At 47.6% G+C, this 1,112,062-nt stretch overlaps 12 protein-coding genes and 5 long non-coding RNA genes across 36 annotated transcripts; 10 read left to right on the forward strand and 7 right to left on the reverse strand.

The window, feature by feature from the left end:
- The first annotated feature begins 5,487 nt into the window (after nt 1–5,487).
- On the forward strand, nt 5,488–11,201 carry LOC106732128 (uncharacterized). The gene is made up of 3 exons (XR_012897328.1): nt 5,488–7,705; nt 8,690–9,204; nt 10,487–11,201. It is a non-coding gene; the product is annotated as an uncharacterized LOC106732128 (long non-coding RNA).
- Nucleotides 11,202–12,247: 1,046 nt separating this feature from the next.
- On the reverse strand, nt 12,248–290,716 carry MEGF6 (multiple EGF like domains 6). Of its 4 annotated transcripts, none has more exons than XM_075906530.1 (39): nt 289,878–290,716; nt 282,803–282,937; nt 273,320–273,429; nt 242,726–242,830; nt 136,594–136,716; nt 90,159–90,281; nt 72,130–72,255; nt 69,396–69,518; nt 67,880–68,002; nt 64,904–65,041; nt 62,697–62,819; nt 59,971–60,093; nt 58,492–58,653; nt 57,300–57,431; nt 55,288–55,416; nt 51,543–51,671; nt 50,468–50,602; nt 48,987–49,121; nt 42,850–42,975; nt 39,696–39,827; nt 38,732–38,860; nt 38,209–38,340; nt 37,237–37,365; nt 34,442–34,570; nt 31,892–32,020; nt 31,292–31,420; nt 29,357–29,485; nt 26,234–26,362; nt 25,119–25,247; nt 23,179–23,310; nt 21,575–21,703; nt 20,070–20,198; nt 19,796–19,924; nt 19,463–19,591; nt 18,795–18,923; nt 17,634–17,762; nt 16,657–16,788; nt 15,208–15,255; nt 12,248–13,335 (listed from the first exon to the last, which is right to left on the reverse strand). In XM_075906530.1, the coding sequence occupies exons 1-39, from the start codon at nt 289,961–289,963 to the stop codon at nt 13,271–13,273; spliced, it is 4,833 nt and encodes a 1,610-aa protein (XP_075762645.1). In that variant the 5' UTR covers nt 289,964–290,716; the 3' UTR covers nt 12,248–13,270. The 4 variants fall into 4 exon arrangements, with proteins under 4 accessions (XP_075762645.1, XP_075762644.1, XP_075762647.1 ...); XM_075906529.1 differs by having other exon boundaries at nt 42,835–42,975; XM_075906532.1 differs by lacking the exons at nt 136,594–136,716; nt 242,726–242,830; nt 273,320–273,429; nt 282,803–282,937; nt 289,878–290,716 and adding an exon at nt 108,601–108,920.
- On the forward strand, nt 264,685–268,939 carry LOC106732130 (uncharacterized). Its single transcript, XR_012897329.1, has 4 exons — nt 264,685–264,803; nt 267,375–267,576; nt 267,669–267,838; nt 268,656–268,939. It is a non-coding gene; the product is annotated as an uncharacterized LOC106732130 (long non-coding RNA).
- Nucleotides 290,717–301,985: 11,269 nt separating the features above from the next.
- TPRG1L (tumor protein p63 regulated 1 like) lies at nt 301,986–311,668 on the forward strand. The gene is made up of 5 exons (XM_075906623.1): nt 301,986–302,233; nt 303,657–303,748; nt 305,032–305,208; nt 308,489–308,642; nt 309,913–311,668. The coding sequence occupies exons 1-5, from the start codon at nt 302,036–302,038 to the stop codon at nt 310,105–310,107; spliced, it is 816 nt and encodes a 271-aa protein (XP_075762738.1). The 5' UTR covers nt 301,986–302,035; the 3' UTR covers nt 310,108–311,668.
- A 6,446-nt stretch (nt 311,669–318,114) lies between these two features.
- Nucleotides 318,115–353,423, reverse strand: WRAP73 (WD repeat containing, antisense to TP73). Its single transcript, XM_075906622.1, has 12 exons — nt 353,017–353,423; nt 349,118–349,270; nt 348,416–348,532; nt 330,118–330,190; nt 325,846–325,949; nt 325,116–325,202; nt 324,512–324,646; nt 324,347–324,424; nt 322,245–322,350; nt 321,267–321,392; nt 319,322–319,513; nt 318,115–318,623 (listed from the first exon to the last, which is right to left on the reverse strand). Exons 1-12 carry the CDS (start codon nt 353,083–353,085, stop codon nt 318,514–318,516), a joined length of 1,350 nt encoding a protein of 449 aa, XP_075762737.1. The 5' UTR covers nt 353,086–353,423; the 3' UTR covers nt 318,115–318,513.
- Nucleotides 353,424–357,433: 4,010 nt separating this feature from the next.
- Nucleotides 357,434–469,730, forward strand: TP73 (tumor protein p73). Of its 4 annotated transcripts, none has more exons than XM_075906809.1 (14): nt 357,434–357,582; nt 384,606–384,701; nt 387,740–387,863; nt 418,518–418,763; nt 449,768–449,954; nt 453,404–453,519; nt 454,989–455,098; nt 457,216–457,358; nt 459,746–459,834; nt 460,924–461,051; nt 462,643–462,797; nt 463,563–463,695; nt 464,683–464,776; nt 467,138–469,730. In XM_075906809.1, exons 1-14 carry the CDS (start codon nt 357,533–357,535, stop codon nt 467,456–467,458), a joined length of 1,992 nt encoding a protein of 663 aa, XP_075762924.1. In that variant the 5' UTR covers nt 357,434–357,532; the 3' UTR covers nt 467,459–469,730. The 4 variants fall into 4 exon arrangements, with proteins under 4 accessions (XP_075762924.1, XP_075762926.1, XP_014429879.2 ...); XM_014574393.3 differs by lacking the exon at nt 357,434–357,582 and adding an exon at nt 365,015–365,046; XM_075906810.1 differs by lacking the exon at nt 357,434–357,582 and adding an exon at nt 376,078–376,118.
- A 1,741-nt stretch (nt 469,731–471,471) lies between these two features.
- On the reverse strand, nt 471,472–491,268 carry LOC102458129 (myo-inositol 2-dehydrogenase-like). 4 transcript variants are annotated; one of them, XR_012897368.1, is made up of 10 exons: nt 490,744–491,197; nt 488,615–489,208; nt 487,319–487,389; nt 485,060–485,168; nt 482,932–483,062; nt 482,550–482,657; nt 481,481–481,599; nt 478,862–479,018; nt 477,646–477,772; nt 473,024–473,154 (listed from the first exon to the last, which is right to left on the reverse strand). XR_012897368.1 is itself a non-coding variant. In XM_075906812.1 (9 exons), exons 1-9 carry the CDS (start codon nt 491,007–491,009, stop codon nt 473,006–473,008), a joined length of 1,704 nt encoding a protein of 567 aa, XP_075762927.1. In that variant the 5' UTR covers nt 491,010–491,190; the 3' UTR covers nt 471,472–473,005. The 4 variants fall into 4 exon arrangements, 3 of the variants coding, with proteins under 3 accessions (XP_075762927.1, XP_006124753.2, XP_075762929.1); XM_075906812.1 differs by lacking the exon at nt 477,646–477,772 and having other exon boundaries at nt 471,472–473,154; nt 490,744–491,190; XM_006124691.4 differs by lacking the exons at nt 477,646–477,772; nt 490,744–491,197 and adding an exon at nt 489,591–489,686 and having other exon boundaries at nt 471,472–473,154.
- A 627-nt stretch (nt 491,269–491,895) lies between these two features.
- Nucleotides 491,896–506,208, forward strand: LOC142819408 (uncharacterized). The gene is made up of 3 exons (XR_012897285.1): nt 491,896–492,140; nt 504,166–504,248; nt 504,922–506,208. It is a non-coding gene; the product is annotated as an uncharacterized LOC142819408 (long non-coding RNA).
- LOC102458689 (uncharacterized) lies at nt 492,153–511,300 on the reverse strand. Of its 3 annotated transcripts, XM_075906373.1 has the most exons (13): nt 510,928–511,300; nt 509,686–509,823; nt 508,696–508,882; nt 504,147–504,394; nt 502,344–502,518; nt 501,190–501,290; nt 500,137–500,223; nt 498,182–498,310; nt 495,714–495,836; nt 495,442–495,606; nt 494,779–494,946; nt 493,159–493,319; nt 492,153–492,457 (listed from the first exon to the last, which is right to left on the reverse strand). In XM_075906373.1, exons 1-13 carry the CDS (start codon nt 510,989–510,991, stop codon nt 492,392–492,394), a joined length of 1,812 nt encoding a protein of 603 aa, XP_075762488.1. In that variant the 5' UTR covers nt 510,992–511,300; the 3' UTR covers nt 492,153–492,391. The 3 variants fall into 3 exon arrangements, with proteins under 3 accessions (XP_075762488.1, XP_075762490.1, XP_075762489.1); XM_075906375.1 differs by lacking the exon at nt 495,714–495,836; XM_075906374.1 differs by lacking the exon at nt 501,190–501,290 and having other exon boundaries at nt 502,336–502,518.
- A 414-nt stretch (nt 511,301–511,714) lies between these two features.
- CCDC27 (coiled-coil domain containing 27) lies at nt 511,715–533,464 on the forward strand. Of its 3 annotated transcripts, none has more exons than XM_075906370.1 (13): nt 511,715–511,853; nt 515,635–515,804; nt 520,831–520,960; nt 523,606–523,734; nt 524,554–524,711; nt 525,754–525,915; nt 527,239–527,472; nt 528,456–528,669; nt 530,618–530,748; nt 530,890–530,967; nt 531,517–531,729; nt 532,941–533,045; nt 533,193–533,464. In XM_075906370.1, the coding sequence occupies exons 2-13, from the start codon at nt 515,664–515,666 to the stop codon at nt 533,319–533,321; spliced, it is 1,824 nt and encodes a 607-aa protein (XP_075762485.1). In that variant the 5' UTR covers nt 511,715–511,853; nt 515,635–515,663; the 3' UTR covers nt 533,322–533,464. The 3 variants fall into 3 exon arrangements, with proteins under 3 accessions (XP_075762485.1, XP_075762486.1, XP_075762487.1); XM_075906371.1 differs by having other exon boundaries at nt 531,577–531,729; XM_075906372.1 differs by having other exon boundaries at nt 515,635–515,729.
- A 4,914-nt stretch (nt 533,465–538,378) lies between these two features.
- SMIM1 (small integral membrane protein 1 (Vel blood group)) lies at nt 538,379–546,005 on the forward strand. Of its 4 annotated transcripts, none has more exons than XM_006124696.4 (4): nt 538,379–538,515; nt 538,602–538,666; nt 543,587–543,723; nt 544,784–546,005. In XM_006124696.4, the coding sequence occupies exons 3-4, from the start codon at nt 543,620–543,622 to the stop codon at nt 544,908–544,910; spliced, it is 231 nt and encodes a 76-aa protein (XP_006124758.1). In that variant the 5' UTR covers nt 538,379–538,515; nt 538,602–538,666; nt 543,587–543,619; the 3' UTR covers nt 544,911–546,005. The 4 variants fall into 4 exon arrangements, with proteins under 4 accessions (XP_006124758.1, XP_006124757.2, XP_006124759.1 ...); XM_006124697.4 differs by having other exon boundaries at nt 538,436–538,515; nt 538,608–538,666; XM_006124695.4 differs by lacking the exon at nt 538,602–538,666 and having other exon boundaries at nt 538,385–538,515.
- A 3,276-nt stretch (nt 546,006–549,281) lies between these two features.
- Nucleotides 549,282–562,900, reverse strand: LRRC47 (leucine rich repeat containing 47). Its single transcript, XM_006124698.2, has 7 exons — nt 562,235–562,900; nt 560,812–561,273; nt 558,617–558,733; nt 555,835–555,950; nt 554,977–555,079; nt 552,939–553,028; nt 549,282–550,419 (listed from the first exon to the last, which is right to left on the reverse strand). The coding sequence occupies exons 1-7, from the start codon at nt 562,874–562,876 to the stop codon at nt 550,177–550,179; spliced, it is 1,773 nt and encodes a 590-aa protein (XP_006124760.3). The 5' UTR covers nt 562,877–562,900; the 3' UTR covers nt 549,282–550,176.
- An 8,712-nt stretch (nt 562,901–571,612) lies between these two features.
- Nucleotides 571,613–620,194, reverse strand: CEP104 (centrosomal protein 104). Of its 3 annotated transcripts, XM_075906613.1 has the most exons (23): nt 619,983–620,140; nt 614,983–615,109; nt 613,016–613,189; nt 612,207–612,345; nt 609,336–609,398; nt 606,458–606,534; nt 604,346–604,514; nt 603,223–603,381; nt 602,484–602,714; nt 601,570–601,773; nt 600,741–600,908; nt 598,865–599,038; nt 592,489–592,665; nt 591,864–592,070; nt 591,195–591,311; nt 589,227–589,263; nt 588,192–588,273; nt 587,062–587,170; nt 584,935–585,073; nt 584,426–584,493; nt 583,642–583,732; nt 580,913–581,057; nt 571,613–575,431 (listed from the first exon to the last, which is right to left on the reverse strand). In XM_075906613.1, the coding sequence occupies exons 1-22, from the start codon at nt 620,116–620,118 to the stop codon at nt 580,921–580,923; spliced, it is 2,985 nt and encodes a 994-aa protein (XP_075762728.1). In that variant the 5' UTR covers nt 620,119–620,140; the 3' UTR covers nt 571,613–575,431; nt 580,913–580,920. The 3 variants fall into 3 exon arrangements, with proteins under 3 accessions (XP_075762728.1, XP_075762729.1, XP_075762727.1); XM_075906614.1 differs by having other exon boundaries at nt 571,613–581,057; nt 620,040–620,194; XM_075906612.1 differs by having other exon boundaries at nt 571,613–581,057.
- Nucleotides 620,195–620,204: 10 nt separating this feature from the next.
- Nucleotides 620,205–628,930, forward strand: DFFB (DNA fragmentation factor subunit beta). Its single transcript, XM_075906615.1, has 7 exons — nt 620,205–620,387; nt 621,757–621,883; nt 623,403–623,591; nt 624,210–624,289; nt 624,494–624,664; nt 626,316–626,416; nt 628,327–628,930. The coding sequence occupies exons 1-7, from the start codon at nt 620,280–620,282 to the stop codon at nt 628,553–628,555; spliced, it is 1,005 nt and encodes a 334-aa protein (XP_075762730.1). The 5' UTR covers nt 620,205–620,279; the 3' UTR covers nt 628,556–628,930.
- A 1,686-nt stretch (nt 628,931–630,616) lies between these two features.
- C23H1orf174 (chromosome 23 C1orf174 homolog) lies at nt 630,617–636,343 on the reverse strand. The gene is made up of 4 exons (XM_075906616.1): nt 636,204–636,343; nt 634,966–635,079; nt 632,012–632,509; nt 630,617–631,127 (listed from the first exon to the last, which is right to left on the reverse strand). The coding sequence occupies exons 1-4, from the start codon at nt 636,216–636,218 to the stop codon at nt 631,026–631,028; spliced, it is 729 nt and encodes a 242-aa protein (XP_075762731.1). The 5' UTR covers nt 636,219–636,343; the 3' UTR covers nt 630,617–631,025.
- A 56-nt stretch (nt 636,344–636,399) lies between these two features.
- LOC112546071 (uncharacterized) lies at nt 636,400–647,096 on the forward strand. Of its 2 annotated transcripts, none has more exons than XR_003089699.2 (4): nt 636,400–636,537; nt 637,110–637,256; nt 641,346–641,454; nt 643,633–647,096. It is a non-coding gene; the product is annotated as an uncharacterized LOC112546071 (long non-coding RNA). The 2 variants fall into 2 exon arrangements; XR_003089700.2 differs by having other exon boundaries at nt 641,388–641,454.
- A 49,404-nt stretch (nt 647,097–696,500) lies between these two features.
- LOC112546072 (uncharacterized) lies at nt 696,501–700,775 on the forward strand. Its single transcript, XR_003089701.2, has 3 exons — nt 696,501–696,672; nt 699,005–699,059; nt 699,656–700,775. It is a non-coding gene; the product is annotated as an uncharacterized LOC112546072 (long non-coding RNA).
- Nucleotides 700,776–1,112,062: the final 411,287 nt, after the last annotated feature.

The raw sequence follows: 1,112,062 nt of genomic DNA on the forward strand, positions 1-1,112,062 counted from the left end.
AGGTGGGACTAGCCTGGCATTGCCGGAGGATGGGGCTGTGTCCCGGTTTAGCACCGGGTTTAATAATGCCGAGAGCAGAGGATTGGTGGGGCTGGCTGTTGTGCGCTGTCTCATAGACTCATAGACTTTAAGGTCAGAAAGGACCATTATGATCATCTAGTCTGACCCCCTGCGCAGTGCAGGCCACAGAATCTCACCCACCCCTCTTAGAATAATCCTCTCACCTATGTCTCAGATATTGAAGCCTTCAAATACTTGAAGGCCCCAAGATGCAGAGAATCCTCCAGCTGTGATCTGTGCCCCATGCTACAGAGGAAGGCAAAAAATCTCCAGGGCCTCTGCCAATCTACCCTGGAGGAAAATTCCTTCCTGACCCCAAATATGGCGATCAGCTCAACCCTGAGCATGTGGGCAAGACTCACCAGCCAGACACCCAGAAATTCTCTATAGTAACTCCTATCATCCCTCCATTGACCTATTTCCCACTGATAATGAATGGTCAATTAGTTACCAAGATCATGTTATCTCATCAAACCATCCTCTTATCATAGAATCATAGAACTGGAAGAGACCTCAGAAGGTCGTCAAGTCCAGCCCCCCGCTCTAGGCAGGACCAATCTGGGGTCCTGGATTCCAGCACAACCCAGGGCAGGGTCAGTGCCCGATTCCCCTTCGAATGAAGCTCTGTGCCCCTCCCCACGTGCTCCAGGCAGATGGCTTTGAAGCGTGAGAGCAGTAGAGATTCACCGGGCTGAGCGCGACCGGCCGTGGACAGTATTTCGCCAGGAAGCAGCAACTGGAGAGTCCAAGGTGGAGGCAGGAGCCGAAGGAACCTTGGCCATTCGGACGGGGGCTGGCACCGACGGGGACTTTGCAGGGTTAAAAGGGTTTTGCCTCTACAGTCCCAGAACTGGAATTCTTCAGGCTTGGAGTCCCCTAAAGCCCCCGGAAATGCTATTGCCAGCAAAGACTAGGAGGTCTCCTTTGTACACTCGGCACTAGGTGATCTGCAAAGCTCCTCTCCTCTTTGTCCCTGCCCGCTGTCCTCTCACGGCTGGTTTGTAAGTTGTTTGTTCAAAGCCGTGTCCGGACAATGGCAGGAAAGCACAGGCCTTAAGAGCCACTCTCATCGCCATGGGAAACAACCTGCCGATGACTGTTGGGCACCGGTGGAGGTTTAGTGGTTTTTCGAATGGCGTTTCTCTCTTAACCGCCGGGCTCTTAAGCGCCTTTAAAAGCTGCGACTGTATGAAATCTCTGCCGTGAAGGGAGGGACGTGTTAACGGAGAAGACGTTTTAAAGCTTCTGTGTTGTGGATTGACTGGAAGGAGGATTGCTCAGGACAGTTCAGGCTTTCTAGGCCCCCCCCCCTCCACTTCCCCACCCCAGAATAAGGACGGGGCAGTGTAACCTTTTGAGACGAATACTGGGGCAGTTGGATTGTCGAAGGGGAGGGGGGGCTGTTTTCTGAGAATGGTAAAGTGGCTGCAAATAAACTGCTCTCTCTTGGGGGTCTGAACCCAATGAAATATCTCGCTTGGTTTGACCATAGGGCTTCTTTTTACACACTGGGTGAAGGTGGAGTGGGGCTGGGATGCAGGAAAACATCCCCCGTGGGTCTCTATCAGGGCTGCTCAACACATGGCCCGCAGCCTGTTTGTTTGCAGCCTGTAGCGTGGCTTGGCTCTACGCGGAGCTCAACACGAGGGTCTGTGGGTGGGAGCCAAAACCAAAAAGTCGTCAATATAACGGTCTTCTGCCGATATGCGTTTTAGTAGTTTAATCCCTGGAGTGTCGTTGCTCTTTAAAAGTGCTGTCACATGGGTGGAGATCGGGTAAATGTTGCATTTTATTAATATCTGCAGAACTGACTTAGCTGGGGCCCGTGTGTTGTGTAGTCTTGTCTTAATTTTTGTATTTATGCCCGTCAGTATGAAAGAAGCGATTTGCATATATTTGCATATATATTTGCATGTCTACCTTGGCATGTGCTGTGAGTATCATTGTGGCCTCCGGGGCTTCCAAAGCGGAGTAGCCCTGGTTTAGATGAAGGGTGTGGATTGACCAGCAAGAGAACTTGGACGGAGCAGCGTGGTGGGGGGGAATTCTTGGGAACGAAAGCCGTTGTAGCCCGTCCCTTCCCCAGATTGTGCCTCGCTGAGCAGCGAGCGCCCGGTGGGGCGTCCTTCCTACTCCTGCACTTCCCTTGCAAGCGCTGGAATCCGCCCCCACCCCCAGTACCTCCACGGTGCATCCGATTCGCTTCTGGAAAGAATTACAGCTCCGGCTCCCCCTCCCCGTTCTCCCCACGGTACTTTTCCCTTGCCTGCAAATGTGTTTGAAATTACTCCAGTCTGCGTGTGGGAGGTGTGGGGGAGAGCCCACAGGCATATACAAGGCCAGCTGCAGCCAGTGCTGTGTTTCATGCCCGGCAAGGTGTTCTGAGTCCTTTCTAATATCCCACCCACTGTCTGGCCTGCTCCTTGGGTTTGCGGCTGGGCGTAAACGACCAGCTGCCTGGTGTGTGTCACGGGGGTAGGGGACTGTCTGTCTGTCTGTCCATTAAACGTGCTCCAGCCTCTGTACTGCGGGGTTGCCCAGGGCACATGCACCCTGCTGTCTAGTGTGTGTGGCAAATATTTAAGCCCATCAACCTCCTGATTTGTGATGCGCAGCGAGGGGTTCGCTGGCTCCTCACGGGCGCTGCTCAGCAGGGAATCTGGCAGCCGCGATGCGGTGAGTTATCTGGAGGGCGTGTGTAGAGCATCGCCCAAAGGAAAACGGGGCCATTCAGGCAAGCTAGATGGACAGGCAACCCTCAGAAATGGCTGAAGGGGGGGGGGAACTCCAGGGCTGGACCATGTGTGAGGACCCAGCTGGGGAAGGCAATGCCCAGCCCCGCCCCTTCTGCCGGAGGCCCCGCCCCTTCTGCCGGAGGCCCCGCCCCTTCCACAACCTCCCTCTCTGGAGCCTGACTGTTCTTCTGTTGCTGCCTTTGCACGCGGGTCCTCTGCTTCCCAGTGCTGTCCCTCCGGCCTCTTTCAGGAGCATGCCAGGGGATGCAAGAGCGAGTGTCCCCCTGGTGTTGAACTTGCCAGGTGTCCATTGTTACCTCTCCCATGGCTGTATCCACCTCCTGCAGCCCTTTTCGGCCCCATCACACCTGTCAATGGGCTTCACTGTGTGTCACTCTTCTCTGCTCCGCGCAGGCTGTTGCTTCGGAAGGACGCGTTTTGAATTCTTTCCCAGAACGGAAGCTACTGCAGGCTGAGCCTCTCTAGTCCGGCACTGTCTGGTCCAGCAACATCCATGGTCCGGCAGGATAGTAGTTCACCGGTTGTCACTTAGCATGGGCATGGCCAAGTTTCTCACAGCCCCATAATGGTAATTTGCAGCCCCCCAGACCTGGCTCTCAGCGTTCTGTGCTGCTGTTTAGCTCTAATTTACCCCCAAATGTCCTCTAACAAACCCGCAAGCAGTGGAAGTGCCGGTACTGCGGCTAGACAATATTGTCCTCCCGTGGTCCAGCATCGGTCGGGACCCCAGGGGCCTAGAGGTTTCTCCGGTTTTCAGATTCCGACGTGAAAAGGCCTCCTTCCTTATGAGACTTTTGCTCAGATGGGACCAAATTTGTGCTCTGTTCCACAACTTTGCTCCCGATGCAGACATGGTTACAGCAGGAAGGGTGGGAGAGGTGGGTCGATGTCGTGAGTCTGTAGCACAGACCCACTCCAGAAGACGCCGGCCCTGTTCTGTTTTTCTCGCAGGGACTGCAAATTAGAGGCTGACAATGAGAACATCGGGGAGGCGTGTGCGTGTGGTTGAAATGCAGGCGTGGGGGATCTAAGAGGTCTGGATTTTATTTGTGCTTCTGCAGCTGATTACTGCACGGGCTTGAGCATGTCTCCTAAGTTTTCTGAGCTGCTTTTTAGCCATGCAGGGATTCAGAGCTGGGAATTTCTTTGCGACCCTCCGCCAGAGAGCGCTACAGAACTGTCCTCCCCACCAAACTCTTGTTCAGCAAGCGATTCACACAAAACAAATTCACCGGGTTTTTAAAAAATCACAACTAACGGCGAAATGATAAACGAATCCCAATTTAAAATTAGGATCAGTATTTTTGGATGTTTTTTCCGCGTTTACAAATGTAGAAATGTGATTTCACTTTCAGCACAGACTACGCATCGGTTTTGATTGCAAGTATTTTTATCAGAAGGATAAAAGCAATACAGACGCAACCTCTGAAATCTGGAACTCTGGTCTGAGAACATCCGGGGTCGTGCTGGACCATGGACGTCACCGGACCAGAGAGACCCAGTGGCCAGGAGTGGGTGCCAGCTGGACATCTGGCGCCTGGGAGTCCTAGCTGGGGAGATGCAGCTGGGCCAGATGCAGCCAGGAGCCTGGCTTGGAATCTGCAGCCAGCTGGTGGCGGGGGATGGGGGCGGTACCTGGGAATGGAACCCAATAGCCAGCGCTGGCAGCCAGGAGTGGCCCGGTAGCCCAGAGGGGAGCCCAGGACTGTGGGCTGGCAATCGACAGGGTAGCACTGACTTTGCCAGCTCTGGCAAACTCCCTGGTTCAGATTCTGTGGGTCTGAATGCAATTATGTAAAAGACGATAATAATAATAATAATAATAATAATTAATAATATTAATAATAATAATAATTCTACACCTGGAAGCTGCACTTCCACATTAAGGCGCGCACCTGAGCGTCTGTGGGGGGTGCACTGAACAATGCTGTTCCGTTTTTGTTGTGCAAATATGTTGTCAGAGACACCAGCACTGTACACTGTGGCCTGGGTTATTCTTGAAATGGATATGGTTGAAAATGGAGAGAAAACACCCCAAATAGTGGCAATAAATGTAAATCGTACACTGTGTAAGTGTACGATTGCACTTGGGATTTAATTGTTCAACAGCCATATTGGATAGGAGCACCAGGGGGCGGCCTAGGCTTCCGAAACGTAACGCTTGGCGCAAGTTGCATGCGGGACGGCTCTGGCAGACGGGAGTTTGATCAGCTCTCTGCGCTGCTTGTTGCTAATGGTCTGGATCACCCTAGTACCTAGGGCCGGGATAGGCACTAATGGGGGGGGCACTTCCAAGATTTCGGTAAGTTGTCAAGGGCCACACTTCCTGTGGAGGGGTTGCGGAGGCTGGGTGCAGAAGGGAGCTCGGGGTAGGGTACTGGGGAGCAGGCTGAGGGGGAGCATGGGTGAAGGAGGAGGCTGTGATCTGGGGCAGGGGCTTGGGGTGGAGGGGTTGGGAGGAGGTCTGAGTGCAGGGGAGGATTCCGGCCTGGTGCAGGAATTGGGGGGGTGGATGTGCAGGATCTGGGAGGGAGTTGTGACCTGGGGGAGGGGGGTGACGAGGGTTTGGGTGATGACCTGGGGTAGGGGCTTGGAGCGGAGGGGTTGGGAGGGGGTATGGGTGCCGGAGAGGATTCTGGCCGGAGAGGATTCTGGCCTGAGGGAAGGTGTAAGGTCTGAGGGAGCTGTGATCTGGAGGAGGGGGTGCAAAGCGTTTGGGCGGTGACCTGGGGCAGGGAGTTGGGGGGAAGGGAGCAGCCCTTAATGTATATGAAGACCATTCTCAGCCTCCTCCCGCCCCTCTGTTCGGTTGTCTCGAGACTAACCAAGTCCACTTTTTAGAAACCCTGACCTCTGAGGGAAGATTAAAAGTTTGGGTCACTTTTTGGTTGCCCTTTTAGGGACTCCAACTTGCCCCCAGATGTCCTAATGTGTGGGACCCTAACCCTAACCCTGTCCCCCTAAAACTCCTGCTTACCAGCCCTCCCGGGGCCTGCAGAGAGCCCGTCACTGGGGCTGCTGCAGTCACTTGGCTGGCAGCGTGTGAAGGGAGAACACTGCAGAGAAAAGGGGGGGCAGCTGCAAGAGCCCCCTCCCCCAGGAAGGGCCCCCCAAATCAGGCACTACAGCAGGAGCACAGGAATCTCCTGCACCCCGTTTCACCTCATCCCTTCAGGCCCTGTCCAGTCCTCCCCCCCCCCCCAGTATTGCTCACTCCTTCCCCCTCCTCTCGTCACTCGGTTGCTTCTGTGGGTGGTTGAGATGTTGGATTTTTTTTCCTTAATGCAACTCTAATGAGCCAAACAGTTTTATTCTCTCAGGCTAGAATTGTCTGTCCCCTCAGAACTAGACCACTGGGAGTCGCTGACTTTGGGAGGAGGGAGGAATACCTGTTGTTTGGCTAAATTGTGAAGGGTCGGTCTGTACTTCACACCCACACACGTTTTTTCCACGACAATGATTGTTCTGTGGGACACAGTAACCAAGCCATTAGCCGAGGCCCGGGGGTGCTTTCGGCCTCCCCTCAACTAGCCTGACCTACTTCAGGGGACGCGGTGGCCGTGGGTCCTTTCCCGTTCCCACCGTGACACTCCTGGTTCCACGAGCAGTCCTGTGGCACCGTAGCCCTGGCCTACACTTGGGAGTAATTTGGAATAAGCGGAAGTGGCGCGTCCACCCGACCAAGCCTGGTATTTCGAAATAGGGCTGGTTCTTTTGAACTACTCCTGCTTTCCACAAGGAATAATGCTTATTCCGAAATAGCAGTCGTGTGGCCGCTCCGCTGTGGCTATTTCGAAGGAGCTCCTCCCGAGAGTCATTCGGACTAATTACTTCCGGGGGCTTCCTGGGGCTCTGTTGAGGTCGCACGCCCACATTAACTGAGCCTGCCTCAGACTTGTTTCGAGGCTTCCCTGTAGTGTGGACACGCTAGGTCGACAGAGTCATTTCAGGACTTATTTCAAAATAGTCTCCTAGGCTAGACATGCCCTTGGAGCGTAACAAAATGTGCCTGTAGGATCATGAGCTTTCATGGAAAAACCCACTTCCTCAGCCTAGCGGGAGTGGAACTAACAGAGCCAAGATATTTATAATGGAGGGGGGGGGAGTAGTACTTGTCAGTTGTAGAACCGGTGCTAATGAGACTAATTAAGTGGGCTGGACGTGTCCCCTTCTTAGCCTTGGATGGAAGCGTGCGGTGTAGAGGCAGGGGAAACTGGCTTTATAATTGTGAAAGGTCCTTGTGCCCTGATGTAGCAAAGGCCTGAGTCAGGCAGAGCACAGGGACGGGGCAGGGGGGGGGGAAGGGAAGGAGAAGGCTCAGAAAGAAGAAAAGGTTCCCAGAGACCCCACGGTGCCCAATTTGATTGGCGCTCACTCTGCAAGTCGCACGGGGAAGGGGGGGACTTGGTGACCCCTACTCTGGCCAGGGAGGGGCCACACGCAACCAATGATCTGCCCTGCAGCCTTCACAGCCACTCTCCGGGTTTTTTATTTTTAGCCCAGTCAAGTACTTCAGCAGGGTGGCTCAAATCACCCAGCCACCCAAGCGCCATGGAAGCTAACAGGCGGTGCGCGTGGGCAGAGCAGACTAGCTGGCAAATCCCAAAGTCCTTTTCCACAGCTAATGAGTTCGTCGTTTGGGATCTGCTGTATCAGCCAAGAGCGGCCCATCCACATGCCTGACGGGAGCGTCTACTGAACTTCCAGCTTTGTGGGGCATGTTCTCCGGGGAAAAACCAGCACCGCCCCCTGGTCGTCTTACTGCCTGTTACCGTACATCCTGCCGGCACACACGCTGGGGTGTGAGGAGACCCAAGCGAAATAGCCGGCACGTTGTTTCTACATCTGAGCCGTGATGTCCACATCCGTGTTCAACCACCGAAATTCAGGTCAGCAGGACAAAATGGCTTGAACCCAAGAGCTCTCCTAGTGCAGATTCTGGGTTTGTTCCGGGCCTGAGCGGGACGGGCATTGTGCTGGGGGCGGAGAGGCTGCCAGATTGAACGAACAAGCCCGGTTCCTGAAGAAGGAAGGCCGGGCTGGGGGGGTAGGATTGCAGGCGCTCCAGGTGGCTCACCCTGAGACCATGCCTGATTAAGGACCAGCTGCAAACGGGCCTCTAAGCTAACGACATTGTGGAACTCCGCTGTACTGCATAGCAAGAATAAATGAAACTGACAATGGACGGGGCTATTAGTGGCCGTGTAGCTGTGCTCTTGCTACGCACTGGTAAATAAGGGCGCACAAGGGAGCTAGCGGTAGGGGACTGGGGTCTGAGAGGGTGTTTGGGTGAAGGGAGGGGGCTGTGATCTGGGGCAGGAGATTGGGAAGGGGTATGGGTGCAGGAGAGGATTCTGGCCTGGGGGAGGTTGCAGGGTCTGGGAGGGAGTTGTGACCTGAGGTGGGAGGTGCAGGAGGTTTGGGCGGGGGCCTGGGGCAGGAAGTGGGGTGCAGGGGGGGTGGGGTTCTAGAGGCAGTTTCTGGCTGGGAGGCGCTTACCTAGGTGGCTCCCAGCCAGCAGCCCAGTGGGACCCTCAGGCAAGCTCCCTCTATGAACCGGCCAATGGGAGCCTCCCCCACACCCTCGTGCACGGTGCAGAGGCACAAGGAGCAGCCAGCTGCTTTGAGCCCCAAGGCTGCTCCCTGTTTGAGGGTCCGGCGGGGCAGGCTGCAGGCTGGCTTCAAAGGCTTGGCAGGCTGGATCTGGCCCACGGGCTGTATTTTACCCACCCCTGGGATAATGGATACCCAGGGATCTCTGTAACGGCACCATCACCAGCACTATTAAGCAGATCGATCGGTTCTGCTAGGTCCCCAATTGTTCTTTACATCGACCCACATCTAGCTTGTTTTCGGCGTCTGCGTTTCCCCAGGTTAAATCCTTGTGCTCAGCCCTCTGCACTCTCAGCCTGTAGCAGTAGCAGCGACAAAGCCATTGGGGAGCGAGAGGCTACGTTTTGGTGCCCAAACTTAGGTAGGCTCTGAAAAGTCGACATCTCAAAAATTGCACACGCATGTTCACGCGTGCTCCCTTTGTCCACATTGGGGGCACCATCAGCGAGTGTGAGCGATGTCCTGTGGGGATGCAGCCCCCCCCCCCCCGAGCCTGGTGACACCATGTGCCGCTAGGTAATGTGGGAAGGTGAAACAGATTGTAGTGCATCCTGGAACCATGCTGCATATCCCATCATGCATTGCTTTTTATCTCCCCCTTCTATTAGTGTCCAGCTTTCTGTTGTGCTGTTTTTTTTCACAGCCATACTTTGCCCAAAAGCATCCAGCGCAAGCAGGGATGGATCCTAGGCCCTCTGTGTTGTCTGTGTGTACAACAATTGCTTTGGAGAGTTTGACGTCCTCCATTTACTCCTGTTTTTGCTGGTCTTTCATGGTATGTGTCAAATATACCTTGCTCCAACTATATTTTGTGTCCCGTTATCACGTAAGTGTGTAATACGGTGCCACTAACCCTTGTGCTCAACTCTAAGCTATAGAATGCTAGGAAACCCGAGCAGGCAGGAGAAAATGCACAAAACTTGCAGTACTGTCACTTAATCGCAGCAGTTCAATCCAAGGCAGAGTTTAGGCGCCATCAACCTTTCCTGCAGAAGTCCTCTTACAGCATGTGAACAGGCATTTGGGGCAGGAGTTTCAAAGCACCAAATGTCAGTGAAAACAAATTAAGCCATTTGAGGGAAAACACCAGTTCATCAAAACCAAAACTGTGCAGAAAAGTTTCAGAGGGGTCGCCATGTTAGTCTGAATCTGCAAAATCGGCGAGGAGTCCTGTGGCACCTTATAGACTAACTGAAGTGTTGGAGCATAAGCTTTCATGGGCACAGACCCACTTCGTGAGATGCATGTCGGAGCATAAGCTTTCGTGGGTAAAGACCCACTTCGTCACATGCATGACATGACATGCATCTCACGAAGTGGGTCTGTGCCCACGAAAGCTTATGCTCCAACACTTCAGTTAGTCTAGAAGGTGCCACAGGACTCCTCGCCGCTTGTGCAGTAAAGGATCCGTTTCAATGAAGCTTTCCGTTCCAAAAGAAGAAAAGTGTCAAAGCTGTTGCAAGCTCCTCTTGGCACATGTTTCAAAATGACATGGGTGGGTTGGTTGGTTCAAAAATGCAAGTTTAAAAAAAGAGAAGGAAAAGAAGGTGCAAGTCAAATCAAGATTTTTTTAAATGATCAACATGAAACATTTTGAATGGTTTTGGTTTGCAATTTTGTTTTTGTACTTTAGATTTCCACTTTTTTGGCCTGATTTGGTCCTGGAAAATTATTTCCCACCCACCTTGATTGCTCAGTTCTGTTGAAAATCCTGCCCTTACTATCTTATCGAAACAACCATTCATGTGAACATTTCACTGCTAGCCTAAACATTTGGGAGCCGGCACAAGCCCACAACACGCTTGGGCTATTAGGCGTTTGGCTCAGCTGCTCACACGATTCCCACAAGACTGGTAATTATGGTTTGTCAGAACAATCAAGTTTCTGTGTAGCAACATATCTAGTTCTAGAGGGCGAATGCTTATTTACGTTGCCTCTAAAACTAGAGAGATGTGATTCATAGTTTTGCGGTAGCTAAATATGTCAAATAATGACAATAAGCAACAAAAAAGAAGGGCGATTAAATAATAAATGGAAATTGTATCTTTGATTTTAAGTACAGGTTGAATCTCGCTGTTCCACCACCCTTGGGACCTGACCAGTGCCAAGCCAGAGAATTTGCCAGACCACGGGAGGTCCCTCGCAGCATCACCAACCCTTCCATTGCTTGCTGGGCTCATAGAAGACTGGGTAAATTAGACCTAAAACACAGCACAGAACACTGAGCCAGGACTAGTGGCTTTAAACAAACTTTATGGGGCCGTAGGAAACTTGGTCACACCCATGCTAATTGGACATCCAGCGAAGGAAAATCATGCTGCACCATGGATGTTGCCGGACCAGAAAGTGCCGGAATAGAGAGGTTCAACCTGTATTACTAATAATCGCTAAATGCACAAATCAGAGCAATTTCCCTGTGTGTTCTTAGCAGTAATGTGAACCCCGATATTGACCTATTTGAAATGCCTTTGCCAGAAATGTACAACCGCGTTGAACCTAAACCAGATTAGTTATACAACTAAGAACTGTTTTGAGTGACTTAAGTTTGTCACAGCATGCAGTGATAGAAGAGAGAAGTAGCACCCTCATGCTCTTACTTATCAGCATGACATTCTTGTTGCATTGAGTTGTTGGACAGTGGAAACAGAAAACAGGACTATGTAGCACTTTAAAGACTAACAAGATGGTTTATTAGGTGATGAGCTTTCGTGGGCCAGACCCACTTCCTCAGATCAAATAGTGGAAGAAAATTGTCACAACCCTATATACCAAAGGATACAATTTAAAAAAAAACCACATATGAAGTCCTTTTCATGTGCTCATTTTTTTAATTGTATCCTTTGGTATACAGGCAGTCCCCGACTTACGCGGATCCAACTTATATCGGATCCGCACTTACGAACGGGGCTTTTCTCGCCCCGGAGTTCATGGGCGGCAGGTCGCCACCCGTGTCCTTCGGGGCGAAAAAAGCTTCTCCCGGTCTCCCTGGTCTGCTGGGGGGGTCCAGCAAAGCCGCTGGACCCCCCCAGCAGACCAGGGAGACAGGAGCAAAGCCACACAGGGGGCGGGGTCCCTCCGCCTGTGCGGCTTTGCTCGGGTCTCCCTGGTCTGCTGGGGGGGGAGGGGGCGCAGACCAGGCTTTTGTTGCGGGATGCCTCGGGGAGAGCAGCTGGGGTGCTGCCGGGTTGGTCCTGTGGGAACCTACCGGGCAGCGCCCCAGCTGTTCTGTCCCAGGCTCCAGATTCAGCAGCTGTTGAAACTGATCAGGCTGATTCCAGGAAGCTGGGGGCAGAGCAACTCTGCCTCCTGCTTCCTGTAGTCAGCCCCTGGTCAGTTTCAGTGGCAGCAGCTGAATCTGGAGCCAGTTCCGACTTAAGAACAAACCTATAGTCCCTATCTTGTACGTAACCCGGGGACTGCCTGTATAGGGTTGTAACAATTTTCTTCCACTATTTGATCTGAGGGAGTGGGTCTGGCCCACGAAAGCTCATCACCTATTAAACCATCTTGTTAAAGTGCTACATCGTCCTGTTTTTTGTTTCAGCTACACCAGACTAACACGGCTACATTTCTATCACTATTATTGGACAGTGTCATTTCTGAAGTTGATGTTCATGCATTGATAGTGTTTCTGTCTGACTCCCAGGACGAAGGTGAAATGGGGCTTGTGTTCTGACACCATCAAAAACAAACTGAACTGTACGAATTTCACCACATAGCAAAATGTTTGGTATTGCTTTTCCTGTGCATTCAACCAGGATCCACAACTTGGTCCTGGCACTAAGTGTTTTTTGGAGAGATGAAGCCATGAAACCATCTTCCCTTTAGCTTTTATTATAATCCAAACCGGGTACCACATCGCGTTGGTTTAACATAATACTGTGTTCTAGCAATCATCCATTCAAAAGTAGAACATCTGTAAATAAATAATGTTTTCACTAACATTAAACTTGCTCAGGCAAACAGAGGTGTGACTAACCCATTTCTCCTTGAGATGTTTATTTGGAAAGACTCGTTGCTCATTTGATGAAAGATGAAGTTACAAAGACTGATCTACTATGCTACTGCAGCCTTTATTTTATGTACAAACTACTGCGTTTCCTAGATCGTGTGATGCTGAAAGAAGCAGTCCCGTGTAAGTCAAGTCTCGTTAGTTTTAATGAACTTTGCACAATTCCCAGAGTCCTTGTTGTCCAGGAGTACCAAATGCTCCTCTCTGGAACCAGGACTTACAGTACATTTTGGAACTTAAATGCTCTTATGACCAACTTATTGAATGTTTCTTTTATTACAGCACCCTGGACAATGGTAAATGACAATTAAAGAGTGCTCACAAATTTGAAAGTCAAGTGATGCAGCACCACCCCAATCTTTGGCTACCGAGCATGAAAAGACATTTGTACACCTCCCATAAATATCTTTACATAAATATTGTATTCTGATTAAAATTCCAGGCAGGCAATAAAAAAAAACAATTAGAGGACGAGTTGCAAGACTCCAGTAATTGCCCACTGGAGAAAAACCACCTTTGAACTATTGCTTCTCTAGTATAGAGTACAAATGAAATGCTTCTGTGGTCCTTTGTTGGGCATGAGACTCCAACAACAGTTCATCCAGGGGCGTGCCTTTTTACACACGTGCTCGCGGTCTCCTGGCTGAGCTGAGCCGTGCGATAGCCCCAGATTTCTTCAGGCTGGATTTCAGACAGGAGCTAGCCCAGTACTTGGTCGCCCATAGAACTGCCTTGGGGTTAGTATTAGCTAAGGCGGGTTCTGCAGAAAGACCAGGGGCTTGTTTACAAGCTTGCTCTTGTTTTTCTTCAGCCATGGTGCCGGCACGACCTAATGCTTCCCAGGCTGGAAAATGCCCCTGGGAGAGACTGGGTGAGGTATTCTAGCTGCCACGTCTGCAAGAGAAGGGGGACCAAGGTGAGATCTCATAAGAGGCCCAGGATCATAGGTCAGTGCGCCCTCTCTGCCTCTGTGCTGTGCCACCACATGTTTTTCCAATCAGGCGCAGCTTTTATGCACCCCAGGTGCAGAATAAATTTTATGTGCACCACCAATAGCCACACACAGCCTCACTAGGGGTGCTCTGCTAATCACCTGGCCAGCATTTGAATTTCTTCTGAGCAGCTGCACAAGCACACGGTGTGCAGGGAACACTGGGTAGCACCCCAGAGCCACTACAGCTGGCCTGGATGGTGGGCTCTGGTTACAGACCCCCTGACGGACTGAAGGCCTGGGCTTCGGCGCTGGCTCCCCAAGCGGCGACAATGCCTTCGGTGGGTCTTAGTGCGCACCCCGTCCCCTCTTCCTGCCACTATTCCCATCATTCCTCACAGGCTCCTGCTGCTGGCAGCCGGGTGACTCTTCCCCTCGTCTGGGTGCTGTCAACTTACAAGGAAACAGCCGGCCAGCCTGACTAACAGACACTGACCCTGTGGGAGCACCATGAAGCGGTAAAGCTGCTACGGCACAGGCAGGCACCAACCCTGAACCCCCCCCCCCCCCGCACCCCCTTTGCAGACCCCGCAGGAGTGGCTGTAATCCCTGGCTGCTTGTACAGTGTTTTACCTCAGTGCTATAAGCTGAGCCGCTCCCCTGCGGCGGAGGTGCTGGGGGCAAGCTAGTCACCCGCTCGCACCGCAATCTCGGTGTCAGACACAGACCTGGCCCCTGCCTGGCTCGTGCACTAGTGATAGAGCAGTGTGGGCATGGGGGAGGCTCAAACAGCCTCTTGTGGTCCTGCCCCCAGGCCTAGGTACGTGCCCCAGGGAGTCGCGGTTGGGCGCGGCGCCTGCCCAGTGGCTGTGCCGTCCGGGGCTGTGGCACTGGAGCGGTGGCACTTCTGCCCCCTAGCTGAGCAGGGCTGAGGCTGTGGGCTGCGGAGGGCGTGCTTTGGGCTCCTGCAGGGCTGAGGCGGTAGAAGGGGGGGGAGCGAAAATGGGAGGGGGAGCCTGGGGGGCTGGCCTCTCCCGGCAGCTGGATCACTGGCTGCTCAGCCCACCAGGAGCAGGGGGCTGGGGCTTTGCTCCCCCTTCCCGGGCTGTGCTCATGCTTTGGCTGTCAGTGCCAGTTGCTCTAAGGGCACGTGAGGGGCTGCCCTGGCTCACTGCAGGGTAGCTGGCTGCAGGAGGGAGGCGCACCCTGGCTAGCATCAGACAGGTGCCGGGTAGGGCTGCAGTCACCCCCTACAGGGCTGAACACTAAATCGTGCTACCGCCAAACGGCCCACCCCTTGGCAAGAGCTGGGCAGGCCTGGTTCATAGGGTTGCCTTGGCTGAGGGTTGGGGGGGGCTGCTACCCACAGGCTGCCCTCCACCGAGGGGGCTGGCTCTCTACTGGCTACCTGCTCTGGTAACCCTGTCGATGCCTTCTCCCTCCCGCCCCTTGTAGCTGACTTGCCAGAATACTTTCAGGTGACTAGAGAAGTCGTTCCACAGCCGTTTGCTCCTGGATTTGCACCCCAAGGGCCCAGAAGGGGGGGTGTTCCAGCGCCATTCAGTTGTGGGCTTCTTGACTGCAATCCCCAAGACTATAGGAGTGTGGTGTGATGGGGACCAGTGTTCCCCCTCACTTTTTCCATTCGTCTGCAGAATAAATTTTGTTATGCACTGTGGCCTGTGCAGATGTGCACCACCAATGAGCACGCTGCCAATCAGCTGGGCGGCACCTGACTCTCCTTGATGGCCACCCAAGCGCAAGTAGTTACAGGGGACTCTGAAGGGGACACCCAGCTGCTGCAGGTGGGACCACAGAATAGAGCTGCGACTGACCTGGCGGGCTGCGCCGTCGTTCGCTGGACAACAGGCGAGGCGGGCCACCTGCAACAGCAAGGAAAGGCGCTTGGGCTGGGATGTCTAGTCAGATATGTGCAGAGCTTTAGCTCTCTGCCTTTTAGTAACAAATGGGCCCAGCACTTCCTCACAGTGTCTGCTTGCCTGGCACCGGCAGGGAGGCCTAATGATTCATACAAGGACAGTTCACAAGAGCCCGGCAGGCATGGAGTTGGGCAGTTTTGGTTAGGAAGAGTTTTGCAGCATCATTTCCATGCAAGGCCTGGGGGCCGGGCCTGGGGCCCTTGTGCTGCATTGTAAACAGAACAGAAACGTTTTACTTGGGTTTCATGACCGTGTGTTCCGACTGGAAATGATCTTTCACATGCGCAGAAACGCCACAGCAAACTCACTGACCTGTGTTCCTACTCAGTGCAAGAAGCAGTTTTCTACATCGCACTTTGCAGCCAATATGCAGCAAGACCACAAAAGTAAACTCATCCACTCAAGCAGTTTTCTACAGGTTGAACCTCTCTAGGCTGGCACTTTCTGGTCCGGCATGACTGTAGTTAGCTGGATGTCCACATGGCATAGGTGTGGCCAAGTTTCTCAGGGTCTTGTGACAACCACCAGGCCTGGCTCTCAGTGTTCTGTGCTGTTATTTAGCTCTAATTTACCCCTCAGTGTCTTCTCAGAGCCCAGTGAGCAGTGGAAGCCTAGCAATTGCTGCGCGACAATATTGACCTCCTGTGGGCTGGAAAATTCTCTTGTTCAGAACCAGTCAGTTCCCGAGGGTGCCGGACTAGAGAGGTTCAACCCGTGCCATCACAGCGACACATTTCTATCCACAGAGTATTGTACGGGTCTATTGCCAGTTACTTCCATACGCTTAAGGAAGAGACGAGATAGGGCATAATTACGTGACTCTCAGCTCCCCCACTGTATTTACGGAGGGGCAGCTGGATTAAAATCTAGTGCCAATAAGCAGGTTTGTCAGTTCTGCTGTTGTGGGGCTGAATGACTTCCTCGGCATGTAAGAAACTGCACCGCTTGTGCACGCGCTGAATGCCAGCTGGAAAGACGTGAGGATGCTCATGCACGTGGCAGGAAATGTCACGCCCACACGTGTGCGCCCCACACACGAGGGGCACGAACCGTGTTCTCGCTTCCCCACGGCTGCAGCCGCGAGCGGAGAGAGACGCCGCTTCCCCCCCAGCCACACCCTGTCCGCCTGCAGCTGGGATCGTAGGCACAAGGTGGCTGGCTGCACGAGGCTGCTGTGTTCCACCTGGATGCGACCACGCCCCAAAGGGCCCCGCGGTGCTAGTGAAGTGCCCTTGCATTCAGCACGAACCCCAACTATTTGCATTGCCCCACCCTTTGCCATAAGCGCCTGGTGCCGGGTGAGCGCGTACGCTATGGGCCCAGCAGCCCGGCCGCGGCCGTTACCTTCGCGACAGGTCGGGCCCAGGTAGCCGTTTAGGCAGGTGCACTGGCCGTTCTGGGCGTTGCAGAAAGCGTTGGCTGAGGCGCAGTCGCAGGGCAGGGCGCAGTCGGGGCCAAAGCGATCCAGGCGGCAGGCTAGAGAGGCAAGGAAGGCAGAGAGTGGTTGGCATGGCTGGAATTCGCTCCACGCGGGGGCTTGCCTTGCTATCGCCGCCGGCCTGGGGCCAGCGTGACAGACCCAGGCACAAGCCTGGCGAAAGGGAGGGGGCAGTTTGCCCAGGCGAGGGACGGGACAGGCTGCTCCCCTGCTGCCCTTCACTTCTGGATTTGTCAGCCCTCAACCCCTCAAGGGCCCAGCAGGGCATTCCAGGTCCATTTGGTTGTGGGCTTCTTGAGGAAGACTAGAGGAATGTGTTGTGAAAGGGCCACATGTTCCTTCTAAATTTTTTCCATGTGTGTGTAGAATAAATTTTATTTTGTGCACCAATGCATGTGCGGATGTGCACCACCAGTAGTAACATGCTGCCTGCTGTGGGCGCGCTGCTCATCAGCTGGGCAACCCCTGAATCACCCCCGGTAGCCACCCAAGCATGTGTGGCTACACAGAACACTGATGGAGACACCCATCTGCTAACGGTTTGACTGGCCATAGCCTACACTGCCGGGAGACCGGGAGGTGACTGGTCCTGCAGCCCATAGGAACACCTGGACCGGTCCATCTCTCCCCATCATGCCGGCTCAGCGTTAGGCCTTGTGTTGTACAGCTGTGAGCGAGGGCACAGTTCTCCTCGCCCATTAGAGTAAGGCTGGTGCAAGACGAACCCAGTCTGCTGCCTTCAGGGTAGGTCACAAAAATGCCCCTCCCTGTGGTACGCACATCCCCAGGCAGCAGCATGATGCTAGTGCACCCGCCTTACGGTCCTCCGCCCTCACACACGCTGCCGCATGGGCTGTGCCCGCTGCGCCTAGCCCGCACTCACCCACGTCACACTGGGCGCCCGTTTTCCCGGGCGGACACAGGCAGCGCCCAGTGACTGGATCACAGGGTGCGTGTCCCTCGCAGTCACACAGCTGCTGGCAGCTCGCTCCGTACCGCCCCGCCTCGCAGCCTGGGAGCACAGGAGAACCCGTGAGGCAAGCTGGTGCTTTTTCACACACACCACCCTCCCCAGCCAGACGCTGGAGGCCAGTCCTGGGGGATTAACCCCAAGTCAAGGGCCGATCTTCTTTACATGGAAATGAGCCCGGGGCACTGGGGACCGGTAGGCGCCCCTCTGAAAGCAGGGCCAGGCCGCGCCCTGTTGTGTCACTGCTGCGGTGCCAGATGCTGATTCTGATGTGGCCCTGGGCTCGCGGGCTGATAAATAGCACCAGGGCGTGTTGTGCCAAGTAGCACGGTTTGGGGTGGGGCGATAATGAAGGGCTGGAGCCTCTAGGTGGAGTGGGGGGGCTGCTTGGCTACACCCGAGTTGTGCCAACTGGCGCCAAAGGGCTCCAAGCTGGCGTCTGATCCCTGGGAAGGCGTGGTGTCTCGGCTCAGAGCAGGGACTGACCGGACGTCAGCCTCCAGTTCCACCGCTGGCTCCACCACCCCTGGGTTCAGCAAGCCCTGGGAACAGTGCGATGGTGCTGGCGCTAGTTAACTACCCCCGTGGGCTTGGGGCATGAGGCGCGGGTGGCAAACCCACTGCTGAGCATCGCTACCTCAGCCTTCCCGGGCCGGGGGCGTCTGAGGAGTATTATAACGTATGGGCCGGACCTCCCCCCATGCTCCGCTCGGTGCCACTGCGGCCAGCCAGGCACTGGGGGCATCGCTGAGTCGCACACGGGCGTAAGTGCGATCAGCCCGGGAGCCCTGCGTGTGCAGTGGCAACACTGCCCCTGTGGAAGCTGCAGTGACACAGGCTACACCTCTATAAACCAGTCTCTCTGGCTGGCCCATGAATGGTCCAGGGGCAGAGTGTCCCAGCCGGTGGGGGGGGGAGGGGGGTGCAGCGAGGCAGGTGCTGGCACACCTGGGCTGGGCTGTGAGGGGAGTGGGAGAAGGGCTGTAGGGCTGGCGGGGAGGGGGGGGCCAGAAATGACCTCCCCTGGTCTGGAGCATCCCTCCTCCGGACCAGGGAGGTCCAGCCGGTACGTACCTGCCTGACAGCGGTCTTTGTGGAAGCCGGCAGGACACAGACACTGCCCGGTCACTGGGTCACAGGTGGCTCCGTTGTGACACTCACACAACTCCTGACAGCCGAGTCCATGGAAACCTGGCGGGCAGGCTGGGAAGGAGCCCAGGAGGGACGGCCATGAGTGACCGCACAGTGCTCCACTCGGTGGGCCCCGCTCCTCCCCCTCCCACTAACCGCGGGGGGAGCTGTGAGCCCGGGGAAGTGCCGCGCGGCAGCGGGCGCCTGTTCTGTGTCATGAAGGGGAGGGAGGCTGCGACAGGGCCATGAAACATCGCAGGGCACTTTCAGCTGACCAGCACTAGGCTGACCAATGTCAGGTGTCAGGGCTTGTGTGCTGCTCTGTCCACATGCCCAGTCCAACGGCGCAGTGGGGAGCAGGCCGGGGGGCACCCCAAGAGGTCGAGCAGTGAGCTGAGGCCGGTCACTGGACTTGATGGGCCTCCTGGGAGCCAGCCCAGAGCCCGCCCTTGCTGCGTGCGGGTGGGAAGGGTCGGTGCCATTGGGCCTTTCTCTTGCTGTGATGGTCCCATGGCCCAAGCGTGTCAGATCTGCCCCACGTCCCACGTTAACCGCCCGTAGGAAACCCAACCTCGGAGGGCAGGAGCAGCAGCCCTGCGCCTGGCACTTACTGTGTTCGCACACGTGTCCGTAGTGCCCTCTGCTGCAGCGGCAGGCGCCCGTCACTGGGTCGCAAGTCCCATTATTGCGGCAGGCGCAGGTCAGCTGGCAGTTGGCGCCGTACTTCCCCGGGGGACACTCTGCAGGGGACGCATGGGAGAGAGACGGCTCATATGCCAGCACGTCCGGAGGCCTGGTCCGGCTCCATCGCCAGGGCGCCCTGGCAGGGACCACCCAGTGAGGCATGTGGCCCCTGGCTGGTCGGGGTCTCTGCGCCACACACACTCAATGCCTTTTGCAATGGCCGGACAGGTGCCAGGACAGGGCCCTTCCAGGGGGCTTACCCAGTTCACAGAACTTCCCAGTCCGCCCCAGCCCGCACACACAGGAGCCGTCGGCTGCGTGGCAGATTCCGCCGTTCCGGCAGGCGCACGTCTGCCTGCAGCCTGGCCCGTACTGGTTCTTCCGGCAGGCTGAAAAAGACAAAGAGAGGGAAGCCAAATCCCGGCGTGCTCAAAGACACTGCACCCGTGGGCGTGCGGGAGTCTGCCTGGACCCAGCCCCGCCGCCCTTTCCACGCCCCGGCAGTGAAGTGCCCGGTCCTGGTGAAACGTTTACCGTGTTCGCAGCTGGGACCGGTTCTTCCTGCTGGACAAATGCAGACGCCTGTCACGTGGTGACAGGTGGCTCCTTTGCCGCAGGAACACAGGTGCACGCAGTCCTTGCCATACCTGCCAGCGGGGCAGCCTAGGAGAGGGGAGAGGAGAGGTCTCATTTCCTTAAGAGATGGGGACATTCATGCCAGAGAATTCTTAGAAGCAGGCCGGGGCCTTAGAAAGGGCTTAGGTGGTCAGGACTCTTGGGGTTTTTTCTAGGCGTGGCCACTAACCATATGATCTTGAGCCTGATTTGGTAAAAAAAGAGTCATCTGGAGCCATTGCACTGGAGCAGGAAAGCATTTTAAGAGGCTCCAGAGCTTCCAAGCGCAAGGGCGAGTGGCCGGATTAACGCCGCACTATCCCACACAGCAACAATCGTGGGGCAGAAAAAGAAACACAAGCAAGAACGCGATTCCACGTCAATAAAAGCAAGAAATTCAGTCAGCGGTTTAGGAGCCATAATAGTGAACAAGCTCTTGGTCCACTATTCTCACCCATATGATGCAGAGGAAACAAAACTAGTGCACACGGCCAATGGTGCAGTGTGGTACTGGGGCGCTCGGATTCCATCCCCACCCTGCAGACGATCCACTCGTGCCATGCAGCACATCATCTCTATCTGCGCAGCACAAGCATCTCAAACTCCTACCCAGGGCTGTGACTTCCTCTGGTAAAATCCATTTTGGCAACCATGTGAATTTTTTGCACTGATTTGCTTTCCCTTTATTTCACTGATGCATCATTGGAACCATGACGGTGCATGGAGAAAAAAAGCCAGCTCTCCCCAAGCAGCAATAAGAAAACTCCCTTCCACCAGGGTATTTTTAGCAGGGTCATCACTGCTCCTGCAGTTTTGATAGAAAACATTTTGCTGGAACCCAAGAGGAAAAGGCTCCATGAATCTGTTCTTAGAAGAGGAACCAAAGCTGTCATGACTGTTTGGCACTGGGGACATTAGTGGGTGCTTTCTTATTCTATTTCCTTTGTGACTCCTGCCGCTGCAAATGTCTAAAACCTTTCAAAGTGTAAGAAACACCCCAAACGAAGGGATTCTTGCTTTTACGGTAGTTCTGGACAATGAATCGGCTAAACCAGGAGTCCCTGGGAGTGAGATGAAAAGGGAATGGGTTGTGCATTTCAGTAGCAGTTGAGAACTCTCTTGAGAGCCTTGCTAAACCAAGCTGGGGAAGCTACGCTGTGTAATGTTCTGCAAAGCTTGGCCTGGAAGGCAAATTTGCTGCTTGAAATGTGCCTGACGTGTTCTTAGACTGTGGCATAGACCATAACAGCGGCTGTTTCCTGAAGGGCAGCATCACATTCGCGTGCCTGGCTGCAAAGGAAGTGGCATGTAGACAGCTAATTCATGGGGATTCACCCCATGGTTATTCCAGATTCACCCCATGGTTATTCAAAGCACCGTGCTCCTCAGCCTCAGACGTCCCCAGGGATCCCCTGACCACTCACCCGTGCTGCAGTCAGCTCCAACGTACCCGGCGGGGCACTGGCACATCCCTGTGGTGGGCTCACAATAGCCTCCATTCTTGCACTTGCACTGCTGCTGACAATTGCGGCCGTACCAACCAGCTGAGCATCCTGGGGGGAGAAAAATGAAAACCCCCAATGCTTAGAAAAATGACCCAGCCCAGGTACTGATCATGCTGCCGGTGCAATGACATACGCAGGGCCAGGGTCTCCGCCGATTTTTATTAATAAACGCTCACTGGGCGAGGGCAAGGCAAGCTGATTAGAAACAGGGCGCAGCACGCTGGCAATCTACAGCGTCCGTTAATTTACTCAACGGCAAACCGTGGTTAACCCCGTTTACATGCGCAACCGGTGACCATTGGCATGAGTGATGTGGAGACGAACGAGTGCCCAAGACCCAGAGAAGGCTGGAAGAAGGTCATTTCCTGTCTATTTTGAGTGAGATGCTGCTGATTTCCCGACTAATCGGAATAACAAGCGCACGGAGAGCCAAGGAAACCAGGCCTGCTGCTAGGGAAGACTGAGGGAGCCAGGGCTGTTCTTGCCTAATGGACTGCCTGAGGGAACGGGCTGTTTTGATTAGCTACAACCCACAGAGTGTGACAGGAATAATCAAAGCGCCAAGGGCATTCTGGGTTTCTTCATCCTCCTAGTGCCTGCCGCCGTAAAGCCTGGCTGCTCAGATGCAAGATAAATCCCAGGTTCTATCTCGCACTAACCAAATCGTATCTTGCTATAGATTTTAGAAATGTGCACCTGTCTGGCTGAGTCCATTTCTTCAAGACCTTCTTCTAAATGGTAAGAGCTAGGGCCACCAAAGTCAGTAGGAAGCTTCCTCTTATCGTAACTTACAGAAAGGATCGGGTTTGCTTGTGCCAGGACAATGGGATGTGCCTGGCATTTGATTGGTTCTCATAAAATGGAAAGGAGAGAGTCTAGCAGGGACAGTTATACTGCAGAATGAACTCAGGGGGGCAGCAAAGGGCCAGAGATGGGGACCAGGACAGCCATAACCCCATTGGGCCGGCAGGGGCAGGAGTGGAGAAGGGGACAGCTAGCTATTATATATTTCAGAGTGTTTGTTTGTGTATCTGTTTGTCTATGTGTCTGTCTGTCCCCCCAGCACTCCTCCCCCAGCTGCACTCCTCTGCAGCAGCCACGGAGAGGCCCTAAGCTGTTGTGGTGAGAGAGGGCTCGGGTTGCCCTCTCTCCGTGGGGCAGCCTGCATACAAACCCCTCCTCCCCAGCCCCACTCCAGAGCAATGATCGAAATGAAGCAAATCAAAACTTATTTGCGTTAAGGACCAAGCAACGCTGGAGGTGCCATACTGGAGCAGTCCCAAGGCTCATGGGGTTCAGTTTGTGGCCCTCACTAGTATCCAGTGCGGCGGAGAAAGGTGGCGCCCCCCGTCCTCTGAGAAGTGAATTGTGAAGAAACTTCCCACCCGCCGTGCAGCGCATGCTCCTTGGGGTGCGCAGCGTGCGGAACGCTGCCCCTGACTGGCTCGCGTCCCGCGGGGATGCTGTCGGGGAAGTGTCGTGAGTTCCGACAACACGGGAGACAAAGGGGCGAGCGAACTCACTGAGCTGGCAATGGTTTCCATGGTAACCAGGTGCGCAGATACACTCCCCCGTGACAGGGTGACAGTCCTGGTTCGTGGCCGGGCACTGACAAGCCTGGGCACAGTTCAGCCCAAAGGTCCCTGCCAGACAGGCTGTGGGAAGAGAAGAGATGAAGACAACACACTGTTATTGGGGGGGGCAAACGTCTCCCCTTAGCCCCATGCTCTAGTGCAGTGATTTTCAAAGGACGGGGCGCGGCCCAGCACTGGGGGGAAGAGAGGAATGTTGGGCGCTGGGTCTCATGGCTGCTGGGGGATCAGATGAGCAGTGGGGGGGAGGGGGCTAAGGCAGCTCCCAGCCTGTCCTGGCCGCCACAGACTGTGCTGGGCCCCAGAAGCAGCCGGCAGCAGGCCCAGCTCCTAGGTGGCGGCGAGTGGCCAACACGTACAAGATAAAAAAGCAAAAGAAGCCAAGAAATGAAGCCAGTCGCATTTCAAACCAAGCTCTGCCCATTCCTGCTCGGCAAAGCCTGGTGACAAAGCAGGAACCAGCCAATGGGAGTGTGGAGCCAGTGGTGCCAAACCAGGAACCAGCCAATGGGAGCGTGGAGCCAGTGGCGCCAAACCAGGAACCAGCCAATGGGAGTGTGGAGCCAGTGGCGCCAAACCAGGAACCAGCCAATGGGAGTGTGGAGCCATTGGCGCCAAACCAGGAACCAGCCAATGGGAGTGTGGCACCAGTGGCGCCAAACCAGGAACCAGCCAATGGGAGTGTGGAGCCAGTGGTGCCAAACCAGGAACCAGCCAATGGGAGTGTGGAGCCAGTAGCGCCAAACCAGGAACCAGCCAATGAGAGTGTGGAGCCAGTAGCGCCAAACCAGGAACCAGCCAATGAGAGTGTGGCACCAGTGGCACCAAACCAGGAACAGGCCAATGGGAGTGTGGCGCCAAAGGAGCTGGACCTAATTCTGGCCACTTCCAGGGTGCAGTGCAGTCCCCTGCACCAGGATAGGCAGGAAGCTGCCTCACCATGCCGCTGCACCACTGACTGGGAGCTGCAGGAGGTCAGCCTGTGCCCCAGCAATCCTGTGCCCCAGCCCCGAGCCCCGAGCCCCCCAATGCAGAACCCCCTCCTGCACTCTCAACACCTCATGCCCAACCCCATCCCACAGCCTTCGCCCCTTGTGCCTCACCCCCATACTCCAGCCCACAGTCCCCGCCTACATACTGAACCCCTCTAGCCCCCGACCTGCACCCCAAACCCCTCATCTCTGGCCCCACCCCAGAGCCCACAGCCCCAGGCAAAGCCTTCACCCCCTCCCCCGCACCCTCAACCTCCATCCCTGCCTACCCCACCCTGGAGCCTGCCCTCTAGTCAAAAGAGATAATGATGCTGGGTCCTGGGCATCAACCATTTTCTTCAACGGGGTCATGAGACGAAGGGCTGGCAAACCCCGGGCCTAGCGGAGGTCATTGTTGGACTCCCCTAGAGAGCCATGATTTGGAACGGCCTTTAGTGCGCATGTGTCCTCCGCCACTCGAAGCAAGGGGCAGTGGGAGCCCGTCTCCCTGGGGTGTCCTGCTGCGAGGAGCGCAGGGGAGGTGCTAGGACCCCCAGAGGAGTGGGACCGAAGAGGGCAGGGAGTGCTTTCCGACAGGAGGCTCCCGCTGCCGTCGTGCCTCCGCCCATGCAGAGAGGAATCTGCAACCCGCACTCGTGGCACGGCAGAATTTGCTCCCATGTCTGTCTCTCCCCGCCCTCGCTCCCACCCACGGCAGGCAGCTCTTTCTGATGCTGATGCGTTGCTACCCCGTTGGGTGGAATCTGCTACCCGGCTTTGGCTCCCTGCGCGTGGCTAGGACTCAGTGGGCATGCGCCGCGGGCCGGCACAGGAGCGGCTATTTGGCCAATGAGGATTATTAGGAGTGATGGATTGACCCAGCTGCTCCATTCGCCGTACATTTTTCACAGCCGTGGCCCGTGAATCCCGGAGGGCAGCCGCACTGGCCAGTGATGTGGTTGCAAGGCATTCCCGGGGGACAATTGCAGCGGCCGGCACAGTCCTTCCCAAACGAACCAGGCAGGCAGGCTGTGGGAAGGAAACAAGGAGGGGGAAAGACAATCAAGACCGAAGATTTGCAAACTCTCTCTCGGGCCCAGCACCCACAGGACTGCTCCGGCCCTGAAATACAGCTGAAGCAAGGGGGCTGTGCGGTACCCTTGCAGTCTTTCTGGACACGTGACAGCAAAGCCCCAGTACCGATGGGAGCTGAAGGGATATCGTGTCCCAACTGGGCACCTTCTGTCCAAGGAGCTGTTAAGAAGCGGACGTCTCTGGAAGGGAACAAATCTCAAAGTCTGGCTGCTTCTCGCAGCCAGTCCCTTCCTCTGGCCCTTTCTCTTCCTAGTGCCTCGCGAGGCGCCAGACTGACAGGCCAAGGAAACAGCCCTGGGAACCGCAGAGGTACAGCAGGGCGCCAGCCAGACTAGCTTCCCAGGGCTGCCTTGGCCTGGTGGGACCAGGAGAGAGGCAAGTGGGAAGTCAGCGTCTGGGCCCCATGCTGAGGCGTCACTCTTGCTGTCTATCAGGGCCAGCCATGCTGTGGTGCCCAGACTACGGGGCTCGAACAGCCGGCATCATTTCTTACAGCAATAGCCTCTTTCTACAGCCCCTTGCTCATCAGTTAGCCTCATTAGCACTGGTCCTACCATGGACAGGTGCCTTTCCCCCCTTCTTTTTCTGTTATAAATTCTGCGTTGCTGTTTTTTCCACTCCAGCTCATCTGAGGAAGTGGGTTTTGCCCACGAAAGCTCATGACACTATCTCTATATTTTTGTTAGTCGCTAAGGTGCCACGGGACTACTTGCTGTTCTTAAAGTTACAGACTAACACGGCTCCCCCTCGGAGACTTTTTGCCCATCCCCTGAGCCATTTAGGCCCACGGGGTCTGTTACTCTAGGGAGATCAGATGGGTTCCCCATGTGTCCATGGTTTTATCCACGCCGGGAATGTATCAGGAAGCCTGCACAGCAGCGGAATGCCGAGGTGGTGCGATGAGGGTGCGAGTCTCTCACCTTTCGCACAGCTCTGGCCCCGCCAGCCGCTGGGGCAGTCACAGGCGCCTGTGATGTGGTGGCACGAGGCTCCATCGCCACACGCACACTGCTGCGCACAGCGTGCTCCGAACGAACCCTCCAGGCAAGCTGCAGAGATCCAAACAGGCCGGGAGAGGCGGGTTACCGGGGCTACAGGTTTGGTCTCGTTTCATTGCCCAGGGCCGTCCCGACCATGCTCCCCCGCCACAAAGCACATCAGACGTTGCTTTGATGGCCCCTTCGTTTGCTCGGGCCGGGGGGTGGAGTTTATGTTTCGTTTTGTGTTTTGACAAGTCCGATGGGATGTGTCAGTCCACGGGGCTGGGACTAGCGAGACTGGGAACAGGCTCAAACAGACCACACTTGTTTCTGTGCTGTGGTGGGGGCACAAAGGGCCAGGCTGACAGAGCTTTCTGACAGCAGGACTCCTGGCACCATGTAGAATCGCATCATCACTAGCATTGGGGCTAGTTTCATACTTCACCATATCCTCTGGCAAGGAGTTCCACAGGTTGACAGGGGAGGACTCACGTGAGGATTACCTGTTGTGTTCCCTCCCTCTGGGGCATCTGGTATTGGCAACTGTCGCTAGACAGGATACTGGGCTAGATGGACCATTGGTCTGACCCAGTATGGCCATTCATATGTTCTTTTATGTTCTTATCCTTTCACCTAGGAGGACGTCAGAGGCTGGTTCTTCAAGCAGATGGGAACCAGGCCAGACTTTCCTTGTCTAAATTTTAAAGAATCATTGATAACTACTCTTTGAGAACCGTTATCCATCCAGTTATGCACCCTCCTTATAGTAGCCCCTCTAGTTTGTGTTTCCCTAATTTATTGATAAGAAGGGCATGTGAGACCGTAGCAAATGTCTTACTAAAGACTAGGTACATCACATCCACCCCTTCCCCCTTATCCACCAGGCTCGATTTCCTATCAAAGAAACTAGCAGATTGGTTTGATATGATTTGTTCTCTACAAATCCATGCTGTTACTTATCCAGATGTGTGCAGATGGATTCCTTAATTACTTGCTCCATTATCTCCCCTGGCACAGAAGTTAAGCTGACTGCTCTGTAGTTTCCTGGGTTGTTCTTATTTCCCTTTTTATGGGTGGGCACTAGATTTGCCCTTTTCCAGTCTTCCAGAATCTCCCGTTTTCCATGACTTTTCAAAGATGCTCGCTAAAGGCTCCGATCCCTCCTCTATCGGCTCCTTGCGTATTCTAAGGTGCATTTCCTCAGGCCCCGGGGTCTTGAAGTAATTTGTACCTTGTTCTTTTCCTGTTTTAACTTCTGAACCTACCTGACTTCCAAATGACCGGTGTGCAGAGCGGCTGAAAGGGAGCGGGACATGTACTGTACACACAGCTCAGCTGGAGCATGCAGCAATGAAGGGGACACTCAGGAAGGAAAAGTTCAGGATTTCTTAGCTTTGGAAAGCCTCAACCAGCTCTTGCAACTTGCCTGACCTCGGTCCCACATCAAGCAATGCTCCAGCAACATCTCCGCACAGGTGGCAGCCTGCTTCCTGCCGCCCATCCAGAGAACAATGCACCATCCCAACAAAAGCCCAGAACCAAAACCATGTGGCTGGGGAGGGTGGGAAAGGCTGCAGCAGACAACTCCCTCCTGCCCTCGCCTGCACTTGATTAGCATCCTCAGACTAATTACCCACCTGCCGTGGGCGCTGGAACTTCTGGGGGGAGAGGGGCTCATCTTTGGTGATATCTGGGACTTGATTCGGTCCCTGTGGCTCCTGTCTCAAGCCAGCCGCCCCTTCAACACTAGCTAATAGCCCAGGATCACCAGGGCGCAGAAGAAAGCCTGCAGATAAGATGAATACAAGGCCCTGCAGAACGACAGACCTACGAGCTTGCTGGGGCGTAGGACAGACAGCAGGTATCCAGGGTCTGCACAGAGAAAGCTCCGAGGCTGGAAAGAGGAGAGGAGGGAAGGTGATCTGGAGCAGCACAAAGCTATTCAAGCATGGGTTGGGTGGCGGTTTTCCTACGATCAGCCCCACAGCAAGGTTGGGGGGGTGGCTCCATCCCTCGGTGAGAAGGGGCAGGCCCGCAGGCAGCCAGGTCTCAGTGCCACGCGGACTGTGGCAAGGGACCCCCAGCCAGCCTGCAGAGCCACTCCGGCGGCGGTTCAAAGGAGCCCTAGGCTCTGGCTGCAGTAGAATCAAGGGCGCCATTTTGGGAGGAGGGGGTCATGCGTGCCGAGATGTGGGTTTTTTTTTTCCCAATATCCCGGGTGATCAGGGAGCGAGGGGAAAGTACTTGGATTCCACGCCCACCTCTCACCCCTGGCTGGCGAAGGAAGGGGGCAGAGGAGTAGTTCACGGAATCCAAGTACTTTCCCCTCGCTCCCTGATTGCCAGGGCTAGGGGAAGAAAAGCAAACAGCGTCCCGGCACTCAGGGCTGCCCCGCCCTCCCGAAATGACGCCCTGGAGTAGCAGCAGAGGCGGCTGGGAGCCCAGAGCACCTCTGAATCACCAGGCCCAGGGCAACTGCCCCCTTTATCCCCCCCTCTGTCGGCAGGCCTGCCTATGACATTTCAGCTTCACTTCCTTCCATTGCCATCTGCTTAGAACCACCTGTGGCGCTAGGTGTCTGCTCCTGCAGGTTTGCCACTGACTTCAGAGAGGAGGGAGCCACGTTCGGGTCTCGGGGAAGAGACGTGGCCTTCCCATGACCACAGCACGCTGGGGACCCGCAGGGACAGCACCACCAACTTTTCCTTTGTTCAGCCCGGGAGGGGCGCACGGCGCCAGGCAGAACAAGCCCTCACAGCTAAAACCAGGGTGTGTTTTCTCTTCAGCAGCGCAAGCCCAGTGTTAGGACCTTGATTTCCTCGCTAATTCCCTGGCACCTCGAAGAGATGGAGCAAGCAAAGTATCTGCTGCCTCCGGCAGGGAGGCCTTGTGCTGTCCTTGCTGTTTCAGAAGCAGCCTTTGGATAAAATACGGGAACTAGACTCTTGAGCCTCACAATGTTTTCATCCGTGGGATGGCTCTGACCGGCCAAACCCATTTCCTTGTCCTGGCAAGTCGGCCAAGCTGTCACTGGGGGATGGGGCACTTGCAGCTTCCACTTACGGCTTTGGCACCGTTGCCCGGTCCAGCCGGCCTGGCAGACGCAGAGCCCCGTCTGACGGTCACACAGCCCCCCGTTGCGGCAGTCGCAGGCTTGCTGGCAATCGGCACCATACCGGCCTTGCGCACACTCTAGGGGGAAGCCAGAGAGGTGACTGAAGTGGTCTTAGAAACAGAATGTGACAGGCTCTTAGTCCAGAATTACAAACCCACAACGCCTCGGGGGGATGGAGAGTAAAGAGGCATCGACACTGTGGCTGGGAGCCGGGGAGACAGACGCACTAGTGGTGCTGAAGCTGGCATGCCTAGGGATGTAATATACGGAGCCCACAGCCCACAGCCCAGGAGCTGGGCTGGGAGCCAGCTATCACACAGCATTGCTGGCTCTGGATCAGCAGCCGGTTCTCTGGGAGTTGGGCTGCAGGCGGGAGCCGGTGCACAAGGGGAGCCGGCTTCAAAATCAGCTCCTGGCGTGTACCGGCTCCCAGAGAACTGGCTGCTGCCACACGCTGGGGGTCTGCGGTATAAAGCTACTGCAGAGCCTGCAGCACAGCTGGCTCCCTGGGAGAGGGGCCAGCAGGCTCTGCTCCAGGGAGCCGGTATTATCTTTACACCGCAGAGCTCGCAGCATGTAACTCAGGGGTGGGGAACCTAAGGCCCCGGGTCAGATGTGGCCCCAGACTTGCCTGGATCCGGCCCCCGAGGCTCAGTTCCTCCCCAGCATTGGGGAGCCCACGCTGGCGCTTCAGCCTCCCTACTGCCCCACCATGGGGCTGACGCACATAAAATCTACCGGCCTGGCCCCCCAGGCTCTGGTGTGCGAGGGGAATGTGGGGAGGGTCTTTCTGCTTCTCAGCCAGAGGCCACATCAGTGAGGGGTTGTTTTTGCTTCTCATTTGTGTGTGGCCCCCAGCCGAGTTTTCTGACTTGATCCCAGAGGCTGAGCTTAGCCGGCTGCCCCCCCCCCCCCCCCCCCGGCAGTGTGCACGTTGCTGGATGTAGCGCTCTGGCTGGAGCAAAGCCATTGCACGTCTGCCTGTCCGGGCTGGGCGGCACATCCCAGCTTCAGTGTCAGCAACCTGCAGTCGGCACGTGCTCTCACCAGCTTGCCCTAGGACCAGCCATTTGGCTCCTGGCGTTCTGGCTCCATAGAGCACTGGTGATCTGCCTCTGGGGCGCAGTCTCACCTGAGATTGGGTTAGATTAGTTCAGCCATGAGCAACCGAGGCCAGTGAGTGGCCCTCCTGCCTCTCCGTGGGCCCCAAGACTGTCAGAGCCAAGAGGGTCGCCCGCGATAGGGGAGTTGTGCTCCCGGCGCTTGTGTAGCTAGAACGTGCGGGCGGTGCCGACGGAACCGTAGCAGCGCCGGGATTGGCTGCAGAGGGAGCCCACGGCTCTTAAAACGGTGGGTGCCATCAGCCCCTGCCTCACGACACATGCCCCGGCTTTGCATGAGTGTCACTTCAGTCATCTCGGTAGGGAAAACAACATGGACAGAAACCAGCAGAATCTGGCGACCCTGTGCATGGACAATGCTAAACAAAGTGTCTCACGGAGCACCCCTGGAACCCCAACGGGCTGCATGAGGGGGGGCCTCGGCCGCAGGCTGGCCACCGCTGGATCAGAGAGTGCATTGGACTCCCCGGACGGGCGCGCTCAGGTCAGAGCTGCAGGGCTGCTTTGGGTCGGCAGACCGGCAGTCCCGTTTCCTTTACATTTAACACAAACGGGGCTCAAACTTGGGTTCCCTGAGAACACACAACGCTCCCCGCTAGCCGCCTGTGCCAAATGACTGTTTCCTTGCAACCGTGGGGCATGGAATGACTGAAGGGAAATTAGGGAAAACTTCCTGGGAGTAGGCCAACTGCGCAACAGCTGTTCTGCAGGTTCCAGCGGCCCGTACATCACATGGCCAGCTGCTCCACTCCTGGTACTTACCCTGCTCACAAGCCAATCCCGTCCATCCTTCTAGGCACGTGCAGTGCCCCGTGACGGGGTCACACGATCCGCCGTTCCGACAGAGGCACTGCTGGTGGCAGTTCTCTCCATAGAACCCAGATGGGCACGCTGGGGGGGGGGGAGGGGGAATCAGGACAAAAACCAGTCAGGAAGCGGATCAAGGCTGGTTTTAAAATGCAGAGATCAGGCCTGTTGTAACGTGGGGAGCAAGGGAGGGGGTTCAGGACTAGACAGACATTAAATGGACCAACTGCCCCCCTCCACCTCGCCCCTGAGCCCACTGTGGCTGTCGGCCCTGCTGGTTGTAGGACCCCAGAAAACAGACACAATCACACACTTAACTGTAAGTGCCCACGTAGTCCTATAGATTTGGGACTACATGCTGGATCAAGGCCTGATTCTTAGCACGAGTGCAGATGATTTCAGCCATAGTCCAGGCTCAATACCAGAGCGCTCCCCCCAGACAGATGCAAACCGCCTCTCCCCCAGAGGCCTGGATTGTTTTTCCAATGGCTGGTTTTTTCCCCCGAGATAAGGCAGAGGAGAGACCGGGCATAGGGAGTGATCCCAACGCGGTACCTTGCTGGCAGGTGGCTCCGGTCCATCCAGCCGCACAGAGACACTGTCCACTAACAGGGTCGCAGGTGGCATCATTGAAGCAGATGCAGGGCTGACTGCAGTTCTCGCCATACCAGTGATCTTGACAGGCTGTAGAGAAAGGAAAGTAGAATCCTAGAGCACTAGGACTGGAAGGCACCTCGAGCATCATCGAGTCCAGTCCCCTGCCCTCACGGCAGGACCACGCACCGTCTAGACCATCCCTGACAGGTGTCTGTCCAACCTGCTCTTAAATATCTCCAGTGATGGAGATTCCACAATCTTCCGAGGCAATTTATTCCAGTGTTTAACCACCCTGACAGGCAGGAAGTTTTTCCTAATGTCCGACCTAAACCTCTCTTGCTGCAGTTTAAGCCCTTTGCTTCTTGTCCTGTCCGCAGAGGTCAAGGAGAACAATTTTTCTCCCTCCTCCTTGTAACACTCTTTCAGATACTTGAAAACGGCTCTCATGTCCCCCTCAGTCTTCTCTTTTCTAAACTAAACAAGCCCAATTCTTTCAGTCTTCCCTTATCAGTCATGTTTTCTAGACCTCTGATCATTTTTGTTTCCCTTCTCTGGATCCTTTCCAATTTCTCCACATCTTTCTTAAAGTGTGGTGCCCAGAACTGGACATACGACACAATACTCCAATTGAGGCCTAATCAGCGCAGAGTAGAGCGGAACAAGAAGTAACCGGTATTGGTTGCAAAAATTGTTTACTGCTGATTCCCAGGATATTTTGCAAGTAATCCATTAGTAAGCTGTTTATACAGACTCCCCAAACCTCCATATGACCCCGCAGTTAGGGTCACAGAAACGCAGCCATTCAGAACTTTGAGAGAGAAACTGCAAAATAGACAAAATTCCCTCGCCCCTCCCCGCCCGATTCCCCTGAGATAAACATGTCAGAGAAATGCAGCACAGCTCCCATCCAGGTCCAAAGCGGCTCTGAATTTCTTCAGTCTTCAACACTGGGCTAGAAATCCTGCAAGAACAGGCCTTCTCTGAGCCTTTGGGGATTTCCTGAGTGCAGTCATGCTCGATGCAGCTCAAGAACTGCCCACTCTGGCACTTCCACATCTGCCAGCAATCGGCAGATGGAAAAAAAAGAGACGCTAACTCAGCGTTTCAGAGCCTTCCTAGGGGCAGGGGTTATAAAAGAGGGAGGCCAGGGAGAAGGGGACTTGTTTTTCCTGAGTCCATTCATCCTCCCTGACTGGCCCAGCTGTTCTCAGTATCAAATAAAGAGCACAACTAAAAGTGGCAAAGACCCATGGAAACAGCACACATCCGGGGAAGGTGAAAGCCATCCATGGTGCAAGAGACATTGGTGTCTGAGACCTGCCTTCAAACTACATCGAAACCCTCCGCCTTCCTACAGAGGCAGCCACGCTGGGAGAAGGACGGATTTCATTCTTGCAAGACGTTAACAGGGTCTTTGATTATTTTGTCATAAGCAACTGCACTGACTCTTCATAGCAACATGAAGGCAACAGCAAAACTTTGTGTGCCCCGCAGGAAAGACGTCTTCCCCTGCCCCCGCAATGTTTGTTTCTGCAGCACATGCTCTTAAGGAGCTGCTGGCATCTCATGAAAAGCTTTGGAAAATATTTGCCAGTGACAACTTCATCCTGTTGAGTGATTACCTGCAGCCATTCAAAGCTTCCGCAGCAGTTTCACTGGAGAGGGGAGTCCTGGATGCAGAGCCAGATTGTCAGCTGGTGGAAATCAGAGCGGGTTCGTTGGCTTCAGTAAAGCTAGGTTGATTTACACTACCTGAGATCTGGCCCATCACTTGTACATTTCTTGGCGTTCTGGCTAGAAGGGCACAGTCTACCATCAAAGCTGATCTTGGAAAAGAGACAACGGAGAGGGGACATAACAGCTGTCAAGTACCTAAAAAGTATGTTACAAGGAGGAGGGAGAAAAATTGTTCTCCTTGGCCTCTGAGGACAGGACAAGAAGCAACGGGCTTAAACTCCAGCAAGGGAAGTTTAGACATTAGGAAAAACTTCCTAACTGTCATGGTGGTTAAACTTGGGAATAAATTGCCTAAGGGGGTTGTAGAATCTCCATCACTGGAGATATTTAAGAGCAGGTTGGACAGACACCTGTCTGGGATGGTCTAGACGGTGCTTGGTCCTGATGTGAGGGCAGGGGACTGGACTTGATGACCTCTCGAGGTCCCTTCCGATTCTAGTATTTTATGATTCTATGTCCATGGTACACAAGGGTTACTGTCCTCGTGCAGCAACATCCAACAGGGTTTAACATCTCAATCAGCATCTGTCACCGCCTGCTGCTTACTCCCTACCTGAGGTCACAGTGCTTTCTGTGTCATGATGGCAGTGTAGGTGCGAGTAAGCAATACAAGACATGCAAGCACCATTCTCTTTGGAGCACACACTAAAACAGAGAAACAAGGTTGCTATAGGATCTATTTCAAGCTGTTTCTGACCAGGTTCACCTTCGAAAGGCATCAGTGGGGACCCTCTACAGGGACAGCTTGAATGGTAGCACCGTGGAACCTACTCTGGTTGCAGTGAGGGCCAATCCAGCCGGCAGAGCACACGCAACGGCCTGTCACGTGATCGCAGTGGGCTCCGTTCAGACACATGCAGGTTTTCTGACACTCCAGTCCATAAAATCCATCGGGGCAGGCTGGGAAAACGGAAAAAGGCCAGAAATACTTGGATAAATTTCAGACTGGGCAGAAGGCTGGCAAACTCCCCAAGAGGGGGGGACGCTGCACAATATCTCATTTAGCTAATCAAGTGCTTTGCTAATGGATTTGTAGCAACTTCCTAAGTAATTTCTTACACTCTTGCCCCACGCCACAGTTCATATCTGGAACTCCAAAATACTGCAATATGAGAGCCAGGGAAGGCAAGGACTGGTTATTCGAGAGATGTATGTTACTGCCCCAGATTGTCTATCAAACACAATTCTTTTTCTATGTTAATATAACTGTATTAACCAATACAGTATCTTAAGTCACACTGACTGGTTAAAGCAGCGGACTGGGATCTCACTGAGTGAGCTGTACAAAGTTTATTTAATATTTAAGTATTTTTGCAAGGACTTAAGTGGAACGTGGACCAGATGCTAGTTCTTTGCACAGATGAATTTCACCCTCAGATTTTGGAGAACTCATTTAGCCCCTCTGTGCCACAGTTTCCCTTTTAATATAAGACGGAGACTGTGGGCTTGTCTTCATGCAGTTCACAGTCAACCTGTGGAGCTACTTGCCAGAGGATGTTGTGAAGACCTGGATTTTAACAGGGTTCAAGAAAGAGCTAGATAAATCCATGGAGGTTGGGTCCATTCATGGCTATTAGCCGGGATAGGTAGGAATGGTGTCCCCTAGCCTCTGTTTGTCAGGGGCTGGAAATGGACGACAGGAGAGGGATCACTTGCTTTTGCGGAAAAACTTGCCAGCTGTCTACACTGGCCGCTTGAATTTCCGCAAAAGCACTGACTTCCTACTGTCTGAAATCAGTGCTTCTTGCGGAAATACTATGCTGCTCCCATTCAGGCAAAAGTCCTTTTGCACAAAACTTTTGCGCAAAAGGGCCAGTGTAGACAGCTCAGAATTGTTTTGCGCAAAAAAGCCCTGCTCACGAAAATGGCGATTGGGGCTTTTTTGCGGAAAAGCGCATCTAGATTGGCACAGACGCTTTTCCGCAAAAAGTGCTTTTAACAGTGCCAATCTAGACGCTCTTTTCCGCAAATACTTTTAACAGAAAACTTTTCTGTTAAAAGCATTTGCGGAAAATCATGCCAGTCTAGATATAGCCTAAGGGTTTAGCTACGATGATTGGAAATATTGGACTAGGATGAGTATTGAGATAGTCTATAGGCCCTAGCGAAGGATTGGAATCTCGTACAAACACGTGGGCTGTGTCTACACTGCACCCCTTTTCCGGAAAAGGGATGCAGATGAGACAAGTCGGAATTGCAAATGAAGCAGGGGATTTAAATATCCTCCGCTTCATTTGTATAAACATGGCTGCCGCTTTTTTCCGGCTTGGGGCTTTGCCGGAGAAAAGCGCCAGTCTAGACGGGATATTTCGGAAAATAAAGCCTTTTCCGAAAGATCCCTTAATCCTGATTTTAAGAGGAATAAGGGATCTTTCGGAAAAGGCTTTATTTTCCAAAAGATCCCGTCTAGACTGGCGCTTTTCTCCGGCAAAGCCCCGAGCCGGAAAGAAGCGGCAGCCATGTTTATACAAATGAAGCGGGGGATATTTAAATCCCTTGCTTCATTTGCAATTCCGACTTGTCTCATCTGCATCCCTTTTCCGGAAAAGGGGTGCAGTGTAGACACAGCCAAAATGACATAGATGTTCCTTGCCCCAAGGGGCTCGCAGCTGCAGAGGGGACTCGCCACCCATTAGTGATTTAGTTGGGGCTGGGCCTGCTTAGACCAGGGGGTTGGACTAGATGGCCTCCTGAGGTATCTTCCAACTCTCATCTTCTAGGTTCTGTGATCAGCTTGATTTGGATAAGAGCATACATAAGAACAGCCAGACTGGGTCAGACCAGCGGTCCACCTAGCCCTGTGTCCTGTCTGCCAATGGTGGCCAGTGCCAAGTGCCTCAAAGGGAGTGAACAGAACAGGGAATCATTAAATGATCCCTCTCCTGTCATCCATTTCCAGTCTCTGACCAACAGAGACTAGAGACACCATTCCTACCCATCCTGGCTAATAGCCATTGATGGACCTAACCTCCATGAATGTATCTAGTTCTCTTTTGAACCCTGTTAAAGTCCTGGTCTTCACAACTTCCTCTGGCAGGGAGTTCCACAGGTTGACTGTGTGCTGCATGAAGAAAAAATTCCTTTTGTTTGTTTTAAACCTGCTACCTATTAATTTCATTTGGTGACCTCTAGACCCCTAGTTACTTTGGATCATTACCCCAAAGCCAAAGTGCCCAACCTGTGTGGAGTGGGATACTGGGGTTTCTTACCTCTGACTAGGCTTTTGTGACTCTTTCAGTCTCCGTGGGAAGCAGGCCGTGCAGTGCAATCCTTTTCAAATGCATGCACCAGGCAACATTCAGATACCCTCCATGGGACCAGAACATACCCACCCGTGTGCATGTGCAAACATCAGGCTGTGTCTATAACCTCTTGCTGACGTGCACCTTCAGTTACTTTGTATGAACCTGTTCTCTCCAGAATCACACTCTGGGGCCAGCTTGGGACAGTGACTTGTTCTCTGTAGCTTGGCTGGGGGCTTCTTTTCAACATTTCCAGTAGGACAAATCCCAGTAGACACAGCAGGCTCCTTTCATCTCCTAATGGAGCAATCCCCGGATACTCACCACGCTCACAGAACGTCCCACTCCAGCCAGGGCTGCAAGCACACGCCCCACTGACGTGGTCACAGGCAGCTCCGTTGTCGCACTGACACCGGTGTCGGCAGCTTAGCCCAAACCTGCCTTCAGGACACTCTAGCAAATACAAGAAACCCATGTTGGCCAGCGACTCCTTCCAGTCAGGGAGACTTTAAACAGCTAAGCTAGGCCACTGGGGCGCACCCAGCCAAGCGAGGGCAGCGGGGAACGAAAGCCGGGCTGACAGCTGTTTGGTGGGAGCAGACGGGTGGTTAGGGAACAGGTGCACGTCACCAAACCACCCATCGTGATGGGCGCTCCATTCAGCAGAACCTCAGAGTTATGAACACCTTGGGAATAAACATTCGTAACTTTGAACAAAATGTTGGCTGTTCTTTCAACAGTTTACACCAGAATACTGACTTAGTGCGGCTTTGAAACTTCACTGTGCAGAAGAAAAGTGCTGCTTTGAACATCTTAATGTAAATGAAACAAGCACCAAATCAGTTTCCTCGCCGTATCAAATCTTTTTTTTTAACTTTCCTCTCTTTTTTTTTAAAGTTTATGTTTCACATCACACTGAACTGTATTTACTTTGTTTTTCTTTCCTCCCTTTTTTTTTCTCTGCTACCCAATCGTGTTATTTTGGTTCCACATAAAGGATGTGGTTAACCGGTCAGGCGGTAACTCTGGTGTTTGTAACACTGAGGCTCTACAAGAGCAGCAAAGAGGCTGGGTATGGGGAAAAGGACCAGCTCCATTTCCCAATAAATGCGCCAGGAGGGGAAAGTTTGCCCTGCTGCTACCTGCTCCTTCACCACTGTGGACGAGCAGAGATCTTCACTTGGCAGGGCTGCGAGGCCAGCTCCTTTTCCTACCACCCAAGCCAGCAGAATTGAGCGAGGTTGAGCGCTCTGGCCGGGAATCTAAGGGCCGGACCGACCCGCTGCCGACACTCACTCTGATCACAACGGAGTCCCGTGTAGCCGGCGTCACAAATGCACTGTCCAGTCCTCATGTCGCAGCTCCCATCGCTGTTGCTGCAGTTGCACGTGTGCGCACAGTCTGGGCCCCAGTGGCCAGCGTCACAGGCTGAAACAGAGGGGAGACCCCTCCCTGAGTTGCAAAGCCCCACCAGCGCCGCTGGGCGAAGACACCGCACAGGGAGGGCTCTTCTTCTCTCCTCTGCCTGTGCGCGGCCTCCAGACATGGGACTGGGTCGTGTGGACGCAGCCAGAGGGATGCAGCCTCAGGCCCTGGCGAGGGCACCACTGCATTTTGCACAGGGACAGGGTCCTTTTGGCAAACACGATCTCCACAAAGAAAATGGAAGGGGCGAGGGAGGACCGGGGCCGCTTGGCAGAGGGGCTGGGCGAGGTTCTCTGACAGGAACAGCACGGACAGAGGCCGACAGAAGACACAGAACCGAGACGGAGCACTGGCGACCTCACCACAACGCCCAGGACACACCCAGGCAGCCTACCTCTCCCGCAGGTATCCCCAGTCCAGCCAGGAGCGCAGCGGCATCTCCCCGTCGCCGGGTGACAGTGCCCCTCGTTCCCACAGCGGCATCGCGTCTGGCAGCCTTGCCCAAACCAGCCAGCTGGACACGCTGCGAGGGGGAGAGAGAGATGAAGCGCAAACGGCTGCTATAGCAACGGAGCGGCGGGTCCGTGTCTGAGAGGCAGCGTGTGCGTTACACGCCCTGACTTCCAGCGGGGCTGTCGAGCGGGGCCCTTCGCATTGGCCCCCCGCCCCCAGTGACCTGCTTTTAAAACCTTGCATGCCTGAGCTCGGAGGCTCCCTCCTGGGCTGGCTGGCTCCGGAAACCTGCCTGGAGGGGCCACGTTCTTCCTGCAGTGCTGCTTCTTTCCATGTGCGGGGGGAAGGACGGTTAAGCCTCTTACCCGTGAGCTGCTCAGCTTTAGCTCCACAGGACTTGCCAGGTCCCAGGGCAGGTGCCTATGCAGAGCGAGGAACTGATGGGGCCAGCTGCCCAGCCCCTTGGTGCCGTGGTTTCTGGGACGAGGCTACATTTAATATTTAGTGCGTGAGCGACGCGCAGTCCCAGGTGACGTGGCTCTGCCAAACTGGCACCCAGTCCAGCTGCAGTGATGCCGATGGGCGTGCCCGTCCCTCAACAGTAGCTGGAGGCTGCATCCCCCCCGTGGGGCCATGCCAGCACAGCGCGAGCACTGCAGCGGCACCGGTACAGCCCCTGGGGCGTCCACACGTTCCCTCTGGAAGGGGCCCGCGGCAGCTGGCAGGAAGGAGCTGTGAGGATACCAGCAAGGGCCCGGCGCTCTGGGGTGTTCCATGCTCAGCTCCCTTTCTTGTTCAGCCAGCCGGGTGGGACACTCCAGGCCTCGCCTGTGAGGACCCCAGTGACCACCAGGCACATGCCTTGGCGGAGACGCAGAACGCACCCGGCCCCAGCAGCCCCTTACCGTCCTGGCAGCGGCGGCCAAGGAACCCAGGCGGACAGCGGCACACACCGGAGGCAGGGTCGCAGCTGGCGTTGTTCTCGCACTCTGGGCAGATCTGCTGGCAGCCTGCTCCCCAGCGGCCCTCGGGGCAAGCTGTAGCACACACAGAGAGGGATGCCAGGGGAGGGGCAGACACCTGTCTGCTAGGAAGTGGCTTAGGACCCCCATGCTGCTCACTCTCCACCTTCCTGCTCTTCTTGTTACTGCTGCTCCTCACTTCCCGGCCAGGGGGTAGCAAAAGCAAATGCCACAAACAAAAGATGCTGCCAAAAGCACTTGGAAGTTTCCAGATCTGTTGCTCCCCTCTTCTCTCTCCCCCCAGCCCACATTCCAGGGCCCCATCCCACCCTCCTGCTTCCAGAGAGCACATTTGCTCTGTTTACCTTCCCCAGGAAGTTTTATTTTTCTTATTTACTTTGAATCAAGCTTTTCCCCCTGATTCGCTGGATTTGGGAAAGAGGAATGAACATGAAATAAACAAAGCCAGACAAAAGCAACGCTCCCCGGCCTGCTTCTTGCGCCTGTGCCTGGAGCGAAACGAAACCTGACTCCAGGGGCAGGAGGGGAGCTAATGACAGGAAAAAGACAGCACGCGTCCCATATGTAAACTTAACAAGCCTTGTCCTCCCCTAGCAGGCAAGCTTTCCGGGAGTGGCTGGAACACTGAATGAGCTGGGCAATCACTTTCTTTGATTCAAGAGCATTCCTTCAAACACGACAGCCCTGGGCACCTCGTTACAAGGCCCTTAAAGGGCACTGAAGAGACAGGGTTATTTTATTGTTTCTTTGGGTGTGTCTAGACTACAGGGTTTTGTCAGCAAAAGTGGACTTTTGTCGACAAAACTATACCTGCGTCTACACTGCCGCTGAGTTCTGTCGACATAACGTTGACAGAACTCGGCAGTTTTGTCGACAGCTGTAAAGCTCATTCTGTGAGGAATAATGCCTTTTGTTGACAGAGTTCTGTCGACAGAAGGCGTTATTGCATCTACACTGTCATGTAGACAAAGTGGCTTGCTTTGTTGATAGAACTGGATATAGTCTAGACTCTCTCTGTCAACAGAAGTTTTGTCGACAGTACCTGTCGACAAAACTTCTGTCGACAAAAGCCTGTAGTCTAGATGTACCCTTGATGACTTAAGGGAGACTTGTGCTCTTGTGAGCCAGACTTCCTCTCTCACAATGTGTGGAGCTGAGGGTCAGACGACATGCACCCCAGTGTCGGGGGCTAGGAATGGCATCATTCTGCCCCAGGTCTGTGGGTCTGGAACGCCATTCCCTGAGCAGCCAAAACACTCTCTCTGTTCTGCTCCTTTTAGGGAAACAAAGTGGGAGTGAAAACAGGTATGTTGCCCCTAGGAACTCAAAGATGCTGCCGGCCCCACAGGAAAGGCTATTAATTCCTGAACCGGTTTTGTGAGTCCACTTTGCTTCTTATGGGTATAAGCAGGCTCCATTTGTTGGGGGGATTTTTAACCTGAATTTTGCTTTATTTTCTTCTGATATTTTAGAGGAAAAATTAAATTTTATGGTGGGCACAGGACCAACCCCACGAGCCCTTTACCGAAGCAACACTGCTGGGAGTCTCAGAGAGTGCTGTTTCAGAAAGAACAATTCATCCAGTGCCGGGGATTGGTCGTGAAACGAAATGCCAGCCAGAGTTACTAAGATCAACTAGGCCGAGCCAAGTTTTCTCTAGTTCTTTGGAGGGTCCAGGTATTCCAAAGCGCTCTGCTGAGTATGGAGCTGAACACACACAATGCAGTGACTGTGCATGCAGGCAGCTGCAGTATATCAAATATGGGATGGTGAGGGATATACAGGCTATATCTACATTGCTGGATGGATCAATGGGCAGCGATCGAGCCAGCAGAGGTCGATTTATTGAGTCTAGTATAGACATGATAAATTGATTGCCAATTGTTCTCAGCTTGATTCCGGTACTCCACCTCAATGAGAGAGCCTTGCCTGGTAACACACCGCAGTGAAGATACCGTGGCACATAGATCTAAGTACACTGACTTCTCCTATGGTTTTCACAAAGCTGAAGTTGCATAACTTAGATCGATCCCCCCTGTAGTGTAGTCCAGCCTATAGTAAAACAGGCCAGACACTGACTGAGATTTAAAAGGGGCTTGATCCTGCAAGCAGTGTTCCCTCTAAGCTGTGCAGCTGTACAGGTGATTCATCAGCCCCGCCCAGTAGGTCAGCTCTGAGTGGGTGGGGCTGAGGAATCACCTGCAAAGCTGGACGGCCACACAGCTTAGAGGGACCACTGCCTGCAAGCCTTCTGCATGATGCTGCTCTCCATCCATGCTCACTTGTGTATGGAGACGGGTTTGCTTTCTTGCCTGCTTTATGCACACATGAAACCCTTGCCCAACCGTTGCCAATGTGTTCCTGCTGCTTCACCGTATCACTGCTCCAGGTGAATTCTGACCTATGCCTCGGTAAGAAAATATGTCAAGTAGGTGTCTGCATTCCTGCAATTTGGGTTTCACGTGCTAGACAGAGACCTTGCTCAGTGTTCCCAAGATCTGCATTTAATTCCAAAAAGGAGCCAAGAAGCTGAGAAGTGAAAAGCTGAGTCAGATATCCTAGTTAAAGTGATACAAGCCACTCCAATGGCTGAGGGGGATTATTAAGTGCTGTACTTATGTGTCTTCTATTGCTCAGTCAAGCTATTAGAACTAAGACATTTCAAGATGACTCATATCTTCCAGCTGTGGTATCTAACTTTTTATTTAGGGATCTCTGGTCTTCCAGCCAGCAAGGGGACAGAGTGAGGACCATAAAAATAAATACTACTCTGAAAATAACAATTCCTTCGACGGCAACCACTGGAAACTCCATCTCACGTTTCATTCCTCCTGCCATTGATCACTTGCTTACACGTCATTCAGCGTGGACAACGGGCCTTGCCTAGCTGGTTTCATTGTCAGCGTCTTGTACGCTTGGAGAATGCTGCTTTATTTTTTTACTTCCACACAATCTATGTGCAGATTGTTATAAAATCATTTAGTAAAAGGAAAAGAAAGCCCCAATTGCCAGCTAAGCTCTATCCCCACTTCCCCCGCCCCCCCCCCCCCCACACACACACCTCTTGCCTCCTCACCTCGGCCGCAATCAAGTCCTGTCCTGCCGGGCAAACAGATACATTTTCCAGTGAGAGGGTCGCAGGGAGAGCCATCGCAGGAGCAGGCTTGTAGACAGTTAACCCCAAACGTCCCTTCTGGACACTCTACAGTTAAAATAATGGAGAAGATACCACAGGGTCACTATGACACGTTACCCAAGAGAAGAGCGTCAGTCAATCATGGCTCAGACCCCTCACACCATCCCAAAGCAGCAACCTTCCCTGACTCGGTGGGTCTAATTTTGGCTGCTTCCTGGTGCATGGATCAGGAGGGGAGAGGGACCGTGGCCCCCTCAAATGGAAAGGAGCAGAACCGCACTGTTTATTGCTGAGGAGAGCGGTTATGGGGTGCGGCATGAACATGGGACCAGACATTGCTGCTGCAGACGCACTCCATGCTGCAGCGGGGGGCAGGGGAGGAAGGGGCCTTTGTACGTTGTGCATGTAGCCACTCAGTTATTTGCTCTCCACCATGCCCTCCCCCTCAGTAGACCAGCCTCCCACTCTGTTTTTCACCCCAGCCACCGTGCCCTCCACCCCTGTCGAGGCCTCCCGCGAGCCTCCATGCCCCCAGGGAGGTCCCTGACAAAGAGGCAGCACAGAAATTCCACACAACCACACTGGTTTTAGTTTCCTGTTTGAAAAGAGGCTCTTCTGTTGCTGCCTGCCCTTTCGCCACAGAGCTCAGGGCCCAGCAACAGGGGCTCCGAATCTAGCATTCGAGGCCAAACGGCCCTCCCATGCTGCCTATGGCTCGTTGCCATGAATGCGACCCTGCCTTATCAGAGGCACATGCTTCCACAGGCAGGGGATGGATTCAGCCAGGCCCTGCCAGATGTTAGCACCGTGAGCGCCGAGACATGGCATTATCTGCAAACCAGCCCACCCGTCTTTCTGACACGGAAGACGTCAGGTCAGTGGCTCCCTTGCACTGAAATGCAGCAGACCCATTTTCTGGCAACGTGTTTCTGTCATCTTACCAAAGAAACGTCTGGCAAATTCATCTAGGGTTAAACCGCAATAGTCAGTGCAGCAAAGGGAGAGCTCACCCGAAAAAACAAGACAAAAGCACGGCAAATTAGGAGAGAGTGAGAAGGATTTCACACATCTAACTTGCCCGGTGTCCCCCTAACAACGAAGGAGGGTATTTCTGTTTGGGTCAGTGGTTTCCTGCCTCAACAGTACAGTCTGTGGAGACGTCACAACCATTCAATTGTCATATCAGTCTCTTGCCAGCCAAAGATTGCAATGGCCTCAATTCACCATTATCGCATGGCTGCAGGATACAATAGGAGAGCTAATGCCATGCACGAAGCACCCGTTTCATACCCTACGTCACAAATAAAATGGATTCATATTGGTGCCCACACAGACACCGCTAATGTCAGATAACCACATGCAAGTGCCAGGAGAAACGGCACTAAGAACCTTCAGAGCTGCTCAGGGCAGCCGACAGACTTCACTGCACCCTGAGCAAGGTCGGGGCAGTGGCCCTCGGCTTCTAGAAGGGTCAGGGCCTCATGTGGAAAGGATGGGGTTGGGGGCTAGCCTCCCCCAGCTAGCCCCTCAGTACTGCCCGGGACTCTGGCGGCAATTTAAAGGGCTCCAGCTGCTGTCATTACCGCTGTAGCAGCGGTGGGGGACAGAAGCGCCAAACCCTTTTAAATTGCTGGGCCCTGAGGCAGCTGCCCCATTTGACCCCCTTGTCAGCGGTCCTGTAACTGCCTGCCTCACCCACTTGAGCGACAGGAATGACTTTCAACACCTCAGCACCTCTGAGCTCCCATCCACTAGGGGGCAGCTGTACACACACATACATGGCAGCACATTATTTTCCAAATGGGTCAAACCTCTACTCTCCGAAATGATGATGATGATGATGATGATGATGAGCACAGCCTGATGTCCAAAAGACCCCCAAAGGCTAAGACGGAATTTCTCAGACATTACAGTCAAACCTTCAAGAAACAGCACTTGTCGACTGGATAATTTAATGCAAAGCGAGAGACAGAATTACCACGCACAAGAGGACTGCAGAGTTCTCATTTCCTTCGAGGATGATTTGCGAAAGTCAGATCTTATTTTTTTTACAGGACGATCTGGTTTAGTAATTAAGTCCCACGTGGACCGAGTGCCTCAAAGGCAAAGAGCCTTACATCCTATTTGACTCTCTGAGGAGAGCTCCATGCTCCAAGTGGTTTTGTTCAAAGACACCAGAGTTTCATGAGACTCAGGAAGTGAAACACGTGGACACTCACGAAAGATGAAGGGGGGAGGGGAACACACCAGTTCAGAGATTTAAAGAGCAACAGGGCAGAGTTTTCTGGTGTTTCTCTTCTCTGTTAATTGATGGCAGATGCTTGTCTTCGCTCTTTAATAGTTTCCAGACCCAAACAAGAGTCAAGAGCCCACTATTTTTATGCAAATATTTGTGTTATTTCCTGTGACTCTTCCCTGAGGACTTAGCTCCTTTCTTATTCTTTACAAAAGCATCTCCTGGTCCAATTTTCCAGCCTCTGAATTAGCTCAATTGCTCTGGAGGCAACACATTTCTCTGCCATGTGTAAGATCTGAGGCCACCAGTGACCCGAGGAAAGACTTCTACTTCCTAGGTGACTGGAAGCCAGGAATGCTGGAGTGAAGCACAAACTTTGCAAAGGATCCCTGCATCTCCTCTGGCAGATTCCAAAAACTTTCTTAGATTTGTCAAGGAGAGCGGCATATAGAAGAAAGAGGGCATGAACTGCAGGAGAATAATGCTTGTTTGGCATGGAAGAATCACTAAGAAAATCAGTAGCATTTGGTTAGTCCCATGGACATAACATTGGTCATGATGGGAGACAAAAGCACTTTTCTAAATCTCAGACAGTGTTGGACAATCTTCCCAGGTCTCAGCTGCTCAGTACAGATGTGCAACCCCAAAATCAGACTTTTACCACAAAAGGGGGCCAGCTGCAAAGCTAGGACACGACTACCCAAAGTTTTGAGGCATGCTCAGATCCAGGGTTTATCCCTAGAGTCTAAAGCTTTGCTAGATTGAGAAATCTGATACGAATGGGCTTAAGATTTTAAGCACCTCCTGCCTAAGATCAGAATGAAATTAACCTGAAATGAACAACTTTTCTTACTGCGTTTTGGCCCAGTCATTTATACGCCTGACTAATACCAGGAAGCACATGCCAATGAAAAAATATTGGAAGGGAAAAAAAAGGGAAAGTATTCTAATGAAATAGTTTGATTTGGTTAAAGTGATGGGCAAAAGAGTGTGTGGGGTAAGGACTTTTCTTATTTCCTCTGTCTCTTTTTGCAGCACTGTCATACTCGAACACAAAATTAAACCACAGATCTTGTCACTAAGAGGATATTCATGTCAGCAGAGCACGTGCATTGCAGGCACCGGGGCAAAGCCTATTGAGATGGCTAATTTGCTGTCATTAACTTTTCACAGGGATGTAGGGCTGATACAAAAGCAAACCCTTTGAATTGTTCTACTGGAATATTTTGGTGAAAATCTCTAGCTATAGATCAATGGGCTATATTTGCTGTGCTATTATTCAGCACAAGTCCACACTACTAACTTACACTAACGTTTGTAACTGCTGAGTGGGGGTGTAGATGAAGTGCCTGGATATGAGACTTGAGCCAAACCTAAAACCCTTGGTGGTTACACTAAGAATGTGGATGCTGTGCGGCAGCAAGTGTTTTTATGCTGTGGGTTTTTGACTTTCTGTGGAAGATGCCACTACTTGGATATTTCCTATGGGATCCAAGTAGTTTGTTCTGGGGTAAGAGGAGGAGAAATGGGGCCCAGATGGGGCCATCTCTCCCCGCAGCATCCTCATGGGTCGAGAATTGAGGAATGAATATGTCACACGCTGCCACCATGCAGGTCACCCTGATGGTGTTTTATGGCCCTTCCCCAACCCGGTGTCTGTCTTGTCTACTCTGAATGAAGTTCTTCTGTGCAGGGACTGTCTGCCACTCTGGGTTTGAACAGTACCGGCCCCTCTTGGCTGGCCCATCGGCACCAATGTAACACACATGCAATAACAATAATAACATGAGCCACAGAACCAAACAGCCAACCCAAAGGGGATGGTGCTTTTTGATCGTGGGCCAAATCAGAGTCTGAACCAAAGTGCTATTTTCTAAATTCTGTTGCCGCCATGTTTCATGCCTTTTTGCATCAACCTAAGCCATTCCCTGCAAAAAAATCTAACACACACGTCTGCCATAGGTCTCTTGCAGTCTGAGAACTGCCCCGAGGATATGTATTTCAGTTGTCACACTCCTGGATGGCCCTCTTCTCTAAAGAGGAGAAAGAGGACAAACTGAGGTTAAACTGAAACTGAAATGTAAGATTTTCTTTTCCTTCTGCAGATCAAAAAAAAAAAAGCTGTACAATGGGATAAAAGGCAGGAAGGAGACTGGGAGTCCACTCTGCCAGGGAGGGAATGCCTGAAAATGAATAGATGTCGAAGGAATAAAAAGAAAATGTGGCTAAATAGTATCATTGACAAAAGCCAAGGTGCCCACGGGCAGGAGAACGTGAAACTTTTCTCTCCTGCTCTGATTAAGAATCATTATTTTTAAAATTCCACCCTTTAAAGAAACTGCAGGACTTCGATACAGAGCCTGGTTGTTCTTTTACTGTCGAAAGCCATTTCGATTCAGCTGATGGGATCCGCTGTAAGAGGGCAAGCCTGGAGGGTTGGAAAAGTAGCTCTCGTGGTCCCTTCTTCACTACTTCAGGGAGGGGAAGGTTAAACTGAGCCTCACAGATACTCAGGCTCCGCACAGGCAGCTGGCAGAGGGCACGGCAGGCATCCTGGCAAGCTCCTTGGCCGAAGTATGCAAGAAGATGGCCCGTGTGAACTGGATGTTGGGACAGAGAAGAACTTTATCCCAGTTCATTTCTGAACTTCATGAACCCTTCGGTGAACTTCACAAACCCTTCGGAGATCGATGAAAGAGGACTAAGGCAGGTAATCTGCACCCACGGCACACAGCCCCATCACACAGAAGGCAACATTTTCAAGGAGACTAGTGATTCCGAAAGCCCAGCTTGAAGTGTCTGAAAGAAGCCACATCGGGTCCCGTGACTGTGTGCCACTCTGGGAATCCAGAACCTGAGACACTAAGGCATGGTCTCCACTACAGTGGAAAGTCCAATTAAGATACATAACTCCAGCAGTGTTAATTGCGTAGCTGGAGTTGAAGCATCTTAAATAGAGTTTCTGCACTGTCCACACAGTGGGAGACCGATGGGCACAAATGCTCCTATAGGCTTCCCTTATTCCTTGTAAGGAGCAGGAGCACCAGCGCCGATAGGGGCACCCTCTGAGTTTGATTTAGCTGGCCTTCACTAGACCCGCTAAATTGAACTCCGGAAGATCGACCGCGGCAGAATCGAGCTTCCATGTAGTGTAGATATGTCCCAATGGCGGCTTTTGAGGATGTAGGCCAGAAGCCACACATGAATGGCTTTAATAATGCTCCATTTCAAGGAAGCCTCTACCTAAAAATAAACCACTCACATCCACCCTTGTACAAGCCTATGTCCTTGATTTGTCTGCTACGCATTTTCCAAAGAAATGTGCCCCCCTCAATGTAAAGGGCTGTAAATGCTTCCGTGCATGTCTTGACAGATTGAAACTGGGGGGTTTTCTAAATAGTTTGGCACTTATCTGGAAGCCAGTTAGACTGTACTTCCAATGAGACTTAGGTTCCCAACCCACATAGGCCCTTTTGAAAAATCTACCCTGCATCCACAGCATGCTTGGAAATTGTTACCCGTGCCACTAACTCCTTTGTAACCTGGGAGACAAGTAGCCTTTAGACCAGTATAACAGCGATGTACATCTATTGACCCCAAACAGCACAGGGACGCTGTAGCAAGAGGAATCAGCCTTGCAAAGTGTAAAATGTCTGGACTCTGCCTGCCCAGTTATTCTGTTTCTCAGCTTTCATAGCAGGTTGGTGGCTGCCATACCTGGGAGCTTTCCTCCTTCCCACCCTCTAGTTTGGATACACTGAAAAATGGAACAGGATACATGCACCATCTGCCTCGCATAACACCCTGCCTTCTGCAGCCCAGCGCCACGTGTGGCTTTTACCTTGGTTGCAGTTGTCTCCATGGTAACCCCGGGGACACTCTTTCTGACACTCTCCGCTCACGTGGTCACAGGAAACTCCTGGGTGGCAGCGACATTTGTTCTTGCAGCCAGCCCCGTAGTAGCCGGCGTCGCATTCTAGGAAGGATCATTGTTGAGAAGAGAGAGCATTCAGCATGAGCAGACAGCGTGGGGACGAACATGCAGGCCACACTGAGGATCAGGGACTCGAGGGATTTGGGGTGGAAATTTCACAGACCCCGGACCGATCTCACACATCCCGCCCGGCTGGACAAGTTTGGGGAGTTTCCACCAGCAGCCCATGTGTGTGGGGCTGCACACCCTAACCTTGCCGACCCAGGCTGAATATTGGGCTTGTTCCTATTGTAAGTGACAGGAGGTCCTTAAGGAGGATCTTTGTGGTGCTTTGTTCTCCCAGTGAAACTACTGAGCAAGATTAAAAAAGCAAAGCCAAGGGAAACACTCCCCTAAGCAGCCTGTGTCGCCGAACCACTCAGGCCTTCGGTGTGATTATTAATGCCCTACGCAGCCGGAACGCCTGCACCCTCCATCCCCTGCCGGGACTCTATAGGGTAGATCTGTGCTCAGGGCTGTGTGGACAGGAGCTGTGTGGGGGGCTTAGGGGCGGGAGGAGGGTGAGCAGGCAGACTGAATAACACAGCCTGCTGGAGCTGTGGGTTGGGGGGCAGAGCAGCCTGCCGGAACTGTGGGCTGGCAGGTGGAGTGAGGTTGCAGGGGGAGGGGACAAAGGATTGGGGTGAGGAGACTGGGGGGCCAAGGGATTGGGTCTAACGGGGCTGGGAGGCAGAATGAAGGGTTGGGGGGCAGTGTGTGGGGCCAGAGGATTAGGTCCCATGGGGCTGGGAGGCAGAGCGTGGGGCTGGGGGATTGGGTCCCACAGGGCTGGGAGGCAGTGTGTGGGGCTGGGGGATTGGGTCCAATAGTTTGACGAGGCTGGGAGGCGATGTGTGGGGCCAAGGCATTGGGTCCCATGAGGCTGGGAGGCAGAGTGTGGAGCTGGGGGATTGGGTCCAATAGTTTGATGGGGCTGGGAAGCGGTGTGTGGGGCTGAGGGATTGGGTCCCATGGGGCTGGGAGGCAGAGCGTGGGGCTGGGGGATTGGGTCCAATAATTTGACGGGGCTGGGAAGCGATGTGTGGGGCCAGGGGATTGGGTCCCACAGGGCTGGGAGGCGATGTGTGGGGCTGGGGCATTGGATCCCATAGGGCTGGGAGGCAGAGTGTGGGGCTGGGGCATTGGGTCCCACAGGACTGGGAGGCAGAGTGTGGGGCTGGGGCATTGGGTCCCACGGGGCTGGGAGGAAGAGTGTGGGGCCAGGTCAATGGGGCCGCCAGAGCCGGTGCTGCCTGTGGCTGGTGGTGGCCCTAGACACACTGGTGCCCCCAAAGTAGCGGTGCCCTATGCAGCTGCACAGGCCGCAGGGCAGCCCTGTAACCACTCACTTGTCTGACAGCTGTTGCCATGGTAACCCGGTTTGCATCTGCAGGTGCCATCCTTCTTGTCGCACTCCTGGGTGTGGTGCTGCACACAGCGGCATTCCTCGGAGCAGCCCGGCCCGTAGGCCCACTTTGGGCAGGCTACATGGGCGGGAAAGCATCAGGAAGGGCTTTGGGAAACCACGGGGCAGAGGACAGACCAGCAGCATTATTATCACCCTCCAAAGACCCTGCCCAAAGGGAACCCTCCCCAAGATCCGCCTGATAACGTCTCCTCCTGGTTCTGAGCCGATTAATGAGGCCTGAGAGGCTAAACGAACTCCCCTGGCTGCACCTGCCAGGTGGGGACCGGGCCTAACTGAAGATGAAGCTGGGTGACAATTATAAAGAAGGGAAGACCAGATTAGAAGGGGGCAGGGACAGAGAGAAGGGATGTTTCAGTCCATTGCTGGCTGTAGAGAGGGGAGAGGCCGGCAGGGTCTAAGAGGGGACCCAGGAGATGACTGTCGTGGGGGATTCTCCCCTGAGTACAGACGTCTGGCAGGATTCTGTGAGAGACACGGAGCCTCCGCTAGCTGCAGTGGTGAGTCCTGATCAGAGAGCTGGATCTGGACTTTGAGGAGAGAGCTGAAGGAGAGAGAGGGATGATAGGTCAAGCCCAAGGCAGGCAGAAGTTGGCTTGGTTTGTTGTCCTTTTCGTTTGGGATTTGGTTGGGGGGGATTCCAAAGGAGAACCCTGCGAGTCCCAGCCCTGGAAAAGGCTGAAGCTAGACAGGCTGTGGGAAGACGGTTTGAAAATGAGAGACGTAGTAGTCCAGGGAAGCAGGAGCAAGAAGCCTGAATGAGGCCCCCGACAAGAGGATAATAGAAAGCCCTGAGAGAAGGATATGAGACCCATGGGACCCAGAGATGGAGTAAGGACAGTTTTGACCCTGGAATGGGTAAACTGCGACCTGGCTGGAGAGCCAAGTCGTGAGGAGAAGCAGACCCCAGCTGGAGGAGAAAAGCTATCTACGCCATTTTCAGCCACCAGGGGTCACACCAGCAGTCAGCCACCCCTTCTACAGCTGGGCGGACTCACCTAAGTGGCAGTATCGTCCATAAAGTCCGGGGTCACACAAACAGGCCCCATAAATCCGATGGCACCGACCTCTGTTGGCACAGTTGCATTTCTTCCTGCATTGTTTCCCAAAGAACCCTTTAGGGCAGCCTAGACAGAGGAAGACGCACTCTGGTAAGAACGCCCAGCTCTGGAGTATCACGTTATTGTCAGCAGGGGGGGCTTACAGCAGAACCTGGCAAGAACACCCCCCTTGCAAATTCCACTCCAATGCTGTATAGGATAAGAAACAACCACAGTCCTACCCAGCACCTGCTGTGAAGGTAGGAATGGATTATTTTGTCACCGAGAGTAATGGCTGAATCGCTACAAGGTAAGAAACTGATAAGGGGATAATCAAATGACAGGCTTCTGGGCATAATTCAGTGGCTGCAGGGGTCAGGAAGGATTATCATCTTTCACCTTGTTGACAGGGCTATTGATTAGATTAGGAGCATGATGGTGTTGGGGCTCTCTGTCGCATCAGGGATCAGCAAATAGCAACACAGAATGCTGGACTTGCTGGAGAGTGATTTGATCTAGTCTGATACACCCTACGTTCAATGTTCCCTCCAATCTTTTCCATCCATGTGTGGATTTATTCCATCCACGTGCGGAATAATTTTATGTGCACCGAGGCATGTGCAGATGTGCACCACCAATAGAAACACAGAATCTAGCTGCAGGCGCTCTGCTAAGCAACTGGGCAGCATTTGAATTTCTCCTAAGCAGCCGTACAAGTGCCCAGCTTCCAGGGAACACTGGCTACGTTACAGGATGATAATAAACCCAAACTACAGACAGCGCTCTGCAAACAAGTAGAAAACTTGCCAAAGTAACACTTCTAGCTTGTTCCACACCCCCCATCAGCACAATGGCCCCAAAAGTGGGATGCACAGAAGCACCAGATGAGACGCAGCAGGTTAGGAATAAAGGCCAGTAGGAGACAAGTGCCCTGTGATTTCTGATCACCCCCTAGACCAGCACATTACATAGTACTTCCTCCCTCTCTGCATCCAGAGTACTTTCAGGGTACCCGGCGCCAGTGTGTCCACACTGGAAGGATGAAGAGCTGAGTCAAACGTCTGGGATGCCTAGCTTTTTCAGACCTGACATTTACACCACTAAGCCACCCCCTGGGAAAAATTACAATCATATTTGAACAGGCAAAGGAATAAAACAGTTGCCGAGGGTGTTGGTTTTTTTCACACTGAAGAACACAATATTAGAAGCACATGCCAAATGTACTGTGTCAGCAGAACGCTCCAACCAGAATAGGTGCAGGCCGCCAAACCCTTCTGCCATCTGATAATCTCAGACGGTTTAGGAAGCAGAAAGGCTGCCCCATTCCCCAGCCTGTGTTCTTCCTCTTCACCCCACTGTCCTGCTTTCCCACTGAACCCCGGTGCCTCTTGAACTTATTTATTCTCTGCGTCAACTGCCTTCTCCCGGAATGGATTCCATGTGCTCCGAGCCACTAGCATGAAGTCATTCCCCACGGACTCCCTCTCTTCATGGTCTGAACAGTGTTTTAACCGTTCAAGGGCGAGACACAAATCAGTATCTACACCAGTTTAACGGCTGCCTGTTGTGCAGCATCACTTCTATTTCCTATGCCCTGGGGCCGTTTTATTTTCCTCTGCCTCCCACTGAAGCTTCCCCAAGACATAATCATCGGTCTAGGTTGGGCCTCCAAAAACTGGGACTCTTTGGTCTGGCTACATCTGTGGTCTGGCAGGACCAGAGATGTTGCTGGACTATGGAATCCTGGCTGGGAGCCAGGTGGCAGGAGGACCGGCAGCAGAGCCAGAGCTGGGGCTGGGTCCGGGGCAGATGAGAGCTGCATCATGGTGGGGAGGTGTATGGGGGGAGGGGCAACAGCAAGGAGGGGCAGTAGGCTGGGGAGCTGGTAGCAGGAGACCTCCCCTGGTCCAGCAAATTCCCCCATTCAGGACCGGTCAGGTCCGGAGGGTGTCAGACCAGAGAGGTCCAACCTGTAGCAGTCAGTGCCCGTTACTGTTCCCTGGCTCATGCAGGACACTGCTGTTCTGCTCAACTGGGGCCGCAAGGAGCTGGGTGCAGGAGCTGGGTGCAGGAGCTAGGACACGGATTCATGTCAAGTGGATCTTTCAATCGGTCTTTTCGTAGGAAGAAAAACATTTTAAACGCAAAGCTACATGACCAGCAAGTGAGACAGAATCGAGGGATGGTCACAGTCCCGGGCACACAGCGATGTTCCAAGCAAAGGGTTAAAAGGCACCAGGTGCCCATAAAATGCAGGAGTCAGGCAACAGATTAAGGACTAGAAACGGAATAACCGAGCACATCACGTGTAAGGAGCGTCTAGGTTTTAACAGAAGCACAAGAGGCCTGAGAGCCCCCAGCACCGCACCTGGCCATGACCTCCAGTTATCACTAGAGCAAACACTGCATTGTAAAGTACAAACTCAAATAGCAACGGAACGACGTTGCTGGGAATGTAACTTGTACACGGGTAAGAAACACGGTTTTCCTCTAGCTCTGTCCCCACTTTCTTTAAAACACATTCCATTGTGAAAAGAGAGCAAGACAATTAGGAGGCAGAGACCATGCGTATCCTGAGCGCTGGGGTGGCCACCCAGGAGAGATTCCAGTGCTGCCCAGATGATTAGCAGAGTGCCGCAGCATGTGTTTCTACTGGTGGTGTGCATCCACACACACAACAAAATTTATTCTGCACATGGATGGAAAAAATTGGAGTGAACGCTGATCCCAAGCCCATATCCTTGGCTACGTCTACACTGGCATGATTTTCCAGAAATGCTTTTAACGGAAAAGTTTTCCGTTAAAAGCATTTTCGGAAAATCGCGTCTAGATTGGCAAGGATGCTTTTCCGCAAAAGCACTTTTTGCGGAAAAGAGTCCATGGCCAATCTAGACGCGCTTTTCCGCAAAAAAGCCCCGATTGCCATTTTCGTGATAGGGGCTTTTTTGCGGAAAACAAATCTCTGCTGTCTACACTGGCCCTTTTGCGCAAAAGTTTTTCAGAAAAAGACTTTTGCCCAAACAGGAGCAGCATAGTATTTTCTCAAAAGCACTGACAATCTTACATGAGATCATCAGTGCTTTTGTGGAAATTCAAGCGGCCAGTGTAGACAGCTGGCAAGTTTTTCCACAAAAGCAGATGATTTTGCGGAAAAACTTGCCTGTCTAGACACAGCCCTTCTGTCTGTCCCCCATATGCATTGCACTGCGATAATTCCTTCCTTTTTCCAATGCTTTATAAACTCTAATTAACCATCACAGCCCATTGGTGAGGACGATCAGTATCACTGTGGCCATTTCACAAATGGGGACGCAGCGGGAGGGAGAGGTTAAGTGAGTTGCCTATGGTCACCAAAAGAGTCAGTGTCAAAGCTGAGACTGATGCTCCCTGGTTCCCAGTCCTGTGCTGACACTTTCTGTTCTTCCCTCCCCAGCTCCCACCCTGCTTACCCTGTGCAGAAAACATTCCTCACAACGATCCACACCACAGAGGGCTAGGGGGTGCCCTCATTCACAGCACAGGAGCACAAGAGCAGCCCGTTGTTTCCAGCACCCTGCTGTCTGACTTAGTGCAACAAAACAAGCCTCCCTGCACAGAAGCAACCTCCCTCCCCACCCTGCTACTCTCTCACTGGGATTCGGGGGAGCAGCAAGAGGGCATCTCATGGGTGCATGAAGCAGGAGATTGGGAAGCGTGACCATACCATCCTCACACAGTTCTCCACTGACCCCAGGCGGGCAGCGGCACTTCCCAGTCACTGGATCGCACGAGCCTCCATTCTTACAGCGGCAGGTGAGGCTGCAGTTCCTCCCGAAGCTGCCTTCGGGGCAGGCTGGGAAGGGAGAGACAGACAGAAGTCAGGAAAGTGACTGGGTTGTCATGGCCATTTCTTGATTTCTGTGGCCCTAGACTGACAGATTAGTTATAATAAGCTCTGACACTCACTCCGAAGGCTTTCCAGCAAACTCAGTGAGACCTTTACCTGCCTGACGTGCAGCAAACACAAACCCGGCATGGTAGAGATTCAAACAGGCCGCAGTCAAACAGAACAATGGGCGTGGGAATGTATGAAGCCAATACACTGTGCAAGTTGGACTCGTCTCATTCCTGGCCTGCACCTCTCTGCTCCAGTGTATCCCAGTGCGAGGGCAGGGACACAGGCCAGTTTCAACCCTTTGACTGGTTTTTTTCCCTCCTTGCATGAGGCCTGTTATCCCATGTATTGTATTTTTCTGGATTAGACTGTAAAGTCTTCAGGATTGGGATCTTGCCTTCTATGGTGCTGTACACATCATTCATGATGGCAGCAATAGGTATAAGCCAAACATGTCAATGGATCACAGTTCCTAGTATATACAAACCCAGGCAAAGCTGAACAAAAATCAGAGCTATGCTTCAGTTTAGATGCTTATTCAAGCCTCTGAATTTTTCTTCTTCTCTTTCTACCGGCAACCCCCTGGCAATGCACCCTACCCTATGGAAAATACCTGAAAAAGAAACTCTTTCAGCTTTACCTTCTTTTGCTGAAAGTAAGGGCACCATTTTGGGAAGGCGGGGGTGACAGTCATGCGTACGGGGACGGGACGCGGCTTGCTTTTCATCCGTTCCCCTCACTATCAGGGAGCGAGGGGAAAGTGCTTGGATTCCATGAATTACTCCTCTGCCCCTTCCCTTCACCAGCCAGGAGTGAGAGGCCTGCACAGAAGCCGGATACTTCCCCTCGCTCCCCGACAGTCAGGGGAATGGGAAGAAAAGCCAGCCACATCCCGGTATGCACAGCTCCTGCTCACGCCCCATGGTCTGCCAAAATGGCACCGTTGACTGACAGGTACATTCCAATTTTTTTTTTTTTTTAAGAAAATAAACCTTGAAATCCAGCTGCCAATTTCATTACCATTTTGTCAAGCCACATATTCATTTTGATCCAGTCTTGTCTGAAATAGAGACAGCTCAAATTACTTGCTTAAAAAATAGATTTGCCTCAGAATCATGGAGTCCTATTTCTATTTACAAGCATGAACCCAGAGAGATAGGTGGCAACCTAGTCTTTCCCTTTCAACTCACTGCAAACACAGTTCCAAATATTTAAAAACCAAAGTCAGGAGACCAGAGAGTCCCGGTTGGAGAATCCAGATTTTGCAGTTCAAATTCAAACTGCAACTGCAAATACCCACTAAGCGCAGCCGCTACTCTGCAATGGGCAACAAATGCCAATAATGGCTACACTGAAAGAGGCCCAAAGGGAACATATTCCTTCATCTGAACTGCCAACAGCTTTGAAGCCAGAGGTTCAGTTGGAAGGAGGAATTAGGACGACTCCCTTTAGTGCCTTAAATAGTTTCTTAGTCTTCAAGTCTGTAATATGTCGAATTCACAGCCGATAGGTTTATGTGCCGTCTGAGAGCTAAGCTCAGCTCCAGCCCCAAATGAAGACATATGCAGGGCTGAACTCTAGATTCATTCCCTCTGGGATCTATCTGGTAAGTGGAGGCAAAAAACTTTATTAGGGATTTTGTCCAGTGACTACCGCATGCTGCGCCAACACACACATGGCAAAGGCAAGCAATGGGTGAAGAAAAGCTGGAGTCATTAGTGCTAATTAGACCAGCTGGGAGGCTGTGCTCACCTCACTTCTGTTTGACCAGCTTTTGGAAGGAACACCAAACCTGTCTGATCCCCCTGCCCTTTGCTTGTCCCCTCCCCAACTTAACTCACTCTGATTGCATAGGATTCCACTCCAGCCCTCCGGACAGTCACAGCCCGTCCGGTCCTCACGGCACGTACCGCCGTTGCGGCAATCGTCACACGTCAGGCTGCAGTCGGGACCGAAGGTCTCCTCCAAGCAGACTGGAACACAGAGAAGCTGCGAATGAGAGGCCTTTCCCAATGCTGCTTCAGCGAACTGACGGGTTCCGCTGGGCAGCCAAACCCACCGCGCTCAGGGACACTGGCCCTCCGGCAAATACACGTGGAGCAACGGTGCTGGAGTGGGGTGTCTAGGACACGTGGGGAACCCAGCACAGAGCCAGGGAATGGTCTTCCCTTTGTGAGGATTCCTATCAGAAGCCGCGAGACCCTGGAATGATTGGGGGGAAGTCTTGGCGCTGCTGGAATCAATAATAAGACTTAAACAGAGCCAGAACATCCCACTCGGTGTTTAATGAGAGGTTACACATGAATCCAAACTCAGAAGCGCAGAAGGTGGCTGGGGAGGTGCTTCTGCTTGGCAGCAAACCAATGCTCTGAGATGAGATATTGGCATGAAATAGGTTAAGGCGTTAAGCGACACATTGCTAGCCCTGGTTTACAACCATGGGTGGTGGGTATGTGAGGCGGGGGAAGGCACAGCCTTCCCAGACCACCAGCCTGGCCTTGCCCATGCGCCAGCCCCAGAACGCATACTGGGGGAGAGAGGTTGGGCCCATGCACAGCCCACCCTCCTCATGCTCCAGGGCCCGGGAGGCTGGGGTCGCGCAGTGCCCCACCTCCATGTGATGCTGAGGGCAGGGCCTGAGCAGAAGGAGCAGGGCTGAGGGCAGGGTTGGGGGCTTGCCTCCCCTTCACCCACCACCCAGCTTTGCAATGAGGAATGCTCACGTTTGCATAATATAACTGGCAGTGTCTATAGAACAGGGGCGCGCCACTTTTCCATCTGCAAGCAAAGACTTGCCCACCACAACCGGTGCTGAGCGCGCTGCCACCCAACCTGCAGAGCCTCAATGGACGGCAGCACCCCCGATCTGTGCAGCAATGCGGGGGGTCTCGCCAGCAACACAGGTTTGTGAGCCTCTTTCTGGATGCACTCAGCGGCACGTGCAAATTTGGACACAAAAGTTAGTTCCAAAAGTACTGCTACTCCTCAAGGCACCAGAGAACTTTCCACATGCCCTTGCTACCAAATGCCCACCAAATTTTTCTGAAAGCGTATGCTCTCCTCTTGCTTCCACCTCTTCCTCTTCATACTCTTCATCCAGGAGCTGAGTGTACTCATCTCGCAGGACGGCGACGTGAGGGATGGTGCGAAGGATGGGATGTCGTCCATCCACGGCTTCTACAAAGTCATCTAGAGCTGGGGGAAGTCACGGGGAGAGAGCAAACATTGCCATGCAAATCACCAATGCAAAGAGGAGAGACTCAAGGCCCAGGGAGATGAAAGATAAACAAGAGATGAGCAAAGGACACAGAAAACGTGAAATGAAAGGAGAGCGAGATTGGACAGTCAATGGCGTTGGGTGCTGATTTCGTGCTTTAGAGACTGCTCCAGTGTCCCACACAACTGTCCCTGTCTCTGGGAACTGTGATTCATTCCCTGTCTCTTTCCTTCATCCACTTTCTTTTATTTCTTTCAATCTAGAACTGTAAACCACTCCCATCCCGGGAGTGTCAAATGTATCTCTGAAAGGTGTGTATTTTATATTTGCAGTGAGATCTGAGTTCCCAGGAGACAGCAAACCAATGCAAGGTTTCTGTTACACAATGCAAGGCCACCATCTCAAGCTCCTGTAGGGGCACTCTTATGTTGGTTAAAATGTACAAAAAGAGCACAAACGCGAGGTGGCATGGTACAGCCAAGATTGGTTCCTCCATTTCCCACCTTCTCCTGGCTTCTCCACAGCGCTTCAGCAGCTACCATGAACTGCATCATTGTAATTCAACAGAAAAACCTCTGCATCCTATAACAAGATTAATGGAAGATGTATCTCAACCCTGCCAGGAGGAAAGTCTCTGGGAAAGTAGGGAAAAGATCTGTCTCTGTGCTGCAGGCTGTGGGGGGCCTGATAATCCCGTTCACAGTACCAGTGCGTGTCAATAATGGAGCTGTGAAGAAGCCAGCACAGGTTCAGAAAGGGTTTAATAAATCTTAGATCTGCCACCCAGCATACTTTCAAAGCAGCCTGGAGGATTTAGACATGAGCCTTCCATTCCTTAAAAAGATGCACATTGAAATCCCCCTAGATTGCTTTGGAAATCTCAGGTTTGGCCTCCCTACAGTGAAAACAACTGGATTATACACAAAAATACGTAAGGAAATGACACTAGATGAAAGCAGTGTAAGGGAAGGGAAGGAAAGGGGGAGATATAAGAAACCCTTGTTTTCACTTCCTATCATTTCCTCTTGAAGATTTTATATATAAATACCTTCATCAGGAAATCTCTCTCTCTCGCGCGCGTGCGCACACACACACACACACACACACACACACACACACACACACACACACACACACACACACAGAGGAAATCTCTGTCACACACCCCAGGAAATCACCTCTCTCTTTCACATACACACACCAGGAAATCACCTCTCTCTCTCTCTCTCTCACGCACACACACATACACACATACACACAGACACACACACACACACGCACACACTGTTTCTTACAAGTACAGCTCCTCCGATCTTCATCCAGTTTGTATCCAGTCTGGCAGCTGCATTGGAAGGACCCCACCACGTTCTGGCACGTGTGCTCACATTCCCCATTATTTGAGGAGCACTCATCCACGTCTAAAACACATACACGGGAGGATAGCTACATGAGCCATGTCTCGTATAGGTCAGAGACACCAAGGCATACACAGAATTCAGAAACAACGAGGAGTCCTGTGGCACCGGATACATCTACACAGCAACATTATTTCAAAATAACTTAGTCCGCGTCTACACAGCCAGCAGTTATTTTGAAATAGTGTCAAAATACTGTCAAGCTGGAGGACTTCTTACTCCGACTTCTGTAACCCTCATTGTACGAGGAGCAAGGGAAGTCGGAGGAAGAGCGCTTTATTTCAAAATAAGTGCTGTGCAGATGCTCCCAATTTCAAAATAAGCTACACAACTGACATGAGCAGTCGCTGGGGCACCGTGCGCAGAGCGGCCGGCCGTCTGTGATCTGCACCTAGCCAAGTGCACTTTGTTTTTTATTAAAATGTAATGGTGAGCCTCAAAAAACTTCTATTAGGCCACATGCAGCCTGCCAGATGCCTGTTTCACATGACTGGTGTAGACGCACCCTTAGGACTAACAGAATGATCTGTAAGTCTCTAAGGGCATGTCAACAGTAGGAAACTATTTCAAAATAACTAAAATTGATTTAATAACTCCAGAAATAACAAAATCGAAATACTGTATCCTCACTACAGGAAAGCCTCAAAATGAGTCCAAAGCAGGCTCCCTTAATGTGGACATGCTACCTTGACTTAGAGGCCTAGGAAGTGCGGGAGGGATAGCTCAGTGGTTTGAGCATTAGCCTGCTAAACCCAGGGTTGTGAGCTCAATCCTTGAGGGGGCCATTCAGGGATCCAAGGCAAATCTGTCAGGGATGGAACTTGATCCTGAGATGAGGGTAGGGGACTGGACTTGACTCAACTCAAAGCCCTTTCAAAGTCCCTTCCAGCTCTAAGAGATGGTATATCTCCATGTAATTAATTTGAAGGACTCTGGGGAGGATCTATTTCAAAATAGCAGCACCAGAGCACCCACACTACTGCTATTATGAAATAACTATTTCGATATGAGCATTATTCTCTCAAGAAAAGCAGGGGTAGAGATTTTGAAATAAGCAGCCCATTATTTCGAAATTCCGGCCTTGGCAGTATGGATGTGCCGTTTATTCATTTGACCTAGGGGGGTATTTCGAAATAAAGCCCTAGTGTAGACCAGGCCCAGGGTGCCACAGGACTGCTTGCTGTTTTTGCAGATATAGACTAACACGGGTGCCCCTCTGAGACTTGGCGCTATAGAATCAGAGACTGGCAACAAGTTTTACTGTTCCTGCCTGACTTTCTAAAATTAAATCAATTTTGTGCTGAGGACATTGCTAGGCTGAGAGTTCTGGAGCCTGAAGATTCTGTTTCTCCCACATTAGAGAAGGAATTAGAATAATTTCTCCTTCCCATTTAAGGGATTTATTCAGCCTACCAATATCTATGCCTAAACAGACGTCGTCTTTCTGTCTTATTCAGCCATGTGGACCTGCCAACATTTCTTTATACTGAACAAAGATCACACAAGCAAGTCAGCCACAGATACTGGAAAATAAAGTTTCCCTGAGTTTTAAGAATCAGCCTACAGATGCTGGGCCAGTTGGATTAAGTTAATCTTCTAGCTAATAACATAAAATGGGGCCGGATAGCTATGCTAGTGACAAAACAGGCTATCATCAAGGAATGGAAACCCCAAATCCCACACATTCACTGTATTCTGACTAGCTAAATGAGCTATTCAGTATAGAACTGGTGGAAAAACTGACATTCACTGGGGGAAATAATTGGAAGAAATGGAAAACTGCTTGGGACTATATGGAAGAATTTCTTGTTGACTCCTTTCAGAGCTCTCATAAATCACTATCTTCCTAGCTATATTTTTGTAGACACATTGGCATTTCCCTGGACAACTTTAATGCCAAAATTAAGGGGAATATTGGTCTATCGCATGCAATACAAAAGGGCATTTCTATGAACTGGTAGAAGAGGTGGGTCCAAACCAACTCTCTTCAACTTTGGGAAAATCTGGGTTGACTCCAAACTAGGCTTTTTAGCTGATACTATATTGCAGCTAATCTCTGTCTTACTTGTGTGTTTCTTTGCTTCTTTTCTCCTACTAAGAGGAATCAACAAAAATAAGCCTTTACGTTTGATTTGACATTTATCATAAGTGCAATATAATTGTAAATCTAAGCATAACAAGACTAGCGGAAGGACCCACACAGTCATGCCTGTGGCTGTCAATAGGGCCAGGTTTACATTCACAGGAAATGTCAAAGCAAGATACCCAACTCCAGCTATGTCAATTATGTAGCTGAAGTCAATGTATTTTGATTCGAGTTTCCCTGCCATCCTCACAGTGGGAAGCAGATGGGAGCAAACGCTCCCATCAGCTTCCCTTACTCCTCACACAAGCTGGAGTACTGGCAGCTGGTGGGGACACACACTGAGTTTGATTTAGCGAATCTTAGCTAGACTTGCTAAATCAAACTCCGGAAGATCGATCATGATAGCAGTGATCTTCCATTTAGTGTCGATGTGGCCTCGCCCAGTACTGTAATGCAAAAGAGCTGAGCCAATGCCCTTCCTCTGTCCCCCACAATGGCCCAGCTAGGCATTGCTACTTACCATCGCACCCACAACCATCGGCGCTGAGCCTGTAGCCAGCATAGCAAACGCAGTCGTAGCCACCAGGATAATTGTAACAGTCCTGCTGACAGCAATGAGAATGGGCCTCACAGTCATTGATATCTAAAGACAGAAAACAACACGTATCAGCTAGCCCCAAATCTGAGAGTTTCTGCTGTGTAGAGAGCTGATGCACGCATCTGTCCCAGCCCCTCTTTTCTAAACTGTCTGATGAGCAACCTTCTCTGGCCTGTGATTTGTTTAAAGGCAAAGCGTAAAGGTCTGCATCCCCGATCAATAATGGAAACAATATGCCATTTTAGAAATCACCAATACCTATGTTTTAAACATAATGGCTGTGTCTACATTGGCACCCCTTTCCGGAAAAGGGATGCTAATGAGACCAGTCGGAATTGCAAATCCGCAGGGGATTTAAATATCCCCCATGGCATTTGCATTTACATGGCTGCCGCTTTTTTCCGGCTCGGGGTTTTGCCGGAGAAAAGTGCCAGTCTAGACACAATTTTCCGGAAAATAAGCCCAAGTAGGAATAAGGGTTCTTCCGGAAAAGGGCTTATTTTCCGGAAAATTGTGTCTAGACTGGCGCTTTTCTCCGGCAAAACCCCGAGCCGGCAAAACCCCGAGCCGGAAAAAAGCGGCAGCCATGTAAATGTAAATGTAAATGCAAATGCCATGGGGGATATTTAAATCCCCCACAGATTTGCAATTCCGACTGGTCTCATTAGCATCCCTTTTCCGGAAAGGGGTGCCAATGTAGACACAGCCAATATCTGCACATGACAGTCCCTTCCCTTTGTGGCAGCTGACAACTTCCTACCACTCTAAAATAAAGCAGGCACTGTCTTGCATGCAAGGGTCCCCTGGCCCCTGGATGTAGCAGGAAAGAATGAGAAAGATGGAGTCGACATTTCTTCTAGCACTGTAATCATCAGTCGGGATTTTTTGTCGGAGATCTCCATGAACTTCATGTTTCAAATGGTCTCTAAACAGAACAGATTTTTAAAAAAAATACATTGGTGTTTACCTTTCATCTGACTGCATTTGAAAAGTGACTCAATACCCACCCGGCAGATTTGAACCTGGGAACTCTGGAGCTTAGTGTAGGAGCCTCTATGGCAATGTTTTTTAAACTTTTTAAGACCGAGGAACACCAAACAATCCTTTTTTTTTAAAGAGGAACACCAAGGATTTTTTGCTGAGAAAAAAAAAAAGTCGGGAGAAAAAGGGTCGGGGGAAAGTTATTAAGCAAAAAAAAGGGGGGGGGAGGCCAAGGGAAAGTTATTGAGAAAAAAAGGTCACCTGCCTCTTTAAGGGCTGCCATTTTGAACTCTGTCATTCTCCGCGCTATTCCAACTGCCTCAGGGCACACCAGTGTGCCGCAGAACTCAATTTAAGAAACACTGCTCTAAGGCTTGAGCTAAAAGCCAGATGGCTCTCAGCCTAGGCTGCAGTGGTCTCTTGTTCTTATCTGCTGCTGTAAGTTGTCTAAGTGCCACTACATGGGACAGGGAACCACACTAGGGCTGTGTCTAGACTGGCCAGTTTTTCCAGAAAATCAGCCGCTTTTCCGGAAAAACTTGCCAGCTGTCTACACTGACCACTTGAATTTCCGCAAAAGCACTGACTTCCTACTGTAAGAAATCAATGTAGACAGCTCAGATTTGTTTTCCGCAAAAAAGTCCCAATCGTGAAAATGGCGATTGGGCTTTTTTGTGGAAAAGCACATCTAGATTGTCACCGGCACTTTTCCGCAAAAAGTGCTTTTGCGGAAAAGCGTCCATGCCAATATAGACGCTCTGTTCTGAAAATGCTTTTAACGGAAAACTTTTCCATTAAAAGCATTCCCGGAAAATCATGCCAATCTAGATGCAGCCTAGGTGTGTGGGTTACATTAGCAAGTAAATTGGGGAAGGAGAAATATCCAGTACTGGGACCTACACTGCAGGAGGCTGACATTCCCTTCACTCCTCACAGAACAAGTACCACCAGACGCCAGTAGCGGCTGCCCTCAGTGTTTGATTTGGGGGGTCTACACTAGACTCACTAAATCAAATGCTAGAAGATTGACCTTCAGCAGATCGATTTCCATAGCATAGACATGTTCTGAATTACCCAAGTTCTAAGGGAATAACATATCACTCAGCAAGCCACAATGCCATCTCTGCACGACAGGCTGCTCCCCTTACCAGTGCAGGTTTTCTGGTCCTCATCGAGCTGATAACCAAAGTTACAGGAGCAGACAGGGCCGGAGCTAGTGTGACTGCAGAGGTGGGAACAACCACCGTTATTGGCCTCACAGCTATTCACAATCTCCATCTCTATCCCTAGAAAGCAAACACACAGGCTGGATGGGGCATCTTGTAACATGTGCACAGTATTTTCCCAGGGGATCAGGGCCAAGCCATGTCTTCCACACCTGACTTTCCAGTGCCCCATTGAGGCAGGCACTCCGCATGTAGGATAACAGACTCCCAGAACAGATGTGTGCACATCGAATGGCTGTCTTTGCCCAGCCCTTGGGAATAATACGAGCAGGAACAGGAGAGAGGGTTTGGGGGTAGCTGTAGTATGTGGAGGTCAAAGCAGGGACAGGTAATGATGCACAAACACATTACTAGAGCCCTGCATGAATATAAAATTTGGTATCCGCGCCCACATCTATATCCACAAAAATGAGCCATGGAAATCCAAACCCACATTCATGGATGTGGATATAGAGCAGAGAGCCACAAATTTGCAAGGTTCTAGATGCAAAGTGTGTATCCACTTCTGCGAAAATGAACCATGGACATAAAGCATATATCCGTGGATCTGCAGCGCTCTACACATCATATGCATTTCATAAAACCCTACACCCCATAACGTCCCTGCACAAATCCTGATCTGGCCGAATTGCGGGGCAGCTTCTCTGCAACCTTTCAAACGGCTTTGAAAATGGGCAGACAACCTCGCTGCATACTCCTGCTGCTGACTGCTGCTTTCGGACCAGCTCCAACGCCTGTGATCTGCCAGAACCTGGCCCATCTCCTTGCTGTCGATTCTGCACACCGATTTAATGACAGCTAGAAACTGCAGTGCAGCACAGAGCTAATTACAGAAACATTCAGATACTGAGTGCCAGGAGAGTTGGAGCCACTTTTTGTAATGCTGGAAGAAACATGAGTAGCAAACAGACACAGGGGTTTTGCCAAATGATATAAAAAGGGTTTTTTAATTCAGCTGTTTTATGGCCAATATGAAACCTATTAATTACATATTTTAAAATCAGGCTAGCTAATTAAAATCTTTGCAAGCACAAAGGAACTTGTCCCAGAAAAGTCTTTGGCTCAGTTCCATACATTGCTTCCAAACAACAGTTTTGGTGTTTTCATCACTATATGTTATACGATATTTATCTTCAGCACTTGGAAAGTCCTGGAGTGGGAGCATGAAAGCCACGAATGTTGCCCCTGTGTCTCTGCTGACATGGGGCAGAAAGCCATGCCCAGACGTAGAGTGAGGGCTTGTCTTTCACTTGGAATAAAATGAAGAACATATTATGATTATTATTGTTGTTGTTTGAAGAACATAGACAGTGCTTGGTCCTGCTGTGAGGGCAGGGGGCTGGATTCTGTGACCTCTCAAGGTCCCTTCTAGTTCTAGTGTTCTATGATTCTATGATTTTCCCTTTGTTGCCATTGCAAGAGTGGTTAGGTCGTTATGAAAGGCAGGCCTTCTGCTGAGATAAGAAATGTTAACCATGCACCATGTGAGGACTCTTGCAGGAAATTAACATCACAAAAAGCCCTAAATTGGGCCCTTTCTGGAAGTTTTAGCGAAGCAGCCAAAACCTCAAAGAGATGCAGAAATGAATTAATCTCTCTGGCCATGGCTTCACTAGATAGAAGATCAACACTGCCACGATTGATCTTCTGGTGTTTGATTTAGTGAGTCTAGTTAAGACCCGCTAAATCAAACTCAGAGCCTTCCTTCCCCCATTGGATGTTGGTACTCCTGCTTCTGCAAGGAGTAAGGGAAGTCGACAGGGGTGCTTGTTCCCATTGACCTCCCGCTGTAGAGATGGCAGGGAAAAGTGAAAAAAGGTATGTTGACTCCAGCTATGTAATTAATGAAGCTGGAGTTGCATATCTTGATTTAACGTTCCCTTTGAGTGTAGACCTGGCCTCACGTCTAGCAGTGGTCATTTTAGAGCCAGGTTAAGGCATGCCAGCAGGGGCAATGTACGTAGGTGAAGCTTGCATTGCCAACAAAGGTACTGTTTCAGTCTCATAGAATCACAGACTCATAGAACACTAGAATTGGAAGGGACCTTGACAGGTCATCAAGTCTGGTCTGTTTGCTGCTGTGTACCTAACTGAGCAGAACAGGAGCAGTCCAATGATTTGTTCTTTGTTTGTTCCCCAAACAGAGCAGCTCATTCAGCTGTCAGATACTTCCCAGAGTTTTGAAAGGGGAGGGGCACATGCCAGCAGGGTAGCAGAGATCACAAAACACTGAGAAGAGCCATCAGGGCAGGAATTGTGGGGTATTGGTGGAAGCCAGTTCTCTCAATGAAAAGAACTGGGGAAAAGACCAAAGGCTTTTGTGGGGCTAGAAGTTTTTTGTTGCCAAAACTGAGGTGGTTTTCCTCACAAAAGTTGCATCACAGTGTAAATGCTCTCACTGTTTTGTCATCAAACGGCACGTTTTGGCAACATGAAGTGCCAATGTACTCAAGCCCCTTGTTTGCTTCATCATTTCATAACCTGAAATGTCTCCTTTCTCCCCTGCAAGGAATCAATGGGACCACATTAGATCAAGTTCTGCCTCCGTTACAATTCTGCAGTCTCACCCACTTCTGGAGAGGACGGAGAGTTGCAGAATTTGGTCCAATGGGTTTAAACAGCTGTTAATACAGCATCAAAACTGTGCTTCCATGACAGCTTTAAAGACCTGGCCCAGCACTTGTGCTGGTGGGAGAATAAGCAGACCCCTCAGTGTCCCTTGAGGGATGCCACTGAAGATGCTTAGGACTCACGTTGTAGAGCAACGTCACACAAAGGCTTGTCAATGATTTTCTCATTGTTTACTCCCCCCTCCCTTTTTTTTAACCCGGTCAAAACAGAGACCTCTCCCTCATTGCCTGGGGGCTAACGAGCCCTGGCAAGGTGGCCTATACTTACTGTAGCACTGCTTGCCATCTTCCCCCAGCTCATAGCCAGGGTTACAAGTGCATTTAAAGGAGCCACGGGTGTTGAGACAGCTGTGCGCACACCTGGCCAGCCCGGTCGCACATTCATCCAGATCTGCAAGAAAAAGGAAGGCAATCACCAAAACCGAGCTCTGATGGAGGAATGCCCTCCCGAAGAAACCCAGCTCCTTGCTCCCAATGTATTCCAGTGAGGGACTATTTGCGGGTCTCCTTTCTGAACTGCCCACTGCAGAGTGACTTCTTGTCCCTCCCAAAAGGTGAACGCTGGACACTGCATGATGGAGTTAACTGGGACGGCAGGAGAGCAGGGATGCAAAGAGGGGTATGGCAAACATCCATGGTTCGACTGGTCTGGAGCACAGCTCAGAAACTTGTGATGGTCTTTCCTTCGCCCTGCATGACTGCATTTCTGGAAGCTGGGATCCCTGGCTCAGAAGCCTGCCTGGGTAGGAATAGCGGGTCGCACGCTTTCTTCTTTTCCAAAACCTCTGCCCCGGACTCAAACCAGAGACCAAGCATTTCATTGAAGGTGTTTCTGACTTGGTTTTGAAAGGAGGCGGGAATTTCTTACATTCTCCTGCACCTCCCACCCTCGCTTGCTCAATGGAGTTGAGACCATAAGCCGAGACGCCGGCAAAGAGAAGGGCTGGAAATCTGGCACTATTCGTCTCTTCACAGGAGACTGCCTACCCTGCTGCAGTGAAGTACGGCTGCCGGACAGATTTCAGCTAATCACAGGAAATCTTGGATGCTTTCCTGATCTGAACCTCTGGAAAAGCTTGAGGTTCCTTCGTCACTGTGTTAGACTGGCTAGTTGGACTAACATGCATGGACATAAGAACGGCCAGACTGGGTCAGACCAAAGGTCCATCTAGCCCGGTATCCTGTCAGCTGACAGTCGCCAATGCCAGGTGCCCCAGAGGGAGTGAACAGAAACAGATGTGATCCCTCTCCTGTTGACGCTTTCCAGCCCCTGAAAACAGAGACTAGGGACACCATTCCTACCCATTCTGGCTATAAGCATTGATGGACCTAACCTCCATGAATTTATTTAGTTCTCTTTTGAACCTTGTTAAAGTCCTGGTTTGCACAACATCATCTGGCAAGGAGTTCCCCAGGATGACTCTGGGCAGCATGAAGAAAAACTTCCTTTGGTTTGTTTTAAACCTGCTGCCTATTAATTTCATTTGGTGACCCCTGGTTCTTACGTTATGGAAACAAGTCAATAATTTTTCCTTATTCACTTTCTGCACACCTGTTATGATTTTAGAGACCTCTAGCCTATCCCCCCCCCCCCCCCCCCAGTCTCCTCTTTTCTAAGCTGAGAAGACCCAGACTTTTTAATCTCTCTTCATATGGCATCAATTCCAAACCCCTCATCATTATGTTGCCTTTTCTGAACTTTTTCCAATGACATTAGCAATAGTTTGCAGAGCAGGACAAAGGCCGTGTCTCTCTCCTTACAAGGCACTTTTTGGGAACCGTACCTTCACAGCTTTTGCCATCCGCTGCCAGTCTGTAGCCAGGGTGGCACTCACAGTGAACTACTCCCCGGCGGTTTTGGCACTGGTGCATGCAGCCTCCGTTCCGATCAGCACATGGGTTCCTCACTGCAGAAACAGAGCAGGGAGCAAGCGAACACCATCTCAGCCAGATCCTTGCTCTTGCTGGCAGGAGCCGAGTGGAAGAACAAAGCACTGAGTGGTCATGGATATCAGAGAGAGCCTGTCGCTCATTTAATACGACTGTCAATACAAGAGAGAAGCACCATTCCGGGCCGAAAAGCTTCTCCTTCCCTGGGAGGGATGCCCTGGACTTGGCCCAATGCTCCAAGTGATCCCTGAACTCTTTCAAGGACTCTCTGGAGATGCATTTACCAAGCAGTCCCTGGCAGAGCCTGCCTGCCCCACGGGATGTGGGCGCAAAATGGTCATGGCATCAACTGCCCCACACGATCCCCAAGTCTGTTGACTCTATGTACACCGCAGGCCCTTCCCCCGATAAAGCACGACTCTTCTGGGGCGAAGCATGGCAGGTATTCAACAGCTAACAGAAACACTGCACATTTTAGGCCACCATCATATCCGCCTGAAATCACTAGGGGAGTTGTTGGTAGTCAGAATGCAAGTAAGTGGTAATTAAGCCAGGACAACCAGGGAGGTGAGCTCTGGGGATTCTTATGCGCTAAATAGGAATATGCAGGACCTTGGTTTTGTGCCTCACCTGAGAGGAAGGGTGTGCCTAGTCCAAGGTCCTGGCAAAGCAATGAGCTGACCTAAAGGAGGCATTTTCTAGCAGAACACGGTGTAGGACCATCCCTGTGCAAGGATCAGGAAGGAAAAGTAGGGCCCATGTCTTCCAGGGTTTTTTTTTTTTTTTAATGGAGAACTAAGCTGATTCTGACCAGTTCCAGGAGCCAGGCAGATATGCAACAGTGAAATAGCACCGGAAGCCCCATGTATCAGGTCCCAAAGAGTCCTATTCTCCCAGCAGCTCCACAACAAAGACCTCCCCTCTCTGAACTTATGCCAAATACTATGAATGAGAAGCCTGAGCTTCTGTTCCTTCCCCCTTCAAGCTTCATCCCTCCCCGGCAGGGGAGGCAGGACAGCCTTAAAACTGTGTTAGGGCCAGCATGGCCGACAGCCACCCTGGGCCCCAAAACAACGTGTGTGGGGAGCTGGCTCCACCCCAGAAGGGGTGGGGCCTTGGGTGGAAGGGGCGGGGCCAAGGGCAGTCAGCCCTTAGCACCGCCCAAACCGCCACACGCAGCCTCCCAAGCCCTCAGCGCCGTGTGGAGCAGCACTCCAGCAGCAATTCAAAGTAGCAGCAGCAGCCGGAGGCTTTGGCCCCCTTTGAATTGCCAGAACCCCGGGCAACTGCCCCCTTAGCCCCTGCATCAGGAGCCCTGGTTAGAGCAGAAGGAAAGTGCAGGGTTTTCTCTTCCAGTGGCAGAGACTGCTGTCCCTTCACCTCCTCCAGAGAGCATGTCCCGGGGCAATTTCACTTGGGTTGGCCAGACTCCTTTCTGCTCCTCCTCAGCTTCCAAAAGAATTCCCAGAAGATGGCCAAAGCAATGTAATACACCGAATTGGCACCAGCTTCCACTACAGTGCAACTACTGATCTGCTCCACGTCTGAGCCTGCTGGGGTGGCACCTCTCCTCCCCCCACCCTCCTTCCCCTGACTGGTTTGTGTTCGGGTAGCGACACAAGCTACTCTCGAAATCATCATTACCCGCTTCATGTCGGGTTCTGCTCTAGGAATGGGAGAGGGAACATGGGAAGAATCATGCACAGGGCCGTCCTTACCCATAAGCAGAACACACAGCTACACAGGGCACCTGGAAATTTGGGGCACCTCTGCGTCTTAGGGTGTGTCTAGACTACATGGCTCTGGCGCCAGAGCCATGTAGATTAGTTTACTAGACGTACCCAAATGAAGTGGCGATTTAAATAATCGCCGCTTCATTTAAATTTAAATGGCTGCCGATCAGCTGTTTGGCGGCACAGCGCTGTAGTCTGGATGCTCCGCGGTCGACATAAAAGCCATCTGTCGACCTCCCCGGTAAACTCATCCCACGAGGCATAACGGGGAGGTCGACAAATGCCTTTGATGTTGACCGTGGAGCGTCCAGACTACAGCGCTGTGCCGCCAAACAGCTCATCGGCACAGCGCGACAGCCATTTAAATGTAAAGGAAGCGGCAATTATTTAAATCGCCGCTTCATTTGGGTATGTCTAGTAAACTAATCTACATGGCTCTGGCGACAGAACCATGTCGCCTAGACACACCCTTAATGTCCACGCACCCATCTGCCTCCTCCTAGCCCTGTTCTGTGGCTCTGCCTCCTCCAGAGAGGATCTAGTGAACTTAAAAAATGACAAAGCCTGCCACAGCTACTGGCAGGACATCGAACTTGGGAAAGAGCCAGTCATGAAGCCATTTCAGAGATAGTGCCTACCCAGGTAACGTTGCTGCACCAGTTGAATAGCACTGTGCAGGATCCCCTCCTCTGGCTGCCGTCAGCCATAGGGGCACCAGTTTAACAGGATTCCCCTCCCCCTAAATCCTAAAAATGGCCCTCCTCATGTGGGATTCCCACTGCACTGAGCTTTGAAATCCATCCAGCTGTGGCTACAACCTGGGGAAGCAAAGACAAATGGGAGGGACAGCGCCTGTGAATTCACAATTGATTCCACGTGCTCAGAGCAGACTTACGGACACAGTGCTTGCCATCCTCTGTCAGCTGGTAATTGTACCGGCACTGGCACTGATGCTGGGTTAGGGTCAGCTGCACACAGTCGTGTTCACATCCACCGTTGCTGATGGCACAGGTGTTCACAGCTAGGAAAGCCAATGATTACAGCAAGTTAACAAGCGATACACGAGAGTTTGCTTTGCAAGAGCCAGGGCAAAATACAGGCACTGATATGCAGATTTACAAATACAGCAGGAATCAGACTGGCTAATTAAACTTCCAAACTCTGGGGCATATTCAGTCCTTGGCAGTTCCTGGTGAATCTTTAAACTGTGCTATATAGACACAGACTGTTGTTCTCTTAAGCAACTATTTTGCATTCAATATACAAGAGAAGAGCTAAGAAAAGAGGAGACTAAGGGAGGATATAATAGAGGTCTATAAAATCTTGACTGGTGTGGAAAAAGTGAATACGAAAAAGTTATTTACTTGTTTCCAAAACATAAGAACTAAGAGTCACCAAATGAAAATAATAGGCTACAGGTTTAAAACAAACCAAAGTTTTTCTTCACTCAGCGCACAGTCAACCTGTGGAACTCCTTGCCAGAGGATGTGGTGAAGACCAGGACTTTAACAGGGTTCAAAAAAGAACTAGATAAATTCATGGAGGTTAGGTCCATCAATGGCTATTAGCAAGGATGGATAGGAATGGTGTCCCTAGCCTCTGTTGGTCAGAGGCTGGAAATGGATGGCAGGAGAGGGATCATTTGATGATTTCCTGTTTTGTTCACACCCTCTGGGGCATCTGGCATGGGCCACTATCAGAAAATAAGATACTGGGCTAGATGGACCTTTGGACTGACCCAATCTGGCCGTTCTGATGTTCTAAAGTTCTTAAGAAACAGCTCTAATATTGTGCTAGGAAGGCATTCGGGGCAGCACACCCAGACCCAGCGCACTGTTCTTCAATGATGAGAGCAACTTTATGCCGCGGCGTGAGTCAGCATCTTGAAAAACACTGTTTACTAGGCAGAAAGAGTTCCTGGTACAGCTCCCAGCTCCTCCAGGAAAGGAACACAAGCCAGGACGTTTCTTGAATTCCATCTTCAAACGCTAAATTCAGAAAGCAACCTGGGAGGGAAGTTCACAAGCTTTATAAACACTAATCCCGCCCTCTCAGGTGGCAGTAGCAGTGGGCAGGGAATGGAGACAGGCTGTTTGCAATTGTGCTCAAACGCACTGACTGCAGGTTCAATAGCCCAGTCAGTTTAAGTCAGTAATTACTGTCCACAGTCAATGAGCATCGACAGCATATCCCAATGCTTCCTCATGGCAAAGCGATACAGAAAATTCACTTGCTGGACTGGACATGCAAAATAAGGACATTCTGATGATACAGGGGAAAGCCAACAAATTACTTCCCGGACTCTGGAATGTATGTTCTAAGCCACACCTGCAGGTTTGCACATAAATCCCACTTCCTAACCTCCAACTTGCGGCTTTGAAATTGTGACCTTCACACAGAAGTTAGCAGGTTTGTTTAACCATCCACCTTATTGCTAGGGCTACCGCTATCAACGTCACTCAGGTATCGTCCTGTTCACACAGAGCTGTGCCGAGAAATGTGCTGACAGGGAACACCACACAGGGCACTGAGAAGCCAGGTTCTTGAGCTCTACTGTTGGCCATGCCGTGAAGTTTCTGTGGGGCCCTGTGCAAGTCACTCACCTCTCTGTGCTGAGGAATTTGGAAACAACAAAACAAAATGGCTCTGTTTCGGCTATAAGAAAAAACAGCTCGTATGATGTGGGATGCCAGGAAGTCTCCACTGAGGTTCCTGAATTAGCCTACTCCCCAAGATGGCGAATTACCCTTATAGAGTAACATAAGATGGCCAAACTGAGTCAGAACTGTGGCCTCAGTACAGATCCTCACCGCTTACCACGCTCCACTGTGAAAGCTGACTATTTAGCCCTACTCTTTGTTTCCTGTCTTTCAACCAGCCACTGATCCATGAGAGGACCTTCCCTCTTATCTCATGACTACTTACACTATGTAAGAACCTTTGATGATCGACCTTGTCATAAGAACATAACAATGGCCATACTGAGTCAGACCAAAGGTCCACCCAGCCCAGTGTCCTGTCTGCTGACAGTGGTCAATACCAGTTGCCCCAGAAGGAATGAACAGAACAGGTAATCAATCATCAAGTGATCCCTCTCCTGTCACCCATTCCCAGCCTTTGACAAACAGGGGCTAGGGGCATCATTCCTACCCATCCTAGATAATAAGCATTGATGGACCTATCTTCCATGAATGTATATATTTCTTTTTTGAACCCCGTTAAAGTCCTGGTCTTCACAACATCCTCTGGCAAGGAGTTCCACAGGTTGACTGTGCATTGAATGAAGAAATAAAGGCTTTCTGAAAATCCAATTCTCAAAGATTCATTGGATCACCCTTCTCAACATGTATGTTGACCCACTTTAAAAAACCAACAGTCTGGTGAGGCATGATTTTCCTTTACAAAAGCTATGTTGACCAGTGTTCCCATCTATTTTTTCTATCCATGTGTGGAATAAACTGTTATGTGCACTGAGGCATATGTGGATTTGCCCCACCAGTAGAAACACATGCTGTTAGCTGTGGGCGCTCTGTTTATCAGCTGGGGCGGCATTTGAATCTCTACTGGGTGACTTCCCAAGTGCTCATCTTACAGGGAGCTCTGACGTTGACTCTTCCCCAACATACTGGGTACGTCTAGACTGGCAAGATTTTGCGCAAAAGCAGTTGCTTTTGCGCAAAAACTTGCCAGCTGTCTACACTGGCTGCTTGAATTTGCGCAAGAGCACTGACTTTGTAACGTACAAAATCAGTGCTTCTTGCACAAATACTTTCATGCTCCCGCTCAGGGATAAGCCCTCTTGCGTAAGAATATTTGCACAAGAGGGCAGTGTAGACAGGCACCTTCATTTTTTGCACAAGAAAGCCCGATGGCCTAAATAGACATCAGAGCTTTCTTGCGCAAAAGCGCTTTTTGCGCAAAGCATCCTTGACAATCTAGACGCTCTTTTGCGGAAATACTTTTAATGGAAAAACTTTTCTGGTAAAAGTATTTCCTCATAATCTTGCCAGTCTAGACGTAGCCAGAGTGTTCATTTAAGGCTATGTCTAGACTACGGCGAAGATTTGAAAGAGGATATGCAAATTCCCACTTAGCCTGATTTGGGGTGTCATAGGCCACCTCCCCCTTCTGAGTGGGATAGGAGTCCTGTAATGCCCCCTAATGACCTAGTCAAAGGGAAATTCAGCACACCCCACCGTTGTAAATGGATTTTTCATTTGTTATTTTGAGCTTGCTTTGAAACCAAAAGTCCTACTCCCATAGAAAGGGTTACAAAGAGATGGAAAGAAGGTCAGAGGTCTATGCCCAGAAAAAAAGGCTAACAAGCTATATCCATCGACAATTCACAGCTTTTAGAAGTCACATACAGTACAGCTCTTTGGCTCAGCTATGAAAAATGACCTCTGAGGTTGGATCTTTGCAGGATGGAAACAAACCTCTCTGACTTGTTCAATGCCTTTCTTTCCCCCTCCTAATTAGCCCCAATTGAACCTGCATCATTTTTTGCTGCCCATCAGCTATCATTTCGAACAGTTTCTCTTGCAGCAAAGGAGACTGATTAAGTACTGAAAGTTGCTTGATTACACCAGTCTATTTTTACCAGAATGTTAGCGATACCCCAATAGTCTTTACTGTGGTTGTGCAGGCATGTGATCCACAGCGCACATGGAAAACCACAAAAATGCTCTGATTTTTCTACAATTCCCCAAAGCAGATCTGCTCAACCCAGAGCTCAAGACCTCTCTGATACAGAACACTTTGAACTTCCATTTGCATCAAGGCAAACATGAGTTTCTGATTAACTAAACATTTTGGGGGAATAAAACTGACTTAATTGAGTCAAAATGTTGCAGAATGCTGCACGACACTGGAGGAAGAACTATCCGCCTGTGTTCATTGTCCTGAGATGGCATCACTGAAGAGTTATACTTACATCACTTGAGTTATAACAGAGCTGGGTGGTAGCCATTTGAAATGTTCTGGTATATTAAAATGTTTAATACAGACATATTCAAAGCCTCTTTATAGTTCTTGTTTTTAAAAATCACTAAAATAATGCTAAACTCAGCCAGCACATTTCCTCTTATGGGAGAAACACAAGGCCAAAGTTTCAAATCCATAAGACGTCTCAAGTTTGAAACAAACTCATGTTGTGAAACTATTTATTAGAGTTTGGAGTCTGAGTTGCCTTTGTGACCCACCAATGCCGTACACCAGACTCCTGAAGATTAAAAACCGCAAGTCAAAATTCTTGTCTCTTTTCATCTGAACAGCAACACCGCACGGCACTGGCAGCCCAGAACAGTCAAGTGCTCGAAGAGAGCAACACAGCAGCAATAACATGGACAACATCAGTGTGGGCTTATCAAAGCAGATGTGAAAGGACCGCCTCTACAGCTAACAAAATCAGGTCCAATCTCCCACGTTCATTTAGTCCTTGGTCTGCCCATTGAGACATGCCGATCAGATGCTACATGCTAGCAATTGCGATCATGGTTTTGTTATGGTGATGGGGACAATTATATGCAATGAGACAGAGTGAAGCTTCCAGGATATGACATGTACGGCCATCCACTGTCAGACAGCAATCACTTTCGGTCATTATAGGCAACATTGGATATAAGCAACTAGTGAAAGTGACCAGTGTTCCTTGTAAACTGTGATTTTGAGCAGCCACCCAGGAGAGATTCAGGTATCACACAGCTGATTAGTAGAGTGCTCACAGCCACCCACAGCTGGCAGCGTGTGTTTTCATTGGTGGTGCACATTCACACGTGCCTTGGTGCATATAACAACATTTATTCTGCGCCTGGATGGAAAAAATAGTGGGAACATTGCAAACAACTAAATGGCAAGTCCTCCTTGACAAAAAGCCTTTTAAAAGACAGCCTTTGGACAAACTGCTACCACGTCTTTGCCATGACTTTTCCGTGGCACTGGACCCAAATATGGTGTGATGGCGGGTTGTGAAGTGCCGTGACACCATACTGTAAAAGCCAACTCAAAATATTTGAGGAAAAGTCAGGAAGAGAAGCCAAAAGGTGAAGAAGCAGGAATGTTGAGCTCTTACCGGTATTTTATTTCCTCTCAATCTCCTCCCCAAAGTGCAGTAGATTGGGTTGGCAAATATATAATGAAAGGCTAATAATCCCATCTGAGCGTCATACATTCTGACAGTGGACATGAGGACAAAATGCCGGGTACATTCTGGCCCGGTACAAGTAATCGGAGCCAGACGTCATTGTCTGGCAAGAGGCATAGGAGCCAGAAAATGGACTGGTTGGCACCCCTGGCGTATTCAGCATGAAGCAGTTTATGGCGGAGAGGATCAAAGCCGTAACAGCATGTTGCCGTTAATATATACCACCCACACTACGCTGACTAGCATCTCGGATGCCAGCACTAAGAGAGGCTGGAAAAAGAAGCAGACTGGTTTAATTTAAGCTCAGGGAATGGCAGGAACTAAGAAGTAAACAGCTTCCTCTTTTTTTTCCTTAAAGGAAAGGCCTATTTATCCTGGGCCTCTTTAGGATGCCATCTCACAAAGCAGTGGGTGAAGGGGAGGCAGGTTCATTACCGGCCTTATCTGAATTATTAATCCATTTCTTTACCAAGTCACACTAAAACCAATGCCCATTCCTACTTGCTTTCCCTAGCTCAACCTTTCTGTGATGACCCTGCCAAAGCCAATGTCATGTTGAGTATCACGTGCTCTGCAACTTTTTGCCACAGCTCTTTGCACTGGATCTTGGCTCTTCATCCGAAACGGGTTGGTGACCACTGGTTTGCTGAGACTTGCCAGATTCTATGTACTGTTGGGACTCTGGGGGAATTCCAGATTATGCTTATGGGCCTCCTGAAACTAATTAACCCTCCTTGTGCTTGGAAACCTTGTGGGGAGTTATTGGGGATTCCAGAACAGGGAAACTGAGGCACAGAGCTGCTCCCAGGGCCACCCTGAAGCCACTAGGTAGAACCATGGAGGCAACTGCCCTACACACACATGCGTAAGCGTTTTGCTGAATCACCACCTAATGCCACAAACCTTAGCCAGTTGGTGGTAGAGCCAGGGAACGAATCTGTGGTCCTCATTCAATGTCTTATACACTATGTTTTTTCTTTCATGTCCACCCGGCTTGCCATCAAAGGTAATAGGGACATTCTTTAAATACAATTGCTCTTAATTAAAGCTGTGAACATGGGCTCTGTCCCCTGCCGCTTAACACAAAGCCTTCACCTCCAAGAAATGTCTAAGGGTATGTCTACACTACCACCCTAGTTCGTAATGTAGGCAACCGGAGCTGCAAATGAAGCTCGGGATTTGAATTTCCTGGGCTTCATTTGCATATTGCCAGGCGCCGCCATTTTTAAATGTCCGCTAGTGCGGACTCCGTGCTGCGCGGCTACACGCGGCACGGACTAGGTAGTTCGGACTAGGCTTCCTATTCTGAACTACCGTTACTCCTCGGAATAGGAAGCCTAGTCCGAACTACCTAGTCCATGCCACGTGTAGCCGCGCGGCACGGAGTCCGCACTAGTGGACATTTAAAAATGGCAGCGCCTGGCAATATGCAAATGAAGCCCGGGAAATTCAAATCCCGGGCTTCATTTGCAACTCCGGTTGCCTACATTACCACCCTAGTTCGAACTAGGGTGGTAGTGTAGACATACCCTAAGTGTTAAACGCCGCTGTTCACAGCAAGGGTTAAAAATCTTCAAACACATCGGTCTACATTGGCCATACAACACATGGGGGTTGAAAAACAAAACTCTAGGCATGCGCTGGATGTGCAACTTTAGCCACACACAAAAATTTAAAACACTCCTCCCGTCCAATCACTTAAATCCCTGCTCTCCTTAAGAGTTCTTCTAAATTACTCTTAATGATCCAAATAGGCTTCCAATGTGTAATCTAAGCTCCAGCAGCATGTTGAGTGCTAATAAGGACCGTCTCAGCATCCCAGGCCAAAGAAAGCAATTGGCTCAAAGCAAATCCCTCAGTTTGCTATGGAGTCCAAACCCAGAGAAAAAGAAACCCTCTCTGAAGCAGCAGAAAAGGACAGGGAGAAGTTTGCCATCAGCCTCTCCATTGCCAAGCAGGGGACGGGAGGTAATTTCAGGATAGGGTGACTTTGTTCCTTTCTTTAGGAGAAATCTCTCCATTTCTTTTTCCTTCCTTCTGTGCCAAAGCTGCTTCACCCTGGGCTGTGCTACTGCAGCACAGAAAACGAGGACAATGTCCAAGAGTTTCTTACCATCTTGGTACAGCTCACACAATGAGTTGTCAGCCCGGGGGAGAGTCTACACTTCGCTGTGCACACACGTGCCACCCACTCACCTTCTGGACCAAGACCACTTACAGAAAGAGAAGAGTGAGTCTGCTCTACAGCCTTAGCTCCATGGCAGCTGGCTTTTAGCTCAGGGGGTAGAGGCTCCTGCGCTAAGCTCCAGAGGTCCCAGGTTCAATTCTGCTCACAGACAACTGGGGGCTGCTGGCATTACACACACACATCAGTTCCAGGGAAGGTGAGTTTAACAATTGTGCCCCCTCCCAGTCCTCAGCTGCTATGTGGCCGCCGGGCTATGTAGGGTAGAACAGCCTGGCTCTGGCTGCTTATAGGTGGCAACGTGCCCCAGAATCTCACCTGCATGGCGCTGAGGCTCATTCTCTGCCCCACAGGTCAGCACCACACTGGAGCTAGAGCTTGCAAAGGGACCTTCGGAAGACAGCCCGTGGCTTTCTCTGCCTCTGCTCCTGCACCAGGGAAATTGGGCTAGGCAGCAGCTGGGCCTTTCCAGGCCCCTTTGTCTAGTGTATATGGTGAGTGTGGGAGCTGAAGCATTTTTTGAGGGGAGCAGTTATGCCTAGTGGGGTGAGCAGGGAAGGGCGCGCCATGAGTCCTGGCGAGTGACTCATGAGTCACTGTCTCACTGTGCGACACTGGTTCATTCATTTACACTCTGGGTGAAGCAACTTAACCACCAATGAAACGGGCTTCATAAGAGCTTGTGTTGGCAAACACACCTGTAAAGTGTTTAGAGAGTCTTGGAAGACAGGCAAAATGTACCGCCCCGATTGAACAGATGTAACTCTGCTACCTAGACAGCTACAAATATTAAACTGCCATCCTTCCCATTCTGTTGTTATCTCTTTTCCCCGGGTAAACTCTTTCCCACAGATTTTACACGTTGCAGGAACCTAAAAGACCTGCCGCACCTCTGCTTTGCAGAATGAATTCTTGTAAAAAGTACCGGGAGCAAACATCTACAGGGCACAAAGGAGGGGCTATCTGAAAGAACGAGAGGGGACAGGGTTACCCATTACAAACACGGACTAGTAACCCAAACAAAGAGCTAGAAGAGCGTTTGTCCTCTCCCTAGGCTACCCTGTTTGTAGTCTGAGCTCTGCAGCAACAGGTTTTGTGTCTTCGGGGTTAACGGCAACCCATCATGGAACTTGGGAGACAGGATGTGCTGCAGTCAGGACCGCTGATGAATCAACCGTTTTGTGGGTTTTGTGGCGACAGGAAAGCATTCCGAGAATTGGGCTGATATTTTTCGACTAGAAACTTCATCACAAGATGCTCTTTCTGGCTCCAGAATCCCATCTGGCACTGCACTTCTGCTCCCGGGTGTTGCCAACAGCTTCCTCGAGTTAGCTTGACAGCGGCGCTGGACTGCAAGGCTCCTGGATACCTTGGCTCAGAGCGCCAGTAGGAACCAATATATGTTCCATGTTTCCTTCAGCCTCATATGCCATTTGGACACTGCATTTATTACTCACTAGCAGATGTACCCGGGGTTGCTTGGGTCTGTAAATGAAGTGATGGGTTTGGGGTTTGTGTGGCAAATAAAAGGAAAACGGACAGGCTTAAGTTCAATGACTATTTTTTTCAAAAATGAAGGGAAAAGAAGTTTGTATTAATAAAAGGAGGGAAGTGATTCAAACAATAGACAGAGCATGTGAAGAGACATTATTTGCAGTTTCTCTCTCTTTTGGTAGAATAAAAAGGGAGTGGGGGTGCAGGAGTGAGGGCAGGGGCATGGGAGGGTTGGGGGGTTCTCAGGGCAGTGTTATGTCGTGGGGAGTTTCAGAGCATAGGAAGAAATCAGTGGAAAGGCAGAGAGCTGGAGTAGGTGCAAGTGTGCATTTTATTGCATAGCACAGAACTCACCAGAACAAGCCCAGACTAGCTGGGCTGACCCCAGTGACGTACTCAATTACCATAACAACAAGATCTATATCTACAACCCAATATACAACAGGCAGGGGGTTGAAGGTGCTAGGGTGAGGGTAGAGGGTGGCAGGGCTCAAGGCACAGGGTTCGGGGTGGGGAGGCTCACGGCAGGAGGTGGGAAGCTCAGGGCAGGACATAGGGGTGTAGCACTCAGGCCAGGGGGCTAGGAGGCTGGCGGGAGGAGGGTGAGAGCTTACTGGGACACCCATGGCAGCAAGGGTGGTGCTGCTTAGTGGCAGCGAGCTCCCAGGGGGCCAGGGCTACGCTCCCCAGAGGGTGACTCCTCCCAGGGGGCCCAGGCTGCAAAACCCCCTCCAAGGACTGCAGGCTGTCCAGGTGGCCAGGCTCGGGAGGCTAGCCCTGGCCTGCAGCTTGGTCCAGGACCCCAGCCTCTCTTAGGGGGGGCCTCCTGAGGGGTGCCAGGGGGTCCCAGGTGGGGAGGGCTCGGGGCAGGGGGGTTATTTACCCAGTATGATGGCAGGCAAGATGGCGGAGCCCCAGCCCTCCTGCCTACTCTCTTGGTGGTACCCCAGTGGCCACTTTGCAGTATAGCTCCCCCGCTGCACTTGCTGCCTGCAGTGGTCACTCTCAGTATTGCGTCTCTCCTCTCTGTGCCCCTCCCTTTCTAAGTTATGGAAAACTGTCCCATTCCAGTCACTTCCTGTTTTTCTGGCATAACCAAACCCTGACCTCGCTTTAAGTTAGGAGAAGAGGAGGCTGCCTGCCAAATTTGGTGGTCCTAGCTCTTACCATTTAGGATGAGATTGTGAACAAATGGGCTTGCAGACAGACACACAGACAGATGGACACACACATCTCTAAAATGTATATACAGATTCTTTGTTTCATTATGATATTTTCTATAAATGCAGGAATTTGGTGCCTTAGCTGCACTGAGACTTTTCTGTGCTGCAACCAAAAGAAATCCCATACTGAAATGCAGCCCATGCATGCAAAGTGACCTGATCCCACAGAGATAAAAATCCCATGAACTCAAGGGAAGTTTTGCCTGGATTAGGACACCGCTACTGGGCCCAGGTCATTGAGAATATCACTGAGATACAATCCAGATTCGCCTGCTCCAAAAGCCCAAGCTCCTACATATCTGAAATAGGGGAAAATGTCCTTCAGCAACCAGGCAATACGAGGTCTATGACACACAGCTGAAAAGTTCTGATTCCATCCAGCAGAGTGCAGAGGTGCAGACAACAGGCCCACAACTAGTAACCAATTCATTAGAATATGGTGATGGTCATACAGGACACTGAATATCTTGGCAGGCAGCAACTTGTATAACAACTAGGAAACATTCCCTTGCCAATTAGATCAGTGGTGGGCAACTTGCAACCCGAGGGCCACATGCAGCCCATCAGGGTTCTATGTGCGGTTCATGAGACATGTTTACTGTGGCGCATGCGCAAGGTTGACAGATTCTGCTGCTTTCCATCCACAGAGTTTGTTTCTTGATGGTGTTGCTAAAGTGACTTGCATGTTGTCTGCACCACTGCACTCTGCTGGATGGAATCAGAACTTTTCAGCTGTGTGTCATAGACCTTGTAGTGCATGGTTGCATGTAGAGCGGTAACAGTAACTAAAACTTTCTTACAGACACTCTCCTATTGCAACCCGGGTCCCTGCCAGCTCTTTAACATGCTTCCTTCTGGCTTTTGCCACAGCTCAGCCAGCTCCTGCCGGAGTTGTGCCCCCTTGCGCCCCTGCTCACTTTCACTTCTGCGCCTGTACAGCAGGGGCATGTGAAGTGAGGTGGGTGCTAGTTGCACACAATATTGTGAGAGCCATGGGCTCCCTCTGCAGCCAATCAAAGCTTTATGGTTCAATCCGCACACTCCGCAAATGTTAGGTGCGCACGCACAATGAGTAAAACTATCCTATCTCAGGAGATCGCCTTAGTTACGACGATCTTGCAGCCCACTGGGATGAAGGAGGACTACTGATGCGGCCCATTCACTAGCCTGGACTGCCCATCGCTGAGTGAGGTGCTCGATTTCCTAACTGCATCTACAAATAGAGGTTGCTATGCTGTCCTTTAACAGAGTGTTTACACATACGCATCCAGCTCTGAACCAACCTCCAAATCAGCCACGGTTTGCCTGCTGCCAGGGAGGATCCACCGCATGTAGCCAACAGTGTATCTGCTGGTTTATCGCTTAATTTGCTCTCACATTTCTCTCTCTCACGCATAGCCCCTCTACCTTCAGGCATACCTGACCTCGCAGACTTTCATGTAACAAGGAGAAACGTTCTCTTCCTGACGGGTGCACAAGCTGGGGGTTTGTAAAAGAAGAAAGCTAAAGAATAAATGAAGGTTTTGGATAAGCGAGGCCTGCTGCAGACTACACACTTTCCTACAGCCCTCAAAAAGCCAGTCCTGTAAGACTTGTCAAGAATGTTGGCTTAATAAAAACCATGTGATTTCAAAGATCAAGTCATAGCAGAGCCTCTGACTTTGCAGGGTAAATATTTATCCAGCCTGAGCCCTGGCGGAGTGAGCTACTTTCATGTACTTGTGAAAACACCACAGAAAGCAGGCACACGGTCAAGGGCCAGGGATTATTACAAAGTGACCCACTGAGTGAAGACTGGCTCGATTCCCTGCATTTTCCAGACTGTGAGGTGTTATCAGCCTAAGTATCAGAGTGTGGTGAATGAACAGGAAACCCCTGCACAGTTCCCTGGAACATACATCTTGGAAGAAAGAGGGTCCCTTTGACCGCCTCATGTTCATAATGTAGGGCACTTTCTGTGGATTCTTTTTAACTGAAGGAATGACTAGGGTGTGTTTGAGTGATGTCTGCAAACTCAAAACACCTCGCAACACTGCAGGTGAGCTGCAGTTCATGACTGCTAAAGGGGAGCTGGCGGCTGGATGGTATCCCACTCCTGGCACCAAGACAGCCACCACACCACACTGACAGGGTAGAAACCAACCACCCAGAAACAAACACAGAAATAGAGGCACTCATTGGGTGGGAGCGTTCACAACAGGAGCCAAACGGAGGCCTAGAAGAGAAAGGGAGTCATAAACATCGCCCATTTACTGTGTGAGGAAATAAACCCTACTTCTCTATTCTAGTCCGAGCTTTTAAAAATTACCGTATTGTCAGCTTGGATCCTAGTGAACAAATGGCTTCACATGTTATTATATAGAGTTATAATGAGTGCACTGTACACTCTTCTATCATGAACGTGTGTACAGGAAAAAAAACCATCACTCCTAGAATGAGAATGTTACAGCTGTTCTTGTGGGGTTAGTTTTTTAGAAACATTAATTTATTAATTACATAGTGGGCAGGTTCTAGAAGCTCGTCATTCATATTCTAGTTCATATTTAGGTTAAACCACTCTAGCCTGGCACTCTCTGGTCTGGCAATGTGATTTTAGTTGGTGAGATGTCCATTTATCATGGGTGTGGCCAAGTTTTTCGTGGTCCCATAAAATTTGGTGACAGCCACCAGTTCTGGCTCCCAGTGTTCTGTATTGTTATTTAGTTTTATTTTGCCTCTAAGTGTGTTCTAAGAACCCAGTAAGCAGTGGAAGTGCTGGTAATGCTGTAAGACAACGTTGACCTCTTATGGTCCGGTAAAGTCTCTCATTCGGCATTGGTGAGGTCCTGAGGATGATGAACTAGAGAGGTTCAACCTGTAGCTGTACTTTGTTTGCCACAGAGGCATGCTGGAATAATGTCAGGCCCTGCCAACCCCAAGATCAGGAGTTTTAAGAAATTTCCTCAATACTTCCCTTAATGGAAAGTCAGGTTTAATGGAGGACGACACCTTAGTTCTGGTAGATGAGCTCCAGAGCCATGCATGTTACCGTTAATCCCTCCTGGGAAGTCTAACTCAGAGTAGCTTTGCAGCCTGCATAGACCTGATTAGATTCACACTGGAATTTCTTTGCACAGATGTTCCAGACAAGTAGTAAAGTTTCTTTATTAAAAAAAAAAGCAAGAAGGTTCCTGGAACTTCATGGAAAATCTATTTTAGTTAACTAAATGCTCCCATTAATAATGATTGTCCCTTAGATGTTTTCTTGTGAAATTCTTTTGGTCTGGGGGGCCTTTGTGTCTGAGGCGAATGCTTCCAAATGAGAGGAATTCACTCATCAGAATTTTTCAGTCAGTGAAAAAAAAGACGCCCTTCAGGCCCGAGAAAGGGAATTTGGCCCTTCAGATTACAAATCCTACATTTCCACACATAACAGCTGCAGATGGATATAAGTGGATGGTTGTTGGTTCAAGTGGTCATAGAAATGGCCTGGGAGACTTTGGCTTCTTCGCTCTGTAAGTCATCCTTTCTCTTTGGATTTCCCTTGCAACAACCCATGATACCCCATCAACGGTCAGTCTAAACCCTGAAACATTAGAAAAATCACTGTGGCTGGTACACTGGGCGGGGGGGGGGGCAGGTTTTTTGGAGTGCACAGGGGTGTGGAGCCAATGGATAGCAAGGGAGGACGAGTACGTTAATAAATGCTGTACGTAGGATAATGTAATGGTGTAGTACGGCACAAAAGATTTATGGCTTGATTTAGGGATGGTCACATAATACTGGCTGGTTCTCTCCCTCTCTCTCTCTCTCACACACACACACACAAACACACACGAAATTTTTATAGCATTCTGTGGCTTGACAACTCTCAGATTCCCCTACACCCAGGAACTTGTACCACTTATGCAAATATTTATTCAAAGAAGGTGCAAAAATGGCAAATAAACAGCACTCCACAGGAACCAACCCTGCCACAGCAAGAGCCAGAAGACTGACACCAAGCTGAAGGCAGGGCTGAAACCAACCGAACGCCAGCCACCATGTCTGAAATCCAACATCCACTCAGAAGGGGCGGCCTGGCTCTGCAGTAGCCAAGGGGCTGTATGGCTGGGCTTTCAGGGGGAAAGGTAGAGGGGAATTTATTTCACGGCACACGTCCACGGCTAGATTCCACGCGCTGCTGTTCCAGGCTCTAACCAAGGTGTGTTGCCGTGGTTCTAAACACTGTACAAGAGAGCCCCTGGGGGAAAGTGACCCTTTTGCTGTGCATCTGAATATTACTACACTGGGCTTCTCAAAATCAAGCACTGCATAAGGAGCCACGTGGTTGGAAGATACCCCTCTCCCCCCAGAGCAAAGCCCCTGCACACGTCTCTGCTTCAGGGAAAGGCTGTTTTGTAATGAGATTCATTATCTCAGAAGCCTCAGTATAAACCGTCCCGTTTTCTATTGAAAACCCCAGCTCCTCATTCCGAGCGCATTCCTAAGCGAGCAGCAGGCTGGCTTCCCTTCCTCGATCCCCTGACATGAAAGCTGATCTTGGGCTGAGGGAAGGACTCTAAAACTGAGGCATCAATAAAAACTGGGGCCCAACCAGAAAAACCCAGCCCCTTTACCGCCCTTAAAAACGTGGCCTTTTGTGGTTCCTGGACGTTGGTTCTCTCCCCTCTCTGCCTCTTTAGTTGTGATGCAAAACACAAAGAGGGCTTTCTGCCTAGCAGAAAAAACAACCCTCCCCCAAGTGCTGTGTTTGGTCAGGGACACTCAAGCTCTTTGCATTTAAATTACAACGACGTGTGTACAGTCGCTCATACAATAAAAGTCTGGCAGAATTACATGGATGCAGGCTTGGGGGCAATTTCATTTCTAATGGATCATCCAGGTATTTTAATTCACTGAGAGTATGGACTCAACTCTTAATCCCTCCCGATGCGCCATTCAGCTCATGAAACAGTCCAGAGAAGAGAATTTCTATATGGAGTTTATGCCCTGTTGGGAGAAATATATCCTAATTACTGCAGAATGTCCTCTGAAATACAAGAACCAGGGATGCAAGAAAACTTAACAGTTGGGGTCTGGGTCTGAAAACCAGACTGAACTAGGAACTGGATTGGATTACTGAAGCCAAATATATGGCGCCTTTCAAAGATTGCAGAGCATTAGGGAAGGAGAAACGTTTCTTTAACTTTTGAAAAAGACTTTAAAAATCTCAACAAATGTTTCACAAAATGGTTGGAACATTTTGGAAAAGATCTAGTGAGAACTAGGAAATGCCATATTTCTCTGGCTCCTCTCCTCCTACTGTAAATGTAATGCCATAAGCAAATCACACAAAAATACGGGTAGCAATTTGTTATGAATTTTACGTGTGTGGAACTCAGAACACATGCACGTTTTACGCAACTTGTTCTACGGGATCTTAACCAGAGGTTTCTCTCTCTCCGATTAAATCCTATAGACTTTAAACTAAGAAAAGGGGGGAAGTTGGGAAGAAAGAACAGAAGACCTAACTTGGTCCCTTTGGCTCTATCTGACCCAGAAATGGATACTCAATTTAAAAAGTATACACCAATTCAGAATGAACTAGGCATTCACAGGATATGTTAGAAAGCATTTCTTACACTAACTTCTTTCCCTATCCACTGTAGCTGGCAGATAAAGGTTGATTGTAGGATGCAATAAAGTCCTGTTTTTCTTGAAGAGCAACACAAAATTCCACCAGATGTTTCTGCTTTGAGATCAATTGCAATTTTATGAAGAAGTTTTCGTCTCTCTTCCAAACACCAGCAGGCACCAGAACTCAAGAGACCCGTTGCTGCTGCTGAGGAGTACGCTGGCGCGCCCCGAGGCCACACGTCAGGAACTAGCAACAGAACAGAATCCAAAAGCAACGAATCTTCCCATTTGCCCAGAAACTCCACACAAAGTGAATGCTGTGCTTGTTCCTTGGACAGCCCCCCCAGATGCTAAGGTTCCAGCTTTCTGGATCTGGCTGTGCCTGGCAGCGGAAGAGCCAGAACACCCCAGGGCAGATTGTTTCTGCAGAATTCCCAAACTGCAGGAAGTAGCCGAAGCCTCACTAGAAAACATGTTCTTGGGCCACTGCCAGTCTGGTTGTGGACTCCCCAGATACCCAGTAAAGAGCAGAGCCTCCAAAGAGAGCCCTACAAGTCTGGGGCCTGCATCTGCTGATCTGCATGCGGATAGCCACAGCTCAGTTTTGCAGATACAGATGCAGATACAAATTTTGTATCTAGAACCAGGGGGGAAAGTAACTTACATTTCTTATAGGTACTGTCTTATCACAACCTGCTTCTTCCCCCTTGGAGGGTGCTTTCGGGCGGGAGTAGGGATGGTGATACAACAGTAGTGGTAAGAAATCACAGGGAGGAGTGCGGGGAGGAGTGCAGGGGTTCTGGGCAGAGGACTGGTTTGGGTTGGGGGCTGCAGGACTTAGGGCTGGGGCTGAGGATGCAGGAGTCATGGTTGGAGTGTACAAAGGGCTCAAGGCAGGAGGTTGGGAGCTCATAATTGGGGGATGTAAGGGTGTAGGATTCAGGACGGGCTGGGGAGCTCAGAGCAGGGGGGATGTGAGAGGTGCAGGATTCAGGGCAGGGGGCTGGGCGGTATAGGGATGAGTACAGGGGAGAAAGGGCACCATTTCAGGGGGTGGGGGACTGCAGCCACACTTACCCAGTCGCTGTGTGTTTGTCCCTGTTTGCTGTGACGAGGGAACGAGGGGAAAGTGCTAAGCCTGCTGCATTCCTCCTCTGCCCCTCACCTGGGCAGCTGGGAGGTAGAGGAACGCAGCAGGCTTGGCACTTTCCCCTCGCTCCCTCATCACAGCAAACAGGGAAAAACACACAGTGACTGGGTAAGTGTGGCTGCAGCCCCTCCACTCCCCGAAATGGTGGCGGGGGGCTCAGAGCTGGGGCTGTCCTAGAGGAGAAGGAGGCGCCTCCAGCCAACCCCTCTAAGCTGCCTGGCTTAAGTTTAAAGGTTTTGCGTCTGGGCCAGTGGCTACGAGGCATGATATTTTCAAAACCACCCAACCCCCAAAGTGAACCATTTTGAACCTCAACCCCCACCCCCTTCCCCAAACACCGAGGTTTCTTGTGACCTTATTGTGGGCAAAAGATTGAAGTGAGTCCTGATTTTGTCTGTCACTTTGCCCATGGCTTGGTGGAATGAGCTGTAGTTGCCTAGATGTGTCGAAGGAGGCTACCGAGCATGGGGGGGGGATTTCCTTCATGCTGTCATTGTGGCCGCAGTAACCTCCGGATGCACGCAATTAGCTCCATGTGTGCCCAGCCTGGGTTGAGGCCGACCTCAGTCATTCCGTAATCTGGTCTGAAGAATGTCTAATCCAAACCCACATGCTAGTGAGCTGCCTAGAGATGGGCAGCCAAGTCAGGTGCAGTGAGAAGGCGTCTGTGAGCTGCATGCCCGTTCGTGCCTGGGAGGCTAATGAATCCATCTGGCAGTAGAGAAGGTGTTTTAGAGAAAGGAAAAAGAAGCCTGTTGTACAGAGGCAGAACCAGACTCTGTCAAACAGTATTTCATACGAGGCTCAGGGCTATGAGGGTATCCTCCATTGGCTGCATAGCGCACCTTTCACCCGCTGCAAACGAGCGTGCTTTAGATCTGTAAACTAACAGTGTTCCAAACTCTTCCATGAGGACCTCAAAGCCTCACAGCAGCTTTGTAGGGTTGTTAGGACACTCTAAGAAATCAGCCACTGATTTCTGCACTTCCACACGTCCCCGCCTTGCATGGGCAATGGAAGCAAGAGAGAGGGGCGAAAGGAAAGCACGTTTGTGTCCCATGCAATGCTGCCCTGGGGCTAAAAGGGGCCAAGAGAAAAAGAGGCTCCCCAAAGAAGGGAAGCCTCCACTTACCAATGCAGGTCCTGCCATCCGTGTGCAGGCGAAAGCTTGGCTTGCACTCGCAGTAATAGGAACCCAGAGTGTTCACACATCTCTGCTGGCAGCCCCCGTTATGAACCTGGCACTCGTCGACATCTGCAGATGGGAGGAGGGACAGAAACAGTCAGAGAAGTGGGCATGAGAACAGCTGCCCCTAGCACTGCTCCCGGCTATTGGCTGACTCCAGAGCTGAGGAATGGGCAGAGGAGAGGAGGGGAGAGCACCATATCCTCGGGTTTCGCCACTCGAGCCATTGTGAAAAATCACAAGGACAGACGTGCAAAGAGCACCAAAGTGCATCACGAGCCATTCAAAATAAGTCGTCCTGCAGATCTCACTCTGCAACAGCATCATCCCCAATAGGGGAGGAGTTATTCTGGGCAACTGTCAGACACTGGAACGTGCTATCGGGTACAGAGAGTAGAGATGGACTGAATTAAACAACTGGAATACTCCAAGGGGAAATCCCATCTCTGAGGCTGCGCTCTCTCTCTAACCAGGCTGGGCTATCCCATTTCCTCTTTGTGTATTAAATTATTTATAATAGTGACAAGAGTAGACATCTAGCATGCACAGCCTATAGCCTAAACAAATACCTTCAAAGCAGCAAGTTTTAAATCCCTAGATTCCCGGTATTGAGCATCGTGATCCTCGCAAGACGCACTCGGCCCTGAATCTTTCTGAGCCAGACACACCCGGTTCCACGCCATTTACTCTGTAATAACGACTGGGCTAGCTGAGCTCCTCCCTTCTCTGTACGGACACCAGAGCTCAACTCTGCCAAAGCCTGCAGGCACTTCCGATGCATGTACACAAGGCGTAGATCTGCCAGTGCCAGCCGGACTCCCTGGTGAGCGCAGGAGGTCATGCACATAAGACAAGTGTACAGAAGCTGTCCATACAATTTTGAAAATTTAGGCTGACATAAAAAGTGTGGGTTTGTCCATGTGATGTTGGCCAACATTCCCACTCCCTCCCTGAGTTGTCTGCATGGATGCTACTCACAACCCAAACCATGTGACTAGATAGATAGATAGATAGATAGATAGATAGATAGATAGATAGATAGATAGATAGATAGATAGATAGATAGATAGATAGATGTTATTACAACTTATCCCTTTCATCCCCCCTTTCCCAAAGCACTACATACACTTAACAAACAGCATGTATTGGTTTCACTTTATATGTTGTTGCCAGATCGCTAACCCTGGGTGGAAGGTGAAAGATGTTTAAGCGGCGCCCAGTAATTCCACATGTCATTCTATGCCAGACAGCAAAGCAAGCCGTCCACTGAAACTGTTTGTGTAACAGACTTGTATAAGAAATATTTCCTAATGAAATGACATGTTTAAGGTCAACTTAATACCATGTATGACACTCAGAAATGTGTGTGTGTTACCACTTTCTTGTCTGCCCTTTCTAGTTCTTTCTTCTGCACAGATATTCACGGTACCGTGGCTTTCACACCAAAACAAACGGGCAAACTGAGGCAAAGTTTTCTACAAAAATAAATCCATTCAGCCCGCATTCATTTGTGTGTCCATTTGCCTAATTAAAACTCGCTGGGCTTGAATAAAAGCCATTCTCCCTGCCAGAACAATCTTGATCTTTTTTTTCCCTACAAGTAAAGAGCTTTTTTTCGAGGGTTCAAACGTTAACCAAACCATTCTTTCCTGAGCACACATCCTACCCCACCCTCATATTTAAGGGTGTGCAAAAATAGACAATTTGTGTTTAAAGACAAGAAATTAATTTCTCTTTCCCAGTGACTTAGTTGTCCTTAAACACTGTAGAAACAAGGAGGGTACCCGCTCCGGGAGCTTCATGATAGCCATTGATGCCTTAGCTAGACACACCCTGAAGGCAACTGCAAAATTCAGAGACACAAGACTCCTTACATGAAGAGCAGTTTATGTTTGAGAATCAGTCAATTAGCATATATATAGCTCTCATACACTTTCATACACACACATACTAAGATACATAACCAGACAGAGAAATTACAAGTCTGGATTTCATTTTTCTTCTGTTTTTTATTCCCCTCTTCCCTTCCTACTGAGAGGCTGAAAGTCATATTAGGCCAATGTAACTGGACTAGAATAGCAAGAACACCATTCTCTTCTGCACTGGAGACAGTCGGCTTCCCGGCTGAGAGAATAAACCAGTATACGTTGTTATTCTTCAGTTTCTTTTCCATTGCTCCAACACTCCTTTCATGACCGTATCAAAACACTAAGAAATGAGCCCAGAAATATTTCTATCAAATTGCAGCTGAAATTTGAAAACCACCATGGAAAAGAACGGCCAATATAATTAAATGCACTTCTCTCCAGTCTGTAGCAGGGAACAACACTAATCCTAGGAGACTATGGAAAACGTAAGACCTTTTATTAAATCTCATCTGAAAATTCTAATCTGTAATCATAGGTTATCAAACCAAAACACATTCTTCCTGGAGGTAGACAGACCTTTCTTGAGTAACACTATTGCATGCTACATGCAGAGTATTATGATAGTCAAGAACACAGGTGATGCAAGTACGAACGATATTTTTAATGGGGGAGCAGTTAAGACAAAACATGACCTACAAGGGAAGACTGAAAGAATTGAGGTTTTTTAATCTGGAAAAGAAAATACTGAGAGGGGACACGAGAACAACTTTTATGTACCTAAAAAGGTGTTACAAGGAGGAGGGAGAAAAATTATTCTCCTTAATCTCTGAGGATAGGACAAGAAGCAATGGGCTTAAATTGCAGCAAGAGAGGTTTAGGTTGGACATCAGGAAAAGCTTCCTGCCTGTCAGGGTGGTCAAACACTGGAATAAATTGCCTAGGGAGGTTGTGGAATCTCCATCTCTGGAGATATTTAAGAGCAGGTTGGACAAACACCTGTCAGGGATGGTCTAGATGGTGCATGGTCCTGCTGTGAGGGCAGGGGACTGGACTTGATGACCTCTCGAGGTCCCTTCCAGGTCTAGTGCTCTATGATATTATCAAGTGACAGAGCAGGGGGGAAAAGCCATCTGGAAATGTACAGAAAAGCAACAACTACCATGCAACAGGCACCACTGAACTCCACAAGGAAGATGAGTTCCTTGAGCATGGTGCATGACAAGGCGTGTTTCACAGCACAGAGCACAGCTAAGGGGAACTTTCCCCTGTAAGCAGCTTCATTCCCCTCATGGCAGGAACATGGTCACGCGGAAGAAAGGGCACACCAGGTACCAAAGCTGAGGCTGCATGCGCTGTTCGTCGAACCAGTTGTGTGGGGGGAGAAGGACAAATGACTTTCCTACCACACAGAGTCTAAAAGAAATCAATGGAAAAGCAAAGGCCCGATGGTGACAACTGACCAAAGCCGTGACCATGGCTCAGACACACGAGGTGTAAGGAGAGACACGCTGGCTGGTAGGAACAGAGTCATATGTTGCTCTCATTAGCGTAGGTGGCCATGCAGACAAACAGCAGTGGCTGCTCGCGTGGATCATTGAACCACTATTCCAGCCCCACTGTGGGGGAATTTCACACTCAGAGCTTTGCAGTTCGGTCCAATTTGAGGTAGCAGAGCTAACATGCTTTCCCTGCTGCCTAGAGAGCTCCTACAGCTTGACAGATTACGGGCTCTTCACACCCTGGCCTGTGATTCCGGACCCTCCCTCTCATGAGCCTGTCAAACCCACCTTCCCCTCCCGGAAGCTTTCAAAAGGAAGAAGCGATGAAATGAATCAAACGGTTAAGGCAGGAATGGAATTTCAGTGCACAAGATTCATGGACTTGGGAGGTTTCCAATGTGCCGGATTTACAGTACACCAGGGGCGCGCCGGCCAACGCACTGCCATGGAGATTCCCCGATGGCTTTATTCAGCGACAGCTACTGTCTCTTTTCTCCTGCTGCCCGGCAGAGGGAGCGAGTCCTTTTAACACAGAGAGCGGGGCAGACAGCTCCCCCTCCTGAACAAACACGTGACTAATAACACCGAGAAACAATTCCGCGTTGTTAATCATTCGAGGGTGTTTCCCACAATGGTTTGTGGCTTTGCACACAAGCCGTTCACGGGAGCTTGTTCCGGTGCACATCCATCGCCGGATCCCGCTCCCTGCTGGTGTGAGTGCCCAGTCCTGTGTTCATTCCTCCCCTGCCCTCTGCAGATGGATGCCACAGCTGGGACTGGGCGAGGGAGCCAATGGGTCCTCGTCCTTTCTTTGGAAGCGGGGATTCAAGTCAACATGGCTTGTGGAAAGGACCTGGCCAGTTGGTTCGTGTGCCCCAGAGCCTACATTTCCCGTGGGTGTTGCAGTTCTCTCAGACACCGATGGGTCTGAGCTCTGCCCATTTGTGTTCGGCTCCCTGGGGTGGAGGTCTCAGTGTGGAAAGGAAGGTGCTTTCTCTGCTTTTAGTTTTGGACTGACGGCGCAAAGGCCAACCCAACAGCTCTGCAGGGAGAAAAAAGCCAAGCCCCTAAACACTGTCACGGCTGGAGAGCCAAAGACCCGACATTCAGGCGATTCACATTGTGATGTGAATAATTCACATGCCCGATTCTGCTCCAAAGGGAGTCAATGGGAGCTCGAGCATTCAATGGGAGCAGAGTTAGGCCAACACGGAGCACTTGTGAAAAACTCATTTCTTTTAAGCGAACACGTGCTCGATTCACAGCCCCCGCGTGTGTCGTCGTCTGGCAGAAAACAAGGACAACGCCGGAGGGAGATGCACTCAGCCAACGGCCTTCATTCTTGAACCTTTCTGGTGTGAAAGCATCGTTACAGCCCTTTCCATCTGGGCTGCCTGATGAATCTGCCCACAAGGACACAATACGGCATGGAGAAACAACCAAGCTGTTTCAGCGGTTGGCAATGAAGATGCGGGTGCACATTTCAGTGGGGTTTTCAAATACAGAACGTTTGTCATGCAATGGTGAAGAGGAGTGAGGGAGAAAGGGGAAGGGCCAGACTAGAGAAAAAGGAAACAAGAAAGGAACAAGGAAAGCAGTGACTATTAACAACAGACGGCAGGAAATCTAGCATGGAGTCAAATGGGACCCATTTAGACTCTATGGACCGCCAGGAAAGCCAAGTACAGCTGGACCTGTCATAAGACAAAGCCCTGCTCAATGTATTTGCAATCACAGAATCTCAGAAGCAACCGAGAGACCTACTGAGTCATCTGCATAGTTCCCTGCGGGACACGTGCTAGTAGATTGTTTAGTCAAAATTGAAAGGCGTCACCTGGGGATGTTTCCACCATTTCCCCTGGAGCCTCCTGGCTGACTCCAGAGAGCTCACCATGAGGAAAAGTTCCTGATTGTCCACCGCGATGTATTCTTCATTTCACCCCGTTGCCTCCCCCAAATAGCTCCTCTTCCCCTTCATGATCACACACTGGAAAACTCTGTAAGCGTCTGCTGCCTGGCCTATCCCTTCCCAGCTGGGCTAGGGAACAGTGCTTCAACACACGCCTCTCTCCGTTCCAGGGAGGGGGGTCAGGGCTGTGGCAGGAGGGGCTGTCCTCAAGCAGCTCCCATTCAGCGGTGCAGCGAGGGGCCTAAGGCGCTTCCTGCCTGTCCTGGCACTGCAGCCCAGGCTGTGCCCAGAAGCAGACAGCAGCAGGTTCCCAGCCCATGGAACCTAGTGCTTGGGACAGGGGCAGTGCGAGGAGCCCTGTGCGTTCCCCCCTACTCCCCACCACCATCTAGGAGCTGGGCCTGCTGCCGGCCGCTTCTGGGGCTCAGCACAGTCTGTAGTGCCAGGACGGGCAGGGAGCTGCCTTAGCCCCCCCCACTGCTCCCCTGCCCCCCACTTGCAACAACGAGACCCAGCGCCCGGCATCCCACCCCCCAGTGCTGGGCTGCAACCCGCCGTTTGACAGCCACTGCTTCAGTTCACGCAGTGCTGCGCTGTGTAGCGGGTTCACTGAGCTCCCTCCCTGAGCTAGGTGGAAATCTCCAATGACCGGTTACTCCTTTATCGGTGGGGACAGCCGTGCGTACGTGGCGCTTTCCAAGACGTATCTTCAAACATGCCTGGTAATTCAAAGAGTTTCGAATCCAGCGCAGGCAGGTCAAAAGACAAGGCAGAGGCTGAAGCCATGGACGATGTGAGAAGATGAGGGTGATTAACCACATTGCCCTGACTGAGCACGAGTTCCTGTTTGACTTTAGCCAAACTATTTCCTCTCACAGGAGTTCCCTCTCATAGGGTATGTCTACACTGCCACCCAAGTTCGAACTAGGGTGGCTAACGTAGGCATTCGAAGTTGCAAATGAAGCCCGGGATTTAAATATCCTGGGCTTCATTCGCATCTTCCCGGGCGCCGCCATTTTTATATCCCCGTTAGTGCGGACTCTGTGCCCGCGGCTACACGCAGCACGGAGTAGGTAGTTTGAATTAGGCTCTCTAATTCAAACTACCGGTACATCTTGTTCCACGAGGATTAACAGTAGTTCAAATTAGAGAGCCTAATTTGAACTACCTACTTTATGCCGTGTGTAGCCATGGGCACGGTGCCCGGGAAGGCGCCCGGGAAGGTGCAAATGAAGCCCAGGATATTTAAATCATTTGCAAGTTTGAATGCCTACATTAGCCACCCTAGTTCGAACTAGGGTGGCAGTGTAGACATATCCAGAGGGTCTTAGACTACGTCTAGACTGCATTGCTTTTCCGGGATACCTCTGATATCCAGAAAAGGCAATACTACACCCAAGGAACACATCCGCTTTAGAACGGACGTGCTCTTTCGCCATCCCTATAAACCTCATTCTACGAGGAAGAGGGGATGGCTCGAAAGAGCACTTTTTTCTGAAATTTGGTTCCGTGTAGACGCACCAAATTTCGAAAAAGTCTCTTTCGAAACTAAGTCGAAAGAAGATACAGACTGCAAATTGTGTATCTTTTTCTGACTTACAAGTACCGTCTAGACATAGCCGGTACTAGACAGAGGGCGGCAGCAGCTTGCAAATCACTAAACCACTTGCACAGAGGCAGTTTATCTTCTGTGAAAAGCTGAGGAGGAGAAGGGAGAAGAGAAGAGGAATCCCAGCTGTAAGCACAGGTAGTAGATACGCTTTGGGGCTTTGCTGTATTTGACTAAACAGCCAGAACCAGGTTTTCATCTCTGTGGCAATTTGCCAGGATGAGAGAGGAGGGATGCAAGTGGAAAAGTTAATTGAACGCTCTAAAGGCACATGCATGAGGGACTGTGCTACTTTATCTGTTCAGTACCAGTTTGGTAACGTCGATTGCAGCAATTACAGGAAATACTGAGGCTGACAGGAGGTGGGATCAGCAAAGCCGCCGGCAGCAGAATCAGACAGACTGCTAATGGTTCGGAGCACTGCAAAGATGCCCACGGACCTGGCGGCCTACTGTGCAGATTCCCCTGGGAAATCAGTGGCACAGAGGGACTACAAAAAAAAGGAATTAGTCTGAGTCACGTCTGTTCTCATCCCATACCCCTCCCGCCCTCTGGGCATTCTGGGTGATTGTGAGGGCTCTAGTAAGCCATCCATCTGCTGTCCAAAGTCCAGGAAAAACACACCAGCAACAGGTTCCAACTTGAGAGCATCACCAAGGAGGCAGGAGGGTTTTCACCACCTCCTTTTCATCTCCTGTGCTCCGATCGCTGGGAGGGACTCCACCTTCTCCCTGTGTCAGAACACCTGACCATACTTTGCAGCTCCTGCTCACCCTGGGTGCTCTGGGCACCACAAAGCCACATGGGCAAGGAGGAGGAAGGGGAAGTTGCTGTTGGCTTGTGCCAGGAGTTTAATGCCAAGTTGCAGTCATAAGAGTGACAGGCAGAGTCAAACCCAGGACCTCTGGAGCTTAGCATCCGAGCCTCTATCACATGAGCTAAAAGCTAGCTGGCTACTAGCTAAGGCTGCAGAATAGACTCATTATTCTCTCTAAGTGGTCTCAGCGCCATTAGATGGGACAAGAGAGTACACCCAGAAGGTGTGTGGCTTCCACAAGAGGAAGCACTTCTTCACTCCGTGCAGTCAACCTGTGGAACTCCTTGCCAGAGGATGTTGTGAAGGCCACAACTTTAACAGGACTCAAAAAAGAGTTAGAGAAATTCATGGAGGCTAGGTCCATGCATGGCTAGTAGCCAGGGTGTGTAGGGATGGTGTCCCTAGCCTCTGTTTGTCAGAGGATGGGAATGGGAGATAGGAGTGGGATCACTGGATGATTCCCTGCTCTGTAGATTTCCTCTGGGGCACCTGGCATTGGCCACTGCCGAAAGACAGGACACCGGGCTAGATGGACCTTTGGTCTGACCCAGTCTGGCCATTCCTGTGTTCTCAGAGCAGTCTGAGGGCCCGAACAGGTCATTTCAGAGAGGTTAAGGTACCCCAGTTAATATTTCAGGGCAGATCATCCGTCCTGCTTCCCTGAGATGGGACAAACGGAGGGGCAGTCACCTGCAAGGCCTCTGCCCAGGATTCTCCCAGGGGATGTGGAGCTCGCCCCAGCCCTAGGCCACATGGCACAGAGGAGAAGCAGCTGACCTAGGACTGGGTCGGGATCAGAGCATCAGGGAGCCATAACCAGCTGTTAGTTATGGCTTCTCCCTTCCATTTCTCCTGGGCTGCCCTAGGTGACTCTTCCTTCATTAGGCCCTGCCCCACGCTGAGGCAGGGCTAGCTGGAAGGTGCCCAAAGTCCATCGGGGAAGCAAGAAATGGAGCAGCTGAAGTTACTCTCCTCCCTGCCCCACGGTGCAAGACGCAGCCACTGGAGGGGCTGCTAACCAGCCTGATGGGGAAGAGACAGAGGCCACGCTGAGCGCCCCAGCGGTGGAGCCAATCGTGGGACGGCAGGGGAAACAGTGGCAGGCAGCAGTGGGACTGATGCAGGCACGTCAGCTGAACCGCTGCAGGGTGCTGCTCGGGAGCAACGCTTCCAATTCATCACCAAATGCACGTTTTCTTCTTAATGCCGTGGCCCCTGGGGGCCACTGGTTGGACACCCTGCTTCAGCACCTCCCGCTCGCCCAGAGGATCTCCATCCTGATTGCGTGGGTGGTCTCCTTTGCCAGGCCTGGCCGCTAGCGGTGTTCTTAAAACAGCACAGCATTCTTTCCCCGCCGGCGGCACCTTTCCCCTGGGGTTCTCAAAGCCACTTACGTAATAGAACCAAGCCTCAGCCAGGTACCAGTTTCCTGGGGGACACAGGGACGCAGGGGCTGGAAAGAGGCATTCAGAAGCATGCTGGCAAAAGGGAGACATCAGTGGTATTGCCAGCGTGTTATAAGAACCACTGCTCTCATGTTGTTGCAGGGAACTGATCCCATCCTGCACGGGCATACTCTTCACTCACACGAGTAGATCTGTGGCAGGCGACGGGAGAAATTGGAGAGGGTCCAAAGAAGAGCAACAAGAAGATGAAAGGTCTAGAGAACATGAGCTATGAGGGAAGACTGAAGGAATTGGGTTTGTTTAGTTTAGAAAAGAGAAGATTGAGGGGGGACATGAGAGCAGTTTTCAGGTATCTAAAAGGGTGTCATAAGGAGGAGGGAGAAAACTTGTTCATCTTGGCCTCTGAGGATAGAACAAGAAGCAAGGGGCTTAAACTGCAGCAAGGGAGGTTTAGGTTGGACATTAGGAAAAAGTTCCTAACTGTCAGGGTGGTTAAACACTGGAATAAATTGCCCAGGGAGGTTGTGGAATCTCCATCTGTGGGGATATTTAAGAGTAGGTTGGATAAATGTCTATCAGGGATGGTCTAGACAGTATTTGGTCCTGCCATGAGGGCAGGGGACTGCACTCGATGATTTCTCGAGGTCCCTTCTAGTCCTAGTATTCTATGATTCTCTGATTACACACAGTAGTAAGCGCTGTAGAATGCGGCCCTATGTGCCTTCCAGAATCGTGAGGCAAAAGACCCCCGACCTGTCCACCAGACTGATCATTATCCTCTCATTGTTTCCTGATGTTCCTCTTGCCTGGACCCTTGTCTTACATTCTGACTGTAAGCGCTTTGGGGTAGAGACCATCTTTTTGTTCTGTGTGTGCACCACAGGGTCTTTGTCCATGACTGGGGCTTGCGGGCACGAATAAATAATAATAGCAACAGCCTACAGGAGAGACTCCCAGAAACCAGTGTCCCACCCAACACAGCCCCAGGCAAGCTTGCTTTTGGAACAGGATCTTATTTTTCCTATTCTTAATCCTCCTCCTATTTGGCTCCAGGCCCGGGGAGAAATGCCAACGAAACTGGCAGATCCACGGAGGTGAGCAAGCAAGCAAGCAGTCTCCAGCCCTTGGGGAAAAGGAGGAGAGATATTTTCGCTTTTCAGTGTCAGCACTAAAGCCACCACAGATCTGGGTTCACTTTGGAGCCCAAACTGTCCATGAGACTAAGAGGTCAAAACGGCTCTTCGGTCTCTCTCCACATCCTGAGAAAAGTATGCTATTGTGATTCCACAATCTGATTAAATAATAAGGGAGTTATTTAACTAACAGAGGCTCCCAAATACATAGTCAAGTCACCTGCTTTATCCCTAAAGCACCTTAATTTTACCTCAAGGAAACACAGTCAGGAGAGTCAACTCAGATCTTCTCTTGCTCACATTTCAGCCAGGACCAGATTACGACACCCTGAGATGGTAAGGTATGTCACATTTATGAGGCTCCATAGCATTACCAAAAAATGTGTATTATTCTAACAGAAAGGACAATGAAAACAGAAATAATACAGTTTTAGATGGGCATCTATACCAGTACATAGGCGAGAATGCAACTAAAAACTAGTCCTTTTTAGAGTCCCCTCATACTCTGAGGCCCTAAAATGTAGCTTACTTAGCTTGTGCATAAAGCCGGGACTGATTTCAGTCTCATCAAGGGACTAATGATTATCTTGCATTACTCAGAAGGGAACATGGGTGCTCCTCATAACAGGCGGGCATCAGGATCTTCCCGGGCCTAACCCAGCTGCAATGACTCCCCTGCAGCAACACGGGGCGCTTCTCTCAGAGCCTCTCACCCAGCAAATTCAGTCACCATGCAGCTCCCGGAGATCAGGAGGCCCTTAGACTAGGTGGGTGCCCAGGACACAGCTGAGACATCTCTGAGCGCACACTCCCCCTGCAGCGTCAGGCAGAGGGTACGTCCCACTGCGCCGCTCCAGGAAGGAGCCGGTCAGCTGCAGCACTGGGCTGCAGAAAGAGGCTCAGGGTGCTCCCAGCCCGGCTCCGGGCTCTGCTCCGGGCTACCACATTAAGCAGCAGGCAGCCAGGCAGGTGAAAGGGGCTGGCTGGGGGCATGCTACTGCCCCACCCTTGAGCCTTCTACTCCCCCCCCCTTCCAGGTATCCTTTAGGGAGGGAATGAGGTGGAAGCTCTGCCAGTCCCCAACTGTACATCCCGTCACTCATACATCCCGATACGCCACGCAGTACCTGGATTGTTGTCACTGTCAGGGAGTGAGGGCAAAGCGCCCAGTTTGCTGCAATCCTCTCCCTCTGGTTGGGGAGTGCAGGGACAGATGAGCTGTGCACTTTACTCTCGCTCCCTGACTGGGACTGCAAGGGGAACAGCAAGCAGCTTCAGCCTCCCTACCCTGCCCCCACATACCCCTACACACATACACACACACACCCCGACCCCCTGCCCTGAGCCCCCCGCACCTCAACACTCCCCTGCCCTGAGCCCCCCGCAATCCACCCCACACTTACATTTCTTACAGGTACTGTTGTATTACCAGCCCTCTGCCCTGAAGGACTTCCCCAATGGGTGTGGGGGTTGTGATATGACAGTATCTGTAAGAAATTTAAATTAATTTCCCACCCGGGCTCAGTTCAAACCTTCTGAGATTGTATTTCCATGTGAAGTCTTCAACTCAAAAACAAACTGAGCTGAAACTCTCTGATTTCACGGGACTTCCATACATTAGTCCACACACCTTCAAAACTAGGCCCAAACACACTGTGGGTATGTCTACACTACAGCGCTAATTCGAACTAACTTAGTTCGAATTAGTTAATTCGAACTAAGCTAATTTGAACTAACGCATCCAGACTAAAAAACTAGTTCGAATTAGCGTTTTGCTAATTCAAACTAGCATGTCCACCTTAAGTGGACCCTGAACCAGGGTCAAGGCTGGCCGGAAGCAGTGCCAGCAGGGCATCAGATGAGGACTTAGAGCGTGCAGTTGCTGCCTCAGGCTAGCCGAGGGCTGTGCTTAAAGGGACCCGACCCCCACCCCGGACAGACAGTTCTCGGGGTGCCCCGCTTGCAAAGCAGTCCTGGCTTGGAGTGCCCTGAGTGCCCACACTGGGCACATCACAGCACTCGGCCATCAGACCGGCTGCACTTGCCGCAGGCTGCCATCTGGGGAGAGGGGGCAATTGGGGGGCTGCAGGAGAGCTTCCACCCCCCAGAAGCCCGCAGAGCCAGCCCAGTCCTCCCCATCAGGGGCTCGTACCCCATTCCTCCCTCACCTCCTTCCACTTACCCTTCCCTAGCCCCCCTTCCTGATGTACAAAATAAAGAAAATGTGTGTTCAAAAATAGAATCTCTCTTTATTGAACAAAGCTCGGGGAGACTGGGAAAAGGAGGTGGGAGAGGGGAAGAGAGAGGGTGGGAGAGGGGAGGGCAACTAAAATGATCAGAGGTTTAGAACAGGTCCCATATGAAGAGAGGCTAAAGAGACTGGGACTTTTCAGTTTAGAAAAGAGGAGACTGGGTGGGGATAGGATAGAGGTCTATAAAAGCACGAGTGGGGTGGAGAGGGTGCATCAAGAAAAGTTCTTCATTAGTTCCCATAAAGAAGGACTAGAGGACACCAAAGGAAAGGAATGGGTAGCAGGCTTCAAACTAGTAACAGAAAGTTGTTCTTCACAAAGCAAAGAGTCAACCTGTGGAATTCCTTGCTGCAGGAGGCTGTGAAGGCTACAACTAGAACAGAGTTTAAAGAGAAGTGAGATCAAGTGATGGAGGTTGGGTCCATGGAGTGGTATTAGCCAGGGGGTAGGAGTGGTGTCCCTGCCCAAAGTTTGTGGAAGGCTGGAGAGGGATGGCACGAGACAAATGGCTTGGTCACTGTCTTCGGTCCATCCCTTCCAGGGTCCCTAGGGTTGGCCGCTGTCGGCAGACAGGCTACTGGGCTAGATGGACCTTTGGTCTGACCCAGTACGGCCATTGTAAGCTCAGGGCTCAGGGTCGAGGGTCTCAGTGGACCACCTTGATTTTCATGCACACCTGCTCCTGGGTGGCCAGTCTGGCAGCTCTCCTGCCCTAGACGGCCACTTTCCTGTGCCTAGTGCGGAGGTCGTGGACGAGGTCCATGATGTCCGCACTAGACCAGGCAGGTGCCCGCCTCTTGCGGTCCCGGGCAAGCTCCCGGGAGCCACCAGCCTGGTCCCGGGAACAGGGGGAGGGCTGGGGGGCATCGGGTGGCTGGCTCGAGCCGTGCCAGATGCAGGGTCTGCTGGCTGGGTGCTGGCAGGCTTGCACCTGGCACGGGCATTGTAGCCAGCCCGTGCCCCTTTAAGGCGTCCGGGGCTGGGAGGGAGGCAATAGAGTTTCCCTGGTGTTGGCCAGAGTGGCCACCAGGGAAAGCTGGGGAGGGCTAGCCTCCCACTAGTTCGAATTAAGTGGCTACACACCCCTTAATTCGAACTAGTAAGTTCAAACTAGGCTTAGTCCTCGTAGAATGAGGTTTACCTAGTTCGAACTAAGCACTCCACTAGTTCGAATTAAGTTCAAACTAGCGGAGCGCTAGTGTAGCGCCTATCAAAGTTAATTCGAACTAACGTCCGTTAGTTCGAATTAACTTTGTATTGTAGACATACCCTGTGCTCTTGTAGGAAGAAAGCACCAGATGGCTTTCACCCTGGGCTTCTCAGCCTTTTTCTTTCTGAGGCCCCTCCAGCGTGTTGTAAAACCTCTCTGGCCCACCTGTGTCACTAAAACTGATGTTCTGCATTTAAAAGCCAGGGCCAGTGTTAGGGGGTAGCAAACATAGCATCTGCTTGGGCCCACGCACATCCGGGGCCCCCATGAAACTAAGTTGCTACAGCCTTGGCTTCAGCCCCGGGTAGCAGGCCTCAGAGCCCCAGACTTCACCCCACATGACTCTGATGCTGGCTCTCCTTGACGGACCCCTAAAACCTGCTCGGGGGTGCTAAACCCCTTGTTGAGAGCTATTGGCATGACCAATGCATCCAGGAGGATTATAATTCCGAAATCAAGTTCGTTTTCCACACCCATGGTCATCTCTTGGGCCAAAAAAGCCTCACCCCCGCCAACAAAATCTGCACTATCCCTGAGTGATTTAGTATCCACACATCTCACAGCATGAAACTCGCAACATCCTGAGACCTATCTCTTGGAACCTCCATGGTGCAACTGGCCAATAAGTCACTGAAAGGAATATTTGGCTTACCTGAGATATTTGGCCCTACAAGCGAGTACGTCTGGCTCTCAGGCCCACTCTTGGCCTGGAAGACAGCAGGAAGAGAACTGCACAAGAGGGATTTAAGGCTACGTCGATGGCACCGTTTTCAGTGTTATGTGAACAAAGTTTTTTCTGCAGCTGGGGACTTTTTCACCTGGGAAACAGTAGCCAATGGGACAGAGCATGACAGCAGCCTGGTATTGTGACTGCCAGCTCTGAACTACCTTCATGATGCAGCCCCCGGCTTGCCTGGATCCGGCCTCTGCGGCTCGGGGCTCCCTCCAGCAGCAGCTCAGTTATGGAGGACTCTCAGAGACAGCGGGCCCGGTTCACATCTGACACTGATGTAAATCAGGGAGGCTCCACACCCAGCCCTGGTCTACACTAGGACTTCATTTCAAAATAACCTCGCTTGGGTCAAATTAAGAAGCAGAGCGTCTGCATTACCAAACCTGTTATTTCAAAATAACAGGCCGTTTATTACAACGTCTGTACTCTTGAGGAGTGTCTAGACTACAGGGTTTTGTTGACAAAAGTGGATTTTTGTCGACAAAACTATACTTGCGTCTACACTGCTGCTGAGTTCTGTCGACAGAACGTTGACAGGACTCAGCAGTTTTGTCAATGGCTGTAATCCTCATTCTACGAGGAATAACGCCTTTTGTTGATAGAGTTCTGTCGACAGAAGGCATTATTGCATCTGCACTGTCCTTTGCGTCTACACTGTCATGTCGACAAAGCGTCTTGCTTTGTCGACAGAACTGGAGATAGTCTAGACTCTCTTTGTCAACAGAAGCTTTGTCGGCAGTATCTGTCAACAAAACTTCTGTGGACAAAAGCCTGTAGTCTAGACGTACCCTTACTTTCCTCAGGGAATAATGCTAATTTTAAAATAGTTATTTCGAAAGAGAGGCAGTGTGGATGTTCCAGGGCTGCTAGTTCGAAATAACGACTCCCCAGAGTGATTCGAACCAGTTACTCCCCAGTGTTTCCTGGGGCTCTGAGTCCGAGGTAGTGCATCCACAAGAACAGAGCCAGCCATGGACTCATTTCAAGGCCATAGTGGGGACACACTAGTTCAATTTTGCAAAATGAGGCGTGATTAAGTCCAATTTAGTTATTTTTTAAATAGTGTCCTAGTGTAGACATGCCCCCAGAGGGCTACATGGGTGTGAAACTGGTTTAAGTGGCATAGAAAGCAGGTGAGCAATATCATAAAAAAAAAAGAAGCAGGTGAGCTAATTTTGCATTAGATTTTAAGCTTTCTGTGAATCCTCCTTTTGCTGGAACCTTAGATTGGGATGTGAAGCCTGCCCTCAGGTGCAGCGCATATATCCTAAGGGAGAGTCTGAACCTGTGGAAGCCACTAACCAGGAGTGGGACGGAGACAGTCCACACGAGATGAATTTGAAAACAAAGCACTGGTCTATAAATAGAAAGATTAACACACACCCTTGCCAAAGGTGTGTGACATGTAGCAAGCACACTAGTACAGGAGCAAGTGAAATATGGCCCATGGGCCAGCCAGCCCACTAAATATTTGGATCCAGCCTGCCTCCACCCAGCAGGCGCTCCCTGCCTGCTGCGGCCCCACATGCCATTTCAGTGGGGCTTGCTCCATGGGGAGAAGCTGGTCTCCATATACCATCCCAGCCACCAACTCAATCATTGCAGCTCCCATTGGCTCGAAACCAGCCAATGGGAGCTGCAAGAGTAGTGCTCACACCCATCCTAAATGATTGCCCCTCCCCCCCAAGACTATTATCACCTCCACAAACAGCAGCTTGTGGTCATTATTCATCAGTTTTCCCTCATGCTGACTAACTGCATTCTTTGCTAATTATATGATTCACATATGTCAGTTGTTTCAAGCTTTTGGTGGACCCTGGACTCCACATAGTCTCCGTCATTTCCTGAATTTTCAGACAGTCTCAACCTTTATCGCCCAGCACATCTGCTAAACAAGCTGCCAGAGACACACATGTGTGGGCATGCGCACAAAAATCCCCACATAAATCCAGTCACCCTGAAACAGGACACACGTTCTCTCACTGCTCCCCAATCATGCACAATTAAAACCAGCACACATAAACCAATAGGCAAGAGGCTGTTTCGGATTAGCATCCAGTGGAGAATTTCTGAAGGACACAATCATTTCTTAAGTATCTCAGTCAAGCGACTAGTCGAATCCAGACCTGGTGCCGGAATGCGCACCTCTCACTGGCACGGATATCAGGGCAGAATTTGGTCCTCTGTTCTTTGCTAATCCAGGAGATGGAAATGATGGGGGGCTAATGATTTGCTTTGGGGTGCAGCTGTTATAAGAACACAAGAGCGGCCACACTGGGTCAGACCAAAGGTCCATCTAGCCCGGTGTCCTGTCCTCCAACAGTCTCCAATACCAGGTGCCCCCAGAGGGAGTGAACAGACCAGGGAATCATCAAACAATCCCAGCTCTGTCGGCCATTCCCAGCTTCTGACACAGGCTGAAGACACCATCCCTACCCACTACTATTTTTAGCACTTGCAGAACTCAGATCAGTAGAGCAGGGGACAACATATTACACGACAGCAGCAGAATGTTCTTAATTTTTATAACCACACGAGATGATGTCACAATGAGGAGACCTGTGCCCCGATCAACCTGTTACTCGTTAAGGTGTTCCCGGACTCCTCATTCTGCTTGCAGACACAGACTAACACGGTCCCCCCTCTGCGACCTGACAAGCGGTAGTGTGACTCTATCAATGCAACTGCTTGGCTTTGCCAGGAAATCGCCACCCAGCAGCAGGCTCCAGGCAAAGCAGCTGGGAATTTTGTTTTTAACAAACAAAAAGGACTATGTAGCACTTTGAAGACTAACAAGATGGTTTATTAGGTGATGAGCTTTTGTGGGCCAGACCCACTTCCTCAGATCAAATAGTGGAAGAAAATTGTCACCACCATATATACCAAAGGATACAATTAAAAAAAACGAACACATATGAAAAGGACAAATCACATTTCAGAACAGAAGGGGGATGGAGGGAAGGTAAATGACATTTACAGACATTTACCTTCCCCCCCCCCCGCCCCCTTCTGTTCTGAAATGTGATTTGTCCTTTTCATATGTGTTCGTTTTTTTTAATTGTATCCTTTGGTATATATGGTTGTGACAATTTTCTTCCACTATTTGATCTGAGGAAGTGGGTCTGGCCCACGAAAGCTCATCATCTAATAAACCATCTTGTTAGTCTTTAAAGTGCTACATAGTCCTGTTTTTTGTTCCAGCTACACCAGACTACCACGGCTACATTTCTATCACTGTTTTTAACAAAGGCACTGATGTCCCATGCCGTGATGAAATCGGCTGTGCTTTCCAGGCGGTGGCTGTCCCCTCAGCACTCACTTGTGTGAAAACAGCATCTCTCCTACTTACTTCTTGTCTTTAATTACTGCTAGAATAATGAACACGCTAACAGCATTTCCTATTACAGGCAATGACACTAGGACAACACAACACCACACAACTGCATCGGGTCCCACCATGCACTGGTCCACACAACCCATTCTGTCAGTCAGAAAGCAGCATTCTACCCTTGCATTTGCTGCCCAGCACTACGGAGTGGTACCCCTTTGGCGTTTACCCAACTCAGACCTGCACAACCTATGACATAATACTAATTTTTTTATATGCTTGCTGCACAGCAGCTACACAGCTTCATAGCAACTGAAGTAAAAGCAATTCCATAAAGTAACCCTCTCTGCCAAGAATGACTTTTCAGAATAATACATCCAGTCAAGCAGGAATAGATCTATAAAGCTACAAAATTACACCAAAATGTCATCGGATGTGCAATCTGATCTCTGGTATGCGATTTCAGTAGTTGTCAGGATGGGAGTGACTACTTATATGGCAGTTTCCTGCCTCCAAGCTATTAATAAAGAAAAAAAAAACATTTTCCCCTCTTACAGGCTCATTGTTCAAGAGCGCGTGTTTCAAGAGCATCCCTGTAACTGTGAATATAGCAGGGAGACCTACCTGGCCTCAACTCAACTCCATAGCCCGCATGCCCCACATAACAGGGGTAACAGCTCCTCCAGAGATAGTGGAAGTTAACGCCAGCGGCACCAAAAAGGCCACCGCACCAGAGCACCATCCAAAAAACCCTCTGCTCCCCTCCCATGGGGAAAAGCCAACAAGAATTTTTTAAAAAGCCAAAAAACAGGATTCCAGAGCCAACTACAGAGACAACGATGTCGCGCTACCCACTGGGGAGTAAGCGCTTCGGTTCAAGTAAAACCACCCCAGAGCGTGTCTGTCACCCTCAGGGCAAGCCGCACACCGAGCCAAGCTGCCCTGCAAAGACTCACAGATGCACAATGTGCCGTTGTAATAACAGCGACTGCTGCCTAACAACGTGTGGCATGTGGGGCCAAGCTTTCTTCGAAACCCTCCCACACCCCTTCCCTTGAACGGTCTCAGCTTTCGACCCGCCCCCTGCAGGTAAAGGGCAAACCCCTCAGAAGAGTCTCCACCCTCGCATTCATTCACTCTCCCCTCCCGCCCCGCTCTGCTTTTCCTTCTGTCAGGAGCCAGGATCTGTGCGTGACATCACATTCCTCCCAACCTCCCTCTCCCTCCCCCCCCCCCCCCCCCACACACACTGAACGAAACCAAAACATTCCTGGCAGGCAGCTCTGGAGCATGCTTGGGGAGCTGGGTTTGGGCCAAGCTTGAGTTCTATAATTGGCTAAGTTAGCAAAAAAAGAAAATAGGAGAGTTGGGGGGGGGGGGGAAATGTGTGTGTGTGGGGGGGATAAATCAACACCACATTTTGGAAAGCCCTGCCTAGACACTAGTAGTGACTGTAAATATGCCAAGACGCTCACACGCTGTGGAACACGAAGAGAGGTTGCTCTTCTAGGAGCAAAAACCCTGACAAACCAAAATATGAGTTTGTGAGGATGCCTACAATAAGCCATCAATTAGCAGAGAATTATGTCCCCACTGCTGTGGCTTTACAGCACCGTGCATATGAACATGATACATCAACCAGACTAGTTAACAGCTGCCCCCCTATCAACCAGCACGACCTCCACAGTCCGACCCCAAATTCAAGCAAATGCTGGCCCAAACCAGGAGGCCTGCCCATTGCATTGACCTCTGTTCTTGGCAGGAAACGGGGAGACTGAATTCCAGAGACGAGGAGACTTCACCCCCAATTTCTTTCCTCCAGCATCCAGTTCTAGAAACTGGCATTAGAAGCACCTCAGTTGACATCATGTATCTTTACGACAAAGGCAGGTATTTTGGAACCCACCTGCAACATTCGGTGTCATTATTTATAGGTACAGATCCTGCAGATAATCTTCATATATTATTAGGACTTTTCTGAATAGGTGTGTGGCTAGAACTGTGTGAATAATACAAAAAATATTCTTCTAGAAGTGTTCAAAAATAATAACCAAGTTGCTTTGATTGTCTTTGCTTCTTTATGTTTGCTGACTCCTGGCAGGAATGTTCAGGGAAGGAAAATGCACATTGCAGAACATTCACAGGAAATGAATTCTGAATTTGTGGTCATGAATATTTCACCAGGAAATTGCTGCTAAGAAATGCAACACATCCAGTGAGGAACCAGAAACATAGTAAGTGTCTAATCAAAACATTTTGGGTCATGTTGCTTTTTAAACAGACTGCTTGCAAACAAGTTACAAACCTCATTATGTGAGGCAAGCATTCAGCAAATACATTTGAAACAAGGAACATATTTGAAAAGAAAAACACAATCTGTTTGCAGACATTCCCAGAGAGGTAACAATTAATGAATTAAATAGCAATTCCTTACAGATATTTGGCCAGATCTGTTCCTGACTGAAGCACAGGAACATACTTCCTAATTTTCAAATGGAAAATAAAAAAACCGTAGAGCCCAGCCTAGGTGAGGAAGAAACATAATTATACACTGCTCAGGGCTGGATAATGTTACAAATGAAGCTCTGCATAAAATGAACTTTGAAAAGTATTTTGATGGCTCACAGAATTAAGATTCTGAGCCTGACAGAGTCTGGCTAACGCAATTCTGTGTATTCTGGTGCACGTCACTTTTGTGGGCAAACATGTAATTGTGCATGTAAATGCTCATGCAATGGGTCAGTTCATTCAAGTAGTCGCCTGTAATGGCATTTGTACCGTATTTGCACACGTAGCTTGTGCACACAAATGGTCAATTGTGTCTGCCATTCTCAAAATCTGTCAGACACAGACTTTCTCTTCTAGGTCTCTGGCACTAATACAAGTCTCTAGCAACCAAAAATTACTATCTGACTACTGTGTGATCAGTATGAAATGAACTAGTGGTTCAGAGCAGCATCTAAGCACCTCTAGGTCATGGCACAACCTATTTGGTGCTCTTGTCCGAGTGGAGAGGCCAGGAATTCAATCAGTAGCACAGATTTTACTCATGTCAAGAGCAGCGGTGGGCAGCCTGAACTGTATGCGGCCCATCAGGGTTCTATATGTGGCCCACAACACGTTCTGTTTCCCACTGCCCATTCACAGGGTTGCCAGATTCTGCTGGTTTCCATGTGCGTAGGGTCGTCCCCCCCCCCAGTTTTACTAAGTGATACACATGTAAAGCAAGAGGATGTGAAGTGAGGTGCGGGCTGATTGCACCCCACACTGACTGTGACAGCCAGGCACTCCCTCTGCATCTAATCACAGTGCTGCTCCAGTTCAACCAGCACCCCCCGCAAATTCTAGGTACACAAGCATAGTGAGCAAAACTGCCCTAACCCGGGAGACCAACTCGGTATGACAATCATGTGGCCCCCTGAGATGAAGGAGGCCACTCTTGTGAGCCACTCACTAGCCTCGGTGGCCCATCACTGTTCTAGAGGCTGTTCCTCCATAGGATGAGGCAAGTGGTTGGGGGAGTTAGGAAGCCAAAAGTGACACTATCTGTGTTGTACCCAAGGGTGACACAACCTGTTGCAGGACAGCTACACAACTGGCAAACATTAGTTTTGGCTTTACTAGTTTATGCTCTGGCATTACCCTGAACAGGACATTACAGAGACTAGTCATAGAATCATAGGACTGGAAGGGACCTCGAGAGGTCATCGAGTCCAGCCCCCCCGCCCTCGAGGCAGGACCAAGCTCTGTCTACACCATCCCTGACAGATGTCTATCTAACCTGTTCTTAAATATCTCCAGAGAGGAGTTCACGTAGTTATGTTTTCAATACGCGGTCCGTGTTTTAAGAAGCGATTTGAAGAAGGATCATCTGGTAACTCTGAGGGTGTGTCTAGACTACTGAGTTTTGTCAACAAAAGTGGACTTTTGTCGACAAAACTATACCAGCGTCTACACTACTGCTGAGTTCTGTAGACATAACGTCGACAGAACTCAGCAGTTTTGTCGATGCTGGTATACCTCATTTTACAAGACATAACACCTTCTGTCGACAGAGTTCTGTCAACAGAAGGTGTTATTGCCTGTAGGGTTGCGTCCAGACTACGGGGTTCTGTCGACAAAGCAGCTTGCTTTGTTGACAGAACTCAATGTGTCTGGACGCTCTTTGTCGACAGAAGTTTTGTCGACAGATACTGTCGACAAAACTTCCGTCGACAAAACGCGGTAGTCTAGACGTACCCTGAGGGTAGTTACAGGTAGCTCCTCCCAGGCAAAAGAGAAGAAAGCACAGAGGGGCTTGTTTGAAGAAACGCTGACATATTAAATTAATGGAGATTGCCTATCTCCTAGAACAGACCTTGAAAGGTCATTGAGTCCAGTCCCCTGCCTTCACAGCAGGACCAAGCACCATCCCTGAAAATTTTTTGCCCCAAATAGCCTCTGCAAGGATTGAACTCACAACCCTGGGTTCTTAGCAGGCCAATGCTCAAACCACTGAGCTATCCCTCCCCTACTCTGTCTACAGAGCCCCATACCACAAGGCACCATTTATAATTCCTCTAGGTGCAAAAGGCCTCTGAGGGAAGTTCTTGGAAGGGGCTGTCGGCAGGCATGGATTAACAGCCTTGCCTTCGACTGACACACATGTACGTGTGTGTGAACACAAATGCTTGTATGGGCATGTGTGTGGTGGAGCCTGTGTGTATGTGCTGTGTCAGAGGGGATGTCTACCAGCCTGTGTGCTATGAGCAGCATGTGTTGTGCACATGTGGCTGTGTGCATTATGAGCGCCACGATTCTTATGTGGAAATGTGTGTGTGTATATATGAGAGAGAACACTGGGTACTGTTGAAAACAATCAAACACGGGTTAGCTCTGCACAAACCTGTCTTTGGAATCAAGATGCTGAAGGATGAAAAACTTGCAAACTGTTCCCATATAGTTCCCAGCCTTACTAATGAAACAATACAAATATAATCTCTCCGGGAATGCTCAAAAACATGAATAATACTTGCAATTCCCTTCTGGAAGTCTAGGAGTCGGTGCTAATCTCTTTCTGGATTTTTTACTTTACAGCAAACAAACCCATTTTCCCTAAGGCTGTGTCTAGACTACATGCCTCTGTCGGCAGAGGCATGTAGATTAGACAGATCAGCAAAGGCAAATGAAGCCGCGATTTAAATGATCGCGGCTTCGTTTACATTTACATGACTGCCGCGCTGAGCTGACAAACAGCTGATCAGCTGTTTGTCGGCTCGCCGCTAGTCTGGACGCTCCCCTGCTGACATCAAAGCCCTTTGTCGGCAGCCCCGTTATTCCTCGTGGAATGAGGTTTACCGGGGCTGCCAACAAAGGGCTTTGATGTCAACAGGGGGAACGTCCAGACTAGCGGCGAGCCGACAAACAGCTGATCAGCTGTTTGTCGGCTCAGCGCGGCAGCCATGTAAATGTAAATGAAGCCGCGATCATTTAAATCGCGGCTTCATTTGCCTTTGCTGCACAAACAAATCTACATGCCTCTGCCGACAGTAGACGAACCTGTAGTGTAGACGAACCTTAAATGTTTGCACTGGTCGCTTCTGAATAAGGATAATGAAGAAAAAGACCATCGCAGGCTCAACAAACATCCTATGCACATTAAAAAGAGAAAGGGCTTGCATTGTTTCATTATGCATTTCATCTGTCTGCTGTCCATACGCAATGCTAACAGAAGCCCACAAACGACACACACAGGCACCAGAGCCAACCATGACAGTCCAAGCAAAAACCCGTCTGACTGTCTTTCTCATTTTGTTCATGAAAAGGGCTACAGCACAACTTTAACATTAAAACAATTCCTTAGAGCTTTACAGGGTCCTCTGATAGGCCACTGGAAGTTGTACATCTGAGTGCTGGTCCTTATGTGACCCTTAACTGCCTTAACACACCCAGCATCTGTGGAAAAACGGAATATTACTAGCCTATTATCAGTTTTCAATCAATCTCCCACTGGTGAAAGGTGCCACTATTTAACTGTGGAATAGGAACAACACAGACAGCCACTGAGCCGGCTTCCAACCCTCCCCACCCTGTCGTGCCTTGACACACACCTGGAGAAACAGGTGGTGATAGAAGAGTTCGGATTCCATGACCCATTCCATCTTTTCATTCATGTATGGGTTTTTCCAAGGCACCTCAGCATAATTTATCCTCTCCCTGGGGTAGGGATTGTTACTACAAGTTGAACCTCTCTAGTCCAGCACTCTCTGGTCCGGCAACATCCATGGTCCGGCATGATTTTAGCAGCCAGATGCCCACTTACCATGCATGTGGCCAAGTTTCACAGGGTCCCATAAAGTTTGTTTACGTCCTGGCTCTCAGTGTTCTGTGCTGTGATTTAGCTCTAATTTACCCCTCAATGTTGTCTAAGAGCCCAGCAAGCAGGGGAAGTGTTGGTGATGCTGCTAGACAATATTGACCTCCTATGGTCCAGGAAATTGTCTGGTTCAGCACCAGTCAGGTCCCGCGGGTGCCGGACTAGAGAGGTGCAGCCTATAGTAGGGAACTCAGGGATGGAAGTGATGAAGCGACAGCCATAAAGTTACGTGGGAAGCCAGAAATTGAGCCCTCATCTCCTGAGTAGCAGGCAAGGTAACTAACCATAAGACCATGTTTCCTCTCTTGACGTCTCTGCTCACATGGACACTGAGGGTGGCAGTTAATGTCAATGGCGACTGGTCTGTTTTGTGGTGTAGACTGGAGCGTGTGGCTCAGAGTCCTTACATTAGCGGGTTTCAATTTATGCTTCAAAACGACATACTCCCAAAGAGAAAACAGCAAAATCCCAAAGCACGCTGACACCTCCCTCACTTATTGCCCAGCAGAACTTACGACCCCTCCACGTTACAAGGTAACAGGTCCCAGAAAACAGCTCCAACTCAGTGTGGGTGGTAGTCTTTAGTGACGACGTAGGAAGATTCCCCACCCACCACTGACATGAAGAACTCTCTTTCTCCCTTCTGACTCCCAACCAGGATCCCTCCCACCCTGGGATGCACAAGTGGTGAAGCCTCCTGCCACCAGAGTCATTGCCTTATCCTCCTTAGGAATGACATAAAAGCCTACTCTTCCACTTCCGTGCGACCGATACTTAGCTCGCCAACTGATGGCTCTCTCCCCTTGCAAGTGACACCCAATCAAATGCTCTCCAACCCTGCAATTGAAAACATGGTATGAAAAGGTTAGGGACAAAGCCTGTAGAAATGTAAAAAGAGAGAGAGAGAGGGAATTGCATGTTTCGGTTCTTTGCCCTATCGCAACAGGCTGAGGGAGTGAAAGCTATGGGAGAACACTATAGTATCTCCCAAGCTTTAGGGCCTCCTACGATGCAAAGTGAGAACAATAGAGCAGAGTGTGGCTAAGGCATATTTCTCTAGCAACCACTAAAGTAAAGTGGTTTGTATTGATCTGATGAAATATTTCTAAATGAAGGCCCTTGCTCAAGCCACACCAGTTACCCTAAGAAAGTAATAATATTCCCAATCCCTGTGCTAGGGAGGAGAGCACCTAAATTAAAAAAAAAAAAAAAAAATAGAGAGGTAAGCATAGCTTATTGGATTTTCCAGAGGCCAGCTCATAAAACACAGTTCGCTTTCTGCAGTGTTTCATACCATGTGTTCATCTGAGTGGAGGAGAATTGCAGGTCCTATTAGTGGTATTATTTGGTCACAGGAAAATTCCAGATGGAAATCTGTGGTTTAGACAGGAATGAATAGCACTCCAGGATGAATACGCAACACTGAAGGAGTCCAGCGCAGGAGGAAAACAACAGCCTCGTGCCATCATCACATACTTTCCAAAGGAAGGTGACTAGTCCCTAGTCGCCTGAGTAGACTGTTGCCAATGCCAACAGCTACCTTACCCTTCATGATGACCCATTCAGCTCCACGAGGTGTTCATTCATGGTACCACACTGCGTGCTTGTCGTTCATATTCTGAATTTAAAAGGAACGTTCTACACCCAGAACACTAACCGTTACTCACTGGAAGAAACATGTTTTTTTTTCCAGAAAATGTATTATTTTAAAGAACAGTCTGAACAAAGAACAGTCAGTTAAAATTGCTGATGTGATACAGCAGGCTAAGTTGTTAGAATGCCCCTTTCTTGGGAATCCGGGCTCGTCCGCTACTCTGGGTTCCGGCCCAGGGACTCTAAGGCAGCTCACAGATGGGGTTTGTTCTACTCCCAGTCTGGCAATTACTTCCCTGGGCCACTTCTCTAAATAATCCCTCCCAGCACCTTTCCTCTGATACTCGAACAGCCGATCCTGCTCCTCCCCCACACTCTGCCTGACTTGCAGGTCTCAGCTCTCACCCAGACACCTCTTACACTCAGAACTTTGGCTCCTTCCTTCCTCCTTGTCTGCCCCTGAACTAACAGAAGAGGAGCCCTTTTAAATCTGTCTCAACTGGTTCCTGATTGGCCCCAGGTGTTCTAATTAGCCTGACTCCCGTGGCTCTGGAAGTCTCCTAATTGGCTCTAGGTGTTCTAACTGGCCTGATTGTCCAGACTGATTCTGGAAAGTTCCTGCTGGTTCTAGGCCAGCTCCTGCCACTTTACCCAGGGAACAGAGACCTACTTAATCTAGGGCTAACCTACTTTCCTTCTAGCACTCTTCCATGGTCCTCTGGCCTAACCCTGTCCCCGTATGCAATCAATGGCAGTTACTAGGAGCTCAAATACATTTGTGGATTTGGGCCTACATCTCTATCCCCTTATGCAGTGTACAGATAAATATACATCTACAAGTTTAATTGGAATACTTAGCATTTCTATAGCACTTTTCACTTGTAGAGTGCTTTCTAAACACGTCACACAACACCCATGTGAGGGCCTTTAATGTCCCATTGGACAGACAAGGGAAATGAGGCAAGTGGAATGGGTCACCTAGGTTGTGGACTCTCCATCCCTAGAGGTTTTTAAGTCTCGGCTTGACAAAGCCCTGGCTGGGTTGATTTAGTTGGAATTGGTCCTGCCTAGAGCAGAGGGCTGGACTTGATGACTTCCTGAGGTCTCTTCCAGCTCTATGGTTCTATGATATAGAGGTTAATAGACTTTCCTGGGAAGGGATCAGAGTCAGAGGCAGGATTCCCAATAAGAAGGTGTTGTGTCCCAGCCCTGAGTGAAGACCTTTCTGAGGGACAGACAAGGCAGATGTGCACAGTACTGGTAAGTGATGAAATAAATAAACGTACCAGCTAAAAAAATGAATAAAACCTTTGAAAACCCAGCGGCCTTTCTAGTGAATCTCTAATAAGGAAATGCGAATGGCAAGGAAGCTGTGACTGTTGACAGAAAATCTGTTCGTGGGACTGGGAAGGTTATCCCCATAGACGCAGCATTGCAGTATCCAAGGACAAGCTACAGAAATAATGAGAAGACTAAAGGGTAGAACCGGGGAGGAGAGTCTGAAGGAAAGGAGAGTGATAGCAATGTAGCCGTGTTAGTCTGGTGTAGCTGTAACAAAATACAGGACTATGCAGCACTTTAAAGACTAACAAGATGGTTTATTAGATGATGAGCTTTCGTGGGCCAGACCCACTTCCTCAGATCAAATAGTGGAAGAAAATTGTCACAACCTTATATACCAAAGGATACAATTAAAGAAAAAGTGAACACATATGAAAAGGACAAATCAAATTTCAGAACAGAAGGGGGCTGGGGGGGGGGGGGGAGGTAAATGTCTGCGAGCTAATGATATTAGAGGTGATAATTGGGGAAGCTATCTTTGTAATGGGTAAGGTAATTAGATTCTTTATTCAGACTCAGGCGTAAAGTGTTGAATTTAAGCATGAATTACAGTTCAGAGGATTCTTTTTCAAGTGCAGGAGAAGAGAGAAACATGCAAAACATCCAGAAACACCCAAGGGGTGATAACTAAGAGGAAGGGAAACAAAGGGATCAGACGGGAAACTGACTCAAATTCTGTGCAGGCAGGTCCATGAGACAACGGAATAATCCACCGTGGAAGTCACCGATGTGTCAGGCCTATGTGAACTCAAAGAATACTGGGCATTGTGCTTAGAGGTGCAGAGTAGAGCCGCTCCTGCATTCATGGGGGTTGCAGGCATGTGGGTGTGACACAGAGCGTGCTCCCTTGGAGACGACATATTTGGGATCCTTCCTTAATCTGTTCCACATGCTGCTAGATGTGTGACTATCAGCCCCTGCTGTGTTACAGTGATTGTGAGCCTTTGTGAGCAGGTTGTGAGAGCGAGAATAGACACTTTTCAATACCAGAGCTCTCTCCAGACTAAGTGTCTTTTTTACAACAGTCACCAATGCCTGATGCTTTAGACCAGGAGTGGGCAAGATATGGTCTGCCAAGCAGCTCTGTCCAGCCTGTGGCCCGCCCTGCCACGCCCGGGCCAATCAAGACCTATGGGTAGAGGAGTGTGTGAAGTCATTCACTGTTCAAAGCAGCTGGCAGCTCCCTCCCGCTACCAGGGACATGCGGAGCCTAGAGGGAGCTACCAGCCATTTTCAACAGGGAATGACTTTGAGCGCTCCCCCTCCCGCAGGTCCCGATTGGCCTGGGGACAGGGGAGCATGCAAAGTCTCCTCCTCCTACCAGGGTATACATGGTACCGAGAGGGAACAACCACCCCTTTCACTCAAGGCCCCGCCCCTTCCACTTGAGGCCCCACCCCTTACAGGACAGAACCGGCCCATCACCACCTATCAAAATTCATGAAATGGCCCACCCCTGAAAAAGTTACTACCCACCCCTGCTTTTTAGAGAACAGTATGAAAGTGCCATAATAATCTACTTGTACCATTCCCTCGCACAGGGGAACTTTTCTTTTTGGTTCCACTCAGCGTTCAGTTTGTTTTAAGCAAATGGATTGACCGTTCCAGGGCTGGGAAAGGAGGAGGACAGCCACAGACCAGCCGTTAGCTACACGGAGGTAGGAGGTCCCTCTCCAAGCCATAAATATCTGTAAGGTTACAATCGCCATGCATCATAGGGAGCGTGGCTTAGAGCGCCTACAATAGGGAATGAGAGCAAAAGCCCATGCTCCCCATGTCTCTCCCCATAACCGCTGCTTCTCTCTCTCTCATGCTGCCCGGACACATTGCAGCCATCCAGATTCTTCTGCAGCATTGACCCATTTTCCCCTTCCCCCCACGGCGTGGGCTCAGCCCCATGTGCTGCATTTCATTGGCATACCAAGTGTGCAGTCAGGGATGCCTGTCTCCTCGTCTTCCCCTTTTCCCTACTGCCATGTCTTCACCTGTCCCTCCCCTGCTGCTGTGTTTCTTCCTGTCCCTGGGGCAGCCTGGTCTGTTCTAGGGTTAATGCTTTTGGCCATCAATATCCCAGCTGCTATTGTGTGTCTGATTTTCATTCTATTCCCTAGTCTTAAAGGCTACCCCTGCAAGGTGACCTTAGCTGAAGGAATAGGAATTGGCAAGCACTGGAAATGCTTTCAGTCCAACCCTGCTCCACGGAGATTGTGCTTTCCCCAGAACCGTTCCAGGAGAACAACTGAGCAGAGCTGGCTTGTGAAGTGAACCAGTCCTGTAGGAGGCCCTGAAGAAAGCATCAACCAATTCCAGCGCATCACAGCCCACCGTTAGTGGAAACTGAAGACACTGCATGAAGAGACCTTCTAGTCCAGGTTGAAGCTCTCTTGTCCAGCACCCTCAGGACCAGACCAGTTTTGAACAAGAGAGTTTTCCGGACCACGGGAGATCAGTGTTTTCTAGCAGCATTACCAACACTTCCACTGCTTTCTGTGCTTTCAGAGGACATTGAAGGGTGAATTAGAGCTAAATCACAGCACAGAACACTGACAGCCAGGCCTGGTACCTGTAAACAAACTACATGGGACTGCGGGACACTTGGCCACCCCCATGAAAAGTGGACATGTGTCTAACTGAAATCATGCTGGACGACGGGTGTTTCCAGATATGAGAGTTCTGGACAAGAGAGGTTCAACCTGTTCAAAGCAACTTCACAGAGGGGAAAAAAATGCAGGTGGTGTCAGCAATCCCACCTGTGTGGCTGTACTTTGAACCCTGAGCCACAGGTTGGAAGCATTTAGCAAAGCTGTTTGAGTCTGTACACCTGCGTGCCCACGAATGCATTGGAGGGTAATACTGACTCTTAATGTGCTGATGCCAAAGAGGCAGAGGATGGATGCCTCTCGTTTGTCAGCGCGATTGACAGTCAGTGCATTCACAACTCTCTCTGCACAAATCCCCCAGCTGCGTGTTGGCGCTTGTGAACCCTGGGAACACACCAGTGTCACGCAGGTGCTTCTCCGGGTCAGTGGCAGTCTGGGTGCCATTGCTGGCAAATATTGCCAAGCCCCTTCATAGCTAGCGCACTGTAATTACAGCTGCAGCGCTGCCTTGCACGCAGTGATGTAGCCCGATGAACTGCTCCAGGTATTTTAGCCTTTGGGGAGGTACCTGACAGGCAGGGAGAAGGACAAATGATGCGAGCTTGTTGCCTTGTCCCGGGAACAAAGCCATGGCCCACACTTTGTTCTCCCCAGACAAGTGCTCACTTGCAACGAGACGGTAGCACGAAAGGAACAAATACGCCCCACAGGTGTTCATGCCAGGTCAGATGGGAAGCGCATTGATTAGTTTGCGTGAGGATAGTTTGCCCTGTCACTGCCCAAACAGCATGCTTGCTGTGACTAAAACAGCGGACTCCAGTTCTTAATGCTGCTACCAATCTTCAGTGTTTTAACAAGTGTTGCAGTCATTTCCAATGCACAATCAGGAGAGGACTGAGGCACATGTGTACACAGGTAAACTGAGGCACAAAGCTGACAGTGAATTAGTGGCAGAGCCCGGACTAGAAGCCCAAAGTCCAGACTCGGGGCCTTCTGTTCGGAGCCTTCTGCTCTATTTCTACTCAAATGCCCATATTCTATGCTAGGCACCTAGCTAATTATGCTAAAAAAAAGGTTCATATTTTAATAGATAACAGTTAGACCCAAAGTGCATTAATAGAACCAGAGCCATATGCAATTCATTTCAAATGGTCCAGGCTTTACCTTCTCTAATCCAGCACTTTCTGGTCCAGCAACATCCAGGGTCTGGCATGATTTTAGTAGCTCTAATTTACTCCTAAATGTCTTCTCAGAACCCAGGAAACAGTGGAAGTTCTGGTAACACTGCTAAGCGTGAGCATTGTTTTTATGCTTTATCTTACTTCCTTGTGCCACTTGGGTATGCTTATATAGGGTGTATCAGTACAGTCAGACATAAGAACATAAGAACGGCCGTACTGGGTCAGACCAAAGGTCCATCTAGCCCAGTATCCTGTCTACCTACAGTGGCCAGCACCAGGTGCCCCAGAGAGGGTGGACCGAAGACAATGATCAAGCGATTTGTCTCCTGCCATCCCTCTCCAGCCTCTGACAAACAGAGGCCAAGGACACCATTTTATCCCCTGGCTAATAGCCTTTTATGACCTAACCTCCATGAATTTATCCAGCTTCTCTTTAAACTCTATTATAGTCCTAGCCTTCACAGGCTCCTCTGGCAAGGAGTTCCACAGGTTGACAACACACTGTGTGAAGAAGAACTTCCTTTTATTAGTTTTAAACCTGCTACCCGTTAATTTCATTTGGTGTCCTCTAGTTCTTCTATTATGGGAACTAATAAATAACTTTTCTTTATCAGCCCTCTCCACACCACTCATGATTTTATAGACCTCTATCATATCCCCCCTCAGTCTCCTCTTTTCTAAACTGAAAAGTCCCAGTCTCTTTAGCCTCTCCTCATATGGGACCCGTTCCAAACCCCTAATCATTTTAGTTGCCCTTTTTGGAACCCTTTCCAAGGCCAAAATATCTTTTTTGAGGTGAGGAGACCACATCTGTACACAGTATTCAAGATGTGGGCGTACCATAGTTTTATACAGGGGCAGGAAGATATTCTGGGTCTTATTTTCTATCCCTTTCCTAATAATTCCTAGCATCCTATTTGCCTTTTTGACCGCCGCTGCACTCTGTGTGGAAGACATTATTAAGCAGCACTGCAAGCATTGCTCCATGTATCCCCCTTGGAGACATACAAATAAAAAGCGATCTACTCGCTACAATATTGACCTCCTGTGGTCCGGCAAATTCTCTGGTTTGGCACCCGTCAGGTCCTAAGGGTGCCAGATTAGTGAGGTTCAACCTGTATTAAAAAGAGGAGGAAATGCTTATACCTTTAGTATCATCAGTGGATGAACTGGGGTACAGCATTGGTATGCATTAAATTTCCTGAATTCCTGATCAAACTCAGATTAGTCTAACATGGATTCCAGAATAATCTGGGGATTTAAAGACAGAACAGAGGAAGCTTCACCTAGATTTAGAGACTGCACAAAGCAGAAGCAGCAAAACTACTGAGTGATTCGGTTTATACAGTGTTCACTCGTCACTTTGACTCCCTACTAACCTTTGCTATGAAGAGGTTTGGCACCGCTCGGCTCTTTGTCCACACTTAGAGGAAGCCTAGGTTCCAATGTGTTGAGCTATGACATTTTGACTGTTCAGATTAGCCACTCAGCTGTTCTATCACTGTGCTGTGCTATAACATTGGCTTTGGAAGAGACACGTAAATAAACAGCACAGGAAATTTAACACATACCAGGCCTTGCTGAATGCCCAAATGTGTTCCAGACAGATTTCTGAACTCTTCTAAATATGCATAAGGAAAATGTTAGTTGATAATTAAATAAATAGAGCTCCTTTTGTGCTGAATTGTATGTTTCACAAAAGCTAGCTAAAATTTGAAATTTCATTTCAGATGATGCCCCTGTCTTTAGAAGGGTTTCAACAGTTCAGAGATGCTTCTTCCATGAAAAAAAAGTAATATTTAGTCTCAGAGGGGCAACCGTGTTACTCTGTATCTGCAAAAACAATGAGGAGTCCTGTGACACCTTAAAGCCTAAGGTTAGTCCATACTAAAAGGGAAGGTCAAATCAAGATACGCAACTCCAGCTATGTTAATTACGTTCCTGGAGTTGACGTACCTAGTTTCAAGTTTCCCCGCCTTCCTCGTAGCAGGAAGCTGATGGAAGCGAATGCTCCTGTCAGCTTCTCTCACTCCTCACAGAAACAGGAGTACCAGCCACTGATGGGGGTGCCCTCTACATTCGATTTAGCAAGACTTAACTAGACCAGCTAAATCAAACTTCAGAAGATCAATCATGGCAGCGTTGATCTTCTGTTTAATGAAGACATAGCCTTAGAAATGTATTTGAGCATAAATTTTTGTGGGTAAAAAACACTCTCTCAGCTGCACTGGAGTGGAAATTTACACACACGCACGCACCCCCCCCCCTGTAATTTTCACATCTGACAAAGTGGTTTTCACCCACAAAACCTCATGCCCAATTAAATCTGTTAGGGTATGTCTACACTACCACCCTAGTTCGAACTAGGGTGGTAATGTAGGCAACCGGAGTTGCAAATGAAACCCGGGATTTGAATTTCCCGGGCTTCATTTGCATAAAGCCAGGCGCCGCCATTTTTAAATGTCCGCTAGTGCGGACTCCGTGCCGCGCGGCTACACGCGGCATGGACTAAGTAGTTAGGACTAGGCTTCCTAGTCCGAACTACAGTTACTCCTCATTTCACTAGGCTTCCTAGTCCAAACTAACGTTCCTCCTCGTTTCATGAGGAGTAACAGTAGTTCGGACTAGGAAGCCTAGTCCGAACTACCTAGTCCATGCCGCGTGTAGCCGCGCGGCACGGAGTCTGCACTAGCGGACATTTAAAAATGGCGGTACCCGGCTTTATGCAAATGAAGCCCGGGAAATTCAAATCCCGGGCTTCATTTGCAACTCCGGTTGCCTACATTACCACCCTAGTTCGAACTAGGGTGGTAGTGTAGACATACCCTTAGTCTTTAAGGTGCCACACAAGACTCCGAGTAATATTTAGACAGATGACCTAAAACTAACAGTTTGTGAAGACCACACTCTGGAGGTTTGGGAACCTCTGGCAAGTCATGTTCAGTACACAGTACTTCATGCACCACTGTTTAGAGGAGTTCTTAATTTTGTATTGGATCCCTATCCCCACAGCTGTGCAGATACAAAATTTTGCATCTTATCTGCAAAAATGAGCTGCAGATATCCACATTCACATGCATCCCCGGGAGAGGGGCCTGGAGTGCCTGCCAGCCACTCCCCTGGAGATTATCCAATAGTTGTAAAACCTCTAAGATTTGGTGCGGTTACATGATGATTATCTTAAAAGATATCCAACATCCCTACAGTATAGATGTGCAGATTAGACTAGGACAACCAAATTCAGTAGACAGTTTCCTCTTATCATAACTTACAGCAAGGTCCGGGTTTGGTTGTGCCAGGACAATGGGATGTGCCTGGAATGGGATTGTGTCTCATAAAAGTTGACAGAAAAGAGACAGAATCACCAGGCAGATGAAAGGTTCTGGCTGTGCCTGCTGAAGCTGCAGCAGCCATGGAGAGATGTTTACCACCTGGCCCCAAGCTGCTGCAGCGAGAGAGGGCTGGAGTTATCCTCTCTCTCTCTGGGAGATCCGGCCTTCTGAACCCCTCCTTCCCAGCCCCACCTCAGGGCAACGATTGAAATGAAGCCTGGACATTTTCATTTTATTTCCCAGAAAACCAAACTTAATTGAGTTAAGGACCCCAGCAATGCCTGGAAAATCTAATAACGAAGTAAGTTTGGCAGCCTCCCTCTAATTCATAGTTGGGTACTTCCCAACACCAAACGGCTCCATTGGTGGTAGTCTCAGCAGAAAAAAACAAACAGGACTGAATAATTCATGGAAGTTCTTCTGTCTAGACGTGCTCCCCACAGCTGCTGGGTGAAAACAGTATGGAAACGTACTTCTTGGGCTGTACCTGTTTCATGGAGAAGAGGGCTTCTGTCCTAAGGGCTGCCAATCCAGAGCCAAGCACCAGTGGCAAACTCATTTTAAAAACAGATTATGTTTTACTTGCGAAAAAGAAATGTTCCTTCCAATTCAGTCGCCTGAAGGGCACTGCTAACATGCCAGATGGCGGGAGTTAATTGAAAGATCACGCATCTGCGGAAGATGTTGCAGGACAGCTTCTCGGTGTGTCATTAAAGTCAGTCAAAACTGTCAAACTCTAGGATAGCCAATCACTTCCCAGAAATTTTACCCTTCCCTCCGGCTTGCATCCCTGCTTCTTAGATCCCAATCGTTCACCGGTCACTCTCAAGCAATGGAAGAAGTGACTTTTTTCCTCTTCTTTTTGTTTCAACTGCATTTCGCATCGTTGATCTCTTTTTGCTGTGAGGGACTCAATGTAACAAATCCCTCCAATACTAATTAGAGAAAGGCATGTGGTTCCCCAAGAATTAAATTACATCTGTCTCTGGGCTGCCAAGTGCTCACAGCAGGTCCTTGAGATTAAAGTGTTTTTTGTAAAGTTTCCTGCCCTGAATTCAAACATCAAGTCCTGAAGTTTTCACTTCTCCCCCAGGCTCCCGCTGATGTGCAGCTGTGTAACTGATACAGCAAGGAGGACAACCCAAAAGGGACCTGCGATTTGGTGTCACTGAAATATTGCAAGGGCCATTAATCAAATCACATGGCGGAGATGGTAAAACATCAACCTTTGCCCCCATGGTTCAGGTTCTTAGCAAAGAGGTGAATTCTAACATGGAAGCAACAACGAGAACAGGATGTTGAACTCCTTCCGCTTTGGAGTCCAGGTTGTTTAATTCAAAGTCCAACGGGACATCCAGTAACAAAAGCAAGTTTCAAACTTCAACTATCTCTGTGTCTCCTGTGTCCTTAAAAAATGTGCAAAAGTGGATCTAGGCCCATTAACTCTTCTTTTACATCCCCCTTAACAAACAGGGCATCTGAGGGTGATTTCTGGTTCTGATGTACAAATAAGGAGCAAAGGCAAACTGCTTCAGAAGAAGGAGAGTACGCCCTGCCACAGGAATGAGAATTTTTGCCGATGAGCTCAACCCTAGTCCTATGATTCATCACTATTTTGGCCCTGGAATAGTTATTTACTGCGACCTTCAGAGCCCCTCAATGCCAGGGGGCAAAGGGTTCACTGTTTTGTAAAAGTGATTTCTGAGGCCTGACAAACTCATTACATCGATACCACTTTCACAGTATTTATCCATAAACAGTGTCTTGTCAGGTGTCCCATGAAAGCCAGTGGCACGCTGGTATGAATATCGTCACAAAGGGGATGTACGGGCACTATACAAGGAGATATGTGTACACAATGAAAATGAAACAAAGCAGAGTTCAGAACTGGGTTTTCTGCCCGACATGAGAACATAAGAATGGCCAGACTGGGTCAGACCAAAAGTCCATCTAGCCCAGTGTCCTGTCTACCGACAGTGGCCAATGCCAGGTGGCCCACAGAGGATGAACAGAACGAGAAATCAGCTAGTGATCCATCCCTTGCCATCCATTCCCGGCCCTGACAACAGAGGCTAGGAACACCATCCCCACCCATCCTGGCTAATAGTCATTGGTGGACCTAACCTCCATGAATTTATCTAGCTCTTTTTTTAACCCAAAGCATGTCTATTCACCTATCCCTTTCTGTGACATCAATTAACCATTGTAAGCCTACAATAGGAGCTACATAACAATAGGAGCTACATAACAGAAATCTGTGACATCAACCAGGAAAGAGCACACAGGGGAAAAAGCGGAGGGGGAGAAGAGTGTTTTCTGGGGGAGCACTTTAAGACACACTTCAAAGGTTTTCTGAACTATATCTGTGGGAATAGGGGCAGCACCCCATTATCTATCACTGAGGAAACAAGAAAGAGAACACTTTATGCACGCAAGAACAAAGGATCCCTACCTTGCTGGATGGTGATGCTTACTTCAGAGAGGGAATTTAGCATGTCAAAGTTAAGTTCGGACTCCAAGAAGAGTGTTGTTCCCTTGTTTCGTTTGTAACTGTGTTGTTTCCAACCTGCTTCCTCACTGCTCCTTTGAGTCTTTCATTCTCTGTTCTGTCTTATTAAAGTTGTTCTTGGTTTTATCTTACTATGTATTTTAGAAACGTGCATCTGTCTGTCCGTCTGTGAGTCCGTATGTTCAAGAACTCCTCCTAAGTGGTAAGAGCTAGGATCACCAAATTTGGTAAGCAGATTCCTCTTATTGTAATTTAAAGCAAGGTCAGGGTTCAGTTGTGCCAGAAAAATGGGATGTGCCTGGAATGTGATTGTTTCTCATGAACTGAAAGGGAGGGGCTTCATAGCGGGGGTCAGTTATACTGTAGAATGACCACAGGGGGCAGCAAGGAGTCAGAGCTGGGGACTGGGACAGTTATATCCCCACTGGGCCAACAGGGGTCAGGGTGGAGAAGGGGACAGCTATCTACTATATATTTAACAGAGTGTATCTGTTTGTGTGTCTATTTGTCTATGTGTCTGTCTGTCCCCCACCTCCCTTGGCTGTGCCTGCTGCAGCTACAGCAGCCATGGAGAGGTGCTCCTCACCTGGCCCCAAGCTGTTAAGTACCCAAGTGATGTTGTGTAAATCTTCCCGTTATAAATACATCTCAGAGTTGTGTTATTAAGCAATGTGCGATTCCTCAGCTGAAGGAAATACATGAGCTTTTGTGAGTATCCAGCAACGGGGGCTGAACTCTGCTGGGAATGTGCTTATATGGGCTTGGGGCTGGGGTATGTCTTTTGATATCTGCAAGGCAAGGTAAGAGCTGGCAGAACTCTGAGGGGAATGGTTGAATGGCAGAAGGGCTGGCGGTATCTGGCAGCTGATAGGCCAGGGGTGGGCAAAGGGGCCTCTGCGGGCCGATTCCAGCCAACCAAGCCAGTGGATCTGGCCCACGGACACCCTGCCACTCCCTCGCCTCGAGGCCAATCAGGGCCTAGGGGAAGGGGAGTGGGGAAGTTTCCTCCTGTCCTGCATGGGGTGCGTGGCACTTAGAGTGAAAGAGCCATGCATTCCTTGCAGGGCAGGGGCAGGGGCAGGGGCAGGGAGCAAGAGACTTTGTGTGCTCCTCCCACTCCCAGGCCCTGATTTGCCTGGGAGTGGGGGGAGCTCGCCACGTCTCCTCCTGCCCTGCAAGGGGGCAGGTGCCTAGAAGGCACTGTCAGCTGTTCAGAACACCGGGCAGTTTTCTCTAGGCAGGAAGGGGAGGGAAGACAGGAAAGACTTCACATGCTCCCTCACCCCCAGACAAATCAGGGTCAGTGCGAGGGGGAGCATAGAAATTTCTTGGCCCCACCCATTCCTCCAAAGGCCCCGCCCCTTTCGGGGCAGCCCGAGGACACTTCAAAAATTAGCGAAGTGGCCCCTCCATCTAAAATTATTACCCAACTCTGTGATAGGCTGTACCTACAAGAAAGACTCCCTTTGCAGGAAGCAGTGAAGTGACTCACAGTCCTGGACACCCGGAGGAAGCCTTACAATTACACCCAAACGAACAAAGCTGAGTGTGTGTATTCAGCAGCATGTTGTACGGATGTGAGATATGGGTGATAATGAAAGACTGGAAGAGAAGGATATTGGCGTTCGAAGGATATTGGTGTTATGGAAAGATCCTAGGATAGATACAGAAGGTCACCAACAAGGAATTCTATAGGAAGACACAGACAAAAGAGAACCTACCGCAGAAGGTGATACAATGGAAGCTACAGCTACTCAGGTATATCTGCAGAATGAACGACGAGCAAAAAGTGAAGATCCTGTATTCGGCATAATGGATGGTCCGAATAGGGGGGGAAGACCCCACAGAGAATGGGGAGATAATATAGTAGATTGGTGCAGAGCTCGTCTACAGAAACTAAGCCACTCCGCACTGGACAGGGAAAGATGGAAGGAAATAGCGAGGGAGGCATCGGACTCCAATGGGCATTGAGCCCATAGTTGCTGATGATGATGGTGATGATGAAAGTGAACACAAATGTCATGTACACCACCACCCAAATCAGAAACCACTTTGCACAGGTATACGTGACCACTCAAGGGTCACAATTTTGGCGCGTCAGACTCCAAGGCTTTGGATGAGGTCATTCAACCCACGTTAGTATGGAAACTGGACTGATGATATCATAAGAGACAGGTGCTGGACATCTCACAAGTCAGTGTAGACAGGACTGGAAATGCCACAGGAACTGACTTGCTCATGAAACGTCTGCCCTTTATGGTCCTCGCTATTGAAAAACAAAACAAAAAGTTGAGTGGAGTCTAAGTTTGGGCCAAGGTTCACGTCAATTTTAATTTTAGCCAAATCATTTTGTTCATTTGTATTGTATAACGGCTCCCAAGGGTCTGTACTTGGTTGGTTCACTCCCACTAGTATCACGAACCCCTTCAATCATCTGAGAAACAAATCCTTGTCTAGAGGATTCTGGGGAAATTCAAAATGCCGTAACTTGGCTCCGCTAAGGCCAACGCTATTTATTTCACACATCTTGATAGTGCATGTAAGACGCCAGGAAATACTTTTCAGCTATTTTCTACAAAACATGATAAATACACCAAACTGGCACAGAGGCAACATTTTTTTCTCAAAAATTCCTCGATGTCCAAACCAATGTTCACTCTCTCCCAGCATGTCAGTTATGTTTGTTAATGACTTGGAATCGTTTCTGCTTCCTCTGACGAAGCAAATCAGTTGCAGGAAACAGATGATAATTCTATTACAAAACGTGACAATCCTCCCGTATCAATAGTAGAAGATTTACCCGGCCTTGCTCAGGTCCTTAAGTCAATTAATGTTTGTTTTTCTTCACTCAGTCACTGCTTGAGGGTGGGGCTGCGGAGGAGGGGTTCGTCCGCAGGCTGCCCCCTGGAAAGAGGACAGCCCTGGTCCTCTCTCAACACAGCAACTTGGGGCCAGGTGAGAAGTGCCTCTCCATGGCTGCTGCAGCTCCAGTGGGCACAGCTAGGGGAGGAGTGCATGCAGGGGCAGCCTGTGACTATAGGTGGACTCGGCCCCTGCCTAGGGCACCGCCTTCAATGGGGCGCCCGGTGATGACATCACAGAGCACCCGGGGTGCCTGATGATGACGTCAATGGACTGACGGCCCTGTGGGGGTGCCAATTGCGCGTTCCGCCTGGGGCACCAGCTGCTGCAGCCCACCTCAGGCCGCTCCTGGGTGCATGTCTCCGGCCTGGGGCAGGTCCTGGTTCGTCTGCCTCCTATGCTCCCCAGCCAGAGTGAGGAATGCAGCAAACTGGGCACTTTCCTGTCACTCCCTGATGAAAGGTCACAGCCAGCAATGTTCCCATATGAATCCGGGGGGAGTTTTAGCTCCCCCCCCCCCGCCCTTCCTAAATGGTGCATGGGGAGTGAGAATCTCGAGACTAGGGCAGTCCCAAAGTAGGGCCACCCCCAACCAGGCGCTTTCTCCTGCTTGGTGATTCTGTCTCTTTTCGGTATGGTTTTATGCATCCCCGTATGCATGGGGGGAAGAGCTTGATTGAGCCCCCCCGCCACACACAACCAAACCCTGACCTTGTTTTAAGTTATGATAAGAGCAAGCGGTATACTGAATTAGGTGCTCCTAGCTCTTCCCATTTAGGGGGAATTACTTTTATGCGTCCCTGTACGAAGGCCCCGCGCAGCCAAACCCCGACCTTGCTTTCAGATATGACGAGAAGAAGCTGCCTACAGAATTCGGTGCTCCAAGCTCTTACCCTTTCGGAGGAGTCCTCGAACAAAGAAAGCGACAGACTGACTCGCTCGCCTGCTCACCGACAGACCGACTCGGCCGTACAGTAGACAACAAAACCTACACAGACGGGATGATGATGATGATGATGATGATGATTGATGATGAATGCAAGCTCTAGAGGAAGAAATATTCAGACGACCCAGGGGCCCAGACTATTACACCGCAGGCGGTAACACGTACTGTCACTGCACAGAACACACAAGTGCAGCTCTCCTGCCTGGTTTGTGGAAAGAGCAACTTCAGAGTGGGAGATGGGGGCAAGGTAAAGCAGGGAGGCCATCAAGCTACCTCAAGAATCGAGACAGTTGCATTTAGTGCCTAGGGGGCCCAGGAGTTGGCGGATGTGGGGGGTTAAGGAGTCAAGGCTGGGGGGGTATAGGGTGAGTGCGGGGGAGGGAGCAAGGGCACAATTGCAAAGAGGGGGGGTTGCAATTGCAAATACCAATACCAGGTTGCTGCTGCTCTCCTCCTTCTTCCCCCAGCTCCCAGGGAGCGAGGGGAAAGTGCACAGGCTGCTGCATCCTCCTCTGCCCCCCTGGCAGGTGGGAGTAAGGGGAAGGCACAAACTGAGCACTTTCCCCTTGCTCCCTGGCAGTCAGCGGGAAGGGAAGAAGACCTGGTCCATCCGGCTGCAGCCCTCCCTCCATCCCAACCCTCCCGAAAGGGTACCGGCAGGGGGGCTAGGGTCTGGGGCAGTCCCAGATGAGGGAGGAGCATACCCCTCCAGCCAGCCCCTTTCACCTGCCTGGCTACCTGCTGCTTAGCCAGGCCACCTGCAGGTGCAGCTGTAGCCAAGCACCCCAGCCTGCTGAGCGTTTTCTGGCCGGAGCACCGCAGCGGCTTCCTTTCACCGGTCTCAAGGCAAAAGCAGAGGTGAGGTATCCTGGTTCGTATCGACAGAGGCCACAGTAGCAAACACCAGGACTGCCCTCTATACGACAGGACGAATGGCCCCCTAATATAAAGACAGACGTTTTGGGGGAAACCCCTGCCCTCTCACGACAACGGCAAACTCCAGATGGCTTCAGCAGGTCCAAGCCTGACCCACAAAAACGGGTTTTCATCCCAGCCTCAAACTAGACACCCCTTCCCCACCTCTGTGGGTGCAGCTGATATCAGGTGGGATGTCCCTGCTGCTGACTGTGCCCAGAAACTGAGCCCTTACAGCCTGCTAACATAGCAGAAACTAAGACTAATCCTCTCGGGAGTTGAGCGTTACCATCAGGCCTCTGTAGAATGATTTATGAATTCTTCCAAATGGCTACGGAGCTGCCCATTATATTCCATAGCACCCTCAATCACATGGCTAAACTTCTGTTCCAAACGTAACTTAAGCACAAAAATAAAACGCGTCCCTCAGAGATGACTGCAGGAGAGGTGACCGTACTGACACCAAACAGAAAGCTACATGGCTTTGGACAAACTCTGCCACTCTCGGAGGAGCATTCAAATGACATTCTGTGTCCAGCCAGTATGAAACGGCTATTAGGCAACACCACGAGACAAGGAATTCCCAGCAGGGGATGAGGAAAAGGACATCATCTCACTGTGTTTTAATGGCTTGGACCTCGGATGAAGGGCATTTTCTTATATCACCATCAAAACAAAAACAAAGGTATAGAAATCAGGCAGAAGGAGGATGGCAGGGACTTTGAAGTAAGCAAGCAGAGAGGAAGATGAAATTGGATTTTCTATTCATAAATACACAGGTTGAAACTCTCTACTCCGGCAGCCTCAGGACCTGGCCGGTGCCAAACCAGTGAATTTGCCAGACCACAGGAGGTCAATGTGATCTAGCAGCATCACCAACACTTCCTGCTGACTGGGCTTTTACAAGACATTTGGGGTAAATTAGAGTTAAATAACAGCACAGAACACTTAGCGCCAGGACAGGTGGCTATAAACAAACTTTATGGGACCACAGGGAACTTGGCCGCACCCAGGATAAGTGGACGTCCAGCTAACTGAAATCATGCTGGACCACGGATGCCAGACCAGACAGTTCCAGACACGAGAGGTTCAACCTGTACCAGCATTGACATGCCATGGCTGAGTCAATGCTAGCATCTTCCTTCTAATTTCCCACTGCTGCACTAGCACCGGTACAATGTCTCCAGTTCAAAGGAAGAAAAATTGGACATCTGGAAATTAGAAAGGCCAACTTAGCTGGATATGTCCTTATAGGAGCAGCTTTTACACATGAATTCACTAGCAGCCCATATTCTGGATGCCCTTTCATTTGGACTCACTTCTCTCGTTCCCCTGACCATTGTAATGGAGAGTTTTGGTTTTCAAAGGCCAGTCCCAGTTTATCCCCATTTAGGTGGCACCCAGTGGCATGTCTGTCACGGCAGAAAAGGAATCTGTGAGCCCTTGTAAGAGGAGTGTTTTATGTGGAAGTGAGCAAAAGGAATGGAGATTTCAGCCTGAGCGCAGAGACGACTTTTCTTTGGCATCGCAGGCTCCGCACTGAGGCCTGTTAACTTACTCTCAAACCTCAAAGGTGCTGGCTGATTTAAGATTGTTTTAGTCAAGTCTGGATTGGATGTTGGAAAACTCAAGGCAATTCTGCCTTTCCAGGATGTTTGTTTTAGGTTTCAGCCACCATGTGTAAATTAGCAGAAACTGGAAAGAAACGAAGAAATATTTCAACAGAGGCTTCTCTCTGGCTAATCACCCTCCAACCTCCCAGAATGAGGTATCAAATTCTGCCAGATTTCCACTCAAAACCATAAATTTCTCTCCAGAATTAGAAACGCCACCAAAGTTCACTTGAAGTCTCTCCAAATTCACATATTTTACATTGCTCCATTGAGCGCTCTCTCTTTCTCTCGCCTCTCCCAGCCCCTAGCTGAAGAGATTCAAGGATATTTAACAAGCTAAAATAATTAGCAAGTCTGTCTGCCTCATTGAAACGAAAGAAAATGTTCTTACAGCAATTGTCCCCACTGGTGGTGTCAGTCCTGCAATATGTTAAACTATACGACTGATGCTCGCTTTAGTACTTGGGTGCATCCGTGCAGAACGCAGCAACATACTATTATTTAATCAGAGCAGGCTTCTTTCAACGACAGATACAACCAACCACCTGTTTTCCAAGCCTCCGCGTCCGTCCTTTCCTAGAATGACCTGAACAAATCAGCCCACGTAAAACCAGCTCAGCACAAAAAGTTTCTAAAACATTGTCAAGAAGGCCAAGCTTTGTGAAACCACAAAGCAACCCTGTTTCAGTCACAGACAGTGCACAGCTGGGAACAGGCCCTGACAGAACCGTCCCATTCCCGAAGAGAGAGCATCCCATGATTTCACGTTGCACAAGGAAGTTCTCTGCGGAATGAGATAATAACATGTTGCCTGACAGAGAAAACGAGAGAGAGAGACCAGATGGCCTCTCCCGGCCAACGGCCTTTCATTCCCTTGGCAATCTGGCTGATATGTAAGATACCACTGCTGCCTCCCGGTAGCCAGAAGGGGCTTTCCAATGGAAGGCACCCTCGATGAAGGAAGAAAAGACGTACTGTAATTAAGAGCATACGTGAAGCCAAGCGGTTAAGCTGCAATCCCTCATGGAGCAGGGGAATGTTTTGTATTTGCTCTCCTCGTTACAATTCTTGTCATAAAGGAAACAAAAGTCCCAGGCTTGTTCCCATCTAGTCTGCCACGCTGTGTTTAAGCTAAACCTGATTGCCTCTGACTCCTTCGCAGGAAGGGAGGGGGTTGGTTCTCCGGAGGACTCACATCTTATTTTGCACCCCAAAAATACGAAAAGAAGAAGAATGCTGCCGGGGAGGGAGGGGCGTGATCTCAGGGGCACAGAACTGCCGTCCCTGCTGGGGCCAAAAGTGACAACTCTATTGTTCCATGTGCAATCACACACCACCCCGAAATATGTCCCCTCTCTCCTATACGTTCCACAGTAGTACTGCTGGTGTGCACATCTCCCTCACACCCGCCATCCGGCCTGCCCAAACTCTATTATTCCTACTTTCCCCCCTCCTATGTACACCATGTACACTATTATTACCTTGCAAACCATCCTGAGACTAGGGATGTAAGTGACAAGTCCCTCGACTAGTTGCTTCCCCTCCCACGTGCTGCCTCTACTAAAGGCAGCAAGGGGAGGGGAGGGGAGCAGGAGCCAGTGCTGGAGGGAGCCAGCTTAAAAGCTGGTTCCCCCCAGCACTGTCTCCATGGGCAGGGGCAGAGGAGGCAGGGGGTAGAGAGGACTGGGTGTGAGCCAGGAATCAGCTGATTCCCGGCTCGACATCCTGTAGGCTCTTAATCCATTTAAAAATCAGAAGCGCAGTGGGGGGGGGACCCAGTACAAACTGGGACAGCTGATACCCAGCTCGCGCCGGGTCCCTCCTGCTGCGCACCAGCCTTTTAAATGTATGAAGGGCATGCTGGCTCTTAATACAGTTAAGGCAGATCTGCTGCGGGGTTAGCTCCCCTGCTTATCGACTAATCGACTAGTCAATGGAAAATCCCTCTACTAGTCAATTAGTTGATTAAACTAAATTTCACACCCCTACTTGAGACACAATCTCGGTGGAAGGCCCTATTTTAAATACAGCTGGGTGGTACAGAAGAAGGAGGATAAGGATTCTGAACAGCAGAAGGGTCTCATTACTACAGACACTTAGGGTACAGCTAGACTGCAGCACTTTTCCGGGATACCTCTGGTATGCCACATCCAAAGAATGTGTCCACTTTTTTGGAACATTTTTCAAAAAGGCGGACATGCTCTTTCACCATCCCTGTTAACCCTGTTTTACGAGGAAGAAGGGATGTGTCGAAAGAGTGGGTTTTTCCGAAATTCGGCACCGTGTAGACGTGCCAAATTTCGGAAAAGCCTCTTTCGACAGAAAAGCGGGGAAAAAGATACACAAATTGCGGTTCGCAATTTGCATATCTTTTTCCGACTTACCTTTGTATCCTAGACGTAGCCTTACAAGCACCCACCCGAACAGCTGACTCCTACTCTACAAATCACAGGGCAGTCTGGTGGGTTCTGTAAAACCGCTAGGCATGACTCTGCTATAAAGCTGTCAAGGCCTGGTGGGGTTGTGCTATAGCCGACTCCAGCAGAGAAAAGCTTAAGAGCAGGCCAGAAGGAGCCTGTATAAACTGCTTCCAATCAGAGAGAGGCTTATAGGGAGCCAATCAAAGGGCAGCTTGCTGGAGCAGTCCTGTTTATAAGGAGCGGCTCAGGAGAGCAGAGGACAGTTGGGTCCTGATCAGGGAGGACTGGCTCCCTGGGAGAGGCACCTGGGATGGAGCAGAGCTGGGCAGGTTCAGGGAAGCTAGAGAGAAGCCCCAGCCTGATACCGCCCAGGCTGTGGCCTTGATACAAGGTGCAAGAGTCACGGGGAGGTGACTCCAGGGAACACAAGCAGTCAAGGGAAGAGAAGGGGGGCAGGAGGCGGCTGCTGCCACAGAGTCCCTGGGTCGGGACCCAGAGAAGTGGATGAGCCTGGGCCCCCCCTTTCTCCTTGCACTGCACCAGTCACACTGTACAGACTGTGGCTTGCCCCTGAGGGAAGGGGCAAGACTTTGGGGCTGAAGTTGACCACTCAGGCAGGTGGAAGGACTGAGGACTGCTGATACCCCCTGGGAAGAGGGCAAGAAAGGAGCAGTGGGCACTGCCAGAGGACAACGCAGGCCAGGGAGCGGTGTGGATCTGGCTACCGACACCAGAGTAGAGACAGGTGGGACACCACCCAGAAGGGGGCGCAATCCAACCAACTGAACTAATTCCCAATGTGACCAGCAGGTGGCGCCGGAGCAGGGAGTAGACCCTGTTACACCGGGCTCTGTGCTATCTCAGGTAATTTTGTATCACATGCAGCTGGAGGAGCCCAGGGAATTCATCAAGGCCCCCACGGTGGGCCCACCTCAGCATCCCATTCCTACCTTCACACGCCTTCCCGTCTCCCTTCAGCCGCCGCCCTTCGGGGCACTTGCAGTAGAAGCTGCCGATAGTATTGCAGCACTGGGACTCGCACCCCCCGTTCCCAGCTTCGCATTCGTTGACATCTGAAAGAGACAAGACATGGGGGGGGAAACGTGAGATTTCAGTGGGGCGCCAAACTGCAGGGATGATTAACGCAAGATAAAGGGAGTCTCTTTTCCATCCGCTTCTCTTTTTTTATTTTTAATTCAATCAATCTAATGCCAATAGGGAAAAATAAAGGGAAACTACAAAATAATTCCCGAGTGCATACAAAGGGACACATTTTAAAGATTAAAAATGTCGCTACCAAACAGGCCCTCACCCCACTGAATGTGCAGTACATGTGTTTGCATGCGCAGAGATATTTATTTACACTCACAAATATCCTGTTTCCCACTCATAGGTGCATGAAAAAAAACAGATTGGTGGCATCAGGCGCACCATTGTATTTTTCAGAAGTTATCTATGAGGCAAAGTTGGAGAGTTTTATCCAAAGAACCTCATACACTATTTAAAAAAAAAAAAAAAAAAGACCAGACATTTGCATGGGTAAGAAGAGCTGCAGGATAAAAATCACAAAGATTCATCATCCTTGTATTTCAGGATCTAAGTTGGTCAGCAGTTGGAAGACAAGAAACTTCTTGTTGCGTCATCAAATTGCACTGCAGTTAGCGGCAGGTTTAAGGATTTCACTGCAACACTCAGAGAGAGCCACAAACACACAGATCATCAGTCTTGTCCTAGGAAAGCAGTTTATTGCCATAGTAAGAGGCGAGAAAGTGCTATCGTGGGGTAATTTAGACGTGCAGCTCTGACATACCCCAAACTGCCGTGCGTTAAAACCCGGGTGCACTGGGAAGTAACAGAAAACATCAAAACTGCAAGAGCCGCATCATTCCTTCCTGCCCAAATCCCCTTATCAAAGAGATCCCCGTTGCCAGAGCTGCTCAAAACGACAGATTTGCAGAAGGGCAGAAGGACAGGGAGCTTGGTTCATGCAGCACTAAGGAAGAAGAAGATACAGCAAAGTAATTGCTTAGTAGGAGCGGGCTACTTCTTAGCCAAACGTGCTAAACACCCACTGCCCTCTCCTGGAGAACATGGAATAGTTTGTATTTTCTGAATTTTTATTTCAGCTCCTGCCTTTCCTCCCATGCTTCTTACTATTATGCATGTGAACCAGGTAAACATCACCGGTTAACTGGAACCCAGGACAGCCCCCTTTTCCATGGCCTAGGAACTGGTCGCTCCGTTCACGGGGGGCCCAGGAGCAGGAGCCGCCCTTCCACCCTGTGCTTGGGGCTGCTGGCTCAGGGACGGCAGTAGCAGGCGACAGCCCCAAGTGGGAGAGGGACCGGAAGCGGCAGCTCCAAGAGAGGGTGGAGAAGGGAGCCGGGAGCAGGATCCCAGTAATCGGTTCACGAGGATTTTACATCCTGGGTTACGATCCATCTAAGGTCGCAGGTTTCTACTGGTGACATCATCAAGTAGATTGTTCCAGCGGCACAGATCAATCCCGGAGTAACAATGACCCTTTCTGCATCCCGGTGCCCAACAGGGCAACAAGGACTCTTGGAAGGGCTCTCGTTTTTCATGCCCCACCCTCTGTTGATCTGATGCAGAGTTGGTGCTAGGCAGGAACAGGCTAATCCAGAGCAGAAACAGGGCCCCTCATTCACTTTTATCATGTGCCAGGGGAAATATTCCTGCATAGGGCCCCAGGACACTAGCACCACTCTGAGCTGATGCCAACTTCTCTGTTTCCCCAGTGCACTCATGACCAGCGGCTCTCCAGCCCTGCAACAGGCTCGCCCCTCTCCTAAAGTTCTAGTTCAAACAGATCGGTTCAGGGACATCCTGAGACACACGTGCAGGGCGGAGGGCAGGGCGTCAAACCAGGCAACGACCCCGGCCCTTTGTGAGCTACGAATCTATGAACAGTCCCACAGAGCAACAGATACAGGGTAGTATGTCCGCTGAGTCTTCCACATGGGAGCGATCACAGCAGGTCGTCACCTGGCTGACCCCATGGGAGTCTCCCAATAGTCTAATGAGCCCATTTGAAAGCTCCTGCCCAACCCATCGCAGATTGTGATGAACAAGGGGATGAGACGGAAACAGGAGAAAACCATCTTCAAATGGTATAGAGCAGGATCCTTCAAAACCACACACAACAGAGAGAGAAGAGCGGAAATCTTTCTTGACCCTGACAGCTCAAGCGATAACATGGATCCATCTCTCACCAACCACCAAGGCCACGACTTAACTAGGAAACTATTTCGAAATTACTAAGTTCAACGTAATGACTCCTGATTTAACAGATTCAAACTCGCGCGTCCTCACTACACGGAAGCATCAAAATGAGTCCAGGCAAGCTCCGTTAATGTGGACACACTACATCAACTGACAGCCCCAGGAAGCACTGGGGAGTAACATGTTTGAATTATTCGAGGGAGTAGTTATTTCAAAAGAGAGGTGCCGGAGCGTCCACACTGCTGTTATTTTGAAATAGCTGTTTCGGAAGGAGCATTATTCCTGATGAAAAGCAGGAGTGCAGATTTCAAATTAAGCAACCCATTATTTTGAAATAACAGCCTGGGTAGTGTGGATGCTCCGCTTATAAATTTGACCTAAGGGGGATTATTTCCAAATAAAAAAGTAGTGTAGACCAGGGCTAAGAGTCCAGAAGTTAGAGAAAGACTGATCATCCCCAACGAAAAGTTAACTCTGCATGTTTTGCTCGCTTTATCAAAGAAAACAAGCAAAAAGCCCCTCTCAGCTTCTCCATCGAAAACCCCATTTCTGTTTTTATACTCGGCACCAATTTTCAGACTTTTAATTCCTGATCCGTTCTGGATGCCAGCAAGTTTCACGAGCCATGGGTTTACTAAGCCTCAGCAGAATGGATCTCTTTCCCACTGCATTTGGCTTCGTTGTTTCTTGCTGGGCATCGGTAGGGAATCACCTTCACTGTGAAAAGCTGGCAGCAGCTGCTCATTTCAGCAAATACTCCCAGAGACGAGAGACACATCGAAAGAGAGAGAAAGAGAATCTTTCTGCGACCAAATTTCATTACTTACCCAACAGAAAGGGTTCAATTTCCAGGTCAGCTTTAAAAAGCAAAACTTTCACTCTCTGTTGAAGAACAGCAGAGCCATTTTGATACATTTGCACCCAGAATTCCATAAAAATAAACCAGAAAGACATTGATATGTGGCCTAACCTGCAACCATAGTTGCTGACGCCATGGGAAAAAATAACGGGTGCTGAACACCTGCAGGTGGCCCTGCAGATCAACTCCTCCTCCCCTCCTTGGCACCTCCCACCTGCCATAATTAGTGGTTCAGCGGCTATGGGGATGGGGTAGAGAAAGGGGAGAGCATGCTGCGGGAGGGGTTTGAACAGGGTGGGAAGAGGCACCATGGGGGGAGGGGGGAAGTAGGAAGGCGGGGAAGAAGAGGTGGGGCAGGGCCTAAGCTGAAGGAGGGGTTGGTGCCTGCGACTAGTGTCCCTGAAAAGAATACATTAAAATCCATATTACTCTTGTGTGATGAACACCAGAGAAGTACCACCACAATGGGAACAAGTGCTACAGCGTACATATGTTCCACCCCTCTTTGTACCTGGGCAACTTACAGTCACACTTTGGCATGAAGAGCAGCTGTGTGAACACAGGACATGCCCCAAATGTACCTTCTGACAGCAGTGCTAAGATGCATCTCACACACCAGCCACCTATGTATGTTAGCAATGTGTGTGTGTCTGTCTGTCTGTCCACCTATGAGTCCATTTCTTCAAGAACTCCTAACCAGTAAGAGCTAGGGCCACCAAATTTCTGAAGCTTCCTCTTATTATAACTTGAAGCAAGAACAGGGTTTGGTTGTGCCAGGACAATGGGCTGCCTGGAATTCGATTGTTTCTCATAAAATGGAAAGGGAGGGGGTCTAGCAGGAGGGACAGTTATACTGCAGCATGACCACAGGGGGCAGCAAAGGGCCAGAGATGGGGACCAGGACATCCATAACCCCATTGGGCCAGCAGAGGGGAGGGTGGAGAAAGGGACAGCTAGCTACTATATATTTCAGACTTTGTCTGTTTGTGTGTCTGTCTGTACCCCAACCAGGGGATGTGCACCCCTCTCCCAGTTGTGCCTGCAACAGCGACCATGGACAGTCACTTCTCATCTGACCCCAAGCTGCTGTGGTGACAGAGGACAGGCTAAATCTTCTACTGACTTTATATTAGGGATGTAAAATACCATTTAATTGGTTAACCAGTTAAACATATTGTTTAACTGTTTAAATGATTAAGGGGGGGGACTGCCCCCCTCACCTGCCACTGCTCTGGAGGAGCCCTGCCTGAGAGGGTCTGCTGTGGGGCTGGAGTAGCCCCCTTCCCATGGCAAGCAGGGAGCTACTCCAGCCCCCACCGGTTAATCGTTAACTGATTAAACATTCACATCCCTAACGTGCATAGAGGCAGGAAGATATTCTCTATCCCTTTCTTAATTCCTACCATTCTGTTTGCTTTTTGGACTGCCGCTGCACACTGAGTGGCTGTTTTCAGAGAACTACCCACAGTGACTCCAAGGTCTCTCTCAGGAGTGGGTAACAGTTAATTTAGTTCCCATCATTTTATACTTCTAGTTGGGATTAGGCTTCCCAATGTGCATTACTTTGCATTTATCAGCATTAAAATTCATCTGCCATTCTGTTGCCCAGTCAACTGGTTTTGTGAGATCTCTTTGAAGTTCTTCAGTCTGCCAGAAAATGCTGATTCACTGAAACTGAAACTTGTTTCAAGTTTCTGCATTTTCACAAACCACTAGGGCTATTAGCTATGCTGGGGCAGAATTCACTCTCTCCCCTCTGTTGTGTTTTTTATTTGTTTAGAGATGAAAAATAAAAAGATGGTTCTGGTTCTGTCTCAATGCAGAAAGGAACTTTTTTTTTAATTCTGAAAAGCCAAACCCATTGAACTCAATAGAAAGATAACCCTCTGACTTCAACAGGCATTAGTTGAGATCCTTAATAAGTATTTCACTGTTTTTTCAGTACATAAAATGATTGTGTGATTACCAATTGAGAGAAGAGAAAAGCACCATTCTTTTTTGGTTCCTTTGTTATCTAAAGACAAGATGACACTGTTCTTTAACAGTAGTTAGGCCAATGGCACAGAAGGAATTATTTAGAATGGCCCTGATGAGGACAGAAAATAAGGTCAGTTTTCAGAATCAGAAATCGATTTAGGAACAACAGCCCCAAATCCGCTGAAGTTTACACATCCCTTTCCCCTAAACTTGATGTACTGTCCTCTCCATAATCCATCTGGAAGTCATTAACTGGCTATACGTCCCATCCTCTTAGGCCACATCTTCCCTTACCGGAGGATCAGTACTCTGGCGATCAATCTTCCAAGGTTCTATTTAGTGGGTCTAGTAAAGACTCACTAAATCAAATACTGAGAGTGCTCCCATCAACACTGGTACTCCTCTCTGTCACAAGACATAAGGGAAGCCGGAGTGTTTCTCCCATTGACCTCCCACTGTGGAGAAGGTGCCAAGCTCAGCTTACGGTACATGGACTCCAGCAACATTATTTATGTAGATGGAGTTGTGTACTTTACACCGACCTTCCCCCCACAGCATAGACCTGGCCTTAGAAACTCCTCTGGGGTTGCTTTCTGCACTGCAACATTTTCGTGCCTCACTGAAACATGCAAAGTGACTTCAATTAATTCAAAACCAACAGACTATATTCATGAGCAGCCAATGTTCCTAAAGGCAGCACATCAGACTGCTACACAACCTCGTACTAGCTGCCATTTCACACTTCCATCTCTCTGCAGCCAACAATCACAGGATCAGCAAAACTCAGCTGCCTGGCAGGGGTGAAAATTCAAACGAAAAATCAAACAAACCATAGTGGAAACGCTGCAGATAATGTAACACTGTTGCTTAGATAGGGGGTTACCAAGCAGCAAGATGTTCCCTTGTACAAGAGTCACTGTATATATCCTGTCCATCCGGTACATGGAACGCACCCAGGAGTCATACTCAGAACCAATTCAGAGGTACCAAATTCTGCAGCAACCTCTAAAATGGCACATGTACATAGGACGCAGAGAAGATTTTTAGGAGACTCCACGTCAATGAAAAAGAGATAGAACAGTCTACCATGGCAATACTGGGCATCTCATATTTTCAGCGACAGAATCCAAAACAAACCCAAATTTGGAGATGTTCATTCCAATCAGACATCTGAAATGTGTGGGGAGCTTTTAAAGAGATTTATTGGTTCATTATCAAATTCTTGGCATTTGGCACCTAACAAGACATTCAAAACATGTTCAAAAGCTTCAGAGTGGTAGCCGAGTTAGTCCGTAGCTAGAAAAACTTAAAGAAACCATGAATAGTCTAGCTGCATCTTAAAGACTAACAAAACATGTAGATGGTATTGTGAGCTTTCATGGGCATAACCCACTATCATGTGTTTGGGTTCAAGTAGCTACAGAGGGGCAGGGGACAGGCACCTCCATTTCTACACACACTGCAGTTAACTTTGACCGATCTGAATTCAAACTCATAAACTGTATCAAATACCAAAGTAAGACACAGTTCTTACTGGTAAGGCCAAGAACATTACAGCTGGCAAGCCATACACTGGAAGAAAGCTGCACCTTGGAAGAAAGTTACTCTGGTCTTGCTTTGTAATGTTACATGTAAAAGTAATGCACAGACAGCGTGGGTGTCTATTGTCAACCTAAATCATGCAGACAATGCAAGTTAATGAAATCTGGACTGAACTACTGATGATCAGTGGTCCCTCTAATCTTTTCCGTCCATGTGCAGAATGAATTTTTCTGTGCACCGAGGCATACACGAATGTGCACCACCAGGAGGAACAAAACACCTAGCAGTGGGCGCTCTGCTCATCAACAGGGTGGCATCTGACTCTCCCTTGAGTGGTTGCACAAGCACCCAGCTTACAGCTTTTGAAACTCACCTGGGTGGCCACCCAACCACTCAACTTATAGGGAGCCCTGGCTCTGGACAAAACATGTCAGAACGAATATGTTGATTCTCTCAGTCTGAGCACTCTTCTAAAGTCAAACCAAATGCCCTATCCACTAGGCCACTTCAGAACCCATCTCACCTCCCTACCTTCAGATCATCCCTTATCCTGCAATGGACTTATCACTTTGTCCTCCTGGCATGTTTCATTCCTGCACTCGCTCTGCGCTTCTAGATTGTGTCTGTGACTTGGGCTGCCATTGCAGTATTTTTATCACGACAGATCTAGCATTTTCAAGGGATCCTACGCTCGTGAGATTTCCTGCCCAAATACGCACACCCCAGCAGACTGAACAGTCTGAATAATCTTCAACTGGAGCATCAGCCGCTTTGAGAGCTTCTCCAAACTCACTGCAATCCTCCTCACATCTGAGATCCCTCCACCACAAGGAAAAATTGCATGGCTCCTTGCATCTGAATTCACTACATCAGACCGGTCCCAAATAGGGTTGCCAGGGGTCCGGTGTTGTCCCGGCCTCTGTCCAATAATAAAAACAGAAAGTACCAGACGTGTAAAATTTTCTGTTTTTCTCAGACAGAAGGCCGCATGGGGATTTAAAGGGGCGGGGTTTGGGTTTTTTTTTTCTCGACCAATTTTTTTCTCCGTCATGTATTTTTTGAGAAAGTATCTGGCAACCCTAAAAACAAAACAAAAGATGCGCGGATGGGGCAGTGATGTGAGCCGTGCAGCTGAGATAGGTGAGGGAGAGAGAGAGATGTAGAAACAATCCCCAGGAAGTGAGACAATGAACACCGTCAGGAAATGAAAGCCCTGCATTCTCAAAATGACGACTCCCAAGGGGCCAGAGTTAAGCTAACCACTCTGCTGAGGAATCAGACATTCCATATGAACTGTTTACGATGCCATGATGAAGACAGTCTCACAAGCTCTGCGAGGACTTTGCAGCAGGCAGGCCAAAGAATGGGGGAGGGAGGCTAAAATGAACAGAAGGATACAAACATGAAAAAGAGAGTAAAGGTGTGCATCCATGTCAGCGTGGAAACACGTTCACTATTCCAACATACACACTCCTGCAAAGAGAATTAACCTGGGACCTGACACCATATTTCTAGACAGCGGCATCCGAACCGTCCGTGAAAATTGATTCACCAAGAAGTTCCTATGGGTGGCATTCTTTAGTCATTATAACATGGGCAGTGAATTGTTTTTATAGCAATAAGAGAAACCATCCAGCTGTCTGTAGTGACCTGACCTGTAAAGTTCACCTCTTAATACCAACGGAGACTTAAGTATATTAAACATGAGGGCTGTGAAAGCCAAGAATATATGAGGCTTTGGGAGTGGGAAAATAGAACTAAGAATAAACGAGAAAAGCTCCAAGTTGTGCAGGAAGATTTCGGGGGGAGGGGGGAGGAATGGCCCTGAATAGTTTGTGGTTTTTATTCTGATGCTGTCCAATTACCTTTAATAAATTATGTCTGCAGCTTATGTGGAACTGTTCTTCTCAAGTCAAACAGTCACTGTGCATTCTGAACCTTTGACAGTTTACAAACTGGGAGACTTACAAATTACTTGGTGTAGGACAACTCAACATTCGTCTTTTGGCTGAAGCTGTGTTGAAATATGGCAGTGTTGGAAAAGGAGGCCAAATAAAGTAAAATGAGCAAGGCTCATGCGATCCACGAGGCCTTTCTTTTACCTCCCCCAGGCCCTTCTAATTTAGACCTCAGGAGATTGCCAAATATCACTGGCTGAAAAAGAGATTTAGAAAGCACAGAATCTAATTTTTGTGTGATTCATTACCTCCCAATACTAGCGCATGCTACATTACTCTCTCTCATAGCTGCCAGATTCCAAAGTAAGTTTTCTGAATGTAAATCTATTTGCCCAAGTCCTGTATCTACATGTTTGGGCAACATGAGTCACTGTTCTTCTAGCAAAACGTGATCGTGTTTATCAAAAGAGGCCCGAAAAAGTGGAGGCAACGGCTTCACCTCTGTTTACATATTGAAACATTTCAAACAGGCCTTTGTGCACATCACAGCAAGGAAGCTGAGAGTTGCTTTCCACAGGAGGCGAATACTTGAGATGCACAGCAGTTTGCAATGTCACCCCTACCCAAGCAAATATTTTTTCCTGCTTTGGGAATTCCACCCAATTCTCAAACTCAGCCCATCACCACTACAAGGTGCTGCGGACCCCAATCCTGGCCAGATCGGATTGGCTACTGAGGCCAGGGGGCTGTTTGGGACTTCTCCGCATCTGGTGGTAGTTCGGGCTGGCTGGTAAGAGAATGGTTCTCATTGTGCCTCACATGGTCCATAGGGGCTTGTGTTTTATTCTGAATGCATGGAATGTGGCCTGTGACCAGTTAGCACATAGTAAATGAGAACAGCTGTGGTAACAAACATAATATTCCTTGTCAGTTTGGGGGCTAGGTTGAAGGAAGGACACAAAATAACAGAAACGTATTGACGGGGGTGGATATACAAAGACCGGCCACTTGCTTCTCAGAGACAGAGCCACATCTCAGCAAAATACAGGTCCTGGGGATATCTGTGGCTTTACGGTGTCAGGGAAAGAATGTAGCTCTATGCAAGACGTTCTTCCCAGGGTGAAGGTACCTAACTGGATTATTCCCGCACTCCTAGATGTCAGCTCACTCATCTGGATGTAATTTTTCCATTCTCTTCCAGACTTCCAGGCACTTGTCTAACTACTTTTGTGCATGTCTCCAATACCTGTAACCACTTCAGAGAGAGCCGCTGGCATTCCCGTTATGCCACACGATGTTCGCGTTAATGACGTTTTGCTCTTCTACGGCCCCTTTTATGTGAGGAGCACAGAGAGCGCTGCAGATGCTGACCCTGGGAGACAGATCACTCGTGTTGGGCAGAGAAGGATGACGTATATTTTATAACAGAAGAACATTGCGACAAAAGAGGTGTCTGACTGAGGATGCGTCTACACAATAACGTTATTTTGGAATAACGGCCGTTGTTCCAAATTAACTATGCGAGTGTGTACACAGAGATTCTGTTATTTTGAAATAATTTCAAAAGAACGGACAGCTTATCCCGACTTCTGCAAACTTCATTCTATGAAGAATAATGCCTATTCTGAAATTGCTATTTCGAAATAAGGCGTGTGTAGACGCTCTACTTCTGCTATTTCAAAATAGCCGCTCACCAGGGCCATTCTAAGTAATTCCTCCTGGAGCTCTAAATCGAGATAGCACGTCTACATTAGGGGAGCCTGCCTCGGACTCATTTTGAGGCTTCCCTGCAGTGCAGACGTGCTATTTTGAAATAAGCTATTTGGAGTAACTATTCCGGAATAGCTTATTCCAAAATAACTGTGCAGTGTAGACACAGCCTTATAAGTCCACACTCAGCCCTGGTCTACACGAGGGAGTTATTTTGAAATGACCCACCCTTAGGTTGAATTTATAAGCAAAGCATCCACACTACCAAGCTCATTATTTCAAAATAACAGGCCACTTATTTTGAAATCTGTAGTCCTACTTTTCTTGGGGAATAACACTAATTCCAAAATAGCAGGAGTGTGGAGACTACGGTGCTGCTATTTCAAAATAACTACTCCCCAGAGTAATCAAACCAATTACTCCCCAATGATTTGTAGGGCTCTAAGTCAAGGTAGCACATCCACATTAACGGACTAATTTTGAGGCTTCCCCGTAGATAGGAAATGCTATTTCAATTTTGTTAATCAGGGAGTTTTAGTAATGTCAAAATAATTTCCTAGTGTGTACACACCCTCAGTGGCAGCACTTGAAGCTGAATGTGTGGCCAAGGCACAAGCGTGGGGAGAGAGCTCTCCCAGAACTGTAGACTGGTTCACCCTGGCACATGGGGGAGTGTTTTTTCACACCCCTGAGCCAGAAAGTTATAGCTCTCTAAAGTGCCTGGATAGATTTGGCCTAATTCAGGCTTACACACCGAGCTGGTTTCAGAGGCAAGGTTAGAACCTAAGTTTCCTAATGTCCAGTCCTCCGTTCCCACACAACGCCACACCCACCCACACACATGCTTGCACACCCAAAGACACACCCTAAAGGACTTCGTTAAGGTGTGCTGCTGCTGAAGACATGGTGCGGTTCTCTGTTGCACGCCGTGGTACTTGTGCTGTGGCGTTAACAATCACAGAGAATACCTCCCATTTCTTATATTCCCTGACAAACCAGATGATTCCCCTGCAATGAATTCATAACTTCCACTCTCCCTGTCCACTTGGCTGACAAATGTGTCCGGGTGCGGGGTGCCCTTTCCACTTCTGAAACATGCGGCTGCACAAGTTTTGTTTTACTTTTTCAAAATCCTAAGGCTTCTTAAATCTGCACAAAATCCTCCAGGGTTTATATCCAGTTAATCCTCTTGTTGCAGCAACCCGCTAGGGTTAGGAGACCCCCGAAGGACAGTTCATTCCAAACGTATCGTGGGACACAGCCAGGATACCATGGGTCTACTAGAAGCCGTACATAACGATCGCTCAGTGTTATCCCTACAAAAGGATTTCCATTCCCCAGGGATAATTAAGTAAAAACTCCCACAAGTTTTAATTAAACCTTTTATGATTTAACCCTGTAAACGCAGAAGCTGTGTACACAAAGACGTCATTCTAGCAATTTCTCCCAGGATGTGTTGAACCCGACTCTGGGGAGAAAATGTTCATAGACTAAAATAACTTCCTTGCATTTTCATCAAAGGGCCAATACAGTCGATACATGTCACTAGGCCACTACAAATCTTTTTGGGAAGCAGAGGCCAGCCCTGGTGGATTCATTAACCAGGCACATGGCAGATCAAGTTTTATGCAGAATCAGAACATGGTTCTAAAATGCTGCAAACTTCACTTTGCTCACAAGCACAAGAAAAAATGATTTCCATGACCCAGTCCACTATTAACAAAGCCATAAAGGCACGGTTGCGATTCGGTCCAAACTGCAGTGAGTCTGGATTGGTCAGATACATGCCAACTGGAGTGTGAAGGTCTCTATGAGGGATGTTGAGTTTCATTATGCAACAAGAAGGGAGTTAAGAAATAGAACCCTTTGGGATTTTGATATGCTTTGAAAGGCCTTCAGTATTTGAAAACCCAACTGATGTTCTACGAGTTCAAAGGGCATCTCAAGGCAATGAAGTATCTGTCAGGCTGCGTTACATATGAAGAGAGTAGTAAAAATGAGTTCAGATTAAAGGAGGGCTTTTCATGCCGCGGGGAGCCAGAATAAGATTTATTAATAAAGAAAAGCGTTTAGGAGGCCAGGGTTTTTCAGTCTGCGTTGAGCTCATCCTTAAAATGTTTAATCATTTCATTAGTTTTCACCTCCTGGCTTCACTTCTCTGCAAAATCCTAACCCTATACTTATCGCATCAGTCTGTTACGGGAGAAATTGTAAAGCCAGAAATCAGTAACATGACCTCCCTGAAGGATCAAACAGAAGCTGGAAAACTCCTAGTTTAACCTCCAAAATAACAATTGTAATGAACTAGCACTGAATAAAGTCACATAGACTTAGGCAGCTCGCTTGGCAGCAGATGGAGTAATCTGTTTGTGGTTATCTGTGGTTATCGGGTTTGGTGGTTATCTGTGATTTTTATCTCAGGGTGCATCTACACAGAACCCTGCACTCAAACTAAAATGCGCTCTTTGCGCTATGCAAATGGCATATCTTATTACGATTGTATTTTGAAATAACATGCTATTTCGAGACCCCACCCTCGTGGAACAATGGTTACAGGGATGCTGGAATAGTGCCCCCATTATTTCGAAAAATATTTTGAAATAACGAGCGCATTTAAAAGATGCGGGGTAGCTATTCTTGAGTGTGGTCTTTGGTTTCGGAGCCAAATAAACCTAAAATCCCAAAGGAAAACTCAGTCAAAATTGCCCTCTTTCGCCACGTCACATCAGAAATGAATTTCACATAGTTGTGATGCAAAATCACAAATAGTCCCAAGAGCGTTCAAAAGGTTCATAATGAATCTTAGTAAATTCTGATGGATCCAGGTGGAGGTAAACATTTGTCATAAGCCTGAAACGGCATGAATTTCATTAGGTTTGAGGCAGGTTTGTCGTGTCATGTTTGTAACCAGCTAAAAGCCTAGTATATTTGAAATTACCATCATTTTCTTCAGTATGGAAATCTCTCTTTAAATAATGTTTATATAAAGAGATAATCTAACTCCCTGACAATTAAATTAACTCCCATGAGGGAGAGAAGCATGGGTTTTTGTGGGTTTTTTGCATAAAAATAACACATTCAGATTCGACAGTGACAAGGGTGGTCTAAATAGATTAACATAGATTCCTGGAGCTTGTAGATCTCAAAGAATACGACCGGAGGCTATAAAAGCTCTTTGCTCCAACTCTGAAGCATGCTATTCACTCACACAGTCAAGAGTGCTCAGTTAGGGGCTGTCACTGGATGATGCATGACAACGCTTGCACTGTTCCTCCAAAGCAAAACGGTCTTGTTTATATTCTTCTATCTTGTTCCCTCCCTTCCCAGCAGGAACTAGCATGGGAGCTGGCGTTTGTTTTGCTCCATTTTGATTACACCCTGCTCTTTCCTTTGTTTGACCCTGAACGTATAACTGAGGTAACATTCTGGCTAGCCTCCCAAACGAAGTGTTGGAAGCCCCATTGTATAGTCATTTCAAATTGAGAAGTGCCCCAAGGAAACCTGCAGAGAACAATCATGTATTAGTGAGGGTGTTGACTGGGTGACCCAACAGCCGACCCCCAACTTACAACCGCCCGACTTACGACCCCCCACATTTACAACCATTTTTCTCATGCGAGATAGCTCCTAAAACCCCTAATTTACGCCCGCAGCTCGCATTTATGATGGTGTATGATGCAGACTCCACGCATCATCCCAAAGCAGGAAACGTACAAAGTCAGTCAGACATGCCAGTCTGCTTGAACTGCGCACGTCTCCGCCACATCAGCCTTCACTTTTTAGTTATTTTTGTGCATTATTTGAACTATTTCATTTAGTTTTCCTCCATTTCCGTCGTCAATTTTGGTATTTTTAGGGTATGAAATTGATTTCCAGGAACAGAACGGCCATTTATAACATTGGGCCTATGGGAAATAAGGGTTCAACTTACAACGGCTCAACTTGCGACAGTTTTCCAGGAACCAATTAGGTCATAAGTGCGGGGGTCGCCTGTATAAACCTGTGACAGGGCCTGCCATATGCATTGTGAAAACGTGCTTAAGATAAGGATATGTCATAACCGGCCCGCCAAAGGGGGCAGCTGCCCCGGGGCAATATAATACAGAAGGGCCCAGAGTGCCCGGCCACCACTGTTACTGGAGCAGCAGCAGCAGCTGGAGCCGTGGATCCTTTAAGTCCTCCTAAGCACTGCATGGTGTGTTCCGGCCAGACTGAGGGCTGGCGGGGATGGGGGAGGCACCACAGTCCAGGCAGTACTGAAGGTTGGCTGCTCTCAGCCCCGCCCCTTCTGCCAGAGACCCCACCCTTTCTGAAGTATGGAGCAAGGCCCCTCCCCCTGCCTTGCCCTGGGGCCCAGCAAGACTGTCAGCCCCATTGTGCCACAAACACTGAGGCGGCCGCTCAGGAAAAATTCCAAGGCTGCCCAGCTGATCAGCAGGCTTTGTATTTCTTATTGATGGTGCACATCTGCACATGCCTCAGTGCAAATAACAAAATGTATTCCACCCACGGATGAAAATAGTCCACATAACGGATGGAAAAGATTACGGGGAACACTGGTCATAACTCAGATACATTTGGTGGAAGATGGCCCATGTAACAAATCATTGGAAAAGTTGTAATTCGCTGACTATGCCTATTCCCTCGGTAGGTGTGTACCGTTTTTGTAGATTAGGAATATTAACCTGGGTATCTGTAATTTCATATTTGCTGCTTTGGCTTGTTCCCAGGGCTGACAGTTCAGGTGCAACGATAAAAGAGGCCTCAGGACTGATCGCCCATCAGCAAGAGACAATGAATGGAAAAGAGCTTAACCTTCCTTGGAACGCAGGCGTCAGCCTGTGAAGAATGGCTACAGAGACATGTGACCATGTAACCTGACATTGGAACCCATTGTAAATTCCCATAAGAGGCTGGGAGGAGGTTAAACTATGGAACAAAGGACTCCGGCCTTATGCAAATGCTATGGGGGGGGGCGGAGTGAGGTGATCCAGGTCTTCAGTTCTCCCCATCTACCCCACCAAAGATGGCTGCTGGAAACAACAAAGATTGAACTGTGGGAAGGGTCTAGGCCCAGGTGTTTGGCCTGTGCACATTATTAGAACCACATTTAGGGTGGGATCTTACATGTAACTAGTTTCTTTAGAGTATTAAGCTTAGCTTGTATGCTTGTTTATTTTACTCAGTTACTTACTTTGTTCTGTCTGCTCCCTCTTAAGGCCAGTTAAATCTTCTTATACTTAATATAATCACTTTTGTTTAGTAATAAACCCCAGGTAAGTCATTACTTCCTGGGGAGTAAAGACTCTATACCTCTCTCTCTCTTCGCCTTGAGAAAGAGGGTGAATATCATGAGGTTACACTGTACAGCATAAGGCAGCTTTTAACTAGTGTTTAGCTCCCAGAGGGGCTGTGTACTCAAATGCCAGGCAAAGGTCTCACCTTGTGTTGCTTTCAGAGCGTGTCTGCAGCCGTGGGGGTGTGATCCTGTCCCTGTGTCTGTGCTGAGGCAGGCTGGAGAGCTGGGCCCAGCAAGACAGATCTACAGGGTGCCCAGGCTGTCGGGGGAAGCAGGCTCAGTGGGGTCGCCACACATCAGGTGATAGTCCCAAGGAGGTTCAGACCTGTCCCAAATCCTCTACTGTTATTGTTTTTTACCACAGATACATAGGAATTATCCCAATGCCTTCCCAATGCTGCTCCGAAATTCTCCCAATAAACACTGGTGTGACTGCCTAGCACCAATAACAGTAGGAAATGAACAGGGATATGGTTTACCTAGGGAGGGGGTGGAATCTCCATCCATAGAGGTCTTAAAGTCCCGGCTTGACAAAGCCCTGGCTGGGTTGATTGAGTTGGGTTGGTCCTACTTTGGGCAGGGGGCTGGACTCGGTGACACCTGAGGTCTCTTCCAGCCCTAGGATTCTACTATTCTGTATTAAGGCTCCATACTTAGTAAAAAAGAAGGATTTGAAAGAGTCAAACATTTTACTATCATAATCTTGGGTTATCCTCATAGACCTACAGGGCTATAGGATTTCAATGTAAAGCAGCCTACAGAATTCTAATTAACCCCACAAGTATGGCACTGTGCGATTTATTTTGCCTCTATTGAATGGCCATGAATCAGCTGTCACCAGCAGCCAGGTGTCATGAACAAACAGTGGTAGAGGTTGGTCACTAAATCAAACCCGAATCCACTGAAGTTGAGCTAACTCGAAACAGCTGGGCGGGAGTCAGCGCGAAGAGACTCTTTGCGTGCTCAGTAAAAGAGACTGTATCGTTCCCAGGAGATGATCATGGATCTTTGAAACAATTCATTCCATTTTGCCACCAAAGTGTGAATCTTGCTGGCATTCCCTCATTAAATGTGTTTGAGCCCCATTATAGAGCTTATGTAAGACACCCTCCAAAATTAAAAGCCCACCCCCCCTGCAAAAAAATCCGTGAATTAGGTGTTAAGAACTTTGTTATAGAAACCATTTCGCTTTGTGAGGCGTTTCCAATAAAATACTTTGAATTGACATTCCGAAGAGCTAACCAGTACACAGCCCATGAGTCAGACTTCTACACTAATGTAAATCCAGTGTAACTTCTCACTGACTTCAGTTCAGTTATGCCATGTTTTAACCAATGTAAACGAGAGCAGAATCTGGTCCTGTGACTCTGCATTTGTAAAATATTAAAGCTGCAGTAATGTTTTCCTTTGGTTATAAAACCCAACTGTAGTAAAATGTCTCCTGTATTCATATCTCCAAACAAATTCAAACTCAGTCCAGGTTCACTGAAAGCTCTGAAATTCTGTCAAGTAAGCTAGGACTAAGTTTGAACAAATAAAGGCCAAGATTCATTTATCAGAAAACTTGCAAATTCTTGCAAATTAATTGAATTAAATTAACATTCACACTGAATGTTTGGTCCTTTTCAAAATCCAGAACTCACCTCAAAACTCAGAGGATGTGTATTCCATATAAGTCTGAACAGTAGAAAAAAACTGCAAGAAATCCCTGAGGGGGAAAAAAGGCATCATGTTTCATATGGCTCTATAGCTAAATATCAAGGCCATGTCTACAGTAGGAAACTATTTTGAAATTACTACATTTGACTTAACTCCCGAAATAACAAATTTGAATTAGCGTGTCCACAATACAGGGAAACCTCAAAATTAGTCCAAGGCAGGCTCCAGTAGGGCATGTCTACACTAGCAAACTATTTTGAAATAACTAAAATTGATTTAATAACTACTGAAATAACAAAATCAAAATTACGTGTCTACACCACGGGAATCCTCAAAATTAGTCCAAGGCAGACTCCATGAATGTGGACATGCTACCTTCACTTAGAGCCCCAAGAAGCACCGGGGAGAAATTAGTTTGAATTACTCTGGGAAGTACTAATTTCGAAATAGCGGCACCGGAGTGTCCACACTACCGTTATTTCGAAATAACTATTTCAAAATAAGCATTATTCCCCAAGGAAAGCAAGAGTACAGATTTCAAAATAAGCAGCCTGTTATTTCAAAATAACTTGCTTGGTAGTGTGGATACTCCGCTCATTAATCCAACCTAAGGGGGGGTTATTTCCAAATAAATCCTTAATGTAGACCAGGGCCGTATGTGGATACGCCACCTCGGACTTAGAGCCCCAGAAAGCACTGGGGAGTAATTAGCTTGAAATACTCTGTGGAATATTTATTTCAAAATAACAGCACCAGAGCGTCCACACTAAAACTATTTCAAAATAACGTACAGATTTGGAATTCTGCAGCCCGTTATTTTGAAACAACAAGCTTCGTAGTATGGATGCTCAGCTTATCAATTCGACCTTGGAGGGATTATTTCAAAATAAAATCCTAATGTAGACCTGGGCCAAATGCTTGTGAACGGGACCAATAATGTGTGCTTGGAACAGAAATAAAACTAGTATCCAGTCATCTAGGGTACATCTGTCATGGCTCCTTCCCCACTCTGGCATGATAAATGCAGAAGTGGGGGCAAGTATACCCCAAAGCCTTATCTGCCAGGCTTTGGTATAAAACTTCCCTCAAAATCTTAAAAACCTAGATCTTGGGAATAAAACTTCCACTGCTACCACCCAAATGTTGCTAAAGAAACCAGGGGAAAGATCATTTGGGAAATCTCACCCCTAACATAAAAATCAGGGCACACTATTAACCAATGCCAGGTTAATAAAAAGAAAGGAAAGAACTTTTATTATTACAACAATATTCCTGTTGCATGACTAGATAGGAAGGTAACAAAATATACTCATGGAGAAACTCCATGGGCCTAGAACTTAATTACAAAGAAAAGCCAAAACATCTTTAAACAGTGCCAGATCTCAGATCCCATACCCAATCCTTAAAACAATAAAGCCTAATGAAACTACCTAAACTTTACCCTACTTACAGAAAATGAAGAATGGTGTCTTGGAGAGAGAGAGGGACATGCTTGTCCCTCTCTGTAGCTGCAGAGAACTCCCCCAGAAAGACAAAAGGGAGAGGAAAAAACCCAAATTCCTTTGTCCCAGTTTGAAAGTCCCACCTACATTCCTACTGGTCACTCCACCTGGCTAGGTGTAGTTAACCCCTTAATCCCCAGGCTGCTGGCTAACCCTCATAATCATGACAACATCTACACTGCAACACTAGCACGAAATAACTAGCGCTATTCTGAAATAACTTAGTCCGTGTCTACACAGCAGGCAGTTATTTTGAAATAGTGTCAAAATACTGTCAAGCTGGAGAACTTCTCACTCCAAATCCTGTAACCCTCATTGTACAAGGAGTAAGAGAAGTCGGAGGAAGAGCGCTCTGTTTCAAAATAAGTGCTGTGTAGATGCTCCCTATTTTGAAATAAGCTACACAACTGACATAGCTCAATTTGCGTAGCTCATTTCGAGTTAAGCTCTGCAGTGTAGACACACCCTTAGCTGTGACAACAAAAATAAAATACCAACTTTCTCATTTTCACTGCATTTCAGCAAGAATCCATGTAGCAAGTTTTAAAAAGTTAAATCCTTCAAAAGGCTACAATGATAGAAAAAAGCGTGTTAACTGAAAGGCAATTAGCTATCTTGAGATGCCGTCTGAGCTCGTTAAATACTGAAGTCTGCTAAAAGGTTTGTGGCTAATCTCCATTCAATAAACTGATTTATGATATTGAATACTTGGCAGCAACCGTCATCTCCTACAACAGACCTCAGTAAGTGGGGCCATGGGCCTCTGCCATCATACCACTGCACACAATGTTAATTCCCTGCACACAACATGGGGATCTCTACAAGCTTTCATCCCATCTCAGTACCTCATGGCCACACAGCTGTGGTAACAATCATGCACGTGAGGTCAAGAAGCTGACAGACCCGGCCCGTAGATTCATTTCAGATTCCTGGGTACGTGATAGGCTTAGCCACTGTTGGCAAGTGATTAATTGTATTTAGGGCAGACTCAATTTCTCACAAAAAGTCAAAAAGCTCTGCCCTTTGACACTGGGGCAAAGTGGCTGAGACTGTAAGCAGACGCCGCGTCAGTGAAATCATCCATCTGTACTCACTGACTGCGGCGGGAGATCTGGCCCGATACACTTACACCCACAATTCACAACAGAGCACAGGTCTAAGAAATCAATTTCTGGAAAATCTGCAGCCTGGAGAACCCAAGAATTTGCGGGGGAAGTTTGAAAACCGGTTGAATTTCTGTACTTTTTCCAGTCCCCACTAACAGTATTTTTCCAGCACGAGACACAGGACTAAACTCTCTAGAAAAGCCACAGCTAGGAAATGTGACACACATGCTAGAGAAAAGAGGACTGAGTCCATGTTTGGTAGCAGAGCTGCTCAGTACAGGTTGGACCTCCCTGGTCTGGCACCCTCGGGACCTGACTGGCCTAAGATGAGGGATTTTGCCAGACCAGGGAAGGTCATTTCTGGCCCCCCTGCTGCCAGCCCAACCCCCTACCCTACTGCCCCATCGGGCTTCCCTGATCCCATCCCCGTAGCCAGCTGAGCTGTACACCGGACTCCCTGGCTCCCTTGGGCAACCCATCTGGGTCTTATGCACTGGCCTTCCCCCCGCTTCCTCCCAACCTAGCTGAGCTGCATCCTAGCTGAACAGCATGCTTGGCTCGTGTCCCTCTATCCCCCACATTGTGCTAGGCTCTCAGGTCCCCCCACCACCCGCATGGTGCTGGGACTCTCTGATCCCGGAACCAGCAGGACCACGGATGTTATTAGACCAGAGTTTCCCAGTTTATAGAGGTGAAACACACACAGCAAACTTGTATATATTTTTTCACACACTTGAAACTTGGCTCAGCTTCATGAAGAGTTTCTCTGAGGCTCACAGAGCTTATGGGGAACCTGATTTGCAGGGCTTGCGTCCATTTCTGGTTCAGGTGGAAAACATTTGAAATTCAGAATTTCCCATTGTTTCTACCCAAAGCTTGCAAATTCTGATGATACAGAGTTTGACGGTGGGCATTTCAATCCTCAGCCACATCATTGCACATTACCAATGACATTAACCTTGAAACAGTATCTTTGCTTCTCCCACAGCAGCGTTCTTGTCCTTGCCCGCCCCGATCCCAATGCACGGAGCATCTTTCGCAAACCCGCCAACACGGGACGCTCTCCTCTGCTCCTCAACAAGTCTTCCGAGGTCTCCTCCCTCCTCTAATCCCTACAAGAAATAAACTGATAATGACAGATCTTGGGGACAACAGAGAGAAATCTATTTATCCTTCCCTAGCTTGTTTGAACACAGCACCATATTACAGTGCTCAAATGATGGATCCTGCCAGAAATAAATAACCAATGTTAACCACAGTAAATGTAACACAGGCAGGCCTGGGGCAGAAGGTGGGGAGAACTGAAACAAATGTAAAGGTTTCATGTTAATGCCCTGCAAACCAAACCACTCAAGATCTGTTCAGGTCTATACGATTTGTCCATCGCTATGTCTACATGCTGACCTAGGGTGATTCCCACTGAGCTAGTACAAGCATAACGAGCAGTGTAGACATAGATACATGGAGCCAACTACATAGCAATTGGTTTCAGGTGGTCTTGTACTCAGCATGGCTTAGCCAGGCCTCTGCTACTGTGGCTATACAGTTATTTAATTACCCTAACTCACTGAGCGCTAGATCATATATGCCTACCCGAGCAGGGGACTCATACCCCCAGCTTATAGTGTAGCTACAGCTTTTACTATCTTTCTTTCATCCATCTAAATCCCTGCAAAATGACTCCCCACTGACCACACTGGGGTTTCCTTTCACTGGCTCTGCTCCAGCTAAAACTGTCTCAGTTTATAAATCAGATTAAATTGTTGGATAACGGCATTTTCAAGGAACGATTCTGTCTCTCGGGGCAAATGCCAGAGTCATTAAAAGCTGGTAACTGGATGCCTATGATAAGTACAGGGTTTCTAGCATTTTCGTAAAGGGATCTGGATTCTTCAAGAGCCAAAAGGGGGTTGTTCCAAATGGCCCACATTCACTCTGCAGAGCGTTGTTGGCTGTGAAAATCATTCACAATGAAAACGGTTATTCCCAATGTCTGGCTGTCCATGATTTCATATATTAGAAGCTATCTCTACACTACTCTATTATTACATATAGACATTTATTGAATTAATTTAGTGTTGGTGGAAAGGGTTAAGTTTGAAGCCCTCAAGATACAAACACAAACAGTCCAGGAAGTGAACGTCCAAGTGACTCAACAATTCACCTCAAACCTCCTCTGGAAGAATAAACACTAAGCATGAGAGGAAAATTCTGTCCCCGTGTCTTACCTCCTAAGAATCCAACGCCCAACCTGAGGTATCATTGTGGAGCATGAAATTCAGGGCACTACAGAAAATGTAACAAGTGATCCAAAGGCTAGTGAAATTCATGGGCACCTGGACTGGGCCCAAGGGAAACAAGTAGAGATGGGAAAGCTAGTTTGGTAAAACGAGACCCTTTTGAGCCTGCAATACAGAATTCTAACAATACTCCTTTTGGGGATTAGATGGATCCTTTTCTCATGCTCACTCACCCATGAATTTCCGGGTACCGGCTGGTACCATTAGCAAAAATGCCATGGAGAAAACCTGTATTTGTGAGACTTCCAGAAGAATCTTGTAGATTCCTGGGAATGCAGTAAGATACAGACTTCTGTGTGGTTCTCTACTGTAGACACTTGAGAATCGCTAACGGCAGGCAACAAGTTGGCAGATTCATGAAAATCTGCACATGGGGTTCACAACTCCAGAGTTTTGTTTTAACTTGATGGACAGCCCTTGGTGGGTAAAGAACAGGTTAGGAACTATTTAGAAAAGCTAAACATACACAAATCCATGAGTCCGGACTTAATGCATCCGAGGGTACTGAGGAGTTGGCAAATGTCATTGAGGAGCCTTTGGCCATTATCTTTGAAAAGTCGTGGAGATCGGGAGAAATCCCGGATGATTGGAAAAGGGCAAATGTAGTGCCCATCTTCAAAAAAGGGAAGAATGATGATCCAGGGAACTATAGGCCTGTCAGTCTTACCTCGGTTCCTGGAAAAATCATGGAAGGAATCCTTAAGGAATCTATTTTGAGGCACTTGGAAGAGAGGAAAGTGATTAGGAATAGTCAGCATGGATTCACAAAGGGAAAGTCGTGCCTGACCAATCTGATTAGCTTCTATGATGAGGTAACTGGGTCTGTGGATGTAGGAAAGTCAGTGGATGTTATATACCTTGACTTTAGCAAGGCTTTTGATACAGTCTCCCACAATATTCTTGCCAGCAAGTTAAGGGAATGTGGATTGGATAAATGGATGGTAAGATGGATAGAAAGTTGGCTAGAAGGCCGGGCCCTGCGGGTAGTGATCAACGGCTCGATGTCAGGATGGCGGTCGGTTTCTAGTGGAGTGCCCCAAGGTTCGGTTCTAGGACCAGTTTTGTTCAATATCTTTATTAATGATCTGGATGAGGGGATGGATTGCACCCTCAGCAAGTTTGCGGATGATACTAAGCTAGAGGGAGAGGGAGATACACCTGAGGGCAGAGGTAGGGTGCAGAGTGACTTAGACAAATTGGAGGACTGAGCCACAAGAAATCTGATGAGGTTCAACAAGGACAAGTGCAGAGTCCTGCACTTGGGACGGAAGAATCCCAAGCATTGTTATAGACTGGGGACCAACCAGCTAAATAGTAGTTCTGCAGAAAAGGACCTGGGGGTTACAGTGGATGAGAAGCTGGATATGAGTCAACTGTGGGCCCTTGTAGACAAGAAGGCTAATGGCATATTAGGTTGCATTAAGAGGAGCATTGCTAGCAGATCCAGAGATGTCATTATTCCCCTTTATTTGGTTCTGGTGAGGCCACATCTGGAGTTTTGTGTCTAGTTCTGGGGCCCCCACTACAAGAAGGATGTGGATGCATTGGAGAGGGTCCAGCAGAGGGCAACCAAAATGATTAGGGGGCTGGAGCACATGACCTGTGAGGAGAGACTGAGGAAGTTGGGTTTGTTCATTCTGCAGAAGCGAAGAGTGAGGGGGGATTTGATAGCAGCCTTCAACTTCCTGATGGAGGTTCCAAAGAGGATGGAGAGAGGCTGTTCTCAGTAGTGACAGATGGCAGAACAAGGAGCAATGGTCTCAAGTTGTGGTGGGAGAGGTCCAGGTTGGATATTAGGAAAAACTATTTCACTAGGAGGGTGGTGAAGCACTGGAATGGGTTACCTAGGGAAGTAGTGGAGTCTCCATCCCTAGAGGTGTTTGTCTCGGCTTGACAAGGCCCTGGCCGGGTTGATTTAGTTGGGATTGGTCCTGCCTAGAGCAGGGGGCTGGACTTGATGACCTTCTAAGGTCTCTTCCAGCTCTATGGTTCTATGATTCTATGAACTTTGAATGAACCCAGCAACTCAAAAATTAACCCAGCCAGAACTAAGGGCTGATGGGCATGAGTCAACTTTTGCTGAATCTAATCTAACTCTGGGGTTTGTGAGGTAAGTGTTGCCTGGTTTTTTTATTCAACTATCTAAATTGGTTGGGGTTGTAAATTACTCGATGAGTTCCAAGAACCAAGTTTTTCACTATGAATCAGAAAAATGCACAAAGGCTTTTCAAAAGAATAAAACAGTGATTTTTAAAATAATTATAATGATTTTGGTGTGGAAGTATGCTCTATAAGAAAGAAAACCCTGCAATTTTAAATACCGTATATTAACCACATTCATTTCATCCACTTTCCTTCTTTACATTTTAATAATTAAGAAGAATCTATCACAGCATTTAATAGCAAATAAAATACTTCCTATGTTTCTTCTGTAGATTCCCTGTTAACCCTTGAAACCAAGTATGGGTCGCCTAAAATAATTTAACAGGCTCCACCCATTCTTGATTTCTAAGATTATAGACAGGAAGTATCCAGGAATTCCAGCAGACCTGTTCCCGGAAAGAAGCTTCCTAGTATTATTGGATAGATCAGGGTTCATCAAACCCAAACAGCCATAGAATCATGAAGGACTAGGGTTGGAAGGGACAGCAGGAGCCCATCTAGTCCAACAATCAACTCAAGTCAAACTAAATCAGCCAATCACACATACACGCACACGCATGCGCGCGCACACACACCAGGGTGAATGGTCTGGTGTGAATCTGGACACATCCAGTACAACCAGAACTCTAGTAAGACTTAAATGAACTTCCTGTGCTGTTCCAAATCATATCGAAAGGATCTCTTAAAAATGTGTAAAGATTAGATTCTTATACTCATAATTTCCAATTAGTAGCACTTTACTCCACAGGTAATTCCACTCGGTCCAATAGGGCTTCCTGTAGAGTAAGGTGATTCCCAAACTAGTAAAGGAAATAGGATCTGACTTGAAATTAGGAAATAGCAATGAATTTGGATCTCTCTTTTGGTGTTGTTGATACAAAAAAGAAAGGGGTAGTATCCACACAACGTAAGCAGATGCTGTTCTAGGTTCCTTCATTCAGCTCTTCCCATATACCTCAATGCTGGCCAGAAACGCTGCACTGTGAGGCTGGAGCACACAAAATCTACTAGGCCGAGCCCCCCTAGGCTCTGGTGCGGGAGGAGAATGTGGAGAGTGATTTTCTCCTTCTCATGTGGGGGCCATGTCACCTGTGTGCAGCTACCGACTGATTTTCCTGTGGTTCAGTGGCTCCGGACCCAAAAAAGCCTCCCTCTCGTCCCCCCCAATGCTTTACCTCTTTGAAAGCAGGAAGTGGAAATGGATACGGAATTGTAAAAAACCAAACGTCAATTGAAGTTCTGTGAAACTCTCAACGCTTTTGAGAGTCAAATGTAGGTTACATCTACATTGGACATGGGAGGTGCAATTCCCGGTTCAGATAGACATGCCTGCACTAGCTCTGCTCCACCTATTGGTAACCCTCCACCCAGGCCACCGTAGGCATGTTGCTGCTGTTAGGTGCTAGTTCGGCCTAGCTAGACTGAGCACATTTCCATCAGCTGACTCACATCTCCTACCTCAACTGCAGAGATACCTTTTTTAGTTTTGGGGTGAAATCTCGGGCTGGTTTTGTTTGATCTGAACAGATCAGCCCATCCACAATAATATGCAGATTGGTTCCCTGTCTACTTGCTCTTGTAAGACTGAGAAAGGTTCCCCCACTTCAGAGAGTCTAATGATTTTTAATCTCTCTCTCTTTAAATCGCTGTGTTTGGAAAGTGATCACAATCCCCCTTGGTACAAATGACACACTGTCATCACCTCCGCACGTATTTTATTTGCAGTGTTGAGGGACATGTTGCAAGGTCATTCAGAAGCAGTATTTGATTCAGTGCCATCTTTTCGTTATAGCTGCCCAGCCTGGCTTCTGGCTTCAGATGAATAATAGGCTCCCTCCAAATTTTAATAGGAAAAACATCTGAGCAGCTGTAACATTCTTTGAGAAAAAAAAATTGACGGAGGCTTATTTTTAAAACTTCTGTAAGATTTGCCTCATTACTCTCTGATGGCCAGAAAGTGGCTTGAGACAAAGCCAGCCCCATCGATAAGAAATGCTGTCACCCAGGAGAAGGAAAACTGGGGGCAGGGAATACAATGGGATCCAGATGGGTGGAGGATAAGTATTGGGATATCGAGGCCTTTCACTTCTTCGTCACTAGTCTAAGGAAGAGGTCAGCTCTTGTCATCCCAAATGCTATTAGCCTTAGAGGGATTTTTGGATTCTCTGTGAAACCAGTTGTGTGTCAGTTCAGTTTCTAGCAGACAACGGTCTAGGTCCCACAAAAAACCTTCATAATTAGCCTAATAATCCCTTTGGTAGGAGCCCCAGCAGAGAGGCCTAGACACCGTGGTGTCCAACACACTAGCCACAAGCCACATGGTTATTTGGCTAGTTGAGTGTGGCTGGTTGGCTTGAACAATGTGGCTATTTGGCCGGTTGAGTGCGGCTAGTTTCCTACAGAAACAGCCACTCTAGTGGCTACTGCTTCAGAACTGGCTGGACACCATGACCAGAGAGGGAATGGAGCATGGATGCCGAACTGCCTGCTCATCCCTTGGAAGGAGGGGGTTATGGCTAAATGTGCCCTCTTGCCCATGCTGTACCGAGGCAGCTGACAGACTCCAGAATGGTCCTTCTGACGCCTTTTTACCAGCCAACCCACTGAAAGGAAGTACCGAGCAACAGCAAAGATTGGGGATGCTCATAAAGAAAAGCAAACTGATTTCAAAGAAAAGCAATTTGAGCACATCTGGTACTTTATTTATGGAGAATCAACATTCCCAGATGAAAGAAACCCACCCAATTAAACTGATAACAAAAAACGCCCTGACTTTCCACCTGCCTTTGGGCTAAGAGCCCATTAACAACTGCCCACCTATTGTCAAGTGACTTTACAGCATCTCGTGAAAAGGCCTGGAGGAAGCATTAAGAATGGAGAGCCCCAAGTGCAGGGCATCTGTCTGAGTCCTGAACAATGCTGCCCCTTATCAATGCACAGCCAATTTCCCAATTCTAAAACACACACATCAAGGAAATTCTGGGGCACCCAGGGCACTGCAGCAGCAGAGATCAGGGAACTTGACCTGCAAGAAAGACGGGAATGTCTTTGTACGTTTTTCTTACAGGCCAATAAAAAGCAAATCAAAAGGGACCACACATGTCAAGGCACCAGCCAAGTCGTCACCCAAAACCCCACTAGACAAGAGGAGTAGCTGGTTAGTTGACCCTCTCCGTGAAGGGAAAAGGAGGGTGTTGCAGAAGCCTTACTAACTAAAGAACATCTATGGACTGGAACAGAGCCACAGATTAACAGGCTCGCCTTCACAGCCTACACGCTGCTGGAGCCCTGGAGGGGGCTGTTCCAGGGTGCATGGCGCTGTACACCAACTTCAAGCCCTTCCATCGGTCACGGCAGCTTTCTCAGACACATAGTCTTCCTCGTATTAACTACGCCAAACCCGTGTCTGTTTAGCACGAGTTGCCCTCAGCACTGACGGAGGCTGGATGGCCCAGTGGATGGGAAATGGAAATTTTCACACCTACGTTGCGGTTCCAAATTGGCTCAGGTTGTCAGTCCTTGAAAATCCTGATTAGCTCAGAGGCTGTTGGGACGGACGTGACACGGGTATCTACTCAGTCTAGTTGCCTCAGGAGAACGGGAAGCTTCCCTGCACTACAGGAGAACCTACGTTGAAATGTGTTGGCCCTTTGCAGCAAGGAAAAGCAAGCCAGGCCTTGTGTGTGAACAATCCTCCTGAGAATTCCCCAAGAGGTATTGGAGCAGCTTGCGTGTACTTCCAATAGAGCAAATGAATTTTATGCTTCTATGGCCATTCGTATCGGACTACAGCCCACAAGGGCACAGAGGGGTGAGATCCAACTATTTACGGGGTAATGAATTGCCAACCCCTGGTTCAGCAGCACCTTGGAAGGAAGCCTTTGGTTTCTGAAATGCAAATCATGTTGCAATTTCCCTAGGCTGTCTTCTGTAAAAAGAATGACTCCTGGACCGGTTCTCCTCTAGGAACAGATAGCAAGAAACTATGACTCCACAAAGCCCAATGTTTTGAGGTTTCTCCCTCTTTCTCTGATGCTTTGTCACGTTCTTTTTCCTTCTCTCAGGGTGCATCTAGCCTACAGGATTTTTTTCAGAAAAATGGCCGTTTTTTAAAAAAACGTCACTTAAGTTCACACTGCTATTGCGTTCTTTTGAAAGAAAATCGAAAGAACAGAGGGTTTTTTCTGACATTAGTAAACCAAATTCTATGAGGAAAAACGCCTTTTCCGAAAGAGCTCTATCAGAAAAAGGCATGTGGATGCAGAAGAGGGAGTTCTTTCAAAAGAAGAGGAAAGAGGAAAAAGCACAGGTGCCCTGGTGGCCATTCCATCCATAGTAATCACAGCTTCCATACGAAAGAGCGTCCAACGAGTGTGGACACTCTCTTTCGAAAAAGCAGATCGCTTTTTTGATGCACTTTTGAAACATGGACGCTCTCTGTCAGAAGAAGTTTTTTTGGAAGTTCTTTTCTGAAAAAGCTTCTTTCAAAAGAAATCTGTAGTCTAGACATACCCTCACTCTGCTTCACTTGCTGTGCGCAAGCCAAGGATCCATTCACTGACAAACAACTTTTAAAATAAAAAAAGAGTGGCCCTGTGGCTCCTTAGACATTAACAAAAATATATGTTTAGTTACTTTGTTCATTAGTTAGTTTGCTCGTCAGTCTCTATGGTGTCACAGAACTACTCTTTTTTAAAAATAAAGTTGTTTTTAAAGTTATAGACTAACACGGCTACCTGTGAGACTTTTGATTCACCAACAAAGGCATTTGGGAGGCATACTTTCCAAGTTACTTGCAATTTTAATGCAAACCAGAAGAGGGAACCAGTTGCTCTCATTCTCTCTTTTGGAACAGCAGAGAAGTTGAATTCTTTTGTCTGGGTGCACAGGGAACACCAAGTGTCTCAGGACTAAACACACTTCTTTAAAAAAAAATCACAGTATAAAGTTTTACATTAAATATTTTGTATCAAACTTCCAAGGAGGTGAACATGCAGATACCAGGCCCAGTTCAATTTTGATGCTGATGTTGAATTTTTCCAAGTGCCGTTCAATCGCTAATGGCATTCTTCAAGGCAAAGAGGATTTGTGTATTTCTAGTTCATACCCAGTGTTCATCTGCCTTGGTGTATAATTCCATGCTCTCTACTAGAAAAGCTGAGAGAATTTGGTTTCAGAACTGTCACCGACCCCCAAAGAATTGTAACTTTCATACCCAGTCAGAAACACCACAGAGACAAGACATTCCAGTGAGGGCTGTCAAAACCCTGAAGCAGAGTTGATGAAAATCAGGAGAGAGGAAGATTCATGGCCGTATATCTTAACTGACCAAAAAAGAAACTTTTTGTGTGAGGGAGCAATTATTCAGACTAGCTTGGGTTCGGTGTCCCTAAGTCTCCAAAAAGGCAGCTTCTCCAAATTACACAGAACTCCTAAGTCGCCAAAACTGGGTAGGAAAGTTCACAAGAATAGTTTTTCTCTGGAGATTTCTGACACTTCTGAGCCAACCTGAAAAGATGTAACGGATCCTTTAGAAGTGTGTCCCTAGAGAAAAGGTGATGGTTCCAGTCAGTTCATTTCTTGAACTGGTTCACTGCTCCCTAATACTTAAGTATAATGCTTATGTCTATTGTTATTTGTAGAGTTGTAGAGCTGTTCTAGATTTGATTTTAACAAATAGGGAGGAACTGGTTGAGAATTTGAAAGTGGAAGGCAACTTGGGTGAAAGTGATCATGAATTCACAGAGTTCATGATACTAAGGAATGGTAGAAGGGAGAACAGCAAAATAGAGACAATAGATTTCAGGAAGGCAGATTTTAGTAAACTCAGAGAGCTGGTAGGTAAGGTCCCATGGGAAGCAAGACTAAGAGGAAAAACAACGGAAGAGAGTGGCTAGTTTTTCAAAGGGACATTATTAAAGGCCCAAAGGAAAATTATTCCATTGCATACGAAGGATAGAAAGTATGGCAAAAGACCACCTTGGCTTAACCAGGAGATCTTGCATGATCTAAAAATCAAAAAGGAGTCATATAAAAAGTGGAAACTAGGACAAACTACAAAGGATGTAAACAAGTAAACAACACACGTATGCAGGGGCAAAATTAGAAAGGCAAAGGCACAAAACGAGCTCAAACTAGCTAGAGACATAAAGAGTAACAAGAAGCATTCTATAAATATATTAGAAGCAAGAGGAAGACCAAAGACAGGGTAGGCCCATTGCTCAGTGAAAAGGGAGAAACAATAACAGGAAACTTGGAAATGGCAGAGGTGCTTAATGACTTGTTTGTTTTGATCTTCACCAAGAAGTCTGATGAAGGAATGCCTAACATAGTGAATGCTAGTGGAAAAGCAGTAGGATTAGAAGTTAAAATAAAAAAAGAACAAGTTAAAAATTACTTAGAAAAAGTAGATGTCTGCAAGTCACCAGGGCCTGATTAAATGTATCCTAGAATACTCAAGGAGCTGATATAGAAGGTATCTGAGGCTTTAGCCATCATCTTTGAAAAATCATGGAAGTAGGGAGAAATTCCAGAAGACCAGAAAATGGCAAATATAGTGCCCATCTATAAAAAGGGAAATAAGAACAACCCAGGAAACTACAGACCAGTCAGTTTAGCTTCTGTGCCAGGAAAGATAATGGAGCAGGCAATTAAGAATTCATCTGCAAACTTCTGGAAGAATATAAGGTGATAAGTAACAGCCACCGTGGATTTGTAAAGAACAAATCATGCCAAACCAATCTGATAGCTTTCATTGATAGGATAACAAGCCTTGTGGATAAGGGAGAAGCGCTAGATGTGGTATTACTAGACTTTAGTAAGACTTTTGATACGGTCTCTTATCAATAAAATAGACAAAGCCTACAACGCAGATGGGGCTACTAGAAGGTGGGTGTATAACTGGCTGGATAACTGTTCTCAGGGAGTAGTTATTAACAGTTCACAGTTATGCTGGAAGGGCATAACAAGTAGGGTTCTACGGGGCTCTGTTTTGGGACTGGGTCTGTTCAATATCTTCATCAACAATTTAGATGATGGCATAGATAGAGAGTACTCTTATTAAGTTTGCAGATGACACCAAGCTGGGAGGGGTGGCAAGTGCTTTGAAGAATAGGGTCATAATTCAAAATGATCTGGACAAACTAGAGAAATGGTCTGGGTGAAATTAAATGGGATGAAGTTTAATAAGGACAAATGCAAAGTGCTCCACTTTGGAAGGAGCAATCAGTTTCACACATGCAGAATGGGAAGCAACTGTCTAACAAGGAGCACTGCAGAAAGTGACTAGCGGTCACAGTGGACCACAAGCTAAATACTAGTCAACAGCGTGACACTGTTGCAAAAAAAAAAAAAAAAGCAAACATGATTCTCGGATGCATTAATGGAAGTGTTGTGAGCAAGACATGAGAAGTCATTCTTCCGCTCTGCTCTGCACTGATTAGGCCTCAGTTGGAGTATTGTGTTCAGTTTTGGGCACCACATTTCAAGAAAGATGTGGAGAGACTGGAGAGGGTCCAGAAAAGAGCAACAAAAATGATTAAAGGTCTAGTTAGGATTGGTCCTGCCTTGGGCAGGGGGTTGGACTTGATGACCTCCTGAGTTCTCTTCCAGCTCTATGATTATATGAAAATATGAGCTATGAGGGAAGGCTGGAATTGGTCTTGTTTAGTTTGGAAAAGAGAAGACTGAGAGGGGACATGATAGCAGCTTTCAGGTATCTAAATGGGTGTCACAGGGAGTGGTGGGGGGGATTGTTCTACTTAGCCTCTGCGGACAGGACAGGAAGCAATGGGCTTAAACTGCAGCAAGGGAGGTTTAGGTTGAACATTAGGAAAAACTTCCAAAACTGTCAGGGTGGTTAAACACTGGAATAAATTGCCTAGGGAGGTTGTGGGATCTCCATCAGTGGAGATTTAAGAGCTGGTTAGATAGACATCTATCAGGGATGATCTGGATGGTGCTTGGTCCTGCCGTGAGGGCAGGGGACTGGACTTGATGACCTCTCGAAGTCCTTCCAGTTCTAGTGTTCCATGATTCTATGATATAATGCATTCGGAGGGAGTGCTGCTTAGTTAACCCTTCCAAACCAACCACAGGCTATTGCCCAAAACCAGTAGAATAGGAAATCACTGCAATATGGGGGTACAGAATAGGGAAAGGATGGGTAAGTATGAAAGGCTGCACCAGCAATGGGCAACCTGGTTTGTGTGGGCTGCATGAGTGGCCCTCCTTCATCTCCATGAGCTGCAAGATTGTTGTAACCAGGACCAACTCTATGCTCACATCACTTGAGTCCCTAGAATTTGTGGGGCCTCTGCCAATCTACCCTGGACGAAAATTCCTTCCCGACCCCAAATATGGCGATCAACTAAACCCTGAGCATGTGGGCAAGACTCACCAGCCAGACACCCAGAAAGTTCTCTATAGTAACTCCTATCATCCCTCCATTGACCTATTTACCACTGATAATGAATGGTCAATTAGTTACCTCTCAGGTGAGATGGCCCAAGTCTATGATTCAAAATCACCCCATTGTTCTCTTTCCAATAACAGAATACAGATGAGATCCAACTCTGCATCTTGGTAAGATGGTGAACCCAAAAACCCCTGCATCACTACTCGCAGGTTGAGTCAAAACTTCTTAAACGACTTAAACCACGTCTTCACTACATGGAAAATGGACGCTACTGCGGTTGACCTTCCAGAGTTCGATTTAGCGGGTCTATTAAAGACTCACTAAATCAATCTCAGAGGGCACCCCCATTGGCACTGGTACTCCTCACGAGGAGTAAGGGAAGTTGACAGGAGCCTTTGCCCCCATCGACCTCCCACTGTGGAGACTGAGTGGAAACTCTAATTAAGGTACGTCGGCTTCAGCTATGTCATTAAAGTAGCTAGACGTGCATATCTGAATTCAACCCTCCCTGGCCTTAGTAAAACAGACATCACCTTAGGCAGTAACAGATATGGGACTCCCCTGGGTCCTGCTACTCCTACTGGAGTGTTAGGCCACGGGTCTCCAAGTCATTAATTCCAGAGATGCACCAAGTACCTACAATAGCTGGCATGTCACATACCAGCTTTCACTGATTAATCCGACATCAGGCTGCGTATGAGAGCCAAAGGCGATCGGAAGGAGTAATGAGCATCTTAATCTTAAACTTCTGATGCGTGTGAGAAACCGTTAGGGTTGAAATCGTTGTGCGAGGGAGCGTCCCAGGCCCTGCCCAGCACAAATATGAAAAGTAGCTTCAGGTTTGCTCTGGATGGGGCAGGAGGAGAGACTGAAGTGCTGCTCTAGCATTCCCGGCCCAAGGTGGGACTGCTCCAAGACTCTCCTAAGAGAGCCTTGGCGCTGTAGATATTCAGTCTTGGAGGGCCCAGGTGATCAGAGAAGAAACAACATTTGCTCTCTCATCAGAGCTGAATCACTAAGGTCCTCCCTCACCAGGCTGAGACAGGATGGCCTCTTCGTGCAATAGGTGCTTGCTGTCTTCATCATACCCTTCCCAGCTCTCGTGCAAAGGGGCATTCTCGCAGGCTCCACCCTGCTCAACCGATAATGCGTTTTCCTTGCACAACCTCATTTAGCCAAGAAAACCAAAGTGCTGAAAAACAAACCTTAAACAAGCCCTCCAGTCCCCTCTCCCCCTCCCTTCTGCACCCCCACCAGACTGAGCATTGCGCCCATTTTACAGAAAGCAACAGGAAGGAAACAAAGTGGTAAAGTGGCCGGCCCAACATCCCAGCGGGATTGTCTTCTGTTCTGTGTCTGTGGCAATGGATCCAATTCCAGACACAATGCTTTTAGGTACTACGATTATACAAAGAAATAACATCATCATCCAAAGTCAGTGGAAAAGCTGGGAATAGAACCCAGAAGTCCCAAATGCCGGACTCCTGCACTAGCCACTAGAACATGCTACAATTCTTAGACAGCTTACTGTCTAATTCTTGTTTAACTGTGCTAATCATAGTCATAGACTCATAGAATCCTAGAACAGGAAGGGACCTCGAGAGGTCATCAAGTCCAGTCCCCTGCCCTCACGGCAGGACCAAGCACCATCTAGACCATCCCTGATAGATGCCTATCCAACCTGCTCTTAAATATCTCCAGTGATTCTTTTTAGCTGTAGTGAGAAAAAACACGGCAACCTCGGATCATTTGGGCCTCTTGTCTCCATTTATCCACGCAAAGGCACATTGCATTTTTCAGCAGTGTTGCCAACAATTCTGGCAATCTCTCCTGCTGCTGGAATTCCTCTTCCTCCATGACCCACACAAGGTTACTTCCCTGACTCTTTCCTCCAGTCACTACTAACTAAAATGTCCCTGCTGAATATCACAGCGGCCAGCCTGCGAACCACAAAGCCACTATGTATGCTGACCGCTAATTACAGGCAGCTCTGGTCTATGTCTCTCTCTGTGTCTGTAGCTCTATAAATATAGATTTAAACACATCTTTTGTCATAACACAAGAGAGCATATTTCTGACCGACTCAGCTGGATGTTTTTCATTCTTTTGGCTAAATGGCAAGGTTTCTTGGGAAAAGTGGATACTTAATAGCACATTGAAGTGCCTGTCAACAGTTGACTCAGTCCCAGCAGTTTCCCAAAGACAATGTACCAGCACTGGCAAAGCAAATCATCTGGCAAGATATTAGACAAGCTACCAAAGCTGCTGGCCATCCTCAGCCTGTACACAAAACTTCCCTATGACCTGGACTCATGCCTCTTGTAAGTGACCTTTGTTTTAGAAGAGATAGAATCATAGAACACTAGAAACTGGAAGGGAACTCAAGAGGTCATCAAGTCCAGTCCCCTGCCCTCACAGCAGGACCAAGCACCGTCTAAGATCATCCCTGAGAGATGTCTGTCCAACCTGCTCTTAACTATCTCCAGTCATGAAGATTCCACAACCTCCCTAGGCAATTTATTCCAGTGTTTAACCACCCTGACAGTCAGGAAGTTTCACTCTCAGAGATATTGGTAAATGGCAGGACCAAGCAGTATCTAGATCAGTGGTCCCCAACGCGGTATCCATGGGCGCCATGGCACCTGCCGGGGCATTAATGTACACCTGCCTAGTGACCAGGGCCAGCCCGAGCCATTCTTGCACCCCAGGCACCCGGCACATGCGCTGCTCCCACCACCGGGCGCACAGTGCATACACGGTGCCACCCCCGGGCGCACAGCGCATGCACAGCCCCCGTCTCTGGGCACGTGGCGCATGCGCGGTGCTGCCACCAGGCGCACAGGGCATGCACGGCCCCTGCCCTGAGTGCGTGGAGCATGCACGGAGCTGCCCCAGGGTTTTTTCCTAATCTCTCACCTAAACCTCCCTTCCTACAATCTAAGCCCATTGCTTCTTGTCCTAGCATCAGATGTTAAGGAGAATAATTTTTTCTTTCTCCTCTCTGGAACACTCTTTTTAGGTACTTGAAAGCTACTATCATGTCCTCTCTCAGTCTTTTCCAAACTAAACAAGCCCAATTCTTTCAATCTTTCATGGATGGCATTTTCTGTCCTTGTCCCCTAAATGCACAAACAAGACGGTCATTTTGCATAACATAATGGCTGGTCACATTTAGACTCAAAGAAAATATAAATATTATTTCACAAGACAGAGCCAGCCTATGGATTCTCGGTCACAAACACTGTATCTAGAGTGTTAGCAAAGGTTAATCGTCGTGGTTACAAGACAAGTGATGCTTCAGACGCTTTTCAGGACCTCCTCAGTGTCAACCTCAGGGGACAAATTTTCCTTCCTTTCCCTGCCTCAAATTCAACCATTCTTAGACTAATATCTGGGTTGCAGCCCTGTTTCCCAACCATTTAACATGAGAGGCTCAACTCTACGAGACCCCAGCCAGCAACTTCCCAACTCAACACAGCTTTTCCCACACACCCAGGGTGTATTTGCCCAGAGGTGCACAGCAATCACAGACCAGGGTTAAAGCTTCCAAAGGCCTGGACCTTACCTAATGCTTATTTGCCTCACAGCGTGGGCAAGCTTGGCTAATTCACACCCCGCCTGCATGGCCTCTGACAAAGTCCCTTTGCTCTCTGCAAAGCGCCTCTGAGGACTACACTTCCCTGTCCTCCCTACAAGAAGAATTTGCAACTGGTTTCTGTCCTTTTGATCATCAGCCCTTAGCCACGGCAAAGCAGCTGGGTAACTTTGCCTCATGCCAGGAAGAAGCATCTTCCCAATTAACAGCCCAGCACCAATACTGACCCCCCGGTAGCATCCCAGGCCACTGGGGGAGAGAAAGCATTTGCTGAACACTCTCACAAAAATGGAAGTTGAAATCTGGGGATTGGTTCCTGACCCTGAAAGGAGAAGGAGTTTGGCAGCCAGCTTCTTAGCTGTTCATGGTTCAGCTCTTGCCTCTGTCTCCTGTGTTAATAGTGAAGGTTTAACCTTGGTGGCAAAAGCAACAGCTCAGTCATTGGATCTCAGAAGACCATCCACCTTCCTTAGTATCAATTTTGTTTCTGGCTGCAGCTTTCTTCTCTTGCCAGTTGCCACAAGGCCTACAACTCTTGTCGCTAGTTAAATCCTTCGTCTTTCTTAAATAACCCAACTTTTGCTTGATTCTAAGTGCTTACAAATGCTGTGTGGGTTACAGGAGAGGTGGCTTATAACCGGTAAATTGGGCTACGCTGCATCTTTGGGCAGAGGATCTGGAATTTCTGCGCGTGCCCCATGCCAAGGGCTAGGAACTACAAGGGAACGCTGGGGACTCGTGGATTGGGATGCAGGGACTGCTGTCCGGCAAGGCAAAGTGAGGGCTGCCAAGGTTAGAGCACAGTACCAGTTTGGCTGAAAGGCTGGCAGAGTTCTGGAGCTGACACCCAGAAAGAAGCCATCTTCCCAATTAATGGTCTACTGGGAAGACTCCTTCTTGCTAGAGACAGAGGGTAACAAGGTGACCCACAGTCCTGCATTCCCCAAGAACCATCCCATACGGTGCAAGATTTTACCTATGGCTCTTGGTGGGGAAATGTCAAGATAAGGGCAGCTGGAGTGGGGTCTGTTCCTCTGCAGGCCTCTTTCTTCCTGAGAGGACACGCTCTCACCCCAGGAGCTACCTTCCCCTGCGACGCACACGGAGGTCTGTGGATGCAAAGTCCCTCTACACGAGCGAGATGCCCAGCTCCCAGCAAGATGGGACTGAGGCCAGTAGCTGAACACAACAGAGAATGGATTAAGCAGTAATGGAATCGCTCTGTTTTTAACAACAAACAAGAGTGCAAGGCGCTGCAAAATATTTTATTAAAGCTAAATAGATTGACTTGTTTTTGCTCACCAAGGGGGAAATCTTGGCCTGTTTAAGTGAATGGGAGTTTTCCACTGACCTCAATGGAGTGAGGATTTCACCCCAGCAATCCCCGCCCCCCCCCACACACACACTCAGCTTGCATACATCTATAAATAGGGGCTCATTGGCAACTTAAATCTTCAACTGCAGCCCTCTAGCTCCATAGCACAGACTTGGGTCCAGCACAAAACATTTTTCTGCTTTACGGAACAAGAGTCCAGCGATAGGATTGGCGCCATAATTAGGTAGGAGATTTGGACGGAGTTATTTTCCACATACTTCTGTGCCCCCATCCATGAAGAGATTCACTGAGTAACTCCAACCACTTTCAACTCAACTCTTGACTCCTACCTGTGACTCATGGGCAAAATAGGGAGCAGCGTGAATCAGACAGCCCAGGGGCAGCACACTGGGAAAAAGCCAGGAAACCTGCCCCAAAAAGGCGCAGTCTGCAAAAGACAAGACTGGTGAACTAGCTTTTATACTGCAAAACCAAACAAACATGTATGTGATTTGTATGTTTTCCAAAAAGATTTTAAAATGGCAATTTTTTCATATCAGGAGTAAAAAGCAGTTGCTTTATTAAATTAGAAAAAAGATGTTTAAAAAGCAAAGTTACAGGCTATTAAAAATATATTGTATTATATATTAAATATATTAACTCATTAACTAACTCAATAATAGCTAGGAATGGGTAGCTATTAAACTTAAACTTTACTGTAACTTTAAAAACAACGTGCAGTCTTGTGGCACCTTGGAGACTAACAAATTTATTAGGTCATAGTGGGTAAAACCCACTTCTCCAACACATCTGAGTAAGTGGGTTTTACCCACGAAAGCTCATACCCTACTAAATCTGTTAGTCTCCAAGGTGCACAGGACAGCTGGTTGTTTCTAAATAATAGCGAGTACAGCATGTGTTATGTTATTGTCAGCAAAGCTAAGAGCAGGAGATTGGACACTACATAAAACAAAACTGGAGGAAGTTTTCACACAAACCTCTTGGAACTCGAAGGGGAAATAAAGCATAAATTATCAACAATGAGGGTAATTAACCATTAGAACAATTTACCAAGGGTCCTGGTGGAAGCTCCATCACTGATAATTTTTTAATGACGGTTGGATGTTTTTCACTAACGCTCTGTTCTAGGGATTATTTTGGGAAGTTCTATGGCGCATGTTATACAGCAGGTCAGGGGTGATCGCAACGATCCCTTATGGACTTGGACTCTAGGCATCTGTGAATTCAAACCGCCACATTTTGCAATGCTCCAGTTACCCTATTTCATAGCCTTCCCAAGACCTTCACACAAAATAACTACAAAATGAAAGGTCCCAGAGTGCAGTGTGGGTGGCTTTTTTTTTTCCTGAGTCTCCCTGGAAACTTCCGGAGCTGGCTTTCTCATGGGATTTTATTTCTTCGCTGCTAGGCCCAGGCAGAACCAGGAAGCACAGAGGTGTGCGAACACTTCATTTTAAAGAATTGTAGGCTATTAACTCTAGCGACCCCCTCTACATGTTCGTGTATAAAACTGTTCTGTCTGGTTATTTCTGGGGCTGGAGTCACAGGTTCAGACTGTATCGGTGCAGATGCTCTTTTGCTTCCATTTTTCTAGACTGCAGATCCAATTCAAATAGGAGTAGTAGTAAATAAATAAATCATCATCCTATAAACCTTAACTGAGATCAGCGCCCAATTGTGCTAGGAGCTGTACATACCAGAGTAAAACACAGTCCCTGCCCCAAAGAGCTTAACATTTAAACACACAAGGCAGTCAAAGACTGGGAGAAAGGAAGTATTAATATCCCCAATTCACAGTGGAGACACTCAGAGCTTCCCCTCATTCTACTACACTGCCTCTAGCCTTCTTCTTCATCCCCACTCGCTCTTCCTTAGCATTACAAAGGTGTAACTCTACTGACTCCAAGTATGTGGCTCTTGATTTATATTGTCGTAAGTGAGGAGAATTGGCCCCTACAGGTGTACTCAGTACCAGGAATAACACCCCTGCCAAATCCTACTGCATTATGCAGCATCCCATGCCATGTCCCAAACAGAGGACACAACGAGACACAATATGCCAGTGTTCTGTATTCCTGTGAACTCATTCCTTTCCTTATGTGTAAATGTTTGCATGACATGACAGCCTGAGAAAGGGAGACAGAGAGCACACATTCATCTCAGGAAGCCCTGAGTTTGGAGTAGTCCAGACAGTGTCTGCTGAGAACATAATCCTGCAATAATATCCCTTTGCACTTAATGAGCTGCTGGCCTGAGATCAGGTAAGACAAGGAAATGGAGGAGAGCCAGGACCAGTCTGCAGATGCTGAAACACCTGCAATGACCTGCCTGCCGCTTCCTGCGGCAGACAGGAAACAGTGGGACGGTGTCCTTTCCCCATGATTAACTGAAATGAGTTCAAGAGTGAAACAAATCAACGGAAGAGCCAAAAGCAACTGAAAAGCAGAGACTCTGAACAGGCGAGTCTACCAGACAAGGGGTCTCCACAGTTCCTGTGATGCAGGAGCAGCCAAGTTCCAGATGAATGGTACAGAGAGAAGGCTCTTAGGAGCAGAAACTTTGCATGATGGAAGAACCCAATCACTCGATCTCAGCTCCCCCTTCTCCAGTATGTTCTTTCTGAGAGTGGCCAAGGACCGAGGCATCAGGAGAAGGTAAAAATCCTTTATAATACATCCAGTAGCGCAATACAACAATAGAGAACTTTTATGCCCTGAAACATATGGATCAGTAGCCCTCAGAATATCTAACCTGTGCTCCTCCTTGCCAGAGGAGGCTGTGAAGGCTAGGACTATAATAGAGTTTAAAGAGAAGCTAGATAATTTCATGGAGGTTAGGTCCATAAAAGGCTATTAGCCCGGGGATAAAATGGTGTCCTTGGCCTCTGTTTGTCAGAGGCTGGAGAGAGATGGCAGGAGACAAATTGCTTGATCATTGTCTTCGGTCCACCCTCTCTGGGGCACCTGGTGCTGGCCACTGTTGGCAGACAGGATACTGGGCTAGATGGACCTAGTTATTCCAAAATAGCTTATTTCGAAAGAGCACGTCTACACTGCAGGGAAGCCTCAAAATGAGTCCGAGGCAGGTTTTCCTAATGTAGACGTGCTATCTCGATTTAGATCCCCAGGAGGAATTACTTAGAATGGCCCTGGGGAGGGGCTATTTCAAAATAGCAGAAGTGGAGCATCTACACAGGCCTTATTTCAAAATAGCTATTTCGGAAGAGGCGTTATTCTTCTAGAATGAGGTTTACAGAAGTCGGAATAAGCTGTCCATTATTTCAAAATAACAGAATTGCTGTGAAGACGCTCGCATAATTATTTTGAAATAATAACAAATGTTAAATACATATTAAAACTTCATATATAAGGTGCTATCTCCAGGCAGTGGCTCAGGCAGCAGGATCCTATTTAAATGCCACACAGCTCTCGGTTGCCACGAGTCTTTTAAACAGCCGCAGCAACCCCACCTCGCTGCCATGCAATGCCTTAGTGGTGGGGCCAGGAGCTGGGAGCTCTCTGCTGTGTTTTTATTCCAAAGCCTTCAGCCACAGAGAACTCTGAGAGGAGGGTGGTCTCCAGTCCTGCCCCTTCCACTTCAAGCCCCGCCCCTTCAGGGGGCAGGATGTGTGTGGACCATGCCCGTGATCAAAATTCATTAAGTAGCCCCCTGCAAAAATTATAGCCCATTCCTGCACTAACAGGACACCCCTGGTCTGGTGAGTCAGCAGAAAGATCTCTATTTTTGTGCACCTTTCTATAACGGGACTTGCTGCAGTTTGGATAAATAATGTACTTTGCTTCCACTCCATAGCTCCGATCCTGCAGCCTGCTCTCGATGGGTATTTTGCCAGCATATGGCCCGCAGCACCCTACCCCACATGATCACATGCTGCGATATTCCAGGGTCTGCTGAAGTATCCGCCCCTTGTGCTTTTTGTTTTCCTTTAAAATACAATAATTCTTAGTTATGGTCCATGCTTTCAAGGGATTCTACCCTCAAAGACTAGCTCCACACGCAGAACAGAGAGGACTCTCCTCTTGCCTTCAAACAAGGGTCAATTTCACCAAGTGACAATGCTCTTAGTGCTAATGAACTGAATTCATTCAGCTCTGAGATGAAACGTTGCATAATGCGTTTCTAAAACGCGAGTTACTGCAGCATATCTCTGTGAAAACAGCTGCGCTGGGGAGAAGCCGCAGTGTTCCGAGAATTAGAGCTGCTCTCCTTTATTTTATATGTAGCATATTTAGCAGCGAGGGGCAAATTAGGCTAGGGAGCGGGCCGCATGCATGGCCTCCTTCATCTCAGTGGGCTGCAAGATTGTTGTATCTTAGATGGTCTCCTGAGATAAGGGAATTTTGCTCACTTGCATTCCTAGAATTTGTAGGGTGTCCTGATTGACCCGTAGCAGCGTTTTATATGGAGAGGGTGCGCACGCGTCTCACAGTCAGTGCTGTGCGCAATAAAGCCCTTGCCTCACTCCACGTGCCCTTGTTTTACATGCACGTCACTTTTGCAATAGGAGTAGGGGAAAAACTATGCAGATGAAACCCAGTGGAATCTAGCAATGCTGTGGGTCAACTAAATGTCTCCTGGGCCACCCACAGAACCCCAATGGGATGCATGTGGTCCCTGGGCCACAGGCTGCCCATCACGGATGTATAAGCATTTAGTTACATTTTTTTATAGCATCATTCCAATGAAAAAGCAGTTGGGATCATCTAAAACAAAATAAAAGCAGATGCACTGGATGCTAAAATGCCTGGGTTTCACTCTTGCCCTAATGTAACCGCATTAGTGCTGGAGGCATTTACCCGGGGCTGGATTTGGTCCATGCACCCTGAGGAGGGAAAAGAGAAGATATTTGCCAGCGAGTCTCTGAAAATTCGACAAGACTGACCGGCCAAGGGCGTGCTGCTCCACACTCCTGCACTTCTGCTTCTTCTTCACCAGGCCTGTATGAGAACGTTCCCACCAAACCAGAAAGTGCACAAATGACTCCCATGGAGGGTTTCTTTGCCAACTGGAATCGGAGGAGGGTTTGATTGTTCAGTATTCCTGATATTCAAAAAAGCTTTATCCTGAATGATTCCAAAGACAATTGACTGGCTACCACTGACACCAGGCAAGGATTGTGGTTTTACCTAGACCGACAATTAAACAAGATAAACCAGAGAGGGTTGGAAAAAGCGGGGTATGAAGCCAAACAATTTGCATCTCTATTATTACAGCCCTTTTGCCCTACCTCAAAATATAATGTCCACTAGGGCCTTGGATCTAGCCAGGACAGAATCCCCCCTGGTGAAAGCTTTGTGTAAGGTTGTACACACTTTGAGGTAACTGGCTCTGTGGATATGGGAAAGTCAGTGGATGTGATGATATACCTTGACTTTAGCAAGGCTTTTGATATGGTCTTCCACAATATTCTTGCCAGCAAGTTAAGGGAATGTGGATTGGATAAATGGCCAGTAAGAAGGATAGAAAGATGGTTAGAAGGCCGGGCCCAGCAGGTAGTGATCAACAGCTCGATGTCAGGATGGCGGTCGGTTTCTAGCAGAGTGCCCCAAGGATCGGTTTTGTTCAATATCTTTATGAATGACCTGGATGAGAGGATGGATTGCACCCTCAGCAAGTTTGCAGATGACACTAAGCTAGGGGGAGAGGTAGATATGGTTGAGGGCAGAGATAGGGTCCAGAGTGACATAAACAAATTGGAGGATTGAGCCACAAGAAATCTGATGAGGTTCAACAAGGACAAATGCAGAGTCCTGCACTTGGGACGGAAGAATCCCAAGCATAGTTACAGATTGGGGACCAACCAGCTAAGTAGTAGTTCTGCAGAAAAGGACCTGGGGGTTACAGTGGATGAGAAGCTGGATATGAGTCAACAATGTGCCTTGTAGCCAAGAAGGCTAATGGCATATTAGGTTGCATTAAGAGGAGCATTGCCAGCAGATCCAGAGATGTCATTATTCCCCTTTATTCGGCTCTGGTGAGGCCACATCTGGAATATTATGTCCAGTTCTGGGCCCCCCACTACAAAAAGGATGTGGATGCATTGGAGAGGGTCCAATGGAGGGCAACCAAAATGATTAGGGGGCTGGAGCATATGACCTATGAGGAGCGGCTGAGGGAGTTGGGTCTGTTTAGTCATAAGAACATAAGAACATAAGAACGGCCGTACTGTGTCAGACCAAAGGTCCTTCTAGCCCAGTATCCTGTCTGCCGACAGTGGCCAGCACCAGGTGCCCCAGAGAGGGTGGACCGAAGACAATGATCAAATGATTTGTCTCCTGCCATCCCTCTCCAGCCACTGACAGACAGAGGCCAAGGACACCATTTTATCCCCTGGCTAATAGCCTTTTATGGACCTAACCTCCATGAAATTATTTAGCTTCTCTTTAAACTCTGTTATAGTCCTAGCCTTCACAGCCTCCTCTGGCAAGGAGTTCCACAGGTTGACTACACGCTGTGTGAAGAAGAACTTTCTTTTATTAGTTTTAAACCTGCTACCCATTAATTTCATTTGGTGTCCTCTAGTTCTTCTATTTAGGGAACTAATACATAACTTTTCTTTATCAGACCTCTCCACACCACTCATGATTTTATAGACCTCTATCATATCCCCCACTAGTCTCCTCTTTTCTAAACTGAAAAGTCCCAGTCGCTTTAACCTCTCCTCATATGGGACCCATTCCAAACCCCTAATTATTTTAGTTGCACTTTTCTGAACTCTTTCCAAGGCCAAAATATCTTTTTTGAGGTGAGGAGACCACATCTGTACACAGTATTCAAGATGTGGGCGTACTATAGTTTTATACAGGGGCAGTAAGATATTCTGGGTCTTATTTTCTACCCCTTTCCTAATAATTCCTAGCATCCTATTTGCCTTTTTGACCGCCACTGCACACTGCGTGGAAGTTTTCAGAGAACTGTCCACGATAACTCCAAGATCTCTTTCCTGATTTGTCATAGCCAAATTAGCCCCCATCATACTGTACGTATAGTTGGGGTTATTATTCCCGATGTGCATTACTTTACACTTATCCACATTAAATTTCATTTGCCATTTTGTTGCCCAATCACTCAGTTTGGTGAGATCTTCTTGGAGTCCCTCACAGTCTGCTTCTGTCTTGACTATCCTAAACAGTTTTGTATCATCCGCAAACTTTACTACCTCACTGCTTACCCCTTTCTCCAGATCATTTACGAATAAGTTGAAAAGGATTGGTCCGAAGACTGACCCTTGGGGAACACCACTAGTTACCCCTCTCCAATCTGAAAATTTACCATTTATTCCTACCCTTTGTTTCCTGTCTTTTAACCAGTTCGCAATCCAAGAAAGGACCTTCCCTCTTATCCCATGGCCATGTAATTTACACAAGAACCTTTGGTGAGGGACCTTGTCAAAGGCTTTCTTAAAATCCAAGTATACTATATCTACTGGATACCCCTTATCCGCATGTTTGTTAACCCCTTCAAAGAACTCTAATAGATTAGTAAGACAGGATTTCCCTTTACAGAAACCATGTTGACTTTTGTCCAACAAATTATGTTCTTCTACATGCTTCACAATTTTATTCTTTACTATTGTTTCGACTAATTTGCCCGGTACTGAAGTTAGACTTACCGGTCTGTAATTGCCAGGATCGCCTCTAGAGCCCTTTTTAAATATTGGTGTCACGTTGGCTACCTTCCAGTCATTAGGTACGGAAGCCGATTTAAAGGATAGGTTACAAACCACAGATAGTAGCTCAGCAATTTCCCATTTAAGTTCCTTTAGAACCCTTGGATGAATGCCATCCGGTCCCGGAGATTTGTTAACATTAAGTTTTTCTATTTGTTCCAAAACCTCCTCTAATGACACTTCAGTCCGGAACAGTTCCTCAGATTCATCACCCAGAAAGGACAGTGCAGATTCAGAATCTCCCCAATGTCCTCAGCTGTGAAGACCGAAGCAGTGGCTTTATCGTCCTTGATTGCTCCTTTTATAGATCGATCATCTAGGGGACCCACAGGTTTTTTAGCAGGGTTCCTGCTTCTAATGTACTTAAAAAACATTTTGTTATTTCTTTTTGAGTTTTTGGCTAGCTGTTCCTCAAAATCTTTTTTTGCTTTTCTTATTACATTTTTACACTTGGTTTGACAGTGTTTATGTTCCTTTCTATTTATCTCACTAGGATTGGACTTCCACTTCTTAAAAGATACCTTTTTGTCCCTCACTGCTTCTTTTACATGGTGGTTAAGCCACAGTGACTCTTTTTTAGGTCTCTTGCTATGTTTTTTAATTTGGGGTATACATTTAAGTTGGGCCTCTATTATGGTGTCTTTAAAAAGTTTCCATGTAGCTTTCAGGGATTTGGCTCTAGTCACTGTGCCTTTTAATTTCTGTTTAACTAACCTCCTCATTTTTGTGTAATTCCCCTTTTTGAAATTAAATGCCAGGGTGCTGGACTGCTGAGATGTTCTTCCCACCACAGGAATGTTGAATGTTATTATATTATGGTCACTATTCCCAAGCAGTCCTGTAACGGTTATATCCTGGACCTGATCCTGCACTCCACTCAGGACTAAATCGAGAATTGCCTCTCCCCTTGTGGGTTCCTGCACTAGCTGCTCCAAGAAGCAGTCATTTAAGCCATTGAGAAATTTTATCTCTGCTTCTCTTCCTGAGGTAACATGTATCCAGTCAATATGGGGGTAATTAAAATCCCCCATTATTATAGAGTTATCTATTTTGGTAGCCTCTCTAATCTCCCTCAGCATTTCAATGTCAGTATCGCTGTCCTGGTCAGGTGGTCGGTAATATATCCCTACTGCTAATTTCTTATTTTTGGAGCATGGAATTACTATCTATAGCGATTCTATGGAACATGTTGATTTACTTAATATTTTTATTTCATTTGATTCTACATTATCTTTCACATACAGTGCCACTCCGCCACCCACCCGGCCTGCTCTATCCTTTCTATATATTTTATATCCCGGTATGATTGTGTCCCACAGATTTTCCTCATTCCACCAGGTTTCAGTGATGCCTATTATGTCAATCTCCTCATTTAATACGAGGTACTCTAGTTCACCCATCTTATTAGTCAGACTCCTAGCATTTGTGTACAAGCACTTTAAAAATTGACCACTGCTTATTTGTCTGCCCTTCCCTGATGCATTGGATTCCTTTCTATGCGGTTGTTTGTCTGCTCTGGCCCATGGTTTGCCCTCTCCCCTCCTCTCTTTCTGACTACAGTTTAGAGAATCTCTATCAATGGATTCTCCTCTAAGAGAAGTCTCCCTCCGATTTACATGCATCTCCGCACCAATCGGCTTTCCCCCATATCTTAGTTTAAAAACTGCTCTACGGCCTTTTTAATGTTTAGTGCCAGCAGTCTGGTTCCACCCTGGTTTAGATGGAGCCCATCCTTCCTGTATAGGCTCCCCGTCCCCCAAAAGTGTCCCCAGTTCCTAATAAATCTAAACCCCTCTTCCCTACACCATCGTCTCATCCACGCATTGAGACTTTGAAGCTCTGCCTGCCTACCTGGCCCTGCGCATGGAACTGGAAGCATTTCCGAGAATGCCACCATAGAGGTCCTGGATTTCAGTCTCTTTCCTATCAGCCTAAATTTGGCCTCCAGGACATCTCTCCTACCCTTCCCTACGTCATTGGTACCTACATGTACCACGACCACCGGCTCCTCCCCAGCACTACACATAAGTCTATCTAGATGCCTCGAGAGATCCGCAACCTCCGCACCAGGCAGGAAAGTGACCATACGGTTCTCCCGGTCATCACAAACCCAACTATCTATGTTTCTAACGATCGAATCACCCACTACTAACACCTGCCTCCTCCTAACTGGCATTCCCTCCCCCTCAGAGGTATCCTCAGTGCGAGAGGATACCGCAACATCCTCTGGGAGCAGGGTCCCAACTACGGGATGGTTTCCCTCTGCTCCCATTGAATGCTCTGTTCCCTTGAGACTTTCATCCTCCTTAAGAGCACTGGGGCTCTCAGACTGGAGGTGGGACAGTACTACAGTGTCCCGGAAAGTCTCATCGACATAGCTCTCTACGTCCCTTAGCTCCTCCAGTTCAGCCACCTTAGCCTCCAAAGCCCGAACTCGGTCTCTGAGGGTCAGGAGCTCCTTGCAACGGGTGCACACATATGCCACAGGGCAGGTAATCATACATGTTACACTCGACGCAATAAACAGGATAGCCCCCACTCTGCTGCTGGGCTTTTGTCTCCATTTTTCTAACGAATAAGTTAAGGAAAATTGGGATTCTTTTTAAACCTATGGAATATAGATTATTCTAAGAGTTACTTTTTAAAGAAGGTCAGAAGTCACTAGTGTCCTCTAACCTCCCCCTCTAAACTCCCTCTCCAAACTCTCCTGTTAGCTGTTCCTGGTCGCTGAGTCACAGGCTTATATAGCTCTGGTAGCCCCTCCCCCTGACTGAGGCTCAGCCAATTAACAGAGGCTTCTAGATTTCAAACCTTTTAGAAGCTCCTACAAACAAACAAACAAACAAACCAACCAACCAAACACAAGCTCAGCACACAGCAAATAACTCCCCTCCCCCCCCCCCCCCCCCCCCCCCCACACACACACACACACACACTCCAGACAGCCACTTACCACAAGGGTCTCATTTTTACTCCTCTTTTACCTGGAGAACTCCCTCTCCAAACTCTCCTGTTAGCTGTTCCTGGTCGCTGAGTCACAGGCTTATATAGCTCTGGTAGCCCCTCCCCCTGACTGAGGCTCAGCCAATTAACAGAGGCTTCTAGATTTCAAACCTTTTAGAAGCTCCTTCAAACAAACAAACAAACAAACAAACCAACCAACCAAACACAAGCTCAGCACACAGCAAATAACTCCCCCCCCCACACACACACACACTCCAGACAGCCACTTACCACAAGGGTCTCATTTTTACTCCTCTTTTACCTGGAGAACTCCCTCTCCAAACTCTCCTGTTAGCTGTTTCTGTTCTCAAGCTCCCTGGTCACTGAGTCACAGGTTTATATTGCTCTGGTAGCCCCTCCCCCGACTGAGGCTCAGCCAATTAACAGAGGCTTCTAGATTTCAAACCTTTTAGAAGCTCCTTCAAACAAACAAACCAACAAACCAACCAACCAAACAGAAGCTCAGCACACTAGTCTGCAGAAGCGAAGAGTGAGGGGGGATTTGAGAGCAGCCTTCAACTCCCTGAAGGGGGGTTCCAAAGAGGATGGAGAGAGGCTGTTCACAGTAGTGACGGATGGCAGAACAAGGAGCAATGGGCTCAAGTTGCGGTGGGAGAGGTCCAGGTTGGATATTAGGAAAAACTATTTCACTAGGAGGGTGGGGAAGCACTGGGCTGGGTTCCCTAGGGCGGGGGTGGAATCTCCATCCCTAGAGGTGTTTAAGTCTCGGCTTGACAAAGCCCTGGCTGGGTTGATTTAGTTGGGATTGGTCCTGCCTTGGGCAGGGGGCTGGACTTGATGACTCCTGAGGTCTTTTCCAGCTCTATGGTTCTATGATTCTAAGCCCTGTCAGAGAGGACGTCCTGGTGGGAGGAGCATATCAAAGGGAAGATAGGCAGCGACACAGCACAAACCTAAGAGGGAAGGGGTTCTAGGCAGTGTTACTGGGGACAGGCTGTTACCGATGTCAGGCTTCCTGCCAAGTCTCCATGGGCCTCTGGTTTTAGGGTGCTTAGCCGCCATCTTCCTAAGCTGTGAGTTTGGTTTTCTCCCAGCACTGGTCACACAAGGGCTTTATTTCAAAATAACCCCCCTTGGGTCGAATTAATAAGCAAGCGGCCACACTGCCAAGCCCGTTATTTCAAAATAACAGGCCGCTTATTTTGAAATTTGTGCTCCTCCTTTCCTCAGGGAATAAAGCTAATTCCAAAATAGTTATCTTGAAACAGCGGGAGTGTGGATGTTCCAGTGCCGCTATTTCGAAATAACGACTCCCCAGAGTAATTCGAACTAATTACTCCTCAGTGCTTCCTGGGGCTCCACGTCGAGGTAGCACATCCACATTAATGCAGCCTGCCTTGGACTCATTTCAAGGGTTCCCCATAGTGAGGACACGCTAGTTCAATTTGTTATTTCGGGAGTTGATTTTACTTATTTCCTAGTGTAGACGTGCATTTAGCAGCACAGAAATAAATTTCACTCTCTGAGGTCAGTGTGGTTTTTGCCTCACATGGTTCCTTCCTTTTGCTCTCGCGTACATGCTTTGAAAAATACTAGAAACCTGATTTTTTTAAGTGCACATTTTCAAAATATAACCAGTTTATAATCAAGAGCCCTTTAAACAGCATGTCCTGAAATGTATGCATTTTTGTTTTCCTATTTTAACACATTACAAGGGTTTTTTCTACATCTTTACAGATATTTTAAAATGGACTATCCCTTGCTAAATGTCTATATTCAAACGTACAAAGTAAACACACTGAAAAATGTATGTATTGTTATTCCCACCCTCAGTTGAGGGGTTTTAGATAACAATCGTAAATATAATAGATACCAAACTTCCAGATAGATCTTTGTCTGTTTCCTTTTCAGAGTACTAGAAAGGCCCTTTTTTAAAAATAAATGGAGATGGGATGAGACAACTGTTTAGGAAGCTGGTTTTAGGGTAAAATGTATTATTAAAAGAACCCATTGTAGCAGGAATGTGGCAGACAAAACTAATGCACAGTTAAGCTCTGTCTGGGTAACTTTATCAGGGTATGACCAGATATGTTTCCTTGATAAATGTGATTTTTTTTTACCCTTCCAAGCTTATCATTTCCCCTCTTTCAAATGCTCTTATCAGGCTGGCCATTTATAATGTGCTGCCTTTCCAGGGATCACACAAGCTCAGCCTGCCTCCCTCTATATACGCTGCAAACAACAAAGACTCAACAAAACATGGGTCCCAGGCAGCACCTTCAGGAAGTCTAGGAAAAAGCATGGCTTAACTAGGGATGTAAAAGGCTAACCTCACTCAGGCTACATCTAGACTGAAAGCTTCTTTCGAAAGAAGCTTTTTTGGAAGAGATCTTCCAAAACAAATTTCTTCCAAAAGAAAGCGTCCACACTGCAAAAGCAAATCGAAAAAGCGATCTGCTCTTTAGAAAGAGAGTGTCCACACTCATTGGATGCTCTCTCACTGTGATTACTATGGACAAAGTAGCCACCAGGGCACCTGTGCTTTTTCCTGGAGGCCTCTTCTTTCGAAAAAACTCCCTCTTCCGCATCCACACACGCCTTTTTGCAGGAGAGCTTTTTCGGAAAAGGTGTTCTTCCTCGTAGAATGAGGTTTACCAATGTGGGAAAAACCCCTGCGTTCTTTCGATTTTCTTTTGAAAGAACGCAATAGCAGTGTGGACATAAGTTTTTTCAAAAAAATGGACGTTTTCCCCAAAAAACCCTGCAGTCTAGATGCACCCTTAACGGGGGAGGCTTACCGGTTCCAGTTAACTTGTCGGGACTGGAGTAGCTTTCCACCTGCTCTGGCCATGGGGCTTCTCCAGCTCTGCAGGGCCTACCAGGAGCAGCCCCTGTCTGACTGGACTGGCCCACCCACCACATGTTACAGACTGTGGCTCCCTGGGAGCAGAGCCAGCAGGAGCCCACAGCAAAACCTTCCCAGGAGTAGGGCCGGCAGCCCCTGCCAGTCCCGCTCCTAGGGAGACTTCACTGCAGGTTCTGAGGTGTAAAGCTAAGTTATACACTGCAGAGCCCGCACTGTGTGTAATGTGTACCCACGGAGATTTTTAGTGGTCACACAGTCACCGTTTAAAATAACTTTACATCCCTGCCCTTGCCAAGAATATGCCTAGACACGTTCTGTCATATCTGTGGGGTACAGGGTTCCCTTTAAAAGGCTGTAGTTCCCAGGAGTAGTCAGACAGGTGCGTCTACACTGCACTGTAGCTCAAATCAGGGGCGGATGAGAGTGCCGCGAGGCCCCGGGCAGCGCGGCGGGGCCCCGGGCAGCAAAATTTCACGGGGCCCCCCTCCTTCGACACGGCGCATGCGCGGGGCTTCTGCAAACGTGGGGCCCGGGGCAGTCGCCCCGCTCGCCCTGCCCCAAATCCGCCGCTGGCTCAAATTAAGATATGCAATTTCAGCTACGCAAATTGCACATCTTATTTTGATCTTATTTAGAAACAGCTTACTTCATAATTGGCGCCAAATTTCAAAATAAGCCACCATTCCAAAGCATCCCTCACTCCTCGTGGAATGAGGTTTACAGGGCCATCAGAATAGTGAGCCTGTTCTATTCACGGGCTTGCTGTGAAGACACGGGATAGCTATTTGGAGATACTCCAGTCTCCCGAAACAGCGCTGCAGTGTAGACCTAGCCGGAGTGTATCCAATGTACATGCTGACATGGCAAGATGCTGCATCCCACGTTGGCCTTATTTCACAAAATCCCTCTCTGTTCGGTGGTCCTGGGTTCCTCCTGCTTTTCTGCCATCATATTTCTATGGCAGGTGGAAAGACAGAACCAGCCAACCGAGACATCTTTGGGGAGCATCTTACTCCTTCAGGTTCTCTTTGACACAAGCTATGTTCTGGATAAAATGTCCTACAGCTGCTGCACAAAAAGACTAAAGAAAGACTTTTCTGAGCTCTCTGTGGCTAGTGACCTCTTATTACAGCTATAACACCGGAGGGGCACCTGGAGGTCGGCATCAAGGTTGGGGGCTCATTAGACTAGGAATGGTAAACAGGCAGAATCCAAGCAGGCTAGGCCCTGAGAAGCCTACAGGCCAAACAGATGCAGCAATGAGAAATGGCCAGACAAAAGTAAGCACCAAACATCACAGGTGGACTCTGAAAATGGTTTCAATTTCCACTTGGTTCTCCTTCTGCGATTGACCTTAAACACGGCCAGAGACTGGCTACAAATGCACCTTTTGACCTTAACAACAACCACAGTTAAAGAAAACCACTTAAAGGGAGCACCAGCTTGGCCCTGAAGCCTAAATGACAGGTGGTTTGTTCTGGTGTCTGGGTGCACATCACACTATTGTCCCTCAACCCCTTCGGCTCTTGCCAGCCAGCAGGGAACCGGCAGATTCAAGGGTTTTGAACAACATGCAGCGATTTCCTTGCTTAGAAGAGACGGGAATGGTCAATTTTGCTAAAAGGGAAAACAACAAGAGTCTTGTGGCACTTAAGGACTAACAAATGTACATGGCAGAGCCTTGCATGTTTAAAAGTCTCAGGGGGGAGCTGTGTTAGTCTGTAACTGAAAAAAAACCCACTTAAAAACAACAAAATAAACTAAGCAACAGAACACCTACAGCAACAGTCATCACCCACAGCCCCAACTTGAACCCCTCCAGCACATAATTGACAATCTACAACCACTCCTGGAAAATGACCCCTCACTCACACAAGCCTTGGGAGACAGTCCAGCCCTCACCTACAGACAACTCCCTACCTGAAACAAATTCTCTCCAGCAACCACACAGCACCCCTCCATCACACACAGCCAGGATCCCACCCCTGCAATCAACTCCAGGGCCAACCCTGCCCACACATCTATACAAGCGACACCATCTCAGGTCCTAACCACATAAACTGCCACATCAGAAGCTCATACAACTGCACACCCACCAATCTGACCTATGCCATCAAGTGCCAGCAACGTGCCTCTGCCGTGTACATTGGCCACACTGGACAGTCTCTGTGACAAAAGATTAATCGACACAAATCAGACATTCAAAATGGTGACACAGAAAACTGTTGGGGAACATTTTAACCTGCCCGAGCACTCCCTAATGGATCGAAAGTGACTATCCCCTCATAAAGCAATTTCAAAAACCAGCTTGAGAGAGAAACGGCAGAACTTGTCTTCCTATGCAAATTTGACACATTTAATCAAGGTTTGAACATAGATTTGAACTAGATGGGCCACTACATTCAACACCCAAATGACATCAGAAGCTAAGTATCAGGCACTTACGGACGACTCTATTAGCCTCATTTAGCACGGACACTCTAATTGACAAGATTTTTTTCCCTTTCTCTCCCCATCTCCCATCTTTTTCTGCTATTTCTTTGTACCTCTGGACCCCTTGCTCCATTCATCTGAAGAAGTGGGTTGTGTCCACGAAAGCTCATGAGACCATCTACATGTTTTGTTAGTCTCTAAGGTGCTGCAGGACCATTCGTTGTTTTTTAAAGGTATATGGCATAAACTTTTGTGGGCTGGAGCCCACTTCATCATCTGAATTCTAGTCTTGCCTCTGCTATACACTGGATGCGACACTGCTATGCCATGTCACTGACTCGTGCCTCAGTTTTCCCTGCTGTAAAGTAGGGGTGATAGCACTTCCCTACCTCGAGGGCTGTTGTCAGGTGTAATGATTAGTATATTAACTAGAAGATTTACCCAGTGTTCCTCGGGTTCTTAACTCAATTAATTATTGGTTTTTGGAAAATAAAATGAACATGTCCAGGCTTCCCTTCAATCATTATTCGGGGGGAGGGCTGGAGAGGAGGGGTTCAGTCTGCAGGCTGGCCCATGCAGAGAGGACAGCCCCAGCCCTCTCGTACCACAGCCGCTTGGGGCCAGGTAAGAAGCGCCTCTCCATGACCAGTGCAGCTCCAGCAGGCACAGCCAGGGGAGGGGTACGTGACCACCGCCTGGGGCAGGCTGAGGTTCATCTGCCCCCATGCTCCCTAGCCAGAGTGAGGAATATAGTGAACTGGGCACTTTCCTCTTGCGCCCTGATGAAGGGGAACAGCCAGCAATGTTCCCACATGAATCAGCAGGGAGAGCTTCAGTCCCCCTGCCCTTGCTAAAGGGCACCTGGGAGGTGGGAGGCTTGGGGTGGGGCAGTCCCAGACAGGAGGGATGCACCTCCAGCCAGCCCCTTTCACCTGCCTGCTCTCTTTCCGTATGGTACTTGGAGACGCAATCCCATTCCAGGCACATCCCATTGTCCTGGCACAACCAACCCCTGACCTTGCTTTGTGTTGTGATAAAAGGAATTTGGCAGTCCTAGCTCTTGAACAGACAGACAGACAGACAGGTGCACAGACAAATTCTCTCAAATATATTGTAGATTTTAAGCACTTGGGGATTCTTGGGTCGAAAACAAAGTATGATTGGCTAGGACACAGCAGTCCTTGTCACACTAGAAATGTGACAAACAGGCCTACATTAGACTGAAAATCTCTCCAAAGCTCTTAACAGCAATAACTCCTGCTTCAAGAGTCAGCGTCATACAAGGGAATGACGTTCACCCTTGGAATATATTCGGAGTCCATTGTTTACAAAATACCATCCCCAGCTTCTTAGAGACCCAGCAGATCCTCTCGCCTAATCCCCACATCTAATCCTTCATGGGGGGGGAGGTCTAGTAGGCACACCACTGGGCTTGGGGTAGCCAGCTGCTATTTACCAAAAACGGATCAAAGGGATTATGAGGAAGAAGAAATGAGAAAAGGCCAAATATCTCAGAGGTGTTTGAACAGCTAGTCACATGTGACCTGTCAAGGTAGAGTTTGATGTTGTAGTGAGGAGGATTTACGGCTGTGGTGTCCTCACAGGTCTCTGGCTCCGTCGATGAGGATAACCAGAAGGCTGCTTGCGTGTGTGCTCACTAATGTGGGCCCAATGACCTCAGCAGACCCCGATAGGGCCCCCAAAGTCCAGAAACGGATCGAAGGCACCTGGCTAGGTTTATTGCTAAGCGAAGTATAGTCAAAGCTGACGACAGACTCCACTGAACCACTACGCACATGTACTTACAACAACAGTCTCAGCTCAACCAGTGGGAAACTCCCACTGCCCCCCGGCTGGACAAAACTGTCGACCCCCCCCAAGGCACCACTTTATATACAGGTACAAACAACTCACACCTCACTGCTGACGTGTCAGGTTGCCACCCTCTGACACTGCTTAGTTACACATCCCCCTGAACCTGGTTTAATTAGATCATCTCTATCCATCATGCTGTCATTTTAGACCCTTTCCTGAACCTGGATCTGTATCTGACGGGAATGTGTACCAAGGTCTTTTTTAATGAGCTGCTTGTACCATGTGCTTTCAACTTATGAGCAATGACTGTTCTACACCTGGGCTGATTACCAATTAGTGGTTTGCACTCTCAGCCCAGTTTGTGCCAAGTTCTGTGAGCTGGGGCCTGCCTCTTGCTCACAGCTTAGCTTTGCTTTATGTTAGCCATGTTTTGCCCATTGTTAGCTAGGCCTCAGGCCTCAAACCAGGCCTGTGTGCTACATTGGCTTATGTTTTAGGCCTTCATCCTACTACAGATGTCAGACTGGAAGGAAGTTTGTGACAGAAATTAGAGACACACAAAGTGACGTGGAAAAAAATCCCAACAGACCTGAATTCCTGCCCACAACCCTGACTGATGTTTAAAACTGTCCTGAGGCTGGAAAAGATTAGGTTGACTTTTTAGTGGTGAATGTTCCAAATTCCAGAATTCAGATGAGGACCAAGGATAACAAATGGTATGAAGAAGTTTATCCTCTTGGCATTTGCAATGGGATGTACCGATGCAACTTTTCTAAGCCAAAAGATCTTCAGATAAATACCTGCTGGATGGAATCCAAACTGGCCCCAAACATCCAGCATTTAGCTCCCCTTATCGTGGATGGAAAGAAGCCCGTTTCCAGATTAAGGGATTGAATTTGCTGCCTTGCTCCTCAGGCTAGTGAGATTTTGGCGTGTGTGGTATCAGCAGTGGATAGTAAATCAGTTTAGCAGACAGCTATTTTTTAAAAGCGGTTTCAAATTGTCAGAGGATGTGAAAAGACAGGTTGAATTCCACCATTTGGGGACATAATAAGCAACTATGCTGTCATGCCGGTGCCAGAGACGGGAGATGAATGACCGTGAGTAGTTCCTGTAAAGCAGCAAATCAGGGTTGACGTGAAGGTTTCAGGAGCAGAGAAGGGGAGATCAAGATGAATAACGGTGGTTATCAAAATGCACACGGTTTTCAGCCTCGCCTTTGCAGCCCAATGTTCAGGAGTAAGAAGTAAAACACTCAACACCATTGGATTTGTGCCCAATCGTATTCCCGAATGATCAGTTCATCCAAGCTTCACTAATTAGGTCTATAAACAACACTGCAGCCCTAAGATATACTGGTGATGTCTACCAAGAGAGGAAGAGAGACAGGATGAATACATGGGTTGTGCTAGGCAGTATGCCAGGCCATGCTGATAAAAAAGCAGCAGGATAAACTAGCTTCCCAGCCCAAATGCCAGGAGACATTCCCAGGGCCAAACTTTGTTCAAAAACTCCATGCAGAGCTTTCCTCCTTACTGCAGAAATTGCAACTGCTACTAATTCCACTGTCTGTAACCCTTTCACTGTCACTTTGTGCTCCCCATCTGTTTGCAGTGTCTACCTGATAACCTCTCTGAAGCAGGAAGCCTCATTTCCCTATGTGTGTACAGTGCCTAGCGCAAAGGGTCCTTGCTCTCCAGATGAGCCCTCTAGGGGCAACAACAGATTCTAACAACAAGCTGTTCATTTCATCTCGGCAAACTATAAATAACAGGACCAACCCTACAGTTGTTCAATCTTCTGTTGAATCACCTGAGTCAGACTGCCCTGATCTGCCGACAAACAGCTGATTATCAGCTGGTCGGCAGAGCGCGGCAGCCATTTAAATTTAAATGAAGCCACGATTACTTAAATCGCAGCTTCATTTCCCTCTGCCGATCAGCCTAGTCTACATGGTTCCATTGACGGAGCCATGTAGTTTAAACACACTCTGAGTGGGCATAAATAGAGGTACAACACAGGTATAGGGAAGACAGATCATAGAATCATGGAACACTAGAACTGGAAGAGACCTCGAGAGGGCATCAAGTCCAGTCCCCTGCCCTCAGGACCAAGCACTGTCCCCTGCCCTCAGGACCAAGCACTGTCTAGACCAGCTTTTCTCAACCAGTGCTACAAGTACCCTTAAGAGTACTCGAAGGAAGTCTGGAGGGTACATCAACACAACTGAAATTTGGACAAAACTGAATTTTTGTTTTAAGTTTTACAGCGCTTTATTATTTTTGTACTTTTTACACTCAAAAATGTCAACGCCCACCCAGCTACGATTAAGTTGTTTAAACAAATGTGACATAATGGTAGAAAAAAAATGGTGTGTCTGGGTACGGGGGGTACTTATAATTTTTTTAAAGGGGTACTTTATAAAAAAAAAATTGAGAAACACTAGTCTAGACCATTCCTGATAGATGTCTATCCAACCTCCTCTTAAATAACTCCAGTGATGGAGATTCCACAGTATCATGCAAGTGTGACCTCATCAGTTTATCTGAAATCTGGCCGACAACCTCTCAACTCCATTGTTCCTATGCTTGAAGAAGTAGCAGCCATGGGATCAACTCTACTCAAATTATAACTGCTATGGGACCTACTATCACATAGTACATTTACTTACACACACACTTTATATGCATTTCTGAATCTTACAGAGCTTTAGGAAAGTTAGTGAACAACGCCACAACCAAACCGCTCCTCCAGACTGGGGATGGAAAGTGTATGGCCTGAACTGCAAAGGGTGCTGAGCACCCACAGCTACAACTGCAGACAATCAGAGCAGAGGGTGTTCTGCACCTCTGAATATCAAGCCCTGATGAAGTTTAATAAGGACAAATGCAAAGGCAGGAACAATCAATTTCACACATACAGAATGGGAAGCGACTGTCTAGGAAGGATTCCTGCAGAAAGGGATCTAGGGGTTATAGTGGACCACAAGCTAAATATGAGTCAGCAGTGTGATGCTGTTGCAAAAATAGCAAACATGATTCTAGGATGCATTAACAGGAGTGTTGTAAGCAAGACATGAGAAGTCATTCTTCTGCTCTACTCTGCGCTGATTAGGCCTCAGTTGGAGTATTGTGTCCAGTTCTGGGCACCGCATTTCAAGAAGGACGTGGAGAGATTGGAGAGGGTCCAGAGAAGAGCAACAAGAATGATTAAATGTCTAAAGGACATAACCTATGAAGTAAGACTGAAAGAATTGGGCTTGTTTAGTTTGGAAAAGAGAAGATTGAGAAGGGACATGATAGTGGTTTTCAGGTATCTAAAAGGGTGTCACAAGGAGGAGGGAGAAAACTTGTTCTTCCTGGCCCTCACGAACAAGAAGCAATGGGCTTAAACTGCAGCAAGGGAGGCTTAGGTTGGACGTTGGGAAAAAGTTCCTAACTGTCAGGGTGGTCAAACACTGGAATAAATTGCCCAGGGAGGTTGTGGAATCTCCATCTCTAGCAATATTTAAGAGCAGGTTAGATAGACATGTATCAGGGATGGTCTAGACAGCACTGGGCCCTGCTGTGCAGGCAGGGGACTGGACTCGATGACCTCTTGAGGTCCCTTCCAGTCCTAGTATTCTATGATTCTATGATTTTGGTCATGCAGCAGGATCAAACTTTTCAGAAGTGGCCACTGACGTTGGGTGTCCAACTTATGGCACCTTGAAAGATCAAGCCCAAATTAAGCCCCACAGAGAATGAGACACTCAAAATCAATGGCCACGTTTGAAAACTGTGGCCTCGGCGTATGGCCAAGATGGAGCAGAATCCAGACTACCTGACTCCCAGTCCTGTGCATAATAATCCTTCTTCCTCTGGTAGCTCTGTGCACATGCGCATCATGCTCAAAAAGAGAAAAATGTAACTATAACATTTTATAAATGTATCTTTTGCTTATGCTAATTCAGTAATCTGGGAATTTTATGGTCCAATATCTCAGAAAATTTCCTGATTAAGTATTGTGCATCTCATTGCGAAGGAAGAGTCCTGACTTTCTAATGATTGATTTTAAAAGCCCCATTTTTAGCCCTGCAGGGAAAAAAACATTGGTCTGAAATGTGTCACTTGTACAGGACTGAATACCGTTCAGCCTAAGAGTCAGATCAGAATATTGCTTCAAGGAAGGGAAAATTCTACATTTGGGAAGGGAAAAGGAGTCCTCTTCTGGCAGGCTGATTTTTAAAAAAATGGCATTTATTTGAATCAGCTCAGAGTTTTGGAATGCTAGAAAAAGTCCCGATGGAGATGGAGGAGTATGCAGAGTTCAGGTATGCTGGTCAAAGTTGAGTAATAAATTCATTTTATCACATGGATATAATCTCCACAGATACCGGATATATAGCACCTTAAACTGCCTTTCTGAAAAGGATAAATTACCAGCTTCTGTTAAATTTCTCTACAAATGTAAATATTCAATACAGATAAATTACAATCCAGTAGTATCTCAGAACAAGTGTACATGTATTACAGGGTTAATGTTTCTGAGTTGTCTAGACTGATTCAGGAAACCTGTAGGTTTAACACACTGCAGAGTTTTTAAGGCAGAGTACAAATGGTGGGATCCATTCTCAAATGAACCTTCAAGTTGTAGGACTCAAGAAATGATTTGCCCCATCCTGGCCATAAGTCTAGTACGGCTCCTTAACTCAGCCCCTGGAGGTTGTACACCAGGCTGAGCAGGGAGAAATTTTAAAGAGGCCAAACATTCCCTTCTAAATGCTCCCAGGGAAAGTGTGAAGGTTCAGTCTTTTTCTGGTTCAAAAGAAATAGTCATGGAAGTTCAAATGCTTCAGAGCATATGCAGCGAACAGTCTTGCTGCTTGCCGGAACACTATCCCAGCTATCTAAACATCTTATGAGAATTGTTTGGGTTTTTTTTTACTTTCTGGTTCCTCCTTGCTTCTAGCTTACTCAGTGGCTGTCGTATGTGGTGTAACACTTTCACTGTCCAGCCAGAACTAGGATATGCAGAAGTGCATAGAAACAAAATAAAATATGATAATGTTTTAAGCAAATGTGTCAGAGCCATAAATCTAGCTGCTCTGAAAACAGATGAAGGGCAAAATTTCAAGAAAGGATGCCTTTTTTAAAAAAAAAAAACCTTCCTCAGCATGGGCAGAGGGTACAAGAGGCAAGGGAAGGCTTTGCCTCTCCTGGGTCTTAATACCCAACCTCTCGCCTCTTCCTATTCCAACTCTTCCTGCAGGCTCCCATAGACTTACCAGGCTGCAACAGCCTGCTAAGTGAAAATTCTTCCAGCTTGCCAGACCTATTAGCATAACACTGAAACAATTAAAAGAGTCATTAAGGGGTAATGAAGCCATTTTAACAAGAATTTGCCAATCCAGATGTATACATTTACTGACCAAAAAACAGCTGTGCGGTATTACATATTTACTCAGAACCTGTTAGTCTGCATGACCTTAGTTTAAAATTTGTTTTAAATATTTCATTAGTTTGATGCTGACAATTATAATACTCTAAAAACCCTTGCATAGATTTCCAGATGCACAATCCGAGTATTCATCTTTTGCCATAAATGCCAGGGACTAACGAGTGAGAAACCAGCAGAAAACATGGGGTTCAGAAGCGACGTTAAACAGAGGCCTGAAAACTCTGATTGTTAGGTATTCGGGTGACCCAAATAAACACCACTCTGTTACCGATGTGTGCGTGTTTCTCTTCCACTGCCCTCCCAAATGAGCCATTTATGGATCTGAGATGACACGGACTCTAGCGATTCCACTGTCTCCTCTACCACAGGGGAACTGAAATACAGGTCGGACCTCCCTTGCCTGGCACCCACGGGACCTAAGGGGTCCCGAACAATGGAGTTTGCCAGACGAGGGAGGTCAAGGCTCCCTACCCAGCTGCAGGCTCTGTTTCTGGGTGGAGCTACAATCCCTGCCACCTGCTGCTGCTGCCTCCAGCCCCCCACTGTGCTAGGCCTGCGTCCTCCCATCACGCCAGTCCCACACAGGGGCCGGCCCTCCTGCCTCCAGCCCTGGCAATGATTGCGACCCCGCCCCTGCCTTGGCGCCGGTCCAGACTGCATGCCCAGCTGACTCCAGCTCCGAGCAGGGATGAGCTCTCTGCTGCTAGCGCCAGCCTGGACTGCGCTCCGGCACCACACCAGCCCCTACTGAGGCTGCACTTCTCATAGCACCTACCCCGGGTGGGACTGCACTCCTGGCCACCGGTCCTGCCACCTCCAGCCATTGCTCTCCCGCTGGTGCTGGACTCCCCACCTCCAGCCCAGCCCGGGTTAGGATTCTGAACCTGGACAGCCGGAGCTCTCTGCTCCAGCAATATCCATGGTCCTGCCGGATCATGGATGTTGCCGGACCAGAGACCCAGATTTTAGAGGTTCCAGCTGTATCACATCAGATCAGACCCCATGTTGTGTTGGAGCCATGAATGGCTCCCCTTGGCATTTCAAAAGCTTGGAACACACATATCAACAGCACAGCGTGGACATGTAAATAGAAATCCGAGAATCTATCGTATAATATAACATATGGAGATATACCTACCTCATAAAACTGGAAGGGATCTCGAGAGGTCATCAAGTCCAGGCCCCTCCCGTCATGGCAGGACCAAGTAACATCCCTGCCAATCTGATTACCTCCCCAGGGGGGGCCTTTTCCAGACTATTAATTGTTCACCCTCTGGCCTGGCAAGCTACCACCTGAACATTTCAAGAGAGCTCTTTGGCGCCACATCGTTTCCCACTGGATCTCGTCTCTATTTTCACCATTCACCTCACGCCCATGTACTAGCGAGTCTTTTGGATGAGGCGAGTGCGGTACCGTGCCAAGAGACGGGAAGAATGTGCCTTACACTAGACTGGGCTGCTTTGCTCAGAGTGGGTCCATACATTCGTCACCACCGCCGGCCAGAGAACTCCTGGTTTACACATGGCCCCACAGGCGGGAGTCCATGTGAGTCTGGCTATGCACTAGTGGCCAGTAGCATACGGCTCGTACATGTCCAGAGGCACGCGCTGTCAGACTGGCTCCTTCCAGTGCTCCAGGCGTGGTGTGATAGCTTTCCAATTCTAGGGAATATACTGGCAAGCGGAGCCAGATGTCACACGCAGGGTTATACCTCACACCCTAGGACTCAAGCCCCCTTGAGGAGACTTGCTTCTTCCTTGTAAACAAGCCACCTTGCAATAAAAACCCTTCATCCTGAAGTGTGGAAAGTGTCCTATGGTTTTCTCCATGAGGCAGTGCCTACGTAGATGTTAATTGGCTGCTTCTCAGCTCTTCCTTCTTGGCTGATCGCACGCAAAGCTGGCAAATGTCTCACAATGGGATGCTGTGGAAATACCACAGTTCTTCAGTGCTGTCAAAACAGCCCACTCCGCTATTTATAACTCCTTAACAATACAACTAGTCTCCCTGGTGGATAAGACCTAAATCTAAGACCCTGACTATTCACGGTCGTTAGAGGTCACGGTACATGAAAGCAGGGGAATGGATACTGCAGATTCCACCTCCTAATATAACCTATGTGGGTTATATGACCAGTGTGGAGAAAGTGACTAAGGAAAAGTTATTTATTTGTTCCCCTAACATCAGAACTAGGGGTGACCAAATTAAATGAATGGGTAGCAGGTTTAAAACAAACAAAAGGAAGTTTTTCTTGGCGCAGCACACAGTCAACCTGTGGGACTCCTTGCCAGAGGATGTTGTGAAGGCCAGGACTTCTCGATCCCTAGAGGTTTTTAAGTCTCGGCTTGATAAAGCCCTGGCTGGGTTGATTTAGTTGGGATTGGTCCTGCCTTGGGCAGAGGGCTGGACTTGATGATCTTCTGAGGTCTCTTCTAGCTCGATGAGTCTATGAACAGTGTTCAAAAAAGAACTAGATAAATTAATGGAGATTAGGTCCATCAATACTTATTAGCCAGAATGGGTAGGAATGGCATTGGCCACTGTCGGCAGACAGGATACTGGGCTGGATGGACCTTTGGTCTGACCCAGCATGGCTGTTCTTATGTTCTTATGGGTTCTTGGGACACGAGAGTATTCTTCATTGTTCATCAAAATTGTTGCATCAATGGCTGCACTTCAATGGTGAATGAAGTGAAAACTCTACATGAAAAATTTCTAATGTACTTTGGGCTGGGGGGAGAAGAAGCACTTTGAAGGATAACGAGGAGTCATGTGGCACTTGGAAGTCTAATTTATTTGGGCAAAAGCTTTCGTGAACTGGAGCCCACTTCATCAGGTGTCACTCTCAGAAGTTTCCATTTAATGCATCTGATGACGTGCGCTCCACGACAGCGAATGCCCAGACACATCTCTGATAGTCTTGAAGATGCCACAGGACTCCTTGTTTTTCCTAAAACAGACTAACAAGCCACCCCTCTGAACCAGACCTACAAGGCTTCTCCCCTGAAACTGTCAGATCATTCTGTAAGCCTACGTCTAAAAATACTGTGACCTCTGCCATGGAGTCTAAACCTTTCACGTTCAGGTTTTTCATTTCTGTTGCAGGTCACATTAGCTAAAACATCAGTTAATTCAGCATGGGCCTCACAGGAAACAAGGGATGTGAGAGTGTGACTGTGTAAACGGTTAAGCAATGAGTCTGGGCTCATCAGTTAACGTTCACGGTTACACGCAGGCTCCCAGTACACGGGGGGAGCTGGCTTAAAAGACAGTTCCTGGTGCGCAACGGCTCCCAGGAAGCTGACTGCCGCCCTGCACTGCTGTCTCTCCATTAGAAGCAGCAGCTCGGAGTGGCAGGCAGGAGCCGGTGTGCGCAGGGAGCCGTGTACACTGGCTCAAAGGGAGCCGACAGCCGCCTCGCATGAAACCATGTAACTGCTGAAATTTTCCCGCATTTTAACATTCCTCCAGGAAACAAGGCACCAGACTGAGGAGCTTTGCTCAATCTCTCTGATTCTTTTGTGCTGCAAGATGGGCAATCGGAAAAAGAGAACAGAGATGTGCATGTGGACACTGACAGGAAAATACGACCCCATTCACAACTTCACCGAGTGTCTTGTCCCTTCATTTAACCAATGTCTCTGAAACCCATCCTATCAAACACCCTAAAATCTGATGTGTTACGTCTATGCATCATATGCTGCGGGGGGCACCCAGAGGAGCAGGGAAGCAGCATGGGGGGCACCCCACTTAGCAATAAAAATGTTGACAGGGCCCAGAGGGGCAGTACATCACCCGCATGCTACCACGGGTCACCTATGCGAGCCATTATACCCTACACCCTCCTTCCTTGCCAGGCCTGGAGATGCACTATGGTTTTACACCACTATGGTTTCAAGATACAGCTGCGGAAAGCATCAGGCCCAGAAGTTTGATGTTCAACTGCCTTGAAAATGCAAATCTCTCTGGTCTTCACCAGGAAGTTTCACCAGTAATTTCAACTAAGACCTGGGTGGAATATAAAAAAAAAAAGCTGCTTCTGCAAGTCAAGTCAAACCAGGAAGACGAGCCCTTTTAAAACCGCAACGACGACACAAACGTGGTGACACAAACATGGCAGCAAAAGGCATACAATCGGCATCCCCCTCCTCCCTCCCTCCTTCAAGCTTCATTTATCCAAACAGAGGGATGTTTCTTTTACATTTGGAAAAACTGGTTCACTCAACCCCCTCCCTTTCGGGCCCCCAGATCTTTGTAAAGAAGTCTGCAGCACATCCATAGTGCGTGCCCAACTATGCGAGTAGAAAAAGAATCACAATACCTGCCCTGTATATCTACTGGGACAGCCAGGGAGTCCTCAAGCTCGCCTCCAGACAGACTGCGGTTTTTCCACAGACGACGGAGGAGGGACTTCTTTGATTTAATTGGCAGTGTCTGCCGGTCACAAAGATTTTATAGGTCTCCCTAGGTCTGTCTAAGTCTCATTCATCCTCTTCCATCTAATAAGATCTGATCATTCAATTAGCCCTCATTTCAAAAGGCTGTTCTGATGGCTTCAGCAAAGAGAAAGGCTTGTCGGAGAAGGTAGCAGAGCAGGCTGTTCAGCCCTCAGCAGTGGCTTCATGTCTGGTTTGAAAATTTTGCCCTGGACATCCAGAGAACTTGGGGAGCATGAAAAGACAACAAGGCACTGACGTAAACAGCAGAGAATTAGGATATTTTGATCAGGTGAGAGGTGGGGCAATTGCTTCAAACCAAGCCCTGCTAGTGTAACCCACACACCTAGGCTATGTCTACACTCGGGGCTTTTTGCGCTAGTAATATGCAAATGAGGCTAAGCATGGAATATCGCCGAGCCTCATTTGCATACCTAATGAGCTGCCATTTTTTTCAGAAGAGGCTCTTGCGCAAGAAGGAACGTCTACACTTCCCCTTCTTGTGCAAGAAAAACCCTCTTGCGCAATGCCGTTCTTCCTGAAAGTAATAAGTGTAACGGAATTGTGCAAGAGGGTTTTTCTTGCACAAGAAGGGGCAGTGTAGACGTTCCTTCTTGCACAAGAACCTCTTCTGAAAAAAATGGTGGCTCATTAGGTATGCTAATGAGGCTCAGTGATAGTCCATGCTTAGCCTCATTTGCATATTACTCGTGCAAGAAGCCGCAAGTGTAGACATAGCCCTAGTGTGGTTACTGAGTAGTGCAAGTGGCACCTAGAGCACTGCAACAGTTAAGATCAAGAGACCTCTACAGCATGGGCTGGGAGCCAGCTGGCTTTTAGCTCAGAGGGTCCTAGAGTCAGCTCCCGAGGTCCCAGGTTCAAAGCTGCCGTGGTGGTGTTTAAACAAGTCAGCGGCTATTCACTCTATATCCAGGGGGGGCATCCACAGCTCATTTTTGGGGACACAAATGTATCAGCACAGGGCTCCCCAAATAAAACCATCCTTCAGATGTCTTTGCACTGCAGTTCAAGCAGTTCTGGGTCAGACGTGCCAAAAGACCCCAAGAGGGATTATGCTCCTGGGAGTGTTTCTAGCACAACTCAGAGTAATCTGGGTTGGAAATCGTATGAGAGAACAAGTCCTCAGGAGCTTTCCAGGGCAATTTCACAATCCCAAAGCTTTGGGAGAAGCATCTAAAACTACAGGTTCTTATCCAAACTGAAGAGGACCTCTCCAAGTTGAGGTTCACTTGTCATAACCAAGCCCAGAGAAGTTTCAGAAAGAACTAGCTCATTGGCTTCCAGGGTAAGTGTGTTCCCTGCATACTCTCTAGGGTGGGGTGGGCAGTAAATTTTTAGGGGTGGGGGGCACTCCAAGATTTAAGTGGTCAAAGGCTGCACTTTTCTACGGAGGGAGTGCGGGGCTTGGGGCGGAGGTTGGGTGTAGAAGGATTGAGGGGTTTGGAGTGTAGAAGAGGGTATGAGGTCTGTTCGGGGGAAGGCGGGAGTTGTGATCTGGGGCAAGTGATTGGCGTGCAGGGTCCAGGACAGGGGATGGGTGCATGAGAGGATTCTGGACTGGAGGTGGGATGGAGGAGGGGATGGAGGTCTGAGAAGGAGTTGTGACCTGGAGCTGGGTGTATGTGCAAAGGATTTGGGTCGTGACCTAGAGCAGGAGGGAGCGATGATGACCTAGGGCAGGGAGTTGGAGTACGGAGAGGGTGGGCAGACTCTGGCCGGGAGGGTCTTACCTAAGCAGCTTCTGGCTAGAAACCGAGGCAGGCTCTCTCCCTCCACCTGCCTCTAAGAATGGGAACCGCAAAACCCTGTTGCTTTCTGTTTAAAAACGAAAACACGGTCACAACCACGTCCCTCCTGGGAACGTCTGTTACAGAACTGCATCTTGTGTGTGTGGGGGGGGGGGGGTTAATGGATTGCAGCGACATACATAAATATCACAAATAAATGGTGAAGAGCAATGGAGTAAACCCAACACGGAAGTTAACTTCTGGCCTCCCTTTTTAAAATGACGGATGTATTTTTCCGCATCCCTGCACAATACGAACGGGAGAGCTGGTACCTGTAAAAGCCAGCTAAGCTTTTTGTTTATCAGGATGACAGGCAAGATCAATAGATGAGCACACCAGTTAAACATCAGAGCAGAACTGATTGGCCATAATAAAGCCCTTCACGCGTTTCTCTTTGCCTTTGATCCTGCACATAAACATCCATTAAAAGCCCATTTGTCAAACCTTTCTTTTCTTGATAATAAACAGCTGCTTCTTGTCCAATCCCTTCCAAAAGGCCCAGAATCAGTGAGCTGACAGATTCCCTGACAGCAGTTTACAGTGACTAAACGATGTATTCTCAAGAAGTAGTTGCATGAAGCTCACCCAGATACACGTTGATTGGGCTTCTAGATTGAGGCTTCCAAAAGGGCCTATAGAAGTTAAAGCCCCTGCTCCCATGCCAGTAAGAACACGGCATTCTCTCAGCTGTGAGCTGTAATGGAGGTGCTAGCCTGTGTCCCTGGGTAACAGCCAGAGTGTGTTTAACCAGGAAGTAAAGACCTGACAATCTATTATCAAGTAATCACCATGACCAAAACGAGGCGCAAATGGGACTTGATTTCTTTTCATAGTATCATAGAACTGGAAGAGACCTCAGAAGGCCATCAAGTCCAGCCCCCTGCTCTAGGCAGGACCAATCCCAACTAAATCAACCCTGCCAGGGCTTTGTCAAGCCGAGACTTAAAAATCTCTAGTGATGGAGACTCCACTACTTCCCTAGGTAACCCATTCCAGTGCTTCACCACCCTCCTAGTGAAATAGTTTTTCCTAATATCCAACCTGGACCACTCCCACCACAACTTGAGACCATTGCTCCTTGTTCTGCCATCTGTCACTACTGAGAACAGCCTCTCTCCATCCTCTTTGGAACCTCCCTTCAGGAAGTTGAAGGCTGCTATCAAATCTCCCCTCACTCTTCATTTCTGCAGACTAAACAGACCCAAGTCCCTCAGGCTCTCCTCATAAGTCATATGCTCCAGCCCCCTAATCATTTTGGTTGCCCTCCGCTGGACCCTCTCCAATGCATCCACATCCTTTTTGTAGTGGGGGGCCCAGAACTGGACACAATACTCCAGATGCGGCCTCACCAAAGCCAAATAAAGGGGAATGATGACATCTCTGGATCTGCTGGCAATGCTCCTCTTAATGCAACCTAATATGCCATTAGCCTTCTTGGCTACAAGGGCACACTGTTGACTCATATCTAGCTTCTCATCCACTGTAACCCCCAGGTCCTTTTCTGCAGAACTACTACTTAACCGGTTGGTCCCCAGCTTGTAACTATGCTTGGGATTCTTCCGTCCCAAGTGCAGGACTCTACACTTGTCCTTGTTGAACCTCATCAGATTTCTTGTGGCCCAATCCTCCAATATGTCTAAGTCATTCTGTACCCTATCTCTGCCCTTAAGCGTATCTACATCTCCCCCCAGCTTAGTGTCATCCGCAAACTTGCTGAGGGTGCAATCCATCCCCTCATCCAGATAATTAATAAAGATATTGAACAAAACCGGTCCTAGAACCGAACCTTGGGGCACTCCGCTAGAAACCGACCGCTATCCTGACATCGAGCCATTGATCACTACCCGCTGGTCCCGGCCTTCTAGCCATCTTTCTATCCATCTTACCGTCCATTTATCCAATCCACAATCCCTTAACTTGCTGGCAAGAATATTGTGGGAGAACGTATCAAAAGCCTTGCTAAAGTCAAGGTATATAACATCCACTGACTTCCCAATGTCCACCGAGCCAGTTACCTCATCATAGAAGCTAATCAGATTGGTCAGGCACGACTTTCCCTTTGCGAATCTATGCTGACTATTCCTAATCACTTTCCTCTCATCCAAGTGCCTCAATATGGATTCCTTAAGGATCCCTTCCATGATTTTTCCAGGAACCGAGGTAAGACTGACCGGCCTATAGTTCCCTGAATCATCCTTCTTCCCTTTTTTGAAGATGGGCACTACATTTGCCTTTTTCCAGTCATCCGGGATTTCTCCCGATCTCCACAACTTTTCAAAGATAATAGCCAAAGGCTCCACAATGACATTTGTCAACTCCCTCAGTACCCTCGGATGCACTAAGTCCGGACCCATGGATTTATGTACGTTTAGCTTTTCTAAATAGTTCCTAACCTGTTCTTTACCCACCACGGGCTGTCCATCTTCATCCCATCTTGCGTCACTTGGCGCAGAAGTCCAGGAGCCGACCTTGTCCGTGAATACAGAGGCAAAGAAAGCATTGAGTACTTCAGCTTTCCCCACATCATCTGTCACTAGGTTACCTCCTTCATCCATTAGGGGCCGCACACCCTCTCTGATCACCTTCTTCTTGTTAACATGCCTGTAGAAACCTTTCTTGTTATCCTTCACAGTCTTAGCCAGTCGCAATTCCATTTGTGCTTTCGCCTTCCTGATAACCCCCCGGCATTCTCGAGCTATACCTTTAAACTCCTCCCTGGTCATTTGTCCAAGTTTCCACTCTTTGTAAGCTTCCTTTTTGTGCTTAAGTTTACCAAGGATTTCCCCTGTAAGCCAGTCCGGTCTCCTAACATGTTTGCCTCTCTTGCTACGCGTCGGGATGGTTTCTTTCTGTGCCTTCAATAAGGCTTCTTTAAAATACTGCCAGCTGTCCTGGACTCCTTTCCCCTTCATGTTAACATCCCAGGGGATTCTGCCCATCAGATCTCGGAGGGAGTCAAAATCTGCTTTTTTGAAGTCCAAGGTGTGTATTTTACTACTCTCTTTTCTTCCTTTGGTCAGGATCCTGAAATCTACCATCTCATGATCACTGCTTCCCAGGTTGTCACCCACCTCCACTTCCCCTATTAGTTCCTCCCTGTTTGTGAGCAGAAGGTCAAGCTGCGCACGGCCCCTGGTCGGATCCTTCAGCACCTGTGTCAAGAAGTTATCCCCAAAATTCTCCAAAAACTTCCTGGATTGCCTGTGTACTGCCGTATAGGTTCCCCAGCAGATGTCAGGGTGATTAAAGTCCCCCACGAGAACCAGGTCTTTGCTAGACCTCCTAAATCAAGCCCAGATGGCTCAATCACCACAGCATAGATGCACTGCATAGTGGAGACATACCCTGTGATGAATGGGAGGGATAACACCCTTTTATGGACATTCCAGCCATGTAGTTAACTAAACTCTTTCTCAGAAGTTAACTTTTGAGACCTAGCCCTAATTGTCTTGCCAGTGAGGGTTAAAACCATAGACAGTGGGTTCTAGAGAGTCCCCAGCAAAGCTAAGGAAGCAGGAAGTAAGTTGGCAGGAGGCCAAGAGAGCCAATGGAAACAGAGTGTAGGCTTTTCAGTTTAAATCAGCAGCCTTCCTGTTCCTGCCAATGTGTAACGGCAGCCCCTGAAAGGACTGGTGAGGAGCCAGGAGCAAGGTATGGAGAATCCAGCAACTTCCATGCCTAAGGAAGTACTAAATCTTGGGACTACAGATATAAGAGTAGAACAGGGAATGTTTAGCCAGATGCAGTCAGGTTATTTTTTTTACTTTGGGTTTGTTGCTGAGCATAAATAACTACTCCCTTATCCTGCAACTTTCCCAGCTGAATCCCAGGGAAATAATCCCAGGGAAGTAATTCTCTGTGTTTTAATCCTTTTTTTTTTCAGTTGCCCTGTAACACCTAGCAACCCAGTCATGTTTCACCAAGTGAGTTTTCTCTTTTGTGTGGTTGTTAATAAAAATCACCTTTTTAAGACCATGAGCTGATTTCTGTGTCCTAGAAGGCAGAAGGTTCTGCGGGCACAGGCCTGAGACTGCAAGCCATACTACTAGCAAAAATTACCAATTTTTCAGGCTCTCTCAAGGAGGAAGGTTAAAGAGCTTAAAGATACCTCACAGGAAAGAATTCCCAACTGTGGCTTCCTGAGTTCTCAGAGGGGATTTTTGCATTTGGGTGGTGGCAGAGATACCAAGCCACGGCCAGGGAATCTGAGGCCTGGAGGAATTTTAACATAAGCCTTCCATGGCAGGGTATTTTTAAAGTCTCATGCAAACTCCCACCTTCTGCCCTTGAAGTGCCAGAGTGGGGAACAGCATTGATATACCCTTAGGCCATGTCTTTACTAAGTGGAAGATTGATGCTGCCATGATTGATCTTCCAGAGTTTGATTTAGCAAGTCTAGTTAAGACTTGCTAAATCAAATGCAAAGGGCTCCTCCATCAGTGGCTAGTACTCCTGCTTCTGCAAGGAGTAAGGGAAGCCAACGGGAGCATTTGCTCCCATCAACCTCCTGCTGTAGGCATGGCCGGGAAACTTGAAACAAGATACATCGACTCCAGCTTCATAATTAGAATAACTGGAGTTGCGTCTCTTGTTTCAACCTCCCCCTTTAGTGTAGACATGTCCTATGAAATTAAAGATGTACTGACTGAGGGGGGATTTATTAGCAGCCCTTCAACTTCCTGAAGGGAGGTTCCAAAGAGGATGGAGAAAGGCTGTTCTCATTAGTGACAGATGGCACAACAAGGAGCAATGGTCTCAAGTTCTGGTGAGAGAGGTCCAGGTTGGATATTAGGAAAAACTATTTCCCTAGGAGGGTAGTGAAGCACTGGAATGGGTTACCTAGGGAAGCAGTGGAGTCTCCATCCCTAGAGGTGTTTAAGTCTTGGCTTGACAAAGCCCTGGCCGGGTTGAATTAGTTGGGATTGGTCCTGCCTAGAGCAGGGGGCTGAACTTGATGGCCTTCTGAGGTCTCTTCCAGCTCTGTGGTTCTATGATTCTATGAAAAAATAAGATTGATCATTTGAAAGTTTATTTAGAATGGGTCAAAACGATCTCATATGTAAGAAACAACATGGACAATGGCCACTTTTTGAAGGGAACTTGCCACAAAACCATTTTAAGGTTTAATCTCCCGAAAGCATGACAACGGGAACCAGGTGAGAGTGGGCAGTGCCCATCTTGATGAAAAATCAGAAAAATTGCCTTCATCCATTGGCTCTGAGGGACACTTTTATATGTCAGCTTTGCCTCCCCTCTTTAAACGTCACCTGGATTCCAGTAAATGAACCTGGACTTCTTTAACTAGTAACGCCCTCTACTGAGCTACACAGCCGACATGAAGCAGCTACTCCGGCAAGGCTACTTGCCCCTTGATATGCCCTGAAGAGCCCTGTGTGGATACAAAATGTGTATCCTCATCCGCCTCTGTATCCGCAAAAATTTGCCACAGATATCTGCATTGACACGCCCAGATGGGGATACCAGGGGCTATAAAGTGGATATCTGCAGATTTGCAGGGTTCTAGATACAACATTTGTATCCACAACTACGTGCATATCTGCAAAAATGAGCAGCAGCTATGGATACCCACGGATATAAAGCAGATCTCCACAGATTTGCAGGGCTCTATCTATATGCCAGTCACTCGTGCCGGAGAGTGAGGAATGAACAAACTGTTTCCATGTCATACAGCCGGAAGATAAAAGGAGAGTTAAAAGCCCTCTCCCAACCATTCTCCTCTCACATGCTCTATATTACCATGGTAACAAAGACTTCATCTACCACAGATGGGAACCAGCTTCACAAAGCCAGATGCCTGCAGGTCTGGGCCTGGGTATCAGGCATAACATCTCACTTTTCTTCTGGGCCTTCTCGGCACTTTTAAAGGGAACCCTGGCTGAGTGCATTCCTGGCACGGGTTAAAACCAGGACTGGGCAAACGCCAACCGAGAAAGTGGGAAACTCTGCAAACTTACCCCCATGTCTCAAACGGCTCCTGAACCAAAACGCCGTGGAACATTTCAAGATGCACTTCTCTTACCATTCTATTTGGCATCTCACCATCTAATAACAAAAACTCAAGAGCCACAACACTATGAGAAAAGGTGTTTGTATTCCGAAAGCGGACACGCAGTACCCCCCTCTCCCGTGAAAGCCCATTCTTCAACGTTAGAGCCTCCATTCTGGACATGTAAGAGAGCCTGGGGTGTTCAGACAAACACGCATGGCTACATTCTGAGCTCGCATAAATCTCCACAGCTCTAGTGACGCCACCTTACAGCCGCCGAGGATTTGTCTCAAAACTGTCCCAAAATCACTCAAAACCCACTTTTGTGGGGGTATGGTCACACAAGACTACAAAAATACAAGGCAGAGATTCATACAATCACCGAATACCAGAATTAGAAGGGACCTCGAGAGGTCGTCAAGTCCAGTCTCCTGCCTTCATGGCAGGAACAAGCACCATCTAGATCAGAGGTGGCCAACAAAATGGCAGCAGTTCAACAAGGTTAGCCCCATGCAGGCCACCGCTGCTATATTTAGCTGTGCCTCCGCAGGTACGAGCGATCACGGCTCCCATTGGCCGGGGATTGCTGTTCCCACCCAATGGAAGTGGCAGAAAGTGATGCAGACTGGCACACGGCTTCTCACAGCTCCCACTGGCTGAGAACTTCAACCCGCAGCCAACAGGAGCTGCGATCGCCGGTATCTGTGGAGGTGCAGCAAATATAGCAGTGGGGGCCTGCCAGAGGCTCACCGTGATGGACCAAATCAGGCTGGTGGGCCAGTATTTGCCTATCCCAATTTAGATCATCCCCGACTATCTCTTAGCTAAGTATCTGGGATAAATGGGTTTGGAGTTGATGCCTGTGTGATACGCGCTTGAACAGACATACACTCCTGCAAAGGCATAATATACTGTAGTCTAGTGGAGCATGCCAGTAATGTGTTCAAATGTTAGAAACCTCTCTCCCTGTAGCAGTTACAGGACTTGCCAAAGCTGCAGTATCTGTAGAATGGTGGATTCCATGCTCGAGGGGGTATTTTTATTGTGCACTTTGCTGGATAATTTTATGTCGCACGTAAGCTGTAATAATCAAACCCGGAAGCCACAAAACCTGAGTGCTGCTGCAAGGTGTGTTTCTGCGCAGACTGCTCTCTGGGACACTATTCCAGAATTGTTTCAGGGTTGGCCCCCAAACCAGGATAAGGAAATAGCTGCTGTGACTTACAGGAAATCAGTTACACCATATCGGCACAGCAATCTGCAGCTGAAGAGTTCCCGCCCTCCGTCCCCGGGGGGTGGAAGCAACTGGTATCGCAGCCCATCAGATTAACCCCGTGTTCAGAGGGACCGGCTGCAATGCCGCTGCAGCTGCCGCAAAGCCCACTCCGTGCAAGAAGGGAACTTTGTTTGTAAGCTCCACCCCTGCCGACTGCATCCACGAGGCTGGTGAAAGAACCAAGGCTATGGCTGTGCCAAAAAGACTGTGGCACAGGGATCAGCAAGCTAGACGGTGCCATCACTTGCAGACTGGAGAATGACCCAGAGGCTTCTCTGTGGCTGCACATTTTCCTGATGAGCTTATCTTCGGTGTGTAACCTACTAAGGACCTTCGCATTTTAGCCCTGCTGGTGTATTAACTGGAAATGACCCGGTCACACAAATGTTATTACAGTTAGTCCACATGGAAGCTAAAGGGAACGGCCCCAATAAGCCAAGTGGCCATTTCCTGTCCAGCCAGGCCACATATCTTGTTTGGAAAAGCATTTTGACACCCTCGGAAGGCCAGGCTCAAAATGGATGTTCTGTAACTACAGACCTGCAGCACCTGACCCTTGGGTGGCCAAGAGCACGAGGAGTGGAACGTGGCATGAGCTACCTGGAGCAATTCCACCAAAGCCATTCCGGTTACACCACAAATGATGCCAGAGAGCACGAACGTGAATGGAATCCTACTAGTCCTTCCAGTTCTTAGGAGGCCAAGGGAGAGAGCAGAAGTGGCAGCACCGGCACATCCTTTGTGTGCAGGACACAGACCTGCTTTTCCTGCAGTGCTTCTGAGGAGATTTCCAGTGCCCAGTAAATGTGTCTACCCCTGGAAAATAACACTCCCTGGTAAAGTATGGGTGGCAGCAGCACAAACTTCCCGGAACATCGTCCTTCTAAGGGTATGTCTACACAGCAGCATTACTTCGGAACACTGGAGGAAGGCGGGGGCCATGGCACGGCAGTCCCACTTCCCCGGCCACTGGAGGAAGGCGGGGGCCGTGTCACAGCAGTCCCATTTCCCCGGCCACTGGAGGAAGGCGGGGGCCGTGTCACAGCAGTCCCATTTCCCCAGCCACTGGAGGAAGGCGGGGGCCGTGTCACAGCAGTCCCACTTCCCCGGCCACTGGAGGAAGGCGGGGGCTGCAGCACTGCAACCCAACTTCCCTAGCCACCAGGGAGGTCCAGGCTGACTGGTGTGGAAAAAGTGAATAAGGATAACTTATTTACTTATTCCCAGAATATAAGAATATGGGGTCGCCAAATGAAATTAATAGGCAGCAGGTTTAAAACAAACAGAAGAAAGTTTTTCTTCACTCAATGCACAGTCAACCTGTGGAACTCCTTGCCAAAGGATCTGGTGAAGGCTAGGACTTGAACAGGGTTCAAAAAGAGCTAGATAGATTCATGGAGGTTAGGTCCATCAATGGATATTAGCCAGGATGGATAGGGATGGTGTCCCTAACGCCTGTTTGTCTGGAAATGGGTGACAGGGGAGGGATCAGGTGAGGATTACCTGTTGTGTCCCCTCCCTCTGGGCCATTTGGTATTGACCAAAGTCGGCAGACAGGACACTGGCAAAACCAGCCGCTCTAAAAGCCTTGAACTACATGTTCCAAAATAAAAGCCGTGGAAAGAAAAAATGTATTTTTACGGTACCGGCTGAAGGAGACCAGCACAGAAATCTAACCCCTAGGTCTGTCAGAGTCAGAAGAGGGACTTATTTGATTTCTTGGCACTCGTGCACAGCACGGCCTCCTGTTCTGGTGTCAAGTGGAGAGTTTCCAGATCCCAGTTGTGTTTTCATTTGCCCAGGAGATGGAAAGAAAGCCAATTTCTGTGCATTCCCATAAACCAGAAACACCTGTTGGCATTCAGAACAGTGCCTTGGCTGGCTCTTGCCGACTGAGCGTCTAGCAGGTGTCACTGCAGCCAATGGGAATAGCTAACGTGGGTTCAGAGGCCCCACAAACATTTAGCTACGCGAAGAAAAATGTCTGCATAATTGCATGCAGCCCGCACGCACATGTATGTACATTAAACCATAAGAACCAGCGGGCCCGTAAAGTGAAGCACGCAGTTGGGTGTCTGAGAGGAAATGAATGCAGTTGAGAATGGAAAACCTCGCCCCCTAAACAGCAAATGCTGATTGGATACACCAGCCAACCTCTCGCTGTGTCTGCTGGCAAAAATGCAGTGCGCCTCCTTTCAGCTTGCAAGCATTCTGACCCCACTCCTCAGCCAGGTGGGGAAAAAAACCCATGACTCCAGACATGCAACCCTGTAGCCTACTGTACCAATTTGATTTAGTTTCCTAAGGATTCTATTGTCCTTCTAGGCACAGACATCAATGGCTGGTATTACAAAGAATTAACAGCTGCACACATACTAATTCTGTGAGACGGGATGGACAGTGTTAACTCCTGAGGACAGGAATTATATAGGACTTTGTAATGGGGAGACTGCCTGATTACCATTACCTCATTTCCACTGAGGTAAAATCTTGAAATATGATATGTGTTTTCTCTAAGGCCAGTTAAGACCTTTGGCCATCAGAACATAAGAACAGCCAGAGTGGGTCAGACCAAAGGTCCAGCTAGCCCAGTATCTTGTCTTCTGACAGTGGCCACTGCCAGGTGCCCCAGAGGGAGTGAACAGAAACAGAAGTGATCCCTCTCCTATCGTACCTTTCCAGCCCCTGAAAATAGAGGCTAGAGACAGCACTCCTACCCATTCTGGCTAATAGCCATTGATGGACACCTCCACCCCATAAGTTTATCAAGCTCTTTTTTGAACCCTGTTAAAGGCCTGGTCTTCACAACATCCTCTGGCAAGGAGTTCCACAGGTTGACTATGCACTGAGTGAAGACAAACTTCCTTTTGTTTGTTTTAAAGCTGATACCGATTCATTTCATTTGATGGCCCCGAGCTCTTGTGTTATGGGAACAAGTAAATAACTTTTTCTTATTCACTTTCTCCCTCACAGGTCACGGTTTTATAGACTCTATCCTATCCCTCCTTAGTCTCCTCTTTTCTAAGCTGAAAAGTCCCAGTCTAGTTAATTTCTTTTCATATGAGACCCATTCCAAACCTCTAATCATTTTGTTGCCCTTTCTGAACCTTTTCCAATGCCAATAGATCTTTTTTGAGATGAGGCAACCACATCTGTACACTGTATTCAAAATGTGGGTGAACCATGGTTTTATATAGAGGCAATAAGATACTCTCTGTCTTATTCTCTATCCCTTTTTTAATGACTCCTAACATTCTATTTGCTTTTTTGGCTGCTGCTGCACATTGAGTGGATGTTTTCAGAGAACTTTCCTCAGTGACTCCAAGATCTCTCTGAGGAGTGGTTATAGCTAAATTAGTCCCCGTCATTAGGCTAACCCATCCAAGATCATCAAAGGGCGTCGATCTTTCTTAGCCATCATCGTACATTCCAGTCACCTTTGCAGGAGTAATCACAACATTTGGTAGACTTACTCATTACAGACCACTGGCTACCTCAAAAGATTTCTGAAATCCCACTTCTCAACCAGAGCACCAAGACATTCTCCATTTAATCACGCACAGAATGTCTTACTATTTTCTGTGATCCAGCTGGGCTGGGTTTGAGGTCTCCAATTCAGGGAAATTAAGTATACCCGGGGTCAGCAGTTCTAGTTAATGAATTTTAACCAACCTAATTGGCAAAGGTGAGGGCATGTTCCACAGGTACCACTGCTTGCAAGCCGGTCCCTCCTCAGAATGGACTACTATCAACCAACCAGTAAAACTCTCTGAGCATCAAATTAACCTTCTGAAACACTGATGTAATAGTATCTCCCTTTGAACGGTGCTGCTAGTTGTGTTCAGTGAATGTCAATTAGGTTCAATTTCAATAATTACTATCTGAACCTCTTCCAGCTCCAAAACGGGCCAGATACCACCTAGAACATCAAGAGACTTCTGGTGGGATCAGCTTCCGGACCCAACAGGAGATCCTTCAAGAATGGCCTTTTGGGGGCTATTTTAACACTTTCAGCTCCCATCTCAGCATGAAATGAGAGAAAATACAACTACTGGAACTAGGGATGTTAAAATGCAATTACTTTCCTAATCGATTAGTCGACAGATTTTGTCAACTAGTCGATAAGGGTAGGCAGTCCTAGTGCTGAGTCTGGCTAGCACCGGTTCACAGCCTCACCTCCCCAGCTGCCACTCTGCATTGCACAGCCGAGGGAAACCGCAGGCAAAGGTGCTGAGTTGGTTCCTGCTCCACCCATTTCTTTTTATCCATCACCACACACACCGAGACACCAGGCTGAATGAAAAGAAACACATGGAGCAGGGACCAACTCAGCACATGGCTTCCCTCGGTTGGGCAATGCAGAGCAGCAGCTGGCGTACGCGCGTGTGTGTGTGTGTCTGTGTGCGCGCGCGCGCACGTGTGCTGTACAATGCAGAGCGGCAGCTGGTGTGTGTGTGTGTGTGTGTGTGTGTGCTGTACAATGCAGAGCGGCAGCTGGGGGGATTTAACTAATGGACAGTGCTAATCGATAAGCTCCTCTTTATCGGTTAGTCGACTAGTCGGTTAGTCGCTAACATCCCTAATTTGAACATCTCAGAACTTCAGTCATGGATGATTTTTGTGTTTGGCTCCAAAATTAGGCAAAGGCGCAGAGCAGAAAGGCTGGTCTATGGGTTTTTGGGGGGAGGGTGGGGTTAAACCCCAACTGATTCACACATCTGTTCCTGTGAGGCTTTCAAATAATTAATTTTGTCAAGCCAACAGGTGTCAGACGTCGAAGAAAAGAGGCGGACAAAGGCAAATTGATAACACTAGCCTCCCATTTGAACTTGATATAAAGATACCAGAATAAGGAGAACTCCTGTTTCCTGCGGTATCATTTTTCACTGGCATTCACTAACAGATGTTGGGCAATAAAAAAACGATTGTAAGAAATTATTTTTCTCTCTGGCTGGTGCCAGCTGTTGATCTGGTTACGGCGGTTGCTAGAGAAAGTTTCTCCCCCTCCTCCGAAGGGCTCGGTTATCAAACCACTTCTTCTGGCTTGATAATATACAGAAGAGCAAGGCTCCTCTGCAGTGAAAGAATTCCAGCGAGCCACTGGAATGCACAGAGCCGCCAAGAACTTGAATTTGATTCACGGATATGGGGAAATTGTCCTATTTTCCCACACGCCCCTCATTAATTATATGACTGGAAGCTGCAACCTTCAGGGTCTCTTCCCGGAACACACAGCATCTCAAAGACATTTTGACATTCCCACTTATCAGCTTCTTGAATTTTTACATTAGTTGCTTAAAAATAAACGTTACATTTCTATTCATATGGGGCTCCGTTCACACTGGGACCATGGGGGGGAGAGAAGAACATGTGTTAGGATTCAATGCAATGAAGAAGAATAAAGATTAAGGCAAACCCTTCAGCTGAGCTGACTGTTTCAGAAACAGAATTAAAAGGTGATATGAACTGGCACAAAATGACCTTCTAATTGGGTTCCTTAGAAACCGCCACACACTCTTGAGACAAAAGCCACATAAAGACCATCTAGCTCCGCAAACATGCTTTGTGACATTTGGACCAGTACATAAATCATCTTTAAACATATGACAATTCTGACCATTTCTACAAAGAGTGAGCCAACTTCTACCCTTTCTTCTTCAACCGCCATTCCTCATTTCACTATGAAACGGGTCTATTTTCACTGGAAATTGTCCCATTTTCCAATTAGAATCAAAAGAGAAAAAAAAACCCTTGCATTTTGAGTAGTTTTGAATTTTTCTACATTTTACTGAGCTATGAATCCTAATGCAACATGATCACAAATTACACCAAGCTCTGCTGAATGCTTAATACTACTTTGAGAAGTATTTTGAAATGATCTGGGGCTTTTCAGAAGTCTCCTGGAGATAACTCCTAATGAAAGATCATGAGAAAGAAACTTTCTTAAGACACTTTTTTTTTCTATGATGTAAAAGGACTGAGAGACTTAAAAATTCCCAGCAGGGTACAGAATAGAAACCACTCAACAACTACAGGGATCAGTCTGAAAGCAGGGGAACGTAGGGACAGACCTCTGAAGCTGGAATTTGCTTGACATTCCCAAAGCAATTAGATAAGCTCTTCTAGGAAACTGAAATGAAAAGCCTACTCTGGTTTGTTATTTCATCCTCTGTACAATGTCTCAGCATATCTCAGGAGGCATAAAAGAGAACCGTTAAACACTTAGGCTACGTCTATACTGCACCCTTTTTCTGCAAAGCTTATGCAAATGAAGTGCAAAGTAGAATATCACCGTGCTTTGTTTGCATAATGAATTAGGGGCCATTTTTGTGCAAAAAGCAGCTGTGTAGATGGCTCCTTTTTGCGCAAAAATCCCCTCTTGTGCAAGAGCTGTTCTTCCTGAAAAAATTAGGAAGAATGGCTCTTGCGCAAGAGGGGGGTTTTGCGCAAAAAGGAGCCGTCTACACAGCTCCTTTTTATGCAAAAGTCTCTTGCACAAAAACAGTCCCAATTAATTATGCAAATGAAACATGGTGATATTTTACTCCATGCTTCATTTGCATAAGCTTTTGCGGAAGAAGGGTGCAGTATAGACATAGCCTTAGGGTAATATTATTAATCGAATTGATGTATCTGATGCAAAAACAAATACATGTTGACCAGTCCTCTACCACCTGGACTCCGAGGCTAAAGCCTCATTTTAGAGTTTCCAGTGAAATCTTTTTAGAGCATAAATCAAAAAACTGACTGAGGAGCTTACTGGACTATTCATACTGATTTTCAGTAAGTCCTGGAGTGCTGGGGAAGTTCCAAAAGACTGAAAGGCCAGGTCTACACTAGACCCGACAGGTCGGCTCAAGGTACACAACCTCCAGCTATGTGAAATGCATAGCTGGAGTCCGATTACCTGAAGCCGAGTCCTGGTGACGGCCACACTGCAGGAGTCTGATGGAAGCAAACACTCTTGTCAGCTTCCCTTACGCCTCGCAAAAGGAGGGAGTACCAGACACCGACTGGTGCTTCCCTCAGCATTCGATTTATGGGTCTATACTAGACCCACTAAATCGAACACGAGATCTATCTTCGGAGCATTGATCTTCCGGTAAGGATAGACGAGCTCAAAGAAAGGTAATGTTGCCAAACTTTTTAAAAGTATAAATTAGATGGCACAGATAATTAGAGGTCTGTCAGCCTGGAATCAGTCCTGGACAAGATAATGGAGTGATGGGTACAGTACTCTATTGATAAAGAATTAAAGGAGGTTAATGTAATTAATGCAAATCAGCATGGGTTTATGGAAAACAGACCCTGTCACACTAACCTAATCTTCTTTGAGGAGATTACAAGATTGGTGGATAAAGGGAATAGTGTTGATGTAAGTTCCAGAGGTAGCCCTGTTAATCTGTTTCATCAAAAACAACAAGGAGTCCAGTGGCACCTTAAAGACTAAAAATGTTATTATGGTGTAAGCTTTCATGAGATACAGCTCACTCCATCAGATTCTTGAAGGGAAAGAAAAAGAAACAGATAGTCGTAGTACAGAGATGGGAGTCTTACCTCAGAGCTAATTCAATCAGGGTGGATGTGGATAATTCAGTGAGACTTCTATGAGGCATTTGACTCAGTACTGCAGAATATATGTATGGGGGCCTGGAGTCCTGTGTCCAGTTTGGGTGCCCACAATTCAAGAAGAGTCTTGATAAACTGGAGACAATTCAAAGAATCAAGAGTGATGAAAGGGTTAGAAAACCTACCTTGTAGTGCTAGACTCAAGGAAATCCATCCATTTAGCTTAACAAATAGAAGGTTAAGAGATTACTTGATTACAGTATGAAACTACCTTCATGGGAAACAAATGCTTAACAATGATCTCTTTGGCCTAGCAGAGAAAGGCCTAATGTGACCTCGTCACTGTAAGTTGAAGCTAGACAAATTCAAGACTGGAAATAAGGAGTCAATATTTGACAGAGAGGATAACTGGAACTAGAAATTTACCAAGAATCATAGTGGAGTCTCCAGCCAACATTAGATGATTTTTTCTAAAAGATCTGCGGGAGGATTTATTTTGAGAAAGTCTATGATCACCCTGGTATTTTCCGGCCTTTATATTTATGAATCTATGAAACCATGAAGGGCTGCACAAAGTAGGGTGACCAGAGAGAAAGTGTAAACATTAGGGACAAAGGGTTGGGGTAAAAGAAGTTTATATAAGAAAAAGCCCCGAATATTGGGACATCTGGTCACTCTAGCACAACGCTACAGGTAGCAGATTCACCTTTGAAGATCAGAGCCTTTACTGGGCTTTCCTCAGCAAGCTTCAGAGCAGGCATTCTCCCTGTATTATTGTCAGGGCTCAATCCCCCAACCTGACACTCGACATGTAGAGATGGGGGGGGGGCGGGGGGCGGCTAGCAGAATAAACACTTGCAAAGCCTGTCTCTGTGATTCCCAGAGACAAACTTATTCAATCTCAGTCCCCCTGAGATCCAAAAAAGACAAGACTGGTTCCTCGTTGCCACCATCCAAGTGATTACAAGAAAATACAAAAATATACCCTTTTCCAGGGAGAGATCTCTTGGGAATCCCCTCCCTAAAGTAAAACTCTTCCCCTTGCCCCAACCTCCTTTTTGCTTGGAGTTGGGAAAACAGAGGGAATCCACACACAGCAATGGACTCTGCCCTTCTAACTAGGCACTTAATCCCAAGGACACAACAATCTACCAATACTGGTTAATTAGAATAAAAAGAAAACTAAAACTCTTTTATTATCAAAACAAAATTACTGTTGCAAGCATAGTAAACTGACTAGGTGGTAAATTGCCACAATTGACATAGACTCAGAGAAAGTCCCTGGGCTGTAATCCTGAGTTACAAAAGAGAAAAACAATTAGCCAGCTCAGACATGATTTCCAAACCCTCAAACAAGGAAAACAATAAACCTTTCCCTACTTTCGCATTTTAAGAAGTCCACTCTTGGAGAAAGAAAGCATCTCCCATCTCCCTCAATACCTGGGAGAAACTGCTCTGATCTCAGACAAAGAAGAGAGAGAGAAAACCCCACTTTTCCAGTTTGAAATACCTACCTGCATTTTTATTCGCTCACAGCCTGAATCCCTTGTCCCGCATAGGTGTCTCTCCAGTTGCTCAACCCTTTCCGCATTCTTCAGGTAAGTCAGATGCTTAGCAGCTCCCAGTTATGACAATTGCATTTCCTCCTGATAGAATTTTGCTGTCCCCAGTTTTAAATCTTAGATTTGTTACAGGCAAATTCTTTCCTCTGGTTTGCAACAAACACTGTTCAAGTGGAAAATAGCAGCTCTTGAAAGAGTAGCAGAAGACTGGCCCAAAATTCCTATTAACTTTAAAAAAAAAGATACTGTGCTGGCTCATTCCGATCAAGAGGATATTATCACAGAATGTTTCAGGTAACACGAAAGTCAAACTCTTGGCTCCCAAAGCGTCAGCATCCTGGGTACCTCACGCCCCATCCCTGATGGCAATCACTATCCAGCCATGGGTGAACCACAATAAATTCAGAACTGGGGTTCAATTTTGATAAGCATCCAGAAGTCTGGCTACTCACTCAAACTACTTGAACCTCTAGGAGCTGAAGAAATGAAATAAAGAGTGAAATAAATAAGAAACGTTGAGCAAATATTTTAGGGCTTCCTGAGGTTTGATTTAGATTTGCTTTTAAACATAAACAAAAGTTTGATGTGTTTTATTTTCTCCTTTAATCAGTTCATCTAGCACTTGATCACTCCAATAACCATACAATTCTGTTGAATATAGATTCTGTTGAATAGATGTGTGTTTCACACACATCCCCACAGCTGATTATTCTGCCCCAAATGGTCTAAACCTTTTAATTTTTGAACAAATATAATACTACAGGTAGAGCCTCTCTAGTCCAGCACTCTCTGGTCCAGCAACACCCATGGTCCAGTGTGATCTTAGTTAGCCAGATGGTCACTTATCAGGGGTGTGGCCAAGTTTCCTGCAGTCCCATAAAGTTTATTTACAGTTACCAGTCCTGGCTCTCAGTGTTCTGTGCTGTAATTTAGCTCTAATTTACCCCTCGATGTCTTCTAAGAGCCCAGCAAGCAGGGGAAGTGTTGGTGATGCTGCTAGACAATATTGACCTCCCAGGGTTCAGCACCGGTCAGATCCCAAGGGTGCCAGGCTAGAGAGGTTCAACCTGTATTATTATTAATTATATACTGTTCAGACAAGCCAGCTCGGTGGACTAGTGTGTGTCATTTTCCACTGGTCTTTAACTTCCTGACTTTGGGAGCCATCGCCGTCTCCATGTAATGGGTCATAGACTCCATACTCATTCTCTCCATTTGGCAACCATTCGTCACGTTTCCCTTAGTACCAATTATGCTCCGAGACACCAGGAGTCCATTTTCAGACTTGATTATGTTTTCATTGCTTGGGAAATGATCTGCTTTCCCCATATAAATATCATTTGACTCACCTCGGTGCGTACATTCTGGCCTTCGACAGATGGTTTATGGGAGCAAAATGTTTAGGTTCTCACACAGCTCACAAATCACAAACAAAAGAGAAAACCCTATAATTGCTCTCTGGATCCCCATCTAGATTTTCCAAAGTCATGAAGGTTTTGCATATAAACGCCTCCCATCCCCTTTTCAACTGGTCACAGCCGAGTGTAATCATCCGCTTGAAATCCTTGTGGGGAAGATTAGAGCCGGGACTGACAGTCAGCTATTGTACTTAATGATTAAGGACCTGGCCATGTGAGACACTCAACAGCCTCTGTTCCCACTGCAGTCGATGGAAGCTGAAGACAAGCGGCTTTATGAGGGTGACATTAGGCACATCACATGGCTGGGCCTACAGTTAGAATAACTAGTAACAAAGCTTAGACACCGGGACATAAACAGGCTGGTTCTCCCCATCTCTCTTATTAGCATCAGGTCCTAAGCTAACAAGCTACTGCCCCCATCTCCCTGCAAAACTCAAACTCAGTCTGTTTTCTCTGGGCTCAGAAATGTAGGATTCCTCTCAGCCGCACCATTCAGAGACAACTGCTGTCTGCAAGAGCTTTTATCACCCAATAACAGAAATGCAAGTCACCTTTTTCTGTGCACCTGCTGGCTGGAATTTGCTGGGGCTAGTGGGAGCATAATGATATAAAACAGCACCACTGAAGGACAGTTATTAGTGAGGATTATGCTGCAAATGCTTGGGTAATCTGCGCCCAGCTTGCTCTTAAAGACAGCAAAACCGGTTGGACAAAATAAGAACTTTCTCTTCTGCATACTGCCAGACCTCTGTCAGCTCCAGAAATGAATCTGAACAGAACTTTATGTTTCTGAAATACGGGGTTACATTTTTCCATTACAATTTCACACACTTCTGGTCCCAGGCAGAAAGCACAGAACCCTTTGTACTACAGTACCAGGAAGCGTACACAATATTTCTAGTCTCCCTATGAACATGAGAGGAGCTCAAACTCTCAAAAAGAGTTCCAGGCTGGTTTTGCAGGTTCTAGAAGTTTGCATGACTCTTAAAATCCTGGCTTGTCAAACATGTCTAAAACATGAAAACAGCTATCAAAATCGGCTCATGATCCAAAATCACTAGCAGAGCCCTATGTGAAAGCATGAAAGTGGCAAAAAATGCAACTTGACATATGCCGAGTGAATAATTTTGTTTCCTTTCCTGTGAAAGGCGCAGAAGATTCACAACACCTCCTGATACAGGCAATATTATAAACAGTAAGGCTGCGTCTAGACTGGCAAGATTTTGCTCAAAAGCAACCACTTTTGCACAAAAACTTGCCAGCTGTCTACACTGGCTGCTTGAATTTGCGCAAGAGCACTGATGTACAAAATCAGTGCTTCTTGCGCAAATATTTTCATGCTCCTGCTCGGGAAAAAGCCCTCTTGCGCAAAAATACTTGAGCAAGAGAGCCAGTGTAGACAGCGAAGAACTGTTTTGCGCAAAAAAGCCCTGATGGCTAAAATGGCGATCGGGACTTTCTTGTGCAAAATCGCGTCTAGACTGGCCACGGATGCTTTTGCGCGAAAGCACTTTTTATGCAAAAGCATCCATGCCAATCTAAATGCGATTTTGCGGAAATACTTTTAACAGAAAAACTTTTCAGTTAAAAGTCTTTCCGCAAAATCATGCCAGTCTAGACGCAGCTCAAAAGTCTGCATGACAATTTTAAACCGATTCAGAACTAAATATTACTAATATGCATTATCTGCAGATCAGTTCCTTCTTTATTTATCTATTGAGGAGTTAGTAAAGCACTGCCAGACATCCAAACCCAGCAGCTTTGCATATTCTTTTAACTGATGTAATCAACCAGGCCCACTGAGGAGGGGGACAAAGGCAGTAAGTGCCCCAGGACTCAGCATTTCAAAAGGGCCCAGGACTCCTGGCGGGTGCCCTGGTCCCTTTACATCACCGCCGGAGCGCCGGGCAGTGCTAAGGGCTGGAAGTGCACTGTGCTACGGGCAGCAGTGAGGGGCACTTGTCCTCAGCCCCGCCCCTTTTGCCCTCACCCCGCCCTTTCCAGGGGCAGGGAGCCAGGCTGCCTCAAACCCCTGGAGCCATCGGAGGCTGTCGGCTCCACTGTCATCAACTCATTCAAGAGAAACACAAAATCATGAACCTTGTCTGGCTTTTGTCTGGTAAATAAGGGCTGGATTCAACCCAAGAGAAGTCTGAAATAAACAGAGATTTTTCCTGAATTTGTGGGGAGATAGGCTGAAAAGTCCTACTGCAAGTGTCTGGTAATAATTTTAAGCCTCTGAATCTATGATGTTATTGATCTAGGGTGTTGGACTTGGACAATTTCTGTGTCTTAATTTATTTTAAAAAATTGTCATTTAACATTCAAACACTCAAAAGCATGTAAATAATTTCATTAGTTATAGGCCAAGCCCCAGTGCGTACATCCAGATCATTTAAAAACATATTTCTCATTTCCAGACACATCCCACCAGAAACTTAAGAGGTATGTGTGTGGGGGGATGGGGAGTTGACATGAAATGTGTTAACAACTGGGTCTGACAGCAAACACACATCAGGAAAGGGACTGGAGGGAAATGGGGTTCTCAGACAGAACCCCAGCTATTCTCTCTATTTCAACATGTTTGCTTTTCCATTTAAAACTTATTTACTAGATCTCTTTTTGAACTAAATACACTCCCACATGACTTTGGCTGATTCTCCTCTCATGGGCTTCTTCAAAGAGTTCAGAGCTACCTATCTGTCAAATACTAAACATTTAATGCTACAGGTTGAACCTCTCTAGTCCGACACTTTCTTATCTGGCGACATCCGTGGTCCAGCGTGATTTCAGTTCTCCGGATGTCCACTTAACATGGGGGTGGCCAAGTTTCCCACCATCCCATAAAGTTTGTTTCCAGCCCCCAGTCCTGGCTCTCAGTGTTCTGTGCTGTGATTTAGTGTTAACTGACCCCTACATATATTCTCAGAGCCCAGTAAGCAGTGGTAGTGTTGACAATACTGTTAGACAATATTGACCTCCCACGGTCCAGCAAACTCTCTGGTTCATAAGAACATAAGAACGGCCGTACTGGGTCAGACCAAAGGTCCATCTAGCCCAGCAGGCTGTCCGCCGACAGAGGCCAGCACCAGGTGCCCTGGAGGGGGTGGACCAAAGACAATGATCAAGCAATTTGTCTCCTGCCATCCTTCTCCAGCCTCTGACAAACAGAGGCCAGGGACACCATTTCTATCCCCTAGGCCTTTTATGGACCTAACCTCCATGAAATTATCTAGCTTCTCTTTAAACTCTGTTATAGTCCTAGCCTTCACAGCCTCCTCTGGCAAGGAGTTCCACAGGTTGACTACACGCTGTGTGAAGAACTGGTTCAGCACTGGTCAGGTCCTGAGGGTGCCAGACTAGAGAGGTTCAACCTGTAGAAGACTTACCCAGTGTTGCCTGGATACTGCCTAAGGTAGGAGTGAGGATGTGCACACAGGCCACTAAACCTAACCCCAACCCCAGCAAACTAGCCCAGGCTCCTGCACTCCTCTGCTCCCCGCCTCCAGCGGGATTAGAAAAAGCCACTTGCTGTGAGTTGTTTGTCAATATGAGCATTGTGACTTCTTGGCTGCTGGAGGAAAAAGGGTTCTGTCTCCTTTAGTGGAGGTGTTATGAACAGCGGCATCTCTCCAGGACTCCGAGGAGAATTCAGGAACAACAGCTGCTCCTTAGCCCCACAAACAGCTTTTAAATCAGCCTCGTCCACTGTAAAACCGTGAAACATGCAACACAATATCCTGCGACTCTCAAACCAATGAACCTTTGCGGGGGGCTCAGTGGATTTGGACTGGACCAGCGACCCGAACTGAATTCAAGGTCTTCTGATTCTACACACATCCAAGGCAGCCCTGAGTTTTGTTCTGATGCTGGAACGACAACGCTGGCTGCTCCCCCCCCAAGAAGGCATTTTCTTCTGCTCCCAAAAGGGGAGACTCCAACCCCTTTCCAGGTGTGCCTAGAATGCTCTGGACATGTTTTGCAATCGAGTGGTTTTGGCTGCCTCTTCCTGCCTCGACAGCCACCTCTGAGAACTCTACGATAAATCCGTCTCTGCAGCACAGGGGTGGGGAGCCTAAGGCCCAGGGGCCGGATGTGACCCCTGGCTTGCCTAGATCCAGCCCCTGAGGCTCAGGGCTCCGGCCCCCCCCCTCGCAGGACTGGAGCCCATAAAATCTACTAGCCTGGGCCCTCCTAGGCACTGGTGCCTGAGGGGAATGTCTTTTTCCTTCTCCCTCAGGGGCCACGTCAGTGAGGGTTGTTTTTTGGGGGAGGGGGTGTTGCTCCTCTCTTGTGTGCAGCCCCTGACTGATTTTTCTGTGGGTCAGCGGCCCCCGACCCAAAAAAGGTTCCCTGCCCCTGCTCCAGCCTCTACAGAAACCTTCCAGATACTTCCAGCTGAACAATTTGAAGGGATTAGTGAAAGAAGCAGCGTCATTAGTCAATCAAGGCGCTCGCGGGGCAAGTCAAACATTTGTGCAAAGGAGGACAGCCACACAAAGGAAAGAAACAGTGACGTCCTACAAGACAAAGAAAAACTCTTTCAGAGGGCTTTGAAAAGGAGGATGCTAATAACAGGGCCTTCCTCCCTTTGTTAGCCAGCCTCTGCTTTATGTGGCTGAAGGAGGTTTGGGTTGGTCTGGCAGGCCACTCAGAGCACAGCCAGCCTAATTAGAAAGGTCAGCCTCCAAAGCACAGCAATGTTCAACCAGAAAAGCCCTCCCAAATGCCGTGCGGTGGAAACCGTCCATTGTACAATGAAATATTTAGTCAGCAAACACAAAGCCAAGGCAATTAACCTCCTGTGAAATCCAGCCAAGTAACTGATTTGCCGTGTAAAACAAAAACAAAGGCCTTCGTGGCTTTCACTCCAGATCACAAAAGTTCACAGAAAAACACTTTGGTCTCAGAAGGCACAGGGCCTGGCGCTAGGCCGTAGCTAGCAACCAAGGTGTGGAAAGTTGTTTCTGCAGTCTCCTGAAAATGGAACAGCAAGCGATGTGGGAGAGAGAGAACCGGTTACATTCGGCAGCTCCTTCAGCGCGTATTGCCCAGGTGCAGCCGATCCATTCAGCCATGCAGCAAGGGTGGGCAAACAGACGGTTTGGGCGGCTAACTGGCAGCTTGTAAGAGCTGCCCTCCCGCTAGCAGACCTCTGGATCAATGCTCCAGGCCATGCTGCCTGGCGACAAGGCTGCTGAGCCATCCCATTAGCGGGAGCATAACAGCCCTGCGGCTGCTGCCGGGAGAGGAGAGCGAGGGGGCAGGATTGAAAAGACGCCGGTTCTCATTTGGAACTGCTGCCATTTTCTGCGGAGGAAACACCACCAATAATGATACAGGATGAACCTCTAAAAACTGGGACACTCTGGTCGGGCTACATCCGTGCCGGACCATGGATATTCCTGACATCAGACAGACCTGGTGGCCAGGATTTGGCCCGGCAGCCAGGCACCCTGCCGGAGCCCGGAGTCCAGCCAGGCCCAGCAGCCACAGAGGGGCCAGCAGCAGCCACAGCAGAGCTAGTGGCAGCCCAGCCAGGGCCAGTGATCAGGAGCCCGGCCGGGGCCAACAGCCTGAGTGGACCTCCCAGAATTGATCTCCTCTGGTCCGGCAAACTCCCTCGTTGGAGGCCAGTCGGGTCTCAAGGGTGCAGGGCCAGGGAGGTCCAGCCTGCACTCAATAACGTTGCCCATCTAACCCTTTCCCTTCAAATGTCTCAAAGTTATTTACAAACCAATCAGAATTCAGCCCCTGCTCTCAATGGGGAACCGGAGACACTGCAAGTCAAGAGATGTGCCCAAGGTCTGTAGCGGAGCCAAGAACAGAACCTGTCTTCTGCACTCTCCTCTCCCCAATCTCGGGCTTTACTCAGAAGATCATCCATGTTCCAGCCAACAGAGCTTAAATGTAAGCTTCCGTATAGAACAACCCAGCCCTGAGACCTCTACCCCCAAGAATACTATTGCTAGATGGCTACCCATCTTGGGACCAGCCCTGGATGGAGGGTCTTAGAATCAAAGTAATCTATCCATTGGTGCCACCTCCCCAGCTTTATCTGCCAATAACTAAATATTATACTTCAAAACAAAAAAGGAAAGCTTCCCAGTCAATGGGTTATATTCATCCATTTGGCCCAGGATATTTATATGTCAAAGTTGTTAGCTACTTTTTGTAAACAATGGCTTCTATCCCACTCGAGAACAGGCGCATGCTGGATATGAAATGTCCTGGCCTACACCAGTTCTTTGAGAGATGTTGATTGTGCTAGCAGAGCACTTTTATGCCATTATTAGAGTATCTATACTGTAGCCAATGTTCACTGTAAGCAGAGCACTTGAGTGGCCATGAAGAAGAGTTTCAAATGCCGCCCAGCTGATTAGCCAGGTGTCCGCAAGTGCCCACAGCCGGCACAGTTATCTGGTAGTGCACATTTGCACATGCACTGGTGCACATGACAAAATTTATTCCACACATGGGTGGAAAAGATTAGAGGGAAAACTGACTACGGTCTATAATCAGAGCATGGCCTAGGCCAGCATAAGTTTTAAGTATAGACTAGGTTTTATTAATTCCACAGAGACCCCTCTTAAAGCAGTTGGAAAGAGACAGTGATTATCTCTGGCCTGCACGGGCTGTAGGCTGCCTTGCCCAGAGAACACACCAGTTTAACTAGAGATGTGACATCAAACAGCTTCTTTAAACCAGTGCACCGTGATGAGTGGACATTCATACACAGGTTTAGCCCTGGCAAAGGCTGCTTTAGCTTGCCCCTGAAATTTAACATAGAATTTAGCATCTGTTTAGATAAAGCTATTTAGCATCACACTTTGAGGCCAGGTCTACAATAAAGGGAAAGTTTGAATCAAGATACGCAACCCCAGCTACGTTAATTATGGAGCTGGAGTGATTGAACCTTCATTCGAATTTCCTCACCATCTCCACAGTGGGAAGCCAACAGGAGCAAACACGCCCTTTGGCTTCCCTTACTCCTCGCAGGAGCAGGTACAACCTGTACTTTTGTCTAGGTATCGTTTTCTCCATCTGTAGCAAACATGAAACGCTTCACTTGTGTCGTCGGTTTGCACAATAGGAAACCTGTATCAATATGCGAGAAAGGACTAATGGCTGCTGGGTTAGAGGAGCACAAACTGTCCCCATTCATTCACTTCACAGACACAAAATTAGCCGAGTGTCAGATAAGGAGAGAAAGCGCAACTCTGCAAGATGTGTTTAGCACCCTTCAAGAGGAGGATATTTTCTCACCCCGAAACTCATATAGGAACACAAAACAGAAGAACGGCCAGACTGGGTCAGACCAAAATCCATCTCGCCCAGTGTCCTGACTGCCGGCAGCAGCTAATGCCAGGTGCCCCAAAGGGAGTGAACAGAACAGGGAATCATCAAGTGATCCATTCTGTTACCCATTTCCAGCCTCTGACAAACAGAGACACGGGACACCATTCTTACTCCTTCTGGCTAATAAGCATTCATGGACCTAACCTCCATGAATTTATCTAGTTCTTTTTTGGAACCCTGTTAAAGTCCTGGCCTTCACAACATCCTCTGGCAAGGAGTTCCACAAGTTGACTATGCGCTGCGCCAAGAAAAACTTCCTTTTGTGTGTTTTAAACCTGCTACCTATTAATTTCATTTGGTGACCCCTACTGTCTCCCCCCAAACACCTTCCCAACAATTCTAGATAGAGCTAGGTGAAATTTTGCTACAGGAACTTTTCTCCAAAAAAAAAAAATGCAGATATGGGTTGATGGAAACACTTCACTAGTATGTGTCAAATTCCAGGAATTAGTTCAGTCAAAAAAACGTCTTAAACATTCCAAAAAATTATTTCAACATTGCGGTTTGAAACAACTTTTTGTTTTGAAATTACTCTTATTATTATTTTTTTTAAAAGGAAAAAAGGCTTGAAATCAAAACGTACCCTTTCATTTTTGGTGCAACAAAAACGTCATTCTACCCAAAGCAATGTTTCCCTCCCTGCCCTTTTCAATTAACCAAAATGTTTAAAAATTGTGTTTGATTGATCTGAAATGATTATCTTGTTCCTTTGGTTTTGGAATTGCCAGCACACTAACAATCTCCGCGGCTCACACAGTTCTGCTAACATACTGAGTGCTCTGAGAAAGCAACACAGTTTCTGGTTTCACCCCTTCGCTTGCTCTCCAACCACATCACTATTGCTTTTATGATGGTTGATCAGTTCCCCTGACCCGAAGCTTCAGAACCTGCCAGCCACTGACTGCACTGGGAAATAAACCAAAGTGGGCACCTGACTAGGTTACTAAACTGTTTCCTTTATACTGAGTACCTGCGCTTTCACAGTAGGATCCTCTCTGTGTGCTCTGCCCTCCTTTCTGAATCCAAATCAGCTGACTCAGAATAGGACACCTGCAATTCCTGTCTTTTTTTTAACCTTTCACAGGGATTACCCTCCCTACAGACGCGCCCCATTTATCACAACATGACAGTCCCAGAGCAGGTGCCATTCTAACTGCATGTAGAAAATGTAGTTCAACTTCTCAAGCAGGACACTCTGCAGAGATCAACACGAACTGAAGAGCAGCAGGAAAGTAACAGATCTGACCTCTGAAGGTGAGTGATCCAAACTGTACCATTTTCAAGAGTGACAATGGGCCAAACTGGCTCCCAGACACCACCACCACCACCCCCACGGATATGGGGAGCATCCTGCAGATCCTGGGGGAAGGGGAAGAGAGGGCACAAAGCAGGGCTGTTCTCAGGATTTACGGGGCCCTATGCAGAATTATTAAATTGGTGTCCCCATGCCTGATAGCAGGCCAGGCTCACACACACGTTTTAGATAAGGGTCGTCTTTTGAAGGAAACGACAAGTCTGAAGATCCAAACATTTAGGGCGAAAGACTCAGATTGTACGTCTCAAAATCTACGCCCAGATTTTTTTAGAACTGTGATTTGTAATCTTCAGCAACACGTGAATGAAACATTTTAAAGTAAATTTTAAACTCGGGTCCTGCTGACATGTTCGGATTCATTATTACAGTAATGCGCACCTGCTTTTGTCAAAAAATTCGGAAAGTGACAGTATGTATCTGTGGGTCAGCAAATGCCTGTTAAATGGTTTCATTACCACCCCCATGGCTCTTTGGTCATTTCAACTAGAACCATTCAGGAGGAAGACATGACAGGCGGCAGCAGTCAGCTGTGGAGGGAGTCTGCGGTAAGGGTCAGTACTGGGATAGAGGCGGCAGGAGGATGAACATGAAGACCCAGAGGTGCTTGAAATTTTCAGGTTCACCACGCAGCCAGGTATGTCTAAGGTCAGCCCTCAGGCAAAGTATCTTTAAGGTTTCATAGAATCATAGAATACTAGGACTGGAAGGGACCTCGAGAGGTCATCGAGTCCAGTCCCCTACTCTCATGGCAGGACCAAATACTGTCTAGACCATCCCTGCTAGACATTTATCTAACCTACTCTTAAATATCTCCAGAGATGGGGATTCCACAACCTTCCTGGGCAATTTATTCCAGTGTTTGACCACCCTGACAGTTAGGAACTTTTTCCTAATGTCCAACCTAAACCTCCCTTGCTGCAGTTTAAGCCCATTGCTTCTTGTTCTAACCTCAGAGGCCAAGATGAACAAGTTTTCTTCCTCCTCCTTATGATACCCTTTAGATACCTGAAAACTGCCATCATGTCCCCCCTCAGTCTTCTCTTTTCTAAACTAAACAAACCCAATTCCTTCAGCCTTCCTTCATAGGTCATGTTCTCTAGACCGTTAATCATTCTTGTTGCTCTTCTCTGGACCCTCTCCAATCTCTCCACATCTTTCTTGAAATGACCTGGACACAATACTCCAACTGAGGCCTAACTAGCGCAGAGTAGAGCAGAAGAATGACTTCTCATGTCTTGCTCACAACACACCTGTTAATGCATCCCAGAATCATGTTTGCTTTCTTTGCAACAGCATCACACTGCTGACTCATATTCAGCTTGTGGTAACCCTTAGATCCCTTTCTGCCGTACTCCTTCCTAGACAGTCGCTTCCCATTCTATATGTGTGAAACTGACTGTTCCATCCTAAGTGGAGCACTTTGCATTTGTCCTTATTAAACTTCATCCTGTTTACCTCAGACCATTTCTCCAATTTGTCCAGATCATTTTGAATTATGACCCTATCCTCCAGAGCAGTCACAACCCCGCCCAGCTTGGTATCATCTGCAAACTTAATAAGCGTACTTTCTATGCCAAAATGTAAATCATTGATGAAGATATTGAACAGAGCCGGTCCCAAAACAGACCCCTGTGGAACCCCACTTGTTATACCTTTCCAGCAGGATTGTGAACCATTAATAACTACTCTCTGAGAATGGTTATCCAGCCAGTTATGCACCCACCTTACAGTAGCCCCATCTAAGTTGTATTTGCCTAGTTTATTGATAAGAATATCATGTGAGACGGTATCAAATGACTTACTAAAGTCTAGGTATACCACATCCACCGCTTCTCCTTTATCCACAAGACTCATTATCCTATCAAAGAAAGCTATCAGATTGGTTTGACATGATTTGTTCTTTACAAATCCATGCTGGCTGTTCCCTATCACCTTGCCACCTTCCAAGTGTTTACAGATGATTTCCTTAATTACTTGCTCCATTATCTTCCCTGGCACAGAAGTTAAACTAACTGGTCTGTAGTTTCCTGGGTTGTTCTTATTTCCCTTTTTATAAATGGGCACTATATTTGCCCTTTTCCAGTCTTCTGGAATCTCTCCTGTCTCCCATGATTTTCCAAAGATGATAGCTTAGAGGCTCAGATACCTCCTCTGTCAGCTCCTTGAGTATTCTAGGATGCATTTCATCAGGCCCTGGTGACTTGCAGGCATCTAACTTTTCTAGGTGATTTTTAACTTGTTGGTTTTCTATTTTATCTTCTACATCTACCCCCTTCCCACTAGCATTCACTATGTTAGGCATGAAACAAAATACAGGACTATGTAGCACTTTAAAGACTAACAAGATGGTTTATTAGATGATGAGCTTTCGTGGGCCAGACCCACTTCCTCAGATCAAATAGTCCGGCCCACGAAAGCTCATCATCTAATAAACCATCTTGTTAGTCTTTAAAGTGCTACATAGTCCTGTATTTTGTTTCAGCTACACCAGACTAACACGACTACATTTCTATCACTATGTTAGGCATGATATTCCTTCAGACTTCTTGGTGAAGACCGAAACAAAGAAGTCATTAAGCATCTCTGCCATTTTCAAGTTTCCTGTTACTGTTTCTTCCTCCTCAATGACCAGTGGGCCTACCCTGTCCTTGGTCTTCCTCTTGCTTCTAATGTATTTATCAAAAGTCTTCTTGTTTCCCGTAGCTAGTTTGAGCTCATTTTGAGCCTTTGCCTTTCTAATCTTGCCCCTGCATTCCTGTGTTGTTTGCCTATATTCATCCTTTGTAACGTGTCCTACTTTCCATTTTTATATGACTCCTTTTTTATTTTTAGATCATGCAAGATCTTTATAAAGTTTACAGATGATACCAAGCTGGGAGGGGTTGCAAGTGCTTTGGAGGGTAGGCTCATAATTCAAAACAACTTTGAAAAGCTGGAGAAATGGCCTAAGATAAATAGGATGGAGTTCAATAAGGACAAATGCAAAGTGCTCCACTTAGGAAGGAACAATCCGTTTCACACGTACAGAATGGAAAGCAACTGTCTAGGAAGGAGTTCTGCAGAAAGTGATCTAGGGGTCACAGTGGACCACAAGCTAAATATGAGTCAACAGCGTGACGCTGTTGCGAAAAAAAGTAAACATGATTCTGGCATGAAGTAACAGGAGTGTTGTGAGCAAGACATGAGAAGTCATTCTTCTGCTCTACTCTGTGGATTAGGCCTCAGTTAGAGTAATCTATCCATTTCTGGGTCCCATATTTCAAGAAAGATGTGGGGAATTTGGAGAGGGCCCAAAAAAGAGCACACAAATTATTAAAGATCTAGAGAACGTGGGCTAGAAGGGAAGACTGAAAGAACTGGGCTTGTTCAGTTTAGAAAAGAGAAGACTGAGGGTACGTCTAGACTACATGCCTCAGTCGCCAGAGTCATGTAGATTAGGCTACCAGACATAGTAAAATGAAGCGGCGATTTAAATAATCGCCGCTTCATTTAAATTTACATGGCTGCCACGCTGAGCCAACAAACAGCTGATCAGCTGTTTGTCGGCTCAGCGCGACAGTCTGGACGCGCGGGTATCGACATCAAAGGTATTTGTCGACCACCCAGGTAAACCTCATCCTAGGAGGCTTACCTGGGTGGTCGACAAATACCTTTGATGTCAACACCCGTGCGTCCAGACTATCGCGCTGAGCCGACAAACAGCTGATCAGCTGTTTGTCGGCTCAGCACGGCAGCCATGTAAATTTAAATGAAGCGGCAATTATTTAAATCGCCGCTTCATTTTACTATGTCTGGTAGCCTAATCTACATGCCTCTGGCGACAGAGGCATGTAGTCTAGACGTACCCTGAGAGGGAACATGATAGCAGTTTTCTAGTATCTGAAAGGGTGTTACAAGGAGGAGAGATTAAAATTGTTCTCCTTGACTTCCGAGGATAGGACAAGACACAATGAGCTTAAATTGCAGCAATGGAGATTTAGGTTGGACACTAGAAAAAACTTCCTAACTGTCAGGGTGGTTAAACACAGGAATAAATTGTCTGGGGAGGTTGTGGAATCTCCATCATTGGAGCTATTCAAGAGCAGGTTGGATAGACATCTATCAGGGATGATCTAGACGGTGCTTGGTCCCGCCATGAGGACAGGGGACAGGACTTGATGACCTTTTGAGGTCCCTTCCAGTTCTAGTGTTCTATGATTCTATTCTAGGGTCTCTTCGAGTAAGGGAAGGGAGAGGCAAATTCTGATGGGAAGCAGGGAAAATCGAGGAATGCTGAGGCAGGATACATGAATACAGGGTGTATTCCAAACAGGTGATGCTCAACTCTGGGATCTCAATATCATTCAAATATTAGGATTGACAAATCCAAGTCATTAGAGCAAGCCAGTACAACGGTTGGGATACAGTCTCTGTGTTGTTGCTGATCCAGATTGTGCTCCTCAGCATGTAGACTTTATACAACCTGGCAGACCTCTCTCACCTTCAGTAACAACCAATCACATAATCTTTTACACCTAACGCCCGGCATTAAGAGAACTGATTTACACCCTGCCATTCCAGGAATGCAGCTACTATGAACACATGATGAGCTGGTGCTTAAGGGTTTCAAACAGGCACTTTTCCATCTATTCTACGTTTCATATGAGTGTATTTTCCCTTTGCCTCGGGCAGGCTTGCTGTAAGAGTATCTGCACAATGAGAGACAGGAGAGCTGGGATAAAATAAAAACAAGTCCAAAACTTTACTTGAAATCTGAATCAAGCTCTAAACTCTTTGTAATATTTGGTAAGATCAAGGTAGCCTTAAAATAAATGATCACCCTGGTTTCATTCAGTGCTTGTCTGTCTGGGATTTATCTTACTTCACACTCATGGTGCTTTTCCTCTTCATGCAATAAACAGACATAAATTAAAACGTGAACTTCTGTGTGCCTTTCTTTGTGCTTCCTGATTTTCACTCAGAAACGAAAATATTTGCTGCGAAAGGCAATTTCTTCTTCTGTCAGATTTTGTACATGCTCACCCTCTAGTCCTTTTCTTGGAATTCACTCAGGATCCAAATTCAGCATTGGTTACCTTACATCTTCCGTGACTTTAACATAAGAACAGGGAAGCGATAGAAATCATAAACAATGCAGCATTTCCTGTTTAGGTCTGACTTTCAAACGTTCTATCACTTCCTTCTAACCCTTGAAGTGAGTAGACATTCGTGTCTGGATGTGTTCCCTGAAAGGAGCAGGAAGGCCGGGCCTTTGGAAAGTTTACAAACCATAGGACTAACAAACAGTACACAGTTATCTTAGTGCAATGGGACTTTAGAAGGTTGCTCCTGCCATTCACTATGAGACATGCTTCACTGGGAATTAAAATAATTTGAGGAAGCAAACAGAAACAATCCGCTCAGTTCAACTGGGTTCTGTTGTTTTAAAAAGGAAATTTAAAAAAACTGAATGTTTTATAGATTGAGATTAAGAGCCATGAAGAATGACTCACCCACCATGCCCTGGTCTCCTCTCCACTTTTCCTTAATTAGCTTATTTCAATGTAACAAGGTTTTTTTCCTAACTTCAGTTAAGGATCACTTTGGGAGTGCAGCATTTTGCCTTTTGCACATTCTGGGCTTCCTTCCTTGGCTGGTGTAACTCAGTTTTCCTTGTACACTGAGGGATTGGGTGGGTGCCCAAGAGAGAGTCAGGTGCCACCCAGCTGATTACCAGAGTGCTCACAGCCACCCACAACTGGCAGCATGTGTTTCTACTGGTGGTGCACATCTGCATATGCCTGGGTGCATATAACACAATTTATTCTGCTCATGGATGGAAAAAAAATTGAGAGAACATTGGTGTAACTTCAGCCTCCCTCTGTTGACATCAATGAAGCTATGCTGTGATACACCGGGCAACTCCCAGGGTTTGCGTTTTGGAGAGTTATTTAAAAATTAACAACATAATTACAGACGAGTGGATTCTCTACGCTGCCATTCAAAGCTCAGTCTGAATCAAGCCATTTGTAATGTTCAACAGACAAGCTTGGGTAACATTCTTTGATTTTTTTTCATTTTTGTGATTGACACTTCGCTTTCTGGTTCTTTCTAAAAACAAATCCTGAACCTCCAGCCAAAAGACTGCTCTGCCAGGATACTCAACCTGACAGGAGATCTTGTCGAATTCAGCTGTTTCACAAGTTTTCCTACCCAATGTTGCACTCCTTTACAGCACAGAGAAAAGGTTGAAACTGGCTCTTTGGAGGTTGACCCAGCACTAGGTTTTAATAGAGGACCATAATTTCCACTCCCTTTCCACTCCACCTCTAATTATCTAGCTAGGAAGTGCCCCTTTCCAGCAGATGCTTCAGCTTGCCTGCAAATCGGTTACGATCCTGGGGAAGCGAGGAACACGCTGGTCTAACAGGGATGATGACTAGCGATTTAGGGTTCCATTGCTGTGTTCTATTCTTCCACCTTTGTAAAGGTCCTGGTTTTTTTCTTCCCTGGCCAACCCCATGGAAGTGTCTGAATAAGGCGTGCAGGGTTGAATGTGCCACTAACACAAGCTACCACTGTCCCTCCCTTTCTGTCTCATGCTGTTCCTGCATAAGCTTCACAGAGAAGGAAAATAAAGGCTAATCTCCGGCACTACAAAGTTTGACCTTTTAAAGCCGAAAGCACTGACTTCAGGCCCCTTCTCCAATGGGGGGAGGGGACATTAGTGGAATTTACAGATGTGTTTTCTTGCTCGCCAAACAAACCAGTCAGTTCCCCTTTTTTCCCCTCCAGGCAACACTATTTTGGGGTACCAGAAGAGATGCTTTTTATTTTTAAAGCTGCAATCCATTATAATTTAGGGATGTGTTAAACATTTGCAAATGTGGCCATGCTGGCAATTTCCCAGGTTCTAGATGGGAAGGTGCTCCGTGTTTATTTTATGATTTGGTGCAAGGGAAGATATGAAAAAATTAGTGAGTGACTCTTTGAGGAATGTTTACTTTCAAAGGACACTAATCTCTCTTTCTTAGACACACACACACTTCCAAGCATTCTGCCGAGAGGACGTCACCTGTGAATTACCGCTCTTCTGATCCCTCCTCGTGGAGAGAACGAGAGATAAACACAATGTTAACAAGGGGATGGGGATGGCAGATGTTGAAGAATGGCTGCATGCACAGATCATTCCCTGGGGCTATGTTATTACCAAAAAAAATGAACTGTTGGGTATTTTGGAAATATTCGTTAGCTGCAAAACCAAAAGCAAGAATGCCAATTGCAAATGATTTGTTGAGTGAATCCTTTTTCTTCCTACACTAAAATTTCAATTTAACATTTCATCTTGACCCTGTCCTAGAATGTTAAGTGAGCAGCAGGTTAAAACTGGAATGCTGAGTTTCCTGCAGGCAGCTCCGGGAAGGGGAAAGCGATGCCAGTCAAGTTCTGTGCCTGCTCTGTCAGCAGAATTTGGAGCAGCTCTAAATTCTTTTCCACATCTGCTCCGGTGCAATATAAAACAAAAAAACCAGGGCTGAAGGACATTCCTGCTGTCCTGTAGTCTGTCCAGACAATGAAACATACGACAGCCCCCTGCAGTACTATGTTCAAAACGCACACAAAGTGGATCGTTGCTTAAGGCTCGTGGAATGAAGTGTCTCTATGAGAGGAGGTCTTACAAAAAACATCTATGGTAGGATAGACCACCCTGTGTGCATTCATCTGTCACTGCTACCCGGTGAGGTCTTTGAAAACGTGTTAGCTCGAGGGACGATGAACCTAGGGGTGACGTCCTGCGCTGCCTCACTGTGGCTTCGCAGGGAAGGTGCACTGGTGACATGTGGGAACCAGTGTGGAACACAGATCCCGGCCCTCCACAGAAAGCCAGGTGCAAACCTGGAGACATTCGAGGCTGGCAATTCCATGGGTCCAAGTCTACCTGCCTTCCTCTCAGGGAGCACTAGCGCCCTTCGGGGCAGGCGTCCAATTTAAACTGGCAGGTGGCAGGGCGTGCTCTGGTAGCCCATTGCAGCACAGTGCTTGTGCTTAATGCCCTGCTCTGCCACGCAGGAGACCAGAGGTCAATGTGCGAGCTCAGACTCTAGTTTTCAAACGACGGCTCGCGACCTAGTATTGGTGAGTGGGATGCCGGGCGCTGGGTCTCCTTGCTGCAGGGGGGTCAGATGAGCAGTGGGGGAGCTAAAGCAGCTCCCTGCCCATCCTGGCACCAGAGCCGGTCTTAGGGGCAGGCAAGCCGGGCGGTTGCCCAGTGCCACTATGTTCGAGGGGCTGCTGACAGAGCTGGACACACGGCTATTAAAGGGGCCATGACCGCATTTCGGCTCTTTTTTTTCTTTTTTTTTTTTGCTTGACAACTTTTGTCATTTTTTGTTGGGTTTTTTTTGTTCAACAAATTTCCCCCAGGGGTCGCCCAGGGCTGCCAATTGATTAGGACCAGCCCTGCCTGGCACCACAGACTGTGCTGAGCCTCAGAAACGGCCGGCAGCAGGCCCGGCTCCTAGGTGAGACAGGGAGGGGAAAGTGCACAGGGCTCTATGCACGGCCCCTGCCCGGAGCGCTACCCCCGCACTCCCATTGGCTGGGAACCTGCTGCTCGCTGCCTCTGGGGGCAGCATGGTCTGTGGTGCCAGGAGAGGCAGGAAGCTGCCTTAGCCCCCCCTCAATGCCGCTGCCCGGGTGTCGCTCAAGGTCAGCTCCTCCTGCCCCAGCCCTGATGCCCCAAAGCCAGAGCCCCCTCCTACACTTCAAAGCTCCCTCCTCAGCCCCATGCCTCCAGTCACATTACGTTGGGTTGCGGCATCAACAATTTTCTTCAGCTGGGTCATGAGGCCAAACGTTTGAAAGCCCCCCTGCTACAGGTCAGTGCACCGCCAGTGTCTCTTGCAGAGAAGGCAAACGCACACGCAAGAGAAACCCAGTATCTCCCCAAAGCCACATGCCCTGGAGTGTTACCTGACCCAGTAAACCAACCTCTCTGCTTTTTGGAATGGCCTCTTGCTGCAGCCTAGGGGAGGCCAGAAAGCATGGCGAGGCTGCTGGACTCCAGGGCTCAGCTCCTATTTCCCTCGCTACTTCAAACAGCCAGGCAAACGGTTAAAGCTTTTGCTCTGAACTATGTGCAGAGTCATTCTGGATGTTTCAGTGTATTTCATGGTGTTTCCAACTGCCCTGGAATGCAGCTCATTATTAAAATGAACGTTCAGCTGTGATGAGTGACAAATCAGATGAGGAGATGACATGTGCGGACTAGACATTCTGGCATCTTTGGCAAAACTCGCTATCTTTGCCCTTTCAACGTATGCTGCCCGGTGCTTATCTTCAGTTGAGAGATGCAATCTCAAAGGGTTGTTCAGGGCAGGCAATAGATGATGCCAAGGTCTGGCAAAGGCTGTCTTTCAGCCCTCTGGGTCATGTGATTGCAGAGTCAAGGCCTGAAAGGGCAAGGAAAACCACAAAACTGCAACCCCCTTCAACAGCTTCAAGAGGTTCAGTAAGGGGGGGGAAGGGGGAGAAACTTCAAGCCGAGGACTGGATGAGAAAGGCCAGGTCTACATTAAAGGGGAAAGGTCAAAATCAAGTTAGGCAACTCCAGCTATGTTAATTACGTAGCTGGAGTCGACGCACCTTGATTCGAGTTTCCCCAATGTCCCCACAGTGGAAGGCTGATGGGAGTAAACATTCCTGTCTGCTTCCCTTAGTCCTCGCAGGAGTACTGGACACCAACAAGAGTGGCCTCTGAGTTTTTTACTAGACCTACTAAATTGAACTCCGGAAGATTGATCGTGGTAGCATAGATCTTCCCAGAGTGAAGACATGGCCTAAAACAAATGGGTAATAGGAGACAACACCTCTATTATGTTGTGAATGTGAGCCACTACTATTTTAAAAGATAAGGCCAGGCCTGTACTAGGGGAGAAAGTCAACCTAAGATACACATCTTCAGCTACACAAATAGTGTCGCTGGAATTGGTGTACCTTAGGTTGAATTTCCATGGCGTCCCTCTGCATGCCATCAACTTCCCTTATTCTTTGCAACCCGGTGGAGTACCATAGTCGACAGGGGCACAATCTGTGGTTGATTTATCAGGTCTTTATTAGACCCACTAAGTCAAACCCTGGGAGATCGATCTCCAGAGCATCAATCTCCCAGCAAGTGGAGATAAGCCCAAAGTGAAATTAGCTAGCGGACACAGTCTAGCACCTAACAGAGGAGCATCTACATCACAAGTATCAGTGCAATCTGCAGTACTATTGCAGATTTCACAAAACACCAACTGAATTATCATCACACACTGAAATCCTGCAGATTAGGGAGGTTTGCCCCATGGTTGGCTGTGCCAAAACTCAGCTTGCAGAGCAATAAAGAACAGGCTCTGCTGAAGTCAATGGGAGTTTTGCTATTTACTTCCGGGGAGGTCAGAATTTTAATCCTGCTTAGCACCTTGCCCTCCATTTTTGTAAAGGCTTGATTCACACAGGTTTCCTAGTCATTGGCGGGACACTTTGGAGAAGGGAAAAGTTGGTTAAACTTTTGTGTCTGCACTTCCACAACATCCCACTTTGTATCGCACCAATGCAAGTACCAAGCCACAACCCACGTTTAGTGGTTCTGTTCTCTTTCACCAAGGCGTAAGGAAGCCAGCCGCTTGTTGGTTCGTTTTCTCTGCCGAGGGAGGGGAGGCTGTGCAGACAGCTTCAAGCAGCCCCATGCACAGAATGAAACATTGGCGGGTATGTTGGTGCTGGACCCCGTATGCCAGCAGGCCTGCTCAAAGCTGGTTACTAACTCCGCCAGCAGCCCATTGAACAGGACAGCACAGTGAGCTCCAGGTTCAAGAAACCATTTGGTTTCAAATGAAGCCTCTGTGGCTGAAGATAATTCAGGGGTAGATGCCCTTCAGCAAAATCGCAGCACCAAATGGTTGCTGCCGGCACAGCTGGGTCTTCAAAGAAATTCCTGTTTCAATGACTGGGGAAACTGGTGTATTTTACACTAGGAAAATGGGGGGAGCACTAAATACAGGATCACGAGCCAACTCAGCGTGCACTTGCTGTTCATCAGCCCCATCAAGTCCTAAGGAAGACTCAGGCCAGGTCAACGCTAGACTTGGAAGGTCGGGTTAAGGTTCACAACTCCAGTTGCATGAAATAAGAAACTGGAGTCGGCTTCCCTTAAGCCAAGCTTGGCGCTGTCTTCATAGAGGGAGGCTGATGGGAGCAGGAGTGCCAGTGTTGACTGGAGCTGCCCTCAGCATTCGATTTAGTGGGTCTTAACTACACCTGCTAAATCAAATGCCAGAAGATCAATCTCTGGCACAGCAAGTGAAGACGTGGCCTCAGGTTCTCTGGGAGAGAACAATTCCCCTCCTCCGGCCTGCCCAGGTTGGCTCCAGAGCCAGTTGAAAACACAATCTAACGCTGAGAACAAACACTTTTACAGCAGCAAAAACTTTCTGGATGAACATGCAATTGTATTTCTGAATGAGCACAAACCAGGGGTGGTTTTTTTTTTCTTTAACAGGATTATCTGAATGAGACTTAAAGGCCTTTTAAGCACTTCTTAATTGATACCTGTAACAATCATTAAAGTTCCTTACAACAGATGTGGCATGAAAAATAGGCTCTAACATGCTGACTCAGCAGCTGAAACCTCGCTGGCCACCTTGCAGGTGAGCAAGTAATTACCTGCTTTCTGGTACACCAGAATGGGAGGAACCTGTCCCCTCACCCTCTTCAAAGTGCAGTATTCCGCTGCTCATTTATTCTGCAGCAGTGGAACGAGTACAAGGACTGAGGAATATAGCAAACCGCCCCGGCTCTGAGCGTCTGCCCAGCTCGCCAGCAGCAGAACAGCATATTCAGGAACAAGAAGATGCTGAATGGCGTAATATAAGAAGTTCACTAACCTACTCAAGACAGAGTGTGTGTATTGTGTAAGGAGCTAGTTGCAGAGAGTTTAACAATTCAAAATCCATAAGCTCGGAGAGAAGACAGAACTGCTCTGGCTGGTCCTTTCTGTTGTAGACTCACTCACTGTTTAAACAACATCTCCATGCGAAAACATGGGCTGAAACCCTGGCTGGAAATAGCTTAACCATTCCTGCCACTTTCCAATGGCATCCAATGGCTAGCAGCTCAGTTCACGGGAAATGACCCCGGGGTGCTTTGTTCAACCCCGTGTTAATCAGCTTCCTTCTCAGACTCCAGCCAACCACTGCTACTGGGGGTGGCCAGGAATAAAGGCCACTGTACATTACGCAGCGCTTGGGCTGTATTCACAGCAAGGCATGACCGGCATTTCCTTCCCAAATATCCCATTCCCAAAACATCACACGCAGGAGCCAGAGTAAGCGTTGAGCAAATTAATGGCACTCTGCAGATAAAACCGCAGCTTGCAAAAGATAAAAAGGATACTGGGGCAGGAACAAAACATCAGGGGAAACATCTGTCATTGCTTGTGCCCCTGGCTTTCAATTCAGAGTAAGGCTGAAGGTAAGGGGCTGGCAGGTTACTTACCATACTGACAGCGGGGTCCTTGGAACCCAAAGGGACAGTGACAGAGCTGAGAAGATCCTTCCATGCAGTGTCCTCCATTGAAACACACGCCGTAATTGCAGACAGCTGAAAGGGGAGGGAAACACCGTAAGATCATAATTGCACAGCCATCCAAATAACTGAAAGGCCCGTTCATCCCCACAGCTCCCCAAAGCGGTTTGGCAATCTTCAGTAGATACCCAACCAATGTACAACCCACGCACCCCCTCCGGATTAAAGAAGAGCCGTAGTTTAATATCACACAGAGCACGGCCCCAGCAATTGAGGACAGGAGGTGAAGCGTATCGTACCTCATGGCAGCGTATGTATTTGAAGCGTTTACCCAAATTGATATGTGTGTGAGGTTTTAAACTCCAGCCTTCCAAAGCTTCATGAAGGGATCTAGGGGTCACTGTGGACCACAAGTTGAATATGAGTCAACAGTGTGATGCTGTTGCAAAAAAAGCAAATATGATTCTAGGTTGTATCAACAGGTGTGTTGTAAGCAAAACTCGTGAAGTCATTCTGCCGCTCTACTCTGCACTAGTTAGGCCTCAGCTGGAGTACTGTGTCCAGTTCTGGGCGCCACATTTCAAGAAAGATGTGGAGAAATTGGAAAGGGTGCAGAGAAGAGCGACAAGAATGATTAAAGGTTTAGAGAACATGACCTATGAAGCCAGGCTTCATGAACTGGGCTTGTTTAGTTTGGAAAAAAGAAGATTAAGGGGGGACATGATAGCAGTTTTCAAATAGCTAAGAGGGTGTCACAAGGAGGAAGGAGAAAATTTGTTCCTCTTGGTTTCTGAGGACAGGACAAGGAGTAATGGGCTTAAAGTGCAGCAGGGGAGGTTTAGATTGGACATTAGGAAAAAATTCATAACTGTCAGGGTGGTCAAATATTGGAATAAATTGCCAAGGGAGGTGGTGGAATCTCCCTCTCTGGAGATATTTAAGAACAGGTTAGATAGACATCTGTCAGGGACGGTGTAGACGGAGCTTGGTCCTGCCTTGAGGGTGGGGGGCTGGACTCGATGACCTCTTGAGGTCCCTTCCAGTCCTATGATTCTATGATTCTATGATTCTGCAAAAACTCGCGGCGCGTCCACACCTCACACGTGTTTTTGCACAAGAGAATCGAAAGGCGTGTGTGGATGTGGAAGAGGGTTTTTTTGCGCAAAAAGAGGAAAGAGGAAAAAGCACAGGTGCCCTGGTGGCCATTCTGTGCATACCAACCAGTGCTTACTTTCAAGAGAGCGTCCTTGCAGTCTGGACGCTCTCTTCCACAAAAGCCCATCGCTTTTTCTATGCGCTTTTGCAGTGTGGATGCGCTCTTGTGAAAGAAGTTTTTGCGGAAGATCTCTTCCAACAAAAGCTTCTTGCACAAAAAGCCTGCAGTCTAGATGTAGCCTTATAGTCCTGGGTTCTTTCTGTGCTGCTCCTGCATCACTAATGGTTGACATCACTAATGCCAAAATCAGCAACCAGTAACTGCATGCCTTACCCTGCCCCCAGGGGCTGTGGTGGGGAAAACAGAAAACCTTACACTTGTCACTTTGCCATTAAAAAGCCTTTTGTTTCCCAGCAATGTGATGGCTGCCCACAGAGAGAGAAACAAGCCCTTTGGCTCATCTCTCAAGTGTCGTTGGTGCATATCGGCTTTTATGGGGCATTAAACTCCAGCGGAGAAAGCACGTGGCTTAGAATCAGAAACGGTTTACTCATGGTACTGTTGTTGGAACTGTCATCGGACAAGTTGCTTCACCTCTCAGAATTTTAGTTTTTCTGGTCACGTTTACACTAGACCCGGCAGCTCGGATCATGGTATGGCTTACTTGAAGCCAAGTCCGATGGTGTCCCCACAGTGGGAGGCTACCGGAGCAAACGGTCCTGTCGGCTTCCCTTCCTTCTCATGAAAGGAGTACCACCAGATGCCAGTGAGGGCACCCTCTGAGTTTGATTTAGCAAGCCTTAACTAGACTTGCTAAATCGAACCCCAGAAGATCGATCACAGCAGCGGCGCTCTTCCTTTTAGTGCAGACAAGGCCTCTGTTGGCAAATTGAGAACAATAATCCTGACCTGTAAAATGCTTTGAGATACTTAGATGACAGATAGGAAAGGGCAAAGTATTATTATTTAGATGCAGCTGATAAGGGCCAAATTCTGAGAGAGCCTGAGCATCCAGAATGTGCAGATCCTCAGCACCTCTCCAGACGCAGCTGTCCATGAACTAAGGGAGTTCTGCCGAGCAAACATACGGAAAGGAACATATCCTGTGGCATAATCCCATAAACAACATTTTGTTACCAACAGGGCCATTAAAATCAGCTTGATCTGAAACATGTTTTGCTCCAAGTTGTAGCTCATCCAATGTAATTACAGTCAAAGAGTGAGAATCCAAAGGGGCATTTTTATGAAGGCCCAGGGTTTATAAAAGCCAGTTGTTCCCTTGGACAAGGTCCATCTGCACTGTAACAGAAACCATCGCATTGAACTCCCAGCCGATGACAGCAAGTAGCTCTCTCTATCTTCTGTAAACTTCCTGAATTCTGTGCATAACAGCAGGGCTGCAGATTTCTGACATCAAAATGGCTTGAGGGCATTCCACTGCGGAGCGTGAGGTCAAATGAATGAGATGTGCATAGCCCTCCACAAGTCCTGCTGTTCTGCATCTCCTCCCAAGCAGAGATGGCAGCACATGGCCCTTATTCATGGCAGGCGGCACCTTCACTATTAAAAACTCAGCATCCAAGCCAAAGCCCCAGCGCGGGTATGAATACTCCTGAAATGCCCCGTGCCGTTTCAGTGGGATACCAATTTCTTCTTCACTTCCTCTTCTAAACACTTCCATAGCCTTGCACAGCCATACGTTCACCCACCGCCCATGCCTGGGAAAAGCTTAGCATGGACTGAGCCAGACATTGATGCTGTCAGGGAGATACCCCCCAAACTCCCACCCCATTCCCTGGACAGGGCTGGCCTGCTAACCCCCCGTCAGCAGCTGTCACCTCAACAGGGCGACCGAAGCAAGGACGCTGCACAAATTTGCCCCCCATCCAGAATTTTGTTGGTGCCACTCCTTGCTCATTCAGTTTTGGATGCTTCTCCAAATATCCCCACACATCTGCTCCCTTTGTGCCTTCAATAGCAAATTCTTTGCTTTCTGATTCAGTGATGAACTCACTGTGCGCACCTCTAAAATGTGCCCTCTGACTGCTGGTCCGGTTCCACATGTCAGAGCAAAGTGCTCTCCTGGCTCCATCATGCTCCATCATGCTGATTTGCTGACACACGTGCGGCTCGGCGCAGCGAGAGGCAACATGTGTTCCTGTCTGACATGTGTACCGTGAAATCTTCAGAGAGATGGTCTCATTGATTAACCAGGTGCTGGACTGCAGCACATGGGGAAACTAACACAGTAAGTAACCTCACAGGTAGTTGCTCAGGAAACTACTCTACCATGGAGACTTAAACAGACAAGATTTGGGGCTTATAAGAGGTAAAATGTTAATCGCCACAGTCCAGAATTTTCAAGGTCTCAAATCCTGCATTGCATGTAAAATCTTTTTTAAATAACTAAAAATGGAGAGATTTTGAAAGTCAGCCCTAGTTTGAATAAGACCTCACTGCCCCTAAAATCCTCTAGGTCACACACAGTCTCGACATCTGCTTGAACTAGATGAACTCTTCATTACAATTTGTTCAACAAAACATTAGCAATGTTTTCCCTCCATGAATTATCTGCACACAGCCAGATGTGGGTGAGAGGTTGACGTTTTCTAACAGAGAAGTATGATTACTTACAGATTACTCACAAAGAATACTCTGAGATATTGCTTTGGATATTCGTTATTCCAACAAACGTAGAGATGTAACATACATCTAACAACACCGATAGGTGTCTGTACTACAGAACTGTTTGTGTAGCCATTGTGAAAGCTCTTTGTGATTTGGGAGAGCAGACACAATACCAAACTTTTTAAGCGACCAATCATACAGAACAAATAGTGACTATTAAGCAATGGGCCCAGCAAACGGTTCATGAGCAATCCACAAGCAGAAAGACATTCACTTCATCTTTTTGGCTGAACATTTTAAACAAATGTTCATACAAACTTGCTGATAATTCATGAACAGAAAATATTTCTAGCTTTGGTGAATAGTTTGTTATGAGGAGTATGTGTTTATTTTACTACAACGATGCTACAGCTTCCTTGTTAGCAGAGTCTGGTAAAAAGAAGTCCCCATTCATATGATGAAGATACGGGTGTTTTGATGATGATTTGATTCATCCACAGCACTAATTATGAACAATTATATATAATAAGGATGTGAATGGTTAACCAATGGGGACGGCAGCAACTGGTTGCCTAATTAAACAGAATTTTACATCCCTAACATACAAGTGTATAAGCTCTTTAATGCAATGCAATGTGCTGTATTTATGACTTTCTGATTAGTTCTTTGTACAATTCTCCTATCAACCAACCCTTTCCTAAAGCTGAGTTAAATTGTATCCACAGCTGCTTTCCCTTGCAATTCTTTGCTGCTTTCCCTCCAACAAAATGCCATTAGATTTGTTAGGTGTGATTTCCCTTTCAAGAACCCAGCCTAATGAAATGCGAGCATTCCAGGTGCTCCGTCAGCCTGTGTCTGACCAGCACACCCAGTATGGTTTCCAGGCAGACTCTTGGTCTTTTTCTGCACATTTTGACAATGTATTGAGTGGTTACAACGAGTCTGGAAAGGAGGGAATGTATCTCCCCTTTTTCCTGTCTGGCGCTGAAGCTTTCTTCTGCTTAGTCTTCATATGGTCTCATTTTCTGATCCCATCTTCCAGTATAATGTGAATTTCCTTTTGCATTTCTTCTTATTATTGGGAACGTATGTCCACTTCTGGAATCTGTCCCCCATATGCCTTGTTGAATGAATCCATATGCAAGTGTCATTTTTGGTTTTTTTAACATAAACAACAGCTCTTTCCTCTACCAGTGAATTACCTTGGTTATTTACTCTAGATCTAGAATGAGAAACTAGCCCTGCCCTGGAGGGAACATTGCCATGGACCACTTACTCCCTGGCTCTTTCTTTTGAAAGTGTCAACAAACAAGAAGTGGGGATCACCTATCTGTTTGCAATCAAGTGGACACTTAAATATTTGGCAACTGGATTGATGCTACCAGTTCACATAGGTCAGACATTAGATGGCAAGAACTTTCAGTACCAATTAGGGAATCGTTTACTTCAGAGACTCAGGCTAAGTCTACATTGGGAGAGAAATTTAACTTAAGATACGCAACACCAGCAATGAGAATTGCGTAGCTGGAGTTGACACACCTTAAACTGATTTTCTGGGGCGGCCCCACAGTGGGAGGTCGATGGGAGAAACTCTTCTGTCTTCTTCCCTTACTGCTCTTGATGCTGAGGAGTCTTGGAGTTGACAGGGGTGCCTTCAGTATTCGATTTAGTGGGTCCTTACTTAGACCCGCTAAATCAAACCCCAGAAGATCAATCTGGAGTGTTGATCTTTCAGTAAATATAAACAATGCCAGAGAGCTGAAAAGCTGCATTTCTTATTCCCAATCCTTGGAGCTACCTAGTTTCCGGGTGGAACGTGTTGTTGCAAAATAACTGGTTAACAAATCAAGAAAATTATACTCCAAAACATCAAACTGTCCCAGAGTGGCAGGGGTGAAAGACCAAATTACATCAGAGCAGATGGACTTCTGCATCTTGCAGGAGGAAAGCTGCTGTATAATTACTAATTAACCTTCTCTTTCAAGGCTCAGGCTATTCTGTCCCTGAACCAGAGATTAAAAATGCAATTAAGTCTCTTTCCCAACTTCTTCTTTTGGAATGCCAAAGGAACCCTGTTCCCAACTTGCTGCTTTCCACCAATGAGCCCAGTGTGGTTAATTCTCATTGTAAATTCTTTGCTCAAAATAATGCATAAAGAGCAGAGCTAGTGTTGCTATTTATTGAAAAAATACTGAGTGTTTAGAGAAATGCAGATTCTCCTAGCTGCTTTTCTGGGGTAGGGGAGGTGATAGATAAACATGGCATCAGAGCTACCATCTACTTGCTTATGGGTTAGTTAGACAGAGTCAACATTCAATGAAGATTTGGTACAGTCTCGATTTTGTACTGTCTCTATGGCTGTACTAAACTGTGGAGCTTACTCCCCACAGTTGGGCAAATGAGCCAGAACTATTGCCTGTATAAGACAAAATAACACTAATAGTCTTAACTATTTCATAACTAGCATTGACCAAAATTTTGAGTTATAAAAAAACATATCAGTAGAAACTACTTTCTACTGGATGGTCAGAACATCACCATTCTAGCAGATGAGAAAACAACATTGAGCATAAACAAGTAATAAAACTGAGCACTCAAGTTTCATTGTTCTAGCCAAGTGAAATGCAAAAATGTACACAGATGGTGAGCATTCAGTTAAGGTATTGAAATCCTTCCTTTTTCATAATATAACTTATTGTTAACCAAAGTTAGGGGAAACATTTTTAAATATGAACAGTTCTTTTCCCATTAAATGTATGTTTCCTAGGATTTATCTAAGCACAGTGTAATTAGTTAATACCTCCCACTTGGATAATATTAATCCAATGTAAGCAGAATTGTGTAAAAATAAGAATACACTGACAGTTCCTTCCCTCCTTCCTTCCTTTCCTACAATAAAATTGTCTATCTGTGGGGTCTTACAATGCTGTGAGTCACCGTAATAATAATTTCTTACTTAGACTAAACAAATTCTGTAACAAAGTCCAAAACTAAGCTTTATAGCTGGAGCTCTGCACGGATACAAAATCTGCAGACGCATCTGTATCCACAAAAAATGAGTTGCAGATATTTGCAAATTTGTGGGGGTTTAGATCTGCAATTTGTATCCACATCCATATCCGCAAAAGTGACCCGTGGAGATATGCATCCACATAAAGCAGATGTGCGCAGATTTGCAGGGCACTATTTACAACGGAAGTCAATGCTAATGCATTTCACAAGGGCAATCAGGACTCAGATAATTATTAACATTGGGCAGGTGGGGGAGACAAAGTGTACACGATGTCTAGATGAGCATAAGACTTTGCAGCTCTGTGCATTTGAAATGAACCTTTACATAGGGCCTGATCCAACAGTGCTCACTCAGTCTGACTCCAATGGGACTTTTGCTTGAGTATGGAGTGCGTCTGGGCCCAGACTGGTGCAAAAGTGGGAGTGTGAAATGATGGATTACAGCTTATGCATTTCGGAGAGGAATGTACTGCTACTGCCAATTCTGTTGTGATCATCCATTTTAGGGGCCCTCCTGTCCCATTGATCCAATTTATGAGTCCAGAGACCATAATTATTCAAGTAGCTGAAATTACAAGAGACGGGGCTGGTGATCCAAAAAGTATTAGCTCAGAAACGTACATTTATTAGAACTAGCAGAGAAAGCAAGTGACCCTTACAAATATTAACAGTTCAATGAAAGCCAAACGCAGCTTAGATGGGGGGCTTGGTTTAGATTGTCCTGAACTCTTACGACTAACATAGGCTGCCATCCTGACTAATCACTAGGGTTGCCAGATGGTTTAACCAAAAATACCGAACACACCCCGCCCCCCCCCAAAAAAAAACACCAGTGGGGGAAAAAAAGGGAGAAGACCAAAGTTGTTGAGGGAAAAAAAAAGAGACCGCGAAAGTTATTAAGCAAAAAATAAATAAATAAATAAAACAAAACAGCATTGATATCGCATGGCCCCTTTAAGTGCGAAAGGAGAGAGGTTGAGCACTAAGACCCAGGGAAGGCATTGCTTCCCCTTTGCTTCAGGTCTTTTTTGCCGGCGGCCATCTTGTTTTCATGATCGAGCCTCCCTCCCCAGGTAAGCAGAGGGGCGGGGACTGGAGGCCAGGGGAGGGCAGGGGTTGGGCCCAGTTGCCGAGTGTGTCTTAGGGTTGCCAGGTGTCTGGTATTTTCGCCTTCTGGCAGGTGGCCATTCTGTGCATACCAATCATTGCTTACCTTCAAGAGAGCGTCCATGCAGTCTGGATGCTGTCTTTCGCAAAAGCGCATCGCTTTTTTGATGAGCTTTTGAGGTGTGGACGCAGTCTTGTGCAAGAAGTTTTTGCGGAAGATCTCTTCTGACAAAAGCTTCTTGCGCAAGAAGCCTGCAGTCTAGACGTAGCCCTTGTCTCTCTAGGTTTGACTTTCTAACTTGGTGATGATTTATCCACCTGATTTTATTTTATTCTATCGAATATCTTGATTGTTCCTTAAGTCCAGCAATGAGCCCAGTGATACCAGGGTCCTACTGAAGAAAGCAACATCTGATGCTTTTTCGAGACTTTATTGTTGGCTTTTGTTATCAAGCTGGTGTTTGAGTATATAATTTAACACCCATCCTGCCCACTCATGGGAGCACTCCTTCTGCTTCACAGCTTGGGACCGATGTTTTCTTAGGAGGAAATTAAATACACCATGAATTGTGGAGAACACAAGGTTTCTTGGTTTTCGTTTTGTCTAGCACTAGTCTGGCTCTCAGCAGGGCTACACATAACCATAGAAAAAATACCTGAACTTACCATGAGCAACACCAAGAGTGCAAAAAGTCCAACTGTGATGAGGCTTTAATTAGTTTCAACATTTCATCCTTGAGGCTCTTGCTCCACTGGGAATTACTGATATTGCCAAATGTTTTTCTCTGTTAATCACCATAGTTTAATTTCCATTTTTAAATTTGTTATCGCAGCTTATCTCTCTTCCAAACATACAAACTTCCGTATCCTGGACTCAGATTACAAGGAAACTTTACGTTTTTCATTTGCTAGCATGTAGCACCTTATTTCATGAAGAAATGGTTGAGGAAAACTTCAAGGCTTACTGACGATCTCATGTAAGATTTTCAGTGCTTTTGTGGAAATACTATGCTGCTCCCGTTCGGGCAAAAGTCTTTTTCCGAAAAACTATTGAGCAAAAGGGCCAGTATAGACAGCAGAGATTTGTTTTCTGCAAAAAAGCCCCGATCGCGAAAATGGCGATCGGGGCTTTTTTGCGGAAAAGTGCGTCTAGATTGGCCACGGATGCTTTTCCGCAAAAAGTGCTTTCGCAGAAAAGCGTCCTGCCAATCTAGACGTGCTTTTCTGAAAATGCTTTTAACGGAAAACTTTTCCGTTAAAAGCATTTCCGGAAAATCATGCTAGTGTAGACGTAGCCCAATTGTGAATCTATTTAAAATACAGACTGTCCAGCTCCATCTCATTGCCTCTGGGAAATTACATATGGACTGGACATTTCTTGTGTGTTTATGGCCACTCCTAGTAAAGTCTTTGTGATTCTCCACACTAAATTAATACTGAGACAACAGACATTACATAGCTGCAGTCGGCTTACCTTAAGCCGAGCTTGAAGGCATCCCCACAGCAGGAGTTCGATGGAAGGAAATACTCCTGTCAGTTTCCCTAACTTCTCGCAAAAGGAGGAATACTGTATGCCACTGAGAATGCTCTCTGACTTTGATTTAGCAAGTTTTAACTAGACTCACTAAATCAAATGCCAGAAGATCAATCACAGCAGCAGCAATGATCTTCCTTTTAATGTAGACAAGGCCTGATTGTCTTCAGGTATTTAACTATATCTGTCAGGATCTGAAGGGACGAGGGTGACCCCTGTTGGCATGATGTTCCGGGCTCAGCCCAGGGCACTAGCATAATGGAAGAACTCCGCAACGGACAAGCACTAAAACCAACTCAAAGCCCAGGACTGAGTTGGTGCACTGTCCCTCTTCGTGGTCAGTGACCAGGCATGTAAAAGCAGATGGTTAAAATACAGGCAAATATCCCAATCCCTCCTATCCCCATCCCTCTCACCCAGCACTCCTCTAGTTAGGAACCTCTCAAGTTTCTATCTGGCTTCAAGAATTCTGGTGAGCAATTCCTGGGAGGTTGTATTCTTCGCACAGTCACTCCCAAGACTCAAATTACTTCAGGTTGCACCTCTCTAGTCTGACACTCTCTGGTTCGGCAACATCCATATCCCAACGTGATGGTAGTTAGCTGGATGTCCACTTATCATGGGTCTGGCCAAGTTTGCCGTGATCCCATAAAGTTTATTTACAGTTACCAGCCCTGGCTCTCAGTGTTCTGTGCTGTTAATTAGCTCTAATTTACCCCAAATGTCTGCTAAGAGCCCAGCAAGCAGTGGAAGTGTTGGTAATGCTGCTAGACAATATTGACCTCTTGTGGTTCAGCAAATTCTCTGGTTCGGCAACGACCAGGTCTTGAGGGTGCCGGACGAGAGAGGTTCAAGCTGTAGAATAAATCAAAGCAGTGTTCCGAGTATGTATTACTCCTTCCAGGCAACGTAGCAATATCCAGTCTGGTACACTCCCCTTCCTGTTACCCAAACTAACAATATTCAGTTTAAATAGCAGAGCTACTGGACTTATAGTTCCCATCCATTTGTGGCATATTATTATAGTAACAGGGACAGCCCAAAACATCTCCATAATATTTACAGATATTTGTATAATTGCATATAGAAAAACAAAAGTATTTGCTCATGGAAAAATGTGCAGTGAAGATCATGAATACTTGTTTCACACATACCAGTCAGAAGCTTTGCACACACAAACGGATGTAAACATTATCAATGCCATTTCAGAAACCCTTTGAAAATTTGCCTTTAAAGCCACACTCATCTGAAGATCCATTGTATACCAGCAGGACAAAGGAAACCAAACCCACACAGGTACCCACAAGCCAGGTGTGGGAACAATACCTCTTCTCTAGCTCACAGCACTGATAATACTTGTACTGATTGGAATGTTACCTGCATGGCAGCAAGATGGCATGTGATCAGAGAGGGGTATTTGTGTGGGCACGACAGGTCATCTTCCTTTCTCCTCATTGCTCCTCCCAACTCCTGTGCCCATTCTAGACACACAGTGACTCTAACACAATGTGGCCTTTGTCTCATGAACGTGTGCCACTGCTTTCCCCCGAAACATACAAAATACAACATTCAGAATGTTGAAAAGATTCTTAAATGGCACAGAGACTCGCTGAAAAATGTTGCTTCTTGAAGTTGGGCTGGAGAGAGATAAATCTAGCCTGGGATAGGGCCTAATGCCGGAGAGAAGTGTCATTATGCCACCTGGAGCAACACGAAAAGAACCTGTCCCCTGGCATTGACAAAGCGCATCTAGGTCAAGAGATGGGGATGTGCCTTCAGAATCTGGGGATTCACCTGGCTCCAAGGAGCAGCTCACAGAGCCTTTGAACTTATTGGCAAGAGGATAACTAGCAGATCTGACATAGGAGCTTTGGAGGATCAATCAGTGGTGTGAAGGAGATCAAAGCATTTCTTGTGAGCGCCTGCAACCAAAGAGTAAAGGGACAGAACAAAACCTCCAGCCTGTGGTGAAGACATATTGCTACCACAGAAAAGTAGTGAGAGGGGGAAGGGAGAGAGAGGGCCCATGTCAGATAAGAACCTGAATGGAGTACATGGAATCTACATACTGAAACTCTGCATCCAGGCTGCAAATGTTAAATGCAAGGAAAGTAGGGGAGGAGGGAGACAAGCACTCTATTTTTTTTCTGCAGCTTGACACAAAAATCAAGGAATCTAAGGAACAAAGCCAATATTTTCACTTATGTCCTTAAGAAGCAATGTACCAAGAACAGAAATAATGTTAATTAACAAGGTGACTGATATACAGCAGCTGAGGCCTTGTCTCCACTTACTGGGAGATCAAGGCTTCAGAGATCAATTTCCTGGGGGTTGATTTAGTGGGTCTAGAAAGGACCTGCTAAATCAACTGCTGATCAGGCTCCCCTCAACTCCCATACTCCACTAGGTGACAAGGAGTAAGGGTATGTCTACACTACCCCCCTAGTTCGAACTAGGGGGGGTAATGTAGTCATACGGAGTTGCAAATGAAGCCCGGGATTTGAATTTCCCAGGCTTCATTTGCATAAAGCCGGCCGGCGCCATTTTTAAATGCCGGCTAGGTCGGACCCCGTGCCGCGCGGCTACATGCGGCACGGACTAGCTAGTTCGGATTAGGCTTCCTATCCGAACTAGCTGTACGCCTCATGGAACGAGGTGTACAGCTAGTTAGTTTTAGGAAGCCTAATCCGAACTAGCTAGTCCGTGCCGCGTGTAGCCGCGCGGCACGCAGTCTGAACTAGCCGGCATTTAAAAATGGCGCCGGCCGGCTTTATGCAAATGAAGCCCGGGAAATTCAAATCCCGGGCTTCATTTGCAACTCCGTATGACTACATTACCCCCCCTAGTTCGAACTAGGGGGGTAGTGTAGACATACCCTAAGGGAAGACCTCCCTCCCCCCCAGTGGGAATTTAAACTAAGGTACATCGACTCCAGCTATGTTACTCACATAGCTGCAGTTGTGTACTTTAGTTTGACTTGGCCACCCAGTGTACACCTGGCCTGAGACATCACTGAAAAATCCAGAGGCATTTCTGCCCTGGGTTGTCAGGGGTTTTATTTTTATGATGTAATTAGGAATATGCATAAGCTCATTTGCTGTTTATGGTAAGTAAATACATACTTTAAAATTCAGTGGTTCCCACTGCTTACTTCTCAACCACAATCATAGTCCATTTGTTGTGCTAGCATAATCTTCAACAAGGCAATTGCCCGTGATGATCAAAAGAAAATATGAGGGTTTCAGGTGGGGATTAAGCAGCAGGATTGAGTAAAACCCCAAAGAACAAAGAGCCTGTTTTCATGCACAACTCCCTTGGTGGAGGGGGACATTATACAGGAAAAGACAGAATTGTTCCGAACTAAACAACTCCATGAAGCACACACAGCTCTTGAAATCACCCGATTGTGAACTCTTCTTATCACTCTGACTTGCTGGCCTTGGCGCCTACAGAGACCTACAGTTTCAGTGGATTAGACCTTATAACTCTCTCAGGTATGTAAAATGTAACCAGCTGGGGATTTCCAAGGCCCAGGGACACTGGCTGTCTCTACAAATGAGCTTTCCTCCCCCCCCCCCCCCCCGCCCTTCCTCTCCCCCTCCTCCTCCCGAAAGCCTCCCAGCATAGCTGTAAGACCAGTACAGCTCCATCCATGGAAGCAGCAGCAAAGGGGCTGTGTCAGCCAGCTGCTCTGCATCCAACCCTTCTTAAAAACACACTTGAACACTGTTCAACCAACAAAATCCATCTGGCAGCAATCTAGGACTGACCCTTCATCTGGTCAGCCAGTGTATTAAGTGTCTGAATTATATGTCTGAGGAAACCCTTCAATAGATAGCTCTGTCAGTGTTTTCGGTCTAATTACGGGCTGAGCACATTCCACTCTGACGAAAGTAAACTGTAACTCATGGCACTAAGGGACAGATACGTAGGTATTTAGCGGGGTTTTCAGAAGCACCGAAATGTCTATGATTCCTTGATTTCAACAGGGGTTTGGTGCCTAGACACTTCTCAAAACCCCATGAAGTGCCTAAATACTTTTAAAAAACTGACCTCCGGCCCCAATTTCTGAGGGCATGTCTACACTAGGAAATTCTTTCTAAATAACTAAATTCAAAATAACAACTCCCAAAATAACAAAATCAAAATAGCATGTCCATGCTACGGGGGAGCCTCACAACAAGTCTGAGGTAGACTCCATTAATGTGGACGTGCTACCTCACCACAGAGCCCCAGAAAGCACGGGGGAGTAATTAGTTTAAATGACTCTGGGGAGTCATCATTTCAAAATAGCAGCAGAAGAGCACCCTCACTACTGCTATTTTGAAATAACTATTTCAAAATGAGCATTCTTGCCTGAGGAGAGCAGGAGTTCAGATGTCGAAATAACCAGTCCGTTATTTCAAAATAACAGACTTAGTAGTGTGGCTGCTCCGCTTATTATTTCCAAATAACTCCCTAGTGTAAACCAGGGCTGAGAGTATTTAGGGCTTTGCTCCATTCAGCTTTGCAAGGCCTAAGGGACTTCATCTGTGAAGTCCCATTTTCAAAAGTGACTAAGGCACGTAGGAGCAGAAGAGTGATTGATTTTCAAGTCTGGATGTTTTTTCGAAGAGACATTCTCTGGCTCAAACAGGAATTACTTCAGCAAGCTCTCTGGCCAGTGCTATGAAGGGGTCAGATCACATGGCCACAGTGGCCCCTTCTGCCTTTATAAGCTATGAACAGGGTCCTGAGCAGCACAATGCAGACACGCCTTTAAAAATGGGCCTCTTGTATAACTGAGCCTTGAAACAAAGACCCACCAGGAGGTACCAGGTCTTCCTCTCCCCAGATCCCAGTACCAAGCATAATGATACTGCACAAGCATCCTCTCCATACTTCCCCAAAGGACCCTGTAGCTTTATACAAGCTATATTGCTGCAACACCACAGTATGCAACCGCATCTTGGTGCTGCCAAAGCTATGTGGGGCTCGCAACACGTCTGACAACAATGGCAGTGTGCATGTAAAGTGCATCAGCACCGTGCGGAGGAGACATGTTCCCTGCTGCTAGACAAATCTCCTGAACTTGTGCTCTCCATAAAACACCCCTCCGTGGGCATGTCTACCCTCGGCTTCCTAAAGAAGATATGCAAATTTGGCATGAATTTGAATATCTTCTTCTGATCCCTTTTTTGGAAGAGGTTTTTTCGGGGAGGGGGGGGGAATAGCAGTCTAGATGGGGGTTTTCACGCAAACCCTCCCATTTTCAAAAGAACCGTTATTCCTCAAAAATGAGGTTTACAGGGTTCTTTCAAAAAAGGAGGGGGTTGCACGAAACCCCCCCCCCCGTCTCGGCTGCCTTTTCCCCCTCCCCCCCGAAAAAACCTCTTCCGAAAAAGGGATTAGAAGAAGATATGAAAATTCGCACCAAATTTGCATCTCTTCCTTCGGAAGCCGAGGGTAGTCTAGACATGCCCACGGAGGGATGTTTTATGGAGAGCACAAGTTCAGGAGATTTGTCTAGCAGCAGGGAACATGTCTCCCCCGCACGGTCTAAATGACAGGGCAGGGGACTGGACTTGATGACCTCTCGCGGTCCCTTCCAGTCCTAGTACTCTATGATTCTAAATGTGCCTTGTTTCTCAGGCTGGCAATGGCAGGCTGCATGTGTGTTGTGCAGGAGGGTGTACATACTCCATGGGCACATCCCAGCCCATCTGCTACATCTATGAGAAGCTACTGTGGTAGGGCTGGAATAGCGCCGCAGGTTCTTGCAATGCTCAGGCTGGAATGTTAACAGGCAGAAGCAGGAGAATGTCATGAATTCTTGGCCAGCCTGTGTCAATTGTCTCCCAGCTCCAGATCAGCCAGAGAGCAAGGACTGGCATTCTGATGTGCTCTGAACGCACCACGCTTTGGAAACAATCATCATACAGAAAGTAAAGAGAAACTGGAAGATATGGGGCTCGTAGCATCAGTCCGTTGGTTAACATAAAGCAATGGAGAGAGCAAGAAATACATGAAGCCAGACACTTTAACGCACGCAAGAGATCATTTCCTCTTACTGGGAGATACAAAAAATACCACCTCACCCCTGCCCTCTTCACTGTGTCACAACGAATACGATGTTTTAAGAAACAATGACAGCTTTGCAGTAAGCCACAATGCCTATCCTCCTCCTCCCCCTCTCCCGCGGTTATGTTTTGATTCTGACCGTTTGCACTTCTACAGCCGCTTTGGTGGCCAAGTTGGGGGCAGGACTCCTAATCCTCACTTTCTCTAAGCATTCAATACAGTGTCTCCCACTTCATTCCCTATTCTGCTCCCCAGCGCCCCTTGATTTTCTGGTCAACAGAGAGTGTTCCCACTGGATCTACACCTACCTGGTATAATTACAGTGCTGGTATAACTATCACTGTGCAAGCAGTAAGAAATCTGCTATCAACAGTACCCCAGCAACACAAGAGATGAGGGGTACATCTAGACTGCAGGCTTCTTTCAAAAGAAGCTTTTCCGAAAGAGATCTTCCAAAAAAAGTCTTCCAAAAGAGAGCGTCCACACTGCCAAAGTGATCTGCTTTATCGAAAGATAGCGTCCACACTGTATGGATGCTATTTTGCATTTAAGGTGTGATTGCTATGGACAGAGTGACCACCAGGGCACGTGTGCTTTTTCCTGGAGGCCTCTTCTTTCAAAAAAACTCCCTCTTCCATGTCTACACATGCCTTTTGCTGAAAGAGCTCTTTCAGAAAAGGTGTTCTTCCTTGTAGAATGAGGTTTACCAATGTTGGAAAAACCCCTGCGTTCTTTCAATTTTTTTTTGAAAGAACAGAGTAGCAGTGCGGATGTAAGTGAAGTTTTTTCGGAAAAATGGCTGTTTTTCCGGGGGAAAAACCCCCTGCCATCTAGACGCACTTGAGGTGACAACACTTTTCTGATGGTTTGGTTTCATCTCTGACTGCTCAGAGCCAGTTGCTCAGGCTCTGCAAAGCTCCATTAGCTCCATATTGCTCTTTGAGATATTAGGATGACCCCCCCAAGGCCACGTAGGACATGCTTAGCCACGGAGGCATTTTGCAACACACATTAAGGATGGGAGTCAACTGATGAGCTTTTTGGAATCCTGGCAATGTACGGATTCAGCTGGGAAATGTCAGGGTTGCTTGGAATTAAGAGGGAAAGACAAGCATAAAATCAAAGGACCGAAGGAATGAGCTCTTAGCAGAAAGGGACGGGAGCTCTGAGCAGCTATTTCTACTGATATGGAAAGAGGTATCAGCCATAAGCGGGAGGAAATTATTCCAGTTCTGTGTAATGGCTCAGGGAGGCTATCTTAGGGTCACAGCTTAGTGGCCAATCCTTCAAATCACATTCTCTTTGTCAAGTTTGATTAGAATTCTCTTATCGTAATGTTTTATCAGACTGCAGCCAGTTATGATCCACTATAATATAGAGAACTAATTTCCCCATTACTAAGTTTCCTGTTATTCTTTTTACCATTGATAGCTGCATGCATTAAATACTGACTCTGATTTTCCTACAGAAACACAATTGCCTTCTTAAATTCCCACTCTATGTGAGGTCCTAACATTGTCTTTTATCATGCTTTTCTCCACAGTGTGAATTTCCCATTCCACCATCTACACATACACACTCACGCAGGACACCTGATACAAAGAAATAAACTCGTTTATATTAACAATTTGTGTTTTTTCTCTTCTCCTACTAGTTCCCTTTGGGTTCAGGTTTCTGGGGTTATCTACTATATAATTTAGAGAGTGTGTGTGTCTGTCCATCTGTGAGTCCATTTGTTCAAGAACTCCTCCTAAACAGTAAGAGTCACCAAATTTGGTAGGCAGCTTCCTCTTATCCTAGCTTAAAGCAAGGTCAGGGTTTGGTTGTGCCAGGACATGCGACTGTTTTTCATAAAATGGAAAGGGAGAGGTTCAGAAGGAGAGACAGTTATACTGTAAAATGACCACATGAGGGCAGCAAGGGGACCAGACATGGGAACCAGGACAGCTATACCCCCATTTGGCCAATAGGGGGCAGGGGTGGAGAAAGGGACAGTTAGCTTCTATAAATTTCAGAGAGTTTTCCCTTTTGAGTGTCTATGTGTCAGTGTGCCTGTCTGCCCCCCCAGTCGGAGGACATGCGCCCCTTTCCCAGCTGTGCCCACTGCATTTGCCACGGCCGTGGAAAGGTGCTTTTCACCTGGCTCTAAGTTGGTGTGATGAAAGAGGGCTAGGATTGTCCTCTCTTCCCAGGGCAGCATGCAGACTGAACCCCTCATCCGTAATCCCCTTCTCTCCTCTCCTTCCTCCTCCCCACCCCGAGCAATGCATTACATAAAGAAAAACAAAACTTATTTGAGTTATGGACCCAAGCAACACCAGGGCTGTAACACTTCTAGTTATAAGTGAATAAAAGGACATATATGCTGAATATCAAGAAAAAAATTCCTAGCAGAGTAGATCATTAGACTGCTGGAGTAGTAGCACAGGGAAATGGTGGATACCAGTTCACCCATTCTTGTCACACAGGAAAGAACATACCACTGGGTTCATCCTTAAATTCAGCTGGGTGTGCAATCTCAAAATAAGTGAGAGCACAAAAATTTCACCACAAAGATCAGAATAGACTTACCTCTCCACAAGGACTAAAGGGTGAGGCTATGGGAGAGAGAGGCATGAGCAACAGGTATAGCAACCCCAGCCAAGAAGGTCAGACTACCCTGGAGAGGTATAACTTAGTTGAGTTTTGCTGCTTGGGTTTCTTGGAGATGTTCTTGGAGCGTCACGTCTTTAACTGCATGTTGCAGGTATTAATTGCAGTTCCCCTTTCGTTCAAAGGGGGTAACTCAGCTACTGTGTAGTGTGTCTGGAGACTTGCTTTAGAATGGTCATCAACCGGGTGGCTCAGCCCCGCAGCATTCCAATTTTTTTTAAAGACACAGTGTCATTTAGTTACCCTTCACGGCTCTATCTAAGTGTCCCATGTTGTCCCACCTTTGTACCTGCTTCAGGTTCAAAGGGCTCAGGTAGTTAACTCTGAGAAGCAAACATGCCCTTGTCACGGAGCTGAGTAGGTCATGACTGGTGAGGCTGAGCTGTGTCTTTGCCTTGATTTAAATCCCTTTCTGACCGACACCTGAACCCGCACCTTAGACCTTCGAGACATGATCACTGAAATACTTAGCCTGGGTGCTAGTTCTTGTTAAGTTAGAGTTTCAGGATTTGACCACTTTATATTTTCTCCCCAAAAGACTGCTTAACAATACAAAGGTAGCATTGAAGTTAAAATACCCCGATACCCAGGCTAATGAAACGGTGATGAAATGCTACCTCCGAAATCCATCTATCTTCCTGGCTAAGGTTTAAGTCACTTTTTATGACTATGCAGCATTGGGTGCCATTGCAAACCCGTACATATTACCTGGGGAGAAGCTCAGAAACTCACTCACAGAAATCCAGTTTTGGTGGCTCTCCTTACAAATGTCAACTTTTATATATATTACTTCCAAATGCATAGAGCTTTTCCCCCAGGTATTAAGACACACAGACCATGAAGCTATAAATATTTTTGTTGGAACTTTCAGCACAGACACATTCCACACTTCCTCTTTAGAAAAGAGCCTTAAACTATAACTAGTAATCTAGTCCCACAGACTGAGAGCATGTTTGTTTGGTTTTTTAGAGGACGTCAATATTAGTCAATGGAATTCTCTCTGCAGGCAGGAAATAACTTTCAGGTCAGGTGGAACATGAAGACTCTTCAGGTTTCACTCTGTGACCCTGGGAGATCTCATAGACAGAGTCTGGTTGTGATCGGGGTTTGACTGTACATCCACAAGGAACCTCTACAGGAGGCATGGACGGGTACTAATAGTTCAGTAAGTTGAGTTTCCTCCAAGTCTGTACAAGCAAGGGCCACTGCTCGGTGCTAGGGCAGTGATGGACAATTTAGGCAATGAGCCACATGTGGTCTGGGGGCTGCAGGTTGCCCACCACTGTTCTAGGGGCTACTGGAAGTCCTTGTGGAAATGTAACACAAGAAATCAGGAGATTTGTGTTCAACTTCTTCTAGGCCCCCGATTTCCTCTGAGGCTTTGACAAGTACCTTCACCTCTCTAGCCCTCCGTTTCCCTGGGTGTAAAGTGGAAATAATAACATTCTATTCTAAGGGTCCAAGGGGGGCTGAAAGTCTTAATTCACTCATGCTTAGAAAGAGATCCTCGGACTGAAGGTGCAGCATATGGCATTCCATTGTTACACAGTTCCCACATTTTATCCCAGACATGGCTGCCAGTCTCCGGATGCAATGATTGTTGTGTATAGACTATGAAAGTTCATTGGAATCTTCAATAGAAGACGGTATCCAAATTTCATATTGTATTACACTGTGGAATGGACAATAGCTACCACAGAGACAGCAAACCACTTGTTTTTATCAGGGTTATGTCTGACCCAGGGTAAGTGGGGGAGGGGGTAGCACTATTCGCTGGCTCATTTCTTGGCAATGATATTTATAGTTAGGCATGAACTTTACAATCTATGGGACTATGTAACCCTTCACTGGCTGATGGCCAGCCCAGCACTTCCTACTTCAGGAAGGCAGACACTCGAAAGAAAGCATGTTACTGCAGCACCAGAGAAAACCAAGTAGATCTCCCTGTTTAAGCCACAGGGCCAAGAGCTGGTGAGCTGTGCGCATCTTTATGCCATTGTCTGTTAAGAATCACATTCCCCTGTGAGAAAACTCGGAGATCCTAAAACGGAACCAAAAAAACCCGGGCTTGTTTCTAGACTGAGCGTGATAAGTGCATGGACAGAATGGTACGATGCGACTGCTTACAGTGACATATGGCTCACCCACATCTACTGTTAGTAAATCTCTCCAGTGGTTGGAGATTGGAGGCTTGGTGGAGAAGGTGCTAAGTGACTACAGTGAATTTTTTCCCGGTATCAGTCTGGTGGGGCTTGCTCACATGCTCAGGGGCTAACTGACCGCCATACGTAGGAAAAAATTCCCCCCTGGGCCAGATTGTCAGAGACTCTTGGATTTACTCCTTCCTTTGCAGCCTAGGGCACGGGTCACTCGGTGATGATAACCGGAGTAAATGATGGATTCTTTGTAACTTGAAGTCTTCATTTAAAGACTTGAGGACTTTGGTATCTCAGCCGGACGGTCTGGCTCAATTACTGGGGCAGGAGAGTGTGGTTCTGTGGCCCGTTATGTGCAGGAGCTCAGACTCAACACTCGCGATGGTTCCCTCTGGCCTTAAAGTCTATGCATCGGTAAGGAGGACAAATGTGAGTGCAGAGGGGCGCTCCATTCACTTGACTTGTTTTACTTTTGACTTTTCTCCCTTTGTGTTTAACTTTGTCTCTCACTTTGTTCTTAACTTGCGATGCAATGGCAGTCTGAGCCAGCACCCCCTGACGCTGATGGGAGTCTTTCCAACAACTTTAATGAGGGCAGACCAGGCTGAGCAAAATGGGAACTGCCAGTGCCCAGCCCGTCTCTGAATCAAGCCCCCTTTTTATTTTCCACTACATCTGGCAAAGTCGACATTGCTCAGAACGTAAATGTTCTTATTTCATGAAGCAGATCTACCCTCTTTCTGGCCTTGATCACTAGCATGCCTGTCCTACTCGAAGAGTTTTATTTCTGAAGTGACCCTTACAATGAAATATTACCCAAAAAACACAGTTGTAGTATTTTTTGCAGCACCGACCTCCCTTTGTTTTCAGACCCCTGCCAGAGCAAGGCACAGCAGAGGCTGCGCTTGCCAGCTACTATCAACGGATATTTGGGGTGTTAATTTCTGTTAGGTGACACTGATGTTTATAGAGAACTACACCTTTAAACTGAATCCTGCCACTCCTATTCCTGTTTCAACAGACAAGGGGTAGAGGCTCGCAGTGACACAAAATAGGGAAGTCAAATACAACAGAGTAAACTTAACTGAGAAAAGTATTTTCCATTCACTGCACCACAACGTACACACACTTATGAGTCCAAATCAAGACATCTCATAAAATAACCAAGCCTTCCTGCAAGGAGACTGCGACGGTTTCACAGCCTCACCCCACGTGCTTTACGCAATGGACTTACGGACACAAACATGCATAACTCAAAAGATGCTTTGCACAAAATACTTCATGCAACCCATCAATCTTAATGTCCCAGTCTGCTGGATCTGTATGTCATATTTTGGTGCATGTATCACTCTTCTATGTAAGGTTAGAGATATGGGGGATGGGATGGTTTATGGTTTTAAATGTGCAAATGAAAGCCATCAAGGTTGCTTCCAGTGCTGGACACCTCAATGTCTGGGTGATCACCTGTAAACTGCTTCTTTTGCCCTTTGAGTCTAAGCAGTAGTTGGTCTTAGGAAGTCACGTGACCACCCCAACTGGTAGGGGCTGACCAGGAAATTTTCCATGGAAGGTGGGAGGAGAACAAAAGTTTCCACCCAAAGTGAAATCTATAAAACAATGGGAAGCAAGCTGTCCCTTTGTCTCTGGCTGGCATGTCACTCCCAGGAGAATGAACCAGAGACCCCAGAGCAAAAAAGATCGCTCCTGGTTTGGAGATGTAGCTGAAATAAGAATTGTTTTCGGGTAAGTTTGTACTGAGCTTTTAGCGTTAGAACTAACTGTGCATGGTTGTTATTTTAAATGTGTCATCTACTTTGCTCTGCCTGTTTTCTCTCGCAGACACTTAAATCCTGTGGTTTTGTACTTAATAACCTCACTTTGCTTTACTATCAAGCCCAGTGTACATAACTGTTACCTGCGGAGCTACCAGTGTGTACATCCTCCTTTCATTGTTAAGGGGGGCTTAATTTGGGGTTCTGATCCCATTTGCAGGTTGGGTTCCTGAAAGCTGGGCCCAAAACTGCATTCTCCTCAGACCTGAAGTGTATCAGTGTCTGTACTGCTCTTGGAGAGCGGGCAGTGATCTCAGCTCGGTGCCTGGGATGGGGGAGACCAGGAGATGTGGCCCAGCAGGACAGGGTGGTGAGAAGCCCCAGAGAGCAGGAGGGTGAGGGGCAGTGGCTTTGTCAGCAGCCCGGGAAGCAGCTCCAAAGGTTCTTCTGTGTCCGCCCCCATCACAGACCTGCAGGAGACCTGGCACAAGTTTTATGTGGAGGGTTGTACAGCCCAGAGTCATGCACCACGCAGGGGTTTGACACGTGTGCACAGTGAAACCAACGGCTGAGCAGGGCTGCCCAGAACAGGCCCCTCTGAGAGCAGTCTGAGTGCAGTGCTCATTAAACCATTTGCTAAAGCTAAACAGAGATATGAAGCTCCGCATAAGGGAACACCCTTATGCTATTAGAGACTATTAAAAGCTCCCCTCCTAAGGCGATTCGAACTGGGCTGCTTTCTATGCACCCCCTGGGGATATTCAACGTGGTCTTTCATCCCCACCTCAGTCACTGATAACCACCCCCCACACTGGACTGCATGTTTTATTCTCCCTCTTTAGCCACAATCAATCCCGTGTCTCAGAAGCTGGAACACAAACAAGAGTCTGCGCCAGCATTTCTTGGGCTTTTAGGATACATCTACACTGCACGGCTATTTTGAAATAAACTATTCTGGAATAACTACTCCAGAAGAGCTTATTTTGAAATAGCATGTCTACACTGCAGAGAAACCTCAAAGGAGTCCGAGGCAGGCTCCCATAATGTAGACGTGCTATCTCAATTTAGAGCCCCAGGAGGCACTGGGGAGGAATAACTGAGAATGGCCCTGGTGAGGGGCTATTTTGAAATAGCAGCAGTGGAGCATCTACACACGCCTTGTTTTGAAATAGCTATTTTGGAAGAGGTGTTATTCCTCGTAGAATGAGATGTACAGATTTCAGAATAAGCCGTCCGTTATTTTGAAATTATTTCGAAATCACAGAATGGCTGTGTAGACGCTCACATTGTTATTTCAAAATCACGCTGGTTATCTTGAAATAATGGGACAGTGTAGACACACCCTTAAATGGAACTGTCTTGTAAACATGGAAAATCGCAATCTACGGAACCACCCACTAAATCCTTCTTCCCATGCCTCCTCGTGTTCCCTCCTTTTCACCATCCTCAGTTCCTCTCCCTCCAGCAGTTGTATTCACCAAAACAGAAGGAACTAGCAGGGGTACACAGATGCAGTGTCTCTTCCTGAACTCCGGTTGCTCCATTCAGATTAAGAGCTACTAATCGTAAAGACTCAATGGGATCCATCTTTTCAGCATCCTAGAGCTAACAGTGGACTTCAGGAGGCTACCCAGACACACAAGTCGTGTCCTGCACAGCAAGCACTTTACTGCATTATTCAACCCATGTGGAATGTATGTGACATCTCAGATGTCACCTGAAACTAACAAGCTCTAAGCCAATCTTATCAGTTATCATTAAGGAAAGGAATCTGATACCAGACTACGAGTGAAAAAGGCTGCCGTGACTTCTGACCTTTTCCCTCTCTAAACGGGTTGTGCGGATGAATGGCCCGGGACAAAGGTGGGTGAAAATGCAATAAGGAACGACATAGTAACGGAGACGCAGCAAAGCAGGGAGGAGTGCTTTAAGTCAAAGTGATTTAAATCACATCTTTCAATCACAATTTGAATCACCAAACAGGAAACCTCAATTTAAACAATTGATTCTCATCTTGTGTTGCAATTGTTCTTTTTTTGTTATTTTCCTAAAGAAAGATTGAATCTCATTGGTTAGTAACCCTTAAAAATGTTCATTTGCAATTGAATATAGCCCTTTACATAAAAGTTGGTACTTTTTCCTAAGCATAGGAACACAATATAGCTATACATATTTAAGCAATTAACATGCATTTATTCAAATTATCAATGTTTGCGTACTTCATTATATCAGAAAATGGTGTATAATGCACTTATTAGATGATGATCATTACTGTGATTTATGTCAAGCTCTATTTGGATAGAAATTGGAACTCAATTAAAAATGTATAGAAACAACATTGTAAAACTGCTGTATTCATGAAATAGAAGTTTTTAAATGTGCTACACATATAAATTTATTGAATCGTTTGCATTTAAAATGAACCGGTTTATTAAATATAGGAAGTATTACCTGTAGTTAGTGAATTGAGTTGTTTATTTCTGGCAGCTATGTCCCTCAAGACTGTAGAACTCATCCTCTTGTATTTAATTGTTACTCGTAGATGGGAAGAGGAAAACAAGCTTGCCTTTCAACTCTTGGTGGTTTCTTAAATTGGACTGAACTAGTCATTCAGATGAACTAGCTGAACAAACCGAAATGAAAAATATTCTCTCTGCATCCACAAAAGAGTCTAGTGGTGCCAAAATGAATAAAATGATTCAACACACTTTGGTTCCTGGTGCTTAACTAGTGATTTCCACCAGGTCAGAATGTTTCTGTTTTTAGAAATTTCTGCAGCAAACATGTGCAGCTTAATTTTTATCTTGCCATCCATTTCCCATTTATCCATTCCCAGCAGAGGCACTGAGCTTGCAGGTCGTTAAGTAGGTCCCGGCCTGGTGGCGCTGTATGGACCATTCTCCTACCTCTCCATACATGGACTGGAAGCACTGCACATTTTGGAGGCTGGAATAATCAAGTCCTCAGTGCTTCGAGCCAGCTGCAGACCTGCTACACAAGGACGAGGTAGCGTGTGAGATCGGTGGTCTGGGCAAAGCACTCTCCTATCAGGCAGGCAGAGGTGTTTCACCCATAGGGCATAGCTGGCCCAGGTGCTGGACTTTTGGAGGCCCCACAGCAACCGCTCCAACCATCCTTGGGACAGGAGAGACCCAGGGGATTATGGGCTCTGGCATGGGGTCACAACAGGGGTTGCCCCTCCACACTCACCATCCAGGTAGAGCTGCGTTAGGTTTCTCCTCTGTCAGGAAGCAGAGCACCCTGGCCCCAGGGTTTGAGAGAAAGGAGGCGCAGCCAGCCGGGAGAGAGCGGTACAGCATGGTCGAGCAGGCTGCCGGGCCGCTCCGGCTCCCACCACCTGCATGGTGAGTGAGGGGTGACCCCTGCTGCCACTCTGCCAGACCCCCATAATCCCACAGGCCACATTGCTTGGGGGAGGTGGCAAGGGGGCAGAGCAGGGGTGAAGCTTGGGGGAGGAGCCAAGCAGGGGCAGGGCCTGTGGTGAGGGGGTGGTCTCAGGCCCCGTACCTGAGGCACTGGGATAGAGTTGCCCCAGGCCCTGAACCCCCCTCAGGGTGGCCCTGCAGAAAGGTAATACCGCCTTGAGGGAAGCACACTCTTCAGGGTTGGGTTAATAATCAGGCGGGCACAGGGGCCTTGTTCCCCCATAATATTATTTAGCACATTCCATCGAACATCGGATACTACCTACTGGCTATGAAAGAGAAGCTACCGGCGTGGCTGAGCTATGGGCAGAAGTATATATGGGCAGATGGGGAGTGCAAAGTTCCCCCAATAGAGCACCATGTGCTTCTGCTTTTAGGCAGACAAAGGGGATCGCCGGGCAGAAGCAAGCAAAGAGGAGCATTCAGAAGCCTGGAGGAACAAGGAAGCTGCAGTGAAAAAATATTAACTACAATAGGAAGACAGAAAGAAAAAAAAAGAGATGGTCTTAGCTGGTTTGATTCTGCCTGGCATTCTCCAACACCAGTTCTAAGTATGTTTTCACCACTGATGACCTTACCCAGTGTCTGCATGGAGCAGAAACAATCTCTATGGCCTCTCTGAGGACGAGTGGTCCTGTGGCACCTTAGAGTATGTCTAGACTACACGGCTCCATCGATAGAGCCGTGTAGATGAGTTTACTAGACATAGGAAAATGAAGTGGTGATTTAAATAATCGCCGCTTCATTTACATCAAAATGGCCACCACGCTGTGCTGATCAGCTGTTTGGCGGCACAGCGGGGCAGTCTGGATGCTCCGCGGTCGACAACGGAAGCCTTTGTCGACCGCTCCATTATGCCTCGTGGAATGAGGTTTACCGGTTTGAAAGAGGTTTACATCAAAGGACACCCCTCACCTCAGTTTCTGCTAATAATTTCACATCTCTCTCTCTCTAATTTTTCTGAAATATCAACAGCCTCATTTTCCTCAGGATTCAGCCTGAGTTCCTGATGGTAGCGACTCCACGGACAGACACAGCCAGGACTAACTGTGCTGACCCTGGGAGCTGGTAAAAAAGAAGAAAAAATACAGAGGCTGCCTGTGACAGGGACTATTATCCTGAAATACTCGTAAGTGTTCGGGGTTAGTGGGACTGCTGGAGTTACAGGGAGTCAGGGACTTTCATCGCCAAGGCAGAGATGCAGGAATGGAAATGTAGCGTTTACCTCGCCGTCCTGGTTGTGTGTGTTGCAGGCACGAGCCGGCTATTTTCCATATTTACGCCCCTCCGCCACCAAAATATTATTTGAACTGGTTCCCCGAATCATTCTTGTCCCCACTTTGAAAGCCCAAAGCCAGTGAACGGAAGCAAGGGAAAATCCTTGACTTTGAAGTCTGCGTTCCAGCCTACACTGCAGGCACAAAGCAAACACGGCCCGCTTTGCTCCTCCCAGGAGTCATAAACAAAAACACCCAAACAAACAAACTTAAAAGGGAGCAACAGAGTCTATTGACTTGTGCATATTAAGAAAGTCAATGGCATTTCTTCTTCAATCACGTCCTCAACAGGCACGTGATGAATATTTCAACAGCCTTTGTTCTCAGAAGGCCCAGACTTACTTCATTATCTCTGCTTATTATCCTCTGAATCAATTCTTCAACAAACTGTCCAGTGCAGTGAGAGATTATTCCTGCACCTTGGACTTTCAGCACAGGCTGAACCTCTCTAGTCCAGAAACCTCCATGGTCCGGCATGATTGTAGTTAGCCAGGTGTCCACTTTTCATGGGTGTGGCCAAGTTTCCCACAGTCCCATAAAGTTTGTTGACAGCCACCAGTCCTGGCTCTCAGTGTTCTGTGCTGTAATTTAGCTCTAATTTACCCCTCAATGTCTTCTAAGAGCCCAGCAAGCAGGAGAAGTGCTGGTGATGCTGCTAGACGATATTGACCTCTCGTGGTCCAACAAATTCTCTGGTTTGGCACCGGTCAGGTCCCGAGGGTGCCAGACTAGAGAGGTTCAACCTGTATGTATAGTCAGGATGATGAGTTCAGAGGTTTCTCTAGGCAGGGCTAGGCAGTTCTCCTTCCCTTCCTCTTACTCCCTTCCTGGATAGAATTATTCACTTCCTCGATAGGAAATTCATTAAAGTCCTCACTTTTCTGAGTTCAGCTAAGGGCATTATCTGCCTGCTGACAGTGGGTTATTAAATACCCAGAAAGTTTCTTTTGACACAATGGGTTCAGTCTCCTTTATTATTATCCATTACATCAGAAAACTAAAAAACTGGCTCACTAGACATGTCTTACTCTACTTTCACCTTCACTTCAAGAAGCACAGTGCATGAAAAGGTGATGCAAGCCCGTCTGGAATACAAAAGAGCACTAGCTGTAGGAGACATTTTCCAGCGCGCCGGGTCAATTACAATCAAAATCATTTTAAAATTGGATATGAAAACTGTTGGCATTCATTCTTCTGATGCCAGGACAGCCTTTGCTAGTTCACCTGCCTGTCACTTTTAATGAAAGCTAAATTTTAATGAAATCTCTTAGTGCTAATTAGAAAAGGACCTGATCATTTTAGTCAGTTACTGAGCATGAAATTAATAATAAAATCATAAGCAACATATGTGATACTCCCTCACTAGTAACTTTTATTTCTATAACAAAATACAGGACTATGTAGCACTTTAAAGACTAACAAGATGGTTTATTAGATGATGAGCTTTCGTGGGCCAGACCCACTTCCTCAGATCAAATAGTGGAAGAAAATAGTCACAACCATATATACTAAAGGATACAATTAAAAAAAATGAACACATATGAAAAGGACAAATCAAATTTCAGAACAGAAGGGAGATGCGGGGGAGGGGGGAAGGTAAATGTCTGTGAGCTAATGGTATTAGAGGTGATAATTGGGGAAGCTATCTTTGTAATGGGTAAGATAGCTAGAGTCTTTGTTGAGCCCCCCGCGTAGAGTGTCGAATGCTATTCGACACTCTACGCGGGGGGCTCAACAAAGACTCTAGCTATCTTACCCATTACAAAGATAGCTTCCCCAATTATCACCTCTAATACCATTAGCTCACAGACATTTACCTCCCCCGCATCTCCCTTCTGTTCTGAAATGTGATTTGTCCTTTTCATATGTGTTCATTTTTTTTAATTGTATCCTTTAGTATATATGGCTGTGACTATTTTCTTCCACTATTTGATCTGAGGAAGTGGGTCTGGCCCACGAAAGCTCATCATCTAATAAACCATCTTGTTAGTCTTTAAAGTGCTATATAGTCCTGTATTTTGTTTCAGCTACACCAGACTAACACGGCTACATCTGTATCACTATTTTATTTCTATGTACGTGTGTGGCTAGATCTCTGTATGATCCAGGAGATTTTTTTTTTCAAGCTATCCAAATATACCATTTAATCAGTCTTGTTCCATAATAAAAACACAGGAAATACTAATAATATTTTGCACTTCCATAGCATGATCCATCAAGAAATTTTAAAATATTTTATAAAATAAGATTAAAGGGAGCATTGCAACACACTTACGAAGTAGGTACTTTTCTACCCATTGTACAGATGGTTAAATTGGGGCAAAGGGCAATTTGTCAAAAGTTGTAAAGCACAGCAGTACCCAGCAGTCTTCACTCCAAGTCCCTCACTCGAGATATCACAGCCCCAGCTTATTCATACTGGATGGCTACTCCCTGTTCTCAGAATGTGACACTAACATCTTCAGTTGAGGTCATGACAGTACTGAACCCCAGCAGCATAAGAAATCCCAGGAAACCAGCCTAAAAGAAGGGGACAGAGAGAGCCTCAAGTTCTGCCAGTGGAAGCCCAACCATGAAAAATCCTAAACTAGAACCAAAAGATCATTTGACACATTTGATCCTTTTCAAGACAGGGCAGGCATTTCCCTTTACACGTAAATTCATGAATGAACCCCTCCCTCTCTCTCTCAGTCTCATTTATAAGTGCAGGGAGGGGCAAACAAAACAGGAAGCACACAGCTGAGGGCCAGTACGTTTCCAGCCAAATCTCACAGGGCTCCTGAAACACAGTACTGAAGCACAGCTTTGTATGCAAACAGTTCAAGGCACTTCATTTGTTCAGAAACTTCACTCCCCAGGCATCCTCCTATGATGAAAAGGCAAAAAGTTGTTCCAGAGAATACAAAGCAAGAGGAATTCCTGGGCATCCGAGCTAGCTATCACTGGCATGTTCGCTTACATAGCCAGCCAACAATTAGTATTATACTTAATGATAACTCCACTCAGAGCTTGGATTACAGCTTTCCACCGCTTCTGCCAGAAGGATAGTATCAATCACCAGGCTGTGAAGCACTTTAAAATGTTAGTAGCTTTTGGCAACTGGGTAATAAAGAGGCTTCATAGGAGTTTAGAGAGAAACTTTCCCTCTTAATAAAAGAAAGTATCTTTCTAAGGCCAGGTCAATACTAGACCCAGAAGGTTGGCTTAAGGTTTGCAACTCCAGCTACGTAAATAACATAGCTGGAGTCCATATACCTTAAGCCAATCTTGGTGCCATCTTCAGAGTGGAAGGTCGACAGACAGGAATGGCCCGAGGCCGGCTGCAGCAGCTGGCGCCCCAGGCGGAACGCACTATCAGCACCCCCACCTGCAGGGCCATCAATTGACTGACATCATCATCGGGCACCCCACGCACCCCGTGACATCATCATCGGGCATGCTGGGCAGCAGCGCCATAGGTTGCGCCCAAGTCCGCCAATAGTCACGGGCCGTCCCTGTCGACAGGAGCAAACGTTTCCATCAACTTCCCTTACTGCTTGCGACAACGAGTACCTGTGCCGACTGGGATAGCCCTCAGCACTCAATTTAGCAGGTCTTTATTAGAACTGCCAAATCAAACACCAGAAGATCGATCAGAACGGCAAGTGGAGACGTGGCCTAAGAGAGGGGTTTATAGAAACTGCTGCAGTGCACAGGCCATAAAATGAGCATGCAAAGGCAACTGGCCCAAGAGTAAAACCTCATTGGTATGCAGTGGTACTTACAGTAGAGACAGCCAGCATCCCCTCCGAGCTGGGACCATCCCGGGCAGCACTTGTACACGGTTTGGTACTCCATGCTGTACACCTGCCTGTAGTCCGTGTAGTACGCCGTTCTAAAACACAAAACACAAGCCCCGTGAACCCTCGGAGGAGGAGGGTTTAGTATGAAAGGGCAGCACAGGGAAAGATTCAGTGCTGACGGTGGCACCTAAATTAAAAAAATTCAATTTCAAATACAGTACTTTTCCACTGATTCGAATAATAACTTTGGGCCTTAACCGAATGTTTTTCAACTCAGATTTAAACACGGAGGAGAAAACCCGGGGGAATGGGCTCCAGAAAAAGCCAAACGCTTTTCTTCTTTTGTGTGTCATTAATTCTTTTGCAGTTTGCATAGGCCTGGAAGGAAACTCACAAAGCTATCAAGTCCAGCCCTGTCTTGGCAGGACTAAGCACCATCTAGAGCAGAAGTTCTCAAACCACAGTCTGCGGACCATGAGCTCCATTCGGGACAATTAAATTAATTAATGGAGATTGCCTATCTGCTAGAACTGGAAGGGACCTTGAAAGGTCATCGAGTCCAGTCCCCTGGCCTCACAGCAGGGCCAAGTACCATCCCTGACAATTTTGGCCCCAAATCCCTAAATGGCCTCCTCAAGGATTGAACTCACCACCTTGGGTTTAGCAAGCCTGCTCAAACCACTGAGCTAACCCTTCCCCAAGGTGCCCCCAAGGTGCCCACCTGGGTGGCTTCACATGAGAGAATGAAGGGCTGCCCACCTAGTTAGCAGAGCCATGCAGGTGTCGCTCCACTAATTCGGTGCCTGAACCCTGGAGAGGATGAGCACGTAAGGCGAGGTGGCGCCCTGGGAGGAACAGAAGGTAGATGGGGGGCATCAGGGTGAGGCAGCGGTGTGAGAAGAAGGGGTGGGGAAGATCTGAGACCTGCAGGGCTGCGGTGGCCAGAAAAAGCAATTGTCCCTAGCTGTAGGGCTGTAGCTGCCGGGGAGAGAGGTCCACCTTTCCCAGCCCTAGCTCTGTAGCTGCCATTTGGACAGACCAAAGGGGTCTGCCCAAACTCTCGGAAATGTTCAGGTGGCCCATGGAAAACCAAGTTTGAAACCCACTGATCTAGCCCATCCCCAGCAGATGTTTTGTGCCATCGCTTTCCCCCTCATTTCAGCCATCGCTTGTCAAAGGAAAGTCCATTTCTAAAAGCAACAGGTATTTCAACCCGGCCTGGGTGAGCGCGTCAGGAGGTGGTGAGCAGCAGGAGCACGGGCTGGAGGATCCCGGAGGAGCAGGGGATGGCTATGCAGCAAGTGGTTTCCCCTTCAAAGTGATGCTTTTCTCCAGCCACTGGCTGCGTTTCCACCCCCTGCTCCTCCAGAGTCCTCGAGCCAACACCAGCTCCTGCCTGATACAGAGACAGCAGCGGAAGGTGGAATAAGGAGGTGTGGAAAGAGCTGTCAAAAGGATTATTTATCTTCCCTTTTGTTTTCTCCTTTCCAGTGCCTGGCCCAGAGTCATTCAAAACGCGCAGCGCTAATGGAACAGCATCTCACAAAAATACTGTGGTGTCCTGCTGATGAGAGATCCATTTACAGACGCTTGAGTAGGCGGCATACATGCTTCAGGGTGTGAATACTGACGGCTTTGTCAAACTACACTCCCTGTTGTCAAAACAGGCACAAATAGCACCACAACTACGCCATGTCCAGGAGCAGCGAGCTACACAACACCTTGGATGTTTAATTTAGCCACTGCAAAACAGTTCTTCACACTCTCAACCAGCAAACACCACGTCTTGAGGCCCCACATCTTACACACCCAGCAGGCCCACAGAATCATAGAAACTACAAGGCCTATCGGATAATCGACTCCACCAGCACTACGGCCCAGGTCCATGAAGGATTGCTCCGTGCAGTCAATTTTCTAGCAGAAAGTGTTATTTATTTTTATAAAATATGACAGTCCCAATAATCTTGGCCCAGGTACAAATTTTATAAAAACATCCACTATTGCTTTTGATAGCAGTGTCCACACACAATAAAACTCTCTCAGACTCCACTAACTCTAGGTCCATCCACCAGATGCTCTGAGGGGAAAGCAGAAAGCTTAACCCTCCAAAGTGAGCAACTAAAGCAACGGATTGCGTACGATGCTATTTTACTGCCAAATCATATCGAGTAAGATCTGTTGTGCCACTCTGCAGGGCGCTGGCCAGTCGCTAAAAGATATGCATATAGCAGGGTTGGGGGACCTAAGGCCCGGGGGCCAGATGTGACCCCTGGCTTGCCTGGATTTGGCACCCACGGCTCAGGGCTTCCCCCCGCCAGCATCAGGGAGCTGGTGTTGGCACTCCAGCCTTGAGCCCCCCCATCCCAACCAGACCCCTCACCCCCAGCCTGCTCTCCTGCACCCTCCCAGATCCCACACCCCAAGCCTGCTTTTTGGCAGCCCTCTCCCACACACTAAACCCCTCATTTTAGCCTCACCTCAGAATGTAGGGGGGGCTCACAAAATCTATTGGCTTGGGTGGAGACATTGGTGTGGGGGGAATGTGGGGAGGGTTTTCTGTTTTCCAGTTGAGGGCCACTCCTCTTTTCTTTTTTTTTCTTTTTTTTCTTCTTGCCTTTGTGTGACCCCCGACTGATTTTTCTGTCGGTCAGCAGCCCCCGACCCACAACAGACCTATCCCTGGCACACAGGTTAGGATTTGTATATACAGCGAAAGTAACTTGTGCAATTTCAGCTCTCCATTGCCCTGTCCAGTTGCTCGCCCCCATCCTCCAGAGAAAGCCTGGGAAAAAAATGAAACAAGGGGTTTGTCTGACCCGTACGCACCCCATCCATGTTAGCAGGCCCACCGTGGGCTTACGCTCAGAACAATAGGCATCTTCAGTGCCACGAGAACACACTCGAGGACAGTAAGGCCTGACTATCTTTAATTACCGCAGCAGTTTCCTGGATTAGTCTCAGCTCAGCCCTACCGACAGCTGCTCCTCATTAAGCAGGTGAAACTGCACAGAAGCACTAAACTGCGGCGGGGAGAGGAAGAGCAGATGCTGCATTTTCCTACTCACGTCCATTAACTCAGATAAGTCGCAGCCAAGCTCAGGCCAGCCGGCTGGTGCGTCAGATCCTGAGCCTGTTCAGATGTTTCCTTGAACCCAGCACGGTTGGAGCACAGCCCAAGCGGAGCAGCTCCAGCAGGTGCAACGGGGGCTGCATGATGCTCCCGCAGAGGCTGTAACCCTGCAGGCCAGTGACTTCAGCTGCACCGCACCAAAGAGTTTGCCATCCGCTCTTCACTCTCACGGGGGGGAGGGGAGGGGACGTTCCTGCCACAACGGCAACGGCCGCCAGCCAGGGCAGCAGGAAGACGACATCAGAAGCAGCCTGGCGAAAGGGGTTAAAAGTTCCTGGCATCTGGCTTATTTTTCAGGGGCAGCTCCATGGCTTCTGGTAGAAACTAAATCCCAGCTCTGGATCGCACACGCGGTCCTCAACCCTGGAACGGTGAGACACCGTTGGCCCCTCTTGTGACTCTTCCTGCCAAGCCGCTAGCTGGCTGCTCCCGAGGGCTCCGGTTTCCCTCCTCAGACAAGGTGCTGTCGCTCTGCAAGACTGGTCTCCGTGCAGCCCTGTCAAGCAGCTAGCCACGCCACGGAGCTCTCCTGCGGAGCCGCCCCAAAAACCCACTAGCCACACAAACTTTGCTTGGAGTCTTCATCAAGAGGCCGAGGCCTAGAAGGCCCTGGGGAATGCAGCCCTCTCTTTCACATAGGAACGGCCGGGCGAAGGCCCCTCGGGGGTGGAGCGGGCTATGGCTGCCTGCACTTTGTCTGCTGGGGACAGAGACCGTCAGTCTATGGGATTGTCCTGTCAGCTCACTTCACCAGCAGCAAATCCACTAACAAGTGCATCGACCAAACCGAAACGCAGACAGAATCACTTTTTTCCCCAAACAAGTTAACACTTAGGGGTGTGAAAATGTGGGTAAACGTGTAAACACGTCAGCACTGAAAAACTCAGAGGTGACGTGGTTACCAGCACCCGTAGCCAGCTCCCTGGGAGCCAGTGCATGCTGGGAGCCAGCTCCCTGTGTGGACCGGGCTCCTGCCTGCCACCCCGCTGCCTTTGCATCAGAGGCATCAGCAGGCAATTCCCCAGGAGTGGGGTGGGAGTCTGAGTGTACCCGTGACCATTAACCGATTAGCCCAGGTTTACCGGTTAACCGTTTACACAGTTGTATGCCCACACCCCTCTCAATACTAATACATGGTTAGACTGAACCTCCATCTTCATTCTGCATACAATGGAACTTCTGGTCACAAGTAAACAGATGTTCCTGCTGGAAAATGATGCAGGTTTAGTTCCTTGATTTACAATGTCAAAAAACACACATCAGAGACCTGGACCAGACGCCTGTGACCGGAGAAGCACCAGCCTTCAATGCGGCGGCCGACAAGGCACCTATCATTGCAAAGGGCTCCCTCAAAGACAGTCAAAGAGACAGACTCTATGATAGAAAACCACAGGGTCTGTTTGCTGCATTATTCCCATTATGTAGATGATATCGCCAAGATCATTACTGGCAAAGCTAGGTTGAGAGCCATTCCTTAACCCCAATGCTGAAAAGCCATCTCCTCCCCCACCCCCAAGATACCTCTTTGGAATTAGCATCCTGATGCATCTTTTAAAAAAATGCTTATAACTGTTTAAGGGGACAGGTATAGGCGGTGGTTGAAGGCCCGCTGGGGAAGGCAAGCCCCAGCCCCGCCCCTTCCTCCAGAGGCTCCGCCCCTTCTGCAACCTCCCTCAGACCCCTATGGAACCAAGCCGACCCCCCACCCTAGGTCACTGCCCCTAGCAGTCAGAGAACTAATCCCCTGATCCCCTAGCCCTTGTTGTGTCCCCCATCCCAGCAATTGGTGTGGCTCCTCCTTTCCCAGGGGATCAGGGCACCTGGGGCAGCCGCCTGGTCCCTCCTGGCCAGCTGGAGAGCAGGGCTGTGGCCCCAGCCCTCCCAGGTGGCCGGGGAGCTGGGCTGCCACCCTTGCCCTTCCGAGCAGCTGGCAGAGAGCGTCGGCCGGTCTGGGAAGGCAATGCCATCCCTCGCCTAGGTAACCCACTGCCCACAGGGAGGGGGGAACGGAAAGGGGGCGGAAAGCATGATCACCCCAAGGTCTGTGCTTGGCCCCACAGCCAGGACTGCAGCCAGCGGAGAAGACATCCAGGACTCAGCCTTCGCAGTGTCCTTCTTTCACAGCCCACTTCTCCAGCTCTGCCCGGCCGCCGTGCTCCCGAACCAGGCTCAGCTGCTGCTCGCCTGACGTGCAGAGAGGCGAAGCGCCTGTAGCAACTTCCAGTTCAGATCTCTGCACTTGAGCTACCAATGGCCAACTTCATCCCCCGCACCAGCAGGTATCATTCGCCTGGCTTGAGTATAGCTGTCCCTGCCTACAGCAGGGCTAAATCAGGTCCGACTTTTCTACGTTGCGCCCATTTTTAAAGAAGCATCCCAGCCAATCTGAAGTCACCTGCTTCGTTACAGCCGTTACACCCCGCCATAGGGAATCTCCCCAACCACCGCCACCACTTCTCCGGGCAGACAGGATGGCTCTCCTGGCAGCACCAGCTCCTTACTCCTCGCTGATTTCCTCCACAGCCTCGCACGCTGCCTCATTCAACGGCGCTCCAAGGTTGCCGAGATGATCACCGGTGCGTGTCTGCTGTTAACAAATTCCACATCACAGAGCCCACGGCTGAGCTGCTGACAGCCTCTTGCACTCATTTAATCTTTTTTTTCCAGCAAATCTGACATGCATCTTGCTCAGTGCTGGCTGGAAGGGAGCCCAGGGTCAGCGGCATGTTGTCCATGGATTCACAGATTCTACGTCGGCCACGGCTCATAGAATTTTACCCAGGGAATTTTTAACCGAGCCCTGTAGAGGAGAACTCCATTGCTAAGTGCGGCATAAGCAAGTTCAGCCTGTAGACCAGAGGTGGGCAATAAAATGGCAGCCGTTCACCAGGCTTAGCCCCTGGCAGGCCGCTATAATATTTACCTGCACCGCCACAGGTACGGGAGATTGCAGCCCCCGTCAGCCGCGAATTGCCGTTCCCAGCCAATGGGAGCTGTGGGAAGCAGTGCGGATCGGGACACCGTATGCCAAATGCTCCACTCAGTGGGTCTCCCCGTGTCTGTGTTTGTGGCCACCTCACATTCTTCCTCTCTCTGGGGGCTCCTGGCGAGGCTCTGGACAAACCACTACACAGCACGCAAGGCCTTTGCAATGCCTGCCTCAGCAGTTTGCAGCTGAGCGAGGTCCATGCTCGCCCTGCTATGGCATCTGCACAGATAACCGGGGGAAATGGCACAAGATTGTTTGTTGTTGCTTTCAAACAGGGAGGGAGGGAGGAACATTATGGGAGGGACTTGTACCCAGAAACACCAGCTGTACCGTGTGTCCCCCATCAGGCACTGGGAGCCTAACCCAGGATGCAAATGAGTGGCAGGAACTGTGGGATGGCAACCCACAATGCTCCCCTGTTACAGTCAAAGGCAGCCACGCTACTGGGGATGCACTCCGTCAGCCGCATGTGCCCACTGAGGACCATGCACCTTCAACTTTGCAAAGTCAGGTGCTAAAAAGTCAACAATAAATTCAACCCACATTCGCAGCGTAGACGCCCAGCGCCTCCCCCGAACTCGGCATCGTATGGACATCCAAGTTCTTTGTGAGCTGCTTTATAGTTCAGTGTTTCTGGTTCAAGGACTTTAAAAGAGGCTGCTGCCTCGGCCAGGATCGTTTAGAAGAGGGCAGGTCTGTGACTTCTATTTTCATGAGAGCAACTTGGGAAGCTGTTCAGGGAGAGGACCTCAGCCCTCTCTCTTTGCCTGCCCTCAAAAGAGTCGTTTGAATAACTGCTTCTCCATCCCCTGGAATAGGTACAGCATTTGGCGCTTTTTTATCAGATGCACCTTTCACTTTCAGCTTTCACACTGGAATTCTTTCATGTTCCGCAGAGACATTAAAGGAGACTTATAAAGTGCTGGCATTTCAGAGCATGGTACCAGGTGGCAGGGAATAGGATATGTAAAGTAAACAGTGAATTTTTACATGGCATTAACCCTCTTTCTTAACAGCCGCTAGCGCAATATATAAGAAAAAATGACATTTATGATATTCTGTGAAGTAAGATGGTCTGGATTTATTCTGCAGTGTTTTCCTGTCATATTGCACTTGGTGATGTATTACCCTGTGTCAGTTCCTACTAACAATCCCAAGCAGCTCTTACTCTTCACTGTTTACTTGGCATCACTTAAAATACTTCTGGGAGAAAGGGGTGGACGAGTGTGAGACCTCAAGGTCAAAGGAGGCGGGGAAGGCTGTGGAATCAGGGCAAGCAGCTCCAACTGGGAAAGAGCCAGTTGTGTCCTTTTTCAGCACCCTTGTAGCCCACCACATGCAATGCTAATCACAGGCTCTGGAAGAAGCCACCTCCAGCCCCTCTCAGCTGACGGGGTGGACAGACACAAAATAAGCACCAGGGTGGGATGTGAGTAAAGGGAGGAGAAGACGACAGGGTTTCAGAAGAGCCTCTTCCCACAAAACAGCCTGGCTACTACTAAACATTATGGCTACGTCTACACTGGCCCCTTTTCCGGAAGGGGCATGTTAATTTCAGCCATCGTAGTAGGGAAATCCGCGGGGGATTTAAATATCCCCCGCGGCATTTAAATAAAAATGTCCGCCGCTTTTTTCCGGCTTTTAGAAAAGCCGGAAAAGAGCGTCTACACTGGCCCCGATCCTCCGGAAAAAGCGCCCTTTTCCGGAGGCTCTTATTCCTACTTCAAAGTAGGAATAAGAGCCTCCGGAAAAGGGCGCTTTTTCCGGAGGATCGGGGCCAGTGTAGACGCTCTTTTCCGGCTTTTCTAAAAGCCGGAAAAAAGCGGCGGACATTTTTATTTAAATGCCGCGGGGGATATTTAAATCCCCCGCGGATTTCCCTACTACGATGGCTGAAATTAACATGCCCCTTCCGGAAAAGGGGCCAGTGTAGACGAGCCCTATGAGGTTGCATCGCTTGCTGAGAGCAACCAGCATGGGGCCCCGCTGGGACAGATGCCGAACAAACAGGAGGTAAAAGGCAGTCCCTGCTCCTACGAGCTTACAGCCCACAGACAAGCCTTAACAGGAGGGTGAGACAAACAAGTGGGCTGGGGTGGAAGCGACGGAAGCCATGGTCATAAAAGCTAACAGAATGCAGGCCATTCTTAACCAGCGACAGTAACCATAACTAGCCAAGTAGTAATCAAGTAAAAGGCAAGTTAAGAACACTCCAAAGGGGCTTTGCAATGTGGAGCCGGGATGCCCAGCTGATCCCTGGCTCCGCATTGCAAAGCCCCTTTGAAGTGCTGCTCCGGTGCTTCAAAGGGGATTTGCAACAGCAGAACCGGGGATCAGCTAGAGTCCCCAGCTGATCCCAGGCTCCTAATGTGCTGCCCTTTGGAAATGCCGCAGCACTTCCAAGAGGCAATGCTGCATGGAGCCTGGGGTCAGCTGGGGACTCCAGCTGATCCCGGGCTCCATGCAGTGCTGCCCCGTCGAAACGCCGCTGCGGCATTTCAAAGGGGAGGCGCGCACGATTAATTGTTTTAATCACTTGACAGCTCTAGTAATTATACTAGCCTGGCACCCACAGACACCAGCTGGAATCAGGGCCCATTGCAGTAGGCGCTGTGCAAATACACAGGAATATACGGTCCCTGTCCCATGATTATGTTTCAAGATTCACAAAGTCCTCTGGGACAGCCCTGTTTCTAGGCAGACCATGGTGGGATTAAATAGCTGCACCACTGATAGCTAACCTGTGGCTGTGAGCCACCTGTTTCCCTGCACGTGTCTTCCTAGCTAGCTTTGGGTCAGCCGCTCAACTAATTCTTTAGGCCAGAGGGTTTTCAAACTTTTTGTCTCATGACCCAGTTGAAGCAACTTGTTGATGCCGCGACCCAACGGAATGTGACTGGAGCGCGGGCTCTGCGGTGGGGCTGAGGATGGAGCTTTGCGGGGTAGGAGGGGGCTCCGGCTTTGGAGAGGATTAGAGCTGGGGCAGGAGGGGCTGACCTGGAGCGGCTCCCAGGCAGCAGGGGTGCCAAGCAGCGTTCCCTCTAAATTGCACCGCCGCACAGCTTCCCAGTCAGTCAGCTCCATGCACAGAGCCATGAGCCTCTGACTTGGCGGGGCTGATTAATCACCCGTGAAGCTGGGCTGCCCCACAGCTTCACGGGACCACTGGTGCTTTACAGCGCTGTAATTTGTCATGCCCAAGAAGGGAGCGTTTTCTCACAGCCCTGAGCCAGAGAGCTTCAGCACTGTACAGTGCCAGTGTGGACTGGGCCTGGTCGGGTTAGCCTTTCCACTCGGAAGGGGGGAAAATGTCCATTTCCACACGGCAAGAGAGAAAAGCACCTACCTCCGTTCATAGCCAGTGCACCACATCTGGCCTCCGCAGCCCGGTTTCCACACTTTGACCATCCGAGTGAAAGCTTGGACACATGGCTGCCTATGCCCCACTATCACCAGCTCTTGCTCCGCACAAACGTTTGGCCTGTCGAAAAGAGAGAAGCAGACAGCTATTACCCTGCCAGGGCAGCAGGAGGCGAGGCTGGAGAAAGGGACAGATCTCTGCTATATATTTGGGGGGGCTGGGGTAGTCCTCTCTCCCCAGGGCAGTCTGCATACTGAGCCCCTCTCCCCCCCCCCCCCCCCCCCCCCCCGCCAGAACAATGATTCAAAGAAAGCCTGGACCTTTTCATTTTATATTCAAAAAAACAAAAAGTGATGGAGTTAAGGGCCCAAGGCACCCTGGGTAAATCTTCTAACAAAACAATAAAATAATACCAGCATCTCACTCATGTCAAGAGTAACTCCCTGTCGAACCAAAGGCCTGGATGGATCGAGGAATCTCACCATACGCTATTGGGACTATCAGCATCCAGCATTTTACAGGTGGACAGACTGAGGCAGAGAGAAGGTAGAAATCTGGACTAGGGACGTAAAATCCTGTTTAATTGGATAAATTAACCAGTTAAGCAATTAAAGAGGGAAATGCGGGAGGGCCACTCTAGCCCAGCAGGGCTGGAATGGGCCCGCCACCCACCGCAGCTGGGCCGGAGTGGGTGCTCCAACCTCCGCCAGTTAATCAGAACCAGCAAGCATCACCCATTATGGGTGATGTTTACCAGGTAACAAATTAACCTTTCCCATCCCGAATCTGGACAAAGTTCAAAGAGTGAGTCAGTGGCAGGGACAGGTCTAGAACTCCTAAACTTGGCCTCTGACAACCATCTCCACAAGCCTCCCCATTTGATTCCAAGTGTGGTTACAGTAGGGGTCGTCCTGCAGAAAGTGTCAAAGTCACGTCTTTTTATACCATTTCGCCTGTACGGAAATAGAAGAATTATAACAGACTTTTCATTTCCATCGCCACTTTTACCCTAGGATCTCAAAGAACTTTATGAACAATTGATTCAGGCAGGCAGCACTTCTGGGAGATTAATCAGAGATACAGATATCTCACTTCTCCAGTCAGGGACACACGAAATGCAGCTGACGTCTCATCACTATGTGGTTTAGAAGAGGAAGTAATTGCATTGGGAAGCTCCCTGTAACAGGAAGTAAAACATGCTGTCTCCAAATGAAAATGAATGGGGAATTGTAAGGGACAAGAGTATAATGGAGTGGAAATTTGTGCAAGAACCCAGCGTCAGACACTGTACGAGATATTATAATGTACAGTCAAAATAAGAAAAAAATAAACCTGTTTAACTATTGCACATTGAAGTTCCTCTCTTTATTGTCAAACCAGCATGACAAGAACCGGCTTATGGAGTTTTACGTTGCCAGCCACCTATAGCAGCAGGGTCAGAAATGGCAACTAATCGACAAATCTGCTTCCAAGTATGTCCCAGTTTACCTCCAAGGGAGAAGGTGCTTCATACTCTGAACTTTCAAACCAGGGGAATGAACACATTGGGTGGTGTTTTCTTTGATAGCATTTGGAACACGTACAATTAATCAATAGCTCCAAAACCTGACGAAAGCTGAGCAAAGATATCAAGAACTCAGGCGTTCTTCATTCTCGTAGTGCTTTGCAACCAAATTATTCAAAGATTAAAATATTTTGGCTTCCCAAATGCAAATAAATTATAAAACTGTGTAATCACTACGCAAGTTTCAGAGGCCCAGAGTTTAACATTCCTAGTACATGTGATCAATTTGCTTTTGCCTCATCATACAAAATAAAATTTTGTGTATTGCTAAGTTCATATTACATTTTCTAAAATGCCCTTCCACCGAACGGAAGTGACTGGGGTTGATCCCAGAAAAGAAGCGAACACGTGGGATCTCCCATAGTAGACCAAACCTTTGCATCATCAACCAAACACTATTCATTAAAGCTACACTAGGATTGACTACCAACCACAGCTAACTTGAAGTGGATGTGCTATTATTACCAAGCAGTAAAAAAGGCATTTTCCCCTGATACATAATAATAAAGTGGAGAACCTTTAGAAGTCAGTCTTAGTTGCCTCTTCTAAGTTGGCAGTGGATGGTATCAGAGATATTTTGAAATCGCGTGTTTTGGACAGTGAGGAGTAGAGAATGTGTTTGATGATCCACAAATGAGCTACAGCTGCATTATGACCAGGACCGGGCTGATATAGCGGGAGGACTACATTTCAGAAAGAGGACTTTTGTTGTGTGTGTGTGTTTCGTGTTTTCTTAGAAAATTTTTGTTTCCGTATTTGGCACATGTGTTTCCCAGACTGGTTAAACCTGAGCTTATTTTAGGAATGAGTTCTTTCCCCCCGTTTACAAAGATAAGTTTCTTCCTCCCCTCTTGAAGGACCCCCTGCCTGGCCAGCTACAGGACTGAATTATAACCAAGTTTAAGAACATAAGAATGGCCGTACTGGGTCAGACCAAAGGTCCATCTAGCCCAGTATCCTGTCTGCCGATAGTGGCCAGCACCAAGTGCCCCAGAGAGGGTGGACCGAAGACAGGGATCAAGCGATTTGTCTCCTGCCATCCTTCTCCAGCCTCTGACAAACAGAGGCCAGAGATACCATTTCTATCCCCTGACTAATAGCCTTTTATGGACCTAACCTCCATGAAATTAACTAGCTTCTCTTTAAACTCTATTATAGTCCTAGCCTTCACAGCCTCCTCTGGCAAGGAGTTCCACAGGTTGACTACATGCTATGTGAAAAAAAACTTTCTTTTATTAGTTTTAAAACCAATGACACTATGAAGCCAGACCAGGAGTTCCTAACCTAATTTTGACCATATGTGACACAACAAAAACAGATTTAAAAAGTCACAATGTACTATGCACGACAGCGTTTTGGCAAAGAAACAATGAAAATACTTCAGGGATATGGGTACAAAAATTGTATGCTCTGGGGTCACAGGAGTAAAAAGGGAGTGACCGGGGGGCTGAGGAGGAAAAAAATACTGAGAAGTCCTGCTCTGGTTCATTCTCATCCTTCTCTGCCCAGCTTTCTATGATGGGAATTAAAGTCACTTATTAAATCCTGCACAGCTCCCACCTTTTAAAGTAAATATGAATGTAACCCAACTTCTGACTGAGGAATTTTCTTAACGGGTCCTAACTGGTTCTTGCCAAAGATGTGATTGGACACTAGTCTAGTGGTACACAAGCATTCTCCTTCTTCTGAATAGTTCTGGGTGGTGGTTTAAGGGGGGAGTGTTCTTCTGTTTTGAGGAACTTGTTTTATTTTGCTTTAACTCCCGTTTCAATCAGGTTTTCTGAGGCTGAGGCGTTTGGGATGGGGGCTGGCACCGGGGGTTCTGAAGGTGGAAGGCTGGCACTGGGAGGGTTGGGTGCAGGGGACTGTGGGGTAAGTGGCTGGCACTGGGGAGTAGGGGAGGGGTGGGGAGCTCTAGTGGTTAGGGCTGGCACTAGAGGGCTCAGGGGGCTACGGTATTCTGCAAACAGACAGCTTCAGCAGCCACCCGCCACATGGCAACTAATGGAGCTGAAGCTGACTGCTCGCAGAGGCTTTGGGGACCGGGTCTTTTGGCAGACAGGTAACATTTTCTTTGCATATTCATTATTTGCATAATGAATATACAAATATGCAAATAAAATTATACCAGTTCACCAAAAGTTTGTGAATGGATCCATGGTACAAAAAAGGTTGGGAACCACTAATCTAGACCGTCCCTCACAGGTGTCTGTCTAACCTTCTCTTAAAAACCTCCAACCTCCCTAAGCAATTGAGTCCATTTTTTAACCACCCTGACAGTTAGGAAGTTTCTCCTAATGTCCAACTGAAACCTCCCTTGCTGCCATTTGAGCCCATTGCTTCTTGTCCTATCATCAGAGGTTAAGGAGAATAATTTTTCTCCCTCCTCTGTCACAACTTTTTAGCTTGACGTCCCCTTCCTCTCTTATTGTAAGAAAGGGTGTAGACCTTAACCAGGCCCCTTTTTCACGAAAAGCACCTGAAAGGACAATAGGTTCACTCCTAGCCAAAGCTGGTCATTGCCCTCACCCTCTTCCTGAATTAGCGCAACAGAAGCTACTCTACCGTGAAGGATGAATTAGATCAGTGGTTCTCACCCTGACGTCTGTGGACCTCTGGGGGTTCGCAGACTGTGTCTACGGTTCCATGAAAGCTTGTTGTTACCACAGAAGAGAGATTTACAACCTGTGGCAGGGTGCTCAGACTATGCTGAAGATTTCCAAAGAGGTCAGCGCCTCCATTTGGAAGTTTGTTGGGGGACTGCAAATGAAAAAAAAAGTTGCAAACCACTGCATTAGATCACTAGGGCTATCCACATGGCAAGGCTCCAGCCCCGCAAAGGAGGGTGCATTCCTATTATTATAAAAGGACTGAACATCTGATTAGGTCCAAAAAGAGAACCAGCATCTGCAAGAGAAGAGCTATACACAGCGGGGCCACCGTGGGTCCTAGTGTACGATATGAGGGGGCAGGCTCTGTGTGCCCAGAAGAGGCGGGGCCTCAGGTGGAAGGGGTGGGGCAAAGGCTCCCCCTAGGCCTCAGAGCAGCGCTGCAGCTCTCTGGCAGCAATTCAATAGGACCCGGAGTTCCTGCGTATCGCCGGGCCCTGGGGCAAGTGCCTTCTCTGCCCTACCCCCCAGCGGCAGGCCTGGCCATGCAGGTCAGTTTGCCTTTTCCCTGAGGCCCACTAAAATGACATATTATAGAACCAATAGTAATTGCCGTTTTCACAGGCACAGCGTTTAGGAAAAAACGAGGTTTGAATCGTCTCTTCTGTTTTCCCAGACAAGGCTCTATAAGTCCTGTTAGCAAATATCTCTGCTGACTGCGCGCTCTGCTCGGAGTGTGGAAAACATTTCAAAATCATAAATCAAATAAACATGGGTCCTGAATAGCAGTTCTTCATCTCTCTCTCCTTAGGCAGAAGCTTACCTCATAGCTATTAACACTCTGCACATGCACTGTACCTCCAGGCAAGGTGAACCGTAAAGCCGCTTTGAAAGATCCAACAACTACTTGCCCACTGATCCCTGAGAGGAATATTTTTCTTTTAGGACCTTTTAAGAAAGAGCACTTTAAAACCAAGAGCAAAAGTCAAAGAGGAGTCAATTTTCTTGAGGACCTGGGAGGATGTTTGGGAGGATCCATGTTCATCCACCCTGACTTAGTTCAGAACACACACGCTTCAGTTACAGATTAACTGATTATTTTTTCAAACCGCCATCCTCGCAAATCCCACCTGAGATCTTCCTGCCTCTGACACCATCACCAGAAGTAATGAGTCTGCCGCTAGACTACACATGCATTGGGTTGATGCAGCACAAGACAGACTAGCCTAGAACTTGCGATCGCCTGGGCACTGACATTGGCAGGGCTGACAGACGCACACGCTTTCTTTAGTGAATAAGGTGAGAAAATCTGAATTGAGTTGGCAGCAGATCTAGTGCATGAGTGAGCGTGTGCTCTGCCTAACCACTTTTCAGTCTGTGACTGTGGTTCCACAAATAGAAATCAGTTGTTTTAATTTAGCAAACATCATCTGTGAATTAGTGAGATTTAGGAGCAATTTGTTGGAGGAGAGGGTTCCACTTCTGGGGCTTCGTGCATTTTAAAAAAAAAAAATCTTTCTACAGCAGCAAACTACCTCAATAATTCAGACATGGCGAAATACAGCAATTCCCGTTGGCATCTTGCTGCTCCAAACATTCGATTACGATACTGTTACAGAAAGCCTGAAAATCCCTTTTGGATGCATGACGTGTTTCCCCAAAAGCTTTGTTTTAAAATCCTTGCCTGTTGCTCTCACACATGGCCACCAAAGAGCTATTCAGTTTGCCAAGCCTCAAATTCATCCGTGCATCGGTATAACAGCCCCAAGTCCCAAATGGAACGGAGGCCAGGCAAACAGTTATCTTCTTGTCCAAAAGGCAACAAATCCATCTATATAATAACGGTCAAAACTCGTATCTGCAGCTGATCAAAGGGCACTCTACAGGATGGTATCGCCCTGCCTGTCCTTTGCTATTTACTTAAAAATGCCTCACCCTTTAGCTGTCTTCACATCCAAAGAGGAAGAACTCAAAAGAACCACAAGAATGCGGTTGGCAGCAGCAGTGTTTCTGGAGTAATTTATTGCAGTGAATGAGAGGTTTCTTGTGTACCAAACAGTGGGTTTGTGTCTGAATAGGATTGTCAGCCGTGCTCTGTTGGGAATTAGGTTTCTAAATTAAATTCAGCACTTCCCATTCTGTGGCATTTTCTTTTCTCGAATACACTGGCACAATTCTCATTTCCACTATGCAAGCCAACAAGCCCTGCCCGGCGCTGCTGGGGAGAGAATATGGAATTCTTTACATAAGCAAGACAGATAGCTTTACAGTCATTTTCCAAAACACAGGCACTGAACAGGAATGCCTCCATCCTGAAGAAGAGAGGTACTGAGCAAGGGGAAGGATGGCTTGGGTTTACTCCACTGCACAATGCTAGTTTCTTTTACAATGAAAACAGAGAGAGACCCCTGGACAGAGAGCTCTTCTCCTGGCAGGAGACCAAACTTTAAGGACGTTCTCCCAAAGGAGCCACACAGTTCATGCCAAACCAAAGCGATAACGTTTCATTACAAACTACAGGGCTAAGTGCCTCTAGATTAAGAGCAGGGGGAAAGGAGGCACAGTGATTATAAGAGAAATGTGTTAAGAAAAGAGAAATCGAATCGAGAGCACTAGAAAAGCAGCAGTCATGGGAAACCAGTCTGCAAAGTGCACAGTTCCATGCCATGCTCACCCACTCCCTACATCTCAATTAGAAAAAAAAATCATCCAAGTATTTCTGACAGGCAAAGGGAAGCATCCCTACTTCTCAAATCCTCGTTTGGCTTTGCTCTGTGCACACGTACGATTAGGAAATTTTAAAAAAACCCACTTGTTTTAATTGTCTATAGCATTGTCACTCTGCTGACCTGACCGGCCCACCTGGGCTGCTTTGCTCGGTACTTACATACGGGGCTGTAGCGTGTTCCCAGGGGTGAACGAAGACACTGGCAGCAGGAGAATGAATTCTAGCACCAACACGTGCAGTTCCATGGCTGCTGCTCCTTTCCCTTCCCTAGAAAGTTTTGCAGCCTTCCCAAGTGAGAGGCTGGCAGGCGTTTCTTCCTCAAAGAAAAACTCTCATGATGACCTCCTGAGGCTGCCAGTTTCTCCGGTGCTGACAAAGAACGAGGCTGTGGGAATTCACAGAGAGTCCTGCTGGGGTTCGCCGGGAGAGCAGATTTATGACTCTTGGACTTTTCCTTCCACAGGCAGGTTTCCCGGTGTCTGCAGTCCAAGGGAAGTGAGGACAATGCTGGTGCTCTGAGCTTTTACAAACTGCAAACCTGGCTCCTGAGCCTCTCTTGTTAGTAGTAACCTATGCTGGGGTGGCGTTTCCTTCTGGCATTTGCTTTCTCACACGCTCCAAGGTGCCAGCGGCTTACAGGGTCTGGGTTCAGCCCAGCAGGGAAGCCCCGGGTGGGTTTGATTGGTCTGGGGTCCTGATCCCCTTCACAAGGCAGTGCATAACCCAGACCTGAGCACAGGAGCGCTCACAGTCACATCCAGCTCCCAGAGGACAGACAAAACCCCCAGCCCCTTTCAGCAATGGGCAGAGATTTCCATTAACCCTCGCTCCATCCCCTAACTCATCCTCCCCACGTGCTTCCACCTTTCCCCTGGCAGAAGGCTCGCTCTCTTGCACACACTTGCTTGGAAAGGAGCAGCTCTCCTCTCCTCTGTGCTCCACGAGACCCACCAAACTTTCTTCTTGCCTTTCCCAAGTCTGTCTTTCATTCACATGCTCTCTTGTTTCTTTCTTGCTGACAGTCCCAAACCCCTCCCACCCGCCGTGGCCAGCCCTGAGGAGAGGAAGGGGAGGGGGGAACCCAGCAAAAGAGCAGCAGGAATAATTTCATTCTGCAGATCAAAAGTCAGTCCTTGTGCTGGACTCCCCGCCAACTCCCAACACTGCGCAATCCCGCCGGCCCCCAACGACAGGTTTAGCAGAGCCACAGGGATCCAAGACTTCCTGCACATCCAGAACAGGCAAGGCAGCTCACAGCTCTTCCGAGAGCAAGTCTGGCAGGTATGGGAAGGGACAGGCAGACAGAACAATTGATGGCTGGAGGGTTAATAGTTAATCATTTGTGCCTTGCTCACAAATCCGTTTCTTGGGGCATTGTTTGCTAACATGCAAAATTAAAATGACAATTAAAATAATAAATAAAGCTGGACCCAAGGGGGAAAAATCATTCCAAAATAACTGGCAAAGTGGGAGAGCAAAGGGATTAATCTAATTAGTTCTTTGCCCTTTTCTAGTTAATTGTCCCTCTGGCAAAGAAGAACTAAATGGACCATGGGGTCCGATGGGGGTTAGAGCTGCAGGGGGTGGGAAGCTGTGTTTTATTGGGGGAGGGGGTGATGTCTGCTGGCTCAGGGGTAAGGCTGCGAGTTCATTTTACTTCTGCCCTTGTACCGTGTGGCTGGGGCGCCCAGAGGCCCTCTATTGTTAGCATAAATCCAAATAAACACAGCGGCCCCGTGCAGCGTGCTTCTCATTACCCCCCAATCTCCTTTCCCTCACACGCTGCTGCAGCCAAGCACTCTTTAAAACTCTGATTTCAGTTCAGACTTGGCAAGCAGGAAACACTCCCCCCAACCCCCCACCAGCACTCGGCTCCATGGTTTGGCCCGAATGGGAATTTAACTCAAAATCGTAAGGGCATCCGTACCTATTTAGTCTGGAATGGCTTTCGGAGAAGGGCTCGTTCAGGAAATGGAGCACTGACACTGACTTCTAGTTCACTGATTCCCACCAGACCCAGCCGACTAGCGACTACATCGTGTTGCCATCCAATGATTGCTAACTAGCCAGTGCGAAATGAGTTGGTGGGTCTCAGTCCAGTTCCCATTTGGACGAACGTTACTCCTCACCCCATCCAAAAACAAAACAAAACACAAGAGGCCTTCGTGGCCCTGTTAGTGGCAGTCTGAATGGGCTGCTGAGAATGAAATAGGCTACCAAAGACTGGCCCTCTTGCTTGCTCCGAGAGATGGGGCCAGCAGATGTTACTGGAGCGTGTTGCCTGGGACAAGAGAAGATGGGAAGAGCAGTGTAAATGTGCTGCAGTAACAAACGCACAAGTGAGGAGCTGGCTGACAAAAAACCAGTGGGGAATCAGGGAGAGGGAGGTGAACAGCCTGCTCCACCAAGCTGGGGATCCCCCAGTAGAGGTCTGACCTTCAGTGCAAGGTGTGTGTAATGAGGAGGGTGGGAACACAGAGGGACCATCTGCTTGAGTGAGTCTCCCAGCCCTAGGTGGGTAGTTCTTCCACCGGGAATGTGGAAGAAACCAGACTTCAGGACAGATGCACCTGGAGGGCACAAGTGAGATTGGAACTTCATGGGGCCAGGTGCTGAATGCACCCTAAGAGACAGGCCCTGCCCCCAAAGAGTTAATGGAAATGTGATGTGAGAGTTTAGGTTGGCTGGACAGAACATGTACCCTAGGCCCCCCATCCGTGACCTATACCTCTCCAGAGGAGCAATGGCTTTCCCAGCGCCTTCCGTACAGAGAAAGAATCTTTTGGTGAGCAAGTGGCCAGAAGCTTCTCAATGGCCCTGAAACTCAAACTCTCCAATCCATGGTGTGGGAACGCCAGTGTACTGCGATGGTAAGACACTGAGAGCACATGGGGAACGCTCCTAGCCCTGATTCTGTCTTTGAGGAATGCAACTTGTATTTGTTGTGCACATCGTTTTGTTATTGCCACTCTTCTACGCACAGAGTTTGATGCTGTGGCACTTGGAAAATAAAAATAATGAGATGTGGGGTTTCTGGCTTAAGAACAGCAAGGGACATGTGGGCACTGCACATGTTGCTGAATGTGGAGTAATGTATTAGTCTCAGGCAGCGTTCCCTGTAATTTTTTCCATTCATGTACAGAATAAATTTTGTTATGTGCACCAAAGCATGCACGAATGTGCACCAGCAGTAGAAATGCATGCTGCTAGCTGCAGGTGCTGTGGCTGCTCTGCTAGTCAACTGGGCAGCATTTGAATCTTGAAGCAATTGTTATTTTTCTAACAACTAAATGTATCCAATTGAAGAAGATGGAAAAGGAATAACACCTGCAAATAGCTGGTTATACACATTAACCCTTTCATAAATGTCCCTGTGCTACCTTTACCCTCTCTGTGTAACATTCTCCCTAGGAACTAAGTAGTTGCTTGGTCCAGCAGCTGGGACTTCAATATTTTCTGTTCTAAAAAAGGGACATGGCTATGCGAGAATTAAATTGTTAAAACTTCAGCACAGTAAGGAAATTCAAGCACTTATTTTCCTCTCAGGACCCTGAAGCCTTGTGTGAAATTAAATTGATTTCTTAAAATAAAGGGAAACCATGAAACTAGGTCCTAAAATTGCTTCTTGTACACAGCAAGTAAATTCTATTTTGTAAATTATCTTCACATTTAATTTCTGAAATGTTGTTCAAGTCTGCAAAATAACATTGTTAAAATGGCACGGTGGAACTCTACATTGGTCTCTCAAGGACTTGAGATCAAATTTGCTCAGTTTACAAGAAGAAAGATGTTCCAGATCTCAAAGTCAATAACCTCAACCTGGGATCTGAAATTTGTATCAGTGCCTTCTGGCTCATGCATCACTAGCAAAATAGATTCCTCATGAAAAATCTTCCCTCAGGTACACCTCTGCAGCACCTGTGAGAATATATGGCCATGTCTACACTAGGAAACTATTTTGAAATTAGTACATTCGACTTAGCGCCCAATGTAACAAATTTGAAATAGCGTCCACACGACGGGGAAGCATCGAAATTAGTCCAAGGCAGGTGCCATTAATGTGGACCCGCTACCTTGACTTAGAGCCAAAGGGAGTAATTAATTCGAATTACTCTGGGGAGTAGTTATTTCGAAATAGCAGTACCGGAATGCCCAACTACCACTATTTCAAACTGACTATTACGGAATTAGTGTTACTCATGATTAATAGCAGAAGTACAAATTTCGAATTCCGTGGCCCATTATTTCAAAATAACGGGCTTGGTAGTGTGGGCGCTCTGCTTATTAATTCAACTTGGTGGATCATTTCGAAATAAAGCCCTAGTGTAGACCAGGGCTACACGTGACACACTGGGTCAGGCCACTGGTCCATTTCACCTAATACTGTACCCTGCTTTCCAACAGTGATTAGTGGCAAATGCTTGAGAGGGAATAAACAGAACATGCCAATTAGCAAGTGATCCATCCACTGTCGTCCACGCCCAGAGTCTGGCAGTCAAAGGTTTAAAGATATCCAGAGAATGGGGTTAAATCCCTGACTCTCTTGGCTAAAAGACAATGATGGACCTATCCTCTCTGAATGTATCGCATTCTTTTTTTAACCCAATTGTACTTTTGGCCTTCACAACATCCTCCGGCAAGGAGTTCCACAGGCTGACTGCACTGTGTGAAGAAGTACTCCCTTAGGTTTCTTTTAAACCTGCTGTCTATTGATTTAATTGGGTGACCCCTAATTCTTGTGTTATGTGAAAGGGTAAATAGCACCTCCTAATTTACTTTTTCTTCACCACTCGTGATGCTTTAGTCCTCTATCCTATCTCCATCCAGTCCAAATCTTTTTTAAACTCTCCTCCTATGGAAGCTGTCCCACACCCCTAATAGTCATTCTTGTACTTTCCCCAATTCTCATATGTCTTTTCGGAGATGGAGGGGCCAGAACTGCACACAAGATTCAAGGCGTAGGTACACCGTGGATTTTTATACAGATAATAAATATTTTCTGTCTTCCGATTTCTAGCCATATCTACACAGTCTGTACTCAGTTAAACCTTTGCTGCCAAACTGTCTTCACTAAGGTCCCGTTTCTAAAAAACATTTACACGTGTTTAATTATATGATCATAGTAGCTGTGTTCATTTCCATGGGGCTAAAGGTAACCTGACAACCCTTTGCAGCATCAGGACCTAGGAGCTGAATGAGAACGAATCGGGCCATTAATGCAACTGGAGCTGATCAGGGCATCACACTCCTGCAACGGGTACTTCGTAAACAATTCTGGTGATGATGCACAAAAACCAGACCATGGCTTGCTCCTGCCTGTGCTGTTCTCAGGGTTCCAGGGAGTCCAGAGCAATGCAGACTTACTGGAGTCCCGCAGAACAGCTCTGATTCTGGATCCAAATAGGGAGCCGAAGGTGCCTCTGTGCTGCTGGCTTCACTCACCTGCTCAGGAAGGATCGAGGCCACTTCAGAGTCTCTTTTCAGGACCTTGCCTCAGGGCCCAGAAAACGGAAACAGAACCAACAAGATAAAGTTGCTTCCCCTGTCCAGCGTGGCACAAGTTCCTAAAGGCTTTTCCCTCACCTCTCTCAGCGCTCCCACGGCCTTGCTCTGTCACAGGGACTCGGGGCCGTTCTCACTCTCCAGGCCTTCTACATGCAAATCACTTAATAGCTACCCCACAACCTTAGCCGGACAGCAGCTGGTCAATTGGAGAGAGGCCAGCCATCCCGTGAGAGCCCCATTCTTACAAAGTTGCTTTTCTGTAGTGGAATCATACTGTAATGGTTAACAAAACCATTCTCTGGATATTCCCAGCCTTAGGGAGTCTGAACTGTACTCTCTTCGCTTTGCCCCGGAGCCCATTCCTTCATGCACCTGCAAAGAATTCCACTGTCCTTTTGACTATGGACAGACATTCGAAGCTTTGGGGGACATGAGGTGTCTGACTCCTGGGGCTGTGAAAAACTAAGAGAAACCGCAATTGCAATGCACTAAACCGAGGTGAAAGGAAGCGGGTGCGCCCTGGTGCGCAGCTCCAGCAACACTTGCTGGCTGAGTTGCGGCAAAAGCCAGCACGGAGCTATTTAAAGAGCTGGCAGGGACCAGGTTGCAATAGGACAGGGCCTGTAAGAAACTACACGTTACTTTCACGGCTGGCTCTAACACAATGTAACAATACACAAGCAGAGTTCAGTTTTCGGATAACATACTTTTTAGTAGCGAGCGCCCTCTTCTGTATTTGGAAGGCACAAGCAGTTTATAAGAACAAATTCGGGCTTTTAGGGAGTCACAGTTACTTCCACCAAGCATGAAAAGGGGACCGTGGCTCCCGCTGAAGAGACACAAAGGCAGAGGAAAGCGGAGAAGAACAAGAAAGAGAAATTATTCCAGCTACAAGTTTACCTTCCTAATTCAGAGCTCAAGTGACACAGTCTGAATATCCTCTAGGCTGACTTTTGTACCGAGGATGGGAGTTAAGGTCATCCTCTGACCTCCATGTAGGGTTGTCTGGGAAGAGAAGATGATTCTACAATGGAGAAAGCCCTGGTTTAAACACCCAAGGTTTGGCAGTTAATGTTATTGAACACGAGGTCAAATCTACAACCCTTACATTCATAGGTTTAGCGAAGACTATGGGGACACGTCCATAAATAAGGGGATGAATAAGAGTTTCAAGAATGGACTTAACTTAAGGAACACGTGAAAGATCATTGTCTGAAATCCTAAATGCTCTGCATCAAGTCTCTTGAAGGTGTTTTCAGTTTTTACTGTCTTCTAGTGTATCCGTCTGCTAAAAATGTCTTCTTCAGGCACAAAAAATAGTAACCCTGGAAAAGGTAGAAGAGTTACAATACGGGCTGACAAACAGTATATCCAGAATCTGCAAACAAGGAACTGGAAAAAATTAAATACTTGGATACCCAGAGCTATTTAATCTTGACTCTCAAATAGATGAAACATGGTCCCGTGTAGAGCATTCTGGACTTAAAAGTTCTACTCACTAGGTGACCTTGAGTAAATCACTTATTCTGTGAAAAATAAGAACAGTGATACTTACCCAGCTTTGTAACCTCTTTAAGATGTACAGGCTGAACCTCTCTAATCTGGCACTCTGGTCCAGCAACATCCGTGGTCCGGCATGATTTTAGTTAGCCGAATGGGTTATTTAATTATGATGGGTGTGGTTAAGTTTCCCGTGGTCCCATAAAGTTTGTTTACAGCCACCAGTCCTGGGTCTCAGTGTTCTGTGCTGTTATTTAGTTCTGATTTACCGCTGAATGTCTTCTCAGAGCCCAGTAAGCAGTGGAAGTGTTGGTAATGCTGCTAGACAATATTGACCTCCCATGGTTTGGAGCTGGTCAGGTCCCAAGGGTGCCGGACTAGAGAGGTTCAACCTGTATAGATGACACATGCCATATAAATGGTATTATCATTTCTTCTTGGAATACTTACACTTAGGGTAATTTGATAATTGCTCAATTTGTTATGCTTTCCCCTCCAATTCAATGTAAATTGTATATTATATCTGATTATTAACTGATGCATATCAGATTTCTTATTAATAAGAATGATAAAATAAATAAGCACTGGAGCACAGTAGGTAATGTAATCTCAGTGTTACTTACAGAAAAGCAGAAGCTGGTTTTCTCACTGAATCCAGCATTTCCAGGATGGGTGTGATGAGTTTTACTGCCCTCTACTGATAGAAATGTGATCAATTTTAACAAAAAGAAAGGAAAAAATTGTCCCCGAGGGTTCAAACAATGTCTTTTTAATACAAACATTCTCATTCGCAATGTATCTTTCAAAATGGCTGATTATAAAACCCAAATTAAAGGGAAAGCCAATTCCTATTTTATTTCAAAGACAGACTGAAAAAAAATACAAGATGGGCAACTTCTCTCCCACAGTACCCTGGTGCCAGTGTGTCTCAATCCTGATGCCTCTAAATCAGTGGTCTCCAACCTTTTTACACCCAAGATCACTTTTTAAGTCTCAGAACAGGCGAAGATTTACCGCACCGCCCCTTCTTTGAAGCCCCGCCCTCTCTATTCTCCTGTCCATCACTTGCTGAAAGCCACAGTCAGCTTGCTGGGGTGTTTCAGCCCTCCCAGCTCCCACCATTCCTCGCAGCTACTCACCTGTGTTGTTGCTCGGTGAGTAGCTGCTCCTCAAATGAGGAAATCAAATGTAAATGTACTGCGCAGGCGCGCAGTTCAGAGAGGGCTCAAGAGCTACTCTTAGAGCCCCTGAGATCTACCGGTAGATCGCAATCTACTGGTTGGTGACCGCGGCTCTAAATTGTCTCCATGATGATCTCCCCTGTAGCTCCTGCCATATGGAAACAAGCTTCATAGACGTGACTCTGATTTCCAACTCTTCAAATCTCATCCAAAACCATTATTTACTCCCCTGCTCAACCCTTTTCATTTCTCCTTCTCCCTCGAGTATATTTTATTTAACTCAATAGTGTGTTTTGAGATGAACTGCAAAATTTTCAAAAGCACCTATGTGATTTGTAAGCGTATGTCCCACTTTCAAGAGACAAACACTCCAGGAACAGCGGTTCTCAAACTTTTTGGCCCCACCCTGCTCAACACAGACCTTTCTGCAGTCTCCAGCCAGCCACCCATGATGATAAAATGGGTGCAGGAGTGGGTTGGGAAGTGGGGTCTAGCTGGGAGGTAGGGTGCAGAAGCGGCCTGGGAGTGGCGGGGTCTGGCGGGAGGGATGATACAGGAGGGGGATGGTGGTCATGAAGAGGATGGGGACACTTACCTGGCTCCATGACTCCCATCACTCCCAAGCACCACCCACTGCTGCTCCCTTTGGCCATCATTCCAGCCAGTGGGAGCATCGGGGAAAACCTCCAGGCGAGAGGTTTCCTGCACTGCCGTTCCCCCAGCCAGGGTGGGAGAAAGGGCACAGCAGCCTGCAGAACCATTTTCTTCCCCTGCAAGCTGGCCCGTGAGTCTGACCGCCAAGGTTCCCTCTAAGCTTTGCGACAGCACAGCCCCGCGGCTGTTTAATGAGCCCCGCCCAGCCAGGGGCTCAGGACTCAGCGCACAGAGCTGCCTGGCTAGGGAACGGGCACTTCTCCCACAGCGACAGCAACAGTTCCCTACTGAGGAGAGAGAAGCAAGTCTCTCCCAACCGGTAGGGACATGGCAGGATCTGGGCTGTAGATGGCAGCAATATTCTGTAATCACACCCTGTAACTATGCCCCATGAATTTAAGCACTGCAGCCGACAGCTTCCTTAGCTTCGTGTTTTAAACCACATGTCTTATAAACCTCAGTAAATAAGAACACTGGGAAATGTGCCAGTAAAAATGGCACGCCCAGCTGTTTTTTTTTGTTTTTTTTTAAATAACCTGTGCCTGGTGCTGCATCTGAAGTAATTTTCCCAACATGCTTTTCCAGTCTCTCGATATAGAATTTGTTTATTGCTTTTATGACACACAGTATTTTTTCAACACTTGTTCTCCATACAGTTTACATCGCCTCTCCCACCCTAGCGCACTGCACTGATACACCTCATTATGAGGAAACAGAAAGGGGACAAGTCCGAGATTTGAAACCCAAAACCCCTTTACATCCACAGCCATGTGGGATACCAGATATTCCCATATGTTAGATGCCCACATTCTGCCCAGACCAGAAGTTAATTGGCAACTTATTAAGAATCCAAAGACCAAACTCACATACATTAAATAAATCTGGTCAAAATCATCCAGGCCAGATCTTTAATACAGAGAGGGTCTCACGGTTCCATCCCAGCTGGTGATTGTCCATCCTGAGCCAGCCCATTCGGTACTGCTAATCGGGTCGGGCTACACGTGTGCATTAAAGAAGGTAGGGCATATCCACAGACCACACTCTGGAACAGTCTCCATTGTAGATTATTGACATCAGAAAAAAGGACCTGTGAAATGGAGAGGATAGAACCAGGCCTTCCCACAGGGGGCTACAGGGACCAATTGCCATGGGGCCTCCAACCGCCGCCGTGACCCCCCGCAGCGCACTGGCGCTAAGACAGTCTTCCCGTCCGCCCTTGCTGCTCACCGCTGACACAACACATTCCTGTGGCCCCTGGGGGTGGGGTTTCACCATGCTGCCCCCGCACTGAGTGCCAATTCCACAGCTCCCATTAGCCTAAATGGTGGCCAATGGGAGCTCTGGTGGCAATGCTGGTGGGAGGCGGTAAGTGGAAACCCCCTGGACCTCCCCACCTAAGAACCGCTGCCAGAGGGGTGTGCTGATCACTTTTGGGAGCCATCTGAAGTGCTGATCCCCTCACTTTTCCTGAACCCCATCCTCTGCCCCAGGTCAGATCCCACACCTCCCTCCCAGAGCCCCTTCCCTTCCCCAAGCTCCTTCCCAGAGTGTGCACCCTGCACCCCTCCCAAACCCCTCCTCCAGCCTGGTGAAAGTGAGAGTAGGGGAGAGTGAGTGAGTGAGTGACTGGGGGGGGGCGGAGTGCTGGCAGGGCCTCAGAGAAGGGGAAGACAGGGGCGTGGCAAGGGTCTTTGGGTTTGTGTGATCAGGCAGTTGGCAAGCCTACCAGTTGGGCATGTGGAAGCTGTGGCCATGCCAGAACTGTGCAGCCAGCAGTGCAGTCAGCGGCTCTCGGGGCACCAGGCAGTGCAGGCAGAGCACCACCCAAATGTTGGGGGGATCACATCCACGCAGGCATGCAAGGGAATCCACTGATTGTTCTGCCCCACGGCCTGGAATTGCTGCCAGCAGGCCTGGGCTGAACACTGTTGCTGGCTAGACAGGGTAACATTTGCAGGGAACCTCTTTCCCATTTTCAACTGAGATTTGATGGACATTTTCCAACCAGCTCTACTGACTGCTCGTTGGATGCAGTTCGCACTGAGCCCCCAACCCCTCTTCACACCAGCTTCAATCCTGGGCTCCACCAACCCCTCTATCCCTCCACCTTGCAACCGGGCCATGACTGGCTGCGGGAGAAGCCCTCAGCTAGCACTATGCAGAGGGGAGATTGATTGCTGGGGAATTAATTACTCTTTCGCAGGGCCATCCCCACCAATGCTACTGCCATACAGACAGAACAGCTCCGCAGGGGTAACTTGCAGGAGAGGAAGCTGTGGGGGGCAGGCCCAGAGATACAGGGCCAGGATGGAGGCTCACCAAACAGCCTCACAGGGGTGGCAAGAGCAGGCTGGAGGACTCGGGGGAGCAGGGGCAGCCGCGTAGCTGGCCACAGAGAAGTGATGTTTTCCCTTCTCCCGCCGGCTGTGCGGTCGCCTCTGCTGCGTCTCAGTCCTCCTGCCTGCATTCACGCCGCTTGCTGTCACCTGGCGAGCGGTGGCTGGGCACAGCCCGTGATGAGCCAGCCAGGGTACGGGGCTGGCCACCAGAGCCGATACGCAGCTGCATAGGGCACCATGAAATCTGGGGCAATTTAGTGCCTCAAATGGCACTACACAGCAGTGTATGTTGAACAGCAGGGATGGCCCAGCTCTTCCTCCTCTCCCCTCCCCTCTGCAGCTCCCCTCATGCCTTCCTCTCTCACATCTCCCCCTCCTGTTCCACCCCTGCCCCTTGTCCCCGCCCTTCTACCCCCTTTTCCCCCTCCTGTTACACCCCCCTTGTCCCTGCCCTCCTACCCCTCCCCCTCGTTACACCCCCCCTTGTCCCCGCCCTCCTACCCCTCCCCCTCATTACACCCCCCCTTGTCCCCGCCCTCCTACCCCTCCCCCTCGTTACACCCCCCCTTGTCCCCGCCCTCCTACCCCTCCCCCTCGTTACACCCCCCCTTGTCCCCGCCCTCCTACCCCTCCCCCTCGTTACACCCCCCTTGTCCCCGCCCTCCTACCCCTCCCCCTCATTACACCCCCCCTTGTCCCCGCCCTCCTACCCCTCCCCCTCATTACACCCCCCCTTGTCCCCGCCCTCCTACCCCTCCCCCTCGTTACACCCCCCCTTGTCCCCGCCCTCCTACCCCTCCCCCTCATTACACCCCCCCTTGTCCCCGCCCTCCTACCCCTCCCCCTCGTTACACCCCCCCTTGTCCCCGCCCTCCTACCCCTCCCCCTCGTTACACCCCCCCTTGTCCCTGCCCTCCTACCCCTCCCCCTCCTGTTACACCCCCCTTGTCCCTGCCCTCCTACCCCTCCCCCTCGTTACACCCCCCTTGTCCCTGCCCTCCTACCCCTACCCCTCGTTACACCCCCCTTGTCCCCGCCCCACCCTGCTGCACCCCCTCCCCCCCGCCAGGCCGGAACCGGAAGGGGCGGGCCCAGGCCGAGCCGGAAGCGGAAGGGACGGGACGCGGAGCCCGCGGCGATGCTGCAGCTGCGGGACGCGGAGGAGGGCGGCCCGGACGCGGGTCCCGCCGGGGGCGCGGCGCTGCTGGTGCCGGCCGAAGCCGACGTGCCCTTCGGGCCGCCCGGGGACTCGCTGCCGCCCCGCCGCACCCTGCGGCCCCTCAGCGTGCGCAACCCGACGCGCGGCGGCCGCCTGAAGGAGTACTTCGTCTTCCGGGTGGGCCCCGGCCCGCGGGCCGCCCCGCCCCCTTCCGCCCGGCCCGCGGGCCGCCCCGCCCCCTTCCGCCCGGCCCGCGGGCCGCCCCGCCCCCTTCCGCCCGGCCCGCGGGCCGCCCCGCCCCCTTCCGCCCGGCCCGCGGGCCGCCCCGCCCCCTTCCGCCCGGCCCGCGGGCCGCCCCGCCCCCTTCTCCCCTTGTCCGGGGGGCGGGGCGAGATGGATTCCCAGGGGGCGTGTCCCCCAGTGGCTGGGGTTGGCGATGGGGGGGATCGGAGCGGGCCCTGGGCTACACGCACGTTGGGGCTGAGCGGGGGTGGCCACGTTTATGTTGCTGGCGCCCCTGCCGTAGAGGAACCCAATCCCTGGGGACAATGGTCAGGGACCCAGCCCCCCCACATACCTGCCCTAGGGGGTGGGGTCAGTTACTGGGGCAAGGATGGCAAATGCCAGAATGGTTCAAAACGGAGAGATCCGTTGGAATATAGGAAGACACAGGTCCCATTGCTTGAGATGGAGGAAAGCCTGGAGGACACAGGGTGGGTAATAATCTTTGATGGGGGGGGGGGGGGGGGGCCACTCCAAGATCTTGGATAGTGAGTGAGGGTTGCAGTCTGCTATGATATTAATGAAGGAGATGTGAGGCCTGGAATGGAGGTTGGGGTACAGGGGGGAGACTAGAGTCTAGGAGGGAGTTGGGTTGAAGCAGGTGGTTGTGACCTAGGGCAGGGGTTTGGGATGTGACCTGGGATAGGAGGGAATTGTGATCTGGGGCAGGAGATTGGGGTGCCAGAGCTGGGAGAGGGTGTGGGAGGGGGACAGAGGGTTTGGGTATGTTGAGGGGGAAGGCAAAGAATTGGGGCAGGAAAGGGCTGGGGTGCCAGAAGCAGGCTGTGGCCAAGAGACTTACTTGTCAGCTGCCAAACTTGCCTGCCTGCAGTTTAAAATGTTTCCCACTCAGCCTACCTGGCTGTGTGCTTCATGAATAGGTGGGGGGAGGGGAATGATTCTTCTTAGCTGTCTGTTCTAACAAGCAGCTCCCATTGGCTGATTTCTGCCAGGTACCAGCCAATAGGAATGTGCTGGGGGTGGGGTAGCTCCTAAAACTTCCCCTCCAGTTTTAAAACAGAAACCCATGTTTCTACACTGTGTGCGGGGCAAGCTGGGGAGCCTATCTGGGGCTCCCCGCTGCCTCCGTTAGCCAGATCTCATGGCTTAGCAGGCCAGATGTGGCTCATGGGCTGTAGTTTGCCCAGGCCTGGACTAGCAGCCGATTACAGTAACTTGGCTAGGTCTCCCTCAAATCTCTCAGGCTGGTCTTGGTGGGTAAGTGATATAGAATAACTCTTCACATGTTAAATAACATAAGACATATCAAACATGAATATGTAAAGATAAATATAAACAGATTCTCTTTTTGATTTAGCCTGGAACTATAGAGCAGGCCGTAAATGAGATTCGTGTTGTTGTGATGCCCACTGAAGATGGAGAGGTGCAAAGTGTGTGGTTGCTCACTGAGTAAGTAGCAATACTAATAGACAAAGGGGACTTAGCTGTTTAGGACAAGATTTTTTTTTTCCTGGATTTGCACACCACTTGAAAATGCTCTATGTGAAACATACATGTAATTGGAGTATTGCTTTGCTGTGTAAAGCTAGTAGGAAAATCATGGCTTTAGTATATAGTTAATCCAGGAACATTTATCTTAACCAAATTTTTACTCTTTACTAAATGTTTTATACATTTGTATATTGACTCAATTTGTAAAATCTTAGTCTTAGTTACTAGTATATCCAGAACTCTCCTCAGCTGATCTACCATCTATGATTTACTTATAAATACAATTGCTAATCAATTTAAACCTAGTAAACGCAGTATAGTTGTGCTCAAAAAGTCTTACCTCATCCACCTTGTGTTTTAGTACTGGAAAAGACATCACAGACCTGACTTTATCAAAAGCCCAAGCAAATAATTGTTTGAAAGGGATTCTCAAGTTTGGTAAGACTCCAACATTAGTCCTATTAAAATAAAGGCTGCAATAACTTGTCTTGTTAACATCTGATAACTTTCCTAAACTGTGTTGAGAGGGATGAAACTATAGCTCTATGCTCAGTTCTTCAGCTCCAGTCACTTCACAGAGCAAGGAAATTCATCAATTTCAATCCTGTGCCTGCTAGTAAGCACTGAACTGGCAGAAGGTCAGTAAGGCTGTAAGCAGTTGTAGCTGACATTTCATAGGCTGGGTAGCTAATCGCTTAGGACTGTTAATACAAAGTTCTTTGAGGGGTACATGTCTTAGTCTATATTGGGGATGTTTGAGTGTAAATGACTGTTTAATGGATAAGCAGCTGCTTATTGGTTAACAATGTCGCCTCCCAGGGAGCTGGGCTGCAGTTTACACTCCCAGGGAGGCAGCTTCACTTAGCTTTATACTGCAGAGCTGGTCAGTGTTACACAATTACCTTATTATGTGATATTTAACATCCTTATTGTGTTTGCAGAGACAGACAAGGGAGTGCCAGGACTCCTTAGTTTTATTTTCAAAGAATTTTGTAAAAACATCAACTCTATCTTCTGCTAAAAGCTTCTAAAGAGTCAATATTTGAAACATGCTTTTATTGTCAATCCTATACAAAAATGGCCATGAATGGGAAATACAGCACCATTATAATTTTCTACAGAATAATACTGCTGTTTAAATAATTCTCAGTTGCCATTGTATTAGTGAAACTACATGTTTTTAGGTAATAATTTCAAGGTGGATAGTAAAAACTGTGGTAATCTTCCATTTTTCTTATCAGAGTTGACCACTGGAACAATGAGAAGGAGCGTCTGGTTCTTATCACTGACTGGTCCCTTCTGATCTGTAAATATGACTTCATCAGCTTACAGTGCCAGCAGGTTACTAGAATATCACTTAATGCAGTTGACACTATTTCGGTTGGAGAATTTGAATTCCCATCTAAATCACTGAATAAGTAAGGATTGACTTTTTTTTTTAAAGTTAACTATACTGTTAAGTATCAGAGAGGTAGCCATGTTAGTCTGAATCTGCATAAACAACAAGAAGTCTTGTAGAACCTTATAGACTAACAGATTTATTGGAGCATAAGCTTTCATGGGCAAAGACCCACTTCGTCAGATGCATGTAGTGGAAATTCCAGAGGCAGCTATAAATATACAGGCACATGAAAAGAAAAGAGTAAGGCCAATCAAGAGGAAGGCCAGAGATAACTAGGTCAATTCAGTCAGGGAGGATGTGGACCACTTCTAGCAGCTGATGTGGAGGTGTGAACACCAGGAGAGGAGAAATTGCTTTTGTAGTTAGCTAGCCATTCAGAGTCTGTTTAATCCTAAACTGATAGTGTCAAATTTGCAAATGAATTGTAGCTCTGCAGTTTCTGTTAACAGAACACCACTGGCCATCACCTACAGTCCCCAGCTAAAACCTCTCGAACACTGATCTCCAACCCATCCTAGACAATAATCCCTCATTCTCGCAGACCTTAGGAGGCAAGCCAGTCCTTGCCTACAGCCAGCCTGGCAATCTGAAGCAAATTCTCACCAGCAACTTTACACCGCACCAATCAGGAACCAATCCCTGCAACAAACCTCGGTGCCAACTCTGGCCACATATCTACATAAGAACATAAGAACGGCCGTACTGGGTCAGACCAAAGGTCCATCTAGCCCGGTAGCCTGTTTGCCAACAGTGACCAGCACCAGGTGCCCCAGAGAGGGTGGACCGAAGACAATGATCAAGCGATTTGTCTCCTGCCATCCCTCTCCAGCCTCTGACAAACAGAGGCCAATGACACCATTTTATCCCCTGGCTAATAGCCTTTTATGGACCTAACCTCCATGAATTTATCCAGCTTCTCTTTAAACTCTATTATAGTTCTAGCCTTCACCGCCTCCTCTGGCAAGGAGTTCCACAGGTTGAAAACACGCTGTGTGAAGAAGAACTTCCTTTTATTAGTTTTAAACCTGCTACCCATTAATTTCATTTGGTGTCCTCTAGTTCTTCTATTATGGGAACTAATAAATAACTTTTCTTTATCAGCCCTCTCCACACCACTCATGATTTTATAGACCTCTATCATATCCCCCCTCAGTCTCCTCTTTTCTAAACTGAAAAGTCCCAGTCGCTTTAACTTCTCCTCATATGGGACCCGTTCCAAACCCCTAATCATTTTAGTTGCCCTTTTCTGAACCCTTTCCAAGGCCAAAATATCTTTTTTGAGGTGAGGAGACCATATCTGTACACAGTATTCAAGATGGGGGCGTACCATAGTTTTATACAGGGGCAGTAAGATGTTCTGGGTCTTATTTTCTATCCCTTTCCTAATAATTCCTAGCATCCTATTTGCCTTTTTGACCGCCGCTGCACACTGTGTGGAAGTTTTCAGAGAACTGTCCACGATAATTCCAAGATCTCTTTCCTGATTTGTCGTAGCCAAATTAGCCCCCATCATACTGTACGTATAGTTGGGGTTATTTTTCCCGATGTGCGTTACTTTACACTTATCCACATTAAATTTCATTTGCCATTTTGTTGCCCAATCACTCAGTTTGGTGAGATCTTCTTGGAGTCCCTCACAGTCTGCTTCTGTCTTGACTATCCTAAACAGTTTGGTATCATCTGCAAACTTTACTACCTCACTGCTTACCCCTTTCTCCAGATCATTTATGAATAAGTTGAAAAGGATTGGTCCCAGGACTGACCCTTGGGGGACACCACTAGTTACCCCTCTCCAATCTGAAAATTTACCATTTATTCCTACCCTTTGTTTCCTGTCTTTTAGCCAGTTCTCAATCCAAGAAAGGACCTTCCCTTTTATCCCATGGCCATGTAATTTACACAAGAGCCTTTGGTGAGGGACCTTGTCAAAGGCTTTCTGAAAATCCAAGTATACTATATCTACTGGATCCCCCTTGTCCGCATGTTTGTTAACCCCTTCAAAGAACTCTAATAGATTAGTAAAACAGGATTTCCCTTTACAGAAATCTACACCAGCGATATCATCACGGGACCTAACCACATCAGCTTCACCTGCACATCTACCAATGTAATATATGCTATCATGTGCCAGCAATGCCCCTGTGCCATATATTGGTCAAAATGGACAGTCTCTACCTAAAAGAATAAACAGACAAATCAGATATCAGGAATGGTAACATACAAAAACCTGTAGGAGAACACTTCAATCTCACTGGACACACAGTAGCAGATTTAAAAGTAGCAATCCTTCAACAAAAACTTCAAAAACAAACTTCAAAGAGAAACTGCAGAGCTACAATTCATTTGCAAATTTGACACTATCAGTGTAGTATTGAACAAAGACTGAAGGGCTAGCCAATTACAAAGGCAGTTTCTCCTCTCTTGGTGTTCACACCTCCACATCAGCTGCTAAAATTGAGCCACATTCTCCCTGACTGAATTGACCTCATTATCTCTGGCCTTCCTCTTGATTGGTACTTTTCATGTGCCTGTATATTTATAGCTTCCTCTGGAATTCCCACTACATGCATCTGATGAAGTGGATCTTTGTCCATGAAAGCTTATGCTCCAATAAATCTATTAGTCTGTAAGGTGCCACAGGACTATTTGTTTATACTGTTAAGGCTATTAGTCTTCAACAACAACCATAGCAAGTGTGCAGTTGTTCGTTGTTAGCATATTAGAAACTTGTAAATCTGATTATTGAATATTAGTCTTACCATAGACCAGAATGTAATACATTGTATGAATATAAATGTGGTAGGGCCACATGTTTACTTTAATAACTTAACTTTTTCATACAACTTAAACATTAAAACCATCTTTGCTTAATTTGGGAGCTAATATAAATAACTGTTCACAGTATTTTATTTATGCTGATACAGATAGTCCCCGACTTACGAATGAGTTACGTACCAAACACTGGGTCGTAACTCGATCTGTTTGTAAGTCGGACCCCATTCATTTAAATGTGACCACGCTGTTTAAGTGCGAATCGCTTTCGTAACTCGGGGACCGCCTTAATGGGACGTTGGTCGTAAGGACGAACGGTCATTAGTCGATGCATTTGTAACTCTGGGACCACCTGTATTTAGAGACTGCTTATTACTATGTTAGAAAAACTTTAAAATTCTAAAATGGACCTTGTAGCTTTCATTTGGGTGTTAAACTTTCTTGGAGCCATTTCTAATTAACCTGTCCTGTAAAGAGCTTTAAGGTCTGCCCTATCAAATATGTGGTGTCTTCAAATTTGTTAGGCGAGAAGGCATTGGTATTCGAATTCAATGGGATAAGCAAAGCCGTGCGTCCTTCATAAACAGATGGAATCCATGGTCCACAAATGTGCCCTATGCAACTTTTACGGAACATCCAATGGCAAATGTTGATGAGAAGATTGCATCCCTTTGCCAAGTAAGGATATTTTCTATGCTGTATAAGATATGACCATGTTGATAATTTAAGTTGGATACAATTCTTAAGAATTTGTCACTTTCAAAAGATGGTATGATGATGAAAATATTAGCTGTAAAGACACTAGCCAAGCTTTTTCTGTGCCTTCATTTATTTCGGCAGGGTAGTATCAGTTGAGTCTTGTTGACTCTTCAAATCATGTGCACCAGTTATTTCAAAATAGCACGTCTACACTGCAGGAAAGCCTCAAAATTAGTCCAAAACAGGCTTCCCTAATGTAGACGTGCTATCTTGATTTAGAGCCCCAGGAAGAATATTTTAGAATGGCCCTGGTGAAGGGCTATTTCGAAATAGCTATTTTGGAATAGGTGTTATTCTTTGTAGAATGAGATTTACAGAAGTCAGAATAAGCTGTCCGTTATTTCAAAATAATTTTGAAATAACAGAATTGCTGGGTAGACATTCGCATAGTTATTTCAGAATAACGGCTGTTATTCCAAAATAACTTTGCTGTGTAGACACACCCATAGCGAAAGTGAGGTTGCAGTGATTTCCAAGTTTACAAAATGGGTTGAAGCTGAAAGAGGAAAACATTTCCTTAAAACAACAGGTCCAGTTCTATCAAGCTTCTTTCCTGGAAGGTGGTCTAGGCTTTACCTAAAATATTTGTAGTTTGTAATTCAAGAAGAATCCTAGTAAATGATATGTAGTTACAATATAAACCCCTCTTACGTGTGCACCTGTGCTTCATTGACTCTTGGATTTTTTTTTTAAAGGAGAGCTCTTCAGATGAAAGTATCTGTTTATTTACCTTATCAGTAGTTGACAGAGCTAAGCGCTTATTACAAAAAATTATTATAGCTCAGTGGTTCCCAACGCGGTGCCCACGGGCACCCGCCTAGTGACCAGAGCTGGCCTGAGCCGTTCTTGCACCCCAGGCGCGCGGCGCATGCGTGGACCCCGCGCCTGGGCGCCCGGCAGCCCCAAAAGATTGGGGACCACTGTTATAGCCAATCTTTATGCAAACATCTCTTGTGTTTAGGAAAGCAGGTTATTTGAGACAACTTGCAACAGTAAATGCTAGCATGCAGAACTTGTTATAAGATATATGTATACTTACGCTTATCTAAAGTTGTAATCTGTTTCTGTAGCAGTGGCTCTTATGTATAATTTTGTCTGCATAGGCAAACTAGCAATAGATTTTCAAATAATGGAAAAATATTAAGCTGTCAAAAGTAGCTCAAGTATATTTAATTTTTTTCCCCTCCAGCTGGAGGATTTTAAGACTCAATTAATCCAAGCTGTGAAGAAAGCCCACAAAGAGTGTCCATTGCCAGGGAGAGCCAATGGCGTGCTAGTGCTGGAGCGTCCTCTTCTTATTGAAACTTACGTGGGATTGATGTCTTTCATCACCAATGAGGCCAAGCTTGGCTACTCCATGACAAGAGGCAAAATTGGATTTTAAATTAATTGTAATCAATCTAATCTAAGGGATAGTGATTTGAGATGAGTATTGTGGGGAAAGATTTGGGAGAACTCACCACAAGATAGAAAACAAATCAATTGCAAGGATAAAAAGGGATTGGTTAGTTACAGAAAGTGACCATTTCACAGAACAGTCACTTTACTCTTATGAAGTCAATTGATGGCTAAGTCAGCTATTAATTTTAGGGGGTCACAAGGTAGTTGCATTCTTACAGTACCCTGGATTTAACTTACTATAACTAAATGTATGCAAGTCTAGTCATCAATGATATTTCCTCTTACATTTCTGGATAAGTGTCTTTCCTTACTAAGTGTGAATTATCTGTGACAAATATTCTATATCATATCAAGTATCGATACATAGCATGTTCATGCCACATGGCAACTGAATTCTTATGTAAATGTTGCTATCAAATCCTTTCAAGTGCAGTTGAGATTGACTTTTTTATTGGCTAAGAAGTTACAGGTTGGATCTCCAAAAACCATGAGTCCCTCGTCTAGCAACATGTTCCTGGACCAGGGAGTCCTGGCTGGGATCCTCAGTGGCTGAAGGGCTGGCAGCTTAGAGCCACTAGATCTGGGACCGGAGCCCCTGTAGCAGGGTTCAGCAAATTCCCTCGTTCAGGACTGGTCAGGTCCTGAGGGTGCCAGACCAGAGAGGTCCAACCTGTACTAATGTCTAAACTACAGTAAAACAAGGAATTTAATTTTCAGTGTCAAGAATGTTTAAAGACCTGCTAAAAAGGGACAGACAGCTAATTTGGTCAAAATGGGAGTGTTAATCCTAACTAGTGGAATTGTGCTGTTACAATTGTAAATTGAAATATTGGTCGACTCATCACTGGTCTCAAATTGCTATCAAATCTGAATCTAACTATGTACAGGTTTATCTTATTTATAGTTTCTCTTTGCAGCTGTCTGAAATGTTCGGTTATTCTATTTCAAGATATTTTAAAAAGACAGGTAAAGGATATCTTTGCTTTCCTGTGATATTTTTAATGCAACATGTGAATGAGCATTTTATAACTAGAAGGGAATTCTACTTTGAGTTGCTTTATAATACTTAGCAAAAATGTATGTTTGGGGAGGAAGGGGAGGGTTTTCCCATGGACCAGAATCGTACCAAAGTAAGGGGATTTTGTAACCCATTTGGCTATTTAGATTTTGGGGAAAGGGGAAGCTTTAGTCACAGTATTATACTTCCATCTTATTAACTCTTCCATTTAAGTTTTTAGAAAATAAATGCAGCAGTATACAAAGGTACTGAACAGAGTTACAGTATGAGATTACAATGACAGATTTCATTGTGGATTAATCCTTTATACAAGTTGTCTTAATCTAATTTTATCAGAAGAATTCTCTGCCCCTCAACCCAGTGAAATGCTGTGCAGCAGTGGAAATTTTTTTTTAAACCTTTTAACTTGTGTATGTGTTCTTTTTGAATGTGGCTCTGGAATGCATCAGGCTGCATGTTCTTTTCAGTATGAGCTCTTTTCTCAGAGTCTAGCTTTTGTTAATCTTTCAGTAAAGATTAAACTTAACCATGTTTGTTCTCTGGTTTTTAATTGGTAGAATACCAGTTGTTGTATAATACAGATATAAACCATATATGAGATTATACATTATACACTCAGGATGCTGACCAAGATAGACCCCTTCTCCCCAGTAGCTCTAGAATTCTACTTCCATTCCATCCACTCCAATACTCCACGTTTCTGTCATTAATTCTGGTCCCTGAAACAGCTGTGAGAAGGGATGTAATGGCAAGAATCTCACCCATCTTTCAAATGCTGTTCTACAAACACATGTAATTTTGAGAACACTGTTCAGGCTCTGATAAGATACTAGTTTAACACTTAGCTGCTAAAGCAAACTGGTTCTCACATATTTGCTCTTAATGACTTACTTATTCATGGCTAAAATAATAAAAATTCCCTCTTCAGAACTGCAATAAGTAATTACTTAAAATTATTCTGGGTCTAACTACTTTATGCATTTCATTCCATGTTTCATTCCAATAGAGAGCATTCACTATACTGAGTGTAGATTGATGTACAATGGTGTGCAGTTAGTGTGGGGAAAATCCAATAACTCCAGTTGTGTCTAAAGGGGGGACTGTGCAGGAAATCAAAACTCTCTGAAAGAAAACTGCTGTAAGGGTTAAAAAGTTTTCCAGGCCTCTCTCCCTGTAACAGAGAGAATCAAATTAACTCTAATCAAAGACCCTTACAAATGACTATCTCAAATTCATGGATACTCTTAGTCTGTCACAAATTATCATGTAAACTCTTATCTTTGTCACAGTTTGCCTTGTAGACTCCTCCACTCAAGTTCTCATGTGGCTTTGTGTACTGTAAAAACTTACTTCTAGCACTCCTGGGGTGAACAGAAGTCTCAGAGTACTTCTGCTGAGACTTTGATATGTTAAAGAAGAACAATCCACAACTGAACTGTCTAAGCATTCTGTATAAAGGATACCTGAATCTGTCTGTGAGGGCTGCTGCTTCACTCTTGGAAGTGACAGCCTGCATGCATGCATCATAAAGTTTTCTCTTTTAGGTTTCTTTCCTGCCTCACTGATTTGACCTCCAGCCTCGAACCCTTCTGGGGGCTCTGTACCCCAGGGGAGCGAGATTTCCCCCTCAATTTGGTGTCAGGAGTGGGATGGCTTGGAACTCCAGTTGGAAAGGCTGATGACGGGGAATGGGAACGGACTACAGCGCGCATCTGGAGGGTAAGGGATCCATTTAAAATCCCCCGGTCCGCCTCCCTGTTCTCGTCACCAGCTGGACCAGCTGGCGGTAAGAGTCATCTTTTACTTAAAATTTTTTGTTAAGAGGCTTGAGGGAAACTTAAAACGAAAACACTGGGTATAGCCAAATAGGGGTTGGATTTTGTTGTTGTTGTTGTTGTTGCTGACTGATTGGTGGCGAGTCCAAGCACATGGTTTTGAGTGAGTGAAGTCCGGAGTGGGACCGCAGCCGCACCAGTGCTGTCAGTGTCACTGCACAGCTGATGAAAGCAAGGGCGGTTTCCCCCGGCACATAAGGAGTGTGAGTGAAGCTGACAGTTTGTGTGGACTCCCACACTATCCTTGGAGAGGGTAGTGTTGCTGGACGCCTGTGCTATCCTTGGAGAGGGTAGTACTGTTGGGCTCCTGTGCTGTCCTTGGACAAGACAGTGCTAACATGGATAAGATTGCTCCCTCAAGTCTGTCTCCTACTGAGAGAAAAGGTTTCTCACAGCCTGGGACTCCCTTGTCTCAGATGATCAGTCAGCTAGGTATTGCCTGCAGGTTTGAAACTAAGGAGACTTAAGGAATTATTGAGCATTTGGAATGGCTATACTCAGGGGAATTCCCAGAATAAATGGCAACTAGAGCTTTGACTTACAAAAGCTTGCTTATCTTAGAGTTTTCCTCGAGGAAAAACATCCTAACCAGATGGAATATTGGTGCCTCTGGGAGGATGTGGCAGTAAAAAAAATCAGAGCATTATGGCTAGCAAAAAAAGATTCTATTGAAGCTGCAGCAAGAATTGGCTACTCTAAAGAAACAGCTTGATTCCCCAGATGTGCCATCTGCACCCCCACCCGCTTTGGACCCTTGTCAGCTGAACATTCTTTCCTGTTATCTCCCTTTTCTCTTGTAAACCTTATGGGACCTGACTTGTTGTGTAAATTGGGTGCAAACCTTCTCTGTAGAGAGGAAGGGATATTTGTTGACCTTCCCCCTATCAGGCTCCAAATTGGATGGCATTACTACTCTGAGGAATCTGATGAGACCTCAGGACATACACCCCTCCTGGACCTCTCAGATGTCCCAGAGACATTGTGGGCAGCCCATGTGAATGAAGTGGGGTTGCTAGCCTCTGCAACACCAGTGCAAATAACATACAAACACAACAAGCCTTTCCCAAGGGTAGCCCTGTATCTATTGGCTAGGGAGGCACAAGAGGGCATTAAGCCTGTAATCTCTCCCTCCTTAAACAAGGGATACTTGTTTATACAACTTCACCATGTAATACACCTATACTACCTGTGAAAAAGCAAATCTATAGATTTGTAGAAGACCTAAGAGTCATTAATAAGTTTGTAATCCCTAGATTTCCAGTAGTACCTAACCTGGTTTTCTGTAATAGATTTATGTTCTGCCTTCTTTTCTATTCCAGTGCATAAGAATTCCCAATTTCTCTTTGCCTTTTCCTTTCAGGGTCATCAATTAACCTGGACATGTTTTTGTAAAGTTATTGTAAAAGCCCTACTCTGTTTTCTCAGTTTTTAAAAAAGCTGACCTTAATTCTATCTCTTTTCCCTGCAGTTCTGTGTTAGTTCAGTATGTTGATGATGTGCTAATTGCTAGTGAAACTGAGGAAAGATGTAAAAAACTGATACCTCCTATGTGTTAAAGTGTCTTGCTAATAAGGGTCACAAGGCTTCCAAAGCCAAATTGTAGTTTGTAAAACAAAGAGTTCAGTACTTAGGACATTTACTTTCAGGAGATGGCCGCCAGTTAACACCTGAGTGAATCTCACAAGTTTTTTTTTCATTCCTCACCCTTTCACCAAAGTCAGGTATACAAATTTCTGGGTACTGCAGGATATTGCAGACAATGGATTCCTAACTTTTCTGGACTCACCAGGCCCCTTACTATTCTACTCTTAATCTTAGCTCCTGACCCAGTGACCTGGTCCCCAGAATGTGAATCTGCTTTCCTTTCCCTTAAAACTCTTCTGCACAGTGGGCTTACCTAATTATAGCAAGCCTTTTACTCTGTTTTGTCATGAACAGGATGGAATTGCAGCTGGAGTTCTCTGTCAGCCCCTTGGGCCCACACCTCGTCCAGTAGCTTATTTTTCTGCAACACTGGACTCAGTAGCCCGTGGGTTCCCACTTTGTCTGAGGGCAGTTGCAGCTGCTGCTGAATTACTTTAAAAAGGCCCAACCTGTCACATTAGGCCACAGCATTATCTTACAGGTCCCTCATGCTGTCTCTGCTCTCTTACAGCGACACCGCACTCAGCACCTATCTGTTCAGAGACAAACCCTGTATAAGAATGTTATCCTCTCTTCCCAAATGTGGTAATTCAAAGATGTAATGTACTTAACCCAGCTACTTTTTCTCCTTTACCCTCTAATGTTAAAGCACATACCCATAACTGTGAAGAATTGCTTGAGCACTGTGTAAAACCTCCCCAAAAATTTGTCTGATCAACCGCTGGAAAATGCAGATCTTGTATTGTATACTGATGGCTCATGTAAAAGAAATTCAGTTGGTAAACTAAAGGCTGGATATGCAGTGGTCTCAGATAATAATGTTTTAGAGGTTCTTTTCTCTTCCAGGAATCAAAATCAGCTCAGTCTGCTGAGCTCATCGCTTTAATTCGTGCTTGCCTTTTAGCTTCCGGACAGTCTGCTGCCATTTATACTGACTCAAAGTATGCTTTCTCTGTCTGTCATGCCACAGGACAAATTTGGAAACAACAAGGTTTCCTTACCTCTTCTGGCTCTGCTATCTCTCATGGTCCCCTTATCTCCCAACTCCTTGATGCTATTCAGCTACCCACATCCCTCTCTATTACCCATTGCCCGGCCCACACAGGTGCCATTGATCCTGTTTCTCTGGGTAATGGGAATGCTGATGCAGCCGCCAGACATGCAGCAGAACATGGACCTCTGGCTCCCTTTCAGATTCTGGTCTCTCTTTCCCTCCCTGTTTCTTTGCAGGACCTGATAGAACTACAGCAAGCTGCTCAACCTGCAGAGAAAAACCTTTGGGAGAAAGCAGGCTGCTCCTTATCCCCAGCTGGGATAATGGGTGCACCTGATGGCTGCCCAGTCGCCCCAAAAATCTCTCACACGGCTGCTTGCTCAGGTGTCTCATCAAATGACACACATGAGCAAAAGGGGGGTGGCCTCACAAATCCCAAAACAATGGTACGCCCCAGGCGTGCACCTAGAAGCTGTCTCAAGAATATCTAATTCATGTGTGATTTGTAAGCAGTTTAATGTTGCAGGAGGCCCACAGGCTAGCAGCCACACAGAAAGAAAAAAACCTAGACATAAAATGACGGTTAGAAGAGCTTGCATCTGCAGGTAAAGGAAGCCCTCCCAGTACCTACTGATGTACCGTGCCACAACATCCAACCAGGCGACTACGTGTTCGTGAAGGAACATCGCAGAAAGAATTCCCTGACAGCCCGGTGGAAAGGACCGTTCCAAGTGCTGTTCATCACCCACACAGCAGTAAAAGTGAAGGAGTGCCCCTCGTGGATCCACGCAAGTCATGTACGCCGAACTGCAGATCCAACAGAGCTGATTGACCCCGTCACCCAGGACCCCTCCCTGGAGGAATCACCTGAGGACGAGGTTCAGCGGACCGAGGCGGCAGACTCTCAAACCAGACTGTTACCAAACCAGCCTCCACCAGGAGCTTCGAGGTACAACCTGAGAGGTAGGACTGTGCCAGCAAAGACCTACAGGTGAGCCTGGCGCCCCATAGCAAGGGGAATCCATTCCAGTACTGAGTGAACTAAGAGACTACGAAATCTCGAAGAGTGCCTGCAGAGGCAAGCCAAACAATACTAACTGATTAAGTTTAGTTAAAAGACTGCTTTGCTAGTTGCTAGATAATTACTATATTATTATTATCCTTTCTACTTTAGAGACTTAAGATACTATAATAAGATGGGGATTGTTTTCCTTCTTTTAGTAGTCAGAATAGCCTTAGTATATAACTTTCCTCACCCTTATTGGGAAGCCCTGCAAAAGGTTGTGTCCCTCACCAATACCAGTGACTGTTGGATATGTGAACAGCTTATAAAAGGCTCTGAAGGCCTTTTACCATTACAGTTTATCCCAACTCCTGCCTCCCTGTGGACCAGACCCCTAAAATTCAGATCTACTGGTAGTCAGTACTCTACAGGAGAGCGGGAGTGGGTAAATGCCCAGAATGATAACACTGTGCCAAAAGTACATAGTCATGGGGGGGAACAGGCAGATTTGGCATAAAAATCTAATTGCCTCAGAGATTCCCCTTACTCAAGCATTACATCCATCAGGGAATGCTTCCCTTATGTTTCCCTTATGTTTTAAAAGCAATATTGGCACTGGTAAAGATCTGGGGGTGAATGGGCAGTGGATCATTTACCCAACTGATAAAGAAAACCTCCCTCTAAGATAAGAATTCATCCCAGCAAAAGAAGAATACCTAAGAATGTCTAGAATAACTTTGAGTAATACTCCAATAGGAGTATTAAAGGGGGGAATTGTGGGGAAAATCCAATAACTCCAGTTGTGTCTAAAGGGGGGACTGTGCAGGAAATCAAAACTCTCTGAAAGAAAACTGCTGTAAGGGTTAAAAAGTTTTCCAGGCCTCTCTCCCTGTAACAGAGAGAATCAAATTAACTCTAATCAAAGACCCTTACAAATGACTATCTCAAATTCATGGATACTCTTAGTCTGTCACAAATTATCATGTAAACTCTTATCTTTGTCACAGTTTGCCTTGTAGACTCCTCCACTCAAGTTCTCATGTGGCTTTGTGTACTGTAAAAACTTACTTCTAGCACTCCTGGGGTGAACAGAAGTCTCAGAGTACTTCTGCTGAGACTTTGATATGTTAAAGAAGAACAATCCACAACTGAACTGTCTAAGCATTCTGTATAAAGGATACCTGAATCTGTCTGTGAGGGCTGCTGCTTCACTCTTGGAAGTGACAGCCTGCATGCATGCATCATAAAGTTTTCTCTTTTAGGTTTCTTTCCTGCCTCACTGATTTGACCTCCAGCCTCGAACCCTTCTGGGGGCTCTGTACCCCAGGGGAGCGAGATTTCCCCCTCATTAGCCACTACCCACTTGAAGTCAGGATGACAGCAACAGTGATATGTACATGTCCATTTCAAACCTCAGTTCTAGTGTAGATTATTAATATGGAAAAATCAACATTTAAGGGAGTGCTGGGCTGAAAGATGATAGCCACACTAGCAGAAGCTATCAAAATGTTTATTGACATTTATACAAATTAAATAATTTCTATACACTATTTACAAACAGATACCACTTGAGAAAATAGACAAATTTCGAGTCCTTGAGCTTCTAAAATCCAGACTACTGGTTGCCACAATTTTAGTTGCAAAATCAAAGGGCTAAATTATTTTGTCAAACATACTTCATTCAACTGTCACAGTAATTCACACAAGGGAGTCTTCTTACTCCCCCAAACATAAGATTCGCTATTAGTACAAAATCTCTTCGTACTGAACAATGTGAGCCTGCCTTCTCTTATCTGTTCCATATAGATATAGCAGCACTTCTTTACAAAGGTCTATTTGCATAGTAGGCTTTTCTAGCCTTATGGGGTGCAGAAGGAGAATTCCTTTATCTGCTCTTATTTTCCCTCTCCTCTTTCCAAGTAGCACATGCAAAAATGATCTTTACTCAGGAGTGCCATGGAGTCCCCATTAGAGTGCCAGCAAAGCGAGAGGACCTGGAAGTCACCTGCAGATAAAAAGCAAAGCAGCAGCAAGAAATCAAAAGTTACAATATTCTATTCCAGAAGTCTTCTCTTACTTGGAGTATCTTAGTGATTCCTCAGTAAGAGATCAGCTCAAGCAAACAATTTTGTACTGCACATACCACTGTACTTGAGCACGACTATATCATGAAAGTAAATGTCACAAAACTAATAACTGTTACAAAAATTCACAGCCCTTACACTGCAGTGGTAATTATTCCATGGAAGAAAAAGTTTACACCTATCTTTTCTATCTTGGCTTAAGTAATTAGCTAATAATGCCAGGCAACTGAAAGATCTTCCTATGCACCTGCATGCTGGAAAAACCCTGCCTTTTCAGAATGAATTTAAGATTCAGATTTTGTTACTTTGTGGAGCTTCTGGTATTTCTGTACAGTTCCAGTTTCAGCATTTGGTATTACAAATATGAAAGCAACGCCTTAAAGTGCTTCTATTTACACGTCAATTATCATGTGAGGGCAATAATTGAATAATCTTGATGTAAACTTTGTGCTATTCTTCCCATATATTCCCTACAATCAAGGGATTGTGACTAAGTACCAAAAACTTATGACTGAAATAACGATGTTTTGACCACTTTAATCACTAAAAGTACAATCATTTATATACATTAAACAAACTAATTATTCTGACATGCAGCAGTAATTTTAGGCAGCCTTACCTTCCATTGGTACCTGCACTGACACGCACCCTGCTGGGGACCACAGGTACACTTTGCTATTCCCAGTGCAAATGGCAAGTCGAGGTTGACATGGATCCCACTGGAAAAACTGGACAGCATACAACTGCTCTAAGACTACAAACAGTTTCAGCTTTTGAACATCCCAGATCCAGATGGCATTAGGAATGTTATCTGTTGGAAATGGCAAGGGAAATTGAGACTGCTGTAAAGACACAGTACAATGTCACCATATTATGTCCCATTAAATGGGCCTCACTAACAAAAACATCTCTACACTACTGCTTGTAACATTGGTGTGGAAGAGTGAACTCGGGATGTTAAGCAGTGAGTAAATGACTAATTGTGTACTCGATGCAATCTGTATTGAGTACACGATTAGTTGATAAGGGGTCGCTGCAGCCCTGCAGTTTAAATGTAGTAGGAGCTGGGCATGCAGGCAGCCCTGTTCCTACTATATTTAAACTGCAGGGCTGCAGCAGGAGTAGGTCCAAGACCCAGCTTGACTGTGCCTCATCCCCCTCCACACCCACCTACCTCCTCCCCCCCAGCACTAGCTCCTGCTTCCCCTGATAGAGACAGCAGGAGAGGGATGGAAATGCGAATTGTCGACTCAACTACCCAATTAGCCAAGGCTTATCGGGTAGTCAACTATTCAACTCCTCTTTTTACATCCCTAGTCTGAACAACTAGCTTTGATTCATAACCTTACAATCACTTAAGTAATGGCGATTGTGCACAGAGGGCTTTCAATTTTAAAGTACCAATACAGGTTGAACCTCTCTAGTCTGGCATCCTCAGGACCCAACCAGTGCCAAACCAGAGAATTTGTCAGACCACGGGAGATCAATGTGGTCTAGCAGCATTACCAACACTTCCACTGCTGACTGGGCTCTCAGAAGACATTTAAGGATTAATTAGAGCTAAATAACAGCACAGAACACAGAGTCAGGACTGGGGACTGTAAACAAACTTTATGGGACTCTGGGAAACTTGGCCACATCCGTGATAAACAGACATATGGCTAACAAATCTTCCTGGGCCATGGATGTTACCGGACCAGAGAGGTTCAACCTGTACAGCAGTATCTTGGCACTGTGCCTTCATCCTCGCTTCGGAGAAATTGCCACCAAGACAAAACAACTGGCTTTTCTAAAACTAGATAGAGATGCCACTCTGGGTGGGTCTTGTCATGTGAACATTTCTCAGCTAGGAACTGGATTAAGACTGTGCCCTTCTACCAATTTTATAATTTTTTCCCCTTTGATCAACAACCATTTAGCATCAGAAATGCTGTATTGACAGAGTTCCAATCTACTGAGGGAAAAAGGTTACATGAAAAAGTCCAAAACCTCCATAGTTCTTGCTAATGCAAAATTAATTACTAATGTTCTGAGAAATTCTGAAAGTGACTTTTGCACAGGGAAGGAGAAAAGAGATTGATTTTAGCTAAGATTTTATATAGTGAGCTAAGGTAAATAGTAGGGATGGGAAAGTTTAACTGTGTACACTGTTAACCTTCATGATTACACACAGGCTGCCGTCTTAAAAGCTGACTCCCCCACTTACCACAGGTCCCAGGGAACCATCTGCGCCCCACTCACACTGCTGCCTATCAGATTTTCAGCAGTTACACGTTTACTTAATTAGCCACATTTTGAAGGGAGATATTTTACCACATCATACTTAAAGCCAAGGTTATAAATTCATGCCTCACCAGGAGCAGCAATTAATAACTGGTTCTACAGCTTAGTGGTTTATGGTAAAGGTTGAAGTTCCTCTGTGCTATCCCAATGGAGCCTCAATCCCAACTGGGACACTAGCTGTGACTTGAATACAAATATACTTGTATATTTATAGTACAAACACAAGACCTAAACAAAACCAAAAGGGTTTCCCTTTAACATATAGTCCATTAGGTACTAACCATTTTTGGTTGCCAGAAAACAGTTATCTGGACTAAACGCTAGCATTCCAATTCCTATTCTGGGATTTGCCCGATCAGCAACCGGTTTGACACACTGTAAAGAAACTGGTACCTGGGAAATGTCATCTGAAATTTGAAATAAAAGCACTTTTAACAAGCGAGTTCACATGGACAAGGCGATTATATTTCTACCTTAAAACAGTTAACAGTTATGTCTGAAATGATAGGTAAAGAGAAATATTTTAAACTTCGGTAGGATGTTCTATCCAAAGAACTAGACAAGTAATCTCTGTTGCAGAGACTTAAATCAGCCAAAATCTCCCTGTTTGGAGGCAAATTTTAAACAAGTAAAATAACATTAGGGAGGAGGGTGTTGTCTGTCACTTCTACCCACATTTACTCCTAAAAGTTTGCCACACCTCTCCAGGAACCTTTCATTGTCCTTAAGATCACAGAATCCTAGAGCTGGAAGAGACCTCAGGAGCTCATTGAATTGCCCTCTGCTGGACCCTCTCCAATGAATCCACATCCTTTCTGTAGTCGGGAGCCCAGAACTGGACACAATACTCCAAATGTGGCCTCACCAGTGCCCAATAAAGGGAAATAATCACTTCTCTAGATCTGCTGGCAATGCTCCTCCTAATGCAGCCTAATATTCCATTAGCCTTCTTGGCTACAAGGGCCCACAGTTGACTCATATCCAGCTTCTCATCCACTGTAACCCCCAGATCCTTTTCTGCTGAACTATTATTTAGCCAATTGGGTCCCCAGCCTGATCTTCACTTTTAGCCACATTCTACAACCATCATCTTTTCTAGCCGAGACAGACATGTTCTTTGAGGTTTTGCGTTTAATTAAATGGGCTTCCCATTAGCACCCTAAGGTTTGCCACTCCCCACCCCACCCCCGCAGGCAGAGCCATGGCTTAAATGTTTTACATCACAAGTATTCTAAAGTGGCCCATTTTCGTTTGCTCACATTTACTCTGTATTCTGAAGAGAGAGCTGGCTTGCGCTTTGGCTGGAGGGAGGGCAAGGCTCTCCGTTTCAACTCTGGGGCATTTCTCTACTTCCTTATATACAATCTGCACAGAAAGAGAAGACAGTTTCACAAAAGGGCTTATAGCAAGATTTGAACCTACCCTGTGGACTCCTCCACATCCCACTGTCAAAACAAGTATTAAGGCTCATTCATAATACATTTACACAGGGTTTCTCAATCCTGTTTGGTATAGTACACTGAGAGCAGGCAGACCTGGGCCAAGAAATGCTGAATTTTGAAACCTGATGGTGTCTGTATTTGAAAATTGGGCCCACATTCAGAAAAAAGCAATTGCATAAAACAGAAACAGATAGTGATTTAAATAATCCAACGATTGTCATTTGAGAGCCTATGTAAAGAGTCAAACAGAGTACACCTTTCTACCCATTACCAACTGAAAGTGAATTTAGTAAAATAACTGCGCTGTCTTTAGTACAGTAGGACAGGTGGGGGGGGGTTGTTTGTTTGGTTTTGAGGTTTTGTTTTTTTTTTGTTTTTTTTAAAATAACATTCCATGCCATTGAGAACCACTGCAAACTAGAAATGTTAATGGGGTCATGCTAAATGCTTTCAGCATTTCATCACTAATTGTACAGTTGGAGCTCTAGTCTTTCCAACAGACAGGGACTGAACTGTTTTATCTGTTTCTCATTTGAAGGATAACTAACATGTGCCTGTGGTAGCACTTGGTCTGGCAACCAGATTTACATCTAGAATGTAGCCCAATAGAAATGCTGGAGTCATGTTGACCAGACAATAATAAAGACAAGTACCAGAGATAAAACCACTTTTTAGCAAGGAGACATTTTAGTTAAGTATATTCTGCACGGCAGAGTACTTGATAAGCAACAATGATAAATTAAAAAAAAAAATCATATAAATCTAAGTCTGCTCACCACAAACACTGATCCTTCTATTACATGTCAGATCTTCTCTGTCCCTTCTAATGGCTATATTAATAATATTACAACTGATGAAGAGTCTCCCTCACAAGGGACGGGGACAGAGAAAGCCTGTGATTTTGAATCAAAACATACAATTATCTCTCTGCTGAGAACTGCAAAAAACTGTGGCCATGGACTCTGCATGTGAAAGGATAAAAAAAGCAGATTTGTGACAATCATTTACAGAAACTGTTCATATAGGGCACGTCTACACAGCAGGGCAAGAGTCTAATTAAACCACAACTTGAGCTACGTCAGTTGCGTAGCTGAAGTCGAAATAGCTTAATTTGGCTTTTGGCGCTGTCTACACAGCAGGAAGTTGAAGGAAGAACATTCTTCCTTTGACTTTCTTTGCTTCTCGTAAAATGAGGGTTACGGGAGACGGAGTAAGAAGTCCTCCAGCTCACCATTATTTCAAAATAACGGCTTGCAGTGTAGACACGTTCTTTGTTATTTCGGAATAAGGTCAATTATTCTGAAATAAAGCTGCTGTGCAGACATAGCCTAAGTGAGATAGATTTGCCTATACAAATGAAGATTAGGGGAGATCAATCGTAAGACGCTTCAAATCCAACACCATTTATACGGCAAATTCTGTAGTGCTGAGAGTTACAAAATTCTCATTCATGTTCAGCTTCCTAGCACTTGGGTACAATACCACCTGAAATCCTGTCTGTAAACACAAACATCACCTTTAGCAGAAGATATTAGCACTTAGCAATAATTATCCATGATTCTCTTACACAGAATAAAAAAAAATAGAGGATGGAGAGGAAAAGAGAATGTACTGAGAGAAGCCCATGAAAATACATAATTTTGTAGTTACTTATTAACATTTTCATTCAGTCTCCTTAATAGCATTTGCAGATCAGCAGGGAAGCAGGAATTGAGTCAAAGTAAAAAAATTTTTACCAAAGATAGCAAACAAACTACAGGCTGGCCCTCCCAGATCCAGCACCCTTGGGACCAGACGAGTCCCAAACAAGGGAGTTTGCCAGATCAGGGGAGGTTAGGGCTGCCCTGCCTGGGCACTGCCAGATCTAAGAGGTTCAACCTGTACTCTAATGATCCAATGAATCCCAATTCTATACTTACTATCTTTGGGTTAGCAATGGTCACAGGGTGTTCAAACTCTGTAATCTTCTTCCAAGTCACATGGTTCAAGATACGCACCTAATTCAAGGAAAATGTATTAAGAGTTGATTCCTTGGACATTTTGCAACTGTCTTGAATAGGTTTCATTTAAGTTCCTTTTTTTACCTTTTCATCATAGCTGCCAATCGCCAAGAACTGACTGCTGGGACTCCAGGCAATTGATTTAATACCCAGTGACCATTCATAAGCACTGTATGTGGACAGCAGACGGCCATCAAGGGAGTATAGCAAAATTTTATACTGCAACACAAATTGATTTGATTTAAAGACTAGTGACACTTAAACTAACAGATAGAGACTAAGTAACTCCTTTTTAACACCGTCTAAAATGTACAGATGTTCAAAATGGAGTTTTCCTTTTCTCTCTCTCTCAAGTTAATTCTTCAATTATTTATCTGGATAGTTCCTAGGATCTTATGCAATTTTTTAAAACCAAGTTTGTAAATTAAGTTTATAAAATATACTTAAATTATAGAAAAATATAATAAGGATTATTTGGTAACAATGACATTACATGGAGATTTAAAGATTTGACACCCATCACCAATTTGTTAAGTACAATATTACAAATTGTTTCTTAAAGCCCTTTTATTTTCTGTTTTAAGATATTGCATTCTATGTAGTAGCCAGAAAAGTTGACTTAATATCTGTTGCAGAGTCCTTAATTAAGTGTTCCAGATCTTCAGAAATAATCTGCATTTTCTCATACCTCCAGACAGGTATCCCACACTGCCAACACACAGCCATTAGGAGCCCATTCAATCCCAGCTAGGTCTTGAGTTTCCGTGTCAAAATGCTTCCCACGTGCAGAGGCAAAAACAAAACACAAAACACAAAACAAAACAAAAAACAAAACAAAAGAAACAGTTTTAAACACTGCACTAATCCTGAATTAGTATCACATTATCATTACACATTTTTAAAAAAAAATCTTAAATTAGCACATTCTTTTGTATGTCTGACCGCATAAAATAGAAACATTTCCTTTGCTTTTGTTATAATATGCTACATTTGCTGCTTCCTCATTTCCTCCTAACACACTATACAAAATGAAAGATCTTTTGAAAATGTACATTTTTAATTTAAAAAAAAATTCTTTTATGTTGCAACTACCTGTTCAGATCATCATTTTGGCAAAAGCTAGTTCTTATCATGGTGCTTCTGGAATGTATTTTACTGTCAACAGGATTATTCAGATTAAGCCAGAACATTTTAATGTAAAAAATGCTATGCTTTATCCTTACTGTATATCGTTTTCTGAGCAGCGTTTGTCTAGTTTCTAATACACCTGCAGGCCAATGAAAGAGCCAGACAAAATGCCCTGTATTGCCAAGTCTAAAGTGAGGTATTACCATTGTTTAATAATGTAGTTATACTCTACACTACAGAGAATTCTTTAAATTTGTGCAGTTGCTGCAATAGGCAAGGACACTTCTTACCCTCAGTAGTTGCCAATCACTGCATACAAAGAGGCTAATGAAATCTTTGCAGTCACGCCTCTCTGCTAATGCCATATAGCGACCATCCTTTGTGAAGGCTATTCCTACCGGAGAGATTACAAAAAAATACAGTTACACATATACACACCATTAAAACTGGCCCTACTGAAGTACCAAATCTGAAAACAATTATGAGCTAAATCAGCTGGGAATAAGAATTTAAATCAGAAAAATGTGAATGATTGGGAATAATTTTGTAACACCTATTAGACGCCCAAAAAGTCACAATACAGTCAAGGAAAAGTGGTGTGCTATTTAAGAGCTAATCTGATTTATGGGGAAGTGAAGGCAGCTATAAGATAATATACTACATATTAACTACAAGTTAACTACATTATTTTAAAATACACAGAAGCACACACAGATGGTAGAGAGTGGAAGTTGATGGTCATGAATATAATCAAAGGTTAACTATTGTAGAAGTTGATAAGGGAAACCAAGGGGCACAGGGACAAATTATAGCAGCCAACAGAGTTATGGAAAATAAGGGGTTTTTTAAATACATTAAGAACAAAAAGAATCTGATCAGTGGTGTTATCTATTACTAAATGGAAATGGTGGTATCATCAATAGAATGCAGTTATAACTAGTTCAGTATTCGGTGAAAAAAAAAGTATAAGCTCATCATATGGTGATAATACTCTTTTCATTCCACTAGTATCTCTGGAGGATGAGAAACAACTACTAAACCACGACTTACATCCATGATTTTTAAAAAAGATGGCTGAGGCACTCATTGGACCATTAATGTTGATTTTTAGTAAGTAGAGCACAAGGGAAGTTCCAGAAGACTGGAAGAAAGCTAATGTTATACCAATTTTATCAAGGGTATATGGGATGCGAAGAGTAAATTGTAAGTCTAATCAGCCAGACATAAATCTCTGGCAAAAAAAATGAAGCTGCTCAATTATTAATGCATTAGCTATTTTGGCCACAGCATCACACTAGGAGCTCATTTTTAGCTGATTAGCTCCCTCCAACCTTAAGTCTATCTCACAGTCCCTGTTTCCTAGGATAGAGTTACATAATCCTGCAAGTATGCCCAGAGGTGCCAACTCCATGGGTGCTCCAGCACCCCAGAGAGAAAAAATAGTGGGTGCTCTGCTTTATAAAGACTAACAATCACAGTAACGCCTTCTGACCTTGGAATCTATAGAAAAGGAGGTCAAGAGAGGAAAGTATGTGAAATCACAGCAAAAGCTTTTCTTAGAAGAAAGACCAGTTTAAAAGGCAAGCAAAAGGGAAAAAAGGATTTAACAAGATTAACAATTGTTTCCTTCTATGCAACCAAAGAATAATACTTTTTATTACCATGGCAGTTTTTACACATTAGATAGGTAATTCCCAAAGATGTCATTTCAAAAGCACTATAGAATTTTGCTAATTTCCAGAATCAAATCTAAATACTGGCTGATCATAGTTATTCATAGCTTCACTTTGTTGACCAATAAAGAATTCACTTTGTTCAAATAGAGAAATTAGTTATATAAGAGATCAGAAAGGACATGAAAGATCCAACAACCCTCTTATTGTACAGACAACAAATAATTGCTTTCTGAAAGGATTATATTTTATGAATGGCATAATCTGACCACAGGCAAGTACCCAAAAACCAGAGTTCTCATAATTAATCTGACACCATCTCCCTTTTCAAAGTTGGTCTATAAAATGGGGATAAAAAGCACTTCCCTCCCCTCCCCTCCCGTGAGAGCTAGTGTTTTTGGAGTACAGGCAGTCCCCGGGTTACGTACAAGATAGGGACTGTAGGTTTGTTCTTAAGTTGAATTTGTATGTAAGTCGGAACTGCTTTGTCCCAGGTGTCCAGATTCAGCCGCTGTTGAAACTGATCAGTGGCTGATTCAAGGAAGCCCAGGGCAGAGCTGCTCTGCCCCAGGCTTCCTGAAATCAGCCGCTGATCAGTTTCAACAGCGGCTGAATCTGGACACCTGGGACAAAGCAGCTGAGGCACTGCCAGGTTGGTCCCGCAGCGCCGCTCCTCGGGGCTACTGGACCAACCCGGCAGCACCCCAGCTGCTCTGCCCCCGGCGTCCCCAAGTCAGCCGCTGCTGAAACTGACCAGCGGCTGACTACAGGAAGCCCGAGGCAGAGCAGGTCAGGAAGCCCGGGTCCTCCACAGCGAGAAAAGCCTGGCCTACTGGGGGGGGGGGGGATGCACTAGCTGCGCCCCCCCCCCCCCAGCAGACCAGGGAGACGCGGAGCGGCTTTTCTCGCCGCGGAGGACAGGGGCGGCGGGACTGCCCGCGTCCTCCACAGCGAGAAAAGCCTGGTCTGCTGGGGGGGGAGCGCACTAGCTGGGCCCCGTCCCCCCCCCAGCAGACTAGGGAGACGCGGAGCAGCTTTTCTCGCCGCGGAGGACGCGGGCGGCAGGACTGCGACACGTCTGGGCGGTCCCGCTGCCTGCATCCTCGTGGCAAGAAAAGCCCCGTTCGTATGTAGGGATCCGACATAAGTCGGATCCACATAAGTCGCAGACTGCCTGTACTATATAAAGATGCCAAGAAATCTTAAACCATGCTGAGTGATCACATTCTTCATTTGTGTAGCGACACATGTTGAGTCTCAGTGAAATGCTTAAGCCAACAAAATCCTTGTCACCAAGAGCCTATATGGTAAGCAGATGGAGCTTCCACCTCTTTCTCTGACAATACACCCTGCATATAGATCAATCTCACCCTTTTCCTGGGGTCTGTCTTCATAGTAACACAACAGATTTCAAGCTCAGATCTTCCTTACCAAGCTTGGCTGTACCCAGTATTTTCCCTACATAATTTCCTAGTACCCACTCTAGTTGCCTTTGCTTCTGCAAGAGGCATGTCAGCCTCTCTTCCATCCTCCCTTCAGTTAACAAAATGCAGCTGCTACTGACTCAGCTGTAAATACTCAAAACTTCCTACATGGTTCAAGCACCTGATACTAAGAGGATTCAGAGGAGCCTGGAGTCTCTGTGCAGGATCCCAGAGTCTGTCACTCTGTTACATACATGTATACAAGGGCTGAATACTGTTGCGTAATAGAGATGAGCAATTGAAAGGGGATACTTAGACCACATATTTTGTTCTGGGTTTGTCTCACAATACAGTCTCTCTAGCTATGCTCGCTACAGAAAATACTGTATTACTGGTTTCCAGCGGACTTGGCAATAGTTTTGTTCAGTATCTCCTTTTCTCACTGGAGTTTGGACAGGTGAATAAGCTAAATATTTCTCATTCCTAGTGTCATGATCATGAGGGTTAGCCAGCAGCCTGGGAACTAAGGGGTTAACCTTACCTAAGTCAGGTAGATTCAGCCAATAGGAAGGTAGGTAGGAATTTCATACTAGGACAAAGGAATTTTGGGGTTTCCCTCCTTTGTCTCTAGGGAGTTTCTCTCCATCTACTGAGGGGGACAGACAGAATGTCTCCCTCCAAGAACAGACTCTTCACTCTTCTGTAAGTAGGGTAAAGTTTAGATAAATCCATTAGGTTTTTTTGTTTTATGGGTTGGGAAATGGGATCTGATGTTTGTGCATTTAAAAATGCTTTTTGCTCTCTTTTGTAACTAAGCTCCTCGCCCATGGTGGGGTTTTTCCTCCATGAGTATATTACTTTGTAACTTTGCCAACTAGTCATTATGCTTTTAACAGGAATACTGTGGTGATAATAAAAGTTCTTTCTCTTTTCTTTTCTTAACCTGGCATTGGTTAATTTTTGTGTCCTGGTTTGTACTTTAGGGGTGAGATTTCCTAAGTGATCTCCCCCCTAATTTTCTTATCAGTACTTGGGTGGTGGCAGTGGAGTTTTATCCCCAAAATCTAGGTTAAGATTTTGGGGGGAAGTTTTTTTACCAAAGCCTGGAAAGAAGGTTTTGGGGTACTTTTGCGGGCCCCCACTTCTGCATTTATCGTGCCAGAGTGGGGAATGAGCCTTGACACCTAGTAAGATCACTATGTATGTAGGTCATTCTACTTGCCTAAGTTGTGCCTTCCTCTTTACACTGCTATTTTATACTCATGCTATTTGGGTTTGCATCCGCATGTCGCTGTAACTGCAGATGTACCTTAAGATACACATGTCCCTCCAGGCTAGTCTAATAAGCATCAGCAGGAAGATACTTGAAGGCACCCAGACCATAAACATGTTTGATTATATGTAAATACCATTTTCCTTTATCATCATGTTAATGTCCTTCCGATACTAGGTCTGATACACTCACCGTGCTGACAAGCTTTGGGATACTTAATATAAGAAACAGATTTGGTACACAAGGACCAGACAGTTATCCGCAGCTGTTGGAAAGAGAAAGACAAGAAAGTATTTGTTTATCTTGGCAGTTAAAAAAAAAGTGTACAGACAATCTAATTCAAACACTAAACTAGATAATTGTATTTTTTGTACTGGAGGGCCTCACATTAAAACAAACTGGAACCAAAGATTTTTCCTAACAAAACTGTTCCATTTAAATATTAGTGTTTCTATATTATACTCTACTTATGTTTTATTACAAAACTTCTTTTCCTAACAATTTCTGTAATGCCTTTAATAACTGATCAAGTTAAAAACAGCTTCAAGAACTTAGACTTATAGCTGTCCTGTTTTATTTAGTTCTGTAAAACTGTTTTCAGGTGCGGTTTATATGGAGGTCATTATAAAAAAGTCAAGTTGGGTTGGACTGTAGTACACAGAATTATCCAAGACACATGGAGATTGATACTGTTTGTCGAAAGGCTGAAGATTTCAAAGCAGCACACCCAGCTCTCTTCCAGACAAATCTATTATGCCACTATCTTTTCAGTTTTGTTTTAAATGGAGACATAGTACCCACCTTGGTCCAGAAGTATAGCAACAGAACTCTGGGCTTTATTTAGAGTGCTTAGTAAAAGATCAAGTTATTGAAAATGCAGCTGAACTTGGGAGCTGCCACAAACTAGATCCCCAGCCCTACGCTTTGAAAGTATGGCCCAGATTCCCTCTTGCCTCTGCCTCTCCACCCCCCGCTCCTCTCCCCCCCAAAAAAAGTATTTCCTAGCTTCCACTGAAATCAAACCTTAGACTAGGATCTGGACCAATGTGCAAGACTACACGTGTGCTACAACATTTACACACGAGAGGAGTGAAACTGTAGTGATTAGCTTTATTCTTTCACTTCCTTATTGCTCAGGTTTAGCTAAAGGAAGTTTGTGAGCTCTAACTGGTAGGAATGTGACGTTCCCACAAACACAAAACACTTTTCAGTCAATTATATTTATTCCAATTTAGTAGTGAAATTACATAGCAATACACTGTTGATGAGATGAATAAAAGCAGAAAGTTAATGTGGCCAATGATACTTTATTAAAATGTATATAAAGAATTATTAAATGCTGAGAGTTGTGTAAGAGCTAGCATAACGATTACCAATGTGTAATAGGAAATAATTTTTGTAGAGATTTATGTGATTTCTAAACCCACACAGGAATCTGGAAGAATAGGCTTGCAAGAGGTGAGAAATTCTTCTATTTAGATCCTTAGTGAATGATATGAAAATGTGAAACAATATGTCAACTTGAGAATACTGACTTTTCACTGTACTTTTCAGTTAAAAAAAAAAAAACACAAAAAAACAGACTTTTGCCAACCCATTTTTGTTTTAGTTTCCCCTCTCTCAACCACACAAACAGAAAAATGATTTGTTATTGGAAGGACTTTATTTTCAAAAGAATCCATAAAAACCATGTACATAGTGTTTGGGGTATTTTTGGAGACTCAAGCATCTGTAGAATTCAGGAACTATAGAAGCAGCAGTCAGCTGCAAAGCAGGGCTCTCCACAGCACATCAAGGTCACAGCCTGTATTAAAAGCTCTGCACTGCTATCTGCAAATTATTCAATTAAAAACAAATACTCTACCGTAGCAATGACAGCAACCCCAGACGCATGTGTCTTCATCAATGTGTCAGGTGAACCTTTGAATTTATGTTTGGGGAGAGGAATTTTTTCTAACTTTTCAATAGTTTGTTACTAGCATATTTACCTGGTGTTGCTTGGGTCCTTAAGGAGGGGCTCAGGGAAGGGGGCTAGTGAGGTGCAGGAGACAGGATTAGAAGTGAGGAGAGGCTCTAGGAAGGAGACTTTGCGGGGGGGGGGGGGGGGAGCACAGACTGAAGCCCCTCCCCAGTATTAATACCAGGACTGCTTCCTCTTCCCCTTCCAGTTCCAGTTCGTGTCTAGGAGACCAAAGTGTACAGCTTCTCTGCCCCCTACACTCCTCACACAGAGTGAGAAATGCAACAAACTGTTTTTCCCCTTGCTCTGACAAAGGGGAACAGCCAGCAATGACCCTGTATGAATCCATAGGAAGAAGCTTCAGCTTCCCCCCTTTCCTAAAGGATACTAAATTATTTTAATTTTGTTAGCAAATATTTTTTATGAACTCTAATCATAACATACTCAGGACTTTTTTCCAGTGAAAAACAAAAATTTTCTAAACCTTTCACCCAGCATATTCTGGTGTAAAATGTAGTGCATTCAGCTAATAAAGTGGCAGGACCATTTATGCAAAATTTGGTGTCTGCAGGTAATCCCGAAGTATGACTTTATTTTGCACAACTAAATCCACAAATAAACTCTTCAAAATAAATAATAGATAGCCAAGGGGATTGTCACTACCAGAAAGTGACAGATTTAGTACAGTGGGACACCAAGAAATCTTTCCTGAAACTATCAATGCACCACCAAATATCTTACGAACAGTAGCAAAGTAGGCGTAGTACAGTGTTTAACCACATCACTGTACATAATGATTTTAACCCTTCCAGTAAGCAAAGGAGGAAAAATAAAATCTAGAATATTTATGGAAATATCAGTAGTTACAATAATTAGTCTGAATCCTGAAACTAGAGGACAGAATCTCATTTTGAGGCATAAACCAACCACTTCCAGAGTTAGGGAGAGCTTCTACCCTGGTTAGTTTACTTTATAGTTGTCCACTTACTGTATAGCAATTCTTGCAACTTCCTCCGAAGCATCTGGTACTTAACACCACTGGAGATGGGATTCCTAGCTGAATGGCCCACTAGTCTGATTCAGCTGTGGCATATTTTATGTTTCCACAGCAATTTTTTAGACTCTTATTTCAGTAGAATGAGTTTTCTTGACACCAAGTAAGATCCTGCACTTGATCACCTGGGTGTGAACACTAACACGTCTGGTACCTGGAGCTGCCCTCTGATGCTGCTAACTGAAATTCTTAAATTCCACTTCAAAAAATCCTGCCAAACGCCACCCACACAGAGAAGCAGCAGGAGAGGCCCAACACAAAAGGACTAGCACCTTTTTCTAATATATCAGCCTCTACACTGAGCATCACAAGACGCTTCATATAAAGAAGCAACCTAAAGAACAAAGGAAGCTTATAAAGAGATTTAGAGATCCTGCTCAGAAGTTGAATCAGGATATCTAGACAGTAGGAAGGAGAAACAACCAAATGAGGCCCCCAGGCCTCTTTCACGTCAAGCAAAAAAGAGAGAAAAGATGCGGAAGGGAGCGTCGGACATAAGCTTAACTTGCTGTTTTCACTCTTCTATGTAGCTTTGTATGAACTGAGACTTAAGGGTTCCTAGCGCTAACTTTAAGAGTACATAAAGTAAATAAGAGTACATAATGTAGTAAACTGACCTGCAATAATCAAGTTTTATATCACTACAACTGCTGACTTCGAGACACAAAAATACACCATGAGGCTGCTCTGAATACAAGGTTTACTTTAAAAATACCAACACAATGCCTACGCACATTCTTCTGTAGCAACTGCAGTAGTGGCATGCTGCTTGCTCCTATTAATTGCAGTTAACTGAACTTGCCTCTGTTCACTCCCTTAATGCAACCCAACATCTCTCTGTCTCACACATAAAGACACACACACTCCGCAGTCAATACAAGCTTAACAGCCGAAAGCTTTAAAGTGTAGTTCTGGGTTACAGTTAAGAATGCAACTTTATAGCTGCAATACTGACTTGGCATCCTGACCATACTGGCTATAGAAGTGTCAAAGTTAAAGGCCAGAAGAAACTCACCAGATCATCTCATCTGACCTCCTCTATGTCACAGGCAACCACCACCAACCCGCAGCTGCATACTAAACTAGGGATGTAAGCAACTACCCAATAAGCTTAGGCAGCGGGGTTGGGGGACAGGAGCCGGTGCACTGGGGGGCATGAGAGGCTCTTACATTTGGAAAGCAGAGCCACAGCATGGGGTCCCAGACCTACCCCCTGTGGCTCTGCATGCCTGGCTCCTATTACCTTTAAACTGCAAAGCCACAGCTTTTCAACTCACTGTGTACTCAATACAAATTGTATTGAGTAAATGATTGGTCAGTTACCCGCTTTTTAACATCCTTATATTAAATTCAACAACTGAGATCAAAACAAAAGCACTACAGCCCACAGAAGACTCAGGGAAGTACCACGCCACAGGAAGAGATAGGCAGAACTGAGGGTGCCAGTGCCCAAACCCCCACATGATGCTCTCCTCTCCTGCCCCCACATGAACTGTCCTGACCCCCCAGTATAGGGAAATCCCTGCTGCTTGAGTCAACCCACAAGACAGGTGAACTCCACAGAGAAGGTGAGGGGAAGCAAGCCTCTCCCTACGTTGCAGAGGCACTAACTTCTGTGTTTCAGTCTCCGCTCCCTGAGGGAAACGAGGCTGTTGAGGAGCCATCTGCCCCATCTCTGCTCTACCCTCTACTGCAGGACAGAATGCACCCCATGTCAGTGCCCAACAGCTCCCCGCCTTCTCATGCAGCAGAACCACACTCCTACCGCACAGGAAGGGATGGAAGGCACCTCTAGCTAACTTTGCTTGGACACCACAAGCTAGCACTCCGGATGGAATAAATAAGCAAATGAAGTCTATAAATATATTATTCCGGCCAAGAACTTCATTGACTTTTGTGCTGTTTGGTAGCTTCTAAACTTTAAAAAAAACATGTACACGAATACAAAGCTCAAAAAAAATATAGCCGTACGGGTACAAACAGAAAAAGTGATTAAAACCAAACATATTGGGACTACATTTTAATAAGATAAATCTGAAAGCATCTATGAAGGATATGTAGCCAGAAAAAAAGGTACTACTTTTGCAGTCAATATTTTCTAAAAGGCATTTACTGTTCACTACTGCAGAGAAATCTACACCGCTCAAGACTGAAATTACACAATAAAGATCGTAACACAATGCCAAAAATATCTTGCATTGTATCAGATACAATTATTCTTTATCCTCCCCTCCCCACAATTCAAAGAGTCCTGGGAGAAGCCAGTTATGACAAGTTTCATTATAAAGTTCTGTTTTACTATGCCATTTTGTCATGTGGACACTGAAGAGCATATTTTAATATTACTGCACATATTTCCACACATCTAATTGGTATGGCCTTGGGTATGTCTACACTTATACCCTCTTTTGAGAGAGGGATGCAAATGAAGACATTCAAAATGGCAAATGAAGCTGGGATTTAAATATCCCGTGCTTCATTTGCATATTCACATTATGGCGCTATTTTGAAATAACAGATGCTGTTACGACGCGGTTATTTTGAGAGAAAACCCTTCTCTCGAAATAACTGGTAAACCTCATTGTATGAGAAATAAGGGTTATTTCAAGAGAAAGGTTTTCTCGCGAAATAACTGCATCTTAACAGCGACTTATTTCGAAATAGTGATATTTCAAAATAGCGCCATAACGTGAATATGCAAATGAAGCACGGGATATTTAAATCCCAGCTTCATTTGCAATTTTGAATGTCTTCATTTGCATCCCTCTCTCGAAAGAGGGTGCAAGTATAGACATACCCTATGTTATTTCAATGATAATGAATAAAATGGTCTTAATGCACCTGTGGAGTACAGGTGTCCATAATGACCTATAGGAGCTCCTGTCCTGCTCGGATAGGTCACTGAGTAGCAGCTATGGTCTCCTACAATAAGCAAGGGGTTGGGAAATCATGAGATCTGAGAATCACATCATTTAAACAAGTGAGGTAGACCAACATTTTCAAACATGGGGGTAACATTCGGCACCTAAAAAAAGCCACTTAAAATGCCTGAAGTTTGATACCCAAGTTGGAAGATTTTGTTCTTACTCTCTACAGCTCTGATATCCCATCCGTTGATTAAGGAAGATAGATTTCAAAGTGCTTCTCAAACTTTGAGAAACAACAGATGAAATGCAGAGTATAGTTATACTGTGTACATTTCATTGTCAATGTGTAATTAAGTCCCATGGACAAGAATGTCTTCATAGTCCCAATGATAACAGCCATATTGATCCACATACTTGTCCTAACCCTCTATATAATGTAACACAAGACAGATGGTTTCATTGCTATTAGAGACAAAGGGGGAAGTACAAAGCTCACTGCATGTGAAAAAAAGATAAACAGCAAATCAAAGTTTAACAAATGAGTTTTCTGTGAAAGAGAATTTCTGCTGCAGAGAAAAACTGATTTCATCGGCAGCAAGCATTTCTTTACTGACCATCCTCAGATGTTCTCTCTTTAGTGCAGATGACTGGATTAAGTGAATTGTCAACCTCAAATCCTAATGGTAATGGTGTACAGGAAGTTTTCAGCTGTTGTTTTGCAGTGGAAAACCAAACCAAAAGCAGCAGCATTTTTAAAATAGCCTAAAAACAGCTGAGAATAAAAGAGTATTTAGATGGTAATGTGATAAACAGTCTCCAGTGCTTGGTTAGAGACTTCATCCCAACTTTGACAGCTTCAGGCAGGTGTGAGACTGCTGATTTTCACGAGACAAAAAGCACACTTTTAAACAATCTTGCATCTCAAGTGACTGTTAACTTTTGTCCCAGACTTGACTAGGTCACAAGGCCTCCTTACATAGCTGATTCTATCAGCACAAGATTTCAGAGGATTATTCAGGGCACATTCCTTAACAGAAAGTATTTTTCAACCAAAATAGCCATTTACAATTATGAAGGATTAGCTCCAATATGCACAAAAAGCATATTTTTTAAAAACTATGGCTGTACTTTGCAGTAGATTCACTGGCATCAATTCCCTCACCGACTTAGAAAATGCAGAAATAGTCAGTTCATAAAATAGGATTCCTAATGGAAACATTGGATGACTTTCTGTTACTATTGTTGTATTGTAATTTGGCAAACACGGGAGTGTCAATGCAAAAGTGGAGACCCCCCCCCCCGCAGGAATCCGGAGAGTGAATTAGCTACAAGAATTTTGAAGTGGAAAAAATGAATGTATCAAGTAGGCATAAACTGCAGAATGGGTGGGATACGACAATAACCTATAAGTCCCAAAAAACAATCTGCATTATACAGCTAATTACAAGCATATACTTTGCCCTTCCTTATATTCTAGCTGAGTTCTCTTCAAGACACAGACTCCCACACTATGCAACATGCATACAAAAAGACATTATAATAAGATGCCAGCTATCTAGCACAATATTTGTTTTCCCACTGGTAGCTGCTACTAGGCTGTTATATTAATATAGCAATAAGCACAAGTTTTCTTGAAAGTGTAATTCTGCTCTGAAAATGGACTATGAAAAAAATTGTCTTTTCTCTCTTCGGATCTGAACTCCTGCCTTGTTCTGAACTGCAGCTGTTTAGGGTGGGGATAAAGTGAGCATACTACAGGCTGAAGCGGCGAGGAGTCCTGTGGCACCTTATAGACTAACCGAAGTGTTAGAGCATAAGCTTCTGTGGGCAAAGACCCACTTCGTCAGATGTATGCCACATGCATGTGAAGAAGTGGGTCTTTGCCCACGAAAGCTTATATTCCAACACTTCGGTTAGTCTATAAGGTGCCACAGGACTCCTCGCCGCTTTTGCAGATTCAGACTAACACGGCTACCCCTCTGATACATACTACAGGTTGAAACTCTCTAGTCTGGCAACATCTGTGGTCCAGCATGATTTTAGTTAGCCGGACTTCCATTTATCACGGGCGTGGCCAAATTTCCTGCATTCCTGTAAAATTTGTTTACAACCACCATTCCTGGCTCTCAGTGTTCTGTGCTATTATTTAGCTCTAATTTATCCCTCAATGTCTTCTAAGAGCCCAGTAAGCAGTGGAAGCATTGGTAATGCTGCTAGACTATACTGACCTCCCGTGGTTCAGCACCAGTCAGGTCCTGAGGGTGCCAGACTGGAGAGGTTCAACCTGTACAAAATATAAATATAACTACTAGGCATGTGAATGGGCAACCAATTAACCTGTAAGCATCACATCACTCTTACCAAATGATGCGTACTGGGTACCAGTTAACCAGTACCTGGGAGCTGTCTGCTGCGGGCAGGAGCGGGATTCTGCTTAATCAGTTAACCCATTAACTGTTTAATCAGGATTTTACGTCTCTAATGACTATAGGAGACAAATGATTTCTATTCCATTTCATGAGTCAACAGAATTATTAACTAAGATTTCTACGTGAGCCAGAAGGAATCCAGCCTGACTTATATGCTTGGCTGAGTTTGCAGAGCTGGTAGTTAGAAGTACATCTTTTAGATCTGTAATTAATCCGGAGTGATCTGGAGTCACTGAAACAGAAACATGGAACCTCACAATACCATTAAGAGAGTCACTTTTTGCAGACTCTAATCACACTAAGGCAGCTACAATCAACAACTTGAGATCAGTTCAATGCACCCTGGATGATAAAAAAATCAAGCTGAAAACTTTCCCTGTACCCAGCCCTTATTTTACACTGTTATGTGGTACTGTGTGTGTGATACAAAAGGGAATTTTTTATACAAAGAAAGTTACAAGTAGAGCCTTGTGCAGATACAAAATTTGTAGCCGCATCTGTAGCTGCAAAAAATGAGCCACTGATGCAGATACCATGAATATCTGTGGATGTGCAGGGCTCTAATTATAACCGACTGAAAGCACTTGGGAGTATGCTCAGTGACAGCAAGCGGGTATGGTGTCAGTCCCTAATAAAGGGTTACACCTTTTATATCACAGTTTACAATATCTCAATCTGACCAGCATCTTGGACAATTTACAGGACTGTCTTACTGCAACGCAACACACCCACACGCCGAACCCAATCCTAGAAATGCAAGTTACAAGAGCAAATCTGAAAGCTCTTCACATCTGAAGAAGGCTTGCAGGATTAAGCTCTGCATATCTATATTGTTTTGTTACTTCTACCCTCGTTCACTGTTTTTTTTCGAGATTCTGATGCTCTCCTAGTAAGTGTTACGTCACACATGATCGGGTATGGTGGTTTTGGTTTTTTTTTTTTTTTTAATTGAAGATATTACAAGCAAAACCAAAGTTTGTTACTGCGGCATGAGGAGCAGGGAACACAATAAATCCCTAGGAACTTTTAACTCCCATTATTAAATGTAATAAATACAATGCAACTTGCTTAGATTAACATTTCTATGAAGACTATAACTTCCACATTCCTTAACTTCTTTTTTAAGTATAACTGCAAAAGTTTTGCACCTTTTATATACATCATATTCTAACAAATATACACCAGAACAAAAGAATAGCCATGCTAATGCTCCATCTAGCCCAATGCACCTTCTGTCTTTCAAGGATAGCCAATGCCAGGTGCTTCAGAGGGAATGAACAGAAGATAATCAAGTGATCTATCCCATCTCCCATTTCCAACTTCCAGCCATCACATGCTAGGGATACTTCAGAGCATGGTTTTGCATACCTGTGTATCCTGACTAATAGCCATTGATGGACCTATCCTCTAGGACAGTGTTTCACAACTGGTACTCCGTGGAACTCCGGGGTTCCGTGAAGTCAAAGTAAGGGTTCCACGAGAATGTGGCATTGCCCCGCCCCCTCTTAAAGAGAGTATATTTTGCAGGGGTTTTTTTTCCCCTCGATCAATTCTGACGGGTTTGTTTATTTTTCTTGCCAAATTTTACTCTGGGAACCCTAGGGGTTCCTTGAAATTATTTTGAGCTGAAAAGGGTTCCGTGGCCAAATAAAATTGGGAAACACTGCTCTAGGAACTTACCTAGTTCTTTTTTTAAACACTGTTATAGCTTGGCCTTCATAACATCCTCTGGTAAAGAGTTCCACGGGTTATGGGTTGTGTGAAGTAGTACTTCCTTCTGTTTATTTTAAATGTGCTGCTTATTTATTTTACCTGGTGACCCCTAGTTCTTGCGTTATGATGTGGATAAATCCCTGTAATATTATACTTTGTATTAAGATCTTGTCCTTTCAGATAGATCTTTGTTAAGTGTTCTTATAGAATCTCTGTAATACAAAGTTATAGGAGAAATGTTAAGATATATCAATCTTGTAAGAAAAAATGTCTTTTGAGCTCTCCTCTTTCCTTGACTGTCCTGTTGAAATGAATGAGGTGTGAATGGAGAATGAAAGGTGAACATCTCCAGCAGTCTGGGAGCAAGATCCAAGACAATACCTGTAAAGTGAGCTCGTTAAGAAGACTGGACATACAGACTCATTGGGAGTCAAGCAGCAAGTGCCTGCCCTTGGAAGAACTCTCTTTGAAGCAGCATTAGGAAAGGCGAGGTGATGACTAATTGGCTGCATGAGAGGGATAAATAGGAGGCATCTTGCAGAGGGACCCCGGGTTTTCGTCTTGTCAACATGGGAGCATCGATCCGGATCAGCAGAAGCCTGGCTCCGCCCCTCCCCCATCTAACTCACCTAGCCAGTGCAGTTAGGGGGAAGCAACTTTTGGTAACAACAAGATGGAGTGTGCTTGTGTGTGTGTGAGAGAGAGTGCATGAGTGTGATGTATCATATGCATATGATTGATCTATGTATGTTCAATAAATGTGGCATGTTGCCTTACCCCCCTGAAAAAGATCCCGAGTACTTCTTTTAAGTACAACAATGAAAAGAAAACACTTATTTACTTTCCCTGCACCAGTCATGATTTTATACACCCCTATCATATCTCCCCCCCCCTTAGTTGTCTCTTTTCCAAGCTAAAAAGTCCCAGTTTTAATCATCTCTCATACAAAGGCCGTTACATACCCCCTAATCATTTTTGTTGCCCTTTTCTGAACTTTTTCCAATTCCAATACAATTTTGAGATTGGTGTGATCACATCAGCTCACAGTATTCAAGATGTGGATATACCATGGGTTTAGAGAGAGGCAATATGACATTTTCTGTGATATCTCTCCCTTCCCTAAGGATTTTCATCATTGGTAGCTTTGACTGCTGCTGCACAATGTATGAATGTTTTCAGAGAACTATCCACAATTACACCAAATCTCTTTCTTGAATGTTAACAGCTAATTTAAACCATCATTATATATGTATAGTTGTAATTACATTTTGCAATGTGCATTACCTTGCATTTATCAACACTGAATTTCATCTGCCATTTTGTGGCACAGTCGGTCAGTTTTGTTAGAACCCTTTGTAACTCTTTACAGTCTTCTTGGGACTTAACTATCTTGAATCGGTTTGTATCCTCCACAAATGTTGCCAGCTGCCTGTTTATCCCTTTTTCTAGATCATTTATGAGTATGTTGAACAGTACTAATCCCAGTACTGATCCCTGAAGGACACTACTATTTACCTCCCTCCACTCTGAAAACTGACTATTCTAGTAAATTGGTGAGGCAGGAGTTCCCTTAACAAAAACGATGTTGTTTCTTCCCCAACAAATTGTGTTCATCTATGAATCTGATAATTCTGTTCTCTACTATAGTTTCAGCCAGTTTGCCTGGTACTCAAGTTAGATTTACCAGCTTACTGGTGGGATTGCCTCTGGAGACTTTTAAAAATTGTCATCACATCAGCTATCCTCCAATCATCTGGTATAGAAGCATATTCAAATGATAGGTTATATACAGGCAGTCCCCGGGTTACGTCAGTCCGACTTATGACGGACCCCTAGTTACGAACCGGGGAGGGGGGGGGGAGCCTCCCCCACTGTCGCCGCCTCCGGCGGCGCGGGGGGCACTTCCCCCCAGCAGACCAGGGAGACGCGGAGCAAGCGCCCCCCCCCCCCCCCCCCCCCAGCAGACCAGGGAGACGCGGAGCGGCTTTTCTCACCGCGGACCAGCAGACCAGGCTTTTCTCGCCGACGCCTGGGGTAGAGCAGCTGGGGGGCTGCCAGGTTGGTCCCACAGCGCCGAGGTGCAGCGCTACTGGACCAACCCAGCAGCACCCCAGCTGCTCTGCCCCAGGCATGTCCGATTCAGCCGCTGCTGGTCAGTTTCAACAGCGGCTGAATCTGGACGCCAGTTCCGACTTACATACAAATTCAACTTAAGAACAAACCTACAGTCCTTATCTTGTACGTAACCCGGGGACTGTCTGTACTACAGTTCATATTTCCTCAGTTTCACTTTCGAGTTCCTTCAGAACTCTTGGGTGAATACCAGCTGGTCCTTCTGACTTGTTATTATTTGCTCTTATCCATAATGAGATTGTGTGCTGGATGCTGAATTCAGTGGACCAAATTCAGAATTGAAAAAATTGCTGAGCAGTGAATAACGTTTTCTAAGAGATTTAGTCAATAAAGCATAGGTTAACTGCGATTAAAGACTACACAGCAAAGCCTGGAGAAGACACTATATACATTAGTGTAAGTGATTTATGTTTAGCTTGTTTTATATGGATAGTTATGATATATCCAGTTTAAATGACAATGCTAGGCATTACTTAGCAAAAGATAAAATACAAGGAAAAAGAGGACTTCTCTATACACAATGTCAGTAAGACTGGTCACTGAGTAGAACTGGGTTCCATTCTGCATGTTTCAATTGTGTCATGTGTAAAGTGTTAGATGTTAAAGTTAGAATCTGTCATTGGAGATTTTTAAGGGCAGGTTAGACAAACACCTTCAGGGATGGTCTCGATTGGGTGGGCAATAATTTTTCATTGAGGCCCACTCTGAGCTTTTAGTAAATGGTCACGGGCTGCATTTTTCTATGAAGGAGGTGTAAGATCTGGGACAGAGATTAGGTGCAGAAAGAAGCTTGGGGTAGGAGACTGGGATACAGGAGAGTGTGGAGTCTGAGAGGGAGTTTGGGTGAAAAAGGGGGTTGTGATCAGGGGAAGGGTAGTGGGGTGCAGGGACTGGAAAGGAATATGGGTGATGAAAGGATTCTGACCTAGGGGACAGGTAGAGAAAAGGGGATGCAGGATCTGGGAGGAAGTTAGGTGTAGGAGAGGATAGGGTGCCAGAGGCAGGCTCTGGCTGAGAGGTGCTTACCTAAGCAGATCCTGGCCAGGACCACTGTCAAGCAGGCTTCCTGCTTGCCAGCAGCCCCCCAGCTGGCTGTTCCACGCTGCCCCAACCCAGCAAAATCTCTTAGCATTTACTGGCCAGAAACCAGCGGACAGGAGCTAAGAAATTGTGCTGCACTGCCACACCCCCAGCAAAACCTCTCTGCTCCCATTGGGTGGTTTCCAGCCAATAGGAGTGGATTGATTTTGCTGGGTAACAGGGCAGCACATGAAGCCACTCCCCTCCCTCCCACAGCACAGAGAACCACAGGGAGCAGCTAGCCACTTTGAGCAGAACTGCTCCATGCTGAGCAGGAGAGCCAAATTAAAAGACTTTGTGGGCAGCATCTAGCCTGCCCCTGATCTGGATGATACTTAGTCCTACCATCAGTGCAGGGAACGGGTCTAGAAGACCTCTGAGTTCCCTTCCAGTTGAACTATTCTATGCTACCTATAGCATTTTGTGTTACTGGATGTTGTGCCATAACATTCAAACTCAGATATATGGGGGGTGTACGCACATGCATGTGTGTGTGTGTATATATGAAGGATTCTCATTTGCAATAAAATTTGTTTAAACTGAAACTGTTAGATTTGCTTTAACCTTAGACACATACAGCATAATGCTATGTCTCTCAAAGGTATCCACTACTGATTTTGCACCCCATAAGTAGTGATGGGTTTTGAAGTATTCATGGAAAGTCCTCCTTATATTTTAAGTTAGATGTTGATTTCTTGTATGCAGGTCAGGAAAAAAAAAATCAATGTTATTTATTACACTTTGTTTATAATTCATATATCACACAGAACACCCGCTATGAAAATAACTCATGCAGTTTAGTTACACAAAATTATAAATTGTATAGGTAGCTAGAAACAAAGTATTACAATCACCTTTAAAAAAAACCTTTATAGTAAGAGTATGAAAAGAAATAAATGAACCTATCTTGGATCTCATGTCGACCTGAAAAAATTACCAGTATCAGTCAATTAGGGTATGTCTACACTACAATGTTAGTTCGAACTAACGGATGTTAGTTCGAACTAACATTCATAGGCGCTACACTAGCGCTCCGCTAGTTCGAATTTAAATCGAACTAGCGGAGTGCTTAGCTCGAACTAGGTAAACCTCATTTTACGAGGATTAAGCCTAGTTCGAACTTACTAGTTCGAATTAAGGGCTGTGTAGACCCTTAATTCGAACTAGTGGGAGGCTAGCCCTCCCCAGGTTTCCCTGGTGGCCACTCTGGCCAACACCAGGGAAACTCGTCTGCCCCCCTCCCGGCCCCGGACCCCTTAAAGGGCCACAGGCTGGCTACGGTGCCCGTGCCAGATGCAAGCCTGCCAGCACCCAGCCAGCAGACCCTGCATCTGGCACGGCACAGAGCCACCCACCCGATGTCCCCCAGCCCACCCCCTCTTCCCGGGACCAGGCTGGCGGCTCCCGGGAGCTTGCCCGGGACCGCAAGAGGCGGGCACCTGCCTGGGCTAGTGCAGACATCGTGGACCTCGTCCACGATCTCCGCACTAGGCACAGGAAAGTGGCCGTCTAGGGCAGGAGAGCTGCCAGCCTGGCCACCCAGGAGCAGGTGTGCATGAAAATCAAGGGGGTCCACTGAGACCCCGACCCTGAGCCCTGAGCTTACAATGGCCGTACTGGGTCAGACCAAAGGTCCATCTAGCCCAGTAGCCTGTCTGCCGACAGCAGCCAACCCTAGGGACCCTGGAGGGGATGGACCGAAGACAGTGACCAAGCCATTTGTCTCGTGCCATCCCTCTCCAGTCTTCCACAAACTTTGGGCAGGGACACCACTCCTACCCCCTGGCTAAGACTACTCCATGGACCCAACCTCCATGACTTGATCTCACTTCCCTTTCAACTCTGTTCTAGTTGTAGCCTACACAGCCTCCTGCAGCAAGGAGTTCCACAGGTTAACTATTTGCTTTGTCAAGAACAACTTTCTCTTACTAGTTTGAAGCCTGCTACTCATTCCTTTCCTTTGGTGTCCTCTAGTCCTTCTTTATGGGAACTCAGGAAGAACTTTTCTGAATGCACCCTCTCCACCCAATCCCTGCTTTTAGAGACCTCTACCCTGTCCCCCCTCCGTCTCCTCTTTTCTAAGCTGAAAAGTCCCAGTCTCTTTAGCCTCTCTTCATCTGGGACCTGTTCCCAACCCCTGATCATTGTAGTTTCCCTCCCCTCTCCCAGCCTTTCTCTTCCCCTCTCCCACCTCCTTTTCCCAGTCTCCCCCAGTTTTGTTCAATAAAGACAGAGCCCATGTTGGAAGAAACGTTATCTTTATTTTGTACATCAGGAAGGGGGGCTAGGGAAGGGTAAGTGGAAGGAGGTGAGGGAGGAATGGGGTATGAGCCCCCGATGGGGAGGACTGGGCTGGCTCTGCAGGCTTCTGGGGGTGGAAGCTCTCCTGCAGCTCCCCAATTGCCCCCTCTCCCCAGATGGCAGCCTGTGGCAAGTGCAGCCGGTCTGATGGCCGAGTGCTGTGATGTGCCCAGTGTGGGCACTCCGGGCACTCCAAGCCAGGACTGGTTTTCAAGTGGGGCACCCCTGAGAACTGTCTGTCCGGGGTGGGGGTCGGGTCCCTTTAAGCGCAGCCCTCGGCTAGCCTGAGACAGCATCTCCATGCTCTAAGTCCTCCTCTGATGCCCTGCCGGCACTGCTTCCGGCCATCCTTAAGCCCTGTTCAGGGTCTACTCGATGTGGACATGCTAGTTCGAATTAGCAAAACGCTAATTCAAACTAGTTTTTAGTTCTAGACGCGTTAGTTAATTCCAACTAAGCTAGTTCGAACTAATTCGAACTAAGTTAGTTCGAACTAACTCTGTAGTGTAGACGTACCCTTAGTGAATGCTACATGAAAATGTCAGACTACCAAACCTGTATAGTATGGGTTAACATGGAACCTATAAATGATCCCTCAACTTGATAATGCACATAATACAATGATATTAAGTATCCTGATAGTTCCTGTCTCCTGCCCTGTCTGTCCCAGTAGAGACTATGGACTTAGTGTATTCGAGAGTAAACACAACACAGACACTAGCATAACCCAAGCAGCTGTCTGACCCAAGTTAATTTAGCAACCCGTTTACAGCTAGAGAGAAAGCCTATCCCAGCACAGATGACAACTTGGCAAAGCTTACATGAAATCCTGCAGGGTCAAATTGAGTTCTGAGAGGCGGTAAAAAATACTCACTAGTCCACCCACACATGCACATGCCATTATACACCTTCCCGTATCATGCAGCAGCAGGAGCCACCCAAAGTTTTTGGTTACTCAAGCTACACAACAATCCTGCCTGTTAGACACATGTCTGTCTTTAGTTTGAACAACTGGACTCATTTTAATCCTCACGAAGGACAATCAGTACTGAGAAAGCGTGTTCCTGTATTCATTAACCTACGGTCACCCCAGTCCTCTGGAAAAAAGAAAAGTAGCGCTGATACATAGTAAAAAACCCAGTATTCTGACTACATCTGACACCAAAAACTCATGTGTGTGTGAGAGAGTGAGAGAAAAGGAAAATATTGTCTGGTTGTATTCAATTTCACTCGCACATTTGGAAATGTTAGTATTCAAGGCTCACATTAACTCTCTGCTGTCCACTCACAGAACAAAACCTCATTCCACGAGAAGCAACAGCTAATTCGAGTTAGGGGTTTACTTCGAACTCCCGTTTCACTGCCGCATGTAGACGCGGGCAGTTATCCTGGGCTAGTAAGTTTCCAAAATGGCAACCGCCCGGGAACATGCTAACGAAGCACGGGATATTTAAATCCCATGCTTCATTTGCAATTTCGGTCACCCTCATTAGCCTCCCTAGTTCAAACTAGGGGGCTAGTGTAGACAAACCCTTAGTGCTTTGAGCCCAGGTCAAATCAAATAGTTCTGAAAACGCCTATGAACCCCCGCCCATTGTTTACAATGAGCTTCAAACCACATTCATATGGACTAAACTCCCCTAAGGCACATCTTGGCTATGATTACAGACTAAGGCCCTTACCCTGCAAGCACTAATACATGGTTAATTTTAGTACTGCAAGAAGTTCCATGAAATCAATAAAAGTTACTCATTTGATTAGTCACGCATGTGTGGAACTCTCTGCAGGTCAAACTAAGTCTCAGAAGTAATGCGAAGGCATTAAGAGTCTGGAAGTGACAGTAATCAACTGATTTTCATCATCAAAGCTGAGGGATATAAAAAGTAAGCATAAGCATGAAAAGTTTTACATGAATTACAAATTTCTGTTTTAGTAATTTAAGGTGAACTGAGTAATATAGGGTTATATAGTATGCTTCTAATAAAAATAAGGCAATGTTGTTTAGATCAATTAATCATAGACTCATAGAACACTAGAACTGGAAGGAACCTTGAGAGATCATCAAGTCCAGTCTCCTGCCCTCATAGCAGGGCCAAGCATCATCAAGATCATCCCTGATAGATGTCTATACAACCTCCTCTTAAATATCTCCAGTTATGGAGATTCCAGAACTTCCTAGGCAATTTATTCCAGTGCTTAACCATCCTGACAGTTAGGAAGTTTTTCCCAATGTCCAACCTAAACCTCCCTTGCTGCAATTTAAGCCCATTGCTTCTTGTTTGTGAGGGCAAGAGACTCAACTCGATGACCTCTCAAGGTCCCTTCCAGTTCTAGTATTCCATGATTAATTGATCTAAACAATATTGCCTTATTTTTATTAAAAGCATGCTATATAAACCTATATTACTCAGCTCACATTAAATTACTAAAGCAGAAATTTGTTAAAATGTTGTTCACGTATTACTTTTCATGCTTACCCTTACTTTTTGCATCCCTCAGCTTTGATGAAGAAAATCAGTTAGATTACTATCACTTCCAGACTCTTAATGCTTTTGCAGAAGAAATTTCAAAATAACTGTTCTTAGAGTTATAGAAACAAACTTTTCCAAAAATCTATGAACAGACATGTATTTATTTTTTGCCTAAATCTGAATTTCAGATCATATTTGTTATATGTCCCTTTGCATAAATGCCAGTTTATCATGTTTTAAAATGCATAATTTCATTTTGAAAGGCATAAGTGATCCATATTCCACTTTTTCATCACAAACTAAAAAAGCAAACTGTAAAAGAATTTAGCAATGATTAAATCAGAATTGATCTAAAATTGAGAAAAAATTACATATTCATTGATTAATATAATAGTAGAGCTTTAAGAGCGTTGGGTTATTTTAGGAGCCATTTGCAGAAAGTAATGTGATACTTTACAGAACAATCATGACTTCACGCTTACGTGAAACTCAGTTGTATTGAGAATATGACGGCCATCCGGACTCCAGCACGAAGCCACCAATCCTGCTGACCCTTCATCAATCTTGCAGTGCCAGTCTGGCTGCTCCAAGGACCAGACCTAGTCAGAGACACCAGTCAGTTCAGCAAACTAAATAGCTCGTCAAAACTCTCCTCTCCTCCAAGAACCACGCTACAACTAAGAAAGAAATTCCATCAACACATACCACGAAGGTCAGGAAACCTTTGAAAGCCTTTGGCCATGAAGGACTGGCGCTGGATACCATTACAAAAGTAAGCAGCACATCTCTGTGCATTAACACAAGTCATAAAGCATATTTTCATCTGTCATGTTTTCTGACTAGACATCTTTTTTAAATCTTTTGCTCCCTTTAATAAAAGTCTGCATGTATTTCCTTCTGAAATAGATGCATGAGATACTTTTGTAGCAGCCTTTTTGTTTTTATCGATTTGTTCCAACTGTTTTTATTCTGGTGTTATTTGTCTTCAGACTAAAAAACAGAATTTTAAATCAAGGTTTTGACAAACAGTAGCAAACTCAGCTTACTTCAAATAGTGAGCTATTAATCAGAGTGTCAGTTACTTTGGCAAAGACACTCAATTAGTGCTTGACATTAGAAGTTCCCAATTTAGCAGTTAGTAAATTCTAAACAGGAACAATATGCCATGCTGTATCTGTGCTTACCTGAACAATCCCTCGTTTGTACATGGCACATAATATAAAGAGAGAGTCAGACGACCATTCTATGTACTGGATCTGATCCAGGCAAGTGTACAGTTGAAGGATCTGGAGGCTGTTCACATCTCTAACTATCAAACGGTACTGCACACATGAAGCCTGAATGCAAACAAAAATAAACAGCTTAGCTGATGCACCCATATCAGACTTATTAACTGAGACTTCAGTTCTCAGACTTGTGCTGTATCAATCACACTCCACCACACTGATCTAGAATTTAGATGCTTGGGATGCACTATGATGTATACTTTTGGATTTGTTCGTTTACAAGCCATATGATCAATTGAAAAAGAAGGTGAAAAGGGATTAATCCAAGGCATGTGTTTAAAAAAAAATGATGGTATTAATGTAAGAGTTTACAGAACTCTCCTGTGTGTTTAAGGCTGCAGGATGGAAATGTTTGATTTCAGGTTAACTTTTTATTGAAAAATGTACTAAATTTGTTTTACATTTAAAAGTAAAACACATTTCAAAACATTTCTATCACAAAAACTGTTTTGTTTTTTTTTAAATTGACACAATCCCTGGCCTCTGTTTGTCAGAGGCTGGAGAGGGATGGCAGGAGACAAATCGCTTGATCATTGTCTTCGGTCCACCCTCTCTGGGGCACCTGGTGCTGGCCACTGTCAGCAGACAGGATACTGGGCTAGATGGACCTCTGTTCTGACCCAGTACGGACGTTCTTATGTTCTAACTTACATCTAGACAAAATTCAAAAATGAGTTAAAATAGCTTCAGATATTGCACTTCTGCTATACCTTTAAAACACAGGAAGCAGACAGCACCATCAAATGCATAAAGAAAGCAAACAAAGATAGAGGAGGAAAAAAGTGGGCTGTTATAATTATACTACAGGTTGAACCTCTCTAATCGGGCATCCTTGGGACCTGACTGCTGCCAAACAAGAGAATTTGTTGGATCACAGGCGGTCAATATTGTCTAGCTGCATTACCAACACTGCCCCTGCTTGCTGGACTCTTAGAAGACATTTAGGGGTAAATTTAAACAACAGAACAGAAACTCAAAGCCAGGACTGGGGTCTGTAAACAAACTTTATGGGATCACGGGAAACCTGGCCATACCTATAATAAGTGGACACCTCTCTAACTAAAATCATGGCAGACCACAGATGTTGCGGGACCAGGGAGTGCTGGACTAGAGGTTCAATCTTTAGTTATAAAACTTGATTAGCAGTCTAAGTATTTTCAGGATTAGGGTCTATAAAAGTAAGGAAAAATATCTATTTGCTCCAGTACTACTAATTATACCTCAATTGCACCTATCTTTCAGAACTATTTTTCTTCCATTTAACATTTTCTTTTTAATAAAAAAAATTGGCTAATGCCTCATTCTGGATTAAGTTAACAACAGGCAAGTGAAGTAACACACATGTAAGCAATTGCTCAACAGACAACTCCCACAAGATCAAGGTCTCAAGGTCTTGAAAATCATCTTCTTCAAACCATACATGGGTTTAAACTTTGCAATTTTTTGTGTTTTAACAAATTAACTAAATCAGTGCATTAGAACATTTGCAATTTTTAGTTTAATTACACTGAAGGCCACATCTTTGTCCCACTGAAGTCACTGGGAACACTTTTGACCCTGAAAATTCAATTTCTGGGCTGAGATTGTGTCTGACAGTCTATCAGTTCAAAGGGTAGTTTGTATCTTGAAACTAATGTGACTGCAAGTAAGGAAGAAACATCACCAGTGGGTGTCACTATAATACTTAGTATTACTCTATCTTTACAATTCTTAGAGCAAAACAGAATTTGATACTTGAGAAGTTTATGTATTGTAACTAAACTGCTCACTAAACTATTTTGCTAAAACTAATTTTTTTTGAAGTTACTCATGCTTTTGTATCACCTGCAGTCAGGGTCGGCTCAAGCCATTCCTGCGCCCCGGGGAACAGCAGCGCGACGCATGCACAGCTCCACCCCCGGGCGCACAGCACATGCACAGCTCTGTCCCCCGGCACGCTGCGCACCTTACAGCTGCCATCAGGCGCCCCCCATAGGTTGGTGTCCCGGGCAGCTGCCCGGCTAGCCCCCGCCTTAATCCGGCCCTGCCTGCAGTATAGAAAACTCACAAAGCATAAGGATTTGACTACAAAAAACTAAGTGATCTGCTATAGGGATGTAACCAAGTAGTTGAGTAGTCAACTAATGCTAAGCTTATCAGGTAGTCGAGCACTCAACTACTCGCTTTACTGTATCAGAGGCAGCAAGGGGGACAGGAAACAGGAACCAATGCTGAAGGGACTTGGCTTAAAGCATCAGACCCTATTCACAGCAGACAGGGCTGGCCATCAACAGGGGCTGTTGCCAGAGCAGCTTCTGCATGCAACCAGCCACCTGGCACCTAAACTCATAACTTGGTCATCTGAAGAAGTGGGCTGTACCCATGAAAGCTCATGATACCATCTACATATTTTGTTAGTCTACAAAGTGCTACCAGACCTTTTGTTGGAAAAACTTAAAAAACAATGAATAGTCTAGCATAGTATTTCTTAAACTTTTTGACACCACAGAACACATAAGAACATAAGAATGGCCATACTGGGTCAGACCAAAGGTCCATCTAGCCCAGTATCCTGTCTACCAACAGTGGCCAGCACCAGGTGCCCCAGAGAGGGTGGACCGAAGACAATGATCAAGTGATTTGTCTCCTGCCATCCCTCTCCAGCCTCTGACAGACAGAGGCCAAGGTCACCATTTTATCCCCTAACACCAAACAATAGTATTTTTTATGTGGAACACCTATGAACATTTTCTTTAAAAAAATTGTAGTCTCACAAAAAAACCCACAAAAACAAAGAAGAGGTCACGGCACACCTGCAAGTTCTTCGCGGAACACCAATGTTCTGCGGAACATAGTTTAATAAACACTGGTTGAGCAGCACCTTAAAGACTAACAAAACATGCAGATGGTATCATGAGCATTCGTGGGCACAACACACTTTCTCAGATGAATGGAGTATTAAAAGTCCAGTTCCAAAATAAATAGGGGATGGGGAGGGGGCAGGAAGAAGGGGGAAAAAATAGTGAATTAGAGTGTTCATGTTGCACCTTCTCTATCAGCTTCATTAGCACAGGCACTATAATTGACAGGTACTTATTTTTCCTTCTCCCTTCTTATTCTGAGGGTCCCCCTTTTTTTCCCTCCACTCAAGCTCATCTCATCTGAAGAAGTGGGGTTTACCCATGTAAACGCACGATACTATATACTATATAGCTATCTAGTTATTTGTTAGGTCTCTAAGGTGCCACAGGACTGTTCGTGTTACACACTAACCCAGTTACCCCCTGAGACTTTTATTTGCAGGGAGTACCTTTTGACTAGAGATTCACTGGCCCACGTGCATCTACAAACTGTCCCTGGCTTTCGTTAGACATTTCCTGTCGATAGAACCGATTCTACACGAAGCTGATGGGAACGTCTCCCAGCTCATGAGAAAGACTCAGGACCAGTGTTCCCTACGCGCGCTGAACGCTTGGGCAGCCACTCAGGAGAGATTCAGGTGCCTCCCCAGCTGATTAGCAGAGCGCCCATAGCGTGTGTTTCTATTGGTGGTGCACATCCGTGCACACAACAACATTTATTCCACACAGAGATGGGAGGGGGGACAAAACCAAAACACACCCCAAGAGCGTCTTGCTCAGGACAGGCAGAGCGGGTGCGGGGGGGCTGCAGAGCGGGTGGGGGGGGGCACCCCGCCCCTCCCCCCCCAAGATTTCGGAGACCAAGCTGGGAGCTCTGGGGAAGGGGGCCGCGCCCGGGCTTTTGTTCGGCCAGGCTGACCCAGACCCCCCCCCCCCCCCCCGCGCGGGGCCACTCACCAGGCACCGGCCGTCGGGCGAGACCCTGCACAGCAGGCTGGAAAGCTTGAACCCCTCCGAGAAATTCATGGCGGCCCCCGGCTCCGGCGCGCAGGGTCGCGGCCCGGGGATGGGGGGGGCGGCGTGAGCTCGCCCCGCAGGGAGCCTGGCCCAGGGGCCGCTGCGGGCAGCCAGGCCCCAGCGCGGCCTGCCCCGTTGCCCTGACAACGCGGCCCCGCGGGGAACGGCAGCCGGGCCGGGCCGCGCCTCGAGGCGGGGAGGGGGAGGGCGCAGCCGCCGCCGGATTCAAACCCGCCCGCCCGCTCCGGGCCGCCGCTAACCGCCTCCCCGCGCCGGAAGCGGGCAGGGCAGGAGGGGGGCCCATTGGGGCCGGGCCCGCCCCGGGGCAGCCTGGGAGTTGTAGTCCGGGCCGGGGTTGGGGGGAGCAGGCACAGGGATTTCCCCACACCCCCCATGGCGGAGAATATCCCCCTGGAGCGCCCCCCGCCCCCCGCTTTGTGAACTGTGGCGCCATAGAGCCCGCCTGCACCGCACGGGGTCACCCCGCACGGGCCCTGACACCCCGCTGGGGAATTCGGACACCCCCCCTCAGGCCACTGCACAGACACACAGCGCCGGCCCGCGTGGAGAGGCGGACCCAGGGGCACCAGACAGACGGATGGCGAGGGCAAGGGATTGTGGGACAGACAGACAGGGGAGTCTATGGGACAGACAGACAGAGGGGAGGGGTTATGTGTCGGACAGACAGAGGGGAGTCTATGGGACAGACAGACAGAGGGGAGTCTATGGGACAGACAGACAGAGGGGAGTCTATGGGACAGACAGACAGAGAGGGGGAGGGGTTATGTGTCGGACAGACAGACAGAGGGGAGTCTATGGGACAGACAGACAGAGGGGAGGGGTTATGTGTCGGACAGACAGACAGAGGGGAGTCTATGGGACAGACAGACAGAGGGGAGGGGGTATGTGTCGGACAGACAGAGGGGAGTCTATGGGACAGACAGACAGAGGGGAGGGGTTATGTGTCGGACAGACAGACAGAGGGGAGTCTATGGGACAGACAGACAGAGGGGTTATGTGTCGGACAGACAGAGGGGAGTCTATGGGACAGACAGACAGAGAGGGGGAGGGGTTATGTGTCGGACAGACAGACAGAGGGGAGTCTATGGGACAGACAGAGAGGGGTTATGTGTCGGACAGACAGAGGGGAGTCTATGGGACAGACAGACAGAGAGGGGAGGGGGTATGTGTCGGACAGACAGACAGAGGGGAGTCTATGGGACAGACAGACAGAGAGGGGAGGGGGTATGTGTCGGACAGACAGACAGGGGAGTCTATGGGACAGACAGAGAGAGGGGGTATGTGTCGGACAGACAGACAGGGGAGTCTATTGAACAGACAGAGAGAGAGGGGAGGGGGTATGTGTCGGACAGACAGACGGGAGTCTATGGGACAGACAGAGAGGGGGTATGTGTCGGACAGACAGACAGAGGGGAATCTATGGGACAGACAGAGAGAGGGGGTATGTGGGACAGACAGACAGGGTAAGTGTGGGACAGGCGAGTATGTGTGGTATAGAGAGACAGAGGGGCTGTGTATGGGACAGACTGGCAGGTAAGTGTGGAAGAGACAGCAGACAGGAGAGGTCTGCATGTAACAGACAGCAGGGTGTGTGTGGGACAGAGAGACAGGCAGGTGTGAGGGGGATGGAGAGAGGTCTGGGAGGACAGGCCGGGGTTGGAGACACACAGATGGCTGCGGCGAGCTCTGTTGTTCGGGACACACAGAGACTGGACTGTCAGAGGTCCCACCTGATTTATTATCTAGCTCGTGGCGCTAGTGAGGGGCCAGGTAATTCAGTGGCTCGGACAGAGGTGGGGGGGCGTCTCTACTGTGCACGGAGGGGAACTGGTGACCTCTCCAGAGCTGGGTGTCTCCTCCTGGACATCCTTCTCGTATCACTGCGGGATGCGGCTGGTGCCGACTAACACCGGGAAATGCCACGCAGCGCCTACATCTGCGTTAATCTGGTCACGCCGCTGTTAATCCATCTGCAGGTGCCTCCTGCAGCTATAGAGCAAGCGCCTTACTTTTATCCTGTCCGTGCGGGATAACTGTCCAGCCAGCTGCCTGTCCAGCTGTCTGTACGTCTCAGGTGGAAACGAACTCCTCCCTGGGAATGCACGCCTGAGAATCTTTGGTATCAGTTATTTATATACGTGCATACAAAACTCATACAAGCCAGGTAAAGAAATATCACATGTTCGTTCTACTCCTAAAGCTTTACATCTGTTTCCATACATTTCGATGAATTTTGCCAGTTTTACCCTTCAATAGTCTCTCCTTTCTGCGATACAATCATCCCAAACCCTCATCTTTCCCTTCCTACCTCGGCAATATTTTAAATATCATTGTAAATAATTTTTTCTCACCTTTTTAGCTATAAGAAATAAATGATGCTATAGTTAATGTGACGATTCAGAGATGGGGTTTTGGTTTGTGTTGGTTTTGTTGACACCTCACTGCTGTATGTTTTGTTTACAATCCGATTGCAAGCATCCACCTATAACTATATTGTCACACATGCGTTTTTCAACGAATTCACCGCTAAACCTTTCAGAAATTTTTTTTGGCCAAGAATTGTTTAAAATTTGGACCCAACAATAAGTGCTGTTACTGTTTAAAAGGATGCAATGCTTTTCTGCTGAAGATGTTTATTACTATGTGACCAAATCCTACCGAATTTGTTTAAATAGCAGATAAAGGAGAGAGAACAAGATATTTCTGGCTTCATACTATAAAATATGATAGCTTCATACTATACAAAGTCCTATCAGCAAAACTTTTATACGCAACTGGTCATTTCAAGGGCTCTATCCTGGGGAGTTTTGCCGAAATAAAGACTGCATGACATTTTATTTATTAAGATTCAAGAGGGGTTAGTCTGTAACAGAAAAAACTTAAAAAACAACAAATAGTCTAATAGCACCTTAAAGACTAGAAGACTAGATGTTTTGTTAGTCTTTAAGGTGCTACTAGACTATTTGTTGTTTTTATTTTATTATTATTATTATTATTAATATTAATAATAATAATAATAATAATTAATAATGTAATGTTGTTTGTTGTCAGGTCCCCACTGTGCTACAATAATAGCTCTGCTCTGCAGAACCATCTCTGGTATTAAAATAAGGAGTTAGCATCGCCTACCTTTGCAGAAAAGAGTATTTTGAATCTGCAAATCGTCAGTTTTACAATGTAGGGTTACAAAAAGCAAACGGATTCCTCTCTGCACTAACGAATGGAGCCCTTGTACTAAAGACAAAATATGTGTTACTAATTCTCTCCTGCTTTTAATTTGCTCTTTATTTTCATTTCTGTAGCAGAGAGTTTTATTCTCCCTGCTTCTCCAGTCTCTGTTTACCTGCAGTATCTGAGTGGCGTTAATTTGATACCAGAATTGGATGCCGGTGCACCTGACGTGATTTCCTGGAAATAGGTTACGAATTAAAAAAAACCCACTTAACGGTCACAGAGACATAACAGGAGAAAATATGCACGTGTGTCCACGATGCTGCCTTGGAATGACCATTTATTTCCACACTATTGTGTTGAGGGAGGTGTACACCCTAGCGGTTCTGTGTGATAAACTATTGTTCGGGGTATTCTGCGGGGGACTAATGCGCGGTATTTCCAATGGCTTGAATTATCTAGTCTCAGCTGCGCACCTCGTATCCAGTGTTGGGTTTAAGTGTCACGGGGAGCGGTTTTAAACTAAAACCCTTCCTAGAAAAAGCTCCGAAATCTCGCACAGCTCCGGCGAAAGACCAGCCTCCCCTTCTCCCTCTTGTCCTTCCGAAAGGAAATGAGGCGGGGGTCGGGGAGGGAAGAGGATGCGCCTGGACCCTCTTTAAAAGGACCAGAGAGCTGGGGGAGTGGGGCCGGTGTGTAAATCGGAGCCGAGAGGAAAAGTGAAGGAAGTCTGGGGAGCTCAGGGGTGGGCCGCCTGGGGGCCAGAGGCGCACCCGGCTGGGACAGAGCTGTGTGGGGCAGGCGGGGGGGGGGTCTCTGTCCTGGCACCTCCCTCCTCTCCCTGCACAGACACCCCCAGGCAGACCACCCCCAAGCTTGGCCCCGCTGGTCCTTCTTCCCCGCTCAGGCCAGGTGAGCATCCAGCGGGGCGGCTGCCCGGGGCCCCTTTGCCCTGCCAGGAGCTGCCCCGGCCCCGGTCTTTGCAATCTCGTCCCTTCCCCCCTCGCGGCCCTTCCCGCCCGCACAGCGCGGAAAGGCGCCGCCAGCTGTCCCCAGCCGGCTGGCGCGGAGCAGCGCGCGGCGGCGCGGCGCGGCGCGGGCAGGCAGGGGTTAAGGCGGCCTTGTGCGCGGCCCCCGGGACCCCGCAGGGCGGCTGGCATCTGGCGGAGGCGGAGGCGGAGGAGGGGACACCGACCCCCAGCCCGGCCGGGGAGGCGCGGCGCGGGGCCCAGCGCAGCCCGGCTCTGCCCTGCCAGGGGCACCGATGCCACCCATCGCCCGCCCGGGCGCACAGACCGCGGCCGCTGCAGCCAGGTAGGGCCGGGCGGGGGCTCAGCCCGCTGGGAGGGGGGCTCAGCGCGCCCGGGGCGGGCAGCCGTGGAGGCTGGGCTGGGGGGCACGCTCGGGACTCGCCCTCTGCGCGCCCCGATCCTCCTGTCCTGCCCCAGAGCAGGTCCCTCGGCCTTTCTCCTCCAGACCCTCCACCTGCGGGGCCTGTAGCTCGGGGGGGGCGGCACTCAAGGGAGGGGGCACCCAGGAGCCTACTGAAAAGCTGGGTTCATCCTGGGGTAGCAGCTCTCTCACCCCATCCCCCTCCCCACATGGCAGTGCCCGGCTGAGCCTTCAAACTTCACTCCCCGGACAGAAATCCCCCCACCCCCTGCAGCGGCGCCTTCGCGGGTAGCCCAAGGAAAACGGGGCGTGAGTCTCCTAAGGTGTCGGGTCTGCAGCTATTTACACACAGAAAGGCAGGAGTAGGACCCACAGCTGCCGGCACGTGTGGAGCGATTCCTTGTTCTCCCCGGGACTGCGCGCCCATGTCTTCCCGGGTCACTGCAGCCTCTGGTCAGTGTCAATCTATTTCAACCCGGAGATGGTGACATGAGAGTTTGGACGGTAGGACGCTTTCACCACCTCCCGCATGGCTGGGGTGGGCAAGAGAGGCCCTTTGGAAAGGGGAGCCTGGCTATGACATCAGTACCTACAGGTTGATTCTCCCTCACGCTGGGATCATTTCAGTGAAATCAGAGCTATATGGCAGAGCAAAACCGGTGAAAGCAAGAGGAGAATCGGGCCCCATTTCTAGTTAAGTGCAGTGCGAGAAACCTGTCTGGGAATAGCCTGGGATGCCTGGTTCTTCTGGCCTGACACTCTTATTGGGGGGAAAGGAGGGTAGGCAGGGGGAAAATCATCCATCCCTCAGCTTCCCCAACAGCTGGCTCAGAATAGGTCTCCAAGATCAGAGCCAAGGTGGCAGCGTCCTCTTGAGTCTGCTGCAGGTTTACACATTAGAACCTCCCGAGCTAAGGGATGAATATGGGACAAGCTTTCAAAGCAGCCCATTTGCAGCAGCCACATTTCAAACTCAGGAGATGTTTGAAGGGGGTGAGTTGCAAAGAATGCTTTGTGAAAGACGGAAAATATTGCGCTGTGCTCAAAAAAGAAGTTTTAGACAAAGCAGGACACAGGTGTAACACTTCTACCCAAAGTCTGTTCTCATTTCCTTGGGTGTAAATTTAATTTTCTTTTCTACCTGGGTATTTTGATGGCCATAGTACTTTAGCGCAGTGAAGTAAAATAGAATAAAACCAATGGGCTGAAGAAAATCAAATTAAGCAGGATTTACACCAGTAAGTATAAATGACAGCAACATTTGGCCTGGCCTACTAACTACCATGAAGTTTCTTCTGTCTTATACTGGTTTAATTCAGGGCAGAATTTAACCCTCTGATTTAACTGGACTTACACTAGATTTACCCCGCTGTAACGGAGAGAAGAACCTAGCTCACTGTGTGTTCCAGATCCAGTCACCTTAATCCTGAGAGAGCATGTTAGTGACCCTGCAGGAGTGAACTGTATTTTGTTACTATGGCTGTTGCCATGGATGCCAGGGTAACCAACTAGGAACATTATACAGGTGAGGGAGCCAAGCTACAAAATGTAACAGAACTTTTAAAACAAAGATAGAGAAGTGTTCTCTGGAGAATTAGCCGAACATGAGCACTGACAAAGGACAGGCTCGTGCTGTCTAGGTTTTAATTGTATTGGGCAATGGAGAGTTCCACCCACAGCTCTTTCCCAGCTCTGAGATGTTACTTGATTTTATTTGCATATGCTTGGTCAGTCAAAGGTGGGAAATTCTGCTTGTCCTCCCAGGACAGGTGTATGTCTTTTCCTTATAATAAGTAATGTTTATATTTTCGCTTGACAGAATTTGATTTTTAATATAACGTTGACAAATAATATCCATGTTTATTTTGAAGCTTTTTACGCTTTTATTTATTTAAATTTTCACATTAGTGCAAAATTAAGGGTGTAAGCCTTTTTTATGTTTGTTGATTTAAATTTTCATAGTTGCAGGAAATTATGGAGAGGGTTCAGACAATAAGGGATTAAACAGTTATCTAATGACAGTAAGCACAGATTCAGAGTTAAATATAAGCATGAAAACACAAATTGTGTATGTCACATGTCAATATAAAGTAAATATCCTTAAATCAGACTAATAAGTTCTCAAGATGATTTTTTCCTGTTTTGCTGACTGTAAAATTTGATTATTGCAAATGGAAATATTTTGGTTTGTATGTGTGGTGAAATCAACATTTACTGACAGTCACCAATAAAAATCGAATCCTTACAAACCTATTTATATTTTGAGGGGGTTTTTGCAAACAAAAATTGAATTGAAACAGCTTTATTCTAATTCAACAAGTTGTTTGCTGAAATTATTTCAAATAGAAAGTTTGGGGGACAGTGAAGCATTTTAAGGAGTGTTTAATTCTTTGTTTTTTTCTTAAAATATAACAGAGCAGAGCAATAAACTCCAAGAGTTTCAATAAGAGCTCTAGGCAAGACAGATTATCCACCTTCATAGAGTTTCTTTCCCTGTAAGAACTGAATATACAATGTCCTCTTATATAGGAAGGAGGGGGAAAAGGGTGTCTTAGTGGGCAATATAATGTTGCTAGTCTGGTCCATTCCAGTCCTCTTGATATGTTGATTTTGGGCCAGTCACCAGTCTTACCTGTGTGTTAATTTACCTATATGTAGAATGGATAGAAGGGTGCTTGAGAGTCTTAACTAATGCTTTGAGATCCTTAGGTGACAGGTGCTATAGAAAGGCAAATTGTTAACAACCTGGTGTCCCTTGGAAAAAGAAGAAAATATCTTTCTTAAATGAATATTCTGCCCCGAGGTTAGATGGAGCCGGAATAATAACCACTCCAGTGACATTGTTATTCACACGTGGGCATAAATGAGAAGTTCATTGCTGCTTAGAAGACTACAGTTAATTCACAGTATGATGCATACAGCCCAACCACAGAATGGATAATGACTTAGAAGTTTCTCTGCCTTATCTGAGGTGTTTCCCCCCTTTGCAATCTGAACACATTCTCAGCATCTGAGAATAACATGTTTTGTGCCAAGTGCCATCTGGAGATTCAATTCACTTTATTACCTTTGCCAGTTATAGGGTGATTAATTGCCCACCTGCTGTTTCTGGCTGCAGTGGGGGTTCCCCTGAGAGACCCTCTCTGGGGAACCTGTCTGTGTAATGAGGAAAATGTTCTTACGTTTAAAGTTACAGCCAGTGTTTCAAGTCATCTGCGATGTTGGCCCAGCAGAGACTAGCCATACCTAATGTCCTCAAAACCAAACTTGCCTTAGGCCTGGTTTACTCACAGGTTAGCATGTGATTCTTTACCAAAGTAATACAAGAGGAACAAACCTTTAGTGTGGATGCCATTATCCCAATATGAGGGGACCTTATACCAGTATGAGAATAGCTCTATAAAGCACCATTATACTGATAGAACATTCACACTAGAAGCTGGTAGCTCTTTAATTATACCAGTACTAGAAGGCCTGCGTTGCTCAGGTCCTTCGGAGTAGGGGACTATGGTGTGGGGGAGAAGGGCTCAGGGCAGGGAATGAGGGTTACTTGTCCTCAGGGTGGCAGGGCCTGCCCAGGAGGAGGGGGCAGAGCAGGCACACCTGGCTGCTGACTTCTCCTTGGGGTGGGTCTTTCTATGGTCATGGGTGAGTATAACTGTCCCTCCTCTCACCCTCCTCTCTTTTCATTTGACATGAAACAATCGAATTCCAGGCACATCCCATTGTCCTGGCACAACCAAGCTCTGACATTGCTTTACGTTAGGTGAAGAAGAAGGTGCCTACCGAACGTGGTGGTCCTAGCTCTTGCCATTTAGGAGGAGCTCTTGAACAAACGGACTCGCAGATGGGTGGACGGACAGACAGATGCACATTTTTAAAATACATAGATAGTGAGAGGTAAAACTCTCTAGTGTAAAATCTAAATGTCTCTCGTGGCTAAATTCCATTGATCTTAAGAGCCTATTCAGATTTTCAAAAGCACCCAGAGCCCCATTTTGAAAGGTCTGTGTAGGAGTCTAAATAGCTTTAAAGATCCATCCAGAAGAGACTTGCTCCAGGTCAGCAGAAAGTCTTCTAAATCCTAGTCCAATGTCTTAACCACGGAGCCATTCTTCCAAACCTCAGCTGCTCAAAGAGAATACTGTTATCTACACAAACTTCCGGCTGGTATTTTGAATAATAAAGAAAAGGGAGATGTGTGTACTATATATGCTCATATAAACGGCTATTGAACATACTTTGCTTTTAGCAACACTTTAAGTCTGATAATCAAGTAATGATAAGGCACAGGGATTGAAATAATAATTATGCAAATAGTATAAGCAATCAGCACACTATTTAATAAGATGTGATATGCAACACCATGTGATTAGATACCAATTTCCTTATGCTTCCTTTCACATTCCACATTCCCTACAGTCCACAAATGTCAACAAAACTGTCTCATAATTAGAAGAGCCCCCTATATGTATACATATATTTTAACAAAAGCATGTTCCAGCTTGCTTCCTGAGTCTTAATTTCTGATCAGAAGCAGCCTTCTGACTAATTATTGGCAGTAATGAGAGAAGACGCATCAGCATGTGAAAGTTTCCCTTGGCAAATTCAAAACGAACTATCCTGGTAAACAAGACTTGGATAAAAAAGGGAAATTCATAAGACTGAGAAAAAGGCAAAGTGGATTTGAGTTTAAATAAAATGAGGGAAGACTAGCTAGGTTATGTTAAAATCAGTATTAAAAGTGTAAGACAAGTCAGGCTTCATTTCAGTTTCACAGGTAAACAAACTGCACCCTTTTTTTATAACAGTTTAATTTGCACACTGAGTGTCCTTGTTTCTGCATTACTCAAGATCTCAATTCCTTTGTTGTTCCGAATTAGTGAGGCAGCAGGTGCAGCCTTTTTTAGAGCCGAACGGTTGCATAAAAACAAATTTCCACCGGCTTCTTTCTTTCCTTGTCTCAGGGTGGTTTAAAGTACCATTCATTCTGAGTCTCTTAGGACTGGAGGAAGTATTTATATACCTCTGCAGTTACAACTGCGTCTGGCCTGGCTGTCAATCACAGTCTAGAGCCAATATCTAGAGCCCCCATTGCCCCACCTCCTGGGGAAAAGCAGCCAATCAGAGAGATCTCCCCAGGCTGGGCTGATATTAGCTGGAGGTTCTTCTGTCACCAGAGCAGCTCCTGCCCTGGCTGCTCTGTTGTGACCCCCAACTCCTTGCACTGCCCTCTCTGTACCTCCAGCATCTTCTCTTCCTCTGCCAGGCCTAGCTCAGCTGCATTCCCTCCTGCATCTTCACCAGCTCACCACTCACTCAGCTCAAGCATATTTCCTGGCCACCCCCTTGAATCCGCTTCCTGTCCTCACCTAGACACTGCCATCCCCTGCATGGAACGCTGCCCCCCCCCCCCAACGCTTCTCTTGTCATGTGACCTGGCCCTCCTCTCTGCCATCCTTTGCGTGGAACACTGACTCATGCTTCTCGTGTCATGTGACCTCCTGTGCCTGCTTCACACCCCTCCCCAGAGCTCACTGTGCCCAGCAGACACCTCTGGCACAGCCCCTGGTGTGCTTTGTGGGTCTGAACTGCTCCCATGGGAGCTGGACTGAGGTGTGTGAGCTCCTTGGGACAAGGACAGTTTCTTTGTAGAGCTCACTCCAATGCAAAACCTCAGACTTTGAAACTGAAAACACGTCACTGCTACTGTTGGCTGAGACGTGCAGCCAGCCACTGAGAGAGAGAGCAACATATTGTGCTGCTGCCTGTGATGGGCATAGTCAGCACAAGAGGTACTACAGAGATTCCTCTGCCTGCAGCACCAAATGGGCACACTGATAATAATGCATATTCCGGCAGTGACAAGACCTGCAATCCTAGAGGAAGGCCCGATAAGCCCCATGGCGCCAGGCGCTGCACAAACATATATCCAGAAAGACAGTCCTTGCCTAGAAGAACTTATAATCTTCACAGAGAACACAATATAAACACAGGTCATGCTAGGTTAAGAATTTGTGCATATGTAGTCCACCAAAAGGTATTACTCTCATGACCTATTGTAGCCAAGCTGAGCTTTTGGAAATGAAACATGTTTTTCACCCATGAAAATAAACGATTGTATGTTCATCTCAGGCAAAGTGAACATGTCATCACTAATGCATTCAGACCCTTGTAAAATGTCAACCTATAATGAATACATCAGAACATCTTTGTACAGGTTGAACTTCTCTAGTCCGACTCTCTCAAAACCTGACCAGTGCCAAACCAGAGAATTTTCCTGACCACAGAACGTCAATTTTGTCTAGCAGCATTGCCAACTCTTCCACAGCTTTCTGGGAGTAAATTTACATTTAGGGGTAAATTAGAGCTAAATAACAGCACTGACCACTGAGAGCCAGAGCTGGTGGCTGTAAACAAACTTTATGGGACAATGGGAAACTTAGCCACACCCATGAAAAGTGGATATCCGGCTAACTAAAATCATTCCGGATGATGGATGTTTCTGGACCAGAGAGTTCTGGACTAGAGAAGTTCAACCTGTATATGTGGGAATAAAACACACAACTATTCTATTAAGTATGTTTTGGAGATGCCTAGTCCAGACTTTTGGTTATTGTTACCCACCGCATAGGACTAAGCAAACAAGTTAAAATGATGTTTTTAAAAGCAAGAAGACACGTCAGTTTCCTTTTTCAAGCGTCTGATTGGAGTGAAACACATAAACATCAGCAAGACTGAGAAGAGAGTACGAAGTTATTGTACAATTTCGTAACAAAAAGATAATTAGCATATTAGTTGGAGGCTCTGCAGAGCATTTCCTATTGTTTTCAATCACAAATGGAGGGGCCTTTGCTGGCGACTGCTCTAGGCACAGCTTTTCCCATCCACATGCAGCTGTCATTGGAGCGCAGGTGCCTGTGATAAATTGTACTACTCGACAACTGTCTGAAGAGAGAGAGAAAACTCCTGGGCTCCTGAGCATGAGCGATCACCTTGTGATAGCCTCATTCACGCAGTAGTTGATTAAACACTAATACAACAGAGCCTCTCCATTCATGGGCATGTTTACCATGAGGGAGGTAGCCGGCATTTCTGGAGCCCTACATAAGTCAACCTTGCTGAGCTTAAGTGACCATCTTAATTCCTGGGCACAGTTGGTCGCCCGTTCCCCTCCCCTTGGAACTCCCTTCTGTTCCAGGAAGGAGAGCGCAAGCCCTTGCCACACTTTTCACATAGCTTTCAACAGCTCCAATGTCATCGCCTAGGCGACCAGGACGCTCCTTGCTTGTAGTGCAGCAAATAACGTAGAGTCACAATACCAGGCCTCCCCTTGTCTGCTGGAGACCTCCGGGGGAACTCAAAACGCTCAGGGCTCCAGAGCAGGTAGGGGGCCCAGGGCCGTGTGTGTGTGTGCGTGTGCGTGTGCGTGCGTGTGTGAGATTTATTAGCACAGACTCTCTCTGGATTTCTCAGTGTGGCATCTAGAGGATGACTTGTGGCTGCTTTGCTCCCTAGGGTAGTTCTATGACATTAAGCATCGTGGGTACTTTGAGCCAATGTGTTGCTGATCCAAAATTCTAGCACTGGTGGAGAAAAATGGCAGCAACGCCTCGGATAAAAACCCTGTGTGGTAGATCGTTAGATGCCTGGTGCCAGGTCACCTGCAGAGTGACAGAGGGAAGTTGTGTCATGCCTGAATTACCACAGCAGACTTCAGGGGTGTCACATTGATACTGAAAGGTGGAACTTATCTTCCAGGACTAAGGGGGGTGGCTTTAATTTAGTCTGCTCTCCCCTCACAAAACTCCCAAAGACTTTTCTTTCCTGCCTCTCTCTGTACCAGTCCATCTTCCCACTTCATCGCTCTAAGCTAGGATTCTAGGGTTCTAAGAACTAGAAGGGACTTTGGGTATGTCTACACTAGAAAGTTAGTTCGAACTAACGGACGTTAGTTCGAACTAACTTTCCTATGCGCTACACTAGCGCTCCGCTAGTTCGAATTTGAATCGAACTAGCGGAGCGCTTAGTTCGAACTAGGAAAACCTCATTTTACGAGGACTAACGCCTAGTTCGAACTAGCTAGTTCGAACTAAGGGCTGTGTAGCCCTTTAGTTCGAACTAGTGGGAGGCTAGCCCTCCCCAGGTTTCCCTGGTGGCCACTCTGGCCAACACCAGGGAAACTCTATGCCCCCCTCCCGGCCCCGGACCCCTTAAAGGGGCACGGGCTGGCTACGGTGCCCGTGCCAGGTGCAAGCCTGCCAGCACCCAGCTAGCAGACCCTGCACCTGGCACGGCACAGAGCCACCCACCCGATGCCCCCCAGCCCACCCCCTCTTGCCGGGACCAGGCTGGCGGCTCCCGGGAGCTTGCCCTGGACCGCAAGAGGCGGGCACCTTCCTGGGCTAGTGCGGACATCGTGGACCTCGTCCACGATCTCCGCACTAGGCACAGGAAAGTGGCCGTCTAGGGCAGGAGAGCTGCCAGCCTGGCCACCCAGGAGCAGGTGTGCATGAAAATCAAGGGGGTCCACTGAGACCCCCGACCCTGAGCCCTGAGCTTACAATGGCCGTCCTGGGTCAGACCAAAGGTCCATCTAGCCCAGTAGCCTCTCTGCCAACAGCGGCCAACCCTAGGGACCCTGGAGGGGATGGACCGAAGACAATGACCAAGCCATTTGTCTCGTGCCATCCCTCTCCAGCCTTCCACAAACTTTGGGCAGGGACACCACTCCTACCCTCTGGCTAATAGGACTCCATGGACCCAACCTCCATGACTTGATCTCACTTCCCTTTCAACTCTGTTCTAGTTCTAGCCTTCACAGCCTCCTGCAGCAAGGAGTTCCACAGGTTAACTATTTGCTTTGGGAAGAAGAACAACTTTCTCTTACTAGTTTCAAGCCTGCTACCCATTCCTTTCCTTTGGTGTCCTCTAGTCCTTCTTTATGGGAACTCATGAAGAACTTTTCTGAATGCACCCTCTCCACCCAACCCCTGCTTTTAGAGACCTCTATCCTGTCCCCCCTCCGTCTCCTCTTTTCTAAGCTGAACAGTCCCAGTCTCTGTAGCCTCTCTTCATCTGGGACCTGTTCCCAACCCCTGATCATGTTAGTTGCCCTCCCCTCTCCCAGCCTTTCTCTTCCCCTCTCCCACCTCCTTTTCCCAGTCTCCCCCAGTTTTTTTCAATAAAGACAGAGTCAATGTTGGAAGAAACATTAGCTTTATTTTGTACATCAATAAGAAGGGGGGCTAGGGAAGGGCAAGTGGAAGAAGGTGAGGGAGGAATGGGGCACGAGCCCCCGATGGGGAGGACTGGGCTGGCTCTGCGGGCTTCTGGGGGTGGAAGCTCTCCTGCAGCCCCCCAATTACTCCCTCTCCCCAGATGGCAGCCTGCGGCAAGTGCAGCCGGGCTGATGGCCGAGTGGTGTGATGTGCCCAGTGTGGGCACTCAGGGCACTCCAAGCCAGAACTTCTTTGCAAGCGGGGCACCCCTTAGAACTGTGTGTCCGGGGTGGGGGTCGGGACCCTTTAAGCGCAGCCCTCGGCTAGCCTGAGACAGTATCTCCACGCTCTAAGTCCTCCTTTTATGCCCTGCCGGCACTGCTTCCGGCCATCATTAAGCCCTGTTCAGAGTCCACTCAATGTGGACTTACTAGTTCGAACTAGCAAAACGCTAGTTCGAACTAGTTTTTAGTTCTAGATGCGTTAGTTCGAACTAGCTTAGTTCGAATTAACTAATTCGAACTAAGTTAGTTCGAACTAGCGCTGTAGTGTAGACGTACCCTTTGAGAGTCAAGTCCAGTCCCCAAGCACCATGTCGATCAGTGGTTTCCCAATGGGAGGCTGTGACCCAACACTCGGTCGTGGAATGTCGGGCGCTGGGTCTGGTTGCTACAGGGGGTCAGGTGAGCAGTGGGGGCGCTAAGGCAGCTACTTGCCTGTCCTGGCATCACGGGCTGTGCTGCACCCCAGAAGTGGCTGGCAGGAGGCCCGGCTCTTAGGTGGGGAGGAGAGTGCACAGGGCTCCCCGCACTGCCCCTGCCCCGAGCACTAGCTCCGCACGCCCATTGGCTGGGAACCTGCTGCGGCTGCTTCTGGGGGCAGCATGTCCTGCGGTGCCAAGAGAAGCAGGAAGCTGCCTTAGCCCCCCCAATGCACCGCTGACTGGGAGCTGCACAAGGTAACCCCCTCCTACGCCCCAAAGCTCTCATCCTCAGCCCCAGCCTGGAGCCCATACTCTGTTCAAATTATGTTGGGTCACAGCATCAACGATTTTCTTCAACTGGGTCACAAGAAAAAAAGTTGGAAAACTGCTGATCTAGATGTTCTCCTGCTCTTAAAATTCTCCAATGACTCCCCAACCTCCCCAGGCAATTCATTCCAGCATTTCACCACCCTGACAGGCAGGAAGTTTTTCCTAATGTCCAACCTAAACCTCCCTGGCTGCAGTTGAAGCCCCTTGCTTCTTGTCCTAACCTCAGAGGTCAAGGAGAACAATTGGTCTCCCTCCTCCTTGTTCGTGGATTCATCACTGTGATGGCTGTTTTCCAAACAATTGGGGGTTCCTTTAATTTCTTCTGTTCTCCCATCACAAGAGGAATAATTTCTCCTCTGTAGGAGGCATCATGGGTTAGCCAGTGCTCAGTGCCTGGAACAGAAACATCCCCTGCTCCCTTAGGATACTGCATGACTGACCTGTTTGACGGTTATGAACTAGACACAGCGTAGGATCTGTAAGATACAGTACATGCCGTGCCTGTCTTAGGAGGTGGTTATGCATCAGCAAAACCTGAGCCCAGCAATCTCAGACAGCATTACCTCGGGCCGGGGAGACGTCTAGAGAAACCCCGGGAAAGGCCCTGCTGTTCATGGTAGGGAGGCACAGAGAAAGGCCAATGGCTGCTGAGGTGTTGGGCAGAATTTGAGACTCAGGTGGGCTTTGGCAAAGCTTAATATTGCTCGTCCCTTCATGCAGGCTCCATGTTCCAGCTCTGAATGGAAGAGAGTCTGATTAATTACAGTAGTCACAGGTTGTCACCCGAGGGTCTCAAAGCAGTTGCCAAGCTCAATTCACTCTCTTAACCACCCCTGGTTCGGGTGAGCATCTTTGAACATATTTACAGATGGGGAGAGTGAGGTACAAATTGAGTCATGTGACATGAAGGCCACGCATGGAGGTCTGTGGGAGAGCTGGAAATAGCACCCAGGAGTGCTGATCCCCTCCCCTGTTCTAAACACTAGACAGGCAGCACTCCCTTTCTGGAAACACAGCTGCCTTGTTGTCTCTTAACAGTTCTCAGTGGCACTGATGAACGTAGGGCATACAGCCTGTTTGGGTGTGAGTCTTTCCCTCTCAGGGCATGGCTGAAAGCTGTTGGATAATGTGAATTTAAGGTGCCCCCTCTGATGTCTGGCTCCTTGCACGCTCATTTACACCAGTGCATAATGGGTACAGAATAGATTCATAGAACTGGCAGTGACCTTGAGAGATCATCAAGTCCAGTCCCCTGCCCTCGTGGCAGGACCAAGCACCGTCTAGATCATCCCTGACAGGTGTCTGTCTAACCTGCTCTTCAATATCTCCAGTGATGGAGATTCCACAACCTCCCTTGGCAATTGATTCCAGTGTTTAACCACCCTGACAGGCAGGAATTTTTCCTGATGTCCAACCTAAACCTCCCTTGCTTCAATTTAAGTCCACTACTTCTTGTCCTATCCTTAGAGGCCAAGGAGAACTATTTTTCTCTCTCCTCCTTGTAACACCCTTTTAGGTACTTAGAAACTGCTATTATGTACCCTCTCAGTTTGGTCTTTTCCAAACTAAACAAACCCATTTTTTTCAGTCTTCCCTCATAGCTCATGGTTTCTAGACCTTCAACCATTTTTGTTGCTCTTCTCTGGACCTTGTCCAATTTCTCCACATCTTTCTTGAAATGTGGTGCCCAGAACTGGACACAATTCTCCAACTGAGGCCTAATCAGTGCAGCGCAGAGCAGAGCAATGACTTCTCGTGTCTTGCTCACAACACCCCTGACAATGCAGCCCAGAATATCACCAGCGCAGAATGGTAGCATTTCATTTGCACATGGCGCACTCCCCAGGCACTGTTACAAGTGACGGAGCAGGTGAGCGGAGAGCCGAACCTCCGTGAGCTCTCAGTACCATGTTGTTTACGAATGCTGGCAGCAGCAGAGCAAGTCTGCATGGAACACGAATATATCTGATGGTAAAATGTAAGGTTCCCTGTGACGGGGTTGGCACTCACCTCGCAGGAGTGCCCCCATGTAGCCGAGTGTGGGTTCTTGCACTCTGTATGGCTGTGTCTAGACTACATGGCTCCGTCAACGGAGCCATGTAGATTATTGTTATAGGCAAATGAAGCCGCAATTTAAATGATCGCGGCTTCATTTAAATTTACATGGTTGCCGCACTGAGCCGACAAACAGCTGATCAGCTGTTTGTCGGCTCAGCGCGCTAGTCTGGACGTTCCCCCTGTCGACATCAAAGCCCTTTGTCGGCAGCCCCGTTATGCCTTGTAGGATGAGGTTTACCGGGGCTGCCGACAAAGGGCTTTGATGTCGGCAGGGGAGCGTCCAGACTAGCGCGCTGAGTGGACAAACAGCTGATCAGCTGTTTGTCGGCTCAGCGCGGCAGCCATGTAAATGTAAATGAAGCCGCGATCATTTAAATCGCGGCTTCATTTGCCTTTGCCAAAACAACAAATCTACATGGCTCCGTCGACGGAACCATGTAGTTTAGACGTACCCTATATGTCTACACTGGCAGGTTCTTGCATAAGAACGGCTGTTTTTGTGCAAGAACCCACAGAGTGTCCACACTGCCCGCCCACTCTTGCGCAAGAAGATTTACAGTACGGCATCAGAAGACAGGGCTTCTTGCGCAAGAACTACGCTCTTTTCTAACAAGTGTAAGCCCTCTTGCACAAGAGGGCAGTGTGGACGCACAGCAGGGGTTTCTTGCGCAAGAAAGCCCTATGGCTAAAATGGCCATCAAACCTTTCTTGCGCAAGAGAGCATCCACACTGCCCTGGATTCTCTTGTGCAAAAGCACATGGCAGTGTGGATGTATTCTTGCGCAAGAGTTCTTGTGTCTTGCTCAAGATATTCTTGTTCAAGAACCCGCCAGTGTAGACATAGCCTGTCATCTTAAAAGCCTTGTGGCTACTCAGCCCTCCGGCTGAGTCACACTCTGTGCAATCACAACCCCTTTCCCTCTGTCCTCTGTGGAATGCGTCTCAGCTTGTTACCCCACTGAGTAGGAGAGTGGTGCCTCCAGGGCTTCTCCTCCTGGAGACAATGTTCTAACAGCTTCCCACTCTGAGCTGTCCCTGGTACAGCCAGCTCTGACCATCTCCCTTCCAGGTCTGGGCTGCAACTGAGCTGCCTCTAGTCCTGCAGCTCCTCTTATATAGTCCCTCCTGGCCCCTGATTGGCTGCTTTCCTCTTAACCACTCTAGCTGCCCGGAGCACTTCTCTGTGGCCCTTTTGGCCTTTGGGTCTCACCCCCATTAGATTCCCCTTGCACAGTAGGACAGTGAAGGAGTTAGAACACTACCCCAGATGTCGCTGAGACATGTCTACTGTGGCCTGGCCTTTGGGGGCCATTGCACTGTGAACAGTTGCCAGAATGACCCCACTGCTATGGTATTAGATCTGAACCAAAGCTGGAGCCCAAACCAGGTCAACAGGACAGAACATTGCCCTTTATGTTCTTGACATTGTTAAACAAAGGGACTGACATTTTTAACATTAGCAACCACGCAAAGATGCCCAGCAATTGTGCAAGGGGGTAAAACACAAAGGTTCTGCTAACAATTAGGTGTTTAATCAACTGGCAAGGCGGAACTGGCAATTAAGACCGCCGTTCCATCATGCGGGCAGAGGGAAGTGAGCACCGAGGATCAGAACTAGCTCCGAATTGCACGTGTCCGTAGCTTGATGTCATCCTCTAAGTCAGTGGTCACCAACCAGTCGATCGGGATCTACTGGTAGATCATGGAGCCTCTGACAAGGAATCCTGACTGGTCTGGCCAGGAGTCTGTCAATTGCCAGTACTTTAGCTGCCCCTTCTCCCACTGCTCTGCTACTCTGGCGTTTGGACCTGTCCCCCCCCCCCCCCCCGCCCCCGGAGCCCTCTTGCTTGCTGTGCAGGGTGGGGGAGCTGGAGTGAGCAGGGCAGGGCCTCAGAGGAGAGGAGAGGAGAGGAGAGGAGAGGAGAGGAGAGGAGGTATAGCAAGGGAATTTGGGTGTGATGTGGATCCTGGGTTGCACTTACATTCAGAAAGTACTTCACAAGATTGCAGACCACAGCTCTATGTAAAACCTGGTTTCAAACTTGAATTCATCACGGCTGTGGCTTTACAGAGTTAGCTGTTGTATTTCCCACTGCTTTCCTCTCCAACACATCCGTGACTTCTGGGGCGTGCTGTTGATCCACGTTCTCCGGGCTACTCTGGCATAGGAGAGGTCACGTCGGTTGAACATATTAATCAGATTTACTTGGAATGTACAAGACGACCAACGTTACACCAGAGGGGGGTTGCTCCAGAGAGACTGAGTGTTTCAAAACATGTCTGAAGGACTCCTCTGGAAGCCCCGTGGGCAGGCAGTTCACATGGATGATAAACCCACAGAACAAATCGAGCCAATTAGAACAAACCAAAGTCTTTCAAGCTTTAAAGTCCAAAAGTCCAGAGCCTCCATGTGAGAGGAGCAGCCCTGGATAGTTACCAGTCAGGGGGCCATGTCATAAGAACATAAGAACGGCCGTACTGGGTCAGACCAAAGGTCCATCTAGCCCAGTATCCTGTCTGCCGACAGTGGCCAACACCAGGTGCCCCAGAGAGGGTGGACCAAAGACAATGATCAAGCAATTTGTCTCCTGCCATCTCTCTCCAGCCTCTGACAGACAGAGGCCAAGGACACCATTTTATCTCCTGGCTAATAGCCTTTTATGGACCTAACCTCCATGAAATTATCTAGCTTCTCTTTAAACTCTGTTATAGTCCTAGCCTTCACAGCCTCCTCTGGCAAGGAGTTCCACAGGTTGACTACACGTTGTGTGAAGAAGAACTTTCTTTTATTAGTTTTAAACCTGCTACCCAGTAACTTCATTTGGTGTCCTCTAGTTTTTCTATTTAGAGAACTAATAAATAACTTTTCTTTATCTGCCCTCTCCACGCCACTCATGATGTCGAATTGAGAGCCCCAAAAGCAAGGTTTGCTTTTGCCGCTGGATATTTTTAATCTTCTGAATGCCGGGCATTTCCTGTAAGGCAGTGATTAGCGTCAGAGGGCAGCAGCCATGGGGGGGGGGGGGGGGGTGTTGGTCCGAGAAGAGGATTCCGGCGAGGAAGCCTCCATTTTGAATGAAACCACAAGCACAAGGGCACTGGTCCCACTGGGTTAAAAAAGCCAAGGAACCCAACTGTGCATGTTACAGTCTGTGCCCTTTTCAATGCCCGACGCAGATTTGCCACGTGCCCTGCTGGGCAGCATGCAGCCCATCCCCCCACACGGCGCAGAGAGGACTCTGCAGCCAGCAATGCCTGTTCATCAGCTACCGTTAGACAGTTAAGGGCGTTCAGACGAGTTGCTTGTCCAGTACAACTCTTCCCTTCCCCTGCAATTTGCACGGGGCACAGACACACAGAAGGTGCATGCAGCATTCCGAGGCAAAGGCTGTCAGAGATACCGTTTGGCTCTGGGTCCAAATTCTCCCTAAATTCAAGAGTCTTCAAGTTTGGAGGAGGGGGGTGCCAGAGAGTTCTTCTTTGCAGGAGCTTCCCAGGACTGGCCATCCAAACACCAACCCTAACTAGAGACTTTGTCCTGAGCTGACAACATGACTTTAGTGCAGCTAAGAGGTGCTGGGTTGATGGTTTGGTGACTGACGTCCTCTGTTTAGTCAGAGACCACACACAGCAGCAGCAGAGACAATGAGAGGGTTCCTCTGCTGAAAAACCTCAGTCCTAATCCAAAGGACCCTGTTAAAGAACGAGAAAGGAGTTTAATCTCCCTGGCTTATTTGGTGTCTTTTGAGATGGTCAGCAAAGGGCCAGTTGCATGGTAGTTTTCTGAGGTGGCCATTAACTGGACAGGGACAGACATCAGGCGAGAAAAATATTTAGACATTACTCCCTACCTGGGGGGACTTAACCTAGTGAGTTAGGAGTGAAAATCTCCACAGCCCATAATCAGTCCTCTGGGATGTCACCTGACATGGACAATTCCTGAGAGGATCAGTCAGGGGTTTTAGAGACCTGGTTTCAGTGAAATCCTAAACACAATATGTGGATGGTGAGACACCTATTGTCAATGAACACTAACCTCCCCTCCCCCACATTATATTACTACCCAGTCTCAGACTTAGGCCAGGTCTACATTGCCAGAAAAAATGGAAGCAAGATATGCACCTCCAGCGACATGAATTGCGTAGCTGGAGTCGATGTACCCTGCATCAATTCTCTGGGGCAGCCCCACAGCAGGAGGTCGATGAGAGAAACTCTCCCGTCGACTTCCCTTACTTCTTGCAACAGTGAGGAGTACTGCAGTCAATGGGGGCACCCTCAGTGTTCAACTGAGCAGGTCTTTACTAGACCTACTAAATCAAACCCCAGAAGATCGATTACTGGGGTGTCAATCCTCCGGTAAGTGGAGACGTGGCCTCAGCTGTGTTAATGGAGCCCTGATATCTGCTCCCTTTCCTATCATTGAGTACCAAGTGTACCACAATACCACAGCAGTGTTTATACTAGGAATGTAACTGGTTACCTGGTAAACATCACTCTTTCTTGGTGATGCTTACCGATAACTGGTTAATCGGTGCTTGGGCCGGCCAAAGCAGCCCCTCACCCTGCAATGCACTGTGGGTAGGGGCTTCTCCAGCCTGGCTGGTCCCAACATACCACAAGCCAGGGCTAGGGACGGAGCTGGGAGCCAGGAGCTGGGAACTGAGCCCCACAGTAACCATGAAACTGACAGAATTAATATCAGTTACACACAGTTAATATTTGTATATATTTCTTACAGCCCTAGTTTATACAGGGTCAGGAGAAACCCACGGCAGCTTCGTTATGTAATCCCAGCTATAGCGTGATCTAACGACTAGCGCATAGGACTGGGACACAGGATAATTGAGTTCTGATCCTCGTTCTGACACTGACTGCATGTGTAGTCACTTGGCATAGTCACTTCTTGCCTCGGAGCTTTATCTGTGAAATAGGGACATTGCTTCTGACTTCCCCTCCTCACAGCTAGTGCTCTAGAAACGAGAGAGGGAAATGACCTGGCAGGATATTAAGCCTGCTCCTCTCTAGCAACACAGGATTATTCTTCTGCTTATATGATAGAGCTTCTATCATTTGCATTGGGACACTTTTCTCCTTCCAATGGCTCTCCCTGCAAGCACCTGTTTAAATCTTGCTGTTACAGACATTCCCCCAAGCCTAAATAGCTTCATCCTGAATTAGAACTAACGGTGTAAAATTAGATCTCATTTTAGGGCATTCTCAAACCAGGGGTCTCTACCCAAAAGGGATCAGCAGCCTATTGTTGGGGGGAGGAGGGGTCATGGTCTTGCTGCCCTTACTTCTGCACTACCTTTTAGAGCTGGGGGGGATTTAAATATCCCCCGCTTCAGTAGAATAAAAATGGCCGCCACATTGTGCCAGCTCAGCTGTTTGTCGGCACAAAGCAGCAGTCAAGACGGGGATCGGTCGGCAAGGAAAGCCTTTGCCAACTGATCCTGTAAACCTCGTTGCACGAGGCATAAGGGATATTTAAATCCCTGCTTCATTGACTATGTCGGTATGTCTAATTTACATGCCTCTGTCGGCAAAGGCATGTAGTCTAGACATACCCCTGGTGTGAAGGCAGCAATGCAGAAGTGTGGCATGGTACGGGGAGTGGAATTCTCATATTTTCAAAGGGGCCCAGCTAAAAAACGTTTGAGACCCCCTGTTTTAGAGGGTGCTCGATTTCCGTTAATATTGCTGCAGACTTCTGGAGTTACTAAGACTTGGAAAGTACTTTGCAGTTCTTTGCCTTTCATTCCAGGCTGTCAAAGTATTACTATGACTATGCAGCCATAGCCTCTGCAGGTTCCTACCCCTTCCTTTCCAGCATCTGAATGCCCAGACTAGTGTAGTGACCATATTCCTAGCCCAAACCTCTCGCTAGACCATCAAGTTTATGCCAGGGAGTGTTAGTGGGAACTCTGAGCTGTAAAGAGACACAGGCCTGGCTTTGCCTCTGAACTCCAAAAACGCCCTTAAAATACTCAGGGTTTTTTTTTTCTTTCTGAAAATGACTCGAACCACGTGGTTAGAACCCGGGTCACCCATCCTGACCACATTGTAGTGGCTGCTGTGCTGAGAACGTGCAGCTCGTTCCAGAGAGTGCTCCTTCCCTGGATGGCATAAGGCAGCATGGAGCCAGGGTAAGGATGCTTACAGAAGCCCCCTGGCAGCTCAGAAAGGTTCTAAGCTTTCTCTTAAAGCTGCAGCCCACGCTCTTTTCTTTCACAGAGTTTCTTTCTCTTGGGTGAATGGAGCTGGGGGATGTGGGTGTTCAACAGACAGGCTCCTCGGGGGCTAAATTTGTAGCAAAAGAGTCCACGGTGGCTTTAGGAAAGCCCCCCTCGGATAGCCCTTTGTGGACACTGTATCTCCCAGTACAGCCACGAAGGTAAGAGAACCCCAGGCTCTAGGATCAGCTGAAAGAGACTTCTCAGGCTACTTTCACTTTAACTTACAAGGTGATATTTTCAGTCACTTTTTTATCCTTTAACTCTCTGATTGACTCAGGGTGAGCACTGAGAGAAAGGGGATGGGCAACCAGAGGAATCCCGGAGCTAGAAGGGGCACCTCTGTACTAAAAACGATAGCTCACTGGGTTAGAAAGCTGCTGCTTCCAGATTCTGCAGTTTAAGATCGAAAAGCAGGAAGCTTTGAGGTGCTCAGTACTAGATGACAGCCCGAAGGGGCTGCGAGGTGCTAATCTTGGCCTTCTGCCTCCAAGAGGCTACCCAATGCTCCCTGAGGTGGGGTCTGTGTCGCTAACTGGACCAAAATGGGGTCCAGTGGCCACGCGGGGGACGGCAAGGAAGTGAAACCGAGCGATTCTGCAGCATGGCTCCATGCAGCCTAAGGCAGCAGAGATCCAAGATGGCTGCAGCCTGGTGGTTTCAGGAAATGCTGGCGTCTTTGTGAGGGATTTCAGGGAGGTGAAGCCGTGGGGCACTGACCAAACCGGTGCTCCCTGCACATTCCTGTCTGGATTTGGGAAGGGCTGTGAAAGCATGGCTCTGCAGGGTGTGACGCTGGGTCGCTGCCTCCTGCTCCGAGTGCAAGAGAGCTGTCTCTGTGCCCACGGCGGGAAATCCTCGCCACTCTGCCAGTGCTCGGCTCCGGGCTCTGCCGCGGCACACGCCATCTTGTTACACTGGAGTGCCCAGCGCCTCGTCGTCTGGACACCTGCAGTGAACACAGATTCCTCCCCTCCCTGGAAGTAGCGCACCTCCTGGTCAGCAGCTTCCCCTCAGTTAATGCTCCCTTCAGCACGAGGCACTGGTTGGTGGCTCTAGTCCAGTGGTGAGGAACCTATTTTGGGCTGGCAGCTGCTGACCCACAAAAAAATCAGTTGGGGGCCACACACAAGGGAGAAGGGAAAAAAACCCCCAAAATACACCCAATTGACGTGGCCCCCGACTGAGAAGGAGAAAGACGACGCTCCCCACATTCCTCTCGCACACCAGAGCCTTCGGGGCGCCAGGCTAGTAGACTTTGTGTATTCCAGCACTGTGGGGGAACTGGAGTGCCAGCACAGGTCCCCCAGTGCAGGGGGGGGGGGTCCCACGAGCCTATGGGGTCGGATCCAGGCAAGTCGGGCACTGCATCTGGCCCCCAAGCCTTAGGTTCCCCAGCCCTGCTAAAGTCAAACCAGATACACATTTATTTAGCACAGCTTAAGATAAAGATCCAAAATAGATGCAAGTTAAAGGACTGGAAACCCCAGGTTACAGATAAACGTAAAATAGAAAATGCAGTCGAGAGCCTGGACTTATTAGCCAGTGGTTCCCTCTCTGTCTCATGAGGTCTCTTTCTCCCATGGACAGTCCTTATAACACTGGTCCAATCTGGAGAGGTGGGATCCACTTCTCATGGGATGCTCATGCTGGCAGAGTATCTTGTGTTTTTCATCTTCCTTCTTCTCCTTCTCCATAGCCCCAGCCTTTCCGAGGGCCCCTATTCAGAGTCTTTTCTTGGGTTTTCTTCAGCTTTGTCAATGCTCAGTCCTCCATCTTCTCTGGACTGTAAACTCAAGGCTGGGCCGGGTGGAAGGATGCTTCTTGGTCTCATTTCTTGAGTCAGCTGAGACCCACTGTCGGAGGCGACGTGTTGTCTCCAGCCATTTTGGCACAGTCTGTATTTTACACAGCGCTTCAGAGATTACCCCCGCAAACTCTCGCAAGAGCCGTGATTGGCAGCTAGTCCGTAGCTTTTGCCAGACACCACACCACCACCGCCCACTTGGGTGAAGCATCCAGAACCTGGTCAGACACAGGTGTAACATGCCTGGCTGGTAGTGGGTGAAAGTAGGGCTGGGGGAGGCAAGCCCACAGCCCCCCCTTTTGCCTGAGGCCCAACCCCCCATGGGAGCCACGCTGCTCCCCGCCGTAGGAGAAAGCCTTCAGCCCCTCACGGGAGCCTCCTCGACCCTGGAGCACCATGGGGAGGGTGGGTGGCATGTGGCCTGAGACTCGCTGGCCCTGGAGCTCAAGGAGGGCAGGAGGCACATAACCCCAGCATCTTCCAACTCAGCCTGGTTGAAGCCCGGGGCAGCAGTAGGTGTTCTGGGGGCGGAGAGTGGGCTGGGCCATGCCGGGACTGGGGGAAGGAAATGCCTTCCCCTGCCTATGATACCCGCCACCCATGCTGCCTGGACATGTCTGGGCATGTATAAGCAGGCCTATGCCCCGTAGCGGCTGGTCGTGACTTGCAGCAAACCCACGCATGCTGTCAAAGGCTACCGCTGGAATCACGCCAGGCCCCGCCGGCACTGAGTGTCTCTAGGCATACTGGGTGACAATCCGGGTCGTCGGAATTCCGGCAGCTGATTCCCATGGTGAGTGGATGGGGCACAGTCGCTCACAGGTGGTGAAATATTCGGTGACGTCTGCAGATCGGCCATAACTAGGAATAGTCCTTCCCATTTTGGGATTTTTGGAGAGGCGGATCCTGCTGTGTTGGGGGGGTTGACTCTTCCAGTTCAGTGCAGCCCGTTCATGTTGTCTCTCTCTCTCTTCTCTGGCAGCCTCCTTCTCAAGTCTTTGCAGTTCCAGGGCTCTTTCATCAGCAGCTGTGCCCTGCACGCGCTACCTCCAGTGGTCACTCTCAGTACTGCATCCCTCCTTTCTGTGCCTCCTCCCTTTCCATGTTATGGAAAACAGTCTCATTCCCAGCACTTTCCATTTTCCTAGCACAGTCTTACTTTAAGTTATGATAAGAGGAAGCTGCATTCTAAATCTGATGGCCCTAGCCCTTACTGTTTAGGGGGTGTTCTTGAACAAACAGATTCATGGACGGATACTCAGACAGATGCACATTTCTAAAATATATAGCTAGGTTGCTGTTCTGCTCCTGCTAGTTAAGGTTAATAATGAACTGATGCATGTTTGGAGATGTTCCTATGCAGGAGCACATTAGCATTAGAACTGCAGGAGCATATGAAGATCAAATTGCTTTTGATGATATTTTTGGCTTATCACATGTAAACTCTTTTAGAGGGCTGCATGACGACAGTGCTGGCTTTCCCAGCGATACTGGTGTTCTCATGTTACATTTGTAATGACTCACATGTAGTCACTCCCACCATCGTATACACGAAGTACTATGGTGTCTCAGGAGAGCTCTGTAAACTCTGGACTCCTGTGGTTACCCCCACACCCAAACAAGTATCATTGGTAGCAGAGCCTGTGTTCAAAAAGGGATCCCGATTCAAAGAGCTGCGATGTGAGATTGTGGTCGACTCTGTTGTGTTCTTATTGCACTTGCTGATGAGGGCAAAAATGATGAATTACTGTTTGTCTCTTTGTAAAAGGGGTATTTGAAGTCAATGACATTTGTGGCGGAGGGTGAATGAATAATAAAATTATGAGGGAAATGTCACAGAATAGTCAGTGAACATGTCTGCAAATGAGATTCCCAAGTGGAAGTGGAAGTTAATGGAGTGAATAGTCAGGAGGTTATGGTGGAGGTGAATACTACAGGTTAGACCTCCCTGGTCCGGGTCAGGTCCCAAATCAGGGGAGGTCCCCTGTCATTGGCCTCCCAGGTCCCTGCCCCCCCTTACCGCCATCTGCTTCTGGCCTCACTGCCCCTGGGCTCCGGCAACAGCACTCCTGCTGCTGGCCCATCCACGGCTCCATGGCTACTGGGGCCGGTGCTCCATGCCAACTGCCAGCCCAGCTGCCACTGGGGCCAGAGCTCCAGATGGACCATGGATGTTGCCAGAGCAGAGAGTCCTGGTTTAGGGAGGTACCCCCTGTGGGAAGAATAGTCTACAGCACACAGGGCTGCCTGACGCTACACTGGACACTTTGACAAAGTGCAGTGTAACCGCCTCAAATGGGAGCCCTGGGGCCAGTCCGTACGGGAGCTGGGTTGGACTCCAAGCCCCCACTGGACATCCGTCCCTTCCACGTTTTCTGGGTATTTAGAGGCCAACTGAAAGGTGAGAACATCTCCGGAACGACAGGCCAGGTGGAAAGCCCCAGAGGCCAGAGGGCTGCCACAGGGGCGTTACCACTGCGTCTCTTTTCTCTCTCTCAGAGGGGAAGTGGGTTTTGTGCTGATGGAAGGAGACAGGCTGACCACCCTGGTGAGTGGCAATTGCTCTCTCCAGAGACCAGGCCTAGCACGGGCAGAGGCAGAGCAGCATCCCCATCCTGCCTCAACCCCACTCCACAGCCCCCCGGGGTAAGCTAGTCAGGGTCTGACACCGAGCCCAGTGGGAGATTTTTCCATTGATAAGCCTGAGCCTCCACGGCTTATCCAGTCCTTGGCTGCTCTGTTGGACTGCCAGTGAGGGAACCAATTAGTGCCAACGATGACGAGTCATTGGGCACTCTACAAGAGCCTCTCTTTCGTTCCTGCTGCAGGCCACTGAACGGCTAGCAGACGGTAACTAATTATATTCATTTCTAGTCACGGCATGGGGTCCCCAGGAATGTGTAACCCACACACCTAGGCTACGTCTAGACTGGCATGATTTTCCGCAAATGCTTTTAATGGAAAAGTTTTTCCGTTAAAAGCATTTGCGGAAAAGAGCGTCTAGATTGGCACGGATGCTTTTCCGCAAAAGCACTTTTTGAGGAAAAACGTCCGTGCCAATCTAGACGCGGTTTTGCGCAAGAAAGCCCCGATCGCCATTTTCGCCATCGGGGCTTTTTTGCGCAAAACAGTTTTTAGCTGTCTACACTGGCCTCTTGCGCAAAAACATTCTGGAAAAGGGCTTTTGCCCGAACGGGAATGTCAAAGCATTTGCGCAAGAAGCACTGATTTCGGACAGTAGAACGTCAGTGCTTTTGCGCAAGATCAAGCGGCCAGTGTAGACAGCTGGCAAGTTTTTGCGCAAAAGCGATATCTTTTGCGGAAAAACTTGCCAGTCTAGATGCAGCCCTAGTGTGGTTCACTGTCCTGTGTAGTGGCACTTAGAACACTTACAGGAAGAGCTAAGAACAAGGCAGCTCTACAGCCTAAGCTGGGAGCCAGCTGGCTTTATAGTTCAAGCTGCAGTGGCTCCTCCATTAAGCTCCAGAGATCCCAGGTTCAACTCTGCCCAGTGATGGTCACACATGGACTTTCTAATCGAAGTACATGCTTTTCAGAGCTCCTGTCAGCAAGTTATTGGCTGTGTTGTGTTCATTTTCAACCCAGCAAAACTCATTCGATGCATCAGTTGCTGCTGAGCTTTTCAACATAGTTTGTTTCTTAAAGTGATGGTAACATTGGTTTATATCTGGGGTGGGTAAATACTGGCCTGAGGGCCAGATCTGCTCTACCAGGGTTAGCTCCTGGCAGGCCCCCACTGCTTTGTTTACCTGTGCCTTGGCGGGTATCGGACAATTGCAGCTCCCCTCATTGGCCGCGAATCGCCGTTCTCAGCCAATGGGAGCTATGGGAAATGGAATCCCAGTCCATGCCACTTCCCTCCACTCCCATTGGCTAGAAATGGTGCTCCATGGCCAATGGGAGCAGAGAACCTCTGATGCCTGCAGAAGCGCAGGTAAATATAGCGGCCATGGCCCAACAAGGATTAACCCTAGCGAGCCTCCATCAAGTTATTGCCCACCCCTGGTTTCTATGGAATCAGTGGCACAGTAGCTCATCCTTTCCAGTCCATTGCTGGCAACAGTCTGTTCTGTTCCCTCTGGTTCCTACACTGAGCCTGTCCCTGGTACTTGTGAGGACTCTGGTATTCTGCCGAGAGAAAGCCGGGCATTGCTGGCTGTGCAGTTTATTGTCTGCATAGAGTGGAGCCTGCCTAAACCCATATGAATGCAGCACAGCTCTGCGATCTGGCATTTCCATATGACTGGCTGTGCGCAGCTTTAAATCAAAAACATGAGGGCAGTTTCAAGCAGACGTGAGAACAAGAATGGGGAACCTAAGGCACGGGGGCCAGATGTGGCCCTCAGCTTGCCTGGATCTGGCCCCTGAGGCTCGGGAGCCTACGCTGGTGCTCCAGCCCCACCTCCGCTGTTCCACTGCGGGGCTGGAGCACACAAAATCTACAGCCCTCCCTGCCCAGGATCTGGTGTGCAAGGGGAACGTGGGGAGCATCTTTCACCGTGACAGTCGGGGGCCATGTCGGTCAGCATTTGTTGTTTTGTTTTGTTTTTTGCTTCTTACTTCTGTGTGGCCCCCAACTGATTTTTCTGTGTGTCAGGGGCCCCCAGCCCTAAAAAGGTTCCCGCCCCTGAGTTAGAACATAACGTAAAAACAGCCAGGCTGGGTCAGACCAAAGGTCCATCTAGCCCAGTATCCTGTCTGCTGACAGTGGGTTTGAGAATAGCATCTCCTCAGCCTGGTTTTACATTTCATTCCCTCACGCAATTTATTTTGGCTTTGCCAGAAAGCCCTGCTGCACTTGAAGGGCATAGCTCCGTAAATCCGCTTAGCTCCGCTGACTTCAGTGATTAGCTGTCGCGTTACACCGGCCGAGGCTCTAGCTCAAGGAAAAGAAAGCATTTCCCTTCCTTTGGAATTTCTAACCTCTCATTCCTGGTGGGTTGAATGTCTGGGCTCTTTGAAAGGACATCGAGAGGAAGGAAAGGCTCCCAGACAGAGCCAGATTTTGATCTTAGACTTTACTACAGGTTGAACCTCTCTAATCTGGCATTCTCTGGTCCAGCAACATCCGTGGTCCAGCATGCTGTTGGTTAGCTGGCTGTCCAGTTATCAGGAGCATGGTCAAGTTTCCCGCGGTCCCATAAAATTTGTTCACAGCCACCACTCCTGGCTCTCAGTGTTCTGTGCTGTGATTTAGCTTTAATTTATCCCTCAATGTCTCCTAAGAGCCCAGCAAGCAGGGGAAGTGTTGGTCATGCTGTTAGGAAATGGACCACCGTTGGTCAGCAAATTCTCTGGTATGGCACAGGTCAGGTCCCGAGGGATCCTGTTTAGAGAGGTTCAACCTCTAGCAGGCATTTAGGAAAAGGGAAACCTTCTTTCCCTCGGCTTTTCTACAGCAGCAAAGAGTAAAGTGAGTGGAGGTCTCCCGCTTGCATGCTGGGACCTGTAGTCTTTTTTTCTCCAGGCTTCACTATTCAGCATGAAGGAGGATCCAAGCTCCTCTTTCCTGTGCAAACTGTCCCTGGATTATAGCAAGGCAGCCCTCAGAGGGGTCAAGTGTAGGTGCCCCCGTGGCAGGGAATTTATTCTCATCAGCCAGTGCTGTAGCCGGGTTCTGCTGCCTCGTACCAACGTGCTGAAGCATCACAAAGCAGCGTGCCTGTCACACAGCAGCCTCCAGTCCGTACTACTGAGGAGCCCTGGAGTGAAACCCTCCATTCAGAAACCTCCAGGGAGCCTCACATGATCTTGCTGCAGAAGGACCAAAGGGCTGGAGGAAGTGACAGATTGCTTCTCCTTCCCCCTCCCTACTCTCCAGGACCCTTTCTGGGCAGGCCTGGGCTTGTCGGGCCCGGCGGTGCCAACAAATGGGAAAGGCAGCTACTCGCTCTTTCTTCCACACGCCGACGACCTCTAGAGGCCTGCGCTCGGCCAGACGGGGGACTAGATTACAGCTGGTGGCTGGGCTCCTCACAGCTGGGCTGCCCAGCGTGGCCAGGAGCCCTGCAAGCAGGGAGCAGGAAAAGTGGGGGGTGGGGGACCGGCAGGGCAGCAAGGCCAGTGGCATGGGGGGAACTGGTCAGGAGGCTAGCAGCCAGTCCACAGCTGGGGTAGCCAGTAGCAGGGGGGGGCCAGAAGTGACCTCCCCTGGTCCAGCAAAATTCCTCCTCCGGCATCAAGCCGATGCTGAGGTTGCCGGACCAGGGAGGTCCAACCTGTCATGGGTTATAGTCAGAGAGATCTTCCATTTCCCCACCTAAAATTAGAGTCCATTGTTACCCACATATTGTGCTGCACTGGCTCAGTAGGAGATTTTTAATCCATCTTATTTTAAACAGAGTTCACTGAATCTTGCTTTAATTATCCATGAGATTCCCTGGGCAGGCCCTGGAAATAAAGAAATGGAAAAGAACCATTGGATGATCTAGTCCCTCCCCCTGCATGCACAGGACACATCCCTGTGCGTACACTTGGTCAGGCACAAAGCTGAAAGGTGCTGGATAAGTACAGGCTGTGCCATTTCTATGTGTTGTGGCCACACTAACGATGCTGTTTTCCTTTGGGCTCAGAGCGATTTATCCCCTGTCCGACTCCCCCTCTGTGAAGATGTCCCAGTCTTCTCCAGTGGATGAAGGGACGACGTTTGAACATCTCTGGAGCACACTGTAAGTGCTACTCGACCACTGTGCCAACCCTCATTCTGGGAAACAACTGGTCTGTCATTGCTTGGGGCTTAGAGACTCATACTGTGGAGTAGGACTTAAAAGGGAGATATCTTTCTACCTCTATAGCTGCAAGGCCCATGTTTTCATGCACGTATTTTTCATGTTCAGATTTTTGCTTGCTCAATAGCTCAGTTTTGTCCACTCAGGCTACATTTTACCAGCCCGATCTCCTTGCATCAGGGTACGTTTACACTGCAACACTATTTCGAAATCACTAGCGCTATTCTGAAATAATTTAGTCCGCATCTACACAGCAGGCAGTTATTTTGAAATAGTATCGAAATACCGTCCAGCTGGAGGACTTCTCACTCCGACTCCTGTAACCCTCGTTGTACGAGGAGTAAGGGAAGTCAGAGGAAGAGCGCTCTGTTTCAAAATAAGTGCTATGTAGATGCTCCCTATTTTGAAATAAGCTATGCAATTGCTGTAGCTTCTTTCGAGTTAAGTCCTGCTGTGTAGACGTACCCTCAGTGGAGGTCCTGATGTGACAGCGCAGTCAGAGTCGAGATCATGGAACAATCTGAACGAGAAATGACCCAACACCTCCTGGGATCTGGTCCAAAAACCTGGGCACCCCAAATCTGGCCTCCTGTTTTAATGGCTACTGCCCCTTCCCCCTCCCCCCCCCCCGTGCTAATGCTCTAGAGCTGCCCTGCCCATGCAAGGGTGTGTTTCCAAATACTGCAGAAAACAACTCCAGCCCAGCTGGGGTTTGGTTTCCCCTGTTCTGATTGAAGGCCGACGCCCAGCACGCCCGCATGCTGTGGCAAATGCCACGGGCTGGAGAGGACTGCTGGGACGTGCTCGTTTAAAGTCAGAAGAAATGAGGAAGTTGTGACACCCTAGGCCAGTGCTTTTCAAACGACGGGTCGGGACCCAGCACTGGGGGTGGAATGTCGGGCGCTGGGTCTCGGTGCTGCAGGGGGATCAGGGGAGCAGTGGGGGGGCTAAGGCAGCTCCCTGCCTGTCCTGGCACCACGGACTGCGCTGGGCCCCAGAAGCAGCCGGCAGCAGGCCCAGCTCCTAGGTGGGAGGGGGATGGGACAGTAGAGGACTCCCCGCACTGCCCCTGCCCCAAGCACTAGCCCCGCACACCCGTTGGCTGGGAACCTGCTGCTGCCTGCGGTGCCAGGAGAGGCAGGAAGCTGCCTTAGCCCCACACTGCACCGCTGACCAGGAGCTGCTCGAGGTCAGCCCCTCCTGCCCCAGCCCTGCCCCTCCCCAGATCCCGTCCTGCACCCCGAAGCTCCATCCTCAGCCCCGCCCCGGAGCCCACCCTCCAGTCCCGTGATGTTGGGTCGCGGCAGCAGCAATTTTCTTCCACTGGGTCACGAGTCAAAAAGTTTGAAGCCCCTCTGGCCTCAGAGACTTTAGTGCTGCTGAGAGGGAAGCAGCCAAGCTTGTCTCCCCAGCCCGGGTTAGCCCTTTGGGGACCTGTCCCCTCCTCCCCCCGCTCCCCTGCTCCACGGACTGGGCTGCAGAGAATGACAGCAGGGCTGCCCCTGGGCGCTAGCTTGGGCTGTTCTACCTGGCGTGGGTGCGAGGAGAGCCGGCCAGCCTTCCCAAGGGATCGTGCCCTCTAGATCTGTGCCTGGGGAGGGGGGCTTCACACAGGGCCCTACCTGCTCCCACATGGCAGGGGGCTCAGCTGTCTCTATGGCATGGGTTCCCAAACTGGGGGGCCAGAAGAAATTCCAGGGGGGGCACAAGGTGACCCAACCCCTCCCCCGGTCAATCCCCCCTTCAGTTGTGCTGCTATTTTTGTTTTTTGGCCTCGGTCCGTTTCCCCCCCTCCTTTTTTTTTGCTCAACAAGTTCTTTTGCTATGGGGGGGGGGCATGAGGGTGTCTCAAAAATCAAAAAGGGGGCGTGCTGCTGAAAAGTTTGGGAACCACTGCCCTATGGCAAAGCAAGAGGGATGCACCTTGTCCACTGCTAGCCCCACCCGGGTGAGTCAGAAAGGGGTGTAAGAACCTCAGAACGGCCACCCCGGTCAGACCAAAGGTCCATCTAGCCCAGTGTCCTGTCTGCCGGCAGTGGCCAGCACCAGGTGCCCCAGAGGGACTGAACAGAACAGGGAATCCTCAAGTGATCTCACCTCTATCATCCATTCCCAGCCTCTGACAAAAAGAGTCTAGGGGCACCATCCCTACCCATTCTGGCTAATAGCCACTGTTGGAACTAAGCTCCATGAATCTATTTAGCTCTTTCTCTAACCCTGTTCAAGTCCTGGTCTTCACCACATCCTCTGGCAAGGAGTTCCACAGATTGACTGTGCGCTGTAGCGTCCTGGGCTACATTCTTTTTCCTTCCTAGCCACATGTGGGGGCCCTGTGTGCAGCTCCTGCCACGGGGTGTCCCAGTTCATCTGGCTCCCAATGGAGTGGGGCTGTCACAGAACCAGGGACAGTTCTGCACCCGGGTCCAATGCCGAGGTGGCGTGAACGGGAGTTGGAGGCGGATGTGATGGGCAGGCCTGGGTGTAGGTGCTCACGGCTGGGTGGATGAGGCCAAACCCACTCATCACTGATTGGATTTCTCTGGCCCTGGCCTCCTTACACCGCTCCAGGGCTGCCTGATTGAGAGCTGAGCGCTCCAAAGTGAAGCAGGCAGCATTTCTAATTGGGTTAGCTCCCTCTCTGGCCTGTACTTAGCACCCTGACTGAAGAGGAAGGAGGCCTGTGGGCCATTCCCTTTTCTCCTCTGTGCCCTCCCCGGAAGGAAGCAATGCTCTGTCTGGCCGATCGCTTGCTACTGAGGGACACGCCACATCTATGTCCTCTGAGTCTAGTCTCATGCTGCATTTATCCCCCAGAGAAGACAATTTGTCCAGGTAAAATGTGCTGAGGGGGCAGCCCTGGGAAAAAGCAAAGGCAGGAGGTGGCCAAAGTTCAAGGAAGAGCCAAGGCTGGGGTGGGATGGATGAAAGCCGCACGAGGGGAGCCGAGAGGCTAATGCTATGCTACCTCCTTTTTTCAGGGAACCGGACAGCACCTATTTTGATCTCCCTCCATCCAGCCATTCAGGGGAAAGCGAGGTGTCTAACCAAGCAGAGGTCACCATGGACGTCTTCCAGATGAGGAGTATGAATGAGTCCGTCTTGGTGAGCGCCGTTCAGTTACAAGAAAGACAGTCATTTTAAACAAGAGGTTGTTGGGCGCCAGGGGCTGGGAGTGAGATATGGAGCCTTTTACTTCTGTGGGTTCGGCTACACTGTGTGTGTGGGGGGGAGGCGGATTTCAAAGAAGGTATGCAAATTGCATTTGTATTTGCGTATCTTCTTCCGTTTGTTTTTTTTCCAGAAGAGGATTTTCTGATATTTGGCCCATCTACACAGGGCCAAATGTCGGGAAAAAACCCTCTTTTGGAAGCCCCGTTATTCCTCGTAAAATGAGGCGTACAGAGGGCTTCCAAAAGAGGGTTTTTCCAAACATTTGGCTCCATGTAGATGGGCCAAATATCGGAAAATCCTCTTCCGGAAAAAAAATGGAAGAAGATATGCAAATGCGAGCGCAATTTGCATACCTTCTTCGAAACTCCTCCCCACAGTGTAGCCGTACCCTGTGTTACTGGCTCATAAGCCAAACAAAGCCAGTGCTGATCCAAAGCCGCTGTATTAGTGCATGGAATAAGCAGGGTTCCTCCATATTTATTGTACTGCATTATGCAGTAACCTCATACAATGGCCAGGAAAACAGTATTATTTATTATTAGTATTACTTATTACTTATACTTAATATAATAATATAGTATTTCTACATATATTATATAAACATATAAAATAGAAAATATATATTAGATAAATAATGTAATAATAGCTATAACATAATATATTACTATAATAATAAAGTCATAAGTATTACTTATTAGTAAGTTTCACTGGCATGTCCAGTGAGGAGCCTGTTTGGGACAAGGGGACCGATAGGAGTGCTGAGCCTCTGGGCAAGGTGGGAGGGACTGATTCCTCATTCCCAAAAGGGGCGGGGCCTTGGGTGGAAGGGGTGGGACATGGGGCGGTTGCCTTCTTTGTCCCCTCCCCCACCCGTCGGCAGGCCTGTTCTCAGAACAGCATGTGGGTTCTCCGTCTGGAGTGGAAATCGCCTTAGTACAGCCTCCGTCAGCTTGACCGTGGGATGGCTCTCTCCCATGTCACCTGGCAGAGGTACAGTCGATTGACCCCGGTGGTCACCATTTCATTCTTGCCGGTAGTAACATCCGGCTAAAACACAGAGCACCTCTGGCCCCTTGATGCTGAAAGACTCCCCATCTGTGCACTCAGCAGGAGCAGCCATCCAAGGCCCCATAGCCCCAAGTATCCCCCATGGGAGCACCGTGCTAACATGGAAACCCGAGACAGGCAGGCAGAGGCGTGTTGAAGGAGGGGATATTGTAGCTGCAATAATTACAGTGCTCTAGTAGCTGCCGGGAGACCTTAGCATCATGCCTCTGCTTGCTGGGACACGCCAGCCGCAGGCTCGCTGCTACAACGAAGGGGGAGAACCGTGCAAGTGCCTCTTAACAACATGAATAACCTATAATTGTTCAAGTAGAAACACGCTGCGCGGGAAAAGTCATTTGTAAGGAAGTCTACAGGCTTAGCTCACTGGCAGCCCACTCCTGCCCCTGCGGAAGCGACCAGGCGCTTTGCCAGAGCTCCTTGCGGGAGCCAGACTGGGCTCTTCGTACCTTCGGGAGCTGCCTGGTTAGAGCCAGGATGAGAGCTGCCCCGTCTGTCGGGGAGAAAGGGTTTGAATCCTTTATTGGACGCGACTGATTCTAAATGGGGAGAGAGCAAAAGAAAACAGAAGCTTTCCAGACTGAGGGGGGCTTTGCTCCCTGATTTTCTTGCCCTGTTTCTAGCCGGGGCACTTGGCTGGGCATTTTTTCCCTCCTCACTAAAATTCATGCCCGAGGTGGCATTTCTTGACTTGCGTGAGCTCAGCCTAACTCGTGCGAGTAGCCAGTGATGTGAGTAAGATTTTGGTAAGATCAGACCCTGCATTTTGTTATTGAGGAACCTTCCCGGCAATGCCTAGAGGACAGTAAATTCATTCGTGGAGCAGAGGTTTAAAAAGCACCGCCTCTGTTTTCTCAGGAGGCCTCCCTCACAAGGCATCCCTGATCCAAAAGGTGCCATTTTGATTTTGCTCTTTTACGAGATGCCCCAGGAAAAGCCATAACACAAAGCGCAACGCGTATGTCTAGACTACATTGTTTTTTCGAAAAAACTTCACCTGCATCCACACTGCAATCGCATTCTTTGGAAATTAAATCGAAAGAAGGCAGGTGTTTTTTCAGCGCTGGTAAACGTCAAATTACAAGGAAGAATGCCTTTTTCGAAAGAGCTCTTTCAAAAAAAGGTGTGTGTGGACGCAGAACAGGGACGTTTTTCGAAAGAAGAGGCAGTCGAAAAAAGCACAGGTGCCCGGGTGGCCATTCTGTGAATAGCAATCAGGGCTTTCTTTCGAGAGAGCGTCCGTGCAGTCCGGACACGCTCTCTCAAAAAAGCAGGTTGCTTTTTCAATCGGGTTTCAAGGTGTGAATGCTCTCTTTCGAAAGAAGCTTGCAGCCAGACATACCCAAAGGGAGACTTGGACCAGTGCGTGCCAAAGCGTCTTTAATTATGGGACACAAACAGTTCCAAGAAGCAAACACTTGTGTTTGGAACCCCCAGATCTTCACAGCTAGCTCTGTAGGTTGTATTTGCCAATAACGCTGTATACTGGATGTGGCTCCTGGCTTGCCTGGATCTGACCCTGAGTTTCAGGACTTCCCCCCGCCAGCATTGGGGAGTCGGTGTTGGGGCTCCAGCCCTGAGACCACCAGACCTCCCACCACTAAGCCTGTTTCCCAGCAGCCCTCTCCCACACACTGAACCCCTCATTGTTGGCCCCCCATCCCAGATCATAGGAGGCCCACAAAATCTACTAGCTTGGCCACCCCTAGGTGTGCAGGGGGGATGTGGGGAGTGTCTTCCTGCTTTCCAGTTGAGGGCTGTATCAGTGAGGTGGTTTTTTTCTTCTCGCCTTTGTACAGCCCCCAACTGATATTTCTGTGGGTCAGTGGCCCCTAACCAAACAAGGTTCCCTGCCCCTGCTTTATAAGAAGCATTAAGGGGCATCATCCCCTTGAATATCACTGTACTCTGCAATATTTGCCCCTTCTCTGCTACAAATCACACAGAGGGTTACTATAGCAGAAAGTAGCAAGGGGGAATGCGGTTCTTTGTGCTTTTTTCTATTTCTTTGTGCACCTCTTAGCACTGTGTGTCCTCAGTTTCCCCATTGCCCCCGAACAGTTAGAGTGAGTTAGGCACACAGTCATGCGATGAGTTATTTGGTCCTGCCATGTGGGCGGGGGACTGGACTCGATGACTTTTCGAGGTCCCTTCCAGTCCTTGTATTCTATGATTCTATGATTCTATGCTAGTGCAGATCCCTGAGCCCATGAAGAGCCACTCCGATGCCAGGTTCTGGTGCACAGTCGTGCAATGAGCTATGCTAGTGCAGATCCCTGAGCCCATGAAGAGCCACTCAGAAGCCAGGCCCTGGTGCACAGTCGTGCGATGAGCTATGCCAGTGCAGATCCCTGAGCCCATGAAGAGCCACTCCGATGCCAGGTTCTGGTGCACAGTCGTGCAATGAGCTATGCTAGTGCAGATCCCTGAGCCCATGAAGAGCCACTCAGAAGCCAGGCCCTGGTGCACAGTCGTGCGATGAGCTATGCCAGTGCAGATCCCTGAGCCCATGAAGAGCCACTCAGAAGCCAGGCCCTGGTGCACAGTCGTGCGATGAGTTATGCTAGTGCAGATCCCTGAGCCCATGAAGAGCCACTCCGATGCCAGGTTCTGGTGCACAGTCGTGCGATGAGCTATGCTAGTGCAGATCCCTGAGCCCATGAAGAGCCACTCAGAAGCCAGGCCCTGGTGCACAGTCGTGCGATGAGCTATGCCAGTGCAGATCCCTGAGCCCATGAAGAGCCACTCAGAAGCCAGGCCCTGGTGCACAGTCGTGCGATGAGTTATGCTAGTGCAGATCCCTGAGCCCATGAAGAGCCACTCCAATGCCAGGTTCTGGTGCACAGTCGTGCGATGAGCTATGCTAGTGCAGATCCCTGAGCCCATGAAGAGCCACTCAGAAGCCAGGCCCTGGTGCACAGTCGTGCGATGAGTTATGCTAGTGCAGATCCCTGAGCCCATGAAGAGCCACTCCAATGCCAGGTTCTGGTGCACAGTCGTGCGATGAGCTATGCCAGTGCAGATCCCTGAGCCCATGAAGAGCCACTCAGAAGCCAGGCCCTGGTGCACAGTCGTGCGATGAGTTATGCTAGTGCAGATCCCTGAGCCCATGAAGAGCCACTCCAATGCCAGGTTCTGGTGCACAGTCGTGCGATGAGCTATGCCAGTGCAGGTCCCTGAGCAGCCACTCGGAAGCCAGGCCCTGGAATCGACCTATGTGCACCGCAGCATTGGAGCCTAAGTCAGAACCTCCGTGTCTGAAAAGACCCTTCGCATCAGCCGCAGGGGAGCAAGCACTTAAAAAGGAAACGTTGGGGCTCAGCTGTATGTGGACGAAAACATTGTCCTCACTCTGCGTGTGTAAGCAACAAGTAGCCAGAGGCAGTTTTATTACGAGCTGCAGCAAGGGAAAAACGGGTTCGGACGGGGGGGGGGGGGGAGCCCCCCTAGCTCCCCCCTCCGAGGCAGATCTTCGAACACAAGCAATTATGAAGCAGTTTCTATACTGTCCATTAGATATAATAACAACAACAATTAGTCTCCTTCCCATTCCAAACACCAGTGGCTAACAGTTATTTAGTTCCACTCAGATGCTCCTTATCTCAAGGTCCCTGCCAGAGTCAGCGTTCTGTTCTTATCTCCGGATGGAGGCGAGAGGCAAAGGCAGCTTCTAATTCCAGATCTCGCGTTGTCAGGCCACAGACTTAGCCTGACTCTTGCTCTCTTGTTAACAAGACCAAGATGGCTGCACACAAATTCCCTTCTTCCCTTTTCCTGCCTCCACATGTATGAGGGAGGGGCAATCTTTATGGTTAGTCAGTTGAAAAAGACCCAGGTTGGCTGAATCTCTCCAGTTACTGTATCCTGAGTGCCCCTCCCAAGCGAAGAACCGTGGGTGGAGCTGAGTTCCTCCATGGCTCTTGTACTGTGTGATGCCGTATTCTGGGACCTTCACATCAATAGCTAGAGTAAAGTCAATTCGTTTGTGGAGCAGAGGTTTAAAACCCCCCAACTACTCTGTATTCTCATTAGATCCCTCTGCTAAAGATGTTGGCGTCACTGATCTATAATGAGTAGGGTTGAGGAAACGACTCCCCCCTGATCCTGTGTCTTATAGGAATGGGCCCCAAACCAGCCGGAGGAAATACAGCTCACACCTTCCACATCATCCGGTGGAGCTGACCGCTCAGTGTCAACATTCTTATGCTCCCAACGGTTGCCCAGCTAACCCAGATGGCTCCATTATAAATCAGATTCTGCTATCCTGGCTCACACTGAGGGCACGTCTTCACTCGCCATGCCGGAGATCAATGTTCTGGCATTCGATTTAGCGGGTCTAGTTAAGACCTGTAAATCGAACACTGAAGGCCACTCCAGCCGGTGCCTCTACTCCTCACAGTCGTGAGAAGTAAGGGAAGCCGATGGGCACGTTTGCTCCCATGGACTGCCCCCTGTTAAGAAGGTGTCAAGCTGGAGCTGCAAACCTTAAGCCGACCTTCCAGGTCTAGTGTAGACACGGCCTGAGTAATACTTTACTCCACAAATGGCTCCACTGAGTGCCACTTCTGAAGTAAGGGACTGCTCAGTGTGAGGAAAGGTGCCAGAATCGGGCTCTGATCGAGTAAAATATTTGTCCCACGAAGTCTCATTGTCTCACCACAGTCAGATATCTCATCAGATTATGGCTTCAGGCATATTTTTGCCTGGGAAAGTTTTTAAGGGAGATACTCATTAAATAAGGTTTAAGAACATAAGAATGGCCGTACTGGGTCAGACCAAAGGTCCATCTAGCCCAGTATCCTGTCTGCCGACAGTGGCCAGCACCAGGTGCCCCAGAGAGGGTGGACTGAAGACAGTGATCAAGCGATTTGTCTCCTGCCATCTCTTTCCAGCCTCTGACAAACAGAGGCCAAGGACACCATTTTATCCCCTGGCTAATAGCCTTTTATGGACCTAACCTCCATGAAATTATCTAGCTTCTCTTTAAACTCTATTATAGTCCTAGCCTTCACAGCCTCCTCTGGCAAGGAGTTCCACAGGTTGACTACACGCTGTGTGAAGAAGAACTTTCTTTTATTAGTTTTAAACCTGCTACCCATTAATTTCATTTAGTGTCCTCTAGTTTTTCTATTTAGGGAACTAATAAATAACTTTTCTTTATCCGTCCTCTCCACACCACTCATGATTTTATAGACCTCTATCATATCCCTGTGAGGAGTGAGGATTGTGAATGCTGCCGTGGATGAAAACATCCGAGATGCCTGCTGCAACTTATTTATAAATGATCTAGAGAAAGGGGTAAAGAATGAGGTGGCAAAATTTGCAGATGATACCAAACTGCTCAAGATAGTTAAAGACCAAAGCAGCCTGTGAAAACTTCAAAAAGATCTCACCGAACTAGGTGACTGGGCAACATAATGGCAAATTAAATTTAATGTTGATAAATGTAAAGCAATGCACATTGGAAAAAATAATCCCAACTCTACATAGAATATGATGGGGGCTAGTTTAGCTACAACTACACAAGAGAGAGATCTTGGAGTCACTGAGGAAAGTTCTCTGAAAACATCCCCTTATTGTGCAGCAGCAGCCAGAAAAGCAAATAGAATGTTAGGAATCATTTATAAAAGGGATAGAGAATAAGATGGAAAATATCTTATTGCCTCTGTATAAAACCATGGTACGCCCACATCTTGAATACTGTATACAAATGTGGTCGCCTCATCTCAAAAAAGATCTATTGGCATTGGAAAAGGTTCAGAAAAGGGCAACAAAAATGATGAGGGGTTTGGAACGGGTCCCATATGAAGACACATTAAAAAGACTGGGACTTTTCAGCTTAGAAAAGAGGAGACTAAGGGGGGATAAGAGAGAGGTCTATAAAATCATGACTGGTGTGGAAAAGTGATTAAGGAAAAGTTATTTACTTATTCCCACAATGTAAGAACTAAGGGTCACCAAGTGAAATGAATAGGAAGCAGGTTTAAAACAAACAAAAGGAAGTTTTTCTTCACTCAGCACACAGTCAACCTGTGGAACTCCTTGCCAGAGGATACAGTGAAGGCGAGGACTTTAACAGGGTTCAAAAAAGAGCTAGATAGATTCATGGCGGTTAGGTCCATCAATGGCTATTAGCCAGGATGGGTAGGAGTGGTGTCCCTAGCCTCTGTTTGTCTGGAGGGGAGGGATCGCGTGAGGATTGCCTGTTGTGATCCCTCCCTCTGGGGCACCTGGCATTGGCCACTGTCGGCCGACAGGACACTGGGCTGGATGGACCTTTGGTCTGACCCAGTCTGGCTGCTCTTACGTTCTTATGCTGCTTCTGTATTGTCATGGCCCCGTCTGGGACACATAACAGGCTTCTCCTGCCCCCCTCTTGAACGGAAAACCTCCCCCGCTAGGCCCCTAACTCTGTGCACACACAGTGATGCACCCACGGGTCTGGCTGCTTCACTTGTTCTCTTGGCACTTCAGCCCTGCTTCAGTCTCGGGGAGGAGAGCAGGATCCTCTGCCTGTTCTTGACCAAGCCCCTTCCCCTCCCTCGGCCGAAGTCCCTGCCTCTTTCCACCCGAATGGCCTCCCGCCACGTCCTCCCAGCGGTGCGGAGAAGGGCAAAGCGTCATTCTTCATGAGGCAACACACGGAGAAGAGCTCCGACCGGCCTCGCTTAGAACCCTTCGCTCCATAGGGCTCCGCCGCTCTGCTGCGTGGTGTCAAAGCACCCTGCCAGCCAGGTTTGGTCTCCGCTTTCACTTGAACAGTGCTCAGAGCTCCTGCCCCTGGATCGCGTCTCCCTCCTCAAACCTCCTCCTTCCCTCCTCAAAGTCCTGGCTGTCTCCTTCCAGCTGCGCTTTCCCCTCCTCTGTGGGCTTCTTTGCCTCTTCTCCGCAGCCTTTGTCTGCCTGGCAGACGGAGCAGGTGGATGGCAAAGTGCTACCTGTGGTATTGCGCCAGCCCTTTGGCCGTGGCCTCTCTTCTTGTTATCTCTGTTATAATGTAGCCAGGCCCTGTGGGAACCTCTTACTGCTGCTGGGGGGTGGAGGGGAATGCCCACGTTGTACTGCAGGGCACAGGCCATGGGCTGATGAGCACAGAGGATTCCTAGCACCCTGGTGTAGAACAGAGGAGCATGTGCAGAGGGTGTAGCAAACAGCCAGTGCATGTTAGCACTAGCTTCATGGAATGAGCGGTTAGTAAACATTTGTACAAGCCCAGCTTAGGGACTCTATGTTATCTTGCCTAGCTCAGCGTGAGATGAGTCCAGCTGGTGCTGTCCATCACCCTGAAAGCATGGCAGGCTCACACGTGTAAAAATAAACACACCAAGACATGATCCTGTCGGCCTGAAATAAAGGTAGCACACGTGTGGAGCAGAGGACGACATTTCTGCGGGAAGCAGTAGCGTCTTATCGTCACAGCAGCCGGGACCCCAGGGTTCTACGTCTGGCTCTGCCACTGATTTGCTTTGTGACCCTTGGCAAGTCACTTAAATGCTCTACGCCCTGGCCTAAGCATCTGCAAAAGAGGCAGCACAGCGCTTCCTTACTTCATGAGCTGGGGGCTTGTGCCGCTCCGTTCATCCGTCTTGGTAAAGCCTCGCAAACTGCTCTGGCGGAAGGTGGTGTCATTAGAGATGTGATGTGAATTCCAACCCAGTTTCTAGTTTCTCGGAGAAGCAAAGACAGCAGATCCATGAAGTGGGTGGAGCAAAGTGGCCAGGTGACGTGTCAGGACATTGGCTGGATACCACATATTACAGGCTCTTGGCCTTGGCCCTGCATGATGGACAAGGCGTGGGAGCTCGTGTCTTTAATTGAACCAGCTTCAGTCGGGGGAGAGAAGTGGTGTCGAGCTTCCACGGAGATCTTCTGGTCAAGCCTGCAAGCTTGCCTCTTTCACCAACTGAAGTTGGTCCAATCAGGGTGCGTCTACACTGCACCATTATTTCGAGATAACAATGCGAGCATCCACACAGCCATTCCGTTATTTCGAAATAATTTCGAAAAAACAGACGGCTTATTCCGAAATCTGTAAACCTCATTCTACGAGGGATAATGCCTATTCCGAAATAGCTATTTTGAAATAAGGCGTGTATAGACGACCCACTGCTGCTAGTTCGAAACAGCCCCTCCCCAGGGCCATTCTAAGTTATTCCTCCCCAGTGCCTCCGGGGGCTCTAAATGGAGATAGCACGTCTACATTAGGGGAGCCTGCCTCGGACTTATTTTCAGGCTTCCCTGCGGTGTAGATGTGCTGTTTCAAAATAAGCTATTCTGGAATAGTTTATTTTGAAATTAGTGTACAGTGTAGACATATCCTAAAAGACAGGCCCTCATCTGCCTTGTCTCACCCATATCCTGGGACTGCACAGCTGCTATACCGCTGCATTCTTCTCCCAGCAATTCAAATGACAGCGAAGCTCCTGAATGTGCCATGCAACAGAGCTGCATCCTCTCTCGTTTTTATCCTCACTAAAGACGTCTTTAAGTCCCCTTCCCTGTCGTCACCTCAAGCTTTTCACCTCTCGAAAGCAGCGTCCTAGAAGTGTTGTCCTGAATACTGGGTTATTGGTCTACAAGATCATGGGGTGGTTGGTATTGAAATTATTATTATCCATATTTGGTTCCTTGAACTACTAAGACTCAACCCACCTCCTCCCATAAGAAGAGACTAGACAGTGTGCGCCTGCCCGGCTGTTGAAGGGTTTCATTCAAACGCCCGAGCTCCTGCAGTTTGCTGCTTCTCCGCCCACCTGTATTTGCACCTGCAGGTTTCACAAGTACATTGTTCGTTGTGTTCAAGGAGGAGGGCCACCTTGTTTGTACCTTAATGAGAAAAAATAGTGCATGCTGCCCTTTTGTGGTGATACCTAGACCCCCTTGGGGCCCACAGATGTGACTCCAGGGGCTTATTTCAAATAGAAAATATTGGGCTGTGGTTTTGATTGACACTGCAGGTCAAGGCACAGCAAAATACTTGCACTGTGGACTGGTTTTTTTTTTTGCAACAGTCCATAATGGTGTATGGGAACAGAGATGGGCTTAAACTGCAGCAAGGGAGGTTTAGGTTGGACATTAGGAAAAACTTCCTAACTGTCAGGGTGGTGAAACACTGGAATAAATTGCCAAGGGAGACTGTGGAGTCTCCATCATTGCAGATATTGAAGAGCAGTTTAGATAGACATCTATCAGGGATGATCTAGACGGTGCTTGGTCCTGCCGGGAGGGCAGGGGACTGGACTTGACGACCTCTCGAGGTCCCTTCCAGTTCTACTATTCTATGATACTCAGGCGAGGAAATTGCACATGCAAGAGCAATTGCAACAAGAGAATGGTTATCTGATCGATGCAAGCACAAAAGTACACTAGGATTTTGGAGATGCGTGTTGAGATGGGTTAAAACCACAGGAGTCCCCATGGGGGTTGTCCTGCAATGTGCCGATCATGCCACAGACTGTCTGGCCCCCCCCCCCCCCACTGTCCTGCTGGGCCTGGTCCTCTGGCCTCTTCTAGACACAGCACAGAGTTGGGGTTACTGCCCCCTTCAGAGCAACGCAGGCACTGAACCAGACAGAACAGCTCTGGGAGGACTCAGTTCTAAGGGCTCAGCACCCAGGAAACCAACCCCCAAACGGGACCAAACCCCCAAACAAATCCATCGTACCTCGTGTAACAGTTTTACACAGTGACAGCAAAAAGCCAGCCCACTTTATCAATGAAAGAGAGAGGTGCACAGTGGTTGCTTCCTCCCAGGTAACAATTATTTACACTGGGTCTGATAATACACAGAAGGCTGTGTCTAGACTGGCCAATTTTTCCGGAAAATCAGCCGCTTTTCCGGAAAAACTTGCCAGCTGTCTACACTGGCCGCTTGAATTTCCGCAAAAGCACTGACTTCCTACTGTAAGAAATCAGTGCTTCTTGTGGAAATACTATTCTGCTCGGCTATGTCTAGACTGGTATGATTTTCCGGAAAAGTTTTACGTTAAAAGCATTTTCGGAACAGAGCATCTAGATTGGCACGGAGGCTTTTCCGCAAAAGCACTTTTTACAGAAAAGCGTCCGTGGCCAATCTAGATGCGCTTTTCCACAAAAAAGCCCCAATCACCATTTTCGCGATCGGGGCTTTTTTGCGGGAAACAAATCTCAGCTGTCTACACTGGCCCTTTTGCACAAAAGTTTTGCCCGAACGGGAGCAGCATAGTATTTCCGCAAGAAGCACTGATTTCTTACAGTAGGAAGTCAGTGCTTTTGTGGAAATTCAAGCGGCCAGTGTAGACAGCTGGCAAGTTTTTCCGGAAAAGCGGCTGATTTTCCGGAAAAACTGGCCAGTCTAGACACAGCCCTCCTGTTCAGGCAAAAGTCCCTTTTGCGCAAAGCTTTTGCACAAAAGGGCCAGTATAGACAGCTCAGATTTGTTTTCCGTAAAAAAGCCCCGATCGCGAAAATGGCGATCGGGGCTTTTTTGTGGAAATGCGCGTCTAGATTGTCACAGACGCTTTTCCGCAAAAAGTGCTTTTGCGGAAAAGCGTCCGTGCCAATCTAGACGCTCTGTTCCGAAAATGCTTTTAACGGAAAACTTTTCTGTTAAAAGCATTTCCAGAAAGTCATGCCAAGCTAGACGCAGCCAGAAGTGTTTCTATTAAGTATAAAACGTAGGATTTAAGTGGTTGCAAGTGAAAACAGTCAGATCAAAATAATTTCCTAAATTAAAATGATCTATTAGGGATGATCTAGGCAGTGTTTGGTCCTGTCATGAGGGCAGGGGACTGGACTTGATGACCTCTCAAGGTCCCTTGCAGTTCTATGATTCTATGATATTATGGAAAAATGCTTAGCTAGTTCTAATCCACTAAGAAACATGGTACGTGCAAGTTCTTAACCTAAATAGCTGTTCTCATTACAGATAAAAACTTCAACTTAATAAAGAGAAATGCAAAGTGCTCCACTTAGGAAGGAACAATCAGTTCCATACATACAAGATGGGAAGCGACTGTCTAGGAAGGAGCATGGCGGAAAGGGATCTAGGGGTCATAGTGGACCACAAGTTGAATATGAGTCAACAGTATGATGCTGTTGCAAAAAAAGCAAATATGATTCTAGGTTGTATCAACAGGTGTGTTGTAAGCAAAACTCGTGAAGTCATTCTGCCGCTCTACTCTGCACTAGTTAGGCCTCAGCTGGAGTACTGTGTCCAGTTCTGGGTGCTACATTTCAAGAAAGATGTGGAGAAATTGGAAAGGGTACAGAGAAGAGCGACAAGAATGATTAAAGGTCTAGAGAACATGACCTATGAAGCCAGGCTTCATGAACTGGGCTTGTTTAGTTTGGATAAAAGAAGATTAAGGGGGGACATGATAGCGGTTTTCAAATATCTAAAAGGGTGTCACAAGGAGGAAGGAGAAAATTTGTTCCTCTTGGTTTCTGAGGACAGGACAAGGAGTAATGGGCTTAAAGTGCAGCAGGGGAGGTTTAGATTGGACATTAGGAAAAAATTCCTAACTGTCAGGGTGGTCAAATATTGGAATAAATTGCCAAGGGAGGTGGTGGAATCTCCCTCTCTGGAGATATTTAAGAACAGGTTAGATAGACATCTGTCAGGGATGGTGTAGACGGAGCATGGTCCTGCCTTGAGGGCGGGGGGCTGGACTCGATGACCTCTCGAGGTTCCTTCCAGTCCTATGATTCTATGATTCTATAAGTCAGAGTTGGTCTTTGCTCTAGCTTGGGTCTATAGCTTTTCAGAGCTCTTCACGTATCCTTTTAGGGTGGGCAGGCTGTTTCACAGGCCAATTGAAGAGAAAAGCTGATTGTTTCTCATTGCTTAAATAGATTTTCCCCCAGATCGGGAATCTTTTGTTTGGCTCCTCCCATCCCATGGAAAAATACCAGGTTCAGGATGGATTCCAGTACCAGATGGCATGGTCACATGTCTTTTTAGGACCAATCACTGTTTGGGCTTACAAAACAAACAAGACTATTCACAGGTTGTTGTTTTGATCACCGAGCCATTAAGTTGCCAGGGCATCAGTATTGGCCCTCATTAGCACAGTTAGCATTATAATCAGATTCTCCTACTTCATATTTCTGTCTGAACCAGGGGTAGCTCCACGGATCCTGGGCTTGTCGGCCCTGGCTTTCTACCCCATGTTCCTGATGGGATTGAGGAGCCTGCAAGGGTACTGAGCTATAGTTCCATTACGTTGTCTAGCCAGGCGTGAAGTGCATCTCATGAAGGTGTCTCCTGGGGAGTTGGCTCAGTGTGCCAGCCCCTCTCGTGTCTCCGGAGGAGAGCAGGCTAAGTCTGAGCTAGCACATGTCAGCGGGTGTTTGCGGCAAACCTGCCCAAGACGAGCTTGCCAGTGATTCGTTGGGCACACAGCCTTTTCCCCATGGCACGTTCCATTCCCCCATGGCATATTGCTAGGCTGTGAGCAGTTTGGAAGAAGGATAGGCGGAGCAACTTAATGCCCTAAAAAATTTTGAATATGAACTTAAGAAATGCTAAACAAATGAGTCTGCATCCGCAAAAACAATGAGGAGTCCTGTGGCATCTTACAGACTAACATTTATTTGGGCATCAGCTTTCGTACCGCTTCGTCAGAGGCCTGGTCAACTCCATGCACCTGGCAAAGTGGTTTTACCCACAAAAGCGTATGTCCGAATAAAGCTGTTAGTCTTTCGGGTGCCACAGTGGTTTAAAGAAGTGGGGAAATGTGGTCTATTTTCCCACTAGGTCCAATTACTAGTGTGCAGTAAAACTGTGAAGACTTGAAAGTTGTCTTCATACATTTCTCTGCTTTGCTTTGGTCTAGAAGTGTTTATACACAACTTCAGCTACAGTAACTGCATAGCTGAAGTCGAAGTAGCTTAACACGGCTTTAGGTGCTGTCTACGCTGCAGGAAGTGGAAGGAAGGACACTCGTCCTTCAACTTTCCATACTCCTTGTGAAATGAGGGTTTCAAAAGTTGGAATAAGAAGCCCGTTATTTCGAAATTATTTCAAAATAACAGGCTTGCTGTGTAGACACATACTCTGTTATTTCGAAATAAGTGTGCAGTGTAGACATTGGTGAAATGTCCTTGGAATGGAGGGGTTGGAACAATTTTTAGAATGGGGGTGCAATTGAAACACAGTGTCAACCCTGTATCTTTGTGGTATCTCACCAGTTCTGTTTGCAGAACTAGCCATATTCAACTGGCCAAATAGCCACATGTGCCTAGTGGCTAGCGTGTTGGACAGCACGGCTTTATATAGCGGAAACCATTTCAATCCAGGTAGTGCTTCAGCACCCCAAAAACCTCTAGTGCCAGCACCCATGGCTGGGAACAGGCACGGCAGGGAGACGTCTCACATCCTGGGTGAAGCCAGGTCAGGACTCCTACCGGGGTGGCCTTTCTCACCATGGTGTGTTGTTTCTGCTTCCAGTCCTGACGGAAACGAGGGACAGGGGCAGATTGCGTTGGGGAGGGAGGGTTAGGGTTAGCAACATTCAGATCTGCACACGGACGTGGTTCAGGGTCGTTTCTAGGAGGGGAAGACATTTCTGGTAAAATTCTCACCCTCTCCAAACCCAGACCTAATTTTTAGCAGCCAGGAGTCCTACAGCCTCTTTCTCAGATTCTGCCAGTGCTTGGTAGTGAAAAGATGAAAACGGAAAAGACACGGGGCCGCTTTGGCCACAGCATTGATTTCCAGCAATTATTCAGCGCCGTTGGGCTAGGAATTGATCCTTCCCTGGACAGATCTTGTTCTGCCACAATACCTGGGGGGTTGTGAGGCTGACAATGCACCTGGGATTGCGGGTTAATAATAGGGCTTATTCTTAAGGCGGAATCTCATGTTATAAAGTCCAGGAGCGAACAGGCAAGAAGATACTAATCCCGTTAGAGTGCAGAGATGGCTAATTATGCCACACGGGTGGTGTGGTATGGAGTTAAATGCTATAGCTGGGTTAACAGTTGGATAACTGTATGGCCCATGCGCATCTGTGGCTCTCCCTGCTAAGAGACAGGGCATCAGAGCTCCCACTTGCGGCTGTAAGCTGGTCACCCGGGCCCTACATGCAGAATTGCCAGAGATCTGGTGAGTCTTTCGTCTCCTTCTGAAGCAGCAGGGAGAGGCCTGCTGCAGGCAGGTGATGGGCTAGTGGTTGTAGATGGCGGTGGATGGCTTTTGCAGCGGAGAGCAGACCGTCCCCTTCCTTGGAGGGTGGTGCACACAGGGAGCATTGGAGGGGCATCTTGTTGCGTCCCCAATGGGCTGCTCTATTCAAGGAGCCTGACTGTTGTGCTGCTCTCTGCTGGGGTCACTAATCGGGGGACTTGACACCCGTGCTGTGGACCGTGGCGCTCTTCCTCTGTCCACCTCTACTTCCCCTCTCGCTAGGAATCACCCTCGCTCCCAAGCGGGCCTCTGCCCTGAGGCGCTTTCCTGGACCACCCTGTCCATTGACTTGTCTTGAGCCAGCCCTAAAGCTTTTCACAACCAGACGGGGGTTTCCTCCGGCCTCAGAAACTGGCAACTCCAGAGTCAAGGCCCCTGAGTGGGGCAGAGGTCTGTCAGACTCCAGACACGGCTTAGACGGTGAATGCCTCAGGGTTTGCCTCCAGCCACGCTGTTGTTTGTGCCCATAGTTATTTTTTCATATCTTTCCTGGGCGGCTGGCAGGTGAGACCTGTCACCATGACCATTCACGAGCTGCATGTGACTTGAAGGACTCTTGTAGTCTGGGTTCATGTTGGAAGACAATTAACAGTGTTGACGTGCAGCTGGGTAAAGAGAAGTCTTGGGATGGTTCTAGTCAGTTCTTTGGTAAGCTCTGGGGGTGGGCAGGTGGGGGCTCAGGCTTGTTAAGGGAGGGTAATGACATAAGGATGGATATGGGGGAGGAAAAGTTGGGTTACTGGTGAGGGAGAAAACCCAGGGAATCAGCCACCCATCAGCACCCACCTCGCTGTTCTGTGGCTCTGAACCTCTAAGAACTCCCTAACAATGAATGCACGTGTCTGCTCTTCCTCGCAGTATGTCCCTGGCTTTTACTCTTTGGTTAATGGACCCTGTGCTGCTATTTAGCTTGGGCTGCCGTGTTGGAACAGGTGTGTGGCTGGGAACGTCCCTACTGATTCCTGAGCAAGGCAAACTGCTCCTTTATCTCCCAGAGATAGGGATATATCCCTCTTGGGTCCTTGCGAGATGGTTTCCTAGATCTGTAACCCCATGAGCTCACTGTGCCTCTTTCTGCATTGTACTCTTAATCAACATCCGCCCTTCAGAAGCAAAGGAAGGGAACCCTGTGGGTGTCATATGGAGAACAGACCAGAGGAAGAAACTAAAAACAACCCTCACCGTATATAATATTCATGGGTGGCGAGGAGGGAGTGAGAGAGAGAGATGAGGAATAGATAGATTGGGCATGTATGGGGATGGAGAGAGAGGGAGAGATTGGGTTTATGGGGATAGATAGATAGATAGATAGATAGATAGATAGATAGATAGATAGATAGATAGATAGATAGATAGATAGATAGATAGATAGATAGATAGATAGATAGATAGATAGATAGATAGATAGATAGATAGATAGATAGATAGATAGATAGATAGATGGGGTATGGGGTGGATAGATAGATGATCCATCAAAAGAATAAAGGCCAATGTCTACATTTGCCGAGCTCCAGAACCACAGTACTTGGGTTAGTTCAAATCTAACTGCCTTGTTCTGCTGATAAAAGGTGCAGCTCAAATGGCTTTTAGCTCCATTGATCCTCTAACAAGCAGCTTTTGGGCATTAAATCCAGCTGAATTTAATTCTGGGGAAGGACCCTCAGACTCCCCCTCGGTGGGGACATTTGGTACAATCCAATACATCATTGGGCAAGCCTCAGCCTGCCCTATGTTTTAATGAATAGTCATGAGGGAGAGAAAGGGGTGGGCCTGAGTTTTGTTGTTAGATGCAGATGACAGAACTAAGGGAGATGGAAAAAGCGAGAAAGCCAACAAACTGCAGACAGGTAGCCAGCCCAGCATCCCCGGGGCTACCTTCCTGGTCACTTGCCCTTGTCTTTATGTTCCATTATCGCATGCCGATTAATACCCTCTTTATTTTTTCCATCCTCCCCTGACCCCATGACTCCTGTGGCGGGAAAGTTCCTAGTTGTTTTTAAATTCCAAGAAGACTAAAATGCTGTATATTAGCGACCCCATGCAGCATTACACCACGGTAGGTGCTACCTTTTTTGAATGGCATTTGATTGATTACTTTTCCTCCAAAGGGAATGCCCTCCTCCAAGGAAGGCAGAAGGCTCTGCAGAATATGGCGCTCGTATTCTGGTTTCCTGACTTTTGTGCCCGTTGCTATGTGCTATCATTCGGGCAGGGTGACTCAAGGCAAGAAGGGGCTGATGTAGGACTGCAGTTGGGTGGGTGCTTGCTTACGTGCTCTTCTGCACATGCCACGGATCGGGTCCTTTCAGTACCAGGAGGCACTCCTCTGTTCTAAGCATCAGACAAGTTGCAACGTCAGAACGTTGCAAGATTCTACATCGGGATGGGGGAGGGGGTTTACAATGTTTGTCTACTTAGTTGGCATGTCTCTGGTGCACACTATTTATATCTGTGATGTGCATGGAGCTTTGCAAAATCTTCAACGTGATTTAAATCTTCAGCTGAGATAGCGGGTGGAGGCTCCTGTGTCCCACCGGAATACATCCGCCCAAGTCTCTAGACCTTGCATTGTGATTTCTCCCGAATCTTTGAGCAATGACAGCTCTGAGCTGCAGTTTAGAGAAGCAGTCTGTCTTCAAACTTCTTAGCTACTCAGCAGCACCAAGGTGCTGGTGCATCCTTCATTTGGGACTTGCTCATTTGCAGAAATCATGGGAACAATTGCATGCGTGTGTGTGTGTCCCTCGCACATTTCCAGGGTGGGAGATTATGACAATTAATGCTGGACATAGAGTCTCATCTCTATAAATTCAGCATAGTCTGTTAACAATATGATGCTCTTTTAATATACAAATTTTGTTTTGCTCTTCTTGTATTCAGGATATACAAAGCAAGAGTGCCCTTAATGTACATACAAGGTGAAGGAATGACACCTATTCCCAAATGTGTTTCCTTTTTAAATAACACAGAAATGTTTTCTGCGGACAGTTGTCTGTGGTATTTACTGATACATACATAAAGAGTGATACAGTGTTAGCAGTTCTTGATTGAAATTATTGAATTGCTTGTTTCTGCCTCCACATGTGGTGGAAACGCATGTGTTGGCTTGGTTTTGTATTGTAATTCTGTTACGCTTTGTGCCGTTCCTGCGATGATATTTCGATTTCATGTTTACATGTGGCTTTTTCTTTTAACTTGCAATCTAGTCATTCTCAAAAACCAGTGAAAGTTGTTTCGGGCACGGCAGCCGCCCCCGACACCCTCCGCTGACATTGGGGGATTTACAACCACAGTTTCCTATTTTTAAAAATAGTCTTGCGTCTTTCACTTGTTGCTTTGTGACTCGTTCACACAATCCCCACGGGAAATCAGCTATACAGGGGAAGAGGGAAACGGACTCTATCCAAAGTGCTTTCAAACGATGGAAAAAACATAATGGGAGGATAAGGGGGGCTGAAGGAAATACTTTTCCTAATCTCCATGGCCCCTTTTGGCACCTTTGTTCACTGTGTGTTATCTGGCTTTGTACTGGATTAATTTATTTAATTAACTTCTGCCGGTTTATGAGAGTGCTAAAAAGAGAACCCGTCTCTCTGCCTCATTTGCCCTGGAGAGAAATGAAAAATACAGCTTCAATGCGTCAATTTAAATGTAAAGCTCACCATAATCCCCATCTCTCAAACAAGTCTCCAGCCCAACAATCACAATTGTCAATTGTTTCAGTGGGAGTGCTGACAAATTAGAGTACTCCTCCGTATGACTCATAGCAGCAGAATCCAGCCCTTCCTTCTATAAGATGAGCTGTTTCTGTAACAATTGAAAGGAACATATGTTTGGGGAGAAGAGTGCATTTTAAAGGGACGGTGTGGCCGGTTCCATGGACCCAAGATCTCTGAGGGAGCTGAACACAGAGCTCTTGTTTTCAGAAAGGAAGAGCTTTACTTTTATCGGTGGTTGTTGTCTTTTGAAAAGAAGTGTGTCTTTTGCACTCCGCCCCAGTGCTCGTGACAATGGCTCACGCTGGAATAGCTGGCTGGAGGGAATCTTGCACTGTAAATACATAAATGCGTATTGTTGTTACATCTAATGAAGCTAGAGTGGTAGTTGCAGCAAATGAATCTAGAGTGGTAGCAAACATCCCTCGGAAAGCGCTTATAGAGCATACAGAACGGGTGCTTTGGAATTTCAGTATCTCACCCTTTGTTGTGGGGTATTTTGAAACACCAAGGCTGTGTCTAGACTGGCCAGTTTTTCCGGAAAATCAGCCGCTTTTCCGGAAAAACTTGCCAACTGTCTATACTGGCCGCTTGAATTTCCTCAAAAGCACTGACGATCTCATGTAAGATTGTCAGTGTTCTTGCAGAAATACTATGCTGCTCCCGTTCGGGCAAAGCTTTTGCGCAAAAGGGCCAGTGTAGACAGCTCAGATTTGTTTTCCGCAAAAAAGCCCCGATCGCGAAAATGGTGATTGGGGCTTTTTTGTGGAAAAGCACGTCTAGATTGGCACAGACGCTTTTCTGCAAAAAGTGCTTTTGCGGAAAAGCATCCTGCCAATCTAGACGCTCTGTTCCGAAAATGCTTTTAACGGAAAACTTTTCCGTTAAAAGCATTTGCGGAAAATCATGCCAGTCTCGACGTAGCCCAACAGTAATTTTGTTGCATATTTGTCTTCTGCAAAATATCCTGGCACAAAGAAAATATCTAGGCCTGGAAGCTTCTGTTCTATTGTGCTGTGATTTAGAATCACTCAGAACTATTACAGGTTCATAGAATCCCAGGGCTGGAGGAGACCTCAGGAGTCATTGAGTCCAGCCCCCTGCCCAAAGCAGGGCCAACCCCAACTCAGTCATCCCAGCCAGGGCTTTGTCAAGCCGGAACTTCAAAACCTCTAGGGATGGAGATTCCACCCCTCCCTTGGAAACCCATCCCAGGGCTTCCCCACCCTCCTAGAGAAACAGTTTTTCCTAATCTCCAACGTAGACCTCCCCCACTGTAACTTGAGACCATTGCTCTGTCATCCGTCACTACTGAGAACGGCCTCTCTCCATCCTCTTTGGAACCCCCCTTCAGGGAGTTGAAGGCTGCTCTCAAATCCCCCCTCACTCTTCTCTTCTGCAGACTAAACAAACTCAAATCCCTCAGCCTCTCCTCGTAGGTTGAAGCTCTCTGATCCGGCACTCTTTGTTCCAGCAACATCCATGGTCCAGCATGATTGCAGTTCGCCAGATGTTCACTTATCATGGCAGTGGCCAAGTTTCCCGCAGTCCCATAAAGTTTGTCCTGGCTCTCAGTGTTCTGTGCTGTTATTTAGCTCTAATTATCCCCTCAATGTCTTCTCAGAGCAGTGGCAGGGTTGGCCATATTGACGTCCCATGGTTGGGCAAATTCTCTGGTTCAGCACCGGTCAGGTCCTGAGGGTGCTGGACTGATGAAGCTCAACCTATATGCTCAAATTGGGTGGGGACATTCCTACTGGTAGACATTGGGACCTTTCTCCTATCAACGGTTCACACAAGGGACTTTCATCTATTGCTAAGTGCTACAGGTCAGGGCTTAGCTCTGCATGCAGGTACTGACTGACTCACAGGGCAATTATCCTTAAATTGTAAACTCGCTGGTGTAGGGACTGTGTGTTTGTCCAGCACCTAGCACCATGAGCCAGTGGTCTATGACACTACGGCAAGGGATAAATAATAATAGTACAAATAAAATATTGCCCAATGGAAAAATGATTCTGGAACGCAGGGTGTATAGCCCCAAGCTGGAAGCCTTTTTTTCAGCTCCTGCTGTGATGGGGATGGCTGGTTAGAAAGGACTCCCTCTCTTGTGTGCTCCATCCCAATAACTCACCTGTGCTTTGGGGGAGCAGGGCACCTGGTGCCAGCATGGCAGCCTTGGTGGAAGCAAGATGGGTGATATCTTTGTGAGAGAGGGAGCAGAAAGTGAGGCCCCTCCCTACAGGAGCAGCCTTGAGGGTAGAGAGGGGAGGTATAGGGACATAGAGAGGGGAGGTAGAAAGCGGAGGTATGGGGATTGTCTTTTCTCTTCCTCCATCCTCACTCCTCCCTGTGCAGGAGGTGTTTCAGGGGGGATGCTCAGAAGTAGGTCTGAAGCTACCGCCTAGGCAGGAGAGGACAGGCCAGCTGGCTGTGTCCATGGTGGGTGGAAGGTTGGCTTGGCTTTCCCAAGGGGGACATATGGGTTGGGGGAGCTGTGGTCACTTGCTGCTGTTCCCCAATTCCCATTACTGGACATTTTACTTATGGGTAAACTGAGGCTCAGTAAGGCGGTGTCACACAATCACATGGCGAACCAGTGGCAGGGGAAGAAACGGAGGCCAAGAATCCTGATTCTAACCATGGTGAACTTGCAGCATGGTTTAAGAGCTCTTCCTATTTTTGTAGAATTTTGCAGGCAACATTTTCAACAGATCCCTGGTTTCTGGATTTCTGCAGAGCTCTAGGCTCCATGGAAAAAGACACTGCCAAGACGTGAAATGCTGCGTATTTATTTCCTATGATTCGGGATGTAACTACTGAATAAGGCACACTTCATCCTGTACCCCCAGTGATCTGAACACACATGGCAATTATTTTTGAAAGATGAATATTTATACACAGAATGGGAACCTGCAACGTCAGTTTGTTGGTTCTTCAGTGTAAACCAGGTACTTTCCGTTTGCTGCTGAGACAATAGATTTGATTTTCTTATTTGACAATTAATGTTTTTGGCAGGATGTTATCCGAGCGTTCCTTTATTACCAGGGATGGGAAACCTACAGCCCAAGGGCTGAATCCGGCCCCTGGCTTGCCTGGATCCAGCCCTCAAAGCTCAGGGCTCACCCGCCCCAGCATTGGAAAGCCCCACTCCAGTGCCTAGAGGGCAGTGTGATTAATCAGGTGATTAATCAGCCCCGCCCAGTCAATCAGCTCCATGAACAGAGCCCTGTGTATTATCTGACTTTGTGAAAGGGGGCCCACAAAATCTACTAGCTTGGGGCCCCCCTTTGCTCTGGCGTGCAAGGAGATGTGGGGAGGGTGTTTCTGCTTCTCAGGGGTTTTTTGTGTGATTTTTCTGTGGGTCAGAGGCCCCTTGACCCAAAAATGTTCCCCACCCCTGCTTTATTACTATACAACTAGTAAGAAAACAGTAGCTCTGTGCTTATCTGACTAACCATGCCATCATGGGCTGTAGGGACTGTGTTCTAGCTGTATTTTGATATCAGTGTAGATAACGTTTCTTGTAATTGTTTCTGGAATTATCGATAGTTCATGAGGTTCTTGTTTATCTCAGATAACCTATACAGCAGGCGAAAGGGAGGGTTTAATGCACACATGTAAGGGAAGAAGAGGGATGTATTTGCAAACACAAGTTAGATCTTGTTTGACATTCCATCTGTTAGTCACAGAATCCTGATGAAGTTGCGGGAGAGGTTGAGACCTGGAGGTCTTGCTTGGAAAAGCTGGATCACTTTTTTTTTATGCCGTTATACTGTAAACCAGTAACTTTCCTTCAGGTGAGGTTAGGGTTCCAAGTTAAAACATGTCTCTTGAGTCTGGCGTCTGGATAGTTATGAGCGTTCCAGACTGACTTCGTTGGGGAACGCAGGGGTGGGGGGAGGGGGGGCGTGTGAAGAGCTGGCCCCGGGTGTCAGGTGAAAACATTTATTTCAAAAGGGCCATTTTACACCCTGAGCCATGATGTGTGATGGCAGGGACATCCCTTCCTCCCGGAGCAAGGGGGGGTGGGTTGAGAACAGCTCGCAGTGGCCCGGGAGGGTCAGGTACGGACAGATGGTGATTTTCACATCTAGATGGCTGGATCCAGTCCCGTTGAGGCTGGGAGTGAGTGGCAGTACTGACCTGCCTGTGGGCCATTTGGCAGCCCCGTGCAATGAGTTCTGAGAGCAGCAGGACACGCGTCCAATTCCCAGATGTCACTTACTAGCAACGCTGCCGGCTGGCTGAGCAGAAACCCCAAAGGATGGGGAGCTGAGGAGACAGACTTGGACAGGCCAGTGTGAACGTTGGGAAATGGAAACAGTTGTATGTTCCCTGGAGATGATTCCCTCAGAGGTAGCTTGGAGCTCACGTGAAGGACGCTATCTGAAGGAGGCAGGCACGCTCTGTGCTCTTCCGTTGTCTGGGTGAGCTCAGTCCCTCGGGTGAAAAAATGGAGAAACGTTTTGGATCACTATAGTCATAGAATCATAGAATCTAGACTTGGAAGGGACCTCAGAAGGCCATCAAGTCCATTCCCCGCCCTCACGGCAGGACCAAGTACCATCTAGATCATCCCTGATAGATGTCTATCCAACCTGCTCGTAAATATCTCCAATGATGGAGATTCCACAACCTGCCTAGGTAATTTATTCCAGTGCTTAACTACCCCTGACATCCTCACCAAAAAGAGACCCTGTGAAATTGAACAACTCCCTGAGGCTGGTCAGAGTTATTACCAATGATATCCTGGTTGTTCATGGTCTAAGTACAATTGACATGAATATGTGAGAACTTGCCATAAGAGAAAACGTGAAAAAGCTTATGGGATAACGGGTTACAAAATGCAGAGCAGTTTCCATTAAATATCACAGGGAGGAAATAGTGGGGAAATTCTGCAGAGATTCTTCCGGAGATTATGAGTTCAGGGTGTCCATTCAATGGGTGTGTCTCGTGGCCACTTTGCTGGAGTGTTGAGCCATCAGGTCCTCAGCTTAGCCAAAGACGAGGTTCCCCATGTAGATCAAACTTCTCTCAGACCCAAAACGATAATCTCAGGAGTGCGGGCTTTTTCATCTGTGATGTCCAGAGTGTCCTGGCTGCATCTGAATGGGAAGCGGCACAGGATGGAGAATTAAGATATTTCTGCTCTGATTCCAGCTGGCACCAAGAAACATGCTACATGGGTTTTTGTAGAAATATATATTTCTGGGTCTTTTAATTTTTTTCCCACCTCAGAAAAAGGCTGGATTTTTGGGCTGAGATTTGGATGAAGGATTAGGCCAGGAATTGTTTTCCCCAGAGGGGTTCTGCTACACTTACATGATATTTAAGGCCATCGGATTTACCAGATAGAGGAGAACAAATTCCGTCGTGTGCCATTGTGACACAGGCAGGACCAAACATGCCCTAACGTGCCCAGGCAGGCATATTGCACCTAGGTCTGGCCAGCTTCTTGGTACTTCACCAAAGCGGGAGAAAGCTAAGAACTAGCTGATCGTCATGGTTGTTGTGAGAAGTTTATACGGCAGATATTTTCAGAGCGATGGGAAATGTAGACTGTTGTGGTCCCAGATGGTTGGAGATGAAACATGTCACTTGAAAAGGGGCGGGTCTCAGCTAACTCAAGAAGAATGAGGATAAGCATCATCTGTTGACCCAGCCCAGCTTGAACCAGATGCAGACCAGAGCACCTACAAAGAAACCTCCGAACAGGGGCTGAGCAGAAGTAAATGAAAACAAAATGACTTAAAATCCACCTACCTGCCTCTTCTTATTCCAGTTATGTGCTTCTTCAGGAGAGGATCTAGTTAACTTAAAAGGGAAAAAGCCTTCCAGAGCTATCAGCAGAACACTGAACCTTGTGAAAGAGCCATTCGACTGGTAATGAAGACACTTCACAGCCCCAGGTATATACTGTCAGGCTATGTCTATACTGTGCCCGTTTGGCGCAAGAAATATGAAAATGAGGCAAAGCGTGGAATATTGCCATGCCTCATTTGCATAATTAATGAGCCTCTGTTTTTGCGCAAGAGGCTTTTGCACAAAAAGGAGTCGTCTGCATGACTCCTTTTTGCGCAAAACCCCCCTCTTGCGCAAGAGCTGTTTTTCCTGAAAAAAATGTGGAAGATTGGCTCATGCGCAAGAGGGGGGTTTTGCGCAAACACCGAGCCTCATTAATTATGCAAACGAGGCATGGTGATATTCCAGGCTTTGCCTCATTTGCATATGTTTTTGCACAAGAGGCTCTAGTGTGGACATAGCCTCAGTGTCTGAATTTGCTGTGTGAGTCGACAGGACCTTCGTTTACAATGTGCTTTAAAATGGTGCATTAGTGTGTTGCTGAAGAGTATAAAATCTCATCTCTAAAAAATCATCCCCCGCTTCAGCTGCCATCAGGCTTAGGGGTACCCGTGTAACAGGACTGTGTAGGGCCCCCTCCATTCTAAGGATGTCCCTGATTGAAGTGTTAATCCACCCTCACAAAGAGAAACAGGGACACACTGGGGGGTGAAGGAGTGAATAGACCGGTGTGGGCGTGTGTGTGATGGTGTGGGAGTGTGGGGTGGGAGTGCATGTGTGAAATGAGAAACAGGCTCTTCCTGTAACCATGCAATCATCATACCGGCAGGTATGTTAGTGACTGAGGAAGATGCTCTGTGGGCTGTATGCACCCAACATGGTGATGGATGGACCTGGCACCCTTGGGACATAGGACGGATAAGGGGGGCCCAGAATGTTAGCAGCTGAGGAAGATGCTCTGTGGGCTGTATGTATCAAGTTCACCATCAAGTAATTTGGATGCTGATTGTGGCATTCAAGACATCTCACTTAGGGGAATATTTACTTGCTCCTGCGTGAGACCAGGTGAAGGATTTTACAGAGTCCAGCAGTTCCACTTTGTACTGACAGAGGGCACTCTAATGACTCGAATGAGTGTCTTGAACAAACAGTAATAGAGATGCAGCCCTGTTAGTCTGGTGTAGCGGAAACAAAATACAGGACTATGTAGCACTTTAAAGACTAACAAGATGGTTTATTAGGTGATGAGCTTTTGTGGGCTGCCAGGGTCTTAACAAAGATGCTAATTATCTTCCCCATTACAAAGATAGCTTCCCCAATTATCACCTCTAATATCATTAGCTCACAGACATTTACTCTCCTCCCATCCTCCCTCTGTTCTGAACTTTGATTTGTCCTTTTCATATGTGTTCATTTTTTTTAATTGTATCCTTTGGTATATATGGTTGTGACAATTGTCTTCCACTATTTGATCTGAGGAAGTGGGTCTGGCCCACGAAAGCTCATCACCTAATAAACCATCTTGTTAGTCTTTAAAGTGCTGCATAGTCCTATCTTTTGTTTGAACAAACAGTGTGGCTCTTTCCCTCAGTAAATTCCAACTTTTACCAGATAAAATTCCCTCCCTTCTCAGGGCATCAGTCTCTTAACGTTGTAAGACATTTGCCTTGGGGGAAATGACGCTATTTCCCCAAAGTAACCAACGCTTTCGCTCTGGAAAGCAGCTTTAATGCCATGACGAATCTGAGCAATAAACAACAACAAGAAGAAGTCTGTGGCGCCATGGTTTAGCCCGTCGGGCAGGCGTGAGGTGTTCTCTCCAGCCCTCGCCTGGATATTTTTGTATTTAAGAGTTTTACTTTCTTTTCCTGTGTGATCCCACACACAGGTTCATTGCATCCAGATTCACCCTGATTCTGAGGCTGTCTTATGCCCTGGGTGCATGCATGCCTCTCCTACCAGAGAGAGAGAGAAACTGGGGACGCTCTCATTTAAGCAAAGGATCTTTTGTCCTGTTCTGGTGAAATGCTGTGAAATCAACAGGAGTTTTCCACTGCTTTAAGGAGCAGGATATAATGATCTATTTGCAGCTAATACCGGCCCTGTCTGCATAGTTTCTGAGCACCTGAGGTCTATGATGAGGTGTGGTTGGCAACATCTGTTCCATAAAGCTCATTTGGTGGTCTGAATTGGCAGCAGTAGTGGTTGTATTCTGCCCTATTTTTCCTGGTCCCTATTCTTTGGATGGGCAGACCTCTGTTTCTCCAGATTGCAGCTGTTCCGACACATTAGGAATCATCTAGGTTTTAGAACAGAGGTGGGGAACCATTTTGGGGTTGGTGGCTACTGACCCACAGAAAAATCAGTCAGGGGCCGCACACAAGTGACAAGCAACAAAAAAACAAAAAACAAAAAACTGACATGGCCCCCGATTGAGGAGAAAGACAGTCCCCTCATTCCCCTCACACACTAGAGCCTGGGGGGTCCAAGCTAGTAGATTCTGTGTGCTCCAACCCTACAGGAAGATAGCGGGGTATGGCCTGGACCACTACTGAGGGCTCCCAAATGCTGGAGCGGGGGGGGGGGGGCGGAGGGAGCCTGGGGACAGAAGGGGCAAGTCGGGGGCTTGCCTCCCCCAATCCTACATTCACCCACTGCCCACGGACTCGTCTGGTGGCTGATCCATCGGGGGAGTGGCTGATCTACAGCTAGCAGTAGAGGCGTCCTTCAGGACCCGCGGCAGTCGCTCCTGATGCGGGACGTCCTACATTCCGTCCCCACAGATGATTCAGGGCGGTGCCTGATGTGAAGGAGCCTCCAGCGAACCCCATCTCTGCCTCACAGTGATCACGAGGCCTTGCCGTTGTCCAGCAATTGCGTCTTTGCACAGGAAGTCCCACCCCCCGATCTGGGTAGCTGTGCGCACTGTATTGGAGTGGGTGGGCGTATGGAACGGAACGCAGCGGCCCGTCGCGTCCTCCCTCCAGAATCCTGGAGGGCAGAACAGACCCGGTGCAGGAGGCCTGGGAAAGGAACCGGTGGCTCAGCCCTTTGCAGGTTCAAGCACGAGGTGCCCAAAGGCCACGTGGCTGGGAAAAGACAGCCCTCCCCCTCGGAGCGGCGCGTAGACATCCCAGAGCTGTCTGTGCCATTCACCATTACTTGGCGCGCCCCCCCTTCCCCCCTGGCAGCATCTTCTGTTCCACACTGGAGCCGTCGTGGCCTTTGCTCAAGTCTACCTTTGACTTCATTGTTGGGAGGCTGCCAAGCTTCCCCTGGGCTGAGCCCAGAAGCCGTGTTTTGCAGCGTGCATGTACATGTACCGACGTCGCTGTCTGGCTCCGGGCCGGCTGCCGCGACCTGCAGATTGAGACTTTTCCAAGTTGTTTTCTCCTGAATTTCTGACAGCCCCGGCGTGGTCGGTGCTGCCTTGGGGGCAGCAGGATTCTCGTGACGGGTTCACCCACAGGTGTGTCCGAGTTTGCTGAGTTTTGGGTGGGGAACCTCAGGCCCAGGGGCTGGATGCGGTCCCCGGCTTGCCTGGATCTGGCCCCCAAGGATCAGCCCCCCCCCCACCGCATTGGAGAGCCCATGCTGGCACGCCAGCCTCACCACAGGGCTGGAGCGGACAAAATTTACTAGCCTGAGCCACCCTCAGCTCTGGTGTGCAAGGGGAATGTGAGGAGCAATGTGGGGACCTGGGGGACACAGCAGTGAAGCTTTTTTTTTCATTTCTCACTTGTGTGCAGCTCCCAACTGGTTTTTCTGTGGGTCAGCGGCCCCCGACCCAGAAAAGGTTCCCACCCCTGGTTTAGGGCCGCTGTGATCTTTCAGGATCTTCTGCGTGGGCTGCGGCTGGGCTGTGGGCGTTCCATCTGTCAGTGGTGGTGGGCGGCGCATGGTCGGCCTGTGATGTGTAGGCAACGGGAAGAGAGGGACACGGGAGGGAGAGTTTGGCTAATCGGGGCCACTTCTCTGATGGGAACAGGCAGGAAAAAATGAGGAAAGTGAAAATCAGTCTGGGAGAAGGGGAAGGAAGAAGGAAAGGGGCGTGAAGCTGGGGAGGGAAAGTCGGGTGTGAAGGAAGCAATATGGTGCCTTCCAGTGCTTTGGATGATGATACAACCAAACATAATTCACCAGTTATCACCAGGCCGTTGTGACAAGCGGGCCCCACAGCAAATGATTCAGCATATTTAGTTGATGGACAGGAGGCAAACCCAGGAGTCCCGACTCCAGCCCTGTACTTGGGTCCCCAGCCCACACTACTTCCCTCTGTTACCCTTCGATGTGTGTCTCCACTGAGCAGCCGGCCACCGCCCGCTGGGCTGCCCAGATCCGATAACAATGGATCCAGGCGGTGGGGCCCAGCATGAAGGCCGCTCTTTGCAGCGGGGGGAGTCCTGGAGAAGCCTTTGCTGGGTACATGTGATACCAGTACTAAGGCAGGGCAGCGTATGCAGCCATGTAATTCGTTCAAGGTGGCTCCTCTGGAGGGAGCGGGGATGGCCCGCAGGGAGAGTTTTCCGCCACACACGCGGGCGCTCGGTTCTGAGAACCAGGCACACGTGTGTTTTGAGGACTCAGCTCTCTCGTCCAGCCTGGCTTCTTCTCCCTGCAGGGAAGCAAAATCCTGCATTTGCGGTGGGAATAAAGTCATATACACGCAGGCTTCATTGGGGGACCGAGGGGAGAGGAGATGGGCAGTCACAGGAGATGAGCCTTGTTTACTCACAGGCATCTCAGACAATGAACAAACCAGGGGAGGAAAGATTATCAGAAAGGCTGGAAGGTACATTCAATGCCAGGCTTCAGCATCAGTTTCTCTTGAGAACTGATTTTTTTCACTAATCTTTCTTTCTTTCTTTCTTTCTTTCTTTCTTTCTTTCTTTCTTTCTTTCTTTCTCTCTCTCTCTCTCTCTCTCTCTCTCTCTCTCTCTCTCTCTCTCTCTCTCTCTCTCTCTCTCTCTCTCTCTCTCTCTCTTGTCTAAAGTCTGGCTATTGCTGAGTTTCTGGAATGGGGCTTCTCTACACCTATGCTGGGCCCAACCTACAAAAGAGATCCAGACCCTCACAGTTTAGCACGGCTGGATTCGGAAGGGTTGGCTCAGCCCGTTAGAAAGTTAGGAGCTGTTTGCAAAGTTTGTTTCTTGGCCGGGGTTCCCATGCAATATTTCGGAGCGTATGGCTCTGCGTTGGGGGGAGAGGGAGGGTTGATCTGGTGCTACATGAAGTGTAGGTGTTGAGATTCGAAATGGAAGTGAACGAGCCTTGACAGAAAGGCCCCTGATGGATCTATCAAAATCCTTCTAAACATCTTCAGAACTTAGCAGAGGAGAGAAGCCTTCCTGTCTCGCTTTCCCAGTCCTGCAGGATTCTGTCCCCATGGTGGAATTCTCTATTGGTGTGTTCTGTAGGGTGACCTCGAGGATCATTATCATGTTCTAGGCATTTTCTGGCCATTCCCCTAAGGGGAGTAGCAGAAAACAGCACCGCCGTGCCTCTGCCTAGCTGCGCGATCCTTTCCCTGCTAGCCAAAGAGGGGGTTCACCCTGTTAAGGGCACTGGCCATCCAGGAAGCTTGGCATCCGGCTGCCAAAGCTGACACAAGGGGGTAATGTCAAGGTGCAAGGTTTAGCCCTCTCACAGGTGGTGAAAAACAAACCCACCCGGAGGAGGGATCTCAGCTCACTTCCCAGTGCGCTGGCCCTTTAAAGAGGCTGTAACAGGACACCTGAAGTCCTGGAGAAGTGTAGCTGAGGTTTCATTGTCTCTAAACTGGCTGGTGTCTTTTTTTTTTCCCCTCCCTCCTCCCCTTTTCCCTTCCTCCAGTCCCAGTTTAACTTGCTGAACAGCAGCATGGATCAGAGCATCGGCAGCCGCGCAACGTCCACCAGCCCTTACAGCTCCGAGCACCCCTCCAATGTCCCAACGCATTCTCCCTATTCGCAGCCCAGCTCGACCTTTGACGCCATGTCCCCCGCTCCTGTCATCCCCTCCAACGCCGACTACCCCGGGCCCCACCACTTCGAGGTGACTTTCCAGCAATCCAGCACCGCCAAGTCCGCCACTTGGACAGTAAGTTGCATGAGTTCTTGACTTGGGGAGAGAGGTGCATGCGTGTGGGTCGCCCTGCTTGCCACAAGTCCGCCCCCAGCCCGTCGTTGGCGCGGGGTCATTTCACCGAGGACTACCCCAGGTGTGGCTGTCACCTTGAGAGGCAGCACATGTAACACACGCCAGGCAAGCAAAACTCAGGGGAATAGCGGCCGGTTCTTTTCAGGCTTTGTTTCCAGACACAGTAGAAGCCAAGATTTTTATTCTGTTATTGTGTCTTTCGGTTCGTAAGAGCCGGTGAATCACTGGAGCTCTAGGAGCCCTGAGGATGGAACATGCAGCTACCACAATATCGTCCCGCACCGTCACACAGTGAGAAAAAAGAACAGAGTAGCCCGTAGATAGTCGATACCACAGTTGCATAGACCCATCCCTACATGTACCCCAAAGGCCGGCCGCTGGCTGCAGGGAGATGAAGGGTGCTGCTTTTCTCATCAGCGGTTCGGTTGTCCTAGGGGCTTTTGCAGACGCATGGTCCATACAGAAAACAATGATTTATGCTTATTTATGTGTCAAACATTTCTGTCCAAGACTTTTTTCCAGAAGCATGAAAAAATTCCCTACTCAGATCCCGAACCCCAAATCATACCAGGGAAAAGAGATTGCTCGGGGGACAGAATTCATTTCCCTAGGGAAATGCCTGCCAGGGTATAAGGACGGAGGGGAGACAGCTGACATATAAAGGGAGCAAAGGGGTTTCCTATAGGGTCACGGGCTGATAGCAAATTATAAGCTACATGCATGAGCCCTACGGGTGATGCCGATGTTGATGTTTGGAGGCTGGTATATTTCGTTCTTGTGAAAGGCCTTTTCATGCTGGACAGAAAGTTGCCTTCCGGCTGCTTAATGCGGCTGCTCCTGTGCGGTGCCTGTCTGTCCAGTACATGCCGCTCCTCCAGCGGCGGCTGCTGCGTGTTGGAATGGAAAGGACACAGTGACTACAGCCTAGCGGGAGCGTGGCAGAGAAGGGGAACGGATAACAGCTGGCTCCCTGCAGCTTGTTTGATCGTTCTACACAGCCACTTTGCCCCCGGGAAGCTGGGAGGGGAGAGCAGCAAGGGGTCGCTGCCACGGGGTTCCCAGGTGAGCAGGCCAGATGGATACAGGTTGAGGTATAAGCATGCCCAGCCCAGTGCTGGAGGAGGGAACTCCTCTCTCCTAGTCCCCGTAGCACTGGCCACGCTCTGTGCCCGTCCGAATTCTCCCCGGCAAGGATACGCCAAGTGATGTGGATGCTGGTGTCAGCAAGGAAACCACGCAAACGCCCGGGAAATCCCTACAGCTTGGGACTGACCCCTCAGTCGTCAGCAGCTGTTGCAAGATAGCAAGAGAGCCTCTCAGGCAAGCCAGAAATCAGCATGTTTTAAAGGGATCCTGGCTTACTCCACGGTTTGGCGTGAAGGGCCAGATTCTGTGGTGTAGCTAGCACCGCTCCACTGAGCTGGACTATGTACCCGGCCAGCTTTCTAGTTCAGCGGACAGGCTGTCTGTGTGCTCTCTGCCCTCGCCGGGTCTGGGAAGCGCAGATTAACATGAGGCTACCTCTCTGGATTAGGTCTGGGAATTAGCTTTAGGCCTTGAGGGTAAGAAACAACCCCAGCCTGTTCCTCTTCCCTCGGGGAGAAAAGTTCCTTAGTGAAGTGTGAAGGTGGGTGGAATCGCACAGGTAGCGAAGGGACTCAGGACCAGTGCTCCCTGTAAGATGAGGGCTTGGGTGGCCACCCAGGGGAGATTTGAAATTCACCCAGCTTCTGGCAGAGCATCCACAGGGCTCCCCCCACCCCACCCCAACCCACCCGGCAGCATGTATTTCTATTGATGGTGCACATCTGCATGTGCCTTGGTGCACATCACAACATTTATTCCACTCATGGATGGAAAAAGTTTGAGGGCACACTGCTTAGGACTGTGCCCTGAGGCAGAGAAGCATCTAGGTAAGCTCAAAGGGGCAGATTGGGACAAATCTTCTCTCCAAACCCTGCTTCCCTGGTGGGGACGTTCGAAAAGAAGGGGTGCCACATGGGAAACAAACGTAGGTGCTGTGAGAGGGCTCAGCTCTGAGATTTCTCCTTCCTCGGGCACTCACACGAGCCCCCGCAGGGAGGTGGGAGTGCTCATCGCACACGGGTATGTCCGATCCAAAAGACAGGGCTGCCCTGATGCCTGTCGTTTGACATCCCGAGCCCTGATGATGCAGGCGAGACACGAACAATCAGCCTGGCAGCAAAGAGCAAAGGCAAACTCACTCAGCGTTTCCTCGGGGGACTCAGGAGCCTACCTGGTCTGGTGTTTCCCGCCAGCGATGCGGCTCTCGAGAGGCAATGAAAAGCCGGCGACGGTGCAGGCTGTGCTCGCTGGCTGGATTCCCTGGGACAGGGACAGGGACAGAGCCCGCATGTCAGAGAATGAACGCCTGCATTCCTACAGCGCTCCTGACAGTCACCCCCAAACCCAGGAGCTGTCCAGTACGTGAGCATCCCGGGAAAGCACCCGCCTGGTCGCCAGGGAGTGAGCTGTTAGGAAAATGCCCTTTCCCAGTTCTCAAATTTGCACCTTGTCGCGGGGCACAACTCACCACCACAGCGCCTCCTGCTGGCAGCCCTGGGAATTAGCTCATTCCCAAGGCGCCCCCCCTCTGGCTGGCGTCTCCCCGCATCCTCACTCCTTCCTTCAGCTCCAGACCTGCATCACTCCCGGACCGCGGGGTCCTATTCAGGACACTGCCCTCCGGCAGGGCCCGTGCCAGTGTCTCTCGGTCCCCTTCCGGGGGGAAAGGGTGTTTATCAGTCTCTGCACTCTGGGGTCCTCCCCTCCCAGGGAACCCCCAATTCCCCTCCACCCCCCTTGTCTCAGTGACTCGTGGCCAGTGTTCATCTAGTCCCTGCCACAGGGGCAAACTGCAGCTGAACTGGCCACTCAGCATCGGCAGGGGGGTGGGGGCCTGCTGCCTTTGCCTGCCCTGGCTGTCTCCCTGCAACCCTGCTACCCTCAGGCCTTGTCTCAGGCCTTGCAGCCTGGGAGCGAGGCCAGGCCAGTTCCGCCGGCCTTTCCCCAGCCCTGCTCTAAATCAGGAAGCCTCCAGCTTCCCTGGCAGCCAGGTCCCTCCTGCTCCCCTCTCTCCTGAACCCTTATTTATACAACCCCCAGCTGGGCCCTAATTGCATCTGCCTCAGCTGTGGACTTTGCGCTCAGCCCTCTCCCGGGGCTGGGTTTTAGCCTTACAGGGTCAGTGTGGGGAAGACGCCCCGTCACACGCCTGGAACATACCCAGTGTGTTTCTACCCGATGCCGTTCCCTTCCCACACCGGCAGCTGCCTCAGTTAAGGATGGAGCCGCACCGGAACAGGTGCACAGAGCTCCTCTGTACAGCCCACAGCCGCCGACTGCATCACCTCCCTCGTGTTTCAGAACGAGCCATTTTCCTGCTGCGATGGGCTGTGTTGCTGACTGTTCTGTCCCCAGTTATCGGGGGCTCTTTGGTTCTGGGACTGGAGCCTGTTCTCCGTCACTAAAGACCCGGGCTCTCTGAGCTTCCCTGATGATGTCTGTACTGCATGGGCATGCCCACAGCACTGGTTATGCTGCCAAAGTCCTCTGCCATCATGCAGAGGGCTCCACATCAAAGCTAGGATGGATTCAGCACGTCAGATATTATGGAGTCCTGTTCGGGAAACTGGGGTCGTGGCTGGGCCTTGCACAAATGCAGAACAAATGACCCAAATCCGGATCGCCCTTGCTCCTGTGAAGCACGGTGGAAACGGCTTGCATGCCGCTCAGGTTCAGTAGAACTCTGCTTAGATTAGAATGAAGTACAAGTTGAACCTCTCTGATCTGGCACTCTCTGGTCTGGGAACATCCGTGGTCTGGCAGGGTTTGAGTTCTCCAGTTGTCTGCTCATCATGGGTGCAGCCAAGTTTCCTGCGGTCCCATAAAATGTGTTTATAGCCACCAGTCCTGGCTCTCGGTGTTGTGTGAGTCAAGTAAGCAGTGGAAGGGGGTGATGCTGCTACACAGTATTGACCTCCGGTGGTTTGGCAAATTCTCTAGTTCAGCACCGGTCAGGTCCCAAGGGTGCCAGACTAGAGAGGTTCAGCATACCCCAGACTGCATCTCCATCTCATTGACAGAATGGCGCAACTGTGGAATTTTGTATTTTCTGTTCAAAGCAAGAGATTATTTTCCAGTCTCAGACTGTTTCATCGTATCACAGTGGGTTGGCTGCAATGCCAGTTTATTGTGCCCTTACACTAGGCACGAAGCTGGTCTGTCGGGAGGGGGAATGGCTGACAAGAGAGGCTAGTTCTCATGTTTGGAAACCCCAAATCATCATTCCTCGTTGTGCATTGCAGTGCTCACGCCAGTTTTAACCTTTGAAAGGGCTCACTGCTCATTTGTACCATTTGGAAATTAGCCTCCAGGAGGTTGTAGGCACTTGGATATTGCAGTGTCAGAGGGAATATGTGGGATAGACAAGGCCTGATTCTACTCTCACATGCTCCATGTAAGTCCATTTGTAGTGGCACCATTAATGTCTCTATAGTTACACCAGGTGAAACCTGTGTGAGACCAGAATCCGGCCTCTACTTTCCCTGTATTTTGTACAGTGGAACTCGTGGGAGATACTTGGTTCCAAAATCAGCTGTATTGCCAAAGCGAGCAAGAACGAGATTATTTTCCAGGTCTGTTTTCTCTCCACTAGATTACATGTGTTAGTGCCCTGCTAGATACAAATCTGGAGAAGGAGTGTTTGTACCAAAAAATGATCACAAATAAATCAAGTGATCATACTTGAATTTCACTTGCTATGTACAAACACCATATTGTCTTGACCAGTGTCATCTGTACGTAGTACTGGTAAATGTCCAGTTTCTTAAAGCTGAAAACAATTATGAGCAAAACTGAGTGACAGGACATATTTAAACACAAAATTGTGAATGATAATTGTGAATTGTTTAAGAACACTTTTTAGATGCCTAATCTCCCCCCCTCCCCCCCCTCCCCCCCCCCCCCCACACACACACACACAATTCCATATTCACAATAAAAGGCTTTGTTGGTTTAAAAAATATCCTATTATGAGGAAAGGTGAAGTAATAAATCATTATATATAAGTATATGGAAAATTTGGAAAACAAAAATATTGAGAGTACTAATCAGAATTTAGGTAATGCAGACGATTGTTAAGAGAAGCTAAAGTTATCAGTGAAAAATCTCTGGCCAGTGGGATTGAGGACAGTAAGAAAGATTTCTTTAACTATATCAGGAACAAATAAATAATGCTGTAAATCTGATACTAAAAAATATGGTAAAACTATCGATCATGGTGCGGACAAGTACTCAACAACTCAACAAATAGTTCTGTTCTGTATTCAGAAAGAAGCAACATATTTTCATGTCTTATCATGATAAAGAAATGTTTTCTACGCCATCAGTACAAGGAAGGATTGTAAACAACAACTATTAAAAGTTAAACATTTTAAAATCAACAGGACTAGATTTGCCCAGCGAGCTCTCTGATTCACAGACATTATTTTTTTAACAAATCTTGGAGCAATGGACTGGAGTGAATGATCAAAGAACCTATTGGCTAGTTACCCAGACAGTGATACTGGGCATAATCATGGGATAGGCTGAAAGGGGACACAATCATTAAGAATGAAAAGGTGATAGCATAATGAATACCCGTCAATATGGATTTATGGAAAACAGTCTAATCAATAGGTCCTTGATGTTGTGTTTTGATGAGAACACAAGTTTGGCTGCTAAAGGTTGCTGTGTTGACATACTATACTTACTTCTGCAAGGCACTGGCCTGAGAGCATCTCTACACAGGGGTCAAGTGCACAGCAAGGCAGAGTTGAAACCTACAATGACCAACTTGCTGCACACCAAGTGGCCCTGTGGAGCCTGCTACCACACACTAAAAGTTGTGCACGTTTAGGTACTCGCAGGTCAGAAGATTTTGGGCTGTACATGGCTTTTTTGTCTTGGCTTAAAAACACGAGAGCCAAAGCTTGGAAGCTGAGGACAGACAAAATCAGACTAGAAATAAGGTGCAAATCCTTAGCAGTGAGAATAACTCACCATAGGAATAACTCACCAAGGGATGTGTTTCTCCGGTACTTGGAGCAGCTCCGTTAGGCTGGCTATCTTTTGAAAGATAAACTCTAGCTCAAGCATAAAGTATGGGGTCAGTGAAGGAATTGCTAGTAAGGTTCCCTTGCCTATGCAGTGGAGGTTAGATTGCATTGTAATTCATCCCTTAAAATCCGTGAATGTATCAGTCTAGGAAAGGGAGCAATGGACCAAGGCTGCAGTTGCAAACTGAGGGCATATGTGGGTCAGAAAATGTTGCTATAGGGCTTCCCAACAGGAATGTCCCGCAGAAGATGTGTGAATCAGGCGTGCCTGTCCTGTGAACTGACCCCCTTAGGGTACGTCTACACAGCATCTTAAACTCAAAATAAGATATGCAATTTGTGCTATGAATCTATTTGTGCTATTTGTGCTTCGACTCTATAGATTATTTTGAAATCGGGTGCATCTACACAGCACCACATTTTGAAATAACGCGCTATTTCGAGCCATCTCTTATCCCTCGTGCAACGAGGTTTACCAGGACGGTGAAATACCACGCCCGTTATGTCAAAAATATTTTGAAATAATGGGCGGCTTGTATAGATGGGGGTAGCTATTTCAGGGTACCTCTGGCATCCCAAGATAGCCATGCAGTGTAGACGTACCCTTAGAAACAGAGTCATAGAAGAGACCTCAGGAGGCATTGAGCCCAACCCCTGCCCAAAGCAGGACCAACCCAACTCAATCATCCCAGCCAGGGCTTCATCAAGCCAGGACTTAAATACCTCCAGGGATGGAGATTCCACCAGCTCTCTAGGGAACCCTGCCCAGCGCTTCCCCCCTCCTAGTGAAATTGTTTTTCCAAATATCCAACCTAGCCCTCCCCCAGTGTAACTTGAGCCCATTGCTCCTTGTTCTGTCATCTGTCACCACTGAGAACAGCCTCTCTCCATCCTCCTTGGAACCTCCCTTCAGGGAGTTGAAGGCTGCTCTCAAATCCCCCCTCACTCTTCTAAATAAGCCCAAATCCCTCAGCCTCTCCTCGTAGGTTGCTCCAGCCCCCTCATCATTTTGGTCGCCCTCCACTGGACCCTCTCCATTGCGTCCACATTCTTTCTATAGTGGGGGCCCCAGAACTGGATGCAATACGCCGGATGTGGCCTCACCAGTGCCCAATAAAGGGGAATAATCACTTCCCTAGATCTGCTGGCAATGCTCCTCCTAATGCACCCCAATATGCCGTTAGCCTTTTTGGCTACAAGAGCACAGTGTTGACTCATAGCCAGCTTCTCATCCACTGTCATCCCGGCTCGAGCCTGTCTCTCCGCAAAGCAGTCGTGGTTTCTGTCTCTTAGTACAGTGCTCCTGGGATAAAGTCATTGGTGTGTTTTGTGCAACACCCTGGCGCCGGGCTGCTTTTCTAACAATCTCTTCGTCAGCAGAGGGCCACGAGGGGGGACAGACCCTGAAAATGAGATTTTGTTGCTGTGCCTTGAGAGGCCCCTGTGCTGGCCTGTTTCCTGGGGTGGGAGGAAGGGAACGGATCTGCTGCTGAACAAGACAGGGCATGCAGGGCGTCTACCTGCTTGTGGGAAGCTGTCAGGACTCTCCGTTTCGTGGTGCTGCCTGTACATGCCGGAGCTGGGAGCCGATCTCGGCGGTTTTCTCACATTCACCCCCCTTGCCACGCCAGCCAGCTGGTAACTGATAGATAATTAGTATTTTTCTCAAGGACTATTTCTGAAGGGCTGCTGCTCCCCCTCCCCCCTGAAAACGTTAGCATCCTCGCCAAAGCCAGCAGAACTGTTAATAGGGTCTTTGCCTCCTGCGGCCTGCCTGCAAAAGAGCCCTAGGAATCAAGCCACCTCCCTCCACACAGCTGATGAACCAGAACAGAGGGTCCGTCCAGTCTAGCATTGTGGGCCTGATTTTCCAGAGCCCGGCCTTGCTAATGGTTTACGCTAGCACGTGGCTCTCTCTTCGCCCAGGTGTACGTGGCTGCACACGGCAAGAGAGAATCAGCCCCCCTCTCTGGCAGGGAAGGTGTAACTTTCCATCGTGGTCCTCCTGGAGGGGGCGTTACTGGAGGAAGGAAGATGATGTTCACCCCAGGCCTCTGCTGGTGACCAAGCTGCCGCTCTGAAGCTAGAAACTGGCCAGCCCTCCAAATGAAATGGAGCAGCGCAGGACTGATGTCTGGGTGTAGGCACAGGGTGGATTTACAGCCCACTTCACTTATGGGTTGTGTCTAGACTGGCCAGTTTTTCCGGAAAATCAGCCGCTTTTGCAGAAAAACTTGCCAGCTGTCTACACTGGCCGCTTGAATTTCCACAAAAGCACTGACTTCCTACTGTCTGAAATCAGTGCTTCTTGCGGAAATACTATGCTGCTCCCATTCAGGCAAAGCCCTCTTGCGCAAATCATTTGCGCAAGAGGGCCAGTGTAGACAGCTCAGATTTGTTTTGCGCAAAAAAGCCCCAATGGCTAAAATGGTGATCGTGGCTTTTTTGCGCAAAAGCGCGTCTAGATTGGCACAGACGCTTTTCCGCAAAAAGTGCTTTTGTGGAAAAGCGTCCGTGCCAATCTAGACGCGCTTTTCCGCAAATGCTTTTAACGGAAAACTTTTCCTTCAAAAGCATTTGTGGAAAATCATGCCAGTCTAGACGTAGCCCTGTTGTTTCAAGCACAGTACAGGGAATGGAGCCAAGTTGCCAAGAGAGACTGTGACCCTTGACTGGAGAGATTCAAGGCTGGGACGAGGCATCAGCCTGGCAGGGATAGGAAATCCCTCCTGCCAAGATGAATAGCGAGGGACCTAGTGACCCACTACAAGTCCGGTGCACCACCCCCCCCCTCGCCCCCCGTGAAGTCCGTTCAATACCACAGGGACAGGCATGGGATAGGAGCCTAAGAGAGCGCTTTGCCGATTTCACAGCTGGATTACTTACTGCATCGGTGTGAGGGCAGGGGATAGGGAGGGCCGGGAACTCAAAATATTGGATTTGGGCCTGAGAGAAGGGAAGATGACCGAAAACGTGTGTGTCTCAAAGGCTGGCTGATCCGGTGCTAATCATCATCTGCAATACTCTGTACGGTACACAGACAATGGCAAAAGTACGTTTCCCTCTGGTGGCAGCAGGAGGAAATAAGGAGCCATGCCAGGAGTTTGCTAAGGAGGCGGAACGCCCAGCAGGGTGCCAAAGGCCCCTTCGGAAGGGCTGTGGCTCTAAGTCAGATCACGCTCTGCCTCGGAGCTCTGGGAGCCGCTGAAGAGCAACCCCCCTGGGCGAAAGTGCGGGGAGAGCCTGGAAGGGCAGAAATTGGAAAGCAGCAGGGCCCTGATCCAGTCCACGGATGTCAACGGGAGCCTTTCCGTGGGCTCCGGCTGGGCATGGCGCATGCTCCGTGAGCCCCAGATACCAGGGGATGGGGGAGAAAGCCCACGGCGTGCATGGAAGAGCTATTTGGGCAGGCCTGGGGAAGACGCTGGAGCCGTAGGCTGTTCCAACATGACCGTGGTATCGGTTGCATTATCTCAGAGGCTGACGGAATGCATGGACCGGTGCCTCTCGCAGTTTAGCATGAAGAGGGAATTCTCCCTCCTCGATGCTGCCGGCGAAGCCCAGTTAGACGGGGTGGCGGTAAATTAGCAGCGCTCCAGCCAAATCTTCTCGAGCCTTAGCACACCCCATTCACCCCGTGTTACACCTGAGGCCAGTAACGGCAGCCTGGCCTGGCCGATTGACGTCAGTGGAGGGGCAGGAGCTTGTTACATAGGTGGCAACCACAGAAAGTCCCAAATGTCTCATTCAGCAGCGGTCCCAGAAAGCCCAGGCCGGATTTCCACAGCTGTGCAGGTGCAGGGACGCGCCGAAATGCAGGACGAGCTTCCTGCTTCACTTTTCCATGCACATTCTGGGGCTTATAAAAATCGCCCCCGTGTCCGTCTCTCATCCAATGGCAAACAGACCTGAGTCTGAAGCCTGGGTAACGGGGGAGCTTGAGCCTCGGCCTGGTCGTGGCGTTCCATGAGCGGGGCAGTGGGCGGCCCCGGCCTGCCCCACTCGCATTAGTCAGAGGTGTGTGGTGCGGTTTTGTGCCATTTAAAACCCACGTGTGGTTGCCAAGAAGGAAACGCACATTGTGCGCTCGCAACAAGCAGCCTGTTCCATTCTGCACTGACAGACCCACTCGCCCCCTCTGCCTCCGGGACAGACAGAGGAGACCTGGGCCCAAGCGACCCTCGCGTATGCTGCCCCCACCTCTCAGATTTGGCCCAACCACCCGTCTTGTCCTGGCAGGGCTGGCTGGGCCAGATTTACAGGAGCGACGTTGCCCCCGGCTCCTGGGGTCACAAATGGGGCCCAGCCGTGGTCATGACCGTGGGCCAATCTGTGGCCTCGCTTGTCTATAATGATAGTGGCCTCTGTATGTCGTACAGGCCCTGGGTCGGTTCCCACTCTACCCAGCGCGACGCCACCGATTTCTCCGGGGTGAGCCACGGTCGCTTCATGGCTCTTTTCGCTGGCCCTTCCTCTAGCTCCCTCTGCCCCTCTTTACACACTGGGCCCTGCCTGGCGCAGGACGCTGGCCCTGACCCACACGGTCACACTGCCCTCCCCTCCCCAGGCGAACGCCCTATCCCCTAGGCCACGCCGGAACCCGCCCACCACCTCACCATCAGGGCGCCCTTTATCCTGCCTTCTGCCGGGGCAGCCTGTGTATTGGCTATCCCTCCGCACAATTCCAGCCCAGCTTGACCGGCCTCGGTACCCTGATGGCAACGGCTGCAGCGGAGTTGGCACGTGCCGGCCCCAGGCTGGCTGGCCCAAGAGCCCTTGGGTGGCACGGGCTGTGAAGGAGGAATTTCTGTCTCCTCCCATGATCTAGGTGGGCCCCGCTCTGGCCCGGATGACGTGCCCAGCTGCAGACGTTTCACCCATGCACCTGCCTGGCACCTAGTCTGTGCAAAAGGCCATGGACCTCCCTTTCCCGGCCCCTCTCCCAACCAGCAGCTTCACCACCCCAGAGGAACATGGAGTGATGCCAGAACCTTTACAGCAGAGCTGGGGGACCTCAGGCCCGGGAGCCGGGTGCAGCTGCCGGCTTGCCTGGATCTGGCTCCGAGGCTCAGGGCTCCCCCCACCCCAGCACTGGGGAGCCCGTGCGGGTGCTGCAGCCCCTCTGCTGCCCCTCTATCTGGGTGGAGCACACAAAGTCTAGTAGCCTGGACCCCCCCCCCCCGGCTCTGGTGTGAGGGGAACGTGGGGGAGGGTCTTTCTGGGGAGGGGTTGGGTTTTTGTTTTGTTTTCGGCTTCTCACTTGTGTGCGACTCCTGACTGGTTTTTCTGTGGGTTAACAGCCTCCAACCCACAAAGGTTCCCCACCATGTGTGGGGGGGGCGCGGGAGGGGGGCGGGTCTTCCAGCCCACTGGACTGTAACAGTCTGGGTTCAGCAGGGTGTGTTTTCTAAGGAGGGGTGTGTTGATCCCATCTGGAAGGCTGGTTGCCTGCTGTGTTTTCTGCTGCTATCTGGGATGAATCGGCATTTTTCCTTCTATATTAGAGCAGATTAGTGACAGTCTCATACACTCCGTGAATTCTAGTGCTGGCTGGCTTGGGGGGGGAGGGGGCGCAATTTTACCTGTGGGTTGCCATCTTCATTGGTTTGGAGGGAGGATAGTTTTATAGTTCAGGGACTGGAGATCTCAGTCAGTTCCCAGCTCTGCCACAACTCACTGAGTAACCTTGGGCATGCCACTTGTTGCTCTAGGTCTCGGTGGCCCATCTGCAGAATGGGGATAAAACTCGCTCCTTTTTCCTGCCTGCCTATTTCAATTGCCATTTCTTTGGGAGCAGAGACTGGCTCTTACCGTGAGCCCACATATTTGGGGGCCTGTAGCAGGAAGCTGACATTTGCTCTGCTAGTGAATGGCTGGTTGGCTGCTCCCCGTGTTTTACTCTCCAGCTATTGTTTAAAATCTTGTTTATTTACGAGGCTCCTTAGATTTCCCCCTAGTGCCACTGGCTGAAATGCAGGAATTTGGGGGGCCATTTGCTCACCTGTCCAAACCCGAATCCGGCAATTTCTCTAGGGCCTCCCCTGACTTCAGTAGCAAAATGCAGAGATTCCTGTGGAGTAAGATGGAGCCTTCTCTAGTTACCTGGCAGCCTGCAACTGATCAGCCTTTCTCCCACACTCCAAACGCCACAAAGTTTCCTGCTGAGGTTTGAAATCGCGTTCACAAGAGGGATCTCCCTTGCCACTGAAAGCGTATAGAAAAGGGGGATGGGCCAACATTTGCTCTGTGCACAGAGTCTGCAGTTCCCTATAAAGCTTGAGATGTCCCCACATTCCTTCCTGGCTCCTGAGTATCCTGGCCAAGTACAGATTCCTGAATCCAGGCTGTGTCCTTACAGGTGTGTGTCCAGTGCATGATGATGCAAGGACGCTTGGCCTCCTGCTTAGGAACATAGGCTGTGCCATCCTGGAGCAAAGCCTCAATCCATTCGCTTCCATGTGGGGACCCAGGCCTGGCGGGGGAGGGCAAATGACCCACGGTGCACCTGCCATTCACACCCCGGAGCGTGCCGCCCCTTTGCGGGAGAGCTGTGCGGAAGGTGGGCACGTAGGGCATGCTCGGCAAAGAACCTCCGCTCGCAGCGCGTTGCAAGCCAGGATAGCATGGCACAAGGGCGGCTCTGTCCTCAGCCAGGAGGCCTCTCTCGGGCACGAGGAGCAAGGCAACACCCCAGGCACGGTTCTAGGGAGTGGGGCCACTGCGGGAACCAGAAGTGTCATTCCTTGCCACAAGGCCCTTCCCCAATAATCCGCTCTCTGGCTTGCAAGCGCCTTTTCCAATCCAACCTGGAAAATACCAAACCCCCCTGGAAAGCACCGTGCCGTGGAGAAGGGACACATATCAGGGGAAGCATTCACGCCCTAATTGCCCTCTCAGGCTCTTGCAGCACCTTGGAACAATGATCCCTCTAATTTTTTTCCCATCAATGGACGGAATAAATTTTGTTCTGTGCACCAAGGCATGTACAGATGTGCACCACCCTTAGAAACATTTGCTGCCAGCTGCAGGAGGCTGTGGGTGATCTGCTAATCAGCTGGGCAGCATCTGAATCTCTCCAGGGTGGCTGCCCAAGCACCGAGCTTACAGAGAGTCCTGCCCTGGAACTTTACAGCTTTGTCCATGCTGAGCGGTCAGGGCTGTGGTCCTTTGACCTCAGTGTTTCAGAATGCACAAGTAGAGCTGCTCTGAGTTCCTGACGTGGCCACAGACTCGCTGGGGAACTTGGAAAAGCTCTCTGCACCTTATCGTAATAAAATAATAATAATAATATTTCCTCCTCTCTCTATATGTAGCTTGCAAGGTCTTTGGGGCAAAGGCTGTCCCTGGCTAAGCACTGGGTGGCCCCGATCTTTGTTCAGGGAGCACTAGCTGCTAATGATTGATTAGGATTGCACCCCAGGTTGGATTCTGTTGCCCTGTGGTCTTGAACCAGTGTTTTCAACTAGATTCCCCAACCATATTTCTTCACTCTCCATCCCCCATGCGTTCCCTGGCGCATCCCAAAGCAACTGCACGTTGCTGGGTTTCCTACGTGCTTCTTCATGGCACTGGGCATCTGTGCAGACTTGGCCATGTGCTCAAAGTAGCAGCCAGAGAGCGAGTCGGTCTGCCCGGGACAGATGTGAGATGAGGTACGTGGGGCTCGGCCCAGCAATGACTAGGAGAGGGTGTGAGTATTGTAAAGCCTCTGGAGGGAAAACACTATCTAGGAGCTAGGTCTGGTTACGTTCCCTGTATATCCGGAACTTTTATTGTCTTAAACAACGAGTAGCCCCATGGCACCTTAGGGTGCGTCTACACAGCACCCTTACCTCGAAATAAGCTACGCAATTTGCGTATCTTATTTTAATGTTATTTTGAATTACCCAGTGCCAAATTTCAAAATAAGGTGCTATTCCAAAATGTCCTATAACCCTCGTGCAATGAGGTTTACAGGGCCGTTGGAATAGTAAGCCTGTTACATTTTGATATAACAGGCTTGCTTTTAAGACATGGAATAGCTATTTCACGATACCAGAGGTATCCCGAAATAGCTCCGCTGTGCAGATGTAGCCTTAAAGACCAACATGGGCTTTCATGGGCTTTTTTTCCCCTCCCTCTCCCTTCTTATTCTGAGGGTCCCCCCTTTTTTCCACTCCAGTTCATCTGATGAAATGGGTTTTGCTCACGAAAGCTCATGATACTATAGATGTGTTTGTGTTCATCTCTACACTGCAGCATAGGTCGAAATTAGATACGCAATTTGAGCTATACAAGCTATGTATCTTATATTGATATAGCTTAATTTGTAATTTGGTGCTGTTTATCCAGCGCCAAATTTTAAAAGAACCTGCTCTTCCAAAACATCCCTCACTCCTCGTGGAATGAGGTTTACAGGGACACCGGAATAGCGAGCCCATTACATTTCAAAATAATGGGCTTGCTGTGAAGGGATAGCTGTTTCGGGATGCTCCGGTATCCTGAAATAGCATTGCAGTGTAGACGTAGCCTAACGTGCCACAGGACTGATCCTTGGGTTTCAAATTACAGACCAATACGGCTCCCCCTCTGTTACTGTCCTTTTGGTTTAAACGTTCACTCTCGGTCATCATCACTGGTCAGAACCAAGCAACTCAGTGTGAACTATCTGAGATTCACTTCTAAATCCACTTCTTTACTTCTGGAGGGATGGGCAATGTGGCTGGGGAGTGGGGTCCGGCAGGAGGGGGCTGTCTAGTTTTTACATCTTGGGTCCATCTCCCGATACGCTGAAGAGGATGCACATCCTTGCGCCTGCTAAATGGGAAATATAGTAACTGGTCGTGGAATTTCCAGCCCAGTGAAAAATTCTAAAGACCAATTACAAAATGGGTTGTTCTAAAAATTCGGGGGGGAAGCCCTGCAGTCAGCATGTCTTCCAGGCTCTGTTGTAACAGATTCGTCCGAGCCAGTTAACGGTATTTGCGGTTTGCAAGATCCTACATGCCTGAGTGAAATGACAGACACGTTATTATCACCTCTCCACTGCGATCTGTCCAAACCTGTCCCGGGATGCGGCTCCCCAGCTGCCTGCTAGGGAGAACAAGGAAATTAGCAGCCGGAGGCGGCACTTTCCTTCTCTCGCTCCCTCTTGCCAGGCTAGTGGCTTTATGGAGATCCACTGCCTGCAGTCCTGGGCACGTCTTGAGAGGGGCTAATGAGGAGGCTGGAATGTGAGGAGGAGGAGGAGGAGATGGCAGGGGAGGCAGTGGGAAAAAGGAACTGCTGGGCAAATCATTTCCTTCAAGAAAGAAAGAAGCAGCCCGTGGGTCTGAGCCTCCTCCAGGAGGCAAGTCTAGACGCTTCTGTGTCAACAGCTGAAGATAAATAAGATGTTATCAGTTCAGAATCTGTTGGGACACATCCGTCTAGCGGTTCTGCAGAACAGAGAGGACGGGGGCGGGGAGGGATGTTTCTATCAGGCCTTTTCACGCAGAATAGTTCGATTCAGTGTTGGTTTTAGGCTCCCAAAGCGCGAAGGGAAAATAAGAACATAAGAACGGCCAGACGGGGTCAGACCAAAGGTCCGTCCAGCCCAGTGCCCTGTCTGCCCACAGTGGCCAATGCCAGATGCCCCAGAGGGAGGGAACAGAACAGGGAATCATCACGTGATCACTCCCCTGTCATCCATTCCTAGCCTCTGACAAACAGGCGAGGGACACCATCCTGGCCCATCCTGGCTAATAGTAGTGGATGGACCTAGCCTCCATGAATGAATCTTTTTTGAATCCTGTTGAAGTCCTGGTCTTCACAACATCCTCTGGCAAGGAGTTCCACAGGTTGTCTGTGCACTGCGTGAAGAAAAAATTCCTTTTGTTTGTTTTAAACCTGCTACCAATTAATTTCATTTGGTGGCCCCTAGTTCTTATGTGACGGGAACAAGTGAAGAACTTTTCCTTATTTACTTTTTCCACACCACTCATGATTTTATAGACCTCTATCCTATCCCCCCTCAGTCTCCTCTTTTCTAAGCTGAAAAGTCCCCGTCTTTTCAATCTCTCTTCATATGGGACCCGTTCCAAACCCCTCATCATTTTCGTTGCCCTTTTCTGAACCTTCTCCTTTCATCTGCCCCCATCACAGGAAGCAGCAGCCCCGGTAGATATGAGCAATGGAGTAGCTTCTCCCTTCATAGAGTTTGGATTTCGGTTTCTCTGCTCAGGATGGATGGTAGTAAATGGTAAAACTCGGTGCTGTTTGACGCTACAGGCAAGCTGTGACTTCAGTGGATTTGCATGGGGGGTTAGTTGGGATTGGTCCTGCCTTGGGCAGGGGGCTGATCTTGATGACCTCCTGAGGACTCTTCCAGCTCTAGGATTCTATGATTAGAATGGGATTTTGATGAGTCTCTGTAAAACCCTGCCTTGGTCCTAAACGATAGGTAATAGACATCAACCTTGAGATGGAAGTTACTAAAGAGTCTTCTCACCAGAGCAGATTATGTCCCCAGGGATGTTTTTATTTTCCAGTGCTAATTCAGAATGTCTGCTCTATCCCACCCCAGAAATGGCTGCATTTCAGAAGAGAGGGGATATGACCTCTAATCCCTCTCACTCTGGAACTCTTGGGTGTGAAGGCACTGGAGAACGCACGGGATTCGCTCAGAGATCTGCTTGAATAATGAAAGGCTGTCCGTGGTTCACTAGTTTGGCTCTGCCAAGAATTCCTGCTACTCTGGAATTTACTTGGACTTCAGGAAAGGAGATGGCAGTAGTAGAGAAGAAATAACTAAGCAGGTGGAGGTCTGACTTTCAGTGTAACAAATGAAAAAACTCTGGCATTAAAAACTGCATCAATAGGGCAAAAATTGGATTAAAAGCTATTGCTGGTAGAACCGGCTCAGTTTACATCAGAGCCGTGCTACTACTGTGGTTTGCTATTAATGATCAGAGTAGCTCCGAGAAGCCCCAGCTAGGCTAACGCCTGATTATGCCTGTGCCTGTACAAACATAGTGTAAACCACACCTTATCTTCATTTACCGGGAGACTGACGCTGCAGAGATCCATCTCTTGGAGGTTTCATTTAGTGGGTCTAGTAAAGACCCATTAAATTGACCACTGATTGTGCTCCTGTCGACTCTGGTACCCCACCGGATCATAAGGAGCGAGGGAAGTTGATGGAAGAGCTTCTCCCATTGACCCCCTCCCCCCCCCCCCCACACACACACACAGTGTGGATGCCGTGGTAAGTGAAACTAAGGTACATCGACTCCAGATACGCTATTCTCGTAGCTGGATTTGTGCACTTTAGTTTGACTTTGCTCCCTAGTGTAGACCTGGCCAATCTCTGCATTTGTTCAGTGAGGGAAATAACACTAATAATAAATCTAGTGAGAAGGAAGATGCTAAAGGTCTATATCTTCCCAGAGGGTACAGGAAGAACCATAGACAAAGGGAAGGAATTATATGGAGGTGACAGAACGGGTTATTCATAGCTCTAGTCTGTATTAGAAACAGAATCCTGGAAGGCAGGTCAGGTCTCTCTGGGGAAGTGAGAAAAGGCCTAAAACCCAGGTGTTCTGGGAGCTAGTCCCCTGCTGAAGCGACTAGACTCGCAGGCTGAGCAAAGACAAACATCTACAATTGACTATGTTCTACCTGGGACAGCTCCTTTGGAAGAGGGCCAAGACTTCTTTCAAAATACCTGTTCAGAAGCTCCTTCCCGAAAGCGACTGTCTTTCTTCCTGCCCATTCTCACCCGCATGGGAACAGCACGTGCTTCCACCTCCGAAAAACCAGCGTCATGACTCCTCCAAACTGAGACAAGAACCCTTCATGTAGGGCAGGTGAGATGATCACACTGGCCCTGTCCAGCTTTGGACGGTATAAGTCTATGAAAACACAGCGCAATCACTTGGGCTGAAGAGATGGTTGAGGGAAATCGATATATTTGGCGCGCAGGCAAGGAAACAGGAGCAAACATCCTTTTGCCCCCTGGCGCGTTATGTGTTACGTGATAGTTGGGTTTTAGTCCTTTTACCGTGAGTGGGCTACACGGGAATTCATATCACATAGTACAATGCGGAAAATATCTACTGTAAGAGGCCACTTATTTCAAAATAATTAGACCGTGAAGGAAGACAGATGACTAGCCAGTGTCTTTAATAGGGATGTGACAGGTTAACCAGTTACCCGGTTAACCAGCAAGCATTACCCAAAATAGGTAGGGTGATGCTTGTTACCGGATCCAGTTAGCTGGTAATCAGAGGGGGCTGGAGCAGCTCCCCACTTGCCATGGAGCAGGGGGCTGCTCCAGCACCCCAGGGGACCCAACAGACAGGGGATGCTCTCCTCCGGAGCAGCCTCTGTCCACAGGGAGCCCGGAAGCCCCACACGCAGGGCCACTCCAAATGGGCTGGACTGGTCCTCCCCTCGGACCCGCGTTAGTCGCTTAACTGGTTAAATGTTAGATGTACCTAATGGTTTGCCAGTTAGCGGAGTAACTGGAGTTTTACATCTCTAGGTCGTTAATAGCTGTTCCACTACCCCAGCTGTCAGAAGTGCAAGCAACGCAAGATGGCGGCTCTGGGTCAGTGTAAGGCGTTCGGACTTGGGATTCCAACTTTGCGACGGCCTTGCTCTGAACTACAGCAAGCAACTTCACGATTGAACGTTTTAGTTTGGCCACTTGTCAAATAGGGCACATGTAGCTTAGCAAAGGCTTGTAAACGGCCTGGGTATCTTAAAGGGGCTAATTTCCACAGGTCCTTTTTTTCAAAAGGCAAGACGCTCTGGACTATGGATCGAAATGCAAGTGCAATGGGTTGTTTGCTCAGGCAAATCACCGCTTAGATGTCCAACTTTGGCATCTGCACTAGATATGCCATGTCTTGTGCATGAAAGCGAGTGCAAAATACCTGGGCTTCTTCCTTTTGAAGATCAGGCTAAGTGCAAAGTGTGATTTATTTTTTAAAACCGAGGGGTCTTGCGCAGAGCGGCAGGGGACACGCTCATTCAAAGGGAAATGTTTGCTCTTCTCAAAGGAATAACTCGATGCGACTGTCACCGAGGGGCAGGGAGTCAGTGGGCCCTGCGCCCCCGTCCACAACCATAGGAGAACAGAACGTTTATTGACAGGGGCACAGCGTAGAACAGACTTGTCAGCACAGGAACCAGAAGCAGTCAGGACAACCCATCTTGGGGAGAGAGAGGCCCAGAGCCAAGGTCCTGGCCCTCCGGCTGCCTCCCCACCCAGCCAAGGCTCCCAGCTCCTGGTCCCAGCCTGGCTCCTCCTCCAGCCTTTGTCCTGTGTCACCGGGTCGCACCCTTCTCCAGGCTCAGGTTACAAAGGACACAGGCCATTGTGTATTTGCAGAAGGCTGGGGAAGCCTCCTTCAGTGGAAGTCACACCCGAAACTCCCATCACCATCTCCGGATTGGTGCTGTGCCCAGAGAAACTGAGGCATGCACACAGGATTGCTACAGGACAGTGGAAATCACATGCAGCATAACCAGGGGAATAAAATCCCCACCGAGGCAAGGCACGGGTCGCTCTCGGCAGAATGCTGCCAAAGGCAAGCGGGGGAGGCATGAACTGAGCGGACACAGACGGGTAGGTGGCAGACCAGCTGTGCTAAAGAAAAGAGCCATGCACTGTAAGCAGTCTTCAGACGGGATGTAAACCAGACTGCGGCTCTCTCTGGGGGATCAGCACACGGCCCCTTAGAGGAACCGCTTGTTGTTGTGGAAGGATCTTTGAAGGCAATCCTGGAGCTGTCCAGACACGAAACGGTTATCGGCGGAGGCATGTCTGTGTTCGGCTGAAGCTCTTTTGCCTGCGGGGCAATCGCTTTTGCTATTTAACAGAGCTTTATCCATGTCATAACATGGCCTACTGAGAGCACGTGAACTTACCATAACGCGCCTCTCCTCTCCCAGAAAAATGTTATTTCCCAGGCATGTTGGGAATTGCCCGGGAATGTCTACATGAAAGGCTCCTTTGACAGGAGTTGTCAGTTTGCTAACACCTGGCCCGGGAGAACCCCCCAAATAACCCTTGTTTTGCCAGGCTGAAAGGGAATGTATCAGATCACAATCAGACGGGGGTACGTCGTTCCATGGGCGAAAACAAAAGGGCCAAGCGTCTCCAGTCTCTCCTCACAAGTTGCAGCGGGTGCAAGTTTCCGAAGAGACTATGCTGATAGGCTAAACGGTCTCACGTCGGAGAAACTGCCTCCTGTGTGTCATCAACGTGTCATCAGATCCGGCACCCTTCGTTAGCCCACGACCTGGGGATGTCACCAAGAGTGTCACACAGAGCTCGGCTGCTTTGCTAACAGGAAGCTGACTGGTCCAAGCTGTAATCAGACCCTGGAACGTCTGTCCAGCTCCGACAGGTCAGGAGAACCCTCACTGCCAAATTCACCCTCGTGTGGGATATACAAATTGTTGTGTCCTCTCCACCCCTTCTTCACACAGCTCCTCTGCTTCAGGAGCTAGATCAAAACGGCTCCTCTCTGTGTTTAAAACTCTCCATTGATGGGATTCCAGCCAACTCTAGCTCTACTTCTCTTCCCTGAGATACCTATCAGAGAATACTAACTGGAAGGGATCTCGAGAGGTCATCAAGTCCAGTCCCCTGCCCTCACGGCAGGACCAAGCACCATCTAGATCATCCTTGATAGATGCCTATCCAACCTGCTCTTAAATATCTCCAGTAATGGAGATTCCACGATCTCCCTAGGCAATTTCTTCCAGTGTTTAACCACCCTGACAGTTAGGAAGTTTTTCCTAACGTCCAACCTAAACCGCCCTTGCTGCAATTTAAGCCCCTTGCTTCTTGTCCTGTCCTCAGATGCCAAGGAGAACAATTTTTCTCCCTCCTCCTTGTAACACCCTTTTAGATACTTGGAAACTGCTCTCATGCTTTTACTCCCTTTAGCACAATCTCTCCCCCTGCTGGCCAGAGAACGGTCCCCTCCATAGCTCCTCTCACCCGGGACAGTGCGAAACTAACTCCCTGCTGCCTCGCTTCATGGCTCTCCACTGAAAACGCGTCCGTCGTCCCTTGTTTCTCTTGCCTAACTTCGCTTTTGCTAGTATTTCACTTCCTAGCTTCTTTAGCTACTTGGAGGTAGAGTTTACAGGAGAGAAACCATCAAAGTGAAGTTGTATTGGTCTGTCAGTGGGGGATACACATGCAGGGAACTTCCTCAGACCTGGGTTCCACGGTAGAATTTCCTGAATCCACACGCAGGCTGCCACAACACAAGACCCACCTACAAGGGAGTTTTAGGTGTATGTTTTGAATGTAACGACTAATATTTACTGGAGGTCAGATGTTAAACAAATCCATGCACCCACCCCTCATCTGGGTTGACCAGCAACCTTCACAGGAACTGAGAAATGCAGAGCTGTAGGGCAGCAGAGACCCTGAGACAGCTGCCCTCTGGGTGCAAGCACAGGAAAGGTAACGCGCCTGGAGCTAGGAATAAAGCCACGTCCAACGCACACCGCCTTTGTGTGGGACAAAACTCACAGCAAAAGGGGTGGACATGAGCCAGGCGTGTTTGCCAGAAAGGCCAGCCGTCCGGTACTCAGCTTTAGATTCCAGGCAGCTCGACCTTTTTTTGTTGGCTGAGTCTCTGTGTGTGTGACGGTGGAACACATTAATTGCAGCTCTCACTCCAAGCTACTTGAAAACCTGCCTGAGAGAGCTGCCAGCCCAGTGAAATCCAGCCTGGCAGAGCTGCCCGTGGCACGTCGCACCACAGTCACAGAAAGGACAATTTTCACTCTAAAAACACTGGGCAAATTCTAAGAACATAAGAATGGCCAGACTGGGTCAGCCCAAAGGTCCAGCTAGCCCAGTGTCCTGTCTTCTCACAGCGACCAATGCCAGGTGCCCCAGAGGGCAGGGAATCATCAAGTGATCCCTCCCTGGTTGCTCATTCCCAGCCTCTGACAAACAGAGGCTAGGGACACCGTCCCTGCCCATCCTGGATAATAAGTATTGATGGTCCAATCCTCCATGAATGTATCTAGCTCTTTTTGAACCCTGTTAAAATCCTGGTCTTCACAACATCCTCTGGCAAGGAGTTCCATAGGTTACTGTGCGTTGCATGAAGAAATACTTATTTTTGTTTGTTTTAAACCTGCTACCTATTAATTTCATTTGGTGATCCCTTGTTTTTATATTATGGAAACAAGTAAAGAACTTTTCCTTCTTCACTTTTTCCACTCCAGATTTTATAGACCTCTATCCTATCCCCCCCTTGTCTCCTCTTTTTTAAGATGAAAAGTCCCCGTCTTTTTAATCGCTCTTTGTATGGGACCCATTCTTCACCCCTACTCATTTTTGTTGCCTTATTCTGAGATCATCAATGTCCATCCAGGGCAGACTGGACCTCAGAATGCCAGCTGTCCTCCGAAAGCCCCACCCCCTGCATAGCAAAATGCACAGAGCTCAGTTATCTGCACCGGAATGATAAAGGGCTGAGTTATCCTTAGCACAACTCAAACCAATGGTTCCAGGGAACCTAGTGGCCGCAAATCACTCTGCCCCATCCGCAGAGTGGGACATTTACAGCACTTTATATCCCCACATGCATCTAGATCAGCATGTGCACGTGATCAGCTCAGGTGACGGAATAAGATAAGCCAGGGCTGTCAGATCCACGTTAATACAGATTGCGCGGATATCTACAGCACTAGCATTGCCTGGGACGCTTCCAGCCCACCCCCTGAGCCTCATTAGCACCAGCATTGCAATTGACAGGTCCTTTTCCCACCCTCCTTCTCCCTTCTTTTTCTGTTATAAATTCTGGGTTCCCCTTTTTCCCCCCCTCACCTCAGGAAGTGGGGTTTGCCCATGAAGTTCATGATTCTATGTATGTTTGTTTGTCTCTAAGGTGCCACAGGACGACTCATTATTTTCTGGCTGGTTAGCAGCACCTGCTGCCCTCTGGCCCTCTACCTTGGGCGGACTGGCTGTAATCACCTAGCAAGGCACCAGTCACGCCCTCCTGTAGTTCATCTGAATGGAACCTCAAAAGCAGAGTGGCCGGCGTAAAACCCCGAACGTACTCGCAGCCCTTCCTCTGGGGATGTAGCGTCACCTGCCCGGGCCCTGCCGTTCTGCCTGTTATAGCATGAAACTGGCCCGGGGGTAAATGCTGGGGGCCCCAAGCAAGTAGGGCTAAACCTGCCCTCAGTTCTATGGCAAATCTAGAGGCTGGCTGGGGACATGCCAGTGCCATGGAACAAATGCAGCACACAGAGAAAGCATTACACTGGCATGCCTCCTTTGCAGCTGGTCTCCAATCAGAGCCCTGTACACACACTGCCCAGGAAGCTGCAGGACTCCAGCCCTCTCCCAAGCTAGCTTTTGCTCTCTGGGTGCTGCTGAGCTTTAATGACCCTTGGAGGGAAGTGGAAGGGAAGGGAGAAGAGCAGATTTTCCCATCAGCACAACCTCTTCACAGAACACACTGTTAACCTGTGGAACTGCTTGCTGGGGGATGTGAAGGCCAGGATTTTAACAGGGCTCTAAAAAGAGCTTGATAAATTCATGGCAGTTGGGTCCATTCATGGCTAAATAGACACAATCGGCAGGGATGGTGTTCCTGGCCTCTGCTTGCCAGAAGCTGGAAATGGGTGATGGGAGGGATCACTTGATGGTCCTGTTCTGTTCACTCCCTCTGGGGCACCTGGCAGTGGCCACTGTGGGCAGAAAGGACACTGGGCTGGATGGACCTTTGGACTGACCCAGTAAGGCCTTTCCACGTGCCTGTGTATTTGAAAGGGAAGCTCCCCCGGTTCACAGCTCATTGCCCTGCTGTCAATGTCCCTAAACACCCCAGAGCTCCTCTAGGCTGTTGTGGATTTTGCTGCCGCGGTAGGAAAATGTGGGACATGCCAGTCACCGACTATGGGGCCTCCTGTGACCTCTTCCTACCCAGTGGCAAAGCAGCAACTGGTCCTGCTTCCACACCCCACTGAGGCAGGGCCCCTGACACAGACCCCAGGCTTTGTGCTCCACCCCGAGTGGGAAAATGTCCTTCGGCCGAGCCACGCAAGGGGCTGTGTGTACGCCACATGCTATCCGGCCCGGTGGTGACCTCAGAGTCGCACCATGTAGCCAGTTCCCGGAAGCCGGGGCATGTCAGCGACAGACACGGAGCCCACACATGACTGAGTCACACCTTGTGACTGTGGCCTTTGGGAGCTGGGTAACCATGTTAGTCCCACTGTTAAGTTCTGCAAACAGAGTCACAGAGAGAGGAGGTGACATGCCCAAGGTCTCACAGCAAGTCAGTGGCAGAGCAGAAGAGGCTCCCCAACAACCCCAAACTCCAGCCTCATTCTGTGGGAACAAGGACTCCCTGCAGCTTCCCCCAGGGCAGGGCAGCCACTGGCTCTCTCCAGTCCTCCCGTGGGGTGAGGAGTGCAGAAAGGGCTTTGCTGGGGCCCTGCAGTCGCCTCCCAAGACTCTCCAGCTCGGTGCATTCCCAGTGCACCAGTCGCAATGCTCCTGCTCTGTGCCCCATGTACGTCCCTGCCCTTGGAAAGTGAAGGCTCAGGATCCCCCCGGCTTTTCAGAGCAAGCTGGCTTCCTTTTCACCCCTCCTCCAGCTGCCTCCTTTACAGCCCCTGGCATCTGCGCCCACCCCATCCACACCCTGCCACGTGGGGTCCCTATCCACCGGGCCCCGGAACAGCATCTGGCTCAAAGGAAAACAGCCACCCAGGGAGCTTTCCTCCCCACAGCCAGGCCTGACTGCCACACCCGCTCAGCCCCACAGCATGGCGGGGTCACGCCTCTTGTAAGCTCTGCTCCTGGAGCAATTGAACCCAGCTGAGCCTGCCCTGCTCTGAGAATTGCTGCCCAGAGAGCAGGCACCTGTGGATGCTGGTATCCCCGTCCCTGCCAGGCTCCAGGCTCAGTTCCTTACCCACTGGCTCTTTATTTGGCAGTGATTACTGTGCAAGTGCAGATCAGTTAGTAGGTCCTACACTAATTGCTGTGCCTCAGTTTCCTATCTGTAAAACCTGGCTAATAGTACTTGTTCACACTGGTCGATGGCTTTGCGATCCTGCTATGAAAAGCTCCAAATAAATGCAAAGTACCATAATACTAATGACTGGTTCTCCCAGGGATGCAAGAAGCACACCCACAAAACCTGTGCACTGAAAACACTGGGGGTTTTGCTTGTTTGCCATTCCTAATGGCTGCCTCTTGCAAGGAGGAAGTTGCTTCTCTTCCCCATGATAAACACATCCTGGAAGACCCTTCTGGAGAATATTTCAGTGGATAAATTGTTTTCTAGCTACAATCTACCACCTGCCTCAATTGCCTGCAGGTTTGACGGTCTCTCTCTTGCTGTTCTTTGTCTGACTGTCTCTCTTGCGGTACATCTCTCTCTCTCAGCTGACATTTTTTAGTACAGCATCTTCAGCCTCTACTACAGTAGCACTGAGATAGACTAGGTGCTCAGACTGGACCCTTCTGGCTGTTCTGTGCTCTGGAGTCCAGTAGGCAGCCACACACCACTGGCCACTGGTGGCACAAGACTCTACACAATGCCATGACAGGCGTTAAGTACTTGAGACGCCACGAGGGAACTTGCACCCCACGTACCTACACTGTTTGGAAAATCGCTTCCCTAGTGCCCCAAAGTGGGCCATGTGACGTGCATGGGTACTGGATATGCTGGTCGTGTTCAGTGATCCCTGTAAGCTGAGGGCTTGGGCAGCCACCTGGAGTGATTCAGGTGCTGCCCAGCTGATTAGCAGAGTGCCCACGGCTGGCAGCATGTGTTTCTATGGGTGGTGCACATACGCACATACGTTGGTGCACATAACAAAATGTATTCTGCACATGGGTGGAAAAAATGCAAGGGAACATTGGGAGTGTTGTGTAGTGTCTATACAGAGGCTTCCAACTCAAGCCAGGTATTGTGGCAGGACAATGGTGAATAATTTGAAAGAACAATATGACGAGGTGCTACAGAAACCCTACGATGGGCACCCAACAGCAGCTTGTCATGTAGCGAGACACGAGAAAGGCAACACAAAGAAGAAATGATATATTAAATAACGCCAAAGCGAGTCTCAAGTGTTTTCCTTTGCCAGCAAACAAAGAATCTTTACATTGGAACAATAACCTCAAAGTGTTTTGCAGACAAAAGCCTGTAATTGCCTCTATAATGAGTAATTATTTCAATTTGCCACTTTCCTGCCATGTTGGTTCCTGGGTTGAGAGAGACAGAAATCAGCGAGTGGGAGGCTCATAAAAGCTGGAGGAAAACGAAGTCCTTTGTCTCCACACATTGCAGGGTGCTGGACTTGAGAACTTTTAAACTTATACGTGACGAGAGCATTGAGAGCTCAGTGTCCAGAAAAGTAATTACCTTTTGGGCCCCACACTGATGGAGAATACCAGGCTGCAGCAATGGCTCCTGAGAGTATGCCTGCCAAAAGTCCATTTCTTATTTCCGTGTGTACATTCAATGGACAAAGCACGTGCTGCAATAATTAGCTGATAGTAGAGCCCCGCAAATCCACAGATGTCTGTTTTATATCCTCGGGGATCTGGGGCACATTTTTGCAGATACAGATACGGATACAAATTTTGGATCTAGCCCCTTGCAAATTTGTGTATGTCTGCTTTATAGCCATGGGTATACGCTAAGGATGTTAAAATGCGTTTAATTATGTAACTGTGAAATGCCGTTACACGCGGGGCAGCAGGCGGCTCCCTGGGAGCTGGAGCATGCAAGGAGCTGGCTTTTAAGCCAGCTCCCGAGCATTCTGGGAGCCTGCGCGTAACTGTGACGGTTAACCAATGAGCCAGGCTACACTTTCAGTTACACTTTCACATCCCTAGTATCCGCATCTGCAGATGTGGCTCTCCTCAGATCATTTCTGCAGCTGTGGAGGCAGATACCAATTGGCTGTGTCTAGACTGGCAAGTGTTTCTGCAAAAGCGGCTGCTTATGCGGAAACACTTGCCAGCTGTCTACACTGGCCACTTGAAGTTGCGCAAGAACACGGACGATCTGATGTAAGATTGTCAGTGTTCTTCCACAAATACTACGATGCTCCCGTTTGGGAAAAAACCCTCTTGCACAAATAGGGCCAGTGTAGACAGCTCAGGACTGTTTTGTGCAAAAGAGCCCTGATGGCAAAAAGGGCGATCGCGGCTTTCTTGCGCAAAACCACGTCTAGATTGGCAAGGACGCTTTTCCGCAAAAATGCTTTTGCGCAAAAGCATCCATGCCAATCTAGATGCTCTTTTCCGCAAATGCTTTTAACGGAAAAACTTTTCTGTTAAAAGCATTTGCGGAAAATCATGCCAGTCTAGATGTAGCCATTGTGTATCCACACAGGACTCTACTAGATTTAGAAATAGAAAAGGCCAGGCCAGAACACACCTCAGCCCACAGCGCATCCCAGCTGTATTGCTTTGTGCAGCATGTCTTTCCTACACAGTGACCCGGGGGCTCTTCCCACATGGCTCGCAGCTACAAAGTGTTTGGTGAGACTCATTCTTAAATGTCCCTTCCTTAACTCTGAGAGGCAGGACGGCGCGGTGGGCTGGGGTCAGTTCCTAGTTCTTGGTGCCTATCCTGTACTGAAGAGAGAGAGGTGAACCTCCTCCCTTATTTCGGTTGTAAGATTTCCTCTCCTGTCTGTGCAGTGCCCAACACAGAGGGGCCCAGTCTGGGTGTGGCCTCTCCGTGTACTGTAAGGTAAGTGGAATCCCATTGTTCTGACTGACGCCCCTTTGTACCACTCCAAAGAATTCCCCTCTGGCCACCAGACCCTTAGTTGTGTGCATGCGTTGTGTGTGTGTTTGTGCGCTATACAAACGTACCTACGCTCATCAGTCCTCACCCGTCAGTCCCCGATTATCTTTGTTGTTTTCTTCTCAACTTTCTCCCGAGTGACGAGATTGTGCTAGTGCCGGCCGGCCCGGCACTAAATACGGGGGGTTAGTGCCGGGACAAGTGGGCTGTGTGAGTCCCAGAGGAGCGCCCACCCTGATGCTTAGTTCCAGCGCCCTTTTGGGACAGGGATGTCGGCTGCTCCTGGGAGACATTTAAGCACTGAACAGTAGCCCTGGTCTTTCAGAACCGCTGCCAGAATAAGACCAGGAAAGTCTGCGCATTTACTCCAGGCCTGGGCACCTTGGAGCAGTAAAAGGACGTGGGTGCAGGTTTTTCCTGGAGAATGGTGTCTCCCGGGGAGCGGTCACCAGCTTGGCCTGAAACCATCAAGTTGTCCCAGGCGATTATTAATCCATTATTAAACGAGGGAGCCAAGCATAGGCCAGTCCCAGGCCTGAGCCCTGAGCTCTGGCCTTGCAGACAGAAAGCCTTCCCTGGGAGTGGTGAAGATGCTGGCATGTCAGGGGGTAAAACTTGTTTCTCTCTGTCCATGGCTTAAAATAATCCTGCGGCCTCACAGGGTGACAAATGAGTCACCCTCCTGACCCCGCAGCACCCAAGACAACCGGGGTGCGCTTTGTGGGATGTGGGGGAGACCCATGGAAACAGGGACCATTTTACCCATACACAGAACATGCAGCTGTGTAGGGCCCCTGAACATTTGGGGCACCGCTGGGTCTTACTGTCCATCCACCCGCCTCTTCCTGCCCCTGCTCTATGGCTCGGCTTCCTGCAGAGAGGATCTAGTGAACTGACAAGTGAAAAGGCCGGACTGATTGGCAGAACATTGACCCAGTGAAAGAGCCATTCCACAGGCATTTGCCAACCCTGGGTACATACTGTTAGTGTCTGAATATCTTGGGTCAGTCAGTCGACAGGACCAGAGTTTAAAATTTGCTTTAAAAATATTTCATTGGTGAGTTGCTGACAATTATAAAATCACAGCTCTAAAATCATTCCCCCTGCCCCACACCTGCCCAGGCTGCAATTAGGCATAGCGGCACCAGGCTGTAGTCCAGCAACATCTGTGGTCTGGCAGGATTTTAGTTAGCCAGATGTCACTTATCATGAGTGTGGCCAAGTTTCCTGCAGTCCCATAAAGTTTGTTTACAGCCCCCAGTGTTGGCTCTCAGCGTTCTTTGCTGCGATTTAGCTCTAACTTACCCCTAGATGTCTCTAAGGGTATGTCTATTCTTGCACCTTAGTTCGAACTAGGGATGCAAATGCAGGCATTCAAAATAGTCAATGAAGCGGGGATTTAAATACCTGCATATTTCAAATGCCTGCATTTGCATCCCTAGTTTGAACTAGGGTGCAAGTATAGACATACCCTAAATCCCAGCAAGCAGTGGCAATGTTGCTAATACTGCTAGGCAATATTGACCTCCCGTGGTCTGACAAACTGGTTTGGCACCGGTCAGGTCCCAAGAGTGCCGGACTGGAGAGGTTCAGCCTGTAGAACGTTCGAAATCTCTCCGGGACACAGCTGGCCTTAGCAGAGTCCCCAGGAAGTGTCTTTAAGAGAAAACCCTTTGGGGGTTTACCACTGTTTCCTTTGTTGGTTTTTGATTTTTGTGGGGGATGGTGGTTGGTCTCCCCCCTTCCCTCCCCCTCCCCCCGCCACTTGAAGGGCAGTTGATCAGACAGTACAAAGGGGGCTTTCCTCGCCATTCCTATCCCCCGTACTGTGTGCATCCCAACTTGTTACAGCACATCCATGCAGGGCGCCAGCTGCTACACGCACAACTGCTCCTCCAGCGCTTGGTGAATGTTGGGATCCCTGAGCAAACCTGCCTGTTTCAGCATGTTGGAAGAAACCTCTTCCTCTCTGCCCCCACCATGAAATAATCCCAAAGCTCCACTGACGAGAGGCACCCCGGCTGCTGAAGGCCGGTTCCGGGAGCTGATTGGATCGGTGGGGTGTGTGTGGGGGGGGGAGTCACATGGTCTAGCAGATTCCAAGGAGGGGGGGACGGGGAGCTTGTGTCTCTGTGTTCTTGGCTAACTCCCCCACCCGACGGGCATGCGGGCAGTGGCTGTATCGTCTAGGAATAGCATGTAAAGCTCCTGTCCCACACCCCGGCACGCACACACACACCCATGTGCAGCCAGGTGGAGAGCAGCGGGCTATTGGAATATGACATTTTGTGGCTGGGGCAGGCAGGCCTCAGCCAGCAGACACGGGGCCAGAAGAAAGAGCTGCCCTGCCTCTTGCAGCCGCGGTGACGTCCTAAGCCCAGTCCTGATGGGGCTGGCAGGCGTGTAACTGAAGGCAGCAGCTGGCTCTTGGCAGTTGCTCTCCCCCAGGCGATGGCAGGGGGAGCCGTTCCCCCTGCTCCTTAACATGCTTGTCGCTTTCGTCACGTTGCCCCAAACCTTGTGCCCTTACAAGCCCTGCCCTGTGTTCTGCCTGAAAACCAGGCCGGCCGGCCAAAGGCACGGACATGGCCTGTCGCGCTGATGCAGCCAAGGTGCAAAAAAGCAGAGGAAGATGGGGCAGTGGAGGAGGAAGGCGGCAGACCGGGGGGCCTCAACAGGAGTCATTTCTAAAACGCAGGTCCTGCAATCTGCCTCAGCGCCATGAAGGGAGGCACATAACGCCCCCCCCCCCCCCGGCTAAATTACATCACCAGTGCTTTGGGGCGGGGAGCGTGTCTTGCTGTTCGTGTACAGCACCTAGCGCGGGGGGGGCTCATTCTGAGTGGGGACTGTTCGAGGCCAGTGTCCTATAAATCAATGAGGGGGCTGCGCGTTTTCAGGAGCCCAGGCTGGTCTGAGCAGCAGCAGCTGGACCCCCGCAGTGGGCACCCTGGCATGCGAGCGCAGTCCCCACACGCCCGCCCCCGCCTGGGCAAAGGATGCGCCCCTCCGCTCCGCTCTCCCTCTTCCTTTCCAGTACTCCCCGCTGCTGAAGAAGCTCTACTGTCAGATCGCCAAGACCTGCCCCATCCAGATCAAAGTGGCCACGCCGCCCCCGCCGGGCACCGCCATCCGGGCCATGCCTGTCTACAAGAAGGCAGAGCACGTGACGGAGGTGGTGAAGCGCTGCCCCAACCACGAGCTGGGACGCGACTTTAACGATGGTGAGTGCTGGGCTCCTGCCCCTCCCATAGCCGGTCAGAGAACCAAAGAGCTCCCCGGGCCGCGCAGAGGAACCCCCACGTGCCTGATGCGCGCCGGGAGGGAACCCTGGCTCCCCAGGACTCAGGAGGTGGCAGGGGAGACAGATCAGGGCTGAGCAGAGACGGAGCTAACAAGTGTCACAGACCCGGCCAGAACCAAGCGCCCCAGCCAGCTCTGCAGGGGCAGCAGGATCCTTCCCTCGCCTCTCCCTGGGCTGGCTGTCCCCGGTGCCCTCTGCCGGCGGACGCCGGACAAGGGCTGGTCTGCTTTCTCGGTCGATGGTTTTCACCGGCTAGCTCACTGCCACCGGCTGCCTGTGACACCGGGGTAGAATGTCCAAAAGTGCCCACGTTCCAGCCCCCCCAAGGTATCTCGGCACCTAACGGCCATTGATTTCACTGGAAACCAGGAGCCTAAATACCTCGGAGCATCTGGACCTGAATGACTTGGGATCCTAAGTCCCCTGGGCATCAGCGGGGCAAAGCTGCTTAAGAGCTTTTGAAAGTGTTCCCCCCTGGCTCCATCCCTCTTAGAGACGGTCAGAGGAAGAAAGGCCGAGTGTGGCTCCCGCCAGCTCCCTGAGCAATTCACTTGCCACCGTCTCCAGAGGACAAAAGGCTCAGAGCCCAGTGCTGCTACGCAGAACGCTCCGCTCCCAGTACAACCCTTTACCTTGGGGGGGGGCTTTTAGGGGAGTGGGGCCACTGACCCCCAAAAAAACACACTCCGCTCCCAGTACAACCCTTTACCTTGGGGGGGGGGCTTTTAGGGGAGTGGGGCCACTGACCCCCCAAAAAACACACTCCGCTCCCAGTACAACCCTTTACCTTGGGGGGGGGCTTTTAGGGGAGTGGGGCCGCTGACCCCCCAAAAAACACACTCCGCTCGCAGTACAACCCTTTACCTTGGGGGGGGGCTTTTAGGGGAGTGGGGCCGCTGACCCCCCAAAAAACACACTCCGCTCCCAGTACAACCCTTTACCTTGGGGGGGGGCTTTTAGGGGAGTGGGGCCGCTGACCCCCCAAAAAACACACTCCGCTCCCAGTACAACCCTTTACCTTGGGGGGGGGCTTTTAGGGGAGTGGGGCCACTGACCCCCAAAAAAACACACTCCGCTCCCAGTACAACCCTTTACCTTGGGGGGGGGCTTTTAGGGGAGTGGGGCCACTGACCCCCAAAAAAACACACTCCGCTCCCAGTACAACCCTTTACCTTGGGGGGGGGCTTTTAGGGGAGTGGGGCCACTGACCCCCAAAAAAACACACTCCGCTCGCAGTACAACCCTTTATCTGGGGGGGAGCCTTGTAGGGGAGTGGGGCCACTGACCCCCAAAAAAACACACTCCGCTCGCAGTACAACCCTTTATCTGGGGGGGGAGCCTTGTAGGGGAGTGGGGCCGCTGACCCCCCAAAAAACACACTCCGCTCGCAGTACAACCCTTTATCTGGGGGGGGAGCCTTGTAGGGGAGTGGGGCCGCTGACCCCCCAAAAAACACACTCCGCTCCCAGTACAACCCTTTACCTTGGGGGGGGGCTTTTAGGGGAGTGGGGCCACTGACCCCCCAAAAAACACACTCCGCTCCCAGTACAACCCTTTACCTCAGGGGGTGAGGAACCTTTTTTTTGGGTCAGGGGCCACTGACCCCCAGAAAAATCAGTCGGGGGCTGCACAGAAATGAAAAGCAAAACTAACAAACCAAACCTTCCCCAATAACGTGGCCCCCGACTGAGAAGCAGAAAGACCCTCCCCTACATTCCCCTCACACACCAGAGCCTGGGGGGCGGGGCAGGTAGATTTTGTGGGGGAAAAGCCACCAAGGAGCCTTTCCCGGCCCCGGCCCCCAGCAGGCAGAACCCATGGATCGGATCTGGCTCTGGCTTCCCTGACTCCGGCTCGCGAGGCGAGGGGCTCCTTCCCCCATAGCGGGGAGCCAGTACTGGAGCCTCGCGGGGGAGCTGCAGGGGGTGGAAGGGGTGGGGCTGGAGCACTGGCGCAGGATCCCCAATGCTGGAAGGGGAGCCCAAGCCTCAGGGGCTGGATCCAGGCTAGCAGGGGTCCAGATCCGGCCCCCAGGCCTTAGTTTCCCCACCCTGTCTCCCAGTGCACCACTTGCCAGATGGGCTTCCCTTCAAGGGCGGGGCTGCTCCCCATTCGCCAGTCTGAGCGGGCGTGAAGCTTTCTTCGGGCAGGGCCGTGGTGCCCACGTTCCCCGGCCCGGGACTCAAGTCGCTTCCCCAGAGCCACGGCCAGGCAGCCCGGCCCACAGCCGCCCCACGGCAGACACGTGGAAGAAGGCGGCGGCGACACGCCCCACCCAAGAGGGGCTGTGGCGGCAAAGCTGCCTGTGCCCCGGGGCAGCCTGGGGCGGCCTTTGCGCAGGCCCACGGTGGTGCTCCCCCCCCCCCCCCGCAGGCAGAGCTGCCATTGGCAAGGCCCGGAGCCCACCGGCGAGGGCCCAGGCTTGCCCAGTCTCGGAGGAGGAGGGGCAGCAGCCCCGAGGGAGCATTTTGCTTTGTGTTTGTACTTGCCCATGCCTGCCAACGGGGGGCGGGGGGGTGGGGAAAGGGCAAAGAGGGCAGCTGCCCTGGGGATTCAAGGGGCCTGGGGCTCCCGGTCACAGCTGCTGCACTGTGGCAACGGAGGCAGCCGGAGCCCTGGGCCCTATAAATCGCCTGAGGGCTGGAGTGTGTGTGTGTGGGGGGGGGGGGACACGCCTTGCTCAGGGTGCTGCAGGGGGGGATGCGCTCCAGGTGGTGCCAAGGGCTGGCTGCACCCAGCCCTGCCCCTTCCCCTGAGGCCCCGCCCCTTCCCCTGAGGCCCCGCCCCTTCTGGGCACATGGAGCTGGGCCCCACCACCTTGCCCCGGGGGAAGCTGTCAGCTCCCCTGTACTTGCTTTCGGTGACGGGCCCAGTCCTGTATTGGTTCTGGCTCCCCGGGAACGGAGCCCAGTGGGAGCAAAAGTCAGTTCAACAAGCCCTTTGGCTCCTCAGGAAGTTCCGGTTTACGCTTAATGCCACATTGGGTTGAATTTTGAGGTCAGTTGTTATGTGGCCTGACTCAAAGCAGGCCCCTTGGGCCCCTTACAAGCAGGTGGAGCTGAGGGGAAGCTGGAGGGGACAGTGTCTACACACGGATGTTGAACTGGTTTACTTGCCATCGGTTTTTTTACACCCCTTTTCCTGAGAATAGCACCCCTCCCCATTCAACTCGCTTATGTTGGCTTGTTTAACCTGATTCCCAAGCACCGTAAGCTAAACAGAAACGTGCCTGGTGGAAACCGACCTGTGAGCGTTCCCACTGCTTCCCCCACCGTGAAACTACACAGATTTCAGAATCACACTCGTTCTCAGGCCAGCAGGCCAAAACAAGAAGGGTCTTTCCTCTAACTCTGCTATCTGCCTCTGCAGGCCAGGCCGCTCCGGCCAGCCACTTGATCCGGGTGGAAGGCAACAATCTCTCTCAGTACGTGGATGACCCCGTCACCGGACGGCAGAGTGTGATGGTGCCATACGAGCCACCACAGGTATTCTCTTGGTCCCAAGAGGATGAGGGGCGCTGGGGAGGGAGAAGAGTTTTCTGCAATAAAGTTACAGCTGCCGCCCGAATCTGACCTTGCGGTGGCTCCATTGGCACTGAGTAGCTGAAACTAGCATCTGCCCTGTGGTACTTAGGAGATGAATCTAGATCCTTCACAAGACACCTGATGGCGCTTCAGTGTCTGGAGAATAGTATCCCTCTTGTTGCAGCCTTCGATAGCAAATCCACTGGGCCCGTTCTCCTTCCCTTTCGGGCTCTGCCAAAGCATCTCACTTTAAAGGAGAATCTTGCTTCCAATCCACTGGGGCACAGAGCCTGGTGCAGGGTAATAGAAATGTCAGCCCAGCTAGAACTCCTCAGTGGCACATCAAGCCACTCATGAAATAAAAACGGTGAGTGGAAAGCTTAGCGTGCCCCCCGGGGTGCTGGTAAGTTAGTACATTGGGGGAGGGGGCTGAATTTCCAGCTGCAATGTCACATACGCGGGTCAGTGAATGAAATAGCTGGCAGTAAGGTCCCACAAAACTAGCATGGTATGAAAGTAACGAAGGCCCCCAACAGTCACAATGGCTACGTAATCCTCATTCAAAGGGATATCTCCTTAGAGCAAGGGTAGAAATTCATCTTCCTTCGTGAACATTCTCCCAAAACACACACACACACACACAGAGTGACTGAGTTCTGCCACCATCTCACACACACACACACACACACACACACAGAGTGACTGAGTTCTGCCACCATCACACACACACACGCACACAGAGTGACTGAGTTCTGCCACCATCTCTCACACACACACACACACACACACACACACACACACACACACACACACACACACACAGAGTGACTGAGTTCTGCCACCATCTCTCACACACACACACACACACACACACACACACACACACACAGAGTGACTGAGTTCTGCCACCATCTCACACACACACACACACACACACACACACACACACACAGAGTGACTGAGTTCTGCCACCATCACACACACACACGCACACAGAGTGACTGAGTTCTGCCATCTCACACACACACACACACACACACACACAGATTGACTGACTTCTGCCACCATCTCACACACACACACACACACTACACACACACACACACACACACACAGAATGACTGAGTTCTGCCACCATCACACACTACACACACATACACACACACACACACACATACAGTGTGACTGAGTTCTGCCACCATCACACACACACACACTACACACACACACACACACACACACACACAGAGTGACTGAGTTCTGCCACCATCACACACACACACACACACATACAGAGTGACTGAGTTCTGCCACCATCACACACACACACACATACACACAGTGACCGAGTTCTGCCACCACCTCCCCCGGGCTTTGAACACCCCCCTTCTCCCTGATGCTCAGTGTGTCGTTTCCTCTCCTTCGGGCAGGTTGGGACCGAGTTCACCACCATCCTGTACAATTTCATGTGCAACAGCAGCTGCGTAGGCGGGATGAACCGGCGACCCATCCTCATCATTATAACCCTGGAGACACGAGAGTGAGTCATTCTGGTGGTGCCAAGGCCAGACGCCCCCTCCCTGCTTCACGCCAGAGCCGGGCTCTCCTGGGGCAGCACGGGGAGGTTATGAACCAAGTGTCAGCTGCGTAACTAGATAGACTCTCGCCCAGACCGCATCGGAGTATGAACCACTCATGGCCTGGGGAGAGAAAACCAAGGAGTTAGCCAAACCCCAGCGAGCCACTTGCCAGACCCCTGGAAAGTTCTAGAAGCTGCAGCCTGAGGCAAACCTCCTGCTCAAGCATCTTTGGCCTGGGGCAGACCCACCGCAGGAAAGACGAGGGGAAGTGACATCCCCTGAGTGGGAAGTTAGTGGCTACGAAGTGCCTTAGGGGGTAGTTGTGTGTAGGAGATGGGCAGGGCCTGCCCTTCTCCCACTGTGCACCTTCACAGCCCGGAGAAAACCTCTTACTCCTTCCTGTCTGACTGGGACATCTTCTGGAAAAGCTTTCTTTTGAAAGAGAGCGTCTACACAGCAAAAGCGCAATGAAAAAGCGATGTGCTTTTTCAAAAGAGCATCCACATTGATTGGACACTATCGCACATTTCAGTTGGGATTTCTGTGGACGGAGTTGCCACCAGACCACCTGTGCTTTTTCCTGGAGGCCTCTTCTTTCAAAAAAAAAATGTTCTCTTCTGTGTCCACGCTCGCCTTTTTCCAAAACAGCTTTTTCAGAAAAAAGGCTTCTTTCTCGTAGAAGATTTACCGCCATCGGAAAAACCCCTCCGTTCTTTCGACTTTCTTTCAAAAGAACACAGCAGTGTGGACATAAGCATAGTTTTTCTGGAAAAACTCTGCAGTGTAGATATACCCCTTAGGCTGTGTCTACACTGGCAAGTTATTCCGGAAAATCACCCACTTTTCCGGAAAAACTTGCCAGCTGTCTACACTGGCCGCTTGAATTTCCGGAAAAGCACTGATGATCTAATGTAAAATCATCAGTGCTTTTCCGGAAAAACTATGCTGCTCCCGTTCGGGCAAAAGTCTTTTTCTGGGAAACTGTTCCGGAAAAGGGCCAGTGTAGACAGCACAGGGCTGTTTTCCGCAAAAAAGCCCCAATCGCGAAAATGACAATCGGGGCTTTTTTGCGGAAAAGCGCGTCTAGATTGGCCACGGACGCTTTTCCAGAAAAAGTGCTTTTCCGGAAAAGTGCCCTGCCAATCTAGACTCGCTTTTCTGAAAATGCTTTTAACGGAAAACTTTTCCGTTAAAAGCATTTCCGGAAAATCATGCCAGTGTAGACGTAGCCTTAGGGTATAACAATCTTAGCCTTTTGTCAATCAGAGAGGAAAAGCCACCAGAGAAAATTTACCCCCCGCCAAAGGGATCTGCACAAGAGCCCGGGCATCACAGGGAGTTTACGTGGAACACAGCACCTCGACTACGTCTACACTGGCATGATTTTGCGCAAGAACTCTTTTGCGGAAGAGTTCTTGTGCAAAAACTCTTCCAGAAGAGAGCATCTCCACTGGCACGTGCGTTTGCACAAGAGATGTGCTTTTGCGCAAGAGCATCCGCGCCAGTGTAGACGCTCTCTTGCGCAAGAAAGCTCCGATGGCCATTTTAACCATCGGGCTTTCTTGCGCAATAAATTCATGTTGCCTGTTTACACTGGCCTCTTGCACAAGAACAGTTGCACAAGAGGGCTTATTCCTGAGCAGGAGCATCATAGTTCTTGTGCAAGAAGCCCTGATTTCACACATGAGAATGTCAGTGTTCTTGCGCAAGAACTCCCCGCCAGTGTAGACAGGCAGCAAGTTTTTGCTCAAAAGCGGCCGCTTTTGTGCAAGATCGTGCCAATATAGACACAGCCCTCATGTGCTGCATCAGGCCTGGGGCATATGTACAGCAGCCTTGGGCTTCCGAACTTACCAATTCCTGTGGAAAACCCTTGTTAGGTGCTCAGAGGAGGGGCATTCCTTATCCTGAGCTCTTTGGGGAAGGCGGGTTCTTCTGTTTTCTTTCCGGGAGCGTTTCCAAGCTTTTGAAGTCAGCCATCGGCACAGAGTCCAGAGCCACAAAACCCAGCCCCACCGAGAAGGAGGGTTAGGCACAGTCGGATTGTTTCCCTTTTTGGTTTTGCTCTGCTCCCCAGTGGCCAAGTGTTGGGGAGGAGATCCTTCAAAGGGCGGATCTGCGCCTGTCCCGGCCGAGACCGGAAAGCCGACGAAGACCACTTCCGAGAGCAACAAGCCCTGAATGAAAATGCAGCTAAAAACGGCAACGTCAACAAGCGCAGTGAGTCCTCCAGTCAAGCCGGGAGACCTCCGGCTTTGCTCTGCCTAGGACGTCTGAGCTGGTGCCGTCCAGGGCACAGCCTGTCCTTCCTGGGCAGCAGCAGCAAACTCCCAAGTGCGAAACTTGGGTGAAGTTTAGATGAGAAACGCCTCAATCCCAACGTCGTCGCTCAAATCCATGTGTCAGCTATAAACCTGGCAGCCTGAACAAAGGGGGGAAAACAACAAGGAGGCCTGAGGCACCTTAACGACTAGCAAATGTATCTGGGCATCATCTCTCATGGGCTAGAACCCACTTCATAAGATGAATGAATTGGAGACTCCAGTTTGGCAGGGATATATACACACGTGCAAAGATGGGTGAGTCACATTACTATGTGGGGGACCTGTGCTAACGAGGTCAATTCAATCAGGGGGGATGTGGCCCACTCCCAAAAGGTGATGAGACAGTATGAATACCAAGAGAGAAAATTACTTTTTGTAGTGAGTTAGCCACTCCCCGTCAATCACAGAACACTAGAACTGGAAGGGACCTCGAGAGGTCATCAAGTCCAGTCCCCTGCCCTCATGGCAGGACTGAGCACCTAGATCATCACTGACTGGTGTCTGTCCAACCTGCTCTTAAATATCTCCAGAGATGGAGATTCCACAACCTCCCTAGGTAATTTATTCCAGTGTTTAACCACCCTGACAGGCAGGAATTTTTTCCTAATGTCCAATCTAAACCTCCCTTCCTGAACTTTAAGCCCCATTGCTTCTTGTCCTGTTATCTGAGGCCAAGGAGAACAATTTTTCTCCCTCCTCCTTGTAACACCCTTTTAGGTACTTCAAAGCTGCGATCATGTCCCCTCTCAGTCTTCTCTTTTCTAAACTCAATAAACCCATTTCTTTCAGTCTTTCCACACAGGTCATGTTCTCTAGACCTTTAATCATTCTTGTTGCTCTTCTCTGGACCTTCTCCAATTTCTCCACATCTTTCCTGAAATGTGGTGCCCAGAACTGGACACAGTACTCCAATGGAGGCCTAATCAGTGCAGAGTAGAGCGGAGTTTCATATTTCAAGTTTGCATATAAATTGAACTGACCTTGTTCGCACAGGTCCCCTTCATACTAATGTAACCCACCCATCTTTGCACGTGTGTATATCCCTGCCAAACTGGAGTTTCCACGTCGTGCATCTGACAAGATGGGTTCCAGCCCACGGAAACGGGTGCCCAAATTAATTCGTTCGTTTTGAAGGTGCCACTGGATTCCTGGTTGTTTTTACTGAAACTGACTAACATGGCTTCCCCTGCAAAACTTGGCAGAGTGGCATTCTTAGTGCCGGTGCTTCATTGTCCAGAGCTACTTGCTCGTTATCAGGGGTTGACAAACCCTGGCGAGAGCTACTCGCCAGCCCCGCACCGTGCATGCACCAGACTGGCACTGCGCATGCGCGAAGCACCGGTGAATGGGGTGCACGGAGTGACCAGCTGAAATCTACTCGCCACGGGCAAGTAGATTCAGCAGTTTGTCAAGCCCTGCTCATTATTATTGTTAAAGGCGAGTGTGTGTTAGTGCTCAGCTAGCCAAAGAAATAACATACTCCTGGGCTTAAGCTTATCTTCCACCGGCATCTGCAAGGAATTCTTCCCATCCCTTGTCATCCAGCATTGGCCAGTTTCTCCCTGTGGCGTTTTTGCTCTGGAGAACTGGCCCTTCTGGAGACCGGCTAGCGGCAGGCAAAGCGTCTGCCGAGTTTAGGGCAGGGGTCAGAAGTGGGAGGCAGAGAATTGAGTTTTTGGTGTAATATTTAATCCCTAATTCCTCCCGCCCCAACAAAGGTGGCACATGCTGAGTAAGCCACCTCAGGGCTGTTCTTTACCTGCAGTAAAACCTTACAAAGTGATTTTGGCTCTTAACCGGCTCCTACGCAACCGCTTCCCCGCCCTGCCCTGTGTCACGATAACGCCTCTCATCCGCCTGCCCCGTGCGGGCGCTCCTCGCCAACGGCGACAGGGACTGGTCTGTCTCGAGCTTCCTCTATTTTAAGAAAGCAGATCACTCCCGAGGGCCTAGGGACACGCAGCTATTGCCGCTCGCTCTCCCCTTGCGAGCTGGAGGCCGGTAGTTCGGGCAGGAAGCTTTGTCCAGCGGAGGTGCCCCTCTCCAGGGCTTGGAGTGCCTCTTGCTGGGCAATCAGGGAAGCCGTTGTCTGTTTCCCTGCTCTTGGGGTCTGGCTTTCCATTAGCCGGGCTCGTCAGCCGCTGCCTGCCCTGCTAGGAGCGCTAAGATTTACTCTAATGCGATTCCCAGCCCTGATGTTACGGAAGAACTAGGGCCTGGCAGCGCCGATGATCACACTTAACTTGATTGTCTCCTAACGCTCTTTCCCGTCTCCTTCCCCAGCTTTCAAACAGAGCCCCCAGGGGATTCCTGCCCTAGGGACGGGCGTTAAGAAAAGGCGGCACGGGGAGGAGGAAATGTATTACGTCCCTGTAAGTATCAAATCTGCTGTATGTAGTGGCTGAACCCAGCCCTGGGAATGCCCCTCCCTGGCTAGGGCATGTGGGAACGGCTCCCAGAACTCAAAGGGCAAAAATGCAGGAGGTGGGAAGACCCCTCCCCCCCCCCCCCGTTTGCCTGGTTCTGGCCCTTGAGGCTCCTGAACTTGCCCTACTTCCCAGCAGCCCCCTCCCACACACTGCACCCCTCATTTTGACCCCATCCTGGAGCCCGGGGGGCCTACACAATCTACTAGCCAGCCCCTCCCCCCAGGCTGTGATGTGTGAGGGGAACGTGGGGAGCATCTTTCTGCGTCTCCGTCCGGGCCCACATCCGTGACTTTTTTTCACTTTTGTGCAGCCCGCGACTGATTTTTCTGTGGGTCAGCGACTCCCCTGACCTGCGAAAGTTTCCCCACCCTGGGCAATGGCACTGAAGTGTCGCTGAGAGGACGAGGCCTCCCCACACCGGCACTCCCGTCAGTACACGGCACCGAAGTGCTGTGCTTGGGGCGGCTGGCACGTCTGGTGCTGAGGAGACCTTGCCGAGGGTGCAAGGGGCAAGGCTGAGGGGGCTAAGAACAGGCTCAGTGGGGGAACAGGGTGGGCGCGAAGCTGCAGTGAACGCTGAGCTCTTGACAGGGCGCGCGGAGCTCCACAATCACGCGCTGGACTTGCTTTGCAACCCCAGGGCAAGAGCACCTGCTGCAAAACAAGGCTGGAAGTCACCTTCCTCCCTGATCCCACTGTGGCAAGAGGGAATTTGGCTCCGTTCACCTTTGGCACGGCTCCCAGTGCCAGGGACTCGGCTCCCCCATCTGTCACGCGACACCCCATCAGACCCTCGCGCTCCTGCTGGAAGGAGACTAGAGGACACCATGAGCTGCAACTGAATTACGTGAGGGCGTCTCTCCCAGACGTTACTTGCCTTACTAGTGCTTCAGGCCACCCAGCCAGTGTCCCTGGAGCAGGCTGAGGAAAGGAGGTGGGCGGGGGAGGTGGGGGGGCCGGTCAGGCTGTGTCCTGCAAGCCTGACAATACAAGTCACATCCAAGTACGGGCTTGCTTTGCTCCTCGCCTCAGGTTCGGGGCCGGGAGAACTTTGAGATCCTGATGAAGATAAAGGAAAGTCTGGAGCTCGTGGAGTTAGTGCCGCAGCAGCTCGTTGATTCCTATCGGCAACAGCAGCAGCAGCAGCTCCTGCAGAGGCAGTAAGTATTGCGACCGTATGGTCCATGGTCACCCAAGGGCTCTCCAGCCATCAAAGGCACGGCGAGGCCTCTTAAAATCAGGAATAAGGGATCTTTCGGAAAAGGCTTTATTTTCCGAAAGATCCCGTCTAGACTGGCGCTTTTCTCCGGCAAAGCCCCGAGCTGGAAAAAAGCGGCAGCCATGTTTATACAAATGAAGCGAGGGAGATTTAAATCCCCGCTTCATTTGCAATTCCGACTTGTCTCATCTGCATCCCTTTTCCGGAAAAGGGGTGCAGTGTAGAGACAGCCCTAGTGAAATAGTTTTTCCTAATATCCAACCTGGACCTCTCTCACCACTGATTTCAAGTGCTCAGTGATGGAGATTCCTCTCGGGCCATTGGTAAATTGCTCCCATATGACTTACTCCCCTCGTTAGAAACAGTGATGCCTTATCTCTAGGATGAATGAATCTAGCTTCAAGTGCCAGGCACTGGGTTCTTCTCGCTCTCCCTCTGAAGAGCCCATTAGTACATATTTGTTCCCCATGTAGAGCCTTAGGCTATGTCTACACTCGCGGCTTCTTGTGCCAGAAATATGCAAATGAGGCGAAGAATGGAATATCGCCAAGCCTCATTTGCATAACTAATGAGCCGCCATTTTTGCAGAAGAGGCTCATGCGCCAGAAGGAGCTGTCTACACTGCCCCTTCTTGCGCAAGAAAACCCCACTTGCGCAATGCCGTTATGCCAATTATTTTCAGGAATAACGGCATTGCGCAAGAGAGGGGTTTGCTTGTACAAGAAGGGGCAGTGTAGACAGTCCTTCTGGCACAAGAGCCTCTTCTGCAAAAATGGCGGCTCATTAGGTATGCAAATGAGGCTTGGCGATATTCCATTCTTAGCTTCATTTGCATATTTCTGGTGCAAGTGTAGACATAGCCTTAAAGTGCAATCAAGTCGCTCCTTGGCCTTCTCTAAAAATGACAAGCAGCCCTGTGGCGCCACAGCGCATGTCTACACTGGGGAGTTATTTCGAAATCACAAGGCGAGCATCCACACTACCAGGCCTGCTATTTCGAAATAGCGACTCCTGCTTGTGACGAGGAATGAGCTTATTTCCAAATAGTTATTTCAGGAGTTGGTATTTATTTCAAAACAACCTGGTAGTGTAGACTTAGCCTTAGAGACTAAAATATAGAGAGAATCAGGAGCTTTCGTGGGTAAAACCCACTTCCTCAGAGGAATTGGAGTGGAACAATTTTTTGTAAGTCTCTAAGGTGCCGCAGGACTACTCGTTTTTAAAGTTATGGGCTAACATGGCCGCCCCGAGACTTTTTAGCCTCCTCTTGGTTAAGCTGTGAGATCTGATTAAGCAACAGCAGTGACCAGTGGAAGGCACAGAAGGGAAGTGACTTTTCCAAGGCACCCGCGCAACGTACGTGGCCTTAAACCCGCGCAAATCGTGTCCACAGCAGGGTTTTGCGCTGGGGCAGCTGTGCTGCTGGCTAAAACCGCCGAGGTGAGTCGGGTGACACCCAGAAGTCCCTGGGGAGGTTTGATTTTCTCCGTCTCCGCTAGCATCTGACTGACTGTGCCCCTCTTCCCGAACAGGAGTCACCTGCAGCCCCCTTCCTCCTATGGACCAGTCCTCTCGCCAATCAACAAAGTGCACGGAGGAGGGATCAACAAACTGCCGTCTGTCAACCAGCTGGTGGGGCAGCCCCCGCAGCACAGCTCCAGCTCCGGGCCCAACCTAGGCCCCATGGGTAAGGGATCGGCCCTGCCCCTGGACGTGGGCTAAGCCACCACACAGGGCCGGCAGTTCAACACTATGGAACGCAATGCACAGCTCTCCTCCCCCACCGCCGGGCTCCTCCCCCGCTCCCTACCAGAGCCAGTGACCGTCGGCTCGGTCATCCGTAGTTATGGAGCTACACGGCTCGGAACAACTCTCCATGTCGATAGCTGGGAGAACCTGCCCGTGCCAGGCTCCCGCTGCATCTGTGTGTGGGGTGGGACTTCCAGCCTCTTCGCCCTCCCCCACCCGATGGGGAATTTGCAGGGAATCCCCCCCGTCATGGGCAGCAGGGATCACAGGCGTGGGACGGCATTGCATTCCCAAACCGCCAGCCTGGCCCCGCCCACACTCTGCCCCCAGAACGCCTGCTGTGCTCCATGGCTGGGGACATGTGCGCTCCCCCCCCCCCCCCCGTAATGCTGGAGTTGCAAAGGCCGGGGCCGCTCGCCGCTCCACCTCCTTTTGGGGGGGATGGGTTGGCTCCTGAGGGGGTGTGGTCAGGGCATGGGGGCAGGGCCCACGCCCAAGGGGCAGGGCTGGGGACTTGCCTTCTCCAGCTCTACCTTCACCCACCGCCCATGCTGCCAGTTACCAGGCAGGGGCTCCGGTCCCTGCGGTGGAGTGGAGAACGGGGCTCTGTGCTTGGGGAAGGACAGTGTCAGCCTTCTGGAGTGAGGTTAAATCCGGGCACAGGCCAGGAGCTGGAAACCCTTTTGCTCTTCCTTGTGCTCAGGACCTGGCATGCTAAACAGTCACTCCATGCAACCCAACGGAGACCTGAATGGAGGCCACTCCTCGCAGTCTATGGTCTCCGGCTCACACTGCACTCCGCCGCCGCCCTACAACCCGGACCCCAGCCTCGTCAGGTAGGGACGTGCCCGAACATGGCTGTTTCCTGCTCTTCTCCTTCGCGCTAACCTTCCCAACGCTGCCTAGCTCCTGGTCAACTGGCCACTGGTTCCAACTGAGAAATCACTGCTCATCAAACCAGAGCGTTCGCCTCACTCCTCTTTCCCTCAGAACCTCTCCTCGCCCGCCAAGGGCTGATCAGGCACACGAATCGCCGGCTCTTGGCCTCATTCGCTTTTCAGGATGTTCATTCCAAACGTGAGCCCTTTAGCAGACTGATCCCAAAAAGTGCCCTGCCCTGCCCATCAAACTCTGGCATATAACTTGGCAAGTCTCCCTTCTTCCCCCTTCCGGGCCAACAGAAATTGCCATGGAGGATTTATAGCCATACGTTAACAGGGCTACAGTCAGTGATTTGACATCCTCAACGAATTGACACATCAGATGTTTTCCCAGCTGCTATCCCAGAATCATGGCGTAGCACCGTCAGGGCTAGCATCTTGTCGCTGCAGCCAAGCGCTGTACATAAAATATTCTAGCACCAAATGGTATTTGGCAAAGATTAAGTGTTGCCGATGGGATGACTGAGGAAGGGGTGCAGAATTTGGTCCTACGTGAAGTTGCTCAATGGGCAAATTAATCCCTAGAGCGAGTCCATGTCAGTCATGTAGCTGACACCACCAAGGACTGCCAAAGCCACTGGAGTTATGTTAGGAGGAAGTTGGTCTCCAACATTGATGTCAAACTAGTTCAGGCTTTTCACAGGGACCTGTCCCAAGAAGTCTCTGACCAGGAGTTTTGAGCATCCTTCAAATGGATTCTTGCTCTGCTTCCAATGTCTTCCATGCCACAATGCCATTGCCACATGAAAAGTTGCCAAACCTTCAGACAAAAGTGCACTAAAATGTCCCCATTCCCGCAGTGAATTCAACATACTTTGCCACAAGAACATGGTATATACTTGACCCGTTAATGCCACTTTACTTTCAAAATTCTTTCTGCAGTTTTTTAACAGGCTTGGGGTGTCCAAACTGCATCGACTATTTCACCTCACAAGGGTTACAGAATATTTACCACCTGCAGAATCTAACCATAGAGGTAAATGCTTTGGGAAGATCTCTTCTTGTTTATACCAGCTGTTGATCTTAAAACAAGGACAACCAAATAAATAAAGGAAATAAATGTGCACCTACCCAGAATTCAAGCTTTATAGTCCCTCTCTTATGTTTCCCCAACTATGCATTCTTTCTTCTCCTATAGATTGAGAGCAATAGCTCAGTCCTTAAAAGAAAACTGTAATATTCTCTCCTGTTGATTTTTTAAGGCTGTAGGATGCAAGGTCTAGCAGAGACGGGAATTAAAAAAGAAATGCACACAAAAACAAAAAGGAAAACCAGAGAAGTCAAGTCTCACCCTGCTCACTTCTAAAAAAAGGCGAGAGATACAAAACTCCTCATTTGACTTGATTTTCACTAAATACACCACGGTCCATAAGCCCATTAAGTCAACAGAGAGATTTCCCATTTGACTTCAATGAGCTTTCACTTAGATGCGCAGGGCCCAACTTCTTCTCATGCAAATCAGGAGTAACTGCACTGGCCAAACGGAGTCACGTTAGCAACAAAACCAGAACAAACCAGGTCAGAATCAGGCTTTTTGTATTTAGCTTTTTGTTTGTTTCAACCCCAGGCTCTGATATTGTAGGCCAGGCAATGGCTATAATTGTTTTTAAATTGATACCATTGCACAGGAAATAACGTAATTTATGTCTAAACCCCTTGCTCTAGGTGTGGTGAGTTTTGCTGTAGCTAGTTCTTGGTTGAAGGACAGCCTCTTGGGAGAGGAGCCAACTTTGTTTGAAATCCACCTGCCTTAGATGTGGATGGAAATTGTAAAATCATCCAGGCAATCTTGGCAACAGCAAAGCAAAGGGCTCCCATAATGTCACCAGAATACACAAAGTTCATTAACACTTTTTATTTATGACAGACCCAAGTAAGTCTCAGACTCAGTATTTTGAGCTGATCCAGTCTCATTTGTAAGATAGTTGCTGTTCTCCCCTCACCTCCAACCCCAGTCTTGCAGGCAGGAACCAAACAAGAACACAAATTGTATAATTATTGAAAAACCACTGATTTTTCATTGGTAACTGGGGCCAGTTGCATAGTCTTAGTCTAGTTTTAATAACTAACTCCGTGATTTTTTTTAATCTGCCCAAAAGCACGTATGGCATGGTCTAAACAGATGGCTGGATTGTGTGTCTGAGTTGACATTTTTAACCCCTAATGACATACTTGTTTCCCATGGAATTAATGCTCATGTGTCAGTCTGTGTGTTTGGCGTGAACATGGCATTCAAGTCAATGTGTCTGACATACAAACTGCGTGTATTTGTTCTGATGCAGCCTCCTACATATATGATACAATCCTGAAGTTTTCATGCTCCTGCGACCATAGCACTTACTGTCGGTGAGGAGTCACACGGTAGCACACGATGGCATGTGTGACTGTACAGAAATCCTGTGACACTTCATATGGGAATAGCCTAGAACAGCAGTTTCCAAACTTTTTTTCTCATGACCCAGTTGAAAATTGTTGATGCTGCAACCCAACAGAATTCAGCTAGACTGGGGGCTTCCGGGGTGGGGCTGAGGATGGAGCTTTGGGCTGTAGGATGCAAGGTCCTACTTTGTGGGGGGGAAGGTTCAGGGCTGGGGCAGGAGGGGCTGACCTCGAGCGGCTGCTGGTCAATGTTGGGGGGGCTAAGGCAGCTTCCTGCCTCTCCTGGCACCAGACCATTCTGCGCCCAGAAGCAGCCAGCAGCAGGTTCCCAGCCAATGGGAGGGCGGGGCTAGTTCTGGGGGCAGGGATAGGGGCAGCACACGGAGCCCTGTGCATTCCCCCCCACACACCTAGGAGCCGGGCCTGCTGCCAGCCACTTCTGGGGCCCAGCACAGTCTGCGGTGCCAGGACAGGCAGGGAGCTGCCTTAGCCCCCCCTCCACTGATCCCCCTGCAGCAACAAGACTCAGCACCTGACATTCCACCCCCCAGCGCTGAGTCCATGACCCCTAGTTGGAAAGCCACTGGGCTGGAAGCAGCAGCCATCCAGAGCATACTGTGCTCCCCAAGGCAGCCTGTGCCCATCCCATCAGCATCTGAGACAGGAAGAGAGAAATGATGGCAGGCAAACTGTATTTATTCCCATAAGTAGAATGAGCTGACCCCTCCCTGGGTTCTGAAACGTGCACAGTGAAGGGGTTCTGCCTCAAACCACCTGCTTTGTTAATCAGATTCATTTAAAGCAAAGGAATTCTCTGTTCCTTACCAAATTACAGGGTGTCTGACACTCTCTCTCTCTCTCTCTCCCCCCCTGGCCCAAGGGTTCCCCCTTAGCTTGACTGTGCTATTTAGCAAACACATTTTTGAGGAGACCGACCTGTGTGATGCTGTTGTTCTAGGATCTTGGAGCACTGAAGATCCCAGAGCAGTACAGGATGATTATCTGGAGAGGCCTTCAGGAACTCAAACAGAGCCATGACTATGGGGCGCAGCAGCTTATCCGCTCCAGCAGCAACGCCTCCACCATTTCCATTGGCAGTTCTGGGGAGTTACAGCGGCAGCGCGTCATGGAGGCGGTGCATTTCCGCGTGCGCCACACCATCACCATCCCCAACCGCAGTGGGGCGGATGAGTGGTCGGACTTTGGCTTTGACCTCCCAGACTGTAAATCCCGCAAACAGTCCATAAAGGAAGAGTTCACAGAGGGCGAGATCAACTGAAGGTCTCCAGCAGTGCAGCAGCAAGAGACCAGAAACAGAGAGTTAAAGGAACAGGGGGAAATAGACACCCAGCATGGAACATGGCAAAACGTTTCCAGCTATGAGTGTCAGGAGAAAGTATTTTTTAACATGGCTTTACTTAAGAGATGGGAACTCAGAGCCGTGTGAGAGGCCATGGGCATGGGACCATCCCAGGAGGAAAATCCCAATGGTTTTTTGTCAGGGGAGCAAGAGGAGGAAAACGGACAGCCCACACAAAACTTTCAACGAGCTGTAAAGAGTTTTTAGTTTCCTGAGGCAGAGGAATATTCACTTGCCAACATACAGTGCTACTTTACAATTTGCTGGACCATTTTACATCAAACTCTAATGCTATGTAAAGGCAACACACACATACACACTCATTAACTCTAACCTCCCCCACATTCCACCCTATCCTTGCTCAGTTTGCTATCGGATGGCCGAACAATTAAGACCTTTGTCATGTGAAAAGTGGTTTAATCCTCAGTCATTCAACTTTCTTTTGGGATATTTGCCATTGACTAATATCCAAGAACAAAAGGACTTGCTTTCCTGATGGACTGCCAAAAAGTATTTACTTCTTTTGTTTTTTTGTAGAGCAGAAAAGCAACTTATTTGCTGATTCCTGACTATGTGCGTGTATCGAAATATTTGTGTATATAGACACATGCTGTATATACAGTATATTCACCGTGCTGTAAGGATAGAGAGATTTATTTTCATGTACCTGTATGCTTTAAAAATGTTGATAATTTCCCCTTAAATTAACCATGCTCTAGCATGCAAAAAACTGATTACTTTCTAGCCTTACTGGTTAAAAATTCATTCCCCCCCATGTGGATTTTTAGTGACATTCTGGAGCGGTAAATCCATGGACTTCCCCCCCCCCCCCCCTTGGGAATTGAAGAGTCTGTATAATTAATTACCCTTTTTCACCCAAATCTTGCTCAAAGTTCCTGGGATTGCCTGAGCTCTCATAATTCGTCACCCAACTCGAATGTTGCCTTAACCATTAACCAATATAGGTAAAAAACCAATTGGATTTCCCTGACTATTGATAAAGATCCCATCTGGTGAAATGATTCCATTTGCTATGCTGGCCAGTGGAAAGGATTTCTTCCCCATGGGTAGGTGTTGTGTTGATTTTCCTCAAGCTTTTGTTAGCCTGCTGGTTGAACTTAAAACCGTGGCAGGAAACAATCACGCATGCAGATGTATTCACCTCGCACGAGGCAGCTGGATGCTCTGGGAGAAATTCTGAGACACACCTTGAAGAGGCACAGCTGATTCACAACTCAGACAGAGGAGGGGCTAGGGTGGCATTAAGTCATCTTTGTACCCTCCTGGTCCAGGACTGCTCTGTAGCCCCAGACATAATCTAGACAGCCCTGAAGACCTGCATTATGGGGGCGTCCATGCTTTCTGGAATCTCCACTCTTTGGCATGGCCCCTCCCCTGGGTCCTTGAAAAAGAGTCTTTATGGCTACATCCCACCCGGCTTGCATGGGGGACTCCTCCCCGGCCTGATATGAGGTTTTTACATTACCTGAGGTTTTTTACCAGGCATAAAGGAGCCAGAGGTGGGATAAAGATTTAACTTATGAGCAAGGACAAGGTTCACCTCAGCAGATCTACCTTCTCCTCTCAAGCAGGTGGGCTCTGTCCTCAATCTTAGCAGAGCAGTGGCCAGGGGGAAACTGAGCTTTACCTCTGCAAATGCCAGCACAGTCACACAAGTGTACGTGGCCCTTCTCTCTTTCTACACCAATTCCTCCTCCTCCTCTGGGAGCTCAGAAGGCACAGAATGCTGCTGCTCCACTCCCTGAACCACCAGGTCAGTTCCCACTTCTTTTTTTAACCCCCCCCACTCTCCTCCCTCACCAGTGTTCCCTGTAAGCAGAGCACTTGGGCAGCCTACCCAGGAGAGATTCAGACACTGCCCAGCTGATTGACTGAGTGCCCATAGCTGCCCCCAGCCAGCAGGAGTGTTTCCATTGGTGGTGCACAGCTGCACATGCCTCGGTGCATATGACAAAATTTATGCCGCACATGGATCGGGGAAAAAAATTAGAGACCACATTGCAGCCCACCATATTTGAAAGCTGTACACTTATGCACACTGTGCTCTTTAGGGATTAGCACTTCAAGGTGTTGCCGAGCTGTGAACATGCGCTTTCTAAGTAGTAGCAAATTAAAGCACTTTAATGCTTTAAGGTTTTTTAAAATAATCATTCATGTTTTCAATGTTAACTAAGGCTTTTTTCCAGCAGTATTACTGGATATATTCCAATTCTATTAATTGTATTTTTTGTAATGTTATCTTTTGGAAAATGTGTTATTTTTATAGCTGTGGTTTGTTTGGTTTTGTTTTTGTAACACAATAAAAGATGTCTGAAATATAGCAGCAAAACAGCTCTTGACCACATTGCCTGACAGGTGGCCTGGTAATACTAGTGTCCCAGTCTACACCTTCGAAATTTGCCTTCTGCCTTTCAGAACTGGCCTTAAGCTTGAGTAGGAAATGCCAAGTTTGCTGCTGCAACTCAAGTATGTCTCTGCTATGCGGACTTTAACAAGACTCTGTTGATTAGGGATTTAAAGGTTAACTAGTTGTCTGCTTAACCGGTAACCATCACCCCTAACAGGTGATGTGTACTGGTTCTGGTTACTTGTTAACTGGTGGGGGCTGGAGCAGTTCTCCACCTGCCATGAGCTGGGGGCTGCTCAAGCCCCATGGAGGGCCTGCTGTGGACAGGGCCAGGCTGGAGCAGCCTCTGCTTGCGGGAGGGGGAGAGGGCACTCCAGCCTGGCTGCGACTGGCATGCAGGCTGCTCCAGTTAACTAGTTAAATGGGATTTTACATCCCTACTGTTGACAGACCCTGTCGCTAAAAGTCAGCTTGCGTGAAAACTCTTGGCATTATTGCAGGCAAAATACTTGCACCCCCTTCTGAGGGGGTTTCACTTTGTCGTCAGTGCTCCTGCCAACAAGGCAGCGTTCATACTTCACTTGCCATGGCAAAAGTTTGTTGTTTTTGAGTTTTTTTTTGTTTTTTAAAAGCAACCAGGAACGACAAAAGTTGTGTTGCTCAAATGCATGTGGAGACATAGCCTCAGTGAGTAGCGTGAAGATATAAAGGACCAAAGGATAAAAGTACTTACCCAAGTTATTGGAAGCACTGAGCAAATTGCTTGCCGGATCACACAATTCAAAGTAATACATGGCCTTCCTCTGCGACTGGGGAGCAGCTGTGGATGAATCTTCGGCAATGCATACAAAAAAAAATCTACCTCTTTTCTAAGGTGCTACGTTCTGCAACACAGAAGTAGAGAAAATCTGAGGTCATATTTGAAGTTACATTTAGGAAAGTAAGTATTAGAAGAACTCTGGCTGCATCAAACATTTATGGCAAAAAGAAAAAAACCCAACAAAAGGAAAGTATTTGCTTTCATTTAATAAGTGGCTGTCTTGGTTTAATGGAATTTAGGAGAGAGGTTTATATATAAACTATCTTTCAATAAATGGACAGAAAATATATGACAATTCTGACAGCAAATTTTATCATTAATACATAGCTTTCTTTGGGTTTCAAAAAAATGACACTGTTAAAAAACAAATTTCCACAAGAGACCTGTTTAGTTATAAATATCACAACTATTTCTAGCTTTAGTAATATATACTGTATATATAAGAATTAGAAATTGACAGCTAAGAAATATTTGTCAGGAAGAGAAAATATGACATATACAGTTGTTCACACATTTAATGCAAGAAGTTATTTTAATACAAATAAAAAAACTTTAAAAAAAATCTTGAAAATCAGGGTATGAGAAATACAAAGAAGAATAAAAAAAGTCAAATATATAAATTTCAATAAGCTCAACATAAGCAGAAAAAGTTACAAATAACCTGGTTTAAACAAGACTTGCCTGTTATGGAAGGCACTATCTTTTTCTGAAATGTATAATCCAAATCTGGTGAACTGTTTTAAAAAAAAAAAAAATCATGTATACCATTTTCCCTTCCCTCACTCAGAGAAAACAGGACTGATTTAATTTCCCTATTGAAGAAATACTGAAACATGAATTTGGATTCAAATAAGGAAAACAAAACTGTTGATAGATCGCACTGTCTTTGTTGCATCCAGGTGACGTGTTTCTTAGTACAGCTTGAACCTCTCTAATCTGGCATCTCTGGTCAAGCAACATCTAATAGCATTTGGTCCTGCATGCTATTAGTTAGTTGGATGTCTGTTTATCATGGGTGTGGCCAAGTTTCCTGCAGCCCCCATAAAGTTTGTTTCCAGCCATGAGTCCCAGCTCTCAATATTCTGTTATTTAGCCCTAAATGTCTTCTAAAAGACCAGCAAGCAAAGGAAGTGCTGGTAATACTGCATATGCATAAAAACCATGCTTACGCTTATCTACTTATTTCCTTGTGCCAATAGTGTTAAATTGTATAACAACGCTAACAACACTTTGTTCTGAAGAGAGCTGATAAGCCTTGGCTAGGCGTTGGCTTATACAGCGCGTATCAGTACAGTCAGACATTAATAAGCAGCACTGCAAGCATTGTTCTGTTTATTCACCTTGGCAAAAAATTTTTAAAAAAAAGAGCGAGTGCGACCTGCTCACTACAATATTGACCTTCTGTGGTTCGACAAGTTCTCTGGTTCGTCACTGGTCAGGGTCCCCAAGGTGCCGGACTAGAGAGGTTCAATCTGTAACACATGTTGTACAGTGCTACTCGAGTCACAATTTTATTCTAAAAGATTTTGTTTTTAAAAACAAATAGTTCATATGGAAATGCCCCAGTGCATGATTTGCTCTATGAAACAGTCCAATTTATAGCGTGCCTTCCAAGTTTCTTTCCTCACACGCTAGAGCCAGGATGGGAAGTATCCCTGCCTGCTCTTTATCAGGAAAATCAGATGCTCACCACAACGTCTTGGTTATGTTATTTCAAGTCCACAGCAATGCATTAAGAACAACATGGACAGTTCTGTAGATGTGGGAACCCATGAAAGGAGTAGTTAGTACACAAATCACATTCCTGCGTATACTAATGAGATGTACAGCATGGACCAAACTGATGCTCTCATTTTGAACACCACAGTTGCACCTCGTTTTTAAGCTGCCATTAAAGATGTTTACTGCACAATCTTTGCTGCAACTACTGGTTATCAGCACATCCTTATCCTATCACGATTAGTGTCTGGGAAATCCTCTGTGAGGAAAACATTATTCCAGAACCTGAAACTAGCTTCTTCCACTGTAGACAAAGTCTCCTGTAACTTCTTCTCAGAGTCCTGAATGACATTCTAAGAATAATCTGTAATACCAGCACCGAATACTTATGTCGTTCTACAATGTATCTGAGTTATAGGCGTTTCCAGTGAAAATACAAAAATAAAAAAGGTTGTTTTGTTTTGTATTAAGACAACAGTGGAAACCTCACTAGAGTTAGAGACTGATCTCCCTATAGAGGAGCTCAGGGAATATCCTTCACTTCAAACAGCAGCGTGTGTCATATTATTTCAGTCTTGATTAGAGACACGTCTATTGCTTCATTGCGTAAGTCAACAGCAGATCCGTTCCTCCAAGACTGCTCGGCAGCTGCCGCCACCTGAATTGTCCAGAGAAACTGCTCTTTGGTGATAACAGGGGGTTCTTTGCCTGTAAAAATAAAAATATGTCACTACAGGCAATGAAGTACAGAGGATAAGACTTTGGACTATGAATGAGGAGTCCTAGATTCTATTCCTAGCTCTGCTACTAACCTACTGTATGCTCTTGAGTAAGTCACTTGACCTACGTTTCCCTTTCCACCCTTTGTTTGGTATAAATTCTCTAGGGCAAGAACTACCTCTTCTTCTCTGCACATATGGTGACTAAGCACAATGGGGCCCCAACCCCAGTTGGATCCTGCAAGTGCTACTGAAAACTTAGCTCACATGAGCACTTGAGTTAAGAGAAGAGAGACCAGAACAGGTAAACGCAGAAACAATTAACTATTGTGAATGTGTTTATAGTAAATAGGGGAGGAAAAACTAATTACTACATGTTTGTTTATAACAAACAAAGCAGACAAGAACACCCAGAAGCTTGCTTTATGCAATCTGTAAAGTGCAAGAAATATAGGCCCTAGGAGCTAGGGATGTAAGCAACTAGCCAAGTAGTCAACTACCTGATAAGCCTAGGCTTAGTCGACTACACGACTAGTAGTCGAGCTTGGGCTTATTGGATAGTCCAGTCACTATTCCACTACTCGCTCCCCCGCCCCCACTGCCTCTGTATCAATGGCAGTAAGGGAGGGGAGCAGGAGCCGGTTCCCCCAGCACCATCTCTGCATGTGGGGGGAGGGCAGGGAGGCAAAGGCACAGCTACTTAGCAACCCCTGTACCTATAACCCCCTACATCTGGGCCTGGCCACTGAGAGCACAGAAATCCTACATGCCTAATGAACAGACTCCTACCAAACTGACCGTCCATTATGGTCAATATCACAGTCATAGTATTTTAAAAATCACAAAAATGATTATGATTTCAGCTATTTAAAATGGAATTTTCATGGTTGTGTCATGTAGGGGCCTTGGCCCAAAAAGAAGTTGGGGGGACTGGTTATAGTGTGAGGGGTGGAGGTTGGGGTACTGCTAGGGTTGCCAGGTATCCAGTTTTGAACTGGACAGTCCAGTATTTGAGCTCTCTGTTCGGGAAACAAATTGAGAAAATATACATGAGAAAATAGAAACGTCTGGTATTTTCTAACTAAGATGTAATGTAGATTGTGATGTAATGTCAAGTGTGTATTTTGTTGAAACCATCTGGCAACCCTAGGTACTGCCACCCTTACTCCTGCACTGTGGCCTCCAGGGCTGGGCCCTCGGTTAGCAGCCCCCAGAGCTGGACAGCAGCAGAGTGAAGGCAGCAGTGCAGAACTAAGGGCGGCATGATACGGCATTACCAGTGGGGTAAGGTCTTCAGAGCTGGACACTCAGCCAACAGCCACCACTCTGCAGCCGCCTCGCTCTGAAGGCAGCGCCTTGCCAGCAGCAGCACAGAAGTAAGGGTACCAACACCTCACCACGACACCCTTATTTCTGTGCTGCTGCCTTCAGAGCCACAGAGCGGCCGCTGCTGGACAGGCACCCAGCTCTGAAGGCAGTGCAGAAGGAAGGGTGGCAATACCGTGCCCTCCTAAAATAACCGTGCAACTCACTTTTGAGTCAGGACCCCCAGTTTGAGACACACTGGTCTTCCCCATGAAATCGGTGTAAAAGCCACCAAATAACAGATCTCATGGGAACAGACTAGATTTCACAGTCTAAGACAAGCTTTTTATGGCCGTGAATTTGGTAGGGCCCCACTAAAAACACAATTCAAGTGATGAGCTAGAGTCAAACTGAGTTTTTTGGATCCCAAAGAACTAGATGAAATGTTCTCCCAGAACTGGACAAGTGTTCTGGACAAACTGAGCAGAATCATCTCGCAGGTAAACCCAACACGTTAACACCCTGAGGTTTTGCAAATCTCTCAAACTATGAATTGCTTCTTCAATGTAAACTCAAATTCCCTCTGCCTCTCCGTATAATTTAAACCAATATTTTTCCTAGCATTATTCAAACAGAACAAAAGGTTTATATCTTAAGGATAGCCAGTGTCCTGTATTAGGACTAACAGAAGTACCCTCCCTCAACCTCAACACAAAATGACTATCTTCCTTATACAGTAAGCTTCCGATAATCCGGCACCTTTAGGACCCAGGAGGTGCCGGATTATCAGATATGCCCGACTATTGGAAGGGGGGGGGACTATGAGGGGTCTGGAGTGGGGTAGGAGGGGATGCCACCCCAGACCCCTCATAGCCCCCCTTTCCAATAGTCTGGCTCTGCCCCAGGCGTCCCTGATTCAGCCGCTGCTGGTCAGTTTCAGCAGCAGCTGAATCAAGGGATGCCTGCAGCAGAGCAGCTGGGGTGCTGCCGGGTTGGTCCCACAGCACCGAGGGGCGGCGCTATGGGACCAACCCGGCAGCACCCCAGCTGCTCTGCCTCAGGTGTCCCCAAGAGCAGCTCGGGTGCTGCCGGGTTGGCCCCGCAGCTCCGAGGGGCAGCGCTATTATGGGACCAACCAGGCAGCAACCCAGCTGTTCTGCTCCCGGCTTCCCCGATTCAGCTGCTGGTCAGTTTCAGCAGCGGCTGAATGGGGGAAGCCTGTCCGGCTGCCCCAGCACTTCCGGGTTCCTGATGGTGCTGGACTATCAGGAGTGCCGGAGCACTGGATGCCGGACTAATGGAGTTTTACTGTATATGGTATTTTGATTCCATCAATCTCTCAGCCTTCTTTTCTCAATCTCCCCTTAGCAAAATGGAAACCTCTCCACAGAGTTCAGATCAAACTTTCTAACCCATGTTTGCATAGGTTTGAACTAGTTTCTTTTTATTCATCTCAACAAAACTCAACCCTAAGTTGTGTTCATCTGTTCAAACAAAACTGAACAATCATTTCTCTCTCTAGAAGATCCTTATGGTGGGGTCATGTTTCCTTACATATCTGCACAGATATGAGCAAACACAGACCAGTGGTTCTCAATACAGACCAGAGATGAATGACAAACCATAGAATTCTTTCTGATGATCTATAGAATAAAACAATCAAGTCTAAGAACCTGGGGGAGAACGAATAAACCACAGAAGGTTCTCGTCTGCATAACAAGAAAGTAATCTGCATAACAAAACAACGTAGAATTCCCTTGCAGTCTCTTTTTATTGTGTTTTCAATTGAATCCATAAGTGTGCTCTGTAAAATTCAAAATGTCTGGAGACTATCCATGAACAATTACAATTCCCACTCTACTACAAGAGAAACAAGACGGTTGGAAGAAGGACATTGCATCTATTTTGCTCAATGCAGTTTGAAAATTTTGAAAGGAAAGAAGCACTTCTGTCCAGGGGAGAGGGAATTCTTGGCCAGGGTGGGGCGGGCGGAGATAATAGATATATTTTAATGATTTCTTCAATTCAGCTGTTTTGGATCCTGCTATTAATAGCAACTTATTTAAAATTTGGCATTTTATACTATACTTATTACATGAACTTGAGAGCTATGAACAGAGGCAGGTAGCAGGAGAACTTCAAAGGGAATTTAGAAGAGGGAGTGTGAGAATCTTCCAGGTTCAGTTATACATGTGATTTCAAAATGGTCAGTGATGGAAGTGTGGTGGTAACCTGCAAGGGATGCGCTATATTTTCTTCCCTGCCTGAACCTAGAAGGGACTTCGTGTGCATGAAGTGCAAGCTGGTGACTGTGCTGAAGGATAAGATTTTTGAACTGGAGGCGGAAGTAGACACATTTGCTGAGAGTAAGGGAAACAGAAGAGTTCCCAGACAGCCAAGTTCAGGCTACTATAAGATGGATGCTAACCGGCTGGATAACCATTCTCAGGGTTTGTCTACAATGGCACCCTCTTTTGAGAGCGGGATACAAATGAAGACATTTGAAATTGCAAATGAAGCCGGGATTGAAATGTTATTTGCATATTCACATTATGGCGCTATTTCGAAGTAACAGATGCTGTTAAGACGCGGTTACTTGGAGAGAAAACCCCTCTCTCGAAATAACTGGTAAACCTCGTTGTATGAGGAATAAGGGTTATTTTGAGAGAAGGGTTCTCTCTTGAAATAACCGCGTCTTAATAATGTCTGTTATTTCAAAATAGCACCATAACACAAATATGCAAATGAAGCATGGGATATTTAAATCCCGACTTCATTTGCAATGTTGAACGTCTTCATTTGCATTCCTCTCTTGAAAGAGGGTGCAAGTGTAGACATACCCTCAGAGAATATCAGAGGGGTAGCCGTGTTAGTTCTGATGAAATGGGTCTTTGCCTACAAAAGCTTATGCTCCAATACATCTGTTAGTCTATAAGGTGCTACAGGACTCCTTGCCCCCTCAAAGAGTAGTTATTAACGGTCCACAATCATGCTGGAAGGGCAGAAGTGAGGTTCTGCAGCGGCCTGTTTTGGGACCGATTCTATTCAATATCTTCATCAACGATTTAGATGATGGCATACAGTGTACGCTTATTAAGTATGCAGATAATACCAACTCGATGGAAATTCCATTGACTACTGGATTAGCTGATTAATCGAAACTTAACATCCTTACTTGAGATATCGCTCTAAGTTTGCACAGGCTTCTGAAGTTGATGGGAAAGGATCCCAGAATGCCACTAATGCCTCTGTTGCAGGATATCTTGCAAACAGTAGATGACTTCAGGGAACTTGGAAGCTTGCTAAAAGAAAAAAAACTGTCCAAGTTATCTTCTTTGTCTTCCTTCTTGCCCACAAGCAAAGACAGGCAGAAGATTCAGGAAGTGAATTGCTAGCTAAATTAGTGGTATAGCATACTTCTGTGAGGTAAAGGAGCTGTATAATTTGGATGGCCTTCACCTCAGCAGAAGGAGATTAATTTTCTCAGGGATGGGCTGGCTAGAGTGGTCAAGGACTTTAAACTAATAAACAGTGAGATAAAAAGAAAGAAGATGTGTGTGCTCAGCTCAAAACGGAGATGTTGAGAACAAAAGAACAGAAAGAGAAGAAATTCTTTAGCTGCCTACCTACCAGTGCTAGGAGCTAGGTAACCAACTTGCATCCAAGAGTTTTCAAAGAACTTACTGAGGAGCTCACTGGACTGTTAATGTTGTTCTTCAGTACATCTTACAGAAATGAGGAAGTTCCATAAGACTAGAAGAAAGCTAATGTGGTGCCAAATTTTAAAATGGGTAAACAGGATGACCCAGGTAATTATAGGCCTGTCAGCCTGACAATGATCCTAGGCAAAATAATGGAGCAGCTGAAAAAGTACTTAATAAAGAATTCAAGGAGGACAATGTAATTAATACTAATGGCAATGCTGCTTTAAACTACCACCAAACCTCCAACAAGTTAAACACAAAGCATTAAATATTGAAAATCTATTCTCCTTTTTCACACCTGACACTTTAAGGCTAATTTCTGTCTTTAGATATACATATCACATAGTGGGACAGAACTAGACCCATTTATTGTGTTCCCACCCCAGCAATGTCAATGAGCATTTTATTTGGCTGCCACAAAATTTATTTTAAATTTGACCAAATATATTTCACTGTTATTTCATAAGGTTTTGCTTTTCAAACTACTGACACTAGTTGGCGCTTAGAGTTCATATAAACACCAGTTTCTAATTCTCTCCCCAGTTCCAAGAATAAACAAACTCCAAATTGGCATTGCTTTTGGAGCAATTTTCATGGCTATTATTTGTGAAAAGCAAATACGAAGATGAAATTATGATTAGTCTTACAAATTAATGGACATGAGATGCATTTGCCATTTTTTCTAACCTTTGAGGGTTCTAAGAAAGTGTCTAAAAAGTTCTCTGTATGCTTCTTTGTACCGATCAGCCTGGGTTTGTGAATATATGGATACAGATGTTCCATGCTCTGTAATTCCCAAGGGATTCTGATTATCTACCCGTAATGATCCTTGAGAACCATGAACCTAGGAGAAAGAAGGAACAAAAGAATTCATATAAAAGTGTATTAAAGATCCTTAAGTTAACATGCTTTTGGCCTTAAAAAACAATCTATAAACCATGGACTTGAGGCACTTGAGGGGTAACTCTATGCTCAGATAGAATTACTTGCTAGTACGGTGTGTGCTTGTGTCCTCTGGAATGACTGAGCAGGCACAGTATAGCCACACTCCCTCTGTTATGAAACAAGCTGCTCTTACTTTAAGGCTTAAACATTCCCCCCCCCCCTGACCAGCTTAGAGAACTTTACATTTTTGCCACTCTAACATGAACTCAGGCATTTACAGAAAAGATTTGCCCTAGGGGATGTGAAAATTTAACCAGTTAACCAGTAAGGATCACCTGGTTCTGGTTAACTCATGCAGGCTGAAGCAGCTTCACACCTACTGCAGGGCAGGGGTTGTTCTGGCCAGGCAGGTTAACCAATTAAACAGGATTTTATACACAGCTTCTTCCCAGGCTCCACTAGAGATACATGTAGTCACCTCTCCCACCCCGGGAGCTTTTATAGCTGTGAGACTGATTTACCTCTTGCCTTGCTGTGCCCACAATATGGGGGGAATAAAAGGATAGGTTGTCTACAATGTAGAAGCCTCAAGGCACCTGAAACCATATATCAGGGCCAATTCTGCTTGTGTGTGACCATGTGAAGCTCATGGTAACTCCAAAAAGTGAACGTGTGTAAAATGTGACTAACAAAACAGAAGATTTATTTTAAATTGAGATCATGACAATCAATTGTTCCATCTTGTAGCCTACTAAATTATATCTGTTCTATTTTAGCCTACTAAATGATAGCGGTCCTATTTTTTTTAATGTAGATTTGAATAGGCTGGCAATGCAAGGTATCTGCACAATTAATTTTCTGTGTGATTGTTTATAGCAGAAATGTGGTAGTTAGTATAGTTAAAAAATTGATGTTTTTCTTGTTATTTTCCATAAAATGTGTGAGGCAAGAGTTTTGTGGTTGGTGCAATAGGCTATTTTTTAAATTCTGCTCTGAATTTGCAAGAAAAATCTGCTAAGTTGGTGATGACTGCCATTCCAAACTTCCTACATAAAGAGGCAACAAATGTCCGAGTCAAAACTGCAAGTTCCCGCCTTTTCTTAGCAGTTCTGGGATGCCACCCAAGAAAGTGTCCGTCATACCTGATGCATATTCATGAGTTCCCCCAGTATTTTCTCCAATTAGAGGTGGTACCCTCAGAAATCTTAGGGTATCAAGCCCAACTGTGGACAAGGGGTTGAACATCCGGAACATTTTGTTGCCAAAAGGGGTATTTAGGCCTAGGGATTTGTGAGATCAGGGCTGCTGCCTCAGCCATTGCTGACAGAGCCCACTTCTGAGTGTTTTTATCTTTCAGGTCAGAAACCAAATACTTATATCTATTCTACTTTTTTATTGCTTTCTTGCTTCTTTAATTTTGCTTAAGCTTGCTTTTAGGAATTTCACTACCACCTACTCCAAAGCCTTCCAGACGAAGGAAGGCTGGTCCTTCCCCGCCCAGCCTTGGGGGTATTAAGATCTTGTGGGTAGGAAAAATTGTTAAATGATTCTTTGTATACTTAGATAAGTTTTAATTTGATTGTGCTAATGACATCTGGGGAAGGAATCCAGGTAATCTGTGTTCTTGTTGCCATATTCATTGTGGTTATAGAATCATAGAATAATAGGACTGGAAGGGACCTCGAGAGGCAGGACCAAGCTCCGTCTACACCATCCCTGACAGATGTCTATCTAAACTGTTCTTAAATATCTCCAGAGAGGGAGATTCCACCACCTCCCTTGGCAATTTATTCCAATATTTGACCACCCTGACAGTTAGGAATTTTTTCCTAATGTCCAATCTAAACCTCCCCTGCTGCACTTTAAGCCCATTACTCCTTGTCCTGTCCTCAGAAACCAAGAGGAACAAATTTTCGCCTTCCTCCTTGTGACACCCTTTTAGATATTTGAAAACCGCTATCATGTCCCCCCTTAATCTTCTTTTTTCCAAACTAAACAAGCCCAGTTCATGAAGCCTGGCTTCATAGGTCATGTTCTCTAGACCTTTAATCATTCTTGTCGCTCTTCTCTGTACCCTTTCCAATTTCTCCACATCTTTCTTGAAATGTGGCGCCCAGAACTGGACACAGTATCATCGTCTTCCCTTCAGCAGTAAAGTTGTTTTCTATTTCATTTCCCAAGTTAAGGTGTGGTTGCTGTCGATTGCTTGCTGGCCCTCACGAGGGGGAAATCTATGGTTCCACCACATTGTAACCTGGGATAGGGAGGACGAACTTAAGAATTTCTGGTCAGACTGGCGAGCCTTACCCATCCAAATTTTACAAGAGCTTCTTCCCAGGCTACAATCTACTGCAGTAGTAGTATTCTGCGTAATAAGCGTACATCCACAGTATGGACAGACTTATCTGAAAACAAACCCACCTCTAGTCTCTGATCACAGCTTTTAGTACAGTGCTGACTGATGTCCAAAGTAACAATTGCGCCACTAGGAAATTTCATGCTGACTGCTACAGTGTCTGCATCCTTCAAGTAGGCCATATCTGAGTGACAAGAGAGGCACTAACTCAGGCTAGGAAATTAAGCAAACCAGCAAGGCTCTTGTACACAACACTGTTCTTATTTTTTAAGAGGCATTATGGAAAAGAACATCTTTAAACAGTAACTTAGCAAGCAAAGTCAATATTGAACATGCTGATGGCCACAACACTAATCACACTACATTCCTCCACACCATTCGTCAGAGCCCCTAAACTCTGGAGACGCTTCTACTTGAATTACCGGGGTTGAACACTCCAGGACAAACAGCACGGCCTCTCTGAGAGAGAACCTTTTGCCTTTGAAACATACTTGCTTTTGTGATCGTAAGAGAGGGAACATCAGGTAGCCTTTAGGATTCAATACAAGGCACACGTGTTCTATTACACGATCACATATTGGTTTGGTTCCTGGCAATTCAATGCCCTACTATACATTAAGATGATCTATAGTGAAGTGCAGTAATGGCAGCCCATTGCTGGCAGCAGCCAAATTACTTTAAAATCATTAGACTTTGATTAATAGTTTAACAGACTAATGTAAACCAGGTCCATAAAGAGGTCTGCGGTTTTAAAAGGGAAAATATCAACTTTATCTAGAACAGGTTTAACCAAAGAACTGAAAAAATATTAAAAAAAAAAAAAAAAAAACTTTGAAACCCCAGAATCCTTTATAAATCACCAACTTTCGCAGTATCTGGAATTACTAATATTCCTACTATAATAGTTTTGCAGCACTGAGAACTGCACAGAATTCAGTGAAATGTTTTAAATGTTTGCAAATTATCACATCTTTCTAGAAATTGTTCTGTAGGTCAACTGTCAAACAGTTCCATAAGAGAACAGCTCTATGAGTTGCCACTTAATGTATTTTCAAATTTCTGGCACTGAAATAAGCAATGACTTGGAAACTGACAAAACATCCAATAGAATATAATCAATTAATGTCGTTTTACCTGCACAGAATGCATGTCCCAGTGAAAATATCGTATCTGGTGCACTCTCCCCCAGCAGTAAACTGATAATATCAATATCATGTACAGCAGCATGATAAAAAATCCCACCTGGAAGTAAGAGGGGAAAAATAGGCACTATCAGATTGAGCATTTAACTCCTGGAAAACCTATGAGCAAACCTAGATATCTATACTACATGCAGACCAATGTAAGAGCCCCAGAAATATTATACTCCATCAGAAATCAACATTAGGATCCAAGGGAATATTCCCTGCCATAAAGAACAGAATAACGTATTTTATGACAGACACACACACGACAAGATGAATTGCTCTCTCTTCGCAGAACCAATCCCTTCTTCTAAAAGAAAACGACTCAGTACCTGACTTTTTTAGGAAGCTAAGAGATGCTGCTGGATATATGCTGCTCACTGTCGATATCCGATGAATCCTCCCTAGTGCCTGGCTGTCACGGACTTTTTTATACAGGAACTGCAGGGCCGGATCAAAACGCCTACAGAGAGACAGCCAATGTGGAACAGTGAGTGTTCAGTACACCCGAAGGATGTTAAATTGTGTTTAATCAGCTAATCAAGTAATAGATGGAATTTCCACCGAGTACTTGATTAGTTGACAAGGGAGGAAACTGAAAAGCTGCAGCAGCCTGGGAGCTAACCCCACTGCGGCTCTGCCTTTTAAATGTAATAAGAGCCACCCGGTTCTTACTACATTTAAAAGGCAGACATGCAGCATCTGGGACCAGATGCAAGCTGGGACAGCTGAGACCCAGCTCATGCCCAGACCTCCACTGTACCTTTGCCTCCGCTGCCCCTTCTCCTGCAGACACAGTGCTATGGGGAACTAGCTTTTAAGCTGGCTCTCCCAGCACTGGCTCCTACTCCCCTCCCCTCGCTACCTCTGATAGAGGCATCAAGGGGGAGGGGAGAAGTAACTAGTCAAGTAGTGACAAGACTACCCAGTAAACCTAGGCTTATTGGGTAGTCAACTACTCAACGAGTCGCTTACATCCCTAGTACAGACCAGGTGACCTACACCATTGACATAGTCAGGTGTTTGATGGTGGCAGAAAAGAGTCTGGACTTGAGACAACCTCCAACTTAGATGAGGGTCAAAATCCAATTTTTCTGATGAGGTCAATTGTTTTTAAGTTGGCTCCCCATGCATGCCTGCTCCCATGAAGCTGCCTGCTCCCCATGAGCACCAGTCCCCACGGAGCCACCTGCCCCCCGTGCTGCTGCCTCTGATAGAGAGGCAGCAACGTGCAAGAAAAGAGGCAGCAGGAGAGAGCCGGTACATGTGGGAGGCCAGCTTAAAAGCCAACTCCCTGCAAACCCCAACTCTTGCCTGCCCCACTGCGCGTAGACGTGTAACAACTGCAAATTTCAGCTGTTGCACATTTTACCAGCCCTTATGTATAGAGGTAAATTTCACTAAATTTCAGTAATGACATCAGTAGTAGTTCAGAAAGAGTGTCCATTAAATACATTCTTTACAAATAACATTACCACTTTAGAACCTAGTCTATTTTTTACATCCTATAACTATGTATGGTCCATAGAAGAAGGGTTAGCATATTTCAGTCAGGACACAGCTAGCATGTCAGTAACAAATATCAAAGAATCAAAATAAAGGTAAGTTTCCAAAATATATAAAATCTCTATGTGGCGATACTTTGAAAAACAGAACCTATTTACTACCTCTTTTTTCTATTGTTGCAAGAGAATTGTCATTATTCAACAAAACAAACAAATAAGGTCTGCAAATTCTGACTGTTTGAAAGAAAACAAGAGCAATGAACATAAGCAGAAATTGTCTACAAGGTGGAATTGTACTTTGTACAAGGCTTAATGTTGTAGGGTTTTTTTTTTTTTTTAACTAGACTTGACATTTATGGAAAGCATTTAGTTTTGCAACTGAGAGCAGGAAAATGCAGATCTCAAATCATCTGACTCTTACCAAAACCACATGGCTGCTGAATCAGATGACTGTATGCACACACACAAAACATATAAACTTCCCACTTCGTTTTTTTCTGAAATCCCAGACCAACAAAACTGATCCCTAGCATTACTCTATAATTCTAACTACCAGTATGTTTTATCACCTCCAAAAAAGGTCTGGAATAAAATTTTCAGGAATACCTTTCTCACTTAGACATCTAAGTACACGCTTAGCTATATTTGAAAATCTTAATTTAGGTATCTGTCATGCAAATTCTGTGAGCACCCAATCTAGTGTAAATGAATAAATTACACTGTAATTAAATGCCAATTATGAAAATATTTGACACTTATCTCTATGAAGTGTGGACAAAGAATTTTGAAGTAGCAAGTCCACTAAGCTTTCTGTTTAGCAACTTTCTAAGCAAAATTTCTCTAAAACAAGAGGGATGTAGCTAGTAAAATGTATGAAAGTTTCATCATATGTAAACATTACATGTATGCATCTTTATAACAACATGTTGAAAACATAAAAATGTTAGTCTCTTACTTGTAGAATCCACAGACCAATGGTCTTCCACATCGGTCAGCTTCATCAAAACAGGCCTCTGCTGTCTGCCTATCTAAACCAGGTAGCTTCTCACAAAGCACGCCTTTCCCTATGTAAATGTTATAGAATACAAAATTGAGAGCAGGGCAAAATCCACATTGAATATTATATATTCTGCAGTTTTCTATACAAGTCAATACATTCCAGAGGCAAGGTTTCAGAAAACTGAAAAAAAGAGTTTGTGTTGCATGATTTTCTATACCTACAGCTACAGTTTACTACAGGTTGAACCTCTCTAATTCAGCACCCTCGGGACTTGACCATTGCCTTACAAGAGAATTTGCCAAACCAGCAGCATTACCAACCCTTCCACTGCTTACTGGGTGCTTAGAAGTCATTTTGAGGTAAATTAGAGCTAAAGAACAGCACAGAGCTCAGAGTCAGGACTGGTGGCTGTAAACAAATTTTATGGGACCACAGGAAACCTGGCAACACCCAGGATAAATGGACATATGGCTCACTAAAATCATGCTGGACCACAGATGTTGCCAGACCAGAGTGTGCTGGACTAGAGGTTCAACCTGCATTTGCAGACCTCAAGAAGTGATTGTTTCTAGAGATAATGAAACACTGATCTTCTTTGCCTCTCATATTCCTAGCTGTGTCTCTGAACACACATTTCAGTTATCTGTCGTCAGAACAACAGTGTACAAACTCTATTGACATCACAAGTCACTAGGGTTAATGTCTTCAGTGGACTAAGTTCTCCCTAATTATGTAATTAGGCGTACAGTGTATTCCTCAAGGGAAGCTGCAAGGTATAAAGATGCAGGCTGCAAGTGATTCTAAATCACTGGAGAGGAATAATAATCCCTGAGATAAATGCTGATGGGAGGGCCTTATTGAATTAAGAACACCTTAATTTGTAATTCCTTAAGTCAGTCCTGTTCAGAGTATTAACACGGATACATCATCACTCACTATGAAGCTCAATTTGTGTTTAGAGTTCTACAGTTTATAGACCACCAGAGGAAAGTATTTCCACTGATAAAAATGTGCAGAAAGATAAGAGAGGCAACCTGATCTAGTGCACTGGTGCTCAAAATATGGTCTATGGGCGGATGGTCTGTGGTCTAACCCTATTTGTCAACTGAGCAACTGCTGTAGTCCTCAGAGAGCTGGCCTATTACATGGTGCTGGCTCTCTTCTACATTTACAGTTGATTAAATGCATTCATACTTTTCTAATGCTCTGATATTTAGCAAGTTTAAAACATTCAAAAGGAAGTTTTTCTTCATGCAGCGTACAGTCACCTGTGGAACTCCTTGCCATAGGGTGTTGTAAAGACCATGACTAACTGGGTTAAAAAAGCACTAGATAAATACATGGAGGTTAGGTCCATCTGTGGCTATTAGCCAAGATGGGTAGGAATGGTGTCCCTAGCCTCTATTTGTCAGAGGCTAGAAATGGATAACAGGAGAGGGATCACGTGATGACTCCCTGTTCTGTTCATTTCCTCTGGGATATCTGACACTTGTCTTCCAACAGTGGCCAGGCACTGAGCTAGATGGACTTTTGGTCTGACCCAGTCTGGCTGCTCTTATGTTCTCTTCCACACATGCACATGCTGTACTTGCCACAACTCAGCCATGAGACAGCAAATGAGAGCAGAGGGGACTACAAGATAAACACCCTACTAAAGTGGGTTGATACAATAGCGCATGGGCATAGGGCCGAAATTGACAATCCCAGCTCTGACACAGATTTCCCTAACAAAGTGATCATAAATGCAATATTTTGTTGGGGCAGATGTTCTTCAATTGTCGTAGGTAAAACGCAAACAAGGACTTCATTCTTGGAACAACTTTCATTTAAACAAGCATTCAAAACAAATATATGGCTGACCTTTGGCTGGAGAAATATAGGAAAGCAGGAAGATGGGCAGTTTGGCCTGTCCTTAGTGTTACAATTATTAAAAAAAAAAAAAACAGACAATTTAGTACTTTAACTGGGCCTAATCCTGCTTCCATGAGGTCAGCAGCAGTTTTGTCAGTGTCTTCGGGGGTACAAGATCGAGACCCTAGCTAGCACTGTATATCCTGTGTTAAATCTTCAATAAGGAGAAATTTCAAAATTAGGTTCTCAGTTTTTGAGTTCACTCTCTGTCTATCCAAATGGTGTTTCCTCTGAAGCAAACAGTGGTTGACATGTTATACAATAATAGAGAATTTGCTGCAGATCTGCTTCAATTGCCCTTACCCGCTCGTAATGCATCTATCACGATTTCAGATGCTGCTTCAGGTGGCGAACAGACAATGGCTCCAGAAACACTGCAGAAATTAAGAGAATAATATGTAGATGGAAACAAAAGCTTCTGCTATAGTCAAATTTAAGGAAAGAAAAAAAGATTCTTGAATGTTACAAAATTCCTCACATCGGGAAGAGGATGTAACCAGTAACTCCCAGGAGACAGTTACATTATAAGCAGGGAAATTCATTGTTTTAAGAACAGCAAGGACAAACTCTGTGGCAATAGTACCAGGAAGAGATTGGGTTACTACATTCAGTAGAGTTTCTAGATAGAACGCAACTTAATTCCTGGTCCACAGCCTCATTAGATTCTTTTTAAGTGGTGTAGACCAGGTATTCACATAAATAACATATTTAAAAAGTTATTTATGAACACAGGTAAACTGCATTTTTTTAATCTTAAGACATTAATAGAAAAACCTTTCAGAATGGTTTCTTTCAAAAATCTTTTTGAACTCTCTAAGTTACCAAAACATACAGGGAAAGGCTTTAAAAAAAACCCCAAAAGATATAAAAAAATTACAAAAAAATGTACAAGTACAATTTAACACATTTTTACCTTTGGATTTCTATTGTAAACTAACATCTTTCGGGGCACTGTTCCTTTTGAAGATTTGTGTGAAATCTGAAATACTGCCTTCATTTGAAAGTTGACAGGAACACTAGTTAGCCAACCTGTTTTTATTATTGTAATCTAAATCAGCATTCCAGAATATTTATGAAAGAGCTCTAAACACAGCATACTATTCCACATTTACACATGCACCTCCACTGAAATACGCCTATCACGCTGCAATGGAAAAGTGGCTGCCAGCAGGGAAACTAACAGACAAGTTACACAAGTAAGGGAATTTGCCCAAAGACATCAGCCTTTACAAAAGTGTACATGGAGACCAGACAGATTGTTTGCTCATAAGGCTACATCCAGAAGCCCCATATACAGAAGTTAAATTAAACGTCCTAGCGAGGTCCTAGATTACATGCAATCCTTGGTATTTCTAATAAACAGAAAAGTAATTCAACTTGATTTATAGCTGCCACCAGCTGTTGAAAGGAATACAGCACTCCAGTTTTAGAATATTGAGGGTTGTAAGTTAGACAAGCAGGATTTCCCCAGCAGTGTCCTAGCTCTAGTAACATTTTCTAAAGACAGAGTAAGAAAGGTAATCGATGGTGTTACTTATCCTTTAAAGCCTTAAGTTACTTAATAAAGAAATCTGCATGAAAGTTATTGGTGGACTGTACCGTTGATCATTGAGCACTATGTCAGCATCCTGCTGTCGCAGCACCCTGGTGTTGGCCAGGAATTCTGTACTGAAGGCACGTTCCACATCTGGTAGCTGATCCTCCACAATGTAAAGCAAACAGCAGCCATTTTCTTCCATTAAACTTTGAAACAGTGCTTTGTTACCAAGCCCCACACCAAAGAGGGCAAGACCAATATTGCTTCCTGATATTCCAGTATTACTGTACCGTCCCACGGACCCTCCAGAAGCCACACTGTTGGATGCTTCAGAAATAACAAGTCTTTGGGTGTTTTGTTTTGAAGGAACAGGTGCATTTCTCATTTGGAGGGTCGCGAATGCCAAAGGGTGACTGGTGGAGGTAGAGGGTGTTTGGTCTTCTCTGGTAGACATGACACTGGTGGTTGAGCTGATGGCACTGGGGTGAACAGGGATCAAGGACTTGTGGTATGAAGGTGGAGATGGTACCATGCTATAGCTGGTGCCACTGCTGGTGATACAGGGATTGGTTGAGAGAATAAATGAAGGCTGAGAAAGCAGGGAAGGAGCATCCAGTTGCATGGAAAGGCCGGTACCAAGTTCTGAACCTGCAGATCTAGATAAAAGGGGGACATATAAATTTTAAGGAGCCCTCTTAATTCAGGATTATTCCAATACAAAGATTTTATTCCAACAAGAAAAAAACCCAGGAAGTTTTACTGAGCTTGAAATATCTCTAGGTGTGTGATCATAAATGTATTCAAGTTTCATTCCATCATTTGACTGAAAGGCTATTTATGAACTAAATTTAGTTACCGATACAAAAAGAATATAGTATCACCCAACTCCTTAACAAAAGATTTAATAGTAGGTTCCTCATATTGAACTATTACACAGACTTTCACAAAAGATACACAGTGCACTTACATGCTATGAAGTAATCTATATCACTATTTAAGTAATTATCAAAATAAATCAAGTTCATTCTAAGGACTTACACTAGTTTTGTTTTTTTACTTTCTTCTTGATCCTCAAAATTCAGAAATTTGCAATGTTTTCCAATCAGTACAGATTAGCAAACTGTATTTTAAATAAACACAGGCAACATATTGAAATGCATCTTAAAATGCATATTGCCAACACTGAAAAAAAATTCACTGGTACTACACTACTTTGAATTAACAGAGGTCCTTAAATAAAAAGATTACATGTAATGTATTTTATACTATTCTGCTTTGATAATAAAAATCAATGAAGTCCTTTCCACTTCCAAGTTCTTAGTACTACAATATCTGAGTTTCAAAGACCACAAAGGAATGTTTAACAAACAATTATTTTCTTAGTGGTAAAAAATATTTCCGTAGGGCTCAGGTTTTATAAAACCCAAGGGATTCTTTTTATTTGTCTTTTGTTGTTTCTGTTTTAAACAAATTATGCCAAACTGAAAGGAGCAAATAAAAAGATACCACTATGCTCTCACTTTCCAGAAATCTGACACAGTATCATGCAGGAAAGTTGTGTAAATGGCAGGAAGGCCTCAGAGGAAGTTTTAGCACCAGTAAAGGGAGTGGGGTGGGGGTGAAGCATATGCCAGCTGTTTATTATGGATAACCCTTTCCTGCTTTCACAGGAAGAAAGCAGCAAGCTGAAATAAAAGTAGCAGGAGAAACAACCCCCCCTCCCCCCAAATCAGTGCACATGGTTATTTGAACCAGAGAATACATCAAATCCTGTGAGGAAAGGGCAGGATCCTTGCTGGCCCTGCTAAGCGGCACCTCCAGGGAGGGGAGGGTGTCCCGAGGGGAAAGCCGCGATCAGGGAGCAAGCAGCGCTGACGCCCAGGCGGTGTCCCCCCCGTGAGCTGTGGGCTTGCGGCGGCTCAGGAGCCACCCCCGAGCCGCCCAGCGGAGGAGCTCCGCGCCCGCCGCGGGGGGTTGCGTTTCCGCGAGTGGTGTCCATCTGCCACTGGCCCGGGCACAGCCCGCACCCCGCTCGTGGATGGGGGGGGTGGGGGGGTCCCCGGGCGCAGGTCCCAGCCCGCTCGCAGATGGGGGGGGGGGTCCCCGGGCGCAGGTCCCAGCCCGCTCGCGGCCGGGGGGGTGGGGGGGTCCCCGGGGGCAGGTCCCAGCCCGCGGGGGTCCCGGCGCTCACAGGAGGAGCGGCGCGCGCAGGCCGTGCTGCTTGACCAGGCGGCGGTTGCGGTAGTGGCGGCCGGACGAGAGGTGCTCCAGGATGCGGTCCCGCCGCACGCGCATGGGCAGCTCGCAGGACTTGCAGTAGAGCGTCTCCACCACCGCGCTCTCGCCGGCCGCGCCGCGCTCCGCCAGGTGCCGCTTGACGCCCAGGTCGCTGAACTCGGCCGCGTAGTCGTGCAGCGTCTTCTTCTTGCGGCCCATGGCGCGGGGCCCGCCGCTCATGCCCGGCCCGCGGCCCCCGCGCTCCCCCTCGCGGGCGGGCCTGTCCCAGGGCGCGGGGCGGCAGGAGGCGCCTCAGGGCCGCTCCCCTGCCCATTCCCCGGGGCCGCGTCCCCCGCTCCGCTCGCGCCCGGCGACCCCGGAACCGGAAGCCCCGGCCTGACCTCGGAGCCTGGAGGCCGGCGGGGGGGGGGGAGGGATTCCCCGCCCCGCGCTCCCTAGCGACGCCTCGCGGCAGGGGCGGGGCCGAAAGAGCGAGGCCCCGCCCCCTCAGCCCGTGGGTGGCGGGGCACCTCCCGGGGATCCTCGCGGCACCGCGCCCCCGCCCCCCTTCCCAGTACGTCTCCCGCCACCTCCCTCAGGCATGGCCCCTCCCCCACACCGCGCCCCCACCTCCCTCAGGCATGGCCCCTCCCCCACACCGCGCCCCCATCTCCCTCAGGCATGACCCCTCCCCCACACCGCGTCCCCTCCTCCCTCAGGCATGGCCCCTCCCCCACACCGCGCCCCCATCTCCCTCAGGCATGGCCCCTCCCCCACACCGCGTCCCCTCCTCCCTCAGGCATGGCCCCTCCCCCACACCGCGTCCCCTCCTCCCTCAGGCATGACCCCTCCCCCACACCGCGCCCCCATCTCCCTCAGGCATGACCCCTCCCCCACACCGCGTCCCCTCCTCCCTCAGGCATGGCCCCTCCCCCACACCGCGTCCCCTCCTCCCTCAGGCATGGCCCCTCCCCCACAGTGCCCCCCCTCAGGCATGGCCCCTCCCCTACACCGCGTCCCCTCCCCCCTCAGGCATGGCCCCTCCCCTACACCGCGTCCCCTCCCCCCCCAGGCATGGCCCCTCCCCCACGCCGCGCCCCCCCCAGGCATGGCCCCTCCCCCACACCCCGCCCATGAAGCAATGCCATAAACACAGAGTTAGTGACAGGGGAACTTGAGGATATGTGTAAATTCTTCACACAGTACAATGCTTTATGTCCCCCTCCTCAAAAGGATGCTTCTAGTTTCTGTGTCTGTCTTGGACTCTGGCATCCTTCCCCCATCTTTGGTGTCCTGGTTTTTACTTACTGAGGATCACTTTCTTACTCAAAGGCACAATACAAGTCCTCTTCTACCTCACAGCAAAAAAAGGTAATTTAAGTATTCATGTTATGCCTTGCTTTATTCGTCTCTACTAAAGTGTTGAACAACAAAGGTGATAGCATTCACTACACTGCACAGAACACTAGTGTTTTCCAAGAAGTACCATGACTGTAAGTTTTCTATTGATGCAGATTTCTTGTCGAACTTTTCAGTACAGCTGTGCTTTTCAAAGACATTTAAATAAGTTAAAGGCCCGTGAATGTCAATAGATTTTCAGCATACTAACTTCCTTAGATTGATTACTGGATCAGTTTCCCCGGTATAATGGATTCAGATGGTCGCTTCAAGTATTTGCAAAAGTTCTCCTGCAAATAAAATAGATAAGAGAATTGTGGTGAGAATTGAATTTGTAATGTAGTATTCTTAGCATGTTGTGAAAGACACATTTAGAAGAAAAATGTCATTGGATCAGATTCTCCTTTAATATGTGCATTTGGACACTTGAAATTTCTACATCTGAAATGTTAATTGACATAAGTGGAATTTCCAGAAGCAAAACAAACATAGTTCAGATAAATGCTCACACTGTAATCTAGGTTAACTAAATTTAAAGTAAATATTAGTAGAAATAAGCTTTGTCATTTTTTTAAACGTAAAGTTGAATACAAACCTCCCTCTATACATATATCTTTTCTGAAATATTATAAAGCAGAATTCTAGACATTTCATGATCTTGTGTACATTAAGACTTGACAGTTCAAAAAACCTTATAAAAGGCCTATTTCTGAGCGATCCAGAACAGTAGCAATTCCTTTTGTCTTCAACAGAAGTGTATCCTGGGATCAGGTTGATAGTGAGCTGCTAGGATACAGTCACAACAACTTTAACCTTTTTTGGAAGGACGGGAACCTTCTCCCATCATTCTTATTGATTATTGGAGGTATTCATCCATTCTTCCAATTCAAACCCATTTTGTCCATTTTATTAAGCATCTAACCTACCTAAAGTTCTACCATTAGATAGGAATATTCTAAAATCCATGTTCATAGAGTTATCCATGACTTACTGGAAAACCACAAGAACCTTCTTCATATCCATGTCCAGTGCAATTTTTTCCCCCATGCTCTGGGGCAGGATTATTGCATCGTCGAGATCGGCTCACCACACCTAAGCCACAAGAGATGGGGCAAGGAGTCCAGGATGCCCATGGAGACCACATCCCATCAACTGAGACAAAGAAAAGACAAGCATCATGACCAGTGCTTATCTACTTAATTTCTTTTTAATTTTTACCATATTTCAAGCATTGATGTTCAGGAAAGATAATTTCAGATGGGTTGTGGCAAATCTGGTCTGTTCATGCAAACCAAGTCTTTGGCCACTTTTTCATCTGGCAGCATAGTTATTATTCATAAAGTACTTGGACGGTACACCACAGTTTACAAAACATGAAAAATTTAGTAGCCATACCCTGAAAAACTTAGTCCAATTTGAACAAAAATAGGGACCAGCAGTTCACATGCAAGGAACTGCAGAGACTTGTGTGAATGAGGGACATGGAGGGTGTTACCCTCAACTGTTAAACAGTCTCTTTTGTCCTTCAGTCTGAACCCCCGCTCGCGGTGGGGGGGGGTCCCCACTTATTACTACTTAAATCCTACTGCTTCCACTGAATAAAATCATTTCTATTTTCTATCAAACGCAGTGTAAGCAGGGCTGGACTAAGGGGTGGGCTAGCCGGGCAGCTGCCCAGGGCACCAACCTACGGGGGGGCGCCCAGCTCCCGGCAGGCTGCAGTGGCCGCCCGGGGCGGGGGCCATGTTAACCCCCGCAGCACCGGCCAGGCCGCAGGGCCCTGCCTGGCCAGGCGCAGCCCACCCTGGGCAGCCCTGGGCTGCGCGCCATCGGTGGTGACCGGGCCGACTGGGCAGCGCATGTGCCATGCGTCTGCCCAAGCGCCCCAGTGGCGGGCCCGCGCATGTGTCGTGTGCCCGGAGGTGGGGCTGCACATCCCGGGGCGGGCCCACGCATGCGTTGTCAACCCGGAGGTGGGGCCGCACATCCCGGGGGTGGGCCTGCGCATGCGCCATGCACCCGGAGGCGGGGCCATGCGCCCCGGGGGCGGCGCTGCACAGCTGAGGCCCAGGGTGCCAAAATGTCTCAGGCTGGCCCTGAGTGTAAGTAATTGTTACCTGGGGGGGCAACCAATGTGCACATTCTCCCTTTAATTGTTAAAGGGGGCTTACTTAATTCTTTGGGGTTTGAACCCATCTGAGGATTGCTCTCTGAGGAGGCTGGGCCCTAAACTGCACTCTCCTTGGACCTGAAGTGGTTCAGCGTCTGTGCTGCTTCTCAGAGCTGGCCCAGTAGGACCGGGCGGTGAGGAGCCCCAGAGAGCGGGAAGGCGAGTGGCAGTGGCCATGTCAGCATCCTGGGAGGCTCTCCCGAAGGGTCGTCTGTGACCGCACCCTGTCACAATGTACACTTACTGATGGGAGAAGGAAGCAAAGGGAGCAGTTAGGAATGGGAGGAATTGTAGGGTGAAATGGGAGTAGAGTTGTGTTGGGAAGCAGAGCTCCAGAGACACTCCAGTTTGGTACTGAAGCATATACAGAAGCTCCTTCTTAGTCTCACTTGCATCTGATAATTTGGTGAAATGTTACAACATTGAAAAGAATTACTGTACCTGGGCATTTTTTGTTGCTGCACATAGTGACTTCCTCCTTTAACCCGGCACAGGGCAACCCTCCTCTGGAAGGAGCAGGGCTATTGCAAATCCGGATTCTTTTCTTGATTCCTGAACAGGTCTCAGAACAAACTGACCAGGGTGACCATTCTGACCACTGGCCATTCACTAGAGAAATGAAACAGAAACATTCTCACAGCTCTGAGCAAAATGGCAGACCCATATTTATTCAGACTTTTATCAGCAAACCAGCCTCGAATACACTGAGTCCCTACCCTGTCCTCAGCACAGCAAGCAGTCTCTGAGTTTATATCCAAGCTCCTTCTTCCTGGACTTGGCTTAAGTGGAAATTCAAAAGCAATAACATAACACTGATCTAACCTTTCCTATACATAATGCTGTGGTCAGCCACCCTGTTACACCAACACAACTGATCCTTATTTTATGGTGATTCGTGCTCTAAAGGGATAGAGAACTAAAAAGAAGCAGAGCTGCTGAGAACAACGGTGATTGCTATTCAGTCTGTTTTGGAGCAGGACATCCCAAATTCTGTTTCCCCTGCCAAATGGCACCGTTTAGCTGACAAGCTTTGCACAGGGAATAGAAATTGCACAGCAATCGGTATGCGTGTAGCTGTGGAAAAATGAATGAGTTCACACTCACTTGGGCATGGTTCTAGATTGGGACAACGCCTGAGATCAGTAGAAGGTCCCTCACAACGCATCCCACTCTCCGGATGGGTGCACAAGCGGATCCGCATCTGGTTCTGGAATCCACAAGTGACAGTACAGACAGACCACGGAGACCATGGGGACCATGTGCTTTTTGCTGCCAGTGGGAGGACAAAGATGAAGACATCAGCATGAGACACCCATGTAGTCTTCACCTCTTCCCAAACAGGTGTAAGGAACTAACAGGTAGTCTCGTCTCTTTACCTTTACAGTGAATGCCATTGCCAATAAACCCACTCTGACACACGCAGAAATAGGAGCCGACAGTATTCAAACAGCTGGCATCCCGATTACAATTATGGGTCCCTCTTGCACACTCATCAATATCTAGAATGGGGATAAAAACCTACACTCATTTTTTTTCCCATTTAAAATGCAATTATACAAGATTTGTATACATTACAGCTTTCTACAGCGCAGCAGTATTTGTACTTAGGCTCACCGGCATAGGGAAACAACTTCAGATGTTGTTTTGAGTCTGTCTTAACCCAGGCTCCCTTGTAGGAATGGGACTTAATTTCCATAAGCCTCCATCATTACAGGCCATCTTGATAGGCCAGAAAAAGGCCAGGCAGTAAGCCCTATCAAGAAGCCATTTCTGCATAGTGCTTTGCTCCCTGTAAGCCAGTGGGTCATGACCCAGTACTGAGTCCCAGAAAATCAGGCACTGGGTCACTTTGCTGTAGGGTGACCATGCTGTGCTCTAGAAGTGGTTAGCAACAGGTTCAGCTCCTAGGTGTGTGTGTGTGGGGGGGGGGGGGGAACGGGGACAGCTCCGGGGATCTACGTGCTGCCCCTACCCTGAGCACCAGTTCCCCACTCCTGTTGGCCAGCTCCTGGCCAATGGGAGCCGGGAGAGGCAGTGTCTGCTGGTGAGAATCACAGAATCCTAGGACTGGAAGGGACCTCAAGAGGTCATCGAGTCCAGTCCCCTGTCCCCCTGGCAGGACCAAATACTGTCTAGACCATCCCTGATAGACATTTATCTAACCTACTCTTAAATATCTCCAGAGATGGGGATTCCACAACCTCCCTAGGCAATTTATTCCAGTGTTTGACCACCCTGACAGGAACTTTTTCCTAATGTCCAACCTAAACCTCCCTTACTGCAGTTTAAACCCATTGCTTCTTGTTCTATCCTCAGAGGCCAAGATGAACAAGTTTTCTCCCTCCTCCTTATGACACCCTTTTAGATACCTGAAAACAGCTATCATGTCCCCCCTCAGTCTTCTCTTTTCTAAACTAAACAAACCCAGTTCTTTCAGCCTTCCTTCATAGGTCATGTTCTCTAGACCTTTAATCATTCTTGTTGCTCTTCTCTGAATCCTCTCCAATTTCTCCACATCTTTCTTGAAATGCAGTGCCCAGAACTGGACACAATACTCCAACTGAGGCCTAACCAGCACAGAGTAGAGCGGAAGAATGACTTCTCGTGTCTTGCTCACAACACACCTGTTAATGCATCCTAGAATCATGTTTGCTTATTTTGCAACAGCATCACAATGCTGACTCATATTCAGCTTGTGGTCCACTATAACCCCTAGATCCCTTTCTGCCATACTCCTACCTAGACAGTCGCTTCCCATTCTGTATGTGTGAAACTGATTGTTCCTTCCTAAGTGGAGCACTTTGCATTTGTCTTTATTAAACTTCATCCTATTTATCTCAGATCATTTCTCCAATTTGTCCAGGTCATTTTGAATTATGACCCTATCCTCCAGATTAGTCGCAACCCCTCCCAGCTTGGTATAATCTGCAAACTTAATAAATGTACTTTCTATGCCAATATCTAAATCGTTGATGAAGATATTGAACAGAGCTAGTCCCAAAACAGACCCCTGTGGAACCCCACTTGTTATACCTTTCCAGCAGGATTGTGAACCATTAATAACTACTCTCTGAGAATGGTTATCCAGCCAGTTATGCACCCACCTTATAGTAGCCCCATCTAAGTTGTATTTGCCTAGTTTATTGATAAGAATATCATGCGAGACCGTATCAAACGCCTTACTAAAGTCTAGGTATACCACATCCACTGCTTCTCCCTTATCCACAAGACTCATTATCCTATCAAAGAAAGCAATCAGATTGGTTTGACATGATTTATTCTTTACAAATCCATGCTGGCTGTTCCCTATCACCTTGCCACCTTCCAAGTGTTTACAGATGATTTCCTTAATTACTTGCTCCATTATCTTCCCTGGCACAGAGAACAGCGCACAAAGGTGCTTGCACACATCTGCCTCGGAGCAGAACCTGCTGCTGGCCACTTCTGGGGCACAGCGTGGTCTGTGGTGCGAGGAGAAGCAGGAAACCTGCGTTAGTACCCCTGCAGCACTGCTAACTGAGAGTTGCTGGAAGTAAGCCTGTGCCCCAATCTCCTGCCTCAGCCCTGAGCCCCCTCTCTCATTCCTGGCCTCATCCCATAGCCTGCTTTCCAGGCACAAGATATAATTATGTCAGGTCACAGCATCAACAGTTTTCTTCAGTTGGGTCACAAGAAAAAAAGTATGAAAACCGCTGCTGTAAATCACAGCCATAGCCTTCTCTTTACCTGCTTATTTATACAGGCTTTGAAAAACGGACTTGCTTCTAAACTTACTGTTCAGAGTGTATTAGTTGACGAGCTAACACAGTTTTAAAAAAGCCCCGCAAGCTTACATTTTCTTTACCTACACAGCTGTATAGTCCATCTCCCTCAAATCCGTGTGGACAACGACAAATGTATGATCCGTGTATATTGATACATTCAGCCTCAGGCAAGCACTTCATAGGCATTCCTTCCACACACTCATCTAAATCTTTAAGCAGAAAGAGGGAAATGTGCTTAAGTTTAAACAACAGATTTAGCTAATTATAACCGAGTCACAATTTTCAACTGGGAGCACAATGGATACACTTCACAACAGTGCACATGAACTCAGCAGGCCCACACAAATTCACATTTGTGTGCACAAAATGATATTTGCTGCTGTACTATATATTAATAGTGCACTCAAATGCTACTCCTAAGTAAAAAGCTGGGTCTTTGCTGGTCTCAACTAGAACAGTCTGTTGAGCAATTAAAGAATACAGCCCATGGCTTGGTGTCTGTTCATGAGACATGGGGTAGTTCATTTGATTGTCATAGTTTTAATGCTGCTCTAGCAATCAACTTCATTAATTTGAATAATGCTCCATGACCATTCTGTCTGTTGCTCATGTAACCAGCTCTTGTGTGAGCACTAACGAGAGAGCCACCTACATTTGGACGGAATTCCTGCAAATTGCTCGCAACAAAACACAGAAGAGTCGTCACATCAGATTACTAGTCCAGTGTTCCATTCTCCCTGCCATTGGTTTATCGAGACTATCGTACTATGACCAATGCTTGGGCATCTTCTTTTGCCTTTATTGTAACAGTGCAAATATGCACGAGGGAAAAACTTGCTTAACCTCCACAAATAGAAGATGCCCCAAAGCATGACTTGTTTACTTTTCTGCCTTAGGCTCTGATTGAAAATCATACTATTAGACCAAAATGGGTCTTGTCTTTTTAAAAACTTTACCCTCTACTATTAACAGCATGAAAGAGAGAGGGCCTTTCTCAGAGTGCATATCATGGTTGCACTATCACCCTTTTTTGCACCTGCAGTATTTGCATATCGGACATTTTTTTAAATCACAATAATACAGAATTCAAGCCAGCCATGGAAGGGAATGTTGACAAAACCCATCTTTTCTGGAATTAACTTTAGATTTCCTTCACATGCTGCAGAGTGTAAATTGCCTGGGGACTGTGGCTGGTTCTTTGGGACCGAAAAGACCCGTTCGGGATAGGTGAGATTGGGCTCTATAATCCCTCATGTGTGTGCAGGCCCGGGGCTGATTGTGGCACAGAGGGAGCTGGGATGTCAGAAAGGTTTTGCTCGTGAGGCTTCGGGTTGGCCAGATAGGCATCTGGAGCGCTCGGTGTGACTAGTATGTGGCCTATTTGAAAGGTCTCCAGTCTGGGGCTATAAGGAGCCCCAAGTTTTAGCAATTCACCCTGAGTGGACGCCTTCAGCTGTGGCCAGACCCGGCCTGGTCTGTCACAGCATTTAACAGAACTCGTTGTATCTAATGAGTGAATCATTTTACTCTGATCCTCACTTGGAGACACCCCTTTAGAAATACGACACTACTTTTAGAATAGAAGCTTAAAACGCTAGCCAAATCATTCAAATATGCAGTTTTAGAGTCATTAATGAAGAACTTTCTTTGTCAGGGCTGGGTAACAAGACATGTATCATTTGATGATTCCCTGTCCTGTTCATTCCCTCTAGGGCACCTGGCATTGGCCACTGTCAGAGGACAGGACAGTGGACTACATGGGCATTTGGTCTGACCCAGTGTGTTCTAATTCTGTGTTATTTTTATAACACGTTCTGAAATGGATGCTTCAAACTTGACACACCCTTCTCCATCTTTCATTCTTTTCAATGAGGCAAGCAGCATTTTGCTCTTACATGCGAATCCTTTACATGCGAATCCTGTTGTTCCTAAGCTTCTGAATGGCTTCAGGAATATCATGAATGTCTCAGCGGCTGTTATGTGATGCTTAAATTATGAGAAAATGCTCCAAGAAGCAGAGTGCATAAATATTTACCAATGCAGTGTACGCCATTCCCTTCAAATCCTGGGTTACAGTGGCAATTCTTTTCACTCCGAGTTCCATTGCACATTTTGCTAATATCTGGTGGGGAGGAGAGGGAAATGCACATGTGATACAAATAAACAGGAGCCTGGCCAAATAAAGTAACAGATCTATTTAATCATTTCACTTTATTCAAGTAAAAAAAACATAGTTGCCTTTTATAGTAAACATGGTGGGTATTCATTCATTCGTAGACTCAGATTTTAAGGCTTGAATGGATGATTAGATCATCTAGACTTACTTTCTAGATAGCACAAGCCATAGAATTGTACCCAATTACACTTTCATTGAACCCAATAACTTGTGCTTGACTGAAGTCTAAGGCATATCTCCCAGAAAAGCATCTGGTCTTGAGGTAAAGTCATTAAGAAATAGAGAATTTACCACTTTGTCGGTAGTTTGTGCCAATGGTTAATCACCCTCACTGTTAAAAATGTGTGCCTTGTTTCTTATTTGAATTTATCATGCCTTTAACTTCCAGCCAATGACTCTTATTATGCTTTTTTCTGCTAGGTTATTGGGCTGGTATTTTTCCCTTACAAAGGCATGGCTATACTGCAGTGAAGTCACTTTTCAATCTTCTTGATGAAAAACTACACAGATCACATTCTTAAATCTCTAATTGTAAGGAATCTGCTCCAGCACTCAAATTATTTTTGTGACTCTCTTTCTGCGTCCTATGCAATTTTTCAGCATCCTTTTAAAAATGTGAAAAACCTCATTGAGAGTTTTAGTGAACAGTTAATTTCACTCATATGTTAAAAAGCATGGTCAAGCAGAACTGACTTATATATACATATCTGCATATAAAATAATAATTTAAATAAAAAGGTGGTTTTACCACAACTAACATTAATAGAGTGATTAATGATTTTTTTTTTAAATTGCATTGGCTGATTCAGTGGCACCAGCTGTCTAAATAAAAAGGTAGAGATGACATGGAAGTCAAATCCTGATGAAAGCATACTAAGGATAATGCACCACAAATTTAAAAACACTCAGTACCCTTCTTTATGAAGAAGAGCCTCTGGGCTACCATAACCCTTCCAGGAACATCAGGGGTGAAATCATAGACAAGAGCTCGGATGTAACCAAATTCACTATTCCTGAGAGAAGGTAAAACAGAAAGGAAATGAGAATCCTCGATTTCCCATTCAGGTTGTTCTACTGAAGGTTTCTTTACAGACCTCACTCTGGGCACAGGTTTCCAGCTGGATGAGCAGGGAAGGGGATTACTCAGACATTGCATTGATTTTGTCTCCCCTCAGACCACCAGCAACTGGAAGATAACTTAGGAAGAGGAGGGGAAAAGTACAGAGGGAAGAAATAGAAGGAAAGGGGAAGTAGAGGTGATGGACGATGAGGGGGATCAAAATTCAGAGATGTGCTCTGTTTTATGACAGCTGCCAAACCCTTGATGGCTATTTTTCTTATGGACTCAGTTCACAGTTGCACAGTATTTCTTTTTCTCTACATCTATTTCTATTTCTAATCATTTATTAAATAATATTTTGCAGCAAAGTATTAAGAACAGCACTAAGTGATCATAATTTCATCAGTCCATGTGGCTTATTCTCTGCTCTTTGTGGATACTAACCCACTGCTGGAGTGCATGTGGCGAGGAGGGACTATTAGAAGGTTATAAAAATCAGGAATGGTGGGGAGAAAGTGAATAAGGCAGTGTTATTTATCCTTTCATATAACACACAAACCAGGGGTCACCCAATGAAATTAATAGGCATAAGGTTTAAAACAAACATGAAGAAGTACTTCTTCACAACACAAATGTTTAACTTGTGGAACTCTTTGCCAGGGGATGTTATGAAGGGCAAAAGAATGAGATAGGTTCATGAAGGATAGGTCCATCAGTGGCTATTCAGCAAGGGGGTCAGGGATGCAACCCTCTGCTCTGCATTTCTCTGAAACACTGACGGCCAGAAACGGGGACTGGAATGGATCACTTAAATTGGCTTGTTCCTGCTGACGCATCTGGCATGGGCCAGTGCCAGAAAACAGGAGACTGGGCTAGATGGACCACTGGTCTGACCCACAATGGTCGTTCTTATTGTTTTTATGAAGATGCATTATTCCTGGACACGGAGAAGGAAACAAACAACCTTCAGTTTACAGGCTGAAAGAACAGCAGATTACAATCATACTTTACTCCTTTAATCTCAATCCCCTCCGTCCCATTGGCCAGCACAACAGCATTGGTGCCAAACAGCGTCATGGGTGAAGGCTCCTTAGTCCATTTTATAAAGCTGGAAGGAGACACCTGAAGATACTGGGGCAGCTGGATGGTAACAGTGTCTCCTTCTAGAAACTCTCCAACCTCTAAAAGAGACAAGCACAAAGCCAGAGAACAAGATCACTAAACGTTCATGATGGTTCCTAAAAACCGGTCATTGGGTCCTAAAGTTTTTTAGCAAATAAACCAGGCCACGTATGCCTCCAGGAAAGTAACAAACAACTGAATGAAACATCTTGGATTTATGCTTCAGTCAAAGTGTGATAAATATCTCTGTGTTGTTGGAAATAAATACATGTGAAGGTCCTGGAGACTCTACTGTATTGTGTCAGTGTTCACTGGCAGATTCTTTGTGTGCCAGGTGTATTTGGATCTTTAATGATCTGTAACATACAAGCATCTAAACAGGGTGTGACAGAGGAAGCCAACTTTTTTTTATAATGTATCCTTGCACAAATAGTCATGTGGCTGTAGAGAGAATTAAAATAAATTAATAAGTAGCACGAATTTAACATCATATAATGCAGTAAAGAAGCAAAACCATATGCTGTATATAAATCAGACTTCAGCTCCTGTCTCCAATATCAGATCTTGTTGGATATGAAAGTCTAAAATCAAAACTGAATGAAGAATACAGCTGAATAAATGGGGATCACTGTAGATAAAGTGATACCTTTACAGAAAGAGGTGCAGTTTTACTATTTTTTTGCAGGGGAGAAAGAGTCCTACAGACATCCTCTGTAGGCCCTTGTCTACACTAGGGCTTTATTTCAAAATAACACCCCCTTAGGTAGAGTGCCCACACTACGAAACCCGTTATTTTGAAATAACAGGCCGCTTATTTCAAAATCTGTACTCCTGCTTTCCTGAGGGAATAATGCTAATTTCAGAATAGTTATGTCAAAATAGCATTAGTGTGAACACTCCGGTGCTGCTATTTTGGAATAACTACTCTCCAGAGTAATTCAAATTAATTACTCCTTAGCAGTGTGCCCTCTAAGCTGTGGGGCAGTACAGCATCACAGATAATTAATCAGCCCCACCCAGTCAGAGGCTCAAGGCGCTCTCCACTGAGCTGACTGACTGGTACGGGCTGATTAATCACCTGTGAAGCTGTGCTGCTTTACAGCTTAGAGGGAACCCTGCTCCCCAGTGCTTCTTGAGGCTCTAATTCAAGGTATAGCATCCACATTAATGGAGCCTGCTTTGGACTAATTTCAAGGCTTCCCCGTAGTGTGGACATGCTATTTCGATGTTGTTATTTCGGGAGTTATTAAATCAATTTTAGTTATTTCGAAATAGTTTCCTAGTGAGGACATGCCCTCGGTGATCATAGAGGAAAAAAGTATATTAAAATGTTTCAGGAAACATGGGATTATTGCTAATCCTGAATACTAAAGGCTCAGCTCAGGAATATGTCACACTGTATGAATTAACAGTTGGTATTAGCACAGGTCAGCTGTTTATTATAAAACGGGTGCTGACACAGATGAATGCCAAGGGGCCAATCCATTCTCATTTAAGCGGGTGTATACCGATGTAACTGTCACTGCAAAGGACCATAGATATTTCTGGTTTTATAAAAATGCTAACGATCAGCTATGCAGGGTGGGGAATAGAAATCAGTCCTCATTTGACAAAGATTTTCACACTGACTCTAAAAGCATGGCAAAGTTTTCTAATGTTAACAGCCGAAGCAGTTTCCATTTCTTACCTATTGGCATTCTTTCCAGGACGAAAAAGTATCTCAAGTGGGAAGGATTTAACATCTGAAAGTCTGTGAAATCATAGGCTTCAATCGCTGCCTGTTTGTCGGGTAAGGCTTCTGCTTGGATTTCAGCCCAGAACATGTTTGGGTAAAAATCATCCTCTTCAATGGAAAACAGCGTTAGAGCCAGACTGCTGTTGACCAGAGCCATCTTTGGGGACAAGTTATTAGCTGGTGTCAGTCTCCTTCGATAACTGCAAAGAAATAGCTCTTGTAACCAAATGGAATTTTTTGGCTGAGATCAATTGTAAAATCATTGTCATACTGGGTACACCCTAGATTTGAGGGCAGACTATCTTCTGCCCATGCTGGGGGCAATAGAAATGGTGAATGTGTTTTCTAGGTCTTTACGCTCGATTTTTGTCAATTCTCACTGACATCAGTGGAAGCGCTTCACATTGAATGCAAGTAAAACACTGTGGGCTACATCCTCTGTACTTTAAATGGGCAGAGGATTCCCATATCTTGACCTACAGAAATACTCTGTTTGCCAGTGTGACAACAGTTACTCCTGCCTCTCCCCTCCCCCAAGACTGGGGTAGGCCAGGGTCACATCAGGAATGTGGGGGAATGAAGAAGTGGAACATGCTTTGATGAACCTGGCCAGCAGGATGGGTCCTTAGGGACATTCTTCACTGATGTAATTTAACCATCCAGCTGGAGGCAGGGTAACCAGATTTTACAGGGACAGTCTTGATATCTGAAGCTTCTTCTTATATAGGTGCTGTGACGGAGTGGCCCCGCCCCGCACTCAAGCCCAGGGAAACCACCTGGCGCAGGGGGCGGAGAGGGTCCCACCCACGCAGTCCTGCTGGGCATGCTCCCAGGGGAGCCAAGGTACAAAAGGCTGCAGGCCTGCTCAGAAGAGGCAGACCGCCCTCGGAGCCGGAGCTAGCGCCCAACCTCCTGAGTCGCAGACCCGGCCGCCAGAGAGGGAGTCGCTAGGGCCGTTGAACACGCCGCTGCGAGGCCCAAGCCGGGCTTGACCCCAACGATGGAGCCGCCAACCCCCCACGACCCAGGCACCGGAGTGGCCACCACCAACCCCGACGCTGACTGGGGAAGTGCTACTACCGCCACCCGACTCACGCCAACAGGGGGGACCGCGACGGGCCAGGGGAAGCGACTCAGGGCAGGGAGCTGGAAAAGCCCGGAGAGCTCGGCGTGTTGCGGGGAGGAACCCCCGCCGAGCCAGTGGTGGGAGCTGCCGCCACTGATAGGGCCCTGGGTCTGGGCCCAGGGGAGAGGGAGGGCCCGGGCCCCCCTACCCCTCCTGCCCTGAACCCCGGCGAGGGGGAGGGGCGCGGCTGAAGGACTAGGTCTCAGAGCCTGCATACAAAGGGCTAGGCCAGTGGGCCGTATTTCCCCTAATACAGGGGCAGCGTACTGCGAGACTAGGCCCGAGAACTCTAAAATATGCCCCGGATATGGGCAGCACCCCTCGAGGAGGAGATTGCCCCCCAACAGTGCCTATTACCTCCCACCCCTGTTCTGATTCACACTTGCTATCTGGTCACCTTAGCTAGAGGCTAGTTGCTCCTCTCTCCAATATCATTGGCCCCAAAAGTGGTCTGAAGCTATCTGTGTGTTTTTTTCCTCACCCCTACGTGCAAAACTGTTTTATTCTACCACGTCTGGGGATCTGGCCCTGTATATGTAAGTGTGCTTGTAACAAGCCTTCCCACTAACACATTTTTACAGCGATCAGTAATGGGTCTCTGAGCAAATTTCTGGACACCCTGACTGATAACTGAAACACTCAAAAACTAGCTGCAGATAAACACTCTTTAAAAATCTCTAAGCTTATGCTCTGGAACTTCAAATACAGGATAGTTATGTACCAGTGTTCCCAGCCTCACTCACTGCATAAACTACTCATGCCAATGACTGATAGCAATTTATGTGAGACAAAGTGGATGAGGTAATGTCTTTTATTATTACCTCACCCAGCCTGTGTCTCTAAGGGTATGTCTACACTAGCCCCCTAGATCAGTCTAGGCAGGCTAATGAGGGCGACCGAAATTGCAAATCAAGCCTGGGATTTAAATATCCCGCACTTGATTTGCATGTTCCTAGCCGGTCGCCATTTTTAGAAATTGACTAGCCTGAAGTAACTGCCCACATCTACATGTGGCAGTGAAATGGGATTCCGATTTAAAGCCCCTAAATCAAATTAGCTGGTAAACCTCATTGCAGGAGGAATACCAGCTAATTCGAGTTAGGACTTTAAATCGGAATCCCGTTTCACTGCTGCGTGTAGACGTGGGCAGTTACTTCGGGCTAGTCAATTTCTAAAAATGGCGACCGGCCAGGAACATGCAAATCAAGTGCGGGATATTTAAATCCCGGGCTTGATTTGCAATTTCGGTCGCCCTCATTAGCCTCCCTAGATCGATCTAGGGGGCTAGTGTAGATGTACCCTAATATCCTTGGGCTCACAGGGCTACACCACTTCATACACTAATTTCAGTAACCCTCAAGTGTCCTCTAGTGTTAAAAGTGATATATCAATGAAATTAAGAGAATTCAAGATCTCAGAGGGGTAGCCATGTTAGTCTGTAACTTTAAAAACAATGAGCAGTCCTGTAGAAACTTAGAAACGTAGACACTAAGGGGTGTGTCTAGACTACATGGCTCCGTCGACGGAGCCATGTAAATGAGTTTACTCGGCAAAGGGAAATGAAGGGGCGATTTAAATAATCACCGCTTCATTTACATCAAAATGGCCACCGTGCTGTGCTGATCAGCTGTTTGTCGGCATAGCGCGGCAGTCTAGACGGGGATCTGACGACCCCAGAACCCTTCATCGGCAGATCCTTCATGCCTCGTGAAATGAGGCTTACAGGATCTGCCAACGAAGGGTTCTGGGGTCGGCAGATCCCCCTCTAGACTGCTGCGCTATGCCGACAAACAGCTGATCGGCACAGCACGGTGGCCATTTTGATGTAAATGAAGCGGCGATTATTTAAATTGCCCCTTCATTTCCCTTTGCCGAGTAAACTCATCTACATGGCTCCATTGACAGAGCCATGTAGTCTAGACACACCCTAAGGGTAAGGCTAGACTACACCGTTTTTCCCAGGATACTTCCAGTATCCCAGAAGAACTGTTCCACATCCAGGGAACGCGTTTGCTCTTCCGCTTTTTTTGTAGGAAAAGCCTCTTTCAACAAAAGAATCAGAAAAAGCTATGCAAAATGCAGGGAGCATTTTGTGTAGCTTTTTCCAAAAAACTTGTGTAGTCTAGCTGCACCCTAACACATTTATTAGGTCATGAGCTTTCATAAGTAAAATCCACCTCATCAAATGAGTTGGAGTGGAAATCAGAATATCTAACATATATAGCAGCATATATAACACCAAAAGGAGTTACTTGTCAATTGTAGGACCAATGTTAATGAAGCTAATTAAGTCACGGTGGATGTGGAGATAGCATTTAATGTGGAGATGCAAGTAGCAAAGACGGGGAAATTGTGAGAGGCAATTCAGGTTTTGCCAAAGCTCAGGAAAGTGGTTACAAACATTGCTAAAACTAGTGTCCTGAACCTGCTTGTTAAGCTATCCACAGTGCAGTTTTGCAGCCTCCAGCTGTAAGGGTGACAACAGCAGTATAGCTAATGGGGATTTAGGAAGAAAGAAAAATATTATACAGCCATTCCCTTCCCTCCCCCTATCTGTTCCAGAGGATTCTTCTATGTATTATGCCATTTGCCCCATATTTGCAATGCTTCCAGGCTTCTGTGTAAACACCCTCTTAGGGAAACTGCCTCTTAGGGAAACTACTATTTCTGTTCAGACACGTGGGGAAGAAATCAAAGGGTTGGAGAATAAAAACTCTGAAATGAACCAGATGCCAGCAGACTTACCAATTCAATTTTTCTTCCCACTTCTAAAGAAAAAGTTTAGATCTAGTGTTTAAAAAGGGGAAAATATTCCTTAGATCATTTGCAACCTAAGATTTGCTGTCAGTCCCCTCCCTGCTAAAAATGTTTGTTGATTTTTCATTCCATTTTTTCTGCCAGCAAATAAGTCTCAGTTGACACTCAGTCGCAGTTCCTAACACCACAATGGGCCCTGGCAACCAGGAACAACATGGAAAACTCTTGCTCAACTATTTCAACGGTGGTCTGGAGCATGGACTTAGTTGTACAGATAGTTCGGCTCTGGAATGGGTTTCCAAGTGAGGTTGTGGAATCCTTATCGTCACTGAAGGTTTTTAAGAACAGGTTGGACAAACTCCTGTGAGGGATGGTCTAGGTTTACTTGGTACTGCTACAGCACAGGGGTTGGATTAGGTAATCTCTCAAGGTCCCTTCCTATATTGTTGTGATTCTTCTTATTTTATCCAAACTGATCCCCAGCATACCTAAGAGTGACATCACACCTGTGAAATTGGAGAAGTTCCTGTAATAAGCACTATATGAGACAAGCTTCTAGTATGTGTAATAGAATACATCACCCAGAACACTGTGAAATCTGCATTATTCCCAACATACCTGTGGAACTTCGCTCCTTGGGCTGAGTAGAATTTGTACCATTTTATCGTATGAGGTTGGTGGTTCCCAGCAATAGAGACCCTGAAAGTGACTGTTTGGGCTCCAGTTATTACTTTGATCAGACAAACCTGCTCTCCAAAGCCATCACAAGCAGATCTATTGAAAGCCGTTATGCTGACACCAGGCTCTAGAAAGGAAAACAACAAAAATCTTTGTCTGCTTTAAAATCATGGAACCTGCCCTTGTTCATGGTGGTTATCTTAGCGAATCAGGACTGGTAGCAGATGCCAAAAATCAGTCTCCATTCCAGCCATATTGCCTGTGTTGTTCCACTGCTGCTGCTGCTCTCTGGACACAGAAAAGGACACACATAGGAAGCTCCACAATTCCCCTTGCAATAGCAGCAGTAGCAGCTTCCTCCAAGCACAGGAAGCTCACTGGGAGAGGGGGGAGAAGTTGTTCATATCTGGATGGATTGGTCTGTCCTTCTAAAGTGTGCTCTATTCTGTGTCTTACTGTACAGCACTTTGCTTACCTGCAATAATATAATACTTTGTGCATCTTTAGTTCTTTCCATGGAAGGATCTCAATACAACAAAAAGGGATACAATGAGGAGGGCTAGCTCAGTGGTTTAAGTATTGACCTGCTAAGCAGCCCAGGGTTGGGAGTTCAATCTTTGTGGAGGCCATTTGGGGTAAAAATTTGTCAGGGATGGTACTTGGTCCTGCTGTGAAGGCAGGGGACTGGACTCAATGACCTTTCAAGGTCCCTTCCAGTTCAGGAGATAGGCAATCTCCATTAATCTAATTTAGAATAAGCCCTAGTTAATTGCTATAGGACCTCTGTGAGATAAACAGGCATTATTACACTAGTATATAGATAAGCCAGTTAAGGCACATGGAGGTAATGCAATTTGGTCAAGATGAGTTAATGGCCTGCTGAAAGGAGATCCCCTGAACAGGCTGTCAAGAGGCTAAGCTGTCACTTGCCTTGACAGTAATTAGTGCCATCGCCCTCATATCCTGGCAGACATTGGCAATAAAAATCGGTTGTCACTTCATCCAGCTGACAAATGGCCTTTGGATGACACTGGATTCCCCTTGTCCTGCATTCCTTCTTGTATGGATCTGGAAAGAAAGATTGTTTACAATCACAGAACTGAAGGGCTGCATGGGCCCTCCTTGAGTCCACCTTTCCTCTGCTCATCAACACTATGCACAGCTGATAGGGTAACTTCATCAAAAAAGTCCCAGATGGCCTGTTCCACTGAAATTAATGGCTTTGGACCAGGCTATTAAAGCTTGGGAGAGGCCCAGATGGAAATCTGGAAATGGAATCTCCAGCACACATTGGTAATGTGATTTTCTTTTAAAAAGGATCAGTCCAGGGGTTTATTTCCTTTGGGTTTCTTTGCAAAAATAAATATTTGAAATTGAACAAAATCTAGATTCTGGATGAAGAAACTAATTGCACATGAATTAATATGGTTCAGTGTTTTCCACTTGTGTGTGAAATCTTCATATACAGCTGGGCTACATCTAGACTGGCACGATTTTCTGCAAATGCTTTTAACGGAAAAATTTTCCGTTAAAAGCATTTGCAGAAAAGAGCATCTAGATTGGCACGGACACTTTTCCGTAAAAGCACTTTTTGCGGAAAAGCGTCCGTGCCAATCTAGACGCGCTTTTGCGCAAAACAAATCTGAGCTGTCTACACTGGCCCTTTTGCGCAAAAGCTTTTGCCCAAAAGGACTTTTGCCCAAACGGGAGCAGCATCGTATGTCCGCAAGAAGCACTGATTTTTTACATGAGATCGTCAGCGTTCTTGTGGAAATTCAAGCGGCCAGTGTAGACAGCTGGCAAGTTTTTCCGCAAAAGCAGCTGCTTTTGTGGAAAAACGTGCCAGTCTAGAAACAGCCCTGTGGCATTAGAGGAGACATTTGATCAGCCTTTGGACAGATTTTTGCATTCTGGAAATCTAGCAGTTCAGCAGGAGCTTTTACACAGCTTGGTAGTAACATGCCCCCCATCCGATTCTAATGTAGCATTGGGAGAATATCAGTACTTGCAGAAACAGAACAGATTGGGCAATGGTTAAAATATCCCTTCTGACTCTAGGCTCCAGATTTACCCAGGTTTACGATTTACCTCGGGGTGTGAAGGAGCCGGATCTTTACCCAAAGTGGCAGCTGCCAATTTGTGTCTAATGCTCCCTGTTAATGAATCACTCACCCTGGGTTCCGCGCCGCAGTTGGGTTGTTAATAATGGCAGGAGGATGAACCACTTGCCCAGCATTTTCAGTGCGGTCCCGGCTTGGTGTAAATCACATCTCGCCGCCGCAGGTGGAGCTAGCAGATGCCCAGGCGCAAACCTACCCGTCCCGCGGGGAGAGCAGCCCAGAGAGCCATGCGGCCCCGGGCTGGGCTCTGGCGAGTGCGGTCCCGGAGCCAGCGGCCGGGCGGAGGCGGGTCTGTTTCGGTTCAAAACGCGCCCAGGGTTCTGATTCCAAGCGGCAGGGAGCCGGGCCCGGCGCCGCCCGCCGAGCGCTGTCCGCCCGCCGCGGTGCTGAAGCGCCCCCCGCTCCCCCGCCGCTTGCCCGGAGCCCTGGTCCCGCTGCCCGCGGCCCGCGCACCCCGCCCTCGTGCGCGCTGCCCCCGGGCGGGACTGACCCCGCTTCGCGCAGCGCCCATCGGCAGAGCAGCGGGAGACCCGGGCTCAGCCCCCCCTGCGCGGGGGATCAAGGCTTTGACCGAGGGGTCCCCCCCAGCGGGCTCTGAGCACTGGGCATCGTGGGGGCGGACGCCCGCGCTGGGAGAGCGGCCCCGCGATCCGGAGTCAGTCCGGCTCTGGCCAGTGCGCACGCGCGGGGCCGGGCAGCGCCAGCTGGCGCGGCGCGCGGGAGGGGGCCTGCAGCGCCCGCGCTGGCCGCCAGGGGCGCAGCCACCCCCCCCCCCTTGCGCTCGGAGCGGCCTGGGTCGCTGCCCGGCCTCCGCCAGTTGCCTAGCGACAGGCGTCCACAAGCGGGACTGCCCCGCCCGCTGCTCGCCGTTCCCTCTTCTCATTGGCCACGTGCCCTGCCCGTCCCGCCCGGGGGTTGTCCGGCTCCCGCGGGACCAGCGGCTTGAGAGTCCATCGTTGGGTGCAGGGGCTGCGGCAGGTGAGGAGCCCCGCCCCCTGCCCGCGCCGGCCCCGCCCCCTCAGGCCCGCTCCCCCCTCCAGGCCCTGGAGCCGCCCCCAAGCCAGCCCCCCTGTTCCCCCGCCCCCCGAGCCAGCCCCCCTGTGCCCCCAATCCCTGAGCCAGCCCCCCTGTTCCCTGCCCCCCGAGCCAGCCCCCCTGTGCCCCCAATCCCTGAGCCAGCCCCCCTGTTCCCTGCCCCCCGAGCCAGCCCCCCTGTTCCCCCGCCCCCCGAGCCAGCCCCCCTGTGCCCCCAATCCCTGAGCCAGCCCCCCTGTTCCCCGCCCCCCGAGCCAGCCCCCCTGTGCCCTCAATCCCTGAGCCAGCCCCCCTGTTCCCCACCCCCCGAGCCAGCCCCCCTGTGCCCTCAATCCCTGAGCCAGCCCCCCTGTTCCCCACCCCCCGAGCCAGCCCCCCTGTGCCCCCAATCCCTGAGCCAGCCCCCCTGTTCCCCGCCCCCCGAGCCAGCCCCCCTGTGCCCTCAATCCCTGAGCCAGCCCCCCTGTTCCCCACCCCCCGAGCCAGCCCCCCTGTGCCCCCAATCCCTGAGCCAGCCCCCCTGTTCCCCCGCCCCCCGAGCCAGCCCCCCTGTGCCCCCAATCCCTGAGCCAGCCCCCCTGTGCCCCCGCCCCCCGAGCCAGCCCCCCTGTGCCCCCAATCCCTGAGCCAGCCCCCCTGTCCCCGCCCCCCGAGCCAGCCCCCCTGTGCCCCCAATCCCTGAGCCAGCCCCCCTGTTCCCCGCCCCCCGAGCCAGCCCCCCTGTGCCCCCAATCCCTGAGCCAGCCCCCCTGTTCCCCGCCCCCCGAGCCAGCCCCCCTGTGCCCTCAATTCCTGAGCCAGCCCCCCTGTTCCCCGCCCCCCGAGCCAGCCCCCCTGTGCCCCCAATCCCTGAGCCAGCCCCCCTGTTCCCCCGCCCCCCGAGCCAGCCCCCCTGTGCCCCCGCCCCCCGAGCCAGCCCCCCTGTTCCCCGCCCCCCGAGCCAGCCCCTCTGTGCCCCCGCCCCCCGAGCCAGCCCCCCTGTTCCCCGCCCCCCGAGCCAGCCCCCCTGTGCCCCCGCCCCCCGAGCCAGCCCCCCTGTTCCCCGCCCCCCGAGCCAGCCCCCCTGTGCCCCCGCCCCCCGAGCCAGCCCCCCTGTTCCCTGCCCCCCAAGCCAGCCCCCTTGTGCCCCCAATCCCTGAGCCAGCCCCCCTGTTCCCCCGCCCCCCGAGCCAGCCCCCCTGTGCCCCCAATCCCTGAGCCAGCCCCCCTGTTCCCCCGCCCCCCGAGCCAGCCCCCCTGTGCCCCCAATCCCTGAGCCAGCCCCCCTGTTCCCCCGCCCCCCGAGCCAGCCCCCCTGTGCCCTCAATCCCTGAGCCAGCCCCCCTGTTCCCTGCCCCCCGAGCCAGCCCCCCTGTTCCCCCGCCCCCCGAGCCAGCCCCCCTGTGCCCCCAATCCCTGAGCCAGCCCCCCTGTTCCCCGCCCCCCGAGCCAGCCCCCCTGTGCCCCCAATCCCTGAGCCAGCCCCCCTGTTCCCCGCCCCCCGAGCCAGCCCCCCTGTGCCCTCAATCCCTGAGCCAGCCCCCCTGTTCCCCGCCCCCCGAGCCAGCCCCCCTGTGCCCCCAATCCCTGAGCCAGCCCCCCTGTTCCCCCGCCCCCCGAGCCAGCCCCCCTGTGCCCCCAATCCCTGAGCCAGCCCCCCTGTGCCCCCGCCCCCCGAGCCAGCCCCCCTGTGCCTCCAATCCCTGAGCCAGCCCCCCTGTCCCCGCCCCCCGAGCCAGCCCCCCTGTGCCCCCAATCCCTGAGCCAGCCCCCCTGTTCCCCGCCCCCCGAGCCAGCCCCCCTGTGCCCCCAATCCCTGAGCCAGCCCCCCTGTTCCCCGCCCCCCGAGCCAGCCCCCCTGTGCCCTCAATCCCTGAGCCAGCCCCCCTGTTCCCCGCCCCCCGAGCCAGCCCCCCTGTGCCCCCAATCCCTGAGCCAGCCCCCCTGTTCCCCCGCCCCCCGAGCCAGCCCCCCTGTGCCCCCGCCCCCCGAGCCAGCCCCCCTTTTCCCCGCCCCCCGAGCCAGCCCCCCTGTGCCCCCGCCCCCCGAGCCAGCCCCCCTGTTCCCCGCCCCCCGAGCCAGCCCCCCTGTGCCCCCGCCCCCCGAGCCAGCCCCCCTGTTCCCTGCCCCCCGAGCCAGCCCCCTTGTGCCCCCAATCCCTGAGCCAGCCCCCCTGTTCCCCCGCCCCCCGAGCCAGCCCCCCTGTGCCCCCAATCCCTGAGCCAGCCCCCCTGTTCCCCCGCCCCCCGAGCCAGCCCCCCTGTGCCCCCAATCCCTGAGCCAGCCCCCCTGTTCCCCCGCCCCCCGAGCCAGCCCCCCTGTGCCCTCAATCCCTGAGCCAGCCCCCCTGTTCCCCCGCCCCCCGAGCCAGCCCCCCTGTGCCCTCAATCCCTGAGCCAGCCCCCCTGTTCCCCGCCCCCCGAGCCAGCCCCCCTGTGCCCCCAATCCCTGAGCCAGCCCCCCTGCTCCCCCGCCCCCCGAGCCAGCCCCCCTGTGCCCCCAATCCCTGAGCCAGCCCCCCTGTTCCCCCGCCCCCCGAGCCAGCCCCCCTGTGCCCCCAATCCCTGAGCCAGCCCCCCTGTTCCCCCGCCCCCCGAGCCAGCCCCCCTGTGCCCCCAATCCCTGAGCCAGCCCCCCTGTTCCCCCGCCCCCCGAGCCAGCCCCCCTGTGCCCCCAATCCCTGAGCCAGCCCCCCTGTTCCCCCGCCCCCCGAGCCAGCCCCCCCGTGCCCTCAATCCCTGAGCCAGCCCCCCTGTTCCCCCGCCCCCCGAGCCAGCCCCCCTGTGCCCCCAATCCCTGAGCCAGCCCCCCTGTTCCCCCGCCCCCCGAGCCAGCCCCCCTGTGCCCTCAATCCCTGAGCCAGCCCCCCTGTTCCCCCGCCCCCCGAGCCAGCCCCCCTGTGCCCTCAATCCGTGAGCCAGCCCCCCTGTTCCCCCGCCCCCCGAGCCAGCCCCCCTGTGCCCTCAATCCCTGAGCCAGCCCCCCTGTTCCCCCGCCCCCCGAGCCAGCCCCCCTGTGCCCTCAATCCCTGAGCCAGCCCCCGTGTTCCCCCGCCCCCCGAGCCAGCCCCCCGTGCCCTCAATCCCTGAGCCAGCCCCCCTGTTCCCCCGCCCCCCAAGCCAGCCCCCTTGTGCCCCCAATCCCTGAGCCAGCCCCCCTGTTCCCCCGCCCCCCGAGCCAGCCCCCCGTGCCCTCAATCCCTGAGCCAGCCCCCCTGTTCCCCCGCCCCCCAAGCCAGCCCCCCTGTACCCCCAGCCACCTGCTTCCCCGCCCCCTGTACCCCCAGCGCCCCCAGCCACCTGTCCCTCTGCCCCCCAAGCCAACCTTCCTGTACCCCCAATCCCTGCTCCCCCGCCCCCAAGCCAGCCCCCTTTCCCTAATTAAACAGAATTTTGTGTTCTGGACAGGGTAAAACCCATTCCATTTCTGGGCAATCAGGCTCTTTTCCTCTGGGCACAAAATGATTAGCATTCCAATGAAGATAATTTAGACCAGCAGTTTCTAAACTTTTTGAGCTGAGTCCTTCAACTCAGAGGAAAATAGACGTCACTAGAGGGGATGGCCCATGAATTTGAGTCAGGGGGTGAAGATGGTGCTTCCTCCCCATGTCCTGCCACATGGAGCTGGTGTCACTGCTCTCGGACTGATCAGGAACACAAATGAGGAAATGTGTTTTTTACAAAAATTCTAGGACTTTTAACCTAGCAGGCTCCCTTTAATTTCCCCTCTCTCTATGTTGTGAAAGGCTGAGGTTGGCGAAACAACGTTAGAAAGATGAACTTGATGACAAAAGGCTTCAGTGAGCTCCAGGAATTGAGCAGCCGAAGGCAACAGATGCCGGTATGGAAGCTTCCCAGCGGTAGATCTACACTGAGTAAATCGGCTCAAGCCATCAGATGCTACTATGAGAACCAAGTACTTAATACGCTGCTATTTTAATCTCTTGCTAGACATGATAACATGGGATTTGATTGGGTAGCAAAGGGTTAGAAGGTGCTATACACTATACGCCTTCTGGTAAATACCGCACAGGTTGGCAGCTTGGGCAGCAGCTTCTTTCAGGCTTGAGCACCCAAGAAAGGAAGATCCCGTGAAGTTGAATGGATTCTGCACACTGCAGGACCAAATCATATGTCATTTGCTTACCCACAGAATATTGGTACTTCTTAGGGCAAGAGCAGCACACACCAATGGTAATATGCAGATCATGGCAATAAAGGGATGTTCATTCCCACTGTGCACTTGCAGTGCTCTGCTCATCTGCAAAGACTCTCCCTCCGATGATTAAAGTTGGCATTTCAAAAGGGGTTGGGCATGGGATCTGGGCATTAACTGCCTTGAAAATTGTAGCTGAAAATAAGTAGGAGAGAGGAATTTAAGCATTTGATGAACACTTTCTTAGGCCTCATCTACTCTCGCAAGGTACAGTGCAGTAAATCAGCTCCCAGTGCTGTAACTCGCCAGATCACACTGGCAAGGTGCCTGTCCCACAATGCCTGGTCTCACCTGTCCGGTCATCATTTCAAACTCTACTGCCCTGACCCAACTGAATAACCCTCAGATCTGCTGTTTACATTCTTTGGGAATGTGGAAAGTCCCCTTCCTGTTTGCTCAGTGATGCATTCTGTGTTCTCAGTGCATTTTACCGGGTGACCATGCCTGCTCTATGCTCCAGGTGATCGCCCACTTGGAGCAATGCTGAGGTGCTGGACCTCATCAGTGTTTTGGGGAGAGGAGGCTGTCCAGTCCCAGCTGCGCTACAGCCTAGGAATTGTGATATCTATGGGCAGATATCAAGATGCATGACCGAAAGGGACCCAGACAGGATGCTCTGTAGTGCAGTCAAAGAGAAGTTGCTGCGGAACACCTCTCCCAAGGCGCAGGAAGTAAATTGTTACTTTGGTGCTGGGCTCACAACCTGCTGGTTCTACAAAGAGCTGAACATGATACTTGGGGGTGATCCCACAACCACTGTGAAGACCCCTGTGGATACTCGTGGGGCTGTGCCAGCCAAGAGTGGGCTGAGCCAGGAGGAACAAATCGTGGCTGAGCATGCTGATGGGGAGGGAGACCCAGAGTCAGAGGATGACTGGGGGCCACAGAGATATGCAGTTGGGTGCTCTTTTCTACTCCCGAGGAGACTAGTCAGTCATGGCAGTTGGACTCTGGGGAAGTACAAACAGCAGAGGAATCTCCTAGTAAATGACTTTGATGTTGGGAATTGCTGACACCAGCAGGATGGTTGCAGAAAGCAGGCTAGGATTTGTGTGGTGCTTGTACTGACACACGCCTAGTTCGAGAGACAGAACAGGCTGTTGGACTCTTTCATTTCATGGTAACTGGCCTGAGAGATCTCCATGAAAGTCTCATGGAGAATCTGGACAATCCGCTGCTGCAAGGTAACAGTGGTGCCTCTGTGAAGCCAAAGTGCAACATTTTACAGAAGTAACCTTGGGATTCCGGCCTGCCTTGCTATCGCTGGCTGAATGGCTGCGCAGAATTCGAAAGCGGCCTCGAAAGTGTAAAGTGGACCTCCTGCGTGATGTTATGCTGCAGCCTGCTGCTGAAAAGAAAGACTTGAAGAAGAGGTGGGAAGAGAGACGAGGGAATGGAAGGAGAATGCAGAGCACCAGAGTGAAGCCAGTGAGTGGCTCTTAAGCATGATGGAGCGCCAAGCAAACACGCTCCAAGCACTGTAGATGGATCAGCTCTGCGCCCATCCTCTCCTGCAGCCTGTGTCCTGTAACGCTTTTCCATGCACCTCCATATCACCACCAACACAGTTTGGCCACCATCCTTTCTCCAGTTGGCACCCACTGCATTCCACATCTCCAGCCCTGCAGGCTCTGACCGGTACCCACTGCACTGACCCCAAACTCTGTCCAGTTTAGCCCAAAGCGAAAGGCTGCCTCTGGTACCCGGACATATACAAGTCTGTAAACATTCCAGGGCTGCCTGCGTGCCTCGTCTCCATCCGACGAAGTCCAGGTGTGTTCTGCTGTGTGTCTCCGTGCATCCATGCAGCGATTGGGTTTGGTCTCTGGTTGTTCAAATTCAGCCTCCAGGCACGAGCCTCAGTACTTCAGCCCTGAGTGTCGCTTTCATGCTTCCCATCACCAATATTATGGGGATGCAACATGTGGCTATAAGCACTGGAATGTTGTCATTGGCCAGGCCCAGCCTCCCATACAGATACCACCAGTGAGCCTTTAAACGATCAAAAGCCCCTGCCATGGTCATTCTGCACTTGCCCAGCCTATTGTTGAACCACTCCTTGCTGCAGTCAAAGTTCCCCGGTTCAATAAGGGGTAGGCAGGGTCGCCCAGGATCACCAGGCGTTTTGACTTCTCCCTCCGGTGACTGTCTGGTCTGGGAAGAAAATCCCTGCTTGCAGCTTCCTGAACAGGCCTGTGTATGAAAAGATGCATGCATCAAGCACCTCTCTGCACCAGCCTGCTTTATGTCTGTGATCCACAAGCATCTGGAATCCCAAGGAGAAATGCCCCTTCCAATTATCGTACTCTGAAGCTAGGGGGACTGGTGCCAGAACTGGAATACGTGCGCCATCACAATTAGGAAAGCCATTTGTGTAAAGCCAGCCACAGTGTCATGCAATGTTGCCCAGAGTCACTGTCTTTTTAAGCAGACTGCAATTAATGGCCTTGCACACTTCCATCAGCACAAGTCCAATGGCTGACTTGCCTATTCAAGCTGATTGGTACTGATCGGTCGTCATCGGGAGCAGCCAGCTTCCTCAGTGCAATTGCTGTGCACTTCTCCTACCTGCAGGACGGCTCTTGTTCTTGTGTCCTTGGCTGCAGGATGGGGAGTAAACTCATCAGACATGCCACGAGCGTGGCTTTTCTCATCCGAAAGCTCTGCAGCCACTTTGTCACCCCAGACTTGCCTGGCAACATGATCCCACCACTCAGCGCTTGCTTTCTGAGTCCCAAAGTGACGTTCCACAGTGGTCAGCATCTCCGTGAACCCCAGGAGCAATCCCATAATATAGATTTTGCGTGGGGCAATGTCAGACTCTTTTCCTCACTTAGCAGTTTAAGGAATGACTCAATTGCCATTCATGATGTGTCAGTGAGATCTATTAGCATTTTCTTCAAGAGTTCGGGATCCATTTCTGGAGACGGAGGAGGCAGATCACACAGCAAACAAGCGGTTGAAACGTGGTGCCAAATGGAGGTGGAAGCAAGGGAGTTGCCGGGATATGAAGCAATGCATCATGGGGCATTGGACAGGACTCAGGATGCCCCACAACCACCCCCCTCTGAATTCCCACAAGCCTCAGCATTGGAAGAGGAAGAGCTCCTCTGTGGGATAACTGCCCAGAATGCTCTGCTCCCAATGCCACTGCCAGTGTGATCATGCTACTGCGCTGGCTGCTGAGAGTATGAACACACAAAAAAGACATCTTGGCATTGGAAAAAGTTCAGAGAAGGGCAACTAAAATGATCTGGGGTTTGGAACAGGTCCCATATGAGGAGAGATTAAAGAGACTGGGACTTTTCAGCTTAGAAAAGAGGAAACAAAGAGGATATGAGAGATCTATAAAATCATGGCTGGTGTGGAAAAAGTGAATAAGAAAAACAACAACAATGAGCAGTCCAGTGGTGCCTTAGGGTGTGTCTAAACTACATGGCTCCGTCGACGGAGCCATGTAGATTTGTTTGTTCAGCAAAGGGAAATGAAGCCGCGATTTAAATAATTGCGGCTTCATTTAAATTTAAATGGCTGCCGTGCTGAGCCGACAAACAGCTGATCAGCTGTTTGTCAGCTCAGCGCGCTAGTCTGGACACTCCCGCGCCGACCTGAAAGCCTTTTATCGACCTCCCCGTTATTCCTCGTAGGATAAGGTTTACCGGGGAGGTCGATAAAGGGCTTTCATGTCAACAGGGGAGCGTCCAGACTAGCGCACTGAGCCAACAAACAGCTGATTGGCTGTTTGTCGGCTCAGCGCAGCAGCCATGTAAATTTAAATTAAGCTGCGATTATTTAAATCACGGCTTCATTTCCCTTTGCCGAACAAACAAATCTACATGGCTCTGTCGACGGAGCCATGTAATCTAGACGTACCCTTAGAGATTAACAATATATATAGTGTATCATGAGCTTTCATGGGCAAAACCCACTTCCTCAGATGAGTTTGAGAAATGGTTTTGCCCATGAAAGCTCATGATACTATATACTTTTGTTAGTCTCTAAGGTGCCACAGTACTACTCATTTTTAAAGTTACAAGCTAGCGTGGCTACGCCTCTGAGACAAGGAAAAGTTATTCACTTGTTCCCAGAACTAGGGCTTACCAAATGAAATTAATAGGTAGCAGGTTTAAAACAAGCACAACGAACTACTTCTGCACACAACACACAGTCAGCTTGTGGAACTCCTTGCCATAGGAAGTTGTGAGGACCAGGACTTCAACAGGGTTCAAAAACAAACTAGATAAATTCATGGGGGTTTGATCCAGCAATGGCTGTTAACCAGGCGGGTAGGGATGATGTCTCTAGCCTCTGTTGGTCAGAGGCTGGAAATGGATAACAGGGAAGGGATCACTTGATGATTCCCTGTTCTGTTCAATCCCTCTGGGGCACCTGGCATTGGCCACTGTCGGCAGACAGGACACTGGGCTAGTATGGCCATTCGTATGTTCTAACAGCGGTTTCCCTGCAGTGCTCTGTGAGCAGGGCTGTAACTGCCAGCACAGTCCATCTGCCAGCACAGTCCATCTTTTCCAGGGTCTGATCCTGCAGTGGACTAAGTGCTGCCTAAAACACGCTGAGCCCCCTCTACTCCCACCAACTTCAAAAGGGAGTTGAAGATACTCAGCTCTTTGCAGGTCAGGCTCGGATGGTGAGCTGCCTGTCAGGTGGGTTTTGTGGTTGTCACGTCATAGATCTTATTTACATCTCATTTCCTCCTATTTGCCAGGCTGATCTCAGACCTGCTGGCTTCTCCGAGTCTGAGTATGAACCTCAGGTGAAGGAATTACAGAGATCTTTTCTAATGCGCCCTGGGTGTCCTAGATTCAGTAACAAAGCAACTTCAACAACCAAGCTTGGTAAGACTCACAAAGGAGAACAGCAAACCCCAGCTACACTTTCCAGTCATGTAGTAAGCTATATCTCCCTCTTATATCCTGGGTAGTCCTGCTTAGAGCCTACACATTCCCCCCCTCCCCCCCCATTCATCAAATCGCGGGTAGCTAGAGTACTAATGAGTCCCTCAGCATGACTTTAACATGTAACATGGATCTTAGTCAGTGTGTATTTGCTGGCTGGGGCTTTGGAGTTGATCATGTATTGAAGCACTCGTTGCTCGGGTCCTTAACTCAAATTATTTTTTGTATTTCTTAATTTAAATCATTGCTCGGGGGTGGGGGTGGGGGAAGAGGAAAATCCCAGCCCTCTCTCACCACAACAGCCAGGGCAGGATGTGGAAGATGCAGGTGTCAGGGCAGGGGAATTGGGTGAGGGGGGATATAGGGCAGGGGATTGGGATTAGGGGGCTTAGGGTAGGGAGTGTGGCCACCAAGCAGCTCCCCAGGCCTGAGGTGGGGGCCATGCTGCCTGGATGGCGGCTCCCCATGCTGGCCAGGGCTGTGCTGCCTGGCAGCCTGAGCTCTGAGGTGTCAGCTTGGGTGCACTGAGGCTGCACAGGGGCTGTGGGTGCTCGCTCGGGCTCACCAGGGTACGGGCCTCGCTTTCCCACCCAATGTTGTCTGGCGTTGGGGCTGAGGCGAGGTTGGGGAAGTGGTTTGGGCTCCAGCTCTTATTGATGGAGGCCAAAACAGTAGGAGCGAGCCAACCATGCCCAATACCAGCACAGGAACCTTACTTCCCCCTGCCTCCTGCTGCCCTGATACGATTATAGCTGTCCCAGTCCTCATCTTTGACCCCTTGCTGCCCCCTGTGGTCATTATACCATATAACTGTCCCTGCCAGCAGCCCCATCCCTTTCCATGTTATGAAAAGCAATCACATTCCAGAAACATCCCATTGCCCTGGTCCAGCCAAACCCTGACCTTGCTTTAAGTTAGGATAAGAGGAAGCTGCCTACCGAATATGGTGGCCCTAGCTCTTACTGTTTAGGAGAGGTTCTTGAACAAACAGACTGACAGGTTCACTTGCTCATGGACAGACAAACTCTCAAATATATAGTAGATGTCTTCAATGCTACCACAAAGTTAAAAAAGAAAACCCTAGTTGGTAGCAAATGAAAAACTCAAAGGCAAGGGCCCAAGATCCAAGAAATTGGAGGCCAAGACACCCCCTCCGCACACACATAAAACCCCCAAACCTTCCTGCCTTCAGAGGGTCTCCAGGCCAGCTCCAGTCATCTATTGTTTTAGAAGGCAAGCAGGCTGGCTGTCTACCTTTCCCTTAGCCAGCACATCAGGGAAGGAGCCATTTAAGTTCAGAAAGCCCTTACTTCAGAGGGTTGAGTGAGAGTAACCAAACAGTAACCAAACACAATCAGAAAACAAAGTCTCTCAGGCTTAGGTCTGGTGACGAAGGAAAGGAGTAAATGGCATCACCAGCACCACTTCTGGTTCCTGCCCTCTCTCACTCAACTTCCTTTCCATATTTATATATAGCCCTAGGGCAGGGCAGGGTGCTTCTTGATTGCACCCGGCTGTTTAGGTTGTAAACTCCACACTGTCTCTTGAAAGGGTAGGTGCAGAGTAGGGATAGTCCCACTGAGAAGAGTTTTACCCCTATGTCATAGAATCCTAGAACTGGAAGGGACCTCAAGAGGTCATCAAGTCCTCACAGCAGGACCAAGCTCCATCTAGATCATCCCTGACAGGTGTCTGTCCAACCTGCTCTTAAATATCTCCAGATAGGGGCGGATATACGGCAGGGCGAACGGGGCGGCCACCCCGGGCCCCGCGCTTCAGAAAGCCCTGCGCATGCGCCGTGGCAAAGGGGGGGCCCCACGCAAGTATGTTGCCCGGGGCCCCGCAAAACCAACATCTGCCCCTGTCTCCAGACATGGAGATTCCACAACCTCCTTGAGCATTTCGTTACTGAACACAAGTCCCATTTTTCAGGCTAAGAAACCTCTGGGCTCATGCTGTGACAGTCTTATGCTGCACTGAGTTTCAGAACTAGTTTCTGGCTGACTTGGTGGTCCCTTTTAGCCTTAATTGCTATGACCGTGAAAAAAGACTTTTCCTTCCTCAGAAAGGGGAGACGACTCAGACCTCATCTCCTTTCATGCTATTGTGAATTTGTGTTAACATGCCTAGGTAAATCTAGCTGGATATTAAAAGTGATTGATTCCTCACATGCCTGAACTAGTGATGAAAAGTCCTGTGGCACCTTAGACTAACAGATTTATTGGAGCATAAGCTTTTGTGGGCAAAGACCCACTTCGTCAGATGCTCCAATAAATCTGTTAGTCTATAAGGTGCCACAGGACTTTTCGTCACTTTTGCAGATTCAGACGAACACAGCTACCCCTCTGATACTTGATACCTAAACTAGGAATTCAGCATAAATGTTTAATATTTAAATCAGGCTCTTGTTTTGCACAAAACCCACATTTTCCTCACTTCCCTGAAACTGGTAAGAGTTTCAACACTTTACATGACAGAAGGTACAAGCCAGAAAGTGCTGAGAATCTGAAATGTGTCAAATGGATTTTTTTCTTGACAAAAAAGAAAAACCACTTAGCAGTAACCAGGATTTTTTTTAAACACAGATGGGACTTTACTAAAGATCCCTAATAAGACCTATAATTTGAGTACCATTAGTCTGTCCTCCCAGCTCAACTTTGAAGAATGGGAAGCTGCCTTTCAGAACGTATCTCCAGCAGAATCAACCACCCAAGGTAAGAGGAAGACATTGACTGCATGTGTGTTTGGGAGGGGGCTGTTTTCCAGAAGGGTGAAAAACCCGCTGTGCAATTGCTGATTTTGCAAGGCAGTGCTATAAGAAATACTCATGGCCTTGCCTTGGTTGCACTATTTAACCACTTGGGCTGTGTCCAGACTCAGGGGTTTTTTCGGAAAAAGTAGCCTTTTTCCGAAAAAACTTCACCTGTGTCTAGACTGCAGCCGCGTTCTTTTGAAATTAAATCGAAAGAACGCAGCTTTTCTTTCGACGGCGGTAAACTTCATTTCACGAGGAAGAACGCTCTTTCGAAAGTGCTCTTTCGAAAGAAGGCGTTCTTGAATGTAAATAGGGCTTCTTCGAAAGAGAGCATCCAAACTCACTGGGTGCTTTCTTTCGAAAAAGTGGCTTGCTTTTTCGAAAGTTCAGCGTGCAGTCTAGACGCTCTCTTTCGAAAGAGGCTTGCAGTCTAGACATAGCCTTGGTGGCATGGCATGAGCTGCATGCTATATGTTCCACAGCACAACCACTCTGACCACCAGTCGGAGGGTTTTGCTGATTGAAGTTGTAGCCAACAGACATTTTGAACAAGACACAATTCCCTTTTGAAGCTACTTATTGTAGGCTGGGTCTCTTTTTCATTCAATATAGTAAACCAGCTTTTCTGGGGAGTTTTGTAAATGGTACCTTAAGTGGAACCCAAGGAGCTGTGGCTGTTAATAGAGATTTGTTGCCAGAAAAAATAAGTTGGAGAGAACAAATATGTTTTTTCCAATTCTCTGGTTGATACTTAGATCAATGCTCTTTCTGCTTTTAGCCTATTTCCCCCCAGCAGCTGGCCAGCTCCTACCCAGTAAAAGTCTCACTGGTCTCTCTAAATGGAAAAGTTTCACAGAAGGAGTAGGTCCAGATGAACATCGAATGGGATCCAGAGAGAGTAAACTCCCATGGTACATTGATGTAATCCGTGAGAAGGTGAGAAAACGTTACTATAATACTTCCAAAAGAAGAGACCAAGCACACAGTTCATTGCACAGTGATCCAGCTATAACATTAAGGGCATGATGTAAATTAAGTGAATAATATAATTGTACTTGGATGAATGAATTCATCAAAGGATCTCAAAGTTTTTTTCAAAACAATGTGAACTACAGGAAAGAAGGGGAAGCAGCTAGAGGGGAAGGGCAGTAAGTCCACATCAAAGCAAGCAAGAAAAGCTAGGTGTCCTGGCTCTAGACTAGATTAGGGACATTAAGGAGCGGTTATTTGGCTCATCGTGCGGTCGTTACACTTTGTATCGACTACATCCTTAGTAGATAAAGGGAGCCGCTCTGCAGAGCCGCAGTGAGACCCACCCACACTGCAGCTCTGCATTTAAAATGTAGTAAGAGCCGGGCGATCCCGGACCAGTGTGATCCAGGACTGCTCGGTCCTGGCTCACACCGGGTCAGCAGCCCCTGTTCGCAGCGGCCGGGGCTGGCTGAGGACAGGAGCTGCTGCCGAGCAGCCTCTGCCTGCGGCCAGCCTGGGCTGATGTGGACAGGGGCTGCCCAGCTCCCCACTGGGACCCCCACAAACAGGGGCTGCTGCCAAGCAGCCTCTGCCTGCAACAAGCCTCGGCCTGCCCCCACTGATAGAGGCAGTGTGGGGTGGGGCAGCGGCAGCATGGAGACAGTGCTGGCGGGAACCGGCTTTTAAGATGGCTCCTCGCAGCACCGGCTCCTGTTCCCCCCCCTCCCACTTGCTGCCGCTCATATAGAGGCAGCAGGGGAGGGGAAGCGAGTAGTTGAGTACTCGACTAGCCGATAAGCTTAGCCTCCTCAGGTAGTCAAGTACTCAGCTACTCGCTTACATCCCTAGACTAGATGCCATTACATTCCCTACAAATGGGCAGGTATTGAACTACCGTATTTCTTCCACTTGTATGCCACTCCTCCATCTTTTTCCTGCCCGCCAATATCCCATCAAACTTCAGATGCATCGTCTGAGCGGCCACTTTGCCTCTTCCTGTTCCCAGGAGCGATGCTTGCTGATGATGGGAGAGGAGATTAATCGTCTTTCCAGATGTGAGGCAGAATGTGTGAAGAAGGATGATGTGATCTCTGTCCTCAGGGAGGAGATAGAGACTCTCAAGAAGCATCTGAACATGCTCGGGAGGGACAGTGTCATCCCAGAGGAGGTGACTTGTGCTCATTTTCCCTGTAGATTTCACAGCGAGAGACAAAATATGAGCAGTGGTCACCGCTAGTGGAAAAGCTGCTGCCGACCCTGGTGGTCCCTTCTGTCTCTATGATCTAAGCAGAAAGGAGATTTCCTCCAACAGGCGCACACACCAGCCAAGCAACAAACCCAGCAGACTGAGGAAGTGATGCTCCAATAAAAGCTATTTAAGGCCCCCCTTGGGCTCGGAGTTCACAAGTAACACAGCGAGAGGGAAGAGCATTCTGGGTAATTATGTTCAGACGACACTCTCCACCAGCAACCTCGCTTCGAAGACGATGCTCATCGGAGAGCCACTGACTGTGCTGGTTGGAGTCAGAGAGGGCTCGGTGGTGCCTCATTTTCCAAACACAGTGTTCGCTTCCCCAGAAACATCGTGGAGGTCTGACACTAAGGGTATGTCTACACTGGCACCCACTTTCGAGAGAGGGATGCAAATGAAGATATTCAAAATTGCAAATGAAGCCGGGATTTAAATATCTCATGCTTCATTTGCATATTTGCATTATGGCGCTATTCCGAAATAGCACTACAGGCAGTCCCCGGGTTACGTACAAGATAGGGACTGTAGGTTTGTTCTTAAGTTGAATTTGTATGTAAGTCAGAACTGGTACATATTGTAGGGGAAACTCTAGCCAAACATTTCTCCAGAGCTCAGTTTTATTCTCCCACACCTCACTTCCCTCAGTCCTTTATTCTCAAGCTGAGGTGTCTGCTGAGAAAAGCCGCTCCGCGTTTCCCTGGTCTGCTGGGGGGAAGCAGCTAGTGCGGGGTTGCCTCACCCCGTTTGTAAGTAGGGATCCGATGTAAGTCGGATCCATGTAACCCGGGGACTGCCTGTATTTCGAAATAACAGACACTGTTAAGACGCAGTTATTTCAAGAGAAAACCCTTCTCTCTAAATAACTGATAAACCTCATTGTATGAGGAATAAGGGTTATTTCAAGAGAAGGGTTTTCTCTCAAAATAACCGCGTCTTAACAGCGTTTGTAATTTCGAAATAGCGCTATTTAGAAATGGTGCCATAATGCGAATATGCAAATGAAACATGGGATATTTAAATCCTGGCTTCATTTGCAATTTTGAATGTCTTCATTTGCATCCCTCTTTCGGAAGAGGGTGCCAGTGTAGACATACCCTAAGAATCCCTGACAAAGTGAGGTGTATTTGTGGTTAGTGCACTAAGCTCTTCCCTTTACATGGTGCAAGCGAGGGCTGTGAAAAGCAACTTCTACGTTTCACTTCCTAGGTAGTTTCCCTCACACTAAATTTTCCCTTGCAGAAAGACGTAGCCGCAGACCCGGTAGCTGATGACAGCAAGACGAAGATGCCCAGTGTAAGCAGCGCAGTGCAGGATGGCCTAGGACCAAGTGGCACTAAAGAAGATTTGAGAGAGGAGGTGGCATGCTTAAAATTAAAACTGATCTACTCTGATAAAATACTGGATTCCAGGATTGCCAGCCTGTCCAAGTCCCTGATGAAAGACCAGGAGGAACTACAGCAACTGGAAAAGGAGGTGAAAGAGGATCTGCATTAGCCAGATATGGCAAAATAAATTGACAATAGAATGAGGAGTCTATATAAGTCTTTGCTTTTCACATTACTACTAAGTGTGGCTGCTAGTGACTGCATCCTCTAGATTTCTCTCCCCTGTCACCTTTGGGTCGTTGATTTGTAGACATGGGAATGTGTGTACAGAAATCTAAAGCATTTAGAAACCTAATTATAAAGAATAATTAAGATTAACATCTCCAAACCAATTTCTGCTTTTGGTTAAGTCCGTGTACATGAAGGCACACCAGATTTACAAGTAGAACCGAAAGAAAAGTTTGTCCCTACTTTTCAGAGTGTGTGTGTTTTAGGAGTAGAGTTTTAAGATCTACAACAAGATTAATAGAACTTATTCCTCCTTCCTGGGTGCACTGTTGTAAAGATACTAGGGAAATTGTCTAACCACAGAAACTAGAGATCAGTGTGGACAGAACTTAAAATACATTAATCATGCTACTTGTGCAGAGGGAGCCTAGAAAGAAACATTTAGACTAGAACATCCAACCTCACAGACACAAACAGGAGCTCCAACATAGCACGTTTCAGAAGCTCATGGGTAAAAGAGCCAAATATTCAGAATCCTCTTCTCTTGCAGTAACCTGGAGACATGGCCTAGCTATGGGTCAAGTTCACTGTCAGTGGATTTGGTGTCTTTGCATTTGGACCAAATTAGGCAGGAGGCCCACTAATGAACTTCCAGCACTGGGCTTATGAGCTGTGCCTACAGGCGCATGATGCCCATAATTGTATGTTTTTAAGTATCTAGACATTGTAAGATCCCCAGAGGCTCTGGCACTGGACACAACAGACACAGATGCAACTCCAGAGCTAGACTCCTGCCCCCCCAAACTTTCTGCTCCAGAAAAGGAGCTTTATATGACCTATCTCTGCATAAGGCTGCATTTTGCTTTACCGTTCCAAATTCTTTCTGTCCTTTTGTCCTGACAGTATTCAGAAATGCAGCAAAAGGGCTTAAGACAAGAAGACATGGAAAAAGAGCTTCTCAGTGGTACCGAGATTGAGGAGGCTTCAGAAGAGGAGGAGAATGAGGCAGAGGCAGAAGAGAAAGCATCCCTGGTCAAGCTCAGAGAATTCCAGCAAATGAACCAAGAGCTCTGTAAAGAACTGGAGAAAGCAAAAACTGACTATGACATGGCCACAGGTACCAGGACTGACATAAGGGCTAGAGAGCACAGACTATCTGGCATTTTAGTGGCGAGATCCCAGACTTTGCCCCTGCCCTGTGAGCAGTTTGTGTAGTTCTGGGGAGCAAGACAAAGCGTTCTTGTGCCGCAGTTTCCTCTGTCTGGGAAGGATCTACATTAGCTCTTCACTGCACCTTCTGTTCCCTCTGAAGTTTTAAAAGTAGCTTCCCGACACCAGCAGCTACTTTAGAATTATTTTCCCTTGCAGTTGGCCTAGTAAAGATGCCCCTTATAAGAGAGGGCAGATTCTGCTTAACAGTGCTTGGTAAAGTTTGGACTGCTAAGCAATGTGGGTGCTAATCAAGAATGGCTTTTGAAATTAATAGGTAGCAGGTTTAAAACAAACAAAAGGAAGTTTTTCTTCACGCAGCGCACAGTCAACCTGTGGAACTCCTTGACGGAGGATATTGTGAAGGCCAGGACTTTAACAGGGTTCCAAAAAGAGCTAGATAAATTCATGGAGGTTAGGTCTATCAATGCTTATTAGCCAGGATGGGTAAAGAATGGTGTCCCGTGTCTCTGTTTGTCAGAGGCTGGAAATGGATGACAGGAGAGGGATCACTTGATGATTACTTGTTCTGTTCATGCCCTCTGGAGCATCTGACATTGGCCACTGTTGGCAGACAGGCTGCTGGGCTTGATGGACCTTTGGTCTGATGCAGTTCTGTTCTTACGAACAAGGAGTGCCCCAGTATAGCTAGCAGCACCATAGCTAAACATCCAGCTTCTGTCACTAGCCTGGAGGGAGCTTCTGCATATCAGATCATTTCTAAGCATTTTGACTCTTGCACAAGCGGGATTTGTCTGGTACAGGCAGTCCCCGGGTTACGTACAAGATAGGGACTGTAGGTTTGTTCTTAAGTTGAATTTGTACGTAAGTCGGAACTGGCGTCCAGATTCAGCCGCTGCTGAAACTGACCAGCAGCTGACTACAGGAAGCCCGAGGCAGACTTTCTCTGCCCCGGGCTTCCTGGAATCAGCCGCTGATCAGTTTCAACAGCAGCTGAATCTGGACGCCTGAGACAGAGCAGCTGGGGCGCTGCCGGGTAGGTCCCCGCAGCGCCGCACCTCAGCGCTGCGGGGACCAACCTGGCAGCACCCCAGCTGCTCTACCCCAAGTGTCCCCAAGTCAGCTGCTGCTGAAACTGATCAGCGGCTGATTCCAGGAAGCCTGGGGCAGAGAAAGTCTGCCTCGGGCTTCCTGTAGTCAGCCGCTGGTCAGTTTCAGCAGCGGCTGACTTGGGGACGCCTGGGGCAGAGGAGCTGGGGTGCTGCTGGGTTGGTCCAGTAGCGTCGCTCCTTGGCGCTACTGGACCAACCCACCAGCACCCCAGCTGCTCTGCCCCAGGCGTCCTGATTCAGCCGCTGCTGAAACTGACCAGCAGCGGCTGAATCAGGACGCTTGGGGCAGAGCAGCTGGGATGCTGTCGGGTTGGTCCAGTAGCGCCGCATCTGGTCCCGCCGCCCGGGTTCTCCGCGTCTCCCTGGTCTACTGGGGGGCCCCCAGCAGACCAGGGAGACGCGGAGCAAAGACGTGGAGAACCTGGGCGGCGGGACCGCGGCGCGTCTGGGCGGTCCCGCCGCCCGCGTCCTCCGGGGCGAGAAAAGCCCCGTTCGTAAGTACGGATCCGACATAAGTCGGATCCGCGTAACCCGGGGACTGCCTGTATTAAGAAATGGACCCTTCAAGTCAGTGATGCAATAAAGGATAAAGTATCATTCAGCAGCAGAGTTAGCCCATTGTACTTCCATAGTTACTGTAATTCTAAGATAACTGATCTCCACAGCCGGGTGACTTTTGGATTATGGAATAAAATGGCTGCCCCCATTTTCATCGCCCGGGGAGACTTCCTGAGGGCTTTGCCAGGGATTCAGTTGGTTCAAAACTTGACTCGGATTTTACAGGTGCCATCACTTCCTTGCAAAGGCAGCTGGCTTTCCAGGAGTCACAGCTGCGGACTGCTGAGTCTGACAAGGAAATTCTGCAGAAGGAGCTTAGAGAGCGGGGAAATCAGTTACAAGCCATGTCTGCCAAGGTATAGTCACGGAGCACAGCACAGCCTAGTGGCTACCACTGTGACACACTGGGAGCTTACTCAGTGAGAGTTGGTTTCCTTCTTTTTTAACAACTCAGGAAATATGATTCCAAGAGTGTTAACTGGAGCCTTTTCTCTCAGTTTTCCAGCCTTCGAGAAGAGCGGAAGCATGAAGAGATGATGGGAATGATAGAGAGAGAGAATTACAAACTCCGACAGGTGGCTCATTGGTGCTTAGTTACAGCAGCCAACACCCTAATTCTCCCTGCTGCGCCCCTCTTAGGTCTGGGCCTGTATAAATTAAACAAAACCAAACCCCTCTGAGAGCCTTTTGTGCTCTTCTCGGCCGTCCCTGCTCGCTGCCCAGCACTGGTGTTCTGTGTCTTCGCTCTAGTTAGTCTCAGTGCTCATCCCATCCATGGCCTCCCTCATTTTGCAGGGGAGTCTTTGCCATGAAAATCAGAGATGGGACAGGCCTGGCCTATTTTGTTTCTCAATATGCTTTATTGCTTAGCTTAATATTTCTAATGAGCCTGAATGGATGAGGAAGGGAACACATCTGTTTCATGGTTCTTAAACACTACAGGTAAACCTGGGGGAGGGGGACAACATCCCAAACCACTAACATGTCTGGGCACTGCCATATGCTGCTACTTGCCCACTGGGAAGCACAGAGGGGTTTGGAATAGCCGGGCAGAATCGCTAGCGAGCTGTGTCTGAATTAAGCAGCCGTCTCCTCCGTCCCTCCTGAACTGTGTTTCTCCTCAGGACACTGCAGAACAAGAAGCCAAGCTGGCCGAGCAAAACAAACTGATTGATGATTTGCAGGGCAAGATCAACAGGCTCCAGGCAGAGGTTCTGGTAGCCCAGCACCACATCCAGAAGCAGCTGCGTGAGCAAAGTGAGCTGCAGAGCCAAGTGGAGGCCTTGCAGCACGCTGAGCAGCAGGCCAAAGTCGCACTGGAGTGCACCAACGCCAGGGTAAAGGCGCCTCCTTCACTGTAGGCTTCTCTGAGGGGAAGACTCCGGCCAATGAGACCCAAGGCCCCAGATTAGTCAGAGCCATCTTTAGACACAATCATTGGGTGCCTGCACGGGGCTCCCTGGCCCTGTCTTCCTTCGCACCTCAGGCACCGAGGGGCTGGCAGTTAACAGTCCACTTGCGCCCCAACCTTTCCCTCACGGCTTGGGCTGCTGTGCTTGCCAGTGGCCCTTGTTGCAGTTATGGGTCTGATGGGACACTGAGAAAAGAGGCCCAGGGGTTTCAGAGCAGAATAGTTACCATGCCAAACTTCTAGGGTTGCCAGATGGTTTAACCAAAAATACCGACCCCCCCCCCCAACAAAAAACCTACTGGGGAAAAAATTCTGTTGAGGAAAAAAAGGGGGAGACCAAAGTTGTTAAGCAAAATAAATAAATAAATAAACAAACAAACTGCATGGCCCATTTAAGAAATGCGTTTGAGGCTTTTTGGCCCTAACAGGCTGCTGGCGGCCATCTGCCATCTTGCTTCCCTGTACCGGGCCGTGCAGCTCCCCTGCGGAACCTGGTAAGCAGCCAGAATTTTCTCCTCCTGGCTGGGAAAAAAATCAGAAAGGACCGGCCTTTTTAGGTGTCTGGTATTTTCTGATTTTTTTACCAGACAGGAGGAGAAAATACTGAACTGTCCGGGTCAATACCGGACACCTGGCAACCCTACAGACTTCTGATTTTTATCCCACAGCCTCCCAACCCTTCTGGGACCCTCCCCCCCCTCTCAAACAGCCATCATGGGAAGACATTTCTCATATTTAGTCTGAACGGGCCACATTCAGACCTGCTGCAGGTCAGATTTGCTTATCTTATGAATCCAGAGGCACATGTTGCCATTAGATGTCCATGTGGGTCTTCTTGTGAAGCCAGCTGGAACTCCACAGACCTGGCGCAGGGCAGAATTTCACAGAAACAAGCGTTCAGTCTTGCCTTTCGCTGATGTCCAGGGGACAGTCAGAGACACCGCAGCCTGTCGAATGCCAGCTGTCATACCAACCCCCTCGCTGACTTAGTTTCAAAGCAGAGCTTACTGCAAATTCCCCCTCTAGCGAGAGAAGGTCTTTGCTTATAGACAGGATCCGTCTTTACTTGGAGGAAACCTGTTTAACGCTTCAGCTTACACTAAGGTTGGGTTTTTTTCTCTCTTTTTAAAATCAAAGTTTGAAAGATTTCGATGCAAAATCATTCAGGCCACATACAGCGCTGCTGGTATCAAATCCCCCCAAGCCGAAATTAGCGATGAGGAGGCTCTGGAGACCATGCAGGTATGTGATTCAGTGTGGAATGATGCTTCTGCTTGGACCCCCGAGCTGGGGACCCAGCAGAGAGGCAAGGGGAGAAGAAAAAGCTTAATGATCCTGTCACCGCCATGGCTAATGCTGGATTCTCCTGTGAATGTGTCTGATTTCCAGAGAATAATTAGTGACCGGGTGGATTTTCATTCACTGCTGAAACAGAAGGGTGTGAAGGTCCCGCCTCTCTTCACTGAGACGGCAAGTTTGCCACCTCCTAACTCTAAGAAAAAGAGCCCTGTGAAATAGGGTATTGCATGTTGAGAGCAGACCCCTGCAGCTGAGCCAGCCTCCGACAGGCGCTTTCTCCCCGGACTCTTCCCCGGTTGCGATGTGGTTTGTTCTCAAGTGTTTGTTTTTACTGACAAATTAAACAATTGAATTTAACTTCAGCTGGGTCCTGCTAAGCCAGCTGGTCTTTAGTCTGCACTGTTGTCTCATAGCTGGACTTGGGGGCTGGAATCAGGGCTCAACTGGCCAGAAATCACTTACTCGGGTTTCCCATCATCTCCACTGCAGGCAGGAGTTATGAGAGTTAAGGGGAGACTGCGAAGTGCTTGGAGGTTCTTGGATAAAAGGAGCTGGAAAGTGAAAGTTACCAAGTGTAGGGGGTGCATCACCTGCTTTGGCAAGGCTATCCCATTGCTGCTCATTGTCCTCCTTTCCTCTGCATGAAGCGGCATAATCATGGGATCACCAAACGTCTCTGACCTGAAACAAGCAGGTCTTCCAGATTTGCCAAATTCCAGCATGTAAATCCGGTCATCTCGGGCAAATTGCAGTCCTATGCTGGCCACCTCCTTCAGTGGCCAGGAAGGTAAAGGGGACCCAGGTCCAGAGATCCTCGGGCAGCAGTCGCTACTGCCTTCCTCCATTCCCCTCTGTTGCCTGCTTCCCCATAGCTCTTGCAGCTTTATGGCCCAGTCTGGCTGTTATCAGGCTGGAGCTCCCTCTAGCTCCCTGGACTCTGCCCAGCACTGGTCTGGTCTGGTCTAGTCTTGCTGATCCCTAAGGGTGTGTCTACACTGCACCATAGCTCACAATAAAATACGCGATTGCAGCTACGCAAATGGTGTATCTTATTTCAGTCTTATTTCGAAATAGCTTATTTCGTCATTTGGCACCGTCTACACAGCGCCAGATTTCGAAATAACCTGCTATTCCGAAACATCCTTACTCCTCATGGAATGAGGTTTACAGGGACGTTGGAATAGCAAGTCTGAAATAACAGGCTTGCTGTTAAAACGTGGGACAGCTATTTCAGGATATTCCGGTATCCCAAAATAGCATTGCAGTGTAGATGTAGCCTAAGGCAGCCAGGCTTTCTCCCTTGCCCTCCAGGGAGAGACTGCCTTCTGCTGTATGGGAGCAGCCCTTTATAAAGCTGGGCTGCTGCAGCAAGCTTATCCCTGATTGGCTGGGTTCTGCACAGGCTCGCTCCAGCCTGCTTTAACCCTTCCTATGCCAAAGTGGGGCAGCTGCCCAACTACAGAGTGCAACCTGTCATGTAGACAAGGAGTCTGGTGGCACCGTAAAGACTAACACATTTATTTGAGCATAAGCTTTCATGAGCTGGGCCTCACTGCTTCAGCTTATGCCCAATACATTTGTTAGTCTTTAAGATGCCACAGGACTAATTGTTTGTGTTGAAACAGACTAACATGGCTACCCCTCTGAAACGTTATTTATAATAGTTACAATATGTAAATAGTTACAGATAGAGGTGTCAGTAATAACAGGTGTCTGAATTAGGGATGTTAAATTGTGGATAATCAGCTAATCGAGTAGTTGATGGAATTTCCTTCTCCTATACCACTATTTCCACCTCGGCTCCTACTATATTTAAACTGCAGAGTTGCAGCAGGGTTAGCTCCAAGGGGCAGCTCTGCCTCCCCTGCCCCCCCTTACTGTGGAGACGGTGCTGGGGGTAACCAGCTTCTGATATAGAGGCAGCAAGGGGGCAGATGTGAATAGTCGACTATTTGCCTTGGATGTGTTATGGAACATGAGACCAAGTGCCTTCACTTCACGCAAGTGCATGTATCAATTACAGCTTGAACCTAAAACTCTCAGTGAATCTGTAGGGCCAGATTTGGAGACTGGTCTCTGTTTTAGTGGTCAATGTGGATACAATATTATGGGGATGACTGAGATCTCAGATATCTACAGGACCTAAAATGGCAGCACAAATAACTGCAGATAGAAAAATGTGCTTGCAGTTTTGGTCCTGCACCACCAAGACTCAGGGGTTGGCTGAAAACGTGGCCCTAAAAATGCTAGTGTTCCGTTTTCCTCTGCAATAAACACAGCAAGTGGTGTGTGCGCCTGGTCACCATTTCAAACTTCAAGGCCAAGTGACTTTAACTCTTTTGTGGTGAAGTAATCACCTTAGAAATGCCTGGTCTAGAGTCTTAATTCTGGTATGAAATTAAAGTATCAGTTCAAGATAAGGACCTTGGACCAAGCTGTGCATTTTCACGGGTGGTTCTTCATAGTAAAAACGATACCCTCTGACCTGGCTTATTTGCCTGTGCTTATTCAGACATATCTGCTGACTTCACTGGCTAAAATTAGGCTGCATTTCTTTGCTCTAGAGAGCTCATACAGCTTAGAGAGAGCGACCTGGATTCTAGTCTGGTTCATTGTCCCTTTGCAAAGTTATTGAATTAGTTCCCGTTGCAGAATCTTTTTTGTTGGTGATGTGTGAGCCACAGAACTTCACTTTCAGAACCTCTGCAATCCGGCACTCTGGTCTGGCAACAACTGTGGTCCAGCATGATTTTAGTTAGCCACATGTCCACTTACCATGGGTGTGGCTAAGTTTCCCGTGGTCACATAAAGTTTGTTCACAGGCACCAGTCCTGGCTCTCAGGTTCTCTGCTGTAATTAAGCTTGAATTTACCCCGAAATGTCTAAGAGCCCAGTGAGCAGTGGATGTGTTGGTAATGCTGCGAGGCAACATTGACCTGTAGTTCAGAAAAGCCTCTGGTTTCGGCACCGGCCAGGTCTCAAAGGTGCCAGACTAGAGAGGTTCAATCTGTACCAAGATCACTTTTGCAGGGCCAGCGATTGGAAAAATAAAAATCTTTTGGACTTGCAAACTGAGCAAATGACATGGAACCTCACGCTGCTGTTTTCACAGAGTCACTTTGACTTCTACTTATTTGCCATTAATAACAGCGAGATAGAAACCTGACCAACATTTTAAGTCAGTTCCAGAGTCAGTGTAATGCTCACCCCTTGACATGCACACGGTTATTCCTTCTAACTAACAGAAAAGATCAAATACCTGTTTCCCAGCAGACTTCCCGTGTGCCTCCTGCCAATTCTCTGCTCTCAGCAGGACACTCCAAAGCCAGTTACAGATTGAAATTGCATGTTCGTGTTTTACTCTTAACCAAGAGCCACACTTACAAATGCCCCACTGGGCAAGGGTATTCCACCTGCATAAAACAGCCTCCTTGTCTGTACGAGATTTCTGGCTGAATTACGTCACAGTACATAAAAGGCCTGGTTCTCCAGGGCCTGGACCTTGTAACCTAATCTAACGGGTGCAAAGCGACGAAATGCTGCCGATGAGGGTTCTCCACTCACTTGTACCAGTTCACCCCTACTTTGCAAAAGGGGGCGCAGGGTGACAAGAGATTCATATCCAAAGCCTGGAGGTTTGTGTTCTCAGTCCACCTCTCTGCTACAGAACAGAGCCACAAGTTTGCAGCTCAGCCGGCTGCCTCACGGTTCATAGAAATGAAATCCATCCCTGTGTGGTGGCCCCAGCCCTTTGCCTGAAGTCCCACCACTCTTGCCGCAGGAGGGGAGGTCTATTGCAGGAGGCAGCCAGTCTAAAGTACATTTTCCTCTGCAGCTTAGCACAAGGCCAAATCCCCATTCCTAAAGCCTCCCACTGCCCTCTTCCAGCTGATCCTTGCATTTCTCTAGGCGGTGTCTTCACACAGCAGATGGTTAGTGGGGAATGGGCCATTGCTTGTCTCTTCTGTTTTAATCTTTCTAATACAACCCAGGGAGCGAGGCGGGGGGGGGGCGGGTATAAGGCCTGGGCCTCAAGCTCAAAGGGGGCTTCAAATTTAGATACTCGTTACATTTCTGGCATCTGATAAGTTTTGCAGCTTGTTTTTATGCGCATCCCTATCAGACCCAACAGAAACGCGCTCTCAGCGCAGAACTGCAAATGTTAAGCAAATAAGAGACGAGATTTGGTTAAAAAAACATTTTTGTGCACTGAGAGAGATTTTGTCATATCAACGAATCAATAATGCTCATAAATATGAATACAAATAGATCGGTTCTGATGGCACACGATTAGACCATGACGAGTGTGTCTCTCGGATCGGCTGATGATAAGTATTGTTATTTTTTTTATTATGGCAAGGGGCCTCAAAAGCTGGAAGCGGCCTGGGCCTCTCTGAACCCCTCCGAGGGCCTGACTACAAAACCAGCTTCCTTCTTGCACTTCCCTGGGAGGGTCTTACATGGGCAAGCTCCGCAGAACCCCGACACTGGGCCTCCCCCCAGCCTGAGGGGACCAAGCCAGGAGTCAATCCCTTAGGCTCCCTCAAGCTGAGCCCTCTCTGGTGAAAGGGGTGATTAGCTGCGGGATGCTGACAGCTATTGAATCAGGGCCACTGCCTCATTTCAGACAGGGCACCACCCGTCAGTGGGCAACAACAGGCCAGAGCTGCGTTGCAGCAAGTGAGCCGGCCAAGCGACAGGCTCTGTATCCGGTCAGCGACCTTCCCCCGAGCTGTTCGGCTCCCTACACTGCACCGTGTAGAAGGGAAGGATTTTGCTCCAGACTGACAGTGCTGAGTAGCTCTCAGGTGCCCGGTGGCTATTCTGATCTCACAACCCCGGGATAAATCTGGAGTAAGTGGGAAGCTCTGGCTGTAGCCCAGGAGCATGGGTTGTGTGAGGCAGGGCTGGGATTGCAGAATACTCAAGAGTCTCCCCGACTTGCTGCCAGCTGCTCCCAGTGCCTGTGTTCCTATCACTGGCATCTCCATGAAAGTGGGACTAAAGGAAGAGCCAGATCCAATGGCCATTGTTTCTGGTGGTGACCCTTCCACTCCTCCATCAAATCAAGACTTGAGCATTCTCTCCTGTGCACGCCCTCCCTTTTCCTTCACACCGAGCGGGGTTAAAGAAGCTGCATGTGGGAACTGTGCAAGTTTTGTCCCAGCAATTGTGCCGGTGAGGCCAGAACGTACAGAGTCAGCCTGTCGTAATCAGCAATTGTGAAATCTGTGCTGAAAGGCACTGAACCGTGGGACCCCACCTCCTCCCCCCCATGCCTCTAATCTTGATTGAACACAGCAGCCTGCACAGGAAACACAGAGGCTCAAAAGCTCCCAATCAGCCAAGCAAGGAAAGAATTTTCTCCAAGAAACGGCTCAGAGCGGAGTCCAAGAAGGACTTTGATCCTCAGGTGAGTGCATACGGCAGCTTTCTACTCAGTCTTGTGTCAAATGGGCTTTTCTGACGGTTTCCCCCACTTTTCCAACCTGTTTTCAGGAGTAGAATTGCTGCACAGCCGTTCGGAGGAGAGGGAGAGGATAAAATCCAAGCCCATTCCTGAGGTAAGCTACTTTTAACTGGTTGGTTTGGGGGAAGTGAAGGCACTGCTGGAGTGGGCTTCCTTGTACAAATGTCTCAGCCCGAAGTCATGTGCGTGTGAAAGCCCGCATGGCAGGGTGTTATCTGAATACACTGACCACTGGAGACGGGACAATCCAAGGATCTTTGGATCTGGAGATCGTACAGGAGACAGCGACGGAGGCACCTCAAAGGAGCAGCCCCTCAACATCCCAAAATGCCAGGTTTGCCATTGTGCTGGGCTCTTCCCCGTAGGCGGCCTGTGCCACCCCTGTACAGGGCCAGTCTGGCTCTTACTGCTCAAAGAAACACGGTCAGTTGGAAAAAACAAGGTGGCACCTTAAAGACGGACTCTTTTATTATGGCATAAGCGGTCTTGAGCTGCAGCTCCCTTCGTCAGATGCATGAAGGGAGAGAAAAAGAAACAGAGAGTAGGGATGCAGAGATGGGAGTGTGACATCTGAGCTAATTCAGGCAAGGTGACTGGGTAATAAGGCGAGAATACATAACGGGGAAAGTTACTTATTGTAATGTGTCTCAGAGAGGAAGCCAGGTTAGTCTGTAACTTGGGCCGTGTCCAGACTCAGGGTTTTTTTCAGGAAAAGTAGCCTTTTCCCGAAAAAACTTCCCCTGCGTCCAGACTCAAGCTGCGTTCTTTCGAAGTTATTTCGAAAGAACGCGGCTTTTCTTTCGATGGCGGTAAACCTCGTTTCACGAGGAAGAACGCCTTTCTTCGAAAGTTCCTCTTTCGAAGGAAGGCGTTCTTCAATGTAAAGAGGCCGTCTTCGAAAGAGAGCATCCAGACTCGCTGGGTGCTCTCTTTCGAAAAAGCGGATTTCTCTTTCGAAAGATCCGCCTGCAGTCTAGACGCGATCTTTTGAAAGAGGCTCTTTCGAAAGATGCTTTCGAAAGAGCCTCTTTCGAAAGAAGCCTGCAGTCTAGACATAGCCTTTGAAAATAATGAGTAGTCCTGTGGCACCTTAGAGACTAACAAATATATTATACCATGAGCTTTGTAGGTAAAACCCACTTCATCAGTGGGTTTTTACCCACTTTTTCTGGGAAAAACCTACTTAGTCTGATGAAGTGGGTTTTACCCATGAAAGTTTATGATCTAATATATTTGTCAGGTTCTAAGGTGCCACAGGACTGCTCGTTCTTTTTATTGTAACGAGGGAGCCATTCCCAGTCCCTATCCAGACCCATTCTGATTCTGTCAGATTTGCATACGGGAATTCCAGCTCAGTAGTTTCACGTTGCAGTCTATTCTTGAAGGTGCTTTGCTTGAGGATGGCAACTTTCAAGTCTGTAGCTGTGTGTCCAGGGAGGTTAAAATGTTCTCTCACTGGATTTTGTTTATTATCTAGGTTGGAAAATAGGAAAAACTATTTCCCTAGGAGGATGGTGAAGCACTGGAATGGGTAATCTAGGGAGGTAGTAGAATCTCCATCCCTAGAGGTGTTTAAGTCTCGGCTTGACAAAGCCCTGGCTGGGTTGATTTAGTTGGGCTTGATCCTGCCTTGGGCAGGGGGCTGGACTTGATGACCTCAGTCTCTTCCAGCTCTAGGATTCTATTCTTGATGTCTGATTTGTGTCCATTTATTCTGTTGGGTAGAGACTGTCCGGTCTGGCTGATGTGCGTGGCAGAGGGGCATTGCTGGCACTTGCAGGTCTATATCACGTTAGCAGATGTGCAGGTGAACAAGCCTTGGCTAGCATGGTGGACGTGGTTAGGCCCTGTGAGGGTGTCCCTAGGGCAGATGTGTGCATAGAGCTGGCAATGGGGTTTGTTGCAGGGCTCGGTTGCTGGGTAAGTGTGTGTGTTGTGGGGTGTGTGGTTGGTGGGGAGTATGTGATTCAGAGGAGGGCTGTCTAAGCGAGGACTGGCTTGCCTCCCAAGGTCTGTGAGAGTGAGGAATCATTGCCAACTCTGCCCACACCTCTACAGGGATGGACACAAAGAGGCATTTAGGTTGCAGAGCCAAAACTCTGCGGGGAGCCGCTGGGTCTAATCTCTAATGCGGCATGTTAGCAAACCCCAGTGCCATTGCTGGCACCAGCAGGCTGGGAATGTAGATCTTAATAAGGGGCATTGTTATGTCAGCAATTCCAAGAATGTCAAGTCCTCTATTTGCCAAACACAAGTTAGGCACTGAGAGGAAATCATCAGTCAAAAGGGCAAACTGAAGAGTGCTCCAGGCAGCATAATCCCTCCCTGTCCTGCCCTGATTTTTCCAAGCCCCGTCCCCATCTCTGCTCCATGCCCCCTTACTTCCCAGGCTCTTGCCAAGTCTACACAGGCACTCTCCAGGGCTGTAACTTTTTGGTTCAGGGCTGTGACCCCTCCCTAGTGCAGCAGGTTTACACAGAGCGCTAGCAGAGCTCTCTCCCAGCCCTCCTGCCGTGGCCACACTTTCAGTTTAGAAAGTCTCAGAGGGGGAGCCGGGTTAGTCTGTCACTTTAAAAAGAACGAGCAGTCCTGTGGCACCCTGGCCCTGATCTACACTAGGACTTTGTTTCAAAATGACCCCCCTTAGGTCAAATTTATAAGTGGAGTGTCCCCACTAGCAAGGGCATTATTTTGAAATAACGGGCGGTGGAATTCGAAATCTGTTCTCCTGCTTTTCAGTGGGAATAACGCTCATTCCGAAACAGTTATTTAGAAATAGCAGCCGTGTGGATGCTCCAGAGCCGCTATTTCAAAATAACGACTCCCCAGAGTCACTTGAACTAATTATTCCCCAGGGCATCCTGGGGCTCTATGTCGAGATACCGCGTCCACATTAACGGAGCCTCCCTCGGACTCATTTCAATGCTTCTCCGTAGTGAAGACATGCTAGTTTGAATTGGTTAAATCCGGAGTTATTAAGTCAAATTTAGTAATTTTGAAATAGTTTCCTAGTGTAGCCATGGCCTTTGAGACCAATAAAAATATATATCTAGTATTGTGAGCACTCATGGGAAAACCCCACTTCTTCAGATGAGCTTACCTGAAGAAGTGGGTTGTGCCCATGAAAGCTCATGAGTCTGTATATATACGTGTGTGTGTCTCTACGGGCCACAGGGCTACTCATTGTTTTTCAGTCTGTAGCACTGCCCGGGCTTTATATTCTAAGCACAGAGGCCACACATGAATTAGCTGCATTTCTGGTTTTCCTTGTGCTGCTTTCCATAGGGCTAGCCCCTTCTGCCAGGCCTGGCTGTCTCCCCAGCACTGGGTGCTGCGAGCAGTGCCTCCCAAGAGGAAGGGCTGGCTCATAAAGGAGGTGGCAGCCACAGGAGGATTTTAAAAGTGCTGCAAACGAGTTGTTGTAAAGCATCATCTGGCAAGTGCCCACAGCGTGTTCTCTACAAGACACACACGTCTGGCACGCCCAGTCGCAGATCCACAAGCTGCAATGCCAGAGCTAGCAGAAGGAGTAACCTTAAACAACTCAGCTTTGCCAAGAACTTTAGGTAGGCGTTGCAACATAGGATTTCATATTTCTGTAGGGCGACCTTTCCCCATCAGAATCTCAATACACCACCTCTCCTCACTGCAGGGCAGACACCTCTGGGGTGTGGAGGAAAGCAGTAGGGGAGTCCTTACTCCACGGAGAGAGGGAATTGTGAGCAAACCCTCATATGTGATAAGTTCCATGGGATCTTTTATGCCCACACAGGACAGAGCCTAAGCTATTAAAGCTTCATTTGAAGGATCCACCAGAAAACATCAAACTTCATTTCTCCGCCTCAGGATAATGAAGCGTCAGGCTGCCTATGTTTATGCACAATATTAAGTCTCCTAAGAAATGTACCAGCAGGCTAGAAGCTGCAAGCTACCAGTTTTGCTTTATTTCTTTTTCCTCCAAATGTCAGATATCTGATCCTCTTCAGAGTTTCCATTTCTACTTGTCATAACACTTTATACGTCCTATCTGGACAAATACATTCTCTCTCTCAGGAATGAAACAGAGCTTGTTACAGGAATGTGCTTCGGAGAAAAACAAATGGCTACCTGTCCACTTCTCTCTCTTGCTGGAAAACAGAAATACTTGTGTTCCATAGCGTACTGATATCCTGTTCTGACAGATGCTAAAACACCCTGGTGATGAAGGGCGTGGCAAAGATTAGAGAGGAGATTGTCCGTGTATCCATAGCTCTTAAGCCTTCCAAATGTGGATGTTTGAAATCTTCCCCCAAAGGAAAAGAGGAGCCTTTCACCCCAGATTATAGGTTTCTCGGTAGAGCCCTGCAGATATCCATGTTACATCAGCAGACATCCGCATCTGCCAATGTGGATACAGGCATCTGTAGCTTATTTCTGTGGATGTGGACGTGGATACAAATGTTGTATCTAGAACCCTGCAAATCTGTAGATCCGCTTTATGTCCACAGGGATCTGCATCTGCAGATGTTAATGCAGCTATCAGCAGTTCGCTTTTGCGGCTGCCAAATTTTGTATCCACGCAGGGCTCGATTTATTGGTTTGACAGTCTCGTTCCCAGTGAACCGGGGTGTTCACACGTCGAAAATAATCATCCGCCCAATTGACCGATGTATTTGGAGGTATCAATAAAATCTCAGCCGTGGTTTCAGTCACCCATCCACCTTTTTCTTTTAGGCTTAATCCAGGTTCCCATTCAAAATCCTGTTGCACTATTCCAGGCCGTTCCCTTTTAATCCTGGTAGTGATTGAGGTCTACAGCTGTCTCATTACTTCACGTCCACACTTCTCATTATTCTTGACAGCTACTGCTCTGGGGCCAATAAGAGGGAACGTCACCCCACACTGCCATGCCCGATGTCACCTCATTGGCTGTAATCGTCACTTCCATAGTGAACAAAAATTAGGAAAATGTGTTAAGTTTTTCCTCTTGTCAAGGCATCAGCTTAACTTGTCTCTGCCTTTGCCTCCTTCCTAGAGTCTTTTTTCCTGCCACCTTTTCCTTGGAAGGATGGAGCCCCAAGACACAGGTGTGCAGTACAGCAGGTGGAATGACAGCAGTCGCGATGAAGTCAGTGTGAACACATCCACTGCCGAGGTGTCGGGATGCAGCAGGTGAGACCCCTGCAGCTCAGCTGTCTGGCAGGTGCAGAATCAATAACACACGCAAGAGAAATTGCTGCCCAGAGCCTATTCTGATTCCCAGAGTTTTCCACCTGAGCTAGGCAGGCCCTCCTGTCCTTCTCCTTAGCCGGGGACAGGCTGTCCACCTTTCAGCCTTCTGAGCTGGACTTAACAAACCCCATGTGGTTTGGCTGCCAATGGTCAGTCAGCAGAGTAGCCCTACATCCACCATGCAGGGGCCTAGAACCAGGCACGCTGTCCCTGAGGGCATTCCTGCCAGGCTGACACCCATCACCTTCTGAAAGCTAACAGAGTCAGATCTTCCAGCATTGTCCCTGTCCCTCCGTTTAGCAGCACAGAAACACCGACAGGGCCCAGCCCTTCGGCGCCACTGATGTCCGTGAGGTTCTTACCCCTTGAGCTCTGGCACGAGAACCCAATGTGGACTTTTTAAAGCAGAGAAACTGGACTCAATTCACAGCCAATGTTACAGATACAGCTGGCTGCTAACTTACTATTTTTAAAGCTAAGCTGTCCATACGCTAGTCTCAATTCTTTTTTTTTAAGCAAACTGCAAACAGTGAGGGTACGTCTACACTAGCTCGTTAGTTCGAGCTAGGTAGGGTAATGAGGGCAAGCAGAGTTGCAAATGAAGCCTGGGATTTAAATATCCCGGGCTTCATTTGCATGTTCCCGGGCGCCGCCAATTTTAAATCCCCCTCAGTCCGAACTCCGTGCCTGCGGCTACACGTGGCGCAGAGTAGGTAGTTCGAATTAAAGATCCTAATTCTATGAGGAGTACCAGTAGTTCGAATTAGGATCTTTAATTCGAACTACCTAGTCCATGCCACATGTCGCTGCGGGCAGGGAGTTCGAACTATGGGGCATTTAAAAATGGCGGCGCCCGGGAACATACAAATAAAGCCCGGGATATTTAAATCCCAGGCTTCATTTGCAAGTTCTAATGCCTACATTAGCCACCCAAGTTCGAACTAAGGTGGCAGTGTAGTCATACCCTATCTCTGTTCTTTATCTACATTTATCTCCCCAGAATCTACACCAAGCTGTGCACTGGGAAAATTGGCATCGCAGTCAAAGTGATTGGAGGAAACATCCTCTTCTGGGCCGTTTTTGTGGTTGGCTACGTGACAGGTTACTACGTGCACAAGTGCAAGTAGAAGTAACGGTGCGATTCACCTGCAGGGCCCTAGGCTGGATCCCTCCAGTTCTCCCTCTTCGCCCCCAATCCGGCAAGTCAGCAAACATGCATGCGATGCAGGTATCTCCACTACACACACGTCACATGAGCACACAAAGGGAACCATCGGCATCAGGGATAGGGAGACGCACACACCGCAGGCTGGAGGCAGCCTCCTTGCTGCCTCCGAGGACTGACTGTTCAATCTCAGCTGACTGCCCCGAGGCAAAGGGGGAGCTAGGAAAGGACAGGCTTTCCCTCTCGCATCAGCACAACACGCTGTGGTTCCAAAATCTGTCACTGCTGCCCTGTACTGCAACAAGAACTGCTCCTTGGACCTGCCGGGGCCAGCCCCTCCACCCCCCATGAGACACTCGTCAGCAGCCGATCTGGGTACCAGTTTTGCACGAGCATGTTTTCAATGAGCTTCTCAAGGCATTGGCACATCCGTAGGCATCTGAAAACGGTGTGTGTGCACGTAAGGGGGTAGTTGTGTGAGCAAACCAGCCCGTGTGTGCATCTGATTGCATGTGCAGATTAGCCACAATTCCTTAGCAGTGATTGGCGCCCTGTGTAACACTCAGTCGACATGCACACGCTTCTAGCAGACAAGGGCTGTTCCAGACACATGGTGCTGCTCCCTTTCAATTGAGAGTCCTTAGTACGACCCTACATTGTACTGGAGGCGGAGAGTGCAGTGCCTGGGGTCACAGGACTTGCTGACCCAACCTTGGAAATTTCTTTATGCTCCATCAGCCACATCAGCTCAGAGAATTAAGGCTTTTGCACCCAACCTCTCTACTAACTCTTCAGGAAGGCTGCATGCCAGCACCTAGTGAAGCTGGGTCATCATAAACTAATGTGATGGGAACCTTTATTTTAAGCATAACCCCACTGGCTTTCCCCTCTTGCTCTGTGTAACCAGGTTTAATAACCTTTCCTCTAGAAAACTCAGCTAGGCCCTGGCTCGCTCACAGCCTGATTCGTAGGGTTTTCAAACGGTGCAGATATGTAAAGCTCTGTATATTTCTGCAACACACATTATTTTAAGTAATAAAAGCAGATTTCAAACCAACAGGCTGCCCGTGTGTCTGATGAGAGCTGGAATGTGTGTCTCAATGGAAAGGCTTATTCAGGGAAGCCCCTGAAGAGTATCTTGGCGTCAGACTGACTTCCTGTCACTGCAGCTTGAACAGGAAACGTCAGGGAAATCTACTCTGCTCCGGGGCTGCCCATTATGTAGTTGGGGTTCACCTCATTGAAGGTAAAGCCTCCCCGCAAAAAGAGTCTGGGTGGGAGCCAGATTCCAACCCCACTTCACCCAAGGGAGAGAGATTTGGGCTCACGTCTCTTCTAAACAATCCTGACCGGAATAACCCGCTCCACCCAAGCACAACCCCAATTCCAATCCCGCAGGCAGGCCTGGGTGGCAGGACTTATCTAAGTGTGCGCTAACGCTTGCCCAGCCGCACGTGGGCCTGTCGCCGTGCACACGGGTAGCCTGTCCTGACAACTGAGCAAAGGAGAGAGAGGCGGTTCTTTCGGGATTTAGTTCACAAGCCTGGTGCGTCAGCCAGATTCTGTTCCCTCCCCCCCCCCCCCCGCCTGCCTCCTTCCCCAAGGCTGTTGGCAAACATGGGGGAAGGACTCTAGTCTCTTCATGTTCCTTTCATCCATGCATCCCTCTCTTCTTCCACCACAGGGCAAGGCCCCCTCAGGTACATGCTGCCTTTCCTAACGTCTGCATGGATCCCTCGTGATGCCCCATCCCGTGCTGGAGCACAGCGCAGGCCGCGGAGCCTTTCGGCAGGGTGCTTTGAAGAGCGGAGATGCAGTGTCCACCCGGAAGGTTGCATGGGGAAAGGCCGCGCGTTTGACCAGCCCTGTCAGCAGCACTGTCTGGAAGGACTAGTCCAGGATGTGGCTGTGGGAGATAGACCAGCCCCCACCTCTAACTAGCTAAAGCAGCCCAGGTTATTTATTTACCAAGGGGTCTGGTTATGTCACTGGTAGAGAATGCAAAGCTGGTCTGCAGCCTCCTGGGTGTCAGACAACAGAGAAAGGGGCAAAGAGTCAGGGCAGGAGCTTTGGAGACATCAGGGTACCAAGGTGCGTGACAAGGAAGCACTTTGTGTCTGATAGTCCTTGTGCTCATTTCTCAGCTCACCCTGCTGTTCCCCACGATTCCACGCGGCGCCTTGTGTCATGGAGCCCTAGGCCCCTCTTTCTTATGTAGGACTCAGTCATCTTGGCTAGTGGAGGGCAGCAGGGAGCTTTGGAGGCCAGAGGGGGCTGAATAGGTACATTAAGCTCTGCGATGTGTTTAAAAGGGCTCTCCAAGCAGTTCAGTCACAGGACTGCTTATCAGAGGAGTGAGTCATCCCAGCTGGGCTGCTACTGAAGATAAGCACCTGTGGGGGAGGCTAAACCTGGCAGCGTTGCCTCTCCTCTGGTTTATGGTGGCGTTGCTTAAGCTTTGGCCAGCGATCTCATGAGCAAATTCCAGTGAGGTCACCTGGCCAGGAGACTGAAAGCAGCAGAAAGCGACTGAACAACAGGAATACACCACAGGCCCTGACACTTCTCCTCTGGCATTAGCACTGACTAACCAGAGTTGCTGCTGGTTTCCACCGTGGGGCTGCTTGGGGTGAGCTGTCTCCGCAAACACGCTGTCTGGCACGGCTCCCCAGGCCTGGCCTCAGGCATTGCTCGTCCAACGGGCTGGCCTGACAGAGCAGGAGTCTGATGTCCTCTGAGCACAAGCACCCATCTTCCCCATGCTGCGCAGCTGTGCTCCATCAGTCAGGGCTACTTCTAGGCCAGAGCAGGGTGTTCCCCCCCACTAGTCCACGAGCAGGAATGCTAATGGGTGCTGGACGCAATGGCAGCTTTGGGATGGGATCCAGGACCTGGGCTGGGCTCCACCCAGTGGGTGATTTTGGTTGCCGTGAGCCTGGCTGAGATTTGAACCAGGCCATGTAGAGAAAGCAGACCTGAGCAGAGAGGCACTTGTATTTCCCTACGGTGTACGAGAGCACCCTGAACCTCTGGGACGGGAGCTCCGTGATAGGAGACCTGACGTAGCAAATGGAGCTTGTTTTGGATCTCATGCCTACATGCGCCCACAGTAATTCCACTCCACTATCTAGCTCAGGTAGCGCTAGGCTGACCCTTGGTGTATTTCATGCCTTACAGCAATGCTGTGTGGAAGTAGTTGTGAAATGTAGTTATCACAGAGCACACCCAGGCCTTACTGATGTCATTTGTGCCAGTGTCTGGAACATTGCTAGGGGTTTAAGCAGTTTTGCAGAGGAAATCTCACAGGTCAAGGCTCTGACGCAACCTTCACACCTACTCTCTGCTCCAGCATTTGCTGCTCTATCTTGCTAACTTGCGTGTTGAGGATTTTGCCTTTCCCCCAACTAGCAAAGCAGCACATGCCCAAGGAACAAGACGTACTGCTCAGGAACTTTACTGCTTCACAGGGTAACAAGCTGGCAGTTTGGCCAAGCAGTGCTGATACCTCATCTCACTTTCATGGCAGCGCCTTACCGCTAAGGCTTGTAGATCTTGGTTGTTTTAAAAGGGCACATGGCTACTTGTTTTCTTGGTCCAGAAACTTGCTTTAGGAGACACTCATCCCATTTCTGGAGCCCATCATGATGTTCTGTTTAGCATTTCATTGGGTGCATCTAGACTGGCAAGTTTGTCCGCAAAAGCAGCTGCTTTTGCGCAAAAACTTGCCAGCTGTCTACACTGGCTGCTTGAATTTGTGCAAGAACCTTGACTTTGTAACGTACAAAATCAGTGCTTCTTGCGCAAATACTTTCACGCTCCCGCTCAGGAAAAAGCCCTCTTGTGCAAGAATACTTGCACAAGAGGGCCAGTGTAGACAGGGAAGAACTCTTTTGTGCAAAAAAAGCCCCGATGGCTAAAATGGCGATCGGGGCTTTTTTGTGCAAACTCATGTCTAGACTAGCCACAGATGCTTTTGCGCAAAAGCACTTTTTGTGCAAAAGCATCCTTGCCAATCTAGATGTGCTTTTGCAGAAATACTTTTAACGGAAAAGTATTCTCCATTACTCAGAGTGGTTTAGTGCATTTGCAACACAGTCCATTCTTTTTAGAAAAGGGGGGGGCGTTAATTTGTGTGAGCTCCATGACAATACCTTCGTTTGTTCCAAAATGTTGGCAAAGATTTTAGGCATAACAAAGGATTTTATATTTTATGAAGGTACTAATTGTGGTGGACCTAACCTCTATGAAATTATCTAGCTTCTCTTTAAACTCTGTTATAGTCCTAGCCTTCACAGCCTCCTCTGGCAAGGAGTTCCACAGGTTGACTACATGCTGTGTGAAGAAATTTCTTTTATTAGTTTTAAAAAGCTATCCTCTTGCTCAACACAGCACCCGCAAGGTGCACCAGGAACAGTGTCACAGCTACAGAAATCCCTTTGAATAACCACCACCTGAAAGACTCGCTGCTGAGATTTTTTTTTAAAACAACGTTTGGCTGCAATTAGACTGAAGAGGATAAACTCCCCAAAGGGCTATGGGATTTGCTGTGCTTCAGGCTTAGTGCCATATAAAACAGTAAAAAGGTAGAGTTGCTTCAAAAAAAAAAATCTCAGAAATGATTCTCATCAGCAATAGCTTTAACTCTTCATACCTTTCTGTGGTACATAAGACAAGAGATGCACAGTTTTTGCATCATGTCGTTAGTACTGGTAGATGAGATGTATCTTTCTTGGTCAGTTTTCATGTTATCAATTTACTCAGTAAGTCACAAAGTGGGTTTCTACATTCAATTCAGATGAACACAAAGTCCCCCTGCCCCCAAAATCAATTTCATAAACTGGCAGTTTGCTTTAAAACGTCTTAGCACAAGTCAATGTGATCTAAACTTTCAAGGTCACCATAGCTATCTGTCAGAACTAGATGAGATAATGATCCTGAGCACAAAACATGAAAGACTTAGATCCCAAGTTTAGCATTTAAAGACCCATTCACATTTCTAACCAGTTAGAACATTGGGGCTTTATTACCAAGACTGGAAAGGATGTAGCATTCCTGGCTACAAAGGAATCAAATCAATTTGAATTATGCATCCAAAAGGAGATATTTTATATGTTTTCTTAAAGGGACATAACAGGTCTTAATTTAATTTTACCATATACAAACTGTCTTTGTAAAATATGCAAAAATAAATTCAAAATCAAAGCACTTTACAAGAACCTCGATGGCTGTTAGCGTATTATGGTTAGAAGAGAGGAGACCAGAGTAAGGTCAGTTTTAGACGGATACAGGACTTTTAAGTTCCCATCTGCATCCACAACCCGAACTTGCTCCACGGTTAATGGAGACTGCTCCTGCTCTGCATTTTGGCTGGGGTTTGCATTCACTGGTTCAGAAGTCATGTCAGATTCACCATCAGAGACGGATTCTTCTTCCTTATTCTCTAACGTGAATTTGTTGAGTTCTGCCATTTTCTGAGCAGGAAACAAAAAGGAAGCAAAGATTTCAATGCACAGTATGAACGCTGTGGATGGGCTATGAACTGCTTAAAGAGTTTCCAATAAGCAGACGAGAGCTTTACACACTACTGTGGGACTTAAGTATCAGAGGGGTTGCCGTGTTAGTCTGAATCTGCAAAAGCGACGAGGAGTCCTGTGGCACCTTATAGACTAACTGAAGTGTAGGAGCATAAGCTTTCGTGGGCAAAGACCCACTTCGTGCATCTGACGAAGTGGGTCTTTGCCCACGAAAGCTTATGCTCCTACACTTCAGTTAGTCTATAAGGTGCCACAGGACTCCTCGTCGCTTTTACTGTGGGACTGACAGCAGAAATGGAAACCGTCAGTAATCATTTTAGCTTTTTTTTTTTTTAAATAAGAAGCTTACAGCTCAATAGATAGGTCAGTGAATTCTGTCTGAAATCCTGATTTCCTCCCGCTAGCCTTGTCCCTGCTTCTATACAAGCAGGTTTACAAACCAAGCTTCGAACACCAGCACTTTGATCCTAATGCAAAGAACTTGCTCCAGTGTCACTATTAAGGGCTCTGCTTTCAACATATTTTAAGTTGCCCTCATTCCTGTCCTATATCAACTATGCAAGTGTCAGAACATGCTAATGACAATTAATGAATGAGGAGTAGAAGGAGCAGAATCGGGGTGAGCATGCAAGAGTTTGTCTTTGAAAACATCCAGCCAGCTCGGACTGTGTGACCTGCACATGAACAAAAGCAATGACTCTGCCGTGATGAGTTGCAGAGGTCTGTGGGGAAACCCCTGAAAATGAGGCTGACAAATATTTGGCCAGAGAGACCACTTGCGGCCACTGGCGAAAGATCTGCTCCATCTGCCACGCTACTCTGAAGACCGGGGTGTTGATTTGTGTTGGCGATGCAAATCTCACAAAGAGCAGTATTGCTACTTGGCTCAATGGGCCCACCTGTGTCTGTTCACTTCGAACATCATCGCTCTGTCATCTGAGAGAACTAAAACGTGGGAGTTTTTCCATGAAGAGTTTATGGAAAAAAAGTTCTTGTCCTCCTAAGTTGGCTTTATGAGATTACAAATTTGGTTGATAAAGGCAATATGTTGACACAATATAATTAGACTTCTGTAAGTCATTTGACTCATGACATTTTGATTAAAAATTAGAATGATATAAAATCACGGCACACATCAAATGGATTAAAAACAAGGCTAACTGTCAAGTATCAAAATGTAACAATAGGGAACAGTCATCGAGCGGCCTGTTGCCAGAAGGGTACTGCAGCAATCCGTTCTTGGGGATCGCTGTTAACGTTTTTAATCGATGATCTGGAAGAAACTATACAACCACTAGCAACATTTGCAGTTGACACAAAATTGGAGGGAGGTTAAACTATGAAGAGGACGGGTCACGGATTCATAGTGATCTGCAGGGCTCGACAGATACGCTTGTCTGCTCGCCTGTGGCGAGTAGACTGCAGGCGGTTGCCCCGTTCACCGGCGGTCTGCGCATGCACAGTGTGGGTCTTGCGCATGCGGGGCTTGCGAGTGGTTTTTGCTGCGATTTTCGAGCCCTGGTGATCCGGATCACTTGGTAAACTGGGTAGAAGCAAACGCTATCTGCTTTGACAGACCTAACTGTACGTGTGTAACATCTAGATACACTCAACTGTCCTGGGAATCAGAGACTGAAAAACATCTGGGGATCGCAGTGGATGGCCAACTGAACATGAGCTCCCAGAGGAATTCTGTGGCCAAAAAAAAGCTAATGAGATCCTAGGATGCACACAGAGGGGCATCTTACGTAGGCGTGACCACTGCAGGAATTCTGCGTCCCGGTCTGCTGAGGGTTCCAAGAAGGGCTGCGAGAATGCCGAAAGGATCAGAAACCCTGCCTTATAGTGCCTGACTCAGAGCTGGGTCTGTGTAACTTAACAACAAGATGGTTGAAGGGTGAGCTGATTACGGTCAAAGTATCTAAATGAGAACAAATACTTAATAATGGACTCTTCAACCAAGCAGAACTAGGTTTAATACAACCCAAAGGCCAGAAGTTGAAGCTAAATTCAGACTGGAACTAAGGTGCACACGTTTCCCAGTGCGAGTAATTCCCTTGGGAAGCTTTCCAAGGGAAGCAGATTCTCCATCACTGACAATTTTTAAAATCAAGTTTGGATGTTTTTTCAGAAATCTGCCTGTGGGCTATTGTAGGGAAGTTGTGCAGTGCAGGGCTCAGGTTGGACTCTCACAATGGTACCCTCCAGGCTTGGAGCCTAGCAATCTCTGCTGGGCGTGCATTTCCAATGGGCAGTAATGCATCTCACTTCCTGATAAAGAAGCAGCATCATAACATGCAGCAAAGGACCAAAAAGAAACGTTCAGGGTAACAGGCAAGTAAAGATGATAAATAAAGGGAGAGAAATTAAGCTCCATGTACCGCTCTGTTCCAACACGGCTCTCTGATCCAGAGGCACACACAAAAGATAGTGTGAATACTCCCTTGAATACTTACTAGAATGAGGGTGTCCATGATGTCTTTGCATATCTGGAGGCTGGTGCCGCTCGTCACTTCCAGAAAGAGATCGCTAGTGGTTTTTCTAATCTGGAAAACATTGCAGATGTACTCAGAAAAGGGAAGGCTGAATTGTAATGCAGTGAAATAGAAACGAGTGTGTACAGCTCCATGGTCACATGGCTGCATTTGTTATTCTAATACCACCTCAGCTGAAAAATATCCAAGTGCATAAGGAACCATACTAAGGATGTAAAAATGTCGATTACCTAATCGAATAGTCGATGGGATTTCCACTGACTCTTCGATTAGTCGATAAGGACCAGTGCGGTGTTCCGCCTTTGAAAAGTACAAGAACCCAGCAGTGGCTCTTGTGCGCTTCAAAGACTGACACACCGGGTGGAGCCCGGGGCCAGCGGGGAGTCCCCCAGTCACCCCAGGCTCCATGCAGGCGTTTCCTGCTGGGGCTCTTGTACATTTCAAAGCAGAAGCGCCCGCATGGAGTCCAAGGTCAACAGACTCCCGCTGGCCCCGTGCTCCATGCAGTGTTTCAATCTTTGAAATGTACAAGAGTCCCAGTGGAGACTCGTACATTTCCAAGTTGGAATTCTGCTGCTGCGCCCCTGATCCCTTCCCACAGAGCTGGGGGGAAATCGGCTGTTAAGCCGGCTCCCCCCAGCAGCCCCTTCTCTTCCCCTCCTTGCTGCCTCTTTCTGATAGAGGCAGCAAGGGGGGTAAGCGACTAGTTGCACACAGTCCTAACTACACGTGAATCCCACTTAAAAACTGCATGTTTGCACTTATCTGGGCAGCTCAGGAACCAGCAGCCTCAGGCCAACACACAAGTGACTTACTACGCAGCATGGTCTCAGCCCGAAGGATGCTACCCAAAAATTGGACAGCCACATTTTGCAAAGGCCACGTCTGCACTAAGGGTGAGGGTGTGAGTCCCTTGTTTGTGAGCACAAACTGGGGCTAGCTGTATAAAAGGCAGTCCACCCACTACAGCATGGGCAGCCCTGCCGAGTACACACCCACTAGTTTTAGGGGGGAGGGATACCCGGCCTGGCTTAGCTGACACCATTACCTGCACTAGCAGCCTCTGCCGCCATTACCTGCACTGGGAGGGTTACAGAATTATACTCACGCTAGTTCCACGATGGCTAGTGCAAGTACATGTACATGATCAGGGGATTCATATCCCCAGCTCAGAGTAGATGGAGTCAAGCCATCGAGTGGGAAGCCAGGGGAGGGAGTGGTCGGGTACTGCCCCTAGGATGCTCTGGGGTGGGGCTGGAAAAGGGGCCTGCAGCAGGAGAGGCAGGTTGTAGAGCTTGCCCCAGACCCATCCCATCCCAGTGACTCCTATGGCTCAGTCCTGCAGGACTGGCTGGGCTCCGTTCCCCATTCCAGGTCACAGCAGGTAGCAACACTCAGATTGGCCCAGTCACTCCTCCAGTAGGACGACAGGCTGCCGGCCAGGAGAGTTTGAGTAGCAGCTCCCCTGCAACCCCAGAACTCACAACACCCGGAACGGGAGCCTGCCTCAGCCAGCCCCCCAGGATAGAAACCTCTGTTTTGACGTGCACTGTGCACTTTTTAGGACTTATTACACTAGTGTGCTTCATCAGCTAGGTACGAAATACTAAATATTTAGTAAGCCAGATTTTTTGTAGTTAAACGATTCTCTGGGTCACCATTGGCCTTCAAGTTTCACAAATAGCTCCTGAGCCCAACAGGATTGAGAAGCGCTGCTAAATAGCTGGACACAGTTTGGACATTTAGCCTGAAACATACACAGTTTGAATTTAATTCATATTTTAAAATCTAGTGCTTTTAGCACAAACATTAGACCTTGACCGTTCAGATTCTAAACTCAGTCATGAATTTCACTGGAGAACTAAACATCTGGAGTACTTATTCCACAACGACTTAATGTATTTCCTAAAAAGCCGAGGAAGGGAGTGATTTAGTTTTGAAGCCTGGCCTATTTCCCACTATCACGGAGACTCAGAGAAGTAGATTGAAACTTCTGTACCTTTGTTCTCTCACTGTTCGTGATTGGTGGGAAAGAAATCACAACACCCTCAGCATCTACTAGACAAGGATAGTTCTCTTTCCCATCCAGTAATTGAAGGTACCTAAGAAGAAAAAAGTGAAGATAATGGAAAGAGAACAATCAATCAACAATAAATACAACAGAGTGGGAAAACGAAGGTAACGAGTTCCTGATTCAATACACAGAAACCACAACTACAGCATCACATTAACAATTGTACGGTCGCACTGAGGGCGAGTAATGAAGCAATATCATGAAATACTTAAGGTAATAATCCAATTGCTCATGTGTAAGCAAACTTGTTCTTAATACTTTTTACTGCTCCCAGTGCTCAAAATTCAGAGCTTGTTTTACTGACACTCCAAGCTCATATGCTCAAATTTAAGTTTCATTACCAGTCTCCACCACTTACACAAATACGCAATCCCCACTTTGTTTACCTGGTCAGATTCCCTGACACATACGACAATCTCACACATATGAAATGATCACAATACAAACAGAATGGAAGGCTGATGTGTCACTTTCCTTCAAATTTGGTTTCAGCCCCTTACAAGTTGTTCCATAGACATAATATTAGACATTTCACATAAGCAAACTTATTCGGCCTACGTTTATATTCAGTCCCTCCCACCTCCCCCAAACCTTTCTTTTCTCCTCTAGATTTTCAGGTGCTCATGTGTGCCCAGCTAGGATTAGATGTTGCCTTTCATAACTAAGCACAAAGGGCATATCCAACGTTCTTCACAGTTACAAGATTGTTGCTTTTCATGTGATCTTAAACTGGCCAAAATGCATCTGATCAATCTGAAAAGAGATGTGAATTACTACACTGACTTGTGCAATCCGGAAACATTCTGACGCTTCTTCTGTTTTCTTTGTTCCTCAGCCTCTAACTGCAACTGACGGACAAGATCCTTTGCCTTGATCTCCTTCCGACCCAATGGTGTTACCTGTATCAGAGAGAAAGCAAAGACTTAAAGGCAAAGAGTCATTCATTGACACCATGACTATCTGGCTGGTTCATCAGAGCTAAGGGATAAAAAAAAATAAAAATTGGGAGATTTAATTAATACTTAATTGAAAGTTTCTCATTACTAATTCTTCCATTTCAATTACTGCTTGGAACATAGAAAATGGGATTTTATGAAACATTTGTGATGCTTCATTCCCTTTAAACACATCCTTGATACTCGGGCATGTTTAGGCTCCCTGCGAGGGTCCTTGATGGTGCTACCGCACCAAATGGAAATTCCTGTGATTTATGGTAGATTCTGGAGTTTTCAAAATGTTTATATTAGGGGCTGAGTGAATAGGAGACATTCAAGAATAAAAAGTTTGACCTCAGAACCATGATTCGCCCAAGGACTCTCCAGTGCTTTGGAATGTTTTAGAAGAAAAAACAGTAGTTTTAGTATTACCTCTTATGCCCTACCAGCCTAGTGTGTGATGTGTGCATACCACAGATTTACTTTACAACAGATTAACCTCTATAGCTCTTTGCAGAGTTTAGAAAATGATCCTCACCCGAACTGGTGCTGCTGAAATCTCTTCTGGCTGTCCCATGTTTTATCACAGGTGGCTGCCACTATGAGTTCAAGAAGTGATTATGATCCCTGACTATTTGATCAGCTCTGCAATTTGCATTCTCATTGGTGCTACAGACGGTGGACTGGAGCAAAGCAAGACACAGCAGTAGCATGGAAATCAGGGTAGAAAAATAAAATAAAAAAAACTTTCAAAAAACTGAAAAAGATACCTTAACAGTAGTGCAATTAAAACACAACCAGCCTGATTTATAATCCAGCATAAATATTTATCTAAGCAATGGGCAAAATTTAAAACTCATTTTACAAAGCCTTAACATGATTCATAACTGTTATATTTTTTAAGTCAAGCAACTCAAATCATGACTTCATGATTTCGATGCCTTTATTTTAACCACTCTATGCTGGAAATCCTCCTGCACAGTAGGGAGGGAGAAGCTATGGAGGGGATCTGTGTCCAGCTGGGGGAAAATATGCTATGGTTTATGTCTAATAAACAAATAACCCCTGCTTCACAACTTTGCCCCATCTCCTTTAGAAAGAAAGAAAAGGGTTAGTCCATCATTCTGCTGTTGTATATATTCATGGCATGAGAAGGACATGGTTGTTAGGGACACCTCAAAGTCTATTCCATAGTGTGGTCAGCAATGAATGGTAACGGGCAGAAAAAAAATGAAGCACTGGATCACTCTCAAGAATCACCCTACAACTTGGATTCTGCCCCCTTTGAATCATGAGACTGTGGACTATTGAATTTGAAGTTCCAACAAAACCTTTCACCTGTGACTCAAGGAAATAGTTGGCTCAAAGCTTCCAGCAATGAAAGAAGAGTTCATGAGCTTACTGTATTGTGACTAGTCACACAAAATAACTGGTTGTAAACACACTTGCTCAACTGGCAAACAGAATCACCTCACTGGATGTCAACTTCCTGCAGAGAGGCAACTTTTCAATGGCAGGTAGTGCATATGAAGTCCAGGATTTATTTGTGGTTCAAGGTTGTGAGGTCTCAGCCAAAGTCCACACCTGCCACATTTTTTCTAATATCAGTTATATATGCAAGACAAGTACCTGGATTGTACTGCTGGCTCTTATGGTTTGCTATGAGTTAAATACACTCTGCCCCTGTTGAGCACGCAGCTGCTCCAGCCCCTACTGGTTAACTGGAACCAGAAAAGGTGAGGCTTACCAGTTAGCCATTCATATCCCTCGTGCGCAGAGAGGATAAATGAATGCCACAAAAAACTCAGAACTGCTCTCAAATGCCGCATTATTCAGATTTTCCTATATAAATTGTCCAATTAGATCAACAATTAAAGTGAATGACTTACTCTTACAATGGCAAGTCACAAAGGGGCTTCCTGATCAACATGTTAAACTAAGTAACTATGAAAGAAACTATGTAAGTTTCATATCAAGGTTAGTGTAAGAGTTTGGTGTACTAACGAGCTGTAAATAATTACGTTACTTGGGGGTGTGGAAATAAGAACTACCAGAGAGAGAAAAGTGGTGAACAGAGCCTGAATTTGGGTCAGTTGCTTACCTTATAGACTGCTGCCAAATACTCCATGTAGTCATGAATGAATACCAGCTACGCTACACAGTACTCCGGTTGTAGCTTCACATTTTATGGACTTCCACTGAACATTAACTTGGCAACAGCTCAACACAGAGGAGAGGTCTAGCAGTGAAACTATTAACAGGGAAACCTTAAGACCTCTGTCACCCTAAGCAAATGTGCATGGCACGCAAGATCCAAATACTAGTTATGGAGAGAAAGATTTTGGATTGCTTTAGCTGTTTGAATTGTGAAGGTATTCAGCTGGTGATAAGGTTCTATAACTAATAGTAAATGAGATCAACATGCACTTTCTGAAGGACATTTCAACAGTGAGGAGTTCTCTGAGCTGGATTTAGATAGAGACTGTTACAATGGTGGCACACTGTCTGAACTTAACCTCCTGGTGCCTGTTAAGTTTTCTCCTCTCTTCAAAATGCAAAATAACATCTTCCCATTTCCGTAGCATTGCAAAATGTGATAAAGCAAGAGGGGAAAAGGTTATGTATCCTACCTTTAATTCGCTAGGTGGCTGAGCATCATACAGCAGGGGCCCCTTGATGAGCTGCAAGTCATGTGTGGCAATGGTTGCTGCTGTGCGTCTCTCACAAATGTCTTCATGCAGTTTGATCTAACGAAATTTGCAGGACACAGAAATATGAAGTTACCAGCCAATAGCCTTCAGCATTCCTGCACCATTATCAGTCTCAACCTTCCTCTAAGTTGCCTTAATAAACTAGTCCCTCAGTGTCAACATGTTTCACCTCCGTTAATTTTGTCTTCTCGTTTGACAAGACTGGCTCCCCGCTGTTGGATGGGGCTGAAAGCAACAGCTCTCTTTCCGCGGCACCACTGTCCACGGAGCACTGGAAAAAATGCTCATTAACTCTGATTATCATTAAGCTTAGCAGCATAATTCGATAGATGTTGGTAAATAATTTCCACTGACACATTGAAATAGATGGAAAAAAGACAGATTAGGAATACAGCAGGAGAGTAGTCTCCCTGCCTTGTGCTGACAAGGACTGGGTGTCACCAGCGCTGTCTGCAGCCCACTGTCAGGCCATGTTCTCACCAGCTGGGGGTCACTGCTCTGCTATCCTAGGATGACACTCTTACTCGCCTCATGTGCCTGCAGCAATCCAATGTCACCAGCCCAGAGAGCCCTCTTCAGCTCCGCTGTCACAGCACCACCAGAAGCCATCCCTGTGCAGGAACTGTTCAGCATCAACCTGAGGCCATGGGCTCCGTTAGGCCAAGACCAGTCTTACTTGCACCTTCGGTCCCTTTGGCCATGCACAGAGTCCCCTGGATTCCTGCTGTAAGTGCTGCCCTAACTGCAAACATGGCTTAATTTCCAGCAACTGTAAAAAATTCCAGCTACGTCTATACTAGGGATGTTAAATTTAATCAATTAATCGATTAGTTGAAGGATTTTCCATTGACTAGTCAATAAGAAGGGGAGCCACTGCAGGGTACCCCTGCTGCAGCTCTGCCTTTTAAATGTATTAAGAGCCTGTTGGCTCTTAATACATTTATAAGGCTGGCACACAGCAGGGGGGACCCTGCGCAAGCCAGAAATCAGCTCTCTCAGCCAAGGTCAATTACTTGGGTCCATGCTATTGGGCTATATAGAGCAGCATAGACACTTCTATCTGGGCTGGAACATGGGCTTTGAAACTTAGTGACGGGGGTACATCTCAAAGACAGGGCTCCAGCCTCAGGAAGAACAGCTACACAGCTATTTTTATCCCCATAATGTGAGCCTGTGTCATCTCAGATATCCCAAGATGGGTGGGCTTCAGGGTGGGGTCAGGAGTAGTGTAGCCATTTAAAAAAAAAAAAAAAAAAAAAAAAAAGATTGTTGAAATTACAGAAAAAAATTGCTCTCTGCCACACCTAATTGTAGACAGAAGAAAGGAGTTCAGATCGTTTTGCTGGTTCCATAAAAATGGAGACTTAAAAAAACCAATCAGGGAACAGATAAATTGCTCCTATTTAGACATTTTATATACACATTACACAAATAAGCAAGAGCAAACTTCCCCCCACCTCACAAGATTAAAAGAAGTGACGTTTTGCCCCACATCGCTTGTTTTTCTTCCAAAATGACTTCCTCGATCCTTCTCTCACTCTCCACCCTTAAATCCCATACTCATTTACTATACCAATTAGGAAACTGTCAAAGATGCTTATCATCGTATATATGTAAAAGCTAGGAAACCTGTGAAAAGAAACAGATTCCATCTCAACCAAGTGTTTTGGGAAAATACTCCCCCGAAGCCTGCAACTTTCAAAATATTGTGTGTGGCAGTTGCATTTAAAGATTGAGCATGTGTGTCATGTATGACTATATGGGACCAAAAATAGGCACTTACTTGAATCAATGGGATAGATCACTCATTCACCACTTTTTCTTAGGAAATGAGTAGCATGGCAAAAGTCTTTTTCTTTAATGGAGTTTATACCCAGGAACTAACTGTTCCCAATTTGGCTCATTTGGAATAGGAGCAAAATGATCACTAGGGATGTTAAAAAGTATTTTTGTAAACGGTGTAACTGCTGATGTTTTCAGTGGCTGCACATTTACAGGGTGTGTGCGCATGGGCGCGTGTGCTCAGAACACACCAGTGTGTGTGGGGAGCCGGCTTGGAAGTACACAATGAAAATATATTCAAAATTTTTTTAACTTAAACCTTCAATAATTACCTGTGCAGAAAGAAATCTCTTCAAGGCATTTCCTTGCTTCAAATTCATTCCCTTCACCACACAACAAACAATGTATGGCCGGACTTCTTTGATATTTGGACTAACTTTAACTACGAGTGGAGCTGGATTTTCAGCAATGTGCAGAATCTTGATCATCAGTTTATTCACCTCTTCCAGCATGTCCTGTTCCCCATCTCCACTATCTTTTTTCTGCCGTTTATCCCTCTTTTTTTTCCTAATCTCCTCTTTATCAGAGTTATCTGTTTTCCCTTTTCCTTTGCCGCTTCCTCGGCCTCCAACCCGCAAGTACTCCAGAATGGATTTTGTCTGGCAGCTATTGACCATTTTCTCCAGCCGCTTGTCTTTCAGTTTGTTCCCTCTTAAGTTGATCTCCTTTAACTTAGGGCAGTCAGCAAGCTCAACAGGGATTTCTGATAACTCGTTATTGGAAACATCCAGGATCTGAAGGAGGAAAAACATTTACAAAGTTAGACTGGATGCTTCTAAAAGGCTTAGCCTTAGCTCAGCCTTGGCATGCGGTTTGCTCAGAAGGCAGCTAGACACCAGAGGGTAAGGCAAGATTTCGCATTACATATCTCCATTCAGAGATTCCATAAGTCAAAAATGAAAGTGCTTGAATTTAAATTTGTTACTTTTTCTCCCCCAAAAGAAAAGATCATTTTTCTTAGCACTACAGCCAAGGTGTGTCATCCTATCAATGCACATAGTACTGAGTTCAGCCAGCTCTTTAGTACACTTATCACTTTTAGACATTGTACTTTAACAGAATCCATCCAACCAACCAACCTGTTCTCATGGAAGTCCAATCATAAAATCAAGAAAATAAAAACCTAAGAATGTAACAATAGACATACTGGGTCAGATCAAAGGTCCATCTAGCTTAGTATCCTGTCCTCTGACAGCAGCCAGTGCCAGGTGACTCAGAGGGAGGGAACACAACACACAATCATCAAGTGATCCCCACTAACGCCAATAATTCATGCAATATTTAAATTTTCTTAAAGCCCCAGTATCCAGAATCAATTGCGCGAGACGCCACTCATCTTCCACCAAAGACATTTCTAGCCCTCACTGTTGTGGAGAAAAACTTGACATCAGAAGCAAACACATTCTAAAGGCCCAGAAACTAGAAGGCAAACACAATGAACCCCAAACGTGTGTATTTGTTAAAACCACGTCGCTTTTAAGTGCTTAACTCCTCCTATTTGTATAGTGGGGTCGGCTAAACTGTGATCCTCCCTTTCCACAGGGCTCCAGCACCAACCCCATGCCAACCTCCAGGAAACCACCTCCACTCTACCGTGGGGTCCCAGCTCCTCAACCCAGCACGTGGGGACCCAACCTCCCCCAGGGCTACCAGGCCTCTTTCCCAGCTCCCTTCTCCCCTCGCTCGCCCTCTAACCTTGAGAGCCGGCAGGCTGGCGATGGCTGAGCCCAGCTCCTGCAGCCCGTTGTCGGCGGCCTCCAGCTGGCTGAGCAGCGGGAGGAGGCCGGAGGCGCCGGGGGGCAGGAGGCCGCCGGGCAGGACACTCAGGCGGTTCCCGGAGAGCAGCAGGGTCTGGAGCTGGGGGGCGGAGCGGGCCAGGCCCGGCCCCAGCTCCCGCAGCCGGTTCCCGGTGAGGTTCAGGCTCCGCAGCTGGGGGAAGTCGGGGGCCCCCCCGGGAGGGGCGGCCCCCCCCGAGTCCCCCCCCAGCGCCGCGGGCAGCGTCTCCAGCCCGTTCGCGGACAGGTCCAGCACCCGCAGGGCCGGCAGCGGGCCCCCGAGCCCCGCAGCGCCCAGCCCGGCCGGGCCCAGCCCGTTGCCGCGCAGCACCAGCGTGTGCAGGGCGGGCAGCGCCGCCGCCAGCCCCGGGCCCAGCTCCCGCAGCGCCGCGCAGCCGCTCAGCTCCAGCGCCTGCAGCAGCGGCAGCGCCAGCAGCTCCGGGGGCAGCCGGCCGCCCCCCGCCCGCACCCGCGCCTCGGCCGCCGCGCCGGGCAGGACCAGCTCCCGCCGCCGCTCCCGCGCCGCCGCCTCCAGCTCGGGCCAGCCGCCCGGCTCCGCCATGATGCGCCCCGCTCCTCCACTTCCGGGTCGCCGCACTGCTTCCGGGGCGGCGCTCCGCGTGGGTCGGGCGGCCGCACCATAGAGAGCGGCGCAGAGGCGAGAGCGTCCCGCCAGCCTTGTTGCGAACGCGCGCGCCCTGGCGGGGTGGAGGTGTCCGTGCAGCTGTGGGACAGCTGGCGCCCCTGCCAGTAGCCGAGGTGCGTCTACACGACAGCTGCGGCAGCAGGGCGCAGAGCAGGGGCGGCTTGGGGGCCCCTGGGCGGAGTCATTTTGGGGGAGCCCCCTCCCGGGACTCAGCCACGAAAAGAAGATTCTCTCCTCTCCCCTGTATTTGTCCTGCCTCCCTCCCTCCCCTGGGATAAGCAATGGGAACGAAGGGGAACAAAGTTGGGCGCAGGCTCTGGGCTGGGGCAGGGCGGTGGGGCACAGGGAGGTGTAGGGGGTCAGGCTCTGGGAGGAAGCTTGAGGCTCTGGGGGGCCCAGCTGCAGGTAGGGTTGCCAGGTGTTCGGTTTTGAACCGACTGTCCGGTATTTGAGCTTTCTGTCCGGGAAGCACATTGAGAAAATACAGGCCATAGAAATGTCTGGTATGTTCTAATTAAGTTAGTTTTATTATCATGAGTATCAGGACGTAGCCGCGTACTGCCTGGCTGGTAGACACACTCCCATTGCGGGAGTCACACTGCATGAGCGTGTCTACCAGCCAGGAGTACGCAGCGACGCTGTACAGAGGAGGGGGGTGGGGGTGAGGCCGAGGCGTGATGGAATCCCCGGAGCCGGATTCGCTCGTGCTCTGCAGGGACTGTGCGCAGGACAGGCAGCACCCTGGGATCTGCGTGCACCCAGGCCAGCCCTGCTCCCCGCCGGCTGATTCTCTCCCCCCCACTCCCTCCGACCCCCCCACCTCAGCCAGTCCCACTCCCCTCTCCCCCCTCCCAGCCAGCCCTGCTTCCTGCCAGTTGGTTCCCCCCCGGGCAGACCCGCTTCCTGCTGTCCGGTTCCCCCCTATCCCCTGATTTCCCCCAGCCAGCCCTGCTCCCCCCGTTCCACAACCTGGCCAGTCCCCCCCCTCATCTGAGATCAAGTGTGTCCCGTATTTTTTTTAAGCCATCTGGTAACCCTAGGTGCAGGGAGGGGAGTTAGGGAGTTGGGCTGTACCTGGGGCATTGCGGCTCCCACAGCAATCGGCACAGCCCTCTGGCAGCAGCTCCAGGGGGTCACTGCATTGCTGCTCACAAGCGCTGCCCACACAGCTCCCGTTGGCTGGGAACTGAGGCCAATGGGAGTTGTGGAGTTGGTGCTGGAGGCAGGGACAATGCACAGACAGCCTCCCACCTGGGATCATAGTGACAGACTGGCTGCTTCCATAAGCAGCACAGAGGGGGGGGAGCAGAGTGGGCTGGGAACCGCCCTAGCCCTGCTGCGCTGTTGGTGGCGCGTCTCTGCCTGCAGTTTGGGGAGGGTAGATCTTCATGCACTGCCGGGGGAGGGGGGGGAGAGGAGCAACACACGGAGCCACTTCGCCCCTGCCAGGGGTGCACAGAGATGTGCCAACAGCTGGCCACTGCCAGGAGTGGCTTTGGGCCACTGGCCATAACATGCAGGCAGCCTGCCTGCCTCTCCCCTGCTGCATTGCCGCCCCTGCCATCTAGTGCAGATCCTTCCTACACTCACGGAAAAGGTTTTCCACCTCTGCCAAAGGAGGTACATGTGGCAGGGGTTTGCTAATCCTCCAGGATTTTCTTGGAGTGTCCAGGAATAAAACATTATGTCATGTGACGAAACCTCCAGGAATACATCCAAGCCAACCTGGCAACCCTACAGCTAACCCGTCTCTCCGAGAGGCAGTACAGGCATTAGCTAAATTATCTGGGGGTTAGAGTGATCTAACTACACCACACAGGGCATGCAATTCTTCACATTCCTGAGCAGGGGAGCTAGCTCAATCTAATTTTTAAGTGTAGACTTGGTCTGACTGCACATGCAAAGCCAAGCAGAGATTTTAGTGTGTGGATGATGCACCACTTGGTCACAAGGTGGCAGTGGATATAAGGGTCTGGTTTCTCACCTCAGAGAATGGGAAATCTCTTCTTTCACTCACATCAATGGGACTAAATTTTCATGAAGAATGGCTATAGGACATTGAAAGGAGAGGATGTGGGCCAAGGCAGAGGGACAAGGCAAAGATCATTCTCCTTCCTCCCACCTCTAGTCCCCCAAATGTACAACAAAAAAGGCCATGAAGGTCCAAAATCAAATACTCAAAAATTAGAAAATGCCAGAAATGCCCATGCAGTCTAAATTCATCTCCATTCTGCATACAGCCTTTAATTACACACATCTAAACTATTTTTTTCCAAATGAATTTGTCCCTTTAAATTCCCCCATGTGACCTTAATTATGCAACATATAACCTTTACATGCATGATAAAATGGGTTAAAAATAAAACAACTATTTAATATCCCAAATAATTAAAAAAATGTCTTTTGGATACTTTGGGAACTTCCTGAAAATATGTGTATTTGAATGCTCAATGGCATATTTAAAATACGATCATATAATTATGTTCTTATTTGTGACAAGAGACAATCATTCATCAATCTTCGGTACAAGACTCTTCTACGAAGGGGATTGGGGTTTTTCAAACACTGAAGAGGTAATAATTATAAAGCTAGAGTATGCCGACATCTTAAGAGAGACAATATAAAAGCCAAAGTCAGATAATGAAATATACAGGCACTCCCCGACTTACGTGGATCCGACTTACGTCAGATCCCTACATACGAATGGGGATTTTCTCGCCACAAGGACGCGGGCGGTGGGACTGCCCAGACACGCCACGGTCCCGCCGCCCGCGTCCTCCGCAGCGAGAAAAGCTGCTCTGCGTCTCCCTGGCCTGCTGGGGGGGGGGGGCCCAGCTAGTGCGCCCCCGCACCCAGCAGACCAGGCTTTTCTCGCTGTGGAGAACGCGGGCAGTCCCGCCACCCCTATCCTCCGCGGCTAGAAAAGCTGCTCCGCGTCTCCCTGGTATCCTGGGAGGGCCCCCCAGCAGACCATGGAGAGGCGGAGCAAAGCCGCGGGGAGAAAAGCCGCTCCGCGTCACCCTGGTCTGCTGGGGGGAATCCAGGAGCAACTTTTCTCGCCGCGGCTTTGCTCCACGTCTCCCTGGTCTCCTGGGGGAGGTTTTTTCAAAGGCAGCATTGGCAAGCCGCTGCTTTTTTTCATTTAAATTTTGTGTTTATTTTTTTTTTTAATCAAGAAAGGGAGTGAGTGCTCGGAAGAGCAGGGACAGAGGCAGAATGACTGCAGGCAAGCAGTCTGCGGGGCGTCAGCCTTGCCAGTGAGCTGTTGACGAGCCCCATTCACTCCTGCCAGCGGGGCGGGGCGGGGCGTCGGACCTGCGAGCAGGGCTCTCAGGGAGCAGCTGATGAGCCCCGTTGAACACTAGTCGAGCCGCTTCTGCAGGCGAGGCGAGGCGGGTCGGAGCGAGCGGGCGGGTGGGCCAGCCAGGCAGCAGGCCAGGTAAGTGAGGGGGAGAGGGGGCAGAGCCCGCATGCAGATGAGCTTGGGGGCTGCAGGAGGCTGGCAGCAAGGAAGGAGGGAGGCGAGCGGGGCGCCGCCCAGACGGCCTCCGGCGCCCCACCACCACCCGGGCCTCCCTGGGGCGAGGGAGGGGAGGCCGGATGAGGCGCGCGGGGTGGGTGAGTCGGTCGGTCTCGCTGCGGTCGCCCTGAGCGAGGAGTGGGCAGCGGGCCGTGAGCGAGCGGGCGGGACTTAGAAAGTTTCTATTCCCCCGCGCTGGGGGACGTCTTGGGAGGGGGAGAGTACGTCTGTGTGTGCTGTAAGGTGAGGTAAGCTCGAGTGTAGTATCCGGACCGGGTTCCTGTTTGAAGATCGCCTGATTAAGCAACCGCCGTGGGATCGAATCCTTTGCTCCCTGGGACCCGATCGGATCCAGCCCTTTTTAGGGCTTCTGACACCAAGACTCTGCAATCAACAGCCTTATTTCTAGGCACCTCGGAAACTCCTCCGGAGCGTAAAAGCCTCCAGTTGTGTGCGGTTTCTTTTTTTTTTTTAGCCTGGAAGGGATTTAAACCCCTACCGAGGTTTTTCTGCTGGCCACTCTACAGCTGATCTGCAATCAGCTGTTCAGGCCCCGCCCAGGCACGTCTTTTGAGACTGCCTATTGGTGGAGGCTGTTCTGCTGCGTTAAAGCAACAGCTGCTCTCTCCTTTTTGCTACACTGGATCCTCTGCTATCAGCTGTGGATCTGCTCCACTGGATCTGGATCTGGACCTGGACCTAGACCTTCCTACTGCCTTTGGACCTGCCCCTGCTTCCTGGGACCTGCTCTGGACCTGCTCCTGCCTCCCGCTCCTGGGTCCTGCTCATGCCTCCTGAGACCGCGTCCTCCGTGGCTTTGCTCCACATCTCTCTGGTCTGCTGGCGGGGGCGGGGGCGGGGGCAGCCTGCCTTCCCCCCCCCCCTCCAGCAGACCAGGCTTTTCTCGCCGATGCTGGGGTACAGCAGCTAGGGCGCTTCCGGGTTGGTCCTGCAGCGCCGCTCCTCGGCGCTACTGGACCAACCCAGCAGCGCCCCAGCTGCTTTGTCCCAGGTGTCCAGATTCAGCCGCTGTTGAAACTGATCAACGGCCGATTCCAGGAAGCCTGAGGCAGAGCAGCTCTGCCCCGGGCTTCCTGGAATCAGCCGCTGATCAGTTTCAGCAGCGGCTGACTTGGGAACACCTGGGGTAGAGCAGCTGGGGTGCTGCTGGGTTGGTCCCCGCAGCGCCGAGGTGCGGCGCTATGGGGACCTACCTGGCAGCGCCCCAGCTGCTCTGTCCCAGGCATCCAGATTCAGCTGCTGTTGAAACTGATCAGTGGCTGATTCCAGGAAGCACGGGGCAGAGCAGCTCTGCCTCGGGCTTCCTGTAGTCAGCCGCTGGTCAGTTTCAACAGCGGCTGAATCTGGATGCCAGTTCCGACTTACATACAAATTCAACTTAAGAACAAACCTACAGTCCCTATCTTGTACGTAACCCGGGGACTGCCTGTACTATATTTTGGTATCATAAAGAATCAGCTCACATTCTCCTGTCATACTGAAAGAAACTTCAAAAAGTATATAAACTGTGTGTCAGTTCCACAGACAGCAGCAGACAAATGCTATCTGTGATTGCAGAATACTCCCCTAACTTCTTGTTAAAACACTAGGAAGAGGGCCAGATTAAGGAGGGGAGGCTAGCCGGGCAGCTGCCCGGGACCCCAACCTATGGGGGGCGCCTGATGGCAGCAGTAAAGGGTGCCATGCGCCCGGGGCTGTGCGGCGCCCCTTAAGTTGCAATCAGGTGCCGCACGCCCGATTGCAGCTGTAAGGTGCACAGCATGCTGGGGGTGGGGCCGCGCATGCGTCGCGCGCCCGCTGCCTGGGGCACAGAAGTTGCTCGAGCTGGCCCTGACTAGGAGTGAATGTATAGCTCTGCCACGAGGGCGCATCTTGTCCACATGTATTTCAATATATGACCCCAAAACAAGATGACTAGTGCCAGACCGTGCTCAATTAGTGAGGAAATATTAAAAAGGAGTTTTATAGCAAGGAATATTAATATTCTTGGCTTGCCAATAATTGTGCATTTGCTTAAATTTAAATTAGTGACCTGCTTGCTGGCCATTTACTGATGGCTGACTAGCTTTCTGTTTTCCCACCTACTTTACTGAGAGTGGAGCAATAATTTGTGTTTTTATAGGAGATGTAAAATAATCTGTTGATTTAAAAAAAAAAAAAAACCAATCCCTCATTCCCAGTTTTCACACTTCTGTTTTTCCAACAGGGCTGTCTCTCCGTGCTCACTGCCTTTCTTCCAAGACTTGCACAGCAAGGTAGTGTGTGTGCGTGCGTGCATGTGAATTGGATCAGCTTCTATTGGCAAGAGAGACAACTTTGAAGCTTACTCAGAGCTCTTCCTCAGGTGTGTGTGGGGAGGAGGGGATGGGTCATTTTGGACACACTGCACTGACTCTGCCCACACAGCAAAAATGGAGCCTCTAGGGGCATATTAACGCCCCAGCCATCTGCATTACCAGGCAAGATTGCAGTGCTTTAAAACCCCAGTGCTATCTCCAACAGTCTGCTATGATCCGTGCTTATTCTGTGCTGTATTATTCCCACTCCCAGCCAGACCTCACATCCCAGGCTCAAAGCCCCTCTGGGGCTGTGCCCCCTGCCTCTCCTTTTATTGTTGGATGCAATCTGCATAAGAAAGGCTGAAAAATGCAGCAACTCAGGGAGGCCAAGAGCTGCACTCCCTTCTCCTCCCCTCCTCTTCACACGGAGTCCAGTCCCAGGTTCAGCTGTCCCTGCAGAGCCGTGTGTGTATCTGTAACGGGCACCCAGTGGAGCAGGTCAGGACTCTGGGGGTGGTTTGGAGAGCCTGTCCTGTCCTGGAGTACCCGCCCTGGGGCAGGTCCAGCAGTCAGCTCGTTCTGTACATCTCTCCATCTCCTGGGGTGGGCAGACCAGGCTAGCCCTGTGCCACAGCAGCGGTAACCTGGCAGATGGTGAGTGCAAGGGGCCAGGCAGGGCTCATGGGAGCCGGTTGACAAGGGCACACGGCCCCATGCAGAGGGCAGCTGCCAACCATCGCCCGCCTCCTAGCCTTGGTGCTCACTTTGCATCAGCTGTGGCAGCCATTGCCAGGGGGCCACTGGGCTTCTGAGGGTGGCTCCCCCAGGCCCATAGCCTGAACCTGGGCTCCTATTGGGGGTTGCTGCACTCCTCCCCAAGGGAAAAGGCATGAAGCTGAGTGTCCTGGGGGTCCTAGGCTGGCTTGGACAGGTGAATGGGCAATTCCATCCTTTCTGACTCACTGCCACTGCTGTTACTTCCTGCTGTGGCTCAGCCAGCTGAGCGGTGTCAGGGTGGCTGCACCATCCTGCTATCCAGTGTCAAGTCAGGGCTGAAGCAGTTCATGTGGCAGGGGGCGGGGCAGAGCACGTGGGGCTGCAAGCTACAGGTGGCTCAGATGCTAGGTCTGCACCCTCTTCCTCATGGACATCCCAAACGAGGTCAACTTCCTGGGCTGGTCCAACCGGTGATGCCGACAGGTTGAGGTCACCTTCCAAGGCAGTGATGTGCACAGGAAATCCAGTGGGTTACCCCTAACTTCCTGGCTCAGCCTCCCCACACCCCTTTGTTGGGGACATCATCACCAGGGCCTTCCCCGTGCGGAACAGGCAGAGCACGTACTACATCTGCAAACACTTCTATGACCAGTTCTGTGATGGTGAGAATGGCTTCTTCATAGCCTCTGTCGTGGCCAGACTGTCCTTGGCTCTGAAGCAATCCAGCTCTTCTTCATTGACCAAGAGATCCTTGGCATGTGCCCGAGGAAGGTCGGGAGTGCACACGGCCCACTCAGGTTTCAGGATTTTGGGATTGTCAGGCACAGGAGCAGCATAAGGAAAAGGGACCATTGCACGAGATAACCCCAGCGGCATTACTCAGGATGTGGGAGCTTCTGTATGTCAAGAAAATCAGCTGTGCTAGGACAGTTCATTTCACGTTACTTGAAAAGCTCTGGCCCAGTTGCATTGCTGTTTTGGGGGGCGGGGGAGGCTTGTGACAGCTGCTCTGAACTGTGTGAAGTCCTTTGCTTTGCAGCATTGTTTCACTGGATTTACTTTTTCTGACACTGCTCTCCCAAAGAGCTGCTAAATAAACCAAAGGCTGGATGGCAATTTGTAAACCCAAGTTTGCACACATGATTGCAAGCCCTGGGGGCAAATTCAGAGATCATGCAAGTTCCATGGACACGCTGAGACAGGGAAGCAAGTGTGGTGGGGAGGTGACATAGTAGGAGAAACAACCAGCAGAGTTTACAGTGATGCAACAGGAAGCATGGTCTGCCCTTTGGAGTGTAAATTGCATCTTCTCTATTCAGGTTTGATCATGTTGATTAACCTCAAATTCTCCTTGTTCCACATTTCTTATGGGCATATTCTCAGGGTAAAATCAAAGTAATTTGGGAGCCTTGTTTGAGGAAAAACAGCTGAAAATCTGCATTTCCTGGGTTCCCTTTAAATTAATGTTGCTGACAGGTGAGGTGCAGTCTTGCCACTGCGATGTGCCTGTAGCTTTAACATCACCACCTGCAACTGAGTAAATCAGAGATCAAACCACTGGCAGGTTAGTGAGCTCAGCAATAGCCCACACAGGACAGAGTATGTTTTCAAAAGCAGACACGCCATCAGTACTTCTAACATAGATGGAATTTTATTAAAATATAGCAATAAAATTTAATTTGTATATTTCAGGTAGATGTTGACCCACTATACATGATGGCTGAAGACCTCTGGGATCAGGCCTGCTCTTCAGAGATAGATTATTCTTATCAACCAAGATAGAAAAAAAAAAAATCAAGGAATTAGACCAGTGGATTCCTGGAGAGAGTGAGTTCTGTATGCTCTTGAACAGTTTCTGCAATTTAGATAGATGAAAAAATTGGCAGATACTCAGAGCCCAATACATTAAAACGGAAAAGTCACAGAGTAGGAGACAAAGTCTATCCTCTTTAGTGGTGATGCTGCAGTATTGCTAAGGATGCTAATCAGGTTGTTTTGGGGCAGAGGCAGGGACTTATTTCACCCTGGAAAACAGTTTTAGCTTCAGAATATTTTACTCTAAAAGCCTCTGAAAGCACTTATGTTTCTTCTTTCATAACATAAGAACATGCCTCATTTTGTTTTTCACTCGGGAGTTTATTTTACCAACAGACAGAAAACAGACTGTTTATTAAAAAGGAAGCAGCCCAGTTAAATCATTTAAAATATATCTATAAATAATTAATGAACATAGCAACAAAGATATTCTGAGGTCTTTGAAAATTTCTACTTATTCACCTTTAAACTGTATTTCTAATTCTAGATTGTTTAATAAGATTTTGATTTCATAGTATATGCTCACATCTATCCACTATTACACTCTCTAAAATACTTAAAAACAATGATTAGTCCTGGGGCACCTTAAAAATACCAAATCTATAGGATTATGAGTGGTCCTGGGTAAAACCCACTTCATCAGATGACCTGGAGTGGAAATTACAGAATCCAAAATGTATATAACAGCAAAAGCAGTTACCTGTCAATTGTAGGCCCCTTACCAAAAGCTATGCATGGGACACATCCAGTCTACTTAATTGGCTTCATAAACACAGGTCCTACAATTGACAGGTAACTGTTATATATACCTTTGGTTCTGTTATTTCCACTTCAACTCATCTGAAGAAGTGGATTTTACCCATGAAAGCTCATGCTTCTAGAGATTAACAAATATATAAGGTGCCACAAGACTACTCATTGTTTTTAAAAAGTTACAGACTAACATGGCTGCCCCCCTAGACTTTCTGAAATCCTAATGAAAGTGGGCACTTCCTAAATGATATTGCAAAACACTTAAGCGACCTTGGACTTAATGGAAGAAATTAAAGACTTAACGATGACTTTGCAGGAATTCTCAAGGGGTACATATTTTTACTGTTATTTTAAATGCTGTGCAACAACATGCTGCATCCTCATCTCCTTCTGTGAATACACTTTCCAATATCTAGCAGTTTTGTAAAACAGTTGAGGTGATGTGGGGAAAAAGGTCAGAAAAAAGAGTCTGTTCCTATGTTACTACCCATAGGTATTACCCTACTGTGTTTACTACAACAAACAATTTTAACCTTACATTTACTTTTCACTATTTATGCTGGGTTTCCTTTTTGCAGGTCAGTGATTAGGGACAATGAAAAGAGAACTGGCCTCTCTTGTCACAATTTTGTTTGTATCACAACCCTGAAGGGGAAAGTTTACATTTAAACAGTTTCCATTGGAAAAAAAGCGCACACAAAAAACATTAAAAAGCTTTACAAAGCATTAACGCAGCATTCCTCTGGGTCCGATCTATATTAGAAAACTTTACAGCCATAACTCGACAGCAGGCAGCCGACGTGGAAGCTGTAGTGTAGGGCTCAGCTGTTTTTGCTACAGTCTCCTCTAACTTTGCTCAAAAGCTCATAGACTCAGACTTTAAGGTCAGAAGGAACCATTATGATCATCTAGTCTGACCCCCTGCACAGTGCAGGCCACAGAATCTCACCCACCTCTCCCAGAATAATCATCTCACCTATATCTCAGATATTGAAGCCTTCAAATACTTTGAAGACCCCAAGATGCAGAGAATCCTCTAGCTGTAATCTGTACCCCATGCTACAGAGGAAGGCAAAAAACCTCCAGGGCCTCTGCCAATCTACCCTGGAGGAAAATTCCTTCCCGACCCCAAATATGGCAATCAGCTAAATGCTGAGCATGTGGGCAAGACTCACCAGCCAGACACCCAGAAAGCTGAATGACATTAGTAAGGTGCAGCTCGTCTTAGGCTAGAAATAGCAGGAGTGGAACAGTGATGATCTGCCAGTGCATTAAGCCGTGCGGTGCATAAGGCCTGCTCGGAACAGAATTAGTGTTGCACCAGGAGTGAGTTACAGGTGGGATGTTTACTAGGACAAATGCAGCCAAGAGAAATTGGGACGGATTCTGCTCATCCCAGAAGCCTGGAATGTTAGAAGAGAAACAAAGTTATTTATGGTGTGAAAGCCTGAGTTTATTCATGGAGAGAAGAGCTACTTGCATTTTAGAATTTCACAGTGCTAGCCTCAAGAAAAAGGAATACAATTCTCCTTTACGCAACATGAAACATATGCAATGTTAAAAAAAATGTAAAATAATGTAAGAACTGCCTTACTAGGTCAGACCAATGGTCTAACCCAAAATCCTGTCTCTGACAGTGGCCAGTACCAGAGTTTTAGAGGTGTGTACAGAAAAAGGCAGGTGGAGTGATCCACCTTTGTCTTCTGGGGTCAGAGATTTATGGTTGCCCAAGCATGTGATGGAATTCCTGACTATCTTGGCTAAGCTACTGGTCAATCTATTCTCCATGATTTTATCTAGTGCTTTTTTAAACCACGTTTATTTTCAGCCATTACAACAGCAATGGGTTCCCCGGGCTGTGTGACAACTCCCCCCCCATCCCCACTTACTCTTATGTGTATGAAACTGGCTGCCTATTTATTTCATCAGGTGACACCGGATTTCTGTATTGTGTGAAACGGTACGTCTAGACTACAGGGTTTTGTCGAAGAAAGTTTTGTCGACAGATACTATTGACAAAACTTCTGTCGACATAGAGCCTCTAGACAGATTCAGAGGCTGGACACTGGAATTTTGACTTTTGACTTTTTATTTTACTAAAAAGCTAAATGAGAGAAACCGTTAAATTAGGGCTCTGAAAATAGCCAGGGGAGGTCACTAGAACTCTGTCGACAGAAGGTGTTATGCCTTGTAAAATGAGGTTTACCAGCGTCGACAAAACTGCTGAGTTCTCTCGAAGTTATGTCGACAGAACTCATCGGTAGCGTAGACGCAGGTATAGTTTTGTCGACAAAAGTCCACTTTTGTCGACAAAACTCAGTAGTCTAGACACACCCAAAGAGTAAATAACACTTTTCTATTCACTTTCTCCACACCACTCACAATTTTGTAGACCTCAGTCACATCCCTCCTCCTTAGTCATCTCTTTTCTAAGCTGAACAGCCCTAACCTCCCTCTACATAGGAAAGTCGTTCCATATTTTGGCTCATTTTTGTTGCCTTTCTCCGAGCCTTTCTGTAGTAAGCAATGTCTCCAATCCCAATAAAGTTCAAAAGTGCTGAAGTTTCCCTTGGGTTTTTGTATCAGCAGGCATAATACAAAAATATTTAGCACTGACTAGGAGACTGTAAGGAAGCTATATAGTTAATGCAGACGAGGAGCCTAGTTAAACTCTAGAAGGTAGCCTAAGGTCAGCAATGGGCCAACCTAGGCATGAGTGGCCCTCCATCTCAGTGGGCTGCAACATTTTCCTAACCAAGACTGTCTCTCAGGACAGGGGAATTTTGCTAACTTCACTTGTGGACCTAGAATTTGTGGGCTGCGGTGACTGAACTGTAGAAGCACTTTGGCTACAGAGGGAGCGCACGGCTCTCACAGTCAGTGCTGCATGCAATCAGTCCACACCTCTCTTCACTGCCCTGGCTTTACATGTGTGTCATTTTAGTAGTATAAGCAGGAAAATAAACTATGCAGATGGAAGAGAATCTGCAACCCTGCATATGGGCAGCAGTTAACAAAATGTCATGCAGGCCACACCTAGAATCCTGCTGGGCCACATGCAAGCAGATGGGCCGAGGGTCGCCCACCACTAAGAGAATAGGAAAACAGTTCATACCCCTGCTGTGCAGTGCTGATCCATGAAATAGGGAGATGCACGTTTTAGACAGGTGACCTGAGCATCCCAACTTTCAAATCCCCTTAGAGATGGGCAAATCCTTTCCAAAGAACCGATTGAAGATACCGATTGAAAGAAAGAAGCAATACTGAATTCTTAAAAGAATGCCGAGTTCAGCCCCAAATTCATCAGCTATTCAAAATGGTGTGTAACATAAAAGATGGCCTTTATTCCACTTCCTGGGGCTTAATCTGTGAACAATAAAGTCATAAAAGTCTAAATAAGTCATTTTCTGGACTGCCCTCCAGTCAAATTAAGAGATAGAGAGCATATTTGATGCTTTTGTTATGTGAAAGATTTAATTAAATTCCTTTGTTTAAACTATTAATTGCCTGTCTGATTCAAAATACAACACACTGCAAGAAGGGTCACATTTACCAGTGCACTGAATCCCAGGGGAGCCCAATCCAGCCACTTTACATGCACAAAAACCTTTCCAGATAGGAGTAGGTCCACTGAATTCTTTGCATAAAAGATTATAGATTTGGGCTGTTCAAAGGTAAGCTGTATGCTGGGATCTTAGCAACTGACCCTGCAGCCACTACACAGGCTAAACTCTGAGCAAAGTCAATAGGATTTTTGCCTGCATAAGTGACTCCAAGATCAGGTTCTAAAACAGACAATTTAATTTCTTAGAAATACACAAAAAAGTGTTTAAGGTTACATACAACAGCATTTCAAAATGCAAGTGCTGCAATGTGCTTATCAAATTCATAGACATGTACAGAGAACACAAACAAGCTCTATAAAAACTGTACACTACAAATATAATATAGTATATACAAAATAAAATAAATATAGAAACTTCAATTAATATGGCAAACGAAAAATATTGCTTTCAGATTACTATAATCCTGTATTTTTGGACCTTGCTGTGGACAGTGGTGCAGGACAATTAATTTTTTCTTCAGAAGGTGATGTCCTGAAATGTACAGTGCAGGAAAGGTGTTTGAAGTGCTGTTCCAGGGTTTGCATGAATTTTAACACATCACACCTTTTGGCTGTGTCTACACTGGCATGAATTTCCGGAACTGCTTAAAACGGAATACTATTCCGTTTTCAGTTTTTCCGGAAAAGGAGCGTCTACATTGGCAGGCTGCTTTTCCGGAAAACCCCTTTTTCCGGAAAAGCGTCTGTGGCCAATGTAGACGCACTTTTCCGGAAAAGAGCCCCGATCGCCATTTTCACGATCGGGGCTTTTTTCCGGAAAAGACTACTGGGCTGTCTACACTGGCCCTTTTCCGGAACAGTGTTCCGGAATAAGGACTTATGCCCGAGCGGGAGCAGAATAGTTTTTCCGGAATAGCGGCTGATTTTGTACAGTAGAGCGTCGTTGCTTTTCCGGAAATTCAAGGGCCAGTGTAGACAGCTCGCAGCTTATTCCGGAAAAGCGGCTGATTTTCCGGAATAAGTGGCCCAGTGTAGACACAGCCTTTCAGTTTAAAAGCAAAACTGCACACTGGAATTTTGACTTTTGACTTTTTATTTTACTAAAAAGCTAAATGAGAGAAACCGTTAAATTAGGGCTCTGAAAATAGCCAGGGGAGGTCACTAGAATATTTTTAAAAGGATTTTTACTTCTTTTAGTAATTATAATTCCCAAAGACCCTTCTCCATTTTTAAGGTAATAGTCAACCAATCTCCTATTTAGAACTGAGCCGTGGTGTTAACTAGGATTTGGGTGGTTCCCCTCCTTGAAAAGTCTAGACCTATGATTATCAGAATAGAAGGCCAGATTTCATTGAGGGGACCAGGTCCCTCCTCTCAGCACACACATGCCTTTTGTTAGAGTCTCCAGCCATCATTTGGAAGGGCTGAGCTGCAAAGGGGAAATCAGTCTCAAGACTATAACCCTCCCTTATTGCTATCAGCAGTGGAGCTACACTGGTGATGAGTTACAAGTGACAAATTTCCTAGAGAGAGACAGTCTACAAGGTATTCCACGTTTTCCCCCTCATGCAGTCAGTGCTCCTGCTAATATTTAAGGAAGCTGCTTATCCATATAAAGGGAGTGCATATGGTTCAATATTTTACTGCACGTTTACACTAGTTTCATTTTAAAAACTGCAAATTCCCATGGTTATGCAGTCTGTTCCCTTCTAACCAAGAAGTATTTTCTCCAGAAACAGACATTTCCCGCTCCCAACCTATAGCTTTTATTGGCAGTGGATTTCTATAGCCCTTACGATATCAAACAATTCTATATAAGGAACCTTTTGTCATCCCCCCAGACTCCTAGGCAGTGGACCAACAATTTTATTCAGCATTTTGGGTAGAAAATGATATAGAAGTGCAGCAAATTATGTTAAAAGTTAAATAATAAATAGGATGAGTTAACACTTCATACAGCTGCTCACAGACACACAGCTGTATAAGAGGTGAGCCTTTGGGTGAAATTCCAGCCCCACTGAAGCCAGCAATAAGACTTCTATAGAATTCAAGAGGGCCAGGAATTCACCATGCATTTTTATGACCAGGTTAGTCTCTTGTTTGCAGTTCAACTAGCATTACAATGTATGAGCAAATAGGATGGGGAATCATTGACGGAAACTATAGTTGTTAAAGAAACCATTTAAAGAGCAACTTGTCTGGGTTTTCTGGCACTCTGGTGACTATTAAAAAAACTGGCTGAGAACTTTTGTGGTCTATTCAATAACATAAGAATGGCCCTACTGGGTCAGACCATAGGTCCATCTAGCTCAATGTCCTGTCTTCCGCCAGTAGCCAATGCCAGATGCCACAAAGGAAGTGAACATCTCCTGTCATCCATTTCCAGCCCCTGACAAACAGAGGCTAGGGACACCATTCCTACTCATTCTGGTAGATGAGAAACACATTTTGGTAACTGCACAGCAAATGCCTGTGATAAAATCGACTGAAAAGTGTAGTAAAAGCCTTTGAATGGTCTCTCAGAGTACATCTATACAGCAACATTATTTTGAAATAACTTAGTTTGTGTCTACACAGCAGGCAGTTATTTCAAAATAATGTTGAAATACTGTCAAGCTGGAGAATTTCTTACTCCAACTCCCATAACCCTCATTGTACGAGGAGTAAGGGAAGTCGGGGGAAGAGTGTTATATTTTGAAATAAATGCTGTGTAGATGCTCCCAATTTCAAAATAAGCTACGCAATTGATTTAGCTCAATTTGTGTAGATTATTTCAAGTTAAGCCCTGCTGTGTAGACACACCCTTAGAGAAACTGTTTTTTAAAGCTGCTCTTCCTGGTAGCTTTTACTCTCAGACACATATTGTTATAAGGGCTGATCCAAAACTCTCTGTACTCAATGGGAATCTTTCCATAAGCTTCACTGAGAGTCAGATTAGATCCCAAAGGAAGTATAAATACATTGTTTCAGTCTACTATGCACAATCCCATTTTAGAAATAACAGGCTTGAGCGGAAGCATACAAAATAAATTACCAGTTTTTTACCATTTTGTAAGTTAAATGACTTCAGTTATTTCATCCACATATGCTAAAACCAATTTTGCCCCCTCAGCCAACAGCCTGCCTCCCAGAAGGATTAGAAACCCTAGACAGCTGGGATTTCTATAGACATGTTGACTGAACCTTCATTATAGTAACATCAAAGGGTATTGCGGAATTACTATCAAATCATGTTAGTATGTGGCATAATGAATAAATACTGTTTCTGGAGAATGGTTTGATTTTTTGCTTTACAAGATGTTAGGATGGGTAACAGAGAACAAGGCATCTGGCAAAAACATTTCAGATTATCTTTCTTATAAATTGGGTACCTTGTAGGTAGAGAAACTGATTGGATCCTGCAGGATTCAAAGTATGTTCCTGGCCTGCACTGGTGACTTTCCATTGTTGTTTCTAAATTCAACATCTCTGGTAGAGTTTTATTTTAGGGAAATTGCTATTTAACTACTCCACGTGTTTGTTCACAAGGGTCTGTTTAGCCATATTTATAAAATTACTGTTTTGGAAGTACAATCTGTTTTTTTCAAACACGCCTTTAACTGACAGAATAATTTATGCTTAAGCCTTTGCATAAATGTCTAACTGTTACTCTGAATGGACAGGTATATTCTTCTATGTATATGTAGTTATTGTATAAAAAACTGCTACCTGAAATATTCATTATATTTATCATATCAATCTTGAATCTGGAGGTAAGACAGCCAATCAAAAGGAGTGCAAGAGCAGTTAAAAATTTTTCTAGAAAGAGCATGTTGTTCATCCACATCATTTTGTGGCTACATAACACTGACCAGCTAAAGAATTTCAAGGTGTCTCAGAAGAATGTTTTTAGCTGCTCAAGTCTTACTTTCTACTTTAATTTTTGTGAGCTATATGTTAGAACAGTGGGGCTGTGACACTACTTAACATAAACTTACTGACAACAAAGCTACTATGATTGCAATACAGCTACTGTGTTTCTAACATTCAGTGATGTGCTTCAAAGCCTACATAGGATAACTTCTCTGTAGATTGGTTTTGATTTGCTGGAGAGGTGCAGAGATATGCATAGCAGAGTTATACTGTAGGAAAATGATTCAATCATATGGCTAGCATTCCACCCCCCCCAACCAGGTATATAGTGACACTATTACTTCTAGTGTGTCACGCAACTAAGCTAATTTTGGCAGAGAACAATTATAAATGTGTTTCAACACATTTTATAGTGACTCCATTAATGTGACAAAAATCACATGATACAATGATTACATTCCCAAAATGTTTCGGGACTACTTGTAAGCAAACATTAGCTTTGGTTCAAAGGAAAAGATACCTCAAAGCTTTGTTCTGAAAACCTGTCAGCTATGCCAAGACGAAGGGCCAAAAGAGAGGCAGTTGTAGCTTCGAAGGGCCAAAAGGATGCCAGTTCCTTAGTTTTCCTGGCATCCAGGATGCTCGTTTGCACTAGTTAGCACCCTCGTCTCATGGGGCAATACATTGACCAGGGATAGCCAAAGTATGTTACATTTTGGCCACAATCTCTATGTTGCAAAAACAACTAGGAGTCCCGGGGCACCCTGAAGACTAACAGATTTATTTGGGCATACGCTTTTGTGGGCAAAAACCGACATCTAACGAAGTGGGTCTTGGACCACAAAAACTTATACCCAAATACATCTAAAAACGAGTAGCTCTGTGGCACCTTAGAGACGAACAGAAATATATATATAGTATCACAAGCTTTCATGGGCAAAAAACATTTCATCAGATGTCTTCAGGGTGGCACAGGACTCCTCATTCTTTTTGCAGATACAGACTGATACAGCGCCCCCTCTGATTTCTATATTGGCTACCGCAGCAGCAGATGGTATAGATCCAGCATAGTCAGATCCTGAGCTAACCAGGAATCCTCCTAAGGGAAGGGGAAGCTACTTTCTGCTTCCTCTGTGCTACTGGGAAAATGCAAAGGGAATGCAGTGTCTCTGTCCCCAAAGACTGCACATCACTAACCATGAAAGGCAAGTCCTTGGGACAGTTGTACACAACACTGCACAGAGAAAAGAAATATATAAGCTGTAGCTATTGGCTAAATGAAGCAGGCAAACACTAGGTATGGTCGATAAAAAAGCAGTGTGTAGTTCTGGTGAAATGAGTGATGTGGGGCTCCTGTCACTTGCAAACCAATCTTAGACCTGTGCATCACATAAAACTTGCTCAGTTATGGAGACAAAGGAAACAAGTACTTCTCATGTCATCGCTTTGCGTATGTTCTGCCAGTGCTTTTATTCAGGCCCCCTTTTGGGGTAGGGATCTTGCTTCCTACAGCGGGAGATCGAACCTTTGTTCCCGTAGTACCTGATTTGGTTAAGGTTAATCCTGCTGCTTTGCCTGGGAAAAAAACATACAGATTATCAATCACACACAAATACAGCATCTCTCTTGCATTTCAGGTACATGCATTAGATATAACATTGACAGAATTAATAAGATTCATTTTGAGGTGACAATTATTTATGGGAGTGGTAACAAGAGACGGATTGCACATTTGAATCAACCTAGAACCCTAATTGCTAGAGTGCTACATCACAACTTGTTTCCTCCCTCGGTAAGTGTGAGCTGAAAGAACACGAGAGATAAAGACTACCTGTCACTTCCTTCTGTACCAAAGTTATGGCTAGATTAGCATCCTTAAATTGCCCCCCATCCCGCACTCCAGGCCTGAGGCATATTGACAGAATAAGCAGCTGCCTGTTCAGTTCATAGCATACCCTAGGATTTAAGAGGGCAGCTATAGCAAGGAGAATCTTTGGGGGTAATACTGCTCCATAAAACAAGATAAAATTTCAAATGAGGCAATTTCTCCACTCCATTACAACAGTGCATTTGTGCTGAAGTCTTTGAGATTGACTGGAGTAACAGGATAATTTGCACTCTGTGCATGCTATTTTATACCAACACATAAGAAATACAGAGTCAGCATATATAAATACTTGAATAATACACGGAACTGTTAGGGTATGTCTACACTACAAAGTTAATTCGAACTAAAAGACGTTAGTTCGAATTAACTTTGATAGGTGCTACACATACAAACTGCTAGTTTGAACTTAATTCGAACTAGCGAAGCGCTTAATTCGAACTAGGTAAACCTCATTCTACGAGGACTAACGCCTAGTTCGAATTAGCTAGTTCAAATTCAGGGCTGTGTAGCCACTTAATTCGAACTAGTGGGAGGCTAGCCCTCCCCAGCTTTCCCTGGTGGCCACTCTGGGCACCACCAGGGAAACTCGTCTGCCCCCCTCCCGGCCCCGGATCCCTTAAAGGGGCATGGGCTGGCTATGGTGCCCGTGCCAGGTGCAAGCCTGCCAGCACCCAGCCAGCAGACCCTGCACCTGACACGGCTCGTGCCAGCCACCCGCTGCCACCCAGCCCTCCGTCTCTTCCCGGGACCAGGCTGGCGGCTCCCAGGAGCCTGCCCGGGTCCGCAAGAGGCAGGCGCCCGCCTGGTCTAGTGCGGAGATCGTGGACCTCATCCACGATGTCCGCACTAGGCACAGGAAAGTGGCCATCTAGGGCAGGATAGCTGCCAGCCTGGCCACCCAGGAGCAGGTTTGCATGAAAATCAGGGTGGTCCAGTGAGACCCCCGACCCTGAGCCCTGAGCTTAGAATGACCGTGCTGGGTCAGACCAAAGGTCCATCTAGCCCAGTAGCCTGCCGACAGCGGCCAACACTAGGGACCCTGGAGGGGATGGACCGAAGACAATGACCAAGCCATTTGTCTCATGCCATCCATCTCCAGCCTTCCACAAACAGAGGCCAGGGACACCATTTCTACTCCCTGGCTAATACCACTCCATGGACCCAACCTCCATGACTTTATCTCACTTCCCTTTAAACTCTGTTCTAGTTCTAGCCTTCACAGCCTCCTGCAGCAAGGAGTTTCACAGGTTGACTATTTGCTTTGTGAAGAAGAACTTTCTGTTATTACTCTGAAGCCTGCTACCCATTCATTTCATTTGGTGTCCTCTAGTCCTTCTATTATAGGAACTAATGAAGAACTTTTCTTTATGCACCCCGTCCACACCACTCATGCTTTTATAGACCTCTATCATATCCCCCCTCAGTCTCCTCTTTTCTAAGCTGAAAAGTCCCAGTCTCTTTAGCCTCTCTTCATATGGGACCTGTTCCAAACCCCTGATCATTTTAGTTGCCCTCCCCTCTCCCACCCTCTCTCTGCCCCTCTCCCACTTCCTTTTCCCAGTCTCCCCGAGTTTTGTTCAATAAAGAGAGTTTCTATTTTTGAACACACGTGTCCTTTATTTTGTACATCAGGAAGGGGGGCTAGGGAGGGGTAAGTGGAAGGAGGTGAGGGAGGAATGGGGTACGAGCCCCCGATGGGGAGGACTGGGCTGGCTCTGCGGGCTCCTCGGGGTGGAAGCTCTCCTGTAGCCCCCCGATTGACCCCCTCCCCAGATGGCAGCCTGTGGCAAGTGCAGCCGGGCTGATGGCCAAATGCTGTGATGTGCCAAGTGTGGGCACTCAGGGCACTCCAAACCAGGACTGCTTTGCAAGCGGGGAACCCCTGAGAACTGTCTGTCCGGGGTGGAGGTCGGGTCCCTTTAAGCACAGCCCTCGGCTAGCCTGAGACAGCAGCTTCACGCTCTAAGTCCTAATCTGATGCCCTGCTGGCACTGCTTCCAGCCATCCTTAACCTTGGTTCAGGGTCCACTCAATGTGGACATGCTAGTTCGAATTAGCAAAATGCTAATTCGAACTAGTTTTTAGGTCTAGATGCACTAATTCGAATTAGCTTAGTTCGAATTAACTAATTCAAATTAAGTTAGTTCGAATTAGTGCTGTAGTGTAGACATACCCTTACTGACTAAGGATCAACTTGCTTTCTAGAATAAAGCCTTCTGTTTAAACAAGTGAACAAAGTGGAAAGTATAATAATCACAAGGAAATCCATACCAGGTTGCATCAGCAGAGTTTTATTTAGTGTATGCCCCCTCCGTGGATTCATTTTACAGCCATCTTTACCCATTAGGTGAGATTTCCAAGCCTATGATCAATTAAAAAACAACTGGTTTTATAAAAGCAGAGAAATAGCAGGTCTTTCATACAAACACTATTTCTATATTTGCACATATGCACACACACACACACACACACTTTTTACAGTATCAAGGGAAAAATGAAATGTTAGGGATCATTTTACTGAGAAAAGCAAGCAGATTTTAATAGTTTTGGCCTACACAAGAAAATATCAGCAACATCTCACAGTGAACTTGGGACTGAGCTGACACTTGGTTTCATTCTTTTGCCTGTTAACTGCTGTCTTGATCAGATTTAGAACTGGTCTCTGGGTGAAAGTCAAACATTGATAATCAATTCCTGCTGTAACCTGAACAAGCCTAAATGTAACTCCGTTAAATCACTTAGCAAATCAAATTAAGGTGACAGGAATAGTGGGAGAAGAATTAGAAACATCACTTTATGTTGGAAGGCTGATTACAAAAGAAGCAAGGTGTCCATTAAAACCCTGCTTTGCACAGCCTTTGAAAGCAGTTTGTGATCAGGCTGCATTTACTATCATTGTTCTAGAATCTGAAGTCACAGACAGAGGAGAATCACACACTTTTTGATATGGTTATATTCAGGCAGTGTAAGTAATTTCAGTGTTAATGGACAAATTATTGAAGTCTTAGTGACAAGATGAGCAAGCCCAATTTGACATTACGCGTGTTTCTCTTACCTCCTCTCCTGGGGCGAAGTTTTCATGGCACAAGGGACAATGGTTTGCCACTTTTTCTGGTTTTGCAGCTGAAAGGATTAGAAAGCAGGAATAAAAGGTATGCTATCGCATGTGCTTTGCCAAAGGCAAGAGAAACAGATTGAGCTCTGCCAATTTCTATGAACAAAAGATGGAACTGACAGTTCTTTAGAAACCAATGTCATTATCAAGAGAAAAAAGGAAGAGGAAAGGAAAAACAGCGAACACAGAAGTGCAGTGATGTGGGTGGTCTAAATTGTAGAATAATCTTCAGAAATTGTCTGTTCTTGCTCACAAGACACTCCTGCATGCATTAACTGGAGGTAAGTGCAGGGAGCACTGAAAAGTAAGAGCAGTTAGGCCAAAAATATTCAATCCTTAGCCTCACTGGGATTTCAGCTCAGAACCTGAACAGAAGTAGCTTGGTTTTCCAAGGGTATTGAGTACTTGCAGCTCCCCCGGCTTCACTTATTCCATTTGAAGCTACTCACCATTGCAAGTCTTGCTCTTCACATGTTTGGGGAGTTCCTCTTTTGGAAGGGCCTCGCTGCAGCGCTGACATTTCCCAAAGCCATCTTTTTTATCACACTCAGTCAGCAGGTGCTCTGTCAGGCTTGCTATCTCCACCACCTGCCACCGGAAAACAAACAGGTTGCTGAGAATACAAGAGACACATCTATACACTTGTATTGTGCTTTCAAATTTTTAAATGATCTTAAGTAACTTTAGAGCCCAAGTCTCATATTTAAAAGTGACATAAGCACCTACAGCTCTAAATGTCACTAAAATCCATGAGCCTTGGGCTCCTACTTCACCTTTAAAAATGGGGCATGGAGTAAAATTTCAAAAATGCTTCTATCTGATAATACACTGCTTGTGTTTCAACACATACAACCTGCACAATTTAAAATTGTACAATTATGGGCTTAAACATAAAACAAGGAAAAGTAACTTAAAACTTGATCCTGTGTTTAACTCCACTTTTACATTTAAATATACTTATGATACAAATGATTCCACATACTGTACTATACATGAGCTACAAGTTGTTAACATTGCATGCAAGTACAGGCAGGCACTGGGACAAAACAGGAATACATGTTTTTTTCTGGAATAATCTTTTGCCCACTTAACATGTCAGTAATACTTGTTTGACACTTTTAATGTATGACAAGTTGGAACAAGCTATTTGACGAGTAACACTGGAATGTTAAAGAGCCCCCACACATAAATACATATCTGAAACAAGACCCACACTGAGCTGGATAGCAATCATAGGGCATGATACACCATATATTGTTCCCCAGAATCCCAGCAATTTTAAAAAGGCAAAATCAGTCTCTAGCTGTGATAATTATTGAGATGGCCTCAAAAACATGGGGAGCATAACTACCCACATTTGTAGAGCCTGAACTGATGAGAGTGTTATCAGCTTCTCGATTCATCTCAATGTTAATACAACAGATTGTCAGACCGCATAAAAAAGGAGAGGGGATGGGTTAGAGTATGTGTATGTGCAGATTTTCAATCTACTGTAAAGGACAGCTCCCTTTGGCACCAGCACCAAATGGGTTTGGGAGACACTGCTGCATTCTCCCTCACTCAAGAAGGGCCCCATTAAGGGGAAGGCATGCTCCAGGAGCCTTGTGGGGCTTGCAAGTTTCATTATGGGGAAACTAGACTTGAGTTCAGCAGAGCCAGGCATGTATTAGGACCCATGTTGGGAGAAAGCCACGCCCTGAGAGCATGTGTGATCATACTCTGAACATCTGCTTAATAAAATATGACTACATATCGCCTGTGGCCAGAGCTTATTTTGTGGGTCGAGTCAGGTAAAATATCACTAATTTCTCCTCTCCTCAATATGACCTCTGGTCTGAAATGATTTAGAATGTCACACCCAGCAAGAGCTCCGATGTTTCACACTTGCACCTGTAGCTTATACAGTAAACTTCTGATAATCCGGCACCTTTAGGACCCAGGGGGTGCCAGATTATCAAATATGACGGACTATCGGAAGGGGGGACGGCTATTACGGGGTTGGGGTAGGGTGGAGGGGATCGGGGGGCGGTGCTGCAGGACCAACCTGGCAGCACCCCAGCTGCTCTGCCCCAGACTTCCCCAAGTCAGCCGCTGCTGAAACTGACCAGCGGCTGACTCTGGGAAGCCCGGGGCAGAGCAGCTCCAGGGCAGGAGCACTTCCGGGTTCCAGGTGGTGCCGGACTAGCAGGAGTGCCAGACCACTGGATGCTGGACAACTGGAATTTTACTGTACTGTGTAGCGGCAAATCCCTTATAGATTGACAACACCTTTCCTTTCAAAGGTGTTTGTCCAACTGAGAGGAGAGATACCCTTCTTTTCCAGTTTCCTGATTGTAATGGTGCTGTACATTTTAAATGGATAAATATGTTGAGCGGAATTACTTTGCCTGTTAATCTGGTTCCTTATACTGCTCCTTTCCTTGTGTTATTGCCCATGACAATGATTCTGCTACAAACTGAACTTTTAATCTTTTGCATCTTACTGATTGACAATAGAATAATTCACTGCTTCTGTTAGTTCAGGAATGTGCATACAGATTATATAGTAATGCAGACTTTGGAATACAATGACTGACCTGTTTGCAGTGCTCACATCTTGTCAACATAGGGCAATGTTTCCAGTAATGGAGATCCAAGCCTTCCTCTGTGAACGATTCGTCCCTTTCACCACAAAAAATGCATAAGCTGGAGAAGACAGAGGAACAATAACAAATGCTACAGATTACTAAAAGAAACATCTTTCCAGTTTAAATTCATTCCGCGACTTACAGGTTTTTTGTACAAATCATCATCCCAACAGAATAACTAACTGCCTCGAGTGGGCTCAAGCAGAGACTTTTGTGAAGTGGTAGTAGAGCTATAACTTCAAAGGTTCACTCAAAGAGAGAGACTTTGGCTACGTCTAGACTACATCTCTCTTTCGAAAGAGGGATGTCAATTAGATCAAAATTGCAAATGAAGTCGGGATTTTAATTTCCCACGCTTCATTTGCATAATGGCAGCCGCACGTTCTATCAAAAAAGTGCTTTTCGAAAGTGAAATCGACATCTAGACATGGTTCTTTTGAAAAAAACCCAACCCTTTTTCGAAATATCCTGTACTCCTCAAAAAATGAGGTTTACAGGATCTTTCAAAAAAGGGTTTTTTTTCCCCGAAAGAACATGTGGCCACCATTATGCAAATGAAGCGTGGGAAATTCAAATCCTGGCTTCATTTGCAATTTCAATCTGTCTAATATACATCCCTCTTTTGAAAGAGGGATGTAGTCTGGACATGCCCTTTATTACAAATAAGTACTGGGGAAAAGCTCACATGGACACTTTATCCAATCTCCAAGGACATCTTCTACTTTCATTAAGTCCTTAAATGTGATAGTCTTAGCCTTAGCTTTGCCTCTGTTCCTATAGCAGAGACAGTTTTCTAATCCATGGACATAACTTCTCAAAACACATGTACACACATACCCTTCACTATTTGTGCAATTTGAGGTAATCCTGCTTTGTGCAGTCTTAACTGTATTTATTGTAGAAGATAAAGAATAAGGGGGAAGAAATTAAAATATTCAAAATGGCCCCATTTGCATTTTATTTAAATCTTATTTAACGAATTGTCTACAAACATCAGTATAATTATTTGCATTTGGATTATCTCTATCTCCTCTTTAGCAGTGACATTAAAGAGGTTAGAAGCTTCTGATTTTACTTACTTATCTAAATAATTTGCAACTGAGGAATGATCATCTGGACTCTCTGTTGCTGCAGGTAGGGTGACTTTCTTTATTTGCTCACCTGTAAAAAGGAATTTATTAAACTCAATAGATAATAATAATAAATGGAGATATACCTATCTTGTAGAACTGGAAGGGACCTTGAGAGGTCATTGAGACCAGTCCCCTGCCCTCACGGCAGGACAAAGTACCATCCCTGACAGATGTGCCCCAGCTCCCTAAATAGCCCCCTCAAGGACTGAACTCACAACCCTGGGTTTAAGCAGGTCAAGGCTCAAACCACTGAGCTATCCCTGCCCCTGAAAAATTTATGGAGATAAATCTCTCTCATAGAACTGGAAGGGACCTTAAGAGATCTCTAAATGGCCCCCTCAAGAATTGAACTCACAAGACAGGGTTTAGCAGGTCAATGCTCAAACCACTGAGCTATCCCTAAGTTCTTTCAGAACAGTACTATTTCTCAAAATTTTAATAGCACCTGATTATTTGGAACAGTATATTCCTAAACATTGACAAGCAACTAAAGCATATGCAGCACTAAGAGGCAACACTCCTGTATATAGCAGGATAACTGCTTGTTTTTGGGTGCTCTGACCAACAAAACATCAGCAACGGGCTGTTGAAAACCCGTCCCTATTTAAAATGTTGCTTAACATTTTGAAAATAAAGTGGCAGATGATTTCACCCTCATTGTGAGGAGAAATCCAAACTGGCTTCAATACAAGCCAATTTGAGCTGGCGTGAGAAATTACCAGCCTCACTGCTGGCAACTAATGTTGGCACATTAAATGGTCAGTTCTCCTCTGAAGACAGAATGATTCTGTCTGTTAGACTGAACCTCAGCCAATCCAAAGCTCTAGGATGTGTTTGTTTCTGAACTCAGATGAGTCAGCATGCATTATGCCATGGTCAGTCACCTATTGGTTGCCACGTGTCCTAATTATTTCTCCATCCAAAACATTTCAAGGCTAGTTTGGTTTCTGTGTTTTTTGAATAGTTTTAAGCTTTGCTTACCTTGAGTCTTTGGCTTTTGAAAATCATTTTCTTTCTCCTGCCAAACAGAGAAAGAGACGTCAGTAATTCCATTGGTGACTATGGCACTGGCCAGGACAGAATGATTTCTTGGTATTTCAGGAAGGAAGAGCAGATAAATCCAAAGAAAACCCAGTCAGCGAAGAAATGAGAAGCAAAGTCAAGGCTGTGGTGCAGAAGCCAACATTCCCAAAGAGGATTTCTTCTGAGTGCTGGGACACAACAGCATTCCTCCAGTAGATATATTCCTGTCCCTATGTTGGCACAGGCATACATACTACAGCAGCAACCTTGCAATCAGGATGGGCAACCGTCCCTCTACCATTACTACCTTTAAAGTCAAACATGCACAATTCTAATAGCTGACAATGACACAGTATAGCATCATTCTAAGTGACCTACATGAGTTATTATATATACAGGCAGTCCCCGGGTTACGTACAAGATAGGGACTGTAGGTTTGTTCTTAAGTTGAATTTGTACTTAAGTCGAACTGGTGTCCAGATTCAGCCGCTACTGAAACTGACCAGCGGCTGACTACAGGAAGCCCGAGGCAGAGTTTCTCTGCCCGGGCTTCCTGGAATCAGCCGCTGGTCAGTTTCAACAGCAGCTGAATCTGGACGCCTGGGACAGAGCAGCTGGGGCGCTGCCGGGTAGGTCCCCGCAGTGCTGCACCTCGGCGCTGCGGGGACCAACCCGGCAGCACCCTAACTGCTCTACCCCAAGTGTCCCCAAGTCAGCTGCTGCTGAAACTGATCAGTGGCTGATTCCAGGAAACCAGGGGCAGAGTAACTCTGCCTCGGGCTTCCTGTAGTCAGCCGCTGGTCAGTTTCAGCAGCGGCTGAATCTGGACGCCAGTTCCGACTTAAGTACAAATTCAACTTAAGAACAAACCTACAGTCCCCCGGAACCAGGGAGACGCAGAGCAAAGCTGCGGAGAACCCAAGCGGCGGGACTACGGCGCGTCTCCCTGGTCCCGCTGCCCGCGTTCTCCGGGGCAAGAAAAGCCCCATTCGTAAGTACGGATCCGACGTAAGTTGGATCCGCGTAACCCGGGGACTGCCTGTAGTACCCATGTACTGCTCTAACAAATACTCTAACATTTTAAAGTTTGTAGATGCATCCACCAAACACCACATGATGCATTAAATAACCCTACCTGGACACAATGTTTGTACCACGCTATCAAAAACAAAACACAGAATTTCTTTTTCTGATATCAATAAAGACCAGTCACTTCATATACTTCAGTTACACTTCTTGTGGTTTAATATAATACTGAAGTTTATCACAAAGCAACTTTCATCTCACAGAACAGCAGTGTAATCTGTTTCCAGTATTCATCAGGAAAAAACAGGACCAGTATCCTGTAATCTGTCCATAAGTACATCCGTCCGCCTGTGAGTCCATTTAAGAACTCCTCCTAAACGGTAACAGCTAGGACCACCAAATTTGGTATGCAACATCCTCTTATCCTAACTTATTAATGCAAGGTCAGGTGTTGGTTGTCCCAGGAAAATGAGACATACCTGGAATTAGATTGTTTTCCATAACATGGAAAAAGGAGGGGTCTGGAAGAAAAGACAGTTATGATCTGCAATGACCACTAGGAGCAGAGAACACAGGGGACAGCTATACTGCATGCCCCCAAGGTCCCCACCCCACCGGTCGCAGTGCCGGATTGCGGGTGGGGAAGCCCTGCTCGCCCCCCACAGCTCCGGCCTACTGGGAGGAGATGTCATCAGAGCAGCACCATGCTTGCTGCCATGGGTGGCTGCGGCGAGCTCCCCTCCCAAACCTCCTAAGCCCCTGGCCTGAGCCTCCCCTGCCCTGACTCCTACACCCCCCACATCTACAGTCCCTTGCCCTGAAGGGCCCAAGCAACGCAAGATAAAACCTCTAGTTACAAGATAATTTCAACTCAGGACATTTGGTGAAAAAGATATTGACCTTTCCAGCCTGAACTTCTGCCTGGATCTCCTTCAGTGCTGCCAGTTGCCCTTGCAGAACCTTAATCTCCTCTTTTTTCTGTTTTTCTGCTTCTTCTGTGGCTGCCTTTTTCTGTGCCTGTTAAGAAATACTCTCTCAGTTACCGTGGTTTTGTAATACTCTCTCATACAAGGAAGGATGCTAAACACCATTTAATCAAGTATATAACATTGTTTTCTTACTGAATGTAAAACAACTGGTCTATTACAATATAAAAAAGGACCTTCTATCCTAATTTTAAATAAATTCATTGTGATTTAGATGTTTTTGTCATGATGGAAACTGACAGATGAATAATTTAACATATCTTCCCTTCATCCGTGTCACAGAATGACCATTCTACTACTGACACCTAGATTTTTATTACGGACGTGAAAATACTATTACTGTTTCAGAAATATAATTAGGGATTAAACATGAAAAAAGTACAATCATAACAGTGATTTAGTATAAACTGATTAACATGTTAAAGTTAGTGCCAGTCTTTTTTACTATGGAATCAAGATATTTACAATTACAAAATTTGCTATAAATGTTTTAATAAATCATTTTATGATCAGTGCAGCTACAAATTCAATGTGGTACAGTATCTTACTATAACTGCACACTTTCCACAGTCTTATTACTTACTCTAAGCTCAGCCTCAGTAAGTCTGCCATCTATTTTAGTAAATCCATCAAAGAGTGTTTTATAGAGAACATTCTTGCGTGTATTGGCATCATCTGGAGGAAGATAGTCCAGTATAACAGTCTGGTGCTGCCTGTACATGTCGAAGATAATCCGTAATGCGGAATCGCGTACCTCATATACTCTGTGCTCCAATGCCCCTGTCGCAAACTGAAAATATATTGGTGAAAAGGGTTATTCTAATTTAATCTGGCCTGGAATAGTCTTATTACATTTGGGGGAAAACAAAGGCAGCTTTAAACCACCTTTGCTTGCTCCATTTCCACTGTACCGAGCCTAGCTCAGTCAGATCAAAGGATCTGTTCCCTTAATCTGGAAGGATTGCTCACCTCACTGTGAGCATTGTGATTGCTTAGACAGACAGACATGTTTCTCCAACCAAATATCCTGTATAGGGCTTTTTTTTTTTTTTTTTTTTGGTAATTATGGATCTTCACAAGGTTGTCTAATTCTTCCTAAAGAAGCTCATTGGTCCTCATTAATTGGTGAATGTGGCTGGCACTCCAACACAGATAAACTAACAATCAACCAAGAAAGAGAGACTTAACATACTGTAGAATCCTCCTACCTTCATGACGTTGTCAATAGTAAAACCAGAATTTTCTGTTCCCAGGTCTTTCAACAGGCGTTCCACCAAGTCCACCTGACTCATTGCCAAATGAGTAGGGGAATTTGGTTTCAATGGCTGGACCAGATGAACAGGGATCATTTGAAGAGGTTTAACTTCATTACATAGTGCCATCTCCTGTAGGGAAATGCAGAGTTAACATGCACAGGAAAATTTTGAAACACGGGATGAAATTGTATGCAAAGCTAAATGTTATTCAAGACATCAGATGAGACTGTAAGGCAGATGACCATTCACTACTTCAACAAACTCACCTGTATACAGCATACACAGAGAAGAAAAAAGTGTTAGTCTTGTTATTGACAACAGATTTATTGACAGAGAACATGCACTGATTGCACCTACTGAGAAGTATTATTTCTCTGGGAGCTCTCACCTGAACAAGACCTGCAGAATAAAGGGTTTTGTTGTTGTTGTTTTAAATAACTGAAATGAAGAGAAAGAATTTCCTAGAGCAAATCTGATGATGATGCCTCAAGACTTATCTTAGAAAAGTGCTTAAGCAGAGGAAATCTACACATCATATTTTATTGATCTACTGAGGAAACAGCCTCATAGTTGAACTCTGTTGTCATAAGATACTTGCTGTTTGGTCCTTTCAATGCTAGACAGCACCTATTCTAGCAAAACTGGTAATTTTAACATGTTGATAGAAAAACACAACTACTGTCATTTCACGTTTTAATTATTAGGCTAGATTCTAATTTCAATGACAAGAACATAAACCTGCATCTGACGAAGTGGGTCTTTGCCCACGAAAGCTTATGCTTCAATACATCTGTTAATCTATAAAGGTATGTCTACACTGCCACCCTAGTTCGAACGAGGGTGGCTAATGTAGGCATTCGAAGTTGCAAATGAAGCCCGGGATTTAAATATCCCGGGCTTCATTTGCATCTTGCCGGGCGCTGCCATTTTTAAATCCTCCTTAGTGCAGACTCTGTGCCCGCGGCTACACGCGGCACGGAGTAGGTAGTTCGAATTAGGCTCTCTAATTCAAACTACCGTTACTCTTCGTGGAGAGCCTAATTCGAACTACCTACTCCGTGCCACATGTAGCCGCGGGCACGGAGTCCGCACTAAGGGGGATTTAAAAATGGCGGCGCCCGGCAAGATGCAAATGAAGCCTGGGATATTTAAATCCCGGGCTTCATTTGCAACTTCAAATGCCTACATTAGTCACCCTAGTGTAGACAAACCCTAAGGTGCTACAGGACTCCTTGTCGCTTTAACATAAACCTGGATTACCGTAATTTAGAGCATGTGTATTACCCACTCCTGTGCGCAATCCATGGTTTTTCCTGACTGTGTAAAAAAAGTCTTAGATAACCCGCGCACGTGTATAGCCCATGGGAGATGAACCGTGGGTACTGTTAATGAATAGCACCTGTAATGAAGTGTTAATGAACCGCAGCTGATGACACTGAGCAGTAAGTACGCTACAACCCTTATTGCTGGTATATAACCCCTTTGAACCACACCGTTTTACCATTTATTTATTCCTTTAGTAGCTTTAACTTGTAATTAATTTTTAAAACATATTTTAAATATGCTGCTTTTATCAAGTAAGAGTCAGTCTTGTCTTCCTGTAATTTCAGTAAAAAAAAACTTGTATAACATGCAGATGAGTTAGCCCACGGGGAGGGAGAGGGGGGGCGGGGATTGTAAAACCTTGCATAACCCATGGGTTACATATGCTAAAAGAGGGTAAATCCACCATCTTCTGATCTAGGAAGTAGCATCATAAATCAGATTATTACCCATCAAGTAAATTCAATAAATAAATCCAGGATTTCCCCCCTGTGAATAAATATCACTATGCTTGAAACAAGAGTTATTCCTTCCATTAATGAACCCTTCAAAGGTAGAAGTGCCTTATCGACTAATCAAATAATCAATGCAAAATACATGAACTATTTGATTAGTCAATATTTATCATCCAGAAACTACACAAATAAAATGATGGGGACTAATTTAGCTATAACCATTTGAAAGAGATCTTGGAGTCATTGTGGATAGTTCTCTTAAAACATCCACTCAATGTGCAGCAGCAGTCAAACAAGCAAACAATGTTAGGAATCATTTAAAAAGGGATAGAGAATAAGACAGAGAACATCTTATTGCTTCTATATAAAATCATTGTATACCCACATCTTAAATAATATGTACAGATGTGATCACCTCATCGCAAAAAAGATATATTAGCATTGGAAAATATCCAAAAGAAGGAAACAAAAATGATCATCGATTTGGAATGGGTGCCATATGAAGAGATTAAAAAGACTGGGACTTTTCATCTGAGTCTCCTCTTTTCTAAGTGGAGATATGATAGAGGTCTATAAAATCATGACAGGTTTGGAGAAAGTGAATAAGGAAGAAGCTATTTTACTTGTTCCCATAACATAAGAACTAGGGGTCACCAAATAACATTAATAGGTAGTAGATTTAAACCAAACAAAAGGAAGTTTTTCTTTACACAGCACACAGAGGATGTTGTGAAGACCAGGACTTTAACAGGATTCAAAAAAGAACTAGATAAATTCATGAAAGTTTGGTCCGTCAATGGCTATTAACCAAGATGGGTAGGGATGGTGTCTCTAGTCTCTGTTTGTCAGAGGCTGGAAATGGATGACAGCAGAGGGATCATTTGATGATTCCCTGTTCTGTTCACTCCCTCTGGGGCACCTGGCATTGGCCACTGTCGGCAGACAGGACACTGGGCTAGATGGACCTTTTGTCTGACCCCATTTGGCCATTCTTATGTTCTTAAATTTCAAGTAACATTTGTAATTTGATAAACTTAAAAAGCAACACATAGTCTGATAGCATGAAAGCTCATGATATCATCTACATGTTTTGCTAGTCTTTAAAGTGCTACCAGACTATGTGTTGTTTTTTAAGTCTATCCTGTACAGACTAACTAAGCTACCCCCTGAAGCATTTGTAATTTGGTTCACTGGTCAGTTTAGTGCCAAGCGTCATTCATGTCTTCAACACAAACGGCATACAATTGAATGTGTAACTAAAATTTGCTGAAGGTCACTAACTAAAGTATGTTTTGGTGAAGGTTTCCTAACTTGTCTAAGGAGCTGCCAACAATAAGTAGATTAAAAGAAACATGTAAGTCAGCTGTGACACTGGAAGTACAGAAGCACAGACACCAGGCCACGACGCTCTGAGGCCAGGTAGTATTCACTTCACCCTGTTTTCTTGTAAGCAAACCTGACAAAAGGCAGGGAGGGAACCAAGAAGGAGCCAGACATTACTTCAGGCAGGTTGTATACAAAGAGGAATCTGTTTTGACAGGTTTATTGCAACACAGCTCAGACCATGAGCCACTACTGGTCTTGCCAGGACAACTGACTGAATATTGGTTGCCAGTGTCTAGGAAAAAGAGATAAGCAGCTGACAGGGGAAAGTGAGAATGGGATGCAACTTGCCACCTGGATCAAAAGAATATGCAGTGAATGCACATGGAGGAAGAACACTGAACTGCAAGCCACCCATTGCACAGGATAATTTAAGGTTTGTTTTCAACCTTTCATGTGCAGGGTTTATGTGGGACCCATGTGCCAAAGGGATAAGTGGTGGCAATAGTAACATAAGAGAAGCTGCTTCTTTCATAAATTGGTTTGCTTTTAAATTATGATGAAGCAAGGCTTCATTTGAAATTCAGTTCATACTAGAAGATTTACCTGACGTTGCAAGGGTGCTTCAGGGCAAGGGTTTGGGGATGTGGGTGGCTCAGAGCAAAGGGTTGCAGGAGTCAGGGTTGTGGGGTGCAGGACTAGGGACATAAAATCATGTTTAATTGGTAAGCCAATTAAAGGGGGCACAGGTGTGGGGGCAGAGACATATACACAAACTCTCTCAAATATATCATAGATAAGCATTTACTACTGAAGTCAGAGGCAAACCTGATGGAAAAAGGTATTGAGTATATACAGGAAAAGGGCTGGATGACCATCTTTTATACCTCCTGTAGGAAAATGATATAAAATTTTACTGTCCACTCCAAATATTTATAAAGTTTTATTGTTTAGGTTCTATGTATTTTTTTATTTTCTCCTACCAATAATATAATAACTACATCTTCCTCTCTTTCAAAGCCAAGTACTCTATGTCCTGGTAATAAAACTATATAAGTAATGGCTTCCTCACTTCCTTTCAAGTATACAATTACAAATCTATTGTAGATGAGCTAAGAGGTACAGTATTCATAAAATAAGCCACTTTTGGGATTAGCGTGACAAACCAGAGCAGTTCTCACAATATTCTTATTAAAATCTAAGTCAAATCTGCAATGAAAGAAAAGCCTTTTCACCCCATCTGGATGCTTTCAATGACAAAATAACTCTGCGCCAGTGATTCATCTAGTACCCTCCTAGCACTGTATTAACACATACGCACACAAAGAGAAAATTACTGTTCCTGCTTTTAAGTTTTACTGGAAAACAATCTGTACTTTAACTTTAAGTGTTCACAATTGCTCACCACTGGCACCACACGTCAAATGGATTGTCAATTTTTTAACTGGCATTTTTTTTCCATTTGCTAAATCTGATATTTACATCATTTTTTATTTCTAATTTAAAAATGTCCCTTAGTTTTTATAGCAATGAGATTAAAATGACTCAAACTCAAGGACATGACATAGGAAAATTTATTTACAATTTTACACGAATGAACCTGAGTGTAAATATATTTTCCTTTAATCAAAAATTCTACCGTATTATAAAGAGGGCGCAAGGGCTATCTAGGTACTTGTGTAGCTCTTATCTTGGCAATACCACTCAAATTATTTAAAAAGAATGATAAACTAAACTGTCTGTCCATTCTGCTCCTAGAGGACTAGACTGAAAGCTAGGAGATTACTTCAAAACCAGTAGATGCAATCATGTTTCTGAAAAAGTAACTGTGATGAAGCTAAGTCAAACAAATGAAGTTAGTTCCAATGATTTCAAGGTTCTTGGTCAGCATCTGTTGGGTGAGTTCCACAGTTTAGGTCCAAATCCTGTGAGAGTTTGTCTCCAGTGTCACAAGCAGTACAAGATGAATCTCAGGAGTTCCAGTTCACAAGATAAACCATAGTTCAAAATACTGATGCAATTCCAATTCAGCACAATATTTTGAATTGTCTTGTGAACTGGAAATCCTAAAAAATATTTTGTTTCTCACAAATCAACACATGACATTTCCAGAAAAGAAGTGTGCTTCCCAGATGGCAGCCGTTGACTAAAATTTATTCTTATCAATTTAGCCACTACTATAGCCATAAAATGGACAAGAATGTCAATTTCTATGAGCAGCTGTTAGAGCTCCCAAAGTTTGCAACTTCTGGGGCTGGCTCGCTTGCAGCTAGGTTTGTAGGGCTTTCTGATACTGGAGCAAACTGGCTCCCATAGCTGCTGCTTGGGAGTTAAACAGCACAGAAAGCAGCCAGCCCAGAATGTGGAAGTCTTTAGTGGCCCTAAACAATTGGCATGAAAATAGAACAGTAGAATGTGTAATAAAGTATTTTCCAGAAATATCAAATTCAAACTAGGGATGTAATAGTATAGTTGATTAACTGATAAGCAAAAGCTTATAGGTTAATGCTATAGACTACACACATTTCCCTCTCCCTGCCAGTACATTTTTAGCAGGCTGGCCAGCAGCCTGGCTCAGTTCTGGCTTGCGATGCATCTTGGACCTAACCCTTGCTTTGTCTCTGCATTTAAAGTGTATTAGGAGCTGGGCGGGCAGGCAGCTTGGGTCAGTTCCAGTTCATACCGCATTTGGGAACTCAGACACCCCCTAGATAGGGGCTGCTGCCACCCTGCGCTGCTGCGTCTTTATCAGAGGTAGCAGCACAGGGCGACAGGCAGCTGGTCCGCAAGGGGAGCTGGTTTTTACACTGGCTTCCATCATGGACTAGCTCCCACCTGGCACTCCGCACTGCCTCTGATACAGTAGCTGCCAGCCCCACACCCGGGGAATATAGAATGGTCGACTAACAGATAACATTTCATGAGGTTACTCGATTATTCAATTAACCAATATTTAACATCCCTAATTCAAACCAAAATGGAAGATTAACATTTAGTGTAAAAACATATAACCATAATGTGGGGCTTATTTAGGTTAATTCAGCAGCAGTAAACTGATCAGTGGAGAGCCAATAGTTCTTATAACATTTGCATATTAACTTTACATTTGATTTTGGACAGATGTCATGCAGCCCATCTCTCCTTATGCATTCTCAATGTGTGTGGGCAAAACAGCGACATATTGTGTTAAAAGTCATTCTAATATGCAGTTCCGAAGACATTCCTACCTGGACAAAGTTTGCAGCCACAATACGAAGACGGGTTGAAGAGTCTCCTGTTCTAGAAAGTAAATTTGGAAGTGTTCTTTCCACACAATGAGCTGTTTCCAATTTACCTAGCTTATGCTTTGGTATATATTGAGTGATGATCATTTTCAAAAGTTTCAGGGAAGCTTGGAAAACCTGAGTTTAAAAGATTATTAAAACAACAAAAACAAAAAAATTAGAATTTTCTGTTTCTATGTAATATCCCATAGTCTGTTTTCTAGAATTAATAAAAGCACCAACATTCTAGAATTACCAAAATGTCAAAAGGGAAAGCATGGTAATTGACGTGGCCTCGGGTGTTCTCTCCCCTCTACCCACACTCCTGAAAACATGAGTTAAATCCTAATGTGAAGGGCCAAACAATGCATTCCATTGATTTTCTAGAATACCCAGCAATATCGGAGGAGGGAGAGGGGGAGAGCTTTTCCCATCTCCTGAGGCATAGCTGGAGACTATAAAATTTACCCTTCTTCAACCCATTCTGTTTCCTATATCAACCTCATAAAACACTCAAGCCCAATGTCAGTACATATTGCATCAATAGTTACTTTTCTAAGACCACTACTTAACTTTGGGCTTCTTCAAATTAGGGTTATAAGCGACTAGTCAAGTAGTCAACTACCTATTAAGCTCATAAGGTAGTCAAGTCACTACACAACTAGTCACTCCCCCCCTCCGCCCCAGCCCGCTGTCTCTATCAGAGGCAGCGGGAGGGGGAGGGGAGAGGGGAAGGAGGCAGGAGCCAGTGCTGGGTGGAGCCAACTTAAAAGATGGTTCCCCCCAGTAGTGTCTCCATGGGGGGAGGGGAGTTTCAGGGGAGGCATAGGTGTATCGGGGGACTAGGTATGAGCTGGGACTCAGCTGTCCTGGATTGCACCCAGTCCCAGACGCTGCACCTTTGCTTTGTAAGGAGCCACCCGGCTCTTAATCCATTTAAAAGGCAGAGCCACATCAGGGTTAGCTTCCAGGGCTAGGAGCTAACTCCACTGCCGCTCTGCAGTTTCCCTCCTTACTGACTAATTGAGTAGTCGCCAGAAATTCCATTGACTACTCGATTAGCTGATTAAATGCAATTTAACATCCTTACTTCAAATGTGAGAAATATTGCCTTTATTTTGCCCAAAACTAGATTAAATGACTTAAGTAAAGGCAGATAGTCTACCTTCCTTTATTCATTCTGAAAAAGTCTGCACAAAGTATTGATTGCAAGAACCAAGATGCCTTAACTACACACTTCAGCTATGCACATTTAACTGTTACTTGTTCCCTAGGGTATTTTATAGAATTAAATTGCTAAATTTAAGATGAATTTTAGGATTCTCAGCTTTCACTCATGTTGTGTGAAGCATTAGAGAATCATTTCAGGGTACATTACCCATAAGATATATTATTTGCTAAATAACCTAAGTTTCTAGTCTAGCATTTAAATTCTGTATAAAAAGTTTTATAAAATGTATTTATTGAGCACTGTCACCATTGCTGGTGGTATACAATATACAGACAACCAAAGATGCTCACATTTTACAAACTATTGAAATATTTAGCTCTGCATATTATGCAGTTCCCTAAATTCTGCAGCAATTAAAAACCTGCATGAAATCACATTTTTGTAAAATTGCTCCGATAATTCAGAGCCAAAATTAATACAACAGCATTCCCTTTTAAAGTGTAGATTGTTCAGATATTTAATATGTTTACAATTATTTTCTCCACTAAAAGCCTACATTTACTAGGCTCTGATCCTGAAACTTTTTCCACGTGAGTACAGCCCTGCACAAGGTTAGGCAGGACTGGAGCTTCAATGATGATATTATTATTATCAAACAGTATTACTCACTGAAGACACTATGTCTTTTATAGCTCTTCTTATGAGAAAGACAGCAGCTCTAAGCATATTCTTTAAATCATCCTTAGATGTGCCGGCAGACATTTCCATCAGCTTTTTATATATAGCAAGCAGAGCATCTTCTCGATACGACCAAGTCTTGGAATATGCTCCTGCAACCTGATACAGAGCAAGATTACTGTTAACAAATGGCCAATGCTGGCAACTCAACTCATAATTTAGTGCGACACAGGAAGAAAACTGCAAAGGCAAAATCGGAGTTAAGCTCCCAAATCCATTTAAATTTCAAAGACAGTGAGATTTCTTTCTTTACTTTGCACCCTTGAAAATGTCTCCCATAAAACTGCTTCAAGGAAAAATGAGATTTTATGCCAAAGAAAAAGGGATTAATATCTTAAACCTGTCAAAATCTGGGATAGTTTGTTGAATCACCTATCTACTAATAAATCACCAATCCTTGTGGCACTAGCAGTGAAATTTCCAGCAGAAGACAAATTCTAAAACAGATAATCTGCAAATATTTTATCTCATTCCTGAAAATGGATGGACCAAATCTACATAATTTTATATACACCTAATAGATTTCCCCAACAATAGTTAACCAACTCATTAGCAGCAGAAAGTTAGGTAGGCACCAGAAAATAGGCTGAAAATAAGCACCAGATTTTAATAATAGACATAGCGATACCAAACTTTATATTTGCATTTAATCGTTACATATGTGAAACTATTATCTCATGTTTTGCTCTCAAAGTGAATTCTAAAATGACTCAAGATCTGGATTATAAACGTGCAGAGGTTTATTTTTCCTAGAGTTTACCAAGGCCTCTCCAAAAACTTCAATGGCTGGACTGGCCTCCCTCAGTGCTTTCTCAGTTAATGGTTCTGGTTCCCCAGTGATGCCACTTCTTGGAGTATCACTGATATCTTCTTCATTCATCTCTGGCTCAAGGTAAGCAAATCCTTCCTCATGATGTTTACGAATAGCTGGGAGAGGTCTCTCATCATAAGGCAGAAATTCAACCTAATGGAGAAGGCAAGCAAAGTAATTCTAAATGTGACTGAGATCTGATGTTCTTCCATCGCTACTTTGATTCATTTCAACACAATCTATCCAGACTTTTCTCCAGAGTTGTATCTCCTGCATTTTACATGCAGATTTGGACATGCTCATTTTTTATCCTGTTACTATGACAACAGTGTTTTCAGAATGGAAGTCAGTACAAAGGATATATTTTATATGACATTAAGCAGATAAGAAAAAGATTAAAAACATTATGGAGTTCCATTTATAGCCTCTCTCCAGATATGAAGTCAACATAGACAGTTTACATTATTTAACTCCAGCATACTGTAAAGAGATTATTGCTGCTCTTAGGGTCCAATCCAACTCCTACGGAAATCAATGGGAGTCTCTGCTGGCATCAGTGGAAGTTGGGCTGGCCTATTTGGTCATGTCTAAGCCTCAGTTAAGACACCTTGAGGTCATGGGTATCATCTGACTTGAGCTTAGGGGGCTCGAGCTAAGAGGCTGTTTAACTGAAGTGCAGATGTTCCATCTCAGGCTGCAGTCTGAGCACTGGGACAATTCCACTTCACAGGATCCTAGCCTGAGCCTGGCTGCCTATACTGCAATTAAACAGCCTTGCAATCCAAGCCAGCTGAAATGATGTAGACCACATTGTTTTATAATGTTTTATGTAATGTGCTTAATGAATAAACAATATCACATACATTTGTCTTTGGAAAACCATCTACAGAGACTGGTGGTGGGGCTACAGGAGAAGCAGAGTGTTCAGGAATAACAGGTTCAGGAAAAGTTGTCTCAGGTGACTTTTCTTGTGGAAAAGGCTCTATCTTCTGTGCTTCTGCTTTCTCATGCTGGGATAACTGCATGGGTTTCTTTTGCCGAGGACTAACTGAATAAACCAAAGGCTCAAGGGGCAATTCAGGAGGTCTTCGGATCTGAGAAAAGAAAGAGTAATTTTGTAATATACAATTTCTGTACATTGCTTCAAAACAAAATGCTGGAAGTGAAGTTCAGCTACCACTATTACATCAGCTGCCTATGAATAAACACTTACAAGTTAGCTCTGAAATCCTGGCTCTAATGCAGGTGTCTGCCTTAAAAGCAAAGCAACCCAGGAGAGAAAACAACAGATTATGAGCAGCCTCACCTAACTGGCAAATAATGCTTTCCAGGTATAATATAAAGTTACAAATACACCTCTGGGTCAATATTCCCTTTCAATTTTCCCATACATGTGCAGAGTGAAGTTTGTTACATGCACCAAATATGGAGATGATGTATGGCAGTAATATGAAGATTTAACAAAAATATTCTATGACAGTTCCTATTCCTTGAGTTTATTTTAGTTTCTCAGGCACACTTCTATTTATAATGCCAATTGATAAAGCCTGATTAGTCAAACCACCATGTATTTATTTTTATATTATGACTAGTAAAACTTACCATCAGATCTGGATCCAGAAGGTTGTGCAGTTCCAGTTGCTGATATACCTTCAGGCGATACTCTTCCATCTGCTGTTTCTTCTGCTTTGCAAGATCATAATCTTCCTTCTCTACAGCACAGCGCTTTTCTACCTCATACCGTCCGAGTCGTTCCCCAACCTGAAAAATAAGGTTTGTGTGAAATCACAGGTTGCTGGAAATCACATTTTTAAAATGTATATAGAATTCCAGCTATAAAACTCAATTGTATGACTTTTCATTTGTTATTTTTAAACACAAGAACAGCCATACTGGGTGAACTGAACTGAACATAAGAACAGCCAGACTGGGTCAGACAAAAGGTCCATCTAGCCCAGTGTCCTGTCTGCCGACAGTGGCCAATGCCAGGTGCCCCAGAGGGAGTGAACAGAACAGGGAATCATCAAATGATCCCTCTACTGTCATCCATTTCCAGCCTCTGACAAACAGAGACTAGAGACACCATTCCTACCCATCCTGGTTAATAGCCATTGACGGACCTAACCTCCATGAATTTATCTAGTTCTTTTTTGAACCCTGTTAAAGTCCTAGTCTTCACAACATCCTCTGGCAATGAGTTTCACAGGTCGACTTTGCACTGAGTGAAGAAAAACTTCCTTTTGTTTATTTTAAACCTGTTACCTATTAACTTCATTTGGTGATCTCTAGTTCTTATGTTTTGGGAACAAGTAAATAACTTTTCCTTATTCACTTTTTCTACATCAGTCATAATTTTATAGACCTCTATCATATCCCCCCTTAGTCTCCTCTTTTCTAAGATGAAAAGTCCCAGTCTTTTTAATCTCTTTTCATATGGCACCTGTTCCAAACACCTAATAGTTTTTGCTGCCCTTTTCTGAACCTTTTCCAATGCCAAGATGTCTATTTTGAAATGAGGCAACCATATCTGTACACAGTATTTAAGATGTGGACCTGCCAGTTTTATACAGAGGCAATAAAATATTCTCTGCCTTATTCTCTATACCCTTTTTAATGATTCCTAACTGCAGCCACTACAAATGCATTTTACTGCAAAAACTGAGGAACACCTTATGGACAAATGAAAAGCTCATGGATCTGTGACACAACAGTCATTAAACAGTACCTTTTGCAAGTCAGCAATAGCTTGTTTGAGTTTCTTGGCATAGTCGTAACGTTCATGACGAACAGCTTCATGCTTTCTCTCATCCAGTTTACGAATTATCTGAGCAACTTCTGGATCCTGGTACATATCAAAAGCCAAATCATCCAGTGGTGAAATGGAGTCAGGCTTTCTGGAGGAAAAAATTAGATAATTTTGAGGTTAATCTGAAGCAGCAGCTACAATATATTCCGTCTCTTTTTGCTGCCAGCAAATTGATATATATTAAGATGACAATTATCTTTCTTCATTCTTCAGTATATTGTGGCTCTCACTTATTTTAAATGGGTCCCAAGTCAAATTTAATTTGAAATAGAAGTTTATATCTTGCAAAAGTTATTTCTTCTATTGGTTTTAATAATAATTAACCAAAATGTATATTTTCCATTTTACTCTACACTGAAGATTAGGGGATGGGTTACCTCCTAACTCAATGTTCTAGACCTACTACCTCCTCAGATGTTGATCAGTTTTCAGTGACATCTATATGATTACATCATCACACTTTGGTCATTGAGGATTTTTCTAAGGAAGATGAGCAGCTGTCTCTTATAATGTCTCTTACCTTTAATCTTTAACGGCTTTAAAGATTCAGAGTACTAGCGAACAGCTAATTATTATACTCCTATTTTCATCATTCGTCAAATCCTTTTCCTCACAGCCCAGATCCACTTTAAGGGGCTTTTCCCTTCAAATGAGGTACACTTGAAAATACTACCTCTAGTACTAGAGAATGTGGATATGACTGCTGTGACTTTAGTAAGTAAATAATCTGATCAATGGCTTTATAAAATTGTCTTTTATTCAAAAGAACATGTTCCCTACAAGGGAAATTAATCACTAAAACAGACCACCAAGGAATATGTTAGTTTCACCATCATTCAAGTCTGTAAATGATGACGAAATCTTTCTAAAAATATATTTTCTAGACCAACCACAAGATAAGGGTTTGATAGAATCTCACCCAGTAATTTTTGTAAGGGCCATGGTACACATTTCAGACGAGAATCCTAGATGATCACGATGGTTCCTTCTGATCTTCAAAATATATAAATTTATGACTGAGAATAACCATTTCTTTTTAAGTGAGATGCTAAAATTTTAAAAATGAACAAAGAAAAATGATCCAGAAAAATAAGATTCTTGAAAACTAGAAGATTGAGTTATTTTGATAGTCTTTTTGTGTACTAGGCACGCTATATGACAACCTATAGTTATCACACAAGTAATCCAATAATCTTTTGATTATGCTAAGACTGGAACCATTGGATCAGAATAAGTAGGAAGTATTACAGGCCAAAATATCAAAATCCTATGCAGTGGACATGGATATCCATATATCAACACATGTAAAAACCATCATGTGTGTAAATTAAGTAACTACAGTTTGCATGCAATAAATGTTGTCAGTTATTTGATCTGCATGCGCAAAATAGCACAATTTGCATTGCTGTAGTAGAGGTCTGAAAATCTACAATTACTCAGCCTAAAAGAGAAACAGGGGGCTGGTGGCTTGCTACAATAATGACAGTAGGAGATGAACTCAGTAAGAGGTCAAAATCAGAGCTCTAGATAGCTCCTGGAGAGTACAGGCTAGTATGTTAGTCAAACTACCCTCCTTGTCTGTCAGCTGACAGAAGAACTACTACTGTCCAAATATGCAGTGATGCCACATTAGCTGACTCCTTAGCTGCTAGCATACATGTTGTGATGGCAACCAAATTATAAATGTTAAAGAAGAAAATAGGATGAATGGTAGTTAACGTTGGGCTGGCTAACAAGATGCCAAGAAGAATAACTAGTGCTATCAAATCTGTAACAACCACTTGGGTTCAAATTTGGTATTTAAGGAATAACATTTCTGAGAAATAAGACACATAAGTGGCTGACGACAAATAAGACCCAACAGAATGTAACTGCACTGTGTTCATTCACTAAGCAAGAAATCCAACAATAATCGGCACAATTTTCAGCTTAGAAATTACAAAGTTCCGGTACCCAAACTGTTTTTAATTATAGCTCATCAGGTCACCAGTTTTAACTCCTCTACTACAAATGTCAACAGAGAAATCTTACCCAAGGTATGTTCCATCTAAAGCTAGGTCATCTGGACTGTTCCCAAGGTAATGGTCAATCAGCTTCTCTCTTGAAGGCTTTGGAAGAAAAACATTAATGTAATGTCTCCAATTTTTGATTGAACAGATTAAAAACTATAAATACAAACAATTAAAATTGAACAGGAGACATCATGTTATGCCTTTTCCAATATGCCTCTATTTTTAGACTAATAACTAAGCAGAATTAATAGCATCTTCACTCAAACTAACTATGAAGAGGTCTCTCAATATTAGTAGTGTTTTTACCTTACTGCTGACAAAATACTACAGTAAAACTCCATTGGTCCGGCACTCCTGATGGTCCGGCACCATCAGGAACCCAGAAGTGGTCCGGGCAGCCAGACCATTGGAGCTGCTCTGCCCCCAGCTTCCCCGATTCAGCCGCTGCTGAAACTGACCAGCGGCTGAATCGGGGAAGCTGGGGGCAGAGCAGCTGGAGTGCTGCCAGTAGGTCCCGTAGCGCTGCTCCTCGGAGCTGCGGGACCAACCTGGCAGCACCCCAGCTGTCCCCGATTCAGCCGCCGCTGAAACTGACCAGCGGCTGACTCCGAGAAGCCCGAGGCAGAGCTGCTCTGCCCCGGGGCTTCCTGGAGTCAGCCGCTGGTCAGTTTCAGCAGCGGCTGACTTGGGGACGCCTGGGGCAGAGCAGCTGGGGTGCTGCAGGGTTGGTCTAGCGCCGCCCCTTGGCGCTATGGGACCAACCCAGCAGCACCCCAGCTGCTCTGGCCCAGGCGTCCCCAAGAGCAACTGAGGTGCTGCAGGGTTGATCTCGCAGCGCCAAGGGGAAACGCTACCGGACCAACCCAGCAGCACCCCAGCTGCTCTGCCACAGGCATACAGATTCAGCGGCTGCTGAAACTGACCTGCAGCGGCTAAATCGGGGACGCCTGGGGCAGAGCCAGACTATCGGAAGGGGGGTCTATGAAGGGCCTGGGGTGGCATCCCCCCCCACACCACCCTAGATTCCTTATAGTCCCACCTTCCGATAGTCTGGCATATTTGATAATCCAGCACCCCCTGGGTCCTGAAGGTGCCGGATTATCGGAAGTTTACTGTAGTTGTTTAGCAGAATAGACCAAACATGGCAAACAATTCTCTTATACACAAACTACATAGTAAGTTTTATTTTAAAAACTAATAAATTATATTTACTGTACTATAAGAACAACAACATTTGCCTGAAACAGCCCACTTCATTATCAGGTTAGGGTTAGGGTTAGTAGGTTCTGCTGGACCATCTCTTCTGTGGACAGGAACATGGAAGTGATTCTTAGGATAAAGAAGATAGGGTGCGGGTTGCAGTTTAAAGTGAGGAATACTACCCAACCTATGAAAAGGCTGGAGCTGATGTTTTCTACCTTAATTCTGCAGATAGTAACTCCAATCCAGGAAGGGGGCCATTTTGCATGTTATATAGTGGACTGTATGTACACATGCATGTAAAAATAATCTGAGCCTTTTATAAAAAGACTTAAAATATAAATATACTGAGTTCCATGATACCATTTTCGTTTACTTCTAAGTAAGTTTCTTTTTTAAAGTTACACTAAAAAGAAACAATCAAAGAAAAAAAACAAACAACCGAAAATAAGTGCATGATGGCTCTTTAAACAAAACTAATATAAGAACAACAAAAATCAAAAGCCAACCTACAGTAGGTGAAGCATGTCATTATTAAGTACATACTAGGGATGCAAAAGTAGTCAAGTTGGCTACTCACATTTCTTCCCCACCCCTCAAGCCACCTCTATATCAGAGGCAGCAAGGGTGGGGAAGCAGGAGCCGGTGCTGGGGGAGCCAGCCTAAAAGCCGGTTCCCACCAGCACTGTCTCCGTGGTGTGGGGCTGAGGAGGACAGAGTTCTGCCTTTTAAATGTAGTAAGAGCTGCCTGGCTCTTATTTTTAAAAGGCACAGGTGCAATGGTCCGGACCCTGTGCTAGTCGGGACTGACGCAGTCCCGGCTCATGCTGGGTCCTGGACCTACTCCCACTGCAGCTCTGCAGTTTAAATGTAGTAGGAACAGGGTTGCCTGCATGCTTGGCTCCTACAACATTTAAACTGCAGAACTGCAGTGGTCCCTTATCGACTAATCCTGTACTCAATAGAAATTGTATCAAGTACATAATTAGTCACTAAATACTTAACATCCTTACTACAGGCAGTCCCCGGGTTACGTACAAGATAAGGACTGTAGGTTTGTTCTTAAGTTGAATTTGTATCTAAGTCGGAACTGGTACATATTGTAGGGGAAACTCTAGCCAAACATTTCTCCAGAGCTCAGTTTTATTCTCCCACACCTCACTTCCCTCAGTCCTTTATTCTCAAGCTGAGGTGTCTGCTGAGAAAAGCCGCTCCGCATCTCCCTGGTCTGCTGGGGGGCGAGGGGGGGGGCGCTAGCTTCGCGTCTCCCTGGTCTGCTGGGAGGAAGCAGCTAGTGCGGGGTTGCCTCACCCCGTTTGTAAGAAGGGATCCGATGTAAGTCGGATCCATGTAACCCGGGGACTGCCTGTACTTAGGAAGCAAGTAGCAATGTAAAATCCTGCTTAATTGTTTTTTAATTGGCAGGTGGGGGACCTTTCCAGTGCCCCTGTCGCTGCACGTATGGGGCTACACTGGCCAGGCTGGAGCAGCCTATTCCTACAGGGAACCAGGACACCATGCAGGCAGGTGCTGCTCCAGCCCCCAGCCTGTGAGGCACCCGGACTTTTCACAAACAGAGGCTGCTGGCAGAGAGCTGCTCTAGCCCCCTCCGGTTAAACATTCACATTCCTAGTACCAACCTTCATTGGACAGTCTATTGGAAGGGAAACATTCATCTATCTTCTTTATATACTTACATTATTGCTGTCATTGCTGCAATCTGCAGGCTCCCCAATTATATTTATTGCAACCAGAGCAACCTAAGATAGAATTAAAGAAGAAACAAAGATGCACAAAACCACTATTATTTTACTTGCATTTTATGAAGACCGTAGCAAAGTAATTACATAGCATGCACTGAGCCACTACACAGCTTGCGCTGACACCTCAAATATTTGTACAGTAATTTCACATTTAACACTATAGATGTGTTTCAGAAAATGATCGTGTTACGTGAAAATGTGTTACGAGAGGTCAATTTTCCCATTGAAAATAATGGAAAAGGTGGGGGTTGCTTTTCAAGCAGTGATTGAGTGGTTGAGACTGGGACATAAGGTTGGGGGAGAAAGGGGAGTGGGTTCCAGTAGGGAAGGGAGGTGTTTGGCTCTGGAGAAGGGAACGGGAGGAGAGGGGGGGGGATTGGTTTGGGAGTATGCCCCTGTGACGGGTCTGCCGGGACCTGCACTGCGTCCGGTGAAGGGGGGTTGCCAGGGAATGGTGCAGTGAGTGGCAAACCCTCCGCCGCTCTGCAGGGAGGCGGGGGAAGCCCCACGCAGCCGTCGGTGACGGGCCGGCTGGGGAAACCCAGCCCCCAGCCTGCAAGCGGGGGTGGAGGAGAGGGGGCAAGGCGTCCGACGAGGGGGAGTCAGTGGGGAATGGTGCAACGAGCGGCAAACCCTCCGCCGCTTTCTGGGAGGCGGGGGGAGCCCCGCGCAGCCACCGGCAACGGGCCGGCTGGGGAAATCGTGTTATTCCAGGGACGGTCGTGTAATTCAAAAAATGTTCCCTAAAAAAAAAAAAAAATCATGCTATCGCGAAAACGTGTTAAGCGGGCAGATGTTAAATGAGGAATTACTGTATTATTTTCTGAAAATTATCTAGTAGTGAATTACATTCACACATTCTATAGGCCCTAGCCCCTCAAACATAGGGTGCAGGAGCTCATTCTATACGTAAAATGCGTATGTTCAACAATTTGCTACTAAATTGGTTAAAGAAACTTATCTAGAAACATGATTATAGTGGTTTGATACACCTATTATAGGGCAAGATGTCTGATTCAGAACAGCACAACTGTGCAAAGTTAGAGAGAATGGTTCTTAGCTTCTCTCATTTTGGTTAGATATGCAGTGTAACTACTGAATTCACTTGCAAAAACATTCAGATCCCAAAGCACTGTAATGTGAAGTGCTAGGCATCAGCAGCAGCAGCATTCCATCTCAGAGAAAGCTATTTGTCTTGGCTGTATTATGCATTACGCTAGGGGCTGGAACTGTTTTTGGGTCAGGGGCCACTGACCCATAGAAAAATAAGTCGGGGACTACACACGAGTGAGAAGCAAAAACCAACCAAACAAAAAACCAACAAGAAAACTCCAAAACACCCAAACCCCTCACTGATGTGGCCGCTGACTGAGAAGACAGACACACCCCACATTCCCCTCACACATCAGAGCCTAGGGGGGCTCAGGATAGTAGATTTTGTGTGCTCCAGTCCCACAGTGGGGCAGCGTGGGGGCTTGAGCACCAGTGCAGGCTCCCCAGTGCAAGAGGGGTCCTTGAGTCTTGGGGGCTGGTTCCAGGCAAGCCAGGGGCCACATTCCCCACTCCTGCTTAAAGCACTCAGAGCTCAAAATCAAAAGGAGAATAGAACTAGGTTGCATAAAAAAAGCCTCCACCTGAGCTTACTTGATTTACATACATGGATTTTCTGAAACTACACTAAACTGTAAGGTCTAAGGTTTTAACTGCAAATCATTGTGATCTTTGTCAAACTTTGTAATCTTTAGAACTCTTAGAAACTTACTGTAAACTGCAACTTTGTAACTTACAGCCACCTGGCTTGTAACTTTCTTTAAACTGCATTCTCCCACGAGTGTGAGAGTGTTTGTGTTTGAAGAAGATTGGGAACAATGGACCACATGGTGATGAGTGATCACAGACTGCTGCTTTTGCTGGATAAAGGGAAGTCTGGGCATGCTCTCTGGTGACAAGGTGGATAAGTCACAGAGGCTATTCAGACACAATATGAGGAGAGGGAGCACATGTGAGACTCTCTCTCTTTCTTCCCCTGCTCCTGAGAAACTCCTCTCCAGTGTCTCTCCTCCTGACCAGCTTCCCCAGCCATGATGAGCAGACAGACCCTCCAGGATCCACATTCCTTGGCTCCTTCTGCAACCCATATGTCTGTGTGAGTGCCTGAGGGCAGGAATGAATGTGTGGGAATGAGTGAAAGAATGGAGGGGTATGTGTGCTTGTTTGCTTGCACGTGTGCGTGTGTGTGGGGTGTGAGAGAGAGAGAGAGAGAGAGAGAGAGAGAGAGAGCGCGCTCTGTTTCTTCTTTAGTTTAAACCTTTGGTGGCTGCTCTCTCATCTTCAGTTTTACCTAGTGAAAATAAACCCATACTAATGTAACCCTGGGTGATCTCCAGTGAGACTATTTTTGGGGTAACAAACTACACACTTGATCAATCTGTTCCAGATATACCAAATACCACTTTTGGCCAATCTGATTTAAAAGCAGCCAGCAAGAAAACCTTTACCTTCTGATATTATCTATACTCTTATGATATACTGCAGTGCTTGGATAAAAATGTGCCAAACTACAGCTCTTTTGATAATATCCAAATGTCCTGAGTATAAACTGAAGCTAATAATATGCATATTAAATAAAAGAGACACCAGACTTTTAACTGACATTTTTTTCTGAGAATTACTTCTTCACAAACAACTTCCCATTTTAGTTTTAATCATTTTAGTTTTATGAACCAAAACATCACTTTGTTATTGCAGTCTTGGACAACTGCAATATTGTCTAGAGCATCAAATAAACATTTTAGTTCATCTTACCTGACTGTACAAGTTGTACCTATTGATGAAATTTTTATGGAAAGTGAGTTTTAGATACTGTCCTACTGCATCCACATACACTGACTTCAGCTCCCGTGCCTTGTACCCAGTCTTCTCATTGTCTGAGAGAGACACATAACTATACAGGGGAAAGTGATTAAGCAAATGAAATGTGTACAAATGCTCAATTATTAACAAACTATCAGAGAACAGAGATGCGTAAAACCAACTGAAGTTATGGCAAGCAACATCTAAAACTACAATAAAAAGGACTTTTCTATCTAAAGGTATTAAAAATTGAAACAATGTACTTAGATTATAAGATCTTTGGGACATGGATCATATTTTTGTGTGTTTGTATGGCACCTAGCATAGTCAGGTTCATGACTGGGGCTTCTAAGTGCTAAATAATGACACAGTACTTAATGTATACTGTATCCTAATGAATTCTTCTCCTTTCAACAACTGTACTTATTCCACATACATATTTAAAAAGATGACATGTCAGCTTGCGTACTGAGCATTATTCGTCAATAAGTCTAATAAGATGTCTATACCCATGTTTTTTTATTAAAACACAGAGAACACACAGCTGTCGTGTTCTGAAAGCTCAGAGAAAAATTCTGTCAATGCAATTTGACTAATTTCAACTTGGTTATTGTGGCATTCCACAGATGCATCTGGAGACACAACTTCTCCCTCTTTACATAATATCACATCAACATTTTACCTATGACTAACATACCACCCCTTCGATATCTTACTTTTTTGATTAAAGTGACACTATCATTTAGCAGCTTTTGATTTACCCCAGTCTGCGAAACCTCTCTGATTGATACGGTGCAAAGTACTCAGGCAGATTTTCACTTATGAAGAACTCAATTTTGCTTGAAATCATATACTGGTGAGCGAGTAATTGCAGCTTTCGAACTCGACATTTCTCCACCATCTGAAGGACGATTTCTTGTGGATACTGGCAGAGTCTGAAAGAAGAGAAAATTTTCAAGTCATCTTCTTAAAGAGTTATTGCCAACTTGAATCACATTTTGTCTAAAAATTGTTTCGCTTACTGCTGCAAGGCATTCCTAACACTCAGAGCCATGCCAGGAAGGATGGAAAGAGGGGGAACAACTTGACTACATCTCTTGTTTGAGAGGGCTCCCAAAACCAAGTGACATTGCCGCCTGATATGCAGAGTCATAGTGCCACTCACAAGTGAGGGTCAGCCAGACCAAACCTCTGTGGTTCTAGAGCCCTGTGTAATAGGTTACAAAGCCCAGACGAGGGATCCAGGTCGAACCCTGTGAGACAGCAGCAAAGCAGTTCCTCCACCCGTGGTGGTTAACCTATTTTAATGTATTTTAGGGCAATTTTACATCCCTAACATGCAGTCCAACTGCTGAATAATAGCAGTAATGAGAAAAGCATTTTTAAACTAACACAAGACAAGTGATTGCAAACCCACAAAAAATGGCAGGGGAAACTCACAGGCAGATATAGCGCCCAAACCTCTTGTTTATTGACTAGTAAATGATATTGCTTTTAAGAATACTCTGGAGCAGAGATGGGCAACTTAGGCTAATAAGTGGGCTGCATGAGTGGCCCTCCATTTCAGATTATCATAACTAAGACAGTTTCCTGAAATAGGGTAGTTTTGCTAGCTATGCTTTCACATCTAGAATTTACAGGGTGTAGTGATAAAACTGTAGCAGCGCTTTGACTGGATGCAGAAGGCTCCCACAGTCAATATTGTGTGCAATTCGCATATGCCACACTTCACATGCCCTTGCTTTACCTGTGTGTCACTTTAATGTTGGCAGGAAAAAAAAAAGTGGATGGAAATCAGCAGAAACTGGCAATCCTGTGGCATGGACAACCATAAACAAAATGTCTTGTGGGCCACACGCTAGGAATGTAAATGTGTAGTCGACTATACGATTAACTGGTAAGCCTAGTCTTACCAGTGAATCTTGTTGACTACTTGCATGTCCTCCCCTTCCCCCCACAGCCTCTGTCCACTGCAAGCTCAGACCCCACCCTGCGGACAGAGGCTGCTGCCAGACCAGCCTCTGTCCAAGGTCAGCTGTATCAGAGGCAGCAACACAGAGGAGCAGGCAGCCAATCTGAGTGGGGAGCTGGTTTTTAAACCAGCTCCTCTCATGGACTGGCTCCCGCCTGGCACCCCACACTGCTGCCTCTCATACAGAGGCAGCAGCGCAAGATGGCAGGGAGCTCCCTGCGAATGGGGCCAAATTGTACTGGTTGCCACCCTTCCCCCAGGGACTATAGAATAGTCAAGTAACTGATAAGAACTCATATGGTTACTTGGATATTCAACTACCCAATATCTAACATCCCTACCACACACAGAATGGGTTGTCCACCACTGCTCTGGAGGGTTTTTTTTGTGTGAGCAGGGGAAAGAATAAGGGCTGCTTGAGATGAAATGCATCTACAGTACCCAGTCCATAGTGCTCTCAGCCAGTGAAGTCTCTCACCCTGCAATCTGTTCCGGGCAGATAGACCACGCAGCTGACTTTGATGGGATCTCATGTGGACACAGGAGGCTGCCGGGAGCAGTTCGCAGGGGATGGATTTTGTCAAACTCTTTGTGATTTTTGAAAGGGGGAAATTATGCTAAATTATGATTGTCTATCTTAGATTTGTTAATGTCATCAGATACTCAAGACAGAATAATTTTCTTGTGAATTACTTCTCATATTTTACAGATACCTCAATGCTTCCTTAATATAAATAACTCTTTCACATACAGTACCTCGGTGATCTCCATCCATTGACTGTTGGTGCATGAACCATCAGTTCTTTTGCGCTGAAGCCGTCTTCATGTCCAGATGAACTGATAACCACAAATCCAATTTTGTGTGGCATTCTGCACAGTTGAGCTGATCAAAACAATAACTTTTTAATATTAAGTTAATCAATTTTATAAAAGTTACATCTAAATAATTACAACCCACTCCTGCAGTCCCTACTTAAGACAAAATGATTGTTGACTTCCATGGGACCTTTCTCGAATAAATACTAGCACATCAAGACTCTTAATTTAAATGCTATCAAACTTAATTAATATTAAAGGTATTAGTTTTAGCTAACTTGACAAGCATTGTTTAATAAAGCCTATAAAAACTTCCTAACTCAGAGGGAACTTTGCAATATTTGCCTTAAGCTGAATTTCAGAATTCCTGCTATATTAATTAAACTGTTTTCTGTACCGTTCCAATTGGATTTGGGTTTCCATATCCACCTGTGTGTGAGAGCCAACAAAAAGTGTGAGGACCCATTTAGTGAAAACATGACTTAAGAATTCAAAGCATTTTAATGGTCTTAAATTTAAAGGAAACTAGAAACAGACTTTCACAAAGTCTTTGGCAAGGTTTCTCATCTATGGTTCCCCTTTAATAGCATAGAGTCATGGGATAAGAGGGAAGGTTCTCTCATAGTTCAGTAACTGGTTAAAAGATAGAAAACAAAGTGTTGGAATAAATGGTCAGTTTTCACAATGAAAAGAGTCGTTCTCAAGGATCTGTATTGGGGACGATGCTATTCAATATATTCAGAAATGATCTGGAAAAAATATAAATAGTGAGATGACAAAGTCTGCATAGGATACAAAATTACTCAATATACTTAAATCCAAAACTGACTGTGAAGAGTTACAAAAGGATCTCACATAATTGGGTGATTGGGCAAAAAAGTGACAGGTGAAACTCAGTGTTAATAAGTGTAAAGTAAAGCACATTGTGTGCCAATCTCAAACTACACATACAAAACAATTAACATAATCATAAGAACGGACATAGTGGGTCAGACCAAAGGTCCATCTAGCCCAGTATCCTGTCTGCTGACAGTGTCCAATGCCAGATGCCCCAGACAGAGGGAGTGAAGATGGGGTCTAAATCAGTTATTACCACACAGAAAAAATATTGGAGTCATTGGACATAGTTCTCTGAAAACATCTGCTCAATGTGCAGACAGAGTCAAAAAATAATGTTGTAATCCATAAGAAAAAGAATAAATAATAAAACAGAAAATATAATGACACTATATAAATCCACAGTATATCCACACCTTGAATACTGCATGAAGTTCTGGTCACTTCATCTTAAAAGAGAACTGGAAAAAAATACAGAGCAGTGTAACAGAAATGACTAGGGGTACTGAATATCTCCATGCGAAGAGAATTAAAAAATACAAAAAACAGGGTCTGTTCAGCTTGGAAAAGAGATAGCTGGGAAGGGGAGGTAATGATAGAGATCTATAAAATCACAAAGATGTGCAGAAAGTGAACAAGGATGTGTTACTCTTTCACATATAACATACTAGGCAGGGATCACTCAATTAAATTAATAGGCAACAGGTCTCAAACAAACAAAAATATTTTCTCACACAATGCACAGTCAACCTGGGAACCCATTGTCAAGCTGTATGACAGATGCAGAATAGGTCTATAAATGGCTATTAGCCAAGATGATTAGGAATGCAACCCCATAGTTTCGATGTCCCTAAACACTGACAAAAGCTGGGACCGGACAACAAATTGTTCTGTTCTGTTCACTCTCTCTGAAGCTTCTGGCACTGGCCATTATTGGAAGACAGGATGCTGGATTAGATGGACCACTGGTTTGACTAAGTGTGGCTATTCTTATGTAATGATGGAACTGATAAGTGAGAAAAGTAAAGATTTATTGAAATTTTCAGATATTACAGCCAGACTCATTGGGCAAAAGCAGAAAGAAGTGCATGGGCAGAACAGCAAAGACCACTCTCAAAAGCAGCCACCTTGGTAGTGATCTTATAAAACTGAGTTCCTTTCACAGCAAAAAAGGTACAGAGCTAACATGTAATGCTTGCTTTCATATAATGCCTTTAAAACATGTCATTTCATCACTTAAAGTGGTCTGCGTACAGGTTATTTGTCAACAAAATTACAAACACAGCAAGGTCTAAAATAGAACACCTCTGTTCTAATCAAGCTCTGCCTCAAAATCCACCACCTGGTTTTAAACTCTCACAAGCTGGTTTGTCATAAATTGCACTCTGCTTTGAAAACTAACAAATGATCTATAACATCTGACAAAATAAATACCATGTTTTGTGATTATATTAAAATAAAATGCATGGAGAATACTGGGAGTCTCAACCAAAACCCACAAAATAGATTAATCAGAGAACAACCAGTCACTGGTAACTGGAGCAGATTTAATGCCACAGAACACATTCTTTCTGTGGCCTGCCCTGTGCACTCATCACTGTTATCCACATACATGTAATAAGATGGTTCCCCTTGGAGGAAAATTCAGTTTTGCTAAGCTTCTAAATAACCTCATCATGCCTTGTGCCCAGCAAACAGCGGCCAGCATTAACGCTGCATAGGCTACTTCTTGTGCTAGTAAATGATCACCTTTAACTTTTTTTTAAACTCCAAGGCTACATCTACACTGGCACCTTCTTGCGCAAGAACAGCTGTTCTTGTGCAAAAACTTGCCGGGTGTCTACACTGCACGCGCGTTCTTGCGCAAGTAAATTTACAGCCAGCATCAGAAAACAGGGCTTCTTCCGGAAGAGTTATTCCTCTCCCCACGAGGAATAAGCCCTCTTGTGCAAGAGGGCAGTGTAGACAGGCAATATGACTTAATTGCGCGAGAAACCCCTATGGCTAAAATGGCCATCAGAACTTTCTTGTGCAAGACAGCGTCCACACTGCCATAGATGCTCTTGCGCAAAAACACATCTCTTGCGCAAAAGCACATGCCAGTGTAGATGCGCTCTTGTGGAAGACTTTTTGCGCAAGAACTCTTCCTCAAAACAGCTCTTGTGCAAGAAGCTGCCAGTGTAGACGTAGCCCAGGGTTATTTTACTAGTAGTGACATCATAAGGCCTCCAAGCTTATGTCCCCCTCACACTGAAATCCCCCAAAATACCAAGGGTAAAAGTAACTTAAATTTCTTACAGGTACTGTCCAACCACAACCTCGCTACAAGAAGTAAAACCTGAATGGGAGCATTTTGTTTCGAATGACTATAAAATATATTGTAATTAAAGCGATACATCTTTAGCATGGACACTTCTCCATTTCTCCCATTCTTTAAGGGTGCGTCTAGACTACAGGGTTTTGGCGACAAATGTGGACTTTTGTCGACAAAACTATTCCTGCGTCCATACCACCAATGAGCTCTGTCGACATAACGTCAACAGAACTCATCAGTTTTGTCGATGGCGGTAAACCTCATTCTACGACGAATAACGCCTTTTGTCAAAAGAGTTCTGTCGACAGAAGGCGTTATTGCATCTACACTGTCCTTTGTGTCTATACTCTTATGTCGACAAAGCAGCTTGCTTTGTCGACAAAACTGATGTAGTCTAGATGCTCTTTGTCGACAGAAGCTGTGTCGACAGTATGGGTACGTCTAGACTACATGCCTCTGGCGACAGAGGCATGTAGATTAGATTACCCGGCATAGGAAAATGAAGTGTCGATTTAAATAATCGCCGCTTCATTTAAATTTAAATGGCTGCCGCGCTGAGCCGATCAGCTGTTTGTCGGCTCAGCACAGTCGTCTGGATGCTCTGCGGTCGACATCAAAAGCATTTGTCAACCTCCTGGGATGAGGCATACCTGGGAGGTCGACAAATGCCTTTGATGTCGACCATGGAGCGTCCAGACGACCGCGCTAAGCCGACAACAAGCTGATGGGCTCAGCGCGGCAGCCATTTACATTTAAATGAAACGGCGATTATTTAAATCGACACTTCATTTTCCTATGCAGGGTAGTCTAATCTACATGCCTCTGTTGCTAGAGGCATGTAGTCTAGACGTACCCATACTGTCGACAAAGCCTCTGTCGACAAAAGCCCGTAGTCTAGACGTACCCTAAGAAGACCAATAACTGAGCCTGCACTCCCCTCCAGTTCTCCCAAAACTCAGTGACCCCGGGGCGGGTCCCAGGGGAGAAAGGCTTGCCGAGGTGGCACACAGGAGCTGTGTGCAGAAGCAGGAGGTGGAGCTCAGGCACTGAGAACCAGGCGTTATATCCAGGAGGGCCCGAGGGGAGGGGTCGGTGGGCTGGGCCCTACGCTAGGGCTGGGTGTTGGTGAAACAAAACAAAACAAAGACTCCAGCAGGGGGCGTCATAGTCTGCGGCTGCCTCCCCTCTACCCCCTACCCGCCCCAGCCCAGCGCAGCCCAACCAGCCCCCCCCGGCTCCCCAGCCCAGCGCAGCCCAACCAGCCCCCCCCCCGGCTCCCCAGCCCAGCGCAGCCCAACCAGCCCCCCCCCCGGCTCCCCAGCCCAGCGCAGCCCAACCAGCCCCCCCCCCGGCTCCCCAGCCCAGCGCAGCCCAACCAGCCCCCCCCCCGGCTCCCCAGCCCAGCGCAGCCCAACCAGCCCCCCCCCCCGGCTCCCCAGCCCAGCGCAGCCCAACCAGCCCCCGCCCCCCCGGCTCCCCAGCCCAGCGCAGCCCAACCAGCCCCCGCCCCCCCGGCTCCCCAGCCCAGCGCAGCCCAACCAGCCCCCGCCCCCCCGGCTCCCCAGCCCAGCGCAGCCCAACCAGCCCCCCCCCCCGGCCATCTCCCGCATCCCCAGTGGAAGAGGCCGCTCTCAGCGGCTTGGGCCTGGAAGGGGGGGGCAGCCGGGGGGGGGGGACTGGCCCTGCCCAGGCTACAGGCTCAGACCCCGAGGGCAAGGCCGGGCTCCCCTAGCGCGCGGGAGTCCCGGGAGAAGGCGCGGCCCGGGCACGAGCGCACGTTGCCGCTCACCCCGGGCATGACAGGCCCCCGAGCGGGGCGACGGTCCCGCGGCCGCAGCCCTCTCACCTCCGGCCCGCTTCACTCCGGCCCCATCGCCAGGGCCACCGCAACCATGGCAACCGGCCCGGCGCACGCCCCCGCGCATGCGTGGCGTCCTCTCGCGTGGCCGGGCCGCATCTGCGCAGGCGCAGCCCAGTTCTGGGCGGGAGGGGCCGGGTCTGCGAGCATGCGCAGTGGGAACGGGCGCGGCGCTAGGGCCCGGAAGCGGCCGGCGTCTGCGGTTCGTGCCCCGCTCCGGGCGCTGCCATGGCGCCGCGGCCCTTCAAGGTCCGCCGCCCCGGCGGGACCCGGAAGTTCGGGGTGGCGGCGAGTAACCTGCGGGAGCTGCTGCGCAAGAGCCTCGAGCTGCTGCAGGTGCGGCCCGGGCGCGGGGGCGTAGGCGGGACCCGGCGAGCTCGGCGCCTTCCCCGCGGCCCGGGCGCACGGCCCCCCGGAGCCCCCCCGCCAGCCTGGCCCCCAGCTCAGCCTGCCCTCGCTGCTGCAGCTCAGCCCAATCTACCCGTCCCCAGCTCAGCCGTTCTGCCCTAACTGCAACCCCCCCCCCCCCCCCCCGCTTACTGGGTTATTTTATTCCCTGACTTGGTTATTTCTTAAAAAACAAAAACTGGTCTGGTAGCACCTTACAGACTAATAAAACAATTGGGCTGTGTCTGCATTGGCGCGATCTTGCACAAAAGCGGCCACTTTTGCGCAAAAACTTGCTGCCTGTCTACACTGGCCGCGAGTTCTTGTGCAAGAACGCTGACGTTCTCGTGTGAAATCAGGGCTTCTTGTGCAAGAACGATGATGCTCCCGCTCAGGAATAAGACCTCTTGCGCAACTGTTCTTGCGCAAGAGGCCAGTGTAGACAGACAACATAAATTTCTTGTGCAAGCAAGTCCTATTGTTAAAATGGCCATCAGAGCTTTCTTGCGTGAGAGAGTGTCTACACTGGCACGGATGCTCTTGTGCAAAAGCACATCTGTTGCGCAAAGGCATATGCCAGGGTAGACGCTCTCTTGCGCAAATACTTTAATGTAAGAACACTTGCATTAAAGAGTATTTGCGCAAGATCATGCCAATGTAGACATAGCCGTAAATGGTATCATGAGCTTTTGTGGGCACAGCCCACTTCTTCAGATGACTGGACTTTTGGGTTTAGGATGAGTTATTTCCGTAACAGAGTTTACATGAACAATGAGAAGTCCTGTTAAACCAAAAGGAAAAAACAACGTAGCACTTTAAAGACCAATAAAATGGTTTAATAGTTGATGAGCCTTCGTGGGCCAGACCCACTTCCTCAGATCTGAGGAAGTGGGTCTGGCCCACAAAAGCTCATCAACTATTAAACCATTTTATTGGTCTTTAAAGTGCTACATTGTTTTTTCCTTTTGTTTAAGCAAGATCAGACTAACATGGCTACCTCTGTATTACTATCCAACAGAGAAGTCCTGTGGCACCTTAGAGACTAGCAGATATATAGGAGCATAAGATTTCATGGGCAAAGACCCACTTCGTAAGATGCATTGGTCTTTGCCCACGAAAGCTTATGCACCAATAAGTCTGTTAGTCTATAAGTGCCACAGGACTTCTTGTTGTTTATGCAGATTCAGACTAACACGGCTACCCCTCTGATACTTGTCACCATTCAAGGGACAGTGTTTACATGTGAAGTTTTCTGTGTCCATTTCCCAACTTTATTAAAGTGACAGCGTGTTTCTGTGTGTATTCTTGTTGTGAACAGCTTTCTTCTCCTGAGGGCCGGCTGTGTTTGTATGAAGATGGGACAGAACTGACTGAAGGCTACTTCAGACATGTTGCAGACAATACGGACCTTGTACTGCTAGCCCCGTGGGAGACCTGGCAGGGTTGTAAGTGGGGGGAAAATTCACTTTATCTTGCAACTTAAAAAGTTTCACATTTCAAAACTCCAATTGGGAAGTAGTCAGAATTTGGGGTTTTATTCTCCATCTTTGCAAATATTGCTCAACTTAACCTTGTAAAGGCTGCCTTATGCCTCAGTTTATGAAGCTGTAAAAGCAGTATGATACCACACTAAAACTTAATTATATTCTACTATGCATTTACTAGTCTGAACTATTAAAAACTAAAGCTAATCTTAAATATGTTTGGATGCATTACCATTGGGGTTTTGTTCACCCACTTAATGAAAAGTGTAAAATGGGCAACACGCTGATTAGTGACGTGTTACTATGTTAGCATGATTAAAAATAAACTGGAAGAAATTTTCCTCATTTTTTCAGAGTTGGTCACTCTGAAAATTCCAGTAGGTGTAGAATAAAAGGTATAGAATAAAAGTCAAGATGCCTTTACTCACTCCAAATGGAATCTTACTGCCCACGCAGTCACGTTGAAGTTGGGAGGGAGGTGCTATTCAGCGTGAAAAAGTTGGTGGGAATTAGGGGGCTGGAGCACATGACCTGTGAGATGAGGCTGAGGGCTTTGGGCTTATTTAGTGTGCAGAAAAGACTAGTGAGGGGGGATTTGCTAGCAGCCTTCAACTACCTGAAGGGGGGCTCCAAAGAGGAGGGAGAGAGGCTGTTCTCAGGAGTGGCAGATGACAGAACAAGGAGCAATGGTCTCAAATTACAATGGGAGAGGTCTAGGTTGGATATTAGGAAAAACTATTACACTAGGAGAGTGGTGAAGTACTGGAATGGGTTACCTAGGGAGGTGGTGGAATCTCCATTCCTAGAGGTTTTTAAGTCTCAGGTTGGCAAAGCCCTGGCTGGAATGATTTAGTTGGGGTTGGTCCTGCTTTGGGCAGGGGGCTGGACTCGATGACCTCCTGTCTCTTCCAGCCCTAGAATTCTATGATTCTGTGAATTTGGCCTGAAGGAAACCCTTTGCTCCAAGATTTCCTCTGAAAGACCAGGAAGTTGTTAATGCTGTTTTAGATTTAGTTTTATTATTTTTAGTTAATACACAAACCTCCATATGTTGGGGTGTCACTAATCCAGGACCACCCCTGCTGTAGAGGAGGAAGTAGTCCTGCATACTGCTGGTTCCCTTGTTCCCTGGGTGAACTGAAGTGTGCCGAGCTGCTTCCCTTGAGGCTTTTCCCTGTTGCTCCCATAGTGGTTAGAATGCAGAGCTCCACCCCTTCAGGCCCAGACCGGACAGTGACCTCCCTGACTCAGCAAAATCTTCAGTCTGTCATATTCTGATTCCCAAGAGTTGCCAGATTAAAGAGATTCAAGTGTATATACATGTTGAAAAATAGCATAATACTCTTTTTAAAGATATTTTTAATATAGTACCTAATAAACTTGTTTTATGGAACACACCAAAATCCTAGCTGGAAACACAGTTCAGGCTACATAAATTTGCCTAGCACTAGTTTAACTTTTTCTTCATTTAACATTACAGTTGTCAGTGACATCGATCACATCTTAAACACATTTTACACACACAAAAAGGACTTTGTTGAGGCTGCACAAAAGCTACTATCAGAAGAGCAGGCTCCCAAGAGACAGAAGCTTCTAGTGGATCTCATTCAAAACGTCAGTGATAACATTTTGGCTGAAAGCAGAGAGGAAGACACAAGGTGGTTTGAAGGTAAGTTCTGTATCAGAATAGCAGCTAAATCTCTCAGACAGGTTATAGATCTTTTAAAATTGTTTCCATCTTTGATTTGACGACAAATGATTTTTTCCTGAATTCCTCAGTGCTTTATTAAAGCTAATGCTAAAATGACCCAAGAGAAGGGGATTCCACCATTTTTTTGGGAACAGTGCTGCACACATAGTAGTTCTGTCAGTTTTTCCTCTTCCCTCCCATTTTTTCTACATATATAATCTCTGGGCAACTCTTTAGTGTTTAGATTTTTTTAATTTATATTCTTTATATTTAGATAGATATTCCTTTTTACAGATCACAAAAATGCCTGGAATTGAACATAATATTCCAGGTATGAGCACATCAAGGAATATTGTGAAAATCAGTTATTGTTATATGATTTACTAAGTGCAAAAAAGATGCTGAGCCCTAGGTAAAGCCAAAATAGTAAGATATTCTTGGGGTCCAGAGTGCTTATCTTATGAATAGAAAAGCAAAGCAAATAAATAATCAGATTCACTTATAAAGAAAAGGTGCCGGATTCAAGCCAGTTAAAACACCTTCAAGATTTTTTTATACAAGAAGCAAATCACAAAATATGTATTTTATTTCTTTTAGGTATAGAGTCTCGCTTTAAGAATAAATCAAGTTACATGAGGTACAGTTGTGAAAGCAGAATACGAAGTTATATGAAAGAGGTAAAAATAGCTGTTTTGCATGTAGGTTGGTTTCCAGCTATTAAAAATAAATCTTTGCATTAGAGCCAGAGAGCTGATTATTTTCCATAAATAGCTATGAAGCTATTTAAGTTTTACATTTAAAGCTATTGGATTTATTGTGTAGATTCCGAGTGCAATACTGCCTGAGCTAGGAATGACATAGTGCTTTTTATTTTCTTAAAGGTTAGCAGTTATACTTCAGCTGTTCATCCAGCGGCACAAGCAGAATATAAAAGAATAACTGACTCTATGTTGGATAAACTGAAGTCTGTTAAATATAATGGCTGTTACTTTGACAGAAGAGAGGAGGAGGTGGTCCGCCTCTGCACTACTGAAGGATGGTTCTCCTGTCAAGTAAGAAGCTATTTCTAAGACAAATAAGTGTGTGTACAGGATGTTTGATGTGTTATGCTATGAAAATAAATGGTAATGGGAGTTATGCATTTAAAGGCAGAATAAGCCTCTGGGCACTGCAAACTATTAAACTGAAGAGAAACAAGCGACCTTCTTACAGTGACTGAAGGACGCAGCCAGCATAATTAGTTCTCATATACAATTCTTTGGTATTTTACTAAATTTAAATAAGACTTAAGACCAACAACTATTTTTTTGGAATATTATTTTCAACATTGCAGCACTGAGCATGAAACTATTACTTTGAGCATCTTGCTTTTGAGAAACAAATTGTGACAAATTACCACCTAAAATAATAAAGGGTGTGGACGATAAACTTATTTACATCGTGTTTAGGTTGACACTGTCCTTTTGCTGACTGTCATACTGCTGAACAAATTCAAGCCTTCATGGGGCAAGAAGGCTGTCCAGGGTTCTGTATTTTAGTTAAGTAAATGTCTGATTTAGGTTGACATTTCATTAAGGCTTTCAGCAGGGCATGGTGCCAACTGTTGTGTAAACAACACCCAGCTTTAGATGAGCACTTGTTTCTTGCCCTTTCTAAGCTAAAAATTGGATTTCACATCTGCTGTCCTGAACCTGATCCACAAATTGTTGTAAAACAGCGGTAGCAGGGCACCAGTACTAGCTTGCCAATCTTTGTTGAAAGTTTCACCATGCTAAGAGCTGCCCCCATTCACCCCTTACAAGGGCACATGTTTCAGTCATTTCTTAGCCAGAGTTCTCTACTGCAGTAAGTGCTGCATGTTCTACAGCAGTAGTTGCCAACCTTTTTGAGCCTTCGCACCTCTTTTCAATCTGCTAAAATTTTACGGACCCCCCCCCCCCCCGGGACAGAGGCTGGAAGTGGTGGCCAGCACATCCCTTGGCCCGTGCTGCTGCTTCAGCACCTACCCCCTCTGATCCATAGAGGATATGGAGAGGGGGCTCTCGTGGCCAAAGGCAGCTCCTGCTCTGGCATTCTGCCCTTGGTGGGGCATGGGGCCCTGGGGGAGAAAAAAAGAAAAGGAAAAGGAAAGTAAGGATCGGGCTCACCGCAGGCCTGAGAGGAGGGAAAGGGCTGGAGTGGAAAGAGCAGCGTGTTTGGTGGCGGGAGGACAGATGGTGTCTTTTGGAGTATCAAGATCCCATCCCAAGGGTGGGAGGCAGAGTGCGTGCGGCTGGTCACGAACAGCAAGCTCCAGATGAGAATTGCCTGCTGGAAAGTCCCTGTCCTGTGGTGGGCCCGATCCTAACTTTTCCGTTCATAAACTTTCCATGGCCCCCCTACAATACCATTGCAGACCCCCAGGGGTCCACAGACCATAGGTTGGGAATCATTGCTCTATACTGATGGGATTTGAGGAGAAAGAAATAGCTTCAATACCCAATTAAATACAAGCATACGTTAGTTTCTGGAGTTGCTTGCTTACTTTTTGCAGGGAAAAACTATTAACATTTGGGAGTGGGCTGGAGTCAATATAGCTTGAATGAACTATCTCCTGTATTTCTAAGGGGAGACTTTTTCAATGAATGATCTTGATTCTTCCCATATCTTTTCCAATGCAACAAGTTGAGTACATTTTGCTGAGCGAATACCATCCCACTACAGGGTCCTTTTGATGAGGATTACTGCCTGTATAAACATTCCATCAATCCCTACAGTAACAGGGAGAGCAGAATCCTCTTCAGTACCTGGAATCTCGATCATATGTAAGTACTAAGGGCCCTCTGCTTGCCTATCTCCCTCTCTCTGGCTGCTTTTTGCTTCGCTGAGCCTGTTGACGTCATTCTGTTGCCCAGCAGGAACATTTTGTCGTTTGGCAGGAAAAACATATATAAAATACACATTAAACCCAACATACCTGTTACACACTGTCCACCTTCAGTGTCAAATAAGTTACCACCCAGCTTGTTTTCATCTTATGGGGAAATCTGATGGTTGCCTGCTCATTTTATCTAAAGTCCACTGAGATGGAATGTACTCTAATACTGCAGTGGATAGACATATAGAACTCTAGAATCAACCCTACTTCTGGTGGATTCATCATTAGCTCCTCTTCTCTTATCCTCCAACTTCTCTGTATTACAGACATTACCCACTAACTCATCAGTTGACTGTTCTCGTCCATTTCTGTCCCTGCCTGAAGAATTTTAACGTGTTATGCACTTAGAAATTACTAAGATTCTAGGGTCCTGTGATGGGGTGGTTCTCCACAGTGGTGCATAAAGGGTTAAAATCAGCCCTGGCAGAGGGCTGTCCTGGGAGCCAGTTTGGCTGCCTCACACCCTGTCAGGGTCAGGCTTTATAAAAAGGGTTGCAGACCAGCCTTCTTCTCCAGAGACTTGTTGCCTATACCGATCAAGGTACCTTGGACAGAGCAGTGCTGGGGAAAGGCAGGAGGAGCTGGGAAGCTCTGGCCTGGCCAACTCCCAGGCTCTGAGGACTACTTGTAAAGCCTTGAGGTGGTACTAGGGCTGCAGAGGGATAGCCAGGGTAGAAGTAGGCGGAAGGTCCCTCCTCCTTGCCAGTGATGAGCATGGCCAAATTTGACTGCAGTTTTGTCCCCAAAGAAAGAGGCTAAAGCCAGGATAGGCAAAATACGGCCTCTGGCTGCTGCACTCCACATGCTGCTCAAAGTGGCCCATGGGTGGGGATAATGTGTGTCTCTCAGTGGCACACCCCAAAGGGGGTGGGTGAAACTGGCCAATGGTAAGTATAAGGGCAGTGCTTGCAGACACAGGCAGCACATGGAAACCTGCTGCTCGCATGCCCAAGGAGAAAACCACACAGAGATGCACACTGGCCCTAGCAATCAGCTGGTTTGAGTGGTGTGGGGGGCCACAGGGAACCTGTCTGAGGGTCCTGCTAGGCCACTGGTCAAGAGCATCCTACAGTAAACACCTCCCTGCTAGAGCCTTCAGCTGGCACCCCAATACCTTGCCCCACATCACAACACCCTTCTGCATCCAAATTCCTTCCCTGGCCCTTCACCACCAGCATCCCTACCCAGGTCAGAACCCCCTCTTGAATCTATACCTCAACCCCCTACCCCAATTCCCTCCAGGACTTCACACACCCTTCTTTAATATTGTAGAAAAGCGTGGCCCCTGACCACTTACCAAATTACTGGTGTGACTTCCCACTAAAAATTATTGCCCACCCCTGGGCTAGAGGGAGGATGGCAGTTGGTCACTGAGGCAAGTAGTGGGGCTTGGGGTAATTGGGTTCCTAGGGAGGGGAAGACTCAGAACATGGGCACTGCAGTAGGGCAGTACGCAGTAGAAGATGGTACTTCAGTCTGGGAGGGACACAGTGTTGTGATGGAGAATTGGGAGGTTAGACACCAAACAGAGGAGGGCACTCTGGGACTGGAAGAACCAATTCCCAGGACTAGTCAGCAGGAGGCACTGCAGCAGTGACTGCAAATCAGTTCCAGCTTCCTTTCTTTAGAATTTAAAAAAAAAAAAACCTCACCGCCACACCTATCCTAGTATCAGTATAGAAAAATCTTTCCCATCACTTCTTTAGCAAATACATACATGGTTTCTTAAAAAAAAACAAAAAAAAAAAAAACACTTTACTGCTAATAACGTGAAATGCTCCTCATTGTATATTGCAGGATAGAGAAGAAACGTACCATTGTCCCAACCCTTGCAGAAGCGATCAAAGAACAAGATGGAAGGAAAGTGGACTGGGAATATTTCTATCAGTTGCTGTTTACTCTGGATAATCTAAAATTAGTGCATATTGCTTGCCACAAAAAAGCCAGCCATAATCTCACCTGTGACAAAACTAAAATATATACCAAAAGAAAGCGTAAGACTTTCTTTAGAAAGCGCCTTTCCTGAAGGTGGCTCTTTGCTGTGGTTTTCTAAATGATATAAAAGTAAAAAAAACTTAGATTAGTAGCACCTTAAAGACTAACAAAACATGTAGCTGGTATGAGCTTTCGTAGGCGCAATCCACTTCTTCAAAGCACCCACAAAAGCTTATGATCCGTGTTATATTCTTTCTTTGTGCTTGGTTCATGTCCCTCTTCCCCCACCCCCACTTTTTTTTAAAAAAAATACCATCTTTCAGCTTCCTTGATTGCTTTTCCTGCAGTACCTCTGAAGGATATTATTGGAAAAGCAATTGTATGTCCAATGTCTTTTGTAATTGTCAATTCAGCTGTGCTCTTCTCTCTCTCTTAATTATGCAGTAAACTGTGAATGATTTTTTTTTTTAAATGACGACCTTATGTCAACCAAATTCTCAGGAATTATGTAAATGTAAAACAATGCATTTTTATATGTTTAATAAAGAACGTTTCGGCATCTTTTACTTTGAGTATAACCATGAAGGAGAGACAGGGCATGTACAAGCAACTAGGGCACAATCAAATGAACTAAGACCCCGTTCTGATAGTGTGAAATATAAATTTATCAGGCTAGAATAATATTGTTAGGCACAAAGTTGTATATTTAGCTTTTGTGAAACACTCGGTACAACATACCTGCCTTATCTCCTATCTCAAGGGGCCTCTTCAAGGTGAGTAACAAACTCCAAAAATAACTGGACAGCAGCAATGCTGAATGCCTGAGTCAGTACCTTTTCAAAGCAGGGCTATACCTGTTGCAATAGGTACTTGTCCCCATTAATTTTTAAACATACTTAATAAAATCAAAACAACTGCATAGTAATGTGTAACTTTTAATACCTTGTAAATAGGAAATTACACATTTACTTCAGGACAATATTTGTGAAGATGTCATAATGAAGATCCTTTTCTTAACCTGTAGTAATGTGATCTATGTACTATGTCCCCTAAATAATTTCATATCTTTTAAGATGCCATTAAAATCTTATTCGATCTGAACAGACATTTGAGGTTCAAATATAAATCTCCAAAACCCTGAAGTGCAGAGTTATCGGGGTTACAGCAATATTTGTTAAACCATAGCCACACTATTTTAAATGCCTTCATATTACTGCATTAGAAAAGAGGAAAGCAGTAAGACGTTGACAGTAATAGCATATCCAATGAAATGAAAATAAGTGAATGAATATACCCTATACAATTTGTTCAGCTTATATGTGAATGCTTAATAGGCAATAGCACTAGAAATGAATATTTATGTAAGCCATCTGCTGAAATGTTCTCTATATTTCTAGAAAAGTAGGAAACAAGTATTCAAAGTTAAAAAAATAAAGATCTTGAAGCTTATTACCTAATTACTACTTTCGATGAAGTGTTCTTAGTTTTAGATTAAATAATTTTCATGAAGGCAACTGAAACTGCTCATTTCCCAAAACCATTACAACCTGGGAAAATCAGGCAGACCAACCTTATTCTATATGGTCAGCTCCAATTCACCTATTTCTAACTTGTTGAAAAAAGCTCAGAGATTAGTTTTTATTCTTTCTTGAGCATTAACACAATTGTTTACTGAGCTTCCATCAGTAATAGCTGTGTACACCAACTGAAGAAAAAGAGTAAGGTTCCATAGGTATGAATGAGGGAAATATTTATCCTGCAGTATTTTTACAGCGGGTAATACATGTGAAGGAATGAAAGCCCAGCTTGTCTCTCGGGTAACAGGTGGAGTTTGTTGAATGGACAGAGTAAAGCTCTCATATTCGTTTGTAAAATAAGCATATCTGGTCATCTAGAAACAAAAACAAACCCACAATGACATTTGCATAGAGTCGGTTTTCCCAACAGAACTGCAATGTAATGGTTTGTAAGTTAAATTGATTAGATTCAGAAGTAAACAAATAGTATAACACTAAACATAAGGAATACAGGATGGACTCCCTCTTAGGTACTGGGTACCAGAAGCTTACTTACCAGGCACCTATGAAGAACATCATACAATAATAATACAAATGAGTTAGTCACATTTTGATTTGAAGATTTTCTTTTTAAGAAGATCACTGTTAGCTCACTGCGACCTGTGTTGTATGAGCTCAGATTTACATAATGCTCTGTTTGCCGGTCCTCTTCACAACAAAAGGAGATAAAGTACAATTGCTTAGTCACAAGTCTTTTAAGTCTGTTAAACTGGTAAATCAGTAGATATGGCTTCTAAATCCTGCAGACTTCATACTTCCAGTCTCTAGTAAAGGCACTTGCCCACTTACACATTCAACTTTGTGGTTTTGCATTTTGTCTAGGATTCCCATAGAAAGTCTCTCTCTAGGAAAGGCATTTGTAGAAAGATGTCATGCCAATGAAATATAACGGGTAGGATGGGTAAGTGTAACAGGATCACTAATTATTTTAACAGACTTAGAAAAATAGACAATTTAAGGTTTCATCTTTTTTGCATTCTGTGCTTAAAGTGCATCATCGTCGTCATCCTCCTTTGCAATGAAGTGCAGCTTTCTAAGTTCTCGCCTGCTCATTGCAGTGCACGTGAGTGCAGCTGCTGGGAGATCCTTTAGGAAAGAGGAGATATTAACAAAAGCCAGCTGTTGTAGCAACCAAAACACCCATCTCATACAGATATTTCACATAACTTTATACAGCTGGTATATGCTTAACATATACCCTCCTATAGCTGACAGTATTCACATAGGTCTTAAGTAAAAGCAGAAGCAATCTGAGGTGAATCTACTCAAACTACTTACATGAACTCATGCTCAGAGCAAAACATATCTGCCTTTTTTTTTTTTTTTTTAAATACTTGGGAAAAAAGTATTGGGAAAAGTGCTCCACCAAAAAATCCCCACATTGCCCCTGTGTGATGGTTAAGTATTATTCATTATTAAACAGCTGTGGGAAAAAAAAAGAGTATATGGAGTTCAAGACTACAATGTGTCAGTGGTGGATCTGAGAATAGAACTCAAAATCCACTCAATCCATTAGTAGAGCTGATGTAGTAGAAATATCTTAAAAATACCAATCAGAACCACTGAAACACTGTTTTACTGAGGTCAAAATGTTTGGGTGTTATATTAGAATATGAAATATGATCATCTTATACTTAAAAAAGTAAAAACCTTGATATTGAAATGAAGTTTCACCTTATCAAAACAAAATGATAAAGCTCAAAAAAACATTTAGACATTTTCCTCTCAAAATCAACAGTTCCTGAAAAATGCCATTTTAGATGAAACGGCTTTAAAAAAAATCCCAGCAAATTGTTCAGTTGAAAGATTTTCAACCAGCTCTATCCAATAGATCAAGACGTTTCTCTAATAGTGTGTCAATATTGGTCAAATTTACTTTAACACTCTTTGGACATACAGACTTAAAGGCTAGACAGGAGTTCATAAGAGCAGAATTAACAACAAAATACACTTCAGAGTTTTATTCTTACCTGCATGAACTCAATGTTACCAAAGAATCGGTCCACCGGCATTGGCTGGTTACTGTCCTCGTCTAAGAAGGCACTATTATCCAATTGTATTGGTTTTTCCAGGGTCTCTAGCCCAGCTTCATCTGAAAATGCAGTTCCACAGCTGCTCTCCTCTTCCACATTTGGGATATGGTTTTGCAGGAAAGTTTCACCTTCCTCTTTTTTTGGTTGGCAGCTATTTCCCTTCAGTGCAGATGGCTTTATGGAAACAACATCATCATCCCCCTGTATCTCTTCATTTTTTGGAGCACTTTTGCTTTTACTGTATAAAGGCTTCATATTGGGGTCAACTGAGTCTCCCAAATGTTGAGCCTCATCAGAAGTTTCTGTTGGTTCTTTCAGTAGGGGAATATTTCCATTTCCAGATACAAGCTCTTGTAAGTCCAGTTTCACTAGACTATTTTTTTCACATCTGAGCCTCTTTGAAGGGCGTCTGTCAGCTGCTTTGTGTGAAGAAGCCTATCACAAAGAAAGAAAATTCAAGGTCTATTTTGAACAAATTTCACTAGATGTTAGTGACAAGTTTGATATGAAGGTGATCAGCTTAATGAAGTGAGCGCTGGGGTTATGTCTACATTGCGCTCTCTTGAGCAAGAACATATGCAAATAAGGCACGGCAATGAATATTGCCTCATCTCCTTTGCATACTTAATGAGCAGCCATTTTTGCGCAAGGGGCTTTTGTGCAAGAAGGAGCACTCTACACTGCTCCTTGTCCAAAAATCCCCTCTTGCGCAAGAGCTGTTCTGCTGCTTATTTTCAGGCAGAACTGCTCTTGCACAGGAGGGAGCTTTTGCACAAGAAGGAGTAGATTGCTCCTTGTGCAAAAGCCCTTTGCGCAAATGGTGGCTCATTAAATATGCAAATGAGGCACAGCAATATTTATTGCCACTCCTCATTTGCATTTGTTCTTGCACAAGAAAGCGCAATGTAGACGTAACCTGGGTGTTCTCTAGGAGGCTGCAATTTGATCCAAAGCTATACCTCTAAGGAAAACTGATTTTATGATTAACAGTGTGTTTAAAATTTGACAATTACATTTCAGAAAATTACAAACATTTCATCACCATTTGGAATCATCTTCCCATGGAAAACACAGAACTAACATACCAAGTGAATAATTACCAATCATCAGATTGTTTTGACAATGTTATTTACAGTTACCATAACAGAACGAACTTTATACACCTTATTTTATGAGATGACGATTATATAGGAGTTCACAAAACAGTACATAAACACATTGCCCTTTATGCTGTGAACAAATCCAGAAAACTGACTCCACAGTGTATAAACTTGTTCCCTCAATTGTGTTTTTTGCATGGCCATATAATAAAATACAAATATAGTGAGTCTGAAAAGGTATTCTTTAACAAATTCTCAAGCTAAATCTATCACACTGATGCTCATTTTGTAACTGTTTATAGTTAGATGTAAAAAACAAAACAAACCCTTTCTGCATTGTTTAAACAGATTTTAAACCTCAGAAAAAACTGTGGTTCCCACAGCAGCCATAAGTAGGCCACATTGCACATACATTAAAGTAATAATGATTGCTGGGGAGGACACATTATTTCCTAGCAATTAGTGACTTGCTGAAGGAATGGAGTCATTAACCTCACCAGTCATTAACTGACCAGAAAATGCCCTAACTATTCATTATTGCCATTATAAACCACAATACTGTAAGTGAGGAAAAATAAGTTACCACTATAAACTGCAAGATACAACTGCACATTACTAGAGGTTTTTTCCCCATAATTTTTTTAGCCAGTACAGTAACCAACAGGAAGTCAGGATCTCACTTCCAGTGTGTTGCACTATAGTATGCTATTTTCCTTAGAACCATTTCCAAGGTTTTATGATGATAAAAACGTAGACAGTTCAACTGCAGTATAAACATAATATGCAAAAACCTGGTTTTTAGAGTGAAAAGAAAAAGGTGCCACTGCATTTTTTGCAGTTAGGTATTACTGCTTGCATGTTCAAAAAAAACTGCACACCTCTGCCATACCCTGAAGTAACTTGAGGAATTAAATGTAGCTATATCTGATCGGCAGTACCTCTAATTCCTGAGACATCCATATTAACAAGCAGATACATGAACAATCACAGTGATGAATGTTTAATATATCGACATATAGAATATTAATTTCTAATACAAGGCATGTCTGTTAAGCAAGTTTATGTCCATCTATCCTTGCTCTCGGCATAACTATGGCTACGTCTACACTGGCATGATTCTCTGGAAATGCTTTTAACAGAAAAGTTTTCCGTTAAAAGTATTTTCAGAGAAGCACGTCTAGATTGGACGCTTTTCCGCAAAGAAGCCCCGATCACCATTTTTGCGCTCGGGGCTTTTTTGTGGAAAACAAATCTTTGCTGTCTACACTGGCCCTTTTGCGCAAAAGTTTTTCGGAAAAAGACTTTTGCCCGAACGGGAGCGGCATAGTATTTCCGCAAAAGCACTGACAATCTTACATGAGATCGTCAGTGCTTTTCCGGAAAAAGTGGCCAGTCTAGACACAGCCTATGTGTACACTAAGTAACATTTAGTTGTAACCATGTCAGTCCCAGGATATTACCAAGACAAGGTGAGCGAGGTGATCACTTCTGCCGAATGGTCCCTTAACATTTAGCGGTAACATCTAGAACCTTTAACAGACCTGAAAGAAGAGCTCTGTGTGACTCAAAAGCTAGTCTCTCTCACTAACAGAAATTGGTCCAATTAAAAATATTACTTTGCCTCTGTAATAATATAATAAAAACATTTTGCTCAACATATTATTTTGATGGCCTTACTAAAAGTCAAAACATCCCCTAAATAATATTCCAAAGTTAACAGCTCATTGCAAAATGAATGTAAGTAATGTTCTTCAAACAACTCAGGCAGCAAAAGTCACATGTTTTTCCTACCAGACACACTGTTTTTGTAGATTTGCAAAGATCAACCTCTTGAGGAGATGAAAATTGGGTGGCTGCATGGTTTCCACCCTTCTGGCGTGCTGAAGTTGGCACTCCATCTGCAAGCTAAACCAAATGCAATTTTACAATCCAGAAGAGGAAGTGGGGGTTTTGTGACACCTTCAGCAGGAGAAGCATCTCTTCCAGCAACAAGAAATCTCAGAAAATATCATGGTAGGCATCCAAACGGCCATGACAGAGCTCTCCAGAACTGCAGGGTAGAACCCACTCTCCATGTATGTAAGGGGCAGCAGGAGGTTCAAACTCCTCACCACTGGACTGGGACTTGCAAATGGTTAAGACTTGCAGGACACACGGGTAGGAAGCCAGTCTCAGGCAGCGAAAAAGGCCACAGAACCCCACCAGTGCGCAAAGATCGCACCCTGGGGGACTCTGGGAAGGCTCTTGTTAGGGCAGTCTGTGGGGGCAAAGAGCACACCGGGCTCTGGGTGGGAGTGGAGAGGGCCCTCTTTGGGGGAGGCTGGGGCTCTGTGTGATGCAGAGGAGGAACTCTGTGTGGCATGGGGTGGGATACTGGTTAGGGGAGCTCTATGGAGGAAGGGGCACTGGGGGGAGGGCTGGGGTCCCGAGTGGCACAAAGGGGGGGAACCGGTTGGGGGAGCTCTGTTTGGGGCATTTGGGGGAGGGACTGGGGCTTCCTGTAACATGAGGAGGGTAGCTGGTTGGAAGAGCTCTGGGGGGGTCGCTTTGCAGAGGACTAGGGGTCTCTGTTGTGCAAAGGGGTAGCTGGCTGGGGGTATTGGGGATCTTGGGGAGGAGGCTGGCGCGCTGTGGGGTGCAGGGGTGATGCTGGTTGCAAGAGATCTGTGGGTGTGATTCGGGGGAGGCTGGTCGGGGGAGCTGTGTGGGCGCGGGGGGCAGCTGAGGCGGTGGCGCGGGGGGCTGGCTGGAGGCGCCCGGGTGGGTGGATCTTTGGGGTGGCGGGGGCTGTAGCTGTGGGGGGCGCGGGGGTAGCTGGGCGGGGGGAGGCGCAGGGGGCGCTCTGCAGGGGCGGCCGTTTGGAGGCGCTGCGGGGGGCGGGGTCTCCGCGCGCGCAGGGCTGGGGGAGGGGCTCCGTGCGGGGTAGACGGTTGGGGGAGCTGGGGGGGATTGTGAGGGTCCGTGTGGCGCTGGGGGGGGGGGGGGGAGCTCTGACCGGGCAGCCCCAAGGCAGCTCGGCCCTTCCTCACCTTTCGGGTCCTCATCGGACGCCGAGGAAGGGGCGGCTCTGGGCGAGCCCCGCTCCCGCTCCCGCTGCCTTCCCTGCCCCGGCCGCTGCTCGTCACCGCATTCCCCGCGCCCGCACCGCCCCTCACGCAGCGGCCGCCATTTTTGTGCGGGGCGCTCAGAACTTAAGGAGCGGGCGCCATCGTTGTGCGGGGCGCTCAGAACGTAAGGAGCGGGCCGGGGCCAGACACGCAGGGAGCGGGCGCCATCTTTGTGCGGGGCGCTCAGCACGTAAGGAGCGGGCCGAGGCCAGACATGCAGGGAGCGGGCGCCATCTTTGTGCGGGGCGCTCAGAACGTAAGGAGCGGGCCGAGGACCAGACACGCAGGGAGCGGGCGTCATCTTTGTGCGGGGCACGCACGAGGGGCGGGCCAACCGTCAGCGCCATCTTTGTGCGGGGCACCGCCCCGAGCACGTGGGGGCCGAGGGCTCTTAGCCCCAGGGTGGGTGCCGCTCGCAGGTGCTAAGGGGCCTGCAGTGTCGGGGTGGGACATTGGGGTGCAGAGAGGGGGATGTGGCAGGGTAACAGCCCTTAACCTTCAGGGTCCCTGGCAGGCTCCTGGTACCTGTGCCGGCTGCAAAGCTGCTCCCAGCGCCCACCGGCTCCCCGGGAGCCGCCCGCCCCAGCGCTGCTGCCTGAGCCGCTGGGCACGTTGACTGGGTTACGCGCATTTGCACATGGCTGGCCACAGACCGGTCACTAACAGTGGAAGCTGAGATGCAGGGAGCTAAGTGGGCAGCCTGTGGCCCATGGGGCTATAAGCAGCCCACCGGGCTCTGCGTGGCCCACAAAGCGTTTGGTTCACCGTGGCCCACGAGCAGAGTTGTCACATGCCACTGCTTTCTGTCCACCTATTTTTTTCATACAGCTGGCTACTAAAGTGCCACGCAGTAAAGAACGGGCACTGTGAAGGGAAGTGCGGGCTGACTGGACACACTTGACTGGAGAGCTGTGCTCCCTCTGCGTCCCATCACAGCGGTGCTACGGTTTAGTCAACACATGCTGCAAATTGAAGGTGTGCAAGCACAGTGAGCAAAAGTACCCTATCCTGGGAGACCGTCTTGGTTACCACAATCTTGTGGCCCACTGAGATGAAAGACGGCCACTCATGCAGCTCGCTCACTAGCCTAGGTAGACTATTGCTGCTTTATAGCCTTAGACAGCCATTGTCAACACACCACATGTCAAACTTTGCAAAGTAAATAGCCACAAATCACACTCCAACTAAGTTCTCAAGAAGCAATTTCCTTCCTTTCCCTAGCTGTACATTTTCATTATCGTTGGAAATTTTTTTCATCCTTTTCTATTATGGTGAAATCAATGTTTACTGAGGGATCAGTGTTCCCTGTAATCTGTGAGCTTGTGCGGCCACTCAGGAGAGAGTCAAGGGCTGCCCGCTGATTAGCAGAACATCCAGAGCTAAGTTTTTTGTTTCTAGTAGTGGTGCATGTTCGCACATGCCTCAGGGCACATACAATTTATTCTGCACATGGATGGAAAAGATTACAGGGAACATTGCTGATGCTTATCCATAAAAATCTTGTTTTCTCCAAGCCTAATTATGTGCACGCTCATGGAGGAATTCTCCACAACTGTTTCCATGGCTGGGAGGAGAGATCATGCCCAGAGAGGTCACTATTGCCAATTACAAGCTTTACGAAATCATGAGGCAGCCTCACCTACTCAAAAAAAAAAAATCATGAGATTGGCTTAAAAATAATGAGATTTCATAGATAATGATTTGGCTGTTTGAGAAGATATTTGATACCTTCCTCAATGTTGCCATCTTGTGGGAGTTCTGAAAGGATGGGTACTGCTCACAAAGCAACAGTTCTTGGAGTTATGGCAGTTTGTGGGAATCACAGCTTTAATTTAAAGTATAGTAAATGTCTAGTTCCTTGTGGTTAGAATCTAAGGGTATTCGAACTAGGGTGGCTAATGCAGGCATTCAAATGAAGCCTAGGATTTAAATGTAGACTTGCAAATGAAGCCTGGCTAATGTAGGCTTTCAAATGAAGCCTGGGATTTAAATATCCTGGGCTTTATTTTCATGTTCCTGGGCGCTGCCATTTTTAAATGCCCCGTAGTTTGAACTCCCTGCCCGCGGCTACACGCGGTACGGACTAGGTAGTTCGAATTAAAGCTCCTAATTCGAACTACCATTACTCCTCATTGCTTTACTTCGAACTACCTAGTCCGTGCCTACATTTGCAAGCTCGAATGCCTACATTAGCCACCCTAGTTTGAACTAGGGTGACAGTGTAGACATACCCATAGATTCATAGAGCTGGAAGAGACCTCAGGAGGTCATCAAGACCAGCCCCCTGCCCAAGGCAGGACCAATCCCAAATAAATCAACCTAGCCAGGGCTTTGTCAAGCCAAGACTTAAAAACCTCTAGGGATGGAGATTCCACCACTTCCCTAGGTAACCCATTCCAGTGCTTCACCACCCTCCTAGTGAAATAATTTTTCCTAATATCCAACCTAGATGTCTCCCACTGTAACTTGAGACCATTGCTCCTTGTTCTGCCATCCATCACTATTGAGAACAGCCTTTCTCTAGGCTCTTTGGAACCTCCCTTCAGGAAGTTGAGGGCTGCTCTCAAATCCCCCCTCACTCTTCGCTTCTGCAGACTGAACAAACCCAACTTCCTCAGTCTCTCCTCATAGGTCATGTGCTCCAGCCCCCTAATCATTTTGGTCACTCTCCGCTGGACCCTCTCCAATGCGTCCACATCCTTCCTGTACTTGGGGGCCCAGAACTGGACACAATACTCCAGATGTGGCCTCACCAGAGCTGAATAAAGGGGAAGAATCACTTCTCTGGATCTGCTGGAAATGCTCCTCTTAATGCAAGCTAATATGCCATTAGCCTTGGCTACAAGGGCACACAGTTGACTCATATCCAGCTTCTCGTCCACTGTAATTCCCAAGTCCTCTTCTGTAGAACTGCTACTTAGCCATTCAGTCCCCAGCCTGTAACAATGCTTGGGATTCTTCTGTCCCAAGTGCAGGACTCTACACTTGTTCTTGTTGAACCTCATCAGATTTCTTGTGGCCCAATCCTCTAATCTGTCCAGGTCACCCTATTCCTGCCTTCCAGCATATCTACCTCTCCCCCTACCTTAGTGTCATCTGCAAACTTGCTGAGGATGCAATCCATCCCCTCATCCAGGTCATTAATAAAGATATTGAACAAAACCGGTCCTAGAACCGATCCTTGGGGCACTCCATTAGAAACTGACCGCCAACCTGACATTGAGCCATTGATCACTACCCACTAGACCCGACAGTCTAGCCAGCTTTCTATCCATTTTACAGTCCATTTAGCCAATCCATAGGTTTCAAGGTTGTGGAGACAAGCTTGAAAATGTGACCCCTAAATAAGCTCAGAGCACAGAAAGCAAAAAGAACCCAACCTTTATTGTTTTAGAAAAATGCCATGATTTTAAATTAAACTTATATGTCCTGGGGGGCATACATGTTGTTTGAATACCTGACATTTCAATATTATGGCTAATGCTTTACATAGAATCCCCTTTCTGAAAGCAAGGAGGATCAAAAGTTTGCAGACAAACAAAACAATTATATTTTGGGAGATGATTTAAGGCGTAACAAGAGATTTAAAGGGGATATAATAGTAAAAGGGCAGATTTCTTCTCTGTCTTCTGGGTTCCTAGAAGGGATGTGAAAGGTTAACTGGTTAACCAGTAATCGTCACCCTTAATGGATGATGCTTATGAGTTCCGTTAACTGGTGAGGGCTGGAGCAGCCCTGTTCCTGGTGGGCCCCGTGTGTCACAGGCAGAGGTTGCCCTGGGCTTCCGGAGCAGCCCCTGTCTGCAGCAGGGCTGGAGCGGCACCCCCCTCCCCTATAGGCAGGGGTTGCTCAGGCCAGGCTGGAGCAGCCCCTGCCTGTGGCGGGAGGTGAGGGGGATGGGAGAGGGACTGAATGGGTGCTTCATCCCAGCTGAGCTGGAGCACCCTTAATTGGTTAACTGGTTAAACTTCATGTTTAACAGGTTAACCAATTAAATGGGTCTCAGAGGGGTAGCTGTGTTAGTCTGTAACTTTAAAAACAATTTTTTTTAAAAAAAGAGTTGTCCTGTGGCATCTTAGGTCATGTCCAGACTACCTCCCTCTTTCGAAAGAGGGATGTAAATTAGACATATCGAAATTGCAAATGAAGTTGGGATTGAATTTCCTGCACTTCATTTGCATAATGGCGGCCACATGTTCTTTCAAAAAAGAGCTTTTCGAAAGTGAAACCGCCGACTAGATGCGGTTTTTTCGTATCCCCCCCTTTTCCAAAAGATCCTGTACTCCTCAGAAAATGAGGTTTACAGGATCTTTTGAAAAAGGGTTTTTTTCCCGAAAGAACCGCGTCTAGATGGCGATTTCATTTTCAAAAAGCCCTTTTTCGAAAGTACACGTGGCCGCCATTATGCAAATGAAGCATGGGAAATTCAAATCCCAGCTTCATTTGCAATTTTGATCTGTCTAATTTACATCCCTCTTTCGAAAGAGGGATGTAGTCTAGACATAGCCTTAGAGACTAACAAATATGTATAGATAGTATCATGAGTTTTGTGAGCAAAACCCACTTCTTCAGATGAAATGTCTCAAGATCATTTCATCTGAAGAAGTGGGTTGTGCCCATGAAAGCTCATGATACTACCTATATATATTTGTTAGTCTCTAAGGAGCCACAGGACTACTCGTTTTTTAAAAGTGGCAATTAAACAGGATTTTACATCCCTAGTCTCTACTGCACATTTTGTATGTGGAACAGCAATTGATGCTAATTATGAATAAAAATTCATTGGAGGCTGGCAGTGCAGCTGGGAGTGGAGAATTTTGCCCAGAGACAGGACTATGTTAAAATCACCTTTTTATAAAAATGAAGAATCTTGCTTTATGTTGCTCCCCAGTGGGCTGATGTTTCGAAAAACACAAATTTTGCCTTCTCGCTCCATCAGTTACAAACATTACAGATCCTTTTCCCTTCCCACAGCACCTCCTTTCTGTAACTGTTGTTTGATTTATAATATGTGCCATTAGGGACTTATTCAGATTTGCCTGAGTTCATTTTTGCACCCCACAGGGAACAAAGTATGTTAGTAACTCAAATCTGTTTAACTTTGAGGATTCCAGTGACACCAATAATATGAGATGAATTGATGTGAAGCAAGGAATGCAACACCTACATTGAAGTATGTAGTTATTTAAAAAATAATAATTATTTTATCATTTTGAGTAATTATTGGTATCTGTGGTTTGTAACTGACTATGTTTCCATGCCCAGAGCACATGTGCTGGGTAACAGTTGGAGCCCTATCCAAAGTCCACTTAAGTCTATGCAAGGACTCCCCATTGACTTCAGTGAGTTCTGGATTCATACTAAATTACACATCTGCTTTTTCTTGTTTTAATGGATCAAGAATACAGGTTGAACCTCTCTAATCTGGCACTCTCTGATCCAGCAACATCTGTGGTCTGGCATAATTTTAGTTAGCCAGATGTCTGCTTGCCATGCGTCCGGTTTCCTTTAGGTCCTGTAAAAAACCCACCAGTCCTGGCTTGCAGTGTTCTGAGCTGGCATTTAGCTCTAATTTACCCCTAAATGTCCTATAGGGGTACGTCTAAACTACATGACTCCGTCGACATGTAGATTTGTTGTTTTGGCAAAGTCAAATGAAGCCGCGATTTAAATGATCGCGGCTTCATTTAAATTTACATGGCTGCCGCACTGAGCCGACAAACAGCTGATCAGCTGTTTGTCCACTTAGCGCGCTAGTCTGAACGCTCCCCTGCCGACATCAAAGCTCTTTGTCGGCAGCCCCGGTAAACCTCATCCCACCCTCACCTTTCTCATACCCACCCCTTCTTTCAAGCCTTCTCCCAGCACCTCCCCCTCTAGCCTCCAATGCCCTTCCCCTCTCCTCTCCTCTTCTCTTCTCTCCTCATCTCATCTCTCCCAGCATTACCCTGTCCCCCCTCCCACTGACACCTCCCCTCCTGCCCTTTTCCTCATTGTCATTTGTATCTTCCCTCTCCCCTCCACCTCCACACAAGTCCCTTCCTCTCCCTTCCCCCCTCCACACAAGCCCCTTACTCTCCCACCGCTTCCCCCTAGTTTTCCCCCTGCTCTGCCCTGCTGTACCTTCTGCCTTCCACTTGCGGGACCGGAGTCTGCACTCGGGCCCCAAAAGTCCCTGGACTCTGAATTGGAAGCTAGGCCGGCACCACGCGGCACCGAACACTTTTAAAGTCCCAGGCTGTGACGTCATGTCACGCCCGGGCATCTTCCCGGTCACCTGCAAATGCTGCGCAGCGTGTGCAGGCAAGGGGGAGCCGACTGAACGCTGGCATGGGCAGCGAGTTCTATGGCCATCCCTCCCCCCCGGACTATCCCTGCCGTGCGCAGCGTGCACAGGCAAGGGGGAGCCGACTGAATGCTGCGCATGGCAGGGACAGCCCACAGCCAGGGGAGACGGCCATAGAACTCGCCGCTCATGCCAGGTGAGCCTGCACAGCGTGCGCACGCTCTCACCCCGGCCCAGGGCCCCCCTAGTGTGGCACCTGGGGGCAATTGTCCCCCCTGCACACCCTTCGCTACACCTCTGAGTGACAAGTAAACAGATGAATGTCCTCAGAGCTGGTTTCTTCACAGCGAAATTTTCATACATTTGCAGATTTCAAAACCATACAAACACTAATCAGTGGTTTGATGTTGTTATCCACCTTCCTTCTCAAAGTCCCCGTCGCTCAGGGAATGGCTCTCGTCCACACCTCTTGGCCTTAAAAGAGTGAAAAACAATGTATGACTTAGAAACAAAAGACACCAACAGCGTAATATTTTACCTATAAGAAAATTTAAATGAAATGTGTTTCTCAGAAGCATAAAGTTTTCAGGGTTAAACTGTGGTTCAGAGACATCTCTGCTATGTTGTTCTGTGATTTCGTGGCCTGTTTCTGGAGTCCTTCTGCGTTTTGTTCTGTAGCCAAAATGTAATTTGTATCCTCCTCCAAAAGCATCCTAATGTCCTTTAGTTCCTTAGGGTACATCTACACTGCATGCATATTTCAAAAGAAGCTATTCCGGAAGAAATGCTCAGAAATAGCTTATTTCGATATAGCATGCCTGCAGTACAAGGAAGACTCAAAATGGGTCTGAGGCAGGCTCCCTTAATGTGGATGGCTCTCACTTAGCACGACTACATTAATGACACAAGTTTATACTTCCTATTTCTAACTTCAAATACAGGTGTGATACATGCAATGGGATAATCATGTTCAGTACATTACTGCCTTTCCTGATACCTTACATGAGCTATGTCACATTAAATATATTCCAGTTATGTCACATGCATAACCATATTCCCATGCAGAATATGGAATGTCCCGTCACAGTGGTTATCTGCAGTGAAAAGCAAAGCAAAGAATTCATGGCAGTTCTGCATTCTTGTAGCTGAAGATCCGTGAGCTTTTCTGAAGTAACCTTAATACCCTGCAGAACAGACATTTGCAGCATGACACAGAGAGTGCATCATAGAAAGGGAGCTGGAATGGCGATCCCCTTTGAGACCCGTCCAGACTTCTTCAGGGGACAAGTGACTTGAGAAATTGCACACAACTCTGCATAAAAGAGGATGGATTTTCAATGATATTAAAAAGTGTCTTTTTTTTTAAACCTTTGGGCAGGCAGGAAAAAAAGAGAAAAAAGTGCTGATTTGGGAGCTGTCTTGCCTTTAAGTCAAGGGGTGTTTGGAATCAAACGTGAAGCTAGGTACAAGCTGTGAAACTGAATGTGTAAATTAGTCTGTTGTAGCACATTTCTCTTTGCCTGCCACACTCATCAGTGTCTCTATTTTATTAATAAGTTTCTGGGCTCATTTGGCTGAACATTAGGGACAGCCGTCAAAGGAATGAATTTAGCCTGTAAACGAAATGGCTATTAACGGTTGAAAGGTTTCTCCCACCGAAGCCAAGTAATTATCGATCAGAAGTACTTGGTGATGCTTTCCTGAATCGGAGAGTAAGGATCTTGAGCAAAGGTGTCCAAGCTCCTCTTTGTTAAGAACATTTGGGGGGTACCAAGAACGTGAGAGCATGAAGACTAGGGAACTGTCGACTAATCAGCATGATGCTTTTGCCCACAGTGAGCCTCCCATCCCTTTCTGTGCCCGATTCGGAAAAGTGTCAGTTAGTAACAGTCCCAGCTGCTTGAGTTAATCTTTAGTTCAAGCTGTCGTGACTTTTGCTTTCAGCGCTGGAGTTTGCTGGTTCAAGTTATAGCTTCAGTCAAGATGATGGTTGCCATGCAAGCCGAGTTCATCCATTAGACCTGCTATTCCCACGCGTGGGGAGTCTTCTCGTAATTTCACCTCACTTTCAATGAAATAGACTCTATGGGCTCCTGAAACATTCCAAGGTGCCTGCAATTCCCACCCATTAATGACAGCGAATGTTACTCCATAGCCGAACTCTTAAAGGTCCCAAAGTCACAGCATACGAATCTAGCACATTTTTGTTCGCATCGCTGCAAATTATTCACCATTTAGCAGTTGGTTTCACTATGGCTAAGTGCACCAAGACAACACTCACTTTTCAGCCACTTTCGGTTGCCTGAGATGGATGAAGCTCTGACATTACCTGAATGATTCCATCCTTCTACAGTAAAATTCCAATAGTCCGGCACTCCTGATAGTCCGGCATCAAAATGGAAAGAGCCTAGTGAGTGAGCTTCGGCAAAAAATGACTCACAAGGTAATAGCGGCAGCAGCTGAATTGAGCAAAAAGGGTAAAAAAGGCTTAAAAAACCTAAAACATTACAGTATACTGTATACAGTATGTATAATAAAAAGGGTTAAGAACACTTTATATACAATATATAATATATACAATATATATATAACCAGCTTATAGTACCTCCTGATAGTCTGTCATATTTGATAATCTGGCACCACCTAAATCCCATAGGTTCTGGATTATTGGAAGTCTACTGTAGTTACTTATATTGTCCCCTGACTGGAGTGCCTGAGTGCCACACAAGCATTAGTGAATATATCTGAAAGCCCGCATGCTCTCCTTTTGTAGTATAGAGGAAGGGAAACTGAGGCACAGACAGGTTAAATGGCCTGCCCTAGTTTACACTGAAAATGCTGTGGAGGAGTTGCCAAGTGAAGTCAAATCCCTTGACTCTGTCCCCAGCAAAAACAATGTGGAGTCCTGTGGCACCTTAAAGGCTAACAGATTTATTTGGGCCCAAGCTTTCATGGGTAAAGACCCACTTCATCAGATGCGTGGAGTGGAAGTGACAGAGGCAGGCAGAAATAGCCTTGCACATGAAAAGAAGGGCAGAGGACCCTTCTCAAGGGGAGGACCAGGGTGAACCAGGATCAGGTGAAAATAAATCAGTGCGCCCAGATATGGTGCACCGGTGAGAAAGTGGCTGGGGGTGGGGTCTTCTCCTCCTCCTGCCCCCCAAAGTGGAGGCTGGCAGTTAGGACTCTGGCGCGCAGGGCGGCAGCAGGAAATCCCTGATTGTGCAGGGCTGGTGGCAGCCGGGACCCCAGTGTGGAGCAGGACCAGTGGATGGAGAGCCTGCGCGGGGGGGGAGGTGTCAAGCGGCTGGTGACTAGAGAGCCCTCCACCCCACACATGTCTTATAGGTGCTGTCATATCACAACTCCCCCACCCTAATACTCCCCCCCCACCCCACGTGGGGGCTGGTTGTGAGGGGACCGCACCTCTAAGAAAATTAAGTTACTTTCCCCCCAGGCCAGGATTAATTTGCAGCAGCAGCGACTTGTTTTTAGTCCTTTGGGGCAGATGACTTGTCAGCTGTTTGTCTGTGTGTCCTTCTTCCTTGGTGCCTCTCTCTCCGGGGTGTGGTAAAGGCAGACCAGGTCAAACGATGAGAACTGTGTTGCAAGCTCTCAGATTCTGTTTAAATCTCCCAGATCCCAAACACTTGGGGTCAGTATTAGATAGGAAATTGATGCCACAGAAAAGGAAGCCAGCAGGAAGGGCAACTTCCTGCCGTGTGGCCCTAGGGGTCCGAGACCCTAGCTGTTCCTCTGCGGGGGTAGGGAGGAGATGTTCCAGGGATGGGGGTGGAAAAGGAGAGGGAGCAAGCAGCACATCTCTTGACTCCCAGGCTTGTCAGAGCCCCAAAGCCCCAGCAAAGCTGGAGAAAATGAGGATTTTTCATGTCTCCGTTTGCAGACTCCCTCTCGGCACCCTGGAGACCAACAGGGAAGGAGCATGTAAGATTAAAAACAAATTCCTGGGTGAGAAGCAGCTGTTCCCTGGCACTGCGCTGATTACCAGGGAAGGGACTTACCTACTGTGCCAAGCCATTTAGCTCACTTGCGGGTGGCCAGAGCGCTCCGTTCCAAGCCCGAGCCCCTTGCTGGGGATCTCAGGGGGATTCACAGCGCCAGATCTGTTATTTGATTCAATAGCCCCGACAGTCTGCTATTCCCAGCCTGGCACTTGGCATCAAACAGTTTCACTCCTGTTTCCTTCAGTCCACTGTGGCTGTTTCCATTTGCGGGGGAGGTACACGTTAGCAGTCGGGTGTGGGGTCCCCACCACTCCTGAATTTTAGCTGTGCAATCCACATTTTGGTAACTTTCCTTCCTATGCTATGCCTACACAGCAGCGTTATTTCGGAATAACTGATCTTATTCTAAAATAACATAGTCTGCATCTACACACAAGGGCTGTGTCTAGACGGGCAAGTTTTTCTGCAAAATCATCTGATTTTCCGGAATAACTTGCCAGCTGTCTACACTGGCCGCTTGAATTTCTGGAAAAGCACTGACGATCTCATGTAAAATCATCAGTGCTTTTCCGGAAATACTATTCTGCTCCCGTTCGGGCAAAAGTCTTTTTCCAAAATACTTTTGCGCAAGAGGGCCAGTGTAAACAGCATAGTACTGTTTTCCGCAAAAAAGCCCCGACCGCGAAAATGGCGAGTGGGGCTTTTTTGCGGAAAACCGCGTCTAGATTGGCCACGGACGCTTTTCCACAAAAAGTGCTTTTGCGGAAAAGCATCCCGCCAATCTAGACTTGATTTTTCCGAAAATGCTTTTAACGGAAAACTTTTCCGTTAAAAGCATTTTCGGAAAATCATGCCAGTGTAGACATAGCCAAGCAGTTATTTTGATGTAACGTCGAAATAACGTCGAGCTGGAGGACTGCTTACTCCGAGTCCTGTAACCCTTTTTGTAGGAGGAGTAAGGGAAGTCCAGGGAAGAATGCTCTATCTTGAAATAACTGCTGTGTAGACAACGCCAAAAATCGAAATAAGCTATTTCGACTTGAACTACGCAATTAGCATAGCTCAAGTTGCATAGCTTATTTTGAGTTTAGCCTTGCTGTGTAGGCGTGCCCTCTCTCCTGCAAGACTAAACTTAGGGAATGCTTCAAAGTCCACATTTCGAGGCAGAAATTCTTTTCTTATTATTTCTTTGTTTTTATTTAGGCCAGGTCTACACTAGACCTGGCAGCTCTGCATAAGGTATGCAGCTCCACTTATATAAACTCGTAGTTGGAATCGGCTCATCTTAAGCCGAGTTTAGCGCTGAGGAGTACAGGTGCCAGTTGGATTGGCCCTCAGCGTTCCATTTAGCGGGTCATAACTAGACCTGTTAAATCAAATGCCAGAAGAGTGATCTTTGGAGTGGCGACTAAAGGCCTGCTCTTCCTCCCCATTAGTTTAGAAAGATGTGTAAAAATGCACCTGGTCCAACACCTCTGGGCACATAAGCAAGATTTCACACAGCTCAGCAGGTGACTTGTTCCCACACAGAGTGACCACTTGACACCTACGCCCAGGTCCATATAAATGGTATATCAAGCAAGTGGAGGCCTGCTCCATGCCATTATGGAGATCTGCTGGCAAAACAAAATTACCCACCTAGAGGTTCTCCAAATGTTACAGGCACTGAGGCCAGGCTGATAAAAGCCCAGCTGCACTGGGAGGGTCTCCCCAGAACAATTCTCAATGGAGCATTGATACCAGGACCTTAGAACTAAGACCACCCCAGAAAGTGCTATAAGGCCAGCCTCCAGAACAGCCTACCTACACTTTGGGACAGTAGAACCATGCGGCTGCATCAAAGAGATTGGCCTGGTGACAGACAGTGCTCAAAGCCTGGGACGGGGTGTCACGTTATTGGATTTTAAGGGGAGCAACCAGATCATGGCTGCACCCACGGGGGGGGGGGGGGAGGTGTTTGCCCCATAGTCTGTACAAAGTGGGCCATGTGACGTGTCAAATGAAAGCTTATGTCCTACTGATTCTATGTATGCTACACATGTACTTGTGTGATGTTTGTATGTGGAGTTAGGAATATGTGCTCTGGGCTGGTATTGGGAATGTTCTTTGCCTGAGACAGAGCAGTGGGCCTGGGCTGCCTGTTGTAAAGAAGGATGGTTCAGTCAAGGACTATGCTAATTAGCAGAGCCCCAAGGACCATGGCTCTCAAGGTGCCAATACACACCTGAGGAATGCGTCTGGAAACCTGCAAACCAGACAGTATCTTATGGCTGCTGGCAGGGGACACAGGGACAGGTCACTGGGCCACGTGACCTGCTCCAGCTTGGAAGGTACCAGGAATGGATATAAAGTGCCATGAGGCTGACTCCATCTTGTCTTCAATTCTGCTACTGATCCCAGATGCGAGGGACAGAGCCGGGAAGGATTGTCAACCCGTCCTGACATAGGATGTACATCAGAGACTTTTAAGGTAGCAGCTTATGACAGCTCTGCTGAGAGCCTGCATCCAGAACTTGGGGACTGGTGCATGTCATGTATTCTCCTTAACCACCTCACTCTCCACCTTTTCCTTCTTTGATGAATAAACCGTTCGATTTTAGATTCGAAAGGACTGGCCCAGCGTGCTCTTGTGGGTAAGATCCAAAGTGGAAACTGACCGGGGCTCTGTGGCTGGTTCTTTGGGACCAAGAGGACCCGTTTGGCATAGGTGAGATTGGATCCTATAACCCGTCACCTGTGTGCAGGCCCGAGGCTGATAGTGGTGCAGGGAGAGCTGGGGTGTCTGATGGGTTTTGCTCGTGAGGCTTCCTGCTGGCCGGATTGGCAGCTGAAGCTCGGTGTGACTGGTGTGTGGCCTGTTTAGGAAAGGTCTCCAGTCTGGGGCGGTAAGGAGCAATTCGCCCTGAGCGTATGTCCTCAGCGGTGTCCAGACTGTGCCCGGTCCGTCACACGAGGACAGGGATAATCGCCGGTGAGCCGCAAGAGGAAAGCGTCTTAGCATTGCCATAGCTGCCAAGACACTCACCGAGGGTTTGGTAGCGATAGCAGCATCTGCCCAATCTACTCATGAACATGCACCCAGAGCTGTACCATCCATAGGATGGTTCGGGGCGGCTGCTCCGGGCCCCACGCTTTAGGACGCCCGCAGCGGCCACCCCAACCATCCTTTGGATGGGAGATTCCCCCACTGGTGAAGTACCCCTGTGAGCCCTCTATTGATGGTAGCCCGCGGGGCCCAGGGTGGCTCGGGCGATTACCGGGGCATTTGTCGAGGGGTGGCAGCAGAGGTCAGCTCCCCCTGCACTCACCGCAGCGGTGGGAGCTGTGGGAAGCAGAGTGATGCAGCAGCCGCCATCTCCCAGCAGGGTCACTCCACTTCACCGTGGTGGTGGGAAGCAAAGTGACACGGGCTGAGGGGAGTGGAGCGATTGGCTGGGAGAGGGTGGCAGGTCAGGGCAGGCTGCTGGGCCACCCCACTTCCTGTGGCTCCTGCAATCGCGGTGAGTGTGCTGCTGCCCCACGCCAGGCCCTCCAGTAATCCCTCAGGTCGCGTCGCTCGGGAGGGGGGGCCTTAGGGAAGGGGTGCAATGGGGAGGGGTGGGGTAGAACAGGGGCAGAGCTTGGAGAAGGGTGGAGTGGGGGTGGGGCAGAGGCGGAGCCTGAGGCAAGGGGGGAGGTGGCCCCAAGCCCTCACCCTCAAGGACGGTCCTGCATGTGCATTGTGCTTTAGACTTTGACGTCATTCCAGACTCCACACACGGTCATTGCTGAACCTACGGCCCATGTGCAAGAGCTTGCTCAGAAAGGTTTGCCTCCTTTGTGCCGCCGAGCAGTGAAAAGAGGCTGCAGAAAGAGACTGAATCAAGCATCATTCGCGTCAAGGCCCACCCAGTTTTGCACTTACCCATCTGTCTCTGCTACGCCCCGCCCTTGGGACAGGCCCACTGTCTCCTTCTCTTTCATGTCTTCGAACGTCCCCTTTGACTCTGCTAGCTCCCAGGTTAGATCTGGGTTTGCTCCCTCATTGCTGGGCTTCTTGCACCCACTGGGCCTCCGAGTAATCTAATCCCCAAGCCGTGGTGGTTCCCCGTGGAAAGAAAGCTCCTCACCGCCACCGTTCCTAGACTTCTCCTTAAGTACCTGGCTTTCTGTACTGACTCATTGCCGCGGGGCATCCTTACCGCTCTGTCAGCCTGTGGGATACACCGAACAGTTTGGAACCTTCCCGTGCTCCATGGTATCGCTTGCTCTCAACCTTTCCCTTGTTCAGAAAGCTTCTCCACACGTTGCCGCTTCAGCAGGAGTCTGCGGGAATTGGCTTAAGGCCTGAGAAAACCCACTGCACGAGGGCACTTTGTTCTGAGAGATTTCAGGCCTTCTTCTTCTCCCAGCTGCTGGCTCCAGCTGCTGTTGGCTCTGACTAACAAGCTGCACTCATGCCACCATTGGCCCGTGGCTTTTTCAGAGAGGTTTTCTTCTCGGGAATGTCTTCCCTTTTCTCCTTGTCTTGTGGCTTCTTCGTCTCCTCGATGTGAGGTGCTTCCTCTCCAGAGACAGCGCCTGCCCTGTTGTAAGAGCATGAGTTCACTGGAACGACACTTCTGCCACTCACTCACTGGACCAGCTCCTGTAATTATTCTCTGTTTCCACTCATCTAGGCTAATCATTCTCAGGGGGTTAGGCTGCAGCCCTGTGACTCCATCTGTGAGCACCAGATGCCTCATTCAGTGACAGGTTTCGAAGGTCCACACAACACCGAAGGTTCAAAGGTCTGCTGCTAGGAAGGTTACCCCTTATGAGGGGAGGGGATGTCGTGGAGAGGGGCTCCAGATAGATTGCTGCGTGTGAGTCATTGTCTCACATACCTCAGGCTTTCCGGACGCCCCGTTCGGGTTTGATTCCAGCTCTATACATGGTGGCGCAAGCCCATCTCTAGTTCTTAGACATCCTTGAAAGTCAGGGACCCAGGACACATAAAAATAGACTTTAGTGTATAAATTGGAAGACAGAAAGGCTATGTGTACACTGCGCTGGTTTTGCACAAGAAATATGGAAATGAGGCGAAGCATGGAATATCACCGAGCCTCATTTGCATAATTAATGAGCGGCCGCTTTTTGCGCAAGAGGCTTTTGCGCAAAAAGGAGCCATCTACACGGCAACCCCATCTCTTGCGCAAGAGCCGTTCCTCCTGAAAAAAGATGCAAAACCAGCACAGTGCAGACGTAGCCAAAGAGAGTAGTGCCTATGGGCGGTAGGTGAAGGTAGGGCCAGGGGAGGCAAGTACCGGGCCCTGCCCAGCCCCGACCCTTCTGCCCAGGCCCCGCCCCCATAGGAGCCAAGCCCCTCCCCCAACCCAGAGTACCCCGGGGAAGTAGGGTGGCGTGCGTCCCCAGTCTGTCAGACTCCGGAACACTGGAAGGACTGGTGCTCGGGGGGCAGCAACACTCCCCCCCAGTACACCTCCAGTAGGGTTCTGGGGGTGGAGTCTGGGTAGCACCAGGCTGGCCGTGTGGGAAGGCACCTTGTTACACCTGCCACCCCTGGGACTGCCTTACCTCACTCAGTATGCCGGTTCCACAGCTTCTTGTTGAGACTAATTCTAGGCGGTCCGAAGCAAACTTGGATATCCTGGTGAGCTCATTCGTCCTCCCCCCCCACCATTTCCAGGTATTTCGTAGCAGGCTTATATCTCTGATAACACATTGGAAGGCCTGGTGTGCTGCTTGTGGTAGCCCTGAGATCCTGTCTCTGCTGTTTACACGCGTGTGTTCCCCATAGATGGAGCCTGCATGGATACAACATTTGTATCCCCATCTGTATCTGCAAACATGAGTGGCGGGGATGTGGATATCCGCGGACACCCACGGATTTGCAAGGCTCTGCCCATATGCCGCTGATTTCTCCTCCTAGGGAAGAGCTGGACCCCTCATCACCTGAAGTGTTGAGCACTAGCCCAGACAAAGCAGAGGAGAATTTTCCACAGACGAGATGTTGTTTCTAACATCTGGAAAGGGAGACACATTCAAACCTTAGGTGCAGCAGTCCTGGCTCTAGGCTCACACCTCTCAGGTCAGCCTGCATGAAAGCTTCCTGCGGAGAACATGTCAGAGGAAATAGCACGAGAATGCAAGAGGCATCCATCCCGCACGGTAATGAATATCAGGCTTAGCTGCATGCAGATTTCCCTTCAGTCACAGGAAATGTGTTAGTAAAGGCCATGCATTATTTAGCATTGTTTCTTTGGGGAGGTGAAAATTGCTTTGTGTCGCTGCAGCTCTCTGCCCCATACACCTGACAATGACAGAGGAGCCTGTTGTAAAACAGGCTCATTAAAAATATAAACATTATGTTGATTTCAACAGCTTAAATTGCTTAAGCCGGCGTAACGGGATAAATATTTGATGCTGACATTTTATTACATTTCCATCGATATGATGTTGTTGCTCCCTGTGAGGAGAGCTGTTCAAAAGCTGCATGGTGGTCTATGCAGGGAATTGATTTAAAACCTTTGCAGAGCTCCTTGCAGATTGCTTTCGGGCTGATATGAACTGCATTCCTCCTTTTATCATTTGCAGGTAAGAGCAAATCGTTTCTGCTGCCACCAGACCAGACTTGATTGGGGTTAACATCACAAACTGACCAGGGACAGAGCCTCAGCTGGGGCAAATTGGCTTTGCCCCATGGAAATCTCGCAGGACGCAGCCAGGAAGCACACTGCCAGGGTCCCTACGAGCAGGATGCCGCCATGGGCCTCAGCGGTTTCCTGGAGGTTGAGTTTGGGAGGGATGGAGAAGACCTGTTCTCACTGTGGTCCTGCACCTGCAACATTCACGATGCCTGGGAAAGAGGATCAGCTGCCACTGGATGAAGTGCAAAAAGCAACAGTAGTTGGGAGTCCTGGTGCCACACATTAAGACCTTGGAACACACCATCATCACCCCACCCACCAGAACCATGCTGGAGAGGACCATGAAAGGTGCTGACCCTGCCTCTACATGGAGAACCTCAAGCAGAAGCCTGACCAGGGCAAGGTGTTGGAGAGGACCCGCAATTGGGACACCACCAACCTTCCTCCCGGGGAGCAACTTCACCCGCTTTGCTGACTGGCAGTTCGCTCACCAGGCCCAGATCAATTGTGTCCCCCTCAACGGGCTCGTCCGCAGTGTGGATCAAGACAAACACTGCAGGAGGTGTGGCTTCGCCAACGAGACAGTCCCATATCCAGTGTAGCTGCTAGACCCACTCCAGGGCCTGGCAGCTCTGCCCTAATGATATCCAGGACTGGCTGGTCAAAGCCATCCCGCCAACCCTACGGGGGTGTTGCTGTCCACTCCGTCGTCCCCGGCACGGACAGCCTGCTGCAACCCAACATCATTGTGACCAATGAAGAGCAGAAGAAGGTCATCATAGTAGAAATCACGGTGCATTTTGAGAATCAGACTCCGGCCTTCCATGGTGCTGGAGCTCGGAAGGTTGAGAAATACACTCCATCGGCAGAGACCCCGAGGGCCGGGGGCTACAAGGTCTAGATCCATGCCCTGCTCGTGGGGGTCTTGGGTGGGTGGGACCATCAAAACGAGCTGGTGCTGTGAGCGTGTGGTGGCGGTCAGCGCTATGCCCGGTTCACAGGGCAACTGACAGTATTCAATGCCATATGGTGGTCCTGAGCACATCATGGGCCACTGACAATAGCAGAGTGAGTGAATGAGACTGCCTCTGAGAGACACAGTCAGGGAAGCTACCACTTCCTTCCCTAACAGACTGTATCTTCTCATAGGAGACATACAAGATTGCCAGTGTGAGACAAGGTCAGGGCAATCACCCACTTCCTTCCCTGACAGAGCTATATAACTTTCCAGAGGAGACCTACAAATCATTGACAGACCCAGGGACATACTCCATCCATGTGCCTATGCACTTCACCGTCACAGTCTGTGACTCTTTACCCTTTATGGGCTGTGCCCCCAAGAATTCTTCATTTGCTAACTTGCTTTATTTGCTTCAAAAACTCACCCATCTTAATCTGGACCAATGCTGGTTATGTAGGCTTTGTTTCTCCTTAACTATATAAACCAATACTTGTAATTCCTCGTACCCCAAACTTAACCCCAGATATACACTGCCTTCCCTTTTTAACTTGTATTTTGTAAACTTAATGGAAACATTAGCTTTAATAAAATTCTTTCATTGTCACCTTCTTGGATTTTCCCATCCCACGGCTGCGTACTTGGCCACAGGGAATGGATTGAAGCAAGAAGCTGAGGGAGAGAGGAGAGGCAGAGCTGAGAGCTGGACCTGCAGCATTAAAGAGAGAAAACCCAAGGAAGCATGAAAGAGACCCCCCTGACATGGATGATACATGTTCCCGACGTCCAGCTCCTAACAGGGCAAAAAGTGGCATCCTCAGAAGGTTACTGTAGAGTTCAAGTCAGACAATGAGTCCGAGGAACTGCTGAGCCGGCAACCTCTTCTCTTGGGGAGGTGGGACTGGAATGGAGCATCTCCCAAGAGGCTTTGAGTGATGTGGACAGATGCAGGAAGTGGTTCTGAGAGGCCCAAGAGGGCATCTTACCTTACCAGCTGCTGCCACCAAGAGAATCCCTTGCGAGAAGCCGAGAGTTGGGTTAAATGGGACATCCCAGCTGATCTCCCTTCTCTCATAAATCCAAGCGTGTCTTATTACTAAGCCATAACGAAGAGGTGGTTTTCACTGCGTTACTTCCCTGAGTGACGTGGGCTTCATTCCGTGCTCCTTGCTCAAGCAAAGCTCCCTCAGAAGCCAATGCGACGTTTGCCGGACTCACAAGGTGCTATGGGGCAGTGCTATGCTCTCAAGCAGGGGCCAGGGCGCCGAGGTGGGCACAAGCAGGTTTCGGGGATGGGGGTGTCAAGCATTAACACAGAAAGCCAAAGTCCATCCATGCAGGCAGGCCTGCCAGTGGGGATGGGGAGGGAATGAGGCAGTTACCTCAGGGCCTGGCAATTCAAAAGGGCCCAGGGTTTCTGGCTGTTATTACAGCAGCAGTGCCTGCAGCCCTGGCTCTTTAAATCACGGCTGGAGCACGCATGTTGTGCTCCAGGTAGCACTGAGGACTGGCTGTCCCCAACCCCGCCCCTTCTGCCTGAGGCCCCGCCCTTTCTGGGTGAGCAGAGTTGCCCCATCCCCTTACCCAGGGGCCTGGCGAGGCTGTCGGCTCCCCTGAATGCAGGACTGTAATCTGGGCCCCCAAGCCTGAGTGGATTAGCTTCACAGTGCCCCTGATGGTGCAGGACTCTGGGCAATTGCCCTCCTTGCTACCCCCTCACACCAGCCCTGGCTTTTAGAGCCTGTAGGGGGAGGTGTTTTTAACGTGTGTTTTGATAGCCTGTAGGGGGAGGTGTTTTTGTAGCCTGTAGGGGGAGGTGTTTTTAACGTGGTGTTTTTGTAGCCTGTAGGGGGAGGTGTTTTTAACGTGGTGTTTTGATAGCCTGTAGGGGGAGGCTCAGAAAGAGAAAGGTGGAGAACCCCTGCTCGAATGTCCCGTGCCCCAAGATGGCTGCCTCAGCCCTTTGGACGGCAGCGTGTAATTAAGGCCTCTGTTTTCCAGGCCACTGCCCCAGTTATTCATGCTGAGAATTGCAGCTTCTCAAAGCTGCTGGGCTCTGCAGGAGAGGAGGGGGGCATTCTTTGCTCCTTTTAGCTCTGGAAAAGCAGTGAAGGGTGGGCCAGATCAAAGCCAGACTCTTTTTTTCCCTATCTCTAACATAAGGGTCAACCCCCCTCCCCAAAGAACTGCCATCCACCACATGCAACCCGCCGCTTTCCCCTGTGTGCGGAGTTGTCTTAAAATGCAGTAGGCTGTCCATTTGCTTGCGCTGTGTCTGGGGACTCAGGTGTGTGTGTTTTGCTTATTCAGGTAAGAGCAGTGCTCAAAAGGGCAATGGGATTTCAAATTAATCGGCGTCTGGCCAGCCAGCTGACAGAGCACACAGTACATTAGCACTCTGAGTGGAACCATGGATAAGAGCAGGTGAAAAGGGCTAGGCTGAGGACTGAGAGGCAACTGGGGGGGTGGGGTGGGGAAAGCGACATCACTGGAGTCTCAGGTGAATATTTAGTCCAGCTAATTTTTTTTTTTTAAATCCAGACATCCCCTTAAAGAGACAGATCGCTTTCTGCCGGGGTACACCACATTCAGACCCATCCGTGGCACTATCTGGCTGTAAATAAAGACAGGGCTTTGTGAGACTAGACTGAATAATACCATGAGTCTCTTCAGCAAATGCCATGCTATATCACTGCTGAGGGAGCAGGGGCAGACTTTAAAAGGCCTAGTTCTACAGCCCTTACTGAGAGGAGAAATCTCATAGGCTCCAGCAGTATTATTGGCCCCAACTGTCCCAAACTCATGAGTTTTGGCTTTAAGAGACCACAAGATTTGAAAGTACTGTGTTTGATATGCTATTTATTTGTTTGCTGGTGTTCATGTTCTTCACCTTTTCTTCCTTATCATGACAGGTAGAAATGTGTGTATGTGTATGTGTGTGTGTGTGTGTGGGGGGGGGGGGGGTTAATAACATGACTGAAGTATCTGGGGCTTTCAGAAAAACTCTAAAGTGTTGCAAGACTCTAGCATTGGGAGAACTGGCAACACATTTTAGTAGTATCTACATTCCATCTAAAACACATTTTGCAGTCTGCATACTTGTCTGAGCAAGAGCTTCAGACTTAGACCCTTAATTTGTATTTGTATTGATTGAAAGCAGTGTTTTTTTTGTGATGGTATGGCCCAGTACGGTGTACCGTCACCTATTTTTCCAGCATCCAGCAAAGGAATAGCATTTCCCCCCGCATGTACCGGCACCTGTTTTCCTGACTCCGCTTGTCTCCTGACGGAAGCCTGCTCAGGACACGAGGTGTTTTTTTTCCGGCTCCCAGCATGGTGTTTTGGCTCTTAAAGGGACCACAACCACATTTCAGCCCCCCTTTTTTTTTGCTCAACAAGATTGAGCCTGGAATACCAGCACCTTTTTTTCTTACAAAAAAAGCACTGATTGAAAGTATGCTATAGCAAAGTTCTTGTCAGTCACGGGTCGTGAGCAGTAGCCACCTGGAAACATATCAAGAGGGATAGCAACTAGAAAGTTGCATGTCTAGATTCTGTGCTGATCTGAGTATAAAAGAAACTTCTAGCAGGGTCTTTCAGTGCAGGAGGAACCCCAAGATTTTCCCTGTTCAGACAGTTTGGCTGCATTGTTTTGTTTCATTTGAAAGAAAATAATTTTATCAAAATCTACCATGAAGATAAAATGTTTCCATTTTGGTTTAATTTCAGTGAAGTTAGTTGCTAGCGAATCCTGAATCTCTCTCAGCAGTGTGTGCAGCCTGAACACAACCACCTTTTGTGCCACTGTCCAGTCTGGCTTCTCTAATTCAAGCCGAGGGAAATGCTAAGAAGTAAGTAGAGTGCAGAAATGTGGGAAAGGTCAATGCGGCTGTGATGGATTTGGAATGGCTTGTAATAATTTTATGAATCTCACGTGCTGAGCGGACGCTGTGGTGTTTGCTAGATACACATATGGAGTTAATTCAGCAGCAGCATTGTCAATATGGGGTGTGGCAAGGTAAATCCTGATATTCACTTCTCACGAGCACTGGAAGCACAATGCAAGAGCCATCATATATATAGTAGCCCAATGTCTGAGAGTCTGTAATGCCGAGATGCTGGCTGTTCCCTCTGGGGGGCGCTGTTGCTAAAATGCTGGCTGTTCCCTCTGGGGGGCGCTGTTGCCTGAAATACTGGCTGTTCCCTCTGGAGGGTGCTGTTGCTGAAATGCTGGCTGTTCCCTCTGGGGGGGCTGTTGCTGAAATGCTGGCTGTTCCCTCTAGGCGGCGCTGTTGCCTGAAATGCTGGCTGTTCCCTCTAGGCGGCGCTGTTGCCTGAAATACTGGCTGTTCCCTCTGGGGGGCGCTGTTGCCTGAAATGCTGGCTGTTCCCTCTGGGGAGCGCTGTTGCCTGAAATACTGGCTGTTCCCTCTGGGGGGGCTGTTGCTGAAATGCTGGCTGTTCCCTCTGGGGGGGCTGTTGCTGAAATGCTGGCTGTTCCCTCTAGGCGGCGCTGTTGCCTGAAATGCTGGCTGTTCCCTCTGGGGGGTGCTGTTGCTGAAATGCTGGCTGTTCCCTCTAGGCGGCGCTGTTGCCTGAAATACTGGCTGTTCCCTCTGGGCGGCGCTGTTGCTGAAATGCTGGCTGTTCCCTCTGGGGGGCGCTGTTGCCTGAAATGCTGGCTGTTCCCTCTGGGCGGCCCGTGCTGCATGGGGAGTGCGGGGCCCAAACGTCCGCTTGCGCCGCTTGCTCCCCTGCTGAGCGGCGCAGAAGTCAGCCGAGTGCTACAGCGGGAGGGGAAGGGGGGTGAGGTGGTGAAGTACACGGCCAGGGGGTGGGGCCTGGCTGTGTATGTCACTGCCCCACCTCCCTTCGCCTCCCAGTGTGGCGCTCGGTTGACTTCTGCGCCGCTCAGCTGGGCCGCTGCGGGGGAGCAAGTGGAGTAAGCAGCCGTTTGGGCTTCCCCACGGCGGCCCGGCTGAGTGGCACAGAAGTCAGCTGAGCGCCACGGCGGGAGGCAAAGGGGGGCGGGGCGGGACGGTGACATGCGGCGTGACAGCGGCTCCAGGCCCCGCCCCCTGGCCGTGAATGTCACTGCCCCGCCCCCGTTCGCCTCCCACCATGGCACTCAGCTGACTTCTGTGCCGCTCAGCCGGGCCGCCGTGGGGGAGTAAGTGGCGCAAGTGACTGTTTGGGCTCCATGCTCCCCATGCAGCATGGGGAGTGCGGAGCCCAAATGGCCGTTTGGGCTCCGCGATCCCCGGAGTGAGAGGCAGGAGGGGGAGGAGAAGAGAAAGAGAGAGACAGAGAGAGAGGCAGGAGGCAGAGGAGAGCTGAGAGAGAGAGAGGGGGAGGCAGGAGGAGGAGGAAGAAGGAGAGAGAGAGAGAGAGAGAGACACCAGAGGCTCAAGAGAGAAGACCGACGTGGAGGAGAGACCTGAAAATCTCGTCTTATGACGGGCTAATTGGCTAGTTTGCTTAGATGCTCTGTTGGCCCTGCCAGACCTGGTTTCCTTAGGAATGAATCAGTCCCCCTGTGGGGAAGGAAGATCAAATGATCAAAGAGGTTTTAAAGAGACACAGTTGGTTAAGCAGGGGAGACAGTTAACACCCAACACGGTCGTTAGGGGTGTCTTAGTCTAGTAGGTCGACATTTTGGCATGGAAGGACTCTGGATAAGATTAGCATCTGCATGTAGATCTTTTGCTATTTTTAAAATCCTTTTTTCCAGTGCTTTGTTCCTTCAAAATAAACCATACTTTGGTTTCGGAGGGCCATGGCGATAACTGAATACCACTGGTCACAGGCTGCTGAAACAGAACAATGATCTTAAGAACATAAGAAGAGCCATAAGGGGCCAGAACAAAGGTCCATCTTGTCCAGTGTTCTGTCTTCCGTCTGTGGCCAAGGTCAGATGCCCCAGAGGGCGTGAACAGAAGAAGGAATCATCAAGTGATCCTTCCCCTTTCACCCATTCCCAGCTTCTGATCAACAGAGGCAAGAGTTACCATTCCTACACAGCCTGTCTAATAGCCATTGATAGACTTAACCTCCATGAATGTATCTAGTTCTTTTTTGAATCCTGCTAAAGTCCTGGTCTTCACAACATCCTCTGGCAAGGAGTTCCACAGGTTGACTGTGCATTGTGTGAAGAAGTACTTATTTTTGTTTGTTTGTTTGTTTTAAACCTGCTACCTATTAAATCCTAAATCCCATTGGAACTGCAAGGCAGGAATGGTTGATGCGTAGGTACTGCAGCCAAGGACCTGGTAGGATAATCATGTGATTCCACCTGAGACAGCCCCTGATCCCAGAGGGGATGCACTCAGGGAGACCAGAGAGAGACAGTGGCACAGTGAGCCCAGCAATTGCTACAGAGATTTTAATTTTTTTTCCGATTCATCAAACTAAGGTGTTGTTAGTAGCACAGGGAAGGACAGTAATTGTTACAAATATTAATTTTTATTTAAGTACTACTCATTTTATCCTGACAGTGCCGCTCCAAGGATAGCCAGAGTATTTTAAGTTCTGATCCTACAAAGATTTACACCCATGCTTAACTTTAAGCTTCTGAGTAGTCCCTTGGAGCTCAAATTAAAGTTAAGCATGTGTGGAAGTCCTTGCAAAATCGAGGCTCCAAAAACACAGCCCTGTCCTGATTCTCTGCAGCGAGTCAATGGGACTTATGTTAGAGAGCAGTGGGCCCAGTACCAAGTATTTGGAGCATGGGATCTATAAATACTTGTATTGTCTTGTAAAGTGATTACCATGCGCGGCCTCTCTCCTGCCTTGTCGCTCTAAATGCACTATTGTTGTTTTTCTATTTCTTATCCAGTGAAAATTCAATAAAAATGAAGTTTAGGAAACACCAGCGGGTCAATTCCTGCCGACTAAGAAATGCCAGCTCTTAAGAAGATGAATCATATCCCTGTGGACTTGAGTCAGCCAAATCAGAGACGCATAAGATGTAAAACTGTGCTGGTCACCGAGCTCAGACAAAGTTAGCTAGGCCAAGTAGCATCTTACCACTGCAGGGAAAAGCCTCACAAATATTTTCCTTGGCAGGTATATCTTTTTCCAGCCTCTTACAAGGTGGGGATTGCAGGCACCACATGCTGGATCACAGCTTCTCCAACAATAAAAGGCTAATTGCAAATGAAGGTAGTGAAAAAGAGCACGCATCCCAGAGTGTGCGTTGATGTGGAAGCAGTGATAATTTCACGAGTGGGCCCTGTGGTTTATATTGGCAAAATGGGAAAAGAGAATCTGGAAAATATTAGGACAGGTTGCACCTCTCTAGTTTGGCACTGTCTGGCCTGGCAACATCCGTGGTCCGGTATTATATATTGAGTTACCAGATGTCCACTTATTATGTATGTGGCCAAGTTTCCCATGGTCCCATAAAGTTTGTTGACTGCCATCAGTCCTGGCTCTCCGTGTTCTGTGATTTAGCTCTAATTTACCTGAATAAAAATAGCCGCCACGTTGTGCTGGCTCAGCTGTTTGTCGGCTCAAAGCGGCAGTCAAGACGGGGATCGGTCGACAAGGAAAGCTGTTGTTGACCGATCCCTTATGCCTCATGAAACGAGGTTTACAGGAGCAGTCAACAACGGCTTTCCTTGTTGACCGATCCCTGTCTTGACTGCTGCTTTGAGCCGACAAACAGCTGAGCCGGCACAACGCGGTGGCCATTTTTATTCTAAGGGACCATGGGATATTTAAATCCCTGCTTCATTGACTATGTCGGTATGTCTCATTTACATGCCTCTGTCAGCAGAGGCATGTAGTCTAGAAATACCCACAATGACTTCAAGCATCCCTCGGAAGCCCAGAATGTTTGTGGAGTGAGTGTGAAGTGACAGAAACACAATCATGGCTGAGAGCTTTTCATTTATAATATCATCAGGTGGAATCTTCCCAGGTGTTCACAGGCTCTTACCATCCTATTTTACGTTCTCGGGCATTTGGGGCTCTTTTACACACATGGCTTTATGAATTACACCCATGCAAGAGAAGGGGCTTCCACCTACTAGTGTGCAGATGTAACCCACACAGCTTGTGTAGGTCACTGCCCCGTGGAGTGGCACTTAGACCCCTCACAGTGAGAGATGAGAACAAGGGAGCTCTACAGCCTAAGCTTCACGGAGGTTGGGTCCACCAATGGCTATTAGCCAGGATGGGGAGGAATGGTGTCCCTCGCCTCCATTTCTCTGGAAATGGGGGTATTTTTCACGCCCCGTGCTGCACTGCGCAATTAAATACTTTCTCTGGAGATGGGTGATTGGGGAGAGATCACGGGAGGATTTCCTGTTGTGATTCCTCCCTCTGGGGCACTTGGCATTGGCCACTGTGGGCAGACAGGACACTGGGCTGGATGGACCTTTGGTCTGACCCCGTCTGGCTGGTCTTCTGCACTAAGCTCCGGAGGTCCCAGGTTCAAATCCTCCCGGTGACAGTTCCAAGTGGGGGCCTCCTCTGGGATCTCAGCTGGCTCTCTGAAGCTCTGCGAGTGCTTCCTTAGCTAGGGGAATACTCCTCAGCATCCTCCTACCAGCCGTGGGTGGGCCATCATGGCAATGGTTTTTGAAAAGCACTGTTTGCAAGAGCAGGAACGGTAGCTTGAGTATCCTGGCCCGATTCAGACCTTCTGCCCTTTCAGCCGGGTGCGAGGTAGCTCCCACCACAGTTTTCCCTGGCTGGGTGACTGTAACCGTACAGTCTCTGGTCCGTGGTAGGTGGTACGCTCTTCCCGGCCTTGTGCTGTGCCCATGGAAACACTCGGTGTGTGAAGCAGAATCACTTGGAAACACTATGAAGTAATAAAACCTTTGGGATGAAAAGCGCTCTGAACTCACACAATCCTGGCTGGAAACCTGCAGGGTATCGCCTGCCCGCCCTCCACTTACTCTCGCTCTGTACAACCGCACCTCTGGGACTGGTAGGGATGAAAGCAGCTTTTTATACTTGGAGAACGGTTGCTTTGAGTGACACGTCTGGGCTTGTGACTGTCATGCCGGGCCACTTGTGCTGAGTCATGAGCTGTCACTGAAAGGACTGCATGGTAAGCGTGTGCTTCTCGAGCCCGGGGTGGCTTTGCGCTGAGGACATAAACACAGACTGTCGCTTCCCATCTTCATCTGCCCGCATGGCTGAGGCACAGCATGGGAAATAGCGGGTTTTATAGTTGCAAGGTGTCTGTGTTTTCAGTCTGTTTGCGCACCAATTCTGGGTGTTGCAAAACAACCCCCCACCTGTTGAAAAGCGGCAGGTTTCTACTTATTGTGTGGGCACCTGGATTTCTTCTCTTTGGAAATGTGAACGTGCAGTTCTTTTGCCATGGCTTCCCTGCAGGGTTGGCTCTACCATGAGGCGAACTGAGGCGGCTGCCTCAGGTGCCAGACTGTGGGGGCTGCCACTAGGACCCAGAGTGTAGAAAATTGTGTCTGCTGCTGGTGCATATGTAGGTAGCAGAGCAGCACCATGAGAGGAGTAGACCAGGAAGAAACAGAATTGAGACCTTACAAAGTTTTGGCCAAAACGAGGGGGCGTCATCTGAGCTCCCCGCCTCAGGTGCCAAAATGTTGTGGGCCGGCCCTGCTTCCCTGGTTGTAAAAGATGGCAAGAGCTTACTGCTGTCTTAAAGCAACTACAGCACAAAGGCCCAATTGTGTATAAAGTCAGGCCATTTACTACACTGCGCAGTCACCTTGGGGAGCACTCCACTGGCTCCATTAAGAGAATTCTGTGAATTTTTTGGAAAGGACACCTTTCATTCCTATGCATATTTTGACCCTGTAGGTCCCACAGCAGGCTCTTGCGGCCTGGTGCGAGTCTTCCTTGGGAATGGATCTGTTATTTTAAAAATGAAAAGCCTTCCAGCTTGCCAGACTTGTTAGCATTACACTGAACCTGTGAAAGAGCCATTACAAGCATGTGCCAACCTGAACATATATCCATGTCTACACTATGCAGAAGATTGACATTACCGCAATCGATCTTCTGGGTTCGATTTAGAGGGTCTAGTGAAGACCTGCTAAATCAAACTCAGAGGGCAACCCTGTCAGCACTGGTATGCCTGCTCCTCAAAAGGAGTAAGGGAAGCCGATAGGAACATTTGCTCCCATCGATCCCCCCACTGTGTGGACAGTACAGAAATGTGATTTAAATTACGGCGACTCCAGCTACGCAATTAATGTAGCTGGAGTTGCGTATCTTAAGTCACCCTTCCTCTGTAGTATAGACTAGGCCATACACAGTCCGTTTCTGTGTTTGCTGACAAAAACAGTTGTGCATTACTGTACTATGTCTACAGGACTTTAGTTTAAAAATAGCTTTAAACATTTCATTAGTTTCTTGCAGAAGATTATAAAATCACATCTCTGAAAAATCCGTGCATAGATTTTTAGATGCACAATCTGAGTATTTTTAGCTTTCCATGCTTCATTCAAAGCAGTGTTTGTTATCCCCAATCCTGCTAAGTCAGATAGAAACATCACAGAATGAAAACAAATGTCTAAACCTTGACAGTTAACCATGAAACACAATTGCTATCCTCATTAGTCCTGTATGTTTCCCTTCTGTGCTGAATTTTTAGGGCTACATACATCTCCTCTGGTGTTTAAACCAAAGTTGCTATATAGATTTGCACGAGGGTGTGAATCTGATTCTTTGCCCTCTCCCATCCATGTCAACAGGGACCTACGTTATTCCTCAGGTAGCACATTGTGGTGTTTACTGTCATCTGAGTCATGCACAGGATTGTGCTGAGGCCAAGCACACAGAGTACAGCTCCTTCCCCTGCTAGGTGGCTTATGTGTTGCTGTTACAAGTCATTCTAATGTGGGCGGAGTGGTCCTCTTTGCTTTGTGTCATGCGCTCTTGCTGCAGGCGTGTGTTTTCGCCTGTTTTGTTTCGATAGTATGCGATCAGGGCCAGGAAAACAGAACCCCAAGCCTCACTCACGTTGCCCCTTTGGTGACATGTAAAGTGTGGTATGCATGGAGCGCCAACAGTTTTTGATGATGGAGTTGATTGAAGTCCACTAAAATGCTGATTGCTGCATGGAAGACGTGCAAAGTGCCATTGGAGGGAAGCAGACTGCTCCCATATAGTGGGGTGTTTTTAAAAACAATCCCAGAGGTTCCTGCTAAGTGTGTTAGTTTCAGAGCAAAGAGGCCTAGTCTAAAGGGGAGAATGGGGCCTGCTAGCACCCAGGAGTGGGGGAATTATTACTTCTTATAGCTGTTTGTTCCTCTCGCCTGCAATTAAGATAAGGCACTAAGATGTGCTTTTGTTGTTTGTGGACCCTTGGGAAGACGTTTGGAATACACGGGCTTCATTAACTCTGCTGCAATTAAACTGTGAGCCTGAGTATAATGATAACAACACCTAGATCTTCATCAGGCGATCTAAAAGTGCTGTACAAAGGATGTTAGGAGCATTATCCTCATTTCATATGTGTGAAAACTGAGGCACAAAGTGACTTGTCCAAGGTTACCCAACAGGCATGTGCCAGAGCCAGGAAACCCTAGGGCTCCTGAGTCCCCATGTAGCACACTCTGTCTCCCAGGGTGCTACACAGAACTTACCCTTTGTAGAAAATCAAAATCTATTGTTTTGATAAGAAAATAATACGTGGTGGTGAACCAGCAGATCTTGCACCTAGAGGCTTGAGCAAAGGACAAAGACTGAGGCTACGTCTACTTTGCAGGCTTCTTGTGCAAGAAGCTTTTTGTGGAAGAGATCTTTTGCAAAAACTTCTTGCACAAGAGTGTGTCCACACTACAAAAGTTTTTGTGTAAGAGAGTGTCCAGACTTCATGGACACTCTCTCGCAAGAAAGCTCTGATTGCCATTAACAGAATGTCCTCCAGGGCACCTGTGCTTCTTTCGATAGGTTGTTTTTGTGCAAAAAAATCCTGTCTCCCATCCACACACACCTTTTTGCACAAGAGCTCTTGTGCAGAAAGGAGTTATTCCTCGTAGAAAGAGGAATACCTACACCGGAAAAAACCCTCTGTTCTGTCAATTCACTGTCAATTTACTTGTGCAAAAATGCGCTTAAGGTGTGGACGCTCCACGGATTTTTGCACAAAAACCTTGTAGTGTAGGCGTAGCTTGAAGGCTCCTGGATTCTCTTCCTGGCAGAAAGAGGAGTATTTAGGGCTGTCAGTAAATGAGAGCTTGTGTTCTTGAGTTCTGTTTGCAGCTTTGTGAGGGGTTAGGAAGTGTGGCCTAGTGGTTGGAGTGCATGTGAGGTTGGAGGATTGGGACTGAAGCGTCCACATTTCTATACTTGGATCTGGTTGTCACTCATTACAGAGATTATTATTGATGTAAGAGGCTGAACTCTCCATATACTGTGTGTGTACGTGTATTATGGATAAAAACCAAGTCTGGAATAGGTGTTATCCTTAGTAATCAGACACCCAAATTGGTAGGTCTGAAAACTAACATGGTCCAGCCAGGCATATCTATTCCAAGTCACTAGTGTGTGGTTTCAAAGTGAAAAATTCATTCTGAGCCTATTCATATGAGAGACACCAGGGCCTGCAATATCCTGCCAGTGCATGAGATCATATTTGGTATGTTTGCTAATCCCACAGTTAATACTAAGGGAAGTTTCCTTACAAATCTCCATTCTCCCCAGACAGAGAAGAAAATGCGCCACATACATCTAGGCTGGATTTTGAGTCTCTCTGACTGTGAAAGGGATGTTGTTCCTTAAATATTTAAGACTGTCAGTGTGAAACACAGGAGACAGCTGTAATGTTCATTTTGCTCCGGTATCTTCATCGAATCCCCAGAGGACTGGAGAGAGAACTCCAGCTCCATTTTCTTGTGAGGGTAGCAGCGCTGACAAGCATTACTGCCATTCCAGGAGGGTGTGAGCGTGCAGTTTGTCTGGAATCCCAGGCGCTCATCGGTCACACGTTCTTTGCCCCGGCAGCAGAATGCCAAGGCTGTGCAGCCCGGCCAAGATACCAAGGCGAAATAGCAGTGCTGCTGAGTTGGCTGTTGGAAAAGACGAATTGCCTTTTTCTGTCACTTCAGCTCTCCTCCCATTGGCTTCATGTGGGAAACTTTGACACGGGATCAGTGCTCCTGTGGGCAGCCTCCGAATGGCCCCTGGGTTAAAGGAAGGTTTTGTTTTTAAACTGTGGTTTTATTTGCAACAGTGACTATGCAACAATAACAATAAACAGATTAACAGGTAGGTGCATTACAAAGCCAGTCTCTCCTGCCTTTAACATCTGCATTGACACAACAAAAGCTATGCATGAGACCCACTGAATTAGCCTAATTAACACGGGTCCTACAGTTGACAGGTACTTCTGCTGTTTTTTATATATATATATATATATATATATACACACACACCCTGGTTTCTGTTATTTCCACTGCAATTCATCTGAGGAAGTGGGTTTTACCCATGAAAGCTCATGATTCTATATATTTTACATAGTCTCTACAGTGCCACAGGACTACTCGTTTTTAAAGTTTGGGGCCCCTACAGCTGCACATCCTCTAATGTGATACATGTCATCAAGTGCCAGCAATACCCCTCTGCCACGGATATTGGCCAAACCAGACAGTCTCTGCACCAAAGGATAAATGGACCAACGCCTCAGAATTTTTTTTTAAGAAAATGGTCACTCCATAGGTCTTCTGAGTCTTTGGTCCATCTGGCTCACTTTGTTGTCTAGAACAAGTTGTACTTCTCTCAGGTTCCTCTGCAGCACCCATCATTCCTGCATCTATGAGCTCTAAAACCCATTAGCTAACACAGCTAAGAGATTCAGAGGAGGAGCCGCGTTTGTCTGTGACTATAAAAATAATGAGCAGTCTTATGGCACCTTACAGGCTACCTTATTTATTAGGTCAGGAGCTTTCGTGGGTAAAACCCGCTTCATCAGATGAGTTGGAGTGGAAAATACAGAATCCGGGGTATATATAACAGCAAAAGCAATTGAAGGAGCAGTGTTAATTAGGCTAATTAAGTCAGGGTGAATGTATCTCACTCGTAGCATTGGATGCACAATTGACAGGTAATTTCTTTTGCTGTTATATACACCCTGGATTCTGTAATTTCCACTCCAACTCCTTACCCATGAAAGTTCACAGCCTAAATTTGTTAGTCTCTGAGGTGCAACAGGACGCCTCGTTGTTTTTACAGCCAGGAGGGTGAGTGAGTTTAATTCTACCCCTACTTGTGTGTCAGCAACAGAGCTGCCAGTGCTGGCTGCATTTCCTTCTCTGCATGCGGCAAACTGGCTGGCGACCATGGAGCTGCACAGATGTCACCAAGAGCCTCCTTTGACCCGTGGAAACTTTGCGGTGGCAATCAGCAAGGGAAAGAGCCCAGCTTGACTCTCTGATCTCAGGCTGCGTTTCCAAGCTTGGAAGTCAGGGAGCAAAGCCATTGTTTGGTTTAGAAACAGAGCGGATCTGACGAGGATTCCCCAAGAAGCCATGAACCCCCTGCAAAGCCATTTCACAGTCAAGTTTCAGAGCAGAAATACATGTTAACTGACGCATGAATTCTGTCACAGCAACCTCCCCTCTTCCTAAGCTCCACTCCCCAAGACCTAAGGACTGCCCTCTTCTGCGAGCAGCAGGCTATTCTCTGAATGACTTGAGGGCACATTGGACAAACACTGTTGGGAGATGCACCCAGCCACCCATCCCAGCCACAGGAGGCCAGCTCGACACGGCAGGGAGCCAAGAATGATCACTCAGGACTCATTTTTGCCTGGATCGGCTGGTGAATTTGTCCTTCTGCTCTCCCTGCTGCCTCTAGTGCAGCTCTGAATGCTGAACAGGGACATGCGTGAGTTGGGTGACTGGTCTCAGTCAGGATCCCTGAGATCAGGTGTAAACATCACCCCAAACCGCCTGGAGCTAGTGAGATCCCCTCTCAGCGGGGAGGCTAAGGCACCAAACTCCACTCTCACTATTGGGAACTCCTGGGCAGTGGGTGAGGTGCGTCAGCAGGGGCCCATTCCGGCGTCTTGTCACTGCTCTGTGTATGAATGTAGGATCTCATGCCCAGGGGCATCCTCTGGCCTCTCTCAGCGATGCTCCATCCAAGTGCAGGAGAGATTTTTTTTTTAAAGCAACAGACTCTTTAGGGATTTCCTCTCTTCTTAATTAGGTAAAATGCATCCGCCTAATGCGATCTTGTTGCTTAAATCCCAATTCTAGCCCTCTGAGATTAATTACCTTCTCCCTGTATTGGCGTCCTGCCTTTTGCATTTACATTCAAATCAGTTTAAGAGATTATGTGGTCTTGGAAGTAGAACTCCCTTGCGTGAACAGGCAAAACAACTGCCAGAGAAGCGGCACAGAGAAAAGTCAAGGGAGGAGATGTGTGAGGTGGGTGCTGCCCATCCTGAGCTGCAATCGACGCGAGGAGAGAAATCGCATGTTGATGAGCAGGCGGGACACTGCTCCGGTTGCCCAGGCCACCTTAGAATCATAGAATCCTAGAGCTGGGAGAGACCTCAGGAGTCATCAAGTCCAGCCCCTTCCCAAAGCAGGACCAGTCCCAAATACATCAACCCAGCCAGGGCTTTGTCAAGCCGAGACTTAAAAGCCTCTAGGGATAGAAATTCCACCCCTTCCCTAGGGAACCCAGCCCAGTGCTTCCCCACCCTCCTAGTGAAATAATTTTTCCTAATAGCCAACTTAGACCTCCCCTACTGTAACTTGAATCTAACACTGCCTGGAGCGGAGGAAAATCTGGGCTCTGGCAGGTCCATAAAACCTTCTGGCTGTGTCTAGACTGGCCAGTTTTTCCAGAAAATCAGCTGCTTTTCCAGATAAACTTGCCAGCTGTTTACACTGGCCGCTTAAATTTCCGCAAAAGCACTGACTTCCTACTGTAAGAAATCGGTGCTTTTTGCGGAAATACTATGCTGCTCCCGTTCGGGCAAAAATCCCTTTTGCACAAAACTTTTGCATAAAAGGGCCAGTGTAGACAGCTGAGATTTGTTTTGCGCAAAAAAGCCCCGATGGCGAAAATGGCGATCGGGACTTTTCTGCTCAAAAGTGTATCTAGATTGGCCATGGACATTTTTCCGCAAAAGGTGCTTTTGTGGAAAAGCATCCGTGCCAACCTAGACACTCTTTTCCGAAAATCGTGTCTGAAAAGCAACAGGGCCACCTTGGACCACGAGGGACGTGCCGTGGTGCAGCACCCCCAAGTGGCAAGGGAAGTTCTGAGTAACGCTGAGAAAACAGGCCAGCATCAGAGTATGCATCAGACATGGTGCAGACGCTGCCATTGGCCTCTTTTCCTGGAAGCCAGTAGCTCTTGTAAATATGCATGAATATGTCCACGGCAGGAATGTGCCAGACATATTTCTGTCCCCGTGAAGTGCAGGCTTGCGGGATGCTCTGCAGAACGCTACAGCCCATGAGGGACACACACACACACACACACACACACACACACACACACACACACGTGCGCGTGCACGCTTCCATGGGAGGAGGTGCTGGGGAGGGCATCTGTGGCATGAGGGGCCATTGATGTTGCAACTTAGCCCCTGGCCTCAGTCTGTCAGAGCTTGGACTCGTCCATTTTCACCGCGTGCTGCATGGTCCATGGAAGAGCAGAGCCCAGAGGATGAGATTTGTGGTGGACGGAGGACGTGGGAGTCTTTGCAGGCAGGTTTTGAAACAATCCTTGTTGATTTAGCAGGATCAAGCATCCTTTTATCACTAACAGTTCGTTTTCCTTACTCCTTGCTTAGGCTTTGCTGCTGCTGCTCACAGAGTAAGGGTGACAGGATCAGGCCCCGACTAAAGAGAAATGGCAGCCTACTCACGCGATCAAACCCAGCTCCATATGCTCCCACCCAGTCACACGGAGGTTCACTCCCTTCCCGCCAGACACAAATGCCCAAGTCCCTTTACCCAGGCACCTCTTGGCTGCCCCTTGCCCCGAATCCTCCGCCACAGCTGCCTTCCACTTACATTGGGCATGCCTGTTCCCAATCCATCATGCTAACAACCCCATGGAAATGCAAATAAAAGTGAGATTATGATATTTTACGTAAATAAGCAATGTAGCCACTCCAATCTGGTTCAGGCTGTCAGCGGAATTCACTGGAGAGATATTAACACTGAAATATTGGAGCATGTTCTCATGGAACATTTATTGTGCAACACTGGGCTCCAATAAAGCTTTTCTATAAATTATTCATTATGGAATTCAGATGAAATGCCAAAAATCCCTCCTATCCAGGGACTGTTTGGTTTATGACTGTGAACATCTAGCCTTAGTTAGCAACCGAGCTATTAAATTGGCATGCAAGGTAATTAGGAGGAGAAAATGAACAGTTATACGATTGCATCACCAATCACACACAATTACCCTTCAGATATGGTGGCCATTCGCAGGTAAGGGTTTCTTTCAGTCAGCTAAAACACAAGAAGTTTCTGTTTATCAAAGAATCTCCGCATCTGCCTACTTTGCTTCTCCTTCTTGGGTCCAGAAAGGGACAAGTAAATATTTTGCATTGAGGGAACCAGAGGGATCGGTGGGCAGTGCCTTGCAAAACTAGCTAGCCCGTGCCGCGTGTAGCCGCGCAGCACGGGGTTCGAACAAGCCGGCATTTAAAAATGGCGCCGGCCGGCTTATGCAAATAAAGCCCGGGAAATTCAAATCCCGGGCTTCATTTGCACGTTCGGTATGCATACATTACCCCGCTAGTTTGAACTAGCGGGGTAGTGTAGACATACCCTCAGTTATTAACCCATCAGGATGTTTTTACTGTGTTAGTAACCAATTAAATGATCAGCTTGCCCTAAGTAATTTATGTGGTGTGAATATCACAGCTATAGAGAGTACTTATAGTAAACGAAACAATGAATTCCCACTTCCGTGGCTCTTTGGATAATGTCAGTCTCTAATTTGGCTCCTGAACCTCTGCAGTCTGAGTATCACTGAGCTGGTTGATAAAAAGGCTTAGGAGGTAGCCGAGGAGATTTGATGGAGCCAGGTCTACAATCAGGGAGAAAGTTGAACCAAGATACGCAACTTTAGCTATGAGAATAGCGTAGCTGGAGTCGACGTACCTTAGTTTGACTTACCATGGCATCCCCGCTGCAGGAGGTTGACGGGATAAGCACTCCCATCAATTTCCCATACTCCTTGCAGCCCCATGGAGTACCAGGATCAATGGGGGCACCAACAGCAGTTAATTTAGTGAGTCCTTACTAGACCTGCTAAATCAAACCCCGGAAGATGGATCTCTGCAGCTTTGATCTCCTGGTAAGTGTAGACAAGGCCTGAGTCTCTGGAGAGTAAATTCCTGTGGCTCCCATCCTAAAACCTGAGACCCTCTCAGGAAGGATAATGTTAGAACTGGCTGCCAGATGAGTCTTTAGCAAAGGGACGGGGAGCTGGACATAGCTGTACGGGGAGCTGCCTTAGATGCCAGCGACACATTAGTGAACAGCTTTGAAGGCGGAGCTGCCAGTCCTCCATCAGCTAGGCAAGGCTTCTCAGTGTAATGCAACACGCACAAACATGGCTGATAAATAATGGAACTGTGCCTGCTGACTTTCAAAATTTGCTCAGGCTAGGAGTCCAGAGGCTGGATTTTGCTAGAAGAAGCTGCCAGCTGGCAAACAGACCCATTTAGTAATTTCACTGGCCTAGTGGGCCCTCCTCATCTTCTCTCAATTCCTTCTGTTGCAATGAATGTTGATCGAGTGCAAGAAGCCAGCACGATCCTGGGGGAGAGGCTGGGCTGACCTGGGGCAGCACCGTGGGTTTACTGTGACTCCTCTACACACAAAGTCCCGTGTTCTTCACCTTGAATAGAGGAACATAAAATGCCCGGTGCAGACTGGCTGGTGAGAACAGCTACAGGGCTGCCAATCCAAGGCTGGCTTTCCACCGCTTTCATACCGGGGTGGACAAATACCGGCTCATGGGCCAGATCCAGTTGCCCAGGGTTAGCATCCGGCGCTGCTATATTTACTTGCGTCTCTGCTCCTGTTGGCCGCAGATCGCTGTTCCTGCCCACTGGGAGCTGTGGGAAGCGGTGTCCCAGTCCGCACCGTTTCCAACAGGGACTGGTGATCCGCGGCCAAGAGGAGTGTCAGGCTTCTATACCTACTGAGGCCTCCGTTTTATTGCCCATCCCCAGTTTAGACTCTGTCCTGAATGTGAGTCGGTTTGTTCCTGTTGCCTGTGGGGGGTGCACTAGTACTGAGATGTCTCTTCACGAGGGGCTGTGTTCCCACCCCTCTGGAATGTGCTCAGAGCTGTGCCTAGTCCGGCGTAGGTCTGAGCGTTTCTGCAATATCAGCCTTGTTCCTGCCAGGCTCCGTGAGCAGGGCCGGCCTCTTGCTCACAGCCTCAATTGGCTTTATATTCGCCAACTCTTGACCAATGTGCCTAGGCCTCGGGCCGCCCACCCGGCCTGTGCTTCCTGGGCTTATGCTTCAGGCCTTCCTCTTCCTACAGGCTCCTGAAGGAGACAATGGCCAGTTCGCTTGGAAATAAGATTCCGCCTTTTGGGAAGACGCGAAACTCTCTGACTTATGAGGATGTACGCACACAGACATGCATACGCACACACACGCATATGCGCATGAGCGTGCACACACACACACACACAAACGGGATAAGTGTTTCCCTTTAGCGTTGTGTGAAGGATCCCCGGTGTGGCGGTTGCCACGACAACTCCCTTTTTTGAACACTCCCGTTGTTAAGTTGTCATGTAAACTCCCCAGTAAGTGTTGCTGCAGCCACCTCCACCCCACCTACTGGCTCTGGTACTCACTGGCTTTTCTTTTCACTCCATCCCCACACCTTGCTTCAGATCATTGGCATTTTGCCAAAGCCTGGCATCACCTGGATGGTGCTGCTCATGTGCTGACCATGAGAGGGTCCCGGACCCTCTGGCCTGGCAGGCAGGGATGGGAAAAGGGAAGGCCAAATGGAGCCCAGATCACCTAGTATCTTATGCCTCTGTGAGGGGGCTCAGGCCTCCTGAGGGTACGTCTAGACGACAGGCTTTTGTTGAAAGAGGCTTTGTCGACAGATAATGTCAACAAAGCTTCTGTTGACAAAGAGCGTCTAGACTACGGCCAGTTCTGTTGACAAAGCAAGCCGCTTTGTTGACATGAGAGTGTAGACACAAAGGGCAGTGTAGATGCAATAACGCCTTCTGTCGACAGAACTCCGTTGACAAAAGGCGTTATTCCTCGTAGAATGAGGTTTACTGCCATCGACAAAACTGCCGAGTTCTGTCGACGTTATGTCAACAGAACTCAGCAGCAGTGTAGATGCAGGTTTAGTTTTGTTGACAAAAGGCCACTTTGGTCAACAAAACCCTGTAGTCTAGACACACCCTGACAATCTACTGGCCCTTTTGGCTCAGCCTCTGCTCTCTTCAGATCCATATGCTGTATCCCTCCTGGGCTTGGTCACAAGCCTGGATGGGGGGCCAGTTTTCCTTTAGTGTGCAGAAAACAGAAGGGGAACCCACTTAGGATGTCATGGATTTCCCTCGCTGTCTCACCCCAGACTCCCAGGCTCAATCTGCTGCCAAGGCGAGCACCTGTAGTCAGCTGCTCCGGCAGGGTATCTCTCAGCCTGGCAGTCCTCTCCTCCTCTAGCAGCCTCTTTGTCCCAGGCACTGTGGGCTGCCAGTTAGCTGCAGCCGGGGAGATAGTGACTGTCCCTTAACCCCTTAGGGGCTGTGGCTGAGTGGGGGATTACTCACCCCTTCACTATGCCCCCAACAGATACATCCTCTCTGCCCCTTTCCTCTCCACAGTCCTGGGGGGAGTCGTGTCCCCTCCTGCTCACAGTCACTCATAAGCCCCCTCAGCAGAGTGAAGGGGTCATGCTGCTAGTGAGAATCAGGCCATGAGCTGTAAGAACAAGGAGCGGATGGGCCGTCCTGGGGCGTCCAGTCCAGGCACCTGCTCTAGGAGGCAAACCCCTCCTGCAATTCCTACTCCCCCTTTTCTGGGCAGTGCCCAAAGAGGAAACTTTTCGGAGCCGTTGTTGCCATTTTCCAACATTCCAAACAGCTTCTACAGGTTTGTTAAAAAACAAAGCAGATAAGCAAATTATTTATGTGCAGAGGAAATGTTACCTGTTTCCAAATGCTGGCCCTGTAATACCAGAGACAGAACCACCCCCATTATGCCGAGCTTTTGTTTAGAGAAACCTTGCATGGTAATCTAATCATTCGATCTCTCGAATATAATCCCTTTCTAATCTTCGCTCCATGAAGGCAGCCTGCCCTTCCTCTAGGCGAAGGGCACAGCAAAGTGTCAGACAAAAATAAACGTGCCATGCGGGAGAGCCATTGACACCTCCACGTGGTAGCCTTCCTGCAGGAAGCAGTCCTGCAGCACGGTAATTCGCACTGCACCCAGTCTCAAGTGCTTCTGACCCAGGGGAAAAGCTGTCGTAGTGACAATGCCAGGGGACGGTGGCTGGTGACGTGTCGTTAGTGCCCAGGGTTAATCAGTAATGGAGATGCAGCCGTGTTAGTCTGGTGTAGCTGAAACAAAAGACAGGACTAGGCAGCACTTTAAAGACTAGCAAGACGGTTTATTAGGTGCTGAGCTTTCGTGGGCCAGACCCACTTCCTCAGATCAAATTCTGGAAGATAAGTGGTATATACGGTCGTGCCAATTTTCTTCCACTATTTGATCTGAGGAAGTGGGTCTGGCCCACGAAAGCTCATCATCTAATAAACCATCTTGCTAGTCTTTAAAGTGCTGCATAGTCCTGTCTTTTGTTTCAGGGTTAATCAGACTTTGATTAGACGTGTTGATGGTGGGGTAGAAGGATCATCACATGTAGGTGGTGCAGAACCAAAAGCAACATTGGCAGTAACCGGGGGAAGGCAGAGCATCTGAACTTCGCAAGAGTGTGGTATGAATAGCCCCTCCCAAGGGACATCATTGGGGCTCTACAATATTAACAAGGGCAATGCAAAACAAAAAAGAAAACAGCACTTAAAATCCATAGAGCCTGGAGCTTTCGGGGAATGGTTTGCCCAATGTCTATTGACTTTCAGTGAGATTTAGATTGTTTCGCCTCCTTTGGAAATTCCAGCCCATATGATGGCAGCAATGCCATGAAGGGTTGTGATTGGGTGAAATGCAAGAGGGGCCCTTCCAAAATCCCAGGGGGCCCTGGTAACCAGGGTGGATTTTGTCCATGCTAGACTTCACCTTGGCTGGTGTACTCTTCTCACTCCTTTGCTAGCTATTCCCTTCTCTAGACGCTGTTTGAGGATGTGTCGTAACACGTCGCCATAGTTCTGGGATAACAAATAGAATCTTCGGAAGCCGTTACAATTTGCAGCAGCAGATTGCTTTTTTTCACCTGGAATGCAGCAATCCCGCAGTATAGCTGCACGTGCAGTTAGTTATTTTGTGGGGTTTCTCTGTGTGTCTTATTATTTTTTTCCATTTGTGACTCTTCCTCTTTAGCTTCAGCCTGCGTATCTAGAGGATGGATTGGTCTCCCCTCTGGGTGGCAGGGGAACAGGATCAGACACTAAAGAAGCATGCTTTTGTGTCTTTACTGGTGTACAATGTCTGTGCCGCCGAGCCCCCTACATTTAAACAAAACAACTAGTTGAAGTTAACAGCTCCTGGATTTGCACTTGTAACCCATACACCTGCTGGGTGTGGTTCACTGTCCCATGGAGTGGCACTTAGACCTCTTATAGAGAGAATAATGAGTTTTCTTTACAGCCGTAGCTGCAAGCCAGCTGGCGTGTAGCTCAAGCAGGAGAGGCTCATGCATGAAGCTCCAGAAGACCCAGGTCCCGTTCCACGTCTCGGCGCTATACATATACAAATGGACAGTTAGGCATGCAAAAGAGGCATTTAAAAAGGCTAATCTGAGCATCCAGATGTGGGATTTGTTGGTGTTACTTAGCGTTTCATGTTTATAAAGTAAGCTCCCTGTCTTTAGGGAGCCCTTAAGGAGAGTGCATGCTGGGAGATTTGCCTGTTTGCTACCTGACCTACTTCCCAACAGGCATTTATATTTGTAGCATCGCACTGGGGCCTCTGGCTAGAATGTTAGTAGCTATGCAAGTGAAACTGAATTGTAGCGTGTTCAGTCCCCATCGCTGTGCAGGGCATGGTGATAACAACGTCTCATAATGACTTCATTTCTTTCCTAACGCTCTTCAACAAATTAGTCTTGTAGAGCTGCACCACCTCTGAAATGCAGTCGCTTCCGGAGTTGTTAACAATGCTACAGAGGTGCTGCATATAGGTTAGGACTGGGAGTAAAAAAACAAAGCGAACCAGAATCACCGCTGGCTTCTCCATTGGCTTGCCTTTGGGCCATCATTTACTCCACGTGCAAACCGGGAGGAAAACGCCATCAGCTCAGAATGACGAACACCAGAAACTGACCAAAGAAGGAAGGCCCCGTCCCTTGCAACTTGTTTGGTCATTTATATCCATGCAAGACTCATGTAAATTGCTATTCATCCTGACATAAATCCAGGGTAGCTCTACGGAAGTCAGTTGCATTGCCTTGAATTTACATAGTTGTAAATGAGCTGAGAATTTGGCCTCATCTTTCTTAGCTAGCATGAGGGTAACCTCATTTCCCTACGGCCGGACACCTAGTAAAATTACTCATATTCAAATGAGTTCACCAGCAACCAATCAGAAAGGGAGGGGGTGGGGCAGAGATGGGTGAGGATCCCAGAAAAAAGAGCCCATCAAGGAGTGGCCAGTTTGGGGGGCAGGGAAGCCCGTCCAGCTTGGGTGGGGACTGCTCCTTTCTGGGCCTCCTCTCTGGTCTCTTCCAGCCCAGGTGGTGCCCGTCCCTCTTGGTCAGTGACTCTCAGCCCGCCCAGGGAGCCCCCGTCTCACCTTCTGGCACTTCAAGGGGGGCAGCAGTGGAAATTTGACTCCTGCTGCACCAAGATGCTCAGATACCCAAGGGCTCCCTTCAAGCATCGCTGCTAGGCAGACCTGGGTCAAGGTGAGAACGGCTTCCCAGCCCGGCCCACCGCGGGGAGGGGCAGAGTGGGTTGTGGAGTGGTTTTGTTCGTTCCTCTTCAAATGCCAAAGCCTGTTCCCACTGAGCTCAATAGCACGACTCCTTTTGCTTTCAGGGTGTGGCCCCAACAAGAGATGCAGGACAGTGATTTTGATCAATTGCTTCTCTGTCCAGAGACAGCTCTCATGCATGTTGTTCTGCCAGGCTGATTTTGATTGCCCCTCCTGTGCGTCATGCTGAAGAAAACAATAAAACAATCGATGCGCATCATCTAGCCTTCTTATTTGTATACATTTTTCACATCAATGTGATGCAAACACAAGCTTTCCTCTAGACCAGAAGGTCTCCAATGGTGGTCCGAGAACTCCATTCAGGTGGGCCGAGGACTGACTAATGCATTTTTTTAAAGAAAGCACTCGTATCCAAAACACTTTACAATAGCTGCCGGCACAAGCAACATTTGGAAAGATCATTAAGTGATCCGCCGAGACCCTCGGCAATTTTCAAGTCACCTGTGGAAAAAAAAGTTAGGCAACAAAAACAATCAAGGTTCCTCTTTTTATTTTCATTTCCTTCCTATTATTTGTAATCTAGGAGGAGGGTGAGGAGAGAAGAAAAAAAGACTGAAAAACAGGGGAAGAGGGAGATAAGAGAGAATGTTCTGTTTCTTGGCTGGCTCCTGATGGGGGCCCAAAAATGAAGTTGAGCTCAGAGCCCATTTGTCCCTCCTCCACCCTGTGCCTTGGTGCCTTCCCATTTCTCCCCCCTCTCTCTCTGCACAAGCCCCTTCCTCTCCCACCCCTTCCGCCTAGTTTTCCCCCTCCCCTACCTTCTGCCTTCCACTTTGCGGGGCCAGAGTCTGTGCTTGGGCCCCGGACTCCGAACCAAGAGCTAGGCCGAGTGGCGCAACGCAGCGCCGAGCAGTTTTAAAGTCCTGGGTCGTGACATCACATCACGCCCGGGCATCTCGCCGCTCACCTGGGAACGCCACGTATGGCAGCAGTAGCAGCCAGCAAGGGGGAGCCGCACTGAAAGCTGCACATGACAGGGATAGTTCGGGGTCGAGGGGGACACTCTGGGGCTGGGATGGGAGAACGCGCCGGGGGGGGGAGTGCCGGCAGGTGGGGACCGGGGACTGCTCCAGGCAGAGTCCTTCCTCCCGCCAAAGGGCACTGTTCTTACCACGCCTCTCTGCTGCCAGGACTCCTTTGGCACCTTTCTCCATCCCTCCCGGATTCTACCGGAGTGGAGGGGTTGGGGGTGGAGGGACAAGGGCAGAGGGACATGGGGGGTTCAGTGGTCAGGATTGGGGGTGGAAGGACAAGGGCAGAGGGACGTGGGGGGTTCAGGGGTCAGGGTTGGGGGTGGAAGGACAAGGGCAGAGGGATGTGGGGGGTTCAGGGGTCAGGGCTGGGGGTGGAAGGACAAGGGCAGAGGGACGTGGGGGGTTCAGGAGTCAGGGCTGGGGGTGGGGGGACAAGGGTTAGAGGTGGAGGGGTTAGTGCAGGGGGGAACGGTGCCATATCGGGGGTTGGGAGGCTGCAGCTGCACATACCTGCCTGGCTACCTGCTGCTTAGCAAGGCCGCCTGCAGGAGAGGCTCGGGAGCGCAGTCACAAAGGCCTCCTGTTTGGTATCACCAGAGGACACAGTAGCAACACATGGGTCTGTCCCCCCGAAAGAGGACAAACGACCACCCTGCATTTGCCGGGTTACCACCGTTTCCGAAAAAAGGACGACAGCCGCCAAAGGGGTTTTCCCTCAGGAATGGGGGATCCCTGAGTTAGCCCCCCTGTTCAGAGCAGTTGGGCCTTGTCTATAGGAGAAAGTTGTCCTGGTTTAATTTCCATCCCCTGCCCAGCCTCCCACCCCCATTCATTCTGCTTCAACGCGGCGTCGCTGATTGTTCCCTCTTGAAAGCTAAACTGAACTCAAAGCCTCCCCACAGCCTGGTTTCACATCCCGCCTTATGTTAATTTGGTGCAGCCTCCTAATGTCGACAAGCCCTTGGACAGACAGACGCGGCAAACAGGAGTGACAGCCCGACCGCATCCCCCGGATCCTTTCATCTACCTTAGATGCCCCAGGAAAAGCCGGCAGACAGCGATTTGGATCGGTTCTTAGTGCAGGGAGGCTCTGGGGAATCCCTGCTTCACAGAAATCAAACTGTACCCAGGTCTGAGCAATCTGACCGATCAGCTTTAATACACATAACAATTAGGGATTGGAAACAACAGCCGTTTTCTACGACAGCGTTTACTCGTAGGGCAAAATCCAGCCCTCTGGTGTGCGTGTACTGCTCCCAGAGGGCAATGTAAGCGCCTCGGAGAGCAGAACCTAAGTGTCTGCTTCTATTCCTCTAGAATCGCTCGCTCCTTCTTCGAGCGCCTGGAGCAAAGTCTGAACATTTTTGCCGTTCATTGAAAAGCAAGCACCGTGCCCCCATGCACTGCCCCTGGTGACACACTCTTTGTTAACATACTGTGGGAGAGATAACAGCAGGAGAAAGGTAATTATAACATTATGATCTGATGCACCAACCTGTGTTCAGCTTGTTTCACTGGTAGGATGGGAAATAATTTCACTATAGAGAATGTTAATAAGAGCTTTGTGTAAAAGAGGAGCCCACAATATCTACCTATCTATCGCACTACGGAATAATGAAATTCGGAGAGTAATAATTATCAGTGCATGAGGATTCCTGGCAGAGCAATTATCACAAGTGCTGTGTGATTAGCCACATTTTTATTTTTACAGATATCTCCCATCCTTAGTTTAGTGTTCACAAAACATTGCTTCAGGTGGCTCCATCTCACCCTGATAAGTTTTAGCGTGTCTGTTGAGCTCCCCCATCTCGAGCTGTCTGTCAGGGACTTACAATTAAACATGTTTAGCAAATTTTGGCACGCAAAGGTGCGTGATCTTAAGTAAGTAATGGCATGAAAAATTAAAACCGGAGTCACTGTTACAGCGAGAGAAGATGTGCTAATAGTTTGTTTACAAATCAGTCACTAAAGACTGCAACGTGGATGTGGAGGGACATGGACCGTACTCCCCCATTCTGGTGCAGAAGAACATCAGAACGGCCAGACTTGGTCAAACCAAAAGTCCATCTAGCCCAGTGTCCTGTCTGCCGACAGTGGCCAATGCCAGGTGCCCTAGAGGAAGTGAACAAAACAGGGAATCCCTCCCCTGTCACCCATTTCCAGCCTCTGATAAACAGAGGCTAGGGACACCATTCCTACCCATCCTAGCTAATAGCCATTGGTGGACCTAACCTCCATGAATTTATCTAGCTCTTTTATTAACCCCGTTAAAGTCCTGGTCTTCACAACATCCTCTGGCAAGGAGTTCCACAGGTTGACTATGCACTGCATGAAGAAAAACTTCCTTTTGTTTGTTTTAAACCTGCTACCTATTAATTTCATTTGGTGGCCCCTAGTTCTTATGTGACGGGAACAAGAAAGTAACTTTTCCTTATTCACTTTCTCCACACCTGTCATGATTTTATAGACCTCTGTCCTATTCCCCCTTAGTCTCCTCTTTTCTAAGATGAAAAGTCCAAGTCTTTTAAATTTCTCTTCATATGGGACCCGTTCCAAACCCCTCATCATTTTTGTTGCCCTTTTCTGAACCTTTTCCAATGCCAATATATTTTTATTGAGATGAGATGACCACATCAGTATGAAGGGTTCAAGATGTGGGTGTACCATGGTTTGATATAGAGGCAATAAGATGTCCCTGTCTTATTCTCCAACACATTTTTAATGATTCCTAACATTCTCTTTGCTTTTTTGACTGCCGCTGCACATTGAGTGGATGTTTTCAGAGAACTATCCATAATGACTCCAAGATCATTGTGTGAACAGTAGATCATACTGTTGCTACCAGTGTTCCCTCTAATTTTTTCCATCCATGTGCAGAATCGATTTTTATGTGACTGAGGCATGTGCAAATGTGCAGCACCAGTACAAAAAACAAACAAACAACAAAACCAGACACACCTAGCTGAGAGTGCTCTGCTAATCAACTGGGTGGCACGTGAATCTCTCCTGAGCGGCCGCACAAGCGCGCAGCTTACAGGAAACACTGGTTGCTACGGGAAGGGAAGCAAGGATGTGACTAATCCCTTGTTTGGCCCTTCATTTGGACAGTGAAGGTGAATGAGTTTGCTTGTGGGGACAGATCACATAGACCCAGCTGATGCCTTTTGTGGGAGCTACCAAAATGTAGCTTTGCAGAGAAAGGCAGGGCAGGGGAATTATTCCTGATTCCCAAGAATCCTGAAGTTGGTACGTTACTGCCGGCATTAATCTCAGGTGTAATGCGGCTGTTCCATGCGGTAAACCCCCCCCTACATTTTGCTTCATAACTTTGAAAATGTTTGCTCTGAATTTGTGAAGCCAGGCACAAGAATCCAGAAGGGCGTTTCACCCTCAGATGGGCCATCCCGGAACGGTGTGACACAGAGGGCTGTTAAAGGCCCTAACACACCATGGGAATGCACCCTCCATGGAAGCACATTCGGGGAACTTGGAAGCTGAGTGAAGGACATAAAAAAAAGCCCCAGGCATGGGTGGCCGGTATGCTAGGTGGGGGAAGGCACCTCTCCTGGGGCTGCTTTCTGAAGCTGCTAGCTCAGCCGCCCTGGAAAGGCGCGCTGGCATCTCTCGTCTGCTATATAATCATTGATAATAAAATATACCTTTAAACAGTGGTCCCCAACCTTTTGGGGCTGCCAGGTGCTCGGGGGCGGGACCACTCCCGCGCTGGGCACCCGGGGGTGGGGCCACACATGTGCCGGGTGCCCAAAGGGTGGGCCTGCATGCATGCCTGGAGGCGGGGCCACCCATATGCCACCATCCATGCGCCGCACTCCTGGGGCCAGCACCACTCCTGTGCCGCACGCCCAAGGGCGGGGCTGCCCATATGCCGCACCCCTGGGGCCAGAATAGCCCATGCGCTGCATGCCTGGGGCCAGCACCACTCCTGTGCTGTGCACCCAGGAACCGGCAGCGCCCATGTGCCACGCACCTGGGGCCGGCGCTGCTCCTGTGCCGCATGCCCAGGGGCGGGGACACCGATACACCGTGCACCCGGGGCCGGCACAGTCCATGCACCGCATGCCTGGGGGTGGAGCCGCCCATGTGCTGCGTGCCCAGAGCTAGCGCAGCCCCTGTGTTGCACGCCTGGGGGTGGGGCCAGTCCCGATCACTCGGCTAGTGCACAGAAATGGCCGGCGGGTGCCATGGCGCCCGCGGGCACTGCATTGGGAACTACTACCTTTAAACAATGGCCAGGAAAGCACCTCAATTCTGCCACCCTCACCTGTGAGGCACCCCAGGTTGTGACTTTTTCAGCATGACTTTTGCTTACTGGCCTGCACTGAGATGCCTTCAGGTCCTCTCTGTCTGGTTGGAGAGATTGCCCAGTGGCTGGGGACCGGGGAGAGACAAGCATGCTCGTTTGTCATCACCACGCTGATAGCTCAGATCGATGGTGTCTGCTGGCACGTCCGTGCCTCTCCTGCCTGCCAGCAGCTCTTGAAAGCCCAGAGAAGTCATTCTTTGACTACGCTGAACTTTAAGAGCACCCCTCTTAAAGGGTGCAGGAGTCAGTTGCTGCTGACTGCAGAATACGTCTGCAGCTCTGGTGGCATCAGCGCAGAGATCCAGCTGGGGAAAGTGTTTCCCACACACCTGGAGAAGGCAGCTGGGGCTTCACCACAGGCGCAAAGGTAGAGGCTGGGAGAGGGTCATTTACATAGGTGCCCCGCAGGTCTGGGGGGGGGGGGGGCACAAGCAGATGTTCAGGGAGAGCCCCGGGTCACACTCCGCACACACATTCCCTTCGGCATGAGCGTTGCCCTTCGCCGCACGGAAGCCCGGCTTGCAGGCCGACCAGACCGTTCCGTGGTGCTTAGAACTTAGCAAGTCTTCCTCTGTGCTCGCCTCCTCCAATCACGACTTCAAACCCAGCTTCCTCCCCCCCAGGTCTAGAGGATGCGTGGTCCTGCCATGAGGGCAGGGGACTGGACTCGATGACCTCTCGAGGGCCCTGCCAGTTCTAGTGTTCTAGGATTCTATGATAGAATTGCTCACAGGGGTTGTCTTTGGTGTGAGATCTAAGGGCAATTTTCCTGGGGTAAGAGATTGGGAGTCACCTGAAGCTTACTGTATTGCATAAGGGACCATCTCTCACAAAGTGGGTGGCAAGGTAGATCAGCACACCTCAGGGGACTATCTGTGACTCCATGGTTAGTCTTGTATAGTGTCTGGGGAGTTTATCTACTATATATAATAGAGAGTCTATCTGTCTGTCTGTTCAAGAGCTCTACCTAAATGGGAAGAGCTAGGACCCCCAAATGTGGCATAATCATAACTTAAAGCAAGGTCAGAGTTCGGTTGTCCCAGGAAAGTGGGATGTGCCTGGAATGGGATTGCGTCTCATAAAACAAAAAGGAAAAGAGACAGAATCATCGGGCAGGTGAAAGGAGCTGGCGTGTGGCTCACCCCCCCATTCCAGACCGCCCAGCCCTGATCGTCCCATCCTCTAAGGCACCCTTGAAGAAGGAGTGGGGAGGGGGCTGAACATCCCATCCACGATTCATATGGGAACATTGCTGGCTGTTTCTCTTTGTTGGGGAGCGAGGGGAAAGTGCAGAGTCTGCTGCATTCCTTGCTGCGACGGGGGAGCGCTGGTGGCAGATGAACCTGGACCTGCCCCAGCTGGGGACATGTGCCTCTCCCCCAGCTGTGCCTGTTGGAGCTTCCGTAGCCATGAAGAGGCACTTCCAACCAGGTCCCAAGCTGCTGTGGTGAGGGAGGGCTAGGGCTGTCCTCTCTCCTTGGGGCAGCCTGCACCCCGAACCCCTCCTCCCCAGCCCCACCCCAGAGCAATGATTGAAATGAAGCCTGGACATTTTCATTTTATTTTCCAAAAACCAAAAATGAATTGAGTTAAGGACCTGAGTGACGGCAGATCAATCTTCCAGTCCTTGCACACTGGTCGGTGAAATCGAAGTAGAGAACTCACATTGAATTTGGGGTTTGTGCCCTGCTTTTTAACCTCTGCCCTGAGGTCGGAGCTCATTCTCTGCAGGTAGCATTGCAGACCCCACTAATGAGTGAACATTTAAATTAAAGGAAGCCGTTATTGCTGTCTCCCGAGCTCGTCGCCTGCATTGTGCCAGACCATTTAATTCCTCTACAAGAAAAACATTTCATTTGGCTAATATGGTGTAATAGGAATATTAATGGATTTCCCCCTCCATAGCAGACAGTTTTCAAGAGATTTTTTTAATATCGCAATCTGGAAAAAAAAAGGGTAATCCCTTAGTTCTAGTTTATTTGCAGATAATGGAATTACATTGCTAAAATCCTCCCCGAAATGAATACAGATGGTTAGAAAAAAATAGAACATTTTAATTAATCTCTACAACATGAATATAAGTAGATCATTATCTCTCTCCATGAGCGCTTGCACAGACGAGAAGGGTTGATGATTTCTTGACAACGGTCATTAAAGGACCTGAATAATTTATAACCTGGCGGACAGAGCAAGTCGCAGCTGATTTGGCCTCGGAGCCCAGGACAAATCTTTTACCACGAAACGAGTAACCTAGTCTGTGATCAGTGGTCTTGCTTTCACTGACCCTCTCAATTCTAATTTGGAAATAAAATGCTCCCTGCGTTAATGCTTCGGGCTATTAAATGCAAATGGCAACACTGCACAATGAAATAAATAAATGAAGTCATAAAAGCACACAGCCTTACGAAGCCACCCTCCATGCTCATTGCTGTGACACTCTTCTGACATTCCCCAGCCCTGTGGTCTTGCCCCACCTGTTAGCAAATTTAGTTCTCCAGAGCAAGGACTGTTTCACAGAATCCCACGGCAGGAAGAGACCTCAAGAGTCATCGAGTCCAGCTCCCTTCCCAAAGCAGGACCAACCCTAATTAAACCATCCCAGCCAGGGCTTTGTCAAGCTGGGACTTCAAAACCTCTAGGGATGGAGATTCCACCCCCTCCCTAGGGAACCTATCCCAGTGCTTCCCCACCGGCCTAGGGAAATATTTTTTCCTAAGATCCAACCTAGACCTCCCCCACTGCAACTTGAGACCATTGCTCCTTGTTCTGCATCCGTCACTACTGAGAACAGCCTCTTTCCATCCTCTTTGAACCCCCCTTTAAGGAGTTAAAGGCTGCTATCAAATCCCTCCTCCCTCTTCTCTTCTGCAGGCTAAACAAGCCCAAATGCCTCAGCCTCTCACTCTGTTTTGCAAAGTGGTTTTATAAAGAGACCACTCAGAGCTCAAGAAACGTTTCATTTATAGTAGGCCAGAGTGGAAACGTATTGTAATGTCGTTGAATAAAGCAGTGACAAATGGAGAGTGGGAAAAGACATACACACGTTGTGTTTGCACGTCAACTTTGGTCGAATCAAATTCCAGCGTGGTACAACTGCTGAACCACAGTATCCTAGACTCGGAAGGTTGGCTGAAGGTCCGCAACTCCAGCTATGTAAATAACGTACCGTAAGTCGACGTACCGTAAGCCGAGTTTGGTGACGTCTCCACAGCAGGAGGTCAATGGAAGTAAATGCTCCTATTGTTTTCCCTTGCTCCTCACAAATCGAGGAATACTGGTGCTGACCAGGGATGCCTTCAGCATTTGATTTAGTGGGTCCTTACTAGACCCAATCAATTGAATGCCAGAAGATCAACCTCCTCTATGATAAGTATAGATGCAGTCTCATGGACGTGCATATTCAGCTGCTTGGGTGGATGCTGTGCAAATACACCAGGAGTGCCTGTGTCAGTGCAAAGTGCAGTGTATGAGGAGTAGCTCCCCTCCCAACACGATGCACTTTGCCCTCTGGCACAAAGCCTCATGGGAAATGTTTGCAGTGCCTGGTGGGGATGGAATTGAGTCACGCTGGGAAAGCCTGGCTCAATTCCGGTCTGTTGAAGTAGAGATGGCAGGGCGTGTTTGTAAGTGTTCGTAGACCGCACAGATACATATTGACAAAACCAAGTAATCTCTTGTGTGGGAGGAGGCCACGTTAATCCAGGTTCTGTAATGTGCTATTATTGTTGCAGGGGGAAACCTGACTCTACTTCACAGCAGCTTTCAGCGTTCCCCTTTGAATCCGTGTGCTAGAAAGTATAACCCCCGGCAGCGCTTGAGGCTTGCTCTCAGTCAAAACCGGAAAGCCTGAAATATTCTGATGGAAGCTCCCCTGGAGAAGCTAGTGGTGGGTAATTAGACCACTTTACGATGAGCTGTGTGCGCATAGCTCGCGACGCACGAGCTGGAATCAAAGTGATGTGGATATTGCCTTTGTATCCTCTCTCGGCATGGATCCGCTTCCCCATTCAAAGCTGGGCTGTAGCTCAGAGATTCATTTCAACACATGCGCACACACATGGCAATGTCAGTTTGGTTGTGCATGTTTGGATTTTTTTTTTTTTTTACATAGGCAGTCCAGTAAGAGGCAGGAAAGTAAATGAGGCATAATGGTAAATAGACCTGGTCAAAAATGTGTCGACTCAATCTATCTATGGGTATGTCTACACTACAAAGTTAATTCGAACTTTCGAATTAACTTTCATAGCGTCTATACATGCAAACTGCTAGTTCAAACTTAATTCAAACAAGTGGAGCGCTTAATTCGAACTAGGTAAACCTCATTCTACGAGGACTAACGCCTAGTTCGAATTAAGTAGTTCGAATTAAGGGCTGTGTAGCCACTTAATTCAAACTAGTGGGAGGCTAGCCCTTCCCAGCTTGCCCTGGTGGCCACTCTGGGCCAAACCAGGGAAACCCCTCCCAGCCCCGGAGCCCTTAAAAGGGCACGGTCTGGCTACAGTGTTTGTGCCAGTTGCAAGCCTGCCAGCACCCAGCCAGCAGACCCTGCACCTGGCACGGCATGAGCCAGCCACCTGCTGCCACCCAGCCCTCCACCTCTTTCCAGGACCAGGCTGGTGGCTCCCAGGAGCCTGCCCGGGGCCGCAAGATCGTGGAGATGTTTGGGTATTTTCAAAACAACATGTTCACACCGAGGCTGTCCTGTCTGGTCCAGCTTGAGACTTTATGGCCACCATGACAAGCTTAGGACTATCCCAGGAAATAACTGTCCCCACTCACGTGGCAGGACGTACACTCGATCTGGTCTTTTGGACGAAGGGTGATAGAGATTTCAGGATAAGGATGTGGTTCCACTCCCTTTGTCATGGACCGATCACTACCAGGTCAAGTTTAGACCACGTGCAGACCTTGCCCTCTGTAGAGGTGGAGGACTGATTAAGATGGTCCGCCCCGGTGGCTGATAGATCCGGAGGGTTTCCCGAGGTCCATGGGTGATTGTTTGGCCATTACGGTCCTGTGGCTGTCCTGGTCTTGAGGAGTTCTATCTTCAAACCAGAATAAAGTCTGCTCTGCAGCTAGGAAGGTTAAGGATGCAGAACATCCATAAAACAGCCTCACGCTTTGGCAGCTGATCTTGGGTACCTCACTCGTGAAGGGTGAACATTATGTTTCTTTTATGGCTAGCAAAGACCTATAACTCAAGGGTGCTGAATGCATGAGAGAAAGCTCTTTTATTATCTCCCACGCACACAAGTGAAAGAAATGGTCATCGCCCTTCATAGGCGAGATGTCTCAGTAGTCACACAGGGATTCAGATTTCAGTCACTGGAACTTTTTACCTTTAATGTCACATGTGAAGTTTGAGAGAGCAGGTGGGTGCTAATGTTGATTCTCCATCCCTTAGAAAGACTGCAGAGACATGAACCCAGCCACCAATGGGAACAGCCAATCAGGGATTTTTGAAAAGGGTAAAGTCTTCCATATATATTCATGTTGCCAGCAACGATTCCTTTAGATAGGGAGAAAACGGGCCCATTCCCACAAACCTGAGCAACATAACATGGGTCAGTGAACGTAAGAACGGCCAGACTGGGTCAGACCAAAGGTCCATCTAGCTCAGTGTCCTGTCTGCCCACAGTGGCCAACGCCAGGTGTCCTAGAGGGAATGAACTGAACAGGGAATCAAGTGAAAGCCACTGGAGCTATATCTCTCCTGTAGCACAGAAAACTTGCATGGAAGTCAAGAGCCTGCAGTCTTGCTGCTGGCCTCTTTGAGGAAAGTCATTTTTTGTAGATATTTGTCCCTTTGCAGAAAGAGCTGTGCGTTGCATTCAGCTCCATAATATTGCAAATTCTCCTACTGCTCTTGGAAACCTCAGCACTTTTTGGGAAGGATGAAAAAGCTCTGACTTCGCGCTGATCCACTGGCTTTCTGAAAGGAGATTACAGGTAGGCGCTCTGGTGTCACAAAATCAGGCAGGGACGCTTTGATCACTGCTGTTTTCTGACTTTTCCTTCCAGCATTGTCACTTCAGGCTTTTCTATTCTCAATGGGTTCCTAAGTAATCTCCCTTCAAATAAAGATCAAACAGTGCCCTATCTCTTTGTAGGTGGCTTCCTTTGCTTACTTAGGTCATTCCCTGGCACTGGCTCTGCGTTTGAAGTCTGATTAAAAGGGAAATGAGAATTCTGGATGCTCGGTTTGAAACAAGGTGAGACTGTCCCAGGTTGTAAGAGAGGCAGATTACTTTGCTGAATGGAGCATAGAGACATTCCATAGTCCCCACCCCAAGCCACAGCAGAAAAGCAAATGCTCTATATGGGGATTTTGAATAGATATTTCTGAGATCTGTTCAATCCCTCTGTTTAGCCATGGTGGGAGGTGGGGGGGAGGAATGGGACATTAATGTGGGCCATTTTGACCCTTCAGAGCAAGCTATCAAATTAATACTTGCATCAGTAGCTGGGTTTCCTCGTGCATCTCAGGGCTGTGTGTGAATGGGATTTAAGGCCGCACACTGAATTGGCCAGCCTAATTCACTTCTGATTGCCATTCTATTGCAATGTCATTGCGTCGGATGAATCCCTAGGCTGTGTCTAGACTGCATCCCTTTTCCGTAAAAGGGATGCAAATCAGACACATTGCAATTGCAAATGAAGCGGGGATTTAAATCCCCCCCGCTTCATTTGCATAAACATGGCTGCCACTTTTTTCCGGCTCGGAGCTTTGCCGGAAAAAAGTGCCAGTCTAGACGGGGATCTTTTGGAAAATAAAGCCTTTTCCGAAAGATCCCTTGTTCCTCTTAAAATAAGGAATAAGGGATCTTTCGGAAAAGGCTTTATTTTCCGAAAGATCCCCATCTAGACTGGCGCTTTTTTCCGGCAAAGCTCCGAGCTGGAAAAAAGTGGCAGCCATGTTTATGCAAATGAAGCGGGGGGGATTTAAATCCCCGCTTCATTTGCAATTGCGTTGTGTCTAATTTGCATCCCTGTTATGGAAAAGGGATGCAGTCTAGACACAGCCCTAGTGTTTAGGCTCGAGATGACCCAAGGGATCAGGTTCACGCCTGAACTTCAGTGGAATGGTGGCAGTTGACGCTAGAGCTGCAGTTGGACTCCAGAGCCAAGACATCCACCCGGCACGCTGCTCATGCAGCCCTTTGGAGACTCGACTTTGAGGTCAGGCCTTGCTGTGCTTGTCTCGGATATCACAGAATGGTAATGTACCTCAAGCTGCCATCCTTCTCCTTTTTTATGCGTTTAGCAAGGGCGTTCCCCTCCCTCCCGGATAAATTACACCAGGAGTGACCTGTCTGAATCTCAGGCCTGTCCTCTTGGTTTCCATTGCTCTGATGAGCAGCCATCTGACTCTTGGTTCTGCATGGAATCCTTCACTAGAACTCCCCAAAGAGCAACATGACCAGGGCAAGCCTGCATGTCGATGGTGGCAGAGAGAGCTCTTGATGATTAGACTTGGAAGTTCTGCTTTTTGCCCTGTTTAGGAGTGTTCGGAATGTGACTGCTGGGCCAGCAATGGCCAATGGTCCAATTAGTCCAGTTGGTCCAGTTCCTGACATTCCAGACCTGACCACTGAGGGATTTGGGTGTCTCTAGTCTACTGAAGAGAAGAGAGAGGGGGAGACTTGAGAGCTGCCTGCAACTACTTGGAAGGGGGTTCCAGAGAGGATGGAGAGAGGCTGTTCTCAGGGGTGGCAGATGACAGAACAAGGAGCAATGGTCTCAAGCTGCAGTGGGGGAGGTCTAGGTTGGATGTTAGGAAAAGCGCTGGGATGGGTTCCCTAGGGAGGGGATGGAATCTCCATCCCTAGATGTTTTTAAGACCTGTCTTGACAAAGCCTGGCTGGGATGGTTGAGTTGGGGTTGGTTCTGCTCTAAGCAGTGAGCTGGACTCGATGACTCCGAGGTCTCTTCCAGCCCTTGGATTCTATGATAGGAAAAAGCTCCGTTTTACAAGGCACTAGTGAGTGTTCCTCCGAGCTACTGCATGTCGTTCTGGTCTCCCATGAGATGAATTCAGACTGGAGGAAGTGCAGAGAAGGGCAACTGGGATGATCAGAGAAACGGAAAACTGGCATTCTGAGAGGAGACTCAAGAGCTTGGCTTACTTAGCCAAAAGAAGGCTGAGGGGAAATATAGTTGCTCTCTATAAATACATCAGAGCAATAAATACCACGGAGAGAGAGGAGTTATTTAAGTTGAACACCGATGACAAATGTCTATAAACTGGTCATCAACAAGGTTAGGTTTTGGGGCAGCCTGAGAGCAGGGGGCTGCCGAAGCCTAGTGGAACGCAGATACACGGGGACCTGGGTATGCAGTTTTATGTTCCCATTATAGGCTGCCAGAGACTGTGGCCCAGCAGTTCAACACCTGAAACCTATCTGTTATCAGCCTGAAGGGAAGGCTGATCAGAACACCTGAGGCCAGTTAAGGCTGATGAGTGCACCATAAATAACCCTCCCTCAGGCAAGGTGGGGGGAAGGAGTGGAGGGATGGACCAGAGCAGAAGCAAAGGAGAACAGCCCAGCCCAAGAGATTGACCCTAGACAGCCTGCAACAAAGCCTGACCCAAGGCATTGGGAGGAGGCATTCAGGAGAGGTTGGGGAAGTGGCTCAGGGAGGGGCCACTGTTCCACTGGGCAAGAACCAAGCCTCACAACCCACTCGGGCCTACCCCCCTCCCTATAGGGTCTTGGGCCAGAACCTGGAGCAAGTGGGTGGGATCGGGTTCCCCCCAACTCCCTCCTGGCTGGTGGGCTGCCTGCAAGTAACAGGAGAGGCCCTGTGGTCTGACATAGGGGCTGATCTTCCACACCCTGGACTTGCCTGTGATGAAAAGGGCTTGGAAAGCGTGATACCTTTGCCTTTGTGGCCGTGTTAGGGACACCACGAGCCTCTGAGGCACACAAAGAAAACACCGCCAAGAAGTGCAAAACCTAGGGGCTTAGCCCCAACCGGCCACAGTTTGAAATTAGATGAAGATTTGTAACCACCAGACGACTCGAGTTCTGGAACGGTTTCCCAAGGAAAACAGTGGGGTGGCTGTCAGTAACCAAGCCAGAGGTGAGGGGTTAATTACAGAAGGGTGGGTGAGGTTTTGTGGCCTGTGCAGAGGGTCAGACTGATGATCATGATGGTCTCTTCTGGCCTGGAAGTCCACGTGGGTAGGTGGTAGTGGGATCTTTCCGATTCTTAGAACACTGCCAGCATCTCTGGCCGTAACGACTGGCAGGAACTCAGAGAACACGTGAGATGCAGGCAATAATTTAGAATGTCCCTGGGTTGTCAGCAGCAGTAGTTGCCTGAAGTCTTAGTGAGCCTACACTTGTAAATTATGAAAAATGGGCTGCTAATTTAACACTGGGGTTAGCAGCAGGTCATGGGCAATAATGTGAAACCGTGTTTCTGTGACCTTATGAGACGGGTAATAAAACTGAATAAGATGCGCTTTGTTCCCTGGAATAATAGTCTTTCTCTTTCAAGGAAGGACAAGCTATGCCTTGCGTGAGGGGACACGGAACAAGGGGAATGACGTTGGCTTGCAGCTGCAATATTGGTTTAGAAGAACGCTAGGAGAAACAGTTGAGGTGTCAGGGTGTGATGTTGCAAGGGTTTTCATCTCTGCCACCCCTGGAAAGCCGCCTGTCTCTGCTGCCTGCCTCTAGGGGCTTGTGTGGCCTGACCCTCCAGTCAAATCAGTAAGAGTTCAAAACCTCTCTCCTGGGGAAACAAAATGGTCCGGCTGGAATGCCCTCTTGGTAGCCTTTCTCCTTTTCCCTCCTCTAGACTTGACTGGATTATTTGGAGCTGCCACCATTACTAATGCCTCAATACCCAGTGACAGTGATAAATTCTTTTTTTCCCCTGCTGTGCTTTCTAAGTCTGCTTATGTGGTCCAAATGACTCACAGTGCATCCCCTAGCTCTCCCCTGTGGCCCAGAGGCACTCCATCACCCCACAAGTATAGATTTCTCTCCCTCCCGCTTCTTCCTCAGGTGATAGAATTCGGCTGCATCCTGGTGCTTTACAGTGCCCTCTGGTGGTTTAAATAGGGACTGCCATGCCAGCCCCACCTAGCCTTTCTTCCCCAGTGGGACTCTCATCTCTCCAAGAGCTGATCTCTATCCCTCACTCTCATCATTGTTAAGTGGCTGGCTGCTTTTGCGCAGCTAGAAGCAGGCCATGGGGAGGGTTAAAGCTCACACTTCAGAAGTGAATTGCACAGTATTACCTTAATGCGGGGTAGCATATCCAGCAAATTTAGGAAGTTATTTGGAAAAAAAAACCAAAACCGGCTCGGGCTATAGGAGAAAGGGAAACACACTTGAGGCATAGGTGAGCTGTAAGGGAGAAACATAGGGGTTACCTTCTTTCGGAAGGAGCCACAACAAGACGGGACAAAGAAGCCAGTCTGGGATTTCCCACTCTTTTGGCGGTGCTACTTTCTACCCGGCTGGAAGGACAACACAGCAAAACAGTCATCACAAGGTGGAGGGAGAGATGCTGGGAGAATTATAGCCTGGACTGAAGCTCCCATTAGGCCATTATTAAGCCCTAGTAGACCTAGGCAATAGTCTTGCCACTGCCCTCTCATGAATGGCATTGGGGCAGCTGTTTGGAATAACGAGGGGTTACCGTAGAGACTAACCAAAATATATAGAATCATGAGTTTTCGTGGGTAAAACCCACTTCATCAGATAAATTGGAGTGGAAATAACAGAAACCACAAGAGATGTATGACAGAAGCACCTGTCAATTGTAGGATCCATGTCAATGAGGCTAATTAAGTGGGCTGGATGTGTCCCACTCATAGCTTTTGATGTGGACATGCGGATGGCAAAGGAGGGAGAAATTGGCTTTGTAGTGCATTAACCGGTTAATGTCTTTGTTCAAGGTTGGAGTAACGGTGTCAGATCTGTAGATGAATTCCAGTGCTGCAGACTCTCTGTCATTGGGTAGTGAAATTCCTTTGTAGAAGAATGGCTGCTTTTAAATCCATGACTGAGTGACCATGCAGGTTAAAATGTTCTTCTACAGGTTTGTGTGTGTTACCATTCCGGATGTTTGATTTGTGTCCATTAATCCTTTGGCACAGAGACTATCCAGTTGTGCCAATATCCATGGCAGAGGAGCATTGCTGGGACTGGATGGCAGAGTGGCAGAGATCACATGAAAGGGTGTGCAGTTGTATGAGCCCTTCATGTTGTGGTTTATGTGGTTAGGGTCTGTGCTGGTGTCGCTCGTTTGGAATAGTCCATTTAGTTCTTAGCCTTATCCCGCACGTTGGTTGATGGGGAGGTTAAACGTGCTGTCAGTGTCGAAAGGCAGCTCAGGGAGCGGTTGCTGCATTTGTTTCTTGAATTCATTGAGCCCTCTCTGGTGGCTGAAGAAAGCCAGCGCGTGAGCCTGCCTTGACGTGCGCCAGTCGGAGCGATGGCACGCATGTGGCAGCAGCCTTCGCACGCGCGCAACTTGCCTGTGTGGTGTGCGCGCCCCTGCCAACGTCAGCGCCAAGAAACACCACAACAGAGCAGCATATGTGGACACGTTCATGTTGCTAGGCAACAAGAAGTTAGTGGTGGAGCAGGCCGAGGGGTCAGTTCCACATGCTTCCCCTGGGTTCCCACCCGCTGTCCTTTGCAACCAGTGGTACAGCTCGCTCCCCGGGGCCACGGGGGGAGTAGGGCCCGGCCCTGGGCACTGTTCCCTCTACAGTTTTGTCCATGTGCAGAATGACTCTTGTTATGGGCATCAGCATGGAGGTGATGTCACATACGAGAGTCAATGCGCAGACAGTGTGTGGCAGAGGTGGGTTGCTGGAGGGGGCTCAGGGATGGAACAGAGGGTTGGGTGTGGGGTGAGGCCGGGGATGAGGGGTTTGGGGTGCAGGCTGCCCCAGAGAGAGAGGAGAACCCCAGACCTCTTTCACCGCAGCAGCTTGGGGCCAGGGGATGGGGCGCTTGCCTCCTGGCAGTGGCAGCTATGGGACAGCTCTGGGTTGGGCACTGGGACCAGGGGAGAGGTGCTCCTCCTCCAGCCCCAACACCGAGGTGCTGTGAGAGGGAGGAGACACGTCCCTTCACACTGGGCCTGGCAAGGAGCTGCCACAGCTCTGTGGCTCGGACTGGCGGGCACAGGCAATGCTTTGTGCGGCCACCCTGAACTCCTCCTCAAGGCCTGTTAGGCAGGTGTGCCACTGCCCGGCCATGCAGCATAGAGGGAATTGAGGCCCTGAGGTAACGGCAGGAACACTCTGCTTCCGTATGGTTATCAACACCCATCTCAGAGTCACAGACACCAGCCACATCCAGCTCCCTGGTGGGAATGGGTGTCCCACTGAATTGTGGCCAGCAGAAGTTTCGCCTGAGGAAAGGCTGGGTCTATATGGTGTTAAAAGGAACAGGGTCAGGAGTCAACCCCAGAACCTCTTTTCTCTTATGCCACGAGAGGAGGGAGGTCCAGCCTTGGTGCAGTGTACCGGCCCTTGTGCTCCAGAGCTGCCAAACAGCCACCGACAGAGAACGAGATGCCAAAGCCGTTTAATGATCCTCAGCCCCAGAGCACGGGTCACCTCTAAGCCTCCCTTCCAGGGGCCTCCTGGCGACATTGCTGGGCGTGGGCGGAAAGCCGGTGTTTCTGTGCTCCACCCACTGCCCTCAATGCTGAGCAGAGATAATCGTGTGTTCCTGCTGGCATCATCACAGACCTTGGAATGACAAACTCCCCGCTAGAGCTGTGTGTAATGCAGCCTACTACCAGATTTCCAGAGCTTGAATTATATTGTATTCAATTTAATACCATGAGTTATCGTTTCTCCCTCGAGTGTTATCAATAAGACAATTTAACTGCAGTTGATGAAGGCATGGCTGGTAATTTATGCATGGGCAGGGTGGACAGCTTATTAAAATGCATGGCATAAATTCATTGCCCCGAATGATTTTGGTAATGATGTGTATTTCTATACTCAGATTCGCAAGGAGCCAGGAACAGCGGGGCTGACGAGGAGAGAATGACTGGGGATGTAAATGCTCATCAGAGAGGAAGCCAGTCCCACAGGTCACAATACACTGAGGGGACTCGCTCCCCTTGAACACAGTGGGAGCAGAAGGACCGAGCACCTTGTAGGATCAGACCTTAGGCTAGAGGTGAGAATTAATTTTTGTAGCGGGGCCACTTCATCAGTTTTGGTAGTGGCCGTGGACTGGCTCCAGCCCCCGGAAAGGGTGGGGCCTCAGGTGGAAGGGGTGGTTCCCTCTAGGCGTCATGTGCTCACAGGGAGAAGATGTCGCCCATTTCCCTGCCCCCAAGCCAATCGGGGCCTGCAGGCGAGGGAGTGTGCAAAGTCATTCGCTGTTCAAAATGGAGCCCCTGGCTGGGGAAGGGAGCCATCAGCCGCTTTGAACAGCAAATGACTTTTCACACTCCCCCGTCCCCGGGTCCCAATTGGCATGGAGGTGGGGGGTGCAGCAGGATGGGCCGCCAGCCAGATCTGGCCCAGGGGCTGTATCTTACCTGCTCCTGCATTAGGCCCCGATTCAGCCAACCATTTGAAGAGCTGCTTATCTTTAAGCACATGAGTTGTCCCTTTGGAGCACCAAGGCTAAGCAAGTGCTAAGAGCTTTGCAGGATTGGGGCTTCAGTGCTGTCACCTGGGGCTTGCCTGCACTGGCAAAATGTACCCTGTTGTGATGCCATGTAAAACACTCCACAGACATTTGCACAATGATGAAAGACCTGCAGCCTGGCCACAGCTGTCTTGGGTCAGTGATTTGCCGTCAGGGGGCTGAAAATGGCAGGGTAGTTCAAGTTCAGAGACCCGGTGAAGTGGGAGGCTCTCCTACCCTCGGCGCCAGCCAGACTCTGGGGCTACGTCTAGACTGGCATGATTTTCCGCAAATGCTTTTAACGGAAAAGTTTTTCTGTTAAAAGCATTTGTGGAAAAGAGCGTCTAGATTGGCACGGATGCTTTTGTGCAAAAGCACTTTTTGCGGAAAAGTGTCCGTGCCAATCTAGACGCGCTTTTGCGCAGGAAAGCCCCGATCGTCATTTTCGCCATTGGGGCTTTTTTGCGCAAAACAGTTTTTAGCTGTCTACACTGGCCCTTTTGCGCAAAAGCATTTCTGGAAAAGGGCTTTTGCCCGAACGGGAGCGTGAAAGTATTTGCGCAAGAAGCACTGATTTTGTACATTACAAAGTCAGTGCTCTTGCGCAAAATCAAGCGGCCAGTGTAGACAGCTGGCAAGTTTTTGCGCAAAAACAGCAGCTTTTGTGGAAAAACGTGCCAGTCTAGATGCAGCCTGGATGTCTACACAACTAGTTGAAGCCCTGCAGTCTGAGCCCTGAGTCAGCTGACCCAGATCCTGAGACTTTTTTCACTACAGTGTAGACGTACCCTCTGTGTCAACAAAGGCTCTCACATTCGCCGCTCATGGCTGATGTTATATTGCCATAGAGTTAACCCCAATCTGCTAGCACAGTTGCAAACATATCAGCCACCACCTCCAGCGAGTGCTGAACTATGTCTTACCTTGTCAGCTCACACATTTTCTAACACGCTGCATGATCCCAGTGTAGACACGCCCAGTACAAGTCTCACTCACCTCTGGGTCATACCACTTCAGTCTGATCTGCAGCCCCTCATGCTACTCAGATCCTGGACCTGCTTGCACACAGACCCCTCGTGTGTACATTTGGAGGTGTAGGTAAAGTAAGACCTTATGAATTTATTTTTGCTTGTGACCTAAATTTGCCTTAAACCCTAGGGGTATGTCTACACTACCCCGCTAGTTCGAACTAGCGGGGTAATGTAGGCATATCACACTTGCAAATGAAGCCCGGGATTTGAATTTCCCGGGCTTCATTTGCATAAGCGGGGAGCCGCCATTTTTAAAACCCCGCTGGTTCGAACCCCGTGCAGCGCGGCTACACGGGGCTCGAACTAGGTAGTTCGGACTAGGATTCCTATTCCGAACTACCGGTACACCTCATTTCACGAGGCGTACAGCTAGTTCGGATTAGAAGCCTAATCCGAACTAGCTAGTCCGTGCCGCGTGTAGCCGCGCGGCACGGGGTCCGAACTAGCCGGCATTTAAAAATGGCGCCGGCCGGCTTCATGCAAATGAAGCCCGGGAAATTCAAATCCCGGGCTTCATTTGCAAGTGCGGTATGCATACATTACCCCGCTAGTTCGAACTAGCGGGGTAGTGTAGACATACCCTTAGATATTAGGAAAAACTATGTCACTAGGAGGGTGGGGAAGCCTTGGGATGGGTTCCTAGGAAGGGGGTGGAATCTCCATCCCTAGAGGTTTTAAAGTCCCTGGCTGGGTTGAGTTAGTGGGGTTGGTCCTGTTGTGGGTAGGGGGTTGGACTTGATGCCCTCTGACATCTCTTCCAAACCTAGGATTCTAAGCTTCTAATATAAAATATTGAGAGTTTTTTTTTTCTGCAACACACTCTAACAGCCACTGTCTCCTAGGTCAAACCTAAATTATGGCTCAGAGTGAGGGAGCGCTGAGGAACTTCCAAACTAAGTAAGAAAAGTTTTCTTTTTCCTTGAAGTTTTATCTGTGGATGTTGTTTTAAAGGTTGTTATGGTGCACAAGGGAGACCCAGCCTCCTTCTCCCCCATTCACCACTTTGCTTGGTCTCACTGGACTTTTAAAGAAAGCTGCAGGCTAAGCTAGCCACAGAGCTCCTAATAACATTGTTCTAACCAGACACCCTGCTACTTCTCTTGATTCAAGTTCACCTCAGGCAATTTCATTATTTTCTTCAGATATAACCTCACATTTAGTTTTTTCCCCCCTTTGTTGCCTGTCAGAGGTTAAAACAAATGGAAACCGTGGCATTCCTCTATGGATTGGTTGGGCCTCTAAAGAGGAGACATGTGCAAAGTCGCAGGATCCCTGAACCCACCATCTTTACCTGTTATTTCTTTCTTATTGCTGTGGTACTAGTATATTTCAGCGTTTGGAACTTGGTGTTATGTGCACATTGCACCGGCTGTGCTGTATGGGAAAATTAATCTTTGTATTGTTGTTATTTGGGCTAGTATAGGAAGTTTGGGAACCCATGTGATCATAACTAGAACCCTAGAAATCTGCACACATCCACGTTGTATCCACAGATGTCTGTATCCGCACCTTTGAAAAGTCATGGAAGATGGGAGAGATTCCCAAAGACTGGAATAGAGCCCGGCTATAAAGGGAAATAAGAACAACCCAGGAAACTACAGACCAGTCAGCTTAACTTCTGTGCCAGGAAAGATAATGGAGCAAATAATTAAGGAATCCATCTGCAAACATCTGGAAGAGAATAAGATGTTAAGTAACAGCCAGAATGAATTTGTAAAGAACAAATCATGTCAAATCAACTTGGTACCTTTCTTTCATAAGATAACAAGCCTGGTGGATAAGGGGGAAGTGGTGGACGTGGTATACCTCGACTCTAATAAAGCATTTGACACAGTCTCACATGACCTTCTTATCAACAAACAAGGTAAATATAATGTAGATGGGGCTAGTATAAGGTGGGTGCATAACTGGTTGGATAATCACACTCAGAGTAGTTATCAAAAGTTCAGTCAGGCTAGAAGGACAGAACAAGTGGGGTTCTGCAGGGGTCAGTTGTGGGGCCAGTTCTGTTCAATATCTTCATCAATGATTTAGATATTGGCACAGAGAGAATGCTTATAAAGTTTGCAGATGATACCAAGCTGGGAGAGGGTGCAAGTGCTTTGGAGGATGGGTCATAATTCACTACAATCTGGAAAATTTGGAGAAATGGCCTAAGCTAAATAGGATGTAGTTCAATAAGGACAAATGCAAAATACTCCAATTGGGATGGAACAATCAGTTTCACACATACAGAATGGGAAGTGACTGTCTAGGAAGGAGTCCTGCAGAAAGAGATCTAGGGGTCAGAGTGGACCACAAGCTAAATATGAGTCAATAGTGTGACACTGTTGCTAAAGAAGAAACATCATTCTGGGATGCATTAATAGGTGTGTTGTAAGCAAAACACAAAAAGTAAATGTTCCTCTCTACTCTGTGCTGATTAGGCCTCAATTAGGCTGTGTCTACACTGTCACGTTATTCCGGAAAATCAGCCGCTTTTCCGGAATAACTTGCCAGCTGTCTACACTGGCCGCTTGAATTTCCGGAAAAACTATGCTGCTCCCGTTCGGGCAAAAGTCTTTTTCTGGAAAACTGTTCCGGAAAAGGGCCAGTTTAGACAGCACAATAGTGTTTTCCGCAAAAAAGCCCCGATCGCGAAAATGATGATCGGGGCTTTTTTGCGGAAAAGCGTGTCTAGATTGGCCACGGATGCTTTTCCGGAAAAAGTGCTTTTCCGGAAAAGCATCCTGCCAATCTAGACGTGCTTTTCCGAAAATGCTTTTAACGGAAAACTTTTCCATTAAAAGCATTTCCGGAAAATCATGCCAGTGTAGACGTATCCTTAGACTATTGTGTCTAGTTCTAGGCACCGCATTTCAGGAAAGATGTGGACAAACTGGAGGTCCAAAGAAGAGCAACAAAAATGATTAAAAGTCTAAAAAACATGAGCTATGAGGAAAGACTGAAAGAACTGGGTTTGTTTAGTTTGGAAAAGAGAAGACTGAGAGGATATAACAGCTCTCAAGTACCTAAAAGGGTGTTACAAAGGAGAAGGGAGAAAAAATATTCTCCTTGGCCTCTAATGATAGGACAAGAAGCAATGGGCTTAAATTGCAGTGAGGAAAATTTAGCTTGGACATTAGGAAAAACCTCTTAACTGTCATGGTGGTTAAACACGGGAATAAGTTGCCTAAGGAGACTGTGGAATCCCCATCACTGGAGGTAGTGAAGAGCAGGTTAGACAGACACCTGTCAGGGATGGTCAAGATGGTGCTGAGTCCTGCTGTCAGGGCAGAGGACTAGACTTGCTGCCTTCTCGAGGTCCCTTCCAGGTCCCTCATTTTTGCAGTTATTGATGTGGATGCGGATACAAATTTTATATCTAGAACCCTAAAAATTTGCAAACATCCACTTTTTGTTCATGGGCGTCTGGATCTGGATGCTTAGCCAAACTCTTTGGATTCCAGCATTAGCTGGGATCCCAGCAAATCCAGGCCAGGCTCTCGGGGCGAACCCTCTGAGATGTCCTGGTGCTGCTTGTGTGGGAATTGCTGGGCCGGACTCTTTCACTTTCCTTTAGCAGCAGAACCCAGAGAGCACAGAGGCGCGGGGGAAAAACTACACCCGTCTTCTTCAAACCTCCCAAAATGTTGGCATCTGTTTATGGTGTGGTCCAAGGTTTGGCTCAGTTCTTATTTGAGCCAGACTAGTCCTCAAGCCCTGGTACTATTGCACAACTATCAAGAACTTGGTTTACCCAGGAATGCATTCAGCAGAGATAGCAGCCATTTTACTGAGGCATAGAGTGTCTACAATACACTAACTATTGAATGAACTGGGGCTTTATTGAAAACCTGCTTGTAGTCTTAGAAGCTCTTTGTGAATTTGCAGTAAGCAGTATTTTGAACTGCCAAGGGACAGAACTCTTCCATGAATGGTTGGTTTCTAAGTCTTTGGCTGCGCATGAAAACCAAGGCAGGGGATTATTGCATGGTGTTCAGAGATGGAGTTGTCTGAATTCTTTTGTTGGCATGTCAGGTCCTGGTCGGGGAAGATAAGGGCACCTGACAGCTCTTACTCTAAACATTGGCCCCGGTGGCATGAGGAATTTGTCCCTTGGAGCTAGTGGGGATGTGCCCTCATGACAGAGCCAAGGAAACAAGACCATAAACAGACAGATGAGCTTTCCAGCAGCACCACTGAAAAGCGCAATGACTCTCCTCGTAGTCCAGACTCTGAAATCCTGTGTCCCAGCCCTGGAATCGGCTTCTCTTCAAATCATGCAGAGTCCCTCAGAGAAAAGCAAACACAAACAAATGATCAAAACTGCAGATGTCTCCACTGTCCAACATTTAATTCCAGCCCCAAACAGACCCCGAATCCATCGCGGGATTGCCACAACACAGATGGAGCCAGACTCGACAGGGCCGGGGCATCATGTCACTTAATATGCAAACATGAATGGGAACATATTGCCTATTAACTGTGCTTTCTGTCTCATTATAGAAACTCCAGGGTTTACTTCAGGATGTTGTCACCCTTCCATTTCCCCATATGTTACGCAGCAATAATTACACAGCTCATAAACATGTGCTGGTTCATCTTCAGACGATGCAGTCAGAATGACGGCAAGGATTTGGAAAGTGCCAGGAGGCCTGTTTTGTCTGTGCTATGAAAAGTGAAAAAGGAACAGCTGGACTCAGTATCACCAATGTTATTTATTCTGACTGCTCATACGGCCATAGAGCAACACTGCCAGACCCCGGTTGTCTGTGGGTGGAATCAAACCTGGGACCTAAGTGCAGGAGCCTGTACTGCATGAGCTAAAAGCCAGCTGCCTAGTAGCTAAGGCTGGAGGGCAGCCTCATTAATCTCTCTGTAAGGGGTCTCAATGCCACTAGCTGGGACAGTGCACCACACCCAGGAGGCATGTGGTTTTCAGTAGTCCCTAGGAATCCCAGTCACAGGTTCCATTGTGCTAGGTGCTGTGTAAACAGAGAAACAGCCAGTCCCTTTCTAGAAGCCCTTTGGAACAGTGTTTTGTAAGCTGGGTGCTTGTGCACCCACTCAAGAGAGATTCAGTTATCACCCAGCTGATTAGCAAAGCACCCACAGCTAGGTTTTATGTTTCTTCTGGTGGTGCCCATTTGCACATGGTGCACATACAAATTTATTCTGCACATGGCCGAAAAAGTTTAGATGGAACATTGCTCTAGAGTGATCTCTGATCTTTGAGCTCTGTCTTGCCGTAGCATATCATTCGTACCCTTCACTGAATTATTCTTACTCATTTTTTATGTAGATGTGCAGGAGGCTTTTTAAAAAAATACCCAGTGAAACACAGATTCCCCACAACAAGTCACACTTTAAAGCTCTGATTCTGCAAATGTGCCTGCCGTGAATGAAATGAAACGTAGCAGCGTTTGCAAGACCAGGACCTCAAGGAAGACAGAGACAGGTACGAGAAAATAACACCACTGGGGGTGACGGGCAGGGTGATGTAACTATGCGGATGCCTGGAGAGAGCAGATGGGGAGGGGAGAATGGCTAAAAGGACACGGAGGCTTTTTTAATGGAATATTGTGCTAGAGAGAAATGTGCTTTCCTGGTGATGTAGCCGTGTTTAAAGAAATCCTAGTACACACTGCTTGGCTAAGCCAAACACAGGGTCAGCAGTCACATCGCGGAGCACCAGCTGGGAATAAGTTCCTGGCTTTCATTATTACTTATCTGTAACCTGAATTTGCATTAGCCTCTCATCACTGTACCTGTCCAGTCTGGGATGTTTTCCTCTGCACATTTCTGGGAATGCCAGTCAGGCTGCTACTTGCTAAGTTACACTTTGGTGGTTTCAAAGCTGGGTCACTTTGTATTGTGGGAGTCCACTGGAGACTGCTGCAGAAAAAGAGCTGTGGTCACTCTGTCGCGGGTGCCCCTGCTCGGCCCTGGGGTCGGGCTGCTACACTCCCAGGCCTGGAGGACTAGTCCACAGCAAACTGCAGGCCCGGAGGCCTAGTCCATGCTCAGGGTGGATGGGGTAGGGGGGTCCGGACCCTCCCTCTCCACTGGACCCCAACCCATGGCCCTATTAGTGGTGGATGGTTCCGACCACTAGCTCAGCAGGGAATTCTCCCTAAAATGCACCGAGCCCACCGGGGGGTTCCCTGCCCCCTGCCCTGGGTTGCTTCCTACCCCAGCCCGTGGCCGACGGAGACCCCACCTGCAGGCACTGGGCTGGCAGCGACCATGACATTGGCAGGTCCGGCATCTGGGGCAGCAGTGGCGGGGTGGGCTGGGCTGGGCTGCCCTCCGGGGTCAGCGTTACAGTCATGCTCGGCCTGGGGACTTTAGCAGTGACACAGCAGGCCCAGCTGTGGCTCTGGAGGTTGGGCAGGAGTTCCTCCCTCCCCAGAGGCCAGCCCCAACTGAGCTGTTTCCCTGGCCTTTATACCTGGCCTGCAGTTGGAGCATGCCCAGCACTGCTGCGGGGGCGGGGCCTGCACAGCCCAGCAGGCCAGCTGGCTCCCCCGTTGGCCAGTGTGAGGCTGGACCGCCCTGTCACACACTCCATGTGTTTTCTCTGCAGACTGTGCATATGAGAACATATATGGGTCTGGGTGAGTGACGCAAGTGTCCATGCATGTGTAGGTGTAACACCAACAGGTAGAACCAAACCTGGGACCTTAGTGCCTGAGTCTCTCCAGTTGGCTCTCAGACCACTTACAGAGAGAAAGGTGAGGCTGTGGACCAGGCTCATTCTAAGTGCCACTCCCTGGGACAGTGACCTACACCCTGTATGTATATGGGTTACATAGGCTATGTCTACACTTTCCCCTTATCTTGAAATAAGCTACGCAATTTGAGCTACGTCGTGGAATGAGGGTTACAGGGATGTTGGAATAGCGAGCTCATATTTCAGAATAATGGGCTTGCTCAAAAGACACAGAATAAGCTATTTGGGGATACTTCTGGTACCCAGAATAGCTCTGCAGTCGTAGGGATGAAGAGGTGTGTGTGTGTGTGTGTGTGTGTGTAAATGAACTCTGTGTCTGGGTGTCTGTGTAGCTGGATGAGTAAACACGTACAGGCATTTCTATCTTTGAAAGCAGGATGTTTAAACTTAATTAACCAAGTTATATGGCAGCATTTCAGCCCCCCCCCCCTTATTGGCAGGCACTGTAATAGGATATTTCCGTAACTTTTTTTTCCCAGAGAATGTTGCATTGTGATGAGACAGAAATTATCATTTTTGTTTCTTTATGCTTAGGTATTGTAAGGAAATACCGGCAATGTGCTCTCCAAATGAGGCTGATATCCTTATGTAAGCAGCTTTGGAAGGAGAAACATATTTACTAACTCGAGGCTTAATAACGCATCCCCTTTCCAAGTGTGCCTTTGCCATTACTTTATGTGTCTCCATCCTCTTGTTTCCTCCTTGTCATTAGCCTACAAAGAAGAGAGTTCTTGTAGGGCGGCTTGTCTGTTATATCAGGTTTTTCTCTAATGCCACTATGGAGGCTAATCACGGCGTGTTACGAGCTCTAGTCTTGTTGCAGGGAGCCTGGAAGGGAAGATTCATTCCCTTTCTGGAAGGAGATGGGGGCTGGGGGTAAGGTCGACCAGCCTTTTGCATTTTCAGCATAATGAGCCTGTTAAGCTGAAGGAAAAGTACAAAGTTCTTTGCAAACAGGAACTGCTTCATCCATCCTTGAAGTGGATCCATCCCTGGGGTGGAACTCGGCAGCTGGTTGATCAGTAAAATTGCAACGTGTCTTACCTAGGAAGGATTTTTATAGCCCATCAAGGTCTGTTCCTTAGAGAGCATATTGGTGGTCCGTAGAGGGCTTGTCTGTCCCATGGTGCTGGCTTGTCCTTGTTTTCGGTTTCTTCATCACATGAAAGGGTAGCTAAATACCCCTCTGTAATGGGCTAAGCCCTACGGCCAAAAGGGCCATAGAGAAGTCCTCCAGGGGGCTAGAGGGACTAGGAGGAAACCAGCCAATCAGGATCTAGGAAGGACTACAAGAGGAGCTGCAAGACTAACAGCAGCTCAGTTGCAGCCTGGTCCTGGAAGGGAGAAGGTCAGGGGTGCTCTGGCCCAACGGACAGCTTCTCAGTGAAGAGCTGTTGAGAAACTGAAGGACTTGAAGGTAAAGCCCCGAGGAAAGGGCAAAGGAGTTGTTTCCAGGAGGGGAAGCCCTGGAGGCACCATTCTGATTGAGAGGGAGGCAATGCAATTGGAATGTGTTTGTGTGTGGGGGAGGAAGGTTTATACAATTGAGAAAGGGCAGGGAGATGGTCCGTGATACAATCTTTCTGCAAAGTGGTGGCCCAGCCAGTGGAGAAGTTTGGGAACTGGAGTTTCAGCCGGCACCACTGTCACAAGCCATAGAGGGGTGGAGCTCAGCATTGCTGCAAAACAACATTCTTTGCAACCTTGCTTTGCTGGAAGAAACAAACTGTCCCTCTTTTTGTGTGTCAATATCGAGGTCCATACAGTTCAATGGAATTCATGTCTCTGCTGCATTCTGCTGTTGGCGGAATGTGATTCATGCTTTATGTATTTTAAATAGTTTTAGGGTGAAAGCTGCCTGCAGTTAATGGATGCAACTGGCAGGCCTAGTCTCTAACATCTTCGGGGATCTCCCTGATTTAGATGGATGGGTCCCAGTCTGCCAGACAATCAAAGCCAGTCTCCTGGAGAGGTTTTAATAGAGATGGATTCAAACAGGCTTCAAACAGTTTGAACTTTGGGCAAAGAATACAGCTCACTTGCAAATAAAACAAAATCAAAACCCAGCACACGTCTAAGTGATGGAAAATATGCATTGATTTTGAAAAGCTGGGAGGTTTGGTTTGCCAGGACTCCCTAAAAAGAAATCCTCTAGCGCCAAAGGGAAACGTTTGCTCTTGTAACTTTTTATCTATTTACCCTTTATTTTAAATGAAGGCTAAGGAATGAATATCTTGTGGGTCTTCAACCTCATTCCCAGATAGGCCTCCCAGTTCACATAACTATTTCAGACACTCAAGATGTTCAGGACTCTGAAATGCTCCCCACCTCCATCCATCCCTTTACTCTACTTTGCTGCTGTGAAAATGAATGGCATAACAGTGACAAGAGATGGAAAGGAACATTAAAGGGAGAGAGGAGATAAGGAGGGGAGGGGAAGATGGTTAAAAGAAGCAGGAAGCCACAGAGCAGATATAGGACAGCCAAGTGGTTCCGAATGGAAGGGCTGTAATTTATTTTGACACTAATCATGTATTATTCAATTGGAGTAAAAATAAACCTTATTAACTAAGAAAATAGACCTCCCTTTTCAAACCCACGCGGAGACATAATCGCAATAATCTTGCCAATCAGCAAGTTTGCTCAGACATCTCACCCTGCACGCCAAGAATCAGATCTTCCCCGGGCAGAATTGGATGAACAGGCACTTGCCACTAATACTCTCATTCCGCACATGTCACCCCGGTGCCTGCGCTACACACGTCTGCTAGCCACTGCACATGGGGGAGCGGGTCCTGTAATGAAATGAACGGTCAAAGAAGCCAGCTATTGGCCCTTCTGTGGTTTTTAATCTGTTAGAAATACTTGTTACTTGCCCAAGTATCTTCGTGCACTTCACGAACTACATTCAAGTGGGTCGCTTCATCCATGACTTAAATGCAGTCGCCTCTGGGTTGTAATGTGGCCATTAATCAGTTCACTGAATATATAGTACAGGCTGGACCTCCCTGGTCCAGCACCCTTGGGATCTGAGTGGTCCCAAGCAAGGGAATTTGAGGGAGCGGGGGAGGTGAGGCCTCTGGGCTCTCCCGGGGCTCCCCTCCTGGCTGCTGCCCTGGGAGAACTCGGAGCCCTGACTTCCTCTGGCCCACCTGTCTGCCCCCATCTTGCTCGTGGGGCTCTGCTCCCTGCCCCTAGCCCCACACAGGGTGGCAGCTGCTCCTGGAGCTCCCTGCCCAGGTCACTGTCCCACTCCCTGCTGCTCTCAATCTCTGCGGCAGGGGCTTTCTGGTCTAGCAACATCTGTGGTCCTGCCAGACCAAGGATGGAACCTGGACCTGGCGGAACAGGGCAGCAGTGAAACCCCTGAAACTGCTTGTGACACAATTACAGGTGCTACTGTACAGTGTTTAATGCTTGGCTGAGATTCATTCTTTTCTCCCTGTGCCTACAGGCAAGGGAGCTGACAGCACCTTCAGCACCATCTGGAGCGTACCACCAGGGGCTCTGGAGCATGCCATCCAGGGCTCCTGTGGCAATTTATGGGGCATGAGACTGTGCATGCAGTGGCTGATGCAGTAGCCGCAGGGGTGGGTGGGAGCCTCAGGCCCTTTTGAATCCCCAGGGCAGACGTCCCCTTTTCCCCCCGCCATGCCAACAGGAGACCGCTGTACAAACTGCGTTGCAGCAATAAGGTCAATGACTGTTCTGAGCACTGGTTAGAAAGCTTGTTTAGAGTAAGCAGTTTATTAAAATAAAATGGCGATTCCCAGAGCTCTAGCTCTGCTCACAAAAGAATGGAGAATGAATTAAAAGCAAATGAGGGAGTCGGCTCCCTGGATTAAAAAACCCGTGCATCAGCCTTCACCCCCACTCTGCCAGTAATGAGCTTTGCAAAGGTAATACATGTTGGGTGCACTCAGGACACATTTTTCAAGCTTTTCTCTGCCACCGTGTTTAAAAAAATTAAAACTGAGATTCCTGCATAGTCACCTGACTCCAGGAGCTGGGGTTTTAAGAAAAAAATCAAGGGTCACAAGGCTTGTGATGAAATCTTAAGACCTGGCGAAACTGGAAAGAAAGAGACTCACTGAATCGGTGTCAAGAGAAGGCTTCTGCAGATTTGCACAATTTATATTTTTCTTACATAATTGGTATCATTGTGAAATCTGTGGACTAACATCATGTTTTCTATGGAACTGTTAAAAACCAATCTCATAAACAAATACGTCCAAAATGAATTCATTGGCATCACGTTTTTTGAACCACTGGGCAAGGACACAGCTGTCACTTGTACTGTGTTCCATGCATACAGGGATTGGACCCAGAGCTGTGTATGTACATGAACTATACTATACTTGAGTGATCACTTTCTTGATGCTTCTTCAGACTATAAAAAGCTTGGAACATACTCCAAGCAGCATTGTTCAAGGTGTGACCAGGAAGTACAACGTTTCACTGAATGTGGAGACCAGTCCTGAAAACAGTTGCAGGGGGCATCCATAAAAACATAATGCTCCTCACCTCCGGTGAACTTGGGTGGATCTACAGTTTGCTTTTTCTGTGGTGATATTTGTGATCTTCATACATGCAGTTCAGATGCCTTATTAATCAACTGAGGCTATGTCTACACTAGCCTGCTAGTTCGAACTAGGGTGGCTAATGTAGGCATTCGAAGTTGCAAATGAAGCCTGGGATTTAAATATCCCGGGCTTCATTTGCATCTTCCCATCCGGGTGCCATTTTTAAATCCCCTTAGTCCGAACTAACTGCCTGCACGTGGCAGTCAGAAGTTAATCTGAACTAAGTCCTTAGTTCGGATTAACTTCTGACTGCCGCGTGTAGCCGCAGGCAGTTAGTTCGGACTAAGGGGATTTAAAAATGGCGTCCAGACGGAAAGATGCAAATAAAGCCCGGGATATTTAAATCCCAGGCTTCCTTTGCAACTTCGAATGCCTACATTAGCCTCCCTAGGTCAAACTAGGGGGCTAGTATAGACATAGCCTGAGAGTGTAGTGTAGTGGTTAGATCCTTGGGATCAAATTCAGCTGATTTTGACACTAGTGGGAAAGAGTAACTTCCAATGGCTTTGCCTGCAGGTAAATTCTTGGGATTACTCTGGATAGTTTTGCCCCTGAACTGGGAAGTGGGATTTCTGGGTCTGATTTTTTGCCTTGTTTTTTGCCCTTGGGCAAGCTACTCCAGGGAGTTGGATTTTATGATCCCCTGAAGTCGCTTTCTACCATATAATTCTGTGGTACTCTTGGTGCCCGGTTTCCCCAGATATAATACCCAAGAAGGATTACAGCGATGTAAAAATATCCTCATCACCATCACTGCCACCATTACATGGCTGAAGGGGCTCTTCTGTAATAGATTATAAGCAGCAGAAAGTCAATGTAGTGAGCGCATATTAGTAAAAATACAAGACTGATAAGAGGCAGCTAAGGGAGCTGAATTTTGTCAGTAGAAGGAGGATATTAATATATTGCTTCCCTGATTTGTTTGCTGTGAAGTTAATAACGGGAACATGACATTTTTCAATGGGCAAAACTCTGGGGACAAGCACTAAATGACTTTGTTGCTTCCCCACTTCAGAAAAATTAAACCACAAGCCCTGAATCGCTAGAGATTTGCTGCTTTTGCTGCTCAGGAGCTCTCCATGCAGTTACAGCACTAAACCTTTTTACTGGCAGACAGACACATTTCTTTTAAGGCAAAACACAAAAATACCCCTCCGTCCCCAACACACACAAGCACCCACATCTGCGCTGCTGATTGGGGAAAGTTGATTTTGCTCCCAGATTAAATCCTTCAGGCTCTGAATTTCCTCTTTGGGAAAGGAGAGACAGGCTGTCCTGAAAGAAGGCATTTCCCTGGGCTGTTTCTCATTGTTAGTAGGTCCGTTCAACATATATAGCAAACAACAGAGATTGGGGCAGAGCTACAGCTGCATCGGGCACCTGAAAATTTGGGGTCCACTCACCTGCCACCTCCTATTCTTGTTCTATGGCTCTGCTGCTTCCTCCGAAGATCTAGTTACCTTAAAAGGGAAAGCCTGCCAGGCCTATTAGCAGAACACCTAACCTCTGAGAGAGCCATTGGAGTGGGAATGAAGCCATTTCACATGCATTTGCCAGCCCCAGGTACATCGAGTCAGTGTTTGAACTTACTGTGTGAGTCGACAGGACCTTTGTTTCAAATTTGCTTTACAAATATTGCATTGGTGTGTTGCTGAAGAGTATAAAATCACAGCTCTAGACTCATAGACTTTAAGGTCAGAAGGGACCATTATGATCATCTAGTCTGACCCCCTGCACAGTGCAGGCCACAAAATCTCACCCACCCCTCCTAGAATAATCCTATCACCTAGATCTCAGATATTGAAGCCTTCAAATACTTTGAAGACCCCAAGATGCAGAGAATCCTTCAGCTGTGATCTGTACCCCATGCCACAGAGGAAGGCGAAAAACCTCCAGGGCCTCTGCCAATCTACCCTGGAGGAAAATCATCCCCACCCCCCAGTTGTCGACAGATGCCAGTTTAATAGCACTGCGTATGGCCCCTTACATTCTAAGAACAGCCCTGGAGGAGGGGAAGCAAACCCCACGGATTGATTTATACATGTAAGATCACCGTGCTGGAAGCCCCACATTTCCCAAACACGTTATTCATCCAATCCAATCGGATCCAATGCAATCAACTGCTATAGCGCCCACAATAATCAACACCCGCCAATTATTCCCCAGGAAAATCAACGTCCCCTCCTCAAACCCCAGCAAAAATATCCGCAGCACATCCGGAGTATGATGACACAGTAATCGCAAAGCAGTGAAGCAGATTCCTCTCCAATAAGCCCAGCTGCATAGTCATTTGCTGTATTATTCAGAGCCTGTAAAAAGTTTTATGGGAAGAGGAAGCCAGTTGCAAGTGTCGAGTGAGCAGGGGCTGGGCGGTGCGGTTAGAGCTTTTCCCTGCAGACACGACAGTTCTAGCCTGGCCCAGCTGGACTCAATGTGGAACCTCTTTGAAATGGGAGAGAGCGTAGCTCTTGCTCAGTCTAGTCTGGGTTGAGGTTGCTCACAGGGCCACTTAAGGGCGGAGGTGGCAGGGAATTGTTTTTATGCCTGGCGCTGAACTGAGATTGGGCTGTGATCCTGCAGTTTCTTGCCCACTGGGGGAAGTGCTGTTGCATAAATTGCTAGTTTCGTCCCCTGGAGGCTAGTTCAATTTGCCTCAAGCAGAGAGTCACACTTTCAGGCTGGGTCCAACTCTATTTTATTGTTTGCAAACAAGGACGGCCAAGGAGCTCAGTGCTCAAAGCAGGGTCGACCTTGAGCATCGCCTGAGCTGAAACTTTTATAGATTTCACATTCCTTCTGGTCAGCGTGTTGCAACGTGATTGGTCACTGCAAGTTTACTCAGTTCCCTGGCAGGAAGTTTAGCAGCTTCTAAGACGTGCGCAATCAGCTAAATGATACGAGCTGTTTCTAGCTTAAGCAATGGAGGGGAAGAAGCACACTTAGTTTGTACTACAATGCTGTGCCTGCAAAGATGCAGCTGTCAGCCCTGGGGCTTCAACTCCCCTCAGGCATGGCATGGAGGTTTTCTTTCCAGGCAAGTTCTTTGCTGGCAGCTGTGGGCCAACCGAGGGCAGGAAGCTGCCTTTGCTGGCTCCGTTCTGTGGCTAAACAAACGACTTGCATCTCTCCCAGGGCTGCTGTGATTCACCTGGACAATCCTATTACAGCTGGAGGAAATGGCTCTAGTAAAAGGCATGTGTGTTTAGAGCAGTTTAAGGACTCTGGAGATTTTCCTGAGGCCTTGTTTCCTCCTCTCTCCCCCTCCCTCCAAGCATGTGCATTTCAAATGAGACCCTGGCCTTGTTCAAAGTTTCTTTGACCATTGGGGCAAACAATACCAAACTCCACCCCCGCACTGGCTCAGCCCACGCCTCGGGCGGGTTTTCTGCAATCAGAAAGTGTCTTTGTGTGTGTGGAGGAGGGGAGTGAATTCGAACAACAAATACTTTCTCTTTAATAACCAATCACTCCTCTTTGCTCAGTGTGATTGTCTGACATCACACCAAGTTGTCATGGAGATGAATGTGACAGCATAAGCCTGTGTGCGTGACTTCTCTGGGCCCGGCAGCTACTGATCAATTTTCCACAACCCCCCCCCCCCAGTGGCTTTTCTGTGGAATAGCATTTAGCTGAAACCCGTGAGCTCTGCACAAACAAGTTATTTGTTAGCAAGGCAGTCAGCTATGGGGAGGGGAAATTAAAACCTCCGCTAATTTACTTTTAATGGACCCTGTGAGCATCAGCTGTGGCTAGGCCCAAAATGAATATGGAAAATAGCACAGTAAGCGGGAAAGCAGTGATTGGGTTTTCATTGGGGGAGGCAAACCACAGGCATGATATCGGAGAGCATTTATTTCTCTAGATACTAAGTAATAATTAATGCTGAGCCTAAAGAGTGTCGTCGTGCTGGTAATTTGGTTCATCTTGCGGTCACGCACTGGTTTCCAGCACTGTTCTTTTAATGGGAAACACGGGAGTTCAGACAATTTCTCCCAGATACAAGCCGGGAAGGCTCACAGTGTGTCGTCAGTTTATTGCTGAAGATTACCCTGAAATAGATTGGGTCTGACCTGAGGTGGCGCTCAGCCAGCACACCAGTGCAAATCACTGTGAATGGCTCGGAGAGACAGCAAACACGAGCATGCATGGGCCAATCAGGCCCTCGGATGGCTTTATCTGCCACATAACGCCTCTCCCCAGGGTCTCCCATTTGGAACCCTCCCTGGCGTTGGTAGCACAAATAACGAAACGGTCTTGTGAGTAGCAATACATGGGCTGAAGTTAATACAGCAGCCAGAGCTGCGTATTTTTCAGATGTATTGGCCTTTGACGCACCCCAGAACCACATTGCTGGAAGCCAGTTAGCCAGAAGCAAAGCGTTTACAGAAATGAACTGCAGGGCATTCTGGTGTTTCATCTCTCCTCTCAGACAGAAGACTGGTTTGCATCTTTGAGAGTTTGGAGGGGCTTTCAGGGCAGGGACTTATCTCTGGGCTAAATCCTCAAGGGGTGGAAAAGGGGCTTAGTGACTCCAATGAAGCTGATTCATACCTGAAGAGGCATTGGCCCTTTGACTCATCTTCACTAGTCACAGCTAGGCCCCATTGACCATAAGAACGGCCAGACTGGGTCAGACCAAAGGTCCATCTAGCCCAGTGTCCTGTCTGCCCACAGTGGCCAACACCAAGTGCCCCAGAGAGAGTGAACAGAACAGGGAATCATTAAATGATCCCTCCTGTCTCCCATTCTCAGCCCCTGACAAGCAGAGGCTAGAGACACCATTCCTACCCATCCTGACTATAGCCATTGATTACCTCCATGAATTTATCTAGCTCCTTTTTGAACTCTGTTAAAGTCCTGGTCTTCACCAAACCCTCTGAGTTCTCCAGGTTGACGATGTGCCGCGTGGAGTAATACTTCCCGTTTGTTTTAAGAGCAAGGAATCTAGTTCTTATGGTGACGATTAGATTCTGACTGGCAGGTAGAGGCACTTGGGGGAGAAGTAGCCATGGACAGCAAGTGCCCCAGCAGTGTCTCCTTCGCTAATTCTACCTGCTCAGGGTGGACCTGGGCTGTATACTCCATGGTTGTATCTACACTGGCCACTTATTCCGGAAAATCAGCCGCTTTTCCGGAATAACTTGCCAGCTGTCTACACTGGCCCCTTGAATTTCCGGAAAAGCACTGACAATCTAATGTAAAATCATCAGTGCTTTTCTGGAAAAACTATGCTGTTCCCATTCGGGCAAAAGTCCTTTTCCGGAAAACTGTTCCAGAAAAGGGCTAGTGTAGACAGCACAGTAGTCTTTTCCGCAAAAAAGCCCTGATCGCGAAAATGACGATCGGGGCTTTTTTGTGGAAAAGCGCGTCTAGATTGGCCACGGACGCTTTTCCGCAAAAAGTGCTTTTCCGGAAAAGCATCTTGCCAATCTAGACGCGCTTTTTCCGAAAATGCTTATAACAGAAAAGTTTTCCATTATAAGCATTTCCGGAAAATCATGCCAGTGTAGACGTAGCCCATGTGAATGCACTCACTTCCAGTCTTTAGTACCTGGTGCCTGGGGACATTGGGCAGCTCCATACCCCATACGTCCGTCTAAGGTGTGCTAGTGACTGGAATCCATCTGACTTGGAGGGCAGGAGGCAAAGGCCCTCCAGATTCTTGGTCTTTCTTTAACGGGCAGGCTCAGCAGTTGCAACGGGTGAACCATCTTGGAACTGCTAACAGCTGGACCTTCCTGGTCCTGAGGCAGGAGTCGCTGAAAGCGCTCTGGTTTTGTTATTGTTGTGTTTCCTTCTCCTAGTGCCTCCAAGTACTTAGGCTCTGGCCAGAACCCGGAGTGGAAACCTCACATGCTCCCATACTTTGCGCACACTTGTCGTGTTTCCAGGAGACGCTGGAAGTCTTTAAAAATCAAAACAGCAAACCCCCATGCTTGTGAACTCTCCAGCCTGTGTTTGCAGACTTGAGGGGTCTGAACTGTTCAGAGAAGCAGCTGAAATCGTCTGAGCTGCTCAGGAACTCCAGTCTTTTGAGAGCTCACTTGAGCCTAGGCAAACTAGGCAGTTGCCTAGGGCGCCACTGGCCCGGGCGCCTGATGATGACGTCACGGCCATTGACGGCTGTGCAGGCGGGGGTGCCAATCGCGCCTTCTGCCTGGGGCCGCAGCCGGCCTCGGGCCACTCCTGAGCTCAGGGCTATCTCTGGAACACCGAGGTGGGGAAAATGGTGAATTGTGCAAATTTGACACTATCTCTCATGGCTTGAACAAAGACGTGAACTGGATGGGCCATTATAAAACCTTCTTTCCTTACATTCAGCACCCAACTGACATCAAAAGCTAAGTGTAGGACACTTTCAGCCTGCTCCGTTAGCCTCATTGGCACCAGCACTACAGTTGACAAGTACTTTCCCCTTCCCTTCTTTTTCTGTTATAAATTGAGAGGGTCCCCCCTTTTCTCTCCACTCTGCTCATCTAAGGAAGTGGGTTTTGCTCACAAAAGCTCATGATACTATATTTTTATTAGTCTCTAAGGTGCAACAGGACCACTCATTTTTTTTAACTGCAGGTCCTGCAGCTCTTGTGCATTTGCCATCTGATGCGTTCGCTACACAATCTGGAGCGGCTGCAAATAACGCAGATTCAGAGCAGGCAGCAATCCAACAAACCGTGGCTGAGTCTCCTATTCAAACACACTTTCATTCGATAAACGGTTACAGCTCCCAGTATTTCTTTCTGACCCACACTCATTTTTCAAAGGAGAATCAGACCTTTGGGCTCAGTCTAATGATCTCAGCAGTATCGTTCCGCATGTGAGAGATGTTTTCTGCATTCCAGGGGCACAGAGGAGGTTGTAACTCCTACAAATAGCGGATGGTTTTAGATCTGACAGATTTTCTAAAACTATTGTTCTAATCTGGCTTTAGCAGGCTGACCTCCCAGATGAATCTCAAATCTCTGCTAGGCTGAATTGAGGTTGCCCAGATTAACAGTGGCACTTTCCACATGTCGGGATTGGGGGCTTGTTTGTGTTTGTTTAGAACCCTGCCTCGGAGTGCTTCCCTTCCACCAGTTTTGAATGAGATTTTGTTCTTTCTGGTTTTAAGTATTTCACTCACAACAGCGAGGATGCAGCTCGTCAGATCGTATTATCCCCATATAAAACAAACCTTCCCTGACGTGTCGTGAGATTTAGGATTGATTTTAAAGTGTTATTACGGACTTATGAGGCTTTAAATAATATTGGAAACTGCATTTCTTTCAAATCTACTTTCCTTTAATATCCCTGATCAGTTTTTAAGGTCTGAGTCTGGAGATTTATAGGGCTGCCTTGAACATAATTTAGAGTCACGTGTGGCTTTTGATTTTAGCATTTATGATCCTAGAGTTTGGAAGCATTTCTGGTTTGACACGTTGGGGAAGTGGAATCGGGTCTCGTGTTAAACTCAAAGGAATAACTAGTCAGCTGTGTTTTCCACTGAACTGGTGCATGCTGTGTCTAAGCCCTGGTGTGCAGTAGGGAATTATTTCCAAACAATAAACAGTGTCCACACTTCCAAGCCTGTTATTTTGAAATCTGTACTCCTGCTTTCCTTGGGGAATAACGCTTATTTTGAAATAGTTATTTCAGGAGTTATTATTTTGAATTTAGTTATTTCAAAATAATTTCCTAGTGTAGACATGGCCTTAGGGAAGTAGCAGGCAAAGAAGTGCATTACTAAGTCATGCCATTTTAGCTAAATAAAAATAAAGTCAGACCAATCAACATTTCCAATGATTTATTGGAAAGGCAGGATTTGAACTGCTCTAGAGAGAGGCCTTTGAGCCTGAGATCAGCAGTCTATACAAACAGACCCTCACAAAGAGATGCCTCTGTTCATCTCCCAAGTGGCTCATACAAATTGATCTTCATAGTGCCCCTCTTATATAGGCCCTCCCCAGGCATGACTCAAGGCAGGTGGAGCTCATCAGGGTTCTGTTTGACCCACAAGACATTTTGTCGATGGTTGCCCAGGTGCAGAGTCGCCAGATGCTGCTGGTTTCCATCCACGTAGGGTTTTCTTCCTACCGGTTTTACTAAAGTGACCCGCATGCAAAGCAAGGGCATGTGAGGTGGGTGCTGACTGCACACAGCATTGACTGCAAGGGTCTGTCTGGACGACAGGCTTTTGTCGACAAGTTTTATCGACAGATACTGTCGACAAAACTTCTGTCGACAAAGAGGGTACGTCTACACTACATGCCTCTGTCGGCAGAGGCATGTAGATTTGTTTGTTCAGCAAAGGCAAATGAAGCCGTGATTTAAATGATCGCGGCTTCATTTACATTTACATGGCTGCCGCGCTGAGCCGACAAACAGCTGATCGGCTGTTCGTTGGCTCAGCGCGCTAGTGTGGACATTCCCCCTGTCGACATCAAAGCCCTTTGTCGGTAGCCCCGTTATTCCTCATGGAATGAGGTTTACCAGGGCTGCCGACAAAGGGCTTTGATGTCGACAGGAGGAACGTCCAGACTAGCGGTGAGCCAACAAACAGCTGATCAGCTGTTTGTTGGCTCAGCGCGGCAGCCATGTAAATGTAAATGAAGCCGCGATCATTTAAATCGCGGCTTCATTTGCCTTTGCTGATCTGTCTAATCTACATGCCTCTGCCGACAGAGGCATGTAGTCTAGACACAGCCAGAGTGTCTAGATGACATCCAGTTCTGTCGACAAAGCAAGCCGCTTTGTTGGCATGACAATGAAGATGCAAAGGACAGTGTAGATGCAATAACACCTTCTGTCAACAGAACTCTGTCAACAAAAGGCGTTATTCCTCGTAGAATGAGGTTTACCGCCGTCGACAAAACTGCTGAGTTGTGTCGACGTTATGTCGACAGAACTCAGCAGCAGTGTAGACGCAGGTATAGTTTTGTTGACAAAAGGCCACTTTTGTCGACAAAACCCTGTAGTCTAGATACACCCTAAGAACTGGGCTCTCTATCGGCATCCAAAGCACTGCTACGGTGCCATCGGCACACCCCTCAAATTCTAGGTATGCAAGCGCAGTGAGCAAAACGACCCTCTCCGAGAAGACCATCTTGGTTACGACAGTCTTGCGGCCTGCTGAGATGAGGGAGGACCACTCATGCAGCCTGCTCACAAGCCTTGGCTGCCCATTGCTGCTGTAACTTGTGCGGTTTCCTCCACCCTCCAGGAACTGCTGTAGCAATTTGACGTTGCTATGAGGGAGCCCTTGTCCCATGCTGTTTCCCCTATCTGTGTTCCCTCCGCTGGCTTCACGTGGTGGTGGGAATTCTCCAGTAGCCAGGAAAGCAGCGTTAGTGCAGGTCTGCACTGAAGGAATGGCTCTCAGAGGCCCTCCCACTCTGGCTGACCTTGCCTCTAGGACTTCCCCTTTCTTGGAGCAGCGGGTCTGAGTTTTCCATGACAGGGACCAGGCTCCAGCATCATCTTGCTGTGAAACCGTATAATTGGTGTTGGGTGAATTTTATTAGCCAGCCGCAGAACTGCTTACAATTCACTCCTGAAGATGTATGGAGAGCTGCTGGCTGTAAAGCAATCCGTGCCCATCGACACCTTGCTACTAAAAGTTCCTCTTGTGACTTTCATGGTTGCTAGGCTAAGAAATGAAAAGGCACTAAAAAGCTGCCTTGCTCCATAAAGAAAACCATCAGGGGTTTATAATAAAGCACAAAGGATTCCATATTGCATTTCACCTTCAATTAGCTGGCAGTAAGTACATTGTACAGAGTGGCCGGGCACAAGAGGGCGCAGGCCACATGTTACAGGCCTGCCCTGTGCTCAGGCTTAATGGATACAGGTTACTTCCCTTTCAGCGATGCCACTGAGAGCTGCGCACAAGTCAAAGCCTTTGGTTGGCTTTGCGCAGCTGATGAGACACCCCAGCTCAGCACATACAATCATAGAACTGGAAGGGACCTTGAGAGGTCATCAAGTCCAGGCCCCTGCCCTCACAGCACGACCAAGCCCCAGCCAGACCTTCCTGATAGATGTCTATTCAATCTGCTTTTAAATATCTCCAGTGATGGAGATTCCACAACCTCCCTAGGTAACTTATTCCAGTGTTTACCCACCCGACAGTTAGGAAGTTTTTTCTTATGTCCAACTGTCAGCCGAAATGGTCAGGGCAGTGTGTGTGTGTGTGTGTGTGTTACACCCAAGTCTTCAACTGCTGAAATGCAAAGTCTTGTTGTAGTGGGCAGCCTAGGAGGATGGAGGGAACCCCGAAAAATAGTTTAACGTCTGTGACTTTACTGCTAGGACCAGGGTCCCATCGCAGAGGGCAGCCAACAGGCTCTCAGACGCCCCGGTGTGTGTGTGCGCTATACACCCGAGACTTCAACTGCTGAGACCGGGGTCCCTTGCAGTGGGCAACCTGGAGGAGGTTGACGGGTGCCCCAATAAGTTTATAGGGAGAGCTTATAACACCTCAGATTTTAGCTGCTAGAATCCAAGATTCCTTCGCAGCGGGCAGCCTGGGGAGGCTGAGAGGTGCCCCAATGGATCTGCCACCTGGGAGTGACACAATCCAAAACACACAAGCTCTCCCTACACCTGTCCCTTTGACCGGCTGAAGTTCTTTTGTTTGTGTTCGGTTCGGGTACAGCAGCACAGGTTCAAGTCAGAAGCTTGACACTCACTGGCTTATTATAGGAGAAAGAAAGAGAAAATAAAATAAAAGAAACTTGGTTCAATATATATATATTTTATAAGTGAATGAGGGCATCCCACTTATTCCCAAAGTTTATAGCTAAATCACCTTACCAAAGGCAGTTTACAATAGAAATGAAGCAGTTTGCCTTAAGAAACTATAATAAAGTAACTAAACTTATAACAGAGAGACAATTAAAGTGTACACATAAAGAAAACACATTGCAGGTACAATTCTCACCCCTGCGTTCCAGACTTGGCATGGCCAGCGTCTTTCAATCCCTCGGGAAGAAGTAGGGCGAGGTTGGGCATCCCATGGACCTCGGGAGACAATCAATACCTGCCAGCAGGTGTAGGTGATTGGAGCTCAAATGGGGTGGGCAACTAAACCCTCTTTATACCCCTTGGGTCACATGGGCTTCTTCCTGGTCTCAAGTGGCCAATTAGGAAAAATGGCTTTGAATGCCAAGTTTCCCACGAAGGGTGCAAAGCATAATTCACATCTTGGAAGATGCAGACAATGGGCACCTCTGGTATGTGATGGGCGAAGATTCCTCTCTTGAGACAGTGCAGGGATGTCAATTACTGATACTAGCCATCACGGCGACGGGACGCCTCCCAGTCGTCAGCTAGCCCATTTACTGTCTGGTTTCTGTTTATGGTAGAGTCAGGGACAAGCACCACACCTGCGTTCCCAGGGCATCAAAGGCTGACTGCCTTTCTCTTGCTCTCTGGGGGGAGGAGGGGGACAAGATGGGGTTTGTGGAAAAACAAGATGGGGTTTGTGTCTGGCTACACCAACCTAAACCTCCCTTGCTGCAATTTAAGCCCATTGCTTCTTGTCCTGTCCTCAGAGGTTAAGGAGAACAATTTTTCTCCCTCCTTTTTGTAAAACCCTTTTAGATACTTGAAAACTGCTCTCATATCCCCTCTGTCTTCTTTTTTCCAAACTAAACAAGCCCAGTTCTTTCAGTCTTCCCTCATAGCTCATGTTTTCTAGACCTTTGATTATTTGCGTTGCTCTTCTCAGGACCTTCTCCAGTTTCTCCACATCTTTCTTAAAATGTGGTACCCAGAACAGGACACAGTACTCCAACTGAGGCCTAAGCAGTGCGGAGTAGAGCAGAATGACTTCTTGTGTCCCGTAATTTGGGGGAGCTGTCCTTCTCTGCTCCAGGAAGGGCCTCGTTCGAGAAGAGTGACAAGCAACCTCTTGCTCCCCTGAGGTGGCAAACTCCCCAAGGTGAAAGGTGAGGGATGTGCAACCCCTGACCAGAAGGATTCCAGTCAGTAACAACTTAAAGCAGAAGCCCTAATTAAAAATAAAGTTTAGGCTCTGCATTGACCTCCCTTAAAGCCAAACCAGGTTTGCTTTAGACCAGTCAAGCTGCCCTGCTTCCTGTTGCGTTCCCTCTATCTCCCATTAGTGGTGGCATCCGCCTCGAAACAGTGCTCGGGGGCATGGTACGGCCACGTGCGAGAGACATTCCTGGCTGTGAAGGGCTCACAAGCTACTCAGAGGCACTGGACAAAGGAGGGATCATGGTGATCAGAGTGGGCCAGAAAATGAGGTGATTATTTCTTTGCTAATTCTTTTTGCCACCCAAAGACTCTGTATTCAGTCAGAAATGTTGTCGCCTGCTCTCATTCAGCTCTTCATTTTACAGACAGGGTAGAAAGGCCCAGAGAAACTAGGAGACTTGCCCAGGCCTCTTGAGTCCCACACCAGCACCCAGGGGGGCCAACAAGCTTCCAGGGGCCCCCTCGCAATGTGTGGGGGTGGCTCCTGGAAGGAGTGGGGCTTCAGGTGCAAGAGGCAGGGCCAGGAGCAGGCAGCCCTCTGCACCACCCAGAGCAGGACGCTGCTCCCCCCCCCCCCCCAGCGTCACACGGAGCAGTGCTGAGAGGTGCTCCAGGGGCAATGTTAAGAGCCTGGAGCTCTGGCCCTAAGCTCCTTTTAACCGTTGGGCCCCAGGGCAACTGCTGCCATTACCTCCCTATCGGTGGGCCTACGAACACCTCACCCACAAGACCACCCTTCCGCCTAATACTTGCTATGAAGAATGCAAAAAATCCAGAGCAGTGGTTCCTTAATGATCCAAAGAGAATGGCATTGTAACCATGTCAGAGCTGTCCCTGTCTGCTCCCCTTTGTCCATAGTCTCAGCACAGAGGCTGAATACTGAGCATCCAACAGCCTAAAGGCATGCGGATGGGCGAGGGGGAGTGATGAAGTCTGCCTGGCTGTTGCTGTCGATGCTGGGTCTGCTCTGTGGAGAAAGAACCATTAGGCCAGCAACTTCCTGCTCAGCTAGATTGCCCATAGAGGCCAAATAATAATACCAGCAGAATTACAATAAGGTCGTCATTGGAAAGGTGTCCAAAGGGAGTTAGGCACCTAATGGGATTTACTAAAGCCATGAAGCGGATTAGGCACCTGAGCTATAGGCACCTAAATAATGTTGCAAATCTGGTCCCAAGTCCCAAGAGGTTGTCCCTGTCCTGAGACTCCTGCACACACACAGCTTCCGTGGCTGCCTCCAAGTCCTGCTGGCATTGAGGGGCACGAGGTAGAGAGGTGGCTTTGGAAGGTGAACGTGAAGAATGAGATTATAAACTAAACGTTGGGTCTAGTCATCCAAACAATATAAAGCAGATGTTGGTTCCCCCAAGGTTAGCCTTGAGATGTATTGACCGGCAGGGCAGAATTTGTAAGAAGTGATTCTTCCTCCCTACTCCATAGTGATAGGCCCCAACTGGAGTACTGCGTCCAGGCTTGGGTGTCCCATTTCAGGAAAGATGGGGACAAACTAAAGAGAGTCCTGAGAAAAGCCACAAAAATGATTTAAGCTCTGTGAGGGACAACTGAAAAAATTGGGTTTATTTAGACTGGGAGGGAACATGATAACAATTTTCAATACATAAAGGGTTGTTACAAGGCAGAGGGAGAAAAATCATTCTCCATGATCTCTGATGATAGGACAAGAAGCAATGGTCTTCAAGAGAGGTTTAGGTTGGACATTAGGAAAAACTTCCTGCCTGTCAGGGTGGTGAAACACTGGAATAAATTGCCCAGGGAGGTTGTGGAATCTCCAGCACTGAAGAATTTTAAGAGCACATTAGATAAACGTCTGGCAGGGATGGTCTGGATAATACTTAACCCTGTCTTGAGCGCAGGGGACTGGATTAGAATTAAATGACCTTGTTAGGTCCCTTTCAGTCCTATGGCTCATGATTCTTTGCTTTTCCTTGAAGGAAAACAGGTCGTGAAGTTCATTGAACGATAACATGAACATATTGTGAATGTTTTCAATAAAAACATCCGGAAATCTTCCATTATGGCTTTGGATCCATTTGTTAAACACTTCAAAGTGGGGAGAACTTCAGAAAGTGAATTAATCTCTAAGGAGACAGCCCAAACAGGGACATAGGTCTGGAATGAAACTCCTCCGGCATAGTCCCCTGCAAATGCAGGCAATCCCACCCTCGAATCCCATTTGTAAACATATCATCTTAAAACTAGCTAGGCTGTTTGCTCCACTAACAGAGGAAACATTTGAATAAGCCATCGTGTTATTTAATATTATTCCAGTTCTGGGTGTTAGTGACCTTTGAGAAGGTCAGCATTAGAATAGACACTTGCCAACACATTGTGTAACCACCAGCAATGTGGATTTGAACCTGGGGAGCTGACTATAAGAGCCTCTACCCTCTGAGCTAAAAGCCAGCTGGCTCCCAGCCCATGCTGTAGAGGTCTCTTGATCTTAACTGTTGCAGTGGTCTAGGTGCCACTTGCACTACTCAGTAACCACACTAGGTGCATGGGTTACAATTGAATGACATCACGTTGCATAATTGCCAGCCATCTATGAACCTGCAGGTATGAAATGCTGTTAGTAGAACAATACTTACATGCACTATGCCCTGGGGAGATGGCAATGCGACACAATCTTTTGAGGGGAAAAATCACAGTAGACCTTATTTCTGTGGGAGAGTAAGGGGGTGGCACCATCACCGGGAGTTTTCAGGTACCCTTTCCACTGCAGCTCCAAACTCTGTCTGTGCAGGGCGAGAAAGAAAGCGCCATCTGGGAACTAACTCAGCATTTGGAGCTAAAACATTCAGGGTATATCTACACTACCCTCCTAGTTCGAACTCGTTTCACGAGGAGTAACGGTAGTTCGAACTAGGAAGCCTAGTTCGAACTACCTAGTTCGTGCCCCGTGTAGCCGCACTGCACGGGGTTCGAACTAGCGGGGTTTTAAAAATGGTGGCTCCCCGCTTATGCAAATGAAGCCCGGGAAATTCAAATCCCGGGCTTCATTTGCAAGTGCGGTATGCCTACATTACCCTCCTAGTTCGAACTAGCGGGGTAGTGTAGACATACCCTCAGGCCTTTAAAAATAATTGCTTCCTGGACAACAACTTGCAAATCAGATTCCCAGTCCATCTGAGGTACGAGGTCCTGTGAACTGGGGGCGTCCTTAGGATTTATGGAGCTCCACACAGTACTGTTACATTGGTGCCTCGATGCCCAAAGGCAAACCCAGAGGGAGGGGGGGAATGACAATTTTGAGGAGCTGTGATTTTATAATCTTCAGCAACTCACTTGAACTATTTTAAAGCACATTTTACAGTGTAGACTCGCACATTAAATCAGAAATTGACAGTATGTCGCTGGGGTTGGCAAATGCCTGTGAAATGGCTTTGGTACCACTGGAATAGCTTGTTCACAGGTTCTGGTAACAGCTCTGGCAGGTTTTTTCCCTTTTAAGTTCACTAGATCCTCCCCTGAAGGAAGCTGAGCCACAGAACGGGGATAGGAAGAGACAGGTGGGTGGACATTAAGACCCAGAGGTGCCCCAAATTCTCAGGTGCCCTACGCAGCTGCATAGTCTGCATATGGGTAAGGATGGCTCTGCTGTGAACAGTGTTAGAGATGTTTTTTTTCTTAAAACTTCTCACATGTTAGAGAGAGAATTTTGCAGACATTCACTTCGCATTGGGAAGCAATAGCTTGCAATCACTAAAATGTGCCTTATGATGCACTCCCCAAACTATCTCTCGCTCTCCCGTTCTACAGCAGAGCAAATGCAGGCCCAGGAGATCCAATCCTGTCCCATTGTAATCTGTGGGATTTTGCTATTGACATCAATAGCAATAGGAGCAGGCACAGAACAGTCATGGGCCAGATCACGAGAGTCTTTCGCTTGATCGTGGGAACTGTTCATATGCAGGCTGCTAATTGAAAAGGATGCGGACTCCCTGAACTTTGACCCTTAACCGATGTAGCGTTTTGTTTAATCTCTTTTGTCTAAGTCTGAAAGGGCCAATTTTTCAATATCCTTCACCATATGACCCATCCTTATTCACATGGATAAGGTTTATTTTGAGATCCCTGTATGGCAGGGCTGTAATTTTGCATGACTCAAAATGTATTGTAGGTTGCCTTTTCTAAATACAATCACAAGGCAGCATTGGAATGTGCGGGTGGATTTCGTATTCATGCGTTTGTCTCCCTCCACTTCAGATTAACTGCTGAAGGGTTTGTTTGCTTTCTAGATCACTGTTATAACAGAGAACTAATTACAAAGGGCTAATTAATACCCCTGAAGTAGAAACAACAAAGGCTTGTACCTATGTATATTATTAAGTTCATAATATTGATGGTATTGTGAATAGATCTGTGAGTAAGCAATGGTACAACATACTTTAGGATGCAGCAAATTATAAATCAAGGTATTCAATCTTTAGAAAGCCTGCACATTTAATTATCTAGCAAGACCTTCAGGGAAAAGAATTTAGAACAGTAATTGTCAATTTGTCCTCTGTATCCAAGGGCAAATTAGGCATTTAGAGGACAGAGCTTTTTTCCCCCTTCTTTGTAATGCTGATTAGCAAAATGTACTGAAGTCTTCCAACGTGATGAGGCTCTCCCTCTCCAGTCCGAGGTGCTGTTGTCGTCGAGAACACCTTGCATTTCAGAATTATCTTGACTCTAATAATGCTAGAGACTCAACAGATTTAAAAAAAATCCTTGTGTAGCAAAGGAAAAAAGCCACTAGAGATCGAAATTCAATTTTGATGAAATGGACCTATTAAGTTTCTCCCATTGCTGGAACTGAGCCCAGCAGGTCTTAGCAGGCAACAGAAATACACCAATCTGGGACCTGCCTCAGCAAACGGGATCTCAGAATCACCCTACTGTCTCCTGGGTGAAACTGAACCAAGCGGGAATGCTCTGTAACATTTTTATATTATGTGTGCCTCAGTTTCTCTCCATACGTCACATTGCTATCCAGTGGCTGCAGAAGGGTTAAACAGCTGACATTGGGACAGAGCAGAGAACAGGAGACGTTGTATCATGTAACTGTGTGGGGGTGAAATAAACGAGGTCATTAAAGGAACGGATGAAAATGACATATCAATGGAGGGTCCACAAAGATTATGGAACTCCCTGCTTCCCATCCAAAACCCCCCTGAACAATTAGTATATCTATGGGAATCCCTAGCAGGCAGAACATGAGACCTCAGCATGGACAGAGGCTCAGTCCGGGAATCTGAGGGCTCTGTCCTACTCTAAAGGAAATGGGGGTGGTGCTGGGAGTTGACACACTGAAAAGGCTCCTCCGAAGGACTGTTTAAACACTGGGGTGTAGCTCAGGTTTGTTGAGTCCGTGACACCAGTCAATGGCCGTTCAGGGTCAAATTCTGACCCCCCCCTCCCCCGAAGTCAATGGCCAAACTCCCATTGACTCCAGCAGGGGGAGGGTCTCATCCCTGGACTGCATGGGGAGTTCCCTAAGGAGGCGGGTGCCTCCAGCTGTCACCGTACATAGGTTCCTTCCCTCGGAATGACTGGCCCTGGAGCTGTGAGGGGCGACCTAGGCTAGCAATGGGCCACACGAGTGGCCTGCGTGTGCTGCGAGATTGTCGGAACCAAGTCGGTTTCCCGAGAATTTGTGGGATGTGCTAGAATTAGCAGGGTGGTGCCGATTGCACCGTAGCTGCACTGTGATTGGACGCAGAGGCAGCGCACGGCTCTCCCAGGCAGTGTTAGGTGCAATCCACCCGCACCGCGCTTCACGGGCCTTGGCGCTGCGTGCCTGTCATTTTAACAATACCAGTAGGGAAAAACCCTACACGGACGGAAACCAGCGGCATCTGGCAACTCTGTGACTGGCTAACAGTCGACAAAAGGTCTCGCGGGCCCCACACACAACCCCACTGGGCCACATGCAGCCCTGGGGCCGGAGGCTGCCCACCGCTGCCTCAAAGCATCAATGGTGGGAACGGGTGCTATTTGCAGAATAGGGAGAATCCGGCTACCCTTGTGGTTAATGAGCGCTGGCTGATCTATACAGGCAGGGCACCTGTTGCTGGGCAGAGCCCGACTGGTCTGCAGCCATCCATGTGGGTGCCAGGGTCTGCACACAGCGCCTTGCAGGGCTGAGCACCTCTGGGGTGGAGACGTTCGGTTCTGGATCCAGGGTTGAACTGTGTGTTTCAGGCCCAGGCCTGGTACAGAATCGAGAGTTATTTACTGCTGTCCTACGGGAAAGGTAGTAGCCATCTTTCCATACACTCACCCACAGTCCACCCCAGGGGGTCTGAATTTGGCTATTATTTCCCTCCATTCCTGGGGAGGACCGATGTATAGTGGATGTAACCCAGCGTGGCTCTGGAGGGAGAAACAAGAAATATGTGCAGCCTGGGTTTCTTTGTTCTTGCAGCTGTGACACTGAGGTTTTCCTTTTCTTCACTGCTCACAAAGTATAAAAAAAATTGGAGAGGCAGCGCTGACTAGTGGCTAGAGCAGTGTAGTGGAAGTCGGGTCTCCTGAATTTATTTCCTGTCTTGTGTGACTTTAGGAAAGTCACTTACATTTTGTACCTCAGCCACCCTACCTGTCAAATGTGCATAATAGTCATGCTTCCTGGTGTCTCCTGTAAGCTAATTAACTAACACCCGTACAGCCCAATAAAGCATATTAAATATTCAACTTTTAAGTTACTAAGCAAGCCATGGTGCAGGGCGATAGACTAGATGACCCAGTAAATGATTCCTTACTACTGAAATGCCCTGCTGTGCAAACTCCTCTGTTCATTGTCTGGATTCAGACCACGTGCACAACACTGCACCTGTGTAGGAACTGGCTGAATCAAAAATGTTTTTTTATGGTGTAGCCCCTACAATATATTCCCTGCAAGTTGTCCTCCCATTGATGGGGTTTTATGTTTCTAGCTGCATGCCCATGTACCACATCAACTGTAATAAGACATTTTGTGTAGATTGTTGATCAGTGGGAATTTACAGAAACGATATATTTAATTTACATCACTGTAATATTGAGTTACTGATACTCTGCAGAATAAATGAGGTCGTTTCTTCTGTGATTGCTTCTGCTACTGAATTAAATGAACACATGATTTTCAACAGGCAAAGTAACTGCTCCTGCACTAAACAATAAGAATAATTCTGGTCAAACAGGTTGTCACTCAAATACTGCTTCCTTCTGAGTTTCATGCTCCTCCCAGCTTGCAGGTCAGACTTGGGCTGGCTGAGGATGTACAAATGTGCATTTCTCCAGAGGCGCACAGGGGGAAAGAGGAGAATGCAGCAGTTTCATGCAATCTTCTGGACAGAGGGACTTGTAACCTGGGTTCTCTGTGAGGCACACACCTGTGCAAATGCATACCAAGAATTTCATTCCCACCCACCTCCTCAGCAGAGCCGCACAGCTGTGCCCCAGCTGCTTCCGGGGCGGGGCCACGTGGCAGGTGACTGCCCACCCCTGGAGCCAGTGGGCAGCCACCACACAGCCTGCGTGGCGGCTGCTGGAGCTAGAGCCTGGGCTGTGGTACTAAAAGTAGCACCATCGCCCAGCTTCAGTTCAGGCACAAGGGACACGTGTGGTCCAGCCCCTGGGAGCAGCTGGGGCTGTGTCTGTGTGGTGGCTGCTGGGGCCAGGACTGCGATACTAAAAATAGCACCACGGCCCCAGCTTGAGTCCCGACACAGGGATTGGAGCTGGGCTATGGTGCAGCTGCTCCTGGGCTGGGGCCACAGTACTAAAAATAGCACCATGGCTCTAGCTCCAGCCCTGGCACACAGGGCAGCTGCCCGCCATGCTGCCCTACTCGGCAGGTGCAGGTGTCAGGATGGCAGAAGGAGGAAGAGGGCAGGGGGAGAACTAAGAGGAAGGTGAGTGAGGAGAGGAAGGGGCTTGTGCTGAGGGGAGAGGAGGAGGCCAGAGCAGGAGAAGAAAGGGACAGGCACCAAAGGGCAGGGTGAAGGAGGGACAAATGCTAGGGGGCCAAGAGGCAACAATGAGGGGAAAGGGCAAGAGGAGTGGGGGTGGGGAGGAATGGGAAGGTGTCAGTGGGAGTGGGAGAGGGGAGGGAACAGGGTGATGCTGGGAGAGTGGAGGGGCAATGGGGGCAAGAGGGGGAAGAGGAGAGGGGAGGGGTTGAAAGGAGAGGTGGGCATGAGGAAGGTGGGGGATGGAGCAAGTCATATGTGAGGGCACAGAGGGGCGTGAGGAGAACCGGGCGTGAGGAGATAAGAGGGTGGTGGTGGGGGCACCAGAGAGGAGGAGGGCAAGGGGGGCAGGTGTTGCGAGGGCAGGGACAGCAAGGGAAGGGGGAGGTACCAGGAGAGTGCAGGGGTTGAGGGAAGGTGCAGGTGCCAGGGGAACTGCAGGGGTGATGCAAAAGGGCATACATGGGGAAGGGAGTGGAGGGGAGGGACAGGTGCCAGGGCACCAGAGGGCAGAGGAGAGAGGCAGGGTAGGTGGGTAGAGGGAGGTGTTAGGAGAGGGGAGGAGGAGGGAAGTGCAGATGCTGGGGCCAGAGAGGAGGGGGAGGGGGCAGGTTCCAGGAGAGCTGAGGGGAGTGAGAAGGACAGGAACCAGAACAGCAGAGGAGGGTGAGGGGTGGGGGGCAGCAGCAGGCACCAGGGGAGCAAATGGGGTGAGGGGAGGGTGGGAGACATAGCAGGGAGAGGTTATAACTTGGGTGCCACAGAGGCACCATCCAAACAAGTGTACATGACCTCAATATTGGAGCACAAGACAAAACTCACTCCTCTCATGGATTGAAAAACTTAGAGGAACATTGCTTGTAACTTGGAACTATGGAACTTTCCTCCTTTTTTGCCTTTCTCAATTCTTTCTAGAATAAATACTAAATATTTAATCTGGGGATGGTGCCATAGAGGGCATAAAGCAGGTAGTAAAACATTCTCGTAGAACTCAACATTGCTGGAAAGTTTTTTGAAACAAATCATGGTGCTGGGCAATGTTAATAGATATAGTTTGGATTTTAGCCCAGTGTAGGAACTCATCCCTGTGCTGCAAGAAGCCACTAATAACAGGGTGGAAGTAAAAAAGACTTGTGCAGGAAAACCTAAAGCCGGTAAAAAATAGCCAGACACCTACAGTTGCTGTCTCGGGAGTCTACCTGGCCAGAATCGACTTCTTTTGTACGGGGTGGCTTCATTTGGTGTCTTTACAACACCTTGATGGTTCCATTCAAGCCTTGGGTTAGGGTTAGGGTTAGGGTTAGGGTTAGCTACCACCCGGGGAAGCCTGTGGATTCAGCCAGAAACCAAACAAAGTTCAGGCCAGGTCTACACTAGACCCTGCAGCTTGGCTTAAGGTGCCAACTCCAGCTACATAGAATAACTAGCTGGAGTTGGTTTACCTTAAGCTGAGCTTGGTGGAGCCCCACCCACAGCAGGAGGCCAACGGGAGCAAATGCTCCCATCGACTTCCCTTACTCCTTGCCAAAGGAGGGGCACTGGACGCTGTCACAGGTGCCCTCTGTGTTTGAGGGAATGAGTCTTAACTAGACCTGCTAAATCAAACGCCAGAAGATTGATCACAGCAGCGGTGATCTTCCGTTTAGTGTCGTCAAGGCCTCAGTGGCTTTGGTTGAGTTTCACCAAGAGTTTCTGGCCTTGTTTTACCTTAGAACTCAAACCAGCAGTTGGGAGGTGTGACTCCACTGAAGATGGACATCAAACAAGCCCCCAGCAAAGAGAAAGGGGAGCTCCCTCCAGTGCTCTGTGTAGAAAGGAAGGCAGAGGTGGGACAAATCCAGAGGGGCAGATTGCTGGCAACAAGCTTCAGTGAACTTGAACTAGAATTCCTCTGCCTCTTTGCCCCTGCCTCGTGGATGGCTGCCCCTCTACTGGGCTAGCTATGGTCCAAAAACACCTTCGGAAGTGAACAACTAAGTGGTGGCCACCACGTCACCATCCAGGGGCTGAGTTCAGCAGGTGTGGATGCAGGTAACTTTTCATCCTGGACCATACACATACACCCTTTATTGCCATCACAGAGAGGCCCTGAACTAGAGGGGTCACAGCAGAATTGTTGCAATTTCCTCATCCCATGATGACATCTGTCTATGGGAGAAATGGAGGATGTGGGAGGGGAAGAACACCAATTCTTTAAACAATTTGGTACCTCATTTATTTCATCCTGTTAGTGCCTAACGAAGATGTGTCCAAAGGTAAAGACTGTTCCCATTAAGTTGTTCAAGTCGGTGTATTTATTGGCTGTCTGCTGTGTGCTGTAATTGTCGCCAGTGTGAGTTGCCGCTGGCTAGGGACTGCTCACACATGATCCAGACACTTCTAAGTTGTGAATTTCCAGTGCTAGCAGATTTCTGCTTGCCTTGCATGTCTGGCATGTAAAGAACTGGTTTCCTGTGCCACCGCCAAGGCTCTGGTGAGGAGAGTGTCAGTTTCCCCTAAAAAAGATGGGGACAATTATGTTTGCTCACTTTCCCCCTTTAAAAAATTGCAAGAGTCAGACTTCTGTAGGATCAACGGCTCATCAAGGAGGATGGCACTTGCGTAAGTGGTCCTAGGATCAATATTCACCAATGGATCCTAGCAAGCTGGTGGTGTTTTAAAGGCCGTCATCATTTGATTGAATTGCAACAAAGGACCCACAGGGAGAAAGGAGATAGACAGATTCAGAATGAGGAAACTCTTTGCTATTTGCTCTGAAGTGGCCTCAAGGCTAGTGAACCATGCCCCTCCGCTATCCTGACCCGAGTCCACAGGAAGGGGAATAAATGTTTCTTCTGAGAGCACCGATGTTCTAATCAGAAAGAGTCTAGAGTTTTGCTCTGAGTGCATTATTCTGAAGGCCTCATTAACAAATGAATCCACCTCTCGGCGCACTTCAGGTGGAAGAGTTGCAGGGTGTACATACAAATTAAGGACCTCAAACTGCTGTCATTAAAGGCAAGGGCTTAATGTGCCACAGTCATCTGCTTCTGACAGGCTTTAATTTATAGATAATGGACATTTTTTACACTCATTATTTGAATGCATCAGTTTCTACTTGACCCGTCTGAGCAAATTCTTGATGGATATTCAACCTCTTTTATAAATGCAGCTTATCCTAGGGCTGAGGAGAAAATTAAACATTAACTAGAAATATAAAATGCAATTTGGGATTTTCATGAGCGGAATAATTCCTAGTTAGAGCAGAGAGAGTCAAAAAGTATAGAATCTGCAGGAGTCGGATAGGGACACGCCTTACCCACCGTTAAGGAATTGTGGGTAATCCTAAGAGCAGCACCACCAGGGAGTGAGTGGGTCTTGCATCCAGATGCTTCCTGCTCTCAACCGTTTTCCCACCCTCTGTGATAGGTCGTCTCTCGAAGTGTACATGGTGGGACTGGAAAATAAAGTCCTGACTGTTATTCTGAGTATAAGGAGCTCTGGGAGGTAATTATTTGAATGGTTTAAAAAAGGAAATTTCTGTCCCATGGGGAATTCTGAGATTTTGAAATTTATTTTTATATTAAATCATGATGAAAAGTGGAAATCTTGGAGCTTTTCATAAAACAAAATGTTCTGAAAATATTTAATTTTGACCTTATCTCAATTTCCAACTTTTATATTTTAATATAAATCATACAATGTAAAAGGACGATATAAAACAATGTAGGTTTTAAACAAGGTAGATTTACTAAACAATGTAATATCTGAGTCAAACTAGTTTTTGATGTACCTTTGTGAAAATTGAATGTTTCAGTGATATTCAGCAAAAATGTTGACAAAGATCTGTGGGTTCCTGAGGACCATTTTGATTGCCCTGTTTAGCTCTAATTTACCCCTAAATATCTTCTAAGAGCCCAGCAAACAGGGGAAGTGTTGGTGATGCTGATAGACAATGTCAACCTCCTGCGGTCTGGCAAATTCTCTGTTTCAGCCCCGGTCAGGTCCCGAGGGTGCCGGACTAGAGAGGTTCAACCTGTACTTTGTTTTCAGTTCTGGTGGGACTGGGTACCATGCTGCGGGGAGAGCTCTGCATGGCAGGTAGCACAGCACATTGCTGGATGCTCTCACACGGCACCTTTTGGACATTAATGATCCCTGCTTCTCCTCGCTGCCTGGGAGATTCGTTCTAATTACCATTACTTCTGACAGCCTCCTGCAGTGTATTCTGAGCTCTTTGTTCGGGATCAAAAGTCCCAGCTTTCTCTGAATTGTCCTTGTCTCTTTCTTTTCTCTCTGCTGTTTTGACTAGTGGGGAATTATAGGTATCTCCTTCCATCTGAGCTGCGGCCATGTCACCAGGTGCAAAGAACCTTTTGCATTGGATCCCTCCAGTCAAACAGCTTTTCCCCAGTCCAGTACAAGTGATGGTCTGTGTCAGTGGCTCTCAGCTTTTCCAGATTCCTGTAGTCTGATCTGTCTTGTGTTCCCCCAAGTTTCACCCCACTTAAAAATTACTTGCTTATACACCCTTATGGACAAATTGTTTACTTTTGTATTTTTACCTTATCATAAAATAAACCAACTGGATTATAAATATGGCATTTACATTTCAGTGTGTAAATAGAGCCCTACCAAATTCATGGCCATGAAAAATGTGTCACAGATAATGAAATCTGGACTCCCAGGGTGTGTCTAGACTACAGGGTTTTGTCGACAAAAGTGGACTTTTGTCGACAAAACTATACCTGTATCTATACTGCCGCTGAGTTCTATCAACATAACGTCGACAGAACTCAGCAGTTTTGTCGACGGCTGTAAACCTCATTCTACGAGGAATAACGCCTTTTGTCGACAGAGTTCTGTTGACAGAAGGCGTTATTGCATCTACACTGTCTTTTGCGTCTACACTGTCATGTCGACAAAGCGTCTTGTAAGTTTTTCCGCAAAAGCAACTGTCTGAAATCAGTGCTTCTTGCGGAAATGCTATGCTGCTCCCGTTCGGGCAAAAGCCCTCTTGCGCAAATGATTTTGCGCAAGAGGGCTAGTGTAGACAACGCGGTATTGTTTTGCGCAAAAAAGCCCCGATCGCGAAAATGGCGATCGGGGCTTTCTTGCGCAAAACCATATCTAGATTGGCATGGATGCTTTTCCACAAAAAGTGCTTTTGCGGAAAAGCGTCCGTGCCTATCTAGACGCTCTTTTCCACAAATGCTTTTAACGGAAAACTTTTCCATTAAAAGCATTTGCAGAAAATCATGCCAGTCTGGACACAGCCCTAGTGTGGTTACTGAGCAATGCAAGTGGTACCTAGACCACAGCAACAGTTAAGCTCAAGAGACCTCTACAGCATGGGCTGGGAGCCCCCTGGCTTTTAGCTCAGAGGCTCCTATACTTCGCTTTAGAGGTCCCGGGTTCAAATCCGCCTGGTGGCGGTTACACATGTGAAGTGCCTTCAATAAGTCATTGAATGAAATGTTAGTTGGTCCTAACTTCGCTCGTGCTTTGAAGGTAGCATGCTGTAAACCTAGGCAAATATCTAGATGAGTTGTTGTACATCCCAGAAGATCTCTGGGCAGGGGTATATGCCCCCGTGGGTGGGAATTACTGGTCTATGTAGTGCTCTTCCCTCTGAGCCAGGGCTGATACAAGAGCCCGGAGGGATGACCCACCCTGCTGCTTACCACTGGAGTAACTTCTCTGCACATTGAAACTGTGAGCAAAGGACAAGGCAGCAAACTCGGCAATGGACTCTGAAGCCATAGGGGTGTATCTGATTGCTTTGATCAGTGCACAACTCTCCTCCTGTTTCTTTTCTAACAAAACCCCTAGTTGTAGATACTGAAGGTTTGGCTGCTGCGTGGTATTTTGGGGAAGATCCAAACTAGTTGCTCTGGTAATGCTGCTGACCTTTTGCAGATCAGAAGAATATTTTGTAGAGTAAACAGAGTTTTAAGTAACTCCTCATCTTACTGGACCAACTTGCTGACCGGGAGCCAGAGACCTGGAATGCAATAAAGGGGGCTGCTTCTTGATTACCAGCGTGGGGGATCAAGAGCACAGCTTGATCTAACTACAGGTTGGAGCTCCCTGGTCCGGCCCATGGATGAGGGATTTTTGCCAGACCAGGGAAGGATATTTCTGGCCCCCTTATCACTGACCCCCTTGTGGCCTGACCTGCCAGCCCTCTGTTCGGCTCCCCACCTGCTGCTGGCATTACTGCCCTGCTGACCCCATCGGACAGCTGTGCACTGGGGCTCCAGCCCTCCCGCCTCGGGCAGCCCCACTGCCATGCGCCAGATGGCCCTACCTGCAAGCAGTCCGCTGCCCTGCTGGCCCCATGGGGGTCCCTGCTGCTGGCCTTCCACTGAGACTCTCTGGTCCTGCCATATCCATGCCAGAGCAGAGAGTCCCGATGTAGAGAGTTTCAGCATGTATAGTGTTATTCCCCAACGTGGGGATTATCTGCCCTCCTTTCTGCAGCCTGCCCCGCACTTGAGCTTTTCAGTCTTGGTTCCCCTAGGTTCCTCGGGGACACAGAAGACACTGGGCCTTTGGAGGGGCTGAGATCCAGAAGCAAAGCTCTGGTGGCTCTGTGGTCAATCAAGACTCCATGGTGGTTTTTGCAAAGGCCAAAGTCCAGTTCACTCTGTCATGCAGTTTCTAGCTGGATAGCATATGCCCCTTCACTTCCTGTCCCAAATGGTTGCTGCTGTGATCCATTAAAGAGATGCTAAATTTCATGGGTGGTCCTGTATGTATCCTTTGTGAGGCACATTGCAACCTTCTGGGCCATTAGCCTTGTTTTTGTACCTCCGAGAGCAGGGCAGAGGCCAGAGATGTAAATGGGCCAGCTCACTACTTTTTACTAGACCTGGAAGGGACCTCGAGAGGTCACCAAATCCAGGACCCTCTAGTTCTTCTATTATGAGTTCCCATAATAGAAGAACTAGAGGACACCAAATGAAGTTAATGGGTAGCAGGTTTAAAACTAATAAAAGAAAGTTCTTCTTCACACAGCGCATAGTCAACCTGTGGAACTCCTTGCCAGAGGAGGCTGTGAAGGTTAGGACTATAACAGAGTTTAAAGAGAAGCTAGATAATTTCATGGAGGTTAGGTCCATAAAAGGCAATTAGCCAGGGGATAGAAATGGTGTCCCTGGCCTCTGTTTGTCAGAGGCTGGAGAGGGATGGCAGGAGACAAATCGCTTGATCATTGTCTTCAGTCCATCCTCTCTGGGGCACCTGGTGCTGGCCACTGTCAGCAGACAGGATACTGGGCTAGATGGACCTTTGGTCTGACCCAGTATGGCTGTTCTTATGTTCTTAGGACCAAGCATCTTCTAGACCATCCCTGACAGGTGTCTGTCCAACCTGCTCTTAAATATCTCCAGGGATGGAGATTCCGCAACCTCCCTGGGCAACTTATTCCGGTGTTGAACCACCCTGACAGTTGGGAGCTTTTTCCTAATGTCCAACCTTGTATCTCTGGGAGCCGATTGAAGGGGATTCCCGGCCAACCTCCTCCTCCTCCCTTCCTAGGGCAGACAATTTGCTAGTGAGTGAGTTTGGAAAGAGAAAGTGGCACTGGGAGATCACCGTCTGATCAAAGATATCCCTAGAATGAGCAGAATTCTAAACCAGCAGAGACTGATGGGGAGGTGAGCCATTCAGAGCATGGGGGTGGGGCTGAAGTTCTATGTAGTGAGTTTCAGCACAGGTGCTGGGACAAAGGGCGCGGCAGGGGGTGTTCTAGTACCCCTTGGCTTGAAGCGGTTTCCATCATACCCAGGATTTACAGTTTGGTTCAGTGGCTGTCAGTACCCCTGCTCAGCAATCCGGAGTCTCAGGTTTAAACAAAGCCAGGAAGGCGGAGAAGAATTATTCCCACTCTATGGCTAAGGCAACTGAGGCGAAGTGACCTGTCCAGGGTCACCTAACAAGTTTTAGGCAAAGCTGGGAAGAGAAGCCAGGTTCCTGACTTCCAAGCTCCAGTTGCATTCAGCTAGAGCCCTGCTCTGCATTCTCCCGCAGCCCTGGGCTAATGGGCACACATCCCCCATGCTGCACACACGCACACAGAATTCCCTCGCCGGATTTATAGAAACCAAACCAACCCGACTCAGGCAGCCGCCGCTTCATCTTGACATCCGATAACCTTAATACATTCTTGTATTAAATTTAATATCGCCGATCAATCACCGTAAAACTCGAGGAGATGAATTATTAAAATGAAGAACGGCTTCGCAAGGTTTACAGTTATTGTGCTACCTAAATTAAAAGTGTAAGCGTTGTTCTTGAAAAGGAAAAAAAAAAGAATCCTCCCCCCACACGGAAAGCCAGGCACACCCGCTTAGTTCCAGCAAAAGAGCTGTGATACGCCGAAGCCACGTTGCTCTCGTTACACCCACTAGCGAGAAACCCCCGTTTGCCTGAACAGTGAATTCCAGAAGGGTTTGCTGGGCCTGGCCTCCAGGGTGCAGCAGGGTTTTGGCTTCGTGATGTTCGGTAGCCGCAGAGACAAGGTCCCTGACAGAAAGTGCTTCAGTCAGTGTCACAGCCTTACGTAAGGGGAGCCTCGAAAGGTGCGGTTCCTCATCGCCCTTGGGTCAATGGCGTGCGTCTCATGCAGTTCTCTCTTGGTCTTTACCTCAAAACAGCCCAGGAATGGCCCCCCATTCAGAGGAAAGAGGTCCACTGCCACTTCCTGATGCACTGTACTGCCCTAGCCTGACAGGACCTTCTGAATCCCTGGCCCTTTGTGAGTGGCCAGGGGCAGATGAGAGTTTTGCGGGGCCCAGGGCAGCACAATTTCTCCGGGCCCCCCTTTGGAGAAAAAAATAGAAAAAAGGCGTCAAATGCACAAATTGAAGGCTATTTTCATATTAAATGTGAATCGGGTAAATTTGGTAGAAACTTAATTTAATTGGATAATTTTTATTCTAATTATATTGTAATTTATTTTTATACAAAATTCTGCATTAATAAAAAAGGGGAGGGATGTCCAACTGTTGAGCAAAAACAATGCCCTTCCCCCCCAAAAATAATCATGGCACCTTTAAATCTCACACTCCGCATCCCCACCAGACACGGCAGGGCAAGAATGTCCCATGTGGCTTTCCAGCTGAGAAAAAGTAAAAATACCAGACATTTTACTGGTCTGGTATTTTCTGGGGTTTTTTTTACCCGACAGAAGCCAAAAATACTGGACTGTCAGGGCCCATACCAGACACCTGGCAACCCTAGTCGTAACTCGAGCTGGCATTTACAATAGGCCAAGGACGTAAGTCGGGGGATTTTGGCTCCTTCCCCACTGCGGAAAAAGGTGATAATGGGGTGTGGGGGGGGGAGGGTCGTAAATTGGGCTGTTATAAAGCAGGGGCTTCCTGAATTTGTGGCAGGGGTGGGAAACCTCTCTTGGGTTAGGGGACACTGACCCTGCAGAAAAATCAGGCTTGGAGCGGGTCTGGCCAGGGGTCTGGACTGTGCCCCAGGGAGGGGATTGGGGTGCAGGGTCTAGCAGGAGGGTCACATGGGTGCGGATATCGCAATGGTGGGGCGGGCTGGACACTTTCCTACAAGCGCCACTCGCCCGTTTCTCCCACAGGTGCTGCCTGGCCATGTGCTGGGGATTAAAAGCCTGAGGGGAGCAGTGATTGGTGGGTTCCCGCAGCTGCCATTGTCCAGGTCCGGCCAATGGGCTTGTGCGGGGGGGCGGGAGCGGCCCCAAGGGACCCTCCCCTGCCGGCTCGCAGCTCCTGCACCACAAAGGGCCCGGCCGCGCTGGTCTGTTCTGCGTGGGGGCGGGGCTGTCGCTGCCTCGCAGCTGGACCCGACCAGCGCGGGGTTTGCTCCGGGTGCCGCAGCGCCTGCGCGGGCTGCCTGCTGTGGTGGGGGCGGGGCTCGAGCCTCCAAAGTGCCGCGTCGGGCTCCCTCGCGGGCCCCAGGCTGTGAGTGGCCCACACGCGGAGGATGGGATGCAGTTCCTCAGTCTGGGCGAAAGACAAGGGCGTGCGGATGCCGCATTTCCAACCGGTGTCCTGTCTGCAGGCAGCTGGGATTGGATGTGGCCAGTGCCTGAGTGTTAGGCGGGTTAACAGTCGGTGGGCAGCTGCGGCCTCTGGAAAATGGCCCGTCTAGCCTGCAGTGAGGTGCGATGCCTTTACGTGCCTGCCCCTCTTCCGCGATGGGCTCCTCCTGAGTTCGGTTGCACCAAAGCAGCCCGGGGAGGTGAAGTGAGCAGTCTCGTTAGTCGTTTCCCCTCTGGCCAAGCCTGGGGAATGTGAGCCAGTCATGGAAGAGGATCAGTGGCCCAAGGTGCCTGGGTAGCTTCCTACCCCAGGAAGGAACAGCTGTCCCTCAAAGCCAGAAAGGAAGTGAAAGGGGATGGGGAAGCCAAAACCCCACCCCACAATACCTAGCTACGTGGCAATTTCCCTGCTGAGTTTTTGAGAGGAGCTTGTGGGCCACGTTTCTCTCCCACTTGCTCTTCCATGATTCAGGCCCCCCGAACTCATCCATCTTCCAGGCTCTTTAGACCATGAGCCCTGCAGGTGACTTGTATCTAAGAATCCACGAATCTTGCTTCCTTTCTCCAACCCTCTGTCTACTTAACTGTCCTTGGTCTGTGAGCTTCTTGGGGCTTCTGTGAACACCAGGAAAATGCCCTGTACGCTGTGGGTATTACTACAAATAATACACAGCAGCAGAGAATAAGAACCTGGATCTGAGCTTCTGGAGAAACTTGGAGTGGGTCTACATAAAGTTGCATATGAAAACCCTGAGATACTTGGTGTAGACCAGTGCTAAGCTGTGTGCTTATGCAGCCATTCAGGAGAGATTCCAGAGGCACCCAGCTGATTAGCCGAGGTTTTTGTTTCTACTAGTGGTGCACATTCGCACACACCTTGGTGCACATAAAAATTATTCTGCACATGGATGAAAAAGACTAGCGGGAATCTTGCTGCAGACAGGGTGTTCTCCACCCCACACCTGGCAGCCCTTGGTAGTGTGTGGGCTGATTTGAATGAACAGCTCAGAGCAGAAGCCAGAGGATGTGAAGGCAATGGAGGTGAAGCTGAAGGAAAGAGTCCCACAAACTGTGGCTGTGAGCCAAATTCTCAGCATGGCGTTCATGCTCCTTTCACCTCCTCATGGTTTAAGCAGTCTAGACAAACCATTCCTGGGTAAACATAAGCCCATTATTGCATCACTAAGCCCACGGCGGATTGGCCAGAAAAGGCAGAAATTGGGCTGGAAAATCTGTGAGGGCAGGGCTGCTTCTTGGCTTCCAGATGCGGTTGTATCCATTCTTTGAGCTTGTCACAGAACTCAGAAGCCGCACAAACTCGTGGCTACCGTGGATATAATTGAATCATTCACTTATCTGTCCAGGGCTCCTCAGGCAAATGGAATGACTGAATTCACGGCAGCCATACAGGCTGGGGGAATTTTTGCAATGCAGAAGATGGGGGTGACGGGCTCTCAGTCACTGGGCTAATTGGCTTTCTGCCTCGCCCCCAGCTCTGGGGTTTGCTGGGGGCTGGACCAGCTTCAATGATAGATGCCGTGGAAATTTGTGAAGCAAAACCAACATCTTCACTCTTCTAAACCTCTCCGTACACCAGGGCTGTGTCTAGACTGGCAAGTTGTTCCGCAAAAGCAGCTGTCTACACTGGCCGCTTGAATTTCCGCAAGAACACTGACGATCTCATGTAAGAAATCAGGGCTTCTTGCGGAAATACCATGCTGCTCCCGTTCGGGCAAAAGTCCTTTTGTGCAAAAGCTTTTGCGCAAAAGGGCCAGTGTAGACAGCTCAGGTTTGTTTTGTGCAAAAAAGCCCTGATCGCGAAAATGGCGATCAGGGCTTTTTTGCGCAAAAGCGCGTCTAGATTGGCACGGACACTTTTCCGCAAAAAGTGCTTTTACAGAAAAGTGTCCGTGCCAATCTAGATGCTCTTTTCTGCAAATGCTTTTAACGGAAAACTTTTCCATTGAAAGCATTTGCGGAAAATCATGCCAGTCTAGACGTAGCCCAGGGGAATAGATGGGCTGGTTAACAAGGTCACTAATTAATTACTGCTTCCTGGTTTACCAAAACAGCTCATCTGCTGCTTTTGTGAAGTTCTCTCTTAAAAATAAAGAGTCTGAAATGCCAATTCCAATTCTACTAGCTTGGTGATAGCATCCTAGGGGCCTTTGTGCCAGTGAGGATTATGGAAGGGTGGTGCACCCTGATTTATCCCGGATACCCTCTGCAAGGAAGAGGGAACATGTACAGTAGAGATAATCCTGATTTTCTTGGTTCCCAGCTAAGCTTTTAGGGCAATTTTCCGACTGTTTTGCACTGCCCAAGTAGTGCAGGGAGCCGGGATCTGGGGCAGTGGTTTTATTAACGTTGCATAAGTGAAATCAAAGAGAAACTTAACATCCACCCTAATTACACATTTGTATATTTCTGATCTCCACAGTCAGTCGCACAGTCAAGCACATGAATAATTTGAACAGATGCTGTGGCAGTTCTCAAAGCATACGAACTCTCTGTGCAGCTAGAAATTCTCCAGCGGGCCCACCCCAAGGCACAGGGCCTGTCTTTTTTTCTTGCCACAGAAACAAATGCCGCAAAAATTTGTGAAGCAAAACCAACATCTTCACTCTCCTAAACCGCTCCATACACCAGGGGAATAGATGGGCTGGTTAACAAGGTCACTAATTAATTACTATTTCCTGGTTTACCAAAACAGCTCGTCTGCTGCTTTTGTGAAGTTCTCTCTTAAAAATAGTCTGAAATGCCAAGTCCTGAGCTTACAGGGTCCGTGTGTTTCCTGTCAGAGACACTCCTGTTAGCCCATAGGCAGAACTGAGCCAAGTACCTGCGATGAATAATTTCTCTGACAAAATTAGCGTCTCTTTTCTGCTTGTAGAATACCCACAGATTATGATTTCCTCAAATTTGCTGATTATCTCAGCAGGATGGATATTATTAATTAGCATGTGTATATTGCACTATAGGTGTGCACAGTGATCTACATGGTAACCAATAAAACAAGCCCCTTGCCCCAAAGACCTTGCAGTCCTAGATTTTTTTTTTTTTTTTTGCATTTTTTTACTCTATGGATTGCTTGTGTATACAGGTTGAACCTCTCTAGTCAGGCACCCTTCGGACCTGACTGGTGCTGAACCAGAGAATTTTCACAGAACACTGAGAGCCCAGATGTGAGTTAGCCAGATGTCTACTTATCATGGGGGTGGCCAAGTTTCCCGCATTCCCAAAAAGTTAGTTTACAGCCACCAGGGCCTGTCTCTCGGTGTTCTGTGCTGTGATTTAGCTCTAATTTACCCCTCAATGTCTTCTAAGAGCCCATAAAGCAGTGGCCATGTTGGTGATGTTGCTAGACAATATTGACTTCTTGTGGTCCAGCAAATTCTCTCATTTGGAACTGGTCAAGTCCCATGGGTGCTGGACTAGAGAGGTTCAACCCTATCATTTTCACTGTAATGTATGAAAACCCACTGAGAGATCTCAGCACTATGTGAAGGCAGAGAGAGAGAAACAGACTTGTTTTAGGAATAACATCAACCTAGCTTTAAGTCATTTGAAGCTTGAAGATTTTAACTGCCAGGAGAAAAAATGTAACAATAGTCAGAACTAGGATTCTGTTCTAGTTTTGCTGCAGCAGCTGCTTCAAGACACAAGAGTGAGCAAAAGTGAGAGAACAACAAGTGGTCCTGTGGTACTTTAAGACTAACCAAAATATACAGAATCATGAGTTTTTGTGAGTAAAACCCACTTCAGAGGCATTGGAGTGGAAATAACAGAAACCAAGAGATATATAACCGCAGAAGAAATACCTGTCAATTGTAGGACCCATGTTAACGAGGCTACTTGAATGGGCTGCATGTGTCCTGCACATCGCTTTTTATATGGAAATGCAGATGTTAAAGGTGGGAGAAACCGGAGGAAGAGAAATACAGGACTATGTAGCACTTTAAAGACTAACAAGATGGTTTATTAGATGATGAGCTTTCGTGGGCCAGACCCACTTCCTCAGATCAAATAGTGGAAGAAAATAGTCACAACCATATATACCAAAGGATACAATTAAAAAAAAGAACACATATGAAAAGGACAAATCAAATTTCAGAACAGAAGGGGGGGGGAGGGGAAGGTAAATGTCTGTGAACGAGATTGAGAGAGACACACACAGTAGCAGGATCTGCCAGCATGCTACAGTTTTATTTAGCCTGGGGATATGTGGAGGTAGGGCTCATGGCACGACAGAGTGCTTATACAGTGCATGATCATTAGGTACCAGTGCTATTAGCATGACTGGTTTAGCTGTCCAGTGATAGGCTACATCTACACTGCAGTGCTATTTCAGGATACTGGAGTATCCCAAAATAGCCATCCCACATCTTCACAGCAAGCCCATTATTTCGAAATATAATGGGCTCACTATTCCAACATCCCTGTAATCCTCATTCCATCAGGAGTAAGGGATGTTTTGGAATAGCGGGTTATTTTGAAATTTCGTGCTGTGGAAACAGGGCCAACGTACAAAGTAAGCTATTTTGAAATAAGGTTGAATTGCGGATCTTATTTCAAGCTACGGTGCAGTATAGATGCACCCATAGAGAACTGGGCGATTGGTCCCAGGTTCCATCAATGGGAGTGATTAATAGGGGGATTAATTGACCGTCTGTGTCATTAGGAGGGTTACAGGCAAGAGAAATAAACAAGAGGAAGGAAAGAGAAATATTTCAAGAGATTCCGTCAACGTTCTGTTTCAACCCACTGCCTGGAACTATAAATGACAGGCAAGAGCTTTCAAAGTATTTTTTCCCAACTCACGCTCAGCTCATCAAGAGCCCTGTCACGCTTTGCGTTTTTCAGTTTTTTCCAGCCCCTGCGGTTGTGCGCCACTCCTGCCTGAAGGCTGGCAGGATTTCATCTGTGCAAAGCCGGGCTCGGAACCTACCCAGGGGAGTCCTGAAGCACGTCTTGTGTTCTCCAAGAGAGCTCAGTTGAGCTCGGGCAGTGGGGAAGTCTCTCAGCTTGGAACCAGAAGCCTCACCAGTTTAGATCCCTTCCAGGCCCCGCGCTAGAGCATCCAAGAGGGCTGGGCCTGACCGACTAGAATTCGTTCCATTGTGGGTCTCAGGGCCCGTCTACACAGCTAGCCTGCCAGGACAGCCTCAGGCACAGGCTGAGCCTGGAGGGGCCTTGCACACGAGAGCTAAGCTCCGGCAGCATCATGGACACACGCTGCTAGGCCAGTCCCACTCTTCCCCCGCAGCAAGCTTCCTGCCCCCCCAGCCCCACTCTCCCGTCACGACAGAACAGGAGCAGAGACTGCTTGGGCCTGACCCTTTATCTGCAGAGTTACAAAATGGAGATGCTGATTTACAGCCGCCAAGCATCCGGAGAGCTCATCTGGTGGGCAGCGTACCCTGTACACTGAGCACTTAGAGAGATTCAGATGGCGCCCTGCTGATTAGCAGTGCGCCCACAGCCAGCAGCATGTGTTTCTCCTGGTGGTGCACATCTGCACATGCATCCGTGCACACACAAGACTCTATTCCAACAAGGATGGAAGAAATTAGCGGGACCACTGGCGTTGGGCTAGCGGGACGGAGGAGCTGGGTGGGAGGAGAATTGAGGGCAAGATACTGAGAGGACGTGAATGCCTAGCTGCATCTTCACTTCAGGGACTAATACACCTGAGCATAATTCTTTCTGTCTGTCTGCCCGTCTACCAGTCCGGCCTTAAACCGCTCTCCTGGCTACAACAAGCGAGCGCATTCATAGCCCAGGGCTGATCTGGGATTGTGGCAATTTTTCAGTTAAAGAAAACCGTTAAAGGGGAGTCCTCCCCGACCTTCTGCCCAGAAGGAATGAAAGGCGTTAGCAAGAGCCTGCGAGCATCGGTGGCGAGGGGATGGGAGTGGGAACGACTCTAGCATTCAGGGAGCCGGTTCCTTGCATATTACACCCTGCGCAGCAGCCATCAGCCTGCCTGTCCTGGAATGCGGGGTTTGAAAGCTGGCCCGTTTGCGGAACACTCCGCTCCCTTGCCTTGTTCTTTCATTGCATGATTGGACAAGGTGTCATTATGCTGATTGAAACGAAATTCAATTTCCTGGAGGGCTCGTCGCTGTTCCTCATTCCTATAATATACACGGCTCCATTCCCCCAGTTAAGTACACATGCCTTTGCTGGGCTATTATTCTAATTTGATAACATTACATTTTACAAAATTAAGTTTGAAGAAATATAATAAAACCATCAAAGACTCAGGCCTTTGCATTGCAGAAAAGCCAGGGAGCTCACAGCGATGCAAAAAAGCGGAGGTGGACGTAGGAGCACCTGGATCTTTCTGATCCTGTGTTTTACGGGGGGAGGGGTTCAAACTTTTTGCCTCACGACCCAGTTGAAGAAAATCGTTGAATGTAACTGTGTGGGCTCTAGGGTGGGGCTGAGGATGGTGTTGGAGGGGGCTCTGGCTTTAAGGGGGGGCAGGACTGGGGCAGGAGGAGCTTACCTTGAGTGGCTCCCGGGCAGCAGTGCAGAGGGGGGCTAAGGCAGCTTCCTCCCTCTCCTGGCACCACAGACCATGCTGCTGCGTCCAGAAGCAGCCAGCAGCAGGTTCCCAGCCAATGGATGTGTGGGGCTAGTGCTTGGGGTAGGGGCAGTGCATGGAGCACTGTTCTCTCTCCTCCCCCCCCCGGGAACCAGGCCTTCTGCCGACTGCTTCTGGGGCGCAGCGTATTCTGCGGTGCCAGGACAGGCAGGCAGCTGCCTTAGCCCTCCCGCCGGGTCATCTAATCCCCCTACATTCCACCCCCCAGTGCTGGCGTCCGGCCCGTTGTTTGAAACCGCCGTATTGCACTGACTCTCCTGGAATCTGATGCACCAATCTCCTCCCTCTTTCACTTGATCAATGGCACCTGGAAACAAGGGCTAGCAACCTCGTAGGTCGTTGCACCTAACAGCTTTCTCCGGTCCCACCAAAGCCAGATGTTACCGCTGGATGCAGTGGTGGGGGTTTCTGTGGACCGTGGGCACTCCTGGCTGGTGTGGGTGTGGGGGGGGATGACTTTTCAAATTCCTTGCTCCTGGAGCAGCCCAGTTCTGCCAGGTATTCAAAGGCAGTTTTTCAGGGCAGCTGGTGCTTGGGCTAGTGGGAGCAGAAATATCCGATGCTGAATTTGGCCTTTAGTTTTGATGGCATTAAAAATAATTGAACATTGGGTATGCACAGCATAAAGGGCAAGTCATCCTAACACAGCCAGGCTGCTGTCTTTCTCAGTTACTTCCGTACGTGTTTAGTTCTTAATGCTACTGCCTCCAAGACATAACAAGTGGCTCCGTTTTTGTTGTCGGGACATGTGGTTGCGTTTGCTCTTCTGGGCTGTCTGACATTTTTAAGAGTCGCTGTTCACGTCAGCGGCTGGCTTGCTGGTCCAACTGTGCCTGGCTTTTCTTCTTCTGCCCGGAAGTCTTTGGTGTGCAAGAGTGCACTTAGTTCAACGTGGGATCTTCACGAATTAGGAAAGTACAGAATTAGGGTTTAACGATGATTGGACACAGGAATTTTCAGACACTCATATGATCCAAAGGCATTTGTAGGATACAGTCCTGTGCACAGCTTTATCTTACAGCTAGCACATGGACCAGGTGTTGCTCAGGTCTTTAAGGAGGGGCTCAGGGCAGGAGGCTAATGGTGTGTGTGGGGGGTGCAGGAGTAAGGGTCGTGGGGGGTGAGGAGGGGCTCTGGACAGGGGACTTTCTGAGTCTGTGTGTGTGTAGGGAGTGAGGGTAGGGATCCAAAACTCCCCCCCCCCCCAAGTCTTCTCCTTGCTGTCCCTGTCAGGGAGCAAGCGCATGGGTGGTGGGTGAAGGTAGCGCTGGGGGGGGACGGGGACACAGCCCTCAGCTCCGCCCGCAACCCCACCCCTTCTGCCCAGACCCTTCACCCCTTCTGTTGTTGTAGGAAGCATGTTCACTACAGCACCCCAGCTGTGTCCTCCCATATCAAGTGCAAGGTCTGGTCAGAGGTTTAACTTTCCTGCCGTGCAGCCAATAAGGCAGGTGTCGTGGCCGGAAGCTAGTGAGGCTGTTCTCTGCTCGCAGGGCTACCGGAATGGCCCTCGGAGAATGTGCTCACTGGACTTTCCTGACATCTGTGGGTTTAAGCAACAGCCTTCAAACGTTCAGACGTGAGCTGAATGCTCCTCCCGAGGGCGGAGGCCTGACGACCTCTTGGCTGATTTACTGAACGTTCACTCGCAGCAGAAGACTCTTCGGGGCACTGGTTTCCTTGCTGCTAAAGCTCAGCCAGCAGGGCGAGCTGGTGGACGGACGTCTCCAGGGCCCAAGCAAGGCTTTCTGCTGACGGGCTTGTGGAGCAGCGTGGTACGTTCTCGCCGTGGACAGTTCCAGGATGCGGCTAGCAGAGCAGCCGTTGGGTCGTTTGAACTTTGCTGGTAGGGTTCCAGCCCCCCAGAGGCGCTCTCCTGCTAGCATGTGCGTGGCTAATAAGATTAGCTACCGAGCGCAGAAAGAGAACATCAGGGCATGAATCCTTCTGCATGCCAGGCTGGGGGGACAATGGTCCTTTCCGAAAGGGCGTGAGGCAGGCTGGATTCGAGGGGCTGCAGACCGAGGGAGGTGGAAGCTAAAGCCAAGGGGAGGCGAGAACCCCACTTCCTCCTCCATTCCATCCCCCGCCCTGAAGGTCCCAACTGCTCACCCTGGGGATGTGGGAGTGAGGGGTGATGTGGGGAGCCAGCACACCGAGGAGGCGCTCAAGGGCACTGCTGGGGCTGGCTGCCCAGCTGAGGGGTAGGGAAGGGGGACCTTCAGGGCGGGAGGAGCTGGTGACTGGGGAAGACTGGGGCTGGCCCCATCTCTGGCAGTGCTGTGCTCAGGAGCCATGGGAGCCAGAGTCTCTGTCTCCTTTTCCCCCAACTTCCCCCGTCAGTGTGCCTGCTTGCATACTGTCTTAGGACTCATTGCACAGATGCCCAGGAAGAACCGGAAGAAACGTTGCCAGGGACGAGGAAAAGACAAAGGCATCATAGAGCCACAGATAACTGGGGAGAGCCCACGATGTTCAACCCTGGCAGATGTATTTGGGTCGGTCTGGGAGGCTCAGAGCTGGGCTGTTTGTGTGAAACCTGCACAAGGAGTCTGGCGAAATGCTGCTCGAATTCAGTGAGTTTCAAACGGAGAAGAGCTTCTAAGCTTCCTGGGCGGAGAAGCTGAAGGAGTTTCACTTGTAGTTCATTGTAGCCATTTAAAATGCCTCGTCTTTCAAAAGAGAAAACATCAACCAAATGCATAAGTAACCTGTGGAACTCAGACCTTAGCTGGTTAAGGAGAAAATCCAAAGTGACAAGGTGTTTTGTTTTTGAGAAGGAGTATCAGGGGAGGGAATGGGAAGAAACGTCCCTGTGCTGAAATTGCTGCCTGAGGCCCGGTCTACACTACAGTGGACGGGTGACTTAAGATGCATTACTCCAGCTTCCTTCACTGTGTAGCTGGAGTTGACGTATCTTAAAATGAGTTTCTGCTCTGTCCACACGTTCATTGGCGTGCCTTACCCCTCGTGAGGAACAGGAGCACCGGTGCTGAGGGAGGAGCCCTCTGAGTTTGATTTAGTGGGTCTTCACTAGACTCACTAAATCGAACCCTGGAATCTTGACTGTGGCAGCTTTGATCATCCGCATCGTGTAGATGTGGCCTAATTATCCACTTTGTTGTTACTGACACCTTTCCCTAAATCATCTGTTACTGGTTACTGTCCTATGAGAAGTGTTACTCCACAAGGGTACGGCTGGACTGCAGGGGTTTTTCGGGATACCAGAGTATCCTGAAAAATCTCCGCCGTGTCCAGGCAACGCATTTGCTCTTCTGCTTTTTTTTTGCAGAACAGCAAGTGCGCTCTTTCAGAAGCCCCCGTATTCCTCATTCTACAAGGAAGAAGGGGGTTTCCGAAAGAGGGTTTTTTCCTGACATTTTCCAGTCTAGACAGGCCAAATGTCAGAAAAACTTCTTCCAACTAAAGAATCCGAAAAAGGTACGCAAAATGCGGAGTGTATTTTGTGTACCTTTTTCCGACAAAAACTTGTAGTCTAGCTGTACCCCAAGGGAGATGGGCAGGGAATAGCCAGGAAATGCTGGCAGTCTCATGAGAAATCTTAAGCTTGCGTAGTGTTCAGCCAGACCACAGAGGTATAATAATCACCTGTAATTAGGACACTCAAAACCAAACCTCCATCGTGTTTGCGTTTCTCATCCATCACTCATTTCCTCCAGACCCTTAAAAAGAGTTTTGAACTGCAGCACTGTCGACATTTTCCTTTTGCCACATCTCCTCTGTTGACTCTTTCCCTCACAGCTTGTCGCTTTCTCTGTTTGCAGACACCTCGGCAGTGATATATGAGTCTGTTTCCAGAGGACCTCTGGCTGGAGACAGAATTTGTGTGATTGATTGCCTGGGTCCAAGCTGCTCTGTAGCCGTGAGGCGTCTGTAACTTGGAATTAAACTGTTTAGCATTATAGAGTTTCACCCCCCAGGGACTGAGCTTTCAGGAAGACATGTCTGTTTGGGTCAGCCTAACATCATGATGTATAACACACATGCTGTAGGCGAGAGCCCTGTGCCTCTTGGGTCAAGGTGATCACACAAGATCTTCAGCTGGTTGCTGGCATTTTCCATTACAATACCCTGTTTTCAGCTGTTTATAGCTTTGTCTGCTTATAACCAGTTGGGCAGAAATGTCACATTTGCCCCTGACTGGTCTCTTAATCATTTTATTTTAATAAAAGTGTTTCATTAAGTTTCAGCTTTTATGTTTTCTCACAATGAAATGTAGGATTTAATTGTGCTTTCCACAAGCGTGTGGTGCTTCAATTACCACCAGTGAAGGGCACAGTCCTGGCCTTATGGTGAAGCAGAGAACTAGGGATTCTGTGGCTCTGAGTTCATTTCTGAGCACTTCTCCACACCAGAAAAATGGGGCTGGTGATGTCTCTGTCCCCCACAGTGTTGAGAAGTCAAATGAATTGGTGAGATGTGCCGGTAACATGGTGATAGGTGCTACAGAAAAGCCCATTGATACACTGAATAATAAAAATGAATGAGTGCTTATGAAGAGGAAGATAGACTCCTGAAGGTAGGGATGAAGGCCTGCGTGGAAATGGGGTGAATACGAAAGGACCCTTAAGGTGCCATTGGACACACAGGGGCAAGCAATGCCCTTTGGACAGAGAATGAACAGTAGCATATTTGCAGATTGTGTAGGAGTCTTGAGGCTTGTCTACACTGGCACTTTTTGACACCAAAAACTGCCTTTTGGTGACAAAACAATTATATTGCGATGCCACTTTTGCCGGGAAAAATACCCAAGTTTGGTGACAAAAAATGTCCACCCCTGCAAGAGATTTTTTGTCTTTTCCCCTCCCTTGGTTGACAAAGAGCCAGTGTGGGATCTGCTGTTTGTTCTGTGGAGAGAACTGGCTTCTGCCAGTATCCCACAATGCCTGTCCTTATGGCTCTGTTCAGTGTTCTGTGATCTCTGCTGCCCTGCAGGCCTGCGCCCCCTCCCCTTTCAAAGCTCTGGGAAGTGTCTGACAGTTGAGTGAGTGGCTCCATTTGGGGCTACAATGAAAGAACAAATCATTGGAAGGCTCCTGTTCTGCCCTGCTAGGGACACAGTGGCAGGCAGACTGCTGCTTCCGGGGGAGGGCTGGAGAAACAGCTGTGCTGCTTTGACATTCCTCAGCACGGAGAGCTCCCAGAGCTACCAGGGAATCCTAAGAAGCACAAGGACCAGCTCTGCCTTCCCACAATGCTTTGCTCTATCTGTCAGTGGGGCGCTAGCAACAGTGGCCATGACATGTGAACAGTGGGAGGCAGAAAACCTGGTTTGACCAGTTTTCACTTGTGGTGACTTTTGCATGTCGACAGCACTTTTGTGCCAAACCTGCCCATGTAGACACAGCCCTTACGTGCTTTGAGCCCTCAGAATATTGTTATCCATATGTAGCCTGCCTCCAGTTCAGCTCCCTCTGAAGTTCATATTCTAACTAAACCTGCTCCTAAGCAAACTTCCTGTGTCAGCTGCTGCTTCCCAAGTGAACTGTGGAACACAGAACACCAGGCAAATAGCATTGATGGATTCTGTGTTTTTCCTCCCCAAGGCATACCTTCTATGCAGATATGAAATGCACCAGGCTCGCTGCTAGCTGCACATCACCAGCCTGTTTGAAATATTCATGCTATATTGACTCTCAAGTTTCCTTTGGCATCTGAAATTAATTTCAGTTTTGTTTGGACCACGATGGATTTTAACATAAGATAACAGCAAATCTTTGCCAACCTTAGGCAGTTTAATAACCAAACTCTTTGATTAAAAATTTTAATAGCCTGGAATGATGAAATGGCGCCCATCCATGATAAATTAAGCACCTGCCATTCAAATTTATATACAGTGTAAGCTCCCTTTATATGCAAAATGTATCCCTGTGCCACCCCCCTCCCAACAGAACCATTTAGAACCAAATGGTTTCCTACAAGAGGCCCAGCACTTTTGCATAATTATGCTTTTTCTTTTTTCTTTTTTATGGTCACATCTGGGCAGGCACCACTCCAGCCCTTCAGCTGTGTCAGTTGCTGTTCTTTTAAGGACTGGAAGGAAACGCCACGGAGAAATGAAGTTTGTACCTTTCTCATGTGTGTGGGCTGGGAAGTGCGGTAGAACTGTAGGAAGTCAGCATGCTGCCTCTGCTTCTACACACTACACAAAAAAATAGCACGCTGCCTTAACAGAGACTGGAAAATATCATTCAGAGCTTCCAGGGGGCCACAAAACTAAATATCACAAAATGTGATTGAAACCCCGAGAACATCGCTCACATATTGTTACTGCTGCTTATTTAGAGTCAGATCCAACAGCCCTCCAAAATACCCACCAAAGCTAATTAACTGATTAAATAGCCCAGATACAGTTGGCCGGATGTGGTCGTTTTTTACTGAAGGATTCCAATGCATTTTAAAAGCAGTATCTTCAGGAATCAGGTTGTCCAGCCATGAAATGCAGCCCGTGCTGTGATTTTGCTCAGCAACTTTTGAACAGCTCTCAGTAACACAGAGCAGCATTTTCTTTCAGGGTTTGGAAGTAGAGTCAAAAGCTGTCTCCAGTTCAAACTATAGCAGGAAACGTAGGTGGCAGAATGCAATTACTCAGAGTGGAAGATGGCAAGGACATTAGAATTAACATTCCAGTTTTTGCAGCTAGCCCCTTAGGATGTCCAAGTGTACCAGGGCATTGGGTTTAGCTCACAGATGACACTTCCAGCAGCAGAATGAGCAGCACTTTTTGCAGACCCCTGAGTTTTCCTTGCATGTCTCCTATCCAAGGACAGAACTATCGAAGCCTGTATGCTTAGCCAGTGACAACTCATATGGACACAATGTAAATGGCAAAAGGGCTGCATAGGAGAACTTCCCTGTGGCAGGGGTGGCTTTTAGCTCCAGGCTCTTCAAGGCACTCCTCACCAGTTGTTAACAACCGTGAAAGGCAACGGTTGATATTTGGGTTTCAATTACTTGGCTTGCCCCTTTAAAGGCTAAGGGGAAGCCCTACACCCATCTGGTGCAAGTTCCCTCACTTCAGAGATTTTCGAAGGTTTTTTGGGGTTTTTTTGTGCATTGTGAGGTGGATGTTCCACCTCAGCAATAAAAGTATCTTAGATCCTTTACAAGGTGCGAGTCCATCTGTAAACACTACACTTCTGGCTTCTATTCATACCCAGTGAGAGAAAGGCATAGTTATGTAAAAAAAAAGTGTATTTATATTGAGATTAAATCAGAAAGACTCCTGGAGAGAGCACAGGGTGTGTGTCTCCTTGGTAACCGTTTGTCACGACTCTGAGAACAAGCTGACTTCCATTTCTGCACACCAGCAGAGGTCTCTGGAAATTTGAAGGTGCAACACACAGAATGAATGGCCCTGCAGGTTCTTCACCTTTTTTCATTTTCTTGCCTGTTCATGTGGTTATTCATTTTTTTTAAAGCACCGCAGAGGAGAAAATGTTGAGGATTTTCTTTTGATTCAGACTACTGGCTGTCCTTCCTCTTTATACTGTTAGAACATGGGCATTTTAAAATGACATGCATTTTAGGTCTTAGAAGAGATGGAAAACAGTCCAACAGTTCCAAGACCCATAAATAGATTTAGGCAGCTGATGAGCTTGAGTGCTTCTGCCCACCCCCCACCTCCAGGCATGAGAATGAAAGCTTTTTAGTATGAATCCTCCAATGTCCTTAATCCTAAATGTCGGGAGGGAAGCAATTATAAAACATAATCCAATTTCACCTTGCCACCTCCTGAGCTGAGGGCAAAGTAGGAGATATTGATACATAGCAGGCCTGCTAAACACAATGATCTTGGATCACAGCCCTGAAGGGACACAGAGGAGAAAAGGGGGAGATCTATGTACCCTTAGAAGCAGCGAGGTCCGGCTCTCTGGCCTATTCTTTCTCTCTGAAAAGGGAGCCAGCAAGAGCAGAGGAACAAGTCTCAAAACCAAGTCTGAGACGTTCCTGGTCTCAAGGGCCAGAACTCACTGGAACAGGCGGGCTCTTGGCAAGCACTGTCTACAAGCAAAAGGGTGGGTTAAGCAAGGAAGTGAACTGGCGAGGGAGGCCTGGGACAGCGCAGCAGGCGACGTGGTGAGGCCAGGGCAAGGCTAGTGGACAGGCTGCACTCCCTCAATAGCACCCTCCCACCGTCTCGCTGGGCGATGCTCCGCATGGCACTGGATGTCCTTCCCCAGCTGGGAATCAGGCCTTGTGACCCAGGCCAACGGACCGTGCCAGGCCGGAGGGGGCATTTGGATAATGAAAAGAAAGGTCGGCAAGCAGGGACAGAAGGTTTGCAAATATTTTGGTAGTGCCCAGAGCCTGCGCCCTTCCCCCCCACAAACTTTTCCCCTGCCCCCCACCTGCCGGAGATTGTGAGAGGGAGTCTGGCTGGGAGAGGGGTGCAGGCTCTGGGAGAGAATTTGGATGGGGGTGGAGGGAGGGCTCTGGGAGGGAGTTTGAGTAGGGGAGGGGAAGGGCTCTGGGAGGGAGTTTGAGTAGGGGAGGGGGAGGGCTCTGGGAGGGAGTTTGGGTGCTGACTCTGGACTGAGGCATTGGGGGCAGGCTCTGAGAGGGATTCTGGCTGGGGAAAGGGTGCAGGCTATGGGAGAGAGTTTGGATGGGGGAGGGGTGTGGGCTCTGGAAGGGGGTTTGGGTGGGGGAGGGGTGCGGGCTCTGGAAGGGGGTTTGGGTGGGGGAGGGGTGCGGGCTCTGGAAGGGGGTTTGGGTGGGGGAGGGGTGTGGGCTCTGGGAGGGGATTTGCGGGGAGGGTTGAGGGGTGAAGCTCTGAGGGCAATAGGAGGGACTGGGGGGACGCAGGGCTAGGCGGCAAGTTTCGATGGAGCCCTGCCCTGGGCCAGGAATATTCCTGGTGCTGGGGCACCAACGGCCCACATAACCAACATAGCACACAGCCAGCAATGTGGGTGAAGGCTGGGAACTGCTCCTTCCTCCTCCAGAGCTTCCAGGTCAGGATGCAGACCCCTTGGTGGGGGCCAACCCAGCGCAGTGCAAGCTTGTGCCGACACTGCTCACGTTGTACCTCGCGTTTCTGGGGCAGGCAGCCTGCCACCAAATGTACGTTGAGAATTGTAGTAAACGAGGGCCGAGAGAAATCAGAGAGGAACATGCTACAACGGCTTGTATCAGTCAGGGCAATTCTACAGGGAGGACTTCCTGAAGCCAAGGGACTACTCCCCTGGGTATGGCTCCTGGAATTTGGCCCCCAGCGACTGAGTCCAAGCCAGCCTTGCAGTATTCTTGATGAGTATCTTAAATAATTAGCGTTTGCATTATTCCCCAGGTGCTGTGGAAACACAGAGTAAAAGGCAGCCCCGACTATAAAGAGCTCACTGTCCAGATAAGGCTACGAAGGGTCCTGTGGCACTTTAGAGTCTGACCACAAAAGCTCATGATTTCAACTATTTTGGTCAAACACACTTCCTCAGATGAATTGGAGTGGAAGTAACAGAAACCAAGAGAGATATAACAGCAGAAGTACTTGTCAACTGTAGGACCTGTGTTAATGAGGCTAATTAAGTGGGCTGGATGTGTCCCATACATAGCCTTTGATGTGGAAATGCAGATGTCCAAGGCAGGAAAAATTGGTTTTGTCATGCGCCAACCAGATAAGACCCCAAGTGTGAGTATTGGGCAAGTGCGTGTAACCGACCACTGGGAGAAATCCGGTGGAAGAGGGGTGAAAGGAAGGAAACAGTAAGAAAAAGAGAACTCCCGATAGCCACGTAAATGCCTTTTTAACATCGCAAAGGAACCGGTCATAGAAGGGACCTGCCGTTCTGCCATTATGATGTGCTGCAAGAATAAACTCCCCAGTGCCTGCCTCTGCAGGCAAACAAAAAATGTGTAGCACAAGCAGAACAAACGAATGTATCAGAGGCAGCTCTAAGGAGAACAGTGCTCGTCCGTTTAAGCCTCATTAGCGGGGAGGATATGGGACCAAAACCTTCAAAAAAATGCTGGTGCTGTGATTTCTCCTGGTTTGATATTCCAGGCAGGTTTCAAACAACACACACAAATAACCCGCAAATGAACAACTGGGGAAAGGTGAGGTTCAAACCGCAGCTGAACTCAGCTGGCCCCAGCGAGGAGCCCTTAATAATGCAGGAGCCATTTACCAACATTTCTGACAGGCCTCCGCCTGGCAGCACACTCAGCAATGGGGGGTGGACACTTCAATTCGGGAAATTAAAAGCTGCTCAGATAAACAATCTTTGCAGCTCCCGTTTGGAGTTGGGGGGGGGGGGGGGGACACTCTCATGAATGGAGAGACCAGCAACATTCCAAAGGAAACTCGACTCTTCTGCACATTCGATAGGGGTGCTCTAGGTTAGGACTGCTTGCGGCTTCTGATTGTGTATGCACTGTGGAGAATGCGTCCAGCATACGCTCATGTCTCCCTAAGTTATTTACTCTGGGACCTTTACCGAGGGATTTATATGTCTGGTAGATAGGAAAGATTTTTTTTTTGCAGCTAACAATAAATAGAAATGTCAGGCTAGTAAAAGCCAAACCGATTATTTTTGCAGTTGGAAGCCTCTCTGTGGCATCTCTGAGTATGTCACGCTGTGCGCGGCTCAGCATGGTTTTTTGCATGTAGCCTGTCTTAAAACAGAGAGTCTGATTTGGTTTAAGCGACGTGACCTGAGGCCTCTCTGGTTGACACTTAAGACAGAGCGGAGTCTTTGCACTGGTGAACTGTATCTACACTGGGAAGGTTTGGCAATGAAAGTGCTGTCGACATGCAAACATCGCCAAAAGTGAAAAACGGTCAAACTGGTTTTCTGCCTCCCATTGTCCACATTTCATGGCCATATGGCTGGCACCCAGTCAACAGCTAGAGCAAAGCAATGTGGGTAAGCATCCCACAGTGTAGTGTTGGGATACCATGGTAGCTCTGTGAACTCTCTGTGCTGAGGAATGTCAAAGCAGCACAGCAGGTTCTCCAGCCCTCCCCCTGTAGCATCAACCTGCCTGCCGCTGTGTTCCTACCAGGGCAGAACAGGAGCACTCCAATGATTTGTTCTTTGTTTCCCAACTGGATCCGCTCACTCAGCTGTCAGTTACTTCTCAGAGGTTTGATAGAGGAGGGGCACATGCCTACAGGGCAGCAGAGGTCACAGAACATTGAGCAGAACCATCAGGGCAGGCTTTGTGGGATACTGGTGGAAGCCAATTCTCTCTACAAAACAAACAGCAGAATCCACATTGGCTGTTTGTCGACAAGAAAGGGAGGAGAAGAGAAAAAGGTTTCTCATAGGGCAGGAAGGTTTTTTTTGCCCAAACTGGATGTTTTTCCCCTCACAAAAGTTGCATTGCCATGTGAACATTGTCACTGTTTTATCACCAAAAGGAAGTTTTGTGACAAAACGAGCCAATGTAGACAAGGCTGTAGATTCCTGGTGGCCCGACTGCCCCTAGAACCAGGCAGAGGAAGGTCAACTTATCGTGGGTTTGCCAAAAAAGCCAAATAATCATTGTCAATACCCCTCCCTTTTTGCTGAAGGAGATGGGCACATGCCACATTAGCTTTTCTAATTCCCAGCTTGATGTGAAATGAGAAACTCCTCTCTGCTTCATTTCCCAAACACACCAGCACCTCTGCCAGTATTTGTGGTGCTCCAGACCTGCTTAGATACAGGATCTGAGGAGCCACACTCCTCGTGCTGCTGACATGGCTTGGGGGCAAGATCATTCAGAGTTCTTGGGCTTATCCAACTCAACTCTTTTTTGAACTTCTGTAAGCAAACACCTAATTCTATTGCAAATGATGCATTGTTCTGCACTTCCCTGTTTCATTGCTCAGAGAGGCAGCACTGCTGTCAAGAAGTTGGAAGATGAGATTTCATACACCGCTTTACAGAAAATCGGGTATCACATAGGGAGAAAATTGGGGTTCTGGTATAAGTAAAGATTGGTGTTTAAGGTGGCATCTTGATCACACTCCACTGAGATCATTATTTATGTTTCCCTGAAAATATCCTGTTGGTGTCATTTGGATCTAGTCTGATCTACACTAGACCCAGCAGCTCAGCTTAAGATATGTAGCTCCAGTTATGTAGAATACATAGTTGGAATCGGCTTACCTTAAGCCGAGTTTGATGGTGTCCTCACAGTACAAAGCCGATGGGAACAAACACTCTTCTCGGCTTCTCTTACTCCCTGCACAAGGAGGAGTACACGGGTGGGGGTGCTCTCGGAGTTCAATTTAGCAAATCTTAACTAGACTTGGTAAATCAAAATCCAGATGATCCATCATGGCAGAGCTGATCTTCTGTGTAGTGAAAGACAAGCCCCCTAGAGAGGTGGTGGGGAAAGAGATTTCTTGACAAGGGTCAGATTTTGAAAAGAGCCATAAGGGTTGTAATGAGAGCAGATGCATTCTAAGCACTTTTGAAAACCTGGTCTACGTTTTGGTTCTTGGATACTGTGCCCTTGCAAATTTGTCCCAAGATGCCTGATCCAATGCCCCATGAAGTGAATGGGGATTGTTTCATTGGCTTCAATGTTTTTTTAATTAGGCATTGTGGTTTGGGATCCTTTTGGATGAAAGGTTCCACATAAATGCACCTTGTTTTTCAGGTAATATGCTATCTGGTTGCTCTTTCTTCATTTCCTGGAACCCAATAAGGTTTATTTTAAACCAGCCCGTCTGTTTTTTCAAAGACAGGGTTTGTTTTTGCAGGAAATGAATAGAAAATTCCTCCCAGGACCATCTCACTGTCCCTCAACACACATCAAAGCAGGCTGAATGCGCCAAGTGGTTACCTGCGCAATCTCCGTTGTCCACGCTACTGCCGATTGACAAGACTGGGGAGAGAGCATCTGACTGTGGGCAGAACCTGGACTTCTCTGTCCATGTTAGTTAGCCCATGGCAAAATGGGGAGGATCACATGTCCCTTGCAAAGCACTTTGAGGTGCACAAGGACAAAGTGTTCGAAGGATTTTTTTGGACTTTTCATCTTGGGAGTTCGGGCTTTAGGTGCCATTTTTTGAAATGTTCAGGTCATTTCAAGCATTCAAGTTTCCAGAGGGAAACGTGCCATCCCTCTTGTGCTGACATTCCATCCAGAAGCACTTTGGTCCCCATGCCTCTCTCTCTTAGGAGCTGTTCACAGGACCCTAAATAAACTAATGTCATCAGTGAGCCTCCATAAATCTCCATTACCATTTGCCTCTGCAGCAGTTCCAAACATTTCTTCTCTCCCTAATGGTTCCCAAAGCAGCCATAATTCTTCTCCAGGTCATGGAGTTAGCAATATTTTCTAACCAATGGATACATTCAGTTTATATCTTATTTCCCAGCCTTATGTTTTTAAGCAAACATCATCATTTTAGAGGAGAAGAAACTTTAGATTGGCAGTAAAAGAAAAGGAGGACAGAGAGCATGTCTCATACTCTGGAGCAAACTGATGGGTGACTGATTTTGTATCAACCCGCAGGAAATAGAAAACAAAGTTAGGAGAACAAATTCAATAGGCTTTTAATCTAACCAAAGACATTTATGAGGATCTAGCATCTTTCCCACACTGCAAAAAGGCTCTCCCGACCTTTTCAAATGGGTTCTTTTAAATGTGGCCCAAGAGTCCAAACTATGTGACTCTTCTGGAGCTAGGAACGTACCAATAATCCCATTCCAGCGACACGAGACATTTTAAAAAGGCCTTGACTTGTGAGACGAGGTTCTTGGGACACAGGGTGAAGTCTGGTGAAGATGGCAGGACTCGGGAAGTATCACTGGGCAGCATATTATTCTTATTTAGTCTTACGTCAAGTATTGCTTACGACTGAGGACGGAACAATGGATGCAATGAGCCGCTGGTTCAGTGTGGTACAGCAAAATCTTAGGCGGTGGTGTACTCCAGAGTTGATTACATGGATCCCAAACCCCAAGCTGGCCTGTGTCCTCATGGTCTTTATGTTGGTCAGGCTCCTCTGCTGGGTCTAGACTGCTCCCTGAGCCTGGTTGAGAGACCATGCCCTGGCCTGCTCTCTGGGCTGATCACCTCACGCTGGGAGTGGACTCTGCCTGGGTCTGCTCCTCCCACCTACTGCAGCAAGATATGGTCAGGCCTTGGCATGTGTGTTCTCCTTTTAGCCTTGCCCTGCTGCCTGCTGATTGGCCTGAAGCCAGTACTCCGCCCCAGCTCCGGAGTGACATTCCTCTCCTCCAGTAGGAAGTCTAGTGGGCAGCAGGAAGTCACCTTTCTGTCCAGCCCCTTGTCTCTCAGGGTAGACCCTTCTTCATCACTGCCCACTGGATTCTTTAAAGAACGCAGCATTCTAACTTCAAGACAAGTTGCTCTCCCCATACCAGCTTAGGTGGCCCTTGGCCTGGAATCGGAGGAAGATTACACAGCAACAGCATTTCCCATTTGCCTTGCAAAGCTTGTAGCAAAAATTCCAGTGCTTGGCTTTTCTGGCCACATTACAGTGTTAGTAGCAAGAAGAAGCAGGTTGAATTGTAATGCACAGGGCAGCCCAAGACCCATGTTAGTATGCAAAGCCACTTTCATCTTTCTAAGCAGTCTGTACTTTGCTTGCTGGCCAGTTGGTCTCTTTCTCTCTAGCTCCCCAAGAATGGACGAAACACAAGAGAAATGGGCAGAGTCAAATTAGAGAACAAAGGAAAGGTCAAACTCCTATTTCAGGACAACATCTCAGGGCTTTTACAGGTGGTCTCCATTTAGGAGCATGAGCAGAGTTCTTATAATTTATCACCACAAGGCACAATTTCCTGAAATCACCAGGTCTGCCATTTTTCAGAAATGCTGGTTATTCAGTTAGGCTATATCTACACGGCAACGTTATTTCGAAATAACATAGTCCGCATCTACACAGCCAGCAGTTATTTTGACAATGTCGAAATACTGTCAAGCTGGAGGACTGCTTACTCCGACTCCTGTAACCCTCATGTTATGAGGAGTAAGGGAAGTCGGAGGAGGAGGGCTCTATTTTGAAATAAGTGACGTGTAGACAGTGCCAAAATTCAAAATAAGCTATTTCAAGATTAATTACACAATTGATGTAGCTCAATTTGTGTAGCTTATTTCAAGTTAAGCCCTGCTGTATAGATGTGGCCTTAAGGACTGATTATCTGAGCAGGCGAGCACCCTAAGCTTCTAGAGATCTCAGCTGGAATTGTGTGTGTTAACATCGCTGAAAAATCCTGCGTACCCAGCGTTGCCAGCTGCTTTTGCAAATTTAGGCTGCTGTGATTAATAACTGTATAGAATCAATTTGGTTAGAGTAGGAGCCAAGGGAAAACTTCTAACAAACTTCAATCCAAATTGGAACATCTCTTCAGCATTTTTTTAAAAAAAGTTGGTGATATATTTATTTTAAAGTGCAATTGCTCAGAAAAGGAGGGAATGGGATATCATGGTGTTGCTAGTGTTGATTGACCTGGGTTAAGGAAGTACTAGAAATTTTGTGGAAAAGCTAAAATTTCCAGCTTATCTTCTAAATCAAAACATTGAAGAGGAACATCAATTGAAATTGATCCTCTGATCCTTTTGAGCTTTGCCCATCCTTAGTTAATTATTTCAAAATGACCAAATTTGACTTAATAACTCCCGATTTAAGAAAATTGAACCAGTGTGTCCACACTACAGGGAAGCCTCAAAATTAGTCCGAGGCAGGCTCTGTTAATTTGGATGTGCCACCTACAACTTAGAACTCCAGGAAGCACTGGGGAATAATTAGTTCAAATTACTCTGAGGAGTAGTAATTTTGAAATAGCAGGACTGGAGCATCCACACTACCGTTATCTTGAAATAACTATTTCAGAATTAGTGTTACTCCTGGGCTGTGCCTAGACTGGCAAGTTTTTCCGCAAAAGCACCTGCTTTTGCGGAAAAACTTGCCAGCTGTCTACACTGGCCACTTGAATTTCCACAAGAACACTGACTTCCTACTGTCTGAAATCAGGGCTTCCTGCGGAAATACTATGCTGCTCCCGTTCGGGCAAAAGTCCTTTTGTGCAAAGCTTTTGCGCAAAAGGGCCAGTGTAGACAGCTCAGATTTGTTTTGCACAAAAGCACATCTAGATTGGCACGGACGCTTTTCTGCAAAAAGTGCTTTTGCGGAAAAGTGTCCATGCCAATCTAGACGCTCTTTTCCGCAAATGCTTTTAACGGAAAACTTTTCCGTTAAAAGCATTTGCGGAAAATCATGCCAGTCTAGATGTAGCCCTGATGAATAGCAGGAGTACTGATTCTGAATTAAGCAGCCCATTATTTTAAAATCACGGGCTTGGTAGTGTGAACGTTCCACTTATAAATTTGACCTAAGGTGGGTTATTTTGAAATAAAGTCCAAGTGGAGACAGGGCTGTGATTATTGTGATGGTGAGTTAAAGGTCAAACAAAAATGTTGTCATGGCAAATTTGGCCCCAGTTTTAGGTACTGAAAAATGTATTTTTAACAAAACTGAAAACTTTTTGTGAGGATTAAACAACCCCTGCAATCTAGTTTCAACAACTTCCCTGCCAAATACAAACGACCCCCCCCCCACCATTCTTCTGCAACCTAAACTGGGAAACTGGTCCCTGAGATTAGAACATACAACTGACTCCACTGAAGAGGTGAAATTGACTGGCTCATTTTTGTTTTCTCCCTTGATGGAAAAGGAGATAGATAATCAGCAATAAAAGTAATAGACTTTAAATGTGAATTCCATTGCAGTAATCCAAAGAAGATATAATTAGGAAGGCATTTAAAATGAAAAAATAAATACAAAGAAGAGCTTTATGGAAATGGTGGCCTTTTTTGGAACTAATCGAATTGCAGGCTGTTTAAAGCTCTCATTACCATCTACACAAGAATGTTCTCCAGCCCAGCACCATGAAATAGATTAATATTGATGAAAAGGTTTATTTCAAAATAAGTTGCTGTATAAAATCGAAGGGAAGGCTTTCTTTAAGACCTTTAATTTAAACCCTTCTCCCAGACCACAACCTCATACTTGCCCTGATCTCTCCTACCACAGATCCCTGACTTTAGCTGGCCTTTCCATAGATCACGGGGGCGGTGCTAGCAACTTCCAGGGGAGGATCAGGACGGTTGATTGTTAAAAAGCACCTGGCGTTCTCCAAGGCAGAATGACGTTGCCATTCCTCCGTGCGGCATCTGCCCAGCCACTGAACTGAGGTGCTTTTTCTTGTTAAGAGTCAATTCCACAGACCAGCCCCTGCACCGTTAAGGACTTAAAAATACCTTGATAATTCCAGGCACTAACGCTTAATTACTTAGGTACATGAGCATTGGAGATCATGCCTAGAAACACTGCCCAGGAAGGGATCAACACTCCACCGTGCTAGGCGCTGTACACACATATAACAAAAGGCCAGTCCAGGCCACAAAGGGCTGTCAGTCTAACAGGGTATTTCATCCTCTCTCCTTGCCATCTCTGTTGACTCAAGGGAATGGAGCAGCCCCAGGGGAAAGGAAGCTTCCAGAGCAGAGCAGCGACATACCAGGGGCCCCGACTAGGGAAATTTCCGGGAAGCGGGATGTCAGGAGGATGCCATGCAAGGAGGGGGGACCCGAGGGAGGTGATAAGATCTGAGGCTACAACAGGGGTGGGCAATAAAAGGGCAGCAGTTTGCCAGGGTTAGCCCCTGGTGAGCTGGCACCACTATATATATTCACCTGCTTCTCCCAGGGATGGGTGGTTGGGGCTCCTCCTGTCGGCCAGGAACGGCTTCCCCAGCCAATGGGAGCTGCTGGAAGTGGTACAGACTGGGATGTCACTTCCCACAGCTCCCATTGGCTGGGGAAGCCGTTCCTGGCCAATAGGAGCGGCAATCGCTGAAGCCTGCTGAGGTGCAGGTGAATATAACAGTGGTGGCCTGGCAGGGCCTAACCCCGGGGAACCGGATCCAGCCCGTGGGCCAGTATTTGCCCACCTCTAGGCTATAAGCTCATTTTATACATGGCACTGAATGGATACACCTGTATTGGATTGACATCTGATCCAGGCAGGGGGACTTTCAGGAGCCTGTTCTCAGCTTCTTCTTGTGTGTGACGTTCATCCCGGCGCAGGAGGCAGGGCAGGGTGCAGCCAAGCCCTGTTCTGGGACCTGGAGTGGTTCACACGCTCAGGGGTCTTCATTTCCAGGGTCGAAGTCACCCTGAGAGAGAAAGAACGGCCCAGGCGTGGGCAGTGGGGGGAGTCTGGTCCCGCCCACACCTTGCTCCCTGCTTCAGCGTGGCTCCCAGGTTTCCCCTGGGCTTCAGCCATGCTGAGGCTGGGACCACATGCCACCTGCCCTCCCTATGGAGGGGCATGGATTGTGGGAGATGGGAGGAGGCTCAGGTGGCAGAGGTGGGGCTGGGGGGTTACCTCCCCTAACCCTAAGTTCACCCATCACCCGTGGGCCAAGGGATTGGGAACTAGCCTGAGCTCAGCCCTTTGCTCAGCCAAAGATGTCTTCTGTGACCTTGGGAAAGTCACTTAGCCTCTCTGTGCCTCGGTTCCCCATCTGCCCAGGGCAAGTGGGACTGTATACATCTTGGGCAGGTATGCACCACTGTAGCTTCACAGCAAACCCTGTATTTAGAAGAGCACTGACAAAGGTATGAGTCATTTTTCTAATTTTTGTAAAAATATTTTCCCTTTTCTTTATTTCTTCCGCATGCTCCATCCATCTTTAGAGAGGAAGAAACCAAGATCTCTGGGGACTTGGAACAAAGCCTAAATTAACAAGCTACTTCTGCGCTGACACAGAGTTAAGTGGTTTTAAGATTAATACTATCTTAAGTAATTGTTTAGATTAAACTCCATTATGCTTAATAAATAATTAACCTTTCAGATAGAATGCACTTGCAAAAAACAGAGCCACCCGCTTAGCAGGCACATGGGTGGCACAGACAGGAGGGATTTCAAGGCACACGCAGGGAAGCTGACTTCCCCAACAAAATGTTAAATTCTGATATGTGTTGTGCTGGTTAGTGCATAACATGGAACTGGGCAAGAAGATCTGCAGTGCGGGTGGGGGGAGTTTGTAGGGGCAAGAAGGAAAACAGAGGAGCATACCGATTCGTTTGTCTCCTGTGTAATTCCTCAGCTTGTATAAAACATCTTTTCCATTTGGCCAGTGCTCTCTCTGATAAGGTAGCCATTTTGTAATGTCAGGGACACACAAAGTAGCACTTAGCTCTGTTTCTATTGGTCAGGAGACTCGGCTAGCTTCTTTTAGATTTCACACTTCCAACCACAGGTCCATCAATGGCTAATAGACACTAGGGACACCAGTCCTCCCCATGCTGGCTGTTAGTCAGGGGAGACATCCTGGTTTGTACCATTTGATGATCCCTGTTCTGTTCCTTCCCTCTGGGACACCTGACATTGGCCACTGTCAGCAGACAGAACACTGGGCTAGATGGACCTTTGGTCTGACCCAGTCTAGCCGTTCTTATGTAACCTCTGGCGTTCAGTCAATAAAACCCACACGTGATTTTTCTCAGCCAAAACTATCAACATCAAATTCTTTGCCCATTTACAGTGCAACCCATCCAAACCCTTTCACAAATAACAGTTCAGACCTATCCCACCCTTTCTGAGGTATCTCCCTGTCCACGTGACCGATAGGTAAGCTGAGGTTCGGAGGGGAGACTTGTTAAGTGTTGTTACCCAGAAGAAGAGCTGCCCATGGGATGAAATAAGTCTGTATGGATTTACACTCCTTTGGCCTTTGGGAAGAGGCAAGCTTGCATTAGATGTTATTTTGAGATATTGGACCAAAGTCTGGTCGCAGGTATTCTGGCATAAATCCAGAGTAGCTCCATGGAATCTGATCACTGTAACTGAGAAAGGTATAGAGAGATTTGAAAGCCTGGGACTTTTCATTTTAGAAAAGAAGAGAGACTAAGGGGTGATATGATAGAGGTCTATAAAATCATGATGGGTATGGAGAAAGTGAATAAGGAAAAAATTATTTACTTGTTCCCATAACATAAGAACTAGGGGTCACCAAATGAAATTAATGGGTAGCAGGTTTAAAACAGACAAAAGGAAGTTTTTCTTCACACAACACACAACCTGTGGAACTTCTTGCCAGAGGATGTTGTGAAGGCCACGACTTTAACAGGGATCAAAAAAGAACTAGATACATTCATGGAGGTTAAGTCCATCAACACTTATTAGCTAGGAGAGGTAGGTATGGTGTCCCTAGTCTCTGTTAGAGGCTGGAAATGGATAACAGGGGAAGGATCACTTGATGGATTCCCTGTTCTGTTCATTCCCTCTGGGACATCTAATATTGGTCACTGTTGGCAGACAAGCTACTGGGCTAGATGGACTTTTGGTCTGATCCAGAATGACCATTCTTGTGTTCGGTGAATTGGACTTCCTCCTCCATCTGAGTTTGCCGATTTGAGCCCAGAAAACACCCCCAGGGTGGCATCCTACAACAGAGCCATGTGATGAAGTGGGCAGGGGGTGCAAGCCTCTCTGATGTGCCAGGAAACACTCAGACTGTGCAAGGAAAGCAAGGCACAGGAAGTGCGACGCTCTGTCCGGCAGCTCAGGGGACTTTGCAATGGAGAGGGAGTTGTGAGAAGGAGCCACGCTCATCTGGGTCTGTGAATGTTGCTCCATAAGCCAGAGCGGGGCTCTGGGATGAGTACGCTGCCTTTGGAGCGTCTCAGGGCCCACAACACACCGAGCGCAAGAACCAAACCCGTTATTCCCTCCATGGCAAAGTACCAGGTTGGAAGAGAGAGGCTAGCAGTTACTGTGCATCACCATCAGTTCTGTTATGCCCCTTCCTCTGCTAAGCCTCTAGTCTGGACCATGGCTTCCCTCCCTGCTCGCCATGGGGCAGACAGAGGGGATAGCAGCGTGGCAGTGGCCGCCATCTGGTTGGACTAGCGAGCTTCTCCACTACTAAAGCTGTACTGGGTGGGCATTAGGGTTTATTGTGCAGCATGGGCCTTTTCTCAATATTCCAAGGCAGCGACCCCGGTGTAGGGTTTGAACTCCTGGGAGGTTCCAAAGAGGATGGAGAGAGGCTGTTCTCAGTAGTGATGGATGGCAGAACAAGGAGCAATGGTTTCAAGTTGAGGTGGGAGAGGTCCAGGTTGGATATTAGGAAAATCTATTTCACTAGGAGGGTGGTGAAGCACTGGAATGGGTTTCCTAGGGAAGTAGTGTAGTCTCCATCCCTAGAGGTGTTTAAGTCTCGGCTTGACAAAGCCCTGGCCGGGTTGATTTAGTTGGGATTGGTCCTGCCTAGAGCAGGGGGCTGGACTTGATGACCTTCTGAGGTCTCTTCCAGCTCTATGGTTCTATGAGTCTATGATTCTATGATACTGTTTAATTTGCCTGTGTTTCAACTGAAACCACGCAGCAATGATTCATCCACAGCCCAGACGGTTGCAGCACTGCGGACATCGGGATCTGGAGATTAATTAGGAAAGGGGATTTGAATGTACAGTCCAGAATTTCAAGCAGTTCAAGATGTTGCATCTTGTCTTCCATGCCTCTTCCTCAATCACCTCTGCCGAGTCCACATCATTTGGGGGGATTTTGAGTCAGAGCAGAGGAGCTTGTGGACACACGCTCTCGGCCACAAGGGAATGCTCGAGAGAGGGTGAACCTTTTCCACTTGGCCATTCTGTTCTGGTGAGATTTCAAAATGGCCACTTTGTCTGACCCAGCAAAAAAGTTAGCGAGGCAGAAAACCAGCCAAATGTGAGGACTGTATCTCACTGCAGGAGCTAATGGGTTTGGAGAAAAACACAGTCTGGAATGGCTGAAAAGCTGCTGCAAAGAACAACAAAACATCTGGTCAGGTGATGGGCAGGGCACTGGCCACCAGGGCTCTGAGAGGAGCTCCTGCCCCTCTGGGTCAGTAGGCTGCCCCTCTGCCCCATTACAGAGACAAAACCTGCCAGTGTAGACAGAGGCTCACATTGGCCATGGCTGCCGTGAATGAACATCCAGCCAGATGTCTGAAGGACTTTGCTAAAGACTGGCCCAGATGGCGCTCGACCTGCACAGAAGCCACATTCTTTTAGGATTCAATGATGATGATTGGCAAGATAAGTCTAAACACCATGGCTACGTCTAGACTGGCATGATTTTCCGCAAATGCTTTTAACGGAAACGTTTTTCCGTTAAAAGCATTTGCGGAAAAGAGCGTCTAGATTGGCACGGACGCTTTTCTGCAAAAGCACTTTTTGCGGAAAAGCGTCCGTGCCAATCTAGACGCGGTTTTGCACAAGAAAGTCCCGATCGCCATTTTCGCCATCGGGGCTTTTTTGCACAAAACAGTTTTTAGCTGTCTACACTGGCCCTTTTGCGCAAAAGCATGTCCGGAAAAGGGCTTTTGCCTGAACGGGAGTGTGAAAGTATTTGCGCAAGAAGCACTGATTTTGTACATTACAAAGTCAGTGCTCTTATGCAAAATCAAGCGGTCAGTGTAGACAGCTGGCAAATTTTTCCGCAAAAGCAATTGCTTTTGCAGAAAAACTTGCCAGTCTAGACACAGCCTATGAGAGAAATGATTGTGATTTCTGGCCCAGTCATAAGAGGAAGCCCTGGGAATTGTGCAAGACACATTTCTGTTCTCAAGAGAACACCAGTTGGATTTTGAAGGTCCAAGAGGCAAAGCAGAAATAGGAGGAGGATACCTCTTTGGATTCTTTAGCCGGAGTGCACCGTTCTGAGGTATGCCCAGCAATAGGTAACTACCTGGTTCTTTTATCCTGGTTGCAGTGTTTAAATGGACATAGATCTTTCAGTACCTGTTTTATTTTTGATGAATAATTATCTGCCCTAGGACACTTTGGTTGTTTGATAGCAACATCATTCAGAGCAGCTTCATTTCTATTTCAACTCAGCTTTGACCCTGGCATAGAGGGATGTGATTTCCTGCAGTGTAAAGAGAATGGAAGTCCATTAATTTTTCAGAAAGCTTTCAAGATATCACAATACCCTGTACCTCACAATCCAGAGATTCCACCGTGGCGCGAATGCCTTGCTCTTTATTAATGGATGTTACAGTAACATACGAAACCTATTGCATGTAAATATTTGAAAACATTTACCGGTAAACCCCTTTGTTGTGTTTTTTCAGGGTTTGCCTTCAGTGCAGAGAGTCTTCCTGTAACAATGCTGGCAAAAGACCATAATGTGTAATATAGGGCATTCATTGCCAGTTCCTTTGTGTGTCTGGTTCCAGATCCAAAAGGGGCCATCCTTAGTTGGAAAAACAAAAGATCTGCGGAATTATTCGTGCAGCACTCTTGGTAAGTCAGTGCCATAATGGTATTGTTGAAGCTTTCAAGGTGCTGTGTTCTCAAAGCAATTAACTAAATCGTTGAATTGGAGAAGCGCTGATTTAAAAAAAAAACCTATTTTAATATTTTCACCCATTAGATTTAAAGCTGAAAGTTTCTATTTTGTTTCAGATGTCTACGTGTGGCCATACATTGGCCTTTACTGTTTGAATGGCAATTTTGCATATTATCTATTTTATATTTGTGAGATTTTGTCTGGCTGTCCACCTGTCAGTCTGTCTGTTCAAGAACTCCTCCTAAACAGGAAGAGCTGGGACCTCCACATTCAGTGCGTAGCTTCCTTTTAACATCACTCAAAGTCAAAGTAAGAGTTTGGAAAATGAGATGTGCCTGGAATGGGATTGCTTCGCAGAGAACCATACAGAAAAGAGACAGAATCACCAGGCAGGTGGAAGGGGTTGGGTGGGGGCATGCCCTCTCCAGTCCAGGACTGCCTGTGCCACCCCTCCCCCCGGATGTCCTGTGAGGGGGGACTAAAGTCCCCCCCCTCCAAATTCATATGGGAACATTGCTGGCTGTTCCCCTTCCTCAGGGAGGGAGGGGAAAGTGCCCAGTTTGCTGCATTCCTCACTGGGCAGATGAACCTGGACCTGCCCCAATGGGGGACATTCACCTCTCCCCCGGCTGTGCCCGCTGGAGCTGCAACGGCCATGGCGAGGCGCTTCGCACCTGGCCCCAAGCTGCTGCGGTCATACGGCTGAGTGGTCCTCTCTTTCTGGGGCAGCCTGCACACAGAGCCCCTCGACCCTATCCCCACCTCACAGCAATGATTTAAATGAAGTATGTATTAAATAAAAAATTAATTGAGTTAAGGGCCTGAGCAATGCCTGGTAAATCTTCTAGTTATTTTATATTTAATGTAGATATCACTCCTCTGGTTAGTTAATTTCTTCTAAGGCAGTCGTCCCCAACACGGTGCCCACGGGCTCCATGACGCCCGTCGGGGCATTTGTGTGCGCCTGCCAAGTGCTCGGGACTGGCCCCGCCTTGGGCGCGTGGCGCATGTGCGGTGCTGTTCCGGTTGCGCTGCGCATGAGTGGTGCCGGCCACAAGTGTGTATCGAATGGGGAGCGCTGGCCCTGGGCGTAGGATGTGCACACAATAATATTAAACCTAATGTCAGTGGCATTTCCATTTCCACTTGGGTGTGGCAAGCAGAAGAATCCTGTTTGTGCTCCAACAACCCGCCTGGTTTTTGACTTAGCACTAGTAGGCGTGGCTATTTCAGGCCATTTTTTCTGTCCCCTCTTTGCTGAGTATGCTGAGAATACTGGATTTGCCACACCAGGCTGATCACTGACCCTTGCAAACCGGCATTCTCTGAAGATGCGCCTCTACTCTTACTTGTAGCTAGCTGGTTCTGAAATGCTGCGGGTGGATCAAGGGGAATTTCTCTCTGACCCCCAACATTCTCAAAATATTGCACTGAAGCATGAAGTTAAAACAATTATAACAAGTTTTCTATTTTAAATAGATCCTCAAGTACATACTACGGGGGGGAAATGGAACATGATTTGTGAAATGAACTTTTGACTTAGCTAAATACAACGGCTCCTGGGAGGGTGGCTGCAAACGGCGGACAAGTGTTAAGTCAACCGTTTCCTCTAAAAGCGCTCAGAAGAACGTGCTATCTGGCCTTTGAAATCTCTCTGTGCCCTTGGAAATATTGATGGGTGAAGACAATGATGCTGTGAGTTAACAACAGCACTGCCTCAGATAATGAATGCTAACTCCCCTTTAGCTTTTATTAACCACATATATCATGTGACACAGCAGCTGGGAAGATGGCAAAAAAAAAATCAATAATGAGGACTCTGCAGTTATGGGGAACAATCAGGAAATTTAAGTTGTGGCTATTTCTAACTTTGTTACAAGTTCAAATATTTAAGGAGCCCTGGATAGACCAAATGGGGACCTTTTCAGCAGGGACCTTGTCTCAGTTTTGTTTTTGGCTTTTTCCCCCTTTGGTGGTTAGTACACTAGGCTGATTTTAGAGATAATCCATTTGACAGGATTTTGTGGACACAGTCTGGATCTGTGTTCAGAATTTTTTCCTCTGTGACCTCTTGCCTCCTGTCTAGGGCACCTTTCAGTGAGACATTTTCTCTGGCAGGAGCAACCCTTAAAGACCCAAAGCTCCACCTAGTTCCATCACAGGGATTCAAGAGAGAACTTAGGCCTAATTCTGCTGGTTGGGGTTGGTGTGTGGATGGGGGTGAGTGACAGAGAAGGGATCAGACTGGATGATTTGGTGATTCCATTCTGGACTTAAACTTCGTGGCTCGCTAGGTTGAAAGAAGATCATTTGTGTGACCATGTCCAAGCTACCAAGGGCTGATATTAAGCTTGGCTGCAAGACAGGAATGAGCAGCGAAACTTCCCAAGAGCTCTGGAAGTCCCTGAAGGGGTTTGCTGGGTCCAAATGGCTTATGGAGGTGGAAGAGATCTCAGGGCACCATCTCCAGCAAAGGACACCATCTCCAGTGCTCTCTATGGAGAGTTCTCTTTGAGGGCTTTCTCCTGCCTAGTTGTAAAAGACGCCAGACCTTTCATTCCTTTCGGGTTGGGAAACAAGAGAAAAAGGAAGAGACCAGTGTGATGGGGGCGGTCACAGAAGAACCTTTGGGGCTGCTTTCCGGGGTGCTGACAAAGCCACTGCCCCTCACCCTCCTGCTCTCTGGGGCTTCTCACCACCCTGTCCTGCTGGGCCAACTCCTTGGTCTCCCCCAGCCCAGGCACTGAGCTGAGACCTCCTCCCCTGCCCCCTGAGAAGCAGCACAGACACTGAACCTCTTCAGGTCCAAGGAAAATGCAGTTTTGGGCCCAGCTTCCTGGGATGCCAGTCCCCAAACGGGATCAGAACCCCCAATGAATGATTTGGGGAAGCCCCCTTTAGCAATGAAAGGGGGACTGTGCACACTGATTGCTCCCCTCTGTAACAGTTATTTACACTGGGCTTGATAGTAAATAAAAGTGATTTTATTAAGTACAAGCAGTTGGATTTAAGTGGTTAGAAGCAAGAACAGGCAGAGCAAAGTAGATTACAAATTAAAAAGAACAGAAAACGCTTGGCTAACTCTAACCCGAAAAACCTCAGTACCAACTTCTGACAAACTCACCCTAAAACTGTTCCTTTTCCAGCTAATCCTTCAAACCAGGGCAGCCTCTCACCCTGGGGTCTTTGGCTGGTTGGATACACCCGAGGGTGAGGAACCAAAGAGAAAGACCTGCTAGTTTCCTAGGCTATACATATATGGAGATATACCTATCTCATAGAACTGGAAGGCACCTTGAGAAGTCATCGAGTCCAGTCCCCTGCCCTCACGGCAGGACCAAGAACCATGTCCACACTGCCTCCGTTTTGCGCAAATGAGGCGAAGTGTGGAATATTGCCGTGCCTCATTTGCATAATTAATGAGGCTCTGTTTTTGTGCAAGAGGCTTTTGCTCCTTTTTGCCCCCAAGCCCCCTCTTGTGCAAGAGCCGTTCTTCTGCATTTTTTCAGGAAGAACGGCTCTTGCGCAAGAGGGTTTTTTTGTGCAAAAAGGAGCCATGTGGACGGCTTCTTTTTGCACAAAAACCTCTTGTGCAAAAACAGAGCCTTATTAATTATCCAAATGAGGCATGGCGATATTCCACACTTTGCCTCATTTGCATATTTTTTGCTCAAAACGGGGGCAGTGTAGATAGACATAGACCTATTGTTTTAAAGATTCCCACTTTTGCATGGAAAGTTACCTGGCCAGTCGCTACCAGTTAGGGAGGTCATGTGACGTCCTAAGACCAACCACTGCTAAGACTTAAGGACAAAAGGCTATTGACATATGATTGCCCAGACATTGAGGCATCCCAGAATAGGGAACACCCTTGATGGCTTTCCTTTGCACGTGGCATTCCATACCGCACGTGTCTAATTTTACACAGAAGAAGAAGATGTGCACCAAAATAAGATAAACAGATCCAGTGGATTGTGATATGAAGATGGATAGGTTACACCAGGCAATTTGTCCCAAGCACCTTTTGAGTGATGTCTGTTTGTGTCCAGAAGTCCATTTCATAAAGCTTGGGAGGATGGGGGGGCGGTCCATCACAATCAGAAGAGGGGTTCTACTGCCCTGCATGGTGGCAGTTTACAGGGACCAGAAACATTCTTGGGCTGGGCAGGGAAGAATTCTCTCCCTGCAGTCAGTGCTTGAGGCTGCTGCCAGCGATATGTCCCTAGCACAAGGGGATGAGGAGGGTAGGGTTGGGGGAAGAAGGGTATGTTAATAGTGCAGAGGGCAAGACTGCAACACACAGCCCCAAGGAGATTCCGCCAGTGCATCCACCTACAGGCAGCTGTGGGCAGGTGTGGTGTAGTCAGCCATTCTGGAGCATCTCCAAATTGGGCTGGGCCCTTTGGCACCCAAAACTGCCCCAGGATTGAGAGGATGTAAAAATGCCATTAATCAACCCTGCCCTGTCTCCCCAGAGTGGCCAGATTTCTAGTGTGCCTCTTACAGAGTCAACATTAAATTGTGCCCTTGGCACTTTATTTCTTTAAAACTATTTTTAAAGTGTCCCCTTGACTTCTGCATTGGCCATTTACATGGAAATTTAATGGTGGGCTGACATTTCGATCACAAACAGCACTGTGACCCTGTCCTGGAGCTGCTGATGCTGATACCCCGCCTGGATTTCATAGCTCCTGGGGCTCTCCAGATCTAGACGGTTTTGATCAAACTATAAATTATCATCAAACATAATGTAAGGAAGAGATCAGAGTCCCAATGTGGCTTGTGTCAGTCTTGACGGCTTTATTAAAGTTTTAATATTATCTTCCCCTCTAGCTAATCTTCCAGTCATTATGAGTAGGAGGTAGGGAAAATTAAATTGACAAGATCATCAGCAGTGGGCCTGGAAACTTCTTCAAATGGAAACGTTCATAGCTGTAGTCACTTCAGAGCCACCATCTTGTCTTATTTAGGTGATGTCATCTCTACAACATCAGAGAAACAGAAGGGGGAAACTAAGAAAGAATGTTAGTGACCGTCCAGGTGAAAAATCTCAGAGGGGTTGCTGTGTTAATCAGGAACTTTAAAAATAAGAAGTGGTTCTGAGGCTATGTCTAGACTGCACTCTAAAAAAAAAAAATGATACGCAATTTGCGCTATGCAAATTGCATATCTTTTTTCAATTTAATTTCAAAAGAGGCTATTTTGAAATTTGGTGCATCTACATGGCACCAGATTTCGAAATAAAGTGCTCTTTCAAGCCATCCCTTAATCTTCATAGAATGAGGTTTACAGGGATGGCGAAAGCGCGAGTCCGTTATTTTGAAAAAAATTCCGAAATAGCAGATGCATTCCTTGGACACGGCATTGCTATTTTGGGATACTTCCGGTATCCCAAAATAGCAATGCAGTCTAAACATACCCTTAGAGACTAACCAAACTATATCGAATCATGAGTTTTCATGTGCAAAACCCACTTCATCAGATGAATTGCAGGCTCAACCATCATTAAGATTCATGTCCTCCAAAAGCAAACACCTAGAATGTTTGGTGCAGGGAACAGAATGAGATGGCGAGTAAAGTTTGAGAGTAAATTTATTCCATGACTCAACGAGGGAGGTAAAGTTTAGTCCTGCCCAATAACATCACAGAAGCATTGGCTCTCAGGGTAAGTTTTCAAAAAGAACAGGCATATTTAGAAAATCAAACGCAAGCTCATTCATCCATTTCAGGAGGCTGGGTGGGCTAGGAAGATGCACTGATTTGATCTACGGGGAAGTTTGTTCCTTTGCTCCGTTAATCTGAATTCCAAGGAAGACTCTGCACAAGTAGCCTCTTATGAATCATTTTGACTATAGCAGGTGTTCCATCTTCACGTCTCACCTCTTTTTTAGTTGCTCCCATTGTTCTCAAATTAACTTTGCACTGAGAATATCCATATTTTTTCTCAGCTCAGAAGAGTGGATATTGATGTAAAGTTTGAATGGAATTAGATTAGTCATCTTTGTGTTACTTTGTGTTACTACAGTGAGTGGAAAGAATACACCTCTCACATGCTCCAAACAGAAGAGTGGTGCTCAGAACATGTGAAGTAGAAACATCAAAGTTGTCTCTCTTTGCTGATCTCGGAGGGTGTGTCTACACTGACGCAATTATTTCAAAATAGCTTCTTGCATAATTTGGCGCTGTCTACCCAGCAGCAAATTTTGAAATAACTTGCTATTCTGAAACGTCCCTTACTCCTCGTGGAATGAGGTTTACAGGGACATCGGAATAGCGAGCCCATTACATTTCAAAATAACAGGCTTGCTGTGAAGACGTGGGATAGCTATTTAGGGATACTCCAGTATCCCAAAATAGCTTTGCAGTGTAGATGTAGCTAGAGAGACTTAAAAACAATCCAAGAATAGTCATGCCGGAATTTTAAAACAAAAGACAGAACTATGTAGCACTTTAAAGACTAACAAGATAGTTTATTAGGTGATGAGCTTTCGTGGGCCATCACCTAATAAACCATCTTGTTAGTCTTTACAATTCCGATAGAGATGCAGCCGTGTTAGTCTGGTCTAACTAAAACAAAAGACAGAACTATGTAGCACTTTAAAGTTAGGCCACGTTCATGGTCTCCCCATTCCATTACTTTGTATACCTCATTTTAAGGGACGAGTTTAAGGATAATGGGCTGGTGGATAATCGTGGATAATGGGTTGACCATGAGCTCCCATTATGATGCTCTGGTCAAAAGAACTAATGTGATACTGGGATACATAAACAAGGGAATCTCAAGTAGGAGCAGAGAGGTTATTTTACTGCTATATTCGGCACAGGTGTGACGGCTGTTGGACTATCGTGTCCAGTTCTGGTGTCCACAATTGCAGAAGGATGTTGATCAGCTGGAGAGGGTTCAAACAGTCATGAGAATGATTAAAGGATTAGAAAACTTTCCTTGTAGTGACTGAACGGAAGAGCTCCAACTATTTGCGATAACAAATAGGAGGCTAAGTGGTGACTATATTACAGTCTGTAAGTCCCAACCATTGGCAGTGGTCCCTGTAATCTGGGTGCTTGTGCGGCCCCTCTGAAGAAAATCCAATGCCGCCCAACTGATTAGCAGAGCACACTCAGCTAAGTGTTTTGTTCCTATTGGTGGTACATATCTGCACATGCTTTGGTGCAAAACGTTGGCCATGGGGAACAAATATTTAGTAATGGATTCTTCCATTTAGCAGAGAAATGTCTAACAGTTGAAGCTGTTCAAATTCAGACTAGAAATAAGATGTAATTTTTTTACTGGTGAGAGTAAATAACTATAGGTCATGGTCATGGTAGATTCCCCATCACAAACAATTTTTAAACTCAAGCTGAGATGTTTTTCTAGATCTGTTCTAGGAATTGCTTTGGGGAAATTCTCTGGACTGTGTTATTCAGGAGTCTAGAATAGATAACCACAACGGTCCCTTCAGGACTTGTGAATTTTGCATTAATTTCTCCGTCACTGTAGACCTGGTCTAAGCCGCCTCGACCCATAGTTTACAACTCCAGCTACATGAATTGTGTAGCTGGAGTTGGCGTACTTTAATTCAAACTTTGGTGACATTTCCACATAGAAACACTCCCGTCAACTTCTCTTATTCCTCACTGGTGTGGATAGGGACACCTCAGGTTTTGATTTAGAGGGTCTTTACTAGATCTGCAAAATCAAACCCCAGAGGATCAATCACCAGAGCATCAATCCTCTGGCAAGTGAAAATGTGGCCTGAGTTAATGAGATCTCAGTCAAGGAGAGCTGTTTTCAAGAGGCAGCTCAAGGAATATACAGACTCCGCTGTTGAAGGGAGGGGATGGGATTTCCAGTGAAGTCTTGTGACACTGATTAGACCCCAAGTTGCTTAGGCGAAATTTGAAAATCAGTTGCTCAGGAATACTGTTTCCTGTCATGTACAAGTAAGGACGACATCCCAGGAAACCACCCCTGACAGCCTTCATGGAGAAATACAGCCAATTAATCACAAAAATGACATTTCCTTCCTGGAATTGGGAACAGTTTGGCATGCAGGAACATGCGATGGAAAGCGCTGCACCACTGGGCAAACGTGTATAAAATAGAGTGTGTCTATTCTTATCTTGACCTCTCTCTGGGATTGTTTGCTAAAGACTGAGCAGCTCATTTAGTCCAGGGTCTCTTTTTCACACAATTAGGAGCTTTTTATTAAAGACATTCTGGGCGAAGGAGCCTGTAGCCTGCGTAATTCACTTACCCAGAAGACACCGATCTTCTGCCTCTATTACAAGCTGCCAGCAGAGGGAGAGTCAGGGGTTTAAACTACACCCCCTTACGTGCCCTTCTTGAAGTGGAATTTCTCCCTGGCACTGAACAAAAAAGGAAAGAATAAAGCTTTTTCAGCTGCCCAATAATTATGGCGGCACCAGAGGGGGTTTCTGTGGGAGGTGCATGTCACATCCACACGGATCCAAAGGAACGGATCGTTACTGGTGACAGAAGAGGAGTGAAAAGAAAATGCAGCACCTCTGGTTCCAAGCCACAGGCTGGACTCAGTGATGCGACTGCACTGGTTTCACTCTGCAGGGAGTAGATGCGTACGTATGCCATTGCCAATTTATTACAACCCATGCCGTGGAAGCTGGGTCACCCACACCTTCTCGCGTGCCCAGAGACGGTGGCTGGTGCGTCCCGTTTGTCTCAGTTGTGGAAATGTTAAAAATCACTGCAAAAAAAGAACATCATTCTTGTTCAGCCAACAACTCAGGTACTCCCTCTCAGAGCTGGACTGGTGAGGGCCGTACACGAGCAAGCTTTGTGCATGCTCTCCACTGTGTAACGCAAGCAATGACATCCCTAGCAGAGTCGCCCAGTGACACTGAATGATGAAGGGGCTGCCAATGCACTCTGCAGCCTGGTTCATATGTCCAGGGCGAACTGGGGCGGTAACAATCAATAGTGATATTTGGCTTTGTACCACCTCTTTCCTAAGATAACCTTATGAAAATGCTGAAATTCCATAACTACAGGCTACTTGCAAGATTGTCACTTCCTTTTTGTAATGTCAGCCCTTATTTATTTTCGGTTTATCATGCCAAGTGACCATAGATCCAAAACGCTTTCGGCTTTCAGATTTGCGCGAAGTGAGGTCTCAATATTTCTTCATCATGCTTTCCTTTAACAGCAGCCGGTGCCTCTACTATTAGAAAGTTATGCACATGCCTCGTCAATCTCTGATCACAGGGCCACAACTTCTCAGAAATTCCCTTTCCTACGCTTAAGAAAGGAAATTTACTAATGGCAGAACCACTCTTTAGCTAGCTGGAATTCATAATTCCTCGGGTACTGAATTGTTTTGCGCTGGGAACTGAGAATGTGCTGTGATTACAAGAGCAATTAGTTAAGTAGAAATATACCGGTACTAACTACAGCTGGACAACAATGTTATTTTATGGAATGAAAGGAAGACCTTACAATAGCCACTCAGCTGGGATGTGGGAGACTCAGAATCAAGTGTTTGATCTGAGCAGTGACTAGAAAGAGGGTCTCCTATGTTCCAGTTGAATGCCCTATCCACTGGGCTATTGCGGGGTGGGTCAGTGTCTTCTTGTCTCTCTCTCTTTTTCAACAAAAGATTTTGCTTATATTCTGCATCATTACAAAGACCAATTGCAAAACCTTGATTTCCTTTTGTGACTTGGAATTGTTTTCCAGCCAGCTCTCCTATGCAGGGATGGCATTTTCTTCAGCCAAGTGAAACTCTTAGGCTCTCTGTTGCTGAACAAGGAATAAACCCTTAAGTACAGTAATTGCCTTGTATAACCAGGCTCTACTTTCATGGGCCGAGCATCACAATCCATTTAGTTTACTCTAGCGTGCCGTTTCTGGCATTGCTGTGCAATTTGTACATCATATTTCAGCCAAGAATTCTGATTTCTCCAGAAGCGTGTTTCCCATTACCAATGGTCATGCACGTTCTATTACAAAGTTCTATTACATGTTATGGATCCCATGGTTGGCACTTGGTTATGTCTATGTGAAGGGAACGCTCGAACAATAGACAGGCTACTGGATTTTGTGTGGTCATGAGCAGCTGGGTGCCTCCAACAATTGCATAAACATCTTGCACCCCTCATGGGCTAGCCAACCCGTATTTGGAAGATCAGAGTGGCTTGCAAAAGGAGAAGAAAGGCTACGTGATAGGACTTTGGCAGTCATCAATGTAGCGTAAGTAGAGAAGGGGTAAAAGGGGACGGGAGTTGAGGAAACGTTGTTCTAGGTCAGCCATAAAGATATTAGCATACTGTGGGGCCATGCGTGTACCCATGGCTGTGCCGCTGATCTGGAGGTATAAGTTGTTCTCAAACTGGAAATAATTGTGGGTGAGAACAAAGTTATATAGGTCTGCTATCAGGTTGGCAGTAGTGTCCTCTGGGATAGTGCTTCTAATAGCTTGTAATCCGTCTTCATGTGGGATGTTGGTGTATAGTGCTTCTACATCCATGGTAGCAAGGATGGTGTTATTGGGGAGGTTATCGATGTTTTGAAGTTTCCTTAGGAAGTCAGTAGTGTCTTGGAGATAGCTGGGGGTGTTGGTTGCGTAGGGTTTGAGAAGAGAGTCTACATAGCTGGATAGACCAGTAGTGAGTGTGCCAATACTAGAGATGATGGGGCGTCTGGGGTGTCCAGGTTAATGGATCTTGGGAAGCAGATAGAAAAATCCTGGTCGGGGGTCAGAAGTATGTGTGTGTGTGTGAGTATGTGTGTCACAGCAACATCCTACATGTGCATTCTTCCAGGCATTGGTGACTCATTAGCGCACAACAGTTTATTGGCTTTTAGTTCACCTCACGCAGTTCTGAGGTGTTTTGCCTGGCAGACCCCTCTCCCATTTTGAACTCGTTGGGGGATGGTAAGCTAAGCCGTTTCCTCAGCATCGTCTTTAACACGATAAAAAGGAAAATTGTGCAATGGCCTTAACTGACATGGAAAAAAAATCAAATTCATTGCGAATTCATTGGGCATGAAGGGTACTTTCTGACATTTGAGAGAGATAAGTTGGGCATAAACATTGATTTTCATCTTCCTGTTGTATTGCCCAAACATGATACATTGTTATAAATGTCACAGCTGTTACGAATGCTAATAATACTATTGAAATAGTTCTACCAGAATACACTGATTTTACTGAAAATGCCCATATCTAAAACAGCTTCTGCAAAGACATATTTTAAAATGGAAATTTAAGCTCTGAGCAGAACCCTGAATTGCTGAAAGTATTGGCGGAGTTTCTATTGTTTTAAATAGAAAAACAAACGGAAAATGCAATTTTGAAAACTTCATATGATTTTTTAAAATATGTAATTGAGGAGGGACTAATTATATGAAGGCACCCTATTTATATAGCAGAGCATAGCTGCATGTATGCATAATTGCATTTCAATTCTCAAATCTAGCAGTCTAGTCAGGATTATTAATGAGCTCTCAGATGCCACTTTATTTTCAGGACACTAATAACCATTTAATAAATATGTGAATACAGATTCATCTATTATATTAGTGTATGGCAGCTACTCTGCTGCTCAGTCTACTTGATTGCAAGGAGAAACATTGGTTATTTGGAAGCAAGTCAACACCTTTGGCATGGGCCATTCTAATGCCAACTTGTTACACTTTCAGTATTGGCAATGACTTGAGACAATCCCTTATATATATGATGTTACATATGTACATAGATGAGAAACACACACAGAGAGTGTTGCAAGCATTATGGGTGACCTGCAGTTGTTGAGTGAGTATGGTTGCTTCTGAATGATCAACGTAGCATTGTCTGTAGTGGGACAATGGACTGATGCCTTTTGACTGTGATACCACTGTGTTGGTAGGATACTGGTACAATCTAGGTGATCACGAATGGGTGCAACTCTCCTTTCCAGCACATACAGAACTCTCAAGAATGTGCCGAATGCCGGAGATACATTTTGTTCTTGCTTCATCAGTGACTGTCTTTATTTCCGTGGTCCATCCCGGTGCAGGCATTGCCCAGACACCTTTATTGAAGATTTAAGAGTTTGTTCTTCCCAACACCACTCAGTCTACACAGGCTTCACCAGGACTGCATAGAATCCTAGACTACTCGACCTGTTTGGGGTTGTGAAGTTGAATTGCATATGAAAAACAATCAGAGGGATAGCTGGTCCAGCTGTAGTAAGCAAAAAATAGCAGCGCCCACTTGGTGCCATGGACTGTCAACAGCAATTAAGTTACCAACACTTCAGTCACAATGAGCTCTCACCCCTGCAGTCTTACCAACTATTGGGGGCATCATAAGGTTCAGGCAATAGGTGACATCATTAGGTTTTCATTGAACCAACTTTTTCATGGTCACAGCTCTTGGCAATAAGAGGCTGACAATAAAAAAAATTGTTGATGGAATGCTGATAAAACCCTGGTTATTGCAAGCAGTAAATTAAACGTGGACACTTCTACCTTTATTTCGCACCCAGGGAACAATATCCGCTCACGCTGAACTCAGAGGAGACAGGAGAATACAGCACAATCACTCTGTTCCCCCCAGTCTTACTGAGAAGCTCATAAAAACTGAGGAATAATTTTTCAGAGAGATAAGGACGTTATGGATGCTAAAACTGAAGTACCAAATTACTCTTCCCCTGAGGAGATGCGTGCAAGATGGGAAGGGATTTCTTTTCCCATTTTTAATCTACCAAATTCTAGTAAACTACAAATTAAAGCAGCAATAGCAATTCCAAATGGCTGGATTCATTAAACCTTTATTTAGCCCTTAATTGTTTCAAAAGAATAATAATTTGCGTAGTAAACTTGAACTATGTGCTAACAGCCTGCAGTTCCCACACAAATCTTCAGCAATGGATTTTGGCTACCTCACTTTTTTCCAGTTGCTCTGTTCTCATTTAAACGTAAACTTGAACAGGAAATGTAGCTTTTACAGGGAAACCAGCTGTGTGTCTAACGCGGTACTGAAATGCATTGTATGCCATGATGTTGTGGGCATAGATAATCATAAAATTCACTGAGCGCATAAGATGTCTATAAAAGTACAATTCTCTCTAGAATGCTGTAGTTACTCACTTTTATGCAGTCCTTGCAGATATGAGGCCAGATTTTCAGATACTGTTCAAAGTATCTACTGTGTTCAGATCTTTGTATAAAGCATAAAATGATAGAACTGGAAGGACCTCGAGAGGTCATCAAGTCTAGTCCCCTGCCCTCACGGCAGGACCAAGCACCATCTAGCTCATCCCTGACGTGTTTATCCAACCTCCTCTTAACTATCTCCAGTGATGGAAATTCCACAACCTCCCTAGGCAACTTATTCCAGTGTTTAACCACCCTGACAGGAAGTTTTCCCTAGTGTCTAACCTAACCTCCTTTGCTGCAATTTAAGCCCATAGCTTCTTGTCCTGTCCTCAGAGGTCAAGGAGAACAATTTTTCTCCCCCCTCCTTGTAATACCCTTTTAAGTACTTAGTTATCAGGCTAAGTAAAAATAATAAGCAATCAAGACGATTAGTACCACAATTTAGGTCACTCAAGATCTGATCCTGGGAGATTTTGTTCTCACAGCTTCAGATACACAACAAACCATTGCAGATTAGACTCTTAGATGTTTAGGCCTTTCATCTGAGGGTGCATTCAAAGACCTAATAGTTCAGATAACCCGAACTGCAAAATTGTGCATATTTTTGTGGCTAAGAAAATGAAGCGCTGGTTAAGGTGGGTTGAAAATGTGGCCTATAATGTTTTCAAATAGCCCAAGTTTTCTGCTCCTTAAAAAATGTCAGAGCATTTTCCTTGCACAAGGCTGGAAAGAGGGGCTGAGTGTGGCAGGCAGTTGGTAATGGGGCACAAACCCTTTCCCGGTGTGGTGTCTAGTTACAGCTGGACTAGCCTCGCAGAGATTGCAGAGGGAGGATGGCCTTGGAGGTGCACAGAGCTAAGACTTAGGAGATCTGGGTTCATTTCCTCACTTTGCTACAGACTCATTTCCTCGCTCTGTGCCTCAGTTTCTTGTCTGTGACATGGCTGTGATAACACTTCCTCTCTCCCCCCTTTCATCTTGTCTCTTTAGATAGTAAGATCATGCTATGTGAAGGCAAAGCACACAGAACAGAGGGGCTTTCAATTCATACGGCACCTCAAGGCCCGACTGTAATACGAGAGGTAATAATGACCGAAGGCGGTTGACCTCTGGCCACCACTGAATTCTGCTTGACCCAGGCTACATCTACATTGCAGGCTGCTTGTGCAAGAACGTTTTGCGGAAGAAATCTTCCGCAAAACGTTCTTGCGCAAGAGCACGTCCACACTGCCATGTGCTTTTGCACAAGAGAGCATCCACACTGCATGGACGCTCTTGTGCAAGAAAGCTCTGCTGGTCATTCACACATGCCTTTTTGTGCAAGAGCTCTTGTGCGAAAAGGCTTATTCCTTGTAGAAAGAGGAATAACTCTTGTGCAAAAAGCCCTGTCTTCTGACAATCAACTGTCCTTTTTCTTGTAGAAAAATGCGCGTGTAGTGTGGACGCTCCGTGAGTTTTTGCGCAAAAATGACCGTTTTTGCCCCAAAACTCTGCAGTGCAGACGTAGCTCATTCTTACACCATGGGTCTGTCTGGTGCCATCACCTGCTTCAGCACAAGCACTGGCTGGTGTCTTTGTTCAGCCTTCCTGTCGGGACTGTGCACAATGCTCTGGTGTGGAGGAGTCAGCCCTTCAGCCCTCCGGCCGATCCTGTGTCGAGGGAACTAGGGCTCGCTGGCCGGACTCAGAGAGGAAGTTTGCCTTGTTGTTGCCCATGCGGTGCCTGCCCAGTAAATAAATAGGCCTTGATCTGCAGAGCTCTCGGTCTCCAGGGCTCTCAGTGTCCCTGCCCCTTTGTTTGGACTCTGTGACCTGGGCTCCTGCCTGTGTGTGTCCCCTGCACTCGTGACCTATGGCCCCTGTGGCAGCATCCCCCGTAAACTGAGCGCTTGGGAGAGATTCAAATACTGCGCGGCTGATTAGGAGAGCCCCCACAGCTATGTTTTGTGTTGCTACTGGTGGTGCACATTTGCTCAGGCCTCAGTGCACATAAAACAATTTATTCTGCACATGGATGGAAAAGGTTAGAGGGAACGTTGCCCTAAGGAGTGGGCTTTTTGTTGCACCGGCCTGCCCCCTCCACCAGTCCCCATCATACGGCGCTGGCATCTGTCACAAGGGGTAAAGTTCTCTTACAAATTGAAGTAAAACCGTTTTTACCTGATCTGCTTTGATTTTACTACTCTTAGGGAGTCTTGAAGAGTGACTGAATGGGACAGCAGTTATTGCCCTGAGTATGTACGCTGTCTGTCAAAACACAGTGCAAGCGTGAAAGCTTCCATTTCTAACCAAGGAAGGACTAGAAAGTACCTATTGATGTAGAGTGATACGGGCTTTCTGTGCTGCTCCCAGCTTGCCTGAAAGGGAGAGAGGCACAACCGAGAGAGGCTCATGGCTGATTTAGCCTTAGGTCTGTGCACCAAGTAACAGCTTGGTTGAAACTAGCAGAATGAGCGGTGCTGGTTTTGGTGTGACAAACATTACACCTGGGATAATGAGTCCAGAGGAACACTCCTTTCCCTGCTGACGCCAGGCTGGATTGCGCGCCTGAACACCGCCGTGTGGCTAACTCAACCAAACAGGGAAATAAGAATAAGGTCAGAAGGCTCAACAGAAGCCTTGATAGAAATTCCCGGGAAGGAAAAATGTAATATTCATTGCAGATTGGATGGAAAAATCCACAATTGCAGCTTCCAGCACGCAACTCAGGGCATGTCTACACCAGGAAACTATTTCAAAATTACTTAAATTGACTTACTAACTCCCGATTTAACGAAATTGAAATAACATGTCCCCACTATGGGGAAACCTTGAGATGAGTCCGAGGCAGGCTCTGTTAACATGGACAATCTCGACACAGCGCCCCAGGAAGCACTGGGGAGACATTAGATCAAATATCAGAGGGGTAGCCATGTTAGTCTGAATCTGCACAAGCGGCGAGGAGTCCTGTGGCACCTTATAGAGTAACTGAAGTGTTGGAGCATAAGCTTTCGTGGGCAAAGACCCACTTCGTCACATGCATGATGAAAGCTTATGCTCCAACACTTCAGTTAGTCTATAAGGTGCCACAGGATTCCTCGCCGCTTTTATTAGTTCAAATGACTCTGGGGAGTCGTTATTTCGAAATAGCGGCACCAGAGTATCCACACTACCCCGATTTCCAAATGACAGTTTTGGAATTAGCATTACTCCTCGAGAAAGGCAGGGGTGCAGCTTTTTAAATAAGCGGCCCGTTATTTCAAAATAACAGGTTCGGCAGTGTGGACGCTCCGCTTATTAATTCGACTTAAGGGGGGTGATTGTGCAATAAAACCCTACTGTAGACCAGGGCTGAGAGGGCCGCATTGCACTGGCACAAAAGTGCATGTAAGGGAAATAATTTGATTTTTAATCCATTGGACCTGACCGAGTTGCACCGTGACTCCCTGCGAATTAAATACCCTCCTTCCAATCCTGCTGTGAGCCACATGCTTGCTGGATGCTGTTGCCATCTCTGTAAGGATTTTTCCTGCCCTGCTCTTCCCGTGTCTAAACCTGGAGCTTGGGATAGTTTGAGCAGGGCCCCGATTTCTGGGACGGCTCACGGTGGATGCCAGTGGTATTTAAGAGCTCTCAGTTTCACGTGGGTATTGTAAGGAGCTGGCAGGGCGAGTCCCTAAACGCGGATATTTTGCCCTTTAAAAATGGATTGTTTATCGCTCTTTGATTCAAAGAGTCTCCATGTAAAGACACCAGCATTAGCTATCGCAGGTGGAGAAAGCGTCGTGTACAGGCGTATGGAGAGGCGAGGGCGTGCAGCGTGAAGAGGCACTTACGGAGTTGAAGTGGACAGCTAAATGTATCTGTCGGATTGGATTTGCCCCCCTCCCCTTCCGCTGCAGTTGAAACAGAATGACTCTGAATGTGCACTTACAGCAGCTCCTTGTGCGGGCTCAGGAGAACTCCGACGGGAGATCTCTCCAGGACTAGAAAGAGTGTCATGTTTGCACCTTTCACAGTGTCATGGTGATAGAGGAGCTACTTTGGAAAAGACTTGGGGACAAACCCCAAAGGAAAAGCGCTGCTCATGAGGGCAATGGAGCTTTATGTCTCCCCAGGAAAAGCGGGCCCTCGCTGCCCCCTCACATAACCTGCTTTCCTGGTGCTCTTTGCAAAGTCGAGCAGGAAGGCCATTTGCTCTGCAGGTGACTCCAAGACCTGCGTCTCCCCGAGTGGAAAATTAGGTGAAAAGCAAGGACCGCACTAAGCAAAGGGACACTGCACAGGAATGTGAGCTTCCTGGAGTAAATAAATTATAACAGCAGCCAAACTTGCTGGAAGTCCCTGGAGATGAAAACCTCTGACCCTAATGTCCTTGTTCCACTTGTTAGCCTCTCGCACGGCCATCAGCGGGTGGAGAATTCAATCTCTTTTCAGCTCCCCGTTCAGGACTGATGCACCCGATGATGTAGAACGTTTGTGATCCAGCGAAGGGCGGCGTGTTCTGCCTCTGGAAATGCGAACTTGGAGACTCCTGGAGATCCACTCTGGGTGCGTCTACACTGCACCGTTATTTCGAGATAACTAGCGTTATTTCCAAATAACTATGCGAGTGTCTACACGGCCATTCCGTGATTTTGAAATTATTTCACAATAATGGATGGCTTATTTCGAAATCTGTAAACCTCATTCTGTGTAGAATAACGCCTATTCCGAAATAACCATTTTGAAATAAGATGTGTGTAGACGATCCGCTGCTGCTATTTCAAAATAGCCCCTCCCCAGGGCCATTCTAAGTTATTCCTCTCTGGTGGCTCCTGGGGCTCTAAATTGAAATAGCACGTCTACATGAAGGAAGCCTGCCTCACACTAAGTTTGAGGCTTCCCTGCAGGGTAACTATTCCAGAAGAGCTTATTTCGAAATAAGCCTGCAGTGCAGACGTACCCTCTCAGATTAGGTGCAGCGAGTCAGGTCAGCACCGACTGAGACAGGCTGTGTCATTATCCACTTAGGATTAACTAGCTCATGGGTGCGCATGCTTTGACATGTTCACTGCTGGGTAATGAAGCCAATAAGAACAATCAGAATTCTTATTCTTCTTTCTGTCCACCACATGACTTGCCTCACCGGATGGCAGAGTATCCTGCCTATAGGGAAAACTCATCGAAGAGGGAGCTTGTCAAGCTAGATCACTTGAATGAACTAAGAAAGTAAAATCTTACTAAAAATCAGGCACGTTGTAATTTTCACATGAATCAACAGGCCGAAGTAAATCCTAGGGAGAAAGGAGGAAAACTGTTGCTCTCCTCCAGGCAGTGCAAGGAGAGAGTTGGGGGGCTCCAGTTTGGAGAGAGGAGCCAGATTGCTGGTATGGAGCCTTCTCCAGGCCAGGAGTTGCTGCTGGAAGCTAAAGCTTGCTGCTGAAAGTCTTCTGGGGCTTGGATCTGGCCGGCTGCTTCAGGGGCTGTTGGTGATTGTCCCTGGAGGGGAGAGACCCTGGCTGTGCCTGTGGCTGAACAGATCCTGCATGGCAGGTGCTGTGAGTAACTGTGGCTGTTTGGGAAAGTGCTGCCTGGGCTTTTGCTAGAGTTCAAAAGCGGAAGCCCGGCAGGGAGTGCGGGGCCAGTGGGGGACTCCTGCAGTCCCTGTACTCCCTGGGGTGCCTGAGCCTTTGAAATGTACAAGAGCCCTGGCAGGACTCTTGTACATTTCAAAAGGAAGTCCCCCAGTGGGCGTGGGGCCAGTCCCCAACTGGCCTCATACTCCCTCAGGGGATTCTGCTTTTGGAATGTACAAGAGCCCCACTGGGCAGACTCGCAACAGAAACAGCTGCTTCAGCCTTCGCTCACGCCGTTTCCCACTGTGCTTCTACCTCTGCTGTCCCCCATGGAAACGGTGCTGGGGGGAACCAGCTTTTAAGACAGTTCCCCCCCAGGACTGGCTCCTGCTCCCCCTCTTTGATAGAGGCCGTGGGGGGTGGGAGGGAGGAGGGAGGTGGAAGTGACTAGTCACCTCACTAGTCGACTAGTCGCTTACATCCTTACTATGCAGAAGTTTGAAGGCATGTGCGTCTCTGGGAATTGGTGAAGGATGCAGAAAAGAGTTTCCTCTCTTTGGAAGTGGCTGGCACACACATCCCCTAACCTCAAGGTCTCATAGATTCCAAGCTCTCTGAGGTTATGTCTACACTACAAAGTTAATTCGAACTAACTCCGTGCCGCGTGGCTACACAAGGAGTAACGGTAGTTCTGACTAGGAAGCCTCGTCCGAACTACCTAGTCCATGCCGCGTGTAGCAGACATTTAAAAATGGCGGCGCCCGGCTTTATGCAAATGAAGCCCGGGAAATTCAAATCCCGGGCTTCATTTGCAACTCCGGTTGCCTACATTAACCACCCTAGTTCGAACTAGGGTGGTAGTGTAGACATACCCCACAGAGCACATAAGCTGTGTCGTCTGAGGCCGGGGAGGGCTCCACGTGTGAGTGCCATCATGCTCCCCTTAGGTGTATGGGGGGCATGGGGGAGAGAGAGCCCAGGGACCGTGCGCCTGGGCCTTGCCCACCATGGAGCAGCAGCTGGGTGTCATGCAGGGGCCCTGCCCCATTCCCCACACGCCGACCTTGCCTTGCAGAGGGGGGCAGGTTTCACCCACCGTGTCCCCAGGGAGAACTGACCACTGCTCTTGTTTCACCACAGCCGTAGCACCTGGGACTGCAGGGCGCACCACCCCTCCTGCAATAGCCACCCACACCCGGGCCAGCAGGTGCACCAGAAACCTGGAGGGCTACCACCGGCAGCACCTACGGCTACTGGAGCACCAGATCCGCATCCAGGAGCACTGGGTCTGGGAGGACCTGCAGCTGTGGCAGCTCATTGCAGGAGGAATACTAGCTAATTCGAGTTAGGGCTTTATATCAGAATCCCATTTCACTGCCGTGTGTAGACGCGGGCAGTTACTTTGGGCTAGTCAATTTCTAAAATGGCGACCGGTCGGGAACATGCAAATCAAGCGCGGTATATTTAAATCCTGGGCTTGATTTGCAATTCCGGTCGCTCTCATTAGCCTCCCTAGATCGATCCGGGGGCTAGTGTAGACGTACCCTAAGGTGCTACAGGACCACTTGTTGCTTTTTATGGTTTTTTTTAATATTATAATAGTGTTTCCAGACTCCAGCCGCTCAGGGTCCCATTTTGCAGGTGTTGGACATAAATAGAGAAGTGCGAGATAGTCCCTTGTCCCAACAAGCTTGCAATCGAAACAGACAAGGCGAAAAGAGTATTAATATTGGCACTGGTCAGAAAAATTCCAATGAAATATTTTTCTGTTGCACTGCCGAGGAAGAAGGTGCCCCAGCTGACAAGAAACCTTCCTGCTTTGCGAAGGAACTTTGTTGAACTCAGACTGGTTCCTATGGAACTTTTTGATGTCAACAAACAAGCACATTCCATCTTGCAGGCTGCCGCTTGGGAGCCCAGATTCCCAGGGTCTGCTGCTCTGAACAGTCTGTTAGACAGATTTCCCCAGAGATAACACCCCCATGCTTCCAGGATTCATGGCTCCAGGGCAGCCTCCTTCCTGCTGCAGCTCCTGTTGCAGAAAATTCCAAAAACGTTGGTTTTCATTCTGAATTGGAACAAAATCAAACACTGAAACATGGAATTACCTTTCTCTACCCTGCTCCAGTGGGACACTTAGGGTACATCTAGACAGAGGCGCTAGTTCGGGATACTTCTGGTATCCAGAAATAGTGTTTTCTGTGTCTTGTCTAATTTTGAAATATGACAGGCTCACAGTTCCAATGTCCCTGTAAACCTTGTTCTACGAGGGCTCTGGGACATTTTGAATAGTCGTGTATTTTGCAATCATTTTCAAAATAAGCTGTTTTGAAATACACTCAAAATAAGCTACCCAATCTCTGTAGCTCAAATTACGTAGCTTATTTCAAGCTATGGGTGCAGTATGGATGCACCCTAAGGGGATGTCTAGACAGCGGCACTATTTCAGAGTACTTCCGGTATCCCGAAATAGCGTTTTCCATATCTTGACAGTGTACCCATTATTTCAAAATGGCTTTCGAAATAACAGGCATCCTAATCTGATGTCCCTGTAAACCTCATTCCATGAAGATTAAGGGATGTTTCAGAATAGTACTCTATTTCAAAATGTGGCCCTGTGTAGACAGCACCAAATTTCAAAATAAGCTATTTTGAAAGTAACTCAAAAAAAGCTATGCAATTTGTGTAGCTCAACTTGCGTAGCTTATTTCGAGCTAAGGGTGCAGTGTAGACACATCCTAAGGCGCAAAGACTTTAAGTAACTTGCCCAAGGCTAATAGCGGCAGTCGGTGGCAGCAGGATATAGCTCTCCCAAATGCCATTTCAATGCCTTAGCCATAAAACTGACCTTCCTCTCTCAATCCTCCTCCCTGTTGTGGCCGGACCCTTCCCTCCAGCGGGGAATAGTTGAAAATTGCTGCTTTTGTGGGCTTTAAAGAGCAGATTCCCATAGGAGGGATTTCTTGGGCCATCCTCCAGAGAGAGAGTTTGGAGTGACTCACAGCATGCAGCTCTCAGTCTGTTGCATGACCATAGGACATTTCTCCTTTGCCATAGCTTCGAGGTTTGTCTTTGTTCTTCTGCGTTACTCCACTGATACTGCTGGACTGGTCCCGCTTATATATTCTGTAGCTCTTCCAAAGGACTAATCAATTATTCTTTATTAGGTTTATTTGCTTCATTAGTCATTTCTTCAATGCTTTCAATGCTTCATTAGTCCCTTCTTGCATTCCTGTGTATTTCAAGCACGGTGGTGAATGGGATAATTTATTTTATTAGGTCATTTATTTTCTGGGTACATTTTTAAAGGTCAATTAATCAATCTAAATGGAGGGGTGAGGTATGGATCCCCATACAGTTTCTGCTTCAGCTTTTGCCACTAGGTTTCCGTTCGCCACCACTGAATATGTATTTATCCATTTAGGGAAATGTACACTAATAAGCAGGATTATTTTATTGTGATTTCTGGACCACTTTCATAATTAGTGTCGCTTATGGACGTAATTAAAGAGCTCGTTGCTGTGGATGGAAGAGACAATTTGGATTCAATGAGCAAGGCCGTCAACTTTCACTGAAGACCAAGGTCAGAACAGAATCTTATTTTCTGAGGTTTCCTGTTTTGGTTTCAATGTTCACATTCAGGCACATGGTGGTCTCAGCCTGAAACCTGGCCTATCACCAGGATTTCAACCAATACCATAAGGTCCAGGAAATCTCGGGAAACATCCTGTCTTTTATGGTTTTAGATTTCCAGCCCAATTTCTAAATCATATGGATTAAAAATATAGCGGAACCTAACAGTGCATGCCTGGTTGGGGGAGGAGAAAGGCAAAATTGGCTCTCAACCACTTTCATGCCTTCCTAGACTCTGGGTTGACCAAAGGGGCAAATTACTCACTGGTGCAAGGCAGAAGAGCCACATGGCTGCTCTAATTTGTGTAGGTTAGAATCAATGTCCCCTCTATTTTTTGTCCATCTTTGTGAAGAATAAATTTTGTGATGTGCACCAAAGCATGTGTAGATGTGCACCACCAGTAGAAACACATGCTGCCAGCTGTGGGCGTGCTGCTAATCAGCTGGGCTCAGCTTACAGGGGACACTGGTTAGAATGGTTTCTAATCCCAACTCAGTGACTGCTCACCAGTGGAGATGAACAGAGTTCGTCTTTTGGCTCCTCCCATTCTCGCCTCTGTTATGCTCCTACTGAACAAAATGCCAAGGATCTTCAGACCTCTCCAGAGGTGCTGCTTACTGGTGCTACTAAAACTGAAACACGCCAGCTGCATGCACAAAGCACCCGTATGTGCAATTGGACATGTGCATTTTTGAAAATTGGAGCTGAGATATGCTGAGTTTTTTCACCCCATGCTCTTTCTTTAAGGCCAGAGTTTTTCTTCTTAACACTAAAATTGGTGAAAGGGTTTTGAGAGTATTTCCGCCCCACTATCCACCTGATGTTTAGAAGGACGAGGTAGCCCTAAGTAAAGTTGGCAAGTTTGGCTTCAAATTCCCATTTGTCTCATTGAATAATTCTTGGAGAGAACAACTGACATCTGCGTTGATGCTGTTTTGTAGAGATCAGTTAGTTTATGTTTGCATCTGTTAGTTTCATTCCCATGCATTTGAACATGTGGACTTTCTGATTACTATTGTTGTAATTATTAACTGCAGCATGTACAAGTTCCAACCAATATTAGGACCTCATTATGCTAAGTACTGTAGACATGTAGTAAGAGAGGAACATTGTCTGAAAGAGCTTGCAATCTTACTAGAAAAAGGATGAGGAAGGATTACTATCCCCATTTTACAGATGGGGAACTGAGGCCCAGAGAGAATAAATAACTTGCCCAAGAGCATACATTCGTGTCTGTGTCAGAGCTGGGAACAAAACCCAGACCGCCTTCTGAGGCCTCCATGTCAGGTTGCATCTGGGATACAGACACTGTATCAATTCTTTAATTTCCTAATGCTCCTTTCAACTCCTAGTTTCAGAGTAAATACAGTGCGAGTGTTCCAACAGGTGAAGGACTGTAAATTTCATTAGTTATGTTTAAATTTAGGAAAGGACAAGCTTCAAAGTGACTTTCTAATTAATCACAAGAGCCAAAAAACCCAAACACGATATCGTGCCCCAGGATTAAATGTGGTACTATTCTGTAAGACTGATTTGCTAGTTTGTGACCAGAGATGAAAAACAACTTGTATATGTGGAGGGGGGGGGGCATTTTCACCAATAAAAGAACCAAATTCATTTCACTGTGGTTCATGAAGTCATCATCTGTGAGTATAAGGACAAAACCAAGTAGTCACAGAAAGTTTACAGATTTGAAAATTTAGCAGCTGTGGTGATACACTGGGAAATTCAGAATGGGGGTGTGCTCCCCAGTCATTGTGGGTCGGCTTCCCTCTGGTGCACATGGCCAAAGCACCATGTAAACCCTCAGACTAGGATCACGTGGAGCTAAAGTGTCCCTGGCTAGATTCTGTGCGGTCCCTGTGAACGGGGACGGATTTCACCCTGTGTCATTCACTCCTGTTGAAGATGGTGCATCATTCAATCAGAAGCAGGGTAGCAGTGCTGGACATTTTGGAACGGATTCTAATGTCTTCACGATTCATTTGCCCCACCCAACCACTGTGATCACTGGGGACATTTATCTGAGCAAGAAAGATTCAGCGGGATAATTTTTTGTTTTTGTTTCATTCACCGAAGTTAAACTATTATTTCAATGCTACGAACAGGAGTATTGTGGAAATTCGAGGCAAAATTCAATTCCCCTTGTCCATGAGAGACATTCCATTAATTTTCAAGGCCATACAATTGGCAGGATTGAACAAGGTTATTGTTATTATTATATATTACACGAGACCTGATGAGTAATGTCGATTCTGCTACCTTCTGCGTGACACTACGTGCAAGAAGAAGTGATGATGTGATGAAATCATAAGCCAGGTACGGGACTCATCTTCCAGCTTCAGAATAACAATGAAGTCAAATCATGGTTCAGTGAGGAGACAGTTGGCTTCCGAAATGTCTTTTATGAAACAACATCGATAAGACTAAATCAAGAAATTGGGCTGCTTCCTATAACGATTGATTATTATTCCAGTTAGTTTATAAGAAGAGATAGACAACTCCAATCCACTGAGCAAGATCTGAACAATCCATTTGTTCTGCAGCCTTTCCAGGAGTTTGCATTTATGTTTTTATGGATACTGCACCAAGCAAAACACCCTCGTTTTAATTGGCAAGTCCATTCAAAGAGCCAAGCAAACTTCCCCTGGAGAGGCTACTTAAGTCTGGTGCAGAGAACAGGAACAGCATGATGCTTCATTCTATCAGGCACGAGACTGTGACTCAACCAACGAATTTTGATTGGAGAAAAAGCCATGGGTTTCCAAAGCCAGGTAACTCTTGGAAATGTAAAAGGTGCATTGAATCCTAGAATCCTAGAACGGGAAGGGACCTCAAGAGATCATCAAGTCCAGTCCCCTGACCTCACGGCAGGAACAAGCACCATCTAGATCAGGGCCACTGAACACAAGGCCCACGGCCTATTTGTTTGCAGCCTGTGGTGCCATTTGGGTTTACGCAGGGCTCAACACTCGGTCTGCAGGTGGGATCCTTTGAACGTGGCCTCCACCAGGAACATGTTCCACAACGGCGAGGCATCTCCCAGGCAGGGTGAGCACTGAAAGACGCGAGCGGACAGGCTGGCTGGAACAGATGAGTACAGGGTGTCGGCATTTCTAGCTCCCAGGGAGTAGGTGCCTGGAGTGCCGGGGCATTGTGGAAAATGCTTTGTATTCATGCCTGTCAGTGTGAAAGAAGCTCTTTGCATATATTTGCATATATATTTGCATGTATATGCAACCACATTTAAGTTGCAGCCTTCAGCACGGGCTGTGAGTATCATCGGGGCGCCTGGGGCTTCCAAAGTTGAGTAGCCCTGATCTAGATAATTCCTGCTCTTCAATATCTCCAGTGATGGAGATTCTACAACCTCCCTGGGCAATTTATTCCAGCGCTTAACCACCCTGAAAAGTAGGAAGTTTTTCCTAATGTCCAACCTAAACCTCCTTCACTGCAATTTAAGCCCATTGCTTCTTGTCCTATCCTCAGAGGCCAAGGAGAACAATTTTCTCCCCCCTCCTTTTAACACCCTTTGAGGTACTTGAAAGCTGCTATCATGTCCCCTCTTGGCGTTCTCTTTTCCAAACCAAACAAGCCCAGTTCTTTCAGTCTTCCCTCATGGCTCATGTTTTCTAGACCTTTCTTTTTGTTGCTCTTCTCTGGCCCTTTTCCAGTTTCTCCACATCTTTCCTGTTGGCCCACCCCCCAACTAACTGGGCTGGAGAATTTGTCGGGGAGGGGGCATAGGTGGTGGGTAACATAGGCAAGTGATGGCATTGCCTTCCCCCAACTGCCTACGCTACCCAGGAAGGCTGGGGCCATGTTGGGGGAGCCCAGCTCCCCGGCCTCCTGAGAGGGCTATAGCGTGGCAGCCTGACCCTCTGGCTGGCCAGGAAGGATTGGGCTTCAGGCCCGGAGCTGGGCGGGGCTTGGCTCCACGGGGGAGGTTGCTGAAGGGGCGGGGCTTTGGGCAGAAGGGGCGGGGCTGGGCTGGCCTTCGCCAGCTGGGCCTTCACCCACCGCCCATGGAAGGGGGATATTCTGTAGCCATGCAAAGAGGGGCTGTGGCTGATGACTCTTCTATTACAGCCCCAGAGCCCCAAGAGGGAGCATGACCCATGTCCCAGAGTCAGAGCCCCTCACTTGTCCACCCTGGGAAGGGAACGTCCTCTCCTGCCACTTCCTCTCCTGCATCTGTCTTCTGCAGCCCTCATCACAGTCTGGGCCGTGGTTACTTCCCTCCCAACCTCCTAGGGCTGCTGGGAAGATCTCTGCCTGTTTAATGGCTGGGGCCCTGGTCCTGGAGAGGCTGAAGGGCTTGCTCAGGGCCTGTGAAGAAGCAGGTCTCCTGGGTTCCAGGCCGGCATCTTAACAACTGAACTTTCCACTCCTGATCCCGCCTGGTACAATTTTCCCTGCCTTCTGGCCTTCTTCCCACACTCGGGTGAGTCACACAGCCCTGTTCCTGCAGCCGGCAGGAGAACAGCTTGTTTAAGTGGATACAGTTCGCTTGAAAACCGATGAAAAGCACAATTAAAACGAGTCCCCTGGTTGCTTCTTTGGTTTCGTTGTTACCGCTCATTGCAGCACCCAGGGTGTTTGTGGAGCGGTTCATAGTGCCCCGCTCAGTGCGGTTAGAGAGTGTTCTCTCTGAGTTAGCCTGTTGTCCCCATGTGAAGGTTTGCTAAATCTACTGGGTCAGGTACAAAGGTGGTGCGAATCCACGCTGCTCCCTTAATTTCAGTGGAACTACACCTGTGTACACCAGCCAACATCTGGCCCACATGAACCTGGGGCTTTGAGATAACTAAATGCTCTTAAGAAGTCATGCAGATTGCTGCCTGTTGGGCTTTTGGTTCTGGGAATGTACAGCGCCTAGCGCGATGGAGCCGGGTCTGTGATGAGGGCTCCAATGCGCTATGATCATATCATTGCTCTTACAAATAATACAGGACTGCATGGCAAAGTAATTTGTGGGGCTTGATTAGAAACCAGGGACCTGGGAAAATGAAAGGAACAGAGAAACAGAAAAGAGCATTTGCCTTTAGTGCAGTCCTGTCCCACCTACCACACCGAGACAGCATGCTGCATGACAAAGAAGAGCTGACAAACTTAAAAAAAAAAAAGAATTTTAAGACTCAGAAGAAAAACCTTTTAAAATAATTTCATAACACAGGGTTTTTAAATTGTTTCATGGTCCATACTTTTTTTGGGAGGAGGGTAGGAGTTGTTGTATTGTAATGGCTTGGTAGAAGGCTATTAATGAGGTTGTATAATTAGCCCCAATTTACTTGAATCGTTTTGTACATTAGTCAGAATGCAGCGTTACCTCCCATGTATAAAATAGGCAGGCTGGTTTGAAATGTGAAAGAAAGCCGAGAGAGCAGCATAATACCATGGGACGGATTTCGACTCAAGGAATGGCAATGTCCCTGCTGTAGCTAAAGAAGCCCTATTTCTAGAGTTTAAAACACCAGCCTTTGTTACACTGGTAACAAACTGCTAGCGATTCCATAGACCTAATGAGCAGTTCAAGCCAAAAGGTGTGGGTGGAGTCACTGAGCTCCCTCTTCCTACTGGAGATGAAAAGGCCTGGCACAGCAATTACACGATGTTCCCCACTGCTAAATTGAAAAGCTATCATGTTATCCCAGACTAGAGGCCCACCTTGCCTGGAGACAAGGCACGTGGGGGGACACCGGGTGTATGGGGTAGGGGAAGAGATGCCTGCTTTGTTTCTTCTTTGCTGGCTGCCACAGATGGAAAAGAGGGGGCAGGGTGGTGTTGTCAGTTTGGGGTACAAAAGGAGAGGGGAATAGTCCATGCCAAAGCCAGATCATCTGGGGGTTGAGAGAGTTTCTAGACGAGTAGAAGTATTCTTCCCGAGTTAACGTAAATAGTGCTATTTTCTCCATAACCCAAGCACCGAGCCACAGACGAGACGCACAGGCAAAACACTAAAACCTTGTGCAGAACTTGCAGGGTACGTCTAAACTACGTGGCTCCGTCGATGGAAACATGTAGATTAGTGTACTCGAAAAAGGGAAATGAAGCGGCGATTTAAATAATCACCACTTCATTTACATCAAAATGGCTGTTGCGCTGTGCCGATCAGCTGTTTGGCGGCACAGCGCGGTAATCTGGATGCTCTGTGGTCGACAAGGGACCGCCCTGGTAAACCTCATTCCACGACAAGGGCTTCCCTTGTCGACCGCGGAGCGTCCAGACTACCGTGCTCTGCCACCAAACAGCTGATCGGCACAGCGTGGCAGCCTTTTTGATGTAAATGAAGCGGCGATTATTTAAATCGCCACTTCATTTCCCTATGTCTAGAAACCTTATCTATATGGCTCCGTTGATGGAGCCAGGTAGTCTAGACATACCCACAGAGGGCCAAATTCCAATACGTGTTTGCGCTGTCAATGAAGGGAGTCACAGTCAACCTGTGGAACTCCTTGCCAGAGGCTGTTGTGAAGACCAGGACTTTATCAGGGTTAAAAAAACTAAATACATTCATGGAGGAGAGGTCCATCAGGGGCTATTAGCCAGGAGGGGCAGGAATGGTGCCCTAGCCTCTGTTTGTCAGAGGTTGGAAATGGGTGACAGGGGAAGGATCACTTGATGAGTCCCTGTTCTGTTCACTGCCTCTGGGGCACCTGGCATCCGTCACTGTTGGCAGACAGGGCACTGGGCTGGTGGACGTTTGGTTGGACTCCGTCTGCCCATTCTGATGTTCTTATTCCCCAGCCATCTCGGGGAAATTGGGGGAGTCCTCCTGGAGGAAGATGTTGCGCAGCAAGGGTTAGGGGACCATAATCTGGTTCAAAAGCAAACTTTTCTTCATCCCCTCCCTTCTCCCAGGACATTAGGACTAATAATTTCTACCCCAAAGCCCAATTATATCCTCCTCAGGCCACCTGTTCTCAAAGACTTGCTCCAGTAGATTGGCTTGAAAATGGAAAGGCTTGCATTGTAAGCCCATACGGTGTGGGGAGGGGGCGTTTACACTGCGTGGGACTACTAAGCCAGGTTCCAGGTTCATTGTGCTTTCAGGGGGCATTGGCACAGGCATCGACCGCTGTCTATTAAGGTAGACAAGGAAACACGCACCTCGACAGAAATGTCTGTCTTCAGATTGAATGTTAGCGGCATCTTAACTCAATCTTAACTTCAGCTTCTTGGGAGGATTGTGTTGAGGATGAGTGAATCTACATTGCTCGGTCTAAGTAAGGGTGTGTCTACACTGCACCGTTTTTCTGGAATAATGGCCATTATTCTGTAAACACAATACTGGCGTCCACACTGCAATTGCATTATTTCTATAGAAAGTCAAAATAATGGACGACTTTTTCTGACGGTGGCAAACTTCAGTTCATGAGGAATAAGCCCTATTCCAAAAAAACTTTTTCGGAAGAGAGTGTGTGTGGACACTCCATGGATGCTACGTCAAAATAGCACCTCACCAGGGCCATTCTAAAATTATTCCTTCCCAGTGCTTCCTAAGGCTCTAAGTCGAGACAGTGTGTCCACATTAGGGGAGCATCCCTTGGACTAATTTTGAGGCTTCTTTATAGTGTGGATGCTCTATTTTGAAATAAGCTTTTCTGGAAGATATCTTCCAGAAAAGCTTATTCTGAAAGAAGCCTGCAGTGTAGATATACCCTAAGGCTACGTCTAGACTGGCATGAATTTCCGAAAATGCTTTTAACGGAAAAGTTTTCCGTTAAAAGCATTTTCGGAAAAGCACATCTAGATTGGCAGGATACTTTTCCGCAAAAACACTTTTTGTGGAAAAGCATCCGTGGCCAATCTAGACGCGGTTTTCCGCAAAAAAGCCCCGATCACCATTTTCGCGATCGGGGCTTTTTTGCGGAAAAAAATACTATGCTGTCTACACTGGCCCTTTCGCGCAAAAGTCTTTCAGAAAAAGACTTTTGCCCAAATGGGAGAAGCATAGTATTTCTGGAAAAGCACTGATGATTTTACAGGAGATCGTCAGTGCTTTTCCGGAAATTCAAGCGGCCAGTGTAGACACAGCCTAAGGCAGCTTCTTGCGCCAGAAATATGCAAATGAGGCTAAGCGTGGAATATTGCCGAGCCTCATTTGCATACCTAAAGAGCCACCATTTTTTTCAGAAGAGGCTCTTGCGCAAGAAGGAGCGTCTATACTTCCCCTTCTTGCGCAAGAAAAACTCTCTTGCGCAATGCCGTTCTTCCTGAAAAGTAATAGGTGTAACGGCAGGTATAGTTTTGTCGACAAAAGTCCACTTTTGTCGACAAAACTCAGTAGTCTAGACACACCCAGAGATAGTGAAAGTGGTTTGTTCCTGGGAGAGGGTCACCCATGTGCAGAGGGGCGGCTAAACACCAGGGGACCAATGAAGATGCTTCTTTAACTCAGGGGGAACCATTTTCACCCTCTCTTCATGTCCAATAAAAACATGCTCTTTAGTGTGGCTTTTAATGTTTGGTTTCCACATCAGTGCAGGTGAGTTTTGCTTTTTAACCTCTTCAATCTCATTACATGTGGTTAAAAAAATTCTTGCTGAAGGTTTTTTTAGTCCCCCAGACCCAAATATCTTAATCTTGGCTAGATGACAGCCGAGACCACCTTGCACTGTTTCTTCCAAAAGACTCCCCGATGAAATCTAAAGCATCTGGAAATGCCAGTTCAATACAGTTCAGGGAGTTCCCTTGGAAAATTCCACATTACAACCTTCATTTATTTATTTTTTTATTGACATTGGTAAACAACATCATTCTTGCACTGTTGCTTGAATACCTTAATTATGTTCTCGCATCCCACTGTACTAACGAGCGCATCCTTTTAGTTAGCTTTTAGGAAAAGAATGTCAAACACCCCAGGAGTGTCACAGCAACATCAAAATCATTTCAGTCCTTCCTCGGGGTTGGCAGCCTTGCACCACAGACATTACTTCCTGGGCTAGTTTTTCTGGCCGTGGGCCATAAGCATTCAGCCAAGGGCCATCTAAACATGCCCCATGGGACAGTCGCATTATAGGAGTGTCCTGCCAAAATCAGCACCACAGATGTCACACAATGCAGACCTGAGAAAAGCAGACACCTTCCAGAGAGACGCCGTGGAATCTGGCAGAGCTGAAATATTCCTTGAGCTCTGAACAACCTTTCTGTCTTTCCTTGAATCTTGGTCCAAATGCTTCTCTTCAAGGCTGCTTTCCAGGCTTGTGGCTAAAGCTCCTGAGTGGGATTCAGGAGGTCAGGGTTCTGCCACTGGCTTCCTGTGTGCCCTTGGCCAAGTCACTTAGCTTCTCTCTGCCTCAGCTTCCTGCTTGGCTAAAGGGGGGCATTAATACTTGCCCAATTCACAGGGGCGTGGCAAAGACAACGCCAGGCCTGTCAAGCCCTTGAGGTCAGTGAACGGAAACATCATTCAAACTGTTATCAATTAAGGAACTTTCAAGATTGAAATATGTATTCTCCTGACCACGGAGAATCAACTAGGCTACCAGCTCTTTGCAGGAAGGAGGGTTTTGAGGCCATTAGTGAGATATCAATCTCCGCCCTTGGGGGATGCTTTTCACATCCTAGTACGGCTTTCACGGTAAGCCACACGGGCTGCATTCACTCCAGGGGCTGTTGTAAAACCAGGGCTGATTCTCCTGCCACAATGCAGGGGGCCAGGGCCCAGTCCATTTTATCCATCTTCATATCATCGAATTGGGACCCAATCTTGGCTCTGCTAGTCCAGGTTGCACCTCTGAAAACGGGCACGCTCTGCTCCAGCAATATCCGAGGTCTGACACAGGACCCTGGCAGCCCCTGGACCAGACTGACCCAGAGCCTAAGGGCTGGAGGCCAGATGGGTCTAGGGGCAACAGGGTTGGAAGTCCAGGGGCAGCATAGGACTGGGGCTGGAGCCCCCCAGCAGCCTGCGGCAGTGTGGGGCCAGAGCCCCGCGGCAGCCCCATAGAACATGGGGCCAGGTTGGAGCCCCACAGAGGGTGGGGCTGGGCTGGAGCTCCATGGCAGCCCCATAAAACATGGGTCCAGGCCAGAGCCCCGTGGCAGCCCAGGCCAGAGCTCCGTGGCAGCCCATGACAAGTAGGATTCAGAGTGTGGGCCGCCCAGGGAGCCGGCAGCAGCTGGGCAAGCAGCCCAGCTAGATTGGGATGAGGCGAGGCAGGGTGCCTGCGGGGGCAGAGGCAATGGACGTGGGGGCCAGTGACAGGGAACCCCTCCCCCGCTCCGGCAAATTCTCTCGTTTGGGACCTGCCAGGTCCCAAATGGCGCTGGTCAGGGAGGTTCGTCCTGTGGGAATTGCAGGAAGGCCCAGGTCTGACATGGGCTGTAAACTGCCTCCTGGCTTGGTCAGAGGAGACATTTCCTTAACCTTCGGGGAGGGCTGGAGGCTGGGCTATTTGTCTCCGGCGAAATCCTAGCAGTTGGCTTGTATCGTGCTGTCCCGCTGTCTGAGAGGCGTGCCCGGTTCGCTGCCGCTCCAATGGGACCCTGAGGGACGGGTTTCCCGAGGTGATCTCGGCTGGACTTTGTCTGGCAGCCAGTGGCCTCTCTCCCTTGTGCATTTCCCTCTGAGAAGGAGAATTAGGGGCATGTGCTGCTCAGGCTTGGATACCTAGACACAGACACGCAGAGCCATGCATGGGGGAGACAGTGTGCGCTACTGTTCTCCAGTCACGCTGTTCCTCTCATAGCGAGTGTCTCTCTGGGTGAGATATAGGGACACACACACCCACGAATGACACATCTCCATTCACGCTGTTCCTCTGATACCGACTGTCTCTCTGGGTGAGATATAGGGACACACCCACACCCACGAATGACACATCTCCATTCATGCTGTTCCTCTGATACCGACTGTCTCTCTGGGTGAGCTATAGGGACACACACACACCCACGAATGACACATCTCCATTCACGCTGTTCCTCTGATACCGAGTGTCTCTCTGGGTGAGATATAGGGACACACACACACCCACAAATGACACATCTCCATTCACGCTGTTCCTCTGATAGTGAGTGTCTCTCTGGGTGAGCTATAGGAACACACACACACACACTCACACACACACACACACACGAATGACACAACTCTCCATGCACTCTGTTCCTCTGATAGTGAGTGTCACTCTGGGTGAGATATAGGAACACACACACACGAATGACACAACTCTCCATTCACTCTGTTCCTCTGATAGTGAGTATCTCTCTGGGTGAGATATAGGAACACACACACACACACACACATACACACACACACACACGAATGACACAACTCTCCATTCACTCTGTTCCTCTGATAGTGAGTGCCACTCTGGGTGAGCTATAGGGACACAAACACCCACCCCACACACACATGAATGACACAACTCTCCATTCACTCTGTTTCTCTGATAGCGAGTGTCTCTCTGGGTGAGATATAGGGACACACACACGCGCGTGGATGACACAGCTCTCCATTCATTGCAGAAGCACAGGGCACTAACCCAGTGCACCCAGAAATGAAAGCCTGAGCTACTCTCTTGTGCTCATGGGTGGCGGGTGGTGGAAGGGGCACATAGGATGTGCAGGCCAGGAAGGCAGGACATATAGGCTGCCCAATTCCCCCCGAGGTTCCGACTGCAGCTGGCATACCACGAAAAGGAGGAGGGGGAGGGCGAGAGCAGGCTGTCGGGCGTGTTCAAACAGTGCGCAGACGGCTCAGTCGCGGATCCCACGGCGACTCGAGGTTGGCTTGCTGAGGCTTGGGATCTCTTAACGATGTGCTGTCCTGTACACAGCAGCTATCCAGACACACAGCTGGGCTGTACTTGGCTGCCACTGTTACCTGAGAGAACTAAAGGGACCTGAGGAGCAGGAGAGACCAGGGAACTTACCTGTTCCTGCTCTCATTGTACTAGCCGTCTGCCCAGCAAATTCAGAGATGCTTCTAAAAAGCCAGCAAGCTTCCAAATCAGCCCTGTTTTTCTTCCGCCCCCTCTCCCTGCCTCCAACACTCTTCTCTGACTAGTAGGACTGCGTGTCAATGCAGAATGTTTTGGCTGGAGCTGGCTCCTAGGAGCTAGAATAGAATATGTAAACTAGCCTTGAAAGAAACAGGAACCCTCTGGGGACAGGCTACTCATGATATTTGCCAGCTTTTCCCACACAGGTCTTAGTGCTTTTTCCCAGTGAGTCCCTGCTTGGTAACAGAGACAGCTAGTTCAGCTGCTTGGAGTACAGGTGTTGGCAAGTTGGGCTTTTCCTTCTCTGCAGCTGGAGAGTGTGGAAGAAAAGAAAAGAGGAAGTTCTGCTCAGTTACAAGGCTGCATTGCAGGACAGAAGGGACAGGACACTGGTCTCTGAAACCTGGAGGCGGCACTGGTCTCTGGCCAGGCCAACACCCGTGTCTATTTTCAGCACGGCAGGATAGAATCATAGAGTCCTGGAACTGGAAGGGACCTTGAGAGGTCGTCAAGTCCAGCCCCGGCCCTCCCGGCAGGACCAAGCACCATCTAGCTCATCCCTGACAGGTGTGTATCTAACCATGAACCTTGCACCCTTGAAACATGGGACCTGGCTTTCAGACTCACTGCCCTGGCTTTGGTTGTTGGCTGGGTATCCCCCAGGCTCCTACATCCACATGTAGGCACCTACATTACAAAGTGCTCTGATTTTCAGAGGTGCCGCTCCATTATCTCCAGAGCTCAGCACTGCGCTGCTTTCTATTTACATGCTTAAATATGGATTTCGGAGCCTACCTTGAGGCAATCAGGTCTGAACATGTAGCCTGCCTGTATAACCCCATGAGTCACAACAGTGTTACCGACGAGCAGTTTGTCTGGCTGGTGGAAAACCGATGGGTTAGTGCTTCTGTGCATCAGCATTGTCTCCTGGAATTTGGGCTAGTCTGCTTGAAGGATGAATTCGAGCTGAACTTCCCCCCAATGGCATGCATGAGAGTGGGTGTGGAACTTAGAGAAGGATGTTCATTATGCACGAGGGGCGAGCGGGGCTGAGCTGAGCCTAGAAAACGCTGCTTGTGCTGGCTGATGTTTGCAGTTCAGACTGGAAGAAGAGAGGTCAAAATATCGTTATTCATTCCACGAGGGAGGGCATTGATGCTCTCGTCCCAGCCAGGAAGGACCAGGAACCTCTGACTTGTCCAGGGACAAGGCTTTGGGAAATGTCATGCTGAAAGGAGCATCACTTGCATCCTGATTTAGTGAAAGCTAGAAGGAATCGCATCCCACTGCTATTACTAGGTTGCCTGGCTGGTGCTGCTGGTGGCATTTCAGCTGGGAAGATGGGCTGTGGGTACTAGGAGGCCTTGGCGTTTAAATAGTTATTCTTGACGGAATGGCCATAAATGTTCCGAACACCATTACTATCAGCTCCTTAAATGTGCTCTCTGGTTTTGCAGCAGAGATGGGGCTATTTGATTTCAAGCCCAAAGATGACTCACAGGGGAAGAAAAGAGGCATTAGGAAGGAAAATCATTTCTTTTGGTGCTCTGAGCCGACAGCAACTAATCCAGGAAGAGTCCTGTTAATAATTCCCCAGCAGATGCATCTTCTTGAAGCCCCCACCAGTTCAAAACCGGCTTGCAGGCTCGTGTGAAACGGGGCACTGCCGAACACGGGACACACCTGCTTGATTCTTCTGACGCAGGTGGCAGCGGCCCTGCTGGGTTAGTGATGTATGGAGATGCCTCGTTGGTGGAGTGCCAAAACAGCATCCTGTCATCTGCAGAGTTCAGTCCTGCAGCAACGAGTCTTAAGCAGAGGAGGAATCGTTTCCATGCTCTGCAAGTTGGTAGCTCTTTGCGGGAAGCCAACGGAGGGCCTAGAACCGTGGTCCCCAACGCAGTGCCCGCGGGCGCCATGGCGCCCGCCGGGGGATTTCTGGGCGCCCGCTGAAACATCTGGGCTGGCCCCTCCCCCAGCGCGCGGCACATGCATGGTGCCGGCTCCAGGCGCGGGATGCATGGGCGGCCCCTCCCCTGGGCGCGCGGCACATGCGCAGGGCCGGCCCAGGGCACGTGGGCGGCCCCAGCCCCGGCCCCAGGGCACATGCGCAGTGCCGCCCCCGGGCGCACGGCTCGTGCGTGGCCCCGCCCCCAGGCGCCCGGCAGCCACTCAACGTTGGGGACCACTGGCCTAGAACCTTTAATAAAACAGTAAAGGGAAGCACAAATGGCCAGGGGAAAGTTTCAGTTGGCCAAGACGAATGACCGGGACAGGCTTGATTCACGCTACCATTGTTTCCAGCTATTGTCCCCAAAGCTCTGCCCCCCAGGGATGGAGGCTGTGCATCTTCTTCCATCCCAAACGGGCATTTCCCCTCTGCCCAGCACCTCCCCGTGCTCTCGTCATAAGAGTGGAACACATGAGGTCTGGGTAGCTCTGGCCACACCAAACCACGTTTCCCACCTGTCGAAGTACTGGGGTTAGAGCCGTACCAGGGAGCTTTGCTTGGGCACAGGAGACCCTTAAGCATTAGCATCCGTTGTGATCCGGCGCTGAGCTGTGACTCCAGGGAACGCTCATTTCTCGCAGTCTAGTGATCGCAAATATTGGGCTAGATTAAAGTGTGCGCTCCAGCTTTTATGCCAGGCTGCCCTTCTGGCCTTTGCCACGCTCCTGGCATTTTCCCATCCCTGACTGTAGCCCCGCTCATGGGAAGGGCAGCCCAGCAGCAAGTGGTCCCAGTGAGGAGGAGGACTTACCCCTAAAGACTAGCAATGGAGCTGCACTTGAACCCTGGATTCAAAGAAACGTGAAGGTGAGGTCCCATCTCTAATCAGTGCGAACCAGAAACCTCACTAGGAACACCCTTGACCTTGGGGGACTCCTATCGTTATTCAGACTAACGACATGGTCTGAGCTCCTTTTGCATTTGTCTTCCATTATGCTCTTGATCCCTGGCAAACCAAGTGTCATAGCTTCCCCCACTTTATGAAAATTTTAAAGTTATAATCTGCTGACTGTGACTATCGTATTTTGTGCATGCAGCATTCTTGACTGCAAAGTTAGGAATATGGAGGGTGAATCTGGTTTTAATTCTAAGTGTGCTAAGGAGGGCCATTTGTGATATTTTAGGAACTTAATGACTCAATACTCAAACCAATGAGCTGTGAAAGGTTTTATTTTTCCTGTAAGCCCAAACTGCGGTGTGGCCACACCATCTGTGCTTGGACTCCAGCTTGAATCTAGTACTTCTCCATGGGGATGGGGAGACTGAACAAAGGGATCCTGCCCTGGGGAGAGTCTATTTAAGGAATGCAAAAGCAACAAGATGTCCTGTGGCACCTTAGGGGATGTCTACAGTACAAATTTAATTCGATATAACAGCAGTTATTTCAAATTAACTTTAATAGCATCTACACAGGCAAACTGCTATTTCTAAATAAATTCGAAATAGTGGGGCCCTTATTTCGAATTTGGTGTTACTCCTCGTAGAATAAGGTTTACCAAATTCGAAATAACTATTTTGAATTAAGTGCTGTGTAGACACTTAATTCAATATAAGGGGCCTCCAGCCCTTTCCAGGGAGCCCTGGTGGCCACTCTGGGCACAGCCAGGAAAACTTACTCTCCTCTCCCCCAACCCCGGAGCCATTAAAGGGATAGACCCTGGCCACAGTGCCTGTGCCAGCTCCAAGCCTGCCAGCCCAGAGCCAGCAGTGGCCACCGGGGTCCCTGACCCAGTGGCCCCAAAACATGAGCCAGCAAGCCACTGGCAGCCAGCCTTCCACCGCTCCCCAGGAGCAGTCTGCTAACTCCCAGGAGCCTGACAGTGGCTGGAGAAGGCGGGCGCCTTCCTGGTCCAGGGTGGAGATCATGGACCTTATTCAGGTTTGGGGTGGATGCCCCCAACTTCCATGATCTCAGCCTTAAATGGAGGAACACGGCCGTCTATAGTAGGATAGCTGCCAGCCTGGCCACCAAAGGCCATATGCGAACCCAGGAGCAGATTTGCATGAAAGTCAGGTTGGTCCAATGAGACACCCCCCCCAACCCTGAGCCCTGAGCTTGCCCTCCCCCTTCTTCCCCTTGCTTCCCCCTTCCAGCTCCCGCCTCCCAGGGTTCCCCCACCCTCTCCCACCTCCTTTTTCCAGTCTCCCCAGAGGTCCATCCTCCCCCAGTTTTGTTCTATTTTTGAACATATGTGTCTTTTATTTGACATCAGGAAGGGGGGGCTGGAGAGGGGTAAGTGGAAGAATATGAAGGAGGAATGGGGCATGAGCCCCCGGTGGGGAGGACTGGGGAGGCTCCAAGGGCTCCTCGGGGTGGACACTCTCCCTCAGGGCCTTCTGGATCCAGACCTCACCTCTATGGACTCCCCCAGATGGCAGCCTGCAGCAAGTGCAGGTGGGCTGATGGCAACGACCCCATGAGACACACTGGTGTCCCCAGGGGCAGCTCTGGCTCCATTTGGCGGAGTGCTGTGGTGTCCCCAGTGCGGGCACTCAGGGCATGCCTAGACAGGACTGCTTTGCTGTCCCTCATCGAGGTAGACAAGCAAGCGGGGAACCCTGAGAACTGTCTGTCCAGGGTGGGGGTAGGGTCCCTTTAAGCACGGAGCTCAGTTAGCCTCAGGCATCAGCCCCACACGCTAAGTCCTAACCTGATGCCCTGCCAGCACTGGTTCCAGCCAACCTTAACTTTAGTTCAGGGTCCACTCAGTGTGGATGCACTATTTCGAAATAGCAAAACGCTATTTCGAAATAGTTTTTGTGTATAGATGCGTTATTTCTAATTAACTTAATTTGAATTAACTATTTCGAATTAAGTTAATTTGAAATAGTCTATAAGGGTATGTCTACACTACAGCACTAACAGTTGTATTGGAGCATAAACTTTCGTGGGCAAAGACCCACTTCGTCAGATGCGTTACAATACATCTGTTAGTCTGGATCTGCAAAAGCGACAAGGCGTCCTGTGGCCCCTTATAGACTAACACGGCTACCCCTCTGATATTTAAGGAAACGAAAGCAATCCAATCTTTGTCTTCAACTGGCCTTTGAAACTGCATTGCCCACACTAAGAAGTATACATGTGAAGAGACCTGGAAACAAAAGAACTGTAGCAAAAGGGTGAGGGCAAAGCTGCTGGACTTAAGTTAGAAAAAGATCAACTCTGGCCTAGGTAAGAAAAACTGTTTAAGGTAAGAATTTGAATGTTACAAGCTTGCTAGTGGAGTAGAATTAGCTGGCATCTTTTATTTTCACTTAATAAACAGAAGTGTTTTTATTAAGTGTAAAAAGTCGGATGAAAGCTGTTGCAAGTGAAGACAGATCAAAGTAAGTTACTGTCAGACCCAGTGTAAATAATTGTTTCCTGGAAGGGAGCAACCACTGTGCATCTCTCTCTTTAAAGGGGGCAGCATCTTTATGAGCTTTCTCTGTGTAAAACTTTTACACAAGATATGATGGTTTGATTTGGGGGCTTTGCACCCAGGAAACCAGCACCCAAAAGGCACCAATCAGCAGCCTTATAGTTGAGTCCTCCTGAAGCTGAGCTGATTCGATATCTGTGTGGCTCTGCAGGAGGGTGGTAACCCCAACTCTGCGCCGTGTCTGGGAGGCTTCGTCTACGCTGCCAGAAAATATGCTAATGAGGGACTCATTAGCATAAGTCACAACCTCATTAGCATATTTCCTGCTGTTTCTTTTTGCACAAGGGGTTTTTGTGTAAAAAGAAGTAATGTGAACATTTTTTGGGAGCAAAACCCATGTTTTGCACAAAAAAACCCACATCCACACTGCTTCTTTTTGTGCAAAAACACCTTGTACAAAAAGAAATGGTAGAAAATATGCTAATGAGATCACAACTAATGCTAATGAGTCTCTCATTAGCATATTTTCTGCCGGAAGAACTGGCAGTGTAGCTGTAACCCGGAGAGACCAGAATTTCTAGCCCAGCAGGACGGCGTGGGGGGGGCCCGAGGACAGGAAGATAGGAGTCTGTGTCTTGATCAGCACACCATCTCAAGGGAACTTCTATGATCTAACCCATCACACCAAAGTCCCCAGCTTGTCCGCTGAGCCGTCAGGGTTGACCAATCACAGGAGACTTTTTGATTTGTGTGTATGTTTTTCTCACCTTCAGACACCTGGTACCTGGCACATCCCCTGACAAGATTACAAGATATTTTACCCTTCCAGAAGTAAGGCAGGGAGGAAAGAACAGGGAACAAAATGATATTTCACTCTGATTGGGACCAGGGGAAACTGGGCTCTGGTTCTAACCTTTCGCTCTTCTGCTTTTGAGACACTTACATGCAGGATTATTCTATCTTGGGGTATAGCCATACTACAGTTTTTTCAGAAAAATGTTAATTTTTCTGAAAAAAAAATTATGTCCACACTGCAATCACGTTCTTCCAAGAAAATTGAAAGAACAGAGGGGGTTTTCCAACATTGGAAAACCTCTTTCTATGAGGAAGAAGCTTTTTTCTGAAAGAGCTCTTTTGGAAAAAGGCGTGTGTGGACGGGGAAGAGGGAGTTCTTTCGAAAGAAGAGGAAAGAGGAAAAAGCACAGGTGCCCTGGTGGCCACTCCGTCCATAGTAATCACAGCTGAAATGCGAGATAGAGTGCATTCAGTGTGGACACTATCTTTCGAAAAAGCAGATCACTTTTTCGATGTGCTTTTGCAGCATGGACACTCTCTTTCACAAGAAGTTTTTCTGGAAGATCTCTTCCGGAAAGGCTGCTGCCGAAAGAAGCCTGCAGTCTAGACATAGCCTCAGTGAACACAGCCTGAAGGCACAGCTGACTCTAGGTGGATGATGTCACATGGAAGCAGCTTCTTCACAGTACAGTAGAGAGTGTCTAAGAATATATCGTTTTCTTAAGAATTTCCCCCCCTCCACCATGTGTGGGGGTTTTCTTTTCAGGCAGAAAGCTTTTCAAGCCACTTGTTAAATAAAGCACAAGTGAAAGTTAAACATGCATGTTAAATGTTCTTTATTAAGCTAGAGGTATCCCAGAAAAATAATGCTGCATCCAAGAAAACACGTTCTTTCACCGTTTTACGAGGAAGAAGGAATGTGTTGAAGGAGCAGGTTTTTCCGAAATTTGGTGCCGTGTAGATGCGTCAAATTTCGGGAGAGCCTTTTTTGACAGAAAAGCGAAAAAAGATATACAATTGCAGTTTGCAGTTTGCATATCGTTTTTCGACTTTGTAGTCTTGACGTAGCCAAATTTGAGAATTAACCTGGACTTATTGCAGCCCCATCTCTGCACAGTTCAGGATGAGAAATACACCCCACCCTTCACAGAGGTAGGTGCTACTCAGTGTGAGCAAATGTTCTGAGACCACTAGGGAGAGTGACCATGAGGATGACAGAATCTGGCCCTGTACACATGTCCAGACACAAGTATCAGCAGCCACGTAGCTGACGTGCGATTGAGAATGCGATGCTGGGACATTTGCCTGTGTAGGGAAAGGGCTTAGGAAGGCCAGGCCTACACTACATGGTAACATTGAATCAAGATACACAACTCCAGCTACATTAATTATGTAGCTGGAGTTGATGTACCTTGCTTCGAGTTTTCCTACCGTCCCCACAGCAGGAGGTTGATGAGAGCAAACTTAGCTTCCTTTACTCCTGGAGAAGCAGGATTACCGGCCGTGGAATGAGGAGTAACGGTAGTTCAAACTAGGAAGCCTAGTCCGAACTACCTAGTTCGTGCCGCGTGTAGCCGCATGGCTTGGGGTTCGAACCAGCTGGGATTTAAAAATGGCGGCGCCCGGCTTATGCAAATGAAGCCCGGGAAATTCAAATCCCAGGCTTCATTTGCAAGTGCGGTATGCCTACATTACCCCGCTAGTTCAAACTAGCGGGGTAATGTAGACATACCCTTAGTAATCCATCTTGTTTGGGAGGTGAGGGTAGCTTAGAAGCACAGATTTATAGAACACTAGAACTGGAAGGGACCCCGATAGGTCATCGAGTCCAGTCCCCCACCCTCACAGCAGGACCTAGTGTGGTCTAGACCATCCCTGATAGATATCTGTCCAACCTGCTCTTAAATATCTCCACAGATGGAGATTCCACAACCTCCCTAGGCAATTTATTCCATTGTTTAACCACCCTGACAGGAAGTTTTTTCTAATGTCCAACCTAAACCTCCCTTGCTGCCGTTTAAGCCCATTGCTTCTTGTCCGATCATTGGAGGCCAAGGAGAACAATTTTTCTCCCTCCTCCTTGTGACACCCTTTTAGATATCTGAAAACCACTATTATGTCCCCTCTCGGTCTTCTCCTTTCCAAACTAAACAAGCCCAGATCTTTCAGTCTTCCCCCATAGGTTATGTTCTCTAGACCTTTAATCATTCTTGTTGCTCTTCTCTGGACCTTCTCCAATTTCTCCACATCTTTCTTGAAATGCGGTGCCCAGAACTGGACACAATACTGCAATTGAGACCTAATCAACACAGAGTAGAGCAGAAGAATGACTTCTCGTGTCTTGCTCACAATACTCCTGTTAACACTCCCACAATGAATACAGAGCAACTCAAGCAAACCTGATTCTGGGGTGCATTAAGTTTTTAACCATCCCACCTTCACTGAAATAAAAAATTCATGTACACAGAGTAAGGAATACAGAGTGTGCACAATTTATTCCCAGCTGACAAACACAAGGCGGGTTGGTATGTTTCGTAACCCAGCTAGCCATGGGCAGTTGCAGATTTTCCATTTTTAAAAGCAGGGGTAAGGACTAAAATCATTAAGCCTCTTGAAGCAAGGAAACATACAATGGTGACTATATAGTTAGCCTGATAATGCTTGGGAAGGATTCAGAGCTGAGTCAATTATAAGACATCGTAAATGTTTACAAGCAAAATGTTTTAGAAATGGTTTTGGTGGAAGTGCCAGTCTGTATGCATAGAATGGTGGGACTGTCTCTCTGTGTTTGTTAGCTAATAGCTCTGACAAGAATTTTCCATTAACTTAATTGGGCCCTGAATTGGGCCTTTCTCCTTCACTTCTGTAATGGATGCTGTAAAGAGGCATAAAAATTCTCCGAGGGGTGGCAGTGTTAGTTTGTAACTATAAAAACAATGAGTAGTCCTGTGGCACCTTAGAGACTAGCAGATTGATTAGGTTATGAGCTTTTGTGAGTAAAATCCACTTCATCAGATGAGTTGGAGTGGGGATTACAGAATCCAGGGTATATAGAACAACAAAATAAATTACCTGTCAATTGTAGGACCTCCTTCTTTTGCTGTTATATATATCCCCAGTTCTGTAATTTTCACTCCAACTCATCTGATGAAGTGGGTTTCACTCATGAAAGCTCATGACCTAATAAACGTATTGGTCTCGAAGCAGCCACAGGACTGCTCATTGTAAATAGTCATGCCAGTCTCACACTGTGTGCCGGGATGTCTGGTTGTGGGTGTTTGAATGGAAGATGGAGAGAGATCTTTTTGGCTCACCATGACAGCTGTATTATGGAAATCAAATTATCTGAAACACTGGCAGAGAGACACCAGATATTTTTTCATGAAAAAGCTGAATTTGCAGGGACAAGACTCTAAAAAGAGCTGGCCCAGGAGGAAGTTCACGCCACCCTTCATGTTACGACGAAGAAGGTGCTTTCTCAGAAAAACAAATGTGTGTGCATGTGCGTGTGGGGTTGAGAGCAGGGGATGGGGTTGGGAGAGTAGTCAGACCCAGATAATGCTGGAGACAAATTTACCACTGGTCTCTGTGTCTACAGAGTTCAGGGGTGGAAAGGTGCAGGCTTCGGGTTAAGTAGGTTATCTACTAAAGAGGCTTCCCTGGAAACACGCAGGCTATGTCTACTCTGGCATGATTTTCCGAAAATGCTTTTAACGGAAAAGTTTTCGTTAAAAGCATTTTTGGAAAAGCGCGTCTAGATCGGCAGAATGCTTTTCCACAAAAGCACTTTTTGTGGAAAAGCGTCCGTGGCCAATCTAGATGTGGTTTTCCGCAAAAAAGCCCCGATCGCCATTTTCATGATCGGGGCTTTTTTGCAGAAAACAGTACTGTGTTGCCTACACTGGCCCTTTTGTGCAAAAATCTTTCGGGAAAAGACTTTTGTCCGAATGGGAGCAGCATAGTATTTCCAGAAACGCACTGACAATCTTACATGAGATCGTCAGTGCTTTTCCAGAAATTCAAGTGGCCAGTGTAGACAGCTGGCAAGTTTTTCCACAAAAGCAGATGATTTTGCGGAAAAACTTGCCAGTCTAGACACAGCTGCAATGAAAATTGAATTGGGAAAACCCTATTAGGCCATCTCGCCCTTCCCCCTCCGTCACTGGTGGAGCTGCATTTTCTAGCTTGGTGGCCTCGTGTTAAATGACTCAAAACAGCTTGCCCAAGACTGGTTTCAAACTGGTTCAATGGGCAACTTCCAGCAAAAATCACCTCAGCCTGTCTCCTCAGCACAGCCTGTGGGAGAGGTCTTATCATGGCTGCTGCAGAAGCACTTGCTTTAAGAGGGCTCCATGACAGGTATTAGAGGGAACTGAATGGCATGGAAGGGATGGTGGCTTGAGATTTAAATCCAGCACACTTGAGTTTGCTGTGGGCACAATCCAATTTAAAAACAGCCTCAAATCTTGCTTTTCACATGGCTGTGCAAGCAGGACAAAGTCTATTTTCCCTCCCAGCTTTCTGAAGATAACATTTTTTTTTCTGTACTGAGGAACACCCTAAGCTATAGGGTGTTTCCCTAATTATCACCTCTAATACCATTAACTCACAAACATCCCACTCTCCCTACCTCTAATATCATCAATTCACAGACACTTACCTTCCTTCCTCCCCCCCCTGCATCCCCCTCCTGTTCTGAAATGTGATTTGTCCTTTTCATATTTGTTCATTTTTTTTAATTGTATCCTTTGGTATATATGGTTGTGACTATTTTCTTCCACTATTTGATCTGAGGAAGTGGGTCTGGCCCATGAAAGCTCATCATCTAATAAACCATCTTGTTAGTCTTTAAAGTGCTACATTGTCCTGCATTTTGCTTCAACCCTAAGCTATAGGCTTTGGAAAGTGGTAATTTTGCAGTGGCAAATTGGGAAGGGTGAAGTTTTGTTAGTGTGCCCAGCAGCCTTACCTCCGACTTTGTGCCGTACTGCCCAATCAGCGGTAAGCCCTAGTAATAAAACAGAATGATTATAATTAAGGATATATTGCAGCAGCTTTTATACAGGGGAGATTCCCTAAAAACGGAAGAAAAAGGGTAATGAAAAAACAGATTTCTATTGAGATTTCTCCTGATTATATCTTGGAGATCTTTCTCTCCCCCACAGCCCTCCCCCTACAACATCATCACAGCAAAATGACTGTACATACAGCGCTAAATGAATCCTCGTGAATCTGTTCCAGAATAATTAGGCAATTAGGCTGTGTTTTATGCAGCTGTCTCTCTGAACTCAGCATTGATGTCTTCGACATTTGGGTTTATAGCCATATAGAATTGAAATAGCTACACACCTGAAGTAGGACAAGAAGGGATTCATGAGAGAGAGTTTAACAGACAACAGAAATAGTCATTACTTGATTTCTTGGAACAGAAGGTAGAATTCCAGTGCAATAATGTTCAAAGCCTGAATGTGCCATAGGCAAGAGCTTACTTTAAGTCTCCTGCTAAATGTTCTCTTTAAATTAGTTGCAAAACACAGACGTCTTTATCAAGGAAATACTGTAAAATACAATCAAAGCGCTGAAACACGTCCTCAGCCAGACAACAACCGGACTGTAGCTCAGGAACACATGTGGGCCCAATCCTGTTGGTTACCGTGAGCCCCTTGGGAAGTGCTGATTGCTGTCAAGTTTCACTAAGGTCAGTGCAAGTGAAGGCACTCGACACGTCTCAAAATCAAGCCATTAGCAACTCCGCGCTTGAAACAGACATTAAGTACAGTTGAGAGGTTCTTTGATATGACTGGTGATTTCAGTTTCACTTGCAGTGCTTGGCTAACTCTGATTGCATCAACCGTTGTACAGGCTCATTGGTCTGAGTCCTTTTGGGGCCATTAATGCAATAGACCCTCTGATTTTTCTTATGTTCTGCAGATTCAAGTGTGAGCTAAAACTGTTAACATTTGTACAGCACTCGGCAGGGTCGATCTGGGGGGGAGTCAAAGGGACACTGAGCTTGTTTCTCAGAGTGCTCATGGGGAACTCTGCACCAACCAAAACACAAAGGATGGTTGTTCACAACTGAGTTCCATCAACAGAAGCAAACCAAAATGCACTGTGTCCATGCCACTCTAAGGCCACTACTCCACTTGCTGTGCTGGAGATCAATCTTCTGGTATTCGATTTAGCATGTCTAGTTAAGACTCGCTCAATCGAATTCTGAGGGCAGCTCCAGTCGGTGCCAGTACTCCTCATAGTCACTTTTGCTCCCGTCAGCTTCCCACTGGGAAGAGGGCGCAAAGCTCAGCTTAAGGTAAACTGACTCCAGCTATGTATTTTATGTAGCTGGAGATGCATACTAGAATCATAGAATCCTAGGGTTGGAAGAGACCTCAGGAGATCATCTAGTACAACCAAAACAACTGAATCATCCCATCCAAGGCTTTGTCAAACCAGGGATTAAAAACCTCTAGGGACAGAGACGCCAGCACCTTCCAAGATAACCCAGCCCAGCGCTTTCCCACCCTTCCACGGAAATAGTTTTTCCTAATATCCAACCTAGATCTCCCCCACTGCAGCTTGAGACCATTGCTCCTTGTTCTGTCGTCTGTTACCACTGAGAACAGCCTCTCTCCATCCTCTTTGGAACCCCCTTCAGGTAATTCATAGAATCATAGAATACTAGGACTGGAAGGGACCTCGAGAGGTCATCGAGTCCAGTCCCCTGCCCTCATGGCAGGACAAAATACTGTCTAGACCATCCCTGATAGACATTTATCTAACCTACTCTTAACTATCTCCAGAGATGGAGATTCCACAACCACCCGAGGCAATTTATTCCAGTGTTTGACCACCCTGACAGTTAGGAAGTTTTTCCTAATGTCCAACCTAAACCTCCCTTGTTGCAGTTTAAGCCCATTGCTTCTTGTTCTATCCTCAGAGGCCAAGATGAACAAGTTTTCTCCCTCCTCTTTATGACACCCTTTTAGATACCTGAAAACAGCTATCGTGTCCCCCATCAATCTTCTCTTTTCCAAACTGAACAAACCCAATTCTTTCAGCCTTCCTTCATAGCTCATGTTCTCTAGACCTTTAATCATTCTTGTTGCTCTTCTCTGGACCCTCTCCAATTTTCCCACATCTTTCTTGAAATGTGATGCCCAGAACTGGACACAATACTCCAACTGAGGCCTAACCAGCGCAGAGTAGAGCGGAAGAATGACTTCTCGTGTTTTGCTCACAACACACCTGTTAATGCATCCCAGAATCACGTTTGCTTTTTTTGCAACAGTATCACACTGCTGACTCATAATTGAAAGCTGCTGTCAAATCCCCCCTCCCTCTTCTCTTCTCTTCTCTTCTCTTCTCTTCTCTTCTCTTCTCTTCTCTTCTCTTCTCTTCTCTTCTCTTCTCTTCTCTTCTCTTCTCTTCTCTTCTCTTCTCTTCTCTTCTCTTCTCTTCTCTTCTCTTGCCTAAATAAACCCAAATCCCTCAGCCTCTCCTTATAATCTGACATAATCTGATCTTCCAGGTCTAATGTAGACGTGCCCTTAGAGGCGGCGTGCCCTGAGACTGACTTCCTATGAAATCTAAAATCCCAGGAAAGATGAATTGTAAACTAGACTGAATCTGATTTAAAGGCTCTCAAGGCACCGTGTAAACTTTAAGCTAATATTGCAGGCAATAGACACAATTGTGTTGCCAGACACTGTCTTAAAAAGAAACAAAAAAGTGGAAATAATGGTTGATCCCCATCTCTCAGCTGCTGAATTCTTCTGGCCAGATTCTCTGAAGTGCCAGTGATGTTGGACTCATTGTGATAACCGATAGGCAGCACCTCTGCAAACGAAGGCACACATTTGTCACCGGAGATGGGAAAGCAGTCAATCCGATTTGATGGGAGGAGACTGGATTACACACAAATTCTCTTTACGTGCCCCCAGCTTTCCATCACCTGGAAATGGCAGGAAACTTCCCACACCTTTAAGTAAGGGCTGCTGAGGACTGTAAAAGGCTGAAATACTCTGCAGCCAGCCACAGGTTTACACTGAGCCCTGGGGCAGCTCTATTCACATGCAAAAAGCTTTACACCTGCCAATTACAATTAACATTTATAAACGGCAGATGCCTGTCTGTGCAGAACTTTCCCGGCTAAGGATTCAGACCGGCCAGTTCTTATGGGCAACCCAGAGCTCAGCAGAAAATGATGCTGGTAGTTCAGTAGGTGGCACCAGTTCCCATGAGACAACAAAGAACTGGTGTGCACGGGAAGTGTGAAGAGCTCAGTTCTGGACTGAGGTGCCGTAGGGTGAGATTTCTGAGCGAGATCCTGAGCCAAATTTCACGTTAGCTAAGTTCTGCAAAGTCCTCTTGGTGTTTTCACTTCCATGCACACTTGGTCATACCTATCGGTGTTTTCACTTTCCGTGCACACTTGGTCATACCTATCGGTGTTTTCACTTTCCGTGCACACTTGGTCACACCCATTGATGCACTTTTCATGCATGCCTGTTCATATCTATCAGTGTTTTCACTTTCCATGCACACTTGTTCATACCCATTGATATTTGCACTTTGCCCAAACAATTGTGCATGAAAAGTTTTTTCCCCCCAAAATCATCAAGCCAAAAATGTTACCTGGATTTTGTGACTGAAAATCCTAATGCTACAAATCCATATGTAAAAAAGAAATCAGAGAAGAAATGAGATCATGTGACTTTGGACTCACTCCTCGTCTTAAATATCTAGGAAGAGGACATGACTTAGTTTTCAAGCTTTTTGCCTTCTGGTGTTTGCAAAGCAGCTTTAAATTATGACTAGTGATGTTTGGGTGCTTGACGTGAGACCCATTTGAAGGTCTGCTTTTTCAGAGGCCGGGTGTCCAGGTGGTTCTGGACAATGTCAGTTTGTGCTCACTCACATTCCATTGGCGTGATCTTGCACAAAAACTCTTTAGCGCAAGAGTTCTTGCGTTAAAGTAGTTGCGCAAGAGAGCATCTACACTGGCATGTGCCTTTGCACAAGAGATGTGCTTTTGCACAAGAGCATCCATGCCAGTGTAGACGCTCTCTTGAGCAAGAAAGCTCCGATGGCCATTTTAACCATAGGGCTTTCTTGTGCAAGAAATTCTTGTTGCCTGTCTACACTGGCCTCTTCTGGAAGAGCTCTTGTGCAAAAGGTCTTCTTCCTGAGTGGAAGCGTCAGAGTTCTCGTGAAAGAAGCCCTGGTTTTATACATTAGAACGTCAGTTTACTTGTGCAAGAACACGCGGCCAATGTTTACTTGTGCAAGAACACGCAGCAAGTTTTTGCACAAGAGCGGCCGCTTTGGCGTGAGATCGGGCCAGTGTAGATGCAGCCTAAGTGTAAACAAAGTTGTGGGCACACAAGAAGTTAATGCAAAGGTAAAACCAGCAACAATGGCATGGAAACGGCATCCTCCTCCTACCTTTGTGAAAGCGCCTCACCGCCTCCTGGCGCTGGGCCGGGCAGCTGGGATTCCACTAGCAGGCCCCGCAGCCAGGACCAAGGGCATGGTGGTTGCGGGGGACCCAGTGGCTGAGCACTGGGGCCAACAGCCAAGTGGGACCCGGGCCCAGAAGCCAAGCTCCCTGCACACAGGGGATGGCAGCCAAACAGGACCCAAGGTCGACCGTGGAACCCCCGGGCATCAGCAAGCTGGGACCCTGGGTGGCAGGGGACAGGGCCAATTGCCGGGAACTTGGGCAGCAGAAGCATGTGGCCGAGATGCCCAAACCCCGGGAGTGCTGCAGCCCCCGGGGACCCTTCCTTCCCGCACCTACAACCAGCAAATTCATGCAAGCTGGTCGCCAAACGAGAGATTTCTCCTCTAAGTCTAATCTAAACAATCAAAGCCACTGACCTCGTGCTGTGCCAGAAAATGTCCAAACTGTCAAAACAGATGTGGAAATAGTGTCTTCCGTACGAGCAACCCTGCTATGTATTATTCATGCCTCACAGTTTAACGCATCTGCCAGCTCCCAGCTGCAGGAGAAAAGCCTTTGAAAAGATCCCATTTGACTCGCCGAGAATGACTGTGGTGGCTATCCAGGGAATTCAACTCCTCGTGGCTGTATGGCGAGTCTCTTACAATGTGATTGCGCTTTAAACGAGCTAAATAAATATGAATAAACCATGAAGAGCCTGGACTCTGTTAGGGAAGGGGAGGGGAACAGATGGCCTGTGGTTAACGATGACATGCGGGGCAGTCGAAGAGACGAGGTGAGATGACAGAGCAAAGCTTGTGCTGTGTATAACCACAGGATGTGAAATGCTATGACAAGCATAGGCCTGTTCGTTATGATCTAGTGTAGCGGTGGACGGGGCTGTGGGAGGAAATTTGGTTAGAACAGCTTACAGGTGGGTCTGCCCTTTCCTGCAGAGTTTAAGCTCATGACAGTTGGAGAGCACCGATTATTTCTATTTAGATTTGCCCCTAAAAATCTCCCAGCATGCTGGACAGTCTCGCTGCTTGGACGGCTATCTAACGTTCTTATCGATACCCCACTGTTAGGGGAGGAGCCAGAGTCATGTGTGGTTAGACTAGGGGCCATCGACTGCTCTGGAGTGAGAGACAGTAAAGGAATAAGTGCACAGGAAATTCACCGCGCTGATTGGTGTTATTTTGGAGTACTCCAGCTGAAGAGCTGCTTGATAAATAGCTCAGGTGTCCAGCTGAAAAACCTAAGCCTTGAACACCAGCTGGAAAGCTGAAACTAAATGAAAAGAGGGGGATTTGCTGACTAAATACTGATGCAGGAATAAGCGATGCAAAAAGTTTCCCTTCCTTCCTCACTGGCTTCTCTGTAAAAACTTCCTTGTCTTTTCTAAACCCAAGGACAACAGAGTGCTCAATAGTGGATGGTGAAAAAACCAATTAAGATGGAGACAAAAGTTCCCTTCAAACAGACAGTGAGGAAAACAGCTATAAGCAGAGCAATCCTCCAAGAAGCTTTTCAAATAAATTAAAGAGGAAAAAAAATCCCATTTACTTTGTATATTAATTTTTGTGCTTTATTCCAAAGAAATTGTTTTCATGTAAAGAGCCTAATGTAGCATCATCTAAATTACTCTGGGAAATTTGGTTTGGGGGCTAATCAGATTTTCATTTTTGGTCTCTTTGGATTTGAAGTCTGATAAGAAGAAAAAGAAAATCCCATCTCTTCATCTGTATTCATCAGCCTTAAGGAGTCTAATTGTCTGAGCCTGCCTCAGTATGCTCCAAAATAACCTAACAGCAACGCTTTAAGTCCTGCATTCTCAAACTGTTGCAGGCGGCCGTAGGGCTAAAGGCAATCGCTGTGAACCATGTGTCAGGATCCTCACATTCACTCCAGATTAGTCAATGAAACAAACCAGCATGTGCATGATCACAGAGCTCTATGTGTTAACAGTATGGTGACAATATTTTCTGAACTGAAATAAGGGACACATTAGCCACGCCCCTAACCTCAATTAGCCACACTCTTGACCCCATTAGCCACACCCCCGACTCCATTAACTACACCCCTTGGCCTCCATTAACCACCCCTGGAGGTAGTACTCCCGGAGTCAAGATGGACACATGACCAGAACTAAAAGATGTCATGTGACCCCCTCTAAGAGCTCCTTCCACCGTCCTCCTACCAATAGGGATGGGTTTGGCCCCAACAGGAACACCCCCATGCAACTATCCTGCAATTGCATTAACCCAACTTGCATTGCATTAACTCGGGGGGAGGGGCTGGGAGCCATGTTCCTTCTAAGATTTTCCTCCCATGAGCAGAGTGAATTTTGTTTTGTGCACGAGTACTGAGTTCATGGGGCTTGTTTGGACGTGTGCCACTGTGGCACCCAAGTTATTAATAAATATCTTATAAACCTCTCCCTTTTCTCTCTGCTGCCGTGTCTCCTACGCTCCCTTTGCCCCATCTGCTCCCCTAGTGCCTGCTGCCTCCCAATCCCCACCCTCCTCTGCTGTCCTCACTCCTGCTCTTCTCATTCCCCTCAGCCCTTTGAGGACCTGCCCCCCACCCCTGCCCCAGCCCTTCTCTTCCCCCTGTGCCCACTCCTCCTCTAGCCATACTCTGATCATCTGTAGCTACCCCTCCCCATCCCCCACCTCCCTCCACATTTTGATGAAAATTTTCATTGAACTATTGAAATTAGGAAAATTCTGACCAGCTTTAGAAAATAGTACAGTTACATTAGTAAGAGCATCGAAATGTGTTACAACCACCATGCGAATGACTAAGAAACAAACAAGCAAAAAGGCTGGCATTTAAATGTGTATCAATTAAACATAAATGAGACAAAAGACAATTGACACTAATACATATACACAGCTATTACAAGAAAAAATTAATATAAACAGCCAGCAGGAAAAGTTTGAAGAAAACACACCCACTAGCTGGTAAGGGGGAGAGGACAATAAAACGCTTCTTTAAATGTATTCAGAGTTGCTAGAAGTTAAAGGAGAGAAATTATGACTTAACTGGCATCACTGAGATTTGCTGAGCTAAATCTGAAGATTGGGCCATCAGTCTACGGGCCTATGTCTAGATAGCAGCACTATTTTGGGATACCAGAAGTATCCCAAAATCGCTATTCCATGGCTTTAAATGTGCCCACTACTTTGAAATAGATTTTGAAATAACGGGTACGCTATTCCGGTGTCCCTGTAACCCTTGTTTCACGAGGGTTGATGGACGTTTCAGAACAGTGCTTTATTTCAATATTAGATCGATATAAAACATGCAATTTGCGTAGCTCAAATTGCGTATCTTATTTCGACTGATGGGGGCAGTGTGGACGCACCCTGGGCTTGTCCAGGAAGGACAGCAGGGAAAAGAGAGAGGGAGTGGTTGAGTTGTAGGCCAAGAATATATACACTGATTCTGAGGTCCAGAAAGAAGAGAAGCAGACCCGGTGAAAGACTCTGAGTGAAGATAAAAAAGGGAATAAACGGGGGTGATGTCATGGTAGGAGTCTACTCTAGACTGCCAAATCAGGTGGAAGAGATGGCAGAGGCATTTCTAGAACAAAGAACAGAAATATACAAAACACAAAACCTGATGATAACGGGGGACTTTAACTACTCAGATATCGGTTGGAAAAATAATATGGCAAAACACAACATTTCCAATAAGTTCTTGGAATGTGTTGGGGCAAATTTTTGTTTTGAAGGCAGAAGAAGTAACTGGGCTGGGGCAGGAGTGGGAGCTACGCTAGACTTCATTCTGACTCACGAGGAAGAACTGGTAGTGAATCTGAAGGTTGAAGGCAATTTGGAATGAAAGGGATCCTGGAATGATAGACTTCATGATAATATGGGAGGGAAGGACTGAGGACAGCAGAATAAGGCCAAAAGACTTCATAAAAGCAGCCTTTACAAATTCAGAAGACTAGCAGGGAAGGTCCTCTGAAAGAAAATCCAAGGGACAAATTTGTTCAGGAGAGCTGGCATACAGACAAAATTAAAGGCAAAAAGTAAAGTATCCGCATGAAAAGAAAAGATAAGAAGAATAGGAAGAAGCTAATGTGGTTCCACCGGAGGCTCTTTAATGGTCTGAAAATCAAAAAGGAATCCTACCAAAGGTGGAAACATGGATGAACTGCTAAGGATGAGTACAAAAGAATAGCACAGGCATGTAAACCCCAACGGCTAAGGCCCAAAATGAGTTACAGAACCTTTACTTATTGCTTTTTTATGTCCCTTGCTGGGTGTAAGTACATTAGGAGCAAGAGAAAGATGAAGAAAATTGTAGGTCCTCCACTTTGCAGGAAAGGAGAGCTAATAACAGATGTCATCACGCAGGCTAAGGTATTTAATGTTTGGAATGATTTAATATTTTTATAAACTTTAGATAATGGAGTGGAGAGCAGCCTTATAACATTTGTAGCTCACACCAAGCTGGGAGGGGTTGCTAGCACTTTGGAGGATATGATTAGAACTCAAAATCACCTTGACAAATTGCAGAATTGTTCAGAAATCAACAAGATGAAATTCAATGACGACACGGGCAAAGTTCTACCCTCAGGAAGACAAAAGTCTAATGCCCAAGTAGAAAATGGGGACTAACTGGCTAGGCAGCAGCACTGCTGAAAAGGTTCTGAGAGTCATAGTGGCTCATAAACTGAACGAGAGTCAATAAAGTGATATAATTGCAAAACAGGCTAATATGCAGAGTTGTCTTAACTGACGTGTCATACGATGACATGCAAGGTAACCATCCTGCTGTGCTTGGCACTGGGGAGGTCTTAGCGTGTGGACTGTGTCTAGTGCTGGGTACCACAGTGTAAGAAAGATGTGGAGGGTTAGGTTAGCTAGTTCTGAATGAGGCAGGTTGTAGAATCCCCGTCATAGGCGGTGTCAGGGCTGTTCCCCTCTCTGGCACTCTGACTGCAGAAGGTGGGAGCCCGCAAGAGACCTTAAAAATACCATCCTCTATAGGTTCTGCTTACAAAAACTCCACAGAGTCACAGATTCCTGGCCCTGGGAGACAGGCTGCCACCATCAAAGAATTGAATAAAACCCTGAAAACCAGGGAGAAATACTTGAACTTTTTCCCAAGGGGTACCCCAAACTCTTTTGCCACAAGAGAGCTTGAAAAAAGAAACAAAACATGGCCCCTTTCTCCCTGCCCTTCATTTCTAGCTGCAGCCCACGGAATTCCCCATGGATCCCTGTGCATCGTGTCTATCGCTCACTCGCTCCATCTCCAATAGAGCAGCTGCTGTTTCTTTCACTTGACTGTCTCTTTCTCTCTTTCACTTGCCTCTTGCAGAGGAGGGGTTATAATGTTTCACCATGCATGGTGCCTCACACCTTCTCAAACACCAGGACCCAAGGAATGTGTTTGATAGGCGCTGGCATTGGGAGGAATACAAATTAAATCTGGTTTTACGGCGTGACGTGATTTTAGGAACAAGCAGCTACAGTTTCCAATGAGCTTAGGGATAGGTTTGCAAAAGATCAGCGTCCATACTTGGGGATAGATTCTCAAACATGCCCAGTGCCCAGACACTCCCATCATTCCACATCACCCGTGGTGAGGTTTTCAAGAGCTCAACATCCTATTGATATGCTGAACTCTTCCGGAAACCTGATCCCAGGCATGGGTGCTGGGCACTTTGGAAAACCTAGCATGTCTTCACTATATGCCTGATCAATAGGCAACAATCAATCCAGCAGGGATTGAGTTATTGTGTCTAGACACAATAAATCAGGGGTGGGCAATATTTTTTTATGGGGGTCACTCCCAAGATTTTGGAAAGTGGTTGAGGGCCACACTCTTCCATGGTATTAATGGAGGAGGTGCGGGGTCTGGGATGGGTGCAGAAGGGAGCTTGGGGTAAGGGATTGGGATGCAGGAGGGAGAATGGGGTCTGGGAGGAAGTTTGGGCAAAGGAGACAGTTGTGACCTAGGCCAGGGAACTGGGGTGCAGGGGTTTGGGATGTGACCTAAGGTAGAAGGGGACTGTGATCTCGGGCAGGAGATTGGGGTGCCAGATATGGGAAGGGGTATGGGCACATGTGGAGTAGCAGGGCATGAGTGTGGGGCAGAAGGTTGGGGAAAGGAGGTGCTGAGGTGCCAGAGACAGGTTCTTGCCAGGAGACTTACCAGCCTGCCTCCTTGCAGAGCTAAAGGCTTGCAGAGCCTAAAATGTTTCTGCCTGCTGAGCCATGTGCCTGAGTGAGTGAGCAGGAGGATTGTGCTTTGTGGCTGCCTGTTATTCAAACAGGCAGCTCCCATTGGCCAACATCAAGAAACCAGCCAATGGGATTGTGCTGGGGGTGGGAGCAGCATCTGAATCATCCTCCCTCCCCTCCGCAATCATACAGAGAAAGCGCCCTGCAGCCACATTTCTGAGTGGCGTGCGGGGCTGTGGGGCAAGCAAGGGACTCCCCACTGCCTCCGTGGTCCGGATCCCATGGCTTGGCGGGCCGGATGTGCCCTGCGGGCTGTAGTTTGCCTGTGATAAATCAACCACCGAGTTCTCTCCCATCGACGCCGGTACTCCATTGGAACACGAAGAGTAAGGAGTCAACAGGAGACGTCAGCTGTTGACTTTTCACAGTGGAGATACTGTAATAAGTAGATCTAAGTATGTCAACTTCAGGTACGTTATTCAAGTAGAGGAAGTTGCATAACTTATATTGACCTCCCATGGTACTGTAGACCAGGCCTTAGTGTTCTGATATCTCTGTACTTTACTGCAGCCACCTTCCTGCTACCCATGAAACAAAAGTACGCTCAGAGCCATTTGAGACACGGATGGAATTACCATGGCCATTCCCGTTGAGTGGAAAACACTAGAGTGATTGGAAATCTTTAGCAAAGACATGCTTTAAAAAAAAAAAACAGCGAGGAGAGATGAAAAGCTGCCAAGTTATTTGCCCTCATGACTTAAAATCACAACCAGGGGTTAAAGAGTCTTGTGCACTTCATGTCTGAAAATTAAGTTAATTAGACCATGAAGTGACAAGAGTTTAAAACCCCCCCATACTAATCCAACAGAATGGTGGTGTTGTTTACCTAATGGTCAGCAAAAACCCCTCTGACTTTGGAAGTGTGGAGTTAGTTTATTAAGGGGGTCAGGGTGATTTATTTCAGGGTCTGACGTGAGTTTAAATGTTGACTAATGTCCAGATGGCCTTGAAAATGCTGATCAAAAGTTTACAATTATATATGTGCTCATATCAATGTGAATAATTACAGTGACCAAACTTTAGGCCATCTACTCGATCCTGGGCACAGGGCTTGCTCCAGGCCTTTGCACTGTTGAAGCCCCATTTACACACGATTTTGAGAGCTTACATGAGAAGTCAGTGGCTCCTAATGTTCATACTGCCCCTTTCTTGGTTGTACGTTTCACCCTCAGTACTAATCTTACTCCAGAGGGAGGAGACTAGAGCGAAACCGGATGCCCTTTCAGAGGAACAGATGGGCAGAGACATGGTCATTTGGGGTACGTCTACACTGCACTCTAAAATCAAAATAAGATATGCAATTTACATTATGCAAATTGCATATCTTATTTTGATTTTATCTCAAAATAGGCTATTTTGAAATTTGGCATGTCCACACAGTGCCAAATTTCAAAATAAAGTGCTATTTTGAGACATCCCTTAGTCCTAGTGGAACACAATTTTCAAAATAATGGCCATGCTATTACTGCATCCATGTAAACTATTTCAAAATAGCGGGCGTGTTCCTTGGATGCAGGGTAGGTATTTCGGGATACCTGTGGTATCCCGAAATAGCATTGCAGTCTAGACGTACCCTTGGTCTGAACTTCCGAGTTCCTGGCTTTGACAATGTCTCCTCTTTCTGCTCATCAGGTCAATCACCTGAAGAGCTTTGCCCTGGTGGGAACGTTATTAAATTGCAGAAACTACTAGGGGTGAATTTCACCCTCTGTTAGCAAAGTAGATCTAAGTATGTCGGCTTCAGGTACGTGGCCTATTGCCCATCAATCCAGTGAATAGTGAAATCAGTCCAGCAGGGGTCGGTTATCATGTCTATATGGGATAAATCGACTGTTGAGTGCTCTCTCACTGATTCCAGGACTCCACTGGAACAAGAAGTGAAAGGGAGTTGAAGTGAGAATGTTTATTAGAGTTTAAGTGAGACTTTCGTAGTGCACTGGCCTTGAGCTGACCTCCTGCTTTTGGCTTATGTTTACGTCCTTCCTGTTCATCAAGAACATTAGGCGTTTGCTATGCGTTGATAGGACCCCTGCTTCAGAACGACCTTGTACATTTTCAGGCTGATATTTTAGAGTATTAAAATCCCTTCCCTGTGCTATTCGACGCAGGAAGCATCTTATAATTAAACCACCAGACTGCCTTTCCTTCCTAGCATGTCGGTGAAGCCTTGAGCAGAGAAAGGGCCTCTTGAGAGCAAACCCCGCTGAAGGTCTGCCAGGTGGGCTGCAGTAGATCCCGATAGCCCGATTGGGATTTATTACCCTACTTTAGTATCTCCTGGAAGACCCAAGTGACTGAATTAAAAATTGTTGAACAAAAAAAAAAAAAAAAAGAGAAAAAGAGTCCAGAACAGAAGCTGCGTCCGTAGGCGCTAGCCTCTAAAGTAGGTTATGTTTTCAAACCATGGCAAGGAACAACACAATTAAGTCGGGCGAGATGACAGGGTGCATAATGGAGCTGCCCTAGACTGGCGGGGCAACCTCACACTGAAGTCTGTTCAGTGACCCTACTGTGGCTTCAAGGTCTTCTGTATTGATGATAGAACAACAGAAAGGCGAGGGTGTGCAGCGGAGTGGGGGGGGGGGGGAAGGGGGCGGTCATGGCTGGCTTGGCCGGCATATTGTTTAAGTAACTTGTCCCCTTGACATGATTGACAGCATAGGACAGTGTCATCCTCAGAGCAGAGCAGTGCTTGGTCTAGCTGTGAAATCTCACTGCAGCCAGCCTCATGCCTGCACTGGTCACGGCGCTGTCGCCTGCCCCGCGCAGGACGTGGGTTTCACAAGAAGACAGCCCCCCTTGCTGACAAGGGGGGGCCCCGTCAGGTGCGGCTGAGCAGGATGTCGGTGCAAGCAGGGCCGGCCCACAACATTTTGGCACCTGGGGCGGGGAGCTCCAGTGATGCCCCCATGCTCCCTTTTCTCCTGCCTGCCTGTTAAGTCTCTTGTGCCCTCCTTCCTCCAGCACAGCACTCCCCCATCCCTGTGCCTCTAGAGCAGAGAGAATACACATGCACCAGCAGCAGACACAATTTTCTACACTCTGGGTCCTAGTGGCGCCCTCCCCCCCGAGTCTGGCACCTGAGGTGGCCGCCTCAGTTCCCCTCATGGTAAGGCCAGCCCTGAGTGCAAGGGTGAGCAAGCACAAAGGGTGCTCTGCACCCATGCAGGAATCATGGGTGCAGATTAGGCCAGGCTCAGACGCCTGCAGGGATACCAGTGTCAGCTGCTGGTGGAGGGCAAGGAGGCCTCCCCCTTCACGTCTGTCTAGCAGGAATATCACAAGTGGTCCTCTTGCACGGAGAGACTAACCAAAATATCGAGACAGTATCACGAGCTTTCGTGGGCAAACCCCACTTCCTCAGATGAGCCAGAGTGGAATAATAGAAACACAATATTTATAACAGAAAAAGAAAGGATAAAAAAAAGATACCTGGCAATTGTAGTCTCCACGCTAATGAGGCTAATTAAGTGGGCTGGAACTGTCCCATACTTACCTTGGACTCTTCCAGCCCACTTAATTAGCCTCATTAGCACCGAGACTATAATTGACTGGTACCTTTTTTTTTAGTTTTTTTGTTTGTTTTTGTTCCCCCCGCCCCCACTTCTTTTTCTGTTATAAATCCTGGGTTTCTGTTATTCCTCTCCAGCTCATCTGAGGAAGGGGGGTTTGATACGATATCTATTTCTGTTAGTCTCTAAGGTGCCACAGGACGACTCGTCGTTTTTAAAGTTACAGACTCGCTCAGCTCCTCCTCAGAGACCCTGAGAGGAAGTGAAGCCAGTGGATTCACCAGGGATTAATTTGGACCCTGCGTTTATAGAAGAGAATAGAGCTCGATAGTACAGAAAATATGGCTGTGAGTCTATAAAGTGCTCCCAGACCATTTGTTGTCATTAGAGTCCAACAGAACATGTAGATGGTATCATGTAGATGTATTTGTGGGCCGTGCCCACGAAAGCCCATGATCCCATCTACATGTTTTGTTGGTCTGTACAGAAGAAAACAACAAATGGTCTGGTAGCACTTTATAGACTAACTCGGCTACCCCCTGAAGCTTCTTGTCTCTGATGAGACACCCTTGCTAGGGTTTGAGCTTTTCCGGACACGGGGGAAATGCTGAACTCATTTATGCACGAGGACCTTATTGCTTGAAGGGGCACTGCTTTCTGTATTGGATATGTGGGCTTCTGAGCAGCAGTGTAACACCTACAAGCAGAAGAATGGCCCTGCCGCTCAGATCAACAGCCAGTGTAGAAATCAGGAGCCTTCCGACAGTGGCCAGCGCCGGCTGCTTCCGAAGGAGTGAACAGAACAGGGTCACTATCCGGTGAACCGTCCCATGATGGAGTCCTAGCTGCCAGCAGGCAGAGCATGGGGCGTATCCCTGAGCATCTTGGCGAATAGCCACGACAGACCTCTCCTCCAGTAAGTCTCATTCCTTCTGCAGCCGTACTACATGTGTGGTCTCATGCCATCCTGGCAATAAGTGCTCCCTGTTATATGTGGGTGGTGGGAAGAAGTACGCCCTATTGCTGGGTGTCATGATTATGAGGGTTAGCCAGCAGCCTGGGGATTAAGGGGTTAACTACACCTAGCCAGGTGGAGTGACCAATAGGAATGTAGGTGGGACTTTTCAAACTGGGACAAAGGAATTTGGTTTTTTTTTCTTTTCTCCCTTTTGTCTCTCTGAGAGTTCTCTGCAGCTACAGAGAGGGACAAGCATGTCTCTCTCTCTCTCCAAGACATCATTCTTCATTTTCTGTAAGTAGGGTAAAGTTTAGGTAGTTTCGTTAAGTTTTATTGTGTTATGGATTGGGTATGGGATCTGAGATCTGGCACTGCTTAAAAGATGTTTTGGCTTTTCTTTGTAACTAAGTTCTAGGCCCATGGAGTTTCTCCATGAGTATATTTTGTTACCTTCCTCTCCAGTCATTATACTTGCAACCAGAATATTGTTGTAATAATAAAAGTTCTTTCTTTTCTTTTTATTAACCTGGCAGTGGTTAATGGTGTGCCCTGATTTTTGTTTTAGGGGGAAGATTTCCCAAATGATCTTTCCCCTGGTTTCTTTAGCAACATTTGGGTGGTGGCAGCGGAAGTGTTATCCCCAAGATCTAGGTTTTTAAGATTTTGGGGGAAGTTTTATACCAAAGCCTGGTAGATAAGGCTTTGGGGTACACTTGCTGGCCCCCACTTCTGCATTTATCATGCCAGAGTGGGGAACGAGCCATGACACTGGGTTTTAACCTTCTGCCTATTCACTGCGTGATCGCCAGTCCTTGTGTGACTCACTTTCCTCTCACCCTTCATTATTGTGTAGACCCCCCCCATTTCCCAAACGAAAACCTCCCCGTCTTTTTCATCTCTGCTCACATGGAAGCAGTTGATCATTTTTATTGCCCTTCACTGTACCTTTCCCAGTTCTAATATCTCTTTTTGGAGATGTGTCAACTGGAACGGCACAGTGATCAAGGTGTGGGTGTACTGTGGATTGATAGGCTGGCACTATGACATTTTCTGCCTTATTATCTACCCTTTTCCTAATGCTAATGGTTCCTAACAGTCTGTTAGCTGTTTGGACTGTGTGCACTGCCTCCTGGGGCAAGACAAGCCAGGCCTGGTAGACCTCACAGGTGTACTTGAATTACTGATGGATTTCTAGGAAGGCCAAGGTAACTGGTGATTTTATTTATTCTGACGGTCTCTGTCCCAAGTAGAGTGCAAATTCCCGAAAGGAGCATTTGACTAATAGATTCAGCCTCTTGAGTGAGGCCAAGTAGGTCCTTTTCTCAAAAGAAGCAGAATTATCATGTCACTCTAATAAATTGTTTTCCTCTTTCCTTTCCATCCAGCGCTGGGGCTTTGGTGTTTTTTTCCAGGCATGCTAACAGCGCAGGCACAGACAGAGTGAAGCACACACAAATAGCAGCTGACCTGAACGAACACTGATCGCACTTAACTTCCGCTTAGGTGCTCTCTTGATAAGAATGATTTTTGGGTCATTCAATTTCAAGTTACATTTTGAAACATCTCGGAGAAAGATCAGTGACTAATTCTCAACCGTGAGCAGGCTTCAACCCCTCCCGTCCTCCCTCCCAACTTCATATTTCATGCTTTGGTGCTTCCAGCTATTATTATGATTAAGATTAGTTGAACTGCAGACTACAGATCAATAAATTTTGGAGAAACAATGGCACTAAAGGGCATCCTTTGTGGCGATGCACCTCTCATGCTAGGATTATGAAGTTTGAGTAATGGCGAAGGTTGATATCAGTTAGAGGGAGTGCCATAGAAATCAGACAAGTATCTGGGCTGGAGAGACACAAAAGAGAATTTCCTTGAAGTGCTAATAATTGTACCGTGGGTCGGGCACATTCCTTCAGCCTCTCCACCTGGAGGCATTTCCATGTTCCCAGCAGCTCTCATACTGCAGTCAAGGTGAGAGCGGTGTGCAAATTGTTACAAACCTGCTACAGGTGACCCAGGTTTGTGGAATTCTCCAGACAGCTCGAGGAACAGCTCCTGGAACATTCTGGGTGAAAGCCGTGCAAAGCACTTTGGGATTGCATCTGTATTTTGGAGAAAACTGGACAATTTTGGATGAGTTTCCCGCTGAGATCCTTTGTTTGTAGCTGAAACTCAAAGCTAACCTCAGAGGAGGGGAGATCTGCATGGGCCAAAAGAGGAGAGGAATACTTTGCCTTGCACAGCTCTAGCTGTATGTGCTAAGAGGTTCACGGGGACTATAATGGGGCAAACAGGGCTCTCACCGGTACATTTGCACACCCCTGCGCCTAGACACAGCCTGGTGTTATGAAGTGGGGGTTGTCTCGGCACTGCTCGCTTTGTTATGTTCCATGGGATTCCACTGGCCTGCGTGCCTCAGTTTCCCTGGGCACTGCACCAATAGCGAGATGGGGATGGGCACGTGGGTGTGACAGCTTCTTGCACGTATGCTTTCTGTAACCGGAACCTGGGAGTGGGGTGGGACATGGGGCACCTTTTGCCTGGGGAGCTGGACAAAGGCTGGAGGCGGGGCTGGCTGCAGGGGGAGATGGGCTGCTGGGTGAGGAAGTGACTCTCACTGGAATGGGGGGAAGAGATGGGGGCAGGGCCCTTGGCGCTGAGCCCCCTGTCCCTAAGATGGATGGTGCTGGCTGCTTCTGCTTCTTGTGCTGATTGGTCTGTTCTACGCTGTGTCCCTGTGGGTTAATAAACCTGCTCTACCTGAGAGTCACATCTGGCTGCGGATGGGGGTGCAGGGCCCAGTGGCTCCCCACAGCATCCGTGACACCCCTGGCAAGCCCGCTTACCCAGAAGTTTGTTCTTGTTGGCACGTGGCTGAAGAGTCCTTTGATGCTCCTAACTCTTCCCAGGGCTGCCATTCATCACGCCTCCCCTAAGACTTCACACAGAGCCCCACGGTAGCTCAGACACATTTCCCTTTTTTACACCACGCAAGGGTGAACTACGTATGTTTCACTCGGCCGTGCTTGCCCAGGGCACTGCAGGAAATCGCCGTCCCCGTCCCATGTAGGGACTGCAACACGGGGCCAGGCCACACGTCCCTCTAGGGCAGTAGCCTGGCTCATCTGGCCAGTACCAGACGTCCTGGGGTGAGCAGTGCTGGACTTACCTGCCCATCAGAGAAATCTTTCCCTAACGGTTAGCCCTGGTTCGCACTAGGGCTCCATTTCGAAATAACCCCCCATACGTCGAATTCATAAGCGTAATTCCGCACGACCAAGCTCGTTATTTCAAAATAACGAGCCACTTATTTCGACATCCATTCTCCTGCATTCCTCAGGGAATAACGCTCATTTCGAAATCGTTATTTCAAAAGAGCGGCAGTGCGGATGTGCCGGTGCTGCTATTTCGAAATAGCTCCTCCCCAGAGTCATTCGAACGAATGACTCCCCAGGGCTTCCTGGGGCTCTACAAGAACGGAGCCTGCCTCGGACCCATCGCGAGGTTCCCTGTAGTGTGGACGCGCTAGTTCGATTTTGTTATTTCGGGAGTTATTAAATCGATTTTGAAATAGTTTCCTAGTGTAGACATGGCCTGAGAGCGCAATATATACCCGGAAGATGGAGGGTTGGGTTCCTTTGAAGCCATAGCTGTCTTCAGTATCCATATACACATCGAACCCTTTTAAAATGGTTCTGAGCGCTCAGCCTCAGGGATATCTTGTGGCCAGGAGTTCCAGGGGTTAACCATGGACTGTGTTAAGCCGAATAATTTTCACCAGTCCCTAAACCTGCTGCCTGCCAGGTTCACTGTTGTCCCTTTGTTTCTGCAGTAGGAGAAAGGTCAAAGCAAAGGGACATGTCCCTACCACGCCCCGATGCCTGCAATCCGTCAGTTGTCATTCCTGACAGCTGGCCACAGCCTTTCCCGGCACGTTGTTTATTGTTCTGTGCTATACTTAGTCCCAATTATGATTCATTGTAGTCCAATTAAATGCCACTTACACTTCCGTGTCGTTATCCAGTCCAGCACTCTTAATTAGTTTGTTAAGTATTAAGAGTCAATTTTAATTATTGCCAATGGCTTTCAAGGAAATCTCAATTAGACATCTTACGCTTCTAGGATAAGCAATAGCTCTTCTTTTGTTCCCCTAAATGCCATTTACTTGGGCAAGTTTTCACTGCCTTATTTTAGCTAACATCCACTCGGAGCCAGTGGGCAGCACTAGATGCTAGCAAGAGATATTTGGAGTCAGTTAAGGTCAATGAAACTCATCTGGAAGAGGGCAATTTTTGGCAGGGTAATAAACTCAACACCACAGGACTCAGAAAGCATTTTTTCCTCCCACGTATAACATCACACATTTGGTCAGGTACTTGGTTGTTTTCTGTCATTTTCCATGCATCATCTAGTGGGGAGGAAAGGACTCTGGACTAGATATATCAGTGCTCTGGCCTGCGATAGCACATCCTATGCCTGTTCTCAGTGTGTTCTACTGGGGGACCACATGCTCCAGAGGTGGCTGCATTTTGCTGGTGGAGGTAGCAATACCCGTATACACAGACTGCAGTAACTGTGGGGGGCACGATGGGGTCTATCCCAGAATAGCATCTGATGGGCAGTCATCTCAGATAGGCAGGATGGCTCAGTGGGGCTGGAGAAGAGACCTTCTGCATTGAAGTAGGCGAATTTTATCCCTTCCAAAAGTAGACATTTTCTCGCCAAAAGTACTAGGATACCGTGGACAGTCACAGCATCTATAGCAACGTCTTGTGTCCAGTCTCACTCGGGCAGTGGCGTGGGAACATTTGAAGAGAGGGGGCGGTGACATCCCCCCTTACCCAGGTCTTTCTCTCCCCCCCGAGGCTGGAAACAAAGTCCTGATGCATGGGGCCAGCTGCCAGGACCCCGGACTGGCAGCAGAGTGCCCAGCGCGCAGGGCTGAAGCAGAGCCCCCCGGCATGCAGGGCTGGCAGGTGGGACCCCAGGCCTGGAGTCGGCAGCAGAACCCCCAAAGCGTGGGGAGGCAGTTGGGTCCCCAGGAATGGGGCTGGCAGCAGAGCCCGCAGCACAGAGGGAGGCAGCGGGGGCTCTGGGCGCTAGGCCGGGAGCCCAGGGGTGCTGCAGAACCCCCCCCTGCACCTTTAGTTCTCATGGGGTTCTGGCGCACTGGCTCCGCCCCCGTGCCTCACTTTGGACCGACATGACATCAGCATGCGGAGTACTGCACATTCCTAGGCGGGAACCCCCGGAACGCCCAACAGGGAGGCATTTGCAGTTGGTCATTGATCCCTGGGCCCAGGGGCCTGGCAGGTTTGAACCTGATGGCTAGAATCACAGAACACTAGAACAGGAAGGGACCACGAGAGGTCGTCAAGTCCATTCCCTGCCCTCACGGCAGGACCAAGCACTATCTAGACCATCCCTGACAAGTGTCTGTCCAACCTCCTCTTAAATATCTCCAGTGATGGAGATTCCCCAACCTCCCTTGGCAATTTATTCCAGTGTTTAACCCCCCTGACAGGCAGGAAGTTTTTCCTAATGTCCAACTAAACCTCCCTTGCTGCAGTTTAAGCCCTTTGCTTCTTGTCCTGTCCTCAGAGGCCAAGGAGAACAATTGTTCTCCCTTCTCCTTGTAACACCCTTTTAGATACTTCAAAGCTGCTGTCACGTCCCCTCTCAGTCTTCTCCTTTCTAAACTAAACAAGCCCAGTTCTTTCAGTCTGCCCTCGCAGCTCATGTTCTCTCGACCTTTCATCGTTCTTGTAGCTCTTCTCTAGACCCTCTCCAGTTTCTCCACATCTTTCTTGAAATGTGGCGCCCAGAACTGGACACACTATTCCAGTTGAGGGCTGATCAGCGCAGAGTAGGGCAGAAGAATGACTTCTTATGAAAGGCGGGTTTGCTGAGAGTCTTTTGAGTCTTTTCAGAAACCAGCCAACCAACCAACTCACCCTGTTAGCAATGGGAAACAGAGGGGCTCAGTTCTTGGGTTTCCTGTGCACTGTTGTAGCCAGGTCACAGTCCCAGCTGCCTGGAGTTTTTCATTTCAGCTCAGGGTGGAGCAGAATAAAACCCCCGCCCAGGCGGAAAAGGCAGAAGCTTGAAGACCTGGCAAAGCTGTGAGATTTCTGTAGTCCCCGGTGATGCCATTGTGCTCTGGTCTTTGTTTACTGGCTTCTGCTTTTCAAGGGAGACCCCGACAATGATTGATGTGCGTGCTTCCTACAGTCACCTGGGTATCTTTTCCATGATTAGCGCCACTGTCGTTCTCCCAGGCCTTTTATGGGTAGTGACGGATTGATTTGCAGCAGGTGTGGTGGAATCTGGGACCTCTTCTTACGGACTGGGCTTGGAAAACAGTTGCAGAAATGTGGTAAATAATATTTTGGTGATGATATTGAATATTCTGGAAGCTTCAGGTCAGCTGACAACCACGCTGGGCCCCGGAGCAAGGTGTGTGCGTGCGGGGGAGGTCAGCTACGTGCTCCCAGAAGAGGCAGGACCTCAAGTGGAAAAGGAGGGGCCAGGGCAGTGAACATGCCACGTTATCTTTCCCACAACCCTCAGCCCTTAGCGCTGCCTGGAGCATCTTGCGCAGAGCTCTGGCGGCGATTTAAAGGGCCGGGAACCCCAGGTCCTTTAGAATTGTCAGGCCCTGGGGCCTGTCCCTTTTCCCCACGTCCCATCAGTGGGCCTGGGAAATGGCATCTTCTATGGCAGGCCCTCTCTTTATCAGATTGGACCTCCTCCTTTTTATTAATGAATTACCAGGCGTTTTAATGTAGGGACACACTAGACCAGCAGTTCCCAACCGCTGGTCAGCGGACAGGTGGCGGGCCGCGAACCCCTGTCTGCTGGGCTGCAGCACACTGCCAAGCCACGCCCCCAGCGGCTAATGAGCTCCGCCCACTGGGGACCGCCGTTCCCTATAAGGCACAAGCCTGCATGCGGACAGGGTGCACTGTGGCTGGAGCCGGCCGCTGTGAGTCTGACCCTGTGGCGCAGCCTCACCAGCCCCGGTTCCTGCTCCGTGGCAGCCATGCAGCCTGCACCGGCTATGTGGCGGATGGCTGCTCCTGGGGTGGGGATGCCTTGGGGGTGACGGAGCTGGGCAGCCCAGCTGCTGAGCCCTGGGAGTTGGCTTGGGACCCCCGGGTGGGGCAACCAGGGCTGAGCAGGGGCGGCTACTACCCAGGTGGCTGGGTGAGATGAGGGGACAAGGCGGGAGTCAGCGCCCCACCCCTTTCAGCCCAGCCTCTCCCCTGCGTGATCCCCCTTTTCTTTTCTTTCCCTCCCTTCTTCCCTTTGGCCCCGGCCCCCCTTCTCCTGGCCTGTCTGCTGTACCCCTTTGCCTCTCTACTTGGTCCTCCTCTCAATATACGTGTAGTGTGGTTTAGTGTCCTGGTCCAGATCCAGATACCCTCCGGACAGCCCCTGATTTGCCTTTGGAGTCACCGCTTTAGCTAGGCTAGATTTTTTAAAACAAGGTTTGTGAGTGGATTGGTTTCCATTACGGCCTGTAGTAATAACGTGGGGGAGTAAAACTGTTGCTGGTCTCTCTGCGTGTGTCTCTCGCCCGAACAGGAGCGGGTGCAGCAGAAGATACTACCAGTCCCACCTCGTCTCTCTCATATCCCAGGGCCGGCATGCCCCCCACCGCCCGGCGCACAACTTTCTGCCACAGAGACAGCACTCGGGGCAGACTGATCGGCAGCTGCTGCGGTTTAGTTTCCTTTACCCTGCCAGGCACAATGACCTTTAAATAACCATCTCAGTGCTATCAATAGCTGACACTCAGCTGACCTGGGGAGTTTACTAGCAAAGCTCAGTTTTGTATGAGAGCTTTAAGCTCCATCAGCTACCCGAGACAGTTAGATTTCCTGCCCACTATGGCAGGGGCACCTTTGTCAGGCTATGGCCTTCTGTGGTAGCTATATTGGGAAGGCCGGTAGCCATACTGGAAGGCCAAGAGCATCAGGCCTTCATCTGCAGCCAGACTGAAAGAGCAGCAGCCATCAGCTGTGAAGGAGGGAGTCACATCCACATGCACCGTCTAAACTGAATTAAAATAGCGCGATACCAAGCCGTTTTGAAGGAGACCCTGTCCGAATGGCACCCAATGTCACCAGAGAAAGCAACAGATCTCAAGATGGCTAAAGAAAACTGAGTTTGACAAGATCTCGTCTGGCCAGAAACTCTTCATCGATAGTGGGGGTTGTGAAATCCTCCTTCTGGGACTATGATCCCCGCTCTCCTATTGTTTGTCTGATTTTTAATTGTTTCTGTCGGCTCTATAATTAATCTTGCTCGGTGTAAATCAATTCAGGTGGCGGGATACAACTGCTCAGGGAATTATGCTACAATATGTTAGGATTGACTAGTAAAATTGTAGTAAAATTATTGGTTAAGGCAGAGGTAAAGAGGACTCAAAGTTTCAGTATATAAATTGGGGTCAAAAAAGGAGACTAGCGAGAAAGGAAAAGAAGGAACAGAAAACCAAGGTATGCCCACATCTTGAATATTGCATACAGATGTGGTCTCCTCATCTCAAAAAAGATCTATTGGCCTTGGAAAAGGTTCAGAAAAGGGCAACAAAATTGATTAGGGATTTGGAACGGGTCCCATATGAAGAGAGATTAAAAAGATTGGGACTTTTCAGCTTAGAAAAGAGGAGACTGAGGGTATGTCTACACTTGCTCCCTAGTTCGAACTAGGGATGCAAATGTAGCCAACCGAAATTGCTAATGAAGCGGGAATTTAAATATCCTGTGCTTCATTAGCATAATCTTGCCCGCACACTATTCCGCTCACCAGCTGATTCGAACCAGGAAGTGCGCTTTGGGACGTGTTAGTTTGAATCAAACCCCTTGGTTCAAAATAACGTTACTCTCCATTTTTTGAGGAGTAACATTAGTTCAAACCAAGGGGTTTGATTCAAACTGACGCATCCCGGAGCGCACTTCCTGGTTCGAATCAGTTGGCAAGCGGAATAGCGCACGGGCGAGATTATGCTAATGAAGCGTGGGATGTTTAAATCCCCTCTTCATTAGCAATTTTGGTCGGCTACATTTGCATCCCTAGTTCGAACTAGGGAGCAAGTGTAGACTTACCCTAAGGGGGGATATGATAGAGGTCTATAAAATCATGACTGGTATGGAAAAAGTGAATAAGGAAAAGTTATTTGTTCCCACAAGAAGTAGGGGTCACCAAATGAAATTAATAGGCAGCCGGTTTAAAACAAACAAAAGGACGTTTTTCTTCACTCAGCACACAGTCAACTTGTGGAACTCCTTGCCAGAGGATGTTGTGAAGACTAGTTTAACAGGATTCAAAAAAGAGCTAGATAGATTCATGGTGGTTAGGTCCATCAATGGCTGTTAGCCAGGATGGGTAGGAATGGTGTCTGGAAATGAGTGACAGGGGAGGCATCACGTGATGATTACGAGTTGTGTTCCCTCCCTCTTGGGCACCTGGCATTGGCCACTGTTGGCAGATGGACCTTTGGTCTGACCCAGTCTGGCCGTTCTTATGTAAAGATGAAGATGAAGATGGAAAGACCTGGAAGAACTCACCACCAAGACCCAGCCTAAGACCAGAGCTGTTAAGAATCTTCTGCATTACTGAAACATGCAGCAACCAGGATCCAGAGAGACTGACCTTGCCTGGCCAACAGGGAAAATTTGCCTGTTTGAATCAGGAGTGGTGGGCAGGGCACTGTGTGCATAGCACGTGTGTGCTGCTGACTTGGTCATTGCTAATAAAGAAGGAGTAGGGATACTATTGTGTGAGGCTCTTTCACTGGCAAAAAGATCCTGCAAGACCACAGGAAGTTATGCCCTGAGCCCTAGGGACTGAGTAAGGGTGTGCACACCTCGTTGGACCTGCTCTTTATCTAGAGCAGGGGTCTCCAAACTACGGCCCGCGGGCCGCATCCGGCCCACGAGGCCCTCTCATCCGGCCCGTGGAGACCTTTTTGTCTGGCCCCGCCTTCCGCGTGCCGGTGTGACGAGGCGACCCCCGCCCGTCCCTGGGGCGCCGCCGAACGGGCCCTTCTTGCTGCGGGGGGGGGGGGGGGGCCCTGTCAGGGGTGTGTGGCGTGTACTCACGCCGCGCCGGGGCAGGAGAAGCGGGCCGCTCCGCTGACAAGCGGCCGCGCGGCGGCAAACGGCGCAGAAGGCGGAGGTTAGCACGGGCGGCGTTCCCCCGCCCAGACTGACAGGGCAGCCGGCCAATCAGTGGGCAGGATGGGCGGTGGTGGTAACGCCCGCCCGGCGACGTGCGGGGGAACGTGAACCCCGGCGGGAACTTTAAAAAGGTGACCCCTTCCGCCCAGGGGGGGGGGAAGGAGTGAGCGGTGGCAAGCAGGAGGGGAGGACAGCGTGCAGAGGAAGGGGAGAGCAGGGGGAAAAGCCCCCCCCCCTTCTCAGGAGTCCAGACCCGACGGCCACCCAGACGGCAGGACCAGCCCCGGCGGGAGGGGTGGGCGTCTGGATATACGACCGTCAGCCTGACGGACGAATCAAAGGTGACCGCCCCACGGTGGGGGGAGGTAGAGGGTCACACGAGGAGGGAAAGGAAGCAGCCCAGGGCAGAACTCGTTAGAGTTGGCGGGCTGACGAGTTACGGCAGGAGCCCCGTCAGCCGGACCGGAGCCAGCTGGTTCCGTGTCCTTAGGGCCCTGGGCTGGGGCTGGGGCCCGTGAGTGAGGGTGGGCCCGGGCCCCCCTTTCCCTCCCCTTCAGCACTGGAGGGAGTGCATGGTCAGAGTACCGGCCGCGCTGCGACAGAGGGCGCAATAGGCAACTGAAATTCCCCGTCGTTAAAGCGGCCCCCGAACTGCTGTTTGATAGTTAATGCGGCCCTCGGGCTGAAAAGTTTGGAGACCCCTGATCTAGAGCAAACTGGAATGGCTCCTTGGTAGTCATTCCCAGTAAACTGAGTCCCAGGTTACTGGGACCCCTCCATTAATACACCACTAAAGAGCTGAATCCTCAAGGAAAGGACACTCCACTGACGGGATACGCTCAGCCTGTCCATAGACCGAGAAAGTGCCAGTTCAGCCAGGAGGGACGATCTCCCACCCTGCCATGCCTTGACGGCAGCCTCTACATGTGTTGCTCTGAAGTCCTGGGAGGCGCATGGAGTGGATCTTTCCAGCGGATGATGCTTTTTGGTGTCACGTGGGACAAATGGGCCAGAGAAGACGAAGACCAGAAGCATCCTATTGCTCTGAGTAGGAGATGGTTAGATGAATGTTGTCATACTGTTTGCCTGACCGGTGCGATATTTTTACTGCGTCTGCAAACAGCCGCGGCTGGCATTAGGCAGAGAGCACCGCAGTGATCCGGGGGCTGTTCCTGGCTCTGCCTCTGATCTATCACAGCCCTTTCCTCTCTCTGGGCCTGCATTTCCCTCCCCTTTTTTTTGTCTGCCTCATCGAGATGGAACACTCTTTGGGTGGCGGGGAGAGGGCTGCCTCCTGCGAGGAGTTTGCACAGCACCCAGCACGAGGCTGGGATCTTAACGAGGGTATCTAGCACTAACGCGACTGAAATAAGCAGCCCACACATCATCCCGCGAAGACAGCGCTTCTGGGAAAGAGCCCGGCAGAGCCTGGGCTACGGAACGGGTTTGGCCAGCCAGATAGCTCCCAGGGCAGGGCCGGAAGGGCATTACCAAGGAGGTAGTTGAGGGCTGAAGCCTGTCGGAGGAGCTGACCTTGCGGAGCCCAGTCCGAAGCTGCAGAATTCAAGGAAGCCCAGCGAGGCAGGTAGGCCTGCAAAGCCTCAGCATTAGCCTGGCCACCTCTGAACCTGGCTTCTTGTGGCAGGTGCCCAAAGCGCAGGAGCCAAAGGCAGCAGAAGTAGCAGCTCAGAATGCAGACAGAGCGGGGTGATTAAAGGATAACACCTGCCCTGAGAGCAACCGTCAGCTGTCCCGGGAGTCTGGCTGGAGACTGGAAGCCCACGAAGGAGGCTATTTATTCTGCGTTAAACACCGTAACAGTCTTGGCTTGGCGACCTTTTCAAGGCACTCAGACCCTCTGAATTACTGACTGCGAACGGCAACAGTCTCGCTTCATTTGTCTGCAGTGGCTGGTTTGCTGTAATTTCTTCTCGCTGTGTTGGGGGGGGGGGGGGGAGGCGGGAGCGAATGCGTGAATTTCATCCAGGACTTCAGCGTTGGAGAATCAAATCTGGATTCATTACCACTGAAGTGGATGGAGTTTCACCTCTTGGAGCGAAAGGGTAAATCTATTTCTTCTGAAAAATTACATTTATTACAACCAGGCCTGAAAAAATAGATCCTCTATCAGGAGTCTCAAAGAGAGGGGGAGAAAAAAAACACTCTGATGCTGTGAAATGTAAGTGAACAAACTAAAAAAAACACACAAAAAAGCCCCCCAGGACAGACCAGGGTATTGACAGCCCCACGAGGCCTGGAAATAAGGCTCACACCTACGCCTCTGGGTTAACCAGTCAGCAAACACCTGTCACTTTCTAAACGTTACCATTTAATTATTTACAGGTCTCACATTTTACCTTTCCTAGCCCTGCCTCTCTGCTTCCCAGACCATCACATGGTGGCGCTTTCAGCCCTGAGAAGAACACAGAAGATCCAAAAGGTAAAATTGATGTCCATCTTGAGGTTCTCCAGTGTTCCCTATAAGCTGTGTGCTTGGGGCCACCCAGGAAAGATTCAGATGCTGCCCAAGTCATTAGCTGAGTGCCCTCAGCATCTGTTTCTACTGGTGGTGCACCTCCACACATGCCTTAGTGCATGTAACAAACTTTATTCCACACACAGATAGAAAAAATTAGAGGGAACACTGTGCTGGACTGTCAGCCTGTCCCTCCAAAACTAGAGACTTCTGAGACATAAACCAGGATGACCTGACTCTACTTCTGTCCGCTTGGAGTGAAATCATTGTAGACAAATCACCTGCAGAACTGGCACCCTGCAGCACTCATTGGGACTGATTGGTGCCCACTAATTTGACCATGAACTTGCTCGGAAATAGAAGCTGCTGGCCGGGAGGGTAAGAACCCGACTGTGTTTAGAGGGAGCTGTAGGGAAACCCATAAATCTCATGTTGCATTTTTCACCATTAATATAACAAAACGTCTTGCAGCACCTCCTGCATGGTTTCTCAATTGGAAACTACAGGAGTCTCCCCACGCAGTGGAGGAAATTTATTATGGAGCTTGATTCATAACTATCCACCTATGGTCCTCCTACAATCATTTGTGGTTCCGCACCACAAGGGTGCTAATTTGGGTAGCTACGTTTGATTTAAAGCTTGACATTTCTGCCTGGCGCCAGCCCGGCATGGGGGAGAGAGGGCCCCACTGGAGACTCACAGATATTAATGGTATTTGCAATGCAAACCAGCCGGAGGTTTGTTTCTGAGCAGCTTGTTTTTGGTTTACTCTACAGCAGGAGGTACCCAAAGTTCTATCCAAAGTCACCTTAGCGACGGATGCTCTGGTCTCTCCTCGTTCACAGAGCACTGATACCCCGGCTCCCTGCCTTCATTCTGCTCCCAACGTCTTTCTCTGAGCAATAACCGTTGGGCTCCAGATGGTGCAATGCCCGCTGGGATTTGTAGTCTCCAAAGGCTGCACTGAACTGCAGGAGGCGGGCTGGATTCTAAGCAATCTAGTGCAGCCACAATTTGGCCAACTTTGTTTTGCGCAAAAGGCGCTTTTAATAATGGGGAAGCTTGTCAAATGTGGATTATGCACCTTTATTCCTAGGAATCGCTTGGTGTCTACTTCATTTGATTGGGAAAGGTTTAAAAAACCCCTTCTTTTTATTTTTCAGCATCCCGGTTATTAGTGAACTAAAATCGCTGCAGATCGGTCGATTGCTGAACTATTAAATGCCCCATGAGCCAGTCTGCAGAAGAACTGGCTGGCAAATAAATGGGACAGGGATTCTACAAGCCCTCAGCATCCTCCAGGAGCAGATAAATATTACGACTTTTTTTCGGAGGAGTTTGCTTTCCATGTCAGAAGGACTTTCCCTTCCTGTGTTTATTGTCACCCCTTGGTGGCTCCCAACATCAGCCTTCCATAGTGGTGGTGCACACATACCAGCCCAGACACCAAATCTACCCCAGCGATGGGCAACCGAGACTAGTGAGTAGGTCGCATGGGTGGCTCTCCTTCGCCTCAGGGGGCTGCAAGATTGAAATCCAGTGGTGGGCACCCTGCGGCCCATTGGGGTTTCACATGTGGCCGGCCCACTTCCTCTCCACCCCCGCCCCTCGTGCCTCTCACTCACTGGGGTAGTAGCTGGGGTCCCGCAGACTGGAGCAGCAATGGGAATCCTCGCGGGACAGTCTCGGCACTTTGACCCAAGGGCCCCTCGTAAAGAGGGACACGACCGTTAGCAGAAGGCGCCTGGTGCATATTGGCGAGAGGGTTACAGAGCTCAGCATTGCTGCCAGGAGCCTGGGTTGGCATCCACGTCTCAGGACTACACTGTGTTACATCAAGGGTTTCCTGAGGCCCAGGGGGAAATGGTGGCCGCACATATGGCGGCAAACCGGCTCGGGGACTTGCAAACAAGCCCACTGCGCAGAGTGGCGGAAGAGAAACCGTCTATGGAGGTGAGGAGGCTGCGCAGCAGAGAGCACCTGGAACGAGAAAGGTCCGTCCTCGCCGCCCCAGCCAGGCAGACAACAAGCCCAACAAAAATTCCCTTTATTGCAAAGCCCTATCCCACGATTGCACTGACCCCCTGCTGGCATTGCCAGTGCATCGCCGAGGGCCTGGGGCTGTATGTGCAATTTCACAAGCAGAATACCAGCCGCTGAGTGTCAGTTATCCGGAAAGCCCAGTGCCTGCTCCCTTTGACGCTCAAGGCCTTCAGTTCCCAGATGCTGAAGACCTGCTTGTCCCCACCTCTGGGCAGCTCCTCCTCAGTGGGGTTCCTTCGCCCACTGTCTCACCCAGCTTCCCCCAAGCCCCTTTCACAAGCCTGTTTTAGTAGGGGACGGGAGATTTCTGCGGGCCTGTTTGTTCCGATGGCTGGTGACTGAGGCGAAAACAGCTGCCCATTCGGCTACACTGACATGGATGCCGGTTGAGGTGGGAGGCAAGGATGCTCAGAGCTGCGTCTATGTGGTATTGTCCAGCCAACCCTCCATACATCAGTCCATGTGGGCAGGGCCTCACGGCTTGTCTGCAACCGTGGGACAGGAAGCCAGCCTGGGAGGAACCCACCCCAGCCCACACCTGTACAGTTGCACAGCGACAGGCCAACAGCTGCAGGCCTGGCGGCTTGTAGGCCACCTTACAACAACCGAACAGCAAGGCTACATCTACACTGCAAGCTTTTTGCGCAAGAACAACTGTTCTTGCGCAAAAACTTGCCGGGTGTCTACACTGCATGTGTGTTCTTGCGCAAGTCAATGTTAATCAATTTATAGTACAGTGTCAGAAAACAGGGCTTCTTCCGGAAGAGTTATTCCTCTCCCCATGGGGAATAAACCCTCTTGTGCAAGAGCTCTTCCACAAGAAGGCAGTGTAGACAGGCAACAGGAATTTCTTGCACAAGAAACGCCTATGGCTAAAATAGCCATAGGAGCTTTCTTGCGCAAGAGTGTCTCCACACTGCCATAGACGCTCTTGTGCAAAAGCACATCTCTTGAGCAAAAGCACATGGCAGTGTGGACACGCTCTTGTGCAAGACCTGTTGCACAAGAACTCTTGCGCAGAACAGTTCTTGCGCAAGAAGCCTGTAGTGTAGACATACCCCAAGCGCAGAGCCCCCCCCCGCTCCTGAGATTGCCACGGCAACCTGTCGGCGTCTGCAGCACCCCATGACACCCGAGCATCACTACAAATGCAAGCCCAGATCACGTGCTCACAAACAAGCCTGCAATGGGCATGAAGCCAGCTTGGCCGCTCACACTGGAAGGGAGAAAATGAACTAGGGAATTGAATTTGGGTGTCACGCTTTGAAGGAGTGATTATAAATGACGATGCGGGGCAAAGAAGTGAATTTTTTTTACATGACAAAAAATAATCTCTGATGTGCCCTTTCTTAACATGATTTAAACGCAGCTTCGCTGTGTAACATCTCTGTGAGCATCGAAAATCCTTTGTTGGGACAGCTTAGAAAGACTAGCACTTCAAATGCCGATGTGAAGCTGTCTTACGGTCATGTCTCTTAATGTTTGTACAAATGCTCCTCACTTGATCTTACTTTTATTAGCAAGCTGAGAAATTGGAGCAGCAGAAAAGAAGAAAAAACCCTTTAGGGGAAGAAAGCCACCACGACTAAAAAGATAAAGCAATTCTCAGCTCTGACGGAAGATGTATCCTCCTTTTCTGCTCATTATAAAATACTTATTATCTCCCTTTATCTCCAAGCCAACAGTGTTATTTCAATTTAACAGTGTCTGAGAAATGCAAGGAAATATAATAACAGGGCCATAGATGCACTATTTAATGTCAGAATGACAGATGCTTCAATTAGGCAGACAGGGCTATTTTTCCCCAAAATAGATAAAGATGAAATTTTTATAAGATTGTGCTGTTTGTGTTTATGGTACTGCACTGTTACAAGCTTCCATTACAACATAAATTAAAATAAAATCTCCTCTTTCAATGGAAGCCCAAATAGGTTTGCCAATAATTTTGCAGCTCATAAAAACAGTTTAGCCAGACGCTGCCCTTCTTCTTCCTCTCCTGATTTATTGCTCGCTGTATCATAGAACGGGAAGGTGTCTGGTACATGTGACTGAAAAGGAAACCTGGTTTCTGAGGATGCATTCTAATCCCTCTTCTTAGTTTACAGGATGTGGGCCAATCCATCTCTCCCTTCACCAGCACGGTGCTTACTGCTCCTTCCTGTGAGGAAGGGGCGCACCAGAGAGGGCCAAGCTGATGGAGTTAGAATTGCATGAAATCCTGCTTATTGCTGAGATACAGTCACTGGGCCTCCATTGGAATTTTCCTCGGGGGCTTGTCTACGCCACAGAGAAGATCAATCTTCTGGGCTGTCTCTAGACTGCATCCCTTTTCCGTAAAAGGGATGCAAATTAGACACATTGCAATTGCAAATGAAGCGGGGATTTAAATCCCCCCCCCCCCGCTTCATTTGCATAAACATGGCTGCCACTTTTTTCCGGCTTGGAGCTTTGCTGGAAAAAAGCGCCAGTCTAGACGGGGATCTTTCGGAAAATAAAGCCTTTTCCGAAAGATCCCTTATTCCTTTTTTTAAGAGTAAAGATCTGCTATTTCTAACTGAGAGGCGACCCCGTTGGCACCAGTACTCCTGCTCCTCATGAGGAGTAGGGGAAGCCGATAGAAGCGTTTGCTCCTGTCAGCCTCCCACTGTGTAGTCGGCACCAAAATGCCATTTAAGATACTTTGACTTCAGCTATGCAGTTAACGTAGCTGGAGCTGCGTATCTGAAGTCGACTTTCCCCTCTAGTGTAGAGCATGCCTTTAGATTTTGAACCTGGACCTCAAGTTGCTCAAAGAATCCAAGAATTAAGGCCAGGTGGGACTGGCTCATCTCGTCTGCCCTTCTGTCTGTGACAGCTGCCAGTCTACTCCCCTGCAGCCTCTACTTCTTTGGCCTCAGTTCCGTGGTCAGGTGTAGGGTGCAGGTGGTGGCTGGGTTGGTGGCCTATGTCACCGGGGAAGTGCCAGTGCAAACAACCCCTCCCCACACAAGCTGCAATTTCTCAAAACGTGTTTTGGCGCATTGCTGAATGCCGACTGATGGTTGCGTTGAGCCACGTCTGTCTCCCGACACATCTAGTGGGATTCAATTTAATTTCCTTCTCCAAACAGTGCATCTGCTTAATGTAAACCAATTAGACAGTTTCTCCTTCTAGGAAACGAGGAGGCATAATCAAAAAAATGCAATTTGTTTGCCTTTCACAAATACATATTTCAGCACTGCCACAGGAAAATAGATTGGTGTGCAGCCACCGAAACAAACTATCGCCCGTCAAAGCAAGCATGTGCTGTGTACGAATAGTCTCATTTAAGCCCCGAAAGGTCAGGAAATGCCAGCTGGGACCTGGGAATCCACCGATTGCATTGACACGGTACTGCTAAAGTAAACAGGAACTGATGGATATGCCTGGCCCTTCACTAACTCATCGATGACTGGTGGCCAGAGGGGGCCATTAGAAACTTACACTCTATGGTCCCTCTTTCCAAGAGAAAGCATTAGGTTCTCCTGGGGCCTTGTTTACACACTGTCTGGCACCAGTTTGGTTAAACTGGTGCAGCTCCCAGAGTGTGTGTGGGAGGAGGACATTTATTTTGGTCTAAGAAGGGCTTCTTCCTGTTTAGAAACATAGAACACGAGAGCTGGAAGGGACCTTGAGAGGTCATCAAGTCCAGGCCCCTGCCCTCACGGCAGGACCACGCACCATTCCTGACAGGTGTTTAACTTGCTCTTAAAAATCTCCAGTCATGGAGGTTCTACAACTTTTCTAGGCAATTTATTCCAGTGTTTAATCACTTTGACAATTAGGAAGGCTTTCCTAATGTCCAACCTAAACCTCCCTTGCGGCAATTTAAGCCCCTTGCTTCTTGTCCTGTCATCAAAGTTTAAGGAGAATAATGTTTTCCCTTTCCTCCTTGTAACACCCTTTTAGGTACCTGAAAGATGTTATGATGTCCCCTCTCTGTCTTCTCTTTTCCAGACTAAACAAACCCAATCCTTTCAGTCTTCCCTCATCATAGGTCATGGTTTCTAGACTTCTCATCATTTTATTGCTCTTCTTTAGACCCTCTCCAATTTTTCAACATCTTTCTTGAAATGTGATGTCCAAAACTGGACACAATACTCCAACTGAGGCCTAATCAGCGCGAAATAGAGTGGAAGAATGACTTCTCGTGTCTTGCTCACAACACTCCTGTTAATGCATCCTAGAATCACGGTTGCTTTTTTTGCAACAGTGTCATATTGTTGACTCATATTGAGTTTATGGTGCACTATGACCCCTAGATGCCTTTCTGCAGTACTCCTTCCTAGACAGTCACTTCCCATTCTGTATGGGTGTGTCTAGACTACAGGGTTTTTTCAAAAAAAGAGGCCTTTTTTCAAAAAAACTTCCCCTGTGTCTAGACTGCTGCTGCATTCTTTCAAATGTAAATTGAAAGAACACGGCAGTTTTTTCGACCGCAGAAAACTTTGTTTTACGAGGAATAACGCTTTTTTTCGAAAGTGCTCTTTTGAAGAAAGGCGCTATGTAATGCAATCTGTGCTTTTTCGAAAGAGAGCATCCAGACTGCCTGGGTACTCTCTTTCAAAGAAGTGGATTGCTTTTTCGAAAGTGCTGGTTTTAGTCTAGATGCTCTTTTTCGAAAGAGGCTTATTCAAAAGTATCTTTCGAAAAAGCCTCTTTCAAAAAAGGCGTGTAGTCTAGACGTACCCTATGTGTGAAACTGATCATTCCTTCCTAAGTGGAGTACTTTGCCTTTGTCCTATGAAACTTCATCCCATTTATTTCAGACCATTTTTCTAGTTTGTCCGGATCATTTTCAATTATGACCCTATCCTCCAAAGCACTTGCAACCCCTCCCAGTTTGGGATCATCTGCACATTTTATAAGTGTTCTTTCTATGCCATCATCTAAATCCTTGATTAAGATATTGAACAGAACCAGTCCACAAACTGATCCCTGCAGCACTGTACTCATTATGCCCTTCCAACATGACCATGAACCACTGATATCTACTCTCTGGGGATGGCTATCCAACCAGTTAGGCACCTACCTTATAAAAGCCCCATCTAGGATATATTTCCATAGTTATTTATGAGAAGATCATGTGAGACTGTATTGACTGTTTTATTAAAGTCTAGGTATACCACGTCTACTGCTTCCCCCATATCCACAAGGCACAAGAAAGCTGATTTGTTTTTTACAAATCTATGCTGTTACCTGTCACCTTATTATTTTCCAGATGTTTGCAGATGGCTTCCTTAATTATTTGCTCCATTTTCTCCATTCTGGCACAGACGTTAAGCTGACTGGTCTGTAATTTCCTGAGTTGCCCTTAATAGCTGGGCACTATATTTGCCCTTTTTCAGTCTTCTGGGGTATATCTCCCATCTTCCATGAATTTTTAATGATATCTACTCAATCAACTCCTTGTGACTCTGCTGTTATTGTTTTCCCCTCTTCATTGGCAAATGGTTCCACTCTGTCCATGGTCTTCCTCTTGCTTCTAATATATTTGTAGAATGTTTTCTTCTTCACCTTTATGTCTCCAGCTACTTTGAGGTTGATTTGTGACTTCGCCTTTCTAATGTTCCCCCCGGCATACTTGTGTTATTTGTTTATATTCATCCTTTCAACTTTGACCTAATTTTCACTTTTTTAGGATAGCTTTTTGATTCTTAGATCATTCAAGATCTCTTGCTTAAGCCAGGGTAGTCCCTTGCCAAACTTCCTGTCTTTTCTATGCAGTGGAGTAGTTTGCTCTTGGGCCCTTAATAGCGTCTCTTTGAAAAACACCATATGTCTTCAGTTGTTTTTCCTCTTAGTTGTGCTTCCCATGGGACCTTGTCTACCAGCTCCCTGAATTTGCTGAAGTCTGCCTCTTGAAATTGACTACCTTTATTTTGCTCTTCTCCCTCCTACCATTCCTTAGAATCATGAACTCTGTCCTTTCATGATCACTGTCACCCAAGCTGCCTTCCAGTTTCAAATTATCAACCAGTTCCTCCCTATTGGTTAAAATCAACTCTAGAACAGTTCCCAACTCCCCCACCCTCAGTAACTTCTGAAATAAAAAAATAATAATTCCAATGCATTCCAAGAACTTGTTGGATAATCTGTGCCTGGCTGTGTTAGTTTCCCAACGGATGTATGGATAGCAGAAGTCCCACATCACCACCAAGGCTTGGGCTTCGGATGATTTTGTTAGTTGTTTAAAAAAGCCTCATTCACCTCTTCTGCCTGGGGTGGTGGTCTGTAGTAGCCCCCTAGTATGACATCACCCTTGTTTTTTACCGCTTTTATCCTTACCCAGGGTATGTCTACACTACCCCGCTAGTTCGAACTAGCGGGGTAATGTATGCATACCGCACTTGCTAATGAAGCCCGGGATTTGAATTTCCCGGGCTTCATTAGCATAAGCGGGGAGCCGCCATTTTTAAATCCCCGCTGCTTCGAACCCCGTGTAGCGCGGCTACACGGGGCTCGAACTAGGTAGTTCGGACTAGGGTGCCTATTCCGAACTACCGGTACACCTCGTTTCACGAGGAGTACCGGTAGTTCGGAATAGGACCCTAGTCCGAACTACCTAGTTCGAGCCCCGTGTAGCCGCGCTACACGGGGTTCGAAGCAGCGGGGATTTAAAAATGGCGGCTCCCCGCTTATGCTAATGAAGCCCGGGAAATTCAAATCCCGGGCTTCATTAGCAAGTGCGGTATGCATACATTACCCCGCTAGTTCGAACTAGCGGGGTAGTGTAGACATACCCCCAGAGACTCTCAACAAGTTTGTCTCCTATGTCCATCTCCACCTCAGTCCAAGTGTGTACATTTTTAATATATAAAGCAACACCTCCCTTTTTTCACTGCCTGTCTTTCTTGAGCAAGCTTCTGAACCAATATTCCAACTATGTCATATTTGTGTTTAGTTATTAGCATTTCAAGTTTCTCCTGCTGTGACGGACCGGGCCGTGTCTGGGCACAGCTAAGGGCGTCCGCTCAGGGCGAATTGCTCAAATCCGGGGCTCCTTACAGCCCCCAGACTAGTGACCTCTCCAAACAGGCCACAAACCAGTCCCACAGAGCACTTCAGCTGCCTGCCTGAAGCCTCCCGAGCAAAACTCCTTCGACACCCCAGCAATATCCGTGCCCCAGATGGCCCCGGGCCTCATACACCGGTGGGGGGTCCTAGCACCCAATCCCACCTACCCCGAACAAGTTCTGTCTGGTTCCAAGAAACCAGCCACAGATCCCTGGTCAATTTTCCCTTTGGACCTTACCCACAAATCACGCTGGGCCAATCCTTTAGCATCTTCCTCACATATTACAGATTCCTATCTACACACACAGACATTATACACTCACATAAATAGCGTACACAGGAGCAGCAGACAGTAAGCTCCCATTCAACACCCCACATGGCCCCCTTTTATACCATTTTTGGGGCCAGCACCCCCACCTATGGGTGCAGCCATGATCCAGCTGCTTCCCTCAAATTCGGTCATGTGACACCTGCTTATTCCCCATACTTCATGTATTCGTCTATAGAGAACTAAGATACAGATTCGATCCCCTCCTTTCAGTTCTGTCTTGTCTTTCCTTTAACACTGCTGTTACAACCCATGGTCCCCCCAATTTCAGGCCCACTTAGGTGGATTCCCATGTTGATTTAAGCTGCATCAAAATAAATCCCTGAAACTGAAATAAGTGTGTCCACACAGTTTGGTTAAACCAGGTCAATTCTGCATCCAGTCTAGCCCGGAGTGTCCAGCCCCCGCTGAGACAATGAATGAAAATCCCAGTTCATATTCCTCACTTTGACAAATCCGTGTGTCGAGGCAGACATAGCTGTATCCAGGCTGTGAGGTGGTTAATGGACTGGAAGGCAGGGCCAAGAAGACTGATAGAATATGCCAGCCAGCAGCCAATCATGTACCAAAACAAGAAGCAGGTCAGTGACTATTACCCCTGCGTGAAAACCAAATGGAGTCTGATTGTAATCTCCCAATTCAGAACCCTTGTCAGAGTTTGGAGTGGTTTTTAGGACCAGCCTGGAATAACAGGAATAATATTGTCATTCTCCAGACCATCCAATGGGGACATCAGATTGGCCAGACCAGAGCCAATAGGAGCTATGAAGCTCTGTGGCTATAGACACATTAGAAAAGTAAAGGGGTGCAGGCCCGTTAGCAGCTTTCCCAAAGCAGGCCCATGGCGCACTTTGAAACATGGCCCCCGACAGACACCCCTGGGCATTGTCACTGATGACTCTCCTCCATCCTAGCTCCCGGGTGCCGTGCACATTCCTGGGAGGCTGTTGAAATAAAAGCACAACACAATGGAGAGTGGGGAAACAACTGGGCTTTGTTCTCTGGCTGCATGAAATTGGCCTGGCTCAGAATTGCCAGAGGTGACTATCTCTTGGTCACGAGTCAGGGTCAAGATGCTGTTACTATGATCTGGTCAGATAGCCCCTTCCGCTGCCTTTGAGGAATTCTTGGCGTGCTCTGCTGACTGCTTGGTCTCTGTGAGCAAATTCCAATTGCAGATAGTGGCCCAAGTCAGTGGTGGTTCAGGTCAGTAGTGACGTGAATCGATACTGACTCAAGTCGGTAGTGGCCCGAGTCAGTAGTGACCCAAGTCGGTAGTGACCCAACTTGGTGGTGGCCCAAGTCAGTAGTGACCTGAGTCGGTAGTGGCTCGAATTGGTAGTGACCCAAGTTGGTGGTGGCCCAATTCAGTAGTGACCTGAATTGGTTGTGACCCAAGTCAGTGGTGGCTCAAGTTGGTAGTGACCCAAGTCGGTGGTGGCCCAAGTCAGTAGTGACCTGAATTGTTAGTGACCCAACTCAGTGGTGGCCCGAGTCAGTAGTGACCTGAATTGGTTGTGACCCAAGGCGGTGGTGGCTCAAGTTGGTAGTGACACAAGTCAGTAGTGACCCTAGTCAGTAGTAACCCGAATAGCCTGCTGATCATGAGCGTCAGGCTGAGAGGTCACAGAACACACAGGTGGAGACCGAATTCAATGACCGCTCAGCCGTGTTCCCAAGGACAGAGGTGCAGCTTTATCTGACTATTGTCCGTAGCGAACCCGTCTCATCTAGCAAAGACCCCTGAGGACTCTTTGTAAGTGTGGGCCTTTTCCCTGATGTCCCTGCACTCCACCGTGCTGTTCTGTATGGGGTGCTAAGCTGCTGTTCACCATTGCTCTGGGGCTGTTTTTCTGTGGCACTCATCATGCATAATATCATCTTCACAACAAGCCCATGGTTGGTTCTCTAGCCTCTTTAGGACTCTCCTGTTGTACAGAAGCCAGCTGTCTATATAATCACTTGAGGACTACAGGCTGAACCTCCCTAGTCCGGCACTCTCTGCTCTGGCAACATCCATGGTATGGAATGATTTCAGTTACTGAATGGCCATTTATCATGGGGATGGCCAAGTTTCCCACGGTCCCATTAAGTTTGTTGACAGCTGCCAGTCCTGGCTCTCAGTGTTCTGTGCTGTGATTTAGCTCTAATTTACCCCTAAATGTCTTCTAAGAGCCCAATCAGCATTGGAAGTCCTGGTGATGCTGCTAGACAATATTGGCCTCCCGTGGTCCAGCAAATTCTCTGGTCCCAAGGGTGTCAGACTAGAGAGGTTCAACCTGTAGTCGCAAAGCTCTCCCATCTGATATTATGCCCAGTGTGAGGGCAAAGGTGAAGGAAATTAAGACTTGAATTAGACACCAGGGCCGTCTCTTAGAATCACCCATACTCATGGGTTATCCCAAATAATAACTATCCCAGTATTTCTTTATAGCTTCCCTAGATGGATTATTCTTTAACACTGTTGCTTTATAGCTATGTAATATTTGAGGGCAGATTTGTTTCCCCAGCCATTTTTGTTACATCTCCGTTGGTGAACATTGGTCAGGACCTAGCTTTGAGTTTCTTTTCTTTTTAGTTATATGAGTGACCTCTTTAAGGCTCTGCAGAATTTATACTAATCTTATCTGCTAATGAGTTCTGCTTTTCCCCTTTTATTTTATCCAAGATGATCTGCGTAGGCCGATTATGCAGTGTTCTCAAAGGATTTTATTAAGAATTTCTTATTTCTCCTTTTGCAACTGCAAGACAAAAAAGCATTATGGAAAGCCTGATACTTTTGCTGGCACACTATCAGCCAGCAGCAACAGTCTCTTTGACTGACTATTTTGAGCTCTTCCTTCTGGCTTTTGGGATATTAGATGTGAAATAAACAGTGCTCAAAAAATCATTTAGTAAAAGAGTTGCCAATAGTCAGAGATAAAGTGAGCGGGATCATAGAAACCTATCATCCTGAAACATCAAAGTGAATAGCAAGTGCTGAACATAAATATCTGCCTCTTGTCTTTAAGTGCTGGCACATATCTGCACTAAGCACTTATTACAAAGGATTTGTTTTAAGTATAATTAGTATGATCTCCTCATGGGAGAGCGTAGTTTAGTGGTTAGAGTGGGGCTGGTTGTCAGTCCTGGATTCCATTTTTCATTTGTGGTGTTACGCGAGGCAACTCACATCCCTTCTGGATGGCTCAGTTTACTCCCTTATTAAATATGGATAATCTTACTTACCTGTGCATACAGGTGTAGACATCAGGGTTTAACTTACTTGTTCAATGCTGTATGATTTTCTGTTCATCAGAACTCATAGGATCAACATTTTGTTTCTGTGATATTTGTGAAAAGAGAATTTCAGGTCTGATGCGAAGAGTCACTTACTCAAGCGACCGAATCTGCTTTGCGGTACACAGTAAGCTTACTTTTGAGCACAAGTGGCTGTACGGTATAAAAGTTAGCCCAGAGGTACATAAGAACATAAGAACGGCCGTACTGGGTCAGACCAAAGGTCCTTCTAGCCCAGTATCCTGTCTGCCGACAGTGGCCACCAGGTGCCCCAGAGAGGGTGAACCGAAGACAATGATCAAGCGATTTGTCTCCTGCCATCTCTCTCCAGCCTCTGACAAACAGAGGCCAAGGACACCATTTTATCCCCTGGCTAATAGCCTTTTATGGACCTAACCTCCATGAAATTATCTAGCTTCTCTTTAAACTCTATTATAGTCCTAGCCTTCACAGCCTCCTCTGGCAAGGAGTTCCACAGATTGACTACACGCTGTGTGAAGAAGAACTTTCTTTTATTCGTTTTAAACCTGCTACCCATTAATTTCATTTGGTGTCCTCTAGTTCTTCTATTTAGGGAACTAATAAATAACTTTTCTTTATCGGCCCTCTCCACACCACTCATGATTTTATAGACCTCTATCATATCCCCCCTCAGTCTCCTCTTTTCTAAACTGAAAAGTCCCAGTCGCTTTAACCTCTCCTCATATGGGACCCGTTCCAAACCTCTAATCATTTTAGTTGCCCTTTTCTGAACCCTTTCCAAGGCCAAAATATCTTTTTTGAGGTGAGGAGACCACATCTGTACACAGTATTCAAGATGTGGGCGTATCATAGTTTTATACAGGGGCAGTAAGATATTCTGGGTCTTATTTTCTATCCCTTTCCTAATAATTCCTAGCATCCTATTTGCCTTTTTGGCTGCCGCTGCACACTGCGTGAAAGTTTTCAGAGAACTGTCCACGATAACTCCAAGATCCCTTTCCTGATTTCTCGTAGCCAAATTAGCCCCCATCATACTGTACGTATAGTTGGGGTTATTTTTCCCAATGTGCATTACTTTACACTTATCCACATTAAATTTCATTTGCCATTTTGCTGCCCAATCACTGAGTTTGGTGAGATCTTCTTGGAGTCCCTCAGTCTGCTTCTGTCTTGACTATCCTAAACAGTTTGGTATCATCCGCAAACTTTACTACCTCACTGCTTACCCCTTTCTCCAGATCATTTATGAATAAGTTGAAAAGGATTGGTCCCAGGACTGACCCTTGGGGGACACCACTAGTTACCCCTCTCCAATCTGAAAATTTACCATTTATTCCTACCCTTTGTTTCCTGTCTTTTAACCAGTTCTCAATCCAAGAAAGGACCTTCCCTCTTATCCCATGGCCATGTAATTTACACAAGAGCCTTTGGTGAGGGACCTTGTCAAAGGCTTTCTGAAAATCCAAGTATACTATATCTACTGGATACCCCTTATCCGCATGCTTGTTAACCCCTTCAAAGAACTCTAATAGATTAGTAAAACAGGATTTCCCTTTGCAGAAACCATGTTGACTTTTGTCCAACAAATTATGTTCTTCTACATGCTTCACAATTTTATTCTTTACTATTGTTTCGGCTAATTTTCCCGGTACTGAAGTTAGACTTACCGGTCTGTAATTGCCAGGATCGCCTCTACAGCCCTTTTTAAATATTGGTGTCACGTTGGCTACCTTCCAGTCATTAGGTACGGAAGCCGATTTAAAGAATAGGTTACAAACCACAGATAATAGCTCAGCAATTTCCCATTTGAGTTCTTTTAGAACCCTTGGATGAATGCCATCTGGTCCCGGAGATTTGTTAACATTACGTTTTTCTATTTGTTCCAAAACCTCCTCTAATGACACTTCAATCCGGGACAGTTCCTCAGATTCATCACCCACAAAGGATGGTGCAGATTCGGGAATCTCCCCAACATCCTCAGCTGTGAAGACTGAAGGAAAGAAATCATTTAGTTTCTCCGCAATGGCTTTATCATCCTTGATTGCTCCTTTTATAGCTTGATCATCTAGGGGACCCACAGGTTTTTTAGCAGGCTTCCTGCTTCTAATGTACTTAAGAAAAGCAAAAAAAGATTTTGAGGAACAGCTAGCCAAAAACTCAAAAAGAAATAACAACATGTTTTTTATTACATTTTTACACTTGATTTGACAGTGTTTATATTCCTTTCTATTTATCTCACTAGGATTGGATTTCCACTTCTTAAAAGATACCTTTTTGTCCCTCACTGCTTCTTTTACATGGTGGTTAAGCCACAGTGACACTGTTGTAGGTCTCTTGCTATGTTTTTAAATTTGGGGTATACATTTAAGTTGGGCCTCTATTATGGTGTCTTTAAAAAGTTTCCAAACAAGCTGTCTTTTGCGTTGCAGTTTTTCATTGAAATTTCATTTTGACTGAAATTTCCCATCCTCCTCTATGAGGCCCTGGATCCAGCAAAGCACTTAAACACGTATTTAACCTCAAGGGGCCTTTGATGGGTCAACTCATCTGCTTAATTTAAGTGTGTATTTAAACACTTTATTAGTTTGGGGTCCAAATTAGTAAACATCATGGTCTTTTTTGCAAATAATTAGCACATACAAAGAGGTGTCAAAGGGATTGAAAAAAAAACTTTGACAAAAATAATTTGATCAACTTTAATTAACATAGTCAACTAATCTCAACTTCCCCAAATATACTGATGGTTAGCAGTGGTGTTTTAGATCTGATCTAATCTAATCTTATCCAAAGTCATGCATAAGGGCAGAGACAAGGTCCTTGTCCAAACCCAGATATAAACTTCTCTGAAGTTTGTGTCTGTGATTTTGTGCTGTGCCTATCTCTACGTTTAAATATCACCATTCCATTAGGAAACACCCATCTAATGTCAATCTTTTCACTTCTCAGTTCAGAGCTTTGAAGAGAAAGAAAAACAAAACAAAACACAAATCCAGAACTTTCCAATCTTCTGTGTTTTATGTCCCTAGCAAAATGACACTGGCATTTCCCTTTGTAGTGAAATGCAGTTTTATTACCCTTCAACCACCATGTGATGCCACAGGCAATAATAACCTTTGACGATATACCAAAGATGCTGAGGACACTTACTACAGAGTTTACTTTAGATGCCTTTTGGTAAATTTCTGCTTCAAGATGTGCATGACCTATCTGTGAGTCCTTGAAATTCCAGAAGGTCTCATCTTTTAAACTCCCCTACATTCCATGTGTGTAGAGTAACTAGGTCAAGGAATAGTCAACAGGAAAGTCATGTGTGTATTTACTCTGGGATTATGTATGTAGCTTGAATTATGCATGAATTAAAAAAAAGTCAACAACAGATACAGAACAAACATTTCATGGTTGCCAGTTCTTGTAACAGCAGCAATCTAGCCAGCTGGATTGTTCCATAAGAATTAAAATATAGGACATGCTCCCTGACTTTCCGGGTAATTGCAGTACAAGAAAATACTGCAGACGGAAGTCAGAACTGACACCCAAATACATTCGGCCTCGAGGACGTTACGGTGAGCTTTGTAATGAGGCGAGGTGCAGGAGAAAGTTGATGCTTTTTAGCAGAAGAGCACAGACAATCCAAAATAATGTATATTCAGAGCCAGAATGGAGCAGCGAATTGCACTGAAGCACGTAGAAAGAATCAGATTTTCCACAAATGAAAAAGCTTCGCCGCTGCTGCTTCATTGCTTCCCATTTGCCACCTTTTGCACCCTCAGGGTGATGGCTCCAGGCTAACAGGACACATGGACCGACACTCGAAAAGGAGCCTTCCTATCTCTCTAGCTCAGCGATGTGCTACACCCAGCTCCTGGGAGCCTGCATTAGCATTCCACCAGCACGGGGGGATGTTTTTCCTGTACCTAGTGTGATTTCTCTAGGCTTTCTCTGGATACAGTCACACCTGGAACTGGGCTGGATCCCTCCTGTGGGGTAGGGGCATGCTACAGGTAGCCTGCCTCAGTTTCCCCTCCAACTCTTCAAATAAAACTTCCCTTCAGACATTTCCTTGGTCAAAAATACCCCTTTTGGGGGGACTGGGTTTATTAATATAAAACAAACTGCAAATAAAACTCAAAGTTAGCAGAGTGCATACAACACAAGGGCTCCTCTTCCTCCTCCCAGCCCTGGGCCTTTCTGCCGGGGGTCTGTGCAGCTGCTCCCTACTTGGACAGGGCTTCTCTCAGGCTTCCCTGCCAGAGGCAACTCTCTGGTTTCAAGATACTTCCACTGTCTTCACACTTTTCCTCCCTTCACTGCAGCCAGCCGCTGCCCTGCTTCAGGAATTACCTGATTCAGTCCATTCTGTACTTGGGTTTGGCTAGCCCCAGCTCTCTGGCTTTCTAAGGGGTGAGCCATCTTGTTACAATCCCCTTTGCCCAGCACCCCAGCAACTGACATCACTGGTTGGGTGAGGGTGAAGGTACCTAACTGAATGGGTGTGGAGGGGCTGATACACAGAGGGGCAGGAGGGGAGGCTCCACAGCGGGGGCAGCATGGTGAAAGAGGCACAGAGTTGACTGAGCAGGAAGGTAGCACTGGCTCAGAGACAGCGCCAAGGTGAGAGGTGCTGTGAGGGAAGGTTCGGGGCAGGCCTTTCTTCATGGGAGCCCTTCCCCTCTCAGAGCTGGAGATAGGCTGCTCCAAGTGGATTTCCAGTATCTTGGGGCTTCATTGATGCTGGACAACACCCCCAGAAGGGGATGCCCCAGAGGGGAAAAGGGGGAGGGAGAACGAGATGTCAAAGAGACATTTGTCCATCAGACCCTCACATTGGCAAATGGGGAAACTCTGGCACGGGTCTGTGGCCCAAGATACTCTTGGGCAGCTATTTTACTTACTGTGCACGCTAATGTATTGGGTGGTGTGCCTCCAGTTAGACTCCTCGAATCCTAGGGCTGGAAGTGACCTCAGGAGTCATCGACTCCAGCCCCCTGCCCAAAGCAGGACCGATCTCAACTCAGTCAGCCCAGCCAGGGCTTTGTCAAGACAGGACTTAAACACCTCTAGGGATGGAGATTCCACCCCCTCCCTAGGGAACCCATCTCAGTGCTTCCCTACCCTAATATCCAACCTAGACCTTCCGCACCGTAACTTGAGTTCATGCCGTGTTTCTTGTTTTAGAAAGAGAGACTCATGCTTACAAGAGGTGACACTTTTCCTGTGAAGGGCACCGAGGGGAGGTGTCTAGTGTTCCCAGGTTTCTGGGTGGGGAGGTAGGTATCTTGCTCTTTAAATATTTATTGCTGTTCCTGCCCCGGCCTGGGAAGGTGCGTAGCCATAGGGAGGTGGCGCCTTTCAAACATCACTGCTGAGTTAAAAGAAGAACTGAGACCTGACAGTAGGGGTAGACTAGTGAGGGACCATGTTGGCTAGTGAGTGGCCCACATGAGTGGCCTCCCTTCATCTCAGTGGCCACGAGGGGCCTCCTTCATCTCAGTGGCCACAAGGGACCTCCTTCATCTCAATGGCCACACGGGGCCTCCTTCATCTCAGTGGCCACACGGGGCCTCCTTCATCTCAGTGGCCACGAGTGGTCTCCTTCATCTCAGTGGCCACAAGATTGTCATAACCAAGACAGTCTCCTGGGATAGGGGAATTTTTGCTCACTGCATTTGCGTCCTTCCAATTAGCAGGGTGGTGCCGACTGAACCATCACTGCGCTGTGATTGGATTCAGAGGGAGCGCCTGGCTCTCCCAGTCATTGCTGTGTACAATCAGCATGTGCCTCCTTTCTCTGCCCTGGGTTTACGTGCGGGTCACTTGTAATATCGATAGAAAAAACGGAGGCAGACAGAAACCAGCGGAAACTGGAAACCCCACGGATGGTCAACGGTAACAAAATACCTCCTGAGCCACACATAGAACCCCGATGGGTTGCATGCATCCCTCGGCTCGCAGGTTGCCCATCACTGGTATAGACAACTCCGCTACTCCTAGACAGCGGGTCATATTCTGATCTCTGTTGCCTAAGTCTGGTGAACTCCAGTAAAGTCAAAACATTTCCCGTGGGGTAAACAGGAGCATTCACCTTAGCACTTGTTTCACAGCAATCTTTTATTTTCATTATGAATCATTTAAAAATAATATATTTTCCTCAAATTGCCTCCCAGAATAGGGAGCTACATCCTCTGTGCCCCATGGCAGAGGCAAAACTAACAGTCAGCGAGTGCACAAAATGAATCGGTTACCCCAGCCCACAGAATCAGGCCACCTTTGAACGGATACATTGCATTGTGAGATACTGTGTGTTTGCTTTCTTGAATGGTTTGCCTGGCATATTGATATTATTTGTGGCTTGGTTTTCATATTAATTGTTTCAGTCATGTATATTTTAATCGTTTAATCTGTATTTGATTTGTCATAAAGTGCCCAGATCCTTGGATAGCCAGGCATTATAAACTATTTATGGTTACACTTTGAACAAGACAAGTATTACTGCAATTTATTTGTTAATCACTTTTCAAATTTTAAGGAAACATCTGTGCAGATTTGCAATTAAGGTGGCGTGTAGCTGCAGAAAGATTTCCCAAGATGTTCTGTAAATAGAGCTGGAGTTTATTTTGTAATATTTTCAACATTTCTTTACAATTACAAGAATTACAATTAGAATTCTTTCCCTTTGCTGCCGACCATTAGCCATCTTATCCCATATGATTGTTGCCTTGTTTAATCAACAGAATTTAATTATTCAGAAGTGAGCCTTTTTTCCCCCCAAATTGGTCATCCAGTGAATAATTGAGTTAGGGGCTGGTCCTTCTCCTAGGGAAGCCACAGAGCCAAACTTCTATTGACTCCAGTAGGTGAAAAACCAGACCATTAGTCACCCTGGTAGCCAGAGAAGTCTGAGTCTCTGCCATTTGAATAAACGGGAAGACAAGACTTGTTTGGAAACCTTGTTTCATGATGGCCACACTCCCATAAAATACTCAGCACTCCAGACCTCCCGCTGGCTCTGGGGTGCTTTGCGGGATTGGGAGGATTATGTCAAAGAGGATTTAATTAGATTTCCCACTGGTAATTCTGCTCATTTTTCCTCCTGGCTGTTTTTGGAAGGGGGCAGCAATTGGAGCTGTCACAACAGCCAGAACCGCGGAGAATGTGTTTGCTGGGAGAACTCTCAGGGTATGTCGAGACTACGTGGACTTTTGTCGACAAAACTATACCTGCGTCTACACTACCGCTGAGTTCTGTCAACAGAACATGGCAGTTTTGTCGACGGCGGTAAATCTCTTTGTACGAGGAATAACGCCTTTTGTCGACAGAGTTCTGTTGACAAAAGGCGCTATTGCATCCACACTGAGCTTTTTCAAAAGTGAGCGTCTGTTGAAAAAGCGGCTTACTTTGTTGACAGAACTGGCTGTAGTCTAGATGTTCTTTTTCAACAGAGGCTTTGTAGACAGTATCTGTCGACAAAGGCTCTGTCAAAAAAAGCCTGTAGTCTAGATGCACCCTCAAGGTGAGGTGGCAAGGGGCCAGAGATGCAGGACAGCATTAGCTGCCCAATGGGGCTTTTCTTCTCAACCTTACCCAAGAAACCCAAAGTGCTGCAGACTGTAATTGAGCGCATTTGGCAGCTGTTCATATTAATCACACAAAGGTCGACTGCCGTCACCTTTAACCGAGACACAGCAGGCTGACTTAGTCTCTACTCTAGGTCCAGATCAAACTGTAATAATTGGATCCCTTTGCTGGTGAGTAAAATTCTGCAGGGATGGGGGGAGGATCAGTTTGTTTGCTAACTGTGAGTTAATGGGCGAGGGCTGATTTAACCACATCTGAGACAAGCATGGTCATTGACTGATGTACGCATGTCTTGCACAGAGATCAAAGGTAGAGTCTCTTGGCACCTGGCTTGCTAAGAGCTCTGCTCAGCTGGAGCACTCTTTGGAGATCATGCAGAGGTTAGGAACAAAGTTGCTCGTTTTCCTTTGAGAGGAAAAACCGTTTGATCACTAGTTGCCGTGTCTGGGTCACACTCGCCTGCTGGTGACTGGATTCACTGGGATTGGTCCAGGGGGGCTGAGACCAATCTGGCTGAGCAAATTTTCCAAATTCACCCACAATGCGCACTGAGAAAGCTTCGCGGGGTGGCGCCGGGTGTGTTGTTTATACTGGATGAGGGGATGGTTCAGGGGCTTGCTAACGTGCTTTTCACTGCTCCCTGATCCGAACCGGCCTGCCAGGTCACTGGAATGATCTGAGCGATCTATTGGTGCCACCAGTTCTGATTTTCAGCATGCTCGGCATTTCTGGGGCTACCTGAACGTCCCTGGGTTAGGGCTCAGGCCCGGGGGTTAGACAGGCAGTGAGCGTTCTAGATGCTCACATGCTTTGTGCTTCTTCAGCCTGGCGGCAGCTCCATCAAGTGACTGAACTGCTGTGCCCAGAGCCGTGGGGGTCAAAGCTGGAGCTAAATGTGACACGCTGCAATCACGGCTACTAGCCATGGCTGGCCAGCTTGAGGTGAGAACGTTGCACAGGGAGCACCGTTCAATGACAAGCAAATCACTTCATCGGAAAAGATTCCACCTTACACATCACACCAATGACTGGCCCTAAAGTATTAATATTGATATAATTTAGCAACACCGAGGACCCTGATTGATTTTAGGTGAGTGATCTAAAACCTCATCTCTGGACTCATGCTACTCAGCGAATGCTGACTTTCAGGCACCAATGTTTGCCTTTTTCAGCAGAAAGACTCCTTTGTCTCCCCCCCCCCCAGGGCAACTGGAGAGAATCCAGTAGAGGGCAACAAAAATGAAGAGCGGGCTGGAGCACATGACCTATGAGAAGAAGCTGAGGGATTTGGGCTTGTTTAGTCCCTAGAAGAGAAGAGTGAGGGGGGATTTGATAGCAGCCTTCACCTACCTGAAGTGGGGTTTCAAAGCGGATGGAGACAGGTGTTCTCAGTAATGACAGATGACAGAAGGAGGAGCCCTGGCTGGGATCATTTTAAATCATAGAAGCATATAATACTAGAACTAGAAGGGTCCTTGAGAGGTCATCAAGTCCAGTCCCCTGCCCTCAAGGCAGGACGAAGCGCAGTCAAGTTCATCCCTGACCGGTGTCTATCTAACCTGCTCTCAAAAATCTCCAGTGATGGAGATTCCGCAATCTTTCTAGGCAATTTATTCCAGTGCTTAACCATCCTGATAGCTGGGAAGTTTTCCTAATGTCCAACTTAAACCTCCCTTGCTGTAATTTAAGCCCATTGCTTCTTGTTCTATCATCAGAGATCAAGGAGAACAATTTTGCTCCTTCCTACTTCTAACAACCTTTTAGGTACATGAAAACTGTTATCATGTTCCCTCTTGGTCTGCTCTTTTGTAAACTAAACAAATCCAATTCTTGCAGTCTTTCCTGAGAGATCATGATTTTAATCTTTAGACTTTTAATCATTTTTGTTGCTCTTCTCTGCACCTTCTCCAATTTCTCCACATCTTTCCTGAAATGTGGTGCCCAGAACGGGACCCAATACTCCAACTGAGGCCTAATCAGTGCAGAGTACAGCAGAAGAATGACTTCTTGTGTCTTGCTCACAACACTCCTATTACTATATCCCAGAATCATGTTTGCTTTTTTGGCAGCAATATCACATTGTTGACTCATATTTACCGTATGGTCCACTGTGACCCATAGATCCCTTTCTGCTGTACTCCTTTCTAGACAGTCACTTCCCATTCTGTATGTGTGAAACTGATTGTTCCTTCCTAGGTGGAGCACTTTGCATTTGTCTTTATTAAACTTCATCCTATTTACCTCAGACTATGTCTCCAGTGAGTCCAGATCATTTTGAATTATGACCCTATCCCCCAAAGCACTTACAACCCCTACCCACTTGATATCATCTGCATATTTAATAAGCATACTCTGTATGCCACTATCTAAATCGTTGATGAAGATATTGAACAGAACTGGTCCCAAAACAGGCCCCTGTGGAATGTCACTTGTTTTGCCCTTCCAGCATGTCTGTGAACCATTAATAACTACTCTTTGAAAATGGTTATCCAGCCAGTTATGCACCCACTTTATAGTAGTGTGACAGGGCGCCTGCCCTGCACTGGCCCTTTAAGACCAGGACTCAGGCCCTGAGGCAGGGCGGGATTAGAGGGACCAGCTGAAGCTGTTGGGCTAATGAGAGCCCAGCTGTCAGCTACACAGAAAAGCCCGGTTGGCTTGGAAAAGCCCAGCTGAAGCCATTAGGGCGAGTGAGAGCCCAGCTGCCATCTATAAATAGGGTAGGACAGTTTGCTTAGGGGGCCAGTGGAGAGCTGACTGCAGAGGAAGCAGGAGCTCCTTGGAGGGAGACAAGCTGGGGGATAGCCAGCAACGGCTGGAAGAGGGCCAGCCAAGACTCCCCCTGGCTAGGGGCTGGAGACAAAGCCCTGGTTTGGAGGCGGATCATGATGCAGCCTACGTAAGCAGGGCAGTTGAGACAACCCCGATGCCAATGATGAGCAACCCATACAGACTGTAACTTGCCCTGAGACGGGCTAGATGAGGACAGTCAGGGGGCAATGAGGCACGATAGGGGGCTTGCACCCTGACAAGTAGCCTCATCTAGGTTGTTTTTCCCTGGTTTATTGATAAGAAGGTCATGCGAGACCGTAGCAAATGCTTTACTGAAGTCTAGGTATACCACGTCCACCACTTCCCCCTTGTCCACAAGGCTCGTTATCCTATCAAAGAAAGCTATCAGATTGGTCTGACATGATTGTTCTTTACAAATTCATGCTGGCTGTTACCTATCACCTTATTCTCTCCCAGATGTTTACAGATGAAATTCCTTAATTATTTGCTCTATTGTTCCTGGTACAGAAGTTAATCTGACTGGTCTGTAGTTTCCTGAGTTGTTCTTATTTCCCTACTGATGGTTGGACACTATATTGGCCCTTTTCCAGTCTTCTGGAATTTCTCCTGTCTTCCATGGCATTTCTAAGATGACAGCTAATGGCTCAGATTCTTCCTCTCTCAGCTCCTTGAGTATTCTAGGATGCATTTCATCAGGCCGTGGTGACTTAAACTTGGTGATTTAGTTGAGATTGGTCCTGTTTTGAGCAGGGGGTTGAACTCGATGACCTCCTGAGGTATTTTCCCACCCTAGGATTCTGTGTTTCTACGATATCTTGTAATAGTAACAAGACAAACGTAAGAGGCTTGTTCCTAATCTGAGGAGTGGCATTACTGTATTTCTTCATAATCATGTGCCACTCCTGTTGCCTTGTTCTCTAAATAATATTTGTCACTCTGAGTCCATTTTAAGTTCATCAGCTTTAGTCCCCATCATGGTGTGACAGGACACAGATATTCAATAGCTGCTATAATTCTCAGGAGGAGGAGGAAGATTAACAAGTAATGCTTTTAAATACATCACCGACTGAGGGGCTGAAGTGCTATTGACAATGATAAGAAGCGCATTTTTCCCCTTTCAAGTCCACTGAGATCTTGCCTTATACCAAAGCCACAGAAACTTAGGGGCCTTTGGAATGTTGTTATCTCCCTGGATGACATATTAGCATCAGTTGTCCTAGCCTAGAAGAGAAGAGCAGAAGAAAGAGAGATCAATAAAAGCTGCCTCTATGAAATCGAGTGTGGTCTTGCTAGAGGGAGCAAACCATCCCCATCAAAGAATTTATCTTGCTGACAAACTGAAAGTACAATCAATTCTACACCACTCAGAAGTAAGTCAAGTGACTGCTATAATTCTTCCACCATACGCCCTGCGTGATGCTCACTCTCAGAATATAAATTAACGGAAAACATGGACGACAGGCAGATGCTGCTGATAAAAGTCTTTTTGACGTGAGCTTGGATGATAGAAAAATCACTTTTTTTTTTCTCCTCCATTGCCAGCAAATGAAATGTTAAAGGAAAAATGTTAATCCATTTCACCAGTTAGTTGGGAAATCAACCCTGCTCCGTCTCAGATTTCTGAAGTTTTACATCCAACTCAGTGGGCCTTTAGCTTCTTTCTTTCACACTGTTTAAGGTTAGCTAGTAAAATTCTCAAGTGATTATTAGGAAGGGGCCAACCTCACAGAGTTCTGAGAAGCACCGAGACATTTTTCTGTAGCTTTTCAGAGTCTTCGAAGTCTTCTGGGGACTCTGTTATGTCTGGTGTCCATCCCTGTTGTGTCTGAACATTGATGGATGGGGCAGGAAGGATGGTCCTGTGGCTATAGCTTAGGACTGGGAGTCATAATATCTGGCCTGTCCTCCCAGATGAACCCCAGATGGCTTGGCAGGCTACTGACTTAAACAGTCTGTGCCTCAGTTTCCTCATTTGCAAAAAAGGACTAATAATGCTCCCTGATCTATCTTGCTGGGCTGTTCATTCAGGTTGGGGAAGAGCTTTGAGATTCCTGTCTGCAAGGTGCGACTGCAGTGCAAAGAGAGCCCGGCTTTTATTTTTCGCTTGCATTCACAGATAGCCATGGGTGGCCACAGAGGTGGTGAGCTCAGCGCAAGCTCTTCCTGCTGCATTGTTGCACTTTTGTTTCCAGTTTCTGAACCAGAGAGGGAGAGAATGTATTCTCCTTGACCTGTGATGACAGGACAAGCAATGGGTTTAAATTGCAGCAGGGGTGGTTTAGGTTGGACATTAGGAAAAACTTCCTAACTGTCAGGGTGGTTAAACACTGGAATAAATTGCCTGGGGAGGTTGTGGAATCTTCATCACTGGAGATTTCCACTACATGCATCTCATGAAGTGGGTCTTTGCCCACGAAAGCTTCTGCTCCAATAAATCTGTCTATACGGTGCCACAGGATGCCTCATCGCTTTTCCATCACTGGAGATATTTAAGAGCAGGTTAGATAGCCATCTGTCAGGGATGATCTAGATTGGTGGTATCCAGCACTGTAGCCACTAGCCACATGTGGGTGTTTGGCCACTTGAGAGTCGCTATTTCACAATAGCAGATACCACTATACTGGCTACTGCTTCAGAACTGGTGGGACACCAGAGATCTAGATGATGCTTGGTCCTACCGTGAGGGCAGGGGACTGGACTTGATGACCTCTTGAGGTCCCTTCCTGTTCTAGTGTTCAGTGATGCTATAAATGTTTCAGACCCGTACCAGAAGATTTGGTTTGGCCATGGTGCCAGATGCTCAAAAGGGAGGAGAGGCCAGCAGGTCCTTATGCTGTCGAAACTGACTCACCCAGGTCAGCAACAGGGGGCTTGCATGAGTGAGAGCTTCGAACATGGAGTTCAGATGCACCTGTGAGGAGGACTCCGATTGTCACACAGCATGTGGCAGAGTTGGGACGGCTGACCAGTGGCAGTACTGCCTTCAGGCCCAACCACCCTGGCGCATCACTTTGCTCTGGCTTGGACATCTGCCTCTGACTCCTGGATCTCAGCCCGGAAGGCAGCCCTGAGCTGACTGCAACATCTCTTTCAAGGTGGGACAAGCCACCTCTGTTGGACTGTAGTCATGGCTTGAGTCACAGCTGAGAGGAAGTGAGCGCAGTCTCTTGTGCCAGCTGACTGTCCCTGGGGAGAGCACAGTGACCTTTTTGGCACAGATATCACCCATTTACTGCCTGAGAATGTGTTAGGACATAGCTATTCAGGCCTGCCTGTGGAGGCGTATAGAAGAGCACAGACAAACCAGTAAGAATAAATTACAAAAAACCAACAAGTGGTCAGGTAGCACTTTATGGACTAACAAAACATGTAGATGGAATCATGAGCTTTCGGGGTCACAGCCCACTTCTTCAGATGACCGGAGTTTTCAGTTTAGGATGTGCAGACTCAAAATAAATAGGGGAGAAGAGGGAAGGGAAAAAAAGGAAGGGGGCAGGAAACTAGGAGCAGAAGGTATGAAAATATCAAAGGGAAAAACAAGTAGGCAGAGCTGGTAATCTATAAGCACCTGAAGATTGGATAGTTGATTCCAAACATTCCAAGCCAGTCATCGAAACTTGGGTTGTTCATTTTCTGTCTGGCAAGGGCCCACTCTAGTGTTTATCTGTCTGGTTCTACCGGCTTCCTTGATCATTTCCGTCTTCTGTATAATTAATTTTGCTGGGTGTAAACCAATTAAGGGGGTGGGATATAATTGGTTAGTTAGTCATGTTACAATATTTTAGGACTGGTTTGTTAAATTTCAGTAGAGTAATTGGTGAAGGTATAGATGAAAATATTACTATTTATATTAGGGACAGCCAGGAAGTGAGTGGGAGAGAACAAGGGGAAAAACCCAAGGAAAGAGGGGAAGAAAGGGAAGGAAACTGGAGTCAAGCTTGCTGGAAGTGAACCCCAATCAACATCATATTGACTTTGGATACTGCAGTTCTCTGGTCACGTGAGAAGGACCAGAGAAGGGAGAAGGTGAAGGGATAGTCCCTCCACCAAGATATGGAAAGGGACAGCTTTGTGTACTGCCAAGAGTCCCTGGGTCTCTTGCCACCAGTAATTGACCCGCCTGGTGTATTCTTGGGGCAACTCACTAGGTAGACAGAAGCCAGGACACTGCCCAATCAACATGCCAGTTAGTTAAAAACTAACCCCTGGGTTTCCATCAGGGCCTGTGTCTTCTGGCCAGATCTCTGCTGTGTGACACATGCCAGCTAGACAGCATTCTAACCCCACACCCCATTCTCCATATATACTCATCCAGGAATCTATTTCTGCAACAAACCCCATTGCCAACTCTGTCCCCACATCTACACAACTGATACCATCACAGGTCCTAACCACATAAGTCACAACATCAGGGGCTCATCCAACTGCACATCCTCTAATGTGATCTATGCCATCCAGTGCCAGCAATGCCACTCTGCCAGGGATCTTGGCCCAACTGAAGAGTCTCTGTGACAAAGAATAAATGGACACAAGTAAAAACTCAGAAATGCTAATACCCATAAACCAGTAAGGAAACATTTTAACCTGTCTGGACATTTAATAATGGATTTATAAGTAGCCATCCTTCTACAAAGGAATTTTAACACCCAATTACAGAAAGAGACTGCAGAAGTAGAGTTCATTTACAAGTTTGATACCATCAACATGGGCTTGAATAAAGTTATTAACTGGTTAATACCCTACAAAGGCAATTCCCTCAACCCATTCAATAACAATGAATGGGACACATCAAGCCTATTTAGTTAGCTTTATTAACACTGGCCCTACCATTGATAGGTAACTGCTTTTGCTGTTATATATCCCTTTGTGTCTGTTTTTTCCACACAAACTCATCGATGAAGTGGGGTTTGCCCATAAAAGCTCCTGATCTAATGTACCGGTTAATCTCTAAGGTGCTACTGGATTGCTCGTTGTTTTTAACTACACAGTTTGGTTTTCATTGCATAGCATCATAATGTCTGAGTAAGCATGTGACAAACTGAAGACCACTTCTGGACTGAGGAGCATCATATGGGGATCTGCCCTACACATTGTACCTCTGATGCTTGGAGATGGATATTTCACTCTGGACTACCAGGGAAGGAGTTGAACATTTAACTTCTGGTTGTAGTTGAGAATTATATGAATTTTCAAATGAAACTCGGGAAACTATTGTTTGTGAGCCTCACCGAGGGAGGGGAAAAAAAGTGACAGCACCACAGAACACGCTTTAGAAATGAGTATTGTCACACACTGTTCGAACAATATCTTTATTATTTCCCTGCCAGTATCCTGAATTCAAATGACACTCATTAAGCAGCAAACTATGAACTGAAAAACCTAGAAGCGCTGGAGGCAAAAACTGACAGACGAGCTTGTTCTTTGAACAAGTTGAAGGCCAGATGCAAACTACGTTAGATGGGACTAATTAACGTGTGACAGCTCAGTAGTTGGCTTTCAAATTGTCTGGATATCAAAAATATATGTTTTACTGTAATTTTTTTAAGTACAAAATTTTTGCATTTGGTTAAATCTTGTTTATCTCCAACATACTCAGCACCATCACTAGCATCACTGTCTCTTCTGTAACTACCAGCTCTTTTGAGACGAAGGCTCGACAAATTATGAATAAGTAATTAAAACTCTGCACCTACCAGCCCATCAGCATATTAAAGGGACAGGCAAGATAAATTGTTCCTACTCTTACCTTCCTCCTAATTAAGCTTTAAGGTGTCACAAATTCATCATAGCCAGTAAAAACAAAAAAAACCCAACAACTTTCTTTAGAGAATCAAGCTTTGATAATCTACTGAACTGGTTTCTCTGACTGTTCAGAGTGCACTGAATTCTAAGATGCTGTTCAAAAAATTGTTTTATTCATGACAGATCCTGTGCTAGGCTTCCCAAAATGCCAGGTGTCATCTGCCATTTGAAACAGAATGTATATTTATAATAAGTCGGCATCCTCGGGACCAAAATTATAAATTCTGCATTACATCGTAGCCGCTTTATCCCAGTTCTCAGACTTCATACATTTGCTAATAATGCATATATAATGCCAGTGGCATTTCAAAGAGCGACCTGTAGATATCTGAAAGATGGCTTAATTACAAGGAAATCACTGTCAGTAGATGCTAACATGCTGTCTGTGCTTTAAAGCGAAGCGCCTTGATGGTGTAGCTGGTGGACGGGATTTATAGTATACTAGCAAATGTTCCCAGCATTGATTGGGTCATTAAGGGAGGGCTCAGTGCAGGGGGTTGTGGGTGTGAGAGATTAAAGAGCCAGTACAGGGGCTTGGGCCCTGCGGTTGGGCTCGGGGTCGGGTGGGGGGGGCATGAGGATGGCCTGGCCTCCAGCATCTTCCTACCAGCCCTGAAGCAGGGTTGGCAAGCTGACCCCGGCCTCCATCTGACACACCTGCCATGCAGCCTGTCTGGGGTGGGGGCAAGCCAAGATATCAGAGGCCAGAACTGTACCCTCTTGTCCTGTCGCTAGTCTGGGGAGGGGGAAACGAGACTCCAGGGGTTGTCCTTGGCCTGCAGCACCCTCCTCTTCCAGGCCCTGCAGCTGATTGGTGGCGTTGAGGATCTGCAGGCCAAGCCCTGGCCTCCAGCTGCCCTCATCTTTGCAGCCTGTGGAGGGGGGGATGGGGCCAGGCTCCAGGGGCTAATCCTGGACTTCAGCAGTCCCTCTGTGGCCTGCAGACTTCAGGAGGGATGTCTCTCCTCTCGGGGGAGCTGGGCCTGGTTCCTGGCCTCTCCTCAGGGGATTGGATCTTCTGGGTGGAGGGCTGGCGAGTCCGTGTGCAGGAAGTCAGGGAGTTGCAGGGGCTCCCCCAGCACTATTTGAGGTAAGGGGGCCATTTACCAGTGGCCAGTGTCTTTCTGATGTGGCTGCCCCAGTGGTCACTATGAGTATTGCATTCCTCCTCTTTGCCCCCTCCCTGTCCATGTTCTGGAAAACAGTCCCATTCCCAGCACTTTCCATTGTCCTGGCACAACCAAACCCTGGCCTTGCTACCTCCCAAATTTGGTTGTCTTAGCTCTTACTGTTTAGGAGTTTGTGAACAAACGGACTCACCGATGGACAGACAGACAGATGGACATATACACTCTAAAATATATTTAGATATAGATATTTTCTTGCACATAATAATATCACATCAGCTTTTCCATGTATGGAATCTATTAGCTTCCACACAAGCTCTTTCTTTTATATCCCATGAAACATTCTTGCCAATTAGAAGCTTGATTTGATTTTAGCAAATAGGGAGGAACTAGTTGAGAAACTGAAAATGGAAGACAGCTTAGGTGAATGGTAGGAGGGAAAATAGCAAAACAAAGACAATCGATTTCAAGAGGCAGACTTCAGCAAACTCAGAGAGCTGGTAGGTAAGGTCCCATGGGAAGCAAAACTAAGAGGAAAAACAACTGAAGACAGCTGGCAGATTTTCAAAGAGACTATTAAGGGCACAAGAGCAAACAACTCAACTGCATAGAAAATCTGGCAAGAGACCACCCTGGCTTAAGCAGGAGATCTTAAATGATCTAAAAATCAGAAAGCAGTCCTAAAAAAAGTGGAAATCAAAGTTCACATGATTAATATAATCAAATAACACAAGTATATGGGGGCAAAATTAGAAAAGCAAAGTCACAAAACGAGCTCAATCTACATAGAGGCGTAAAGGGTAATAAGAAACCACTGTATATAAGAAGCAAGAGGAAGATCAAGGATAGAGTGGGCCCATTGCTTAGTGAGGAGGGAGAAACAATAACAGAAAACCTAGAATTGACAGCAGTGGTTAATGGCTTCTTTGTTTCAGTTTTCACTGAGAAGGTTGGTGGTGACTGCATGCGTAACACAGTGGACAATGGGGAAGTTTTAGAAGTTAAAACAGGAAAACAAGTTAAAAATTCCTTAGAGAAGTGAGATGTCTTCAAGTCACTGGTGGGCTTGATGAAATGCAACCTAGAATATTCAAAGATTGGATAGCTAATGGCTCAGATACCACTTCTATCATCTGTGAAAAGTCCTGGAAGTTGGGAGAGATTCGGAAGACTGGAAAAGGGCAAATCTAGGGTCCATGTATAAAAAGGAAAATAAGAAGAACCCAGGAAACTACAGACCAGTCAGCTTAACTTCTGAGCCAGGAAAGATAACGGAGCGAGTAATTAAGGATTTTCACCTGCAAACATCTGGAAGTTAATAAGGTGATAGGTAACAGCCAGCATGGATTTGTAAAGAACAACTGATAGGATAACAAGTACTGTGGATAAGGGGGAAGTGGTAGATGAAATATCCCTAGACTCTAGTAAAGCATTTGATACGATCTCACATGACCTTCTTATTAATAAACTAAGGAAATACAACTTTGATGGGCCTACTGGAAGGTGGGTATATTTCTGGCTGGATAACCATTCTCAGAGTAGTTTTCAATGGTTCACAGTCATGCTGGAAAGGCATAACAAGTGGGGTTCTGCAGGGGTCAGTTTTTGGATCAGTTCTGTTCAATAACTTCATCAATTATTTAGATATTGGCATAGAGATTACGCTTACAAATCTTGCATATGATATCACGCTGGGAGGGGTTGCAAGTGCTTTGGAGGACAGAGTCATAATTCAAAATGACCTGCACAAACTAGAGAAATGGACTGAAGTAAAAGGGATGAAGTTTCATAAGGACAAATGTGAAGTACTCCACTTAGGAAGGAATGATCAGTGTCACACAAACAGAATGGGAAGCGACTGTCTAGGAAGGAGTACTGCAGAAAGGGATCTACGGGTCATAGTGGACCATAAGGTAAATATGAGTTAACAGTGTGACACTGTTTCAAAAAAAGCCAACATTATTCTGGGATGCATTAACAGGACTGTTGTGAGAAAACCACGAGAAGTGATTCTGCTCTACTCTGTGCTGATTAGGCCTCAGTTGGAGTATTGAGTCCAGTGCTGGACAGCACATTTCAGGAAAGATGTGGAGAAATTGGGGAAGGTCCAGAGAAGAGCAACAAAAATGATTAAAGGGCTAGAAACCATGACCTCTGAGGGAAAACTGAAAGAATTGGGTTTGTTTAGTTTGGAAAAGAGAAGACTGAGAGAGGACATGAGAGCAATTTACAAGTACCTAAAAGGGTGTTACAAAGAGGAGGGAGAAAAATTGTTCTCCTTGAGCTCTGATGATAGGACAAGAAGCAATGGGCTTAAATTGCAGCAGGGAGGTTTAGGTTGAACATTAGGAAAAACTTCATAAACACGAGACTAAATTGTCTAGGGAGGTTGTGGACTCTCCATCACTGGAGGTATTGAAGAGCAGGTTGGATAGGCATCTGTCACAGATGATTTAGATGGTGCTTGATCCTGCCACGAGGACAGGGGACTGGCCTTGATGACCTCTCGAGGTCCCTTCCAGTTCTAGTGTTCTGTGTTTCTATGATTCATAAGCCGTGAAAAATGCCTCGGAACCTAACATTCCTCCAGTATATTACAACCAGAGTTAAAATTTTCCCCTATGCAAACAAACTGCGTGAGGCCCATGTGCAACTGAAATCTTAGTTTGATGGCTTAAGTAGGATTTGTGGTTGGGATTTCCAACTGAGTCAAAGGGTGTTAGGTGCCTGAATCCCATTGAAATTAGGATTTGGGTGTCTAACTCCCTTAGGCACCCGTGAAGAACCCAGCCAATGCACGGCCTGGGATATGAGTCAGTTCTGTGCCCAGGAGTGAGTCTGGTGTTGCATTGAAACGCTACCAGTTCCTTTGAGAGATAACAAAACCTTATCTGGCTGCCTAGAGGGATGTATCACCCCATGCCCTTTGGAGGCATTGTCCTGCATGCAGGCACCACACAACCCAGAGTTGTGGTAGCTCTTGCTCGGATGCACAAAAGTACTTTCAACCTTTCTCCTAGCTCCTTCATCTACCCAATCCCCCAGGGAGAGGTCAGGGCCAGGAATAATCATGGCCTGGCTCTGGACAGGTGGCAGGTCCACAGGCCATGTGGATGGGAGGCTGCTGGAGGCCAGGGCCAGCCTCTGGAGCCTGGCCCCATTCCCCCACCCCCATAGGCTGCAGGGCAGGGGGACGCAGGTGGATGTTGGGGCCTGTTTTTCCACTAGTTTGTATGTGCCTAGTACACACAGTCAAATTCTGCCTTGCTTCTCTTTCATTTTACTTGCATTTTCCCTTTGCACCATCCAAACAAATACACTTAGTCCGGAATAGCCCTGACAGAAAGGTGGAAGACAGATCTATACCCATTTTCTGCTTTAGTCCACTCTAGCCAGGTTCCTGGAACCGTCACTATGGAATCGGCAGGGTAAGGCCTGATTCAGCAAAGCATTAAGCACGTGTTTAACCGTCGTACTGCACCTGGGCCTTTGCTCCTTCCAAAACGCAGTCCACTCTGTGACTAACATCTGTCGTCTGTGACTTCTTTGCCAATTACAGCAGGAAAATTGTACATGGATTTACGATGAGTTTTCATTTGTGACGGCAGGCCTCAGAAGCGTGCTTGGCTTTTGAACTAGAAAGTGACACTTGTCAGCTCAATCTGCCTGTATGTTTAACACCATATTGCACCTCCAGAGATAAGAGTGGTTATTTTCTGCAAAAACGGCTGCACCCCTTTGGCGCGTTGTTAGCTGTTACTTTCTGGCTTTTTCTGCACATCAGTGGTACGTTTCCCAATGTAACACAAAACTCACTGAGGACTAATGCAGGTCCCAATGGTGAAAAGAGAATATTTTTCAAAACTTAGCCACAAAAAGTTTCCCAGAGACTGCGTAACAAACTTTTTAATATTACTTCCTTATTGTTTTATGACTTACACACAGTTCAACTTCCTCCTTTTTATTAATACAAATCAAATGCATTTCTTACTTTCCTCCTCCAACCAATATAAAATAAAACACCACAAACACCTAAGATAAAAGAGTTGCATTCCTCTTCATTCAATGATTTCCATGCCCCCATGCTGCATGTCTGGAGTTATCTATAATCTTTCATATCTGAGATCTAAATTGTTTTCCAATATAATTTAGAAACAGTCTCCATATATCATCAATTTCCTCTATTTTGCTTTCAAGCCCATAAATCACCTTTTCTTAAACTGGAATATTTATATCATCCTCCAGCTCTGATGTGCCAGAGACGTCTTCAGCGCTTGGCTGTAATCTATTTTGCTACCATCAGACTAAAGTAACCTGTTTAGCCTTTTCATGGGAGACACTTATTGGTTTCAATGCATATCATTCCAAAATCACTTTAGACTCCCCCAAATATATTTTCATAGTCTCCTCTAGGTTGCTAGCATCTCCAGTGCAGATTATTAAGGTCAGCATATTTTGTAACAGGACAGCTTTCCCTCGTTGTCTGAACCACACTGGGTTTAATTCAGACTTCCTTCCCTATATGTGCTTTGGATCTTAGCTAGGAGAGAGTGGCATGGCTGTAATCACTTGGATGGTGCTATGCTGAGGTACACCAGTTGAGAAGATCTGGACCACTGAGGCATGGTCTACACTAGACCAGGAAGGTTGGCTAATGCGTAGCTGGAGTTGGCTTACCTTAAGCTAAACCTTGGTGGCGTCCACACTGCAGGAGGCCAGTGGGAATGAATGCTCCTATCGGGTTTCCTTACTCCTTGCAAAAGGAGGAATATTGGACCCTAGTGGGGATTGCCCTCAGCATTTGATTTATAGATCTATACTAGACCCGCTAAATCAAATGCCAAAAGATTGACCTCCGAAGTATTGATCTTCTGGTAAGCATAGACGTGCTCTGAGGGCTTAGCAAGCAGCCTGAGAGGAGGTTGGGATCTGGAGGCACATAAATGTAATCCATGTATTTTCCCCTACAGTAGAGCAGGTGAAATATGTAGTAAACGAAGCTATTATACCATCTTCTAGTTATTTTGTCTCAATATTTACTTCAAAAACCCTGTACAAAATATGTGCACAGCAGAGATAAACCTGATGTTGAACTAATTATAAATCACATTTATTGGCAGAAACCTTTGTATAAGGGAGCATTTACTAAAACTATTGTCGGGGTTAAGTTAGTGTAATAGACAACTTCATCCCTGAAAATATAACTGCTCTGCAGAATCCCTGGGAGGAGATAATGTAATTCCAGAAATGGAGCCTGTGACGAACACTGTTTAAGGTTCACTTAAGGCTCGTCTCATTCTGCAGGGCTCTAAAATTGCAAATAGTCTGCACTTGATTTCTACGGGATGACATTCATTGTTACCAGAGATGGTTTTATATTAATCAACCCTGCTGACAAACAGCTGGAAAACCTCTGCTTTTAGAATATGCTTTGGTCCAGATCCCTCATCTGTTGTAAAGCGGTGTAGCTTCACTGAAGTCAATGGAAATGGGCTGATTTACATCAGTTGAGAATCTGGCCCAGCAATTCCACTCACCTCCTCGTGTCCTGATATGCACCCACTGCAGTACTAGTGTCTGTGTTTAGCATCACCTTACGTCTTCCAGGAAGTTAAGGACAACTGGGCATTTTTCTATTAGCCACATACTTTCAGAGTCTTATCCTCTCCCCAGGGCTTGCTGAATGGGGTGTATCTATTTACGTAGAAACTTACCTTCTGGGATGGAGATCTGAGAGGCATGTCACAGTTGCGGAGCATGCAATCTTACTCCAGTAGACTTGAGTGCAGGTCATTCAGGCTGGATTGATGGTCAGTTGAAACTAATGTTCCTGGTGTGAAAATATAATGAATCACAGTTAGTCACACAGGACAGAGAGGCTACGTCTAGATTGCATCCCTTTTTCGTAAAAAGGATGCAAATTAGACGTATCGCAATTGCTAATGAAGCGGGGATTTAAATCTCCCCTGCTTCATTAGCATAAAAATGGCTGCCGCTTTTTTTCGGCATGGAGCTTTTCCAGAAAAAAGCGCCAGTCTAGACGTGGATCTTTCGGAAAATAAAGCCTTTTCCGAAAGATCCCTTATCGCTCTTAAAATAAGGGATAAGGGATCTTTCGGAAAAGGCTTTATTTTCCGAAAGATCCACGTCTAGACTGGCGCTTTTTTCCGGCAAAGCGCCGAGCCGAAAAAAGCGGCAGCCATTTTTATGCTAATGAAGCAGGGGAGATTTAAATCCCCGCTTCATTAGCAATTGCGATACGTCTAATTTGCATCCCTTTTACGAAAAAGGGATGCAATCTAGACGTAGCCAGATAGTTTTGGTTTGCTGGTTTGCATAGCACTTAGCATACTGGGGCTATTGTAATACCGGTGGAACCTCTCTAGTCCGGCACTCTCTGGTCCGGAAACATTCATGGTCTGGCATGATTTGAGTTAGACAGATGGCCACTTATCATGTGGGTGGCCAAGCTTCCCGTGGTCCTATAAAGTTTGTTCTGTGCTGAAACAAAAAACAGGACTATGTGAGTCTAGTCTAGCTGGGACAAAAAACAGGACTATGTAGCACTTTAAAGATGAACAAGATGGTTTATTAGGTGATGAGCTTTCGTGGGCCAGACCCACTTCCTCAGATCAAATTGTGGAAGAAAATAGGCATGACCATATATACCAGAGGGATACAATCAAAAAAAGTGAACACATATAAAAAGGACAAATCAAATTTCAGAACAGAGGGGAGATGGGGGGGGGGGAAGGTAAATGTCTGTGAGCTAATGATAGTATTATCTTAGCTTCCCCAATTATCACCTCTAATAGCATTAGCTCACAGACATTTACCTCCCCTCCCATCCCCCATCTGTTCTGAAATTTGATTTGTCCTTGTTATATGTGTTCACTTTTTTTTGATTGTATCCCTTTGATCTTAGGAAGTGGGTCTGGCCCACGAAAGCTCATCACCTAATGAACCATCTTGTTCATCTTTAAAGTGCTACATAGTCCTGTTTTTTGTCCCAGCTAGACTAGACTAACACGGCTACATTGCTATTACTGTTCTGTGCTGTTATTTAGCTCTAATTGACCCCTAAATGTCTTCTAAGAGCCCAACAAGCAGTGGCAGTGTTGGTGATGCTGCTAGACAATATTGACCTTCCGTGGTCCAGCAAATCCTCTACTTCAGCACCGATCAGGTCCCAAGGGTGCTGGACTAGAGAGGTTCAACCTGTATGAATAAAGAAGAACAATCGATAATACAGAATATAAGAAAGCCATGTTGAACAGTCACAATTCCAGTCTTTACATTTTCAAAGTTCCCCTAAAGAACTGATTAAAATTCTCTTAAAGCCAGTCATGATTGGAACCTCTTTTGGCTGCAATGCATACAAAGCCACCAGGCAAAACATTTTCCACCATTGGGTGCACATACATAAATGCCTTTAGCTTGGCTGCATGTCAGGGCAGTTTGTCTGTAGATAGGCTTTTATGCTGTGTGATCTGCAACATAAAGATGCAAAAAGCTTTAGGAAATCTCCAAATGGACAGAGACGAGAGGGGCTCCATTCCCAAGAAAATAGCAGCTGTTTCCGTAGTTTGCATGTTCCCGTCGCTCTCCCGAGGGCTGCTGGTGGAAAGAGACATTTGCACTGAGCAAGCTGATCACACGCTGGCTTTCTGAGATCTGCCATTGGGAGGCCTAGGAATTTACAGAACAAGCGTGGGGCAGCTGTGTATACATCGTTTCCTATTACAAGCTCGTTTGGAACTCACGTTTGAAAGAACGGATGCCAGTGCTTCCACTGAAAAAGATCTGGTGAGAAAAGGAGCGATTGTCCCAGAAAACCAGGTGGGCAAGACATCAGTTGCCTGGCTCCCTGCCACTCCGCTGTGAAATGAACGAAATTTCCCTATGGTCTGCCTAGTAAGTCAGTGCACATCGCTTGTACAGCCGTGGCAAGATCAGAGTTCCCATATGTGTGTGGAGTCCCTCTGGCAGTTGGCAACATGTTAGAGATCTCAAATCATTATTGGCGCAGAGAGCTGTAGCGGAAATAGCTACAGGATATAGCAAGTGAGACTAACCAAAAACTAGACCAATCCAACAGCCTCCTAGGACTTGCTGTTGTTATATTACACAACACGAGTATTCCAAACGTCTGGGCTGAACCTCTGATCTCTTCCAAAACCATGTACCCCCCACCTCTTGAGTTCCAAGGGGAATCTTTCCCTTGGCCATTAGCCTTTGAAGGGCTATAGAGGAGAGCTGCCTGAATTGTTTGTTGCAAATCATGTATCCAAAGAATTTTGGCATTTTCCTTCCAATAAAGGATGTGTGTGTATATTTTTCTATTTCCCCACCAGCTCTTTGGATTGTTGAATATTAGACTACACGTGATTTGTTCAAATTTCTACCAAGCATTGAATAATTCATCCACAAATAATTGGTTTAACCGTTATTTGACCCAACAGGGTTGAGTAGAGGTGTGAGTCCACCCAGTCAAATGCAGTAGTGCACATATACACTAGCCCGGGGGTGGGCAATAAGTGACCCACAAGCTGGACACAGTTTGCCAGGGTTATCCTCTGACAGGCCACCAGACATGCTATTTACCTGCATGTCTGCAGGTACAGCCATTGTAGCTTTCATTGGCCCCAGGTCCTGGCCACTGGGAGCTGCAGGAAGTGGTGTCCCAGTCTGCACTAGGAGGTTTATTGCCCACTCCCTCACTAACTAGTCCATTATAGTAGTTCATATTTCTTAGATAATCAGCTCCACGGACATCTGCCAGAAACATCGCTTGATATCTTTTAGGGCTAAGAAGGGCAGTACGTTTTCCACCAACGAAGAGAAGTATGAAAGCTATCATGGTACCTTTCAGAATCTCTGACTCCACATCAGCAACTTAAGAGAGGTCCTGAAAGAGTGTCCCAGATTAAAAAGACAGTAAATGTTCAGAGCTTTCCCAAATATACTGCTAGTGAGCTAACCCCAGCAAACATCTGGGTCAATTTCTTCTTCCTATATTGCTGGGTATGTTCATGCCCAGGCTGGGGTGATTGCAACTGTATTTGGAAGACTATAGCTTGGAGTAGACGTTTCAGAAGAGACATGATCAAGTGCTACTGTAGATCTGGGTTTCACAGAGCCAAAGGTTGAATTGAAAGTACAGATCATTTGAATTAATTACGCCATTAATAACGGCTCTTGAAAGGTCTCCAAAGGACAGAACCTCTAGCTTCGGTAATTAGCTCGGCAACTGCTGGGAAGCAAAACCCTTTAGCGATTATAATTCTGAGATTCTGATATCCATTTCTGGAGCGTGTGGGGAAAATGTTCACGGCCGTCATTCCGACCAGCCGCTGGCCCCCACAAAAGGGCATGAGGCTAGAACTCGAGAGCGAACCAAGGCCGGGCGGATAGAAGCTGAGGTCAGATGTTACTTGTAGGGTCTTGGGGCTCACCCAGAGTGAACAAAACAGCAACTAGAAAAGTCACTGCCCAGCAGGGACGTCAAAAACCAGAGCTGGTGTGTGGGGGGGAGGGGGGCGTTTGGCAACATCACAGTTCATCAGAGTCACTCCCTCCACGTGAGCCTCACTTTTTGTTGTGACACTGAACAGTGGCTCCCTACACTAGCTCCTTTCCCCTTTGGCTCTCAAAGCACCGTTAGCTGAGCTCCCAGGCCCAACACTCGCATTGCCCTGGGGAGCCAGTTAAATATTCTTTGTCGCTATAGCGCAAATGGGCTCCCCTCATTGCAAAGAAGTCATGTGAGCGGCCCAAAGTCACACGGACCAGTCAGGGACAAAGCCAGGAATAGGAGGACCCAGGAGTTCTGTCTCCCAATGCCCTTCTTCACCGATTAATTAACATTTCCTTCCTGGTACAGGCCAAACCACTCTGGCCTGGGACTCTTCCGTTCAGCAACATCTGTGATCCGGCAGGACCATGGATATTGCAGGACCAGAGAGCCCCAGATGCAGAGGTTTCCCTGTGGCTGGCAGCCAGCCTCTCATATAGGTGAGAGGATTATTCTAGGAGGGGTGGGTGAGATTCTGTGGCCTGCACTGTGCAGGGGGTCAGACTAGATGATCATAATGGTCCCTTCTGACCTTAAAGTCTCTGAGCTGGGGGCATGGAGCCCTGCTGCAGCTGGAGTGAGGCCGGCTGGAGAGGACACCAGCCAGGGTGCAAAGCCCCATTGGCTAGCTCTGGGCTGGTGGCCTGGAGAGGAGCCTCACCGGGGCAGCAGATCCCAGCAGGTGGGCTGGGGGTAATTCAGGGGCGGGGGTCACCACCAGCTGGGGAACACTGGGAGAGCCCAAGGCCTGGTCTGGCAAATTCCCTAGTTTGGGACTGCTCAGGTCCCGAGGGTGCCAGACCAAGGAGGTCCAGCCTGCAGAATGTAGAGGCAGGGAACTGAGTACAGGTGGCCATGATTGTACCATTCGTGTCCGCAGGAGCAAACAGCAAGTGGCCAGATGTCCACCACAACACCCCGGATGATAGGAAGATTTGACTTTCAAAATGGGAAGTGCCTACATGACATTCCCTGCATCTCAGCAATTCCTTGAGTCAATGCAGATTGTCATTAACATTTTGGGGGCTTCTCTGGGCTCCATTTATTATTAATTATTATTATTATTTCTCGTTGTGCTAATTACTCAGCTCTCCATTAAGTTTGCTCAAAGTCTTTGGACTAGCACGTTACTGATCAGTTTTCCAAAGCAGATTACTTTTTCTGCTATGTTTGCTGTGATTCTCTAAGCTCTCTGAAAACAAATGCAGATTTCAAAATAAGCCTGGCCTGCTATAAAAGTATCAGAGTGGTTTTGAATCTGCCTTTTCTACGGGACAGCACCTCTCCCTGTAGAAACTGAAGCAACTGGGTCTTAGCTCTAATTGCAGAACTTCCCCATGAGCCTCTGAAGTATTTGGATTCAAGTGCATTATTGCAGAATTTTACCATGGAAGTAATGTATTACTCTGCACTCCTTGAGTATCACCAAGAGCTGACGGAATTGTAATATTATTCTTGAAAGTCCATGGGAATAAAAACAGATGATTTTTCTCATCAAAATTTATCTCATTGCAAAGCTGAGTGGTTTGTGCATAAATCTCTGATTTTTACTGCGGTCTAGTTCAAACTAGTCTTTCCAGACCTTCCTCAAAACAGGTTGGAAATTCGCCTCTAATATGTGACTGAAGGATCCTAGAATAGTCAAGCTAGATTATTTTTTGGCTTGGGTTCCAGACTTTTCTTAAGAAAAAAAATGCCATGTAGGTTAGAAATTTGAAACATCAACCCGGAGGTTAGAGGGGAAAGAATGTGTTTCTTTAAAAGCAAATCGGTCCTTCACAACCTGCCTTTCTCTGTCCAAGTCTTGTCTCAGCCACATCTCTGACACAACTGGACATCCCCAAAACTGAACTGATCTTTCCTCTCCACTCGTCTCCGTTCTCCCTGGCGCTATCACTTGGGCATACACTTTTAATCCCACAGCCACCGGGCCCATCGCCTGTGAATCATCTTTGACTCTTCATTTGACTGTTTCCATATATATTTGTACAGAACCTGGCGCATCCCTTTGTTCTGTGTCTGTGTAGCGCTAAGCATTACTCGGTCCTTGTCCATGAGTAGGGCTTCTTGGTGCTACATTAGTAGTAATAATAACGGTTAATAATAGTTTTGAGCCTTGTTTCGATAGGAGTCAAGACCAACGAAGGAAACGGTTTGTTCTTTCCATGCTTCTTTTATAAAAGGTGCCTCCAGCCATTTTCAAAACCTGGGCAGGGTCAGAGCTTAGTTTTTCCTTCTGCTTGATAACGGTGAGGCCCGAGTGTATCTGTCCAGTGTTCTCCCAGGAAAAGAAGAGACGGGGCTAGGAGTTCCTTAGCATTTCCTAACTGGAATTCAATGGGTGTTTTGCCATTGACTTAGACAGGGACAAGATTTCACCCCCAGAGGAGTTCTTTGGATGTCTGGGCTGGGAAACAGCATCACCCTGGCTTATAGAATATTGGCATCGAGATGCCTAGAAAAAAAGCAATTTGCTCACAGCAGGTGCTGGAATCCAGCCCTCTTGACTCTCCGTCATGTGTGTCAAACTCTGAGTTGCTCTCCTTCCATTATCCACTAATACAAATGTCGGGAATGGGACAGATCATGCACCATGGACACAACAAATATAGCCGAGCCTCCAGAGCTTCTGTAAAGTTCTTTTGCAAAGTCGCTGTATTGTGCATGTGTAACACTGACACAAGCATCAAACCTGGGACCTCTGGATCTTAGCACATGAGCCTCTACTGCATGAGCTAAAGGTCAGCTGGTTCTCAGGTAAGGCTGCAGAGCAGACTCTTTCTTCTCTCTGTAAGTGGTCTCCGTGCCACTCTGTGGGACAGGGCACCACCCCCAGAAGGTGTGTGGGTTCCACATGATGGAGCAGTAGAATGAAGGGTGCATGAAGCTATAAATGAGTGTGGAAATCTGTCCAGCACAGGAACCACCATCAAAGTCTGAAACGTGGGGTATGTCTGAGTTGGAACATAGCCATTAACTTTTACTGACCAAATTAGAACTTGGATGGGATTCTTTGTTTTCATAGAATCCTAGGCCTGGAAGAGACCTCAGGAATCATCAAGTCCAGCCCCCTGCCCAAGGCAGGACCAATCCCAACTCAATCAACCCAGCCAGGGCTTTGTCAAGCTGAGACTTAAAAACCTCTAGGGATGGAGATTCCACCACCTCCCTAGGGAACCCATTCTAGTACTTCACCACCCTCCTAATGAAATAGTTTTTCCTAATATCCAACCTAGACCTCCCCCACTGTAACTTGAGACCATTGCTCCTCGTTCTGCCACCCGTCACTACTGAGAACAGCCTCTCTCCAGCCTCTTTGGAACCTCCCTTCAGGAAGTTGAAGGCTGCTATCAAATCCCCCCTTAATCTTCTCTTCTGAAGACTAAATAAGCCCAAATCCCTCAGCCTTTACTCATAGGTCATGTGCTCTAACCCCCTAATCATTTTGGTTGCCCTCTGCTGGACCCTCTCCAATGCGTCCACATCATTTCTATAGTGAGGGGCCCAGAACTGGATTTTTCCCAGGCATTAGCTTTGTTGTTTCAGCCACTCAGCACTGGGGGCTATTGGCTTTTGCTGCATTACAGAAGTCACCTTTGCCTGGAGACTGGATTGAGAAATTTTCTCAAACCCTGGAGTGAAGGGGAGAGAGAGACTAAGGTTACATCTATGCTACGGGACAAATTGCATAGCTGAAACTGACGTAGCTTAACTCGGCTTTTGGTGCTGTCTACACTGCAGGATGTCAGAGGAAGAACATTCTCCCTTCGACTTCCCTTATTTCTCGAGGAAGCAGGGTTACAACCATTGACTAGAGTGTCCCCTCACTTCGAATTAGTGGGTCTTCACTAGACCCGCTAATTCGAACCCTGGAAGATCAACTGTGGCAGCTTTGATCTTGCTCGGAAATGTAGACATACTGAAAGAAAGTAGGCCCAAGAGAGAATCCCTGGCCTTTATTTCAGGCATAAAACTGAGCTGACACATCCCTTCATTACGAAATCACGGCATATGAGCTGCCAATTACATAAATCATCGTCTGCTGGGGAAAGCAAACAAGGTAATCCGAGTTTAATACAAATCAAAATAGTTTATTCTCATCAAATCATTAACTCACCACACAGTTAAAAATGAGTATTTCTGGCATCCACCCAGTCCCTTCTTAACAGCTGTGCCCTGAATCTGCGGCAGTGACATTTTCATATGAATTATTTGTAGGCCGCTGGAAGATTTCATCTAGTACAAACTGTCAAACCACGGAATTCTTTAATGTAATGAATCCGTGAAGAGGATGGACTTGGAAGTGAGAAATGGAGGGTGTTTAAAACAAAGCGCTGAAAACAGAAACAAATCAGACAGATGGAAATGAGCAGGGGAACATCCTTGTACAGTTTCCCCTGCTTGTGAGAGATACAGATAATTACATCATTCTTTCTTTTAGACTAGTGTTGGCTCCCTCCCAGCCAGGGTTTTAGTTTCCATGTGAGATGGCCTGCCAGCAGGGTTGGTCTAGATGGTGCTGGGTCCTGCTGTGGGGGCAGGGGACTGGACTTGCTGACCTCTCGAGGTCCCTTCCGGTTCTAGTGTTCTATGATCCAATGATTCAAGATGAAGCAACCTATGGGCAAGCAGCTTCTGAGAATGTCTACATGGCTCTGTCCACCAAGGGAAGTGTGCAGCCTCCAGTAAACTGCCTTGTGGGGTAGAAGGGGATGGCGGTGGTTAAATCAGGGGGCCAGGTGCCCGGCTCTTGGGTTTCATCCCCAGTTCTGCCACTTACACATCTCCTCTTCTCTCTCGGAGCCTTATACCTGGGTGTGTAAAATACACTGAAAGTCTGATGTTTTGTGTTGGTTGGAATGATGTGGTTAAATATGCCTTTTATGAAGGAGACTCCGTAGCCAAGTAACTGTGCATTGAAGAGAAGCCAAAGGGGAGAGAAAACACCATGGACAATATTGGTATCTTCATAGAATCACAGAACACTAGAACTGGAAGAAACCTCAAGAGGTCATTGAGTCTAGTCCCCTGCCCTCATAGCAGGACCCAGTACCATCTAGATCATCCCGCCAGGTGTCTGTCCAACCTGCTCTTCAATATCTCCAGTGATGGAGATTCCACAACCCCCCCCCCCCAGGCAATTGATTCCAGTGTCTAACCACCCTGACAGGCAGGAAGTTTTTCCTAATTGTCTAACCTAAACCTCCCTTGCTGCAATTTAAGCCCGTTGCTTCTTGCTATATCCTCAGAGGCCAAGGAGAACAATTTTCCACCCTCCTCCTGAATAACATTTCATTTGCATTTGACTTAGGATCTATAAATCCCAACTGCAGGCTGAGGATGGCATGAAAACCAGCAAGCCCAGACTCATCATAACTATATATGAATATCTCATTGACAGCCTCCTCACCAGGGAATAAGTCCACGCTGCTGGAAGATCAGCCCCTGTTTTCCTGGTGCGCAACTGACAAAACTGCTTTGGTCACTCTGAGTGCTGGAAGGCTGGCTTGTGACAGTCAGGACGGCGCTGTTTCCTCTGGGTTCTTTGAGAGAAAGGAAGGGGGCACAAATCATGAAAGGGAGAGGTCCAGGACTGGCTGCCCTCTCTGCAATCTGGGACACAGGCAGCCCTTCCGACTGATGCAGGAGCTTTCACTTGGGGACAAGTGGTGTTCAGACCCCAGGATATGCTTGGCCAAAGATAAAGGCTCTTGGAGTCAGGCTGTCAAGGTGCCCTGGTGTGAGCGCTGCTAGCCATGAGTGGAAGGCAGCCTGGCTCTGGAGAGGGGTTGAGTGCTGCAGGGGGAGAAGAGAGGTGCAGTTCAAGAAGGAAGGGCACAGGCTTTCTGGGGCCCCCTTTGCAGCCTCTGAACCCCCAACAGGCTCTTTTTGCTTCTGCTTCACATCTAAAACTGAGGAAGGGGAGTGGAATGCTTCTGTCTCTCACCCCCTCTGCCGATGTCTGGGCGCAATGTGATTCTCATCTACCTATTAGTCCTTTGGTAAGCACAGCGCCTCCACAGTCATTCTCCATCTCTTGCGATCCTTAGCGATGGTCTTGATTTGATCCCACGTTAAGCCAGCTGCTTTTACTTTGTTCAGGCAGCTTCATCACCATGTTTGTTTGGGACGTCCCCTTTGCCTCTTTCCCTTTGGATTCCATTCTAACGCTTGTCTCATGATACGGTCCTCATGCAGGATGTATCCCCATCTTCTCTTCTCCATCTGGACCTCCATTGGTTTCTGATTTATTTTGGTCCACGAGGTTTCGTTTGGCATTCTATCATACCACTTTAGCTGGAGAGTATCTCAGGCATTTATTGACAAATGTCTGTCGTACCAGCGGCTATAATCATTGAGCCACAGGGTAAATTGCTCTCGCCACGCAACCACCGTGCATTTATTCGTGTTCTAAGTTCCAGAGGTCCCAGGTTTGATTCCGCCTGCCGGCAAAGAGCAGCTCTAAGGGCTAAGTGCTCTCCCCACCTTAAAATCACATTCTGCAGTCTAGGCTCTAGCTGAATCCCAGATGATCATTTGCGGAGGTGCTTTCCAGCTCCTCTATTCAAATACTTCCATCTGCGTATTGAATCCTGCCACAGATAAGAACATAAGAACGGCCATACTGGGTCAGACCAAAGATCCATCCAGCCCAGAATCCTGTCTGCTGACGGTGACCAATCCAGATGCCCCAGAGGGAGGGATCATAACAGGTAATCCTCACGTGATCCCTCCCCTATCACCCACCTCCAGAGAAACAGAGGCCAAAGACACCATTCCTACCCATCCTGGCTAATAGATTCATGGAGGTTAGGTCCATCAATGGCTATCAAGCTCTTTTTTGAACCCTGTTAAAGTTCTAACCTTCACTGCATCCTTTGGCAAGGAGTTCCACGTGTTGACTGTACACTGAGTGAAGAAAAAATTCCTTTTGTTTGTTTTAAACCTGCTGCCTATTAATTTCATTTGGTGACCCCTAGTTCTTTTATTGTGGGAATAAGTAAATAATTATTCCTTATTCACTTTTTCTATACTGGTCATGATTTTATAGACCTCCATCATATCCCCCCTTAGTCTCCTCCTTTCTAAGCTGAAAAGTCCAAGTCTTTTTAATCTCTCTTCACATGGGACCTGTTCCAAACCCCTCATCATTTTTGTTGCCCTTTTCTCAACCTTTTCCAATGCCAAGAGATGAGATGAGGTGACCACGTCTGTACGCAATATTCAAGATGTGGGCGTACTGCCAGATGTCTCAGATGGACAGAGACATCTCGTCCGAAGGGTGAATCGGACTGGCCGCCGAAGGCCCTGTGGTTTATAGACCCCACAGCGGCTGCCCAGCTGTCCAGGGTGCACTGCTCCCATTCCCAGCAATATCTCTCAATTCTCATTGGCCGCTGCAAGAGCCATTTTAATGCCAAACAAGTTAAAAACTGAGAAGCAGGAGTCTGGCGCAAGACTTGTTTCTTATCAGCCCCCAAACATGCTTTACTTAGTGTCAGATTACCGTCTTACGTGCCACATATGCTCTGGCTTTGAAAATAGGCTGCTGTTCTCACAGGCTTTGGAACGCTGGCAGGAGGTATGAAAATATTTGTTTTGCAACTGGATTCCGCTTCCCTATATTTCTTCAGCAATTATCGCCAGGCTGGAGAGTCTTCTGCTCCTGAATTCTTGGGCGGGGTTGCTGTGATTTGTTACATCGCTATTGGGTTCCACTCCCAAGGCAGATGAATTTCAGCATTGGGTGAAATGATTCCTGGTTGATCTTTCCTGGAGAAACTGGGATCCATTAGCATTAAGAGCTATTATATAACGTGTAAATACTGATTCTGCGACAGTAGCCTCTAGGCCCCAGTCTCTGATTAGGGCCCCAGCTGAAATAATTTCTCTACAAAAGCCACAAAGACGACACCCCTGCACTATTTAATAGGAACTGGGTTTTTCCGAGCCGTCGTTATTATTAGCCCTCTGCTCCCAGAAAGACTTGGCACAGACCAAGCATGAATCTTCCACACCTCAAGCATTAACAGGAGTGTTGTGAGCAAGACACAAGAAGTCATTCTTCCGCTCTACTCTGCGCTGGTTAGGCCTCAGCTGGAGTATTGTGTCCAGTTCTGTACACCACATTTCAGGAAAGATGTGGAGAAACTGGAGAAGATCCAGAGAAGAGCAACACAAATGGTGAAAGGTCTAGAAAACATGAGCTATGAGGGAAACCTGAACAAATTGGTTTTGTTTAGTTTGGAAAAGAGAGGGGACATGATAGCAGCTTTCAAATATCTGTCAGGGTTGTTAAACACTGGACTAAATTGTCTACGGAGATTGTGGAATCTCCACTGCAGATATTTAAGAGCAGGTTGGACAGACACCTGTCAGGGGTGGTCTAGATGGTGCTTGGTCCTGCCGTGAGGGCAGGAGACTGAACTCGATGACCTCTTCAGGTCCCTTCCAGTTCTAGTTTTTCATAATTCTATGATTTGACGAAACCTGTGGTGTCTCAGATTAGCTCAAATGCGAACCCCTCTTGGAAATGAGTTTTTGGGGCGGGGAAACTGGCAACGTCTGCTGGCATCAGAGAAGGAGCTTTACTCCCTTTGGGATGAGTGGAGACAAGTCTGAGCCGAGCAGGTTTTCAAAATGCCCCTTCCTCTGCCCCTCACTTTTAAGGCCGAATGTGGTGGCAAACCAAAAAGCATTTGTCCCATTGCTGCTGCAGCTCAGCCCATTCCATTCCCTCCCCTCTAGGCTGCTGCTCAGCAAACCTGTATTTATTGGTTTTCCTGGGGTAGCCGCCTGTCGCCCTCCCTATGCCGGGAGTGTGAGTCCCCCACCTTGGATCCTCCACCCACCAGTTAGTTACATGTTCTATGTGTCCATCTATTGTCCTTGGCTTGCTCAGTTTTAGCAGTTCAGGGCCTCCCCCGAGCAGGGAGACCTGGGCCCTCCCCTTCTCCAAGTCTTAGCCCAGGACCCTAAGAACATGGACAACAGCCTCCTGTTCAATCGGTGGGGACGTGCCCGAAATCACTGACCCATGGGTATTCTCTCCACTTAGTCCTGGGTCACTTCCTGCCCTCCTCTGGTCTCTGGGGCACAGCTCTTCCTGGGGGCTTGTGCCATCGTCTGCCGAGGGGGTCCTCCTGTCAGCCCGGTCCAGCCCAGTTTGTTGGGGCCGCCCTTGGCTTTCTCCTGGGTGCCAGGCACTGCCGCTCGGCTCCACCAGCCGGGGCCCCCTGTCTCCAGCCTCCAGCTCGCTGCTCCTCTCCACCCGCCGGGGTTGCTGGCTTTTCAAAGCTGGCACCATTTCCCTGGGACGCCGGCTCAGGTGCCATCCTGCTGGCCAGCATGTCGGTGCTGAGTTCTATTGCACATGCGCCCGCAGCAGCTGCAGAACAGCCCTTGCATAGCTGCCAGGGCACCACGGCTCTGCTGCAGAGTGCTGCATCAGTGCGGGGTTCAGGGTTTTTTTTTCTTTGGGGACCCCAACACCCCGTCACCCCCCCAAATTGTTTCCACCCATATGACTGTGGGTCTGCTTGAGAGAGCAGCACCATGGTAACCCTACAGTTCCATGTGGGTCCTGGCCTCACACTGCTCTGCAGACAAAATGGAGTTGACACTGTTTCTGGGCAATCTCCTCGGCAAAGGAGAGTCGGGAACACTGACAGAACAGGTTCTGTTTACCTGGATTGCTCAGGGTTCCTGCTACTGCTAGGTAGTGGCTGCTAATAATTTTCAACCCATCTCCTTGCTTTGTATCCCTTTTGCAGATAACTTATGGAATTGGGTTGTTAGGAGAATGAAGAGCTTAATGTTTATCACTTCACATATCAGAAGTGCCTGGCATTAAAAGGAGTAAGCTACATGGCAGGGAACATCTGTAAAGTGGCACTGAAAGAAAAACCTGCAATCTGTTGCCTTTTCTTAGGCACTGGCTACACTGGGAAGGATTGGCTGTCGACGTGCAAAAGTGAAAACTGGTCAAACCAATTTTTCTGCCTCCCATTATCAACATTTCATGGCCATGTGGCTAGCACCCCTGTCAATAGGTAGGGCAAAGCAATGTGGGTAAGCAGACCACGGGGCAGTGTTGTGGGAAGGCAGAGCTGATCCCTTCACTTCTTGGGATTCCCTCCTTGCTCTGGGAGCTCTCCGTGCTGAGAAATGTCAAAGCAGCACAGCCGTCTCTCCAGCCCTCCCCTGGCAGCAGCAATCTGCCTGCCGCTGTGTCCCTAGCAGGGCAGACGAGGAGCATTCCAATGATTTGTTTCTTTCTCTGTTCCCCAAACAGAGACGCTCACTCAGCTGTCAGACACTTCCCAGAGCTTTGAAAGGGGAGGGGCGCAGGCCTGCAGGGCAGCAGAGATCACAGAACACTGAGCACAGCCATCAGGGCAGGCACTGTGGGATACTGGTAAAAGCCAGAGTCAACACTGGCTCTTTGGTCTTTTTCCCTCTCTTTATTGTCAATGACAGTCTCTCACGGGGCTGGAAGGTTTTTGGTTCCAAAACTGTATGTTTTTCCCAACAAAAGTGGCATTGTAGTGCGTGTGCTCTCACTGACAAAAGATGCCAGCGTCAACAAGGCCTTCATGTCTTCTAGCTCAAAAGCATTGCATCTGAGATATGTGTCTGCCTCTGCTACCTGCCCTGCCCTGGGGCTTTGGGGGTCCAAAGAAAAATTAAGTGCTGTGCTCCCCAGATTGATGTCCTATCATGGGGCCACCTAGCCTCGTGTCAGCAAGTACTCCTGCACTGGGCATTGTCTGGTGCACACTCTTACAGTCCGGTCGCAGAGCCTGAGCTCATGGGTGCTGCTTGCTGTGTGATATTATCTCCTGGTGTTTGGAAACTGAGTGGAAAAAGTTCTGCTCTCCTTCCCACACCCCCTTCTGCATCCTTTCTCCTTCCACACTTGCTGCACGTGTAGCACGCCGCCCAGCAAAGCTGCAATGGCAACTGGCATTGAGCAAGCTATCCAGACGGGTTCAGCTGCAAATTCTTTGCTTCCTCTTGAGCAACTGCATTTTCCTGATGCATTCAGCTGTGAGCGACAAGACCCCTAATGAACGGGAAGGACTGGTGTGGTTTGCACATGGGGGTACATATGTCCACAGTGTCTGGGGCTTGTTCATAAAAGGTTTAGTAGTTCCCGTTTCGGAGTGAAATCACTTGGATGGCAGTTCATTGAGGCAGACAGGGGAATGATGGAAATGGAAATCGTTTTCTAGGCAAGACTGCCACTGTTTTGTATAGGAGCCTAATGAGTTTAATATGGCACTGTAGGGTAATGGAGAATAGCAATCAATTGAGGTAGGAAAAGAGGGAATTGCCGTGCACTGAGTTCACTTTCGCTGACAAAAGACAAACCATACGGGAAACCACCAGAGGCCACAGTTGAGAGGTAAGTTAGTGTTTAAGAACAGAAATTGCAGGGGGAGAGCTGTAAATACACAAGAAGCACTAAGCTTCCTACACAATAGGTCACAGGATAGGAAGTTCTGAGGAAGTGGATGTGAAATCACAACTCTACTCCTTCCCTTTTAATGTAGGCGTCACGTGTATGGTAAGATTACTTCTGTCCTTTCCTCTGGGGGCATGTGTTACAAAGGGGTTACAAGATTACTTCTGTCCTTTCCTCTGGGGCCATGTGTTTTGGGGTTACAAGAAACTCTAGGGCCCGGTCTACACTACAGCGGGAGGTCAAATTAAGATACGCAATTCAGCTACCTTAATTACGTAGTTGGAGTTAATGTATCTTAAATGGCATTTACACAGTGTCCACACAGCAGGAGTGTTCCTTACTCCTCATCAAAGGAGATAGCAGATGCCATCTGGAGCTGCTCTCAGCATTAGATTTTACAGGTCTAGACCTGCTAAATCAAATTACAGAATCGCAACCTCTGGAGCATCGAACCTCCGGAAAGTATAGATGTGGCCTAGGGGATTAAGTGACATGGAGACGGAGCCCTTGGCTTGTGTTATTTCTACTCATGTGATCAATTCTCTTTGGTAGCTTTTCTGTCTATTACTTTTATCTCTGAACAGAATTTATTTGTTGATCTAGTTTAAAGAGACCCACAATCCTCTCCCCCCCACACACTTTCTCACTCATTTGCTGAAAGCCTGGTGAGCATTGATTACTGCTTTCATGGGGAGATGACGGCAGAGAAAATCGCAGAACACAAACAGAAGTTTGCAGGTTCTTCCCACCAGCCAGATCCTGTCTCCTCAAAGTACTTTCCCAACTGATTGGCACCAAAGAGAGCTTGCATCACTGTGTAAGCAGAAAGGCATCCCTTCCCTTCACACTCACTGCTCAAGATCCAAATGATCTAGCCTATCTGAAAAGCCTTGCCACAAAATCACTTTGTTTATCCCCTACCAAGCTTATCTCTAGACCACCCGCAGGGGCACGGCTCCTCACACCTCTGCTTCTTCGATTCCTAGGAGCAGCTCCTATGTTTTTTCTCAGTGATGTTCTTCAAGCTGAGATGCCATGCAGAATGCAATACGGTAAAAAAATCTTTGCTGCAGCCCCAGTACAGAGCACAGCTAATTTGCACCATCTCAAATGTGTGCTGAAAAGATCATACACGTTCAATTATAACACCGAGTATTATGTACTATTATCTTGCATCCCAAAGCAGCCTTATGGCAGCTGCCTAACTCCAACATAGCAGCAAGTGAAGAAAAATGCTAAATCCCATGAAAGCGGTACAGGAATGTGATAAGGTGGACAATCCCCAGAGCTCCCTGCTAGGGGCTTGTGGCCTTGCCACACACCAGCCCAGCAAACCACAGAGAAGTCCTACAAGGAGGCTAGAGTGTCTTCAGAGGGAAGCAGCCAATCAGGGGCCAGGAAGGCCCTATAAAAGGAGCTGCAGGACCAGAGTCAGCTCAGTGCTGCTGGAGATCTTAAGGAGAGAAGATCACAGGTGACTAGCTGGCTGAGGGAGCAGCAGCAGCACCATGGAGAGCTCCAAGTGGCTAGCTGGTGAGAGACAGTGGACTATGAATAGACACTGTTGAGCTGTGTTAGAGCCCTGAGGTAAGGGCAAGGACACTGTCTCCAGGAGGGGAAGCCCTGGAGGCACCACTCTCTGTCCCAGTGGGGAACAGACTAAGAGGGACGCTAACAGAAGATGCCGAGATGCGTCCCTGTCAAGTGTGTACCACAGAGGGGGTTTTGAGTGACTCACACTGTTAGTCTGTGACTTAAAAAATGAGTAGTCCTGTGGCACATTAGTGACTAACAAAAGATATAGTATCATGAACTCATCATTTGATGAAGTGGGGTTTACCTATGAAAGCTCATGATACTATGTAGATTTCGTTAGTCTTTAAGGTGCCACAGGACTAGTTGTCGTTCTTCACACCAGGCTGTTGAATTCAGCTGCAGGTCTGAGTAGCCAAAAAAAGGCTGAAGAACAGAGCTAGTGCAGGCACACACAATCCTCCAGACAGGAGGTGTGTGCCATCCCGTCACAAGGAGATTTGGGCAGAACAACTGAGACTGGCACTCGACTGAAACACAAAACTAAAGAATAGAAGAAAATGGTTATAATTCCCCATGTTGAAAGATTAACAGTGGGATGTGCCATGGTTCTCTGTGAGGAGTGAGGCTGGTAAATGTATTTATTAATTATCTGGGAAATGCAGTGAGCAACAAAAGGGCAAAAATTTTCATATGACTCAAAGTTTTTAGGGTAGTCAACTCTGGAGAAGACTGTGATGGACTTCCAAGTAACCTGGCAAAGCACAGTGAGCGGACAGCACAAAGGCAGGTGAGTTTGTGCTGCCAAATTCAAGGTAATGCACGTGGGATGGAATAAATTGAACGAAATGTATTGGTGGAGTCTAGAGGTATGTCTACACTACATGCCTCTGGTGACAGAGGCATGTAGATTAGGCTACCCAGCATAGGAAAATGAAGCAGCAATTTAAATAACTGCCGCTTCATTTAAATTTACATGGCTGCCACGCTGTCGATCAGCTGTTTGTCGGCTCAGCGCGGTAGTCTGGACGCTGCACGGTTGACATCAAAGGCATTTGTCAACCTCCCCGGTATGCCTCCTGGGATGAGCTTTACCTGGGAGATTGACAAATGCCTTAGATGTCGACCGCGGAGCGTCCAGACTATTGTGCTGAGCTGACAAACAGCTGATCAGCTCAGCGCGGCAGCCATTTAAATTGAAATGAAGCGGCGATTATTTAAATCGCCGCTTCTTTTTCCTATGCCGGGTAGCCTAATCTACATGCCTCTGTCGCTAGAGGCATGTAGTCTAGACGCACCCTAGATGAACAGGAACCACTGAGGAGAAATACAGGGCCTTCATTGTAAGTAGTTTACTAGAAGGCTCTGCCCAATGTGCAAAAAAGCAGATGAAGTGTTAGGCTCTAGATAGCATGGAGTAGGAATACCGACACAATCATGATGTTATGTCCATGCCTGTCCCTCTCCCACCTGAATTTGGCCCAAAGCAATCAAAGATGCAATAGCCAATGCAAACAACTTAGTAGCTACCCAAGCAAGACATGGACGTAGGGAGAATTAAATTGTCTTTTTGCTTCATTTCCCATTTTGTAAGCTAAAAGAATTTTATAAGGTAGAATACAAAGTATTAGAAAGGCTGTTAGGTGACACCATTTAACATATAGAGAAATGTCAGTCCCAGGTACCTTCCAGCAAGTTCTCAATATGTCTAGGTGGTTGATTCTTCAATGTAAACCCACGTGCACCATTTCAATCAGCGACTGAAAGAGGAAATGACCCTCTCCTCATTCCTCTAGGGTTATCAGTGAGTGAAACACTGCTTGGAGGGGAAGGAGGGTTTATTACAGGCAAGCAGTAGAGGATATCGTCATTGCTATTTTGTCTTGGTTTCTAAAAAGTCTCCTCAAAATGGAGCAACTCGGTATGGAAATCTCGAGCTATGGGGGACAGGGCTGACACAGGACATGCAGGTGTGACCACACACCTGCTTGCTGTGGAGCACTATCCCATGGAGTGGTGTTGAGACCACTTACAGAGAGCTGGAAGGAGTTTGCTCTACAGCCTATGCTGAGAGCCAGCTGCCTTTTAGCTCAAGATGTAGAGGCTCATGCACTAGGCTCCAGAGCGCCCAGGTTCGGTTTGCTTGTTGTGATTTTTCCACTGCTCTGACCCTGCACACCTAATATTCAGTTTAATGTGACCTGTGAGGGAGTGAGAGGAGGGCCTAGCAGTGCAGGGGCTAAACCAGTCCCATGTGTCCAACTAGCCCAGCCCCATTTTACCTGCAGCCAATCATAGGCCTGGAGGGAGGATAAGAGAGGAGCCTGGCTCAGTTAGGGGCTGACCAGTGAAGAGACAGGAGCTGGTTCTGTTGTCTGCGGGACCTGAGCCAGAGCTGTCTATTGGGTCAGCCACAGGAGCCCGTAAGCTTCCAACCCCTCCCCCTGGCGCAAAGGGGGAGAACCTACAAGAAACCCCCACTGAGAAGGGAGAAATTGGACTCTTAGAGCCATGCCCCAAACTTAAGAACTAGACTCAGACAAGAGGCCGGAATTCCTAAACCCTGTGCCCTAGCACCAGAGGCCTATACCACTTTGTCACCAGCTAACTCCGGGACCTAACCACTAGGTAACCACGCTGCCCAAGGGACCTTGCCATAGGACCAATGGGGGAAGAAAAATAATTTAACTGCAAGCTCCTTTGAGAAGGGTCTATCTTCCATTATGTTTGTACAGAACCTAGGATAATGGGGCCCAAGCATGATAGATGCTACCCTCATATAAATGTTAAATAATGATAATAATAATAATGATAATAACAGCAATGTCATCATTGATTCTCCTGGTCATTTCATGTCGCAGATTAATGCTCTGCCAGGTACTACAGAGTAGATTATCTTCTTTATATTCTTCATTGTGTACTGCACTTACAGAGGCATTGAAAGATGCTTAATGAGCAGCCAAGTACCAGAGTTTTGAGCCTTGATACTGAGATCAGCAGTGTTAATCAAATACCACTTCTCTTTGGTTACTGCTGTTTTTAACACATAAGATTTGCCATTCTCGATCATCTAGTGACATGTCAAAGATGCCCACGCCCACGCCTACAGAATGCAGCTGGCCAACATTGGTTCTCTCTGTAGAAGAAAAATGGCTCCCTGGCTACAGAGGTTCGCATGTATAAATATTAATGGTAATAACATCAACCTTTGTAAAATCCTGAGTTGGTGAGTTCCACAGGTTAACTGCCTCGGCGTGTGGAAGGAACGGCTAATGGAAATCACTCTTCAGCTAGCTACCTCCATTCCTTTCCCTCCTTATGATTGCAAATCATTAATAATATGAGCCAGATTCCGCACTGGCATGTCGATACTGCTGCTCTGGCCCAGTTTGTCATAGCAAAATTTCTCATTAAGCTTAAACTCACAGTTTACTCTTCTTGTTCTGATTTCTTGGTGTTGCCCTGCACTGATGCTGAGAACATGCGCTGTGCAGCCAGCTTTTGCTTGCAAACCCTCAAATCATTTAGCAAATTAGAGCCAATTAGCTCCACTTCAATTGCTTGGGTATGACAAGTAGGTAGAAGGCCAGGTGAGCCGTCTGATATTCTGGCCTATATAAATGCAGGTTGGTTTTTTCTGAGTCTCTTTTTCTGCCAGCCCCCACACTTGCACCCGTGTGTTGTGTCTTGTCTTAATTAGCTGAAAAGCTTTTTGGACAGGGGTTGGCTTTTACTTTGCATTTATAAGACCCTATCACCATGTAACGCCACGTTTCTCTCCTGGCGGGCGCAAGGTGCTACAAAGAACAGAGAATAAGATGCAATTTGTGGCCATGTCTCAGAAAGGCTGGAGGAAAACACCCCTGGTTGCGACAAAAATATAAAGATTTGTCGTCATCTTCTTTGGAAGTTTTTGACATACACCTCCTTGGTGGCATAGCCTTGTCAAGCCTAGACTGTTTAGGAACCCTGTGCCATCCTTTGCTTCAGAAATGTAAGTCTCATTATATTTTGGAGATCAATAATATGAAAAGGAATGAGCCCTGCAAACTTACTGAACTGGTGGGCTTTTCTGTTTGGAAGAAGGTCAGGCCTGGGTTGGTAAGAGGCGCCAGACAGCATGGTCCTCCCACTTCCTCCAAGCTTTTGACACATTTCCACTGGGTGGCTTTTGCCTTCATCAGAAAGGCAGACAAGGGGCACGGGAGGGGGAGAAGTATAGCAAACAAATATGGAACAAGAAGCAGCATCAGATTTGAGCAGTTTTTCAGGCTGGATCCTGAGAGAGACAAAATGGAGCCGCTTTGGAATCTCTGTTAATTACTTCAAGGGACAAGTGAATGTGAGCACTCTGAATCCGGGGGCCACAATGCAACCGTGGGAAGGGGGAGAGAGAGGCAGGATAAGCTTTAGGGAACTCCAAAAGCTTTGTCCCCTCTGTGCTGTTCACTGGGGCAATGTACAGGAAGTGACAAATCCAAATGACGTGTTTCATATTGGAAGACAGCCCCACACTGGGACTGCTGCCTGCTGGTGCACAGGGGCTGGATGCGAGCTTAGCTTGCCCCTGTGGTTTCCCTTACGTTCTGTCTCCATTTCTCTCGCTAGCCTACCGCCTGCTAGATCCCCAGGGGGTTCATTAGATGGCCACAACCAACGCATCAGGTTATTGGCATAATGGGTGCCTGCAAGGGAGGCATAAGGGATCTGTTGAAAAAGTCTTTCTTTCTCGACAGATCCCCCTCTAGACTGCCACTTTTTGCAGACAAAGTGCTGAGTCGGCAAAACGCGGCGGCCATTTTTATGCAAATTAAGCACGGGATATTTAAATCCCTGCCTCATTTGCAATGTCGACCTGCCTAATCTGCATCCCTCTGCCGAGAGAGGGATGCAGTCTAGACATACCCTAGGTGGTGAGCAGTAAAGAGACAGGGGGAGCTATTGGGATCTTAGCACGTGGGGCACTGCCACGTCATCTCCCGGCTGTGATCAGTCTGGCCGTTTTTCCAAGAGGATGGCTCTACCGACACAGAGCCACTCAGTGACCAGTGCATGTTCATACCCACAGGCCTCCCAGCCATGGGGCAGCTCAGGCGTGTGTTGCACTGTGACAAGTTGCCAGCCCCCCATCTTGCTGCATCAGATTCCTGTTCTGGTGTCTATTGCTGCCTTTTGGGCATTGGGATGGAGTGAAAGCGTGGGCCAGCTGGGGTACGCCGCGTCAGATGATCTGTGTGCCTGAGTGTCCACAGGAACTCAGTGGCCGTTTGCATAGTCCCCTCTTCCATTTGCATTGGGGTGTTCATGGGCTTTTCAGCCCCTCCTCACCTGATGCATGTTAATGAGATCTGACTGTCGTAAACGTGTTGGATATTTCTAGGAGGTCAGCTGGTGTGTTTCCAGAGAGCCAGGGTTCATAGTCTGTCGGATACAGCCAGCTTCTAAAAGGGTGTCACAGGGAGGAGGGAAAAAATTGTTGTCCTTGGCCTCTGAGGACAGGACAAGAAGCAATGGGCTTACATTGCAGCTAGGGAGGTTTAGGTTGGACATTAGGAAAAACGTCCTGTGTGGGTGTTTAAATCCTGGATTAAATTGCCTATGGTGGTTGTGGAATCTCCATCACTGGAGATAGTTAAGAGCAGGTTGGACAGACATCTCTCAGGGATGATCTGGATGGTGCATGGTCCTGCCGGAAGGGCAGGGGACTGGACTTGATGGCCTCTTGGGGTCCCTTCCAGTTCTAGTGTTCTGTGATGCTATAATTTCAGGTCGCCAGATAACAGCAGTACAGAGACACATTATGACCACTGAAAAACGACAGGAACAAACAGCATGGCCTTGCTTTTAGCGCCAGGGATAAGAGGGCGGGACCTGGGTGTTTGATGACACCATGATCTGCAGATGCCAAGAGACATCATCGGGGAAGCTGCGCCTGGCTGACATGTGACCTCCAGACAGGCAGGGTTGGTGGTGATGTTGTCAGGGACATCACCAGGGCTGAACCGAAGGGCAGCGACGTCACAGAGGCCTTTCAGCAGCTGCTGACTAGTGTGTGCTGCAGCGAGGGTTGCAAAGAAGTGCTGCTGCAGCTTTGGCTGCTTCTGACACTGAAAGGCCGTTCATGGCTCTGCTCCATGCCTCAGTTTCTCCCACTGCGAAATGGGGACTCTAATCCTGACCTCCTTTGTAAAACGTTATGAAATCTACCAAGCAAGAGGAGCTATAAAAGAGCAAAATAGTTTTATTTACCTTCAACATTGAGTCTCATGCCAAGGGCATGCTAGGCACTAGATTAGCCTTCTCTGGTGTGGAATTTTAAAAGCAGAAGAAATAAATAACAGTGCCAGAATTCTGTATGCACACAGCAAGCCAACAGGGATAAATGCTAAGGCAAAGGTACATGAAAGAAAACCAAAGAAGATTAAATAAGGGACAGGCTTCATATGGTATTTTTTTGTTCCTTCCAGAGAAGATAATAAATGTACATAACGGGTAGCTACATAAACAAGCTAGTTGGCGTATGCAGCGGGGTCATTCGGGAAACGATTAGATGCCATCCAAGGGGAAATGAATTACGGAAGAGGAACAGGCTCTACAAAACTGAATGTCCTTTTGCTGTACATAAGAACCTGAGCCTGCACATCCTAGTGAGAGAGCATTTGTGCACCCCAGAAAGTTCTTATGGGGACTGAATAATGAACTCACAAGTCCTCAGTAAATCAAAGTAACATTAATGTATAAAGTGAAATATTGCTAGAAAAGCCATTGTAAACCAGAGCACATAAGAACAGCCAGACTGGATCAGAGCAAAAATCCAGTAGCCAATGCCAGGTGTCCCAGAGCTAATGAACAGAACAGGGATTCATCAAGTGATCCCTCCCCTGTCACCCATTCCCAGCCTTTGGCAAACAGAGGCTAGGGACACTCTCCCTGCCCATCTTGGCTAATAGCCATTAATAGACCTATTAATAGTCATTAATGGCCCTATCCTCCCTGTTCAAGCCCTGGCCTTCACAACATCCTCTGGCAAGGAGTTCCACAGGTTGACTGCGTGTTGCATGAAGAAATTCTTCCTTTTGTTTGTTTAAAACCTGCTGCCTTTTAAACTGACAGGTTTTGTACACTGTTCTCATATTATTGTACTTTTCTCCTGATATTATTGAGTAGGACAGGTCTACACTGCAGGGGAAAGGTCAGCTTAAGGTATGCAACTCCAGTTATGTAAATAACATAGCTGGAGTCAACGTACTTTAAGCCAAGCTTGGTGCTGTATCCACAGCAGGAGGCTGACAGAAGAAACACTGCCCTTGACTTCCCTTCCTCCGTATGACAGTGACAGACAGGACTATCGGTGCCAACGGGGCTGCCCTCAGTGTTCAATTTAGCGGGTCTTCACTAGACATACTAAATTGAACTACAGAAGATCAATCGCCAGAGCAATCATGAGATCAGAACAATTGCCACAAGGCATGCATGAGATCAAAGTAATACCTTGGCTGATGCTATGCTGGTACACATAGTAAGAGAGAAACAGCCATGTTGATTTTCCTTCCTCCGAGCTCTAAGAAACTTTGTATAGATTTTATAAAGACTCAACAGGTATTTTACATTATTGCCAGAGGCACAATCCCCCCATACCACCTATGACAGATTTATAGAGCGCTGTGGATTGCTGATATGAACAGCACTATGGTAACCCCCCTATTTTGTCAATTCCACGCAGCCCATCTATCAGCATCAGAGCTGATCACCGGGGAAAAATAGCTCCTGCATGTCAGCCAGATGTCTTTGGTGAGTCCTCTTGTATAAACTGAATTACATGTGTATTGTGTCTTGATACAGATTAAGTGCCGCTCTCGGCATTTTCCGCTGTCATGTCCATGTAAGATATGACAGTTTGTGGTTTTAAAAAACCCAATACTAAAGCAATCAAGATTCTTCTTTCCTTTCTAGCATGGATGCCCCGCTTCTCCTGACACGCTGCTGTCATTGAAAGCCCGATCTGTATCGGGGGTACACATCAGCTCTCTGGAAATGCATCCTTTACCAGTGACTGGCATCTGTATTGTGTAACCCAGACTTTAATCAACAAGGCTGCCTAAGATGCTCTAAGTTGGGCACCAGCAGATGAGATGGGATGGCGCTTCCAAGGGAACCAACTTGCTTGGGTATTTTTAAAAATAGAAAGTTCTAGAAGAAAAATAAATAAAAAAAGATATTGTAAAACCAGGGAAATAAAAGGCGCAGCAGAAAAAACATGAAAAGAACCTGAGACCAGCTCTATACTTCAGGGGAAAGGTCATCTTAAGGCACACAACTCCAGCTATGTAAATAACGTAACTGGAGTCGACGTACCTTAAGCTCAACTTGGCGCTGTCTCCACAGCAGGAGGTCAACAGGAAAAATGCTTCCGTCAACTTCCCTTACTCCTTGCAACAGTGAAAATTCAACGCCATTATCTGAATCATACTGAACAGGAGAGCCAGGACCGATCTTTGTGGGACCACACTTGATATGCTCCACCAGCTCAACTGGGAACCACTGATAACTGCTCAGTGAGTATGGTTTTATAGAGCATAGCAGGTTCATCCAAGCTGGATTTCCCTAGTCTATAACTGAGACGGCCATGTGAGGGACAATCAAAAGCCTTTCTAAAGTCGAGATATGACATCTATGCTTTTCAGCCATCCATGAGACTTGTTATCCTGTCAAAGGAGGATATTAGCTTCTTTGTTCTTGACAAATCCATGTTGATTGTTACTCATCACCTTCTTCTCTTGTACGTGCTTACAAACTGACTACTTGGTTATTTGATCCATTATCCTTCAAGAGATCTAAGTAAGACGAGTAATCTACAATTTTCCCCATTGTTCTTATTCCCACTTTTATGGACAAGTACTATATTTACTCTTTTCCAGTCTTCTGGTTCCTCTCCTCTCCTCCATGAGTTCTCAGTGAGAACCCTAATGGTTCAGAGACTGCTTCAGATAGATTAAATAATCTAGGAACTATTTAATCACAGACAAGATAAATATCTTCAAGTTGGCAAAGTAATCCTTAACCTTTTCTTTACCCAATATAACCTCAGAGCCTTACAGTGATGTTTGTTATGTCAGTCTTCCCATCTGTTAACCTTCTTGGTTCAAATGGAAACAACCCTTCAGCCATTCATGTATTATCTGTTATTCTGTCTTTCCCTGCCTCATTGGCTACGTCTAGATTGCATCCCTTTTTCGTAAAAGGGATGCAAATTAGACGTATCGCAATTGCTAATGAAGCGGGGATGTAAATCTCCCCTGCTTCATTAGCATAAAAATGGCTGCTGCTTTTTTTCGGCTCGGAGCTTTGCCGGAAAAAAGCGCCAGTCTAGACGTGGATCTTTCGGAAAATAAAGCCTTTTCTGAAAGATCCCTTATCCCTTATTTTAAGAGGGATAAGGGATCTTTCGGAAAAGACTTTATTTTCCGAAAGATCTGTGTCTAGACTGGCACTTTTTTCCGGCAAAGCTCCGTGCCGAAAAAAAGCGGCAGCCATTTTTATGCTAATGAAGCGGGGGAAATTTAAATCCCCACTTCATTAGCAATTGCGATATGTCTAATTTGAATCCCCTTTCTGAAAAAGGGATGCAATCTAGACGTAGCCATTGTGTAATGGACCTTCCCTGTGCTCGGTTTTCCTCTAACTTCCAATGTATTTGTAGACTGTTTTCTTGTTACTCTTCAGCTACGATACTGCAACACTATTTTAGGATACCAGAAGTATCTGGGATACCCAAAATAGCTATTCCACATCTTTTGAGAGCACCCGTTATTTCGAAATATAATGGGCTCGCTATTTTGACGTCCCTGTAAATCTCATTCCACGAGGAGTAAGGGGCGTTTTGGAAAAGCGATTTATTTTGAAATAAGTGCTGTGTAGACAGCATCCAATTTGGAAATAAGTTATTTTGAAATTGACTGGAAATAAGCTACACAATTTGTGTGGCTCAAATTGCATAGCTTATTTTGAGCTACGCATGCAGTGTAGACGCATTCTTTCTGTATCTAGCTAGTTTAATTTCATTTTGTGCTGTGGCCTTTCGAATTTTGTTCCTACATGTTTGTGGGTTTTTTAAATATTCATACTTCTTTCCCCTTTTTGTGGAATTTGTTTTTTGAGCTTCAAGCCATTAAAGAGCTCCTGGTTAAGTCAGGGGAGGTCTCTAACCAAAATTCCTTTCTTTCCCACGCACTGGGATTATTAACTCTCGTGCCTCAAATAAAAAACAGGGAATAACAAAATAATGGACAATAAAATCATGGTCTCCAGCCACCCTCCTCCGGTGCCAATATAAAACCCTAAAGAAACATGGGAATTCTTTTGAAAATCGTAGCCTAACTCCCATTGACTTTCTGAGATACCTGTGTGACTTCTACCCTTTTACCCCTTAGGTTCCTAGGGTGGTCATGCCCTGAGTATCAATTTCAAAATAACTTAACACCGATTTATTAACTCCTGAAATAACAAAATCGAAAGAGCATGTCCTCACTATGGAGAAGCCTCAAAATTAGTCTGAGGCAGACTCCATTAATGTGGATGTGCTACCTCAGCTTAGAGCCCCAGGGAGAGCTGGGGAGGAGTTAATTCAACTTTCCCTGGGAAGTAATTATTTTGAAATAGGAGCACTGGAGCATCCACATTACCGCTATTTTGAAATAACTATTTTGAAATTAGCGTTATCCCTCAAGGAAAGCAGGAGTACAGATTTCAAATTAAGCAGCCCGTTATTTTGAAACAACGGGTTTGGTAGTGTGGACGCTCTGCTTATTAATTCAATGTAAAGGGAGATATTTTGAAATAAAGCTCTAGTGTAGACCGGGGCTCAAAGTCATACTCCCTGTATGGGAAAGAGAAGCATGAAATCATCACGTGTGCACAACAGATTCAATAAGGGAGGGTGGAGCCTGATAATCATGTTCACTAAATAGGCATTTCTCTATTTGGTCGTTACACCACTGGCTTCATGGTTCAGTGGCTATAGCGCCAAGCATTCAGGCTGCACTGATTCCTATTTGTTTAACCTTAAAAATAAAAGTGACAGATTGAAACCTTACATTTTCTATGGTTGGTTTTTCTGTCTCTCCCTTCATAGCTCGACCTCTCCCCCTTCCCAGCTTCTGCTCCTTCTTTTCAGCTTTTCTAGTCTTTCTCCTTGCGGGTGAAAGTGCAGGTGTGCACATATTAGCCGCACTACCACGTAGCACTGTGTTGCTTAAAATGGCGTTGGGAACAGCTCTCACTGGGACTGAGATATTTCCGGTCACTAGGTCAGGGGATGGTTTGGACAAATTGCTCTGTGTTCAGCAAGGCTCTATAGCAGCTACTAGCAAGCAAAAAGGGAAAAAAAGGAAGGAAAAATACCACATCCCTTTCTTTAACAAAACAGCTGGACCGTGGTTCTCTGAGGCAAATGGGAAGGCTGGTGTGATGTAGTGTGGGTACCTTGCTGGTTGCTAGGCTTGGGTTGTGAGAGACCTCCACTGCTGCTGTCTGAAGCACTGCCCAGCAGGACAGGGGATCAGTCATTATGCAAGGGGGCTTTGAACTTGTCTGACCAGTTATCTCCCAGGGAGTGGAACAATGGGAAGAAGGGGAGTGGAGCACTGGCTCTGGGCAGGGTGGGAAGTGAGTTAGTTTGGTTTCTGGCTGGTATCACGGAGGAAGCAGCCTAGGCAACGGGCTGGGATTTAGGGGCCCAGGCTCCCCCATCTCAAGGGGGACCCTCTATTCTACTGGCTGGTGGAGTCTGTCCGTGCCATTACGGGAGTGCAGGAGATGGGAAAACCCCAACGCGCCGTCACAGCTGGTATGATGGATCTCCTTTTCATTTGGTCTCCTTCTCTTGTCTGCAAACAAATACCTGTGTATGTCCACATGTATCCAGCTCACCTGCCTTAGTAGGTATATCCATTTGCATGCATAAACATTAGTAAATAAATACCAACAATGCTCGTGTAGGAGAGCAGGCCCTGCTAGGTGGCCAGCCTTCAGGGGTGCCGACAGCCTCCGCAGGCCCCTGGGCAAAGTGTGGAGGATGGCTTCGTGCTCCAGGAAGGGGCGGGGCCTCAGGTAGAAGGGGCGGGGACAGGGCGGTCAGCTCTCTGTGCTGCCTGGAGCACAACTCCTCCCCCCGCAGTTCTCAGAGCCACCCTGGGCATGCGGCATGGTGTTCCAGGTGGAGACTTACCAAGCTGCCAGCGCCGATACCATGGCAATGGCAGCAGCCAAGAGCTCCAGGCCTCTTTGAATCGTTGGATCCCAGGGCAACTGCACCCCTTTCCCTCCTCCGCTGCTGGTCTTACTTAAGAGCACTATAGCTTGGTCCATAGCACTCACCTCCTGTTCACGAGCACTTACTCCCATAGGGAATCATCAGGACAATTCACACGAGGTGACGCTCAGCAGGTTCAAAGCCCTACATGGGGGTCTGGAAGCTGGCAACCCTCGTAGCAAGCAGGACTGCGCTGTGTTTTCTACACACAGCAAGGAGCTAATCAGTGTGTGAAGGATGAAAGAACCATTCAAGACGCTATTTTGAGCCTAACGTTCGCAGTCAATATCTAGCAATTTCATTAGAAATTGGCCACCTTGAACTCACCGAAATATGAGTAACAAAATGAAACAGAAGAACTGTATTCACGCTGAGAGCGAAGAACGGTGGCGTTTTTAATGAAAATGTTATATGTCCTAATTGGAAGCTTTGTTTAGTTGGGCTTTGAAATTAAATTCCTATTCCTTTCCAGAGTACTGTTATTAGCTTAATTCCCTGCTCTGAATAAGGTCGCTTGTATCGCCAAATGGGTGCAGGTTTTTTGTGTTGCAGACTTGCTGAGCAAAGTAGCTATTGTGTCCTCTGAGACGGCTGGTTCTTGTCAAGCATAAGCTTTTATATTTATCTTAATTTAGATGTGCCCCCCATTCCGTTTAAGCACAGTATTATAATTATATTACTTGTTAAAGGCTGAGGTGTATATTTTACTTTTCTATACTTTGGAAGATGTGTTTCTGTGAGCTTGCTGCTTCTGGATCAGTGGACTGCAATTGCATTTATATCCAAAGCATTTAACAAGAGGGGAAAAAGGAATTTGGCAACGCAGAATCCATAGACAAAGGGGAACCAGCCTTGCTTTGCTCTGTCTCCACTGTAAGCTTTTTCCATAGGGAGCCACTTTGATTTGAAAATAGATTTTCTAAGTTTTTAAGTAAATTTAGCATTGGTGCAAGATTTCATGAGACGTGCCTTACATTAGGGTGCTTTCAACTGGACCGTTACATTAATGGCAAAATATTTGTAGTTGCAGATGCTCTCGTGGCTTGGTATGCTTGCTGGAGGTAGAGGTTACAGCTTTCTAGTCCAGAACTCTCTGGTCCAGCAACATTCATAGTCCAGCATGATTTTAGTTAGCTCAATATCCACTTAGCATGGGGGTGGCCAAGTTTCCCGCAGTCCCATAAAGTTTGTTTACAGCCACCTGCCCTGGCTCTCAGTGTTCTGTGCTGTTATTTAGCTCTAATTTATCCCACTGCTGTCCTTTAGCTCAATTCATCCCTCAGTAAGCAGTGGAAGTGTGGGTAATGCAGCTAGACAATACTCACCTTCCATAATCCTGCAAATTCTCTGGTTCAGCACCGAGGGTGCCAGACCAGAGAGGTTCAACTTGTACCGATAATTCCCCTGGGATGCTCATCTTATTCCTTCAGAGGAGATAACTTATCCTGATGTCAGCTTGTCCAGTCAAGACTGTTTATTATGCTTGAAATACAGGCTCTCCTTCCCCCTTCAAGGAATTTTTGGTCTAACATTACATCGACTTGTAACTTTATCAGTCTCCAGATATCACTTCACTGCCATTTTCTAGACTAAGATTACTCAGTTCATACAATACGTTTGACTCTGTTTTGTGCTTGTTTCTATCATCAACCAACCCGCTGAAAACATATTTAGGTCAAAAAGGCTCTTTCAGTCCCTGTAGCTCAGCAAGATTCGTAACCATCTAGCACAGCTTTGTAAGCCAATCTGAAATTACATATTTCAGCTCCATCATTTCTCAGCATCCTTGAAATCCACCTACTTATTCAGCGGCCTACACAGTATACATGCAGCTTTTCATGTCTAATTTTTAATAACTCCAGCTTAAAAAGCATAACCCCAATATGCTGAATTTGAAATGCTGCTCATTTAGCTAATCTCACTTGAATTTACTGGTGATGCTAATTTATCTAAAGGTGACAAATAAATCTCCAGGGTTTGGGGTTGCTGAGTTACTCAGCTGAGGGGTTTTTTTTTTACAGGAGAAAGAAAATAAAACATATTTGAACAAATTTCCAGCCATGCAAAATTGCTGCAATTGTTTGAAATTGTCTGAAAAATCTGGTCCCCTTAAGTCTCTGCTTGTACCAGCAAAGCATGAAAATCAAGATCTAATTGCTCAAGTGATGAGAGAGAAGAACACTCTGGGAATGTTTTGTTCTTGGAAAATAAGAGCTGTGCAAGTTTGACATTACCCCCCACTTGCCTATAGGCAGGGGCAGATGACCATTTTGCAGGGCCCAGGGCAGCACAATTTTGCAGGGCCCCCTTTTGACACAGCATATGTGTGGGGCTTCTTGAATTGCGGAGCCCGGGGCGGCCGTCCTGCCCTATATCCGCCCCTGCCTATAGGAGACCCCTGTCAAATTACATTGCATTTTTAAGAATCATGATTCATTAAACTGAAAGTATGTTTTGAGGGATGAGAAGGTGGAAAACTGAAAGATCCTTGAGGGCATGCATGAGGGCAGGGGACTGGACTCAATGACCTCTTGAGGTCCCTTCCAGTCCTAGTATTCTATGATTCCCCTTAGGCACCCACAAGAACTGGAGAGCACAGCCATGTATTACCGGTTGTGGTGAAAATGCAAAGTGACTAAAATGCATGCGGCCTGCATTTGTGTGCAGTCCAGAAGAAAGACCTCATCTTTCTTTTAGGGCCTACGTAAATATTGAAAAAAATAGCTATTATAATTAGGACAGTAGTGCCACTCCCAGTCTTTTAAAATTCACAAGTCAGTTCCCACATGCTCCCAAAACATGAGATTGTCTTCAACATCAGCAGATTCTAAAGATGAACACATTTTAACTTCTCTTTATTTGTTGATCATTTCTGGAGCCTTTAGGGCTCAGGCTTCCAAGGTCTCCTCCGTGACCATGAGGGGTAGAAACATGTTCTTGAAAGAGAACTGAGATTTTTCACAGAATCCCACGTAGCTCCGGGAAATGAGGTGCTAAGTAATACACCAAAGCTTGTGTGCCATGCAATAAAATTGTGAGTGTGGGCTACACTGCAAGACAAGAAAAGCACCCTCCTCCTTTAAACATATGTGACTCTCTTTTTAGCACCTTTGTGCCTAGCATCTCCCCCATTTGAGAGACTTCAGAAAAATGGCACAAAACAACCCAATGTGCCTTCTGTTCTTTCTCTGCGGTCTATGATTTTGTAAGAGATATGGAAGTTTATTGCTTTGATTATTTTGGTTAGATATTTTGAAAAACTTTCCAAATCTAATGCTAGTTCAGGTCTGGAATAGGTTACCAAGGCAGACTGTGGAATCACCAGAACTAGGGGGTTATTAAGAGCAGGTTTCTACAAATAGCTGTCAGGAATGCTTTGGCTTTGTCTACACTGGCATGAATTTCCGGAAATGCTTAAAACAGAATACTATTCCGTTTTCAGTTTTTCCGGAAAAGGAGCGTCTACATTGGCAGGCTGCTTTTCCAGAAAAGCCCTTTTTCCGAAAAAGCATCTGTGGCCAATGTATACGCGCTTTTCCAGAAAAGAGCCCCGATCATCATTTTCGCGATCGGGGCTTTTTTCCGGAAAAGACTATTGGGCTGTCTACACTGGCCCTTTTCCGGAACAGTGTTCCGGAATAAGGACTTATGCCCGAGCGGGAGCAGCGTAGCTTTTCCGGAATGGCGACTGATTTTGTACAGTAGAGAGTCGTTGCTTTTCCGGAAATTCAAGGGCCAGTGTAGACAGCTCGCAGCTTATTCCGGAAAAGCGGCTGATTTTCCGGAATAAGTGGCCCAGTGTAGACACAGCCTTTAGGTTTAGCGGGCTCTACCTCAGAGTGGGAGACTAGGCTATCTGACCTCTTGGAGTCCCTTCCACCTTGTGTGTCTATGATACCACCATTCATTAATATTGTTGTTATATTGACAAATAGAGCTACAGTAAACTCTGATCTCATTGACACCAATGTAAATTCATAGTAACTCTGAATGAAGTATTTGTTTTTGGCTTTTTATGTAGATTTTTTCAGTTTGTCCCTCTGTTAGTGGATTGGTACCTGTACATTTCTACATGCTTAAAACAAACCTCTCATGTCCCTAGAGGGCTAAAATGTGTCTACTTCATTTTTTAATCAATTTCTACAAATGGTGACAAATCACTGATCCATGGCTGGTGGTGGGGAGAAGCGATCAGATGTCCAATTTTCCTTATTATGAAGAAGTGATATATTTCTCAAGTGCAGTGAAATGCTGTCCTTTCCCTGTTCCCTCCAATAAGCTGCCAGTTTGGGGACAGAATTGTGAAAGGCGATACCCCAATAGAATTGTAACAGATCGTTTTACAAATATTATTTAAACCACTGCAGTGGTAGCTTATAATAAAAGTATTTCATACGCCTTTCAAAGCACAGTCAATAAGAACAGTCAAACACTTTGCAAAAACTAGCAACTTGATCTCCACTCAGCTGGCTTTTATCTTTTTAAGACTAAACAAGATTGAGGGAGGGTGAGGTAGCCACAACAGAGCACAAAGAAGTTGAAGCTTTGTCTTTCTGCTGTGAGTAAATAATTGATTTTAAAACAATTCTGCTTATGCATGGCCCTTTCAATTCCCGGGAAAATGACCAAGAGCACAGGTAGAGGTGAATGGTTGTAAAATATTTAAAGAGAAATGTTTGTCTGTGCTTGTTATATATTTTTTCACTTTTCCAATAGAGAGAAAACATAGGTGAAGCGAAGGCTATGTCTACACTGCACGCTTATTATCACAGAACACTAGAACTGGAAGGGACTTTGAGAGATCATCAAGTCCAGTCCCCTGCCCTCACAGGAGGCCCAAGCACCATCTAGATCATCCCTGACAGCTGTCTGTCCAACCTGTTCTTAAATATTTCCAGTGATGGAGATTCTCCAACCTCCCTAGACAATTTATTCCAGTGTTCATCCACCCTGACAAGTAGGAAGTTTGTGCTAATTTCCAACCTAAACCTCCCTTATGGCAGTTTAAACCCATTGCTTCTTGTCCTATCATCAGATGCCAAAGAGAACAACCCCCCCCTCCTTCTTTTTAGATACCTGAAAACTGCTACCATGTCCCCTCTCAGTTTTCTCTTTCCCAAATTAAACAAGCTCACTTCCTTCAGCCTTGCCTCACAGCTCATGTTTTCTAGACCTTTCACCTTGTTGCTCTTCTCTGGACCGTCTACAATTTCTCCACATCTTTCTTGAAATGCGGTGCCCAGAACTGGACACAATACTCCAACTGAGGCCTAACCAGTGCAGAGTAGAGCGGAAGAATGACTTCTCGTGTCACACGAGAATTATAAGTTAATTCACCCCAGAATCATGTTTGCTTTTTTTGCAGCAGCGTCACGCTGGTGACTCATATTTAGTTTCTGGTCCACTATGACCTCTAGATCCTTTTCTGCAGGACTCCTTCCTAGACAGTCACTTCCCATTCTGTACGTGTGAAATGGATTGTTCCTTCCTAAGTGGAGCACTTTGCATTTGTCCTTATGAAACATCATCCTATTTACCTCACATTATTTCGCAATAACAGCGTGTATGTCTACACAGCAAGCCCGTTATTTTGAAATAATACTCCGACTCCTGTAGGCCTCATTTCACGAGGAGTAAGGGAAGTCGAAGGAAGAGTGTTCTTCCTTCCACTTCCTGCTGAAGTTGCGTATCTTAACTCGACGTTAGCCGTGCAGTGGAGACGTGCCCTAAATGATGAGTACATGGGATAATGTTTAAGACTTTCAGCTGTCCTGGCTACTCCAAGGGGGGTTTATAGAAATGATTTATTCAGCATGTGGAATCGCTTCTGTGAATGAAAATGGGAAGGTTCTTCCTGGAGTGGCCTGAGGGGGAGCAATTCTTTTGACGGGGGGGGGAGGGGAGCAATTATTCTGACGGGGAGAACTAGTCTGAGAGTGCCACCAAGCCCAGGGCTGTGCCCAAGGTCAGTCCTCACTCAAGTGCAGCGTTTATCTCACTGTGGGTCAGGACCCAGAGTGGGTTGCTGTTACGGGGCCGACTCACCACCATGGCCCCTCCAGAGGGTTGCTCTGGGAATTAGCTTGTTGACTCGCTGGACGCCTCCCTCTAGCCGGTGTCTCCCCATGTTCCTCTTTGACCACGGCATCCACTTCAGGACACGGCCCTCCGGCAGTGCCCACGCCAGTCTCTCTGCACCCCCTTCCGGGCAGCTGCGCACTCCACGGTCTTCCCCTCCTAAGTGGCACTCAGTTCTCCTGTACCCACCTCGCCTCAGTGACGAGCTGCCAGTCTTCATCTAGCCCCTGCCTCAGGGGCAACCTGCAGTCTGGAATGGCCACTCATCACTGGCAAAGGGGGGAGGACCTGCTGCCCCTGCCTACCCTGGCTGCCCCTCACAGCCCCAGTAGCTTCAGGCCTTGCAGCCCGGGGGCTTGCTTGGCCAGAGCTTCCCAGCCCTGCCTCCCTTCCCCAGCCGTGCTCTACCTCCAGGAAGCCTCCTGCTTCCCTGGCAGTCAGGTCCCTCCTGCTCTCTGTCCGGAAGAGCCGTCAGTTCTCCCCCTCCTTCCAGGGGTCCCCCTTTATATCGCCCCCAGCGGGGCCCTCATTAGCCACAGGCTGCGCCCTCAGCCCTCACTCAGAGCTGGGCTTTTGTCTTTAAAGGGCCAGTGCAGGGCAAACGGCCTGTCACAGTTGCCAAGTCCAGCATTAGCTATGGTGTGGCCCAAGGCCGAAATCTGAGCTGTCCCCCCCGCCCTGCGTGTGTGTGGGGCTCAGGTGCCCCACCCGGGGCTGAAGCCCTTGGGATTCAGGTTAGGCCCCATCACAAGAAGGGTGGGGCTCCAGCTTTGGTCCTGGCCCCCCTGCCCCAAGCCCTGGCTCCTTGGGCAGGGTCAGGCTTCAGGCCCCCTTCCTGGGGTTGTGTAGCAATGACTGTTGTCAGGAGGGGGCTGTGGTGCTGTGAATTTGTGAGCCCCCTGCTCTAGTGGCATAGGGCCAGCGCACAGCACATGCACCACTTCAGTCCCTCTGCCTTTGCAGGGCAGATGGATTTACACTCTGGGCCTATCCAGAGACCAGGGTCAGAGTCTCACCCCTGCACTCCAGCCCCTTCACGCCAGGTACATGGGCCAGCGCAGAGCATGGGGGCATAAACAAGCCGTTTCCAGTCAGGGGTGGGTTCCCCGGCGCAGGCACTGTGGAGGGCAGCCCATAAACTTGCCCCCTCAGGGTGCCCTTGTGAGCCATGGCATTGGGGGCCTGCCAGGAGAAGGTGATTCTGTGCAGCTCTGTGGTTTGTGCGGCCGCTGCTGTAACTTAGACAGGGAGGGTGGGAAACTGGACCCAAGCTTCTGAGCCCCTCTCCTGGCCCCTCCGCCAGCCTCCCTCCCTTCTCACAGCCCTGGCAGCACACCAGCAGTTCTCCTGGGAGTGTCTCAACTTTCCCCATCATTGCATGGACCCTCGTTGCCTTTTCTCTGGGCTGTGACTGAGGCAAGTGAACAGAGTGTGTGTTTCTTGGATGACGTCCATCGTAGACACTTTGTGCGGTGGATTTTCTTCCCGCAGTGTGGGAATCGGAAACTTTGCTCTCCTTCCGTGCCTCTGTTTGTTTTTCTGATGAGCCATTTAGCTGCATCTGTATTTAACCTGAGGACCATGATGAAGTTTTATTCGGTTTTTGCGCACAGAAGCAGCTGAGTCTTTTGTACTTGGTGAATTCATGACTTTTGGGGGTGTTTTTTTGGTTTTTCATGAACTAATTTAGCATCAGAATTCACCATATTTTGCATGGAGTTCTGCTACCTTGTTAGAATTTCTCCCCAGTGTTGATACAGCTATCACAGCCATATTTATTGATGTGATGGTTTTCGGAACAGCGTTTCTGTGCTCAGTTTTTTGTTATTTCTAGCTCTGTATGTTAGACTTTCTCTTTTTATACTAAGACACCAAATTGAGAAATATTCTCCTGTGTCAGCTGATATTTTCTCTTTCAGTCTTAGTTGGAATGAATTTCAGGGGTGCAACCATAACTGTGTGGCTTTATTTGGGTTTTTTTAGGGGGAATAGAGAGCTGACAGATACAGACTGAAGTCCTCTAGTCATCCAACTAACAGACACCACGCAAGCTGTGACTTTGAGCATTTTCCCCACATGACTCCTTAGGTGATTTTGATTTAACAAGGCCATTCTGAGGCGTACTCAGTGAATGTGGCTTTTAGTCTTTCACCTTTCTCTGAGGGCCATTTCTAATACACACTGAACTTTTCTAGTCTGGCACCCTGGGCACCTGACCGGTGCTGAACCAGAGAATTTGCTGAACCATGAGAGTTTGCATTTCCAACATTTCCACTGCTTTGCTGGGTTGTTAGAAGATGTTTCCTGGTAAATTAGAGCTAAACAACGGTACAGAACCCTGAGAGCCAGGCCTGTGATTGTAAACAAACTTTATGGGACTGCGGGAAACTTGGCCACACCTATCACAAGTGGCCATCCAGCTAACTAAAATCACACTGGACCATGGATGTTGCTGGACCAGAGAGTACCAGACTAGAGAGGTTCAGCCTGTAATCCTCAAGTGATTATATATGCGGCTAACTAAAATCACACTGGACCATGGATGTTGCTGGACCAGAGAGTCCCGGACTAGAGAGGTTCAGCCTGTAGTGACTTTGAGATGTGGGAGTGGGACTAAAACTCCAGTGGCTTGTGGATATTTACAGGGTCGATCTCCCAACCAGTGAAATGGCCTGTAACTCTTTTCTCCCCATAAATTCCTTTCTGAAGAAAGTGCCATTCTGAAAATGTCTCTCGAGGAAGCCACTGTGCAGTCATTTCCCAAAACTCAAACTGAAACCTATATTTATATTCTTCAGCACAATTACCGCTGACGAGCTCCCCTGGTTGGCGGGAACCCTGACCAGGAATTTTCCCGGGTTCTCAGAGTGCAGAAGGTTCATTTCTTCTGAATTTATCTCTACTGCAGCAGAAACAAGACACTTCTTGGAACTGATTCGATAAAAGACATAAAGAGACATTACTGTAAGTGAGCAGCTGCTGGGGATTCACCCGTGGGCATTGAAATCCTGGTCATTTATGTTACAGAAATAATTGTGATCGCCCAGCAAAAGAAGCCTCAACAGCAATTAAGATTTGTCCTGCCCACCCAGGGCCTGTGAATCTCTCTCTCTATTGAAACTGGGGTTAGGGCATCTAGTGCTGCCTTTGGGTGCACACACAACACAGTGGTGGTCCAGACCAGCATGGGAGCATGAAGGTGCCTACCTGAGCCCCCATGTGGAGGATAAAAGGAGGAGCCAGGATTCCTTTGTCACAGAAAGCATCCAGTGCCGGAGCCCCTGGAGGAGTGCGGGGGGGGAGGCCGGATTCAGAATTTGCCAGGGCTTATGTTTATGACAAGGTAGGGGACAGGCTCAGGTCTGCTTTCCCAGCCCTAGCCATGACTGCCGCTCTCATACCTGCGATTAAATGCCAGGTAACGCCACAAAGAGACCTCTGAGACTCTACTGAGCTGGGACAGCGGCGCTCACATGTAACCTGACGCCGACTATGACAGTGTAGAAGTCTTGTCCCTGAATGGCTACAGGACTGGACTCGGCAGCCAACACTGAAAACCCTGGGAGGCTTGGTTTTCATTCAATTGGCTGCAGAAGTTCGGCTTGTGGATTCACAGTCCCCAGCTTCCAGCCCTGCCAGGGACAGAGCCCGGTTAAGAAGAAAACAGCAAAGCTTTGCAGACACCAGGGAGTTCTTCTGGATGCTCAGCCTGCTCCATGGTCTGACCCTTCAGCAACATCTACACTGGCATGCTTTTCCGGAAATGCTTTTAACGGAAAAGTTTTCCGTTAAAAGCATTTTCGGAAAAGCGCATCTAGATTGGCACGGATGCTTTTCCAGAAAAGCACTTTTTGCGGAAAAGCGTCCATGGCCAATCTAGACGCGGTTTTCCGCAAAAAAGCCCCGATTGCCATTTTCGCGATCGGGGCTTTTTTGCAGAAAACAGTACTGTGCTGTCTACACTGGCCCTTTCGGGCAAAAGTCTTTTGAAAAAACCTTTTGCCCGAACGGGAGCAGCATAGTATTTCCGGAAAATCACTGACGATCTTACATGAGATCGTCAGTGCTTTTCCGGAAATTCAAGCGGCCACTGTAGACAGCTGGCAAGTTTTTCCGGAAAAGCTGCTGCTTTTCTGGAAAAAGTGGCCAGTCTAGACACAGCCTTCTAGTTTTATGAGCATAGCTGGAACTAAGACTTGGCCCACAGAAGTCATCCCCTCCTACATCTTCACATTGTAGGGGGCATTTTTGTCCCTCCAACGTGAGTGATGTCTTGGTTGATGACCAAGGGGTTTCTTCGGGCCTTAAAATCTCTTAAGATAAGGATGGAATGTATTCCCTAGGCAGATGAGATGTTTCCTTGATATCACATTAATTAAACCCCCCACAATGTGAGTTGTGAATATTTGCTACTGAAACAGAACACCCCGACTAAACTTTTTGCTATTCCATCATTAGCAGCAGCCCCAAAGCGTGGTGCGCCATTGCTGTGCATGGGTTTATAGGCAGCCATGTTCCACCCTAGACATGAAAGCATTTCAATGGTGGTAGAAGATTCCTTTGAGAGCTTGTGAAGCATATGGGGATGGACAGTGCTATGTAGCTGTCAGTGTCTGGTAGAAGCATTACCCTTGTTTTTGGAGGAAGTTTCAACTTTTGGAGGAAGAGCTCACATTCTTACTTAGCACAGTCCTCCAGGTTAAGCCATGTGGGGGAGGGACTAAAGTGGATCAGCTCATTCGGTTCACAAAGTTGGATCAAAACACTTGTGTTGATTACTGGGGTGGATTTGAAGATACCCTCTCCATAATCTGCTTTGGTTTGGTACGCTCTCTGATTGTCACAATGCAGCTGGGGGAAATGCTTTGATTTAGAAGGATGAAAGTGAAAAAATAAAGGGAAGCAAAGTGAAGTAAAACATTTATTCTTGTTTCTTCTACTCAGCTTCCTGTCTTGGTTTGACTTTCTATTAAAATTCACTGGTGTATGTCTCCCCCGGTCCTCAGCACTGTCCACGGGCACAAACTCCTCTTCTTTGGAACTGGAGGGAGGGATACATGTAACTCTCTGACTGCTATGTGGTATCGATTTACCTCCCCTTTAACTGCAATCCCAAACAAAGCAGCATGTAATCAAGGTAGACTGTTCATTGTTTCCATGTATCTTTAGATGGGAGTTAGGTCGCAATGAGTTGTCCAGCAGCAATTGAAAGAAAACAGCCTGCATTCATTAATATACAATACAGTTTCTCAGTTTTAAAAAAATCAGTAGATAAAATGATACAAAAACACCAAACAAACAAATCCCAAACAATGAACTGCCTAGTGGAAAACCTCCAGACCTCATCTGCACATCCTTAGGGCTTTGTCTTCCTCTCTTTTCACTCCTAGAGCTGATGTGAGCAAGCGTTAATCTGTCAGTTGCGCTAAGGGTAAATTTAGAAAAGTGCTTCTGTAGTCCTTTAGCCCACTTGTAGAGGGCTTATTGGTTCAGAGATTTTTGGGCTGGTGTGACACTAGCAGACCCTAATCATCTGCAGGCAGAATCAAACCAGGGACCTCTGGAGCCTCTACAGCTTGAGCTAAAAGCCAGCTGATTATTAGCTAAGGCTGTAGAGCAGACTCGTTATTCTCTCTGTAAGTGGCATCAGTGGTACTGGATCGGACAGTGCACCACACGCAGAGTACATGCGTGTTGACACTGGTCCTCTCTACGGGACCTCTTCCTCTCTACCCAGGAAGGATAAACCACAAAATATCATCTGAGGTTCATAGCATTATAGAGGAAAAAGATGGAAACCACCTCTCATGTCAGCTGATCAACCTAGCGCCGATGAAGAGGACTGGTTTGTTTCATGCCCTCCCAGAAAAGATGCAGTATGAGTGGGCGATAACCCCAGTTGTCAAGCCAATATTTTCTCTCTTTATAAAAGCGTGTGTGACCTCACTTGCATGATTGTAGGCTGCTCCATTTGCCCACAGAGCCAATTGTAAAGCAATCGAAACAGCGTAGACGTAGAGCAGAGAACTTGGCAAAGAGCTTTTCATTAATGTCGGCACGGTAGAAAACCAGGTTGCAGTGTAACCTAATCTGTGAATTCACTCCTGCTCTACATTCACAGGAGGTAAATCCATCGAAGATGAAAGTGACTCTGCTATTTCTTTGAGACCTCGCTGTGCGCCCGCTGAGCAAGGCAAAGAGAATGAACACATGATTAGTATGACCCGCCAGGGTCCATGGACTGCTTGAATGGACAACATGCCTCTGCGCATGCATGAAAACCATATACACAAAGAAACAAGAGATCAGATGCTAAACAGATCTAGGTTTGTCTAGACTATGTTTTTTTTCCGAAAGGAGATGTGTAAATTCAGTGCTAATTTGCATATCTTCTTCTGATCACTTTTTCAAAAACAGGTTTTTCAAATGTGAAAGTAGTCTGGATGTGGTTTTTTTTAACCCGTTTTTTGGGAAAAAAAAGCATAAACCTCCTTTTTTTTAGGAAGAGCATTTTTTCATAAAAGGTTTTTTTTTCTGAAAAAAAAACCCCACATCCAGACTACTTTCATTTTCGAAAAACCCGTTTTCGAAAAAGCGATCGGAAGAAGATATGCAAATTATCACCACATTTGCATATCTCCTTTAAATAAAACCCCATAGTCTAGACATACCCAAGGAAGTTGAAATGATTGTGACATTAAAATGGTTTAACTGATCATGAAGTGAAAACGGTTTCTGCAACTGGCCCTAACACAGGCTCCTCACAGGGGCTGTGGCAGTACAAGCCTTCTTCAAGCAGGGCCTTTTTTTTCTCTGTGTTACAAAGACTTTACATTTTCAAAGAGGAGCCAAAGGGTCAGTGGAGAAAAAGGCCCTTCTGCACAGCTACTGAAAAAGACTTTCGAGACAGCTGTGCCTGTCCCCCTGTCTAAACAATGGAGATCTTTAGCTGGCATTTCCTTTCCCTTTCAGATGTGGCAGCGTCTTTCCCTTTTCACTTCTTTGTAGAGACGGATTTCTTTTTCGCCCTTTGTTCTCAGGGTTTTTTTTTTCCCAAGAGATATTTCAGCCTGGCAGACTTATTTGATTTCAACTTTAAAATGAATCTTCTGCACAGAAACGGTGGGTAGCAAGTGCCAGTTGTCTATCAAGTTTATGGTATTTACACAATAGCTTTATGTTTTATTAGACTCTGACTCTGTTGTTAATATTTCACGGATAGGCAAGAGGTGTATAGCAGGAGGGCAGATTTTCCTACTCTACCACTTCTGACTCCATTTTTGCAGCCATTCGAACCACAGACCTCCTGGAGCACCTGCAGAGGTTTTGTCTAGAAAGCCTCAGTCGCATTCCCTGGCATTGATTCTCATACCCTGAAGTCTGACCCGAGCGCTGCTGTCGGGGTTGAGCGTGGCTGGCTATTGTGCACCAGGGAAAGAGGGGAATTATCTTCTTAGATACTGAATTCCTTTGCGATGTCTGTATTTGCCAAACGGTGACAAACTCATGTCAGCTCAATAACGTGCCTGGGGGCAGCTCTAATTTGCTGACATATTCGGCGAATGCGGGAGCAATGTGGTCATGAAAGGAGAGCAGAACCCGTCTCGGAATCCGCAGCAAATGACCTGCTTATCTGAGTCAGGCAGGTAATTAATTGGACACTGGAACACAGTACCACTCACTGGCATGGCGCCTCCTGCTGGTCACCCTGGGAGTTAGCGCCACTTAGTGCCAGAGCGCCCTCTTCTGGCCGGTGTCTTGCCTGCTGTTCTCTGTTTTCCATTAATAGCTTTGCCACCTTGCGTTAGGACCACAGCACCCTTCCCTCCAGGGACTGCCCTGCCACAATGCCCCCACTCTCTGGGGTCCTCCCCCTCAAGAAAACCCCAACCCCCTATAGCCATCTTGCCTCAGTGACCCATGACCAGTCGTCATCCAGCCCTGTACCTTAGGGGCAAACTGCAGGCTGACGTGGCCACTCGTCCTAGGCAAGGGGGTGGGGACCTGCTGCCTTTGCTGCCCTGGCTAGTCTAGTGCCCCTCAAGCCCCTGCCGCTGGGCCTCAGCCTAGGGCTACTCAGGCGGTAGCTCCCCTGGCTCACCCGGCCTTCCCCCAGCCCTGCTCTGTCCATGGTACCTCAGCTAGCAGGCAGCAAGATCCTTCTCCCAAGGGCTGAAGTGAGGGGCTGTGTCTACACTGCACCCCTTTTCCGGAAAAGGGATGCAGATTAGACACTTTGGAATAGGCAAATCTGCGGGGGATTTAAATACCCCCGCGGCATTTGCATTAACATGGCTGCCGCTTTTTTCCGGCTTGGGGATAAGCCGGAGAAAAGCGCCAGTCTAGACGTGATTCTCCGGAAAATAATATTCAAGTAGGAATAAAAGATCCTCCGGAAAAGGGTTTATTTTCCGGAGAATCACGTCTAGACTGGCGCTTTTCTCCGGCTTATCCCCAAGCCGGAAAAAAGCGGCAGCCATGTTAATGCAAATACCGCGGGGGATATTTAAATCCCCCGCGGATTTGCCTATTCCAAAGTGTCTAATCTGCATCCCTTTTCCAGTTTGGGGTCCCCCCAGTACGCTGAGAAGGAAACACAAGTGTTCCATGACAGCTCTGTCGGCAAAACCTCTCTCTGGCATTAAGCCAGGCAGTCAAACCGGCCGTGAGAACCAGCCTGTGGAGGAAACATGGCCCAGTGGTCAGAGTGCTAGCCAGGGCCATAGGAGACCCCACTTTGAGGCTTGCTCTGCTACAGGCACCCTGTTGTGAACTTGGCCAGGACACGTAGTTGCTCTGTGCCCTCTGTAAAATGGGAACAATACCCCGGCTCAGTCTCCCGGGGGATGGCAAGGACACATACCGATTGGGCCCATGGTGGCCAGTTGTGAAAGGGCTGCCAAGAGTGGGACTTTCAAAGGCATTCCTCAGGCACCTCTCTCTGTCCCTGCGGAAACCCACGGTAACATGCAGCCCTTGCTGGCAAGGGGAGCAGCGGGAGGCCAAAGCGGAGCACGGCTGAAGATCTCACCCTAGTGCTGCAGGATCGCTCTTCTGGGCCTGACCCTGAGCCGGGGCACTCAGTGCCTTGCGGTGCTGAAACACCCGAAGAGGAAGGTGCCGCTGGATTCTCGGTTGTCCTGTTGACTTGCTCTCGTTGTAGTCTGTTCTTTATGTCTCTGAATGATAAAAAATGAAGCTTCAAAGCATCTGCCCCCCTCCCACACAGCTGTTTCGCACTTGGTCTTTGTCAGGCTGAGCCAGGCCACGGGCCTCATTTCAAACACCGCGCATCGCAGCCGGCCAGGAACAACTTATCCGTGTGTTTATTTGATTGAGAATTCCTCCTCAGCAGTAAACACTGGGGCCACCGAAGTTGGCAGGCAGCTTCCTCTTACCCTAACTCAAAGCAAGGGCAGGGTTTGGTTGTGCCAGGATAATGGGATCTGCCTGGAATGGGATTGTGTCTCAGAAAACTAACAGAAAAGAGACAGAACCAGGCAGGTGAAAGGGGCTGGCTGGGGCCAGGCTCCTTCATGTGGGACTGCCCCAGCTCTGAGCTTCCCACCCCCCAGATGCCCTTTAGAGAGGAAGGATGACTGAAACTCTGCCTCCTACCATTTCATAAGGCAACATTGCTGGCTGTTCCCCTTTGCCCCCCACACTCCCCAGCCAGAGTGAGGAAGGCAGCAAACAGGGCACTTTCCCCTCGCTCCCTGACAGACGAACTTGGACTTGCCCCAGCCAGGGGACATGCACCCCTCCCCTGACTGTGCCTCCTGGAGCTGCAGCGGCCATGACGAGGCGCTTCTCACCTGACCCCAAGCTGCTGCAGTGAGACAGGGCTGGGGTTGTCCTCTCTCCCCAGGGCAGCCTGCACCCCGAACCCCTCCTCTCCAGCCCCCGCCCCCCAGCAATGATTGTAATGAAGCCTGGACATTTTCATTTTATTTTCCAAAGAACAAACATTAGCTGAGTTAAGGACCCGAGCGATGCCAAGTCAATCTTCTGGTCGCTCATCGCACTCCTTCAAAATCAAGTCAGCCCGAGGTGGGGAGGGGAGGGAGGGAAATTGTCAAGGAAAACTCCCTGGGCACGTAGCTCAGCCCGCGGGCAGGATGTCAATCGGCCCCTTCTGTGTGATCCAGCCAGACTTACTGGGGCTCTCCCCGAGCGCCCCTCTTGAGGGGAACAGGAGGGCTCCAATGCCGTCGGCGGGGTTTGGTCAGGCCCGTTGTGCCTCCCCCGAGCACCTGGGAGAGGGGCGGGGTAAACAGAGCTGGGGCTAAGCTCTGCTTAACATGGGCCCAAGTGGTGCTGGGCTCTTGACTGTTGTTTCCACGGCGGTAGCAGCACGAGGGCTACTGAGATCAGGGCCCCATGGACGGGGCTCTGCCGACACGTGAGAAGACAGAGCTCCTGCCCTGAAGATCTTGCAATCAGATAAAGAAAATATTGGGCAGGAAAACAGGCGTGGAGACTTGCCCTCGGTTACTAGGGATCAAACGCCAGTCTCCTGGCTCCTCAGTCTCCTCGCCAGTCTCCTGCCCTTTCCTTGGAGGGCCGCTCTCACTGGCTCTGCATTCAGATGGGATGACACAGGGAATTCATTTGGCCCTTGTATTTACATGCACTTCTTCTCCCTTGTCTGACTAGGCTTGTGCTGTCTTCTGTCTGGCCTCGTACAGCCCGGAGGTCACACCTGGATAGGATCCCGATCCTGTCTCTTCCCCGTTCATGGCTACGCTTTCACTCGGAGTATTAATCTACCGTCGTTTTCTGCAGGTCTCCAGAGGCTGCCTGAATTTTCACCCAGCCAGTCCAGCGCTGTCGGGTCCCTGCCTCACCCCCCTGCCTTAGGATTGGGGGCCCTGCAACCTCTCTTTCCAGGAGGTTAGTGAGGCGAGGCCAGGTACCACCCAGTGGGGGGAGGCCAAGAGGACCAATGGGCCCATCATCTAAGTGCACTACTCAGGAAAGGTCAAGCCAGCCAGATCCTCCTTGTATGGTTCAGAGCCTGGAGGAGACATTTGAATTCTCAGTGCTACTGTGTTCGGCTGTGTTCTCCTGAGCAGTGTGGGAATGAGGAGAAAGGGTCACAGAGCCAGGCCAGGGGAATGACAAAGATTTTAACGAGGCTGGAAAACGGTGCAATTAATCTCTCCCTCCTGGCCCCCGCTGCCCTGTGATTTCCCGGTTCCTTCTTGGGTCAGGGTGGCGCTCCTTCCCAGAGAGTCTTTGATTCAGCACAGGTCGGGGCTCCGCTCAGGTCCGGTCAGTGCCCCTTGGCATTGCTTTGTGGCCTTGTAACCATGTTCCTTTGAGGACTGGAGCCAGAGAGCAGATTTTACGAGGTGAAAACAAGGAGCCACGCTGGGAAGTAAGAAAACGATCAGAGACAACATCCTCTCCGAGAACAAAGCCCCAGCCCAGCGAGCTACTCAGCAGGCGCCTGCCTCGAAGCAGGTGTGTAACGGCGTAGGGATGACTCATCTGCAGTCTTCCCAGTAAGCCGCCTGCTTGTGCGGCTGCTCAGGAGAGAGTCGGATGCAGCTCTGTGGATTAGCAGTGCGTCCACAGCCAGGGTTCGTTTCTCTTGGTGGTGCACATCCATGCATCCCTCGGTGCACACGGAAAATTATTCTGCACGTGGAAGGAAAAAATCAGCACAAGGATTGAAAAAATTAGAGGCAACATTGCTCATCTGCATAAAAGCCTGGCTCAGTGGAGGCCCAAAGTGCTGACCATTTCTAGGACGCATCGGGAGCATTGTTCTGCAAGCCCTTCGCTCATCTCCTGCATCTCTCTCACTAGCATCGCCCCTTATTTGCTATAAGCTATTTCGAAATAGGATCAAAATAAATGGCACAATGTGTGTAGCGCACGTTGTGTAGCTTATTTCGAGAGAAGGGTGCTGTGTAGACGCACCCTAAAAGTTGTTTTGCGTTGTTGCTGTGCCCTGCAGTTAGCTTCGTCTGTGCAACTTTTGATGCCAGCTATCACAGTGTACAGTGTATATTTTGCGCAACTGAGCCCACACTGGGGCCTATGGATGCTACCGCAACAAACAACAGTAGCGTAGGGTCCCTAAGAGGGGAGTGCTGGTGTGCATAGTTGAGTTGTTATCCTCAGGGTACTTGTGTAGAGGGCTGTACCTGTGATCCTCAAGCCCTGGTGTTTTATTTCATCTGCGTGTGATCTAGAGCAGAGGTGGCACTAAGTGGCTTGCGGGCCAGACCTGGTTTGCCAGGGTTAGCTCCTGGCAGGTTGCTAGGTGTTTTATTTACCTGCTCAGTGCAGGTGTGGCTGCTTGCAGCTCCCATTTGCCGTACATCCTTGTTCTCAGCCAATGGGAGCTGCAAGAAGCGGTGGCCCAGCTTGCAGCACTGCTCCCAGTGGCTGGGAATGTTGACCCATGGCCAATGGGAGCTGCGAGTGGGTGCACATGTGGACACATAGGTAAATAAAGCAACCAGCAGCCTGCCAGGGGCTAACCCTGTTGAACCGCATCTGCCCCACGGGCCACTTAGCACCTGCCCCGAGCTAGAGGGTGCAATCCTTGCTCTAAAGAGGCGTATTCATTTGTGGGGAAGCTCCATGCTTATGGCTCTCATGGCCAATGGACACACCATCCAGCTCAAGGATCTATGGCCACAAGCTTTGGATACTTCTTGTTTCTTCACAGCTTTGGGATTGGGAATATCCAGAAAAGAGTCAACCCCCTGGAATGGCACCCAGCCCAAGATGCATTCGGTCACGTCACTCTACGGTCACTTCCCTGCATCTTTTCCATAGTAATCAGATTTCACTGCTTCCTTGCAAATTGATAGAGCGTCAAGGAGACAGCCGAGCTTACAGATGGGCGCACACACAGAGATGACCCTTTGAATTAAAAATAATTCTGCATGTCAGGACTTGTCCATGGTAGCAAAACCCCCTGAGGGAATGTTTGCTCTCACTCAAATACACAGTGTAACAACTTTCTACCCATGCCCTTTATTCTCTCTCTCTCTCTTTTTCTTTATCGATCTATCTACATGCACACTGAGACACCAAGTACAGATAGAACCTCTCTAGTCCAGAACTCTCTGGTTCAGAGACATCTATTGTCTGGAATGATTTCAGTTCACCAGATGGCCACTTTTCATGGGTTGGCCAAGTTTCCCGTGGTCCCATAAAGGTTGTTTACAACCCCCAGTCCTGGCTCTCAGTGTTCTGTGCTGGTATTTAGTTCTAATTTATCCCTAAATGTCTTCTAAGAGCCCAGTAAGCACGGAAGTGTTGGTAATACTGCTAGACAATATGGACCTGGGATCTGGAAAATTCTCTCGTTTGGAACTGGTCAGGTCCCAAGAGTGCCAGATTAGAGAGGTTCAGCCTGTACATCATGTCCATGTTATTGTGTTATGTGCATACATTGTGGCTGCGTCTAGACTAGCATAATTTTCCGCAAATGCTTTTAACAGAAAAGTTTTTCCGTTAAAAGCATTTGTGGAAAAGAGCGTCTAGATTGGCAAGGATGCTTTTGCGCAAAAGCACTTTTTTCAGAAAAGCATCCGTGCCAATCTAAACGCGGTTTTGCGCAAGAAAGCCCCGATCACCATTTTCACCATCGGGGCTTTTTTGCGCAAAACGGTTCTCAGCTGTCTACACTGGCCCTCTTGCGCAAAAGTATTTGCGCTAGAGGGCTTTTTCCCGAAACGGAGAGTCATTGTATTTGTGGAAGAACACTGACAATCTTACACGAGATCGTCAGTGTTCTTGCGCAAATTCAAAGTAGACAGATGGCAAGTTTTTCTGCAAAAGCAGCTGCTTTTGCGGAAAAACTTGCCAGTCTAGACGCAGCCAGTATGTGTAGACAGATAGCCTAAGTCTTTAGTCTTGAAGTGTGCAGCATTGTCAACATACTGTCCAATCACAAAAGTTTAGCATTCAGCCAATAGATTGTGATGGCTAAGATTTCTAAAGTGACCTAGCGTTTCAGCTTCCAAATCCCATTACAATTAATGAGACCAGGTGTTCATATGCCTGGAGGCAGCTTTGAAAACTGGTTACTTGTATCACATGGGAAGAAAGTGTCTCAGCTCTGACAGACTTTTAGAAAGACGCATCAGCAAAACAGGCTCCACTAGCCTGGAAACCTCCCCACTGCTTCCCCTGTAACGCACTTGCTAAGTTTAAAGTGGTATCTCACAGCTTATCGATGGAGAAAGGGGGAAGAGGGCTCAGAAAATAATAAGGAAACGTGGAGACTTTCTTCACCAGCTTCCTGGCTGGGACAGGCTGGCAGGGATCTGAAAGGGGTTGCTATTTGTCAGCTGTGGGCCTGTGTGTGAGCAGGCTTCAGCCACGCTGTGCTCTCAAGGGAGGGGCTCCCGTATCACAAAAACTCCTCCCCCAAGGCGAGAATTGCAGGCCTGGCCAAAGAGTTTGCGGGGCCCAAGGCGGTACGCGGTGGTTGGCACTGCCACACGGCCCGGCGGCTCCCAGCCAGAGCAGTGGGCGGGAACCAGGCAGCACTGGGCCCTGCAGGCGTGGGGCCCAAGACAACCACCTTGTTCGCCTTGTCCGAGGCCAGGCCTGGGGATTTTGGTTGCGTGGCCAGCAGTCCCAGCAGGAAGCGACGAGAGGCACCGAGAGCTCATTGCCATGTCTGCAGGGGTGTGTGCAGTGTCTGGTGCGGCGTCTCTCTCTCTCCTGCAGAAATGGGCCTAAACAAGACATTATCTCACCCACGCTGTCTCTCTAACATTCTGGGACCCGCACGGCCCCAGCGACACAGCACATAGAAACACAAGGCAGCTGTCATGAGCCCTCAGTTAACCGAGCTAGAGATCTGCCAGCTTCATTCCCGTTCCTTCAGAGCCGGAATCTGGCTAGCTCAGGGCACATTCATTTTCTCTGACACACTGTGGTCAATGGAGATTGTCTTGGCTTCATTCAATGCTTCAGATGAACGGTGCCTCTTGCAAGAACCACCCCTCCTCTCCGTGCTGTCCTCTACCATCTAATGAAGTATTTCCCCTTCGCTGCCTCAGTGGACACCACCGCTTGTCTTCCGAATGCCTCGAGTGACACGCCATGGGAGGGGCATCTTTAGATCCTGCAAAGGGCCTGACACTCTTTCCCAACCCATATCACCTGCTCTGCTAGCTCCTGCACCTTTCGGAGGGGTGTCTCTTGCACGGTGGCTGGCGAGTGACATGAGAGGTGTGGAATGGCCAGACAGCATTGGGGCAGCACACGGACCCTATTTTCTACCAAACACCCAGTTCATCACTATTTTGATTAACAGGACAAAGCAGCTAGTTCTGCAGGTTTTCTGGGCAAACACAATAAGGCCCCCATTCTGTAATGAACTCCATGGAGGAAACCCGCTACCCCCATGTGGAAACTCATTAGCTACGTCTAGACTGGCATGATTTTCCCGCAAATGCTTTTAACGGAAAAGTTTTTCCATTAAAAGCATTTGCGGAAAAGAGCGTCTAGATTAGCATGGATGTTTTTCCACAAAAGCACTTTTTGTGGAAAAGCGTCCGTGCCAATCTAGATGCAGTTTTGCGCAAGAAAGCCCCGATCGCCATTTTTGTGATCAGGGCTTTTTTGCGCAAAGCAATACCGCGTTGTCTACACTGGCCCTCTTGCGCAAAAGCATTTGCACAAGAGGGCTTTTGCCTGAATGGTAGCAGCATAGCATTTCCGCAAGGACACTGACAATCTTACATGAGATCGTCAGTGTTCTTGCGGAAATTCAAACGGCCAGTGTAGACCAGCCCCCTGCCTAAAGCAGGACCAACCCCAACTCAATCATCTCAGCCAGGGCTTTGTCCAGCCGAGACTTAAAAACCTCCAGGGATGGAGATTCCACCATCTCCCTAGGGTACCCATCCCAGTGCTTCACCACCCTCCTAGTGAAATAGTTTTTCCTAATATCCAACCTAGACCTCCCCCACTGTAACTTGAGACCATTGCTCCTTGTTCCGCCATCCCTCACTACTGAGAACAGCCTCTCTCCATCCTCTTTGGAACCTCCCTTCAGGGAGTTGAAGGCTGCTCTCAAATCCCCCCTCACTCTTCTCTTCTGCAGAATAAACAAACCCAAATCCCTCAGCCTCTCCTCGTAGGTCATGTGCTCCAGCCCACTAATCATTTTGGTTGCCCTCCACTGGACCCTCTCCAATGCGTCCACATCCTTTCTATAGTTGGGGTGGGGTGGGGGGGGGTGTTTCCCAGAACTGGACACAATACTCCAGATGTGGCCTCACCAGAGCTGAATAAAGGGGAATAATCACTTCTCTGGATCTGCTGGCAATGCTCCTCCTAATGCAACCTAATATGCCATCCACCTTCTTGGCTACAAGGGCCCACTTCTCATCCACTGTCATCCCCAGGTCCTTTTCTGCAGAACTGCTACTTAGCCAGTCAGTCCCCAGCCTGTAACAATGCTTGGGATTCTTCCACCCCGAGTGCAGGACTCTACACACTTGTCCTTGTTGAACCTCATCAGATTTCTTTTGCCCCAACCCTCTGATCTGTCTAGGTCACTCTGGACCTTGTCCCTGCCCTCCAACGTATCTACCTCTCCTTACTTCTTTTGTTATCTATCTATCTATCTATCTATCTATCTATCTATCTATCTATCTATCTATCTATCTATCTATCTATCTATCTATCTATCTATCTATCTATCTATCTATCTTTCTGTTATTTCCCCTCCTACTCATCTGGAGGGTCTTCCCCATGACAACTCACATTTCTATAAATTTTTGTTAGTCTTTAAGGTGGCATGGGATTACTCGTTGACTTCACAACTAGTTCTCCATGTAGGCCCAGGATTCTCTTTCACACAGAATCTCTTGCTAAGTCTGTGAAGTGTTCCCCTTCAGCCATCAATATCTCACCCTGAGAAAGACCAGCTAGATAAACGGACAGGCAGGAACATGTCAGCTGGATTTAAATGATCACAAACAAACGAATGATTGTGAACAGCACGCAGGGAGAATTCTTATCTGCTCCAGGAGCGGGGAAGTAAGGCCAGGACACCAAATTAGATGTATGAATTATCTAGGTTTCAGATGGAAAGGGTAGGCAAAAATCAGGTACCAAAATCAGGTATCAAACACTGCAGCATTCTGAGCACTGCTCTGCCCCCGTCATTCCTATTGGGGAGAGAATTATTGCCTGGAAGGAATGTGAAGGGCTCTTTGAAAGCAGTGTGTTCCCTTCCTCCCCTCTGAGTAGGGCTGAAGTTTCCTATGTTTCACTGGGAAGCAGACATCTTTTGTTTTCCCGCTAATCCTCTGGAGTGGTGTGACAGACCGGGCCGTGTCTGGGCACAGCTAAGGGCGTCCACTCAGGGCGAATTGCTCAAATCCGGGGCTACTTACAGCCCCCGACTGGCGACCTCTCCACACAGGCCACAAACCAGTCCCACAGAGCGCTTCAGCAGCCTGCCTGAAGCCTCCCGAGCAAAACCCCACCGACACCCCAGCAATATCCGTGCCCCAGATGGCCCCGGGCCTATACACAGGTGGGGGGTCCTAGCACCCAATCCCACCTACCCCGAACAAGTTCTGTCCGGTTCCAAGAAACCAGCCACAGATCCCTGGTCAATTTACCCTCTGGACCTTACCCACAAATCACGCTGGGCCAATCCTTTAGAATCTATATCTAAAGGTTTATTATTACAGGAAAGAAAAGCATGAGAGTGAGGTTATTAAAGTACAGTACGTTACATGCACCGAATCTCCCAGTCCTCGATGCAGGCTCTAGCAGAGATGTTGCAGCTGCTGGTTTAAAAGTTCTTATTGCACATCCTGCGATCAGGATGGGTTCACAGGTCTTCCGGGCTCTTCAATCCCTGCAATGCTGCCTCTGGGATGAAGTGCTGAGCTGAGAACAAAATGGCATCGACCACATGGCCTCTTTATACTCCTTCCTGGCCTCTTCTAGTCTGCAGCAAGTCACCTGGTCAGAGGCCAATCTCTATGTTTCCTGCTGGCTGCCCTCAGGTGACAAATCCCATTCTTTGGGTGTGTCCATAGCCTATTGAGAGTCATTGTTCCACAGGGCTTCTCTACTCAGCCTGTCCATAGCCATGCTTAACCACATTCACAGAAATATTCAGCTTCCACACAGATTACAGATTCCTACCTACACACATAGACATTATATACTCACATAAATAGTGTACATAAGATTAACAAACAATAAGCTCCCATTCAATACCCCACATGGCTCCCCCCATACCAATTTCTGGGGCCAACACCCCCACCTAGGGGTGCAGCAGCGATCTGGCTGCTTCCCTCCAATTCGGTAACGTGACATCTTTTGTTTTCCCGCTAATCCTCTGGAGTGGGCACCTAAGGAAAAAAGAGCAGGGAAGTATTTGTGATAGATACAGGCCTTTTTAGAGCAGCGGCTGGCTAGCGGTCCAGGATGTCTCATCACAGCATGAGAGAGTAAAGGACAGAGAAGCATTTCACTCTCCCGGTAAACACGAGCTGACTAAAAATCAATCCCTTACAAAGCGGCGGAGTGGCGACGGCACACCCGACGTGATGAAGCCAGGACTGTGGTACATGGCGCAGAGGAATACATTGAACAAACTGACAGGAGACTGCAGCGAGACGGCGGGGGAGCGTTAAGTGTTGGCCTCTTCTTCAGGTACCTCGGGACAACTAGACGTTGCAGGAGGCAATCCCATGGCAGCTGCTCGTGGGAGTAGCACAGGTGTCTATTTACCTGCCCCCCCATCTGCCCTGTGACTGCCCTTTTCCATTGCCCAGACAGTCACATCCACTCTCACCCTTTTCCTGTCTCCTCTTGCTCCATGTCAGAATTATTAGGCCTTTGCTTGTTGACATTTTACCCCCTACTCTGCTGATGCAGAGTTAGACTCGAGTCTCTGGCAATGGTCACTCCACAGGGAGGTGACCCTTTCTCTACATGGGCCAGGTGCCATTTGCTGCCATGGCAATTCCCGCATGCCTGGATTTCTCTGCTACTCTGCCTGTGAATAACACCGGACTATCTGGCTACCCAGCGCCAGGCTGGTTTTGTGGCTAGTGTGCTGGACTGGGACCTGGCATTGTGGGGTTGAATATGTGGTGAATATAAGAACAGCCAGACTGGGTCAGACCAAAGGTCCAGCTAGCCCAGTGTCCTGTCTGCCGACAGTGGTCAATGCCAGGTGCTCCAGAGGGAGTGAACAGAACAGGGAATCATCAAATAACCCCTCTCCTGTCATCCATTTCCAGCCTCTGACAAACAGAGACTAGGGACACCATTCCTATCTATCCTGGCGAATAAGTATTGATAGACCTATCCTCCCTGAATTTCTCTAGCGCTTTTTTGAATCGTGTTAAAGTCCTGGTCTTCACAACATCCTCTAGCAAGGAGTTCCACAGGTTGACTGTGCACCGAGTGAAGAAAAACTTCCTTTTGTTCTAAATCTGCTACCTATTAATTTCATTTGGTGTCCCCTAGTTCTTATGTTATGGTTTTGTTACCAACTCAGAGACCGAGGAGGAGCCTTTTCTCTAAGGTCACAATTTGCCATATGTAAAACAGAGCTATTCCAAAATTCTGCCTCCCACTCCATTGATGGCCAGTCACTCCTGGCAGGAACTGTTTCTTGGTATGGCTCTGTATGGTGCTTTGCACATCGGGCATAGGTTCTCTCACATGGATCACATTGACTCTGGACTCCACGGTCAGCATGTGAGCACTTTGGAAGTTGCACAACAAACACACGCATTTCTCAGAATCTTTCTCTGCATTGTTGGCTGAATTATTGTCCCGGAAAGGACATTGAAAATAGAGCTAATAAAGTAGTATATTTGCATCAATGCCCATGCCTAGGTGAGGATGCAGCTAACAATGAGACTTTTTTTGTATTTAGAGGCTCCTCATCCTCTGAGGCCCTACCATGTAGCTTAATTAGCTTGTGCATAAATCCAGCACCGGTGTCAGCTCATTAGCCTGGCAAATTTGCTGAGTATCAGTTGATTAAAAGGCTCGTTTCTCTTCCTTTGGCCAACTTTTTGCCCTAGGAGAATAGCATCTGAATGGCACTGCCTGGAGAAACGGAGACACACAGTTCAGAGGTGACATTTATTTGGGGGGAAATCCCCCCCCCCCATCAGCAATTGCGTGTGTGGCTTGGACTCACTGAAGCATTGGTTTGCTTTAAGTGCACTCCCATGAAGATACAGTACTGGACTGGAGACCAACCGAGGCTATATATTTTCAGCTTGGGTGCAGCATGAGCGGTGGCAGGCCAAATTCCTTCCCAGCCATCCTGCCAATGTGCGGGTGACGGGACAGGGCAGACCAGTGGTGTTGCCTAGTGGTTAGGTCACTGGGCCCCAGCTCTCTGGCACCCCATGCCAGCAGTCACTCCAATGGTGTGTCCAGGGGAGCTGACAGCCATGCCAGGCTCTGGGGCCAGGTGCAGGGAGGGCAGCTCCACACTCCCAAAAGGGGCGGTCTCTCGCATGAAAGGGATGGGGCCTCACATGAAAGGGGTGGGGCCAGGCAGTGAGTGCACCAAGCCAGCTCCCGATGGCCCTCAGCGCTGCCTGGCTCACAGTGCACCCGCCAGCCCTTAGAGAAAACCAGAGCATGCCACGCAGCACTCTGGCGGAGATTTAAAGGGCCCGGGGCTTTAGAATCACTAGTCCCCAGGACAGTTGCCTTTTTCCTTCCCCCCCACCCCATCAGCTGGCCGGGCTGTGGCAGTCCCCTGTCCCACAAGCAGAGACTCAGCCCTCTGGCCATGTCATTGTAGCCAAGGGAACCAGGCCCACAAGGTAAATATTGTCCAACAGCCCCGCAAGCGAAAGGCCATCAGCCCACCTCCAGGTCCCCGCGGGTGGGCTGTCCTGGACTCAGACCCTTGGAGATGAGGGACGTTGTGAGCCTGAGTGCAGGGCGTATACTTGTATCCCCTTCCGGAATGGGTCATTGGGCTCTAGCAGAGGCAGCGATGAGTCGATAGCCAAACCCCTTGCAAATGAAGTGAGAGTGAAGGGCTCCTGAGCCTGGGGAAATACTGGTCCCTTCTCTATGGCCTGGGTTAGCTGCCCCATGCAGCCCTGTCCCCTGCAGCCAGCGGCTGTACCCTTCTTCACCTCGCGGACAGGCGCCTTCCCCTTCCTAAGCTCTCTGGCTGACTTTTAACCCCTTCCTCCAGCAAGAGCAGGCTCTGCCAGGGCCACAGAGCAGAACCTCCTGAGCCCAGAAATGCTCCTTACCCACTTCTGCACCAGTGTGGGTTTTATAGATCCCATCACTGTGCTTAAGGTCAGACTTGGAGGGTTGATGCTAAACCTAAAAGTAACCACAGGTACCTAAAGGGGTGTTACAAGGAAGAGGAAGAGAAATTGTTCTCCTTGGCCTCTGAGGATAGGACAAGAAGCAATGGGGCTTAAACTGCAGCAAGGGAGGTTTAGGTTGGACATCAGCAAAAACATCCTGTCAGGGTGGTTAAACACTGGAATCAATTGCCTAGGGGGGTTGTGGAATCTCCATCACTGGAGATATTGAAGATCAGGTTGGACAGACACCGGTCAGGGATGTCTGGATGGTGCTTGGCCCTGCCGGGAGGGCAGGGGACTGGACTCGATGCCCTCTCGAGGTCTCTTGCTGTTCTAGAGTTCTGTCATTCTATAAAGGAAGAAATCGATCTAGCCCATTTGCTCCTTGACCTCCTGGCTGAGAATTCCCACTAGAGTCTCAGTTGAGGCGATGGCTCTTGTAAAGTGAACATATTCCCTCTAGGAATTGCACAGGGACAATCGCTCCATGTCTTAAAGGCCACTGGGTGGGGGATCGTCACATGGAAATGCTGTCTTTTCACCACCCCTGGCCCATGTTGGCCTAGCGCAGAAGTGGGCAATAAAACATCAGTGGTTCACCAGAGCTAGCCCCTGCTGGGCCACTGACACTATATTTACCTGCACCTCCCCAGGTATGGGCGATCGCAATTCTCATTGGCCGGGGCCGGCGATCTGCAGCCAATAGGAGCTGTGATGCTGGTGCCTGCGGAGGCGCAGGTAAATAAGGTGGCATGGGGGCCTGCCAGGGGCTAACCTTGGCTGACCGGATCCAGCCTGTGGTCCGGTGTTTGCCCATCCCTGGCTTAGCAGAGCAATGGGGGTACGTGAAGAACTTAGCCGTGCAAAACAAAAACAAACAAAAAGAAGTGTTCAAGCATCACAAATGCAAAGCAGGAGAGAGAAGCTGAATGCCTAGGAATGCCGACTTCTGCCTTCAGCCTTCTCCATGGCAGTCATCACTTAGAAGCATAGGTGGTGTGTAGAGACAGGGGTCCATGCCCCGCCACTCGCTGGTGGAAAGTGGAGCAATGCAGCTGGGGCTGTGTTGCTCTCAATGCCCCACTGCTGCCCGTGAGTGCCGGTGTCATAACCTTGGGCCCTGCTAATCCTGCAGGCAGCATTTCTTGTGGGAGGGGCTGAGGGTGGAGCAGGGGGAGGAAGAAGTGGAGTTTAGGGCAGAGGGGGCTTGTCCTGGCTCTTCCTGGGTGTGTGTGGGAGGTCACATGCCATAGCCCCCTGCCCATGCCCCTTCACCCCTGCTTAGAAGTCACAAAAGGTCAATGGCCAGAAAAAGAATTAGGCCGAGGGGCAAATGGAGAAAAGATTCATAATAAAAATTAAAAAAGAAAATGAAATAAATCCAGGGGAAAAGCCAGGCCACATCCTAGTAGACAGCAGGGACCAGTGGGCAGATGCAACGCACACAAAGAGCTAAAACACCCTGCATCCTGAATAATATGAAGATCAGCACACAGGTGATAAGCAATGGAAGGAAGGGGAAAATCTGAATGCCAGAATTACTGAAGGGAGTAAACTGCAGGCAATGTGCTATTTTGCTATGCTAATAAAGAGATGAAAGCAAATTGAACAGGAGCAGAGACTGGCAAAAGCCTTATTTTGGTTGGAAAGAATAAGAGGATAAATGCTTTTAACATTTATGAAGTCTCAAAATAAAGCAAAGAGGCTCAGAACATCAAGCTCATAGATGAGAAAATTAAAGTACATAAAATATTTATTCATTTGTGCTTAGTGGCTGTCAGCCATGCATGCCTTTGTAGAAATGGGATGTTTCTGGGCATAGTTAGAGACTCCCCCCCCCCCCGTTTTGTGGTCTAGAGATGAACAGGAACAATTTGGTAAATAGCAGCTGAATGTGCAGTTCATTTCCTGCATCCCATTAATGTTTCATTTCTTAATACCCTCCAAATAAAATGGGAAGTTGGTATAGAACATTATTTCCTCTTAATATAATAATAATAAAAAGTATGTGGCTCCAGGCCAATCATCAAGATTCTTAACTGGCATCTGCATAAAACTGTGATGTTAATATTGGTAAAAGGTGCCAGGTTGACAGACACAGGGCATGATCCAACAGAACCACGGCCAACAGGGCCAGCACTGGGTGACTTCTCCGTGCCCAAGGGGTTGGATCTCCGGACCAGTTCTGCAGGATGCGTTTTGTGACATTGCAAACTAAGGTGGAAATTTCAGTGGCAAATGTGGGAAGGGCACCTGCTAGGAAAACCACGGAGTCCAGTTCACAAGCTAGAGAGAACTGCATAGCCAACCGCTGGCAACTTCCAGGGCTGAATTCCTTCCTGTGACAGGAGGGGTGAAAGGGTGGCTTGGAATGAAAATGGGATTCCATGTAATTGGATCAGTTACCCCATTAAAATCAATGCCCCTTTTAAACTCTTTCCTGCCTTTTGTCCATTCCACCCCGCTCCCTCCTTTCAGTTCTCCGTTATGGAGCTGGGCTTCACTCATTTGGAACGAGGACCTACCAGGATGTCGTAACATGACCTCGTAGTAAAGATACCCGCCAGGGACATTTTAAGAATCATGCCACAAATGCTTGGAACAGTTCGGTGCCAAAAATAACAACTACAAGGGTTGGCATCGCCCCGGCCTGTGTCCCATTTGCCTCACGCTGTGGCCGGAAAGCAGGATATTGGCGTCTATATGTCACAGTACTCTCCTTTTCGCTTGCCAGTCTTTTCCTTTCCTTTCCTTTCCTTTCCTTTCCTTTCCTTTCCTTTCCTTTCCTTTCCTTTCCTTTCCTTTCCTTTCCTTTCCTTTCCTTTCTTTAGAAATCCACTCACAAAGAAAGAAGAAAAGTAACCCCTGGAATGGAGAGAAAGTGAAGGTTGTAAGATGGTGCGACCTCCTCCCCCGCCAAGGTCAAAGTAATACTCTTTTATGACTAAGCAAGGAAGGGCAGATTTGCGGGTTTAATTCTGAAATGCACAATTCTAATAATAAACAAGCCCAGCTATACGGCAGCTTGAGAACCAATCTGAGGCATATTCAGCCAGATCCCAGATTCCGACACTGGCCAGCCAGGAGAGGGTGTGAAAGGGCCAGTGGGCATTAGAAGAAAGGTCATTGAAGGCATGGATTGGTCAGTGGAGGAATAGCAAATGTATAGGACATTGTCTGGAATCACTGGGGCTGTGTCTAGACTGGCCACTTTTTCCGGAAAACCAACCGCTTTTCCGGAAAAACTTGCCAGCTGTCTACACTGGCCACTTGAATTTCCGCAAAAGCACTGGCGATCTCATGTAAGATTGTCAGTGTTTTTGCGGAAATACTGTGCTGCTCCCGTTCGGGCAAAAGTCTTTTCCCGAAAAACTTTTGCTCAAAAGGGCCAGTGTAGACAGCAGAGATTTGTTTTGCGCAAAAAAGCCCCGATCGCGAAAATGGCAATAGGGGCTTTTTTTTGCGGAAAAGCGCGTCTAGATTGGCCACGGACCATTTGGCAGACAGGAGGAATAGGGAGACCCAATGCATAGTCTTTGGGGAAGGGGTGGGGAAAGGTGAGAGATGGGGGTTTTGTTCCAATTGCCAGGTCAGGCAAGGACTCTGAAAACACTCACACAGTCAAAGGCATGAGATTAATGGCGACCGCCTCAAGCGTCCACAAGAGCTGTGCTCTTTGCTACAACGTGGCACCTGAAATCAGTCGGAGGAGAGATGGTCAGAATTGAGACTGTCCAGCCCTCGTTGTTTGTCAGCCTGCTCACTAGTTTTGTGGCTTGTCTCTTGTTTGAAGAGCGCAAGGAAACAGGGCCACAGATCTGGTGGGGGAAAAAATTAACATTTCGCTTGCTGCTGGATACAGAGAAGTGTGTATCTACACCTTGCTGCGGACCTGTCAGGGTGGGAGGGATTCAGTGTGCGAAGGGAACATATTGAATAGTACCAAGGGGGTTAGTTTCAGTGTGAGACATTTTGGAGTGGTCTTTAGAACCCGATTTGCTCTGCGTTTTCCCAGTCCTACTCATAGGGTTCACATGAACAGCCAAAGGTTTGTGCGCCTCTCCAAACTAGACTCAGACTCCCCAAAGCTGGGCTCAAGTTTTCAAGAGGATGCAGCTTAGGTAAACATCTCTCAGGGATGATCTGGATGGTGCTGTGTCCTGCCGTGAGGGCAGGAGACTGGACTAGTTGGCCTCTCGAGGTCCCTTCCAGTTCTAGTGTTCTGTGATTCTATGATTCTCTTATCTGATTGTGGCTATTTCCTCTTTCTGATCAAACTGCAGCCTGGAAATGCAGAGACAACACCAGAAAGGAAAAAACAATGCTGGGGCTAAAAAGCTTCTAATGCCATAAAGGGGCCACGTATAACCTACACTTAGAGAACGGGTCTTTGTTTCACCATTAACCTTTTATGGTCACCCAGCTTCTAAAGGCGCTAACTAGAGGACTTTGTCTCTAATGACTGTGGTGTCTGGTTTTAATGCGGAGCATCCGTCGTTCAAACCTTCCTCCTGATCAGCGGGGATCATTTACAGCATTTAACCAAATGCTTATGTTTTACTATACCACAGATTTCCCCTAGGCTCCTGAGTCTGAGAAGAAACTGTTTGGAAGGGTCCCAGGAATTTCCAAATCTTACTTCTTTATGCAAAGCATTATCTGTGACGTGTGACCAGGCTTTGGACACGGTGGAAGAAACAATCCTTATACTTTCTCCTCTCACTCCTTAATGGCATAATATGGGGGTTGGAACATTAATATCATCCAAATATACAACCATTGTTATTTATAAGCAGAATTATTTGAAGTGATAGATCATTAGAAAAACCCCCACCCCTTTAATTTTACAGACTTGACTTTTATCCTCAGCTATGTAAACTGGAGCGGGTAATATCCCTGACCTCTCACGAGCTCTGCAGCTTTGCACCAGTGGAGCAGATGCCTGTCAATCTTCAATCTGGTGGTGTCTTTATTTAAGACAAGCGGACACCTGACACAGAATGGAAGACTCAAGATAAAAACGGAGAGCTAGCACCAGGAGTTTACTGAATCGCCAAATGGTTCCACGTTGCTCCATAAGGACGGGATCAGCATTCTCTCCAGGTGGAAGGAGAACGCAAGTGACACTTTTTCAGGATCACCATGAGAAATCACTGTAACCACTAATCATGATAATGACACATTCTGACAAGCTCAGGCGAAGCCACCCTTCATTCAGATGAGCGTAGTTCAAAGCTGCGGGAGCAGCATCGTGTGGTCTGAATTCTAATTGTAAAGCAATTGAACGCTCTCTGTCTAGGGAGTACACGTGTCCATTCAGCCCACAGGAAGGAATGTTTGATACCCGACTGATACTCGAGCCAGAAAGTAAAACTGCTCAGGGGATGGAGTTTATGAATGAAAAGAGAATTTAATTAACGTCAGTGTAGATTAAACGGAAAGGGAAGATGGGGCATGTTGAAGATAACCCAGAAGTATTTTAAAAAAGTTTTGAAATGTTCTTTCTTTCTGAAAGTGTAAGATGAGAGAATGTGTGAGCCACCTTTCAGGAAGCCTCCCCATTGCATGAGAGACTATGGTTACAGCTGCTAATAAGCATGGTTTTGTATCCACTCTTGATAGTCCATAAAGAACCAATTTTGCGTTTGGCTTCAGATTCTCCCTGTGGCTATGTCTAGACTATACCTCTCTGTCGACAAAGAGATGTAGATTAGGCATGTTGAAATTGCTAATGAGGCAGGGATTTAAATATCCCGTGCTTCATTAGCATAAACATGGCAGCACTTTTTTTCAACACAGAGCTTTTTCAAAAAACTATAAACCCTTTTTTGACAGACCCCGTAAACCTCATTTTTAGAGGAATATAGGATCTGTCGAAAAAGGGTTTATTTTCGACAGATCCGCGTCTAGACTGCTGTTTTTTTCCGAAAAAGCTCAATTTTGAAAAAAAGCGGTGGCCATGTTTATGCTAATGAGCTGCGGGATATTTACATCCATGCTTCATTAGCATCCCTCTGTCGACAGAGGGATGCAGTCTAGACTTAGTCTAAGATGCCACAGGACAGCTCATTGTTTGTTGACCTTCAAAGTCAAGCACAGTCTTGGATTTCTCCTCTGCACTATCTTTCACCAGTTCCGCTGTAAAAACAGTCTTCCAAATCTGAGAGACTTCAGTAGTGAACAGCGTAGTTAGATGCAGTGAGGTGCTGTGAGAGTCCAGTCCAGGCAAAGATGCTGAAACCTACCTAGCAAAACCCACGATGCAGCACCAGTGTAATCCACACAGGGCTTCTTTGGGGGCTGTGCCACCCCTTCTGTGGGTGGCAGACGCCACCCACGCCACAGAGCTGCAATGTGCCCAAGGTGACACTTTGAGCATCATTGGTTCCTGCGGTCAATGGAATGTTTGAGATTCTCTTTACATTTCAGGCCTGCACTTGCAAGTTGAGGTTTATGAGTTTGCTTGCGACAGAAAGTCTGGTTCTCATGTGGGGTGAATAATAAAATCATAGAACACTAGGGAGGGACCTCGAGAAGTCATTATGTTCAATCCCCTGCCCTCACAGCAGGACCAACAATCATCTAGATCATCCCTGACAGGGGTCTGCCAACCTGCTCTTAAATATCTCCAGTGATGGAGAGTCCATAACCTCCCTGGGCAATTTATACCAGTGTTTAACCACTTGGATGTTAGAGAAAAATTCCCAACCTCCCTTACTGCAATTTAAGCCCATTGCTTCTTGTCCTATCTTCAGAAGTCAAGGAGAATATTTTTTCTCCCTCCTCCATGTAACATCCTTTTAGACTATGTCTAGACTACAGTATTTTTTTTCAAAAAAGTGGCCTTTTTTCAAAAAAACTTCACCTGTGTCTAGACTTTCGAAATTAAATTGAAAGAACACGATGGTTTTTTCGACAGCGGTAAACTCATTTTACGAGGAAGAACACCTTTTTTTGAAAGATCGCTTTCGACACAAGGCATTCTTGACTGCAAACTGGGCTTTTTTGAAAGAGAGCATCTAGATTGCCTAAGTGCTCTCTTTCAAAAAAGCAGATCGCTTTTTCGAAAAAAGTTGTGGCTGTCTAGACGATCTCTTTCAAAAGAAGCTTTTTCAAAAGATTCTTTCGAAAAAGCTTCTTTTGAAAGAATCATGTAGTCTAGATGTACTCTAAGGTGTTTGAAAGCTGCTATCATGTCCCCGCTCAGGGTATGTCTACACAGCAAGTTATTTTGAAATAACAGCTGGTATTTCGAAATAGCAGTTGGCTTGTATAGATGCTAGGAAAGTTATTTCAAAATTAATTCGAAATAGCGGAGGGCTTATTTCAAAATTGGCACTATTCCTTGTGGAATGAAATTTAACAATTTCAAAATTGCTATTTCGAAGTAAGTGCTGTGTAGATGCTTATTTTGAAATAGGGGGCCTCCCGCCCTTCCCAGGGTGCCCTGCTGGCTGCCCTGGCCACAAGGTAACTTCTGACCTGATGTCCCACCGGAACCAGTTCTGGGTGGCCTTAAATGCAATTCAGCATCCAAACAGTGTGGACGCGCTATTTCGAAATAGCAAAAAGCGTAGACACGTTATTTCAAAATAAAATATTTCGAAATAATGCTGTAGTGTAGACATACCCTCAGTCTTCTCTTTTCCAAACTAAACAAACCTGTGCCATTCCAATCAGTCTACACCAGTTGACACCAGTTCTTGCCTTGAATCTCTGGGGCCAAATCATTTAGTTGCTATGTGCTGGTGACAAATTCAGTTTCTTCTGTAGCCCCACTTCTGTGCTGTCATTGCATTTCCAACAGGTACATACATAGTGTCTGGATATCCCTTGAACCTCTTTCTTCCCAAGAACTCCCCATGAAACACCTCTGTCTCCAGGGATGCTGCAGTTTCTAAGGGTACGTCTACACTACAGCGCTAGTTCGAACTAACTTAGTTCGAATTAGTTAATTCGAACTAAGCTAATTCAAACTAACGCATCTAGAACTAAAAACTAGTTCGAATTAGCGTTTTGCTAATTCGAACTAGCAAGTCCACATTGAGTGGACTCTGAACAGGGCTTAAGGATGGCCGGAAGCAGTGCCGGCAGGGCATAAAAGGAGGACTTAGGGCACTCCAAGCCAGAACTTCTTTGCAAGCGGGGCACCCCTTAGAACTGTGTGTCCGGGGTGGGGGTCGGGACCCTTTAAGCGCAGCCCTCGGCTAGCCTGAGACAGCATCTCCATGCTCTGAGTGCCCACACTGGGCACATCACACCACTCGGCCATCAGCCCGGCTGCACTTGCCGCAGGCTGCCATCTGGGGAGAGGGAGTAATTGGGGGGCTGCAGGAGAGCTTCCACCCCCAGAAGCCCGCAGAGCCAGCCCAGTCCTCCCCATCGGGGGCTCGTACCCCATTCCTCCCTCACCTCCTTCCACTTACCCTTTCTTAGCCCCCCTTCTTATTGATGTACAAAATAAAGATAACGTTTCTTCCAACATTGACTCTGTCTTTATTGAAAAAAAACTGGGGGAGACTGGGAAAAGGAGGTGGGAGAGGGGAAGAGAAAGGCTGGGAGAGGGGAGGGCAACTAACATGATCAGGGGTTGGGAACAGGTCCCAGATGAAGAAAGGCTACAGAGACTGGGACTGTTCAGCTTAGAAAAGAGGAGACGGAGGGGGGACAGGATAGAGGTCTCTAAAAGCAGGGGTTGGGTGGAGAGGGTGCATTCAGAAAAGTTCTTCCTGAGTTCCCATAAAGAAGGACTAGAGGACACCAAAGGAAAGGAATGGGTAGCAGGCTTGAAACTAGTAAGAGAAAGTTGTTGTTCTTGACAAAGCAAATAGTTAACCTGTGGAACTCCTTGCTGCAGGAGGCTGTGAAGGCTAGAACTAGAACAGAGTTTAAAGGGAAGTGAGATAAAGTGATGGAGGTTGGGTCCATGGAGTCCTATTAGCCAGAGGGTAGGAGTGGTGTCCCTGCCCAAAGTTTGTGGAAGGCTGGAGAGGGATGGCACGAGACAAATGGCTTGGTCATTGTCTTCGGTCCATCCCCTCCAGGGTCCCTAGGGTTGGCCGCTGTTGGCAGACAGGCTACTGGGCTAGATGGACCTTTGGTCTGACCCAGTACGGCCATTGTAAGCTCAGGGCTCAGTGTTGGGGGTCTCAGTGGACCCCCTTGATTTTCATGCACACCTGGTCCTGGGTGGCCAGGCTGGCAGCTCTCCTGCCCTAGACGGCCACTTTCCTGTGCCTAGTGCGGAGATCGTGGACGAGGTCCACGATGTCCGCACTAGCCCAGGAAGGTGCCCGCCTCTTGCGGTCCAGGGCAAGCTCCCGGGAGCCGCCAGCCTGGTCCCGGCAAGAGGGGGTGGGCTGGGGGGCATCGGGTGGGTGGCTCTGTGCCGTGCCACGTGCAGGGTCTGCTAGCTGGGTGCTGGCAGGCTTGCACCTGGCTCGGGCACCGTAGCCAGCCCGTGCCCCTTTAAAGGGTCCGGGGCCGGGAGGGGGGCATAGAGTTTCCCTGGTGTTGGCCAGAGTGGCCACCAGGGAAACCTGGGGAGGGCTAGCCTCCCACTAGTTCGAACTAAAGGGCTACACAGCCCTTAGTTCGAACTAGCTAGTTCGAACTAGGCGTTAGTCCTCGTAAAATGAGGTTTACCTAGTTCGAACTAAGCGCTCCGCTAGTTCGATTCAAATTCGAACTAGCGGAGTGCTAGTGTAGCACCTATTAAAGTTAGTTCGAACTAACGTCCGTTAGTTCGAACTAACTTTGTAGTGTAGACATACCCTAAGTGAGCAGGGAGGATCCAAATGCTTTACTTTAATAAATATAATTTCAGGTTTTCAAACTTAGGAAGCTGACACGTTGTTTGAGTGTCATCATGTGGCAGAAATCTGGGAGGCATTGCCTTAGGAGATGTTGCACAGAAGCATTCTCCCTTTCATTATTGATAACACATGCTCAGTAAGTGTAGATGAAAATCAACAGAGCCAGAGGGATGGGAGATATTTTTCTCCCCAGTACATAAGAGCAAAATGGATAAAAAGGGCAATTGTAAATCTATCCAAATAGTTGAAGACCCTGTGCCATGTAAAAGTCTACAGCTCCTGGCCTGTAGTTTTCTGTCTTCACATGTGAAAAAAAAAGGAAAAGGATTTTGACCAGCCAATTACAGAGTGTATGGAATTGACATTTGACTGCAAAACTGAAACTGTTCAAGCCCAGGGAAACAAAGACATTAATTGGATGTCGCATTATTAAGTCAGTCAGCTTTTGATGTAAAAAGGAGGCATTAAATTCAGGGCAAAGTGTGGGCCATGTCCTGCCCACTTAATTAGCCTCATTAGCACGGGTCCTACAATTGACAAGTGACTCTTTTTTTTCCTGTTATACAATTCTGGGTTTATACTGTTCCTCTCCAGCTCATCTGAGGAAGTGGGTTTTACCCAGGAAAGCTCATGATACTATCAATATTTGGGTTAGTCTCTGAGGTGCCACAGGACAACTCGTTTTTTTAAAGTTACAGATGAACACGGCTCCCCTTCTGAGACTTGGGAATACAGGGGTTGCCGATGGATCAGACCAATTCTTCACCTAGTCCCGCATTCAGTCTCTGATAGTGGCTAGCATGAGATTCTTCAGAGGAAGGTCCAAGAAAAACCTAAAGGGGAGAGTTATATGATGTATCTTGCTCATAGGTGAATTTTCTTTCTCATCCCCTGAATTAGAGGCAAGTTTATGCCATGAAGTTTGTTTCTAAGGAGGAATTTGTGATAGACCCTGTATTTCACTTACAGAGAAGAAATATGGGCAGCATGCAATGGGTATGGGATCTCTTGGCAGACACAAAGGTCGGCCCTGGGTGACAGCAGATACAGAAGCAAAGACTGCCTGGTCACTGGACGTCTTTCTCTTTAATTGCCCGGGCTCTTCTCTCTACCTGTCCTTCAGAACAAGCAGTAGGTTGTTTGGACAGAAAAGCAATCCAGGGCCCATTTTGCTCTCCCAGGCCATGTCTACACTACACAGAAGATCAACATGGTCAATCTTCTGGGGTTTGATTTAGCATGTCTAGTAAAGACTCGCTAAATCAAACTCAGAGAGTGCTCCCATCAGTGCCGGTACTCCTACTCTTCATGAGGCGTAAAGGAAGCTAATGAGGAGTGTTTGCTCTCGTCATGTGGATGGTGATTTAACATACATTGACTCCAGGAACACAATTAACATAGCAGGAGTTGCATATCTTAGGTCGATCTTCCCCTTTAATGTAGACGTTCCCTTACAGTCTTAACGGGCAGCCAGAGTAGCTAGCATGGCTGCATAGTTTCTCTTCCTTGTGTGGCTTAGGAGTTAGAGTCCATTGGCTGCTTCTCCTGGTGTCTGGACATTTACGTGCTGCCTATCATTGTGGGGTCCTTGTGGGGTCCCCCTCTGGCACTCCACCACCTTCTGTTTGTTACATTAATTTCCCCCGTCCCTTCTCTCCTCTGTTTTGTGCAAGGAAAAACCTCTGCATAATCCCCCAGGCCCATGAGTCAGCCCCTGGAGGCTGAGTTTCCTCAGCCACTGTACAGCGGGTAAATCATTTCACAGCCCTGCCATTTCCCTCAGTCACTGGTTAATTTAGTTGTCCAATTTAATCGATCTGGCGCGAACCAGATTCTTTGTTAAAAATAATACAACTTCCACCTGTCCGTCTGATTGATTCCAGCAGGTGCGATTGGATTAACGTAATGAGTCCGGTGTGTAAATCTGAATGCAGCAGGGAGCCACATGCAGCTTGCGGCTGAGGCATTGATCCATTGTGACAGGCCTCGAGGATTAGTTACGTTACAGACGTGCTGAGGGGCGCCAAGTGGGATCGGATGCCCCATGTGTGAGGCGCTGCACATACCCCTGCTAGGAGAATGTCCCTGCCGTGGGGAGGGTACCTGGATTGACAATACTGAAGAAGAGTGGGGAAAAGGAAGGGTTATTTCACAGGAGGAGATGATATCACAGTGGAAAACAGAGACAAAGATAAATTATTTTGCCCAAGGACACATAGGGAGTCTTGTACCAAACCCAGATCTCCTGTTCCCAACAAACCCAGCCTTTATTTTTAGAATCAAACTTTCATTACGATACCAATCTGAGTGCACATTCCTGGAGCACTGGTGCATTTTTCTTGCCTTTGCCTTCCTGCCCCAGTGCACCAAAGACCAAAGTACGCACACGTTGATGTGACTTATTGTTTAATTAGACGACGCTTTCTTTTGATAAGCACGAGCCCTTCCATCGTTTGTTCCATCTGTAATCAAATGTACAGTGCCTCAGGCTTTTCATGGGGGGGTGTGGAAAGGGGAGGGTTTCCATCTGTAATAAGAACTCGTCTGTCAGGTGGAGTAAATCAGGTCATTAAGTTTTCCACTCTGGCTGCAATGTACATGAATTTCTGAAGAATTATCTTCACAAAGACATGATACACATGGAAAAATGCCTAAGCCACATGAGAAGACTGATAAACAGCAGCAAGAACCTCTGCTTTCGAGGGGTAGCAACGCATAAACACATTGCCAAGTTTCTATAGGGGAGTGCATAGAAGAGAGGGAGAAGTGGCATTTTTGTCTCAGACTTTGGATGGGGCACTTTTTTCATAGAAAAGAGAAATGAGTTCATTGGAAATCATATCCAGGGTAGTGGGATGGTTCAGCTTTATATATTTCTAGCTCATGTCAGGCCTCCTCAAACTGATTTTCAAGGGACAGATCGGTGTACTTATCAATGTAGTGAACTAATTAGCACTCACATTTAGAGAGTACGGCCCCAGTTAAAAGCACAAAAGACAAAACAAACACGCACAGAACTTGTGGATGCAGCTCCCCTTCTGAATATGCATATGTTGGATGTTTGCCCTCGTTACCCCAGGAGCAGGGCTGGAATTCATTGTCACCCTCTCTCCATTCTATGATGCTTTTATTTTATTATGCACTGGTGCTTTCCGATACAGCAAGGACTCTCTAGTCTCTTTATGAACAGTCGCTGAGTCATAAAATAGACTGTTTAACCAGGATTGCCTGTTTTGGGTTTCGCTCATGCCATTTTCCGGTTCTTTCCCTTCCCCCGCTCTTGCTGCTTCCAATGTGTCACAGTTCGGTCTGGAGCGGTCACATCAACAGGATGAGGGCTTGAAGTTCTCATGGGAGAGAGGGGGAAAAAAACTTGCATGTGCCCTGTAGGACGTCACCCCTGAAAGGTCAGTTCTAGGATGCGGGGTACTTTAGGGCGTATTGAAAACTTTTACATATACTTAAAATAAACACTTTTGCCTATAATACCCTCTCACCACACATGGCATTCCCACTACTGCAGATCCACCACATAGTGGACTGGTGTGGAATAATTGGAGCTGTAATGCTTAACGGTACAAACCCTTTCCCCAGCATAGGGGTAGAATGAGCCAGTTATGGGAACATGATGGTGATCTCCAGGACTGGGCAGCTGGCATCATGCATCAGTGAGAACAAGTAGAGGAAGACGAGTTCTGGGATTAAAGCACTAGCTTGAGATACAGGAGTTCAGTTCCCAGATCTTTCACCAACTCCCTTTGTAACACTGGGAAAATCACCATCTCCCTGTGCCTAAATTCCCCATCTGTGAAATAGGACAATACTGCGTCCTTTCTCCTCCTTCTCTACCGTATTACACTGTAAATTCTCTCGGGCGGGGACTGTCTCTTGCAGCGTGTATATACAGCACTTAGCACGCCGGGTCTTTGGGTATTATTGTAAAACAAACACATAATCATAACAAACCCATAAATCAATAACAACCACTGGGAAAGAAGATTTTGCAGAATGAATAAGGGTGAGTTCCAAGACATCTCAAGCTTTCTGACAAGTGTTATTTACTGCTCACAGATGCTGGGTTGAAGTAATGTGGTTTTTCCTCTTCAAAGCCTTGTTTCAATCATATGTCTTTTCTGCCTAGTGCAAGAAGAAAGAGAGGGAGAGAGATCCATGAGTAGCTGGACATATCAAATAAATAGGCTGGGAAAAACAATGCTTATGTGGATCTAGCTCTAAATCATGGATTTCTCTTGTCTAATCCTAAAGGAAGCAGGGTCTTTATTTATACATAACATAAGCCTTAAACATCTGAACACAGAGGCCTGCGCAGATGCTGGTTTGGATGATGTGGGTCTAATTCTGACAAATGGGAAATTAGAACTTTTCACCTTTATTTCTTTTCCCTCCACTCTATTTTCTCTCTTTCATAACTCACAATCTAACTCAAGATTAAAGATATAAATCTTGTCCGTTACTGTTCTCTTCTCTGGGTGACAAATGAGTGCATTCCTGTGGCATCTGACCAGCAGATTAGGAGTCCTGTATCCAACAGAAATCAAAGGGGACATTTTGGGAGGTGGGTGGAATTACTCAAACTGGACTCTTGCCAGAAGTCTAGCGTGAACACACCTGCTGTCAAAGGAAGTGTCCCAGGGGGTCTTTTACTGACTACAATTGTTCAGGACCATAGCAAGAAAGACAACGTAACTCTCTGAGTGTTGGAGCTGAATGGCACATGTCTGAAGAAATGTTTTACAGAGATGAATTGAGTTTGACAAAGTTTTGATTGGAAATTCTGAGGTCCCAGGATCTCTGGTCGTGTCTGCCCAGGAAAAGAGAGCAATCAAAAACCAGACCCTTTTCAGTCTGAAAGCAGACGTTGTGAACCCATCCCAGGGCAAATGTTCAAAATGCTTTATTTTAGCGAGCGTGTGAAACAAACGCCAAACCTTGCATGCTGCCATGAAATGGAATCACCCCGCTCGACGGGCTACACCACAGCCTTGTGGGGAGTCTCGTAAGTTCTGGCTCAAGAAGGGACAATGGCAACTCCTGAAGATGACATACTGGGAGAGGGGCAAATGAGGAAGAAGACCAAGTCACTACTGTGGGCCGATCTGGATCACGTGCTGGGCTGGGTGCAATCAATCAATGTGTGTACTAATAAGGCTTCCTGCAAATGAGTAGATCTAGGAACAAAGGATGTTGGTCACACTTACCTAGTGGGGGACTCTGCTTTGGGAAGCAGCGACTCTGCAAAACATTTGGGGGTCATGGTGGCTAATCAGCTGACCGCAAGCACCCAGGGCATCCCCGTGGCCAAAAGACCTACCATGATCCTGGGATGGATAAGCAGGGGAATCTCAAGTAGGAACAGAGAGGTTATTTTACGTCTAGTGCAACAGCTGCTGGAGCCTTGATTCCAGGTCTGGTGCCCACAATTCAAGGAGGATGCTGATAAAGTGGAGAAGGTTCAGAAGGGAGTCAAGAGAACGATTAAAGGATTAGGAAACGTGTTAGAGTGACAAAGGGAAGGAGCTCGATCTAGCAGCACAAAAAGAAGGCGGGACTTGATTACGGTCTATAACAGACGTGGGTAATAAGCAGCCTGCAGGCTAGATGCAGTTCACCAAGGTTACCCTTGGCAGTCTGCTGTCACTTTATTTCTGGCACATCCACAGCTCCGGCTGCTTGAAGCTCCCATTGGATGCAAGATCGCTGTTCCTGACCAACGAGAGCTGAGGGGAGCCCCAGTCTGTGCCGTTTCCAGCAGCTCCCATTGGCTGGGAACAAAGATCTGCAGCCAGTGGGAGTTGCAGGTCCAGCCACTTATAGTCCACCCTGGTCTATAAGTACCTAGAGGTGAAGCAAATATTTAATAATGGGCTCTTCAATCTACCTGAGAAAAGTCTGACACGATCCACTGGCTGGAAAATGAAACTAGTCAAATTCAGATTCGAAATACATGTTTAACAATGAGAATAGGTAATGCGTGGAACAACTGGCCAAGGGTCATGGTGGATTGTCTATCACTGACCATTTTGAATCTACGAGGGGCTGCTTTTCTAAAAACTTTGCCCTAAGAATTATTTTGGGGGCTGTTTGAGGCCAAGGGATTCCATTGGGAGCATTTAGTTTGGCGTCCTCCATAGCACAGGCCATAAGAGTCTATGAATCACCAACGCTTGGGAGCTTTCCCTATGAGGTTCAAGCCAGGCCCAAGGCCGATTTGCTTGCGAGATGTGACATGAAGGTGTAACTTCATGGTGTTCAAGGTACGTCTGGTCTTTGAGCTGCAGGTGTGGTTCCTAGGTCAAGGAGACATTGTTCATGAGAGCTAGTGCCACTCAGCACACTGAGATGGGAATGCAGCCAGTGGCAGGTGGGACAGGCTAGTCAGGTGGAGTCTTTGCCTTTAGTTTCAGATGGGCAAAATGCTAGCTCCTCCTACCAGCCCCATTGCCATGTGTTCTCCCTTTGGGCATACCAGTTCAATCAGGCTTAGCCCAGCTGGGAATCAAACCCCTAACTAAATGTGTAGACCCTCCCAAAGTCTGTTCACAGAACACTTCCTACTAGAGGTTCACACAGCTTTGAAATGGAGGCTCCTGGTGAGATCAGGAGTGTTTGCTGAGACTTTAGGCCATGAAATCATCAGTTCTTGGGTTCGTTTGTCAGGTAGCTTGTTGACAAAAGGATTCAACATAGTAATGATTTCTCCACTCAACAGGCTGCTTATTATCCATGCCTGTTATAGATTGTAATCAGGGCCAGCTTGAGCCATTTCTGCGTCCCGGGCAGTGGGCACGCGATGCATGCACAGTTCTGCCCCTGGGTGCATGCGTGGCTCCGCCCCCTGGCACTACACACCTTACAGCTGCAATCAAGTGCGCGGCACCTGATGGCAGCTCTAAGGGGCACCACGCAGCCCTTGGCCCCGGGCGCGCAACACCCCTTACAGCTGCCATCAGGCGCCCCCATAGGTTGGCGCCCTGGGAAGCTGCCCGGCTAGCCCCCCCCTTAATCCGGCCCTGATTGTTATCAGGGCTTTTTACTGTGCCATCAATGTTGATGTCTTCCATGTACTGTCAATATTTTCTCTTCTTTAGAAATCAGTCTATGGGCCTGCTTGAACCATGGAGCACCTCCTACTAGACATCTGTTTCCATGATGCACTCATGATTCTTGGTCCATGGGCTGCACATTTGAAGTCCTGCTGACATGAAACCAAAGCCCTCTACAGTGTAACATGACTTTCCAAAGACTAGCTTCATGATGGAAGAAGGTCCTGGGAATGATATTCCCATGCCAGTGCGTCTTCTTAGTTTCTGCTTATTATGCACGGGGCATGTGCTTATTTCCTAAAGGCAGAAGAGATTGGCATGATGCTGTGAAGAGAAGAGAGTAAAGAGAAGAAAAATTTCAATTGCTTATATACCAGTCCTAGGAGTGTAGGTAACAAGCACAAGGAATTAGATCAAATTTCTTCCCATCAATGAGAATATCCAACTGGCATTATAGAAGCCTAGTGGGTTGATTCACATGACTGGAATGTTAACATTTCTGGTTATAGCCTGCTTAGAAAGGATAAAATGGTAAAAAAAAAAAAAAAAGTGTGGCGTGTGTGTGTGTTAGTAGCACTATGTGTGACCAACATTTGTTTGACAGGCATTCATAATTCAGAACTGCAGGGCCTTAATGCATATGGATCAACGTGCTAACTAAGAAAGTCCAGGAGGAGGTAGTGGTGATGGTCTGTTACAGACCATCAAATCAAACCAGAGATGAGGAGAAGTTAATTCTTAAGTGGCTGCCTATCATGGCTGTAAAGAAAAGTTGTCTTGTGATGGGAGACTTATATTTGGGAGACATAGGCTTGAAGTCCCACACCGCCTGTAGTAAAGCAACTCTTGGGTTTGTTAAAAAAAATAAAGATAATAATTTTCCAATGCAAAAGACAATACATGCATCAGAAGGTAATGCTATGCTGGACCTCATTATCCTGGATAAAGATGGATTAAATCAAACTGGTGGTTGCGTACAGGCCAGTAATCATGAGTGGATTACATTCAGTGTGGGCAAAGAGAGGATTGGCCATATCATTAGATAGATAGATAGATAGATAGATAGATAGATAGATAGATAGATAGATAGATAGATAGATGTTTTCCCTAACTGAGGAAAATTATGAGTGAAATTTGCCCAGGAGAAACAAATATCCAGAAAAAATGTGAATGAAAATGGGGAATTTTTAAAGATGTTTCATTAGAAATCCTAAAAGCCAGGATTCCACAATTAGGAAAGGGAATAGCTTTGGATAAAAGCCCGCTTTCATTGATTGGCAAAGTGAAGGCATGAATTAAAAAATATAATAAATGGGGAAAGGGCAATCGATAGCAATGAAGATAGAAATTATGAAGTAGAAAAACTGATAAGAGAAGCTAGAGCTATCCGGGAAAAATCCCTGGCTAGCAGGGCTAAGGATAATAAGTCTTGTCAAACAAACCTGATTTCATTCTTTGATGAGAGTACAAGTTTGGCGGATCAAAGTAATTGAGTAGATAGAAGATGCGGTGAGACTTTTGTAAGGCATTTGATTTAGTATCCATTGCGTTTGGATTAAACCTGTAGTGCTGTAGAGGATCAATAGAAGACCCATGACGTGCATTAAGAACTGGCTAACAGAACAGTCTCCAGAAGCAGTCCTCAGATGGGGGAAAAATGGGAGTGTTGCATCATGGGAGTGTTTCTAGTGTGCTGTAGGTGCTGGGTCTAATGCTAGTCAACATTTTAAACAGTGATCTGGAAGTAAATATAAAATCACTGCTGCCAGAAATCTGCCGATGGCACAAAGGCAGGTGGGATGGTAAATACTGAGAAGGGGAAGGAAGCCGGATGGAGCGCTCTGGATTGCTTGCTGAGGCCATTAAACAGAAATGTGCTTTAATGCAGTCCATTGCAAGGTTATGCAGCTAGGAACACGGGATGCCGGCAAGCCCTGCAGAACGGGGGAGTGTCTCTGGGAAACCGGTGACAGTGAAAAGGATGGATGGGTCTTAGCAGACAAGGAATTCATCATGAGCTCACAGTGTAGGGCTGTGGCAGTGTGCTACGAGGACAGACCCAGTAGCGGGCAGGGGAGGTGAAGGGCGGTGACTGTGAGCGGTCGTCTGCACTCGGTCTCCCCACTGTACAGTCAGGAAGGGGAGCTGTTTCCTAGCTGAAGCTGTTACAGACTCCTGTTCGATGTGGATCAGGCTCACCTACAGCCTATACTCTGCAGTGAGTCACACACATGGCAGTGTTCCACCCTCTCTTGGTCTAGACCGGGGGGGTTCACATTTTGGGTCGTGGCTTGTAAGGGTGATCCGCTGGCTGTCCATGAGATGCTTTGTCTACCTGAGTGTCCACAGGTCCGGCCACTCGCTTCTCCCAGTGGCTGTGGTCCTTCATTCCTGGCCAATAGGAACTGCAGGAAGTGGTGGCCCAGCCCGCAGCTCCCATTGGCTGTGAACGGTGTATGTGGCCAATGGGAGCTAGGAGTGGCCATGCCTATATCCCTTTGTCGGCCGCCCCGTTATTCCTCGTGGGATGAGGTTTACCGGGGCTGCCGACAAAGGGCTTTGATGTCGGCAGGGGAGCGTCCAGACTAGCGCGCTGAGCTGACAAACAGCTGATCAGCTGTTTGTCGGCTCAGCGCGGCAGCCATGTAAATTTAAATGAAGCCGTGATTATTTTAATCGCGGCTTCATTTCCCTTTTTCGAATACGCAAATCTACATGCCTCCGTCGACGGAGGCATTTAGTTTAGACGTACCCCCTGTGTCCTCCACAATCTAGATTTCATCCCAGAATCTCAGGGGGAAAATTCATCAGGGGGCCAACTCCCTTGTTGGAGAGTCATTGGGAAACATCAGACAATGCCACACCGGAGCCAGCCACGGGAAAGGGGCCACATTTCGGCCTCCGGTTTGCTTGGTGTCCCTGAACAGGGAATCAAGCAGAGAGGAGGTCCCTCTGTATTTCTGCATCAGAGAGGTAGCCGTGTTAGTCTGAATCTGCAAAAGCGGCGAGGAGTCCTGTAGGGGAACACTTCAATCTTCCTGGGCACACAATTGCAGATCTAAAGGTAGCCATCCTGCAGCAAAATACTTCAAGACCAGACTTCAAAGAGAAACTGCTGAGCTACGGTTCATCTTCAAGTTTGACACAAGCAACTCAGGATTAAACAAAGACTGTGAATGGCTCGCTAACTACAAAAGCAGCTTCTCCTCTCTTGCTATTCGCACCTCCAGATCAGCTACTAGAAGTGGGCCTCATCCTCCCTGATTGGATCCACCTCGTCATCTCTAGCTTGATTCTGACCTGCATATTTATACCTGCCTCTGGAAATGTCCACTGCATGCATCTGACGAAGTGGGTCTTTGAAGTGTTGGAGCATAAGCTTTCGTGGGCAGTTAGTCTATAAGGTGCCACAGGACTCCTCGCCGCCTCTGTGCTTCTGGCACCGAGTCAGTTCTGTACACTGAGTGATGACTGCAGCACAGTGGGACACCGACTATGGTTAAGTCACAGGTGGAGGGTCCCTTTTACCTAAGGAAAATGGTGCCTTTCTCTCTGCTGCTGTGCCCCCCTCCCTCCCGGCAGCTGCTCCCACCAATAGGGAACGGCCAAGCAGTAGTTCCCACAACAGCTTGTATCTTCTTTGTCAGAACTTTTCCCTGCTGCATTTTCCAGCGGGAATCCTGCTGGTGGTGTGAGAGGGACTCGTGGTTTTCCCTCTGCCCAGGAGGAGGGTCGGCTTAAGACGTGACTGACCAGGGCACAGGAATCTTCTTGTTCTTTGTCGAGTGTCAGTGCAGAATAAATAATGGACTTCCTCCTCCTTTTCTTTCAAATTGTTAGTTCTCAGGGCACAATTTCCCCTTTCCCCTGGAATTGCTGCTATTTTCCACCAGATGCTGCTTTTCGATGTCCAGTCATGCTGATAACGGGAGGCACCTTCTTCTCCCTACTCTGTGCTTCCCTCCGCTCGCCTTTTCTATTGCGCCTATTTTTGGTGGGTGTGTGGGCCTCTAATTGAGGTTCTAATTACTCCCAGCTGCCTTACTCCACATTTGAAAAGGAGAAAGTGCAGCCTCCTTCGCTCATGGAGATTAAATCTCCAGGAAGTGGAGTTCATTTGCAAGTGTACTTTTACTTTCCCAGAGTTTTCCTCTGGTGGCAGGGGGCACGGCGCCTGAAGGCTGCATCAGTGCTACTAACCCCAGTCATTCCAAAACCATGCACCAGGCCCCCAAAGCAAAAGGTTGGCTTTCAAATCCTGAACTGTAAAAATAACGGAGGGTTTTTTTTTCCAGTGGTGCAGGAACAATTTTTGGAGTGGGGGTGCTGTGCTTCAGCCCCCCCCCCCCACTCTATTCACACCTCTCTCCACCTCTTAGAGCTGGGGCTAAGAGCCAGGACCCCTCAGGTGGGGTCAGAGGTCAGGACCCCATGCCTGCTGGCTGGATGGTACTCTGCATTAGGGGTCTGGTGTGGGGCTGGTAGCCATGTGGGACACGGGCCAGATGCCAGGACCCTTGCATGGGGACTAGAGCCAAGCAGAACCCGTAGCCAGGAGCAGAGCCCCTGGGGAATAGCAGGGCTGGCAACCAGGATGTTACGCAGCAGGGCAAATGGATGAGGTGCTCAAAACATCAGCTGCTTTGGAATCTGGTGGCTGCCGAACCAGAGAATTTGCCGGGCCATGTGAGGCCAATATTGTCTGGCAGCATTTCCAACCCCGCCACCACTTACCGGGCTCTGAGAAGACGTTTCGGGGTTAATTAGCACAGAACACTGGGAGCCAGGACAGGTGGCTGTAAATAAACTTGATGGGACCGTGGGAAACTTGGCCACACCCACGACAAGTGGGCATCCAGCTAACTCAAATCATGCTGGACCTCGGATGTCGCCGGACTAGAGATGGTCAGCCTGCACAAAACAGTGCCCCTCATCTCAGCAAGACAGGTTACCACCTGTCCTTGGCTCCTGACTGTAGATGAGGGTGGAGACCTCGAGCTTGATTCACTATTCAAAGCACCCCATGTCCTAACTGTAGCTCCAGGAAGATGGTCATGGGCCGAGAATGTGGCTCTTCTGGCAGAGTGGAAGGCTACAGTCAGTGCCAGGCTTGTCTGTGAGGGAGACAGAACGTTCTTGGGGACGGCTCCTAGGCTGTGGAGCGAACTCTCTCAGGGTATGTCTACACTACCCCGCTAGTTCGAACTAGCGGGGTAATGTATGCATACCGCACTTGCTAATGAAGCCCGGGATTTGAATTTCCCGGGCTTCATTAGCATAAGCGGGGAGCCGCCATTTTTAAATCCCCGCTGCTTCGAACCCCGTGTAGCGCGGCTACACGGGGCTCGAACTAGGTAGTTCGGACTAGGGTCCTATTCCGAACTACCGTTACTCCTCGTGAAACGAGGAGTACCGGTAGTTCGGAATAGGCACCCTAGTCCGAACTACCTAGTTCGAGCCCCGTGTAGCCGCGCTACACGGGGTTCGAAGCAGCGGGGATTTAAAAATGGCGGCTCCCCGCTTATGCTAATGAAGCCCGGGAAATTCAAATCCCGGGCTTCATTAGCAAGTGCGGTATGCATACATTACCCTCCTAGTTCGAACTAGGAGGGTAGTGTAGACATACCCCCAGGAATTAAGGACAGGCCCAAACCTCCCCACCTCAAGTGCAAGGCAGGTTTCTTTGACCTGCCTTCTCCAACATACACACAGAGCAACGTGATCAGAAAATTAAACAAGGCACCTCATGGAACCTCTAGCATGAGGATGGAACAACAAATGCTATGGCTGTGTCTACATTGGCATCCCTTTCCGGAAAAGGGATGCTAATGAGACACATCACAATTGCAAATTCCGCGGGGGATTTAAATATCCCCCGCGGCATTTGCATTTACATGGCTGCCGCTTTTTTCCGGCTTGGGGATAAGCTGGAGAAAAGCGCCAGTCTAGACCTGATTCTCCAGAAAATAAGCCCTTTTCCGGAGGATCTTATTCCTACTTTCAAGTAGATTCTGTCGACAAAACTTCTGTCAACAAAAGCCTGTAGACTAGACGTAACCTACGTCTAGACTGCAGGCTTCTTGTGCAAGAAGCTGTTTTCAGAAGAGATCTTCTGCAAAACTTCTTGTGAAAGACAGTGTCCACACTGCAAAAACGCATCAAAAAAGTGATCTGCTTTTTCGAAAGATACCGTCCAGACTGCCTGGACGCTATCTTGCATGTAAGCTTTGATTGCTATGGACAGAAAGGCCACCAGGGCACCTGTGCTTTTTCCTCTTCCCTCTTCTTCCGAAAAAACTCCCTCTTCCCCCTCCACACATGCCTTTTTGCGAAAGAGCTCTTTCACAAAAAAGGCTTCTTCCTTGTAGAATGAGGATTACCAAGTGTGCAAAAAGGCCTCTGTTCTTTCGATTCAGTCGAAAGAATGCACTTGCAGTGTAGACATAACTCAACTTTTGTTGGAAAAATGGCTGTTTTTCTGACAAAACTCTGTAGTCTAGACATAGCCTAACTTTTCCTTTTCTCTGGGAAGAGGTCAGTTGATTCTCTGTCACCTTAACAAAATCGACGGTACCTCATCCATCATTTGATCTTTTCATTCACTGAGGGTAGCAAATGTTCATGCCATTGTAATTTTGCAGACTCTCGTTAGATAATGGGAATATTTCAGGTGAAGATTATGCATAGTATTAATGACAACATAGATGGGGAGGAGTTAGAAGAACCCTAAAGACTGAGGCATGCTATAAGACATGACACGTATTCATGTCTCACTCTTCAAATAATTACTCAACACCAGGCTCACTCGTGTGCTACGGAGAGACTATCACCCCACAAATTGAATATCCTATTAGCAGAGAATGACCTGCAAACATTTCTTCTACACCAGGCACCTTTCTTCTTCCGAGGATAATCTTGTGTGTGTCAAAGAGCCAGGCAGGCTGCAAAGGGAGAGAAGTGACGGATGCCGTAAATTTTTAGACAGATCGATAATAGAATCTATATAGGCCTTGGAAATTTTTGTGTTTAATTCACTGGATAAAATGAAACAGGGTAAATCACGCCGAGAAGATATGAACTGATGTTCATGGGCACATTTATAGCGCAAGCTAAAAATATGAATCCTGCAATTACTGACTTAAAAGATCATTGGAACTAGAGTCAGTACAGCATGACTGCGATGAAAAAAATGATCCCTGTGTGTTTCAGGAGGGAGAGTTATTGGAGTCGGAGCTAGAGGAGAATGAGAGATGGGCTGAAATTGAGGTAGAGGCACTGTCGGCAGTTAGGGGCTAGCAGATATGCAATTGTCCAATCCAGACTAGAGATCTGTGTCCCTGGCGTTGAGTTGGGAGCGGGTGGAGCAAATGGGTACCATCTTGTTACGTATCCTCCAAATTACTGGGTATGTTTCTGATCTTACTCACCTGGGTGTAAATCAGTACAGGTTGAACCTCTCTGGTCTGGCACCCTCGGGACCTGATGAATTCCAAACCAGAGAATTTTCTGGACCATGGGAAGTCAATATTGTCTAGCAGCATTACCAAGCCTTCCACTGCTTGCTGAGCTGTTAGTTAGCTCTAATTTACTCCAAAATGTCTTCTAACAGCACAGAACATTGAGAGCCAGGCCTGGTGTTTCTAAACAAACTTTATGGGACTGTGGGAAATGTAGCCACACCCATGATAAACGGACATCCAGCTAATTCAAACCATGCTGGACCACGGAGGTTGCTGGACCAGAGTGCCGGATTAGAGAGGTTCAACTTGTAATAAGCCCTGTGAAATGAATGAGGTTAACCTGACATAGCTCCACTGTCTCAGTCAGGTAGGAATCCTTATCAGCATTTAATAATAGATTGTAGCCTGTCAAACCTGGGCCCATATTCCTCACTGGGTGACTCAAATGAGCAGTTAGCTACCCAAATATCCAGATTAAATGCTCATTTGGGTCCCTGCCTTGGCACTCACATTTGCAAATGGGGCTCACAGTTGTTCTGCTGTCGTACCAGACGTTTGCTCAGAGGAGACTATCCGTAACGCCGTCACCCAGCTCCTGACATCCCAGTTACCTGGTGCCAATCAATAATCCCCAGAAAGCAGCTACAGCTGAAACTAAAACTATACCAGAGCAGCAGTGAAATGAGATCTGGGCTTGTTGAGCTAGGGCTTAATCCTACAAGGAGCTGCGCAACTCTGGGAGGTGTTGAGCTCCCGTTTTGTTGGCTGATATAGAATCACAGAACACTAGAATGGGCAGGGACCTCGTGAGGTCATCGAGTCCAGTCCCCTGACCTCACAGCAGGAACAAGCAACGTCTAGATCATCCCTGCCAGGTGTCTGTCCAACCTGCTCTTCAATATCTCCAGTGATGGAGATTCCACAACCTCCCCAAGCAATTTATCCCCGTGTTTAACCACCCTGACAGTTAGGAACTTTTCCCTAATGTCCAACCTAAACCTCCCTTGCTGTAAGGAGTTTTCGGTTGGGGCACTGATTCTGAATTACTTTGGATCATGGGATTTCAATGGTGTCACAGTCAGGGTGTGAGGCTAGAACTGGGAAATGGACACGATTTATTATACCCTCCTAGTCCGACTCTTTGCTGGGGAAGGATTGGCCTTCAAGCCATATGCACATGTGCTTTCCCAAGCCTCGATTTCAATATCTCAGTGACGGTGTCTCCAGCATAGGTCTTGGCTTTCCTCTGTGTCTAGATTTCATCTTTCTTCTATGGCAGCTTTCTTGTGTGCTTAGCATGGGTCTGTTCCTTTTCCATGATTCTCACCACCTGAACAGCTTCCTGAGGTTCAGCCTCCATTTGTCCTGCCTTAATTTGACCTTTTGCTCCTGTTTTTTAGCTTCACAGACTGCCTGGAACAATTCCTTTTCCTCCTGCGAGTTCCAGCCCTTCAGACACTCGGTGGAAGTACCAATTCCTGTTGGCTGGATTCCCCAAGCCTCAAATCAAGGAGGTGATGTGCCTGTGTCTCCAAAAACAATAATGGCAGAAGGAAATCCTGTACCTCGCGTCTTTAGCTGGAAACCAAACTGCAGCAGTGGGAGGAAAAAATAAGGCATGAGACAGAGAGGGAGAGGGAGAAACCGATTATCAAATTATTATGGCTGTGTTTCATCTCGGTTATTATCGTCTCTGGCTGCAAGTAATTCTGGCTCTGAGTATTTAAGGTTTCTTCTGCGCTGGGTATGGTTCTGTTTCATTTATCGGCTGAACACACTTGGTGGGGGATGTGGTGAGGTTGCTGAGCTGAATAGAGGGCAGGCAAAGTGCCAAGAGGGAGGGGGGAGAATTTCTCTTTTACTTCTGCTCATAAAAAATACTTTGCAACCGATCAAGAAGAGCTTATGCAGCGGATGACCGTCGCAGGCCTCCCCCCGGCAACCAGAGGCCTCCTCCCCACAGAGCAGCGAGCTGGCGTCTGTGTGTGGGTGGTGCAGTGTTTTCCTGATGCTCTTTTGAGCACTAGCTATTTTAGAGTTGTGGCAACGTCTGTGCTAAGACCCGTGGGTCCTGCGCTTCCTGGCGGGTTCTTGTGGGCCTCAGAGGCTCGCAGTGTCCCTAATTACTGCCACGAAGGCCAGGGTACCCTGCAACCAGAGCCTCTTTCATCATTGGCCAGTCCAGTGTCCTTCTTTCTTCAGTCCCTGCTGGCCCTTGCAGCCAGACGGAGGGTGGGGTGGGGAATCCAGTCCCACCCACTTGCTCTGGGTTCCAGCCCAGGGCCCTAAAGGAGAGGGCAGCCCCGAGCAGGCTGTGTAGCTTGGCCCTTGCCCCCTATGCAGCAGTCCCTCCCTGGGCCACTTCCTCAACCCATCCTGCAGCACCTCGTTCCCGATATCGCAGAGCAAACCTTCACGCCAGCTCACTCAGGTGTGTTTTCTTGCTCTGGGCTGCTCCCTTCTCCTTGAGTTCTCCTCTAGTCCGTCCCTTTTCTCCTTCCCCCTTAGCCTGGCCTGGGGAGTGTTTTTAGAGTGCGTACATCCCCCTTCAGTGGCTGCAGGTGTCCTAATTTGCCTTCCATGAGGCCTCGGTAGCTCCCTGCTCTCAGGCTGTCACAGTTGGAAATCCACAATGAGATGTAACCCCATCCACGCACGTGCACCCACACGGACGTATGCCTGCCCCGGCGTTTATGCGCAGACACACAAGGATACAGATGGGGGCACATAAGCCCACATGTCGAATGAGCCATGCGTCCTCCCATGCACACACACACACATGCACGCACACTCTGCCGATGTCACTGGTCTATGTTAGCCAACCAGCCCAGCACTCACCCATCCATTCCACCCTGTTTTTGTTTTTGTTTTTGTTTTTGTTTTTTTGGGTTTTTTTTGCTGCTGCAGGGTTTACTAATGTGAACCGCAGCGGCGAGCCATCAATCCCATGTCTTTAACCACCCGGTGGAAACGGGAGTGTTTCTCTCGAGGAAAGAGGCAAGAACTTGGAATCAGGATTAAAATAGCAATTTCTTTACCAAAATGTCCCACTCCACTCTCCCTACCGCAGGCCCAGGCATCTGGGTTTACGCTGGTTATGTTAATTTCTGTGGATGGTCTCAGAAAGAGGGCGATGGGAGACCGATTCAGAAAACAAATCACTAAAATAAATCACCTTTGCATCCACTGTCCCTTGCTTTCCTCTGGAGCTTCGGCCAAATGTAGGAGACCGTCTCTCCCGGGTGCTTCCGCTTGCTGACTCTACAGTTTCACCGCCATGCGGTGCCGGGAAACATCCCCCAACTGTCCTCCCGACCTGCTTTAGTTAAATAACGGATGCTGAGAGCCGCGGGGGAGGGGGAGGTGAACTTGCAAAGCAACCAGGGTGCAGGCTCCCTCCAACAAAATGGCTGCCAGTGCTCTGAGAAGAACGTCTCATGACTCCCGCCCCCGAGTCAGTCGCCTCAGAGGCCTTGCTCTGGCACTGAAGACTGGAGCAGTCTCATTAGTGCACATGCGGGACGGCAACGGGAATCCCACCCCGGTGCCCAGAGACCTTTGACAAACCAGGCCCAGTCATGCCATCTCTGCTTCCCCGAGTGGGACCCTGAGAACATGGGCACCCGCCTGGCCAAAGAAAGAGGAGAGCCAGGATGTACAGGCACTGACCCTGCCCCTGCCCCCTGGAATGGGAAGAGCGAGCAATTCTAGTCAGCGGCATCAGTGTGGTTTGCCAATCCCAAACAAAATAATAATTATGCTAAAGATGACAGGTGCGTGGGCATCCCCTCGCCAAGGAACACTGAGGGTGACCCATAAATGCTCAGTAGATGCAAAGAAAGTGGAATTAAATTCCTGTGTGGCTCAGGTGCCAGTCATCTGTCAGACGAGTCTCTGGGGCGATTCGCTGGCTGTCCCACAACTGGGTCAAAGACGCAGGGGCGGCCTTAGGGAGTGTTGGCATAAAGAATGCCACCTTGGGCTCCAACAATCTTTCTCCAAAGTTCCTGCCTGTCGGGTAGCTGCAGCCAATGTTCCCTCTAATTTTTTCCATCCATGTGTGGAATAAATTTTGCTCTTTGCATTAAACCTAGCCGTGGGTATGAATATAAGAACGGCCATACTAGGTCAGACCAAAAATCCATATAGCCCAGTGGTCCATGCCAGATGCCCCAGAAGGTATGATCAGAACAGGGAATCATCAAGTGATCCAACCCCTGTTGCCCATCCCCCAGCTTCTAACAACCAGAAGCTAGGGACATCATTCCTACCCATCCTGGCTAACAGCCATTGATGGACCTAACCTCTGTGAATGTATCTAGTTCTTTTTAAAACCCTGTTAGTGTATGTCTACACAGCAGTGTTATTTCGGAATAACTGACTTTATTTTGAAATAACAAAATGCACTTTTACACTGCAAGCCATTATTTTGAAATAATGTTGAGATGGAGAATTTCTTCCTTTGACTTCCCTTACTCCTTGTGAAATAAAGGTTACAGGAGTCGGAGTAAGAGTGTTCTTCCTTCGACTCCCAGTTGTATAGACAGCACAAAAAGCCGAATTAAGCTATTTCAACTTCAGCCATGCAATTGACTGGACAATGATCCCTCGCTTTCACAGACCTTGGGAGGTAGGCCGGTCCTTGCCCACAGACAACCCGCCAACCTGAAGCATATTCTCACCAGCAACTACACACCGCACCATAATAACTCGAACTCAGGAACCAATCCTTGCAACAAACCTCGGTGCCAACTCTGCCCACATATAAACACCAGCAACACCATCACAGGACCTAACCAGATCAGCCATACTGTCACTGGTACATTCTCCTGCACATCCACCAACGTAATATATGCCATCATGTGCCAACAATGCCCCACTGCTATATACATCGGCCAAACAGGACAGTCCCTACGTAAAAGAATCAATGGACACAAATCTGATATTAGGAATGGCAACATACAAAAACACTTCAATCTTCCTGGACACACAATTGCAGATCTAAAAGTAGCCATCCTGCAGCAAAAAAACTTCAGGACCAGACTTAAAGATGAACTGTAGCTCAGCAGTTTCTCTTTGAAGTTTGACACAATCAACTCTGGATTAAACAAAGACTGTGAATGGCTCGCTAACTACAAAAGCAGCTTCTCCTCTCTTGGAATTCACACCTCCAGATCAGCTGCTAGAAGTGGGCCTCATCCTCCTTGATTGGATCCACCTGGTCATCTCCAGCCTGATCCTGGCCTGCATATTTATTCCTGCCTCTGGAAATTTCCACTACATGCATCTGACGAAGTGGGTCTTTGCCCACGAAAGCTTATGCTCCTACACTTCAGTTAGTCTATAAGGTGCCACAGGACTCCTCGTCGCTTGTGTATTTTAATTCACCTTTTGCCCCACAGTGTAGATGTGCCCTTAAAGTCCTGGTCGTCACAACATCCTCTAGCAAGGAGTTCCACAGGTTGACTGTGCACTGCATGAAGAAATACTTCCTTTGGTTTGTTTTAAACCTGCTATCTGTTAATTTCATTTGATGACCCCTAGTTCTTGTGTGATGGAAACACGTAAATAACTTTTCTTTATTCACTTTTTCCACACCAGTCATGATGATATAGACCTCTATCCTATCCCACCATAGTCTCCTCTTTTGTAAGCTGAAAAGTCCCAGTTGTTTTAATCTCTCTTCATTGCTGATCAGCTGGGAGGCATTTGAATCTCCCCAGAGCAGCTGCACAGCTTACAGGAGAGCCCAGCTGCAGTTCTTGCTGTCTCCCAAAACATGCAGAATTGGCTGCTGTCACTTTTGCTCCATGTACTGACTGTGGCCCTCATCCTGCAATTGGGTCTGGATTGATGGGGCCCTGTTCCACGCAGAGCATCACAGACATAAGCATCTGTCTGCATAGACTCAGGTGACGAACAGGTGGCTATAAATAGATACCTTGGGGGATTTAAAGCCCATTTTGCTTCAGGATGTGGCTATATTTGCCTCCTCATCTTGAACCTCATCCAGATGGGTATTTCTGCCCTGAAATCACCTGGCCTTTTAGGGATCCCAACATGGTATCTTAAGTCAACATGACCAGCCCTTTCCAGGGCTAACCCCAGCCTAGACAGTTGAATTTACTTCATCTTAATTAATCTCTTCCCCACACAAAGGAAACCTAAAATCTGAGGCGTTTATAACAATAGAATCATGGAATCATAGAACACTAGAATGGGAAGAGACCTCAAGAGGTCAGCAAGTCCAGCCTCCTGCCTTCATGGCAGGACCAAGCACCGTCTAGACCATCCCTGAGAGATGTCTGTCCAACCTGCTCTTCAATATCTCCAGTGATGCAGATTCCACAACCTCTTTAGGCAATTGATTCCAATGTTTAACCACCCTGACAGGCAAGAAGTTTTTCCTCACGTCCAGCCTAAACCTCCCTTGCTGCAATTTAAGCCCATTGCTTCTTGTCCTATCCTCAGAGGCCAAGGAGAACAATTTTTTCTCCCTCCTTCTTGTATATGAAAGCTGCTATCATGTCCCCTTTCAGTCTTCTCTTTTCTAAACAAAATAAACAATTATTTCAGTCTTCCCTCATAGGTCATGCTTTCTAGACCTTTAATTTTAGGTTATTCATTTCTCTGTCAGTGGAAATCAAGAATGGATGTTTCGTTTTGTTTTGTTTTGAAAGACATGCTTCCGTTCAAACAGGAGTTATGTAGAGGCCAGTCTTTTGCCCATGGCATTGATAGGAAAGAGTTTCTTGTTTAGAGGAAGGATGGTGTAATGGTTAGATGCCTCACTGGGGTCCGACATTCACTTCCAACTCTGTCACAAGCATCTTGTGTGATTGTGGGCAAGGCAGATTTCCCTTCTGTGTAATGGGGAGACTAATATGCCATATCTCACAAGCGTATTCACACCAGCTGCATTAACGAGGGGGGTTTAACACAAAAGAGGGAAAGGGGGGAAAGGGAGAGGCTAAGTTACCAAAATTGATTAGCCTCGACTCTGGCTGTGTCCTACTTAAGATTTCTGCTTTTCAGAGGTGGCTTTGATAGTGTGTTATATCACCCTCACTCAAATCACTAGTCACTTTTGAAAATGTGGACTCTACTTTTTCTTAATTTCTCTCCCTTTCTCTAATTAGACTTTCTCTAATTAGTGCCATCATTGGTCTGAATTTTAAGTTTTCGTTCTGTCACATTTTAATTTGTTTTTATTGTGTTATACCCTACATAAGCACCTCAGTGAACAACTATTTATGATTATTATTATTTTGTTACAGGGACCTCTACAATTCTTCTGACGTCAGCAAACCAGTTTCACGTGTATTGAACAATCTCTGGAGCTTATTAAACAGGATAAATTAGCTGTTTATGTAAGACAACGGAATTAAGAAGATGATGCCAGTCCAGCTTGATTTTAGCAAAAGCAATTATTCAACCGAGAGGAATTACATGGGGATTAGAGATGTGTGTGGGTATGAAGATATTATCTGGCATCTCAAACAGCCCTTGGGTAGCTTTGAATTACCTGATTTGTGTTGGTATCCAATCCATTTTGAGCTAAGAGTGAAGGGACCTCTGTTTCTTTAATTCTGTAACATGACAAGTGTATTTGCTTCTGGCTTCTCTATGGCATTATGCTGCTTTGTTCTTTGTCTTGAAGATTTAAAGAAACACTCCCATTTCTTTCCACTGCAGGGCTCCATGAGTGAGCACGATTCCCCTTTTCCTTCCCTTTAACCCTTAAGTAATTTGTGTTAGATGGGGAAATATTATTAACCTCAAGCTAAGCAACCGGGTGGCTACAGATTGATTTAAGGACAAAAAAAATCCCTTTAAAATCTCTCCAAGGCAGTCCAGGAGAATGCAGGGGAACTGGAAGGGAGGTAGGATATCATGAATAAGCACGGGGAACCTGTCTGGATACTGTAATAACTCCCTAGCCTTCTCCAAGCCATTCTCCATGGTGCCGAGAAAAAAAAAAGAATCATAGACTCATGGAGCACTAGGACTGGAAGGGACCTCGAGAGGTCATCAAATCCAATCCCCCGCCCTCACGGCAGGACCAAGCACCGTCTAGACCATCCCTGACAGATGTCTGAGCAACCTGCTCTTCAATATCTCCAGTGATGGAGATTCCACAACCCCCCTAGGCAATTTATTCCAGTGTTTAACCACCCTGACAGGCAGGAAGTCTTTCCTAATGTCCAACCTAAACCTCCCTTGCTGCAGTTTAAGCCCATTGCTTCTTGTCCTATCCTCAGAGGCCAAGGAGAACAATTTCTCTCCTTCCTCCTTCTAACACCCTTTTAGGTATTTGAAAACTGCTCTCATGTCCCCTTTAAGTCTTCTCTGTTCTAAACTAAACAAGCCCAGTTCTTGCAGTCTTCCCTCAGAGGTCCTGGTTTCTAGACCTTTAATCGTTTTTGTTGCTCTTCTCTAGACCCTCTCCAGTTTCTCCACCTCTATCCTCCCAGGTACCCCTGTGCCTCCTTGGGTTCCAGCTAGGGGAGAAGCCGAAAGGCTGAGCCTCCCTTGGTGGCCTCTCCCACCCAAGTAGTGGCAGAAGAACGTGCTACCTTCTCCAGTTTGCTGCCAGAGGTTGGACCTTGAGACTCACTCTTGCCAGCAACACTGGTGTTCCTGTGTGGTCACAAGAGCTGTGTGCATTGCTTTGTGTAGATGTTGCCCCTTTTCATGAGCAGACACTGAGTCTGACAGATGGGACCATGAGGTGGCAAGTTTCAGCCCTCAGTCCAGCTTCTGAACTATCCACCGTGGTTATCGCTTTGAGTGCTCACAGATCATTGTTCACAATTCACACCGGGTGCTTGGTCACCTAAATAACGTAGGATGATATTTGCTCCTTGACTGGCTAATAGCCACTTCTGGCCATGGGAATTTAAGCAAAACCATTTTGCAGAAGTATTTGTGATGGATGAGTATATCTGCTTTCATGACAAGCAAACAAAGGCAAACCCCAAAATAGTTTGAAAAATCACAGAACTTCTAATCCAACCTAATTAACCTGCCTCTGCCACTAATATACCAGATCCTTTCTTTGGGGAAGCGACGAGGAGTCCTGTGGCACCTTATAGACTAACTGAAGTGTAGGAGCATAAGCTTTCGTGGGCAAAGACCCACTTCGTCAGATGCATGTAGTGGCTGTTTCTTTGGGGAGAATTTCTGGGTTACTAAATATTTCCCTAAAGCTTTTAAATACTTTTTGAAGTTGAAAGTTCAGAGGAAACTATAATATTCATTCCCTGGAACATTGTCTCTCAAAAGCATGTGTGTCTGGGCTTCTGCAAGACTTTTGAATATTCTTGTTACTTGTGCAGCATTTAAACTGAATCCAGGATGAACCTCTCTAGGCCGGCAGTCTCTGGTCTGGCAACATCCATAGTCCGGCAAGATTTGAGTTAGCCCGACTATCCACTTATCATGAGTGTGGCCAAGCTTCCCGTGGCCCCATAAAGTTTTACAGCCCCCAGTCCTGGCTCTCAGTGTTCTGTGCTGTGATTTAGCTCTAATTTACTCCTCAATGTCTTCTCAGAGCCCAGCAAGCAGGGGAAGTGTTGGTGATGCTGCTAGTCAATATTGACCTTGTATGGTCTGGCACCGGTCACTAGTTTTCTAGTTTGGCACCGGTCACTTCCCAAGGGTGCTGGACTAGAGATTCAGCCTGTAGTGCATGTCACTATGATGGAATCAATTCTTGAATTCCACACAAAACCTTTGCATTTGGACTTTTCTGGAACAAAAGGAAAAATCCACTGTCGTGTAATGTGGCTATTCTTTAGGGTGTCACTTACAAATGTCTAGTCCTTCGATATTTTATCTTAACATAGCTTAAGTTAAAGCAAAAGGATTTATAGAGTTGTTCATCTTCCAGATTCCCAGTGCATTAAAACATCTGATTTATAGGCCATAAATATTATTTTACATTTACCTCATTAGCCCAAAGCAGGTCTATATCTTTTCATACCCCCAGCAAACTCCACGCAAGACTTCATGCTGGAATGAAGAGTCACCATTAATGAACTAATAACTAATATTGATTGCTAGAAAGCAAATAGACACCAAGTGGTAGGAATGCACTGGCTTATCTGTCAAGGAGGACAAAGTTGCTAGGAAGTAGATGAGGTAATGTGGAATACTGAGAACAAAAGCCAAGTGGCCTGTAAAACCATACTCTGCTGCTGTGAATGTACAGGAACCTTAATTAGGCATAAATTAAAGATATTTTGTTTCCGTGGGTCTGGTTACACACTATATTAAATTAAAGACAAAACAGGGAAAGAACAAATTCTAAACTAATGATATCTCTAATATCCATCTCCTAGAGTTTTTTGCAGAGAAACTTGTCATAGTTTGAGGAGTCCTGTGGCACCTTATAGACTAACCAAAGTGTTGGAGCATAAGCTTTCGTGGGCAAAGACCCACTTTGGAAATTTCCACTACATGCATCTGACGAAGTGGGTCTTTGCCCACGAAAGCTTATGCTGCAACAGTTCGGTTAGTCTATAAGGTGCCACAGGACTCCTCGCCACTTTTGCAGATTCAGATTAACACGGCTACCCCTCTGATACTTGTCATAGTTCATATTTGTCCCCAAGATAAATTGTCAGTGAATTTTGCAAGATAAAAAGTAGTCTCTTTGGGCCTTTTGTACCCCGTGCGTTAAGGGTGAGCCTGCTCAGATTGCAACAGATCCGAACCATGCTGGATTGCTTACTGAGAGGTAATCTGGCTGGTTTTGAAACCCGACCCACTCTTGAAACACTGTATCAAATGTTACTCATCCTGGAAGCATTATAAGTGGTTGACAATTACCTGTTTGCTTCTTCAGTTAGTGCAGGGCTGGGCAAGATCCGGCACTGGGGGCCCACATCACTTTTGATCTGGCTCCTGGACGGCATCTGGCCTCTTTCTATTTGCATCCTGCTGCCCATGCACCCAAATTTCCAGGCGGTGGCTCAGGCAGCAGAATCGTATTTAAATGGCTCCTAGTGTGGTGATACCCTGGCAGGGGCCGGAGCCACGAGCTTTGAAAATAGCCACAGCAATCCGAGGTGGCTGCCAGGCAACGCGGTTAGCAGCAGGGCTGAGAGCTGCGAGCCCTTTGCTGTGTTTTTACTTCAAAACCTCTGGCCCCAGACAACTCTGAGTGGAGGCTAGTCCCCAGCCCCACCCCTTCCACCTCAGGCTCCGCCCCTGCTGGGGAGTTGGCGATGGAGCCAGCCTGTGACTACCTACCAAAATTCATTAAGTGGAGCCGTATCACCTAATAGAATGTGCACGGATGTAATGTTGTGAAACATCTGTCGGAGTCATCAAGTTTTGCCTTGTACCCACCAATTTCTGTCCTGGGGCAACCTTGTTCATGACCTGGCTCTGGTTCTGCACAAAGTCCCATAATCCTCCACAGACCTTCCCGTTAGCCTCTCCTGCATTTTCGGTTCGTACAAATCCCCAGCGCGAGGCTAGTTTTTAGGGGGCTTGTTCTGTAATTATCGGCAATGTTCATTTTAACACTGTGATATCCCACCCTGTGTCGCGCCCCCCAGGTGCGGTCAAAACGTGGTCACGACACCGCGTAACAGCAGAAGGTGACGCCGTCTGTCACTCATTGGGGAGGAGGAAGAAAAATGTGATGGCTTTTTAAACGTGGAAGCAGCCATGGGAACAGCTCCTATTGGAAGTCCAGCTGCACACAGAGAATAATGATGCACTGAACACAGCCGAAGAACATTAATTTTCTGGTCAGCCGTGCACTTGTGTTTGCTCTCCCATGGTGCCTTTGACATGTGGCACAATGCAAGTATATCAGATGTTTGCTGGAGAAGATAGGTTGTTAAACCCCTGCTCCCAACACACGTCTGTTTGTTAGATCTATTGCCCCAATTGTTTTCCTCTCTGAAGTTGTCACCTAGCGTAAGAAAGGGAGAATGGCTGGAGCTGATCCCAGTTCTTCGGCTGTTTGCTTCAAATAGAATTAGCCATGTAAATCAAAAAATATGTAAATCTGTGTTCATTTTGCAGTTCTTCTTGGTATGTATTTCCCCTCACATTGCCTACAAAGCAGCTGCTGCAACACCATTCTCTCAAGCATTTGAGCAGCACATGTGGGTCCCAAAAAGAAAAAAAAAGAACACACAAAAAAGCTGTTGCTTATCATGCAAAAGCCTGCAATTACCGTTAAAAGGCCATTGTGTTTTGAGCAATGCTTACACCCGGTCGGTGAGCTTTTCCATCTCTGTTAATCACACTCTAAATCTCTGCTGCTCCTTTTCACTGTTTGTGGCAGCCAATTGCTCACAAAGTCATGACGCATTGGACGGCAAGCCAGGAAGGTCTCTGTGAAGAAATACATGAACATATTTCAAATCCCAAACCATGATGAGAACAATGGCCTGACATGAACCTCCACTTCCATCTGGAGACAGCAGTGCTCTTCCTTCACACACGCCACTGACTTCGGTGAAGTGACTCCAGTGCACAAGGGTGTAAGCGTGAGGAGGATCACCCGCTGGAAACGAGGGCTGGGTGGGAAATTACAAGTCCATTTTGTGAAAAGTTGGGTTTGGCTGAAATGATATTTTCCGATGGAAAATCAAAATGCAGCTCCCTACTTAACCCCCGTGTGCCAAGCCAGCTGCATCTCCTGTAGGAACTGAGCGTGGGTGGCGGGTGAAGGCCCAGCTGGGGAAGGCAGTTGAAGCCCTGCCCCTTCCGCCCAAGGCCACACCCCTCCCCAGACCACACCCCTTCAACAACCTCTCCCCTCCCTCAGCCAAGCCGCACCCAAACCCAGCCGAAGGCTGGGGCTGCCATGCTACGGCCCCTGTTCTCCCCAGCCACTGGGGAACTGGTCTGCTGCACTGCAGGGCCAGCCTTCCCCAGTGGCCACGAAAGTAGTACCAGCATCTCCCAGGCTGCTGGGCAGTGTAGGCAGTTTTGGGAAGGCAATGCCTTCCCTTGCCTACATTATCCACCGCCCGTGGAACTGAACGACATCCCAGGCACCTATAGCACTGGATGAAATGCCCTTCCAGCGTGCGCTAGCTGGCATGTGACATCAGCTGTCCTTTGCAGGGGAAATTTAGAACGGCGAATTCCATTCTTGGCAGGTGAAAATGCTTTTCATTTTCCCTGGCAAGGGACATATGTTCCCACTGGTGCCAAGTCCTCAACGAGCCGAGGCATTGTAAGGCACTTGGAGGTCAAACAAGGTGACAAGCATTTATAAAAATGTAAAGTATGGGAACATTGCCGTGTGTTGGAACCTGGCCCTCTCGCCTCCGCACAGGGATGGTAATAAGAAGCAAAGACTCCAAAGTGCAGCCTAGCGAGACGACAGAAGGAGCAAGGAGATGACTCGCCTGAGAGAGTCCATATTGGATTAGCTGTTGTGTGTAAACCAAGACACTTCTCATGCTGCACTAGTGAGCGGGGGCTCCTCCAGGGCATTATGGCCCATCCCCTGCGCTCTGGGAAACGCCAAAGTAATCAGGCAGTTTCTGTAACAGCTCTCAGTGGGTGGGCAAGGGAAAAAGAGTTCTTGCCTTTAAGGGGGAGATCCATTTTGCTGGGGGAGGGGGCTGTTGGTACAGTGAACTGGAAACGTGACACAGGATGAAGGCTGGGCTGGTGCCTCATGTCTCTAGTCAGATTTTGCTCAGAGTCACACAAAAGGAAGGGCCTACGTCGCCTCTGTCCGGTGACACCAAGACTGAGCAATGGGAGTGCCAGGTGTGTTACTGCCTGTGGTTTGAAAAGTTTATCTTGATCCCCATGATTTTCAGCCCATTTCTGATCCCACGCCTGCACTGCAAAGTGAGAAAATTCCTCCCAGCCTCATTCATTGGGATCGCGCAGCATTGAATTCTCTGGATGCGTTTATACAAATTTCACATTAGAGTGCCATAGTGCGCATGTGATCCTGTTAACAGATGGCCCGGAGATGGGCTTACGGTCTGAATTAGTCCTAGCTACTTACAATAAAGCTGGGAATTGATGGTACCAAGAGAGTCATGCATTTAGCTTCTATAGCAAAATAAACTATCTCAGATTAATGACAAAACGACCACTGCCCAGGGGTGATTCACTGGTTCTCAAGAGATGAACTTGATTAAAGGATGATTCCTGAAACAGAGGTAATATTGCTATAGATAATCCATGGAAACCAATGGACAGCTGTTATCCAATGGAAATACACCGACTGTTGGACCACGTGACTGTTACTGGGTTTATTTTGTGGATGCTCAAACATCATATTAATGTTGAAAAATGGACTAAATTAACAGCAGATATTTCAACTGATTAGTGAACTGCCACCTCATGGATTCTCGGAAGCACTTTGGTACAGCAAACCTTCACAGAACCCAGTGGCATGTATAAATATCGCAGATCTCATTCAACTATGACTGGGCTGAATCACAAGATGTGTTGAGAGAGACATGCCATTAACGTCTAGCCGTGAACCAGACCGTCATTCAGAAACCACGCTTCAGAGAATCCTCGGTCATTTACCTGCAATGAACAGAGATGCTCACAAGACAGCAGTGACCATGTGGTACACGGTGGGCCAGCCTAATCAGCCGTCAGGTTGCCAATTAGCACCAACTGCCGCCCTTATTGGCACACCTCACAAACAGACCCGATATTGCTGTGGCTCTGGAGACTGAAATGTGCTTTGTGTCTCTCGTGTGAGTGAGCTGCTGGGCTTTCCCAACAAGCCTCAATCCCACAGATAAATAGACGAGCGATCTTTGATCGATGCGACAGCAGCACTATTGAATCCGTAATCATGATGTATAATTCCACTGGGTGTAGAATTCTGATGGCGTATAATTCCACTGGGCATTTTATTGTATTGTGGAGGTTTAGGTAGAGCTTGGAGAGAGATCTTGTTTTCTCCTGTTTGTCATGTTCTTGCTGCAGGCTTTCTGCATTGCTGGTTTCCAATGTCAGGCCCTGAACAGTCTCCTACTGGCAAAATTGACTGGCAAGCTTCTATTCCCATTATTTTGTACACATGCAAATGATAGCGTGTTCTAAAGGCAGCTGAAGAACATGGCAAGTGGATTCAGAAAAGAGGGACCATGGGGAAAAGTCATATGTGTGAAGAAATGCCAGTCATAGAATCATAGAACGCTAGACCTGGAAGGGGCCTCAAGAGGTCATTGAGTCCAGTCCCCTGCCCTGACGGCTGAACCTAGTACCATCTAGACCATCCCAGATAGATGTCTGTCTAATCTGCTCTTAAATATCTCCATTGATGGAGATTCCACAACCTCCCTAGGCAATTTATTCCAGTGTTTAACCACCCTGACAGGTAGGAAGTTTTTCCTAATTTCCAACCTAAACCTCCTTTGCTGCAGTTTAAGCCCACTGCTTCTTGTCCTATTCTCAGAAGCCAAGGAGAACAATTTTTCTCCCTCTTCCTTGTGACACCCTTTTAGATACCTGAAAACCACTATCATGTCCCCTTTCAGTCTTCTTTCCAAAATAAACATGCCCAATTCTTTCAGTCTTCCTATATAGGTCATGTTCTCTAGACCGTTAATCATTCTTGTTGCTCTTCTCTGGACCTTCTCCAACTTCTCCACATCTTTTTTGAAATGTGGTGCCCAGAACTGGACACAATGGACTCCAGCTGAGGTCCAATCAGCACAGAGAGGAGCGGAAGAATGACTTCTTTTGTTGTGCCTTGCTCACAACACTCCTGTTTATACATCTCAGAATCAGGTGTGCTTTTTTTGCAATAGCGTCGCACTGTTGACTCATATTTAGCTTGTGGTCCCCTGTGACTCCTAGATCCCTTTCTGCAGGACTCCTTCCTAGACAGTATCAGTTTCACACATACAGAATGGTAAGTGACTGACTCAAATCAAATGCGGACTTTCACCATGCTAGAGCTAGTAAAACACTATGGGTACATCTAGACTACAGGCTTCTGTCGACAGAAGTTTTGTCGACAGATACTGTCGACAAAACTTCTGTCGACAAAGAGTGTCTAGACTACATTGAGTTCTGTCGACAAAGCAAGCTGCTTTGTCGACATGGTAGTGTAGACGCAAAGGACAGTTTACATGCAATAACACCTTCTGTCGACAGAAACTCTGTCGACAGTAGGCGTTATGCCTCGTAAAATGAGGTTTACCAGCGTCTACAAAACTGCTGAGTTCTGTCGACGTTATGTCGACAGAACTCAGCGGTAGTGTGGACGCAGGTATAGTTTTGTTGACAAAAGTCCACTTTTGTCGACAAAACCCTGTAGTCTAGACACACCCTATGGGATAGACCCCCCGGCAGTGCAAACTAGCATAACCCCATTGAATTCACTGGAGCTGTGCTGCTTCTTAGGACAATACAGTCAGCCAAATACATCCCTGTTATCATCCAAGTTGAACCTCACTAGTCCAGCACTCTCTGGTCTGGCAACATCTGTGGTCAGGCATGATTTTAGTTCCCTGGATGTCCACTTAGCATGGGTGTGGCCAAGTTTCCTGCAGTCCCATAAAGTTTGTTTGCAGCCACGAGTCCTGGATCTCAGTGTTCTGTGCTGTGATTTAGTTCTAAGTTACCCCTAAATGTTTTCTAAGAGCCCGGCAAGCAGTGGAAGGGTTGGTATTGACCTCCTGTGGTCCAGCATATTCTCTGGTTCGGCACCGGTTTGATCCTAAAAGGGATTAGAGAGGTTCAACCTGTACTGAGTTACTCCCGGGGTGACTTTGTCTCTGTTGTTCTTTTCAGGCTTGACCCAAAGGGAAAGATCCACACTGGCTTCAATGAAATTCAGATCCGATTTGATGCATTTTATTTTTTCTCCCCACCCCCAACAGTTTTCTCCCACTAGCTTCTGCTCTTGTCACAAATCAAGAAAATGAACTCTCAGGAACTTTCTGTTACAGTCATTTCTCTGGCCTACTAGACAAGTGAGTTTATAGTGGATAAAATGTCACCCATCCATCGCTGCTCTGAAATCTCTATTCTAGGAGAGTGTAGCTGGATTAGCACAGCAGCTGCAAAGCCCAGGCAAAACAGAGCTGGCTGAAACTCACAGAGCTTTATCATGTTTATAGGCTGTACTTTCTCCATTAAAATTATGAAGGTGGGCCGCAGAGACATATTTTGGAAAGGTCATCACTATAAAAACATGAGGAACTTAATTTCAGCCTGTTTGGCTGTTTCTCCAATGTTTTATGAAAAGGCAGCCCCTGGCAAACCAGTAAAGGCAGCTCACCTCCATGCTGTCCCCCATGAGCAACGGGATGTATATGTGGCCTTTCCTCACTCTGTCCAAAGGGCAACAGTTGTGTCCATCCAAGTTCAGTGGACTCAGTCTGGCAGGAAGTGTTGTTGGTTAGATTCATATTGGGCTAGATTTTCAAAAGGCCAACGTTTCCTTGTCTATGGCTTTGTCTCCACTTACCAGGTTACGGACATTGCAGAGCTTGATCTCACAGGGTTTGATTTAGCGGGTCTAGTAAGGACCTGCTAAATCGACTGCTGATCATGCCCCCGTTGACTCCGGTACTCCACTGGGTCTCGAAGAGTAAGGGCAGTCGATGGGAAAGTTTCTCCCATTGACCTGTCACAGTGGGGATGTCACAGAAATTTGAACCACAACAACTCCAGCTATGCTATCCATGTAGCTGGAGTTGCGTATCTTTGTAGTATGATTGTCTCATCTAGTGCGCCCAGAATGGAATCTAAGGCGAGGTCTCCACTAGGGGCCAAAGTTGAACAAACATCAGAACCCTAGACATTCCCACCCCTTCAGTGAAACCTCCCGAAACAAGTTTAACTAAACTGGTTATAAAACCAGTTCCAAGTCATTGCTGTCTTGTCCACACTGTGGGGTTCCCAACAGTTTTAAAAACTATTTTCTTTTATTGGGGATGGTATGCTCATATGGAAATTGGGTTCTGCTACATATAGAAGAGGACATTGGCCATGGGTATATAAACATAACTATAGAGCTACTAAAGATGAGAGCTCTGTTCAGGATGACCAGATAGCAAGTGTGAAAAATTGGTACAGGGATGGGATGGAATAGGCATCTACGTAAGAAAAAGCCCCAAATAATGGGACTCTATAAAATGAGAACATCTAGTCATCCTGCGCCTGTTGCTGGAGCAAATTGTGCCTGAAAAATACTGGGTCTCAAATAGGAACAAGGAAGTTCTGGATACAGAATATTTTTCAAAATGTTTTTCACATAGAAAAACAAAATGCCGTGACAAAGGGAAAAATGCCAAGAAAAGCATCATTGCGAAATGCTAATGCAAACAGTCCCCATAAATCCAATGGAATTTCACCCACAGGCACATTGCCATGCGACATATGGCCTTGGTGCAGTAAGGCACTTAGATATGTACCTTGCTGTAAACACATGAATGTGTTGGCACTACTTCTGTGCTTACAGTTAGGCATGCACTTAAGTGTCTTGTTGAACAGAGGCATACGGAAGAAGTGCAATCTCCATTGTGCTCTTTGTCCCTGGATAATGGGCTGAAACAGTGGCAAAGCTCAGACTATAATACTGACATCATACTGCACAGAACCTTTCATGCCTCAGTTTACCAAACAGTTACCTGGTAAAGTAGTAATAAATTCCTTGGTAATTCCATGGTAAATTCCTACTTCACAAACAGTTGGGGAAGTGGGGGTGTCATTGTGTGTACTAATTCTCAATATACTTGGACGAGAGACAGAGAAATTAGCCAGCTTGCTCCATCTCCCTCAACTCTGCGACCATGTTAGGGATAGTAATGAGGAATCTAGCTTTCTCATCCTCTGCAGAGTGGAATGCATTCTAGTTTCATTATGTGTCTAAAAAGGAAATTCTAACCACCTGAAAACAAACATCAGCGCAGCTCCAGTCAGCTGGGAAACCTTGTGATCGTTTTTCAGCAGCATCACAGCACGGGAGTCCAAACACACAATGCATTTCAAACTAAAAAGGAAATGAACCAGTGTCTGGTGGTTCCATCTCTGCTAACTGTAGCCACGTATTTATAATGCTTTCTGCCTAGCTTATAATCAAATGCAGAGCTTGCCACAATTCTTCAGTCACTTGTTCGAAGGTTCTTGTAAGACACACACAGCATTGACGGAGACATAATTGAGCTTTTTCCCCCTTGTAATTACAAAGAGGATTGGTCAAATTGATCAAAATAATCTCCCTAAAGTGATGAAAAGCATGAAAAACAAGAGGACGACAGAATCTAAAAATCGAGATATTAAAAGCAAATGGGGAGTTTAAGCAAAACGGTTCCATACACAAGTACAAAATATATTTAATAGGGCAGTGCCAGGAGCCGATAAAACCTAGAGCAACATGTTTTCACAAGAAAACTAAATGAGTTTGTACACCAGGGAACACAGAAAGGAGGTAATGGAAAATGCAGATAAAAAAAAAAACCTACTTAAAAAAAATCTCTTTGCTCCAGCGCTCAGATTCATTTAAACAAGCTTTTCTACGTGTAATAATTAGGGATCAAATTCTCTTCTGTGTTATATTGGTGTACAGCCACAATTTGGATGTTCATTTTTAATTATTTTTAATGTGTTCAGAGACCACCAGGTGGTTTAGATGAAATGTGCGCTGTTGCAAGGTGCAGGCTTTACACTGCTGGAGAGGGAGGTCCAGAAGCACAGAGAGGGAAGGACAAGTACAATGCAGAGTAAACTTCCCCAATGCCCTACCAATCTGGAGTGACCTCATCTAGGACTGACAGCGCGGTTTGTTTTCTATCTCATCATGCCACTTCCAACTCTTCAGTGAAGTTATTAAATGTCTATGGGCTTGTCTCCACTTACCCCGAGATCAATGCTCCAGCGATTGATCTTTCAGGGTTCGATCTACTGGGTCTATCAAGGACCTGCTAAATTGACCACTGATGATGCATATGTCAAATTCCGGGTTCCATGGGGTAACGAAGAGTAAGGGAAGTCGATAGGAGAAATTGGTGCTGAACAAAGACATTAACTGGTTGGTTCATTACAAAGCCAATTCTCCTGCCATTAACATCTGCATTTTCACATCAAAAGCTATGGATGGGAGACATCCAGCCCACTTAACTAGCTTCATTATCATGGGTCCTACAATTAACAGGGTACGTCTGCTTTTTTTTAGCTACATATAGGAATATAGGATATTTAGGCATATAGGCTGTTTTATATATATACATATATATACACAAAAGCAGCCCCCGACTTGCAATGCGATCGGATCCTGGGGAAGCATCTCAAATCAGGGGCATCATAACTTGAACCCTCATTTACGATAGGCGACATGCACTGTCGTAAATGAGGGCTGAGGATGTAAGTCAGGGGTTTTCGGCCCCTTCTGCACTTACAAAAATGGTTGTAAGTGCGGGGGGTTGCTACTTGGGTGGTCGCATCTCAGGGGTTTCCTATATAGATATAGATATAGATATATCTTGGTTTCTGTTATTTCCACTCCAATTCACCTGATGAAGTGTGTTTTGCCCACGAAAGCTCAAGATTAGTCTCTAGGGTATGTCGGCAGAGGGATGCAGATTAGGCAGGTCGACATTGCAAATGAAGCGGGGATTTAAATATCCCGTGCTTAATTTGCATCAAAATGGCCGCCGTTTTTGCAGACTCAGCACTTTGTCCGCAAAAAGCGGCAGTCTAGATGGGGATCTGTTGAGAAAGAAAGCCTTTTTTGACAGATCCTGTAAACCTCCTTGCAGGAGGCTTAAGGGATCTGTCAGAAAAGGCTTTCTTTCTTGACAGATCTCCCTCTAAACTGCCGCTTTTTGCCGACAAAGTGCTGAGTCGGCAAAACGCGGTGGCCATTTTGATGCAAATTAGGTACAGGATATTTAAATCCCTGCCTCATTTGCAATGTCGACCTGCCTAATCTGCATCCCTCTGCCGACAGAGGGATGAAGTCTAGACATACCCTGTGTGCCCCAGAGCCACTCATTTTGAAAACAATAATTACACTTGCTGGGCCACATCCTCAGCTGGAAGGCAATGGAGCTACATCCACTTATTCCACCTGAGATCTATATTCCAATAGCATTTTCCACCCTTGCTGATTTGATTAAATCTGTTTCAGATCTCAACTTTTTACAAGTACAGCAACCAGAGGGAGGCAACGGGAAGATGGAGTAATAAAAGTGCCGCCTATTAAGAAAGGTTATATTAGTACACCTTATTACTCTCTTTATATACTGTAGTAGGCAGTAAAACGTTAATTTCTCATTCTCATGAGAAACATTGTACCCAAATGCAGGGAGAGTTGAACTCCGAATTAGCTCTTAGTTCTTGCAAAGTCATTTAATGGGTGCTTCTTTCCATAAACTCTTCTCCAGCTGGGATGGTGAAATTGGTAACTCAGTGACTAAGAAAAGGTCTGGAGTATCTTCTGCCTTATTAGCTCATCTCCTGCTGACACTTGGCACAGACTATTGATCTGTTCCTTCCTCAACTTCCGCCAGTATTTTCCAAGGTCTGTCTGTCTTATGGCTGTAAACAATATGAGCTCTGATTTAAGTTCCTACTACATCTTCCATGGAAACTGGTTCTAGCTGTGCAGAAAGGGAAGATAAAGGTGATGTCCTGGCCTCTGTGGCTGTGTCCAGACTCAGGGTTTTTTTCGAAAAAAGTAGCCTTTTTTCGAAAAAAACTTCACCTGCGTCTAGACTGCAGCCGCGTTCTTTCGAAATTAAATCGAAAGAATGCGGCTTTTCTTTCGACGGTGGTAAACCTCATTTCACGAGGAAGAACGCCTTCTTTCGAAAGTGCTCTTTCGAAAGAAGGCGTTCTTGAAAGCAAACAGGCTTTTTAGAAAGAGAGCATCCAGACTCACTGGGTGCTTTCTTTCGAAAAAGCGGCTTGCTTTTTCGAAAGTTCCGCGTGCAGTCTAGACGCGCTCTTTCGAAAGAGGCTCTTTCGAAAGTATCTTTTGAAAGAGCCTCTTTCGAAAGAGACTTGCAGTCTAGATATAGCCTGTCTGTCATTCTTAAGTCAGAAGAAAACTCACTCCACTTGATTTAAATACATCCCCATTTATTTATTTTGCTGAAACTTGTTTGAATAGAGGACTTGGGGAACCATTTTCCTCTCAAAGCGGCAGTAGAACTTCACAAATAACTCTCATTAACCCCACTGGGAACTCCTGACATCCCACCCCTACGCATGCAGATAAGAATAGATCCCCCCACCTTGTGTTCTCTGTTAGGTTTGCAAAGTTCATTGCATTCTGGTTCCTATAGTGATCATCCCTTTCTGTAGCTACAGAGCCAATACAAGGCACAGGGAGGCCATGCAAGTGTCTCAGTACCCCACTGCTATGCCTACATCCGGCCATGGGGGTGCTTGGAGGGTGCACAGAGGAACAGGAGAACAATTCTGGGGGCAAATTAGCCTCCATGGTGTACCCTCAATCCTACTTTCTGTGGGCAGACTGCTTTCTCTCCTCATACACGAGAGGTGCTGTGCTCTCTCTAGAGCGAAATTCCTTCCTTCACAATCAGCAATCTACCCTCAAGACTTCAAACAGCTCCCCTGGTCATCTCAACATCTCCTTATCTTCCAGGGGAACCCATCCAGCTTCTGAAATCATCCCTCACAGCAGGGTAGCAGTGAGCACTGAAGAGGTGTCATGGAGAGCTCTGATCCAATCATGGGTGAAATTTGCCCTGATCCAGAGGGCTCAAGAGAGGGATAAGTGTTGCTCAGATCTGGAGCTGACGCACGAGGTGAATTTCATCCTTATTTCTACCTCTTGCTTGAGAATCTTTCCCTCAAAGAGGCTCCTCAGTTCCCTGGTTGATATAAAGTTCCAGTCAGACTTAGTTTATTAGGGATAACTGTCCTGGCTCAGCGCACATACGGCACTATACATGCTGAACTATGGCGATTCACAAATACTGGGGCAGCCCACAAAAAGTCTGTGAGTCCCAGTGGCAGATGGTCCATGTCACAGCATCTGGGGAGCGTTGATAGGCCCAGGTGCCTGGAACCCCAGGGCAAGGTAACCTAGGCAAGGGAAGACATTGTCTTCCCAAAACTGCCCATGCCCCTGCTGCCCAAGAGGGCCGAGGTCGCAGGGCAGCTGCCTCTCAGAAAGGGCTGGGCTATGGAGTAGCTACCCGGCTATTCATGCACCAGAGAGGGCCAGGGCTGCAGTGCGGCTGCCTGGGTCTCCAGGCCCCTGGGAAAGATCAGGCAACATCATGGCTGCCCAGATCTGCACCCACTAGGCACTCTGGCCAGACAGGAAGGTCAGGGCCACACCAGATGCTGAGGTCAATTCCACACTGTATCTCTGTAACTGGTTTGTGAAATTCCTTTGTAGAAATATGGCTACTGTTAAATCCATGATTGAGAGCCCTGGCAGGTTAAAATATTCCCCGACAGGTGTGTGTGTGTGTGTGTGTGTTACCATTCCTGAAGTTTGATTTGTGTCCATTAATCCTTTGGTGCAAAGACTGTTCAGTTTGGCCAAGATCCCTGGCAGAGGGGCATTGCTGGCTCTGGATGGCAGAGATCATATTAGAGGAGGTACAGTCGTATGAGCCTCTGATGTGGTGGCTGAAGTGGTTAGGTCCTGTGATAGTGTCAAAAGCATGCGTACATCATGACAGGAGATTGCTTCATTTAGGGTATGTCTACACAGCAGTGTCTACACAGCAGGATTATTTCAGAATAACTGACGGTATTCCAAAATAACAAAGAGCGCGCTTACACAGCGAGCCCATTATTTTGAAATAATGTCAAGCTGGAGAACTTCTTACACCAATTCCTGTAACCCTCATTTCAGGAGGAGTAAGGGAAGTTGAAGGAAGAGTGTTTTTCCTTCGGCCTCCCGCTGAGTAGACAGGGCCAAAAGCCAAATTACACAATTTGAGCTACGTCAATTACGTAGCTGAAGTCGAAATAGCTTAACTTAATTCGACTTTTGCACTGCTGTGTAGACGTGCCCTTATAGTAGGCAGCTTCCTTTATTGTCAGTGACATATTAGGGCTTTACCTTCACCCTTAGTCAAACCTTATCTTAAATGTTTCCTTAAATTTACAGCGGTTTACCATTATTCTGATTATACATGGTACCTGCTATAATCCACTGCAGAAGCATCCAGCTGCAATACCTCATCAATCCTTTCTAACATTCCAACACTATATTTTTCTTTATAAATTGCAGGCAGAATGAGCAGGAGATGGAAAATATACCGATAAAATAAAAGCCTGATTTTATTTTAAGAACCGAGTGCTGATTTATGGACGTCTCTATTGCCTTAACATCATTCCAGCCTGACACGTGGGAAAAAGAAAAGGAGGCTGTTTCCAGGCTAAAACTGTGAACAAAAAATGGCACTGCAGGCTAAGTATACAGAGACTCCGCTCTCAGGATCAATAGAATGATGCACAGATTTGAATGATTAATGTACGAAGCCAATGGGGGAGGAATGGGAACACACCAATTCTCCATCTGGAGGGGCTGGCCAGATAGCTGATTGAGTGTGGTCTAATGTCTTCATTTCCATTTCTGTTGAAATGAGAGTCCTGGAATCTACCCAATTTCTTTGCCCGTCTGTAACATTAGAACACTCATTGTCTATCCCATGGTTGGGTGAACCAGTTTGGATAAAAGAAAAATCCAACCTGAAGTTTGTCCCCATTTTTCAAACCAGTCCTAGGAACTTGAGTTGAGGCTTAAAAAGAATTAATTAAACTTTTCTCTCCCCAAAGATTTGCAACGATCTCTTGGCAGCTGTTGGCTTTCATTCTGGCCAAGATGAGAAGACGACATTCTGTGGGACAGACCATCAACATAACCCTAAAGAATGGACACGGGAAATCTTGGGAGGTGGTCAGCACAGCCCTTCCATCCTCATGTCTAGACCAGATTTCCATCTTCGGTCTCTACAGCCTTGGAGAAATATCTGAACTCGTAGAGGGTTAGCTAATGGAACGTCCAAACACATCCCCAGTTCTGACATCCAACAAGCTGGCAGACTGTTCTAAGTGCTTAGCAAAGCTTCTGAAACTTGATGGAGAGAAGCAAGAGATTGTGCCAGTTAAAATGATTGTGAAACTACATCCTGATATCATTTAAAGGATGTGACAAAATCTGAAGGCGGATGGGGCACAGGCTCAGGGAGGGGGGTATGGGTGCTGGAGAGGATTTTGGCCTAGGCAAGGGGGAGGGCAGGAGATAGTGACCTGGGGCAAGGAGTTGGGGGGAGGGAGGGGCTTGAGTGCCAGAGGAAGGTTATGGTCAGGAGGTGCTTACCTAGCAGCTCCCAGCCAGCAGCCCTGCAGGATCCTGAAACCATCTGGCCAATGGGATCTGAGAGATTTTGCGGGAGGGTGGGGACAGTCTGCAAAGCCTCCTCCTCCCTCCAAAGCAGAGACCCACAGGGAGCAGCCAGTCACTTCAAGTGGTGTGGGGCTGCACGGAAGCACCTGGAAGCTCTGTGTTTGAGGGTCCCAACTGGACACCCCAAGGGCCAGATCGGGTGGCCCTCAGGTTGGATACGGTGGCCTATGGGCCAGATCCAGTGGTTTGGTGGCCGGATCTGGCCCATGGCCGTAACCTGCCTGCGCCCGTTTTAACATGACAGATAAACTGAGCACAATGATTAGATGTTCGTATTTTTGGAGAAGAGTTTGCCCTCCCCCCAGATTGAGAAAAACGAACAGACAGCTACAGGAAGCAGCGTCCCAGCCAACTCTGTACTGAGATTTGTGGTCATCCTTGAATTCAATAGGCTAGTTGCATCGTCTGTTCCCCCAGACCGTGCACAAGCTGCAGCTGGGTGCTTGTGGGGGACGGGGCGGGGGAAGGGGATATGCTGAGGACACGTCCTTTTGGGCAGCCACAAACTGTGGCATGAGCAATGCAGACTGCAAAATTACTCAGTTGCCTGGTGGACTTTCTGCCTTGCCTGTTCCTGAGCAGAACGCTGTGGCTTGGCTAGACCAGCTTGCCCTCGCCAAATATATCTTGGGCCTCCAACTCCTTCCACAAAAGGAAACTGGGGTGTGTGTGTGTGTGATAATTGTTCTGCCCCTCACTGAGGCCACACCACCAAACTTCTGGCTACTTCCAGTAGGCTATCCAACTCCACGTGCCCATAGGTAACTGAGGTGCATCCTGAGATGCATCCCATTTCTGATCAAGCTAGACAGGGGAAGAATAATTTTAGTATGTGCCAGAACGAAGCATACCTCTCTCCGCCCCATGCTCCCCTTTGTTCACCGTCCTTCCAATTTCCTACGGACATCGTTGAGTGCGTTCCTGTTCCTCCTTTGGCTCTAATGAAAGTCCCGCCCAGTTCCTCTCCATCAGTTCCTGAGCATGATCACTGCTGACTTTGTTAACAAACTATCCATCTGGGAGGCAGGTCGTCCTGCTGTTCCATGGCTGCTCTGCATGTGACTGGACTTGGGACGTCTTACCTCCCTCCGGCAAGCAAGCCTCTTTCATACTTTGCAAACCTAGGTTGTTATTGGCAACCATTGAGAATAGAACTAAATAGCGACATGGTGCTCACATACGGCTGGAGGAATTTTAAACAGAAATCTTTGTCTCTCCACTTATGTAAAACAGTTGTTCTCTTCTGTGGCATTGTGTCTGAACTGCCTCCCAAATGGAGTCTTTTTTTTTTTTAACTAACAATGGCTATTTCCACCATTCCCTTTCTCTGCCGTGAGAGCGACAGAAAGGTCTGCAGAATGCCCACATCCTCGGGTGATTCTGTAGCCTCCTGAAAGCAAAACCCTTCTCTTACTTGCTGGCAAACAGCAATGCTACCCAATCTGAGTTCTCCTTTACTTTCCTCCTGTAATATGAGGATCATTGACTTTAATGAGCAAATGGAAATCCTTTAATAAGACTCATCACTACCTGCTACACGTTGCTGTTGTGAAAACCTGGGAATGTTAAGGAGTTAATGAGTTTGCAGGGTATAATGTGCTACAGAGGTACAAAACTGTACCCTTCCCAGTCCTATGTTCTATCCTGTAGCTCCCCGATATAATTAAGTCTGTGGTATATGGTCATGAGCAGGGCTATAGGATGTTATGGATTGTGCTGGGTAAAATCTGCTTTGTTCAAAGTCGTTCCCGAGTTGGGAAATAGCCACTTAGGGAATGCTTCTGTTTCTCAGATAGATGGAAGAGCTTTTGGCGGCCAATCTGACGACCACAGAGCAGTCTAGCTTTAAAATCATATTCAGCTTCAAATTAAATATTGAAGAGAATAGCTATTAAGAATAACGTTACTTACATGAGTCTGATTCAGTGTTTTTTGGTGAGCAAGGAATCATCCGACGGAATTGAAATGCTTCTAAGCCCCATTACAATCATGAGGTTTTAAAAGGAAATTGAAGAGAAATTTGGGTCACCAAATGAAATTAATAGGCAGCAGGTTTAAAACAAACCAAAGGAAGTTTTCCTTCGGTCAGTGCACAGTCAACCTGTGGAACTCCTTGCCAGAGGATGTTGTGAAGACTAGGGCTTAACATGATTCAAAAAAGAGATAGATTCATGGAGGTTAGGTCCATCAATGGCTATCTATTAGACAGGATGGGTTGGAATGGTATCCCTAGCCTCTAATTTTCTGGAAGTGGGTGACAGGGGAAGGATCACATGATGTTTACCTATTGTGATCCCTCCCTCTCAGGCATCTGGTATTAGCCACTGTTGGCAGACAGGACACTGGGCTAGATGGACCTTTGGTCTGACCCAGTCTGGCTGTTCTTATGTTCTTAAATGGCTGGCGAGGCACCAGGAATGGAAATCTCATATGCAGATTAAAAAGGAGGAAATATAATTCAGGAAGAAAATATTGAATCTCACTGGGTTTCTTGATCACTCAGATCTGTGTGGACATAGGGAAGTAGCTGATTTCTCAGTGAACTCATTGGCCGTTGCTTTGCCATTTGCTATAAAGGCTCACGCCTTAACAAAGTTCTCGCTAAATTGCTGTGGGCAAATGAACAGATCAGAGAAAATGTCCTGGATCCTCCGCCTGCAAGTCCAAGGGAAATGACAATACACGTGAGGGTGAAATGCAGCCTGTGCAGAAAGCTAGCACAAGGTATATGAGTCACGGCAGGGGTGAGGAATCTACAGACCAGGGGCTGGATCCGGCCCCCAGCATCTCTGGGTCTAGCTCCTGAGGCTCACCCCCCCCTCCAGTATAGGGGAGCTGGTGTTCCAGCCCTGAAGCCCCTCTCTTGCCCAACGCTCCCACCCCCAACCCGCTCCTGCACTCTCCTTCCCGCCCAGACCACACATCCCCAGACTTTCCTCCTGGCAGCCCCCTCCCACACACTGAATTCCTCATTTTTTGCCCCACCCTAGAGCGTAGGGGAGCCAACAAAATCTACTAGCCTGCCCCCCACCCAGGCTCTGGCGTGTAAGGAGAATGTGGGGTTTGTTTGCTTCCCACTTGTGTGTAGACCCTGACTGATTTTTCTGTGGGTCAGTGGCCCCTGACCCAAAAGAGGTTCCCCACCCTGAGTCTAAGGGCTTGTCTCCACTATGCTGTGGATCAACGCTGCAGCCATCCATCTGCCGGATGTCAATTTAGTGTGTCTGCTTAGACGCAATTAATTGATCTCTGAGGGCTCTCCCATCGATGGTGGTTCTCCACCAGGACAAGAGTCACTGGCATTGCCGGGAGAGCCGCCCCCGCTGACCTGACCACACACAGCACCATGGTAGATCCGTCAACTTCTCCATAGCTGAACTCACGTGGATTAGATTGACGGTGAAGGGGGTGGGGTTGGTATTGACGAGGCCACAGTCTCAGAAGACAGAACTTCTGAAGTCACTCTCTATCTGCGTGGGAGTGACATATCGGAGAAGTCCGTAACTTATACCTCTAATAAACATTTATGCAACTTGTATGAGGATTTTGCTAAGGCAGACGGAGTGGCTGGATTCATTGAGAATGCCAGGGCTTTTTGTCAGCACTCTAACCCCGATGGATGGGTTTTATTTTCTCATCATCTTCCTCTGTTTCTCGCGTTTTTAAAAGAATTCCTTATTTCCAGTAAGACTTCACTCCCTTGCCACCTTCCCATCTAGCTCTAACTAGTCGCAATTAACTTGGTAGACTTCCTGGGCACATGATAAATATGCCTCGTTCCCTTTTTAACAATCCTGCCGCCAATAAGAGACAGTAAAACGTGAAATGACACGCAAATTGTGTCCCCAAAGAATGGTAAAGTGCTCAGCTACCGCTCCGTGGGATAAGCAGATGAGATTTTTGTCTTTAAACAAATAACCCTGGTTAACAGAGAAGAATATTCAAATTGTGCAGCAATATATCTGAGGAGCACTGGGATCTTGTTTATAGCTAATGGGCTATAGTCTATGCTCTCTAACACTCATATAAATGCTGAGCCACTCCAACTACTGAGAGTCGGGTTTGAAAGTGTCTCCACACTGCAGCTGCTGGGGAGAGGGAGAAAAGATTTCATTTGTGTTAAAGCTTTGTGTGAAAACAAGCAAGCTCCCCTTTATTTCAGCTAATAGACACTGTAAATAACTTAACAATTGGCTAGTTTGCCGCACAGCGGATGCTAACAGCCTGCACTTCAAGTTGTATTGTTCTAGGCTACGCGATTCCCCATGAGAAAGGCACGTGTCAAGGGCTCTGCATTGCCTGTTCAAAGGGCAGAACACTTGGTTGGGTCACAATCCTCCCTTTTCTGAAACACGCCCCCCCCCCACACACACACATACACACACACACACACACGCACGCACACATGCTGCGGTTGATCTTCCAGGGTTCGATTTAGCAGGTCTAGTATAGACCTGCTACATCGAATTCAGAGGTACCCCTGTTGGTGCCAGTTCTCCTGCTCCTCACAAGGAGTAAGGGGAGCCCACAGGAGCATTTGCTCCCATTGGCTTCCCGTTGTGTGAGATAAAATATGTCGACTCCAGTGGCATCATTTACGTAGCTGGAGTTGCATATCTTACGTTGACCTTTCCATGATGTGTAAACCAAGCCTTGGAGAGAAAAGCACAGAAATACTTTGCCTCTTGTTAGGTGATATGATCCCCATTTTACAACAGGAATCTACCTTCCTTCCTCTTCCGAGTAGCTGTCCTTAAGGTCTAAGCCCTGATCTCAATTGTGGAGAGTTTTTAGCACACCTGCTGCACTTGGCACCCAAATGGTACCCATAAATTCTTCAAAATTCAGCTGACAGGACTGGAACTGAATTTGTGATACACAGAAGCTACTTAAAAAAAATTAAACTCCAGTGGCTAGATGCTATATTGCAAAGGTACTATAAAAAAACTGGTACAAACTGGCCCAATTCCACTGACTTCTGGCCCAATTCAGATTAATAGAATGATGACAATTTACACTAGACACGGATGCAGCCATAACGTAGGCTTAAATCACCGGAGAATATTCATTTGAGCTTGTTGCAAAAAAGCAACCATTTGTCTTCAACATTTATTTTTGGATCCTCTCTAATATTTAGGATCCTGGAACTGGAACGACAGTTCCTGTGACAGTTGGAGGTTAAAGAAACCCAGATTTGTTGCTTGCAGGTTGAACGTCTCAGTGTCAGACCAGAGAGCCCCAGACCAATCTGTGATCCAGCAGGACCATGGATGTTGCTGGAGCATGGAGCTCTTGGGCCAGAGAGCTCTGTGAAGCCAGTGGTAGGGAGCAAAGGGGTAGAATTGACCTTCCTTGGTCCAACAAACTCCTTCCTCCAGGACCGGTCAGGTACCCAGGGTGCCGGACCAGGGAGGCTCAACCTGTACTACGTGTTCCAATATCCAAGGCAAGGGGAAGCAGAGGTGGGGAGCTGTTCCAGCCCCTGCTGGCTAACCTGTTAACCTTTTACCCCCCTTGTATAAACTCCCACGATCCCCTGGTTCTGTGACCTGAGTTCACACTCAGGCTACATCTAGACTGAATCCCTCTGTCGACAGAGGGATGCAAATCAAGCACATTGAAATTGCTAATGATGCAGGGATTCAAATATCCCACACCTCATTAGCATAAACGTGGCCGCTGCTTTTTTTTCAAAACGGAGTTTTTTCGAAAACAAAAAACAAAAACCGGCAGTCTAGACATGGATCTGTTGAAAATAAACCCTTTTTAGATCCTGTTTTCCTCAAAAAATGAGGTTTGCAGGATCCGTTGAAAAAGGATCCACGTCTAAACTGCTGGGCTTTTTCGGAAAAAAACCAAACCCCTCCATTAAAAAAAGAAAAGCGACGGCAATGTTTATGCTAATATAGTGCGGGATATTTAAATCCCGGTTTCCTTAGCAATTTCGATGTGCCTAATCTACATCTCTCTGTCCACAGAGAGGTGTAGTCTAGACACACCCTCAATGGCTACACAGTCCATTGACAGGCCTTGATTTTCATTTGTCCCCTCGGGGCTGGTTGGGTCAGCCTTTCAAGTGCAAACCGATTGCAGATCAGTCCCTCAGCGTCTGTGCGTTCACAGGCGGGGCTGGGTGTTGGCCCTAACACCAAGCAAGCACTAAGCCACCATCGGAAAAGGGCAAATCCTGCTGGACTAGGGAAGGGAGGGATGACATCCTGCCGAAAGGCAGGCAGCTGCTGGGGGCCAGCGCTGAAGCACAGTGGGTGCAAACACACTGCACTAGAGTGACAGAGGCTGCGCCTCGTGCTTCTTCAAACCCTGATTCTCCAAGGGGAAGTCGTAATAGAAGTAAGACCGGAGGAGTAATAGAAGTCGTTCTTCCGCTCTGCCCTGATTAGGTCTCAGTTGGAGGATTGTGTCCAGTTCTGGGCACCAGAATTCAAGAAAGACGTGGAGAAATTGGAGAGGGTCCAGAGAAGAGTAACACAAATGATGAAAGGTCTAGAGAACAAGAGCTGGGAGGGAAGAGTGAAAGAACCGGGGTTGTTTAGTTTGGAGAAGAGCAGACTGAGAGGGGACATCATAGCAGCTTTCAAGTACCTAAAGGGGTGTTACAAGGAGGAGGGAGAGAAATTATTCTCCTTGGCCTCTGAGGAGAGGAGAAGAAGCAATGAGCTTAGATTGCAGCAAGGGAGGTTTAGGTTGGACATTAGGAAAATCTTCTTAACTGTCAGGGTGGTTAAACACTGGACTAAATTGCCGAGGGGGGGTTGTGGAATCTCCATCACTGGAGATATTTAAGAGCAGGTTGGACAGACGCCTGTCAGGGATGGTCTAGATGGTGCTTGGTCCTGCCGTGAGGGCAGGGGACCAGACTTGGTGACCTCTTGAGGTCCCTTCCAGTCCTAGTGTTCTGTGATTCTCTGATTCTAAATGGCTCTTGGGGCCTTGCACCATTAGGTCACTGCCCCTGACCCAGCCCAAGCAGGGTGTGAAAGTAGAAAGCAGACAAAGGGGCTAACCCTAGTGCCCAGCCCCACTACAGAACCGGGTGCGGCTATGCTATGTGTCTGCCAGAGGCAGGGGATCAGGTTGGAAAGCTCTTCAGAGTTCCCATTCCCCCGTGTGGGGCACATATCCTTTGGGGACCCTGACACAGTGGGGCCCAGTGCTCTCCTTAACCTGGGGTAATCATTTGCACGCGAGCAAGGCAAGTGCAAAGTGGAGGCAGATCCTCATGGCTCTGCAATGGCCGGGTTCTAGCCCCACTTAGGGGAGGGAAGGGGGGAGAGAGATCTCTCTGACTAGCTCAGATTGGATGACTGGGAGCTCTTTTGACAGGGCTGTAAAACCCAGCTGTCTGCAAATGCCCCCTGTGTTGCTCTCAGCCACAGTACCTCCTGCTGCTGGCAAGGCTGGGGGGAGTCAGACTCTGGGTGCGTGGGGAGGGCTGGTAGGAACACGGAGGCACGTTGAACTGGTAGCTTGGGAGAAGCTTTGTTGGTCCTGCCGTGGGTCCCCAGGGCTCTGTGCCCAGCACCAGTGACCTTCAGCTAAGAAAAGCCACCGATTAAAAGTATCACAGGCTAGTGGGAACAAAAGCCAATTGCTCCGATGGCCCCTTGGGTAGGACTGCGTTGCTGGCCTCCAAGCTCAGCTTCAGAAGGCCAATCCGCTTCATCTCAGGCTGCACGGATTGGCGGTGTTCCCCGCAGGCTGGGCGCTTGGGCAGCTGCTCAGGAGAGAGTCGAACACTGCCCCGCTGCGAGCAGAGTGCCCACCGCTAGATTTGTGTTTCTACTGGTGGTGCACGATCCCACATGCCTTGGTGCACATAGAAAAATTATTCCACATCTGGATGGAAAAGATTGGAGCAGTGGTCACCGACCAGTGGATCGGGATCTGCCGGTAGATCTTGGAGCTTCTGACAGGGGATCCTGACTGGTTTGGCCCAGAGGCTATCAAGTGCTGGAACTTCAGCTGCCCTTTCCCACGCTGCTGCACATCTCCTGCCCTTTTATCTTGGAGCTTCCCCCACCCTCACCCCTGGGAGCCTCTTTCAAAAGAGGCTTGTAGTCTAGACATAGCCTCACTGTAAGCGGAGTAAGGGAAGTTCGAGGAAGAGCGCTCGATTTCAAAGTAAGTGCTGTGTAGATGCTCCCAATTTTGACATAAGCTACACAACTTCAGCTACATCAATTGCGTAGCTTAGTTCGAGTTAAACCCTGCTGTGTAGATGCCCCCTAAGATACTCCTTTGAGATAGCGAAATATTATTAACCCCATTTTACAGGTGAGTAGAGTGGGAGCAGAGTTTAAATGTGCTCCCAGTCTGCTCCAGGAGTTAGGGCTGTGCTGGGACCAGATTGCTTTGTTTTCTCCAAACATCTCAACTTCCTACCAGCCAAGGGCCCAAATATTCCCCAGCCAGGCCAAGGACAGGAGCAAGAACAGACAGCATGAGTGTACTGTAGCGATAACAGTTTCCCTGCTAACAGGTGGGACTGCTCTGAAAAGGAACCCTGTAAAAACAGGATCATATTAGGTGTCCTTCAATGGTGCCTCTTCACAGATTAAAAATAACTTTCCCTGCTCCCTTCACTGCAGCGTAACCTAGAATCTGAGCCAGCCAGGGCCTCCTTTCTGGCGCATTCGCACCTGCAATGACGGTGTGGGCGGCTAGATGAGGCCCTCGGTGGGTTTGCACAGGTGCAGCCAATCGGAGCGTGGTGGCTCATTGTGCTGATGATAAGCCGAGGAAGGGTGAAAATGCAGCTGTGTCCTGCTTTGCCAGGCTGGCAGGAGCAGCACACACTGAGAGCGTATCGTCCCCCCTAACGGAGACAGAGCATTTGTCCGGCTCCTGGGGGAGCCGGTGCCAGCGGCACACGGGCAGAGCCCAACGGCACGGCGAGCTATCGTTTGTCAGCGCTGTGGTGACCCCTCCCGAGCCACCCCTCCCAAACGCTCGGCGAGGCACGTGGGCTGCAAGAGAGAGAAAAGTGTGAGGCTGCCCCCCCCCAGTAGGCCCATGGCCAGCTTTCACAGACGTTGGCAAGATGCAGCAAGGGGCGCTGACGCTACCGTCCGGCTGCAGGATTTACCTCAGGGCTGCTACTCAGAACAGGCTCCTACATGCCAACGACTAGTTCATTACCTGCTTCCGCCAGGATGCCTCTAATGCCAGGGAGTCCTCTGGGGCAGACCCCCGTGAGACCAGCAGCAGGAGGCACTGTGGCTGAGCAATGCAGGGGGCATTTACAGACAGCTGGGTTTTACAGCCCTGTCAAAACAGCTCCCAGTCATCCGATCTGAGCTAGTCGGAGAGATCTCGCTCCCCCCTCCCCTCCCCGCCGCCTGCTTCTGACAGTTGGACTGGAGGGAAATTAGAGCAGGCAGGATGAAGACACCTCCAAAATCTCAAACCAATTAAGAACAGGCAAGCAGTTAGCCAAGGGGGGTCCCACACTGCAGAGACGCGAGCCTCCCCCTCCCCCAGCAGAGCAGGCTCAGAAGCTGACGCTGCTACTCACAGAGCTGGGGGGCAGGGAAAGAGAGGAGCTGTCTGGGGATATGCCATGGAAGCCTCAGGCCAGGCCCCAGGGTACAAGAGAAACATCTGCTGTGGAGTCAGATAATTCAGCTGTCCTGATGGGAGTAATAATGCGGCCTCCACGTATGAGGGGGGACTCACGCAGGGGATGTGGACGCGGCCAGGTTAGAAAAAGCCGAACGACTCTCAGCTCCATTTGTGCCACTACAGCGGTGGCCCAGCACCTCCGCCTGGAAAGTGGAACAGAAATGGGAACCGGTTCAGAGCGAGGCGGTGACTGGCCTTTGTGGGGCTGCACAGTGGTAAGGGAGAGGTAATCCGGGGAAGGGCCTACACTTTGTCTGGCGTAGATAAGGCCTGAGCAAAACTGCAGCCCCCGTCCTAGGGAACACGCACGGAAGCTGCCAAGATGCTCTCTTTGGAATAACTCACTTGAAAGAGAGAGGGGAGTTCACCCGTGTCTCTCCTCGTGTGTTAACCAGTGGCACTGGCTGCAGGAGGGGAAAGCTGAACCTTGGAAAAGGCTGTCTCAGGCTGTCAAACACGCAGCACAGCAAGGGTAGCACTGTGCATCTCAGCTCAGAGGCACCAGGATTAGGCCCCATCTTCATTTGCCACACCGGCGATCAATCTTCTGGCATTTGATTTAGTGGATCTACTTAAGACCCACTAAATCGAACGCTGAGGGCAGCTCTGATCAGAACTGGTATTCCTGCTCCTGGGCGGAGTAAGGGAAGCCGATGGGAGCGTTTGCTCCCATTGGCCTCCCTCTGTGAAAACGGTGCTAAGCTCAGCTTAAGGTAAACCAATTCCAGCTATGTATTTTACGTAGTTGGAGTTGCGTACCTTAAGCCGACCTTCCGGGTCATGTGTCGACCTGGCCTTAGCCATCCTGCCCTCCAATTCCCTTCTGCAGTCACCTTGATGCTCACGTAGGGCCTGATTCAAGGAGATCCCCCCAGGACCATCCAAGAAAGGGCTGGAAATACACTGACAGCTCTTTGTGGTGACAGAGCACCTGGCCCACACCGAGATGTTGCCATCATGTCTATTGTTCATCGTGTTGATGGGACAGGAATGCATTTTGAAAATATCTTGCTCCAGGGGCCTGTTTAATGCGCACAGCGCTGAGGGTTCCATCAGCGTTCATCCAGCCATTGCTCCCCCCGGCCCATGTGGCCGTCTCTTCCGTCAACGCGATGTTTCAGCATCTGTAATTTAATCTAACTAAAGAAAAGAAAATCAATGTACATCGACGTCGTCCTCGAGTGACATGCGACGCTGAGCTGCCTCCTGCTAGACATGTCTTGACGTTGCTCTCCATAAATACAAAATGTCACGCGCGAGGCGGAGAGTTCAGGCAGTTGCTGATAGCTATAATTTTGGTTCCCCAGCCAAATCGCAGGTCTGATTTACCTTCCGAAGCATCATCTGCTGGGAGTTTCTTCTAATGACGCAATAGTGGAGCAGGTGGGATCAGACAATAAACAAACAGGCGCTGAAACATAGAATCATAGAATCATAGGACTGGAAGGGACCTCGAGAGGTCATCGAGTCCAGCCCCCCGCCCTCAAGGCAGGACCAAGCTCCATCTACACCATCCCTGACAGATGTCTATCTAACCTGCTCTTAAATATCTCCAGAGAGGGAGATTCCACCACCTCCCTTGGCAATTTATTCCAATATTTGACCACCCTGACAGTTAGGAATTTTTTCCTAATGTCCAATCTAAACCTCCCCTGCTGCACTTTAAGCCCATTACTCCTTGTCCTGTCCTCAGAAACCAAGAGGAACAAATTTTCGCCTTCCTCCTTGTGACACCCTTTTAGATATTTGAAAACCGCTATCATGTCCCCCCTTAATCTTCTTTTTTCCAAACTAAACAAGCCCAGTTCATGAAGCCTGGCTTCATAGGTCATGTTCTCTAGACCTTTAATCATTCTTGTCGCTCTTCTCTGTACCCTTTCCAATTTCTCCACATCTTTCTTGAAATGTGGCGCCCAGAACTGGACACAGTACTCCAGCTGAGGCCTAACTAGTGCAGAGTAGAGCGGCAGAATGACTTCACGAGTTTTGCTTACAACACACCTGTTGATACAACCTAGAATCATATTTGCTTTTTTTGCAACAGCATCACACTGATGACTCATATTCAACTTGTGGTCCACTATGACCCCTAGATCCCTTTCCGCCATGCTCCTTCCTAGACAGTCGCTTCCCATCTTGTATGTATGGAACTGATTGTTCCTTCCTAAGTGGAGCACTTTGCATTTCTCTTTATTAAACTTCATCCTGTTTACCTCTGACCATTTCTCTAACTTGCTAAGGTCATTTTGAATTATGTCCCTATCCTCCAAAGAAGTTGCAACCCCACCCAGTTTGGTATCATCTGCAAACTTAATAAGCGTACTCTCTGTCCCAATATCTACATCATTGATGAAGATATTGAACAGTACGGGTCCCAAAACAGACCCTTGTGGAACTCCACTTGTTATCCCTTTCCAGCAGGATTTAGCACTGTTAACAACAACTCTCTGACTACGGTTATCCAGCCAATTATGCACCCACCTTATCATGGCCCTATCTAAGTTATATTTGCCTAGTTTATCAATAAGAATATCATGTGAAGTTTCAGGAGTTAGGCTGGGTCATAGTGCCTGTCATGGCTGAGTTCACCATGGTTTACACCTTGTGTAATCCCATTAGCTGTATGTCTTCAATTGAAAGTCTAACTCCACTTAGCCTGCGTGTGCTCCCAATGCACCAGAAAGTGCCCAGAAGTCCACAAGCACCAAAGGAAGTGCAGGCAGATTGGGTGGTGCGGGCCTTGCTTTTCAGTGGCTTCCGCACAGAACTCAGCGTCCAAAAGAACAAAGAAACAAGATCCAGCCCAGAGGATATGGTGACTCCATTGGGTTTGCTTCCTACCAGCTTTGCCCAGAGATGCCTGTTGACATAAAGATGGTCAAATACACTGGAGGCTTTGATTGTAAGTCAGCCATTTCTGATTGAGTCATGCACTTCACACTCCAGCACTTTCCTATTCATTCATGGAAACCTTTCCATATCTACATTGAAGGGCAACATCCTTAGCAGGTTTTCATAGTAAAGCTCTACAGAAGCCAGTACAATGATGCCAATTTAAACCACCGGAGATCTAGCCATAAACCCTTTATTCTAGAATCTGCTTCCAGTGACTTCGATAGGAGAAGGTATGAGTCTGTATGACTGAAATAAGAACATCGGAACAGCCATATTGGATCAGAACAAAGGTCCCTCTAGGCCAGCGTCCTGTCTGCCGACAGTGGCCAATGCCAGGTGCCCCAGAGGGAGGGAACAGAACAGGGAATCATCAAGTGATCCCTTTTCTATCACCCATTCCCATCTTTTGACAAATAGGGTACGTCTAGACGACAGGCTTTTGTTGACAGAGGCTTCTGTTGACAAAGAGCGTCTGGACTACATCCAGTTCTATCAACAAAGCAAGCCGCTTTGTCGACATGAAAGTGTAGACGCAAAGGACAGTGTAGACGCAAAAACGACTTCTATTGACAAAACTCTGTCGGCAAAAGGCGTTATTCCTCGTAGAATGAGGTTTACCGCCATCGGCAAAACTGTCGAGTTCTGTCGATATTATGTCGACAGAACTTGGCAGTAGTATAGACGCAGGTATAGTTTTGTCGACAAAAGTCCACTTTTGTTGACAAAACCCTGTAGTCTAGACACACCCATAGAGGCCAGGGACACCATTCCTACCCATTCTGGCTAATAGCCATTAATGAACCTATCCTCCATGAATTTATCTAGTTCTTTTTTGAACTCTGTTAAAGTCCTGGCCTTCACAACATCCTCTGGCAAGGAGTTCATACAATTCACAGTTAACCTGTAGAAGTAGTACTTCCTTTTGTTTGTTTTAAATCTGCTGCTTATTAATTTCATTTGGTGACCCTTAGTTCTTATATTATGGGAAAAAGTAAATAACTTTTCCTTATTCACTTTCTCCATTCCTGTCGAGATTTTATAGACCTCTATCATATCCCCCCTTTAGTCTCCTTTTTTCTAAATTGAAAACTCCCAGTCTTTTTAATCTCCCTTCACATTGCAGCCATTCCAAACCCCTAATCATTTTTGTTGCCCTTCTCTGAACTTTTTCCAATGCTAAGCTATCTTTTTTGAGACGAGGTGATAGCATCTGTACTCAGTATTGAAGATGTGGGTGTACCATGGATTTATATAGAGGCAATAACATATTCTCTGTCTTATTCTCTATCCCCTTTTTTAATGATTCCTAACATTCTATTGTTTTTTTGACTGCCACTGCACAATAAGGGGATGTTTTCAGAGAGCTATCCACAATAACTCCCAAGATCTCTCTCTTGAGTCATAATAGCTAATTTAGTCCCCATTATTTTGTGCGTAGAGTTGGGATGACGTTTTCCGATATGCATTACTTTGCATTTATCAGCATTAAAATTCATTTGCCATTTTGTTGCCCAGTCTCCTAGTTTTATGAGATGCTTCTGAAATTCTTCACAGTCTGCTTTGGTCGTAACTATCTTGAGCAGTTTAGTATCATCTACAAATTTTGCCACCTCACGGTTTACCACCACTGTTTATCACCTCACCATTTCCCCCTTTTTCCAATGACTATTTATAACATTGATATTGCCACTGTTACACAATTGCAACCGATCTTGTACACACAGAAGATTCTACTTCATGCATCTGCTGAAGTGGACTTCAGCCCATGAAAGCTTATGCCCAGATGCACTTGTTAATCTTTAAGGTGCCACAGGGCCCCTCTTTGTTTTTGCTGAAACAGATTAACACAGCGACCCCTCTGAGATCTTGTTCAAAGCATGTCACATAAGATATCAATGCAAAAATTATGGTTTGCTAACACTGGTTGGCCTCTTAATAGGCAAGCAACATTTTTGTATATGAAATTAAGGGTATTGGCCATGGATTTGTGTCTTATACATCTGGGCTGCGTCTAGACTGGCAAGTTTTTCCAGTTTTTCCAAGTTTTTCCAGTTTTTTCTGCTTTTGAGGAAAAACTTGCCAGCTGTCTACACTGGCCTCTTGAATTTGTGCAAAAGCACTGACTTTCTACTGTCCGAAATCAGTGCTTCTTGCGCAAATGCTTTGACATTCCTGTTCGGGCAAAAGCCCTTTTCCGGAAATGTTTTTGCGCAAAAGGGCCAGTGTAGACAGCTAAAAACTGTTTTGCGCAAAAAAGCCCCGATGGCGAAAATGGCGATCGGGACTTTCTTGCGCAAAACCGCGTCTAGATTGGCACGGACGCTTTTCCGCAAAAAGTGCTTTTGCAGAAAAGCATCCGTGCCAATCTAGATGCTCTTTTCCGCAAATGCTTTTAATGGAAAAACTTTTCCATTAAAAGCATTTGCGGAAAATCATGCCAGTCTAGACGTAGCCCTGGAGTATTGCATCCTACTCTGCACCCCCATTACAGAAAGGGTGTGGACACATTGGAGAAAGTCCAGTGGAGGGCAATGAAAATTATGACGGGGTGAAACACGTGACTTATGAGGAGAGGCTGAGGGATTTGGGATTGTTTGGACTGCAGAAGAGAGGAGTGAGGGGGGATTTGGTAGCAGCCTTCAACTGCCGGAAGGTGGGTGTGTGACGGCGCAGTCGGGTTACTCCGATCCTGCACCCCCGTGGCAGCCAGAACAGTCTTCACCAGCCAGCAGAATAGAGAGGGGTTTATTGATTTTCCAGAATACAGCACATAGATGTGATGTGGCAAAAGGAGGGGGGCTAGGATGCCCCAGGCCCCTTAAGACAGGGTGCCTGAGGCCCTAGTCTCCAAGCCCCCTCCCTAGGCATCTCCATCATGTTTCCAGCCCCAAACTCTTCCTCCCCCCACTTACTTCCTTTGTTCCAACCTTCTTCCCTCCCCCCAGTCAGAACTGGTCAGGTCAGTGTTTGGCCCCCCTGCTGGGCCATGCTCACAGACAGGGCCAGTAGGGGACAGCCCAAGTCTGAAACCTCCTGTGATATAACGGGGCATCTTGCTGATCGCTAAAGGGGCTGGAGAGAGGCTGCTCTCAGTTATGACAGATGACAGCACAAGAGCAATGGTCTCAAGTTGCAGTGGGGGAGGTCTAGGTTGGATATTAAGAAAAACTATTTCCTATAAGGATAGGGAAGCACTGGGATGGGCTCCCTAGGGAGGTGGTGGACTCTCCATCCCTAGAGGTTGTAAGTCCTGGCTTGACTAAGCCCTGGCTGGGATGATTTAGTTAGAGTTGTTCCTACTTTGAGCAGGTGGTTAGACTCCATGACCTCCTGAGGTCTCTTCCAGCAGACTACAGGCTTCTGTCGACAGAAGTTTTGTCGACAGATTCTGTCGACAAAACTTCTGTCAACAAAGAGCGTCTAGACTACATTGAGTTCTGTCGACAAAGCAAGCTGCTTTGTCGACATGGTTGTGTAGACGCAAAGGACAGTTTACATTCAATAACACCTTCTGTCAACAGAAACTCTGTCGACAGAAGGTGTTATGCCTCGTAAAATGAGGTTTACCAGTGTTGACAAAACTGCTGAGTTCTGTCGACGTTATGTCGACAGAACTCAGCGGTAGTGTAGACGCAGGTATAGTTTTGTCGACAAAAGTCCACTTTTGTCGACAAAACTCTGTAGTCTAGACACACCCTAGGGTTGTGTCTAGACTACAGGGTTTTGTCGACAAAGCAGCTTGCTTTGTCAACAGAACTGAATGTGTCTAGACGCTCTTTGTCGACAGAAGTTTTGTCGACAGATACTGTCGACAAAACTTCTGTCGACAAAAGCCTGTAGTCTAGACGTACCCTTCCTCTCCTCCTGAGAAAGATCCGAACAATGACTAAGAAGGTTTCAGAACAGAAATATTCTCTCAGCTTCAAAGCTATCAGCCAGCACTGTAATATAGTTGCATTAGGCTAAAATCTTCACAGCTCACATCACTTTCACCTAGAAGTGGAAAAGGGTTAAAAGGGCAAAGAAGAGCCCATCTGGGTTTTGTACAATGACTTTCAGAATTCCAGTACAGAATCATTAACAGGCACGTCACATAGGGTACGTCTAAACTACCACGTTTTGTCGACAGAAGTTTTGTCGACAGTATCTGTCGACAAAACTTCTGTCGACAAAGAGCATCCAGACACATTGAGTTCTGTCAACAAAGCAAGCTTTTTGTCGACAGAACCCTGTAGTCTAGACGCAACCTAGGAGTCTACGATTCTATGATGAGATTGCATTTATGGGTAAAACCCACCCGATAACATTTACATTGATGGGCCCTCAATATATAACTGTCTGGCCTCAAAGAAACTTAGCTCTCACGATGGGTCATAGAAGAAACTCATTTTGCCCAGATACCCTTCCCGCAGACACTTCTAGCTCCAAAGGCTAAAGGCTATACCCTGTGAGTCGTGACATAATGCCATGTAAGGGCATGTGATATACTCATGTGACCTGGACTCCATCTTGTGCTGATAACTTTCCACAAACTGGGCAGGGAGCTTTGAGACAGTACATTTCCAGGCACGTGGCAAAAGATATAGAACCCCCCGAGGGATCTCCATTTCTCCACTTTTCTGCCTGGATTCTCTGAATTATGGACGTTCAAGAAAAAAGTAGCTTTTGGAGCCAGAGAGATTTTACAAGCCAGCAGTCTACAGAAAGGCTTTGCAACTATTTGTATGTCTATGAACCATAATTAACTCTCTTCTTCTTTTCTTTCATTAACAAACCTTCACCTTTGTGTTACTATGAGACTGGTAGCAGCATGATTATCGGGCAGGATCTGAGTTACACATTGACCTGGCTAAATGGCTGATCTCTTGGTTTTTGAAGAACCTTATGTGTGATTAAACTGGTTTTCAGGAACCACTCGTCAAGGAATCCAGTGCCGGGTGGTGAGACAAGGGCTGGCATGCCTAAAGAGACTGCATCTCAGAATAATCACCAGTTTGGGATTAAAGAGAAGTCAATCATTAGATTATACCAGCCTGGGAACACAGTTAAACTTTTGTCTAAACATAGGTTAGTCTGCTCTATTTCTCAGCAGTTTGTCCTGAATCAGACATTGTGAGCTGTGATCCACCGAGGCGCGGTGAAAGACATCACATCCCTTTTGGGGCTAACTTTGCACTAACTTGTGCCAGTTTCACCATGCCATCACTGCTCTGATTCCTCATTTACACCCATGTAAGCACAAGGAGAATCAGACCAATATGTTCAGCCAGTAACAGCGTGATTCACTGTTGATACTTGTCAATGTTCAAAAACCAAATGTGAGCTATTTGTTTCCTTTCAAACTGCAACCAACATTTCTTATGTGGTTTGATATTTGCAAACAGCTGCCAGCAAAAGCTACATCCATTAGCCTGTTTAACACAATCTTCTTCTAAAGGAAAGTAGAACATGCATGCTGGTTTGATAACTAGAGGCAGGGCACAACTTCCACCTGTGTTGCTTGCCAGACCAACTTTTAACTCTTCAGACAGCCAACGTTATCAAATAAATGTAACACTTGGGTCTTTGTGAAGTCCAGAAATGAACGCATCAACTTGCGAATTCCCTCAGGCTGCTTTCCTTTATCGTTCTCCCTCAAAAATTCTGTATAACTGGAGGAACTAAAACAAAGCAGCTGTCAAGTAACAAAGCCAGTCTGATGTGTTTCCCATTGATTATTTAATTGATTACCCAGCCGGCGTGGATGTCTCCATGTGCGCCATTTAATGAATCAGACAGTCTTTGTGGATGTGAATTTCAGAACAGTGAGATGACTTAAGTCTGTGGTTGTGTAGGAAGAACAGGTGCTTGGATATAGCTGCTCATACTGTGCTAGCAATGCTTGGTTCATTTATGTCTTCTGTGATACGGTTTGGTTCTGGAGTAACTGTGATGAGAATAGTTCATGTTTCTCCCAGACTGCACTTGCTTTTGCAAAATGTACCAACATTATTATGCAAACAGTAACAGATTTGCAACAGGTGCAAGAGACACCAGATGTGTTTGCTGCACACACATAAACAGCATGTTGTGCGATTCTTTCATCCTGCCCAACTGTACCATGGACTGAAGAGGCTCCCCTTGGCACAATACCACCGTCTGAGCTTGATTGCCACCCCTAAGATAGCTGATATGAAAATGGACCAGTCTCCTAGGTCAACCACCTGCATGCCAATGGATGGTAGTAGCTCCGTATGCCATCTGCAGCTGAGATTTTTTGCATGGTATCCCTTGCATCCATGGCCACTGTAGGGACACCATCAGCTGTCTCATATTACGCAGATAAGGAACAAATAAGCATGTGCCCTTCTCAGTAGAATTATCGTTTGTCACTAGAAATCTCAGAAAGAACCCTTTTATACAGGGTGGCTGTGTCTAGACTGGCAAGTTTTTCTGCAAAATCATCCGCTTTTGCGGAAAAACTTGCCAGCTGTCTACACTGGCTGCTTGAATTTCCGCAAAAGCACTGACGATCTCATGTAAGATTGTCAGTGCTTTTGCGGAAATATTATGCTGCTCCCATTCGGGCAAAAGTCTTTTTCCAAAAAACTTTTGCGCAAAAGGGCCAGTGTAGACAGCAGAGATTTGTTTTCCGCAAAAAAAGCCCCGATCGCGAAAATGGCGATCCCTTTTCCATGAGTATCATACAGTGGCCTGCGGGGTAGAATGGTCTCCTGCTTTCTTTCAAATAGGTATTTTTCTTCACAGAATGTATTTGTTTCAACATTCCCAGGGAGACACAAGAAATGACAAGTCCTACCATGTCGCAATTTAGTGCCACAGGATGACGAATATTGGCTCCGTTCATGTTCGGTGGGCCTTAGTTTGTGCTGTGGTTTCTTCCATGGAGAAAGGTAGAGTCCCTGGTAGAACAGAATGGTTGTGGTCTGCACCCATCCGACTTCTGCAAACCTCCCCGTTCCAAAACAACCCAACCAATACATAGCAGGCTGTGGATTCAGGTATTTAACTGTATGTGCGCAGAGTGAAAACCACTACCATGCAGATGGCCTGTGGACCACGGAAGTTCCATTTAATCCCCAAGGTACATTTCCTCCTGCATGGTCAGACCTGAGAATACCAAAGAGCAATCGCAGCAGGGCGAATCATTCACAATTAGCAACTTAGTCATTGAATGTCACCCATTTTCTCTGTACATAAATTGGCCTTAAACAGGCTCTTTTTCCCATCACATATTTATCCACTATTCACAATTACCGAATAAATATTTTTAAACATGCTCAGGCTGGGAGCTGCTTGCAAGCTGCTTTCTGTGACCATTCAATATCAGGGAGTTGATAGCCAAGCTGTGTTACTCATCACTGGTGTCACACAATCTCAGAGGGGAAGCTGTGCTAGTCTATAACTGGCAGTGGCACCTTGGAGGTCCAGTGGCACCTTGGACACTAATCAAAATATGTAGAATCATGAGCTTTTGGCCATGAAAGCTCCTCAGTCTATATATTTTGGCTAATCTCTAAGGTGCCACTGGACCACTCATTGTTTTTAAAGTCAGACGATCTTGTTTCTCTTCATCGATTGTACAGCAGAGCATTTTTAAAGCACCTTCCACATACAAATGCACGTTGAACCTTTCTAGTCTGGCACCCTTGGGACCTGACTAGTGCTGAACCAGAGAATTTACCAAATCATTGAAGGTCAGTATTGTCCAGCAGCATCACAAACACTTCCACTGCTTGCTGGGCTCCTAGAAGACATGTGGAAGTAAATTAGAGCTAAATCACAGCACAGAACACAGAGAGCCAGGAGTGGCGAATGCAGACAAACTCTGTGTGACCATGGGAAACTTGGTCACACCCGTGCTAAGTGGACATCTGGTTAACTACAATCATGCTGGACCACAGAGGTTGCTGAAGAGTGGTGGACTAGAGAGTTCAATCAGTACAACTGCATCATGAAATTATTTTAGGTTTGTTTCTCAATAAATCCTAGCTCTGAGTTGAAAATTTGCTTCTTATGTTACATTAAAAGGCAGCAGGTTTTAAACAAACAAAAGGAAGTTTTTCTTCACAGCACACAGTCAACCTCTGGAACTCCTTGCCAGAAGATGTGAGGAAGGCCAGGACTTTAAGGCTATGTCTAGACTGCAAGCCTCTTTCAAAAGAGGCTTTTTTGAAAGATACTTTCAAAAGATACTTTCGAAAAAGAGCATCTAGATTGCAACCTCTTCTTTCGAAAAAGTGAGCCGCTTTTTTGAAAGAGAGCACCCAGGCAGTCTGGATGCTCTCTTTTGAAAAAGCCCTGCTTGCATTCAAGAACGCCTTTTTTTGAAAGAGCACTTTCAAAAAAAGGCGTTCTTCCTCGTGAAATGCCAAGCTGTGTTCTTTCGATTTAATTTTGAAAGAACGCGGCTGTAGTCTAGACACAGGGGAAGTTTTTTCCAAAAAAGGCTACTTTTTTCCAAAAATACCCTGCAGTCTAGACACAGACTAAGAGGGTTCAAAAATGGGCTAGATAGACTCATGGAGATTAGGTCCATCAATGGCTATTAGCCAGGATGGGTAGGAATGGTGTCCCTAGCCTCTGTTTCTTTGGAGGTGGGTGACAGGGGAGGATCACGTGTGGATTGCTTGTTGTGTTCACTCCTTCTGGGGCATCTGGTATTGGCCACTGTCAGCAGACAGGATACTGGTCTAGATGGACTGTTGGTCTGACCCGGTATGTCCATCCTTATGTTTGTATGTACATGCCCTTGCACACAAATTTATTTCGCATTATTGTTTGCAAAAAATGAATAAGGCTGGGAAGGATGAATAGCCACAAAGCTATTAAATTAGTGAATCAGTGAATAACTTGTCAAAGTTATCAAGGACTTTTCTCTTTTCTCAGTTGATAAATATTTTTAGTTAAAAATTAAAAAAAACAACAACAAGTGTGCAATTTTGTCAGTCATTTAAACATCTAGAAAATTTATCTGGGGAGCAGGACATGATCAAATCAAACTTGGTTACAGTCTCCCAAAATATATTTTTTCAATAGCTGCTCAGCATTAGACAGATCTGCTTTGGCAAAGCACTTAGGTATATGCTTAACTCCCAATGTCTCCAGTAGGAATGTAAAGTCAAGTGTGTGCTTGACTACTTTGCTGAACAGGGATAGTTTGCTGAGTTTAGAGCCCATTGAGAGATGGACCTGTCCATGGTGCTGAAATTGAGAGAGCATTTTGCTGGAGGCAAATGGAACATTTGGTAACAATATTATGCTTTGAAGTAGTAGCAAATATACTCCCAGTTGTCTATTCCCATGATAATATTTTAATGTTAGTACAGCTCATAAGCAATCAGAAGATGCCCATTTTGTATAATATCGCTGTAGCATCTCTTCTACAGATCTATAGTTTTGTAAAATGAAGAAATCTTGTCACTTTAAAGAGAAGCTGCTGCCATTCTTGTCCTTTCCAATTCTCAGCAACATTTATATATTTGTCCCAATAAAAATGACTTCTTGTATAATAAATTACTTGAAGTTGCATTTTTTATCCACTTTTCCACATGAACAATAATGTTGAACCGAATGTCAGTCATCAGACAGACATAATTGGATTTGGAAAGTGTTATATTGTGAATTAAGTTGACTGATGGAGAAATGTCATTTTTATTAACAATCTTCCTTCAGATGATAATTTTATACCTATAAGGATGAATTACAAAGGAGTACTTGAAGGCATCAATTCGAAATGACGGAGTCATTTTAATAAAGCCTGACTTTCTCTTTCATATGCTTGTTTTTAAATATTTTATCTCCTTGTGGGAAATTGCATCCAATTAGGAGCCAACACCATGTAAAAAAATGCTGCATCACCAAACAGAGTTAGTTTGCATCACAAGCTTGGATGCCTGGGGCCGAACTAGCAAAGGAAGAGATAAACAGTGCTCTCTGTAGTCTCTGCCCACAAACAATACATGGATCTCCTTGAACTTGAAATGAGGACAGGGCTAGAGATGCGGGCTGGTGCTTCTGTTATTAAGAAACGTGAAATATTTTCCTCTTGCAGCACTGAAGTCAAACACATTATAGAAACTAGATGCCTTTATTACATTAATCTAATTGTGTATACAGTGTATGCAGTGTCTAATTAAATGTCTCTTGGTCCACAAATAACAAAATGGCTATTTAAAAACATAATAACAATAACAATAATAATAATAATTAATAATAATCTAGTGACACAAAAGGGCAATCAGAGAATCCCTTAATCCTCAGTGACTTCCCTACGACCTGCCCCCTACAATCAAATTGGTTCTAGCAGAATTTTAGTGCCTAAGACTTTTATCAGTCCCATGTTTGAATATGTTCCTTAGGGTGCCTGAAAGATCATTCATTGTACCCACTGACCTAAAGGGGAGAAGGAAACTGAAGAGTTGAGAGCTCTTGTCTGAAAGTGACCTGATGCTCAGAAGAGAAGAACAACCTTTTCGCAAAAGCGAACTACTAAGAAGAATGTTTCTCGGTGGAAGGCAGCGAGCTTATGGCAATGAACTCTTCACCTCCAGCCCAGCATGCATAATTCAAATGTGATTTTAATGCCACATCTGCATTCAGATCCTGATTTTATCCTGCACTTGAGTTCTACCCCGCGGCATGTGAAAATCCAGTTCTCATGCATGGTTTCTCCACTGCTTAGCTCTCCCTCAACAGGACTGTATTCTGTGTCCAAACACTGAGCGGCAAAGGGCCTGGCCATCTGTAGAATCCCGGAAACACTCACACCCTGTGGTAACACACCGTTGCTTTACTAGGGCTGCCAGAAACTCAAAAGGGCAAAACGAGGAGCCTAACTACTTTATATTATAATAATGGTCAAACCACTGATGCCCATCCCAGCTCCTAAGTGCAGTCCAGTGTAAGGGCAACAGTTAATATTCTAAAGACTGTATGCAAAGGACACAGGAACTTTTACATGTCTGACATGGGTGTGTGCACATAGGTCTGACGTTTTGGACAAGAAATTACTGGTGAGCATCAGAAGATGTGCAACTTTTCTAATGTATCCCTTTGTTACTTCCTTATTGGGGCCTCCATATTTGTCTTCCAAAGTTCCTTGCTGTCTTGGTATCCCAGAGTTGAGCTTCCTAACACGGCAAATGAGAATTGCATTGAACTATGTCAAACTAGTTTTGTGAGGCAGAGAAAGCCCCACGGGGACTAGAATGACTGCCATACACTTATTTCTTAGTCCAGACCTACTAAGTCAGCTTCTCAGCTCATGTCCCCAGGGGAAAAATATTGGTGGAGAACTCACTCTGCAAATCAGCTTTCAAAATAATATTTGAAGTGATTTTCCCCTAGACGTTGACATCACTTGTATTAGTTTGAACACACACAGACCCTTTGGAGCAGACACACACACATCAATACAATTTGACTTTAATATATTCATCAGTTCCTGGAATGAGTGGAAGAATACAAAAAACCCCAAGAAAAATCCATCAAAGGGTAAAAATTAAAGTTCTAAGGGAAACGGGAGCTCTATACCATGTTATCCTTCAAAAGGAAACACTCCATTTTATAAAACATTCACTTCTCATATAGCAGTTGAATAACTCCCAGAATGATATTGGCACAAGGAAGCAGGACTTCCTCAGTAAAGAATAGCCTTTTCTCTGTATTATGGTAAATAGCAGTGCGACAGGAGATACCAGCAATCAATGCTCCAATACACAGGGTTTAGAACGCAAGTAATTTCTAAACTAACCAGTGGAAAGCCAAAGGCATGTGAAATGCATAGACATTTCCTTTTACCCCTCTCAAATATATTTAACTGGCTCTGTTGTTCATTCATGTATTTATTTATAAATAGTTTATGCTGCTTTACCTCTATAAGCAGCCTACTGGAAGCAGACCTGAGAAGGATACAGATCTTAACGGCCTCATTTGCGGACAGGTGCCTGATTATGTTAACTTGCTTTCTTTGCCATCTCCTTATTCACACACGCTGGTCCTGCTATTAAGCAAAGGTGCATTGAAATGCATCATAGCAAATGCCAACTGGTTCAGGAGGAGGAGACGTTCAGGACGAAAGAGGCAGGTGTGCATGGCGTTCCCACCGCTCTCGTGTCTGTGGCAATTACAAAACAAGAGTAGTTGGCGGAGCGATAATTTTATACACAGCCCTGCTCCGCAAGACAGGCTCAGTCGCTCAGGGTATGGAGTGTAGCAATGCATTGATACCAGCAGCACACCCGCTGGAGACAGTGCTATGATGAGGAGAGGGCTTCTCCTATCGACACAGCTACCACCTCTTGGGGAGGGGGAATACCTATGGTGATGGGAGAAGCCCTTTTATTGCCATAGGCAGCAGTGTCTTCACTAAGCACTACAGTGGTGCACTGCACTACGTGGGCAATAAGCAGACCATGGGCAAGACGTGGTTCACTGAGGTTAGATCTTGGCAGCCTGCCGGGTGCTTTACCTGTATGTCTGCAGGTACAGCTGCTCACAGCTCCCATTGGCCATGGTCCTGAGGTTAATAAAGCATCCGGTGACCCACCACGGGCTCGCTGTGGTGAACCAGGCCACTTCTTGCCCACCCCTCCCTTAGTCTGATCACTAAGCAGTTGATTTGAGACCAGAGGCTGCCCTCGGCTCATATGTTCCCCTGCCTCTGATTCCACGGAGCTCTGCCCGAGTGTTTTTCAAAGCAGGATTTGGTCATTAGAGTTGCTTCAGTATGACACCTTATACAAAATCTGAAGCCAATATAGTCGCCATTCAGTCATAAAATATCCCTCCATTGGTTTCTTTGGGATGTGCTCACTTCAAATATTTTTAAATGAAAAATGTCCAAGCGTCCCTTTCCTCCAGCTCTGTGAGGAAAGCAGATAGGCCTCTAACCTGAGAGGGAGAGACACTTCCTCAGGTTGGATACTACCCTACATGACCAGGAATGCACTGATACCAGTGGGGCTCAGGGGGAGTGAGGAGAGCACACGGCTGAGAGGGAGAGCACACCCTTCGCTTCATGATCCTTGCGCTTTTCAGGCCTGCTTCAAACTTCGCTGTAATCAATGAGTTGTCTTTCCAATTGCTTCAGTGGACTATGGATTGGGCCCACGGGTCCTATGGTTCATCCCTGTGAGATGCTGAGTACCCTCCAGGAGCTGAGAGGCTGAAGCCTCTCCAACTAGAATTGGTTGGCAATTTATCAACCACATTTTTGTCAACAAATGCCAATTTTGCTAAAACTGAAACTGTCCATGAAGCAAGTGTGGATTTGGCATCTCTCCTGACTAGAAAAGAAGTTGAAAGAAAAGTTTGGAAATTGTCAGACTGTTCTGACATTTTCTAAACAAAAAATTGTTTTTCTGATACAAAATTACTTGTGTGTTTGAAATGTAAGCTAATTAGACAGACTCTGACAAGCACATATCTAAACGAAACATTTTAATTCTCCCCATCTGAAAAATAGTTAGGATTTCGTTATGCACATATTTTCAAGATTTTGACTTTGTGTTGCAATTCGGAATGGGAAAAATGTTGAAATCTAGAAAATATTTGGAGGGATGTGAAAAGCATTTCCAGCTGGCTATCTTTCCAGTACATCCTAGACATGGTTCAGGAATGGCAAAGTGGACCCCCAAATTCATTTCCTATGAGATCATTTGTAGAACTTCAAAGCCAGTGGATTTTTTTTTCTTTCCAGTGAAAATGGGATTTTGACCAAATTCATTTTTGTTTTTGTTGACATATTCTCAATTTTCAAGGAAGCTCTGAACACCCAAACAAAAATTGAGTTTTCTATCCCCTTCTCTGAATTTCTCTCCTTTCCCTTTTCCCACTTACCAGTGGAAATGAAAACAATAAAAATCAAGGTTGACAAATGTGGATAAGGTGAAGGGGGTGGGAAGAGAAAATATCAAAGATTAAACTTTTAAGAAGTTTTGTTTTAATGAGAAATTGGAACATTTGTATGATTTTTTTAACAAAATGTATTTGGTTAATAAAAATACCAGAAAATATATTTCATTTTTCTAATTCTGATCCAAGTGTAATCAATGGTGTTGCTTGGTTTAAGTTTAATAGGAGCAGGACTGAGTCCTTTGTTTTGGAAGACCCAAGTCAAGGATCAAGTAAGAAAGCAGAGCAGCAGAATATGGACCCTGGACTTCAGAAAAACGGACTTTGAATCACTCAGGGAACTGATGAGCAGGATACTCTGGGAGTCTAATATGAGAGGGGAAGGAGTCCAGGAGAGTTGGCTGTATTTTACAGAAGCCTTACTGAGGGTGAAGGAACAAACCATCCCAATATGTAGAAAGAATAGCATGTATGGCAGGAGACCTGCTTGGCTTAATAGAGAAATCTTGGGTGAGCTTAAACACAAAAAGGAAGTTCACAAGAAGTGGAAACTTGGACAGATGACTAGGGAGGAGTACAAAACTATTGCTCAAGCATGCAGGGGTGGAATCAGGAAGGCCAAAGCACAACTGGAGTTGCAGCTAGCACGGATGAGAAGGGAAATAAGAAGGGTTTCTATGAGTATGTTAGCAACAAGAAGGTCAGTGAAAGTGTGGGACTATTACTGAATGGAGAAGGCAACCTAGTAACAGAGGATGTGGAAAAAGCTGAAGTACTTAATTTTGTCTTTGCCTCAGTCTTCACAGACAAGGTGAACTCCCGGACTGGTCCACAACATGGGGAGGAGATGAGCAGCCCTCAGTGGTCAAAGAACAGGTTGAGTACTCTTTAGGAAAGCTGGACACGTACAAGTCCATGGTGCTGGATCTAATGCATCCAAGGGTATTGGGAGAGTTGGCTGATGTGATTGCAGAGCCATTAGCCATTATCTCTGAAAACTCGTGGCAATCAGGGGAGGTCCAAGGATGTTGGAAAAAGGCAAATGTAGTTCCCATCTTTAAAAAAATGGAAGAAGGATAATCCGGGGGACTACAGACTGGACAGCCTCATCTCAGTCCCTAGAAAAACCAGGAGCAGGCCCTCAAGGAATGCATTTTGAAATACTTGCAGGAGAGGAAGGTGATCAAATACAGTCGGCATGGTTTCACCAAGGATAAGTCATGCAAGACCAATCTGATTGCCTTCTATGACAAGGCACGGTATACCATATGGATATGGGGAGAGTGGTAGACATGATATACCTTGACTTTAACTTGCTGGCAAGAATACTGTGGGAGATCGCATCATAAGCTTTGTTAAAGAAGTATGTTTCTCATACGTGGACTATAAGGTGGCTAGAAAGCTGGCCAGATCTTTGGGTTCAGCAAGTAGTAATGAACAACTTGATGTCTCTTTGGCAGCCAGTGTCAAGTGGAGTGTTCCAGGGACTAGTCCTGTGGCTGGTTTTGTTCAACATCTTTATTAATGACCTGGATGAGGGGATGGATTGTACCCTCAGCAACTTTGCAGATGACACTAAGCTAGGGGGAGAGGTAGATATTCTGGAGGGCAGGGACAGGGTCCAGAGTGACCTAGACAAATGGAGGATTGGACCAAAAGAAATCTGATGAGGTTCAACAAGGACAAGTGCAGAGTCCTTCGGACAGAAGAATCCCAGGCACTGCTAAAGGCTGGGGACCGACTGGCTAAGCAGCGGTTCTGTAGAAAAGGACCTGGAGATTACAGTGGATGAGAAGGTGGACATGAGTCAACACTGTGCCCTTGTAGCCAAGAAGGATAACAGCATATTAGGGAGCATTAGGAGGAGCATTACCAGGAGATCTAGGGAAGTGATTATTCCCCTTTTTTGGCACTAGTGAGGCCACATTTGGAGTATTGCGTCCAGTTTTCAGCCCCACTACAGAAATTATGTGGACAAATTGGAGAGAGTGCAGTGGAAGGCAACAAACATGATTGGGGGTAGGGACACGTGACTATGAAGAGAGTGTGAACGATTTGGAACTGCCCTTTAGGTATTTGAAGGCTTCTATCAAATCCCCCCTCACTCTTCTCTTCTGCAGACTAAACAAGCCCAAAGAGGAAGGAAAGAGGCTGGTCTCAGTGGTGGCAGATGACAAAACAAGGAGCAATGGTCTCAAGTTGCAGTGGGGAGGTTTAGGTAGAAAAAACTATTTCCCTAGGAGGGTGGGGAAGCGCTGGGATGGGTTCCCCAGGGAGGGGGTGGAATCTCCATCCCTAGAGGTTTTTAAGTCCCGGCTTGACAAAGCCCTGGCTGGGATGATTGAGTTGGGGTTGGTCCTGCTTTGGGCAGGGAGTTGGACTCGATGATTCCTGAGGTCTCTTCCAGCCGTAGGATTCTATGATTCTACTGAATTTTTCATTAGAATGTGATCACCTTCCATTTCAGATGCTTCGTCTACGTCTTACTTGACTGTAAAGGGAAGTCATGCATTTACTGAAGGAAAACTCTTTAGGAGCATGACTAAGCTGCAGTGCATGATCCCAACACACAGAGCCATGAACATTTACCAGAGATTTACGCCTGTTTGCAGGCAAACCTTTTCTTTTGGTTCACTCATTGAATTACACACGACTAAGTCACAGGCAAGTGTCCTTGTCCGACAGACCTTTTGGTTCCTCCATTTAAACCTGACGTTCCAGAGTCACAGCAAGCTGCTCACTCACTGCTGGACAACATATAGTTCACTGGATCACACTTGCCTTGTTCACAACCTTTGCTTCCATTTCAGCAACCAGCAGAGAGAGGAAGGCTGCGGGGAAAGGGGTTGTGCAGAGAGCCACATTCCCCTTTAGTGTCAGAAGAGCCTTCTTGGGAGTTCAAAACGAAATCAAGAGCAAGTTCTAACCTTGGGCCCCATGACCAATTGCATCCAAGGGATAAAGACAAAGTTCTGTAAACGCTGACTCTCTCCTGCCCTGCACCATGTGGCAAAGGCTACAGCAGCTCTGATCATTGGGACACCCAGCTTCACTGGTGTAAACGAGTGAGCGAGGTGAGGGATGATGGACAATCGGGTCTGAACTTTGCAAAATGGGCACAACATCACTTCAGTGGTTCAGCTCCTTTTTAGTTAACCTGCTGCGATTTACAGACTGACCGGAGAGCAGCGCTCGGCACATATTGCCCATTGCTAGGCCAGCCTCAAATGACCCAGGGTTGGACTTACTTTGAATCAGCTTCCAAAGATTCCAACAGCCCCCCCCCCCCCAAGGCTTATCAGGACTGTTTAAGTCTGGGGCTGAAGCTGGGAATTGTATGGGGAACCCTGTGATGAGAACGGCATTGGAAGCTTAACTCACATGTCAGTCCAATGGAGACTTGTGGCGTCCAAGTCTGAGCCCAAGGCGAGGCACCCTACGCCCATGGCATCTCGGGGGCATGCCAACAGGAGCTCAGTTCCAAAAGCATCTCCCTCCTCTACTGAGGTCTGGAGGGAAGGAATAAGATAGAGCCTTGTGGACTGCCAAATACTGGCAAGTGGAAAGTAACATGCACTGAGCAAAATCCTCCCCAACAGCCATTTGTTCCATTCCCCCTGTGCACATGCATGTGGCCACCACAATGCAGTGTGCTGGGCTCATTAGATATTGAGATTATATGCAACCTGCAAAGGAAAAAGCCTCTTTGTGCTACTGAATGGGGTGGGCTACTCTGCAGGGGGCTGTCCGTCAACATGGGCACTGACTACCCTCTTCTGCGTGCCAAAAACGAACGCATTCTTCTGTGCCTTTACAAAACACCAAGGGTGCATCTAGACTGGCCGCTTGAACTTGTGCAAGAGCACTGACCTTGTAATGTACAAAATCAGTGCTTCTTACGCGAATACTTTCACGCTCCCGCTCGGGAAAAAGCCCTCTTGTACAAGAATACTTGTGCAAGAGGGCCAGTGTAGACAGGGAAGAATTGTTTTGCACAAAAAAGCCCCGATGGCTTAAATGGCGATCGGGGCTTTCTGGCGCAAAGTCACATTTAGTCTGGCCATGGATGCTTTTGTGCAAAAGCACTTTTTGCACAAAAGCATCCTTGGCAATCTAGATGCCCTTTTGCAGAAATTCTTTTAACGGAAAAACTTTTCCGTTAAAAATATTTTCGCAAAATCGTGCCAGTCTAGACGTAGCCCAAGAGACCAGAGCCCTCCCTAAATGAGCAATCGCTGTATTGCCCATGAGATACACAGAGGGTTGGGGCATCATGCTGGGGCATCATGCTGCGGAATCTGCCAGCCACCATCCTGCAGTGAGTGTTTCGGTTTGTTCCCACGTTATTAGCTCACTGGGAGGGCCTCCATGTGCCATTGTTCACGGCTGCCTTCCATAGGCACTCCTTGGGGTCCAACCTTGCAGGCCCTTGTCGGCGGGGATGTATAGAGCAACATAAGGCCCACCCAATTATCTGACTTGCTAAAAGTTAGAAAGTGTAAAGAAAGGCTCCATTAACTCTGTACAGCTGAAGTAGGAGTGGCAAAGGTGTGGGTGCCAGGCAGAAATTTAAGTTAGCATTCCTTTATAAAAGGGGCAGCGGCTGCCCATAATAGTGAAGGGCAAAACCACCAAAGGAAAATATGGGAAGCTGGAGAAAGGGTGGAGATAAAGTGTTACCTAAGTTCTGCTGGTAGCAACACAGGCAAACGTTTTGACTCCTAGTATTACTGTATAGGTGGAACCTCTCCGGTCCGGCACTCTCTGGTCTGGCACTTTCTGATCCGGCAACATCCATGGTCTGGCATGATGTTAGTTAACTGGATGGCCACTTATCATGGGTGTGTCCAAGTTTCCAGAGGCCCCATAAAGTTTGTTGACAGCCCCCAGGCCTGGCTCTGAGTGTTCTGTGCTGTTAGTTAGCTCTAATTCACCCCTCAATGTCTTCTCAGAGCTCCGCTAGCAGGGGAAGTGCTGGTGATGCTGCTAGACAATATGGAGCGCCCATGGTCCGGCAAATTCTCTGGTTCAGCACCAGTCAAGTCACAAGGGTGCCGGTCTAGAGAGATTCAATGTGTATATCAAACAGGCCTCCACTGAGCTCAGCTCAGCACTGTTCATAAAGGCTGCAGTGGGTGGCCAACCCCCCACAGAGATTACAGATTAACTTCTGATCCTGCAAACACTTATCTGCACATTTGAGTTTACACACGAGTAGCATCATTGAGATCAATGGGCCTGCTTACAGGAGCAAGGGAGCTGACACACCAGGCCCCAGGGCAATATGTGGGGAAGGTGGCTCCATGCTCACGGAGGGGGAGGGGCCCCAGGCAGAAGCGGAAGGGATGGAGCAGCCAGACCCTGGTGCTACCCAGATGGCCTGGCCTCCCTCCCTCCACCGCTGACCCACAAAGTCAGCCGGTGTACATGGCATGAGGCTCTGGACTGTGTTTCAGTGCTCCAGCCTGGAACTCCAGCCACTGCCACAGTAGTGGTGGCAGCTGGGGGCCCCAACTCTTTAGGATAGCCAAGCCCTGGGGCAATTGTGCCCTTTCCTGCTCTCCTGGTCCGCGGGCCTGTACAGGAGTCACATTAAGCACATGCAAAGACATTTTCAGGATTGGGGCCCACAAGCCAATGTTATGACCCACTCATTTGTTTTTATTTTGCTGGTGGGATGAACGGAAACAGGTCGCTGTGTGAATTTGCCCACAGCTGAGATTAGTTAATGTCCGCCTGCCACGTCTCCCTCCCCCATGGCTTTATGAAGGTTGGCTGGCGACTAGGAGAGGGCCTGGCTCGAGGAAACTTTGTGCAGAACAGGTCATGCAACGTATCAGCGTTGCAGTGACGATCGGCTGAGTCGGCAGGTCCTATTTTGGGGCATGTGTCAGTCTTGTGTGTGTGGAGTTGGAAATATGAAGCGTGAATCTATTTATAGTCCTGGGTCTGCTGGGGGGGGGGGGGGTGTTGCTGATGCTTGAAATCTTGGAGACTTGGCACGCAGGCAAATGACCTATGAATGCAGGACCAGCCCACAACATTTTGGCAGCTGGAGCGGGGAGTTCAAATGACGACCCCATGCTCCCTTTTCTCCTGCCTGCCTGTTAAGTCTCTTGTGCCCTCCTTCCTCCAGCACAGCACTCCCCCATCCCTGTGCCTCTAGAGCAGAGAGAATACACATGCACCAGCAGCAGACACAATTTTCTACACTCTGGGACCTAGTGGTACCCCCCTCCCCCAGTCTGGCACCTGAGGCGGTCGCCTCAGTTCACCTTATGGTAAGGCCAGCCCTGCGTGAATGGTCTTGTTTATCCTGTGGGCCCCGGCTGTGGCTGGTCCTGGAGGGACATTTGATCAGACCACCTGGTACTGGAATCCATCTTGAACCTAGTATTTTTCCCTAGTGATGCGGGGGGGGGGGGGGGAGGGGGGAGGAGGGGCCAAACAAGGGGTTCCCGCCCTGAGGGAAAGTCGATTTAAGCAACAGGAGGCCATTTGTCTCCAGTTGGCCTTTGAAGCTGCCTGGCCCACCATAAAAGGATACAAAGAACTTTGAGGAAGCAGTAAACCCAGACGAGAGTAAAGATAAGCTCTGACGTGAAGTATTTGTCCTGTGATGAGAACAGCTGTTTAGGGTTCAGTCTTGCATATAACAAGTTTCTTAATGGATTAGAATTAGCTAAGCATTTTCTGTTCATTTTGGCTACGTCTAGACTGGCATGATTTTCCGCAAATGCTTTTAACGGAAAAATTTTTCCATTAAAAGCATTTGAGGAAAAGAGCATCTAGATTGGCACGGATGCTTTTCTGCAAAAGCACTTTTTGCGGAAAAGCGTCCATGCCAATCTAGACGCGGTTTTGCGCAAGAAAGCCCCGATCGCCATTTTCACGATCGGGGCTTTTTTGCGCAAACCAATAATGCGTTGTCTACACTGGCTGTCTTGCGCAAAAGCATTTGCGCAAGAGGGCTTTTGCCCGAACGGGAGCAGCATGGTATTTCCGCAAGAACACTGACAATCTTACATGAGATCGTCAGTGTTCTTGCAGAAATTCAAGCAGCCAGTGTAGACAGCTGGCAAGTTTTTCCGCAAAAGCACCTGATTTTGCGGAAAAACTTGCCAGTCGAGACGCAGCCTTTAAGTTTAGTAACTTACTTTGATCTGACTGTTTTCACTTGCAACCTCTTAAATACTACTTTTTATTCTTAATAAAAACACTTTTGTTTGTTTCCAAGCCTAATGTAAATAATTGTTACCAGGGGGGAGGAGAGGGAAAAGGGAGAGCAACCATGGTGCATATCTCTCTTTCACAGATAAAGGAGCAGACATCTCATAAGATTTCTGCGCGTAAAACTTTCACCCAGGGTATGATGGATTTATTTGGGGTTTTGGTGTCTTTGGGGAGTTGGTTTCCTGGGTGCTGAGTCCTTAGAGCTGAGCCTTCCCAGAGTTGAAGTGGTTCAACATTTGCAGGGGGGGTGGTAGCACCAACTCTGTGCCTTGTTTGTGGGAGACCGGAGAATCTGGCACGGCAGTTCAAGGTGGTGAGGAGCCCCAAAATGTAGGTAGGCATGCTTCAACCTTGCCACACTGCCTACCACTTTGGAACATAAAGAACTACATGGAAGTGCTAAGGATTACCTTTAGTATCGCTGCTATGACAATAGAAGCTCATATTTCATCAGACTTGTGCTGATCCTACTGTGGAAAGAGAGGAGCCAAAAACTACATTTGAAGACTCTGGCAAATACGTCTAATTTCTGACCTCCCCAGTAGGGATCCTGATTTCAAAGGAAAAATGAGAGTTCAAGTTTATCATTGGCCGTGATCTGAATGTCTGTCTTCTATTTTGGTGGTTTTCTCTTGCAATCGTTTTGAAGTTGTGCATTTTAGAGAAAATGAGGCAGGATTTGCATGTGAAATGAATCACACTTGATGTGATTATAAATGGCCAGAAAGGTTAGATTTAAGACTTTTTTTGTGTGACTTGCTATTATAGTTTTCAGTAATTTTCCACCCCCTGGGATGTGCATCTTTCAGATGAGGTTGGAAAGTTTCTCTGCAATTCATTACTTACAGACAGATCCAAAGGGAATTCTTGATTTTTAAGTGAAAAGCAAGACTAAAAATAAAAGCTGCTTTTACCAGAGAAGTACTTTTGTAGAAGTGCAAATGCTTTGAAGCATCAGAAGAACATTTTATAATTTAAAATGCAGAACATTAGCAAAGTGATAAATCACTGAGCCCTAGTCTGGAATCCTGGCTGCTCTGAAGCCACAGGGGAGTCCACTATTGACTTCAATGGAGACAGAATTTCACCCTGATCTCTGTGCAGTTAGGATCCTGGAATATTTCTGCAATGTGTGGTTCTCTGAACTGCTCTCCGCCAGCATTCACAAGGATGGAACACTGAGATCAGTCATGGACTCGCAGCATTCACAAGGATGGAACACTGAGCTCAGTCATGGACTCGCAGCATTCACAAGGATGGAACACTGAGATCAGTCATGGACTCGCAGCATTCACAAGGATGGAACACTGAGCTCAGTCATGGACTCGCAGCATTCACAAGGATGGAACACTGAGATCAGTCATGGACTCGCAGCATTCACAAGGATGGAACACTGACCTCAGTCATGGACTCGCAGCATTCACAAGGATGGAACACTGAGCTCAGTCATGGACTCGCCGCATTCACAAGGATGGAACACTGAGCTCAGTCATGGACTCGCCGCATTCACAAGGATGGAACACTGAGCTCAGTCATGGACTCAACTCCTGCTGCTTAGAACCAGAGTTTCCCTTAATGATGGCAGCTGAAGTTTCTCCACAACCAAGTAGGTTTTACTGAGTTGCCCATTTCCCACTCCCATGGGGATGTGGGAGCCACGGTGAGTGGTGAGGGGAGCTCCCAGGGCAGAGGTGCCTGGTGTTCTTCCAGTTCTTCAGCTGGTGCTGCAACTAGCCAGAGGGAAGGTACCAGGAGCAATTCAAGTGCCTCCCTGTTGACTAGCAGAGCACCCACAGCCAGTAGCAAGTGTTTCTATTCGTGGTGCACACCCACACCTGCCATGGTGCACATAAAGGCTATGTCTACACTGGCATGATTTTCCGGAAATGCTTTTAAAGGAAAAGTTTTCCGTTAAAAGCATTTTCAGAAAAGCGCGTCTAGATTGGCAGGACGCTTTTCCACAAAAGCACTTTTTGTGCAAAAGCGTCCGTGGCCAATCTAGACACGCTTTTCTGCAAAAAAGCCCCAATCGTCATTTTCGCGATCGGGGCTTTTTTGCAGAAAACAAATCTGAGCTGTCTACACTGGCCCTTTTGCGCAAAAGTTTTTTGGAAAAAGACTTTTGCCCGAACGGGAGCAGCATAGTATTTCCGCAAAAGCGCTGACAATCTTACATGAGATCGTCAGTGCTTTTGCGGAAATTCAAGCGGACAGTGTAGACAGCTGGCAAGTTTTTCCGCAAAAGCAGATGGTTTTGCGGAAAAACTGGCCAGTTTAGACACAGCCAAAATGTATTGCACATGACTAGGAAAAATTACAGGGAACATTCCCCCTGCCTCTTCTCTGCTGTGCCACGTGTATATTCAGCTGAGGCCTGAGCCCAGCTTGCCTGAAGCTTGGAGCATATGCCTAGAGGCCAAGAGTCTAGTTGTGTTTCCTTTCACCTCTGCTGCTGACTGGCTTTGTGACCTTGGTCATATCACTTAACCTCTCTGGGCAAAACACATCCCTGCATAGATGACCAGCTTATACATCAATTAAATCCCAGGCAAACCTGATACTGAATGTACTTTGAATGATGCACTGGTCCGAAGCTGGCCCTCTGCCCAGGGACAAATGTTCTCCTCAACACATTAGTATTTCCACGAAATGGGGCTGGTAATTACATCCCAGTGACACTGTGCAGATTAAATCATTGATGCTGGGGAATCACTCAGATTCTGGGGTGAAGGGGGCACTACGGAACTAAAGTATTGTTAGCGATAGCATTAACCGATTCAATCATTTGAGCTGGAAAACACAGCCCCATGCCACCGGGAAGGGATAATTTCCCCCTGTAGATGTATCATTCCTTGCACAGCTGTGGCTTTGATTGACAGAGCTCTTGATCTCTTGCCAGGGTGCAGGCCGGAACTGCCAACCAAAGATTTCAAATTCTCTAGTAACTGAGCCGGGCCATCCTGGGAATCTTTAGCACTCCAATAACTGGAGCAGAGGTGAGGGGTTTCCCAGACGCCTTTTCTTGATTGTTTCAATCTCAGCCCACAACCAGTGGAGACCAGAAATAGGGAAACATTTCTCACTTCATGCGCTCCCCTGTATATTCTGGAGCTAGCCAGCAGATGCGCTGGGCCCTTGGTCAAAGTGTGTGCGAGGGAGGAGTTTCACTCTCCTGGAAGGGGCGAGGCCGTGGGCAGAAGGAGCAGGGCTGTGGCAGCCAGACCTCAGTGACACCTGGACTTTGCCATGCCCTGCCCCCCAGCCCTCAGAGCCACCTGGAGTGCCCCACTCCCCCAGCCCCGCGAGCCCTTAGTGCTTCCCAGAGCGTGCAGCACAACACTCCGGTGGCGATTTAAAGGGCCCAGGGCATGGAGTGCCACCGCCACCAGGAGCCCCGAGCCCATTTGAGTCAGGGGACCTTGGGGCCGTGACCCACTTTACCCCATCTGTCAGTGGGCCTTGTCAGCCCACAGAGCCATGGACAAACAGGGTTACGGATTCGCTTCAACACAGAGTCGATTAGGGATAGTCGCTTTTATTAGTTTCTCTATGTCACTACTATTAGGGTATGTCTGCACTAGCCCCCTAGTTCGAAGTCGGGAGGCTAATGTAGGCATTCGAAGTTGCAAATGAAGCCCGGGATTTAAATATCCCGAGCTTCATTTGCATCTTCCCATCTGGGCACCATTTTTAAATCCCCTTAATGTTTGACTGCCGCGTGTAGCCACATGGTTCTGAAGGCTGCCTGGGGCCACATGGTTCTGAAGGCTGCCTGGGGGAGGTGTGGCACGGTCTGGGCAGCACTGAGGGCTGGCTGCTCTTAGCCCTGCCTCTTCCACCCCGACACTGACCAAGGCTCTGGGAAGCCCCACCCCTGACACTGACCAGGGCTCTGGGAAGCCCCACCCCTGACACTGACCAGGGCTCTGGGAAGTGTGTTGCGAGTCTGGGTGTCAAATACCAGAAGAGTGGTATTCAATCTGCGGTCCATGGATCCCAGGGGGTCTTCAGCATATGACTGAGATTTCCAAGGGGTCTCTACCTCCATTTGAAATATTTTAGGGGGTCTTCAAAATAAAAAGGCTGAACACTACTCGCAGTGATTCCAGGTTATTTACATAGGTCCTATACGTGATGCATTGACACATGTTACTATCAGCTGTTTTATGTCGATACCGATCAGGTTTAACTGGTGATTGAGAAAGAAAACACACCTCGGAAGATGAAATGACGTTTACATGCAAGTATGTTTTTTTCTGATGCATGTTAACTACTCAGTTGTTATAGAAGGCACCGAGTATTCATAGCAGGGGAGCTTTTTAATATAACAAGAGTTATAGAAAATGTTTTGCATGATTTTTCCCTTACTGTCAAGCTTTAACCACAATGTAAATTAAAAAAATAATTGAAACAGATCCTATGCAACTCAGAGCAGGCATTATTCTCCAGCGAGTGATAAGGGAATAGTAAAGTAGTAACGCATGGCTTTTGTAGTCTTGTCACTTTGATGAATTCTTTAGTAACATCAGACTTGAAAGCAAGGATACGATTGCTTTACTCTATGTTTTTTGTCATTTGAGTGCCAGATGGAACAATAACTCAGGTTGGAATTAGAAGGCCTAATTCCAGAATTGAGCATATGTGTTTTCTGCTAATCAGCAATATATTTTTCTCTTGTAAACAAAATTGCAAATGGAAGATGTCTTAAAAAGGAGCCGCCAATTCATTCCTTGGGAGTGCAACGTATTTCTCCTGGATTGGGGCTTTTGGGCCTGTTACAAAGGAAACTAGCTGGCAAAGAGGAAGCTGAGCTCAAGCTCGTATCCCTCAAGAAGGAAAGCCACTCAACCTATTTGTGTTTAAAGAACCCAGAGGCTGTGAAGTGTGGTGGGAATGAGTGAGCGAATCAATACTGAGTAGGATTTATTTTCTAATTAACCATGCATGTTATTCAAAAAATCAATCACTTATTACAGGCAAACATGCATCACTCTGAGTTTACAGAACACCGGGAAATAGGGTTTACAACAATATTCCCTGACAGTCAAAACTACCTTTCTTTAGCCAATGGCTGCATTCAGAAAGGATACTCACCAAACATGGACCTAACATGCTATTCTCTAGGGAACTAACAAACAAACAAAAACATTATCGACCCCCCCCGGTAACATTCTTGTGCTCCTTGGAATTTCTCCTATTATTATCCCCCCAAATAATGCAATTCCAGAAGGGCCGTTTGCCCTGAAGGTTTTAAGATATTTCAATTTCAATTACTGCACTTTCCCTTGGAGACAGCGGAGGAGAGCAATGCGTATTGATTTTTGTTATCCCCTTCTATTCCTCCACCAAGCGCCAGGTTTTTCTGGATACCTGCGTAGCTCATGGAGTTGTCAAAAGCAGTGGGCTGCCTCTGTAGTCTGGTGCTGTGATCTCATTCATGGTGTGGGAAGCAGATGGGAAGGTGAAATAAATAAGCAGTCTTCTTGTGGGTCTTTGCATATTTTTGTGTTGGAAGCGAGGTGAAATGGGGAGCGGAGTGAAAACATTTGCAGTGACTAATGTAGGAGCTGAAAATAGACCCTGATTCCTCTCCTGGAATATCCACACACAGGCCTTAAATTCATCCGGTTTCTTATTTTAAATTATTCATTTAGTTCATGTTCAGCGGTACTAACACAGTCATTTGTGTGTGGCTAGGTCTGTTTGAGCAATCCAAGGCTGCAGTGCAATGGTTAATTGCTTTCTTCAGGTCAGGCATGCAATATTCCTTCTAGCCTTTGAGTTTGTGTGCAAATATAAAATGTGGGTCCCCGGCAATCTTGTGGGGGCAACGTCACCCTTAGTTTTTTGGAAGCATATTTCTTTTGGTCAAACAAAAAAACCAACCTTTTGAATGTGCAGAAAAACAAATGAACGAACAGAAAGGGGACATGAACTCGGTGCTGGAAATATCTGCAAATGATTTTTTTCTGATGTATTCTGCACACTCAAACAACGGTTTTCCAGCCTTTTCCTAGAGTGTTTGCAATGCCCTCATATAGCCAGCAAATTATGATAGCAAATCTTGAACTTGTCAAAGTCAGTTAATTTGTTTTGACTAGCTCGTCACCTTGTCCAGCATGTGCCATGTCACTAATCCATGTGGAAAGGCTGAGATGATCAACATACTGAACAGATAAATGATAAAAATGACTCAGCAAGCCAAGCACAAAGCCACATAAGTAGGAATATTCATAAAAGTACTTGCACACGTACTGCCCAGTATGGAGCTATAATTTACTTTTCATGCACTTCCAGCTCCTGGGGTCAGGGTTTCACTTCCTATAAAGTCCAGATAATTTCCAGCTGGAGCAGACTGGGGCATTTCCTACAGATTTGGGGGCCATAAAACATAACCAGCTGGGAGACACTATACAGACTGGAACCAGCGAGCCTCCTTACCAAGTACATGCCTCACACACAATTTCAGCTCGAATCCAATGAAAAGCCCCATGTGGGACAACAGCATGTCTTCTCCAGTCCAATTTCCAAGGATGGAAATATTTGTGTAGCATCAATGGAAGCACAGGCTTGGTTTAGTTACCACAACAGTGCAGGCTGTAGGTCCCTCTAACCTTGCATCTCACCCGTTCATGGGGGCATCAGAAGTTGAACCTTCCACGGGCCCTACCTCCTTGGGGCAAGATTGTGACACTCATATCATCTGACAGGGAGCTGTGCAGATCTGGCCACCATCAGAGAGCCTTGGTGCACCAAGAGGACGGGGTGGAGGAGGGAGCAGACCCTTTGATCCCTTAAAGGCACAGTCTCCAATTCCACACACACACACCCCGCCCCCACATCGGGCAGGACTCGATACTTTGGGAGACCTTCACAGTTTGTGCAAGGGGAGGGGAGATGACCAGCCTCCTCCTCCAATCCTGCCCCACAAGAACCATCACAACGAACCCAGCCAATCTGTGCACTGCTGATCAGGATAGGGACAATCTCTTCTGAGACGTGTGGAGGGATGGACAGAAGTGCTGAAGCCCGAGGTTTGGTGACTCCTCTAGCGATGGGCCAAAATGCATCCTTTGGACAACTGTCACAAAGCCAACGGAGGCCTGGCAGAAATGATCAAGGCCCCACCTTGATAATGTCCACAGCTGTATATAGTCATAAAATCACAGAACACTAGAACTGGAAGGGACCTCAAGAGGCCATCAGGTCCACTCCTCTGCCTCACAGCAGGACCAAGCACCATCTAGATCATCCCTGAGAGACGTCTGTCCAACCTGCTCATAAATATCTCCAGTGATGGAGATTCCACAACCAGTGGTTCAATCACTCTGAAAGTTAGAAAGTGTTTCCTAATGTCCAACCTCAACCTCGCTTGCTGCAATTTGAGTGGTGTGGAGAGGGCTGATAAAGAAAAGTTATTTATTAGTTCCCTAAATAGAAGAACTAGAGGTCACCAAACGAAATTAATGGGTAGCAGGTTTAAAACAAATAAAAGAAAGTTCTTCACACAGCGTGTAGTCAACCTGTGGAATTCCTTGCCAGAGGAGGCTGTGAAGGCTAGGACTATAATAGAGTTTAAAGAGAAGCTAGATAATTTCATGGAGGTTAGGGCCATAAAAGGCTATTAGCCAGGGGATAAAATGGTGTCCTTGGCCTCCGTTTGTCAGAGGCTGGAGAGGGATGGCAGGAGACAAATCGCTTGATCATTGTCTTCGATCCACCCTCTCTGGGGCACCTGGTGCTGGCCACTGTCGGCAGACAGGATACTGGCTAGAAGGACCTTTGGTCTGACCCAGTACAGCCGTTCTTATGGTCTTATGAGTCCATTGCTTCTTCTCCTTGTTAGTGATCTCCAGGGTCACCAAGACCTTCCTAACAGTCAGACACAGTGTCTGTTTGTTTTGATGAGTTCCCGTGGGCTTCTTTTATAAGACCCTCAGCGAACCCTGATGTTTTTTATAAATGCCTGTCTCATCCCATGTGGGACGCAGCCCAGGGAACAGAGGAGAGAAGGTGGGTAAAATCTGAAGTTGTTTCAGGGCCTCATCCAAAACTGCACCATTTCCTATGCCATCTCCACACAAACATTTGGGGGCTCATGTTTGTCAAACTGCTGACATCGAACTGGCACCTGATCTGAGAAGCCGCTAAAAAACATGGTCTCCTACCTCCTCCATCCTACACCATCTCTGTGATGATTGTTTTCATCTTGCTTTGCTGCCTCATCAATATATCTTTCCAATAACACACACACACACACACACACACACACACACACACACACACACACACACACACACACACACACACAAACAAACCATGATTTAGAATTATATCTGTGCGAGAACCTTTTCGTTTCCCGTCATCTGCTTTCAATTAGGACTTGAATATTCCTTTACCAAATGTATAATTTATAGGTGCAGCAGACAATTAATAATTGAAAACTTATTGCCCTAAATTAAGTGTAACATTTAAGCTGGTGGAGGGTGCGGGCATTAATGTTCGGAATCACAGACAGAATTAGGGACAATCCTTTTAGATCATCGCTGGCCCATCCTCTGGAAAATATTGTAACTTACAGCACAAGGCATTTGAGTTCAGGGGCCTGAGCCTAACCTGAATGAGCGCGAGGGAAAGCCTCCCATGGACTTCATTATGCTCTGGAACAGGTCCTAACACACCCTGCCATCGCCACAGGTCTGCACCATCCAGCTGGTCCTCCTTCCCCTCCTCGGGCAGCATTTATTAGACAAAAAGAGACAGCAGAAATGAAAGTAGAGAATTAAACATGAAAATTTAATTAAACCATCCTTTGATCACTCTCTGCGGAATGGACTTTGGTTCGAAAGATTATTTGTGGATGTGCAGTAATAGCCTCTAATTAGGAGAGGCATCAACCTGAAATGAAAGTTTAACCCCCCCCTACAAATCAACTCACCCCATAAACATTCAAGGGAGCCAAATCTTATTAAAGTTATAGTTTATAGCTCAATTATTTGCCTCCTTTCTGGTGTGTATCCGCTTGCTCTTTTTGATTTAAAGTAAGCACATACGTGGAATCAAATAACTATGTGGCCACGTTGGGTTTTTGCCTGAGGGAAGATTGCGGGATGGCGGAGCCGATAAAATTAGAAATGGAAAGGACCTTTAGATACTCTAACATCACATGGAGTCCAGTTTCTGCCCGTGCCCGTGTGGGATTGTTGTCCTCAACAGGCCTTCCACTGTAGAGAGCTCTTGTTCCCTGCGTGTTTTGGTCCAGCGCTTCTGAAGTGGCTTTGGATTTGTAACACGGACTCATTCTAATTACTCTCCTAAGAGCTTTGGGTTACACTTGTTCAGCCTTGCTCAGTCACCAGGGAAGAGTTGCTGACTGGAAAGTTTCCTCCAAAAAGGATCCCCATTTCTGTCGCTAACTACTTGGATACAGAGTTACAAGAGCAGAAAAGCTAATCACTTCAGATACGAAAGAAAAAACATGCAACCAATTATGACAGGGATTCTCTTCCAGGAAGCCTTTTAACAGAGGCTGAGATGACAGAGAAGAATATGTATAAAAATTAACGTCCTTTTTCTGGGTGCCTGGATTGTAAGACTTGTGGATAACAGGCTAGAATATGTTTCTTCTTTTTGGAATAAAAGCAGGCTGAAATCTCAGAGGAAGAGCCATTTTAGTCAGTAACTTTAAAAACAATGAGCAATCCCGTGGCACCTTAGGGTACGTCTACACAGCAACATTATTTCAAACTCATGTCGAAATACTGTCAAGCTGGAAGACTTCTTACTCCGACTCCTGCAACCCTCATTGTATGAGGAGGAAGGGAAGTCGGAGGAAGAATGCTTGTGACAGGGTGGCGCAACCCCGCACTAACCGCGCCCCCCCCCCCCCCCCAGAGGGGCAGGGGGACACAGAGCGGCTTTTTCTGCCACGAAGGACGCGGCTGGGTTAGCGACGGAGACGTGCCACGTGGCAAGCAGCCCAGCCGGCGCTTTCCCGGACACTGCGGGGGAAGCGCCTTCCGCGTTAGGGGAGTCGGCGGCAGAGGGGGAGACACGCCACCCTGGCAGTCATGGGGCTGGCACCCCCGCCGACGGCCCAGGGGAAGCCCCGATACCCCTCGCAACTGGCGTGAAGGAAGACGCTGGAAGGGGCTGGGTGCAGCCGGGGACGGAGCTGCTCATGGGACGCCGGCGCAGGCGTCCTGGAGGGGAGGGGCGGTGCCCTCGTGAGTATAGAAGGGCAGAGACCTCAGGGCCAGGGAGGAGGAAGGCGAACACCGGATGAAGGGACTGAGAACCCAGAGGAAACACCGGGACAAGCCGGCTGGTGAGCAAGGGAGTGAGGAAGCAGCCCAGGGCGGGTGCAGACTGGAGCCTGCGGGCTGATGCATTGAGGCACCTTGCCCCATCAGCCAGATGAGGGGAGAGAGGTTGTTCTCCCCTGCCTTAGGGCCCTGGGCTGGGGTCTGGAGAGAGGGAGGGCCCAGACCCCCCTCACCTCCTCGCTCAGGTGACCGACAGAGCGACTAAAGGGAGGGTCAACACCCTCAGCTTAGCGAAACCAGAGGAGACTGGGACGACCAACAGAGCAGGGGGACGTGACCAGGGCGTGACCACTTTCAAAATAAGTGCTGTGTGGATGCTCCCAATTTCGAAATAAGCTACGCAATTGACATAGCTCAATGTGCATAGCTAATTTCGAATTAAGCCCTGCTGTGCAGACGCACCAGACGAACAAAGGCTCATGAGCTTTGGTGGGTAAAACCAAAGTTTCTGCAGAAGGTTTATCAAACAGAGTTTGCGGTGGGAACAGATTTCCATCTCTAGGACCTTAGGACGGACACGATGGTAACTAACATGACATGCTTGCCATCCTCTGGTATCGCTGCCTTTTGTTGTTATGTTCCAATAGCAGTCAGTAGTCCCTTGCAATCAGGGTCCCATTGTGCAAAGCCTCACAAGAGATGGGGAGAGGTAGTTCCTGCCCTGATGAGCTGACAATCTAAGTAGACAAGCTAGACAAAGGGAGGAGCAAGGAAAGATTGTGTTGGCCATTGTATAGAAGGGGAGCTGAGGCTCAGAATTAAATGGGTCAGCCACAGTCACACAGGGTCTGTGGCAGAAGGCCAGAACTTCAACCACACGATCATTCTTCCTTTCTAGCTTTATGGACATTTCTGGAAACCATGCATTATCCATGTCTGCTGGGAATATGGTCTTTATTCCATGCCAGGAAATAGGTCTTCCACTGTATGTGAAGCCTAACGGTACAGGTTGAACCTCTCTAGTCAGGCACCCTCGGGACTTGCCCGGTGCTGAACCAGAAATTTGCTGAACCACGGGACGTCAATATTGCCTAGCAGCATTGCCAACACTGCCACTTCTTGCTGGGCTCTTAGGGGGCATTGAAGGGTAAATTAGAGCTAAATGCCAGCACAGACCACTGAGAGCCAGGACTGGGGGCTGTAAACTAACTTTATTGGACCATGGGAAACTTGGTGACACTCATAATAAGTGGACATCCAGCTAATTAAAATCATTCCAGACCATGGATGTTGCCAAACCAGACAGTGCCGGACTAGAAAGGTTCAGCCTGTATAATGATTCAAAGAGTGGCGGAAATTAGAAACTTTGATGGGAGCGACCATCTTTTAGTCTTTTTGTCACACAGGCCATCTCTTCACTACAAAGAAGATTGAAGCTGCTGCAGTCGATCTTCCCAGGTTTGAATTAGCGGGTCTAGTGAAGACATGCCAATTTGAACTGAGAGGGTGCTTCCTGTCAACACCGGTCGTCCTGCTCCTATGAGGAGTGAGGGAAGTCGAAGAGAGAGTGTGTGGACGCGCCAAAATTCAATTGAAGATACTTTGACTCAAACTATGCAATTAACATAGCTGGAGTTGCATCTCTTAATTCGACTTATCCCCTAGTGTACACCTAGCCACAGAGAAAGACTATGCTTGTCCTGACTTGGCTTTGTGAATGGGGCCCTTAGAGATTTGCATACATCATAATAAATGTGAGTCATAACCCATTTGCATTTTAAACGTTCACTGAAAGAAGGAACCCAATATCCCCATTAGTGCTTTTATCCTCTGCTATTTCATATCACAATAAAATGTCACAAGGAAAAGAGAAGCAGATTTCTGATATTACGACTTTGAACTTTTCTTGGCTAGAGTCCCCCGAAGCATGACATTTAGTGCGGGATAAAAAAAAAAGGACTATCTTCTTAATCATTTTTACCTCCTTGCTGCAGTGGCAGGCTGGCAGGTTTCGACTTGCGGTTTGTATTTCAGCAGTGAGTTGGCAGTGGTTCTGAAGTCCTGGGACCTGGTGCTTTTCTCACTATGCTGCCAAACTTCTCTGTGCAAGGCACAAAATGTGTGTCAATGAAGGAACAATGCTCTGGGTGAAACTCCTGGAAGGCATTTGACAAATTCAGGAACAGTGACATAGAGCATTTCAGGGCCAGGTCCACAGATATGTAATAGATGTGGCCAGTTATTAAAGAATTCTTAAAACAGGGCAACTCAACATGTGGCCCATGTGATAGCCTGTTCGTTTGTGGCTCATGGTTTGGTTTGCATTTATGTGGGGCTTGACGTGCAGCCCACGGGTAGAAGCCAAAACAAAAAAGTAGTCAATAGAATGGTCTTCTGTTGAGATGCATTTTAGTAGTTAAATTCCTGGGCTGTCGTTGCTCATTAAAATTGCTGCCATATGGGTGGAAATTGGCTAAATATTGAATTTTATTAATATCAGCAGAACTGACTTATATGGAGCCTGCATGTCACATCGTCTTGCCTTAATCTTTGTATTCTTTGTTATGTTTTTGAAAGAATATATTTGTAGGGTTGCCAGATGGTTTCAACAAAAATACCGGACACACCTGACATTACATCACAATCTACATTACATCTTAGTTAGAAAATATGGACATTTATATTTTCTCAATGTGTTTCCCGAACAGAAAGCTCAAATACTGAACTGTCCGGTTCAAAACCAGACACCTGGCAACCCTATATATTTGCATATATATGCAACCACACTTAAGTTGCGGCCCTCGGCATGTGGTGTGAGTATCATTGTGGCCCCTGGGGCTTCCAAAGTTGAGTAGCCCTGTCTTAAACTATATAACCTTAAAGAGGCCTGTTAATAAAACGTAGAGGTGTACGGAATGGAGGTTTGGATAGCTCAGTTAGCTGCACAGGACACAGATGACCCATATAAATTCAGTTCTGGTTAGCTGTATGGGCAGCTTTCTCTCTGCTGGCCTAGGATGCACACAAAGAGTTGGGAGGTCTCTGTTTTATTCCTAACGGATGAACGTTCAGAACACAAAACCCACCACGATTCCTGGCAGGGATCATCTGGAACTCTGGGTGAGAGTGAGAAAGAGATGGCCAAAATCTTAGCTTGCACCCTGCTGAATGAACCAACTTCTTCTAGATCGAAAGTAAGCTGTAATGGATGCACATCCCTGGTGGATTGGGAACAGAGGGGGACACATAACACATACTGATCAATACTTACATGTGTGTTCACACACACAGGGAAAACTGGGAACGGTCTGTGAAGATTAAAATCCAAGGCTTGGAATCTTGAATTTCTGACTTATCTTGATCTTTTCTCCAACTTTGGACCATCCAGTTGGAGACTGATGTCCTGTCTTTGTCCCTTGGAAGGCCCTTGCTTTGATTACATTTATCAGTGAGTAACTGGGAGACAGCTTCTGCTAGCTTTGCTCCCTGTGGTCTAGAGGGATTACAGAATGATGTACTTTCAGCTCACCTTCATTTTCTGGCATGTAGAAAGGGATTTCTTGTTTATCGGCATTCTCTGGAAGACATTTTATTGACCAAGTGCATCCGAGCATTCTTCCATGCTGAGGTACATCGTACAAGACCATCTTTCTTAATAGTGCCATCAATAGTTGACTTTAAAAAGGGAGTTTCCATTGAATGTGAATTTGTCTGGAGGAGGATTCAAAATGAATTAGTTCAAAAAATTACAAGTCATTAAAAATTCATGGTGAAAGGAAAAATGGGAATAGATGTCATAAAAAAGTTATAAGAATAAAGTGTTTTTCCATCAAAGACTTTTTATGAGTTCATTTTAAGAAAACTCTCCATTTTAACTGTATTTTAATTTCATTTATGGACCTGTTATCAGGCTTAGAGATAATCACATTTTCTTTCTTTCTTTCTTTCTTTCTTTCTTTCTTTCTTTCTTTCTTTCTTTCTTTCTTTCTTTCTTTCTTTCTTTCTTTCTTTCTTTCTTTCTTTCTTTCTTTCTTTCTTTCTTTCTGTGAGTCACACTACAGGGTTTTTTTTTTAAAAAGAAGCTTTTTTAAAAAAAAACCGTTCCCTTCGTCTAGACTGCGGCCTCATTCTTTCTAAAGTAAATCGAAAGAATGCGGCAGTTTTTTCAATCATGGTAAACCTCAATTTACGAGGTATAACACCTTTTTTCGAAAGTACTCTTTCAAAAAAAGGTGCTATTGAACGCAAACTGTGCTTTTTTGAAAGAGAGTGTCTAGACTTTCTTTTGAAAAAGTAGTTTGCTTTTTCGAAAAATCTGCTTGTAGTCTAGACGCTCTCTTTCGAAAGAAGATTCTTTTGAAAAAGCCTCTTTCAAAAGAGGCTTGTAATCTAGACGTAGCCATAGGGAAGGGAAACTACTAACATAATACATTACTCTAATTTTTGAAGAAATATTTTCTATAGCAATTATCTAAAAGGGTGTTACAAGGAGGAGGGAGAAAAATTGTTCTCCTTGGTCTCCGATGATAGGACAAGAAGCAATGGGCTTAAACTGCAGTAAGGAGGTTTAGGTTGGATATCAAGAAAACTGCCTACCTGTCAGGGTGAATAAACACTGGAATAAGTTATCTAAAGAGGTTGTGGCCAACTGGGTGGGATAGGTGGTGGGAGCCACTGTGGTGCTTGTCATTGCTGTTTCTGCAGGTTGGGCTTAGACGAGGAGGGTCTAGGTGTGTGTGTCTGAATGAGCTCATCGTCAGCACTAGATATTGGTGGCACTGAGGTGTCTGGGGTGGATGAATATCTCAATGGAGATATTTAAGACAGTTTGGACAGACACCTGTCAGGGATGATCTAGATGGTGGTTGGTTCTGCTGTGAGGGCAGGGGACTGGACTCAATGACCTCTCGAGGTCCCTTCCAGTTCTAGGATTCTAGGATTCCATGTGGTAATGGTGGCTTGAATTCTGATGGTTTTTACAGCAACAAAGGGATTATCGAAGTTGCCCAAACAATTGAGGAGCACGTCACTGACTTTCAAGAGGATTTATGCTCCTAAATCACTTGAAGATTATGAAAATCTTGTGAGCCTATTTTTCAAATTTGGCCCCTAGAGGCTTGCCCACCTTCTCTTTAAGCCAGCATTTCAATTGGCTGGTATGGGAGTTGGATGAATTGCTAGATAAAACTTCCCAACATGGGTGCTCAAATCAGCATGAAGGACCGCAATCTTGTAAGATTTTCTGCATGGAATGACTTGAAAGACTGGGGCTTAGATGACTAAAATGGACTTTTGGGTACTCAAATGTGACTACCCTAATTTAGATAGCTATGTCTGAAAATGGGCCCAAGAGTGTGTAAGCAATTTATACCCAGAATTCCACATCTTCTGTTTGGGAATTGTCTGCAGACAGTTCGCTAAATTCATTTATTATTCAAATTATTTATGAATATTTTCAGAGACTAGTTCTTGGTGTCCAGATCACATGCAATCAGCTTTCTGAGTGTTTTCAAAATCTGTGCAGTGCTGCCTACCTGCGTAAGTCACATAATGTTGTTTCCATCGTCCGAGTGGGTGACTTATGAATACAACCACCCCAGTTTAAATTTCAAATTGCTTTTTCAAGCAAAACATTCTCTAGGTGGCATTCAAAATTTGCACAGTTGTTGGTTAATTCTGCAATTCCAAATTTGCTTCTAGTAAATATTCAAGCTTTTGAGCTATTTATGTAGATTCACACGAGCAAAGATGAATCTTTAGGATATTTGCAGAAAGCAAACACAAAAGGGGTGTGAAAACAGCTGAGGCAAATTTATTTAATAATTTGAATGAATATGCATGGAAGCTGTTTGGCAGGAGTTCCCCACCTCTATATATTATACTCAGGCTCCTTGACTGCTGGAAGTGAAACGCTGATAACTGATTACAACAAATCAAAATAATCTGATACTATAAAAGGAAATGTTGAAAACACCGAGTCCAGGTTTACATTAGACCCAGCAGCTCAGCTTAAGGATGCAATTTCAGCTACACAGTATACATAGTTGGAATCAGCTTACCTGAAGCCAAGTTTGGCGGTGTCCCTACAGTAGGATGCTAATGGGAGCAAATGCTCCCATCCGCTACACTTACTCCTCAAAAAAGGAGGAGTACTGGATGCCAGTGAGGGTACTCTGTATTTGATTTAGTGAGTCTTAACTAGACTTGCTAAATCAAACTCCGGAAGATCAATCATGGCAGTGGTGATCTTCCTTTTAGTGCACACAAGGCCTGAATTCTATTCTCTTATGATTTTTGTATCAGGCTTTGGAAAGACTAAATCCTTCCTTCCTTCCTTCCTTCCTTCCTTCCTTCCTTCCTTCCTTCCTTCCTTCCTTCCTTCCTTCCTTCCATATTTTCAGAAAAGCTTTTCCTTCTGTGTGAGAGATACTTAAGCATCAAGATATTCTGTATCAGTTTTCCTGCCCACATAAACTCCATGTCAGGTCCTTTGGCATTTTGTATATTTCTTCCTCTCCATCATTTTTATATCTCTTGGATCAGTCTCACATTGGTGAGAACCAGAATTCCACATCTTCTGTTTGGGAATTGTCTGCAGACAGTTAGCTAATGTCATTTATTATTCAAGAGATATTGAGTAGTTCACTACTCAATAAGCCTAGACTTCTCAGGTAGTCAAGTCACTACTTGACTAGTCATTTCTCCCTCCCCATCTTGCTGCCTCTATCAGAGGCAGAAAGTGGAGGAGCAGGAGCCGGTTCCTCCCAGCACCCTCTCCACGGGAGAGCAGGGGAGGCAGAGGTGTAGTAGGGGACTGAGCATGAGCCGACATGGCTGAGTCTTACTCACACTCGATCCCTTGCTGCGACTTTGCTTTTTAAATGTAGTAAGAGACACCTGGCTTTTACTGTGTTTAAAAGGAAGAGCCACAGCCAGGTCCTATGCTGAGCTTCTGCCTTTTAAATGAAGTAAGACCCGGGCGACTCTCACTACATTTAAAAGGTAGGGTTGCAGTGACTGCAGTTTTCCCCCTTATCAACTAATCAGGTAGTCTATTATAGAAATGTAGCCGTGTTAGTCTGGTGTAGCTGAAACAAAAAACAGGACTGTGTAGCACTTTAAAGACTAACAAGATAGTTTAATAGGTGATGGGTTGGCCAAGTTTCCCACAGTCCCATAAAGTTTGTTTACAGCCACCTGTCCTGGCTCTTAGTGTTCTGTGCTGTTATTTAGCTCTAATTATCCCCTCAATGTCTTCTCAGAGCCCAGGAAGCCGTGGCAGTGTTTGGTAATGCTGCTAGACAATACTGACTTCTCGTGATCCAGCAAATTCTCTGGTTCAGCACCAGTCTGGTCCGGAGGGTACCAGATTAAAGAGGTTCAACCTGTAGAGCTACACTTAACCCAGCGGTTTCAGTTTGCAGGGGTTCACATAAATCCTCCCTTAGATTGCGTCTCTATGGGTCTCACACCCCTTAATCCAGTTCTCCCACAATTGCGTAAGTGCAAAGCTCACTATGTGGTAAGCCTCGCATTGGCTGGGAGTGTGGACATGGCTCCAGTGTTTTTACTGCAGTGTCTTCTAACCCTGGTCCAAATATCTACTGTCCATCCCTGTTGCAATTTCCAACACAATGAGTGCTGGTTAGACTTATAGATCCCATTCCTGGCCAGTGCAGGAAGGCCCTACAACTTCTGTACAGTCTGTCAGGGACTGAAGAGTTGATAGAGCAACAAATCATTTAAAACATAGAGGCTGTGTCTACACTGGCCCCTTTTCCGAAAGGGGCATGGTAACTTTCAGTTTCGTAATAGGGAAATCCGCGGGGGATTTAAATATCCCCCACGGGATTTAAATAAAGATGTCCGCCGCTTTTTTCCGGCTTGTAGAAAAGCCGGAAAAGAGCGTCTAGACTGGCCCGATCCTCCGGAATAAAGCCCTTATTGGCATGCATTCTTTTTTGCGCAAAAGCATTCTTGCCAATCTAGATGCTCTTTTGTGGAAATACTTTTAACGGAAAATCTTTTCCGTTAAAAGTATTTCTGCAAAATTATGCCAGTCTAGACGTAGCCTAAGAGTTTGAATGGCATTGGCTTTGGTAGGTTTCAATCAGAGATTAAAATAACCAGGGCATTGGCTTTTTCTTTTTCAGCCTTCTGAAGAGGGAAAAATGTCACCCTTAAATGATGAGTTATATACAGGATTTTGTAGTATTTTTTTTACCAAAAAGTTGTCCTATAATGCAAGGCAATACCATACTACAGTCTATAGGGCTTTTACGCCATTCAACAGAGGTGAAAAGTGACTGCCTGGGTGAACAGCGCATAGTCCTGTGGCAGAGACTAACAAAAATATATATAGTATCATGAGCTTCACACCCACATCATCAGATGAGCTGGAGAGGAATAACAGAAACCCAGCATTTATAACAGAAAAAGAAGAGGGAAAAAGGTACCTGTTAATTAGGTGAAGGCAGCCCCCCCTCCCTTCATAGACAGTGTGCTCAATAACAGCCCAAGCTCATGGCTCATTCATTCATTTTCTGAGCTGTAAACCCAAGAATCGCGCCTCAGTTTCATTGAGGCTGCATCATATGTTAGGCAGGGCAGAGCCATATATTAAGGCAGTGGTCCCCAACCATTTGAGGTTGCCAGGCGCCAGGGGGCGTGGCCGTTCGCCCGCCAGGTGCCAGAGGGCAGGGCCCCCCCTTGCGCGCCCAGGGGCGCCCCCCCCATAGCTGCATGCCTGGTGCCGGGTCCCTCCCATAGCCACGCGCCCAGGGCCGGGCCCCCCCCAAGCGCGTGCGCCCGGAGCCGTCGTGCCCTGCAAGTGCCGCGCGCCTGGGGCCGGCGCTCCCCCCATGCGCCATGTGTCCAGAGCGCGGGCAGCCAATCCGCGGCACTCCCAGGGCTGGCGCTCACCGTGTGCCATGCGCCAGGGGCCAGCTCCGGCACCGCGCATGCGCCACATGCCCGGGGCCAGGCCAGCCCTGAGCAGTTTGCGGGTGCACACAGGCTCGGCGGGCTGACAGAATTGTTGGGTCCCAGGGCCAGGGGGAGCAGCTCTGTGCTCCCCAAAGGGGTGGGGCTTGAGGCAGAAGGGGTGGGGCCTAGTGCCCCCTGCCAGCCCTTTGGCACCACCTGCCGGTGTCACTGTGATTTTAAGGGCCCGCTATACACAGCCCCCTGCCTACACTGGAGTGACTTGGCAGAAGGTGGCTCACCTTCCATGCCAACTGGTCCTCAGCCTACCAGGAAGGGAGTCAGCTACAACCGTTGTGATCTGCCAGGACACCGGTCCCCCACGAGCTGTGCTGAGCCTGCCAACTGTAGAACTGTCAGACAGCAAATAATTGTCGGTCACTAGTGTCTTAGACTGGATTTGAACTGGGAGAGTAGAGATGAAAGGGTCCACTGGCCCTTGCATCCCTCTGAGCTCCTAATCCGGCCCTTATGAAATCAGCTGTCTCATGAATATTCATAACTGGTTCTTAATATTTAAAATAGGTTTTTTCTCTCACACATTCTGATTTCTAGAGACTGAACTGAATTCCCTCATGGTGCTGTTTTGGCCTAGGTCCCGTTGGCCATGGGATGATGGGTTTGATCTGTCTAAGTGAATACAGTTTAGTTGATTCAGCTGGAGCATTTAATTTTGATGTTTACATGACAAGGTTATAGAATTGCCCAGCGAGAGTCCCGAGGTAGGCTCTGGAATTGTAACAGACAGCAGTATTAAAAATTCTTATGTGAAGTACATTAAAAAGAAAGTTCTTAAGCTCTGTTTTGTCTCAGAGGTCTGGGGAGCTTTCATCTTGATTTGAAAAAAAAAATCAAAGCTCCTGGCATTTAAGAACCACCATTTAGTCAGGATTAAATTATAAATAAGAAACTGGAAGCTCACTAGATAAATATGGTGACTAGGTAATTTGAAAGGAGGAAGGAGTGGAGACATGATGATTGCTTGACACAGAGAAAAATAGACGCTGCCTGTTAGGAAGTCAATTTCTCAGTGGAATTATAGGTTCTCCAGTAAGTTTCGGAAATGAGGGCCCTTTGGCTAAACCATTGTTGAGATCCTTTATTACAAATAAACTTGAGTTTGTAAAACCTCTGGCGCAGTGTTAACCCTATACACACACGGTTAAGAGTAATAAGAGCTGAAAGAGGATAACCACACATAATAATATGGAGACTATTGGGATCATCCATTCTCTTGGGCTATGTCTAGACTGCAAGCCTCTCTCAAAAAGGCTTTTTCAAAAGATACTTTCAAAAAAGCCTCTTTTGAAAAAGACCGTCTAGACAACAACCAGCACTTTCGAAAAAGCAGGCCGCTTTTTCAAAAGAGAGCACCCAGGCAGTCTGGATGTTGTCTTTCGAAAAAGCACAGTTTGCATTACATAGCACCTTTTTTCGAAAAAGCATTTTCAAAAAAAGGTGTTATTCCTTGTAAAACGAGGTTTCCGCGTTCGAAAAAACTGCCACATTCTTTTGATTTACTTTCGAAAGAATGTGGCCACAGTCTACATGCAGGGGAAGTTTTTTTTTAAAAAAAGGCCACTTTTTTCGAAAAAAACCCAGTAGTCTAGACACACCCTTGGTGAGGTATTCTAAAACTAGTGCGGATCTTGCCCCTCACTCATACTAAATGCTGGATTCCTCTGAGGTTCAAAAATATCTGGTAAATCTCTTCCCTTTTTAAACCATCTGGCTACGTCTACACTGGCCCCTTTTCCGGAAGGGGCATGTAAATTTCACCAGTCGTCGTAGGGAAATCCGCGGGGGATTTAAATATCCCCCGCGGCATTTAAATAAAAATGTCCGCCGCTTTTTTCTGGCTTTTAAAAAAGCTGGAAAAGAGCGTCTACACTGGCCCCGATCCTCCGGAAAAAGTGCCCTTTTCCGGAGGGTCTTATTCCTACTTCAAAATCCATTTTTTAAAAGCCGGAAAAAAGCGGCGGACATTTTTATTTAAATGCCGCGGGGGATATTTAAATCCCCCGCGGATTTCCCTACGACGACTGGTGAAATTTACATGCCCCTTCCGGAAAAGGGGCCAGTGTAGACGAGCCCTCTGTGTTCATCAGACGGGATCAGGAATGTCATAGGAAGTTGTTCTAATGACACTTCTGGCCAAACAGAACCCAAGAAATCTTCCAAGAAAACGGTTTTCATTCTGATTCCCATCCGGAAGAGGCTCCGAAAAGCACAGATGTGAGCTTTCCGATCTGCGACAGGCCCTCCTGGTAATGCGGATGAGCTACCCGGAAAGTGCTGACTAATTAATAACCTTGTCACTAAAGCAGAAGAAAGCATTCAGCATGTAAACGACACAATGGAGACTGATGTGCGAGTGGCCAAGTAACACACTGGCAGGGCACCATCCCTCGGCTCTGTTCCCTGGACAGCTAAGGAGAGCTAAGAGCCCGTCTGTGAAACTGAGAAAACATGGGAAATAATTGCATGTCCGCATGGATCCAGCCTGAAATTATGTCACTTTGAATTAACACTGGCAGGCATCTGAACCAGCAGCATTTGGAGAGGAGTTCTTTGCCTATCGCCACAGCTACTTCTACAAGTGAGACAGTGGTAGTTAGTCTCCAGAGGGGGAAAAAACCCACAGTCAAATGGAAGCTGGTATTTAAACTTTGCAGAGTGGGAGAGAAAAGGTGTTGTTATGGCAACAAATTGCTTGTATTCTCCAAAGGAGGCTCCAGTTTTGTTTAATAGGGAGGAAACACAGGGAAGGCAAAGGGATAATATTTCAAAAAACATTTAATGAGACGTGAATTGCACATTCTCATTCTGCTAGGGTGTGTAATGGTTCAAGAGGAAAGGAGCGTGGCACTTCTAAACAGATCTTAAGTTCAGCGCGAGCGTGGTCCTCTTGCTGACAGCTTTGCACCCTGGATTGGATGGAACCAAACTTTAGGGGCTTTATTCCTTTTCATGTGGTATTTTCCAAATCAGGCCCGTGTTAGTAAAATGCACAGAACAGACGGTGCATGAGAGGGAGCCATTGCTACCCGTTATCTTCTCGGGAGAGAGAGAGGTTGGCTTCTTCCACAGAGCGCAAGGAAAAGCCCTGGTGAATCTGACAGAACAATTCGGGGTTGATTCCCATTACTGTCTCTGTGTGCGTCCAAATACTTCCTCCAAGCAATAAGCGCTTTGCAGGGAATGCAAAATGACAGGCTAGGTGATAATGGGGGGACGCTAAAGGCCAAATGAGAAATTGCTGAGAGGTGACCACGAGGAAAGCCTGGGTCACTGTGGGCCCGGGCTCAGCTCAGTGCTTCGAAGCTAAAAATGCTTTTTGAGGCAAAGCTCAGGCCATGCCTCGTGGGTCCTGCGGTTCCTGGAGGTTCCTGGAGGTTCCTGGCGGTTAGCGTTTGCCTCAGGGGCTCGCTGTGACCCTCCACATGGCCTCTGGCCTTTTACTGGAGGCCAAAGTCACAACCCGCTGAGCCATTCTCATCGTAGGCCAGTCCACAGTTGGGGGTGAAACCCTTGCACTGGTCCCCTCTGTCATGATTATGAGGGTTAGCCAGCAGCCTGGGGATTAAGGGGTTAACTACACCTAGCCAGGTGGAGTGACCAATAGGAATGTAGGTGGGATTTTCAAACTGGGACAAAGGAATTTGGGTTTTTTCCTTTCTCCCTTTTGTCTCTCTGAGAGAGTTCTCTGCAGCTACAGAGAGGGACAAGCATGTCTCTCTCTCTCTCTCTCCAAGACACCATTCTTCATTTTCTGTAAGTAGGGTAAAGTTTAGGTAGGTTCGTTAGGTTTTATTGTTTTAAGGGTTGGGTATGGGATCTGAGATCTGGCACTGCTTAAGAGATGTTTTGGCTTTTCTTTGTAACTAAGTTCTAGGCCCATGGAGTTTCTCCATGAGTATATTTTGTTACCTTCCTCTCTAGTCATTATACTTGCAACCGGAATATTGTAATAATAAAAGTTCTTTCTTTTCTTTTTATTAACCTGGCAGTGGTTAATGGTGTGCCCTGATTTTTGTTTTAGGGGTAAGATTTCCCAAATGATCTTTCCCCTGATTTCTTTATCAACATTTGGGTGGTGGCAGCGGAAGTTTTATTCCCAAGATCTAGGTTTTTAAGATCTTGGGGGAAGTTTTATACCAAAGCCTGGTAGATAAGGCTTTGGGGTACACTTGCTGGCCCCCACTTCTGCATTTATCATGCCAGAGTGGGGAAGGAGCCATGACACCCTCTCTCAGGGAAGACTCTGCAGTGGCATTAGGTAGGTTGGGGGCCCGGCTACTACTCCAGGTTCTAGCAACTGGCAGCATTTCTTCCACTCCCCGTCTGGCAGCATTTCCCTGGACCACCTCCCCAAACCACCCCTCCTGGTACCTTCTCCCTAGCATCTGAGCAAGTCCCTTCCTGCTCCTTCACAGCCCTCTTCCACTCTCCCAGTTCCTAGCTCGCTCAGGGCACCTCCTCTCTCTCAGTCTTTGGCCTCCTTCCTGCCTTTCCTGAGGGGAAGTCTTTTAAACTGACCCCAGCAGGCCTTAACTGGCTGATTAACCTGCTGCTTCAGGCAAGCTCTTAATTGGCCCCAAGTACCTGCCTTCTATGATTATGTGGCAACAGTGCCTGGCCAGTTCACTCAGGGAACAGGAAACTATTCACCCAATTTCCTGAATATTTGCCCTCCACCAGGCCCCGGTAGCCAGCTGCCCTCAGTTGGTCACATTTTCTAGTTCTGTGGAGACAAAAATTCCTGGGCTAATGCTGTCATCCCTGATACATCCTCCAGTGAAGGTTGTGGCCCAGTAACACAGTGATTCACTATTGCTAAACAATCCCCCAGACCTGCAAGCAGCCACGCTGCAAGTTTACTTAACAGATTTCAGTTTAACAGTTTCGCCTGTCCTCTCCTCCACACAGGCACCTGTCAGCGGAAGGTGGCGGTTTGATCGGGAACATGCTAATTAGGAACGTGCCAGAAATCAGGTATTAATAGAAGCACTATTAGAGAGTTTATGGATAATTTAAGGTGCGGCGCATTCTTCTCGTGAATGCCTGGTCTGTTTAAGAGCAGTAATTGCCTATTACTTTACAGCTTCTGATGTGCTTGGTTGCATGACACATGAAGACACAGCGTATATTTAAGGAGCTAACACTAGTTCAAAGGACCTACTTGCCGTTTTAAACGCAAGAATCCAATGAAATCTGAATGGCAGCAAGGAGATTGGAAAAAACAAAGAAAAAAAAAGCCCTACATACAAACCAGCAAATCAACAGCCAGGTAAGTGCCCTGTAGCAAAGCACTGGATGGAGCTCTTATTAACAACCTAAGCTGCAGCAGACAGTTTTGCTTATCTTTGCCGGTGATGAATTCTGCCTTGCCGGTACTGTATGCCACTTGTATTGTGCCCCATAGCAAAGATGCTTTCTTGAGCATTGATCAAACAGAATGTGGTTAGTGGTTAAGGGGAAATAAAAGCTACTGCATACTGAGCACGCCCTCGGGCACATTCCTTGTTTACCTTCTGATATGTCTCTGGAAATGCTCTAATTTGATTCTTCACAATGTGACGGAACTTTGATCCTGGCTGTGGATTAACAGAATGGAAGATCTTTTCTTTCTGCCCCCAGAGGTGAGTGTCGGCATGTCTCACCCGAGCCACTGCAGAATGAGCCGCTCATGGCTGATCGGGGCACTGTGACTTTACCTGTCCGCTCCCCCCGGCCAATCCCAGGTAAAGAGGCAAGTGGATCGGCGGTGCTATTGGAAGAGGCCACGGTTCTTTGTGTTCCATTAATTTGTGAGTTGCAATCCTATTGGGACAAATGCAGTGAGTCAATGGGGCGTGTGGGTCAGAAGGGGACATTTAGAAGGTCAATCAGACTCTGATTTGCATAGACAACCCCCCAGGCCCTGTTAATACATGTGGATGTCTCTAGCTTCGGTGTGACACGGTTCCTATCAAAACGAAGGGAGACCTAGTGGACCCTGGGAAGTCACACGGGGAGGTTTGAGAAATAACAACACAGCACATAATAGCACATAAGTGTAAGAATTTTTTCAAAAGCATCTACAGGTGGATCCTCTGTAAACCAGGACTCTCTGGTCTGGCAACATCTGTGGTCCAGAAGGAGACAATTCCAGAAGGACTACAGGACCAGAGAGGCCCAGTGGAGAGCTGGCGGCTTGACTCACCACTGCTGGGCTGCTAGGAGCAACCCAGCTGGGCTGACCGGTGGGACCAGGAGCCCAGCAGCTGGGAGCTGAGCTGGCTGGCTTAGCAGGGAAGTGGGGAGGAACAAGCAGGGCAGTGGGGGAGGGAGCACAGGAGGCCAGTGGCTGGTCCAGGCCTGGGGAGCAAGTAGCAGGGGCCAGAAATAACCTCCCCTGGTCTGTTGGAATCCCTCATCTGGGATCTGTCAGGTCCCGAGTGTGCCAGGCCAGGGAGGTCCAACCTGTACTGGTTTTGCATTGCCCAACCTGAAAGCCCAGGAAGGAGTCTGATCAAAGCGTCAATGTGGAGAAAGTGCTGAACGTTTATCCTCTGACAGTCAGGTCCAGCTACCCCATCAGATATCTGTAGTCAGGCCTCCAGAGAGCGCAGCATCTGAAAACACCAGCAACCCTGTACAATTCTTCAGCCTCGTGGCCACCGTTGACTTCCAGGGTGCCAAAGCTCAGTGTCTCTGGGGCACTGTCCCTGGCTCTTGCCGGCACAATGACCCCCACGCCCTTGTACCAGCACATTTCAGTCAAAAATAAAAGTCGGGTTTGACATTGGTGAAATGGTGGGGAGGTGTCCTTGGAGCCCAGACCTGCCAAGCCACATGATGAGGCCCAGTGACAGGAGCCCTCCTCACACGCTGCTGTTCGCGTGGCTGACTCATTGGGCTTCTTGCAATGACAGCAGGGACAGGGTTTTGAGTAAGGGGCTGTGGCTACATGTTGGACTTAAAGCCAACCCGTTAAAGGCAGGGGGCCAGAGAAGAGGCTGAGTTGGGTGGCACAGAAGTCAAGGCAGAAGGGAAGAAGAATTCACTTGAGGGCTGCATGGACACCACTCATGACCACTTTCTTCCCTTTCGTGCTTTTAACGGAAATGTTCCCTAAAAATGTCTGACCCCTCCCCCCACCAGGGTGCCGGTGAATCCAGGGGGCTAATGGCGGGAATGCGGAGTGCAGCTCCCAGAAGAAATGCAAAGCTGTCAGACCCGAAGAGCGTGAGCAGTAGACGTTTCTCGCCCATTCAACTTCTGTGTCTATGCTCGTCCCTCAGTGTCTGCTGAGTCACTTTCTTTCTTTCATGCACTTGCAACGATGTGCCATCTCCACGGTGCAGCCGATTATTCCCCACCCCCGTATATGCTTATGGAGAGAGTCCCTTCCATGCAACCGGCTGCTGTGTCCTGAGGAAAGATGACAGGCAGCTCAAAGGATTGCACTCGTCACACACTTTCTGGGAAGGGCCAGGAATGAGCGGGAGTAGATTTCTATCTGCCACCTGCCAAGCTCAGCAGAATGACCCTAGACTCATTTTAGAGGGGTGGGAAAGGAATTTTAGGATATGAAAAGTTTTCCTGAGCGGAAATGAAAGGTTACCTTTTTTTGGTATTCCCACAGCTCTGCCACACCCTGTAATCAATCAATCAATCAATCAATCAATCAATCACTTTTTCCATCTCCAGTTGCACTCCTCAAGAACCTTATCCAACTCTTATCTCCCAGGCTTTTAATTTACTGCAAGTGCCCTTTGGTATGTTGATCTGCATGATTACATGATGAATTGAATTTGATTTCAATGTAATTGTTCTAATTTGTGCACCCAGTTCCTTATCGTTTCTGCATCATGGATTTTGGATCACATCCAGCCATGACAATTAAGGTTTGTGCACTGGGTACATGATACAGGAGGGCTTGAACACAGGATCAGCAAAATAATGCAAGTTGGATTGCAAGCCCAAATCAGTCTCATGATCATTTTCTTCTTGAGAATGTCCGTTAATTGTTGTGTGTGTCTCTCTCTTTCTTTTAATGAGTTCTTTTGTTTCCAGTGGGTTGCATTCCCACTTCTTTGAGACCAAAGAGCTGAAATAGCAGCCTGACCCTACCTTGAATTAAGAATGGAAAATCACACTGCATTATCCAGGTCCTCAGATGTGCACCATTCTTTGCTTTCATCTTCAGCATGAAATATTTTTCCTGTTGTTTCAGTGCAAAGGAAAAATCCTCCTTAAATGCAGGCAGAACAAAGGTGAGAAGGCAGGCTTTAGGAATTGCACAGACCCCCACAAGTATATGCCATGCTGGATTACATGAGTCCTTGGATGAGAGACCTTCAGGAAAGTGCTGGTGCTATTGTTACTGGCCCTGTGTCCCTGCTGGGGTAGAGAATGGTGCTGTACATGTTGCTGTCTTTCTGGGTGAGATGAAGATGTCATAGAGTCACAGAACACTAAAACTGGAAGGGACCTCAAGAGGTCACTGAGTCCTGTCCCCTGCCTTCATGGCAGGACCAAGGACCATCTAGACCATCCCTGACAGGTGTCTGTCCAACCTGCTCTTAAATATCTCCAGTGATGGAGATTCCACAACTTCCCTAGGCAACTTATTCCAGTGTTTAAACATCCTGACAGGCAGTTTTTTCCTAATGTTCAACCTAAACCTTCCTCGTTGCAATTTAAGCCCATTGCTTCTTGTCCTATGATCAGAAGCCAAGAAGAACAATTTTTCTCCCTTCTCCTTATAACACCTTTTTAGGTACAGAAGAGCATAAGAACGGCCAGACTGGGTCAGACCAAAGGTCCAAGCAGCCCATTGTCCTGTCTGCCAGCAGTGGCCTATGCTAGGTGCCCCAGAGGGAGTGAATCAAACAGGTAATGATCAAGCGATCTCTCTCCTGCCATCCATCTCCACCCTCTGACAAACAGAAGCTAGGGACACCGTTCCTTACCCACACTGGCTAATAGCCATTTATGGAGTTAACCCCAATGAATTTATCTAGTTCTCTTTTAAACCCTCCTAGCCTTCACAGCCTCCTCAGGCAAGGAGTTCCACAGATTGACTATATGCTGTGTGAAGAAGAACTTCTTTTTATTTGTTTTAAACCTGCTGCCCATTAGTTTCATTTGGTGGCCCCTAGGTCTTATATTATGGGAACAAGTAAATAAGTTTTCCTTATTCACTTTCTCCACACCACTCATGATTTTATAGACCTCTATCATATCCCCCCTTATTCTCCTCTTTTCCAAGCTGAAAAGTCCCAGTCTCTTTAATCTCTCCATCTCCATCAGGTACTTGAAAGCTGCTCTCATGTCCCTGCTCAGTCTCCTCTTTTCCAGATTAAACAAACCCAGTTCTTTCCGTCTTCCCCCATGGACCATGTTTTCTAGACTTTTCATCATTCTTGTTGCTCTTCTCTGGACCCGCTCCAATTTCTCCACATCTTTCCTGAAACGTGGTACCCAGACACAGGACACAATCCTCCCTCTGAGACCTAATCAGCGCAGAATAGAGCGGAAGGACGACTTTTCATGTCTTGCTCACAACACTCCCATGAATCTATTGCACAGCGCGTGCTGGTTTATTGCCATTCAAAGATGCCCAGTATTTTTCATATGCTCCATTGCCGTGGAGAAGTCCTAGGGCAGGTTATTCTATTCTGCCTCTCCACAATCTCCCTGCAGTTTCCGTTATCGAGGGCCTGATTGAGTAGAAGGCCGAGCCTGGACGATTCCAGCTACCTTGAGTTTTGCCATCTGTAAAGTGGGAAGAATGTCCCTGAGCTCCTTTGTGAAGCGCTTGGAGATCTGATCCGGGTGAGACGTGAGCTGGGGCAGCTGCTGCTGCTTACGAGTGATGCAGAGCCACTCTGAACGCCGGGGCCTTAGAGTCTGTCGACTCACCCGCTACAGCGCACACGCCTCACGCAGCACGTCTGGTGGCCTGACTAGCAGCTCACTGGCATGGCCTGTGTAGCTGTAGCCTTACCGGCTACTGCAGGGCTCTTTGCTCCGTGCCCATAGCCGACGTCTGAAGGGATTGTATGTGTGCAGCGCTGGTGAGTCCGTTGGAGAGTTTAGGGCGGCAGCTCTAGGCCCCATCCTTTGGAGGGTCCCGTGGGCCTGGGGAGACTTGGGGGATGACTGAGGGGTGAGGTTCATCCTCACACTCACCAGGGATGTGGGGTGACCCAGCCTCAGTCACCCCGCTCTGCTATCTCCCGGCCCCAGCTCGCTCTGCTTCCCGTAGTGCTGTGGCTGGGAGCCAGGCTTAGAGGAGCACAGTGCACTGGGGCTGGATAACAGTGCGCAGGCCCCCTGGCCACGTCACTCAGGGGAAGGGGCTTGAGGGAAGGTGAGCAGGTGGGGGCAGGAGCAGGGATGGGGAGAGGCAGGGCAGGGAGCCTGGGGCTGGGATGGGGGGATTTTCCCAGGCCTTCACTCCCTTAGGGACAGCACTGATCCTGTGAACACTCAGCTACCCACATGGTAGCTGCATTTCAGTGCTGTGTGACTTGAACCCTGTGTCCGTGACCTGCCTCCTGGCTTTGCCTCCTTAGCAGATGCCCCCAAAGGAGTGGGTCGTCCTGCCTGTGCATTTGCCCCCTCCCTGGAGGACCTGCCCAGCTGGGGTAGCTCGGAGTGACACCTGGACTCCTACCGGCAGAGACTTCCCCTGGATGTGCTGAGCCTGCACTTTTCTGCCCACTCTGGGGGCAAGGACAGTGTAAGGTGGATGGGTGTCGGACCACTGAGGCTCCCGTTTCTCCTGGTGGACTTCCCTTGCCCGGGTCCTTGTGTGAAGGTCTGTGCTGGTAAAAGTCGGTGCCAATGTGGCGGGAATCAAGCCCTCTCTTGTGGGATAGAAATAGGCTCATTAGAGTCACCAAAGCTAAGAGCAGAAGGGACCATTAGAACATCTAGTCTCCTTATAACACAGGCCAGAAAATGCCACCCAGTTACCTCTGTACAAAGCCCAATAACTTGGGTGTCACCAAATCAGATCTCCTAGATGGGTATCCAGGCTAGATCTGAACAGAGAATCCAGCACTTCCTTTGGGAACTGGTTTCAGTGGTCAGTCACCCTCACAGTTAAAACGTTGGGTCACATTTCTACTTTGGAGATGGCTGCGACTTCCAGACACGGCCATGCTATAGGATTTATGGGCCCTGCGCAGGATTGTTAAACTGTTGGTCCTATGCCTGAGGGCAGCTATGGGAGGGTGATTCTGTTAAGAGATGTGATTTTATAATCTTCAGCAACACACTAATAAAATATCTTCTAAGCAACATTTAAATGAAGCATCTGTCAACGAACTGAGTCAATTCAGAAATGCATAGTATAGTCCTAGGGTTGGCAAATGTCTATTAAATGGCTTCATTACCTCTTCAACAACTCTTTCACAGGTTCTCCAGAGGAAGCAGATCCACAGAACAGAGATAAAAAGAGGTGGATGGGTGGACATTAAGACTCAGGGTTGCCCCAAATTTTCAGGTGCCCATACACAACTGCATATTCCGCATATAAGTAAGGATGGCTCTGCTTCCAGACATTGCTTCTTGTTATGATTTGTCTACCAGATCTAGGAACCCTTCTGGGGGCAGTATTTTCCCCCTTTGACGGTACTTGTATGCCATAACAAAGCCACCTGTCCAATTTCTCTTTGATAAGAGAAACAGATTGGGCTGTTTACATCTTTTACTGTGAGATATTTTCTCAAGCCCTCAAATCAATTTATGGCTCACTTCTGCACCCTCTCCAGTCAGAAGCCTCTTTTCTTTATGGAACATCTGCTTTGTTTTAGGTTCCTTTAGTTTTTATAGCAGTGCCCGGCATGTGGGTGGTGCTATAAACAGCCATACATAATAAATAACAATACTGAAAAGGGCTTTCATTGTCTCTGCAATGAGCAGAGAGAAATGTTCTACGAGTAGGGCCCTTTTAGTCAGTTTCATGGTTCTAGGATTTTAAACACTGTAAATTTCACGTTTTCAGCTATTTCCATCTGAAATTTCACAGTTGTATCATTTTGGGGGTCCTGACCCAAAAGGCGCTGTGGGAGGGACACACGGTTATGGTAGGGGGATTGGCAGCGCGGCTGCCCTTACTTCTGTGCTGCTGCTGCTGCTGCTGGCAGTAGCACTGCCTTCAGAGCAGGGTAGCTAGAGAGGCAGCTGCTGGTTGGGAGCATAGGATGGTACTTTCACCCTTACTTCTGCTCTGCCACCTTCAGATCTGGGCCCTTGGTCAACTGCCCCCTTCAAAAGCAGGACAGACCTAAAGGTGGCCCTTGGAAATATCCTTGTGACCTCCCCCCCGCCATTCCCTTTTGGGTCAGAACCCCCCAGTTTGAGCAACACTGGTCTGCCCCCAGAAATCTGTATCGCGCAGGGTAAAAGCACGCAAGGCCAGATTTCACAGTGAGAGACCAGATTTCGTGGTCTGTAACATGTTTTTCATGGCCGCTAACTGAGTAAGGCCTTAAGTAGGAGGGAATCAGGGTATGTCTACACTACAAAGTTAATTTGAAATAACAGCAGTTATTTCGAATTAACTTTAATAGCGTCTACACAGGCAAACCGCTATTTCAAAATAATTCAAAATAGCTATTTTGAAATTGGTGTCACTCCTCGTGGAACGAGGTTTACCAAATTCGAAATAAGAGCTCCACTATTTTGAATTTAAGTGCTGTGTAGACATTTAATTTGAAATAGGGGGCCTCCAGCCCTTCCCAGGGAGCCCTGGTGGCCACCCTAGGCACAACCAGGAAAACTTACTCTCCTCTCCCCCAGCCCCGGAGCCATTAAAGGAGTAGACCCTGGCCACAGTGAGGCTGTGTCTACACTGCACCCCTTTTCCAGAAAAGGGATGCAGATTAGACACATCAGAATAGCAAAATCCGCGGGGGATTTAAATATCCCCCACGGCATTTGCATTTACACGGCTGCTGCTTTTTTCCGGCTTGGGGATAAGCCGGAGAAAAGCGCCTGTCTAGACGTGATTCTCCGGAAAATAAGCCCTTTTCCGGAGGATCTCTTTCAAGTAGGAATAAGAGATCCTCCTGAAAAGGGCTTATTTTCCAGAGAATCACATCTAGACTGGCGCTTTTCTCCGGCTTATCACCAAGCCGGAAAAAAGCAGCAGCCGTGTAAATGCAAATGCCGCGGGGGACATTTAAATCCCTCGCGGATTTTGCTATCCTGAAGTCTACATTAACATCCCTTTTCTGGAAAGGGGTGCCAATGTAGACACAGCCTGAGTGTGCCAGCTCCAGGCCTGCCAGCTCAGAGTCAGCAGCGGCCATCGGGGTCCCTGACCCAGTGGCCCCAAAACATGAACCAGCAAGCCACTGGCAGCCAGCCTTCCACCGCTCCCAAGGAGCAGTCTGTTAACTCCCAGGAGCCTGACAGGGGCTGGAGAAGGCGGGCGCCTTCCTGGTCCAGGGTGGAGATCATGGACCTTATTCAGGTTTTGGAAAGATGCCCCCAATGTCCCCAATCTCCGCACTAGATGGAGGAATGCAGCCATCTATGGCAGGATAGCTGTCAGCCTGGCCACTGAAGGTCAAGTTGGTCTGGTGAGACCCACAATTTCTAGCCCTGAGCTTCCCCTCCCCCTTCTTCCCCTGGCTTCCCCCTTCCAGCTCCCTCCTCCCAGGTTTCCCCCTCCCCTCTTCCATCCTCTCTCTTCCCCTCTCCCACCTTCTTTTCCCAGTTTTCCCAGAGGTTCATCCCCCCCCCCCCGTTTTGTTCAATAAACCCAATTTCTATTTTTGAACATACGTGTCTTTTATTTGACATCAGGAAGGGGGGCTGGGGAGAGGTAAGTGGAAGGAGGTGAGGGAGGAATGGGGCACGAGCTCCTGGTGGGGAGGATTGGGGAGGCTCCGAGGGCTCCTTGGGGTGGACGCTCTCCCGCAGGGCCTCCTGGATCCTGACAGCCCCCGATGGACCCCCCCCGGATGGCAGCCTGCAGCAAGTGCAGCTGGATTGATGGCACCAACCCCACAAGACGCACCGGCGTGCCCAGGGGCAGCTCTGGCTGCATGTGGCCAAGTGCTGTGGTGTCCCGAGTGCGGGCACTCAGGGCACTCCAAGACAGGACTGCTTTGCTGTCCCTCATCGAGGTAGACAAGCAAGCGGGGAACCCTGAGAACTGTCTGTCCTGGGTGCGGATAGAGTCTCTTTAGCACGGAGTTCAATTAGCCTCAGGCAGCAGCCCCACACACTTAGTCCTAACCTGATGCCCTGCCGGCACTTTTTCCAGACAGCCTTAACTTCGGTTCAGGGTCCACTCAGTGTGGACGTGCTATTTCTAAATAGCAAAACGCTATTTCAAAATAGTTTTTGTGTATAGATGCGTTATTTTGAATTAGCTTAATTCGAATGAACTATTTTGAATTAAGTTAATTCGAAATAGCACTGTAGTGTAGACATACCCTCACTTCATTACTCTGCTTTTCCAAGAGCTTTAAATACCTGACTTCCTAAAAAATAGTAGGGCACAAAATACCATTTCCCCGTTTCGGAGACGGTAGCCATGTTAGTCTGTATCCGCAAAAACAATCAGGCATCTGGTGACACTGTAAAGCAAACAGATTTATTTGCACATAAGCTTTCATAGTCAAAACCCATGTCGGCTGATGCAGCGGATTAAGTGGGGGTTTTGCATTTATGCCCAAATAAAGGGTATGTCTAGACTGCATCCCTCTGTCGGCAGAGGGATGTAGGTTTGGCAGGTTGACCTTTCAAATGAGGCAGGGATTTAAATATCCCATGCCTAATTTGCATAAATATGGCAGCCATGTTTTGCCAACTCAGCACTTTGTTGGCAAAAAGCGGCAGTCTAGAGGGGAAACTGTTGAGAAATAAAGCCTTTTTTGACAGATCCCTTATGCCTCCTGCAAGGAGGTTTACAGGATCTATTGAAAAAGGCTTTCTTTTTTGACAGATCCCCCTCTAGACTGCGGCTTTTTGCCGACAAAATGCTGAGTCGGCAAAACGCGGTGGCCATTTTTATGCAAATTAGGCACAGGATATTTAAATCCTTACCTCATTTGCAATGTCGACCTGCCTAATCCACTCACGAGGCATACCGGAGTGGTCGACAAAGGCTTCCCTTATCTACCGTGGCGCATCCAGACTGCCCCGTTGTGCCACCAAACTGCTGATAGGCACAGCACGACGGCCATTTTGATGTAAATGAAGCGGCGATTATTTAAATCACCGCTTCATTTTCCTTTGTCTAGTAAACTCATCTACATGGCTCCATCAATGGAGCCATGTAGTCTAGACATACCCTAAGTTACTACAGGACTCCTTGTCATTTACCCCAGGCTACCTATGGCCCCTTCTCTCTTGCAAACCCCACGGTGACTCCCCACTGTTGAACATTTAAACTGCAGCAAGGGAGGTTTAGGCTGGACATTAGGAAAATCTTCCTGCATGTCAAGGTTGTTAAACACTGAAATCAATTGCCTAGGAAAGTTGTGGAATCTCCATTACTGGAGATATTTAAGAGCAGGTTGGACAGACACCTGTCAGGGATGGTCTAGATGGTGCTTGGTCCTGCCGTGAAGGTCAGGAACTGGACCTGATGTCCTCTCGAGGTCCCTTCCAGTTCCAGTGTCCTATGATTGATTGATTTCTGATCATTCAATCTTGTGTCACTCTGGCTTTCTAGTGCGCCCAGTAGTGACAGTCACGTGGCAATCGCTAGCTGTGATCTCACAAGCAGCAGATGTGATGAACATGCATTCAAAGCAACTGCTAGCATGTCGGAGTGGTGGTTCCCAGATAACTTGGTTCTGAAGTACACAAGTAGATATACAGATGTACTTCAAAATGATTCCTGCATTTCACTTGAATTGCTGACCTCTGCTCCTGCTGGGGCACCTAGTGTCCTTTTGTCGTGTCGTAATATATTGCCTTGGCATCTTGCTGGCCACTTCCTCTAAACCACAGTGAGCAAAAGAGCTCTAGAAGCGGCCAGTTGAAAATAGATACATCTGAAACCCTCTGGGGGACTGTGCAGAGAAAGAGCCCTTCAGTGCAGGTGCAAACATTAAACAAAAACTCGGGAAGGAAGAATTTAAAGCCATGACAGCAAGAGCCCAGCTGCTGATGGCTCTTGGAAGCCCAATGTTAATGAACAAATGGCTGAAACTTGCAAGGTGAGATGTATTGCTGGTACCGACACATTTATGCCCTTGCTGTTTGTGCGACGGGATTAAGGCATACAAACCTCTTGATGAGATCAGGCCATATCTTCTCTTTATAGGTTGCATGTGTCCTCACTGCTTTCTTGATCAAGATCTCCCCCAAATAACCTGGCAACAGCTATACTATCTATTCCAAGGTCAATTGAATAAGCAGTGGAAGGTCATGCGGAATGCACTTGCTTTTAGCAAAAGGTCTAATAGAAAATAGACTTTTGTTGCTTCCCATAAATGCAGAGGAGTAGAACTGGAAATATGCAGCTTTCCTCCATAGCTGCTCTTCCTTGCCAGACATCCAGAGAGATAACCTCCGAACCAGTTTCACTTGAAACCCACGCTATGGTAGGGCTGTGATGTGCATCTGTCCTATGAGTCAAGTGGCTTACACTGCTTTCCCGTAAGGCAATCATTACGGCTGTGTATCGTCTTTACAGAGAAATCTTGTCGGCCTCACTTGGCTGGGTTTTCTTTTAATGTGTTGTTTGGTAAATACTTAAGAAAAACAAGCACCGTGGGCCAAATCATGTTTGGTTGTCAAGAGGAATCCACAGCATATAACAGCTGACTGGAAAGGAAAGGCGAGTTTTGCTCGGAAAACGACATTTTAGTCACACCGTGGAATTGCACAAGGCCTAGGCCAGAAGGATTCTCTTGGCCTCGCAAACCTGAGGTGGAAATAATAATAAAAAAATGTATGTTGGGTGGGCAGGGCTTACAGCTTCTACATTGGCTCTGAAGGTTTGAGGTGTAGGTAGTCTACTTGGTTGGGAAACAAACAAGAAAGAGCTAATTAAAATTCACCTTAGCTGCTGGGATGGATTTTTCCCTGAGACTACTGTCTTTAGCATAGTGCCAGTGGTGAAATCCGGTGATGTGCAGGAGTGAAGCTGGTGTGAAGTGGGAGGGAATGGATAGAGAGAAGGGAAGTATAAACATGCAGGAGTCCTGCAGACCAGAAAAAACCCTGCATATATTTTTTGTTAGTCTCTAAGGTGCCACAGGCCTTCTTGTTGTTTTTACAGTTACAGTCTAAGATGGCTCCCCCTCTGCGACTATTTCAGGGGGATATATCTCTCATTCACTGCTTGTTACATCTCTTTATTGTGTCTCCATCCCTCCAGCTCCCCCCGCCCGCTCGTAACAGTACGTCATTGCTCTGTGCTCTCAGAATCTCACTTTTTCCGGAATCTTTGCAGTGTTTCCTCTTTTAACTCGCTGGGTGGGCACGCACACACAAAGCCGTGCGCACTGCTAAGCAACAGAGCCCACGCACCTAGAGTCCTTGCTGTTGGTATCAAATAAGCGCTTTAAAAGAGCTCTTGAGCCAGCATGGGTCCCTATTTTGAACCTACAGGAGTTGTGCGTCCTCAGTGGGGGCGGATGACATCCGAATGGGAGGAGGGAAAACTGACTTGCAAAGGCGTATGCTGAGCCATTTCAGAGTAGTGGGTGAGGAGCAAACAGTATGTGACTCAGACCCTCACTCGCCTCAGGACCATCTGTATTCCTCCTTCCCACTCGTGGGTAACACCCTGAGGGATGGTAAGGTCAGCGACTATTCACCACAAAGTGAGGGTGTGTCCAGTCGATGTTTTATAGTGTCTGGGGCAGGACTAGGAATATTTTCTCTCAGCTATTCCTTCAGAAGGAAAGCACCAGGAAGTTAGAAAGGGCCACATGGGGGGGGGGGGGGGAAGGATACAGAGCTAGATGGAGCATCGGTCTGACCCTGCCGAGCCAGTCACACATTTATCTCGGTCACCTCCCCCACCCAGAATCTGGGACCTGCTTGGTGCAAAAAGGTATCCAGGTGTTCCTGCACCCCCCCGCTCTGGCCTGGAACACTGGGCATCTGCTGCCCTGGGACAGGCACCTGTGGCTATTGGGCTGTGCCATTCACACTCCTGGGGGAGTTTCCTCTCCCTTTGGGACGTTTCCTCAGGCAGGAAGAGCACGAGGGGCAGGCTGCCCTTAGCACTCCCAAGTGAACATCCTTCTCTTAGCCCCTCCCTGGTCCCGTCCCCTTTTTTGCCCCTGACGGCTCTAGCAGGTGCAAGCAAAGTTCCAGGGCAAGCGAGTTTTACCCAAGGCATACCTCTCGTACATCCTCAACATCACACCAAGCACAGGCCTCATCCTGCAACCCACTGCCCTCACTTTACCTGGTACCAGGCTTGCCGGCCCCGCAGCCACCCTGCACACTGCACACACATGCTTTGCTCCCACTGCGTTCCCCCCCCCACACAGAGAACAGCTCTCCCCCACCCCCGATGCAGATTCACTGACACAAAGCCAAGCGCCTAGGGGTGAATTTTCATGTACTTACCCACCCAGAGGTTGCCATAGCATACATGCCTCCTTCTTCAAACAACCAACACATTCAACTCCGCAACACCCTGTCTCTTCCTCTTCCTAGGGCCTAAAATAACCCTCCCACAGACACAGACCAGCCCCCTTCTCCTCTCCATGTACGCGTGGGTAATAGGAAAAGACTTACAGCGAATGGCTTCAAAATAAGCGGGTGCAAATGTTTCCAGTCGGTGAGGGGTTACTTAAAACACTGGATGCATCCCCAAAGATGTATATTCTGGTTTGTTTGGTTGTGTTCTTTGCATTTTCTATTCATAGCTGATTACTGGAACCAGGCTGAGCTCATTTACATGCAATTTGCATAAAGAGTTATGAAGTGAAACTGCCAGGGATTCTATTATCCAGCCCATAAACTTCCTTCTTTACTTGAGAAAGTAATACACAGATCCAGAACAATCACTACCATTTCACCTGGGCCTTGCATTTCAGTCCATCACATGGTCCAATTTCACTCCCAGGAGCTCTCAGCCCCAGATTACAGAGCCATTATTATTCTAGCGCCATAACACCCGCAATAATTCATTAATTATCTCTGGTGGTAATAATAATAGCCTCCTAAACTACCTTCCGCCTAAGAATTTCAAGGTGCTTCAGAAAGGTAGATAAGGACTTATCTACACTAGCATGTAGAACTGCCGTGCCTAATATAATATGGTTTTAGTATCTTAGTAGGGATACAATCATAATGGGATAAAGTTACTTTTTACCGCTATAGCTGTTCCCACAGGAGAAGGGGAAGAATTACTCCGCTCTTGGTCTCCTTTATGCCTGCAATAACTGCATCTACTATAGGGCTTTCACAGGTATAGTGAAGCTGGTAAAAAAATCACCCCCACCCCAAAGTGAAATATATCAGCACAGCTACTAAGTCAGAGCTGCCTAGGTACCACAGTCCCCATTTAAGAAATGGAGACATAGAAATATTAAGTGGCTTATCCAAGGGAGGGAATAAGTCAGTGACAGAGGTGAATAAAAAACACACGTCTTGACTTCCTGCTTCCCACTCTTAACCACACTCCTCCCAGAAGCAAATGGGAGGTACAGATCAAAAGGTAGATGATTGTACATCAATTGTGTAGAGAAAGGAATACAAATGCCATTTGCTATGTGAAATGGTTAATAGAGGGCTCATGCACCCAGGAAAGGTAAGTGTAAATATTTAAATGCTTTAATCAATAAGGTATTAGTCATTCAGGCTGAGAAAAACACAGTAATTCACGAGATAGAGAAAAGGACTGTGCCAGAAACGAATTAATGAATTGAGACTGCTGCTTCTCCCCTCTGCCAAGGGCAAGTGGAGTTCTCTGAAGCAGCCCTGTTGCGGATACAAGTCAATATATTTGCATTCCTCTCAAAATGCAAAACAAAAGTGCCATCATAAAATCAGCCGAGTGCTTAGCATACACCAAGGAAAAGTGTGGTGCATCCTTGCTCTCTCCCTCAGTTAGGAACTCACAGACTCTCCATGCTGAGGGAGCCCAGGGGCTGTGAGGTCAGGGGTGGCAGGTGAAGACCCAGTTGCAAAAGGCAAGCCCAAGCCCCGCCCCTTCTGCCTGAAGCCACACCCCTTCCCTCATGAGACCACGGCTCTTCCACAACCTCCCCCGCAGCCAACCTCCATCCAACCCCAGCTCTGGAGCTCAATCCTTCCTGCCCCCAGATTCCCCAGGCAGCTGAGCAGCGTAGGCAGTTTTGGGAAGGCAATGCCTTCCCTTGCCTACATTACCCACCGCCCATGGCTGCGGTGCTCCAGCTTCTCCCAGCTTACGGACTTGAGGCTGATTTCCCAAGAGCCAAGAGCCCCATTCTTTGTTTGCGTGAGGCGGGGCATATTGCTGCTACCTCTGGCTTTCACCCAGAGGTTTCTGTTACTAGAACTCGAAGTTTAACGGGCTTTTTGCCATTTGATTTCTTTGCCCATTTGACACCGATTCATGCAGAGTTGTTTTCAGCATTTCTCTTGCATAATTAGGCTCCACCTATCAACCAACAATTTACTGTTCCACTAAGTAGTCGGCTGAAAACACTTGATGCCTGAGTTTCATTTACACTTAAGCTCTGGCAGGATAAAGGAGCTGTAAAGTGGGCATGCAGTTATAGTCACGTTAGCTTCCCTTTATACTGCCAGGCTGTGTCTAGACTGGCATGATTTTGTGCAAAATCTTGCCTCCTGTCTACACTGGCCGCGAGTATTTGCACAAGAATACTGACTTTGTAATGTACAAAATCAGTGGTTCTTGCGCAAATATTCCGATGCTCCTGCTCAGGGATAAGCCCTCTTGTGCAAGTATTCTTGCGCAAGTATACAGCCACGTATATTTCTTGTGCAAGAAAGCTCAATGGCTAAAATGGTCATTGGAGCTTTCTTGCAAAAGAGAACGTCTACACTGGGCACGGATGCTTTTGTGCAAAAGCAAATCTTTTGCGCAAAGGCACATGCCAGTATAGATGATCTCTTGTACAAATACTTTTAACAGAAAAACTTTTCCGTTAAAAGTATTTGAGCAAATTCTTGCCAATCTAGACGCAGCCCCAGAGTGGCATAACAAGTCCTCGGTGCAAATTAGAATCAGGCCTTTTGCCCCCACAAGGCACCTGGGAATGCCCTTGCTTTTATTTGTATTGTGGGAGTACTTAGAAGTAAAGCTGACAGATTCAGTCCCTCCTGCCAATGACCCGGGTCTGAGACTTCAGTGGCTAAAGCCAGGTGCCTTTACAGCATGAGCTAAAAGCCAACTTGCTAGCTCAGGCTGTAGAGCAGGCTTCACTCTCTCTTGTCAGTGGTCCCTTGCAAGAGCAAGAGTACCTGATGCCAGCAGGGGTTCCCTCTGAGTTTGATTTAGTGAGTCTTAACTAGACTTGCTAAATCAAACTCCGGAAGATCAATCATGGCCGCGTCAATCATCCGCTGAGCAAAGATGTGGCTTTGGAGCAAGTGCACATTGTGCTTGGTGCTGTACAATCACCAAGCACAGCCACGGGGGAGTTCACAGAGAAGACAAAAGAAAACAGATGGGTATAGTACACACCATATGGAAAACTGCAATAATAATGACTGTCCTGAAAAGCAGCATGCCCATCATTTCAGGGGGTTTTGCACTACCAAAGCAGCACAGAGCAATTGTCAGACTACAGGCTGTGATCCGGTACAATTACAATCAGTGAGATGTGACTCGTGTTAAAATCTTGGCCCTCCACAGGCAAAAACCGCTCTTGAGAAGGCGTTAAGCAGTCCCTTTGTTACCCCCGTCACGTGCATACAGACCGGCATGTGTGGAGAAGGAGAAGCTCAAGCAAGACATTAAGATCCCTTAGTCAAGTGACTTCTACCTTTGTGTGGAAGAATTGTTGCGCTCTTGCCAGGGGGCCCAAATAGCTCCTTCAACCTGTGGTTTAACTTGAGTTTACAACAAATCCAATGCCAAGTCAGGAGAAATTGAATTCCACACGGTATTTTCATTTTGCTGAAAACATCTCTTAGCCCTTTGAACTTCGAAATGGGCTATTGAGAAAGAACGTGGCCCTTTGCTCTCAGGAGTTCAGCAAGCAGGTCTTGGTCCAAATAGCCATCGGTCTGTAGCTAGCAGTCCTTTGTGTATCTCCATGCACTTCAGCTGCCGTTTAGTACAATTAATTCTCAACGGGGATTCAAATGCTTTGACAGATCAGGCCAATATTAATCTCAGAAGCAGAAGTCTCTCCCATTGGGATTCTGGCTTTGAAGTTCTCGGCCCATGACGAGAGCCTGAGGTTTGAGATACAAAGGCAAGCACGGCAGAGTGGGAGTAGCCTAATGCTTGGAGACGAGGGCACTGGACCTCCAGTTGCCTCCCTGTTCTCAGGAGAGGCTCATGCTGCCTGCATGCCACTGAGTGAGGAAGCAGCCGACTACAAGATAGTAAAAATAATCATTCCACATCAAATGGGGCGATCGGACTAATTGTACAGGCAGACTGTTCAGTTGGCAAGATGGTGGGAGGAGTCAGGACCGAGGACCTTTGCCCCAAAATGATCCAATTGGGCCACTAGCTGGCCGTGGCTGGATGACCAAGGAGTCGATGAGGTTGTGGTCTCTATTATTCTGCGCAGACTACTCCTATGTGGACAAGAACAATGAGGAGTCCTGGGGCACCTTAGAAACGAACAGATTTACTAGGGCAGAAACGTTCAACGTTAAAACCCACATCATCAGCTGAATTGGAATGGAAGTTGCACAGGCAGGGGTGCATGTACATTGCGTTCTATATACAATACAACCCCAGAGGGGGTGGAAAAGTTCCTGCTGGATAGAGAGGCAAAGGCCCCTTCCGGATGGGGGAAGCTAGGGGGAGAGAGATGCCTCATGCAAGCTGGGAGGGTTGGTGGGAGAGAGAAGGTCCTTGCCAACCGGCAGGTTTGGTGGGTGTGTGGGGAGAAAGAAGGCCCTGGCTGTCCAGGGGGCATGTGGGGAGAGAGAGACGGCTCCTACTGGCGTGGGTGGGGGAGGGAAAGGGAGGGATAAAAGGCTCCTGCTGGCCGGGGCGGGGGCCGGGGATGGGGATGGGGCAGGGGGGATAAAAGGCCCCACTAGCCAGTGGGGGAGGGCAAGAAAGCCCCTCTGGGTGGGACCCCCTGCCCTGAGCTCTTCCTCATCCCCCTGACCCTCACTCTTGCATGCCCCAGCCGCCTGCCCTACCCCCCCTCTCATCCCCAAGGCCCTGCCCTGACTCCTGCATGTCCCACACTGCCAGGCCCCTGCCCCAAAGGACCCGGGCAGTGCCGGGTACTCAGAGTGAGAGAGAGTTGCAGTGCTAGGAAAGGGTTTTCATCCTGAAGCAGTGTAAATCAAGAGTCATTCTTCTGAAATCAGTGGAGCCCTGGACCTAAACGAGATGAAATCAGGACCAGAAAAGGCTCTCTCGATTGTTGCTGATGGGTGATTCCTTGTGCGTCTGTGTCAGTAGCTACCCCTTTGTTCTGAGTCTGCGCATTTCTCCTCGCGACGTAGCCAGCAAGCTGATGACGTGTTAGTGGCTAATGTCTCTGAAGACCATTAGAATTGTTGCTAGAATTGCTGACCAAGCTCTCCTGCTCCTCTGGCCTTCACTGTGGTGCTGTAGATCCTGTTTCTCTGGGAGGCTCAGGGTATGCGAATGAGGTCACATAGATCCATTAAAGACATTCCACGGATCTGGGTTGTGGCTCAGCTTTCATCGTGAATGAGAAGACCAGGGTCCAGTCATTCACCCCAAAAACCCATCCCGTCCAATTCAAATATTGCACTCTTCTTCCAAACACCGCTATTCAGTCGCATCAATTACGAATGTCTCAGTCTCCTACAACTTCCTCCTCTTACCCAATGCTGCCAGATCTGAGTATTCTGCTGCAAACCTATTTCCTATTAATTGCTTCTGATGTACACCAGTTCTTGGCCTTAGGTATCATTTATTAGTGTTCCTGTTAATGTTCAGATGTTCCATTCAGGGTGACCTTGTTCCTAAATCTCAACCTGGTGCTATATCCTATTAAATCAGCACATTGTAACACTGTTGGAGTAGAAACAATTTACTGCTTAAATAATTTATCTAGGTTCAGTACAGAAAGTCTTTTGAAGAGCTTCATCAGCTAATAAAGAAAATTGATTTTTGGAAGCCAAAGTCAATAAGAGGTTAAAGAAACACCACAGCATTTACATAGGCTTCTGCGTCAGGAGGTTCTCTGTCATCATGTTAGCCCAGATATTGTGATACCATTCCATGCTTCGCAAGAGGGCAGACTCCCCCATCCTTATTAGCTCCTTATGCATAAGGTTCAAGGTGTTCCTCCCCCTGGCTAATAAAACGTCCCTGGTATTCATACTTATCCTGATTTAGTGGAAACACAGAGGACAACGAGGCAGTTAGAAGAGTGCCAGTGTCTGCTGCTTTAGATCCGGCATAGTACAAAATAGCACAGTGCAGAGTAACCACTGGGGGCAGCCACACCACCAAGAGGGTGGCCAGTGGGGGTTGGGGTTTTCCATCTTGTCTGCCACCAGACTGGGTAAGTAGCCCACCTGCTCCAACCCCCTCCTCCTGGCCCTTGGGTGCCGCACCAGAGGGGAGGGGAATGGCCCCTGCCAGATGGGGATGGAGGGGAACCTTGCTGGTCGGAAGCCTGAGGGGAGAGAAAATCAAGGAATCACAGAACACTAGAACCAGAAAGGACCTCGAGAAATCATCAGGTCCAGTCTCCTGCCATCACGGCAGGACCAAGCAACATCTTTAGGCCATCCCTGACAGGTGTCTGTCCAACCTGCTCTTAAATATCTCCAGTGGTGGAGATTCCACATCCCCCCTAGGCAATTTATTCCAGTGTTTCACCACACTGACAAGTAGAAAGTTTTTCCTAATGTCCAACCCAAATCTCCCTTGCTGCAATTTAAGCTCATTATTTCTTGCCCTGAGAGAATCGGGTAAGAGGAGGAAGTTGTAGGAGACTGAGGCATTAATAATGGGTGCAACTGAATAGCGGTGTTTGAAAGAAGCTGGCAACACTATAATTAGATGAGATGGGGTCGTGGGGTGAATGACTGGATCCTGGTTTTCTCCTGGATGATGAAAGCAGAGCTGCCATCCAGATCTGTGGAATGACTAGAAGTTGCATGTGGCTACTGTTTGGGCAATGGAACTGAGCAAGAGAGATTTTCTCTGGTGGGATCATTAGCCAGACAGGGTCTGGTTCTGTGGAAGGTGCAGCCACTAAGATTTCACACTGTGCAAACCAAAGCCATGATGAGTAAGCCAGGCTATGGGAACTCCCTCCTGAGTACCGAATACACAGTGAGTTCAGTTCATTTGTCCCCAGTTCAGTTCTTGGGTTCAGGGCCCACATAGTTATTCACAGACTCATAGAATATTATCACTGGACGGGTCCTCGAGAGGTCATCAAGTCCCGTCCCCTGCCCTCACGGCAGGACCAAGCACCATCTAGATCAGTGTTTCTCAACCTTTTTTTGCTCATGGCCCCCTTCTGAGCCTCGTTTACCTCTGTGGCCCCCCTCATAGCCGCTGTTAGTTGGAAAAAAAGGTACATCATTTACCTAATGTTCCGTTTTTTCCATGTGGCCACCTAGAGGTAGGGTGTGGCCCCTGGGGAGCCATATGGCCCACAGTTGAGAACCACTGATCTAGATCACATATCTATTGCTGGTGAGAAACAAAGCACAGAGTGATTTCCATAGAAAAGGTTTTATCTAGGCCTAAGCACGTCGGCCATATTATTCATGTGTATCTAGACAACATGCACATTTACATTGGTCTCTCTACACAGCTTGCATATAGAATATATTGGACAGGAATTGTCTCAGAGGTTGAGATTTTTTAAAACAGTCTAGGGGATTTAGAAACATGCCTCCCAGTAGTTCTAATGGGTCATGTGTCCAAATCACAATACCTGCTTCAAAGTCTTTCTTCTCTCTTTCGTTTCAGACATGGTGTTTGCATGCTCGGAAGTTTCTCAGTAATTCTGAAGCATTCTGGCTTGTCAGGGTGTATTCAAAATTCATCTCCTTATTGTTTGCATTACAGAGGGACAGTGGGAGGTAAGACACTGCAGTGCCATATTCGTTTAAGGAGGAAGCGTTGTCCCCACTTTGCCTGACCCTTCTACTGTCTGATGTCTATCAATAGGAGTCTTTTTAAAGCCATCACCAAAAAAATTATTTTCTAGCTTTTTGACCATTCACAGAGTTACCCAGAATTGCCTGGGTCCTTAAGAAAAAGGAAGTGCACATGCTTTATTGAAATTATTGTTTTTCAAAAATACTGATTTTATTAAGATAATTTTAGTAATTTTTCTAAAATGGGAATTCCATCAAGCATATTTTTTTCTTCATCCCTATAAATGTTTAGCATTCGCTATGTTTTAACAAAAAAGGGCTACAGTCAACTTCGTTTCCAGTAATATAATTTATTATATTAATATAGTAATATAATATATTTCATACAGAAATATAATTTATGCCATCATGTGCCAACAGTGTCCATCTGCTATGTATATTGGACAAACTTCTCAGACACTTTGCCGAAGAACCAATGCACACAAAACAGACATCAGACAGTTTCACAAAGAAAAAAAAGTTTCTTGGCATTTCAACCAGCCTGGGCATTGTCTCAACGACCTTACTACCTGCATCCTGCTTCAAAGAGGCTTTAACACAAGATTTCAAAGAGAAGCCTCTGAACTGTCATTCATGCTTAAATTTGACACTTTATAAATGGGCTTTAAAAAAGATGCTAATTATCTCACCCATTACAAAGATAGCTTCTCCAATTATCACCTCTAATATCATTATCTCATTGTAATTAACCTTCCCCCTTCCATCCCCCCTCTGTTCTAAAATCTGATTTGTCTATTTTATATGTGTTCACTTTTTTTTATTGTCTCCCTTTGGTATATATGGTCGTGCCAATATTCTTCCACAATTTGATCTGAGGAAGTGGGTCTGGCCCACGAAAGCTCATCACCTAATAAACCATCTTGTTAGTCTTTAAAGTGCTGCATAGTCCTGTCTTTTGTTTCAGCAAGACCAGACTAACACGGCTACATCTCTATTACTACTGGTTTCCATTAACATTGTCTTCTGGTTTTCAAACCTTAAGCATTGATTTAGCTGTGCTAAAACAGAGAACTACTCTGAATTTCTCCATTTCTCTCTTTTCTGTAAGGTTGATTGAAAAGCAATCCTATTCCAGGCTCCTCCTATTTTTCTGGCTTACCTTGGTTCAGTCTCCCTCAACATTCACTCAGTTATGTCAGTTTTGTGGATTGTACTTGCTTTGGTGATTCTGTCTCTGTTTCTGTGTTTGGCAAGGGCTGAAGTGTTTTGTTGGTATCCCTGTAAACCTTGTTTTATGAGGAAGAAGGGATGTTCCAAAAGAGGTTTTTTTTTTCCAGAATTTGGCCCCGTGTAGATGGGACAAATTTCAGAAAAGCTTCTTTCGGAAATAAATCGGAAAAAACACAATTTGCATACTGCAAATTGCATTTCTTTTTCCGATTTATCTTTGTAGTGTAGACATAGCCAGTGAAGCAGTCCCATTCCAGACATATCCCTTTTTCCTGGCCAAACCAAACTTTTACCATGCTTTAAGTTAGGATAAGAGGAAGTTGTATACTGAATTTGGAGGTCCTAGCTCTTACCATTTTGGTGGAGTTCTTGAGCAAACAGACAAACTCTAAAATATATAGTAGACTGTATCTAATGCACTTTAAGGTATCTTAATGACATCCTCAAAACCTTTCTTCTACACATACACATGCGGCTGTGTCTAGACTGGCAAGTTTTTCCGGAAAATCAGCCGCTTTTCCGGAAAAACTTGCCAGCTGTCTACACTGGTCGCTTGAATTTCAGGAAAAACACTGATGATCTCATGTAAGATTGTCGGTGCTTTTCTGAAAATACTATGCTGCTCCCATTCGGGCAATAGTCTTTTTCCGAAAGACTTTTGCACAAAAGGGCCAGTGTAGACAGCATAGTACTGTTTTCCGCAAAAAAGCCCCGATCGTGAAAATGGCGATCGAGGTTTTTTTGCGGAAAAGTGCGTCTAGATTGGCCATGGACGCTTTTCTGCAAAAAGTGCTTTTGTGGAAAAGCATCCTGCCAATCTAGACGCTTTTTTCCGAAAATGCTTTTAACGGAAAACTTTTCCGTTAAAAGCATTTCCGGAAAATCATGCCAGTCTAGATGTAGCCATGCGTGTCTCTGTTCTTCAGGCTGAGAGTACTTAGCAAACCCATTATAAATTGTGAGGTGATGGTGAATCCAGAACAAGTGTCCGTGACTCTGTTTCATCAATGGGTTATCACTCTCTGTATCAATCTTCATGAGCGTGGGTCACTCTGAGGAAACACACTAGCACAGCAAGTGTAATAAAAGGTAGGTGGAAAGGTCATAGATTGAAATCCCGGGAAGGAGTCTGAATCTAGTTGTTTTTATATTATAAACGTCACTTTAAAAGGGGGCATCTCACACGTATCTAGGAGAAGAGTTCTGGGGTAATGCAGGCCACGGGCCAGCCCCTCTGTTCGATGCGGTACATCTTTGCCTTTGTTTTAAAATAACCTCATAATTCTCAGCTTGGCTGGCTAACTGGAGGCATGTCTCAGTCTAATGGCCACAGACTGAAACTTGTCTGAAGGAAAGTTCTCCAAAGGGCTGGCAAAAATGGCTTGCCCAATAGAAGTGTCTCTCTCATGAAGGTCAAACAAAATAATATGGAAAACCTGGGGGATGCTGGGAAGTAATTGTTTGTGACAGGAGAGGTCTTCAGAAACTCCCTCTGTATGCTTCTGTATGACTCTCTGATCTAGCAGGCCAACTGCATTTGTTTGCAATGCTCAAGAGAACTATGCCCAAAAATGAAACTTGAGAGAACGGGGTGGGAGGTTTCCTCCTGCAGAATTTACTTCTTCAGGAAATATATCTGAGCGTGAGCCAGGGCAAGGGCGGGACATGCCCAGAGCACTTTGTCCAGAGTTCTTCATCATGACCAGATCAAGAATGCTCAGGACTCTGCCTACAGGCCTGATCTTCTATGGGTCCGTCATCTGAGTAGCTGGGCACCTTGCACACAATAATGGACATGATGCGTCAAGGTCCCAGAGAGATGAAAAGCTTTGCCCAGGGTCAGATAGGGATTCTGTGGCAGTGCTGTGATTTGAAGGCTAATCTCCTGCATCCCAGCCCTGTGCATTAACCATAAGTATTGTCAGGCTTTTAGAGTGGCAGTGCTGTGACAGAACATGATATATGCAAACCAAAATCATTTACCAAGTACGAGGAGAAAATATATGTCATGTAGAGTGACCCCAGAGGCCACGGTGATGGGCACATTTTCTACCTTGGACCTCCATGCATGTTTCACTATAACAAAATGCTCAGCAAAGCATGTGCATTAGGTAGGAGAAGCGACTATCTTGTTAGTGATTGGTCTAATTAGTCAGTTAATTGGACCGTTATTAGAGTGAACTTGAGAGAGATTTTCTGCAGGGATCAGACCTTTCAATTTGTCTTGATTTCAAAGGGGAGCTGCATGGGCTTTGTTAAACATCACCCCCTTGCCCTCCACCCCAAATATGAAGCTATCCCTTGGAATCGTTAAGAAAGGAACTTAACTCAGAAAACACTGGCCCAGACCCATCGGGGCCATCAGCAAAACTTCTTTATGCACCTGGGTTCACTCAGATGAATATTGGAGAATTTCTGACCCTTGCTTTCTGAACCTCTGGAGGCCGTGAAAATTCGAATAGGCAAAAATAAATATGGAAGGTGCATTACACCATTCTTCTGTCCCGCCACCTGCTTGTCGTGTATTTGAACAACTTTTTGTGTAGGTTTAATACTGCTTGTTAATACAGAACCCACCTCACGGTGAACAAAAATCTGTCCAGCATCCTCAGGGTGAACAAAAAACTATTTTAGGGACAGGTTCTCCTCTCAGCACTACAAATGAAATCCACAGGAGTGGCACCTTGACAGGTGTGAGTGAAATCTGTCCTTTACAGGCATGAGCACAAGCAAAACAGCAAATGATGTCACTGATACAGAACCATTAGAGGTGATGACTTCAGTGGAAGTGTCTCTTTGTTCTAAGCACAATTTAATTTGGTCTTCGAGGCATCCACTCTGCTTCTGAACTCCTATATTCAGAGCAGCAAAGAAAAAAAATGAGTATGTCTTCTGGCTGCACTGAATACGGGAATTCTGAACGAGCAGGAGCAGCTCACAGGGGCTCCATTTAAGGGGAGGCTGTAGTCCCCGCTGAAGTCTGAACCCCTGAATTTCATACGTGAGGTCTGCTTAAAGTGCATCTCCTAGCCCCGGATGCAGCTATTAACCGCAACAGAGCATGTGCTGCTCCCAGCTTTGCCTTCGGCGTAGAGAGTATTTTTATAAATAGCGGGAGGCAGGGTGATTAAGCTAATAAAAGACTGGTCATTCAAGTAATTGAAGGATCATTAACTGTTCATGGAAACATTGCCAGGTAAAAAGACAGGAAACATGGGATAGGAATAAATGCTGATGATACAAAATTACTGAAAATAGTCCAGTCCAAAGCTGACTGCCAGGCATTACAAAGGGGTTTCACAGAACTGGGTGATTGGGCAGCACAAGGGCAGATGGAATTGAGTGCTGAGAAGTGCAAAGTCATGCACATGGGAAAGTATAATCCCAACAATAGATACCAAATGACGGGATCTGAGTTAGCTGTTACCACTCACGAAAGAGCTCTGAGAGATAGTCCCCTGAAAGCATCTGTCCAATGTGCAGGGGCAGTCTGAAAAGCGAACAGAACCCTGGGAATCATTAGGAGAGGAATAGAGAATAAGACAGAAAATATCATAGTGCCTCTATTGAAAGTCAAGGTATGGCTGCATCTTCAAAACAGCGTGCAGATCTGATCACCCCATGTCAATGCTGTTTCCCACCCTGGCACTTCGAGTGCAGAAGGTGTGGGCCTGCAAGAGACCTTAAAATACCTTGCCTCTATAGGTAAGTCATAGATTCCCTGCCCTTGGGATGTGTGTGGCCACCCCCCACCCTTTCTTCCTGAACCCAGGAAGAGTCACTTGGGAACTTCTTTCAGAGGGGTCACCCAAGCTTTTTTTGCCTCAAGAAAGTTTGAAAACAACCCAAACGTCAGTCTCTGATAGCTGACCTCTCAGTCTTAGCCATGCTTACACAGACATCCTGCTACCTTCCAGGACACAAGAATCCGCTCACCGCCTTAACAAAGGTGATTTTTATTAACAAAACAAAAAGATACACTTGGCAAAGCCGTTTTGGTTGCCAGGCGTCATAGAGCAACTAAGAAAACAAATTAAAACAGAGAGAATTGCTACCTTGGAATTCAGCTTCAATTACAGTGTATGGGGGAAGAGAGGGAACATGGACTCAGCATAGACAAGTTTAACCAACCAACCAAACAACCACAAAGAAAATAAGCTGATCACATCTAACACACACATTGCCTATCTACTTGTGTAGCTGCACTTTCAAGGTCCAGTCCGTTTCTAGGCACAGGTATTCCTTTTCCGACTCCCTGCCCAACTCCTGGTTTAAAACCCCCACAAAAGAAAAACAGCAGGCAGATTTTCTTTCCTTTCAAATCTCAACGCTTTCTTCCCATTGGCTCTCCTTGCTCTCTGCCAACACTTCCTGGATTTTTTTTTTGGCAGCAGGAGACCCCCCCCCCCCCACACACACACCCTGGTCTGGCAAAATCCCTCATTCAGGACTAATGAGGCCCTGAGGGTGCCAGACCAGAGAGGTCCAACCTGTATTGGATTTGGAAAAGGTACAGAGAAGAGCAACAAAAATGTTGAGGGGTAAGAAACAGCTTCCAGATGAGGAGAGTTTAAAGAGACAGGGACTCTCCCTCCCACTGCCGAGAAAGAGTCCAGAAATCCTGACTCTCTCTCTCTCTTTCTTCCCCTCCCTCCACACATAGTAACAAAGCAAGAATCCACATTAACATTTTAACCCTAACCAATGTTCCTGAACTGACTTCCCACAAGATGTCAGAATATCTTAATGTTAGAGCTGAGTGGCTCTAATATTTCTTAGATACAGTGCTCCTGTCAGCTAATTGCAAAGTTATCTGCCAAAAAAACTAGAGTCTTCAAGTGCCGTGGAACAAAGGTGATGTGTGAAAGGCCGGCAGGGTTCGTTCCTCATCTCCTCCGATCTGCTGCTTGACTTACATTGAGCATGCTCAGTAACACAGCTGGAGCCGCTGTCCTTGTTCTACCTCTCCCATGCCCTCTGCCTATTGGCATGCCCATGTCACATGCCCCTTCCCCCATTCTGAAATGGTGCCCCTCACGACTTGATGTGCTGGTCTACGTATCAGTCTTCACCATGATTCCCCAGATCACAGCTCTTTGATAGCAGAGCTAGCGTCAGAGATGAGCTCAGCAGCCTTGGCTGTGCTGGGTTGACTTCCTTTGCGTGCTTTTGCAAGTTATGAAATAAGAAAACCTCCCATCAACATTCACCCCTTTCCAGACTCCCTCTGTTGGGAAAGGGGAAACCAAGCATTGAAAATGCACGTGGCTGAGCAAAGCTCATTTCAAATGCCGCCTCCTCCTGTTTTTTGCTATGAATCTTTCAGGGAAAGCTAAAAGGAGCCAAAAAGATCAAACTTGGACATGAAAATGAATGTAGAAATGAGCACTTGGAGAAAAAAAAAGTGGAGTTGCTATAACCTTTAAAATGGCAACAATATTTCTTTGGGCTGAATCCAGGGGATGACTGTGATTTAACCTGAACATTCAGAACCATTTCCTGGTGCGATGCAAATCATATGCCAGGGATGAAACAAGCAATGGAAGGTATGAAGTGCAATTTGTCTCTCCTGCCAGAACATCTCACCTGTGAGCATGCATTCATTAGGGGCATCATGAGATACCTCTGAAATGTAGAGTTTAGATGGTGTTAAAACGCACTTTAAAATTACATACAGCCAGGCCCACCGATGCGTGGAGGGGCAAAGGGGGCAATTGCCCCAGGGCCCATTGCTACAAAAAGGCCTGCAGCCCCCAACCACCACCGCTACTGTGGTAACTAGAGCCCCGGGCCCTTTAAAGTGCTGCACAAGTGCCGTGTGGTACTATGACAGGGCATCTGCCATGACGGAAGGCTGAGAGAATGGAGCCCACAGCTGAGGCAGACGCAGCCAATGAGGGCCCAGCTGGGGTTGTATTAACAAAGGCTTCTGGGGGGGTAGAGACAGGCACAGTCTTGCTCTAGCTGTGGAGCAGGAGGGACCTGGCTGCCAGGGGAGCTAGAGGCTCCTGAGACAGAGCAGGGCTGGGGAAAGGCAGGCAGAGCTGGGGGGCTCTGGCTGGACCTCGCTCCCAGGCTGCAGGGCCCGAGGGATATGAAGGCTGCAGGGAAACAGCCATGATAGGGGAAGGCAGCAGGTTCACCCTCCCTTGTCAATGCTGAATGGCCAGTTCAGCTGCAGTTTGCCTCAGTGACCCACGGCCAGTCCTCATCTAGTCCCTGCCTCAGGGGCAAAGTGAGTGTAGGGGAATTGGGGGTTCCCTGGGAGAGAAGGACCCCAGAGTGCAGGGGCATTGACCTAGGACAATCTGAGGAGGCAAGAGCACCGTGGGCACGGAGCTGAACCAGCAGAGGGCCTGCACCAGAGGTTGAGACACCGACCAGCAGAGGGCGCTCTGAGGCTGGAGCGCTGATTTCCCTGGAGGTGCGGTGGGGGGAGTGCTTTTCCCGTGACAGGCACGCTCTGGGCAGCACCGAGGGATGCCAGCGCTCTCTGGGCGGAGCTAAGAGTTGCTTAGCTCCAGCTCCACCCCGTCCAGATGAGGATCCGCCCCTTCCGGAGGTGCAGAGCAGGATCCTTCCCCTCCCTTGCCCAGGGGCCTGGCGAGGCTCTCGGCCCCGCTGCTTACAACATACTTGGTACCAAACTTCTGCCGTCAGAGTGAGACCCCCCACAACATTCCAAAGTGCCACCAAACGCCTAAAGTAAAGGGGCTCCCAATGCGATGCCCATTTGAAGTGGGGACTCTAAGAAGCTTTTTTGATAGTTGCTGTTTTGCATAAGGAGAAATTAAAATGGTAAAGAATCAATTTCACTTCTGTCAGAGTGCTACAACACCAGATCCACTCCGGCACTCTCCAAAAGGAACTCTTCAGAGCCTTTGCCTTACTATTTAACCTCCCCTCTTCCTCCCTCCCCTCCAACGGAGTTTCATCTGCAATAACCTGGAGGTGAAAGACTGTATCTCTCCCTGGAGCAATGCAATGCCCCATTTTTTCCCAGTCTTTTCTTTGGGGGATCTTATTCTGTACTCATTTAAGTCAATGGGTGCTAATAGGTCCTTTCACTGGAGGGAGAAGTTGGTGATGTTTATTAGCAACACGAACAGTTGCTAAAAATATTTCCTCTAAAGCAGAGTGCAAAGAGTTGTGCAGAATTCACAGGACCCTGGGAATTAGGTCACCAACTGCATAGCGTGAATTACGTATGGCGAAAAGCCTTAGAGAATGGATAACAAACGAGATACAGCCTGGAAACAGTGTGGGCCACATTGTGCATCAAATGCTTTCAAATCCTATATCAGACTCAGGAACACGAGAAGGCACAAAAAAAGTGTTTGCAGTCAAATAAATTATGGTGAAAGAAAGAAAGAAAGAAAGAAAGAAAGAAAGAAAGGTCACTCTTCCCTTATGAGATGGTTATTCATTCTACATGTTATAGCACCAGCCTCAGGAGTAACTGTCACTGTTCTGTCAGAGACAGGGTTCAGGATTATAAACTTCTGGTCTCATCAAGTATGGGAGCGGCTATGTCCCTACATAACAACTGACTATTTCTAGTTCATTCAGCCAAATCTAGCCTTAGGTTCCACACTGGCATGAGACTTGACCCAGTGGCGCTCTGGTGTGGGTGTAAGAAGGAAACAGGATGAGGGTTTGAAGACCCACACAGGGTTGTGTGATAGAGCAAATTAAGCCCTGAGACCAGAGACAGGCCATAGAGAAAACCTCCCAGCAGGCTAGAGTGGCTGTGAAGGAACCAGCCAGTCAGGAGCAAGGTGGGACTACAAGAGGAGCTGCAGGATTAGTGGCAACTCAGTTGCAGCCCAGACCTGGAAGGGAGAAAGTCAGGGCTGGCTGGCAGAACCCAGGAGCACTCAGAGTGGAGAACTACTGAGAGACTAGGGGTATGTCTACACTACCCCGCTAGTTCGAACTAGCGGGGTAATGTAGGCATACCGCACTTGCAAATGAAGCCCGGGATTTGAATTTCCCGGGCTTCATTTGCATAAGCCGGGTGCCGCCATTTTTAAATCCCGGCTGGTTCGAACCCCGTGCCGCGCGGCTACACGCGGCACAAACTAGGTAGTTCGGACTAGGCTTCCTAGTTCGAACTACCGTTACTCCTCGTGGAATGCGGAGTAATGGTAGTTCAAACTAGGAAGCCTAGTCCAAACTACCTAGTTTGTGCCGCGTGTAGCCGCGCGGCACGGGGTTCGAACCAGCTGGGATTTAAAAATGGCGGCACCCGGCTTATGCAAATGAAGCCCGGGAAATTCAAATCCCGGGCTTCATTTGCAAGTGCGGTATGCCTACATTACCCCGCTAGTTCGAACTAACGGGGTAGTGTAGACATACCCTGATAGGCTTGAAGGTAAAGCTAAGGGCAAAGGAATGTTCTCCAGGAGGGGACCCCTTGAAACATCACTGACATTCAGGCTCCTCTAGACTGCATGGAACAGTCGAAAAAGCTGCGTCTAAACTGCTTTCACTTTCGAAAGCTCTGCTTTGGAAAGTGCGATCGGAAGATATGCAAATTCCCGCAGAATGTGCACATCCTCTTCTGACTGTTCCGTGTAGTCTGGATGAGCCTGAACAGAGAGAGGCAACAAACTGAGGGAATGCCATCGACCTGAAAGACGCTCCAAGGAACCCCAGGATGGGTTCCTGGTAAATGATGTACCCCAGAGGGAGTGCAGGAACCCACACTCGGCCCAACGGGGAATGCCGACCCCGTTACAGGTGGTCACTGAAGTAGACCGTTGGCCATATCAGGGAGAAGGATTCTTTCCCTTTCACGTTCCTTGCAGTGATTCTTGGGGCAGAGGTGGTGAACTGGGACCTAGAATTCTGTCTGATGTGAGGACTCTGAGGAGCGAGGCCGGAATAAATTACACTGTCAGGGAGCAACACCTCTGATGAAATTATTAATGACCCTTATTACATTTGAAATAAGGCATGCCTAGCAGGAAGAAGTGGATAGAATATTTGTATTCATGAAGGATCTCGTGCGTTTTCTCCTCCAAATTGCCTCCTTGATTAGCTATATCGAAAGTGTACCGTGAAGAAGCAGGCTCCTTTTATTGATATGACCTATCATTAATGTAAAAAATGCCTGACAGGACCTTTCAATTTCCTTGTTAAACACTGATCATTGTATAGCCACCTGCCTGTGAATCTCTCCCGTTCATTTGTAAGAAACCTTATTTGCCATTGGAGGCCGGGCTGCGTCCCCATCCCTCACCGCCGGTGTGTCATTTGCAAACAATGGAAGAATTATGTGCCCATGATGAGAATGCATGTCGCGCTACTTAGCCACATTACTGTGTATTTTCCCTGCTGTTATCTAAGAGAGGCTTCCACAGCTGGCAATATCTGGACACCTTTTTCCATTCCTGTCGGCAAGCTGCTGCTTTTCCATTTTCATCTGTCATCTGAAATTAAATGGTGAAAATCCTCTTGCGCAAATGGAAAATGCTATCACTCTTATTAAAGCACAGGGAGCGATTGCTAATTCATCATGTAGCCTTTTCTCCCTCGTTAGGAGTCAGGGGAATGGAATTCAAAAGTAAGAGAAACGCTTTAGCAACCTGAGACATAAATCGGAATGCCTCTGCATTCAGGTGGGGCTGTCCAACTGCACGCTGCATTGGGGGATGATTAAGGCTTCGCTTGCTAGGTTTGCTGCTGGTCAAGTCTATCTCTGAACTGGCAAGAAAATAATGCCTTGGCAAGGTGGAGATCTAAATAATGTTGCAATGCCCCAAGTAATCTGGAGTGTGAAGTTTCAAATAACTACATCACCGGACATTCCCCTTTCTGGGCTAATGTAACATGAGCAAAAAAAGTCTCAGAGGGGGAGCCGTGTTAGTCTACAACTTTTAAAACAATGAGCAGTCCTGTGACACCTCAGAGACTAATAAATATATATTATATCGTGAGCTTTCATGGGTAAAACCCACTTCATCGATAGTTCTGGCTAACAAAAAACACATATTACATAAAGAACGTAAAAACACAAGAACAGCCATACTGAGTCAGGTCAAAGGTCCATCTAGCCCAGCATCCTGTCTTCCAACAGTGGCCAATGCCAAGTGTCCCAGAGGGAATGAACAGAACAGGTAATTATCAAGCCATCCCTCTCCTGTCATCCATTTTCAACCTCTGACAAACAGAGGCTAGGGACACCATCCTGATTAATAAGTATTGATGGACCTAACTGCTATTAATTTATCTAGTTCTTTTTTTAACCCTGTTAAAGCCCTGGTCTTCACAACATCCTCTGGCAAGGAGTTCCACAGGTTAACTACTTAACGAAACCCCTCTGCTTCCATTCCCATAGAATGTTTTCAAGCTCCAGATTCCATAGGGAAATTAATCCTTCCTGACACAATCCCTCTGGGTAAGGGGTTAAAGTGGAGTGAATGGAATTGTCTAGGATGGAATCTTGCCAGGACATTTGTGAAAAAAGCAGTAGATTTAATTCCTTACTGACTGCAAGAGGTTAGGACCGTATCTATGTCGCATCCCAGACAGGCCCCGCCAGCCCTGTGCAGGGGCTTTGGGTGAGGACGAACTCAGAGGAAATGACCGATGCTATTATCTAGATTGTCCATCTCATCGTAAGTCAGATCTGAACCTGCTCGGCTTCAAAAATGCAGGTTGCTACTAGCAATCAACACAAATATGCTGAATAGGCCAGTGAATTAGACCCCCTTCATAACTGCCCCCCACCCCAGCTCTGAGGCATCCTGCTGCAGCAGGGCATGTGCTGCCCATGAGTTCATGTTCCATCCCTTCCCAGAGAGAGGGAAATCAATAAATCTACCCCCACTAACGAGCAGCCCTCACATCTTCAGCCAGCTCTGCTTTTATTCTGCCACTGACTCTGGGAAGGGCACCGACCGCCGTGAACATGATGAATTGCCAAGGTTTTTCATCGGGGGAATGGTCATTTCAAAACCCTATTTACTTCCTTCAGGCGCACGAGGCGGCGCGAGGACAAAAGTGGCTTTAAAAAAAAGCAGGAGGGGAAAGGTTTCAGGAATGTACATTCTGGATGCACCTCACCACGGAGCAGAAATTAATTCTGTGGAAATGGTCGCCTATAAAGTTAATGAGATAGTACTGAAGGAAGGATAAACAATTTAGGAGTATGAGCAGCAAAGATAAACCAAGACCTGTTGCCATCAAAAATACTGAAACTAATTAAATTGGGAAATACAGCGCGAGGGAGCAAAAAAACAAAAGCAAATCAAGCAGGGGGGAGAATTAACGGGCTTAATATTGCCATGGCATTATTATTATTAACAATGGGAGGTGGGGTTGGTTTTGATTAAACCCGTTTGTTCTCCCATGTCTTTGCTAAGAAAGAGGAAAAATAACGGGTGGTTGGGAATACGCAGGGGACGTGGAGTTCTGTGCTACAAGATAAATGAGGCTCTTGCCTTGAATTCGGGGGGAGGGAGAAGCAGAAATCCCTGTTTTATTGGAGATTTGGCTTCTGCGCCAAACTCCTTTTACCGTTTCCTGTCCGGACACTGACCAGGGTAGAGACTGACACAGACAATTGTCTCATCACCTCAGGCCATTGGTTCGGGCCGGATTCTGTTACACCCAGTACAATGACAATGCAGGGGATCGGGTCAGGGGTCAGGCTCTGGAAATTCCTCAGCAGACCAGGGTCACTGGCGGCCGGTTCCCTGGCAATGCAGAGGAACATTATGAGGGCAGGTGAATCATAGAATCATGGAATCCTAGAACTGGAAGGGACCTCGAGAGGCATCGAGTCCAGTCCCCGGCCCTCACGGCAGGACCACGCACCATCTAGACCATCCCTGGCAGGTGTCTGTCCAACCTGCTCTTATATATCTCCAGTGATGGAGATTCCACAACCTCTTTAGGCAATTTATTCCAGTGTTTAACCACCCTGACAGGAAGTTTTTCCTAATGTCCAACCTAAACCTCCCTTGCTGCAGTTTAAGCCCATTGCTTCTTGTCCTACCCTCAGAGATCAAGGAGAGCCAGGGTGGAGAACCTTCTTTGGCTCGGGGGCCGCTGACCCACAGAAGAATCAGTCAGGGGCCGCACGAAAGTGAGAAGCAAAACCAACCCACCAAAAACCACCTCACTCATGTGAGGCTCCAGGATGGGGCCAGAAACGAGGTGTTCACTGTGTGGGAGGGGGCTGCTGGGAAGTGGGTGTGGAATCTGGAGGGAGGGTTCCGGAATGGGTTGGGGCTTGGTGGGTCAGGGAGGGTGGTACGGTGAGGAGCAGGCTGGGGGTGGGAGGTAGGAGTGGAGTGGCTGTGCAGGTTCTGGGCAGGAGGGGGTGCAGGAGCGACCCTTGAGGGCCAGATCCATGTAAGCTAAGGGCCGGACCTCCTGGGCCCTAGGTTCCCCACCTGCTATAGAGCTTGAGAGAGTCCGAAGGGGGTTATATCAAAGCATGGCCTGTGAGAGGCGATGGAAACATGGCACTGGACATGACAAACATGGCCAATGTTTGTAAGCAGGCACCTCACTGCTCTTTGCACCACGGGGTATGTCTACACTTGCAGCCTATTTCGGAAAAGGGCTGCAAATGTAGGCATTCGGAATTGCAAATCAAGCCCGGGATTTAAATATCCCGTGCTTGATTTGTATCTTCCCAGCCAGGTGCCATTTTCGAAATTTACAAGCCGGAATAACTACCCGTGTCTACACGCGGCAGTGAAACGGGCGTTCAAAATAAATCCCTATTCCGAACTATCTGTTATTCCTCCTGCAATAGGGCATTATTTTGAACACCCGTTTCACTGCCGCATGCAGATGCTGGCAGTTATTCCGGGCTTGTAAATTTCAAAAATGGCTCCCAGCCGGGAAGATGCAAATCAAGCATGGGATACTTAAATCCTGGGCTTGATTTGCAGTTCCGAATGCCTACATTTGCAGCCCTATTCCGAAACAGGCTGCAAGTGTAGACATACCCTTTGAAAACTTCCTCTGAAGCAACTTCCCATGGTCCCACAGAAAATTGAGGATGGAGCTGGGAAAAGAACCCAGCTCTCCTGACTCCTCGCCCTGTGCCCTATATGCTTCCATTCTTTCAGTCAGCCCGCTACCTCTGTTCTCCCAAGACTGATTTCAGTTTAAAGCACGTTTCCCCTTGTAAAACAGACTGAAAAAGAGAAAGAGACAATGTGGACAAGGAATGTGTTATAGTGAGTATTCCAGCACAGCTAGGTCAGGGTTTCAAACTCTCCGAGACCATGAAACAGAGCTAGCTTTGGCAAAACAAAAGCACCCGAACAAAGGTGCTTAGAGCTAACTTGTAAAATGTAATTTATGGGAACACAGTTGTTTCTCCATTAGGTAAATGATAAACAACCCTACCAGCAAAAAATGGTAACCTTCAGGAAAACTGGTAGCTGTAAACATTTCACAGGGTCATTTGCAAAGCTTAGCCGTGGGTACACTTTATTCATTTAGCAGTCGTGGTCGTTTTAGAGGCTTTGCAGTATTCCAGTGACTTTCCCAGCAAACACGACTTTCATCGGCTTTTCAAAGCTTAGCTCTGTAGCCCATGGGGCCCTGGCCAATAGGGATTCTGGGTGTCCTGCGGTAAGCACAGGGGTCCTGGTCTTAAAAGGGCAGGTGGTCAGTATGTGCTGAAAATCAGGACACCCCTAAAACGGAGACCTTCAAACCAATTGGCTGCTTTTGAAAATCTTGAGCTGTTTGAAGATGTCAGGTCTCCATCTCCGGGCACTGAAGGGTTGAGACTTTTTCTCTGAGAAAGTCAAACCTTTAAGCTGTTAAGTGTAGACAAAGTGCAGCTGCAGCAGGTGTGGCGCTGGCATGAGTGCTGGGTGCGAGATCTCCCAATGCTCTATGTAAACCACCTCTGTGAGAGGAGGAGCTAAGCGCTGGGAGCGAGCTCTCCTAGCGCTCTGGGTAAACCACCTCTACAAGGGGAGGAGCTAACAGCTCTGGAAGCATGGCTGCCCGTGATGTAGCCTGGTTCACACAGGCGCTTTACAGCGCTGTAACTTGCTGCGCTCGGAGGGGGAGGGGGGATGAGGGTGTTTTTCACACCCCAAAGCCAGAAAGTTACTGCGCTGTAAAGTGCCAGTGTAGACTTGGCTGAAGGTGTCGAGGGCGAAGGACATTGTTGTCTGTTTGCAAGTTATAATTGATGTAAAGTTGAATTGTTATTGGCTTAAGTTCTGTAAATTCCCCTTATGGTTTCCCCTTCCGGAATGAATGCATGGTGTGCGTGGGAAACGAACATGCAGTGGGTGATGAACTTTTACTCACCTGAACTTGAGTGCACACGGCCTCCTGCAGCGCACGCGGCCTTCTGCGCAGAGTGCACATGGCCCAGGGAGGACAGTGAGGAAGGCCTATGGACCCAGGAGCTGCACATGGCCTGTAACATCGTTGATCCAATGAAGAGAGAGGGAACCCAAAAGAGGATCACCAAGCAGGACCTCCTGGGGGTGCCCACTGCTCGGATCGCCTGGCCAGTGAACTGGTTCCAGATACCAATAGTGTGAATTTCAGCATGAATTCCTGGTGCCTGGCACTCAGCCTGCATTTCGTCAGACTGTAAGTGTGATTGTGGATAGTGAGAGTGAGTTTCCCCTTTCCTCTCCTTTCAGAGTTGGTTAAAGCAATTAAAGCCATTTGTGCTCGTTACCCCATGATCCCAGTCCTCGTTAGACCAAGGTTAGTTGCACGCTTGCAACAGAAGGGAGCCTTTTATTCTTCCTTTGTGGGGCCTCAAATGAGGGATTTCCATTATGTACTGGGTTTGGAGATCGGTTAAATGTCTCTCAGCGCCCATATGACAAATACTGTTCCCGTACCCCCAGGTGTCCTGGATCATGAAAAATAGCACTGTGTAATATCAATTTAAAAATACGTTCACTGCGTTTGGGAATGTCAATGAGGTCCGATGAATGTGGACCTGTGCAAACAACTGATTATTTTTCCGTTTCCTTCTGTTATAAATTTTGTGTTAAGAAATGAATGAGGAGCATTGTGGAGACAATAGCTGACGGCAAACAGAAATGCACCTTGACACCTGGGGAGGCAAAGGAATATCCTGAGCAGGAGAAAAAGCAAAAGGCAACTGAATACGAAGCAAACAAGCAATGCATCTACTTTCTGTGCCCATTGATTCTGTCTTAGTTATTGCTATGTGAGGCGTTAGTACCGCCGTTTAATGCTTGCTTACAGCTCCGAATGTGCACTTGTAAGCACATTGTGCATTTGGCTGTGCCCGGCTTTGAAAATGTTTGCTTTCAATTCAGAGCATTTCGATGAGCACTGCCGGAGTATCCTGAAATTGCTATCTAGCATCTTCACAGCAAGTCTGTTATTTCTTGCTATTCTGACGTCCCTGTAAACCTCATTCTGAGAGGAGTAAGGGACGCTTCGGAAGAGCGGGTAATTTCGAAATTTGGCGCTGTGTAGACAGCGCAAATGACAAAATACACTATTTTGAAATAGCATTGAAATAGATACACAACAGAAATAAGATACACAATTTGCAGAGCTCAAACTTACCTTATTTTGAGTTACAGTGCCGTGTAGACACACCCTGAGTATCTATGATGGGGTGGGCAATAACACAATGCTGGTTTGATGGGATAGTGCCTGGTGGGTCCCTTCTATATTTACCTGCTCGGTTGCAGGTACCAGTAATTACAGCTCCTGATAGCCATGGATCATTTTTCCCGGCCAACGGGAGCAGTGGGAAGCAGTACAGACTGGGACACCACCTCCCACAGCTCCTATTGGCTGGGAACAGCAACCAATGGGAGCTGCAATTACCGGTACCTGAGGCCATGCAGGAAAATATAGCAGTGGGGACTTACTAGGAGCTATCCCTGTTGGACCAGATCTGTCCTGCAGAATGGTATTTCCCCAGCCTGGTCTATGAGAATGTGAGAAACACAGAGGACAGGTGTATAATAGGCAATGGTTTCTAACACCTGGAATACTAGAGACCCAGCATTATCTGCTTCGGCAACAACACTTCAGTCTCCTACCATAACCAGTGTACAATGGGCTTCAGACCCTTGACTGCTCTGGCCAGCCATGGTCTGACAGAGACACCCACAAGAGTCATTGGCCCTTAAATAACTGGCTCCGTTTAAAGGGTTTAGCACAAAAGTAACGTTCTGGTTTGCCACCCAGAAATGACCCCGCTGTAAGTGGTCAGGCTCAGTGACGGCACCCAGGGAGATGACGGATGGGCTTGCAAGAGTTTTCAGCAGCCGACAGCGCTGTCAGTCTTTCCTCTGGGGAGTTTCCTGCCTGTCTAATCCGGTCTGAGGAGGGGAGCGAAAAGGAGGGCCGACGCCTTAGCCCAGGTTTCACCCAGCGTTGGAATGGGTGTGATACGCCGGGGAGCAAACCAGAGCCTGGCAACCTTCAGAGGATGAAAAATCAAATGCCCAGGAGGGGCAGCTTCAGGCAAGGATCTTGGTTTTTCAAAGGGGAAGGAGACAGAATTCCTAGTCATTTGCAGAGACCCCGAGCCATCCCGGCCCCTGTGCTTCTTCCCAAGAAGAATGGAAAAAGCATTTAGTGGGTTTTCTTGAGCAGGGACACTGTTGTGCCAATAGCACAGCTTGCCTGGTTCCCTAATTATTATGGTGGGGTTAACGCACTCAGAAGAAGATTGCAAAGTAGATTTACATTTGTCTGAGATGCTCTTCGAGAAGAACAGAAAAATTATATTAAAGTAATGAATGGCTTAGTTTGTTTTTGCATTACATCCTGACTGGGCAGGAGAGTCTATCAACTTGGTGAGGGAAGGAAATCTTGGCCACAGTGAAGGCAAGGCAAATCCCCCACAGATTTCAATGGGGCAGGGATTTTAGCCTTATTAAAGAGGCTAGTTTGCTGCCCCATTGCAGTCCCTGGCTCTAGGGACACAGCGCTTCCCTAGAAAATAACATTCCTTCTGCTTCTCCATCTGGGAAATTTAGGGCACCTCTTCACTATGGGCTGGATTGATGGGCAGCAATTGATTCAGCGTGGCTCGATTCATCATGTCTAATATGTATGCAATAAATTGACCACCGAGCACTCTCTTGGCAACCCCAGTATGCTATCAGAACAGGAAGGTGAGCGGAGACGATGGGAGAGCGTCAGCTGTCAATTTACATGGGGAAGATACCGCCGTAAGCAGACGTAAGCACGTTGACTTATTCACATTGCTGAAGTTGTGTAACTTAGGCCGACAGCCTGCAGTAGTGTAGACAAGTCAGGTTACTGTGCAGAATTTCAAGTCAACAGAGACTGGGGGGGGGGGTAAACCCAAAGACGGAAGCCATCCAGTGCTGAACACTCTTCTGTCCTTCTTCAAGGTGCCTTTTAGTGAAGAATAATTTACATAGTTGGAATCATAGAATCCTAGAACTGGAAGAGACCTCAGGAGTCATCAAGTCCACCCCCCTGCCCAAAGCAGGACAACCCCAACTCAATCATCCCCGCCAGGGCTTTGTCAAGCTGGGACTTCAAAACCTCTAGGGATGGAGATTCCATCATCTCCTTAGGGAACCCATCGCAGGGCTTCCCCACCCCTCCTAGGGAAATAGATTTTCCTAATATCCAATCTAGATTCCCACCCTGCAACTTGAGACCTGTGCTCCTCGTTCTGTCAAAATGTGAGAGTTTTTAGGTTTCATGCTGGTTTGAGACCCATGGAGTCTATTCTGGTTCTGAGACATGTGCATTGTTAGCTCCTAATTCAGTTTGCGTCTCTAGGACAGTCCATCAAGCAGTCTGGTTTTAAGGGACTGGCATGAATTCATTGGTACTGACATGTCGACCCCTGATCCTGGGCCACTGGCGATGCCGGTCTTGGTTGCTCATTTGTAACATTTCCTACCAAGCTCATGTGGTCTTTCTCCCTTGCTGATCCTTAGGCATAGGAACAGCCCCACAGACACATCTGCCAGGCCACCCCATTGTCTCCCTTCCTCCTTAAAACTAGCCTGCCTTGGTTCCTACACAGCACTTGACAACAGCCCCCTGACTGCTGCTTATCACGCTTCCACACTGTCATCTTCTTGTGTTGTTCCCTTCCAGCCCATTTGTTGTGTCCATCTATTGTGCGTCGGCTGGTATTTAAGTTGTAAGCCTTCACTGCCACAGAGTTATGAAGTCTGCAGATGTTACACCAATTCTAATAATAATAATAATACACAATTTGCTAACTAATGGCAAGGTTTAAAAGAGTCTCATGTTTCAGCTCAGTTATATGCTGCCTCCTACTGGCTCCTCAAAGAGAAAGCACAAGAAGGTATTAGCCTCATACTTGCCCAGTAAGGTGAACAATTCGTAAGAGCAAAGCTCCAAGATTATCACAGCAGATGATTTCCAAAGAAAGGGTAACATGTCCTAGTGGGTGGGGAGTCAGGAGATTTAGGTGTCACTCCTGGCTCTGCCACTGAGAAGCTGGATGATCTTTGACAAGTCACTTCATCATCCCATACCTCAGTTTCCCCATCTGTAAATGGGCATAATGACATGGCTCATCTTGACTCAGTGCCATTAGATCTGTGGATGAAGAACTAAGTACGTAGGTGTTATTATTCACTGTGATGCTTACTTCTCTAATCAAGGGTATTTGAATTCTACAGCTAGAAGAGATAACTAATTATTAATAGATTGGAAACTATGAGTAAAATCTCTAATTCTTAAGGAAATAACCTCCTGATTTATGCCTTACTTCTTCCATTTCATTCATCTCAGATAAAGAAACCAAATTGGTTTATTTCGAATCTTGGTTTTCTGGGCAACACAATTCGTATTGCCTTTTTCATTCAAACTGGAACTATACTTAAAAAAAAACCAGGTTGTAACAAAAGGCCAGATTCCCAAAGGAATTTAGACGTCTAAGACGGGAGGAAGGGCAACCTAGGGCCCAAGAGGGTTCTGTGTTTAGCCCCACCCCCTTCCACTCCCTCCCTTTCACAAGATCCCCCGCCAAAGGCTCTTAAGCAAAGTAAGGGTTATGTACGCTAAAACACAGTAGATAGCATCAAGAGAAATTAACAGTCAACAGGTTTAAAACAACCAAAAGGAAGCTTTTCTTCACACGATGCACAGTCAGCCTATGGATCTTCTTGCCAGAGGATGTTGTGAAGGCCAAGACTACAACAAGGCCAAAAAAAGGACTAAACTTCAGAGAGACTAGGTCCATCAATGGCCTCTTCTGTTTGTTCCCTCTGGGGCACCTGGCTCTGGCCACTGTTGGCAGACAGGACACTGCACTAGATGGACCTTTGGTCTGACCCAGTATGGCAGTTCTTGTGTTCTTAAAATGATTAGGCCCCTACCATTTAAAAGGCACTGCACAGCAGTGGTTAAATTACATCAAGCCATTGTCTCTGAAAGCCGTAGTGGACATGTTGCCTTTCCAATTGTCTTTCTTTAAACGCTTGGCTTTATGTCTTACATGAACCTCAATCTGGGGCCTTGACAATGTCACTTTAACTCAGCTCTGGGCAATAATTGGCCATGTGCCAGACGTGATTCACCACGGTTAGTCCCTGGTGACCTGCCACATGCTTTACTTACCTGCGTGTCCACAGGTTTGGCCGCTTGCAGCTCCCATTGGCTGTGGATCACCGTTCCCAGCCAATGGGATCTACGGGAAGTGGTGTCTCAGTCTGTTCTATTTCCTGCATCTCCCATTGGCTGTGGATCACTGTTCCTGGACAATGGGATCTGCGGGAAGTGGTGTCTCAGTCTGTTCTATTTCCTGCAGCTCCCATTGGCTGTGGATCACCGTTCCCGGCCAATGAGATCTGCGGGAAATGGTGTCTCAGTCTGTTCTATTTCCTGCATCTCCCATTGGCTGTGGATCACCGTTCCCAGCCAATGGGATCTGCGGGAAGTGGTGTCTCAGTCTGTTCTATTTCCTGCAGCTCCCATTGGCTGTGGATCACCATTCCCGATCAATGGGATCTGCGGGAGGTGGTGTCTCAGTCTGTTCTATTTCCTGCATCTCCCATTGGCTGTGGATCACCGTTTCCGGCCAATGGGATCTGCGGGAAATGGTGTCTCAGTCTGCAATATTTCCCGCATCTCCCATTGACTGGAAATGGTGACCCACAGCCAACCGGAGCTGTGAGCAGCTGTACCTGCACATGCCCAAGTAAATAAAACATGTGGCAGGTCACCAGGGGCGAAGGCTGGTGAAGCACATCTGGCCTGTGAGCCACTTTTTGCCCATCCTTGCTTTAACTGTACGCTCCAGGGCAAGTCTTATACTGTTCTCGGACACAGAGCAACAATGCAGCCTATAGTATTTGCATTGCCCCCCTATCCAAGAAGGCACTTAAGTCTGCGCTTTCCTATTCAAGATGGCACTTAGGTACTTAAGGGATGCTTTGGCAAGTGGTGGCCATGATGTGTGACATCTTGGCCCAGCAGGAGGGAACTCCAGAGAGCGCCGTTACTCCAGGGGATAAATCCATCAGGGCTCAGTTTGGTTTTGATTTTAAAATCTTGAAGAGTGCTGCAAGGAAATTAACTGAAGAGATTTAAGGAGATGACTCCACGATCCGCCTGTCAGCCAGGGATGTTAGACTGTTAAAGTGACCTTCCCCATTTAATCAGTCAGCTGCAGAATACCAGGCTGCGTCATCCACAGGCCAGAGCATCCGTTCAGTTCAAGAACGCCCGGGGGCTTATGGGTTTCCAGTTAAGAAAAGCCCGAGAAGCAGAGAGGCCCCTGGAAGCCCTTGGTGCTTCCAAGCAGCTTGTGAGAGGGCAACGACATTTCTCAGCCTGAATGCCCAGGTGAGCAGTGGGCAGAAATCCTTGGGTACGTATGGCTTGATATATGGCATCCATCAAGAAGCAGCCAGGGCTGAGTTTCCTGCCAGGATTCAACTTTACATCCAACTGTCGGCTTTTAATGGATGTAAAGTGTTGCCTCTAGCTCTGGAAAAAGCGGAATAGATACAGATACGACCAATATCTTAAAGGAGCCCTGGGCCTTGTTATCCTTGGATAATTGAGGCAGCAGGGAATTGTTCTCTCTTATCTGTCTGTGTCTCTCTTGGCAACAGGCAGAGGCAGAAACCTCAAGGACGAATTGTTTTGCACTTGGTAAATGAACAGAACCCAGAAATGTCAATAAGCCGACGGAGGCACTTGGACTGCAAGGTCTGGCCCTCCGAAGCAAACAGCTACAGAGAATAAGGAGCCAATACGCTGTCTTTCCACGACCTGCCTGCTTCCCACTGATATCCCTGGGAGATTTGAGGGGCATGCATGCGAGTATTGAGTCTAACCCTCCTGTTGTTCACACCGAACTCGCTGTGGGTCTTGTATTTCCTACACCCCAGAACATGAATGCTCAGGAAGGAAAAACATGTTCCTTGAGCTATGAGATGCCTGTATAGAACGTAGGATTGTATAGCACCTGTATGGTTTCAGTTAGATCTGAGCAATAATTGTAGGGAAACATTTACACTGTTCATTTTGCCTTGGTCGTGAATATATGTATATAAAGGATGTGCTGGTTAATTCAGCAGTAGGTAAATACTGGCCTGTAGCTTAGCCCCTGGTGGGCTGCTGCTGCTGCTATATTTACCCGTACCTCCACAGGTATGGGTGATTGCAGTTCCCATTGACCATGGATTGCCATTCCCAGCCAATGGGAGCTGCAGGAAGTGGTGTTCCGGTCCACACCTCTTCCTGCAGCTCCCATTGGCTTCAAACGGTGATTCGCGGCCAATGAACGCTGAAATCACTGGTACCTGCGGCCATGCAGGTAATTATAGTGGTGGTGACCCACCAGGAGCTAACCCTGGCAAACTGCCACCATTTCATTGCCCACCCCTGGGTTAGTTCCACGTGTCCTCCAATCAGTGAATAGAAACAATCCATGTGGCTAGTCAACAGCAAGTGAAATTCAAAGGTGTATTGCTTTGTCATATTCATATTTCACACTCTGTTGTTTGGTTCCATAAGTCACACACTGTTCTTTCTGTTCCCTAATGGGATGGCTTATGTAACAGCACAAATGATGGATTTTTACAGCTGAATGTACAAAGCAACATTTGCTGTCAAGAAATACTCAGGCATTCAAGCTTAAAATTTGTTTTTTGCAAGCATTCTGACTAATAAAACTCTGGCACTTAAATATTCCTGGAAAGTGCGCACAAAAGGGTTGCAAATAAATCCAATCTCTAATTCACTTTGCAGTTCTAAAGAACAGTCAGACTTTTTCCCATGATTTGCTCTAGTTGCAATGTCAATTCTTACTACAAGTGGGAACACAGACGCATGGCGTACAAGTCATAACGTGTCGGTATGTTCACACAGAGAGCTACTAAATACTTTCCCCAGATATTAGACAAAATTGCCACAGTGAAATATTAAAAGTCAGTTTTAAAAGAGTCAGAAAATTCCAACTCTGTTAAGTGGAGTTGCAAATGACAAAAAAGTTCACAGACAATCACCTGGTCCCTTTATCTAGCTCAGCAAAGATGCTATTGAAAGTGACGTAGGACTAGGTAGATGTTATTGAAAACTAGGTAGGACTGAGCAGCAATATTCATTCCTACTGGTGGCTCTACTCCTGGCCAAGATGGGAATCTGATACTAGTCATGCTGTTCGTGTCTAGAGAACTTTTGTTGCCAAGGATGAAGATGCTATTTAACCACCTGTTTTACGTTCACTGTGACAATTAATCAAAGCCCATTACTTTCCTGAAGACTGATATAACTTTGAAGGCCAACCAAAGCTTTGTTCCTGTGCTTGCTGTTTTCCTACAGACAAAAAGTTACGCTGATGTTATGAAAGTGACCCTTATATTTCCACCAGCAGATTTTTCAATATGGCAATGTTGCTTTCAACCCCCAGCTCCTCTAAATAAGACAGATCACCTTTCTTGTGTTTAAAGGCTTTTAAATAGAGAGCTGAATTGATTTTGTCATTTAAGGTAGCATTCATTACGCCTGTCAGCGAGAGGTTGCTTTTGATGACAAAGCCGCTCACGGTGTTGTATCTCTTCTGTAAAACGATACATTTGTTTCTATACAGATGTAAGGCATAATAGAGATATTGGTTTGCTGTCGTTCCAAAGGATGTTAAGTTGAACATTTCTTTCTCTAGCTATTTCACAAAGCTGCTTCATCTCACTGTGAAAAATAATTTTGCAGGCACTTCAGTTGGATGCATCAGTTGAAAAACTCATTTGCCTGTGTTTTCTTGTTTAATATTTATATTTCCTTCTTCCAAATCAGTGGCGGGCAATTTGAAGCCCCTAGGATGAATACAACCCACCGGTGTTCTATGTGTGGCCTGTGAAATAGTTTGTTTATCGTGACCCATGCGCAGAGTTGCCTGATTCTGCTGGTTTCTGACCACGTCATTTTTTCTCTACGGCTGTGTCTAGACTGGCCAGTTTTTCCGGAAAATCAGCCGCTTTTCCGGAAAAACTTGCCAGCTGTCTACACTGGCCACTTGAATTTCCGCAAAAGCACTGACTTCCTACAGTAAGAAATCAGTGCTTTTTGCGGAAATACTATGCTGCTCCCATTCGGGCAAAAGTCTTTTTCCGAAAAACTTTTGCGCAAAAGGGCCAGTGTAGACAGCAGAGATTTGTTTACCGCAAAAAAGCCCCGATCGCGAAAATGGCGATTGGGGCTTTTTTGCAGAAAAGCGCGTCTAGATTGGCTACGGACGCTTTTCCGCAAAAAGTGCTTTTGCGGAAAAGCATCCTGCCAATCTAGACGCGCTTTTCCGAAAATGCTTTTAACGGAAAACTTTTCCGTTAAAAGCATTTCCAGAAAATCATGCCAGTGTAGACGTAGCCTACTGGTGTTACTAAAGTGACCCACACATAAAGCCAGGGCCCATGAAGTGAGGTGCATGCTGATGGCACACAACATGGACTGTGAGAGCCATGTGATCCCTCTGCAGCCAATCACAGCGCTGCTACGATTCAATCGGCACCCCCCACAAATTGTAGGGACGCCAGCACCGTGAGCAATCCTGGGAGACAGCGTCTTGGTTACAGGAATCTTGCAGCCCACAGAGATGAAGGAGGGCCAATCGCACGGCCCACTCACTAGCCTCGTTTGCCCATCGCTGTCGCAACTTCTACAAAGATCCTCAGTGGGACTGGATATGTGACGATGACGCTACGAGTACGTTAGAGTTTTAGTTCAACATGATGGATCTCACAGCAGCATAGTGACACAAAGACACAACACACAATGCTCGCTCCGGCTCCATGCTTTGCAGTCCTTGGAACGCTGACACATAAGACTGCCATATTGATTCAGACCAGGGTCCACCTACGTGGGACTAGCCTGTCCCCAAACACACCCTCAACCCGAGCTGGAGAGGCTCTGACACTAGGCCCTCTGGAGGTCTAGGTGGGGGGGCCTGAGGGGGAAGGTGATACAAGGACCCGAGGAGTTCTCCTCTCTAAAAGAATGAGCATAATTTTGTAGCATCATGAGCTCCGCTCACCCTCTGCCTCCATGAGACCAACACGGGACATGATGGCCACGAGCTGTTTGGCTTTCATGCCAGTGATTCCCTCGACGATGTGATCGATGGGACAAAATAATCCCTCAGCACAGGCAGCTCCTGGATGTCCAGATCCTTTCCTTCTGCAAACTGCAGCCACACAACCGCAGTGACAGCCCATGTGTGGGGTGACGTGTGGGCGACAGTTCACTCCCCCCCAGCTTCCTGCATACTCGTTTCACAGGTGTAGCGGGAAGGTTAATGGCTTTCGTCTGCCAAGGAGCCAGCGCAGACGCATAGAAGGGGGGGGGGGCGCTGCCTCCCAGCTCGAGTCTACACTCCAGATAACTCAAATTCCTCATTCTGATTCTGTTTCCCAAATTCCCAAGAAGAGGTTGTAAAGGGCAAGCCATGAAGGGAAAAGTAATTACCTTTCCATGGTACATTTGCACGTCGTTTTTATTGCTCTTCGTTCTTTGCATGCACGGTGCCCCTTTCTGATTTATTCCCGTGCTCTTCGGGTAGAACAACGTTAATGTTTGCAGACCCTGCTTCTCCGGAGGAAGTTTTAACTCTTGCTTTGCCCCCGGCGCATCCCAGTCCCCTTGGTAAATGACAGAGCAGAGAAATTCTCCTATCGAGGAGGCTGTGGGATCTGCCACTGGCTCAGTGGATTGACCATAGATGTCCACACTGTGGCTAGAGGCACAGAATAAAGAACACTGCCGTTTCTCCTCAGGAATTGCTCTGCCAACCCCCAGTGGGAGGACTAAGGAGCTGTTCTGTCACCTTTTCACACTGTGGGGCAGGAAGAAACTGAGAGAAGATCCTACAGTCTTTTATTAATGCTATTGGCTCGGCGGAGGGGTGTTGGATTGTACAAGTTGAGGAAAGGCAGAAAGGGAGTGCAGGGAATTTTTTTCACAGCAGCTAAGGACACCAGGTTCTCCACAAAGAGCACTTGCATCACTCTTAGCATTCGGCTACCGGGCTCAAGGCGCAAAGCTAGAATCTCCCACCCTTTGATCCTGACACTCGTCCACCCACTCCGAGTCAAGCAAGCATTTTGTTTGTCCTGTGTCATTTTTTCCCCAGCTTCCTTGTACTTCCCTGTACTTCCTTGTCAGGGCTGGAACCGGAAGCAGGAAGTGCAGCCTGGAGCAAGACAAGAAAGCCCATAATCATAGTCATTTCCTTCCTCCTGGGACATGGGACATTGTAGATGTCTCCCAAGAATGCATGTAGACATCAGGAATCCAATAAAAATTGGCAAGCCCAGGAAGTTGGGAAAAGTTGGAATTTGCAAGCCCGGGAAGGTGGAGAAACTTCCAAACTCTCACATACTTGCTAAAGCTAAGCACCTAACCATCTGAGCTTTCCCCCTTGTGAATTTAGCCATGCAACTGTGACGCCTTTGCTTTCCGTATTCTGCACCTTTAAACCAGCCAGGACTCAGCCATCTGCAGAGACAGGCCGCCATTTTGTGTTCGCATGACCGCATGTTGTCAGAGGAGCCATAAACACTGCTGCCTGATGCAGTCTTTGCTTTCATTCTTCCTGGTTCCTGGGGCCTCCTTGTGAAAAGATATTTAGCCTCCCCCTCCCAAAGAGGGTAGGCACTGAGTGGAATTTCCCAAAGTGCCTAAGCAAGTTAAGGAACGGTCATTGAAAGGAAGGGGACATCAAACGGTACAGGAGCTTCGGCACTTAGGTACCTCAAAAACCCTGGCTCCTAATTTGAAATCAGACCTCTTCAGACCCTTTGCTCTGTGTGTCTGGAGTGGTCCAGCACTCCCATGCACGAGCGGTAATCTCCTTTTGCTTGGAGCAGGATAGTTTGGTGAGAAACGCCCGCTGGCGCCTCTCTGCTCAGAAGACGACATCCTGAAATGGCCGGTGGCCACGAGCCTCCTCTCACGCCAGTTGCACTTGAAATGAAGGACACTCCCATTCACAGTAGGACTGGAACAGGCTGTCACTCTGGCCAACGCCAGAACCCCCAGGGTGACATTCTCTTGCATTGTCATACAGTTATCAAAGAATTTTCCTGCCCTCCTACAGCTCCACTCCCCCTTTCCAGGGCAGGACTCCACAGTTGCGCCTCCTACCAGTGCATTATCCACCTCGGCAGGCCTGTCATCAGTGGGGGTCAGTTTAAGCAGCAGTGGCTTATGCCAGGACACATCCTGAGTTCTTTCTGACTTCCTGCGGGCCAGGGCTTTGAGGAGGCCAAGCTTGTAATGGAAAGGGGAAGTGTAAAATGAAAAGATGAGAGGATTAGAGCTACAGTAGGCCAACCACTGTAAGATAAAAGTGAGGAGAACAGAGGAGGAAGGAGCCAGTTCATTACAGCTGGGTCCACCGCATTTAATTGAGATCAGATAATGGTTATCAGAATGGAAAGCACATATCTTAATCTGCTGTTGTATTTTCTATTTCCTTATCAGCGCTGCACAAAGGGCACAGGGAGCCATGAGCGAAGAGCTGCCTGGATGCTTTTACACTTGCAAAATGCACCAAAATGAGCTTCTCCGTATCCTTCCCAGAGACCCTGCCGCACGCAGGCACCCCATACAGGGGACGTCTGGTGAAAAGGAGGGATCTGAAAACTGGTTCATGTCACAGGAGAACTGACCTGAACCTTCACGTAAGCTCAGATCAGACCTTGAATGGAATCTTTGTTGGGATTTCAAACAAAGTTTTTGTCCTATTGTTTGTCATTATTGTTCATTTCACCATGTCTGACTTCCACCTGTTATTGGAAGCCAAAATGCTGTCATGCTGTTGTATTTCTCCAGCTGCAATTCTTGGGGGAACACTAGTTCCCTTGAACTTTCCAGGCCAACTTTGCAGACTCAGTGTTTGGATAAATATCTGTGCCCAGTTTTTGAGGACTACAAGCATATATAAGAACATAAGAATGGCCATACTTGGTCAGAACAATGGTCCATCTAGCTTGGTGTCCTGTCTGCTGACAGTGGCCAATACCAGATTCCCAGAGGGAGAGAACACAACAGGTTAATCCTCACGTGATCCCTCCCCTGTCACTCATATCCAGACAGATGCAGATCTGCAAATACAAAAATGTATGTATCTGCATGTATATGCACATGCAAAAATGCATGAGCATTTTCAGATGCACTAATTTGCACGCATAGTTTTCACAGGTACCTGTGCCTTTGAAAGGGTTGATTAAATCTTTTATTAGTCAGTTCTGTGCACACTCACTGTGCACACTGTCAGGCTGTGTCTAGACTGCAACCCTTTTCCGTAAAAGGGATGCAGATTAGAAACATCGCAATTGCAAATGAAGCGGGGATTTAAATCCCCCCCGCTTCATTTGCATAAACATGGCTGCCGCTTTTTTCCGGCTCGGTGCTTTGCCGGAAAAAAGTGCCAGTCTAGACGGGGATCTTTCAGAAAATAAAGCCTTTTCTGAAAGATCCCTTATTCCTTTTTAAAAGAGGAATAAGGGATCTTTCGGAAAAGGCTTTATTTTCCGAAAGATCCCCATCTAGACTGGCGTTTTTTTCCGGCAAAGCCCCGAGCTGGAAAAAAGCGGTAGCCATGTTTATGCAAATGAAGCGGGGGGGATTTAAATCCCCACTTCATTTGCAATTGCGATGTGTCTAATCTGCATCCCTTTTACGGAAAAGGGATGCAGTCTAGACACAGCCTCACAGTCACAAAATCAGATGTACAGATAAGTACCTATAACTATATTCTACGTTGGAGGTGCAATTCCATCAGCCTGGGACCTGAACTTTTATCTCAACTGAAAATCAAACCTTTGGCAATTTTCCCCACACTATCTAAACCTGCCCAGCTGGTTGTCATGTTCTTTCCCCAGGATATTCTTTAACACCATTCACTAGTAGCAGGAACATTTTCTCCAAGGAAAAATTCTACTGTCATTGGCCAAGTCCTGGTGTCTGATCCATTAATTACAATCCATTGGCTCCCCAGTACTGAATTGTGTGTGGGGGGCGGAGGGGGCAGGAGTCATGTAATACCACTTTCAAAAAACGTCCATGTTATTTCCCTTATACTAACCTCGGTCTGTCAATTCAAGTGGACTTGGCTAGGTTTGCTCACGTTTACCAATACCTTGCTCAGTGACTAGTCAGTGACTAACAGGACTCTGACGACTAAGGTACCACTCATCATTACCAAAGAAAGTACTTTAGCAGACTCAGGCCCATGGCTCATCTCTAAGCCAGAGGCCTATTGTACCCATCAGTCCAACTGGCTCAAACGAGAACTAGCAGAGCGTGAGGTTGTTCTTCCCCTCTACTCTGCACCAGTGAGGTCTCAGGTGGAGTAATGTATCCAGTTCTGGCACCAACATTTTAAGAAAGATGTGGAGAAATTGGAGAAAGTCCAGAGAAGAGCAAGAAGAATGACTGAAGGTCTAGAGAACATGAGGTATGAGGGAAGAATGAAAGAATTGGGCTGGTTTAGTTTGGAAAAGAGAAGACTGAGGGTATGTCTACACTGCCAACCTCGTTCGAACTAGGGTGGCTAATGTAGGCATTCGACTTGCAAATGAAGCCCGGGATTCCTCCTTGCAGTCGGAATAACGGTAGTTCAAATTAGGAGCTTTAATTCGAACTACCTAGTCCGTGCCGCGTGTAGCCACGGGCAAGTAGTTCGAACTACGGGGCATTTAAAAATGGCAGCACCCGGAAACATGCAAATAAATCCCGGGATATTTAAATCCCGGGCTTCATTTGCAAGTTCAAATGCCTACGTTAGCCACCCTAGTTCGAACTAGGGTGGCAGTGTAGACATACCCTGAGAGGGGACATCATGGTGGTTCTCAAGTACCTACATGGGTGTCACAAGGAGAAGAGAGAAAAATTATTCTCCAACACTTCTGAAAATACGATAGGAAGCAATGGGCTTAAATTGCAGCAAGAAAGGTTTAGGTTGGACATTAGGAAAAACTTCCTACCTGGCAGGGTGGTTAAACACTGGAATCAGTTGCCTAGGGAGGTTGTGGAATCTCCATCGCTGGAGATATTGAAGAGCAGGTTGGACAGACACCTGTCAGGGATGGTCTAGATGGTGCTTGGTCCTGCCGTGAGGGCGGGGGACTGGGCTTGATGACCTCTCGAGGTCCCTTCCAATTCTAGGATTCTTTGGGTACGTCTACACTACAGAGGAAGATCGAAGCTGCCGTTGTCGATCGTCCAGAGTCAAATGAGCAGGTCTAGTTATGACAGCTAATTTGAACTAAGAGGGGCACTCTGGTTGATGCTGGTCGTCCTGTGTCCAGGGAAGACTAAAGGAGAGTGTTCTCCCTTTGACTTTCAGCAGTGTGGACAGCACCAAAAGTCAAGTGAAAGTCCTTCGACTTCAGCCACACAATTAACATAGCTGAAGTTGCGTATCTTAATTTGCCTTTGCCCCATTGTGTAGACGTACTCTTAGACAGCCCTGCAGCAGCATCACCAGGGTGCGGCTGGAGTGAGAGGCCAGCTCCGGGGCGTTCAACTCACACTTCACTGCTGCAGCCAATTCAATTCAAGGGAAGAAGCCAGCACTACCCTGAGAGTTCGGGAGAAGCTGGAGAAACACAATCGCTCTCCTTTCCCTCCCTGCAGGAGCAATCTGCTACGAGGCCTTTGCACATTTCATAAAACAACCACTGAGCCTTGTCTGGCCCCTGGGGGGCAGAAGCAAGCCAGAGCCATAGCGCACGCGTGCACGAGCACGCGCACACACACACACACACACACACACCATTACAGCCTCACAGACACACACACACAGACACAGAGCATTACAGCCTCTCTCCCTCTCTCTCTCTCACACACACACACAGCATTACAGCCTCACAGACACACACACACAGACACAGAGCATTACAGCCTCTCTCTCTCTCTCTCTCACACACACACATACAGCATTACAGCCTCACAGACACACACACACAGACACAGAGCATTACAGCCTCTCTCTCTCTCTCTCTCACACACACACATACAGCATTACAGCCTCACAGACACACACACACAGACACAGAGCATTACAGCCTCTCTCTCTCTCTCTCTCTCTCACACACACACATACAGCCTCACAGACACACACACACACAGAGCATTACAGCCTCTCTCTCTCTCTCTCTCTCTCTCTCTCTCACACACACACACACACACAGAGCATTACAGCCTCACACACACACACACACACACACACACACAGAGCATTACAGCCTCTCTCTCTCTCTCTCTTTCTCTCTCTCTCTCTCTCACACACACACACACACACACACACAGCATTACAGCCTCTCTCTCTCTCTCTCTCTCTCACACACACACACATACACACACACACACACACACACACAGAGCATTACAGCCTCACAGAGCAGCGCGGCTCAGAGAAGAGGTGAGGCGTGGATTGTAGCACACAATAGGCTGTGGCCGGCAGGCCACAGGACAGAAGGCAGAAAGCCATTCACTCACACCCATGCACGGGGTCTAGAAAACATGCCCTCCGAGAGAGGCCTGAAAGAATTGTGAGGCAGTGAGGACCCACAGCTCCAAGGGAAGCCAAGAGGAAGGGGGAATTGCATTTCTCAGCGCCTCGTCTAATCAGGCTCCAGCCTGTAAGATTCACTGGCTAGACGTGAATTCTCTGCCACGGCAAGATATGTAACGTGGGAGCAACAGGGCAGCTTTTCCCATGTGTGTGTCCCCCATCATGCCCACGATGCCGCCTGTGATGGGGCAGAGGCGCCCCGCACTCTGATCCCCCTGGAAGTTGCCTTCGCGGCGACCCAGGGGTCGGAGCAAGAGGCCCCAGCACCAGCCGCACTACGAGCGGCGGCGTGTGGGCAGGAGCCGGAGGCGCCGGGGACAAACGGGGCGGCCCCAGCGTGAGGCGAGCGGCGATGTGCCGGGTGCTCCCAGGCCGCGGAGGTGGCAACGCGCCTGCACCAGCCGAGACCACGCCTGACGTCACGCGGGGGGCGGCACCAGATGGCGGGTGTGCCACCCCGCTGGAAGTAGAGCCACGTACAGGGGGCAGAGCCCCCCAGCCCCCGGCCACAAGCAGCGCGGGGATTTAAAAGGCCGGACATGGCTGCCCAAGAAGGAGGTGGACCCAAACTGCGGAGGTAAGCCCCCGCATCGGCGAGACAGCGCAACAGGGAGAGGAAGCAGCCCAGGGCAGGCGAAGGGAGCCTGAGGGCTGGCGCGTTACGGCAGATGCCCCGCCAGCTGGACCGGACGCCGTAAGCGTACTGAGTCCTTAGGGCCCTGGGCTGGGGTCCGTGAGAGGGGGCAGGCCCGGACCCCCCTCTCCCTGCTGCGGGAAGCCCGGAGACCCCTGGTGTTAAAGGGGCCCCCTGGGCCAAGAAGATAGTTGACTGGGGACGCCAGACGGTGAACCTCTGGGTGAGGGGAGCACAAGACTCAGGCGCAGAGTACGGGGTGCCAGGGGGCACCCGGATAGGCTCCTTTACACCGCCACTGACTGAATTGGGGGGAGCAGGCTGGTTCCTCGCAAAGACCTGGAGACTCTGCCACCCTGGAGAGTTGCCTGGGAGGTTATGGAGCTTTAATTAAACAGGCATCTGGGGGCCGGGAGGGGGGCTTAAGGAAACACCACGAGCTTCACTCTCAGCCCTTCATAAGTGGCATATTCGGAGCTTGCCACGTCCCTAGGAGCCCTGAACTGTGTGTGCATGGACGTGAGCCCTCTAGTGGGGCATCGCGTAACTGAGACCCGAGGAGAAGAGACGCAGCAGGGCTCTCTCGGCTACAGCCCGCGGCCAGTCCAATGCCTGGGAACCAAGAGGAGCCAGACCATCGCGCTCAGGGCCTGGGCTCTGGCAGCCCCGGTTTCCGGACAAGACAGATCCGATGGCACGAGAGCAGGTTTCCCAGAGGAGGCAGACTGCTAGCAGCTTCAACAGACCCTTTAGCTGCGACGGGTTGGCGTGGGCAGGGCTGACCCCTGCTTTCCCAAAAGGTAGCAAATGCTCAGCCCTTCCCCAATTGCCCAGTTGTTGGGCTTTCTCTGAGGTGCCTCAGACAACGCCAGTCCTGGTTCTGAGCATCCCGGGACCAGAGTCCCTGAGGAGAACGAGACCCTGGCAAGAGAGCCCAGTGCAGAATGCACGGGACCCCTTTAGGAGTACTTGTCATCATCTCCAAAAGCTGTAATTTCCCAGGAAACACGATCTGTCTGTCTGTCCATCCTCACCCACCCCCCATCTATCTATCTATCTATCTATCTATCTATCTATCTATCTATCTATCTATCTATCTATCCCCATACACCGCCCCCCATCCATCCATCCCAAACACCCCTGCACCCAAGGAGATGAATGATAGCAGCACAACCTCGCTGGACTGGTCCAGGAGACGAGGAAAGGCAGGGAGAGGCCAGGCACATGCTGTCCCGAAGGGGAGCCGGACACACGCTTCCTGTGTGTGAGCAATATTGTTGGACAAGGCCAAGAGGAAGCCCAGGCGAGCCCAGGTGTGTGCTCAAAGGGAGAAAGCCCAGAACTCCGGCTATTTCAGCCAGTCAAAGAAATAAAAGTTGCTCCCTGATTCTCTCGCCGAGGACCCAAGATGGAAAGGGTTAACTCCGAAGGCCTTGCGGGGAGAGGGAAGGAGAGAGGAAAATCCTATTCATGAGGCTGATCCTCTCTACACTGGAAGCTGAGTGCTTGAGTGGCCACCCAGGAGAGATTCAAATGCTGCCCCACTGATTAACAGTGTGCCCACAGCCGGCAGCATGTGTTTCTTGTGGTGGTGCACAACTTCAAATTCCTTGGGGCACATGACAAAACTTATTCCACACATGGGTGGAAAAAATTAAAGGGAACATTGCCCTGGACTGTCTGTTTTCTGCAAGCTCCTGCTCCCTCCTCCTCCCCCCCCCCCCCCCCACAGGGCACAGCGGCCTATTACCATGAATGCATCTCCCTGTGGGTAGTGACTCTCCACTTTCCCCTGGGTTTCGTTCCTGCCAGCGATCTATGCTCAGTGCTACTACCAAGGACTCTGGTTTTCCCTTGCCCGTGGGTATTCTGTGCCCATGGAAGTGATGACAGTAATGAAGCTGGAGATTAGACACGGAGGCAGGGAAAGTGGGGAAGGAGGACGAGGATTAGCAAAGGAGTATGGAAAGCCCCAGGCAATAATTAGCCGTTCGGGAGAGCATGGCCTTGTGAGTGTTAAAGGAATAGAGCTTACGATTAGGAGGGAAATGGGTCCGCCGCTGAGGACATGACACGGGTCGGCACGACTTTATTGCCAAGATGATTTGGGAGAGAAGCTGACAAGTGCTAGCAAAAGTGACCAAGTAAGAAAGGATTGCACATTCCTCTAATGGGCCGTACTGGACGCCGGGGCAGATGGGCCCGTGGAAAGTCAGATGAGGAGGGCATTTGCGAAGCAACGCAGCAGAGAGGTTTACCCCAGATCAGCAAAGGGAGCTGGAGGCCTGTTGGGAACATGGCAAGTGTGCGGCGGGTCAAGTTGTTCTCCCTGCTGGGGTCAGCAGGGCAGGTTAATATCATGACGCAGTGTGGTTTTTAGGTGGGTTAGAGATGGGTTTGCGGCAAAACCAATGAGGGTTTGTGTTGGGGGGCAGAGCTAGTGGGGAGAGACCGTGAGGCTACAATTTCTCACCTGTCCAGTGATGAAAAGTCTCCGAGGGATCGCCCTGTTAGTCTGTGTCTGCAAACACAACAAGGCGTGTGGGGGAGTCTCTCTGCCTGCCAGGCCCCCAGATCTAAGCACAGAACAAACTGGTGCATAATCACAAGAGTTCAGAACAACTGGGATTTTCTTGCCTTCCCCCCGGGCATTTGGGGAGGCAGAATACAACTGCCTGCTTTGAGGAGCATCCAGTTCTTGTGCAATGTGTCGAGATCCTCAGGGCTTTTAAAAATTCTTCTACGTTTCTCCTGCTAGTTCCCTGTGGCACCCAGAAGTCTAGAGTGAGGGTCCCTCTAATTTTTCCCCCATCCTTGTGTGGAATAAATGTTATGTGCACTAAGGCATGTTTGGATGTGCACCACCCGTAGAAATACATGCTGCCAATTGTGGGCTCTCTGCCAGTCAGCTGGGCAGCCTTTGCATCTCTCCTGGGTGGCCACCCAAGCTTTCGCCTTCCAGGGAACACCGGTCCAGAAGCTCATGAACATGGAAAAAGGAGTGAAGGAACCTTAAATGAAGTTTGCGGTTTGGTTCATTTCTATTACTGGGTGGCCACCTCATGCTTTAAAGCTGCATTTCAAGATTCAGCGTGGTGCTAATAAGCTTGATGATCAAGCTCTCTCTTTCTCCATTACGTCTTTTCCCAGCCTGATAATGAAAACAAATAGCATGTGAAGACCAGGCTCATCCTTCTTGTTTGTCTTCTCTGGTCCTTCGGAATTAGCTCACTTTAGGCTTCTTTTTTCGCATCCTTTTAACAAATGGTCCAAATTACATTCTGGCTGCTCCCTGATATACCTAATTCTCCCAATTTAATGGAGCTGTTTCTATTCTCTGGCCATTAATCCTATTAGTGTCACATTTTGTGTTGGGTGGTAGGCATGTGAGATATAATAAGTTGCACTAATGTGGCACAAAATAAAATAACAGCTCTTGGGAGCACATCCCTGCATCAGGGCTACAAAGAACAAGAGCCGTGTTTATCAGCAGTCACAACAGGCGAATTTCCTCTTGCTGGCCCTCTTCCTCCTTCCAAATATGCCGCTGAATTAAATCTTTGAATCTATAGAGAAAGCGGCTGAAGAGTCCAGGAAAAGCTGCGGGATTTGAATTCCCATGTCACATCCCTACAGGCGATTATCTTAATCCTCTGCGTGCACAGTCCGGCGACAGGCAGTAATCTCCCATCTGATTGAGCTAAAGCAATGCGAATTGAGATGGCTGCTCTGCCCCATGACTGTTCATTATGTCTCTGCACGTATCCAGCCTCTGGCCTTCTGTTAGCCTCTTGCCCCAGGTTTCAGACGATCAGACAACTATGAGAAGGGAGAATGCTGAGTCAACACGGTTCACAATGCTGCTGGAAAGGCATAGCAAGAGGAGTTCCACAGGGATCTGTTTTGGGAACGGCTCTGTTCAATATCTTCAACAACAATTTAGATATTGGCATAGAGAGGACTCTCATTACATTTCCAAAGTCCCATAAAGTTTGTTTACAGCCCCTAGTCCTGGCTCTCCGTGTTCTGTGCTCCAGATTCGCTTGGATTCATTTTTGCAACCTGTAGGAAACAAAATATGTTAGTAACTCAAATCTCTGTTTAACTTTGAGGATTCCAGTGACACCAGTAATATGAGATGAATTGATGTGAAGCAAGGAATGAGTCACCTAGATTTAAGTATGTAGTTATCTTTACAAATAATTATTTAGTATTTTATCATTTCAAGTAATTATTGGTATCTGTGGTCTGTAACTGACTGTATTTCCATGCCCAGAGCACATGTGCTGGGTAACAGCAGGAGAGCCCTATCCAAAATCCACTTAAGTCTGCAAGGACTCCCCATTGACTTCAGTGGGTTCTGGATTCATATTAAATTACACATCTGCTTTTTGTTGGTTTAATGCAGTGGTTCCTAAACTTTCCCCCCTTTCTGATTTTTGAACGCCCTCTCCCGCAAAAAAACAACAACCTTGTAGAGAAAAAAAAGGGGGGGGGGGACTGAGCAGGGCAGCAAAACTTGATGGGGGGGACTGGGTTGCCTCGCGCCCCCCCCTAGAAATTCTTCATGCTACCCCACGGGGGCATGCCCCACAGTTTGGGAATCCATGGTTTAATGGATCTAGAATACAGGTTGGACCTCTCTAGTCCGGCATTCTCTGATCCGGCAACATCCATGGTCCAGCGTAATTTTAGTTTGATGTCTGCTTACCATAGGGGTGGCCAAGTTTCCTGCAGCCCCATAAAGTTTGCTTACAGCCACTAGTCTGGCTCTCAGTGTTCTGTGCTGTGATTTAGCTCTAATTTACCCCTCAATGTCTTCTAAGAGCCCAGCAAGCGGTGGACGGGTTGGTGATGCTGCTAGACGATATTGACCTCCTGTGGCATGGTAAATTCTCTGGTTCAGCACCAGCCAGGTCCCAAGGGTGCTGGACTAGAGAGGCTCAGCCTGTGTCTTTTAGGGTCCAAATGCTCAGGCCTGGAGGAGTTGCTGTGCCGGCTGAGGAATGGCTGTAATGTGCTGACACATCCTACCCTGCCAGCAAACCCCAGACACACCTCCTGTGGGGCAGGCCCTGAAAGGCCATGGTGTGGAAAAACAAGTGTCGGACACAGGCTGGAGCCTGCCTACCTGAGCTTGCGATTCTGCTATGGACAAGAGGATCAGAGAAGGGAAAAGCCTGAGAACGTCTCGTAAGGCACATCTGGCAGGTGAGGCTGGATTTCCGGACCCTCCTCCATCAGCTAATTTAGCTACAACTAATCAGGAAAGAGATCTTGGAGTCATCATGGATAGTTCTCTGAAGACATCCACGCAGTGTGCAGCGGCAATCAAAAAAGTAAACAGTATGTTAGGAATCATTAAAAAAGGGATAGAGAATAAGACAGAGAATATCTTATTGCCCTTATAAAAATCCATGGTACGCCCACATCTTGAATACTGTGTACATATGTGGTCTCCTCATCTCAAAAAGGTTTACTGGCATTAGAAAAGGTTCAGAGAAGGGCAACTAAAATGATGAGGGGTTTGGAACGGGTCCCATATGAGGAGAGATTAAAGAGACTGGGACTTTTCAGCTTAGAAAAGAAGAGACTAAGGGGGGATATGATAGAGGTCTATAAAATCATGAGTGGTGTGGAGAAAGTGAATTAAGGAAAAGTTATTTACTTGTTCCCATAATATAAGAATTAGAGGTCACCAAATGAAATTAATGGGCAGCAAGTTTAAAACAAATAAAAGGAAGTTCTTTTTCACACAGCGCATAATCAATCTGTGGAACTCCTTGCCTGAGGAGGTTGTGAAGGCTAGGAATATAACTGGGTTTAAAAGAGAATTAGATAAATTCATGGAGGTTAAGTCCATTAATGGCTATTAGCCAGGATGGGTAAGGAATGGTGACCCTAGCTTCTGTTTGTCAGAGGGTGGAGATGGATGGCAGGAGAGAGATCGCTTGATCAGTACCTGTTCTGTCCACTCCCTCTGGGGCACCTGGCATTGGCCACTGTCAGCCGACTGGGTACTGGGCTGGATGGCTCTTGTTCTGACCCAGTCTGGCCGTTCTTGTGTTATGTTCAGATTGGCACCTGAGGGAGGAGGGTCTGGCTTTCAGTTCTCACACTGCCCTGTATCGTGGGACCTGGTTTCATTTTTCTTCAGTTGGTAGCAACTCCCCTTCCCTTACTCCTGGGTTAAGTTCCTGTCATTGACCCCACCTCCTCTCCCACCCACCCAACTATTGCTACTGCCAGGGACTCTCGTTATCCCTGGTCCATCGAGTCTGTATGCACATGGACGTGTCAACAGGAATGAAGATGGAGATGAGAAGCTGAGGCAAGGAAAGGGGGTGGGGAAGTGGGGCTGGGGGGATGTCGGGGGAGGGACAGAACCAGCCATTTTCCTTGGCGTGCGGGATGTACAGCTTGGAGCAATGTCTCTTAGCACCCCCACTCTCCACGTTGTTCCCGCACCTGGGAAACCTTTTTTGGGTTGGGGGCCGCTGACCCACAGGAAAATCAGTCGGGGCCACGCACAAGGGGGACGTGAAGCAAAAAACCCCCCCAAGCCCCACAAACCCCCTCACTGACACAGCCCCCGACTGAGTAGGAGAAAGACACTCCTCACATTCCCCCTCACACCAGAGCCTAGGGAGGTCGGGCTAGTGGATTTTGTGTGCTCTAGCGCCGTGGGGAGAATGGCAGGGGGCTGGCATGCTAATGCTGGGGGGAGCCCTGAGCCTCAGGGGCAGGATCCAGGCAAGCTGGGGGCCGCATTTGGCCCCCGGGCCTCAGGTTCCCCACCCCTGCTTTACTTCTTCCTTCCTTCCAGCGGGGCTGTGTGAAAGGGGCCGGTCCCTGTGAGGCATCACCCTCTTTCAAAGTTAGCGCCTGTGGGCGAACCGCCCTGGTGCTGGCGCCAGAGCTTTGGCAGTTGGCCCCCGGCTTGCAGGAAAAGAGGCGCCCCCCCCCCCCCCCCCAGTGCACCTGCGCTGAGCTGCGGTTCGCGAGTGCAGCCTGCAACCGGGGAGCTGTGTCAGCTTTCTGGCCTCAGGCAGTGCTACTGTGAGTCAGCTCGGGTCTGGGGAAAGCTCCGTTCCACAGCCACGGCACAGGAGCACTGGGGCAAGGCTCCTTCATCTCCCGCCCCAGGCTAGCCCTAGAAGAAGCTGAAATATTACTGCAAAGCCAATTTGCGAGCCACGTCCTTCCTGACGAAAGCAGGGCGTGTTGTCGGGACATTGCTCACTCGCCTTTCCCCTTCAGCCAGCTCCACATGCAGAGAATCCAACATGGTCTGTTCAGTCCCCTTCTGGTCTCTAGCCAATGCTAGAGGCATCTTATCCTCTTGTCTCCTCCTGGCTTTGTTGGGTTTTTGCACTTCTCGACTTGGTAGCATTCCAGGCTGTTGCTGGGTTGGTTTTTTTTAAATAAACTCTTTTGAGAGAACAAGGCCTGGACTGAGGATGGTAATAAAATCAGGTATTTCAACTGGTAAAAATCCAATCCCTTTGGAAAGCCAGAGAATTCAAACTCGTGAAACCAGGTTTACCTGTGCCGATGAAGAAAGGCTTCTTTGTCGGCGCATCGCGTCCAGACTCCCCCGATCTGCCGACAAACAGCTGATCGGCAGATCGGGGCAGCCATTTAAATTTAAATGAAGCCGCGATTATTTTAATCGCGGCTTCATTTCCCTCTTCCGATCTGGCTAATCTACATGCCTCCGTCGAAGGAGGCATGTAGTCTAGACACACCCTTAGTGTCACTAAGGGAATTTATCCTGCAGGACAGGGATTCGCTCATGAATAAGATTGTTATTTGTATTGTGGTGGCGCAAAGGAGCCACAGTCCTGGACCAGGAGCGCAGTGTGCTAGGAGCTGCAGTAACACAGAACAGAAGGATGGTGCCTGACAAGTATAGAATTACTAGACTTTTCTCCCACCTCTATCACACCAGCGCCTTTGAGCACACACAATAGCCCCGGGGGGGAAGGAAAAACACCATTATCCCTGCTTTACAGGCCCAGAATGAGAGCCCTAAGGAGCTTCAGTGAGTTGCCCAAGGGCACACAAGCAGTTTCAGAGACGGGGCTGAAACTCCAATTGCCAGTCCAGTGCCTGGGTTTTCAAAAAACCAGTACTGTAGCTGGGCAGCCAATCCGTACGTGTGTGCACAGGTAGCTGCATGTCTGTGTGATCCCGGCCAGGGGCGGCCCATGGATGTAGGCAACCTCAGCAGTTGCCTAGGGCGCCGTGTTTAACGCGGCACCCAATGATGACATCACGCCATTGAGGGCTATGGAGGCGGGGGCGCCGATTACGCATTCCGTGTAGGGTGCCAGTTTCCGGCAGCTGTCCTCGAGCCGCTCCTGATCCCGGCAGTTGGGAGAATAATACCCATCGTCATTAAGACATCCTCTGTCTGATGGATTGTGATTCCTGAAATAAAACAGCCAATCTTTGGTGTTTGATGAGAATATAACGACCATCCTCCACCGTGGGCTTTGTGACTGATGGACACAGTCTAGCTCCATTTGGACGGGACTTTTGAGCTGTGCGGTAAGGCCGCTCCATGGGAGAGCTCTTCCAAGACTGTGAGATGAGAATTTGCAGATGCTAAGAACAAGCTGACAGAGCTCCCTGTGGCTGGCACCAATCGGGAGCTTTTCTGAGGGTATGTCTACACTATGCAGCTCTTAGCAACAAGCCTGTATCGACATGGTCTTCTCACTAAAAGTCAGAGTGTTGGGCGGCACTTTTGTCATAAGAACAGACAGACTGAGTCAGACCAAAGGTCCATCCACCCAGTGTCCTGTCTGCTGACAGTGGCCAATGCCAGATGCTCCAGAGAGAGTTTACACAACAGGGAATCATCAAGTGATCCCTCTCCTGTCGTCCATTCCCAGCCTCTGACGAACAGACAGTAGAGACATCCTACAAAATATTTCCTCCACCCAATCTGCTGACACAGCAGCACTCCCACTTTCACTTGCCGGGGCAAAACTTTGTCGTTCCTGAGTGTGGGGGGCTAAGCACCCGCGAAGGACAACCGTTTTGTGGAGCACATGCAAGTGTAGACAGGCCCTGAGACACAGTCGTGCGGCTTTTCTTGGACAAAGGCCCTGAGCGGCATCCGTAAGGAAACGGGGGGTTCTCTTCCGGCCTGTGTGGGAAGGCGAGTCCGATGCACAGCGATAATAATGCTCAGGGTGCCCTTGTTGCGTTGGTTGGGAGGGGAAAGGAGAACCCTGACCCGGGGCAGGAAAGAAAGGAACGGCTGGCTCTTGAATTCAACTGAGCTGAGGCGTAACACTCACTGTTCTAGGCTTGGGACTCCTCCATAGCTCTGCTGCAGTCCTGGACTGCACCACCCTGGCTTGGGCCCTTCCCTAGCCTCACTGCAGATGTGCAGCTCCTGGACAGGTGGGGTGGGTTCCAGATATGGACAAATATCCTTTCACTTGGGCTCTGAGCCTCGGTCTCCAGGAATGAAGTGCCCATCTGCATGGGCCTAAGGACCCTGCCAATGTCCTGTCTGTAGCTAACAGAGTGGGGACCCTCTCTCCCTCCCACCCCCAACCTAGCTAGTGTTGGTGACTCTCATGATCTGAGCATTAGTCGTGTGACGCTGGATGATATTCTCCCGGAGCCCTGGGATTACTTGGGTTCTCAGCTTTCCCGGTGAAAATCCATGATTGAGCGCCCAGGCAGTTTAAAATATTCCCCTCCAGGTGTGTGCGCGTTACCATTCCTCAGGTCTGATTTGTGCCCCTGTATCCTTTGTTGCAGCAACTGTCCGGTTGGGCCATGGCAGAGGGGCGTTGCTGGCACCGGATGGCAGAGATCACTTTCCAAATTTCTACAACATCCTGGTGCATTCAGCTGGGCTTGCAGGCAGTCTGTGGTGCAGCAAGCCAAGAATGACTGTGAGGAGTTGGAGTCTATTGATCGTGATTCGAGGCTCCTTCGAGGTTCGGCTTGCAGAGCCCAACCCCTCGTTGTCAGGAGATTCGTGAGTTCAAGCACTCAAGGTCCCTGTCAGTGGAGATGATGAGCTGCCAGGACTGCAAGCCCCAGCACCTTAGATGTCTGTGGGATTTCCCTTGCAACGGTGTCTGTTGTCTGCAGAACAGCAGTTCACTACAGTAGGCGGAAGGGTGGTGATGCCGGAAATCCACGGCCTTACAGCACATGAACTGTGCAGAGGTCTGGTGTGATGAGGATGTGACTGTGCCACGTCTTACTGATGTACTATAATAAGGCTGTAAATGAACCATCTACAAAATAAATCCTTCAAGGCTTTCAACACATCCTGTCCCCTCAGAGGGGCTGACAATCTGATTGGTTAACAAGCCCGGCCACCATGTTCTTATGTGTAGCTGGAACGAGGCCAGCCAATCAGATTGCCCCTTTCCTGGCGCCCATTGTCCAGAGTCGATCTAGCGCATTAAGTTGGGCTCCGTTGTTTCCAGACACAGGTGTGGGAAGGGAGGGAGGTTCTGGAATAACACTACAGTGAGTGGGCATAGCTCCTGCTTCGTGGCGGGAGATTGCTAACCGGCAGAGGCCTTCATATCAGGCGGGGTGATCGCTAAGTAAGTTAGAGAAGGAAAAGCTTTTACAGGCAGTTTAACCTGTTGTGACAGGCTTTATAGATCCGCTCTCTTATCTGATACAGCCCTTCAGTGGACTCCATCCAGGCAGGAGTGGATCTGAAACCCCAGGTGGCTGCGCTGATTTAAACACCAAAGATCTGAAGTGCAACTATGGAAGAGAAGGTGAAAAATAAAGTCTGGGCTTGGGGATGCAGCAGCACTCGCAGGATGTGTCTCGCCCTCTCAGGGAAAAGAGAATGACATAAAACCTAAGCCACACCACTCCACCTGCACCGAGCCTTTCTCCCGGGGCATGTCAGTTGCAGCTTTCAGGTCCAGTACACGATAGTGTCTAGTATTTAGCAACCTGTTGGTTTTGCCGCATGGCATTTTGCCACAAACTACAGTGTAAAACCACTCCATAAAAACAATGTCAAGTAATGACACACCACACACCATATGCCAAATGACTGCAAACGAGGGTGCATCGCACAGTGCAGCAGACAGAGCGTTTTCATCGCCGGTTGGCCAAACCCACTCCTGGGAAAGCAGAATCTGTTGCGGACCATCTCCACAGAAAAAGTGTCAGGGTGTCATGGGAACCAGCAAGCACAGACCAGTTTTCAGAATGTCAAATGTGGTTTGTTTTATTTCCTTTCACAGCAGTAGGAAAATGATACTCTGACAGAATTTTATACTTAAAGCTACATTTTCAGTGCGCAGGGCGGGAGAGAACCTGATAGCAGACGTGAAGTTTAAGTGCATTCACAAAATCTGTCCATTCAAAGCCTTCTGTTATGGCGCAAAATGGTCAGCTGTCGGCATAAGCATCTGCTTGTGTGTTTCATTCGTTTCCTTAGATTAATTTTTTTAAACGCAAAACCTATTCCCAGCCTGTTAGTGATTTAAAGTAAGAGTCCATACTTGTGTAACCTACAAAATAAGAAATCGAAACTGTCTAGGAAGGAGTCCTGCAGAAAGAGATCTAGAGGGTCACAGCAGACCACAAGCTAAACACGAGTCAACAGTGTGACACTTGCAAAAAAAGCAAACATCATTCTGGGATGTATTAATAGGAGAGTGGTGAGCTACACACGAGAAGTAAATCAGCTCCACTCAAAGCTTATTAGGCCTCAAGAGGAGTATTGTGTCCAGTCCTGGGTACCACATTTCCGAAAAGAGGTGGAGAAATTGGAGAAGGTCTAGAAAAGAGAGAAAGAAAAAAAAAGAGAGAGACAAAAGGTCTGGAAATCATGGACTACATGGGAAGACTGAAAGAATTGGGCTTGTTTAGTCTGGAAAAGAGCAGACTGAGAGGGGATCTGAGAGCAGCTTTCAAGTACCTGAAAGGGTGTCACAAGGAGGAGGGAGAAAAATTGTTCCCCTTGGCCTCTGAGGACAGGACAAGAAGCAATGGGATCAAATTGCAGCAAGGGAGGTTTAGGTTGGACGTTAGGAAACATCTTCCTAACTGTCAGGGTGGTTAAACACTGGAATAAATTGCCTAGGGGGGTTGTGGAATCCCCATCTCTGGAGATATTTAAGAGCAGGTTGGACAGACACCGGTCAGGGATGGTCTAGATCACGGGTTCCCAAACTGGGGTAGGGGCATGAAGAAATTCCTGGGGAGGAGCGAGGCAATCCAGTCCCCCTTATTAATGCCCCCCTCCTCCCAAGTTGTGCTGTTTTTTGGCCCCGGTCAGTTTTTTTTTTTGCTCAACAAGTTTTGCTGCGGGGGGGAGGGGGGGAGGAATGAGGGTTTCTCAAAAATCAAAAAGGGGGCGTGATGCCAAAAAGTGTGGGAACCCCTGGTCTAGATGGTGCGTGGTCCCGCCGTGAGGGCAGGGGGCTGGACCTGACCTCTCAAGGGCCCTTCCAGTCCTAGGATTCTATGATTCTAACCTACATCTCCATAAGAGACTTGCCCCACCTCAACTAATCCAGCCATGAATTCAAAGGCAATAAAATCGACCTTATTCAAAACCCCACTGCACCCAGGCCTTCATGTCCCCATGTCCAAGCACAAACACACAGCAGGGCTTACGGACCTCAAGGGCCAGCCTGCCGGCAAAGCATTGCACACACACTGCCTTGGGCAGAGCGGGGAACAAGGTGAGCCCCCAAGGTCTGAAAATTTGTCCCCACATTTCCAGCTGTGGCTGCTCACAGCGGGGCTCTCGGCCAAACTGCAGGGTACTGAGCGCTCTCCGCACACGCTGATTTGATTAGCTCTTTGCCCTCTCAACGCCCAAGCAACACAAGCCCGGGTTTGTTACGGCTGTACGGATACACCGCCGGCCAACCTGCTGCTGCCACCAATGTCCCAGAAACAATTCTTGTTCCAGAGATGATAAATGAGTCAATTTCAGTGGTTACCTACAATCGCAAAAGAGTAATAGGGATGATCCTGGTGCATTTATCTCCCAGCAAAACCATAAAGTAGGACTAAGTCTGTGCATTTGGCCATCTACCCAGGTACTACCATTGCAACTATAGCACGGAAGTGGCCTAGGCCTATGTAAGGACCTTGCATAGCGAACACACCCCTGCAAAAGTGCTTCCCGAAGGGGTGAGTCCGATACCGGGGAGAGAAGGCCAGACCCTGCGAGGGGCTGAGCATCCTTGACTTCTATCATAACACCCAGGCAGCGGAGCACTGGCCAAGCTTGCAGATGGAAATGGACACAGCTCTGCTGGCTCATTCATGACAGCAGAGAAGAGGATGCAGCGTCGCACAGACACAGGCTTGTGATGACTCAGTTGGTAACAGTAGCAGCCACTGACTCACAGAATACTAGGACTGAAGGGACCTCGAGAGGCATCGAGTCCAGTCCCCTGCCCTCACGACAGGACCAAGCACCGTCTAGATCATCCCTGGCAGGTGTTTGTTCAACCTGCTCTTAAATATCTCCAATGATGGAGATTCCATAAGCCCCCTAAGCAATTTATTCCAGTGTTTCACCACCCTGACAGGTAGGAAGTTTCTCCTCATGTCCAACCTAAACCTCCCTTACTGCAGTTTAAGCCCCTTGCTTCTTGTTCTATCCTCAGAGGCCAAGGAAAACAATTTTCCCCCTCCTCCCAGTGACACCCTTTTAGGTACGTGAAAACTGTTATCAGGTCCCTTCTCAGTCATCTCTTTTCCAGACTAAACAAGCCCAATTCTTTCAGTCTTCCCTCAAAGCTCATGTTCTTTAGACCTTTCATCATTTGTGTTGCTCTTCTCTAGACTCTCTCCAATTTCTTCACATCGTTCTTGCAATGTGGTGCCCAGAACTGGACACAATACTCCAGTCGAGGCCTAACCAGCGCAGAATAGAATGGAAGAATGACTTCTCGTGTAGTGCTCACAACACTCCTATTAATACATCACAGAACCATGGTTGCTTTTTTTGCAACAGCGTCACACTGTTGAATCATATTTAGCTTGTGGTCCACTATGACCCCTAGATCCCTTTCTGCAGGACTCCTTCCTAGACAGTCGCTTCCCATTCTGTATGTGAGACCCGGATTGTTCCTTCCTAAGTGGAGTAGTTTACATTTGTCCTTATTAAACTTCATCCTATTTACCTCAGACCATTTCTCCAGTTTGCCCAGATCATTTTGAATTATGACCCTCTCCTCCAAAGCAGTTGCAACGCCTCCCAGCTTTGTATATTCTGCAAACTTAATAATTGCACTCTCTATACCATCATCTAAATCATTGATGAAGCTATTGAATAGAACCGGTCCCTAAACAGACCCCTGCGGAACCTCACTAGTTCTGCCCTTCCAGCATGACAACGAACCATTAATAACTACTCTCTGGGAATGATTATCCAGCCAGTTATGCACCTACCTTATAGTAGCCCCTTCTAGTTTGTATTTCCCTAGTTTATTGATAAGAAGGTCATGCAAGATTGTATAATGCTTTACTAGAGTCTAGGACTACGTCTACACTGGCCCCATAAAACGGAATAGTCATGCAAAGCAGGTAAGTCAGAATAGGGAAATCCGCGGGGGATTTAAATATCCCCCGCGGGATTTAAATAAACATGTCCGCCGCTTTTTTCCCGGCTTGGGGAAAAGCCGGAAAAAAGTGTCTAGACTGGCGCGATCCTCCGGAATAAAGTAGGAATAAGAGATCCTCCGGAAAAGGGCTTTATTCCGGAGGATCGCGCCAGTCTAGACGCTTTTTTCCGGCTTTTCCCCAAGCCGGAAAAAAAGTGGCGGCCATGTTTATTTAAATCCGCGGGGGATATTTAAATCCCCCGTGGATTTCCCTGTTCTGACTTACCTGCTTTGCATGACTATTCCGTTTTATGGGGCCAGTGTAGACGTAGCCCAGATGTACAACATCCACCGCTTCCCCTTCATCCACAAGGCTCGTTATCCTATCAAAGAAAGCTATCAGATTGGTTTGACATGATTTGTTCTTTACAAATCCATGCTGGCTGTTCCCTATCACCCTGTTATTTTCCAGATGGTTGCAGTTGGATTCCTTAATTACTTGCTCCATTATCTTTCCGGGCACAGAAGCCAAGCTGACGACTGGTCTGTAGTTTCTTGGCTGAGCAGTAGTTCACACTTGCCTTGAGAATGGGTTTCACTGTGGGAGATGAGAGGCAACTGCAGCCAGGCCTCAGCACTGGGGGATGCTCTGGGACTGTGGTGGGCAACCGCAGCCACTGGGGACTTGTGGGCAGACCTCTCGGCACAGGGTCGCCAGATTCTGCTGGGTTTCATCTGCATCGTTTGTTTCCTGTCGGTGTTACAAAAGTGACAGACACATAAAGCCAGGACACAGGAAGTGAGGCGTGGGCTGATTGCACACAGCACTTCCTGTGAGAGCCGGGCACTCCCTCTGCAGCCAATCACTGCACAGTGCAATCGGCACCTCCTTGCTAATTCTAGGGATGCATGTGCCATGAGTACACCGGGGGACCATTTTGGTTCTGACAAGCTTGCAGCCACGGAGATGAAGGAGGTCCACTC

This window comes from Pelodiscus sinensis, chromosome 23, assembly GCF_049634645.1.
Source record: "Pelodiscus sinensis isolate JC-2024 chromosome 23, ASM4963464v1, whole genome shotgun sequence".
NCBI classification, from domain to species: Eukaryota; Metazoa; Chordata; order Testudines; family Trionychidae; genus Pelodiscus; species Pelodiscus sinensis.

Excerpts from the sequence above, each read along its gene's own strand:
- LOC102458129 (XM_075906812.1), bottom strand. The coding sequence starts at position 491,009 with ATGAGCGGCGGGCCCCGCGCCATGGGCCGCAAGAAGAAGACGCTGCAC. Across the intron at positions 489,209-490,743 it reads CTGCGCGCGCCGCTCCTCCT|ATCTGCAGGTTCAGAACTTG; the intron begins GTGAGCGCCGGG and ends CCTTTTATCTAG. Across the intron at positions 473,155-478,861 it reads CTTTCTTAGAACCCTCAAAG|GCAAAGAACCCCCTGTTATC; the intron begins GTTAGAAAAAAT and ends TTATTTTTACAG.
- SMIM1 (XM_014574398.3), top strand. The coding sequence starts at position 538,556 with ATGGGCTTTTCTGACGGTTTCCCCCACTTTTCCAACCTGTTTTCAGGA. Across the intron at positions 538,667-543,586 it reads AATCCAAGCCCATTCCTGAG|AGTCTTTTTTCCTGCCACCT; the intron begins GTAAGCTACTTT and ends CCTCCTTCCTAG. Across the intron at positions 543,724-544,783 it reads GAGGTGTCGGGATGCAGCAG|AATCTACACCAAGCTGTGCA; the intron begins GTGAGACCCCTG and ends TTATCTCCCCAG.
- CEP104 (XM_075906613.1), bottom strand. The coding sequence starts at position 620,118 with ATGCGCGGGGGCGTGCGCCGGGCCGGTTGCCATGGTTGCGGTGGCCCT. Across the intron at positions 606,535-609,335 it reads GCAGCAATGACAGCAATAAT|CCTTCAAGAGAGAAGCTGAT; the intron begins GTAAGTATATAA and ends TTTCTTCCAAAG. Across the intron at positions 585,074-587,061 it reads GATGTGAGCACTGCAAACAG|GTGGTGGAGATAGCAAGCCT; the intron begins GTCAGTCATTGT and ends TTCCGGTGGCAG.
- C23H1orf174 (XM_075906616.1), bottom strand. Across the intron at positions 632,510-634,965 it reads CTACAAAAACAGTGTGTCTG|GCTTCTTCACACAAAGCAGC; the intron begins GTAGGAAAAACA and ends TCTTTGTGATAG. Across the intron at positions 631,128-632,011 it reads GTAACATTGAGTTCATGCAG|GATCTCCCAGCAGCTGCACT; the intron begins GTAAGAATAAAA and ends TCTTTCCTAAAG.
- LRRC47 (XM_006124698.2), bottom strand. The coding sequence starts at position 562,876 with ATGGCGGAGCCGGGCGGCTGGCCCGAGCTGGAGGCGGCGGCGCGGGAG. Across the intron at positions 555,951-558,616 it reads AGCCACCTAGCGAATTAAAG|GTAACACCATTGGGTCGGAA; the intron begins GTAGGATACATA and ends TCTCTGATACAG. Across the intron at positions 553,029-554,976 it reads CGAACAGTGAGAGAACAAAG|ATTAGAAAAACCACTAGCGA; the intron begins GTACAGAAGTTT and ends AATGTTTTCCAG.
- WRAP73 (XM_075906622.1), bottom strand. The coding sequence starts at position 353,085 with ATGAATTTCTCGGAGGGGTTCAAGCTTTCCAGCCTGCTGTGCAGGGTC. Across the intron at positions 348,533-349,117 it reads ACAAACGAGGGATTGTTCAG|GTCTGGTCCTTGGAGCAGCC; the intron begins GTAAGCACAGAT and ends GTCTCTGACTAG. Across the intron at positions 330,191-348,415 it reads TCAATACAACTGAGTTTCAC|CTGCGGATAACTGTCTGGTC; the intron begins GTAAGCGTGAAG and ends TCTTTCCAACAG.
- TPRG1L (XM_075906623.1), top strand. The coding sequence starts at position 302,036 with ATGCTGCAGCTGCGGGACGCGGAGGAGGGCGGCCCGGACGCGGGTCCC. Across the intron at positions 302,234-303,656 it reads AGGAGTACTTCGTCTTCCGG|CCTGGAACTATAGAGCAGGC; the intron begins GTGGGCCCCGGC and ends TTTTTGATTTAG. Across the intron at positions 303,749-305,031 it reads AGTGTGTGGTTGCTCACTGA|AGTTGACCACTGGAACAATG; the intron begins GTAAGTAGCAAT and ends TTTTCTTATCAG.
- MEGF6 (XM_075906529.1), bottom strand. The coding sequence starts at position 289,963 with ATGGAACTGCACGTGTTGGTGCTAGAATTCATTCTCCTGCTGCCAGTG. Across the intron at positions 68,003-69,395 it reads GGATGGCAAAAGCTGTGAAG|ATCTGGATGAATGTGCGACC; the intron begins GTACGGTTCCCA and ends TTTTTCTTGCAG. Across the intron at positions 29,486-31,291 it reads GGGATTGGCTTGTGAGCAGG|AGTGTGCGCAAGGCCGGTAT; the intron begins GTAAGTACCAGG and ends GCTTCCCCCTAG.
- DFFB (XM_075906615.1), top strand. The coding sequence starts at position 620,280 with ATGGCGCCGCGGCCCTTCAAGGTCCGCCGCCCCGGCGGGACCCGGAAG. Across the intron at positions 621,884-623,402 it reads GTGGGAGACCTGGCAGGGTT|TTGTCAGTGACATCGATCAC; the intron begins GTAAGTGGGGGG and ends TTAACATTACAG. Across the intron at positions 623,592-624,209 it reads AGACACAAGGTGGTTTGAAG|GTATAGAGTCTCGCTTTAAG; the intron begins GTAAGTTCTGTA and ends TATTTCTTTTAG.
- TP73 (XM_075906809.1), top strand. The coding sequence starts at position 357,533 with ATGCCACCCATCGCCCGCCCGGGCGCACAGACCGCGGCCGCTGCAGCC. Across the intron at positions 449,955-453,403 it reads GGGACGCGACTTTAACGATG|GCCAGGCCGCTCCGGCCAGC; the intron begins GTGAGTGCTGGG and ends CTGCCTCTGCAG. Across the intron at positions 453,520-454,988 it reads TGCCATACGAGCCACCACAG|GTTGGGACCGAGTTCACCAC; the intron begins GTATTCTCTTGG and ends TCCTTCGGGCAG.
- LOC102458689 (XM_075906373.1), bottom strand. The coding sequence starts at position 510,991 with ATGCTGGGCAAGTGGTTCATCCTCCTGCCATTATTAACAACCCAACTG. Across the intron at positions 495,607-495,713 it reads CAATGGCATTCACTGTAAAG|CAAAAAGCACATGGTCCCCA; the intron begins GTAAAGAGACGA and ends TCCCACTGGCAG. Across the intron at positions 492,458-493,158 it reads AAGGTTCTTGTGGTTTTCCA|GAGAACTTTTGCAAATACTT; the intron begins GTAAGTCATGGA and ends TTTTATTTGCAG.
- CCDC27 (XM_075906370.1), top strand. The coding sequence starts at position 515,664 with ATGAACTTGATGACAAAAGGCTTCAGTGAGCTCCAGGAATTGAGCAGC. Across the intron at positions 527,473-528,455 it reads TACAGCAACTGGAAAAGGAG|TATTCAGAAATGCAGCAAAA; the intron begins GTGAAAGAGGAT and ends TTGTCCTGACAG. Across the intron at positions 530,749-530,889 it reads TACAAGCCATGTCTGCCAAG|TTTTCCAGCCTTCGAGAAGA; the intron begins GTATAGTCACGG and ends CTTTTCTCTCAG.